Source organism: Leucopleurus acutus (genome assembly GCF_964270905.1).
Source record: "Leucopleurus acutus genome assembly, chromosome: 5".
NCBI classification, from domain to species: Eukaryota; Metazoa; Chordata; class Mammalia; order Artiodactyla; family Delphinidae; genus Leucopleurus; species Leucopleurus acutus.
This window is the reverse complement of record NC_139147.1, coordinates 47,218,988-48,353,469: the sequence shown is the minus strand read 5'-3', so window position 1 is coordinate 48,353,469 and position 1,134,482 is coordinate 47,218,988. Positions and strand designations below refer to the sequence as shown.

General features: G+C 39.1%; 13 protein-coding genes and 1 pseudogene across 19 annotated transcripts; 5 read left to right on the top strand and 9 right to left on the bottom strand.

Moving 5' to 3' along the window:
- Positions 1-12,049: 12,049 nt before the first annotated feature.
- On the bottom strand, positions 12,050-104,777 carry ADGRG7 (adhesion G protein-coupled receptor G7; the record flags this gene model as incomplete). Its single annotated transcript, XM_082839239.1, is given in 18 exon segments — positions 12,050-12,310; positions 33,408-33,564; positions 35,595-35,750; positions 46,826-46,922; position 47,820; positions 47,824-48,046; positions 48,048-48,164; positions 59,337-59,449; positions 61,850-62,005; positions 62,339-62,502; positions 65,207-65,311; positions 65,425-65,564; positions 68,125-68,225; positions 69,115-69,182; positions 72,526-72,630; positions 73,682-73,786; positions 73,789-73,794; positions 104,663-104,777. Coding segments are annotated over 18 exon segments (2,190 nt in total).
- Positions 104,778-120,921: 16,144 nt separating this feature from the next.
- Positions 120,922-222,235, bottom strand: TMEM45A (transmembrane protein 45A). The gene is made up of 6 exons (XM_082840445.1): positions 222,015-222,235; positions 157,510-157,701; positions 156,143-156,355; positions 154,601-154,785; positions 134,860-135,005; positions 120,922-121,213 (listed from the first exon to the last, which is right to left on the bottom strand). Exons 2-6 carry the CDS (start codon positions 157,697-157,699, stop codon positions 121,120-121,122), a joined length of 828 nt encoding a protein of 275 aa, XP_082696571.1. The 5' UTR covers positions 157,700-157,701; positions 222,015-222,235; the 3' UTR covers positions 120,922-121,119.
- A 21,382-nt stretch (positions 222,236-243,617) lies between these two features.
- On the bottom strand, positions 243,618-260,053 carry LNP1 (leukemia NUP98 fusion partner 1; the record flags this gene model as incomplete). The annotated part of the gene is made up of 3 exons (XM_082840447.1): positions 259,883-260,053; positions 248,033-248,263; positions 243,618-243,767 (listed from the first exon to the last, which is right to left on the bottom strand). Exons 1-3 carry the CDS (start codon positions 260,036-260,038, stop codon positions 243,618-243,620), a joined length of 537 nt encoding a protein of 178 aa, XP_082696573.1. The 5' UTR covers positions 260,039-260,053.
- A 22,057-nt stretch (positions 260,054-282,110) lies between these two features.
- TOMM70 (translocase of outer mitochondrial membrane 70) lies at positions 282,111-327,637 on the top strand. Its single transcript, XM_082840436.1, has 12 exons — positions 282,111-282,566; positions 296,114-296,287; positions 299,835-299,961; positions 301,584-301,693; positions 304,617-304,765; positions 307,046-307,253; positions 309,948-310,082; positions 311,153-311,260; positions 312,137-312,253; positions 323,210-323,307; positions 323,897-324,019; positions 326,449-327,637. The coding sequence occupies exons 1-12, from the start codon at positions 282,240-282,242 to the stop codon at positions 326,600-326,602; spliced, it is 1,830 nt and encodes a 609-aa protein (XP_082696562.1). The 5' UTR covers positions 282,111-282,239; the 3' UTR covers positions 326,603-327,637.
- Positions 296,458-297,778, top strand: LOC309961922 (bromodomain-containing protein 7-like). The gene has a single exon (XM_082839436.1). It carries the CDS (start codon positions 296,611-296,613, stop codon positions 297,370-297,372), a length of 762 nt encoding a protein of 253 aa, XP_082695562.1. The 5' UTR covers positions 296,458-296,610; the 3' UTR covers positions 297,373-297,778.
- A 12,345-nt stretch (positions 327,638-339,982) lies between the features above and the next one.
- Positions 339,983-362,038, bottom strand: NIT2 (nitrilase family member 2). The gene is made up of 10 exons (XM_082840444.1): positions 361,945-362,038; positions 356,381-356,499; positions 354,690-354,810; positions 352,969-353,057; positions 348,314-348,407; positions 347,724-347,798; positions 346,554-346,632; positions 344,724-344,822; positions 342,002-342,057; positions 339,983-341,655 (listed from the first exon to the last, which is right to left on the bottom strand). The coding sequence occupies exons 1-10, from the start codon at positions 361,949-361,951 to the stop codon at positions 341,564-341,566; spliced, it is 831 nt and encodes a 276-aa protein (XP_082696570.1). The 5' UTR covers positions 361,952-362,038; the 3' UTR covers positions 339,983-341,563.
- Positions 362,039-366,436: 4,398 nt separating this feature from the next.
- On the bottom strand, positions 366,437-430,081 carry TBC1D23 (TBC1 domain family member 23). Of its 6 annotated transcripts, XM_082840430.1 has the most exons (20): positions 429,870-429,899; positions 407,183-407,295; positions 404,245-404,356; positions 402,591-402,696; positions 401,342-401,546; positions 396,218-396,341; positions 392,596-392,720; positions 392,458-392,504; positions 391,533-391,636; positions 390,055-390,177; positions 388,812-388,904; positions 386,158-386,328; positions 383,275-383,317; positions 381,262-381,371; positions 378,289-378,428; positions 376,709-376,753; positions 373,337-373,425; positions 370,547-370,682; positions 368,893-369,087; positions 366,437-368,084 (listed from the first exon to the last, which is right to left on the bottom strand). In XM_082840430.1, the coding sequence occupies exons 2-20, from the start codon at positions 407,290-407,292 to the stop codon at positions 368,003-368,005; spliced, it is 2,160 nt and encodes a 719-aa protein (XP_082696556.1). In that variant the 5' UTR covers positions 407,293-407,295; positions 429,870-429,899; the 3' UTR covers positions 366,437-368,002. The 6 variants fall into 6 exon arrangements, with proteins under 6 accessions (XP_082696556.1, XP_082696559.1, XP_082696557.1 ...); XM_082840433.1 differs by lacking the exon at positions 407,183-407,295 and having other exon boundaries at positions 429,870-430,081; XM_082840431.1 differs by lacking the exon at positions 376,709-376,753.
- A 43,269-nt stretch (positions 430,082-473,350) lies between these two features.
- LOC309962579 (cell cycle control protein 50C-like) lies at positions 473,351-499,924 on the bottom strand (the record flags this gene model as incomplete). The annotated part of the gene is made up of 8 exons (XM_082840441.1): positions 499,896-499,924; positions 498,694-498,892; positions 494,974-495,084; positions 487,594-487,695; positions 486,242-486,329; positions 482,272-482,412; positions 476,574-476,783; positions 473,351-473,541 (listed from the first exon to the last, which is right to left on the bottom strand). Exons 2-8 carry the CDS (start codon positions 498,883-498,885, stop codon positions 473,351-473,353), a joined length of 1,035 nt encoding a protein of 344 aa, XP_082696567.1. The 5' UTR covers positions 498,886-498,892; positions 499,896-499,924.
- Positions 499,925-501,531: 1,607 nt separating this feature from the next.
- CMSS1 (cms1 ribosomal small subunit homolog) lies at positions 501,532-891,782 on the bottom strand. Its single transcript, XM_082840442.1, has 10 exons — positions 891,612-891,782; positions 537,280-537,368; positions 522,430-522,501; positions 520,228-520,357; positions 516,353-516,412; positions 514,226-514,328; positions 510,673-510,733; positions 510,131-510,218; positions 504,384-504,472; positions 501,532-502,018 (listed from the first exon to the last, which is right to left on the bottom strand). Exons 1-10 carry the CDS (start codon positions 891,673-891,675, stop codon positions 501,935-501,937), a joined length of 840 nt encoding a protein of 279 aa, XP_082696568.1. The 5' UTR covers positions 891,676-891,782; the 3' UTR covers positions 501,532-501,934.
- On the top strand, positions 534,666-535,340 carry LOC309962584 (lysine-rich coiled-coil protein 1-like; the record flags this gene model as incomplete). Its single annotated transcript, XM_082840446.1, has 1 exon — positions 534,666-535,340. One exon carries the CDS (start codon positions 534,666-534,668, stop codon positions 535,338-535,340), a length of 675 nt encoding a protein of 224 aa, XP_082696572.1.
- On the top strand, positions 761,723-891,297 carry LOC309962508 (filamin A-interacting protein 1-like; the record flags this gene model as incomplete). Its single annotated transcript, XM_082840388.1, has 5 exons — positions 761,723-761,965; positions 762,708-762,881; positions 769,450-769,628; positions 880,842-880,953; positions 891,208-891,297. The coding sequence occupies 5 exons, from the start codon at positions 761,723-761,725 to the stop codon at positions 891,295-891,297; spliced, it is 798 nt and encodes a 265-aa protein (XP_082696514.1).
- On the top strand, positions 862,908-866,004 carry FILIP1L (filamin A interacting protein 1 like). The gene has a single exon (XM_082840428.1). The coding sequence runs from the start codon at positions 862,978-862,980 to the stop codon at positions 865,657-865,659; it is 2,682 nt and encodes an 893-aa protein (XP_082696554.1). The 5' UTR covers positions 862,908-862,977; the 3' UTR covers positions 865,660-866,004.
- A 16,309-nt stretch (positions 891,783-908,091) lies between the features above and the next one.
- COL8A1 (collagen type VIII alpha 1 chain) lies at positions 908,092-961,618 on the bottom strand. Its single transcript, XM_082840427.1, has 3 exons — positions 961,575-961,618; positions 913,078-913,408; positions 908,092-910,270 (listed from the first exon to the last, which is right to left on the bottom strand). Exons 2-3 carry the CDS (start codon positions 913,403-913,405, stop codon positions 908,364-908,366), a joined length of 2,235 nt encoding a protein of 744 aa, XP_082696553.1. The 5' UTR covers positions 913,406-913,408; positions 961,575-961,618; the 3' UTR covers positions 908,092-908,363.
- A 4,053-nt stretch (positions 961,619-965,671) lies between these two features.
- On the bottom strand, positions 965,672-966,493 carry LOC309961861 (mitochondrial fission regulator 1-like; annotated as a pseudogene). Its single transcript has one exon. The product of its transcript is annotated as a mitochondrial fission regulator 1-like (transcript).
- Positions 966,494-1,134,482: the final 167,989 nt, after the last annotated feature.

The following is a 1,134,482-nucleotide window of genomic DNA, read 5'->3' as shown; positions in this document are numbered from 1 at the left end:
GGGGCGTAATTTGCTGTTTTAGACTCTGAGAGCAGGTTTAAAGTGGGCGTTAGTCCAAGTTTGGCTGCTTCTTGTTTTGTGGCCATTGTAGTTCTCCTAGTCATATCTCCAGAAAACTAATCCTTTTCCCGCCTTCCTTCCACAAACTCATTCATTCATTATTGGGCGCCTACGCTTTGCCAAGAACTGTGCTGGGAATGGAAATGAATCAGTTTGTGAGCAAGGAGTTCCGAATAGCGTTTACGAGACGGGACAAACTTATGACTGTGTAAAAGATAAAGGCTGGGAAATTAAGGCTGATTAAGGATTCCAGAAGCCTTTTTGGAAATAAGATATTTGAGCGTACCCTAAATACTGTTCCCTTCTCTCTTATCTAAAGCATTTGTTTTGAATATGCCTGTTTATGTAAGAAGTGCGCTGGCTTTAGACTGAAGCCTAAAATTTGGGGGGAAGGTGGGAATAGGTGATAAAATCTGGGCATGGAGGCAGGGCTGTTTTAAAAGTTGCAAGGAACTTTGCCATCTAAGACGGAGACTAGGCAAAAAGCAATTTGAACTTACTTGTTCCCCAGTTGTTCACCAGATAGGTAAAGTGAATTCGGGATGAGAAGTTATATTCTTTCAGTACTGTAAAGAGTATGACCTTTCTGCAGTTAAAAGTCTCTGAAAAATTCTGTTTGAGAGTGAAATATATGCGTTTAGAATGCTTTTGCCTCTGAAATTATTTTTTGAGCAATTGCTTGCAGAGCTTGGGGAACTGAAGACTGTAGAAAGAATGAAAAAAAAAGTTCCAGATTTTCTCCAAAGACGGTTTTTCTTTGCTTTTTAGAACGGACTAATCCAGATTTGGGGAAATGAACTGCTGTCCAATAATAGTATTCTGATGTCTTTGAGATGGTTTGAGATTGGATTAAACCACACAAATATAGACAGAGGTAAAATATTCCTAAAAGAAGTGAATAATACTACTATCAATCTCCCTAAAGAGAGGTCAGAACCTGGGGCAGGGGATAAGGGGATGAACCTTAGCCTGGAATGAGGGGAAAACACTTCATCTCTCTAGGCTCCCAGGAAAGGGGCTTGCCATTGAGGAGAAATAAACTGATCCCTGCTACACTAGGGCCAGCTGGAAGCTGGCAAGAAAGGCACCCACAGGGTGGTCTTCCAGAGGGAGTAGGGCTTGTGGACTCTGAGAGCAGCTTAAGGTTCTTTGTTGTAATTGCCTCATGCTTCATCCTCAAGCAATTAGTGAAGTCTTGTTTAATGTTAAAACCTGTTCCTAGCTACAGCTGGGAAAATTGAGAGATGGGGTAGTGATGATTCCTCAGGTCAAAGCAGAAACAGGAGCTGCCTGGGGCAAGAAGTGAGAAATGAGAGAGTAAAGCATCATTTGGAAGCCAGATCAGAGGCTCAAGTGACACGAGACAAGATGCAACATTAAATAAACATACATTTTGAAATTTTCAATGAAGAACTTCGTAAAAGATTTTGCCTCGGACTTCGCTGGTGGCGCAGTGGTTAAGAATCCACCTGCCAGTGCAGGGGACACGGGTTCGAGCCAGGAAGATACCACATGCCACGGAGCAACTAAGCCCATACGCCACAACTACTGACCCTGCGTTCTAGAGCCTGTGAGCCACAACTACAGAAGCCCACGCGCTTAGAGCCCGTGCTCCACAACAAAAGAAGCCACAGCAATGAGAAGCCCGTGCACCACAACGAAGAGTAGAAGAGTAGCCCCCACTCACTGCATCTAGAGAAAGCCCACAAGAAGCAACGAAGACCCAACACAGCCAAAAAATAAATTAAAAAATTAATTTAAAAAGAAAAGATTTTGCCTCTTGCTGTCCAGCTGAATGTAGGCTTACAATATTGTGATTGGGCATGAAATCAAGGATATTTGAGTTTAGTAATATGTCATATGAGTGCAGGCCATTAGCATCTGAGTTTGTCAAATTGCCCCCTTTAGGTTATAAACACATTTATAACCAAAACCTTATCCTATGCATTTTCTTGTTACAGCTGAATACTAAATTGTCCACTGAAACTTCAGTGACCTTTCCTGTTCCTGATCCTATATAACAATTACATTTTAAAAATTAATTTCAGAGCATAATGAACAGCTGAAACTCAACACCCAACCCAAAGATTAGAACATTACCCATAAATTATATCTCCCTTTGTGCTGCTCTCACATGTGGCATTCAATGAATATCTGTTGAGTCAGTGAAATAGTTACTGCTGTTTCTGTAATGTGCCACAGTCGCTGATGACACAGATCTCTGTACTTAGGCTCTCAATAAATGCAGGTGATAACCAGCCAGAGAGCAGTAGCCTGAATTGAGCTACTTACCACCCTTACCAAGAACACCATTTCTCCCACTGTATGTGTAGACATTGATTTTAGTTACTGCTGCCTTTCGTTAGAGAAACCAGAAAGTCTAAGTTATATAACTGCCACTTCCTAACCACTTTGGTAACATTTATTGGGATAAGCATCAATCAAACCACTGAGAAGATTGTTCTAGGAATTCTGTAAGTAAGCACACCTTTAAAGTGCTGCTGGTCAAAAAACACCTTACCCTCTTTCTTGTGTGTGTGGAGTTTAGAAAAGTACTGAACCAGAGTAAATTGAACTTCACGATCACCTGGCCCTCTGCCCTATGTCCAGGTGAACTTGTTTTGAAATGAACACCAAGAATCAGAAATGTGAAAGGTGGAAATACGTGAAGAAAGGAGAAGCAGTGTAAGGAAAGACCTTTGGCTTTGCCTATAGCAAGGGGAGAAATGAGAACTCTACATTTGAAGGTTACTGCCCAAGTTTCACAGACATCTGAAGAAGGGTTACAGTTGTATTGTGTGTGTATTTTGAGAGATGCAGTCAACTCATTTACCTACCACCTGCTCTTTCTCCCCGAAAGTCTGTGTGGCTAGCACTCTTCAAATAGAAGTGGAAAAATCCTAAGAATGAAAAAGGGAGATTCTCTGACTGATGGGAAGTGGGACAAAGATTAGGAGCCTTGTAAACAAATTGGATGAAACCTCTGTTTCATCATGTTCTCCTTTAGCAGGTAGTGTAAATCATTTTGAAAGTTTCAATCATCTCAGCTACTCTCAGGGGAACCAAAAAAATAACGTAAGTTCCTCTCAGGGTGAGAATTTCATGAGAAGTTACGTCCCTCCCTGAGAGTCAGCTCTGTTGTGGTAGTCTGCTAAATAAGAGAACTCCAAACAGAAGGGGAAATTCATGAGGACCACATAGGGGCCGGTTGGTCAGGTGAGCCTCCCCACGACTGGCCATAAAGATCTGTTTGTGTAAACAAAGGGAGCTGCTACCCCATGCAGAAATAATAAAGGAGAAAAGAATGATATTCTTACTGTGTACCTCTGAGTGAGACATTCTCAGCACCAGCTAAGCAAAATGTTTAGTCTGTCCTACCAGCTGCACATCCACTGAGAACCAAAAATGCCTTTGCCTTACCATGGGGCTCTACATCCACCTCTCTTTAGAGAAATTGCTCCTTGAAGGCAGTTCTTTCTAGATTTTATAACCCTAGAGTCTGGCTCCTCCTAGGTATTCAATATATATTTATTGAATGAAAGAATTAAAATTAAGTTCCACACCATTTTATAGAGCAAGCTTCCAGAAACAGAGAGCAGCCATCAGTGGTGAGTTCCTAGCTCCCTAGAAGTACGGGATTTCTTCTCTGAGTAGTCTTAAATTGTTCTCTTTTCTTCATTTATGTCTCCTGAAGACAGTGCTGAGTTACTTCTGTTCACTCTGTCAGAGTTTACATTGAAAGACTAATGCCACAAGATATACAAGGAGATCTCACAACTTTTGATTAAGTAGCTTTTTTTAGCTCTTTTAAGAGATCTAGATGTCAGATTCTAGAAATCATGCCTGTCAAATCGAACTCTGGGTACTTGGAGCCTCTCACATCTCTGATCTAACATTTATGCCAATGATCCTGCTTTTAGTCCCTCCATATAAATACATAATTAAACAGGACATTCTCAAAAAGTGATTTCAATGAAGAAAAACTTACTCATAATAACAATGCAAAATAAAATCACAATGAGATGATGTTTCACATATTGGATAAAATTTTATAAGACTTTATAGAAAAGGGTATGGCAAAAGAGACATTCATACTTTGCTGTGGGGCATAAATTGAAATAAACTATTTAAAAGGTGGTATGGTAATAGTCATCAGCAACTAAAATACCCAACCCTATATGACACAGCAGTCCTACTTTTAGGGTACCAGTGAAATCCTTGCATGTGAGAACACAGATACCCATCAATGTGTTATTTACAAGTAAGAGACTATAGAGCAGTTAAAAGAAATGTGCACACATGCACACACACAGTTCAATCTCAAAAACATTTTATCAAGTGATAAAAGCAAGTTTCAGAAAGTTATGTTACAATGCAGAAAAATGTTAACGTAGTAGCCTGAGAACACTATTCTTAGAAAGACCTGCTTGCAAGGTGGGAATTTGGAGCATTCCCACTATTCTTTGGCAAGAATGGTGCATTGTGCCTAAACTGTACGAACAACGTGGTTTATGCTGGACACCTGCTTGCTTTCTGGGAGTCTGGAATTTTCGTACATGCCAGGCAGAGCGCACCTCTGTGACGTGTCCTGAGTAAAACCTGGGCACTGAATCTCCAATGAATTTCCCTGGTAGACAGCATCTCATTGCTGGAGGAATTAAGCACATCCTGCGTGACCACAGTGAAAGAGAACTTTCGGAAGCTCGTGCCTGGTTTCCTCTAGACTTCAACCCATGCAAATTCTTCCTTTGCTAATTTTGCTTCACATTGTTTTCCTGCTATATATCATAGCCATGAATATGACTTCATGCTGAACTTTATGAGTGCTCGTAGTGAATCATTGAACCTGGGGGTGTTCCTGGGGACCACCAAATCTGTTCCCTATACCAGTTATGTAAAAAAGAGGGAAAAAAAGCACACACACAAGACTATGAATTTCTATGGGTATACCATTTTTTGTATATCTATTTCTTAAAATTTGGAAGGATACACAGCAAACTGATTACAGTGGTTAACTCTGGCGAGAAGGGGAAGGAAAAGGAGATGAAGGGGCTGGGACTTTGACTCTATCTGGCATGCTCTAATTTATTTCCTTTTTTTTAAGGAATATACTCATGTAATATGTAGGTGAAAAAAATACTTTAAGTTGATTTAAAAGTAATTTCAGCCTGCATTTAGAGTCACAAAATTTTAGAGCTGGTACAGAATTTAGAATTTACCTAGTCCTGCCCATTACAAAGGTAGAGCCTAGGCTTATGCCCAGAGAGGCAAATGTCTTGCTTCAAGTCACATAACTTGTAGCTGGGACCACAACTCCCAGTCCAGAATGCTGCCCTAGTCTGCTATTACTTGGTAAGTACTATGGCAGAATAATCAATCTTCTTTTTTTGTTATTGCAAAGGTCCAGAAGGTCTCAATTGTTATATCATGATTTCATAATACCTTATATCAAAGTTCAGCAACTTATCAGTGTCATACTTCCACGTGTAACAAAACTCTACTGGAGGAAGATAAGAATTGGACTATAGTTCCCTGGAAAATATAACTTTTAAGAGATAACAGCATTAGATCATACCACTCTGCTTTGCTTTTATTTTTTTGTTCCTCTTCTTTGTTAAAATAGAGGGCTAACAACATATCAAGCAACAGGATTTTTCAGAAACATGGTCAGTAGCTTGAAAAAAGGATTTATGACCTATTTCTACTTTTTGAAACAATTCAAAAATCAGGACTTTAAATACTAACTCCCCTATATTGCTATTGAGAGTATAAAATGGCAAAACTACTTTGGAAAACTGTTTGGCAGTTTCCTATATCGTTAAATATACACTTACTCTACGACTCAGCAATTACACTATACTAGACATTTCAAGAGAAAACATGTCCACACAAAGACTTGTAGAAGAACGGTTACATCAGGGTTTTTTTGCAGTATGCGGGGTTCTCACGGCTGTGGCCTCTCCCGTTGCGGAGCACAGGCCGCAGACGCGCAGGCCCAGCGGCCACACAGGCCCACGGGCCCAGCCGCTCCACGGCATGCGGGATTCTCCCGGACCGGCATGCGGGATTCTCCCGGACCGGAGCACGAACCCGCATCCCCTGCCTCGGCAGGCGGACTCTCAACCACTGCGCCACCAGGGAAGCCCCGGTTATATCAGTTTTATTCATGGTTTTCAAAACCTGGAAATGACCAAATGTCCCTCAACTAGTGAATACATAAACAAAACATGATCTATCCAAACAACTGAACTCTACTCAGCAATGAAAAGCAAACCACTGATACAAACAACATAGATGAATCCCCAAAACACTATGCTGGATGAAAGAAGCCAGACCCGAAAGAGGATATGGTCCCATTCACATGGCAATCTAGAACAGGCAAAACTAATACATGGTGGTAGAAAGCAGACCAGTGGTTGCCTGGAGCTGGGACAGGTGAAGGGTTTAACTGGGACGGGGCGCATTACAGGGTGAAGGATATGTTCTTAATCTTGTTTAGGATGCTTTCACAGGTGTACACATTTGTTAAAACTCATCTAATTATACACTTAAAATGGGTGCATTTTGTTGCATATAAATTATATGGCAATGAAGTTAATTTTAAAAGTAAAAAAAAAAGGAAACAAAACAAAATTGACTCCAATAACCAAAATTAAGGAAAATCACTCCAATATTTAAAAAAAAAAAAACAGTCTTCAGTGACCCACTTATGAGACTGAAGATTCCTATGCTGCATTGAGTCTCTTTGTATATACATAGCATTGTATAACTTTGAGGTAACATTGAGCATTACACATGACTGTTTACACTGAGCAGACTAGCAGGTATGGTTGTGAACATAAGCGTTTCCAAATGTGATTGCTTTTTTGTTCATTCAAAATAGTTTGCTCTCTCATTTGGTAATATAGTCAGGTGGACATTTTCACAAAAACTTATCAATACCAATTTCAAGTAGTGTTGGAAGAATTGTGTTTTTCCCAAGAAGTGCGTGTTTGTTGTCTAATTGTTAAGAGGTATGTGACTTGTGTGATCATATTTCCCTATTTATGTTGGGTGTTAGGAAGCTTATGGTCAAATCTGTGGCCCACTCCTAGCAAAAATGCAAGCTCATATGACATGTTCCTTGGGTACTAATAACATACCTCTCTTCTTACTTTCTGCTCCTATGATTATTTTCTCTTCCTCCTGATTTCCTTACTTAGTTTTTCAGCAACTTTTACATTTCTTTCAAATACACATTTTAATAGGTTACCTATATGTAAATGAAGTAATACAGATGATGCATATGTAACATTTGAATCTCTCTGAGGTTTTTGTGTGTGTTAACAAATAATTGCTAATCTTCTCCAAGATTTACTGTTTTATTTTTAAGAAAAGGTGGATGGACACAAAGAGACAGAAAGCATGTTTAAGAGGAAAAAATAACTCTGTCATGGAACCCCACCCAACTGCTGTACGATATAATATAGGGTGAGAGATGGCAAGTGTCTGTCATATGTGATTCCGTTGGCCTCAGCTGGCATATTTATGCCCCTGTTCTTCATTTTAGAAGATTTTACATAATCCCTAAGATATTCCTTAACACAAAACAAAAAATACTCTGCCTGTATGAAGACATTTAAACTCAAGAAATGCTAAATGCTCCATAATCTTTTGGATATTTTGAATCAAATGCAGAGTGAACATTTCATTATATTAAAAAGAAAGGAAAACAGGGACTTCCCTGGTAGCACAATGGTTAAGAATCTGCCTGCCAATGCAGGGGACACAGGTTTGATCCCTGGTCCAGGAAGATCCCACATGCCATGGAGCAACTAAGCCTGTGCACCACAACTACTAAGCCTGCTCTCTAGAGCCCACGTGCCGCAACTACTGAGCCCATGTGCCACAACTACTGAAGCCCACACACCTAGAGCCAGTGTTCCGCAACAAAAGAAGCCACCGCAATGAGAAGCCCGCTCACCGCAACTAGAGAAAGCTGGCGCGCAGCAACAAAGACCCGACACAACCAAAATTAAATAAATAAATAAATAAATATTTTTTAAAAAAGGAAAACAATAAACTGAGGAAAAATATTGTCACTAAATGTAATAGTTAATGGGCTAATAACCATAATAGAAAAGAATTCATACAAATTTATGAGGAAAAAACAGTTCAATTGATAAATGGACAATGCATATAAATAATTAAAAAAATAAAATACCAAAGTAAACTATACAAAAACCTGCTTATGGTAACTCCAAATGTTGGTGACACTATAAATTAATGTAATGTTGTCAAGGCAATATAGTAATATATACAAGGAACCTAAACAAATGTTCATAATTTTGACATGCTTAACATCATCCTGAGAATTTATCTGCAGGAAATAATTTAAAAGAAAGGAAAAAAACTATATGTACCAGTTTATTAATCATATGTCACTATAATATTAAAAATTGAAATGATCTAGACATCCAATAACAGAACAACTTAGTAACTTATGATATATTATGCAATCAATTATTATAAGAACTGGGAAATTGTAACTAAAAATCAGAATAAAATTTCATTTACTGTAATTAATTATTTAAATTCTTATGTATTCAAACAAAGAGTATAAGGGAACATGGAAAAACAGACATTATTGATAGGTCAGGGAATTACGGATTTTTCTTTCTTGAAAAAGATAATTTATAAATATCTTCTAAAATTGCCATAACACGGCTAGTACAATGTTTTAAAACTGTGACCAGGAAGCCTTTTCCTCTCTTAGTAACTGGCCCCTCCCTCTACAGCCCCATGTTTCCCACCCCACCCCCAGGGATGGAACCAATCCTGGTGGCTCTGTCTTGCACCTCATCTAAGGAGCCAGGTACTGAAGATCCCAGGGTAACATTAAAGAGGTTCCACAGGGCTAGAGAGCTCCAGTGGTTGACAGGCTGGTATGATCCAGTCGGCACTTTTAGCCCAGGTTTCCCAAGCATTGGCAAAGAATGCCAAGCTCTTCTGAATGAGGCAATGACAAACTGATAGCAATGAGCTTGAGAATGATCTCCCTTTGTTGGTAACATAAAAAAAGAGGCAACATGAACTTCAAAATGGAAAAGGGTAAGAGAAAAAGCAATCCAGACTCTGACAATTAAGCTCTGAACTGTTAAGACCCAGGAAAGGAAACCCAAAGGTTAGGATGGTTGTTCCCTGAAGAAACGACATCTTCTACCACAACCGAAAAGGATATAGGGGTACTGTTATCACACACAATATATCAGAAACAGGAAACGTTGGCCGCATGTAATATCATGAAAACCAGTTCTGCAGTACTCTGAGTCTTCCTTTCCTGAAATTTTCTTTTTAAGTAAAATCACGCTTCAGCTCCTAGAGTCCCTGTCCTTGCTCCTCAACTTCAAAGGCACCAAAAAATTTCTTGCTTTCCTTACCCACCCCATTCAAACCCTGCTCAGACAAGGATCTAACAGGCTTATTCAGAGGCAGGGAACTGATTGATAAGCCTGCAAGCAGTTGTTGTCCCATGAGGCACTTGTATTTTGTCAGGAGATATAGTGGAAACGCCTCCACGTTTTGCTGCCAGCATCCCATCCTTGGTGTAACTGTCCACTCTCCACTCCAGGATATCCAATCAAACAGGTCATCCCCTATCCCTCCACTTCACAGTAAGTATGTGACTCAGGCTGGATCGATATTCCCTGGACACAGTGCCTGTGGGCACATGACTCATCAAGGTGTACCAGTTCTTTGGTCCTTTCTTCTCGCTGCCCCTGCTTTGCTTTGTATCAGAAGGGACTGAGCCCCACAGGTTCCTGGCTCAACTGGCTTCTGGCTGGCTGCGGCCCATGGGAGACACTGATGGGAAGTTGCAGGGCAGGAGGAAGGGGATGCCAATGGCCAGTGTCCGACCATGAAAACCCAATATGAGGATGAAGCCAAACACAGAAGGACAAAGAGCCAGGAAACAGGGAGAGAAAAAGAGAATCCTGACACATTCTTTGAACTCATTTCATTTGAACTCTAGACCTAAAGTTAGTGTTATCATATATTTTGTGTCCCAAACAAGGACACTCGAGAGTAAAAGGGGCTGTTGGTAATACTTGAATCAGGACAACAGGCACAAATTGGGACCCGCTCAGGCAAACCAGAACGTGTTCACCCGACCTAAAACCAACTCATCCCTTGCACTTTACAATGAATTGAACCATTAAACTCTCTTTGACTCTTAACCTAATCTGACTTGGATCTCTATCACTAAACTAAAAGATTCCAGACCAGTGCACGAGGTAAAGGCTTAAATCAAGAGAATTATTTCCAAGAGGTAGGATTTCAGGGTTGGCAGGGGAATAGCAATGTCCACCTGACTTAGCTTCCACAGTATGTGTGTGGAGCTTGTACATTTATGGTAGAGCCATTCCAGGAACATTATGTGAAATTTTGGTTGCTATACCCCCCAAAGTGCTGAAAAAAGTACAAAGAAAACTAAAACCACGAAGGGAACACAAATATTTCACCCTCAGGCTAAATGTGTCTCTTTGGTGATTTTTTTTCACATTTAAAGTGGCCTTTACTTAAGGTTTATTTTAATCTGAATATAAATTCCAGGACATAAAGTAAGTCAACCACATCTTGTAATTTTCCCAAAGTCAAGCCCCTATCTAGGGATGGCACTGTAACACCACGAAAAACACTAACCTCTGAGAATTGCTTTACTTCTATATTCTCTTCCTTTTACTTTTTTCCATTATCCTGTAAGGTCTCAATTATACTACAGATGAAATATGCTCTTGGCTCGCCTAGAAATCTAACAGTCATTTACAACCATTTCTATGTAAAAAACACATGTTCTTTAGAGCGTGGTAAGAAGAGTATGCCACAGCTCACATGACATTTGTTAGTCCCTTAGTTCAGTGCACTCACAGCAGCTGCCTAGTTTAGGACAAAACAGAACACAGCAATTCAAAGACTATCTCCTAAGTCCAGCGGGAGTGCTCCCCAAACCAGTGGAGGTCATTTTTTATTTAGGAAGCCATTAATAATTTAAGTGTTTGAAACTCCATGAGCGGCTTGATCTTTTAAAAGCCATAAGGGGTGATTGTGACTAACTTTTCATTTTTTGAGCCTCACCGTCATTTCATCAATAAAAGGGTAAATATAGCAAGAAACGGAAGGAAATATTCAGAGGCTTTAGCAACGAGCTAATTCTTCTATGTCTCACTTCCCATTTCTCATGGGGTCAATTCCTCTGGTCATAAAATATGCTTTTTTAACAGAAAAAAAAAATACACTTTCCAGAGGTTAAATTGGTGCAAAATTCTTAATTGGAAATAAGAGTATAAGCACATACAAATTTAAAATATTCACAGATTAAAAGTATGATACAGGGGCTTCCCTGGTGGCGCAGTCATTGAGAGTCCGCCTGCCGATGCAGGGGACACGGGTTCGTGCCCCAGTCCGGGAAGATCCCACATGCTGCGCAGCGGCTGGGCCCGTGAGCCATGGCTGCTGAGCCTGAGCATCCGGAGCCTGTGCTCCGCAACGGGAGAGGCCACAACAGTGAGAGGCCCGCATACTGCAAAAAAAAAAAAAAAGTATGATACATACAAGCTACTCCCTTCAGTGTTCACCAAGAGTCATTTTGTTCTGGAGGGTAAATTTTTCTCCTCATGTCCTTTTTAGTAAACAGTAAAAGAATTTTTTAGGTTCTATATTTTTATCAAACTTTGTCACATAGACTTTATGATGTATGGAGCAATGATTATCTTGAAAGCTGAGTGGCATTCTTCACTTCATTGGAGTAAGAATCTATTGAATAACAGAAAAACTACCAAATTCACTATCCCTGATGATAATAAACAACAGGTTTTACCTGATTCTTAACCTTAAGCAAAATATACTGAGGGAGACTTTGAGAAGACTGGGTAATAAAGGAAGGAAATAGAAAAAGTGAAACACATGAGTTGAATAAAAAGAGGACCACAAAAGGTAACAGTTTTCCTGTCTAGATGCTTGGGTTTTCTTGGTCACTTTCAGACGATGCCATTTCCTTGGTAAGTATAGATGGCTCCAGCAGCCAAAAGTGTTCATTTAGGGCTAGTAATGACCTGAGCATGTTATACATCCCTACATACAGCCTCAATGGGGTCACTGATGGCAGCACTTTCACCCTCCCAGCAGTTAACGACAATGACTTCAACACTTCGGAAGCTTTACTCTGGAAGATTTTTGTTCTGACAGTGTGGAGGATAAAAATTTGCAATCCCTGGCAGACAGAATAAAAGTTTAATATTAGATAAGTCTTGAGATACAGAATAAGGGAAGAAATTGTATTTCACCCTGCCACCCACCCTTCTTCATGTACAGGAACCTGAGTTTACCAGTCAGCAGCTGCTGTGTACTTTTTTGTCTAAGAGGGTTAGGGCAATATTCTTCTCATATCTGAAGTGCTATACGTAAGTAGTAGAGTTAAGAGACCTGAATTCAGGTCCCCATTTGCCACATGTTGGCTGTGCAACTGGGAGGCTTTTTTTCCTCCCGACACCAACCAATTCTGACACCAACTGGGTGTCCTACAATTTACTTCAATTCTGACACTAACTACTCAGAGTTCGTGTCAGACCCTACAGGTGAAGGGCTCAGTCCCACAAGACTGCCCTCACTAGTGGTGCCAGTAACAAGTATTAGGAGTATTAGGTCCCCGGGCTATCCACACTTCTGTCCAACGTGCCTATTGCCTCCCCACTTCAGGTTTGATAATTTGCTGAAAAGACTCACAGAACTCACTCAGGAAAGAGTTTTACTTACTATTACTTGTTTATTATAAAGGGTACAACTCAGGAACAGCCAAACAGAAGAGATTACAGTGCAAGAGCATGGAGCTTCCATGCCCTCTCTGAGTGTGCTACCCTCCCAGCACTTTAATCTGTTCACCAACATGCACGCTCTCCAAACCCCTTCTTTTAGGGGTTTTTATAAAGGTTTCATTACATAGTTGTGATTGACTAAATCATTAGCTGTTGGTAAATGACTCAATATCCAACCCCTCTCCCATTCCTGGAGATTGTGGAGCGGGCTAGAAGTTCCAAGCTTCTAACCAAGCCTTGGTCTTTCTGGTGACCGACCAGCCTCCATACTGAAGCAATCTGGGGGCCTCAGCGACTGGTCATCTTATTAGCATGCAAAAAACACTCATCACTCCGGGGAGTCCAAGGATTAAAGGAACTGTGTGCCAGGAACTGAGGACAAAGACCAAATATTAATTTTTTAGTATACCACAGTAACTTTGCTCTTTTTCTGATGTCTATGATCTTCGATTTCCCAATGGGGCAGATTGACTATGGGTTACCTAATTCTTCTTACAGTTCCAACATTCTATGATTCTACATTTTCGGAGTTTTGGTAAAATAACTAGAAGTTTGGTATATTTAAGGACAAAAAAAATTTTTAAGCACTTCTACTCATTGCTTTTCTGTACGTTACATATGAAGACCAGATGTGCACAAGTAATTAACCCACAAAAGACTGAACACTATTTTCTATACATTTTTTAAATGTATAGAACCACTTATTGCAGTCCTATTAATGCCAGACACTTGCTTTTCCTTCAATATTCATCATTTAATCCTTCTCATTTAGTCCTAACTTCAACCCTATAAAATAAGCTTCATTACCGCATGTTACAGATAAGGAAACTATAGCTCAGACAAATTAAGTAAGTTGCCTAAAATTATCCAACCAGTAATCAGAGTCTGGAATTAAAATGTATGTTTGGCTCCAAAACTCCTCTATCCAATACACTACTCTGTCTCTTGCTTGTAACTGTAATAGAAAGATCATGTAAAGTGTATTACAGCATCTAAAAAACCCTGATAATTCCTCATTAATATCCTTTGTGGAAAAACAGATTAAATAATATCTGCTGTTGAGTTGAGAATATTGTGCCAATCTTCATTTCTTGATTTTGACACTGTTATACAAATCTTATTGGGAAAAGCTGGTCAAAGAGTACATGGGAACTCTGTACTATCTTTGCAACTTCTTGTGTAAGACTATTTCAAAATGAAAAAGTTATTTTAAAAAAAATCCATGGATGTCTCCCAGATTGGCATCTATTAGGCTCCAAGCCTTAAAAGGATTATTTCTAGAATCATATCCTATGAATACTGTTACAGACTTCTGGCTCTATGGTTCGATAACTCTGCGAGTTTGACTAATAAAATCAATACATATTGGCAAGGGATAGACTAGTTCTTTGGCCAAAAGCAGGAAGATTAAATTGATTGGGGTATCTACTCCCCTGAAGAAGGCCTTGACGACATAAGGAAGTTTTCAATGGGACATGGGTTTCAGGAGGACAAAAGTGGCTACTGGCCATCCTGATTGTTCAAGGGAGAGAAATTTGTTTTGGAGACATGAAAAATCTGGTCCCTAGAGAAGCATTCTCTTTGTGGAGTACACTACTTCACCTGGATTTTCCAAACTTTAAACTCTAAGGTAAAGACAAGACTGGATAGAATTTCTGGTTGTACAATAATTAGGAAAAAACCTAGACCATGGAGAATCCATAAAGCTACCATCCTGAGGGACTCTGTCTGAATGGACTCCCAATATTTCCGTGCTCCCTAAAATCCCAAAGATGTTATCTGAAAAGACAAAACCTATGGGTCAAACTAATTCTCACTAGCACAAAGATCAAACTATACCTTTTAAGTAGTATCTGTAGCACTTAGTAAATGTTTATTAGAATTATAGATTATTCTAAATCTCGAAGGAGCCTTCCAGGTGAACTAAGCTAGTTGTTCCTATTCTTTAGTATACATAACAATCACCTGAAGATTCCTAGCTCTTAGCCCACAGGTTCTGACTGAGTTGGTAAGGGGTGAGGCCCAGGAATCAGCATTCTAACACATTATGTAAATTCTGATGTAGGCAATATTCAAGCTTACTTTGTAAAGCACTGTGTTCATGTTAACAGCCCCCCTTCATTTTATATTTTACATGCCTCACTCAGAAAGGATGTGTGACTTTCCTAAAATCATATGAATAATTAATTGTAGAGCTGGAAGACAGCTTAAATCTCCTGCCTTTTAGTCCAGCACTCCTGCCACATGGCCACCTTCAATTTTGCCACAAAGTATTAACATTTTGTAACAAGCCTCTATTTTGTAATATGCCTCTCCTGTGCATGCAGGAGAGAATACCCTTGCCTAGACCTTCTTTTAGATACTTTTCTAAATTACTGGTCATTCTAGGTGACAAATCCATGACTCAGCTGGCAATCCCAGACTAAGCTGACACTACTTATTGCCCTTCTGGGGAGTTTCCATTGGGTGTTGCAAACAGTAAAGGTCTGCCTTATATCCATTCAAATTTGGTGGCAGGCACACATCTATTGTTTAATGGAGTTATTCTCAAAAAGCACTGGAGAGGGCTGCCTGAGATAGAGGGTGAGATCCTACACACATTAAACCTGGTGGTAGCAATTCAGATAGTCAAGCAGCTCCCCACACTGCACTCTACAGGCTCTCCATCATTGTGGTCAAGCCAAAATGACTTAATGCCCTCCCCAATGATTTCCGTTTTGTATCAGACTTCCCTCCTCAATGATACTTGACCAGAGCCAGAAACAACCAACACTGAGACAATCATCAAATGCTATAGTTTTTTCACAAAATATTAGAGAAGTATAGCCCATCCCAGTATCAAACTAGATGTTATCTACTGTGAAAGATACACACAAGTATGTTTCTTACACTAGAGAACTGATAATCTAGTTGAGAAGATGAGACTTGTACCCATAAAAAGTTAATTTTTGAGTACAAGGAAAAAAGGGACAAATGAACTTACAAAACTACAATAATGCTATTGTATTTGATAACAAATTTATTTATTTAATTCATAGTTGAATTAATAAATCTAGAATTAAAACCCATCATTTTAGGGACTTCCCTGGCAGTCCAGTGGTTAAGACTGTGGTTCCAGTGCAGGGGGTGAGGGTTCGATCCCTGGTCTGGGAACAAGATCTCACATTCCACATAGTAAGCCCAATAAGTAAATAAATAAATACCTTCATTTTAAGGGATTAAAGTCTATAAGTGAATAATCTATGTGGATTGTACCAGTGTCACTTTCCTGGGTTTTATTTATTTATTTTTGTAGGAAAATGTCTTTCTTTTATTTTTATTTATTTACTTTTTTTGCTGTTATAATTTTTTAATAGATCTATTATAGTTATATAAGGTGTTATCACTGGAAGAGCTGGGTGAAGTCTACATAGGAACTCTCTGTACTTTTTTTTTTTTTTTTTCCTTTTTTGCGGTACACGGGCCTCTCACTGTTGTGGCCTCTCCCGTTGCGGAGCAACAGGCTCCGGACGCGCAGGCTCAGCGGCCATGGCTCACGGGCCCAGCCGCTCCGCGGCATGTGGGATCTTCCCGGACCGGGGCACGAACCCGTGTCCCCTGCATTGGCAGGCGGACTCTCAACCAGTGCGCCACCAGGGAAGCCCTCTGTACTATTTTTATAACTTCTTATGAATTCAAAATTATTTCAAAAAATATTCTTATGGGTGATATAAGAGTGGGAAGAACCAAAAAAAAAATTCTGACCTTTCTCAGCCTTTTATCCACAACATAAAATCTCATTAAGTTTATAGAATTTCAATGAAAAAAAGATTATTGCCAAGAATTAAATGCCAAGCTAATCTGAGGTTCATGTGCCATGTTACCTAAAGAAAAATTATCAGCTAGGAAAGTCCTCATTAATATTTACTATCTTTTAAACAATTACTCCAAAATATGCTATTATTAATGAGAAATTCATTAAAATGAAGAAGTCAAAATAACATAACAATCTAATAAAGAAGACTGGCAAAAGGCATTGAAACTATTTAAGTATAAGAAAATGCAGTTAGTACAATTATCAAACAAAATCCAACTATTATAAATATTTCTTGAAAGAAAATGTAGACAGTATAATTTAACAACAACAATTGTATGATAAATTTTACCAATAAAACCAGGAGACAAGAAGCAGCTAAACTGTGTTCATTTTACTATCTTTAAAAGGGAGGAATCCTATATATAAAATAGATAACTAATAAGGACCTACTGTATAGCACAGGGAACTCTTCTCAATATTTTGTAATAACCTATATGTAAAGAATCTAAAAAAGAATGAATATATGTATATGTATAACTGATTCACTTTGCTGTACACCTGAAACGAACACAATGTTGTAAATCAACTATACTCCAATTTAAAAAAAAAAGGGGAGGAATCAATACATATTGTTTTACTTTGGAAGTTGAAAATTGTATCTTATAAATTATATTAATGTTTAATAAACAAAAATAATAATTAATGGGATGAAAATGTTCTAATTGGAGGTTAAGTAAAAGAAAATATAATTTATATGGCACAACATATAAAAAAAGGAAGAAATCACGGATACATGTAAAAAAAGAAAATAAGATAACAGAATAAGATCAAACATACCAGTTTTGATAACCAATATTTAGCTATATAGATAAAAGTTTAACTTTTTAAATAAAATAGAAAAACAATGAGAAAATGATTTTAAAAACACAATCTGGGGACTCCCCTTGTTGCTAAGTGGTTAAGAATCCACCTGCCAATGCAGGGGACACAGGTTCGAGCCCTGGTCCAGGAAGATCCCACGTGCCATGAAGCAACTAAACCCATGCACCACAACTACTGAGCCTGAGCTCTAGAGCCCAGGAGCCACAACTACTGAGCCCATGTGCCACAGCTACTGAAGCTTGTGCACCTAGAGCCTGTGCTCTGCAACAAGAGAAGCCACCACAATGAGAAGCCCACACACCACATGAAGAGTAGCCCCCACTCACCACAACTAGAGAAAGCCCGTGCGCAGCAACAAAGGCCCAATGCAGAGATAAATAAATAAATAAAATCTATAAAAAAATAATCTAAATATATGGGATCTAAAAAAAGGTAAGTCAAAAACAAAGTGACATAGAAAGGTTAATGACAAAAGAACTAACATAGATTAGATAACATCGCATAAAAACAAATTAGAAGTTGCTACATTAATACATGGAAAATTAGATTTCAAGATAAAATAGGACTGAGAGTGACCTGTTATATTGATGAAAGTTATCAAGCAACAGAAATATACAACATCCATGAATTTTTAGAAACATGATAATACAGCATTAATTTGTATAAAGACAAACAGTTAAACAGAAGAAAAACTGGTAGAAAAGTGTAAAAGGGAATTTTACATGCCTTTCTCTGGCTTTGATAAACAAGTTAAAGGTAAATAAGATTTTACAAAAGATAACTTGAAAACTATATCCCCTTGAAAAAGTACATATGTGACATATAAAAATATTGTCAGAAGATAATCTCAGTAAATATTAACTTGGAAATTTTTTTATACTAATAACAATCTATGTAGGATTTTAGGAATTATCCCTTTGCTTTCAGGGTTAGAGAGAGGTCTGGAGCTTAAGAAGCAAGCTCTCACTAAGGAGTGTCTTTTCTTGCCTCATGTAGGTGGTCCAGTGATCACATTTGTTCACACAAATGATCCTGGTGCAGGGTGCGTAGTTTAGAAGAAGGGTACTTTCCACTGTCGTTAGGAATGTAAATTGGTGCAGACACTGTGGAACACCGTATGGAGCTTCCGCAAAAAATTAAATATACAACTACCATATGATCTAGCAATTCCACTTGTGGGCATACAACCAAAGAAAAGAAAAACATTAATTCAAAAAGATACGTGCACCCCAATGTTCATAACAATATTATTTACAATAGCCAAGATATGGAAGCAACCTAAGTGTCCATCAACAGATGAATGGATGAAAAATCAAAGTATATCTCCCATAACTTTAAAAGAAAATAAAATGAAGATGTGGTATGTATGTACAATGGAATACTACTCAGCCATGAGAAGAATGAAATTTTGCCATTTGCAACAACATGGATAGACTTGGAGGGTATTATGCTTAGTGAAATAAGTCAGACTGAGAAAGACAAACACTGTATGATATCACTTATGTGTGGAATCTAAAAAATAAAACAAACTAGTGCATGTAACAAAAAAGAAACAGACTCACAGATACAGAGAACAAACTAGTGGTTACCAGTGAGGAGAGGGAAGAAGTGAGGGGCAAAATAAAGGTAGGGGATTAAGAGGTACAAGCTACTATAATATATTTTACAACACAGGGAATATTTTATAAGAACTATAATCTTTAAAAGAACTTTTATAAGAACTTTTATAAGAACTATAATCTTTAAAAATTGTGAATCACTATATCATATACCTGAAACTTACACAATACCGTAAATCAACTATACCTGAATTTAAAAAAAATAAATTAAAAAAGAAGGGTACTTTCATTATATTGAAGTATAATTCACTCTGCCAACTCAGAAAAAATGGAACTCTATATCCAGAGGGAAAAGTCCTTGCAATATTTTTCATCAGAGTAAAAGGCAATGTTCACTATGGGAAGAGGGATAGAATAAGAAGCACAGAGAGAAATTCCTGATTTCAAGGTTAAGTCTTTCAATAATGCCTTCTTGTTTTATCTTAAAATTTTGACATCCCCCATGTATAATACACAAATACAAAATAATAAAAAAAAGTCTTGTGAGGTCAAACAGAATTTTTATTTTCATCTACCATTTTGGTTCATCTATATGATTATTTTTGCCATGATGAAAATCAGAAGGTGACCATAATCCTTAGCCTAAATATTGAGCTTCTCTCACAGTAGATACTCCCAAGATGTTAACAGAATGGTTTCCAAAGAAAAAAAAGAATATAAATCTTCAATTCAGATTTTTTTAAACAAAGTATTAATGGAATTTTTTTAAAGATTTATTATTAAATATATTCTTGAGATAAGTCTCAAGGAATAAAAGTATCTTCAGTCCTATGTATGGCTTATGTCACAAAAACAACTTTATATGGTTCTGCTCCTATCAAATCAACCCTCTTGCATATTAAAACTATAAACTCTGGACAAAATATTTTTTAAAACCTATATGAAGACATTGGAGGGCAAGCAAAAGCAGTCAGAAACTGGAAGAGGAATCTACACTTAGGAAAAAGGGAGTTCCACTGGGTAGGTTTCCATATTTTGTGCTTAATATCGTTTAGCCTGAAGTCACACCATAATCAGCCCATGCAGGATGAGTAAACCTGGAGTTGAAACAGGCAGTTTTATTAGGTTGAAAAAACAGAAGACAGGGTTTAGGGCAACCACAGCAGCTGGAAAGTAAGTAACAGTATGGATATGAATATCCAGGAGAAGACAGAGAGGAGGAGCTCCAGAGTCTGTTTATAAACTCTGCCCAAATGGCTGAGTAACCTCTGAATTACAAATGGTTGGGATGGACTCCGAGAAGCACAGGTAAGGCTAAAAACACTAAACAGAGATTTCAGCTGCCCACCCTAGGGAGAGATAGTTTTCAATTTTAGTCCAGCTAGGTTAATCGTATGGCAACTCCACTCTTGGTAGGAATATAGCAGAATGCAGAGTTGCGATGGTGTAGGATCTATAATGCTCTGGAAATAATTGAAATTACCAAACATATGAAAAGACAGAAAAACATGGCCCATACTATAGAAAAAAAGCAATGAATGGGGAATGTCCAAAATGACCCAGATGTTAAATTTAGCAAACAAGAAATTTAAAGTACTATTACAACATGCTTACAGATGTATTCATAGAGTACAAAAGAAAATGTACTCATAATGAGCCAAAAATAAGGAAATGTAAGCAAAATGTACTACAATAAAATATAACAAAACAAAAATTTGTAAACTATAAAGGTACAATATCTGAAATAAAAATCACTGGATAGGCTCAATAGCAAACTGAAGATGCCTAAAGAAAAAAATCAGTGTCCTTGGAGACAGATCACCAGGATGATCCAGTCTGATGAATAGCAAGGAGAAAGAATGAGAAAGAATGAACAGAGCTCAGGAACCTGAAGAACAATATTAAATTAACTAACATGTATTTAGAGTCCCAGAAAGAGAGAAGAGAGAGAATGGGACACAAAAACTATTTGAAAAATAATGGCTGAAAATTTCTCAAATTTGATGAAAGACATAAATTAATAGATTTAAGAAGCTCAGTAATCCCAAGCAGAATAAATGCAAAAAATAAAATAAAATAATATCTGGGCACATTATAGTCAAAATGATAGAAGTCAAAAATAAAGGGAAAACCCTGAAAATAACCAGAGGAAAGTAACACATTATATAACAGAAGGAAAAATAATGCAAAACATTGAAGATGTCTCATTAGAAACTGGAGCCAGTTTGTGAAATTACTTCTTCATAGTGCTAAAAGGAAAAAAAAACTCTGTCAAGTCATAATTCTATATCCAGTGAAAATGTCTCTCAACAATGAAAGCTAAATAAAGACATTTTTAGGTAAAAGAAAACTGACAGAATTTTTCACCAGAAGATATATACTAAGAAATTCTAAAGGAAAGTTTTCAGCCTGAAGGGAAACAAAATCACATGGAAATTCAGATCTTCAAGAAGGGATTAAGAACAAGCAAAACCAATAACACTCCATTGTGGGGTTTATAATGTATGCACATGTAGTACATCAGACAACTATAACATAAAGGAAGGAAGAATAACACGTAAGCTTATACTGTTACAAGAGTCTTAAATTTTAGTGTAAGTGGTAAAATATTAACTCCGTTGAGTATGGAAAGTTAAGGATGTATAATGTATCCCTAAATCAACAAAATATATGCTGGGATATTGCTTAATAACCAACATATAAATTAAAATGGAATCCTAGTACTACTAAATTTACCCAAAAGTAGGCAGGAAAAGAGGAACAAAGGAATAAAAAATAGAGTGGCAACAGAAAGCAAATAGTAAAATGTTAGACATAAATTCACGCACATTAATAATTACATTAGCTCAAACAGACTAAACACTCAAAAGACAGAGATTGCCAGAATTGATAAAAGACCATCTACTTGCTGTCTGTAAGATACATACTTTAAATATAAAGGCACAGATAGGTTGAAAGTGAATGGATGAAAAAATTTGTATTATGTAATCAATATGCATAAGAAGGCCATATATCAGATAAAGTAGACTTCATGACAAAGAGCATTATCAGAGTTAAGGAGGGACATTTCCAAATGATAAAGGGTCAGTTCATTCAAAGTCATAATAATCATAGGGCTTACCTGGTGGCGCAGTGGTTGAGAATCTGCCTGCTAATGCAGGGGACACGGGTTCGAGCCCTAGTCTGGGAGGATCCCACATGCCATGGAGCAACTAGGCCCATGAGCCACAACTACTGAGCCTGCACGTCTGGAGCCTGTGCTCCGCAAAAAAAGAGGCCACGATAGTGAGAGGCCCGTGCACTGCAATGAAGAGTGGCCCCCGCTTGCCACAACTAGAGAAAGCACTTGCACAGAAACGAAGACCTAACAAAGCCAAAAATAAATTAATTAATTAATAAACTCCTACCCTCCAACATCTTAAAAAAAACATAATAATCATAAATGTCTATGCATCTAATAGCAGAACCTCAACACATGTGATGCAAAAATTGACAGAATTAAGGAGCGAATAAACAAATTCACAATCACAGTTGGAGATTTTAGCATTCCTTTTTCAGCAGTTGAGAGAACCAAAAATGTTGGTAAGAAAATCTGTACAGTACTAACAATCATCTATTGACATTTTTAGTACACTATACCTGACAACTACAGAATACCATTCTTTTCCAAGTTAAATGTTTTGTTCACCAAGATAGACCAAATGCTTATTAGTCCATAAAATCAGTCTCATTAAATTTAAAAGAATTAAAAGAAAAAAATTCAGACACAACTTACCAAGACTGAATCAAGATGTAATAGAAAATCTAAATGGAGCAATAATGAACAAGGAGATTGAATCAGTAATTTAAAATCTCACAACACATAAAAGCCCAGGACAAGATGGCTTCACAGGTGAGCTATACCAAACATTTAAAGAATGAATACCAAACCTTCTCAAACTCTCCCAAAAAAAGTGAAGATGAAGGAACACTTGCAAACTCTTTACAGGGCCAGCATCACCCTAATACTGAAGCCAGATAAGGACACTACAAGAAAAGAAAATTACAAGCCATATTCCTGATGACCATAGATGCAAAATCCTCAACAAAATATTAGCAAACTGAATTCAAAAATACATTAAAAGGATAATACACCATGATCAAATGGGACTCAACCCTAGAAGCAAGAATGGTTCAACATATGCAAATCAATAAATGTGATATACCACATGAACAGAATGAAGGACAAAAACAGGGATCATTTCAATAGATGCAGAAAAAGCATTTAACAAAATTCAACATGCTTTCATGAGAAAAACTCTCAACAAATAAGGTATAGAAGGATTGTTCATCAATATAATAAAGGCCACATCTGACAAGCCCACAGCTAACATCACACTCAATGGTGAAAATTAAAAGACTTTCCTCTAAGACAGGAATAAGACAAGGATGCCCACTCTTGCCACATCCATTCAACATACTACTGGAAGTCCTAGTCAGAACAATAGCCAGGAAAAAGAAATAACAGGCATCCAAGTTGGAAAGGAAAAAATAATACTGTCTCTGCTGGCAGACGAAATTATCTTAAATATAGAAAACTCAAAAGACTCCACCAGAAAACCAGAACTAATAAATAAATTTAGTAAAGTTGCAGGATAAAAAAATAACATACAGAAATCAGTTGCAGGAGACCTTCAAGATGGCGAAGGAGTAAGACATGGAGATCACCTTCCTCCCCACAAATACATCTACACGTGGAACAACTCCTACAGAACACCTACTGAATGCTGGCAGAAGACCTCAGACTTCCCCCAAAAGCAAGTAACTCTCCACATACCTGGGTAGGGCAAAAGAAAAAAGCAAAAAACGAGACAAAAGAATAGGGATGGGACCTGCACCTCTGGGAGAGAGCTGTGAAGGAGGAAAAGTTTCCACACACTAGGAAGCCCCTTCGCGGGCAGAGACAGTGGGTGGGAGTGGGGGAAGCTTCAGAGCCATGGAGGAGAGCACAGCAACAGGGGTGCAGAGGGCAAAGTGGACGGATTCCCGCACAGAAGATTGATGCTGACCAGCACTCACCAGCCTGAGAGGCTTGTCTGATCACACGCTGGGGCGGGTGGGGGCTGGGAGCTGAGGCTCGGGCTTCAGAGGTCAGATCCCAGGGAAAGGACTGGGGTTGGCTGCATGAACACAGCCTGAAGGGGGCTAGTGAGCCACAGCTAGCTGGGAGGGAGTCCGGGAGAAAGTCTGAAACTCCCTAAGAGGAGAGAGACCATTGTTTTAGGGGGCGCAAGGACAGGGGATTCAGAGCACCGCTTAAATGAGCTCCAGAGATGGGCGCGAGCCCCAGCTAACAGCACGGACCCCAGAGACGGGCATGAAACCCTAAGGCTCTGCTGCAGCCACCAAGAAGCCTGTGTGTAAGCACAGGTCACTGTCTACACCTGCCGTCCCAGGAGCCTGTGCAGCCCACAATTGCCAGGGCCCGTGATCCAGGGACAACTTCCCGGGGAGAACACATGGTGCGCCTCAGGCTGTTGCAATGTCATGCCGGCCTCTGCCGCCACAAGCTTGCCCCACATTCCACACCCCTCCCTACCCCCAGCCTGAATGAGCCAGAGCCACCTAATCAGCTGCTACTTTAACCCCATCCTGTCTCAGCAAAGAACAGATACCCTCAGGTGAACTACACGCACAGGCAAGGCCAAATACAAAGCTGAACCCCAGGAGCTGTGCGAACAAAGAAGAGAAAGGGAAATCTCTCCATGCAGTCTCAGGAGCTGCGGATTAAATCTCCACAATCAACCTGATGTACCCTGCATCTCTGGAATACCTGAATAGACATTGAATCACCCCAAAATTGAGGCAGTGGACCTTGGGGGCAACTGTAGACTTGGGATTTGCTGTCTGCATATAATTTGTTTCTGGTTTTAAGTTTATGTTAGTTAAGTATTTAGAGTTTATTATCATTGGTAGATTTGTTTATTGATTTCGTTGCTCTCTTTTTCTCCTTTTATATATAGATTTTTTTCCTTTTTCTCTTTTTGTGAATGTGTATGCTTCTTTGTGTGAGTTTGTCAGTATAGTTTTACTTACCATTTGTCCTAGCGTTCTATCTGTCCAGGTTTTTTGTTTGTTTCTTTGTTTTTAGTATAGTTTTTAGTGCTTGTTATCATTGGTGGATTTGTTTTATGGTTTGGTTGCTCTCTTCTTTCTTTCTTTTTTTATTACTTTTTGATTTATTTTTAATAATTTTTATTTTAAAAACTTTTATTATATTTATTTTTCATTTCTTTCCTTCTTTTCTCCCTTTTCTTCTGAGCCATGTGACTGGTAGAGTCTGGGTGCTCTAGCCAGGTGTCAGGCCTGTACCTCTGAGGTGGGAAAGCCAAGTTCAGAACATTGGTCTATAAGAGACCTCCCGGCTCCAGGTAATATCAAATGGTGAAAGCTCTCCCAGACATCTCCATCTCAACTTTAAGACTTAGCTCCACTCAATGACCAGCAAGATACAGTGCTGGAAACCCTATGACAAACAAATAGCAGGACACAAACACAACCCCACCCATTAACAGAGAAGCTGCCTAAATTCATAATAAGGTCACAGACACCCCAAAACACAACGCTGGACATGGTCCTGCCCACCAGAAAGACAAGATCCAGCCTCATACACCAGAACACAGGCACCAGTCCCCTCGACCAGGAAGCCTACACAACCGACTGAACCAAACTTCGCCACTGGGGGCAGACACCAAACACAACGGGAACTATGAACGTGCAGCCTGCAAAAAGGAGACCTCATAGTAAGTTAAGCAAAATGACAAGACAGAGAAACACCCAGCAAATAAAGGAGCAAGGTAAAAATCCACCAGACCAAACAAATGAAGAGGAAATAGGCAGTCTACCTGAAAAAGTATCAGAGTGATGATAGTAAAGATGATCCAAAATCTTGGAAATAGAATGGAGAAAATACAAGAAACGTTTAACAAGGACCTAGAAGAACTAAAGAGCAAACAAACAATGCTGAACAACACAATAAATGAAATTAAAAATTCTCTAGAAGGAATCAATAGCAGATTAACTGAGGCTGAAGAACGGATAAGTGACCTGGAAGATAAAACAGTGGAAATACCTACTGCACAGCAGAATAAAGACAAAAGAATGAAAAGAATAGAGGACAGTCTCAGAGACCTCTGGGACAATATTAAATGCACCAACATTCGAATTACAGGGGTCCTAGAAGAAGAAGAGAAAAAGAGAGGGACTGATAAAATATTTGAAGAGATTATAGTTGAAAAATTCCCTAATATGGGAAAGAAAATAGTCAATCAAGTCAAGGAAGCACAGAGGGTCCCATACAGGATAAATCCAAGGAGAAACATGTCAAGACACATATTAATCAAACTATCAAAAATTAAAGACAAAGTAAAATGTTAAAGGCAGCAAGGAGAAAACAACAAATAACATATAAGGGAATCCCCATAAGGTTAACAGCTTATCTTTCAGCAGAAACTCTGCAAGCTAGAAGGGAGTGGCAGGACATATTTAAAGTGATGAAAGGGAAAAACCTACAATCAAGATTACTCTACCCAGCAAGGATCTCATTCAGATAAGATGGAGAAATTAAAACCTTTACAGATGAGCAAAAGCTAAGAGAATTCAGCATCACCAAACCAGCTTTACAACGAATGCTAAAAGGAACTTCTCTAGGTAGGAAACACAAGAGAAGGAAAAGCCCTACAATAAAAAGCCCAAAACAATTAAGAAAATGGTAAGAGGAACATACATATCGATAACTACCTTAAGTGTAAATGGATTTAATGCTCCAACCAAAAGAAAAAGACTGCTAAATGGATACAAACAGAAGACCGATATATATGCTGTCTACAAGAGACACACTTCAGACCAAGGGACACATACAAACTGAAAGTGAGGGGATGGAAGAAAGTATTCCATGCAAATGGAAATCAAAAGAAAGCTGGAGTAGCAATTCTCATATTGGAAAAAATAGACTTTAAAATAAAGACTATTACAAGAAACAAAGAATGACACTACATAAGGATCAAGGTATGAATCCAAGAAGAAAATATAACACTTGTAAATATTTATGCACCCAACATAGGAGCACCTCAATACATAAGGCAAATGCTAACAGCCGTAGAAGGGGAAATCGACAGTAATACAATCATAGTAGGGGACTTTAACATAGTAGGGGACTCTAATCTGTCCACTTTCACCAATGGACAGATCATCCAAAATAAAAATAAATAAGGAAACACAAGCTTTAAATGATACATTAAACAATATGGACTGAATTGATAATTATAGGACATTCCATCCAAAAACAACAGAATACACTTCCTTCTCAAGTGCTCATGGAACATTCTCCAGGATAAATCATATCTTGGGTCATAAATCAAGCCTAGGTAAATTAAAGAAAACTGAAATTGTATCAAGTATTGTTTCCAACCATAACGCTATGAAACTAGATATCAATTACAGTAAAAAATCTGTAAAAACTACAAACACATGGAGGCTAAACAATACACTACTAAATAACCAAGAGATCACTGAAGAAAACAAAAAGGAAATCAAAAAATACCTAGAAAAAATGACAATGAAAACACGATGACCCAAAGCCTATGGGATGCAGCAAAAGCAGTTCTCAGAGGCAAGTTTATAGCACTACCATGCTACCTCAAGAGACAAGAAACATCTCAAATAAAAAACCTAACCTTAAACCAAAAGCAATTAGAGAAAGAAGAACAAAAAAACCCCAAAGTTAGCAGAAGGAAAGAAATCATAAAGATCAGATCAGAAATAAATGAAAAAGAAATGAAGGAAACAATAGCAAAGATCAATAAAACTAAAAGCTGGTTCTTTGAGAAGATAAACAAAATTGATAAACCATTAGCCAGACTCATCAAGAAAAAAAGGGAGAAGACTCAAATCAACAGAATTAGAAATGAAAAAGGAGAAGTACAAACTGACACTGCAGAAATACAAAAGCTATGAGAGATTACTACAAGCAACTCTATGCCAATAAAATGGACAACCTGGAAAAAATAGACAAATTCTTAGAAAAGCAAAACCTTCCAAGACTGAACCAGGAAGAAATAGAAAATATAAACAGACCAATCACAAGCACTGAAATTGAGACAGTGATTAAAAATCTTCCAACAAACAGAAGTCCAGGACCAGATGGCTTCACAGGCGAATTCTATAAACATTTAGAGAAGAGCTAACACCTATACTTCTCAAACTCTATCAAAATATAGCAGAAGTAGGAACACCCCCAAACTCTTTCCATGAGGCCTCCATCACCCTGATACCAAAACTAGACAGAGATACCACAAAAGTAGAAAACTACCGGCCATTATCACTGATGAACATGGGTGCAAAAATCCTCAACAAAATACTAGCAAACAGAATCCAACAGCACACTAAAAGGATCATACACCATGATCAAGTGGGGTTTATCCCAGGAATGCAAGGATTCTTAAATATATGCAAATCAATCAATGTGATACACCATAACAACAAATTGAAGGAGAAAAACCATATGATCATCTCAATACATGCAGAAATATCTTTCAACAAAATTCAACACCCATTTATGATAAAAACCCTCCAGACACTAGGCATAGAGGGAACTTACCTCCACATAATAAAGGCCATATATGACAAACCCACAGCCAACACCATTCTCAATGGTGAAAAACTGAAACCATTTCATCTAAGATCAGGAACAACACAAGGTTGTCCACTCTCACCACTATAATTCAACATAATTTTGGAAGTTTTAGCCACAGCAATCAGAGAAGAAAAAGAAATAAAAGGAATCCAAAGGCTTCCCTGTTGCACAGTGGTTGGGAGTCCACCTGCCGATGCAGAGAACACGGGTTCGTGCCCCAGTCCGGGAAGATCCCCCATGCCATGGAGCGGCTGAGCCCGTGGGCCATGGCCGCTGAGCCTGCGCGTCTGGAGCCTGTGCTCCGCAACGGGAGAGACCACAACAGTGAGAGGTCCGTGTATCACAAAAAAAAAAAAAAAAAGGAATCCAAATTGGAAAAGAAGAAGTAAAGCTGTCGCTGTTTGCAGATGACATGATACTATACATAGAGAATCCTAAGGATGCTACCAGAAAACTACTAGAGCTGATCAATGAATTTGGTAAAGTAGCAGGATACAAAATTAATGCACAGAAATCTCTTGCATCCCTATACACTAATGATGAAAAACCTGAAAGAGAAATTAAGGAACCACTCTCATTTACCATTGCAAAAAAAGAATAGAATACATAGGAATAAACCTACCAAAAGAGACAAAAGACCCGAATGCAGAAAACTGTAAGACACTGATGAAGGAAATTAAAGATGCTATGAACGGATGGAGAGATATACCAGATTCTTGCATTGGAAGAATCAACACTGTGAAAATGACTATACTACCCAAAGCAATCTACAGATTCAATGCAATCCCTATCAAATGACCAATGGCATTTTTCACAGAATTAGAACAAAAAATTTTACAATTTGTATGGAAACAAAAGAGACCCCGAATAGCTAAAGCAATCGTGAGAAAGAAAAATGCAGCTGGAGGAATCCGGCTCCCAGACTTCAGACTAAGCTACAGTAATGAAGACAGTATGGTACTGGCACAGAAACAGAAATATATATCAATGGAACAGGATAGAAAGCCCAGAGATAAACCCATGCACATATGGTCACCTTATTTTAGAATAAGGAGGCAAGAATATACAGTGGAGAAAAGACAGACTCTTCAATAAATGGTGCAGGGAAAACTGGACAGCTACATGCAAAAGAATGAAATTAGAACACTCCCTAACACCACACAGAAAAATAAATTCAAAATGGATTAAAGACCTAAATGTAAGGCCAGACACTATCAAACTCTTAGAGGAAAACATAGGCAGAACACTCTATGACATAAATCACAGCAAGATTCTTTTTGACCCACCTCCTAGAGAGTTGGAAATAAAAACAAAAATAAACAAATGGGACCTAATGAAACTTAAAAGCATCTGCACAGCAAAGGAAACCATAAACAAGACCAAAAGACAACCCTCAGAATGGAGAAAATATTTGCAAATGAAGCAACTGACAAAGGATTAATCTCCAAAATGTACAAGCAGTTCATGTAGCTTAATATCAAAAAAACAAACAACTCAATCCACAAATGGGCAGGAGATCTAAGTAGACATTTCTCCAAAGAAGATATACAGATTTCCAACAAACCATGAAAGGATGCTGAACATCACTACTCATTAGATAAATGCAAATCAAAACTACAATGAGGTATCACCTCACACCAGTCAGAATGGACATCATAAAAATATCTACAAACAATAAATGCTGGAGAGGGTGCGGAGAAAAGGGAACCCTCTTGCACTGTTGGTGGGGATGTACATTGATACAGCCACTATGGAGAACAGTGTGGAGGTTCCTGAAAAAACTAAAAATAGACTACCATACGACCTAGCAATCTCACTACTGGGCATATATCCTGAGAAAACCATAATTGAAAATGAGTCATCTACCTCAGTGTTCATTGCAGCACTATTTACAATAGCCGGGACATGGAAGCAACCTAAGTGTCCATCGACAGATGAATGGATAAAGAAGATGTGGCATATATATACAATGGAATATTACTCAGCCATAAAAAGAAATGAAATCAAATTATTTGTAGTGAGGTGGATGGACCTAGAGTCTGTCATACAGAGTGAAGTAAGTCAGAAAGAGAAAAACAAATACCATGGGCTAACACATATCTATGGAATCTCAAAAAAAAAAAAAAGCTTCTGAAGAACCTAGTGGCAGGACAGGAATAAAGACACAGATGTAGAGAATAGACTTGAGGACATGAGGAGGGGGAAGGGTAAGCTGGGACGAAGTGAGAGAGTGGCATGGACATATTTACACTACCAAATGTAAAACAGATACATTTTACATAGCACAGGGAGATCAGCTCAGTACTTTGTGACCACCTAGAGGGGTGGGATAGGGAGGGTGGGAGGGAGCCGTGAGAGGGAGGAGATATGGGGATATATGAATATATATGTATGGCTGATGCACTTTATTTTAAAGCAGAAACTAACACACCATTGTAGAGCAATTATACTCCAACCAAGATTTTTAAAAAAAGAAAAAGAAATCATTTGCATTTCTATACACTAACAACAAACTACCTGAAAAAGAAATTAATAAATCAATCCCACTTACAATAGTATAAAAAACAATGTAATACTTAGAAATAAGTTTAACCAAGGAAAAATCTATACACTGTAAGCTATGACACTGATGAAAAAGCCTGAAGAAGACATAAATCAATGGAAAGGTATCTGTATTCTTGGACTGGAAAAAGTAATACTGTGAAAATTTCCATACTACCCAAAGTAATCTAAAGAGTCAATGCAATCCTACCAAAATTCCAATGGTATTTTTCACAGAAACATCTATCCTAAAATTTGAAAAAACTATCCTAAATATTGAAATCATTATCTTGAAGGGAAAACTGCACAGCCATGTTCACTGCAGCATTATTCACAATAGCTAAGATGTGGAAATAACCTAAATGTCCTTTGATGAATGAATGTGTAAAGAAAATTCATGGTAGATACATGCAATGGAATATTATTCAGCCATAAAAAAGAAGGAAATCCTGCCATTTGTGACAACATAGATGTGCCTGGAAGGCATTACGCTAATTGCTATAAGCCAGACAAGAATGACAAACACATGTGGTATCAGTTACATGTGGAATTTTTTTAAAGCCAATTTCATAGAAACAGAAAATAGAATGGTGGTTGCCAGGGGCTGGGGGGAGAGGTAAATGGGGTAGTATAGGTCAAAGAGTACAAAGTTTTAAACTATAAGAAGAATAAGAACCCAATGTACAACATGGTAACTATAGTTGATAATATGGTATCATGTACTTAAAAGTTGCTGAGTAGTTAAGCATTCTCACCATACACACACAAAATATTTAATGATGTCTTTAAAAATAATACAAATGAACTTATTTACAACACATAAATAGACCCACAGACATAGAAAACAAACCTATAGTTACCAAAGGGGATAACAGGATGGGGGGAGATAAATTAATTGTTTGGGATTAACATGTACACACTACCATATAAAAAATAGGTAACCAGGGACTTCCCTGGTGGTGCAGTGGTTAAGAATCCTCCTGCCAATGCAGGGGACACGGGTTCAATCCCTGGTCCAGGAAGACCACACATGCCATGGAGCAACTAAGCCCAGGAGCCACAACTACTGAAGCCCGTGTGCCTAGAGCCCACGCTCTGCAACAAGAGAAGCCACCACAATGAGAAGCCCATGCACCACAACGAAGAATAGCCCCTGCTCTCCACAACTAGAGGAAGCCCACATGCAGCAACAAAGACACAATGCAGCCAAAAAAAAAAAAGGTAACCAGCAAGGACCTACTGTATAGCACAGGGAACTATGCTCAATATCTTGTAATAACCTGTAATCGAAAAGCATGTGAAAAAGTGTATATATATATATATATATATATATATATATATATATATATATATATCTCGAAATCACTTTGCTGTATACCAGAAACTAACACAGCATTGTAAATCAACTATACTTCCACTATACTTTAATTTAAAAAAAAGAAAAAAAAAATTAACTATGTAAAGTGATGGATGTGTTATTTTGATCATTCTATATGTATATGTGTATCAAATCATCAAGTTGTACATTTTAAAATATACAGTAATAGTTGGCAATTATTCCCAATTATTCCTCAATAAAGTTTTTTAAAAAATAAGATAATCATAAAATTTCAAAAAAGAGAGAAAGAAGAAATTAAGCCAATCCCACAGGGTCCAAGCTCCAGGGTCCAAGCTCCAGGGATCACTGTAACATTGACCATATAACCATGGTGAGGTGCTGTGAACCTGCTGCATGGCAGAAAGTCAAAGGAGGTGCCTCCCAAGCTAGCTGCTCAACAAAATCTCTTCTGCTCAGAGAAGAGGGACTAACATTGGCCAACCCCATTGCAATTATGTTCCATGAACTCCAGTACAGGAAAGGATATAGTAGGTAAGTCATAAAAAAGTTTTTCTTCCCCTTTCCTCAAAGTATATTAAAACTAGAGTCACCCAAAATTAACTAAGCAATGAACTTCAGGGACTTTTAAGATAAGAAAACTTTGGTCCAGGTGATATCATCTCCGCCACTCCATAGTCTACTACTTTCAGACTAATCCACACTATACCTGAGTAGTGTTGAAAAGGCAGAATAAGTAGCTGAAGGTGACCCTGATGCCATCATCATCCATTAGCATTAAGTATGCCAGAATCCAGGTAACTCCAGAAACGACTGCAACAGATAACGTGCTAAGAAACTTCTTTAGGATTGAAAACTTCTTTGTGCTAAGTAAGAGAAAACAAGAAAGGAAATATGGTTCATTCAGGTTTTTACTTATTAATATCATTGTTACCCTCCTACTGAAAATATGTATTCAGCTGCACATATACACTCTTCATTAAACAATATTATGCCTCAGGTGGAAAAACCTATGTCACTCTGAATAAAAGAGAGAAAGAGAGGAAGAGAGGAAGGATGGAAGGGAGGAAGACAGTGATATCTGCTTAAAAGCTCAGGCATAAACAGTTCCTGAAATACTACTGCAGGCAAATTTCACACAGAATTAACTTTTTCTTTGGAACTGAATTTGATGTTAGCGATTATAACTACTGGATCAGTAATTCCTTTTTTGGGCATCTGGGACCGTGCCATGTCATAAGTTGATATCAGAATGAAAATTTATTAAAGCACAAAGTGACCTTCTTCCCTGTCATGCTAAGTCTATATCCCTGGAACCTGAGCTTGGCCATATGACTCACTTTGACCAGGGGACATTAGCATTTGTTCCACAAACAAAGGCTTGAAAGCATTCCACTCATCAGGGCGTGTTTTTTCTTATTACTCTTTGGAACCCTGACAGTACTATGTTAAGAGAGAGACCACATGCAGCAGAGGCGAGCTTTCCCAAATGAGCAGTTCCCACTCAATACCAACCAACCAACAACCATCAGACATGAAAGTGATTCATCCTAAGTTATCTACCAGCATTCAAGCCAGCCAAAACCAAAACAACTACATGATCAACACTCAAACTTATGACAAGTAATAAATATTTATCATTCTAAGCCATTGAATTTGGGGGTAATTTGTTATACAGCAAAAGCTAACTGATACATAGAAGATAATTTGTTAAACAATTAAATTGTAACCTGCTCTTCACTGTAACTAAGCTAATTTAAGAACCATGAGTTGCCAGTCAAAATTTTGAAACATTACAAATTTGTTTGATGTCTGTGGCCAAAATGATATTGCTTTGTATAAAAGAAATATAACTTAACTTACAATTAGGCTAACAAGACTTCACCAAGGTTTTTCTGCATTGTTAAGAAAACATAGGTTTGAATGATTATCAGTGATAGTCTTTTCTCCACATTTCCCCTCAATATGGGTTATCATCCACATAGGAAAGATGATACTCTTGATTGGTAAAGTACATGTTTAAGATTACATTCCCACTAATGATGGCTGTTTTCACCCATCTGTTCATTCAAAATGGATCTATATGGTGACCAACGAAGTTCACAGATGTACTTATAGTAAGTCTACTTGGGTTAAGAAGAGTCTTGTAGAATTAAGCCTGAATTCACAGCCTCATTAGCACTGTGTTCTAACCAATTCATGCTGTGGGATGTGGAGGTGAGGGGAGTGTATGTGTTTAATAGCTTCTGTTATTTGTCTCTCCAACTGAAAGCTCTTTCTGTATATTAGCGATGACAATGAAAATGCTTATTGGGGTCAGAAAAGTTACAGAGAGGAAAGAAGCAGTCCACATGGGAACTGATAGACCAGAGAGCACATGCCCCATCTGCAGGGAATGTGGGCCCAATGCTGCCCAATGTTCCAATTTTTATATGTTTGCAACAAATTTTTAAAAATTTAAAGCTGTTATGTGATTCAGGCAACACATGTAAAATATAACCTACAGTTACTAGTTTCTAAAATGAAAATACAGTGACCAGCATCTCCTCACAACCCTCTCATATTTTTAATTATTCAAATCTGATTTCATGAATATTTGGGATTGGGGGATACATTTTTATTCTTGATGTCTTTGGGTTGGGTTTTTAGTTGAGCTCATACAGCGCAAAAGTATCTTAGGTAATGCAATAGACTCACATTGTAGTCTTGATGTTGGAAGATGAGAAGATCCACCTTCTGAGACAAAGTTTAAGAGAAAATCTGTCCTGCAAACCACATATCCTTGCCATTTCCCCCAAATCTGAAAACTCTTCTAGGAGCTGTGGATGTATTCCTGTGCTATATTTAGTACTACATGAGCCATGCCTTCCAGCTTCTGATTCATTGGGAATCTTACCTCTTCAGATTCTGATTATTCTTCCACAGCACTTTGACTACAATGACAATAAATATAACAACATTGCTAATGAGGATAATGGTCACAGGTATGATGAATGACCACAACAATGGACTTGTTATCAAACCACTGCTTTCTTGAGTTGCCAGCCAGCAGCTGTGGAGAGAAAAGAAATGATTTCAGCAGACTAAGAAAGCAGAGAAAAGAAATGATTTCAGCAGAAAGAAAGGTATACAAACTCTTCTCTATGCTGTTCACACCATTGACATTCACTCGACTGAAAGACCTGCTAAAAGTCAATATCTCTTTGCCTTCTATATATTAGAGATGATTTTCAAGAATTCAACCAAGTAGAAAAATTAAATGCATTGATTCTGCCAAATTTCTCTGTGAGACAATATGAGCTAGTGGAAAGAAAGTAGGCTTTTGAGTTAGGCAGTCCTGAATATAAATGTCACTGTCTGTCACTTACTAGGTTTCTGACTTTAGTTAAGTTACTGTTTAATTTTCTTTTTGACTATGTAGCACACTCAGATGGCTCAAAATTTTAAAGGTACAAATCATCATAGAGAGACAGGATCCCTCTTACAACTATCCCTAGTCACCAAGCTTTTATCTCCGGCGGTATTCAATGTTTCTTGTGTATACTTCCAGATTTAGACTATGCATACACCAGCAAATGTATATTTTTTCCTGATTTTGAAGCAAAGGATAACATGATACTTCTATACCTTACTTAAAAACACATCTTGGAGATCATTCCATATCAGAATATAAAGATTATCCTCATGATTTTTTATGGCTGCATATTATTCCATTATTTAATTATACCATAAATTATTTAAACTGTCTCTTATTAATAAGCATTTTTTAAAGTTTAATGTTTAAAAAATATTTGAATAGTTCTTTAACCTCATTGCACCTGTTTTTGTTTTTGTCTTTTTGTTATTGTTGGTGGTAGTTTTGGTGGTATTCTTTTTCTCATCTGTGAAGTGTAGTAATCATCTCCTGGCATTGTTGTAAGAATAAATTCATTCATTTAATAAGTATTTACAGAGTACATGCTATGTGCTAGACATTGTTCTAGATAACAAGATATTAGCAGTGAATGAAAAAACAAACTGCCTTTCTTTAGTGAATTTATTCTAATGCAGAAAATAAATAAAACTAATGAATTAATAAGATATATACTATAACAGAAGTTAGCAAGTGCTGTGAAGAAAAATAAAGTAGGTAATGAGGGTAGGTATTACTATGTATATGTATATGTGTGTCTGTGTGTGTGCCTGGCGGACCAAGGGAGGAAATGTTTCATTTTAAATAGAGTGGTCAGGAAAACACTTATGGAAAAAAATATTTGAGTAAAGATCTGAAGTAGATGAGGGGGAAGGGTGTTCTAGGCAGAGGGAACAGCAAGTGCAAAGGCTCTGAGTTGAGAGCGTAAGCAAAGAGGCCAGTGTGGCTAGAACAGAGTATGAAGTAGATGGGATTAGTAAAAGGATGCAAATTATGTCAGGGCTTTATAGGTGACTGCATGTACTCTTGGCAAGAAGGAGAAACTTGACATGCTTGGTCTTTAGTTTTAAAAGTATTACTTTAGCTAGATGCAGGGATAAAAGAAGAGCACATGCCAAAGGAGAAAAACAGCTAGGAGTCTACTGCAACAATCAGGTGGCTTGGAACCAGGGAGAGGAGATGTTGAGAAATAGTCTGATTCCAGATATGTTTAAAGGTAAAACAAAAGGGGACTTCCCTGGTGGTCCAGTGGTTAAGACTCCATGCTCCCAATGTAGGGGGCCTGGGTTCAATCCCTCATCCGGAAACTAGATCCCACATGCCATGACTAAAAGCCTGCATGTGGCAACTAAAGATTCAACTAAGATCACACATGCCACAATGAAGATCCTGCGTGCTGCAACTAAGACCCAGCACAGCCAAATAAATAAATATATATATTTTTTTTTAAAAAGTAAAGCAAAAGGATTTATTGATAGGTTAGATGGGAGATATAGGAAAGTTAAGAGTGACTACAAAATCTTTGGCTTGAGTACCTGAAAGGATGGAATTACTGTTAACTGAGTTGGCGAGGATGATGAGAAGAGCAGGTTTGGGAGGGAAGACCAGGAGATGTCTCATCACTTGTCCAGCCAAGTGAAGGTGTCAGGTAGGCAGTAGGGTATTAACAAAATAATGTGAGAAGCCCTGGTATTATTTGGCAATCAATTAATGTCTGTTTTCTTTCCCTTGTAGGTAAACACCATTATTATACATGCCAAAGGATTTCTAAGCTGTTTTACATTGGAATGTTGTTACAATTTAAATTATTAGAAATCATATTTCTAATCTGAATGATCTACAAGGAAACTGGAATGATTACAGATCTCTGTAATGAATTTTAAAAATGAAAAGGAGGAGATTGGTTCAAGATGGTGGAGTAGAAGGAGGTGCAATCACTCCTTCTTGAGAGAGCACCAGAATCACAACTAACTGCTGAACAATCATCTACAGGAAAACACTGGAACTCACCAAAAAAGATACCCCACAACCAAAGACAAAGGAGAAGCCACAATAAGATGATACGAGGGGCACAAGCACAATAAAATCAAATCCCATAACCATTGCGTGGGTGACTCACAAACTGGAGAACAATTGTAACACAGAAATTCACCCACTGGAGTGAAGGTTCTGAGCCCCACATCAGGCTTCCCAACCTGGGGGTCCAGCAATGGGAGGAGGAATCCCCAGAGAATTGGACTTTGAAGTCAGGCAGGATTTGACTGCAGGACTTCAACAGGACTGGGGGAAACAGAGACTTCACTCTTGGAGGGCACACACAAAACCTTGTACACACCAGGACCCAGGGGGAAGGAGCAGTGACTCCATAGGAGACTGAACCAACCTACTTGCTAGTGTTGGAGGGTCTCCTGCAAAGGCAGGGAGGGGGTGGCTGTGGTTCCCCATGGGGACAAGGACACCGGCAGTAGAAGTTCTGGGAAGTACTCCTTGGTGTGAGCCCTCCCAAAGTCCACCATTAGCCCCACCAAAGAGCCTGTAGGCTCCAGTGCTGGGTTGCCTTATGCCAAATGACCAACAGGGAGAGAACACAGCCCCACCCTTCAGCAGACAAACAGATTAAAGTTTTACTGAGCTCTGCCCACCAGAACAACACCCAGATCTACCTACCACCAGTCCCTCCCATCACGAAGCTTGCAAAAGCCTCTTAGATAGCCTCATCCACCAGAGGACAGACAGCAGAAGCAAGAAGAACTACAATCCTGCAGCCTGCAAAACAAAAACCACAATCACAGAAAGATAGACAAAATGAAAAGGCAGAAGATTATGTCCTAGATGAAGGAACAAGATAAAACCCCAGAAGAGCAACTAAATGAAGTGGAGATAGGCAACTTTCCAGAAAAAGAATTCAGAATAATGATAGTGAAGATGATCCAGGACCTCGGTAAAAGGATGGAGGAAAGAATCGAGGATCTCCTCGATTAAACATCAAGAAACATCAAGAAATGTTTGTTAAACATTTGTTTTTTAACAAATGTTTTAACAAGTGTTTGTTAAACATCAAGAAATGTTTAACAAAGACCTAGAAGAACTGAAGAACAAACAAATAGAGATGAACAATACAATAACTGAATTGAAAAATACACTAGAAGGAATCAATAGCAGAATAACTGAGACAGAAGAACAGATTAGTGACCTGGAAGACGGAATGGTGGAAATCACTCCCACAGAACAGAATAAAGAAAAAAGAATGAAAAGAAATGAAGATAGCCTAAGAGACCTCTGGGACAACAAATGCACCAACATTCAAGTTATAGGGGACCCAGATGGAGAAGAGAGAGAGAGAAAGAACCTGAGAAAATATTTGAAGAGATTACAGTAAAAAATTCCCTAAAATGGGAAAGGAAATAGTCACCCAAGTCCAGGAAGTGCAGAGACTCCCAGGCAGGATAAACCCAAGGAGAAACACACCAAGACACATAGTAATCAAACTGACAAAAATTAAAGACAAAGAAAAATTATTAAAGGCAACAAGGAAAAAATGACAAATAACATACAAGGGAACTCCCATAAGGTTAACGGCTGATTTCTTAGCAGAAACTCTGCAGGCCAGAAGGGAGTGGCACAATATATTTAAAGTGATGAAAGGGAAGAACCTACAACCAAGAATACTCGACCCAGCAAGGCTCTCATTCAGATTTGATGGAGAAATCAAAAGATTTACAGACAAGCAAAAGCTAAGTGATTTCAGCACCACCAGGCCAGCTTTGCAACAAATGCTAAAGGAACTCCTCTCGGCAGGAAAGAGACTAGCAACTTAAAACAACCTTGTACATACATAGACTGCTATATCAGAACCTCATGGGAACAGCAAACCCCAGAACTACAATAGATAACCATACAGAAAAGAAAAAGCAACCCAAACACAACACTAAAGATGGTCATCAAACCACAAGAGAACAAAAGAGGAAGGAAAGAAAAAAGACATAAAACAACAAACCCAAAACAATTAAGAAAATGGCAATAGGAGCACACATATCGATAATTACCTTAACTGTAAAGGGATTAAATGCACCAACAAAAAGACGTAGATTGACTGGATATGAAAACAAGACCCGTATATATGCTGTCTACAAGAGACCCACCTCAGACCTAGGGACACATACAGACTGAAAGTGAGGGGATGGAAGAAGGTATTCCATGCAAATGGAAATCAAAATAAAGCTGGAGTAGCAATACTCATATCAGACAAAATAGACTTAAAAATAAAAACTGTTATAAGAGACAAAGAAGGACACTATGTAACGATCAAGGGATCAATCCAAGAAGAAGATATAACAATTGTAAATATATATGCACCCAACATAAGAGCACCTCAATACGTAAGGCAAATGTTAACAGCCATAAAGGAAGAAATCGACAGTAACACAATAATAGTGGGGGACTTTTAACACTCCACTTTTGTCAATGGACAGACAAAGGCCTTAAATGACACATTAGATCAGATGGACTTAATTGATATTTATAGAGCACTCCATCCAAAAGCAGAAGAATACACATTTTTCTCAAGTGCACACGGAACATGCTCCAGGATTGACCACATCCTGGGCCACAAGGGAGCCTCGGTAAATTTAAGAAAATTGAAATCATATCAAGTATCTTCTACGACCACACTATGAAATTAGAAACAAACTACAAGAAAAAAACTATAAAAACCACAAACGCTTGGAGGCTAAGCAATATGTTACTCAACAACAAATGGATCACTGAAGAAAGCAAAGAGGAAATCAAAAAATACCTAGAGACAAATGAAAATGAAAGCACAATGATCCAAAACCTATGTGATACAGCAAAAGCAGTTCTAAGAGGAAAGTTTATAGCAATACAATATTACCTCAGGAAACAAGAAAAATCTCAAATAAACAACCTAACCATACACCTAAAGCAACTAGACGAAGAACAAAACCAAAAGGTAGTAGAAGGAAAGAAATCATAAAGATCAGAGCAGAAATAAATGAAATAGAAATGAAAAAAACAATAGCAAAGATCAATGAAACTAAAAGCTGGTTCCTTGAAAAGATAAACAAAATTGATACACCTTTAGCCAGACTCATCAAGGAAAATAGGGAGAGGACTCAAATCAATAAAATTAGAAATGAAAAAGGAGAAGTTACAACTGACACCAGAGAAATACAAAGGATCATAAGAGACTACTATATGCCACAGTATGCCAATGAAATGGACAACCTGGAAGAAATGGACAAATTCTTAGAAAGGTACAGTCTCCCAAGACTGAATCAGGAAGAATTACAAAATATGAGCAGACCAATCGCAAGCACTGAAATTGAAATTGTAATTTTAAAACTCCCAACAAACAAAAGTCCAGGACCTGATGGCTTCACAGGAGAATTCTATCAAACATTTAGAGAAGAGCTAACACCTATCTTTCTGAAACTGTTCCAAAGAACTGCAGAGGAAGGAGACTTCCCAAACTCATTCTATGTGGCTACCATTACCCTGATAACAAAACCAGACAAAGATACCACTCAAAAAGAAAATTACAGGCCAATATCACTGATGAACATAGACACAAAAATCCTCAGTTGCTAGTATTTTACTAGAAATTCGAATCCAACAATACATTAAAAGAATCATACACCATGATCAAGTGGGATTTATCCCAGGGATGCAAGGATTTTTCAATATCCACAAATCAATCAGTGTGATACACCACATCAACAAATTGAAGAATAAAAACCAAATGATGATCTCAATAGATGCAGAAAAATCTTTTGACAAAATTCAACACCCATTTAAGATAAAAACTCTCCAGAAAGTGGGCATACAGGGAACCTACTTCAACATAATAAAGGCCATATACGACAAACCTACAGCTAGCATCATATCAATGGTGAAAAGCTGAAAGCATTTCCTCTAAGATCAGGAACAAGACAAGGATGCCCACTCTCACCACTTTTATTCAGCATAGTTTTGCAAGTCCTAGCTATGGCAACCAGGAAAGAAATAGAAATAAAAGAATCCAAATTGGAAAAGAAGAAGTTAAAATGTCACTGTTTATAGATGACATGATACTATACATAGAAAATCCTAAAGACACTATCAGGAAACTGCTAGAGCTCATCAGTGAATCTGGTAAATTTGCAGGCTACAAAATTAATACACAGAAATCTGTTGCATTTATATACACTAACAATGAAAGATCAGAAAGAGAAATTCAAGAAACAACCCCATTTACCATTGCATCAAAAAGAATAAAATATCTGGGAATAAACATACCTAAGGAGACAAAAGACCTGTACTCTAAAAATTATAAGACACTGATGAAAGAAATTGAAGACACAAACAGATGGAAAGATAAACCATGTTCTTGGATTGGAAGAATATTGTCAAAATCACTATACTACCCAATGCAAACTACAGATTCAATGCAATCCTATCAAATTACTAATGGCATTTATCACAGAAATAGAACAAAAAATTTAAAATTTTTATGGAGACACAGAAGACCCTGAATAGCCAAAGCAATTGTGAGAATGGAAAATGGAGCTGGAGGAATCAGGCTCCCTGACTTCAGACTATACTACAAAGTTATAGTCATCAAAACAGTATGGTACTGGCACAAAAATAGAACTATAGATCAATGGAACAGGATAGAAAGCCCAGAAATAAACCCATGCACCTATGGTCAATTAATATATGACAAAGGAGGCAAGACTTTACAATGGTGGAAAGACAGTCTCTTCAACAAATGGTGCTGGGAAAACTGGAGAGCTACATGTTAAAAAATGAAATTAGATCATTCTTTAACACCATACACAAAAATAAGCTCAAAATGGATTAACGAACTAAATGTGAGACCAGACACTATTAAACTCCTAAAGGAAAACGTAGGCAGACCACTCCCTAACATAAATTGCAGCAATATTTTTTCTGACCCATCTCCCAGAGTAATGGAAATAAAAACAAAAATAAACAAATGGGACCTAATTAAACTCAAAAGCTTTTGCATAGCAAAGGAAACCACAAACAAAACAAAAAGACAGCCCACAAATTGGAAGAAAATATTTGCAAATCATGTGACTGACAAGGGATTAGTCTCCAAAATTTACAAAAAGCTCATGTGGCTTAATATCATGAAAACAAACAACCCAATCAAAAAATGGGCAGAAGACCTAAGTAGACATTTTTCCAAGGAAGACATATGGATGGCCAAGAGGTGCATGAAAAGATGTTCAACATTGCTAATGATTAGAGAAATGCAAGTAAAAACTACAATGAGATATCACCTCACACCAGTCAAAATGGCTATCATTTAAAAATTCACAAACAGTAAATCCTGGAGAGGGTGTGGAGAGAAAGGAACCCTCCTAACTGTTAGTGGGATCATAAATTGGTATGGCCACTATGGAGAGCAGTATGCAGGGGCCTTAAAAAACTAAAAATAGAGTTATCATATGACCCTGCTATCCTACTCCTGGGCATATATCCAGAGAAAAACATGGTCTGAAAGGATACATGCACCCCAATGTTCATTGTAGCACTGTTTATAATAGCCAAGACAGAGAAGCAACCTAAGTGTCCATGGACAGAGGAATGGATAAAGAAGATTTGGTACATATATACAATGGAATATTACTCAGCCATAAAAAAGAATGAAATAATGCCATTTGCAGCAACATGGATGGACCTAGAGATTGTCATACTGAGTGAAGTAAGTCAGACAGAGAAAGAGAAATATTGTATGATATCGCTTACATGCAGAATCTAAAAAGAAATAATACAAATGAATGTATTTACAAAACAGAAATGGACTCACAGACTTAGAGAAGGAACTTATGGTTACCAGGGCGGGAAGAGTGGAGGGAAGGGTAGTAGGGAGTTTGGGATTGACATGTACAAACTACTATATTTAAAAAGGATAAACAACAAGGACCTACTGTATAGCGCAGGGAACTCTGCTCAATGTTATGTGGCAGCCTGGATGGGAGGGGAGTCTGGGAGAGAATGGATACATGTGTATGTATGGCTGAGTTGCTTTTTTGTGCACCTGAAACTATCACAACATTGTTAATCGGCTATATTCCAATATAAAATAAAATGTTAAAAAAAATGAAAAGGAGTGCCTCCAATCCATTAATGATAGATTAGGTCCAGCCTTAAGTAAAATGGTGAGAAAGAATAAAATTTATCTTCAGGATTTTGGGCCTCCATGTCCTTTCATCTGTAACCAAAGGACAACCTTCCTGCCATCTTCAATCTCACAACCCCCGACACAGAAGAAATAGGAGGGCACTTGGCTAAGAATTTAATAAAATCCTGCTGAGAAGTACTTTCACATCTCTAGACACTTCTTTGGTGACTAAGCAAGTGGCCATCAAAGTTTTAAATTAAAAAGATGGACATATTTCTGACCCAGGCAGCCTAGAGAAACACAGTTTAAAAGGGGAGGACAGGATAGAGAAAGAAAATGAATATCCAACTCTATCGGATAAAGACAGACTTGCAAATTATGAAACAATTTAGACAAATATTTATCTTTATCTGTATGAGTCATGAGTTATTTAAACTTTAGACAACACAATTTCTAAGTATTACTATTTGTACTATAGATCTGTGTGTGTGTGCATACAAATGTCTGTAAGTTTCCTCAGTTACCTCACACAGATGGGGAGACCTGGATGGGAAACAGGCTTGGATGCCTGTGGCCATGAGGAGGTGTGCACTAGGAAGGGACACCTCCTCACCTCCTCCATCCTTTGTACTACTTGGAGAGATAGTCAGACTGGATTTGTTCTCATGAGCCTCTCCCTTAGCTATTCTGAATCTAATCACCCAGATTTTGAAAAACAGACTGCTGAGGAGACAGATGGATCCTCCAGGCAGAGTAACCCTTGTAGGAGTGGGATTTCTAGAATTGAGATTGGAGAGTCACAAGGTCAAGGTTGCATCTGACAAACTTCTATGAACCTGAGGTCTGGAGAGCATCATAGATGAACCTCAGATGAAGTGTTTAACTCCTTGGTGATTTTGTCATGAAACATGGGAAAAGACAGCTGTAGAAGATATAGCATATGCTTCCAGAAAATTCTTCCTCATGCATTATAATTTCCCAATGGTTACCTCAACCCTTCAGGGAAGTCTGAAACAGCCTATATGGTGGGACAGAGATTTGGGGGATAGAGCATTAAATAGGAGTGTGGCCTGCCCTGCAGTCGCCCCTTAATTGGGTCCTGGAAGAGATAGCAGTACATCAAGGGAACTGGGTTAGGGGTTTCGGGTATGACTGGCAGAACTGGGAGCCATGGTGGGGGGACAGGGAGTATGATATATTGAGGAGCAACTTCTGGGAAGATAACTCAAGAAAACCCAAAAAAGTCCCTCCTCTTTCTAAATATATCCTGAAGAAATGTGAGCCTTGATGTGTGTGTATAGGGTGGAAAGTGGGAGATAAGGGTCCAAGATGAAGCTGATATTCATGTTACACATCCTTTCCCCTCTTCCCAACTCTTATTATCAGTTGCCTAGTGTCTTCCCTAACATCTAATACTGTACTCAGGAAAGAATCTGCTCTCAATTATTTACATCTTGGTGTGAATAAATTTAAGGCAGCAGGCTTCTTTCTACTGAAGACTTCTGTAGGAGTAGGTCTAGCCTTGTGGCTGGGCTAGGATAGGAAATTAATAATAATGCAATTTGAGGTGAATTACCTCTCCCATGAGATATTTGCATTTTACTCCTGATATCTAATTGTGGAATTAAAATTTTAAAACTCATTAAAAGATATTTAATCCCAAATAAAAAGAGAAAATAGTGCCTAGAGTGTATGGCTCCTAAAATCAAGCCAGGCAGTTAGCTCCCTATTCTACACTTGGTCATGGTCAGCCCTGGAAATAGGTAAGCACTCTGACACCACAGCCTTCCCTTGGGTATACTTGCACATTTCCAAGAGTTTTGTTTTGATTAGAGTTGGTTTGGGACTTAAGACGGAATCCAGGGATCAGAATGGTTGAATTTATAAAATAAGAAGGGAAGATAAATTAAAGAGCAGTTGCCATTTGGTAGCAGAAATACACATAGAGTTCAGCCCCACTTTCTTACTCTCCCCACATGGAAGGCAAATACCATGCATTCAGGTACTTCTATTATTGACAGTTAAATATTCATGCTGGAATCACAGGGAGAATTTATGTGTGATAAATCATCATGAAATACTCATTATAATCATATCAACATAGAATTGGTTCATAAGCATGGATATTTCATGGATACTGCTCTTCATTTTCAAGTGTGAAAATGTTTTCACACTTGCTTGACCCTTCATAGTAACCCCAGAGCAGGTATTACTATTATTGTTATTCCCATTTTCTAGATGAGAAAACTAAGATAAGGGGTCACTAATGATCACACTTCTTGTGTCCTGTGATTTTCAGACTTAATCAAAGAAGACAAATTTAATATTAAAAAGTTCACATTTATAAATTTAGAAGACAATTACTTGCTTTACGAAAGGATTTATCATAGGAAATTTTCATGCCACCATATTTAAAATATAATGTGTTCTTTGAGAATTTGAAATACACAGTTATAATATGACAATTATAAAGTGATATGCATATTACAGTGACACTTGGACTCAATGTCATTGAATAGTTACACTCATATCAAAGAAATGGACATTTAAAAAAATATAAACTTACATTTCCTCTCGCCGGTAGTCTAACTCCCACTGTGAATTATTCCCCTTCTGAGAATAAATAATTCCCACTGTCACAGCTACCACTATAGCCAGGACTCCTATGTGATAAAGAGTCATAGAATTAATAATTTACCCAAGACTGGGATTAATTATAAAAGAACATGAATGAATTATACACCTGACCTTTTTCAGGATGTATTGTTCTTTCCACTACAGACAGTGTACTAAATGATCCTACAGATGTAGGTCAACAGTAGACATAGTGTTTCTGTGTTTTCCTTTCCCTATCAGTGTTGGCTATACATATCAATCTTATACGATTTCTGATTTCTTTGTAACTCTTACCACAATTTCCACTCTTAAACGGTCTAATTCCTCTTTCACTTGAATAAATTTAAATTTAGATAACACGAAAACAACTCTCCTTTGCTGGAACTCATTAAATTTTTCAAATTATTTTTCTTAAAAGAGTCACTCTGATTGTCTTGAAACATTTCTTTTAAAGTAGCTAGGAAAAGCAGGGTCAGGGTGGTGGTGGGATGAATTGGGAAATTGGGATTGACATATATAAACTAATATGTATAAAATAGATAACTAATAAGAAGCTGCTGTATTTTTTAAAATAAAATAAAATTCAAAAAAAAGAAATTTATGAAAAAGTTAATTTACAAAAAGTTAATTTACAAAACAAAATAAAGTAGCTAGGAAGTTTATATGTGGTCTAAATCTCAAGTCAAATAAATAGAGATGTTAAAGGAAATGAACATCTTGAAGTTAGCTCATGATGTATCTAGTATAGCTGCCTTGATCACATCTGCCTTCTTCACAGGAGAAGACACTCCTTCACTAGACAGAAGGCACTCTTAGTGATTGCTGGATTTTCCATCTCCCCTACCACAGGGCCTTGTACTATTAGGTCTTCAATAGGTGTTTGTTTAAATTAAGTGATTTCAACAAAATTAAATTCCTGAGTAAGTGAAGAAGCAAACACTTACTTCATCCAATTAAAGAGATGAAAAGAATGAAATGCTGAGGAAAAGGCTTCATGGTCCTAATAAGAAGGAAATGGAGCTGGGCAGCACTGAGTCCCATCCAGGTAAATGTCACTAACACAAAATAGTTCAGCAAGATAGCAATCGCAGTGCATGTGGGATTTGAGATGACAACAGTGTCTTGTCTGGACATTTCATTATTGCTCAAGTCAGTATTATCAGTGTCACTATAGTGTCTTTAAGTTCTTATTGGAGTTTTTGATTCCAAACACAAACAGGAGGTTGAAAATCAACATTGATGTGCACAGATTGACCAATACCCAGGTTACTGAGGTTTTTCTGACTTTCCTGAAAATAAATAAATAAATAAATAAAATTAATAAACAAAACAACTATGAAAAATACTCCAGTGAAATCATGAGGGAACAAAAGAATATTATTACCCACTGTAAATCTAGCTCATAGCTCAGTGGGCCAGCTGGTAAACGGACCTTCCCAACTACACCAGAGAAACATTCTCTTTTTATCTGATTCTCACAAAGTGAGTTTGAGAAAACAGGTTGATTCCTCCTTTCTTGAACCTGTCTTTTAATCCAAGGTGATAGCTGTTTTCCAGAGATGCCCTCCTGTGAACTCTACTTCTTGGAGTTTATGCCCAGTGTAGCACCCTCCCAGGGCTGTCCAGTGACTTGATATAACTAACAGAATGCAGCAGAAGGCCTGGCAGCCAGGGCCAACTTATCCATCAGACAGTGGTGCTTAGCGTCCACAATATGTTTATACTTTTATGGTCCACAACAAGGTCTTCTAATGTAAAACATGCCCAAGGACTGTTCCTTCATCTGAAGATATAATTTGTGGGTGTAGAACCAAGTTCTCTTTGAAACTCATGACATAACACAGGTCTCTCCGGTATTAAAGAAAGTTATAAAATTTCATTCACTACCATCTAGACCCTTATGAATTTTTCAGATTATAAGGCCTCTTGAAATAAATATTTCACTATTAATGTGCTTAAAGTTCTAACACCTTCAAGAACGTCTCTATTTCTAAGGTCTCAGAATTTGATGAACAAATCTGTTTACTAATTATATATCCTTTACGGTCCTACCATAACATTCCACCATGGTCCTGCTTAGTCTTTGGATTCCCACACTGAATAAAAAGCTTATATTAAAACAGAACTCTGTCCATCCTCATGATATTTTAGTTGAGATTTTCTGGATAATTCAAAATTTTATTAAGCCTTCTGAAAAGTTTAATGGGCAGAAATGCAAAAAGCTTTCAGAAGAATCCATTTATATAAAAGTAAAGTTAGTTTTTAACTTTTCTCCAATTTCAAACATAAATTATCTACAGCGAGAACAGGCTATTTTCAAATGGGTCTTCTGTATATTACTATATTCTGTGCATTTTTATTATATGCACAGAAATATATAATATATATATTATCTATGACAGCAAAACTGCTAAAAACAAGTTGATAGAGGACACACACACACACACACACAACTATGATGACAATTGGAAGCAGTGAGATTTTAGGCAAAGAAACTATCTGGTTGGCCAAAAAGTTCATTCTGGTTTTTCCATGCCATCTTACAGAAGAACCCAGATGAACTTTTTGGCCAAACCAATAGTTATGCAGCTACCACAACTTACTCACGTGGAACCAAATAACTGTCTGTTCAAGTGTCTTTACAAATGAAAAGACAGATATCAGAGCCATTTTACTTTACATGACAGACATAATTATATGGCATGTAATTTTCCTTCAAGGCACTTACCACAATTTGTAATTATATATTTATTTCTGTATATATTTGTACAATGTCTGTCTTCCCCCCGAGAATGTAAATTCCAAGGGAGAGGGGAGTTTATATGTCTTGTTCATAGTTTTGTATTTACCTCCTCACATGTTGCTTGGCACATAGTAAGCACTCAATTTAAAAATTTTAAACGAAGGGCAAGAGACTCATTAAGTGTGAAAGGTAAAGAAAAGAATCAAAAATAATTCTGGCTCTCTGGACAAATAGCTGATTCTAGGTATGGGGGAGAAAAAGTGAAAGATGTACCTGGTCCATCTTGCTGTGCCTTAAATAAGGAAACACTTATAGACTGATAGGGACATGAAAAAACAACATGAAAGGACTCCCTCCAGCTACACTGGAGAGTACACTTCTTTCCAAAGTAATATAGTGACTAAATATAGAAAGAATGATAGATTAGAGATCATCATTCACCCACCAATGTAATCATATATACCAGTTAGGATCATCAGTGAATACCAAAACCACTGAGTAAAAGTTGGGGAACAGAATATTCACACAGTCCCAAAGTTTCACTGCATGGATTGCCTATTATTTACAAAGGGAAAAATTGAGACTTTACAGTATAGAAATCTACAAGACACTACTTAAACAAGGAAGCAAATGACACAGCAATAACGGGACAAACTGACATCATGCACTTCTTGCTGTGCCACAATGAAAAAGACTTAATGATTAGAATTCTCATCAAAAATATGTAACCTGTACCTAATCATTGGAAAATTTCCGAGAAATTTTATATTGTAGAATATTCTACCTTCTATAAAATAACTAACCTGAACACTTCAAATATTTTAATGTCATGAAAGACCAAAACAAACAAATTTAAAAAGCAGAGGAATTATTCTAGGCTAAAGACAACTAAAGAGACACAATTACTAAATAAATTGGGGAGGGAACAGCTAAAATGGACATTATTGGAACAGCTGGAGAAATTTGAATATGGACATTAACATGATAACATTATATTAATGTTAAATTCTTGAGTAAAATATTCTGAGTGAGGATAATAATATTATACTATCTAGGAGTGCCCTTGTTTTTGGGAGATGCATACATGCTTGAAGAATTTAGAGATGACAGTCATGATGTTTACAACTTACTTTCAAAATTTCAGGAAAAAAAAGAAAAAGAAAGAAGGCAAAATATTAACAACTGGTGAATCAAGGTGAAGGGTATTTGGGTGTTCACTTAGTCTCTTTCAACACTTCTATAGACTTTTAATTTTTTTAAATAAACTTCAGGAAAAAATATTTAAATGGCAATATCATTAGAACAAAAAATTCCAGAATCTACACATCTGAGAAAACAGTTGTGAAGGAATTTATTAGAGAGAAATAATTCTGAAGGAAAGAAGCATTGTGATACGTCTTGAGTTTGGGAGGAAAAACCAGATGAGAATACATTTTCTTTTAGATTCCACATACATGTGTTAGCATACAGTATTTGTTTTTCTCTTTCTGACTTACTTCACTCCGTATGACAGACCCTAGGTCCATCCACCTCACCATAAATAAATCAATTTCGTTTCTTTTTATGGCTGAGTAGTAGTCCATTGTATATATGTGCCACATCTTCTTTATCCATTCATTTGTCAATGGACACTTAGGTTGCTTCCATGTCCTGGCTATTGTAAATAGAGCTGCAATGAACATTGTGGTACATGACCCTTTTTTTTTTTTTTTTTTTTTTTTTTTTTGCGGTACGCGGGCCTTTCACTGTTGTGGCCTCTCCCATTGTGGAGCACAGACTCCGGACACGCAGGCTCAGAGGCCATGGCTCACGGGCCTAGCTGCTCCGCGGCATGTGGGATCTTTCCGGACCGGGGCACAAACCCGTGTCCCCTGCATCAGCTGGCGGACTCTCAACAACTACACCACCGGGGAAGCCCCGTGACTCTTTTGGAAGTATGGTTTTCTCAGGGTATATGCCCAGTAGTGGGATTGCTGGGTCATATGGTAGTTCAATTTTTAGTTTTTTAAGGAACCTCCATACGGTTTTCCATAGTGGCTATATCAATTTACATTCCCACCAACAGTGTGAGAGGGTTATCTTATCTCCACATGCTCTCCAGCATTAATAGTTTGTAGAGTTTTTGATGATGCCCATTCTAACTGGTGTGAGGTGATACCTCATTGTACTTTTGATTTGCATTTCTCTAATGATTAATGATGTTCAGCATCCTTTCATGTGTTTATTGGCAAACTATATATCTTCTTTGGAGAAATGTCTATTTAGGTCTTCTGCCCATTTCTGGATTGGGTTGTTTGTCTTTTTGATATTGAGCTGCTTGTATAATTTGGAGATTAATCCTTTGTCAGTTGTTTCATTTGCAAATATTTTCTCCCATTCTGAGGGTTGTCTTTTTGTCTTGTTTTTGGTTTCCTTTGCTGTGTAAAAGCTTAGAAGTTTCACTAGGTCCCACTTGTTTATTTTTGTTTCTATTTCCATTTCTCTAAGAGGTGTGTCAAAAAGGATCTTGCTGTGATTTATGTCATAGAATGTTCTGCCTAAGTTTTCATCTAAGAGTTTTATAGTGTCTGGCCTTACATCTAGGTCTTTAATCCATTTTGAGTTTATTTTTGTGTATGGTGTTAGGGAGTGTTCTAAATTCATTCTTTTACATGTAGCTGTCCAGTTTTCCCAGCACCACTTATTGAAGAGGCTGTCTTTTCTCCCTTGTATATTCTTGCCTTCTTTTTCAAAAATAAGGTGACCATATGTGCGTTCGTTTATCTCTGGGCTTTCTATCCTGTTCCATTGATCTATATTTCTGTTTTTCTGCCAGTACCATACTGTCTTGACTACTGTAGCTTTGTAGTATAGTCTGAAGTCTGTGAGACTGATTCCTCCAGCTCTGTTTTTCTTTCTCACGATTGCTTTGGCTATTTGGCATCTTTTGTGTTTCCATACAAATTGTGATTTTTTTTTGCTCTAATTCTGTGAAAAATGCCATTGGTAGTTTGATAGAGATTGCGTTGAATCTGTAGATTGCTTTGGGTAGTATAGTCATTTTCACAGTGTTGATTCTTCCAATCCAAGAACATGGTATATCTCTCCATCTGTTCGTATCATCTTTAATTTCTTTCAACAATGTCTTAAGTTTCCTGCATACAGGTCTTTTGTCTCCTTTGGTAGGTTTATTCCTATGTATTTTACTCTTTTTGTTGCAATGGTAAATGGGAGTGTTTCCTTAATTTCTCTTTCATATTTTTCATCATTAGTGTATGGGAATGCAAGAGATTTCTGTGCATTAATTTTGTATCCTGCTACTTTACCAAATTCATTGATTAGCTTTAGTAGTTTTCTGGTAGCATCTTTAGGATTCTCTATGTTTAGTATCATGTCATCTGCAAACAGTGACAGTTTTACTTCTTTTCCAATTTGTATTCCTTTTCTTTTTCTTCTCTGATTGCTGCGGCTAAAACTTCCAAAACGATGTTGAATAATAATGGTGAGTGGGCAATTTTGTCTTGTTCCTCATCTTAGAGGAAATAGTTTCAGTTTTTCACCATTGAGAACGATGTTGGCTGTGGGTTTGTCATATATGGCCTTTATTATGTTGAGGAAAGTTCCCTCTCTGTCTACTACCTGGAGGGTTTTTATAGTAAATGGGTGTTGAATTTTGTTGAATGCTTTTTCTGCATGTATTGAGACGATCAATTAGTTTTTCTCCTTCAATTTGTTGATATAGTGTATCACATTGATTGATTTGTGTATATTGAAGAATCCTTGCATTCCTGGGATAAACCCCACTTGATCATGGTGTATAATCTTTTTAATGTGCTGCTGGATTCTGTTTGCTAGTATTTTGTTGAGAATTTTTGCACCTATGTTCATCAGTGATATTGGCCAGTAGTTTTCTTCTTTTGTGACATCTTATGTCTGGTTTTGGTATCAGGGTGATGGTGGCCTCGTAGAATGAGTTTGGGAGTGTTCCTCTCTCTGCTATATTTTGGAAGAGTTTGAGAAGGATTGGTGTTAGCTCTTCTCTAAATGTTTGATAGAATTCACCTGTGAAGCCATCTGATCCTGGGCTTTTGTTTGTTGGAACATGTTTAATCACAGTTTCAATTTCAGGGCTTGTGATTGGTCTGTTTATATTTTCTGTTTCTTCCTGGTTCAGTCTCAGAAGGTTGTGCTTTTCTAAGAATTTGTCCATTTCTTCCAGGTTGTCCATTTTATTGGCATAGAGTTGCTTGTAGTAGTTTCTTAGGATGCTTTGTATTTCTGCAGTGTCTGTTGTAACTTCTCCTTTTTCATTTCTAATTTTATTGATTTGAGTGCTCTCCCTCTTTTTCTTGATGAGCCTGGCTAATGGTTTATCAATTTTGTTTATCTTCTCAAAGAACCAGCTTTTAGTTTTATTGATCTTTGCTATCATTTCCTTCATTTCTTTTTCATTTATTTATGATCTGATCTTTATGATTTCTTTCCTTCTGCTAACTTTGGAGGTTTTTTGTTTTTATTTCTCTATTTGCTTTAGATGTAAGGTTAGGTGTTTTTTGAGATGTTTCTTGTTTCTTTTTTTTTTGGCTATGTTGGGTCTTCATTGCTGCACACGGGCTATCTCTAGTTGCGGCAAGCAGGGGTTATTCTTTGTTGCGGTGCACAGGCTTCTCATTGCGGTGGCTTCTCTTGTTGCGGAGCATCAGCTCTAGGCATTCAGGCTTTGGCAGCTGTGGCACTCGGGCTCAGTAGTTGTGGCTCGTGGGCTCTAGAGCGCAGGCTCAGTAGTTGTGGCACACAGGCTTAGCTGCCCTCACGGTATGTGGGATTCTCCCAGACCAGGGCTCTAACCCACGTCCCCTGCACCAGCAGGCAGATTCTTAACCACTGCGCCAGTAGGGAAGTCCAAGATGTTTCTTGAGGTAGGATTGTATTGCTATAAACTTCCCTCTTAGAACTGCTTTTGCTGCATCCCATAGGTTTTGGGGAGTGGTGTTTCATTGTCATTTGTTTCTAGGTATTTTTTGATTTCCTCTTTGATTTCTTCGGTGATCTCTTGGTTATTTAGTAGTGTATTGTTTAGCTTCCATGTGTTTGTATTTTTTACAGTTATTTTCCTGTAATTGATATCTAGTCTCATAGCATTGTGGTCAGAAAACATACTTCATACGATTTCAATTTTCTTAAATTTACCAAGGCTTGATTTGTGACCCAAGATATGATCTATCCTGGAGAATGTTCCATGAGCACTTGAGAAAAATGTGTATTCTGTTGTTTTTGGATAGAATGTCCTATAAATGTCAATTAAGTTCATCTTGTTTAATGTATTATTTAAGGCTTGTGTTTCCTTATATATTTTCATTTTGGATGATCTGTCCATTGGTGAAAGTGGGGTGTTAAAATCCCTGAATATAACTGTGTTATTTTCAATTTCCCCTTTTATGGCTGTTAGCATTTGCCTTATGTATTGAGGTGCTCCTATGTTGGGTGCATATATACTTACAATTGTTACATTTTTTCTTGGATTGATCCCTTGATCATTTTGTAGTGTCCTTTCTGTCTTGTAATAGTCTTTATTTTAAAGTCTATTTTGCCTGATATGAGAACTGCTACTCCACCTTTCTTCTGATTTCCATTTGCATGGAATTTCTTTTTCCATCCCCTCACTTTCAGTGTGTATGTGTCCCTAGGTCTGAAGTGGGTCTCTTGTAGACAGCATATATACAGGTCTTGTTCTTGTATCCATTCAGCCAGTCTATGTCTTTTGGTTGGAGCATTTAATCCATTTACATTTAAGGTAATTGTCGATATGTATGTTCCTATTCCCATTTTCTTGATTGTTTTGGGTTTGTTATTGTAGGTCTTTCCCTTCTCTTTTGTTTCCTGCTTAGAGAAGTTCCTTTAGCATTTGTTGTAAAGCTGGTTTTGTGGTGCTGAATTCTCTTAACTTTTGCTTGTCTCTAAAGGTTTTAATTTCTCCTTTGAATCTGAATGAGATCTTTGCTGGGCAGAGGAATCTTGGTTGTAGGTTTTTCCCTTTCATCACTTTAAATATGTCCTGCCACTCCCTTCTGGCTTGCAGAGTTTCTGCTGACAAATCAGCTATTAACCTTATGGGGATTCCCTTGTATGTTATTTGGTGCTTTTCCCTTGCTGCTTTTAATATTTTTTCTTTGTATTTAATTTTTGATAGTTTGATTAATGTGTGTCTTGGCGTGTTTCTCATTGGATTTATACTGTATGGGACTCTCTGTGCTTCCTGGACTTGACTATTTCCTTTCCCATATTAGGGAAGTTTCAACTATAATCTCTTCAAATGTTTTCTCAGTTCCTTTCTTTTTCTCTTCTTCTGGGACCCCTATAAATCAAATGATGGGACATTTAATGTTGTCCCAGAGGTCTCTGAGACTGTCCTCAAGTCTTTTCATTCTTTTTTCTTTATTCTGCCCTGCAGTAGTAATTTCCACTATTTTATCTTCCACGCCACTTATCCGTTCTTCTGCCCGTTATTCTGCTATTGATTCCTTCTAGAGAATTTTTAGTTTCATTTATTGTGTTGTTCATCATTGTTTGTTTGCTCCTTAGGTCTTCTAGGTCCTTGTTAAATGTTTCTTGTATTTCCTCCATTCTATTTCCAAGATTTTGGATCATCTTTACTATCATTACTCTGACTTCTTTTTCAGGTAGACTGCCTATTTCCTCTTCATTTGTTAGGGGTGATGGGTTTTTACCTTGCTCCTTCATCTGCTGTGTATTTCTCTGCCTTCTCATTTTGCTTAACTTACTGCATTTGGCGTCTCCTTTTCGCAGGCTGCATGTTCATAGTTCCCACTTTTTCCCCCGCAGTGGGTGAGGTTGGTGCAATGGGTTTTGTAGGCTTCCTGGTGGAGGGGACCGCTGCCTGTGTTCTGGTGGATGAGGCTAGATGTTGCCTTTCTGCTGGGCAGGACCACGTCCAGTGGCGTTGTGTGGGGTGTCTGTGACCTTATTATGATTTTAGGCAGCCTCTTTGCTGATGGATGAGGTTGTGTTCCTGTCTTTCTGTTTGGTATGGGGTGTCAAGCACTGTAGCTTGCTGGTCATTGAGTGCAGCTGGGTCTTAGCACTGAGATGGAGATCTCTGGGAGAGCTTTTGCCATTTGATATTAGGAGCGGCCTGGAGGTCTCTGGTGGTCCAATGTCCTGAACTCAGCTCTCCCACCTCAGATGCTCAGGCCTGACACCTGGCTGGAGCACCAAGACCCTGTCAGCCACACGGCTTAGAAGAAAAGGGAGAAATAAGGGGCTTCCCTGGTGGCGCACTGGTTAAGAATCCACCTGCCAATGCAGGGGACACAGGTTCGAGTACTGGCCCTGGAAGATCCCACATGCCGCAGAGCAACTAAGCCCATGTGCCACAACTACTGAGCCTGTGCTCTAGAGCCCGCAATCCACAACTACTGAGCCCATGAGCTACAACTACTGAGCCCACGTGCCACAGCTACTGAGCCCACGTGCCACAGCTACTGAGCCCATGTGCCTAGAGCCCGCGCTCCTCAACAATAGAAGCCACTGCAATGAGAAGCCCACGCACCACACCGATGAGTAGCCAAAGAAGTGCACAGCAATGAAGAACCAAAGCAGCCAAAAATAAATAAATAAAATAAATTTCTAAAAAAATAAATAAATAAAATAAATAAAATGGTTAATTTTATATCCTAAATTTAAAAAAAAAGAAAAGGGAGAAATAAAAAGAAAAAATATAAATAAATAAAATAAAGTTATAAAATAAAAAAGTAATTTAAAAAAGAAAGAGAGGGCAATGAAATCAATAAACAAATCCACCAATAATAAAAAGTGCTAAAAAGTATAATAATAATTTTAAAAAATGAAGGACAGAACCCTAGGACAAATGATAAAAGCAAAGCTATACAGACAAAATCACACAAAAAAGCATACACATACACACACACAAAAAGAGAAAAAGGAAAAAAATATATATATATATAAAGGAAGAGAGCAACGAAATCAATAAACAAATCTACCAAGATAATAAGCTCTAAATACTAAACTAAGATAAACATAAAACCAGAAACAAATTAGATGCAGAAAGCAAACCCCAAGTCTACAGCTACTCCCAAAGTCCACCGCCTCAATTTTGGGATGATTCATTGTCTATTCATGTATTCCACAGATGCAGGTACATCAAGTTGATTGTGGAGATTTAATCCACTGTTCCTGAGGCTGCTGGGAGAGATTTCCCTTTCTCTTCTTTGTTTGCACAGCTCCTGGGGTTCAGCTTTGGATTTGGCCCTGCCTGTGCATGTAGGTCACCTGAGGGTGTCTGTTCTTTGCTGAGACAGGACTGAGTTAACGTAGCAGCTGATTAGGGGGCTGTGGCTCACTTAGACCAGGAGGAGGGAGGGGTACAGAATGTGGGGCAAGCCTGCAGCGACAGAGGGCAGCATGATGTTGCAACAGCCTGAGGCACACTGTGTATTCTCCCGGGGAAGTTGTCCCTGGATCATGGGACCCTGGCAGTGGCGGGCTGCACAGGCTCCCGGGAGGGGAGGTGAGAATAGTGATCTGTGCTCACACACAGGCTTCTTGGTGGCTGCAGCAGCAGCCTTGGTGCTTCATGCCCGTCGCTGGTGCCCGCGCTGATAGCTATGGCACACGCCTGTCTCTGGAGCTCATTTAGGTGGTGCTCTGAATCCCCTCTCCTCGCGCACCCGGAAACAATGGTCTCTTGCCTCTTAAGCAGTTCCAGACTTTTTCCTGGACTCCCTCCCAGCTAGCTGTGGAGCACTAGCTCCCTTCAGGTTGTGCACCAACCAACCCCAGTCCTCTCCCTGGGATCTGACTTCCGAAGCTGGAGCCTCAGCTCTCAGCCCCCATCTTCCCCAGACAAGCCTCTCAGGCTGGTGAGTGCTGGTCGGCACCGATCCTCTGTGCGGGAATCTCTCTGCTTTGCCCTCTGCATCCCCGTTGCTGCGCTCTCCCCTGTGGCTCCAAAGCTTCCCCCCCACCCACCCCCTGTCTCTGCCAGTCAAGGGGCTTCCTAGTGTGTGGAAACCTTTCCTCCTTCACAGTTCCCTCCCAGAGGTGCAGGTCCCATCTCTATTCTTTTGTCTCTGTTTTTTCTTTTTTCCTTTGCCCTACCCAGATACATGGGGGAGTTTCTTGCCTTTGGGAAGTCTGAGGTCTTCTGCCAGCATTCAGTAGGTGTTCTGTAGGAGTTGTTCCACATGGAGATGTATTTTTGACGTATTTGGGGGGAGGAAGGTGATCTCCACCTCTTACTCCTCCGCCATCTTGAAGGTCCTCTCTCAAAATCTTTTTTAAAAGTTTTACCATTTGAAACCTTAATACAGTTTAAAATTTACTTTTATCCTCAAAAACTTGCTGATTAGCAACATTTCTCTCTTTGCCAATGCAGATTGGCAGTTATGCTTCTATTCAACACTAAGGAACTGTGGCATTGATGAACTATGGAACCACATTAATTTTACGCGACAAACTTGTAATTACATGGTATGTAATTTTCCTTCAAGGCACTTACCACAGTTTGTAAGTATACATTTATTTGTGTGTATGTCTTAGTCTCTCCAGGACTGAGTATCTTGTAAAATGAGTATGTTGAACTAAATCTGATTTTCTTTCCAGTTCCAAGAGACTGTATTCTAATGGGAATATGCTGAAAGGAAATGATATCAGGATAGCAATTTCTCTCATGAGAAGAGCCTTCTTCCCTTCAGGTTACCTGGTGCTGACCAGTAATATAATTGTGAGAGCCAGAGCAGCAATGGACAGTGCACATCCAAATGTGGAAAATACATCTAGTGATTCAGGATATTTATATTCCTTTTTGAAACTCTGGAAAGTAAGTAGACTCATTATTTTTAAATAACCATTCTGAAATATCTATGAAAGTCAACATCATAAAGAGATACACTGATTAAAGCAATCAGATATATTGATCAAAATAGCCAGATATGTCTTTTTTTATATAAAGCTGTGATATTTTTAAAGGAAACAAATCAACCCCTTATCTCTAAGCAGTTTACATGAAATAGAGGCTTAAGAACAGTTACCTAACTAATTCAGTTAGGGAAGACATATATACTATTCCTCAATGTCTAAAATCAAAGTTTGTGTTAGATGTAAATTGGCTAGAGTTGCTTTATTTACCCATTAAATTATTTTTATGTGTAACTATAATCCAAGGGAAAATCTGCATATCTAAGCTAATGTACTAAAAATAAAGTTGCAGAAATATTTTTATGGACATGGAAAGATATTCAAATGATCCTGTTCATTTTTCTTTGGAAAATGGGGTATAATTTTTATGTAGTATATCTATATCTACCCCAGCTTTTTAGTATGTAGTCATAGAAAAATATATTCCACATGAGCACGTACTCTTAGAAATCTGGAGAGGTAATAATGGCGGTCACTGGGTGGATAGGATATATATGCATAATTATTTTTGCTTGTCTGTACTTTCTAATTTTTCAAATTGTTAAAATTAGAAAAGCTGAAAATGCTTATTTACAAAACATGAGAATAGTATAGAAACATAATTTTAAAAAGCACACGTTCCTCTTTACTGCCTCTACCCCACATCATACCCTACTTCTTGAGATCCTACTCTTCTCCAGAGGTGACCTTTTTATAGGTGCTTACAAATATTATCTATGTCTCTTTGCACAAATAAACAGGGGTTTGTTAATATAATCAAATTATTTTCAAACTGCTATTTTAAGATATCATACACATTTTTCCATGTCAGTATATTTCTGTTGAGTAAGTAGACTCACTCTGTATGCAATGAGTATGTATTGCTTTAGTAGGGAAAAAATAAAATAAACTTTGTTTTAAAAAATAATAAAATAAAAATTTCACATTACTTCCTATGTGAAGTATACTAAGTAGATGACAAAGGATCAGAGAATACATATATCTTCAGATCTTAGAAATCATCTATACACTCAGAGCCTATCTGCTCTTAAACTTTACATACAATTCTAATCAGCTTTTTTTTTTAATTTTGCAACCCAAAACTAATTACAAACATGAGTAGGTGGGCATTGAGGCAGATTCAGATATTAGTAAGAATAGCTGAAAGTCTGAGTTCAAAAAAGGAGAAAAATAACTATGACAGTATAGTCTGTATCATTTAATATACAAAGCAATCTGAGCTTTACACAGCTATTCAATAATACTAATGATCTTAAGATACCAAAAAAGGTAAAATTTTATCTTTACATTTCTGTTTGAGAAATCAGATCTCTCTGTAATGCAAGTTATAAAATAAATAGTCAAAATCAATTTTTAAATATTTGGTAATTAAAATAAGAAAATGATAGTTATCTCAAAAATATTTTTAAAGCAAGGCTCTATAATTTGATATTCTATGTTGTACCAGTACGTTCTGGATCTCCATTGGCTTCTCAAATACGGGTACATCTTAGCTACCAGAAAATTAAAACATCTGCTTCTCTTTGGAAGAGTCATAGTGTTACTAGGCCCTTAGTAAGGGTAAGACACTCTACATCCCTCCCCATTCCACTGCATATAAAAACATTCCATCCAGTATATAAACAAACATTTTTGTTTTCACCAGAATAATAGGTTTCTGGAAATGAAACAAACAGAAGCCTGTCTTCCTAAAAAGGTCAGCCCAAGAAATCTCAGAGGTGTATAAACAGCTGCACACCAGAGCTGTTGCCAGTTACTTGTACGGGGTAGCACTGGAATGAAACAGCACACACGGAGGTATTATGGGACAAGTTGAATTAAAGAGCTTTTCCTCTTATATCTTCTGGCATAAACTTAGTAACTTAGATGATTACAATGGAAAAAGCTTTGGGTAACTGATGCAAACTGCCCACTCACAGCTATGTATGTACTGAACCTGTCTTCAGCACACAGCTATACAGCCTTACCTCTGGCTGTAGCAACTTCATGCTTCTGATATATGAGTTAGTTGAGTGGAGTCTGTCAGCTCCTCTTTTGCACATGGGCTCCCTTCTCATTATTAAATACACAGTACTGAACTCATCTATCCGGAGACTATATTGCAAAAAACTCTATTCTACTTGCCTTTACCAGCACTTCCCTTTTTAGTCCTCTAACTCCATTCCCTGTTTTTCCATTTAATCTGAGTTGAGTGTCTATGTAAACTAACCCCCCAAATTATCTCCAGTTAGTATATACCAAAATCGTATATAAGGAAATTCTTGTCAGGAAGGAGATTACCGTGTACACCCTTACCATCAATACCGCAAAGTTAGTAGTATGGTTGCAGCAGCACCGCAAGAATCCATCAATGACTCCTTCTTTGTGACAGCCATGTGTGTCCCAATCCTTCAGGGAAAAATTCCAATAGACACAGGCATAGGAATGAAGCTGGAATTCTTTTTCATTGTACTGTGAATTGATAAGACAATGGCAACTGATTTTTCAAAATGCTTAATTGGGTAGAAAAAATCAAATAGGCCAAGATAAGCATATGAGAAACCAATTAGATATGTACAAAGCATAGCATCTTCATTACAGATTGAGGAGAGGAAAAAGGATATAAAATTCAAAGTAGTTAATTTTGGGTTTAGCTAGTCTACAAAAATATGGATGGGGTAAGTTAAAGTGAATACTGTCAAAGAATCTTTCAAAGAGTTGTTCTGTGAATTTCTTTTGCCCAAACTGTCCCTGGTTTTGTAATCAAAAGTGAGCTGAATTATTTCTGTTAATAGGAAAACTCACCCTTGGACTAAAAAACATTTCAACAGAAGTGCTCTGATCTTCCACATTTTCATCAGTTTTGCTTGAGATAATTTTTTGGCTAAAATGTGATTTAGCTATAAAAGTTTTTGACTGGAAAAGCTTGTTGTTTTGATACACTACAAAGCCACATGCCTTGGCATTAGCTGTGAGGGGGGAAAAGGACACTAAAATTAATAAATGAACCCTAGGGTAAGCAAGAAACAAAGTCCCATGCCATCATTGAACTGCATGACTGCTTAATACTTGGGTAAAGTACAGAAAACGTGGTTTGCTGGCTGCCTTTATTTAATTGCAGTATGTAATTAACATATATGATCTGTGGTTGGCTATTCCACCCTCATTAAGTTTTTTTCCTGAGATAAGATTCCTTATGTTCTAAATGGAAACCATAATTCCTGTCTAATCCGCCTGGAAAAAAAAATTGGAAGGATATCATGTATAAAGTAAACATTCTTGCTTTCTATGCAGTGAGACGGAGTGAACACGATGTGAAGGTAGCTCAAGACCACGTTGCTTCCCCCACTGACAAGACATCAAACAAGAAACAGCAGAGGGTGAACATCAGGACAGCTGTACCTAGAGGATTGCTCTGTGAGGTCTGTCTCCCATTCAGAAGGACTGAGCAGGGACCACTGTATTAAGAGACTGGAGCTCAAGTTGTGCATATCAGGGAAACAGCAGAGGGTGAACTCTGCTGTCTTTCACAAGTGAAAAACTTGTGTGTGTGTATTTGCATGTGTGTGTATATATATATACGTGTGTGTGTATACACACACACACACACACACACACACACACATATATGTATATTATATATACAAGGAAAACTAAAGCGGTGGTGGTGAGACCAGCCTAATCAGTCTTGTGCTTTGAGAGATAGGCAGGCAAGGCCCTGACAGCCCCCCAGATGTCCTCCACAGCCAGCCACTTTGCTCTGTCCTCATCTGGGAAATAAAGACATTGGCTTCTGAGGTGTTTTCATGGCACGTTAAGCCCACCAAATTGTTCCTCCTGGATACTAGGTGACAAAGTTAACCCTAAAAATGTAGTATGGCTTCTTTTTAATCTTATTTTTATAAAAGAGTGACATGCTTGATGTAAAATCCAAATCCATCCAAGTATATAGATTTAAAACATGAAATTCCCTACTCACCCATCTCCTCATTTCTACAGTATTCTGGTTATTTATTAGAAAATCATCTTTTCATCTAGATAATTAGATTCACTAGAATAAATTATATTTACCACTATCTTATAATTTTAAAAGAATCTCCATATCTCTAGACATAATCCTCCTTGATGTTTATTTATATTCTCTCTTTTCTTGATCAAATTTGTCAGAAGCTTGCATATTTTTCATTAGTCTTTCATGGAATCAAATTTTTATTTTGTTGATCAACTCTAGCATTTGTTAATTTCTATTTTTATTAATTTCTGCCCTTTTTATTAATTCCTTCCTTCTAGATTTCTTTACATTTATTTTAATTTTTATGCCTCTTTATCTGAATGATTATTTTTTAACAATTTCTTTTATTATCTAATGAATTTATTAAAGGATATACATTTTCCTTTAAATACATAAATTCAAGGTGTACTGAATACCTAAATACAAGCACAAACACTAAAAATATTCAGGAGAAAATATAGGAGACTAGCATGACTTTAGTAGAGCAATGAATTTTTTTTAAGTACCAATTACAGAAAAAAGATTGGTACATTGGACTGCATTATAAATTAAAATTTGAGTATGACAAAAGACATGAAAAACCAAGTAAAAGATAGCTATAGACTGGAGAGAAGATATTTGCAACTTCTACAACCAATAAAGAATTAGCCAATTAGAATTATATAACCAGTGAGAATTATGAACTTAGTCTTTCTAAAATATGTACTTTCTGGCACTGGATTTTCTTATTTGGGGAGAGAATAAAAGTAAATGTGTGTGTTTGGTTTGCTTATTGTAGTTGAATTAACCAATTTTTTTTTTAGACTCTGAAAAGTACAATGTATGGATACCACGGGGGAAAGAGTGGGGGTGGGAGGAGTTGGGAGATTGGGATTGACACATATACGCTAGTGGTATTATGTATAAAATAGACAACTAATGAGAACATACTGTATAGCACAGGGAACTCTACTTAATGCACTGTGGTGACCTAAATGGGAAGGAAATCTAAAAAAGAGGGCATATATGTATATGTATAGCTGATTCATTTTGCTGTACAGCAGAAACTAATGCAACATTGTAAAGCAACTATACTCCAACAAAAATTAAGAAAAAAAAAGAAAAGTACAAACATTTCAAGATAGACATAAGAATTTCTAAAGGGCCACATGCAAGATGATAAGGAGCTCATGGTGGGCACCATACTAGTAGAGATAACTGAAAATTGGTACTGCTAGATGATGACTGCATCAATTACATAAAATATCCCAAGGTCAGGTCTATAGGATGAATTTAAGCCTGTGAGTGCCATTCCACTAGTAAACACAGGCAAAGCTTACGACTGAGTATTTTTTAAATGTATTTTTAAATGTAAAACTGAACCACTTTAGCTAGATTTTTGTTGGAAAACAGATTTGCATCCATGGCCAGAGCATTTCAATTCTGCTACCCTCCAAAGGGTTTTTGCAAAGAAAGAGAGGAAAAAAATAAAAAAAGAAATTATCTCTATGGTCTAGAATAGTAGACTTGACATTAACATAATTTGTCAGAACTCAAACATACTCAAACACAAATTATTCAGTGTGAAACAGTAAACATTATTTCTCGTTCAATGGATGTAAGTTATTAATTCCATGAATTGGAGTGCATTTTTTCATGTAACATAATTTAAGACCTGCTTTTCGTGGTGTTGAGCAAGATCTGAAGTTCAGCCTGTTCATTCAGATTCAGTTTGTCCACACTTGCATTTACAACTGTGGAACGAGAAACCAGAGAATCCCTAGTTCCTATGAGAAGGAAAAAAAGCAGAATTTCATAAAAGTCTACACTTTCATGAATAGAGCATTATCGGTAGCAGAATGCTCTCTGCTATTACAAGAACCTGAAACAAACAGCTCACCTTTCAGCACACTGAAGAGAACACCTGTAGATCCCACAGTGCCTTCTGAAGAGAAATTAACAGACTGTATTGCTATATTAGGTTCTACCACTGACGTGTTGGCCAAAGACAAGGAATAAGTTTCAATTTGCTCAATAAGCCTGCATAAAATAAAATGTAACAACATAATATTGTGGAGATTTGTCATAAAATCAGTTGTGTGTGTCCCACATTCCAGTAGAAAGGAATGACCACAGAATTCATGTGATCACAACATTGGCACAATTCCCTAAAAATATCTGACTTTCTTTACGAGAGTCTTACTTTGTTACATATACCTTTTTTTAAAGTTCTGGTGGACTCTTCCCACTGACATGTACCTTGGACACAGATGCCAGAAAGCTGGAATTCAAGAATGACAGATTTCCCAGTAGAAACAGTCTTTGTTATCCTGCTCTTCTCATAAAAGGATGGCGCTACCACCCTCCAATGACCAGGCATTTGATTCTTGTTTCTCCAGTGCTGAGACTCAATTTCCACTTATTCAACTTTCTCCTCTCACACAAACCCCTCGGGTTCCAAAGCATCTCTTATAAGTGTCGACTCCTGAGGTGACAGTTCATATGGAATTATGGAAGAGCAGATCTCTGAGCTCATTGCCTCGGCTATTAACTAAACTTTGCAGGTTTTCACAATGTTCTTTTCTACTTTGGATAAGTTAAAAGATAGATTAGATGGAAGGTGGGAGGGAGTGGGGGGAATCTGTTAATTTGGTGCTCTCCAAAGGTAAGTCATAAGACTGTTTCTTTTCCTGTTTCCTATAGAAAATATTTCCACTCTTTCTGTACTTGACAAAACAAAATGTCTCTATCTAAGATAACTGGTTCAATCTAGTTTTCCCAGAAATGAAAGAATTTCATTAATATGTAATTGTTCTTTATTCTAAATCTTTATTCCTGACACTAATATATCTTTTTTCTTCCCCAAGTGAGATTTTAAAAAGAATAAATTTTTAAATAATTTAAAAAACTTCATAAAAAGAATGTGATAGTCATTCATATGGAAACATTCAAGTCAACTTCTCTATTTCAAAAGTTTCCTTTCATAACACCATTTTCTGTAATTTTCAGCAATTCACACTATGCATTTCCCACTTGATGAATAGCAATCATACTCCAGAGCTGCTTTCGACAGAAGGAGTACCTAACAAAACTGCAATCTGCTAAGAACATAGTTCATACATTCATTCAACCAACAGTGTCTGTTGAGCACCCACTAAAAGGTCAGTACCTGTGAAACACTGGCGATACTAAGGGGAGCTCCTTCAGGCATTTGAAGGCTATAGGGAAAAATGGGCCAGGTACATGGGGGTGTTTGCTGCTTTTAAAGGGCTGCTCTAGCCACAGCCACTTGTAAGACCTTTATTCCTTCCATATTATTCTTTCCTCCTCTTGTCGTAACTGATTGGATGATAGGTGGGTGCATGTCTCAGAGATCCCAATCAGGAGGCTGGCCATCAACCTAGTACAAATAACTAGAAGCAATCTGATTCTTTTCCCTAGGAAGCTTCCATTTAGTGCAGCAGTTATATCAGAAAGCCTGGCTTTCAAGGGGACCAGAGAGGTCATTAGAGTCAGCCCTCCGTATCCGCGGGTTTCGTTTCCGTGGTTAGTTGAATTTGCTAATGTGGAACCCCACGCAGATACGGATAGCCAACTACACCATTTTATATAAGGGACTTGAGCATCCGGGCATTTTGGTTTCCGTGGGGAGCCGGGGAGGTAAGAGAGGGGACGGTCCTGGAACCAATCCCCCACGGATACTGAGGGAGAATTGCATATCATTGTAAGGACAAATACAAATTAAAAATGAGAGGTTTAATTCCTCCTGTGGAAAATAAGGGAAGAAATTTCCCTCCCCTCCTTTTTCTTTGAGCATTTACTTTAGAAAACTTGCAGGCACTTTCTCTTCTCTTTGAAATGTAAATAAATCCTTTTGAAAACTAGATTGGCATTTTGTCAAAGACCTAGGAATGTCTTTCTCAGGGACCTGGGAACCATCTCTTTGAAATGGAAACATCGAGGGAGCTAGCTAGTGCCCCTATCTCCCAGTTTCTGTGGGAGAGTAGTAGCCTAACTTCGGTGGGTGGGCACCTTGCTCCAAGTTGCAAAACTACCTCCTTTCATAAAGATATGAAAGGTTTGTTCTTCCTCTGGATAAAGTCAATTAGCTAACACAAAAGGTCACCTCAATTACCCAGTTAACTTAGGATAAACTGTGTGTGGCAAATAGTGCTGTCGAGTTCTCTTAACTGAGGACTAGTTATTATTTATCTGAAAACATGTATGTAACAGGTTGTATCTGCTTGCCTACCTAAAGAGGTCAGATTCCCTTCTTCTTCCCAGTCTATTAAGGGTTTGTCTGTGATGTTCGTCACATTCTGGTTTAATGCCTGTGCAACAATTAAAGTGTTTTCTTTCTCTACTACCTTTGTGGAGAGGATTTCTGGGTTGGGAGAAGATTTTGTTTTTAATTTTACTTCCCCAACATGAAAGGGTTAAATTATGAGAGAGCAGAAACTATAAATAAAGATGAGACATACATGTTTACTGAGTCATGTTAATGATAAACACAGCTGCTAACCTATTTTTCCAAGATTTAATATGGATAAGTCCAGTATTATGCTAGCGATTTACATACATTATCTCATTTGAGCCTTACAAGAATCCTGCTGAAGCGAGTCCCAAAATCACTCCCATATTACACTGAAGAATCTGAGGCTCTTTGGAGAGATATGGAGTAATTTGGACTAAATCATGTAGCTACCAAAAAGCAATGCGAAGATTTGAATCCAGAACCGTCTGATTTCAACAGCCACTGCCATTACATTCTCCCACAGGGAAGACCCAAAACTGCTCTACTGAGAGCTTCAAAGCTGCCTTGGAAGCCCTGCCATCCCCCTGGTCCAGCATCCACAGGGCCCAGCTGTATTATGATCCTGTTCCTAGGTTCCCAGGAGATTCCATATGCCTCTTTACAGTAGCTCTCTTTTGGTTAAGATAACTTGATCAGCTGCCTTGTAAGCAAAGAAAGCTGGCTAGAACAGAAATGCAAACAGAAATGTGCAATGGAAATGTTCAAGGTAGTCAGTATTAGCAGTTTTATGTTCCCAAAGTTAGGTAAACAAGGACAACTAGGAGCTTGAACGTAACAGCAAAGTTTCAAGGTTATGGATCAGTCTTTACAGCAAGTGTTCAAAATGGAGAAATAAGGTCTTAGATTCACTGATTGAGTCAGATGCCTTTACCAGCAGAGACTCTGCCCTGGCTGGGCCCACTTCAACACCCTGCCTCCTCCCAGTTTAGAACAAGAGAATGCATGGAAGGATGCTGGAGAACTCTGCCGTGACAACGTGCGATGAATGAAGCTGGAGTGAGTTCTTTCCTCCCTGTCACTCTCCTCTGTTTCACTCTCACCCTGTCCACTTCTCCCCATATGTGTAGAAGGGGAGTTCGGTAGCTTAGAGACACAGAAAGGAAACTGTAGATGAAAGAAGGGGAAAGTCAGAGTGAGATTTACCATTTAGGCTGGTGCCTATCAGGAGACCTTGCACATTGGTCTCCGTTCAGCGGATGGAGTTTGGAAAGGAAGAGTTGCCCCAAGTAACAACTAATTTCCTTCCAGGGGAGAGAGGAGAGAGAGAGAGATTACCTCTGTTGGCAGCTCACCAAGAGTGTTCTCCTGAGGAGAGCTAAGAGCTTGCTGACACGATCTTAGGGCTGGAGATTGAGGCGAAAGCCTTATTTACATGAATAAAGACCTGAGTCCACAAGGGTTTACACAAAAGATCACCTGGGAGAGGGTAAACTGATAGCCCATCATTAGATAAATAAGTAGACTAGAAATTCAGAGTGGGAGGAAGGAAGGACTGAGTGTGGTTATACCATTTCATATTTCAACGCATCCTATATTGAAACTTTTTATTTATCCTCTAAACACCTTCTTCTATGCCATTTGGACTTTACACATAAATCACACATAATTGTTTTCTTTTTTCTCCATGACTTAAGCCAGTAAAATTCATAACTGTTTATTAATGGGACAGTGTTTTCATCTATCTCATGATCTGTGACTTTCTCAGCCAAATCCCACAATGGCTCTTTCCTCAGCCTTCTCAGCAAAAACATCCACTCCTCTCCTTTGCCTCCAGCAAGACTGCAAACACAGAACCTCCAGCTCTGAAGGGAGTTCACTGAACATAGACTCTGGACCAACTTCAAGAAAAATGGGAGTGTTCACACTCCCAGTGAGAAGGACCCAGACTCCTAGAGAAATCTGAAGCCATAAAATACACCAGTTCAATTGTTTATAACACCTCTACCATCATCTCTCAGAATTATAATCTTGTCAATGTTCTGTTTCAGGCATTTGCACTTTTTCTACTTTGAGGACTCAACACTAAATAGGTACTGGTTATAATATTAGAGAACTGAGAACTACTAGGAATTTCTCCTAAGGAAATAATAGGTCATGCAAACAAACATTATGTACAAGAATGAAATACCAAAAGACTTGAAGCTATCTAAATGTCCAGCAGCAGAGAACTGTTTAAATAATAGCTGACTCATATCATGCAGTTATCTAAAATTTATGATGTAGATGCATAAGTATTTATATTAAAAAGTTGTTTACAAAGTATTAAAGTGACAAAAACAAGTTATAAATTAAAAGAGTATGTAGGGCTTCCCTGGTGGCACAGTGGTTGAAAGTCCGCCTGCCGATGCAGGGGACACGGGTTCGTGCCCCAGTCCGGGAAGATCCCACATGCCGCGGAGCGGCTGGGCCCGTGAGCCATGGCCGCTGAGCCTGCGCATCCGGAGCCTGTGCTCCGCAGCGGGAGAGGTCACAGCAGTGAGAGGCCCGCGTACCGCAAAAAAAAAAAAAAAAAAAAAAAAAAAAAAAAAAAAAAAAACACACAAAAAACAAAAAAAAACCCACAAAAAACCATAATAGTTACTCAGAAAAGAAAAATACATAACCAAATGAAAGATGGTGATTCTCTTGTCCCAAAAAAAGTAATACCTTTCAAGCAAGTGTGATGTCCCTTGATGGCTATATTACTGACATTTTTACGCTTCCTGATTCAACAGCACAGTTATTTTTTGTAGCCGTATCTGTTTTGTAAATTATAAAGAAATATTTAAGACACAAAAAACATATAAAAATTATGACGGTAGGACTCCCCTGGTGGTGCAGTGGTTAAGAATCCGCCTGGGCTTCCCTGGTGGTGCAGTGGTTGAGAATCTGCCTGCTAATGCAGGGGACACAGGTTCGAGCCCTGGTCTGGGAGGATCCCACATGCTGCGGAGCAACAAGGCCTGTGAGCCACAACTACTGAGCCTGCGTGTTTGGAGCCTGTGCTCCGCAACAAAAGAGGCCACGATAGTGAGAGGCCCACGCACCATGATGAAGAGTGGCCCCCGCTTGCCACAACTAGAGAAAACCCTTGCACAGAAACGAAGACCCAACAGAGCAAAAATAAATTAATTAATTAATAAATTCCTACCCCCAATATCTTCTTTAAAAAAAAAACAAAAAGAATCCGCCTGCCAATGCAGGGGACACAGGTTAAAGCCCTGGTCCAGGAAGATCCCACATGCCTCGGAGCAACTAAGTCCATGCGCCACAACTACTGAGCCTGTGCTCTAGAGCCTGCGAGCCACAACTACTGAGCCCATGTGCCACAACTACTGAAGCCCATGCACCTAGAGCCTGTGCTATGCAACAAGATAAGCCACCACAATGAGAAGCACGCGCAGTGCAACAAAGAGTAGCCCCCGCTCACCGCAACTAAAGAAAGCCTGCACACAGCAAGGAAGACCCAAGGCAGCCAAAAATAAATAAATGAATTAATTAAAAAAAAACAAATACTATAAAAAATAAATTATGATGGTAAGTATCTATGGACATACCACAGGAAGTAAGTACCAATACAGTTGAAGCTCTTCTTTTACCTCTGAGCTTTTAATCAAGAAGCTGGAAAGAACTATGTAAAGAGTAGAATCATGAATACTTGAGTAAGCATGATATATGTGGGCAGAGGCAATTTAGATTCGGCAAATGGAATGCTGGTCTAAAAAATTTCTTAGAATAAATAAGGCAAAGAAGGACATAGGAAGGAGCAGTGCATACAATTTAGATAGTGTTTCAAAGAGCCCTTGACACACATAGAAATAAATATCTAAATAAAATGTGAAAAATTTTCCCAGGTTCATTATTCACTATCAAACACTTGCATAAACATCTAGAATTAGTTACTGAGCTATCCAGTTCTGCAGGAAGTGGATGATAACCTGCAGAAAGGTGTGAGAGGCAGGAGGATTGGTCAGATGAAAATCAATGCAAACCAAGGACTGTTAAAACGTTTAGGGAAAATCATATGGGATAATGGGCTCTAAGCTGTCAGGAAAGGGGTCTATGAATTTAAAGGGCTACTCTTAGAAGATATTACCCAATCTGGCATTAAAATCGTATATGTCGTCAAAATCCTAGATATCATCAGGGAGCATATTAGAAATAGAAAATATCATTTGCTCCTTTATTCTTGGAAAGCCTCTGTGCAAGCAAGGTTGTCACGCTTCAGGAAAGGTGTGATGAAGCTAGAAAATGTTCCAAGATGGAAAACTAAAATGATCAAAGAGGTGAAGGACTCCTAACTGTGAAGAGACTTAACTGCAATTCTACCTAGAAATATGAAGTCTCAAAATAGATACGGTGTAAACCTACAGTCTACCCAGTCTTTAAAATTGAGATAAATTATGTAACAGCAGATCTTAACCTGATCAAACTCCAGGAGATGGAGGAGGCTGCAAGAATAAATCTATTGAAGAATTAAAAGGAATTTACTACCGATCTATATTTCAGTTTTTAGGAGAACTGGAATTATGTGATGTAACACCCAAAACTTTGAACATTGGCATCACGAAATGGAGCCAAACCCTTCCACAAAATCTTCCTTGATGCCTCTTCTAGGGACCTAACACTAGTTGGAGAGATGATAGGTATGACCCAGCATAGCAATTCATATGCCTAAACAGAGGAGATGCTTGGAAAAGCACAAACCATTCGGAGTGTTCTCGTCACATGTTTGCAAGGAAGAGCCATATCTTTCCACTGGAATTCTGTGAAAAGTAAAATTCTCATAGGTACTGTTTTCACAGAAATTAACTATAAGGGAAAGAAAAAATATTCTTCATCATAAATTCATCATTAATCAAAAATTTTTCATTATAAATTTTCACTTTTCTTTCTCAAATTTCAAACCAGATAAAAGTCAAAGTTCAAAACCTCTCTGGTGTAATTCGAAGGGTAATAGAAGGCTTATAGGACTCACTGACCAGCCAGGAACTACATACTTTCTTATCTAGTTAAGTTACTACCATTACAATAACTAGTATGTTCGATTACAGGTTCCAGTTAAAATGTGCACAATATATAACTCAGTCGAGGTGGGATGTGATCACTAACACATCAGAAAGGATAGTGTATCAGATTAGTTGAAATCTTGAAAAGCAAAGATATAGAGCCTACAGTGGCAAAAGGCATCATGAGGGTGTGGGTTAAACAAGAAGCTAAAGTCATGGAGTATGTGGGATACACTGGCTGCTTGGAGGGTAGGTAATTATAGGAGTGAGCTTCTAGGGCTCTGAATCTTAAGCAGGCAGCATGAAGTATGTAGAGTGTTGGGAAGCACACTGCAGATCAAGAAGTGGCTTTGAACTTTGATTCTGAGATACCATTGACTGAAGTCAAGCCACTAATTTAATAACATCTCTCCAAGAGAAAGGAAGAAAAAACAAACACTTCATCTAAGTATATACTTGGATGAGAAGATGCCTCTTGATTTCAGAAAAGTTAAGTATGTTAGAATTATGATATTTGAAATGGGGTAATATGGCGTATCACCAATTGAAAGGAGCTGAGAAAACCATATTACCCATTGCTCTATAGTAGACACCGCAGTCAGAAAGAAAAGCAACTGAGTTTTACAGAGAAACTTAACAGTTGGGAAAGAAATGAGGTGTACTGAACATACAGGTAAATAGCACAAGAAAACTCAGCTTTTACTATTGAGCTAATAAACACATCTTAAATCCATCATCATTATGCCCATTGTTACTACAGTCATTAACAGAAGCTTCAAGAAGCTTTGCTGCTGTCCTTATAAACACAAGAGTCACCTAAATCTCACACCCTAGTATTATCCCAAGTAATTTACTGATTGTACATCTCCGTCCTTTCCACTCTTCTGGACAAATGCATCTGCCATTTTCCCAGGTTCCACCATTCTTGCAGAACTCTATAGGGGTGCTAGATGTGGGGTAAATGTTCCTAAAGAAACAATAAATAACAGAATAGTATATGAACTGGCTGATTAGTTTCTCTTTTGGGGTCTGTGGCCTTTAATTTCTATATGTAAAACCATTATTTTGAATATCACTGCTGAAAAATATTCTTTGTAAGATCATCAAAAAATACATACACTGAGAATCTACACAGGGTATACAATGCTTACTAGATGTTATGGATATGAAAAAACCATATTTGAAAGATATGACACCTTGACCAAGGAGATTAGAATCTACTGAAGGAAACAGATTATATAGATGATGTATATAGACTAGATAGATAGATATAGATGAACCATGTCAATATGCAGATCTATAAGTGCTATAAGAATATAGAAGAGAGATGTTGAGGACAGAGGTAACCCATCCAGAGAAGACTTTTCAGAAGAGGTGGTGTTAGCATCAGATTTTAAGACTAAATCTAAAGAAGTCAGATAATGAGGATGATTATAATTTTTGTGACTTTCTGTTTGAATAAAAAAAAAATCCCACAGGGACTCAGAGGCAAAAAATATACAAACCAATTTTCACTGCAAAGTAAAGAAGCTGTTACAGTGGAGGATTACTGGACTGAATGTCAATATTATGACATAGTATGAGTGTGTTTCATGTTTGGTAATTGCAATCTTTGTTGCTTTTGTTGTGGTCATACATTTACAATGCTTGGTGTCAGTTTATTTATCTCTTGTAAAAATAAAATACAGTGTGTGTGTGTGAAAAAAATAAATAAAAATAAAATTAAAAAAATAAAGAAGTCAGATAAAATGTAGGCAGGATACAAACAGCAAAAATTCAAAAACATGGAAAGTTCTGATGTGTCCAAGAACAGAGAAAAGCTTAACATATCAGGAGCGTTGGTTCTACGTGGATCAACAGCAGGACATAAGCTGCATTGTGAGCAGGTTTATAGAACAAGCTGAAAAGATTTAACCCTGCAGCAGCCTAGAGGGGTCTTAAAACAAGGAAGTAACATAGTAAGGAATATTTTCTAGGAAGATATCTCAAGCAATACGGGAAGTGACTGAGGCTGGGAGGCAAAGAAGACCAGCTAGCTAAATGAGAACCTGATCTAAAACAGTGGCTCTAAGGAAGTCAGGTGTCAATCAACTCAGGAGCATACCTGAGACTTGATTGTTTGGATCTAGTGACTGGTTATTTTGAGTTGGGGACATTGGGGACACTGGGGACTCTAAATTGAAAGACAGGGTGGATGGTGAACAAATTAACTAACCTTATGAATACAGGAAGCAGAGTTCCAGTTCCAATAATGATGGAGTAGGTTGTACCATATTAACCCTCCCCCAGATGACAATTTTAAACACTGGACAAAAATTTAAAACTAACTACTTGAGGACATTGGACAGCAATAAAAAGCAGAGAGAAACTGAAGGCTATTCCAAGTTTATACAGTCTCTCCACTAAGAGCACTACCCAGTCTGTATAGCAGGAGTGGCTGAAACACCAGCCTAAAGCCACAGTCTTAATGGGCCGAGGTATGAAAGGAGACGGTCTGGGGCTACCACACAACTGGAAATTGAAGGGAGATATCCCGGAAAGGAGGGAGCCATATAGAAGGGAGACTCAAAGTCTGGGTGTAAATTCCCCTAAAATTTGAAGGAAAAAAAAAGACTTAAAAAAATAAACAGAGGTTCTGGGACATGTGGGACAATATCAAAGAGTCTAACCTATAAGCAAATGGAGTCCCAGAAAGGGAGAAGAGAAGGAATAGGGCAGATAAAATATCTGAAGGAATAATGGTCAAAAATTCTCAAACTCGGTACAAGAAGCGCAGTAAAGCTCAAGCAAAATAAATGCAGGGAAAAACCACACTTAGACACATCATGGTTGAACTGCTAAAACTCAAAAATAAGGAGAAAATACTGAAAGCAACCAACTACCAGCCCAGACAGTTTTACTGATGAATTAGGGAATAAATAATACCAATCTTGTATAAACTCTTCTAGAAAATAGAGAAAGGGAGAAACTTCCCAAATAATAATAATGCCAGGATAGCCCTCATACCAAAATCTGACAAAAACATTATAAGAAAAGAAAATTACAGACCAATAAACCTCATTTTCACAGATGCAAAAATCTTTTTGAAATAGTAGCAAATCAAATCCAGCAATATATAAAACTGACAATCCATCATGACAAAGTGAGATTTATACCAGGAGTGCAAAGTTGGTTTAACAATAGAAAATTAAGTATTTAATTCACCATATGCCAAATTAAAGGGGGAAGACCATATGATCATTTCAATAATCATAAATTCAAAAATCATTTCAATAAAGGGGAAAAAGCATCCAACATATTTTTTAAACTCTCAGCAAATAAGGAATAAAAGGGAACTTCTTCAAACTGATAAAAATCATCTATGAAGACCCTACCACTAACATCATACTTAATAGTGTAATATTGAATGCTTTCCCCCTTAAGACTGACAGAAAATAGTTTAACATAACTGCTGTAACCACTTTTACTCAACATTGTGCTGAAAACGCTGACCAGTGCTATGGGTAAGAAAAAGAAATAAAAAGCATAAAGAAAGGGAGAAATAAAACTATCTTCTGTTGCAGATGACATCATCAAATACATAGAAAATCCTAAGGTGTCTCAAAAAACGCTGCTAGAAGTAATAGTAAATTTAGCAAGGTTTCATGACACAAAATAAACAAAATTATAGTTATTTCCATATGCTAGCATCAAATAATTGGGAAATAAAATTATTAAATAATTTCCATTTAAATTAGCTTAAAAATTATAAAATTTTGGGAAATAAATTTAACAAAATGTGTGTAAGATCTCATTAGTGAAAGAAATTTTGAAAGATCTAAACAAGTGGAAATATATACCATGTATGTATGAAAGACTCAAAGTTGTTAAGGTGTATATTTTCCCCAAATTGATAAGGCCAAAATCCAAAAACAAAAGAACTTTTTTGTAGAAATTGACAAACTGATCTTAAAGTGTTATTGAAATGTAAGAGACCTGGAAAAGCCAAAATAAACAGGGAACTCTACTCAATACTCTGTAATGGCCTATATGGGAAAAGAATCTAAAAAAGGAGTAGATATATGTATATGTATAACTGATTCACTTTGCTGTACACCTGAAACTAATACAACATTGTAAATCAACTATACTCCAATAAAAATTTTTTAAAAAGTAAAAGAAAAACAGAGTTGGGTGACTGACATTACTAATTTTATGACTTACTATACAGCCATAGCAATCAAAACATTATGAGATCATCATAAAGACAGCCAGATATACCAATGAAATAGAATAAAGAGCTTAGAAATAGATAAAACATATATAGTCAGTTGATTCTTTAAAAAGATTACAAGGCAATTCAGTTGGAAAAGGAAAAATGTTTCAACAAATGGACTCAAAACTCAATTTGAGATGGACCAGAGACCCAAAAGCAATAGTTAAAACTACAAAGCTTCTCTGAGAAAACAGGAGCATATCTTTGCAACTTTGGGAAAGACAAAAATTTTTTTAAAGAGGACACAAAAAGCACAAAACATAAAAGAAAAAAATTGATAAATTGTACTTAAAACTAAAAACTGCTCAGCAAAAGACACCGTTAAGAAAATAAAAATGGAAGCCACAGACCGGGAGAAAATATTTGCAGTACTTTTCTCACAAAGGAAGTGTTTCTATAACTTTAAATTAGGATTGTAATTTGTAAATTGTAAAGAGTGCACATTACTAATAAGAATACAAACAACCCACTTTTTTAAATGGACAAAAGATTTGAATACACAGTCCATAAAAAAAGATATATGGAAGGGCACTAAGCACACGAAAATGATCAGCATATTAGTCATCAGAGAAACGCAAGTTAAAACCACAATGAAATATCATTTCACACCCAACTAGAACAGCTAAAATTAAAAAACAGACGATGCCAAATGTTGTTAAGGATGTGAAACAACTGGAACTCTAGCAAATTGCTGCTGAGAATTTCAAATGGTACAACCATTTTGGAAAGATGTTTGGTAGTATCATAAGGCTAAAGATACACCTACCTATGACAGAAATTCCACATCTAGATAGATATGCAGAATAAGTGGAAATATATGTCCACAAAGATACTTGAATGTTTCTATTACCTGCAGTGGATGCTATCGTATGCCACCTGGATCCTCCTCTTTAGGACTGAAGCACTTATTCCTCCAGCCTTGGGGGATATTGGCAACTGAGAAAACAGCTGAATCCTTTTCTAGAAATTGCCCTCAACTGAAGAGAGTCAGCTTACCCAAGAGCCTCATGACACACACTATGACTAGTCAATACCAGGGAATAAAGGTTCAACCCACAGCCTCAATACCTCAAAGAATATATTTTCCAAAGATAGCTGTACTATGTATTCCATCTCACTCACCCTTCCTATAATGATGATACTTCTCCACTGAGAGGTAGGTTTATGTTCTTTCCGTGAATCATGTGGATTTTTGTATCTGTCTTGACTAATAGTGTGAAAGAAATGTGTTGTGTGACTTGCAGGCTAGATCATAAAAGGTGATTTGGCTTCCACCTAGCTCTCTCTCACTCAGGACAGATGCTTTAGAAGACTTGAGCCTACAGGAGACATTTAAGAAACCTGGCTACTCTGAAGCCTCCATGCTGGAGATACCAAGGGGAGAAACTACACAGAGATAGAGAAGGCTGAGGAGCTTCAACTGTTTCAGCTTTTTGAGTCTTCCCAGCCCAGGCACCACACATGGGTGAAGAAGCATTTAAGATGACCCCAGCTCCAGCCACCATCTGCGGGCAACTTTATGAGAGATCCTAATCCAGAACTACCCAGGCATGCTGCTTCCAAATTCTGAACTCAGAAAGATAATAAATGATCATGGTTGTTTTAAGCCACTAAATTTTGGGATGATTTCTTCTGCAGCAATAGATAACTAATACAGAGGACAACTCTTGAGAGGCATCCCAGCTTCAGCTGTGTTGCAGTTCAATTTCTCCTTCCACCCAATCCTGCCTCTGTTACTCCCCTAGGAGAGCTGATCCCAAGAACACCTGTTGAAACCTTTATGCAGAAAAATCTTCAATTCAGAATCTGTTTTCCAGGGAACGCAATCTCGGAAGTTTTATTCATGGTAGCCAAAAGAAAAAGAAGAAGAAACCACCCAAATAGTCCATCGACAAGAGACTGAATAAACAAATTATGGTATATTCATACAATAGAATATTGATTGTTTAGTAATAAAAAGCAATACGTACAACATAGATGAATCTCAAAAACATTATGTTAACAAAAGTATTCAGACATAAAAGAGTAAATCCTATATGGTTCTTTCAATGAAGTTCAAGGATAGCAAAACTAACCCATGATGATAAAATCAGAACAGTGTTTGCCCAAAGGGTGGGGAGTAGAGGTGGGGAGATTGACTGGCAAGGAACAGCTACAGCTACCATAAAAAATGAACATGGCCTAACTCCTAGCCAGACACAAATAACACCTCACACTAAAGGCCTGCACCTCAATTCCTTTTTTTTTCTTTTTTTTAAATTTCTTTAATTTTATTTTCTTTTTTATACAGCAGGTTCTTATTAGTCATCAATTTTATACACATCAGTGTATACATGTCAATCCCAATCACCCAATTCATCCCACCCCCACCCCCACCCCCCCGCTGCTTTCCCCGCTTGCTGTCCATACGTTTGTTCTCTACATCAGTGTCTCAATTTCTGACCTGCAAACCGGTTCATCTGTACCATTTTTCTAGGTTCCACATATATTTGTTAATATATGATATTTGTTTTTCTCTTTCTGACTTACTTCACTCTGTATGACAGTCTCTAGATCCATCCACGTCTCTACAAATGTCCCAATTTCATTCCTTTTTATGGCTGAGTAATGTTCCATTGTATATACGTACTACATCTTCTTTATCCATTCGTCTGTCGATGGGCATTTAGGGTGTTTCCATGACCTGGCTATTGTAAATAGGGCTGCAATGAACATTGGGGTACATGTGTCTTTTCGAATTACGGTTTTCTCTGAGTATATGCCCAGTAGTGGGATTGCTGGATCATATGGTAATTGTATTTTTCGTCTTTTAAGGAACCTCCATACTGTTCTCCATAGTGGTTGTATCAATTTACATTCCCATCAATGCAAGTGCAAGAGGGTACGCTTTTCTCCACACCCTCTCCAGCATTTGTTGATTGTAGATTTTCTGATGATGCCCATTCTAACTGATGTGAGGTGATACCTCATTGTAGTTTTGATTTGCATTTCTCTAATGATTAGTGATATGGAGCAGCTTTTCATGTGCTTCTTGGCCATCTGTATGTCTTCTTTGGAGAAATGTCTGTTTAGGTCTTCTGCCCATTTTTGGATTGGGTTGTTTATTTTTTTAATATTGAGCTGCATGGGTTGTTTATATATTTTGGAGATTAATCCTTTGTCCATTGATTCGTTTGCAAATATGTTCTCCCATTCTGAGGGTTGTCTTTTCAGCTTGTTTATGGTTTCCTTTGCTGGGCAAAAGCTTTGAAGTTTCATTAGGTCCCATTTGTTTATTTTTGTTTTTATTTCCATTACTCTAGGAGGTGGATCAAAAAAGATCTTGCTGTGATTTATGTCATAGAGTGTTCTTCCGATGTTTTCCTCTAAGAGTTTTATACTGTCCAGTCTTACATTTAGGTCTCTAATCCATTTTGAGTTTATTTTTGTGTATGGTGTTAGGGAGTGTTCTAATTTCATTCTTTTACATGTAGCTGTCCAGTTTTCCCAGCACCACTTATTGAACAGCCTGTCTTTTCTCCATTGTATATCCTTGCCTCCTTTGTCATACATTAGTTGACCACAGGTGAGTGGGTTTATCTCTCGGCTTTCTATCTTGTTCCATTGATCTATGTTTCTGTTTTTGTGCCAGTACCATATTGTCTTGATTACTGTAGCTTTGTAGTATAGTCTGAAGTCAAGGATTCTGATTCCTCCAGCTCCATTTTTTTCCCTCAAGACTGCTTTGGCTAATCGGGGTCTTTTGTGTCTCCATATAACTTTTAAGATTTTTTGTTCTAGTTCTGTAAAAAATGCCATTGGTTATTTGATAGGGATTGCATTGAATCTGTAGATTGCTTTGTGTAGTATAGTCATTTTCACAATGCTGATTCTTCCAATCCAAGAACATGGTATATCTCTCCATCTGTTAGTATCATCTTTAATTTCTTTCATCAGTGTCTTACAGTTTTCTGCATACAGGTCTTTTGTCTCCCTAGGTAGGTTTATTCCTAGGTATTTTATTCATTTTGTTGCAATAGTAAACGGGAGTGTTTCCTTAATTTCTCTTTCTGATTTTTCATCATTAGTGTATAGGAATGCAAGAGATTTCTGTGCATTAATTTTGTGTCCTGGAACTTTACCAAATTCATTGATTAGTTCTAGTAGTTTTCTGGTGGCATCTTTCAGATGCTCTATGTATAGTATCATGTCATCTGCAAACAGTGAGAGTTTTACTTCTTCTTTTCCAATTTGTATTCTTTTTATTTCTTTTTCTTCTCTGAGTGCTGTGGCTAGGACTTCCAAAAATATGTTGAATACTATAGTGGCAAGAGTGGACATCCTTGTCTTGTTCCTGATCTTAGAGGAAATGCTTTCAGTTTTTCACCATTGAGAATGATGTTTGCTGTGGGTTTGTCATATATGGCCTTTATTACGTTGAGGTAGGTTCCCTCTATTCCCAATTTCTGGAGAGTTTTTATCATAAATGGGTGTTGAATTTTGTCAAAAGCTTTTTCTGCATCTATTGAGATGATCATATGGTTTTTATTCTTCAGTTTGTTAATATGGTGTATCACATTGATTGATTTGTGAATATTGAAGAATCCTTGCATCCCTGGGATAAATCCCCCTTGATCATGGTGTATGATCCTTTTAATATGTTGTTGGATTCTGTTTCCTAGTATTTTGTTGAGGATTTTTGTATCTATATTCATCAGTAATATTGGTCTATAATTTTCCTTTTTTTGTAGTATCTTAGCCTGGTTTTCGGATCAGGGTGATGGTGGCCTCATGGAATGAGTTTGGGAGTATTCCTTCCTCCACAATTTTTGGAAGAGTTTGAGATGAATGGGTGTTAGCTCTTCTCTAAATGTTTGATAGAATTCACCTGTGAAGCCATCCGGTCCTGGACTTTTGTTTGTTGGAAGATTTTTAATCACAATTTCCATTTCATTACTTGTGATTGGTCTGTTCATATTTTTTATTTCTTCCAGGTTCAGTCTTGGAAGGTTATACCTTTCTAAGAATTTGTCCATTTCTTCCAGGTTGTCCATTTTATTGGCGTAGAGTTGCTTGTAGTAGTTTCTTAGGATGTTTCGTATTTCTGTGGTGCCTGTTGTCACTTGTACTTTTTCATTTCTAATTTTATTGATTTGAGTCCTCTCCCTCTTTTTCTTGATGAGTCTGGCTAATGGTTTATCAGTTTTGTTTATCTTCTCCAAGAAGCAGCTTTTAGAGTTATTGATCTTTGCTATTGTTTTCTTTGTTTCTATTTCATTTATTTCTGCTCTGATCTTTATGATTTCTTTCCTTCTGCTAACTTTGGGTTTTGTTTGTTCTTTCTCTAGTTCCTTCAGGTGTAAGCTTTGATTGTTTATTTGAGATTTTTCTTGTTTCTTGAGGTAGGCTTGTATAGCTATAAACTTCCCTCTTAGAACTGCTTTTGCTGCATACCATAGGTTTTGGATCGTCGTGTTTTCATTGTTATTTGTCTCTAGGTATTTTTTGACTTCCTCTTTGATTTCTTCAGTGATCTCTTGATTATTTAGTAACGTATTGTTTAGCCTCCATGAGTTTGTGTTTTCTTTCCCTCTAATTGATTTCTAATCTCATAGCATTATCAGAAAACATGCTTGATATGACTTCAATTTTCTTAAATTTACTGAGGCTTGATTTGAGACCCTAGATGTGATCTATCCTGGAGAATGCTCTGTGCACACTTGAGAAGAAAGTGTAATCTGCTGTGTTTGTATGGAATGTTCTATAAATATCAATTAAATCTATCTGGTCTATTGTGTCATTTAAAGCTTCTGTTTCCTTATTTATATTCATTTTGGATGATCTGTACATTGGTGTAAGTGAGGTGTTAAAGTCCCCCACTATTTTTTTAACATCTTTATTGGGGTAAAATTGCTTTACAATGGTGTGTTAGTTTCTGCTTTATAACCAAGTGAATCAGTTATACATATACATATATTCCCATATGTCTTCCCTCTTGCGTCTCCCTCCCTCCCACCCTCCCTATCCCACCCCTCCAGGCTGTCACAAAGCACCGAGCCAATATCCCTGTGCCATGTGGCTGCTTCCCACTAGCTATCTACCTTACGTTTGGTAGTGTGTATATGTCCATGACTCTCTCTCGCCCTGTCACAACTCACCCTTCCCCCTCCCCATATCCTCAAGTCTGTTCTCCAGTAGGTCTGCGTCTTTATTCCTGTCTTAACCCTAGGTTCTTCATGACATTTTTTTTCTTAAATTCCATACATATGTGTTAGCATACGGTATTTGTCTTTTTCTTTCTGACTTACTTCACTCTGTATGACAGACTCTAGGTCTATCCACCTCATTACAAATAGCTCAATTTTGTTTCTTTTTATGGCTGAGTAATATTACATTGTATATATGTGCCACATCTTCTTTATCCATTCATCCGATGATGGGCACTTAGGTTGTTTCCATCTCCGGGCTATTGTAAATAGAGCTGCAATGAACATTTTGGTACATGACTCTTTTTGAATGTTGGTTTTCTCAGGGTATATGCCCAGTAGTGGGATTGCTGGGTCATATGGTAGTTCTATTTGTAGTTTTTTAAGGAACCTCCATACTGTTCTCCATAGTGGCTGAACCAATTCACATTCCCACCAGCAGTGCAAGACTGTTCCCTTTTCTCCACACCCTCTCCAGCATTTATTGTTTCTAGATTTTTTGATGATGGCCATTCTGACTGGTGTGAGATGATATCTCATTGTAGTTTTGATTTGCATTTCTCTAATGATTAATGATGTTGAGCATTCTTTCATGTGTTTGTTGGCAGTCTGTGTATCTTCTTTGGAGAAATGTCTATTTAGGTCTTCTGCCCATTTTTGGATTGGGTTGTTTGTTTTTTTGTTATTGAGCTGCATGAGCTGCTTGTAAATTTTGGAGATTAATCCTTTGTCAGTTGCTTCATTTGCAAATATTTTCTCCCATTCTGAGGGTTGTCTTTTCCTGTGCTGTGCAAAAGCTTTGAAGTTTCATTAGGTCCCATTTGTTTATTTTTGTTTTTATTTCCATTACTCTAGGAGGTGGGTCAGAAAGGATCTTGCTGTGATTTATGTCATAGAGTGTTCTGCCTATGTTTTCCTCTAACAGTTTGATAGTTTCTGACCTTACATTTAGGTCTTTAATCCATTTTGAGCTTATTTTTGTGTATGGTGTTAGGGAGTGATCTAATCTCATACTTTTACATGTACCTGTCCAGTTTTCCCAGCACCACTTATTGAAGAGGCTGTCCTTTCTCCACTGTACATTCCTGCCACCTTTATCAAAGATAAGGTGTCCATATGTGTGTGGGTTTATCTCTTGGCTTTCTATCCTGTTCCATTGATCTATCTTTCTGTTTTTGTGCCAGTACCATACTGTCTTGATTACTGTAGCTTTGTAGTATAGTATGAAGTCAGGGAGTCTGATTCCTCCAGCTCCGTTTTTCGTTCTCAAGATTGCTTTGGCTATTCGGGGTCTTTTGTGTTTCCATACAAATTGTGAAATTTTTGGTTCTAGTTCTGTGAAAAATGCCAGTGGTAGTTTGATAGGGATTGCATTGAATCTGTAGATTGCTTTGGGTAGTAGAGTCATTTTCACAATGTTGATTCTTCCAATCCAAGAACATGGTATATCTCTCCATCTATTTGTATCATCTTTAATTTCTTTCATCACTGTCTTATAATTTTCTGCATATAGGTCTTTTGTCTCCTTAGGTACGTTTATTCCTAGATATTTTATTCTTTTTGTTGCAATGGTAAATGGGAGTGTTTTCTTGATTTCAATTTCAGATTTTTCATCATTAGTATATAGGAATGCCAGAGATTTCTGTGCATTAATTTTGTATCCTGCTACTTTACCAAATTCATTGATTAGCTCTAGTAATTTTCTGGTAGCATCTTTAGGATACTCTATGTATAGTATCATGTCATCTGCAAACAGTGACAGCTTTACTTCTTCTTTTCCAATTTGGATTCCTTTTATTTCCTTTTCTTCTCTGACTGCTGTGGCTAAAACTTCCAAAACTATGTTGAATAAGAGTGGTGAGAGTGGGCAACCTTGTCTTATTCCTGATCTTAGTGGAAATGCTTTCAGTTTTTCACCACTGACGATGATGTTTGCTGTGGGCTTCTCATATATGGCCTTTATTATGTTGAGGAAAGTTCCCTCCATGCCTACTTTCTTCAGGGTTTTTATCATAAATCGGTGTTGAATTTTGTCAAAAGCTTTCTCTGCATCTATTGAGATGATCATATGGTTTTTCTCCTTCAATTTGTTAATATGGTTTATCACCTTGATAGATTTGCGTATATTGAAGAATCCTTGCATTCCTGGAATAAACCCCACTTGATCATGGTGTATGATCCTTTAAATGTGCTGTTGGATTCTGTTTGCTAGTATTTTGTTGGGGATTTTTGCATCTATGTTCATCAGTGATATTGGCCTGTAGTTTTCTTTCTCTGTGACATCCTTGTCTGGTTTTAGTATCAAGGTGATGGTGGCCTCGTAGAAGGAATTTGGGAGTGTTCCTCTCTCTGCTATATTTTGGAAGAGTTTGAGAAGGATAGGTGTTAGCTCTTCTCTAAATGATCGATAGAATTCGCCTGTGAAGCCATCTGGTCTTGGGCTTTTGTTTGTTGAAAGATTTTTAATCACAGTTTCAATTTCAGTGCTTGTGATTGGTCTGTTCATATTTTCTGTTTCTTCCTGATTCAGTCTTGGCAGGTTGTGCATTTCTAAGAATTTGTCCATTTCTTCCAGATTGTCCATTTTATTGGCATAGAGTTGCTTGTAGTAATCTCTCATGATCTTTTTTATTTCTGCAGTGTCAGTTGTTACTTCTCCTTTCTCATTTCTTATTCTATTGATTTGAGTCTTCTCCCATTTTTTCTTGATGAGTCTGGCTAGTGGTTTATCTATTTTGTTTATCTTCTCAAAGAACCAGCTTTCAGTTTTATTGATCTTTGCTATTGTTTCCTTCATTTCTTTTTCATTTATTTCTGATCTGATTTTTATGATTTCTATCCTTCTGCTACCTTTGGGTTTTTTGTTCTTCTTTCTCTAATTGCTTGAGGTGCAAGGTTAAGTTGTTTATTCGAGATGTTTCCTGCTTCTTAAGGTGGGCTTGTATTGCTATAAACTTCCCCCTTAAAACTGCTTTTGCTGCATCCCATAGGTTTTGGGTCGTTGTGTCTCCATTGTCATTTGTTTCTAGGTATTTTTTTTATTTCCTCTTTGATTTCTTCAGTGATCACTTCATTATTAAGTAGTGTATTGTTTAGCCTCCATGTGCTTGTATTTTTTACAGATCTTTTCCTGTAATTGATATCTAGTCTCATGGCATTGTGGTCGGAAAGATACTTGATACAATTTCAATTTTCTTAAATTTACCAAGGCTTGATTTGTGACCCAAGATATGATCTTTCCTGGAGAATGTTCCATGAGCACTTGAGAAAAATGTGTATTCTGTTGTTTTTGGATGGAGTGTCCTATAAATATCAATTAAGTCCATCTTGTTTAATGTATCATTTAAAGCTTGTGTTTCCTTATTTATTTTCATTTTGGATGATCTGTCTATGGGTGAAAGTGGGGTGTTAAAGTCCCCTACTATGAATGTGTTACTGTCGATTTCCCCTTTTATGGCTGTTAGTATTTGCCTTATGTATTGAGGTGCTCCTATGTTGGGTGCATAAATATTTACAATTGTTATATCTTCTTCTTGGATCGATCCCTTGATCATTATGTAGTGTCCTTCTTTGTCTCTTTTAATAGTCCTTATTTTAAAGTCTATTTTGTCTGATATGAGAATTGTTACTCCAGCTTTCTTCTGGTTTCCATTTGCATGGAATAACTTTTTCCATCCCCTTACTTTCAGTCTGTATGTGTCTCTAGGTCTGAAGTGGGTCTCTTGTAGATAGCATATATAAGGGTCTTGTTTTTTTATCCGTTCAGCCAATCTGTGTCTTTTGGTGGGAGCATTTAGTCCATTTACATTTAAGGTAATTATCGATATGTATGTTCCTATTCCCATTTTCTTAATTGTTTTGGGTTCGTTATTATAGGTCTTTCCCTTATCTTGTGTTTCTTGTCTAGAGAAGTTCCTTTAGCATTTGTTGTAAAGCTGGTTTGGTGGTGCTGAACTCTCTCAGCTTTTGCTTGTCTGTAAAGGTTTTAATTTCTCCATCAAATCTGAATGAGATCCTTGCTGGGTAGAGTAGTCTTGGTTGCAGGTTTTTCTCCTTCATCACTTTCAGTATGTCCTGCCACTCCCTTCTGGCTTGTAGGGTTTCTGCTGAGAGATCAGCTGTTAACCTTATGGGGATTCCCTTGTGTGTTGTTTTTCCCTTGCTGCTTTTAATATGCTTTCTTTGTATTTAATTTTTGACAGTTTGATTTATATGTGTCTTGGCGTATTTCTCCTTGGATTTATCCTGTATGGGACTCTCTATGCTTCCTGGACTTGATTAACTATTTCCTTTCCCATATTAGGGAAGTTTTCAACTATAATCTCTTCAAATATTTTCTCAGTCCCCTTCTTTTTCTCTTCTTCTTCTGGAACCCCTATAATTCAAATGTTGGTGCGTTTAATGTTCTCCCAGAGGTCTCTGAGACTGTCCTCAGTTCTTTTCATTCTTTTTTCTTTATTCTGCTCTGCAGTAGTTATTTCCACTATTTTATCTTCCAGGTCACTTATCCGTTCTTCTGCCTCAGTTATTCTGCTATTGATCCCATCTAGAGTACTTTTAATTTCATTTATTGTGTTGTTCATCGTTGCTTGTTTCATCTTTATTTCTTCTAGGTCCTTGTTAATTGTTTCTTGCATTTTGTCCATTCTAGTTCCAAGATTTCGGATCATCCTTACTATCATTATTCTGAATTCTTTTTCAGGTAGACTGCCTATTTCCTGTTCATTCGTTAGGTCTGGTGCATTTTTATCTTGCTCCTTTATCTGCTGTGTGTTTTTCTGTCTTCTCATTTTGCTTATCTTACTGTGTTTGGGGTCTCCTTTTTGCAGACTGCAGGTTTGTAGTTCCCGCTGTTTTTGATGTCTGTCTCCAGTGGCTAAGGTTGGTTCAGTGGGTTGTGTATGCTTCCTGGTGGAGGGGACTAGTGCCTGTGTTGTGGTGGATGAGGCTGGATCTTGTCTCTCTAGTGGGCAGGTTCACGTCTGGTGGTGTGTTTTGGGGTGTCTGTGGCCTTATTACGATTTTAGGCAGCCTCTCTGCTAATGCGTGGGGTTGTGTTCCTGTTTTGCTAGTTGTTTGGCATAGGTTGTCCAGCACTGTGGCTTGCTGGTTGTTGAGTGAAGCTGGGTGCTGGTGTTAAAATGGAGGTCTCTGGGAGATTTTTGCCGTTTGACATTATGTGGAGCTGGGAGGTCTCTTGTGGACCAGTGTCCTGAAGTTGGCTCTCCTACCTCAGAGGCAGAGCCCTGACTCCTGGCTGGAGCACCAAGAGGCTTTCATCCACACGGCTCAGAATAAAAGGGAGAAAAAGTAGAGAGAATTAGTAGAAGTATGAGGAAAGAAAGAAGGAAAGGAGGGAAGGAAGGAAGTAAGGAAGGAAGAAAAAAGAAAGAAGCAAAGAAGGAAAGAAGGCGAGAAGGAAAGAAAGAAGGGAGGGAGGGAGGGAGGAAGGAAGGAAGGAGGGAAAGAAGGAAAAAAGACAGAAAGAAAGAAGATACAGTAAAAATAAAGTATAATAAAGTTATTGAGTTAAAAAATACTTATTTAGAAAAAAAAAGGGACGGATAGAACCTTAGGACAAATGTTGGAAGCAAAGCTATACAGACAAAAGCTTACACAGAAGCATACACATACACGCTCACAAAAAGAGGTAAAGGGGGAAAAATCATAAATCTTGATCTCAGAGACCACCTCCTCAATTTGGGATGATTCGTTGTCTAAAGGAAGGAAGGAAGGAAGGAAGGAAAGAAAGGAAGAAAGAAAGAAGGTAAAGTATAATAAAGTTATTAAAATTAATTATTAAGAAAAAAGTTTTTTAAAAAAACCATGGACGGATAGAACCCTAGGACAAATGGTGGAAGCAAGACTATACAGACAAGATCTCACACAGAAGCATACACATACACACTCACAAAAAGAGGAAAGGGGAAAAAATCATAGATCTTGCTCCTAAAGTCCACCTCCTCAATTTGGGATCATTCCTTGTCTATTCAGGTATCCCACAGATGCAGGGTACATCAAGTTGATTGTGGAGCTTTAATCCGCTGCTTCTGAGGCTGCTGGGAGAGATTTCCCTTTCTCTTCTTTGTTCTCACAGCTCACAGGGGCTCAGCTTTGGATTTGGCCCTGCCTCTGCGTGTAGGTCGCTGGAGGGCGTCTGTTTTTTGCTCAGACAGGACGGGGTTAAAGGAGCCGCTGATTCGGGGGCTCTGGCGCACTCAGGCCGGGGCGGGGGGGAGGGAGGGGCACGGAGGGCGGGGCGGGCCTGCAGCGGCAGAGGCCGGCGTGACGTTGCACCAGCCTGAGGCCCGCCGTGCGTTCTCCCTGTGCTCGCACACAGGTCCCTTGGTGGCGGCAGCAGCAGCCTTAGCGTCTCCCGCCCGTCTCTGGGGTCCGTGCTTTTAGCCGTGGCTCGCGCCCGTCTCTGGAGTTCCTTTAAGCAGCGCTCTTAAACCCCTGTCCTCGCGCACAAGGAAACAAAGAGGGAAGAAAAAGTCTCTTGCGTCTTCGGCAGGTGCAGACTTTTCCCCGGACTCCCTCCCGGCTACCCGTGGTGCACTAACCCCTTCAGGCTGTGTTCAAGCCGCCAACCCCATTCCTCTCCCTGCGCTCCGACGGAAACCGAAACCCGAGCCTCAGCTCGCAGCCCCGCCCGCCCCGGCGGGTGAGCAGACAAGCCTCTCGGGCTGGTGTGTGTGGAGTGCCGGTCGGACCGATCCCCTGTGCGGGAATCTCCCCGCTTTGCCCTCCGCACCCGTGTTGCTGCGCTCTCCTCCATGGCTTCGAAGCTCCCCCCTCCGCCTCCCGCAGTCTCCGCCCGCGAAGGGGCTTCCTAGTGTGTGGAAACTTTTCCTCCTTCACAGCTCCCTCCCACTGGTGCAGGTGCCGTCCCTATTCTTTTGTCTCTGTTTTTTCTTTTTTTTCTTTTGCCCTACCCAGGTACGTGGGGAGTTTCTTGCCTTTTGGGAGGTCTGAGGTCTTCTGCCAGCCTTCAGTAGGTGTTCTGTAGGAGTTCTTCCACGTGTAGATGTATTTCTGGTGTATCTGTGGGGAGGAAGGTGATCTCCGCGTCTTACTCTTCCGCCATCTTCAAGGTTCCCCCCCCCCCCACTATTATGTTGTTACTGTCAATTTCCTCTTTTATAGCTGTTATCAGTTGCCTTATGTATTGAGGTGCTCCTATGTTAGGTGCATATATATTTATAATTGTTATATCTTCTTCTTGGATTGATCCCTTGATCATTATGTAGTGTCCTTCCTTGTCTCTTGTAACATTCTTTATTTTAAAGTCTATTTTATCTGATATGAGTATTGCTACTCCAGCTTTCTTTTGATTTCCATTTGCATGGAATATATTTTTCCATCCCCTCACTTTCGGTCTGAATGTGTCCCTAGGTCTGAAGTGGGTCTTTTGTACACAGCATATATATGGGTCTTGTTTTTGTATCCATTCAGCAAGCCTGTGTCTTTTGGTTGGAGTAGTTAATCCATACATGCTTAAGGTAATTGTCAATATGTATGTTCCTATTGCCATTTTCTTAATTGTTTTGGGTTTGTTTTTGTAGGTCTTTTCTTCTCTTGTATTTCCCACTTAGAGAAGTTCCTTTAGCATTTGTTGTAGAGCTGGTTTGGTGGTGCTGTATTCTCTTAGCTTTTGCTTGTCTGTAAAGCTTATGATTTCTCCATCAAATCTGAATGAGATCCTTGTTGGGTACAGTAATCTTGGTTGTAGGTTCTTCCCTTTCATCACTTTAAGTATATCATGCCACTCCCTTCTGGCTTGTAGAGTTTCTGCTGAGAAATCAGCTGTTAACCTTATGGGAGTTCCCTTGTATGTTATTTGTCATTTTTCCCTTGCTGCTTTCAATAATTTTTCTTTGTCTTTAATTTTTGCCAATTTGATTACTATGTGTCTCGGCGTGTTTCTCCTTGGGTTTATCCTGTATGGGACTCTCTGCACTTCCTGGACTTGGGTGGCTATTTCCTTTCCCATGTTAGGGAAGTTTTTGACTATAATCTCTTCAGATATTTTCTCTGGTCCTTTCTCTCTCTCTTCTCCTTCTGGGACCCCTATAATGTGAATGTTGTTGTGTTTAATGTTGTCCCAGAGGTCTCTTAGGCTGTGTTCATTTCTTTTCATTCTTTTTCCTTTATTCTGTCCTGCAGCAGTGAATTCCAGCATTCTGTCTTCCAGGTCACTTATCCGTTCTTCTGCCTCAGTTATTCTGCTATTGTTTCCTTCTAGTGTAGTTTTCCTTTCAGTTATTGTATTGTTCATCTGTTTGTTTGTTCTTTAATTCTTCTAGGTCTTTGTTAAACATTTCTTGCATCTTCTCGATCTTTGTCTCCATTCTTTTTCCGAGGTCCTGGATCATCTTCACTATCATTATTCTGAATTCTTTTTCTGGAAGGTTGCCTATCTCCACTTCATTTAGTTGTTTTTCTGGGGTTTTATCTTGTTCCTTCGTCTGGTACATAGCCCTCTGCCTTTTCATCTTGTCTTTCTGTGAATGTGGTTTTTGTTCCACAGGCTGCAGGATTGTAGTTCTCCTCCTTCTTATTATTATTGGTAATCAGAGATGGTGCTACTGCCTGTAGCAGTGGATCATGCCTGACAGTTCTGGAGGCTGGGAAGTCCAAGATGAAGGCTCCAGCGGATTTGGTGTTGTGTGAGGGTCTGCTTCCTGCATCATAGACCACTGTCATCTCCTCAATTCCTTTTACCTAATACATCATATCTGATTTTCAATTAAAAATTACAGGGCATGCTGAAAGGCAAAAAACAGCCTGAAGAGATAAGCCAACCATCAGAACCAGATTTATAGATGGCAGAGATTTTAGAATTATCAGACCAGGAATTTAAGATAATTATGATTAATATGCTAAGAGCTTTAAAAAAGTAGACAGCCTTTAAGTACAAGGGGGTAATACAAGCAGAGAGATGGAAACTCTAAGCAAGAATCAAAAGAAATGCTAGATAGTGGGAAGCAGCCACATAGCACAGGAAGATCAGCTCCGTGCTTTGTGACCACCTAGAGGGGTGGGATAGGGAGGATGGGAGGGAGATGCAAGAGGGAGGAGATATGGGGATACATGTATACGTATAGCTGATTCACTTTGTTATAAAGCAGAAACTAACACACCATTGTAAAGCAATTATACTCCAGTAAAGATGTTTAAAAAAATGCTAGAATCTAAAAGCACTGTAACAGAAATGAAGAATGTCTTTGATGGGTCCATCAGTAGACTGGACAGGGCCAAGAAAAGAATCAGTGAACTTGAAGAAATGTCAGTAGAAACTTCCCAAACTAAAAAGTAAAGAGGAAAAAATAAAAATGTAACAGAATATGCAAGAACTGTGGGAACAAAAGGTATAACATATACTTTACGGCAGCAGTTCCCCCAACCTTTTTGGCACCAGGAACCAGTTTCGTGGAAGACAATTTTTCCATGAACAGGGGGTGGGGGGTGACGGTTCAGGCGGTAATGCGAGCGATGCGGAGCATGGGGGGACAGCAGATGAAGCTTCGCTCGCTCGCCCGCCACTTACCTCCTGCTGTGTGGCCCGGTTCCTAACAGGCCACAAACTGGTACCAGTCTTTGGCCTGGGGTTTGGGGACCCCTGCATTATGGGAATACTGGAAGGAGAGGAAAAGGGAAAAGGGACAGAAAAAAACATTTGAAGTTTTCGTACCTGAGAATATTCCAGAATAAATGACAGACACCAAATCACAGATTCAGGAATCTCAGAGTCAGAGAACACTAACCAGGATGAATATTTAAAAACAAACAAACAACAACAAAATAACCCCTACACTTAGGCATATCCTATTCAAACTTTAGAAAATCAAAGACAAAAAGATCATTTCAAAAGAAGCCAAAAGGGGGAAAAAATACCTATGGAGAAACAAGTATAAGAATTATACTGGAATTCTCAGAAATCATGCAAGAAAAAGAGAATAGAGTGAAATATTTAGTGTTGAATGAAAAACAACAAAGAATTCTGTATCCAAGGAATTATCCTTTAAAAGTAAAGGAGAAATAAAGACATTCTCAGACAAAGAAAAATTGAGGGAGTTTGTCAGCAGTAGTTTGTCACCATTTCTGTCTTGCACGAAATGTTAAAGGGAGTTAATCAGAAAGAAGGGAATGATATAGGTCAGAAACTTAGATCTACATGAGAAGAGCATTAGAGAAGGAATAAATGAAGGTAAAATACAATCTTTTAGTTTTTTATTCTTAATTGACCTAACAGATAAGTTTGTTCAAAATAATAATAATAATGATATATGAGGTGATTATAGCTTATGGATAAATGAAGTGAATGACCAAAAAAATGTTATAAGGAAAGAGAAGGAGGAATTGGGAATACTCTGCTATAAGGTACTGGCATCACACACGAGGCCATATATTGTTAATAGAAAGTAATCGTAAATGTATATTGCAAACTCTAGGATGCTCCTAGGCATTCACCCAAATAAGTAAAACCTTGTGCCCACACTAAAAGCTGCACCTGTACGTTTACAGCAGCTGCATATATAATCACCAAAAACTGGAAGCAAGATGACCTTTAATAGGTGAATGGATTAAAAAAAACCCTGTATATTCAATATATCTGTACAATGGGATATTATTCAGCCATAAAAAGAAATGAGCTATGAAGCCCCCAAGAGATATAGAGGAATCTTAAATATATTTAGCTAAGTGAAAGAAGCCAGTCTGAAAAGGCTACATACTGTATGATTCCAAATATGTCAGTCTGGAAAAGCAAAACTACAGAGAGAGTAAAAAGATCAGGGGTTAGGGAAGGGAGAGATGAACAGGTGAAGTGTGGTGGATTTTTAGGGCAATTAACTATTCTGTATGGTCCTGTAACAGTGAATATACATCATTATGTATTTGTCAAAATCCATAGAACTGTACAACACAGTGAACCATAATATAAACTATGTATTTTAATTAATAATAATGTATCAATATTGGCTTGTCCATTGTAACAAAAGCAACATACAAGTGTAAGATATTGATGACAAGGGAAACTATACAGGGGGAGGAGTGATGAGAGAGAGAGTAAATGGGAACTCTCCGTACTTTCTGCTTAATTTTTCTGTAAACCTAAAACTGGTCTAAAAATAATTAGTTTTAAAAAAAATAAGATATGGATCCTGATCTCAAAGTGCTTACATTCTAGCAAGAGAGATTTAATTGTAACTGTTGTGTGACAAACTTCTCTATGTGACCAATGAAATATGCAAATCTTCTTAAATTATAAAATACTTCAAATACACAAGGTATGGAAAATAATAAAACATCCCCAACTACCCACACCAGTTTTAATAGATAGCAACTTTCTCTCAGATTTGCTTCAGATTTTTTGAGCAATGAAACTAGAAAGAGCTGAAATCCTTTGAATTCCTTTCTATTAATATTCCTTTACCCGCCTACCTAGAAGTAACACTATTTTGAAATTATCTTTCCCATCACATTTTATACTACTGTATGTCTAAGATAATCAGTATGTAGCATTTAAAAAAAATACTGATGACTATTTTAATGGTTACTGTTCTATCTAGGTATTTTCCCCTCCTTTTGGAGTAAATTTTGGTCATTTACATTTTTTTAAGAAAATTATTACTTGACCAAAGTTTTATACTAGCTAGGATAAGGTTTTCCATGGTATTTGCTTATGTTTTTCCTCATTAGTTACTGTTTTTTGAAATCACTGTCTTATTTTTTTAATATATTTTAATAGGTAATATATTCAAAGTTGAAAATAACATTTGTTCCCATCTCCAAATATACACAAATAATTTCTATTCATTTTTTCCAATCTTTCTTTTCACAAGAATAAGCAAATATGAATCTATAGTCTTATTTTCTCCCTCTCTTTTCTGTAGCTTGCTCTCGCACTTAATGGATGTCAAAAAATCTTTTCACAGCAGTTTACAAGAGAACTTCCACATCTTCTTTTACAGCTGCATTATATTCCATTGTGTGATTGTGCCCTAATTTAACTAACCACTTATTGATGACACTTTTATTGTTTTCAGTTGTTGCTTCAAAATTGCATTCTACACATTTCATTTTGCCATTGTACAAATTCATCTGTAGAATTTATTTCCAGAAATGGAATTTCTGAGCCAAAGAATACACATTCGTCTTCTTGACAGTTATTACCATCTTGCCCCACAGGGGTTGTACTAATTTGTATCGATATTTTCACCAGCAACGTAACCATATGCAGGGTCTGGGACAACATGCAATAAAGACCAATCTACCATTTACATAAAAGTAAACGCAAAACTCTAATGCTATGATAAACATACCTTCATAAGGACCTGAAAATCCAAGTCTGAATTTAGAAATCGTGGGTTCCTCGAAGCCCTATGTCAGAAGGTGAGAGGCCCGCAGCTGCCCCTTCTCTCTCCATCTCCGTCTTGTCCCACACTCAAGGGGCCCTGCGCTCACACACGCAGACACCCCAGCCCATACCTCAAGCTCTTTTCACAACACACTGTGAACAGCCACCCCTCGTGGTCAAGGAAGCACAGGCAGCGTGGCTGACCCTCCAGACGATGAGTGGGAAAGGCAGGCACAGTCCCGGGAGGCGGAGCAGGGCTTCTGAGGACCCATGCGTAGGAGGAGATGCTGGCTCTGGGTGGGCGTGTCCCCTTGGCCTCACAGAGAAGTAGTATTTTGCTTAAAGGGTCGCGACCCTTTTATTTTTGTATGTGTTGCTTAATTATGCCTTTTTTTTTTTTTGTCTTAATGAATCTCGCTGGAAATGTATCTATTTAAATTCATCTTTTCAAAAAACTAGCTTTTGGTTTTGCTGATCTCCGCCCTTTTTTCTTTGATTTCCATTCCATTAATTTGTCCTTATTTTTATGACTGCCAGACATACTTCCTTAGAATTTAGTCTTTATTTTTTTAACTTCTAAAGTTAGAATCCTTAAATCACTAATTTTCACTCTGTCTGGTTTTTTAATATGTACATAAAGCTATAAATGTCATTCTAACTATATTTTTAGCTGTGCCACAAGTTGTGATACAGGGTTTTTCCCCTGAATTTTTAAATATTTTGTAATTTTCATTTGATGTCTTCTTTGAATTATTTAAAACAATTTTTATACATTTATTAGAATTTTCTTGGTTATTTTATGCACTGCCTTCTAATTGTATTGCATTGTATTCACAGAACATAATCTATAGGATTCATTCTTTGGTACTCACTAAGACTTTCTTCTGAAAATAATATATACTCTCTATTTTCTGTGGCAATTCGAATTTATAAATCCACTAAGTCCAGTTTGTTAGTTATGTTTTTCAAATTTCTGAATCCTTACTGATTTTCGCTGCTTGACCTATCAGTTTCTTACAGGAAAGCATTAGACTCAACCACCCCGATTGTAAAGTTGTGTATTTATCTGTATAATTCTGCCCTATTTTGCTTTATATATTCTGAGTCTGTGTTATTTGATGCATACAGGCACAGGATTATTGATTCTTCCTTGTTGAATTACTTCTATCTTTGAGTAATAAAACTCTCATTCTCATAGTATTTTTTGCCTAAGTTCTGGTTTTCGGATATTAATGTTGCTAACTCAGCTTTCTTTTGCTTTGGATAGTATTTGCCTGGAATTGGTTTTATCATCATTTGCTTTTCACCTTTTTGTGTCATTCAATGTTCTGTGTTTCTTATAAACAGCAGGGGTTACATTTTGTTTTGCTTCAATGATATCCAATATGACAATACCTTTCCTTAAACAGATGAGTTTGAAGTACTTAAACTTGTTGTGTTTATTATTTCTACTATCTTATTTCATGTTTTACCCCCTACTTTGATGTCTTCAATGGTATTATTTTCTTTCTTTCTTTCATTGTTTTCTAGTACAGTTGCCCCTCAGCATTTGCAGGGAATTGGTTCCAGGATCTCCACAGACACCAAAATCCACGGACACTCAAAGTTCCTTTTATAAAATGATATAGTACATTCAGCCAGCCCTTCATATCTGCAGATGTGAACCCATGGTATAGAGGGCCAACTGTATTTTAGTGCCACCTTGTTTTTAAATCTCCTGTAACGTTAGCCTTTTAAGATGTAGAAAGCAATCTATAACTATTTAAATCTACCAAAAAGTTTGTCAGTTTGTTTGCCCTGATAGATTATATTTGTTCCTTCTAGGTTCAATTTATTGATTTCTGAAGTATATGATTTAATCTTTCTTTCAGTTAGGGTCTATGAGTGACAGATTCTCCAAGGTTCTCCAAGATTCTCAAGATTCTCAAGGTTCTCCAAGATTCTCCAAGATTCTCAAGACCTGAAAAGGCTTTTATTTTGCCCTTGCTCTTGTCAGTTTGATAAGGTATGCAATTCTGGGTTGACAGCACTTGGAGGATATTACCCCACTGTTTTCTAGAATTTGTTGCTGTTAATGAGAAGTTTTTCTTGATCTAACTGTTATTCCTTTTTAAGTTTTCTTTATCTGATGTTCTGCAATTTTACCATGATGTGGATTTATTTTTGTTTTCCCTGCTTGAGACTCAGTCATACTTCAATACAAGTAAATTCTTAGTCTTTATTTCTTCCAATGTTGCCTCTCCCGTATTCTCTCTATTCTTTTCTTCTGGAATTTCTGGTAGACCCTGTTGAAATTTAGCCTTATATATTTCAAGTTTCCTAATCATATTTCAAAGTTAACATCTCTTTATATTGTTACATTATATTATAGGTAATTTCTTCAAGTCTTCCATTGCTGTACTTCTCTAATGATTTCTAATCTCCTTTTAAGTCTACTCATTCATTTTTTTAATTATTACTATATTTTTCATTCAAGAAACACTATTTGGTTCTTTTTCAAATTCTTTTATCCTTTTAAAAAAGTACAAACTTTTTCTTTTATTGTGATTTTTCCTCCTGTATTTCTAACTTTTAAATCATTTTTTAAATACTTTATATTCTCTTTCAGATTGTTCTGTTAAATCCAGTTCAGGAAAAGTTAATGCTATTGGCTGCATTTAATGTCTCTCCAACATCGTGGTTCATTTGTAATTTTGGTCTGTAAACTCACCTTTATCTTACTTACTGCTCTTCCATGAGACTTTTATGGATCCTATTTGTGAAAATATTTCTACAGGGAAATTTTGCAGCACTTCTGTTATTATCTTGGGATACCATCAGTAGTAGTCTTAAACTAGTTTCGGGATAATGTCTCACTGGGGGTTTCGGCACTGAAGGTAGGACAAATTCAGATTCTGTAGCCTGGGGTTTCAATTACTTGTGGTGACTTTTCTTTTCCTACTCATGTCCCTGAACAGATGATAGAGTTATTTAATACTTCTCTGGGTTAGCGAGTAGAACTTTTCTAACCTTTTCATGGTTGAGGCAACTTTTAGAGCCTTTAGGGGTTATCCCTGTGGCTCAGGTCCAGCTTTCCCACTTGACACAGGAATGGAAGTCATGCTTCCTGTGTCCATGTGTGCATTGAAGCCACAACCCCCAGTCTCTATGGCTTATGCCACTGCCTCACCATTATGGTATTGACTTTTCTCTTTGCTTCTGCCACCTGGAATTTCCCTTCAAGAAAGAAAGACTGCTATATATTTGAATTATTTTTATATTTTATTCATAATTTCTATGTGTTTGTAAGTAGGAAGGGCACGTATCCATGTCTATTCAGCCTGCCTTTTTGCCAGTCAAGAGTCATTCCTTATACTTAATGAGTGTTTTGACTCACTTTAGATAAGGTCTATGGTTTATATCTCCAGGTCCAAGCACAATGCCAGATACATAGAAGGTACCCCCCAAATTTTGCTCATTGGCTTCTTTTCCATTTACGTTTTGGTTGAGCTATCCACTCTTGAATCATAATCACATTTCCACACCTTGTGCTCTCCAGTTCAAGATGCTATCATCTGAAATAACTAAATTACCCACAAAATATAGCAAAAGTAGTATTAGTATTTTTAAGCCTCTCTGTTTTAAGTAAAGAAAGTCAGATCCAGAAAGATTATGTGCCTTGTTTATATCCTATAACTAGGTTTTTAGAGTTATGGTCTCATAAAAGTGACAGTAGCTCTTCATTAGCCCAACTTCCTCATTCTATGCAAAGAGTACATTCTCCATTAATAGTAACTCTTTCCAGAGCAATAGCTGGTTGGTAGCTGAGTGGGGACTAGAATTCTGATCTCTTGGTTAGTAATCAACTGCTCCTGGTCCCTCCTCACAGTGCCTGCCTTTACCACAGGGATAACAGGAAGAGTGAGCATCAGCTTCATTTTATTTGAGAGTCCATACACTGGAACATACTTAATAGTAGTATTTTTCTTTTATAACACCAGTGTGATAATAATAATAATAATTCCTTATATTCTTTTAAATTGTAATAAATAATACTTCGAGGAATACCAGCTCTTTTTTAACACCTTTACTACACATCATGGAAAATTAAGTGCAGAACATATGTGACACTCACATTTCATGCTGCTTGAAAAAGTAGCAGAAAATATTTGAAATTCCAAATAGAAAACATGAATTAAATTTCTTCTCCTAAACTAGATAAAATTAGAATCTGTTTTGAAAAGTCTAGTTTAAGTGGGGGAATAAAAAATATCTTTCCTTAGTCAAAGAAATTCCATCAGGAAACTCTAGTGTCTAGCTCGGAGTCCTTAGGGGTTTAAAAATCCAGGGATCTGTCATTTTTCCCAGACCAGGAATTTGAAATATCTGGGTGAGGATAAAGTTTATTCTTAAATGAGAGGACAATGTTTATGAAAGTTTATTCCATGATGGGGAAAAAACTTAAATAAAATACATAAAGTATAGACTTTACTTAAGGTAAAGGTTGTTCAATGTTAACAACCTGGTTACATATTCCAATAAACTGCTTCAATGTTTTAATAAAAATTTCCCCAATTGTCTAGTAATTATAAATATTGAAAAACAAATGCAGGGAGATATGGCAGTTCTTAGAACTGTTCCTGTTTCTATTTTGAGCTAATCAGTTGAAATTTATGATTAAACCTACTGTAGACTTTCAGTTTGATAGGTTGAGTTTCAATCCAAAGGTCCAAACTAGATCAACGGCATCTTTTCAAGGTATATTTCAGGGAGTGGAGAAAACTATGCACTAAATTATCAAAAAATACATAAATGAAAAATAGTAGCTAACATTTATTGAGTGCTTACAGTGTACTAAGTATCATCTTAAACCTGTAAACATATTAACTAATTCTCACAACAGCCCTATAAGATAGGATTTATTATTAATAATAGGAAAACCACAATACAGAAATGTTGAGTAACTTGCTCCAGTTTACACAGTAAGAACCAGGCAATCTGGCTGCACGGCTTTTTTTCCCCTACTCATGTATTTTTCCCCAACTCTCATGTACACACTCTACACCAGATGTTCTTCAGTAACATGTGTTATCAAAACCCTGTGGGTGGGCTTCCCTGGTGGCGCAGTGGTTGAAAGTCCGCCTGCCGATGCAGGGGACACAGGTTCGTGCCCCGGTCCAGGAGGATCCCACATGCCACGGAGTGGCTGGGCCTGTGAGCCATGGCCGCTGAGCCTGCGCGTCCGGAGCCTGTGCTCCGCAACGGGAGAGGCCACAACAGTGAGAGACCCGCGTACTGATAAAATAAAAATAAAAAATAAACCTGTGGGTGGGGTTGAATTCAGAATGTCAAGTAAAAATATCTAGTACCTGAAAATCAAGGAAAATTTCACTAAACCAAGGTCCTAGTCTCTTAATTTAAGAAAGTGACTTGTAGGACTTCCCTGGTGGCGCAGTGGTTAAGAATCCGCCTGCCAACGCAGACACCACGGGTTCGATCCCTGGTCCGGGAAGATCCCACATGCCGCGGAGCAACTAAGCCCGTGCACCACAGCTACTGAAGCCCACACGCCTAGAGCCTGTGCCTCGCAACAAGAGAAGCCACCACAATGAGAAGCCCACGCACCACCACAACAAAAACAACAACAAAAATTCGTCATGAAGGACCTAGGGGCAAGATGGGAATAAAGACACAGACCTACTAGAGAATGGACTTGAGGACACGGGGAGGGGGAAGGGTAAGCTGTGACAAAGTGAGAGAGTGGTAGGGACATATATATACTACCAAACGTAAAATAGATAACTAGTGGGAAGCAGCCGCATAGCACAGGGAGATCAGCTCGGTGCTTTGTGACCACCTAGTGGGGTGGGATAGGGAGGGTTGGGGGGTGGGATAGGGAGAGTGGGAGGGAGGGAGACGCAAGAGGGAAGAGATATGGGGATATACGTGTACGTATAACTGATTCACTTTGTTATAAAGCAGAAACTAACACACCATTGTAAAGCAATTATACTCCAATAAAGATGTTAAAAAAAAATCCAGGAAAAAAAAAAGCAGCTATTTTCCTGATTCATAAAACAATTGAAATGTCAAAAAAAAAAAAAAAAAAAGAGTAGCCCCAGCTCGCCACAACTAGAGAAAGCCCGCACAGCAACAAGACACAACGCAACCAAAAATTGATGAATTTTAAAAAAGAGAGAATCTTTTAAGAAAGTGACTTGTAAAACGGGATCATCAACTTAAACATCACTGATTCTGATGTTAAAATAATGTATGCCCCTCAGCCAATTACAAAACAAAATTTCTTCCTCCAAAAAATCCCTTCCCTTTCATAGGAATTATTTTCTTGATTTAAAGAGTGATTATATGAGGAAGCAAGAAGGGAGACAGGTAAAGCTACAGAACAGAGATTTACAACAACAGGCTTAAAATTGAATAAAAGTACAGCTGCCTAAAACCCAGCTTCCTCCATCTTGGAAAGACTTCTCTGGACTTTTTTTAAACCCCAAAATGCAACCTGCCCTCCAGGAACAGTCACGTGAGTTTGATTTATTATCAAGTTTGCCTCTTGGGGGAGTATGTAATTGAATAAAATGAAAGCCAAGCAACTGTAACATGGGTATAGTAATAACTGCCTCAGAGACAGTTGTCAGGATTAAATGAGGGAAGGTATGTGACGTTTTTTAGCACAGTACCTAGAATACAGTAAAAAAAAATTAACAGTAAGTTTTATAAAAATGAAACATATAAATAGTATACATGTAGCCACATTGATGTTCACTCTATAGCCAAACAACAGCGACTTCTAATTGAAATTTACTTACTGCAGAATTTAAATTTTTTGGTACTTTTTCTACACAGAGGCCATTACTTTTTCATAGAAAATAAAAGCGAGAGAGATATAACTTGTTTATATAAATATGTTAAACCTAAACCATAGATATATATATATTCTGTTTATATTGAAAATAAATTTTGAAGGCAGTAAAATTAATTTACCCCAAATTTTATGTGTATGTATGTGTTTATGTATATTTTTCCTGAGTAAGACATTCATAGTTTTCATCGGTTTCTCAGAGATATCCATGACCCTCCCCTTAAAAAATAAGTTTAAAAACAATTCATCTCTATGCCCAGGTAAAGGGACTAAAGTGAGAGCGTTCAATACTTCCATGACATGGGACGAGAAGGGATGGAAAGGGGCGGAGGAGAATGACTGGAGAGGTAGGGAGTGAAGTGGAGAAGCCAGAATTTACCAACTAAGACAAAGTTTGAATACAGTGCACAAAGCAAAACAGTAACAGCAAACAATACCGGTCCTTTAATCTTTCTCTTTAGATGGTACTGCAAACCCCCTCCTTTTCCACTGGGTTTACCCAAAAACTGAGGGATGTCCCTCAGAGCCACTTCAAAAAAAATCAGCTAGAGCAAGGAAACGTTTGTCTTTTCTGAGGAGCTGGTATGCTTTTATTGTTAAACATGGGTTCTTTATTATTTATTATCGTGCGTTTGGGGTCTTAGCCCTCAGGAAACACACGGATATGTTTTGTATTTATTTTTAGCAACTCCTTCTAGCCTTTGATTTTCATTTACTTTCTATCCCCAAACTTGTCCTCTTCCTTACAGTGTTTTTGTACTTTGGTCCTTGTTTTAATGGTTCTATCGTACCTGTGTTCTTTATAACTCACCACAAATTTCCCTTTAAAAGTAGATGTCTTGTAAAGGAAGAAAAGGAGGGAAGAAGGGAGGGAGGGAGGAAAGGAAGGAAGGAAGGAAGGAAGGAAGGAAGGAAGGAAGGAAGGAAGGAAGGAATGTTCTTAAAAGTATACCCTTTAAATAAGGTCTTGTAAATTTAGCAGCCTTAATAGGGTGAAACCTATAGTTCATAATTTTTTTAAACCTCAAATTATTCTACAAACCTTAAATAAACAAAACCACATTTTCTCCAAGTTTAAATTTTACTGCTTTTATTCTGATAAATTTTTTCTTGCTTGTTCTCTAAATCCTATTAATATAATATTCTCTAAATATGTTCTTTGGGGAAAAACCAGATCTATTCTCAGCTACCACTCCATCTGCAGCCAACATATTTGACTCCTTTCGTCCTTGACAGTGGATCTTTGCAGGCATGGCTTGTGCTCCCCCAACCTTCTGTCCTCTGCAGTTACCTTCTCTGGGGGCAGACCATCTCTCCTGCCCTTTCCTGACTGGCATTATTTACCCTTACTTACTCAGTTTCATTAGAAACTGTCTCTCTGTCTCTTTTTTTTTTTACAAAAGGGAATGCTCAGCACATCCAGTTTTGGATCCCTTTATGGAAAACCCCATGGCACAAAGGAACCAGCATTAGTATTATGGAAAATCTCTGTTCTGAGTTTCTGGGGCTTTCCTTTAACATCACTGTTTACACACCATTGCCCGTCTTCACCTCCCCTTCTCAGGCTCAGCTCTGCCACATAGCAGGTGACTAACAAATAGTTGACTAACCAGGAAAATTGTTTTCTAAATGATCTTAATTTTTAACTAGTTTTCTACACCTGAAAAGTGGGAACTTTGTGTGCAAACCATAAGATCATTTTTTTTACAGTCCTAATGAAAACATTCCTAAACTTTCTTCTTGAAATGAAATTTGATTCTGCATGTTTAATAATGTGTGTGTGTGTGTGTGTGTGTGTGTGTGTGTGTGTGTGTGTGTCCATAACTATTTTCCTTCCTTGGATTTAGCTAAACAAGCCCAAACATGTGCTATGAATGATTTAAATTATTACTCGGCTATTCATTCAGTCAGGTGTTAAAAGAGCATGAACAGGCCAATTCAACTGTTGTTCGTCACCCTGCACACTTAACACACACACACACATGCATGTTACACGCATGTATTCATGTATATACAACCGTATGCTAGCCATTAATTGACTCTTGTCTTTTATATTTCATAAATGGTGGGCAGTCTCAGCCTAGACATGGTACTTTTCGGTACTGGTATATCAGGTGGCAGGGACCAAGGCTCAATACCTTCTCTTGCTCTGAATTAAACATAGCAGGATGACATTACCTCTCTGGATCCCGATTACACTCTTCCAGATGCCCAATCCCCAAATGATGGCGGTCACCAGCCCACACACAGTGGCCACCAGCACCTTGGGGTTACGCGCATGGCAGGAAGCCATGGGGAATCCAAACCACAAATCCACTGTGCTGCTTTTCTTCTTGAGCCAAGAACTTTAATCAAAAACTCTTCTAAAAAAAAATAATTCCTTCTCTCAGGGTTCTATCAGTCAGATGTCCTCATTTTTTAGGATTTTTGAGGTTACGCAGGCAGGAAGCAGTTCAAATCACCTAATAAAAGGTACACAGTCTGCTTGCAATTTCCTCATCCTTCACTGAATGAGAACATGAAAAAAGTGATTGGGGTTATGCGGAAGGAAGATAACTCAGGGCGATAAAGGAGAAAGGGAGGGAATAGCTAACTGGGTCAAAGTGTAAATGTCCTGAGAAGCAAGGAAGTGGGGAAGGGAACAAAAAAGAAAAAAAAAAAAAGAGAAGTCAGGAAGGCAGTGGACCTGGGGATCACCTATGGTTCAGCTTCCTGTGTTTTGTTAGGAGGCTCTAGCAGAGGTAGACCAGCAGGCACTCCAGACTGTCCACTGAGGTCGAACAGTGATGTCCACTCATGATTCCAGTACTTGCACGTCTTTAAGAAGCCCATACTTTGACAGCTACAGTTGGTGAGTGGGCATTACTGGCACATGAATTTTGAAAAGCACTGAAGTCAGCATTACGGCCCATCTGTTATGGGCTGAACTGTGCTCCCCTAAAAATTCATATGGTGAAGTAGTACCTAGAATATGACCTTATTTGGAGATAGGGTCATTACAGGAGGTAATCAAGTCAAAGTGAGGTCATTAGAGCTGTCCCTAACCCAATATGACCAATGTCCTTATACAAAGAGGAAATCTGGACACAGATATGCATAGAGAGAAGAGGATGTGAAGAGACATGGGGAGAAGACAGCCGTCTACAAGCCAAGGAAAGAGGATGCGAACAGATCCTTCCCTCCCAGGCCTCAGAAGGAACCAACGCTGCCAAATGCCTTGATTTGGGCCTTCTAATCTCCAGAACTGCTTAACAAGAAATTTCTGTTGTTTAAGCCACTCAGCTGTAGTACGTTGTTACAGCAGCTGTAGCAAACCAATCCACCATCTGAGTCACTGTCAGCTGGTGTCTCTGCAGCTGCAGCTCTGACCCTCTCCTGCCCAGAGGCCCATGTTCTTCTTCCCTACCCCTTCTCCACTCTCAACTGCAAGAATGAATGAATGCATGCAGTTAGAGTTCTGTTCCTGGTAGATTCAGATAGGTTTTACAAAAGAGGACACATTTAAGCTGAATTTTTTCAACCCCCAAACAACTATGTATTTTTCCCTGTTCTCTACAACGCTCACTTCATCAAAACAAAGCTTGCAGGGGACACACACATAAGCTCTAAACTTTACCTCACCCAGGGGTTTCAGAAAAACATACCAGTGTATCCCAAAATGGAAGAACTTAGAGGCAATGTTGCCAAAACACAAAATAGATGAAGGTGAATCCATTATCTCATTTACTGTGAATAGATTAAAAAATATCTGTTTCTGATATGTCTACATGTACATGCACAGAAAATGTCTGGAAGTGTACATAAAAAAATTCCTCTTGGGAATCTGAGGGATCTGATGAGAAATGTATTTTTCATTTTACACCCCTTTTATGATTTGAAGTTTTCACCTTATACCTTTATTATTTTTTCAATTATTACAATAATAAATATATCTATTATTTCTTCAGTAATAAAGGGAATCATTTTCAATAAATAGAAAATGTAAGAAAAAGAATACCAAGCACTATGCTATGCACTTTACATATCTGTATCTCATTTATAAATATGTACAATAACCCCATGGAACAGATACTGTTACCCACTGCGTGAATGAAGAAATGAGACTTGGGTGGTATTGCTCTCAACAGGAGCTCTGTGGTTAAGGAAATCTGGATGACACTAGGTGACATAAAGGTAACAGCTTTCTTCAATTCTAGGATTTCTCAGAGCCTTTCAATGTTCAAACACCTTGTGAATTATCAAGTTGCCAGCATTATCTGACCACAGAACCCTCTTCTCGAGAAGAATCTCTCAGAAATAGCATTCTTAGGAATATGCTTTGGAAACACTGTCTTGCATGAATATCTGCAGAATGGTCGCAATTGAACTGTATGACTATAGGCACTGATCATGGGCTCATGTTTGTCATGTGGTAATGGTATTCACCTCGTGTAGGGTTCCAGATTTTTTTTTTTTTTTTTTTTGCGGTACGCGGGCCTCTCCTGTTGTGGAGCACAGGCTCCGGACGCACAGGCTCAGCGGCCATGGCTCACGGGCCCAGCTGCTCCGCGGCATGTGGGATCTTCCCGGACCGGGGCACGAACCTGTGTCGAACCCTGCATCGGCAGGCGGACTCTCAACCACTGCGCCACCAGGGAAGCCCCAAGATATTTTGAAGGGGTTGTATACTGGTGACTGAAAACTGACTTTGGTGGTGCTCAGACATTTTTTCTTCCACACCTGACAGAAGTGCTGGAATTCTGGGATGTTACAGTGGCCATAGCTTTTTAGTTCTTTCATATCTTTATCTATAGGCCAACTATCCAGCTAGGAACTCTAGAAATTCATAAAACAGAAGAAATCCCTAGGCACAGAAATTTAGATGTTGACATTTATATAACAGCATGAATTTCAATTGGTTATAGACAAATATATAAAGTCATCAATTTATATACACACACATATTAAGATGACAAAGAAGGAAAGGAAAAGAACTAAACAGGGAATAATTCATTTATTCATTCATTCTACTCATGCAGACGTCACGCTACATGCTGGGGATAAAATAGTGAACAAGAGAGGCAAGGTCCCTGCTCTCACATAGCTTACACTCAGGGAGGCCTGGATTTGTACTGACTTTGTCTCATTTGCTCTGTAACCCAGGACAAGCTACATAAGCTTTTGAATCTCTGTTTCTTCATATTTTAAACAACCTATCTGAGGCCTTTTGTTCCTGAAAATTTCAGTCCTAAAGTCACAGTTGAGGAAGCCCAGCACAGATTTAGAATCCAGCGGGGTAAGGAGGGGATCCACAATGGGGGAGGGAAAAAGGCGGGGGAGAGCCTGGCATGAGATGTCAGACCCCAAGCAGGGTGAATAAGGCATCCATGTGATGGGGAGAGGCAGCCTGGCATGAGGCTTCAGAAGCAAGGGGTGAGGAAGGTGTCCAGGTGAGAGATAGCCCCATGTGGGAAATCAAAGCTACAGCAGAGAGAGGAGGGCAGTCCTTCAGAGACCGAGAGGGGTCAGGAAGACATCTTCATGGGTGGACTGGTTGGTGTGGGAAGTCAGAGCCATAGTTAGTGAGAAGGGTATCCACATGGGGTAGCAGCCTGGAATAGGGAGTCATACCCCAGGCAGGAAGAGAAGGGTGTCCACACGTGGGTGGAGGTGGGGGTGAAGATCAAAGAGTGGTTACATACTGCATGATCAAACAGCTAAACATTTAAGAATAATCAGAGCCAAGTTCCTTACTCTAAAAGGGAGTTACAACTGTGGAAAGGGAGAAACTTGACTTCCCTAAGAATTTCAAAACAAGTAATCAGAAATGTGGAGAAAGAAACAACGTTACATGCAATCAATTCTGAAAGAAGCAATATCCTGCAGGGAAAGTGGCTGTCAGAAAAATGCGTAAATGCAGTCCTGAGCTTCTTATCCAAAAGAAGAAAACTTTTGACTACAACAAAGACAAGTGTTTCAAAGAAGGTGTATGATATTACTTTTTTTTTTTTGCGCTACCCGGGCCTCTCACTGCTGTGGCCTCTCCCACTGCAGAGCACAGGCTCCAGATGCGCAGGCTCAGCGGCCATGGCCCACGGGCCCAGCCCCTCCGCAGCATGTGGGATCCTCCCGGACCGGGACACAAACCCACGTCCCCTGCATCAGCAGGCAGACCCCCAACCACTGCGCCACCAGGGAAGCCCGATATTACTTTTTATTTCTAATACTTGACCTAAATAATTTCCACTGTGTCTTAAAAAAAACTATAGCATTGAATTGGAATTGGATGTATATATCAATACAAACTCATGGATTTTAAATATATTTTTAATAATATATATTTCAATATATATTCAATAAATATATTTTATATATAAATAGTATAGAAGTAAACATAGGTGCAAAGTATGTTAATACACAAAAATGTATATGTTGCATATTTATGAAATAAATAACACATTTACATACATATATTGTCTAGCTCTAGCCACTCATAGGGCCTGGAAGTATTTATACCCCATTAGCAATAAGCACACCTAAAGCTCAGATTCTGATCTAAAAACAATTTTCCACTAAAAGGAATATGGCTTCTTGGGAAAATGGCTAATTCCAAGACTGGGGCAGGGAAACTCCAAGATGAGCCTAGAGTATCTTACACCAGAAAGCAAAAAAGTGTTCAAGGAATGACGGGTACATATTAAATGGACACAGACTCCAGCATGAAGTGACCCCCCACTACCAAATGGGGGACAATTTGAGCATCAAAATAAATGATGCTTATAAAATACTATAATCCATTAAATGAAACAGGAAACCTACAGAATCTGAAACTCTGTGGGTGGGGCCCCACAATCTGTGTTTTAATTAGTCCCCCAACGTGATGCCCACAGACAAAGGGAGTGAATGCTTTGCAGTAAATTAGCAAATGGCAAGAGATTAAATGGCTTTTTCATGTAATAGGACATTCCTTTGTTAATGCTTATGGGAAATCTCATGGCTTTAAAGATTGCCAGATATTCAAATAAGTATGCTAAAATTCATAAGGAGCCTGTATTTTTGTCACATATGAAACTACCATTCTGTTTTATCTTATTCATTTATTTAAACAGATTTTTTTTTTTTTTTTTTGCAGTACATGCGCCTCTCACTGTTGTGGCCTCTCCCGTTGCGGAGCACAGGCTCCGGATGCGCAGGCTCAGTGGCCATGGCTCACAGGCCCAGCTGCTCTGCAGCATGTGGGATCTTCCCGGACCGGGGCACGAACCCGTGTCCCCTGCATCAGCAGGCGGACTCTCAACCACTGCGCCACCAGGGAAGCCCCAATTTAAACAGATTTTAATGAGTTTATACCCAGAAGTGTCAAGAAGTTCTGAAATTCTTTTTATTTCCCTACCATCTGGACTGTGACCCCCATCAGAGAGTTAAGTACACAGAAACCTGCTTACCTTACTTCCCATGGTATTGATGACCAAGTCCAGCCTCAACTTCCCCACCTGCTATACCTTAGAGATGAGCCTCTGAGTTTCTCCATTGGAAAGCCTCCCAGTGGCATTAGCTACCCCTTAATTAGTGAAGAGTCTGAGCCACTGCTAACAGAGAAACCCTTGAACTCACCTGTTTGTATATCTACACAACCTTACCATCCTCTGTTTCTACCTGGCGGTCAATGGAGGACAGGAAGAAAGGTATCCAAAAAAGTTTTTCCGCGCCAAGAGGAAGTTACCAAGTCACTCACCTTTCTTCCTTGTGCCTTCCGGTTTTCCTCTGCTCTGTACGCCATTGTTCTTCAGGTGCCTCGTACACTGCCCAGAGCAAGATGTTCCAGATGGGATCTCAAGGGCTGATGGATACATAGAAGGAAGTAACTGCTTAACACTAGTAGAAGTTTGTTGCCTACGAAATTCAGGTACGTGTGCAAGATGCTGGACTCTGATTAATGTAACCCTGAGCTAATCTCTCCATGCCCCAGAAGATGAAAGAAAAGGAACGCTCAAATTCTTTCTTAGTTTTAAATTTACTTTTGCATCTTGCTCCAGAGAACCTCGATTTCTCTCTTCATCTATTCTGACTTGTTCCTTTTAAATTTCTTTTCCTGTTTTCTCCTCTTTTTCACCCCCCATATCTGAGCTAATGGGCACAGGTACGTGGTCAGGATTGAAAGAAGAGAGAAATGGTCCATTGTGGGTTAGGTTAAGAAACATAGTGTGGGAAATAGTTTGATTTTATTCTTTTCCTTCTAGAAACCTTGATTCAGGTGAAAGGCAAATCCAGAATTTATAGCAACTAGACAAGAGCTTCAGCCAAGAAATACTAGTCCCACGTAACACTAGTCCTTCTGAAAATAGTAATATGAAATCTTAAGCTTAGCTGAGGCAAGATGAGTTGATATTTTCAATGTCCTTCATCAGAAAGCACTATGATTTATACCTTAACAAGAAAATATTCTAGATCCTAAATCTCTCCATTTAGTATAATTATTTTACAGAAATCATTGGCACAGACATCAGTTATCTATTTTTGTATAATAGGCCACTCTAAAGCTTCGTGATTGAAAACACAACCACCATTTATTTGCTCATAACCAGGTAATTTGGGCAGGACTCAGCAGCAACGGCTTTTCTCCACATGATCATTTAGCCAAGTCATCTGGAAGTTTGACAGGAGCTTCAAGGATCCAAGATGGCCTTTCTCACATGTCTGGGATCTCAGCTGAGGTGACCAGAAAGGCCAAGTTGACTGGACCTCTCTCTACCTCATGGTCTGTGCTTCTCAATGGCCTCTTCCTCCTTGAAGATTTCCCAACAGAATAGCCTTGCCTCCTTCACATTCAGGCTGGGTTCTAAGATGGCAACGGTGTAAGCTGAAAGGCCTCTTAAAGTCTAAGACCATAATTTGCTACATTATGCCCTTAGCACATTCCACTGGTCAAAGAAAATCATAAGGCCTGTCCAGATTCAATGTTGGAGGGAGCTACAAAAAGGCACGAATTCAAGGAGGCAGAATTCACTGGGGGCTATGAAGTTTAATGTTATGTGTCAACTAAGCTAGACCCTGGCACCCTGTTATTGGTCAAACATTATTCTAGATGTTTCTGTGAAGGTATCTTTGAGATGAGATTAATGTTTTCATCTGTAAACTTTGAGTAAAGTGGATTACCCTCATCCAAACAGTTGAAAGCCTTAATATAAAAACACTGACTCCACTGAAGAGGGAATTCTGCCAGCAGACTGCCTTTGAACTCAAACTGCAGCATCAACTCTTTCCAGCCTGCCTTCCCAGCCAGCCTTCTGAAAAGCTTTGGAGCACACCCTGCAGATTTGGGGCTTGACAACCTCCACAATGAGTCAGTTCTTTAAAATGTATAAGTTACTTATATATATATGGGATAAATTAGGAGTTTGGGATTAAAATATCTGCATTACTACATATAAAATAGATAACCAACAAGGACCTACTGTATAGCACAGGGAACTGTACTCAATATCTTGTAATAACCTATAGTGGAAGAGAATGTAAAGAAATAATATATGTATGTATAACTGAATCACTTTGCTGTATACCTGAAACTAACACAACATTGTAAATCAACTCTCTCTATTTATCTATATATCGATATATATATATATATATATATATATATATATATATCTTATTGGTTTTGTTTCTGGAGAACCTTGGCTAATACAGGGGGCATCTTGTAATAAACACCATGCATTTTCCAGATAAGGACCGTAATCCCCAGAAAGCTTAACAATATTATATGATACTCAAGGAGTTTGTTACCTAGCTAGAGAGCAAGCATATAAAAAGTTAGAGCGGGTTTCCCTGGTGGCGCAGTGGTTGAGAGTCCACCTGCCGATGCAGGGGACACGGGTTCGTGCCCCGGTCTGGGAATATCCCACATGCCACGGAGCAGCTGGGCCCGTGAGCCATGGCCGCTGAGCCTGCGCGTCCGGAGCCTGTGCTCCGCAACGGGAGAGGCCACAACAGTGAGAGGCCCGCGTAACGCAAAAAAAAAAAAAAAAAAAAAAAAGAGCACACCAAAAGTAACAATGCGGAAGTTACTAGTTCATAAATGATTTACTCTATAAGTGTAAACTCTACCTTCCTGAGGAATGTTGGACAAAAAAAGTTAAGGAAACTTGCCAACCTGAGCGGGCCATAAAGCCTCTGAGGTGGAAAGAGCATAAATGTATAACCAAACCAGGTTGTCAGCAGCTTCTCAATAAAGACAACACGTTTTATGGTTGGTAATAAAACTTAGAGATAATATCTTCATCACTGGCATTTCCATATAACCTTCAGCATGCCATTTTACAGTTCAAACACATGCCTTATTTTGAAGTCTAAAACATTAAACTTAAAGTTATTGTTAGAGTAATGAATGTATTAGTTTTCTATGGCTGCTGTAATAAAGTACCAATAAACTCAGTGGCTTAACTAAGAAATGTATTGTCTCACAGTTCTGGAAGATTTGAAGTCCAAGATCAAGTTATTGGTGGGGTCATGCTCCCTCCCTCTGAAGGTGCTGGAGAAGAATCTGTTCTAACCCTCTCTCCTAGCTTCCGGTGGTTTGCTGGCATCTTTGGCATTTCTTGACTTGTAGACATATCACCCTGGTCTGTGCCTTCCTATTCACATGGCATTCTCCCTATGTGTGTATCTTTGTCAAAATTTCCTCTTTTTATTAAGAACGCAAGCCGTACTGGATTGGGGCCCACCCTACTCCAGTATGACCTCATCTTAATTAATTATGTCTACAACAGCCCTATTTCCACATAAGGTCACATTCTGAGGTATTGGAGGTTAGGACTTCAACATACGAACTGGGGGAGACACAATTCAACCCATCATAATGGGTTAGAGTACTAATAAATTAAAATCTAAGATTTTTTTTTTTAACATCTTTATTGGAGTATAATTGCTTTACAATGGTATGTTAGTTTCAGCTTCACAACAAAATGAATCAGTTATATATATACATATATTCCCATATCTCTTCCCGCTTGCGTCTCCCTCCCTCCCACCCTCCCTATCCCACCCCTCCAGGCGGTCACAAAGCACCGAGCTGATCTCCCTGTGCTATGCGGCTGCTTCCCACTAGCTATCTACCTTACGTTTGGTAGTGTATATATGTCCATGCCTCTTTATCGCTTTGTCACCGTTTACCCTTCCCCCTCCCCATAGCCTCAAGTCCATTCTCTAGTAAGTCTGTGTCTTTATTCCTGTTTCACCCCTAGGTTTTTCATGACATTTTTTTTTTAAATTCCATATATATGTGTTAGCATACGGTATTTGTCTCTCTCTTTCTGACTTACTTCACTCTGTATGACAGACTCTAGGTCTATCCACCTCATTACAAATAGCTCAATTTCGTCTCTTTTTATGGCTGAGTAATATTCCATTGTATATATGTGCCACATCTTCTTTATCCATTCATCCGATGATGGACACTTAGGTTGTTTCCATCTCTGGGCTATTGTAAATAGAGCTGCAATGAACATTTTGGTACATGACTCTTTTTGAATTATGGTTTTCTCAGGGTATATGCCCAGTAGTGGGATTGCTGGGTCATATGGTAGTTCTATTTGTAGCTTTTTAAGGAACCTCCATATTGTTCTCCACAGTGGCTGTATCAATTTACATTCCCACCAACAGTGTAAGAGGGTTCCCTTTTCTCCACACCCTCTCCAGCATTTATTGTTTCTAGATTTTTTGATGATGGCCATTCTGACTGGTGTGAGATGATATCTCATTGTAGTTTTGATTTGCATTTCTCTCATGATTAGTGATGTTGAGCATTCTTTCATGTGTTTGTTGGCACTCTGTATATCTTCTTTGGAGAAATGTCTATTTAGGTCTTCTGCCCATTTTTGGATTGGGTTGTTTGTTTTTTTGTTATTAAGCTGCATGAGCTGCTTATAAATTTTGGAGATCAATCCTTTGTCAGTTGCTTCATTTGCAAATATTTTCTCCCATTCTGAGGGTTGTCTTTTGGTCTTCTTTATGGTTTCCTTTGCTGCGCAAAAGCTTTTAAGTTTCATTAGGTCCCATTTGTTTACTCTTGTTTTTATTTCCATTTCTCTAGGAGGTGGGTCAAAAAGGACCTTGCTGTGATTTATGTCATAGAGTGTTCTGCCTATGTTTTCCTCTAAGAGTTTGATAGTTTCTGGCCTTACATTTAGGTCTTTAATCCATTTTGAGCTTATTTTTGTGTACGGTGTTAGGGAGTGATCTAATTTCATACTTTTACATGTAGCTGTCCAGTTTTCCCAGCACCACTTATTGAATAGGCTGTCCTTTCTCCACTGTACATTTCTGCCTCCTTTGTCAAAGATAAGGTGACCATATGTGCGTGGGTTTATCTCTGGGCTTTCTATCCTGTTCCATTGATCTATCTTTCTGTTTTTGTGCCAGTACCATACCGTCTTGATAACTGTAGCTTTGTAGTATAGTCTGAAGTCTGGGAGCCTGATTCCTCCAGTTCCTTCTTTCGTTCTCAAGATTGCTTTGGCTATTCGGGGTCTTTTGTGTTTCCATACAAATTGCAAAATTTTTTGTTCTAGTTCTGTGAAAAATGCCAGTGGTAGTTTGATAGGGATTGCATTGAATCTATAGATTGCTTTCGGTAGTAGAGTCATTTTCACAATGTTGATTCTTCCAATCCAAGAACATGGTATATCTCTCCATCTATTTGTATCATCTTTAATTTCTTTCATCAGTGTCTTATAATTTTCTGCATACAGATCTTTTGTCTCCTTAGGTAGGTTTATTCCTAGATATTTTATTCTTTTTGTTGCAATGGTAAATGGGAGTGTTTTCTTGATTTCACTTTCAGATTTTTCATCATTAGTATATAGGAATGCCCGAGATTTCTGTGCATTAATTTTGTATCCTGCCACTTTACCAAATTCATTGATTAGCTCTAGTAGTTTTCTGGTAGCATCTTTAGGGTTCTCTATGTATAGGATCATGTCATCTGCAAACAGTGACAGCTTTACTTCTTCTTTTCCGATTTGGATTCCTTTTAAAATCTAAGATATTTTTAAATAACCCAAATTCTTCCTCTAACAATGCTTGTGGTCTGATTTTGGGTTAAGGAAGCTTCTTTTGAGATGTGAACCTGGTACTTTGGCTTATGAATTGTGTTTCCATGCTTTGCCACTAGAGGGTAGCATCATTACTATTGTTTTTTTCTCCTGTTAAGCCTATTACACAGTAACTTCAGTACTCTGCCATTCACCCATAATGTGAGCATATCAGATATGAAGTAAATGTAGACACATTTCTCAGGGGGGTGGGGAGTGGCAAAGGTATCAGCTGGGAAGAATAGAGTGTCCTGGTCATCCCTGTCCTGGCGATTCCTCTCCTGGATTTTTGCTATGGGCCAAATGTTTGTGTACCTCCAAAATTCATGTGTTGAAACTCTAATCTCCAGCGTGATGGTATATTTGGAGGTGAGGTCTTTGGGAGGCAATTAGGTCATCAGGGTGGAGCTTTCATGATGGGCTTAACGCCTTTATAAAACAGAGACTGGAGAGAGATAATCTGTTTCTCCCACCAGGACATGGGCCTTTATCAGACACCAGATCTTCCAGACTCCAGAATTGTGAGAAATAAACATTTGTCGTTTAAGCTACCCAGCTTACGGTGTTCTATTATGGCATCCCAAACTGACTAAGACAATTTCTGACCAGAATCAAATCACCAGAGATATTCAAACAGAAGCCAAAGTCTTTTCCTCTGAATGGAACATTTGTGTGGAAAGCAGGGCTGGGGGACAGAGGGTCTTAAGAATAAGGCAGGTCCCTTTAAGAAAGAACTGAGCCATTCACCGTGCAGTCATGTAGCCTCTGAAGTGGAAAGAGCCATCTCTCTCCCTCACCCACCCCCAGCCCCAGGGTCAGGAGATTTATTGATCTATCCCATCATGGGCTTGGCCACTAATTGACAGCATGATCTTAGACAAGTCACAAACTCTGGTCTGAGTCTTCACCCATAGACAACCTCTGAGGACCTATTTTCTCTAAATGATATCTTCCTTTGAATTTTCTCTCTCCTTTCTACTCCTCTAGCTCACCTTTCAATGCTACAGGTTGAGAAGGATTTCTTAGGCGCTAAAATAGAGACGAAAAAAGTGTGGTTGCCTTTAGGAGATTATAATATAGTAAGAAGGAAGCATGTATGTGCAGAGATAATTAGAGGACTGAATAGCATATGATCCGCTCTCTGGGCTCCTGTTTAGGAATTTCTAAACAGGAAGGTGTGGTATGAAGCAGCAGAAAAGAAAAGCTTTGAACTGGGCCTTAAAGAATCTCCAGAACTTAGGCTGCAAAGAGGAGGAGGGAAGAGAGTGTGGTTAATACAACTTCGACATGGAAATTAAAATAAACAAGTTTTAGGGAACAGGGAGCAGTCAGCATGATTGGTACAGGGGTTATGTTAGACAATATGAGAGTATAACTCTATATTGAAATACACTCAAAGTGATTTTATTTTATTCAGGTGCAGTGCTAGTCAATTTAGAATTGATCTGAGAGGCCGAGGGAACCTGAGTCAGTTTCTGAGCAGATGAGAGAGTTGTTCCAACCTCAATTGCTAAGCCCCTTGATTACTTGGCTGGGCTTCTTTCTGCATTTTAGAGCCTGTATGTATTTTGGCTTCAGACACCAGTTATCAAGTGGGGGATTATATTGGGCTCCATCCCCAGCTTCTTAGTAAAGATCTTTAACCCTCTCTTTAGGACACTTGAAAAGTGTCATGAGAGGAAGATCATGACAGGAAGAAAGATCATGAAAGGAAGCAGGTAAGAGGCACTTTCTTGCCTCCATTCTAACCTTTTGCATTAATCATATCAATTCCTCCCAAAACTCACACCAGCACTGAACACAGCTGTGTTGTCCCTGCTTTAAAGAGTTAAAGGCTCAGAAATACTGACAGCCCAGCTCAGAGCTGTTGAATTATCTTTAAAAGAGAGTGACCTAGAATTCATTAGGCTATCGTCTTAACATCTGTAAAAAGGAAGCAGTCTCATCAGATAGGAAATATATGGGAAAAAATGGGCAATATTACCTCAAGTTCAGAAATTTTTACTCTTAGAAGGAAATACAGTTAATATCTTAAGAGCTAAAGAATAATGAAATCCCATCAAATGACATGACAGCCTGGGTGGGGATTGCAGGTTTTCATGAGTAGGCAGAAAAGACAGGCAATTTTAAGTATGACTCCAGCTGGGGAAGGCACCTTCCCTGTGCTGTGCAAGACTGGGAGACAGCCTGTGTGGAGGGTTTGACATAGTGACTATAAGTAACTGCATTCAGCACATGCCATTAGGGTCACTGTCAAGAATCCTGTCCCATTCAATATCTGGGTCCAATATCTCAACAAGCAGACTAGGTGTTCCCTGACATTGTCTGTCATAAACAAATCATTTCCTTAACAGTAAGCCTATTTTAACATGGAAAAACTTGAGCTAGGTACAGAAATGTTTAAGAGCATCAAAATCATAATGTTGATATTTGTGCCTTAAGGAATGATGCATGTGTAGCATTTTAGGTATTTATAATTTTACAAATATTATAATTTCATCTATGCAGATTAGTCTTGTAAGTTCAATTTATAAGTGTGCAATTGACTAACAAATTTACACTTGCGAGTTTCAGTTGAAATCTCACTAAGTTTATACAGTATTGGAATATTTAAGAAAACTTAAGTTTCACCACATTTATAAGTTTAAGAAATTAGATTTGTAATAATAACAACTTGAGAAGATTTGTTGGTTAACTGAAGTACTTAAGAATATAAAAAATATTTAATTCATAAATATAGTGAAGAAGTTTAAAGGGAAATCTAATTATCTAAGTTTAAAGCTGTGCCCCAAACATTAAAGTACCCTTAAAATTGAGTGTTAAAATTTGCTAGACTTAAAAATAGAATAATATTCATCACATGAACTTAAAGGTATTAAGAATGGCTTATATTTTTTCATTTTTACCAGTTTGGTCCAGAAACCCAATCACTCTATTCACTGCACATCTCTTGAAGCACCTCTCCAAGCTTAAAGCAAAAATCTCCCTTCACTGCCATTTATTTAGGGGAAATTCTTTTCTATTATTTCATGCATGTCCTCCATTCTCTCAATCTTCCCATCTGGAATTCACATTAGAAAGAATATAGAATTTCTGGATCTATTCTCCATGTATACAGACTTTTCTTTCATGCTTTTTAATCTATTGACTCCATGTACTGGGAAGAACTTGTCACTTCTCAGCTTTTATTTTCACTGTTCCTGTAGCCTCGGTGACTCCTAAACCACATTATTAATCCACATCCAACATACAATCAATACAACCTTGATTAATGAGACCTAAAGTGACAAGATGATGAGGAGGACACCAAGACGGTCATAACCTGACCTCCCACTTCAACAATGAGCTGGTAGTGCCATCAGAGGCTGCAGTTTCCCAAGCAAAGGCAGTTAGAGATCACAGAAATCATTGAAGAGGTATTATCACATTAACAGCCATGGTTATATTGCGTTGAGTCTTTTTAAAGAGTCTCTTCGGGCTTCCCTGGTGGCGCAGTGGTTGAGAGTCCACCTGCCAATGCAGGGGACGCGGGTTCGTGCCCCGGTCCAGGAAGATCCCACATGCCGCAGAGCCGCTGGGCCCGTGAGCCATGGCCGCTGAGCCTGCGCGTCCGGAGCCTATGCTCCGCAGCGGGAGAGGCCACAGCAGTGAGAGGCCCGCGTACCGCAAAAAAAAAAAAAAAAAAAAAGAGTCTCTTTACCTTGGTTATGGCAAATCAAGCATGGGATACCCATGAAGGGGTTTGGCAAAAACTCAGGAATTGAGACCCCAGGTTTTTGGAAGAGTTGAGATAAAATACAAGCAAAAGTAAGGGAGGGCACCCTTCCTCCATCCCTTCCTTGGTGAAGGCTTCCATAAAATTATAATAATCGTGCTCAATTTATTGCTCATTTCAGGGACTAGAAGATAGCCCCAAACTATGGACTTGGACCTGAACCAGAAGTTCCTCCTCTGAGAACTCACTGGGTTGCATCTCACTTGTGTTCTCTGTGTGCAGAGACTGCAGGAATGGACATTTCTGCTCTCTCATAAAGACTGCTAGTATATTTACACTTACAGTTTTCAAAATTCCAGTCTTAATCTGGTTCATGCTAATTATTCCTAGAGTTCCTGCTCAGGCCTAGATACCAGCAATGCCGTTTTCATGTAACCTGCGGTTGACAGCTCACTCTTCTGAAATACAAACTTGTCAAAATCATAGAAAGTTGCTGGGCTAAGGAAAAGAACCCTGAAATACAGGACACACATGGCGCAGAATGCCATGATCACCTGGGGACCACAGCATGTGGGCATTTCATATGCCAGAAATGTATTAAGGTCTATTGTATTGTTCAAGATAAACATGTAGGCACCCACATCTGCTCTTTTCAACCCTTACATTAAAAAAAAGAAATGTATCCAATTCATTGGCCTAAAGAATCCACTCACCTCCCTCTTCAGTGTCATGTGATAAGACCAGACTGGGGCAGCTTCCTGGATTTGTCAGTGCTTCTGGAAAGCCAGGGAGCTTCAGGTTTTAATTGCCCATGTGACACCTCCAGCTACCCACTACACTGCCTCTTTTCCTTCATATTCAAGTCCACCATCACAGACTCCTGCAGTACTCCTTTTCTTTCCTGTCACAGCAGAGACTGGCCTTTCTGACTAATATGGTACTAAATTAACTTCGATTTTGTCTCAGAGGCCCTAGATTCATAAAATGTGACAGCTGGAAATTGATTCATCCAATTCAATTCCCTAACGTCAGAGAGAAGGACATGGTAAATGTTAAAACCCTAGAGGCTGGTGAATAGTAAAGCCAGAATGAGAAAAGATTTCCTGACTCTCCATTGGAGGTTACTTAGTCCACCAATGAGAGAAGGGCTCTGACTTTTTACCTAGGTATTCCATTAAAGGATTTTCCTTGTTTTAACCCTTCAATTATTTTAGCAGAGCAGAGGACATGGTGGCCATACTATGCTGTGATGATTTTTTTACTCTTTGGATAACATCACGACTCTCCTTTCCCAAATTTTCATGGCTTTACCAACCATGTGCCCTTCTGTAACCGTGGATCAGCCCTTTTATCTTCTCTGAGAGAGTACATCATAGGATGACTTCCGGCTTGCTTTTCCCAGGGGAGAACGCAGGTGCTACAGAAAGAGATTTCTCACAAAAAGGAATTTCAGTGTCACACAGCGTCTTCTTCATGACATAAAGGTAGGGTGCAGTTGAATAACAAAAACAAAGATCTGAGGTGTTTGAACGAAGGTCCATGCATTCATTTATTTCTCATTGCAGCAACAAGATAAACAAGTGAAATTCCATCTAGAATGAGTTACAAATGGTAGTAAGCCCAGGAACCCTGAGCATATATATCTATAAGGCAAATAAAACAATATTTTTCAGTGTGGGCATCACACTTTAGATGACCTGGGGAGAGCCATTCCAAGCCCCAAATACCATGACACCAAGAATCATTCTCAACCAGTTGTTCTCCAAACAAAAGGTGAAAAGGCAAAACTGTGATTAAAAATAATAAAATTTAAAAAGAGAGAAATTTCAACTAGAAAGACTGGATGACCAAAGTCACATCTCTTCTTCTGATTCTTGTTCTCGTTCAGCATTTTTCAGGAGTCCAACTTCTGAGGGGCAGAACCTCTTAAATCGAGATTTAACCAACCTGAGGAGAATGAAAGTCATCTCGTATTATGCTGTTTAAAATTAAAACCCAAAACTATATGTATCTATAATACAGCAAACTCCACATTATCTGTGCAGATGGAAGAGGCACCCCTAGAAAGAAAATCACTTTTATTTGGCTTTGGAGCCACCTGCAAATATTGTGTAGATTAAAGCAGCATATAAGCAAACAGATACGATAAAGCTCTTAAATGTGTAATATGATTGTCTGCATCATATTCAAAATTTATAACTTTAATCATTTCTAAAACAAGCAAGAGAATCTCTGGGCTGTAGTAATCCCAGATGAAACCAAGCTCAGCTGTGTGGTCCAAAAAGGAGCCCTCTCCTAGGAAGGAAGTGCATGAAGGCATCTCCTGCCCCATGTCGAGCCCCACGTCAAGTCTGGGCTGTACTGCAGCCTCTATTCATGTCTTCAGAGGAGTGCTTTTGTGCTGGCCACAGGGTGCTCAACCGCATGTGATGCTCCATGATGAATTAAGAAGTTGAAAGAAGTGACCTCCATTCTTGTAACTGTTTTCATAGATTAAGAGAATCTGTAGGTCAGAAGGAATTACAATTTTTGACATTGGAAGATGTGAAGCTTCTTAGTGGCAGGAACTCAGCAGGCTCTCCACTTTCTCTGATGTAATAAGAACTAGGCAAAGCTTTTCCTGTGCATGATATTTGTGAAGACATTGTGCCGCGACCATGTCAATAAAACATAGTTAACTTCCAGAAATACACAGGGATATGCAAACAAACTGATAAACCAAATCATCAAAATCATTCCCGTTTTATGAAAAACGTCACCAGCCTATCTGTAGCTTTACACTTGTTTTCTGCCTTTCTTCTTCCAATGAAGGTCTGGCCCACCCCTCTCAATATACAGTGCTTTTACTTGTGCTCTGGATCCCACTAGAGTATGAACTTCCTAGGAGCAGAGACTTCATCTTATTTACTGCCCTAACTCTGCCAGAGTCTAGAACAATGTCTGGTACACAATAGTGGCTCATGACATATTTGATGATTCAGTGGGCTGTGGAGCAATCTGCCAGGAGTTCATATCACTCACCTCCTCAGAGGTAATTCTTCAGTCACTTCCAACTCAGCATTAATTCCTCCAACATACAACAACTGAGCAGTATCAGTAACAACTATTGACTTGGCAAGAGTCAAGAAAAAGTATTCAAAATCATTTGCCTCGATAATTAGTTGACCATTGACATTGTTCCCAATGTCCTCAACTCTTCAAGGCACTGTTCTCAGGAAAGGCTAATAGTTTTAAGTAAGTTGATGACTGGGACAGTGTGTCATTTTTTAAAATTATTTATTTATTTATTTGGCTGCACTGGGTCTTAGTTGCGGCACGTGGGGTCTTCATTGCAGCATGCGGGATCTTTACTTGCAGCACGTGGGATCTTTAGTTGCAGCATGCAGGATCTAGTTCCCTGACCTGAGATCCAGCCCGGGCCCCCTGAATTGGAAGCATGGAGTCTTAGCCACTGGACCACCAGGGAAGTCCCAATGTGTCATTTTTTAAAGCCACACAGTTATCTCCACATTGCACAACCTGAATATGTGCTAACTGAAAGGGATTAATTAGTTAATTCATTCATTAGGTTCATTCCTGATGACTCTTGTAGAAAATAAAGCAAAGAACTGGCTACTGATTACAAATTAACTGTTAACACAGACCCTAGTGACTCCTGCACTTCCCCACTCCTCCTCTCTGGGTTTCATCTGCTGTTGTTACAAACCACCAAGCTAAGGCAAATTCAGGCTCTATCTGCACCCTGAAGCCCTTGGTATTGGCACATGCAGAAATGGCTACTGGGGACAGATTGAGGGATGGAGTAATAAAGAGGAAGTGCAAATAACTGCTAGTTCCTGGAATGATGCAAGTCCAGAGAACTAAAGTCAGGGTGTGTCTGGGCTTTTGCTCTCATATGTTCTCTTCAGTTAATACAAGAGCAGAGCTGAGACTTTGGGTATACTTCCAGAGTCAATCTGGAAATCAAACATCCAGAAAGCAAACTACCATATGCCTGGAATTTGGTCATTTCTATTTTGTTCTTCAAAATGGCTCACAAGAATCATTTGCTTGGAAAAGCAACCTGAAAATGGATAATATTTCTCTGTCCATTCAGAGGGGCTTTTGAAATAGTTCTGTACCACAGTGGTGTTTAAATATGAAATACAGTAAAACACATAATAAGATTTCCCAACAGATAGGTCTCTCCTATGAGCTGTCATGATGAGAACTGCAGGCATGGGACCAGATGAAGCAATCTTTAAACCGTGATTCTGGAGAGTTGGGAAGTACAGCTTCATTTTTCAGAGATTTTGGGGGCAGTAGTTCCATAACCCAGTTTTGGTTCCTTGGTGATCTTTGTGCTTTGTCAAATAAATGCAGATAGAATGTCCTCAAAACCCATCACCTGTGACTGAATTACAATCCACTACAATCCACTTGAATTATCCTGCATATGACCTCACTGAAAGTCAGTATTCAATCTTCGTGATATTCTTTAAGCTACTGCTTAAGTTTATATCAAAATATATCAGAACACAAGTTCTTGTTTTTATATTTCAAAAGCAGTATGAGAGCAAAACTTAAAAGCATATAAAACATGATTTCCAAACAATTGAACCGTATTTCTGAAACAGATCTGTTAAAACAGCAAATAAGTGTCTTGAGTACCTACTATATGTTTGACAGTATGCCAAGAGCTGTGAGAAATATGAAAAAGGTCTTTTCTTCCAGGTGACACAATCAAGTTAGCAGGTAAGACTAACATGAGCTAATAGTAAATATCACAAGATAGATCACAATTGTTAAGATGTGTGGTAGAGACTAAAGTACTGTAAACACTCATGAAGGGAGATAAGCAAAGGCTAGAACAATCACAGAAGTTTTCAGAGAAGAGATGAGCATTTAATTTGGATATGCCAGGTAGAGGCAACTACATGGTCAAAAAGTGAAAGGTGCTGGGGAAGGAGAGGCAGTTGAAAAAGTAAACATGGAGTTTCTGGTTTCTAGAAAACTATAGGTGGATAAGAGATTCATTAGGGGTCTGAAGGTTTTTGAAACAGGAAGAGACAATAGCCTTCTTTTGGCTCTGGAAGGGAACTGACATGGGGTAGAGTGTCTCCTTGAATGCCGGCATTATTCTTGGAAGCTGCCCAGCCCCTAAGAAGATGAGGCCCAGAAGTCAGCCTAAAACAGCGGAGGAAGAAGCCAAGTTTCACTCAATGGCTGAGCGAGCCTAAACTACCAGCCCATGCACGTGCTTTGAGGGAAATGAATAGGACTAATAGAAATCAGTCAATGAGAAAGTAGAATTTCCCAGCACCCATAGCACTTAGACCCCTAGAAGGAGTAACTACAGATCAAAGTGGGCTGACGCAAAGCCTACCAGAGACATTTTGGAGCTAGACAAGGAAATAGTTTCCTTATGCAGAGACACAGCGCCAAAGCTCCTATAGCAGTGAAGCTCAAAGAAGCACAGAGCAGGAGAGGTAACCTGGGCAAATGTCTACAGAGAGGACTAGAAAGCTAGCTGGGGCAGAAGCTGAGACCCCACTGGGCCTAGAGCCAGCTACTGTAATTTAGGGATCTAGAGCACCTGCTAGATGTGTACAATCCAATATGGTAGTCACTATGCATATATGGATATTTAAATTAATTAAACTTAGTGTGGCACTAGGCCCATGTCAAGTGCTCAAGAACCACACATAGCTCATGGCTATATAACGAAGGCTGCAGATATACAACATTTCAATCAGTGCTAAAGTCTGAAGGATTGGAGTCTGCATGATTAGTAGTTGGGATCAGCCAGGCCAACTCTGGTTTGGCATTAGCTATCATGCTAATGGAAATAATAAGGAAACATGTTCACTCCTTTCTACTCCTACTCATCCTTCAAGCTGCAGCTTAATTCTCAATTGTGAGGAGGCCTCCTCTGGGCTCCAATAGTGCTTTGTTCTTACACTGTTTCCATTTATTGTACTGTATTTAAATTGTCTCTCTCTCCCCATAGGGTCTACACATTATACATTTTTTGATACAGAAGAAGGAGGAGAACAAGAACGAGAAGAATAATAAAAAGAACAAGGGTGGGTGGGGGAGGTGGTTCAAGAGAGCAGCCTAGGAAGGTCCTGAATTCACCTCCTCCCATGCAAATCTACAGCTATTTAAGGAACAATTCCCTATATAAAAAAAAATACCTGAAAACTAGCCAAACAGCTCCTCCACAGCAAAGGACAAGAGGTCCACACTGAGATGGGTAAAAGAGGCAGAGACACAGTCTCACCGAAAACCCCACCCCTGGTGTGGAGACCCACAATCGGAAGGGATCTCAAAGATACAGAGCTTTTCCCTGAGGAGCAAGGATTTGTGCCCTACATCAGTCACCCCAACACTTGGGACTCGCACTGGTGAGATGAGCCCCCAAAACATCTGGCTTTGAAAACCAACAGAGCTGACGTCCAGAAAAACCAAAGGGCTGTAAGGAATGGAGATTCCACTCTTAAAGGACCTGCATGCAGACTCACCCACCTGGCAATCCAGCACAAAAGCCACAGTTTGAAAAGTGCCTAGACCATATGTGAATGTGATACATGTGTTAATTTTAAAGCATCTGCCAGCAAGGGAGAAATCTGTTAGGACTCTCTCCAGGAATGGAAGCACTGGCAGGTACCATTTTTGCTTTCTGCCCCATCTATTTTGTTAGCACCAGCACTAGCAGTCAACATTTTTGCAGTCGCTTTCTAACCTGCTAGCACCAGTGTTAGAAATTAAAGGAGAAATTTAAAAATACCTGGAGAGGGCTTCCCTGGTGGCGCAGTGGTTGAGAGTCCACCTGTCGATGCAGGGGACATGGGTTCAAGCCCTGGTCCAGAAGGGTCTCACATGCCGTGGAGCGGCTGGGCCCGTGAGCCATGGCCGCTGAGCCTGCGCGTCCGGAGCCTGTGCTCCGCAACGGGAGAGGCTGCAACAGTGAGCGGCCCGCATACCACAAAAATAAATAAATAATAAATAAATAAATAAATAAAAATACCTGGAGACAAGTGAAAATGGAAATACAACATACGAAAATCTATGCAATGCAACAAAAGCAGTTCTAAGATGGAAGTTTATAGCAATACAGGCCTACCTCAAGAAATAAGAAAAATCTCAAACAACCTAAATTTTACACCTAAGGGAACTAAAAAAAGAAGAGTAAACAAAGCCCAAAGTTACTAAAAGGAAGGAAATAATAAAGAACAGAGCAGAAATGAAATAGAGACGAAAAGACAAACAGAAAAGATTGATGAAACAAGGAGATGGTTCTTTGAAAAGATAAACAAAATAGACAAAACTTTAGCTAGATTCACTAAGAGAAACAGAGAGAAGGCTCAAATAAATAAAATCAGAAATAAAAGAGGAGAAATTACAATTATACCAAAAGAGACTACTATGAACTATTATACACCAACAAATTGAATAACCTGGAAGTAATGGATAAATTCCTAGAAACATACAATCTTCTAAGACTGAATCATCAAGAAATAGAAAATCTGAATAGACTAATTACTAGTGAGGAGATTAAAACAGTAATCAAAAAACTCCCAACAAAGAAAAGTCCAGGACCAGATGGCTTCACTGGTAAATTGTACCAAATATTCAAAAAAGATTTAATACCTATCCTTCTCAAACTCTTCCAAAAAACTGAAGAGGAGGGAATGCTCCCAAACTCACTTCACAAGGCCAACATTACCCTGATACCAAAATCACACAAAGACATCACACACAAAAAAGAAAATTACAGACCAATATCACTGATGAACATAGGTACAAAAATCTTCAACAAAATATTAGCAAACTGAACTCAAGAATACGTTAAAAGGATCATACACCCTGATCAAGTGGGATTTATTCCAGGGACGCAAGGATGGTTCAACAACCACAAATCAATCAATGTGATATGTCACATTAACAAAAAGGATTAAAATCATATGATTATCTCAATAGATGCATAAAAAGCATTTGACAAAATTCAACATCATTTGTGATAAAAACTCTCAACAAGTGGATATAAAAAGAATGTACCTTAACATAATAAAGGCCATATATTACATGCTTACAGGTAACATCATACTCAGTGATGAAATCATGAAAGTTTTTTCCTAAAATCAGGACCAAAACAATGATGTTCACTCTCACCACTTTTAGTCAAAATAATATTATAAGTCCTAGCCAGAGCATTTAGGCAAGAAAAAAAAAAGAGGCATCCAAATTGAAAAGGAAGAAGTAAAACCGTCACTATTTGCAGATGACATGATACTATGTATAGAAAACCCTAAAGACACCAACAAAAAACTGTTAGAACTAATAAATAAATTTAGTAAATTTGCAGGGTACAAAATCAATATGCAAACATGTTGCACTTTTATACACTAACAATGAACTATCAGAAAGAGAAAGAAAAAAATCCCATTAACAATTGCATCAAAAAGAATAAAATATCTATGAACAAATTTAACCAAGGAGATGGAAGACCTATACACTGAAAACTGTAAGACACTGATGAAAGTAACTGAAGAAGACAAAAATAAATGGAAAGATATTCCATGCTTATGAATTGGAAGAATTAATACTGTTAAAATGTCCATATTACCCAAAACAATCTGCAGATTCAATGCAATCCCTACCAAATTCCAAAGGCATTTCTCACAGAAATAGAACAAACAATCCTAAAATTTGTATGGAATCACAAAAGATCCTGAATAGCCAAAGCACTCTTGAAAAAGAAGAAAAAAGCTGAAAGCATCATACACTCTGTTTTCAGACTATACTACAGAGCTGTAAAATCAAAACAGTATGATATTGGCATAAAAACAGACCCATAGCTCAATGGCACAGAGTAAAGAGCCTAAAAATAACACACATATATGGTCCATTAATTTGTGATAAAGGAAGCAAGAACACAAAATGGGGAAAGACCAGTCTCTTCAAAAATGGTGCTGGGAAAACTGGACATCCACACACAAAAGAATGAAACTGGACCACTATCTTACACCATACACAAAAATTAACTCAAAATGGATTAAAGTCTTGACTGTAAGATTAAAAATAAAATAAAATAGGAATAAAAATAAAAATCTGAGAAGAAAACATGGGTGGTAAGCTCCTTGACATCACTCTTGGTGAAATTTTGGGGATCTGACTCCAAAGGCAGTAGAAGCAAACCTAAACAAATAGGATTACACCAACTAGAAAGCTTCTGCACAGTGAAGGAAAACATCAACAAAATAAAAAGGAAACTTTCTGATGGGAGAAGATATTCCTAACTCATACCTGATAAAAGGTTAATATCCAAAATATATAAAGAACTCAGACAACCCAATAACCACCACAAAAAAAAATCCAATTTAAAAATAGGCAAATAGCATCTTTGGGATCCTCTATGTATAGTATCATGTCAACTGCAAACAATGACAGCTTTACTTCTTCTTTTCCGATTTGGATTTCTTTTATTTCCTTTTCTTCTCTGATTGCTGTGGCTAAAACTTCCAAAACTATGTTGAATAAGAGTGGTGAGAATGGGCAACCTTGTCTTGTTCCTGACCTTAGTGGAAATGCTTTCAGTTTTTCACCATTGAGGACAATGTTGGCTGTGGGTTTGTCATATATGGCCTTTATTATGTTGAGGAAAGTTCCCTCTATGCCTACTTTCTGCAGGGCTTTCCCAAAGATGCTACCAGAAAACTACTAGAGCTAATCAATGAATTTGGTAAAGTAGCAGGATACAAAATTAATGCACAGAATTCTCTAGCATTCCTATACACTAATGATGAAAAATCTGAAAGTGAAATCAAGAAAACACTCCCATTTACCACTGCAACAAAAAGAATAAAAATCTAGGAATAAACCTACCTAAGGAGACAAAAGACCTGTATGCAGAAAATTATAAGACACTGATGAAAGAGATTAAAGATGATACAAATAGATGGAGAGATATACCATGTTCTTGGATTGTAAGAATCAACATTGTGAAATGACTCTACTACCCAAAGCAATCTACAGATTCAATGCAATCCCTATCAAACTACCACTGGCATTTTTCACAGAACCAGAACAAAAAAATTCACAATTTGTATGGAAACACAAAAGACCCCAAATAGCCAAAGCAATCTTGAGAACGAAAAATGGAGCTGGAGGAATCAGGCTCTCTGACTTCAGACTATACTACAAAGCTAGCTACAGTAATCAAGACAGTATGGTACTGGCACAAAAACAGAAAGATAGATCAATGGGACGGGATAGAAAGCCCAGAGATAAACCCACGCACATATGGTCACCTTATCTTTGATAAAGGAGGCAAGAATATACAGTGGAGAAAAGACAGCTTCTTCAATAAGTGATCCTGGGAAAAATGGACAGGTACATGTAAAACTATGAGAGTAGAACACTCCCTAACACCATACACAAAAATAAGCTCAAAATGGATTAAAGATCTAAATGTAAGGTCAGAAACTATCAAACTCTTAGAGGAAAACATAGGCAGGACACTCTATGACATAAATCACAGCAAGATCCTTTTTGACCCACCTCCTAGAGAAATGGAAATAAAAACAAAAATAAACAAATGGGACCTAATGAAACTTCAAAGCTTTTGCACAGCAAAGGAAACCATGAACAAGACGAAAAGACAACCCTCAGAATGGGAGAAAATATTTGCAAATGAAGCAACTGACAAAGGATTAATCTCCAAAATGTACAAGCAGCTCATGCAGCTCAATAACAAAAAAACAAACAACCCAATCCAAAAATGGGCAGAAGACCTAAATAGACATTTCTCCAAAGAAGATATACAGATTGCCAACAAACACGTGAAAGAATGCTCAACATCATTAATCATTAGAGAAATGCAAATCAAAACTACAATGAGATAGCATCTCACACCAGTCAGAATGGCCATCATCAAAAAATCTAGAAACAATAAATGCTGGAGAGGGTGTGGAGAAAAGGGAACACTCTTGAACTGTTGGGGGGAATGTAAATTGATACAGCCACTATGGAGAACAGTATGGAGGTTCCTTAAAAAACTACAAATAGAACTACCATACGACCCAGAAATCCCACTACTGGGCATATACCCTGAGAAAACCATAATTCAAAAAGAGTCATGTACCAAAATGTTCATTGCAGCTCTATTTACAATAGCCAGGACATGGAAGCAACCTAAGTGTCCATCATCAGATGAATGGATAAAGAAGATGTGGCACATATATACAATGGAATATTACTCAGCCATAAAAAGAAACGAAATTGAGTTATTTTTAGTGAGGTGGATGGACCTAGAGTCTGTCATACAGAGTGAAGTAAGTCAGAAAGAGAAAAACAAAAACCGTATGCTAACACATATATATGGCATCTAAGAAAAAAAAAAAGGGTCATGAAGAACCTAGGGGTAAGACGGGAATAAAGACACAGACCTACTAGAGAATGGACTTGAGGATATGGGGAGGGGGAAGGATAAGCTGTGACAAAGTGAGAGAGTGGCATGGACATATATACACTACCAAACGTAAAATAGATAGCTAGTAGGAAGCAGCCGCTTGGCACAGGGAGATCAGCTCAGTGCTTTGTGACCACCTAGAGGGGTGGGATAGGAAGGGTGGGGGAGGGAGGGAGACGCAAGAGGGAAGAGATATGGGAACATATGTATATATATATAACTGATTCATTTTGTTATAAAGCAGACACTAACACACCACTGTAAAGTAATTATACTCCAATAAAGATGTTAAAAATAAATAAAACAAAATAAAAATAGGCAGAGAATTTGAATAGACATTTTTCCAAAGAAGACATACAGATAACTAAAAGGCACACATGAAACAATGTTCAATATCACTAATCATTAGGGAAGTTCAAATCAAAACACCAGTGAGATATCACCTCATACCTGCAGAATGGCTATTATCAAAAGGATAAGAAATAGCAAGTGTTGGCCAGGATATGAAGAAAAGAGAACCCTCATGCACTGTTGGTGGAAATGTAAATTGGTACAGCCACTGTGGAAAACAGCATGGAGCTTCCTCAAAAAATTAAAAATAGGGCATCCCTGGTGGCGCAGTGGTTGGGAGTCTGCCTGCCAATGCAGGGGACATGGGTTTGTGCCCCAGTCCAGGAAGATCCCACGTGCCACGGAGAGGCTAGGGCCATGAGCCATGGCCACTGAGCCTGCGCGTCCAGAGCCTGTGCTCTGCAACGGGAGAGGCCACAACAGTGAGAGGCCCACATACCGCAAAAAAAAAAAAAAGAAAAAATTAAAAATAGAACTACCATATAAGCCAGCAATTCCACTTCTGGGTATTTATCTGAAGAAAATGAAAACACTAATTCAAAAAGATAAAGGCACCCCTAGGTTCACTGCAGCATATTTATAATAACCAGGATACGGAAACAACTTAAGGGTCTATCAATGGATGAATGGATAAAGGAGATGTTTTTATATATATATGTTTATATATATATATATAATATAAATATTTTATATTTATATGTACATAATGGAATACTATTCAGCCATAAAAAAGAATGAAATGGACATTGAGGGTATTACATTAAGTGAAATAAGGCAGATAGAGAAAGACAAATACCATATGATTTCACTTACCTGTGAGATCTAACAAACAAATGAACAAACAAAACAAAACACATAGATACAGGGACCAGATTGATGGTTGCCAGAATGGGGGGAGGTGGGCAAAAATGGGTGAAGGGGATAAAGAGGTACAAACCTCCAGTTATAAAATAAATAAGTCTTATAGTTTTCAGAGCACAGGTCTTTTGTCTCCTTAGGTGTGGTTATTCCTAGGAGTTTTATTCTTTTTGATGTGATGGTAAATGGGGTTGTTTCTTGAATTTCTCTTTCTGATGTTTTGTTGTTAGTGTATAGAAATGCAACAGATTTCTGTGTATTAATTTTGTAACCTGCAACTTTACCAAATTCGTTGATGAGCTCTAGTAGTTTTCTGGTAGCATCTTTAGGATTTTCTATGTATAGTAACATGTCATCTGCAAACAGTGACAGTTTAACTTCTTTTCCCATTTGGATTCCTTTTATTTCTTTTTATTCTCTGATTGCTATAGCTAGGACTTCCAAAACTATGTTGAATAAAAGTGACAAGAGTGAACATCCTTGTCTTGTTCCTGATCTTAGAGGAAATGTTTTTAGCTTTTCACCATTGAGTATGATGTTAGCTGTAGGTTTGTCATATATGGCCTTTATTATGTTGAGGTATGTTCCCTCTATGCCCACTTTCTGGACAGTTTTTATCATAAATGGGTGTTGAATTTTGTCAAAAGCTTTTTCTGCAAATATTGAGATGATCATATCACCTCACACCAGTCAGAATGGCTATCATCAAAAAATCCACAAACAGTAAATGCTGGAGAGTGTGTGGAGAGAAGGGAACCCTCCTATACTGTTGGTGGGAATGTAAACTGGTGCAGCCACTATGGAGAACAGTATAGAGGTTCCTTAAAAAACTAAAAATAGAGCTACCATATGATTCTGCAATCCCACTCCTGGGCATACACCCAGAGAAAAACATGGTTTGAAAGAATACATGCACCCCAATGTTCATTGCAGCACTGTTTACAATAGCCAAGACATGGAAGCAACCTAAATGTCCATCGACAAAAGAATGGATAAAGAAGATGTGGACATATATACAATGGAATATTACTCAGCCATTAAAAAGAATGAAATAATGCCATTTGCAGTAACATGGGTGGACTTATAGATTGTCATATTGAGTGAAGTAAGTCAGATAGAGAAAGAGAAATATATGACTGCTTCTCTGCAGAATCTAAAAAATGATACAAATGAACTTATATACAAATCAGAAGCAGACTCACAGACTTAGAGAATGAACTTATGGTTACCAGAGGGGAAGGGTAGGAGGGAGAGATATTTAGGGAGCTTGGGATTGACATGTACACACTACTATATTTAAAATGGATAACCAACAAGGACCTACTGTATAGCAGAGGGAACTCTGCTCAATATCCTGTAACAAACTAAATGCAAAAAGAATTTGAAAAAGAATAGACACATGTATATGTATAACTGAATCACTTTGTTGTACACCTGAAACTAATACAACATTGTTAATCAACTGTACTCCAATATAAAATTAAAAGTTTCTTTAAAAAATGAGAAAAATAAATAAAATTTAAAAGTCATGGGGATATTATATACAGCATGGTGACTATAATCAGTAATATTGTATTGCAGATTTGAAAGTTGCTAATAAAGTAAATCTTGAAAGTTCTCATCACATAAAAAAATTTTTGTAACTTTGTATGGTAACAGATGGTATAACTAGACTTATTGTGGCGGTCATTTTGCAATGTATACAAAAGTTGAATCATTATGTTGTACACCTAAAACTAGTATAATGTTGTATGTCAATTGCACTTCAATTTAAAAAGAAATCTATCACAGGAAACTGAAAAAAAAAACCCAACAAACAAACACAAGAAGAATCTTCCTTGAGCTCCTATTATGTTGTAGGCAGTTTAAATACATGATCTCATTTAGGTACTATTATTATCTCCATTTTGTAAATGACAAAACTGATATTTAATGTGGTTAAATAGTTTACCCAAAGTCATACAGCTGACAAGCAGCAGAGCTAGGAACATGGATTCTTAGCAATATGTTATATCGCTCCTCACCCATCATGAAACATTGTATCAAAGTCCTTGTAAAAACATGTACAGTTCAACTGAATCTTACTGTTAGAAATATTACAGGAAATGTCAAAGTAACCAGATACTCAAATTTAATGGGAGACATACATGTTGGTCAAAAATGACACCAAGCTTGGGAAGTGCTATAACTGATGTAAACATGGGCAAATGGAGGGCTCACTGCAGGTGTGGGGAGGACCATTTGGATAAGAAAACAGCATATGCAAAGACATGGAGGCACAGAAGAGTGTGCTGAAGGGTAATGCATAGGTTAGGAGCACAGCAGAGACACTTTTTAGCTATTCCAACTTTAAACCAGCATTTATTCTTTTTTTTTTAAGTTTTCTCATTTGTTCTATTTTTTATTTTCTTTTTTTAACATCTTCATTCGAGTATAATTGCTTTACAATGTTGTATTAGTTTCTGCTGTATAACAAAGTGAATCAGCTATACATATACAGATATCCCCATATCCCCTCCCTCTTGCATCTTCCTCCCACACTCCCTACCCCACCCCTCTAGATGGTCACAAAGCACTGAGCTGATCTCCCCGTGCTATGCAGCTGCTTCCCACTAGCTATCTGCTTTACATTTGGTAGTGTGTATATGTCACTGTTACTCCCTCACTTTGCCCCAGCTTACCCTTCCCCCTCCCCATGTCCTCAAGTCCATTCTCTATGTCTGCGCCTTTATTCCTGTCCTGCCCCTAAAACCAGCATTTATTCTTTTTATTGGAAATGTTTGTGTTTGCAGATAATTTTCTGCTATATTACCCTGTTTTGTGGAATGCTAAGGAATGAAATACCTCTTTGAACTTAAAGTTTGGTAATATCAAGTCTTGATGATCATATACCAAAAAATAGAACTTCCATGAACAAAAATCACTAACTTACCAGGTGACAAAGGCATAAATTGCTCCAATGATGATAATGGCTATTGCATAATGCCAACAAAAGCATATGGTGAGAAACATAACGTTGTCATGATCCAGTGAATCCCATGCAGGACCTCCACTGGGGGGATAAAGGACAAACCCAATCTGTAATTTAAAACAAAGAACACACATTAAAAAATACCAGCCATATTCCCAAAGATGGTACATTTCAAAATGTTTCATTTCAAGATTAATGGTAACAGATAACTCCCATTACCTGAGATGCTACAGATAAGATATCTGCTGCCTGTTTTAGTAATATAGACAGTATCTACTCGATCATATTTTTGGAAAAAATGTTAAGGATATTTACAGATCAATTTTCAAAATATGAATAGTAATCATCTCTGGGGATTGGTGAACTTCCAGATGATGTGTTAGGTTTCTAAGCTGTGCAGTTTAACTCAGTTATTTCAAAATCAGAGTTTAAAAAAAAAAGGTTTTAAAATAAAGCCCACGGGTAACATTATATTCAATGATAAAGACTGAAAGCTTGTCTCGTAAGATCAGGAACAAGACAAGGGTGTCTTGTTTTACAAATTCCATTCAACGTTGTACTAGAAATTCAAGCCAGAGCAATTAGCTAAGAAAAACAGACAAAGAGCATCCAGATTGCAAAGGAAGAAGTAAAACTATATTCACAAATGACATGATCTTATATATACAGAAAATTCTGAAGAATCCACAAAAAAACTATTAGAGCTAATAAATTAATTTAGCATACTTGCAGGATACAAAATCAACACATAAAACATGCAATGAACAATCAAAAAAATTAAGGTAGGAAAACAATTCCACTTACAATAGCATTGAAAAGAATGAAATACTTAGGAATAAATTTAATCAAGGAGGTTCAAGACTTGTACCTTGCAAACTACAAAACATTGTTGAAAGTGATCGAACAAGATCTAAATAACTGGAAGTATATCTCATGTTCATGAACTGGAGCAGTTAATATTGTTAAGATGGCAATAAAAAAACAGAACATGAATCTGATCAAACCTCTAGATCTAACAAGATCGGGCATGTTGAAAAGTGTTAAATGTGATGGTTAATTTCACATGTCAACTTGACTGGGTCATAGGATGTACAGATACTTGGTTAAACATGATTTTGGGGTGTGTTTGTGAGGGTATTTCCAGATGAGATTAGCACTTGAATCTGTAAAAATCTAAGTAAAGCAGATCCTCCTCCACAGTGCGTGTGGGCATCATACAATCCATTGAAGGCTGAAGAGAGCAAAAAGCAGAGGGAGGGAGAATTGGCTCTGCCTCACCACTGAGCTGCAACTTTGGCCTTCTCCTGCCTCAAACTAGAACTTGTACCATCAGCTCTCCGCTTTCAGGACTGGACCTACAGCACCAGCTTTCCTGGGTCTGTAGAATGCAGGTGGCAGATCATGGGACTTCTCAGCCTCCACAATTATGGGAACCAATTCCTAAAAAACAATCTCTCTCTCTTCCTCTCTCTATAGATATAGATATATTATAGATATAGATACAATTATATATTATATATAAAATATATATAGTATATATTTGGTTCTGTTTCTCTGGAGAACCCTGACCAATACACTGGATGATAAATTGATAAATACCACTACTTTTGTATATATTTAAGATTTACCATAATAAAAGTTTTTAAAAATTCCTTTTTCATAGGAACGTTAAAAAAAAGAGAGAGAGAGAGAGATGGCAATAACACCCAAAGCAATCTACAGATTCAGTATGATCCTTATCAAAATCCCAGTAGTCTTTTTTGCAGAAATAGAAAGCTGATACTAAAAATTATATGGAATTACAAGGGACCCAGAATAGCCAAAACAACCTTGAAAAAGAAAAGCAAAGTTGTAAGACTTACACTTACTGATTTCAAAACTTACTACAAAAACTACAGCAATCAAAACATTGTGGTACTAACATAATGGTAGACATACAGATCAATTAAATAGAATTGAGAGTCCAGAAATAAGCCCATACACCTGTAGTAAATTGGTTTTTGAAAAGAGTGCCAAGGCCATTCAATGGGGAAACGAAAGTCTCTTCAACAAATGGTACTGGGGAAACTGGATATACACATGCAAAAAAAAAAAAAAAAAAAGAATTTGGACTCTTACATTACACCACATTCAAAAATTAATTCAAAATGGATCAAAAACCTAAACATGAGAACTAAAATCCTAACTCTTAGAAGAAAACTAAGGAAAAACCTTCATGACCTGGGATTTAGTGCTGATTTCGTATACATGACACCAAAAACACATCAAAATTAAAAGTTTTGGTGGGGGCTTCCCTGGTGGCACAGTGGTTAAGAATCCGCCTGCCAATGCAGGGAACACGGGTTCGAGCCCTGGTCCAGTAAGATCGCACATGCCACGAAGGAACTAAGCCCGTGTGCCATAACTACTGAGCCTGCGCTGTAGAGCCTGCATGTGACAACTACTGAGCCCATATGGCATAACTACTGAAGCCCCTGTGCCTAGAGCCCGTGCTCCACAACAAGAGAAGCCACCGCAATGAGAAGTCCACACACCACAACGAAGAGTAGCCCCTGCTCACCGCAACTACAGAAAGCCCGTGCGCAGCAATGAAGACCTGACACAGCCAAAAATAAAGAAAGAAAGAAAAACAAAGCTCAGAGGTTTCCAGGAAGATGGCGGAAGAGTAAGGCGTGGAGATCACCTTTCTCCCCACAGATACTCCAGAAATACATCTACACGTGGAACAACTCCTACAGAACACCCACTGAACGCTGGCAGAAGACCTCAGACCTCCCAAAAGACAAGAAATCCCCCACGTACCTGGGTAGGGCAAAAGAAAAAAGAATAAACAGAGACATAAGAATAGGGACGGGACCTGCACCAGAGGGAGGGAGCTGTGAAGGAGTAACGGTTTCCACACACTAGGAAGCCCCTTCGCGGGCGGAGACAGCGGGTGGCGGAGGGGAAAGCTTCAGAGCCGCGGAGGAGAGCACAGCAACAGGGGTGCGGGGGGCAAAGCACAGAGGATCAGGGCCGAACGGCACTCACCAGCCCGAGAGGCTTGTCTGCTCACCCGCCAGGGCGGGCGGGGCTGGGAGCTGAGGCCTGGGCTTCGGTTGGAGCGCTGGGAAAGGACTGAGGTTGGCAGTGGGAACACAGACTGAAGGGGGTTAGTGCGCCACGGCTGGTCGGGAGGGAGTCCGGGGAAAAGTCTGGACCTGCCGAAGAGGCAAAAGACTTTTTCTTCCCTCTTTGTTTCCTGGTGCGCGAGGAGAGGGGATTAAGAGCGCTGCTTAAAGGAGCTCCAGAGACGGGCGCAAGCCGCGGCTAAAAGCACGGACCCCAGAGACGCTAAGGCTGCTGCTGCTGCCGCCACCAAGAAGCCTGTGTGCGAGCACAGGTCACTATCCACACCCCCCTTCCGGGGAGCCTGTGCAGCCCACCACTGCCAGGGCCCCAGGATCCAGGGACAACTTCCCCAGGATAACCCACGGCGTGACTCAGGCTGGTGCAACGTCACGCTGGCCTCTACCGCCGCAGGCTTGCCCCGCATTCCGTGCCCCTCCCTCCCACCTGGCCTGAGTGAGCCACAGTCCCGGAAGCAGCGGCTCCTTTAACCCCGTCCTGTCTGAGCAAAAAACAGACGCCCTCCAGCTACGTACACGCAGAGGCGAGGCCAAATCCAAAGCTGAGGGCCTGGGAGCTGTGAGAACACAGAAGAGAAAGGGAAATCTCTCCCAGCGGCTCAGAAACAGCGGATTAAATCTCCACAATCAACTTGATATACCCTGCATCTGTGGAATACCTGAATAGACAACGAATCATCCCAAATTGAGGAGGGGACTTTGAGAGCAAGATTTATTATTTTTTCCCCTTTTCCTCTTTTTGTGAGTGTGTATGTGGATGCTTCTGTGTGAGATTTCTGTCTGTATAGCTTTGCTTCCACCATTTGTCCTAGGGTTCTATCAGTCCGTATTTTTTTTAATCTTTTTTTCTTAATAATTATTTTTTTATTTTAATAACGTTATTATATTTTAACATACTATATTTTATTTTACTTTACCTTCTTTCTTTCTTTTTTTTCCTTCCTTCCCTTCCTCCCTCCCTCCCTCCCTCATTTTTCTTTCTTTCTACTTCTACTAATTCTTTCTTTCTAATTTTTCTCCATTTTATTCTGAGCTGTGTGATGAAAGGCTCTTGGTGCTGCAGCCAGGAGTCAGTGCTGTGCCTCTGAGGTGGGAGAGACAACTTCAGGACACTGGTCCACAGGAGACCTCCCAGCTCCACATAATATCAAACGGTGAAAATCTCCCAGAGATCTCCATCTCAACACCAGCACCCAGCTTCACTCAACGACCAGCAAGCTACAATGCTGAACACCCTATGCCAAACAACTAGCAAGCCAGGAAAACAACCCACCCATTAGCAGAGAGGCTGCTTAAAATCATAATAAGTCCACAGACACCCCAAAACACACGACCAGGCGTGAACCTGCCCATCAGAAAGACAAGATCCAGCCTCACCCACCAGAACACAGGCACTAGTCCCCTCCACCAGGAAGCCTACACAACCAACTGAACCACCTTAGCCACTGGGGACAGACAGCAAAAACAATGGGAACTATGAAACTGCAGCCTGCAAAAAGGAGATCCCAGACACAGTAAGGTAAGCAAGAGAGAAGACAGAAAAACACACAGCAGATTAAGGAGCAAGATAAAAACCCACCAGACCTAACAAATGAAGAGGAAATAGGCAGTCTACCTGAAAAAGAATTAAGAATAATGATAGTAAAGATGATCCAAAATCTTGGAAATAGAATAGACAAAATGCAAGAAACATTTAACAAGGACCTAGAAGAACTAAAGATGAAACAAACAATGATGAACAACACAATAAATGAAATTAAAAATACTCTAGATGGGATCAATAGCAGAATAACTGAGACAGAAGAACGGATAAGTGACGTGGAAGATAAAATAGTGGAAATAACTACTGCAGAGCAGAATAAAGAAAAAAGAATGAAAGAACTGAGGACAGTCTCAGAGACCTCTGGGACAACAATAAACACACCAACATTCGAATTATAGGGGTTTCAGAAGAAGAAGAGAAAAAGAAAGGGACTGAGAAAATATTTGAAGAGATTATGGTTGAAAACTTCCCTAATATGGGAAAGGAAATAGTTAATGAAGTCCAGGAAGCACAGAGAGTCCCATACAGGAAAAATCCAAGGAGAAATACCCCAAGACACATATTAATCAAACTCTCAAAAATTAAATACAAAGAAAACATATTAAAAGCAGCAAGGGAAAAACAACAAATAACACATAAGGGAATCCCCATAAGGTTAACAGCTGATCTTTCAGCAGAAACTCTGCAAGCCAGAAGGGACTGGCAGGACATATTTAAAGTGATGAAGGAGAAAAACCTGCAACAAATATTACTCTACAGAGCAAGGATCTCATTCAGATTTGATGGAGAAATTAAAACCTTTACAGACAAGAAAAGCTGAGAGAGTTCAGCACTACCAAAACAGCTTTACAACAACTGCTAAAGGAACTTCTCTAGGCAAGCAACACAAGAGAAGGAAAAGACCTACAATAACGAACCCAAAACAATTAAGAAAATGGGAATAGGAACATACATATCGATAATTACCTGAAAGGTAAATGGACTAAATGCTCCCACCAAAAGACACAGATTGGCTGAATGGATACAAAAACAAGACCCATATATATGCTGCCTACAAGAGACCCACTTCAGACCTAGAGACAAATACAGACTGAAAGTAAGGGGATGGAAAAAGATATTTCATGCAAATGTAAACCAAAAGAAAGCTGGAGTAACAATTCTCATATCAGACAAAATAGACTTTAAAATAAAGACTACTAGAAGAGACAAAGAAGGACACTACATAAAGATCAAGAGATCAATCCAAGAAGAAGATATAAAAATTGTAAATATTTATGCATCACATAGGAACACCTCAGTGCATAAGGCAAATACTAACAGCCATAAAAGGGGAAATCGACAGTAACCCATTCATAGTAGGGGACGCTAACACCCCACTTTCACCAATGGACAGATCATCCAAAATGAAAATAAATAAGGAAACACAAGCTTTAAATGATGCATTACACAAGATGGACTTAATTGATATTATAGGACATTCCATCCAAATACAACAGAATACACATTTTCTCAAGTGCTCATGGAACATTCTCCAGGATAGATCATATCTGGGGTCACAAATCAAGCCTTGGTAAATTTAAGAAAATTGAAATTGTATCAAGTATCTTTTCTGACCACAACGCTATGAGACTAGATATCAATTACAGTAAAAGACCTGTAAAAAAATACAAACACATGGAGGCTAAACAATACACTACTTAATAATGAAGTGATCACTGAAGAAATCTAAAAGGAAATTAAAAAATACCTAGAAACAAATGACAATGGAGACACAACAACCCAAAATCTATGGGATGCAGCAAAGCAGTTCTAAGAGGGAAGTTTATAGCAATACAATCCTACCTTAAGAAATAGGAAACACCTCGAATAAACAACCTAACCTTGCACCTAAAGCAATTAGAGAAAGAAGAACAAAAAAACCCCAAAGTTAGCAGAGGAAAGAAATCATAAAAATCAGATCAGAAATACATGAAAGAGAAATGAAGGAAACGATAGCAAAGATCAATAAAACTAAAAGCTGGTTCTTTGAGAAGATAAGCAAAATTGATAAACCACTAGCCAGACTCATCAAGAAAAAAAGGGAGAAGACTCAAATCAATAGAATTAGAAATGAAAAAGGAGAAGTAACAACTGACACTGCAGAAATAAAAAAGATCATGAGAAATTACTACAAGCAACTCTATGCCAATAAAATGGACAACCTGGAAGAAATGGACAAATTCTTAGAAATGCACCACCTGCCAAGACTGAATCAGGAAGAAATAGAAAATTTGAACAGACCAATCACAAGCACCGAAATTGAAACTGTGATTAAAAATCTTTCAACAAACAAAAGCCCAGGACCAGATGGCTTCACAGGCAAATTCTATCAAACATTTAGAGAAGAGCTAACACCTATCCTTCTCAAACTCTTCCAAAATATAGCAGAGGGAGGAACACTCCCAAACTCATTCTACGAGGCCACCATCACCCTGATACCAAAACCAGACAAGGATGTCACAAAGAAAGAAAACTACAGACCAATATCACTGATGAACATAGATGCAAAAATCCTCAACAAAGTACTAGTAAACAGAATCCAACAGCACATTAAAAGGATCATACACCATGATCAAGTGGGGTTTATTCCAGGAATGCAAGGATTCTTCGATATATGCAAACCAAAAATGTGATACATCATATTAAAACACTGAAGGAGAAAAACCATATGATCATCTCAATAGATGCAGAGAAAGCTTTTGACAAAACTCAACACCCATTTATGATAAAAAACCCTGCAGAAAGTAGGCACAGAGGGAACTTTCCTCAACATAATAAAGGCCATATATGACAAACCCACAGCCAACATCGTCCTCAATGGTGAAAAACTGAAAGCATTTCCACTAAGATCAGGAACAAGACAAGGTTGCCCATTCTCACCACTCTTATTCAACATAGTTTTGGAAGTTTTAGCCACAGCAATCAGAGAAGAAAAGGAAATAAAAGGAATCCAAATCGGAAAAGAAGAAGTAAAGCTGTCACTGTTTGCAGATGATGTGATACTATACATAGAGAATCCTAAAGATGCTACCAGAAAACTACTAGAGCTAATCAATGAATTTGGTAAAGTAGCAGGATATAAAATTAATGCACAGAAATATCTGGCATTCCTATACACCAATGATGACAAATCTGAAAGTGAAATCAAGAAAACACTCCCATTTACCATTGCAACAAAAAGAATAAAATATCTAGGAATAAACCTACCTAAGGAGACAAAAGACCTGTATGCAGAAAATTATAAGACACTGATGAAAGAAATTAAAGATGATACAAATAGATGGAGAGATATACCATGTTCTTGGCTTGGAAGAATCCACATTGTGAAATGGCTCTACTACCCAAAGCATCTACAGATTCAATGCAATCCTTATCAAACTACCACCGGTATTTTGTATAGAACTAGAACAAGAACTTTCACAATTTGTATGGAAACACAAAAGACCCCAAATAGCCAAAGCAATCTTGAGAACGAAAAAAGGAGCTGGAGGAATCAGGCTCCCTGACTTCAGACTATACTACAAAGCTACAGTATTCAAGACAGTATGGTACTGGCACAAAAACAGAAAGATAGATCAATGGAATAGGATAGAAAGCCCAGAGATAAACCCACACACATATAGTCACCTTATTTTTGATAAAGGAGGCAGGAATGTACAGTGGAGAAAGGACAGCCTCTTCAATAAGTGGTGCTGGGAAAACTGGACAGGTATATGTGAAAGCATGAGATTAGATCACTCCCTAACACCATACACAAAAATAAGCTCAAAATGGATTAAAGACCTAAATGTAAGGCCAGAAACTATCAAACTCTTAGAGGAAAACATAGGCAGAACACTCTATGACATAAATCACAGCAAGATCCTTTTTGACCCACCTCCTAGAGAAATGGAAATAAAAACAAAAATTAAAAAATAGGACCTAATGAAACTTCAAAACTTTTGCACAGCAAAAGAAACCATAAAAAAGACCAAAAGACAACCCTCAGAATGGGAGAAAATATTTGCAAATGAAGCAACTGACAAAGGATTAATCTCCAAAATTTATAAGCAGCTCATGCAGCTCAATAACAAAAAAACATACAACCCAATCCAAAAATGGGCAGAAGACCTAAATGGACATTTCTCCAAAGATATACAGACTGCCAACAAATACATGAAGGAATGCTCAACATCATTAATCATTAGAGAAATGCAAATCAAAACTACAATGAGATATCATCTCACACCAGTCAGAATGGCCATCATCAAAAAATCTAGAAACAATAAATGCTGGAGAGGGTGTGGAGAAAAGGGAACACTCTTGAACTGTTGGGGGGAATGTAAATTGATACAGCCACTGTGGAGAACAGTATGGAGGTTCCTTAAAAAACTACAAATAGAACTACCATATGACCCAGCAATCCCACTACTGGGCATATACCCTGAGAAAACCATAATTCAAAAAGAGTCATGCACCAAAATATTCATTGCAGCTATCTTTACAATAGCCCGGAGATGGAAACAACCTAAGTGTCCATCATCGGATGAATGGATAAAGAAGATGTGGCACATATATACAATGGAATATTACTCAGGCATAAAAAGAAACAAAATTGAGCTATTTGTAATGATGTGGATAGACCTAGAGTCTGTCATACAGAGTGAATTAAGTCAGAAAGAGAAAGACAAATACCGTATGCTAACACATATATATGGAATTTAAGAAAAAAATGTCATGAAGAACCTAGGGGTAAGACAGGAATAAAGACACAGACCTACTAGAGAATGGACTTGAGGATATGGGGAGGGGGAAAGGTAAGCTGTGACAAAGCGAGAGAGAGGCATGGACATATATACACTACCAAACGTAAGGTAGATAGCTAGTGGGAAGCAGCCGCCTAGCATAGGGAGATCAGCTCGGTGCTTTGTGACCACCTGGAGGGGCGGGATAGGGAGGGTGGGAAGGAGGGGGATGCAAGAGGAAAGAGATATGGGAACATATGTATATGTATAACTGATTCACTTTGTTATAAAGCAGAAACTAACACACCATTGTAAAGCAATTATACTCCAATAAAGATGTAAAAAAATAATAAGAATAAGAAAAAAAAAGCTCAGCTATTAAAAAAAAAGCTTTTGTGCATCAAAGGACACGATCAGGAAAATGAAAAGACAATCACAGCATAGGAGAAAATCCTTGCAAATCATATATCTGGTAAGGAACTAATATCAAGAATATATAAAGAACTAAATCTCAACAAAAAGCTAAAAAAATTTTAATGGGCAAAGGAATAGAAGACTCATTTTCCAAAAGAAAGTGTACAAATGGTCGATAAGCTCAAGAAAAAATTATGAACATCATTAGTTATTAGAGAAATGCAAATCAAAACCACTATGAGATACCACTTCACACCTCCTAGGATGGTAATAATAATAATAAGTAACAAGTGTTGGTAAGGATATGGTGAAATTGGAATCGTAATACATTGCTGGTGAGAATGTAAAATGGTACAGCTATGTGGAAAACAATTTGACAGTGTCTCAAAAAGTTAAATATAGAATTATCACATGACTTGGCAATTTCATTCTAGGTACTATACATACCCAAAATAATTGAAAGCAAACAAAAACTTCTACACAAATGTTCATAGCAGCATTATTCACAAGAGCCAAAAGTTAAAAACAATCCAAATGTCCATCAGCTGATGATGAATTAGCACCATGTGGTATTATGGCAGTATATTATTCAGCCATAAAAAGTGACATATTAATATATAATACAACATGGATGAACCTTGAAAACATGTCAGAGAAAGAAACTAGACACAAAAGGTAACATATTGCATGATTCTGTTTACATGAAATAGCCAGAATAGGTAAATCCATAGCAACAGAAAGCAGAGTGGTAACCAGGGACTGGGAGGAGAGGAAAAGGAAATGACTGGTTAATGGATCCGTGGTTTCCTTTTGGGGTGATGAAAATGTTTTAGAACTAAATAGAGGTGATAGTTGCACAACACTGTGAATGTACTAAATGCTGCTGAATTATACACTTTAAAATGCATAAAATGTTGCCAGAGAGGAGAGAGGTGGGGGGGGATGAGAGAAATCAGTGAGGGAGATTAAGAGGTACAAGCTTCCAGTCACAAAATAAAAGAGTCACAGGTATGAAATGTACAGTGTTGGGAATAGTCAATAATTATGTAATAGCTTTGTATGGTGACAGATGGCAACTAGAGTATTGTGGTGATCATTTTGAAATGTATAGAAATATCAAATCACTATGTTGTGCATGAGGGACTAACAAATAAAATTTTTATTTTTCAATTATACTTCAAAAACAAACAAACAAATTCTTAGAAAAAGAGATCAGATTTGTGGTTACCAGAAGTGGAAGGTGGGAGGAAGAGATATTGGATAAAGGCACTCAAAAGGTACAAACTTCCAGTTATACAATAAATAAGTAATATAATGTACAATATGATCAATAGAATTATCACTGCTGTATGTTATATATGAAAGTTAGAGTAAATTCTAAGATTTCTTATCACAGGAAAAAGAATTTTTTTTCTTTGTCTTTAATTTTGTTTCCACATGAGATGATGGATGTTCACTAAACTTATTTTGGTAATCATTTCATTAGGTAAGTGAAATCATTATGCTGTACACTGTAAATTTATACTGGGCTGTACATCAATTATTCCTTAATAAAACTGGAAAAGGAAGGGAGGGAGGGAGGCAGGAGGGAAGGAAGGAAGGAAGGAAGGAAGGTTAATTCTATGTTATATGAATTTTACTCCAATAAAAATTTAAGATACATAGATGATAGGTAGATAGATAGAGGAACAGGTGTCAGGTTTCAAGATCCAAACGAAATAGAAAACCAAGATAATTACTTGGATAATTGTACAAATGTCTATCATATTAGCTAACTATGTGTCAGTTACAGTGCTTAGGAGGTTTCCTTACTATGGCCCTTCAATAATGTGGTCTTTTTTTTTTTTTTTTTTTTTAAGGCTGCGTTGGGTCTTCATTGCTGCGTGCAGGCTTTCTCTAGTTGCGGTAAATGGGGGCTACTCTTCATTGAGGTGTGCCGGCTTCTCACTGCGGTGCCTTCTATCGTTGTGGAGCACGGGCTCTAGGCGCGCAGGTTTCAGTAGTTGTGGCTCGTGGGCTCTAGCGCGCAGGCTCAGTAGTTGTGGCGCAGGGGCTTAGTTGCTCCGTGGCATGTAGGATCATCCCGGACCAGGGCTCCAACCCGTGTCCCCTGCATTGGCAGGTGGATTCTTAACCACTGTGCCACCAGGGAAGTCCCCAATAATGTGCTATTATCCCAAGTTAATGTATTGTTATCCTCTTTAACCAGATGAGAAAATTAGGTGGTTTAGTGATTTGCTCCTGATCATACATCTAATAAATGAAATCTTACAGGGGAAAAAAAAAGGATTTAGTTTATAATATTGAGTGAAACCATTTCTGTTTGAAATTTCAAGTAATGTGAATAAATCGGGGAAAGCTAAGATTTGTGCCTTAATCACGTGTTCCTGTTTCCCATTTTAAAGGATTCCCTTTAGTTGGAAGGAGAACTGCCATTTGTACCACTTGGTAGATGTACTGCCATGTGTCAGGCACTTTAACCACACTCATACACATAAACTTCACAGTAATTCTCATTCTCACAACAACCCCAGGAAGAAGGTATCATTATCCCCATATTACAGAGGGTAAAACTGGAACTCAGAGACTTCAGTAACTTCCCCAACATTTCAAAATGGCCAAATGACTAAGACAGGGTTCCAAACCATGACCGTCTGGCTGCAAAACTCTGTGTGTTCTTTCTTCTACCCCACACTCTCTTTCATCATTTAGCCTTTCGTGGAGCAGTATGAAGGACAGTGGCCTGGACAACAGGGTCCATGTGAGTCATCTCAGTAGTTCTGATACGGTTTGAACAATCAGTACTGAGATGGTAGTTGGTCCCATGAAGACATGGTACTGTCTTACCCTTAAAACACAGATTAGAGACTGGCAGACCCTGGTCCACATCTGCATCACAGACATTCTTTGCCTGGCCTGCACACTTTTTAAAATAATTTGAATTAGTTTTCAACATTTAAAAAATTAGGGAACTTCACACAAAAGTCTGCAGTCTCAGCTTATTTCTAAAAATAGAAATATTTCTATTTTTTTTTCCAAAGCATGAGCCACAACATGTGCTCTCCATCGATTTATCATTCAGGTTGGTAGTTGCCTGACCAAGAGGAGCAATCCAGAGGTCTTTATTTTTACTCTGGTGCTATGCATTTTATTTATTAACCAATGTCACATTCATAAAGTTTTCCAAAATATCATGAGTTGAAATTAGCAAGGTACTGTGTAATAACTCCTTCCTGCCCTCCTCTACATCCCAGGAGACAGAATCCCTTTGTTGTCTCTATTTTAGAGATAAGAAAACTAAGTAACGCACGAGCCTGCCCTTCCATCTCCAAACAGTTACAAAAGTATTTGCGTCATTGCTGCTGTGTCTCACCCGCCAAGGGCTGGGGATTCTGCATTAGGACATGGTAACGTTCTAAAGGAATGAGGAGTTAACACCACTGGCAAAAGATAGATCAGTCATCAGATTAGAGATCTGAACCTACAGCATCCAGAAACTCCAGGAGAAAAATGCCACCCAGCTAGTTTGCCTGCTGTTTGGACATATCCGTGTTTTGCAATACCCCTTTATATACTGTTAGGAAAGCTCACTGTGGAGACCACAGTGACCAGAGCCCAGGTCTCTGAAGGCCCTGTAAGAAAGCGAGACTTGCTGGCTCCTCTGTGCTCACTGTTTGGAAATGACAAGAAGGAAACTGACAAGTTTCCTACAAGAAGTCATGTAGTCAATTCTCAGTTCAGGGGGCCCAGCCATTTTAGCTAGGGTGCCAGGACCATGAGAATCTGCCTCTCATGTCCTCCTCTCTCATCAATTCAGGGAGAATGACAGAGAAATTCTGGGTCAAGAAAGGGCCTTTTAGGAAGGTTGAGTTTAATGCACAATGGACTAGCTCTCCAGTTCCCACCTATCAGTGTCACCTATCTTCCTTCAATGCCGTCCACACCACCCATCTACCCCTGATTGGGGAGTGATTTGCTCCAGCTCCAAGAGGGAAGACTTAGCAGTTGTTGTGGGCTAAATGGTGCCCTCTAAAAGGGCATGTTGAAACCCTAACCCCAGATACCTGTGAATGTGACCTCATTTGGAAATAAGTTATTTGTAGATGTCATCCAGATGAGATGAGGTCATATTGGATCAGAACTGGCCCTGCATCTAATGATGGGTGTCCTTACAAGAAGTCCATATGAAGACACAGGCGCACAGAAACACACAGGTGTGACTATGCAGGCAGAGATTGGAGTCATGCTGCCAAGTCAAGGATTGCTGGCAACTGACTAGGAGGGTAGCATGGGACAAATTCTCCCTTTGGGCCCCCAAGACAGAATCAACCTGCTGCCACCTTGATTCTTAGTTCCATCTCCCAGAACAGTGAAGCATAAATTTCCATTGTTTTAAGTCTTCCTGCTTGTGGGAATTTGTGACTGCCGCCCTAGGACACTAATACAGGAAGGAGCTAAGCCTGAAATAAGCAGAAGAGTATCAACTGTCCTAAAGCTCAAGCCTGGACACACTGGTGACTCTCAACCATCTTTCAAACCCCAACTCAAGTTTACCTTCTTCTGGAAGCTTTCTCAACGCTCTTCCTATGGAATTAACAATATCTCCTCAAGGCATGAGGTATTTTCAGGTTGGAATATTTCATTCAAGCAACAGTCTCATGAGACATCATTTCTATTTTTTATTTGAGGAATCTTAAGCTCACAGAATAGCTAGTCTATGGTCATGTGATTAATATGGTAGATCCAGAATTCAGACCCAGGTCTGCTTGGCCTGGAAGCTCACAGACTTCTCCCTCCATGCCATAGTCACAACCCTTTTTTGGAGCTTCCAAAATGAAATCTCTCAGTCATCATCAATTTTACCAAAGCATTTACTGTTTTACACCAGGAAAAGAGAAACTTTGAGCACCCTCTACTGCTAATCTCACTGGGATCCTCATAGACTAATATACTGAACGCTAAATATTTGACTGAAGGCCACTGTGAAGCCTGTGAACAGAGTTAACAGATGTGATTATACTGAAAGCCATAGAAACGTTTGGAAAGTCACTTCAGGCTAAACCCAAGTAAATTAGGAAAGTTGTGGCCAGATAATGCCACAACCCATTAAATCTTCCTTTAAATGTAAAAGTTAGTCACTATTCTTTCATCTGCTGTCCTAATTTCCTTCCTAATATAAAATTCCAAGAAAAAAAAGGTCTGAAAAAGAATTTTTTTCTTGCTGTATCTTGTATGTCACTCCTGAACATCTGTTTTAGACTAGTTTAAGCTTCATTAGTATCACATTTAAAATGTAAATAATTATCTTCTCTAATAGGCATCCAGCCAGGGCCCATTACCTATATGTTACTTCGACTTTCCTAGTGTTTTCTTTCTTATTTTCCAGTCACTTATTTCAACACCATAAGCCTAAGCAAGTGCTTGATCTACCATATCAGACCTCAGACCACTGCTGCTTAGTTGGGTCTTTTTGTCATTTTCAAATGAACTTTTATCATTCTTAAAGGTAAGACAAGGCTGGGTTTTAGTTTGGGCTTAGAGATCTGGGGATCATGGGAGTTGCTGGTGCAATTAGTGGAGCTGGGAGGTACAGCTGAAGCAATTGTCCAACATCTTGAGAAGCAAAGGCAGCAGGTGTGTCTTCCTCATTTCCTGATTCTCTCTGAGCCATGGCTCTGACCATGAAGGGTGGGAATTTGAGAATGACAAAGCGAGCTTTCTAAAGTGAGCTTTAGAAATATTGTCCCACACACAGACTCAGAAAACACGATTCATGGAATAAATGGACCCAAGGGATTTTTTTTTCTTTTTTAAATTGCATCATGGTTAGGTTTTTGAGAAAATATATTTGGCTGTAATGTGGTTTAGGAAAGAGACTATTTTTAATAGGTTGGGAGGAGAATTCCCTCCAGGTTTGTCTACTACCTAATTATTTATAGATGAGTTATTTTAAAAATGGCCACTGTGAGCATTTGCCTCATTCAGTTCACCATACTTACGGTTCCAAGAATCTAGGTGTACCTTTTCTCTTATCTGTCTATATATTGTTTAAGTGCTAGTATTGTGCTTAATATTAACCATGTATGGAGAAGTAGTGAGAGAAAAAAATATGGTGAAAAGGAAATCACAATGTAATAGTATTAGCTTGAGATAGAGTTTGGGGCATAAACATTCATAGCAACAAAACATGGAAGCATAATAAATTCACCTAAGTCCCTGAAACATTTTTGTTTCAGAGGAATCTAACAGGGAGGGGGCGGGGGAGGAGATGTACTATGGCTAAAGCTTCATTTCCTGCCAGTGTGTGTGTTTGCATTGCTACGAAATGTTCATTTTCCTTTAAGTCCCAAACGTTACTTAGTCTGGCTGCCAGGTAAAGAAAGATACTAGTCTAGACATAATGATGGCTGGAAAATTTTTTAAATAATCTCAGATTTATGCCCCAAGACTTTAACCTCATATCTCTTCCTTAGAAAAGCTCCTGGGGAAATGCGAAAAGATTATTTATCTGCCAAAAGGGACAAAATTAAGCCAACCTATTCTCAGTTGTGACACCCCACAGCTACCTCCCTAAGATATTTAATTAATCATTAATTAATCAAATTAGTTTCATTAACTCTGCTCTTACCTTTATTATTCCTTTCTTCAACTCTCTTTGGGTTTCCCCTTTTTACTTTTTTTTTTATATAAGTTTATTTTTTAGTTATTCTTGGCTGCATTGGGTCTTTGTTGCTGCGCGTGGCTTTCTCTAGTTGTGGCACGCGGGCTTCTCATTGCAGTGGCTTCTCTTATTGCAGAGCTCGGGCTCTAGGTGTGTGGGCTTCAGTAGATGTGGCTCATGGGCTCTAGAGCGCAGGCTCAGTAGTTGTGGCGCACGGGCTTAGTTGTTCCGTGGCATGTGGGATCTTCCCGGATCAGGGTTCAAATCCGTGTCCCCTATATTGGCAGGCAGCTTCTTAACCACTGCACCACCGGGGAAGCCCTCCCCTTTTTTCTTACTTTCTAACTTCTTTATTTGAATATTTAGCTCTTTAAGAAACTTAATTTAGTAAATATATGTAGAATCTTCAACACAGCAAAGACAGAATATACTTTCTTTTCAGATACATGGAACATTTACTACCACTGACATTGGGCTATGTCCCAAAGGAAGTCCCAACACATTTCAAAGAGAACACATACAAAGCAACTGAATTGAAAATAAATAATAAAAAGAAAAAATATTTTTGGAAACTGAAAAGTGTACTCCTAAATTACTCATAAATTAAAAAGGAAAGCACATAGAAAATGCAACATTCAAAATTGCCCAAGAGAATAAAGACACAGACCTACTAGAGAATGGACTTGAGGATATTGGGAGGGGGAAGGGTAAGCTGTGACAAATGAGAGAGTGGCATGAACACATATACACTACCAAACGTAAAATAGATAGCTAGTGGGAAGCAGCCGCATAGCACAGGGAGATCAGCTCTGTGGTTTGTGACCACCTAGAGGGGTGGGATAGGGAGGGTGGGAGAGAGGGAGACGCAATAGGGAAGAGATATGGGAACATATGTATATGTATAACTGATTCACTTTGTTATAAAGCAGAAACTAACACACCATTGTAAAGCAATTATACTCCAATAAAGATGTTAAAAAAAAAACAAGTTGCCCAAGAGTGAAAGCTACCACACACCAAATCTCACAGGAGGTAGCTACAGTAGTGTATAGAAGAAATTCTATAGCCTTAGGTGTATTTATTTAAAAACAAGAAAAACTGAAAATAAGTGAACATTCAACTCAAAAAACTAGAAGGGGAGAAGCAGAATACAGCCTCATGACATTAAAGAAAAAATTGAAAATAAGGAGAAATTAACAAATCCATAACTATAAGATAAAATTTTAACAGACCTCTATCAGAAAGTGAAAGATCAAATGGATGAAAAGCAATTAGGAGTAGAGAATATGTAAACATATAACTAAAAGGAGTTCCAAGAACCTGGTTTTATCCCCACATCAAGAGGAACCCTTCAATTTCCTTTTAGCGCCCCTGGAGCCAAAGAACCAACTGCCATGTCTACCCTAGACCTGGAGCCCTCAGGCCTGCAGCCCAGCTCTACTCTGGCTCTGCATTTCTATTCTTTGTCTGGACCACAGGTGGCTTGCCCTATTTTTGTTTGTGTTGTTTAATTACAACTACGTATTTTTTAGTCTCTTACTTTCATTTACTTTTCTCTTCTTTTGATTTCTTTTTTATTTTATAGGTATTTTTGATAGTTTATGTGTCACTGTTATATGTTTGAAGCAGAGGAGATACACTGAAGCATAAACTCACTGTGTCATCTTGACCGGAAGTTATCACTTTTAAATTTTTTTAATTTATTTTTAGTTTTGAATTGGCAATACATGTACATAGCAAAACATTCCAATCAAGAGATATAGAATACATAATCATGTTTTACATGCCATTCTATTTCGCTTCCCAGCAGATGATAAATAATCTCACAGAACAACTTCTGTATACCAACTGGTTAAATTCACCGATTATCAATTTTATCACATGATAAGGTATTTATTTTTTCTATACCATTTTTCCTTCAAAATAAGCCCTGGGCTTCCCTGGTGGCGCAGTGGTTGAGAATCTGCCTGCCAATACAGGGGATACGGGTTCGAGCCCTGGTCTGGGAAGATCCCACATGCTGCAGAGCAATTAGGCCCGTGAGCCACAACTACTGAGCCTGCGTGTCTGGAGCCTGTGCTCCGCAACAAGAGAGGCCGTGACAGTGAGAGGCCCGTGCACTGCGATGAAGAGTGGCCCCCGCTAGCCACAACTAGAAAAAGCCCTCGCACAGAAACGAAGACCCAACACAGCCAAAAATAAATTAATTAATTAAATTAAATAAAAATAAGCCCTGAATCTAGTCCTCTCTTTACTAGCCTCTGTTCCAACAGCCTTTCTAGTCCCCCATAAGCTTAAATATCACATCTTTCCTAGCCATGATGCTTTGACCATGATGTTTCTCTTCCTCTTGCCTACCAGTGCTTTCTTACCACTCCTCGCTGAAATGCAAATCCTTGGAATAACCTCCTCATCCCAAATCGCTGCACTTTAGTGACTAAAAATCTCTAACAAATCTTCCCTGATTAAACCACATTCACCTTTCATCCCAGACTTTCTTTACATCTATATATGTATGTTGGATTATGATTTATCAGTCTCTATAAAGTATATGTTCACTGATTGGAATACATGTTTTCAACACTCCAACGTCAGGGAGTCAACAGTAAAATGGAAAGTGCCTGGGATTTGGAGTCAGACAGACCCACATTTAGGTGCTAGCTCCATTACTGTGTGATCCTGGGAAAGTAACTTGGTCTCTCTGAGTCTTCTTTGTCAGTAAATTGGGGATGATAATACCTAACGTCCAAGTCATCATGAGGACAAAATGAAACAATGTGCATGTAAAAGTCCCATACAGTGGCCGGCACATAATTGTTTCTCAGTACATAATAATTTCCTCCCTTTCCTGCCTTCCATATGTTTCTTGAGCTTATTACCCATTAGGCTTTAAGCTGCTTTAGCATCAGAAACTGCTTCCAGCTAAAATCACTGGCTCAGAGTTCCTACAAAATGGATACTCAGGTGTGTGATGAAAATGTACACACCCAACCTCCTTCCCTGCTGCTCTATCACCGCTCCCACCAGGGCCACCAGGCCACTCAAAGAAACATCACCTCTCAAAGGTCCACATTCTCACTACCAGCAGCACATCAGAAGGAAGTCTCTGGGTTCTAGAGCAAAACACCCACCAATCAAAGACAGAAGGTTATCAGTGGAGATACCAGGTACATTAATTGGAGGCCCAACTCACCTGCCAGAACCAGCTTCCCTGAAGTAGGAAAAAGCTTATCCGCAGAAGTTCCACAGTTATATTGGTCAGTATGAACAGCTCCAAGAAGGCAATCAGGCCTGTCAAAAAGATGACCAAGACCAGAAGCTTGTGCACAAACATGTCCAGCATCTCCCGACCATGAGTGTGATTGTAGAAGACAAAACCTGATACAGGGAGAAAAAATAGTTTGTCTTTTTCAATGAAATTACCTACTGTTTCTCTCTCTCTCTCTCTCTCTCTCTCTCTCTCTCTCTCTCTCTCTCTCGACACAAAACTTTACAAACACACACATTTCTCTGTCCGAAATATCAGGTGCCCACTGCTTCCCACAATAATGGAAACCTCTACCATTTTTGGAGTCACCGCTACCTCTTTAGGATGGAATCTTTGAAATCTCCTTTTCCCTTCCCCAACCTTTATTCTCTCCTCCAATATGTTATGACATTTTCAACCAACTATATTTCAAAGTACCTCTTATGCAAAAGGATGAATAATAAGCATGATATGGGTAGGGCAGCAGGAGTTAGGGTGAATAGGCAGAGGAATGAGACAAAGCCTCGCCTTAAGGAATTCAGTCCACTGGAGGCAGCAGATATACACACAAATCATAAAAGTGCACTTTGATGGGTATGACAAGATTCTCTGGAAGCTTCCAAGAAGTAGTAGCTAGCTACATTTTTTAATCCCATGGACAGATTCCAGCTTCAGCTTCATTCTTTTCATTTGGATGAGGAGGAAAGGATGTTCATTCAAAATATGGTAACATCCTGAGATAATGAGAATCATGCTTAGTTGTTGGTGCCCAACTTTTATCTAGCTCTTGTTTTCAAAGAGCGTTTGGCAAAAGCTCTTACCTTTAGACGTGGGAGGCAAGGTGGACGTTAGGAAATGACTGCCTCCTGATAACTGGGGGCTTTTTCAGTTCTATGATCAATCTATCCTTTACATATGAAATAAATGAAAACAAATCATTAAATACTTGTTTTCAGTGTTTCCTTATACAGTAACAGGGAGGCCAACTGAACAAAAAAATGTTAGGACCTCATTTTTCTGTGACTGAATTTTTTGGACCCTGCTTATCATGTAATGGTGGAGTTTTACTATATCAATATTAAAAAGGCTAGTTTGTAGGTATGGAAGCTACTCTGCTGTGAGTGGTCTCTTCGTTTGAGGATATATATGCTTCACTACTCTGAGCTCAGTTTCACATGTTAAAGATGGAAATAATGATAATCTCCAGGATAAACCAGAGATAAATAACCATGGTAGGTGGTTCTTTAAGACAGATGTGAAATATGAATAAAACACATTGAATGATTGCGCTTGTCCAGCTATACTAAATGAGTCAGTAGGGAAGGAAAAACTTGGGCATACTGTCTAGGACATCTCAATAGCTCACCATGGCCCAAACAGATGGCCCTGTGGGTCAAGGCTGCACCAGGACACTAAAGGAGTATTATTGTAAAGGGCTAGACAAATGTCCAATAATAGTGAAAGGTATATGAAAATACTCATACTTACCCTCCACAAATAAGGCATTTGCTAACATTAACTTGGTAAAGGAGGCAGGAAGCGACCTGATGGTGGAACATAAGATGTTTGTCACACCCAGCAGCCCAAAGAAGAAGTACATGGTAAAATGATGCCAGCCCAGGAGTTGGACCCACTGGCCCTCTTTGTAGTCATATAAGGTCAGGTGCGGTCCTCCAGGAATAAACTGTTCTCCAAGCATGCCTACGGAGGGACATAGCACACTTTAAGCAATCTTTCCATAACTTTATTGAGAAAGCAGGAAGATGCAGAAGGATCAGCCTACTGCTTAGTCCAATATAGTGTCCTTTTATGACATTGATTCATGTTTTGGGGCTGTTCCCTAACAGCTGAGCACTGGTTCTTTAGGCTGGTTTTAGAGCTTCAAATACTGGTTTGGATAATCACTTTTAGTCAAAGATGGCCAATTTAGTCAAACAGCTATTTCAGATCTTCAAAGCTAATGATCTTAGTTCCACAGAGTTCCCCGATCAGTTCCACTGATGGTCTTAGTTCCTATTTTAATTTAATGACTGGATAAATCCTGAGTAATTTTGGATTTAGATTTGTGAGATTAGTTCTATGGCATCTGATTACTTCCTTCTTATACACTATGTCTTTGGGTAGGGAGCTGTGCTTGGTTCAGGATTAAAATGCTAGAGTTCAGCTTCTCCCCAATTAAGGATAACCGAGAAAGCACAGACAGATACAGCATAGAGTCTAGTCAGTTACACATTTAAGCTTTCTTGAAGATGCTGCTTTATTTATTAATCTATAGAATTTGGCAACGAAATCCCTCTCTTTAAAACTTTAAAAACACAGAACATTTTTACAGAATCATGGAGCCAATGGAAAGGCCTTACAATCATCTGGCCCAACCTCCCTCTCTAATTTAGTAATCACACAAAGAGGATGAGCGCAGGAGATAAGTTTTCTTCAGCCTGACCGTCTGGACAGCCTATCGGCAATGATTTATTATTGAAGCCTTCCCATAATCATTTGATTATTTTGGTGTCATTTTGAAAAATGGTTTCTGATAGAGTTTACTCTTTCAGGCATCAGAATAATTGATACAAAATTATTTTAAAGGCTCCAACTAATTCTATAAAGGAAATTCACCTTGAATGGGCAGGCAAGTTAACAGCTATGACTAACTCATTAAGGAATAGCCCTTTGTATAAACATGAAGTATCATCTTCTAGTAAATTATATCAGATAGAAATTACAATTAGAATATGTATTTCGGTATTTTTGAATAAAAATTTTATTTTAGCAATTTCTTGTTTTGATATTGAATCTTCTCTTTGCATGTGAAAATACCCCAAAAAGCAGACAGAACACAGAAAAGGGTCACTCACCAGTTAAAGCCATTCCAGCTATTATGATTCCCTCCAAAATTTCTACTCGATGGAATAATACTTTGGAATCAAGGTAGGAAGTCCGCTTGTGCTTTTTGAAGGCATATTTCAGAATGCACTTTGTTGTCCACCAAATCCCCAAGATAAAGAAGAAGGTTCCAGGGAGAGCATGGCCTTTGAAATCCCCCATGACTATCAAAATAAGAACATATAGAAGATGAAGACATTTCATTTCCAGAATTTGGCCAAAACATCGCTTATTCCTGTAAAGTACACTATCTTCTGATGATGATGGATACACCTCTGAGTCAGAGGATCCAGTATTACTGTCAACAGTGGTAGATCCATTAAATATCAACAATACCAAAAAGAGGAAAAATCCACATTTGTTGAACACTTACCTTGTTCTAGGCACTGTGTCAAGTGTTTTACATGTGATCTCTAATCTAATTTTCACAGCATACCCATGAATGAGGGGCTAAGTCACATTTTCAATTGGGATTCAGGTTTAGAGAAGTGAAATGACTTACCTAAATCTCACAACTATTTTTGAAAAGTTTCATTGTTTTTAACAGGGAGCTCAAAAGATCTATTAAAAATGATAGTGTGTACTCAACCAACACTTACACTTTAAGCATATTTGAAAGAAAGTAACAGGAAAGTTTTACCTTTATGCTTAAAACTTGAAATGATATGAAATTGCCTACAAAAAATTTTAAGCAGGTAATTTCAAAGTATCAAGCATCAAGTGTGTGGAAGAGACCATTAGGGCTCATCAAGTATCTGTGTACTCTTCCACGCACTTTTCCCAGCCCCTTCTCCATTTGAGTCAGAACCACGTTTCGAGTTCTGGCCAATGGACTGTGGCATTTGTCACTTCCAGGCTGAGTCAGTTAAGAGACTATATGGCTCCTTTAACTCTCTTTTCCCATGCTTTGGCAACCCTGGCATGGCATATCGGCAACATAGGAGACAGTCAACCAGCCTGCATCAGATTTTTGCAAGAAGCAACCCTTTATTGTGTTAAGTCATTAAAATGTTGAGGTTTAACAGCTTAACCCAGCCTATCCAGAGGGATACCAAGCCAAATCAATTTGTAAATTCTGTTTACACTATTGCTACATGATCGAGCAATAAAAAACAGAAATATCCTCCTTCTTTTTTGGTCAGTGCTATAGAAAACCAGTTTTGAATTATATGAGTTTTGAATTATGTGAGCAGCCCTTTCTTCAAACATATTGTACCATCTACAGAATAACGAAAAGAGAGTTCAGAATCATCCCTGTGGATCAGAGTAGGCCAGCTGCAGGAGAACTCATGAAAGGGGATTTCAGGGTTCCCCCTGGCCCAGAAGAGTTCTTTATCTCCTTGGGTGGGTACTGGACCTCTCAGTTCGGGGCAGATCCCTCTGAGTTACTTCCACATCCCTCTGACACAACTGTGAAGTTTCAAGGGGGAACTATGAAGCTGACTCCAACACTAAAAGTCTGTTAAATCTCCAATTGAGACCCCAGATGGACACTTCAGCACACCCCTGAATCATGCATACCATCAAGAGACTCTGATTCAATGTGTCACACAGTGCTAAGAGCAGCTTCTTATCCTAACTCTGACTCTGTTAGACGTATGGTTTGGACTATGTCCCTTAAGCTCTCTGAGCCTTGGCTCTTAATTAATAAAGAAAGAGGTGGCCTAGATGACACCTGGAGTTCCTTCCTGCTCTAACAGATTCTGTGATTCATTATCCTAACCACCATCTTTATCACAGTGTTACTGAGTCCTCTTATTTGTCTTGGCTTAGACAACCATGTGAAACTGAAAAATGCTTCTACATGGGATTGAAAAGTACATCTCGACTGTAAATTTTTTGAACTTTTCTGGAAAAGAATTTGATATGTTCTAAGGAACCTTAAAAATTTTGCATTCCTTGGTACAGGAAATCCACTTCCAGGACTTTATCCTAAAGGTCTAACCAGAAATACAGGCACCAAATTAGAAACAATATATATGTCTAAAATTAGGAGATAGGGGATATATTTAGTAAAAATCAAAAATAAAAAGAATAGGATTTTTTAAAAACTGAGGAGAGGGGACTTTGGATTCAGGTTGACTAGATCTGAATCCCAACTTTACCATTTACCAGCTACATGACTTTGGGAAAGTTATTTAACCTCTCATGCCTTAGTTTCCTCTTCTGTAAAATGAGACAAATTTAAAATTAAAATGAGTTATTCCAAAGCAAATAACCCACAGTATTATTAAACAAGCTCATGCTATCCTCAACCCATCTCAAACTATGAAAGTAAAACAAGGGTAAAACCAGATGAGCAATTCTACTTGGATACCAATTGCAGAAAAGCAAGAAGCACCTATACAATTCACTTAGCAATCATTTGTGTACTGCCTATAACATTTCTCCTGCTGTTGTCTTAGAGTGTTACTAGAATCTTCAGGGGTTATTTAACTCCTTGACTGCAATTAAAGAATAAGCTCCTTGGGCTTCCCTGGTGGCACAGTGGTTGAGACTCTGCCTGCCGATGCAGGGGACACGGGTTCGTGCCCCGGTCCAGGAGGATCCCACGTGCCGCGGAGCGGCTGGGCCCATGAGCTATGGCCACTGAGCCCTGCGCGTCCGGAGCCTGTGCTCCACAATGGGAGAGGCCACAACAGTGAGAGCCCGCATACCGCAAAAAAAAAAAAAAAAAAAGAATAAGCTCCTTGAAAGCAGGAACCATAAATCTATTCTTCTATTTCCCCACTGGACCTATATAGTGCCTTATACACTGTGAAGTTCTAACTTAACAAGAGTAACTAAGCCCTTCTTATAATACAAGATCACATATTTATACAACACCTCCATTGAACTAATCATCTACCCATCCATTACCAGAAAATAATTTTTCCTCCAGTTACCACCATTCACTCACTTGCCCAAACCCAAAATGTGAAAGTCATCCTAAAGTCCACCTATGTCCCTGAAAACTAATTGGTTATTGATACTTACTGCCTCTGCTTCCTTATGTCAACCCTCTCCTGCCCCAAACTTGGCTGACTTCCCCTAGCCTCTTCAGTTTTATCTGCGTGGGGAAATCCTCCCTGATGGCCCAGATAGGAGAGGACCGCTCTTACACCTTCTCAAAGCACCCAGTTCTTACTTCAATGAATTCTTTGTGTGATTAGTTACTGGAAGTCTGCCTTCTCCATTAGCCTGTGAAATTTCACTATATTGTGAAAGCCTGTGAAGCAGGTACTTGAGGTTTCTCAGAGGTTAGGAGCCTGGTCCTGTTTATATTGTTGTTGTTTGTTTGTTTTTTAAGGCTTCTGGTATATGAAAAAAAGGAAGAAAATTCCAAAACAGAGTTACCAAAACTGTGGTTGCTTTTAAATGTTTACTTTTACCTAATAAATACTTTGAACACACACGTGAAACATACTACCTATCTTGGAGATAACATGAAAATTTCTGAATTGTGCAGCTCTAGGCCAAATCCACCTCTATGACCAGTTAACAGGTTCCTGCTGCCCCAAAGGCTGAATGGACCAATATATCTCAGCACAGCCCATTGGGATGTGATACGGAGGCAATGGGGAATAGTTGAAAGATTTTGAGATGAGCAGAGTGGGATAAGAAATGACTCCTTGGGCTTCCCTGGTGGCGCAGTGGTTACGAATCCGCCTGCCAGTGCAGGGGACACGGGTTTGAGTCCTGGTCTGGGAGGATGCCACATGCCACGGAGCAGCTAAGCCCATGCACCACAACTGCTGAGCCTGCGCTCTAGAGCCCGTGCTCTGCAACAAGAGAAGCCACTGCAATGAGAGGCCCATGCACTGCAACAAATAAAAGTAAATAAATTTTTTAAAAAAAGAAATGACTCCTTGTTCTTATATCAGTTATAGAACTTCTGTATCTTTAGCCTTTTAATCTGAAACACTCTGATGCTTCCAATCTTTCTCTGTTTAAAAGACCCAAACAAAATGAAGTCAAAGCAGCTTGTTGTATTTGCCTGGCTAAGGGACCAAGCAGACCCAGTTGCTCCTGGCAACAAAATGGCATTCACTTGATTTCACTTCCACTGTGGAGAGAAAAAAAATCACTCAAATCCTCAAACAACACTTCACTCAACTTCTAGAAAACCACTCTCTGTATATCTGTCTTTTGTTACCTGTTTTTCTATTGCCTACGGGTACAACTCACTGCTTATGAAAACATAGTAGTCCAGAGTTTAATTAGATCTCAATCAAAAAAGCAGACACATTGCCCTTGGAAGGAGAACACAGGGCTTTCCTCTTCCACAAAGCAGAACATACCTGCCAGAAAGCTAGCAGAAACCCCAGGGAAAATCACCAGGATAGCAAACCAAAAGGTCCTTCCTCAACATCCTCCCTGCTTAATTGCACCATTTGTAATCTCATGGGGAAAGAGGTTCAGGCAGGCCTAAAATGGTGGGCTTCAAGAGTCAATCACTGGCTTCCACACCACAGCTGCCATTCATCCTAAAAATGTTTATTCCTCCCCATCTAAAAAAACCCTCTGCTCCTAATGACACCAACCATCACCCTCTGGGCTAAGACAAGAAGCAACTCCTAAAACCCTCATTGGCTCCTTTTTTCTGACCACTGCCATACACACACACTCACTCACCACCCGAAAATATTTTTAAACTCTAGCACTTGGGGATAATATTGGGCAAAGCTCAAGATCTAAATCAGGTGTTAGGTGTTAATTTCCATTAACCAAAGTCACTTAAACCAAAAACCAGACCTGTGTACATAAAGAGGAGAGAACTCAAAATAGCCCAGAGAAAGAAATCCTACAATTTACTTGTTGGAATCTCAACCAAATATCTAACTTCAATATAAAATGAATACCATGGAGAAAAACTTAAACTAAAAATTCATCTTGAGCCAGCACCAAAATAAAGTATCCCTAAATCTTAATTAGTGACTCATATTTCAAGACATTTATATATTCCAATACACTAAACCAATTAGAGCCATTTCTTGAGCTCACTTTACCGTTTGCCTTAATTCTCAAAGCAAAGTGTATACAAGCATATATAGCTTTAAATTTTTGATTCTCCATCATTCCATACCAGTTCTTTCTCTCCAAAATTTCAACTGTTTTGAAAGACTATTCTTAGTTAAATTATCCTTACCGTCACACTTTCCTCAGTGTCAAGTCAAATGCAATTCTCTTCTCCCAGAAGAGAATTTACAATCGTTCCAGTCTCAAGAAGGAAAAGTAGATACCGACTGGTCTAAATCTAAAACTGCCCACTCTTCCTCCTTGGAGACTTAACCTATGTGCTCATATCTTTCCAGCTTGAACTTGAGCAAATAAGTCTTCAGAATGTCACAATGCCTGCATAAATGTGAATCTAAGGACCACCCCCTTTTGAACATCCTAACTTCCAGTCCAAACGTTGTGCCGTAGAGTACTTCCCGACTCACCTTGACATCTCACCCACATGACCACAGTCATGTCCCACCTGCTGTGAAAACCAAAGCCAATGGAGCATGTCTGATCTTTGCTACCTCTCTTCCAGGCCATCAAGATGGATAGACGACAAAGGTAATGGTTACGGCAGCAGTAACATAATAAAGCATCATTGATAAGATAAACCATTTTGTAACATACAGTGCCTCAAGCAAGGTGCTAAGGTTGGAGTCATTGCTAAGGTACTAAGGTTGAAGTCATTGCCAAAATCAAAGTTATAGGAATAGGAAAAGATGATTGAAAAAAATGCTTTAGGTCAACAGTGAAGCTCACTTGCCCTCAAGGAATACACAATCTGATAGAGAGAAAAGTGAATAAATAAGTTAGAAAAAATTATTCTAAACCAATGTGAGGCTTGCACAAAGTGAAATGTGAGCAAGAAAGAAAGAACAGTCTAACTCTAACCTGGAGAGCAAGCAGCTGTTTCCCTATCTGCATTCAAGTCTTATTTCCCCCCTCAATGTAAACTCTTGGTGAACAAGGGCCATAACCCCTATATTTCACACCTAGTAAGCACTCAATAAATAGCTAATGAATGATGAGCTCCTGCCTGGGACCCCACCTCCCTGAAACCCTGGCCTCGGTGGCAACCAGGATCAGAAATAGCTGGAGAGGGCTTCCCTGGTGGCGCAGTGGTTGAGAATCTGCCTGCCAATGCAGGCGACACGGGTTCGAGCCCTGGTCTGGGAAGATCCCACATGCCGCAGAGCAATTAGGCCCATGAGCCACAACTACTAAGCCTGCGCGTCTGGAGCTTGTGCTCCACAACAAGAGAGGCTGCGACAGTGAGAGGCCCGCGCACTGCGATGAAGAGTGGCCCCCGCTCGCCACAACTAGAGAAAGCCCTCACACAGAAACGAAGACCCAACACAGCCAAAAAGAAAGAAAGAAAGAAAGAAAGAAGCTTTCATTTAAAAAAAAAAGAAAGAAAAGAAATAGCTGGAGAGGCTAATTAAATGCAGATTCCTGGGCTCATTCATCTCTACTAAATCAATCAGCAGGGGGAGGCCCAGTATTTATTTTTATTATTTACTATTTTATTTTTGGCTGTGTTGGGTCTTTGTTGCTGCGTGCAGGCTTTCTCTAGTTTCGGCAAGCAGGGGCTACTCTTCGCTGAGGTGCGCGGGCTTCTAATTGCGGTGGCTTCTCTTGTGGAGCACGGGCTCCAGGCGCACGGGTTTCAGTAGTGGTGGCACACGGGCTGTAGAGCACAGGCTCAGTAGTTGTGGCGCACGGGCTTAGTTGCTCCACGGCATGTGGGATCTTCCCGGACCAGGGCTCGAACCCGTGTCCCCTCCATTGGCAGGCAGATTCATAATCACTGCGCCACCAGGGAAGCCCCAGAAGTCTGCATTTTTAACAAGCACTCACAAGTTATTTTTTATGTATTCTTGAGTTTTGAGAACCAAAGGCTTAGAGTATGTGGAGACAAGCAAAGGGGCACTAAAACGCTCAGGTTTAAATGTGGCCTCCTCATAGATAAGGGCAGAGACTAGAAAAGGTTTCTGAATAGTCCCATCAAATAGTCTTCATCAAGTACATTTGAGGAGGTTAAACACTACAGGGAAAGGGCTCCTCCTTCTGTGACTGTCTATCATTGAGTTCTTAGCACATGTAAAGGAGGTGAAACTTTGCCCGTAGCAAGACTATTTATTTACTACTACTGTAGTCAAAGTCAGAATGCACAGGGCTGACAATTAAGAAGAAAGCTGGCCTGAGTAGCCTGCAATGACTTCATCTGACAAAGGTCTAGTCATCTGTCAAAAATTAAAACTTTTATATGCAACTGGCAAAGAAGCACAGGAAAAGATGTTCAATATCATTATTCATTTGGGAAATGCTAATTAAAATAACAAATACCAATACATATCCACTAGAACAGCCAAAGTTTAAAAGACAATATCACAGGTTGGCAAGAATGTGGACAAATGGACCTCATACACTGCAGGTGGGAACACAAAATGGTATAGCCCCATTGGAAAGCAGTTTGTAACTTTTTTTTTACATCTTTATTGGAGTATAATTGCTTTATAATGGTGTGTTAGTTTCTGCTTCTAACAAAGTGAATCAGTTATACATATACATATGTTCCCATATCTCTTCCCTCTTGCGTCTCCCTCCCTCCCACACTCCCTATCCCACCCCTCTAGGTGGTCACAAAGCACCGAGCTGATCTCCCTGTGCTATGCAGCTGCTTCCCACTAGCTATCTACCTTATGTTTGGTAGTGTATATATGTCCATGCCTCTCTCTCGCTTTGTCACAGCTTACCCTTCACCCTCCCCATATCCTCAAGTCCATTCTCTAGTAGATCTGTGTCTTTATTCCCATCTTACCACTAGGTTCTTCATGACATTTTTTTTTCTTACATTCCATATATATGTGTTAGCATACGGTATTTGTCTTTCTCTTTCTGACTTACTTCACTCTGTAGGACAGACTCTAGGTCTATCCACCTCATTACAAATAGCTCAATTTCGTTTCTTTTTATGGCTGAGTAATATTCCATTGTATATATGTGCCACATCTTCTTTATCCATTCATCCAATGATGACACTTAGGTTGTTTCCATCTCTGGGCTATTGTAAACAGAGCTGCAATGGATATTTTGGTACATGACTCTTTTTGAATTATGGTTTTCTCAGGGTATATGCCCAGTAGTGGGATTGCTGGGTCATATGGTAGTTCTATTTGTAGTTTTTTAAGGAACCTCCATACTGTTCTCCATAGTGGCTGTGCCAATTCACATTCCCACCAGCAGTGCAAGAGTATACCCTTATCTCCACACCCTCTCCAGCATTTACTGTTTCTAGAGTTTTTGATGATGGCCATTCTGACTGGTGTGAGATGATATCTCATTGTAGTTTTGATTTGCATTTCTCTAATGATTAATGATGTTGAGCATTCTTTCATGTGTTTGTTGGCAATCTGTATATCTTCTTTGGAGAAATGTCTATTTAGGAATTCTGCCCATTTTTGGATTGGGTTGTTTGTTTTATTGTTATTGAGCTGCATGAGCTGCTTATAAATTTTGGAGATTAATCCTTTTTTAGTTACTTCATTTGCAAATATTTTCCCCCATTCTGAGGGCTGTCTTTTGGTCTTGTTTATGGTTTCCTTTGCTGTGCAAAAGCTTTGAAGTTTCATTAGGTCCTATTTTTTAATTTTTGTTTTTATTTCCATTTCTCTAGGAGGTGGGTCAAAAAGGATCTTGCTGTGATTTATGTCATAGAGTGTTCTGCCTATGTTTTCCTCTAAGAGTTTCATAGTTTCTGGTCTTACATTTAGGTCTTTAATCCATTTTGAGCTTATTTTTGTGTATGGTGTTAGGGAGTGTTCTACTCTCATACTTTTACATGTACCTGTCCAGTTTTCCCAGCACCACTTATTGAAGAGGCTGTCCTTTCTCCACTGTACATTCCTGTCTCCTTTATCAAAGATAAGGTGACCATATGTGTGTGGGTTTATCTCTGGGCTTTCTATCCTGTTCCATTGATCTATCTTTTTGTTTTTCTGCCACTACCATACTGTCTTGATTACTGTAGCTTTGTAGTATAGTATGAAGTCAAGGAGCCTGATTCCTCCAGCTCCATTTTTCGTTCTCAAGATTGCTTTGGCTATTCGGGGTCTTTTGTGTTTCCATACAAATTGTGAAATTTTTTGTTCTAGTTCTGTGAAAAATGCCAGTGGTAGTTTGATAAGGATTGCATTGAATCTGTAGATTGCTTTGGGTAGTAGAGTCATTTTCACAATGTTGATTCTTCCAAGCCAAGAACATGGTATATCTCTCCATCTGTTTGTATCACCTTTAATTTCTTTCATCAGTGTCTTATAATTTTCTGCATACAGGTCTTTTGTCTCCTTAGGTACGTTTATTCCTAGATATTTTATTCGTTTTGTTGCAATGGTAAATGGGAGTGTTTTCTTGATTTCACCTTCAGATTTTTCATCATTAGTGTATAGGAATGCCAAAGATTTCTGTGTATTAATTTTGTATCCTGCTACTTTACCAAATTCATTGATTAGTTCTAGTAGTTTTCTGGTAGCATCTTTAGGATTCTCTATGTATAGTATCATGTCATCTGCAAACAGTGACAGTTTTACTTCTTCTTTTCCAATTTGGATTCATTTCTTTTTCTTCCCTGACTGCTGTGGCTAAAACTTCCAAAACTATGTTGAATAAGAGTGGTGAGAGTGGGTAACCTTGTCTTGTTCCTGATCTTAGTGGAAATGCTTTCAGTTTTTCACCATTGAGGACGATGTTGGATGTGGGTTTGCCATATATGGCCTTTATTATGTTGAGGAAAGTTCCCTCTGTGCCTACTTTCTGCAGAGTTTTTCTCATAAATGGGTGTTGAATTTTGTCAAAAGCTTTCTCTGCATCTATTGAGATGATCATACGGTTTTTCTCCTTCAGGTTGTTAAAATGGTGTATCACGTTGATTGATTTGCGTATATTGAAGAATCCTTTCATTCCTGGAATAAACCCCACTTGATCATGGTGTATGATCCTTTTAATGTGCTGTTGGATTCTGTTTGCTAGTATTTTGTTGAGGAATTTTGCATCTATGTTCATCAGTGATATTGGCATGTAGTTTTCTTTCCTTGTGACATCCTTGTCTGTTTTTGGTATCAGAGTGATGGTGGCCTCGTAGAATGAGTTTGGGACTGTTCCTCCCTCTGCTATATTTTGGAAGAGTTTGAGAAGGATAGGTGTTAGCTCTTCTCTAAATGTTTGATAGAATTCGCCTGTGAAGCCATCTGGTCCTGGGCTTTTGTTTGTTGGAAGATTTTTAATCACAGTTTCAATTTCAGTGCATGTGATTGGTCCGTTCATATTTTCTATTTCTTCCTGATTCAGTCTTGGCAGGTGGTGCATTTCTAAGAATGTGTCCATTTCTTCCAGGTTGTCCATTTTATTGGCATAGAGTTGCTTGTAGTAATCTCTCATGATCTTTTGTATTTCTGCAGTGTCAGTTGTTACTTCTCCTTTTTCATTTCTTATTCTATTGATTTGAGTCTTCTCCCTTTTTTTCTTGATGAGTCTGGCTAATGGTTTATCAATTTTGTTTATCTTCTCAAAGAACCAGCTTTTAGTTTTATTGATCTTTGCTATCATTTCCTTCATTTCTTTTTCATTTATTTCTGCTCTGATCTTTATGATTTCTTTCCTTCTACTAACTTTGGGTTTTGTTTGTTCTTTTTTCTCTAGTTGCTTTAGGTGCAAGGTTAGGTTGTTTATTCGAGGTGTTTCCTGTTTCTTAAGGTAGGATTGTATTGCTATAAACTTCCCTCTTAGAACTGCTTTTGCTGCATCCCATAGGTTTTGGGTCGTTGTGTCTCCATTGTCACTTGTTTCTAGGTATTTTTTATTTCCTCTTTGATATATTCAGTGATCACTTCGCTATTAAGTAGTATATTGTTTAGCCTCCATGTGTTTGCATTTTTTACAGATCTTTTCCTGTAATTTATATCTAGTCTCATAGCGTTGTGGTCGGAAAAGATACTTGATACAATTTCAATTTTCTTAAATTTACCAAGGCTTGATTTGTGACCCAAGATATGATCTATCCTGGAGAATGTTCCATGAGCACTAGAGAAAAATGTGTACTCTATTGTTTTTGGATGGAATGTCCTATAAATATCAATTAAGTCCATCTTGTGTAATGCATCATTTAAAGCTTGTGTTTCCTTATTTATTTTCATTTTGGATGATCTGTCCATTGGTGAAAGTGGGGTGTTAAAGTCCCCTACTATGAATGTGTTACTGTCGATTTCCCCTTTTATGGCTGTTAGTATTTGCCTTATGTATTGAGGTGCTCCTATGTTGGGTGCATAAATATTTACAATTGTTATATCTTCTTCTTGGATCGATCCCTTGATCATTATGTAGTGTCCTTCTTTGTCTCTTCTAATAGTCTTTATTTTAAAATCTGTTTTGTCTGATATGAGAATTGCTACTCCAGCTTTCTTCTGGTTTCCATTTGCATGGAATATCTTTTTCCATCCCCTTACTTTCAGTCTGTATGTGTCTCTAGGTCTGAAGTGGGTCTCTTGTAGACAGCATATATATGGGTCTTGTTTTTGTATGCATTCAGCCAATCTGTTTCTTTTGGTGGGAGCATTTAGTCCATTTACATTTAAGGTAATTATCGATATGTATGTTCCTATTCCCATTTTTTTAATTGTTTTGGGTTCGTTATTGTAGGTCTTTTCCTTCTCTTGTGTTGCTTGCCTAGAGAAGTTCCTTTAGCAGTTGTTGTAAAGCTGGTTTGGTGGTGCTGAACTCTCTCAGCTTTTGCTTGTCTGTAAAGGTTTTAATTTCTCCATCAAATCTGAATGTGATCCTTGCTGGGTAGAGTAATGTTGGTTGCAGGTTTTTCTCCTTCATCACTTTAAATATGTCCTGCCAGTCCCTTCTGGTTGGCAGAGTTTCCTCTGAAAGATCAGCCATTAACCTTATGGGGATTCCCTTGTGTGTTATTTGCTGTTTTTCCCTTGCTGCTTTTAATATGTTTTCTTTGTATTTAATTTTTGAGAGTTTGATTAATATGTGTCTTGGCATAACTTGATTAACTATTTACTTTCCCATATTAGGGAAGTTTTCAACTATAATGTCTTCAAATATTGTCTCAGTCCCTTTCTTTTTCTCTTCTTCTTCTGGAACCCCTACAATTCAAATGTTAGTGCATTTAATGTTGTCCCAGAGGTCTCTGAGACTGTCCTCAATTCTTTTCATTCTTTTTTCTTTATTCTGCTCTGCAGTAGTTATTTACACTATTTTATCTTCCAGGTCACTTATCCGTCCTTCTGCCTCAGTTATTCTGCTATTGATCCCATCTAGAGTATTTTTAATTTCATTTATTGTGTTGTTCATCATTGCTTGTTTCATCTTTAGGTCTTCTAGGTCGGTTCTTGTTAAATGTTTCTTGCATTTTGTCTATTCTATTTCCAAGATTTTGGATCATCTTTACTATCATTATTCTTAATTCTTTTTCAGGTAGACTGCCTATTTCCTCTTCATTTGTTAGGTCTGGTGGGTTTTTATCTTGCTCCTTCATCTGCCTTTTTTCTGTCTTCTAATTTTGCTTATCTTACTGTGTTTGGGGTCTCCTTTTTGCAGGCTGCAGTTTTGTAGTTCCCGTTGTTTTTGGTGTCTGTCCCCAGTGGCTAAAGCTTTTTAAGTGGGTTATGTAGGCTTCCTGGTGGAGGGGACTAGTGCCTGTGTTCTGGTGGATGAGGCTGGATCTTGTTTTTCTGGTGGGCAGTTCGACATCTGGTGGTGTGTTTTGGGGTGTCTCTGGACTTATTATGATTTTAGGCAGCCTCTCTGCTAATGGGTGGGGTTGTGTTCCTGTCTTGCTAGTTGTTTGGCATAGGGTGTCCAGCACTGTAGCTTGCTGGTCGTTGAGTGAAGCTGGGTGCTGGTTGAAATGGAGATCTCTGGGAGATTTTCGCCATTTGATATTATGTGGAGCTGGGAGGTCTCTTGTGGACCAGTGTCCTGAAGTTGGCTCTCCCACCTCAGAGGCACAGCACTGACTCCTGGCTGCAGCACCAAGAGCCTTTCATCCACACAGGTCAGAATAAAAGGGAGAAAAAGTAGAAAGAAAGAGAAAGAAAGGAGGGAGGGAGGGAGGAATAAAGGAAAGAAAGAAAGAGAGAAAGAAGATAAAATAAAGATAAAATAAAATAAAGTTATTAAAATAAAAAATATTAAGAAAAAAATTTTTTTCAAAGAAAGAAAAATAAATGGACGGATAGAACCCTAGGACAAATGGTGGAAGCAAAGCTATAGAGACAAAATCTCACACAGAAACATACACACTCACAAAAAGAGGAAAATGGGAAAAATTAATAAATCTTGCTCTCAAAGTCCACCTCCTCAATTTGGGATGATTCGTTGTCTATTCATGTATTCCACAGATGCAGGTACATCAGTTGATTGTGGAGCTTTAATCCGCTGCTCCTGAGGCTGCTGGGAGGGATTTCCCTTTCTGTTCTTTGTTCTCACAGCTCCCAGGCGCTCAGCTTTGGATGTGGCCCCACCTCTGCGTGTAGGTCGCCGGAGGGCGTCTGTTCTTCGCTCAGACACGACGGGGTTAAAGAAACCGCTGATTCGGGGGCTCTGGCTCACTCAGGCCGGCGGGAGGGAGAGGTGCGGAGGTGGGGCGAGCCTGCGGCGGCAGAGGCCGGTGTGACGTTGCACCAGCCTGAGGCGCGCCGTGCGTTCTACCGGGGAAGTTGTCCCTGGATCCCGGGACCCTGGCAGTGGCGGGCTGCACAGGCTCCCCGGAAGGGGTGTGTGGATAGTGACCTGTGCTCACACACAGGCTTTTTGGTGGCGGCAGCAGCAGCCTTAGCGTCTCCTGCCCGTCTCTGGGGTCCGCACTTTTAGCTGCGGCTCGCGCCCGTCTCTGGAGCTCCTTTAAGCAGCGCTCTTAATCCCCTCTCCTCACGCACCAGGAAACAAAGAAGGAAGAAAAAGTCTCTTGCCTCTTCGGCAGGTCCAGACTTTTCCCCGGACTCCCTCCCTGACCAGCCGTGGCACACTAACCCCCTTCAGGCTGTGTTCACGCCGCCAACCCCCGTCCTCTCCTGGGGCTCCGACTGAAGCCTGAGCCTCAGCTCCCAGCCCCGCCCGCCCTGGCGAGTGAGCAGACAAGCCTCTCGGGCTGGTGAGTACTGGTTAGCACTGATCCTCTGTGCGGGAATCTCCCCACTTTGCCCTCCGCACCCCTGTTACTGTGCTCTCCTCTGCAGCTCCAAAGCTCCCCCCACTCCGCCATCCGCAGTCTCCGCCTGCGAAGGGGCTTCCTAGTGTGTGGTAACCTTTCCTCCTTCACGGCTCCCTCCCACTGGTGCAAGTTCCGTCCCTATCCTTTTGTCTCTGTTTATTCTTTTTTCTTTTGCCCTATCCAGGTCCGTGGGGACTTTCTTGCCTTTTGGGAGGTCTGAGGTCTTCGGCCAGCGTTCAGTAGGTGTTCTGTAGGAGTTGTTCCACGTGTAGATGTATTTCTGGTGTATCTGTGCGGAGGAAGGTGATCTCCGCATCTTACTCTTCTGCCATCTTCCCCTCGTCTCTATCCTGAAGACATAAGAACTGAAAACTTCCATAACCCGGCCCGCCGTCCGCACGACTGTTGTGGCTTCACCACCGGGGCCCCTCCAGAGCCGGCAGCCTCCGTGAGGCTCCCCTCCCCTCGGGCTCCGGGGCAGTTCCGTGACAGCGGAGGGAACAGACCCCAAGCCGGGACTTTCAGCTCTGTGGAAACGCGGGCTCCGTCCTGAACATATTTTCTTAAACTTGTATTTCTTTTTTCTTTGGTACTAAGGTAAAAAGTGTTATGCTTTTAATTTCAAACTCCAGGTGTTTATTGCTGGCATAAAGAAGAACAGTTGACTTCTATATATTAACCTTATATCTTGCAACTATAATCACTTACTAGTTCCAGGAGTTTGTTGTTGTTGTTGATTCTTTGGGATTTTCTACGTAGACAATCATATCATCTGCTAACACAGACAGTTTTTTTTTTCCTTCCCAACCTGTATACTTTGTATTTCTTTTTCTTATATTATTGCATTAGTTAGAACTTCCAGTATAATGTTGAATACTAGTGGTGAAAGGGGACAACCTTGCCTTGTTCCCAGTCTTAATGAGATCGCATCCAGTCTTTCACCATTAAGTATGATGTTAACTGTAGGTTTTGTGTAGATATTCTGAATCAAATTGAGGAAGTTCCCCCTCTATTCCTAGGTTGTTACTTTTGAGATTTTTTTTTTTAACTTTTCTTAAAACTACACAAAACAGGGCTTCCCTGGTGGCGCAGTGGTTGAGAGTCTGCCTGCCAATGCAGGGGACACGGGTTCGTGTCCCAGTCCAGGAAGATCCCACATGCCGCGGAGCAGCTGGGCCCGTGAGCTATGGCCGCTGAGCCTGCGCGTCCGGAGCCTGTGCTCTGCAACGGGAGAGGCCACAACAGTGAGAGGCCCGCATACCGCAAAAAAAAAAAAAAAAAAAACTACACAAAACAAACAAAAAAACTAAGAGGGTCTTTAAAGCCAGATAATAGAGAACCTTAAATGCCAGGTTAATACATTTAAACTTTATTCCATGGACAATAAGAAGCAACTGAATGGTTTGAGAAAAAAAAAAGAAAGGATATAACAGAGATATGCATCAGACCCCTTAAACCCTTCCACAATATAAGACTCTAATTTCTATTTAAAGATGTCCAGCAAAGGGGACTCCTCCAGCTCCTTCAATACCTTATTCTGGTGACATTCAAATCTCACTCTCCGTTAGCCTTGCCTCATAGCCAACTTGAATCTCTTGGATGTCCCAGGGAAGATCCAGAACATTCACCAGTCTTGACAAACTGCTTCCACAAAAATGTGACTTCCAAACTCGGTATTCTACTACCCACTCCCTGCCCAGAAGAGAAAGCTATGTCACTCTGCTTCAGGGCAGAGGTGCAGGCACCCCACGGCCTAGATTCACTTACTAAGCAATGTAGAGCCAAAATGCAGTGACCACACCTGAATCAATAGTGTTGACACATTCATTTGCATCACACCTTCTAAAGAAGGAGTTGCTGTTATCAAGAGCTCTATCCATAATGATATCTGGATGCCTATCTACAGAGAACACTCTGTAGCCCAGTTCTGTCCTTTGGGGACATGAGGTCAAATCAGAATCATTTTAGCCAGATCCCCATGTGATTTATATGCACATTAAAAACTAGAAACACTAGTCTAGGGCAAAATTTCTCTACAGCGGCACTATTAACATTTCACGCCCATAATTCTTTGTTGTGTGAGGCTGGACTGTGCTCTCCAAAATGTTTAGCAACATCCTTGGCCTCTACATACTAGATTCTGGCAGCACTCTTCCACCCGTTGTGACAGTCAAAGATATCTACATATATTGATAAATATCCCCTGAGGGGCTAAATCAGAGCCCCTTCCCAAATAAGAAGTACTGGTTTACAAGACCCTTAGTCAAAACCCCTTAACATAAAAAGATTTTTTTTTCTTTTCTCTTGGGAAAAAGAGAAATGTAACAAGTTTAGCTGTTAACAACCGTATCAAAACAAGTCCAAACAGATTATGTGCACCTATTCAAAATGGATTAAAGACCTAAATGCAAGGCCAGACACTATAAACTCTTAGAGGAAAACAGAGGCAGAACACTCTATGACATAAATCACAGCAAGATCCTTTCTGACCCACCTCCTAGAGAAATGGAAATAAAAACAAAAATAAACAAATGGGACCTAATGAAACTTAAAAGCTTTTGCAGCAAAGGAAACCATAAACAAGACAAAAAGATAACCCTCAGAATGGGAGAAAATATTTGCAAACAAAGCAACTGACAAAGGATTAATCTCCAAAATATACAAGCAGCTTATGCAGCTCAATATCAAAAAAACAAACAACCCAATCCAGAAATGGGCAGAAGATCTAAATAGACACTTCTCCAAAGAAGATATACAGATTGCCAACAAACACATGAAAGGATGCTCAACATCACTAATCATTAGAGAAATGCAAATCAAAACTACAATGAGGTATCACCTCACACAGGTCAGAATGGCCATCATCAAAAAATCTACAAACAATAAATGCTGGAGAGGGTGTGGAGAAAAGGGAACCCTCTTGCACTGTTGGTGGGAATGTAAGTTAATACAGCCACTACAGAGAACAGTATGGAGGTTCCTTAAAAAACTAAAAGTAGAACTACCATATGACCCAGCAACCCCACTACTGGGCATATACCCTGAGAAAACCGTAATTCAAAAAGAGTCATGCACCAAAATATTCATTGCAGCTCTATTTACAATAGCCAGGACATGGAAGCAATCTAAGTGTCCATCAACAGATGAATGGATAAAGAAGATGTGGCACATATATATAATGGAATATTACTCAGCCATAAAAAAAAACAAAATTGAGATATTTGTAGTGAGGTGGATGGACCTAGAGTCTGTCATACAGAGTGAAGTAAGTCAGAAAGAGAAAAATAAATACCATATGCTAACACATATATATGGAATCTAAAAAAAAAGGTTCTGAAGAACCTAGGGGCAAGACAGGAAGAAAGACGCAGACATAGAGAATGGACTTGAGGACACAGGGAGGGGGCAGGGTAAGCTGGGACGAAGTTAGAGAATGGCGTGGACATATATATACAGTACCAAATGTAAAATAGATAGCGAGTGGGAAGCAGCCGCATAGCACAGGGAGATCAGCTCAGTGCTTTGTGATCACCTAGAGGGGTGGGATAGGGAGGGTGGGAGTGAGGGAGATGCAAGAGGGAAGAGATATGGGGACATATGTATATGTATAGCTGGTTCACTTTGTTATAAAGCAGAAACTAACACACCATTGTAAAGCAATTATACTCCAATAAAGATGTTAAAAAATATATATTTTCTGTGCTTCATGTTGTCTTTATCAGATGTTCGATTACTGAAGAAAAACTGAGTCAATATTAAGAGAGCTAAGGTTTTTTTATAACATGTAACTTTGTGTATTTGCCTTTGAAATCTTTTTATTGTCACTGTGGTTAAATGGGTAACTATTATTTCACAGTGACCTCCGATCCTATTAAATCAAGTGTTCTAAACATCTTGACATTTTTTACAAACTTCTCAAAACCAAACTCTAAATGAAGTCTTTTTGATTTGGACCTAACTTTGGGATTTTCCAGAGGCCCCCTGTAAAATCTGGAAGGATTTGTTCTCTCAAAAGGAAGTGTTAAACTAATTAGGCTTATTTGATATGTTAAATTACATGGAAATAAGAAGTGATACGAAACCTTCTTTAGATTATATTGTATATTATACAATATATACCTATAATATATTATATGGGTGTATGTTACTATTATAAGTAGTCCAGAAATCATATAAAATCTGACATTCCTAGTATGTTATCAGTCGTAATTCCAGCTATCATCTTAAAATGTTGTCTGTCTCACAAATAACCGAATTTCCTTGTCAATTAAATTATAATGAATTCTCATCAGAACTTTAACCATGGCCATGTTTAAGTCTTCTGGCATTCACAGAAAATTACTGTATTATTCTGATGCTTTCCTGAAAGCTTTAACACGCAGCTATGATCCAAAATTGCTGTGTCTTTAAAGAGATTTATGGAAAAGACCTTGACAAGTACTCTAGAATACAGGTTTCTGATAACTCTAAGATCATACCATTGAACTACCTAAGAATTTCCAGAATTGTTATGGAGAAACTGATTGATTCATAAAACTGCTAACCCAAGGTCAAGCAGAACAATTACATAGAACTGAATGAACTGATGAGAATTATAATTTTCTGACTTTTTTCTTTGAAACATTGCCAGTTCATTAATGTTTTGTTTTTCCAGATTTAAGAAAAACTTTTCCTCTTTTCTATCAAACTATTTATAACTTAACAGCAACTTGGTAAATTATATCTATGTAAACAGAATTTTCTCCCTACCTGATCCCCCAAGAATTCAGAAGTTCTTATTGAGTATTCTTATTTTCATGGCAATATACTTATTTGCATAGACTCAGTAAGAATCTGTTTTCCTTAGAACAGAACACAGTGGGAAATATTGGTTATATTACCAAGACTTTGACTGGAATGTTACATTTGAGAATGATGTTCATAGACTCGGACATAACCAGACGGTTTTAACAAACTAAGGTTGACTTTATGGAGCCAATAAAACCTCCCTTCAGAAAACTACCTGGTAAATCTTGTTTATAGGGTTCCCAGCCTAACCAATGAGTATGGAAAGTCATTTCCTAGCAGATCCAGAACCTCATGACATCTTAGACCTCAGGAAGAGAGGAATTTACCTAAACCTATAGGCATTGCAAGTGAGTCCTTGGCTTGGCTTCCAGAATAATCTCATATTCTTTATCAAAAATTCTAGCAAAACAGACTGAAAAAAGCTTACATGATCAATCTCTATTCTTGCTGCATTTATGTAACTAATCAGACCAAGTTTAATGAAATTAGACTTATTTGGCAAACCAATTAGTCTTATTATGACTATCTTTGGTAAAAATGGGGGTGATGATTGTAGAGAGAAAAACGGTGTTTCATCCTTTTCTGCTTGTTCCTATCTATGTTTTTCTCCCCCTTTGCTGATCTCTTATCTCACAACTTCTAACCAAACTCAGCTTCTAATATGTGACACTTTCTAAAAATAAAATTTCAAATTGGGAACTAAAAGAAACCAGAATACGTCACCCCAAAATATGCCTCTTTGACACAAAAATAATTTTGAGCTGAAGGCAATTAAGAAGCAGCAAATGTAGGAAAAGCTCTCTGCCCTCCTCATTACTTCCTAGAGGCAGGATATACATTCTTCTTTCACTGGAGACATATTCTTATCAGCCCAGAGGTGGCAAGAGGAAGCTGTCAAACAAATCTTTGTCATTAGTTCCCAGATGTTTATCTTCCCACAGTTTGCCGCCCTTGGAAATCTAAACTGCTTTCCTTTGTCCTATCATTTCTCTACAAATTTATTGTTCTTTATTGGCGATGCTCTATAAGCCAGAATTCTAAGCTGCTGCTTTGAGTTATTTTTCATTGAGGTTGGTCCCACATGATGGGTGTTGTATGTGCTTAAAAAAAAGAAAAAAAAGACTGTTAGTTTTTCCTCCTGTTAATCTGTCTTTTTGTTTAAAAATCCCAGCTGAAAACCTAAAATGTGTAGAAGTCTAGTTCTGCCTTCCCTACACATGTAGGGCAACACATTCTCAGTTCCCGGAGATTAGAACCTGGACATCTTTGGGGGGGGGGCATTATTCAGCCTGCCGTACCCCCTTAAGAATGCCAGTCGGAAGGAGGGCCTCTAACAGTCATAAAAATAAAAACTTTAAAAATAACCAACAGGGGCTTCCCTGGTGGCGCAGTGGTTGGGAGCCCGCCTGCCGATGCAGGGGACACGGGTTCGTGCCCCGGTCCGGGAAGATCCCACATGCCGCGGAGCGGCTGGGCCCGTGAGCCATGGCCGCTGAGCCTGCGCGTCTGGAGCGTGTGCTCCGCAGCGGGAGAGGCCACAACGGTGAGAGGCCCGCGTACCGCAAAAAAAAAAAAAAAATCACGAACAGACGGTGGGGGGAGAAGGAAACAGGAGCAGAAGAAGCCTCTTTAGACTCTCAGGTTCCGTCACTGAGGGAGACTCAAGGGCTTAGTGTCGTCTACTTCTCACTCCTGGCTGCACCAGAGAACCCCTGAAGAGCTCATAAAAGAGCTCACTCATTAACAAGACAAATTACACTAAAGGTGGGATTAGCTAATAGCCCTAGGAAAGCCAGAATGGGATAAAGCACTTTCTCAAACTGTCTGTAAGGTACAGACATTTTAAAAGGAAAATAATTCTTTTAGAGCCAGTATGTTGACAAATTGCTTTTATTATGAACTTTCTTAAATAGTAAAAATATGTACTTGGACAACCTCAAAAATAAAACCAATTTACAAATTAAATAGAAACAAAACCAACACAAATCAAATAAATTAATGCAAATCAAATAGACAATTATTTCTTTTAAAATAAGTGGCCTTTCACACGAAACTCTGAAACTGACAGCTACAGCACATACACTTTTTGGTCCAGAAGATGTATACTACTGTGTCCCCCTCATAAACTGACTCAGCTCTCTATTCAAACTAAAATCCACCAGAACGTTGTCTAACATATTAAGACCGTCTTCTTTATTCATCAACCCTTGATAATTAAATCAGTGCTACATGCCCCATCATGATCTTAAGTATTGTACAAAAATGTAAGCTTCAGCACTGAGATGTTTGGCTGAATTCTGATGCAAGATGCTCACCCAGGTGATGTAGAATAGGCTTATAATATTTCTCAGTAATTGCTGGATGAAAATGCAGTTAGATGATTATAATAGAAAGCTTGCAGACCTCCTTCCCCACCCCTCAAGAACATGTCAGCAGACTCCTAGAAGTATATTAACTCCACCTGGGGAAACACTGGGAAAAAGAATTAGGAAGAACTGTACCCAAATAGTTCATGAGGGGAAATTCCTCTTTATATAAATATTTTAGCTAATAAATACAGAAGAAATGATAGAGTTTAGAATTTTACAAGCCCTGATGAACTAATAAATGCAGGCAATGATGAACAAAGATGACTGATAACAAAGAAAGACGACGCGACAAGATGCACCTGAAGTATTCTTGCAAAAACAAGTGAACCTCGGTGTGATCCAACCTCTCTATGTAATTCTTAATTTACAGCAAACGTAGGGGCAGAGGAGCATGTTAAATGACATCATAGGGATGCAACCAGTAAAACCAAATGATACAAAATTCTACAGGACAAACTGGCTTCTCAACAAATAAACTGTAAGAAAAACAAATAGAGAACTTGTGTATTAACAAAGACTCCTGAATCCTATTTATAATTGCAATGTATGAGCTTTATTTAGATCCTAATTCACACAAAAATAGTTCAAGACTTTTAATTTTATAGGGGTGAAAATCGTATTGTATTTAAGGCTTTTTTCTTAATCTATATTTTTTAAAGATATACACTAAAATATTATGGACCAAATAATATGATGACTTGGATTAGTTTCCAAATTGTGATGGTCAATTTTGTGTGTCAAATTGGCTAAGCTCATGCTACTCAGTTTTTGGTCAAACACCAGTCTAGATGTTGCTGTGAAGGTATTTTTTAGATGTGATCAACATTTAAATTAGTTGACATGGAGAAAAGCAGATTACCCTCCACAGGCCAGTGGGAGGGGGGGCAGTGGGGGGAGCATGGGGCAGGGAGGTGGTGTGCTCAGTCAGTTGAGGGCCTCAAGAGGAAAGACTGAGTTTCTCCAAGGAAGAAGTAATTCTGCTTCTAGATTTTCTTCCCAATACAAACTGCAGCACCATCTCTTCCCTCAGTCTTTAGCCTGCTGGCCTGCCCTACAGATTTCAGACTTGCCAGCCCCCATAATCTCAGGAATCAACTCCTTAAACTAAATCAGTCTCTCTCTCGTTTTCCATATATTCATACACACACACACATCCTTTCGGTTCTTTTTCTCTGGAGAATTCTAATACCAAAATTATCTGGGAGAGAGGAGAAATGAGTAAGGAAACAGATAAAACAAAATCGGCCATGAGTTAGTAACTGTTGAAACTGGCTAATGGGTATATGATACTATTTTGTGTCTTGACATTTTCTACTTAAAAGTTGGGAAAGATAAAGAGAAATGGAAGAGCCAAGCCAAAAGAAATGAAAGAGACCTGTTTTGGGTTTTGTTTTGTTTGTCACAGGTCTTGATGACAGCACAGCATATGGAAAATCAAGGCTATCCTGAGAAATCTGAGGCTGTGACCCACAAGAGAGAAGTTAAAGCTCGAAGGAGTTGGTCTTGGAGGTGACTCTTCCCTTGACCTTGAACTTCCAGTCTGATTTAGACTGCACACTTTCTGGTCCCACTGCACCTGCACATCCCTTTACCACAGCACTTTTCTTATACTTTTACTCTCAATCTCTTCTCAGTAGCCAGGAGCTCCGTACTCATCCAAGCACCAAGCTTGCACTCAGAAATGTTTGATGCATGAATTAAGCAATGCCCAACTTGGTTTTTGTTTTTGTTTTGTTTTTTTGCGGTACGCGGGCCTCTCACTGTTGTGGCCTCTCCCGCTGCGGAGCACAGGCTCTGGACGCGCAGGCCCAGCGGCCATGGCCCACGGGCCCAGCCACTCCGCGGCATGTGGGATCCTCCTGGACCGGGGCACGAACCCGTGTCCCCTGCATCGGCAGGTGGACCCTTAACCACTGTGCCACCAGGGAAGCCCAATGCCCAACTTTTAAGCCAACTCATGTGCTACTGTCTTCTAGTCCTTGGTTTCTTCTGTCAACTGTTAGAGCCTACCACTAACTTCTCTGTTTTTTTTTTTATTTCTTCATACCCTCTGATTCCAAATATTTACCTCCTACCAACCAAACATTTGAGGTCTCACTTTATGGGTAGGGCAGACACTGGCATTCACCATCATAGAACTTTGTAAAATTAACCTTCAAAAGCCCATTTCTGGGCAGAAAACAAAATCTCATCCAACAAGTAGCCTGATTTGCAGAGCTTTCTTTCCAACCTCCTAGAAAAGAAAACCTCTCTGACCCTTAGGGTCTGTTGTGAAAGTCATTCTTTTCACAGGTCTGCCCTTAGGTGACAGGATTTCAATGTGAATAACCATCAAATGAACTGTTTCTTTGGCTTTATCATAGTATTCTGCATGTTTTTGGAATAAATTCACTGATTTTACAATTGGAGTGAAGAAAAACCATAGGATATCCCATTTTATAAATTAAATTAATGAAAAGAAAAATGGTCCAATGCCAGTTTTTCTTTTGCATCTACTTTATAGAGGGAAAGAAAAATGGTGTGAGGGAAAAATGAGACAGAAATAGGCATCTAAACTCCAGCCTCCTGTAAATTCAAGTTCAGACAAGAAAAAGCAGAGTTTTGTAGCTCGCTATGCTCCATGGGAAATGCTGTGACTCTTGTACAGGAAAATGGGGGGGTCTGAGTGGCTGAAGTCGCCTACCCTCCTGCCTCCTCCCCTGTCCCCTGATCTTACACTTAAAGCCATTATTTCAGGAAAAAAAAAATCTCCATCTTTGCTTCTGCCCCCACCTCCCAAAAGGTCAGATATGCAAGTTCATGTCAAAATCTCAAGGTAAACGAGAATGAACAAAGGGAATAAAGAGGAATGAGCAGCCGCTGCCTGGGCTGCCAGTGTCTGAGTTGGGTTGCGTGTCTGTGTAGCACAGTAAGCCTCCCTGAGAAAACCATACACGAGCCTTCTTTTGACAGAAATCTGAAAGGTCCCCAGAAAACATGTCAGTAACCAGTGTTGACAGCTTTGCAAGACTGTCACCCAGGTTTTCAGTTCCTGCCCTTCAGCACTTAGGTAGGTAGGTCTACTTGCCACAGTTATCAACAACAATAAAGTACAGGATACTAGTGAAATTTGAATTCCAGATGAACAATTTTTTTAGCCTAAGTATGTTCCATCTATTGCATCCTTATTTGGAATTCAAATTTCAGTGGGTATCCTGTGTTTTATCCGGCAACACATGAAGGTATTTCCATGGAGTCAAGAATATTGCAACAGTTCAGTGTGGAGATTTCTCAAGGAATGCCCATGAAGCTAATGAAGAAATGGTGAAGCACCACATGAAAATAAGAGGAAAAAACCCAAGAATGAAATTTCTGGGTTTTTGTCTCCCCAAGAATGAAATCCATTAGCATGTTTCTCTAAGTAAGAGATCCCAAGTTGATTCGGTTGTGACTTCTGAATATTTCCAGATCTCTTTTTAAACATCCTATGCTTTTCCGAATTACACCTTTTCTATTTCTTAATCAAAAATGCCCTATGCCTCATTTATACAATGAGAAATTTGGTCTAAAATGTTGGTGGTCCCATCAAGTAAGCTGAGGATCCCTGGGCCAAGGTTCCATTATAAGAGGCCACCTGAATTGGTATGGCTATCTTTTTTTCTCAATCAATAGATTGTAAAAGTATAGCCACAATCAAATTGTGGGATGCAGTTGGGAGGAATGCTAGAAATCCATGATGTTAAAAATGGGTCAGTCTCATATGATAAGTTTGGAACCATTGGTCAAGGAGGATTTCCAGTGCTTCGTCCAACCACTTCATGATTCCCAGCATTCTGACATCAGAGCCACTGAATCACTGTTTCTTCTGCAAATTGGTTCTGAGCAAGTAGAATAAGAGAGGAAAGTCTTGGAACCCAAAGTAAAAACTGTCATAAAAGTGGTCATATGTGATGGGCACTATATTATTCTTGTTGTTCCTTTCAACAGATTTAGCAAATATAGATTAAGGGCCTAATATACAAGATATTTTCTGAATTTCTGTTGGTGTTTTGTTTCTTTTCCTGTAGTCAAATACTACAGTAATTTAGATGGGGTAATTTATAGACATTTTGATCTCCATAAAGGCGTTGTTGAAAACTTACTTCTTTATTAGCTTTCATGTATTCTCACTTTACAAATATTTATGGTGCACTAATTCTGGAATAGATACTATATTCCTTTCTTGTTGACAACCTGCTACCCGCTACATACTACATCTTCCAAAGAGATAAATGAAAAGGAAGGTGAAGTCTCTGTTCAGTGATTCCTTGTGTGGATAATACCCCCAAAAGCATATATATATATATATATATATATATATATATATGCTTTTTGACTAACTCCTCTGGACCTACTTGGACACACTGGGGCACCTCAGAGGTCCCACACTGGATGGTCTCTTGAGGTCCATCCATCTTCTTGACATCACTATTCACTGTCTCCATCCAGTGTTTCCAGCCCACATCACAGCTGCACAGAAGTCGGACCACAGTCCATTACCAGGTGAAAAGAGGCTGCTAACTGGCGCTAGGGATACAGGATGAAAGGAGACATCACTGTTAATCAGCACATCCATGGCTTCAAATGGGGTACAAATTACTATTAGGTTCCTGGTATTAATAGGAGGAAAGTAAGGCTTAGAAAAGATTAATAGCTTATTGAAAGGGTTCTCACAGCAAGTTAAATGGCAGAGCTGGGATTTGAACCTGGTCTGGCTGACTCTGGAACCCATGCTCTTACTAATATGCTCCTGCCCTTATGGAATTATGGAAGATGGCCAGAGGTGAGGCTTCAAAATTTACTCAAGACCATCTGAAGAGGCTGCTCTTCCTGCTGTGGGCCCTGCTTCTCTGGGAACTGTCATTATCCGGGGAAGGAAAGATAAAGGGTGAAAAGTGAGAGAGAGGTGCCGCAGCTCTGGTCACGCTGCTCCTCTGCCAGTATCAGGAAGCTAGTAAAAGCTTTGAAGCAAGGAAGTTGCATAGTAAATAGTATTTCAGGAAGATTAATTTGGCACCAATGCACAGAAGATATTAAAGATATTAAATCAAGAGGCTGGGGGCTTCCCTGGTGGCACAGTGGTTGAGAATCTGCCTGCTAATGCAGGGGACACGGGTTCAAGCCCTGGTCTGGGAGGATCCCACATGCCGCGGAGCACTAGGCCCGTGAGCCACAACTACTGAGCCTGTGCGTCTGGAGCCTGTGCTCTGCAACAGGAGAGGCCGCGATAGTGAGAGGCCCGCGCACTGCAATGAAGAGTGGCCCCTGCTTGCCACAACTAGAGAAAGCCCTCGCACAGAAACAAAGACCCAACACAGCAAAAATAAATAAATAAATAAACTCCTACCCCCAACATCTTCTTAAAAAAAAAAAAGAGTCTGGAGGCAAGGAAACTGGTTAAGAGGTTATTGCAGACATCATTTCTGAGATGAGTCTGAGTCAGGACAGGGCAGTGGGAATAGGGAAAAAGAGCCGAATGTGAGTGTTCCCCACCAAGAAGGAAGAACTGACCGGCCCTACGGACCTGCATAGCCAAGACTGTGGTCCACGATGGTCTGAGGCTGGGAGAGAGAGGAGGAAAGACACTACCAGAGATGGTAGTTGTCCCAGCCCTGTATACTGAGGTACCTGCCTCTTCTGTCTCCTTTCCAGGCCACAAGCTCAAAGGAGTCACGGGGTCACCCTGTGTCTGGCAGCCCCGCAGTTTTTCCCCATTGCCGACCACATGCTGGGGGGTTGGTAGACTCGGTAAATACTGACTGGCAGTCTGTTTCCTCTGGCTGGAATGCCGTGTTCCCACCTTTGCCTGGAAATGCCATGTAGGAAGGCCTCCCTGGAGGCCCAGCACAAACATCTCTCCCTCAGAGAGGCCTCCGTGACCAGTCAATCTAAGTTCGGTCCTTCAGTTTTCCTTGCATAGAAACTTTTCTTCACCGTATTTATTACAATGTGAAATTTTTTATTTGTTGTTTTTCCATTTAGTTTTTATTTCCTTTTACTGTTTTTGTTGTCGGTGGTGGTTTTCTACTTTCCCCCACTAGACTACAAGTACTGCAAAGTCAGTTTTTCTTTTCACCATTGAGTCCCCAAAAGCCCACACAGTGCTGTCCCATAGAAATAAAATGTAAGCCACATATGTAATTTTAAGTTTTCTGTAGCCCCATTTTTCAAAGTAAGAAGAAACTGGTGAAATTAATTTTTCATTACATTTTTATGTAACCACATATATCCAAAATGCTATCATTTAAACATATGATCTATAGAAGAAATTATTAATGAGATAGCTTACATTCCCTTTTTTGTACTAAGTCCTCAGCTTCTGTATTTCACATTCACAGCACATCTCAGTTGGGACCAGCCACATGCCAAGTGTTCTGTAACCACGTGTGACTAGTGGCTGCTGTAGTGGACAATATAGATCCTTGCAGGATGCTTGACATGTACTCCTTACTTAATAAAAAGTTAATTCATGAAAAAGGGAGTGTGGGAAGGGCAGAAAGATGGAGAAAAAGGAGAGAGGAAAAGAAAGGGAAGAGAAACGAACCTTTTCGGGTATTTACTATGTTAAGTTCTTTCATGTATCAATAAATTACATAATTTAATTCTCATATCTACCCTGGTGAGGTAGGTATTATGAGAACAGTCTTTATAAATGAGGACATTGGTTTGGAGATGTCATAACTGTCCCAACATCATCTTCTCTTTTGAGTGAAAGAAGCAAGATTCAGAACCAATCTCCCTTACCCAACTGTGCTGCCTCATTCACAGAAGCCATACCTAACAAGTCTAGTCATGCCACACTGTTGTCTAACCTCTCTCTCCTCCAGGTGAAACATCCCAGGGTTCCTATGAGATATTATTTTGAATCTCATAGACACTCTCATTTCTAAAGTATAGTCTGACCATTGCAGGCTAACATGGGAGTGTCCACTTCCTCCTCCAGATGTATTTTAGCGGGATTCTTATCCCATTGTTGCCTTGCATTAAACTCTATGACCAAGCAAAATGGTCGCATTTAAAGTTCCCCAGATATGTCAAGCTCTCTAACATGCCTCCTTAGCTCTGTACAGTTCTTCTGCTGCCTGGAACCCTTTTTTCCTTCAACCAATAACACACATCCTGCATGAGTCAATTCAAGAAAAGAGGAGGAAGAAAGAGATAGAAAAAAACTCAACTTAGCCATCATCTCACCTTGGCCAAGGAAACTCCCTGACCCACTTTCCAAGTGTGAGGGTCCCCCTTTTCTGTGTTCCCAAGGCACTGTCACGGAGTTTTTCGTGTATACCATCATTACACATCTAGGGTCTCCCTCACTGGACTGTGAGCTTCTGGAAAGCAAGAACTATGTCTCTTATCTTTACATCCTCATTGCCCAGCATTTGCTGAATGGCTTGTTAAATAAGTAAATAAATGAATGGATGGATCGATGAGCATGCTTATAGCCCTCTCTGAGTGTAAGAAGAAATACCTGGTACCACATAGTCCAAAGAACTAAAAGAGAACTAGTGTGCTCTTGCAATATCCACATCCCATCAGACCAGTTGTCAGGATATGGGTCACAGTGACAGGAGCAGACAGCATCAGCAGAGCACCCTGGGATGCCTTCAACCATTTCATAAGAAACAATGTTCTAAGCTGTGCAGAAGATGTAGCAAACCTGGGACTAGCCTCCATGTTAGCTCCCAGGGGGGCAGGAATACATGGAAATTGTAAAATACTTAAGAATGTAGTGTAGGAAGAAGCATGCTAAGCATCAGAATGTGGCCACAGAGCCAAGGAGCCCAGGCTCGCTGACCTGGAAGGGACAGGGGACAGGCAATGTTGGTCTCCATCCATCTCCCGGAAGGGCAGATGGTGGCAAACTGCACTGAGCAAAGGGCAGGACCACAGGAACTTAGTTCTCCCTAATTCACGATACCCTGGGCAAGAATGTTCACCCTCTGAGGATACCTTGAAAGATGCTTATAGATGTTGACTGCACTGAGACTGTGGTCTATACTAGGTCTTGGGCCAGAGCCTCTAACCTTTGATGCAGCATGCTGGTGTGCCCCTGGTGGGAACAGTTGTGCCAGAGGAAAATATAAATGTACTCAGGCCCAGGAGCAGCCAGGTGAGTGTAAGAGGGACCAAAGCCTATGGAAGCCAGACCTCCTCCGGCCTGTTGCCTAGGAATGAGCACTTTCACCTACATGGTGTCATGTTCTAGGTGTTCTGTGCCATGATAAATGTTGAGAAGCGTTGAGTTAGACTATGTGAGATGAATGAGTAACACTGGAGACTTAAGATGTTTAAAAACTATTTCATTTTGACAGGGCCAAGTGGGTAGAGGGTTGAAGACACGACAGTAGCTAGGACAAGAATTTCAAGCTCTCAAACGTACAGACCAAGATCATCCTATTTCTGTGAGTGTTTCTGTGAGTTCAGATGGAAGACGGAACACTAGGGTATTGTACCATTAAAAATAACTAAATAACAATAACCCGTAAGAGTAAGGCCCAGGTTCTCAGCAAAGGCACACTCCTGAAAAACAAACAAATCAAGGCAAGTGACACTTTATCCCCCAAATAGCCCATATTTCCTAATCCTGAGAGGCAGGCCAGGGGCCAGAGTCAGCCCTACAACCACTGCCTGGCACCCACCCACTCTCCTCTTAGCACGGTATGGCCCAGGGAGAAATTAGTTCTTAGGAATCAAAAATCTCATGGAATTTCTCCTGCATACCATTATTATAGCCTCACGGACAAGCTGGAAAGTGAGGGGGAAGAGGGAATGATGGTCAGGGAGCTGGGCGCAATATCTCCATGCCCAACGTGTACTCACCTGCCACTGTTTGCCTTTTTTTTTTTTTTTTGGCTGCACCGCACAGCCTGCAGGATCTCAGTTCCCCCACCAGGGGTTGAACCCGGGCCACAGCAGTGAAAGCCCGGAATCCTAACCACTAGGCCACCAGGGAACTCCCTGCCTTTGTCTTTTCAAGGGTAGATCTGAACAAGGTTGAACATTGCTGGGCAGGTATATAACCAGAGAACCACAACGCTACCTGAGAGAGGACTAGAGGTGTTAGGAAAGCATGGCTTCTATTGAACTCCTACTCAACCAGAAACAATAAACAATCAACAACAAACACCTCTCCCCACATTACTAAGCTGGTCAGAAATACTCTTCATAGTCATGGTAAATGGGCTTAGGGGTATCCTGGAGCCAGGGTACAGGGGCAAGGCAGGAGCTAAATGTGGCAAGGAGGTTCTGGTCACTCCGAACAGGTGCCACACCAGTCCCGCCTATCAGAGTGGCTCTGGCTGGCAGCACCTTGCTGTGGCCTGAGTGGGCAGAAGGTGGCCAGACCCAGCTGGCAAAAAGTGATATGGAGTCAATAGCCCCAAGGGTGTGTGTGTACGTGCTGAAGTGAGTGTGGTATTCTAACAGCTCTAGCCAAGAGGCAGCTAACGCCCGAAAAAATAAATAAATAAATAAATAAAATAGCGCGCCATTGAGAAGAAGAAGCAGCAGCTAACATCTGAGATCCAAATAAATCATGCCAGGGTGGGGCTGATACCAAAAAGAGGAAACTAACGCTAATCCCTCCCACACCCAACCTCAGCCAGAGATGCAGATTTCACCCGTACTCCACCTGCATAATATTGCCAGTAGAGCACTAAGCACATGCCAGAGAAATTTAAGCTCTTCTAAATCCCAAGTTAAAACACATCCGAGCCCTTCACAGAGCTCCACTCTCTAAACTTTGCCCCCAGCTTCTAAAGGTATTCTTCAACATTTGGAAATGACTGGAAAACAAATATCTTCCATCCTGAAAGCTAATAAAATGTTCACCCACTCATCACCCACCATGGGCCAAAGAAGAATCAGGAAATCTCCTTGATGTGAATCCCACCCTGATACTGCAAAAGTTGCTTCACGTCCCAGCCTGGCAGTGCCACCATGAAGACCTTAATTTTTTCACTTCCACTTATCCCTCCACCTCTTAGAACAAGACAGGAAAAGTGAGAGATTTTTCTTAGTGATGATATACTCTGCTCCCACTCTCTTAGAGACAGGGAATGATGAAGACAGAAGCTGCAGTTATCCAAAAGGATGAAGCCAGGTTGGCAGCCTGTGTCTGCTTGCTTCTCCAATGGATGCAGGGAAAAAACTAGAACCAGAGGCCCCGCAACAGCTCACATCAAGCTGCACAGAGTTGGAGGTTCCTTTGGAGTGTGTGTGCCACGGGGGCGAAGTGGGGGGAGGAATACAGGTGGTTATGTAAAAAGGCATTACAGGTAAAACCACAAAAGGAAGAGAAAGAAAGAAAGACAAAAATAGGAACAGAGAACAAGGGCAATGAATGGAAAACAGTAACAAATACGGTGGATATTAATCTGACTATATCAATAATCACTTTAAATGTCAATGATCAAAATGCATCAATTAAAAGATAAAATTGTCAGAGTAGATCAGAAATTTTAAAAAGATGCAACTATATGTTGTCTACAAGAAACTCACTTTAAATATAAAGGTACATACAGAGTAAAAGTAAAAGGATGGAGAAAGTCATATTATGTTAACACTGATCAAAAGAGACCAGGAGAGTTTGATCCTTGGTCAGGGAGCTACGATCCCCCAAGCCACGTGGTGTGGCCAAAAAGAGAGAGAGAGAGAAGGAGTACTTATATTAATTTCAGACATAGCAGACTTCAGAGCAAGGAAAATTATCAGGAATAAGGAGGGGCATTGCATAATGATAAAGGGGTCAATTCTCCAAGAAGACATAAAAACGTTTAATGAGGGATTCCCTGGTGGGGCAGTGGTTGGGAGTCCGCCTGCCAATGCAGGGGACACGGGTTCGTGCCCCGGTCCGGGAGGATCCCACATGCCGCGGAGCGGCTGGGCCCGTGAGCCATGGCCACTGGGCCTGCGCGTCTGGAGCCTGTGCTCTGCAATGGGAGAGGCCACAGCAGTGAGAGGCCCGCGTACCACAAAAAAAAAAAAATGTTTAATGAATATGCGCCTAAAAACAGAGCATCAAAATACACGAGCAAAAACTAATAGAACTGCAAAAAGAAATAGATGAATCCATCTGAAGAATTTAACACCCTCTACCAGAAATGGACAGATCCAGCAGGCAAAATATCAGTAAGGACATAGTTGAACTCAACAGCACCATCAACCAACTGAGTATAACTGACATCAATAAACTACTTCCTTCAACAGCATTCTTCTCAAACTCAAATGAAACAATAATCACATTCTGGGCCATAAAACACACCTTAACAAATTTAAAACAACAGAAATCATGCAATATATCCTCTCAGACTACAATGAAATTTAACTAGAAATCAGTAAGATAAAGATATCTGGAAAACACCCAAATACATGAAGATTAAACAACATTCTTCTAAATAACACGAGGGAAAAAGAAACAAACTCATAAGAATTTTTTAATATTAAATTAAAATGAAATGAAAGTGAAAATACAACTTATGAAAATTTGTAGGATGCAGCAAAAGTAGTGCTTAGTGGGAAATTTAAAACATTAAATGCTTATATTTAAAAAGAAGAAAGATCTAAAATGAATAACCCAAGCTTCCACCTTAGGAAACTAGAAAAAAAAAAGAGCAAATTAAATCCAAAGTAAGCAGAAGAAAAGAAATAATAAGAATTAGGACAGAAATTAATAAAGTTGAAAACAAAACCAATACAGAAAATCAACAAAACCAAAAACCTGTTCTTTGAAAAGATCAATAAAATCGATAAGCCTCTAGCCAGGCTAACTAAGGAGAAAAGAGAGAAGACACAAATTACTAATATCAGGTATGAAAGAGGGGACATTATTACAGATCCCATGAACATTAAAAGGATAATAAAGGAACACTATGAACAACTCTATACCCACAAATTCTAGGATAACCTAGATGAAATGGACCAATTCCTTGAAAGACACAATCTACCAAACTCACATAAGAAGATATAGACAATCTGAATAGCCCAAAATCTATTAAAGAAATTGAATAGAAAATTAGTCATCTTTCAAAACAGAAAGCACCAGGCCCACATGGGTTCACTGATGAATTCTATGAAATATATAAGGAAGAAATCATACCAATTCTCTATAATCTCTGCCAGGAGATAGAAGCAAACGGAATACTCCTAACTTATTTTATGAGGCCAGCAGTATCCTAACATCAAAATGTGACAAAGACATGGCAGGAAAACAAAAATTACAGACCAATATATCTTATAAACATAGATGCAAAACTCCTCAGCAAAAATATTAGCAAATCAAATCCAACAATGTATAAAAAATAATTATATATCACAAGCAAGTGGGATTTATCCCAGGTGTGAAAAGCTGTTTCAGTTTTTGAAAATCAATTAATGTGATCCATCACAACAATAGGCTACAGAAGAAAATTCACATGATCATATCAATGGACACAGAAATAGCATTTGACAAAATCCAACACCGATTCATGTTAAAAAACAAAAAAATCTCTCAGCAAACTAGGAATAGAGGTGACTTCCTCAACTAGACAAAGACTATTTACCAAAATCTATAGCTAACATCATACTTGATGATGAGAAATGAGAAGCTCTCTTGCTAAGATCAGGAAAAGGCAAAGGTACTCCCTCTACTTTTCAACACTGTACTGGAAATCTTAACTAACACAGTAAGATAAGAAAGGGAAATAAAAGAATATACATTGCAAAGGAAGAAACAAAACTGTCTTTGTTCACAGGTGATATGATCATCTATGTAGAAAATCCAAAAAGAATCAACAAAAACTGGAAGTAATAAGCATTTATAGCAAGATTTTAAGATACAAAGTTAATATGCAAAAGTAACTGGAACTATATTAAACTAAAAAACTTCTGTACAGCAAATGAAAACATTAACAGAATAAAAAGGCAACCTATGGAATGGGAGAAAATATATGCAAATCATATATCTGAAAAGGAGTTAACATCAAAAATATATAAAGAACTTACACAATTCAATAACAAAAAAAATAGCAATCCAATTTAAAAATGGGCAGAGGAACTGAAATAGGCGTTTCTCCAAAGAAAACATACAAATGGCCAACAGTTACATGAAAAGGTACTCAACATCATTAGTCACTGGAAAATGCAAATCAAAACTGTAATGAGATAACACCTTACACCTGTTAGAATGGCTATTATCAAAAAGGCAAGAAATAAGAAGCGTTAGCAAGGATGTGAAGTACAGGAATTCTTGTGCACTGTTCTTGGGAATATAAACTGGTACAGCTACTATGGAAAACAGTATGGAGGTTCCTCAAAAATTTAGAAATAAAATTACCATATGATACAGCAATTCCACTTCTGGGCATTTATCCAAAGGAAACAAAATCACTATCTCAAAATAATATATACACATTCACTGCAGTATTATTTACTGTAGCCAAGATGTGGAAACATCCTAAGTGACAACTGACAGACGAATGGGTAAAGAAAATGTGATACACACACACACACACACACACACACACACACACACACACACACATACACATACACACAATGGAATATTATTCAACCATAAAAAAGAAGGAAATCCTGCCATTTGCGACAATATGGATGGACCTTGAGGACATTATACTAAGTGACATAAGTCAGAGAGAGAAAGACAAATATGATTTCAATTACACGTGCAATCTAAAAAACCCCACATTCATAGATACAGAGAACAGATTGGTGGTTGCCACAGGCTGGTGGGAGCGGAGGGATAAAATAAGTAAAGGTGGTCAAAAGGTACAAATTTCCAGTTATAAGATAAATAAGACCTGGAGATGTAATATTCTGCATGGTGACTATAGTTAATAATACTATAGCATGTATTAGAAAGTTGCTAAGAGAGTGGATCTTAAAAGTTCTCATTACACACACACACAAAAATTGTAACAGAGTGTGATGATTCATGTTAACGAAACTTATTGTGGTAATCATTTCTCAATATATACATATATCGATATATATACATAATCATTATCTTGTACAACTTAAACTAATACAATGTTATATGTCAATTTTATCTCAATAAAAAAGAAAGGAAAACAAAACAAACACCAAATTTAAACGTGGGTGGGCGGAAGACCTGAACAGACACCTCATCAAAGAAGATATACAGATGGCAAATAAGCATATGAAAAGAAGCTCAATATTATGTCGTTAGCGAACTGTAAATTAAAACAACAGTGAGGTACCACTACACACCTATTAGAATGGTTAATCTCTGGAACACTGACAATAGCAAATGCTGGTGACAGTGTGGAGCAACAGGAACTCCTATTCATTGCTGATGGGAAAGCACTATAGTACAGATACTTTGGAAGACCATCTGGCAGCTTCTTTAAAAATGAATCATACTCTTGGGACTTCCCTGGTTGTCCAGTGGTTAAGACTCTGTGCTCCCAATGCAGGGGACACGGGTTTGATCCCTAGTCAGGGAACTAAGATCCCGCATGCCACACAACACGGCCAAAAAAGAAAAAAAACCCACAAAAATTAATTATACTCTCACCATATGATCTAGCAATCATGCTCCTTGGTATTTACCCAAAGGAGTTGAAAACATGTTCACACAAAAACCTGCACATGAATGTTTAGAATAGCTTTACTCATAATTGTCAAAACTTGGAAACAACCAAGATGTCCTTCAGTAGATGAATGGATAATTAAGTGTAACACATCCATATAATGGAATATTATTCAGTGATAAAAAGAAATGAGCTGTCAGGCCACAAAAAGACATGGAACAAACTTAAATCCATATTACTAAGTGAAAGAAGCCAATCTGAAGAGGATACTTACTATATGGTTCCAATTATGTGATATTCTAGAAAAGACAAAACCATGGAGACAGTAACAGGATCAGTGGTTGCCGGGGATTAAAAGGTTGAACAGGCAGGTTGAACAGGCAGAGCACCAAGGATTTTTAGGGCAGTGAAACTATTACATATGATACTATAATGGTAGATACATGTCATTATACATTTGCCAAAACCCATAGAATGTACACCACCAAGAGTGAACTGCAACATAAACTAGGAACTCTGAGCAATAATAATGTGTCAATGTAGATGTGTCAAACTGCACCTCTCTGCAGCAGGAAAGCTGTGCATGTATGGAGGGTGGGGGTGTATGGGAACTCACTGGACTTTCTGCTCAATTTTGCTATGAACCTAAAATTCCTCTACCAAAATAAATCTATCTTTAAAAAAGGCACTGCCAGTAGATGCCCAATGTATAAGGTCACATAAACAGCAGAGCAGACAGTATCACTTTCCAGAACCCAGCAGGGGCAGCAAAGAGGGGGCCCCACCAATTTGTCCCGTGTCTGGCATCTACTAGCATCCTAACACAGTCCTAAAGGAAAACCCCAAAATCATATTCTGTGCTCCCAAAGCATTCTTGTTTTCATAAGCCAAAAATGGTGAAGCCTCAGCAAATCAACAGGGGGAAAGTGGTGGAGTCAGCAGACACTCCTGTTTACTGGGAATTGTGTCCAGTACCCTGCAGGAGAGCTCTCCTGGTACCTCAACAAAAGCCAACTATGTCCAAGCCAGCTGAGTCATCCTCTGGCCCTGGCCCGGAAAAGGAGCCTCCCTGAAACACCTGCCAAACTCCACAGTCACTTCTGAAATGTACGCCTACAGGAATCTTCATAGCCCTAAAGGGCGACAGCCACAGCTCAGAAGCTTTCTCATGTATACCGATTTTCTTTCCTCCTTTCACCATCATGTTGCTCACTCTGTTGCTCTCCTCTGAAATCCCTCTAGTTTATCCCAAATTCAAGAGTCCTATTTGCCTTTCTCTGAGCCTGTAACAAGACAGGTGCAAAAACACAGTTACTCCTGGGGCCTCATCAACAGGCAATGAGAGCAAGCTCCAGCGTACCCCCCACGATCACGCCCCGGATGCATCCTCCTAGAAGGGCCTGTGTAAGGCAGTGTGCACAGCTGTGCCTGGGGGCACCCCCTCTCTCAGGACCAGGCAGGTGGCCACACTTCTACCATCAGACGTGAAGGGAAGTAATAACAAGCCCTTACCCCAACAGAGGCGGGAGACAAACCTATTTGGGGGGAGCACGCCATCTTGCTTACTTTCCAGCTCATTCCAAAAGAATTTAAGGTCGCTTATGAAGATTAATAGAGGTGACAAAATAAATAAATAAAGATGAATGAGAAAAATGGGAAGTTGAGGGGTTTGGTTCTTCTGGATTGGGAGTGAGGAAGATTGGCAGCAATTTTATAGTCTCTAACTTCACCTTTCCCCACTTCAATCTGTCCCTTCTTTACTGGTCCTACCTGATTCTAGCTCTTTTGTCAAGGTCACAAAAGACCCCCAATAGCTTATTCTGTCCTCAACTTACTTGAGCCACTAGCAGAAATTCACAGAGCTATCAGTGCCTCCCTGCTGGAAAATATTCTTCCCTTGTTTTTCCTCTTCACTGGTCCCTCCGTCTTTTCTGCTTTCTCCTAATCTCACAGCTCCATAAAATTAGAATGTCCTAGGGCTCAGTTTTTAGAACTCTTGTTTTTTCTATATACCCTCAGTACTGGGGGCTAACATTCTGCTTCATGGTGTTAAATATTATGTCACGTGTCCACCACTCCAAGATTTTTATCTTTAGCCCAGCCTTCCCACCTTCACTCTAGACTCCTATATCCAGCTTCCCACTCAGCATCTTCACTCAGATGTCTAATATACACCTCAAATCCAAAACCTTCCAAAACAGATCTCTTAACATCCCTGAACAGATCTGCTCTAGTATTCCTCACTCAGTGACCACTTCATCTTTCTGGTTACTCACCCTCCAAAATGTAGAGTCATCCTTGATTCCACTCTTTCTCTCACTTCTCACAACTAAACCATTTGAAAACCTGTTGGCTCTACCTCCAAAATATGCCCAGGACCTGTCCACTCCTCACCCCCTCCCCTGTGACCACTCTGGTACAGGTCTGGATTATTACAGTGGTCTAACTGGACTCTGCTTCCACCTTGGCCCTTTAAGATGGTTCTCAACATAGGACCCAGTGTTATTCTATTGAAATGTAGGTTGGGCCCAAGTCTTCACAAGAGCCTTCGTAGCCCTACGTGATTTAACCCCTGTCATTCCTCCAGCCTCCTCTCCTCATCCTCTCCTCATCCTCTCCTCCACCAGCCACACTGGCCTCCCTGCTTCTCCTTGCACACCAGACTTACCTCCACCTTCCAGCCTTTGCAATTGCTGCTTCTCCTGTTTGAAATGCTCTTCCCCCTTATCTCCTCTAAGCCTTTGCTCAAAAACTTTCTCAATGAGGCCTTCCCTGATCACCCTATTGAAAACCCCAAAGTGCCTCAACACCCCATCCTCTTTTCTTGCTTTACTTTCCCCATAATAATTCCCCATCTAAAATACTACAGACTTTACTGACTTATTCTGTTGATTGCATCGCCCCTCAGTAGAATAAAAGCTCCATGAATGCAGGATTTTTTTGTTTTTCTTTACCGTTTAATCTCTGGCTCTTAGAACTGTGCTTGGCATATAGTGGTTTGGTACCTAAGCGTTGGATAGATAAATGAATGAACGGATGGATGGATGGATGGATGGATGGCTAGATGGATGGATAGATAGATGGATGGATGGATGGATGGATGGATGGATGGAAAGAGTGGATACCAGGACCTATGCTTTAGCTGCCAGATTCCTATAGATCCCAAAAGGGGAAAATGTCACAAATCAAGTGAAGTAGAATTCAGCATTTAAGACACATTCCTTCACACTTCTACTCTGCCTATCTAACTACAATGCTAGATCCTAACATAAAATGAAATGAAATGTCCATAGAATCATTAGAATTACACGGTCTTAGCTTTGTCTCAATCAGCCACAACCTACAATAAGCAGGCTGTGGAAACACTATGACTATGGGAGTTGAGAACGGCAGGCCATGACTCCAATGCTAGGGAAGGAGGGTTAGAGGAAGAGTTGATAAACTAAAGGTAACTAACTATTATTGAGTTTCTACCGGGAGACAGATACTGCACTAGGCTCTTTGCTAACATTATTTCATTAAATCCTTACCACTCTAGGAAGCTGGTATTATTAACCCCATTTTACAAACAAGGAAACCAAAGTTCAGAAAGATTAAGTTATTTACACAATATCACACATACACAGTAGAGTCAAACTAGGTCAACATGAATGAAAAGTTCTTGCTCTTTCACACTAAAAGTTACTCTAGAAATGGTGAACTAACCTTTGACTGTTTCAAACCAATTCTCTATTCCTAGTCACTCATCATCTTTGATCTGAGTAGATCGAGCACCTTAGATTTGAGGCAGAAGGGTTAAGAAATAAGAAGCTAAAACAAAGCCTTCATGTCTTAGTTAATGCTGAAAATTTGCTAACAGAATAAAAAAATCAATAGGCTGTAATCTGACACCTTTCAGTCAGTTTTACACACATACACACATCCATGTGCACACCAAAAGCAACTAGTAGGAAAACACAATATTAAAATTTACCACACTTTTACCTTTACCAGCATTCTCCACGGCTCATGAGTATCAGAGACGTGCTGCTCAGTAGCGGACAATACCGGCAGATGCTGCTTTAATGCTCAAGAAAAATAAGCATCTTTCACCAGCATCAGCCTTGCAACAGCCCCAGAGAAGTTACTTTTCTTCCTCCCACTCACATGTTTCTCCCTGGGCATTGTGTACATTGCCAGTGGCCTCCACCTCCACCCAACTTACAGAAACCTGGCCCATAATACCCTGTAATTAATGTCATCAGACATGTAAGGCTGTCAGCCCACTAAGCATGCTCTCTGCTCAGCAGAAGACACTCTTTTGCAATCATGGAGGCACTCCCCAGGCACTGTCTGCAGGTGTTTCTCCAGTACCTGAGAGGAGTCACATCCTTTTATTCCCATTCTCACCAAGTCTGCCTCCTGACTAATCATTTCTATGAAACTGTTCAACCATCTAGCTTAGGTGGCCAGGGTGGAAGCACAGGAGAAGTCGAAGGCTTCCTTGGGGATTAGGTCCACCCATGACGCTGCTTCTCTCTCCTGGGTCAACCTACCAAGCCAACCCACTCACACTCATTCCCACCCAAGGGGAGTAGATAAATGCTGCAGTGTGTGTGTACCCCTTACCTGTGCTTAGCTGCACCTATGAAGATTAAGAAAACTTAGGAATGAATATTTACAACCATTGCTGCTGGGTTCAGTATTTGGGCCCACCAGCCAATAAGAATGTTTCTTAGTTCTTACCTAAAAAAATAAGACATACTGGACTGTATGTAAAAAGCACACATGAAATTGAGGTTGTGCTATTTAAGTACCATAAAACAAAGTAAACCAAGGAGATGTAGAAAATGCTTCTTTTCAAAGGACAAGAGTACCACATGTTGCAAAGATCTGAATCATTCTTTTAACTAGAGGTTCTAAATCAGTATGGAAATGGTTCTGGAAGGGGAAAAGAGACCTCTGACAACTCCTCTTAAAGGAGGTTAAATATGCAATCAATTAAGATCAAAGAATGGGCAGCAGTTTCATTAGGTGCTCGTCTGGATACATAAGCTTGGAGAAAGGTGGTGAAACGGGTCCTTGATTTTATTTTCTCACTTGTGTTACACTTGAGTGACCCTGGAGCATACAGGCAGAACCAGCTACACGATTTGTACGGCCAAGAGCAAAATGAAAATGTGGGGTCCCTTGTTTACAAATTTCTGGGACTTCCACAACAGTGACAGTAGAGCATTAAACCAAGAATGAGGCCCTCCCATCTAAACTGGGCCCTGGAGATTGGTTCAAGATGGCGGAGTAGAAGGACGTGTGCTCACTCCCTCTTGTGAGGGCACCGGAATCACAACTAACTGCTGCACAATCGTTGATAGGAAGACACTGGAACTCACCAAAACAGATACCCCACATCCAAAGACAAAGGAGAAGCCACAATGAGAAGGCAGGAGGGGCGCAATCACAATAAAATCAAATCCCATAACTGCTGGGTGGGTGACTCACAAACTGGAGAACACTTATAACACAGAACCCACTGGAGTGAAGGTTCTGAGCCCCACATCAGGCTTCCCAACCTGGGGTCCGGCAGTGGGAGGAGGAATTCCTAGAGAATCAGACTTTGAAGTCTAGTGGTATTTGACTGCAGGACTTCGACAGGACTGGGGGAAACAGAGATTCCACTCTTGGAGGGCACGCACAAACTACTGTGCACAGGACCCAGGGGGAGGAGCACTGACCCCATAGGAGGCTGAACCAGACCTACCTGCTAGTGTTGGAGGGTCTCCTACAGAGGTGGGGGGTGGCTGTGGCTCACTGTGGGGACAAGGACACTGGCAGCAGAAGTTCTGGGAAGTACTCCTTGGTGTGGGCTCTCCCAGAGTCCACCATTAGCTCCACCAAAGAGCCAGCTAGGATCCAGTGTTGGGTCGCCTCAGGCCAAACAAACAACAGGGAGGGAACCCAGCCCCACCTATAAGCAGATAAGCGGATTAACGTTTTACTGAGCTCTGCTCTCATAGCAACATCCAGCTCTACCCACCACCAGTCCCTCCCATCAGGAAACGTGCACAAACCTGTTAGATACCATCATCCACCCGAGGGCAGACAGCAGAAGCAAGAAGAACTACAATCCTGCAGCCTGTGGAACAAAAGCCACATTCACAGAAAGACAAGATGAAAAGGCAGAGGCCTACTTACCAGATGAAGGAACAAAATAAAACCCCCAAAAGACAACTAACTGAAGTAGTGATAGGCAACCTTCCAGAAAAAGAATTCAGAATAATGATAGTGAAGATGATCCAGGACCTTCGAAAAAGAATGGAGGCAAAGATCGAAAAGATGCAAGAAACGTTTAACAAAGACCTACAAGAATTAAAGAACAAACACCTAGAAGAATTAAAGAACAAACAAACAGAAATGAACAATACAATAGTTGAAATGAAAAATACACTACAAGAAATCAGTAGCAGAATAACTGAGGCAGAAGAACAGATAAGTGACCTGGAAGACAGAAAGGTGGAATTCACTGCTGTGGAACAGAATAAAGAAAAAAGAATGAAAAAAAATGAAGACAGCCTAAGAGACCTCTAGGGCAACATTAAACACAACAACATTTGCATTATAAGGGGCCCAGAGGAGAAGAGAGAGAGAGAAAGGACCTGAGAAAATATTTGAAGAGATTATAGTCGAAAACTTCCCTAACATGGGAAAGGAAATAGCCACCCAAGTCCAGGAAGCACAGAGTCCCAGGCAGGATAAACCCAAGGAGAAACAGGCCGAGACACATAGTAATAAAATTGGCAAAAATTAAAGACAAAGAAAAATTATTGAAAGCAACAAGGGAAAAATGACAAATAACATACAAGGGAACTCCTATAAGGTTAACAGCTGATTTCTCAGCAGAAAGTCTACAAGACAAAAGGGAGTGGCATGATATGTATAAAGTGATGAAAGGGAAGAACCGACAACCAAGATTACTCTACCTGGCAAGGATATCATTCAGATTCAATGGAGAAATCAAAAGCTTTATAGACCAGCAGAAGCTAAGAGAATACAGCACCACCAAACCAGCTCTACAACAAATGCTAAAGGAACTTCTTTAAGTGGGAAACACAAGAGAAGAAAAGGACCTACAAAAACAAACCCAAAACAACTAAGAAAATGGTAATAGGAACATACATATCAATAATTACCTTAAACATGAATGGATTAAATTCTCCAACCAAAAGACATAGGCCCAATGAATGGATAAAAAAACAGGACCCATATATACGCTGTCTACAAGAGACCCACTTCCTACCAAGGGACACTACAGACTGAGAGTGAGGGGATGGAAAAAGATATTCCATGCAAATGGAAATCAAAAGAAGGCTGGAGTAGCAATACTCACATCAGATAAAATAGACTTTAAAATAAAGAATGTTACAAGAGACAAGGAAGGACACTACATAATGATCAAGGGATCAATCCAAGAAGAAGATATAAGAATTATAAATATATGTGCACCCAACATAGGAGCACTTCAATACATAAGGCAACAGCTAACAGCTATAAAAGAAGAAATCAACAGTAACACAAAAATAGTGGGGGACTTTAACGCCGCACTTACACCAATGGACAGATCGTCCGAACAGAAAATTAATAAGGAAACACAAACTTTAAATAACACAATAGACCAGATAGATTTAATTGATATTTATAGGACATTCCATCCAAAAACAGCACATTACTGTTTTCTTCTCAAGTGTACATGGAATATTCTTCTCAAGTGTACACGGAACATTCTCCAGGATACATCACATCTTGGGTCACAAATCAAGCCTCAGTAAATTTAAGATAATTGAAATCATATCAAGCATCTTTTCTGACCACAACGCTATAAGATTAGAAATCAATTACAGGGGAGAAAACGTAAAATACACAAACACATGGAGGCTAAATAATACTTTACTAAATAACCAAGAGATCACTGCAGAAATCAAAGAAGAAATCAAAAAATACATAGAGACAAATTACAATGAAAACACGATGATCCAAAACCTATGGGATGCAGCAAAAGCAGTTCTAAGAGGGAAGTTTATAGCAATACAAGCCTACCTCAAGAAACAAGAAAAATCTCTATTAAACAATCTAACCCTACACCTAAAGCAACTAGAGAAAGAAGAACAAACAAAACCCAAAGTTAGTAGAAGGAAGAAATCATAAAGATCAGAGCAGAAATAAATGAAATAGAAACATAGAAAACAATAGCAAAGATCAATGAAACTAAAAGCTGGTTCTTTGAGAAGATAACCAAAATTGATAAACCATTAGCCAGGCTCATAAAGAAAAAGAGGGAGAGGGCTCAAATCAATAAGATTAGAAATGAAAAGAGAAGTTACAACAGACACTGCTGAAATACAAAGCATCCTAAGAGGTTACTACAAGCAACTCTATGCCAATAAAATGGACAACGTGGAAGAAATGGACAAATTCTTAGAAAAGTATAACCTTCCAAGAATGAACCAGAAAGAAATAGAAAATATGAACAGACCAATCACAAGTAATGAAATTGAAACTGTGATTAAAAATCTTCCAACAAACAAAAGTCTAGGACCAGATGGCTTCACGGGTGAATTCTATCAAACATTTAGAGAAGAGCTAACACCTATCCTTCTCAAACTCTTCCAAAAATTGCAGAGGAAGCAACACTCCCAAACTCATTCTATGAGGTCACCATCACCCTGATACCAAAATCAGACAAAGATACTACACAAAAAGAAAATGACAGACCAATATCACTGATGAATATAGATGCAAAAATCCTCAACAAGATACTAGCAAACAATCTAACAACACATTAAAAGAATCATACATCATGATCAATTGGGGTTATCCCAGGGAGGCAAGGATTCTTCAGTATATACAAATCAATCAATGTGATACACCATATTAACAAATTGAACAATAAAATCCATATGATCATCTCAATAGATGCAGAAAAAGCTTTTGACAAAATTCCACACCATTTATGACAAAAACCCTCCAGAAAGTGAGCATAGAGGGAACCTATCTCAACATAATAAAGGCCATATATGACAAACCCACAGCAAACATCATTCTCAATGGTGAGAAACTGAAGCCATTTCCTCTAAGATCATGAAAAAGAAAAGGATGTCAACTCTCGCCACTATTATTCAACATAGTTTTGTAAGTCCTAGCCACGGCAATCAGGGAAGAAAAAGAAATAAAAGGAATTCAAATTGGAAAAGAAGAAGTAAAACTGTCACTGTTCGCAGATGACGTGATACTATACTTAGAGAATCCTAAAGATGCCACCAGAAAACTACAAGAGCTAATCAATGAATTTGGTAAAGTAGCAGAATACAAAATTAATGCACAGAACTCTCTTGCATTACTATACACTAATGATGAAAAATCTGAAAGAAATTAAGGAAACACTCCCATTTACCACTGCAACAAAAAGAATCAAATACTAGGGAGACAAAAGACATGTATGCAGAAAACTATAAGATACTGATGAAATAAATTAAAGATGATACAAATAGATGGAGAGATATACCACGTTCTTGGATTGGAAGAATCAATATTGTGAAAATGACTCTACTACCCAAAGAAATCTACAGATTCAATGCAATCCCTATCAAATTACCAATGGCATTTTTTACAGAAGTAGAACAAAAACTCTTAAAATTTGTATGGAGACACAAAAGACCTTGAATAGCCAAAGCAGTCTTGAGGGAAAGAAACGGAGCTGGGGGAATCAGACTCCCTGACTTCAGACTGTACTACAAAGCTACAGTAATCAAGACAATATGGTACTGGCACAAAAACAGAAATATAGATCAATGGAACAGGACAGAAAGCCTAGAGATAAACCCACACACCTATGGTCAACTAATCTATAACAAAGGAGGCAAAGATATACAATGGAGAAAAGACAGTCTCTTCAATAAGTTGTGCTGGGAAAACAGGACAGCTACATGTAGAAGAATTAAAGTAGAACACTTCCTAACACCATACACAAAAATAAACTCAAAATGGATTAGAGACCTAAATGTTAAGACTGGACACTATAAAACTCTTAGAGGAAAACATAGGAAGAACACTCTTTGACATAAATCACAGCAAGATCTTTTTTGATCCACCTCCTAGAGTAACGGAAATAAAAACAAAAATAAACAAATGGGATCTAATGTAACTTAAAAGATTTTGCACAGCAAAGGAAAATACAAACAAGACGAAAAGACAACTTTCAGAATGGGGCCAGGGGAGAAAATATTTGCAAATGAATCAACGAACAAAGGATTAATTTCCAAAATATATAAACAGCTCATGCAGCTCAATATGAAAAAACAAACAACCCAATCAAAAAATGGGTAGAAGACCTAAATAGACATTTCTCCAAAGAAGACATACAGATGGCCAAGAAGCACATGAAAAGCTGCTCAACATCACTAATTATTAGAGAAATACAAATCAAAACTACAATGAGGTATCACCTCATATGAGTCAGAATGGGCATCAACAGAAAATCTACAAACAATAAATGCTGGAGAGGGTGCGGAGAATAGGGAACCCTCTTGCACTGTTGGTGGGAATGTAAATTGATACAGCCACTATGGAGAACAGTATGGAGGTTCCTTAAAAACTAAAAATAGAATTACCATATGCCCCAGCAATTCCACTACTGGGCATATACTCAGAGAAAACCATAATTCAAAAAGACGCATGCACCCCAATGTTCATTTCAGCCGGGTCATGGAAGCAACCTAAATGCCCATCGACAGACAAATGGATAAAGAAGACGTGGTACATATATACGATGGAATATTACTCAGCCATAAAGAGGAACGAAATTGGGTCATTTGTAGAGACGTGGATGGATCTAGAGACTGTCATACAGAGTGAAGTAAGTTGGAAAGAGAAATACAAATATCGAATATTAACGCATATGTGTGGAACCTAGAACAATGGTACAGATGAACCAGTTTGCAGGGCAGAAATAGAGACACAGATGTAGAGAACAAACGTATGGACACCAAGGGGGGAAAGTGGCAGGGGGAGGGGTGGTGGTGGGATGAATTGGGAGATTGGGATTGACATATATACACTAATATGTATAAAATGAATAACTAATAAGAACCTGCTGTATAAAAAAATAAATTAAATAAAATTCAAAAATTCAAAAAAATAAAACTGGGCCCTGTGCAATTATACAAGGCACAACCATGACGCTGACCCTGAGATAAAGAATTTGTCTTCTGGTTGTTGAGAGACCTGTAGGGAAGCTATAGTGGAATTAGACGCTCTTGGGCATCATTCATCCTGGGCAGAATGCCCTGGAAAGCTCTATGACTCTAGGAAGGGTCACTTTATTCTAGTATCACTTGGAGAGAAGAGTAATTCCTGCCATCTGATAAAGTCCTGAACTGGACTTCCACAAACGTGTCTGTTCCCCTGGGAGATTAAAAAGCTTTCTGCCCCTGAGACTAAATAGACATTTCTCCAAAGAAGACATTCAGATGGCCAATAGGCACACGAAAAGATGCTCAACATCACTAATTATTAGAGAAATGCAAATCAAAACTACAATGAAGTACCACCTCATACTGGTCAGAATGGCCATCATTAAAAAGTCTACAAATAACTAATGCTGGAGAGGATATGAAGAAAAGGGAACCCTCCTACATTGTTGATGGGAATGTAAATTGGTGCAGCCACTATGGAGAATGGTATGAAGCTTCCGTAAAAAACTAAAAACAGAGTTACCACGTGATCCTGCAATCCCATCCTGAGCATATATCTGGAAAAACCTATAGTTCAACAGGATACATGTACTCCAATGTTCATAGCAGCACTTTTTACAATAGCTAAGTCACAGAAGCAGCCTAAATGTCCATCAACAGACGAATGGATAAAGAAGATGTGGTATATATACACAATGGAATACTACTCAGCCATAAAAAAGAATGAAATAATGCCATTTGCCGCAACATGGGTGGACCTAGAAATTATCATACTAAAAGAAATGTCAGAAAAAGAAAGATAAGTACCATATGGTATTACTTATATGTGGAATCTAAAATATGACACAAACAAACTTATTTACAAAACAGAAACAGACCCACAGACATAGAAAACAAACTTATGGTTACCAAAGGGGAAAGGGAGAGGAGGGATAAATTAGGAATTGGGGATTAGCAGATACCAACTACAAACTACTATATATAAAATAGATAAACAGCAAGGTCCTACTGTATAGGTATACAGAGATAGAGATATACCTGTATAGGTGTGTGTGTGTGTGTGTGTGTGTATATATATATATATATATATATGGAAAATATATATATATATTTTTTATATATATATATAAATAACTGAATCACTTTGCTGTACACCAGAAACTAACACAACATTGTAAATCAACTTTACTTCAATTTAAAAAAAAAGAAAGCTTTCTGCCCCTATAATTGGTATTTACTTATTTAAGATTGACTGGGCCCCAGTTAACCTAACAACTGGATTGAGCTGGAAAAATTGATCTTGCAGGGGTGGACCCAGTAAGAAATCTGAGTGCTTGGTGGCAAAAGATTTTCAGTAATTTTGGTTAAAGAAGAGATCTCTCTACCCTAACAAGTTGGAAGAGAATTCTTTGGTCATCAGCTTGGAAATGGTTGGATTTTATAAGAACTAGTTACAAAAAATATGACTCAACCATATGACTAAGGGCAGTAGTCTTCAAGCAGATTTCCAACAAAGGTTTTTAGAAGATTGGCTCAGTTGCTTCTTTTTTGTCTTTCTGCTTAACTGGCCTTCCCTCTTCATGTTGTTCAGGCCCTCAGTGGAATAATCATCAGGTCCTCCCCTTTCCATCTACCACCACCACCACACCCAATCAAAATCCACTCATCCTGTGAACCAAATGGCCCCTCTAATAAATTAATTTTAGAAATGTGGTTAATGATGAGATGGACTAGAGGTGGAAGTGAGCCCAAAGGAAGGCCAGTGGAGAAGCTCATTTAAACCAGAGTCTTTCTGCCAAGGATGCCACTGCTTTCTCCAATCACTAGTCTAATGGTCCTTTCTATAAGAGTAAGATGCTCAGTGATGTAAGCTAACTTGCTTATCATTTCTCCAATGACTTAGAACACCAGGAAAAAATAATCATTCACCTTTATTCTTGCTTTTTTATTCAACATAGACTCAGAATTGTCCCTGATGGATTGCTTCTCAAATCATACCCACAGGAACAAGACAAAAAGATGGACTTTGGTTTGGAGATGGTGAAGGAGAAGATACTTCTCAATATCATTTGTTAACTAAAACATGGAAAAATAAAGTGATGATGTGCCAAACAATGAAGGAGAGATGATACTCTTGCAGCTTTTCATGAAATTTTACTTTCTCAGGCCTAAGTTCCCTCATTAACAATACTCCATCCCCAAGTCTGGCCATGTGCTTCATGATTCAGCACCATCAGTGACTGATGCTGCACCAAAAGGAAAATCCAGAGGCTTCACTGTGCTCAGTGTAAGAGTCAACACTGTTTTCCATAAAACGTAGGACCACTGTACTGTCTGAGTATAGGAGCGGGTGTGTTTTCATGACAGCCCAAACCTTTCGTTTTCACAAGAACTGGTTTCATGCCAGTGTCAGGATACTTCAAAATCCAAACATCCCTTCAGTTGACCTTTCTCCATTTCTAAGTTTTTAAAAGCTCCTTTCAAGACAGGAAAAAAAATGGGTTGTCTTCATTTCAAAAAATAATCTTGAAGAAGGACCTCTAGAGTGGCACGTAAATTAGATTTCCAATCCAAAAAATAAGATCCACAGAAAAGAGGAGGGAAAATATCCCACCATAGCCTCTTCTGAATCCTGTGCAATTTCTGGGAAAATGAGGTTCAGGAGAAAGTTGCCGACAGAAGGGCCATCGTGGGTTTGGGGGGAAGAGGCATGAGAGGAGAGGGCAGAGACAAAAGTGGGGAGATGGAAGCAGGACTGAGACTGAAGCAAAGTCAGAGGCTCCTGCCCCCTTCAAGGGTTTCTCATTGTCAAGCTGATTCTCTTCTCATGGAAAAATAAACTTCCATCTGAGAACCAATCAGAATGTAACTGCTTTTCAGGGCTCAGTTGTTTCATCCACTCATTCCACCCTCTCTTACTCATTAGCACACAAGCAGAAATAATTAAAAATAATGCCAAAACAAAACTAGCGCCACCTACCACAATTAACAATTGTAAAATTGTATCTAGCTTTTCTGTGCATTTCTCTCCAGAAATCATAAACTTTGTCCTTGACTGCATCTTCCTGGTGGGCTGAAAGTCCCAGATACATGCAGGAATACAGAATGTGGTCCTAAGCTCATCAGGTAAAAGCAGAAAGCCTCAACCATACTCTTTTTTTTTTTTTTTAAGATTTATTTACTTTAATTTTTTTTTTGGCTGCGTCAGGTCTTAGTTGCGGCATGTGGGATCTTCATTGAGGTATGCAGGATCTTTCGCTGTGGCGCGCGGGCTTCTCTCTAGTTGTGGTAGCGGGTTTTGTCTTCTCTAGCTGTGGTGCACAAGCTCCAGGGCTGATGGGCTCTGTAGCTGTGGCACTCGGGTTCCAGAGCTCATGGGCTCTGTAGTCTGCAGTACGCAGGCTCAGCAGTTGTGGGGCGCAGGCTTAGCTGCCCCGCGGCATGTGGGATCTTAGTTCCCCGACCAGAGATCGAACCCGCATCCCCTGCATTGTAAGGCGGATTCTTTACCACTGGACCACCAGGGAAGTCCCATCACCCATGCTCACTTAATCTCTTTCATACCTACCTCTCTCACTGGAAAACACCAGAGAGGAACAGAACCTCCTCCAATCAATACTGATTTGAAGGAAATGAAAGTGACAAACGTATTCCATCTACCATCTAGCACTGCTGCTGTTGTTGTTATTATTATCATTATTGAATACTGCAAGTGAATCGTTTCTGCCACAAGAACTATCATAGTGACCATGAGAATACTGACCAGTATGCATCCCTGCACCCCAGCTGCAGTAACCCAATCCATAGTACAGTCGACATTAGGAATAAAAGTAAAGTTTTTGAAGACCTCTGATCAAAAGCCTCTTTTCTAGGTGAAAACGTGACTTTTAAGACCTCTGCTTTAAAAGACAAACTGGGGGGTTTCCCTGGTGGTGCAGTGGTTGAGAATCTGCCTGCCAATGCGGGGGACACGGGTTCGAGCCCTGGTCTGGGAGGATCCCACATGCCGCGGAGCGGCTGGGCCCGTGAGCCACAACTGCTGAGCCTGCGCATCTGGAGCCTGTGCTCCACAACGGGAGAGGCCGCGACAGTGAGAGGCCCGCGTAAAAAATATATAAATAAATAAAAATTTTAAAAGACAAACTGACTTGGGACTTCCCTGGCGGTCCAGTGGTTGGGACTTCACCTTCCAATGCAGGGGGTGTGGGTTCAATCCTTGGTCGGGGAGCTAAGGTCCCACATGCCTTGCGGCCAAAAAACCCAAACAAAAAACAGGAGCAATACGGTAACAAATTCAATAAAGACTTTAAAAATGGTCACGTCAAAAAAAATCTAAAAAAGACAAACTGACTTCCAATTTTTCCAAAGACTGACCATTTAGTCCCAATCCTTCAAAGAAAGTAACATTTCCATCAAATGAGAGTAATGGTATCTTGTTGTCATCTTCAAGTAGGAGCTTTCCTACAAATTGATCTGAGATACAACATTTTAAGAAACATATACTTTTCCAGCATCCAAGAGATTTATAAGTTGTATGAAGAAAAGCCATATATCAGCACCGGCGGAATGGGAGAGGATTGCAAGGTGCTTAGCACCAGCCAAACTGAAGAAAACTTGTTTTTTCAAGCAGCAAAGCATCTAAGAAGAGTTATCCAGAAGATATGGTGTCAGGCTGAACTTCAGGGCAGTAATGAATCAGAGAAACACACCTGGTGACCAAATTTAAAACTATCTAATTCTGAGAGGAGAATAGACAGCCCAGGTTCAAAGCTTGGAGCTCATTTATGGACCCCCAGAGCATTAAGCTCATGCATGACCCCAGAGTAACCTCTCTGATCCAACCTCAAACTGCTGGTGGTGAAGTAGAGGTCTGGATCTTCAGCCTTGCTCACAGTCCTAACACGACATTGGTGACTTCAATCCCTGTACACTCCTGTTGAATTTCAAAGGCTCTGGTTCTAGACCCTGGCTTAACCCACCCCTCAGACCTGTCAGCAGATCTTGGCCTCCCTGGTTTGGCCCTTACTGCTCTCTAAGGCATTTGATTCCGAGTCATCCATTGGCCTCAGAGAATTAGCCCCACCTCGCCCTCCATTCATTGTCCCCTACTCCCAGCTCCAACCCTTGGGACGGATACATGATGCGCTTGGCTGTTTACCTTACCATAATCCAATGCGGAAGCTGGAGCTATCACACACAGGAAAAGTATTTCAAAAAAACAATAATAGACATCAAAGAGGAACTGCTATCTCAGAAGCCAAGGTAAATATCAACACAGACCATGGTGTGGCAGACTCCGGCTTGTTATGAACAAAATGTTACTCTGAAGGCCTCGACTATTTGACTTTTTAATGGTACAAAAATGTGTATGGAAATACACCTCTAGGACAGTCAAGGACAGTGTATTTACATTTTAAACACAACTGCTTTACTTTTTTTTTTTTTTTTTTTTTTTTTTTTTTGCGGTACGCGGGCCTCTCACTGTTGTGGCCTCTCCCGTTGCGGAGCACAGGCTCCGGACGCGCAGGCTCAGCAGCCATGGCTCACGGTCCCAGCCGTTCCGCGGCATGTGGGACCTTCCCGGACCGGGGCACTAACCCGTGTCCCCTGCATCGGCAGGCGGACTCTCAACCACTGCGCCACCAGGGAAGCCCGGGTATTGCTTTTGTTTTGTTTTGTTTTTTGTTTTTTTGCCGGGTATTGCTTTTTTATGATTTGTTAGGCACGTCTAGAGCAGTGCTCAGTGTAGGATTAATTATTCCCCATTACTGAGGCCAGACCTTCCTGAATGTTCTGCCCAATACTTCGTGAACTATGAGTTTTCCAGTCTGGTTGGAGGGAATAAGCAATATTCCCGGACTTCTGTGAGTGCAGGGCACTGCTCTCCACCCCCTCCCTGTCCCCTCCCCCATCTTTGCACGCCTTCCCCCTTCCCCCTTCCCCCTTCCCTCCAGCCTCCTGCAGTTGCCTCATTTGCCCTGATGAATCCTTGAGGGGCCTTTCTGCAGATCTCCAGTGCCCTCTCTCTGTGCAGCTCTCTTGGTTCTAGAGCTCTGTCCTGAGAACTCCAGCCACCTTGGTTTCCCTGGGCTCTTAGCATCACCTCCTCAACTCAGGGAGTACGAGTTCCACCTGCGGCTCAGCCTGGAACCTCTGTCTGGCAGCCAGCTGGAGCAGTCCAAGCACTCACCTCTTTTTTTTTTTTTTAACATCTTTATTGGAGTATAATTGCTTTACAATGGTGTGTTAGTTTCTGCTGTATAACAAAGTGCATCAGCTATACATATACATATGTCCCCATATCTCTTCCCTCTTGTGTCTCCCTCCCTCCCACATCCCACCCCTCTAGGTGGTCACAAAGCACCGAGCTGATCTCCCTGTGCTATGCTGCTGCTTCCCACTAGCTATCGGTTCATTCTCAAGCCCTCACCTCTTTTGTTTGTGATTTCTTGGGGATCGTTGCCTTCCCACTGCCTGATGGCCAGCGTTTCAAAAACCGTATATTGTTTCATATATTTTATCTGATATTATTTCAGGTTATTTCAGGCAAAAGAATAAATCTGGCCCTGTTACTCTATCTTGGGCAAAAACAGAACTTCTTTAAAATTCAGTCAACTTAGCACTAAATACCAGTATTACACAGAAAAGATACTATCAATACTTTAACCCGTGTTTTTCAAAATAAGGTCCTTGAGCCGCCTGCCTGAGAATCTCCTGGGATGCTTGATAAAATGAACATTCCTACTTCACATCCCCAGATCTACTGAAAATAAATTTCTTGCCGCTAAAATCTGACAGTTGTTTTCATTACCAGGACAATTCATTAACAAAAGACAATAAAATTCCTCTTCTGAAAGTTGGGAAGTCATTAGAATTGGCAATGGGTTAAAAAGGCAAGGAGAATATTGGGAGTTCAGCTTGAAATGATGTTCACACCAGCTTTTATAGCTTTCAGCTACAAAAGCATGCTCTGTATAAACCATGACTCTCCATGGCTACATGAGCAATTTTGGAGCTGCTTCCTACTCATTCATTGCAACAGTAGTGCTCCACTTGGAGACTGGAAAGCAATGGTGAGATGGGGAGAGAATCTTGACTGCCTCCACACAGAGGGCCTCTGGATGGCAAGTGTTCAGGGCCAAAGTCAAACCAACCAAGAAACTGTTTTGCCAGGATGTGTGCTTCCCCTCAGCTCACTGAATAAAGTCATGCTCCCCACCAATGAATTTTCATCAACAGTAACAACAATCACACTATCAATCTTTTATTCTCCAATCTCAAGAGCAATTGGAATGACCCCTGTACCATCCTGACCCGTATCAGTCCCATTTTCTGAGGAAGGAAACAAACAGCCTAACACGCTTGTATAAGGTGTGAACAGAATATGGATATCATGAGGCTGAATCTATCAGAGGAGGAGTAGGTTACATTACTCGAGCAGAGTTCCTCACAAATCTTCTCTGGGACTTGGTATTGGCCATCTCACTCATTTTGAAGCTAGTGGCAAAGTTCTCGCTCCTGGAGGAAGTGAGGGAAGCACCAGTGCAAGCTTGAGCTTGTAGACGAAAGAACAAAACAAAGCGTATCTCACATCTCAAATCATTATGTGTTCTCTACCTGAACCTACTTTTTTATCCAAAGTCTGACTACATTTCATTAGCGTTGGGGGAAGAGTGGGCAAGGCGGAGATGGAGATGGGAGAATGTAGGCAGAGCCAGATTACCTTTCAGCCCATGGTAAATATCTGGACTTTATGTTAAATGCAGTGGGAAGCCATTGTAGGGTTTAAGCAGGGGAATGATGGGATCTTATGTGTATTTTTAAAGAACCATCCTGGTTGCTTTGTGGCACATCCTGGTTGTTTTACAGGGGGCAAGAGTGAAAGCAAGGAGAACCCTAGGACAATGCTAGTGAAGCCATAGTCTGTGGACCAACGCTAGTAAGCAAACTGTTCACCATCTGCAACAAGATAATCACGGAAACTGACAGTAAACGTTTAGAAACTTTAAAACATTTTAGAGTAATACGACATTGCTGCAACATCCAAATAGGAGTTTTTATATTTTTACAAAAATGTCAAGCTTCACTGGACCGAGGGAAAAAAATAAAACCAAAACCAAACTGATCCTTTACCACAGATAGTTTAATACACTGTGGCAGTAATTCAGGCCAGGGGTGACGGATGCCGGAACTAGGGTGTATCAGGCACAGAGGATACAAAGTGTTCACCCTCCCAGGATTACAAAGGATGGTAAGAGGAATCTGGCAGATCAGGACAAGGAATCTGGTGCACACAGAAAGACCTCTACCTCTGCTGACCAGCACTAGACTCGACTACTCACCAACCCTCTGAGAAGTTGCCATCAACAGCAGTTGCTTCACTCCTGAGTGTATTACACATGGCATAAATGTTAAGCATTCAGACACTGAAATGCGGTTATCCGATGTTTAAGTCCTGATTTCATCACTGTGTGATCTTGGAAGAGTTACTTAACCTCTCTGGGCCTCAGTTACCTCATCTGTAAAAGGGGAATAATAAGAGCCTCTATCCCATAAGGTGTCCATGAAGATAAAATGAGAAGAACCCTGAGAAGAGGCTGACACCTCATAAATGGTCACTCAGCCATTAGTTGTTTGTGTATTTTTCTGGGAAGAAAGAGCTTTAAAGCATGATGACGGTTACATAATCTCTATCCTCCGTGGAGCACAATAAAGTTCACAAAACCCTATCACATACAGTACTTCATGACTCCTCTCTTAGAAGTAGGGAGAGACAGGCCTGATTTTCTGATGAGGAAAATGAGGCTTAGTGTCCATACAGAGGTTCCCAACTTGCCCCAGGAGGATGAGGTATTGATTCATCCCTCTTCTCCCCACAGTGGAAACAACCTGTCCGAAAAGTCATACAAGCAGCAAGAAAAAAAACAAGATCACCGTGCTCTTCCACAGTCTGTCTTCATGCCCTTAGTGCATACAAACCGAAGGCAGAGCAGGAGGAGGAAAAGCAACACCAGAGATGGAGAAGCTGGGGTTCAGTTCTCCTTCCTGCTGGCTTAAAGGTAAGGAGCATCTAGGTCTCTGACCCCAGTTCCCCCATTCTTCCTCAACACAACTTTCTCTCTCCCCCTTATTACTCTCTCTTCCTCGGACCTTTATCCCCAAGGTTCAGCTATGACATGATTTTTGTGTGAGTATTTTTCATGATTTTCTTCTTCTTCACTAACATTTTTAATGGTATTGAATTTTCATTATTTATTAAACATACAGTGTCCCTAAAACTGTCCTAAATGTGCTCCTTACTACCATACCTCTCTTTATTTTGGCTTTTCGTCTCTTCCTTTAAGAGTTTTTGACAATTATTTGTCTGAATTATTCCTGGCTTACAGAGAGAGGAAGCAAGAATCAAATAATTGGAGAAAAACTCTCTGAGCTAAAGAAAGACTCGGGTCTTCAAATGGAAAGGACACATCAAGAGAAAACAGGATGTTAAAAAAAAATTTTTTTAAGATCCATACCTAGACATATCAAAGTGAAATTCAGAACTTTATACTTTTTTAATTTAAAATGTAAGGAAGTAATTTAATATAGGGCTACTTGGATATGAAGGATGCCATTTGAATTTTATGAGAGTAGTTATTAATCCCAATATTTTGATATTTTAATCTATTGTTTTGTCTGTAGAAGAATATTTTAGGAACTAATATATCTTTTTCTGAAGAAATAGTTACCCAAATTTCAAAGATCCCTTATATTTCACTTTGGTTTCTTTTTCTTCTATTAAATTTATGACAAATGAAATATAATACTTTTTACTGAAAATTTATTTGGTGGTAGACTCTGGGCCAGAGATAAACACAGTGTCTCTACACAAGAAACTGGGTCTATTTGGCCACCTAGTTGTTGACTCAAGTCAGAAAACAGAGTAAGTAGGATTTCAGGTCATTAGGAGGGAATTCAAATGCCTCCTAAACACCTAAGTTCCTACCAGGAAATGACACAGCCACGAGGGAATTTTGGCTCTGAAAAAAGTGAAGTTAATGGGAGCTCTACATAATTTGGTGAGAAAGAGTTCACCTTTCAGCTTAAAGAAGTGAGTTTTCATGGGAATGAGGCCACAAGGAACAGTGCAAGCAGTCTGATTTGAGAAGCTTAGCCCAATGCCACTCTTACTTTAAGTGGCTTGGTCTTCTATAGAAAAAGAACATTCTTCCATTTGAGCTTCACCTACTGTTCTCCATGACAAGATATGCCACAAAAATCTATACATCTCAGGTGACAGGTTGAGATTTGTATATTATACATGTATATGCTTATGTATGTGTGGAGCTAAAAAAAAAAAAAACAAAGGCAGGACAATGAATACAATATGGTCTCATTTATATTTTAAAATTATATTTATGTTTAGATCTATACCTGTGAGTGGATTCTTGGAGAAGGTCTAGAAGGATACAGGCCAAACTACTAACAAAGGTACCTCAGGGACAGTAGTGGGATGGGAAGAAAGCAGGTAAGAAAAGGGGAAAACATTACTTTTGACTCTATACACTGTTTCCATTTTTTCAGCTCATATAGATTACTTTTTTAATTCTAAAGCCAAAAGAAATTAGAAGGGTTAGGAAAAAAGAAAGAAACAAAAAAAGAAAGAAGGAAAGAAAGAAAGAAAAAGAAAGAAAGAAAGAAGAAAGGAAGGAAGGAAGAGAGAGAGAGAGGGAGGGAGGAAAGAAGAAAGGGAGGAAGGTGGAAAGAGAGGAAGGAAAGCTATCAGCAATCAATGCCCTTTAACCATAGGAAAAATCTTTCTTTCTTGGAGAGAGTAGAAGTTATAAGAAGTAGAAATTTTGAGTAATTCTATGAGGAAAAAATTAGCACTTTAGACATAGTTTTAAAAATAAGTCAAGAATGAATCAATATTTTAATACTATGTCTATATGTATTCTAATAGTGTTTATATAGAGAAGAGCATTATAAGGATTAATAAGTGAATTGCTTAGATATCCACATACAAAACAATAAAGTCAGACCCTTACCTCCATCATATACAAAAATTAATTCAAAATGTATCAAGGACCCAAACATCAGAACTGAAACTATAAATCTCTTAGAAGAAAACACAGAAGAAAATCTTCATGACACTTGATTTGGCAATGATTCTTGGATATGACACCAAAAGCACAGGCAACAAAAGAAAAAATATATTAATTGGACTACATCAAACGACGATACCAACAGAGTGAAAAGGCATCCCAGGGAATGGGAGAAAATATCTGCAAATCATATACCCAATAAATAGATAACATCAAGAATATATAAAGAACACCTACAACTCAATAACAAAACAAAACCTGACTTAAAAATGAGCAAAGAACTTAAATAGACCTTTCTCCAAAGAAGATATACAAATGGTCAATAAGCACATGAAAGGGTGCTCAACATCACTAATCAGAAACACAAATCAAAGACACAATAAGATATCACTTCATATCCATGAGGATGGCTGTTATTAAAAATAAAAACAAACAAACAAAAAAACCCAGAACAAAAAGTGTTAGCAAGGATGTAGGGAAATCGGAATCCTTATGCATTGTTGATAAGAATATAAAATGGTGCAGGGCTTCCCTGGTGGCACAGTGGTTAAGAATCCGCCTGCCAATGCAGGGGACACGGATTCGAGCCCTGGTCCAGGAAGATCCCACATGCCGCGGAGCAACTAAGCGGTGCGCCACAACTACTGAGCCTGCGCTATAGAGCCTGTGAGCCACAACTACTGAAGCCCGCGTACCTAGAGCCCGTGCTCCGCACCAAGAGAAGCCACGACAATGAGAAGCCCACACATCGCAATGAAGAGTAGCCCCCACTAGCCGCAACTAGAGAAAGCCCACGCACAGCAACAAAGACCCAACGCAGCCAAAAATAAATAAATAAAATTTATTTTAAAAAATAAAATAAAATGGTGCAGCTGCTGTGGAAAACAGTATGGCAGGTCCTCAAAAAATAAAAAATTGAATTACTTTATGATCCAGAAGTAATTCCACTTCTGGGTTTATACCCAAAATAATTGAAAGCAGGAACCCCAATAGATATTTCTACACCAATGTTCATAGCAGCACTATTCACAACAGGCAAAAGATGTAGTATTAGTCAGGGTTCTCCAGAGAAATATAACCAATAGGATATAGATATATAGGTAAATATATATGAAGAAAGAGAGAGAGAGATTTATTTCAGGAATTGGCTCACATGACTGTGGAGGCTGGTAAATCCAAAAGCTTCAGGATAAGCTAACAAACTGGAAACCCAGGGAAGAGTTGATGCCGCCGTTCAAGTCTTAAGGCAGTCTACTGGCAGAATTCCCTCTTCAAGGGAGACCAGTCTTGTTCTATGAAGGCCTTCAAATGACTGGATGAGACCCACCTACATTATGGAAGCTAATCTGCTTTACTCAAAGTCTACTAATCTAAATGTTAATTTCATCTAAAAATACCTTTACAAAAATATCTAGAATAATGTTTGACCAAATATCTGGATACTGTGGCCTAGACAAATTGACACAAAACGTTAACTTCACAGACGGAAATAACCCAAATGCCCATCAACGTTTTGTTTGGGATAAACAAAATGTGGTATATACATACAATGGAAAACTATTCAGCCTTAAAAAGCAATGAAATTATGACACTTACTACAATATGGATGAACCTTGAAGACATTATGCTAAGTGAAACAAGCCAGTCATAAAAGGACAAATACTGTATAATTCCACTTATAAGAGGTAACTAGAGTAGTCAAATTCATAAACACAGAATACAGAACGGTTGTTCCCAGAGGGTGGGGGGAGGGGAGGGGAAGGTAACAGAGAGTTATTGTTTAATGAATACAGAGTTTCAGTTTGATGAAAAAGTTCTGCAGGGACTTCCCTGGTGGCACAGTGGTTAAGAATCCGCCTGCCAATGCAGGGGACATGGGTTCGAGCCCTGGTCCGGGAAGACCCCACATGCTGCGGAGCAACTAAGCCCGTACACCACAGCTACTGAGCCTGCGCTCTACAGCCCGCATGCCACAACTACCGAAGCCCACGTGTCTAGAGCCCGTGCTCCGCAACAAGAAAAGCCACCACAATGAGAAGCCCGCACACCGCAACGAAGAGTAGCCCCTGCTCGCCGCAACTAGGGAAAGCCCCCGCACAGCAACGAAGACCCAAGGCAGCCAAACTAATTAATTAATTAATTTATTTATTAAAAGTTCTGGTTGCACCATAATGTGAATGTACTTGATGTCACTGAACTATACACTTAGAAATGGTTATAATGCCAAATTTTATGTTATGTTTATTTTACCACAGTAAAAAAAAATGAATTGCTTACATGTATAGGCTTTACTATGACGCAGACACCATGCTAAATGCCTTATATTGATTTTCTCATTTAATGCCTTTGACATTCCCATTTTATAAATAATAAAGCCTAGAGAAAGTGACTTGCTCAAGGCACACTAGTAAGAAGCAGATCTAGGGTTGAAACCCTTCATCTGACTCAAAAATCCATGTGCTCAGTCATTGTGCTATACTGAAAAGAGTGACTACATTAAGGTCATGAGACAGAAAGCAAATTAAACTGTTTTTCAAGTAATATTTTAAAGTTGATTAAACATATTAAAAATTTTAAGAATGAATTCCCCCAAAAATATCGAATCCAGACTGGGTATGACTAATAATAAGACACCTAAAATAGTCCTACGTTAACCTTCACCATGAGACATTCCTATCCCAAAACCACAGCATCTCCAGAAATAAGACAAGAAACCAGGCTGCCCAAGAAATAGGAATAGAAAGTGTACCTGGCATCTGCCCCATTCTTCCACAAGCCTTGGAACATTTCATAGTTTCTCTATTATTTTTAAATAAAACTACTGTAGTTCCATTTATATTTTTTAATTATATTTACGTTTAGATCTACACCTGTGAGTAGATTCTTGGAGAAGGACTGGAAGGATACAGACCAAACTATTAGCAAAGATTACCTCTGGAGAAAGTAGTAAAATGGAAAGAAGGCAGGTAAATAAAGGGGAAACCATTACTTTTGACACATACACTCTGTTCCAGTTTCTCAAAGGATACAGTCATTCAACTGACATTACTGAATGTCTACCATAAGTCCAGGGTCTATGGTGGTTCTGTTCAATCAAGATGAAAAGACAGAATGATTATCTGTAATGAGCTCCATCTAATAAACAAGTAACACATCTCCTGTCTGCATGTGCAACGCATCCCATAGACAAGATTCATGTTGGTATTAATAGTCCCTGCAGGGAATTTTTACCAACCCCACTCCTCCAAATGGTCCCTCCCCCTCCAGTGATTCTCCCTCCATGGACTTCTTGACTACCACCACCACAAACAAGAAGAGCAGCCCTGCTGTATTACACCCAAGGCAGCATAGACTAGTGGTGAAGGCTTGGGCTCTGGAGTTACACCGTCTGGGTCTGCGTCTGTCATTTGTACAGTGTGACCTTGGGCAAGTTTCTTAATCCGCCCGTGCCTCTGTCACCTCAGCTAATAGGTACCAACCCTCACAGGATTACTGAGAGGCTATATGAGTTAAGGCAGGTAAAGCACTCAGAACAATGTCTGTCATATATTAAGTGTTCAGAAAATCCATTACTCATAGATGGATCAAATAGCCTTCTAGAAGCAACAGACTGTCCCAGGGAAAAGAAATAAAAGATCATCCAATGGAAGAGGGATCTTAGAGATCATTTTACAGATGATGGCACAGAGAGGGCCATAATGGCTCAATGTCTTGCCCAAGGACATGCAGGTGGTCCACGGCAGCATCAGGACCAGACTCAGGTTCTCTCTGACACAGCACAGTGCTCACGAGGAAGAGAAAGCAGAGCTCTCCAAACTGACTTGTCACTTAGGTGCATACTACAGGTCTCATCTACTTTAATACTTGTGCATCCTAAAGTTATAAGTATTAGCATGTGAATGCTCGATTCTCTGAGCAGCATGAAAAAGGGCTTTTTGGCACACACACTGTGTGTGCAGGGGTTGGGGAGGGGTGCAGGTGCAACAATCACATCCATGTCAAAGACTTTAGGGCATGACCTGTTTCTGAAATGTAGCCTCGGTAATAGTCCAGGATGCCAGACCACTTCAGCAGAGCTCCAAGACAGCCACCACAGAGTGAGTCCAAAAAGTGGAGCTGAAACTCACTGGTCAGTCCTGCAAGGCCCTGAGGTGGGGGTCACTGAAGCAGTGGAGCAGATCAGGAAGGGTATGCAGGGCAAGGGGGAGAAACTGAGAGATGGATCATTCCAGAAACACCTCCAACTATGTAACTGCTGCAAGTTCAGCTTGTGACCCCCTACCAATCTTACTTCCCAAGCCTCTTCTTCCCCACAAAGAGGCTCTCCATGCCGCCCTCTCCTACCCCTCCCACTTTTCCAACCTTTCCACCTACTAAGCTCTCACAGATTATCCCACATCACAACCCAACATCCCCCCAGGAGAAATTCACACTTTTCAGCCTCAGTGCATTTTTGCCCATGCTTTCCCTTCCTCCTGGAGTGCCTGCCACCTTCTGTTCTATGATCCGTTTCTCCTCAACCAAAGCCATTTGGCAAAATCCTTTTCCAGAAATGCCAACCCTTTCTTGAAACCATCCTCTTTCCCAGAGGGAAAGATCCTCTTTCCCAGAGCCCTCTAGGTCTTTCTAAGGCACTTGATAAATTCTACCTCACTCCCCTCTCCAAACTCTCTCTCCTTTACAGCCATATACAATGCCCAATTAACAAGGGGTCTGCACTCAGTAAACACTAGTTGCTAGTGTAGAAGTCAAAATGCTGGCTGGGAAAACAAGTGCAGCAGGGGAAGCCGAAAAGGACGGCAATGAAGAGTGTGCACAACAGCAAAGACTAACTCTGTGCCAGAACCAAGGGTTTAACGCGTGTTAACTCACCTAGTTTTCAAGACAATCCCATGAGATAGGTGCTATTATCACCACGTACAAAGGAGGGAACTGAGGTATGATGGACTGAGTAACCTACCCAAGGTCAAACGGCAGGGTTTTAAATTGAACCAGGCCAGCTGGCTCTTGATACTGATTCTCTGCAACACTGTTCCTTCTAACCCTACATCCCTGAAAACCACTTCACCTCTTCCACTCACAGTGTGCAGTGCCTTTCTGAATCAAAAACACACTTTGCAACTTGCAATTATGGCACCTACTGCTTTCTAAGTCAAAAATTAAAGATCAATTCTGGCCACAGCTGCCACAAGAGTAAATAACATGTGATAAGGTCTCAAATGTAAAACATTGCTTAAACAGAGACAATTAGAGATGCTTGGGATGGAATGGGCCTCTGGCCATTCACCTAGCTCAGTATTTGCCATCATTTCCATTTTAAAGTCCTGAAATATATACCAAAATTACATGCAAGCACAAACATCTAACAGCACTCTGAATATTACTCTGATAGAATTATGGGGGTAATAATATAATTATAAGCTTATTGATGCACACAGTGGTCTATCACGTTTAGTATGGTTTTTTAACAATCATCAAGGAATTTGGGCCTACCACTAAGGACAGGAGAATATAGAAAAGAAACTGAGCTACATTCACATGTAAGTGAAACAGTAATTACCTATATAATTCAGGATTTAAATAATTTAATATTAAACATTCCATTAAAGGAAGCAAAAGTTTTGTTAATTCTGAAAGCTAGATAACTTTTCAATCTTCTGACGAAACGGCGGGGGGGACTTCCGTGGTAGTGCAGTGGTTAAGACCCCATGCTCCCAATGCAGGGGGCCTGGGTTCGATGCCTGCTCAGGGAACTAGATCCCACATGCATGCCATAACTAAGAGTTCGCATGCTGCAACTAAGGAGCCAGCCTCCCGAAACGAAGACCCAGCGCAACCAAATAAATAAATAAATACTTTAAGAAAAACAGGGAGGGGGGATGGATAAAAATTCTGGCTTTACAAATGTATACCTGTTCTCACAGAAAGAAAATAGAAAAATAAATGTATCAATAGATTCAACTTTGAAGTTAGGAGAGGCTTTTTACAGGATAACAGTTAAATTTCTGTTCCCAGAAAATTTTTAAATAGCATACAGATAACCCCAAAATTAAATTTAATTAAATTACATTAAAATGTTAGCAAAGCAGAAGAAAAGGAAACGAGGTTCTGTGCAGTTTGTGGCAGCAAGCGATATTTTTCTCTCCCTGATGAGAAGGCTTAGTGAGAACAGCAAAAAGACGCAGGGTAGAGATCACAGCGGGAGAAATAAGATATCCAGCACGTACCCAAAACTTACCCAACTCGGTCTTACTCAACGCTATTTTTCCCACTTTGCCAGTTTTAAATCAGACAGCGGCTGGGCTTTTGCTGTTGCTGTTTCTGTCCTTTTGATCCCAGAGCCCCATGAAAGTTAAACTGTGTGTTGGATGGGATCTGGCCCCGTCTCGCATTAGGGCGAAAAAGTTTTAAACTTGGGATTCCTGGTTGCTTCTTTGGAAAAGTGAATAAATAAGTGGCTCAAAGGAGAGGACGTGGGGGACGTGCTCAGCTGACGTCGGGCCCGCGAAGGGGCCGCACAGTTCCTCAGCGCAGCTGTCCAGATGTGCCTCATCTGGTTCCCCGGCGGGGCACGAGCCTCGGCGGCCACAGCTAGCAGAAGCTCCAGCTCATTGGTCTCCGGGGCTCCTCGCTTGCCGCCTATTGGCCGGCAGGCCCGCCACTCCCTCGGTCCTTGGGCCCGCCCCCCGCCCGCCGGGCCAGCTCGCTCCATCCTCAAGAGGAACCTGGAAGTGCAGCCCGGGCGCTGATGTGGCACTCGGCGGCCGATGCGGGCGTGGGAGGGGCCCGGCCGGAGAGAGGTCCTCCTCACTCAGGGCTTGCCCCTGTCCTGTCCCCTGTTATACCGATCCTTTCCGGCAGTTAGGCTGGTTTGTTTAAACAGGATGATTTCAATCTGTTCATGGTCTGAAATTAATGCGCGCCCCGCGCTGGCTTAAATCCCCAGCATTTCCGAGTTAAAGGGACTGGGGCTCAGGGATGCCCACGCCCCCAAAGGGCCTTCAGGCCACGTCTCAGAACTTCAGTCTCCCCTCTTTATCCAGAGAGCGAATAATGAAATTCAAGAGCCTGTTTCATGGGGACAGTATTCTTTTGTTGGAAGAAAAAACTTAATGAACCCTTCACCGAAGTCCTCATTAACTAGAAAAGTCGTTCTTTCTGCAGAGAAGCCCAGGGCTGATTAGAAGAGTGACTTGGAAGACTTGGTTTGTTTGGAATTTTTGTTGGGTGGTGGCTGTAGGAAAACAAGAAATGTTGCTTTGTTCTGTGAGAATGTAGACCAAACGATGCTTTGATCCTGGGGAAACCTTTGAAAGATTGATTAGTTGGGAGAGTGTCTGCAAATCAATCACCATTTTAATTTGAGGGTGTTGACAGAAATGTGAGCTCATTGAAACATTAAGACTGCAACAGCTACCTTCATTGAGTCACACACCATGAACTAGGCCAGCCCCTATACTTACAACCACCTTATGAAGTACATATTAAAATTATCTCCACTTTCAGATGAGGCTACCAAGACACAGAGCAGCCTCTCCCAGCATGCCACTGATGTTTCCAATATTTGTTCGCCACATGGGTACATAAACGTACCTGCCCTTTGCCAGGAATAGGTGAGTCAGAATTTATTGTGAGTGCCTCTACCTTCTGATGTCCAAAGCTTTCACTTCACAGATAATGTCCTCTTGGTCGGTCTATTTGTTATCTATTGCTATGTAACAGATTACCACAAATGTAGTAGCTTGAAACACCACACATTTACTATTGCAGTTTCTAAGGGTCGGAAGTCCAGGCATGGCTTAACTGGATCCTCTGCTCAGGGTCTCACAAGGCTGCACTCACAGTGTCTGTCAGGATGCATCCTCATCTGAAGGCTGGAAGGGGGAAGAATCTACTTCCAAGCTCCCTCAGGTTGTTGGCAGGATTCATTTCTTTGCAGCTGTAGGTCTGTGTCCCCACTTTCTTTCTAGATGTCAGCTAGCAGCTGCCCTTGCCTCCTAGATTCTAGTCTCATTCTCCTGCAGTTTCTGAAAACCAGGAGGTGGAGGTCATGGGGGTCCGCCTTAGAGTCTGTCTGCCACAATGGGCTAGTCAGACACCTCAGTCTCTATAGCCCTGAATGCCATGTCATCTCACCTCCACAATCCCTCCAAAAATTCAGAGCCCCACTCACCAAGTAAAAAAATACGTAGGCGGATTCACAACACTCAATCCCTCTGGCAGTCAAGGAAACCCACAAAGGAAGTTTGGCCCTTGAAATTAATCATGAGTTTGGCTTTCTGGGACATGCGTAATCTGATAATGGTACACTTTTAACCCAAGAGTTACTCAACAATGGGCTGATAGTCAAGGTACATGATCAAGCTTCTACATTCATTACCATTGACAAGTATCTGATATTGTTGACCATTGGAACTGCTTCCTCAAAAATCTACTAAAAAAAGATTTCTGGAGACTTCTGCTTTCAAGAATATGGAGTAGATATAATTTTCCCTGTTTCTCCTGCTAGTATAATAGCACCAAAAATCCTGACTTTACATATAAACAAACATAAGAAGACTCTGAAAGGTTGAAAGAGGAGGCAGATGGGCTAGGAACCTAGGGACCCAAGGAATGCCATGATGGTGAGTTCCCTGGATTTTCTCTTTGTCTCATTGATCCAGACTTGGAGCCCAGGAAAAGCCTGTTGTCTTTTGTTGTTAGCCAAAAAACCAGGAAGCAGGAGCCCAGAAGGACAAAATAAGTTTAGACAGTAATGGCTATGCTCCAGCCAAACACCCCAGAAGAAACTGTGGCTTTCCCCCACATCCACATCAGCAAAGGCCAAATGGGGTCCTAGACTTCCACCCTTGCTATAATAAGGTGAAAACAAAGGGCTAGTTCTTTGAAAAGATCAATATAATAGACAAACTGCTAGCATGACTGACAAAGAAAGTAAAGAGAGAAGACACCAATTACCAGTGTCAGGTACAAAACAAGGGATCTCGTTATAGACCTTGCAGGCATCAAAGAGAAAGTAAGGGAATACTCCAAACAACTCTACACACATAAATTTGCCTTAAATGAAAGGGACAAGTTCCTTGAAAAACACAAATTACCACAACTCACCCAATAGGAAATAAATAATTTGAATAGCCCTGTAACTATTAAGGAAATTTAATTCAAATTCAAATACTCCCAAAAAAGAAATCTCCAGGCCCAGATGGTTTCACTGGAGAGCTCTACCAAACGTTTAAGGAAGAATTAACACCAATTCTACATAATCTCTTCCAGAAAACAGGAGAGAACACTTTCCAATTGACTTTGTGAAGACAGTATTGCTCTGATGCAAAACCAGAGAAACACAGAATAAAAAAGAAAACTACAAACCAATATCCCTTATGAATATAGGTGCAAAACTATCAGCAAATAGAATTCAGCAATATATAAAAATCGTTATACACCATGAGCAAATGGGTTTTTTTCCCCAGGGATGCAGTCCTTGTTTAATATTCAAAAATCAATCAATATAAACCATGACATTAACAAACTAAAGAAAAAACACAAACATATAAATCAACATAGAATAAGCACATTCAACAAAATTTAGCGTCGTAAAAATGCTCGGAAAAATAGAAAAAGAGAAGAGAACTTCCACAAGAGCAGGTACAAAAAACCCACAGCTAGCATTATACTTAATGTGAAAAACTAGATGCCTTTCGTACATACTTTGTGATTCTATTTATATAACATCCTTGAAATGACAAAATGGAAATGGAAAACAGATTAGTGATTGCCAGGGGTTAAGGAGATGGTGGGGTGGAAGGGAAATGAGTGTGACTATAAAAGGGCAAAATAGAGGATCCTTGTGGTGTTGGAAGAGTTCTGTAGTTTGACTGTATCCATGGGATAAAGTTGGGATATTGTACTATAATATATTTGCAAATAGTAATGCAAAATGTTACCATTGGGGGAAACTGGTTAAAGAGTCCAGGTCTCTCTGTATTATTTCTTACAGCTGTATATGAATCTATAACTATCTCAAAATAAAAATTTTAATTAAAAATGCAGACTCCCCCGAGCAGTCCCAACAGCTGTCAACAACCCTGGTCTTTCCAAGGACACTATGTGCATCCCCAAGACTGTACTTCTTGAACAGGAAGCCAGGCATTAACTTGCCTCTGTCTCCAAAACACAGTTACTTGCATCTTAAGAATGCTCATAAGAGACATACAAGTGTTTAACCAAACACCACCAAGCCGATAGTGTTACTTGTAGACCATGTACATCTCTCAAAAACAAGACTACCTATCCTACTTCGAGAAGCTTCCCCTAGGTATAAATGACTCATTACTAACATTTTTCCCTAAAATAGGAGTTATCCAATTAGAAAAGATGGTGCAAATTTTACCCCTTACTTTAGAAGAAGTGATCAGTGACTCCACTTTGATCCTCAAAGGCATTCAAGTCAGCTTTAAATCAGTGGTCAGGAATAAAGATGGCCAATAGGCACAGGAAAAGATGCTCATCATCGCTAATTATTAGAGAAATGAAAATCAAAACCACAATGAGGTACCACCTCACACCAGTAAGAATGGCCATCACTAAAAAGTCTACAAATAATAAATGCTGGAGAGGGTGTGGAAAAAGGAAACTCTCTCACACTGTTGGTGGGAATGTAAATTGGTGCATGCAGCCACTATGGAAAACAGGGAAATTCCCTGGTAGTTCAGCGGTTAGGACTCGGCACTTTCACTGCCAGGGTCTGGGTTCAATCCCTGGTCAGGGAACCAGGATCCCACAAGCTGCACAGCATGGCCAAAAAAATTTTTTTAATTAAAAAACCAAAAAAAAACAAACAAAAAAGAAACCTGTATGGAGATTCCTCAAAAAACTAAAAATAAAGTTGCCATATGATCCAGCAGCCCCACTCCTGGTTATAATTATAATTAAATTAAATATAGTTATATTTGTAATTATAATTATATAATATAATAATTAAATTATTATATTATATAAGTATATATAATATAATTATAGACTTACATAATATAATTATATAATATAATTATAATTAAACTATAATCTGAAAAGATACATGCACTCCTATGTTCAGAGCAGCATTATTTACAATACCCAAGACACGGAAACAACCTAAATGTCCATTGACAGATGAATGGATAAAGAAGATGTGGTACATATATACAGTGGAATATTACTCAGCCATTAAAAAGAATGAAATAATGCCATTTGAAGCTACATGAATGGACCAAGAGATTACATTACTAATAGTTTCATTGTTCTTGTGACACAAATGATTTCAAGAAAAATCGAACAAGTTTTTACTTTTAATATGGTATCTCACCCTCCCCAAGCTCTGAGAATTAATTTTTTTAAACATTTGCAAGTCTGAGTTCTAAATGGCCTCTTATTTTCACTTACATTTTTATTACTATGGATACCATAATTTAAACAGAAAATTTACAACCTAGAGAGGTTCAAGTGAAGGCATTTAGGGTGATGCGGCTGTGGAACTCAGGTTCTGTGAGGAATAATGGATGACACAGAAAGTTCACCTGAGGAACCCCACGGGATGGACCATGGGGCAGAGAAAGTCATGAGCATTCTCCTCTAGGAACTGTAGTGACACCCTTCAGGAGGGGGACTAGACCTATGCTGCAGGGGACTAGAGCGAAAGAAAAAGACCAAGTTCCATGTGGAAGATTGCAGCTTCCAAAAGGAAGATTGCAGCTCAGTATGAGAAAGGACCTTTTTTGCAGGGGAGGGGTGGCAGGCTAACAATATCAGTCACGAGAGCTTTAACACAATGATATCGGCTGCCTTCCCAGCCCTGGCAGTCATCTAGAAAAGACTGGCTTAAGAAGACGTGGTATGTACATATACAATGGAATATTAGCCATAAAAAATGAAATATTGTCATTTGCAGCAATGTGGATGGACCTAGAGACTATTATGCTTAGTGAAATGTCAGACAGAGAAAGATAAACACTATATGATATCACTTATATGTGGAATCAAAAAATAATACAAATGGAGGGCTTCCGGGAAGATGGCGGAAGAGTAAGACGCGGAGATCACCTTCCTCCCCACAGATACACCAGAAATACAAGTGGAACAACTCCTACAGAACACCTACTGAACGCTGGCCGAAGACCTCAGACCTCCCAAAAGGCAAGAAACCCCCCACGTACCTGGGTAGGGCAAAAGAAAAAAGAATAAACAGAGACAAAAGGATAGGGACGTACCTGCACCAGTGGGAGGGAGCTGTGAAGGAGGAATGGTTTCCACACACTAGGAAGCCCCTTCGTGGGCGGAGACTGCGGAGGGGGGAGCTTCGGGGCCGCGGAGGAAAGCGCAGCAACAGGGGTGCGGGGGCAAAGCGGAGAAATTCCCGCACAGAGGATCAGGGCCGACCGGCACTCACCAGCCAAGAGGCTTGTCTGCTCACCCGCCGGGGCTGGCGGGGCTGCGAGCTGAGGCTCGGGCTTCGGTCAGAGCGCAGGGAGAGGACTGGGGTTGGCGGCGTGAACACAGCCTAAAGGGGGTTAGTGCGCCACGGCTGGCCGGGAGGGAGTCCAGGGAAAAGTCTGGACCTGCCGAAGAGGCAAGAGACTTTTTCTTCCCTGTTTGTTTCCTGGTGCGTGAGGAGAGGGCATTAAGAGCGCTGCTTAAAGGAGCTCCAGAGATGGGCGCGAGCCGCGGCTAAAAGCGCGGACCCCAGAGAAGGGCATGAGACGCTAAGGCTGCTGCTGCCGCCACCAAGAAGCCTGTGTGCGAGCACAGGTCACTATCCACACCCCGCTTCCAGAGAACCTGTGCAGCCCGCCTCGGCCAGGGTCCCCGGATCCAGGGACAACTCCCCCGGGAAAATGAACGGCGCGCCTCAGTCAGGTGCAACGTCACGCCGGCCTCTTCCGCCGCAGGCTCGCCCCGCACTCTGTGCCCCTCCCTCCCCGCCAGCCTGAGTGAGCCAGAGCCCCCGAATCAGCTGCTCCTTTAACCCCATCCTGTCTGAGCGAAGAACAGACGCCCTCCGGTGACCTACACGCAGAGGCGGGGACAAATCCAAAGCTGAGCCCCTTGGAGCTGTGAGAACAAGGAAGAGAAAGGGAAGTCTCTCCCAGCGGCCTCAGAAACAACGGATTAAAGCTCCACAATCAATTTGATGTACCCTGCATCTGTGGAATACATGAATAGACAATGAATCATCCCAAATTAAGGAGGTGGACTTTGAGAGCAAGATTTACGATTTTTCCCCTTTTCCTTTTTTTGTGAGTGTATATGTGTATGCTTCTGTGTGAGATTGTGTCTGTATGGCTTTGCTTCCACCATTTGTCCAAGGGTTCTCTCTGAACGTTTTTTGTTTTTTTTTAATTTTTTTTCTTAATAATTACTTTTTATTTTAATTATTTTATTTTACTTTATCTTCATTCTTTCCTTCCTTCCTTCCCTCCTTTAGACAACGAATCATCACAAATTGAGGAGGTGGACTTTGAGAGCAAGATTTATGATGTTTTCCACGTTTCCTCTTTTTCTGAGTGTGTATGTGTATGCTTATATGTGAGATTTTGTCTGTATAACTTTGCTTTCACCATTTGTCCTAGGGCTCTATCCGTGCATTTTCTTTTCTCTTAATTATTTTTTTATTTTAATGACTTTATTATATATTATCTTACTTTATTTTACTTTATCTTCTTTCTTTTTTTCCTTCCTTCCTTCCTCCCTCCCTCCCTTCTTTCTTTCTTTCTTTATACTTCTACTAATTCTTTCTTTCTACTTTTTCTCCCTTTTATTCTGAGCCGTGTGGATGAAAGGCTCTTGGTGCTACAGCCAGGACTCAGTGCTGTGCCTCTGAGGTGGGAGAGCCAACTTCAGGACATTGGTCCACAAGAGACCTCCCAGCTCCACATAATATCAAACGGTGAAAATCTCCCAGAGATCTCCATCTCAACACCAGCACCCAGCTTCACTCAACGACCAGCAAGCTACAGTGCTGCACACCCTATGCCAAACAACTAGCAAGACAGGAACACAACCCCACCCATTAGCAGAGAGGCTGCCTAAAATCATAATAAGTCCACAGACACCCCAAAACACACCACCAGGCGTGGACCTGCCCACCAGAAAGACAAGATCCAGCCTCATCCACCAGAACACAGGGACTAGTCCCCTCCACCAGGAAGCCTACACAACCCATTGAACCACCTTAGCCACTGGGGACAGACACCAAGAACAATGGGAACTACGAACCTGCAGCCTGCAAAAAGGAGACCCCAAACACAGTAAGATAAGCAAAATGAGAAGACACAAAAACACACAGCAGATGAAGGAGCAAGATAAAAACCCACCAGACCTAACAATGAAGAGGAAATAGGCAGTCTACCTGTAAAATAATTCAGAATAACGATAGTAAAGATGATACAAAATCTTGGAAGTAGAATAAACAAAATGCAAGAAACATTTAACAAGGACCTAGAAGAACTAAAGATTAAACAAACAACGATGAACAACACAATAAATGACATTAAAAATACTCTAGATGGGATCAATAGCAGAATAACTGAGGCAGAAGAACGGATAAGTGACCTGGAAGATAAAATAGTGGAAATAACTACTGCAGAGCAGAATAAAGAAAAAAGAATGAAAAGGACTGAGGACAGTCTCAAAGACCTCTGGGACAACATTAAACGCATCAACATTCGAATTATAGGGGTTTCAGAAGAAGAAGAGAAAAAGAAAGGGACTGAGAAAATATTTGAAGAGATTATAGTTGACAACTTCCCCAATATGGAAAAGGAAATAGTTAATGAAGTCCAGGAAGCACAGAGAGTCCCATACAGGATAAATCCAAGGAGAAATACCCCAAGACACATATTAATCAAACTCTCAAAAATTAAATACAAAGAAAACATATTAAAAGCAGCAAGGGAAAAACAACAAATAACACATAAGGGAATCCCCATAAGGTTAACAGCTGATCTTTCAGCAGAAACTCTGCAAGCCAGAAGGGACTGGCAGGACATATTTAAAGTGATGAAGGAGAAAAACCTGTAACCAAGATTACTCTACCCAGCAAGGATCTCATTCAGATTTGTTGGAGAAATTAAAACCTTTACAGACAAGCAAAAGCTGAGAGAGTTCAGCACCACCAAACCAGCTCTATAACAACTGCTAAAGGAACTTCTCTAGGCAAGCAACACAAGAGAAGGAAAAGACCTACAATAACGAACCCAAAACAATTAAGAAAATGGGAATAGGAACATACATATCGATAATCACCTTAAATGTAAATGGACTAAATGCTCCCACCAAAAGACAGAGATTTGCTGGATGGATACAAAAACAAGACCCATGCTGTCTACAAGAGACCCACTTCAGACCTAGAGACACATACAGACTGAAAGTAAGGGGATGGAAAAAGATATTTCATGCAAATGGAAACCAAAAGAAAGCTGGAGTAGCAATTTTCATATCAGACAAAATAGACTGTAAAATAAAGACTATTAGAGACAAAGAAGGACACTACATAATGATCAAGGGATCGATCCAAGAAGAAGATATAACAATTGTAAATATTTATGCACCCAACATAGGAGCACCTCAATACATAAGGCAAATACTAACAGCCATAAAAGGGGAAATCGACAGTAACACATTCATAGTAGGGGACTTTAACACCCCACTTTCACCAATGGACAGATCATCCAAAATGAAAATAAATAAGGAAACACAAGCTTTAAATGATACATTAAACAAGATGGACTTAATTGATATTTATAGGACATTCCATCCAAAAACAACAGAATACACATTTTTCTCTAGTGCTCATGGAACATTCTCCAGGATAGATCATATCTTGGGTCACAAATCAGGCCTTGGTAAATTTAAGAAAATCGAAATTGTATCAAGTATCTTTTCCGACCACAATGCTATGAGACTAGATATAAATTACGGGAAAAGATCTGTAAAAAATGCAAACACATGGAGGCTAAACAATACACTACTTAATAACGAAGTAATCACTGAAGAAATCAAACAGGAAATTAAAAAATACCTAGAAACAAATGACAATGGAGACACGATGACCCAAAATCTATGGGATGCAGCAAAGCAGTTCTAAGAGGGAAGTTTATAGCAATACAATCCTACCTTAAGAAACAGGAAACATCTCGAATAAACAACCTAACCTTGCACCTAAAGCAATTAGAGAAAGAAGAACAAAAAAACCCCAAAGTTAGCAGAAGGAAAGAAATCATAAATATCAGATCAGAAATACATGAAAAAGTAATGAAGCAAAGGATAGCAAAGATCAATAAAACTAAAAGCTGGTTCTTTGAGAAGATAAACAAAATTGATAAACCATTAGCCAGACTCACCAAGAAAAATAGGGAGAAGACTCAAATCAATAGAATTAGAAATGAAAAAAGGAGAAATAACAACTGACACTGCAGAAATACAAAAGATCATGAGAGATTACTACAAGCAACTCTATGCCAATAAAATGGACAACCTGGAAGATATAGACACGTTCTTAGAAATGCACCACCTGCCAAGACTGAATCAGGAAGAAATAGAAAATATGAACAGAACAATCACAGGCACTGAAATTGAAACTGTGATTTAAAATCTTCCAACAAACAGAAGCCCAGGACCAGATGGCTTCACAGGAGAATTCTATCAAACATTTAGAGAAGAGCTAACACCTATCCTTCTCAAACTCTTCCAAAATATAGCAGAGGGAGGAACAGTCCCAAACTCATTCTACAAGGCCACCATCACCCTGATACCAAAAACAGACAAGGATGTCACAAGAAAAGAAAACTACAGGCCAATATCACTGATGAACATAGATGCAAAAATCCTCAACAAAATACTAGCAAATAGAATCCAACAGCACATTAAAAGGATCATACACCATGATCAAGTGGGGTTTATTCCAGGAATGCAAGGATTCCTCAGTATATTCAAATCAATCAATGTGATAAACCATATTAACAAATTGAAGGATAAAAACCATATGATCATCTAAATAGATGCAGAGAAAGCTTTTGACAAAATTCAACACCCATTTATGATAAAAACCCTGCAGAAAGTAGGCATAGAGAGAACTTTCCTCAACATAATAAAGGCCATATATGAAAAACCCACAGCCAACATCGTCCTCAATGGTGAAAAACTGAAAGCATTTCCACTAAGATCAGGAAAAAGACAAGGTTGCCCACTCTCACCACTCTTATTCAACATAGTTTTGGAAGTTTTAGCCACAGCAATCTGAGAAGAAAAGGAAATAAAAGGAATCCAAATCAGGAAAGAAGTAAAGCTGTCACTGTTTGCAGATGACATGATACTACACATAGAGAATCCTAAAGATGCTACCAGAAAACAACTAGAGCTAATCAATGAATTTGGTAAAGTAGCAGGATATAAAATTAATGCACATAAATCTCTGGCATTCCTATACACTAATGATGAAAAATTTGAAAGTGAAATCAAGAAAACACTCCCATTTACCACTGCAAAAAAAAGAATTAAATACCTAGGAATAAACCTACCTAAGAAGACAAAAGACCTTTATGCAGAAAATATAAGACGTTGATGAAAGAAATTAAAGATGATACGAATAGATGGAGAGATATACCATGTTCTTAGATTGCAAGAATCAACATTGTGAAAATGACTCTACTACCCAAAGCAATCTACAGATTCAATGCAATCCCTATCAAACTACCACGGGCATTTTTCACAGGACTAGAACAAAAAATTTCACAATTTGTATGGAAACACAAAAGACCCTGAATAGCCAAAGCAATCTTGAGAACGTAAAACGGAGCTGAAGGAATCAGGCCCCCTGACTTCAGACTATACTACAAAGCTAGCTACAGTAATCAAGACAGTATGGTACTGGCACAAAAACAGAAAGATAAATCAATGGAACAGGATAGAAAGCCCAGAGATAAACCCGTGCATATATGGTCACCTTATCTTTGATAAAGCAGGCAGGAATGTACAGTGGAGAAAGGACAGCCTCTTCAATAAGTGGTGCTGGGAAAACTGGACAGGTACATGTAAAAGTATTAAATTAGATCACTCCCTAACACCATACACAAAAATAAGCTCAAAATGGATTAAAGACCTAAATGTAAGGCCAGAAACTATGAAACTGTTAGAGGAAAACATAGGCAGGACACTCTATGACATAAATCACAGCAAGATTCTTTTTGACCCACCTCCTAGAGAAATGGAAATGAAAACAAAAATAAACGAATGGGACCTAATGAAACTTCAAAGCTTTTGCACAGCAAGGGAAACCATAAACAAGACCAAAAGACAACCCTCAGAATGGGAGAAAATATTTGCAAATGAAGCAACTGAAAAAGGATTAATCTCCAAAATTTGTAAGCAGCTCATGCAGCTCAATAACAAAAAAACAAACAACCCAATCCAAAAATGGGCAGAAGACCTGAATAGACATTTCTCCAAAGAAGATATACAGACTGCCAACAAACACATGAAAGAATGCTCAACATCAAAAATCATTAGAGAAATGCAAATCAAAACTACAATGAGATATCATCTCACACCAGTCAGAATGGCCTTCATCAAAACATCTAGAAACAATAAATGCTGGAGGGGATGTGGAGAAAAGGGAACCCTCTTGCACTGTTGGTGGGAATGTAAATTGATACAGCCACTATGGAAAACAGTATGGAGGTTCCTTAAAAAACTACAAATAGAACTACCATATGACCCAGCAATCCCACTACTGGGCATATACCCTGAGAAAACCAAAATTCAAAAAGAGTCATGTACCAAAATGTTCATTGCAGCTCTATTTACAATAGCCCGGAGATGGAAACAACCTAAGTGTCCATCATCAGATGAATGGATAAAGAAGATGTGGCACATATATACAATGGAATATTACTCAGCCATAAAATGAAACAAAATTGAGCTATTTGTAATGAGGTGGATAGACCTAGAGTCTGTCATACAGAGTGAAGTAAGTCAGAAAGAGAAAGACAAATACTGTATGCTAACACATATATATGGAATTTAAGATTTTTAAAATGTCATGAAGAACCTAGGGGTAAGACAGGAATAAAGACACAGACCTACTAGAGAATGGACTTGAGGATATGGGGAGGGTGAAGGGTAAGCTGTGACAAAGTGAGAGAGAGGCATGGACATATATAAACTACCAAACGTAAGGTAGATAGCTAGTGGGAAGCAGCAGCATAGCACAAGGAGATCAGCTCGGTGCTTTGTGATCGCCTGGAGGGGTGGGATAGGGAGGTGGGAGGGAGGGAGACGCAAGAGGGAAGAGATATGGGAACATATGTATATATATAACTGATTCATTTTGTTGTAAAGCAGAAACTAACACACCATTGTAAAACAATTATACTCCAATAAAGATGTTAAAAAAAAGAAAGAAAGAAAATGAAAAACAAGCCATTAAAGAGAAATTCTTCCGAGAGAATTAAAACATATTATATACCTCTGACTTGGCACTCCTTCTATTCTGGAGACCTTTTTCGATAACTGCTTTCATCACAGAATGATCTAGAGTAAAATAAACTGAAATTAGAGTAATTATTTCCCAATGAGTGGCTATTTCCATTTAAAACCAAAAGCCAAGTAATTATTTCTTTTCCCATAAAATTAAATATGAAATCTACATTATGTAATTATACACTTATTTCCCCCTTTGTGTATTCTGATTGCTTCCTCGAAAACCTAAGATGCCATCTTGCAGACTGCCTCCAGTGGCTACTATTTTGGCAGCAGCAAAGGTCAACTTTAAACATTTTCCATCTAAAGCAGCTTTGGACACCTTTAGATAGAAAGTACAGTCTTAGCACCGTCCAGACACTTAGATACCTAAAGGGCATCCAAGATAACAAACCGAAGTCCTGATATTCCCTCAAAAGCTGCTCCTCCCATCAGCCTCCTTCTTCTAAGTGATACCACCCAGTTGCACACATAATCATCAACGACTTGTCTCCTTGTTACTATTTCCTTCATACCCCACATCTAATCCATCGGCAAGCCTTGTTAGCTACACCTTCAAAACACAATCTTCATTAAACTGCTTTTCACTTGGTCCAAACTTCCAACCTAAGCTCGGCCATAAACATCTCCTTATTTGGACCACCATGATAGTCACCTAACTAGTCTCCCTGTTTCTCTTCTTTATCCCCCCAAGTCTGTTCTCTATACCAGGTCATCTTATTCAGATACTATTTGGATCATGCCTTGTCCCACTTCAAAACCCTCTACTCGTTTAGAAGAATCCACAAAAGAAAATAATAATAATAATAATACAAATGAAAATATATACAAAACAGAAACAGACTCACAGACACAGAAAGCAAACTTATGGTTACCAAGGGAGGGGGTGTGGAGAGACAAATTAGGGGTATGGGATTAACAGATATAAACTACTATACATCAAATAGATAAGCAACAAGGATTTACTGTATAGCACAAGGACCTGTATTCAATATCTTGTAATGACATGTAATGGAAAAGAATCTGAAAAAAATTCTGAACACTATGCTGTGTAACTGAAACGAACACAATATTATATATCAATTATAAATGAAAGAAGGAAGGAAGGAAAGAAGGAAGGGAGGAAGAGAGGGAGGCAGGAAGGGAGGAGGGAAGGAAGAAAAAGGAAAGGAAGGAGGGGGAAGAAGGAGGGAAGGAAGGAAGGAGGGAAGGAAGGGGCAGGAGGAGGGAGGGAAGGAAGCCTGGAAGGCACCTGGCAGACCCACTGCAGAGGGAGTTCTTACATCAATTAGGAATTTGGATGAGACAGTCTTAAATCAGATGACCTTTCCCCGCCCCCAGTTTTATTGAGATATAAATGACATACATCATTGTTTGAGTTTCAGGTATACAGCATAAAGTTTGACTTACGTATATTGTGAAATGATTACCACAATAAGTTTCGTTAACATCCATCATCTCATATAGATACAACAAAAAGAAACGTGAAAAAAAAACAGGAATAAAAAGTTCTCCTTGTAATGAGAACTCTTAGGATTTACTCTCTTAACAGCTATCATGTATAGCATACCTCAGTCGTTCCTATAATCATCATGTTGTTCATTGCATCCCTAGAACTTATTTATCAGACGATCTTTAAAAGTCCTCATATCTTGTTTTTCTCATTCCCCCTTCTTAACATTTTTTTTCTCTTGTTCGTACACTTCCTTGGAAATGGTGACATCATTATCATACTATGTTTGCAAATTCAGGGGTGAGGAAAAAAAGCCACTTGTTTATAAGAACATAAAGAACAACCTTCAAACACGCATTAGCTACTCACAGGTGATAGATGTATTTCAGAGATAAGAAAAGAGAGTCCTAGGAAAGTACTTGGTTGGCTCCTTGCTCAGGTTAGAATGGCTCCTGGCCAGTACATTATTATTACCCCTTAATGAACAGCTAACCAGTGCCCATCCCAAATGGAAAATCTAAACAAAGAGACACAATAGTCACTATGAAGATTTCATTTGTTTGCATTTATCCCTCCACCAAAACACTTGAAGGCGATTTACACAATAGCAATGAAAACATCTGCTGTGAAGAAAGATGTATAGGACACAGAATACTGAGGAGGGAGGAGAAGAGAGGGAAGGAGGTAAGAAGAGTTTGAAATAATACCTTTGTCATTAAAGTTTGAAAACCAGCTACATGGGGTGTTTGATGCCATGCTGAAAGGTTTTGATTTAATTCTATAAATAATGAGGAGCTTGCCAAGGTCTTCAAGCTAGAGAGGTACACAATATTTTTTTTAATTAGTTATCTCTGAGGAAGTGATGAGTAGATTTTTGTTTACTATTTATCTTCCTCACTGGAATGTGAGCTCCTGGAAAACAGGTTTTTATCTCTTTTGCTCACTTTTGTATCCCTAGCACAGGACAGGAAGTCAAAAAATCTTTGTTGAATGAACAAGCAGATCCTGGCAATTAGTGAACAAGGTAGAGACTCAGAGATCATGAGCCAAGGCAAGGGGGGCTATGCTCTGGGGTATAAGTCACTCAAGAGTTGCTAGGCACACATGCATGCACAAGTTGGGGAAAAGAAGCTGGCTTAAATCGAGGAGTTTCACAGTTCATTATTGTTTTTTGTTTGCTTGCTTTTTTTTTTTTAATGGAGCTATAATTGACCTGTAACATTATATACATTTCAGGGGACTTCCCTGGTGGCCCAGTGGATAAAACTCCATACTCCCAATGCAGGGAGCCAGGGTTCCAGCCCTGGTCAGGGAAGTAGATCCCACATGCATGCTGCAACTAAGAGTTCGCATGCCACAACTAAGGATCCCACCTGCCACAACGAAGACCCAGCACAACCAAATAAATAAATAAATATTTTTTAAAAACACATTATAGGGCTTCCCTGGTGGCGCAGTGGTTGGGGGTCCGCCTGCCGATGCAGGGGACACGGGTTCGTGCCCCGGTCCGGGAAGATCCCACATGCTGCAGAGCGGCTGGGCCTGTGAGCCATGGCCGCTGAGCCTGCGCGTCCGGAGCCTGCGCTCCGCAACGGGAGAGGCCACAGCAGTGAGAGGCCCGCGTACCACAAAAAAAAAAAAAAAAAAAAAAAAAAAAAACACATTATATTCTTTTCAGGTGTACAATATAATGATTCCATATTTGTATATAGTGCGAAATGATGACTACAGTGTCTACAATATCCACTACCACACATAGTTCCAAAATTCTTTTCTTGTGATGAGAACTTTTAAGATCTACTCTCTTAGCAACTTTCAAATATGCAATATAGTATTGTTAACTATAGCCACCATGCTGTACATTACATCCCCAGGACTTATTTATTTTGAAACTGGAAGTTTGTACCTTTTGACCCCCTTCACCCATTTTGCACACAGCCTATCTACACCCCCTCCCCACCTCAGGCAACCACCAATCTGTTCTCTGTTCCTTTGTTTTTTGTTTTCTCTCTCTTTTTTTGAAGTATAATTGACATATAACATTATATTAGTTTTAGGTGTACAACATAATGATCTGATATTTGTATTTATTGCAAAATGATCACCACAACAAGTCTAGTTAACATCCGTCACAACACATGGTTACGAAATTTGTTTTTCTTGTGATGAGAACTTTTAAGATCTACTCTCTTAGCAACTTTCAAACATGCAGTACAGTAGTGTTAACTATAGTCACCATACTGTACATTACATCCCCATGACTTACTTTTTTTTATAGCTGGGAGTTTGTACCTTTCGACTATCTTCACCCATTTCTCACCCCCCATCCTCGCCATCCCTCCACTCCCCACCTCTGCCAATCACCAGTTTGTTCTCTGTTATCAATGAGTCTGTTTCTTGTTTTTTTTTTTAAGATTCCACATATAAGTGACATCATACAGTGTTTGTCTTTCTTTGTTTGACTTATTTCACTTAGCATAATGCCCTCCAGGTCCATCCAAGTTGTCGTGAATGGCAAGATTTCATTCTTTTTATGGCTGAATAATATTCCATTTGTATATATATATATATATATTATATATACACATACATACATATATATGTACCACATCTTCTTTATCCATTCACTCATCAATGGAGACTTAGATTGTTTCCACATCTTGGCTGTTGTAAATAATGCTGCAGTGAACATGGGAGTGCAGATATGTTTTTGAGCTACTGTTTTGTTTCCTTCACATCAATACTCAGAAGTGAAATTGCTGGATTATATGGTAGTTCTATTTTTAATTTTTTGAGGAACCTCCATACCCTTGTCCATAGTGGCTGCACCAATTTACGTTCCCATCAACAGTACACTAGGGTTCCCATTCACCGTTGTTTTTTTCCTCACATCTCCATACAAGCAGATGAGGCAGAACTGTTCTCAGTCAACTACTATGATAACTGGCTCCAAAGTTGTAGCAGGAATTCAGCCAAAACAGAATTAGATAATCCAAGGTTACAGTAGGATGTTAAGAACTCTGAAGACAGAGATCATTAGAATTTATAATCCCTCCCTTTGCCAGTTTAAAATTTCTCATCGTGCAAATGTAAATCATCTGCACAAGTATTTTATGCCTCTTTCTTTTTTCATGCCCCGTAGAGATAACCAGTTTGTCATCCTCCCTCATGTGTACCTTTAAATACATTAATAAGTCATAAAAATTACTCAACATTTAATTAGTTTAAACCCACCTCCAAGAGTTTTGATAGGAAATGCTGCAGTTCTCTTTTCTGTCTGAAAGTAACGTTAGTGATTTTGTCATTGGCCCAACAGGGAGACTTCTCTGTGTCCAGCATTATCATCCAAAGGTCGGCTCAAGTCTGCCCCCTAGAGTAATCAGTGTGCCTTGACAGTAGTGCTCAACTGTATTAATTTCATATTTCTGACACTGGTCTTTTCCAAAGGACAGTCACTTTCTATTTTACATGCGTCTGTATTATTTGAAAGTATGTCAAATACTGTTTTTTTTTGTTTTGGGGGGTTTTTTTAAACGTAGATTTTATTTATTTATTTATTTTTGGCTGCGTTGGGTCTTCGTTGCTGCACGTGGGCTTTCTCTAGTTGCGGCGAGCGGGGGCTACTCTTCATTGCGGTGCGCAGGCTTCTCATTGCGGTGGCTTCTCTTGTCGCAGAGCACGGGCTCTAGGCGCGTGGGCTTCCATAGTTGTGGCTCGAGGGCTTCAGTAGTTGTGGCTCTAGAGCACAGGCTCAGTAGTTGTGGCGCACGGGCTTAGTTGCTCCGCGGCATGTGGCATCTTCCTGAACCAGGGCTCGAACCTGCATCTCCTGGATTGGCAGGTGGATTCTTAACCACTGTGCCACCAGGGAAGCCCGATACTGTTATTTTTATAAGTAAAAAATGTTTCCATTGGGGGGGAATACTATCTACAACACAATTTTTTATTTTAAGAGAGTATCATATGACAGTGTCTTGCCTAAAATAGGCAGGATTAATTCAAGTTCTAGATCCCTGGTTGTTCAGAGTCACATTCTCAGACTATATCTATTACATCACTACTATGTGAAAGGCAAGGGTTCTGGGAATGCAAAGATGATTAAGATATGGTTCCTACTACTAAGAGTTCACAGTCTACATGGGAAGACAGACGTAAGTAAATCATTACATGATAAAACCGACATGAGTCATACTATAGTACAGAAGAGAATATGAATAAACAGAGATATTTTTATTTGGAGAGAATAGGGAGGAAGGAAGGAACGAAGGAACGAAGGAAGGAAGGAAGGAAGGGAGGGAGGGAGGAAAAAAGAATCAGGATAATAAACTTTAAAATGTTGTAACTAGTATTAGGCCAGTTAACCCAAAATAATACCATGGATTAATTAAATTCCAATTCTTTTTAAGCCTCCTAGAATTTAAAAAATAAAATTCATGTAATATAAAAAGAGGCTTGAGAGTTAGAGTATAGATAATTGCTGCCCAATAGAAATATGAGACATAGAGGTAATTTAAAATTTTCTAATAGTAGCGACATTAAAATAGGGGAAAAACAGGGGAAATTAATTTTAATAATATATTCTATTTAACCAAACATATCTAAAATATTATCATTTTTGTTGGAATCAAGGCAAGATATGAAGGGCCTGATGTGGGATGCTGGCAATGAGAATGGAATTTGGTAGGTCCAAGTGATATTTAGAGGCAAAATAAGCAGAAGTTGATAATTATTTGAATGGAGAACAAGAAGAGTACGTGATGGTTTCAAACCCAACCAGGTTCTTTGTTGACAACTGGTAAATTATGCTAACCATTCACTGAGACAGGGAAAACAGATTGGGGGCAGGCAGGGCAAGAAATAATTACTTATTTTAAAAAAATGAGTTTGCAGGAATTCCCTGGCAGTCCAGTGGTTAGGACTTGGTGCTTACACTGCCGAGGGCCCAGGTTCAATTCCTGGCAGGGAAACTAAGAGCTCACAAGCCACACGGTGTGGCCAAAAAAAAAAAAAAAAAAAAAAGTGGTACCTATCGGTATATTATGAGGGACGTTTTTAAGATGGAAGAGACTTGGGCTTCCCTGGTGGCGCAGTGGTTGAGAGTCCGCCTGCCAATGCAGGGGACACAGGTTCGTGCCCCGGTCGGGGAAGATCCCACATGCCGCGGAGCGGCTAGGCCCGTGAGCCATGGCCGCTGAGCCTGGGCATCCGGAGCCTGTGCTCAGCAACGGGAGAGGCCACAACAGTGAGAGGCCCGCGTACCACAAAAAAAAAAAAAAAAAAATGGAAGAGACTTGAGAATGTTTTAAGCAAGGAACCAGTAAAATTATGCACTTGGCTATTTTAAAAGATGTAAATGATACACTATTAACTGAAATGAACTCATGTTTGGAAAAAAATTTGTGTGTGTGTGTGTTTCTGTATACACATAGATAATATTCCGGAAGGACAGACAACAAAGTATTAACCATGTTTATCTCCGAGTAGGTACAATAAGAATTTTTAATTTTCATTCTTTTTCTTGATCTGTATTTTTATTATGACGACTATCATTTTGTGATATTTAAAAAAGGCAATAAGCTGTCACCTTCATATTCAGAGAGTCCCCCCTCTTCCATTTACTATGGTCCTGAAAGTGTGTTGAAAACAGACTTTCCTCCAGTTTGATAAAATATAGTATAAAAGTCCTATCAATAGAGCCGGGGGAAAAAAGAAGTGCCTGCTTCAGCAGCACATACACTCAAACTGGAACTTCTCTGGATACAGAGAGGATTAGCACAGCTCCTGTGCAAAGATGACAAGCAAAGTTGTGAGGTGGTCCATACGTTTTAAATAAATCATGCGATGTAATGTACAGCATGGTGACTATAGTTGACAATATTGTATATTTGAAAGTTGCTAAGAGAGTAGATCTTAAAAGTTCTCATCACAAGAAAAAAATGTGTAACTATGTATGGTGATGGATGTTAACTAGATTTACTGTGGCAATCATTTCACAATACATACAAATACTGAATCATTACGTTGGACACCTGAAACTAATATAATGTTACATGTCACTTATACCTCAATAAAAAATAAATAGTCTCATAAAGTTAAAACCCAGAGCATAAAGCTGATCTCGGAGATTCAGTCTCCACCCACGTCATCAAAATTGTAACCCACTCCCAAGTCCTGCTTTTCTCATTCACATCTGCCTGTTCACAAGCAAATCACACACCTACTAAGTCAGGACCCACTGCAAAAGGGAAATGAAGGTCCTGCCTCAAGTTAGGAACATGAGTCAGCATGAACTGGGCTCTGGCCCTAACTCTGCCACCTCCCCAGTGAGTGACTGAACTTTCCTAAACTCCAGTTTCCTCAGCCAGCAAGTGAAAAGAAGACTGGGTCCCACCTCAGAGTGGTGAGGACTATTAGGTAATGCATTCAAACTCTCAGCACAGTACTTGGCACCTTAATTACCAGCTCTCATTAAATGATGGCCTTTAGACATACTTATATAATTACTTCTAATAAGGAAGTAAGCATCGAGTCACACCAATGACTTTTATTTAAGATTATTTGCCAGGGTGATGTGGAAGAAGGGTTGGTGAAGATGTGTGGGTGGCTCTTTAAATATCTCTCTTCACATTTTCAATAATTACTTTATGCTATTAAAATACCTTTTATCCTTTTTATTCCCATAAAAGGGCAACAGAGCAGATCACACTCTGAAAAGCAGCTGGAGTATGATGCAAGCTGTCTTGGGGAGCAGCTGAATCAACCACCCACTTGAGTCACTCAGCATCTGCAGACTCTACAGCTACCACTCCTGGGCCTGGTGAATTGGGGCTCAGAAAAACACAGCAGCATCAGTAGTCACGGTGTGGAAACAAAGTACTATTTGGGCCCCTTTTCAGACAGGGCGGGCAGGTAAGCTTCTCCATACTCTTCCTTCCCAGAGCTCCTTCTTTCCTCCACTTTCTTGCAAGACCTCATTTCCAGTGCCCAGTATTCTCTCTCATTTCTCTCCTTTCTGCTCTCAGGTCCCTGAAAAAGAAGGGTCAGAAAAGGGTAGATATGCCAACAGCTGACAACATTCCACATTTTTCCTAATTATCAGAAATGAAGAAAACCCTAATCATTTAGCAGACTTTCACATCTTAGTTTCTAGTAATAAATTAGCATAACCCTAAGGGTGTTGCTAAAGGTTTAGTCATAAAATAAAGGAATAGGTGGCCTTGGGCATTAACAGGTGGTCTATGGAGGAAACTCAACCTGCACACTACTCTGCCTCTAATGTACAGAGGGATGTGATTCCATGGCACAGTAAAATTAATATCCTTCTGGTGCTTTTTGAAAAGGAATGTGGCAAGGGAATCATACACGGAATGATTCTAACCTCCTTATGTTCACTCCCTTAAATTACAGGGCTTCCCTGGTGGCGCAGTGGTTGAGAGTCCGCCGGCCGATGCCGGGGACACGGGTTCGTGCCCCGATCCGCGAAGATCCCACATGCTGCGAAGCGGCTGGGCCCGTGAGCCATGGCCGCTGAGCCTGCGTGTCCGGAGCCTGTGCTCCACAACAGGAGAGGCTACAACAGTGAGAGGCCCGCGTACCCCCCACACACACACAAAAATTACATTAATAGTAGGGTTTGCACTAAGTTTTCAGGTGAGGACCGGGTAAAGAACAAAGTATCAAGGAATGACATTCAACCACAAAACATTCCCCAACAAGTTGCCCAGGGGTCTACATTCAATGACTGAATGAACACACACTGTTGTTCTAAGATGGGGAGATTCGGCACTAACTAGAGAGACCCTACTTCCTAGATTCTATACGTAGGCAGAGGGAGACAATCAATCAATAAGCCTAAAAGGAAATAAGAAAATAAAAGGTAATGATAAGCGCAATGATAACTATAAATAGGGTGATATGATAAGGAACTGGGATGGGGGGTGCTTCTTTGGTTTCCACGGTGAAAGTGACTTTCAAAGGAATTACTAACAAAAGAATGGTGTTGATAAATGTGGTGGTATCTATTTTTACACTTCAAGATCATTACTCCTCCCCTTCTCCATTCCAGTGGACTGGAAACACTGGAGAACCCCTGAGTGCCTATGAGGTGAACATATGCAGTGGTGAGTAACAGTCAGATGGGCAAGGTCATGACTCGGCCCTGCAGGGTGAGTTATGGGGATGTCTGGTTACTGTGGTGGTGTTAGCTACTGTACATTGTTAACTTGTTTTCATACCTAGATTATTTCATTTCTATCTATAATGGTCCATTAGTCAAAATCAGAAAGTAAAACAAATGATGAAGCTGAGATGCAAGTTAAAAGGAGCTTAAAAATTGTACTAGCTCTGTAAATATGCCTCCAGATTATTTTTATTAGCTCCATTGCTTGTATTAAATCCATCAGTCTGATCATAATTCATATTTAGCAGCCATGAATGTCTCTAATCCTTATAAAAACAGTATAAAAAAGAAAATATAGTGATGATTATTTGCAATTTGGCTTTTCCCTTATTGAGAATCAAGACTATCCAAAAATTGCTCATAAATAATGACCTGAAATATTTTTTCTTATCTCATCACTTAGAAACAAAAATGTGAAAAATTATCAAAATAAGCCAGTTGAGTTTTTCAATATAAAAATGAAAAAATTTAATGTTGTTTGTCATGAGCAGGTCACAAAAGCAGTTTCTGGCTCTTCTTGATGCTAAAGGATGTAAAATCTAAATCTATGTATTAGTATACATTTGGCCCCCAAATAAAAGGCAATATAGGGCTTCCCTGGTGGTGCAGTGGTTGAGAGTCCACCTGCCGATGCAGGGGACACGGGTTCGTGCCCCGGTCCGGGAAGATCCCACATGCCGCGGAGCAGCTGGGCTCGTGAGCCATGGCCGCTGGGCCTGCGCGTCCGGAGCCTGTGCTCCGCAACGGGAGTAGCCACAACAGTGAGAGGCCCGCGTACCGCAAGAAACAAAAAAACAAACAAACAAAACAAAACAAAGGCAATATATATTATTTTTTAAATTGCTGAAAAATCACACTTTTTAATATAGTTAGCTTTAGAAAAGTGTATCAATTATTAAATAGAAAAGTTTTAAAGTATGCAATGTTCCAAATTTTTTATTTTGCCTTAAGATAAACTTTATAATATACTCTTTAAAGACTGATATAAAATAAATACTGAATTTTAAATTATTTATCACGTATATTTATCATATAATATGAAAATTTTTTAAATGATTTTGTAAATTCTTAGCAGGTTTCTAGCTATTATACAGTTGTCCCTTGGTATCCACAAAGGTATTGGTTCCAGGACCGCCCACAGGTACCAAAATCCATGGATGCTCAAGTTCATGGGTACAGAACCCAAAGACAAAAAAGGCCGACTGTACATAACTATGAAAAGAGTTCTTGAGTCAGAAAAGTTGAAAATGCTGCCTTGGTTATCTTGGTACTCAAAAGGAAGAACTTGAGAAATGAATGAAACAAACATTTTATATTTTAAGGATAATGTAATGAACATCTCTTTAAATAAAAACTGATTTCACATTTACACCCTTATGTAAATATGTGATATGAATGTTTTTCTGAAGCCATCAGAATCAACAAAGAATTGTTCAGATTAAAATTTTTTTCAGAATATATTTATACCCTCCCTTGTTTCAGAAAGAATTTAAAGCAAGTCAGTCCCCTAATTAATATAATTAATGATTTCAACACGTAGTTTTGAAACAGGAATTTTTTCACGCCTGTTTTATTCCTGCCAAAAGTTCATAATGTGAATCTAATCGTGAAGAAATATCAGATGAACTCAAACTGAGCTTCATTCTAAAAAATAACTGACCTGTACTCTTCAGATGCCAGTCCCATGAAAAAGACCGAGGCATTGTTCCAGAAATAAGATACCTTAAAGGGACATGAAAATCGGTTGCATTGCATGATCTGGAATCTCGTTTTAAAAAATATTATTGGAACAACTGACAAAATATGAATAAGGTCAATAGATTAGATATAAAAGTTTTGTATTGGTGTTAATTTCCTGAGTTTAATTATTGTACTGTATTATGTCCTTGTGCCCTTGTTTGGGGATGGGAAGGAGAGAGCGGGTATAGGAAAATGTGATAATATATTCACGTTTAGAGGAAATCTAGATGAAGGGTGTAGTTTTGTACTATTCTTGCAACCTTGCTCTAAGTCTGAAACCATATCTTAAAAAAACAGTATAAAGAAAAGACAAAACAGAAACTTAATAAGGTTTAGATAGAGTAAGTGACAGCTGTTCACTACGCCTCCTTCCTTATTCCTCTTATGATCCAGTAGAGAGAGCAGCTTACTGAAGGGGAATCGTAGATACACAAGGTCACTGGGACAAAAGTGAGGTGCCGCCTGTGAGGCAAAGATGCACAGTGACAATCCCAACAGCCATCACTGCTAGGCAGAAAGCACCACACTCAGGTGGACAATGAGGTAGCAAGCACCTGAGTGCCTTCCCCTGGCCATTCACAGAGCATAGCTCAAGACCCAGGTGGCAATACACCTAGGTTTACTTATTTGCTCTGCCTACTACATGGCAGAAACATATCATTATTCTTGTTTTGCAAAATAAAACCAAAACAAAAGACCCACCAAAAAAAAAAGTATTTTGCTCAAGGCCACTCAGTGAGCACGTTGCAGAGTTGAAAAACTACCCCCCAATTAATTGGTCTCTAGTTTATTACTTTATGTATCAAGTTTGGCATCATCAGTGGTGTTTCAATTCTTTCCCCCATTTCCTGCCTTTGTCTCCCTTGGGCTTCAATTAGACTCTGACTAGGCCACTGTGAATGCCTGGATTGCTCCTCTATTCCTGGATACTCACACCATAGTGTCCAGAGAGTTCCTTCTGTGTGCTTTTTAAAAGTACAGGGGAACACAACACCATCACAAACTATTTCCTACCAGATTAAATATGAGAGAACAAGAGCAGTAGGGGCAGTTTTTTCTTCTTCAGATAGTAGAAGGAGAACGAATCACAATTATTTATAATAAGGGTGATGAAAACAGAGGACCTTGGTAACAAAAACATTCCACATGTGCTCCTTTAGGAATTCTTCCTACACCACATGTCTTCAATAATAATAATTTTAAAATTTTATGTACACCTGGGCTATCTAAAACTGAGTGCCATTTTTCAAAGATCACAACACCAACCTGTAAATGAAGAAGTTAGATTTGTTCTCCTCAAACTAGGGGAGGATGAATCCTTTGGGTTTCCTTTTCTAAAATGGTTTAAACATTCAATAACTCTGTTACGTACCGAAGAGACAGAGCGTTTGGTTCTAAAGCAGAGTTGCTGTTCAAAGGACTCTGAAAATGCCTGAATTTTGGAATGGGGTCTTCTTTTTGATTCCAGGGGCTTCTTGAATGACCCATCCTCTGAGTATTTTCTGTAATCCCGCACGTGAGTATGGCATTGAAATCCCTGGTCCTCATAAGAATGACTTCTAGGATGGCTGTCAGACGACATCATGCTGGGAAGCACAGGAAACTGGGAATACAGAATTTAAAATTTTACAATATAAAGAGACTGCACAATATTAGCACAGAGACAGAATGTCCATAAATTACTAACCAAACAAATCTCATGTTGGACTGAAATTTTATCTTCTTGATCAGTAGGAGCTTTCTCCTACAATGAGGCAGTGGGGTCAGTTGGTCAAAACAGTAAGTAGAACATCCCAAGATAAGCTATGTTGCTCCTCTATCATTAGGGTGGTATAATAAAGTGTTCCAGCCTTAAATTGATATGTAAAAATAAATTTCAAAATGATCAAAATAAATTTTTAATGAAGCCATAAACATTTAAGAAATAATACAAAGGCAAATATCTGTGTGCTTTCTGTATGGAGAAGGAATTTCTAAGCAAAAGAGCAATGGAAGAAGTCATAAGGAAAAAAATTAATTTAACTATATAAAAATAAAGCTAATGTGCATAAAAACAACATATAATACGGTAGACGAAAAAACTTTAAAAATATTTGCTGCATGTTTAATAAATATTCTGAAAATAAGGGTATTTCACATAATACACACAAACATAGAGGTCATGTACTACAATGACATCAGTGTTAAAATCACAATTGGAAAATGATGAAAAAAAGATAGTTCAGATAAACCAAACTTCTGGAAAGAATTGTGACACTTGCTCTGTTAATTTCTCTTACTCCCCAACCCACTCCACTCCAGCTTTTTCACTCACACTTTTTCTTTTTTGTTTGTTTTTGTTTTTTAAAAGGTATATTTAGTTCCTGTGCAAACTTTGCTGTAGCAGAGAATGCTGCAATGATATACATTTTGGATGTGTATGAATGTATCTGTAAAAGTGAAACAGGTAGGTTAATAAAGAATAAGTGCATTTTAAATTGTGATATGTATTGTCAAATTATTCTCCAAAGAGGTGATACAAATTAATATTCCAAACCATGAGTGTGCCTGTCTCCCCAAACTGCCAACAAATAGGAAGAGTGAGATAGTATTATTGTTTTAATATGTATTTTTCGTATAATGAATGATGCTGTATAAACTTCATATGATAAAAATTGATGGAGACTTTAGGATTTCTTGGCATCTCATGTGTTACAGAGGATTAGACCCATTTCAAAGCGTGTGGGCAAAGGGGCCCACACTCTGGGATACAAGACACCTAGGTTTGGAGTTTGAGATGAGGTCCCGTTGGTGGAGCACCTACTATGTGCAGACACACTTGCCCCTCACAACAAGCAGAAACTTGCTTTTCCACAGTGCTATTATTTATCTGAGAAAAGCTGATTAAATGGCTTTTCTAAAGCTACATGGCTGATAAAGGGAAGAGCTAGGATTGCAATCCAAGTCAGTTGTAACCACACTCTGTGCTCTTTCTGCATGCTGGCATTACTAACTGCTAACTTGGAGCAACAAGGCCAGCAGATCTGAAATCAGAAAACCCAGGTATGTCAATCTGCTACTCACTAGCTGTGTGACCTTGGGTAAATGATAACCTCTTTAGGGGCGGGGGAGGTCCTCAGGTTTCTCAAAGAATTTGTCAAAAAGCTGGAATTGTTACCTTCAAGTCCTTCCAGGCCTCACTCTGTAGTACCTTGTAATATGGCAAAAAATTAGCAGTTCCCTTCTGTATTGAGGTGCTCCTATGTTGGGTGCATATATATGTATAATTGTTATATCTTCTTCTTGGATTGATCCCTTGATCATTATGTAGTGTCCTTCCTTGTCTCTTGTAACATTCTTTATTTTAAAGTCTATTTTATCTGATATGAGTACTGCTACTCCAGCTTTCTTTTGATTTCCATTTGCATGGAATATCTTTTTTCATCCCCTCACTTTCCGTCTGTATGTGTCCCTAGGTCTGAAGTGGGTCTCTTGTAGACAGCATATAGATGGGTCTTGTTTTTGTATCCATTCAGCAAGCCTGTGTCTTTTGGTTGGAGCATTTAATCCATTCATGTTTAAGGTAATTATCGATATGTATGTTCCTATGACCGTTTTCTTAATTGTTATGGGTTTGTTTTTGTAGGTCCTTTTCTTCTTTTGTGTTTCCCCCTTAGAGAAGTTCCTTTAGCATTTGTTGTAGAGCTGGTTTGGTGGTGCTGAATTCTCTTAGCTTTTGCTTGTCTGTAAAGCTTATGATTTCTCCATCAAATCTGAATGAGATCCTTGCCAGGTAGAGTAATCTTGGTTGTAAGTTCTTCCCTTTCATCACTTTAAGTATATTTGATTACTATGTGTCTCGCCATGTTTCTCCTTGGGTTTATCCTGTATGGGACTCTCTGTGCTTCCTGGACTTGGGTGGCTATTTCCTTTCCCATGTTTGGGAAGTTTTTGACTATAATCTCTTCAAATATTTTCTCAGGTCCTTTCTCTCTCTCTCTTCTCCTCTGGGCCCCTTATAATGCAAATGTTGTTGTGTTTAATGTTGCCCCAGAGGTCTCTTAGGCTGTCTTCATTTCTTTTCATTCTTTTGTCTTTATTCTGTTCCACAGCAGTGAATTCCACCTTTCTGTCTTCCAGGTCACTTATCCGTTCTTCTGCCTCAGTTATTCTATTATTGATTCCTTCTAGTGTAGTTTTCATTTCAGTTATTGTATTGTTCATTTCTGTTCGTTTGTTCTTTAATTCTTCTAGGTCTTTGTTAAACATTTCTTGCATCTTCTCAATCTTTGCCTCCATTCTTTTTCCGAGGTCCTGGATCATCTTCGCTATCATTATTCTGAATTCTTTTTCTGGAAGGTTGCCTATCTCCACTTCATTTAGTTGTTTTTCTGGGGTTTTATCTTGTTCCTTCATCTGGTACATAGCCCTCTGACTTTTCATCTTGTCTATCTTTCTGTGAATGTGGCTTTTGTTCCACAGGCTGCAGGATTGTAGTTCTTCTTGCTTCTGCTGTCTGCCCTCTGGTGGATGAGGCTATCTCACACTTTTTCATCTAACACTAATGTTAGTCAGGATATTGGTCTCCATGTTGCCAAATTCTGGGCACTTAATGGTCTTTAGTCACTCCATAGCATTCAACCCAGTTGCCTACTGAACCCTTCTGGAAACAGTCTTTCCCTTGCCTTCTACCACTGCACCCTCTTGGTTTCCCTTTGATCTTTCTGCCACTGTGTTTTAGACATTTTTGCTCACTTCTCCCTTCTAACTACTCATAACTGTTGGCGTCCCCCGACACTCTAAACTAGTCCTCCTTCCCTTCCTTTGCTTTCTTACTTTACATTGTCTCCCTCAATGTCTCACCCCCAGGCTTCAATTTCCATCTATAACCGAGTTTCTGATTTATTTGTTAGCCCAGACCTCTCTTCTGAGCTTCTGCCCACTCAACTTCTCCTCTTGGTATCCCACAGGCACCCCACCTGACTTGTCCAAATTTGAACTCATCATCTCTCCTTCCCAAGCCTGCTTCTCAAGTGTCCCAAAACTCAGAAACCGGCACCATCATTTGCCCGGTTACTCAGACTAGTAATTCAGAAGCCCCCTCCACAGCCAATTGCCAAGTCAGCAGATTCCACCTCTTAAATGTCTCTCAAAACCATCTACTTTTTTCCAGCACCACTGTTACTACCCTAATCCAAGTCATCATTACCTTTCACCCAGATTCCAGCAGCAGCCTCGTAGTAGTCGATATCCTGCATTCATCCTTACTCATTTTATTTCACTTTTCCCACAGCAGCCAGCATAGTTAAAACAACGTCAGACTCATACCTGATCACATTTCATTTTACACCTCATCTTGCACCACCCTCACCTCTTCAGTGACATAGCCTCACTGGTCTTCTGTCAGTTCCTCCAGCTCACCTGCTCCTGCCCAGCACAGGCACTTTTACAAGTGGTCCTCTCTGGCTGTGACCCCACACACAACCCCATCGCTTCACCTCATAGCTGGCTAATCACCCTTCAGTCACCATGGAAACTGCATTTCCTCAGAAAGTCTTTCCTACCACCCCAATTGATTCAGGCCCCTGAACCACCATTAGACACTCTCCTGAGATCTCACACTTCTTTATGACACTTATCATAGCTGTCATCAATAATTTGGTTAATTTTGTTACACATCTCTCTTCTCCATTAGACTGTATGCTCCTTCATGTCAGGGGCTACATTTCATTCTCTGCTAGAATCTCAGTATGCAGCACTTTGCCTTCTTCATAGCATGAGTTCATTAAATATATATTGAATGAATAAATGTATAAAGAATGAAAGAAAAAGAAATACCAAACATAAAAATTGTTTATGCTTATTAATAGTCAAAAATTATGTTAAATTATATCACATACAATTTTGCCTTCCAGGTTAACAAAAAAAAATTTTTTAATAATACTAACACTAGTAAGAGTGCTGGGGGATAGGCACTGTCATTCCTTGCTGGTAGGACTATAAATGGATACAGCTTTCCTAGAAAGCCGTTGGCAGTATGAGTGAGTCAAAAGGCTTAAAATAATTTCCCTCCTTGGGTCCATACATTGCACGTTATTATGGGCTGAATTGTGTCGTACCTCCCCCCCACTCCCGCCCCGCCAAATTCACATGTTGAAGCCCTACGTGAGTAGCTCAGAATATGACAGTATTTGGGATAGGGTCTTTAAAGATTAAGTTAAAATGAGGCCATTAGGGTGGCCCTAATCCAATCTGACTAATGTTCTTACATTAGTAAGGAAATTAGAGACATAGGGATATACTCACGCAGAGGAAAGACCATGTGAGGACACAGCGAGAAGGTGCCATCTACCAATACAAGCCAAGGGGAGAGGCCTCAGAAGAAACCAAACCTGCTGACACCTTGATCTTGGACTTACAGCCTCCAGAGCTATGAGGAAATAAATGGCTGTTTAAGCTACCCAGCCTGTGGTATTTTGTTACGACAGCCTGAGCAAACTAATACACATATATAGAAACTTACTCTCAAACAATAATCAGAAATATGGTTAAAGATTTATAAAGTTGGATCTTCCCTGGTGGTGCAGTGGTTAAGAATATGCCTGCCAATGCAGGGGACACAGGTTTGAGCCTTGGTCCGGGAGGATTCCCACATGACGCAGAGCAACTAAGTCCGTGCACCACAACTACTGAGGCTGTGCTCTAGAGCCCGCATGCCACAACTACTGAAGCCCGCGCGCCTAGAGCCCGTGCTCCGCAACAAGAGAAGCCACCGCAATGAGAAGCCTGCACACCGCAACAGAGTAGCGCCCGCTCGCTGCAACTAGAGAAAGCCTGTGCACAGCAACGAAGACCCAATGCAGCCAAAAATAAATTAATTAAATAAAATAAATTTTTAAAAAAAGATCTGTAAAGTTGCTAAGATACATGAGGTAAGTCTGTATAAATTAGTCCATTTACTGCAGGTCAGACGTGGTACTTGGTGCTATGGATAAATTGGGGGGCAAAACAGAGTGGCCCCCTCTTAGAACTTATGTCTGCAATGGAGATAAATAAATGGGGCATATGCCTGCATCCTTGGCCAAATGCTATTAAGGGAATGTTCAAGGTGCAATAGCAGGGTATAGCAGAGTAAAACCACATATATCTGGGTGGGTGTTGAGGTGACTGGGAGGATGAGGGGAGACTTCTGTGAAGGTGTGACAAGCTACAATCTGAAGGATGAGCAGGGTTAATTAGGAAACAGAGAACACTTGTCCACCTGAGGATGAGACCATACGTGCAGAAGCCCTGCCACAGAAGGAGCTTGCCGGCATAGAAGGAAGAGAACTCTGGTAGGGCCAGGGAGTGCCTGAGAGGAGGGGGGAGGGCTGGGATGGGTAAGCTGTGGGGACATCATGAGATGGGCAATTTTAGAACATACCCAACTGTGATCAAAGCCTTTGTCTGCAATCTCGGGTTGTTTTCTTCCTACTCCTTTTTAGTATTTTTCATGTCTTCTACAGTGATCATGTATTATATGATCAGGAAAAATACAATACTTAAAATTTGAGACTGGGACACAGAAGGACAAATATTACATAAGGTATCTGAAATGGTCGAGCTGATAGAAGCAAGAATAGAATGGTGGCTGCCAAGGGCTGGGAGGAGAGGGATATGGGGAGTTGCTAATCAATGGGTATAAAATTTCAGTTATGCAAAATAAGTTCTAGAGATCTGCTGCACAACATTGTGCCTAAAGATGACAATATTGCCTTGTACACTTAGAGATCTGCCAAAGACAGTGGAGCTCATGTTGCATATTCTCACCACACTAAGATTTTAAAAATAAAACTTAAAAATGTGAGACTGGGAGTGAAATGCAGATGTTTGTACAAATGTCCTCTTCCATTGAGAGACCTGAAAAAAAATGCAAGAGTTTCCATCACAATATAAATAAACAATATCTCCTTATAGCAGATGAAATTTCCAGTTAGTCTCCTTTGGTGCGGGACCTTGTGAGAAACAAGCTTAAAAGAGTTCTCTAATTGGTTACAGGGAGAAAGCTACCACTTTTAAAAATGTTTACTTACTAAGTAAGCTCTACTTTTGGAATTTTATATGCCCTTCTAATGTAAGTTCCCTCACAAAGACTTGAATCAACGCCCTAAATAGCTGACTTTTTCAAGGTCTGGACTTGTCACCTCCATGGTCATGGACCAACCTTACGGATCTATCTCCCATGCCGTGAAGCAGGCTCTAGAACGTGGAATGGGATCCCCACGCTCCGAGCTCGACGCCTGGACTCCCCAGCTCCCAGGCTACAAAGCCTGCAGCAGGCATGGATTTTCTGAGCAATAACCACCCAGTGCCCTGACTCTCACTAGAAAACAGTCCTCTGAAAAACAATGCTGTTTCCTACTTTGGTCCCAGAAAAACATTTCTGTCAAAAAATAAATCCTATGCACTCTCTAACCCCAAGCCATAGGTCCTCACTTAAAAAAAAAAAAAAAAAGTTATGTAACATCTTCACTTCAAGAACTTAACTACTTGATGTTTTTTATTCTGGGTTTAATTGCAATCACCCTTCAATTGTACCCCTCCTGCCCTCTGAGTAAATGAAAGCATCTGAGCCACCCATCAACAGCAAGATGAGAAACAAGAGGGAGAAAGATCCAGGTGTTGAGACAGTAAGACCCATGTTGAATCTTAGTGCACCGTGTGTGTCAGGGACTCTGGGGACCATGCCCTTATATCTAACCTCAGAACAAATCCTACAAGGGAGTTATTCTTCCCCTTTTACAGATGAAGAAAATGAATCTTAGTTTGGCTAAGTGACTTGCCTATGACATGTGACTAGTGACTTTACAGGAGAGGTAAAGTGCCATGCCTAAGCGTAAGACATCTCTTCCTTGGCTGAATAATCCCAAACTTCTGTCTTCAACAGCAGCAACAACTTCATTCTATTTCTATGTGAAGCTTCCTGTAAACGTGACTTTTAATAATGTACCAGTTGTAACAGAATTCGATTACGAAAGTAATAATAATTTGTAGGTTTTAGGAATTAGTCTAAAAGAATTTTATGTGAGGAATATTTTATAATGTAGACTAATTGCCTATCAACAGAGCCAAGAGGGTTATAGTCAACTAGCTATATATGGCAACAGCATCAGGAAAAAAAAAAGATTCAAGTGTTCAACTGGTAAAACGGTAGGTCAAGGCTTCCCTGGTGGCGCAGTGGTTGAGAGTCCGCCTGCCGAAGCAGCGGACACGGGTTCGTGCCCCGGTCCGGGAAGATCCCACATGCCACGGAGCGGCTGGGCCCGTGAGCCATGGTCGCTGAGCCTGCGCGTCCGGAGCCTGTGCTGCGCAGCGGGAGAGGCCACAACAGTGAGAGGCCCACGTACCGCAAAAAAACCAGAAAAACAAAAAACAAACAACATGGTAGGTCAGTTACCATCCACTGGGCATCCTTTAGGGAAACTAAAAGACATTTTAAACTCTGACACATAAGAAGGAGGAGGAGGATGGAGAGGGGAAGGTGCAGGGTAGGAGAGGAGGAGAAGAAGTACTTATTAGGTATCAGGCACTGTCCTAAGCACGCTGTATACATTACTCACTGGATCTTAACAACACCCATATTACATATGTACTATTATCATCAATTCCATTTACATAGAGGGAATCTCAGACAGAGAGAGGTTAGGTAATGCTCAGAGTAATGCTGCCAGAGCCCTCACTCTTACCCACTCCACTCTGCTGCCTTCCCAGCAACTCCTCTATCTCAGCATCTGGTAGAAGAAACAAGTCCATGGAACATTATGATAAAAGCTCCTCTGTAGAAACATCCCTGATGCCTGAAATTCTATTCGTAGTTTCATTTCTTTGGATTAAGGCATTGTCTCCTCTTAAAATTAAATACAAATTTAATCTGAAAAACAAGGAACCACTGTTTGTCATGAAACTTTAGGGCATCCCCTCTCTCTTCGGGTTTGAGAAATCCTCTAAGGGGGCCATGCTCCACCCCATCCCTGTAGTGAGCTACTACAGGAGAACCACCGCTGCAGTGAGATACTACAAGGACGAGAGTGTGTAGCCACCCCTGGGTCAATCAGGGATAAAAATTAAAATTAGATATATCTTCTACAGCTTTAAATTGAGAATATGACGACAGAATATAAAATTGGTTAAAGGTGATTATTTTTTTAACATCTTTATTGGAATATAATTGCTTTACAGTGTTGTGTTAGTTTCTACTCTATAACAAAATGAATCAGCTATATGCATACATATATCCCCATATCCCCTCCCTCTTGCATCTCTTTTATATTTTCAAAAAGAAAAAAAAATCCCTTGTGTGCAGGTAGGTAGAGGTTTATTTTGTACCCTTCAAATGATATGATGTAGACCAGCACATGTGCTTATGTGAGCATCAAAGAAGCACTGAAAAAGTCCATGTTGAGTTAGCAAAGCCCCAGGTCAGGGAACTCAGTTCCTCCTTGAAGAGGTCTTTCATTCAGCATAATCCTCCCTTCCACCAGGCCCTAACTGTATAGAACAGTGTTAAGAAAACCATGTTAAGCTGAAGGAGAAGATGACTAAAAAGTCAAATAGACTATTTAAAATTCACTTTCAATGAGTAGAATAAATAAGGGATATGGAGATTGTTCTACTTCAAGTTTGTATTCCTGTGACGATGGAGGGAGAGGGTAGATTAGTTCTACCTTCATGTGAGAGAGTAATAAGAGAGACTTCATATTACTTACCTTATTTTTTTTTCACCAAGCACCTCAGGAGAGTAAAGTTAGATTTTTTAATTTGCTTTAAATCAGCAGTTGCAGATTATAATGAGTCTTGTCAAAAAGTAGTGTTCTCTGAGAAGGACCAAGTTTTACCCCTTGTCTACCTCATTCTTCCTGCCAAATTTGTGTCTTGCGCCAGATTAGAAGTGCCACAAGAACAAACACCATATGTCTTCTTTTTCCCTGTAAGCCTATTGTGCCTTGCACAATGCCTGGCACACAGTAGGTGTTCTATAAATATGTTTAATGATTTAATGCTCCATCGCTATGGTTTTGCAAGAATCATGAGGCCGAAGAGCCATATTAGAAACCACATTCGAATAGGAAAGAAGGGGAAAATTCTTCTCTTCCTTTGCATGCAATACTGATGGATGTAGGTTACTAATAGGTTGCAAGAGGGAAGAGCCTTAGAGTGGAGCAGTGGGGAGAGAAGGAAAAAGATAAGGCTAAGAGTAAGCTTTTTTTTTTTTTTTTTTTTTTTTTTTTTTGCGGTACGCGGGCCTCTCACCGCTGCGGTCTCTCCCGTTGCGGAGCGCAGGCTCAGTGACCATGGCTCACGGGCCCAGCTGCTTCGCGGCATGCGGGATCCTCCCGGATCGGGGCATGAACCTGCGTCCCCTGCATCGGCAGGCGGACTCCCAACCACTGTGCCACCAGGGAAGCCCAGCTTTTTTTTTTTTTTTTTAAGGTCTTTTATTGAGCTCAAAGCAAAACACAGAACTTCAAAACCTAATTTTTCTCATATCTCTAAAGTACGAAAAATTTGAGCACATCTTAGAGTTAGGAAAACTTAAGTATCCAACTACAGATTCACTTCACAAATACATGGCATTGTGTGAATAGAGATGAAGAATCAGACCCCCCATTTTCTAGGACTCTGCCCACATCACCCAAGGTCCCCTGATCTGTGTTTTCTCAACTCAGTCAGGTTGTCATGTTTATCCCATGCTCTGTCTCTTTAGATAAACACATGCTTTCTGCATGTTAGTCTGATAATTATGGAATTCATTGTCAACTCAGAGAATCTAAACAGGTTAATTCAGGCAAATGTCCAAAGCCAGTACGAGCAGGAAAAGATATATGGACCCCATTTAGAAATGTTATACAAAATAAATTTTGCTATTCCCCAAGAGCTTAAGGCAAACAATATTGTAACCTATAAGTGGATTCTTGAAATAGGGTAGATTATCCCAGTTTTTAAAGTCTAACAGATATTAAAATTTATTCAAGAAACTATATTTTATAAGTCATGTTTCTTTCTTTGATTTCATAGTTTCTGTGGCTCCAAAGGGCTGTTGTGATAAATAGCGAATCTCATTTTTTCTCTTTGTTTCTTCCTGGTTCTCACTGTCTGGCTGAACACTAGTCTTACTCCTGGTTCACACATTATGTATACCTCACTCAATGTGGGCATAAGAGATTGAAATGAGAGTGTGATAAGCAGGTGTTTATTTTATAACAGAATCATGGAAAGCGAGAGCTAGAAGGATTCTTGGAGATCAACCAGTGCAACCTCTCTCCTTTTTTACTTAAAGAACCTGAAGTTCAATGAGGTGTTGAAATGCGCCCTTTGTCCCTGATTACGCGTTTGGTAAGAGATCTATTTTCAAATACTTGTGTCTCAGAGAGGTCTTATTCCTCAAACTTGATGATCATTGGGCGTAAAAGATTGCCTTACAAGTTTTAATATACTTCACATGCATTATGCTTCTGGGAACTCTGGAGCTAAAAATAAAATAACATTACCCCAAAACTTATTTGGTTCTGGAGTTAGCAGTAGCAGGGGGTTGGAGAAATATTCTCTGGTAGCTGGAATTCTAAGTGACATGTATACCCACTGCTGAGTCCACACCTCGTCAGGCCCACCCGCTCCCCTCTTGGGAGCTTTCCTGCTCCCCTGACACCGGGTGCTCTGCCTAGCCATGGAAAAATAGTGCTGAGGGTGGTAGAATGTTGGCTTTGTCTCCCATCAGGAAACCAAATGAGCACCAGCAGAAAGAGTGTATCAAATTTATCAGAGGTAGTGATTTATTATGTGGAATCCCCAATTCCTTAGATGTCACCAAATAGTGGAGCTATTTTCAGTATTTTAAAAAGACTGCTGGAAATCAAACAGTGATCCACAACAATGCTACACAGACTATAACATCAGGTTTCTTTCCTTTGGCTTGAATTATATTACCACCCAATAGGATTATGCCAGGCTTATCAGGAGCTCTGAATAGCGGTTAAATATATCTTAGGTTGCTAAAAATGAAGGAATCATTACTTAATAGATGAAAATCAGGTCCCTTGGAGGACAAGACAAAATGATAAAAGGGATTTTTGTGAGTATAAAAAAAGGTTTGGAAGTACTCACTTTCAACCAAAGAAAACTTTATACCAAAGGACTCTTAAAAAGATCTAAGAGAAATCCCCTTCCCCTAGTCTAGCTCTCCCCCGGTTCCGTCATAATAACTCACTGGGCAGGGCAGGGAGGTTTTCCTGTAACTGGAGTTCTGTGATCCATGGCGGTCCCGGAGTCCTCTCTCATCCTCCTCTATCCAGCTGTGACCCCAGAAGCTGCTCATCCATTTGGCAAAAGACACATCATCATCGTCATCATCTTTGTGCTCCATGTAAAGGTGATTCAAAATATCGAAGGCCTGTTCCTAAATCTGGCAGAGAGAAATATTACCCAACAGGGCTGACTTGATGAAACCCAGGATCTCCCTCAAAAGACAAAACGAAACTGATGTTTTCAAATGGTCTCTGATAATGGAATCCTTAAAGGAGAAAGATTTACTAAACAACCACTTCACCATCAGGCAGCCTCTGGTAATGTCTATTTATAAATTGTGCAGCCCACATTCCCCTCCCCTCTCCCTGTCTTCTTAAATTGAGATGCTTTTTAATCCTTCCATTGCTGGGGCTTGTGCCTCGCAGCCTAAGGGTGGGAAGCACAGTCCACTGCCTGGTTTTCCCTGTGTTTTGTTGCTGATGGCATGTGATGGCATCTCCAGCTGTTAATGGTGTTGGAGCATGACCTTCATAATATGCCTGTCACCTCCAGGCCAGCTCTGAAATGGGGCCACTTACAAGGGACAGACTCAGCCTGCAAGATAGCCAGCTATGGTGTGTCATATCTAGAGCCAGATATTCTCCTAATGAATAAATTCGATATTGATATAAAATCTAGCTCCTGGGACAAAAGAAACAGGAGGAATTTTTTGGGGGGTTGATATATTATTTTTATATGTACAAAGGTAAATAATGTACATGTACAATGTACAAATCTTAAGTGTACAGTTTGATGAACTTTTACATACATATACCCTTCTAATGACCACAACTATGCAGGTAAAGACACAGACTCTTTCCAGTACTCCAGTACTGGAAAGAGTACTTTCCAGTACTTTCCAGTACTTTCCAGTACTTTCCAGTACTCCAGTACTCCAGCAGTCTCCTTCTTTCCCCCCTCCAAAAGGCTAAGACTTCTGACCTCTGTCACTGTAGATTAATTTTGCCTGTTTTTGAACTTTCTTTCAATGGAATTATATAGTATGTATTATTTTGTGTCACTTAACATTATGTTAGTGAGATTTATCCATGCTTTTATAGTAACAGTAGTTCCTGCTGTATAGTATTGCATAGTATGATTATCCAACCTTTAAAAATTCAGTCTAATATTGATGGTCATTTTGGGCTATCACTTGGGTTGTTTACAGTTGGGACTATTATAAATAAAGCTTCTATGAGCATTAGAGTCCCTGTCTTTTAGTGTTTTTTTTCCCCCAAGGTAAGGAGAATACTACATTTATTGAGCCCCTTACTTTGCACCAGATATGGAGTCAAGTATTTTACGTACGCTATTTTCATTATTAACAAGCCTGTGTCTGGGATATTTTCGTCATATTTTATTGATGAGGGACTTGAGATTCAAATAGATCATCATTTCCCCAAGGTGAAATTACTACTAAGCTTCACAGCCACATTTGAGCAAGGAGTATAACAAAGTCCGGGTTCTCTCCACCATTCTGCCAGTATTCCAAGAAACTTTTGATAAATCTCGCTTTTTTTTTTGAATGCTTCAAACAAAATGAATTTTATTTATCTTCCATGAAACAATTCAGATATAAACGGCAAGTCCTCAAAAACATCCAGGACCCAGACTCCTTATATCTTTTCATTTGGCATCCCCTGCAGTGTTGTCTGGCTAGATGGTCAAAACTGAGTCACCAGCAATTTAGCGTTCCAGCCAGCAAGAATGGGGAAAGATAGAAAGTAGAGGGCAAGCAACTTCCTTTCAAAGGAGCAACACTCCGTTTTGCTCACATCAATTTTGCTCACATTCTACTGGCAAAAAAATCATTCACACATTTGCAACCGGTTATAAAGAAGCTAGAAAATGTAGTGTTTACCTGGAAAGCTATGTACCTCACTACAATTCAGAGATTCTCTTACTAAAAGGAAAAAGAGAATGGATACAGGGGACAATTACAGCCTCTGCCAGAGGCAGTGTATCCTGAAGTGTGTTAAGGAAACACTAGTTCCATGAATGGTCCAAAAAACAAGTTCTTTATAGCTGTACTTATCAGAGCCTTTAATACACTAATGGTTAAACTCTATGAGAGAGGAATAGCTTTGCTACATTACCTAGATTTATTTGACCATGGGATCCATTTTTCAAAGGTCAACTCTTAGAGCTAATATGTGGTGGAATACATTTTGGGAAACACTACTCTGGAATACTACTCTCTCTTTTTTTTTGATAGATATTTATTGGATTATAATTGCTTCACAGTACAATTAGTTTCTGTTGTACAACAAAGTGAATCAGTCATATGCATACATATATCCCTACATCCCCTCCCTCTTGAGCCTCCTTCCCACCCTCCCTATCCCACCCCTCTAGGTAGTCACAAAGCACCGAGCTGATCTCCCTGTGCTATGCTGCTGCTTCCCATTGGCTATTTTAAATTTGGTAGTGTATATATGTCGATGCTACTCTCACTTTGCCCCAGCTTCCCCCTGACCACCGTGTCAAGTCCACTCTCTAAGCCTGTGTCTTTATTCCTGCCCTGCAATTAGGTTCATCAGTACCTTTTTTTTTTTTTTTTTAGATTCCATGTATATGTGTTAGCATACGGTATTTGTTTTTCTCTTTCTGACTTACTTCACTCTGAATGATAGACTCTAGTTCCATTCACCTCACTACAGATAACTCAATTTCGTTTCTTTTTATGGCTGAGTACTTGCCATTGTATATATGTGCCACATCTTCTTTATCCATTCATCTGTCGATGGACATTTAGGTTGGTTCCATGTCCTGGCTATTGTAAATAGTACTGCAATGAACATTGTAGTGAATGTCTCTTTTTGAATTATGGTTTTCTCTCAGGGTATATGCCAAGTAGTGGGATTGCTGGGTCATATGGTAGTTCTATTTTTAGTCTTTTAAGAAACCTCCATACTGTTCTCCATAGTGGCTGTATCAATTTACATTCCCACCAAAAGCGCAGGAGTGTTCCCTTTTCACCATACCCTTTCCAGCATTTATTGTTTCTAGATTTTTTGATAATGGCCATTCTGACCAGTGCGAGGTGATACCTCATTATAGTTTTGATTTGCGTTTCTCTAATAATTAGTGAGGTTGAGCATCTTTTCATGTGCCTCTTGGCCATCTGTATATCTTCTTGGTGAAATGTCTATTTAGGTCTTCCACCCATTTTTTTATGTTAATTGCTTGTTTTTTTGATATTGAGCTCCATTAGCTGTTTGTATATTTTGGAGATTAATCCTTTGTCCATTGTTTCCTTTGCAAATATTTTCTCCCATTCTGAGGGTTGTCTTTTTGTCTTGTTTATGGTTTCCTTTTCTGTGCAAAAGCTTTTAAGTTTAATTGGGTCCCATTTATTTATTTTTGTTTTTATTTCCATTACTCTAGAAGGTGGGTCAAAAAAGATCTTGCTGTTGTTTATGTCAAAAAGTGTTTTTCCTATGCTTTCCTCTAAGAGTTTTATAGTGTCTGGTCTTATACTTAGGTCTTTAATCCATTTGGAGTTTATTTTTGTGTATGGTGTTAGGTAGTGTTCTAATTTCATTCTTTTACATGTAGCTGTCCAGTTAAATCTTGCATTTTTAAATAGTGGCATTCTTGGACATTTTCCATATAAAAATTCTTCCTTGAGCTGTAAAAATTGGCTTAACTGTAACCAATATACCTAGAGCACTATTCTACAACTTGTGTTACTAAGGGAAAGTAACCAAAGCACAAAATGGCTTGCAACATTTTTATTTCTTCCTTTAAATAACATGGTGCATGCTTGTTACTTTGTAATATTTTTATTAAAGAATGGAAGAAGCCTGACTTCTCAATGACCCAGATGAGAAAAGAAAATACATAATTCTATGTCATCACTGTTGGTTGTCTCTGTTATTAAAGAAAGAAATCAAATAATTTTTCTTGGGGAAACAGGACCAGGTCTGTCCACAAAAGTTGACTATGGATGGACCTCTTCTTTTCTATTCCTCCTAAGACAGAAGTGTGTTTTCTTCCAATTTCTGAAACAAAAATAAATCTGTGGGCAGGGGATGGAGAAGCCAGAGCGGATAATATCTAATTATTACTTCAAAGTATTTCAGGGAAAAGGAAATAGGACTTTATCTTAAAACCTCTTTGGGTAATATCAGTTTCTTGGACTTCTGTGCCCTCCCCTTAATGCCTTATACACAGAAACAATTTAGGGGTCTTCCCAGATAGCGCAGTGGTTTAGAGTCCGCCTGCCGATGCAGGGGACACGGATTCGTGCCCCGGTCCGGGAAGATCCCACATGCCGCGGAGCGGCTGGGCCCGTGAGCCATGGCCGCTGAGCCTGCGCGTCCGGAGCCTGTGCTCCGCAACGGGAGAGGCCACAATAGTGAGAGGCCCGCGTGAGGCAAAAAAAAAAAAAAAAAAAAAAACCAAGAAACAATTTAGATATTGGAAAATGTGCAGGAAAAGAAGGTATATATATATATATGGAGAATTTATTATGAGGAATTGGCTCATACAGTTATGGAGACTGGGAAGTCCCACCGTCTGCCATCTGCTAGCTGGAGACCCAAGATAGCCAGTGGCGTAATTCAGTCTGAGTCCTAAGGCCTCCAGGGAAAGCAGTGATGTATTGATAAGTCCCAGTCCAAGAGCAGGAAAAGATGAGATGAGATCGCCCAGCTCAAGCAGTAAGGCAAGAAAAAAGGGTGAATTTCTCCTTCTTTTGCCTTCTGTTCTATTCCAGCCCTCAACTGATTGCATCATGCCCACCCACATTGGCCTATTTACTTTATTGAGCCCACCAATTCAAATGTTAATCTTATCTAGATACATCCTCACAGATACACCCAGAAATAATGTTTAATCTGGGCACCGCATAGCTAGTCAAATTGACATTTAAACTAACCACACAGGCACTAATCCCATTCCTGATAGCTCCAGCCTCATGACCTATATACCTTCCAAAGGTCCCATCTCCAAATACCACCACATTGGGGATTAGGCTTTAACATATGAACTTTGAAGGCCCACAGATATTCAGTTCACAGTAGGGTACCTACATGACCAGTACCCAGAAAAACCCTGAGCACTAAGTCTTTAATTAACATGTAGAAAACATTTCACACGTGTTGCCACAACTCATTGCTGGTGGAATTAAGCACATCCTATGAGATTTACCTGGAAAAAGGAATTTTGGAAATTTATTCCTGGTATCCTTCAGACTTCACCCAATATGCCTTTCCCTTTTTGATTTTGCTTTGTATCCTTTGTATCCTGTGTAATAAACCTTATCCACAAATACAACTATATGATGAGTCCTGTGGATTCTTCTAACAAATCTCCAAACTGGGGGTGGCAGTTGGTATCAGAAATGGGATTCACTAAAACAAGCCCAACTCACTGAAATATGGCTAAAGCAGTATTTAGAAAAAGGATGAAGGGGACATAATGATAAACTTTCAATGCCAAGTGGCTACCTAGTCATCTGTGATATGAAACGGCAGCAGAGATGATGTTTGCTATGAAAGGTAGAGATTACCTATGAAATTTTAAAATGATACATCCAACTCCAGAAGGATTGGCTCATTGAGTGTGCTGGCTGCTTTTGGCAATGGTGGCTGAAGTGAGGAGATTAAAAATTGCAATTGCAGCCTGGATGATACCTTAGGGTTTTGTTCTCTCCTCCAGGTGGGAGGGGAAAAGACTGTCAGTGCCAAGACAAACTTTAGATAAATCAGAAATAAAGGAGAAGGGGAAGACAACATTTTATCCACTGGTACAGCAGCCCCTTGCATTCCAGCTGGGATCTCTAAGCAGCTGTAATGTCAATTCTGAAAGCATTGAGTTTACTGCTAGGGGATTGTGTAAACTTGCAATGAAAAAGAGAGAGAGAGAAAGAGAGAGAGACTTTCAGAAAAATGGCTTTTTATTTTGTGGCTATTGCTTCTGGATGTATGATAAAAATAAATGTAAAATACTATATGCTTGTAATTTCATACATGTTAGAGGGATTATCGCAGTCATACATGTTAGAGGGATTATCGCACCAATAAATGGTGTTAGTAGAACATAAATTCCTTGCTTTTTGCTGGATGGGTTAAAATTTAAACTCTTTGGGTATCGAAATCTCACAACTGATTATTTTTGCTAAGATTTTTTCCTGTTGGAGTCTATGGGAAAAGGTAGACAACATAAAAGGAGAGAAAATCTCCACAGGAAAATCAACTTTTGCATTTTAAAAGGCAGGTTTTAGTTTGCTAATAAGTTCTTATAAAATCAGATGTCTACTAGAGTTTGTCACACAGAGTGAAGTAAGTCAGAAAGAGAAAAACAAATACCGTATGCTAACTCACATATATGGAATCTAAAAAAACGGTACTGATGAACCTAGTGGCAGGGCAGGAATAAAGATGCAGATGTAGAGAATGGACTTGAGGACACAGTGGGGGAAGGGTAAGCTGGGACGAAGTGAGAGAGTAGCACTGACATACGTACACTACCAAATGCAAAACAGATAGCTAGTGGGAAGCAGCTGCATAGCACAGGGAGATCAGCTCTGTGCTTTGTGACCACCTAGAGGGGTGGGATAGGGAGGGTGGGAGGGAGGCTCAAGAGGGAGGGGATGGGGATATATGTATACATATAGCTGATTCACTTCGTTGTACAGCAGAAACTAACACAACAATGTAAAGCAATCATACTCCAATAAAGATATTTTTAAAAAAGCAGATGTCTAACCCTTAGAGGCTGATGATTTTCCAGCCTAATGTGCATATTTTTGAGTGGGTCAATTTGGACTTTAAGTCTGACAAGATAAAAGGGGCTTAGAAGGACTTGAAACCTCACTGTCTGGCCCAGTAGTCTCTTGGCTTTGCTGCTGCTAAAGAAAAAAAGTCCTTTTTGGAAACCTGAATTCAGAAATCCTATTTGCCTGGACCTATCAGTAGAATCAAACCTCATAATGATTGTGCTGGTCCATAAGGATTGTGATGGACCTCTAAAAGCAGACATAGGCTCAATGAACAGAACTCAGACTCTGGGACTATTGCAGATTTAAGACCCTCCCCCCTTATGGGGCCATAAACTATAAAAACATTATGGATGCTGACTGGACCACACAGGTATCTTGCAGATGCCCATGGGAAAGTGCTTGTTCTCTGACGGGACCATATGAAACCAAGCTTCTAGTGGCTCGATCTGTATAATGCAGGAACTAATTGCATCTGAGATGATTAATCACAAGAAACCTAACTTGTGATTCCTGTCGAAAGCTCCAAGTTGGGAGAGAGCACATTACGGGGAGGGGACCTCTGCACCCACTCCTAACAGATAGGGTTCTTATCCCCTTCCCAGGCATGTCTCACTGCTGTTGACTTGTGTTTGGATTTTAAGATTTGAAATTTACAATGGACTGATGACCTGATTCTACTTCACTCACATTTCTTCTTAGTTAGGAATTTTGATTATTAAACATAGCTGTCCCCAGACAGAGATTGGTCTTTTCTGGGCTATTTACTGAATAAATGATCAGGATGACAGGCGTCAGAGTTATGTAAACACATTATGAAAACTCTTGAAAATTCAGGATTTTGTCCTACCAGCTCCTGAACATGATGTGTCTTTCTGGCTAAGTTTATTAAAATTGTTTTTCTATGTAAATTTTTCTATTCCTCTGTTTGGATTTGTTAAATTAATACTTATTAAGTGGAGTGCAGGGTATCAGATGGTGAGTTGCAGTTCAACAGTAGATCACAAGAGGAATTAAAATAGAGAAGTTTATTACTCACAGGTCCTAGAGGAAGTACCTGGCATGCTTTGAGGGACCACATGGGGAGGTCAAGGCAGAGTGCAGACAGAGAGAAGCAGGACCTGGGGAACATGTTTTTGTTTGAGTCTATGGGTAGAGTGCTTTGTGGTTCCCGGGCTAAAGCCTGATTTGGTCAATTCAAACCAAAAGAGCAGGGTTCTGATAAATCCCACAAAGGTCTTGTTGGTCTTATCTAAGGAGCATATAGGGGAAGGCACTGGGAAGCAGGGGAGATTGTTGATCACAAGGGCTGTTGGGGAGGTCATATCAGGAACTTACATTTCCTTGTGACTCTGTGAGCTGCCATCTGGGGCATGGGTTTGCCTGAGGGGACTAGTGTCAGTTTAAGGTCACTGCTGGCTGCTTGGCCAAACAAAATAGATGCTGAGGCAGCAACAGCATGGAGTAGCTTAGCTAAATTCTCAACACTCTCTTTATACCAAACACTTCCTGCTGAAAGGTCTAGATGAGAATAAAAAATGATTGGGAAAAAAATGTAAAGTTAAGATTACTGTATGAGACACACTGATTTTGTAATAACAGAAAAAACAAAAAGCCAGCACCTGGGAGATGCAGGGAAAGATGGACATTAATGATTTCTGTTTTTTATAACTGCTGTTTTTCAGAACTGCTCCTGGGGGAATTCCCTGGCAGTCCAGTGGTTAGGACTCGGCGCGTTCACTTCCGGGGTCCCAGTTTCAATTCCTGGTCTGGAAGCTAAGATCCCGCAAGTTGCATAGTACGGCCAAAAAAAAAAAAAAAAAGAACCACTCCTGAATGCCAATGCTGCCTTCCCAAGATGCTGTAAGGTCTTGAATTCAAACTGACTGCTGAGCCTATGAGCACACCTAACAACACTGACTATGACACAACAGGGAATGTCCTCAGCTCCTAAATTTCCACGAAGAACACCTGTAGATGTTGTCCCCACTCACGAGGCAAATGAACTGATGTCAAAGACAGCAAAACTGATTGAAACTGACTGCCTTCTGGAAATCCTTCTAAAACTAGGTACTCAACTGAATTATTTGGACTGGACAGAGAGCCCTAAGGCAGAAGGATCCACAGTGGGAAGCCACACTGGAAGCCTCGTTAACCTGTATTGCCTGACTAATGTGTGTCCTTGTTGGGGTCACTTAACAATTGCACACTTTTTGTTTCCAAGGGTACTCTCTGTGTGTACCTTGACTATCATGGACCATCTCAGTCCTGGAAGGCACGCAGGTCAGCTTCAACTTACCAGTCAGGATTGTGCTGTGCTTGAATCGATGGCTCAGGCCAGGTTAAAAAAAGGTTAACACAAAAACTTAAGGAGAAAGCCACCTAGCTTTCTAAGAATCACCTTTATTTTTAATGGGATTTGTTTAAATTGGCTAAATCCAGGACCCCTAGAGGGCATAACAAAAGTCAATATTACAGGATACTTTCACCCTGCTGCATGGGGTCCTACTGAAAATAATTTTGCTCTAAAAATGCCTTGGCCAAGAAGGTGGACTCGGCAGAAAAGAGGTAACACAGAAGGCTGAGACTGCCTATCCTTAGAAAGGCCTCCTTGCAAGGTTGGCCCTTAACTGGTATCTGGGAACTTGGCTGGTAACCAGTCCCCTGTAGTGATATAAAACTTTCCCTAACTGGAACCCTCCTACACCGTTGGTGGGAATGTTAATTGGCGCAGCCACTACGCAAAACAGTATGGAAGTTCCTCAAAAACCTAAAAATAGAGTTGCCATATGATCCAGCAATTCCACTCCTGGGCATATATCCAGACAAAACTATAATTTAAAAAGATACATGCGCCCCTATGTTCACAGCAGCACTATTTACAATAGCCAAGACACGGAAATGGCCTAAATGTCCATCGACAGTTGAATGGTTAAAGAAGATGTGGTTTATATATATAATGGAATATTACTCAGCCATAAAAAAGAACAAAATTATGCCATTTGCAGCTACACAGATAGACATAGAGATTATCATACTAAGTGAAGTAAGTCAGAAAGAGAAAGACAAATACCATATGATATCACTTACATGTGGAATCTAAAATATGACACAAATGAACTTATCTACAAAACAGAAACAGACTCACAGATATAGAGATCAGACTTGTGGTTGCCAAGGGGGAGAGAGGGCAGGGGAGAGTTGGACTGGGAGTTTGGGAGTAGCAGATGCAAACTATTACATATATATAGAATGGATAAACAACAAGGTCCTATTGTAAGCACAGGAAACTATAATCAGTATCCTGTAATAAACCATAATGGAAAGAATATATATATATATATATATACACACACATATATATAACTGAGTCACTTTGCTCTATGTACATTAGTAAATAACCCAACATTGTAATTCAACCATACCTCAATAAATATATATATATATAACTGAATCACTTTGCTGTACACCAGAAACTAACACAACATTGAATATTAACTGTACTTCAATAAAAAAGAAAGATTAAAAAACTCCCTAACTGATGAGAGTGGCCTATACTGCTTTTACAACCAAGGTGATTTATGCTGAACAACTGCTTTCCTTCTGAAAGTCGGAGTTTTGGTACCTGCCAGGCAGAGCATGCCTACATGACCAGCATCAAATAAAAGCTTAGGGTTCTGAGGCTCCCTGGTAAACACTTGGCACGTGTTGTCACAAAACATTGCTGGAGGAATTAAGCACGTCATGTGTGAGTCCACTAGGAAAGGACTCTTGGAAGCTTGAGGCAGGTTTCCTCTGGACTTCACCTAAGGGCTTTTTCTGTTTGCTGATTTTGCTTTGTATCTTTTCACTGTTATAAATCTTAGCTGTGAGTACATGTTGAGCCCTGTGAGTTCTTTTAGTGAGCCACCAAACCTGGGGGTGGTCTCTGGGACCCCAATGCAGGAAGGAAAGGGAACTCTTCAAACCTTGGGCCAAAAATTTTCCCAAAGTAACAAGATATAAATTTACCACCAAAAGAAAAAGAATTTGGTCTACATTATATAAAATTAGTCCACCTCCATTTTTTTCCCTAGTTAAGCCCATCTCTTTTAAAGTGTGAGAGAAAGATAGCTCTCCACTTTGCATGTCCTAAAGTTCTTATAACAAATCTAGCACAGCAAAGGAGCAGCAGCAGGTGTCAAGTCTTGGCAGCTGGGGGAGAACTGCTCTTCCATCCTGTCTGGGAAGCCAGGGCGTGATAGGAGGCCATGCCACACCCTGGGAGCCCAGCCGCCAGCTTTCCCTGGCAGGGGCTTGGACACCTGCCTTGAGGAAATGCTGTCAGGGGCATGGGACCAAAGGGAGCTGCCCTTTTGACCCTGCTCTAATGCTCTGCCTTGCCAAGCCACAGTGTTTATGCAAAGTGTCAAGTGGCTGAGATAGCTGCAGTTTTCTAGAGTTTGATTGTCCATTTTCTTTCTTTTTTTTTTTTTGCGGTACGCGGGCCTCTCACTGTTGTGGCCTCTCCCGTTGCAGAGCACAGGCTCCGGACGCGCGGGCTCAGCGGCCATGGCTCACGGGCCCAGCCGCTCCGCGGCATGTGGGATCTTCCCGGACCGGGGCACGAACCCGTGTCCCCTGCATCGGCAGGCAGAGTCTCAACCACTGTGCCACCAGGGAAGCCCGTCCATTTTCTTATGGTACTTAATATGAAAGGAATTACCTTCTCTTAGAGGGTAGGAAACTAGTGGTGTGTGTTCTCATAAAGTGATCAGACATCAAGGGTGCCCAGGTAATCAGTGACAATGATCCTTGGCCTGTGTAAAAATGAAGTGGTTTTGCAGTGCCCTCTTTCACATTTGCTGCCCCAGAAGACTACAATAATGCATAGATGATTTTGCCTTTATTTCACTCTCTTTCATTCATTTCCTTTTATTTCATTTCATTCCCTTTATTTCATCCTCCATAGCCCCTATATGTTATAGTAATGTATTTTTTAGTTCATATTTTTTCTTAACAGTTAAAGGGAAGAATTATTCCTCACACTGCTTTCAAGCTTGCCTAAGCCAGTCTCACTCTGGAAAAGAAATGCTATGTACAGAAGAACTACACTGCTACATCTCTTTGTTTTTCCTTTCTTTCTCTTTTTTTTCCTTTCTTTCTCTTTTTTTTTTTTGTAGTCAAAATACATCAGTGGTTTTTAGACAGTTTTCACTTGCCAGAAAGCAGTGCTTGAAACTGTGTGCTATGTTCTATTTAATGTCTTGACTGTCAGAATGTTCTTTTGCAGGCAACATATCCTAATGTAATCATCCATTTCCATGATGGTTGTCCAGTTACATTGTGAAGTTTGCAAGTCTTTTGAGGTGATTATCAAGACACAGATTGCTTGTTGCTTAACCAAGTGTCCTAAAGCGTGTATGTGAAGGTACATAATTATCATTTTTTATTCTAAAAAGCTATGTAGCTTATATTATGAAAACTATTTTAAAAATATACCACTGTTGATGTAAAAAATATGTGAGGGAAATAAGGTATGTTTTTTGAGATTTGCCTACTAGAATATTTGTTGTATAAATATCCAGTTACTTTGGCATTAAGCATCATTGAGTTCTGCAGAATTCTGGCTAATGGTAGGCTTCATCAGAGTCAAAGGTTTTAGATACTGTAATAGGTTTTTATAAAACAATACCTCATCTCTTTCACAAGAGACCTTTAAACACAGCATTGATTCTCATCTGCCAGAAACTGGACCAGAGATGGACCCTGTGCAGCTCTGACTCCAGGAGTGTTATTAATTGTACGACCTCTCAAGGTCTTTTTGATCCCTGAGCACCTATTATTCTATAACAGATTGAACACACTGTTTGTTAAAATTTACCACTATGTAAAAAACTTTATCAGTTCAGCTCATCAGTGTATTATACTTCAGAAAAGTCTTCCTCCCAGTTATTAATTTTACAGCGCAATTTCAGAGTCTAAGGGTAGTGCCTCAGTACTTTTTTTTTATTTGTGAGTTGCAATTTTTTCCTGTATTCCCCCATTCAATCTGGGCTGCCACAATCAGACAGACGGAAAATGTGAGGACACTTTTTTCTTGCATCTGTAGTGGAAACCTTAGCAAACAGGAACTGCTCCAGGCCCGTCAAATAGATTCATCTCAGCACTTTCTTTTAACTTGAGTCCATAAGCCTCCCCATGAGAAGTGCTCCAGAGAAGAACTGGGCTGGGGGAATTAGACTCTTGTGAGTCTCACTTCTAATAGGGGCAAAATTTTGCGATGTACAATAAAGGAGTGGATCACCAAACACTTAAAGGGAATTGTGACAAAATACTTATGACATTTAGAAAAATAAATTGGAAAAATTAAATTTTGAATCAATAAACAATGGGAAATCTTCAAAGTACTAAAAAGAAAAACGTTAATGAAGCATATATATATATAAAACAGTGGGAGTTACACAAATGCGTAGCGACTAGATCAAAATGCTATTGAACTACAAGTACTCCGGGAAGATAATAATGAAGATAGCATAACTTTTCAATCTCTCTGAATCCCCACATAAAAATCAATAGCACAACTGTAAATGAAAACACCCATGGGGCTTCCCTGGTGGCGCAGTGGTTGAGAATCTGCTTGCCAATGCAAGGGACATGGGTTCGAGCCCTGGTCTGGGAAGATCCCACATGCCACGGAGCAACTAGGCCCGTGAGCCACAACTACTGAGCCTGCGCGTCTGGAGCCTGTGCTCCGCAACAAGAGAGGCCGCAACAGTGAGAGGCCCACGCACCGCGATGAAGAGTAGCCCCCGCTCACCGCCAAATGGAGAAAGCCCTCGCACAGAAACGAAGACCCAACACACCCAAAAATTAATTAATTAATTAATTAATTAATTAATTTAAAAAACACCCATGGACAACTCTGCAACAAATATTGGCAACAAGATGTCCTCCACCCCCAAGTGGAAAGTGTGAGGTCACACAACCAACAGCTAAGACCTGATATAGTTGTCCATGCTGAAGGAAGAATGAAGTAAATAAAAGGGCATCCATCAGACTTAAGAACAAGAGGATCACAAAATAGCCAATAGTTTAGAAAGCACAAGGGACCAATTTGAGATTCGTGTTATCCTTCTATCCACAATGTTGCTGAACTATTTTTTTAGAACTAGATTATAGATCTTCTTGGATTTTCTATGGAGACATATTGTCTATAAATAATAATAAGTTACTTCTTTGTTTCCACTGTCCTTTTATTTCCCTTTTTGTCTTATTAACACTTCAGTAACATGTAATAAACCTGAAAAGCTTGACTGGTTCTTGACTTCAAAAAGAAAACTACTAATATTTCACTTTTAGATATGATGTTTATTTTATCAAGGTTCTATAATGAAAATGTTTTTCTAATTGCATCACAAGTAAATATGGCAAAATACAACTTTGGTTACATCTTGGTAGAAGATCATGGTAGAGTAAAACTAATTGCAACTCTTTGCTACTTCTTCCATTGAGAGTTGGAGTCTAATTCACTCCCCCATGAATCTGTCCTGTTCTTACTAACATGTTTGACCCACAGAACATGGTAGAAGTGAAGTTTTGGAAAGCTTTGCAGCTTCTGCCTGGGACTCCTAGGACACACTAGCAGGGAACCCTGAGCTGTCACATAAGTCTGACTACCCTGACTGCTATGCTGGAAAGGCCACAAGAAGGTGCTCCACTTGATAGTCTCAAATGATTCCAGTCTCCAAGCTATCTTCACCAAGGTGTAAGACACTGAGTGAAGCCTGAACCCTCCAGACCAGCCATCCACCAGGAGAGTAAACTCTGCTGACACCAGCAGAAGAAAAGAGTCAATCAAGCCTTGCCCAAATTCCTCAGCAACAAAATTGTGAGATGTAATAAAATAGTTGTTTTAAACCACTATCATTTGGGACAGTTTGCCAAGCAGCAATAGATAACTGGAAGATAGGTATAGAAACTATTTTTTATGGTTTTATATTTTTTCAAAATTTAACAAAATTGAGTCTCCTCCTCATTATTGGAGTTGAGGCTATTTTCCACTGGTTAGGAAAAACAACAAAAGGTAAAGATAGGCAAGCATAGCATAGAGGATCTCAGGTTCAGTGCTAGACCAGTGCAAAGATCAGGTCTGCATGACCAGGGTCACTTAGTGATGGGCCAGCATCTTCATGCAAATCAGAAAAAGGAATACCTTTCTCCTGGCAGGCACAGCCTAACACTAGACGGTGATGAACAAAGTGCAGGCTGAATCTCAGCCCCCACTTCTCCCAGCATCCTTGTGCAGGGCACAATTAGTATAACCTATATGCAATATCTTTATAAATTAAAGCGCAAAGCAATGTTTCTACATTTGCAAATGACATAGATTCTTGTGGGCGGCAATGAACTAAGTTGATGAGGATGGAAAGATCTTATGAATCTGTGTGAGTGGGCAGAAAGGTGGCAAATGAGTGCATAAAGTATACATATGAGCTAACAGTCACAGCTAAGGAGAGGGATCTAGGGTTATTGTAGATTGTTCCCTGAAGATAATACAGAGGCTTCTTCTGACAGCAAAAAGAGCAACTACTTGATTGAATCATTAAAGTGCCATTCCCCCTGAGAAGCAAAGTAGTACCACCCACTCAACTGATGCTCTGATGGAAGCTGAATAAGGCAGAAACCATTATGAGAAAGACTGGAGAAAAATTAACAGCATGAGGGCTCAGAAGAAACAAATACTTCTATATATGAGTGGAATATGAAGGACAAACCAAGCAGGTCCTGGTGAAAACAGCTGCAGTGGTGGAGATGGTAGCAGTGACTACAGCATGCTTAGTACTGGGAACAAGTAGCTATGATGATGGTGGTGATGCAAGCAGACTATTTCTGGTGATGGCAGCAGTAGCAGCAACTGAGTTGATTTCCCAGCTGATACCAGTGATATTGGACGGCAGTGGTGGCACCAGACCATTAATGCTGGCAACAGGAATGGAGATAAAACAGTAGTCAGGAAACTGTCAAATACTTCATCAACTCTTTATTCAGCATTGACCACATTTCGGGTATCATGTTGGGTAGATAAATAAATGTTAACAAATACCCATTATATGCCCAGCCCCATAATAGATGTGGGAGTACAAAGATGACTAGAACATGGTCCCTACCCTTCAGACGCTCAAAATTGAGTATGGGGAGCACACATGAGAACAAATAATTATGGCAATGTGGTAACTGTGAAAAAGAAATATAAACTTCTGTATAGTCCAATACAAAGAGAGAAAACATATTCCCTTGTTTTGACATACAGCATTAGAACAGGCACTGTAGAAGACACAAGATAAATCAGACATAGATCCTGACCTGGGATGCTTATAGTCCAGTCGATGAGGTAGGACAAATGTAATTCTATAAAACAAGTAGAAAAGTGATATGCTTTAGAAAGTTCCAGAAAAAGTATTTTAGGTTTTTAAAGGAAAGCCTGCATATAGCAGACACTCAATATTGTTTTAAGGTGCATTCTACCTATTCAATCTTGAATGCCACTTTTTCCTTCTTTGATACCCTTTAATATAGTTTACTTTAAAAAATCTTTATTGAGTGCCTACTATATTGTGTGCCTGCTATACACTGAATATTTTTGATGAGGTCATGAGGGTAAGACCCTGGTCCACTGGGATTAGTGCCCTTATAAGAGGAGACCCTAAAGAGCTTGCAGCTCTCTCTCCCCTCTGGTGAGGAAAAAAGAAAAAAAGAAAATCACCTGAGGACACAGTGAGAAGGCAGCCGTCTGCAAGCCAGGAATAGAGCCCTCACCAGAAAGCTAACTGTCCAGAACCTTGATCTTGGACTTCCCACCTTACAGAACTGTAAGAAATAAATTTCTGTTAGTTAAGCCAACCAGTCTATGGTGTTTGATTATAGTAGTCCTAGTAGACTAACACAAGTTTTGGTACAGGGAATGAGGCCCCCAGCCCCCACAAATTGATGTCCTTCTCACCCCAAATTCATGTACAACACAATTCAGTCAAGTTTTTTGACACTTTATTACGAGGATTTCTTTCCTCCAATTTCCAATAACCTTTCCCTCATTTCCATCTGAGTTGTCACTGGAATGGCCTTTATCATCCATATGTCTACCAACATTCTGTTCATGACTATTCATGAATTTCTGTAAGGTGGAAGCTTTGTCTCCTGCTTGCCTCTTTTCTTTCTGAGCCCTCACCAGAATCATCTTTAATGTCCTTATACCTATCAACAGTTTCTTCACAGCAATCTCGGCTTTTTCTAGCATGGGCTTCAAAATTCTTCCAGCCTCTACCCATCACACAATTCCAAAGCCACATGCACATTTTTTGGTATTTGTTACAGCAGTACTCTATTCCTAGTACCAAAATGTATTGGTATTACTTAGGGTTCTCCAGAAAAACAGAACCAGAAATTTATATAGAAATTTATAAAAGGAACAGACTCATGCAATTATAGAGGCTGAGAAGTCCCACGATCTGCAGTCTACAACCAGAGACCCAAGAGACCTGATGGTGTAAATACCAGTGTGAAAGCTGGCAAGCTCAAGATCCGAAAAGAGCCAATGCTTCCGTTCAAGTCCAAAGGCAGGAAAAGATCAATGTCCCAGCTCAAAGTAGTCAGACAGTTGAAGTTCCCTCTTACACAAGGAAGGGTCAATCTTTTTGTTCTATTCAGGCCTTCAACTGATTATGGCCACTCACTTTAGGGAAGGCAATCTGCTTCACTCAGTAGGATTGATTCGAATGTTAATCTCATCAGAAAAACATACAAACAAAAAAAAACAAAACAAAAACAACAACCAACCCTCACAGACACACCCAGAATAATGTTTGACCAAATACCTGGGTTCCTTGTGGCCAAGTTGACACATAAAATCAACCATTACACTGAATACCTTCTGGGCTCTGGGAGTACAAAGTGAACAAAGTTTCTATCCTCATGGAGCTTATGTCCTATTGTGGGGGTCACATAAATAAATAATTTCAAACACTGATAACTGCTAAGAATGTGGACCAAGGAAAAAGACAGAGTGTAAGAAAGGATGTGGGGGTGGGCAGAGACATTTATAGGAAGTAGAGTGAGTCTAAAAGTCTTTGAGCTCAAAAATGAAATTGGAGGGACTCTGGTGGCACAGTGGATAAGACTCTGCATTCCCAATGAAAGGCCTGGGTTTGATCCCTGGTCCGCAAACTAGATCCCACATGCATGTCTCAACTAAGAGTTCGCATGCCACAACTAAGGAGCCCGCCTGCCGCAACTAAGACCTGGCGTAACCAAATAAAGAAAGAAAGAAAAAAAGAATGAAATTGGAGTTATGCTTTGGGAAGAATAATCTAGTATCAAGGTGCAAAGTGACACATAGAAGAGAGGCACTACAGGTGGGGAAGCTAATACAGCATTCAGGAAAGATGAATGAAATGGAAAAAAGAGAAAAGAAGGGAAGAAACTATTTATTGAGCACCTACTATGTGTCAGACATGCTTTTAAGTGTTTTCACATATTTGAACTGGGACGTGGCAGGGGGCATGAAAAGGAAGAAAAATATTAAAAAGATATTACAAAGAATCATCAAGACTTCACAGCTGATTTTGTGTTTATGTATGTGTATATTGGTACATTTACTTGTACTTGGGTAGATAGAGTTGGAAAAAAGAAAGGTTCAAAAAGGTCTAAGGTTTCAAGTATGGGTAACCAGCAAGGTAATAGTGGTATTATGAGAAGAAAGGATTATACAAAGGAAGAGAATGAGGAGGGAGGACAATGTGTTTTATATTTTTTAAATGAGGCATCCAGGCAAAGCTGCTCAATAAACAGTAGGAAATTACAGGGCTACAGGTGAAAAGATAAGTCATACCAGGAGATGTGAAGATAGAGATTATCTGCAGAGATATGGTACCTGAAACAATGAGATGTACTTTGGTTACAAATGAAGAGAATGAAGAGAAAGAAGAGGATATATTTTTATGGATTCTCCTACTTGAGGAAGATCTAGAGGTGCACTGTCCAATATAGTAGCCATTAGTCAAATGAAGGGACTTAAATCAATTTAAATTAAAATGAAAAATTTGATTAGTCGTACTAGCTATATTTCAAGTGTCTACCATATTGAATATCAGAGTTATAAAACATTTCCAACATCACAGAAAGTTCTATTGGACAGTATGTACCTAGAGATTCATCAGAGTAGAAGAAAGGGGAGAATTTAGTCTCCTGAAAGCCATTCAAGTACAGAATGACCCATGGTATTAAGTGCTCCAATAAAAGCATATGAAAGCTAAAAACAAACAATAACTTGTGACTCTTAAAGCAGTTTCAGACTAGTAAAAAAGTTAGAAACTAGATTATAAGAGATTTTGGATGAAATTGGTGATAAATAGGTAGAGGTAACAAGTATAAACAATTCTTTCAAGTAACTTTTCAGTGAAGAAAAAGAGAAAGAATGTAAACCTAAGGAAGAACTGAAAGAGAATCAAGTTGTGTATGTATGTGCCTAAGATAAGCATGTTTGTGGACTCACTGGAAGGCTTGGCTACCAATCAACCAACCAGCTATCCACTAACTCTACCAATCAAAAAAGGCTTTGATGTAGCGATGACAATTGAGGGGATAGAATCATACAATTTTAAAGCTACGAGAAGCTTTAGGAATCATCTAATCTACTGGTCACATTATATAGAAAGCAGGTGCCCATTCACACCCATAGCTTAGTAGTATTAAAAGCTAGAATAAGAACTCAGGTGTTCTGCATCCTAGGCCATTAGATGTTCAGCCTCATTCAAATGCCTCCTAAGACACAGACCAGAAAAGTGAAGAAAGCTTATTCTATTGACTTCCATTAATCTAGCAAGAAAATATCTATGTTCACATATATAAAACTTCAACTTAAAAAAAAAGAGACAATTTTTTTACTTCTCTCCTTTAAAATTTAGAAAAACAGAACTAAGCCTTGAGTGTCTACTATTTTGTAACAAACATTACACTAAAAAGACCTTAAATATCATCTAATTAAATCTTTAATATAACCTGTTTTCAGTATTCACAGCTTAGAAATTTATGCATCAGGTCAGTGAGGTCACAGAGGTAGTGACACTTTTACTCAGTTCTATACTATAATCAATTAGAAAATGGTGGAGAAAATGGGAGAAAAAAGATCAATAGATTAGGGAATGGAAATTAGATGTTTAACAAAGTATAAAAGTAACAAGGACAAATTCATATACATGCCAATCTTAAAAATAAAACCAAAGAAAACCAACCCTTTAGATAAATAATTGCTAATTAAACAAAATGTTTCAAGGAACTCTAACATTGCCTTTGGAGGGAACTGGGTGGCTGGGGAACAGGGTTTTTAGGAGACTATTCACAGTAACTTTTGAATTTTAACAATAACAATCTATTACCTTTTCCAATAAATAAAGTTTCTTTAAAAACTTTATGTTTCAGTTCCTACCGGTAGTTTGTAATTACTAGCATTCTACAATCCCCTGAGGCTGCAGAAAAATTGAAATTTTTAGAAAGAAAAATCCTAACTCTGTTCTGAAAAGGCAAGGGAAAAATTACATTAAGAACAGCAGATTTGCCTTTGGGGGTTGGGAATCAGGAAGGGAGAGAAGTCATTGCCTGCAGCAATCACTATTTGATCAAACCGATTCTATTGCTATTATTTTTAGCTCATCTTTTTAGCCTGTTGCTAAGGAACCCTACAGCCCGAAAGCAATTTACTCATAGGAACCCACACGAAGCAAGAGAAAAGCAATGACGCTGAAGCTTTCTAATTAAGCCATTAAGTCTATTTTAGTGCTGTTTAATAAATTATTTCCTCTCGATTTTTATGCACCGCTATAGTGATGTTGAAAATCCTGTTGTACCCAAAAGCAAAATCATTATTTGTAAATTTTTAATATGAGGGTCTGCAAATCAGTATATCTGAAATGGGGAGCCATAGTTCTGGATTCTGATTTTCTATTAATACTTGTCTTTTATTCTTGAAAATACTAAACAATTTCTTGTTTAGTATTTTCTACCAAGAATTCTAAACAGGGGCTTCCCTGGTGGCGCAGTGGTTGAGAGTCCGCCTGCCAATGCAGGGGACGCGGGTTCGTGCTCCGGTCCGGGAAGATACCACGTGCCGCGGAGCGGCTGGGCCCGTGAGCCATGGCCGCTGAGCCTGCGCGTCCGGAGCCTGCGCATCCGGAGCCTGTGCTCCGCAGTGGGAGAGGCCACAACAGTGAGAGGCCCGCGTACCGCAAAAAAAAAAAAAAAAAAAAGAATTCTAAAGAATTTCTTGCAAGGGAAATTTTTGTATTTTAAGAGGTCTGGTGCAGAACATGAGGAAAGGATTTGACAAAGCTATTAGATACATAAAAGCTATGAATTGACATTTCTACTTGAGATGTGGCAAGAGGGCTGAGACATCTAGTGCAAAACGGCATGACAGTGTGCGGAACAGAGCACTGGCGAGGCCGCGGATGCTCCAGGGAGCGAGGTGTCAAGCGGAATCCGGTATGACACAAATACGTACAAGAAAGGTGGTAACTCTAGGTCTTCGCATTTCTACCCACTCAGTTTGAGAACCTCATAACAACACACAGACGTCATCGCTTTCGTAATTGGCGCAGACGGTGAGTCGCAGGGACGCCGTTCAAGCCGTTTCAACTGGAGCCAACCTGTATCTGCCCGTTTCCACCGAGCCTGATTTGTGCCACCTGCTGTTGCCCCCAATAACCTCAAATTCGTCCAAACTAAAATCTGGCCATGGTAGAGCTAAGAAGATCGGTGATACAGCGAGCTATCTTCAGCTTTTGGCTCTTTCCTCCCATATTTTTAAAAGTCCTTCCAATCCGTTGGTTTCCGAGGACACGGGTACAGAAAACGGAGCTAACACCGCCGGGCTCTAAGTAGCGTCAACGTGGCAGTAACGAGAAAACCAGGGGTCCAAATTCCACCAATAAACGAGGCAGCTCGGCCTACGCCCCGCCCACCACTCCTGCCAGCCAATAACCTTCAGAACTCTTCTGCTACTCCCGCCCATTCTTAGCGCAGTTTCAGAGCCTCTTCCTCTGCTCCCCCGAGCACCAAAAACCCGCCGTATGTGCGCCCCTCTTCCGCTTCGCTATACCAGAGAGCCCTCTGCCCTTCTTTATTGAAGGCGTAGGGTACGGCATCGGCTACCACCCGAGGCCCAAGATCCCAGAAGCTACTCTCACAAACAGCAGCAGAACGAAAGAAAACAAAAAGGGCTGCCTGGGACTTTCACCGCACGCCCAGTTTACCTTGACCCGGAAGTGATTCACCACTCCTCCTCCCTTCCCACTCCTCCCTCCCCGGTTGAGAAGGGAAAGACGACGGCCAGGTCTGGCCCGGCATGCCTTGGGCTTCCGGTGACCTCTGGCCTTTTTCTGTCGCCCGCTCTTGCTGCCTAGCGTGCTTGTTCGCTCAGTGCTTTCCGTCCTTGCCTCCCTCCCGTTTTTCTTCGCACGCTGCCTGGTGACTGTGGCGCCCGTGAACAGCAAGGAGGCGGTGGCGGAGGCGGAGGACTCTCGTCATGGCCGCCTCTAAGCCTGTGGAGGCGGCGGTGGTCGCAGCGGCTATTCCCGGCTCCGGGAGTGGGATGGGCGGCGGCAGTGCGACTGCGGGCCCGGGCACCGGGGGCCTGCCGCGATGGCAGCTGGCGCTGGCGGTCGGGGCGCCCCTGCTGCTGGGCGCGGGTGCCATGTACCTGTGGAGCCGGCAGCGGCGGCGCCGGGAGACCGGGGGCCGAGGCGACGCCAGCGGCCTGAAGCGCAACAGTGAACGGAAGACCCCGGAGGGCAGGGCCAGTCCGGCCCCGGGCAGCGGACACCCCGAGGGCCCCGGTACTCACCTGGAAATGGTGAGAAGCAGCCCCGAGCCCTGGAGGTAGAACCCGGCAGGTGCAGCCTTTCCTTGACGAGTTGTGCTCGTCAGGGGGCTTCCCATCAGACGGAAGCTGCCAATAGGCAGCGCATGGGTTTAGGGAAACTCAGTTCTGGCTGCCTTTATAGGGAATAGAGTAGCCCGAGGGCACAGGTTAGCAACATTCGTTGAGAGCTTCCTTTTGGTTTCAGAAAAATATTTGCTTTTCTTCTCAGTGACACAGCATTTATCCTTAGCGTTGTGGGTACGGGGACATTTGCAAATGTGATGATTGTATTTAACTAACTAATGAAGGAAGCCAAATTCCCTTAACTATCGGTACGTTGTGATGTGAATTGCCTTGGTCATGTCTAAGGCCTAGGACTTAATTAGTAATAATCTTTTAATAACAAGCGAATCCCCTTTTTTGAAGTATTTTAGGGTTGGGGATAGGTAAATACAGTGACTGTTGGTTGACAAGAGTAAAATGGTGTTCAGTGGCATTTATTTCATCTGTGGGCATGAGTTCTTAAACTTTTGGGGTAGAAGCATCTTAAATTCATTTTTAAATTTTACCTGGAAATTTACATGACCAAGCCTGACATACAGTTAAGCCAAGCGTCGGAGTGTCTGGTGAATTAACTGCTTTGTATGGCTTTGTTGAACTATTAAATCCTTCAGGTATCTGACAGCTGTGGGGGGAATTGGCCTGGCTGCATTTAACAATACTGGGGTGAGATGACGTGAGGTGGAGGATTTTATCTGAGTCTGAGATTGTACAATGGCGGTTACGGAGTAAATCAGAGTTCACAGTAACCTTTGGTCAAAAAACTCCCAATTATATACATTTGCAAGTTATTTCCACATTATATTATTCAGACTGAAGACATGTTTTTACTAAGATAGTCAAATTAATTTTAAAGGAAGTTCTGATGTGGAAGCAAACTACCTTAGTTTAGTGCATCCTATATCTCTGGCGTTGTGCTAGGCCCTGAGAGAGCCAAATAGTCTTTCTAATGGGAGAGTAAGATACTGCTTTAAAAAGAAAATGCATGCAGTACAGGTATGCTGGAAGAACCCATGGATTGTGAGAACCAGAAGTGTGCTTTATATTGGGCTCTCCGACATGGTTACCTTGAGAAAGTCATTTTATCTCTTCGATGTTAGTGTCATCCCTGTAGAATAAGAGAATTAAAATATTGGATCTCTTATATTTCTTCCAGCCCGAAAAATTGGTGATTCTGAGTGCTATTAATGAGAGTGGTAATCAAGGTGATTCTTTGAATTAGTCATCATTTGTCTTGTTGTTTTCATATTTATGAAATTCTCTGGTCATTTCCTATTTCATTTGCTTATTTTAATCACAGAAGAATAGTAGGTGAATGAAAAATACATAAAAGTTCTCTGTTCTATAATAATCACCAAAAATAAAGATGATTTCTATAAAAGAAACAAGGTTTTGATATTTCATTGCTGTTTCAAATACTACCCCACCTCACCTGTTTGGTATTTGATAGAATTCAGCAAACTGTCTTTCAGATTTTAGATTTTCTTAAATCCCATTTTCAGCTTTTCAGCATTGTCTAGGTCAACACTGATAATTTTTAAATTTCATGGTGTATTGTAGTTTTATCAGAACATTTTTTTAAATTGACCTGACTGCCACTAAAAATTAGACTTTAACATTGAATTCTTTGTAACTTGAACTGCTTTAAAATGATTCCTTTTGACCCAAAATAAAACTGAGCAGAACACTTGCATATACTGTTCTTGTGGAATTTGTGGGGTGGTACCTGTAGTCTTGCTTTGGGTTACTAGATGATCCTTTAGTAAAGCAACAGTAAGAATGTCTTTGCCATTTTTTTAATGGAAATTTGTATTTTAGCTGATGGTGACCAATAAATACTGAAAGACTTTTTTGTCTTTTTTATAGTCTAGTTCTCAGAGTTATTATTAGACTACCTAAATATAACTGACCACAAATTGTAATTTATTATTATCTGTGGTTGGAGAAATTGCTTTATATTTGAATAGCACCTTTAAATTGTCAACCTCAGTGGGTTTTGTAAACAAGAAAGCATTTGTTTGAACTGATGGAAAAACTGGCAGAATCCTGATGCTCTGACTGTTCTTTCTGCACCTGAGCAATAGCTATAATTTTTAAGGCAATGAAGGAATGGACAAATATTGTCAGTTCAGGGTTCAATATCAGTGAATAAAGTGGAAAATCAGTGGTTATTGTCTGTTGGCTTATGTTTGCCTTAATGTAAAAATGAACTTATAAAATAACTGGGCTTCTGTCTATTGGGTTTGAGATATTCACGTGCAAGCAGGCTATATCAAATTATTTTTTTTTCTAGGATAGCATATACTTGTAAAGCAAAAGCAAAAATTCATATTTTTGTTTAATTAATGGGGATTTTAGGATTTCACCAGAGAGGCATCTAATCACAGTTGATAGTGTGTGAGATAGAGGTAAAGTATTAAATCATATTCTACTTCGGGCCATTATAAAATCTACCATGATGTGCCATTTTGCTTTAGTAATTTATTTTGAAAACTTGAGAATTACAGATTTTTCAAAGTTGGTAAGGTTCTTTGCCAATCATCTAATCCACAGGACTTCTCAGTCTTTGGACCAGAGTTATCACAGGGGAGCATCATGCCCACATATACACCAAGCATGGTATCTGGTTGCACAAATGTCTTAGGTATTTCTTTTTTCAAGCAACCTGTGATTTTTTTTATTCTAATACATTTATTTATTTTTGGCTGCATTGGTTCTTAGTTGCTGCGCATGGGCTCTCAGTTGCAGCAAGCGGGGGCCACTCTTTGTTGCGGTGTGCGGGCTTCTCACTGCGGTGGCTTCTCTTGTTGCAGAGCACAGGTTCTAGGCACCTGGGCTTCAGTAGTTGTGGCACACAGGCTCAGTAGCTGTGGCTCATGGGCTCCAGAGTGCAAGCGCAGTAGTTGTGGCACATGGGCTTAATTGCTCCACGACATGTGGGATCTTCCCAGACTAGGGCTCAAACCCATGTCCCCTGAATTGGCAGGCAGATTCTTAACCACTGCGCCACCAGGGAAGTCCCTGTGATTTTTTTTCTAATGTGCATGTATTTATTATTGACTTTATAGTAGTGTTTTATCCAATTGTTTTTAATTTGATGATTTTGAAAAGCAGTTATTCTAGTGTTCAAGTTTTTTCAATGTTACACAAGAGTTATCCCAACAGGAAATGTTTAGGAACCACTAAGTCAGTCCTTTAGAATAGGAAGGGAGAGATGTACCTAAACATTTTAATAAAGGGGTCAAAAACTGAGTAACCTGCTGTTATCAGTCATGGTTGAAATGAAATAGTTCTTCCCCCTCAATGATCTGTTTCTAATTTTTTTTTTTTTAAATCAGGGTCACTAGTGACATTCTTATATAATTAAGTCTAGAGAACACCTTTCAGTCTTTATCTTACTTGATGCTTTGCAATATTTCACATTGTCTTCTCTTAATTTCATAATTTTTCCTTTGGCTTCTGAGGCACTATGTTGTCCTGATTTTCTTTGCTTTTTTAAAAACTTCCTGATACCTCTCTTTGCTGATTCCTCTCAGTCTCCTTTCCAGGCTCTTTTCTCTGCCTCTTTGGGTGACCTTCATTGTTCTGTCATAGGCATTCTTATATTCCATACCTTCACTGGATGCTTGCTTGCCCTCCAGAAGCTTCACTTAACACTTATATACTGATGGCCCCCTAATTTCTTGTTTATAGCCCAGACCTCTCAAAAGGCCCAGATTTAAAGGAAATCTTCACCTCATTACCTTACAAGTGTTTCACACCAGACTCCTGTTTCTCCTGAGACTATTCCTTATCATTTAATGTGTGTCATCTAACTAGTTTCCCAAGCCAGAAACTTGGACATCATCCCTAACTTTCTATTCTTTCCATGTTCTCCACATCCAATCTAGAAACATGTCGAGAAAATTCTACTTCTTTTTTTTTTTTTTTTTTTTTGCAGTACGTGGGCCTCTCACTGTTGTGGCCTCTCCTGTTGCGGAGCACGGGCTCCAGACGTGCAGGCTCAGCGGCCATGGCTCACGGGCCCAGCTGCTCCATGGCATGTGGGATCCTCCCGGACCGGGGCATGAACCCGTGTCCCCTGCATCGGCAGGCGGACTCCCAACCACTGCACCACCAGGGAAGCCCAGAAAATTCTTCTTAAATATCTGACTACTCCTCCATTCCTACTGCTATTTCTTGACTGAATAACTGATACTCTCATTAGTGTCTTCCTCCAATCCATTTTGTCAGTGCTAGAGTAAATCCTAACAGTCCCATGCTTAGAACTGTTAAGTGGTCTGTTCACTGCTCACCGAGGTAAAGTTCAAATTCATCATGATTTAAGACCCTCTGTCATCTTGATCCTGCTTACCTCTTGTCTTCATCTCTTGCCACTTGTTTCTTGCCTTTGGATGTTCTGTAACAATGCCCAATACCCCTACCTTCTCATCCTTCAAGTCACAACATGTAGGTAATTTCACCTTTTCTGAAACACTTCTACCTAAGCATACCGTTATGTGATTACATAACACTGAATTTTTCTCTTCCACAGCACTTACCACATGGTACTAGAGTCATTTATTCATGTCTTTCCTACTAAACTCTTGACTCTGTGAAGGCTGGGACTGGCTCTATCTTTCTCACCGTTTTTCAGAAACTGGCACATAGCAGGTGTTGAGTGAATTAACTGATGCAGCTTCATCATTTGACATTTTTAAAAAATTCCCACAAACTGAATACTTTTTCAAAATTTCCAGCTTTTCACTTGTATTCTACCAGTTTATCCTAGAAATTGGTTTAATAGTCGTAAACCTCATTTAGGCATTCTTTTTATAAATCATGTGATTTTTGTATGAACTACAACCATAATCCTTCAGAAGCAGCATTCTTTTTTTTAATATAAATTTATTTTATTTATTTTTGGCTGCGTTGGGTCTTCGTTGTGGTGCACGGGCTTCTCATTGCAGTGGCTTCTCTTGTTGCAGAGCATGGGCTCTAGGCATGCAAGCTTCAGTAGTTGCGGCGCACGGGCTCAGTAGTTGTGGCTCTCGGGCTCTAGAGCACAGGCTCAACAGTTGTGGTTCAAGGGCTTAGTTGCTCTGCGGCATGTGAGATCTTCCCGGACCAGGGCTTGAACCCGTGTCCCCTGCATTGGCAGGTGGATTCTAAACCACTGCGCCACCTGGGAAGCCCTGGAAGCAGCATTGTTACAAGTAGATTCTTCTTAGGTAAAGAGTTCTCTGTGTTACAATTTAGTAGGTGGGGTGGTTGTAGATTTTTAAATTTCAGGACATAATATGGGAAAGGACTTTTAATATCTTAGGTATCTTTTATCCTAGATTTGATTCTTATAAAAGTAACAATTGGTCAATTAAATACTGAAAGATTGTTTCTCATGAGGTAAGTGTTCCAGAGTTGATTGCTACTTCTGTAAAGTTGGGATCCAAATTTTAAAATATGCCTTTGGAATTTGGTAAGTTTAAGGGAATAAAACCATTTAAGAGAAACATGGAACCACCTCATGTATATTTTAACTGGATGTAAATGTGTAATTACGGTGATAAGTAATATAGTAGTTCCCTCTTACCCGGTCTCAGATTTCTGTAGTTTCAGTTATCCACAGTAAACGGTGGTCTGAAAATATTAAATGGAAAATTCCAGAAATAAACAACTCATAAATTTTAAGTTGTGCACCACTCTGAGTAGCAATACACAGTCCCACTCCATCCTACCCTGGATGTGAATCATCCCTTTGTCCAGCATATCCTGCCCATTAGTCACTTTGTAGCTATCAGATTGACTCTTGTACTAGTAACCCTTATTTTACTTAATACCCAAAGCACAAGAGTAGTGATGCTGGCAATTCAGATACGCTAGAGAGAAGCCGTTAATCTGCTTCTTTTCAGTGAAAAGGTGAATGTGCTTGACTTAAAGGGAAAGGAAAAATAATCATATGGTAAGGTTGCTAAGATCTATGGTGAGAATAAATCTATTTCTGAACTGTGAAGAAGGAAAGAAATCTGTGCTAGTTTTGCTGTCACACTCAAACTGCAAAAGTTACAGCCACAGTGTGTGTTTAGTTAAGATGGAAAAGGCATTAAATTTGTACAGTATTTTGAGAAAGAGACCACATTCACATAATTTTATTATAGTATATTGTTATAATTGTTCGATTTTATTATTAGTTATTGTTATGAATCTCTTATAGTGCCTAATGTATAAATTAAACTTTATCCTTGGTACTTATATATAGGAAAAAATGTATATATAGGTTTCAGTACTATTCACAATTTCAGGCATTCACTGGAGGTCTTCGAATGTATCCCCTATAGATAAAGGGGAGATTACTGTACCTATTTTATTTCCTTACACATGGATTAATGTACCTGATTCTAGCTCATTTCCTTTTAGTGACTATATGTGTGTGATCATCAGAGTAATATTTTATAAATACTCGCTAAGAATTTACATTGATTCCTTATTACCAGATTCATGTCATTGAAAGCCGTCTGTAACATAGTCATATTACCATCACAGGACTTGTTTTAGAGCTCCCTTTCTGGTCTCCTGAATTTCTTCTGTGTCTGTGTGTTGAATCACCCTTTTGGCGTTGTTTTTCCTCCTTGGAGTATTTTCCTGACTGTCGTTTGTTAGTCATTTTCGTTCCAGAGCAGATTGTTCTAAGTAACCTTCACTGAAGTAGCCTTGACTGATGATTCAAACCCTGATTGTTTTCTTACTTTGTATTCTAATAAATTTATGGGGATTGTATCAATACTTTGTTGCTTTGGTGTTTAAATGTAACTTGTTTTCCATAGTAGATTTGCTTCTGCAGGAGGTGGAGGGCAGGTTCCTATGTTTTGTCTCTTTGACAAGTTTCAGCAGTGTTTGTAGTAGAGAGAAGACATAGTATTTACTATGTTTCTCATTGTTTCCTTTTAGATTTATTACTTATTTGTTCCTAATCCTTATGTTTTACCCACATAGTTTGTATGTAAGTGTGTGTATATATGCAGTTGCTACTCTTTGAACTAAAAATTTTCTAGTTATTAGCTACACAAGTTTCTAATCACCTAATGTACATTTTCTTAATGTGAATTGGGGTTTCAGTGTTTGATCAGCAGTAGTTCTTTTGAGAGGCTGCCAGTTCACTTGTTTGTATCCTGCACTGTCTCTAGAGTTCCTTCAGGATAAAGACTATGCTGATGATCGTTGTACAGTGGAGTCACATCAAATGTGCTTTTAACTAAAATGAAATCAGTTACACTTGCTTGGCAAAAAGAAAAAGACCTAATTATGCTGATGATTCTCTTTGTCCTTTTGCTCTGGGGTCAATAGTGAGCAAGATATAATACCTGAACTGTTTCCTTTGTTTCAGTTCCAGAGTGTGAGTCTGGATGTGATTCTGATGATATTCATTTTTCATAAAGTGTGGATGACAATCCATGCAGTATAGAAGTAAAGTTTAGGCAATGTGGAGTCAGATTGCTTGTTTGAATCTTGCCTTGGGCAAGCTTCTTGATCTCTCTGGGCTTCAGTTGCTTTATGTGTAAAATGGGGATAATAATAGCACCTACCTTGCATTTACAGTGTGTTACTCTTCTGAAGAATTTTCAAGAGTAATTTTGACAATTGATTTTTGCTTCATGCATTAATGTCAGGATTCTATACAAGTTTCAGCTCCACATACTTTTTGAATTCACTTAGCAGAATCACATGGAGTCATGGAGTTGACTCTGCTGGACAGTTATTCATTATGAAGAGATGAAACTTATTCAAATCCTGGATGGAAAAAAAGCTAAGTTATCTAATAGATTGTTTTAAATAATACTTTGATTGTGTGACATACTAGGCAGAAGTGAATGTCTTTTCTTTTTTAAAATTTGTCTGTATTCTTACCAGTATTCACAAAGTTTCAATTTATGCCTGTGGAAATTGAGTACATAGTACCTGATCTTTTCAGTACCTAATCTTTTCAAACTGTTTTCTTTGAGGAAGAGATGAGTACTTTTTGAATCCACCAAAGTTACATGTGGGAAGCTGGAGTGGCAGGAGTGGAGTAACGGGAGTTTGGAGGCTTATGTATAGGCAATAGCAGTGGGAAGTTACTGGAAAGTTTTAAGCAGGAAATGATATGGTCCAGCTTACTTAAGAAGATCTTTCAGATCAATCAGAAACTAATTTGTTGTAAGAAAAGTAAGAGAAAGATGCATTTTCACAGAATTTTAATGTAAAATATTGTGGAATGTTCGGAACCTTAAAAAGGTTACCGAAACCAAGAGTGATTTCCAGTAACATAATGTCTTGATAGTCTTTTAAATCTCCTTAGTAGCTTTTAGATATGAAAATAGACCACATGAAAAGATAATAGCATTTCAGGGTGTTCCCATTACATTCTAGAGCTGTATGTCTTCATTTCTCATTTAGGAAATATGCTTTCAAAATTGTCTTTGGGCTTATTTTCCAACTTCAACCTTTAATTCCAAAAGTTCTTATTATAACTTGAGAAGGTAGACTGAGTGGGGGAGAAAGTGACTGAAAAGCAGTGCAAAGGATTCCTGAGAGTTGGAAATAAAATCCCTTATATTGGGCTTCCCTGGTGGCGCAGTAGTTGAGAGTCCGCCTGCCGATGCAGGGGACACGGGTTCGTGCCCCGGTCCGGGAAGATCCCACATGCCACGGAGCGGCTAGGCCCGTGAGCCATGGCCGCTGAGCCTGGGCGTCTGGAGCCTGTGCTCCGCAACGGGAGAGGCCGCAACAGTGAGAGGCCTGCGTACCGCAAAAAAAAAAAATCCCTTATATTATAAAGAATTGGTAGTTGTATATTTTCTAATTCAAACTTTTTCCTCCAGTGCATTTATTTTGATTTCTACCTGGTATTGGCCTCAAAGCTTGTGAAAATAATGTCTAATTCCTGACACAGCAGAATGCTGGTGTTGATTGATAAGTTGGCATTGTGCTAAGTAGCTTTTTGTCCTAAATTTTACCGGTGGGCCAAAATAATCAGCTTTTCTGTACTGTCCCTGTTGTAATGCCATTCTTTCTCTGCATTTTTGTTAATGAAGGGAAGCAGTTGGACAGAAAGTAATGTGGTGGTGGGGGCGGGGTGCAATGAGCAGAAGGTGATAGGGAGGTTAACTGAGATATTGTTCTCCCCAAACATGGTTTGGTAGCGCTCTGCAGTGACAGTGGGAGAAAATTTGCCATTTGGTGATTTACCTATGTAATTTGATCCTTTTTCACTCAATGTCATAGCATCTTTTTTTTTTTTTCCAGTACAGTAAGGAAAGGAAATTAAGCAGGTTCTGATTTAGGCCTTAGGTGATAATGAATTTATAATAATTTTTAAAATTTTATTTATTTTATTTATTTATTTTTGGCTGCGTTGGGTCTTCATTGCTGCACACGGGCTTTCTCTAGTTGCAGCAAGCGGGATCTATTCTTCGTTGCGGTGCATGGGCTTCTCATTGCAGTGGCTTCTCTTGTTACAGAGCATGGGCTCTAGGTGTGTGGGCTCAGTAGTTGTGGCTCGCGGGCTCTAGAGCACAGGCTCAGTAGTTGTGGTGCATGGGCTTAGTTGCTCCGCGGCGTGTGAGATCTTCCCGGACCAGGGCTCGAACCCGTGTCTCCTACATTGGCAGGTGGATTCTTAACCACTGTGCCACCAGGGAAGCCCCTAGGAATTTATAATACTTTTTAAAGGGAATCTATTGTAAAACTTGACTGAATGGAGGGAAATGGGTAATTGAAAGATTCTCTTGGTTGGTTTTAGGTTGATTTAGACCTTGCTGAATAAAAATTGAAAGTATCCATCTTTCTAAGGAGAGGAAGCTTTGTATACCTATCCAGTTTTCTCTCTGTTCTTTTAACTTGTCTGCCTTTACCATGACTGCTTCTCCTTGTAGTCTGTGTGACATCCTGTAGCCTTAAACTTCCAGTAGACAGGAAAGAGTTCATTGCCTGTTTGTGTTAATGAAACAAGGTCATTACTCTGTCCAAAGAACGTTCTTTTTATTTAATCTGAAAATCTTTAGTAAAAATACTAAATAGATTTTCAATATGTTTGTAGCCGAACATACTTCTCACAGGCATTTGATACATTATTTTCTCTCTCAGCAGTCCCTAGCTTATTAGATTGTGTATTAGCTATGTTCTCAATGACTTAGAAACATTGTAAACTTTTTACAAGAAATTGAAATAATGTTTTTCTTGTTTTTGTATTTAACATCAAAAGTAATTGTTTCACTATTTTGAAGTTTTATTAGGCATACAAAGGTTTGTGGTAATGATGTTTTCTTGGCAGATTGTATCTTTTATCAATAAAATTGCCCACAGAAGTGCTCCATCTGAGGCATGTGAATGGTATTTTGTCTCATACTGCCTTTTTGTCTGATACTGCCTTCTTCTTTGCAAGTATTTGCATTCTGTAACATTTTTACATTCTTTTTTACATTCTGTAACTTTTACATTCTTTTTTGACCTGTCATTTTGTTTTAGGTCATGCCTTATAGGTAGCATGTGGTTATTTTTTATTTTAAATAATTTGGGCTTCCCTGGTGGCTCAGTGGTTGAGAATCCGCCTGCCAATGTAGGGGACGTGGGTTCAAGCCCTGGTCCAGGAAGATCCCATATGCCGCGGAGCAACTAAGCCCGCGAACCACAACTCCTGAGCCCGCGTGCCTAGAGCCCATGCTCTGCAACAAGAGAAGCCACTGCAGTGAGAGGCCCACGCACGGCAGCGAAGAGTAGCCCCTGCTCGCCGCAACCAGAGAAAAGCCTGCATGCAGCAACAAAGACCCAATGCAGCCAAAAATAATAAATAAATAGGTAGGTAGGTAGATAGATAGTTTATTTATAATAGGGAGATTTAACCTATTCACATTTATTGTTATTATTGACATGTTTAATGATTCCTGCCATATGTACTCCGCTTTTTTGTTTCTTCCTTTACCCTCTCCTTCCTGCTTTTTGTTTTATTAATCATCTCCACTGCTTTGGGGTTTATTTTTAGTGGTAAGGAAGTTGTACACCTCTGTTTCTGTTCTTGTGTTCAACCTTAAATGCTAATTTAGCTAGGTATAAGATTTTAAGTTCAAGATAATATTTCTTCAGGACTTTAAAGTTGTTGCTTCATTGTTTTTAAATACCTAACGTTGGTGACAGTATGACCCCAGTTTGGTTCTTTTTTTCTTTGTAGGTAATCTGGGTTTTTTCCACCTAAAAATTTTAAGGATTTTTACTGTGAAATTTCACCATGATATGTCTAAAAATGTGTGTCTTTGTTTTTCAACTCCAGAAATTTTTCTAATATTTTCTTAAAACACTCCTTTTTATGCCTTTCCTTCTAAAATTCAGATAGATATTGGAACTTCGGTATTTATACTCCATATCATCTAACTTTTCCTCCAAATTTCTCACCTCCCTGTCCTCTGTTCTTGTTGCATTCTGGCAGATTTCCTTGGCTCTGCCTTCTTCTTGTTAATTTGCTCCTCTGTTATGCCCATTCTAATATACAATCCATCCATTGAGTTTATTGTAATAATACTTTTTAATTTTCAAGATGTCTAATTGGTGCTCTTTAGAAGCAGCCTTTTTAAAAATGTCTGTGATAACCTCTCATTCCTCTCATGTTAAATTTTCTGTTTGCTTTGTTTATCCCGCTTTCTCAAATACTAGTTTTTTATTTGAATCAGGTGCCTCTCTTTTATGATATTAATTTTCCTTTATGTTAGCAATTCTTGACTGTATGGTCTCTTGGAAGATAGGCAAAGTATGCTTGTCACTTGTCTCTTGGGTGGAGGGGATCCTCACTCCTTCTGAATGATACAGCCCTACTCCAGTCTGACTTCTCTTTCTCTTAGTGGAGTGGGAGGACTGATGAGGTTGCTTCAAGTGCAGTTTTCCAGCAACTAGAATCCACAACTACATAAGAAAGTCCTAGTTGTCTTCTAGTATGAATGTTTTGTGCTGAGGATTTTTACTGTCAAAGTTTTTGGAAGGTGATTAGGCTATTTACAAGTGGAAGATTTCATATTTATCTGTTACTCTGTGTTGTAGTTGGCTCCTTTCATCCTCCCACATCTTATTTTAAAATGAGCATGTTTCTTCTTGACACTAGCTAGCTTAAACTAGCTGTTTTATATTCTGAACTTAAAGTTTCCTACACATCCTTCTTTGCACACTATAAAAAAACAAAAAACAAGAAAAACAAAAAATTATAGCTACATTCAGACTAAAGGAGAAGGGAAACAAAAGGTAAATGGGGGGGAAAGGTAGCAAAGAAGAATGAAGCAAGAGGAAGGGAGAAAAAAGCAGATACAGAAGGTTGCTATCCCATCGTCTCTTTGTGACTGAGATGCCCTGGGCCCCAAGCAACATAGCCTTCCCTGTAAGTTAGTTGTGGAGGTAGCTACTTCTGCTTTTGCTTTGTCAATGCTTACCTGTTGGAGATAACACGGTTTCTTTCGTAATCACATATTTGTTAAAATTGATGTTGACAAACAATAAAGTTTGGGGTGAAGATGTGCCATGAAGCTCTTGGACCTAGTAGCTGGAACCTAGATAACTGGATTTGTCTACAAAGATGTTTCCCAAACGTTGACTGAAGCTTTTGCAACTGTCCTCAGTGGGTATTAACTACCAAATCATGAAGTATGTGAGATGGCTCCTCTAGGAAGCAGATTCTGAGACAAAGATAGGAGTCCCCCAAATGTATTTGATTAGCAAACAATAGATTTGGGATAACAATTGTAATGAAGATGGCAAAGTGTTTCTAGTATCTCTTCTACACTGTTGACAAACAGCCTAATAGAAAAACAGCAATACATGTGAATAAGTGGTTTTCAGAATGAAAAAGTCCAGTGGCCAATAAACAAACATGAACAGATTTTCAAATTCACTGATAGTGAGGAAAATGTGAATTACAATAATATGTGAACTAGAATTATGTTACACTGGGGTTTTTCAGCCTAGGCACTGTTGACATTTTGGATCAAGGTGGTGGTGTGCAGGTGTTGTCCTGTGCATTGTAGAATGTTAGCGGCATTCCTGGTTTCTACCTACTAGATACCAGTCGTGCCTCCTCCTGACCCCTAGCTGTGATAATCAGAATGTCTCCAGACATTGTGAAAGGTACCCTAGAGGGAAAATCATCCCTGATTGAGAACCACTGTTTTATACTCATTAGACTGGCAAAAATTAAACACAGCTATCATATCTCTTGCTGGCAGAAATGGCAGAAAAGTGGTACTTTCAAGCACTACAGCCTTTTCTTGGAAGAAGTCTGAGTGTTTTTCAAGTTAAAAATATATAAACCTTTTGGCTAAGCAATCCTGTTACTAAGACTCTATCCCATGACGGTATTTATATGAGTGACTTGCATTGTGAACAGCCATTCTGCCCTCCCATGTTTCTTCAGTGTTGTCATTTAATCACTGTGATCCAAATCTATTACTGAGTATTGATAACTTTTTCATGATTGTTTCCTCATATTTCAGAACTCTCTTGATAGAGCCCAAGCAGCCAAGAACAAAGGCAACAAATATTTTAAAGCAGGAAAATATGAACAGGCTATTCAGTGCTATACCGAGGCCATCAGTTTGTGCCCTACAGAGAAGAATGTTGACCTTTCCACGTTTTATCAAAACAGAGCTGCTGCCTTTGAGCAGTTGGTATGTATCCTAGGTTGGTTTTTCTGTTCGTTTTGTTTCTCTTTATTTGCATAATGTTTCAGTTAATGCCACTCAAATCTAATAAACTTTTAGAAGTTGTTTTGAAATTACAGGATTTTTGTTTGGTTTTTATATCCTTTAATTACATAGATTTTTAAGAACAAATTTTAGCTCTTCGTGAGAGGCTGCGCGCCGTACCACTGCCTCGAGGCGCGGGGTCTCGTGGGCCCCGCTCCCGCCCTCCACTCGCCTAGCCCGGACCGGAAGCGGCGTCGCACGGCCTGGGCCTGACGCGGGGGGCGGGCACCGGGGACCGGTCGGACATGGGCAAGAAGCACAAGAAGCACAAGTCGGACAAACACCTCTACGAGGAGTACGTAGAGAAGCCCTTGAAGCTGGTCCTCAAAGTGGGAGGGAACGAAGTCACCGAGCTCTCCACGGGCAGCTCCGGGCATGACTCCAGCCTCTTAGAAGACAAAAACGATCATTACAAACACAAGGACCGAAAGCGGAAAAAGAGAAAGAAAGGAGAGAAGCAGGTTCCAGGGGAGGAAAAGGGGAGAAAATGGCGACGAATAAAGGAAGATAAAAAGAAGCGAGATCGGGACGGCATGGACAATGAGGCAGAAAAAGACCTCCAGTGTCTGGCCCCTGTAGGATTAGACTTGCCTCCTGAGAAGCCTCTTGCAAGCTCTTTAGCCAAACAAGAAGAAGTAGAACAGACACCCCTTCAAGAAGCTTTGAATCAACTGATGAGACGACTGCAGAGGAAAGACCCAAGTGCTTTCTTTTCATTTCCTGTGACTGATTTTATTGCTTCCAGCTACTCCATGATCATTAAACACCCAATGGATTTTAGTACCATGAAAGAAAAGATCAAGAACAATGATTACCAGTCCATAGAAGAACTAAAGGATAACTTCAAACTAATGTGTACTAATGCTATGATTTACAACAAACCAGAGACCATTTATTATAAAGCTGCAAAGAAGCTATTGCACTCAGGGATGAAAATTCTTAGCCAGGAGAGAATTCAGAGCCTGAAGCAGAGCATAGACTTCATGGCAGACTTGCAAAAAAGTTGAAAGCAGAAAGATAGACACCTTGCAGAGTGGGGAGGACAGCGGCTGCTGGCCAAGAGAGAGGGAAGACTCTGGAGACACTGAGGCACAAGGCTTCAAGAGTCCCAATAAGGAAAATAAAAAGTAAAGAATCTTTGGAATATTAAGGTTAAGCTGTCTTTTTCACACCAGTATCGGGAGAAAATACTGATTGGGGGCCTGCCTTGGGTCCATGGTTGGTTGGGTTTTGTCCTGAAAGTCCATTTTGATGATTTGATACCCCTCTTCTCATGCAAAGCATTATATAGAATTGTCCAAACACAGTTCAGAAAATAGTTCTGAATGTCTATTCTGTATGAAAGTAGTTTTAAAACCAGTAAATTACCTTTAGGGACTCATAAAAAAATAAATAAACAAAAGAACAAATTTTAGTTTTACTCATCACACACACAATCCAAAGTTGTATATATCAGATTTTATGAAATTAGATAATACAGAAAGTTAAAGTTTCTGGTGACCCCATCCTCCTCAACAGTTTGAGTTTATTTCTTCAACTTTTGTCCGCATATATGTAATAGTAGCATATGTGGGGGGAAAAAGACCAAAAGATGAATTCCTGTTACATTGTTTGCAACATATTTTTTCAGTTGCCACTGTATCTTGTACAGCTTCTCATAGCACACACAGATCTATTTCATTCTTTTTAAAGGCTATATGTAGTAGCTGTTACATGGTTGTAACATCTCCCTGTTGATGAACATTTGAATCACTTCCTATTTTCCCTATTGCATTCAGTGTTGCAGTAAATATTTTTGTAAGTATTTTTTTGCATACTTTTGGGGGAATAAAATTCTAGAAATGGAAATAAGATAGTATCAATACCTATTATAGTAATATATGAACATGTTTGTTTTCCAGTATCTCACTGACTATGTGTATTATCAGTCTTAATAATATTTGCCACTCTGGTAGGAGAAAAATTCTCTCTCATTGTTTTAGTTTGCAATTTTTGAGATGTTGGTGAAGTGGACAATCTTTTTCTATGTTTATTCGGTATTTATATTCTCTGCATTTTTTGTTCAACGAAATTTTATTGACTGTTTCGTATATGAAAGGTGTAGTAGGAGCTGGGTCTATAAAAGCAAACAATTATGCATAGAACTCAAGGATCGCAAAACAACTTAAATGACATTTTGATAAATGCTTTGATTCTATAATAGACGAATGAGTGGGGTTGGTGCGTAAAACAGTGCAGAATAGAGTGTTACAAATGGAGGAACAGTGTATGTAATTGCTCTGAGGTAGGCAGGAGTTTGCCATGATTAAAGAAGTATGTATAAAGGATCCTGGGGTATAGAGAGATGAAACTGGAAAGGTAGCAGAGGCCAGATCAGGCAAAGCCTTGCAATGGTAAGAAGGTTGGATTTGATTCTGAGTGTAACGGGAAATATTTAAGGGTTTTAAATAGGGCAGGAACATCGTCTAAAATTGTTCTCACTGTTCTGTCAAGAATATATTGGAGGGAGGCAAGAGTGGAGGCAGGGAGACTAAGGAAGGATGTTGTTGTAGTTGCCTAAGTGGGACATGAAGGAAAGCTGAAGACCAACAGAATTTGCTGTTGTATTGGATGTGAAGCGTGAGAAGCAGGAGTTTTAATAATGGTGGATTGAGGAAGGAGTGAGTCAGCTGACAGTTGAATTGAGAAATGTCTTTATTTTAGGAGTGTGGTTTGGGTTAAAGAGATAAAGTTTGGAGTCATCTAATTTTAGATGTTATATACTACGAGGACAATAGATGTGATCACCTAAGAGAGAGAAGGGATGAGTCCTTGAGCATTCCAGCATGTAAAAATCAGATAGAGGGGGAGAAGTCAGCTACAGAAATTGGGAAGGAGCAGCCGGTGAGGTAAATGGAAATCAAGTAGAGTGGCGACTCCTTGGAGGTTTGGCAATAAACAGGAGCTAAGAAATGGGGTAATAACTGCAGGGAATTACAGAATCAAAGGAGTGTTTTTAAAAGGTAGAAAATACTAAAGCAAGTGTTTTTATGCTAATAGGAATGATTCAGTAGAGAAGCAGATTGGTGCAGAGGCAGGATAGCTAACAGTGAAGTCCTTGAAGTGGAGAGAATGTGGATCCATACCACAAGTGGAAAGTTGGCCTTTGGTGAAGAGGGGTGTTTCCTCAGTTTTAACAGGAGGGAAGGAGGAGATGATATCACATAGATGCAGGTAGGTTGTAGATTTGGTGGTAGAAAGATGGCTTAAATATGTCTTTTACCTATTTTTAAAAATTAGGTTGCCAATCTTTATTACAGTTATTTATATGAGCTGTTATAATGTATTGTGGATATTAACTCTTTTTATGAATTGGGAATATTTTTTCTGTTGTGGGATTCTTAATACTTGGCCTACTGAGTTTAGAAAACTGATTTCTGTCAAACAGTGCTTCCTTTAGTGTGACTTTTTTTTAATACTTTCATTACAGCAAAAATGGAAAGAGGTGGCACAAGATTGTACAAAGGCTGTTGAACTTAATCCCAAATATGTGAAAGCTCTCTTTAGACGTGCAAAAGCCCACGAGAAGCTAGACAATAAGAAGGAATGTTTAGAAGGTGAGGGTATTTTTGTGTTTATGTATGAAAATTACTAAAGGCTTCATAGTCATTGGTAAATTTATATGAAACTCTGCCTATGAGTAGAGAAATCAATTGTGTTTAAAAGTTTTACTCTTCCCCAATTGAGACTTTGATTTCTAGTTTAAATTGAGATTGCAGATACTTGAGTACTGTCTTGGTTCCCCACTATGGTAAATTAAATGATTTAGAGTTTATATACCACACATTTTAAACTTGTCAATTAATGAGCATCAGTGTAATTTCATGAATAAGAAATCAGAAGAGAGGTTTTAGTGAGCGATAGTGTTTCTAAGATTCTATGTATTTTTCAGTTAATATCCTATATAAATATGAAATAATTTTGAGATGAATCATTAAAGAAAACATTTGTTTTTTGCCCTTGCAATTTTCAGACATTATCTTATACTCAGTTAGAAATTATGTAATTGATACAAAGCAGCAAGTGAATTTGCCGTTCTCAGTAAATATTATAAATATTCTTTGGCCTCTGATTGGCCATATCTGTTGCCAAAACTTCAAATTAGGGTATCCGCCACTGGCCTATAAAGTACAGTCTTCTGGGTGATGTAGAGCTAAACCAAAATGCAATTTCTGCAGTCGAAAAGTACTTTCCACTACATAGATTTGCTTTAAAAGCATCAATAATCAGAAATTTAGCTATAATTTTTTTTTAGATAACATTATTTAAAAGGGAAAAGCTGTTTTATTTGTTTATTTTTTAAAATCAGGATTACCAATTGAGAGTGGTTTAGAGAACATTTTAGAAAAACTTGAGGTTTTGTGGTATCATGTACTTTGATGGTGGGTAGAAGGAGTGTTGCTTTGGAAAAGAGACTTCTGAGTTTTGAACCAAACTTTGAAGTTATTAAGCGATAATTGTAGAGAGGAGTTTAAATGGATTTTAGATGGAGAAATGGGATGGGGAATTGACATTGGCACTAGCGAGATTATCAGGGGAACATACAGCAGATTGACTTGTTTGGAGGAGCAAGGATTTGGAATTGTGAGAAATTGAGTTCAAAAAGAAAGAGACAGCCATTGTTCACTACTTTGAATGAAAAGTTGAGAGGTTAAGGAAACATTGATCTTCTAAATTTCAGACCACTGTGTGTTGAGCTCTAGCATAGCCAGGTTAAAATGGTATTTTGAAGCAGATTTAATTGAGAGCTCTGTGGCAAGATGGCTTTGGAGACGAGGAGTAACCCTGAGGCCTATAAAAAGACCAGACATAAGAGAGCCACATTATGTTGATTTGGCATATACTTAACCGGCCAGAAAAGAATATTCCTGGATTACTTGTTTTATTTGCTATGTACAATGTTGGAGTGATGAGAAACATCACAAATGGTGTAGTATAGTCCCTTTCATTTCACAGGTGAGGAAAGTGAATTCTAGAGAAGTAGAGTGACTTTCTGAGCTTTGAGTTTGGTCGTAAAGTATGTAAAACTAAAGTGTTAAGAATCAGTTTATTGGAAATGATAGCCACATAAAGTTATGCATGTAGTTTGGCTTTCTGTGGTAACATTGAATCCATTTGATGCTGCTAATCATGTTTGTGATAATTTCATACTTACTCTTGTTTTCTGCATCATTTCTAGATGTCACTGCTGTGTGTATATTAGAAGGGTTCCAAAATCAGCAAAGCATGCTGTTAGCTGATAAAGTTCTTAAACTTCTTGGAAAAGAGAAAGCCAAAGAAAAATATAAGGTAAGTTAATCTGAATTGGTTAATAGAGGGAGTATACATTGTGAAGGGTCATTTCTAATTTATACTGCTTAAACTTGGGCATGATGGTTACAACTGAAATTAGATCCGGATTATATTTCTTTTTCCTGTAATCTTGGGCTTTTGTGGTTTACTTTTTTAAAATAAGAATGTAAACTATGTCCAGTATTGCACCTGGAGGATATTGAAAGAATTCATGTATATTAGAAGTTGCCAAACAATGGCCTACAGGCCAAATCCAGCCTGCCACCTGTTTTTATAAATAATGTGCCAACAGTGTTTTATTGGAACTCAGCCACTCACACATTGTTTTAGATGCTTTTAAGCTACAACAGCAGAGTTGAGTGGTTGTGACAGAGACTGTATGGCACATAAAGCCTAAAATATTTACTATCTGGCCTTTTACAGAAAAAAATTGCCAACTTGTACTCTTTAAAGTTTTTAAAGATATGCTGTATAAATTGGCATTGGTTTTACACAGTTAGTAGATGGTTTAATTCAAGAAATATTTATTGAACAGAGGTCCATAATAGGCATTTTAGGAGGGTAGGTACAAAGACATGGTCCTTGCCCTTACAAAGTCCTTAATGAGAGGGACCATTAATAAGTATAAAAGGCATGATATTGGTAAAGTGTCATGGAGGGATATAAGTAGAGGGCTGTGGGAGTACCACAGGTATTACTAAACATCGGTAGAGGTTTTCTGCTAAATTTCATAATATCGAGGCAGTTGTTTCTTTTTTCTTTAATAATAACTTGCTTTTCTCTTAAGTTGATTTAATAATCTGTCTGTATTTTTAACTTTACATCTCTGAATATTAGCTGAGTAAAACAGTTAAAACAGGTTTCTTCACTGCAGGACTTTCTTGTGCTAGTATGTGTTGTGAATCTCCAAATACAGCTATACTGGTTCTCAGTCTCTTTAAACTCTGGAACTTATTTCCTTCCCTTCAGCATCTGGTAGAACATGCTGTTCTGAGGAACTAGAACTGGTGCTCCTCAAAATATTTTGCAAAATACCATGTTAGAGTCTCACAAATTGAACTTTGAAGGAACCTCGTTTCCTTGAGTATAATGCTATTGTTGAGTAATTATACTGGTTGGACTGCAGAGTAGTAAGAAAATATGATGACCTACATTTATATAGGTTCCAGATTAGTTTCCACATATATTTTCTAACCTGTTTGTATTCCACTTTGCAAAATACTTTTCATTTTATTATTTTTATTTTTACAATAACCCTATAAGATAAATAAGGATAGTATTTTTATTGCTATTTTAGAGATGAGAAAACTGAGAATGACGTGTAAGGTCACATAGCTAATAAGTGGCAGAGCTAGAATTTGTATCTTGTTCCTTTGATACTTAAGGCCATTACTTATAAAATATTGTTCTCATTTTAAATTTGTAACTCTGAAAGACACGGAAGTGGTAGCTTCATTTCTAAGCTGAAATAGGAAACTACAAGACATTAATGATTTATTCAACTTCAGTAAGGGCTATTTAAATTTCTATTTAAGCTTTTTCCCTGAAGTGGTAGATGATTGCCACTTATATATTCCAACACAGGGTCTTCAGTGAAATACTTAAGTTAGGTGTATTTATCACTTGGTGGTGACCATTTGATTTAAAATGGTAATTAAGACACACTGGGGCTTCCCTGGTGGCGCAGTGGTTGAGAATCTGTCTGCTAATGCAGGGGACACGGGTTCAAGCCCTGGTCTGGGAAGATCCCACATGCCGTGGAGCAGCTAGGCCCGTGAGCCACAACTACTGAGCCTGCGTGTCTGGAGCCTGTGCTCCGCAACAAGAAAGGCCACGATAGTGAGAGGCCTGCGCACCGCGATGAAGAGTGGCCCCCGCTTGCCACAACTAGAGAAAGCCCTCGCACAGAAACGAAGACCCAACACAGTCAAAAGTAAATAAATAAATAAATAAATAAATAAAATTTAAAAAGTAACTGTACCATTTAAAAAAAAAGACACACTGAGTCTCTCCCCAGAGAGAGCACCAAAAAAAGAGTGTGAATTCCTTAGATTTTTCTATTCAGTTTTCTTATTTACCCCACTCTCATCTATCCTAGATTAGATCATATACTTACAAAGCCAGATTCATTTTTTTCCCCTCCTTCAAATACAAAGACATTATATCTACCAAAATATTAGAAATGGTATTTGTTATACGTACAATTTAGAATACCGTATTTCAACTCTAAAGTCTTTGGGTTGAATTTTGCAAAGGATCCAAAATATGTTATGAGAGCCCTTTGGTGACATTAGTCCCTTTTCCTTCTTCCTTTAAAACTTTATCATCTTAAGTATAATAAGGAGAAACAAAATACTTCTATGATTATGAATCAGGTTGCCATGGGAAAAAGTAATAATTAAAAGAGGAAATGAGATTTCATTCTGGCTTTCAGTGGCACTTACTCCAGTGGAGATCTTCAGATGCAGAATAAGTAGGGGACAAATGAAAGCCCATGGTAGATGGACTTAACATTTTAGCACCTGTGTAAGACATGGTCCTGAGTAGTAAATTGAGATATTAATCTTCTAGGACAGGAAGATAATTTTAACTCAGAAGGAGATAATTTTAACTCAGCAGTTATTTACCTCCTTTGTTCCAGATTTCACCTTCTTTTAGTGAGTGGTTCTAAGAGTTCTTGACATTTTACATCTTTGGAGAGGGGGAAGGTTCTCATTTAAAACCTACTTTGAACAGCTGGGACTGGCAGCATTACCAGTTCCACTGTCTATTGCGCTACGGTTTGGAGCCTGATATTCTTCAGTTATCTGAAAATGAGACGCCAGTTTTTACGACAGTGGTTCTCAGTATTCTACAAAGGCATCTGCTTCTTTGGTTAGTGTTTTCTATTTTGATGTGTATAAATATGATTAAATTTCAGAATCGTGAACCTCTGATGCCATCTCCACAGTTTATCAAATCTTACTTCAGTTCTTTCACGGATGATATAATTTCTCAGCCAATGCTTAAAGGAGAGAAGTCTGATGAAGATAAAGACAAGGAAGGGGAGGCTTTAGAAGTAAAAGAAAAGTAAGTGTCTCGAGTATAGTATCTACTTAATGTTCTGTGTTTTTTTTGGCGGGGGCGTGGTTGTGGGGTTTTTTGCTGCCATAGAGCCAAAGTGGAACTCTGAGTTATCTCCAAAAAATCTGTTTATAAATAGATATAAATATAACAAAATTATAATATATAATAATATTATAATAATAAAAATACTTCTCTTCTCACACATGTCTATTACACCCTAAGAGTTACCTCTCTGGTGACTCAAGGTTTTACTGCCAGAAGTCTGCCCTGCTTTTAAGGTCCTACATGATATTCTCAAGAGATATCCTAGTGGAGATCAAGTGTTTGATTATATTTGAACAGGGGCACTAACTTAAAAAATGATTGTGTAGCTCAATATCCAGATGTTTTAGTGCAGGAAAGTTTATAATATATAATTTAATTTTTAGGAGTGCCCAAAAGAGTGACTTTCTTCAAGGTTTTTTCTGCATGCCTAGGAAAATGCCATTCTTTGGGTTTGTGTTTGCTCCTGTAGAGAGCTGAAACCAAAGTATAAGATACTATGTTTACAACTGGAGGTCAAGTGATATAATGTAGTATATAAGCTATCTAGCCTGCTTATCCATTTATATTTATCAATACTTTTATCTTGCTGTTGAGGCTAGCTCTCCTCTCTAAGAGAAGGTACAACATTATTACCAACATGACATTTTCTAATGAGTTTGGAAGAAAAGGGAATACTGTTCCCAAAGCAAAGCATAATTTTGCATCTATAGCATATTGGAAGGTTTAAGGAAAAAGATTGCTTTTAAGTTGTATCTCCCAATTTTTCTACCATTATTGGCCACCTTTTAAGGGAGAATACTATGTATAATTGTGCCAAGATGTTCAAGTTTGAGTTAGTTGGTGAGGAATCTCTTTGAGAAGATTGTAGATGGGAAGTAAATGTTTAAGGTGATGCCAATAATTGCCTCTTCTGATTAGGAAATAGTCCTTATCCCAGAAAAACTACAGTGAAGTTAATACCATTATTCTAAAAACTGTCTTGAGAGGTGGCAGGACATAGCTATCTCTCACCAGAACACTAATTGGAATTGGTCCTAAGTTTTTGAATTCTATTTTACTCTGAGCCTTAGCTTCATCATTTTTTGAATGGGGAAGTAATAATTACCTTTGAGGCTTATTGTGAGGTTTAGAGGTCATGTTTGTGAGTATCTAGCACTTAGGTTCTCAATAAATAGGAACCGTTATTACTTCCAATCTGATTTAATAATTATTTTGTCTTACCCTGGTGACCTGAGGAATAAAACTAGAGTGCAGGGAATATTAGAATGTAATTATAAGAAAGGTTAGCACAGAGTTTGTAAGACTTTGACTGACATAACTTTTAGGTCACTTGCCAGTTTTCTCTATTCAGAATATGTAGCAAATGAAATAAGAAAATGTAATTTACAGTGCCCCTTAAAGGACATATAGTATAAATTCCTTTTCAGTTCAAAAAATTCCTTCTACAAGCCTTCTCAATAAAAGTCATCATCTTAAAAGAGTGATGATATTGTGGTCACTGCTTTTTAAAAAGTAGGGGAAGGTGTTTTCTTTAAGTACTATTTGATGGAAGAGTCTGCTTCTTTGATATTTCCACCTATTCATTCTAGGTCTGTTCTTTTAGGTGAAACAGCACAACTTCTGGATGAGAGCCTTTTATCAATAGACATTTCCCTGCCTCCAGTTCTTGCTCCCTTACAGTCCATTTCCCACAACACAGCCAGAGTGATCTTTACAAAGTACAACTCAGGTCACACCTCTTCCCTTGGGTTCTGTGACCCTAAACTCACTTGATAACTTTCTATTTCTCTGTTCTTTCTGTTAGTCATAAAATAACTGTTGCGTGCCATCAATGTGCCACAGAGAAGAAGGTGAATAAGACAGGATCATTTTCTATGTTGCAGATCAGTCTGTCATTAGCTCATCTTTTCATGTGTCTAAATGTTGAAGCCTGGGCAATAACCCTAGGTTTCTGCCATTTTCTCTGTTGTTTCCTTTTTTAAAACTCTTTCTTCAAGGCAGCAAGAAAATCCCAGTCTGCATCAAAAATCCTAATCTGTTACACACACTGCCCCGCATACCACCACCCACACTCCAGTCTCACATTGACTGGCTAACTTGTTTAAGGGGAGGAGGACAGTTGTTTAACTCAGGTATACTAAATGTGGCAAGTTTTAGCATTTGATGCTTTTTTAGTAATTTTTTATGTTCATTTTATTAGTAATAAATAGTAATTTCCTGTGCTTATTTTATTTTCAGCTCTGGATACTTAAAGGCCAAACAGTATATGGAGGAAGAAAACTATGATAAAATCATAAGTGAATGCTCAAAAGAAATAGATGCCCAAGGCAAATACATGGCAGAAGCATTATTACTACGAGCTACTTTCTACTTGCTTATTGGTAATGCCAACGCAGCCAAACCAGATTTAGATAAGGTCATCAGCTTGAAAGAAGCTAATGTGAAGGTACATTTAAAACTCTGTGTGTGTGCATGTGAAAAAATTAATAATAAATAAAAATAAGACTTTTAGGTATGTTTTGCCAAAGTTTTGGCATTTCAGTTGCCATTCTCCAAAAGATTATTTTTTGTTTTGGAAGGGACTACGCCTAATGATGATTGAGTTGGTGCAGTGAAACTGAATCATAAATGTCAGTGCTAGATATCTTTAACTAGGAAAGGACCTTTTTTTTCCCCCTATAATATGTGGTAGCTTCAGCTTCCCCGTATAGCTTCTCCTTACTGTATTGGACTATATTTGGGTAGGGGTAAAGGTGATGTAGCAGTGCTATAGGTAGTATTGTAAATAACATGCAATATGTAGTACAGGGTTATAAAATGCATTTAATAAAAAATAAACACATTTAATATATTCTGATTTTATTTACATGAGGAAAAAACAAGATCTAAAAATATAATATAGAAATATACTGAAATATACCAAAAGTTTTTGCAGTTGTGTGGTTGGAACAGCTTTTCGTTTTCTAAGTGTTCTTGTGTGTATGTAGTTATTTTTATAATTAAGATTCAGTGGGGGGGTCTGTCGAATATGAGCCTTCTACTCAGTGTAACAAGAATAGCGGTTAGCTGCCAAAGTGCTGTACTCCTTATTAGATGGTTAACATCTCTTTTTCCTCATTGAATTAAGTGAACTCTGGCTTTATTCACCTCCAAATGAAAAATATTTGTTAAAAGTCCTTCTCAAAATAGATTTTCAAGTTGAAGATACCCTAGTAATAATTAATTTTATTTCCTGCTGATTTTCCTGATGATTACAAATATGTTCTGTTATGTGTTTTTGTTATTGTTGTGAGGGCATTCTTATTTGTTTCATTGAGGAAGACATTTGTATGTACTTTTGCCTTGAAAAAAATTTTAGAGAAGAACCCTATTTCTTATTTCATGATCATGATTTTTTGTTTTAATGGCAAGTGATGATGCCTGTCATATGCCATGTACAAAAATGAGCTCAGAACGGATCAGAGACCTGAATGTTAAGAGCCAAAACTATAAAACTCTTAGAAGAAAACATAGGAGGAAATCTTCAATACTTTAGATTAAGCTGTGGTTCCTTAGGCATGACACCAAAAGCACAAGTGACCAAAAAAAGGGAAAACACATTCCACAGGATGGGAGAAAATATTCACGAGTCATATATCTGATAAGGGGCTTGTATCCAGAATATATTAAAGAAGTTTTCTTACAACTCAACAATAAAAAGATAGCCTAATTTAAAACCAGGAAAGGATCTGAATAGACATTTTCCCAAAGAATATGTACAAATAGCCAATAAGGACAAGAAAAGCTGCTTAGCATCATTAGCCCTTAGGGAAATGCAAATCAAAATCACAACGAGGTATCACTTTATACCCACTAGGATGGCTGTAATCAGAAATTTGGACAATTAAAAGTATTAGTATAGATATGGAGAAGTTGGAACTCTCATACATTGCTGGTAGGAATGTAAAATGGTAAAATCCCTTTGGAAATTAGTTGGGGTTGGGAAGTTCCTCAAAATGTTAAACATAGAGTTACCATGTGACCCAGTAGTTCCTCTCCTAGGTATCTATACCCACGAGAATTGAATTCATATGTCAACACAAAAACTTGTACATGAATGTTCATAGCAGCATTATTCATAAGAGCCAAAAAGTGGAAGCCTTCTTGGGCTTCCCTGGTGGCGCAGTGGTTGAGAGTCCGCCTGCCGATGCAGGGGACATGGGTTCGTGCCCCGGTCCGGGAATATCCCACATACCACGGAGCGGCTGGGCCCGTGAGCCATGGCCGCTGAGCCTGCGCGTCCGGAGTCTGTGCTCCGCAACAGGAGAGGCCACAACAGTGAGAGGCCCGCGTACCGCAAAAAAAAAAAAAAAAAAGTGGAAGCAACTCAAATGTCCATCAGCTGGGGAACAGATAAATAAAATGTGATATATCTATACAATGGAATATTATTTAACCATTAAAAAAGAATGAGCTGGATGAAGTGAGAGAGTAGCACTGACATATATACACCACCAAATGTAAAATGGATGGCTAGTGGGAAGCTGCACAGGGAGATCAGCTCCAATGCTTTGTGATGACCTAGAGGGGTGGGGTGGGGTGGGGAGGGTGGGAGGGAGGCTCAAGAGGGAGGGGATATGGGGGTATATGTATACACATAGCTGGTTCACTTTGTTATACAGCAGACACTAACACACCATTGTAAAGCAATTATACTCCAATAAAGGTATTTTAAAAAAGAAAAGAATGAAGTACTGATACATGTTACAACATAGACAAACCTTGAAAACATGCTATGTGAAAGAAGCCAGTCACAAAAAGACTGCATTATGTACAATTCCAGTTTGTATGAAATGTCTGGAATATACACATCCATAGAAAGAGAAAAAAAGACTGATGGTTTCTAGGGACTGAGAATTAGGCAGGAAATAGGGAATGCCTGCTAATGTGTATGAGATTTCCTTCGGGAGTGATGAAAACATTCTAGAATTAGTGGTGACAGTTGCACAACTCTGAATATACTAAAAATGACTGGCTTATATACTTTTAAATGGTGAGCTTTATGGTATGTGAATTACATCTCAATACAGCTGTTATTTTAAAAAAACTAAATTAGAATAAAAGTAGTAATGATGAATCTTTCCTCATTTGGGGTATATAGCTTCGAGCAAATGCTCTCATCAAAAGAGGCAGCATGTATATGCAACAGCAGCAGCCTTTGCTGTCTACTCAGGATTTTAACATGGCTGCCGACATCGATCCTCAGAATGCAGATGTTTATCACCACCGAGGACAGGTAAATTAATTTTCTTAAAAAGTTCTGATCTTTGAATTAAGGAATTTGATACCATTTTGAGAATGTCTTTAAAGTTTTCTTGCATCACTTGTGATAGCTGTGAACAAAGTATCAGAGTGGTTTACAGTTTGGGTTGGCATTTATTTAGTCCCATCTTGAACATTTGTCCTGATATTTACTTGCAAAAAGGAAGAGGAAGGCTATAAATGTTGGCTTTTGCATATCAGGTTTGTTTTTCAGGTGTTTCTGCTTCATAGGTTTTCAAGATTAAAAACATGTAAAACATGTTTCAACATTAAAACGTTAAAAACATGTAGTGACAAAGAAAGAAAATGTAATGAGCATTTTGAGTTAATGCTAGAATCAACAGAATGATTTTTGTGGGCTTCTTGCTGTAAGGAAATATTAGCCTGAATTATCCAGACAGTATCAAAAAAATCTCTTCTGAATGGAGTTTTATAACATGTATATTTGTTTTTTAGTAAAAATATATAGTGAAGAAAACAGTTCCCAATTTCAGCCTCATCTGGAGAAAACACGGCTTTATAAATCTGCTTGTGTGACGTGGCTTCTTGGAATGCATTAGAGTAGAAAGTATGGGCTAATCCATATAATAACAGAAAAGTCAGGTTATTTCTAATGGAGAATTTTATCTCATATTTCTGTCTGAGGGGTCTTAAGAAGTGTTGAGATAACCTTAAAATTCTTGGTATTTTGATCCTTACTGGTAGTGTCTTTTAAGATTAATTTGAAATGTAATTATCTACTGTCTGATCTACTTTGACGTTTGAAAGTACAGATACTTCATTTTCTAGAAGAAAAATCACTTAAGAGTGATGAAAATGGTAGGTTTATAGTGCTTTTTAAAAAAATTGGACACTGGTTTTAAGTTTTAGAATCTTTCCTTTAAAATTATAAGATTTTCTAGTTCACTATTTCTAGAAAGTAATTCTATATTGAATAATTTCATGCGTAGCATTATGCAGAGCTGTACTAAGAGGCACGGTACATATTTAACTGGTGTACTTGTTATTTTGAACTGCGTTTATCTATGTACTTTTTTTCCTTAGCTGAAAATACTGCTTGATCAAGTTGAAGAAGCAGTAGCAGATTTTGATGAATGTATTAGATTAAGACCTGAGTCTGCTCTGGCACAAGCTCAGAAATGTTTTGCATTGGTAGGTTCGACTTTCTTTTGTATTTTCCTAAACATCAGTATTTCCCATTGATAACAAAAATGAGTATTATTGTCTACAAAATCATCTACTGACAGGGAGAAAAAAATGTCAGTTTAGGAAAGTAGAAGTGTGTATTACTTGAGGTTCTGCTCCAATATTTCTCTGGATGCCTTATTTGGTTCATCTTGATAGATGTTTGTCCCTGATTTTATGCCCCCTAAACAGCACTCTTTTCTCTAATTCTCTACCATAAACCAGTATGAAGAACAAAAGCATTTAGAGGAAATACTCTGCAATCATGACACCATATAACTCATCTCTCATTTCGCCTTTGTAGAGCTATTAATATTCAGAAACACAAAGTTGAAAATTAGGTAAAATAAGGCCATTTCTAGTGAAATCAGATACTTCAGTTAACCCCATACCCTGAGTCCTAAAAGGATTTTCCTTTTAAAGAAAGAAATTGGGTCACAAACACATTTATATTACAGATTAAAAATGTTATCAGATGAAGCTTTATAATACTTTTATTATGAAGTAATAATAAAAAATAAATAATAAAGTGATAATATATTGAATTTAAAATTCCCCTACTTATGTACAAAGTTAACCTGTTACAAGTTAGTTTGTCTTCTTCTAGAATACTGAACATCTTGAAATTGTTTAGTGGCAATGAAGTCCTAATTGTACATAGCCTTTGGATCCCTGCTCTAGAGATATTCCCGTGGAACCCTTTTAGATGCAGCAAATTATGTAGCAGATTGCCTGCTTCTCTGGGAATATTTATGTAATTTTGTGTGACTTTTATAATATGTTAACATTTCCTGAGTTTTTGAGTTCTTGATTTGACCGGCCTGTTTTGATTTTTTTACACAGTATCGCCAAGCATATACGGGAAACAATTCTTCACAAATCCAAGCAGCTATGAAAGGTTTTGAAGAGGTCATAAAGAAATTTCCAAGGTGTGCTGAAGGCTATGCATTATATGCCCAGGTAAATATCATTTTTCATATTTTTTCACTTGCCAGATCTTTTTTAAAGAACTGCATTCATATCTTGAATGCTAGCCTGGAAATCAGAAAATAGTGCTTCTCTTGTTGCAGCTTTTGTGGAAGCAGATGGCTTTGTTCCTGCTTTGTTTCTCCTGGTCCCCAGGATGGTCCTGGATCATCTTAAGAGGACTTCCTATGTTATACAATTTGAAAACCGTGGCCCTAAACTTGTAACATGGGGAAGCTTAAATAGAGCATTTCCCTCATGTTTTCATTTGGATTGGATTTGCGAAATTTAATTATCTTAGGAAAATCTACTGTATGCAATTGGTGAGGGAAATGTCCTTGGAAAGGTTTTTCTTTCTATTTGATCACTGTTCTTTTAAATGGTTAGATAGTCTGTAACAGCTCATTTTAATCTCTCTGGTTTGTTTAAAATTCTTGAAGCTTTCCTTGGTTTAGGATTGAAGCTATGGAAAGTAGGATTTAAATTCAGATTATTTTCACGTTTTGTTTTTTTTTTTGGCCGCAGTGGGTCTTCGTTGCTACACGTGGGCTTTCTCTAGTTGCAGCGAGCAGGGGCTGCTCTTTGTTGCGGTGCGTGGGCTTCTCATTGCAGTGGCTTCTCTTGTTGCGGAGGACAGGCTCTAAGCCTTCAGTAGTTGTGGTGTGTGGGCTCAGTAGTTGTGGCGCACGGGCTTAGTTGCTCTGTGGCATGTGGGATCTTCCAGACTAGGGCTCGAACCTGTGTCTCCTGCATTGGCAGGCAGATTCTTAACCACTGCGCCACCAGGGAAGCCCCACTTTTTAAATTATAGTTTGAAGTCTTTGAAAACTTATTTATTAATTTTAAATTATCCATTTAAATGAAAATGATTAACTTCTTATAGCCACAGTTAAAGAGTTTTTCCTCTAATTAACTGATCTCTGAATGACTGTTTCTTTCTTACTCTTTAAGGTGAAAGCTGCTTTTGGTATCTCAAAAACCAGCCATCTCAAAACTATATATATTTTCTCTTATTCTTCTTATTCCAAAGAAATGTTGTTCCCCTCCCTCCTTATCCCCCCAAACATCACAGAAACAGGAAGCATTTAAAAATGACCGTCTGTATTAGACTCCTACCTCCAGACATTTTTAGGGTTGTTTTGTTTTTAATTTCCTTCATGTTATCTTTAGTCCAGTTATAAGAAAAGTTCCACAGGATAAAACTTTCTTTTTGAGGGTTTATTGAGAGGGACTATAGAAGATTGATTGTGTCGGATCTATTATATAAAGTCCTACCATCACTGCATTATTAAGGGTTGAAATTCTGCAGTATGAAGTACAACCCAGGAATTCTTTTTTTGTTTCTTTGTTTTTAATATATTCTTTTCCATTATAGTTTATCACAGGATATTGAGTATAGTTCCCTGTGCTATACAATAGGACCTTGGTCTTTATCCATTCTAAATGTAATAGTTTGCATCTACCAACCCCAAACTCCCAGTCCGTCCCTCTCTCTCTCCCGCTCCTGCTTGGCAACCACAAGTCTGTTCTCTATGTCTGTGAGTCTGTTTCCTTTTTATAGATAGGTTCATTTGTGCCATATTTTAGGTTCCACATATAAGTGATATCATATGGTATTTGTCTTTCTCTTTCTGACTTACTTCACTTAGTATGATATTCTCCAGTTGCATCCATGTTGCTGCAAATAGCATTATTTCGTTCTTTTTTATGGCTGAGTAGTATTCCATTGTATATATATGTACCACATCTTCTTTATCCATTAATCTGTTGATGGACACCTAGGTTGTTTCCATGTTTTGGCTATTGTGAAGAGTGCTGTTATGAACATAGGGGTACATGCATTTTTTTTTTAACATCTTTACTGCAGTATAATTGCTTTACAATGTTGCGTTAGTTTCTCCTGTATAACAAAGGGAATCAGCTGTATGCATATGTATATCTCCATATCTCCTCCCCCTTGTGTCTCCCTCCCACCCTCCTTATCCCACCCCTCTAGGTGCTCACAAAGCACCAAGCTGATCTCCCTGTGCTATGTTGCTGCTTCCCACTAGCTATCTGTTTTACATTTGGTAGTGTATATAGGTCCATGCTACTTTCTAACTTCATCCCAGCTTACCCTTCCCCCTCCCTGTGTCCTGAAGTCCATTCTCTATGTCTGCATCTTTATTCCTGTCCTGCCCCTAGGTTCATTAGAACCATTTTTTTTTTAGATTCCATATATATGTGTTAGCATATGGTACTTGTTTTTCTGACTTACTTCACTCTGTATGACAGACTCTAGGTCCATTGACCTCACTACAAATAACTCAATTTCATTTCTTTTTATGGCTGAGTAATATTCCATTGTATATATGTGCCACATCTTCTTATCCATTCATCTGTTGATGGACACTTAGGTTGCTTCTATGTCCTGGCTATTGTAAATAGTGCTGCAGTGAACATTGTGGTACATGAGTCTTTTTGAACTATGGTTTTCTAAGGGTATATGCCCAGTAGTGAGATTGCTAAGTCATATGGTAGTGCTGTTTTTAGTTTTTTAAGGAACCTCCATACTGTTCTATAGTGGCTGTATCAATTCACATTCCCACCAACAGTGCAAGAGGGTTCCCTTTTCTCCACACCCTCTCCAGAATTTACTGTTTGTACGTTTTTAGATGATGGCTATTCTGACCAGTGTGAGGTGATACCGCATTGTAGTTTTGATTTGCATTTCTCTGATGACTAGTGATGTTGAGCATCTTTTCATGTGTTTTTTGGCAATCTGTATATCTTGTTTGGAGAAATGTCTATTTAGGTCTTCTGCCCATTTTTGGATTGGGTTCTTTGTTTTTTTAATATTGAGCTGCATGTGCTGCTTGTATATTTTGGATATTAATCCTTTGTCAGTTGCTTTGTTTGCAAATATTTTCTCCCATTATGAGGGTTGTCTTTTCGTCTTGTTTATGGTTTCCTTTGCTGTGCAAAAGCTTTGAAGTTTCATTAGGTCCCATTTGCTTATTTTTGTTTTTATTCCCATCTCTCTAGGAGGTGGGTCAAAAAGGATCTTGCTGTGATTTATGTCATAGAGTCTTCTGCCTATATTTTCCTCTAAGAGTTTGATAGTGTCTGGCCTTACATTTAGGTCTTTAATCCATTTTGAGTTTATTTTTGTGTATGGTGTTAGGAAGTGTTCTAATTTCATTCTCTTACATGTAGCTGTCCATTTTTCCCAGCACCACTTATTGAAGAGGCTGTCTTTTCTCCATTGTATAATCTTGCCTCCTTTACCAAAGATAAGGTGACCATATGTACATGGGTTTATCTCTGGGCTTTCTATCCTGTTCCATTGATCTATATCTCTGTTTTTGTGCCAGTACCATACTGTCTTGATTACTGTAGCTTTGTAGTATAATCTGAAGTCCAGGAGCCTGATTCTGATTCCTCCAGCTCCATTTTTCTTTCTCGCTCTTGCTTTGGCTATTTGGGGTCTTTTGTGTTTCCATACAAATTGTAAAATTGTTTGTTCTAGTTCTGTGAAAAATGCCATTGGTAGTTTGATATGAACTGCATTGAATCTTTAGATTGCTTTTGGGTAGTATAGTCATTTTCACAATGTTGATTCTTCCAATCCAAGAACATAGTATATCTCTCCATCTGTTTGTATCGTCTTTAATTTCTTTCATCAGTGTCTTATAGTTTTCTGCATACAGGTCTTTTGTCTCCTTAGGTAGGTTTATTCCTGGGTATTTTATTCTTTTTGTTGCAGTGGTAAATGGGAGTGTTTCTTTAATATCTCTTTCAGATTTTTCATCCTTAGTGTATACAAATACAAGAGATTTCTGTGCACTAATTTTGTATCCTGCTACTCTACCATATTGATTGATTAGCTCTAGTAGTTTTCTGGTAGCATCTTTAGGATTCTGTCTGTATAGTATCATGTCATCTGCAAACAGTGACAGCTTTACTTCTTCTTTTCCAATTTGGATTCCTTTTATTTCTTTTTCTTCTCTGATTGCTGTGGCTAAAACTTCCAAAACTATGTTGAATAATAGTGGTGAGAATGGACAACCTTGTCTTGTTCCTGATCTTAGAAGAAATGGTTTCTGTTTTTCACCACTGAGATGATGTTGCCTGTGGGTTTGTCATATATGGCCTTTATTATGTTGAGGAAAGTTCCCTCTATGCCTACTTTCTGGAGAGTTTTTATCATAAATGGGTGTTGAATTTTGTCAAAAGCTTCTTCTGCGTCTATTGAGATGATCATATGGTTGTGATCCTTCAATTTGTTAATATGGTGTATCATATTGATTGATTTGCATATATTGAAGAATACTTGCATTCCTGGGATAAACCCGACTTGATCATGGTGTGTGATCCTTTTAATGTGCTGTTGGATTTTGTTTGCTAGTATTTTGTTGAGGATTTTTGCATCTATGTTCATCAGAGATATTGATCTTTAGTTTTCTTTTTTTTGTGACATCTTTGTTTGGAAGTGTTCCTCCCTCTGCTATATTTTGGAAGAGTTTGAGAAGGATAGGTGTTAGCTCTTCTCTAAATGTTTGATAGAATTCTCCTGTGAAGCCATCTGGTCCTGGGCTTTTGTTTGTTGGAAGATTTTTAATCACAGTCTCAATTTCATTTTTAATCACAGTCTCAATGCTTGTGATTGGTCTGTTTATATTTTCTATTTCTTCCTGGTTCAGTCTTGGAAGGTTGTGCTTTTCTAAGAATTTGTCCATTTTTTTCCAGGTTTTCCATTTTATTGGCATATCGTTGCTTGTAGTAATCTCTCATGATCCTTTGTATTTCTGCAGTGTCAGTTGTTACTTCTCCTTTTTCATTTCTAATTCTATTGATTTGAGTCTTCTCCCTTTTTTTCTTGATGAGTCTGGGTAATGGTTTATCAGTTTTGTTTATCTTCTCAAAGAACCAGCTTTTAGATTTATTGATCTTTGCTATCTTTTCCTTCATTTCTTTTTCATTGATTTCTGGTCTGATCTTTATGTTTTCTTTCCTTCTGCTAACTTTGGGGTATTTTTGTTCTTCTTCCTCTAATTGTTTAGGTATAAGGTTAGGTTGTCTTTTTGAGATGTTGCTTATTTTTTGAGGTAGGATTGTATTGCTATAAACTTCCCTCTTAGAACTGCTTTTGCTGCATCCCGTAGGTTTTGGGTCGTCGTGTTTTCATTGTCATTTGTTTCTGGGTACTTTTTGATTTCCTCTTTGATTTTGTCAGTGATCTCTTGGTTATTTAGTAGCGTATTGTTTAGCCTCCATGTGTTTGTATTTTTTACAGTTTTTTTCCTGTAATTGATATCTAGTCTCATAGCATTGTGGTCAGAAAAGATACTTGCTACAAATTCAGTTTTCTTAAATTTACCAAGGCTTCATTTGTGACCCAGGATATGATCTATACTGGAGGATATTCCATGAGCACTTGAGGAGAAAGTGTATTTTGTTGTTTTTGGATGGAATGTCCTATAAATATCAATTAAGTCCATCTTGTTGAATGTGTCATTTAAAGCTTTTGTTTCCTTATTTATTTTCATTTTGGATGATCTGTCCGTTGGTGAAAGTGGGGTGTTAAAGTCCGCTGCTGTGATTGTGTTACTGTCGATCTCCCCTTTCATGACTGTTAGCATTTGCCTTATGTATTGAGGTGCTCCTATGTTGGGTACATAAATCTTTACAATTGTTATATTTTCTTCTTGGATTGATCCCTAGATCATTATGCAGTCTCCTTCTTTGTCTCTTTTAATAGTCTTTATTTTAAAGTCTATTCTGTCTGATATAAGAATTGCTACTCCAACTTTCTTTTGATTTCCATTTGCATGGAATATCTTTTTCCATCCCCTCACTTTCAGTCTGTATGTGTCCCTAGGTCTGAAGTGGGGGTCTTTTAGACAGCATATGTACGGGTCTTGTTTTTGTATCCATTCAGCCAGTCTGTGTCTTTTGGTTGGAGCATTTAATCCACTTACATTTAAGGTAATTATCGATATGTATGTTCCTATTACCATTTTCTTAATTGTTTTGGGTTTGTTATTGTAGGTCTTTTCCTTCTGTTGTGTTTCCTGCCTAGAGAAGTTCCTTTAGCATTTGTTGTAGAGCTGGTTTGGTGGTGCTGAATTCTCTTAAATTTTGCTTATCTGTAAAGGTTTTAATTTCTCCATCGAATCTGAATGAGATCCTTGCTGGGTAGAGTAATCTTGGTTGTAGGTTCTTCCCTTTCATCACTTTAAATATGTCCTACCACTCCCTTGTGGCTTACAGAGTTTCTGCTGAAAAGTCAGCTGTTAACCTGATGGGGATTCCCTTGTATTTATGTATTGCGTTTTCCTTGTTGCTTCTAATATTTTTTCTTTGTATTTAATTTTTGATAGTTTGATTAATATGTGTCTTGGCGTGTTTCTCTTTGGGTTTATCCTTTATGGTACTGTCTGTGCTTCCTGGACTTGATTGTCTATATCCTTTCCCATGTTAGGGAAGTTTTTGACTATAATCTCTTCAAATATTTTCTCAGATCCTTTCTTTTTCCATCTTCTTCTGGGACCCATATAATTCGAATGTTGGTGCATTTAATGTTGTCCCAGAGGTCTCTAAGACTGTCCTCAATTCTTTTCGTTCTTTTTTCTTTATCCTGCTTCTTGACAGTTATTTCCAACATTTTATCTTCCAGCTCACTTATCCGTTCTTCTGCCTCAGTTATTCTGTTATTGATTCCTTCTAGAGTATTTTTAATTTCAGTAATTGTGTTGTTCATCTCTGTTTGCTCTTTAGTTCTTCTAGATCCTTGTTAAATGTTTCTTGTATTTTCTCCATTGTGTTTCTAAAATTTTGGATCATCTTTACTGTCGTTACTCTGAATTTTTTTCAGGTAGGTTGCCTATTTCGTCTTCATTTAATTTGTCTTGTAGGTTTTTACCTTGCTCCTTTGTTTGTAACGTATTTTTTATAATTTCCTTTTTTTTTTTTTGATGGGTGGTGCTGTATTTCTGTCTTACTGGCTGTTTAGCCTGAGACATCCAGCACTGGAGTCTGCAGGCAGTTGGATAGAGCTGGGTCTTGGTGCTGAGATGAGGCCCTCTGGGAGGCCTCACTCTGAATCATATTCCCTGGGGTCCTAAGTTCTCTGTTAGTCCAGCAGTTTGGACTTGGAGTTCCCACCCCAGGAGCTCGTTGCCCAACCTCCGGCCTGGGAACCAAGATTCCGCAAGCTTTGTGGTGCGGTAAAAAAAAGAAAACAGAAAAAAAACCCAAACTGTACAGTATCAAAGAAAATAAAATTAGAAAGATAAAAAATGTATTAGGAAAAATAAAACTATAATTGAACCAACTGCAACAATGTAAAATAAAACCACACCAGAAAAAAGAAAACAGAAAAGGGGAAGGGGGAACAAGCCAAAAGGAGAGATCACTAGCAAAGTATAAAGAATAAAATAAAACTAGAAAAATAAAAGATTTATTAGGGAACATAATAATATAAAAGAATCAACAACAGTGAATCAACAAGGTAAAACAGAACCCCAATCTAAAAGAGGAAAAAGGGAAAAAAAAAAAAAGCCTTGGCCGTGGTGGCAGAGTTTAGGTGGGGTGGGACTTAGGCAGGGGTGGGGTTTAGGGTGGGGCGGAACCTAGGCAGGTGGGGGGGGGGTGTCGTTTGAGTGTGGGGTGGAGCCTAGGCGGGGTGACTTTCAAGCATGGGGTGGGGCCTCTGCTTAGGACCTGAATGATCAAGGAAGGGGAGAGGCAGTATGTCCAAAGGAGGGCTTCCGGAGTGTGGAGTTTCAGAGTTTGGATGTCGGGCCCTGAGTGAGGGTGTGTGGGTGGGGTTTAGGCCCAGCGCATTGGAGGGGTCTCTGAGTGCAGAGGTAGGGCCCTGGGTGGGGGTGTAGGGGCGGGGCTTGGGTTCTGTGGAGCAGGAGGGAGGCTTTAAGGGCAGAGTATTAGGCCTCGGAGCCCAACAGGCTCCCCGGTGCCTAAGTGGACAGGAAGAGCACTGGCCGTGTTCCCTTCTGTTCTTTCGCACCCCTCTCCCAACTGTCTCCCCAGGGTCTTCCTCCATTGCTGCTGGACTCCTAACTTTGGGTAGGTCCCACTGGGTGTAGGAACTCCTCCCCTCCCCCAGCTACCCCTCAGGGGTGCCAGTCCCATAGGTCTGGCCTTTACTTTTGCTCCCCCTTCCCTGCCTCCCATTCCCTCAGGACCCATGTGGCTGGAGGGGTCCTAGGTGGGCAGAGGATCAGGCCCGGTATGTCTTACTGGGGGCCCAAGGGGGCAGGGGAAACCTGGCTACACTCCCTTTTGATCCTCTGCCCTCCCAGTGGTTCCCCAATTTCCCCTTCGGATGTGGGATCCCTTCCCCTCCCCCAGCCACCCCTCAGGGGCGCCAGACCTGTCCCACCTCCACTTCTCCCCCTTCACTCCCCCCACACCCAACATCCTACCCGGTCGCTGGGGGTTCCTCCTGTCCCCTTAGTTGACCATGGTTCCCCACTGGTGCCTGGTAGGTACCCTAGGTGTAAGGAGATGTAAATTCCAAATCCTCCTAGTACGCCATCTTGACTCCACCCCCACATGTATGTTTTTGAATCATATTTTGTCCAGGTATATTTCCAGGAGTGGCATTGCTGGATCATATGGTAATTCTATTTTTAGTTTTCTGAGAACCTCCATACTGTTTTCCATAGTGGCTGTATCAATTTACATTCCCACCAGCAGTGTAGTAGAGTTTCCTTTTCTCCACACCCTCTGCAGCATTTGTTATTTGTAGACTTTTTAATGATGGCCATTCTGACTGGTGTGAGGTGGTACCTCATTGTAGGTTTGATTTTCATTTCTCTATTAGTGATGTTGAGCATCTTTTCATGTGCCTGCTGGCCATCTGTATGTCTTCTTTGGAGAAATGTCTATTAAGGTCTTCTGCCCATTTTTCAGTTGGGTTGTTTGGGTTTTTTTCTTGTTGATTTGTATGAGTTGTTTGTATATTTTGGAGATTAAGTCCTTGTCTGTCTCATCATTTACAAATATTTTCTCCCATTCTGTAGGTTGTCTTTTCTTTTTGGTTATGGTTTCCTTTGCTGTGCAAAAGCTTGTAAGTTTGATTCAGTCCCATTTGTTTAGTTTTGTTTTTATTTCTATTGCCTTGGGAGACTGATCTAAGAAAACATTGGTATAATTTATGTCAGAGATGTTTTGCCTATGCTCTCCTCTAGGAGTTTTATGGTGTCATGTCTTATGTTTTAAGTCTTTAAGGCATTTTGACTTTATTTTTGTGCATGGTATGAGGGTGTGTTCTAACTTCATTGATTTACATGCAGCTCTCCAACTTTCCCAGCACAACTTGCTGAAGAGACTGTCTTTTTCCCATTTTATATTCTTGCCTCTTTTGTCGAAGATTAATTGACCATAGGTGTGTGGGTTTACTTCTGCAACCCAGGAATTCATTAACCTCAGTTTGAAATCTTATCTGCTCAGTCTTTGTTCTTATAATTCCTAGACAGAAAACAAAATGATACATTGGTTGCTGACTACATGCTCAATTAATTGTGAAAGCATGTATATATAAAATTTTATAGAATGTATAGAAGTTAAAATAGGACAAACACACATTATAATTGTATGACGTTTGTATTGAATAGTACACTTGGGTTTAGGGCTTATATTTAATTAGGAACAAGCCAGAAGGTGACAGGAGCATCTTCATCACTGAAATGAAATTCAGAAAGGCTTTTTTGGTGCAGATTTCTATAAGCAGCTAAAAGAGCAAAGGCCACTGACTAGCTTTTAAAGAAACCAAATACTAGGAACAACTCTTTTGCAGAGGTTTCATGATTGTACATTTCTCCCTCATTATGTTACCTTCAAAACAGGTTTTGGCTTACTTGAGCATCATCTTTTTTTTTTTTAATAAATTTATTTATTTTATTTTGGCTGTGTTGGGTCTTTGTTGCTGCGCAGGCTTTCTCTAGTTTCGGCGAGCGGGGGCTACTCTTCATTGCGGTGCGAGGGCTTCTCATTGCGGTGGCTTCTCTTGTTGCAGAGCACCAGCTCTAGGCACTTGGGCTTCAGTAGTTGTGGCACGCGGGCTCAGTAGTCGTGGTGCACAGGCTTAGTTGCTCCACGGCATGTGGGATCTTCCTGGACCAGGGCTTGAACCTGTGTCCCCTGCATTCGCAGGAGATTCTCAACCCCTGTGCCACCAGGGAAGCCCTACTTGAGCATCATCTTATCAGCACTAGCATTATTACAAGTCTGTTTGCACTAAAGATTCTGTCTTTTGGTCCCTCTTCTGATGTTTGCTTTACTATATATAGCAAATTTTATTTATACATAGAGAGTTATGTATAGTTACATAGTTACATAGTATGACTTTTTTCTTTGAACCCTGAAGCTTGAGCTTAGATGCTGGCTAACTCTCAGAGTTACAGTTTGATCAGCATGATCTGGTATCCACATAACCAAGCCTTCCATTTCTGCCATGGGATTTGCCTTCAAATAGTTGATTGTAGCTGCTTTCTCTGACCAATCATTCTTAAGGAATGATTCTGATAACAGTTAACATACCTATCTGAACTTATCCTTCCAAATGAGTATTGTTTTTAAAGTAATTCCCTTAGGATATATTATGATAAATTATGAATAAGTGACATGAATGTACCTGTGAGAATCTGATATTAGAACTTGCACCAAGAGTGGGTTTTTCTGTATTCTAGAGTTTATTAGATCTTCTCCTATTGCATATTACTAACAAATTGAATAAAGAGAACAGTTAAGATTTCATATTTATAATATTGCTATGTAAAAACCCCAATAATTAAGATGCAACATTTTAAATAAGTTTAATCCCCAAAACAATAATTTGGTAATGAATGGTTACATGAAGTAAATTTTAATAATTAATAAGCAGTATACTTTTAACTGCTTAGGGTGACAGTTACCTAAATTTAACTGAAGTATCTCTTCACATAGGCATTAACAGATCAACAGCAGTTTGGTAAAGCTGATGAAATGTATGATAAATGTATTAATTTGGAACCAGACAATGCCACAACATACGTTCATAAAGGGTATGTATTTTTGTGGGTCTGTTTGTTCCAGTAAGAAACTAAATTTCTTGCATAGTAGTAAGATGGATTTCTTTTGGTCGCTGAGAAAGGGGACTGTGGTAGATAGTGTCAGTGTTAACTGAAAAATTTCTTAGTGCTGTGCATGCTTCACTGTTACTTTTTCTTTTACTTATGTTTCATTATTATACAATAATTAGTAAATATGCTATTTTCACCCTAGCTTAAGTATTTCAGTTCTGAACATCCTGTCAGATGTTAACTTGTATCAAAATAGGAAACATGTAAGATAAGTTTTTCCTGTCCTAGTATACTTGAATTGTCATTTTAAAACTTCACTTAAATTTATACAGAGTAAAACATTAAGCTGTGCAAAAATAAGTTAATAATAGAGCCTAGACCATTGGACACTCTTTTCATAATAAGGAATTTAGACTACAAAACCATTATAAATTGAGGGCAAAAAACCAATTTGATGCTGATTCTGTACTGTTTTAGAGTTTGTTTTTCCTTGTAAATTAAATTATAAATTCATTGAGAGCCAGTTGATACTGGGCCATGGTCACATCTGACTGCTGTTTTGCATTTGCAGTTTACTTCAGCTTCAGTGGAAGCAAGATCTGGATAGAGGTTTGGAGCTTATCAGCAAGGCTATTGAAATTGACAATAAATGTGATTTTGCATATGAAACCATGGGAACTATTGAAGTACAAAGGTAACTTCTAGAGTCTGTCCTTAGGAAAGTTAGGGCATCTCCATATTTATCTTTTCATTCTTCTCATTATAGACAGGTTATTGTCAATAATCATTAAATTTTTAAGTCTTAACATGTTGTGCCTTTTGAGGCAATATTCCCTTCAAACTATACAACTTTGATTTGCCTTGTTTAATTATTTTTCCTGTTTAAAAGTCACACTTAAAAGTTGTTTAAGTCAGGCATATACATTAGAAAGGGAAACTTGATCTTTCTCCAATACCTGTTGTGTTTTTTCCTCCTTTCACCTGTATTATTTCTCTTGGAGGGAAAACATCTGCAGCGTACTTAGGCAGTGCAGTGTAGCATAAGGATTGGCAGCCACGTTGCCTGAAGACTTAGATCCTGCTACAGCCAAGGGGCTAGGCAAATTGTACCATCACCTCTGAGCCCCCCGAGTTTTCTTTAAAATCAGGGAGTTGGATAAGAACTTTTGGAATTCTTTCATGTAACTTCTTGTTTTCTGTAAATGTTTATCCAGAGTTGCACTTGAGATCCACCATTAATAGGTGATAACTCTTTATGCCATATGATTTAGTGTAATGTACCATCTTGATACTGGCATTGCCGTCCATTTGAGTATCTACTCTAGGCCAGGTACTGAACTCTAGGAGCTTTCCAAATATTATTTCAATTGATTTTTACCCCAGTCTTTATAAAGGTTGAGGTTATATGATCCTCCATTTAATTGAAGAGTGTAGAAACTGATGCCCAGACTGGTTAAAATAACAAGGTTACATGGTAAGCACGTACAGAGGACATGAGCCCATATTTCACTGATGCCGAAAGTAACAGATCTTGCCACCATTGCTTGTCAGGAATTAGTAGGAGTTGTCTTAATAACCTGTCATGCAGTCACTTCTGGGGTCCTCTGTCTTTCTGCTCCAGAGTAGGCAGAATATATATAGGCTGATGAAAATTTTTGTGATTCTTTTTATCCATCTATACTGACAGTTGCATATAAATATTAAATTATTTCTTAATCGCCAGTTTGTTAATGTGTATAAAATATTCTCATACTAGAATATGATGGGGTAATAGTTCTTAATCTTTTGAGCAAAGCTGTGGATTTTTCCTAAAATAATGCACATACAAAAACTCTTTGCAGATAAGTTGTTCCTAGAGCCTGGGTTAAGGACCCCTGATTTATGGGGTTTGATGAATTTTGTTTGTGTGTTAATTGTACTTTAAGAAATCCATTCTGAATCCTGCTTTACAAATAGATAAGTGAATGTGAATGAATGAAATTGCTGATTATCCTAGGATTTAGCAAATCTGCTGTCTACCTAATATCTGAACATGGAACTCTCAAAGTTATTTTCTTTTTAATTAAGTCTATTATGTACTGTATCAATATATGTAGTAGGAGATTGAGTACAGTCTCCCCAGAGGTACATTGTACTTCTTAGACTCTAACTGGCATATATATAGTGGGGACTTAATACAGTATTTATTTTAAGATTACATGCATGTATGCATATATACATAGCCAGTACTATGTATAAGTTACCTTAAAATAGCTCTTGGTTCTTGGCAAGTATATAGAGCCTGATCACAGTTAGACTGTAAGAGATAAATTATATATTTTTTGACCAAGCATATTCATCCATTTATTCAAAAAATGGATACTAGCTACCAAGCATTGTACTAGGTTCTAGGAATTGAAAGGTGTCCCGTAAGGATCTGGTAAGACTGTGGTGTAAACAAATATCAATATATATTCATCTGACTGTGCATAGAATGACAATAGAATCATGGGAACAGTGGGGAGGGAGCGGCCAATTCCTCTAGCGTGGGAAGGGGAGAGTATTTTTCATGAGGATATTGTATTTGAACTGGGCCTTAGAAAGGTGAGGATTTGGCTAGAATCAGGCAGAGAAGCAGTAAATAATCTGAGCATTATGAGCATGAGTGAACTCAGGGAGACCTGTGTGTATGGAGTAGAGTGTTGGGTAAGGGATATGCTGGTAGGGCTCACACAGATCTGTGAAGGTAAGGCCCCTGAATACCTGTAATGTTCTCTGAGGCTATGTCACTGCTTTCTAAAGGAGCCTCATGGTGGAGTAGAAACAAGCAGAATTTAGGAACCAGATATGATTATGATTTTAAATAAGTCATTTAGTTTCTCTAGTCTCACTGTTCTTATCTGTAAACAAAGACCACAAACAAAGACCACAAGTAGCATAATATAAGCATATAGTATTTGTAATAGTAGCTAATTCATTGAGTGTTTTCTATATGCTAGGCATTATTTTGTTATAAAGAAGCATTTTATTAGAATCATAGTTGAAACTTAAAGGTCAGGCTCCACGTAGCTTCACTTATAAACTTCATTGCATTCTGTGAAGTGCTTGTTGAATCTGAAACATTTAAAATTGTTGTTGTTTTAGAGGAAACATGGAGAAAGCCATTGACATGTTCAACAAAGCTATTAACCTGGCCAAATCAGAAATGGAGATGGCTCATCTATACTCACTCTGTGATGCTGCCCATGCCCAGACAGAAGTTGCAAAGAAATATGGATTAAAACCACCGACATTATAAAATACGGGGGACGGAAAATGACCCTCTTTTAGGAGTTTACCCCCTCTTCAACTGAACCCTAAAGACACTGTCGTGAACTACGTTGAATGGTGGAGCTTAGTATTTCTGTCTGTGCTGTTGTCATTTGTTACATCTGTTTCATTTTTAGGTGTTGTGGGAGTGCCTGTTGAAGAAAGTTTGCAGTGTTGCAGCTTTTATGCCCTGTGCAACAAAAGCTTAGAACCTGTTAAAGGGATATTAAAATGAAGTTGCAAAGAGTACAAATGATAATTGGCCATGCAAATAAAAATTTTGATTTGTTGATCTGACTTTTTTTTTTGAGGGGGGTGGGAGGGTGACTGTGTTCTGGATGATCTTGTCTTTGTGTGTGCGTGCGTGTGTGTGTGTGTATAATATATGAGTATTTTGCAGTTTTACAGCATGTTGGTTTTTAAATTAACATAGTAAGTGCTGTAAAATAAGATTCTTTTAGATTTGATTAATCCCTTTTAGTTAATTTTTTTTTTTGAAGGAAACAGCTTAAGTGGGGATTTCGTTTTTACGACAGCAAAATTGAGACCCTTTTAACCACTGTCAGCATGCACAATGCCTCTGATTCTGCAGAACATTAGATGCAGTGGCGACGCTTAAACCTTTGACCCCCTTCAACTATAATGGATAATGTACATCGTTCTTAAAGTCTACAGCAGCTGGTTTTCATAGAGTAAATTATGCAGAAGCAAGATATTCTAATTGATATATGTGCTAGAAGACTGAGAATTAATGGGAGAGCAGACCAGGCAAGAGGTAAGATGAAATGAAAATGTATTTATAATTGCCCATGGCTATTTTCTACAATAGGTATTACTATTTAACAGTGTACTTTTTAAAGAAAATGCAGGTTGGTTGTGTATGTAAAGACAAAGTAAGTGTGATAAGTAGTTAATTAGCTTAAAATTTCTAGTGAAGAAAATGTGGCCTAACAGTTCAAAAAGGATGAAAGTCGGGCTTCCCTGGTGGCACAGTGGTTGAGAGTCCGCCTGCCGATGCAGGAGACGCGGGTTCGTGCCCCCGTCTGGGAAGATCCCACATGCCACGGAGCCTGTGCGTCCGGAGCCTGTGCTCCGCAACGGGAGAGGCCCCAACAGTGAGAGGCCCGTGTACCACAAAAAAAAAAAAAAAAAAAAGAAAAAGGAAAAAAAAAAGGATGAACCAGAAGCATAGTATCTCCTGAAGTGACAAGTTTAATGCTTCTTAACTATGGCTACATGTACTTAAGGGATTTTGAGCCAGTATTTTCAAAGATGCTGAGGACACGTGGAGTGCATTTTAGTTTTGAACTAACCTTGGTCTCTAAGGCCTGGCTGACCGTGTCCACACTACACTAAGGTTTCTGACAGCAGATTTTTGTTTTGTTTTGTTCATTTTACCTTTACCTCACCCTCTTAACTTAGAAATCACTTTGTGTTTTTTCCAATTGTTACTTTTATAGATCATCCTTTTGCTTATATGCTGGATTTTTCTGGTGGGGGTGGAGAGGTGTTCTTAAAGAGTCTCTTGTTTTGAGATATTCAGGGTGGGGAGAGGTTTACTTAAGTCTGAGTATAATAAAAAGAGCAAGCCTTCAGTTGTACTTTTCTGGAAATGGAATCTAATTAGAGTTTACATTGTTGGGAGTAAATGAGCATTTTACCCCTCTTTAAAAGGGTGCTTTATCCTATTGAAACCAAAAGGTTTTGTCAAAATGCTGTCTTTTTAGAAGCTACTAGAAATGACTCCCTTCCAAAGTCAGAGTCTGGAAAATATTGAAGGGGCAATAATTGGTGGGGGGCAGTTAACATAATTTAAGATGGTTTGGATAATGGAATGTTTGAGAGCTCTGCATTTTAGTTTTTAAATTATGCACCTACTATAAGCCCCGAATACAGAAATGTTCTGTATCTCTGAATAACCTCTGACTTTAAAAAGAAGTTTTTATTTGCATGGCTGTATTTACATTAACACTGATATTTTCTTCTCTCTTCTCGCTTCCTATCCCTTGGGGTTCAGTAGAAAACACACCAAGGAAACTGAAGCATGTACCATTCAATACTAACATTCCACATCCTCATGGACTATTGCCTGTTCTGAAAAATATTTGAAACTGCACTGAAAGCTGCATCTGTCTGTGTCTTTTCTATTGTAAATGATCTCACGTGTAAATTCACCAAATAAATATTACATTCAAGCTTTTCAATCTATTCTTTAAATAGAAAGATAGGTATTCATTTACCATAGTATTGGGTAAATGCATTATCATTCTCTTTGTGGGCTCAAACTAACTTTGAAAAAAGGGACATACTGGACACGTTAGTATCTGAAGCACAATAAGTTTTAGGTATTAAAGATGGAGTTTCCCCATCCTTCCTCCTGGTGAAGCAAAGCTCTAAGAACTGCTAGTAGAGCCATTTACTTTATTCCTACCTATACCTTACCCATACTTGGACAACAGCCTGGAAGGTTACTAATCAGACCTGAGGCCTGTGACTAAGTTTATACTCAAAACTGGTTTCACCAGTGAGTTTTGATCAGTTTTCAACCACTTGGAGCCTTTAAGAGAGGATACCTGAAAATATCTACCACCGTTGAGTATTGTGGTATGAATAGGGAATAGATCTCAAAGCAATAGTAAGCAGCTTTGGCTTTAAAACACAATTCAGATAGAACTTTCTGCCCTGTGGAGACTCAAATGGTAGTTTAAATAGTCCTTTTTCCCAGGAGAGCTCAACTAATTGTCATCTTCTTAAGGCTGTTTATAAACAGGAAGACTATATAATTTACCTAAGAAATTTTTGAGCATAAAGTAATAATTACTCAAGACTGTCCTGGGTAAGTTGGGTTGTATGGTCTTTGTATTTATAAAGAAATAATATGGGAGTGGTGATGGGAGGGGTAATAATTAATCAAGCCTACCTTTAGTTCTCTGCAAAACTGATTGGCAAACAAAGTGACAAGAATTTTAACTTGATCTATTTATAAGCCTTAACACACTGCAATAGAATGAATAATGGTCCTCCAAAAGATATCCAAATCTTGATCCCTGGAACCTGTGAATGTTACCTATTTATGTGGCAAAAATGGACTTTGCAGGTGTTATTCAGTTAAGAATCTTGAGATGGGGAAAATATCCTGGGTTATCTAGGTAGACCCCAAATATAATTACAAATGTCCTTGTAAAAGGGAGATATCAGGAGAAGAGAAGACAGTGCGACAACAGGCAGAGATCAGAGTGATGTGACCACAAGCCAAGGAATGCTGGCAGCCACCAGAAGCTGGAAAGGCAAGAAATGGATTCTGCCCTAGAGCAGAGCTCGGCCCTGCTGACACCTTGATTTCAGCCCAGTGAAACTGACTTCGGACTTCTGGCCTTCAGAACTATGAGAGTGAGTTCCTGTTGTTTTAGCCACTAAATACGTGGCGGTTTGTTACAACAGCCACAGGAAACTAATACTCCTTCGGTTATTGTATACAACACAGCTTACAGTTTAAAGGAATTATTTTGAGTATCGCGGAGTTCAGCATGACTTCACATGCACTTAAGTTTTGGCCAAAGGTGTTTTAGGCCCAGAGTGGAGGTTTAGTCAAGAGCTGGAGCATTTGTGATGTAAAATACATATGAGCATGGTATAATCACCAGGCCAAAAGCCTGCTCTTCATGAGGTAAAAATGTTGAGATGCCTCTGCTGATACCTAGAAGAAACATCAGAAGTAAGATGCTCTTTCCAGGTGTTTTGAAACTCTTAAAATTAGGCAGTATGAAAACTACAGTCTGGTTTATTTCAAGCAGACGGTGCATAAATTCTGTTGGGGGTTGAGAGCTAATATTAAACTCTTCTAGATGGCCTACATGCTAGAAGGGATTAAAGAGCCTGCTGATCACTGGGACAGGAATGGTGCTAACCAAAGGAGGGGAGGAAGTTCAAGGTGGGAGGAGGCTGCGGGCCAACATGACAGCTACCGTTAGAGCCCAGAGACACGTGGTTCAATTTCTCCAGCATTTTTTCTAGCACTGGAATATACCATGACTCTGCAAGTGCTGTCCTAGAGGCCATGAGAGGGTTTGGCAGACAGGGCTTCTAGAGCAAATAGAGGGGAGGAAGACCATGACTGAAACAGACTCCTGGACACCATTTTGGGGGCTGGAAAGTTTAAAGCAAGGGGGGACCAGATAGAGCAGGTGGGATTCTCTGCACAGATGACCCATAGTCTAAATTTCAGTGAACTGCTATATTAAGCAAATTTTACCCAATTTTATTTCTCATAATATCTACAAGAACACTGAAGGGTCTAAGATTTTACCCTTCTTCAAACAACAGTTTCATGAAGGCTAGCAGAAGATGTGAGATCCTGGGTCAGAGACAATGGATTTAATTACTTAGAGCACGGTAAGCAACATGAGCTTCATGTTTGCTTTGCACCCCACATCCCATGGAGGTAACCTGGAGTAATCTAGGTGGAGGCTGCACATGGAGTGGGTTTGTATCACGGCTGAGGAACTCTGAGTTTAGGAAACCCAAATCTTAATGAGCTGGCCACACACAAACCTGCCTAACTTCTGCATCAGAGGGAAACATTTTTATTGTACTGGTAAGTAAAGAGACCATCTGTCTTCTAAAGCTGTTCACTTTATACAAACATCTTTGAAATACCAGTCTGGAATAAAAGCTATCAGTGCTTCTATTTGCAAGACATGCAGAAACTAGAGAGACCTATGGAGAATGGACTACCCATCTCTACATGTTCTTAGCTCTTACTAATTCATCTCGAGCTTAATCTTTCTTGAGTTTAGAAGATCACAGTGTCTATTTTGGACCACAGCATAGTGCAGAGAAAAGTCTTATTGGTCTGAGGATCAGCTGACCTTTGTTCTAACTAACACAGCTTTCCACTGGCTGTGCGATCTTAAGTAAATGAAGTTCCCATCCAGCTCTAAATTACATGAAGCTATACCATGTCTTAGATCTCCCCAGATTAGAATCCCTTAGGGTAAGGGAACCATTCCAGAATATACAGAAGTTATTTAACCAGAAAACTGGCACATGTACAAGTACGAACTGTAGGAATGAATTCACTGCAACTCAGCATTTACTGAGCACATATTCACTGGGTGGCTCAAGGAGCTCCAAAACTAGGATGAGTTTCAGTGCCATGAAGTTATATACACTGTGGTATGAAAATACATGACAGTAATAAATTCTGCTAGGCCTTGAGTAATAGGATTTAGGTAAGGAGCTTTCTAGAAGATGGGGACATCACAAAACAACACACACAAAAACTAAGTTAAGGGACATTATGAGTCTGAGCTGAAAATAAGCCATCCAAGTTAGATTCCAGCAAGATGAAGCTGTTTTCTTTAAACTGGTTAGGAGACACCAATAGTGGAACTACCTGTGTGAGGATTATCAGCATATACTTAAGACCATGCATGTAGATGAGATTACATCAGGACAAAAAGAACTAAAAACTGGGAAACATCAACATCTAAGGGACAAAGTTGGCAATGAAAAAGTGGTCAGAGAGAGAGTAAGACCTAAGACCAAGGTCACATTGATGGTCTTGCATTTCAAGAAGCCAAATGGACAGGTCTGCAAATAGATCATTAGTAGTCTTTGCCAGAGAAGTGTAACTAGAATGATGAGGGGAGAATCTGTCTAAAAGAGTCTGTAAAGTAACTGAAAAACAAGAATTAACTGGTGAGTAGAAATGACTCCTTTAAGAAACTGGGTGAAAAGAAAAGTTTTTTACAGGATGGCATGGTTTTTGTTTTGAGGGAGAAACTTTCAGAATGATCCTACAGACACAAGAGTAGTTAGAATAGTTGCACACAAAGAAATACATTATAGGGTTTAAAACATTTCAAGAAAAGCTAGGATCACAAACTGCACCTTTACCACCATGCTCCATTCTTCCAGATTCTTATTCATTTGGTGAATTATGAACCAGCTACCAAGTAATCATTGAACAAGAGGTAATGTCCTTGTATGTATGTGTTTTTAGTAATTTGTAGATCTGGGGCTTAATTTTTTACTTCCTGATTTTAACAAGACCGTTTTTTTTTCCTAAAGTGAAGTCTCTTCAACAGCTATATTTTTAATTACCCTCCAGTCTTCACTCAAGACGAAATAGACCTGAATGAAGATAATAATTTGACAAGAAACTCTTGACACAAAGGTGTTCATAAGGCATAAAGGAGAAAAGCCCATATTAAGCCTGCCACCCTGGCAATATATTTGGTGAGTGCAGACATCACAGAACACATCTTTTCCCTTTCCATCACCTGGCTTTATCAAACCCATTCACCACCAAAACCTATACAGCAGTGCTTAAGGAGCAGCATAAAAGACTTAAAACTAGTGCCAGTGGAGCAGAACATTTGCCCAGAAACCTAAACTTTTAAGAAACAGTAGCTGATAATGTTCTAAATTTGATGAGAACTTAAACCCAAGGATGCAAGACTCTCACAGAACCCCAAGCATAAGACACATGAAGAAAACTACACTAAAGCACATCCTATAATCAAATTTTGTAAAATCAGTGATGAGAAAAATCTTAAGAGCAGAAAGAGAAAAAAAGACATTACAAGAGGAACAACAGGTACAAATGACAGTACACTTCACCTCTGAGAAAGTAAGCCAGAAGACATTAGAGCAAAATACTTTAATTATTCAAAGGAAAAAAAAAAGGTGAGCCTAGAATTTTATAATCAATAAAAATATATTTTTTAAAATGAAAGCAAAATAAAACTTTTTTCAGACATACAAAAGCTGAAAGAATTAATCACCAGCAGATCTACAGTACCAGAAATGTAAAAGGATGTCCCTCAAGCAGAAGGAAAATGGATCTACTCTAATGAAGAGTACTAGAGATGATAATGTGTTGGTAAACATAAAAGACACCTACCTACTTTTAAAATCTCTTTAGAAGATTACTGGCTGTTTAAAACAAAATCATCAATGTGTTGTGGGGTTTATATATATGTTGAAGTACAAAATATGACAATAAAAAAGGAGTGAAATTAAGTATACTGCTGTAAGATCCATACATATCAAGTGTTATACAACTTGAAGGTAGACTGACATGTTAAGGATGCATACTAACTACAAACCCTAAAGGAACAATTAAAATAACACCACAAAGAATTATCATTTATAATCCAACAGAGGAGACAAAGTGAATCAAAGAATGATATTCAGTTAATCCAAGAAGAAGAAGACAAGGAAAAAGGGAACAAAGAATAAGATAAATACAAAATTTTAAAATGGTAGATTTAAATGCAACCATATCAATAATCACATTAAATATAAATGGTCAAAAAACCCCAATTAAAAGGCAGAGATTACCAAACGATAAAAAAATGTATGATCCACCTGTATGGTGCCTAAAAGAAACCCACTTTAAATATGAAGACACAAAAGAACTGATGGAAAAAGATGTATTGTGATAATACTAATCAAAAGAAAGTTGGACTGGCATTATTACTATCAGAGTCCCTTTAGAGCAAAAATAATAGATAAAGTGTTATTTCATAATGAAAAAAGGGCCAGTTCATCAAGATGACACAGCAGCCCTAAATATGCACTAATAAGAGAGCTTCAACATACCTGAAGCAAAAAATGAGAGAACTGTAATGAGAAACAGACAAATCCATAATTATACTCAGATATCAACACCCCTCTAATAACTGATAGAAAAATTAGAAAATGACTAGATATAGAACACTTAAAAACACTATCACCCAATATGACTTAATTGATATTCACAGAACACTCCACCCATAACAGCAGAATACACATTCTTTTCAACTGCACATAGAACATTTACTAAGAGCATATTCTGGGCCATAAAATATCTCATTAAACAAATTTAAAAGTATTCAAATTATACAGGTGTGTTATCTGGCCAGGATGGAATCAAATTATAAATAACAGAAAGATTTCGAAAATCCCCAAATATTCTGAAATTAACATAAATAATAACCCTTGGATAAAGACGATGTTAAAAGGAAAATAAGACAATATTTTAAACTACATGAAAATGAAAATACATCAAAGACTGGGGATGCAACTAAAGCAATACTTAGAGGGAAATTTGTAGCATTAAACAACTTTATAAGAAAGGAGGAAAGGTCTTCAATGACCCTAAGCACCCAGTTTAAGAAACTAGAAAAATAAGAGCAAATGAAACCCAAAGTAAACAGAAGAAAGAAAATAAGAGCAGAAATAAGCAAAATCAAATCTGAAAAACAGATAATAGGACCAAAAGCTGGTTCTATTGAAAGATCAACAAAATTGATAAATGACCAGAATAATCAAAATTAAGAGACAAGATGCAAATTACCACATAGTTCTCAGTCCATTGAAGAGAAAGAAATACATCCTAAGTCATTCTGAGGCCAGCAGACCCTGATTCCTAAACTAGACACAGGTATTACAAGGAAAGAAAATTCTTAAAATGTAAGCAAATCAAACCCAGCAATTTATTTATTTTTTTAAACAAAGCAGAGGGTTTGGGGTTTTTTAAAAAATTTATTTATTTTTGGCTGCGTTGGGTCTTCGTTGCTGCTCTAGTTGCAGCGAGCAGGGGCCACTCCTCGTTGCAGTGCACAGGCTTCTCATTCAGGTGGCTTCCCCTGTTGCGGAGCATGGGCTCTAGGCACACGGGCTTCAGTAGTTGTGGCACGTGGGCTTCAGAGTGCAGGCTCAGTAGCTGTAGCGCACAGGCCCAGTTGCTCCGTGGCATGTGGGATCTTCCCAGATCAGGGCTTGAACCCGTGTCCCCTGCATCGGCAGGCGGATTCTTAACCACTGTGCCACCAGGGAAGCCCAAGCAATATATTTTAAAAGAAACTTAATATATTATGGTCAAGTAAAATTTATCCCAGGAATGTAAGTTTGGTTTATCATTCCAAAATCAGTATAATTCACAATATATAAACATAGACTAAAGAAGAAAAAAGATAAGTTTGTCTCAATAAGGCAGAAAAGACATCTGGAAAAAAAATCCAACATCCTTTCCAGATAAAAACTCTCAGCACACTAGGAATAGAAGGGAATTTCCCCAACCTCATTGAAGGCATCTTTGAAAGACTTAAGTGCTTTCTTGTAAGATCAGGACCAACACAAATATGTTCACTCACTAGTCTATTCAGAACTGTACTAGAGGTTCTAGCCAGTGCCATAGGCCAGAATAAATAAATAAGTTAATAAAAGAACCAGATTGGAAAGGAAGAAGCTTATTTTGTTAACTGTATTTGCAGACATGATCATCTATGTGAAAAATCATATGGAATACACATATAAAAAGCTGCTAGAGTGAATTTAGCAAGGTTTCAGGATAAAAGACCATATACAGAAATAAATTATATTTTATACACTAGCAATGTAAAACTAGAAATGTTTCCAAAACAATACTGCAGCATCAAAACAATTGCAGTCTTCAGGGATAAAATGGACAAAAGTTTTGCATTACCTTTACACTGGAACTAACAAACGCTGCTGAGAGAAATTAAGGAAGGCCTAAATAATTGAGATATCTCATGTTCCTGAGTCAGTGATTCAGTATGGATAAGACTTCAACTTTCCACCAAACTGTTCTATAGATTCAATGCAATCCCAGTGAAAACCCTGACAGGCTTTTTTTCTGGGGAAATTTACAACCTGATTCTGAAGTTTGTATGGAAATACAAAGGACTTAGTTTAAACCATTTTGAAAAATAAGTTGGAGGACTAATACTATCTGACTTAAAGACTTACTATAAATTTACAGGGCTTTCCTGGTGGCACAGTTGTTGACAGTCCCCCTGCCAGTGCAGGGTACACAGGTTTGGGCCCTGGTCCGGGAAGATCCCACATACTGTGGAGCAACTGGGCCCGCGAGCCACAACTACTGGGGCCCATGTGCCTGGAGCCAGTGCTCTGCAGCGGGAGGGGCCGCCACAGTGAGAAGCCCATGCACCACAACTAGAGAAAGGCCCACGCACAGCAGCGAAGACCCAGCGCAGCCCAAAATAAATAAAATAAATTTTTAAAGAAGAGCCAAACCATTTAAAAAAAGAAAAAGAAAAAATAAAGTTACAGTAATCAACATAGTAAGTTACTGGTGTAAAGATAAATAGATCAATGAAAAAGAAGAGACGAGTCCAGAAATAGATCAAGATACATATGGCCAATTCATTTTAATAAAGATGCCAAGGCAATTCAGTGGAACGACTGGATAGCTATAAGCAAAAAAAAAAAAAAAATCTTGACTCTTACCTCACACCATATACAAACAATTACCAATTCAAAATGGGTCATACCCTGAACAGCCAAAGCAATCTTGAGAAAGAAAAATGGAGCTGGAGGACTCAGGCTCTCTGACCTCAGGCTATTCTACAAAGCTACAGTAATCAAAACAGTATATTACTGGCACAGAAACAGAAATACACAGATCAATGGAACAGGAGAGAAAGCCCAGAAATAAACCCATGCACCTATGGTCAATTATTCCATGACAAAGTAGGCAAGAATATACAACGGAGAAAAGACAGTCTTCAATAAGTGGTGCTGGGAAAACTGGAAAGCCACATGTAAAAGAATGAAATTAGAACATTCTCCAACACTATAAACAAAAATAAACTCAAAATGGGTTAAAGGCCTAAATGTAAGACCAGATACTATAAAACTCTTAGAGGAAAATGTAGGCAGAACACTCTTTGACATAAGTCACAGCAATATTTTTTTGAATCTACCTCCTAGAGTAATGAAAATAAAAACAAAAATATACAAATGGGACCTAATTAAACTTAAAACCTTTTGCACAGCAAAGGAAACCATAAACAAAACGAAAAGACAACTCACAGAATGGGAGAAAATATTTGCAAACAATGCAACCAACAAGGGATTAATCTGCAAAGTATATAAAGACCTCATATAACTCAATATCAAAAAACATACAGGGGCTTCCCTGGTGGCGCAGTGGTTGAGAGTCCGCCTGCTGATGCAGGGGACACGGGTTCGTGCCCCGGTCTGGGAAGATCCCACATGCCGTGAAGCGGCTAGGCCCATGAGCCATGGCGGCTGAGCCTGCAAGTCCGGAGCCTGTGCTCCACAATGGGAGAGGCCAGAACAGTGAGAGGCCCGCGTACCGGAAAAACAAACAAAAAACATACAAAAACCAAACAACTCAATTAAAACATGAGAAGACCTGAACAGACATTTTTCCAAAGACATACACATGGCCAAAAAGCACATGAAAAGATGCTCAACACTGCTAATTATTAGGGAAATGCAAATCAAAACTACAATGAGTTGTCACCTCACGTGGGTCAGAATGGCCATCATCAAAAAGTTTGTAAGAGAGTAGCACTGACATATATACACTACCAAATGTAAAATCGATAGCTAGTGGGAAGTGGCTGTATAGCACAGGGAGATCAGCTCGGTGCTTTGTGACCACCTAGAGGGGTGGGATAGGGAGGGTGGGAGGGAGGCTCAAGAGGGAGGGGATATGGGGATATATGTATACATATAGCTGATTCACTTTGTTATAAAGCAGAAACTAACAACATTGTAAATCAATTATATTCCAATAAAGATGTTAAAAAAGATTAATAAAATAATATAGTTTTTAAAAAGTTTACAAATAATAAATGCTGGAGAGGGTGTGGAGAAAAGGGAACCCTCCTACACTGTTGCTGGGAATGTAAATTGGTACAGCCACTATGAGAACAGTATGGAGGTTCCTTAAAAAACTAAAAATAGAGCTACCATAATGATCGAGCAATCACAATCCTTAGGCATCTATCTGGAAGAAACCATACTCTGAAAAGATACGTACCCCAATGTTCACTGCAGCACTACTTAGAACAGCCAAGACATGGAAGCAACCTAAACGTTTATGGACAGATGAATGGATAAAGATGTAGTAAATATACACAATGCAATATTAGCCATAAAAAAGAATGAAGTAATTAATGGCATTTGCAGCAACGTGGATGGACCTAGAGATTATCATACTAAGTTAAGTCAGCCAAAGACAAATATCATATGATATCACTTATATGTGGAATCTAAAAAACATGATACAAATGAACTTACAAAACAGAAACAGACTCACAGAAGACAAACTTATGGTTACCAAAAGGGAAAGGTGGGGGGGGGATAAATTAGGAAGTTGGGATTAACATATACACACTGCCATATATAAAAGACAATCAACAAGGACCTACTATTTAGCACAAGGAACTCTACTCAATACTCTGTAATCTACATGGGAAAAGAATCTGAAAAAGAATAGTTATATGTATGTATATGTATAACTGAATCACTTTGCTGTACACCTGAAACTAACACAACATTGTAAATCAACTATACTCCAATATAAAATAAAAATTAAAAAATAAAATAAAATGGGTCATAGACCTAAATTCATGACAAACTGTATTTAAAAAAAGCAATTAATTGGCCTTCATGAAAATTTAAAACTTTTACTTTTTAAATAATACGTTTAAGAAAATGAAGACTGGGCTTCCCTGGTGGCGCAGTGGTTGAGAGTCCGCCTGCCGATGTAGGGGACACGGGTTCGTGCCCCAGTCCGGGAAGATCCCACATGCCGTGGAGCAGCTGGGCCCGTGAGCCATGGCCGCTGAGCCTGCGCGTCCGGAGCCTGGGCTCCACAACGGGAGAGGCCACAACAGTGAGAGGCCCGCGTACCAGAAAAAAAAAAATAGAAAATGAAGACTTTTTTCCCTCAAACTTAGAGAATATATTTGTAAAAATTAAAACCTAACAAAGAACTTTTATCTAGAATATATAAAGACCGCTTACTAATCAATAAGAGGATAAATAACCCCATAAAAATAGGGGAAAAAGATACACAAAGACACTTCACCAAAGAGGATATACAGACAGCAAAGGAGCACGTGAAAAGATGCTTCAGCATCCTTAGTCATTAGGAAAATACAAATTAAAGCTATAATGAGGGCTTCCCTGGTGGCGCAGTGGTTGAGAGTCCACCTGCCGATGCAGGGGACACGGGTTCGTGTCCTGGTCTGGGAAGATCCTACATGCCGCAGAGCGGCTGGGCCCATGAGCCATGGCCGCTGAGCCTGCGCGTCCGGAGCCTGTGCTCCGCAACGGGAGAGGCCACAACAGTGAGAGGCCCACGTTCCGCCAAAAAAAATAAAAAGCTATAATGAAATAACATTACATGCATATTAAAATCGTTAAAATTTTAAAAGCTTATCATACCAAGTGCTGATGAGGATGTGGAGCACCTAGGACTCTGACAGACTGCTAAGTAAAATGGCACTGGCAGTGAAATACATGCAAGACTCCACCATTCCACTCCTGGACATTACTCAAGAGAAATGAACAACATGTACAAAATGTAACTAGCAGCTTTATTTGTAATAGCCCAAAACTGGAAACAATTCAAATGTCTATCAACAGGTAAATGGATAAATTCCAGTACATCCATACAATGGACTACTAACTCAATAAAAAAGGAATGAATTACTGAAGCACACACACGGATGAATCTCCAAATAATTATGGTGAGTGAAAGAAGACACAAAAAACTATAGTATGATTCCACTTTTGGGTAATTTTGGAAAATTCAAACTGATCTGTAGTGACAAAGCTGATCAGTGTTTGCCTGAGGATGTGAGGAGTAGCCAGAGAGATTATAAAAGAGCACAAAGAAGCTTTTAGGGGTGGTGGGTATATTCATTATCTTGATTGAAGTGGTTTCATGTATATACATGTCAAATTTTGCCAAATTATACACTTATTTTTAAAAAGTCATTTGCCTTTTTCACTGTACAACACTTCTGCGTATACAGTGCTGGTTAAACTGCACATGATAATGTCATCATTCTTATAGATAATGGGATGCGTGTTCGTGTATTCTTTTGTTTTAAATTTTATTTTCCAGTATGGCAAACATCTATATATATGTAAACAGTGGTGTGCTAGAGTAGAATTGCACCAGCTCACAAGAGCCAATCGAGCACATCTATTCCCAGCTCTGTGTTTAGAGGTGTTACACTGATAGCTTGAATTTGGCAGTAAGTACACCGTGGAAATTGGCAAATGCTACTACAAAATCGACTTCTTCTCAGACAGCTGGTCATTAAACATTTACCAACCCACCACTAGCTATAACATACATAAACCTCAATGGAATTCTTAATTTTTAATTATGTAAAAGGATTCTGAAAACCACCGGGCTAAAAACTTACCTTTATCAAGCTATAAGTGTTACTAGGGAGAAAAGAAAAAGAGACACTCACCCCTATCAAGAAAATCTTTTGCAGAGACTCACACTTTAGTTACCTTGACCAAATTATGCTACTGCCATTCTCCCAGGGGGCTCATTATTGAAACAATGTTTCCCCTAAAACTAAGGGGGTCTTAAATAGTTAGCTCCTTCCTGAATTTGAAGAGCCCAAAGGCTGCTAGGAAAGGTGCTGCCATCTCCTGTAGCCAACACCAAGGATCCATCACCTTGCTTTCCATAGCTACTCACAGACCAAAAATGTAACTTTAAGGTACTGCTCAAAGAACAAGTTTTCTACGTAATGGATTCCAACTCCAACAATCAGATAAGAAGTTCATGACACAGATATATTCATATCTGGTCAATCAACCATTAAGGATACCAAGATCTGATACTTTTACTAATTGCTTTGAGATAACTTGAATATGGAAGACTTACAGCCATCCCCTTGCCTTCTGCTCGTCTATGTCAGCCTGAGTCCTTTTTGACTATTTAATATGGTGTGGAGAATACCAGCATCAGTTGATGCTCCACCATCTCAACAGAGAGCTTCCCTATCCAGGAAGGGAAAAGGCTGAAATTAAAAAAAAACAAAAAAGAATCTCCATTAAAGAATTCAGAAGGGAGTTGATTATGTTGTAGAAACATATCTTCCTGTTTCATGACACGTTGGAAACATAAACATTAGGGCTTTTTCGCCTCCACTGCATAGAGGTCTGAGCGCTTCTGGCTAAAAATGGGGATTTGCTGGCGTATTTCAGCCAACTTCTTCAGGTCTGCAAAAACAGAAAAGTGCACTATTAGTAAGATGTAATTCCTTACCGCCCGACGGGAATTTCTTCCCCAAATGCTATGAAAACAACCAGAGCCTCAGCAAGTAATTTGCTCACAGGCCTTGTCTGGAGGCACAGACAGCCTGGCAATGCCCCTGTAGTCATTTCAAACCAAACCAAGAAAACTCAGGCTGAGATACAGCCCCAGGGCTTGGCCAGAGAACCAAGGATAAATGAGGAGGGTGGGGCATAAAGGAGCCCCTCCAGGTGACAGGGTTTCACAGCTATGGAATCTGGCCTCAGAGAATGGGGACACCAGAGACCTAAACTGTGCCAGAGCTAATCTTACCTATGTCTGAATACACGATCATTTCTTCAGTGCCAGCTTTGACGAGGACCTCCCCCCTGAAAAAGATTCAGGGGAAGAATGAGTGGATTCTCTGATGTTTGCTGATATTCAGGGTCTCTCTGTTTTTCCTCCCCATCTCACAGGCTAAAGGGGAAGGAATCTGAGATTTAAAACAAGAAGGTAGGGGCATAAATTCCTGTTCTACCATTGAAGTAGCTGTGTGGCCTTGTGGCAAGTCATCTGGAATCTCCATTTCCTAATCCATAAAGTGGAAATATGAGCTCTGTGAGGACTTGGTGAGAAAATTATGGAGTGTATTTTGTAACCCACAAACTGCTAGGGAATGGTAATTATTCTAAGATGTGATGGAAGAAATTTTCACATAATGAGGTATGGGGAAGTCATTCTGGCTTATACATCATTTAACTTAAACTTTATGCTAACTGGAACAGCCTGCCTTGTGGCCTATCACACATACATTGTACATCTGCTTTAACTATTAGAGAAAAGGGTGCACTGTCCAGAAGGAAAGAATGTTTGTTCCGAAGATGGAAATAAATGCCTCCCTTCCTGAGACATCAATGCTAATACTCTTTCTATATAAGGCTCCCTTCCCAAGCACCAAGGCCATACCACTTGCTGTATACATGCTGATCTTTTTTTTTTTTGAAATCTTGAAAGAATGTACACCTGTTGTGTTTGACATTCCTTGTTCTGACAAGATATAAAATTGTGCCGCAAACCATGCTTCTTCAGAATAGTTCCTCAGAGCTATGTGAGAGGCTGTCTCAAAGGCTACAGCCCTCAGTTTGGCTTGAATAAAACTCTTTTCTATTCCTATTATAGATTATTTATTATTTCTGTCGACGGATGTAAACATCTGGGAATAGAGACACCTATAACCAACAGGAAGCTCCATCTGTCTCCTCGTGAGTACATTCAAGACCCCTTTACAAGGGGAGTCTGGCTCTGTTTCTTCACACCTCCCAAGGCTGCTACCCAACCATGCGGATGGTGAGACTAGGCCTGGGCAGGGCCCAGATCTGCCTGGATCTCTGGTTTCATGCCTGTGATCCCTGGATCCCTATGTTAATGGCTTTCAGGGTTTGAGGGAAAGGTTTCAACCTATGGGGCCTGGGTAGAAATGGTAGAACCATGCCCTGGCAGGAACCCCACACTGGGAACAGCAACACTCCATAAATCTGAGGAAAAGCTGATTTGGAAAACTCTTTCCTGTGCTGAGGCTCTTGGCCCAAAACAGCTTCAGAAACATATCTGTGAAATGAAATTTCTCCAAAGCACAAAACAAAGTAATCTGATACAACAAACAATCTGACATAATAATTGGTTCCATCTACCAGATGGCCACAAATTTTTGGCACAATGAGCTACAAACACCATCATTAATGCCATTTAACTGAATCCTTTTCTAGTCTCTTCTATTTCTTTCCCATTTGCCCTGGCATTCAAAGATCTCTATGTTAACCCCAGGCGCGTATACCAACGCTGATATAAGCCAGAGGGCTCCCAAACCGAACGGGGGGGGATTCTAAAAAGGAAGAAATAAAGGTAAATCTTATACAACTACTTTGTGTCAGAGCAGCCAGCTTGATCAGTAACAGAGTTCATTAGGAGAACCAGCTGGGGAGCAGAGCTGCCCAAAAGGTCAGGAAGCTGATCACTAACATCTGCAGAGGAACTTGAGTCAAGTTTAATTCTGAAGCCAACTCAATCCTTCCAGTCTTTCAATGCCTCCCAAATCCTAGCGTGCAAGAGGCTCACTGGGACTCTCTCGCTGGTCACATCTTCCAAGGCCTTCCCCACCACACACTTTAATCTGTGGGTCCTGTAAAGTCAGCAGAGAGAAACTTTAGGAACCCCACAGTGACGTTTAAGCCTTTGCAGCCTTGTTACTGGTTTATTTATCCTGAAATTGTAGAAATGCATATCTGTGTGTGTGTGCTTATGTGTCTGTAATCATACAGACATATGAGAAGTAGTATGGAATAAATCTCAGTTCTGAATTCAAAAGTCTTGGATCCAAACACCAGTTCTAGCCACTTTATCCTGTAAACTTCAAGTCTACCATCTATAAACTGGGCTAAATAAAGATAAGTCCCTGAGAGTTCACACTGAGATTATGTGTGTGAAAGTACTATGTAAACTATACAAATGCCAGTAAGATATGTCTATTAACATATGTATATGTATCTGGGCAGACTTCCATGCTGGTTTCGCTAAGTAATAAAATGCTTTTCCCTCTCACAGAGGACAAGTTCACAGCTCCCCTTAATTCATCCCATCCTCCACTCTCCTCTAGTCATTATGCAGGGAGCAAATCCTCAACCTGCAACTCATTCCTGCCCTAGGACCATTGACCCAGTCTAAATTTTAACCAAAAGCCAAGAGTTTGGGAGCCTCTTTTACTAAAACCACCCACCCGTGACTGCTGCCTTGTTTCCAAGTTTGGTTGACATTAAAAGTCACTTAGAAACTCAGAAGAGGGCTGAGGCCAAGCACTCAGTCAGGAGAGCAGGACCGTTTCTCTCTCACATGGTTTTCAAGTGGAAGCTTCTCTCACTGAGAGACCTGGAGACCTGGCAGGCATGTGGGGAGATGGGGGTGGAGGGAGGGGCGGGACCTGGCAGGAATCAGACAACCCACTTGCCCAAGTGCCATCTCCCGAGCTCCTCGTGAGCCTGTCCCTGTGTAGCCAACTCACCAAGGACTCACAACGGTGCTGTGTCCCCAGGCAACATAGGAGGCTTTGTCATCCCGGGCAGGAGATGCCGTGGCCACGTACACCTGATTATCAACAGCGCTGTAGTTAATGGACAGAAAAGAGGTAAATTATACAGTGATTACATAGATCTGTGACTTTTTATCCTAAGTGTACAGATCCTTATTTCAAAAACTAGGATAGGACAGGCTGGCTCAGATGTGGAAGAAACATCCAAAGCCACAGAACCCTCTCTTCAAAAAAGATCTTATTGCATAAGCCAGTTCTCGAGCAATTCTGCCCACCAGGGGACATGTGCCAGTGTCCGGAGACATTTTTGACTGTCACGACTAAAGGATTGCTATTGGCATCTAGTGGGTAGAGGCCAGGGGTGCTGCTAAACACCCTGCAATGCACAGGGCAGCCCCTACACCAAAGAGTCATCCAGCCCAAGATGTCAGTGCTGCCAAAGCCGAGAAACCCCGGCCTGAGCCAACCTGTAACGTGTAAAGAGCAGAGCTTCTCTGGTTAATGCAGTCAAGGTGGCCAGAGAGAATGGACTGGCCTTGCTCTGGGACAACACACCTTGCAGGGCTGCAGGGCCCTTCCATGCCCATGTGGCAGCCCCATTGTCTCAAATTAGGCAAGAATTTCGGGTGGCAGCTCGGGTGCACCAAAGCCACCTGACCCAGAGCCCTCTGGGCTCAATCAACAGATTCATGCCAGACCATCCCAGTCTCTCCCAAGCTTTTCTTCCTTTCAACAAGGCAGCGTTTATTAATACTCATGGGTATCACGTACCCCTACCCCGCCTTCCATCACGCAACCAGCCAAACACTTCTACATCCCCTTCCAATAAAAATTACCATCATCTCCAGACATGAGCTAGTGGCTACCCCTGGGCAGAGAGAAGAGAGTACTGACTGGGAAGGAGCAAAAGGGAGCACTGCAAGGCACTAGAAATGTTCAAGATGTTGATCTTGGTCATAGTGAATACGTATGTAAAAACTCACTAACCTGTAAACTTAAAACTAGTACACTTTTCTGTAAGTATATAACACCTCACTTTAAAAATCTTTTAATGAAAAAAACTGTCATCTCTGACCAGCATTTGTTTTGCAGAACACTTTACACAGTCACACTCCTTTCCCCTTCCATGTTACACGCACCTCTGCCATCTTCCCTTCACCACTCCTCAGCCTCAGGGGACCAGGGAAACAGCAACTGTGACATGCACAACATAGCTGTGCAACGCTCAGGACTTAGAAGTTAGAAGAGCGAGAACTGATGATGAGTTTCTTGGCAGAGTGCCAAGACCAGCAGGACACTATGGAGGATGGAGTAGGAGAAACACCCAATCTGAGCAGCACAGGGTCCACAGAGTGCAGACCACAAGTCTCTCCCTAGGGCTGTCAGGCTAAAATAACCCCTGCCTTTTCCTTGGCTTCGGACACATACATTCCGTGGGTCTCCAATTCTCTGTAAAAGTTGCTGGCAACTGTATCAGAGACACCAATCCATGCCTGAACACAGAAGAATGAAATTGCTGCCCACCCGATGCAGTGAATGCTCTTCGAAATTCAAAAATCACAGTCCCCAAAATCCATGAGACTGGTGCTGTGGCTTCTGAGGAGAAGGTGCCCTACACTAGAAGCCCTCCTTTTGGGCTGCAAGATGAAAAGAGTCACCTTTTTCAACTGCATTTGGATGCCGGGGCATTCTGAGTCAGAGGCAGCATTCCTTACGGGGAAGGTTGGTGCTTCCACCAAACTGGAAATGTTCCCGCAAAGAAACACTGAGACTCCTGAAGGTGTGCTTGAGATGCTTTCTTACCGGCCTCGCTGAAGCAACTCCCAGTGGGCTGGTCCGGTGGTCAAATTAAAAGCTGCAGGATATACCAACAGCTGGCAGCCTTGGGGAGAGAAAGGCCAAAGAGCAGATGCAGGTAGGCACCCAACCACACTAGCCCCTCCCTCTGTTCCTTACCCAGCAGGGACCAAACTCAAACTTCCCCAAGCATAAAAAGATTCAGCCAAGTCAGACAGGGTCAGCAGCATTAAGTATGGCTCTAAATTCCTCTAGACACACACACACAAAACACATACACACAAGAAAAGTGGTATTGACAACCAAAACCACAACATGTGACTTTGCTTTAAAAAAGTGGAGAACCTGTCATTCGAATTCCTCTCAGCATCATGTGGTCAGCTCCCATGGCCAAGGACCATGTTTTGTGATGCTTGTCAATTGAAACGAGGGGCAGAGTAGGGCTCTACTACTTATTGCTAAGACTCAACTGAGACTGCCAACCCAGAGCCCTTGTGCCTCCACCTTCTGCCGAGCAGGGAGTCAAACCGTTTGCACCCACTTCACTTTCACCGACAGATAAATTGGAATCAGAGTAACTTTGGTAGTCTAGTAGGTATGCTAATATTTGTTGAGTACCATATGAGGAATTCTGTAAGTCCTCTCTCCTTAATCTTCACACTGTTCCTGTGGAGATGCATATTTTTCCAGAGATTAAGTAATTTACCCAAAGTATTGTGCCAATTAAGGGGAAGAGTTGGAACCAGAACCCAAATCTTCTGATCTGACTTGGTGCTTCTCCAGGATGGTAGCATGCTCCTCTGGACCAAAATGTCACTGACTACATTTCAACTACCCAACATCTAGGACTAGTAAGTGGTGAAAGCCATGTGCACGCAGACCATCTCTACTGGGCCCCGAGTGACTCTTTCCAAACACAGTAGCAGGAAGGGCTCAAAGGGTAGAGCAGAGGTTTAGTTTAGGAGTATGGCTCCTCCCTCAGCTATGTGGCGTGTTAAATTACAACCCCCAAAAAAACCATACTGTCCATATGCAGAAGTCTGAGAATTCATATGGAGGTAGAGAAATTAAGACCTCTCCTCCAGGTTTTCTGACCAAGGGTTCCCTCTATCCATAAAGACCAGCCCAAATTAAACCTCCAAGCATTTACACAACATAACTGTAGTGCTGCCTTACCTCTCTGTGCATAGATTTGTGCCAGCTCTGCAAAGCGGATGTCGTAGCAGATGCCCAGGCCCACTCTGCAGTAAGCTGTTTTCCAAACAGAAAATACACAAACAAAAAGTTAAGCTCCTCCCTCATGGTGCAGCAGGGAAAGCCTCCAAGATCTAATGATCACAAAACACTGACGGGAATACATTCATGCAGGGCCCATGGATGGAGAAAATGTATAAGCTTATTCCCGCCTGGACCTCACCTCGTGAAGACATCATTTACAACAGCAAAGCAGAGATGAGAAACTCGTTCTAACTGAATGCTTCTTATATAAGTGGGAGGTGTTCAATCGTGGCCTAATGGGTACAGGCCGGAAGCTATCATACTAATAAAAGGCTGTGACCAAATGGAAGAGCAAAACCATGTCAAACCCTCAGTTCTCCATCCAGCCCCCCCTTTCTAGATCTCTGACCATTCTCTGCCCTTCTCACTTCTGGCCTTTCAGTCAGGTTTTGTAAAGAGGTTGGGAAGGGAGAGAAGTGAAAAACATAGGACTACCTGATCCTTTTCTACAGGGACTGCTAAAAGAGGTGAATTTATCTGGTACGTACGAGTATCAAATGTGGAGAAACTATCACCAGGACTCAATGTTTTAGATTCTTGAAATGTGATTTTCCCAGGAACATCAATGTCAAACAGATGGAGCTGCATCACAAATAATGGATTCGGTTACCTCTTTTCTGCAGGGTTCATGACAATAATAACAAACATCTTTCCATGGCCAGCAATGGGGGTGTTCTAAGATCAACTGTACAAACAGCACCCCCAATCTGCCCACAACCCACCCCACAAGCTGACTGACATCATATCAAAATAATTTCTAACACAGGGAACTGGAAAAATGATGCTGTAGGTCTTAGACCCTTGTTTCCTTAGTGGTGTGCAAATCAACATCTAGATTTCTTATGGAAAGCAATTAATGTGCAGCTTTTTTACTCAATATAAATGCTAAATGAAGACTTCTCAGAATCAGAATCAAACCGATACATTGGCAGAAGAGGTGGAGAGTGGGTGAGCAATCACAAATAGGTAAAATTTGCAAACCCAATGCAGCAATATATTAAAAAGAAACACATCACTTCCAAATTGGATTTATTCAAGGAAAGCCAATGTGATTTAACATTAAAAAACCAATCAATGTGATTTACCACATGAACAAAATAAAGGGGAAAAGTCATATGATCATCCTAAGAGGTGCATAATGAGCATTTGGTAAACTTCTCCATCCATTCTTATTTAAAAAACGGAACAGAAAAACTCTTCTAGGAAGGGAACCTCCTTAATCTGATAAAGAATATCTGCAAAAAAAAAAATCTAAGGAAACATCATATTTAATGGTGAAACATTAAAACCCTTCTCCTATTGAGATCAAGAACAAGGTAAGTACACCTGCTATTCAACACTGTACCAGAGGTCCTAACCAAAGCAACAAGGCAAAGGAAAGGAATAAAAAGGATAAAGATTAGAAAGAAAAAATTAAACGCCATTATTCTCAGATGATATATTTGTATACCTAAGAAATGTCAAAGGAAATATACAGATGAATTATTAGAATGAATAAGTTTACGCAAGGGTACTATATACAAGGTCAATATTTTACAGATTAGTTCTACTTCTGTACACTAGCAAGAAACAGAAAATGAAAGGGCATCAAGAAATACCAATTAGGAACAAATCTAGTAAATGATATACAAGACTATACCCAAAAAACTATTAAAAAACTTTGAGAGAAATTAAAGAAAGCCTAAGTAAATGGAGAGATATATATATCATATTCATGGCCTGGAAAACTCAATTCTGAAAACAAGCACTTTAAAGAGTTGGGTTAATAGCTCAATGCTGGGACTTCCCTGGTGGCTCAGTGGTTAAGAAGCCACCTGCCAATGCAGAGGACACGGGTTTGAGCCCTGGTCCAGGAAGATCCCAGGTGCCGCAGAGCAACTAAGCCCATGCACCACAACTACTGAGCACCCCCTTATATTGAGACTGTGACAATATAAGTTCAATTGCCACAACTACTGAAACCCACACACCTAGAGCCCGTGCTCCGCAACAAGAGGAGCCATTGCGATGAGAAGCCTGCACAACGCAACAAAGAGTAAACCCCACGCTCCGCAACTAGAGAAAGACTGCATGGCAATGAAGACCCAACACAGCCAAAAAATTAATTAATTAATTAATTAAAAAGAAATATACTTAACTTAAAAAAAAAAGAAACATAGCTCAATGCTGGGTCCTCTTCCACTAATGGCAGAGTGGCTCCTATCAGACCAGCTTTCTCATAGATAACTATGAACTCTGGACAAAATAAAAAACACAACTACTTAAAAGCACTCGAGAATAATCAAAATCAGGCAGAAACAGAAGAGAAGTCAACACTTGGAAGAAGGGACTAGGGCTGTGTGAGTTTCCCATTTGTTTACAGCTTTTAGTTGGAGGCAAGGCCCCAGCTGTTGCTAGGAGTGGTGGTGACAACTACGCACAATCATACCAGCTGAGGAACCAGAGAATAGAGTTTCATGGCAGGTGGAAAGTGAGGGGGAAATGCTGAAAAGGAGAAAGCCAAATTTTTATATTTTACATATAAAATCTGTCCAAATCTCTGACTAACCAATGAACTAAAGATGTGTGGGGCAAACTCCAAGCAGCCCAGCTAAAGCTAAACAACTTTACAGTAGAACAGAGCAGCTGAAATTGCTACCCACCTCACAAAGGAAAAAGAGTTTGGTGTTTGAGTATGCCCAAATTAACTACTTGCTAAAATAAAAAATTCAACACTTTTCAGGGGAATGTAATAGAAGTTAGAATCTCAACAACATATAATCCAATATACAATCCCAATTACTAGATACACAAAGATATTACCCAAAGTGTTAAAGAAAAGCAGCAATGGAGCAGACCCCAGTAAGACCCAGATGTGATAATTATCAAAGACTTTAAAGCAGCTATTGAAACTAAGCTCAAGAGAGTAAAGAAAAATAAGCTCTTAATGCATAAACGAACAGAAAATAGAGTAGGGAATAAAAGCTATGAAAAAGAATGAAATGAAAATTTTAGAACTGAAAAACTCAACATATGAATTTTTAAAAAATTTCACTGGACTGATTTACAGGAGAGTGGAGATTACAGAAGAAAGACTCAGTGAATCTGAAGATGGGTCAATGGAAAATGCCCAATCTGAAGAAGACAGAGATAAAGCATTGAAAAACAAAAATAAAAAACAGAGCCTTGGTGACCTGGTTTGGTGAACAGTATCAAAACTGGAGTCCCATAAGAAGAGAATGGGACAGAAAAATATTTAACAAAATAATGCCGCCAAGTTTCCCAAATACAGTGAAAGACTTAAATTTTACAGATTCAAGAAACACAAAGCAGGACAAATACAAAGAAAACCATATCTAGGAATATAAGAGTCAAAATAGTGAGAACTAAAGATTATGAAAAGACCTTGAAGGCAGGTAGAGAAAAACATGAATTGCATGCAGAAGGACAATACTAATTATCACTAACTTCATATCGGGGGTAAAAAAAGAGGCTAGAAGATAACTGAATAATAACATCTTTCAAACTTCTGAGGAAAAAAAGAAAACTGTCAACCCAGAATTCTATTCCACCAAAAATCTTTTTTTTTTTTTTTTTTTTTTTTTTTTGCGGTACGCGGGCCTCTCACTGTTGTGGCCTCTCCCGTTGGGGAGCACAGGCTCTGGACGCACAGGCTCAGCGGCCATGGCTCACGGGCCCAGCCGCTCTGCGGCATGTGGGATCTTCCCACACAGGGGCACGAACCCGTGTCCCCTGCATCGGCAGGCAGACTCTCAACCACTGCGCCACCAGGGAAGCCCCACCAAAAATCTTTTTTAAGAATAAAGGCGGGACTTCCCTGGTGGTCCAGTTGTTAAGAATCCGCCTTCCAATGCAGGGGACGCGGGTTTGACCCCCGGTCGGGGAAATAAAATCCCACATGCTGTGGGGCAACTAATCCCCGTGCACTCTAGAGCCTGCACGCCACAACTAGAGAGGACCCTGCGCGCCACAACGAAAGATGCCGCAATGAAGATCCCATATGCCGCAACTAAGACCCGACGCAGCCAAATAAATAAGTATTTAAAAAAAAAAGAATAAAGGCAAAGTAAAGGTATATTCATAAATAAAAACTAAGATAATTCATAGCTAGCAGAGCCTCAATACAAAAATGCTAAAGGAGGTCTTTTTGTTTGAAGATAAACATACCAGACAGAACTAAGATCTTCAGGAAGAAAAGAAAAACACTAGAAATGGTAAGTGTTTGGGTAAACACAAAATATTTCTCTTAATTTCTTTAAAATACACATGACTACTTAAATTAAAAATTAGTGTTTTGTGGGATTCATAATGTATATAGATGCAATATGTATGAAAACCATACCATAAAGAAATGACCTATACAATTGCAAGATTCTTAAATTTCACATGAAGAAATATATTATTAACTAAGTAGACTGTGACAATATAAGCGTGTATATTGTCACAGGGCAACAACTTAGGGAAAAAAAAGCAAACTACTACTCAACCCAAAAGAATGCAGGAAAGAGGAACAAAGGGAAAAAATAATTAAATGTCTATCTGCTTAAAATCCAACCATATCAATAATTACATTAAATATAAATAGAGTAATCACTCCAGTTAAAAGGCAAAGATTGTCAGAATGAAAAAAAAGCAAGACCCAACTACATGCTGTCTGCAAGAGAAGCATTTTAAATATAAAGAGACATATAGACTGAAAATAAAAGATTAGTAAAAGATGTACCATACAAGCAGTAAGTATAAGAAGGCTGGAGTGGCTATAGTAATATCAGAGCTAAACCTCAAGACAAAGAGTACTACAATAAAAAAAAAAAAAGACATATAATGATAAAAGAATCAACTTACCAAGAAGACGTAACAATCCTAAATGTATATGCATGCACTTCTACTGCAAAGATGTCAGCTCTCCCCAAAGTTGGATCACTGTATGTTCAATACCATCCTAATCAAAATTCCTGTAGGTTTTTCCTTGGCTGAAATCGATAGGCTGAGTCTACAATTTATATCAAAATGCCAACAGCCAAGAATAGCCACCTGTGCCAACTAATCAAATGCCTGATGTGTGTACCATATGATGAGAGTTACTGGGAACTTCAAAGCAAATTCTCAGGAGGCAATGAGACTTGCCACATTCTCTACTTACCTTTCTGTGCTTTACCAGTAAAGTTCCATCGGGCCCAAACACGGCACAGGTATTATATAATTTCCCAGCATCCTCTTCAGGAATGGAACCTTTCATTGAGAGGAGATACACACAGACACAGAAAACACTCTGAATAAAGCATTCTTTTATGATAACAGGACAAAGGCTTGATAAAGTTTACTATCTTCTTGGGTCCACAATAAAGTTTACTATCTTCTAAGGGTTATTTAATCATGTTTTTTTCTTCTTGAATATGATTTTTCAGAGACCAACTTCAGAGTGTAGGTGAAATATAATTAGGTTAGATGCCAAAGAAAGGTTTCAAAATAACCAAACTGTTTCTGAATTCAGCTTTGATCTTGAGCAACACTTCATCTGAAGCATTGGTGCAACACAGGGAATTCACTGTTGCTCAACTTAAATTCACCAGGTCCTGCAACATAACTGTATCCAAAAAGGTCTTGAGGTGGGAATGTAAGTCAGTCTTTCCATCACTGAATATGGTTCCTGCAATTCTATCTCTTCTTGCTTTGCCTTCTTTTCTCCTCCTCTTATTCATTTCTAATTCTTACTATATGATAATAGAGAAATAATTTTGTTTGCTATATTAAACAGTTTTATTGTATTTTTATTTAAACAAACAGAACACTTTATTTAAACAAAACCACATAAATAAAGCTACTTTTTTAAAATTGAAGTATACTTGATTTACAATATTATACTAGTTTCAGGTATACAACATTGTGATTCAATGTATTTTTTTAGATTTTACTCCATTTAAAGTTATTACAAAATAATGGCTCTATTTATCCGTGCTGCACAATATAACCTTGTTGCTTATTTATTTTATACATAGTAGTTTATATCTCATAATCCTCCATCCTTATATTCCCCCTCCCCCCTTCCCTCTCCCCACTGGTAACCACTAGTTTGTTCTCTCTGTGAGTCTGTTTCCATTTTGTTATATACATTCCTTTGTTTTCTTTTTTTAGATTCCACATGTAAATGACAGCATTCAGTATTTGTCTTTCTCTGTCTGACTTAATTCACTAAGCCTAATACTCTAAGCTACCTTTGATGTATGCGGCCTCTTTATGGGAAAAAAAATAATCTTAACACTATATTAATGAAAGACATTCAGATATGGTTTCTCTTTCCACCTGCCCCTGTACTTCCAACTCCTTCTCTAGAGAAAATCATCATCAGTTTGGTGTGTGTCCTTCTACAGTATTTACTATGTCTTACATACATAAATACATATAAAAATATACAACCTTCTTTTGTGTGGGGCATTCATCTGTATGGAAGTACCTGTTCATTTCATATTAAACTTGCTCTTTTTCCACTGAACAGTGTGTCTCAAAGATCCTTCCGCATTCCTAAATACAGATCTACCTCATTCTTTGGTTTTTTTTTGCGGTACGCGGGCCTCTCACTGTTGTGGCCTCTCCCGTTGCGAAGCACAGGCTCCGGATGCGCAGGCTCAGCGGCCATGGCTCACGGGCCTAGCCGCTCCGTGGCATGTGGGATCTTCCCGGACAGGGGCATGAACCCGTGTCCCCTGCATTGGCAGGCGGACCCTCAACCATTGCGCCACCAGGGAAGCCCCTACCTCATTCTTTTTGATAGCTAATTTGTATTCCATGATTTAAATGTAACAACAAAAGTTACTCAGATGTTTTTAATGTTTAGGCCATTATACCTTGAGGGTAGGAAGTTACCTCCAATGACATATATGCTGCACTTCTTTGCTACTTCAGAAAGCTTCTGTGTGGAGTCACCAGGAATTTTCTCTGCATATTCAGGAAAATATTTCGTACCATATGGAGAATTAAAGCATTCCTAGAATAATGTTGGAGGAGAAAAAGGGGAAAAAAAACACCAAAACACCCAACTCACTTTAAGTTCTGCTGTAAAAAGACATAGCTCTCAAAGGGGTAAAACACAGCTGATAAGAAAAACATGGACACCTCAGGGCTAAAGAGCCTGTGGACACAGACAGGACTCAGCCCCTGACTCAGGTGGGGCTGGAGGAGACAAGTCAGCGTGCTATCCCAGATCCTGGTCACCTTGGCAAAAGACCGCACTTGCCTCTCCCTGAGTCCGCAGGAGAACTACGCCTTCCCAGCCTTGGGCACCCAGGCCCCACTACCACTGGGCTTACACATAGGACTTTGGGCGTTAGGATGACTCCATAGTCTCAGTACTATATCATTAACTATGCAAAGTAATAAAGCCTGTGTTTTTTAAAAATACAGAAGCTTTGAAAGCCACAGAGGTTAGGGTGTTTCCTCATGTATAAAATGATCTATTTCTAAGCTCCCTTCCAGCACTATCATTCTGATCCTGCAAAATCTCTCACTCCCCTGAATATGTCTCAACAGCTCTGTGATAAAAGAAAAGCAAAACTACGAGATTTCGACTCTAGTTCATTCATTTCGTATTTACTGAGATTGCCTGTGCACCAGGCACTGTGCTAGGAAACTCAAGGCCGAGGATCACCAACTTGTACAAAACACGTGTTAGTTAGGTAGAGGGGAATTCAAGTGCTTTCACTCCTGGCCTTTAGACTCTTTTACCCCTAGCAACTTAAACCAACAAGAACCCGTTATCAGATGCAAGTACAGGTGAGTCCCATGGTGCAAAATTAAGATCTCGAGCTCCCTTGTTGAAGATTCCTACTCACTGGCCACATTGTAATGGCCTGGAGCCTAAAATAAAATATAAGGTAGCCCTGAAAATTCTCCCTGGAGAATTTGCAAACGGCTGCCTCCTCCCCATAGTGGGGTAGTGGGTGGTCGGGAATAGTTCTACCACTGACCCCAGCAGGCCTCTGCCAGTAGATGCATGTCCTGACACGTGCAGGACCTTCTCTGGGGCTGACCCTGTATTTGCTGACAAACAAATGTGGCGCAATCTTCAGCTGATTCTGTTCTAAAAGAGATGACGTAGGAGACAGATGCAGAGTCCTACTGGCTTACCACACTTTGGAAGATACCACAGACTTCCTAAATGTCTCTAACAATTTTCAGTTTTCAACAACTTTCAACAACTTTTTTAAATGCTGGAAGCTTAGCGCTAAAATCAATATGTCCTGGTCCTGTAAAGACTAAAGTACACAAGGAAAGAACGTAAATATCTGAGGCACTGAGTATTTTAGCTTTAGGTTAAGTCCCTCAGCCTACTAGGCTTCTGAACAGAGTAGGTGACCTAAATTAAAAACCTGTAAGCATGCAGGCACATCTTATCACAAAGACTCTTGCTAGGGTCATCTTCCAGACAAGCATGGAGCAATCCTGGGGCCCCACAGGACCTTGCTGGACCCCAGGACACAGAAGGACAACCAGAGCTAGCGGACATTATTCTGCTGGGACAACAGTTCCCAGAAAGGGGTGGCTGCCTCCATACTTACTGGCAGAGAAACTATTTTGGCTCCTTGCTTTGCTGCCTCCCAGATAAGGCCACAGGCTCGAGTGAGGTTATCTGATTTGACAGAAGAAACTTGAAGCTGGATGAGGGCCAAGCGGAAAGCTGAGGATGAAGATAAAAGAAAACAGCTGTCAGAAGATCTGACTGCTGAATCACACAGAGCAGCATTTCTCAATGGAAGGTTAATTTTGCCCCCCAAGGCATCTGGCAATGTCTGGAGACATTGTTGATGGTCACAGCTAATGCAGTACTACTGGCATCTAGTGGGCAGAGGTCAGGGACACTGCCAAACATGCCATAATGCACAGGACAGTCCCTGACAACAAAGAATTATCCAGTCCTAAATGTCAATAACGCTGAGGTTGAGCAACCCTGAGACAGAGCACATCCGTGGGCAAAGCCCATTCCAGGCACAAGAATCTGAAGTGAAGCAGGCAGGGCCAGCTTCTGCCTTACAAGTGAGAATGTGGCTTGAAGAAAGAAGACTAGGTCTGAGTACACGACTATCCCTTATTATGTGACCTCCAGCCTCCAGTCTATCCCCAGTCCAGACGCTGAGCACCTCCCAGCGTAGCAGGTGAAATCCCTTTGGAAGTCTCTGCTCCACCGTGAGTTCGGGCAGCAGGCCCATGGGAAGTGGACATGCCTGTCTCGAAGTCCCCGTCACCAGCTGGGACACAGTGCACTGGTCCAGCTGCAGGTAGAGGGGGAGCCTGGCAACCAGTGGGCTGCACATGTGCCTAGTCACAGGGCAGGGCCCCTGGGCAGGTCTGCACTCACCCCATGAATATTCCCGTGCCCAAAGGAGCACAACATTAAGTAGCAAATGAAAAAATACCATGAGAGGTTGAGAGAAACACTGTGGAAGGAAAACCGAACAGCGTTTTTTCCTGCTATCTGAACAAGCGGGTCCACATTTTCACTGGAGACTCAGTCCCACGTATTATGTGGCCAGCTCTGCCAACCAGACCTGCTGTCAGCCTTGGGGCAAGCAGGTTAGTGGCTCCTCCAGGCTTACTCCTTCCTTGAGGTAGTAGCCACACCCTACATTTGCTTTTCCTATAGAGTTCTCTTTTAGCTCTTACAGTAATCACCTTTTACTGGTTAATAGTCCTTTATATGAATTCTTTTCCTGTTCAAGTGACTGGTGTGGTTTCTGAGTCCTGCCTGGACCCTGACTGACAGTTTTTGCTTATGGTCTGACGAAAGGCTACATTAAAGGTTCCAAACCATGTCGTAACCCACAAAGTTTTGCAAAACTTCAGGAATTATCAGTAATGGCGTGGCCTCGCTTCCCTACCTGGCCTCTGCTGTGGAGTCTGAAATCCCACCATTAGTGACTTCTCTCTCTGGATCTCTCCTGTAGCTGTAAAAACATCCCCAGAGAGGCAACACTGACAGACCCTAGCCTTTGATGAAGGCCTGTTTGGCTCAGGGTTAACCCCAAAAGTAGGAAAACTCAGATGTTCCATTCCTTGGTTTCTCCTAAATATACTGAGAGGAACTAAATTTAACCCGGAATGCAGTTTGTCAAATAGTTTCAAAGACTGGATGAAAACCAAACAGGAAACAAAAGCTGGGATAATTACTTTGGGGCAAACAGCCTGAGCTGTCACTAAAACATCACAGACCAACTAAAGGTCTCCACTATAACTTAGAAGCTGGGTTTGTCTCTGCTTCTGAAGGAGGGTAGGATGAAGTCCACCATGGTTCTGTTGATGGCTTCCTTTCTCGCCCATCACACCCAGAAAGGCAGCTGTCCTGCACCAGGCTTGGGACTGCCCGACATGCTGCAAGTACCCGCTCCACAGGGGGGCTGAAGCCGGACAATTCCACCACTGGGGAGTTCCCTGAGGCTGAGGACAAGATACTAGTCACTTCATCTCCTCAGCAGTAAAATGAAACTACTTTTCATTGTCAGGTCCCTGGCTATACTAATATTCATTATATTCTAAAAATTAAGGACTTGCCAAGGGGAACAAAGGATAAAATATCTTAACTGAAGGGACCAACATGGAAACAGCAGAAGGAACAGGCAGGTCCTTTACACATGGAAGCATCTGTGAGGTATCATTAACAGTATCTCGTAGATGAGGAAACAAGAAGCTTGCAGAGGGAAAGCTGCACGAAGCCAGTCAACAAAGTGAGTGGCACAGCCAGAAGCAAGCCAAAATCTGGACTGTAGACAGAATGAGCACCTTGTTTGTTTTTGGGTGGGTGGGGCTGAGGTCATGTAACTTGAAAACATTCCTCAAGGGGGTCAGATCAACACCACCCTCAACCCCACCAAGAACCACAGCTCTCAAGTCCATCAGCCTCTTCTGAAAGAGACAGTCACACTCAGAGGGAGGTGTGTAAAAGGACTTTTTTTTTTTCTTTTTTGACTGCATTGGGTCTTCTTTGCTGTGCACAGGTTTTCTCTAGTTGCAGCGAGCAGGGTCTTCTCTCATTGCGGAGCACGGGCTCTAGGCGAGGGGGCTTTAGTAGTTGTGGCACACGGGCTTAGCTGATCCACGGCATGTGGGATCTTCCTGGACCAGGGATCGAATCTGTGTCCCCTGCAATGGCAGGTGGATTCTTAACCACTGCGCCACCAGGCAAGTCCCTAAAAGGACTTCTATACCCTGATCCTGAGGGTTCATTCAGCCACCAACTTGCACTGCGCTCCAGGAGGTTGAAATGAAAAACAGAGAGCACGTCCACAAAACTTACCATCTTGAGGGAGCCTCACTAGCCCTTGGTAGGAACAGTTTATGTCCATTTTATTTCTTTTTTTTTTTAAGGGTTTCAAAATAACATTTATTTCTTAAAAATGTCCATTTTAAAGGACAGGAAACTGAGGTCCAGAGAGATCAAATGACTTGTTGACATGGGCTGAGCTAAGGCTGTAATAATCCCGGTCTCCAGACTTTGAGCCTAGAGCACTCCACTGCCTCATGTAAAAGAATCAGGCAAAGATCTGGGAACAAACACAGCTAGAAACTCATCCCTGGGGCTGATCCAGAATGGGGATGTGTAAGTAACATGTAATACCTAACCTGAAAGCTCAAGGTCCAGGTGCAGAAAAAACTTGCCCAGTTTTTTTTTTTTTTTTCCCCAAGAGAAGTGGGCATTCTGCAGTGGGTGTGAGGGGGGCTCACTGTGGAGCAAATTAATCAGTCCTCTTACCACAAAAGCACAAATCAAAGAAAAAAGGTGCTTCATTTTCACCTGACAGGGCTCAAATTACAAATAATCAGGGTTGGTGCCTTTGCAAAACTCACGTTCAAAACTAAATCAAACTACCACTGGCATTTTTCACAGAACTAGAACAAAAAATTTCACAATTTGTATGGAAACACAAAAGACCCCAAATAGCCAAAGCAATCTTGAAAATGAAAAACGGAGCTGGAAGAATCAGGCTCCCTGACTTCATACTATACTACAAAGCTACAGTAATCAAGACAGTATGGTACTGGCACAAAAACAGAAAGATAGATCAATGGAAGAGGATAGAAAGCCCAGAGATAAACCCACGCACATATGGTCACCTTATCTTTGATAAAGGAGGCAGGAATGTACAGTGGAGAAAGGACAGCCTCTTCAATAAGTGGTGCTGGGAAAACTGGACAGGTACATGTAAAAGTATGAGATTAGATCACTCCCTAACACCATACACAAAAATAAGCTCAAAATGGATTAAAGACTTAACTGTAAGGCCAGAAACTATCAAACTCTTAGAGGAAAACATAGGCAGAACACTCTATGACATAAATCACAGCAAGATCCTTTTTGACCCACCTCCTAGAGAAACGGAAATAAAGACAAAAATAAACAAATGGGACCTAATGAAACTTCAAAGTTTTGCACAGCAAAGGAAACCATAAACAAGACCAAAAGACAACCCTCAGAATGGGATAAAATATTTGCAAATGAAGCAACTGAAAAAGGATTAATCTCCAAAATTTATAAGCAGCTCATGCAGCTCAATAAAAAAACAAAGAACCCAATCCAAAAATGGGCAGAAGACCTAAATAGACATTTCTCCAAAGAAGATATACAGATTGCCAACAAATACATGAAAGAATGCTCAACATCATTAATTATTAGAGAAATGCAAATCAAAACTACAATGAGATATCATCTCACACCAGTCAGAATGGCCATCATCAAAAAATCTAGAAACAATAAATGCTGGAGAGGGTGTGGAGAAAAGGGAACACTCTTGCACTGTTGGTGGGAGCGTGAATCGGTACAGTCACTATGGAGAACAGTATGGAGGTTCCTTAAAAAACTACAAATAGAACTACCATATGACCCAGCAATCCCACTACTGGGCATATACCCTGAGAAAACCATAATTCAAAAAGAGTCATGTACCACAATGTTCATTGCAGCTCTATTTACAATAGCCCGGAGATGGAAACAACCTAAGTGTCCATCATCAGATGAATGGATAAAGAAGATGTGGCACATATATACAATGGAATATTACTCAGCCATAAAAAGAAACGAAATTGAGCTATTTGTAATGAGGTGGATGGACCTAGAGTCTGTCATACAGAGTGAAGTAAGTCAGAAAGAGAAAGACAAATACCGTATGCTAACACATATATAGGGAATTTAAGAAAAAAAAATGTCATGAAGAACCTAGGGGTAAGACAGGAAAAAAGACACCGACCTACTAGAGAATGGACTTGAGGATATGGGGAGGGGGTAGGGTAAGCTGTGACAAAGCGAGAGAGTGGCATGGACATATATACACTACCAAACGTAAAATAGATAGCTAGTGGGAAGCAGCCGCATAGCACAGGGAGACCAGCTCCGTGCTTTGTGACCACCTAGAGGGGTGGGATAGGGAGGGTGGGAGGGAGGGAGACGCAAGAGGGACGAGATATGGGAACATATGTATGTGTATAACTGATTCACTTTGTTATAAAGCAGAAACTAACACACCATTGTAAAGCAATTATACTCCAATAAAGATGTAAAAAAAACCTCAATCTAAAACGTAGCAACAGTCTCCAAGAATCCCACGGGACAAAGTTTCACATTTGAAGAAGTATCATAATTACTGAAAGTGCACAGTCTTCGGGTCGCTGAGCGGGGGCAGCAGTGAGAAACAGGCAAGAACCACAGGGAGGGTGCGGAAGTGGCATTTTAAATGAGCACCCGCCCCCGCCCTTTCCCGCGCAGGTGAATGTGGAGTAGGGGCGCCCGGAACGCACCTGGAATCTCTGCCTTCCGTTTCACACAAGCCCAGTGGGAGGTAAGGCGCGGGCCCTTCCGGCACGCAGGCCCAACGCTCCCGCGGCCCCTCCGGCCCTCCCGGAAGCCCGGAATTCCCGACGTGCGCCGCGCCGTGCTCCGCGGCCTCCCCTCCCCGCCCTGCCCGCGCCCACTGGCCTCGCCGCTCGGGCCCCCAGCCCCGCAGCCACTGGAGCAAGGAAGGCCATGGGCGCGGCGGGGACACGACGCGGAGGCTAGGGGCTGAGCCGGCGAGACCGTCCGCCGGCGCCGCGCCCGGAACCTCCCTCCAGCCCGAGCTCGGGCCGCAGCGCTACTTACTGGCCATGGCTCTGCCGGGAAGCACCACTGGCACCGGAGCCTGAGCGGAGGTCTGTGGGCCACCGCGCCGGCGCCGCGAGGGGCGGTGCCGCAGCGTCCGAGGATCCGCTCCCGCCCCGCCGCGCCCCGCCCCGCCTCGCCCCGCCCCGCCTCGCCTCGCCTCGCCTCGCCTCCTGGCCCGCTGTCTCCGCGGAGAGGGTGTTTTCTTTCCAGCAAGCCTCAAACACCTATTAATCGCCCGCTGTTTATGTAACATCCTTGTAGTCAGATCCTCGAAAGGCAAGGGACGACCAAAATCCGGGTGGTGCACTAGTCAATGTTTAACAACCGGCCTGTTCGATTCTCAGCGAAAGAACTGAGCCTCTTGCCAGTTGCATCACCTCTGTGGCCAGGGGAAATACCAGAGGCTGATTGCCTTGGGCTATTTGAACAAGTCGCCGTGACGAGGATAGAATTATCTAGGTTAATTTAGGCACTCAAGACAACAGTGGGATTGGACTACAAGGCTGCTACGTGATTGGGGAGGGGAAAAGAGAAACTGGGTTCAGACAGAATATCCTCAACAACAATTCAGTCCTCTAATATGCTGAAATCTGCTAATGTTTCAGGATACTTGCATTTATTAGTCAGGATTGCTTTCTGATTTTTGTGTTTGTGCTTTTGTCAGGCTTGGGGATCAAAGATCATAAGACGAATAAAGTTTGCTATTCTTAATACTCTGGAATAAACTATATTGAAATGTATCTTAGTTTTTAAAAGGACACTATAAAAAACATTCTGGGGACAATTAGGGACATTTAAGTATGAACTGGATATTTGATGCTTTAATGAATTTTGTGTGATAACTGTGATTATGCCAGACATTGTCTTCACTCTGAGGAGATGCGTGCTGAAGTATTTAGGGGTGAAGTGTCAGAATGTCTGACTTGAAAATGTGCTTATATAGAGATAAAACAAATATGGCAAAATGTTAATTATTAAATCTAGGAGGAGGATATATAGCTGTTCATGGTACTATTTTAAGACTTTTTAAAAGTTTAAATTTTAACACTTTCATAGTAAACTCAAGGGGAAATGCATAGCAATTATGGGGTTTTTGAAGCTTTAACAGACTATCTGGACCTGGCTTGGCAGCAGAAAGATCTTTAATAACCTTTTAAATTCTGCTATACTTATAGCCTTTTGAGGTTCCTTATTCAATATTAGCCTCTTACAATCTGTAAAAAAAAAAAAAAAAGTCACCGTTCATTTAGACTTGGAAGTTTATTGGCATAAAGTTGTATCCAACAGTGGTTCCAAACATGGCTGGACATGTTATTGGAACATCCAGGTAGAGATGCCCAGTAGGCGGTTGGACATAAGCCTCAAGCTCAGATGCCCAGCCTGGAGACTGATTTAGGAATCATCAGAAGTTTAGACCAAGATGGAGCTCTGAATGCAAATGACAACAACTCAAGTGGACTGTGAGAGGCACAGGCAGAAGAGGGGCCAGTGAAGCCTGGGAAAGAGCCATCCAAGAGGCAGGAGAAGACCATCAAGCCCAAGAACCGGTGGGTGCTGTGTTCCTTACATCCCACGCAGGGAAGCTGCCAACCCAGATTCTAGAGAAGAGGAAAGTAATAAAAATGAAAACTGTTTTTGCGCTTTCCCTTAGAACTTTCTGGGCATAATAGAAAAGCTAGATGCTGGGTTCCAGTTCTGGCTCTGCCACTTATTTTATGTTAACACCTAGGGCAAATCACCTCACTCTCAGGACCTTGTCATCATGTGTAATACAAAAGGATTTAGAGGCAGAAGGAGAGAGGCAGGTGAGCTGAGTTTGTGCAGCCCTTCCACCACTCCACTCCCTGCCCCTTCAACCGCAGCAGCTCTGCCTGTGTGTTTCCATATTCCCTTTCATCAGCCATTTGAAAAGCAGCCGAAGAGGAAAATCACTACACTAGATGGATCTCTAAAAACCTAGCTAAAATTCTGCTGTTGCCAACCATGTCTCACCGCTTTAATGTCCATGTCCGGGCTGGTACTGATCAGATTTCCATTTTTACTCCAGAGGACCTATTCCACCAACTCCAGCCATCTCTATTTACATGTCTTGATACCAGTTCAAACTCAACTGTCTGAAACTAAATTTATCCCCTCTAAAAGAGCTTCTCATCCGCACTTTCCTCTTTCACTCACAGGCACCACCCTTTATACTGTTTTCCAGTTCCCTCTGCTCCCCATCCCCTCCTCCCAAAAATCTAAGTCACTTCTGTGTCTTTCAAGTCTTTTACCCCCAACCTCTGGCTAGCGACAGGGCGCTTCTTATTCTCCTGAAGCACCCCTCGATTGCTGCCCCTTTTTCTGTCCCCACGACCACCATCCACAGCAAGGTCTTCCTCATTTTGGGAAGACTACTACAGGCAACTCATAACTGGTCTCCTTTCCACCAGCATCTTACCCTCTAGTCAATCATTCGTAGTATTAGGGAAGTTAGTCTGGGGGAACATGAGTTCAATTTTGGGGGTGAGGCAGGTATACAAATGACTAAGAGAGATGAAGGACTGAAAATCAGGAGGAAGAATTGGAATCATCTGCACCAGAAAAAGAGAAGAAACTTTAAGAGTGGATGAGATCCTAGAAGAATGTTTAATACTACAAAAAACAAAAGACTTAAACTTGGGAATTATCATATTGGGTTTAGAGCTTTGCACAGGGTGAGAGTCGAAGGAGAGGGGTGGTGTGTGTATGTAAATGTATGTATAACTGCTTCTAAATTTCTGATGCAATTGTCTACAAATCAGAAGACCAGAGTTAAAAACTTTGCTTCATCACCGAAAGGCCATGTAACTTTGGGCAAGTTATTAGCAGCATAGGGATAGCAACTTAAAATACCTACATGGACTAGAAAGGTACCTATGGAGTGAAGCTGGTGACCTGAAGAGAGAAAAGTGAGCAGTGACCTGATAGAGGCCCCTAGCTCTGGCCTACTGTTTCCAGACCCCAGCAAAGAAGTCAGGCATAGCCTATCAGTCATGAGCATGAACTCTGGAATTGGATGGTCTGGTTTTAAATCCTGGCTCTAACACTTATTTGCTATATATCTTAGAAATAGTTATCCTCTTTGTGCCTTTATTTCTTCACCCATAATATGGGGATAATATCACACATAGCCTAAGACTGTTGTGAGGATCACACTATGACCAACTGGGATTTACCCCAGGAATAGAAGGTTGGTTTAACATATGAAAACCAATTAATGGAATAAACCTTTAATAAAGGAGAAAAGCCACATGACTATCTCCACAGATGCAAACAACTTTTGACAAAAATCCAACACTGTTCATGATAAAAAATACTGTCACAGGCAATGTTTGTGTACCCCTACAATTCATATGATGAAACCCTAATCACTAGTGTGATTTGGAGACAGGGCCTTGGGGAGGTAATTAGGGTTAGATGAAATCATGAGGATGGGGCCCTCATCATGGGATTAGTGTTCCTGTAGGAAGAAGAAAGAGCAAGAGAGCTCTCTTTGAGAGCATAGAGGAAAAGACATACAAAGACTCAGTGAGAAGGTGCCCATCTCCAAGTCAGGAAGAGAACTCTCTAGAACCTAACCATGCTGGTACCCTGATCTTGGACTTCAGCTTCCAGAACTGTGAGAAAATAAATTTGTTGTTCAGGCCACCCAGTCTATGGTATTTTGTTATGGCGGCCTGAGCCACACTGTCAAATTTTAAATAGAACTGTCAACCTATGGCAGTTAGTTTAGTATGTTAGAATATCATGCTAAGGAGTTTTAATGGTCCTGTATGAAACATACCAGTGGCAAAATGGTTGAGTATGTATCAGTAAAAATTTATCATCTCTACTAGAAAACATGTTTTATTAATGGTGGACAAGTGACATCAAATATTACATAGGGGATTAATTTTACACCTTAATAAGCAATAATAATTCCCAGGGATTGGGGAGAGATGAGGGGTACTTTTTCTTTTCAATTTCTTTGAGCCTTGTTTTTCTCATCTTGAAAATACAGAAAATACCAACCACATAATGCTGCAACCCCTGCAATCCTTAAAGGTCCACGAGAGGTGGATATCCCAGAGTGAATTCTAGTTCTCTGGTTATCGGGACAGTGAAGGGAGGATAAGCTACATAAGTGCCTAATACAATCAATGAAACATCTTTCCATTTGATATTCATGACTAATAACTGGGCTATTTCAGATGAGAAAACTGAAGTCCAGATGAGTAGTTCAAGGGAGGAATTTACTACATGTAGAATGTAATGTAATTAGTTTTAAACTACCTCTTTCCTCCTCCCCATCTAGAAGAACAGAAATAGGAATCTAATACTTTCAAACCTAAAATCTGAACATTTAAATTCCACTGAAAGGATAGCCCTCAATTTCCTAATTCTGTTGTATCCATAGAGATTTACAAATGGGGGGAAAGGGAGAAAGAGAGAGGGAGAGACACACTGTCCTTAAGAACAAAGTTTTGAGCAAACTGTACTGATTTATTTACAACTGTAATTTATAAAGAGTAACACAAATATCTTTACACTAATATTATGAAAGAAGTCCCATGGCTGAAATGGGCAAAAAATGAGACTTCAAGACATTTCTAAAAGGGGCACCAAAAGAAGGGAAAAAATGCAATACAACAGTTGTGGGGAGAGAGTTATAAATATCAAGTATTGCACCAGGTGCAATTTCATGCAAATGTCTTCAACCACTCAAACTTTATTATTTAGATATTAGAATAAAATATCTTGAATTATGTTGCCTTTTTTTTCACTTGATTTCCATTAAGTAAATTAAAATAACTGGCTGTAAACAGAATACATCTAAATATTTCTCCTATCAACCCCTTAGAGACAATCCATTACATTTTAGGACATAGCAGGTTGTGAGGATTTGCTACTTCCCAAACAGATTTTATAAGCAGTCATTCCATGGCCCCAAATGTGTTCCTGGATTTCTTTCACCAAATGTGTCTAATATGAACCTCAATGAATTAAACTGAGAAAGCTGCAAAATAAAGCAGACCACTTTTCAGTTTTGTCATATTAAGAGACTAAAAATCTTTTCAAACCACTGGAACTTTAGTAAGAGAAAAAAAACCAAATAGGAAAAAGAAATTTCAGAAAGTGATGATAAAAACTAGTTTAGACAGCTCTCTGGTTATCTGGCTTTTCTTTAGGTGGATAATAGTGTGGTCACAGACAATCTCACTGAGGATAAATCCATGTGTACTCAACACCTGTTTTGAAACATTCTAAATCAAATATTCCTCTGGTAATAAAGACCAATGACATTTTTAAAGATACAAGTCAGTCCCCCAAGTGTTAATTTTAATCTTAACATGCCTACCTACTTATTATAATGCTTTTAACTGCTCCTTAGAGACAATTAGGATGAAGTTTAGTATCTGAAGCACTAAGTGTTCAAACTATTAGCTAATGGTGCAAAGATGACCTTAGAAACTGATGTTTCAACATTTCACTAGTTGGTCTGCATTTGAGTTGGCTGGAATCTTCATCCATTGCATTAAAAAAGATTTCACTCTTTTTAAGAGCAGAAACAGCAAGCTAATTGTTAATCTATGTAATACTTTTTAGTTTCTGATACTGCTCAGTGGGTAAACCTAAATGTAGCAATTAAAGGGGTCTCTTCAACGAATTCTACCTCTAATTTTCAGTGAAGACACTGCAAATATATATGTGTATGGTTGTTTTTAAATCTAAACTGATGCATGTTCCCTTAAAACAGCTCTTCAAAACAGAACTGCATTCTGCACCCTTAGTTCATAAGGGCACACGGTCAGCTACTTCAAAGTCATTTAATAACTGACCTTTATAAGAAATCATTTTACAAAACCAAAAATGCAAAAGAAAATTTTAAAAAAATTTAACTTTCCAGGGATTGATTGTAATAATTTACACCTTCTTAGACTTGCTATTCAAGCACCCCCATAAGCAAATGGAAGTCTCCGGTTAGTATTCAGTCAGGAAAATATGTCCATATTTCTCTTGGTTGCCTTAATTTCTTTTGAAATAATTTTCTTTTATATTAACTTTCCAAAGCATCCAAAACTTTCATGATCTGTTGTTTTATGGCTTTGGTAGCATCTCCTGCATTTGGAATCAAATACCTACGGGGGAAAAATATATATATTAATATAGAGACTTCTGTTCAGGATTCAACTTAGATATCAAGTCCAATGTCGAAGTAACCTACAAATCAAGCACAGATGCCCTCCTATGTACTCCCCATCACTTATTTCAACATATACTCAAAAGAGTTATTTTTAAAGAAAGAAAATCTAAATGAAAAAGCAAGGTGATTTTTCATATTGCATAGAGCAAGGTGGAATGAACTGGAGATCAGGAGTCAGGAGGGCTATATTTGGTTCTAACACAAGTGTGAAGACCTGGAAGTCATTCAACCCCTCTGGGCTTCACATTTTTACCTGTAAGATTAAAGATGGTTTAGCTTCGAGAGCAGTGTGGTCTACGGCCCTTGTGCCGGTCCATGAACTGTTTGTCACTGGTACACAATGAGGTAAGGAAGAACTTGTACCAGACTGTAAATTAACTACATCATCCAGCACACTGCTTACTTCGTTGATACGTTTTTAAAACAAGAATTATTTGATGAAGGAAAATAAAAGCTCGTATTTAATTGCAAACCAACATTTAGTGTAGCACTGGTGTAGATTATTCCTAAAGACCCTTCTGTCAAAAGGTTTGTGAAATTAGCTACTGCACTTAATGAAATCATGTGCTAATGGCTAAACCATATATTACTACAAATTTGTAAGAAAAAAGATAGCGAGAATACTAATAAAAATGGTTCAAGTATCCTGTTCCACCATCCATTTCCCAAAATAGAGAAACAAACCGTGTTTAATAATGAACTAATTCAGTAATTCAGATAACATCATCCTAAGAAAATCTTACCTTTCGATTGCCAAGATTTCTATTCCTGAAGTGCTGCTGTTTCCATACTTGAAGGTAATTAGCTCAGGATGTTTTTTTTTGGATGTTATTTTAACCACAGAATTTAGTGCTTGTCGAGACTGTATATAAGCCAATCCTTTCCGTGAAAGAATCTCCCTTAAACAGTACATATGTGTTGCAGTAACCAACAGATGACTTGAGAGGGACAAAAGCATTAAAAAAACAAAAAGAATTTAAAGAAATGTCATTTAAAACAACTATTACTTCAACAGCCCCAATTATAAAAAATGTTCAACTCCAGATGAAATTACTTTTGAGTTAAAAAGTGAAGGCAAAGGATCGTCTATAAACAAATAAGCTACCTAGTAACAGCTTTTAATTTTCCTTTAGTTGTATGCAAAATTAATGTTTTATTAACAGATAATCCTGTAACTGTTTAAGAGCAAAAATTATATTTAATATAATAAAAACTATAATACAATTAGAAATCATTAAAATAATAAATTTTTAGAATCTATTCTATATGGTATTTGGAATATACTACCTTTCAGACTTTTAACAGTAAACTATCCTCATTCAACATACCATAACATATACTTTATGTCAAAGACCACTAAGCAATACCTGGACTGCCTTACATATTTAATAATATTCTGTAACTGGATCCTACAGGCAAAATAGGGATAGAATTATTAATACACACACCCTGCTTTGTGTCTCAGCTCACTTTTAGTATAGTGATAATACTCACACACTTTTATGAAATACAACAGGACAAACATCAGATATCCAGAATGTGGGACATTCTGCAGAACAGTTGGCCTAGACTCAAAAAGGATTCGTTCAACATGAAGAAAAGGGGGAAGTGTGGTGAGGGAAGCAGTATTGTTCTACACTGGGTGAGACTAAAGAGAGATAACAGGCAAATGCAATGTGTGAAACAGGACTGGATCCTGGACCAGGAAGAAAAAAACAAAGACGATAAAAGATACTTTAGAGACACTGAAAATTTTGAGTGTGTTCTGTATGTTGAATGATGTTTATTAACTTTAAAGTTTTTAAAGATGTGATAGTGCTACTGGAGTTGTGGAGGAGACTGTTCATATTCTTTGGAGATTTATGCTGAAGCATTTAGGGGTAAAGTGTCATATCTATAAGCTTCTTCTGAATGGTATGACAAAAAGAAAGTGTATGTGTATGTGTGTATGTATATACAAACATAGAGAGAGAGATGGGGTAGTGTGAAAAAAAGTTAAAAGCTGGTGAGTCTGAGAGAGGCTTATAAAGATATTCAATGTACTATGTCTTCAACTTTTCTGTTTAAATTTTTCAAAATAAAAAAATTACATTAGAAATATTTTTTAAAACTCAAGACATATAATACAAGTCGACAGAGGGATATTATATCTCATTGTGTGTTTATTATTTTTTTCTGCACTGCACAGCATGCGGGATCTTAGTTCCCTGACCAGGGATTGAACCCGTGCCCCCTGCAGTGGGAGCTCAGAATCTTAACCACTGCACCGCCAGGGAAATCCCCAGGAAATTATATCTTATTGTACTTGGATACATAAAATTTCTTCTGCAGCTACCTTTTATATCATTACTTCCCTAAATTCAATTTTACTTCTGAAGAAGGTATTTTAAAAAGTACCTAGGAAATATGTGTCCACTTTCTTTCACTTCTTTACAAGGAAAATGATGCTTGACGTCTGGCTTGTTTATCCAAGTCTGAATGTTTACAACCTCTTTTCTATCATCATCTGACATTGAAGAACTGTCAATTTCATCTATAAAGAATTATAAGATGTTAAAAGTGGGTATCACCAACTTTAAAAATGATACATTTTTTAATAGCCTGAAAAAATTTCAGTAGTATTTTAAACACACATGTTGGAAAAAACAAAATTCTAACCCAGCAACTATATTTCCTTATGCCACTGGTACTACTATAAAAGATTATGAAACATCATTCTATATGGTGTGAAAATATTGAGAATATACTTTTAAAATATTAAACTATGAGGAATTTCAACTTTTTTTTTTTTGCGGTACGCGGGCCTCTCACCGTTGTGGCCTCTCCTGTTGCGGAGCACAGGCTCCGGACGCGCAGGCTCAGTGGCCATGGCTCACAGGTCCAGCCGCTCCGTGGCATGTGGGATCTTCCCGGACCGGGGCACGAACCCATGTCCCCTGCGTCGGCAGGCGGACTCTCAACCACTGCACCACCAGGGAAGCCCTCAACTTTTTTGATTTATATAACATAACTCTAATCTATGACTAGTCTGTCGAGAGATGGCAGAATTGTCCAATAATAATATTAGCATCTGTCTTGAAGGCAAAGATGGCAGAGTTCTTTTTCTCTTGCTGGTTTCTTTTTTTTTTTAATTGAAGTATAGTAGATTTACAAAATTATACTGGTTTTAGGTGTACAATATAGTGATTCAATATTTTTATAGATTGCACTCCATCTGCAGAGTTGCTGATTTCTGATTTTAAGGAAAATAACAACAACAAAAAAATCCATGCTGGGATAGATAAGTAAAAATCTACTTAGTGGGATTTTTTGCGAAAGAAATATAAGACATTCTAGTTATTTTGTTTTTCTAATTTAACAAAGGGGACTTACACTCCCTAGAGTTAATAATTGTGGATATTCTTCTCTTTGCTTTTTAAGAAATCAAAATATAAAAAGACATAATAAAAAAATGAAATCTCACATATCTATTCACCTCTAGCTTAAATAAAAAAGTGAAGCACTCATGGATTTCTGCCCAGGCACATCCCCCTTTCTTCCCCACTAAGAAACAGTGACTATGTGAATTTGGTGTCTCACCTTTACTTTTAACCCAACATGAAAATTCTTAAATGATATACAGTAGCGTTTTGCATTTTAGGTAAAATTTATATAAATAGTACACTGTTCAATTGTATTCTTCTGCAACTGCTATCTTACTCCCAACATTGTAAAATTTATCCATGTTGACACAAATAGCTCTAGTTTTATTTTTCATTACTGTGCAATTTTCCAGAGTGTAAATATATATGTGTATATATACATGTATGATATGTGAAATATACCATCATTTATTCATCCATTTCCCTCCTCCCTTTGTTAATGGAATAACACATATTTAGAGAGAGATAGAGACTGACAGGTAACAGGAAAATGGCAAAAGAGGGGGAGGAAAAAGGAGAAAAGGAAACAATTACAAATAGCACACAGAAGTGCATGAAACAGAAGATAAAGAATAGCTAGAGAAGGTGCTGGGGAAAAATCTGTATAGAAATAAAATACAATGTACTGATTATTTTACTATAATATAAAATAAAAGAAGAAGTATATTTTTGGATTTTATATACAGGAATATAAAAATTTTGTGTAGGAGAAAATAAAAATTCTGTGTATTTGCTTCAAAAAAAAAGAAATAACATATAGAAAATTACATTTACCTCAATGCAGTTTTCAGGAAGTTGACTCTGTAATATCCATTAAAATGTCAAATGTGAGTCCCTCTAATCTGGCAATCTTACTGTTAAGAATTTACCCTCTGGATGTACTTGCAAAAGTTAACCTAGATATATGCATAAAGATAGCCACTGCTATTTGAAACAGAAATAAAACTGGAAAACTACCAGTGTCAATTGGGAGAAGAATGATTTAATTATGGTATGTTTGTATAACAGAAAGAGAACAGAATGATTTAATTATGGTACATTTGTATAATAGAAAGAGAATTGTGAAGGTATACAGGCTGAGGTGGAAAATATGAAACATGTATTACTAAGTGGAAAAAGCAAGATGAGATTTGGGAGTATTTTTTTCTTATTTTGTACTTTTACATATAACATATACTTTACATACCATACATATTTTAATATATTTTTTCTAACTCAATACACATTAATATTAATTATGATTACTTAAGCAGGGTAATCTGGGCAGTGGGATTATGAACCAAAGTAATAAATTATTTTTTAAAATATAAAGAAAGACAATCACAGAGGATGACAAGCTTCCCTGGCATAATATCCCCATCTTGTGGCCCTTTAGGCTACTGCCTCCAGTTTCAAAAGGCTCTTTTCAGATGTCTCAATTCCCTCAATCTCCTACCTGGGTGGATCAGGGGGATTTAAATCCAATCCCATGGATTTAAATACTATTTATACACTGATAATTCCCAGATTATCACCAGCTTAAACTTCTCTCCTCAGCTAAAGACTCCTATAATCAACCGCCTACTCAGCATTTCTATGGCATAATTTAAGATGTCCAAAACCAAACTCTTAATAGAAAAACCACAGACTCTCCAATCTCCTCTACAGAATTTCACTGTGTCTTTTTTTTTTTTTTTAAGCAGTTGTTCAGCTACTCCCAGAATTATCTCTATAATCACTCTTGGTGCTTGAAGAAAGCAGTCTATAAATTAGTGTATTGCCATACCTGTGTCGTATTCTTCTTCATCCCCAATGCTGAAAACAGGCTTTACACCACGGTAAGGCTTTCCCACTCTGTCACTGCTGCTCACATGCCTATATTCAAAGAATTTTAGGAGGGAAATCATCACTTAAGTTACCAAAGATTTTCACCAAGTATCATTTGAATATTAAAACAAAATACAAATGTTCTGTGCGCCCACCATGTACCACCCAGTTTCAGGAGAGCTATGTTAAGGAAATTGAAACAAGATAAGGAAATTGTTAGCAAAAGTGGCATAAGGTCTTGGGTATGCGGAATGTTTTCAAATCTGTAAAAATTAAATTTTAAACAATTTTAATGTTCACATAAAACCAATGCATTGTGAAGTTCCTTAACCTCTCTGTGCTTCTGTGTCCTTATCTGTAAAATGGTGGTAACAATATCTAACCTTCCTGGTTACTGTGAAAATTAAATCAGTTAGGACTTCCCCGGTGGCACAGTGGTTAAGAATCTGCCTGCCAATGCAGGGGACACGGGTTCGGGCCCTGGTCCAGGAAGATCCCACATGCCGCGGAGCAACTAAGCCCGTGCGCCACAACTACTAAGCCTGCGCTCTAGAGCCCGCGAGCTACAACTACTGAAGCCCATGAGCCTAGAGACCATGCTCCGCAACAAGAGAAGCCCGCGCACCGCAATGAAGAGTAGCCCCCGCTCCACGCAACTAGAGAAAGCCCGTGCGCAGCGATGAAGACCCAACGCAGCCAAAAATAAACAAAAAAATTTAATCAGTTAATATTTGGTAAAGCTCTTAGAACAATGCCTGGCATACAGCAAGTGCTACATACACGCTTGTTAGACAAAATAGTTTATGAAACCAAATATTCAAATTCCAGTAGGAGTGCCTAATTCTCATATGGGTACAAATGTCTTAAGGTTTTTCCTCTCATTTTTTTTTTCATTACTGTTACTTTTGTTTCAACAGAAACTAAGATGCTACTTCCTTTACATAAATAAACCATGAAAATGAATTTGCCTTTCACTTTCAAGTGACAGAAACATAAACATGCAAACTCAAACTTAGTAAGTTCTGCAGGAAGTATGACCTCTCTCTTTTTTAATATAAAAATCAATACCTCATTACTTTTCAGGTAACCTCAAATAAACCAATAAGTAAAATATTTCGACAAAATACCACATGTTTCTGGAGAAAGAGTATTGTATTATTTGTAGAATAGGTTCAGCTAAGATAATCTATGATGAAGGAAAACTGTGGCTTTTTTTTCCTTGTCATGTATCGAGAGTTCAATGTGGAAAAAAATCGTTATGTGTCTTTAGTCTTAGAATTCAATTTTTCCAGAAGACAGAGATCAAATCTGTATTTTAAATGATTTCTTAACACATATCATCAATAAAAATGAAGACCTGGTTTTGTTAAAATATGCTTAAATCTTTATTTCTCCCAAAACAACATTCCTCAACAGAAAACCAATGAGTTGAGTATATAACAGAATTATAAGTTAATCAATACACTGCTTACAGTTTAAGTTATAAAATCATTTTTTATGTTAAAGCATATCTAATGTAAAATTATCCAATAAATTATCAAACTATGCTCATTAAAGAAAATGAAAGAAATAATTCAAATACCTATGAAACTCAGATTCAGCTTACTTACAAAAGGCAAAGATAATATAGCTTTGTGTAACAATACTTTAGTGCGGTCTAGATTATAAAATTGTATGAGATTAAGTTATTGGTGCTCTCCTGATATTGAAGTATAAACTGCTATAACATAGAAAGTAACAAAGATAATGTTTACAGTAAATGCTTGAACCAGAATATAAATGACATCCAAAAAAAAAAGCTGGACTCTTTTTAAAAAGCAGTATAGGGCTTCCCCGGTGGCGCAGTGGTTGAGAGTCCGCCTGCCAAAGCAGGGGACACAGGTTGGGGACACGGGTTCATGCCCCGGTCCGGGAAGATCCCACATGCCGTGGAGTGGCTGGGCCCGTGAGCCATGGCCACTGAGCCTGCGCGTCCGGAGCCTGTGCTCTGCAACGGGAGAGGCCACAACAGTGAGAGGCCTGCTGACCGCAAAAAAAAAAAAAAAAAGCAGTATATCTATGCTTTTTTAGCAGAAACAAAATCTACAAGAGTTTGACTAGATTTTAACCTGATTTACTGACCTCAAAAACCAACCCAATTTATTCTAACTTTTCACTAAACTCTATTTTCAAAATGGATATATCTGCCTGTGGACTAGAGAAGATAATTTGAATGTTTAAAGAATTATTTGCAATAAAACTTGGGAGTTAAAATTAGACTAATTCAATGGTCCTGTAACAAGAGAAAACAGAAAGATGATTCACAAATAGATTATAATTTTAAAAGAAGCAACCTCCTTTAAAATTATAAAATTATAGTAGAAGGTCTGTAACTGGCATTGGCCAACTCTTATCCGTAAGTTGAAAGTAAACTATTGTTAAAAATGCTACTTCTAATTCACTGAAAATATTGAAATGACCTGCTAAAAAAGTCAACTTACATTCAAAGTATGATTAGAGTTTCTTTTTAAATGTTCATAGGGATTGCTATAATTGATATTCAAACTCAAATTGCAGAAAAATCATGAGTATAAAAACTGTAAAGCCATACAGTATAATGTTCTTTTGTTTATCCTAATTGAAGATCCAGTAGATTTCTAAACTTTAAACCTATGGAATCTAATGATAAGTACCCCATTTTATTGGGGTCAGAGAAGAGATGGATTATATTTTAGTATGTCCACCATGGCCTAATTTCTTTCAAGGAAAAGCAAAGGTAGAACCCTAGAACTATAGTTTGTTCACACCAATTTATATAATGTTAACTCACCAACTTAAATATATACATCTTATTAAGAAAAACCTAGCAATATTATAAAACTACATAGTGTACATAGTGTACATGAAATAACAAAAAATTTGAACCAAAAACTGTGCCTTTTCTCAGATGCTGTAATTTTCCCTACTGTTAGAGCACAAGACAGAAGTAAATGATCTCCAAAGCTAATACCCTCCTAACTCTGAGACTACATATTTTCTTTGTTTCACCTTCCTCTGTCTCAGAATAAAAACTGCAGATTTTATGAAGTTGTTGGGTTTGAATGTACTTGATTTTCATATGAGGAATGGGAGATATAAAGAAGAAGGCAAGGAAAAAAATTAAAATGATCGAGCAAAAAACCAAAAGGAAAACATATCAGCATCACACACTCCTAAAAGCAGAATGAGAAAAGTTTAGCACTTGAAACAGCTGCATGAAATTTTAGCCAAGACAACATGAGGCTTATAGACAGCATGAAGCATGCTAAAGGAAAAGGATGGTCCAGTAAAGCTGCTCTACTCATTGGCTTACCGCTCGGTACATGTTCTGTCTGGCCAAGGAAGATTGAAAGACATTCTATAGCAAATTGAGGCAGAGGACAGAACAATATGATTATTAAAAATGCAAAAGCTTTAAAACAAAAATATAATCAGTTTTTCTAACCCAGGGGGTATATTAAAAAAGAATATTTTGATCATCCCAAGTACAAAGAAAAATGAAGAAAAGTCAGTTTCAAGTGATTCTTTAACGAAGAGAAAATAGTCTTTTCAACTTAGAATTATCACTAGTTCATTTTAAAATAAATTTTAAGTGTTCATGCTACAAAATGTACCAATAATAGTACCCTAGGGCTTCCCTGGTGGCACAGTGGTTGGGAGTCCGCCTGCCGATGCAGGGGACACGGGTTCGTGCCCTGGTCGGGGAAGATCCCACATGCCGTGGAGCGGCTGGGCCCGTGAGCCATGGCCGCTGAGCCTGCGCGTCCGGAGCCTGTGCTCCGCAGCAGGAGAGGCCACAACAGTGAGAGGCCCGCGTACCGAAAAAAAAAAAAAAAATAGTACCCTAATTGAGAATGCACTAACTAAAAGTAATTTTAAAATTAAGGCTTTTGAAAGCAGACATAATTTTAATGATCAAAAAAAAAACCTTTCAGCCTTGATAACAACACTTTAACATTAGTCCATTGTAGACAAGGTACAATTTTTTTGGATTAGTGAAAATAATCTATATCTTCTTTGCTATTTACTAAAATGGGGAAAAAAATCTCTGTATGCATATGCCCTTTATTTAATAAAGTGAAAATTAGTAAATGCCTTATATTCAGTTCTTAAAATCAAATACTTCAACTCTCCTAGGGTGCTGCAAGTAAGACATGAGAGTGAAATTAAATACTATAACACATTTCCAAGATCAGGCTTGCTTAGAAACAAATTTCACGCTGGGATTATTAGGTTAGCTTTGAACCCTAAGAACAAGAAAGATCAATGAGACCAACATGTGGAGGAAAAAAAGCATACTGTGCCCTCACAGTTCCAGTAAGAAACAATATAACAGACATTCTTAAACTTATCATTTGTTAGCTGGATACTTCATTTGTAATTGGGAAAATAGGGGTCACACATGCTGTGAACAAAATTCTATGAAGATCTGAATTCTTAAACTTTACAAAAATGGGTTTCTGCTTGATTTAGTATGACCAAATTTTCTAGGTTTTAAATTCCTGAAGCTGAGAAAGAGATTCCTGCTATGAGATTACTGCACTTAGCAGATGATTCCCAACCATTTGACATGTGGGAAGCAGCTGCTATATGAAGTATCATATACATAATAGCATTGGAATAATTTTTTTCTAATGAATGGCGTGAAGGGGCAGAATTATTACTTGCCTCCTATTCTGAGCAGTGGGAGAAGAGAGAGTAATCTTTACAGTAAAATTTTATAGCAATAAAGAACATCTCCGTGATGACAACGAAAACTGGAATCATCTAATAAAAAAATGTAATTTACGATCCTTTTCTAGAGCACATTCTATTCAACTAACATTTACTGTTAAGATACTTTTCTATAGTTTTAATTACTCATCACAAATTCATACTGTATAAGCAACTCACCGGTCCACAGGAGTTGATGTATTCTCAATAAAACTGATAACTTTTTCCCTGACATTAACGGATTTTGTCTTCAAAGCAACAGTCATTTTATTTACTAGTGATTTCATTCCTCTATCATTTGAGCCATTAGAAGATTCACCCTGAAAAAAAGAAAAACAAACAACAACTTACTGATGGATTAACTGCTCTCCAAATGATTAGCAAGATACACTACTGCTAAAGGTTATCTAGATGCTATGTCCTGAACTGGGTGCACCCCCCGACCATAAATTCGTGTGTTACAAGTTCTAATCCCCAGGGTACCTCAGAAAGTGACTGAATGCGGAGATAGGGCCTTTAGAGAGTAAACTAAGGTTAAATGAGGTGGGCCCTAGCCAATATGACTGATACTCTTACAGGAAGAAGGGGATACATCAGGGATTCACATGCACAGAAAAAAGGCCATGTACCAACATCACAGGAAGGTGGTACTCTGAAAGCCAAAGACAGAGGCCTTAGGAGAAATTAAACCTGCTAGCCCTTTGATCCCAGACCTGTAGCCTCTGGAACTATGAGAAAATACATTAAGCCACCTAGTTGGTTGTATTTTGTTATGGCAGCCCCAGCAGACTGATATACTGGGTGAAACCATTTTAGGAATGGAAGGTAGAAATGAAAAATGAGGATATGTATTACACAAATAAATGTGTGGAGGCTGAAATTACCTTATTTATTCAATAAGAAATAAAGTTATTGACCTTTTCTTAACTCAGATTACTCTATAAAGATAAGCAAAATTATAATCAGAATATCATTCATATAGCTAAATTTTTAAACATTTATTCCTTGTAAATTTTTGCTGTTTAAAACATTATTACTTAGGCTTTTAATTTCTCAAGAAAAGTCACTCTTATGTACCTAGTGTAATAGATGTGAGTATAATTCTTGAGTTGTATATAATTGCTCCTTTATACCCTACAGGGGAAGCTGGTAGTAGATGTCAAAAGTTTTAAAATGTGCCTATCTTCTGCTTATTAATTCTTCTTCAGAATTTATGGGGAGGAAATAATCAGAAAATGCCCTAGGATTTAGGAACTATTTGGTGGAAAACTATACTGATAATAAAAAAAAAAAAAAAAAAAAAAGCATTTAAAAATACTAGAAAATGCTCATATGTTCAATGAGAAAGCAGAAAATAAAACTGTATGTACACTCTGATCACTACTTTTAAAATAAAATACGAAAAAAAATATGCATTATAAAAGAGTTAAAGAAAATATTTCAAACTATGAATAGCTGTTATCCATGGTTGGGTTATAAATAATTTTGATTTCTTTATATTTTTCATATTTATATATGATGCTACAATGAACATGTATTATTCTTATTTTTAAGAGAAGTCATTAACTAAATAACACAAAAATCATGTTCCCATTGCCATATCCAAATTCAAAACCAAATTAAACTGACTGTGGAAATTCTTTGGTACTTCTGAATGTAACACATCTTTAAGACAGTTATCTTTAGCCTCAATCATTGTTTTTCAAATCTGAAGATAAAAAGTTCAATACAAGGACCATCCAAAGCTGTGGACAGGAATATAAAATAGAATAATGTTTTTTGGAGGGCAATTTGACAATAATGCAGAATTCTAAGGATTTTGACATGTAATCTTCTGATCATGTTATTTCACTTCTAGGATGAAATAATCATGTCATATGCAAATATATTACTACAAAACTTAATTGTAGTAGTGTATATAATAGTAAAAGACTAGAAACAATGTAAATATTCAACAATAAGGGGACTAACTGAACACATTATAATACATCTATACTATTTAGATACTTAAAATGAAAACAGCAAATACTTATTAAATAAATGGTGAGCTCCTAGATACCTAGATCAAGCTGAAAACCTAATTCTCAGAGAAGACTTATGTGCTGATAATTTGGCAATAATTTGCTTTGACTTACATGGCTGAAGATAAGCCTCAATTAATCATCTAATGAGTTACAATTTTATAATAACTACTATAAGATATATAAGTGACAGGTACTACACTTTACATTCACTTGCACATTTAATCCTCATGTCATTATTGTGAAGAAAGCTGTGTTATTATCATCATCCCTATTTGCACAGATGGAGAAACCAGAGTGGAAAAGATCTTGCTAGAGATCATGAAGAAAGTAAACTGTGAAGACAAAACCTGAATACCCAGGTGAGTCAGACCGGTAAGCCCAAGCTTGTAACCATCACCCTGTACCGGAGTTTTCCCTCTATTTCTTTAAAGAATGACCTTTAGGTAGATGAAGACCATTACTTGTTAAGAAAATGATTTAATGACACCTAGTTCAAATGACATGAAATACTGAAAACACACAAGACTTATTGCCCAAATATTTCCAAAGTAGAACAGAATGGATTTACCCACTATTGCAAAACCCTGCAGTAATGTACACCTCAATAACTAAAACTCAAATAAAATGGGATTGGCAAGATTGGTTCCTGTCTTCCTCTGCCTGGCCCATTCTCAAATATGGGTGGACTGAAGTTTTAATCATGTAGGTATGTGGTGGGGAGGAGAGCTACAGAGACAGTAGGCTGGAGATGCAAACATGAGCCTCAGTATTCTCCAGACCCAAACTAATTGGGAGATTCCTAGAACCAGCTCACTTTAGAGTCCTAGCTAGTCACGGGACTCAGAATTATCTCCACTGACATTTAAGCTGGAGTAGAAAATTGTCACTAGGTGATACCAAGCTGCAGCTGGAGAGGGAGAAATCTGAATTCAGCAGGTAGACCACCAGAACTCCTGGCTAGTTTAGCTGTTTAGGCCTGCTCCCACCATTTCATTAACCTCACAATAATATGATTCCTCACTGCATGTGTTTGAATTATTTTTACTCCATTTCTGTTATGGTAGCTGTTTAGTTGTTAATCACCTGGGCATTTATCCAACTCTGTGACATATTCTACATATACACTTACATCAAGAGAAGAATTGACACTGCTCCTTGAGCCTGAGGTACTAGCAATCCAATGGCCATATCCATTTTCTGGTCCATCCACATTAATGTCTGCTAGGTGCTGCTGCAGTGCTTAAAGATAAATAGGAAGAAGAAAAAAAAATCCTGATGTATCAAACCCTTTGGAAAGATTCAATACCAGAGAAGTACAATAAACATGTCATAGCTGAATGAAAAGGATCCAAGGGCATAATCACAGGTATTTCTTTCAGCACCTCTGTAAAATACTAAAAGACCCCAGGCGACAGAAAGCCTTCCTTTTCCTCTTCCTTCTAAAGCCCTCTCTCTATACACATATAACTTTTCTTAATTGACCCTAAGGGTAACAGTAACTATATATATAGGCTTGATGTTTTCCTCTTTGGAAGGTAATCCTTAAAGTATTAATAAATAATCTTAGCAATGGTTTTATGACATAAAAGATCAATAGAAAACCTACGGTGGCTTTTGTTTACCATTAAGGAGACATCAGTTAATCCTTCCCATAATAAAGAAGCAGTCTTAGGCATTAAGTGCTATGGAAAGAGAGATTATTCTTGGAAAAGAAATAATTCATAGTTTAGAAAAAAGTTCCTAAAACCTAGGATATCTGTGCTATAAAAGAATACTTTTCAGACTCTCAAAAGTGTCTTGTATCACGACGTCTTGTATCATGTTGTCAGAACTTCCAATAAATAACACTGGGCCTTAGGCCAATACTTGCTTAACACTAGTACTTATTTAAATAAGACCTTTTGTTAAATCACTTTGGGTATGAGCTTCAAGGGTAGTTAGTTATCAGGCCATGATATACAGAAGAAATAATTCTTGCTAATATCAACAAAGACCAAGAAGAAATAGACCCTAACCTATCAAAATGTCTAAGTCATAACATAAGAAAATCATATTAAGCCAGAACTTAATCCTTATAAGACTCTTATGATTCAAACTCAGGATTCTATTGCCTCCAACAAATATTAATTTGATTTTATCATTAATTTTCCTAGTAATTATAGTTCAATATTTTTATATCTCTTTTCCTAATGAAAGGTGCCTTATCTTTTAATTGAAATATATTTGACATATAACACTGTGTAAGTTTAAGGTATACAAAATGTTGATTTGATACATTTATATACTGTAATATGACTTCCACTGTAGCAACAGCTGCACCTCTATCATGTCACACAATTACCATTTCTTTTTTGTGGTGGGAATAATTAAGATCTAGTCTCTGCAAGTTTGGTGATTATAATACAATATTGTCTATATTCACTATACTGTGCATTAATATACTGTCCCTTAGTACTCCAGGACTTATTTATCTGCTAGTTGTAAATCTGTACCCTTAAATAACATAATTTGTAAAAAAAAAAAAAAAAAAAGAAAAGAAAAAAAGATAGTCTTTTTTAACCTTACTACCCTGACCTACTCCTTCATATATTCTCAAATATTTGCTGGTAGGGATTCTGTCATTTTACTATCCTGAATTACCAGATATTATCTGCAGACTTGAAAATATCAACTTATTTGTTTTATTCTATTCAGTCAACATTTTTTCAGCAGCTAATACTCTCATGTAGTTCAAAACTAAAATGAAAACAGAACAAACAAAAAAGCAAATAGCACAAAGAGTATACAGTGAAAATTATTCCTCCTACTCTTGTTTCCCAGTCCTATCTATCCTTCCTTCTCCACAGAAACAAATCATGTGGGGCAGTTTTTCACCCATCTTTACAAAAACATTTTCTACAAATACAAGCTAATTAATACACATCCACTTCAACAGTCTTCCACTATATATTCACTCATTGCAACTGTCTATTGTGTTTGTCTTTATCTATATGTCCTGCTGGCCTTGCCTTTTCTGAAAATAGTGAATGACTGAAGAGAAAGTATACCCATTAACTAATTTGGTCATTCTAAATCAGCTCCAGTGATAGTATAATTTCCTCTGGAAAGTAGGGACAAAGGGATTAATAAATTAAAACCTTACCCATAAATCCTCCACTGGCAATGCTCACATATTCTTTGTTTTTCTGAAATGGAAAATAAAATTTAAAATTATTCCCAAATGCAATTTAATTAAAACTTCTGGGGGCTTCCCTGGCGGCTCAGTGGTTAAGAATCCACCTGCCAATGCAGGGGGCATGGGTTCCATGCCCTGGTCCATGCCACAGAGCCACGAAGTCTGTGTGCCACAACTACTGAGTCTGCGCTCTAGAGCCCGTGCTCTGCAACAAGAGAAGCCACCACAATGAGAAGCCCGCGAACCGCAATGAAGAGTAGCCCCCACTCACTGCAACTAGAGAAAACCTGCGTGCAGCAACCAAGACCCAACGCAGTCAAAAACAAAATAATTAAATAAATAAATTTTTTAAAAATTCTATAAAACTTCTGATAGTTCTATAAGCATTGACAAATGTAATATAAGGTTATATACTGAATTTCTTCTTTGACATTTTGGACTTTGGCACAGAGAAGTACATACATTTATCTTGTGTACTATAAGGTCTGGTGCTTGAGTGGGAAGAAGTGGACAACTTCATGGCTACTAATGAGACTGTGATTTTACTTGTATTATAGTCCCAATAGTGCGATACAGAGTCAAACCAAAATCAGTTACACTGTATTTTCGGATGTTACTAGAATGGTTTTTAAAAGCTTGCCAAAATATTTTGGGTCTTTTATAAAAAGGAAATACAAAAGCAAATACTACAGCTAATTATGAAGAAATGACAGAACGTTAACATTTTACAAACTACTAAAAATTAATGAATCTAAGCAATGATAAACAAACAAAGACACAAAAAAGAAAGATATCTGGGCAGTATTTACCTCCTGAGGAAGTACACAATACCCAAGACTTCCTATCCCTCCCACCCCCAAAAGTAATCTAACAAGTCCCTAGGTCTAATTACCAGTTTACAGGAAATACCAGGGATAGAACCTGATAAACAACACCGTGTGAATGCAATCTGCAAAATCCAGATTGTGGGAAAATATAAGACAAAGTAACCAGTTTTTCCAAACAAATATATACAAGGAAAAAAATTAGGAAAGGGAACCTATAAATTAAAAGAGACTTAAAAGATACCAACCAGAGTGCAATGTCTTGTTTTAGATCCTGAGAAAACCAAGGGAACTTGAACACTCGTTACTTTTTTTTATAATAAAGTGTAATAGTGATAATGTGGTTATGTCTTTACAAAGAATTTATAGAGTTCAATTCTCCCTACTTGTGGATTTGTTTGAAATTTTCCACAATAAAAACTGGGGGGGGGGGCGGAAATTTCTAAAACCACATTAAGAGCTCGAATTATTAATAGAAGTCCACAATATTCCAAATTCTTGCCATCTGACACCCTTCATAATATACAGCCTATACCAGGCCATTTTTAGAATAGGTCAATTAAATTTATAAGTAAAATGAGTTTGAGAACCTATTTTTGTTATTCTGTATAAACTTCTAAAATCTTTCCCCCAGTAAAGTATAACTTTACCTTATAATCCCTCTCCCAAATACCTTGCTCCTTCTCTGATTTTGTCTTTCAAGGACTGTCTTTTAGACCAGCGGTCCCCAGTCTTTCTTGGGACCAGTTTTGTGGAAGACAATTTTTCCACGGATGCGGGGTGGGGTGGGGGATGATTTCAGAATGACTCAAGCACATTATATTCATTGTGCACTTTATTTCTATTATTATTACTTTGTACTATATAATGAAATAATGATACAACTCACCATAATGCAGAATTAGTGGGAGCCCTGAGCTTCTTTTCCTGCAACTAGATGGACCCATCTGGGGATGGTGGGACCGCCTCAGCTCCACCTCAGATCACCAGGCATTAGATTCTCATAAGGAGCACGCAACCTAGATCCCTCGCGTGCGCAGTTCACAGTAGGGTTTGTGCTCTTATGAGAATGTAATGCTGCTGCTGATCTGACAGGAGGTGGAGCTCAGGCGGTAATGGGAGCGATGGGGAGCGGCTGTAAATACAGATGAAGCTTCACTGGCTCGCCCACTGCTCACCTCTTGCTCTGCGGCGCAGTTCCTAACAGGCCACCGACTGGTACCCGTCCATTGCCCAGGAGTTGGGGACCCCTGCTTTAGACTAATTTTCTCAAACCAGATTCCCAGTAAAGTGGATGTAAATTGAGTGGCTTGTGTAATAGCATTCCTATTGTCTTCCTGATTCCATAGTTCAGGGCCACACAAAATGAGGACTTTAATGTATAAACTACCAAAGAATACCTAATAAACAACCATTTTTATAAAGAAAGAGCCATCACTGAGTGAGGCTTTGTAGAAAAGGTAGAGGGGACAGGTTGCATAAAATCGCTGATACAAATTAGTTGTGCTGAAGACAACATTTAAACACAAAAAGGAAAGGTGGCTAAGTGTCATGAATACATATACATGTACATTTATTCAATTTCAAAGTGAAGATATTAAAATGAATTATATAGCAACTGTAAAAAGTTGAGGCACGAATAGGCATAGAGAACAATGCAAAAGAATAATCCAGCAATGGACCCTGATTCATTGAGGAATTCAGTATATTAAAGAGGTAGTATTTCATATTGACAGCACAACTGGTTAGCTATATGGGGAAAAAATTTTTTTTGATTCCTACCTCACTTCTTACACAAAAATAATTCCAGATGGGCCAAGATTTAAACATAAAAGTATAACACATAAGCACGCAAGAAAAATCTGGGGGAGAAGACCTTTGTTGGCAAGACACAAAACCAATAAAGTGTTAAAAAAAAAACAACAGATAAATTTGACAAGGTAGACAACAGCACAAAATTACCTAGGAGAATTTCTTCAAGGTGATAGCAGTAACCAAGGAAAACTGAAATAATCTGTCGGCATACCTGTAAAAAGTGTGCCAGGACCATGTTCATATACATGTCTTCTTCCTCTCTGCCACTGCCCATGAAACAGAGGTGCTCCCCACCAGCGATGGAGCCAGACTCAATGGACTGCTTCTGTGCTTCCAGCAGGGATTTTACTGACTGTGCAAACTCAGACGGATTCTGGAGCATCTAGACAATTAAAAATTTTTTTAATGTGGCAAGCCTGTGTTTCTTATACATTTGCAAAACAAAATAATTTCCCAGGGCGGGAAAAAAAAACAATATTTATATTGCCACCATGAAAATAAAGCCTTTTTTTGTTTGTTTTGGTCACGCCACGCTGTTTGTGGGATCTTAGTTCCCCCGCCAGGGATCAAACCCAGGCCCTCAACAATGAAAGTGCAGAGTCTTAACCACTGGACTACCAGGGAATTCCCCAAACAAAGGCTCTTATAAATAAAATCCCTGGGATAAAAGAAATGTGTATAAATGTATCTATAATACATCAGAAAACAAAAGTTGAAAATTCACAGAAAGATTAAATTATGCAAAGAAAATACTTTACTAGACAAAAAAAATTGTTTTTGCTGTTTGTTTTCTAAGCTTCAGTGTCTTTAGGTATCATGACAAGAAAAGTTTAACACTGAGTGGAAGGGTCCCTGACAAAAACAATACATTGAAACAAGCTATATTTTTCAGTTTCCACTTACATGGCAAACCATGAATTTCTTAGAGGACAGTCAGAAATAGTAGAAGCCATTTATTCATCAGCACTACTCTAGATACTAGAGATACGAGGATGAAAAAATTGATTTCCTACCCTCAAGAAAACAAGTATGCCAATAAATACAAAAATTTGTTCAAAAAACTGTTCATAAAAAGCACAGTGGGGCTTCCACAGTGGTGGCGCAGTGGTTGAGAGTCCGCCTGCCGATGCAGGGGACACAGATTTGTGCCCCGGTCTGGGAAGATCCCACATGCCGCGGAGCAGCTGGGCCCGTGAGCCATGGCTGTTGAGCCTGCGCGTCCGGAGCCTGCACTCTGCAGCGGGAGAGGCCACAACAGTGAGAGGCCCGTGTACCGCAAAAAAAAAAAAAAAAAGCACAGTGAAAATCCAATAGAAAAATGGACAAACCATAGAAAAGCAATTTGCATTGATTAAAAAAATACAAATTAACAGCACACTTGAAAAAAGATGCACAACATCACTAGTAATAAAAAGAATGACCATCATTCTTGTAAAATAAAAAATTGGTAATGTCCAATAATGCTGATGGTATGAAACAATCATTCTCACTTACAGTTGTAAAGTATCAGTTGATTCAGCCTTTCTAAAGGGCAATACGGCAGATTCTAGTAATGTTGTATATGCCCACAACTCTCAACCCCAAAATTTTACTTGTAGGGGTCTATTTTACAGAAATATTTGCACAAGTCCACAAAATATATATACGGATGTTAACTATAGCATTGTTTTATCACAAGAAAACTGAAAACATTCTAGATGTACATCAACCAGGCAATAAATTATGGTATATCTGTACCATGGACCACTATACAGCCGTTAAAAACAATGTACTAAAATGAAAAGATCTCCAAAAAACTGTTAAGTGAAAATGCGAGTGAACTGTTAAGTGAAAAATCAAGTGGAAAAAAAAAAGTGAATAAGAAATATATAAATACATATTAAAGGTCTGGATGATTAAACAAACTGAGAGTAACTGTCAACTCTGGAGACATCCTTGGAGTTTTTTAAGAATAATCAAGTTATTAATGATGAATAAATTTTAAAAGTAAGCATAAAAGAAGGACCATTTAGGTCTTCCTAGATGAATCAAGGAAGAGAAAGGCACAGAGTTCACTTTTAGGATGCAAACAAGCTAGGACTGCCTTCTTCACCTATAGCACCCCAAACTCTCTGCGTTGTTTCACCTCCATTTTCCATGAGTTTCCTCTTGATACCACCTAGACCTTTCAACATGCCCTTTCAGCTTCAGCCTCAACTTTTTCAGACAAGTTGGGAAGAAGGGCAGATAGAATAGTCAGCAAAAGAAGTTATTCCTCTTTCTGTCTTCTCCATCCCTGAGGCTCTAATAACCCCAGAAGGGCTTAAATGATGTCAGTCCCAGTCCTACCAAATACTCTAAGCATCTCTGACAATATTTAATTATCTACTTCATCTAGTCCTTCAATTCAAGTGACCCTAGGACAGCAATTTGAACAACTGAGCCCCTATACACCAGATACCACCCTTATTAAATATTACTTTATTATATGCATAAGTACTCATGATGGAAAAAAAGGCTTATAGACTAATTACCCAATCATAAGAAGAGCTAATATTCACAGAGTACTTACTAAGTGCAAGACACTATGCTGAGTGCTACATCAGGTAGCTCACAGTAAGAAGTTTAGAATTTACTGACATAACAATGGTAAGCAACAGTAAGCCATAGTTAACAGTGCTTTCATCTACCCTTTATGATGCCAAAAGGGTGTCCTAAGTGAAAAGGAAACCTGAGGCAACACTTTTATAAGGGCAGAGACTCCCTCCTTAAGCAGGAAGAAAAACATCCCCAATCTGGTACATGTGTATTTATTTATGGGCTAAAGAAAAGAAATCCATTTCTTCTCTTACTTTTTAAAAATTTTTAATCAGCATTTATACTAACCAGATCTGAATCTAAGTGGAAAGCAGTTGATAAATGCCCAGCATTATACTGTTCTGCAGGACGGCAATCCACCACAAAGAACCGGACTCCTTCCTAAAGGGAAACATTTGACAAAATAAAACTTGCCATGAGGGTCACATTTTACACAATATAATATTAACAATTAACCAAAGAAGGGGAAACAGATAGATTAGAAATGGATCTCACATAGGAGGACCCATACAGACTCAAGAAAATAACCTCAAGATCTTAAATAGTTTTATTCATTTTAAGTAGTTAAAATACTCTGTATATACTGTTCTTGACTAGAAAGTCTTAAAATATGTAGCAGAAGAATGTTAGTTTGAGCTATAAAACTAATTATATTGGAATTTAATAGTTTAATGTTTATCATGTTAAACACTTTTATAAACACTATGTAGTTATAAACACAGATGTAGATACAATTCCTGTTTCTGAAAATAAACACAGATGTAGATACAATTCCTGTTTCTGAAAATAAGCCCACACACTTATCAACAATGCAATTCACATAAGGATTAAATAAATGTCTTTTGGGGGTGAGAGGAGGTTCTCCAGTGCCAGTCTGAACTGAAGAAGTTCACATGGGTCTCTTTAAACTAGATTACATGCTCTGATTTGTTTTTAAGTAATAGTTCTAATAAGAAAAATATGTGAAATGCTTGTTTTAAAAAGATCTACTGTAAAAGGCCTGTCTTTCCATGTCCGTTCCTCTTCTCTCCATCTTCGAAATACATCCCACCTTCCAAACACACACGGTTAACTGTTGCACTGTTAGCAAAAAGATTTTCATGAAGACAGCAACAGACAGAAAACCATGGTATATCCTCAATTCTCCTTTGTAACATGCCTTTTGGCATTAAACCATGTAATTCAATTAGCTGTATAAGTACCCAGAATTTAACTGTTAAATCCACCCTTTTAAGTACTTTATATAACATTCAGTTGCTTTGCTAAAATATGAAAAAAGATTTGGCAATTTACAAAAATTGGTGTCAAAATTAATTAGTTGTTGACAAGTAAAATAACACGCAAGCTGGCAGTTTAAAAATGAGCATATGGACAGAAGATTTAACACATTAATCATTCAAAAAAAGCAAAACAACTACATTGTTATAGTAAATTAATTTTGTGAGAATCAACAAACAGGGAGGAAATGTTGATTCCTTGCATTTAAAGGGGATAGTCTTCTGATAAACAGTGCGGGTTTTTTTTTACTTACCCCTTGAAGCTGATTTGCTTGAAGGATCTCTGACACGGAGATGGCCAGACAAAGTGCCTGACTCAAATCTGCATCATCATCCTTAATTCCCAACAAAGTACTACCAAAGAGATGGTGATTATCCTGTGTGAAGAGGAATTTTTGAAACATTATGCAGAAAAAATAAAATCAAACTTTCTTCCTAAAACTATTCTCAACAGACCAAGACAAAAGGTAAAATAATTACATAACATCTTTGAGTCATGTGATTTAACATATCCTCTCATATCTTACAGGCTAAAAGCTACAAAAAGTCTGCATACAAAGTCCCCATTAGATTTCACACAAAATGAAAGACTAAGAAAAAATAACACATTCTACACAGCTATTTTCTATATTATCACCTATATTTAAATAGTAAATTTTTAAATGGTTACTCACAATTTTTTATATTTTAATAAAATGAAAACAAAAACATGGCATAAATTGTGTAATATGCTGCTAAAACCTGCTCTAATTAGCAACTGCTAGTGCAGATTATTTATGTCTGAAGAATAAAAGCTATTCTCTTAAAAGACTGGAAAGAAAAGGATAAGACTTCTTTTTCATCCAGTATCATAACCACTACCCCACCACCTAACTTAGTCAACACTGTTGGGAAATGAGGTGTTCTACATAAGGCAATTATTAAAATAGCTGAAACTAGTCCCTAGAAATAAATTTCTTTTGTAATTAATTAGTTTTGAGGGAAATGTTCTTACAAGGTTTCCCTTGTCTGCCTCCTGAACACACTATATTGAACATAATTTAATCTCATCTTAATGTTTCAGTGACACGATAACTTCCAACTAGCAATTATGATGCTAGAATGCCTTAAAAAAAAAACAAAAAAACAATAATGCTCTCATGAGCACCTGAGGTCACAAATTGTTTATAAATGGTACTCCTGTGCCTCCCCGTTACTAGCTTTTGCTTCTTAGAGTTTTACTTTCTAGGAGCTCATAGCACTTGGGCTTCTAATCTGGTGTCCTTTCTCTTGAAAGCACTTGTCTGATCTGAGAAAGGTTCTAGGTCTCTATGGAGCTAAGTGACCCTTTTCTGTTTAAAAGACAGCTCAGCAGCATTAAAGTTGTGCAAAGCTAAACTCCAGATAAAGAAGGCATAATTATATATCCTCCATCAGATTTTTGTAATATTTATATTTTTTAACATCAAGGAAGCATTAATTTAAGAAGTACCTTATAGTCAATAGTCTCATGATCAGAAATAATAATCAGAGTAGAGGTGAAATGGTTCCTAGAATATTTGTATAGTATCTTTTTTAATGTCTGTTCCTCCGTTAGGGAGAGTATTTACAGTGAAAAAAATCACACAAAACTGTAACACATAAAAAGAAAAGAAGGACAACCTAGAGTATTTTAACTGAAGTGGATACAACATAAACATAAAACAATGCACAAAATGTGAAATACTGAAGTAGGTGATTTCTTGTCTGATACCTTCCTAAATGAAGCTGGTGTTTTACTGCAATAATACTGAGCCAGAGAGAAAAGGTCTTCTATATCTTCTAGATTCAAACTGGATGGAGTATTTTCCAAGAACTCTGAAATATGATTACAAATATAATATTAAAAAGGTTTTTTGTGAAAAATACAGTAATGAACATTATTTACATATCAAAGTTGGTTTATCTTCAACATTTGAACTATATAAATGGAATCTCAACAGTGATGCACTGAAAACTGCTTGAGAAGTGGATTTTCCCCAAAGGAACTGAAACTGTTAATACAGTTCTGCTCTTAGTGAATGATGGTATCTGGCAATCAAATCAAATTCATTAGCCTCGATTGGAATAGTGTGATTTATTCAATGAACACATAATAAATGTCAGGGTCCCTGGAAATAAAAAATGACCAAGAAATGGTTCCTGACTTAAGGAACTTTGTCTGGTTTGAGAAATGTGACGATAAATCATTATAACGTAGTGAGACAAACACCGTAACACACACAGTACAAAGTGCCAGGCACTATAAAGAGCAAGTAACTAAACCTGTGTGCGAGCTAGAGTGGGGGAGGACCCAAACGAAGAACCAAGACTTCAACAACGGATACACTTGTAAGAGCTGAGTATTCAAAGGCAAATTAAGGAAGAAGGAAGGGGAGAGTGAGAGGAGGGCAGTTTATCTGAACAATGAAACCAAAGAAAGAGTATATGGAAAAGAATTGAAAGAGTGAAAAATACATAGAAGGAATGAATAAGGGTGGCAAATCAGGGGCAACAGTCTTTAAGGTCTGTACGTGGAGAGTGTGTAAGAGTTGAATGGAACCTCAGTGCTCTTCTAGAGTATTCTAAATTTATACATGAGGAAACCGAGTTTCAGAAAACTGACTTGAAATGTTTTCTCCACATTAAATAATACTTACGGATAACTTCTTCTTTGCTGTTAGACTCCTGTGCTAAAATGACTTCTCTGTAAAAAGAGAATCAAATGAATTTGAGTTAAATATCAACAGAGCACCCTGAGAACAGAGAGGAAAAAATCTAGTCAACTTAATACTTACTTTGCATTAACAAGGATTATTAACATTAAGAAATAAATAAAAAATGGATCTGCTTGTTGTAGATATCCATCCCATATTGCCTGAGTGACTTCAATGGAACAGTAACAGGAAAAAAGACTTCCAAGCTGTAATCAGGAAATGAAATGAGAGATATAAACCACTGGCAACGACTTGTTCTTTTAAAAGTATTCAGGCAAATGCGTAACACTATATCAAACTGTCTGTACCTGATATTTAACTTGTACCTTAACTTTACTCTATGTAATCCAAAGGCAGAACATGTGGATTCAAGGCACAATGAAGCCACTTACTAGCTGTATAACTTAGGGTATGTCACTTAACCTCTAGAGCTTCCATTTCTACTTCTGTTTTAAAAAAAAAAAAAGGAATACTACTACCCATCCTCTAACCTAGAGTATATACAGTAACTAGCACATATATACAGTAACTAGCACATATCTGCCACAGCATAATAACCCCACGAGCTCTGTGAGGGTAACTGTTATAAGTACTTAACTTGCAAGGTAATTGTGAGGATCAAGCATGGTAATTTGAGTTAAGAGCACCAAATGAAACTGTAAGGACAATTTAAAGGCAAATTGTTCCCCAATCTTACTTGTACATCATTTGAAACAGATGAGACAACATTCACGTCCCTCAAAATGTTTCAGGAGCTCTATGGTTTTCTACTTCAAATAAAAGAATTGTTAATGTGTAAGTTCCTCTAGAGCCCAACTGTGTTTTAAATTGCATAAATTCAGTGATATTTTTAGATTATTCCATTTTTATTAGATACAGAAACAATTCCATCTAGAAGTTAAATTTCAAACAGTCTTAATGGCTAAAGGGAGCTAATGAGAACAAATACATTTAGTGAATATTTTGTGCCAGGTACTAAATTACTGCCACATATCTTTTATTATATATCTCTTATTCTAAATATTCTCACAACAGTCCTTCAAAATAGACATTTTCCTCCCCATATTATAGGTAAGAAAACAGACGTCTATTAAATAACCTTCCTAACATCACAGAGCTAGTAAATGGTGATGTTTGGGCTAGAAAAAGCCTGACACTCCACAGCTGATGTAACTGCTATTACAGCTGACCTCAAAGCTTTTAAAGTACATAATGCTTCGAATGCTTTCTGTAACTGTTTAAAAATTACTATTACAAATACAGAAGATGCAAAAACAAACAGAATAGCAAGATATGGTCTTCATTAAATTCAGTTAGCTAAACTAAAGCTACCATTGCATCATTCACAGTTATGAGTTCTCAAAGTTTAGGAATTCATTTTGTTTCATCTCATGATTTAAAAAAAAAAAAAAAAGACTCCATCCCATAGACATGATACTAGTAGCAAGAATGAACTACTTGGGGCATTGACAAAGTGAAACTGGTAGTTTCAGTACTCAGTTACAATCTGCTAGCAGCACTGAGTACTACTTCAGAGTTCTGGTCACAGAAATGGCATTTACCAGGCATAATGTGACAAGAGAGATCCCTATTAACATACCAGAATGCTTAAAAGAAAGTTTCTTACTTCAACACAAATAAGTAGATTTAATAGCAACATATGAATCTCAGAGAAACTACAATTTTATTATTTTTACTCAAAGTGAGAAGACTGCAGCCGAGAAGGAATGAAAGAATAGGTTGCTGCAGTGTGAGATTTAGTATGCCAGAGCTGAAACCAGTTGCGATTCTCTAGTCACCATTTCCTCATTACTCATCTCATCATGTTCTGAGATAGGTACTATTATTAGTTCCATTTTACAGATGAAGAAATAGAAGCTCAGAGGCTAAGTGTATTAAATCACATGGTTAATAAGTGGCAGAAATGGAATCCTTCCTGAAGAAAAGCTAGGTAAGACATGATCAAGGAATACATTAAAAATTTTGAATATATGTATATTCTTCTAGAACCCAATCACTGTTTTAGAAAGATCTTCAAGTTACCCTAGAAGAGCAGTTCTCAAAGTATGGTCTGAGGAGCCCTGGAAGTCCCCAAGAGTATTTACAGGGTATTTGTGATGTCAAAGCTATTTTCATAATAATACTTAGATTTTGCCTTTTTCATATTCATTCTCTCACAAATGAACAACAGAATTTTCCAAAGGCTACATGAAATATGGTATCATCACAGATTCAATAGAGAAGAAGATATGAGAACGTACCTGCCTGTGCCCTAACCAAATATTGAGATTTGCAAAAATATTAAAAAATGTCACTATTCTGATTTTCTTTTTGGAAAATAGTTAATTTTCATTTAAAAATAGGCTATTTATGTTAACATGCATTGGATTTATCGCTACTTCTAAATGAATTAATAAATGGTTAAAATTTCTTAATTTCTAACCAACATAATCCACATAAATTGTGGCTCCTCAATAAATGTTGAGTGTAAGAGGTCCTGAGACCAAAAGGTTTGAGAACCACTGACCTAGAAATAACAGAACTTCCCATTTAAAAATACAAATATAGGGCTTGCCTGGTGGCACAGTGGTTAAGAATCCACCTGCCAATGCAGGGGACACGGGTTTGAGCTACGGTCCAGGAAGATCCCACATGCTGCAAAACAACTAAGCCCGTGCGCCACAACTACTGAGCCCACGCACCGCAACTACTGAAGCCCGTGCGCCTAGAGCCAGTGCTCTACAATAAGAGAAGTCAGCACAATGAGAAGCCCGCACACCACAACAAAGAGTAGCCCCCGCTCACCGCAACTAGAGAAAGCCCATGCGCAGCAGTGAAGACCCAACGCAGCCAAAAATAAATAAAATTTAAAAAAATAAAAATACAAATATAGAATGACAGAGTACTGAGATGTACTTTTATTAAAATTTTTTTAATTTATTAATTTATTTTTTGGCTGCGTTGGGTCTTCATTGCTGCGTGCGGACTTTTCCTAGTTGCAGCAAGCGGGGGCTACTCTTTGTTGCAGTGCGCAACCTTCTGATTGCAGTGGATTCTTTTGTCACGGAGCACAGGCTCTAGGGCACGTGGGCTTCAGTAGTTGTGGTGCGTGGGATCAGTAGTTGTGCCTCGCAGGCTGTAGAGCGCAGGCTCAGTAGTTGTGGCACACGGGCTTAGTTGCTCTGCGGCACGTGGGATCTTCCCAGCCCAGGGCTCAAACCCGTGTTCCCTGCATTGGCAGGCGGATTCTTAACCACTGCGCCACAAGGAAAGTCCCTGAGATGTACTTTATATTCTTTTATATTAATCATTTGATAATCTTGTTATTTTCCTTGTCATTGGATATCAATTCTTATACATACTATCAACAATTTAATCACAGTTTTAAAGTGAACTGATACAGATCATATATTTATATATATTACATATATATATTATACATAAGTAAATATATCACATATATTTACATATATTTGTAAAACAACAAAAGGCTAAACTTCATATTAAATAATTTAAACTAATGTAAGTGAAGAGCAAAAAAAAATCATTTTTGAAGTGCCAATAATTTTACTCCTTTGGTTTAAATAGTAATAGTCTATAATTTAGTGCTTTTCTTTCTCTTCCTTGGGGGGAAAAAAAACACCTAACTATAGTTTTATAGAAAGCTATTTTTCATTAAGTGTTCCTACTTTCACTTTATTACCCAGTTGAGTGCATAGGAGTCTGGAGTAATTTTCTTTGTATCAAGAAAAGAACAAAGCTCTGGCTCATGGTACTGGATGAGTAATCGGAAAAGATGAAATGGTCTCCCCTTCAGAGAACAATCCCTAAAAAACAAAAGCAGCAAAGTTTCTTGCATTAATAGGTCAGAAATGATCATGTCAGTAACCGATCCTCCTGCAATACCCACCTCCCCTCCCTACCACAGAACATCTGAACACCACAGCACTGACAACAGCAAGCCTGCCTGATACAACCGGGCAGACCTCTCTTGCTAACACCTGATATACCTGACCTGAAAGAAGTCTGTAGAAACATCAGGTCTACAGCCAACTCTAGGCAGAGTCTTTCCAGGTGAACCCAGGCAGCACTCAGGAGAAAGGACTACAAGGACCAATGAAAACAGTGGGACCACTTAGGTTGTTTTGATAAGTTTTGGATCCCAAAAGGATATCTGGAGAGTCCTGAGGAAGTCCAGCTCCCTTCTTCCCTGCCAAATAAGAAGAAACTCCTAGAAAGGCTTCAGGTTAGCTCCACAGTTAATGTACTCAATTAGGAATCCTTCAGCAAAGGTACAAGTCTGAAATGGCCACAGATGAACATTCCAAAATAGTGGACCCAGAGCCTTAGAAGCTGTTGAAGTGGCCTGGGTATCAGGTGCTCAGAGTGAATCCTGGGAGGTGCCAAACACTGACCTTATTGAGTAACTGTACTACGTCTTACCTTGTTCCCCTATGTCTCATAAATCATTAAAAATTTAAAAAAATTTAAACAGCTCAAAGCACAGGCCATCATAATAAAAGTCAGTATTTATTGAGGAAATACCATGTGCCAGACACTATAATAGACACTTTACAAAGTTACCTCATTTTATCTTTACAGGCAACTATGAAAGACACTATTATCATCTTCACTTTACAGATGAGAAAAATGAGGCTTAGCTGCGGTCAAGCAGCCCACCCAAGGTCATGTAGCTAAGAAGTGATGGAACTAAGACTTGTACACAGAAACTGGGCATTAAACCATTATGCATACTACCCTTCCACATATGTAATTTAATATTTCAACAAGTGGTACTTTGGTAGATGTACAGTCTAAAAAAAGCAAACTATAAAAAAGCTGAAGGACTTCCCTGGCAGTCTAGTGGTTGGAACTCCACGCTTCCACTGCAAGGGGCAGGGGTTTGATCCCTGGTTGGGGAACTAGGATCCTGCATGCTGCAGGGCATGGCCAAAGAAAAAAAAACACTGAAACAAGGTAAAAGGCTTCATGCAAAAAAGTTAATGAAATGAATGTCAGTTTTAATAAAAGCATTGATAAGGAATGTTTCAAAGTGCTATTCCAACGGGAATAATGAAAAATAATTTCTACAAAACTAAGCTCTAAGGTCAATGCCAGGATTTGGTATGACCCTCTATCTACCATTTTCTAATACTGCAGATAACAGGGAAGTTTTGTAGAAAAAGCCCTAAATTGGTAATTCAGATGCCCAAAGACAGAAGTGGATTCATATTGGCAAGATTACCTCCTCCTTAATCTGAATACTTTCCCCACTCTACGTATGCAAGGCAATAGACTGCTAAAACAAAACACATAAACACAGGTTGTAAGCAGAGTAGGGACATACGTTGTAAGGACAATTGCCTAGTTTGCCTCAGAAAAAGTGGAACATCTCAGAGAGTCAGCCATTGCAACAGCATCTATTCATTTAATAGCTGTGTATTACAAAGTTACTCTCCACTGCAAAGCACTGTGCTTGATAGAATTCTACCTATGTTATATCTGAATCTGTAATAAGAAGATACATTATAGTGGAGTTGTTCTAGCAGCATTTTGTGGGGCTGGGCCCTATGCAGGGGTATTAACACTGACCCTGGAGTATTGTGTTACATGTGGAACTCATGGAAACAGTAACTGGAGAACCTGACAAGACGGTATGTTACACAGCTCAATGTAAACCCCAATCCCTCTATTAGTAACTACCACCGCCAACATTCTGTCGAGAGAAAGCTGGAATATCATGTCCCTTGCTATTACTAGCTCTGTTACACTGAGAGGTGGTAGAATATAAGCAGTTGAGAGACTTAGTATAACAGAAGACTCCCAAATATGAATTCCAGTCTCAGCTTTACCATGACCTTAGCCCTGTATTCTGGCATCTCTGGGTCTGTTTTCCTAACATGAAGCACTATCGCTTCCAGGTAGCACAGAGGTTCTCCACTCTGGAGTACACTAGAGTCACCTGGGAGTTAAAACAAAAACAAAAAAACCCCTACATGGCTCTACATAGTCTATTTATAGTTGAAACTTCAAGAACCAGTATGTTTTAAAAGTTCTTTGGCTGAACAGACATTTCTCCAAAGAAGATATACAAATTGTCACTTAGCACATGAAAAAAAGCAGAAAATCATTAGCTGTCAGGGAAATGCAAATCAAAACCATAATGAGACACCACTTCACACTCAGTCTGGCTATAATTTAAAAAAAAAATGTTAACAAGGATGCAAGGAAACTGGGATCTTCATTCACTGCTGGTGGGAATATAAAATGTTGTTGTAGAAAAATCTGGCAATTCCTCAAAAGGTTAAACACGGATTTACCATATGATTCAACATTTCCACTCCTAGGTACATACCCAAAAGAAATGAAATACATGTCCACATGAAAACTTGTACACAAATGTTCACAAATGCACTATTCATAATAGCTAAAAAGTGAAAACAATCCAAATGTCCAGCAACTGTTGCATGAGTAAATAAAATGTGGTATTTTATATTGTGCATACAATGAGATATTACTTGGCAATAAAAAGAAATAAGTACTGATATATGCCATAATATGGATGAATCCTTAAAACACTATACTAAGTGAAAGAAGGTAGTCATAAAAGACCACATATTATACGATTCCATTTATATAAATTCTCCAGAATAGGCAAATCCATAGAGAAAGATAAGTGGTTGCCTAGGGCTGACAGTATTAGGGGAAAACGGAGAGTTGACTGCTAATGAGTATTGGGGTTTCTTTTGGGGGTGACAGAAACATTCTAAAAGTGATTGTGGCTATGGTTGCACAACTCTGTGAGCATACTAAAAACCACTGAATTGTACCTACTAAAAGGATGAATTTTGTAATATGTGAATGATACTTTAAGCTATAAAAGAAAAAAAAAAGTTCTTCAGTTGATTCTAATAAGCAACGAGGGTGGAGAACCTTATTAGTTAAAGCACAGGTGTCCAATCAAACTTAGGTTCAAATCCTGACTCAGTCATAAAGCAGAAGTGTAATCCTGAATAAGTCAGTTAATGTCCTTCTTTGCCTCAGTTTCTGCAGCTGTAAATCAGAGATACATACCTTACAGTGGTCACTGTTTAAATGAGAAAATACACAAAGGACCTACACCTAATATAGTGTGTTACCGCACAGTAAAGCAGAAAAAAATGGTAGTCATTTAATTATCAAGCTCCAGAACAGCTGCACACTGCAATCAAGCGAGAAGCTCTAAACCTAAACAAACATCAGTGCACCAATGTCCTCCTCAGAGATGGGATTTAATTAGTCAGGTATGTAAATGGGCATCAGAATTTTTAAGAACTCCCCCCAATGATTCCAATGTGCATCAAAGGTTCACTGTGCAGCCAAACCACTGGTCTAGATTATGTCAAAAGTCCCTTTTGGCTCTAAAATCCTGACTACCTGATCCACAGCACTGAGAACTACAAGAATTCTTTCTGGCCTCGTAAGTGCAACACCTGCTACTACCCACCCCCCTTCCCCTGCCCCCCACAACGACCTACACATCTGTCTAGACTCAACTTAAGTGTCACGTTCCCAGAGGTGACCTCCCTGACCTCCAGGGCAAGTTAGGTCACCCCCATTATACATTCCCATAGCACTCTATATTTCACCTTCCTGACACTCAGCGCACTTCTAATTACTTGTTCAACGCCTGTATTTCTAGGACTACATTCCAAGCTGTAACCCCAGCACCTCATTTAAAGTAGCAGCACTCCAGGGCTTCCCTGGTGGCGCAGTGGTTGAGAGTCCGCCTGCCGATGCAGGGGACACGGGTTTGTGCCCCAGTCCGGGAAGATCCCACATGCCGCAGAGCGGCTGGGCCCGTGAGCCATGACCGCTGGGCCTGCACGTCCAGAGCCTGTGCTCCGCAACAGGAGAAGCCACAACAGTGAGAGGCCGCGTACCACCAAAAAAAAAAAAAAAAAAAAGTAGCAGCACTCCAAAAATTTTACTTTTTACTTAGACACTATGTTACTGTTTTATAAGTAAAGAAATCAAAAAACTATGAAGAGTTATACTGCATATATAAACCCTAGAAGCATAAATTACTTTTTTTTAAATTGGAGTATAATTGCTTTACAATGTTGTGTTAGCTTCTGCTGTATGACGAAGTGAATCAGCTATATGTATACATATACCCCCTCCCTCTTGGACCTCCCTCCCACCCCACCCCCATCCCACCCACCTAGGTCATCACAGAGCACCAAGCTGAGCTCCCTGTGCTATACAGCAGGTTCCCATTAGCTATCTATTTTACACGTTAATGTATACACGTCAATCTAAAAGCACTGAGCTTAGCTCCCTGTACTATATAGCAGGTTCCCACTAGCTACCTATTTTACACATGTTAGTGTATATATGTCAATCTAAATCTCCCAATTCATCCCACTCCCCCTTACCCCCCGGTTCTCTACATCTGCGTCTCTATTCCTGCCCTGCAAATAGGTTCATCTGTACCATTTTTCTAGATTCCACATATATGCATTAATATACGATATTTGTTTTTCTCTTTCTGACCTACTTCACTCTGTATGACAGACTCTAGGTCCATCCACGTCTCTACAAATGACCCAATTTCTTTCCTTTTCATGGCTGAGTAATATTCCATTGCATAAATTCTTAACTAAAGAATCCTTTAAAAAATGTTTATAACCACAAAAATAAAGCCAAGTAACAATTATGATTCAAACAACCTTAAAAATTATTTGAACCATTTACTTTACCATCAAAATAAATCTAACAACTTTAGTTCAAAACAAACTAGACCTTTATTCATTTTTAAAAGTGTAATAACTAAATAATATTTTACCTGGGAATGTACTTATTCATGATAGCATAAAAGCAGTTGTATAAATCGCTGCGTGGCAGTTGAAGATGCACCAACGGTTTGAGTAGATGTATCCAGCTAAGGGACGTGCTATATTTAATGTTACGTGATTTACAATAAAAGGTAATTACAGATTCAATATCCAAAAGTAATTCTGCTGCCTTCTCTTCGGGCACTGAAAGCTGGTCTAGAAAATAAGTGTCAAAATAAAGTTACCAAGGGCCTGTTAGATGCTCAGTTATTGGACAAAATACTGGGTTACAAACATACAATACTACCTTACTCTATTTAGAGTATGTCAAGGGCAAAATAGAACTACATAAAAGCATATTTTTCCTTATTCATATTCACTAGGTATTCAGTATTTACTAAGTTAATAATACTTGACCTATATATATATGTTATATAGATATATATGTATCTTATATGTATCTATATAACATATAGATATATACAAGAATGGACAATCTGAAGCAGGAAAGGTAGGCATAACCCACATTCCTGGAAAGCAAAAAAGTGTTTTCCAAATAACAGATTATCATCTGCCCCATAATGGGCAGCTGCCACTATAGCTTTGTCAAGGGGAGGGAAAGTGATTCATTCTCCACCACCAAATTCCCTTTCCTTTGCCCACATCAGCAATAGTGCTTCTGTTGAGGTTAGCACATAAAAGCTTATTTAGCCAATAATTTAACTAAAATGTGACAGAGAAAGAAACAAAAAGACCAATGGACTATAGATGAATTAAAAAAGAAAAATACAAACCAAATTAATTTAATCTTCAAAAGACCTTGTGGGGTGATTGGAAACCTATTCACCCATGATTTACAATACTTTTTCTATAACAGATCATGACTTACGACTTACAGATAAACTTTTGGAACACAGCCCCCTTAAATCTGAGGACTGTATACAATCATACAGATCTTCAATTATCCAAAAAACAATTTAAAACTGCCACAAAACTGTAAAGGTACTTAAAGAATTAAACATAAGTATGTTAATGTTTAATCAAACATAATGCGAAAGAAACACTAAAAATCAGACTCTCTTAAAATATTAGACATTATTTCGTAAGAATTTCAAAAAAGAAGTTCTAAAGCTATTTATTAGCCCTTTACAAATTCAACATATCCCAAATTATAACAAGTTAATTCTACTAAAGAGCAACTCCTCCATCCAAACATTATTTGAAATTTTTTCACTGTTTGAAGACAATTATTAAACTTACCAATAAACTCCAGACAATCTTTGTGAATAGTGTTCTGTTCTGGCAGGTCTAAAATACCATCCCAGGATGCCAAACTATCTCCTTTTCCTGCAACATTTAGAGCAATCTGGAAGAAAGATTAAAAAAAGCAAACAGCTTCATATGTTATTTCTCATTCTTGGAAAATATGCTATAATAATGGAGGCCTGAATTTAGGAATAATGCACACTTCAAAGATTACAAAGTAATGTATCTATAGCAAATTTTACTATTTCATGTTAATCCAGTGAATAAAATGAATTACACAAAATATTTACATAATTATATATGTAAATTTATTTCAAGCAAACATCATTAATGCTATAGACTGAATGTTTGTGTCCCCTCACCCAAATTCATTTATGTTGAAACCTAATCCCCAATGTTTTGGTAAATACAGGCAGGGCCTTTGAGAGGTGATTAGGACATGAGAGTGGAACACTCATGAATGGGATTAGCCCCCTTATAAAAGAAACCCCAGTTAGCTCCCTTGTCCCTTCAGCCATGTGAGGACACATTAAGGAATTACCATTCTTTTCAATTTAATAGTGTTATGGTTATTTTAAAAGTCTTTATCTTTTAGACTTTCATACTAAAATATTTTAGTGTGCTACCAAGGATCTGCTTTAAAATGGTCCAGTGGGCGGGGTGGGGAGGAAAGGATAGAATACTAATCAAACAAGACTGGCCAAATGTTGGTAACAGTTAAAGCTAAGTGATGGGTAAATGGGGGTTCACTAACAAGTCTCTCTACTTTTGTATGTGTTTTATATTTCTATAACAAAACATTCAGAATGCTATATACAGTTGTAATTCCATTTCTGTTACATATATATGTGCAGAGTGGAAAAAATAAGATGTGTCACCAAGGCATTATTATGTGTTCTACCTATAAGTGGTAGATAACAGATGGTTTTTTTTTTTTTTGCGGTACGCAGGCCTCTCACCATTGTGGCCTCTCCCGTTGCGGAGCACAGGCTCCGGACGCACAGGCTCAACGGCCATGGCTCACGGGCCCAGCTGCTCCGCGGCATGTGGGATCTTCCAGGACCGGGGCATGAACCCGTGTCCCCTGCATCGGCAGGCGGACTCTCAACCACTGCGCCACCAGGGAAGCCCAACAGATGGTTTTTTATCTTATCCTTTGCTTACACGTTTTAACAAAGGGAACTACTTCTTTTTTCATCATAAAAAAATCTTAATTTAAAATTTAAAAATGATAATACACATGTACTAGAGAACAGCTGAAGCGGAAAATAAAGCAAAGGACAATCTCCTGTAATTCTAACACCCAGAGACCTGTTTCTTCTCCCTACCTTTTTTTTTTAAAACATAGCTGAGATCATTCCATATCTGCAATTATATATCCTATTTTACTCATTGGTTGCATTTTCCCATTTCAGTGAACAATCTTCATAAACATCATTTCTAATGGCTACAAAAGAAAGCACTGCCTTTCAAAACCTGAATTATTAAATATACCAAACACTACAGAAACACACATTTTAGCAAGCTGCTCTGTTTGATGAATTTTCTAAGTGTGGCATGTACTTCTGCAACTAAGACAACTGAAAATAAAAATTCTAAAATATTATTCTTAAGTCATTACATTTTATTTGTTTCAGTTTCTAGTTACCTTCCAAACTTTAGCCCTCAGATCAGCAGGCAGTGGTCTCCCTTGAATTATATTTCTCAAAGTTTCAAGATCACAACCTCCTGCTTCCAAAGCTTCTTCAAGATCTTTTTCCCTGAAAGACAAGTCCCATTTATTAAGATAAATTTTATTTGTTTTTCCTTCCTCAGTACTCATTTATAAGTATGACCTATTAAAGGTTATGTCTAAGAAAGAAAGGTTCTTAGACATAATGCCAAGGCATACACTACATTTTGTTTTCTTGAAAGGAAATCTCAGGTTTCATACAGTCAATTTATTCTTATTTTACACTTAGTTCTAGCAAGCTTAGTTATCTGTTTGCTAAGATTAAAGAAATTTAAAAACAGGAGACAGGGCAAACAGCATTGAGAAGTCATAGTAATAGTAATATTCATAGTAGGGATAATGACTAATAACTTTCTATAGCACTAACTTTGTGCCAAGCACAGTTCAAACATTTCACATGCCTTTAAATTCTTGCAATAACCCTATGAAACAGATTATATCACTGGCCCTAGCTTACAGACATAAAAACTGAGGCAAAGGGCGGTTGTATAGCTTATAGTCACACAACTAGTAAGAAGTAGAACTAGGATTCCAATTTTAACAGTCTGGTACCAGAATTCATGCTCTTAACATTATGCCAGATGGTGGCAAGAAGGAGAAACCATAAAATTGGGCCAAGAATTCAAGGTATGGGAATACTACTACAAAACTATACAGATCTCATGCCTAGAACAATACCTGTCTTACAGTGAATATTCAATAACTGTTAGAGGAACGAAAAAAACTCTAACGTCATCACTGTATTTATTATATATTAAAGCAAAATAATACCACATCATCAAATAAATTATCAAGTAAATCATCAAGCAGTTATGTTTAGTCTACTATGTTTAAGGAGAAAAGTAAGTATGAAATAAATTTTATTTTCATTTGTATATGGTTAAAATAATACTTAAAAAAAAAACTTTCACAAAGGTATGAATTGTTTTTTAGCCAGGAAATAACTACTTAAAATAGCTAATTCCCTCAGAATTCTCAAAGGCTAAGGTTCCAGTCATTGTTTACAATTTTAGCATACAATACATAAGAAATCTGTACAAATAAAAATCCCTAACTTAGCCAATTCCTAAAATTCTTTGGAGCAGGCTAAAAGGCAGAGCACCCCACTAGGATCAGAAAACCAGGATTTTGTCATTTTTGTGGTTTTTGAGGAAAATAAATTACTCCCATTACATTCTCTCAATAAGATAATGTAAATCCCTTCCTCTACTCATAGGATTCCAAGAATATTAGTTTAACTGTATAAATTTCCCAAAGTGTTGCCCCCTTAAGGGAAAGGAATTAAACGAAAATGTAATCACTTGGGTTCAAATTCAACAGAAAAGCCGTGATCAAATTTGAAAGATTTCTTAACCAAGCTACTACAAACTCATATGTTTAAGAATCTAACTAGTAACCACACAAGAAACATTTCGTTCTTTTGCTATATGGTTACCAAAGTGTTGGACCAGGAAGTGAAAGAAACGTCATGTCTACTGTTGAGACAGTTAATTCAGGTCTATAGTTGATAAAGACTGGGGTTTATCTATTCTATTTGGCCAAAATGTACACGACAGCCTGTTAGAATTCGAAGGATTGTTTGTAATCATTACACAAAGAAAATGTAATGGAATCTTTCTTAATAAATACCATACTTTTAAATGATTAAATGTGTAAATGAACTGAAAACCCCATTTAATGAGATAAAATTCTTTTTACCAAATTAATGAAGAACTAGAATTTTTCCATTTTTCTTTTTTTAAAATATTTATTTATTTATTTGGCTGCGTCAGATCTTAGTTGCGGCACGTGGGATCTTCGTTGCAGCATGCGGGATCTTTCACTTGCCACATGCAGAGTCTTCAGTTGCGACAGGCGGGATCTTTAGTTGTGGCATGTGGATTCTAGTTCCCTGACCAGGGACTGAACCCGGGCCCCCTGCATTGGAAGCACGGAGTCTTAGCCACTGGACCACCATGGAAGTCCCTAGAATTTCTGCATTTTTCAGTGTAAAATCTTTGGTTTCTTTTTGAACTTTGCCAAATCCCTTACTATTCCAGACAACAAAGTCAGTACTTTGGGGCAAAATGTCCAATCCTCAGTGTACTTGATAATAATGATAATAATATACAAGCACATCTCTGTTGATACAGCTGCTATTGGATTATTTGATGCTGCCCCCAGGGAACCACAAATGTGGTTTTCAGGAACACAACCATGAGCAAGAGACCAGAAAATGCTCCACCTTAAGTAGTCAAAGGTACTTCTCACAAACTAAACAATTAGAAGTAATGTTACCTTCTGAACAAGGTGTTCAAAGGTTTAGTTATCAGACCTTGAACATTACAAATGTGCATGTAAAATTAGTAAAAGAGCTGAAAACAGTGAAGTTAATTCATAAAAGAGTCAATTTCCTAACAAGAGATAGGAACTCTATGGCATTTAGCTCTCAGACAGAACTTTCCTTCCCGGAAAGCAAATTTCTTTTTACTTTTGAACAAGCAATACCTAATATCCAAAAGAAAAATGTACGTCTGGTGGAGTATGACTGGGTGGGTTGAGATTTTTTAAGTCTTCTCTGATTATGGTGGCTTCTTAATATCCTTACAAGATAAAGTTGATAGAAATGTACTGGATATTCAGACAGGTCTTAAAAATAGAAAAGTACAGGCCTTGTCCATTTATCCTAGTAAATATGAAAAGTAAGTAATTGTCTTCTTTGCTCAAAGATTTAAGGCAAAACAAATCCAAAGTTTTAGGGTTAGAAAGAAGCAGAAAGGCATCTCTTCCTATACCTGTACCTTGAAACTGTAACATTTGTTTGTATAACAGTATAGCACTTCCCTGGTGGCGCAGTGGTTAAGAATCCACCTACCAATGCAGGGGACACGGGTTCGATCCCTGGCCTGGGAAAATCCCACATGCCGAAGAGCAGCTGGGCAGGCCCGTGCACGGCAGCTGCTGAGCCTGTGCTCTGGAGCTCATGCTCTGCAACAAGAGAAGCCACGACAATGAGAAGCCCGCCCACCACAACGAGGAGTAGCTCCCGACTGCGTCAACTAGAGAAAGCCCATGCACAGCAACGAAGACACAACACAGCCAAAAATAAAAACAAATAAATTAATTAATTTTAAAAAAATAGTATAGGTTTCTGTCAATGATCTATCAATGACATATTTTCAAAACTTAAATAAATCCTAATGGAATTTCTCCATACCTGATGTTCTGAGGCAAAATCACCTAATCTAAGCACTGTAACCCGATCTGCTAATCACAGCAAGGCAAACAATGGGACTAAATTTATATGATTTTAATGATTATATTTAAGTTAGCAACTGAATTAGATTTTTCTTCCTCAACCAAATGGTGTGTAACTTCTAGCACACTGAAGCATTTGCACAACGCAAGTTAAGGGGGTGAGGGGACATGAATTTTCAAACACTACCAAATTAAGCATTCATTTCTAAATGCTTCTAGGATTAATATATTCAATTTGAAGTATTGTAATTATTTTCCAAATAAGCTGTACATTGAATCATATTTAAAGTTTTAATTTTTAAAAGCAACTAGATTATACTATACGTTGTGTTCCTAAAACTTAAAAAGTTACAGAAAATCTGCCACTGGGAAAAACTATATATTACACTTTTTTCTAAATTCTGTTTTCTTCCTAATCATGTTCTAAACACTTCTCTTCCCTATAATTTCAAAATGTTTGCAAAGTTTAATTGTACACACTCCAAATAGGAGATGAAAACAAGACAGTCCATTGCCTAAAATTTTTTTACATATCTTTCTGCACTTAAAATCCATATTCATTATCAGCCATTCTGAATTCCCCTATACCCACCTCTCAGAGCCTAGCAACCACTGATTTACTCTCTGTCTCTATACATTTATCTATTCTGGATATTTTATATATAAAACCATACATACATGGTCTTTATGTCTGGTTTCTCTCACTTAGCATAACGTTTTCAATGTTGTAGCATGTATCAGCATATGCTATTTATTGCCAAAAAATATTTCATTGAATGTACTATATTTTATCTATTCATCACTTAATGGACATCTGATTTGTTTCAACTTTGTGGCTATTATGACTGTCTCTTTTTTGTTTTTAATTTTATTTTTTTAAATTTATTTTTGGCTGCGTTGGGTTTTCGTTGCTGTGTGTGGGCTTTCTCTAGTTGTGGTGAGCGGGGGCTACTCTTTGTTGCGGTGCACAGGCTTCTCATTGCGGTGGCTTCTTTTGTTGCCGAGCATGGGCCCTAGAGCACACGGCCTTCAATACCTGTGGCACACAGGCTTAGTTGCTCCGCGGCATGTGGGATCTTCCAGGACCAGGGATCGAACCTGTGTCCCCTGCATTAGCATTGGCAGGCGGATTCTTAACCAGTGCACCACCAGGGAAATCCATGACTGTCTCATAATTTTGAACATTAATATCAATAATTCAATTGGTTAAGTGTATGATGCATACATAATACTTATTAATTATTCATTCTTCCCAAGAAAGTCTGGAAGAATTTAAAAATCAAGTCTATTAAAACTTCACACCCATTAGGATGGCTATTATTTTAAAAAAGAATGAAAAAACAAAATAAATGTTGGTGAGGATGTGGAGAAACTGCAACTCCATGCACTGTTGGTGGGAATGTAAAATGGTGTAGCCACTTTGGAAAATGGTATGGCTATTCCTCAAAAAATTTTAAAAATAGAACTACCATATGCTCCAGCAATTCCACTTCTGGATATATACCCAAGAGAAGTGAAAGCAGAAACTTAAACAGATATCTGTACACTCATGTTCATAACAGCATTATTCATAATAGCCAAAGGTGGATGCAACTTAAATACCCTTTGATGGATAAACAGATAAACAAAATAGGGTGTGTGTGTATACATATACATGTATGTATGTATGCATGTATACATATATACACACACACACACACACACAATGGAATATCATACAGCCATAGAAAAGGATATTCTGACACGTGCTACAACATGGATGAATCTTGAGGACATTATGCAAAATGAAATAAGCCAGTCACAAAAAGACAAATGATGTACAATTCCACTTATATGAGCACCTAGAATACTCAAATTCATAGAGAGAAAGCAGAATGGAGGTTGCTGGGGACTGGAGGCAGTGGGGGAATGAGGAGTTTGTGTTTAATGGGTATAGAGTTTCAGTTTTACAAGAGAAGAGTTCTGGAGATTAGCTGCACAACAATGGGAATATAGTTAACACTACTGAACTGTATACTTAAAAGGTTAAAATGATAAGTTTTATGTATCTATTCTACCATAATTTTAAAAATTCAACTATATTCAGTATACCAGAACAGTTCATGGGACTTCCCTGGTGGTCCAGTGGTAAAGAATCCGCCTTGCAACACAGGGGACGCGGGTTCAATCCCTGGTCAGGGAACTAAGATCTCATATGATGCAGGGCAACTAAGCCCACGCACCACAACTACAGAGCCCACGCACCCTGGAGCCTGCGCGCCACGACTAGAGAGAGAAAACCTGCACACCACAACTACAGAGAAGCACCACAACAAAAAGCCCGTGCAGCGCAACTAAGACCCGATGCAGCCAGAAATAAAATAAATAAATCTTTAAAAAAAGTTCATGAATCCAGGCTTTAGAGTCAGATCTGAGATCCAATATTGGCCCAACTCAATAGCCATGTAATATTAAGCAAGTAACATATATAGAAGCAGTGCCTATATTAGATCAGTTAACACTTAAACAAATTTCTGAACACAAAGCATTCAGTGCAATACTTGGCACATAATAATTCTTCAATAAATAGAAGCCACGAATACTATTACTGTTGTTATTATTACTGAACAATAGCTGACTTTTTTTTTTTGACAAGCAAGTTCTATTTAATTCTCAAGGAACAGAAAATCCTTGTTCATAAAACTTCTTACAGAACAAAGAAAAAGGCCAAGCCATTAAGTTTAATTTTGAAAACAAAAAACAGGTAAAAAATATTGGCCAACTTGACTTAGGACACTGAAAAACACAAAGAATTCAAATCTAGCAACGTATTAAAAAATAGTACATTGTGACTAAGTTGAATTAATCATAAAAGTGAAAGGAAGTTTCAGTGTTTAAAAAAAATCTTTCACTGTAATTTACCACATTAATGGCAAAGAATGAGAGATTGGGTGATCAATGATAAAGAAAAAGCATTTAATAAAGTTTTTTCTTCTCCAGATGGAATCAACTCTTAGAAAACTTGAAATACGGAATTTTTAAAGCTTTTTAAAGGCTTTCTCCTAAAAACCTATTGCAGATGTCATTTTTAATGGAAAAAACAAAACTTGAAACTCATTCCTGTTAAGATTGGGAACAAGACAAGAATGCCTGTGTTGCTTCTACTTACCAACGTTATTACCAGATACCCGACCAATGCAGTAAGACAAACAAATATAAGTAGATTAAATGAAATGAAATATATAATTATTATTTCTAAGTAAAATCATTTATATAGAAAACCAAAGAGAATCCAATAGCTGACTTTTAAATTAAAACTGACTTTTTGGGACTTCCCTGGTGGTGCGGTGGTTAAGAATCCGCCTGCCAATGCAGGGTACACAGGTTCAATCCCTGGTCCAGGAAGATCCTACATGCCGTGGAGAAACTAAGCCCGTGCGCCACAACTGCTGAGCCTGTGCTCTGGAGCCCGCGTGTCACAACTACTGAGCCCGCGTGCTTAGAGCCTGTGCTCCACAACGAGAGAAGCCACTGCAATGAGAAGCCTGCACACTGCAACTAGAGAAAGCCCGTGTGCAGCAACGAAGACCCAATACAGCCAAAAACTTTAAAAAATAATAAAATTTTTTTTAAAAGGCAGGACCAGCATTAGAAAACAAATAATTCATTTAAAAAAAATTGAAAAATAAAAATTGACTTTTTCTTATCGTAACAAAATCAAAGGGGATTTCCAACGTATTTTGACCTCCAGGAAGAAATGGGACAGGACTGGAACTCAGAGTCCCCAGAAAAGGCAACAGGATATATTCTGATCAGAAGGTGTGCAAAGCCAGAAACAGGCAGAAAAGGAAGTAAAGAACCAAACGGGAAGAGTGAGAAAGGATCTCAAATCAGCACAGACAAGAGGCAGGCACGGTGCAGGTCTTAGATCTGAAAGCAAGAACAACACTATAAAATTTTTAGAAAGAAAAACATAGGAGAAAATCTTTGTAACCTTGGTTACAAAGGAGTTCTTAGATATGTACCAAAAGGATGATCCATAAAAGGAAAAACTGATGAATTAGATTTCATTAAAATTAGAAACTTCTCTTGAAAAGAAAAACAAGGAAAGGACATGCCACAGATTGAGAGAAAAAAAATGTAAAATTTCTGATAAAGGACTGTGTCCAAAAAATACACCAAATGCTTACAACTTAATGAAACGGAGCAGGACCTTATGGTCCTTGCCCCCATGTCCTCAGCCAGGCTTTTGTGTGTGGAAAAACTTCAGCCAAAGAATAAGTTTAATCAGAGAAGTGAGAAAATGCAGAAACAAAGGAAAACAGTCCAACAAACTAAATAATAATAATTTAGTCACTAAGCATAGTCAAGGACCTTTAGTTCCTCTTTAAGGGCTACAGATAGTATTCTGAGCCATATCCTGTGAGCTGTCTTATAGATACTAAAACCCCCACCAGGTGGAAGAAGTTAACTACTTGACAACCAGACTGCAGCCATGACATAAGCTGCCACAATTCTGAGAACTGGCCTCAAAGAAACGGGAACAAACCGACCCTGGAACTGAAGATTAATTGTACTTAAAACAAACAAGATAATGCTGATCAGACCACCACATGTCCAATTTCAAGGTGACTGTCAGAGATGACTATGCTGTTTCTGCATGTAGTCCCCTCTTTTCACCTATAAAAGCTCTTGCCCACTGACTGTCAGTGGGTGGGAGTTGGCCTATGGGCAGGAGTCCACCCCCAACCCCCTTCTGCTGGCCCCCCAAATAAAACAAACCTTCCTTTCCACCATGCCTCTTTATTGGCTTCAGAGCAGGGAGCAGCCACACTCCCACTTTGAGTAACATTAATAGTAAGACAAAAGCCTGATTAACAAAAAATGGGCAAGTAATTTGAACAGACACTTCACAAAAGAAGACATATGAACGGCAAATAAGTACACGAAAAGCAGCTCAACATCATTAGTCATTAGGAAAGTAAAATAAAAATCAAACCCATAATGAGATAGCACTATATTCCCACCAGAAAAACTGAAAGACTAACAGCACCAAATGTTATTTATTGTAGGGCGAAACTGCAACTCTCATACACAGTTGGTGGGCATGAAAAATGGAACTGAACTTGGTATCCAGTTCAGCAGTTTCTTATAAAGTTAAACATAATTTTTTCCATTCAACCCAGCCATTCAACTTCTAGATATTTACCTAAGAAAAACAAAAGCATATATTCACACAAGGACTTATATATGAACATTCATAGCAACTTTGTTTATAACAGCCTCCAAATGGAAAAATACATATGCCCATCACACTCATCATTGGAAAAACAAATTGTAGTATAAAATGGAATACTACTCTGAATTTCAAAGGCAAAAACTATATGTAACAACATGGATGAATCTCAAAAGCATTATGTTTTTAGTGAAAAAAGCTAGAACAAAAGACTAGTATATACTGAATGGTTCCATTTAACTGAAATTTTACAAAAGGCTGAACTATAGGGATAGAAACAGATTAGTGGTTTCCAGGGCCGGGGGTAGGAAAAGGGACTGACTACGAAGCAGTACAGGGAACTTTTTGGGGTGATGGGAGTGCAGTGCTGGCTACATGATTGTACACGCTGGGTAAAACTCATCAAACTGTACCCTTAAAATTGGTGCATTTTCTTGTATTTAAATTATATTACAAAAAAAGATAACTAAAAACATGTAAGGGACCTTAAGATTCTTACAAATATATTTCATCATTATAAAGTTAATGGTGTTATTATTAATAAAGAACTTGGGATAGCATGTTACTATGGGATTTCTTTACATGGAATTTCAAAATAATTTAGGGATCACATAGTCAAATTATTTATTTATTTATTTGCAGTATGCGGGCCTCTCACTGTTGTGGCCTCTCCCGTTGAGGAGCGCAGGCTCAGCGGCCATGGCTCATGGGCCCAGCCGCTCCCGCGGCATGTGGGATCTTCCCGGACCGGGTCACGAACCCGTGTCCCCTGCATCGGCAGGCGGACTCTCAACCACTGTACCACCAGGGAAGCCCCAAATAATTTATTTCTAAGTTTAAGTTAAACAAGTAAATAAATGCATTAAAATACTGCCTCTCTTTAAAATGTGAAAATGCTTCTGAGGATAAATTTTCTGCTTTTTTTACTATCTTGGTGAGATTTTTGTTCAGTCATTTTCAGAAGGAACTGCACTCCTTGTGACCAGTATTTATGAGTGAAGGAGTAAGGCTTGGAGGGAAGTATGTGGCTCTAAAATGGCTTTTTCTAATTCTGAACAGCTAACTGGTCTATATGGCACTTATATTTTCTATTGTGGCCTTTTTCGGTAAAACAGTCAAACAAAAGTCAATACACTATCTTTATATTACTTTATTTTAATGATATTATCCCATTTTTAAAAAGTCATTTTAGAGAATTTGGTCAATGTATAAAAAAATTTAAAAACCAACCACAAGTCAGGGGGGGAGGGATAAATTGGGAGGTTGGGATTAACATATACACACTACTATATATAAAATAGATAACTAAAAAGGACCTACTGTAAAGCACAGGGAACTCCACTCAATACTCTGTAATGACCTATATGGGAAAATAATCTAAAAATGAGTGGATATATCCATATGCGTAACTGATTCACTTTGCTGTACACCTGAAACAAACAAACATTGTAAATCAACCGTACTCCAATTAAAAGTAAAAAAAAAAAAAAAACCAGAAACAACCACAATTCTATTATCATAAGATTAACATTCCGTAAATAACTTTTCAGTTCTTCATATATATGTATGTGTGTAAGTGTATCTGTGTGTGTACAGAAACATATATACACATAAAAACTGTTATATTGAATATATGTATATTTTTAATAAGCGTATTTTTAAAAATATTTATTTATTTATCTATTATGGCTGCGCCAGGTCTTAGTTGTGGCATGCAGGATCTTTAGTTGCGGCATGTGGACTTCTTAGTTGCAGCATGTGTGAGGGATCTAGTTCCCCGACCAGGGATCAAACCCGAGCCCCCTGCATTGGGAGTTTGAAATCTTACTCGCTGGACTACTAGGTAAGTCCTTATATCGAATATATAATTTTATGCTCTGCAGGATTCACTCATTTATATTTTTCAAAAATATCACACACATTTCTCTGAGTCATTCAATACTCTTAAAAAATAAGATTTTTAATGGCTGAGTAATTGATTTGGCTGTCCCCCTACTGTTTGGTATTTATGTACTTTCTAAATTTTCCTTGTGCTAATCTTTTCCCACTTATCCTTAGCACAAATTCCCTCAAGAATTATTCAATAATCAATATTCTTTAATGTTAAAAGTTAGGTAATGCAGACATCAAATATTATTTAGAATTATGATAGTATCCATTTGAACAAAAAACAAAATTGTGAAAGGTGGGTACTTCAGAGAAATGAAATAGGAAGGAAACTTTCACTTCTCACATAGCATCAGTCAGTACAGCTTGAGTATACTTATAATACATATTATATTTGTATGTACTTTTTGAATAATTTAAATAACATTTATGGATTCCTTTTTAACATATATACCTTTCACCAAGCAATAATTAAGAATGAGTAAAGTGAGTCAGCTACAGGCATGTTCAAAGCAGTGCTTATTTTAACTATGAAAAACTACACACAATGTAAGTTGTCCTAAAATGAGGAATTGATTTAAATCAGCAGACGGAATACTAAGCAACAGTTTAAAATGCTAAAAAACAATTAATAAAATGGAAACTGTTTATGATATTAAGGACATGTATTAAGTTTTTAAGAAAAAATTTTAAAATTAACATCCAGGGAGGAACCAAGATGGTGGAGTCGAAGGTATAATGTTATAAGTCATAATTCTAGTTATTACTTTAAAATGTATATCTCAGAAATAACTAAAAAAATAAAATAAAATTAACATCCAAGCATACATGTTTAAAAGAAAAAGTACATTATCCCCACTCCCCACCCAGTCTTTCCCATACACATGGGGAAGGATATTTAAAAAGTTTATTTCTAGTGGTTTACTTACAGGGGAATTTTAATTTATTTTGCTCTGTTTTGTTTTGTTTTAGGGGGGATTATTATCTGTATCCTCGAAAATGCACAAATACTTGCAAGGAGAAAAAAGATGATAATAATTCTCACCTCAAACATATATGTCCTTGCTTAAAGTATTAAGTATCTACTACTTAAGACTATTTCACATAATCAGTAAGAAGAAAACAATGTGGCATATGTAACATACATATATTAATTTATTTTAGTTCTCTCATACTGAAAGTGTAAAAAAAAAATAAACAAGTGCAACCCATATTGACAACAAACTTTTCTAAAAGTTTAAATATATGATAAACTTGGAAGGAAGTTAAAAGATGTAAAAATATTTGTTTCTATTTTTGAGCATGGAAGAAAATTAATTTTGGAGAAGGGATATCCTCCCCATGCTTCCTGTGTAAGGAGTTAAAAGTAGAGGGTGGAAGGGTGGCACAGATTTGCTATAAGAACTTTCATGTGGCTTCACTTTATGTCCTCAGTATTAATTCCATGGCCTAAGACTTCAAGCACATTCTTAACACCCTGAACTTCACTCCTCTGTCTTCCTGCCACATTCAGAAAGCTGCAAAATCCTAACAATGGGATAATCTAACCAGTTCCTATACTCTGCTCACTGAGGACTTCATGGGAAAAGAAATTAAGACAACTTCATGACGCTATCATATATTCACCACCATCTATTTCTTCTAGGCATCAATGTTACCTAAAAATCTTCTATTTACCACTTTCTTCAGACTCCCTACCCAGCCCACTTTACCTCAAGTGACATTACTTCTGACTCCAAAGAGAAAATATAGGACAGCAGGCTTCTCTTCCCTTTGATCTCAGCCACTCTCCAAAACCAAACATAAGTAACTTATTATCCCAGACATCATTTCCTTCTTCCCTATATGCACAGATGTCTACATATCCTTTCTCTAGTCCAAGACTGATAACTTCACCTGGGTCTTATCTCCCTCATCCCTCCCTCCCCAACCCCGCCCCACCCCAACTCCTCTAGAGCCATGTGCCACCATTATCCCTCTCTCTCCTATCTTCCACTTCTCTTTCTCCACTGGCTCTTTCCTCTGAGCCATATACTCAAGTATTGCTATTAGAAACAACATCAATAATGACAACCACAAAAACTCCTCCAAACTTTCCTTTCACGTAGGTAACCAAACTCTTGGTTGTTCCTTTCCCAGCAAAGCTTTCTGAAAGTATTCTTGACAACATATGTCACCACTTCTCCCTCATCTTCCACTCAACTCCTCCTCTTACGCACCCAATCATTCCTCCTCCTTTCTGACACCCACAACTCCAGAGGGACCACTCTCCCTATGCTCCTTCCTAATAATCAAATATTTACCTTAATTTGACCTTTCCAAAGCATCTGACGACTCTCCTTTCTACAAAATAAAGATACACAGGAGCTTCCCTGGTGGCGCAGTGTTAAGAATCCGCCTGCCAATGCGGGGGACACGGGTTCAATCCCTGGTCCGGGAAGATCCCACATGCCGCAGAGCAACTAAGCCCATGCGCCACAACTACTAAGCCTGTGCTCTGGAGCCCATGAGCCACAACTACTGAGCCCGCGTGCCACAACTACTGAAGCTCTTGTGCCTAGAGCCCGTGTTCCACAACAAGAGAAGCCACTGCAATGAGAAGCCCGGGCACCGTAACGAAGAGTAGCCCCTGCTCGCTGCAACTAGAGAAAGCCCGCGCACAGCAACAAAAACCCAATGCAGCCTAAGTGAATGAATGAATTAATAAATAAATAAATAAAAACTACTCATGTTTCTTAAAAAAAAAAAGATACACAAATAGCCAATAAGTACATAAAAAGACACACATCATCATTAGCCATTAGGGAAACTCAAATCAAAACCACAATGAGAAAAAGGAAAACCCACAAAGGAGATGCCACTTCACACTCACAAGGATGGCTAATACCAAAAAGTCATAATAGAAACTGGAACCTTCATACATTGCTGGTAGGAATGTAAAATGGTTCAGCTATTTTTGAAATTGGTTTGACAGATCCTCAAAATGTTAAAGTTGCAATATGACACAGCAATTCGACTCCTAGGTATACATACACAGGAGAGAATACAATACATACACCACACAAAAACTTGTACATAAACCACAATGAGATACTATACAACACATCCATTAGGATGGCTAGTATCAAAAAAAAAGGGGGAGAGGGGGCAAAAATATGGAGAAATTAGAATTCTTGTGCATTGCTAGCTAGTGGGAATGAAAAATGGCACAGCCAACTGTGGAAAAGTTTGGCAGTTCTTTAAAAAGTTGAACGCAGATTTACCATATTACCTAGCAATTCCACTTCAGGGTATATACCCAAAAGAACTGAAAGCAAGGATTCAAACAGGTATTTGTACATCCATGTTCACAGCAGTATTATTCACAACAGCCAAAAATATAGAAACAACCCAAATATTCATTGATGTATGAATGGATAAACAAAATGTGGTACATATATATATATACAATGGAATGTTAGCCTTAAAAAGGAAGGAAATTCTGACACATGCTACAACATGAATGAACTCTGAAGACAAATGCTAAGTGGGGACAAAAAAGTCACAAAAGGGCAAACAGTGTATGATCCCACTTATATGAGGTACCTAAAATAGGTAAATTCATAAAGACAAAAAGTAGAATAGAGGCTGGAGGTAGGGGGCAATGGGGAGCTATTATTTATTAGGTAGAGAGTTTCTGTTTGGGATGATCAAAAATTCTGGAAATAGACAGTGGTGATGGTTGCACAACATTGTAAATGTATTTAATGTCACTTAATTGTACATGTTAAAATGGCAAATTTTATGTTATGTATGTCTTATCACATTAAAAAAGGCAACAACAAAAAACTTCTAAAGAATATTTATAACAGTACTATATTATTCATAATAGCCAAAAAAGTAGAAACAATCCAAATGTCCATCATCTGATGAATAAATAAAATGTGTATTCATACACTGGAATACTAAGCAATAGAAAGGAATGAAGTGTTGATAACATGCAACACGTGTGAACCTTGAAAATTATGCTCAGTGAAAGAAATCAGACACAAAGGCCACATATGTATGATTTCGTTCACATGAAATGTCCAAAACAGGCAAATGTATAGAGATAGAAAGTAGATCATTATGACCTGGGGTGATAGGGGAGTAAGACGGATGCTAATGGGTATGGGGTTTCTTTGGGGGTAATGAAAACACTCTAAACTTAGATCATGGTGATGACTGCGTAACTCTGGGAATATACTAAAACCAGTGAACTGTACACTTTAAATGGATGTATTTTTACGATTCATAAATTACATCTCAAAAAAGTAACTTCATTAGAAATAGTTTACAGACTCTTTAATTTAGGGCTTTAAGAGGAAGCTTTTGTGTCAACCCTCATTTACTACTTCAATGAAGGGAGTGTATCACTATGAAGGGTCCAAGCCTCACCTTAGCGTTGTTAAGGGGATAACAGCTCGCCTTGCCTCTTTAACTTCTCAAATTGATACTACTTGCTAACTACCGGTGTGGGAAAGGAACAGACTCCTCAACAGTTGCCATGGCAGCTCAACAGCAAAAGCATCAAAAATTAAGAATATAAAGGCTTAGAAACAATGTGTTACAGAGAAAATAATATAAAATTTAAAATCAGAAAACATGACATCAGATTCTATACAATTTTAACAGCCGTGTGACCTAAGATACAAACTCGGTTTCTTCACCTGTAAAACAGGGATAGTATCAGATACTATCCAATCAAAAGAGGTGGAGAGTATTTATACAACACATGAATTATCTCCTGTTCTACTAGACTATCACTCCCACTCTTCTTTCATTCCATCTTAATGACTACACCTTGCCTGAATCTGTCCTTTCCAACTTTCTTTTTCAGGACCGTCTCCATACAAGACTCCACAGGCATTGAAGATTCACTGTTTCCCCAAAAAGAAGTGTGTCAGACAGTGAGTTGCTGTTCACATGAACCACGGCTGGGTACATGTGACACAAATCCTGAGGCACAAATGAGACAACAGTAAAATGTGGAAAAAACTAAAATTAGAAGACAAGCGAAAACATGCGTGTAGGAATACTAAGTAACTCTTCATTTAGTCAAGATTAAATCTTTAAAGGCAAAGTAAGCACTCAATAAGTTTTTTTTAATAGAAAGCATACATATGAAATAATGAAGTAGCCCTAGAATTAAGCAATTAGCAATCATTCCCAGCAACTTATTAGATGGCCTGTATGACTTCCCATAGCCTATTCAACTTCAAAATAGACTCTTGTCACCCAAAAGCATACTGAGATAAATTGCTAAAACACTTAGGACAGAATGTTTTCTGGGTTGGAAACAAATCGTTTTAATTCATCAAGCTTCTCAGTCTACCAAGTAAGCTAAGTCAACTTCACTAGTTTTCAAAATTCTTTAAAATCCAATCCTTTCCTGTAATTATTTAAACAATCAAAGATTATAGTAGTTCAAAAAGACCACTTAGGGGCTTCCCTGGTGGCGCAGTGGTTGAGAGTCCGCCTGCCGATGCAGGGAATGCGGGTTCATGCCCCGGTCTGGGAAGATCCCACATGCCGCGGAGTGGCTGGGTCCGTGAGCCATGGCCGCTGAGCCTGCGCGTCCGGAGCCTGTGCTCCGCAACGGGAGAGGCCACAACACTGAGGGGCCCGCGTACCAAAAAAAAAAAAAAAACAACACTTAGGACCTAGAAATATACATAATCACCTAAGCTTAAATGAAGAGTACAGAGAAACTAGAGAAAACCCAAATTACCAATTTTTTAAAAAATTAATTTTGTGTCTTAAAATGGTCAGGATCTAAGATACATTATTATGTGATTACAAGAAAAATACAAAAACCGCATTACAGGGGAAATCAATAAAAGCCCAACACCTGCTGTGTAAACATCTTAAATGTGTTATTTCTACTGCAAAGGATATTGTTCAAACCTCTGACTGCTAGCAGTAGTATAGTCATCCCTCCGTATCGGTTGGAGATTGATTCCAGGACCCGCTGCAGATACCAAAAACCCAAAGATGCTCAAATCCCTTATATAAAACGCCATAGTACAGTCGGCCTTCTGTATTCCCGGGTTCCAAAACTACAGGTTCTACACTCCTGTATATGGAACTCAAGGATACAGAGGGGTTACTGTATTAAACAGAGCCAAGAGATAAAATGGACTCAGAACTCTTCACTGAAAGTATTCCTAACATTCAAATATATAAAGAACAATATAGCCTATGATTATTCTCCTTTCCCCCAATATTTCCACATTTGCTTATTCAAAAGGTCCTACATGTGACCTCCCTTTCAAAAAGTCATCTCTCTCTTTCCCTTTACGGTTCAACGCCCTGCAAACTGTAGTCTCCACTCGCCTCCACGTCGTCTCTTCTCATTCACTCAAACCCTCCATTGCTCTAATAAAACTGCTCCAAGGAGTCATTAGTCATCGTTCCTGGTCCTCATCTTCTTCACATACTCTGCAAAGTTAGACTCTCTCATTAAAACACTCTGCCTTCAGTTTGCAGTACTTCTCCTGTAACTCTCTCTAACCCATGCTCTGAATTCTTTCCTCCCTAACAAAAGTATTCTTTTTTCAAATCTTCAATAAATATGTATTGAAGCACCTACTACATGCTAGCCACTGTGTGAGGCACTGAAGATCTAGCAGTAAACAAAGCCGGTGCTCTCATGTAGCTTACAGTCTAGCTGGCTCCTCCAAGGTTTTAGCCCAGGTCCTATTATCTAATCCCATTGAACAGAGACGGGAGCGGCTCTTTTTGAGCTGTAGTTCATTCCAATTTGTTTAGAATGTAAACTGCTGATGAGCACAGAGTAAACAATGACAGGCCAGCTTGCTCATGTATACACATTATACCCAGGCACAAGCTTCTGATCAATTATTTAAAACTCAAAAATAGCCAGCTAACTAGTCCTGAGCACCAGCAAATTGTGTAACAGTGACAAGTTGCACATGTTGAGTTGTGGTTTCATGACTTAATTTGTGCCATCAGACTTCTGGTTATTTCTTAATGCCCAGGTCATGAGACATCAGCACCAAGCTTTGTCTGAACTTATTTTGCTACTATCGTTAGCACACTTGTTACAAATTACTACCAAACCAAAACTCCTTACTTTGTTCCTGAATATTTTGTGACATTTGTTCGAAATGGAAATACCAGAACTTTGTTACAGATTTGCTTGTACAGTAGATATGGATGGAGTTGACCATAATATGTATTATGCAACTTATTTTAAAATACCAATCTCAAATTATCAAAGCATTCTAACAGCAAATAGTATTATGGCACATTTGGAAATGACCATGACACCTTACAGTCCATGAGAGCACAATTTGTTAACTGCAAAATCTTGAAGTTATCTGGATTCTTGTCAGACACACTGTTACAGTATTTTAACAAAATGTATATTTGAATGCCAAGGGGAAAAACACCCCATCCACCAGCTTGAAAAAAAAAAATAGTGAAACTATGTATCAGGATCAGATCCACAAAAGCAGCTTTGGGAGATTCCCCTATCAAATACTGTAATCCTCTGCAGAATTTGTGTTTAACTAGGATCTTGGCCAAGTAAAGAAGGTGCTAAATCTAGTCCTCTTGGCTTGAGATGACAAACAAACATGATAGCTACAATATTTCAGCACTGTGCAATAGGCAAAGGAGACAGTGATCACAGACTGCTCTGTAAACTACTAAAATTAACTACAGTACAAATGGACCAGATGCTTTAAATTTTCATAAACTTATTTTTGATCCATAATCCACATAGATCAAATTGCACCAATGGTATACCTTCTTCTGCTAAGAAAAAACTCAGGAATTTTTGTGTAAGCATTTAAAAAAAAAGCTGCTTATAACTTTACCATATGTGTAATGTTGCAATGCATTTTCTGTAAGACTTGGCTTACAAAATGGAAGAACATCTCTCTACTAATGAGCAGTTAACTTTAGAGAGTGTTCTAAATCCTTTTGCTCTTCCATGCTTCCTCAAAATAAAAAGTCCCCAACACACTGTTCTTTTCTATACATATAAGGTGACTTTCTACCACTTTTAAGGCAAAAAGAAATGCATCAGCGTCTTTCCCCTCACCCCCCAACCAAAGCACTAGTTTATCTGGAAACTGAAAATAGTGTATACCTTTTGCCTCAAAGAAAGAATGGGATGAAAACAGCACAAGTCAACACAAAACAGCAAATTACCTGTTTCTATTACAAATTTCCACTTTACTCAAAATGTAATGAGAAAAGAAATACCCCCAATATTCCTTTTCTTGAAACCATCATTTTGGAAGATAAAGGAACAATTACTGCAAATGAGGTGACAATATTTGCAACATTTGGGCAATTCTTTCCAAAGGTACTTTACCAATGGAGATCATAGTTTGGCAAAGAAATACATAACGGATTTATTTTTTAAACCTGAATTCCAACATTAGTGAGAACTTATTCAATAAAATAGGCTCTCATTTATTTTCATGTCAGTGGTTAAATCTAAATGGAATCTACTAAATAAGCTCAAGAATGTTTGGTATTCAACTGCACACCCATATGAGATGAATACATCCTTCTATGCGTCACTTTTATACTTCAAAACAGAGACCAGAAACTCTGTAGAGGGACAATAACCACAAGGAAGCGATTTTAAAAGCAAGTTTCTTATTTCTCCTACATCACTGAATAAAAACAATGAAAAAATTACTGAGGTGAGAGTTATTAAAACTGTGTAATTGTTTACATGTTCTAATTAAATACCACTACTGTGCTCTCACAAACTAAATAAGTAAATCAAAAATTATAATTTTACTTCCATAAATGATACATATAATTGTATTACTTATATATTTACATATATTTAATATATAACTTATTACATAAATACATTTAAATATATAACATATTATATATATAATCTAGATGATATTTGTAACCATAATAGCTTTTTAAAATTTATTTATTTATTTATTTTTGGCTGGGTTGGGTCTTCGTTGCTGCGTGCGGGCTTTCTCTAGTTGCAGCAAGTGGGGGCTACTCTTCGTTGGGGTGCATGGGCTTCTCCTTGTAGTGGCCCCTCTTGTTGCAGAGCACAGGCTCTAGGGCACGCAGGCTCTAGAGCACAGGCTCAGTAGTTGTGGCGCACGGGCTTAGCTGCCCTGCGGCATGTGGGATCATCCCGGACCAGGGCTCGAACCCGTGTCCCCTGCATTGGCAGGCGGATTCTTAACCACTGCTCCACCAGGGAAGTCCCTGTAACCATAATATCTTAAGATAAAAAACTAACCTATTTATGTGATTTCTGGCAAGAGATATGAGGACACATTATGAAAACCATAGAGATATAAAGTTATAGTATATAATGCTCTGTATATCCCACCATATCACTCATGAATTGTCCCTTCCTGTGGATGCAAGAAAAATAATGTGTTTCACAGCTTATGCATATCCTTAGAGCCTTGTAAAGTGCCACAGAAAATACACACCATATGTTCAACAAAGCACAACTTTGCATATTGTATGTTTCAAAACACATGGTTGATTGGGTATAGGATTAGCATATTTTTAACTGGGTTCTCTCTAGCTGTCTGTTAAAGTATTTGTGAACTATACACTGTACACACAATCAACTTTAGAAAGAGCACAGGGCTTAAAGAGCCATGAGTTTAAGTTCCAGATTTTCCACTCACTGGGTCTATTGTCTAACCTCCCTATGCCTGTTCTCTCATCTCTAACAAGGAAAGGACAATAATTCATAATTTCCCTTCTGCATAGAATTGTTCTAAGAGCCAAAATGAGATAGTATACAAAAGATAAAGCTCTACATAAACATAGTATTTTCTTATATCTTCTTAGTGAAATTATTAAATACCACCATAGCAACTAGCTTTATGTAACAACTACTTTAAAGTAAGGAAAGCACATGCTACAGCGTTCTCACCCAACTACGAAATGCTATGTCTGCTTAGGGATAAGAAAAACCTCCTTTAACCTTGGAGAAGAAGGAAGATGTGAAACAAATTATTTAATTAGTCATCATTTTCTCGACTCAGGTCAAAAGGTAAGACAGACTCTTAAAAACAAATATACATTAAATTTCAGGAAATAGGTGGTTTTTTTTAATTGGCTCTTACTGCTCTTGCATTTCCACAAACAACAATTTGCTCTTATGAACCTAACATATGGGACTGATTTGTTTTCCATGTGTAATTCTCAATATCTAAATAAGTCACTTCAAGCATTGTCCCTTTTCAAGCTGTATAATCCTATACTACTCTGCTAAAGCATGTAATTTCCAACAACACAAGTACTTAAGTATCTTCAGAAGATATCTTCATGTATCTTTCCTAGGGCTAAAATGATGAAAAACTGCAGTGCCCAAGAATGTCAGAACAATGCACAGTTCTGGTTTTAAATGTTTCAAATTTTTTCTACAACACTACATAGCAGCTTGAATATAACCAGTATTTAGTTAATGTTTACTGAATGAATTAGGAATGCTTTGCCTCTATTTTGCTTTTTGATACATGGGGCGGGGCGGGGGGGCACTGTCTTTGGTTTATACCAAGTAGAATCCACATTTCACCATAAGCAGCAGAAAAGATTTGCCAAGCATACTTTATCAATTCTGTTCAGAAGACACCTACTCATGAGTTGGCTGTGCATCGCAGTACACTTAACTCGTGCTCCAGAATTACCTGAAGTGCCTCACTATACTCAGATAGGGAATGCACCTGTATTCTCAGCAGTGAGTACAAATAAATAGAAATAAATTAATTGAATACATTTCTTTAGCGTGCAAAAACCAATTACTAACTCTTACCTGTGGATATTAAAACATCCACAGGAACAAAATCCTAAAAGTGTGAATTATTATTTAGGAATTACCTCTAAAAACAGTAAAATCTGAATTACAATAATAACATTAATGTAAATACTATAAACAAAATAAGTCTTAATGTCTAATTTTTGTCTACCCTCTACTTACAGTTTACAAAATCTAACAGTTGTCACTTAAAAACTCCTAATTCCAGCCAGTAAGGTTCATTTTCTCTTCATTTTTTGTAAGGTAATATCTAGTCTTGCTATAACTACAAGCTACCAATATTCTTCTTAAGCAATGGGTTACATTCTCTTTCATATTAAATGTATTTCTTTATTCATTTTATCATGTCTGAAATTGCAATCACCTGCTCCCTAAGTGACCCTTTAAATCTCTATTTCAATGCTTATGAAATGGAAAGCACTGAGAGTACTATTCACAAAGTGCACAAAACTTTGAAAAAGACCCCATTATTCTCAAAACAATTCCTATTCGCATTTCAAATTACAACAATAGAGGCTTCTTTATGGAACTGATATTTCTACAATTTTAATAGAAGTTTAGCAACAATTTAAGAAAAGTTGTACAAAAAATTTTAACTAAGCAAACTCAGAATACCAACAGTTGTTGTACAATCAATGTGTACACCAAAGAGAAAATTTTTTTTAATCATGACTTTAGATCTTAAGGAGTTATTTCAGAAAGAAAGCCTCAGAAAATGAAAGCCTCAATTTCAAAGCTGGTTTCTTCAATACCAAGAAGAATAATGACCAATCTTTAGACTGTAATAATTTAACATTTCTTTTATTTTCAAACCTGTAGCTTATACTAACTTTTTAATTAAACTTAAATCATTTCAAACTGTAAACATTTTTACAAGGATTTCTCCATGCCCTCTGAGCTTATATGGCTGCAATTTCAGAAAGTTTGAGAGCTGACACAGTTTCTGATAACCCTGGTTTTCCATAAAAAATGAGCATTACACCAGCAGACAATTACACAGCTCACAAAAACAATGGAGTCAGAAAATTTATATGAATTGACAGCTTGGTATATTACTGCACATGATTTCACAAAAGTCTGTATTCATTCATACACACATTCAGACAATAAACATTTACTGAGCCACCTGCCATCAGCACTGCCCATGAGAAGTTCGCTAGCTAAAGAGCAATGATAAATCATGTAGTCAGATAAATTATAGTATAATTATGTAATATATATAGTATAATGTATTAGGTGATACACTATAACATACAGAGAGATAACATACATACAGATATTCCTCTGACCAACTCATTCGGAGATACACATTATCTAGAACCTTGATAACCAGAGTATGGTTCATGAACCAGAAATGCCATCACCCAGTAGCTGGTCAGTCAGAAATATGCAATCTCGGGTCCCAAGCAAATCTACTGAATCAGAATCTGCATTTTAACACGCTCTCCAGGTAACCCCAATGCAAATTTAAGTTTTGAGAAACACTGATCTAAACATAATTGAAAAACTGTAAATAAGTAAAAGTGACATCTTGTACTTTTAAGCTCTTCAGGCCCCATCCTGAGCCTTTTTACAAATGAATAGATAATTTAACAAGTTCAGTTACTTACCTTCACAGATCAGGAACAAACTGGGAGAAACCACTGACAACAAAGAAAGAAAACAGGAAAAACTAACAAAAAGCAATCTCAAAAAGGGATGGCTATAGGGGACCATTTAAACAGCAACAATCTACCCTTTCTGCCTAAATAGGCCCGAAAGGTGTCAGTGTATTACAGAAATATAACAGTTATTGATGTTCTTAAATGTGTCTCCTCTAACTAGTCCACAAATTCCTTGAGGACAGGGACCTAGTTTTATTTATTTATTTATTTATTTATGCGGCACGCGGGCCTCTAGCCACTGTGGCCCCTCCCACCTCGGAGCACAGGCTCCGGACGCTCAGGCCCAGTGGCCATGGCTCACGGGCCCAGCCGCTCCGCGGCATGTGGGATCTTCCCGGACCAGGGCAGGAACCCGTGTCCCCTGCATCGACAGGAGGACTCTCAACCACTGCGCCACCAGGGAAGCCCTAGTTTTATTTTTATACACTTACATTTGTAAACTGAATGACCTTAAATCATTAAGATGAGTTTGGTTAGGCAATGAGATATATAATATATTTCACAAAAATTTCTATCTAAAAAAATTACAATAAAAATGTCACAGCATTTTTTTTAAAAAAAAGAATAAAGCCTCTCCATTCTATAACAAGCACTCTGAGAACAGAGGCTTCACTGAACTTGTGGCTCCAAATCCGAATCTTTTCTGACTCTATTCAAACTCACTTCTAGGGGACCAGTGCGTGGAGGGAGTAGAGAAAAAGATTAGAAGAGAATGGAGGGAGAATAAAAATCAGAGAACACTCAGGGTTCCTCCACTCGTGAAAATAAAAAGAGAAAAATGGGAAGCCTCACCAAAGATACAGAAATGCCAGAGAGAATACTACCTCTAGCAACCATTCACTCCATGGTCCTTGCCCCTGTGAATCAGACACCTGCTCACAATCCTCCTAACCTAAGAACTTAAAGACACCTTAGCTCTAGAAACACTTCCCCTTGTGGCCTTCAATCAGCTATTACAGCCAGTTTATAATACAACAAATTCACTCTTCCAAAACAGCAAATTTCATGATGTTCTAGTCCTTACGCTCCAGACAAATCATTAGTTTTCTTGCCTAGGTCCTTGCTCATGCTATTACTTCATAGAGAACTTTCTGCTCTGTTAATCTGACCCTGCATGTTAGCCACCAGCCATGTGTGGCTATTTAACATTTGAAATGTGGCTAAACCAGACAGAGATGTATGATAAATGTAAAATACACATCGAATTTTAAGACTTGGTACAAAAAGGATGTAACAGTATTGTTTTTTTAAACAATGATTACATGTTGAAATAATATTTTGGATATATTCAATTAAATAAAATAGATAATTAAAATTAATTTCACCTGTTTCTTTTTAATGTGGCTACTAGAAAATTTAAATTACATGTGTGGTACACGTTACACTTCTATTGGACAGTGCTGGTCTAGATCCTACTCATTCTTCAAGGCCTAATTCAAACACTTCCAGCCCTGTAAAGCTTTCCCCAATGACTCCAAGTGGACATGGTTTCTGTCTCCCTGAACTTTCATATCACTTTTCTTCACACTCCCAAAGAACAAGAGGAATTTTACCTTCTTACTGAGTGTTCCTATTACAGCTCCCCAACACCAAGATAAGCAAATCGAGAAAAGAAACTACATCTAGGTCACATAAATTTTCATCCTACACCTTGGAGAGTGCATGTACTAAGGTGAGCGAGATGTCTGCTAATTGAGACTTAAACTTCTCAATTACTATATTATCTATCCCTTTCACCGATTTCCATTTCTTCCTGAGGAATTAAACTCCATGTCTACAAATGTCCTGGATTATAATTAGAGTGCCAGTGAGCTGTACATATATGATGAACAAGCAGATATAAAACTAATACCGGCAGTCAATACACTTACATCAATTGTAAAAATTCTACAAGCCTCTAAAGGTTCCACTTTTTTTTTTTACATTGCTGTCCCTAAAAGTGTATTGTGAAGATTAATTAATTCAAAAGTAGGAGACTTTCCCAGAGATTAACGACACTGGGTGACTAAAGTCTACCAAAAATTGTCCGAGATCCTCCCACAACCCTGAGAATAGACCAGGTAAGCATACAAAGGCTTGAGTAAAGCAAGAACAGTGTCTTATATCGCAACCAAATCTCTGAAATCGAGCTGTGAGGAAAGTGGTAGGAAGGGAAAAGACGACTTGTGTGCAAGAGACGAAGGGTGTTAACTATTGGAACGCGAAACGAGAAATAAAACCTAGCACAAAAAATGTCTGAATTATGTGGGAGGGATCCTGCCTGGGTGTATCTCTCAACCTCTGAACCCTCAGGCAAAGGTCGCGGTGGTCATTTCAAGGGTCTTTTCTTCAAATGGTATTCCAGTGCCTGAGATCTGCATCCGCGAATCTTCCTTCCTCACCAGCCTATTCTGACTCCCCGGGCCAGGAATTCCGGCCAAACCCAACCCTGAAGCCACCCTTCTCCAGCACAGTTTGGAAACCGGCGGATGAACCGGGAGGGCCGAACTGAGACCCAGCAACTGGACGACACCCCTCTCCCATCGAGTCCGGGCTTAGCCCCTTGGGCAGGACTGGGCTGGCAGAGGAGAGCCAGTAGGCAGAGGGGGCGGGGCAGGGCGTCGGACTTCGAGGACGGGTCTTCCCGTTCCATGCCTGCGCCTGCCGGTGCCGCGGGGACCCGCAAGGTGGTGACAAGGCAGAATAGAAAAGCAGTGCAAAGCAGCCCGGGGCTTTCACTCACCAGCCGTCGCCCCCCGACGTTGGCAGTGGCAGGACCTCTTCTCCTTCCGCCATTGCTGTTGACGTCCACGTCACTTTGCCGAAAAGTGGACCTGGCGCCGAGGCCGACTCAGACCCAACGTCGTAAAAGGTCCTCGGAAGTCTGGGACTGAGCTTCTGGAGAGGGAAAGGAAGAGGGAAGAGGCGACAACGCGAAAAACGCAACGTCACGACGTCCCGAGGGCGAAAGGTAACTTGGAGGAGGAGACGTGGAGAGCCGCTACCCCATCCAAAGACTACATGTCCCAGGATGCCGCGGGGACCGGGCCGGGCGCAGTGGGCGGGGCTTGGCGAGGGCGTGCGTCCCAGTAGGAGACCCTTGAGAGGGTTGCTTCTTGGCGTCCAGTTTGCGGCTTCTTTGCGTCTTGGCGTCCTGCTTAAAGTCATGTTTGACTGTCTTAAATAGTGGAGAGGCGAGGGGAGGGGGGAATCCTACAGGGAGGGTGGAGATAGGAGCATAGCCACATTTGGGCCATTTCCTAGTGCAACAGCTGTGTTTGAGAAAAGAGTGGGATGTAAGGCAAAGGCACGCTCACCCCTGTTTGTGGGGCGCGGTCAGAAGTACAAATGGAGGCCACGTACTTTATGTTTGAATACTTGAAAAGTTTTTTTTTTTTTAAAGCTAAACAGTAAAGGAAATATGTTCTAGCCTCCCACCTTTATAAACATATCTTTCTAACAACATAGAAGGGCAAGTCCAAATTTAGAATTCTAGAACTCTGGATTTCCAAGCAGGGAGAGCTGCCAAGTTTCTTCTCTTCCCACCCTACTTCCCCTTCACTCCACGTGAGTGGACTCCTCGGCCTCCACCTCCAAGCTCGGTGTCTACCATCACCAGCAAAGCGCCGGCTTTTGGTTTCCCCTTGACCATCCCTGGGCCTAGGGCTGAGCACAGGGTTCAGGAAGATGGACCTAGGGAAATGCTTTTGTAAACCCTGGACCTAATGCTGATGAAGTAGAGCCACATGTAACAATGTGGATTAATCTGGAAAATATGATGTTAAATGAACAAAACATTGCGGAAGGGTAGGTAAAGTATGGTGTCATTTATATTTGGCTTTAAAAATAGGCAGCACAATATACATTTTTATAGAATGTATGTGCTTTTAAAAAATGCACAAGAATGATATATAGAAAAATTGGAATGGCAGCTCTCAAAGATAAACAAAACCAGACATTAGTTAAGTAGTGAAAACAGATGTTATTCAGAAACTACGGACAGTAGGGGCGTGGGCTGAGCTCCATTCTGATTTGTGCAGATGTGATTAGGGGTTTTAAAGGGAGAAAGAGGGAGCAGGGAGAGCGGGACTCAGAGGCAGACACGTGAAAAATTACAAAGCATTGGTCAGTGTAATTGTGATTAGACCAGCTGTGTCTGCTAGCTGGTAATTTTCGAGGTTAGGATTCTTCCCTAGCACAGAGCCTGAGAGACAGAGACCCTGCCCTTCTTGATGATTACATTTCAAAGGAATGGCTCTCAGGTCCTTGAGAAGGACACGTCTAAGTTGTAATAGATACATATTCACAGATGTAAGCCCTTTGTAGTAAATGCTCCAAGAGACGTCAGTAACCTATCATCAGGTGTTGGCTAGATCAAACAGTAAACTCTGCTGGCAGCCATTGCACTTTCTCAATCAGGCATTTTAATGGGGTTCATTGGAGGCCAGGGTCATCCTAGGGACACAGCCTTAAGTTGCTAAAGACCATGCTAGAGTTTGATCAAGTCTCTTAGTGCAAGAGTTTGGACAGAGTTGTTAGGTGCCAAAAGTTCTGCAGTTCTCACAGTTACATTTGTGGAAGGAGAGGAAATGGCTTCAATTATATTTTTAATATTTTGTTTCTAAAGAGCTGAGAAATGGCTACATAGGTGTTCAGTATTCTTTATAGAGTCTATACTTTGGTGTCTAAAATGTTTCATAATTTTAAAAACTATTTGATTAAATATGCACAAAGCATAGTACAGCTCTTTCATTTACAACCAAAAACATGTTCATTCTCTTCCCAAAGGGGAAATAATACAGAGCCACATTATTGCACCTACTTCTAAGCCAAGGATCTCTGCATGATGTTCAGTCCTTCTATGGGGAAACTTTTTTTTTTAATATGGAGTGAGAGTTTAGATAACAGCTATCAAAAAGAATAAAAGACATGAATCTAGGTCAAATTACCATCCTGATATTCAGGACCTCTGCTGGGTCTCTTCAATTGCTGTCAGTGGATTTTCAGAAGTTTTCTAAAATGTTTTGTAAAACTGTTAATTCAGTGACATGACAAGCAGTTGTTCATTGATTAAGGTGATCATAACCCTCAATTGTAATTCATTCTCAGTGTAATTAAAACAGTGACTGCTTAATACTCCATGTGGTAAAAGTATTATTCCATTTAGCAAACACTTGTGTTTGATATCCAGGCTCCTGAGTTAGCACAGACTCCGTGGTTGATGAGTTTTCTGATAAGTCCTTCCTCTTCATTTGGATCCAGTTTGTCCACATTTTCCCCAACATGCCTCACTTCCTGAGGTGACAAGGATATCATTATGCCCAAAGAACATTTTATAGATGGCTACAAGTTTTTATGGGTGTAACTTTCTGAGTATTTTTGTGCTTTAAAAAAACCCCTCAAAGTCCTGCCTTTTACCTGGATTGTTATGAGCTTTAAAAAATATAAGTATGGGATTACAAGTAGAATTTGTTAAATTCTAGTAGTAAATCTCTGCTTAAAAAAAAATTTCAAGAGCTAGAGAAGATTTTATTATGAAATTATCTCCCTGTATTTTCTTTCTTTACTCTTTTCTCCTAATTATGAGAAGATTCCATCAATGACACTGGAAGCTCTCTCTGCTTTTATATGTCTTTCTGGAACAGAGGAAGTTGGAATTTCTTTTTTCATAGACCTGGTGATGCTAATAGTGCTGACCATCTGGATCTGTGCACAATGCAGGCATTCCAAGATATAGCTTCATGAAAGGCACATCCTATCACCCACATAGCTATTTGTACTCCCGTGCCCAAATAGAAAAGTATGGTATTATTCTGTATTATCCTTGGATAAAATCAAACTGCATTTTTATAAAGGGAAAATTAAAGTTTCTTGGTTTTGAATGAAACTATAAAAAAAAGAATATTTTTCATCTATTATTTGGTGTTGCGTGCCATATAACTATGTAATTATGTAGTTCATATTGTATTATATGTACTTAAGTCATATCATGACACAGTCTATTCTCAATAAATATTTGTTAAATGAACTGAAGATTTTTTTTGAAGTATTTTGGAATAGTTGAAGTCATTCAGCTATATAGAAACAGCTGGTTGGGATTGGGGGCAAGTGTTGAGCAAACAGTGATAACAAAATATTTCTCCCTTATCCTTCTAGTAGTTGTCTTTGCTAATTGAAGTTGACTCTTAATAGGTTATATAGATGGACCCAAAGTAAACATTTGGACAGGGATTGACCCATTCTTGGGTTTGGGATAGTTATGCTTTAACGTGGGAGGCTGTTTCACTCTTTCCTCATTCCAGATTTGCTCCCAAATGTTCCAGACAAAAGGCTCTTATTAGGGTTGAGTCACTGCTGGTTAGAAACAGAGATTGTAAACAATATGTTAGCTGGAACTAGCCTTCATTTTAAAAGCTTAACTTCTTGCCTTTTGTGAGTTCACACACTCACAATATGTAAACAGTATCTTTAGACAATGGCTGTGCTATTCTTTACGTATAATCTGTCTCCATTCACCTCATACACCTATACTCACCCTTCCTTTTCGGCATATGTCTTTCCAAATAAAAGAGTTAGCAAGCAACCATCTAAGGTAATTGGATGAAATCGCATGATATATGCTTTTAACAATGTGTGTAAAAAATACAGGTATGTATTACAATTTCTATGAATATGTTATTTACAGACTGGTTTCTCTAATACCCATGCTAAATTGTACAGCTTATCCCACTCCTGGGCATATACCTGGACAAAACTATAATTTGAAAAGATACATGCACCCCTATGTTCATAGCAACACTATTCACAATAGCTAAAACATGGAAACCACCTAAATGTCCATCAATAGGTGAATGGATAAAGAAGATGTGGTACATGTATACAATGGAATACTACACAGCCATAAAAAAGAATGAAATAACACCATTTGCAGCAACATGGATGCAACTAGAGATTATCATACTGAAGTACGTCAGAAAGAGAAAGACAAATACATATGATATCACTTGTATGTGGAATCTAAAATATGGCACAAATGAACCTATCTACAAAACAGAGAGACTCATAGACATAGAGATCAGACTTGTGGTTGCCAAGGGGGAGGCAGGGAGGGAGAGAGATGGACTGGGAGTTTGGGGTTGGTAGATGCAAACTACTACATTTAGAATGGATAAACAACAAGGTCCTACTGTACAGCACAGGGAACTACATCCACTCTCCTGGGATAAACCATAATGGAAAAGAATATTTAAAAAAAGAATGTCCATATGTGTATAACTGAGTCACTTTGTTGTACAGCAGAGATTGACACAACATTGTTAAGTCAACTACACTTCAATTAAAAAAAAAGAAAAAAAAAGAAATTGTACAGCTTATCACTGTCATTACTACCTTCCAAATTCACATAAGAAGAATTAAAAGGGCTTCCCTGGTAGCGCAGTGGTTGAGAGTCCGCCTGCCGATGCAGGGGACACGGGTTCGTGCCCCGGTCCGGGAAGATCCCACATGCTGTGGAGCGGCTGGGCCCGTGAGCCATGGCCGCTGAGCTTGCGTGTCCGGAGCCTGTGCTCCACAACGGGAGAGGCCGCAACAGTGAGAGGCCCGTGTACCGCAAAAAAAAAGAATTAAAAAGTTAAGTAAAAAGAATTCTTAGGATATAATGAATATGAAAATGACCACAGAAACAAAAGCATTTAAAACATTTAGATGAAGAATTTCTTCTCTATAATTTTGCTCACACTTTTTTCTAGACAGTATCAACTACTTTTGTGTTGTTAATTTCCATCTGTAACTCCTAAATCTGTATTTCCAACCCTGTTCTTTTATAGTTTGCATCTATGAATCTAGCCATCCGCTGGGAGCTTGCACTTGGATGACCCACAAACACTCCAAACTCAATATTTCTAAAACCAAACTCATTATGTCTACCTGCTCCCCAGTCCATTCCATTTCCATAGAGGTAAATGGTTTTATTATGTACCTAGTCATCTAAGCCAGAAACTTGGGAATTATTCTAGCTTTCTTTCCTTCTTATTTCCCATGGGTCATCATGGACCTATGCATATTTTCCTCCCTAGGTATCTTTCAAGTCAGGTCGTTCTCACCACCCCTGCAGTTTTTATCTTGCTTTTGCTCCTCATTTTGTTTTGCATGAAGGGAGTCCTTAATTAGTCTCCAACCTCCTTCCGCTGTCTTCCCCAAAGAGTCAACACAGGCTCTACACTAGGGGTTCAAACTGGCAGCCCTCAGGCTAGATTTACTTAGCAACTTATATTCTCTTGTCATTTTTAATCACTTGAATATCTTTATACACTTTTCAGTTTGTCTCCTCCACCACTCCCCACCACTTTAGACCAGCCCCCAATTTACACATTTTTTATTTGCTTGATCCTCAGAGGTATTTGAATTTGTGACTCTTGTTGCATATTTCTAAAATGGAAGTTTACCTAAAATCCTTCAATTGCCCATTATCCCCTATAAAGAATGTCTAAATTCTTTATCATGGATACAATACTCTCAGAATCTTGAGTACTTTCCCATCTTCCCTTTTAACATATGCTTCAGCCATTCTATATTTTTTTAAGTCAGTTGCTTGATTTTTAAAAAATATTTATTTGGCTGCGCCGGGTCTTAGTTGCAGCACACGGGATCCCTAGTTGTGGCATGCGAAATCTTTCTTCTTTTAGTTGCGGCATGCGGTATTAGTTCCCTCACCAGGGATCAAACCCAGGCCCCCTGCATTGGGATTGTGGAGTCTTAACTGCTGGACCACCAGGGAGGTCCCTCAGCCATTCTATATTTACAGGCCCCAGATATGCCCTGCTCTCCATGACTTTATGTCTTTGTTAAAACTTGCTTCCTCTGCTTTGTTACATTCTGACTTCCTTCAACTGGTTACACTTAGCCATATGGCTTGAGCAACATTTTCTTTGTAACTCTCTCTCTCAAGCAGAATTATTCATTCCTGCCTTTTGCTATCACTTCCCCTTAAATATTCCTCAAAATTATATGCTTATATATTTGTTTTCTCTACTAGACCTGATATCCTTGGGACCAGCTTAATATGTCTTTACATTTCTAGTGCATAGCATAGTACTTGATACATAGCTGTAATCTGCTGTATGAGTAAATGGATGAATGGACTGTGTGCATGCGCGCGTGTGTGTGTGTGTGTGTGTGTGTGTGTGCGTGTGTAACATTATTACTGCAAACACTTATAGACCATTTATCATGTCCTAGGCATTGTTCTAAGCACTTCTGTTAACTCATTTAATCCTCCCAACAACCCTATAAATTAGTAATGAATAAATATGAAATCTGAAATCAAGTTAGATCAAATAGGCAAGTAGTTTTCTATTATGATTTAAGAAGCATTTCTTTAGAAGTAGAAATGATTGTCATGTTTGTATTAAATTAAAAAAATAAGTTAATGAAGACACACAAAAGAAGAAGAGGGAGGACATTACTTCAGGGTCCTTATACATCACAAGTAGGTGCAATTGCTCGATTGAGTGTTTCTGCTTCTGCTTAATGAAATCCTTCCTGGGAGAGGCAAAATCTTGTGTCATCCTTTCTAACCTGAAGCAAATTAATTTCTTCCTGCCATAAAAATGTTATCATTTTTTAAATCTTTGATTTGTATAAAGCATTTGGTGATAATCTGTGAGCAGAGACAAAGCCTATATCCACAGATAATGATATCTGCTTCAATTCTGTCTAGTCACAGTCTTTTTTTTTTTTTTTTTTTTTGCGGTACGCGGGCCTCTCACTGTTGTGGCCTCTCCCGTTGCAGAGCACAGGCTCCAGAGGCACAGGCTCAGCGGCCATGGCTCATGGGCCCAGCTGCTCCGCGGCATGTGGGATCTTCCCGGACCGGGGCACAAACCCGTGTCCCCTGCATCGGCAGGCGGACTCTTAACAACTGCACCACCAGGGAAGCCCTAGTCACAGTCTTTACAATGTCCTAAGAGGCTCTACATAATCTGCAACCCCAGTGTTCCCTCCATCTGGAAATCTCTTTGCCCAGATATATTTAGGCTCAGTGGGTACATAGTTTTCAGGTAGGCAGAGATAAGGAAAAGAACTTCAGGGAGGGACTGACAAGATCAAATGCAGAAAAGCACCGGGCATGTTGGTGGTTCAGGGAGTAGGCCAGTGATGGGAGAGACAGTTCAGCCAGGATCTGGCAGGGGATGGAGAGCAACTGAAGGTTCTCAAATATTAGAGGACTCTATGACCCAAGGACAGTTTTACAAAGATGAACAGTTGGATTGAAGGTAGAAGAGATCAGAGACAGGGAGGTCAGCCAGGAGCCAGTAAGATCCTAAACTGGGATATTAGCCATAGAGCTAGAAAAAAGTAATAAAAATGAGAAAGATTGTGGGAAGAGAAAGATTATGAGAGACTGAGTTCCTGATCAGATATGAGACAAAAGAAGGGGTATGTGGTCCTGATGATAGTAGCCACAGCAGGAGTAGAGCCCTCAGGAGGGATCTGTTGCAGATAGAGGTTTGATGGAAATGGGATATATTAGGCAGTTGGAAATAGGGCTGTGGCCCAGAAAATGGACTAGGTCTAAGGATACAAATCCTGTAAAATTCTGATTCTGGTTCTTTCTGTAGGATGAGAGGTAACCAATCAGGAGACAGAGACTGGCAATGGGCAGTCTCATATGCCACTATGGGAAGTGAATTTGTGCAAATGTTTTTGGATTAGAATTTGGAAATACTCATCAACATCTAAAGTATACGTACCTTTTGAAATATTCTCTGTAGAATTTACCTTACAGAGATATTTGCACAATTGAGGAAGAGCATATACAAGGATGCTCAATGATGTACTGTTTGGCTTCTAATGGCAAAAAAAATTGGAGTCAACTTAATTGTCCATCATTGGATGGTACCTCTATATGATGAAATACTATGTTGCTGTTAAATATAATAGAATGAGGTAAAGCTATATATAATGACACAGAAAGGTGTCTACCATGTATTAAGCAAAAAAAAGCAAGTTGTAGATGTGTTAATTAACTAGACGGGAGGAATCTTTTCACAATGAATAAGTATATCAAGTCATCACCATGTACACTTTAAATATCTTTCCATTTTGTCAATTATACCTCAATAAAGCTGAAAATTTTTCAATTAAAAAAACCTCTTGGGCTTCCCTGGTGGCGCAGTGGTTGAGAGTCCGCCTGCCGATGCAGGGGACACGGGTTCGTGCCCCGGTCCGGGAGGATCCCACATGCCGCAGAGCGGCTGGGTCCGTGAGCCATAGCCGCTGAGCCTGCGCGTCTGGAGCCTGTGCTCCGCAACGGGAGAGGCCACAACAGTGAGAGGCCCACGTACCGCAAAAACAAATTAAAAAAAATAAATATAATGCAGTCCTTCTCCCAACACTCCCAATATTTAAAAAAAAAAAAAAAAAAAACCTCTTAAAGTTCCCCTCCCACCCCATGACCACTAACAGAAGAGTTCAGTTGGTGCATGTTCTGGTTCTACCTAGCCTTGAAAAGCTGGGTCCAACAGCAAGTCACTTCTCCATACCCCAGGAATTGTGTTAACCATTTTATTTATTTTTAAATAAAACAGAAGGGTGGGGAGAAAAGCAAGTTGCAAAATGGTGTGTCTAATATAATTCCACTTTTCAAAAAAAGTGAGATATATATTTGGACATGCACACAGAAAGGTCTAAAAGAATATGTGGAATTGTTAACTGTGATAGTTTAGGTTGGGCACGACTTAAGGGGACATTGACCTTCTACAGCTATAAATTGTTAGACGTTTTTTCCACTGAGCATGTATTATTTGTAATAAGAATAAAAGTTTGGAATTTTATTAAAAAAACCCTTTCAGACTTTCTTAAGGAGGTCATTCAGTCACTGGTACTAAAGGTGAGATAAAAGTAGGTCAAAGCAAGGCAGGAAAACATGCGGTGGACTGAGTATGTGAAAGTGGTACATGGTGTGTATGTATTGATATATGAAAACGAGCGGACGGGCCCTGCCTGGTTTGGCACCTCCTGAACATCCTAGTCCCCTTTCATAGCACCTTCCTCTCCCCCTTACACCGGCCTCCTCTCTGTTCCTTGAATAAGCCTTTCAACACATGGCCTCTGCGCATGCTGTCTCTGCCTGAAAAAATCCCCACCCCAAACACACAGCCTCCGACATGTACACACCTTGCTCTTACTTCACATCTCAGCTCAGTTGTCACTTCCTCAGCGAAGTGAGAGGGCAGCCTTTCAGAATACAGCAGGCCCCTTTGTTACATGTATTTCTAAATACGCTACACGTGATTTGAATGGGAAAACAAGAAATTTAAAACGGGAAGGGAGAAGGATGGCAGAGAGTGACTAATGCTTTAATGGTATTCATGTTTTGAAACCTTTCTTCTTGATCTATATTGTCTAGTCTACCTGCTTTTCCTACTTTTAAGTTTACTTGTGGTTCTTCTATGCAGGGCGGTAAGAGAAGCCTGAAATCATTAATAGACTGTGAATTCCTGCAGTATCATTGTACAATTTCCCTTTGGACAAATTCCTTTCTGCACTTGTTTACTGAGCGCTAAGTTCTGTTCAAGACCCTGGGTGGAATAACCTTATCTACCGCCCACCTTTCCTACTTTTTCCTCTTCTACTCTCTTATTCAGTGCAAGCTCAGTCCATCACTGTGATTTTCAATCTCATGAGCATTGGAATAACCTGAGGAACTTTTAAAAAAATGTGGGAATTCACCCTCAGGGATTCTGACTCTGCTGGTCTAGGGTCAGACCCAAGCACAGGGGTGTTCTGAAAGTTCCTTGGGTGATGCTAATGTGCGGGCAGCATTAAGTACCACTGGCTGAGATTAATCCTGAAACAGAAACTCTACTTGGAGAACTGGAGAACACCTGACTTATGGAAATCAAAGCCTGGGTGATTCCAATGGCATCAATCTCTTAGATGGGGTCAGACTTGCTTTGTTCACAAAGGTAGAGGCTGAAGGCCAAAAGCATAAAAGGTGACAGCTGAAGCATCACCCTGAATTAAGGCTGATGACTTTGGACCAGAGCACTTGCTTGTAGGAAATAGTTGGATCACTTGTACAGCTGGATTAGTGGCAGGCGTTCATGGAGGAGAAGAGCAGATTAAATGCCTGTGGGGACCAATATTAGCTTTCAGATTCTGTTCTCTGTTACTCATGTGTCTCAAAGACTTTCAGAACAGGCAAGTATTATTTTAGGAGTTTACTGCATGGGGCACCTGAGGCCCTGGAAGTTTTATGCCTTATTCTTCAGCACAGTTCATCTCCCAGGACTCCTGACTCCCAAACACCAGAGGTTATTACCAGGTGTCCCGTCTGAAGCAGGACATCTGATTCCTAGTCTTGGCTTAGCCACTAATCACCACAGATGTGGCCTGCTTAAGTCACCTCTGCTCTCAGGGCCTCGGTTCCTTCAGATGAGGTAAGTTGAACTGTATGGTCTATCCAAACCCCCTTCAGCAGTAGCAAGTGACACTAGGTGGCACTCATGTAACTCCAGTGGGGAACGGTTGGAACATGTTGGCTGCCAGCCTCCTTCTGTCCCTTAAAAGACCCGAGGACATGATAAGTGCAACTTGGGAAATAATACAGTTTTAGGAAGGCTGCTTGGGCCTCCTTTCACCAAGAAGAGTTTTTGAACCTGTGGATGTCTGTTATGTTTTACCAGCTACTTTTACAATGTACTTTTGATTTCATATTCCTCTCCTTTTTATCGTCTCAAATTTTAAAATATTGTAGAGAAAGCTATTTCCTATGGCTTAGCTACATTTGTAATCTTGTCCAGACACACAGGCTTATGTGACATAAAAGCATGTGGTATTACCTTAGCAAGTACCAAGTTCTCCCAGTCACATGCCACTACACGAGTAACTTCTAGGAGAGAAACCCACTGTCCCAGCACTGAACTTCAAGCAAATGGGATTCTTCCCTGCGATGAGTCGCCCCCGAACAGGGTGACCCAGACATGGCTTTTGTTCAAAGTCTTGCTCCCCACAGCTGGTTGGTCCTGATGTTTCCAAGAGGTTCCTTCTGGTCTAGGTTCATTTCAAGAATGCAGTCTGGATCAACCTGGCTTCAGAACTTGACCTTCATGATCAGGATATTATCTCAAAGGTGATACTTTCTTCATCGGCAAAAATCACCCAAGACACCTTTCAGGTGCTTCTCCCTCAATCAAGGACCACAGTAGTAGTACCCAAGGATTTAGCAACAAAAATAAAAGATAGAGGAACTAAGTTTGGCATCTAAATCTGTGAGATCTAAGAAGAGATTTAAGAAGTTTCATACTGTTAATTCATGTTGGGAGTAATAGGTGGATCGCAGTGACTGCATCACCTGTCAATATAAGGGACCCTGGACTTGGGTGAACTTCCTGGGTGGAAGTATAGTCATGACTTCCAGACCTAGGGGTGGTGTTAGAGTCAGGGTAAGGGATTGAAGCTACATATATGTATGCACTGGTAGACTACAAAGACCTGAAGCCAAAATACTAACAGCACCGCAACGGGAGAGGCCACAACAGTGAGAGGCCCGCGTACCAAAAAAAAAAAAAAAAAAAAAAAAAAATACTAACAGCAGTGGCGTCACGGGTGACATTTATTGTCATCTGTATACTTTTCTGTATTTCTCAAATTTTATTTAATGATCATGAATTTGTTTTTGTGTTTTATTATTTCAAAATTCAAAAGAAAAAAGAAGGAAAGAGAAAAGAATGATCAGCAGGTTTCAACAAAGAAACAGTTGTTTGTAAATTACCTTGTTTATGACTTGAAAAAAAGCGAGTATGATTTCAGAAGGGGATTGTACTATTTCCCTTGGATGTGGAAATTACTTGACTCTGGTCTGATCCACTGATGGTGAAGTAACACCTGAAAGACTCACATTAACATTACAATTGTCCTCAACATACACAAAAGGAACCTTGAAAAGGAATACAAATGATTTTTTATAATTTATAATTCTCCTCTTGTTGAATCAAAATGTACTACTTTAAGTGTGAGATTGCTTTTTCGACTATGATGTTTTTTACTTTTCAACCTCATGTGAATTCTACAAAGCTTGGCAGATACCCAGTTGTGACTTCCTTTAGGACTTTTTGTTGCCACTCATTATTCTTCTTAACATTGCCCAAGGTAAAGAGCACGAAGCTTGGAAAAGGTTTGGAGAAAGTTTCTAATCCAGCTTTGGTACAACCTAGCAGTGTAAACATGGTCAGGTTACTTAAGTGTCCTGGGTTTCCGTTTTTCCATTTGTAAAGCAAAGCATGGCTGTTCGTACCATCTCTTCCACCTCAGTTATTATAAGGATAAAATAAGATAATGTTAAGGATAAAATAAGATAATGTATGTGACAGGACTCAAAATTCTATAGGTGAGTTCTTTTGGAAACTGATGGTGAGATAAAGTATGGAGTAAAAAAGGTTTTCTGAGGGAGTGACACCTGTAAAAGAAAAGGGGAGTAAACAGGATTGAGAAGGGCAGTGGTCAGAGCACAGTGCTTTCTCTGCCAGTCCAACAGGGAGCACAGAGCTACGATGGCCAGTTCAAGAAGTCCGTGTTGGATGGGAATGGCCAGTTCCTTATACCACTGCCTTGCTTAGTCATCGGCTGGGGGGCCACTCCATAAACAGAGTGACCTCAGCTCCAACACAGAGCAGGTCTTGAAGGAGCTAATAGCTGGAGGCTGTCAGCTAACCACACTTCTTGAAGCTGAATAGCAAGTCCTTTCTGGAAAGGAGGACATGTGTGGTATATCTCATGTCTGCCACACTGGCCCCTAATATGACTCTACTTGGGGCCACCAGTTGAGATGGGTGTATATTATATCTCAAGATTATGAGTTCCCTTTCTCTGACCACAAACTTCTGTCCTTTGATATTATCCACTCCCTCTCTGAGCACTGAGCATGCTCTCCCCACCCTCCGTGACCCCTGTCCTTCTCTCCCTATCTTGACAGTCACCTCCTTCTGATTTCCCTGGCCTCTCTAGCAAGGTTCACTAGCTTGGAGTCAAGGGTCTGGGATTTTATGTTACCTTCTCTTGTTCCTCTAGACCCTTTGATTTTTTCTCATGCTTGTCAGACTGATTTCTGAGTCACCCCATGGTTTTCTTTCCTCTGAAACTTGAGTGATGAACCTTACTGGAAAATTTCATGTGGGGACTTCCCTGGCGGTCCAGTGGTTAGGACTCTGCGCTTCCACTCCCGGGGCCCCAGGTTCCGTCCCTGGTTGGGGAACTAAGATCCTGCAAGCTGCACAGTGCGGCCAAAAAAAAAAAAAATTCATTCAGTACCATCTACTGAATGGTAAACTACACTTCAATGACAGCCAATTTCATCAACACATTTACTGCAGCAATCCTTTTACCCAGTTCATATTGTCTCCCTGTTCCACTTACATTGTGTCTAACTTGTAAGAGATGATTGACATTTATCCAATTCTGCCTTATGCAGAAGGTATCTATGTACTTGATATATTCCCTTCCACTCTTCTCCCTCCAGCTTTATTTTTTAAAATAAATTTATTTATGTATTTTTGTCTGTGTTGGATCTTCGTTGGTGCATGCGTGCTTTCTCTCGTTGCAGTGTGCGGGCTTCTCATTACGGTGGCTTCTCTCGTTGCAAAGCACAGGCTCTAGGTGTGCGGGCTTCAGTAGTTGTGGCACTCAGGCTCAGTAGTTGTGGCTCACAGGCTCTAGAGAGCAGGCTCAGTAGTTGTGATGCACAGGCTTAGTTGCTCCGTGGCATGCGGGGTCTTCCCAGACCAGGATTCGAACCTGTGTCCCCTGCATTGGCAGGCGGATTCTCAACCACTGCACCACCAGGGAAGCCCCTCCCTCCAACTTTTATATGGTAACTCTCTAGGTTACCATAGGAGCTAAGACTTGCACTATCCTGACTCTTGTTCAATACCCAGAACAGTGCCATAAGCTTATCTGGCACTGAAAAAAATTGTTGAGTGAATAAATAGTTGAATGAAGAAGAACAACAAAATTTGTTTTGTTATATGCCTATTACAGGCTAGAGACATCTCAATGTCATTGTCATTGAATGTCATCTCAATCCTCATAGGACTCCCATTTTGTAGGTTTTAATCTTCCTATTTTATACATTTATTTGTTGCCTGTCTCTTGCCACTAAATATAAGTTCCTTGAGGGCAAATATCATGTCTGATTCATTTCTGTAGCTTTGTAGCTCCACTTCCCAGGTGATGCCTGACACATAGATGATACTCAATGAAAGTTAGATGAAGGATCAGATAAGTGAGGGAACCACAAATGGAGGGTCAAGTTAAGACTGTGTCCAACACCAAAGCCTGTGCACTTTGTACCATGTCATGTGGTTCTGTCTGTATTGTGCTGTTAACTGCCCAAGGCTTCACAACAATTTAATGACCAAATTTGAATTAGAAGAAAATGATCCTCCATGCCATACTTCAGTCAAAATGGTGACAGAAATTATAGTTGTCACTTGCTTTATTTACTTCTAAAGAATGTACCTAATATCATACGAAGGATAATTGGCCAGTTCATGAATTTTCTGTTTCGAACATCTGACTGTAATTGTTTCTTTACCTTGTTCTGATGTTATCCATGACTCAGTATATGTTTGGGTATTATTTGGGACACACCTGAATTCATAAGCCTTCTATTTCTTACCATGAGAATAAGATTAGCCAATATTTGCATATGCTAACACTAGTGACAAAATTATAAAGAATGAGTTGAACAAAATGCCACTTAGCAGAAAGTGATAATTAAGCTCTTAATTAATCTTTCTTTCTGCCAGAATTTGGCTTTTAGTCAACTGATACCATTTGATAATAGTGTACATAATGTGGCAAGCATCAGAAAGAAGCTTCTAGACAGCTCATGGATACTAAAAGTATGCAAATCTTTGAACCTATAGTTGGGAATTGAACAGCAATAGAGGTGAGATTCTAGAATTTCCATTCCCACCACTACTTATAATGGAACCAAACAACTGTGAATGCATTGCAGAGATTACTGAGGCCTTCATTTATAAAGCATTTTATGAACCTTTTAGTGTAAATGCCAGCTATTTTTAAATCTTGTGATTCCCTGATGAAAATATTTTCCTAAACAATTTGGACCACTCCATATAGTTCTAATGGTTTCCCTATTAAGTACCTTTCAAATATAGCCACAACGTATCTTTTTGACATAGATGGGTATTAACCAAATGGAAGTGTGCATTGAAAGTTTCTGCTAAAGCAATGAAACCGAAATAGTCTATAAAATGAGGGATTTGAACTAATATCTCTAAGTTTGCTTTCAGTCATGGGAAAAAAAAAAATCTATGGCTGTAACCCTGAAAAAGTTTAGTCAATGCTAAAACCTGAACACAATTCACATGCCCTGTTATTCATGCCTTACATGGTAAATTCTTGCCCATTAATTTAATTCAAATCTGAAGGGAAATTAGCAATTCTATGTGAATTCATCCATTTGTTTTTATTAACTCATCACTCTATCTACATGTTTAATAAAATGTTCACAACGTAACAAGAGCTTCTAATTAAAGGAAGAGGCATTTCAGAAATTATTTTTTTCCTTATTTCTCTGCAAAGGTGATGACAGAGTTTCAACACCCAGCTTTATGTTCCACCGTTATAATTTTGTGCCATATGTACATATAAAAAAGAGCTGCTATTGCAGCACCTCTCCCGATCATAATATCTTACATTCATACCACACTTTACAGTTTAACAAATTGATTTTTTAATTTTTTATTTATTTATTTTTTGGCCGCGCTGCACAGCTGGCAGAATCTCAGTTCCCTGACCAGGGATTGAACCCGGGCCTCTGCAATGAAAGCCCAGAATCCTAACCACTAGACCACCAGGGAACTCCCCAAATTTATTTTTTCAGTTTTTAAATTTCCTATCACATTCACCTCATTGGCTCCATCACGCATCATTGGTGACATCACACCTTAAGCACCTAGTCTCCTTGACCCCTCATTCCCCACCTTTGATCCCCTTAGTGGCCCTGAGGAGAGAGCTTGGCAGATATTCAGTCAGAAATAAGCAAACCTGGGGCTTCCCTGGTGGCGCAGTGGTTGAGAGTCTGCCTGCTGATGCAGGGGACACAGGTTCGAGCCCTGGTCTGGGAGGATCCCACATGCCATGGAGCAACTAGGCCCGTGAGCCACAACTACTGAGCCTGTGCGTCTGGAGCCTGTGCTCCACAACAAGAGAGGCCGCGATAGTGAGAGGCCCGCGCAGCGCGATGAAGAGTGGCCCCCGCTTGCCACAACTAGAGAAAGCCCTCGCACAGAAATGAAGACCCAACACAGCCATAAATAAATAAATTAATAAACTCCTATCCCCAACATCTTCTTTAAAAAAAAAAAAGAAATGAGCAAACCAAAGCTCAGGGAAATGAAGAAGCTAGCTCGTGGGTGATGATGCCTCAGATTACAATTATATTGCATCCGTAAAGTTAATTTGAATAAAATTTTGAATGAAAAGGAATCAATCATTTGGGTAATTCAAAATGGCTGAAACCATTTTAGGAAAGTTGATAATTGATAGATCCATTTCAAGACAATTTGCCCACCCACAAGGATCCACAGTGACTTCTAAACAGAACTTAATGTCTCCCCATGTGTATTCTTCCTGCTACAATGTAGACAGATCACTTAGATGGGTTTGAATTTAGACACTGCTGACTCCCTAACTCTGTGACACGTTGGATGGATTTATTGCCTGGCACATAACTGAACAAATATTTGTTGAGTTAATAAATGGCTTAAAACTTTTAATAGGCGCTCATTTTTTATTAGCTGTTTCTTTGACACAATTCTTTTGGAAAACAATAAAGCAACATATAGCAAGAACCATAGGAATATCTGTGTGATACTCTTTGATTCAGAAGTTCTACTCCAAAGAATTTTTCATAAAGAAAAAATCTGGTAGGAGTAACAACCTTGAAGGTATTCTCAAGGTTATCAATCATAGGCAAAATACGAAAACAGTCTCAAAGCCCAGGATACAGTATCTATGACGGGTATGATTTCTGGCTGCTAAGCATGTTTCTTCCCTATCACTTCCTTAAACATAACGGTAGGCACATGACCTGAAGTGACTAATTAAATTGTCCCATCTCCACAGCCCACAGTGATTGGTTTAGGGATGAGCCAATAAAAGTCCTTTCCTAGGAATTTTCCTTTAGAATTAGTTAGGAAGACATCCTCTTGCATCTATGGTCAAGGACTGGAAAAATACAGCTCTATGTTGCCAGCCACATGAAGAAAGCCTGGCTGCAGCAAAATCAAGTAAGGCCAATACACAAACAGACACAAGAGGTGAAGAGAGACAGAGACTCAGCTGGCACATTCCTGAAAACATAATCTGAGCCCTGTTTCCTAACATCTCTTCCACTCTTGTCTATTCCAGTTACACAGGCCGTTAAGTCTCTATTTTCATTAAGCTAGTTTAAGTTGGGTTTCTGTCACTTACAATTAAGAGCCCTGATTACTACATCCACACAAAGGAATGCTATGTAGCCTTTAAAACAGCAATTTTGCAGAAACATGGGAAAATGTTTACAACAAAATGTTAAGTGGTAGCAACAAAAGACAAAATAGTAGGTGTGTATGTATGAGTATACAAGGAAAAAGGTGTTAACAGTGCTTACTCCTGAGTGAGAGTGAAAAGGAATAGAACGTTTCCCTTTCCTTTATCTACTACTTGAAAATATTTCAGTGAGCATGTATAATATTGCTCTTGTCATTTAGAAAGAAAAAAAGTACATACCTTAAGATTACCATGATGTAAATATACTTAATCACCTGCAAGATAATATAAAAATAGTTACTGTGCTAAAAAGTGAGATTTTAGCTGTTTAAATTTTTTCAAAAACATCTTGAGATGACTTTACTTATTTATTGGCTTTTCAGTAAGAAAAGAAACATTTTAAAGAATAAAATGCATAAACTCTGTCATGTGATAACTTTAACGATTAAAACTAACAAAGGAGAAGAGTAATCTCATCTATTGGGAGCTTGCTTATAAATTATAATTCCATTTTCAAATTAACGTTTTACTTTAACATTATAGTGCTTGTGAGGACATTCAGGGCTAGATTGTTGGTTTTCCTGCCATTGCCTTACCACTCTCTCCCCTAGCTCCTTTTAACGATTGTATGATTGTAAAATTTGTCCAAGTTAATTTATACCAAGACTAGTTGTGAAGGAAATCGTTTCTTTTGCTTTATATTAGTATTAGCCTTGGTAGTTAATTCCATGTAAGATATTTCTGCTCTCTCCTACTCAGTTTTCCTCATATGGAAAACAAGAACTTTAGGTATACCATTTTGTATATAAAATATAGATTTTACCTGAAGATGTGATTGGTTGTTTGGTTTGGTTTACTTGGTTTGGTTTAGAATAAAAATTTACTAGTGAATGATTTTAGATGGTCACTTCTTTTGGTAAATTTAGAATAGTAAACTTCTGTATACTCTATTTTTACTTTTACTAAGAGGAGTGAAATATACCTTTACTCCATTCTTTCTACCTGCATATTGGGATGTATAAATTGTTGGTATATAATTAGTAACATGTGATTCTAAAGCACTACTTGCTACAAAGAGGAAAAAAAAACACAATTAAGACAAGGCACAACATTTCTTCACCTTCAATACAATAAAGCACTGTTTTAGCCCTGATCCACAATGTGAAAAGTAACTTAAGTACTTTAAAAAAGGTCATTTATCTTCTCTTTACCTCATTTTTTTTCAGTTATAAAAGAGACCTAATAATAGTTTCCTTGACAACCTCCTAGGATTTGTGTATCTATTGAGATTAAAAACAAAGATTATTAGAGGATACCAAAGAGAAAAGTGCACATTTTAGAATTGCATAGCTTGATAAAATTTTACCAACTGAGCATGCTCATGTAATAATAAACATGCCAAGACAAGAAACAGAATGTCACCATACCCCAGAAATATCACTCACACCCCTTCAAAAGAGTGTTCACTACCTTGATCTCTAATACTATAGATTTTGCTTGTGCTTGAACTTTATATAAAAGGACCCGCATGGTATGTATTCTTTTACGCCTGACTTGTTTCACTCAGCATTATGTTGACGAGGTTCACCCATACCGTGCGCAGTTTATGGATAATTCCTTTCCCCTGCTGTATAGTACTGTTTTATAAAAGTACCATGATTTATTTATACATTTCTCTGTTGATGGGTATTTGAATAGTGTTTGCTTCTGGCTTTATGAATGGGAGAACAAATATATTCATTTCTGTTGGGTATATACCTAGAATTGGGATTTCTTGGTCATAGCTTGTATGTATTGGGCTTTAGTAGATACTGCCAAACAATTGTTCAAAATAGTTGATGCAGTTAACACTTCCACAGGTAATGTATGAGGCATCTGCTTGCTACACATCTTTGCCAACAGTTAGGATTTTTCTCTGTTGAGATTTTAATATACATAAAATAATTTCATAAACCATAAATCTCCTTCAAATGCAAGACGTTTCCTAATTTTATTTTACTAGCTTGTCTTGTTCCAGAGTAATTTAAGGTGAGTTGAAAGTAAGACTGTGTATGCCATTTCACTACTCACAGCTTCTCTTCAGACGGTTACTGCCCTCTGGGGCAGCCTTAATTAAGCTATGCCTTTGTTAATCCAAATAAAAGCAAGCCCATAAAAAACTAAAAATAGAACTACCATACGACCCAGCAATCCCACTACTGGGCATATACCCTGAGAAAACCATAATTCAAAAAGAGTCATGTACCAAAATGTTCATTGCAGCTCTATTTACAATAGCCAGGACATGGAAGCAACCTAAGTGTCCATCAACAGATGAATGGATAAAGAAGATGTGGCACATATATACAATGAAATATTACTCAGCCATAAAAAGAAACGAAACTGAGTTATTTGTAGTGAGGTGGCTGGACCTAGAGTCTGTCATACAGAGTGAAGTAAGTCAGAAAGAGGAAAACAAATACCATATGCTAACACATATATATGGAATCTAAAAAAAAAACAATGGTCATGAAGAACCTAGGGGCAAGATGGGAATAAAGACACAGACCTACTAGAGAATGGACTTGAGGACACGGGGAGGGGGAAGGGTAAGCTGTGACAAAGTGAGAGAGTGGCATGGACATATATACACTAACAAATGTAAAATAGATAGCTAGTGGGAAGCAGCCACATAGCACAGGGAGATCAGCTCTGTGCTTTGTGACCACCTAGAGGGGTGGGATAGGGAGGGTGGGAGGGAGGGAGATGCAAGAGGGAGGAGATATGGAGACATATGTATTTATATAACGGATTCACTTTGTTATACAGCAGAAACTAACACATCACTGTAAAGCAATTATACTCCAATAAAGATGTTAAAAAAAAAAGCAAGCCCAATAACCAAACTGAAATAAATTTTCCTAATTTTTCTAGAGTGTCTCTCAGAAATGCTAATTATGTCCTTCAGTTCTACAGGCAAGAGACTAATTCCTTCCAATCTGTGAAAACAAGGAGGAGCTCAACTCTATACCACAGGCTAGGAAAATTTAGTACACAGCAAATATACTCATTTAAAATGTAAATCTAATTTCCTATGCAAAGTTAGTAACCCAAACACTAGGACAGAATTCATCTCATTTCTTTAACGTCCACTCCCTGACTTCACTACATCTGACTTTATGGGCTCTTTTAAGTAGTTCTACCAGAGTTTCTTTTTGAGAATAAGAGCGATGTTGGATAGAGGAGAGGAAGGGAAAAGCCTGTACTTAACAATGGCTATGGTTACTAGCAGACCAAGCTCAATTGTGGGTCTATTCTGTGATCTGACAAAAATGCTCAAGCTCTGGGAAATCTAATGACCAACTGTCATCTTCCTCCTCACGCTTTTCAGTTGTTGACCCTAACCTTCCTTACTGCCGGTCTTCCCCTCCATTTGATTTAAATAGATGAGGTTTTGCTCAGTTACCCTCGTTTATACAACATGACTTCCAGTGGAGAGTGTGACTCTATCCTGAGCTGCTGTTTTAATTAGTTAATTAACAAAATATATACTTACGGACAACATTCCATGTGCTTGACACTAAGACCCCAGAGGCAAATAAGAGCCTTTAAACAGTTCACAGCCCAGTGAAGGAGACAGATTGGTACACATCTGGCTACAAGCACTAAAATAGCAATAATAAAGCAAATGTAAACATGAAAGGACCTTATTTTATTACACAAGTGGATTTGGGACAAATGAGAAAGATATTTTATGATCCCTCCTACTGCACTTTCATTTACGTTGTTACCTCAGTCTCAGGTTACAATTACAGTAATTTATTCAAATAGAAAGAAAACCACAATCTGGCAAATATATGAATGTAACATCAATGATGGAAAATGCTCTTCTTGCATATTCTTGTTTCTTTGTTTTGGTTTGGGGTTTTGTGTGTGTTTGTGTGTTTCCTTTTTTTTATAACAATCTTTTTAAAAAATAAATTTATTTATTTATTTATTTGTCTGTGTTGGGTCTTTGTTGCTGCGCACGGGTTTTCTCTAGTTGTGTCAAGCGGGGGCTACTCTTTGTTGCGGTGCGTGGGCTTTTCATTCCGGTGGCTTCTCTTGCTGTGGAGCATGGACTCTAGTCACGTGGGCTTCAGTAGTTGTGGCATGTGGGCTCAGTAGTTGGGGCTCATGGGCTCTAGAGCGCAGGCTCAGTAGTTGTGGTGCACAGGCTCAGTAGTTGTGGCTCGTGGGCTCTAGAGCACAGGCTCAGTAGTCATGGCGCACAGGATTCATTGCTCCGTGATATGTGGGATCATCCCAGACCAGGGCTCGAACCCATGTCCCCTGAATTGGCGGGCAGATTCTTAACCACTGTACCACCAGGGAAGTCCCTGTTTGTGTTTCTTTTTTGGTGTGCTTTCACAGTTCTTCCCGCAAACCACTTATTACTCCTGGACTTGAAGCTCATGAGCTATATTTCGCTGGTCATTTCTGATTGATGCAGGCTCAGAAGCTTCTCCAAACAACTCGTTCATTGGCCTCAAGTTTTATGTGTCCATCCCACGCTTTCTATCTCCATACCCCGTGTTCACAGGCTTATTACATATATAAGAATTTAGTGGACAAAAATAAAATAAAATAGAAGACCAAGAGATTGGTATAGTGTAGACTGGTACAGTGTACACTAACAGGTCACAAATCTTAAAGTGCATAGGAATCACTGGAGTGTTCTAAATGCAGATTTCCAGATCCCACTCCAAGAAATTTTTTAAAAATTAATTAATTAATTAATTTTTGGCTGCATTGGGTCTTCGTTGCTTCATGCGGGCTCTCTCTAGTTGCGGCAAGCAGGGGCTACTCTTCGTTGTGGTGTGTGGGCTTCTCATTGTGGTGGCTTCTCTTGTTGCAGAGCATGGGCTCTAGGTGCACAGGCTTCAGTAGTTGTGGCACACGCAAGAAACTTTGATTCAATAGTTTTTGTCCAGGAGTCTGCATTTAATAATCAACCCAGTTGATTCTTATGAAGGGGTTCTTAAACCTCATTTTGAGAAACCCCACTTTGGTTTCCGTTTAACAAACACGCAAATACTCCACATGATTGAGAAGATGCAGATCTCTGCCTGGCCCTTTTTTTATGCATATAGGCATTACCAGTCCTCTAGTCAGCAGGGTTTTTGAATTAATACAATTTATTTTTTTAGAGAAGTTTCAGATTTACAGAAAAATTGAATAAAAAGTACATAGAATTCCCATAGATCCCCTAAAAATCTTGTGTGGTCCACCTATTCATCCTTCCTTCCCTTCTCCAGACCCTTGGCAACCACTGATCTTTTCACTGTAAGCATTTGGTTTTGTCGATGCCTGGATTTTAGCCATTCTAAGAGGTACACAGTGCCGTCTCATTGTTGTTTTAATTTGCAGTTCCCTAATGACATATGATGTTGAGCATCCTTTCATATGCATATTTGTCATCTGTATATGTAACTTCTAATACCATCTGACTCCCAGTCTGTTTAAATATCTCCACTGGGCTGATGTCTTTTAATTCTTTCTAATCCCAGGGTGTTGTCAGCTTCAGGCTTCCATCCCCAATAGACATCTTGTTCCTTACATCCTCTTTATTCCTACACTTCATTGAAACTGAGGGCCCTGGATTTTTCAAACAATATACCAGTTCCTCTAGAGGCTTTGACTTGGGTTGCTGACAGAGAAATCTTTATTAAGTCTTTTTTTTTTCACTTTTAAAAGTTGAGATTTATTTCATTTAATACAAAGGGTAAGAAGCTACAATAAGGATTCAATATTGGTAAGCAAATCATATAGGTCAGGGAGAAGCTTATGGATCACATATTCTCATATGTCAGGCAACCATCTTCCAGATTATAGGGAAAAAATAGAGATCATAATAAGATGCATTGGGGATAACTGTCATATGTTTGCACACTCTTGCAATGCATTTTTCCTATATTAAATTTTTCACAGAAATAAATATAAAGCTGCCACTCACATTTGTTCAACAATAATTAGTCATCAGTCATTTTGAATAGATGATAACACTGATTATTCAATAGGCAGTGAGGAGAGATGCCTGCAAGAAATATGTCTAGTTCAGGCTGTGAAATCTCGGTTGCTTCATAAGAGAAGATGGATGCAACTGGGAATTAAGATTTTATTTATCTTGTTTCTTGAGGTAGGCTTGTATTGCTATAAACTTCCCTCTTAGAACTGCTTTTGCTGCATCCCATAGGTTTTGGATGGTCATGTTTTCATTGTAATTTGTCTGTAGGTATTTTTTGATTTCCTCAGTGACCTCTTGGTTATTTAGTAACATATTGTTTAGCCTCCATGTGTTTGTGTTTTTTATGTTTTTTTTCCCTGTAATTGATTTCTAACCTCATAGTGTTATGGTCAGAAAAGATGCTTGATATGATTTCAATTTTCTTAAATTTACTGAAGCTTGATTTGTGACCCAAGATGTGATCTATCCTGGAGAATGTTCCGTGTGCACTTGAGAAGAAAGTGTAATCTGCTGTTTTTGGATGGAATGTCCTATAAATATCAATTAAATCTATCTGGTCTATTGTGTCATTTAAAGCTTGTGTTTCCTTATTAATTTTCAGTTTGGATGATCTGTCCATTGGTGTGAGGTGTTAAAGTCCCCCACTATTATTGTGTTACTGTCGATTTCCTCTTTTATAGCTGTTAGCAGTTCCTTATGTATTGAGGTGCTCCTATGTTGGGTGCATATATATTTATAATTGTTATATCTTCTTCTTGGATTGATCCCTTGATCATTATGTAGTGTCCTTCTTTGTCTCTTGTAACATTCTTTAAAGTCTATTTTATCTGATATAAGTATTGCTACTCCAGCCTTCTTTTGATTTCCATTTGCATGGAATATCTTTTTCCATCCCCTCACTTTCAGTCTGTATGTGTCCCTAGGTCTGAAATGGGTCTCTTGTAGACAGCATATATAGGGTCTTGTTTTTGTATCCATTCAGCAAGTCTGTGTCTTTTGCTTGGAGCATAATCCATTCACGTTTAAGGTAATTATCGATATGTATGTTCCTATTACCATTTTCTTAATTGTTATGGGTTTGTTTTTGTAAGTCCTTTTCTTCTCTTGTGTTTCCCACTTAGAGAAGTTCCTTTAGCATTTGTTGTAGAGCTGGTTTGGTGGTGCTGAATTCTCTTAGCTTTTGCTTGTCTGTAAAGGTTTTGATTTCTCTGTTGAATCTGAATGAGATTTTTGCCAGGTAGAGTAATCTTGGTTGTAGGTTCTTCCCTTTCATCACTTTAAATATATCATGCCACTCCCTTCTGGCTTGTAGAGTTTCTGCTGAGAAATCCGTTATTTACCTTATGGGAGTTCCCTTGTATGTTATTTGTCGTTTTTCCCTTGTTGCTTTCAATAATTTTTCTTTGTCTTTAATTTTTTTCAATAATTTTTCTTTGTCTTTAATTTTGTCAATTTACCTTATGGGAGTTCCCTTGTATGTTATTTGTCATTTTTCCCTTGTTGCTTTCAATAATTTTTCTTTGTCTTCAATTTTTGTCTTTAACTATGTGTCTCAGTGTGTTTCTCCTTGGGTTTATCCTGCCTGGGACTCTCTGTGATTCCTGGACTTGGGTGGCTATTTCCTTTCCCACGTTAGGGAAGTTTTCAACTATAATCTCTTCAAATATTTTCTCGGGTCCTTTCTCTCTCTCTTCTCCTTCTGGGACCCCTATAATGCGAATGTTATTGTGTTTAATGTTGTCCCAGAGGTCTCTTAGGCTGTCTTCATTTCTTTTCATTCTTTTTTCTTTATTCTGTTCCACAGCAGTGAATTCCACCACCCTGTCTTCCAGGTCACTTATCTGTTCTTCTGCCTCAGTTATTCTGCTATTGATTAATTCTAGTGTATTTTTCATTTCAGTTATTGTATTGTTCATCTCTGTTTGTTTGTTCTTTAATTCTTCTAGGTGTTTGCTCTTTAATTCTTTTAGGTCTTTGTTAAACATTTCTTGCATCTTCTCAATCTTTGCCTCCATTCTTTTTCCTATGTCCTGTATCATATTTACTATCATTATTCTGAATTCCTTTTCTGGAAGGTTGCCTATCTCCACTTCATTTAGTTGTTTTTCTGGGGTTTTATTTTGTTCCTTCATCTGCTACATAGCCCTCTGCCTTTTCATCTTGTCTATCTTTCTGCGAATGTGTTTTTTTTCCACAGGCTGCAGGATTGTAGTTCTTCTTGCTTCTGCTCTTTATTAAGTCTTTAAAAATGATATTATTCAAGTGACACACAAGGGAAATGAGTGATGAGAAGAGGAGGTACTATTACAAAAGTGGTCCCAGGACATTAGATTTATCACAAAATCCTTTCCATGAGTCAGTTCATCTTTTCCATTTTAGTTTCAGGGAGGATATTTGACCCCTTGGAATTAGGAGTCTTCTCCTACTTTCACCAAATTACTAAAACCAATGAATATTCAAGTGAAACCTTAACCAAATTTGGGGCTTGCCTGACTGCAGAGGACCCTCTGCCTGAGTTATTGCTCCTGAAACTCACACAGCTATCTCTGGAGAGCACAGAATGGAGGCTAAGTTTCTCGGATGAGATGCAGTAAGTTTTCCAAGGATGTGGTTGATCCAAGAATATACAGAGCTAATTTATAAAAAAGCAGCTACCTTGAGGATAACACATGAAGGATTCCAGAGGTCAAGAACTGACCTCAGTCCATATGGGGAAATCTCACTGGTGTGAACTGAAAAAGCTTACATGAAGCTATAGGCTATCTAAAACCTCTGACAATGGTATTTTATGTTTCAGACAGAAAGAGGTCAAAGATGAAGATCCTGAAATACAGACTCTGTCTCTGCATTAGCAGGGAGACTGATGGTATCTGGGCTGGCTGGAAGGAGGCTGGGGAGTCGGAAATGCCTTCCTTCTGCTGGTGTTAGTCCTGATCCTAGGATTTAAATGTTATTTTCAGTTTAAAAGAGTCTGATAGGTCTATATATTTTAATATATTTTTATAGAAGAGGAGAATTTTTCCACAGTCTTAGAGTCTCTCTAGAAGCCAATAAACCATGTTAAAAGAGGCCCAGATTATCTGTCTTCCTTCATCTTAATGCCTCTGCAACATCATGCATTACCTCATAGGATTGGTATGTGACAGATTCTATTTTGAGTCTTCCGATGACTCCTTCATTTAGTCTTTCTTGAGAAGCAGAGTTCAGAAAAATGTGTGCAACTGGAAGTCGTCTCCCAGTCCCCTGGATCTTGCAGTCCTAGTTTCAAAGAGGTCAGTGTCTTCTTAAGGGTCATGTGGAGGCTCCAGTGTGTTCCCAGGAAAATGCATTCCTTGTGCTAAGAAGTTATCTACAGAGCATCTTAGACGGAGTTCTGTTCGGTGCTGTAGTGACATAAGATGTCTGTGCCTGAAGAATCTTTTGAGTTGTTAAATAATGGGACTGTTTTAGTGAACCCAATAAGCCCTAGTTAATAAAACTCTCCATTGATGTGGACAGTATTCATTTCCAATAAAACTAGCAAGACAGGAACCTCACACAACAAGCCACGCTGTTCTAACTTGTTGGAAGATACTGGAGCTGAAACCTACAGCCATTTTCACTCCATCTTCCTTACTGACATTTGGCTTGATCAAATGCTTAACACCTGTGCAAAAGCCACTCAAAAAGACTTTCTGGTATCTGTCATTCTAAATTCCAAGCATGGCACACTGACCCAGAGATTTTTGTTTGTTTTGGTGGTAAAATACACATAACATAAAATTGACCCTTTTAACCATTTTTCAGTGTATAGTTCAGAGCCCTTAAGTACATTCATATTGTTGTGCAACCATCACCACCATCCATGTCCAGAACTACTCCATCTTCCCAAAATGAAACTCTGTACTAATTAAACAATAACTTCCCACTCCCCCCATCCCCAGCCCCTAGCAACCACCATTCTACTTTCTGCCTCTATGAATTTGACACAGGTATATCATATAAGTGGAATCATACAATATGTGTCTTTTTGTGTCTGGCTTATTTCACTTAGCATAATGTCCTCTAGGTTCATCCATGTTGTAGCATGTGTTAGAATTTTATTGCTTTTAAAGGCTCAAATATATACTGCTGTGTATAATACATATAAATATATATATACACACACACATACATATACACACACAGTGGACCCTTGAACAACATGGGTTTGAACTGTGCAGGTCCACCCATATTCAGATTTTTTTCACTAAATATGTACTGCAATATTACATAATCCATGGTTGATTGTTCCTTGGATCCTGAACTGTGGATATGAGGACAGGTGAAAAGTTATATGCAGGTTTTTTTTTTTTTTTTTTTTTTCTGTACGCGGGCCTCTCACTGTTGTGGCCTCTCCCGCTGCGGAGCATAGGCTCTGGACACACAGGCTCAGCGGCCATGGCTCATGGGCCCAGCCGCTCCGCGGCATGTGGGATCTTCCCGGACCAGAGCACGAACCCGTGTCCCCTGCATCGGCAGGCGGACTCTCAACCACTGCACTACCAGGGAAGCCCTATATGCAGGTTTTTGACTGTGCAGAGGGTCAGCGCCCATAACCCCTGAGACATACAAGGATCAACTGTATGTATATATTTGTCTGTATATATGTATATATACATATATATACATATATACACACACACCAATACCACATTTTGTTTATTCATTCATCTGTCAATGGACGCTTGAGTTGCTGCCACCTTTTGGCTATTGTGAATAATGCTACTATGAACATGGGCATACAAATATCTGTTAAGAGTTCCTGCTTCTCTGGGTATATACCCAGAAGTGGAACTGCTGGATTGTACTGTAATTCTATTTTTTTTTTTTTTTGGAAAAATCACCATACCATTTCTCACAGTGGCTGCACCATTTTACATTCCTACCAGCAATGGGTTCCACTTTCTTCACATCCTTGTCCACGCTTGTAACTTTCTGGGTTTGTTTTTTGTTTGGTTTTTTTGATAATAGCTATCTTAATGGGTGTGAAGTGGTATCTCATTGTGGTTTTGACATGAATTCCCCTAATGATTAGATACTGAGTGTCTTTTCACGTGCTTAGTAGCCACTTGTATATCTTTGGAGATGTGAAGTCTTTTGCCCATTTAAAATTGGATTTGTTGTTGTTGTTGTTGAGTTGTAGTTTAAAAATATATATTCTGGATATCAATCCCTTATAAGACATACAATTTGTGAATATTTTCCCCTATTCTGGGGGTTTCCTTTTCACTCTGTTGATAGTGCCTTTTGATGCACAAAAGTTCTTAATTTTGATGAAGTCCAATTTAACTATTTTTCTTTTCTTGACTGTGCTTTTGGTGTCATAAAATCATTGCCAAATCCAACGGCCTAAAGCTTTCTCTTTTTTTTAAAGCTTTTTTACTATGTTTTCTTAGAAGTTTTAGCTCTAACATTTACATCTTTGATCTTTTTTTTTTTTTTGCGGTACGCGGGCCTCTCACTGTTGTGGCCTCTCCCGTTGCGGAGCACCAGGCTCCGGACGCGCAGGCTCAGCGGCCATGGCTCACGGGCACAGCCGCTCCGCCGCATGTGGGATCTTCCCGGACCGGGGCCGAACCCGTGTCCCCTGCATCGGCAGGCGGACTCCCAACCACTGAGCCACCAGGGAAGCCCTTTGATCATTTTTTAATATTTATTTTAAAATATTTATTTATTTAATTAATTAATTTATTTGGCTGAGCTGGCTCTTAGTTTCAGCATGCAGGCTCTTAGTTGTAGCATGCAGGCTCTTAGTTGTGGCATGAGGGATCTAGTTCCCTGACCAGGGATCGAACCTGGGCCCCCTGAATTGGGAGCATGGAGTCTTATCCACTGGACCACCAGGAAAGTCCCAAATCTTTGGTCGTTTTGAGTTAATTTTTGTACATAGTGTAAGGTAAGGGTCTAACTTAATTTTTTTTGCATTTGCATTTTTTTGCATTTGGAGATCCAGTTTTCCCAAACCATTTCTTAAAAAGACTGCCTTTTTCCCATTGAACAATTTTGGCACCTTACTGAAAATCATTTGACCATATATGTGAGGGTTCACTTCTGGGTTCTCTATTATATTGCATTGGTGTATATATCTGTCTTTATGGCTGTACCACGCTGTTTTTTTGTTTGTTTTTTTTTGCGGTGCGCGGGCCTGTCACTGTTGTGGCCTCTCCCATTGCGGAGCACAGGCTCCGGACGCGCAGGCTCAGCGGCCACGGCTCACGGGCCCAGCCGCTCCGCGGCATGTGGGATCTTCCCGGACCAGGGCACGAACCCGTGTCCCCTGCATTGGCAGGCGGACTCCCAACCACTGTGCCACCATGGAAGCCCATACCACGCTGTTTTGATTGTCAAAGAATTATAGTAAGTTTTGAGATCAGGAATGTTAGACCTCCAACATTGTTCTTTATTTTCAAGATTGTTTTGACTATTTGGGGTTACTTGATAAAATTCCATTATAATTTTAGGATGAATTTTCTGTTTCTGAAAAAGAAGTGTTGAGATTTTGATGAAGATTGCATTGAATCTGTAGATCATGTTGGGTAGTATTGACATCTTAACAATATTAAACCTTCTAATCCGTGAACATGGGACGTGTTTCCATTTATTGATGTGTTTAATTTCTTTCAGGAATGTTTTGTAGTTTTCAAGTGTAATTAACCTCCTTGGTTAAGTTTATTGCCAAGTATTTCATTCTTCTTGATGCTACTGTAAATTGAATTGTTTTCTTAATCTCCTTTGGACTGTTCATTGTTAGGGTACAGAAGCACAACTGATTTAAAAACACACACACACACACACACAACAGATTTTTGTGTGTTGATTTTGTACCCTGCAACTTTGCTGAATTTTCTTATTGGTTCTAACAGGGTGTGTGTGTGTATGTGTGTGTGTGTGTGTGTGTGTGTGTGTGTGTGTGTGTGTGTGTGTGTGTGTGATCTTTAGGGTTTCCTACATATAGGATCTTGTTACTTGCAAGCAGAGATAATTTTACTTCTTCCTTTCCAATTTGGATGCCTTTTATTTCTTTTATCTTGCCCAATTGCTCTGAATAGAGCTTCTAGTACCACGTTGAATAGAAGTGGTGAAAGTGAGCATTCTTACCTTATTCCTGGTCTTAGAGGAAAAGCTTTCAGTCGTTCACCATTGTATATGTTGGCTGTGGGTTTTTCATATATGGCCTTTATTATGTTGAAGAAACTTTTTTCTAATCCTAGCTTGTTGAGTTTTTTTATTATGAAAGGTGTTGAATTTTGTCAAATGTTTTTTTCTATATCAGTTGAGATCATGGACCCTGAGATTTTGTAATGAGAGAAATGGCTTTTATTCTTAGCCCCTAACCCCTGCACACAAATTGGGGGAGGCCTCAGCAATTAAGAACTTGCAGTTTTATTTCATGAAACTCTGTTCTCTTCCGTACCTCTTAGTGAAGCCAACCACTGTTGTCAATTACAGCAATCAGATCTAGGTATTTACTTTTCTTGACCTAGCTACTGTTTTTTTTTAAAATGCAGCTATAGCTAACTATAGCATCCCCTCTTTCTTGCTAATAATTAGACGAAACAGTAAATCAATTTGGACTTACTGATGAATGACTGGCTAGAAACAATATTTAATGGGATGAATTTAATTTTTAAATGGCCACATAGTAAAATGAACTTTTTTGGGCATGTATAGTTCTAGGAATAAGTGCATGTATAGATTCATGTAACTACCACAACAATCACGATACAGCTCAGTACCATTGCCCTAAAAAGACTCCTGCATTCTATCCTTTTATTATCCTCCCCCTACCTTGAATTCCTGGCAACTAATAATCACTACTTTGTCTTTTTGAGAATGTCATATAGTGTATAACATATATCTGTGAGGGGAAGCTTAAGTGTGACTGATGGCTTTGCTAGCAGTCATTCTGAATAACAGAACTATTCTAAACCATGAACCTGGTATAATCATCATCATGGTAAGAGAGAATAATCATAGATTCATATGTTGTATCAGCCTCAGAACTTCTATCAGTCTGCTAGGAAGAGTGTTAGCCCAATTATAAGACTAATGGTTGAAGACTGGTGCCAATCTTTGAGCAACTGGATCATAAGAAATAAGAAATAACAGAATGTGGGCTTCCCTGGTGGCACAGTGGTTAAGAGTCCACCTGCCGATGCAGGGCACGCGGGTTCGTGCATCGGCGTCCACCATGGCCGCTGAGCCTGCGTGTCCAGAGCCTGTGCTCCGCAACGGGAGAGGCCACAACAGTGAGAGGCCTGCATACTGTAAGGTTAACCTATTCTATAGGTTATCTGTGGTACATGGCCATTTCATGGACTATTACATGTTATCATCCACACATGAAGGACAGTGAGGAGGAAATGTATTAAGCTGAAAACTACAGAACTGCACAAGAGATGATTTCCAACAGCTTATAAAGCAATTATGCTTTGGGACTTTCCTGGTGGCACAGTGGTTAAGAATCTGCCTGCCAATGCAGGGGACATGGGTTCGAGCCCTGGGCCACATGCTGCGGAGCAACTAAGCCCGTGCGCCACAAGTACTGGGCCTGTGCTCTAGAACCAGCAAGCCACAACTACTAAAGCCCATGCGCCTAAAGCCTGCCCTCTGCAACAAGAGAAGACACTGCAATGAGAAGCCCATGCACCGCAACGAAGAGTAACTCCTGCTCACCGCAACTAGAGAAAGCCCAAGCGCAGCAACGAAGACCCAACACAGGCAAAATTAACAAATTAATTAATTTTTTAAAAAGGTGAATTATTTTGTTTAAAAAAAATCAACTATGCTTTGTTTCCAATGCAGTGATCAGCGATATAATTTTCTGGTCAGGTGAAACACATCTAGTGCAGTAAAATGGAAATAGTCATATTTCATCTATTAGGATGATTTGGGCTGCAAGTAACAGAATATCCAGCTGAAAGTGGATATCTCACATAAAAAATATCTCATATAGGGCTTCCCTGGTGGCGCAGTGGTTGAGAGTCTGCCTGCCGATGCAGGGGACGTGGGTTCGTGCCCCGGTCCGGGAAGATCCCACATGCCACAGAGCAGCTGGGCCCGTGAGCCATGGCCACTGAGCCTGCGCATCCGGAGCCTGTGCTCCACAACGGGAGAGGCCACAACAGTGAGAGGCCCGCATACCGCAACAACAACAACAACAACAAAAAATCTCATATAAAAAAGTCTCTAGAAGTAGGTAGTTCCAGAACTGATTTGAGTGGTCTCAACAATATCATGAAGAATCCAGCTCTTTCCAAAAACCACATGATCATCTCAATAGATTCAAAAAAGCATTTGACAAAATTCAGCACCCATTCATGATAAAATCTCTCACCAAAGTGGGTATAAAGGGAACAAATCTCAACATAATAAAAGCCATTTATGCCTAACCCACAGACAACATAATACTCAATGGTGAAAAACTGAAAGCCTTCCCACTAAATTCAGGAATGAGACAGGGATGCCCATTCCACCACTTCCATTCAACATAGTATTAGAAGTTCTAGCCACAGCAATTATACATGAAAAAGAAATAAAAGGTATCCAAATTGGAAGGGAAGAGGTAAAACTGTCAGTATTTGCAGGTGACATGATACTCTAAATAGAGAATCCTAAAGCCTCCACAAAAAAACTATTAGAATTAATAAATGAAGGTAGCAGGATACAAGATTAATATACAGAAATCTCTTACAGTGAAATATCAAATAGAGAAAGTAAAGAAAACACTTCCATTTAAAACTGTCAGGGAGTTCCCTGGTGGCCTAGTGGTTAGGATTCTGGGCTTTCACTGCCATGGCCCCTTTTTAAATCCCTGGTTGGGGAACTGAGATCCTGCAAGTCACACGGTGCAGCCAAATCCAAACCAAAACAAAACAAAAAAACCAAAGAAACAAAAAACACTGTGTCAAAAAAAATACCTTGGGGGACTTCCCTGGTGGCACAGTGGTTGAGAGTCTGCCTGCTAATGCAGGGGACACGGGTTCGAGTCCTGGTCTGGGAGGATCCCACATGCCGCGGAGCAACTAGGCCCGTGAGCCACAACTACTGAGCCTGCGCATCTGGAGCCTGTGCTCCACAACAAGAGAGGCCGCGACGGTGAGAGGCCTGTGCACCGCGATGAAGAGTGGCCCCCACTTGCGACAACTAGAGAAAGCCCTCACACAGAAACGAAGACCCGACACAGCAAAAATAAATAAATAAACTAATAAACTCCTACCCCCAACATCTTAAAAAAATAAATAAAGTTACACCTCATTGTAAAAAAAAAAAAAAAAAAAATACCTTGGAATAAACTTAACCAAGGAGGTGAAAGACCTATACACTGAAAACTATAAAACGTTGATAAAGGAAACTGATTCAAGAAATGGAAAGCTATCCCATGCTCTTGGATTGGAAGAATTAATATTGTTTAAATGTCCATACTACCCAAATAAATCTACAGATTTAATGCAATCCCTATCAAAATACCTATGACATTTTTCAAAGAACTAGAACAGATAATCCTAAAATTTATATGGAACCACAAAAGCCAAAGCAATCCTGAGGAAAAAGAACAAAGCTGGAGGCATAAACCTTCCAGACTTCAGACAATACTACAAAGCTATAGTAATCAAAACAGTGTGGTAGTGGCACAAAAACAGACATATGGATCAATGGAACAGAATAGAGAGCCCAGAAATAAACCCACACAACTATGGTCATTAATCTACAACAAAGGAGGTAAGAATACACAGTGGAGAAAAGACAGTTTCTTCAACGAGTGGTGTTGGGAAATCTGGACAGTTACATTTAAATCAATGAAATTAGAACACTCCCTCAAACCATGTACAAAAATAAACTCAAAATGGTTTAAAGACCTAAATATAAGGTATGACACCATAAAACTCCTAGAAGAGAACATAGGCAAAACATTCTTTTTTTTTTTTTTTTTGCAAAACATTCTTGGACATAAAATCGTAGCAATATTTTCTTAGATCAGTCTCCCAAGCCAAAAGAAATAAAAGCAAAAGTAAACAAATGTAAATCTAATCAAACTTAAAAGCTTTTGCACAGCAAAGGAAAACACCAAGTAAAAACAAAAAGACAACCTACAGAATGGGAGAAAATATTTGCAAATCATGCAACTAATGAGGAGTTAATATCCAAAATGTACAAACAACTCATACAGCTCAAAAAAACCCAAAAAACAAAACAAAACAAACAATCCAATCAAAAAATGGGCAGAAGACCTAAACAGATATTTCTTCAAAGAAAACATACAGATGGCCAACGGGCACATGAAAAGATGCTCAACACTGCTAATTATTAGAGAAATGCAAATCAAAACTATAATGAGGTATCACCTCACACCAGTCAGAATGGCTACTATCAACAAGTCTACAAATAATAAATGCTGGAGAGGGTATGGAGAAAAGGGAACCCTCCTACACTTTTGGTGGGAATGTAAATTGGTGTAGCCACTATGGAAAACAGTATGGAGGTTCCTTAAAAAACTAAAAACAGAGCTACCATATGATCCAGCAATCCCACTCCTGGACATATATTCAGAAAAGACAAAAACCCTAATTAGAAAAGATACATGCACCCCAATGTTCATCCAGCACTATTTACAATAGCCAAGACTTGGAAACAACCCAAGTGCCCATCAACAGATGACTGACTTAAGAAGATGTGGTATACATACAATGGAATATTAGTCAGCCATTAAAAAGAATGAAATATTGCCATTCGCAGCAACATGAATAGACTTAGAGAATTCTATACTAAGCAAAGTAAGTCAAAGACAAATATTATATGATATCACTTATATGTGGAATCTAAAAAATAATACAAATGAATCTATAAACAAAACAGAAACAGACTTACAGACTTAGAAGATTTACAGACGTAGAAGATAACATATGGTTATCAAAGGGGGGGATTAATTAGGCTGTGAGATTAACACATACAGACTACTATACATAAAATAGATAAGCAACAAGGATTTACTGTAAAGCACAGGGAACTATATTCAATGTCTTGTAATAACCTATAATGGAAAATAAGCAAAATACAACAACCACCACTATATATATAACAATCACTTTTCTGTACACCTGAAGCTAGCACAATATTGTAAATCAACTATACCTCAATTAAAAATAATTAAACAAAAAGAATCCAGCTCTTTCCATCCTCCATTCCACCATCCTCAGTATGAAAACTTTTAACCCTCAGATTTTTTGCCTCTTGGTTGCAAGACGGCTGCTACAGTTCCAGACACCATGTCTTCATACAATTGCATTCATATGTAGGAAGCAGGGGGCAGGTAGATGACAAGAGAGCTCTTCTTTTCCCAATTCTGCCAACAAACTTTCTATTATTAACCATAGTCAGAACCGGGTCCTTTGGCCATTCCTACCCACAGGCAACATGTATATCTAGCATTTTATCATTTATCATGTGAAGTGGGTTTTGAAAGGAGAGAAGAAGGGTAAGGGAAGTGACTCCTGGGAGGGTAACAGACCTGTCTCAACCCATTGTTGTGAAAGATTAAACACAGTAATGTGGGTAGGGCATGTCTAACTGGGCCAGGCACATCCTCATTTCTTTGTTCCATTTCTCTCTTTCTCTCCTTCAGGTTTCCTTCCTTATTTTTCAGCCTTAGAAGAAAGATGGAAATCCAAAAGATTTGCTCACCTTCCCTATACAAAGCGCATTGCTTGTCTCTTCCACCCCAACTTACTTTTTGGATTTCTGCAGCTCTAGTTTCCACAAACCATTTTGGAATCTCCCTGACCTCTCAAGAAAGTTCTTGACCTCAAACTGAGGAATATAGTTTTATGGCCAATTCATGGATGTTGATTATAAGAAACAGAGAAATCTTTATAAACAAAAAAGAAAAAAATCAACAGTCTAAGTTATTTCTTTCATGTTAGCCTGCACTAAAAATCATCTGTTTCAGTGGAGTGCAGCTCTTTCCATACAGAAAAGGGGCGAAAGGCACCCCGACGCCTGTCTGCAGCGACTGCTGGCTCTGTGGGCGCCACAAGATGTTTCTTGCCATCAGAGCAATGACTTCAGTTTTTCCATTCCAACTGTGGTGAAAATGAATAAGAAAACTGGATCCTGCCTCTGGAAGCAGGATACAGGCTCCACACTAATCAAAAAAGGAAGATTCAGTATAAGACAATATTTCACTCCCCAGACTTTGTCAGAAGTGGCTCTGAGTCATCTCACTGACCGCCACAGGATTAGAATGGGGATATTGTACAAGCCCGACCCTTTGCAGGAAAGGTTTTTTTTTCTTCCGCCTAAATGAGCTTCTCTTGCAACTGAGTCATTGCAATCCAAATCTCATAATTTTACATCCTCTCTTCTAATTGTTTACCAGATAGCTAGCTATTTTAAGGGGGCTGGCAGGGGGAGTGGAGACAAAAAGTGGCTCAGCCTAGAATTCATTTATTTAAGAAGTGTCAAAGAATACTGACACTGTAAACAGGTAAAAGGAGAAGGAAGGTTTTTGAAACCTGGTCAGTAGTGATAAAGACTTCAAAGGCCTGCGCTTATTTGCCAAACCAAGGCTGATTTAGCAACGGACTCCTGAACCAGTCCTGAGGGGAGGGACCCTGGGCTGAGCGCCTGAGTGACTCCTGGCATCGAGAAAGGGGAATGGGCTTCCCTGTGTTGCACCCAGTGGAGAAGCCAGGAGAAATCTGCTCTGCAGTTCTATCACTTAGGAACATCCAGAACAAATAAATGTTGACAACTGCAGGCTGTGGCGCTGTGGGATCCTGCTGGACGTCCTGTGAAGGGAAACCACCAGCAGCTGTCTGAAGCTGGTTTTCGTATATTAACATTTGGTTAAAAAAGCCTCTACCATGAAACAAACCAGATGAAAAACCAGGCTTCATGAGGAAGGCCTTAGGGCAGGCTGGGAAGGATTACGGTTTTATCAACTTCAGAACACCTCTGTGCGCTCAGCATGGACTTGGGTGCTCTGGGATCATACTCGGAGGTGGGGAGCTGGTGCTGTCCTGAGGGAGCATACTCTCTCTTCCATCCTGAAGGCCAGACTGACATTTAAAGAAGCTATGTGAAAACCATGTAAGGCGAGTGTGGGATCCATGCTAAGCTGTGCAAGTGGGATTGGAAGGACACAAAGACCTATGTGAGATGAGTCCCTTGGGAGCAGGACCTCAGCTGGCTCATTTTGGTATCCTTGGCATTGTGAATTTGTCACATAAGGTAGGGGTTTAATTAGTTAAATTTCAAATAAAGGTTAACTCTATACTTTTATTTACCCATAATTTCATCCTACCCAACTTTTTTACCTGCTGCCTCTGTGCATGTACTTAGAATATACACCTGAATAAAAGCACCTAAAAACCCCAATAGTGGAACTTCCCTGGTGGTCCAGCGGTTAAGAATCCACCTTCCAATGCAGGGGACGTGGGTTCGATCCCTGGTCGGGGAACAAAGATCCCACATGTTGCAGGGCAACTAAAGCCGTGTGCCACAACTACTGAGCCTGTGCACCGCAACTAGAGAGAAGCCCCTGCGCCGCAAAGAAAGATCCTGTGTGCCACAAGTAAGACCCGACGCAGCCAAAAATAAATATTTTTAAAAACCCCGATAGTTTCCAAACAGTCACACTCACAGTCACACACACTCACACAAATGCCTGAACACACTCACACACACTCACAAGCTCTTATTTATTCACATTTTTGTTCTTTGTCTCTCTTGATCTCATGCTCACTTTTTCTTGCTCCAGAATTGTTGCCAGGAGTTGCAGAAAGAAAAGCTAGTTTCACCAACCTATTCACAAAAGCACAAGGATGAAGAGCTAGAAAAGTGGAGGAAGAAGACAAGAGCAAGATGATGGGAGAAGGAAGACAAAGAATAAGAGAGAAAGGAAGCCAGAAAAGTTCCCCATTGTGGGTGGGGAGTTAATTGTGAATGATGGGGCTCTTCCCCTAACAAGGATTAGAAGGACGGCTCCCATCTTTTATAGCAGGGTAAGAAGGAGTCTTACAAAGATAAACTGCTTTGGGCTTGATGACTTGTGGAGAAGCAGAAAAAAGGAACGACACTTCCATTCTGTCATAAATTCCAGTCACTTAACTTTTCTTAAGTAGTTTATTTTCTGGTGTGGATAGACTTGCTTTGTATAGGAGCTTTCCACGGAACCAACTCTAGTGCAAAGTGAAATGAGGAGTACTTTTTTGGAAAAGTCTTGACTACTTGGTGAATGCAGATGCCTTCTGTGATGGTTAATTTTATGGGTGAATTTGACTGGGCCATGGTGCCCAGATATTTGGTCAAACATTATTCTGGATGTTTCTGTAAGGCTGTTTTTGGATCAGATTTCAATCAGTAGACTGCATAAAACAGACTGCCCTCCATAATGTGAGTCGGTCTCATGCAATCAATGGAAAGCCTGAATAGTACAAAATGCTAACTTCCCCTGAACAAGAGGGAATTCTCCAGCTGACAGCCTTCGTGCTCCATCTGCAACATCAATTCTTTCAGGTGTTCCAGCAGACTGTCTTTTGGCCAAATTTAAAAAAAAAAATTTTTTTTATTGGAGTGATAGGTGATTTACAATGTTGTATTAGCTTTAGGTGTACAGCGAAGTAAATCGGTTATACATATACATATATCCACTCTTTTTTTTAAGATTCTTTTTCCATATAGGTCATTACAGAGTATTGAGTAGTGTTCCCTGTGCTATATAGTAGGTCCTTATTAGTTATCTATTTTATATATAGCACTGTGTATATGTTAATCACAATCTCCCAATTTATCCTTCCCACCCCTTCCCGCCTGGTAACCATAAGTTAGTTTTCTATATCTGTGGCTCTGGTTCTGTTTTGTAAATAAGTTCATTTGTACCCTTTTTTTTTGGATTCCACATATAAGCCATATCATAGGATATTTGCAACACAGTATTATTATTATATATTTTTAAAATAAATTTATTTATTTGCGTTGTGGTGCATGGGCTTCTCATTGCAGTGGCTTCTCTTGTTGCGGAGCACGGGTTCTAGGAGCGCGGACTTCAGTAGTTGTGGCACGCAGGCCCAGTAGTTGTGGCTCACGGGCTCTAGAGCGCAGGCTCAGTAGTTGTGGCACACGGGCTTAGTTGCTCCGCGGCATGTGGGATCTTCCCAGATCAGGGCTCGAACCCGTGTCTCTTGCATTGGCAGGCGGACAGGAGGATTCTTTTTTTTTTTTTTTTAATGAAAGCTTCTTTCTTTCCTTCTTCCTTCCTTCCTTCCTTCCTTCCTTTCTTTCTTTGTTTTTATGGCTGTGTTGGGTCTTCGTTTCTGTGCGAGGGCTTTCTCTAGTTGCGGCAAGCAGGGGCTGCTCTTCATTGCTGTGCGCGGGCCTCTCACTGTCGCGGCCTCTCGTGTTGCGGAGCACAAGCTCCAGACGCACAGGCTCAGTAGTTGTGGCTCACGGGCCTAGTTGCTCCGCGGCATTTGGGATCTTCCCAGACCAGGGCTCGAACCCGTGTCCCCTGCATTGGCAGGCAGATTCTCAACCACTGCGCCACCAGGAAAGCCTCTGCCTTTTGGCTTAAACTGCAACTCCTTCCTGAGATTCCAGTCTGCTAGCCTCCCCTGTCAGATTTTGCACTTGCCAAGTCTCCACAATCATGTGAGCCAATTACTGAAAATAAATCTCTTTACACACACACACACACACCCCTCCTATTCGTTCTGTTTCTCCGAAAGCCTTGACTAATACAGCATTTTATAAGCTGACAAAGAGGATTGAAATGTAACAAATGTATTCTTGCCTTTTTCCAATCAACACCATAACTCAGGAGTGTGGACTGAAGGGGCAAGAGCCCAGGATATGAAGTCACAGGGTTTGGTTCCTGTGTGAGCTCTGTTCCTTCCTAGCTCTCTGCCCTGGATAGGTCACCTAAGCTCAAGAAACCACAATTGTTCAGATGACTAGAGCATTGCCAAGTATATTAGTTTTTTATTGCTACTGTAACAAATTACCATACTCAGTGCTAAAAACAACATAAATTAATTTTCTTACAGTTCTAGAGGTCAGATTTCTCAAAACAAGGTGTCAGCAGGACTTCTAGAGGCTTCAGGGGAGGATGTGTTCTTGCTTTTTTCAGCCTATAGAGGAGGCTGCCTGCATTCTTTGGATCATGGCCCCTTCTTTGTATCATTCCAACCTCTTGCTTCCATTGCCACATCTCCCCCTATTCTTCTGATCTCCTGCCTCTCTTTTATAAGGACCCTTAGGATTACATTGGGCCCACACAGATAATCCATATCAGTATCCTTAATTTAATCACAGCTGCAAAGCCTCTGTTGGCATACAAGGTAACATTCACCGGTTCCAGGGATTAAGATGTGGGTATCTTTGGGTGGAGGTGGGCTGGGCGTTATTCAGCCTACCACACCTGGTCACCTGAGGTCAGTGGTTCGTACTTGAAACCATTTTGGGTTTTTTGGAAAAGTACTTGACCATTTGGTGAATGCAGAAAGTTGCAACAGAGAAATGCTTTCTTGCCTGCTCAAAAGACAACTATGGAATGGCCATCATCAAAAAATCTAGAAACAATAAATGCTGGAGAGGGTGTGGAGAAAAGGGAACACTCTTGCACTGCTGGTGGGAATGTGAATTGGTTCAGCCACTATGGAGAACAGTATGGAGGTTCCTTAAAAAGCTACAAATAGAACTACCATATGACCCAGCAATCCCACTACTGGGCATATACCCTGAGAAAACCGAAATTCAAAAAGAGTCATGTACCAAAATGTTCATTGCAGCTCTATTTACAATAGCCCGGAGATGGAAACAACCTAAGTGCCCATCATCGGATGAATGGATAAAGAAGATGTGGCACATATATACAATGGAATATTACTCAGCCATAAAAAGAAACGAAATTGAGCTATTTGTAATGAGGTGGATAGACCTAGAGTCTGTCATACAGAGTGAAGTAAGTCAGAAAGAAAAAGACAAATACCGTATGCTAACACATATATATGGAATTTAAGAAAAAAAAATGTCATGAAGAACCTAGGGGTAAGGCAGGAATAAAGACGCAGACCTCCTAGAGAACGGACTTGAGGTTATGGGGAGGGGGAAGGGTGAGCTGTGACAGGGCGAGAGAGAGTCATGGGCATATACACACTAACAAACGTAGTAAGGTAGGTAGCTAGTTGGAAGCAGCCGCATGGCACAGGGAGATTGGCTTGGTGCTTTGTGACAGCCTGGAGGGGTGGGATAGGGAGGGTGGGAGGGAGGGAGACGCAAGAGGGAAGAGATATGGGAACATATGTATATGTATAACTGACTCACTTTGTTATACAGCAGAAACTCACACACCATTGTAAAGCAATTATACCCCAATAAAGATGTTAAAAAAAAAAAAAAGACAACTATGTATTGGTACTATGTTTCTCTTTAACAATGTAAATTCTGCTGTTAGAGTCATCACAGAGTTAAGCTTTCCCCACCTCAAAAAGTAAAATAATATAAACATGTTTTTTAAAGTATAATATTCTGGTTATCTAGTTATACAGATCTATGGAGTCTCTTGCCCTGGCAGCTTTACCAAGTACAGTTGATCCTTGAACAACACGGGTTTGAACTGCAAGTGTCTACTTATACACGGATTTTTTTCAATAAATACTTACTACAGCACTACATGATCCACAGTTGGTTGAATGCGTGGATGTAGAACCACAGATACTAAAGGCCAACTGTAAAGTTATAGGCGGATTATTGACTGCATGGGGTCAGCGCCACTAACCCCTGTGTTGTTCTAGGGTCAACGTTGTATGCCATTCAGTCTCCTGTAAAGTGACCTTTAGCAGAAGTTAAAACTTTTTAAGATGGACCCTAAGAAGCTTCCTCGACACGTATAATTCAAGTATCACAAGTCCATGTCATCACCTGCATTCTAGAGTACATCATCCCAATGTAAGTTTTAGAATTGTGTTGTGCCCTCAAATGCTAAGTACAGTTTTCAAGAGAATCCGTTATTTTCAGTGCTTCCCTCTTGGCTACATGGGTAAATTTAGGGAAATTCCTGGACTTTCTTTTTGGTGTATTGATGTATTTTGGGTGCTCACGGCACTGCCATAACCTTTGCTCGGCTTATTCTTAGTAGAGAAAACTTCATTTTGACTCATATATAATTGAATAAATCAATTTTCAAAAATCATCCTGATTGCTCAATTCAGTGTTCAAAAATTGTTGTTGGTGAGTCTGTAATTTCAACCAGCCAATGAGGACTCATGGTCTGAGCCTGATTGATGGTTAAAAGGATTCGCCTAATCTTGGGGCCCCAGGTTTACTTACTCTTGTCTGGTGATGCCACCCTCCTAGGCATTCCCCCACTTTCAGGCACAAGGGCTTCAAATAAACTCCCGAGACTTGGTTTAGAGCTCAAGGATGATTTATCTTCCCCATTCCAAGGACATTTTACTATACCTAATTATGCCTTCTCCTCCTCCTTTTCTTCTTTTTCTTTTTCTTCACTCTGAAGCTCTCATTATTTATCTATCTGGGATTGAACTTGGTCAGTCAGTCCAGTTCCGCTTGATGAAACATCCCAGTCATTTTGAGATCTTTGGCTCCATTACTTCACCGTCCATTTCTGTGTTTTCTGCTCTTCTTTTTAAAGTCTGACTTTACTGCTGGAGGAAGAACATTTTCCTTTCTCTCAGCCTCAAGTGAACTGCCAACATGGAAAAGAAGGCTAACCAGGTCACAGCTCCTGTCACCATGTAGGCGAGACCTAAGAAAAGGCTACTGCCTCCACTCCATGTCAGGGTGGAAAGAACAACTGCTTTTTCTCCTTGGAACCTGTTTACAGGAAAGTCTAAGAAAAGAAAACCTGTTAAGGATCTGTCTCAGCACTTCTCAGCTCTACCACTACATATCCTAAATACATTAGGTTGAACTATATATATACACACACACACACACACACACATATACACACACACACACACACACACATATATATACACACACACACATATACACAAACACACATATATATACACACACGGACATATATATACACACACACACACATATATATATATATATATATATATTTTTTTTTTCTTTTTTTTGGCTGTGCTTTTTATCACATGGGATCTTAGTTCTCTGACCAGGGATCGAACGTGCGGTGAAAGCACAGAGGCCTAACCACTGGACTGCCAGGGAAGTCCTGAACCGTATAATACTGCTGGTTTTGTTGGTAAAAAATGGTTGACTATTCAATTTCATATAGTCTAATCTTTACCAAGCAGTACGTTGTATTTTGTTGGAATGAAATTAAGTAAAAACAAGTCTTCCCTCTAAATAGTTGTAATCTATGAAAGAAATTCTGACACAGATAGATCTGAATGACTTATAGACAACTCACTAGTGAACAAATATAGTTAATTTCTAAACCCAAGGAAATGAAAAGACTACAGATAGGTTTTGCAGCAAACCTAAATTTGCGTTTAAGCATCAGAATACCCAGGGTAGGCTAAAGTCCTTCATAGGCTAAGGTATGAATTCCTACCTCTTGGAAAATTCTTCAAGAGGAGTGAAGAGCAAAAAAAGTAGTGAGATAGATGGCAAAACGTTTTTGGTGGGAAAACTAAAGGTGGTGCATTCATTTGAGATTTGAAAAGGCCAGCATCCCTCACTGCTGGGGAGAAAGTGTTTAAACTGGCTCTGCTATCGTTAGCATTTGAATGATGTCATTTTGATCATGCATGTGGCCTGAGGTTTTTAAACATCTGGTGCCTTTTGTAAACCAAACTAATAAACAAATAAAGGCTTCTCATAGCAACAGCATTTCCCAGCAAAGCTCTTAAAAGGCCTCAAGTCACTTGGCAACATACTATTTAAAGGCGCAAACTTATTAGGAAAGCTAGTTCTCTTTCTTTTCCATCAAAATTCCTCACTGTCACCAGGTCCTTGGGCGCCATCTCAACTCGGCTGCCTGACTGTTCCATTAAGAGGGTCTTTTCCTCACACAGTGGGTCTTTTCTCCCTTAGAAGTGGTAGCATTTTCTGCAGCTCAGGCTTAGTTCTCCTTGCATATTAGCCAGGCAGTGAGGCTGGACGGAAGGGTTCAACACAGGTGGTGCAAGCATAGGACTCAAGCTCTGGACTGAGGTTTTTTGCTAAAGATTTAGATTTGAGAGTTATCAGCATTAAAATACGACTGTGAACGAAGATGCCCAAGGAAGGCATGTTTCAAGCAGAGAGATAGTGTCTCCTTTGTTCGGAGCATGGACTCTGTCTTCTCCTCAACCCTAAACTCACTGAAATGCATTATGAGGGCAGCAGTACACGATGGGCTTTTTTCCTGTGTCTTGATTGCTACCATAACTGCTTTACTCGTAAGGGCAATCACAGAAAAAGTTGATGGGAACAGAAGGTCCAACTTGACAGACTATTGCCAAGCAATTTTCAATCTCAAATTTTCTAGGAGGGAGAGAGAGGGGTTGCTGAAATCCTATTCAGAAGGTAATATTTTATTGCTTACTCTTTGATCTGTACATACAATGCTGTACAAGACAGAGCAATTTCTGGTTTTCCTTTTCATAGACTAGAATTAGGGACCATGCTAAAGGAATGGCTGAAGGCAAACCATATTCCTGGTCAGTAAACAAAAGGAGGCAATAAGTTGAGAGGTAGAGATGGTGTCACATCAGTGGGGGTATCTCTGCCCAAGGAACGTCCCCACTCCCCTGTCAGAGTGGAGACATTTATGCTTTGCTCTAGGACAGAAAAGAAGAAAAGATGGAGCGTTGAACTGAAACACACGTTGTTATTCACTGACCCAAGAATCTCTCAGTCAAGCCCCCTGAGAGGTAAAGAAACAAAGGAGGTAGACAGTTTGGTGTACAGATCCTCTAGCCGGCTGGGGGGCCCCGTGAAAAACTCCTAGCCGGTAGCCCTGAGATGCTACGGGGCTGCTGATGCCTAATCAGGCTGACGTCTCAAAGCTGTGTACAAGTCCTGGAAAGACCTGCCTCTGAGAGAATTCTGCCTCAGGGAGAATCAGAAAGGGACTTCAAAACTAAGTCTGAAGACCAGAGTTAGTATAAATTGTGTTTAAATATATAATTTTTAAAAGATAGTGTTTGGTGTCATTTTGAAGTTAAGTCCTTTTTGTTCTTAAGTCAAGAGTTACATTTGTATTTTTAAATTAAGTGAAAACATTTCAGAATCTCATATTAAAGTATGTCTCCTAATGTGGACCATATGTCCATAACCAAAGCACTGGCTCCTGCTAGCTGGCTTCGTACCTAATAGAGAAAGAACACAGTATCCTCACTGCAGAGCTTGTAGCATGGCTCATGTGGGTTGGATGAATGTAACCTGCCCTTGATTCCAGGGCTCCCTTAGTCTATGCTACTTTTGCCTAAAATAAAAGGTTCTACAATCTGTCTCAGTTTTCATTATTTTTAGTCCATATTTCAAATTTACTTCTTAGTAAACCTCTCTCTCTTTATTTCCAGGGTCCTCCATGTCATCCCATCCTATACGGCAGGCTTCTCCTCATTGTTTTCGATCTCTAGGCCCAGTGTTATTTAATCTTTCCTCAGGGACAGAAATAGCCCTTCCCTCCTTATCCATACCTACTTACCTGATACTGCTATTGACTGTTGTTCCTTTAAAAACAACAACAACACACATTTAATTATATATAAAGTGGAGACAAACTATATGGTGATGAAGTGACAGTACTGCCTATAAGATAAATATGTATTTCTTTTACATATATACAGATTCGATTGGTGAATAGAAAGGTATAGAATGAAATAGTTCAACAACTAGTATCCAGATGGACACTGATTGTCCTTCATCCCCAGAAAGAAAACTGGAATAAAAGGATACTGTAGGTTATGTTGAAACTATAACTACCAGCAGGCAAGCCTTCAGTAAAATGCTCTATTCGATGGAGTCGGCGGTACAGTTTTTTGAAAGTGGGAAATGCGGCTGTCCTCATCCACACAATGAAGTCGTCATTGATGAAGCCATTGTTTCCTGGATCCTCTTCATCTAGTTCATAGGCAGGCTTAGGCCAGTTCGGAGGTTTTGTGGTTCCTGTGGAAAGTTAACAATGGATGTGGTTGAGTAAAATCATCTACCACCTTTAGTTTTTCTTAAAATGTAGAGAATGAAACAACTTCCGTATGCTTGAGGAAAGAGGAATCAAAATTACAAATTTTTTTTTAAAAAGTATGTGTGTGTGTGTAAGCTACCTGAGTACACAACCATTAAAAATAATAGTTATGGGCTACCCTGGTGGCGCAGTGGTTAAGAATCCGCCTGCCAATTCAAGGAACACGGGTTCAAGCCCTGGTCTGGGAAGATCCCACATGCTATGGAGCAACTAAGCCTGTGTGCCGCAACTACTGAGCCTGCGCTCTAGAGCCACGAGCCACAACTGCTGAGCCTGCGTGCCGCAACTACTGAAGCCCGCGCGCCTAGAGCCCGTGCTCCACAATGAAGAGTAGACCCTGCTCACCACAGCTAGAGAAAGCCCACGCGCAGCAACGAAGACCCAAACAGCCAAAAATAAATAAATAAATAAATAAATTTTTAAAAATAATGGTTATAAGGACTCTAAGGAAATGTGGGGGGAAATGCTGATGATACTGTCATAGGGTTAAAAAAAGCAGAATATCATATGTATATTATGTATTCAAATATATAAAATGTATAATAAAGCATTGAAAAAATAGGTACAGCAAAATTATAATAGTGGTGGTATTCGGTGATAGCATCATGGGGAATGTTTATTTTCTTTAACATCATTAGTAAGGTAAAGAAAGCAAATTAAAACAAGATACCATTTCACCTAAAAATAGGTTTATATTTAAAGAAAAAAAGAATGACAACCATTGATGAGGCAGTGGAAATGGGAACTCTTGTACAGAGCAGATAGATGTGTGGATTAACCACATTTTTGGCAATCTAGGAACATGCAGCAAAAGATTGAGGACTTCCCTGGTGGTCCAGTGGGTAAGACTCCACGCTGCCAATGCAGGGGGCCCAGATTCGATCTCTGGTCAGGGAACTAGATCCCTCATGCACGTCACAACTAAGAGTTCACATGCCGCAACTAAAGAGTCCCGCATGCTGCAATGAAGAGCCCGCATGGCACAACGAAGATCCTGCGTGCCACAACTAAGATCTGGCGCAGCCAAAATAAATAAATAAATAAATATTTTAAAAAAAAGATTGAATATATTTTGCATCCATTTTGGCCCAGAAATTCTCCTTCTAGGACTATATTCTAAGGAAATGATTATGGAAGTACATGAAGATCGTGTTGCATGGATACTCCCTGCAGACCTGTACCTAAGAGCTCGAAGTTGGAAGCAAGGAAGAAGAACTTGTAGAAGGGAGAAGGTGGAGAACAGAGGTGTTGCAAACCTGGAAGCCTGGTAGGTCTGGGTGCTGTGCTGTAGGAATGCTGGGAGCACCGGGTGAAGTCTGTTGAGTTTACTCTCATCCTCATACTTCCCACTTTACCGCCCTGGGCATGACTGTCTCTCCCACTCAACAGCAGACTCTTAAGTTCAGTGTCTTCCTCATCGTTTTTTCACTGGCATTTAGTCCAGTGCCTGGCACATGGTAGGTGTTCAATCAATGCTTGATAAAGGGATGAGCAATTCCAATGAAAGTTGACAGAAGTTGATAATAAACAGCATTTTGAATTTTAAAATAATCAACAAGAGGAAGTTGTCCAGTGAACTTTTTACTTGCATAAAACTGGTTCTACTATTTGTAGGAGACCATTCTTTCTCACCTCTGACAACTGACTATGTTCTCCTAAAAGAAATCCAGTCTTATTTTCTAAGCATGGGCTGTAGTGCTTATAAAAGCATGTGCTAAATTTGGCTGGATTAATCTGAAGTATGTTGGTATACTTATGCTTCCTCTGGAAATAATCCTTTGCTGGAGAAACTTTCTCTCCAAAAACTGTGGTGACGTTGGCCCTTCCCAAGAATTCGATTGCTATTGCTAGAAGAATATTGATCGAAATCAAAATTGCCTTTGGTACCTACATGGGGACCTCACCCTCTCTCTACTTCAGCCAGAGCTCCTGCTCAAGTCAATATGTCCTATAGGCCAGTGATAGCCAAGTCACCCAGGGAGTGAAAAATGCAGGTTCAAGCATGCCTTTCCGTATCAACCCCTAATCCTACCCCATCCCATGTCTCCAGAGAGTATGAGAAGCATGGTGTAAGAAGCATCAACTTCTCTCATTTTCCAAGTTCAGCTGGGTCTTTGGTATTCATCCATTCACTTAACAATAAGTATTTCTTGATTGCTCACTTATATCAAGCACCAGGGATATAGCATGAGATCTAATCCCTTTCCTCAAGGTGTTCACATAAAGTGGGGATGACAAGCATTCAAATAGATAATTATAATAAAACATGGTAACTCTTACAATAGAAGTAAGAAAGAGTAGGAGTAGGAGATAAGAGAAAGCCAAGGATGCTTTGCGTTATATGCTTGTGGTTATGGTAAGACAAAACAATAGCATATTGCCAAGTTCCTTTCAAAAACTGGGAATTTAATTACAGATACAGTGACCAGACATGCCAGTTTGCCTAAGACAGTCCCAGTTTATGTCTGTTGTCCATTATCTCATCTGATTTAGCACTTATCCCAAGCAAATAATGTACATATAATTTCATCCTTTCAGCCATGGTCTTAGCTAGTAGTGAGATACCCATGTACAGTGAACAGAGTGCTTACTTTAATTAATGAAAGATAACCAGTGGCCCTTCATAGCAAAACATAACATATCCCTGTGACCCCTGCCACAGTTTGACAGTACAGCCCGTTAGGCCACAGCCTATGTTTTGGTCTGTGAGACATGTGGAGCTGCCAGGCTGCAAGTCAGTGGGGCTGGTGGGAAATGTGGGATATTACAGATTATGTTATAGGCACAAGATGTAGTGTGAAAAATAGATGCTGAGCAGTCTTGCTGAGAGTAGTTTGAACTCTCTTGCAACAGTGTTATTTATTATATGGTGTAAAAATATAACTACCTTATTGTTTGGTATCAGTTTTTTATTTGCTAGTAAATCCTTTTGGCTGTGAAGAGCTAAAACAAGGAACATACATGTTAAATGAAAAATTAAGCACAGTTTTTTTAAAGAAAGTTGATGAATGTGATACTTGCAATGTTGGTTGACATATACCCCCCACCACGGGAACCATCATGATGTCAATGACCATGGGAAAAATCAAAAGACATAAATTGCTGAAGAACATCAGAGTCTACTTCAAAAGTTTGCACTTATTTCTAAAAGCAATTACACTCCAATAAAGATGTGGGAAAAAACAGAGTGTATTCAAAGACAGTGCTTTGCCTCAAGGAGCTACAGAAAGTCCACTTGTATACCATTATGTGAGCATGACTTTTCATTTAGATCAAATAAGCTTCCTTCTAGTTTCACTTTTTTACCAATTTTTTTTTTATAACCAAAGGAAAACTTTAATGTTTTGGCTCTATGAGCACAAAAAGAACCTCGTAAACAGTTAAATGAAAGCAGTTTTAAATCAATGTCTTCAGATGTATTCATCCATCTGAATACATTGGTTTGATTTTTTTTTATTTGATTCTTCATGGAATCAAGGCAAAGCTTTTCAATATTCAGTATTGGAAGATAAAACTGACATGATTATAAATATTACTATAAATTCAGTTAAAAAATTCAACAATCAAGTGTAAATATTTTGGTTTTATAGTGATAACATAAATGCAAATTTGGTGGAGCACAACATCAGAGTAAAGATATTTTCTTAGTAAATTGAGAGATTTATGGAGAAATGGGCTTAAAATTGGTTGTGAAACATATATAATTAACAACTGTATCCAAACAAGCTACAACATTTTGTTAATCAAAAACAGAGCTGTAGTTGTGCAAATTTAAATATTTTCATATATTCACAGAGGAAATGAACTGCAAAATTTTTACAATGACAAAGATGTTAAAGAAATGCTTTAGCATGAGAGTACATGTGGTCTGTCTTTGCTACAAATCATCAACCAAAATTTTAGAAATGTTTGAGCCTTCAAAGAACTGTTTTCTATATCAAATGATATGTCCTACAATGATCCTGAACTTTTTCTTGGTAAATAAGCCCTCTAAGTTTTTGTGGAATTTTATTCAAAATAGTTGTAAAGTTTTAGACAAAGTATTCTACACATGGAATGCCACAAACCTTAGTTTTTGAGGATATAGTTAATTGTAATTATTGAAAATCAAGTTTGCAAACAAGAAGATATTGAAATTTACCCCTATAAAAGCAAGGGAACAATTGAACATATTATACAATGAGAGTTCAAAATGTGTACAAGATTTAATTTTTAAATTCTATAATTGTGCTTTGAAATATCTCAATTTATGTGAAAACTATTTTGATGGAGCTCCTATTTTAATTGGATAAAATTTTCTTCTTGATGAGAATTAAATGATATCCAGGAAATCTAAGATTTCATAGCATCTAAATTTAGTAAAACATTCAAAAAAATCATAGATAGAAAAATTGTGAAGTCAAAAAAAGACCTTGCCTATAAAAATATTTGGGCTCCAGGCGTGTGGGCCTCAGCAGTTGCAGCACATGGGCTCAGTAGTTGTGGCTCACAGGCTCTAGAGTGCAGGCTCAGTAATTGTGGCGCACGGGCCTAGCTGCTCCACGGCACGTGGGATCCTCCTGGACCAGGGATAGAACCTGTGTCCCTTGCACTGGCAGGTGGATTCTTAACCACTGCACCACCAGGGAAGTCCTAGATATTTTCTCAGTTAAAAAAAAGTTATGTTCAAAAGAGAAGAATCAATTAAAGGTGCAACAATCTGAAACTGATTAACCACAAAATGCACTTCAAAAAAAGAGTGCAGACAATTTTGTGAAAAAATTAAAAATATTTTAAGAAAATATTTTTAAAAATACAAAACCCCAAATTTTTCATTAGAAAAATACAGGCGCATGAAATGAAGATCGAAACTGATTAAAGTGTGTGACTCTGTATCCAGAATAATTATTCTGTTTATGTTATCTTTTAGCATTTAGATAATATTTAAAGTATTTTTTTAAGTTGGTTTAATGTACACAGATATATTATTTTAATTTTTGAAATAATTGCATTTTTAAAATAGTTTGTAATAGAATTCTTTTTTATGCCCATCAATATGGAAATGTCAATTTACTGATCAATAAATAAAACTTTCAAATTAATATATAACTTTAGTTATTCTAGGGACCCCTTTCACTCTCAAAAGTGCACTAGTTTGAACAGTAAATTAATGATCACATAATTATAGATGAAGGAACAAGTTTCTTAAAACATTGCCTTTTCCTAATGGTAAACTAGAAGGAACTGGGGTACCAATCATTTCATGTTTCTGAAAGATATGTGATGGAGGTGCCCACAGGTAGGAAATATTATAACCAAAAGCTAGTCAGCAAAGAAGTAAACAAGGCGGAATCATAAACATGCCCCCACACATCAAAACCAAAGTTTCTATAAAGAGAGGAGAATATCGAGCTAATGTATGGATCTTACCTGCAAATGCACTAGAAAGATTTTGGAAACTTGGATTCTGAAACTTGACATACTTGTCTGTCCACCATGTAATTCCACTCCTTATCATTGGTACTTTGATATGGATAGATGAATTAAGGTTGTAAGAAAGAATAATGGTGTCTGTAGGGAAATTAAAAACTGTGTTAGATTCAAGTAAGCATTTTTTGCCACACTTGGAAGTGCACAACCGGACACAGCTTAAAAAGCAGGGTTTGAAGACTCTCCACACGCCTACATGGCATAGATGCTGGAATCAGAAGACTATTCTTTTTCTTGCTAAGGCCCCAATTATTGAAAAATACTCTTAGACTCCATTTGACTCATGTTTCCTAACTACTTCAAATCTCTGGTAAGGGAGAACTTATTTGCAAATGAAATATCATAAATCAGTGGATAATGTATACAAACAGTATTTTAAAAACTGCCATTCATCCTACACCCAGTGGGACCCACCCACGATTAGGGGTCCAGCAGCGATGCGGGAGACCCTGGGGGAGACGGTGGGGGAGGAGCGTGAAGGAACGGAAGTGAATGCGGCCAGCGCATTCCCTGTCCACTTAGGCACCTGGGAGCCTATTGGGCTCCTGGGCCTAATGCTCTGCCCTCAGAGCCTCCCTCCTGCAGCGCAGAGCCAAAGCCTCGCCTCTACACCCCCACCCAGGGCCCTACCTCCAAACTCCGGAACGCCACACTCCAGACGCCCTCCTTTTCAAGTGCTGCAGCTACCCTTTCCCGCAGGTCCTAAGCAGAGGCCCCGCCCTACACTTGAACGTCACCCCCCCTCCCGCCTAGGGAGACTCATTAGCCAGACTCATCAAGCAAAAAAGGGAGAAGACTCAAATCAACAGAAGTAGAAATGAAAAAGGGGAAGTAACAAGTGACACTGCAGAAATACAAAGGATCATGAGACATTACTACAAGCAACTATATGCCAATTAAAATGGATAACCTGGAAGAAATGGACAAATTCTTTGAAAAGCACAACCTTCTTAGACTGAGGCAGGAAGAAATAGAAAATACAAACAGACCAATCACAAGCACTGAAATTGAAACTGTGATTAAAAATCTTCCAACAAACCAAAGCCCAGGACCAGATGGCTTCACAGGCAAATTCTATCAAACATTTAGAGAAGCGCTAACACCTATCCTTCTCAAACTCTTCCAAAATACAACAGAGGGAGGAACACACCTAAACTCATTCTATGTGGCCACCATCACCCTGATACCAAAACCAGACAAAGATGTCACAAAAAAGAAAACTACAGGTCAATATCTCTGATGAACATAGATGCAAAAATCCTCAGCAAAATACTAGCAAACAGAATCCAACAGCACATCAAAAGGATCATACACCATGATCAAGTGGGGTTTATCCCAGGAATGCAAGGATTCTTCAATATACGCAAATCAATCAATGTGATACACCATATTAACAAATTGAAGAAGGAAAACCTTATGATCATCTCGATAGATGCAGAAAAAGCTTTTGAGAAAATTCAACACCAATTTATGATAAAAACTCTCCAGAAAGTGGGCATAGAGGGAACCTACCTCAACATAATAAAGGCCATATATGACAAACCCACAGCCAACGTCGTTCTCAGTGGTGAAAAACTGAAACCATTTCCACTAAGATCAGGAACAAGACAAGGTTGCCACTCTCACCACTATTATTCAACAATAGTTTTGGAAGTTTTAGCCACAGCAATCAGAGAAGAAAAAGAAATAAAAGAAATCCAAATCGGAAAAGAAGAAGTAAAACTGTCACTGTTTGCAGGTGACATGATACTATACATAGAGAATCCTAAAGAAGCTACCAGAAAACTACTAGAGCTAATCAATGAATCTGGTAGAGTAGCAGGATACAAAATTAATGCACAGAAATCTCTTGCATTCCTATACACTAAGGATGAAAAATCTGTAAGGGAAATTAAGGAAACACTCCCATTTACCATTGCAACAAAACGAATAAAATACCTAGGAATAAACCTACCTATGGAGACAAAAGACCTGTATGCAGAAAACTCTAAGACACTGATGAAAGAAATTAAAGATGACATAAATAGATGGAGAGATACACCATGTTCTTGGATTGGAAGAATCAACATTGTGAAAATGACTATACTACCCAAAGCAATCTACAGATTCAATGCAATCCCTATCAAACTACCAATGGCATTTTCCACAGAATTAGAAAAAAAATTTCAAAATTTGTATGGAAACATAAAGGACCCCAAATAGCCAAAGCAATTTTGAGAAAGAAAAATGGATCTGGAGGAATCAGGCTCTCAGACTTCAGGCTATACTACAAAGCTATAGTAATCAAGACAGTATGGTACTGGCACAAAAACAGAAATATAGATCAATGGCACAGGATAGAAAGCCCAGAGATAAACCCACGCACATATGGTCACCTTATCTTTGACAAAGGAGGCAAGAATATACAATGGAGAAAAGACAGTCTCTTCAATAAGTGGTGCTGGGTAAACTGGACAGCTACATGTAAAAGAATGAAATTAGAATGCTCCGTAACACCATACACAAAAATAAACTCAAAATGGATTAGAGACCTAAATGTAAGGACAAGCACTATAAAACTCTTAGAGGAAAATATAGGCAGAAGACTCTATGACATAAATCACAGCAAGATCCTTTTTGACCCACCTCCTAGAGAAATAGAAATAAAATCAAAAATAAACAAATGCGCCTAATGAAACTTAAAAGCTTTTGAACAGCAAAGGAAACCATAAACAAGATGAAAAGACAACCCTCAGAATGGGAGAAAGTATTTGCAAACGAAGCAACTGACAAAGGATTAATCTCCAAAATATATAAGCAGCTCATGTAGCTTAATATCAAAAAAAGCAAACAACCCAATCCAAAAATGGGCAGAAGACCTAAACAGACATTTCTCCATAGAAGATATACAGATTGCCAACAAACACATGAAAGGATGCTCAATATCACTAATCATTAGAGAAATGCAAATCAAAACTACAATGAGGTAACACCTCACACCGGTCAGAATGGCCATCATCAAAAAATCTACAAACAATAAATGCTGGAGAGGGTGTGGAGAAAAGGGACCCTCTTGCACTGTTGGTGGGAATGTAAATCAGTACAGCCACTATGGAGAACAGTATGGAGACTCCTTAAAAAACTAAAAATAGAAGTACCATGTGACCCAGCAATCCCACTACTGGGCATATACCCTGAGAAACCCATAATTCAAAAAGAGTCACGTACAACAATGTTCACTGCAGCACTATTTACAATGGTCAGGACATGGAAGCAACCTAAGTGTCCATCAACAGATGAATGGATAAAGAAGATGTGGCACATATATACAATGTAATATTACTCAGCCATAAATAGAAACGAAATTGAGTTATCTGTAGTGAGTTGGACCTAGAGTCTGTCATACAGAGTGAAGTAAGTCAGAAAGAGAAAAACAAATCCGTATGCTAACACATATATATGGAATCTAAAAAAAAAGAAAAGGCTCTGATGACCCTAGGGGCAGGACAGGAATAAAGACACAGACATAGATAATGGACTTGAGGATATGGGGAGGGGGAAGGGTAAGCTGGGACGAAGTGAGAGAGTAGCATTGACATATATATACTACCAAATGTAAAATAGATAGCTAATGGGAAGCAGCTGCCTGTTGCAGGGAGTTCAGCTCGTGCTTTGCGACCACGTAGAGGGGTGGGATAGGGAGGGTGGGAGGGAGATGCAAGACAGAGGGGATATGGGGACATATGTATGCATATAGCTGATTCACTTTGTTTTACAGGAGAAACTAACACAACACTATAAAGCAATTATACTCCAATAAAGATGTTAAAAAAAATAAACTGCCACTCAGCTACAGGAGTAATCTTCTGGATATTTAGATTGTTACACACTCATGAAACGGAAGATGATGGAGATAGGAAAAGACACCTACCATTGAACATGCTATTGGCAATAGCACCACAAGGAGCGATGGGGATCCCATTGTGGGAGGTTTTGAATGGAGCACAGTTTCTAACATCCTGGATGAGAAATGATACAGGAAGAAGTGTTTTTGGTAAAATCTCTTAAAATGCTGGAAGTGAAAATACTGGCAGTGTAAATCAACCCATGCTGCTCCACTGGCACAGATCGAGATTATGGGCTGCTACCTGCTGTTCCCAGGCGGCTGGCTGACCTAGACTAGACAATTTTTGTGTTTTGGAGATATGTATGTGTGTACGTGCATATGTGTGTAGTTTCTTTCCTCATTAACAGTACATAGCATACCAAATATGTCTGCAGGAAGAAATTTTACTTTGCTTGCTGTGCTAAATACCACACTAAGCCCACAATGGAATATATTTTTAAAAGCTTTTTCTTATTGGAGTGTAACTTATATTCTAAAAAGTATATAAATTGTGATTCTACAGTTGGATGACTTATCACAGGGAAATCCACCCACCTAACTACAAGAATACATTTTAAAAAGAGTGGCTGCTAAAAACCATTTGGTTATCCCTTTTATATAATGCCAGTATAGAAAAGGTTTCCTTCTATCTTTTCTTGTCAGCATGCTGAATATCATTTACCAAGAGTTAAATTTTGTAATCTTAGGTCTGAAAGAATATTCATTAAACCAAAGGCTTTTATTCAATCAAGTAGAGCCCAGTTTCCTTAAACTAGGCTGACTGAAGCCCCCAGTTATACAAAGGACAATGGTGGATATAGAGTGAGCGAGGCTGAAACCAATCCCTCAAGGTTACTGTCAAAAGGGTTGGTACATCCATCAACTAAAATAGGCAACTTTAAAGATAACTACAGAAATTAAGTATGAGAAAATAATATTGAAATCTAATCGATGTGTCAGTCATTCAAAGAAGCAAAAAACTCTACTGTTTGAAGAAGCTCCAGTATGCCATCAACTTTATTAAGAGAAACATAAATCCTGAATTGTGGTTGAAAGGTACTTGAAGATTTGCCCTTCTGACACATTCATTATTACCAAGACCTGGGCAGTCCAATATGTATCTGGTTTTAATATAAAATGCTGTCAAATAAAAAAATGGTTGGTGCATGAAAGGCTAAACATCTAATTGGACAAGATTCACATTCCTGCTCTGAAGAGGGAAAGCAGCAGTTATCCTGAATACTCAGCCCCTTCAGTTCATGCAAGAATGAAATGAGCATTTCTGTCTTGTAAAAACTTAGCTTTTGAGTTTATTTTCCATACTGTCTTTTAGACTGAAAGATCCATCTGGCTTAAAAAAAAAAAAGAGTATTATACCAAGTTAAATAAAGCCTTACCTTTACATCTGTACCCACCAGTTGGCTATTACTTCTGGATAGAATATATCGATAGAGGTTCTGATAGAAGCCATACAATTTGTAGTACATATAAACATTACCCTGTAGAGGAGAACAGCAAGATGTAAGAAAAGAGAAAAATAAACTGAAATATTAATAAACATGGACAGGAGTTTTAAAATATAAGAAGTAGTACCAAAAAATATTGATGTGAACTGAAAGTTTCTTTATATCAGATAGAAACCCAAGAAATTATTTTTAAAAATCAGCATTGGAAAATCCTGGTCTACACAAAATTATTAAAATGACTACATAACTTATTTTTAATGTCTTTGTAAGGGCTACCACATTCCTGCCTTGAAAAAATTTTATAACTAGCCTTTGTATTCTCAATATATAAAATTTGATTTCACAAATATTTCCCAGCAATACTAGGAAAGATCCTTTGCCTAGAGGTTGTGGTAAGCATCAAATTCACATGGTCTCAAAGCAAATCCATGAAACACAATTTAAAATTGGAGCCACTGAGCATGTTTAGGTGCATGTTTACAACTGCCCATGTGAAAGACACAAGCCCAGCTCCTTGGTGTCCAGCTCCGGTGTTGTCTTTTTATTGCTAGAATCTAGCACAGTACTGTGGCATATTATACTTGGTTAAGAAATGGTGAACCATTTGTTATGGACAAAAAGATGGAATAGTTCACTGATCTAGAAGAAAGGTGGTTTTCACCTTAGCAATAAGTAGCCTTGTGGCCATGAGAGATGGGCGTTTTCATGGATTTTGCCGAATGAGGCTGCCCAATCACAGGCTACCATTGTGCTTCTACATTCATGGTGAAATACCAAGGCCCTAGAACTTCTCCTTTTTTTTTTTTTAATTTGTATTTATTTATTTTTGTCTGCATTGGGTCTTCATTATTGCGTGAGGGCTTTTCTCTAGTTGCGGCGAGCGGGGGCTACTCTTCGTTGTGGTGCGCAGCCTTCTCATTGCGGTGGCTTCTCTTGTTGCGGAGCACGGGCTCTAGGAGTGTGGGTTTCAGTAGTTGTGGCATGTGGGCTCAGTAGTTGTGGTTCACGGGCTCTAGAGCACGGGCTCAGTAGTTGCGGTACACGGGCTTAGTTGCTCCGTGGCTTGTGGGATCTTCCCAGACCATGGCTCAAACCCGTGCCCCCTGCATTGGCAGGCGGATTCTTAACCACTGCGCCACCAGGGAAGCCCCCTAGAACTTCTCCAAGTGGGCTTGATACAGATTTTACTAACAGCACATATGATGCAAATGTAAATGTCCAAGGTAGCTATTTATAATTAATATTCTACCTACCTCCAAAATAATGAAGGTATGCATCTAAAAATATGAAGGCCTAAATTTTATTAAGTGCCTCCCATATGTCAGGTGCTATGTTCAGTGCTAGAAATACAAAAGTATTACTTTACAGTTCCCTGAGTCAACTGATTCTTTTATGCTATGCAAATTTGGCCTTGCCCTGAGGACCTTTAAGAGGATGGGTATGGAAGATGGGAGCTGGTACCCAGGTTAGGCTGAAAATAAAGGTCATGGTTAAGTGTGACCAGTTACAGAAAACAACAAAGGCTGAAGAGCTTAGTCCCTGGTAAAAGAAAAGCCCCTGGAACACTGAGAAAGGGAGAAGCTGGGCCCTAAGAGGCGGGCTGCAACATCGTAAACAGAGAGCACGGATGTGAAGGTGAACAAGCCAGGCATAGCAGGAATGACAGATTATATTTCCTCACTAAAGGAGGGAACCTCTACTGATGACCCATAACTACAGAAAATATGAAATCCATGGAATGGAACTTACCATACATTTTCTTGGAAGCTAAAAAGAGCATTCTACTTACCCAAAGGTATATACTCATATAAACATGACAAAATAAATAGAGAACACTCACATGCTGGGGACAGAAGTGTTTTAATAAACTGTTTTCAATAATTCTTTGTCCAAGATTTTACAAGGCCTCCAAGATCATCATCTTTTGATTAGTCCTAGAGGCACAATGCACTTTATAGTTTTCTTTTCTTCCGTGGTACTTGGTGCAGGATTCCTAGTTTAAGGCAGAGAGCCTTGCGTGGGTCTGTCATCTAGCGTGTGTAATGTGTGTGAACTTGTGGGCAGAAGGCTCTGTGCTTGCCCTGAGTAGTTTGGTTAGATTTTTATGAGAAAGCCTTTGCCTCAAAGGAATGGTTAGCAGCTGGTAACACTTATTTGCCTTTAGGATTTCAAAGGACACAGACAGATGGGAACTTGAAGCCCTTTAAGGTTTTATCTTTTGGATTTTTTTTTCTTCAAAATTTTAAGCACCCTGTGCCTCCCAAGAAGGAACCAATCCTGCTGACACCTTGATTTCAGACTTCTGATTTCTAGAATTGTAAGAAAATAAATATCTAATGTTTAAAGAAAAAAGAAAAAGCAACACTAACTTTTACTTTCGGGGGGCAGCATGGTGAGTTGAGGAAGGCAAGAAAGTACACAATTGTAGAGAACTAGAATTTTGACCTTTAACAAAAGAGCACAGATATAAAACTTCCCTCATGGGACTTTATATAGATATCACTTACAACTCAAGTACTACTCAGTAATTTTCTCATAATTTACATCAGACTTACAAAAATGATTAGAGATACAGATGTATTCAGAATATTACTGATGCCAACATGCTTTCATCTGGGATCAAGGGGGAAATAGGAAAGGGACACATAAAACCAAAGCTTCCTAGAGCATAAAGAAATATAATTTATCACTTTATCTTTTTTTCCATTCATTTAAAATTTCGGCAAACATTGTCTAAGCATCTACCACGTAAAATATACTGTGCTATGCCCCTGTGAAGGAAGCAAAGATTCTTATGTTCATTCAATAAACATTAATTGGGCAACTACAGGGTGTCAGGCATAGTTATAGGTGCTTGGGATACAATAGTGAGAGACAGACAATAAACAATACATATAAAAACTGTTAATTTATATAGTAAGTTGGAAGGTGATAAGTACTATGGAAAAAATGGAAATTACAGTAAGGTAATAAGAATCAGGAGTGCAGGTGTGAGGTGAGCAGACAGGATGAAGTATGAAATAGGATGGCTAGTGTAGGCCTGAGTAGGTGATGGCTGAGCCAAACCGGACCTGAAGGCAGCAGGGGAGTTAGCCGAGTGGATGTCAGGTACAGAGAAGAAGCGAATGCCTGACTTGTCTGAGGAATGAGGGGGCCGGTGTGGTCAGAGAGGGGGTGGGGAAGAGAACGGAGAGAGGAAGTTAGGAGGAAGTAAGAATCCAGATCACATAGGCCTTGTAAGGACTTAGGCTTTTTCACTGAGTAGAAAGAGAAGCCATTGCAGGGATTTTTGAACAAAGGAATAACATGATATGACTTATACTTTAAAACGTTCACTCTGGCTGCTCTACTGAGAGCAGATACAACAGGGAGACCTGATAGGAGGCTACTGTAGAAATCCAGGTGAGGGGTGAGGGTGGCATGGAGCTGGCTAGTAGCAGCAGAGGTGGGCAGAGGTGAGCAGACTCTGGATATATTTTGAATGTAGAACCAATAGGATGGATTGGATGCAAGGTGTGAAAGAACGAAAGGAGTCAAGAATGACCCCTGGGCTTTTAGCCTGAGCACCAGAAGGACAGAGTTCTTTTCAACTGAGATCATCTGTGGGTGGAATAGGGTTTTTCTGGGGATGGGCGTAGAGTAAGTAAGGGGAAGAAGTGGATATTAGTTCGGTTTTAGAAACATTAAGCTGAGATAGAAAACAGAGAATTGGTAATCGATAGCATTTAAACCTAGGAGGTAGATGATGTTTCCAAGGAGGTGAGTGCATATGGAGTGGAGATGAAGACTGAAGGCCGTGACTAAAGCCCTGCAGATCTCCACATAAAGAGTTTGGAGAGGGCTTCCCTGGTGGCGCAGTGGTTGGGAGTCTGCCTGCAGATGTGGGGGACGCGGGTTCTTGCCCCGGTCCGGGAAGATCCCACATGCCGCGGAGCGGCTGGGCCTGTGAGCCATGGCCGCTGAGCCTGCGCGTCCAGAGCCTGTGCTCCACATCGGGAGAGGCCGCGACAGTGAGAGGCCAGTGTACCGCAAAAAAAAAAAAAGAAAAATAGTTTGGAGAAAACAGGAGGAACAGCAAAGGAACCAAAGAAGGGCAGTCAGGGGACTTCCCAAGTGGCGCAGTGCTTAAGAATCTGCCTGCCAGTGCAGGGCACATGGGTTTGAGCCCTGGTCCGGGAAGATCCCACATGCCACGGAGCAACTAAGCCCATGCTCCACAACTACTGAGCCTGTGCTCTAGAGCCCACGAGCCACAACTACTGAGCCCACATGCCACAACTACTGAAGCCCGCACGCCTAGAGCCCATGCTCTGCAACGAGAAGCCCCCACTCGCCACAGCTAAAGAAAGCCCGTGAGCAGCAACAAAGACCCAACGCAGACAAAAATAAATAAATTAAAAAAAAAAAAAAAGAAGGGCAGCCAGAGGGCAAGGAGGAAAACCAAGAGAGTAAGGTCTCCTGGAAGTCAAGAGAAGAAAGCATGTCAAGGAGGAGGGAGTGATTGCCTGTGTCCAGTGTGTGACAAGGCACTGAGGACGGAGCACTGGATTTATCCACAAGGAAGTCATTGGTAACCTCGCAATTTCACTGAGTGTTAGGGCCATGGGTGGGTCTTTGAGAATGAGAAGAGAGGAATTGGAAATACCCAAGAGAGATGACTCCTCTGAGGAGTTTCCCTGCTAATGCGAGGAAAGAAATAGGCAGATAGCGGGCAGGGAAATTTGGGAGAACAGAAGAGTGCTTTGTTTTTGTTTTTTAAAAGATAGGTCAAATAATATGTTTGTGTGCTGATGGGAATGATCCAGTAGAGAGAAAATTTGATGATATAGAGAGATGACAACTGCTGAGTTAAGCCCTTATAAAGGCAAGAAAGGCTAGCATCTATCACACAAGTGGAAAGGTGAGCCTTCAGATGAGAGCATGGGTGGTTCACCTGTGGTAACAGGTGGGAAGGTTGACTATGTAGTGCAGATACGTCTGGACGTGTAGTTGTGTAGTGTGGCATGTAAAGCATGGTCCCTTTCCTCAGGGAGCTTCCTGTGAATAGAGGAAATGAGTCTACAGGATATTATATGGGCGATTGTAAGTCCATAAGAAGAGTTGAAACAGCGCTCTCAGGATACAAATGTGGGCAAATTCTTGCTGGAGACATGAGCGAAAAGGAGGCTCAAGGAAGTGTTTGGATATTAGTGGCTTAAAACAAGTGAGATCTTACGGGTGGGAGTGAGAGGGGAGACTTTCTAGGCAAGAGAACAGCAGGAACATAGAGTTGCATCATGGAAAAGCAAGTTGGGCAGTTTGGCAGGAGTACAAGGTCTCCTGCAAAGATAAAGATGAAAAGGTGACTGGGCCTCAGGTGTTGAAAAGTAATCTGAAAGAGGGCACATTTTGGGGGACAGGGTGTGGTCTACTGATTTGGCAAATAACAATTGGCTAAAAGTAGGAGAAGCCAAAGGCTAGATGTGCAGTTAAGGTTGCTGTGATGCTAGATCAGGAGGGACTGAACTGGGGTGATGCCAAGAAAATGGAGTGAGAAAGTGGTTGGGAGAGACAGGGATTGCAGAACAGTAATCATACATCAGAGGTCTGGATGAGAAAGGAGTGGGCATGGTAAAGTCAAGGAGGAAAATTTTGAGTCTCGGTGATGGGATCTTTCCCAGAAAGGGAAGTAAGGAGGGTTTTTCAGGAGATGACGATGAGTCTGGTATGGGGAGGAAGCAAGGCCTTGAGGATGGGATGTTCAGTGACAAGCTCAAGAGAAGGCCTGCCTGCACGTGAAACATCACATGCAGAGTCATCTACGCAGGGGAAGGAGGGGAGACGGATCAGGTTAGGGAGGAGGTGCTGTGGGAGAGGTGCGGAGTCCAGAGGACAGGACAGGACCTTTGAAAAGTTTCAGGAAATACATTTTCTTTCTTTATAAATTTATTTATTTATTTATTTGGCTGCATTGTGACTTTGTTGCTTGCGTGGGCTTTCTCTAGTTGTGGCGAGCAGGGGCTACTCTTCGTTGCGGTGCGTGGGTGTCTCATTGCGGTGGCTTCTCTTGTTGTGGAGCACGGGATCTAGGCTCAAGGGCTTCAGTAGTTGTGGCTCGCGGGCTCTACAGCACAGGCTCAGTAGTTGTGGCACATGGGCTTAGTTGCTCTGTGGCATGTGGGATCTTCCCCGACCAGGGATTGAACCTGTGTCCCCTGCATTGGCAGGCGGATTCTTAACCACTGCGCCACCAGGGAAGTCTCAAAATACATTTTCATTTGATCAAGTCTTTGCTACCTAGTAAGACTGTGGTGGCCCTGAAAAGGTGCCTCTTGATCTCCTACTGCAGGGAGCGTAATCGAGGGGTGGACGCGGCTGCTGTGCTCTGAGGTCATCCTATGTTTGCACCAAGGCCGTGCTTCCCATTGCTGCTCCCAGACAATGGCTGAGCAACAGGGATACTGAGGTAAGGACTCTCTGTTGGGGTTGCTGAAACTTTCTTAAGAATACTCTGCAGTCTAAGACCTTTCTTCCCTCCTCCCCATCTCTCTACCCTCCTCTCCCTCTGTCCCTCCTTCCTTCCTACTCTGCTTCCCTCTCCTTCCCAGGGGTCAGAGCTGTGCTGTGGTCTGACAGCTCTCCCAGCCTCCTCCAGCTTCCTCCATATTTTCCCTTGCAGGCAGTTCCCCCAGTAAATCTCTGGCATGTCTAATCCTGTCTTGGCATCTGCTTCTCAGAGGACCTGGACTAACACGAGACTTTAATCAGCCCCAAAGCAGGGATGTCTCTTAATATTTCTTTGGCATTTCTCACAGTGCCTGACAGCCAGGCCGAGTCGCCTTAGGGATTAGGCAACTGCATGTGTAGAATGACTAGGAGGGGAGGACACAAGGAGTGTCCCAGGTATGTGACCTTTGACACTAACTCACTGTGTGACCTTGGCCAAGTCACTTAACCTCTCAACCCATTAATCTCACTGTAAAATGAGTGGTTAGATTCAGTAATTTCTATGGTCCCCTCCTGTGTTGACATTTGGCATAGAACCTGTTTGATTGATGTTAAGAATTGTTACAAAGCTGGGTGGGTAAAGAATCCGGAAATTTAGACATAAGGAGAAGAATGAAATTCCAAAGAAAAAAAAGGGGGTGGGGGGCAGAGAGTCAAACATGAACTCAATACTTTATAAGATCCCCGCCCCCCATTCCCACCCTGCGTTATTTCTTGTATTTTCAGTTTTGGAAAGCATTTGGTGGAGATCATGAATTTACTGCCACATGTTAAATAGGAGGAGAGCAGCGTATAGCCAATTGAAGGCTCTTGAATCTCACTTACCTTCATTGTCTCTGGAAGGACAAAGGGAATAGAGCAGTTGCATTCTTTGTCAAAATTAGCGGCATTTTCCCGCAGTTTTGCACAATTTGCACATTTTTCTGTGTAATTAATCTGTCAGGCAGGGAAAATAATAATTATTAATTAAAAAGGGATGTGAGTACATATCTTAAAATTAAAGTCCTGAGTCCATCAAAGTCTCCAAGCTTTCTAGGTCAAGGGCGTGCTATCTGGGACATGAACCAAGGTCAGCTCTGCGGATGTGTGGGACGAGTGGGTCTCCTTACAGCCTTTCATTTTGGGACCCAGCTGCATTTTGCCACTTACTTGGAGTTCAGGGTTTCTACTACATATTTATGTAACCTGCTGTGATGAAGCCTTATGCCTCCATCATAAAAAGTTACCACTAGGAAAATATTAGTCAGTGACTCATGAGAACTGGGCCTGCAGCCTGAGTCTAATCAGCGTTATGGGAAAGTCACTTCACTGTTTTTCCATTTTATTGTATGGAAAATATTTATACTAGTGAATTATTCTACATGGTATCTAGAGGAAGTTTTTAAAAATGACCAAACATAGAAAAAAAAATGTTTCCAAAATGTAGAGTTATCGATGTATGTGAAGCAATTGTTTTTAAAATGTTGTTATATTATTTTTTAAAGTTAAGTTCTGTGCAAAATGGTATAAGTGGACTCTTTAAAAAACGGTAGTGGGTCCCGAATGGGCAAATCCTGTGAGCTCTGCCTCAAGGACTCAGTTATGTGAAGACGGAGCTGGAAGGAGAGTGGGGAAGGGGGGCTCAGAGAGAGGCCACGAGGCTGTGCATTTCCCTTCCGCTCCAGGAAACACTCATCTCAGGCTCCCAGCGGTGGTTGTGAGGTCCTGCTGGTCGCTGCTGCTTTTTCCTCACTGTGTTGAGGAGTCATTAGAAAAGTCTGGGAATGGGAAAGGAACAGGGAAGCAAGGGACTGGCTTTCTCTTCAGTCAATTGCCAATGGGATTTTAGATTCTTTGGGAGAGAAGAGCAACAAGAAAGAAAGAAGGAATTTTCAATGCTTGCAAAGCCACTGGGTGTTTGGAAGTCAAAGAGGTAAAGTGTGGATACTAAATTAAAGATTAGCCAAAAGGCTACTTAATTGTACTTAGATGCTTATATTTACTTAAATCATTCTTTAAGTATGCAGCAAGACTTGAACTGTTATTTTAAAAAATACTGATGCCTTTTCTGTTAGTGACACTGCATTCTAATTTTTTAAAAGCATTGAAGAACAGTTCCAGGGCCCACATTTTGTTCATCAGCATCATTCTGGCTAGCAATTAATTGATTTGTGAGGTCATTTTAGTAGTATACACACTAATCCATGGATTCTTGAGAGTTCTATCAATGCCGAATTAGAAAAAAATGTCTTTCATGATCAAGTAATTTTTGAGTAGATGATATCCAAGGTGCTTTCTAGCTCTAAACATTTTATGAGGGAAACATGCCTTTGATCTACTGTCTACTTTTGCTGCTCAAACCTATAGCTCTAAAATGACAGCAAAGATCATAGTCTGGTCCTCACAGAATTTTGGAAAGGCAGGAATTATCATTCTTGCTTAAAGTAAACAAGCAAAAAGGGCGCATTCTCGGTGTGCCCCAGGGCTAAGTGAGAAGAGGAAAGCCAGCTCCGAGCTCTTCTACTAGGTGTGTGTTGACCACACTGGCCTGGGATACATCTTATACATCCTGATACATCCTGATACTCAGGATCAGAGACTGGCTTAACTAGCAGCCGTTTCCTCAGTCACAGTTCAGTGTGCTATTGGTAGGTCTCAATTAGGTACAGCCCTGTTCTTCAATGCTTTTAAAAAATTAGAATGCAGTGTCACTAACAGAAAAGGCATCAGTATTTTTTAAAATAACCGTTCAAGTCTTGCTGCATACTTAAAGAATGATTTAAGTAAATATAAGCATCTAAGTACATTCACCTTACCACCCATTAGAACAAAACACTTCCATTGCAAAAGAGGATCGGTCTCTATGGGTGGTTTCTGATTTTCCTGTATAAAAGCAAAGTGTTAGAAACGGTCCTCTCTGAAGTGGCTTAAAAGAAAAGTCAATTGGAAAATCCCCTTAACATCATGATAAAATCATTCTGTTGAAAGCTGTTTGCAGAGTGGCCTTGGCCAACCATGGAGTGAGGTTCTCCTCACATCGCTAAGGTGACATCATTCAGCAATTGCTGTCTCTTAATGGAGGCTGCACTTCAAAGAGGGTGGGGATGGGTGCCCAGAAGGGAGGAAGCTGGAAGGACATGGGAAGGGGAGGAGAAGAACCAGAAAGAAAGGGGTTGGTGAAGGAGAAAATAGAACAGTAAACAGGATGAACTTTATGGAAATGAATATCAACCTTGTAAGCCAATTACTTTGCTATCGCCTTCAACAAGGCAAGTTTACTTCCCTCCTGCCATTTTGCCTTTTTCACTTGGTGGGGGCTGGTGGTTTACATTACCACCCTGGAGGACTCAAGAGGACTTAGGGGCACCTGCCAGGAGCTGGGGGGTGGGGTACAGAAAATTTCAGTGGAAAGGCAAGAGAGCAGTGTGTGTTGGTAGGAGGAGTGGGACCTAAAATGCAATTTTCTTCTTTGAAGTCCTCGCTATTTGCCATAATCCATTCTTTGAGTAAGTGCGTGCCTGTTATGCACTGGCGACGTGCAAGGAAGGGGTTGTGGATATGGCAAACAAGCCAGCCGCGGCTGAGCTCTCTGTTCTTAGCACACACTACCTTACTTACTCTATCGTTAGGTCGTTGAGGATGGAGTTCAACTCTTACAAACCTTACTCATCTACACACCCAGAAGGACTCTGAGCACCTTCAGACACTCATGAACGTTAAATCAGGGTTGACAGACTTGGCCTTCATGGTAATTTTGCCACTCGCCTATGCGGGGAGAGGGAATACATGAGCTTTCCATGGCTGCCATCAGAGTGGAGGTCATACGGTCTGGGATGTCGCATAACCTGCTGAGCTGATTTGCATGAAACATGTACTTAATTTATTAGACCAAATGCGGGCATGGCCTCAGACCAGATCTGAGCTCCCCCTCCCCAGACCAGCTACTGGGCTTCTCATCCTCCAACAGCTTGTTGTCAAATCGGCAAAAGGCTTGTAACTGAGGGGTTCACTGCTCAACTTCCACTTTTCTCACTCTGAGTAGAACTTGGTTTATTTTGCTAAGTATCCTTCAGAGGCCAGAAAGATTTGTGTTCTTGCCTTTCCCGGATTAAAGCGATGATCTCAGACGGAATTTATTTGCAAAGGGAAAGACACAATGCTTGAAAGTGGGGCAAAATTAAGACCTATATCTTTGGCTCTTGGCTCTTTTTACCGATATGATTCACGGGTCCCTGGCAGTCATTTGGTCTTGCCTCTCCTCCCGCCTCTACCAGTCACTTGCTCGGTACTCTGCCAGCATAAAAAGCTCCTGACTTTGCCAGGTCCCTGTAAACAAAGGTGGCTGAACTGACCAGTGTGAGAGTAATTGTCCTCAAGAGGGAGAAGGGATGAACAAAGCCACCACATAGAGGCTCTTTCACCATCTGCACCTGCCAGCTGAAAAAGGGATGCTCCCGTCTCATCTGCTTCCCTGTTGGGGGGCTGGGTTCTCAAACTGACCACTCTTTATAGTCCGAAAGCTGAAAATTCTTAGAAATTGCATCCAAAAAGTGAGATGGGACACACCTCTACTTCCTTGATGGTCTTTGCAGACAACAGAAGGATGACGCCCACTCCAAGGCAGAACACGCCTGTGGCAAAAAAGCCGGAGAGGATTTTGTTGGCTGAGAGCTGTAGCCGGTAGGCGGGCAACTGCTGCTGCTTCACGGCACTGTTGTCTGGCAATCTGGACTGGCAGTCCTGGGATTTCCTCTTCATTGTGGTTCTGCGGGTGACCCAGATATACTTTTGAGACATTTATAACATTACTGCTCAGAGTAATACCACATAATGGTAATATTGAGAATTACATGAATCTTCCTTTGCACTCACAAAGTCTTTCTGCTTTCTGGAATTATTTCTTAACCAGACCCGATTTCCACAGCTCCCTTCAATCAGCCATTGTTGGGTATGTTTTACGTAGGCTCAAAAAACTTGTTGTGCTAACTGCCATGCCTAGGAGGAAGAGTCTCCAGCAGGTCTGTATAAACCAACATATGGCAACATTGGGAAGCAGTTACAACGGGCTATTTCTGGGACGTGGTGGCTAATTCAGGGCAACCCTTCCTGAAAGGGCGAAAATGGATTTATCCTTAAGAACTTGCCCAAATCCTTCAAGATTAATACAAATAATAGAAGTGAGTGCTGTCAGCTTTTCCCAAATGTGGCTGTCCCTTAACGTGAATATAAACTAAGTTGGGAAAATGCTCTCAGATTACAGCTAACTTTGCTCTTTGTGATAATGAGGAAGGGAGAAGCAAACAGGGATTGCAGAACACAGATGACTAATCTCAGTAGTTTCCAATTTTTTCATCCATAAGAAAGGCTCTGGCAGAAAGCGTGGATGAAAAACATCTCCTCCTAACCTTTCCTCAAGCACGCGCTTTGAAGTAGCCCAAATGATGCAAGAGAAAGGAAGAGCAAAATAGATAATCACTTAAATGTTCAATATTCCAATATGGTATTATTGGGTTTTTTTTTTCACTTATTAGAAATCCACTAACATCATTTTCATTACGCTATTAATAATTACTTCCTCTTCAAGATGCATTTAAGATGTAGAATTAGGATTTTAAAAAAATTAGGTAGCATGTGAGTTTCTAATTTTCTTTTTTCTATTAACATTCGGCAGAGAAGCCATATGTTGGACTATTTTTGTATTAAAGAAGACAATGACTTTGGCAAATCTACCTAGTTTAAAAGAATACAAAACAAATGCAATTACTTACACTGGGAGGTTTCCAATTCAGAGTCAAAGCTTTCTCTTGCAAAACTGGAAAAAAAGCAGAACACCCTTGGGGACTTTTCAGCAAGCCATTTGAATCTGGCTTGGAGGTGGTGACGAGTATGGCTGTTGGTATCAGACAGATCTGTGTGAGAAGACGGCAGTGAACACTCGGAGTTCATATCTACTATTTGTTTTATTAAATAAGCATGGTCAAGAACTTGAGTTTAAAAGGCAGTAACAGCCTGTGAGATTAGATTATGTGTGCAGAGTTGGCCTACAAAATATTGGGTATGTTTGCAATCTAGGTACTTGTTCCAACTTTGGGTGTGATTACAGTACATATGTAACACCTACCAGAAGGGTCATTACAGTAACAAATCAGGAACAGTATTTCTTAGGCTTTTTATAAAACAACAGAACCAACCTAACCAAAATCCCAAACTAAAAGGTGCTTCACAGGAGTATATTAGGGTTTTCCGGAGAAACAGAACCAATAGATCTAAATGTATATATAGATCTATCATAAAGAATTGGCTCACGTGATTACGGAGGAGGCTGGCAAGTCCAAAATCTGCAGAGCTGATGTTCCTCCAGTTTGAGTTTGAAGGCCAAAAGCTGCCATAGAACCAGGAAGAGCCGATGTCACAGTTTGAAGGTCATCAGGCAGGATGAGCCGATGTTTCAGTTGGAAGGCAGAATTCTCTCTTACTTGGGGGAGGGTCAGCCCCCAAAGGGCTAAGTTTAGCTATAGCTTGAATGAATTCTCATGCTGTGGTGGCTTTCTTTCTTTTTCCTTTAACTTGTTGAGCTTGAGCCAGAGTCCTGCAGGATGGAACGTGTTCCCCTATCCTTTGAATCCCCGTGTGTGGCTTCTAGCCCACAGAGGTGCACAAATAGCAAGTCGCTGGTGTGTGGAAGCATGTGATTTGCCAGAGTGTGATGTGCTACGCTGCTGGACTCCTTTAACATTTCACAATATTTGAATGTGGAACTTCATATACCAGTAGTGGCATCTGTTTGCTTTATTATCTCCTTTGTTATATATGCCCGACTCCCCAGATAGATAACCATGGTGTCCTGAAGTGAATACAGGAGATCTGGGTTTGACTTCTGCTTCTGCTACTTAAAGTAGTGTGTGTCCTTTCTGAGATTCAGTTTAATCAGCTATAAAATATAAAGACGTTTCCTCCAGAACTATTTTAATGATTAACTGTGACAGACTATATATATTCTTCTTAGGAAACTTATATGCAATGTGGGATCCTTCACTGGATCCTGGAATAGAAAAAGGACATCAGTGGTAAAACTGGTATAATCCAAATAAAGTCTGTAGTTTAGTTAATTGTATTGTACCCATGTTGATTTCTTAGTTTTGATAACTGTACTATAGTTATACAAGATCTTAACATTGGGGGATGCTAGGGGAAGGGAATATGAAAATTCTTTATACTATTTTTGCAACTTTTCTGTAAGTGTGAAATTATCTCAAAACAAAGAATTAAATAAATGAATAAGACAGTTGTAGTTACACTGTTGTCTTTGATTTGTTTACAAAGGGCCACATATCCTTGCAGCTCTTTCCACCAGTAGTACCACTGCCACCCTTCACACTGGGACTAGGCATCACAGTTTCAAATCTGTTCCACACATACCATCTCATGAAATCCTCAGCAATCCTGCAAGATAGTATTCCCATTTCACAGTTGATGAAACAGGCTCAGAGAGGGAAGGGGCTTGCCTGAGGCTGCCCAGATGCTCTTTCCCTCTCTTGTACAGTCACATCAGAAGCCAGTTGGTGAAAGAAAAACTCAGTCTGCTTAACAAAAATCACACACAAGCCAGTGATACTTTATTATACAAGGGAGTTGGCAAAGGACACATTCATTTTTGTAAAAGAATCCCCACCTAAGACTCCCAGTGATCCATCTGGTGATACAATCAATTTAATAAAACAATAGCTGATATTTACCAACTGCTTGCAATGGGCCAGAGCCATGCAAATCCCACCATGAAAACAGGAATTTTCATTAGGACCCAGACTTAGAAAAGGCCCAGCTTCAAAGATTCTGACTTGCATAGGCTGAGGACTCCCATTTCCAGAATTTCAAAAACCTCCTTTCTTATCTAAGTGAGAGAAAAGAAAAAAAAGTTTAAGATCAAGAAAAGATGGTCTTGGTGAATAAATTCAACCAGTCTGGAGTCCCTGGTATTTATGCAGCTGTTATGGCCAGAATCAGGAAGAGCAAAACCTGCATTTTATTCAGAGTTGAAATATTTACGTAAGTAAAGGAAGCGGTACTATATAAGACATCAATTTCATTAAGATGTCCTTTTGTTTGTACAACATTCAACATAAAATCTCACAGAAAAATCTTTTTCAAGATATTCAAAGTGTGCCTATAGACTATACACAATATTTTAATGCAGGATAACTGTTAATAATGACATCATCACAATAAAAATAAGTATGGGTTAAACTGTTTTTCTTGAATACTATTTCTCTCTCATTATTATAATTAGAAAACTAGTGATGGTTTACTCAGGTTTAACATTATAACTGAAATAATCAAATATGACCTCATGTGCCTGACATCAAGTTGGTTAAACTAGTTTTAAAAAAACAGTCAGGGGGGCTTCCCTGGTGGTGCAGTGGTTAAGAATCCGCCTGCTGATGCAGGGACATGGGTTCGAGCCCTGGTCCGGGAAGATCCCACATGTTGCGGAGCAACTGGGCCCATGTGCCACAACTACTGAGCCTGCACTCTAGAGCCCGCGAGCCACAACTACTGATCACTTGTGCCACAACTACTTTAGCCCGTGCGCCTAGAGCCTGTGCTCCACAAGAGAAGCCACCGCAATGAGAAGCCCATGCACCGCAACAAAGAGTAGCCCCTGCTCGCTGCAACTAGAGAAAGCCCGTGGGCAGCAACGAAGACCCAACGCAGCCAAAAATAAATAAATTTATTAAAAAACAACAACAACAACAGTTCAGGAGACTGTGTATATGTGTGTGTGTGTGTGTGTGTATGTGTGTGTGCAGGGAAGTGAGAAAATGGTTTTTAGCTTAACTCGCCAGTCAATTATAATCAGGTTTGGTCATTCTGAGGATATAGTTTTATACAGTAAATTAATACATTCAACATGTTTGGAGGAATGATTGCAAGCTTCTTTGATAGTTACTGCCGTGATTTATTTCTGGTTAGTGACTGGCAGCCATGTTTATTACTGCACAACCTTATTCTCTCCAATAGCTACTTCTAAGCATCAGGCTAGATTGAAAGATTAGTCAGATGATAACATGGTGGGTGGCAAATCAATTTTTTTTCTTTGTTTTTTAAATTTAAATTTAAATTTTTTTTTGCAGTACGCGGGCCTCTCACTGTTGTGGCCTCTCCCATTGCGGAGCACAGGCTCCGGACGCGCAGGCTCAGCGGCCATGGCTCACGGGCCTAGCTGCTCCGCGGCATGTGGGATCTTCCCAGACCGGGGCATGAACCCGTGTCCCCTGCATCAGCAGGCGGACTCTCAACCACTGCGCCACCAGGGAAGCCCTTTAATTATTTTTTAAAATCTATTTTTGGCTGCGTTGGGTCTTTGTTGCTGCATGTGGGCTTTCTCCAGTTGCGGCCAGCGGGGGTACTCTTCGTTGTGGTGCACGGGCTTCTCATTGCTGTGGCTTCTCTTGTTGTGGAAAATGGGCTCTAGGTGCGCGGGCTTCCATAGTTGCAGCATGTGGGCTCAGTAGTTGCAGCACGCAGGCCCTAGAGTGCGTGGGCTTCAGTAGTTGTGGTGCACGGGCTTAGTTGCTCCGCGGCATGTGAGATCTTCCCAGATCAGGGCTCGAACCCGTGTCCCCTGCACTGGCAGGCAGATTCTCAACCACTGTGCCACCAGGGAAGTCCCTCAATTTTTCACATTATGATGATAATGGATTACTTTCATAAATATATAATGAGCTAATGCTGTTCCTATTCAGTATTCAATCGGTTTTAATCCATTGAGACATCAAAAAAATTTCCCCACTCCCCAAAACCAAAATAGCCCTCTAATTTAAGTAAGTGGGGTTTTGGGTACATGGAGATGAAGGCAATGAGGCAAGTTTGTGCTCCCCCACCTCCAAGTACATATTTATAAGGATGAAAAGGCAAAGACGATTGTGTCTCTAAAACAAGGCACAGGGAAATACGCCAAGTCCTCTAGATCTTCCTGTTTCTCAAAGATGTGGTCCCCAGTGGGGCAGAGGCCACTGGTCATTTAATGAAGAAAAAAAGCTGATTCCTATAAAACACATGGAAAGGATACAGTTATGTGTAAGGGGTGAGATGGTCTCTATAATTGTAGTTACTTCAGAGTTAAAAGAAATAATTTCAAAGGCCAGAGTGTGCTGGTTCCCCATGTCAAAGACTTTACTGCTGTGTTTGAACCCAAGTTCAGATTGAAAAAAAAAAAAAGATTAAAGGCAATTGCTGGATTGCTAGTTATATGGTACCTCGGGAATGTCCATCATCCTTCTCAACTTCTGATCTCTCCAATTCCAGTCAAAAACCAGAAACTTTAAGGGGTTCAAATTAAGGCCACCTGAAAGAGACAGGGAGAGAGTTGCTACATTAAAGAACTTATGACATAAGCTTATTAAAATGATTTTTTATTCCTCTGGTTGCTTTTTTGCCTCATTTGCTCTTTTTTCCCCCAGTAACTAATCTCTGCACGTTAAGTGCTGTCCCTGTCTGATGGAAAACAAATGCAGCACTCAGAGACTTACTCTCCTTACAATCTTATCACTGATTCTCAGTGAAGCAGGGAAGCTGCTCTTGCTAAGCTCGTGAAATGCTCAAGTTCTGGCAAAGAATCAATCCCAAGCCTCCATTTCATGAAGCCCCAGAGGGTAAAGTGTCATTCCCGACAGGGATTTGATAAGACATATCCTTGCAATTTGGGATAGTGACCCTTCAGAGGAGTTGAGTCCAACAGAGTCTGCGTGACGCTGAAGAGGTGAGTCGGCAGAAGGATGCGGACAGGGTTGGGAGGTTAATTTCAGGCAAAAAGGAAAGTTAAGATGAATGGGCTCTATTCAAAGCCTGCTATCCTTTGAGGAGACTGGTAAACCACTTAAGGACTCATTCCTGCTGTCTTCCTGTGTATCTAGAGACAACTATGGAGTGTGGGGCTGGAGGGGACCTCAGGGGTTGTCTGTTCCTCAGAGGTCTCAGAGTTGGGCAGTTAGTTTTTCCCATTCTACACGTTCTGCCCACTGCCCCAAGCTATCACACCTGGAAACATAATGAAGCCTTCTTTTATCCTTCAGCACTTCCCCTCAATATTGGCTATTTCAATAATTTCCCCTCTGCCCTAAAGACTTTTTCATGCTTCTTATAACTACGATGCCTCTTATTTAGAACTCTCTCTGTAAATTAAAAATGATGGAAATTAAGAAAGACAATGGGTTGATAGTGTTCCCTTAAAAATAATTGACTGCTGGGCTTCCCTGGTGGCGCAGTGGTTGAGAGTTCGCCTGCCGATGCAGAGGACACGGGTTCGTGCCCCGGTCCGGGAGGATCCCACATGCCGCGCAGCGGCTAGGCCCGTGAGCCACGGCCGCTAAGCCTGCGCATCCGGAGCCTGTGTTCTGCAGCGGGAGAGGCCACAACAGTGAGAGGCCCGCGTACCGCACAAAAAACCAAAAAAACAAAAACAAACAAACAAAAAATAATTGACTGCTGATGGGACAGCAAACAGGTACAGCCTCTCTGGAAGGCAACTGGACATTATATAATAGGAGCTTTAAAATGCTTACTGTTTGATAAAATAATTCTCCTTCTCTGACATATCCCAATAAAACACCAGAAACTTAAGCATAGTTACTTATAAAGATGATCACTGTGTATTACTTATAATAGCAAAACAAATTAGAAACAACCCAAATATCCTACCATAATAGAATTGCTAAACACCAATATAACTTGGGGTCAATATCCAAAATATATAAAGAACTCATACAACTCAAGGTCAAAAAACCAAATGATTTGGGGCTTCCCTGGTGGCGCAGTGGTTGAGAGTCTGCCTGCCGATGCAGGGGACGTGGGTTCGTGCCCCAGTCCGGGAAGATCCCTCATGCTGTGGAGCGGCTAGGCCCGTGAGCCATGGCCGCTGAGCCTGCGCGTCCGGAGCCTGTGCTCCGCAACGGAAGAGGCCACAACAGTGAGAGGCCCGCATACCGCAAAAAAAAAAAAAAACAAACCCCCCCCCAAAAAACCCCCCAATGATTTGATTTAAAAATGGGTGGAGGAACTGAATATACAGTTTTTCCAAAGGAGACATCCAAATGGCCAATAAGTACATGAAAAGGAGCTCAACATCACTAATCATCAGGGAAACACAAATCAAAACCACAATGAGTTATCACCTCATACCTGTTAGAATGACTGTTATCAAAAAGACAGGAAATAACAAGTACAGGCAAGGTTATGGAGAAAAAGGAACTTGTGTACTGCTGATGGGATTGTAAATTTGTGCAGTCATTATGGAAAACAGTATAGAGGTTTCTCTAAAAATTAAAAATAGAACTACCCTATGATCCAGCAACTCCACTTCTGGGTATATATCCAAAGGAAATGAAATCACTGTCTTGAAAAGATATCTGTACCTCCCATGTTCACTGCTACATTAATTCCAAAAGCCAAGATTTGGAAACAACCTAAGTGTCCATTGACAAATGAATATATAAAGAATATGTCACACACACACACACACACACATACACACACACACACACACAAACACAGCAATATTATTCAGCCATAAAAAAGAAGAAAATCCTGCCAGTTGTGACAACGCGGAGGGACCTTGACAGCATTATACTAAGTGAAATAAGTCAGATAGAGAAAGACAAATACTGTATGATCTTACATATATGTGGAATCTAAAAAAAACCAAAAAACAAAAATGAACTCATAGGTACAGGGAACAGATTGGTGCTGGGTGCCAGAGGTAAGAGGTGGGAGAAATAGATGAAGGTGGTCAAAAGGTAAAAACTTCTAGTTATAAGATAAATAAGTGCTGGGGATGTAAAGTACAGCATGGTGAGTATAGTTAACAATGCTGTACTGTATATGTGAAAGTTGCTAAGACAGTAGATCCTAAAAGTCCTCTGACAAGAAAAAAAACTGGAATGATATGAAGTGACTGATGTTAACTAAACGTACTGTAGTAATCACTTTACACATCACATATACCAAATCATGTTGTACACCTTGGCCAATACAATGTTATATGTCAATTATATCTCAACAAAACTGGAAAAAAACTCAATAGAATATTATGCAGCCATTAAAAATGAAAAATTAAAACTATTTCATGACAAGCAAAGTTCTCATGGGATATATTAAATAGAGAAGACAGGTTATAAAGTTATGATATGCAATATGATCTCCATTTATAAAAAATATAGATAAATGCATAGAAAAAAGACTGAAAGGAAATATATTTAATATTAACTAAAAAGACATTACCTCTAAAGTGACCTATTTTCTTTTCTGTACCTTTTTGCATTTTACAAAGGCTCTTATAATTAGAAAATCCCTTTCCTTATTAAATAAAACAATACAATTCTGTCTGTAAGTGTACTGATCCCAATGTTATGGAATATCTTTTGATGTTTGGAAACTCTCCTTAATATATCATATATATAAACATCTTAAGTCATAAACAGCTACATAAAATGAGTTATGTGCCATTTGTCTTGCTTTGTTAGACTTTCAGTTTTTGGAGTGCTGGAATTGTTCTCTTTAAACACTTTGTATGTAGCCTAACATCTGTAGTCAATGAATATTAAACCATTCATCCAATCAGAATCAGAAGAGCTATTTTCATTAGTATTATAAATAAATCAACAGCTCCTTAAATGATTTTTCCACTCCTTAGATGAAATAAGCTTTCACAGTGAGTTTTCAAAACTCTGTAGAAATATAATTTCAACAGTCTGGGCAGCTTTGTTTTCTCTCTCTCTCTCTCTTTTAAATATTAAATATGGAGAAGAGTGGCCCTGTTGCCTGGGGGACCTGGCGACACATACAAAACATGTGGAATCCAGGAAGGGGAGAGGTGAGTCTTTGGCTAAGAGCTGTGGGAGAGGGAGGGCGCATCCCTGGCCTCCCAGCTGCCCAGCCAATCTCTCCCACCTCCGCGTCTCATGGATGGAATATGAGCACCTCTCACCTGCGCCTTCGCTTCCAATACCCTCCTAGGGCCACAAGACAAAAATCCAGCCAATCACTGTGCAAGGGCCTTCCTCCAAAATCTGACTTTCTTTCCAACTGAAGCACAGGCTACCACAGCCCACGAAGTCTCCAACCAAGAAAGGTGGTCTCTTTAATAAAAGTAATAACTAGTATTTGTTGAGTTCTTAAGGTGTAACACTAACTGTGTTTAGCTTTTTATTGGCATAACAATCCTTTGAGGTAGGTGCTATTACTATCTATCTATGTCATTCAGATAAAGAAACAGTTTTAGAAAGGTTAAGAAACTTGCCAAGTCACAGAGCTGGTAAGCTGCTGGACCTGGGATTTGCATCCATAGATTTGAGTCTGTAATAGGGGCTCTTAACCTCAACATGTATTGACTACTTATTGTCTCCTTTGGATATACCCCATGTATCTGCCTGCCTGCTTTTGATTCAGCTGTTGTCGCATTCCTGAATGCTTTTCTCACATCTCCATACTTTAAAGTATATTAAAAAGATCCTATTTTAATCCTACCCATACTTCAAAGATCAGTTAAAGATCCTTTCCTCTGTAAAGACTTCCCTGCAGATTCAGCCACCATAACAATCTCTCCCTCATTTCAACTCCTGTAGGACTTAGAAGTACTTGTTTGGACCTTGGCATTTACTGCCTCATGTCGTCAGTCTCATCTTATGCACATTTATCTCTTCAATTGGATCAGGAGCTCCTGGAGGGGGAAAGGCTCTGGAACCAGGAAGGCCTAGAATGAGAGATCTTGGAAGGGGCTACATGACCCTCCAAGCTTCAGTTTTCTCTCATAAGAAATAAGAATACTAGCCTGCAAGGATGCTATGAGTACTAAATGAGATATGTGAGGGTGTCTAGCACAGCACTGAGTACAAGTAGGAACTCAAAAAATATTTGTTTCCCTTCCTTGCCTGGGGCTACCAAGTTTGCTACTTCCTTGTAATTGCACAGACCTCTGCATATAGTGTTTTCACTTACCCAAGGTTTTCATCTGGAGAGAAACACTAGTATTTTTAGCTCTTGTTTGCTTCCTTTCAAATGACCATCTCTACACTGAGATATTATATTGATGAACACATTACTTTTAGATATGTAAAAATCCAGGAATAGCTCCAGGCAGTTATAAAATAAAGTTGTTAAACAAGTAATTTGGAAATGAGTATTTAAAAGAAATCTTTAATCTGTCTGGCAGGTAAGGTAGAACATGTACTAAGATCATCAGCAGGTCAGCAGGTTTTTAGGCTACTGGCTTTGAGAAGGTCAACAAACTATAAAAACCCACTGGTGGGGCTTCCCTGGTGGTACAGTGGTTGAGAGTCCGCCTGCCGATGCAGGGGACACGGGTTCGTGACCCGGTCCAGGAGGATCCCACATGCCGTGGAGCAGCTGGGCCCGTGAGCCATGGCCTCTGAGCCTGCGCTCCGCAATGGGAGAGGCCACAGCAGAGAGGCCCGCGTACCGCAAAAAAAAAAACAAAAAAACCCATTGGTGGATGATGTCTGGAACACTTTCGGGGTAAAGCACTAAAAGAGAAACACATTCGCAAGAAGTATTCTAGAGTGCTTGTATTTCATCCATAGAAACTGCATTTTTGTTTCAACATATCTTCTATACCAGCCCTCAATTGGAATGGGAGTCTTGGGGAGCCGAGACTCAATTAAGTGAGAGGGAAATATTCAACACATTCAGCTATACAAATTCCAGAGGCTGCAAATCGGTGGAATAGATTGTGGACCCACTAAACTGCTTAAAGCAACTGGAATTTGAATGTATTTAGATGGGCATAAGTACCACAGTTTGCCACAGTCCTTATCATTCCCTATTGTACTACACCTGCTGGCTGGCTTTAGGGACTAAAGGCTAAGTTTCCAACTCCTGACTTAACACAGAGGTCTGATTTCACTACATCACACATGTGGTTTCCCAAACTCACATGGGGGTTAGGCAAACACTCAGCTCTGAGTAGGAGTATCACTACCTCTTTTCATACCTTGTTTAATGAGTTCTTTAATCCTCCCTGGAGTTCCTACACCCAGGTGTACCACACGCTTCTCCAGCAATTTTACCTGCTCCTGGACCTATTCCAAAATGGAAGAGAACAAAGAAAAGAAGAGTCATTGGAAAGTTCAATCATAGTCCAATTTAGAGCATTTAATCTAAAAGTTAAGAAAGTAAAAAAGCAAAAGGGGCTACTCTGGTTTAGGGTCAACTTCCAGGGCAAAGAAGGTTAACATCAAGACAGAAGAGCATCTCCCCGGAAAACTGGTTAAGTCTCCAAAGAGTCCAGGGCTCAAACCTCAGCTTCTGTATGGAAACCTCAGAGCACAGAGGAGTAGTGACTGTTGTGGGAGCAGAGGCAGGAAACACAAAGAAAATCGGAACGGTCGTTCAATATGTTACAAAAGGAAGGCACCAAAGAACATGCTTCCTAAGGAGATACGGAAAAGAGGCTGAAGTGAAACAACTGAGGTCTGGAAGTGGCCCTTAAGGATCACTTCCACCCCCGACTAGGAACCACAGGCCCTTGCTTACCTTTATGTGTTTTGCGAATAATTTCACGACTTTGCTGTCTCCTCTGAATGCGGTCATTGACCTGATGAAAAGCAATAGATTTACGCAGAAGAAAAATCACTCATTCAGGGCCATGTGACATCTTAAGTATTACACCATATTTATTCAAAATAATACGCACATTTATGTGTGTCTATATGTATATATGTATGTGGATAGATACGCACACACAAAATTCTGATTTTCAGCTTAGTCCATCTCTGGAATGAAAGTGGGGTGGCCTTTAATCAGGCATGCATCTGGGTTGGCTTCTAAGTCTCAGGCACACGGTTAACTTTACTTAGGTTTCCTTGATTATTGAAACATGTGGATTTGCCCTTCACTTGTGTTAAAATGAAAACCACAGTCCCAAAATGGTGTCACTCATGCTAAAAGCCCATGATACCGAAACCCAGATTTAATACTTCATCTAATTGCAGTTTCAACTTTTCTGAGAAACGTAATCTTAATCAACCAGTCTGGAATCTCTGGTCAAGCACCAGTAAGGTAATCTGTCCTGTGGGCCCTTTCCATACCAGAGAGGAACATAAAACCCTTGCCATTTCCTTCCCCCGCAAAAGAAGATGTCCTGGCCTAAAAAGTAGTCTTTCTTTTCTTTTGTTAATGGCTCCATTGCTCCACCCTTTTTCCTTTTTTTTCTGGCTGCGCTGTGCAGCATGTGGGATCTTCGTTCCTGACCAGAGATCGAACCTGTGCCCCCTACATTGGGAGTGCAGAGTCTTAACCACTGGACTGCCAGGGAAGTCCCTCCACCCTTTCTCCTATTAAAAACTTTCATTTTGCACAACCCCTCGGAGTGCCCTTCTAGTTGCTGGCTGGGTGCTGCCTGATTCATGAATCATTGAGTTAAGCCAATGTGATCTTCAAATTTACTTGGTTTAATTTTGTTTTTTAACACCTGTAATACAAAGGTTCTGTATTTTAGGTCCCTGGCAGAGAATTTATCTTCAAACTCTGCGTATAGTTCTCATAAAAAATTTGTTTGTGAGAAATATCTTAGCAGTGATGTCAGCCTGTGCTCTACAGAGCCCAAGGGCATGTACGAAGGTCTGTGTGTGGCTGCCCTGCGGGGACAGGGATAAGCTAGCAGGGAGAAGCAGGAGGGCTTATGTCCTTCATTCACAGCAGCCCCCCCCTACTTTTATGGACTTTGCAGAGTGAGCTTATCTGTAAAATCTTATATGTGGAAATGCTTCGGGTATAAATGGGTATAAAATGGGCATAAAAGAACAATCTTCTAGTTGATGTTTGGGAATAGAATATGGGAATACTGCTCGGAATATTACTTTCCTTTTTATATCCTTAATATGCTTGAGAAATATTACCAACCAGTAGGAATAAATGAATTTACAAAATAGTGACTCATGCTACACACGTTCTGTTGCACTCGAGTCTGTACTTACACATGAGCTTTCTCCATGGCGAAGTTAACTAAGAAGACAATTTAGGGGACATATTTAACATAATTCATGGTTCTCAAGAGAACAGATATTCTTACAAAAGTTAGAATTATTCAATATTAGCCTTTATGAATAGGGTTTGTTATGCCTGCTCAGAAATCACCTTCTGCAAATCACCTAACCTTGAAATGGATCATAATATTACTGAAGACATGAAGAAACACTGAGAATTGGCAAATGAAGTACGGCAACATAGTCCTTCTATGCCCATCAGAAAGGCACTTATGTACGGTAAAAACTCAAATCAATGTGACAACTTGTTTTTAAGAGGCCACCTCCAGGCCAACTTCTTTGCCATTAGTGTTTGAATCTGAAATGAGTTCTGTGGGTAGTCTTTAAAACACTGAAATGTCAATGTGAATTCTTATGATTTCAGAACCAGCAAGTACGGCTGCCCAGAAAGAGTTGGAGTCTTGAAGATCAATTATGTTTGGAGCAGAAATAGTTAAAAGAAACACTTTCGTTTTACTGAAAGGGTGTGTGATACAATTTAACGCGTGTGCCTAGCAGAAAGGTTCTGAAGGACGATTAACAAAGCTTAAAAAACTACTTTTCTAAATTCATGGTCAGATTAGCTCATTTAGAAAAATAGATGCTAAATAACTACCGAGAGTCTACTTTGCACATTAATCTATTTGATCAAGTTCCTTTTTCTTTAGGACTTGGATTTTCCTGTTTTGTCTCTGGTCAAAGCCCAGTGCAGAGCCTGGCCTTGGGAGAGGGTGAGTCCCAGGAAATCCCATTTTACTCTGACAGCTCTTCTCTGAAGGCTGACCGCTACTACAGATCCAGTGGAAGCCTTTTTGTTTATTCTACAAAAGCTACAGTAAATGAAAAGGTATGTGAAGGCACTTAGTAAAGCACCGACAAACTGTCTTTAAAACATAATTTTTACATATAAATTTTTGGTCCACTTGGCATTTATCTCGGTATAAGGAGTGAGATATGGAACCCAGCTTAATTTTTATAGATGGCTACCCAGTTGTTCCAATACCAATTATTAAATAATCCATCTTTCCCTGCTGATTTTTCACTTTTGCCATATCCTGTACTTTCATATGCATATGGGTCTATTTCTGAACTTTCAGTTCTGTTCCACTGTTCTGATCTGTCACACATGTGCCAGTTCCATACTCTTAATTATTGAGACTTTGTAATAGGTTTTTTTTAAAAAAAATCTGATAGATATTATAGGCATAGTATCCTCACTAGCATTCTTTTTTAGAATTTCGCCAGCTATTTTTTCTTCTGTATTTTCTCATATGAACGTAGAACTAGTTTATCTAGTTTAAAAAACAATTCTATAGGAGTTTCATTGGGAATCTGTGAAATTTGTAGATTATTCTAGGTAAAACAGACATCCTTACGTTGAATCTTCCTATTCAACACTATGGTACTCCTTTCTGTTTAAGATCTGCTGCATCCCTTATGCAATATTTTCTTCATCTAAATTTTGGCTAGTTTTTTCCTTGGTGTTCTAGTTTCTCTTGTTACTATTTTAAATTAGATCTTTTCTTTCATTTATTTCTCCAACTGGTTATTGCTTGTATGATCTCCCTGCTTTACCCTTGTGTGTTCTCCACACAGCAGCCAAAGTGATCCTTTAGAATGATTATTCAGATCATGTGTCTTCTCTGCTCAAAATCCTCCAATGGCACTCCATGTCAGGGCCTTTTGTACCTATGTCCCCTCTGCCTGGAACACTTTTCTTCCAGATATCTGCTTGGCGTTCTCATTCACTTTGTTTAAGTCTCTGCTCATAGGTCAATCTCCTAAGAGGCTTTCTGTGACTACCCTTTTAAAAGTAGTCCCCATCTTTTTCTATCCATTTGCCATGCTTTATTTTTTTTCCTACATAACTTATCACTACTTGACATTATAATGCATATTTATTTGTTTATTGTCTGCCTCCCTTACTGGAAAGTAGGTTCCATGAGAGAAGGGACTCTGTATATTTTATTCGTTGCTGCTCTCCAGCATATAGAACTTGTCAGCTCGGCACATATCAGTTACTCAGAAAACAGTTACGAAATGGAACAGGTGAAGCTTCCAACCTAATGAGCTCCAGGGCTCGGATGGCAGAGCCACAGATAATCAGCATCAGGACCGATTTCTTCTCACAGTGGTTTTTCCGAAGTTTCACCCATTTAGGGCAGACTGAAAAAAGACCATGAGAAAAATATTACCCTAAATATAGCAAAATAAAGCCTCCAAAGTTGAATATCCCCCAATTACTTCTTTGTTATTGCTTAAGTAAAATAAAATATGAGCACTGTTTAGATTCTATTCTCTGGTTATTCTAGATATTAAACTAAAATGAAATATCATTAACTTACACCACAAAACATATAATATGCCAAGTAGCTAAATGTGACCACTTTTAGGACTAAGTTTGTACAAAAATAAAAGAAAAGGAAAATTTAAAAAGTTTGTAATAATACAACATTTTCTATATTTTAATTTATGTTTGTTGTTTAAAGGCAGTGTTGACTAAACGGGAAAAGAACTGATCTAAAAATGCTACATTTGGGGCCTTCCCTGGTGGCGCAGTTGTTGAGAATCTGCCTGCCGATGCAGGAGACACGGGCTCGTGCCCCGATCTGGGAAGATTCCCCACATGCCGCAGAGCGGCTGGGCCCATGAGCCATGGCCGCTGAGCCTGCGCATCTGGAGCCTGTGCTCCGCAACGGGAGAGGCCACAACAGTGAGAGGCCCGTGTACCGCAAAAAAAAATAGATAAATAAAATAAAAATGCTACATTTTATGGACTTCCCTGGTGGTACAGTGGTTAAAAATCCGCCTGCCAATGCAGGGGACACAGGTTCGAGCCCTGGTTCGGGAAGATCCCACATGCCACGGAGCAACTAAGCCCGTGCGCCACAACTACAGAGCCTGCTCTCTAGAGCCTGCGAGCCACAACTACTGGGCTCACGTGCCACAACTATTGAAGCCCACGCGCCCAGAGCCCGTGCTCTGCAACAAAGAGAAGCCATCACAATGCGAAGCCCGCGCACCGCAAGGAAGAGTAGCCCCCGCTCACGGCAGCTAGAGAAAGCGTGAGTGCAGCAACAAAGACCCAACGCAGCCAAAAATTAATAAATAAATAAATAATGCTTCGTTTTAAAGGGACACTCAGCATAAGATATAAAATGGAAATGATATTAAAATAGCAAACATTTACTAAACACTGACACTGTGCTATGCACTTTACATAACTTTTTTAGTTCTCATAATCCATTGAGATTGATTCCATTATTACCTACATTTACATTTGCTGAATTTGAGGCTAAGAAAGGTTTATGAACTCAAGCTGAGTGTCATCAGAATTGGTTAGAATTTGAAAAAGGAACGTTAAATCACCATGTCTAAACTATTTCATTGTTGGTCACAATAAGTGACTACCTAGCATGAATAATCTAGTTATTACTGCCTACATTCAATCGAAAAGATCAAATTAGATTGTCTGTGCAATAGCCATGGTCTGAATTCTGAACATGGGAACAGAATTTCAGAACCTCAGAGATGGGTTCAAGATCACATAGTCCAGGGCTTCCCTGGTGGCACAGTGATTGAGAGTCCGCATGCCGATGCAGGGGACACGGGTTCGTGCCCCGATCTGGGAGGATCTCACATGCCGCGGAGCGGCTGGGCCCGTGGGCCATGGCCGCTGAGCCTGCGCGTCCGGAGCCTGTGCTCCGCAACGCGAGAGGCCACAACAGTGAGAGGCCCGCGTACCGCAAAAAAAAAAAACAAAAAAAAAACAAAAAAAAAAACAAAAAAAAGATCACATAGTCCAACTTCCTTGTCTTTCAGATAACAAAATAGAGTCCTGGAGGAGTCCTCGGTGACTTGTGCCAAGTCAAATAGCAAATTGATGGGGTACCTGCAACTAGAACACTGAGAATTCTCTGGATTCCAGGAGCAATACTTCTAATGTGTTGTAAAACAAAAACAAGACCAAAACCCAAATCCCCAATACCAGAGAGAAACAAGAATAAATTTAAATAAATAAAAATTAATATCAAGATGGACCTAAAAAACCTTCATTTAAAATCCATTTGAGATGGAAACTTGATTTTAAATGAAGTTTTAAAAGTTTTTATTTTAAAGAGATACATCTAATGTTTTAATGGAAATAATAAAACTTGATGAATAATTTTTTAAAAAATGAGTTTACTTACTTTCTTTTAGATATGATGAAAGACTGTGAGTCAAATCATTGGCCTTGAGGAAGCAGGAGTCTAGAAATACGAGAAACATGCTTTGTAGAGGATTTCGCAAACACATACTCAAAATAGATTACATGTGAATGGTGTATTCTTGAATAGGTTGTACAACATTAATGAATTGGGGACTCATATATTTTAAAGTTGTCTAGCATTTAAAACAACAGCAGGGCTTCCCTGGTGGTGCAGTGGTTGAGAGTCTGCCTGCCGATGCAGGGAACGCGGGTTCGTGCCCCGATCCGGGAGGATCCCACATGCCGCGGAGTGGCTGGGCCTGTGAGCCATGGCCGCTGAGCCTGCACTCGGCAACGGGAGAGGCCCCAACAATGAGAGGCCCATGTACCGCAAAAACAACAACAACAACAACAACAACAAAAAAAAACAAAAAAACAAAAACAAAAAAAAACAACAGCAGCAGCAACAATAAGTAAACTTTAAACTGTCCATCATTTCTTAGAGTAGTGAAACAGAAGCTTGTATCATTCAATGGACTAATGAAGCATCTTTATTTTCAAATCCATGGAATAGGCAATATACAAAGGCAAAGCTGAAATAGCTAACAAATCTATGTGGAGATGCTCAAACTCGTCATCATAGAAATGCAAAGTAATACAAAATGAGATAACACTTTGCACACACTTTAGAATGGCAACTGTTAGAAAGATGTATATACCAAGTGTTGCTGAGAATGTAGGATGATGGAAACTCTTTGTGAACTGTAGGTAGAGGTGTAAAGTGGTATCGCTATCCTGGATGGTAGTAAAATTAAGGTGTTTATACCCTATGACCCCAGGATTACATTCCTGAGTAAATAATGGAAAGAAATTCTTGCGTAGTCTGTAAAGAGACATACTCAAGTATATTCATACTAGCATTATTTGTAATATTGGGGAACTAGAAGCAACCTAAAGGTCCATATCGGAGAAAATGGATGAGCAACATGTGGTCGATGAAATCATTGGAATACTATGTAGCATTTTAGAAGCAATGAAGTAGATGTACTTAAAGCTATACAGGTATCTTGAAAAAGTGCCAAGTGAGGAAAGAAACAGAATGAGAGGTTCAGCACAACATCATTTAAATAAATTGTAAAATGTATCCACACGCAACAATATGATATATTTTAAAAGAACATATGCATATTTAAAAAGGTATAGTAACATTATGCCTATGGAGAAAAGAATTTGGAGTGTGGATGGGGAAAAGCGGGAATAATGCATCAAAATACAACATTAACATAACACAGCACAACAACATAATGAAAGAATGGAACGGGCTACAGTAAAACATAGGAGCCTTGCTCAACCAACAATGATCATGGTCTAGCAATTATGTAGTATTATTAACTCTGTACCTAAGATGTATAAAAAAGCAACATAATGTTTAGCATCCTAATTCATTATAGCAGAAGAAGTCTGTCTATAAACATAGCAGTGTGTTAGGGAGTAAACTATTACTAAATTAAATGAAACTTATGCTGTGCCCCAGCATATATAACTCACAATATGTGAGTAACCAACTTCAAAGATGTTGCCCCCTATACTGTTGTTGAGCCTTTGATGGTCTTTAAAACTGTAATCTCCCAAGCCTGGATATGACCAGACTCACCTGGAGAACTTTACAAAAAATACAGATTCCTGGAATGGACTCCCCCTTGCTCAATGAGTCAGAATTCCTTGGGGCTGGGCCTGGGAATTTACTTTTTAAGTTCCTGGGTGATTCAGTTGCGGCTAGCTTACAGGCATTTAGCACTGATCTAAACCACACTGCAGCTCTCAGGAGGACAGCTGAGTTAGCTCTAAGTGATTCCTGCCTCAAAACTCTAATTAAGTTCCCATGTGTATGACATTAACAATGTACATGCACAGTATTAATTGAAAAGACATGTTGCTGCCCTACAGACACAAACAACTTCAAACCACAACCAAGTTAGACACTCAGCAAACTAAATAGGAACAATATTTTATTACTTATATCCATCTTGTATTTATGCCCCTTCCTGAGACTGTTCCAGATAGCCCATGGCGTGCCCCTCCTCTCAAATAACAGAGACCTCCTCTGTGTCCTTGGTCCTGACAGTGTAGTGATGGGTGTTTTCTCTAAAACCTTCCTATGATGCCTTTGTTCACTGTGGCTCAGAATGGCCTAATTTCTTAACTGAAAATGAAAAGCTGTTCCTTTTGGCTATAGCAGTATTTTTAACATATTTTAAACATTTTCCCCTCAGCCAACCATGACCACACATTCTTGCCTAACTATATTACTGCACTCTAATGATGATATAATATAATGTAAACTCAGTATGGAACTCAAATGACTCCTTAAAGGCTTTTTCTTCTGACTTTTGACTAGCAAATTATAATGTTCCATGAGGTTACAGAGTAGCAGTGGTCCCATTATCTTACAAGTCCTTATTCAGGTGAAGGTAAACTCTAACAAAGAACTAGAAGGGAAAATTGACCACTGAGTCAGAGTAAAATCAAACTTCAGTTAAACACTGAAGAGGCTTTGTTATAATACCTGGTTCCTGAGGATAGAAGAGCCAGGACCTAGCTCTCCTCCTGAGGAGCTGCTGTGCTGAGAAGAGCGGTTTCTAACTGCTGTTGGGCTTTCTGATCTCAGTAAGTAGAAAACTCCAGAACTCGCTCATGTGGAAATGAGTTCCTTCAATTCCCTAAAGCGTATTCCTTTTGGAAAAGGAACAGACAGGGGTACTGATGTCTCCAACCCAACGTGCATTTAAAACACACACACACACACACACACACACACACACATCATTTTATGAAAGAATTATAAAAATTCAGGGTATGGGATGTTTTTCAGCTTCTCAAGCCTCTAGAAAGCATAAAGTTGTAATGGAAAAAGGAAATCAAACTACCCTTGACTTTTTCCAAAAGCAGTGTTAGATATCTCTAGTAGTCTATATATAGAGAGCTCATCTGAAGCAGTGGTGCCCAAACCCTCTGCGGTTTGATTTTATGACATCTTTTCTTCAATCTCTGTGCAAAAGAGTTACAGGTTATACCATTATTTTGAAATTAATTAAAATTGGTTTTTAAAATAATTTTCCAATATCTTTTAACTTAATTATACATATCTAAGGCAGTAGATCTCAAATGATAATAGGCTTAAGAATCATACAGGGCTTCCCTGGTGGCGCAGTGGTTGAGGGTCCGCCTGCCAATGCAGGGGACACGGGTTCGTGCCCCGGTCCGGGAAGATCCCACATGCCGCGGAGCGACTGGGCCCATGAGTCATGGCCGCTGGGCCTGCGCGTCCGGAGCCTGCGCTCTGTGGCGGGAGAGGCCACAGCAGTGAGAGGCCCGTGTATGGAAAAAAAAAAAAAAAATCACACAGGGTGAGGTGTCAGCCTTGCTAAAAATGCAGAATTTTGTCCCTATCTTTAGATGGTTTACTTGAAAAAAGTCTTGACTGGGACCCAAAATACTACCCTAAAAGCAAAACCATGACTAGATATCCATGATAAGGGCAACAACAAAACTAAGATGTTATTAAAGCTAAAGTTTTTATCTATAAAGGATGAGTAAATTAATTATCTATACTTTTGAATGTGTGCTTTATCTTTTTTAAATTTAACTTCTATCCTCGTTAGAATTCTTATTCATTGAAGAATCTGTCCAAAAAAATGTACACCCACTACCTTTTGAATAAAAATTACAAATCCTTCTATTAGACTGAACGAATACCAGTTAGCATCTGAATGAAGAAATCATCCAACAGTTAAAACTATTAGGTTGAGGAAAGGAGTACTAGCACGTGGAAATATATTAATTAGAAGGAATAACAACAAGGAAGCCTGGCTGTACCTGGTAGGGTTAGTTCTTCTAATTCAATCACTGAGCGGTTGCTGCTATAATAGTCTTTCATCAGCTTCTGTAGGTCTTCAGGTGTCCCTGGTTTTGGCTCTGATTTTGCAAGAACATCAGTAATTTTCTTCTGATGAGAAAGAAGTAAAAATGGGAAGACAGATTTTAGGATGGCATTTGGCTTAGGAGAGGTTGATTCCTCTGGCATTTAAACTGTAAGTAGGTTCTGTGATAGCCAAGTGTGAACGGGAGTTCTAATAAACACACTTGAGAAAACTTAAAAGATACTTCTTGGACATAACTACTGCTTTGAAAAATGAATGGATGATCTAAAAGACTCCTTGTAACTCTTGGTCTCTGGTAGGAGAGCTAAAAATTTTGCAGGAGTCTATAATAGGTTACTATTTTCTGTTAAAAGTCAATAAATCTTGTTGCTTGTGGAAACCTCCTTTTAAGCCTCAGAAAATGTGTATTCCTGGGAGAGTAGAATTTTGAGAATTTCTTGTGTAACCTGGTTCTTAAGGCACTGAGTCTCAGTTTGGATTTCTGGGATTAAAGTAAGAGTTGCAGGACTCATCTCAGCAAAGGAGGACACTAAATAGGGGCACTTGAGACCCTCAATTCTCAAGTCTTGGGAGAGACATCTTGAATTGGCCCTATGGAAAGCAGAACAGGATACTTTACAACATCTATTTTGATTTCGACTTATTTGTGTAGCATTTACTGAATGTCTGCAATGTACTAGGAATGCACAATTGTTCATTTAACTTTCATCATAAACTTCCCTTCTTATTTCTTCCTAGTATTTCACCAAAAATCCAGAAAGAGCCCTTCCTTGCCTTCTACCCCAGCTTTTCCCCCCTCCTTCCATACTATCTTCCTTTTCATACCACTGCCAAGAATGGTCAAAGTTCTGTCAAATGAATTAACTTTAAAAGAACACGTCATCCGTGGGCACATTTTAGCATGACCTCAGCCAAGGCTAAACTAGCTAGCTGGAGTTCTGACCTTGAACCCCAAGAACTTAACACTCCTGAAGGCCATTAGTGTCAAACTATCAAAGAGAAGTTAAAAGTCGTTTCTTTAAGGACTTGCCAAAACTCAGCCAATTTGGCATTTCCCATCCTCCTATTTGGCCATGTGCAGGCAAGGAAAACATATGCACACACACTCTGTTTTCTAAAAGCTTGCTGTTAAGTAATTGGTTTGAGTCCATCTTGTTTCCTCTAATCCCAATCGCATTTCCTCTGCTGACTACAGCAGTAGACCCTTCTTGGCAGGGAGAGAATTACATTGCTGTTTTGACAACTGTGGTGGAAGGTCAAAGCTAACCCCACTTTCGGGCTTCCCTGGTGGTGCAGTGGTTAAGAATCCACCTGCCAATGCAGGGGACACAGGTTCGAACCCTGGTCCACGAAGATCCCACATGCCACGGAGCAACTAAGCCCGTGTGCCACAACTACTGAGCCTGTGCTCTAGAGCCCACGTGCCACAAATACCAAAGCCTGGGTGCCTACAGCCCGTGCTCGAAAGCCCACGCACAGTAACGAACACCCAACGCAGCCAAAAATAAATAAATTAATTAAATAAATTTATTAAAAAAAAAGCTAACCACACTTTGTTCAAGGCTGAGCCATAAGAAAGTTTGTATAGGAGCAACAGAGTTTTCCGTATGTTCACAGGCAAGTCTTAAAACGCAAGGGGAGCCTTTTGCTTTAAATTATCGTTTGAAATTAGAGTCAGAAATGCCTTATACTTACACTACTTTCATCTGCTTATTATTTTCTTTTTATTAATACTTTAAGACATAAGGCTTTTGAAAAATGAAATGGGTAAGAAAAGAAGGTTGGTAAATTTCTTTTCTTGGAGAGAGCCAGATGGGCCAGAGGGCAGGAGAGCTCTGGGCCCCTTTTAGAATTAGAAACCCCTGTCTGACTTCTAACCACAGTGAAAACACAGGGTGGGTAACAAGGATGTTTGGTATCCACAAGACTGAAATAGGAATTAGAAGAATTTATTTTTAGCTCCAACAGAAACACTTATTACTAGTGACCTTAGGAAAGTCACCAAACCTCAATGAATTTTACAATTTTTGCATATCTAAAGTGGGGATTACAATAATTGCCTCATCAAAGTACACTATATAACAATGTGATAGAAACCATGTGGGGCTGTACCATTGTAAAAAATTATTAATATTACCTTTTTCCTCTTCCTGGTCTTGGTGGCATCTTCATTTGTCTCCTTTGGTTGTATCAAGAAACATTCTTTAGGCTATAAAGAAATGTAAATGAGAAAACTTTCATCTTAGCATGATGAGGTGTCAACTAATGGTATGAATCCCAAAGTATCAATATCTACTGTCATGCATGTATTCTTCAGAGTATCTTGGACAAAGAAATGTTGGAAAATCCACTGAAGGCTATTATGCAGGGGCCGAGCTGAGAGAATTTGTAAAAGTGAGAAAGTGCAGATGACTTAAGACTGGAAAATCTTTGAACAAAGGTCAAAATGTGTGAGTAAGTGTATATATGTGTTTGAGGTGGTGGTACAGGGTATTAAAGATGGAAGACAGTGGCTAGGTTTGGAAAATACAGGCAGAAAGAGATGTGATTAAAATTAAGATGTAGTAAAGAAGTCTTTGACTAGAATGACTGGTGTTTCCAGGAACTAGCAATGTGTGAGTCTGTATTTCCAAGTCACTGACTTATCATTTTGTTATTCATTCCTTTCCTCTTCTCAATAGGCACAGAAAATCTGAAGTAGGATATATTTACTTACATTTTTATGAAACCAGCTGCACCAAATGTCTTATCTATAGTGACTACAAAATGAATGTTTCTGCTTATGGTCTGACAAAAGCCTCAACACCATGGCATCCTGAGTAATTGATTTTGCCTGTTGCCTTGACCCCTGGAGTACCCTATATAGTTTAGTGCTATTTTTACCCTAGGGATTTGTTTTTTGTTTTGTTTTGTTTTGTTTTAGTGTAGAAAAACAGGAAATTTAGACTAAGACCTTGATTTATAAAATAGAATGCTTCAGATTCCATATTTATTAATCATAGGCAGTTATATAAAATGTTTCCTGTATTAGATCTTTTATGCAACATTTTCAAACAAGTTGCCAAGTAAGACATAAAATATAAGTGAAAACTTATTCTGAGTTTTTTCTTGATTAAGTTTCCATTCCAACTAGAGAGTACTCAGTTTAAGCTGGTAAACTACTAACTAAAGCAATCTTGTCTCTACTGGCTCTGTTTAAAATGATTACAGATGAAGCTTTCTATTAAAGTTTCCAGATAGCCTGCAGATTAAGAATGCCTATGGCCTGAATCCAGAGAGATATAATACTACGTAATTTCTTCAAGACATGGGGCCAGGACCAGCAGTTTCTAGACTCTGTTTCAGTTATAGAGAAGTAGATTCAAAAGGCTCAGGATTAAAGTAATATGGGAATCTTGAAATTTCAGCTGCTTCTCAGTTAAAAGAAAAAACCTGCAAAGTACAATTGCATCATAGCTAAAGAAAATAGATATTAGGACCTCTCTTATTTAGAAAGTTAAGCTGTCTTGTGGATGCAGATACACGCTAATTTGATGCCAATTAGAAACTGGGCCAAGGCCACTAATATGTCACAGAAGCTGCCAGACAGTCATAAGAGTCCAATTACAGATCAAGCCAACATCAGCTCATGCTGCTATGGCAAAGGCCTGGATACAATTAGTATCTCCCTAGATCCCTCAAGGCATACTTCAGTATCTTGTCCCCATTATGAAGGTTTTGGGGGGAAGCAGATGTAGAACCTGTTTCATTTTCTTATTTAGCAAATGGGGGTGCTCTCTAAGAGTATGTTCAATGTGCGGGGTTTGTATTTATGCCAGGTTTACAAAGCCAGTTAAACATGACACAAATTAAATGTGGAAATGAGCTCAGTTATAAGGATATGGACTCTCCAATTCTGGAATAAAAAATAAAAACACAATTCTGAATCACGCAAAGGAAAAAAGAAACATGCTTGACAACTGCTTTTGTCAAGATACCGTAACAGGTTTACATGTTAGGTTCAAATTCTTACATCATCTTAAAGGAAATGCAGTATGATATTTGTTTTCTGGGAGCAGTCACTTTAGCTGGTTGCAGTAGGGTGCTAATGAAGAAGCAAGTTTATGGGGTCAATTTCCATAGAAGTGAGACTACTTTATGAAGAAATACAAAGCCCATAGTATTGAAAATTCCTAAACGTTGCCAGCTGCCTTACAGATGCTGATGTCTACCCTCAGAGAGACTAGGTAAGATGAGGAAGACTCAGGGTAGGCCAACTAACCATTTATAGAAACTGATTCCAACAGTATCTGACTTTGGCAGTTAATAAGTAATGTCATTTCTTTATGCAGTGATTTTTAAATATGTACCCTGAGTATGAAGTTAAAGATTTAGAAGAATCACACTTGCCCAAAAATATACCAAAAAAAACTTATTAAGCTTTCAGTGAAGCAATTAATTGGGGCATGTTTTCAATTCCTTAAAGTGTCAAAAATTATATCCTTTAAGAATGAGTCTCTGGTTTTAACCATGGCAATTCATTTTCAAAACGCTACCAAAATGAAAATAAAGGAGGGACTTCCCTGGTGGCACAGTGGTTAAGACTCCATGATCCCAATGCAGGGGGCCCAGGTTCTATCCCTGGTTGGGGAACTAGATCTCACATGCATGCTGCAACTAACAGTTCACATGTCTCTACTAAGGAGCCTGCGAGCTGCAACTAAGGAGCCCACCTGCTGCAACTGAGACCTGGCACAACCAAATAAATAAATAAATATTAAAAAAATTGAAAATAAAGGAAACTGAAAAAGATATAAGTCTATAAGGATGAAGAAACCAGGAGAAAGGACAACAGTAGTGGAGAGATTTCAACAACATTTTGGAAAATGGAAAGGGTTGAAACTGGATGGAAGCTATTTAGCATAGGGAGAGAGACATCTAGCACCTGGGTTTCTAGAGCGACAGATGCTAACAATAAGTGTGTCTGTTTCACCTGTTGGACTCTGAAAAGGTTCAGCAGTGGGTGGTACAAGGTACTACAGAGGGGAAAGGGTTTGAAAGAAAGAGACTGGTTGAAACTTTACGTTTAAAATGATTAGCCTCCCTCCTACACCCACCTGGCTATATCTTCTGCTCAGGCAGCCAAGCAACTATCCCATTACCGCTTCCTCTCATCTTGTTCCTCCTAACAGAAGACTGGAGATTTATGCTCTGGAGAGAATAAGAAGACCAAGAAGTCTAGCACAAGGAAGGCAAGGTAGAGGTTGAGGTTCATTTCCTTTTCCTGTCCCTGTTTCAGGATATTTCAAGAGAGGCTTATATAGTGTAGGCAGAACACTACTGAATTCTTCTCTGGAAAAATAAAATGGTCTAAGAGAAATGCCACAAGAGAGTGACATCTGGGGGTTCCATAGTAAATGTCCAGCTTTGTTATCATATCACCCTACCAAGAGGTCCACTAATTAACAAGCCCCACTTATGCACAAGAGTTTTCCATTAACTTTTTAGTGTGTCTCTCTTTAATATGAATAGACAGCTAAGGTTCATCAGACATCTAAGGAAAGTCTCCAACATCATAGCAAATAAACAAAAAAAAGAAAAAAGAACACTGAGGAAACAGAGACTGTACTTCAAAACAATTACAATTAATATTCTCAGAGAGAAGAGGGAAGAATTTTCAGCCATGAAACAAGATGCTATAAAACAAGGATGCTATAAAAAAGGAAAAAAAATTAAAAAGACATTTAAACCTTAAAACAAATAAGAAAGTTGGGGGACTTCCTTGGCGGCATGGTGGTTAAGAACCTGCCTGCCAATGCAGAGGACATGGGTTCAATCCCTGGTCGGGGAAGATCCCACATGCTGCAGAGCAACTAAGCCCACGAGCCACAACTACTGAGCCTGCACACTGCAACTACTGAAGCCAGTGCGCTCTAGGGCCCACGTGCTGCAACTACTGAGCCCACGTGCTGCAACTACTGAAGCTCGCGTGCCTAAAGCCTGTGCTCCACAACAAGAGAAGGCACTGCAATGAGAAGCCTGTGCACTGCGACGAAGAGTAGCCCCCACTTGCCACAACTAGAGAAAGCTTGTGTGCACCAATGAAGACCCAATGCAGCAAAAAATTAAAATAATTAAAATAAAAATTAAAGGAAGTTGGAATAAAAATGTAGGAGGAAGGCTTGAAGATAAAGTAGAAAAAATCTCCCAGAAAGATGAAAAAATGATAAGAAAAAAGTGGTAAGAAAATTAGAGAATCAGCCCAAGAGAATCAACATGCCAATAAAAGGTATTATAGAAAGTAAGAGTCATATAAAACAGTGGGAAAGAAGTGATAAAAAAAAAATGTATGAAAAACTTTCCAGAACTGAAGGAAAATTTCTAGAACATGAAACTCCAAATTGAAAGCCCATTAAGTATACAGTACAATGGATAAGAAAAATAACCATGCTAAGGAAAATCACTGTGAAATTGCAGAACATCCTGGACAAACAAAAGATTCTAAAAACTTACAAAAAGAAAAACAGTAACATACAAAATACAAAAGGTCAAAGAAAAGAATGGTGGCAGACTGTGCAACAGCAGTAATTGATGCTTGAACTCAGTAGAACAAAGCCTTCAAAATTATGGGGAAAATTTATTTGCAAATTAGATTTTTTTTTCAAATTAGATTTTTATACCCAGCAAAATTATCAATCAAGTTAAGAGGAAAAATTTCAGATTTCAGTAAACATTCTCAGATATTTAAGATCTCAAAAAATTTACTTCCTACCCACAGATACTCAGGGCTCTATTCCAGCATAATAAAGGACTAAATCAAGAAAGAGGATGACACAGGAGTCAGTAAGTAGGGAGACCAATCCGGGAGACTACTGAAGGGGCAGTAAAGAGAAGTCTCAGTTGTTCAGCAGGCCTAGAGAATAACCAATTCAGAGTGGAACAAAAGTGTGGAGATCTGTAGGAAAGAACAATAACTGATCTATTTGAGCATATGGAAAATACTGTCCATGGGCATGTGGAAGAGATGTTGGAACATACGGGAGCAATTAACAGTAGGAACATAGCAAGCTAGGCAAGTGAAGAAATGAGGTAATTATTAATACCATAAAAATAAAGAGTTGTATAAGAAAGGAGGGATGATTATAGGTTCTCTTTTTCTCAGCACTGAACAGTGTTTCCATGGTCATAATAATGAAAGAGTGACAACTGTTTTAACCAAAATGTAATATTGTATCGGCAGAGGAAGTAGCAGCTGGAGAGGGAATAGGGCATAGGTGAGAGGACTATGTCCTCCTATGCTACCTCAGGAAGATAATCAGAAAGTGGTAAATCAAGAAACTGCAGTATAAAATATAAGGTAGCAAGTAAGAAAAATAGCTAAAGACTGATGGATTTACATGAAATCCTAGAAAAAGCAAAACAAATTTTGGGGGAGAAAACATCAGAACAGTGGTTGCCTCAGGGGCAAGGAGTTTGGAATGGTGATTAACAGGGAGGTGGCATGAAAGGATTCTAGGGTGATGGTAATGTTCTGTATCCTGTAGGGGTTTGTGTTACGGAGCTATATGAATTTGTCAAAACTCATTGAATGGTACATTTGACATTTGTGTATTTTATTGTATGTTAACTTCACCTTACAAGGAAAAAAAAAAGAACTTTAAAGTAAATATTGAGCTTTTAAAAATAATATGCATGCTGAAGCATCTGAGGGGAGTGTACTGATTTTGCAAATCTTTGAAATGTGTCAAAAATAAGGTGATTGCTAGATGGATAGTGCCTGAACACACTGTTCAAAAATTTTGGACACAGTCACAGTTACATAAGAAATCCTTAAAGGGAACTCCCTGGCAGTCCAGTGGTTAGGACTCCATGCTTTCACTGCTGAGGGTCCGGGTTTGATACCTGGTCGGGGAACTAGGATCCTGCAAGCCCCGCAGTGCAGCCAAATTAAAAAGAAAAAACAAAAGTCTTTAAAGAAATTAAAGGTGTGCCTCGCAGATTCTCTCAAACATGAGTCTAGGAAGCTTAAGGGGTCTTATCTTGTAATTGTCTCAGCTGAAGCCCAAGGTACAGAAGGGTTTATCTGGAAAACATTGTGGGTGTGACTTCTGCCTAATAGAGTAAATCCCCAGAAGAATCATAGGAGACCCACACAATTCTTTTTTTAAAAAAATTAATTAATTAATTAAATTTATTTATTATTTTTGGCTGCATTGGGTCTTCATGGCTGCATGCAGGCTTTCTCTAGTTGTGGTGAGCAGGGGCTACTCTTCATTGTGGTGCGCGGGCTTCTCATTGCAGTGGCTTCTCTTGTTGCAGAGCACAGGCTCTAGGCATGCGGGCTTCAGTAGTTGTGGCATACGGGCTCAGCAGTTGTGGCTCGCGGGCTCTAGAGTGCAGGCTCAGTAGTTGTGGCACATGGGCTTAGCTGCTCTGTGGTATGTGGGATCATCATGGACCAGGGCTCAAACCCGTGTTCCCTGTACTGGCAGGTGGATTCTTAACGACTGCATCACCAGGGAAGCCCCCACACAATTCTTAAAGGAGTTATATATTCAGAAGCTGAGAGGGTCAGAGAGGAGCCCTCAGAATTCTATTATCAAGAAGCAAGCTGAAAGAGCTGCTTAGTTGCAAACACATGTTACCTTTCATTTAAAAAAAAAAAGGGAGGATGACTCAGAGGACAGAACAAAAACCCAAACAGCAGTGCCAAGAACCATAACACCTTGGGCCTTAAGACTTAATCAAGAAACTCCTAACACTTTCTGAATGTTGTGGACCAATGACTCTTTGTTACTCCTATTTGAATAGAAATGCCTATAGAGGTTATCCAATGCTTGCCTCACTGCTTGGTGTTGGGTATGTAGGGGTGAGACAACTTGTCTCTTTAGTTTCATAAGTTGAGAAAAAATACACTCAAAGAGTTATACCTAAAGGTCTAAACCCGAGGAAACTTAACTGCACCTGGACCTCATCTAGACAATGAAATTCTGGACACCAAGCTCATGCTGTAACGTCATAAGATTTCTGCAAGCCTTGGGAGGGGCAAATATATTCTGTGTATGGAAGGGATGTAAATCACTGGGGCCAGAGGGCAGACTGTGGTAGCCAGATTACAGGATAGCACCAGTGATCACTATCTCCTGGTATTCATCCCCTCCTCTTGAATGTGTACCAGATTTACTGATCTGCTTCTAACAGAATATGGCAGAAGTGAGGTGATGTCAGTTCTCAGATTAGGTTATAAAAAGACTGTCGTTTCTTTCTTAGAGGAAAACATAAGAAGAACACTCTTTGACATAAATCACAGCAAGATCCTTTTTGACCCACCTCCTAGAGAAATGGAAATAAAATCAAAAATAAACAAATGCGCCTAATGAAACTTAAAAGCTTTTGCACAGCAAAGGAAACCATAAACAAGATGAAAAGACAACCCTCAGAATGGGAGAAAATATTTGCAAATGAAGGAACTGACAAAGGATTAATCTCCAAAATATACAAACAGCTCATGCAGCTCAATATCAAAAAAACAAACAACCCAATCCAAAAATGGGCAGAAGATCTAAATAGACACTTCTACAAAGAAGATATACAGATTGCCAACAAACACATGAAAGGATGCTCAACATCACTAATCATTAGAGAAATGCAAATCAAAACTACAGTGAGGTATCACCTCACACCGGTCAGAATAGCCATCATCAAAAAATCTACAAACAATAAATGCTGGAGAGGGTGTGGAGAAAAGGGAACCCTCTTGCACTGTTGGTGGGAACGTAAACTGATACAGCCACTATGGAGAACAATATGGAAGCTCCTTAAAAAACTAAAAATAGAACTACCATATGACCCAGCAATCCCACTACTGGGCATATACCCTGAGAAAACCATAATTCAAAAAGAGTCATGTACCACAATGTTCATTGCAGCTCTATTTACAATAGCCAGGACATGGAACCAACCTAAATCTCCATCGACAGATGAATGGATAAGGAAGAAGTGGCACATATATACAATGGAATATTACTCAGCTAAAAAAAGAAATGAAATTGAACTATTTGTAGTGGGGTGGATAGACCTAGAGTCTGTCATACAGAGTGAAGTCAGTCAGAAAGAGAAAAACAAATACCATATGCTAACACATATATATGGAATCTAAAAAAAAAAAGGGTTCTGAAGAACCTAGGGACAGGACAGGAATAAAGATGCAGATGTAGAGAATGGACTTGAGGACATGGGGAGGGGGAAGGGTAGGCTGGGACGAAGTGAGAGAGTGTCGTGGACATATATACACTACCAAATGTAAAACAGATAGCTAGTGGGAAGCAGCTGCATCGCACGGGGAGATCAGCTCGGTGCTTTGTGACCACCTAGAGGGGTGGGATAGGGAAGGTGGGAAGGAGACACACGAGGGAGGGGATATGGGGATATATGTATACATATAGTTGATTTACTTTGTTATACATTAGAAACTAACACACCATTGTAAAGCAATTGTACTCCAATAAAGATGTTAAAAAAAAAAAAAGACTCGTTTTGGTCTTGAGTGCTCTTGTTAGTTCCCTCTTTGGTCACTCACATGGCCTGAAGGAAGCCATGGGCAATGTTGTGAGGCATCCCTGTGGAGAGGCTCACATGATGAGGGACTGAGGCCTGCTATCAGCCACCTGAATGCACTTCAAGAAGGGTTCCTCATGGTGGAGCCCCTAACGTCCAGCTTACAACTTGACTGACAACTGATGAGAGATGTAGAGCCAGAGAGACTGAACTTAGCCATGCCTGTGAGGTAACAGAAACTGAGATAAGGAATCTTTTCTGTTTTAAGCTACTAACTTTGGGGGTAATTTGTTATACAACAATAGATTAATACAAAGAGAAACAGAATTGAGACACCAGCATGGAAAGGAGGAAGGTAAATCAGAGTAAACAGGACACAGTTCTCTTTTCTCTTAATCAAGAATAATCTTGAAGAGTAGGAGAGATATGAAATGATCAATGTGAAAATAAAGAATTAGTAAGAGGGCTTCCCTGATGGCGCAGTGGCTGGGAGTCTGCCTGCCAATGCAGGGGACACGGGTTCGTGCCCCGGTCCAGGAAGATCCCACATGCTGCGGAGTGGCTGGGCCAGTGAGCCATGGACGCTGAGCCTGCGCGTCTGGAGCCTGTGCTCCGAGGCAGGAGGGGCCACAGCAGTGAGAGGCCTGTGTACCACAAAAAAAAAAAAAAAAAAAAAAGAATTGGTAAGAAAATACAGTAGTGAGAGAGGTAAGTAAGGAGGGAAAGGGATAAGTACTCTTGCTGAAGATTCTTTTATGATCCAAGGAGATAAACAAAAGGCTAGCTTAAGAAAAAAAGAAGTCCAGTGTTGTCTCTGACGGGGAGAGGATGGGTCATGGAACCATTAAAAGGCTACTGACATCATGGAGACATCAATGAAAATTCACGAAATCCCTCATAAGGGATTATATTCTGGGAACCATAATTACAAAGTCACTAGGGCTGGCTCTGAAATGAGTGATGTTGAGGAGGGAAGAGGGTGATGCAATCTCTAGGAGTAGGGGAATTCATCATTTATTTTGGAAGCAGTATTTGGAAAAAAAAAAAAAAAAACTACTGGCAAATCTTTATACTCACATTATTAAGGAGGCCAAGGATGATTGTTTAGATGTGAAATGGTTGCTAGAGATGATGTAGTTGCAAGGGTAGAAAACTTGTATAAAGTTATAAACCTGCTGCTTGAAATGCTGGACAGATGGGAGGTGTGGACTCAGTAATAAAAATGTGAGGCCCAGCTATGGCAAAGGAGGGAACACCATCTAACTGGACACTCTCACCTGGTGATATGCATATTACAGCTAGCAGCATAATGCCAGGCAGTTCCTATGCAAGCATTAAAAAACAAAGCAAACAGGGGTTTCCCTGGTGGCGCAGTGGTTGGGGGTCCGCCTGCCGATGCAGGGGGTGCGGGTTCATGCCCCGGTCCGGGAGGATCCCGAGTGCCACGGAGCGACTGGGCCCGTGGGCCGTGGCTGCTGGGCCTGCGCGTCCGGAGCCTGTGCTCCGCGGCGGGAGGGGTCGCGGCGGTGAGAGGCCCGCGTACCGCAAGACAAAACAAAACAAAACAAAACAAACAAACAAACAAAAAACCCCTTCAAGAACAGCAAACAACTAAGCAAATTTGAAAAAAATTCAAAACTTAAATATAGTAAACAGTACTTTCTTTTCTTTTTCTTCTTTTTTTTGATCCAAGAAAAAAATATGATTACTATTAAAAAACAAATACTTGGTCACATGTGCCAAATGAAGCATATGCCTATGGCTGTGCTAGGTACCACAGTGAACACAAAAGAAACCCTGTCCTCTGAGGTGCTTATGGGCTAGTTGGAAATGCAACCTCTATGTGCATAAACAACTAGAGAAGGACTCAAGAAATGACAGTCGGCATGACAAAAAGGCTGCCCTTGGGGTGGTGAGATGAGTTCCAGAGGGAGAAGAGCAGCGGGAGACAGGATGAGGAGGCCACAGAAGAGCCCAAGGGACTGTGTGGTATTCGGGCTGGAGGAGAAGAGACTCCCAGGTCTAATGTCAAGGTGGGGGACCCTTCAAGGAGGGGCTGAAGGAGGGACAATGGTCACGGGGCTCCAAAAGGCGTCTGCGGGCAGCAGTGTCAGGGAGCCAATGGCTCACAGCTGGGACACGAAGGGTTGAGATGGGAAGAGGGGTAAGAAAGCTGGGATACCAGTCTAGTCATCCATTATTCCTTTTCACAAATGAGTGCCAGTTCGGGGAAGGTTCTGTGCCAGATGCAGTGGAGATGCACAGATGTGTACAGCATGGTAGGGAGACCAGAGAGGTAGATGGATAACATTCAAAAAAGGCAGAGGGGCACAAGGAGGTTCCTGTGTGAATTCTCTGGCCAGGGCATAAGGATACGTTTGTAGAGAGTGATAAGGGCACTGTGTCTACCTAGGACTTTGATTCTTTTTTTTTGTTTTTTAAATTTATATTTATTTATTTATTTATTGGCCACTCAGCATGCAGGATCTTAGTTCCCGGACCAGGGATTGAACCAGTGTCCCCTGAAGTGGAAGCGTGGAGCCCTAACCACTGGACCGCCAGGGAATTCCCAGGACTTTGTTTCCTTAAAGCAATTTGTTAGTGAAAGAAATTAGAGCAAGATGAAGGTGGTTAAAATGAGCAGTAAAATCTCTGGTGATTTTTTTTTCCTTGGCATAAAATAGCAATGGCATGCGACCAAGAAATTACTTGATGGCATGGTAAATCCAATTTTCCCAAGTTGAATGAGGAAGGACAGGTGGAAAGGGAAATGGAAGCAGTGTCTCCCTCAGGGTGTGGCTTAAAGACAGTCAAGTGGGTCATCACTCCTGGTACCCACCTCTCTGAGCTTCAGGTTCTTTGTAAAATGGGGTCCCCCCTACTTCACAGGGCACCTGTGACGACTGAGTCATGGTGCTTTACACAGTGCCTGTGGTGAGTGTTCAATAAATCGTCTTATTATTGTTGAAACCAGGGCTGCTGAAAGATAGGTGAATGCTCATGGAAATTAAGAATGTATTTAACTTTCTCTTCCTCGATCTTTCTCCTTTCTTCCTGTGGTTCCCTGCCATTTATCTAACTTGATGGTTGTGGGAAAAGAAGACTCAAGTTGGAAGGAGGTAAAAAATAGGTGGAAATTCAGCAAGGCGAACACTCTGCCAATAAAAAGACAGTAAAGATGCAGGCTTGGGTGAGTTTATTGATACAAATTTATTCTTTCACCAAAGAGTCCAGAAAAAGTGAAGAACAATCAAAAATAAAATCAAGGGATAAAGTAATAAAAAAAGAAAGCCAGTGGGCTACAAAGAATATTTGGAGCAAGTGCAGTAGCACTCCTCACCGTTATGGCGGCGGTGCCGTCCAGTTGGCCGCGGGTGGTGGTGGCCAATTCCCCTCGGAAGTCCGGTCTCCGCCTCCTGCTCCCACCCTGCTCGCTCGGCGGCGGCAGCGGTGGTCCCTGCCTCTCTGCCTCCTCCACCTCGGCCTGTCCACTGGCGGGCGGCGTTGGTGCGGAGGGGGCCCCTGCCTCAGAGAAGGTACCACGTTGAATGAGCAAAGACTGAACTTTTTACAGATACCTTTTGTAAAAGGCTTATAAGGAGTAGTGCCATAATTTGAATCACAATGGATTTCACATTATGAGGTGAATGGGAGCGGAGTATTGGACAAAAATAGATTTTTAAATCTCTGCATCATGGTTTTTAGCTCGTCAGTTGTTGCACAGTCTCACTATTTGGGAAAACTTCATGCTAAAAAACTGAAGCAATCAATGGGTGAATATGATCAAATTTCTCCACCAAGTTCTCAACCTGTTAAGGAGAACTCCTTGTCAACCTAATGAAGCATTCAAAGACATGTGACTCTTTTCAAGATGAACTTGAAGATTACATCAAAGTGCAGAAAGCCAGAGGCTTAGAGCCAAAGACTTGTTTCAGAAAGATGAGAGAGGATTATTTGGAAACCTGTGGGTGCAAAGAAGAGGTTGATTCTAGACCCAGGTGTAGAATGTTTGATCAAAGACTCCTTTGTGAAACCGTCCAGACCTACCGAAGACCATGCAGTATTTCGCAAACAGTGGAAAAGTGGTTACCTCAGTGGCTAGCAGCTCATGACAGCAGGCTGAGACTGGACTCCCTGAGCTGCTGTCAATTCACCAGGGACTGTTTCTCAGGAAAACCAGTACCCCTGAACTTTAGTCAGCAAGAGTATAACTGTAACTCATACAGTGTAGAATCTGGAGTTTACAGGCACCTCTCCTCAGAAAACAGTACCAGTGCCCGTCAAGCTAGTTATAAACAGATACATCAGAAGAGAAAAAGGCTCCCAGAGAAAGGCCGGGAAAAACGAGAGGGGGAGCGGCCCAAGCATAAGAGGAAGAAAACTTGTGAGGAAATAGATTTAGACAAATACAAGAGCATCCAAAGAACCAAAACAGAGGTGGAAACAGTCAGTACAGAAAAACTTAAGAACCGAAAGGAGAAAAAAAGCCAAGATGTAGCCTCTAAGAAATAGGAACTTAAGGGTAGTAAAGAGAAAAAGGAACAAGTCAAAGAAAGGAAGAAGAGGAGATGCTTTGGGACCAGTCTCTCCTTGGATTTTGAAGCTCTTGCATTGGTTCTCCTGAGGTTAAACTGAAAAAAGAGTTGAGGAGCTTGGTTTTATGATGTTCCGATCGCTCTTTTCATGTGAGCAGGTACAAAGGCTAAGTGAACAGAAAACATTTAGTGTGCTTGCTCTCCAACATGGAAATTACTTTTCCTCTTTTCTAAAATCATTACTACATTTTTCTTATACATAATGTAATTTCCCTTAACGAGAGTGGCTCTGCTTTAATTCATCAAATTGCTGTGACGGTGGAAGTATTTTTCCCTTAGGACGTCATTTATTTTAAACTGGAGGATTAATAGGCTTTACAGAATCTATTTCTTGATTGGGTTTTAGTTTGGGGTGGGTGTTTTTATATTCATTAGTTTTCTCTGTGAAGCAGTTTAGATTGATTTTTTTTCCTTTGTTAGATCTAACTTGCAGTATATTTTCTATATTGGAAAGTGGAAAATGACATACATTATAATAAGCTTAAGTTATATACAGTTTTAAACGTTTCAAGGAGTCTTGATACAAAATCAGTTTATATTCTGGAAATGTTTATAATATAATAAAGTTCTAATTTCTACAAAAAAAAAGAATATTTGGAAACAAGTTCTGCAAGTAGGCACTGATTAGAGGCAGAGGTCAAAGAAGGCATGACTATGGTATGGTCAGTGGAGTTAAGTGAGGTGAAATCAAACCCCATCTTTGTGAAATAAATTGAAAAGCTACAGATGTTAACCTGTAGATCTTAGAAAGAATGGTGCAAACTAAAATTGATACAGGGCCTTGGAGTTAAATATTTAATGTCTAGAGAGAAAACCAAGACCGATTATACATTAAATACGTGTATCTTGCCGCATTCCCCACCTCACAAAGAAAAACTAATGAATAAAATAAAAGACTTGAAGTATATTTTACTATAAGAATTATCACTTCAGTGCTTACTCTTTGCCAACCACAGTTCAAAGAGCTTAACAAGTGTTAATCATTTAATCCTCACCCGTAACCCTGTGAAGAAAATACACGTATTATCACCACTTTACCAATACGGAGACTGAGGCACAGAGAGTTTAACTTGCCCAAGGCATCACAGCTTGTAGGTAACCAAAATGCTAAACTGCTTCCCACAATTATCCTGAGCCTGGTCACAAACTTTGGGTCACAAAACTCTAGTGGAATGTGTTTAGGGCCACCTACAATAAGAATAAGGCCACATATGTTACTATGAAGAAGATGGTAACTTTGGACTGACAGTTAGATAGTCCTTTAAAAAATCACACATGGTTACCAATTAGGTCTCAGGGACAATAATGTAAGAAAGGTGCAAATGGATGTGAGTGGCCAGCAAGAAGATTAAAAAGGCAATAAAAGGTCCTAAGTCCAAGGAGCAAAGTTTATCAAATGGCCACTTGTGGTAATACAAAGGTAGCAAATCCCCAATAAGAATTCACACAACAGACATGATGCTAGATAGACATGAAGGCCTGGGAGCCTGCTCACAGCATGTCTTGGTACTGTAATAATGCATTGGTGTGGGGGTAATCTTGCATATCTATGCTGTTTGTCTTCTCCTAGGAACTATACCCAAAGAATAAAACTGGGTCTTTGGTAAAAATGTAATACAAGAATCTAAGCTATCATTATTGTAAAATATATTTATATTGTAAAAAACATATTAGGGGGAGAAATAGACCTTGCTGGTTTGTAATTGATGAAGCATGGCTCTTTCAAAGGCAGAGGAGGTAAAAGCTTCCCTCAAATCCCACCAATAACTGGTATTGAAGCACACGGAATGCTGTAGAGGGGTAGAAGAGGCTGATTTCAGAGCCAACAGCTGTGACTCTCCCACAGTGACTGTCACCTGTTCGGTTTTCTTTGACAGGGCAGGAACTGGAGCTCTCTCCTGCTGCATCATTGCTGGGTCTCCTCCTCCTTCACCATCTGATGCTTCTAGGAAACACAAAGTTTAAAAATGAGAAAAGCACCTCTCTCTTTCTTTCTGCCATTGCTAGTGTAATCTTGGTACCATCTTTTTAGAAGGTTCTATCCCTTGACTCATTAATTTCACCTCTAAGAAGCTGAATTTAAGAAAATGATCCAAAATGAAGACAGAGATTTAAGAACCAAGGTGGCAGTGTTATTTATAAAACTGCAAAAATGAAGATTATTCAGATGTCTAAATTTCAGAATGTTTAATTATGGAACACTCACGCTGATTTTACAGATATTAAACTCCCCATTTTCAGATAAGAAAGTTGCTGCTTAGAGGGATGAAGTAATTTGCCCCAGGTCACACACCTGGGAACCCTATTTGAGTCCAAAGTCTTCCCCACAAGTGATACTGCCTGCACTGAGAACCAGCCAGCTCTTGATGCCAGTGTGCTGGCTCCAGGGGTAATGTTAAGAGAGTGGGACAGCAGGATTATAGATCATGAGAAATTCTTAATTTGAATTTATAAAATCTTTCAACACTGGAAAAAGTAAATTCTTACTCCAAGAACCAGGAAAAATAAAAACTTTAATAATTTTTCTGTTAAAAAGCTCTTTTAAAGAAACATGGCAACCATAAGTTTCTTACTTCCCATAATGCCATACTGTCTTCCAGATTTTAGTGGTTGTTCTCTTTGAGCACATTTTTGAATCTTTGAAAGGCTTTACTCACTCCCTTTGAGTTTTTCGGTATATCTCAAAGCCCAAAATGTGAATTTGTGAGTAATATTGGTCAGAATTCATATTTAGGTACAAATTAACTAGTTTGGTAGTCCTGAGCTTTTAAATGTTTACATACTATGATGGTTAATTTTATGTGTCAACTTGATTGGGCCACAGGGTGCCCAGATATTTGGTCAAACATTATTCTGGATGTTTCTGTGTAGGTGTTTTTGGTTGAGATTAACATTTGAATGGGTAGATTTCTGAATAAAGTAGATTTCCCTCCCTAATGTGGGTGGCACTCATCCAATCAGATATGGCTGGAACAGAACTAAAAGCATTAAAGAAGAAGTAACAACTGACACTGCAGAAATACAAAGTACCATGAGAGATTACTAAAAGCACCTATATGCCAATAAAATGGACAACCTGGAAGAAATGGACAAATTCTTAGAAAAGCACAGCCTTCCAAGACTGAACCAGGAAGAAAGAGAAACACGAACAGACCAATCACAAGCACTGAAATTGAAACTGTGATTAAAAATCGTCCAACAAACAAAAGCCCAGGGCCAGATGGCTTCACAGGCAAATTCTATCAAACATTTAGAGAAGAGCTAACACCTATCCTTCTCAAGTTCTTCCAAAATATAGCAGAGGGAGGAACACTCCCAAACTCTTTCTATGAGGCCACCATCACCCTGATACCAAAACAAGACAAAGATGTCACAAAAAAAGAAAACTACAGGCCAATATCACTGATGAACATAGATGCAAAAATCCTCAACAAAATACTAGCAATTCGAATCCAACAATACATTAAAAGGTTCATACACCATGATCAAGTGGGATTTATCCCAGGGAGGCAAGGATTTTTCAATATCCGCAAATCAATCAGTGTGATACACCACATCAACAAATTGAAGGATAAAAACCATATGATCATCTCAATAGATGCAGAAAAAGCTTCTGACAAAATTCAACACCGATTTATGATAGAGACTCTCCAGAAAGTGGGCATAGAGGGAACCTACCTCAACATAATAAAGGCCATATATGACAAACCCAGAGCAAACATCATTCTCAATGGTGAAAACTGAAAGCATTTCCTCTAAGATGAGGAATAAGACAAGGATGTCTACTCTCACCACTATTCTTCAACATTTTTTTGGAAGTTTTAGCCACAGCAAGCAGAGAAGAAAAAGAAATAAAAGGAATCCAAATCGGAAAAGAAGAAGTAAAACTGTCACTGTTCGCAGATGACATGATAGTATACAAAGAGAATACTAAAGATGCTACCAGAAAACTACTAGAGCTAATCAATGAATTTGGTAAAGTAGCAGGATACAAAATTAATGCACAGAAATCTCTTGCATTCCTATATACTAACAACGAAAGATCAGAAAGAGAAATTAAGGAAACACTCCCGTTTACTACTGCAACAAAAAGAATAAAATACCTAGGAATAAACCTACCTAAGGGGCAAAAACCCTGTATGCGGAAAACTATAAGACACTGATTAAAGAAATCAAAGATGATACAAACAGATGGAAAGATATACCATGTTCCTGGACTGAAATAATCAACATCGTGAAAATGACTATACTACCCAAAGCAATCTACAGAATCAATGCAATCCCTGTCAAATCACCAATGGCATTTTTCACAGAACTAGAACAAAAAATTTTACAATTTTTATGGAAACACAAAAGACCATGATAGCCAAAGCAATCTTGAGAAAGAAAAATGGACCTGGAGGAATCAGGCTCCCAGACTTCAGACTATACTACAAAGCTACAGTAATCAAGACAGTATGGTACTGACACAAAAACAGAAATATAGATCAATGGAAGAGGATAGAAAGCCCGGAGATAAACTCACGCACATATGGTCACCTTATCTTTGACAAAGGAGGCAAGAATATACAATGGAGAAAAGACAGTCTCTTCAATAAGTGGTGCTGGGAAAACTGGACAGCTACATGTAAAAGAATGAAATTAGAACACTCCCTAACACCATACACAAAAATAAACTCAAAATGGATCAAAGACCTAACTGTAAGGCCAGATACTATAAAACTCTTAGAGGAAAACATAGGCAGAAGACTCTATGACATAAATCACAGCAAGATCCTTTTTGACCCACCTCCTAGAGTAATGGAAATAAAATCAAAAATAAACAAATGCGACCTAATGAAACTTAAAAGCTTTTGAACAGCAAAGGAAACCATAAGTAAGATGAAAAGACAACCCTCAGAATGGGAGAAAGTATTTGCAAACAAAGCAACTGACAAAGGATTAATCTCTAGAATATACAAGCAGCTCATGCAGCTTAATACCAAAAAACAAACAAACAACCCAATCCAAAAATTGGCAGAAGACCTAAATAGACATTTCTCTAAAGAAGAAATACAGATTGCCAACAAACACATGAAAAGATGTTCAACATCACTAATCATTAGAGAAATGCAAATCAAAACTACAGTGAGGTATCACCTCACACTAGTCAGAATGGCCATCATCAAAAAATCTACAGAAAATAAATGCTGGAGAGGGTGTGGACAAAAGGGAACCCTCTTGCACTGTTGGTGGGAATCTAAATTGATACAGCCACTGTGGAGAACAGTATGGAGGTTCGTTAAAAAAACAGAACTACCATATGACCCAGCAATCCCACTACTGGGCATACCCTGAGAAAACCATAATTCAAAGAGTCATGTACCCCAATGTTCATTGCAGCACTATTTACAATAGCCAGGAGATGGAAGCAACCTAAATGTCCATTGACAGATGAATGGATAAAGGAGATGTGGCACATATATACCATGGAATATTACTCAGCCACAGAAAGGAACGAAATTGAGTTATTTCTAATGAGGTGGATGGACCTAGAGTCTGTCATACAGAGTGAAGTAAGTCAGAAAGAGAAAAACAAACACCGGATGCCAACACACATATATGGAGCCTAAAAAATGGTACTGATGAACCTAGTGGCAGGGCAGGAATAAAGACACAGACGTAGGGAATGAACTTGAGGACACAGAGGGGGAACGGGAAGCTAGGATGAAGTGAGAGAGTGGCATGGACATATATACACTACCAAATGTAAAGTAGATAGCTAGTAGGAAGCAGCCCCATAGCACAGGGAGATCAGTTCGATACTTTGTGATGACCTAGAGGGCTGGGAAAGGGAGGGTGGGAGGGAGGCTCACGAGCGAGGGGATATGGGGATATATGTGTACATATAGCTGATTCACTTTGTTCTACAGCAGAAACTAACACAACATTGTAAAGCAATTATACTCCCATAAAGATATTAAAAAAAGAAAAGAAAAGAAGTAAAAGCATGACCTCCCCTGATTAAGATAATTTTTTCTGCCTTTGTACTTGAACTGAAACATGGGCTCTTCCTGGATCTGGAGCCTGCCAGGCTTCAAGCTAGAACTACACCACCAGCTCTCCTGGTTCTCAAGCCTTCTGACTAGGATTGGAACTAGACAATTGGCTCTCCTGGGTCTCCAGCTTGTCAGTCTATCCTGCAGATCTTGGGACTTGACAGTCTCCATAATTGCATGAGCCAATTCCTTTATGTATACACACATAGATACACAGAGAGAGAGAGACAGAGAGAGAGACAGAGAGAGCGAGCGATAAATATAGATATATAGATATCTATTCTGTTGTTTCTGTTTTTCTGGAGAACCCTGATTAATACCCTGACTTTTAACTACGTAGCATGAAAAAAAGGACTCTACCCAATGAAGTAGTAGCAGGTAGAAGATTAACAGGGCTTTTTACTTTTTTTTTTTTTTTTTTTTTTTTTTTTTTTTTGCGGTATGCGGGCCTCTCACTGTTGTGGCCTCTCCCGTTGCAGAGCACAGGCTCCGGATGTGCAGGCTCAGCGGCCATGGCTATGGCTCACGGGCCTAGCCGCTCCTCGGCATGTGGGATCTTCCCGGACCGGGGCACGAACCCTTGTCCCCTGCATCGGCAGGCGGACTCTCAACCACTGCGCCACCAGGGAAGCCCTTTTTACTTATTTTTAAAATTTATTTATTTATTTATTTTTGGCTGCATTGGGTCTTTGTTGCTGCACACGGGCTTTCTCCAGCTGTGGCGAGCAGGCACTACTCTTCCTTGCAGTGCACGGGCTTCTTGCTGCGGTGGCTTCTCTTGTTGCAGAGCATGGGCTCTAGGCATGCGGGCTTCAGTAGTTGTGGCTCACAGGCTCTAGAGCGTCGGCTCAGCAGTTGTGGTGCATGGGCTTAGTTGCTCCACAGCATGTGGGATCCTCCCAGACCAGGGCTTGAACCCGTGTCCCCTGCATTGGCAGGCGGATTCTCAACCACTGCGCCACCAGGGAAGTCCCTAACAGGGATTTTTTTTTTTTTTAACATCTTTATTGGAGTATAATTGCTTTACAATGGTATGTTAGTTTCAGCTTCACAACAAAATGAATCAGTTATATATATACATATATTCCCATATCTCTTCCCGCTTGCGTCTCCCTCCCTCCCACCCTCCCTATCCCACCCCTCCAGGCGGTCACAAAGCACCGAGCTGATCTCCCTGTGCTATGCGGCTGCTTCCCACTAGCTATCTACCTTACGTTTGGTAGTGTATATATGTCCATGCCTCTTTATCGCTTTGTCACCGTTTACCCTTCCCCCTCCCCATAGCCTCAAGTCCATTCTCTAGTAAGTCTGTGTCTTTATTCCTGTTTCACCCCTAGGTTTTTCATGACATTTTTTTTTTTTAAATTCCATATATAACAGGGATTTTTAAATGAAGGACTAAGTTGGCATTAAAAGTATTTATAGTGCTGCTTCTGGGAAGAGAGTAGTAGTAGTCATATTTTCCCTTATTCCTCCTGCTAAGTATAGCTAAAAATCCTGACCATTACATATAAAACAAACATTGGAGATCTCTGAAAGGTGGAGAGAAGTCAGACATGCTAGGGACTTTGGGGCCCAAGGAACAACACAGCGGTGAGCTCCCTGGGTTTTCTTTTTGCCTTATTATCTCAGACTTGGAGCTAAGGAAGCTAGTAACTTGGAAATGCCAGTGAGAGCAGACAAAAAACCGCAACAAATGTCTGCTCTGTTTAACAAAATGACCAGGAAAACAACAGCCTAGCAAGACTGAAAACCTTTAGATAATAACTACTTGACTTCAGCCAAACAACAGAAAAACTGTTTTCTTTGCTGCCTACACCAGCAAAGGCTGAGTGGGGAACCTAGACTTCCACCTTTGTCAGGCTGTAATGAGGCACCCCAACTCCTCCTCCACCTTCCATCAGGGTGGTGTCAGAGGTGATCAAGTAGGGACTGAACCCCTGAAGAGATTTTCATCCCTGAAGGGTGGTAACAGACCCCTGCTCTCTACCACCACCACCAGTGCAGTATCAATGCAGAACACACTGTGAGCCTGGACTTCCATCTCCTCCTGGTAGTAATGAAGGGCACCTTTCCTTCCCCACTGGGGTCAGAGGAACCCTAGTAGAGAATCAGGACTTTACATACTGCCCAGTGGCAATGAGGCCAACACCCACACTAGTGCTTTAGCAAGCACTAAAAGAGCTATGCAAAGAGATGTACTCAAAAATACTACAATAAATCAAAACAGAATTCTAAAAATGTTCAAGTAACGCACAGGAAGGCAGAAAGATAAACAAGAAATAGCAAATAAACAGAAAAGACAAAATAAAATGGCATATTTGAATCCCAACATATCAACAATTACATTAATGTAAATGATCTAAACATACCAATTTAAGGACAGAGATTGGGGCTTCCCTGGTGGCGCAGTGGTTAAGAATCTGCCTACCAACGCAGGGGACATGAGTTCGGTCCCTGGTCTGGGATGAGCCTACATGCCGCAGAGCAACTAAGCCCGTGCACCACAACTACTGAAACTGCGCTCTAGAGCCCGCGAGCCATAACTACTGAGCCCACGTGCCACAACTAGTGAAGCCCGCGCACCTAAAGCCCGTGCTCTGCAACAAGAGAAGCCACCACAATGAGAAGCCAGCGCATTGCAATGAAGAGTAGTCCCTGCTCGCCGCAACTAGAAAAAGCCTGTATGCAGCAACGAAGACCTGACACAGCCAAACATAAATAAATAAAATAAATACATTTATATTAAAAAAAAGACAGAGATTGACAAAGTGGATTAAAAAAATGACCTAACTATATGTTGTTTACAAGAAACTTACCTCAAATATGACGATATAGCTAAAAGCAAAATGATGGCTGAAATATAACATGTAAATATTGATAAAAAAGCAGGAGTTATATTAATATACTCTATTAATTATATTAATATGATTAATTATATATTTGATATTAATATCAGATAAAGGTTGAATAAATTAGTTCTTTCTTTAGTCTGTGTGTGATGTTTTTTGGTTCCAAAAAAGAAAACTGCTTTTCTGAAGTAAGGATGCTAGTACTGTGATTTCCATTAAGAGAGTATTAAAAGAACAGTAATGGGACCCAACCTAACCAGCCTGGCTCTAGCATCTAGATTTCTCTAGAACTGCTGGCATTTGAGGAAGTTAAGCTAGGCCTGTGCCACTCAGTCCCAGTGGCTGATTTTCAGCCCATGGAGTGGAGTCACCAAGACGGTGCAACCTTATTTTCAACTCCTTGAGGGTCTACTTTAAAAAAAAAAAAAAAAAAAGGATACCACCAGATGGGAGTGGGGTCAAGTACACGGTTCTTTTTCAACCCCAGGCAAAAAGAGCAAAAAGCTAAAATTAACAGTTGCATGTATCTTTCTCTTTCCTTCAATCCCTGACTTTGTCCTCTTTATGAAAAGTATCAGAAATCCAATTTCCCAGCAATTTCCTTAAGCTTCTAAGTATTTACTTGCATGAACTCCTTCTAGGCCCTAGGGAGAATACTGGCAATGGATCATACAGTTAATTTTTCTTAAAAAATCTGCAAAAGAAAGATATATGGTGATTAAAATAAATACAATAGACCACTGTCTATTTCTACTCAGAATTCACCTCTGTCCCTATCTCCTAGTGAGTAGTGATGGAGCTGAAGTGAGCATTTTGGGGATCCAGTTAGAGGGAGCTGGTTGGACAGACATTGAGCTTGAGTTTAATGAGATATTATAAGGTTCATAATCATAAAGTCTATAGTTAAATTATTGCTAGCTCTCCTACTGTAGGAATACTTCCAGGAATATTCCTACCACCCCATGCCAACTCACCAGACATCTGACACAAAGTGTACAGGGCTAGAGGTTGTGGACTGTGACACAAACACACCTGTAGCCTCCTTCCTTAGAAATATGTGGGAAGTGGAGGAGAAAGCAGGTTTGGGATGAATGAAACCAGAAATTAGTCAGTGGAAAATTCTTCCAATCATCAAAAATGTAAAACAGTAAGCAGAAGATTAGGTTCCCATTTTGTCTATTCAAAATGGCAAGTCTCTCCTATAGGAATACAGTAGATGCTGTATTTTACAGTTATCTGATAGGGATGAGTAAAATAAAACTTTTCAAAATTCCTGTGTTTATAACAGTACTGTTGTGATTTCTTATTTAAAATAATTTCTTTCATACCTAATTTTGTATCAGTAATTTTGTATTCTTTTTCTAAGAGAGGGTCCCCCAAATTACGTAAGATTTAGGCCTCACAAAAACCTAGATCTGCCCTGGCTATAGACCTGCTTAACTCTCCTATAGTTCTCACAGTTTCTCAACAGAATAAACTACTGAAACCCATAACCTGGTAAGTTTCAAAAGCACGATGCTAAGCAAAAGAAGCCAGAATCAAGAGGCTATATAATGTGTGATTCCACTTATTTAACACCCTGGAGAAGGCAAAACTATAGGGATAAAAAAACAGATCAGTAGTTACTGGGGACTGGAGATGGGAAACTTCTGGGGATTGTTGGAAATGTTCTATAACTTTATTGTGGTGGTGGTTAAACAACTGTATGCTTTAGTAAAACTTCACAGAACCATACTCAAAAAGGGGTTAATTTTACTATGTAAATTATTTACTATATAAATTATTCCTCAGTAAGCCTGACTTTAAAAAAAAATGATAGAAGCTAACTTTCATCAAACAATTTGTTAACACTTGCCCAGTGTCACACAACTAATAGGCAGAGCTGGGATTTGAATCCCAAATATTCTAATGTTGGAGTCCACAATCTTAACCTCCACACTACCCTTGCATGAGAAGATGCTGCTTATAGCTAAATGATGTTTCCTTCTATTCTGTTTGCTAAGAGGTTTGTTTATTGTTTTATTTTAAAATCACTAATAGGTGTTAAATTTAATGCAATGCCTTTTGTTTTTACATTTACTGAGATGATTATATGGGTTTCTCCTATAATCTGTTAATGTGGCCAACTGTGAAAATAGGTTGTCTAATGTTAAACCATCCTTGCTACTCCTAGGATAAATCGCAATTGATCATGACATATTTCTTTTTTAATAATGTTGGTTTTTATCTTGGTTACCATTTTATTTAGATATTTATTTACATAATTTTCCTTTGTAGTATCGTCCTTGTCTGGTTTAGGTATTTTGGTTATATTAGCTTCATAAAAGAGTTGGGAAATGTCTCCTCATTTTCTGTCCTCTGAAATAGTTGTATACGAATAGCTAAGATGATCTGTTTCTTGACATTTGGTAAAATCTGTTAGTAAAAGAAGCAGAGCGTAGTATTCTTTTTGTGGGTATGTTTTAACAAATGCTTCAATTTCTAACAGTTATATGATTATTCGGGTTTTTCTTTTCTTTTTTTTTCCAGTACGCGGGCCTCTCACTGATGTGGCCTCTCCCGTTGCGGAGCACAGGCTCTGGACGCGCAGCCTCAGCAGCCATGGCTCATGGGCCCAGCTGCTCCGTGGCATGTGGGATCTTCCCGGACCGGGGCACGAACCCGTGTCCCCTGCATCAGCAGGCGGACTCTCAACCACTGCGCCACCAGGGAAGCCCCCGGGTTTTTCTATTTTTAACTCAATTTTGGTAAGTATTATTTTTCTAGGTAATTGGCTGTTTTATTTAAATTTCTCAAATTTATTGGAGAGGTGTGATCATTATATATAGCTATGTCTTCTTTTTCTTTTCTCCCATCTTTTATTTGTACCTTTTTTTTTCTAGTTCTGCCTTGGAGAGGTCTTTCCTTAAAAAACCAACAACAACTAGGTTCTGTATTATAGATGCTTTCTATTGCTTCTTTGGTTTCTAGTACACTAATTAACATTCTTTACTTTCTTTAGGTATACTCTTTTGAGTTCTTAATTTTTGTAGTTGGATATTTAGCCCATTAAGTTTTTCTCTTTCTGATGTAAGCATTAAGGATATATATTTTCTTAAAACTTTATAACAACTGAATACCATACATTTTAATATTATAGCATTTTCATTATCATTTAATTCTAAATATTTTTAAAGACTCTATAATGACTTTTCTTTGATGAGTTATTTAGAAGTGCACTGTTAAATTGTCAAACAGATTTTTTTAAGTTACCTTTTTTTATATTGTGGTTAGAAAAATGGCCTGCAAATCAATTCTTTGATATTTGTTAAGACTTGCTTTATTTTCTAGCCAGGGATCACCACACTTTTTAGGTTTTTAGGGCCACACGGTAAATAAGTGTAGGGTTTGCGGAGCAATAAGGTCTCTGTCAGTAATTACTGGATTCTACTGTTGGGCAAAAGCAGCCTTAAGACAATATGTAAATGATTGGGTGTGGCTGCGTTCTGATAAACTTTATTTACAGAAACACATCCTGGCTGGATTTGGTCCATGGGTCATAGTTTGCCAGCTCCTGACCTAGTATATAACTATTTATTGATTGATTGATTTTTACTGAAAATAGTTGACATAGAATATCATGTTAGTTTCAGGTGTACTACCTAGTAATTTGACATTTGGATACATTACGAAATCATCACCACAGTTACTCTAGTAACCATTTGTCCCCATACATAATCAATTAAAAAAAAATTTTTTTTTGGACTAGAATGTGCAGTATCTAATTGTTAGGTGCATAGTTCTATACATGATTACAGATAAACTTAACGATGTTTTTCAAATCTGCTATATGTTTATGAATTTTTATGTTTTATCTATCAATAATTGACATATATATTAACATCTTCCATTCTTATTTTGAATTTCTCCATGTTTTCCAATAATTCTGTCAGTTTTTGTTTACACATTTCATAGGTATGTAAGGTGCATGCAAGTTTGGAACTGTTACAACTTCCTGTTGGTTGATTGTTCCTTTTATCATTATGTAGTGACACCGTTTCAAAAATCCATCTTGTTGTAGAGAACAAAGGTATGGATACCAAGTGGGGGAAGTGGTGGGGGGAGGGGTGGTGGTGGGATGAGTTGGTAGATTGGGATTGATATGTATACACTGATGTGTATAAAATGGATGACTAATAAGAACCTGCTGTATAAAAAAATAAATTAAATTAAATTAAAATTTTTTTTTTAAAAAAATCCATCTTGTTGGGACTTCCCTGGTGGCGCAGTGGTTGGGAATCCGCCTGCCAATGCAGGGGACACGGGTTCAATCCCTGGTCCGGGAACATCCCACATGCCGTGGGGCAACTAAGCCCGTGCACAACAGCTACTGAGTCTGCCCTCTAGAGCCCGCAAGCCACAACTACTGAAGCCCGCGAGCCACAACTACTGAAGCTTGCGCACCTAGAGCCCGTGCTACTCAACAAGAGAAGCCACCGCAATGAGAAGCCTGCGCACCGCAACGAAGAGTAGCCCCAGCTGGCCGCAACTAGAGAAAGCCCGTGTGCAGCAACCAAGACCCAATGCAGCCAATAATAAATAAACAAACAAATAAAATAAATCTATAAAAAATCCATCTTGTTTAATTTAGTTCAATTTCACTTATTTGAGAAGGGGTATTCTATATTTCTAGAGGCGGTCAGATGTTCTCTGGGAAATCTAACTATACACACTGAAAACTAATGTTGGAGACACAGCTGTACTTCAACAGTCTAAAGTGTTTTGCTAAAATTACTCATCCGTAGAAACCAGAATGTTTTATTTGGCCAGGAGAAGCAGGGCTGGGAACCACTCTTCAAGAACCGTGTTCCCAGCTCATTAAGGGACTCCTACCAGCATCACTGAGAAAGAACACAATTCCCACATCCATAGAACAGGGCCCTGTGAAAAGTGAACTCAGTGAAGGCCCTAAGGCCATGCCAGCAAAACAACACAGGGCAGGGGGAGGGCAGAGCAGAGGAAGGGAGAGGAGGGGAGAAACAGAAGTGTAGCCAGTGAAAGAAAAGGGCTCTCAATTCTGGCTCCACTTGTACTAACAGTGCGCATGCAGTGAAGGAAGCTCCATCCTTTATCGCTTCTGTACACTTTTCAAAATAATGACCACAGGTGTGCCATGACCAAAAAATAAGGGCTTACAATCAATTAGACCATGCCAGAAAAGAATCATACATCTGTAAGTGTACCTCTCATTTATTCGTACTGTTCATAATGCCTGCTCACCCTTTATCTTTGTCATCTCTCCTTTTCTATCAAAATCTTAGTCCCATCCTCCAAAATTCAGCACAAGTTTCCCCCTCTGTAAAGATCTTCCAAAAGTAGAAACAAGACCATCTTAGGGCTATAATCTAGCAAATAGCTGCAACTTTCACTGAGAAAAGAAAATGCTGAGAAACGGGGAACAGGATCTAGTGTACAAATGAAGAATTATGTGATCGGCAGCAGGAGGAACAGTAAACCCGAAGCCATGTCTATCGTGCCCAATCCAGGCACCTGGTTGTAGTGAGGGGGCTGCTCGGAGAAGCCTTGGCAGGCTCAACCTTTAATCTCCTAGCCTTTTCTGGCCACACATTCCCTGCTCTGGGTACAGGGACACTTGACCACTCAAAGTCTTCTGTAGCCTTGTGGTGGGTCATCGGGGTTTACATTAGCATGGCATATGCCTCTCTGATTTTGTTTCATTTTTCTTAGGTACCATCTTTTCCTTTTTGCTTTTTCACTCTCATAGGCAGCAAGAAACGGGGCATGCTCTACCTTTTCCATCTCTCAGGCTCCTTAACATGTCCTCTCCCTCTCTCTGCAAAAGATTTGACAAAACAAATGTTTCTGAATGTAAGTCCCCTGTGAGTTAGTTCTTGCCATCAGAAGTCTTCCTGTCATTCTGAACTGGAATGGGGAATGGGGATGGGGTGGGGGTGGGGAACCCTTTTCCCATTGAATTTTGCTGTTTCTAGTGGCAACTGCTACAGCCTGGTCTACATTCCAGTAATGCTCCTATTTTCATAGCTGAAGATGTCCCTAGCAACAGATCCAGACTTTGTTTATAAAATATGTTTCCAGTTCCCACAGGAAACTTTAAAGTTAGAAAATTTGGAATAAGATGGCACAACTCTGAACTGTTGTCACTTTATGGGTCCTAAAACTCTGAAAGAAAGTAAAGCACTACGACCAATAACATTGTCTCAAAAATACATGACTAAAGAAAAATGTTTCACCTTCTATCTCTGGGGATCTTAAATGCTACACAATTTGTTGCCAGTAACATGTCAGCAGTTGTAATGTATAGAAATATCTAATCACTATGTTGTATACCAGGAACTAACGTAATGTTGTAGGTTAATTATACTTCAAAAGCAAACAAACTCATAGAAAAAGAGATCAGATTTGTGGTGACCTGAAGCAGGGCGTGGGGGGAGAGAGAACTGGATGAAAGTCCTCAAAAGGTACGAACTTCCAGTTATAATAAGCAAGTATTAGGGATGCAATGCACAGCACTAGTAATATAATGAATACCACTGTATGTTATCTAGGAAAGTTGTTAAAAGAGTAAATCCTAAGAGCTCTCATCACACGGAAAATGTATTTTCTCTCTTTTTCTTTTAGGTTATATCTATATGAGATAATGGATGCTCACTAAACTTAATTGTGTTAATCATTTCATGATGTATGTAAGTCAAACCAGTATGCTGTACACCTTAAACTTACACAGAGCTGTAATGGGGGTCCTCAATTCCTCCCCTCTGCCTGGAAGAGGTGTGGATGTGACCCATCTTTAGCCAAGAGAACCTGAGCTGTGTTCTGATAGCAGAAAAGGTTTACTATCTTCATGGACACTGTTGGTCTCACGTGACTTTTCCAGTCTCCGAGTCACCACCCTGGATTAACTACTTGCCTCATGTTGCTCTGGTCTGCATGATAATAAAGACCTTATTATTAAAAAAAATTAGATCTCAATAAAACTGGAAGAAAGAAAAAATACAAACAGAGTAGCTAAATAGCAAAACAAACAAAAACATACACAGGACAGGCCCCTGAGGAACCACCCACACTGGGTTAAAGCACCCAAAGCCACAGGAGTCTGACCTCTTCTGTGAACGCTCACACTTAAGCCTGGCTGCGGTGGCAGTAAAAAAAAAGGACTTTTAACGCCAAAACTGAGGGTGCCAGAGGACCTGTCCTATCTTTAAGGTACAAAAATATAGTGGAGATCATGTAAATACCAGAGGACAGCTTTGCAGGCAGAATAGTTGCCTGCCGGCTATCTGTCCAGAATAAGGCATTTTTTCCTTTTATCCTATTTTATTTTTAGCTTAAGGGAAAAAAAAAAAAAGGTAACTCAGCTGGGGCAACAGGACCTCAACTTTAGTCTTGAGTGTTACAGCTTCACCCTTCTTCCTTTCTAGTTTATTTTAAATGTTGGAACATTTACATATTTCGGGGCAGTTTTCAAACTATGAGTAATTTCAATTTAACCTTTTCTGGTCAATCTTTGTAGTTGGAGTTAGGTGAGTAGAGCCATGGATGCTGGCAGTGGCATTTTGGGTCTTATTAGAATTGTTATGTTTATTGGATGAGTGTATTTGTTACATTTGGAAGCACTGCTATATAAATTCTCCATTCCTGGAACAGAAACTAATAACAATGTTAATAACTTTTACATAGTCCTTATTTTGAGTAAGGCAGTGTTCTAAACGCTCTACACATATTAACTCATTTAATTCGCGTGTCAGTCTTACGAGATTGGTACTGTTACTATAAGCTCTGTTTTACAGAGGTGGACATGGAAGCACTTGTCCAAGGTTAACGAGAGAGTGCATCAGGATTTGGATCTAGGTGGTTTTGATTCAGTTTGCTCTTAACCATTATGCAATACTGCCCCTCTAACTCAGAAAACTAGGTGGCTCTCAGGTGGTACTAATCATTAAGCTAGGTACTGGAATCCACAGGGCTTGGTAGGTAGAGCCCAGTTTAACAATAATGTATGTTCTTACATTTGAATAACACTCATCTAACTGGGGCAGAAGCTGCTGCATGTGGTGAATAGCTCCCCTCCTCCAAAACAGACAAACAAACGTATCCAATTAGTCCAGATATCTGTTAGGAACTCTCCCCCACCACCCCTGCCTCCATCCTATATTTTAGCTGGGGAGAAAATATATCCTGGTTTGCCTAGGCTAGTCCTGGTTTATGCTTGTCACTCCCACATCCCATCTGATTTAGTATCTGTCTTATTGCAGGCATCCTTTAATACATTAATATGCATCACTACTGTCCAAGTGTGAGAATGGAAATGAGATCACCCTCAGGTTTATTTGACCCCTGAACTCTGCTCTTTGCCACACAACTGTTAACAGCTCCCAGAACAGCACTCTGTGCACACCTTTTGGGAAGTGCCAGTATAGAGGAGTGACAAAGGAAGTCCTAGAAGTCTTAGATTCTAGTTCCAACTTTTGTGATCTTGGGCAGATCATTTACTTTATGCCACAGTCTTCCTATTTGTGGAATGATGAAGTCAGACTTCTATGATTTATGATTTTCTGGTTCAGGCCAATTTCTATTAAGAATGCAGTATACCCTGGACAAGTCAAAATTTCCAGAGTGAGGTGAAATGTTGAAGTACAGAGGTATAGGGTAACATTAAAAAAAATATAGGTGAACATGGCCCGTTATATGACTATGTGAGTTACGTCATGTCCCCTGAACAGAAATTTCAAAAGGAAAAGGCCTATGAGGCTGCAGTTAGACCTGCTACCCACTCATTCTTGTTGTAAAGTGTGAGCCCAAGGAAGAGAAATGTTACAATGGAAAAGCACACTGTTTCTGTTGTGACTGCCCTATAGCCTTCACAGAGACTTCAACTACCTATTACATTACTTAATGTATGCCTTTAATGTGCATCTTGTGAATTGTTAAAGGTGGGTGTAATGTTCACAAGCCCTGCTTCAGAATGCTTAACTTTCTTGCCAGGCTTGTCAGTGGAAAACCCAGATCTTAACTGCCTTTTTGTGTAGCTTAGGAAAAGGTACTTTATTGCTTTATCCTTAAAGTTTCCTGCTGTTAAACTAGGCTTAAGGATATTAACCAAACAACTAACTGCCAGCTACATAGGAAATATACAGAGAGGGGCTTGTGTTTGGAATCATCTTCAAGAACTGTAACTCTGAGGTCTTACATGATAGAGTGGGATAAAGCTGAGATCTAACAGTCTTAAAGGGGTAAATAAATAAGAGACTGAAACAAAAATTTGGCACTACCATAAAAAGATGGTCCCACTATAATAAGAGATATATTCTTATAATTTTGATACAGTTACTTCTACCTTTTGTTCTGTCTCTCTGGGTATATATGCATACATATCTGGAATTACATGTCATATACAAATACTTTATCTTTTAATATTATATCATGAGTATTTTCCCATGTCAGAAGTCTTGAAAAACATTTTTAATGTCTATGTGACAAACTGGTGTTTGCCTACACTATATTTACTTTTTTCTTCTATCATTACTTAGATTACTTCTAAAAGTTGCCTTTGTAAATTTATTGTCATAGACAGCTTTATAAATTTCATGCATTTCTGATTAGAACAGAATTCTAGAAGAGAAATTACATTTTAAGAAGGTATGTGTGTTTTCTAAGGGTTTTAACAACTTCTAAACTGTTTTTCAGATGGTTTAGGGTCAGTTTTAAAGTCATCAACATGTATAAAAACACCTGTTTCCTCACACTACAGCAAATACTGAATTTTTAAACATTGCTAAGAGGTAAAAATGATACTGCATTTTAATTTGCATTCATTTGATATGACCAAGAGTAAATATTTTGGTTTTTATTAGCTTGTGTATTTCTTATACGAACAGAATGTCTTAACCTTTGTTTGTCAAGAAGGGTTTTAATGTTTTCTTACCAATTTGTATAAATCTTTTAACGTTAAGGTTAAGAAGTTGTTTTATCTTTTAATTTTTAAAATTATATTTGGGGCTACCCTGGTGGCGCAGTGGTTGAGAGTCCGCCTGCCGATGCAGGGGACATGGGTTCGTGCCCTGGTCCGGGAAGATCCCACATGCCGCGGAGCAGCTGGGCCCGTGAGCCATGGCTGTTGAGCCTGCGTGTCCGGAGCCTGTGCTCCGCAATCGGAGAGGCCACAACAGTGAGAGGCCCGCGTACCGCAAAAAAAAAAAAAAAAAAAAAAAAAAAAAAAATATATATATATATATATATATATATATATATATATATATATATATATATTTGACCTAGAGATGTTTTAAATTGTAATGAGATCGAATATATCACCTTTTTTCATTGCAGTTATGCTTTGCAAAGTTCACCCCTACTCTTAAGTAGATACTTTTATCTAGTTTAAAAAAATTTTTGATCTTTATTTTTAAAAACATTTAACTTAAATCCTATAGAGTAGATTTTTTTGTATGGTATAAAGCTCTAACTTTATTATCTTTTCAAATATTTAATCAGTTGTCCTAACATCTTGCTGAAGGATTCTTCTCTCCCACATTATCTTATTATAGCACTTTCATTTAATCAAAACACAAATCATACATATGCTCGGGTCTGGTTCCATTGATCTGCCTGTGAGTCTTCTATGGGTACCATACCATCATTTATTTTAAAAAACATACTGAACTTTCTTTTTTATTTTTGAAATGGCTATCACATTGGGGTGCAGGGAGTAACAAAAGAGGGAATGCCAGATTCAGGCCAACATCTTTGAGAGAGGTAGAAAGGGCCAGGGATGGATGGAGGTCAGTAAGGATGCTGGGACAGAAGTTAATCTGTTTCTCTCCAGAATCTCACATCACACCTTTGTCACTCAATAGCTGTTTGGCTTTGGGTAGGTTAATTCACCTTTCTGTGCCATGATTTCCTTATATGTAAAATGAGGTTGTTAAGAGGTTAAGTGAGTTAGTGTGAAACTCTTAGAACAATGCACAGCTCATGGCAAAATTATCAGTTAGTTATTTGAAGCTATCTTCCACTTCCATCATGTCGCTGAAATGACTCTTCTAAGGACATCAATGATTCCTTAATTGTCAATTGGGACAGAGATTAAACTTATAGGCTCTCTAGAATCAGGCTGCCTGGATTAGAATAATACCTCTGCCATTTAATGTTGTGTGACCATGGCAAATTTACTTGGTCTTTCTGTGTCTTAATTTCTTCATCTATAAAATGCGAATATTAATAGTGCCAACCTTATAGGGGTATTACATGGAGTCTTGACATAATAAATGTAAATTGCTCAGCACACTGTCTACCACATAAGTAAATTCTCAGGAAATGTTCATTATAACCATCATCTTACCTGACTGCCTTGGGACACTTGACACTGATGTTGACCCTCAACTTTTTGATACACTCTCCTCCTTTGTGTTCTGGCATACTATGGTTCTCAACCCATCACTTCATGCACTCTCTTCTTTTACCAATCCTGTAAAATGCTGGCATTCTCCGAGGTGTCCTCCACTTACCTTATTCTTTGGTGACCATACACTTTCCTGGTGTTCCTTCCTCTAAGCCAGGAGTTGGCAAAATTTTTAGTAGAGGACCAGATAGATAATACTTTAGGCTTGTGGACCCTACAATCTCTGTCACAACTACATATTGAATCATGAAAGCATTCACTGAAAATATGTAAATGAGCAGGCATGGTTATGTTACAACAAAACTTTGTACACAAAAACAGGCAGTCAGAAAATGGGCCATAGTTTTCCAACTCTTCTTCTAGGTGGTTGTTACAGCTCAGGTATCCCTGGATTAGACTACTCATCACATTGCATCTGTCCTCCCTTCTGGACTGTGGGCTACCTGACAGCCTGGTGTCCTTCCATCCTTGCATGTTCTGCATGTAGCAGAAAATCTTGCAGATACATTATATCAACATCTGCAGAAACACTGAATGAGTTGAGCATATAATATCAATCTTAACAGTTAAAAACTTTGTTGTGCTGTAAGAAAGAAGGCATTTCTTCCATATGACCCCCTCAGTAGCTCCCAAAACAAACTATAGAGAAGACCTCATGGCCTGTATAACACACTGAAATGCCTAGCAGAATTAATCTTTCTTCCCCAAATGTGAAAAGGAAATTCAGGTCCAGGAAATTCACAATTTCAAGGACCAAGTAATATTGCAGGCATCAAAATAGAGCTGTCCAGCATGATCTATAAAACAGGACGTACTTTATAGGAATTGAGAAACAGCTGTTTCCCCATTTCTGTTTTAAAAAGGGGAATAGGCTACAGGGCTCAGAGGTATAGGCTAAGCATATGGAAAGAATTTATTTGCTTAAAGAAATGTGACATGGAGCTGGCAAAGGGCTCAGTGTGTAAGAGATAATGTCCTGGTGGGTGAAATTAATAGGCTAAGAAGGATATATACAGAGTCATTTCAGCATTGTGATTAATGAAAAAGGAAACACCAATAAACACTGAAGGGAAAAAAAGAAAAGTAAAGTTGAAGCTGGAAAGAACTGAATATGCTCTAGGGAAGACACTAGCTTCAAGAACCAAACATCACTTGCAATAATAATGACTTTAGTAAAATAAATTTTAGATAAAGATGACACTAGTTTAGGGGAAAATATGGAAACCAAAACTTGAGTCACAAGTAACAGTGTGAATATTGAGTTTCTCTAAAAACAGTTAGAGAATACTTACAGACCTAAGAATACCTGGAAAATATATTAAAGACTCCAGGGAAGAATTTTAGACTTCTGGAATATCTTTAGAATAGGTAATAGACAAAGAAGCACGTTTTAACTTTTTTCCTTTTAATTTCCATGTTTAAACTTAACCAGTAATAATATTTTTAGTATAATTAAACATGTGCTGAACTCCTTTTATGGGAGCTTACTCATTTTGTGTGACTCAACATATTCTCTCAAGTGGCAATTACCAGGCAGCACTCTTTAGAATTTTGTAAAATTATAAAATCATTATTGCTGTGAAAAAAGGACCTAAGATTTTCTTAAAAAGAAACTCAGTCAGGGCTTCCCTGGTGGCGCAGTGGTTGAGAGTCCACCTGCCGATGCAGGGGACACGGGTTCGTGCCCCAGTCCGGGAAGATCCCACATGCAGCAGAGCGGCTAGGCCCCTGAGTCATGGCCGCTGAGCTTGCGCATCCGGAGCCTGTGCTCCGCAATGGGAGAGGCCACAACAGTGAGAGGCCCACGTACAGAAAAAAATAAATAAATTAAAAAAAAAAAAAAAGACACTCAGTCAATGTTGATTTTCTTCAGTTTTCTACTTCCTCCTGCCTCTTAAGAATTATGAGAGGATTCATTATGTGGCTACATTAATTCATTCATCCTTCAAATATTTAATGAGCACCTGCTATGTACCAGGTACTGTGGTAAGCACAGAGGAGGCAAGATGAATAAGATACGATCCTTACTCTGAAAAGCTGACAATATAGTGAGAACAACAGACATGTGTATAAGCAATTAAAATGCAATGTGATGCTATAGTGATAGAGAACAGACATAAAGTGGTCAGGGACTTGGGGTGGGGGGAGGGTGGGACTATAAAGGGCACACTAGGGAATTTTCTAAGGTGACAGGACTGTTTGCATATTGATTGTGGTGGTGGTCATACACATCTGTAAGTGTGTTAAAATTCATACACCTGTATGTCAAAAGAAAAAAAAGGATAATTTTACTGTACAACAATTTAAAAAATAAAATGAAAAACAATGTGATGATGCCCAACAACAGGAGAACAGATAAATAAACTCTGGTATATTCATATGATGGAACACCACTAAGCAATAAAAGGAATGAACCACTGATAAATGCAGCAATATGGATGAGTCTCAAAACCACGATGGAAAGCTGAGTGAAAGAAGCAGGATACAACGAAATACAGCCTGTATGATTCCATTTATATGAAATCTAGAGTAGGCAACATTAACATAGGACGACAGAAATCAGATCAGTGGTGGCTTCTGTATGGGAGGGTGAGGGTGGGGTAGGGATTGACTGGGAAGGGAACTCAGGGAACTTTCAGGTGTGATTGAAATGCTCTAGGTCAAAACTGATCGAACTTAACATTTGAGTACCTCAATACATGTAAATTATATAACTCAATAAATAATAGGCATTTAAGCTATCTTGGCTTGTCTTTCACAACACAGAATTTCTAATTGTGTTTAAAGTTGTAAAAAAAACATTAACCTCTCTACCATATGCTACCATTTTCTTTTAAAGTTAAATTAGAATTTCTTTTGATTTCTTAATGAAATAAACATAATATCCAATAATAAATCTCATGGCAAACATAATTAAAATGCAAGTGCAGAGTATGCAGCAGTAGGGGGACAAGGAGGCCAGAACTCTGCATTCTGTTGGGGTGAGGGTCTGTTACCAGGGAAGGCATTCAGAAAGAAGTGAATCTCATTGGGATGCTGAAGAAAGAGTAGGCGTTCAATGCAAAGACCAGGAAAGGAATGGCTTTCCAGAACAACATGTGCAAAGTCATGGATGCGAGAGGGCTGGGGCATGTCCTTCTGGGTGAGGTGCACACAGGGGAAATGAAGCTGTAAAGGAGGGCTGGGCCCAGACTGTAAAGATCACCCGCTTCCCTCCCCAACCCTCCAGTGCACCAGTGCTAAGGACTTTATGTGGACAGTTTAATTTAATCAAAACCATCTCCATTTTTCAGAACTGGGGCTTGCAAGGTGCAGGGCCTCACCCAGGTCCCTTGCCCATTAAGCATTCCCACACAGATAGCTCAGGCTTTCACTCTCATCCTCAACGGTGTGCTGCCTCCTATTTGCCATGCTGAGGAGTCTGGCCTTGATTATGATGCTGATGGGACCTAATGGAAGCTTTTGCCTGTCCAGAATCTGCTTTAAAGAGATAACTGGGCTCTGACAAGAATGGATCAGTTGAATTGTGGTTCAGTCTTTTTTTCCTGCCTCAATTCCCTTGAGAACTACTTTTAATATCATTAGTAATGATGGCTAAGCAGTGATCGTCAAAGGCTGTCTCCATGCCCACCCCATCCCCACTCTACAATTACTCCCCCTGACAAGAGGTTCTAATTTTGGGACTGGGTCAGCAACTAGGTGATCGTTCTACGTCTCTAAGTGGGAGATGGTGTACCCTTGGGATCCCCAGATCTAAATGTGAACATGTACGGAGTGGAGGGGCTGGTACTGGGGAATTTTGTACAGATGCCTGAGATCCTGAGGTAAGTGGATTTGCTGATCAGCTAGTTTCCAGGTCTTGGTGATGATCCAGATTTCCTGGCCCCTGGACCACCTGAGGTATGGAACTCTGTCAGGCCTGGAGGTTTTGCAGACATCCTCGAAAAGAGGACATTGCCTCTGTGGTGCTCTAAGGATTATGGTTCTCTGCTAGAGGGGACCACAAGAAGGCTCTCAGAAGAACCCAGGCCCTGATTTCAGGACAGACACTTCCTAGGAAGTTCCATCTACTGAACAGAGATGAAGATTGAGCAAAGGGCTTGACACTGGCATTGGAGAGTTGCCTTAATTGATAATGGATTTAAAATAATCACAACAAAGCAGTGCAGAGCTCTGTAACCTATCAAGTATATTCACATTCATTATCTAAGAATGATTTTGAGTCCCCCTAAAATGCTGGAGGCCAGATGAAGAAACTGAGGCTTAGGGGGGTTAAACTGTTGACACTTGCATAGTTTGCCCGCCTGCCTGATTTTTTTTCCTTATTTCTCTCCCTCCCTTTCTGCCCAACTTCCTTCCTTCAGTTTTAAAAAATATCCAGCTATTAGAGTTAACTATGGGCCATCTTATTTTAGAAAGGATTTAAGGCAGCTTACAAGGTGACGCACACACAAAAAAGATAGTATAAATTAAAAGTGGGAGTGAATATGAAAGAAAAATAAAAATTAGAACTGAAATCAATCCAAGAGTTACACTAAAGATGTTATAATGACCTATATATTTGCTATTGATGGGGCACAAATTGGACTCTAAGTTTCTAGTTGCCAATGTGAAAAAAGGAAACATTATCACTATTCAGAGTGGCCAGTGGCTAAAAACAATAATAGCAACAACAACAAAACAATCAATTCCTCAGGAGAAGTATGATTTTGGGTTCTTAATAATTACAACACAAGTCAAAATGCACAGCAACTTCCTTTGATAACTTAACAGCTTTGAACTAGGCCTAAAAGGTAATTCTGGTTTTCACACAAGAGAAACTACCATGTCATGTTTTAAAGAACATGAAGAGTAGACTACCTCTCTGAACTCCTGCAGCAAATTCCATTTACAGAAACCAAAGCGGATGAGACCCAGTGAACTCATTAGTTGTTGAAACAGTTTCAGGACCAAGGGAGACAGGCAGGGTGACTATTTCCGCATTTGCTACAGGGGAAGAGACAAAAACCCACCTACCATGCTACAGGAATAAATAGGTCTTCATGGAGATATTTCACCTTATTTTGTAAATTGTTTTAACTTCATGATTAGGACTTGGTGGCAAATATTACACAACCTTTTTACATCTTATGTTTCTACTGAGGACTATTCCGGAGCGCCACTTTCTATGTTGTACATCTTGCTGCCTGCAGGCCCCAGGGCCAGGGTTTATTTATGTTGGCTATTTTATACTTTCTTCACTCAACCCTCCAGTTTCCCTTACTTTTATGCCAAGGAATGAGCACAGAGTTTTTCCTTTTTATAATTTATATATGCAGAAAATACATCCAAGTCAGTAATGCCCCTTTCATCCACAGGAAGAATCTGGGGCTACCTGACTCATCGACATGACAAGCCCAGAAACAGAACACGCAATCTGGCTGAAAGGCAAAAATGAGTGGAAACTTCTAAGCCAGTATACAGCTAAGGTGCTATGTCATATGAAATTAATTCTCTGAGGTCAACAATTAGAATCAGGTTACAGCCCATACATAATTCTGCCTGCTAATTACGTGACCCAATATTTATTTCATTGAGCGAGATACCCAGCCATGACTTCCAAGTGTGGGCTTGGGGCAGAAGAAAGGGAGCAGCCAGCCAGAGAAATAGCCACCCCTTTCTTTTACAAACAGCCATGTATCCCACGTCCCCAACTGAGACAATTTCCCTACCTTTCTAAGTGAGAGATCAGATGTGTCGTGCTCCTCCCTTTCCAGCAAAATGAGGCATTTGAGATCACGGAGCTCTTTAGTAAAATGCATAAGATGCCTGAAGAAGCTGAGTCTGTTCTGTCATGAGAACCTGGAGGTGAGATGGTAACAAAACCACCTTGTGTATGGGAAAGAGGAGGAAGCCAGGCAGGAATGGAGTGGCTGGAATGGTGTAGGTATGCATCTTTGGACTTCTGAAGATGTATATCCCCCCAATAAAGACATTCAGAGTGGCAATAAGAAGGAAGGAATGCCACTTGCCATATGGAAATGTTGGATGAATGAGAGTACCATGAACAGGAATCACTAAAATCCAGGGAATAAATGAGGACAACAGCCCTCACTTAAATGAGGTGTCAAGCAGTGCCCGAGGGGTTGGTGGGGCTGCGGAACAGCAGACACTGGATCTGTAAGCTGGGACCTCCCATGTGAGACTCACCAGTAATAGAAATAACCGCGTCAGCAGATGCTATCACCCTACGGTGAGTGACTGGTCTGTGCCAGGCACCGCACCAAAAGCTTTATGCCTATGACCTCACTGAGGAGTGCTGCCCCCTCCCTTCCCACACAGCTCCCAGGTGGTCCTTTGCCATTTGGGGACATTTTTCCCCTTATGGGATGTCCTTGATGTTCAAACAAGTTAATGGCACCTGAATAACAAAGCTGGGTGCTGAGGATTGTGAGGATGGGGAGGCATCTACCCCATGACTGGTTTGCTGCTGGCCCTGAATCACGAGGCTGCTGAGAGGGTCAGGGTCACCAGCTGTGTGACCTGGGGGCCGATGGGAAGGTGTGACCTCCCCAACCTCTTGCTTTCTCCCATCATTCTTATTTCTGCCCCAAAATCGACACATGGTGAAAGAAAAGAAGGGAAAGACTGATGCCTATAGCTGAAGTGTGCAGTTTAATGGCCAGAAACCAGACTTGTCTCATGTAATCAAATCATCATAGTGTCGGTGACAGAGTAAAGACAGTTGAAAAAACAGTTACTATTCCAACTCCCAATTTTCAAGTTATTGTTGGGGCTGAAATTTCTCTCACCTCAAGAGTTTTTATTCTGGAAAATATCCAAAGCACACTTTTTAGCCATATTCGGGTAACTGAAACATGAAAAAAATAGCAATGTTTTTCAGCCATATTAAACTCTAACCAGATGCTCTTAAAAACCTTTTTGCATGTACACAGCATCTTTTATTTTAGAGGAGAGTCATTTTATTTGCCCTGAATTATATCCACCGTAGACTGAAAATACTCTTTACGAGCCACAGTAACCCACTGATGCATACAATCTCCAGAGAGGAAGCAGAGGACCCCATCGGCCTTTCTAATTCTCCCTCTCTACTCACACCACTGGGAATCCAAGTCAGATCAATTTAACAAACATTTACTGAATACTTTCTGCATACCAGGAACAAAGCTGAAGAACGTGGAAAGTTGGCATGAATTTAACCAACTTGCAAAGTGAAAATGACATGTAGGATTCCTGTAAAAAGTATTAGGGCCAGGACCCTACCTGAATAGCTCACCTGACTGTTTGGCTCACCTAAAAGGCAGTGCTTCTGGCACCTTTTCTTCTATTAACCAGTAGGCAAAGAGAGAAATGGCTTGGGAATTTGGAGGAAAAGCAGCGTGGAGAAAAGCTATGACAGACTATTCTCAGGTCACCACCCTCAGGAAAACCCCAGAGCATGACCCAGCAGTAACTTGCTTGGTCCCCCACTAACCACTTTGACTCCTTCCATTCTCTACGTGAATGCCAGAAAGATCTTTTAAACATGTAAATAAACTATATAAACTTCCAAGTTAAAACTCCATATCAGTTTGCTTTTATACTTAGAATTACACCTGTACTCCCTACCACAAACCAAAGGCCGTGCCATGACTGGGCCTCCACTTACCCCTTCAGCCTCCCCTGTTCTCCTCCTTGGCCCACTATACCCCAGGCACACTGACCTCCTGCGGTTCCTAGAACATGCCACCCGGCTTCTTGCCTCAGAGCATTTATGTTTATTGTTCTCATACCTGGACCACTCCTCCTGGTCTAGCTCCTTCACAATACTCAGGTCCAGCTTAAATGTCACCTCTTCAGAGGTCTCCTCTGACATCCAAAGTGGGCCCTCCCCTACCTCTCCATTCTCTGCCATGATTTTCTCTTACTTCCTACCATAGCTATATCACAAGTTATAATTAACTGATTTATTTGTTAAGTTTTAATTTATTTGATCCCTCCCATAGGTTTAAAATTCCAAGATGACAGGAACCAACAACATCTGTTTTTTTTGTCATATCTTCAGTGTTTACGATAGTCTCTGGACACAGCAGAAAGGCAATAAATAATTGTTGGATGGATGAATAAAGTGAATATAATTGCAAATAGTAAATTAAAAAAAACAATAGAAGTGGGTCAGCTTTTTATTTTATGTTTTTGCTACCATAAATACTATTATACTACTGTAAATCTTGGATTTCTCTTTGAGGTTTTTCATGTATTCATTTTAACCAGGACCACCCTGACTGAACTTAAGAGGCTAAAAGAATGGAGACCTAACTTATGGCTACAATTAGAAAGTTTCAAAATGGATGCTTTATAACACCGGGTTTGGCATATAATACATTTTAAATAAGGGAGGATTAGCCCTTTCTCATTTAAAGATATTTGTGGTTGAAAGCAGAGCTGCTATTATGTATGTAGCACAGTGTTTCTTAAGAAAAATTACAAAAGAACCTTAAAGTCAAGCACCAGAACACTAAGAATGGAGATTATACGATGCATTCCTGGAAAGCTGTTGTGAAGCTGGTCTGAGTGGAACATCCTTGTCACCCTGCCATCTGGCTCTGGCTTAGGATGCCAAACAATGGAGTTGCATGGAAACTCAGAAGTACCCTGGGTACCAGGCCTTCCTCCTCACCCCTGCCCAGTGGCTAAAAATTAAGATCTGGAGTCTTCAGACTGTGTTCTGTCTGGTTCTTTGGCCCGTAAGAACCATGACTGGTCTGGCCACACCAGAAAGGGAGGCCTAGAGTCCTCTTCCTGCCTAGGGATGCTCTCTGGAGGGCCCAGAGTGAGCCCTGGCCACTGGTTTACTGGATGCAGAGGAGCCTTTCTCTGATCACGTCCTGACTTGCTCAGCCCTTAGGATCAATCGTTCTCCTTGGTTTCCTCAGTGTATTTACTTCTTCTGCTAGGACTACAGCGGCTCAGCACCTAGTTTATTTGGATGGGGTTCAGCTTCCTTGTATAATTCTTGTCTTTCCATGTCTCCTGCTCCACATTCCCTAACTGCTGCTTGGGTTCTGGCCCCAACTCAGGCAGCTCACTTGGAATCACGCTGTAGTCCCCTACCCAGATTCTCCCTGCAGGGCTGAAATACCCCCTTGCATTTGTAAGGTTGTAATGTATGCTGCTGGTCCCCATGCTGGGGCAGACTCACCCATTCCCCATCCCCACCCCACAGGGGTCCTAGCATCCTTCATCAGTAAAGTGCATAGAGGTGACACTAGTAGCCCCCTCAGGTCACAGGGATAGCCTTGCTTAAACCCAGGGATGACTTTGGGGAATCTGGGATATAGTGGCTTCCTTAAGGCTTTATGTCAAGTAGAGGGCACCCAGTGGTGTGAAATTTAAACCTGAGTTACACAATTTTCATGAATAAAACATGAGGCTAAAGTTAGATGAGCACTGAGTTTCTTCTCAGGAGAAACATACCAGAGTCCCACAAAGAGGCCTTCTGGTTCCAAATCCTGAAGGTTTCCGACTATACCTCCCTGACTATAATTTTTCTGCTAAAATGCCTCTGGTGGCTCCCCACTGTCTATGGAATACAGTTATAACATCTGGCATCAAAGCATCAAGGCTCTTAACATCTTGGACCCAAATAAAAATTCCACATTACCTAAGACAAAGCTGGACACCTTACTCCTGTCCTTCGGGCATGGGGGCAGCTTGCCACTGCTGAGCCCATCATGTGCTCTCGTGCCAGCGTGCCTGTGCTCACATGGTGCCCTCTGCTGAGAATGCTCTCCTTTACCCTTCCCCTGGCAGAAACCTACTCCTCCTCCCCCAAGGCATCCAGTTCAAATATTTCCACATCCACCTCTACCCCATGCAACCTCTCTGCCCTGCAGTTCACATAGACTCAGACAGCACTATGTTTAGCCCTATGTTATAATGCATAAAGCATTACAATTAGAATTTTGATGTGTGCCTCTCCTACTAGATTCTGAGTTTTGCGTGGTATATTGTGGGCACTCAGTAAGTATCTGTTGAAGTGAACTGAAAATTGTGTGCTTATACTTGTATACCTGTCCTTTAGGCTATTAAAGACAAAAGTTACTAAGGCAAGATTTGAGCTGAAAAATTAAACAAGCTTTCTGCTGATATAACATGTCTTTATAAGACATGTCATTAGAAAGGAAAACAAGATTAGAATGAAACAACATTTTAAAGAGAAGAAGGGCTGATAGGGGAGAAATACTTCTAACTCATGTATTTTCCTGTTCACAAAGGAACTTTCTAGCCAAGAAGAAAACATTGGTCCAATTTGAGATGCTGCTGGAATTATTCCTTCTCTCCTTTTTTCTCTAGTTTTGGGAGAACTAGTACCCATTTGGAAAAGTAATGGAGATGCAAAAGTGAAGAGAGCTATGCAGTGATATATACCAACATGGCTACAGAGTGATGATATAGCTATGCCAAGAGAAAAGCATTACATAATGACATCAAAATAGGACACTTGAGGAATGTCTTAGAGCTAAAACAGCTGTCACCTGGTATTTTGGCATTCTTGAAGTATATGAAGAAATAGCACCTGGAAACCGAAAAGTACAAATTATTTGTAACAACAAGATTCCGAAGTCAAAAATATGTTTTCCTCATCTTTTTAAAAAAGTTAACCTGGCGACTTCCCTGGTGGTCCAGTGGTAAAGAATCTGCCTTCCAATGCAGGGGACGTGGGTTCAATTCCTGCTCAGGGAACTAAGATCCCACATGCCACACGGCAGCTAAGCCTGCGCGCCACAACTACTGAGCTTGTGTGCCTCAACTAGAGCCTGCGTGCCGCAAACTACAGAGCCCACGCATGCCACAACTACAGAGCCCATGTGCCCTAGAGCCTGCCAGCCACAACTAGAGAAGAGAAAACCCGTATGCCACAACTAGAGAGAAGGCTGTGTGCTGAAACAAACAGTACGTGCGCCACAACCAAAGATCCCGCATGCTGCAACTAAGACCCGATGCAGCCAAAAATAAATAAATAAATAAAATCTTTAAAAATAAATAAATAAAAAGTTAACCTGTTAGCATCATTTTCACTTTAGAAAAATGTGAAACCCTAAAATATGTATAATTCCAAAACATTGCCCACAGGTGGGTTTCAAAAGAAGAGAGAGTCACCTCTCATTATACCAGGTTTTCCTAAACAGACCTGTTTCACTGGGAGATACTTTTCTATTTTGCGGCTTATCCAGACCTCTTTTTTAAAAAAAATTTTTATAGGAGTATAGTGGTTTACAATGTTGTGTTAATTTCAGGTGTACAGCAAAGTGAATCAGTTATACATATTATCCAGACTTCTTATTTTTATGTATAAGTCACTAATCCCACCCTTAGGGAAGATGAAGGAGAGGATAATATGTGAAATTTAAATCTGTCAATTTTGCTGCTGGTAAATGTCTTTTAGGAAAAAGTTTAAAAGCCTGGAATTTAAGAGTGACTGAGAGGTTTAATATGTGTGCTTTCTTCTTTCTTGACCTTCCAGCTCATTGAGATGTTGTTTTAAAGTTGCTTTACTCTAGAGTTGCTTCTTTCCTCTGTCCACTTGGTCAAAGTGGTTGGTGATGCTTCCTCCATACAATACATATTTATTGTGCTCTGACTGTGTGCTTGGGGCTGGGGCTACAGTGTTGGAAGGTGCACTCTGCTCTAGGAACTCCCAGTCTACTGGGGGAGAGACAAGTATGTTGGCAGTTGCAATTAAAGTGGGATTGAGGGTAAGGTGCAGTTAAGCTCTGGGTGCCTTGGGAGTACCAGGGAGGAACATAATCCACGTGGGGTGGGGAGAGGACAGTGGAAGGATGGGTCTGGAATCTGAGTCAGGAAAAAGTGAGGCATGTCCAGGAACACTGTCTGTGATAACCTGTGATCCAGCTCTGCTACTGAGACCCCTGTATTTCTTTTCACAATTCACAGAAATAAACAAACAAAAAACGACATTTTTAAATGAGTTTCAACCTCACTATATTTTTAAGAACTGATACTGATATATCTCCCAACACCTTACAGACATCTGCAGTGATAACTATTAGTAAGAGTTGAGCAAAAGGCTTAGAGTTAGGTTTTCCTGGATAATTTTCAAGTCATCAATTGACAGACTCACAGAATATTAGTGCTTAAACAGAACCAAGATATCTTTCAGTGCAAAACCTTCACAGAGGAGGAAATTGAAGCTCAGGGTCAGTGAAAAAATAACCACTAGAAGATTAGGAATATTTTTTCCCTGCTATTTTCCTTCTTTACTTGGTTGCTTGGTCACCTGTAAGTAGGTGGAAAATGACCCTTTAGAGAATCTGTTCTGCTTATGTACACGTACTCATAATTCCATCAGCTGTCTGTTCTACTACAGAACTACGATTCAGCTCAGCTTTCCTCTTTCCTCCCCTGAAGATATCCATTTGCAGTAGACACTGTGACAGGAAGGCTATAGGAAGGGGAGAGAATGCCTGTCCTTGGGGCTCAGTTTTTGAAATTTAATTGACAGACTAATATTAATTCCATGGATCCAAAGAAATTTTAATCATGATGAAATTTATGATAATTATATTTTAGGATATACACAAGCAGAGACAGTTACGTTAGTTCTGGAAAAGAGGCCCAGTGGATACTGTGCAAATGGAAAATTAAGAATTATTAAAACAACAAATGGATATTATCTCATACAGTTGCTTATATTTCAAAAGTCTATATTATTAGTATAATTTTAAGCGAAAAGCTGTTCTTTAACCCTTTCAAAGCTGACTGAACAAAAAGTGAAAAGTCTGATTTAGGCCCACTGTGGTATGTCAGAATCTCTTCAATATGCCATGTGAAAAGGGGAAGTTTGATAAGGAATTAACTTTTCTGTATTCATAAATACAATACTATAGCAATGCTGTCTAACAGAGATATATTACGAGGCACCTATGTAATGTTAAATTTTCTAGTAGTCTCATTAAAAAGAAAAATGGTAAAAATAAATTTTAAAAATTGTGGTAAAATATAAATAACATGAAACTTATCATCTTAGCCATTTTTGAGTGTATAATTCAGTAGAATTAAGTACATACATTCACACTGTTGTGCAACCATCATCACTATCCATCTCCAGGATTTTTGTGTCACCCCAAACATAAATTCTATACTCATGAAACAATAATTTCCTATTCTCCCTTCCCCCAGCCCTTGGTAACCTTATTCTACTTTCTGTCTCTATGAATCTCACTATTCTAGGTACCTTATACAAGTGGAATCAGACATTATTTATTCTTTTGTGACTGGCTTATTTCACTTAGCATTTGTCTTCAAGGTTCATCCATGTTGCAGCATATATCAGATTTCCATTCCTTTTTAAAGGTTGAATAATATTCCATTGTAGGTATATACTACATTTTGCTTATCTACTCATCTGTTGTTGGACATTTGAGTTGTTTCCACTTTTTGGCTACTGTGAAGGTAAAAATAATTTTAATGTATTTTATTTAACTCAATATATCCAAAGTATTAATATTTCAATATGTAGTTAATATAAAAATAATTAATGAGATACCTTATTTTTTTTGTAGTAAGTCCCTGAAATTCAATGTTTATTTCACAATTATAGCACATCTCAACTTGGATTAGCCAAATTTCTTGTACTAACTAGCCACATTTAGCTAGCAGTTAATATAGGAGGGTTTGCAGTCAAGATTCGGAAAATCATGACTCCTCCTGGAATATATCATAGTGGATAATTCTACTTTATTGGTTCTCATACAGCCCAAGTGTTTAGAACTGGGGCTCTGGAGTCAGACCAATCTAAATTCAAATTTCAGATCTCTCACTAATTAGTTCAATTATGTTAGAAAGGTTGCTTAGTATTTCCAAATGTCAGTTCCTTTACCTGTAAGGTGGAGAAAAAAATACAATTTCTCCCATAGGGTTGTTGTGTGGATTAACATTAGGTAACATGGGGCTTCCCTGGTGGTCCAGTGGTTTAGAATCTGCCTTTCAATACAGGGGACGCGGGTTCGATCCCTGGTCAGGGACCTAAGATCCCACATGTGTTGGGGCAACTAAGCCCGTGAGCCACAACTACTGAGCCCGCACTCTCTGGAGCCCGCCTGCCACAACTAGAGAAGCCCATGTGCCTGCAACTAGAGAAGCCGCACACCGCAACAAAGAATAACCCATGTGCCACAACGAAGACCAAGCACAGCCAAAAAAAAAGAGTAACACAAAGTGCTTAACATAGTGCTGCCACAAAATGTTACTAATAAGTAGTAAGTTTAATAAAAATAATCCACTAGATAATATATTCACAAAGGCAAGTACCATGTCTGTCTTTTAATGTGCCTGACACATAGTGGGCACTCAATTAATTAAGTGAATAAATATATGAACTCTTCCTTCAGTCATTATAAACTTTAACTGGTTTCCATGACATCTTTGCAGAAGTAGCATAATGATTTGCCATGAAGATACAGATGGCTTGAGGTACAGAAAAAGTATGAGATTCTTATCTTCTTCTTTTTATCTTCCTTTTCATTAAAAAAACATTATTTCTCTTCCCTCTCCTTGAGGGAGTAGGGCTGATGAGGCTTAAAAGACTGTAAAGGTGGTGGAAGCAGCCGGCAAGGTGGGAAGACTGGTTACACACAGAGGCAATGAGCAAAGCAGTAAATACTTTGAGGATAACAGAAACCAAATTATCCTCACTGTTGGGGGAGGGAGTTACAAACATGGAAAGGGTAAAGTTAGAACGCTCCATGGTGTTAGATCAGAACTGGAGCTACCAATTTGATCTCTCTGGTATTTGATAGAGATAGAGCAACAGACATGGCTGTGAGTGTGTGTCTATTTCCTAGCTCTTTTGGCTGAGAGGGTCTAGAGGCAATGAGCACACCCTTGTCCAGTGAGCACACCCAATGCCCAGATCTTGGTTTCCATATACTATTTTCCACAATGGACCCAGGTCACTTTGAAGATGCAGATAATTCCAGGGCTGGGTAGAGAAAGTACAAGATGTACATGGAACATTTTCTTGTGCCAGAAAGTAAGAAAGTACTCAGAAAATGATGAGGACTTCTCAAAAGGACATAAGAGCCAGCTGGAGGAGCTTCCACTCGCCAAATCTGGGATCATTTGGGCATCAAAATAAATAATGATATTAATGGAGTATAAGCCTCTGAATAAAATAGGAATCTATAACTGCATACTGATATAAATAAATACAAAAATAAATAGGGGAGAAGGGAAAGCTCTGCCCAACAGTAGAAAGTTTACTTAGGAACAATATATTTATTTACATAGTCTCAAATTATCTTCCCAGAAAAATATTTATTAATTGCAAAGGGAAAAACTATAACTTTACAGTGGAAAAATCTGGCATATACCACCTCAACAAAGTGGGGCTGGTATGGACCAACTCCATTTATGTGTCTCCTCATATGATTAACTAAGAATAATACAACATTGCTTCTGTGATATTCCTGCCCCCAAATGCACAAACTCAGTCTCATAATAAGGAAATGTCACACCAACCTAAGGTGAGGAACATTTTACAAAATGTACCCTTCAAAAATGTCAAGTCACAAAAGACAAGGAAAGACTGAAGAACTGTTCAAGATTGAAGGAGAGCCATGACAACTCAATGCTCTACAAATAATCCTGGACCAAAAGAAAAAACAAATTTTTCCTCAACAAATGATATTACTGAGACACTTGGTGAAAAGTTGAATGGGAACTACGGATTAGAAAGTAATACTGTATCAATATTAATTTACTGAATTTGATAGTAATACTATAGTTATATAGAAAAGTGTACTTGCTTTTAGGATAACAACACTGAAGCATATAAGTCGATTCAGAAAAATACATACACACACGTATATAAACAAAAGGGGGTGGTTGGGAAGAGGGAGACTGGAGGAAAAAAGGTGGAGGGGAAAGGAAGGAGGGAGGGAGAAAGCAAATGTGGTAAAATGCTAAAAATTGGAGAACTTGGGTGAAGAGTATAAAGGAGTTCTTTATTATTCATGTATATTTTCTGTACGTTTGAAATTATTTAATGATAATAGCTAAAAATAAAGAGCATAGGTTTCGGTGTAACTCAGATCCAAGTTTGAATTCCAAGTCTGATACTTAACATCCATGAGACTCTAGGGAAGTTATTTAATTATTCTGAGCTTTGGTTTTCTTATTTGATCACCAATACAGGACTAACTGAAAGGGATGCTGTGAGGATTAAATAAAATAATGCACAGATTGAGCACCTGGCTGGTGATGGGTTTGCCTGGTAGAGGGCCTGATACCTAACTGGTGAGGCAGTACATAACTTGCTGAAGAAATGACCACGCTCCTTCCTCCTGCCCCTCCCCCTCCAATCAGAATAACTGATACCACTTAGAGAAAATTAGATTCTTCAAATTTTAGTAATGTGAAGTATGAGATTTTTCTTAACACCTGAATAATATAAAACAAAAATGTTCAATAATCATAATAAATACTATCATACATTTGAATGTTGCTCTGAAGTTTCCTCAGCACTTTGCACCCATGTCTCATGTGACACTAAGTGGAACAGGCAGGCATTCAAGTTAAAGTTCAACACAGCGTTAATAATAGCGAATTTCTGCAGTGCCTTGGGTTATGACTGTCAAAGAAGAGGGCATGCCCTTGTTACTTAAACCTTGAAGGAGGCTTGCATCTGTTCTTGGCTGCAGGGTACAAAATGAGGTGCAGTCTAATGTCCACTGCGGCATCTGTTCTTAAGATGCTGGCACTACTGTTTGTTTGTGGTTCACCGTGTATCTGGGGCAGTGACAAGGTAGAGAAGGTGAACCAGGTTGTGCCTGGGAGGTTTCTTCTCTCGGCCAAGACGCGCACATGAATTTGATATTATCCAAGAGGGTAGTTTCAGAGTTGCCTGCCAAAGAGTGCTGTCTCCTAATCTGGAGAGCAGCTGCTGGGCACAGGCATGCCAACATACACACAAACACATACACACAGACACACTCATGGAGCCTATACCTGCCTCTACTTGTCTGCTCTGGGCAGATGGCTTCTGGCTTTTGGGTCGCCTCATCCTGCAGCTCAGTACGGTTAGACCCTTTCTTCCGTGGAGACTGGCAAGCTGTGGGGTGAGGGATCCTGCAAGGTCGCCTGTCTTCAGAGTATGAAGGACACTGCCCGGAGAGGGAGGAGGGTTATATTTAGTGTTTGGGCCCAGTCAGTGTTGGGCTCCCCACTACCTCTCCTCTGCGGAACTCTCAGTGGCCCCTGGTGGCAAGCTCTCCGTGGCTTTGAAGCCTGCAAAACAAAAACTGAGAGGGTGTCCAAAAAAAAAAAGAAGAAAACGTTGTTGGTCCCTGGATGCCACTGTTGGATTTTGGTGGGGATGAGAAGAGAGGACCACTGGGTGTGATCAAGCAAAGGCACCTGCACGGTAAGGTAAGTGTCCCTATTGCTACTGAGAAGCAGCTTTGGGGATGTTTCTGTGTTATCCAACAAACAGGAACTGCCAACACTGCTCTCCAGAAGCAAGAGCTTCTGGGCATTATGCAAAGGAATAGAGTAAATCTCAGGTGTGATTAAGGGCTTATGAAGGATGATGACTTTTAGGCTAATATGAGTAACAGCTGCTTGCAAAATAGAGGAACTATCCTGACAGTAGGTATGTTTTGATAAACTGGTAGGTACGAAAGAAGACCAAAATAAAATCTTAAATTGTTATCCTCTTTAGAGTAAGATAACTGGTCAAAAATTTTTAAAAAATGGTTTGGGCAAATGACTTTCCTTGTTAATAGCTTGATTTTGTAAACTGATGTAAATGATTAATACATACTTTCAAAATCATCAAAAATGTGATAACAATGGAGAAGTATACTGGATAGGCTAGACGGGAGAGGAGGAATTCTCTTTTCATGGAAAGACAGAAGAAACCAGCATCTTAAAATGGCAACTAGAAGTATTCTTTTTTCTTTACTTTTGTTCATGTTTCTTTGATGCTAAGATTTGATGAATGAGGGCCAGAAAACAGAAGTACATTTTTGAGGTAGGGTTTTGGAAGGTCTTGGAAGACACCTATAACCCCAAAGAACATGATTGGATATCTATGGCACAACAAATCTCAGTGTCAATGGGAAGTAATGCCAGATTGCTGCCAAATGATACCAGAGAAAGTTCTGCTTGCTGTACTTGCTCAGTGGGAGTATTAGTCAATGTTTAGGGTGAATGCATAGCTTTGAGTAGATCCCCATTCAAGAGAGATATGTGTTCAGCTAAATTTCTTGTGACATATTCAATCACGTATCAACTGATGATCACATATCTTCAATATCTATGCAAGTCTCAGGAAGAACTGCAAGAAAAGCAATACATATACTGCTTAGCTACATTCACCATGTTTCATGTGTGTATTAGGTTTGTAATAAGGGAGAGCAGGGGGTAGCGTGGAGAGAACTCTTCCAAACTATGGCAATGTTCTTCTAGCTGCAGCTAAAAATGCTTTTCCTATGATGACACGTTCCAATATATCAATCTTCTATCCCTCAAAACCAAATATTCCAGGTAAATATATCTCTACAGTTATCAGTTGATGCTATTATGAAACTCACATTATACTTAATTAAAAATCAGCATAGGGCTTCCATGGTGGCACAGTGGTTGAGAATCTGCCTGCCAATGCAGGGGACACGGGTTCGAGCCCTGGTCTGGGAAGATCCCACATGCCGCGGAGCAACTGAGCCCGTGAGCCACAACTACTGAGCCTGCGCGTCTAGAGCCTGTGCTCCGCAACGAGAGGCCGCGAAAGTGAGAGGCCCGTGCACCGCGATGAAGAGTGGCCCCCACTTGCCACAACTAGAGAAAGCCCTTGCACAGAAACGAAGACCCAACACAGCCAAAAATAAAAATCAGCATAGACACTTCAAGAGCTCTTTGCTATTGAAAAATAGCAGCAATAATATTCATGGGCTATTTCTACTTCTTTAAGACAAATATGTAGGGCAATTAAGACAGGTCTACTCTTGGAAGAGTTTTTCAGGTAATTTCCCAAAGCAATGTAGAGTTTGGGTTCTTATGATAATCAATGCAAAAATACTCTGTAAAAATTCTGCGATGGAGGAAAGTATTGATTATAAGCAAAGAAGTGCAAAAAAATTTTTAAAAAAGAGTTTAGCTTCTGTTAAAGTTCATATGTCGTTGTCTTTTTTGCTTAAACTTTTTTGTTATTGAAGTAAAAAATTTGTTAGCCAAGAACTGATCTCAGGTAGTGGCATTGTCATTGGAGATGGAGATACTTTATTGTGGCTTCAAAATGATGATCCATTTGCCTATTGTATGAGACAGACGTTGCAATGTGCCAAGAGTTTGGCAGGTCCAGGAATAGGGAAAAACAAAAGTAAAGGGCCCTGTATTCTTCAGAATAGAGTCCATGTTATTCCTTGTCTTAACGTAAAGGAAAATTTTCATTACTACTGAAATACCTGCCTCGCCTCTTCAGTATGTTACATTAAAAAATATTTAAAGAAAAAATGTTAATTGCTTTTATTTGCCTTAGGACAGAACTAGTGGCCACCAGCATTTAATAGCCATTCATACTGAGCACAGAATAACTTTTTTTTGTTTCATTATAATTAGGTAGAACACTTCTATAGTAAAAGGGCTTAATTAGTTTGCTCATTTATTCATTCAACAAACGCTTAGAGTGCCTACTACGTGCTGGGTTACCGGGGATACAGCAGTGAGTGGGGCTAACGTGGTTTCTACATGCTCTGAGTGTAGAAATCTTCACGGAAGGGCTGATTATTAGTGATTTGAACCTTTATAATGTTCATGTTGTTTACCATGGTATTTTCAACTTCATTTCTAATTAAAAGACCAGAAATTTTTTTTTCCTACTTAAAATAGTTTATTTAGTGTCTGCAAGATAGGGGGACAATTCCAGGGACCAAATAATCGGATTGGAATATACATTTTAGTGCAAATAATTGAGTCTTCTTTGAGGGATGTTGACATTTCTGTTCTAAATACAGATGTCAGGCAATAGGCTCACATACTGATAGTTTGCTCCTTCAGAATTGGGTCGGATAAGAAGTCCCTAAGGAGGACATTAGAGCAAAATTCGTATTATAGCCTCATAGCTATCTGGGTCTCAAATCTGACGAAAGTTCAAGATGTTTCTGTCTAATCTGTCTGACCGGAGGATACAACTAAAAGAGCAGAATACTGTGTTTCTCATCTTGGTTGAGGAAACTTTGTATAATGGCATCAATCTTAACAACAGTGTCATTTTAAACCTAGGAGGTGTCCTACATTGTTTACAGAATTCGAATATCCGTCACTCACTTGATCCTAAGGTGACCCAGCGTGATAGGAAAGGCAGGTATTATTCCCTGTTCAGAAGATGGAAAAACTAAGTTTTAGACCTTTAAGGGATCAGCCCAGCTAATGTTCTCTCTAATGCACAGTCTCATTAAGTAATTTCTCAAATGAAGGACTAGAAAAATTCTGAGTTTTCAACATAAGTACTCACAGTTCGGACTACTGTTTGGAGGTGGGAGCAGCCAACTGGGAACTGACGCTAGGAGTTTCAGGCCTCCCCACACCCTATCCTCTTCCTGCCTCTGTTCCCTTCTACATACTCACCCTACAGTTCTTTCCTCTGGCCCTCAAAAATATCAGTTTAGTTTCTAAAAGAGATATAAGCTACTGCTTTTTTCTTCTTTTTAGGAAGGGAACGGGATAGTATAATAATATACTCACCTATATGTGAATGCAAATGGAATTTTAAACTGCTGGTTAGTACCAAAAGCCTGGCAACATAAAAAGCTGTCAAATCAGATTAGACCAATTGTCCACCCAGCCCAGATCCTGCTGGGCTGGAAGCATAAGTGGGCCCTTGAGAGAAGCAGTTTATCATGGGTAAGAGAAAATATCACAGGAAAAAATTTTATATGGGGGAAAATGGTAACCTGAGAGCTATACCAACTAAGATATATCAATTAACTGAGAGCTATATCAAGATAGGCAGAGCTGAACAGACCAGTCTTGAGTGAGTGAAGAAGGTCTTCCTGGTGGATTTTAAGAGAGTAAACTGATCTGCTGGCAACTGAGATACTGAAGGTAACAGTGTGTAGGGCGCCACTCATAGCTAGTACTATCTGTTACTACTAGCTATGATCGATCGAATGCACTTTAGTTCTTCCTTACATTTTTTCCTGGAATTTGTTTTGTGCCTATTTAAGGTTTATGGTAATTGTTTGTGGGCTTTTAGCTACTTTTCTCTCAGGCTTGGAAAGAATGTCTTAGATCTCCCTGATGGATTTAGGGCCGATCCTTTGACTAGGAAAGTAGAATTCAGGGGAGGATAGGAGTGTGGATAAAGCAGAGGCTGCTTGAGGAGCTGCTGCTCCAGGCCCTGAAACAGAAGGAGACAGAGGCAGCTGCCTCTGAGCCATGGTATTAAACTGCCAGGTTGTGACTAGGGACACCAGCTCCTTAGTTTTCAGCTGCTCCAAACATCTTCACACGTAGCTATTTTAAGAACCTTTGCATTTGATCAGGGAGCATGTGGGGTTGAGCCTTGTGTTTTCCATTTCAGTTTTAGATCCTAAGCAGATGCAGTTAGTAGTTCAGAATTTAAAAACTTATTAGTGTATTTCCCCCCAACCAGTGCAAAAATAACTTCATATTGGGGAGAAAAATCATGGAATCGAGATGGAGACTTGTTTCTTAAATAAAATTAAAAGAATTTAGAACTTGGATTTTTAAAAAAATCACTAATATTTCCCATCACAATTCTTATTTGGGAAATTTTGGCTAAAAGTATGAAAGAATAAATAAAATCATTTGGCTAGACTCAGGATAATACATATCTATTTGTGCTAGTGCCCATTAATCTAACCCTATATTCTACTTATTATGCTTGGAATATTGCTGACAAGGACATCTTTGTATATTAGGGACATTTAGGATTGCCTGATGATAGCAAATGGTGATTTACCACTTGAACTTTGACAATCAGAGAAAGGTATCCTCTAAGATACCTCACCACCCTCCCTGAAGAGATAAAGTTGAAACAAGAATGAAGGCAACATAAAACAAAAAATTCTTTCTTTTAAAAATCTTTTAAGCTAAGTATCTGTAAATTCCTCTAAAATTTATACAGGTCTTCCTTGGTCTGTTGAAATTCTCTCTCTAATGGTCCACCACATATCTATGAATCTGAACCAGAGTTGCCCAATCTCTTAGTTTAAAAGATACATTTGTACTCTTCAGGAGATTCAACAAAGCAGAAGTGCTGGAATCTGCTGCTTGGATCCAGCTCTGGAAAAATAAAGGAGGTATGGTAACCAATTGTCCAGGTATACCTGGGACTGAGGGATTTCCCAGGCTTCAGGACTTTCAGTGCTAAAATCAGGACTGTCCTGGGAAAACCAGGGTAGTGGGTCACCCTAAATGGAGAACACATACCTGAAATGATCCAATTATAGAGGCTTATTGCTGTAGAGGACTGGGGTATAGAAACCAAGTGCCCCAATTCTCAGTCTGGTGTGCTGTATACATGGCAGACTCCTTGTTTAGGGAGATGGGGGGAGAAGTTTGGTCACAAGATCATCTGTTTATGGAGTTTCACCCTTCCTAACACAAGAGGAGACCTGAAGGCACAATAACAAAGTGTCATCTGGAAGCTTGGGAAGTTCAAGTTTCCCAATGAATTGGCCCAGCTTCCCAGGAAAACAACCAAAACCAAGACTCCAAGATTATTCAGGTATTCCATAGTTATATCTTTTGTTTAAGATTTTACAAGGGCAACATATATGTGCTCACACAAATTCAAGGGGAAATAGTGCACAAAGCATACAAGTCTGCCGAACCACTAGAACAGAGTAAGAACAGAATAAGGGCTGTCTGAACCGAATATACCAATATCAGACAAAATCCCAGTTAGAACTAAACCACTAAATGGATGTATTCATTATCATAGATTTTCAGTGAAAATAAATAAAGAAATTTTAGGGTACTAAAATAAACAAAGGAAAAAGAATCCTTAGAAAATAACCGATATGGTCTGCTCCTCTCATTTCACAGATGAAGAATTGAAGCCTGAGGAAGTTTTCCCAAGGTCTTAGAACTAGTTAGTGGCAGAGAAATATGCCTGTTTTTCTGAGATAGTTAAAAATGATCAACCTACAGAAATTCAACTCTCTACTCTTGTGTAACAATGCCTATCAAAATTGCACTGTCTAATGTAAAAAGCCACCAGGCAAAAACCCATGCAGAAAACTTCAAGTAGCTGCCTCCAAATATACATAGTTGCCTGATAAATATACAATTACAAGGGAATATAAGCTGATTTTAGTAACAGAGACATTATTGCATGTTCAATATCTGTCAAAACCAACAAGCACCACTGCCGCCCCACCACAGCCCATACTCAGTATGGGAGGGTATCACAAAAGAAGATGACTCAGGCCATATTTGGAAGGAGCATATACTTGTCCATTTGTTTACTTATTTTTGTAACAAGCAAATGCCAGGCAACCCAATTTTGATCTCAGAATTATATAGTAACATCTAGCAAAGGAGTCACGCTGAACCACTAGAACAGAGTAAGGGCTCTCTGAATATATCAATATCAAACAAAATCCCAGTTAGTACTAAACCAGTAAATGGATGTACTCATTATCATAATGCATAATGCTTAGGAGCATGGATTTTTCCAGGTGGCATCATGGGTTTTAATTCTAATTCTGTGTGGTCTTCAAAAAGTTACTTAACCTCTCAAAGTTTAAGTTTCCTCAGTCATAAAATGGAGATAATAATTGTACTTGCGTTTTGAGGAACAATAAATGAGAAATATAAAAGGTTAAGTAGAGTTAGTGGCAAATAATAAGTGCTCAGTAATCAGGAGATATTATTATCATTATTAATAATACAGAAAACTCCCACCATGGTGTTATAGATTGGGTCTAACAAAATTCAGTCTTGAAAGTGTGGTATATCAGGTCTTTCTGAGAAGCTGATAAATGTTACAAGACCCAGGATACACACAGACACAAAATTTGGATCCCTTGGACCAAATTAAGAAGTCTTGGGCTAGAAATGTCACCTAGAAACCAAGGGAACTGGCATTTGAATGATGTGTTTTCTTTGGGACCCTAAGAACCACTGCTTTAGACACTATATGCCCCCAGACAGGTGTGAGTTTAAAATGCCAAATTTTGTGGTTTTGGCATAAAAAAAACTCCAGAAAGTTGATTATTAAAGGTAAACCACAGATTTCTTTGACCTATGTTAAATTAAGTAGGAATATCCTTTTCCCTTCCTTGAGATTCTCTAGCCATAAGCAAGTCACTATTATTCTTTTTTTTTTGCAATTCTTTTGCTCTCTCCTCCCATAAAATTTAGATCGTGTAATGGAAGTTCCATCAAAATATGATAATTTATGGGCCCACAGCACAAAGGATTTTGAGGAAACAATGAAATTCCTAATGTGTGCAAAATATTCCAGAATGGGAAATGACTCTTCCTGTGTACCAGTAATTATTTATGTAACAGTACCTTGGGAGAATGTTAATGGTAGAGCATTAAATTCCTCCTTTTAAAACAAGGCACTTCCACAGGGTTTTATATCTTCTTTCCTAATTTGGAAAGACAGCATTTGTACACACAAAATAGCAAGTTTTACTATTTTACTGTTAAGTGGTTAGGTCAGGTTTCAGACAGACTGTCCTGATGCATTAATACCTGCCAATTGTGTGGAAGGAAAGCTCCAGTTCAAACCATGACAGAGTTGTGGATCCATCACTATTAAAGTAAGCAAAGTAACCAGCAAATTCCAATAACAAAAAAGTGCCAAAAGAGGCCATAATGCCTACTGAAGGGAGAAAAACTTTAGTTTACCTCAAATTCACATGCACTTAGTAATTTCCCCAGATGGCATCATAAAACTGCAATCATGACCAAAATAATCTAAGTTATTTCAGCACGTAATTCTATTATTATGTTCCCATCCACATCTGGATAGTTCATTTGTAAAAGGCAATTTCAGTTGAGAAAAGAACTCAGAAAGTTCCGCTAGGTCTAGTGGAACTAATCTGTATATAAACAAGGAATTTTTTTTTAAGCAGTATGGAAGAAAATAAAGATTTTCACCTGTACTTGCAGCACTAAAACAGTAGTTCAGTGTGAACTGGTAGCTACAAATTTACTTCTCTTGGCTCTGTCACAAAATCCGTAAGAACTTAATGCTTTCAGGGTTAGATCAGATACACGTTAGTGGCAAAATGCCCGTCACCATTTTAGTGGGGCTTTTGCATTTCAATCCATTGCCCTAGTGACCAGAAAACATTTCCCTTGGTGTTTCCTTTAGCATATTTCTGCTATCTTATTAATTTTCAGCAGTTTTTTTTAAACAGCAAAATAACCTCTGGTATTTTAAAATTTCCAAAAATGTGAAAACATACTATAGGGATCAGAGTATCAGCCTGGGATTAGTGGAACAGCCCCAGTCAAACACCACTTGAGTGAATCAGATGGCATTTAACTCATCTAAAGGATTCCAAAGGGAGTTTGCATTCCTAGCAGGAAGGTGAGCAACATGCCCTAGCACAGGGTAGGGTACAAGCTTCTGAATCTAAAACTCTCACAAGGACACACAGTTACAGAAGATGATGCCCATGCATGAAGGCAGACCTTTTTTTTTTTAACTAAGTGATCATTCTCTAGGTCTCAACTGTTCTTTGGGTAAAAAGCCAAAGTAGGGCTTCTTGGAACAATCCTCCACCAGGTAGCTCTAGATCCTCTGCCACTGTTTCTCACTATCTCCACCAGGGTCCTTGCCCCAGAGGTCCTACTGTACCTTGCTTAATCCTGAGATTAATAAATCTGTCCAGATGGGAGGATTGTTGAAACAGATCCAGATTAGCAGATTTGTAGAATGGGTGCAGCCTAGACTGGCCTGGAGGAGGAATGAGATTCCACAAAGTCAGACATCATCAACAAGTGTACACCTCTGGTGGTATTCTGCAGTCTGGAAGCATGCACTTCTGCTTGTAATGGTATCCTGACTGTCCCGACTTGTTTCTGTGTCCTTATGATGAATCAATCTCTTCTGATTTACTGAGGAGGTGTTTAGGTCTGATTGTTCCATTAACCCCAGCCTATCACTGACAGTAATTTCATATTTCCTGCATATCTTATGCCTAGCACACATAGATGTGTTATTTAATTGAAACCATAGGAAGTATATTCTGACTGCCTTGGTTTCTAGACTCCCAAGCACAACTCTGTTCACACCAATAAATGAGTCTGATGGCAAGAAGCTACGTGAAAACAAATGACTTCCAAGATGAGTTTTATGTGAGAAAGAGTAAGAAGAGGAAGCTCACTGATTAAAAAGGGTTTTGTTTGTGGAGAAGTGAGTGGTGAGAACAATAGTTAAGTATGGGCTTCTGCAAAGGTAACTAATCTGAAACATCTCCTGGGATTGTATCATCTTGACCTAGCGGTTGTTTTTCTTTCCTACTTTCCAAACTACCTCTGTGTAAGGATTAATGACCTTCCCTCAGCCCATTAACTCAGACCATCATTAATCTCCAGGAAATACCTTGTCAGTATTGCTTAAAGGATACATGAGAAATGCTTTGTTTGACATTAAAAATGGTTAATCATACAGCTCTTTAACTACCCTTTTCAATGATTACTGAGTCTTCTTGGAATTCCCTTTGCCCCAGAATTTGTTAATATTTTACTCACAGTCTTACTTGTAAGCTGTGAAGTTAAATAGAAACTGCAATTGATCCAAAAGAAATGCCTTCCTGGAGGGTAAACTGAGTTTTCAAAAACACATGTAAAAAAGGATGTTACTAAACTAAATTCCTGTAATTCATATGTGTTTTATGTACTTGGAAACTGAATGTTGCCGAACCCAAATCTACACTATTGGTCAGCTCCAATTATGGGCTATTTCAATTTTAATCTTTGGTTGGAGAATACATTATCTACTAAATCAGCTTTGTAAAAAGTCTAGAAAAATTGATATAGGCATAAATATTTGTGTACTTTTAGAGGAGTGTTTATGAGACTTAAACAATACTTGTTAAATGTTCTTGTGGACATGCCAAGAAAAGGCTAAAAGAGTAATCGCTATAGACAATTATAGCAGAAAAAAAACTCATAAATGAGGTTTCCTATAAACATAAATTATCTCATGAGGAAAAAGTTAGGTAAAGGCAGATATTTTAATAGAAATATTAGAGTGAAAGCACAGGTGAGGTTTTGGCTGTGACAGAGAGAAGTGCTGACAGAAGCAGAAAACATGGAAGGGAAGAACCAAGGATGCCAGAGGCTGGGCAGTGAACTAGCTATGCTAAAAACGGTGGCTCAGTCTCTGAGGTAAGGGAAAAATAACAGAAATGATTGTTTTCATTCTCAGTTTTCCAGAACTTCTCTTCCACTTGAGGAGAGTTAGCAAGCTGAGGGCATTGATGTAAATCACCAAAGCAACAGGGCCAAACTCACTGCCATTCCTGAAAAGTAGGAAGAGGCCCTCAACGCAGGCCTTGGTCAGCCAGCTCTGCGCTATATTCTTCTCTGCCTTAGTCACTGGCCTCTGGGTCTTGAGAAGACTGGCCTCTGCTCCAAGCAATTGTTCTTTAAACAAAGTTGTGAACCGCTAACAGTTTTGTTTAAAAGTTTATAAAATGGAAACTACATTGCTACATCTCTCTGGAATATCTCAAACAAAATGTGGTTCAAATTTCTTGTTAAAAAAAGAAGTTCAGAGTTCCTGAATAAACAAAGACAGCCGATGTAGTTAACGGGCTTTGTGTGACCACAGCTATGTCATCTTGGTCTTCTGTCTCTTGCTTTGGGCAAAGGTCAGGGTGGGCCATTCAGCGAAGGGGCCTCCAACCAGTCCAGAAGGTCAGAAGCTGCCTGAGCCAGCTTCTATGCAGCGCCCCCCCGCAACTTGGCAGGACTGGCGGTGGGATGGGCAGAGAGGCTACCTTCACCGGAGCCTGCCCTCTACTACCCAGACACACACAGACAGCAGTGATCTTCATGGCAGGGAAGTGAGAAGCCAGCTCTTCGCAGAGGATGACTGGGAGCCCCAATTTGGTAACTTGGCCCCTGGGCCTATAAGCAAATAAGGGGTACAAATGGACATTTCTACTAATTGAAAACCTCTGCGTTAATGCAGCTGATTAAACAAACTGTGGGAATCTTGGCAGGGTCCTGCTCATGGCTTTTATTAACAGGGGTTGATCTTTATGTAAAGATCATTGATAATGCCTTGAACACACAGGGTACAAAGATGCTTTTCTTTAGGGTAGAGAAGACAGATCCATTTTAGTGCGACAATTTGTTATCTGGACAAACATGCTATTTCAAAGCCAGGCAGGCCAAACCCAAATGTTTTCCTGTTTAAATTTTCCAGGAGACATTTTGTAATAGCCACTGGAAGTGACCATTCTAGAACTCCTAAGAACAGTCCATGCCGGCAGCCAACACGCATCTCCTCATCCCAACTTTGGTCCTTCACTGCTTATGCCTCCTTTTTGCTGGACACTCAGAAGAATGATTGCTGTTACCTGCCCTATCAGTACTTCCAACTTCCCAAGGAAGGTCAGATTCAAGATTTGAGGAAAAAACCCCTAAAGACTCTAGATCTTTAGTTACACAGAGGGACTCATGCTTAGAGTAGATTTTGCAAACATTAAAATGGCTATCCTGTCACTGATTTTCTTCCCTGTCAATAGCTGCGTAGCAGTTCCCAAAGGAGCGACAGCAGCCTTCAGAAAGGAGCTGCTCTGCTCAGGACTCAGGGTTCCACATGTGTCTTTCTGGCTGGCTCTCTCTGTTCCCTCTGCTCTTGCCGTTTTGAGCTTCTGCCATCTCCATGGTCTAACTGGGCCCCTCTTAAAGGGCCACTTACTCTGCTTATACAGTGAGATTTCTAATCACCAGCTGCTTTTTGAAGACTCCTAGCCTGGGATCACAGAGTGCACAGGCATATAGAAAGGAATCTACAAAGGTCGGGGAAGGTATTTCACAAAATATAGATCTATGCACCCTGGTCAGTTGGTTGGCTCCATTTTTATAGCACTTAGCATCCCGAACCTCAACCACACACATTTTCCTCATCCACTGGCACCTGCACCACCGTGAGCAGAAGGCATTACATCGCTTTTTCCGTTGAACTACCCTTGCCAATCAGCTCTGCCCTGACAGAGCTTGGATGTAGATGGAAAGGCTATTTTTGATGAGAGGGCTTAGCAACATTCCCTAAAGAGAAAATATCTCTCCTACACACTCAAAGCATTATAGAACACTTCCTATATAATTTAGCCCCTGATCCCAGAAAAAGGAGAAAGCTGGCTTTGTGAAGTGTCATCTTTGGTGGCCAAGTAAAGAGCTAACAAATTCAGAGGAATCACTGTGTCCGGAATCACTGTGTCCTGGGGTTCGTTCTTTCAGTCGAACACTGAGTAGCTACTGAATGCAAAGCACTGTGGGGGGTAGAAGTAGAAAAAACCGAAAAACTATAAAACAGTGTAGAATATGAAAAATGTCACAACAGAGGTACAGATAAAGTGCTGGCATGATTCAAGAGAAAAAGAAAACCTTCCACCTGCGAAGAAGCAGGAAGATCCAATCTCTTCTGCAAGCATTCTGTGCAAAGCACAGGCTTTTAAGGCTACTTCCACTTCTCTTTCCTTATTATCCCCTTTCTGCGGGCATTTCTTTATTCTCTCACTGTTCCAAACCCTCCTGTGATGAACTGGATCAGACGGCACATGTGTTACTTTGAAGGGCATATTTATTTTTACTGCAATCAAGAATTCCAGCGGAAGCACTTAACTGAAAGCAAGGTTGTGAGAGTCATAACTTTTCTTCAGTTACTTACTCATCCTCTGCCTTTTCTTTGCTTCTTCTAACCTGATCTCCCTCACCTGAGGCCACTCTTACCTGGCTGCAGAGCTGGACTGCTACTGCCCTCAAGTACCAAAGCTTGCTTCCAGAAAAGTCTCTGGTCCTGGCCTGTGCCCACAGTCAATGTACTTACTACCTTTCTTCAAGGGGCATGGGGAATTGCTGTTTCAGATGTAGCATTAACTGTCCCCTAGTAAAGGAAAGTAGGACATTTAGCTGTGCCAGGATGGTGAGGAAGGAAAAAATATTTTCTTCCCCAGAATCTGTTAAAAAGCTGTCTTGGACAGTAACTGGTAACTGCCACCTGCGCGAGGCTGATACATGTGTTTGCTTTTCACCATAGTCTAATGAAAATTCCAGCTTGCACCACACAGCTCCAGAGGTCCCCAAGTACAAAGTGGCCAAGGCACCCCAATATCTGATTGGCTCCCACCCTTCATGCAAGTGAGAGGTCATTCCACAGTTTCTTCTCTGCTCTCCATTATCTGGGCTAAAAGACTGACAACTGACACTCAGGAAGCTAAGCCTCTTCAGACTACCCCACCAGGAGCAGAAGAGTCAGGAAAGGCTGACCCTCTTCGCTAATAGCCTGGGAGAATTCTCTTCAAAGACATCAGAACACCTTCACAACAGGGCTCCCCTGGGACCTGCAGCAAGGCAATCACTAACCTCACTAGGCCTCAACTCTGCCAGAGGTCTCAGTGACTGCAGTCCTCAGAGCCCTGGCATTTTCAGCCCCCAGCAAAAATGCAAGCATCTCTGGCCAATACTCTGCTCATCTGCTGTATTTTCATTCCCGTATGACTCTGGCCAATACTCCGCTCATCTGCTGTATTTTCATTCCCGTATGACTCGGATTCCTCCCTCGGATTCTTCCCTTCTTCTCTGATTTCCCTCCAAATCCCTCCCATGGTGCTCTCTGAATCTTTCTGAAGACACGTGGAGTAGTACAAAAGCACAGCTTTGCAGTCAGGCAGATGTGGGTTCAGAGATTCTAATGTGGACTTGCTGTGTGACCCTAAATGATGCACGTGGCCTCTTTGTACCTTATGCCCTTACTTGTAAAATCCAGATGACAGTAATTAGTTTGTAGCATCCTATGAGGACTAAATGTATAAAACAACCAAGTACAGTACCTGGAACATCCTAGGTGCTCAATAAATGACAGCTATTTCTATTATTGGAAGCCCCACATGCTTAGCCTTTTCACATACTCTTTTTTTGTTTTTTTTTTCCCTTTTAGTACGTGGGCCTCTCACTGTTGTGGCCTCTCCCGCTGCGGAGCACAGGCTCCGGACGCGCAGGCTCAGCGGCCATGGCTCACAGGCCCAGCTGATCCGCGGCATGTGGGATCTTCCCGGACCGGGGCACGAACCCACGTCCCCTGAATCGGCAGGTAGACTCTCTACCACTGCGCCACCAGGAAACCACTCTCACATACTCTTCTTCCCTTCTCCTGTTCCACCTGTTGTCCAGCTCTTCCCCCAGGACTTACACCCTTTCAGCCCCTCAAGAGAAGTCTGTTCATACTCCCATAGCCCAAGCCCTAAGCCTGGCTTCACAGTGCTGCTTCCAGGCCATTCCTTGCCATTTTCATATCACCAGCCATCCCCCTCCCTGGAGGCTTATGTCATCTGCCCATGCCACACTTGTCCAATCCCCAGTTCTGCCACCTACTGACTTTTCGTCATCATTCCACCTATTTAATAAGGACTTTGGCAACTAGGTCAAACTTTTTTCCTCTTAATTCCCTCCCCATTGTGGGTAGCCTCAACTTGAACATAGATGATCTTTACAACAGTGTGTCTTCAGAGTTTCTCAACTCCAAAAGCAGTTTGCACATTCCACCTCAGCAATCCAGTTCCACAGCTATACCTGGAACGTTCTACCTCTGCACACCTATGATGCTTTACTGTACTTAAGTGGTTCCCAGGTCTGTCTCTCCTTGGTGAACTGTTAGTTCCTCACCAATAGAGATCACATCTTATTTGATTATTTTATCCTTATCCTTATAGGATAGTGTCTGGTACACAGTAGGTGTTTAATAAATATTTATGGAATGAATAACATGGTATATTTGTACAGTTTTTTAGAGCTTATGATATGCTTCTCTATCCATTATCTTATTTGCTTATAGTTTTAGGAAGGCAGAAACATTATACAATTCCCCTGTACAAATATGGAAATGAGGCTCAGAAGAACTAATGACTTACTCAAGGTTACATGGTTAGACCACAATAAATAACTCTATATCACCTAGAGGCCAGCTGGGGCTTTTCCTACTATCTCAGCAATAAGAATAGCCCTGTTCTTCCTTGCCTTCCTTACCCTGTGTATTTGTTTCTTTTGAAAACTTCAGAGAAAATTTGGAAAGATGATAGCTTATTCATCTTGTGTACATATGAATAGTTCTGAGAGGAATATGCATCTCTGTGCTCCCGACGGTCTCCTGCCTTCAAACTGTACATTAAACTCTCGGGATCTTCTTAAAAGAATTATGTAATGTTATATTTCATTGCCCCATTGTGAACACTAACATGATAAATGTTCAGTCTATTACCAACATTATGTAGATTTCAAAACTAGAAAATACAGAAACCCAATCTTGCATTCTCTGATTAATTCAATCCTGGATTTAAGCTTCCCGATAAAGCCCACAAAATGACAACTCAAAACTCCTCTGGGTTACCAATGAAAAATGATCATTGGCAGAAATTTGAAAACTCTCTTTTAATATATAAAGATGAGCTCTGCAACGGGCAAAGTAAAAACGGCTTCCCGAACCACTCTACGCCATATCCCATACACAGCTGAATCCAATAAGTTCTTAACTGAAATCTGATTTACAATCCCAAACTGTGAAGTATCTAGTTTCAGGTAGTGAATGAAAAGTCTTTCTTATCTGGGTCATTTGCTATCTTTAAAGTGTTTTCCTAGTTTAAGGAAGCCATTTTAAAAAAAGGGATTATAGCTAACGGTTTCTTTTCACGGTAAGTTTCCACTCCTGTATATGGCAATGATTTTTGTGAAATTCAACCTTCCTTAGGAAGGTACTACTGTGCCAGACACTGAGAGGGATACAAAATATGTACAGTACTTGCACACTGAAAACTACAAAATGCTGATTAAAGACATCAAAGATCTAAATAAATAGAGATACATACTGTGTTCACAGATTGGGATACTTAACAGCAAATATGTCGATTTGCCCCAGTTGATACACAGGTTTAATGCAATTCTGACCCAAATTTCTGCACATTTTTTTTTTGTGTAGATATAGACCAGATAATTCTAAAATTTACATGGGAAGGTAAAGAAAGTAGAAAGCTAAAACATGTTGAATGAGAAGAAAAAGGTGGGAGGTATCAGTGTACCTAATTTCAAGATTTATATAGCTACAGTAACCAAGACTGTGTGTATCGGTGGAGGGATAGACACATAGATCAATAGAACAGAACAAGGAATCCAGAAATAGACTCATGTAAATATGCCTGAGTGAATTTTTTTTTTTTTTTTTTTGCGGTACGCGGGCCTCTCACTGTTGTGGCCTCTCCCGTTGCGGAGCAAAGGCTCCGGACGCGCAGGCCCAGCGGCCATGGCTCACGGGCCCAGCCGCTTCGCGGTATGTGGGATCCTCCCAGACGGGGGCACGAACCCGTGTCCCCTGCATCGGCAGGCGGACTCTCAACCACTGCACCACCAGGAAAGCCCGCCTGAGTGATTTTTGACAAAGGTGTAAAAGCAATTCAACAACAACAATAACAAAAAGATAAGCCTTTTCAACAAATGGTCTTGGAGCAATGGGACATCTAGAGGAAAAAAAATGAACGTCAACCTAAGTCTACCACGTTACACAAAAAATTAATCAAAATGGATCATGGACTTAAAACATCTGTAAAACTCTTAGGAAAAACAATAAGAGAAAATCTTTGGGATCTAGGACTAGGCAAAGAGTTCCTACCCTTGATACCAAAAGCACAGTCCATAAAAGCAAACATGGATACATCAGATTTAATCAAAATGAAAAACTCCTGCTCTGTGAAAAACCCCTTTTAGAGGATGAAAAGAATCTTGAGATTCAAAAAAAAAAAATGTTCAAACCGCACATATAACAAAGGACCACTGTCTAGAATATATAAAGAATCCTCATAATTTAACAGTAAAAAACCATACAATCCAATTAGAAAATAGGTAAAAGACATGAACAGACATTTCATCAAAGTGGATAGACAGATGGCAAATAGGCACATGAAAAGATATTCCACATCATTAACGATTAGGGAAATGCAAATTAAAACCAGAATGAGGTATCACTACACACCAATCAGAATGGCTAAAATTAAAAAATAGTGACAACAACAAATGCTGGTGAGGAATCAGAGAAACTAGATCACTCCCATTGCTGGTGTGGATGTAAATTGGTACAGCCACTCCAGAAAACAGCTTGGCAGTTTCTTAAAACTAAAATATGGCCCAGCAATTGTACTTCTGGGCATTTATCCCAGAGAAATGAAAACTTAGGTTCATACTACAAGTTATACACAAACGTTTATGGCAGCTTCATTTGCAACAGCCAAAAACTGGAAACAAAGCAAATGTCCTTTAAAGGTGAGTAGTACGGTTATACCGCGCCATAGAATATTACTCGGCAAATAAAAGGAACAAGCTATCTAGACACACAACAACCTAGATAAATCTCCAGAAGATTATGCTGGGTGGAAAAGTCAATCTCAAAAGATTATATACTATATGATTCCATTTATATAACATTCTTGAAATAATAAAATTATAGAAATGGAGAAGAGAATACTGGTTGCTAGGATTTAAGGAGGTGGTGAAGGTGGAAGGGAAATGGTTGTAGCTATAAAAGGTCATCATCCTTGTAGTAAAAGAAATGTTCTGTATGTTGACTGCATCAATGTTGACATCCTGGTTGTGATGCTGTACTACAGTTTTGCAAGATACTACCATTGAGGGAAACCGAGTAGAGGACACATGGGATTTCTCCATATCGCTCTTACAATTGCATGTGAATCTACAATTATCTCAGGGTCAGGAATTTAAGTAAAAAATCAAAAGTATATATTTTGTTTTTTACATAAAAAGTGAGAAGATATGTATCAGAATCTTTACCCGTGGGTAGTAGTGAATCAGTGACTTTTATTTTCTTCTCTTGGATTATCTGACTTTTTCTACAATAAACATTCATTGTTTTGATAATTAAAAAATTAAGGAAGACATTGGCTATAAGCACAGAACTCAGCTCTAATGACCTAAGCTGTCCAACTCGGAATACCTGGTAATATGTTAGGCCAGGGGTCCCTGTCTTGATTTTGAGATTTTAAAGGGTCTAGTTTAAAATGAGCTATCTTTTCTTTTTTAAATTTCACATTTCAATTTTTTCAGTTCAGTATTCTATTTCTTCAGTTATCCAGTCTAATCTATTAAGGTACTTATGAAATTGCACAGATTCCCAATTTATGATATCTTTAGCATTAGGCTGTATCCATACATAGAGAAAATTATGTATATCTAGGAGAATAAAACATTTATGGGTAGCCAAACTAAATGGAATTTGCCCAGAAAGTTCCAGTAGTTATACTTGGAGTGAGTCTGTCTCAGGAGAAGAGTGACACTGTGATTCTAATACTGAGGTAACATTTTTCTAATACTTAGTGGATTAATTCTAAAAGATAATGAATGCAGGCAGATAAGTCCTGAGGAGAAGGTAGGAACTCAAAGTAAGTAGCCATAATTCTTTCTGAAGGAGCCTAAGAATAATAATAGTTATAATAACTTACTTTTGCTCAGGGCTTATTAGATACCAGGAAATGTTCTAAGAGCTTAACATTTATTGACTCGTTTAATCAACTAGTCCTCTTCATACTGAGGTACTCGGCAAGCAAATATTTTACAAGATGTGCACATACAAGGGCATTTTAAGGAAATTAGTCTCCAGATCTTAACTTTCATTTGTACTTTATTTTTTAACTGCTTGAGAATCCACCTTGCATTCATATCAGTCTTTTCTCTTTACTAAAAGGCAAACTCCTCATCTAAGACAAATATTATCGTTCATTGCCTTGGACCCCACTGTCTTTGGAGTACACAAACTTCCTGGAATCTAAAACATGTTGTGATTAGCAAGAGTCCTGTCTTGCTCACACTCATTTTTATTAAGTGTAAAGCTTAGTCAATATTGAGATGTTCTGAATTCTTAACAACAGCCAGAGTAGAATAGGTGAAGGATGTGGATTCTTTCACATGTATGTTTTCTGAGAATGATAAATTACTCAAATACAGATCTAAAAACATATGAATACCGTTTTTCATTTCTTTCCATTTTTTTTTTAGTTACTCAGCAAGGTAGGTCAAACTTAATTTTTCACATCATGCTAACTATTTCAGCCACACCAATTCTCATCTTATTTCATGTTATACTCCTTTCTATGTCTTACCAAAAATATGCTTTGAAACCTATGATGAAAAGTTTTAGATTTCAACTTGAAAATGTGTGGGGATGTATACAGTTTTTCTTAATTATTTTGGGAGTACATTTTTCAGTACCTTTATTCATAACAACCTTATGAGGTACATATTAATATCTTCATCCCCACTTTACAGATGTGGCTCAAATGAAGCCCAGAGAGGTTGAGCAACTTGCCCTAAAATACACAGCTATTAAAGAGTTAAGATTCTAACTGGAAGAATCTGGCCCCAGAATCTGAGCTCTTAACCACCACACATACTATCTTCAGAGTTTCAATTAATATTTACTCAGGCCTGACATGGAATCAGAACTATGTACCTCTGATTCATGAGAGGAGATACTGAAAAAAGACTCTGTCTTAAGGAAATGTTGGAAAATGTCCACAGGGAGAAGTTTAGCTTGTACCTAATGATACTGGTAGAAAATTGTTAGTTTTCCAATATTACTTTTATTCTCTTCCAGAGACAGTAAAAACAGGAATTTGGGATACTCAAGTGAGTTCAAATACAAGGATTATCTGGAAAATTGAGGAGCCAGTATGTTTTTCAAACATGTCAGGCTCTGAAATCAGAACATGTTTATACTTCTAGTGACAGAATAACTTATGATGCTTACTACTTGGGAATATGGAAGAAGTTATACACTGCTAAGTATCTTTAAAACTGGATGCTCTTTCCTTGTTACGTAATTTCCCACACTGTGTTTCTTCCCTTACAAAACATGAGACCTTTCCAATCAAATTCCACAGAGTTCATTTATTAAAGCATTTTGTTTTAAGGGAAGTGGACACACATGGACACACGCACACACACACATACACACACACACACCCCTCTTAAAGACAGGATTCTGAGAATGGCATTTTCTAAATGACCATGGGTTAAAATTACTTGTAAGCCCAAGTTGCTTTGCAAATGTTTAACCTCTACACTAAGTTCAAGTTTTCTTAAAATATACTTTAGACTACATGGGATGGAATGAAGCAGGCCAGTCTGGGGAGGGTTGGAGACATCACATTCCCAGGGTAAGGGTGACCTATCACACTGGCACACCCGCAAAGAGCCTCTCAGGGAGTGGCGGTGAGACAACTTGTGCTGCTCCTTTAGAGAAGTTTTCCTCAGCATTCAGATGGGCTAATGAAGTAGATCTCATTCTTTGCTTTGACAAAACTCATGCTCCTGTTTACAATAGCCAGGACATGGAAGCAATCTAAGTGTCCATCGACAGAGGAATGGTTAAAGATGTGGCACATGTATACAATGGAATATTACTCAGCCATAAAAAGAAACGAAATTGAGCTATTTGTAGTGAGATGGATGGACCTAGAGTCTGTCATACAGAGTGAAGTAACTCAGAAAGAGAAAAACAAATAACATGTGCTAACACATATATATGGAATCTAAAAAAAAATGGTGCTGATGAACCTAGGGGCAGGACAGGAATAAAGACACAGACGTAGAGAATGGACTTGAGGACACCGGGAGGGGGGAGGGTAAGCTGGGATGAAGTGAGAGAGTAGCACTGACATATACACACTACCAAATGTAAAATAGATAGCTAGTGGGAAGCAGCTGCATAGCACAGGGAGATCAGCCTGGTGCTTGGTGACCACCTAGAGGGGTGGGATAGGGAGGATGGGAGGGAGACACAAGAGGGAGGGGATATGGAGATATATGTATACGTACAGCTGATTCACTTTGTTATACAGCAGAAACTAACACAATATTGTAAAGCAATTATATTCCAGTAAAGATATTAAAAAAAAAAAGAATAGAAAAAGACCCCAAAAACCCCATGTTCAGGGTGAGGCAGGGAAGGAAATGGGAAATGCTAGAGAGAATATGAGTGCAACCCCCAAATGGTCTGCTGTGGCTTTGAAAAGGCTGAGATTGGTAACATAGGGAAATGGGATCCCTGAAAAGCTTTACAACCTACTGTCCCAGAGGCCCCGGGCAAGTCACCTATCTGTAGGGCCTGTGTTGCTCTCAAAGTCTATGACTCAGAAAATCTGAGGTGGAACTCCTTCCTCTAAATTTATTAGAAAACGTTACAAGGTAGAGAAATAATCTCTTCCCTCAAAAACCACTATGAGCATGACAGAATCTCATGCCTGCATTCTCAGCAGCACTTTTCCAAAAGGTGTTTTCAATTATTTTCAGTGAGCTAATGTTCCCCTGACTATCTTAAAGTCTTAGAAGAGCAGGACAATTATATTTGAATCTTGAAGAAAATGAGCAAACAGCTGTACAGTGGACCTAGGTGGACACAGACACCTGGGGCTGGACTGGAAGTGGTCCTCACAGACTGCTTCCCAGTCCTGGGAGCCACCATTCTGGAGCAAGCCCTCCATGAAAGGAGCTCAAATGGGGCAACCACAATGACAAACCAGAGCAGAAAGGGCTTTGAGAAAATGTGAGGGTCTTCTGTGGCCACATGCACCTGTAGTTCTATTATGAGAAACACTGGCTGGCTTTGGGGTGGGTGTGGGGTAGGGAAGACGGTGTGCGACTTCCAACCTCCTTGAACTTTGTTTAGAACCAGGAGACCTTAGAGATCATTGATTCTAATTCCTACTTTTCACAGTTGAGGAAATATACAATTAAGGACTAGCTGACATGCTCTAGGTCAGCTAACCAGTTAGTTTGTAGGTAGCAAAATGGAGACTACAATCCAGCTGTTTCTACTGCCCGTGCCACTTAAAAAGCCTGTCCAAATCTTCCTCAGTTATGCACTGAGCATCTTTTCCAGATTAATAAGGAACAACGAAATCTTACTTTATACAAATGAAACTGATATTTATACTCTACATATTACTTCCATAGGGAGGTATTTTTCCCATGAAAGGTAAGATATCAAGAATATGATTCAGTCATAGAAGACCATCTAAAGAATCACAATGAAGAATGCTTAATTCCACTCTGTTAAACTAAAGCATGATTATTTTAGAAATGTTTCCTGCTTCATATGCTTTTTGGTTGACATAATGCTTTGACCTACAGATGAATGTGGAAAAATCTTTATATCTCCATCTCCTCTTTAAGGCTTTTAATTAGGTTATTTCATTTTTGTATAAAGTTAGTAAAACTAAAAAGATTTAATTTTTAAGAAATTAGCCATTATTAAATAGGAAAGAATTGGAAAGTCATGTAAATTTCTTGGATGGTTTAGCTTGCGCACATGCATGCAGTAGTATGAGGAAAATGCAACTGAAGCCCAATAAGTAAAATAATTCCTGTAGGGCAAGTGTCGTCAGAATATTAGAAAGCAAATCAATAAAATGACTAAGTTTCTTCAAGTCATTGTAAACAACGGCTAGATATTGGAATGTATTAACAAAGTAACTATGTCTAGAGACTGTTAAAAAAAAAAAAAGGAACAAAGAGTATCCCTCATCATCCAGATATTCAAAGGGTTAAATCACAACCCACTGCAGTTGCCCACCAACAGGGTAGTGCACCCCAGAAGGGAATTTAGGATGGAAAAAACAGGATAAGGCATTCAGTGCTTTGAATAAATGGGCCCACAGATAGTTAAGATGCATACTTCAGGAAGAACTTCAATGACCCCAGATTTTTGCATCTTCCCATACAAAGAAAAGCACTAAAATCATCAACCAGAGATATCTGTTCTTTGTGAATAGCAGTAATCTTTTACCAAGATACATGCTCGACTACATGTTTTTCCTAGCCAGAAAAATTCATATACATACTGGGGCTCCTCCCCTACTTCTTTGGAACAGTTTACTCTGAGCTACTGAGTGGCTATCTCCCAGGCTACAGTCCTCAGTAAGACCCTGAATTAAACTTAAACTCACAACTATCATGCTGTGTGTTTTTCTTTAAGTTGACGACACATAATGTTAACTATATCAGACAAATTTTTAATCTGGGATGCTTTACTGGCAGAAAATGGATAAAATGTTTCTTGCTGTGCTTTCTAATACTGATGCTTTGCAGAGCAGAATGGCTACAAAACAAAAACAAAACCCAACCAACTAATCAAGCAAAATAAAGCCCCTCAAAACACTGACAATACCAAGTGCTGGTGAGGATGTGGAGCAACTGGAATTCTCATACACTGTGGGAATACAAAATAGTACAGTCCCTTTGGAAAACACTAGGAAGTTCCTTATAAAATGTTAAACGTACATTTACAATAAAATACAGTAATCTTACTCCTAGAGAAACATCCCAGAGAAATAAAAGTTACGTTTACTTAAAAACCTGTTCATCATGGGCTCCCCTGGTGGCGCAGTGGTTGAGAGTCTGCCTGCCGATGCAGGGGACACGGGTTCGTGCCCCGATCTGGGAAGATCCCACATGCCGCAGAGCGGCTGGGCCCCGTGAGCCATGGCCGCTGAGCCTGTGTGTCCGGAGCCTGTGCTCCGCAACGCGAGAGGCCACGGCAGTGGGAGGCTCATGTACCGCAAAAAAAACCCAAAAAACAAAAAAACCTGTTCATGAACACTTACAGTGAGTTTGTTCATAATTACTCCAAACAGGAAACAACCCAAATGTCCTTCAGCTGGTGAGTGGATAAGAAAACTGTGGTATGTCTATATAATGGAATATTACACAGTGGCAAAATGGAACAAACTATTGGTATACACAACAACCTGGGTGAATCTCAAGTATGTTATGCTAAGTGAAAGAAATCAGATTAAAAATGTTATTATTCTATTCACATGACATCCAGGAAAAGGTGAAATTAGAGGAAAAAACAAACTGGTTGCCAAGGGTTGAGAGTAGCGGTAGGGGTTGATTTTAAAAGCCAGCAAGAGGGAATTTCTTGGGGTGATGAAAGTGTTCTGTATTTTGATTGTGGTGGAGGTTACATCACTGTATGCATTCGTCTGTATCACAGAACTATACACAAGAAAGTGAAAAAATGGGTTACCCATTGCTGTCAACTCTCCAGTGATTTTTATTAAATATTTTAAGAAGTTCTACACTAAATGGTTGTAATGATCCATAGGAACAGACATCATATTTTAGACTGCAGCCTGCTGGGTAACACATCAAAATTTTTTTCAAAGTTTTTTTAAATTGAAAAAAAAGTACTGAGTGTGTCAACTAGGCATCAGGTACTGTTATTTAGTGGTAAAAATACAGACATGAATAGGATTTGTTTTGGGCCTTGTACAGTGTACAAATGGGGAAGCTGAGTCAATGGTATTTCTCTGTAGCAGCACTTGCAATGAGACAATCAATGTTGTTGGTATCCAAACAAGCACAGGCAACTTTGTGGCTTTTCCGTTCCTTTCATCTGTGGTGCCAACGATGACTCTGACTTGTTCTGCTAATCAGCTCAACAGGTTAACTATGTGAGACTGAATAAAACAAAGCAGCCTGTGGCAGGTTAAAGATTTCTATTACTGCCAGTAAAGAAATGCAGCTATGCTATGGGCTTTATGCAGGTTTGCTGCAGAAAGGTATGCATGTTTATTTCATTAAGTTATTTTATTACCTAGGGGAACCAAACGTCAAGTTTACCTCTCTAACACGAATCATATTTTATCCAAATGCAGATGTACTTTTGAACTATGGCAGTCGTTTAATTAACTCGTCTAATGACTAAACTCATGACCTTCTATATTAAATGTAGTGATCTTTATGCCAAAGAATCTAACCCGGAGCTAAGTTATCCATTAAAATTCAACTTGGTAGTATGTTACTCTTCACGAAAAAGTAACCTCCTCTGTTCCTGCTAGTGGAGGTCTCCAGAGAAACACAGAATGAATAAAAGACATATGTAATTTCTTTTATTTGGCCGCTCAGGAAGGGCGTCATCAACACGCACAGCTCTGATTCTCAGGTGACAGATAAAAATGACAGAACACTGAGGTGGCTGAAGAATACTTCAGAAACATTTCAGTTGGAGGAAAGGTACTTAATTTCCTCATGACAGCTGGAAAGCCTATGTATGAGGATGTTATTTGCTTGCATCTTAGGGCTGTGCTGACACGCAGGATGGAAGAAGACCACAGAGGGGCCTTGGTGATACGAGAGGAAGGAATAGGAACATTTTTGCTTCTGAGACAAAAGGGGAAAGAAACTTTGGATTGACATACAGTTTTGAGAAATTATAAATGCCTAGAAAAAGCATAGCCCCTAATGGGCAACATATGTATAAAAAAGACTGCAAAAATGACTGAGTAAAACTGAGTCATTTTTCCCTAAGTGAGGAAATGTAGTAAGAAATGAATTCTTAGAGAACTCATGACACCATCCGTCTTGGTGTGAAATACTCTCATTAATTTATAGTCACATCAAGTACTACAATAAGCTGTCCCCAAATATCAATGTTCTCTTCAGGCACACAGTTATCAACTCTGCCTGTACAGTAGAATCACCTTAAACACTTAAAAAATTTTCTGTGATTCTAATTCCATTGATCATGGTTGTGTCCAAGCACCAACAGTTTTAAAAGTTCCTCTTGTGACTCAATTGAGTAGTCAGGGCTATGAACCGCTTTAGGGGATATGACTTGGTTATTAGGAGGATCAGCTGAGACTTTCAACCATACATACATATTTAAAAGGGTGCCAGAATTCAAAAACTTGACAGAAAAATCTGAAGCTAAAGAAATGGGCAGGGAATAAACTTCTACATTATGAAATAATTCCTGGATTCATTCTTTAAAAGTGGTCCTTCATATAGTGGCTATTTTATAATTCACTAACTTGATGCTAAGCTGGGGTTAATTGATGGGGATAGGTGTTTTAGCAGCCATATTCCAGCTAGGCCAGCAAAAGGGAAGATATAGCACCTACAAAATGATAATACCAGCCAACTGAAAACTATGATTTGATATATAAATATTCTGTTTTCATCTGACTTTTTAGGAATACAGCTAAGTGGAAAAAGTGAGGTCTACCTGTATATCCATATGCTTGTGCTTATATATAACTGATGATTTCTCTAACTTATGATTTTTATAATCAAATCCATTGCAAATATAGAGTAAAACCACAGCAGTTCTTGTTTATAAAGCTTCCCTGAATAGACACAGCCGCCATAAGGTTTTTATTTCCCATAATATCATATTGTCTTCCAGTTTTTAGTGGATGCCCCCTTTAAACAAACCTTTGAATCTTTGAAAAATCTTTACTAATTCTCTGAGTTTTCTCAGAGAATCCTATGTATACATCTCAAAGTGAAAGCAAAACGTGAATTTGCAAGCAACCTTGATAAGAATTCATATTTAGGACCAAATTAACCAGGTAGGTTGACCTGAGCTTATCAATGCCAGCATACTTTAGAGTGTAGCATGAAAAACAAATCTCTACCCAATGGGACACTGAGAAATAGTGGGTGGGAAAGTAACAGGGCCTTTTAAAAATGAGCCATTCAAAAGGTTGGCATTAAAAATATTTATGCAAGTGCCTGAGATAAAAATAAGGAGCTTTTGGTACACATGCAGAATCTGGAAGCCCAGACACGAAGTGAATGAGGTGGGTCTCACGTTCCAAAGTTTTCCTTTAAACCTGAGCACCTTTCTGTTGGCATGAGGTAACTAGAATCTTCATGCAAGCATTATTATTATTACTTTATGAGAGGAAGGAGTAACACAAATTACCTATGACAGTGAAATGAACCTTGTAAACCAGCTGTCAACCTCACAATACATAATTTTTATAATTATGCTCATAACCTTAATACTTTTGTTCAAAAAGCTACTGTAGATCATCTATGGCAAGAATCAAAGAAATGGTGATTAAAAATTTTTTTGTAAAGTTGAAAACAGAACTAAGTTAAGGCCAATTATTCTAGTATCTTTTTAAAATGTGACAGTAAATGAAGACCTCATATTACAAAGGAGATAAAGAAGCATGCTTCTAAGCAAATAATATTTTCTTCTTGGTAAAAATCATCTCCTTTTTTATGGCATCAGAGACAACAACCATCAAAGCAGGCAGGAAAAAAAAGTCTCAATGATTATGACAGTCTAAAATAATGGTTAGCAAATTTTGGCACGCACCAGAATCACCCAGAGCGCTTGCTAAAATACACATTTCTGGGTCTCACCCCGAGTTTCTGGGGTTGGGCCAGAAATGTTCATTTCTAACAAGCTCCCAGGTGATGTTAATGCTGCTGCCGCAGGCAGCATACTTTGAGAACTGCTCATCTACAATAATCCTTTTGCAATTAACTAGTTGGTAAAGATTAAAAAAAAAAGTAGCTACAGGTTCAAGAACTCCTGAGATTCAGTAAAAATCCTTTCCTCGGATCATTTTCTAGACAACTTTGACTCTGTCAGGCACTGACTGCCAGCATGTCTGACCCTGAACAATAAAACCCACACATAATTTTATTTAGAGATTTAAACTGCTGCTAAAGAACTGTGATTTCATAAATGTAGCCAGTCAAATGTATACATTCTAAATTACTAGATTAAACTTGAAGTTTTCTAAACATTAAATAAAACCACAGGGCAAGAGTTCTCCATTTCTTCTTCTTTCAAAACCACAGGCAAGCCAATTCTATAGATTATGGAATGTACGATAGGTCATTCTCACAAAATAAACCCCAAGGGGTGAATTATCTCTTCAAACTAGGTGGTGTCTTAAGTCAACAAGGGTTAAGTCTTTGAATATCATGCTGACAAGCAGATTTTGTGACATTTATGGACCTCACAGAAATAGAAACATGTAACAATAAATTTAAGCAAGGGTATAAAAAAATGGGTGTGTTTGTGTGGTGTCTATAAAGAAAATTTGCTGGAGTTTGACTATAACTGAAAAGTGGCTACCCTGAGGGACTCTGTTTCCCAGAGCTGCATTCTTCTGAACAGAAACATGGATACCATGTTGCTGTTAAGGGCTCTCATAGCTGGCTCATGTTTCACCCAGATTTTACAGGCCATCTTCTCCAAGATGTTTCTGGAAATGCGGTATTAATGAATGAGTTTTCTCATCTATAATGATATATTTCTTTTTCCCTCCCTAACAGTACGGCAGAGCTCCTTTAAGTGTCTACTTTACTGTATTTGTAAATTCTTGCCCATGAGTTATATAAGTACTAGGTAGTAGTAACTTTTTAACATGTGCAGTTTTGGTAGGTTAAACAGAATAAATACTAGTTTATGAACTTTATGAGGCATACTTTATTCTATGATATAGGGCTCCACAGTTTAACAATAATGTTCTTGGCTTGTTACAAACAACATAATGAAGGATCAAGAGGTTCTTGTATTTTGTAACCCCATTCTAAAGATTCAGTAGAACCAAAAAAGTCTAGAACATGCCATCCTTAGGTAATTATACTTTCAGAACATTATGTAGTACTTTTTTGAAGAAAGAGAGGGAATATCTTAAGTTCTTTCTCAGATAGCCTTAGGTCTAAATATGCCATGCCTCATACTCTAAAAATAGTGGTTCTCAATTGGAGGTGATTTTGCCCCTGGCAGACATTTGGCAATATCTGGAGACATTTTTAATTGTCACAATGGGAGGGTACTACTTGCTTCTGGTGGGTAGAGGCCAGGGATGCAGCTAAACACCCTACAGTGCACAGGACAGCCTCCCACAACTTAGATGTATCCAGCACAAAATGTCAATAGTGCTGCTGCTGAGAAACCCTGCTCTAAAACAACTAAGATATTAATAATAAAAATACATGATGTAATATAGTATCAGAACCAGCTTGACCATCCTGCTAAACATTCTATTATTTTCTTGCGTTAATGTATATAAAAAGTTCACTTCCTAGAGAACTTTTGGTGACAGTCACACTAATAAAATCAAACTACACTGGCATTTAGGCTTTAAGGATGAAACAGTTAGGGTGCAGAGGCCAAGCTACAAGAGGCTCTCAGTCCCGAACCAAGGAATCTTCGTGAGCTGTTACTTCCTAAGCTACCCACAGAGAGATCTCGCTACACAAATATATATGGAAGATAAGGGGTGCCAAGTACTCTTTCAAGCGGTTGACATTGAGAGATAAGATTAGTCTGAGCAAGAGTATGACATTGGGCTTTCAAAGAATACTGTTAGGTTTACAAGGACATAAATTAACTATCAGCGTATCTGCTGGATGATAATAACTGGATGATCTGCTGGTGGTATATAACTTGCTCTATATGAAAGGTGATCCACTGTTCTCCATTGTTATTGCTGAGAAAAAAAGAGAAAGTCTTCTTTAATTGTGCCACTGTGGATTAAGATTGGTAGAAGACAGGCAGATTGTGAAAAATGTTAGACCATAAATTATTCTAAAGAATCTTCATGTCTTGAAAATGTTAAGAGCAGAAGAAGGACTCTTGGGTGGTTTAGGTAAGATTCATCTTAAGAGCAGATTATGGACCATGGAAGTGGTTTGAAGTCCTGCAACTTTTTTCTAAAATCAAATGAGGGGCTAGAGTATCAGCACGATTAATGAATAAAACACTGGCTGCTGACAGTGCCTAAACAATGCCTTCCACATGTAAGATGCTCAACAGACATTTCTTGAATAAATAAGTGAAGAATGACAGAAATATGTGAATCTGTATTCTAAACTCACATTTTAAGACAGCAATATGAGCCAGTTTCAAGTGGACTGGTTTGGTAACCATGGTAGGAATGCATACATATGTATCCCAAAATAGGACCAAGCAAGAAAATTCAGTCCATGCCTCGTTCAGGTAATAAATAGTGAAAAATGATAGTGTTCCTTATCTATTCTCACAAGCTTTCCAGCCCCAGTGCAAATAAATAATTAGCTGATTTTGCCTAAGAAATGACATAAATTCTAATTATTCATAAACCCATATACTGTCTTCCTGCCACCTTAACTGCTTCTTGCCAGTGGGGGAACAGCACAAGGCATCTACCTTTCAAACCTCACCAGTTTCAGCCTTTCTAGGATTGGTAAGAGGAAATTTAAGAGGGATTTCTCAAAATGTGGCCCAGATTACCCCAATCTGCATTACCCTCAGTACTAAATTCATATTCCTGGGCTCCACTTCGAACTATAGAATTGGAATTGTCCAGCGGGTCCTTCCAGGAATTTGAATTTTAACGTGCTCCCTGGTGATTTTGATGAAACCCCCTGTAAAAAGAGTCTGCTTAGGGAGAGTTAAAATTATAAAAATATTTTTTTCCCTCTAAGTTAGCTTATGAGAGCTTTAAGAATAGTGGCTAACTTATTTCAGCAGAAGGATGGAGTAAAGGTTAAAAGACTGTGGAAGACCCAAAGCTGAGACTATCAATTTTTTAATGCATTTAATTTCTCACATGGTTGCTTGATCCATCTGCTCCAAGCTTCTACTCTGTTTCTCAACATACCATGGGAATCTTTGATGGAGATTACATTACACCATATGGGAGTTTATTATACTTTAATAAAAGGAAATAAAAAAAAGAAAAAGAAAACCACATCCATGTCCATTTTATTCTGTGTAAGTTCTTTTTAAATAATGGGGATATTGAACCTTGATTTTTTTTTTTAAGGTTAACATAAGGGTAATGAGCCATAGAAGGTGTAAAATGGCAGTAACCACCCCAATCCAGGCTTCATCAGGGAATTAATTTTTGTTCTGAAATGTGAATATAGATATCTAATATTTTGGGAATTCACATAAACTCATTTAAAACAATAGAACCCCCAAATGAAGAGAAAATCAGAAAAATTTGGAAGACTGTTCTCATTCCACACCCTTATAAAGAGTTTTAATAACTCAGAAGTGACATTGGCTATATGTATCCAAAAGTTTAAAAAATCTACTTTCTTGTTTATATGATAAAATATTTCTTCTGATTTTTCATGAACTACAAAGTAAATGTTTCTACAAAGTGACAACATAAACATCACCTCAAATGCAACCAAGGACATAAAGAACTTCAAACATTATTATCATACAGTCAGTCAACAAATATTTACTAAGCAATCATATGGTAAATTAAAGATGGCCACAAATTCTTTGCCATTCATCCTGTCAAGAAGTGTTGGCTATTTCCTTTCCCCTTGGATCGAGGCTGTCCTTGTAACTGCTTTGACCAACTGAAAGCATCAAAAATGACCCTCAGCCATTTCTGGCTGTAAGTTAGCCTTAAAATGGCTTGTGCTTTCACTCTTGCACTCTTGGAGGCCAGTAACCACACTGTGAAGAAGTCTGCTCCAGATTGCTGGATGCTGAGAAGACTGTGGAGAGAGACCTTGGAGGATGAGGGGCTATTTTGTGTGTTTTCAGCCTCAGCTAAATTCTCAGCTGAATACTGCTTCAAGAGACCATGGCCACACCATGTGGAGAAGAGCCACCTAGCGAAGCCCAGTCAATAAATAAACTGTTGTTCTATACACTTGGAGTGGCTTGCTATGCAGCAATAGAGAACTAGAATAACCACTATGTACTATATTAGCTGCTCTAAGTCTTAGAACTAAAACAGAGAAAAAGGTAGACAAAGTTTCCTTAGTTGCTCTGGATTAATCAACTGTTAGCTAAAATAAAAATACATTAATATGAAAGGCTGTATTTCTGGTGAGCATTTAATTTCAATAAGAACTGTTATTTTCTTTCCAATATACTGAGACTTTGAAAAGTTCATTTACTTTGTTTCTTAGTCGTTCCAACTGAGAAGTGGGACTAAATATATTAACACCAATATAATGTTTATATCCTAAAATGCTGAGATGAAATTGTTATCAAACCAGTATTTATTATTATCTTTTTAAAAAAGCCCAATTCTAAGTTACAGGTAGAATAATACTGCTAGTATAATTAATAATCTTTTAGCTGGCCATTATACTATTGACATTCTCTTTTAGAGTCCGAATAAATGAAACCAGGTTTCCCCAATCTCTATTTTAATAATTCCTTATTATTAAAAAAATCCATATTCTTCTTAATAAACTTATTTCATTCTGTGTTATTTACATATCAAGTTAACTCTTGGGGATAAAGGTTATCTTGTAATTCCTCTACCTGGAATGTTATTCTCCCCTCTTCATTTGCCTAAATCCTTATCTTAAATACACACTGCCTTGCATTAACTTTTTATACAATAAATACCTTGAAGACAGAATCCAGCCATGGTCTAGTAGCTAAACACCTACATGTTTAACCACTTTCATTTTTTGAGTCTGGTTGCTGCCCTGAAACACTCTAGTGATGTGCAAACATTTCTGCTTCTCAGATTGTAACAGAGAGACAATTCTGGTACTTTCCTAGGGGTCTGCTTCTTAAAAATACCATGCATCACCGTGTGGAAGCTCACAGGATAATGGCAGAGTCTCTGCATGATGGTGTGTTGTCATTTGCTCCCATGAACCTATGAACAATGTGTGAATGTCTAATTTTCCCAAGGTCTTTGCATGTCAAATAAGAGCTATTCCAGTATCCACTCTTCTTTCAAAGGGCCCAAATTTCAAAACACAGCTGTCTGTGATGTTGGGAGACCTAAGCAGAATTTGCAAACAAGCTTATGTAAGCATACCCTGGCCAGCCTTGTACTGAAAGGCCTATGTGAATGAGAGTTTTGATTTCTCATGTGGACAGCTAAGGGTCTTCTGGGAAGAGGCATCTCCTGTCTGAACTGTAATCTGAAGAGTACCCTCTGTATTTTATCCTTAACTGTACAGAACATGGTGCTGGGCAAGAAACAATAGCAGACTTGTAAAACACTAAGTCTGCTTAATGCCCAGGCTGCATAATGGTCTCATTAACAACGTTATTAATGACCTGGAAGCTTGAGTGGACATTACATTAATAAGTTCCTCAGATGGTACTAAATGTGGAGATGGTAGGGGAGACAGAGGTGAGGCCAAATAATATTAATGGACCTGTGGAGATTATGGGCAGTAAAGTACACCATGAGTTCAGTCTGGCAAAATACAACGAAGTACGAGCATCCAGGAAAAAAATAACACAGAAGATTGACATTCATTGGGTAGCTGGAACCTCAGACACATGTCAAAAACAACTAGATAGATATTATTACCCAAAGAATAGATAGGATTTTGCTGTGTAACAGAAATAGCAAAGTATAAAGTTTATAACAAGCTGCCCATCAGAGGGCTTCAGCAAATGCTGATGGTGGTAAAAAAAAAAAAAAAAAAGTCAGTGAAGGAACTGTTCTTGGCTACAAGAGTGTGAGCACCTGGACTTCTGCTTTGGATTTAAATGGTCTTTCAGGAAGATGAAAAGCACCTGAGAGATTTGAGGGAATTTTTTTTTTACAGAAATAAGCTTATGATGAGAGATTAAAGAAATCAAACAGACAAAACTCTGCTGAGCAATGACAAAAAGAGGTATTTACCTCTGATCAAAATTACTGTTTCTACTTTAAGGGTTTTACAGATAAGATAATTAACAAATATATTGTTTAGTTATACATATGGCAGATGAAAAAGTGAATTTACAGGAAGCATCAGCCCTGACAAAGCCATGTAATTAAAAGAAGACCCAGGATCACACAATTTTAGAGAAAAAGGGATGTAAGAGATGATCTAGTTTGGTGTCTTCAAAGTGAGGTCTGAAGACTCCCTAATTCAGAACTGCCTGGAGAACTTGTTAAAAATGATTTCTCAGCTCCTACTCAGCCCTCCTGGATCCTAATACTGAAGGGGGGGATTGGCTTGAGAAGCTTCAAGAGTTTAAGGGCCTCTTCCTATAAATAAGGAAACTGAGGCCCAGAGAGGTAAGCTGCCCAAGGTCAGGCACCAGTTAGTCCTGGTTCCTGGTCCAAGGTTGTTACCACCACTCTGGGATGAAACTTTCCCGAATCTATAAATTGCCTTTATTATCATATTATGTAGTTTTCTGAGAATATAATTTGTAATTCACATTCTAGATGTTGCTTCAAATGATAAGGGAAGGGAGATGAGAGAAAATAGAGAACAAAGATTGGGGTAGGAGGTAGAAAGGAAAAACTCAGCCAGACAGGAGCGGGAGTCACAAATAACTAACTAGTCTCTGATTAAGACGGCATAATGTCTACATGGGTGACGTTAAATCATCGTCTGAATAGAAAGGCCTTCCATCCACTCCATAGCTAACTCCCTCCCCCTGCTCCTCCCACCAAAATATACACTTAGGAGAAAAAAATCTGAGAGAAACTGGCCCTAAAAGGAACCTGAGGTTAATACGTGAGTTTGGCTTAATGCCCTGGGCCTTGTCCAAGTTCATCTTGAAAGAGATGGACATGAGAAGGGTAAATGGAAATGTTCCCTCTGGGCCACCACACAGGGATGGCACTGTGACGACCTACTCTCCAAATCCTAAATTATTTCTAGATACAGAGTGCCATGTGAAACACACAAAGACAGAACCATATGGTGTGCTGTATTCAAAGGTTTTTCTTATAGTTTCTCAACTCTCACAGACTTATTGTTTCCACAACTAAAGAACTACCGGCCAAAGTTTTAATGAAATTAAACCAAACCTCTCATCCTCCTATTCCCATCATCACATGACAGTTTTAGAATTCTACCACCTTTTAGATTCCCTGATTTATACTGGCTTTTAACTTCTGTCTTCTTTTACATTGACTAACAAGAAACAAAAATTATGTTAAAAAGCATAATAAAGCTTCCATGGAAAGAGAACTTAGAAAGGGAAGAAAACCTAAACAAAAGTGAAATCTCTGCCTCATTATCATAAACCTTCTGCTCTTATGGAGTGAAGGTCATAGGGATAAGAAGCAGGTTGTGGCTTGTCCTTGTAACTATTTCTGTGGCAGCGACTGGCATGTTCTGGATAGTTCTTCCGTCTCATTAGGAGCCTGTTATTTGAAAAGCGATCATGTTGCATTGATATGGCGTCTTTAAGCAAAAGTTGGCCAGGGAGAGTTTCCAGGCTGGCCATTTCCTGTTTGACAGTTTCTAATCCTATAAAGGTAATCTGGGTCTTCCCCCAAGGCAAACCAAAACAAAAGAGAACTAACACTGATCAATAAAATGAATCATGAAAAATATAATAGGTTAAAACGGCTTTCGGTAAATATAGCTTTATAAAAAAAATCATTATAAGAGACCCTATGTTTGAAATGCATAGAAAATGAGATGATTAAAAAAAAAAGAAATTGGAAACTGAACTTTAAAAGAAAGATGTATTACCAAAGCACAGTTTTTATTAGTTTTCAGAAAAAAGAAAGCCCATTTTATTACAATTTGCCAAACTTACTGGCTATAAAATGGACTTGCGAAAAGATTTCTGGAACATGATAAAAAGATCTATAGAGAAAATAGTGGAAGGAAGATTATGCATTCAAATTATATTTTAGAGTGCAAAAGGCCTCTGAAAAACAGATTTCAAAGAACATATTCATACAAGGGAAGAAGGCCCTTTGATTTCTCATAAAGGCACAACTCTGATATCTTGTCTGCTCCCGGAGCGCAGGGAGCAGATTCAGTAGCAGAAATCTTTGCCTTACATTTTGGAGCAGCCTTGGGAGAGCAGCAGAGAGCTCTCACAGTCTGCCTGGAGGGCCCAGAGGGGCTTTCCAATTTAGAGCTCTGGTACTCTTCTGCAGGATAAACAGCTCCGGATTCTTCTTTAATGACAACAGCATATCAGCTCCTTTTGAGGTTACAGCATACATAAACAGGATCTGCCTCATATTTTCCAGTTGTGGAGGAGGGAAGGCCAAAAAAAAAAAAAAAAAAAAAAAGGACCCCACAAACCTTTTCCTGCAGTTAACTGTGGAAGATGACTTGCTTTGACCCATATGCAAGACTGAAAAAAGGAAAGAAAGAATCACAGAATGGAAAATGTTCCCAGAAAGGAAACAGGAAAAGCATTACTTCCTCTGTGTGTGAGAACATCAGTGGACAATCAGAGGGGAGAAAGGTAATGCTTTAAAGGGTTTTAAAAGAAAAGGGATGCAAGCTTAAGAAGAATGAGTAGAAAGGGTTCTTAATAAAGTCTTCTTGGTGCCAAAACCCAGAGACATCAATTGAGAGGTCTTGCCGGGCACACGCCCTGCTCTTCACTTTGAATGCTAAAGTTAACACTGGCTGTCAGGTTAGGTAGACAAGCAGGCTATTTCCCAGGATCCCCTGAGGGATCGGCTTGGCACTGAAAACTTCCTGGCCTTCAGGAAGCCCTAACAAAACGCGCCAAATGAAGATATTTGCTCACAGAACTCACTTTCTTGCACCCTGAGCCCAAATTCCTTACTTGGTTTTGGACTGAAGGTCTAAAGGAAAAACCTCAAGATTTCTGTTTTATTGACCTAGGCCTACCAGTCTCCCCCCTCACCTCCCCTACCCCAAGATTTTCCAGAAAGCTGCAGAGAAAACTACTTCATCTGCATTTAAATATGTATTTTAGTGGTGGGTCAGCAAACTTTTCTGCATCATTCAAAACACTGAGCTGACAAAATGAGAGCCACAGAAGAAAATGAGAAACCAGTTAGTTAGGTGCAGAGGTAAAGAAGAAGCCAGCCAGAGACAACTCTGTTATCAGAAACCCAAGCTTGAGTCAAGGGGAGCTCTCAGAGCCATGGTCAAGTTTGAATCTGGATTTGGAAAGGCAGGGAATCATCTAGGACAGGTGGCTACTGAGAAAACCGTCTCCCATTTCTAGGCACATTCCATTCCCAGCTAAATAATCCATGGGCTTGGGGAAATAACAGTTGAAGAAACTTGGCACATGAGATTTGAAGTAGCTAAGGTCAGTGGACCTTTAATTCACAGCTTACTGCCTAGTGCTTTTGTCCTAAAACATGGTTCACGCAACACTCAAGAAAGCGTGGTAAGTCCAACTTGCCCATCTAAAAGAATGGTAGTCCTAAGACCATCAGGGATGACAGTTTTATCCTGACACGTGCTGATTAGCTTGCCACAGGACAGACTAGTCCTATGAATCTCTGCAGGTAAGAGTTCTCTGTATTTCAGTTTCAGTCTATGGATCAAGATATCAAATTATAAAAATGCAATTAATTAGCTGATATGGCAAACCTCTCCTGAAGGCACCTGATAGATCATTGGTTCACACCTGGAAAGTTATGCAGTTGGGAACCCAATGAGTATGAATCTTGAGAACCTTAATCACCTCTCCAGAGCAAAAGGTGTAACAGAGACTCTCTTGTGGAGGAAACCAAGAGCCAATGGCAGCTAAGAGAAAAAGAGACCAGGGCAGGAAGAAGAGGACAAGAGTTGAAATCAGGAGGGAAAGCTAGACATGGATCATCTGGGGAGGAACAATCTTGGCCAGGATAGGTGAAGCAGAGTGACAGAAAGGTCTGAGCATGGACCAAGAAAGATATGTTCAGGGTCAGCCTCCAGGGCCACCAGCCCCAGCACATCAAAGATGCGCTTGGCTCTGGCTGGAATCAGGAGTATGAAGACTCACACCCTTGCGCTTTTCTAAACTTCCTCTATCGCTTCTTCCAGCTAAGTTTTAGTGAATGCTTTGAAACTGGGGAAGGTTTAGGAAGAGGCTGAAACAATATCCACTCTGACTGCTTTGCTCAGGTGGGGGCCCCGGCTACAGCAAGATGGGAGAGGTTGATAGTCTTAGCAGGGACTGACTGAACACCTATTGAGGCAGTTCTTCCCCAGATAACAGGAGGTCATGATCCCTATTTCTGACTTTCTTCTGGGCCTATAAGTTTCTCCATTATATCCAGCTATTTGCGTAGGAAGTGCAGGCTTTTTAGCAAGTGCATCTTTAATTAAAAGATGGAGTGGGTGAGAGAAAATCAGGATAAAATCTATTTTTCCTCTACTTCCCCAACATAAATTGATAGTGATATGTCTGAAATAGGGGCAATTATAAGGACTTGACATAAAAAGGAAGTTTAGAAATGTTAGCCCAACTAGACAAACCAACAAAACGAGTAATTTCTCTTTAAAAACAAAAGTTTCTTAAGTCTAAAAAAGGGGCATTAGGGACTTCCCTGGCAGTCCAGTGGCTAAGACTCCACACTCCCAACGCAGGAGCTGGGGTTTGATCCCTGGTCAGGGAACTGGATCCCACATGCCGCAACTAAGAGTTCTCATGTCACAACTAAAAAAAGATCCCGCATGCTGCAATTAAGACCCGGCACAGCCAAATAAATAACAAAGATAAATAAATAAATAAATAAATAAATAAATAAATAAATAAATAAATAAGTGGGCATTACATAGGAGAGAGTTAAATAAGCAAAATCACACAGAGAGAAAACCACAATATTACTGGTATAAAATCCTTTTTCATAGGCAACTTTTTTTTTTTTTTTTTGCGGTACGCGGGCCTCCCATTGTTGCGGCCTCTCCCGCTGCGGAGCACAGGCTCCGGACGTGCAGGCTCAGCGGCCATGGCTCACGGGACCAGCCGCTCCGCGGCATGTAGGATCCTCCCGGACCGGGGCACGAACCCGTGTCCCCTGCATCGGCAGGCGGACTCCCAACCACTGTGCCACCAGGGAAGCCCATAGGCAGCTTTTGATGGGTTTGGAGCATTATCTTACTACAGCCCCATATATTCTCTTAAATCGGCACAGTCTATTTTTAGGTTATATACTTTGCAATGTGGTTAGGTTAAGCTTAAACAGATTAGGAGAGTAAAGCAACATTATTTAAAACTCTAGTCCTAAGAAAAAGCAGAGTATTCAAAATCAGTACTAGTGTTAGAAGAGAGCAGGCAATCTTTTCTGATGACTCATCGGTTTTACTCTTATCACATTCTTTTAGTATTATGGTGATCAACTTCCCTCAGAAACCTACGAGGGAAAAGCAATGATGCTCCCCCATCCCTACCCCAGCCAAAAACTAATTTCAATCAATGTCCTAGAGCAACATTCAATATTTCTTACATTAATGAGATTCAGATCTGTGCTCTGGCCATAACAGGAGTGAGCAAAGAGCATGTAGAGTTAGCCATTTGGTAATAATTATCCAAAGCTATGGCCTCTTTTATGCATACCTCATGGCAATGCCACGTGTGCATCCATAATCAAATGCTCTTAATTTTTAATGCGTGAGTTTTCCTTTTGAGGATCAAAAGGGTTCAGAATTGCGTTTGAAATGAGAAGGAAAAGAACGAGAAAAAAATCTCCCAACGTACCATAGACCTGAATTGCCATCTCACATCAGATTTTTTTTTTTTAAGTTTGCCAAAATGAGCTGGAATTTCTTTATAGCTTCAGAGCCCTCTACAGCTCACGTCCAGGGCAGACATCACCTCTCAGTCTTCCAGCAATGCACGATTTCTCTGTACGCACCCACAAGTAGACTGGTTAGCCACTCTCCCACCCCCACCCCCCCCCACCAATTCTGAAATTTCTAGCAAAAGAGAGATCTGTCAAAACAGGTTATTTGTACTTTTATTGGTTCCTCCAGACCATGACGACATTTCCTGAAAGGCAGTGCCAGGAAACTTAATGTCTGTGAAGAAGAAGTGAAAGTTCTTATGAGCATAAACTGTCTGGTGCCCCAGGAGACTGCAGCCTGAAGGAACCCCTGGTCTTAGACTGCGACACTGACTCAATTGGCTGATACATTGGAACTCCAAATACCACCATCAGAGGAGAGGAGGAAAGTGTCTTTCCAAAAAGAGAGGTCTGGGAGACACAACAGGCTATTTCATCCCTTTCTCTTAACCGCTTGTTTACCTAGAGTAGAGCATCTGAGCAGGCAGCTAATGACTGGCTCAGTCAAGGCTGTAACACCAATTAGTTAATCCACTTAAGTAGTTAATGGATCCTTTCCCAAGCAGGAGGGATAATAAGGCCTACACCTGGAAGAGGAGCATGTGGCCTTCTCCACAAATGGGAAGAATCCATTCTAACATCCAGGTGCAGAAACAGAATTGCACCTTTTTACAGGACCTCAGCAATTTTGCTAAGGCTAGAGTCACATTGTGTGAGCACTTCACATGGCTGACCTTAAAAGAAGCAGGAGCTTTACAGAAGACTGGAAACTAAATAAAAAAAAAAACTTGTTTGAAGCACTGGACCTTTAGGAGACTTCCAAGTATTTCAACTGATATATTATTAAGTGCCAAAATCATGTGGGTACTTGGTAAGGTTGTAACTGGGTTTGTGGAGCAGAAAGGCAGCTCACTGCACTGCCATATCCCTCTATTTCACAGCGCCACCTGCTGGGTGAGGGTGGAAAGAGCTGAACTTTGTTTCTTGGATTGATAGCCTATGAATTCAAAGAAAGAAGAAAAGTTCCCAAACACTGAGAAACAGTGCTCTTTATGCTGGCACGTTCATAAAGAAGGGGACAGCTCTGCTCATCTTTGCTGCTGTCCTAGCTACCCACAGTCCAGTGATGACTGTTTCCTTTGAAATGTCCGAACAGGAAATAGAAGCATTAAAACCAAGAACATAAAATATGGGCCTTGCAATGTTGACTAGCTACATTCCCGTGTTAATAGCCAGGTCATTTGAATCATGACCTTTAAAAGCTGGAGGGTTTTCTCATTATCTTTAATAGAGCATTGTAAGTGTCCTTTACAGATGAAGTTAATTCTATTCTCATAATTAACCCTCTTCAGGAGAACATTTAATATCCGGCCTCAACGTAGTAAACACCTAAACTCAGCGCAACTAAGAAAAAACTGTAGCTAGAGAAACATTCACTGTCACATAAAGCACTAGGTTCCATACCTAGAATGTTAAAAAGAAATTAATCCATATCTTAAGTGCTGTTCATTCAACGTTGAATAGATACGTCGATTTCTCCTTGCTGAGGAAGAAGCTATAGGCCCAAAATGCCTCATCAGAAATTTCCAGGCCAAAAGTATTTCAGAATTTTTCAGATTTTACAAAGGTAAAATGGTACATTATGTATTATATAACACCTCCAGTGGGTTCTTGGGCTGGATCCACTAATCAAACAATATTCCTGCAGTAAGATATATGAATATTCACAGCCAATGATTAAAGACTCTAAATAGACTTGTGACAGTTCAGATCAGGTTTTCTTTTCAAATGAGTTTGTATAAAACTTAACAAGTTGCACTTTGGGGGGCTTTTTGAATTTCAGAATTGAGGATAAAGGATTATGGACCTGCACAAGTCAGTCTTGATTTTAATGAAAAAGAGGCAAAGCAGTGGAAAAGAATTCTTTAGAAGGCTGAAACCCAGGTGTTTATCTTGGTTATTTGACTTTTGGACATTACTTAATATTTTTAGCCTTGGTTTTCTTATTGATTGCATTGTGGGGGGATGGTGGTGGGAGTGGCAGTGGATAGGTGTTCCAAGATAGGCAGGAGGGAATGAGTATTCATCCAATGTCTACAGAGTTCCAGTCCTATGCTAACTGCTTCTAGTTCCTCAATATTATAAACAATAGTGTGATAAACAGTAGCTCAATCTTTATACACGTCCCTTATGATTTCTTTGGGATAAATGCCTTATAATGTAATTACTGGATCAAAAGACAATCTATAACTGTCTGTCTGACTGTCATCTGTTCGTCCATCCATCCATCCATCCATCCATCCATCCGGGTTTATGTCAACATTGCAAAATTGCCTTAAAGGTAATTTACACTCCCAACTGCAGTGTGCAAGAGCACCTATTTCCTGTACCCTTGTCAATGCCAGGTGTGACCATTAACAAAATTCTGCCAATTTGAAAAATGGTATTTCTTCGATTAAACATGCATTTCTCTGATTGCCTTGCATTTTTACATAGGCTCCATGTAATCTTCCACAATTTTATGAAGCAGTTATTCCTAAGTTTCTATCGTTAGTGGTAGATCCAGGTCTGTTTGACTTCAGAGCTTATCCTCCTCCCAGGAGCCCCTGTGAGCTCTGAATTGCATTGTGGAGGGGCTTGAAAGGGACCTTGGAGGTGGACTGGGTCTTTGGAACACAAGGGCACAAATGAGTTGTGGCAGCTTTGACTGTATCTGTTGACTATGTTGTGCTTCTACACAGCGCTTCTCTACTGTACTAAGCCTAGGGGCTTCCTAGGTGGCCAACAAAACCTCTTTGAAATAGCAGCCCTCATAGCTTAAGGCTTGGGGAGAGAACACAGGGAACATATTTTAAATTACTATTCATCACCACTCAGAGCACGGTACAGTTTTTAGACTAGCTAATCATTAATCAATTTATTAACCAAAACCAGTATACTATTGACTTGGATAACCTAGATATTTTGTTAATTCTAGCTGTTCCTCCCTCCCCATATGGGCTTACATTGGTATTAAAATTTAAATAACACATCTGCAAAACTCAGATGATACGACAGCATTTTAGATAAAGTGACTTTAGATCAGACTTTATCTGCAAATCACACACTGTTCTCAGTCATTTATACCCATGGAGGAGTGGGATGAACCAGACCCAGGGATTCAACAGGCATTCTAAAAGCCGTCATCTTTCTTACATATAAAACCCTCACCAGGGTCTTAGCTACCAGCTTTCCAAGGTATGAGTGTCACATTCTTTCTATACTCCTACAGTAACCTGCCTACAATAACCTAACTGCCTACAATAACCTCCCCACAGGAGAGGCACAAATAGCTTGTAAAAATGCTGAGAAAGAGCAACAAGGTAAAGGGTCAGTATAAATCAGTCTGAATAGAAATCCCCCACTTTAGGTCCACTGTCAGCACTGGAAATTTCTCTATTTCACAAATGCACGCAGGCCTACCGAGGTGCAAAGCTCCTATATTTTATGGGACTGGGAATGTGCCTCTTGGTGACCCTGTGATGGATAATCCGATCACGGTCCAGGCTTGCTCTTCTGTATACAAAGCACACTTGAGCAGCAAATCTGTGTGACATACACATTTTCAGGTGTCTCTCTGAAGGAGACGAACAGATTTCTCTTGAAACAGAATATCCTGAGAGAAAACAAAAAACGACTGGTTGTAAATATGTCAAACAAAAATCTTTAACTGTGACTCAGGATTTCAGGAGTTGGTCTGGTCTCAGGTTGTTTAAGGAGCACAGTCTTCTGTATTATCCTTGCTTTAATACCCACTGTCCATGACATCACCATCCAAACCATTTATTTAGTCTGTTTTCAAGCTCACCACATGGCAAATGACTGCCTGAATGAACAAAACAATTCAATTCTACAAGAATTCTTTGCAATTGAGACCCCTGGAGAGAAAAAAAAAAGTGTAATTGCCATCTAAAAACATACTGAAATTTCTGTAAGTGGTTTTATAAATAGTGACTGACTGTCATGAAAAGAGGAAGAAAAAGCCCACAAACAGCTGCAGAAGGCATTTCTGAATCTTGCAGACATAGTAAAGCAAAATCATAATACCCCCATGAGTTCTTAGTTATCAGAAATCCCAGTTCGAATTTAGCCATTGACAGGTGGGCAAGGTAAGACAGATGATAATATCTTTCTGAGTAAAGACTAAGTCTCTAACATCTCACACCCCTTACAGTAGTGGTTTCCAAACTTTAGTATGCATCAGAATCATCTGGAAGAATTTAAAAAACAGGCTACTGGGCCCCACCCCCAAGAGTTGCTGACTTAGAAGGCCCAGGTAGGGCCCAATAAATTTGCATATGTAACAAGTTCCCAGGTGATCCTGCTGGTCCAGGGACCGCATTTTGACCACCACTGCCGTATAGCGCAGAGCCCACCATTAGGCAAATGGTAGCTGGTAAATAAATGTATATTGATTAAATCGAATTCATCTTCAAAAATAATGCTTTCTTTCCCGCCCCAAATCTAATATGCTGGTGGATTGCTTTTACAGGGCATAATAATTACCTGGAGAGTCTTGTTAAAACATTAAAGCTTCTTAAAACACAGATTACAGGGCCAAACCCCCACCCCCCAGATTCAGAATCAGCAGATCTGGAGTCGGTCTGAGAACCTGCATTTCTGATGCTGATGCAGCCAGTTCCCAGATGACACTTTGAGTAGCACTGGGGCAGCAATCCACTTCCAGCTGCCACTAAACATCACATCAAGCAGATTTCTCAACGTATATCTCAATTACATAACTTTCCATATTCTATTTTATCATTTGGGCTCATGGTTTTCAATGCTATCAGACTTACCCTAAAGCAAGAGCTGTGTCTTATTTCTCCTTATATCGAACACGATGCCTATCACAGTGTTTTGCTATGAACACACAGGTGTGTGTGTGTGACATATGTTGGTAGATTGATATATACTGCATCCATGGGTAGCAACAGGAATACATATTTGTTTATTTAGGTTTCTTTTTGCTCAAATCTTCCCCCTACCAATATATTTACTGCATGTAAATCTAATAACCGCTGAATTTCTTAAAAAATTAGTTGTTTGTTATAAAGCAGAAACTAACACACCATTGTAAAGCAATTATACTCCAATAAAAACGTTTAAAAAAACCCCTAAATTTTCATGAAGTATTTTATTGATATGCTAACTTCCATTTATCATCATTGTGGAATCAATGAGAAATTATGTGCAACTGAAAAGAAAAAAAAATTAGTTGTTTGGCAAAATCAGTCTTATGTGGTAGATGCAACACAGAACTTATTAAAAGCATTCTTATGTATGAGTATCATTCGCCAACATGCCCTCAATGAATCTGAGGCTAAAGAAAACCAGCAAGTGGAAATCACAAGTTCCATTAGGACTGTAAGCATTTTCCAAGCCCTCTGCCAGAGTCTCCCTTCCTCCACTCCAGGGCCTTCTATCCCCGAGAGAGCTAAGGGGTCTTTAAGTTCTCTGCATTTAATATTGGGCTGCATGTCAAAACATAAAGAATGAAAACTGGTTTATGCCATAAATTAAGCCAATAAATTACAGCACACTTAATCCAGCATGGTGCCGGCAAACACATATACCAACCAGTCCCACATCTGATGAGTGGCTTTAATGTTAAAAAGAAAAAAGTGTGTGTGTGTTTGTGTGTGTGTGAGTGTGGGTGGGTAGTTGAAAACAGGCAGTGGGCCTGGGGAGCAGGTGACAGACTTGGCCCTTAGATACACAGGAGACAGTCTGAGGTTTTATCTACTTAGTAAGGTAAATTGCAAAGCAGAAGCTCATATAATGTTTACTTTGGTATGTCCTTCATCTTCCCAGTCCGCTACATCCCATACATTCTCAGAAGAAAATCCTGTAACTCTAGAAGAAAGGAGACCCCTGGAAGGTTTAAAGCAGACTAAAACTCACTTTCAAAATCTCCATTCCAAAAAAAAAAAATCTATTCTTCTGGGATCTCTGAAATCAGAATAAAACAAAACCCAAACAAACAAACAAACAAAAAACAAAGGGGTCTACCACCTGCTTCTAGAAGGTCCAAAAAGTTAAGGTGTGAGAAGAGGACTAGAAACAACTTCTCCAGCCTTTGGTGGGAGCAGTCAGTACTGGCAATGGTTATGTTCGACAGTATTGATTTGTGTCTTGGGGAAAACATGTGGAGAGATTTTAACATTTGATTAGGTTTCATCTCCATACTTCAAGTAACAGGACAAATCAGTTTATCTCTTCAACTGGAACCCTCTTTACAGATAGAAGAAATGAGATGCTTTCAAAAATTAATTTTCCCACTCTTCCCTGAAGTCCAGAGTTTTGATGAGGTTTTATGCAGGTTTTGACTTCTTTTCTTATGACCTTGTAAACTAGAAAACAAAAAAACTAGCTAATTAAGTTTTTTAAAATGAAAAGTCAAGCCTCTAAATTAAAACGATCCTTAAAATAACTTCTAAAAGACTGTCAAACTCTGGACAAGAAAGTATTCATCTCTGCATATTAGTTGCTAGTTGTTCAGGGTAGAGTAGAAGCTCAAGAGTCTTTAAAGTTGGTTTAGAAAGTTCCTTAAAAAAAAAATCTATATATATATGTCTGTACATATGTGTATATATATATATGTGTATATATATATATATATATATATATATATAAATTCACCTGGAGAAAACTAAAGCCATCATTCTTTGAATTACAGTAGTAAGCTATTTGGATAATATAATAATAATTATACTCATAGTAATAATACAACTATTTGGATATACAGCAATAAGCCATTCAGATCCTTATTGGTTGACCGAAATCATTATTAAGGATGAAGCCAATTTTAAAATTTTCTGTTAAAAAAATTTTTTTTTTAACTGGGAAGACAGGGAAAAAGGAGATGAAATACCAGGGGTTATTTGAGAATAACCAGAACAGAGGTGCAATCTTGAGGTAAAAAGGTTTTAGATGACCAACAAGCAGCAGGTGAGGGTGCTGGTATTTTGGCAGTAAAGAAAACATGGTACTAAGTGGTAAAATAATGACAAAGAAACATTTAATATAGCTTGAAGTTCTTTTTGACTTCGGCAGCAATGCTCTCCAAATTCTATCTTGAAGGTGGCTGAGAACTCCTAGAACCTTAGTCTCATGACTCAAAAGGAAACATCTATTTCTATGTTTCTCTCCTGTCGAACAAACTGCCTACTGGCTCAGAGAGATTAAATGAGGTGCTCAAGTTACAGGACGAGAACCAGGTTTCATGATGTCCAGTCTGTCCAAGCAACTGAGAATGGGGAGGCCAGTTATGACAGTAACCTAGGCTGGAGGGGATGAGGCTTGGATCAGAGTGGTGGTAGGGGGAATGCTTGAGGAACCAGGACAAAGCTACTTCAAGTGACATCTCAGCCTGGAAGAAGACTGGATTTCCTCAAGCCTAAGATACATGGCTTTTAAACTTCTTTCATAGTTTAAGAATTTTTGAGATCAAGATGCAGCTTACAGTCAATGTTAAAAGAGAGGTAGAAGAGGTGATGTAGCTGTCAATGCTCGTGCAGGTGCCAACAACACAAATGTCTAGGAAGAGATAGTAGCATTTTGAAGCTTGGAGAGGCTGGGTGACTGTGTGAGGGGCTGACTGCAACACATGCAGTGGCAGAGAGGACAAGTGGGAAGTAATGGATGCTAAGACTGGAAAGGTATTAAATCTGTATTAAAAGAAGAGAGAATTACCACAGATAGTGGACAGTTCCAGATCTCTAAGTACCATTAGGGAGGCAACATAGATGGCTAAAGGGAAGTAAAGTAGAAAGAGTAAGTAAAATAAGGGCCTCAGAAAATTAACACCATGCGTGATCAGGTCTGGAATAACCAAGAACTGCCTACATCGACCAAACATTTAGATTCTAATCTCTAAGCAAAATAGTGTAGGGTCCTGAACCAGCTAAGAAGATGTTCAAAAGTCCACAAGCTTGGTCCCACCTGAGACTAACCAACTCCGAGTGCCTGAGGTGAGGCCCAGGTAACTGTTCAATGATGTACAGGGAGAGCCCGTTATCTCACAAACACACTGTGTACTTAGGGACAACTAATTTTTAGTACTTTAGGTTTACCTGCAAGGCTGCTATGTATTTTAATATCGAAAAATGTGTGCCCCCCCCTTTTATAACTGCACCTTTCTGCTTTCTTTGTGCACATCTATTAGTCACTCAAGTAAGAAAATTTTGCTAGTAAATGTTACGGCAAAGAGTGTAGTTTCTGACTGTGGCTATTGCTGAGCTCTTCCTGATCAACTCATGACTTCGTGAGAATGTAGTTCTGCACCTTCCCATACCCATTTTAGAGCCACTTAGGCCTTGCTTATTACATAGATCTGTATGGCTCAAAGAGATGTCCTATTTCTTTTTTAAACGGGTTTTTTTTTTTCCTCAGCGAGAGGTGGTGGCTAGAGGTTTTTTTTTTTCTCTTTTTTTCCTTGGTGGAGGTGCCATTCTAATTTGGTCTGATTTCATTTTCCTGTTCTGGTTTAGGGCATTGGCACAGTGTAAAGCTACCTTGCTAGAGGGAGGCTTCTTCTCTTAGAAGTGCATTAGGTGGGAGGTCTGGGGATGTGTTGCAGAGAGGTGGAACAGGAAGTGGAGTGGAAGATGGAAAAGCACTACAGCAGGAGTCTGCTGATCGTTTCTTCTTGCATGCGACTTTACCCCTTTACTCACCAACATCGTTCATTTTCTAAAACAGCGGATCAACAAATCCTCAGTGGCTCCCTATGACATAGAAAGTAAAGTCCAGTCTCTTCAGCCTGACGTTGGAGGCCTTCCACCACACGGCTTCAGTGGGTCTCCCAAATTCCTCACACGCATTCTCCAGTTACCTCACATCCCCTCACATGCCTGGCATAGCTGAGGCCACAGCACTTGGAGCCCATCTTCCTCCCATCTCCTCAGTCCTCTCCTTTCTCTGAACTCCTCTAGCAGGAACTGTCTGTGTCACTCATTAGGGCTCTTAGTCACACTGGCCACATTTTAAATTAATGATTTCATACATGTATGATTTACCTCACTAACCAGACCAGAACTCCCCAAATTGGAGCCCCATGGGTTGAATTTAGCCCACATACATGTTTTGCTTGGCGCACACAATGTTTTTAAAGAATCTGAATTAGTTGCCAGCATTTTAAAAAAATCGGGAGATGGCACATAATAAAAACCTGGATTTCTGACTTCTCCTGACAAGCTGGAAGCTCTGACAATTCTGGGCCAGCATTCCAGGATGGTTCCAATCAGCTGGAGCTGTGTAATGATGATCCCTTCAGAGTGATGTATCCTTTCCACTTCGGCAGAGCCCCAGTCACCCCTCTGTCCTGTGCCTGGCCCCTTCCTGCTCTCACAGACCTTCCTGTCTCCTGCAGTCGTTTAAACTTGCAACCTCTGAACTTCACCCTATGTCCTCAGAGGGTATGGTCTTTGTCTTCATCTCCTTACCTCCTCAGTGCTTAGCACACTGCTATTTACATAACAGGTGCTGAAAAAATACTTCCTGAATGGAAGCAAGAAAGGCCAGAATCGAAGAAGCAGATGAAAGTGATGGATCAGGGAGATGAGGATTAAAGGAGGCCAAGGCTAAGGACAAATGATGAAGTGTTTTCCAGTGCCTCAAAAAGGATGTGAAATGAAAGACCTTGTTCCTTTATGGCTTCAAATGGCAGTGATTTATAAAGCTCTTTTAGAAAATTAAAAGAGGTATTTCGCTTTCAAAATGATAATTTCCCAGAAGCGGGACAAGAGAAACGATGTAGGTTATCTAATGACGCTCTTCAACTCTGAGTATACTTTACTGTTGTCAATAGTGAAGTGAGTCAGTCTGTCCTTTTTTAAAGAAAAACCACAAAACTTTAAGGCTTACTTTGTACTGCTGACTAGGTAAAAGAGAAATTACCCTAAAGGCTGCCTTCATTTTACATCTATCTACAAAATCTCAAAAGAAATACACTGTAAGAGAGATGCATGTTACCAAGGATGTTTTCCTGAACTTGCACCAAATCCCTTCTGGGTGTCATCTAAGCTGCCCCTTTCCACTCAAATAAGAGTGAAGTTCAGAAGGTTAGGAAGAGCAGGGTTCTAGAATATTAGACACATGATTCAATGACTGAACTTTAAGTTAAACTTCACAGATGAAACTGTGGCTCCAGAGAAGTCACGCCTTAACTCACAGTTCTAACACTGGAGGTTTTACAGAACCTCCCCCTTCTACCAAGAAGCCTCTGAATTTTATTGCTGAGGGAAAGGAGGGAAAAACTGGTCTTACTGATCTGTTGATACCTCTGGGTTTGAGGGTATGAAGTGAACTGAGTTGGTGCTAAGGTGCTGGGGAATTCAGAGAAGAGGTGGAGAGACTTCAACTTGTCCACTGTGAAAGTTTGTGTTTGAACTAGAAGTTTGAGGAACTAAAGCTGAGCAAAGCTTTAGATTTGGGATGTGAGTATCTCAAGCTTCTGGGACAGCGAGGAGGTCACTAATGGGAAATTTGTAGAGGCATCCAAGAACAGACATCTGCCTCACTTAACTATTTGTCAAGTTTTTTCTGTCTGCCTGCAGAGTTGACCTCATTTTTCATTTCAAGAAATTATAACTTAAAATCCATACCCACTTATAAGCACCAAATTATGGAATGTTTCATTCTGTAGGTAGTGGCTTATCACAGTTTCTAAAATCCCAAACTCCTCAGTGTCCTGTGCAGTATCCTGAGAGACAGTAGCATGTGGTAGGTAATAGCATGGGTTCTGGGGTCAGACAAGACTTAGGCTGGAGTCCTAACTCTGCCAGTCAGTGGATCTGGAGCCCTAGGAAAGTCAGATAACTTTTTCCAGCCACAGTTTTCTCAGCCTAGAAAGGAGAATAAAAATGGTACAATTGCATGGGATTATTTTGAGGTGTGAGTGAAAGAGTGCATGCAGACTACTTAGCACAGCACCCTGCAGGGAGTCAGCCCCCAATAACAAGTTATTTTCATCAGGGTCTCTCACAACGTAGGAAAATTCAGATGGTCAGTTGGGTGATAGGTCATCAGGATCTTTGAGGAGTACATAAATTGGCTTGGCATTGTGCTCACAGTTCGTAATTCTAAACAAGGTTGAGGTCAGTAACTCCTGTCAGAAGAACTTGGGCTCTGAATGATTTTTCCAGCAGGAGGGATATTATGCTGAGCCAGCCCTGCTCACACCTCTGCCCTCTGTGATTAAATAAATGCATTTCTGAACCAGCCAGGCAAGCGAAGCCTGCTCTGCATGAAGCCTACTGTCCCATATGGGGCCTGATCCCATAGCCTTGAATTTTAACGAATTGAGCTAACTGGTAACAGATAACCAGAGACATGCTCCCTACTTGCAGGAGGCCAGCAGACTTTTACGGGGACACATCACGAAAACTTTAATAAGATGCAGAACACAAAATGCATTTCAGTAATACCCAAGAACATGTAATGTTTCAGAGTTTGGAAAAACCACAGCCACTCTGTCCATTCCAATTTATAAGCAGATTCTATAGCCTGAGAGGTCTGGGCTTTTATTGGCCTTTTTCCCTGATGATGTAATGGGTATCTGAAACTGACAAACCTAAAGCTGGCCGAGAAGCTCAGAACTAGAGATCACATCATCTTTCCTTAAAGTAACATCTAACTTCCTGCTTGCTTTCCTGTAGAAAGACTGGATACTTGGGGAACACAGAATCACAGAATATTAGAACTAGAAGAGTCTTCAGTGTTTATCTAGTCCACTGGAGGAGCAAGGAAACCATGTGATACACAAAGATTATACAGCTAAATGTTGGCTCTGCCAGTACCAGAGTTTCCCTGACTCCAGGTCCAGAACTTTCCATTAAAGTTGCCACCCTGAGCCATCCAACCATCAGTTCCTCTCACAAAGTTATCCTGAAATTGGGGGACAAACCACTTGTTTATTTTTTTAATGGCCTAGTTGTATGGATGTCCAAAGCAAAGAGACAAATCAAATAGCTATAAGCAAAGCTATTTGTTTATAGCTGCCTATAAACTCACATTAGCTGTGTTAATTATATTATGACACACTTGTTAATCTCTAGCATATAAACCAGCAAATGCTAGAAGCACTTCTCACCTAGATGCTAAAATGTTATCTCTATTTAGCTCAAACAGAATATACTATGAACTTGCCTTATCTTTGTATCACCAGCTAGTAAGCATTCGGTAACTGCAATTTATTTATTTTAATATTGAGTTACTTTTGTTTAAAAGGGACATTTCTAGGTTATTAAACAAAAGTTCCTAAAAAGCCTTTCATAAAAATTTAAAGAGTAGATGTGAGGTCTAGAAAATTTAATAGTATTTATGGAATAGTCAGTCGGTGATTCATCAGTTCATCAGCTAGAAATGTTGTGAGGAAATCCCAGAACTGAGATTCACTACAGTAACCAGAGTCTTGCCACACTCTCAGCCAGTAATAATTCTTGGTACCCTAACATTTTTCTATTTAAAATGCACCTAAATAGATTTCCTCTCTATTCCCTGCCTTTTTCTCTTTAAGCCCCAGCTTAAGATCTTGGTCCACCATAGTTGACATTCATGGCCTACCATTCACCTGGTACCTACATACTACCTTGGGCAAGTATGAATCTTCTTATATTTGTGCCTTATATCCACAACCAGATCAGTCAGGATCTCCTTCTTTGAATACTGTCTTAGTTCAGGCTGCTGTGACAGAATACCATAGATTGAGTGGCTTATAAACAACAGAAATTTATTTCTCACAGTTCTGAAGGCTGGAAGTCCAAGATCAGGGTGTCAGCATGGTCAAGTCCTGGTGAGGGTTCTCATCTGGATTGCAGATTGCTGACTTCATATCCTCCCACAGTGAAGAGCAGAGAGAGGAAGCAATCTCTCTCATGATTCTTATAAAGGCACTAATTTCATTCATGAGGATGCTGCCCTCATAACCTCATCTAATCCTAATTACCTCCCAAAGGTCCTACCTCCTATTACCATCACATTGCAGGGAGGGAGTAGGAGTTCAACATACAAATTTGGGGTGGGGGAAGCACACAATTCAGTCTATAACAAAGGTCTAAGACCAAGCTAGGGCTCTGCATACATGGGGTGTCCATGATACAATCTATTCTATCAGAAAAATGAGGGCACTGTACAGATAATCTTTAGACTCCTTAGGGGTAGTCACGAAAAACCTAATATAATGTTGCAGAAGGGTAAAATAATTTAACATAAACAAGTGAGAATGTATACAATATTTAGAACATTCTGAAATGTTAAGCCTAGAATTTTCTTGAGTTACATAATTCTTTTTTCTAAATTTTTGGGATAATCACAAAAATTATCCTTCTCTCAAGAGTGAGGACTAAAGAAGTGGGGAAGAAAGATATTACAATGTAAAATAGATTAAAATTAAAGTAAAATTAAAGTGAAAACAAACATATCAAAATTCTAGCAGTGGTTATTTCTAGGTGCTACAGTTATGGGTAATTTTGATTTTTTTCTTTGCATCTTTGTATATTTTCCACATTCTCTACAATGAACACGTGACTCTGATAAGCAGAAAGAAACTCCAAGAAACTTTAAAATAAAGGTAAAGATGAGGTCAAATATTTCCAAATATTTGAGGAGAGACATATCAGGGTGTTTCTAGCATCAGTTGGTGATTGCCATAACATCATATTATATCCTGTGAATTCCCAAGACGGGCATGTGGTCACACAAATCATATAATAAATATAATTTTCCATGGGCTGAATGGATTGATTATGCCAATGGTGCTGGGGATAATGAATAACTAGGAGAATGTTTAAGTGTTATTGATAATTTGGGGGAATGTGAGAGAGGCATTGTTCAGGATCCCAAGGTCGGTGCTTGAGGTAATAGGCCTCTACTGAAAGGCTGTGAGTACAAAAAGAAACTGATGACAACAGGACAGGGAGAACCGGGAGACTCTAAACCCAGGATAGGGGCTGCCCAGACATGTTCTATAGGGCAAGACCAGTGTCTACAGGGAAGACACTGGTAAGAGTCTGAGATAAGAGACTTCCAGAAAGAGAGTTCTAACCTAAACTCAAAATACAGTGGGACAAGGGGTAAAGGATGAAGCATAGAAGCAGCAAGGATGAGTAAGAAGGGCCAAAAGAGGCTCCACAGGCTAGGAAAGGGCATTCAGAAGTTTCTAGAAGGGCCTGGGCTGTGATTAATGAAGTCCAAGCTTAAGAGAGAAATATGAGGCTGAATTTGAAATTAACTCTCACTCGTGAAAATTTCAGTTCTTGCATATGAATTCAACTGTAACACCAGAGATGGTGAGAAAAAAAGGGTGGGAAGGCTATGGAGTCCAGAGGCACTGTGATTAAAGGTGTACATCTCACCCCCGAGCTTGAAGGATATTGGTGGAAATCTGCCAAAAGACAGTGCAAAACAGAGGGAAAGGAAACCAATGATCTGCCCTCCTTTGCCCCAGTGTGTTCAATGTAGTTTCTTTGAACCACATTAGGTAAAAAATTAAGGCTGAATTCCTAAGGCTTGGGCCAGGGCTGACAGCTCAAATGCCAACATGGGCCAGACAAGTAACATAAATAAATGAAGTGGTCCAGTCCAGAGAGGTACACAGTGTAGGCAAGAGGCCGTCATGCTCTGTCTGAAGGGACAGCTGCAGAAATGTGGGCCTAGGGTTGCCAAATCTTCTGAGTTTTCAAGAAAAGCCAGATATCTGGATTTCTCTGTGAAATCTGCTATTGTTAGTAACTAATTAAATTTCTTTAAAAAACCATTAAGTAGATCAAAGAAAACATATATGGGGAGGAATGTGGTGCCTGGGCTAGTTTGTGATCTTTTCTCTGGACTGCTTCTTCGGTACAATTGCAACTTCAGTTAAGGAATGGATTTAAACATGACATGCTATCTTGAAGGCACGCAAATATCTGATCTTTGGCCAGTCCTGAGAATACTAGGGACACTCGAGTGGCAAAAGAAACGTGTATAATAGAACTCTTCACAGCTAATACCCTGGGGAGAATATTACACAAGTTTAAGTAAGCCTAATGTCCAGATGTACAAAGAACAACATATAGAATTTGGGAAGAAGTTAAGTGTGGGCCAGAGTCAATGCCTGAAAACACTTGTATGCAATTTACTTTGATTCTAGTAGGAAGCTGCATTTGAATACTGCAGAACAAAACCTGGTCCTGAGGGGCAATTTTATTAAATGATACAGACTCAGCATGAGCTACAGCAGTGACCAGAGAATTGATTAGGTAGGGTTTCTGTGACTGGATACATTTCCAGGTAAGAGAGATATTATAGTGAAAACAAATATCCACGTCCCAAGTGGATGGAAAGCTCAAGATTGCTTTGTTTCAGATTAGAAAAATAAAAGTGCTTAAGTGTAGACCCCTAAATGCTCAGGGGAGTGAGAGAATTTAACAGGATTCTTACTATCTGTACCAGGTTGATTAGTGTGTCTCCCCTTCTCCCTCCATTCATGTTCACTGAGAAGCTGTGAATATGGCTTTATTTGGAAATATGGTTTTTGCAGATGTAAACAAGATGAGGTCATACTGGATGAGGGTGGGCCCTAATCCAATGACTGGTGTCCTTATAAGAAGAGGGAATTTGGACACAGACACACATTGAGGGAGACCACCATATGAAGACAGAAGCAGATTTTGCAGTTACCACTACCACCCCCAAAGAATGCTGAGGACTACTGGCATCCATCAGATGCTACAAGAGTCAAGGAAGGATTCTTCCCTAGAGCCTTTGGAGGAAGAGGCAAGGCCCTGCTGGCACCGTGATTTTAGCCTTCTAGCCTCCAGAACTGTGAGAGAATAAATTTCTGTTGTTATAAACCACCCAGTTTGTGATAATTTGTTACCAGAGACCTAGAAAACTGTTTTTTTTTTTTTCAAGCCACTTCTGGAATGGAAGGCTTGCTGTGGTGAATTATACAATGACTTACAATTATGCCCCAAATTGGAGCAATATGTAGGGTATAAGAGATAAAGGCACAGGAAGCATTCTGTCAACAGAGCACGAAAACCCTCGTTTTTGGAGAGAATGGAAATAAAAAATAATGACCACTAACCAAATGGAGAGCAAGAGAACTTCCAATTCCAGTGGTGTTATACATAGCATTTATCCCAGAGTTGAACTAAATTTAATTTCATTTAGGGGAAATTATACATTACAGATTTAAAAAATTCCAGTCATCTTTTCCTTGCCCAACTTAGTTTCCTTTCTGTGAAATAAAATCAAGCCCTAGAAAATAACTACAAGACACTTTAGGTTCTTCATATATCTAAAGAACAAGATTAAAAAGTAAGTTATTTATAACTTTGTCCCACTCCACGTGCAGAAAGTTTTCCTAATATACACTTACATGATTGTTGGGGGGTGGTGCCTTTCATTTTTGCCTTTGTAAAAATTTAAAATATAGTTATTTTAAAATCTGGTTATAGAAATAAACATAGCATTGATTTATCCATGGGTTCTCGGTGTTAATACTTTTTCTTTGGTTTTATGTCTTCATGTCTTAGACCTCTTTTCTCATACCAGCCTGTAATTGCTAGTCTAAGCCTAGAGAAAGGAAGGAGAGGCTTCATCTGTCTCACTTAGAAGTTCAATTAATAAAGCCACAATAACACAAACAATGCCATAAGGCCTATTGTCCAGCTGGATGCACTCAGTTTTAGATGGATACATACACACATTCACATAACACCACCAACTATCATTACCACCACCACCCAGACCTTGGACCAAAAGCCTCCCCTACAATTTTGTACATATAAATGAATTTCTTTTAAAAGTGCTGTTCATTAGGAAGGGTACTGCTTTATATCATTTTTGGATGATTTCTAGACTATAGATGTCTGCTCATGCAAAACTCCAATGGAGTACATTACTACAGCACACGTGTGCCATACTCAGTTACATACCAAGAAAGTTTAAACACATCTGCTCAATACAAGTGTATATCATATGGTCCTCGTCAGCTCTGTGGGAGCTGAACTCTCAGACCACAAGTTATGCCCATTGGTAGCCTAAATAACATGACAGATAACACATATATCATGATAGCATTATAGGTCATTTAAGGGTGTACACGTAAACTGCGTGTGCTTCCTGTGTGATATATTTTGTATTTATTATATATTTATAATATATATTCATGTATAAATACAAAAAATATTTTATATTTCACATTATGAAAATGTCATTAAACACAATTTATATTTATAAATACATGATATATAAAATGTTAAATTATACATTTTGAATATAGAAAATGTATAATAAAATTATTTTTATTAGTCAATTTTGAAATAAAATTTACTACTCTTGTTTTAAAAGATTCTGGATTAGTCTAATTGCATAGCATACACTGAGGTATAAAAATGAGGTTTAAAAAAATTTTTTTTTTTTTTTTTTGCAGTACGCGGGCCTCTCACTGTTGTGGCCTCTCCCGTTGCGGAGCACAGGCTCCGGACGCGCAGGCTCAGCGGCCATGGCTCACGGGTCCAGCCGCTCCGCGGCATGTGGGATCTTCCCGGACCGGGGCACGAACCCGCGTCCCCTGCATGAGCAGGCGGACCCTCAACCACTGCGCCACCAGGGAAGCCCCTATCTTTTTTTTAAATTAATTTTTATAGGAGAATAGTTGCTTTATAATGTTGCCTTAGTTTCTGCTATAAAGCAAAATGAATCAGCTATACATATACATATCTCCCCTCCCTTTTGGACCTCCTTCCCATTCAGGTTACTGCAGTGCATTAAGTAGAATTCTCTGTGCTATACAGTATGTTCTCATTAGTTATCTACTTTATACATATTATCAATAGTGTATATATGTCAATTCCAATCTCCCAATTCCTCCCACCCCACCTCTTCCCCCTTGGTATCCATATATTTGTTCTCTATGTCTGTGTCTCTATTTCTGCTTTGCAAATAGGATCATGTATACCAAAAATGAGCTTTTAAAGAAGATTCTGGATTATTCTAATTGCATAGCATATACTGAAGTATAAAAATGAGCTTTAAAAAACTGCAACAAAACAGAAGGTGGGGAAAAAAATACTGGGGCTGACAGAACGATTATCCATTCACATTTCTGATTTGTGGAAAGGGTTTCATGGGTCTCAACAACTATTTTGATAATATGTAGATATGTGACAATTTAAAATTAAATTTACACTAATAAAATATCACTTATGTGTGTTCTCTATATTGAGGGTAGGCATAAGATTGTTTTCAAGAAAGGATCTTGCTGCCTAAAACATTTGAAAACAGCGAGTTTTGTGGAGGGCATTCCAGAGCTGACTTTGGACCAAATTCTGACTTCTGAACACTTTCATCCACAAGGAACCACCTCTATGCTCCAAGAAACGAGTCTCACAGAGGCATCTTCCTGGGTCACAGGTGATAATTTAACAAGACCTGGGTGGGGATAGGATTACAGAGACTTCTCTAAAAAAAAGAAAATCATGAAAACGTGCCTGATCTAATTTGGATTTATCCATAAACAAATAAACATTCCACTTTAGCATTAAAACATGGTTAAAATCAGTTTTAAGAGATTTTACATTTTCATACAGAGCATTTCACACAAATCTAATAAAGATATGACTTTCTCTGAAATTGCCCAAGCTCTCTGTCACTATAAGCTCTTAATACATTAGAAGGTGCTCAAGAAGTGTTGGTAAATGAGTGAACAATTAAAAACCATTTGCTCCTGAACACTGCCCTATGATGCCCTTAATAAATTTATTCCACAGGATGAGTCTGGGTGATTAAAATAGCATGCTCTTTTTCACTTAGGCCAATAGGAAGCTTAGAGTTAAATTTGTGATTTACTTCTAACAACCATAAAGGACCCGAAACTATATATTTCGGTTTCCCACTCTTATCTCTGGCTTTATATTCCAATTACTCCAATTCCCTCAACTAATTATTTTATTCTTCTGTATCTCATGTGCTTTGGAAGTGAGGTAAAAATAGACTAATAAATAAAAAGAAGAATCTTTCTTAAAACCGTTAACACCTTACTAACCTCTCCTATAACACTGGGTGATTTTTTAAAAAGCTCTCCCCAAATTAACCCTTCTATCTTTGGTAAATTCTGGAAAACCCTAGGGTTTCATGGGAAAGTTAGAAAAGCAATGGCCTAACCTCTGATCTTTGTTGGGTCTGCTTGTCCCTCGAAAGGGGGGCTATTCCTCTGAGGCAGTACTAAATGAAACAAGAGATTGGTCTGTTTGCTATTTCCCACTGGATTTAGACATCAACTTTATTTTGGCCTAACGAATTTATGCCTAATTTTTTTTTTCCTATGCTCTTTTATTCTCTTCAAGACATAATCCATTTAGGTTTGAAAAAAGTCTATTGTGTGTGTGTGGTAACTTTCGTTCCAAGACACAAACAAAAGTGCTTTTCAACAACTGTCCATGTCTATATTTAAGCAATTAGTTTAGACCATCATGTCAAGCCTTATACAATTCCGCACAACAGATCTTCTTTAAAGAGTAAAATACAATTTAAGAAGCTGAAAGTAAGTTTAACTTTTTAGGAGAAAAACCTGGGGCTAGACAGGAAATTCTGGAATCCCAGTCTTTGTCCATGTACAGGAGTTAAGAAACATAAAACCCACCTGGACTTGAAGGCTTCCTTCAGCTGAGGTGTCAACAGAGTGAAATGGATTCCTGACTTGGGTTTTGTTTTCTCTCTCTAAATGGCAGTCCAAAAAAATAGTGTAAGAATAACCTGGCACCTCTTTTGCCATGCGTAGTTTCTCTCCTCACACCGCATGCTGGGATGTGTCACCATAACTTTGCACCCACAGTTATGTCTTCGGAGTGGCCCCTGAAATGGAGTGAGCTAGCTGTGCTGGCAGCTTGCTCTGGTTAGCTGCGGCTGCCGGCAAGAGTGGGCTCCACTCTCCCTTCCTCCTCTTCTCCCCCTCCTCCCCTCCTCCCAAACAAATGCATCACCTGGCTGCCACACTGGAGTGGTTGCAACGCGAAGGGTCTGAGGGTGAGGGAAGGGGAGAAATCACAGGGGCCATGTGACTAAAGCATAGCCAAACAGGGATGAATAAGTGAGCTGACTTTAACTCTGCTGCTAGTTTTCCTGGTAAAATCAAGACCACGGAAAAAGGTATGTGGTCCAGACTTGTCTGTCCCCTTCCGTGAGGGCTGTTTAGCAGAGCTTGGGATCCTGTCGTTTGAGAGGAGGACAGGACAAGAATGGAGGAAGACGATGCAAACAAAAGTGGACTTGGACTGTGGCTAGGTGGTCCATACATCCCAGTTTGCCTGAGATAGTTCTGTATTATTGTGTCCCCTTTTACTCTCAAAAGCTCTGACCCAGTGTCTCTTAAGAGGGCATACTTATGCTGCAGGGGGACAATTCTTCCTTTCAGGAGACTGCTTTGCTCACTGTAGACAACTTAGCAGACCTACCTCTGTCCCCTAAACGGCAGCAGCGTAACTCCCTCCACCCTATCATTTTTTGCCCACCCTGTCATTCTGACAAGCATAAATGTCCTCCCTCTTTTCAAGGGCCTTCTGGGGACAGTAGTAAAGCCCTGATGCAGAGCCACTGAATGTTCTCTCAGTGAAGAATGAGTAAGGTGAGGCTAAGAGAAGTGAAATGATTGATTAAGGCCATTGCTAGAAAATGGCCCAGGAATGAATTGTTTCTTGGTTTTATATACTGTGCTCTTTTCAGGACAAAACTCTATTGTCCCATGGCACACCTATAGTTGAATCACTGTCGGCAGAGGCCCAAACTGCAGGGAAAGAATATACATGTGGTAATACTAGTGTTTTATTTGTGACCACTTACTCATATGTAGTCAGTAGCTTCATAACCCTTGCTAGTTACAGAGGTGATCAATAATAATGGTATTTTTCAAGAGGACTTGATACTTTAGATTTTTAAACATATAATATTTGGAGCTAAGTCATAAAAGCTTTCCAGAAAAGGAGAGTAGTGTTGTCATTATTTTTTAAATAAATGAAGCTTAAAGAGGGATTAACAGCTAACAACACTGGCACCAATAAATATGCTTTTGAAGAATCTTTTATTCAAGGAATTAAAAATCTTTTTTTTCTTCTAAAAATGTTTAGGATATGGTATTCTCAAATGAAGCCAATAACAACACCTTGCCTCCTATAGTTCCTATTAGTTTCACTTCCTTAATAAGACTTAATCCTGAAAATAACCCTAGGAGGCAGGCAAAGAAGGTATTATTCCCATTCTACTGACTGAGAAATTTTAGTGGCTTGCTAGAGGGTTGGACCTCCAGTCCAGTATTCTTATGTTATGTCTTGGAAACTCAAGTCAGGAGCACTGTTGAGAGTCAACTATTACACTTACTTAAATAATTCTGCCTCTTTCTCCAGCATTTAGGAGAAAAATATTATTTTTTCCTCCACATAATTACTCATGGTCATTTATAGTTGCTAACAGCAGGACTCCTGAACCACGGGGAACGGGCACACTGAGTCACTTGCACACTCACCACTCACTGAGGACTTACTTTGCGTCAGGCCCTGGCTGAGGCACTGAGGCTTCAAAGGCTCATCAGACCCGGCCTTGCCTTTGATGGGTTCAAAAATATCTTGAGAGCACCTTTAGTAATTTTGATCAGAGCTGACTCACTTCTATTACCTTGAGCAGATATGGCCAAACGGTTCACTGTGATTGATTGGTTGTGCCCAGGCCAGGATCCTTCCCTGGGATGCCAAAGTGACCCCCTCTTTCACTAAGCCCTCCCCTCACAAAAACCCTCAACAACAACCAACTGTAACATCAACCCCAAACCCTGGGGACACAGCCTTTGTGTAGACAAGTTCTAGAAATAAACCGATGGCACACCAGTCGGACTACTACTGCTACACTAAAAAAAAAAAGGCTGTTTACTTTGGTTTTGGTGATGACACTGAGAAGTACAATCTGACACTTCTATCTACACTGCCAAAGAACAATAATTTTCCATTTCTCTTTTTTAGACACATTTGTGGCAGGAGCAGGAGTGGAGTGCCTAGAACTAGGCTTCTATACAACTCTAAAGTAGCTACTGGGATCTAAATTGCTGTAATATTCTCTTCGAGCAGTTTCAAATATTCTAGAGATTAGATTCATAGGCTTATGGAGATTTGATTAACTTGTTACTGTGAATACAGACAACTGTGCAGCTTTGGGGGGAAGCCCCCACGTCATAGAGCCTCACCACCCCCTAGCCTCTCCCTTCCCTCTTCTTAATAAATAAATAAATAAAGCAAGCATGTGGCAAATATGTTTCTATTTTTCCACCAAGAACACAGATGTGACAGCTTCTTCCCCTTCTCTTCTCTCATCCTCCCCAGCTCCGTCTTCCCCCCTCCCTACCAAATGACCTCATCCCTGCGCAGAAAGGACACCAGCTGCAGGGAGGGTCTGCTCCACCAAGCGGGATCATTATCACCATTAGTAATGCCAAGAAGCCCAGACGGCCTTGTCCACATGTGCAGTGTGTTATAGCTCTGCGGTCTCCCCACATCCACAACCAGGCTGCTGTCTGGAAATGGAAAGGCTTTGCCTTCCTGAAAATAATGTTATCAAAAGACTGTTTAGATATTTCTTAACAAATCCATCAGTGACTGTAGCAACAATGAGAAGAACCTGCCAAGATGATGAACCTGGTGGCAGCCTCAAAAGTCATTTGAGTACAAAACTCCCATTTAAGAAAAGTGAAGACACGTGATTTTTCAGGGTGAGAATTGTTAAGAGCTAGTTTGCAAGAGGAGGGCTGCCTAGAAAATAAAAATTAGAAAAAAAAAATTCTAACATACTGGCAAAGTAAAAGCTAATGTTATGATCTCTATTTTTACAGGCGTATCCCTATAGATTCATGTTCCTTTCTTCATGCACTCATTCACTCTTCCATTCTCCTGTCTGCCAGTTAGTGCCAACTCATTCCAGAGAACGAGGCTGTGAGGTTTTATCAGACATATTAATAATAGCAATTACCATATACAGAGTGCCTACTATGAGCTGGACACAGGGCTATGTGCTAAATGCATGCCTCTCAACCACTTTGCACAGATAGATCATCACTTCCATGCTACAGATGAGACAACTGAGGCTCAGTCAGAGAGGCTTCCCGGGCCCTCTTCTAGAAGCATGCACTCTTCCTAGGTGGTCTCGTCCATACTAATAGCTTTAAATATCATCTATAAGCTGTTATCCAATTTATATCTCCAGCCTAGACATCTCTTCTGAGCTCTAAATATATTCTTATAATTACCTGCATGACATCTTCATTTGGATGAATCACAAGCATCTTAGATCAAAAAAGTCCAAAACCGAACATGGGATCTACTCTTGCCCCCTACCCCCATCCCACCTCACCCTCAGGCTAGGCTCTTCTTCAAAAGTTTTCACGTCAAAAGTAGCACCTCATGTCAGAAACTGGAAGTCATCAGTGACACCCTCTTCTTATGCAATGCCACCAAACCAGGGAGCCACCGAGTCTGGTAAACTCTACCTCCTAAATCTGTCTTGAATCCATCTATTTCTCCATTGACTGCTACCATCATCTCTCACCTGGAAAATGTCATTAGCCTCACTGGTTTCCTTCTTGCACTCCTCTAATCCACTGTGTGATGAGATAAAAAAATTAAAGTCAAACCTGAATATAATCATGTTTATACCACCCCCCCCGCAAAAAACCTTTCAATGGTTACTCACTGCTATTAGAAAAGACCAAAACTTTTGTCAGTGCCTACAAGGCCCTGCTTAATCTTGCCGCCCGCCACCCCCGCCTACTTCTATAATTTTCCACTTTCCTCTCATTCACTGGGCTCTAGTTTAGCTTGCCTTCTCTCATTCCTCTTTTGCACCAAGTTCCTTCTTGACTCTGGTCTTGGAGGCCTGGCCTTCAGCCTGTGATGCTCTTACACTTCTTCTTCATCTGGCTAACTCCTACCTACTCTTTGAACCTCAGGTTAAACATTATTTAACAAAATAGTCTTCTCTGTTCCTTTGATTCAATTAAATTCCACATGTGTTTCTTCTATATTTACTATGGTTGAAATATTTATTTGAATGCTTGATTTTCTTTGGCTTCCCCAAGTGGAGATAAACTCGATGAAGTAAAGAAAAGCCATGTCTGTCTTGTAAACAACTGTATTCATCATGCCTAGCATAATGCCTGGAACATAGAAGATGCTCAATCAATACCTGTTAAATGAATAAATGAGGCAAGTAACCTGCTCAAGGTCACAGGATTTGAACTCAAATCTGTCTGTCCTAAAGCACATTCTCTTTTAAAATCTTGCAAAGCAGAAAAGAGTACTTTATAAATTCAACATATCATAATCAGTTTTAGGGATGTAAATTTCCCAAGTCTCAAAGTTTTGATTGACTGAAATGGATGGACGGTTAGATGGTTGAAAGGAATGGGGTCTGGGAATATGGTGGGATTGGGAGGAACCTATCTCCCATAGTATATGTGACATAAAAACATCTACTGGCCTGCATGAGAAGTCATAATAGAGAAATGAGAGTATGGATGAGAGAGAGTAGATATTAGAGATTGCTGAGCTGCTACAAGCCTGAACAAAATAAGATTTAAAAACCAAGGAAACATGGGCTTCCCTGGTGGCACGGTGGTTGAGTCCGCCTGCCGACGCAGGGGACGTGGGTTCGTGCCCCGGTCCGGGAAGATCCCACATGCCGCAGAGCGGCTAGGCCCGTGAGCCATGGCCACTGAGCCTGCGCATCCAGAGACTGTGCTCCGCAACAGGAGAGGCCACAACAGTGAGAGGCCCGTGTACCGCAAAAAAAAAAAAAAAAAAAAAAAAAAAACACAAAAAACAAGGAAACTAATCTTTAATATGGCTGAAAAGAGTAAAGGCAAAGAGATTTTGAAAAGCCAAGATATCATCTTTTATGGGGGAAGAAAAATTACTGAAGGTGGTTTTTGCATCTATCTTCTCTCCTTCCTCGTGTGTGTGTGTAGGGTGTGGTACAGATAGTGAAGAATGGGGTGAAGGATGGACTACTGGGATTACCTGAAAAAGGCTTCTTTGAGCTTTGAGGACTGGGGAGTAATTTTTTTCCATCTGAGACCTAGGATATTTGCCTCCATCAGTACTATTCTAAAAACATTCTCTGCTGGGTAGTCTGTCATTGACCCTCAGATGGAGTGAGGAGAGATGAGAAGAGATGAGAGACAGAAGAGTCTGATCAGCACAGGCTAAGTTAGGCCCTTATTCCTTGATTCTGTTCATGCCGTCCAGTTTTCTTCTAAAAAAGTGCAGGACTTCACATTTTCCGACAATGAATGTGGACTTGTTACATTTGCCCTAGTTGTCAAGGTCTGGGAACTTTGGCTTTGTTCCTCTCCTTCAATCCATTTATTTTCTTGAACTGTCCCAGCTTCTCACAAGTTCTCAATTATTAGGAACTTTAAAAAGTTTATTTCTCGTGTTTGTGTGGATGAAATGGTGATAACAATTAGGTGATCAGCTTTTCGGCAAAAGAAAAAAAACCCAAAAAAACAAAAGCCACTTTTCCACTTCCCTCTCATGTTCTCCATAAAAGGCAACAAAACTCTTCAGTAAATTCAGTATCATGCAACATGGTTGGAACTGTTCTAATTACATAATCTGGTTAATAGTGCCTGAACCACACACAGAGTACCAATTTTCAAAGAATTGAAATAAAATACACTTAGTAGTAAAATGATACAGGAGTCTAACATCTTTCTTTGATGAATCAGTAGTTGCACAAGGATCTTGTAGTTTTGAACATTTTGATCATTTGATTGCATGATGGTGCTTAGGGGCTGGCTAATGAAACATTAGATAACAGAGTTCACAGTATCTATTATTGGCGGGTCACAGAGCCAACTGTATTTTTTTACTGGCTGGTTTTCTATTAGAATACAAAAAAATGAAGCTTTACATTGAGTTTGACATTTATGGTGCTAAGTTCTGCGATCAGATAATTCTGTTTGTTTGAAAGCTTTGGGGGTGTTTTCTGATTTCAGTTACTAATTTTTTTCCTCCAGTGTCATAAGTTTTGCCCTTTTCAGCTCCTTTAATATTTAATAGTAACTTTAAAGACAAAGGTCTAGCATTTCTATTGACCTCACAACATTATAGGAAAGGATCAAGATCCTGAACTTAAGGCAAAAGAAAAAGGGACGCAGAAGAGACCTATGATAGAGGAAGAGGAGTGACAAAGACAATGTAACAGAGAACAGAGGAAGGAATGGCTCATGCCCTCACAGTTCATGAGCAGCAACCTGTGTGCATTTCTGTTCAATCTTTCCATGGCCATTATTTTAAAAATCAAATTGTAGTGGGGCCAGCATATGAGCAACTATCATTTTGAAAGAAGAAAAAGCTGAGAGAAACCAGGGCACAAAGTGAATTATTCTTTCCCTGAATTTTACAGTTTAAAAAGATCCCCAGTAGACCTAAAACCATGTCATGTAGCCATAAAATACTCCATTTCACCCCATAGCTGGGCTGTCTGCACTCATTCCCCACTCCCCAAAACGAATGCATACAACAAATTCTATTATTTTTTTTTGTAGGGCAATTGTTGATTAATGAATCATCTTTCCTGTAATTTTTATTTTTTGTAGACTTAGTTTGGCTAGGTTCCCTGGCATTCCTGTTGCAGTACGTAATGGAAAATTTGACCTCACACTCTTTGCTTTTTTGTAACATCAGAAAACACTGATATAAGAGGGTTACAAAAAAGTAGCTTGGAAATGAAGGGATGCACAGAAAAAAAAAAAAAAGCTCAGTGTGGAAAGGAACAAAGATACATTAAATCATCTGGAAAGTAAATATTTAGTTTCATAGACATGAAGTTACATTTATCTTCAAGAACAGCTCATTTGTTACAGCTTAGGATGTCACAGTGTTTCCATCATAATTCTGCTTTTCTAAAGAGATTATAAACCAGACACTAAAAAGCCATTCTCAAAATTAATTTGGAACACAGGCAGACCATTTTGTAGATCCTATAAGTTCTTCCCAAAATGGTGATTTAGAGAGAGGCGGACAGAATAAAGGTGTCAGTAAGTGATTTCTTGCATTTACTCATATCTGAGTTGAAATAAAAGCTTGGCAATCACCCTTCTGTGATCACATCCAAGAGTCTATGGAAAATGTAACAGGTCATACAGAGTCAACTTTAGTACTGTGAAACTTGGGGTTTGGCAGTAGAGACATGTTTTAGGACAGGTCTGTCAGCAGAATTCATAGTGGAATGAACAAAATGGTTGTTAAAACTGTCTTTTTACATTTTAAAATAATGAGACTATACTTTCTAAGATGAGACTATACTCTCTTCCCAAAGGCAAAAGAATCATTTCTTTAAATGCATAATCCAGACTCAAGAGGACACTGACCCAGCCACTGACTATGACCTGAGAAATTTATCAACTTGACCACAATGGGAAGAGTCCCATATAGCTCCAGCACCAACCTCTCAAAATGCCACAGTGCCCTGGTATAGCGTATCCAATGAGGTGTTTCATGATAACAACATAGGGTGATGTGTATATTGTCAACCCTCACAGTCCCATGGTTGTCAGAATGCATATACAGAGTGTTCAGCTTATTAATCATCTAGATGTGCTGAAAAAAGGAAGAGGGGAAAGAACAGATGCAGGGAAGGCTGTACAAATCACTACTTCATTACTCAGGCTGCTGGAAAATGTGCAGATGTTTCTTGATGTTACCTAAGTTGTTTCCAAAACCACTGTCACATCTATGTACTCTTCCCTATAAAAATGCAGCATTATTAACTGGAACTATACAAATAATTCTCAGTGGAAAAAGCTTTAATATGCCACTTATGGGCTGGATGAGTAGTCTTTATTTGAATAATAATGTTTTGTTGTTGTTGTTGTTTTTTAGAAGAGGGAGTTAAACAGGAGAACCATGAAGTATGCAAATAAGCCACAAGAGAAGAGTTTCTCTTTGTTCAATTTTGTGTTGTAAGTGGTAACAGATGGCTACCTATTCCAAAGACTGTCATAGGTTCCTACTTCTCACTGACTTTGGCAGATACAGGAAAAAAAAAAAAAGAAGTATTCAGACAGCTTGGAGTAATTCTATTTATCCACTTATAAAATGCAGGTGGACTGATAAAGAAAGCTTTTAACTACAAAGAGAACCATCAGGGAAAAAATTATTATGTGTCATTTAATATCCTGTTTAAGGGAAGTATGAAATCTTGGTCAAAAATAATTGGTGGGGCTTCCCTGGTGGCGCAGTGGTTGAGAGTCCACCTGCCGATGCAGGGTACACGGGTTTGTGCCCCGGTCCGGGGGGATCCCGCATGCCGCAGAGCGGCTGGGCCCGTGAGCCGTGGCCGGTTAGCCTGCGCGTCCGGAGCCTGTGCTCCGCAACGGGAGAGGCCACAACAGTGAGAGGCCTGTGTACCGCAAAAAAAAAAAAAAAAAAAAAATTGGTGATATATAAAAATATCAACTCCAGGGAGTATGTTCTTCTAGATTCTTTTGGATTCCTAAAAATTTTCTAGGTCTTATTTGGTTTCTGGCTTCCCTGATTTACTTACACTAATCTTACATTAATTTGAAATAAATTTTACCCTTCTACTTCCCATAGGGTATTAAACCATATTGGTATTCTGGTAGAACTCCATTTAAATCAGCTTTATACTTTTCAGCTTTTTCTCCTTAGGCAAAAAATTTTGTGTGCATGTGTACCTTTTCAGAGACATTTCATTCATATGCAGGCAAAAACATATACTGTATACATATATTCTTTCCTCCTTTTATTATATGTGAATGGTAGCATTCAATATACACTGTTCTGTACTGTGCTTTTTGGACTTAACAGTATACCTTGGAGATCCTTCCATATCAATACATAGACTTTTCCAGTCTTTGTATATGGAACCATTGTATTCCACCAGTATTAAATGTCCTTACGGAAGTACATTTAGGTTATTTCCGATCTTTTGCTGTTACAGACAATGTCTGTTTTTATTTTTTTGTTTTTTGAATTTCTTGATTTTTTTATACAGCAGGTTCTTATTAGTTATCTATTTTGTACATATTAGTGTATATATATCAATCCCAATCTCCCAATTCATCCCACCACCACCCCTCCCCCTGCCAATTTCCCCACTTGGTGTCCATACGTTTGTTCTCTACATCTGTGTCTCTATTTCTGCCCTGCAAACCGGTTCATCTGTACCATTTTTCTAGGTTCCACACATATGCGTTAATATTCAATATTTGTTTTTCTCTTTCTGACTTACTTCACTCTCTATGACAGTCTCTAGATCCATCTACATCTCTACATATGACCCAATTTTGTTCCTTTTTATGGCTGAGTAATATTCCATCATATATATATGTACCACATCTTCTTTATGCATTCATCTGTCGATGGGTATTTAGGTTGCTTCTGTGACCTGGCTATTGTAAATAGTGGTGCAATGAACACTGGGGTGCATGTGTCTTTTAGAATTATGGTTTTCTCTGGGTATATGCCCAGTAGTGGGATTGCTGGGTCATATGGTAGTTCTATTTTTAGTTTTTTAAGGAACCTCCATACTGTTCTCCATAGTGGCTGTATCAATTTACATTCCCACCAACAGTGCAAGAGGGTTCCCTTTTCTCCACACTCTCTCCAGAATTTGTTTGTAGATTTTCTGATGATGCCCATTCTAACTGGTGTTAGATGATATTGCATTGTAGTTTTGATTTGCATTTCTCTAATAATTAGTGATGTTGAGCAGCTTTTCATGTGCTTCTTGGACATCTGTATGTCTTCTTTGGAGAAACGTCTATTTAGGTCTTCTGCCCATTTTTGGATTGGGTTGTTTGTCTGTTAGTTTTTAAATTAAACCAAACCACTTATAAGAAAATACATTTGACTGACTAGTTTTGCTTGTTTCTACTTCCTACCGCCATTCCCTATAAAATGGTAAAAAAGAAAAAAAAAAAAAGAAAAGAATAAAAGAAGAATTAGAAGAGGCAAGATGGGGTCTTGGCTAATCGGCTTTTGGATAATTGAAAATCTTACTCTTTTTTAAATTTTATTTATTTTGGCTGTGCTGTGTCTTAGTTGCGGCACACAGGATCTTTGTTGCAGCATGTGGGATCTTTCAATTGCAGCATGCGGACTTTTTGGTTGCGGCATGCATGCAGGATCTAGTTCCCTGACCAGGGATCAAACCTGGGTCCCCTGCATTGGGAGTGTGGAGTCTTACCTACTGGACCACCAGGGAAGTCCCCTTACTTTTTTTTTTTTTTGTGGTTATTAGAGCAGTATTTTTAGGATAGGCTCAAAATAATAGACTCATTATCTCATTACTATTCTTATTATTCCTGTAAAAGTTATATTTTAATGAGAGGAAGATAGAAAAAAGGGAAAACTCAAGAAGTTCAGAGCCAGTTAGTGGAAAGAGCAGCTCTCCTAAAGCCTGGCTTCACATGGCCTGAAAAGCTACTCAGGTAATTGGAAGAGAGAAATCTGAAGTAGAGCCTCAGTTCTGCAAAAGCTTTAATCTGTATTATGGAGCAAGTTATCATCACCCTCATTTTCTTCAAAAACATTTAAGCACATACTCATAAACAGCTCTATGTGAGGAGCTTTGCAAAGCAAGCCAGCCAGGTACAGCAACTCTCAGCGCAACAGATAAAACAAATGCAGGTATGCCTCTCTCTACAGATTGGGGTTTGGGAAACTATTTTTATAAATTTTATAATTTTAACAGAAAAATTGTTACTTAAGGGATTTCTGTAGCAAATTTGTTGGGAGAAAAGTTTTTATATTTCTCAGTTCATCTTTGGGTATGACTTTCAGATTTCCATATTTTGAGTTGGCTTTATTTAAAGTGAAGACAACTAACTCTGTCTGTGTCTGTGTGTATGTGTATGCACATGAGTGTAGTTGCTTTGTTTTAGCACTTAAAATTTTTAAATTTTGAAATAGCTGTAAACTTAAGAGAAAAGATGCAAAAATAACATAAAAAACTCTTTCATGTTCCACCCAGATTCACCAAGTGGTAAAAATCTGCTACTTTTGCAATTTATTCTCTCATATATACGTTATTTGTTTTTCTAAGCCATCTGAGTTGCAGACATCATGTCCTTTTGCCCCTAAATATTTCAATGTATATATTCAATGTATATTTTACGAACAAAGGTAATCACTGAGTTTAAGACACTACAATAAAAGTTAGGAAACTTACATAGTCACATTATTATTATTTACTCCACAGACCTTATTTGAATTTTACCAACTGTCCCAATAATGTTCTTTCTGCAATTTTTTTCCTAGTCCAGGATCCAAACTGGGATCACACATACACGTAAATTTTCATATCTCTTTGGTTTTCTTTAATCTGAAATAGCTCCTCAGCTTTTCTTTGTGTTTCAGGGCATTGACAGTTTTGAAGAGTATCTTTTAGTTTGGGTTTGTCTGATATTTCCTTAACGTTAATTCTGCATTTCGGGGGGCAAGAGTATCACGGATGTCTTTCTCAACACATAACATCAAGAGGCACATGATGTGGGACTTTCCTGGTGGTCCAGTGGGTGAGACTCTGTGCTCTCAATGCAGGGGGTCTGGGTTTGATCCCTGGTTGGGGAACTAGATTCTGTATGCATGCCGCAAATAGGAGTTTGCATGCCGTAACTAAGACTTGGTGCAACCAAAAAAAAAAAAAAAAAAAAGGCACATGATGTCTGTCTATTATTGGTGATTGTAATTTTGATCACTTGGTTAAGGTGTGACTACCAAGCCTCTCCACTGTAAAGCTAATATTCCCCTTGGCTATTAGTAAGTAATTTGTGGAGAGATTCTTTGGGATATGTAAGTATCCTGTTCCTCACTACCTTTTACTTTCTAGTTTTAGTATCCATTGACACTGCTTCTGGCCTGAATCAATGTAACTATTGGTTGCAAAATGGTAATTTTCTAATCTACCATTCATTCCACATTTATTAATTAGCATTCTACTGTAAAAAAAAGCTTTTCCTTATTATGCATGTAGTATCTTTTAAATTTATTGTTGCTATGGACTCACTCATAGATTCTTTTTTTAAAAAGTGAAGTATAGTTGATTTACAAGAGTGTGTTAGTTTCAGGTATACAGCAAAGTGATTCATACACACACACGCACACACATATATATTATACATATATCACATTATTTTCCATTATAGGTTATTACAAGATATTGAATATAGTTCCCTGTGCTATGCAGTAGGTCCTTGTTGGTAATCTATTTTATATATAGTAGTTTGTATCTGTTAATCCCAAATTCCCAATTTATCCCCCCCCCCACCATTTCCCCTTTGGTAACCATAAGTTTTCTATGTCTGCGACTCTATTTCTGTTTTGTAATTAAGTTCATTAGTATCATTTTTTTAGATGCCACATGTAAGTGACATCGTATGATATTAGTCTTTGTCTGCCTTACTTCACTTAGAATGATAATCTCTAGGTCCATCCATGTTGCTGCAAATGGCATTATTTCATTTTTTTTATGGCTGAGTAATATTCCTGTGTGTGTGTGTGTGTGTGTGTGTGTGTGTGTGTGTGTGTGTACACTACATCTTCTTTATCCATTCATCTGTTGATGGACACTTAGGCTGCTTCCACATCTTGGCTATTGTAAATAGTGCTGCTATGAACATTGGGGTGCATATATCCTTTTGAATTAGAGTTTTTATCTTTTCTAGATATGTGACCAGGAGTGGGATTGCTGGATCACATGGTAGCTCCATTTTTAGTTTTTTTAAGGAAACTCCATATTGATTTCCATAGTGGCTGCACCAATTTACATTCCACCAACTGTGTAGGAGGGTTCCCTTCCCTCCACACCTTCTCCCCCACTTATTATTTGTAGATTTTTTGATGATAGCCATTCTGACTGGTGTGAGGTGATACCTCATCATGGTTCTAATTTGCATTTCTCTAATAATTTGAGCTGTTGAGCATCTTTTCATGTGCCTGTTGGCCATCTGTATGTTTTCTTTGGAGAAATATCTTTTTAGGTCTTCTGCCCATTTTTTTTAATTGGGTTGTTTGTTTTGATATTGAATTGTATGAGCTGTTCACTCATGGATTATTTTATTCAATGGGTTGTATTCCATTATTAGTAGTAATTTTGTTGCTGAAGTTGTTCCAGATTTGGCTAGTAGGAGTCCTTTCAAGGGGTTCTTGTGTCCTTTTGACATGTCCCCATCATTTTTTGAGTACTCCCAAACTTCCTGGCATGAAAAGATGTTCCAAGGCTCATCCTGTTTTATCTCCATCAACCATGCAGTCAGCCATTTATCCAAGGAGCACTGGTTCCTTTTAGTGGGAAAGGAGACTTAGAAGCCAAAAATCTAGGCTCTATGTATGCTCATTGCTACTGGATTTCATTGCTTCAAGACCCTTGTAGTGTGAATGGAACTAAGAAAATTTTCACGCTTTAAAAAGGTCTTCATAGAAAGAGAGAGACAAATACCGTATGCTAACACATATATATGGAATTTAAAAAAAAAAATGTCATGAAAAACCTAGGGGTGAAACAGGAATAAAGACACAGACTTACTAGAGAATGGACTTGAGGCTATGGGGAGGGGGAAGGGTAAACGGTGACAAAGCGATAAAGAGGCATGGACATATATACACTACCAAACGTAAGGTAGATAGCTAGTGGGAAGCAGCCGCATAGCACAGGGAGATCAGCTCGGTGCTTTGTGACCGCCTGGAGGGGTGGGATAGGGAGGGTGGGAGGGAGGGAAAAAAAAAAAAAAAAAAAAAAAAAAAAAAAAATAAAAAGGTCTTCATAAAATTAGTTCTAGAGGCTCATATTATAAAATGTCCCTTTTTTATTAGGTTTTTGCTATGTTGAAAGCTGGTTCAGGAGTTTTATTTATGTTTGGGTCTATGTTACAATGGACATACATTATAATTACAATACATTGACTACTAAACATTATTACCCCAGATGGATTTGATGAGCTCTCTGAGACAAGGACATGTCTCACTCATTTTTCAAATCTCAAAGTCCAACAAAGTTCCAATCACATAATAGATAATTGATAGAAATTATATGATGTCTGGGATTTGCTTCCTAAGAATCCAGTGTGGAGGAAAAAGTATAGATATAGCAAAGTTGACCATAAGTTGATGACTGCTGCAGCTGTCCTGGGGGTTCTTTTTTTCCCACTTTTCTCTATATTTAAAATTTTGCATAATAATGAAACAATTTAAATGGCCATTTGTGACAATGTGGATGGACCTCGAGGGCATTATGCTAAGTGAAATAAGTCAGACAGAAAAAGACAAATATCATATGAGCTCTCTTATATGTGAAATCTAAAAACGAACAAACAAAAAAGCCCCAAACCCCAAGCTCTTATATACAAAGAACAGATTGGTGGTTGCCAGAGCTGGGGAGAGGGGAGTGGAAGAAATGGGTGAAGGGGGCCAGTAGGTAATAAATGAATGAATGAATGAAGTTCAAATCTGTAACTTTAACATAATAAGCACATAGAAATTTTAGCTGATGTTTATATTTTAAAATTATTCCCACATACATGGCTTGAGAGCACTGCCCTAGTTCTAGGTAGGGTTTTCCGAGATACCCTTGGCCTCGGGAAGAAAGGAGAACTAATGAACATAATGTCGTGCTGTTCTAAAATCTCTGCTCATAGAAATTCCAGAATCATCCAGGCATTTTTTTTGGAATCCCAACAGAGTGACCCCATATATATGCTGGAATTCCAATCCCTGGAATTCTAAGTACATATGACAGGAACAGGGCAGGTTGTCATTCCAATGTCATTCCCAGAAATACATACCATAATTCCTTTCCATCTTGTATTAGCTAATGGAGTGGGTAAGATGTGTAACCAATACACACATATTCAGCATGGTCTTTTAATTAAAAGGTTAATAGATTTTTAGCTTTTGAGGAAAAGGGAGCTGTGCTTTTTGCTGGAAAGTTTTAATGTTTCCCTAAAATATGGGGGCAAGCACTAAAAATTATTCTGAAGAATATGGCCATGATCTTCCCTTGGCATTTTATTTATCTGTTTTTGGTTACACAAAACTCAAGAAGTTCACTTTAATCCCATGAATATAATTGAGGCTTTACAAATGTTGATCACATCATAATACTGTAAGATTTATCCTCGATTTTATGGGTGTTAGAACAAATACTTTTCCAGTTTACCTAGATCTCTCTAAATTTATAAACATGTTTTTCTGAGAAAAGCTAGTAGCATTGAAGGTCCATTATCCTGCCACACAGCTCAGAATATCATGGTCTAGAGCTGTATCATCCGTTAGAGTAGCCATTGGTCACATGTGGTACCAAGTACTGGAAATGTTGCTGGCTCACATTAAGATATTCTCTAGGTATAAAACACATAGCAGATTTCAAAGAATTAATAGAAAAAGATCATGTAAATACATCATTAATAGTTGTTTTGAACTGACTACATGTTGAAATTATATGTTGATATAACAGATTAAATAAATATAATATTAAAATGAAAAAAAGGGATGATAAAAAAGTTTTCTCCAAAAGCATTACATGAGAGCGATAGGAAAAAAAATTAATGAAACAATTGAAATGCAATCAATAATACTCCCTTCTCTGAATGGAAAAAGTTTCTGCCTCTTCTACAGCTCAATTTCTTTATCACTTTGGTGTGGTTAAAAAAAAGTCAAGGCATTTGGATTACCAGGCACCAGAGGCAGTATAAGGTTCATGTGAATGCCTCTTCATTTAAAATTTAAGGAAAAAAATACTTATGGAATGCTCATTCATTAAATAATTTAATTTTTTCATTATATTTGGTCTAAAGGACTTGAAAATGCCCATGGTTTTTCCTGTCAAATCACTAGTCTAATCATCTTGGAAAGCACTAACTTGAAACATAAATAATTTGGATGGTCATTCTGAATGTGCATTTATGATATCAGACCAACCTCTAAAAAAATAAAATAAAATAAATAGGCCTTAGAACTTTCTAGGGAAAGACAAACCCAAGTATTTTGCTGAAGAAATATATGAAGATGGCTTTTTCTTGACATCCCAAGTTGTTTTCTGATCCTTAAATAACCGATAGTCAAAACATTAAAATTGGAAAGTAGAAAACTGCAATCATTGAGATATCCTACTCTAGGGGGAAAAAAATAAAATGTGTTTATACATTTATATGTATATACTGCTCACTGATCAGAAGGCTGCTTATTTAACAGAAAGCCTTGTCTTGTAAAGCATTCTGCTTCTTCCCATTAGGAAAACTGACACTGATATTCTTTACCAACATTACTTCAAGAAAGTCTCTTTTGAATTATGAGGGTTTCCCCACCATAAATCTGAACGTAGTGACTTATAGTCAATATTTTCTGTCAAATTTTAAAAAAAATGTGTGTCTGCTTAGTTTTACTGACAAGGAAATACACTAAAGTGACCAAGAATAGTCAATTCAGGGCTTCCCTGGTGGCGCAGTGGTTGAGAGTCTGCCTGCCGAAGCAGGGGACACGGGTTCGTGCCCTGGTCCGGGAAGATCCCACATGCCGCGGAGCGGCTGGGCCCGTGAGCCATGGCCGCTGAGCCTGCGCGTCCGGAGCCTGTGCTCCGCAACGGGAGAGGCCACAACAGTGAGAGGCCCACATACCGCAAAAAAAAAAAAAAAAAAAAAAGTCAATTCAGACGGGATTTGAGGCCCCAAATAATTTTCTCCATTATTCAAGCAACAGAAAGAAACTTTTAGGGTTATTGAAACTAAATGACAATTTTTTAACCAATGGTGATTTAAAAGGTGCATTCCTTACAAAAGCTAGTGTGAAAATGCTAGTGAATTCTTTCCATTATGTCTGGGTACAACCAGAATGCTCACATTCTGTAGCCTGCACATTGCAAATAAATACAGACCAAATAACTTCGTATAGCTGCCATGAGCATAGATTTTCTCCAGACAGTTAAGTGGTACATTAGCACATATTTGTCTCCTGGCTGCAGCTTTTTTTCTCCCTGATTTCCCGGACATACTTGGGACAGTCTAGAAAAATCAATGTTGTGATACATACAGATCAGGAAATTATCTCTTGATGGAGTCTTGTGTCTGTAATCATCAGCATCCAGACTTGCCAATGTCAGTGGATGATGATACAAAATTACTTTTTTTTCTTAAGTGTATTAATGGGTTATTAATGTAAGCAAAATAAAGCATGGCAGGGTGAATAATAGCAACCATATTTCTTCAATAAAATATCCATACTGTATGTCTGGTTGTGGTTTCAAAGAAATCTGGATTAAATAACATGATTCACATATGAAAAGGCTGCTAAAAACTGGATTTTGGTATCATTCAGTCATACATAAAACAGCCACTTTTGCACTATATCTCCACATTTAGGAAAAATGAAATTGTTTCCTCTGAGACAGGTATACTGGATACTTGAATCATGAACACAATTCATGGAAAGAACAAAATTTAGAGGGACAAGAACAGGGCTAAGTCACCTCATATTCTCAATATACCAGGGGTTTTTATTTAATTCTGATCCGTCAAAGAGGCACTATCCAAAATTCATTAAACTTTCCAGTTTTCCTACTGAAGATCTGAAACACTCTCATCATAATATGTGCTTTCCAAGTTACTGGGTAAGAATTCCGGGTACTGCAGTTGAGGGGCAGTAAATGTCTTGGTGTAGATAAGTTAACAAAGAGCTCAAGTTAAGGAATCCAGGTCTTGCAGACAGTGTTTGCAGTGGAAGTTTTACAATGTTACAAGCCTTAGTCATGACCTTCAAGAAGATAACTGCAAGCTCTAGGAACTGTGATTTTCAAAGGGGATGTGGGAATGAGGGTTTTGATGGAAGCTTTCCAGAGCTGCAGCTGCTGAGCTTGTGGGTTTTTCATTGGTTGCCACTTGACAGAGGTAGGGTGGGAGAATAATTCTTTGAGGGCAAGTTCAGACAGTGAATAGTTCAAGGCTGCAGCCTGCCTAGGAACTGTGAGCAATGAATGGACACAAACCACAAGTGTTAAAAGACACAATGGGTTTGATTTTTCAAGGTTTTAAGGGGCTGAAATCATTGTATTACTGTATAATAGCCATGCAGAGCAAAATTAACATGAAGTAATTAATAACAGTCAGCAACAGAGTTGAGGATGGTTTTTCCAAATTCTGTTCTTTTTTGCCACCACTTCTCATCATGGTAATAGTATAGTGGAAACAGCATGAACTTTTGTGCCTGTTACTTTGTGTGTGTGTGGCTGGGCCTCAATTTCACCTTCAACAGGAGACTAATACCTACCTTGCAGGGTTGTGCTTTTTGTTTTTCAGGAATCTTTTTTTTTTTTAATTAATTTTTATTGGAGTATGGTTGCTTTACAATGTTGTGTTAGTCTCCACTGCACAACAAAATGTACAGATATGCCCTCCCTTTTGGACTGCCCTCCCATTTAGGTTACTACAGTGCATTAGGTAGAGTTCCCTGTGCTATACAGTATGTTCCCATCAGCTGTCTATTTTATACATAGTATCAATAATGTATATGTATCAATCCTAGTCTCCCAATTCCTCCCACCCCACCCCTTTCCCCCTTGGTATCCATACATTTGTTCTCTATGTCTGTGTCTCTATTTCTGCTTTGCAAATAAGATCATCTATGCCATTTTTCTAGATTCCATATGTATGCGTTATTATACGATATTTGCTTTTCTCTTTCTGACTTACTTCACTCTGTATGACACTCTCTAGGTCCATCCACGTCTCTACAAATGACCCAGTTTCATTCCTTTTTATGGGTGAGTAATATTCCATTGTATATATGTACCACATCTTCTTTATCCATTCCTCTGTCGATGGACATTTACATTGCTTTCACATCCTGGCTATTGTAATAGTGCTGCTATGAACATTGGGGTGCATGTGTGTTTTTTTTTTTGCGGTACATGGGCCTCTCACTGTTGTGGCCTCTCCTGTTGTGGAGCACAGGCTCCCGACGTGCAGGCTCAGTGGCCATGGCTCACGGGCCCAGCCACTCTGCAGCATGTGGGATCTTCCCGCACCGGGGCACGAATCCGTGTCCCCTGCATTGGCAGGTGGACTCTCAACCACTGCGCCATCAGGGAAACCCTGCATGTGTTTTTTTGAATTATGGTTTTCTCTGGGTATATGCCCAGTAGTGGGATTGCTGGGTCATATGGCAATTCTATTTTTAGTTTTTTAAGAAAACTCCATACTGTTTTCCATAGTGGCTGTATCAATTTACATTCCCACCAACAGTGTATGAGGGTTCCCTTTTCTCCACACCCTCTCCAGCATTTATTGTTTGTAGATTTTTTGATGGTGGCCATTCTGACTGGTGTGAGGTGATACCTCATTGTAGTTTTGATTTGTATTTTTCTAATAATTAGTGATGTTGAACATCTTTTCATGTGTTTGTTGGCCACCTGTATGTCTTCTTTGGAGATATATCTATTTAGGTCTTCTGCCCATTTTTTGATTGGGTTGTTTGTTTGATATTGAGCTGTTTGCAGGGTTGTTGTGGGAATAAATGAGATAATGTATGTTAGGTGGCAGTAGATATAGCAGCAGCTCAGAAAATGGTAATTGCATTACCATTATCATAAAAATTGACACTCCTTTGTTATAAATAACTACACTACCATCTATGCAATTGTTATAGGTGAGCTGACCTACAGAGCAAGAAAAGCTATATTCAACTGCACATAAATCATTCATACTATTTAAAAAAAAAGTTCCTTTATGGTTTTGAGTTTATAGGCTTTTTCAATTTAAATTTTATCAGTATAGCTTTTATGTCATTAAAATCTAGACTTTTATGGGTTCTTTCAGCATAGCAGAAAACATACTCTATGAGAGCTTTACAATGTCATGAACTCGTTTTTGCTAAAGAGGAATACAGTTAGCTGTTTCCTCCCTGCCTCAGACAAATTTCACAATGATTCACCAATAATGAAAACCACCAGCTGCCATTCCTAATAAAACAGTCTACTGGAACTGCATAGCTTATGGCAAACTCTAAGTTACATGCCCTCTTCGTATTTCTGCCTTTCTTCTCTAAGGCCAGTTAAAACCTGCCTTTCATAAATCTTAAGAAAGTAAATCAAAATAACCAATCCTGGAATCTGACCAAATACCAACCAAGATTACCTAAAATAGAATCAAGCAAGGGTCAGGGCATACATATACCCATCAGTCATTTCCCCTTCGACATTTAAATCATCTGTCCTCCAGGTATCATATTTTGTCTCCTCATGTTTTAACACCCATGATCTTCCCTGTATTTCATATATTTCCCTAGGGCAGGGGTTAGCAAACTGTGGCCAGTGGTTCAAAATCTAGTTCACTATCTGTTTTTGTACAGCCCACAAGAATGATTTTACATTTTTAAATAGTTGGGGGAAAAATCAAAATTAGAATAATTTTTCATGACATGTGAGAAATATATAAAATTGAAATTTCAGTGACCATCAATAAAGTTTTATTGGAACGCATCCATGCTCATTTGTTCACATTATTATCTGTGGCCACTTCTGTGTTCTAATTATAGGGTTGAGTAGTTGCTATAGAGATCATCTGTCTGGCAAAGACTAAAATATTTACTATCTGACCTTTTACAGCAGAAGTTTGTTGACACTGCCATAGGAGGTCTTTCTCTTGGGAGGCAGTGAGGCAAATATACTTAAGCTTGACCTCCCTGTCCAGTCAGCCTTGGAAAGGAAATAGAGCCTAGTCTGACTTTTCAGTAAGGGTGGAAGGGAAGAGTAAAAAAAAATTGGCATAGGAGACAGGAGACATGGGTCTCAGATTTTGTTTTTATGGTGGTTCTAAACAATTATGTACTCAACTTCCCTAGTCCTATAAAATGGCTACACCCTGGTTGCGTTCAGTTTCTTTCTTCTTTTTTTTCAAAGAAGTTCTCTTTTCAAACAGGCTTTTATTTATTTTAATTAATTAATTAATTTTTTGGCTGCGTTGGGTCTTCCTTGCTGCACGCGGGCTTTCTCTAGTTGCTGTGAGCGGGAGCTACTCTTTGTTGCGGTGCGTGGGCTTCTCATTGCGGTGGCTTCTCTTGTTGCAGAGCACAGGCTCTAGGTGCACAGGCTTCAGTAGTTGTGGTTCGCAGGCTCTAGAGCACAGGCTCAGTAGTTGTAGTGCACGGGCTTTGTTGCTCCGTGGCATGCGGGATCTTCCTGGACCAGGGCTCAAACCTGTGTCCCCTGCACCGGCAGGCGGATTCTTAACCACTGTGCCACCAGGGAAGCCCTCTTTCTTCTTCTTTTTTTTTTTTTATACAGCAGGTCAGTTTCTTTTGTTTGAAAAAAAAAGTCAGTCTTTCACTGCCTTATTGGATTACCATGATAATATGTGAAATACTACCCGCATCTCCTCCTTATTCTATTTCCCAAATCAATCCAGGGTCAGTGGAAGCAAAGGGAATAAGGTATTCCCAGAGGACTACAGGATGGAAGTTTAAAACCCAGTTTTAAACCTATGGAGATGAGCCCCCAGTGTGACCACATATCTACAACAATGAATAATTCACCCTGGTCTCTATAATGGCAGTACTTAGGGCATATGAAACTGAATCACTTGTTTTCTGGAAATTCCCTATTATAAGTATGACTGTTAACTACATAGTCTGAGAATGTCGATATTTGGGGAAATACCTTCTAAATTATAGCAGAAAAAAATAAGATCTAAAGCAGAAAAAAATAAGATCTAAAAATAAGATCTAAAGAGATGGTGATGGGATGGACAGAGACACTTTTATATTCAGAATAGAGCAGTATGCAGAAATCTGTATATTCACACAGATACTATCAGATGGCAAATACATTTCTAATCAGAGTTCCTAGCTCATGCATTTTCTACTGCAAAGAGAAATTCCTAAGCCAAGACTAGGTTATACAGTTGCACAGTAATAATTTTATCATAATCTATTTTAAAAATAATTTTTACCTTATTGGATTATGAAATAACTAAAACTTTTTACCATTCCAAGTCCTTGCTGTAGGGTAGGAAAGGTGTTTGATTTCATTGCCATAGATCTCCATTTTGCTAACTATACAGCTGATTTATATTTGTGTGGTAGAAGGAAATTAGCAGTTATTGGATACTGGTCTAATGTAGAAGGTTAAATTAGTTATGGGTACAATGATTACTCATCATTTAAAGTGGTGAACAGAGCCTGGAGTCTTGGCTAGCTTTTTGGTCACACTGCATTACTAAATCACTTTGGAACAGGTGCTCTCAAAGGGAAAGCAGGTTCTAAGAAAAGGCTAGAGTGAACGAGACATGCATGAATAAGAATGAACAATGATTTTTGTAAGTTGGGAGGACAAATAATTACTACAAAATGATTAAAATCACCTAAACTCATTAAAATTAGAGTTGGAAAAGCTCTTAGAGGACTTTAAGCCCAAGTTTCCTTCCTGGAAAGTCAACATACATGTCAGGTAGCCATTGTCCAGGTTCTGCCTCATCATTTCTGGTGGCAGTCAACTTCCCTTCCTCATCCATACCAACTCACTCCATTTTGGTACAACTCCAGTGATTACACAGTCAAAAATGCACAAGAAAGTAGATAAAAGAATACTGAGATAGAAAACAGGAGTTCCAAATTCCAACTTCAGCCTACATTAACTCTAGTTGTGTGACACTGAGAAAGTTTTTGGTGCTCTCTGGGCGTCAGTTTCTAACTGTAAAATAGGGTCTTTTCCAGTTCTGAATTTCTCTGTATCTATAATGTCCATCTCATGCTATGGAAATGAAAATCAGTTGTGAGAAAACTACAAAGACCTGTAGATTTTCTTCTTACATTTCTTATTTATGTCACACCTGGGCTGCCTCTGTATATTCCAACACTTTCTAAACTTCATCCTAACACTTGGTCTTTACCTCAGCTTTCCAGATTACATAGCTTGATTTTGCTTTGACTGTTGATATCTCAACGTGACCAGGACTCAGAATTTGCCCTTTTATAGTCACTCAATAACAAAGACTGAGCTACAAAACCCACCTTGTGGCTCAGTTTGGCTTGCAGAATTCTGAAGTTAAAAAACAAAACAAAACCCCAAACAAACAAATGAAGGAAAAAACCCTGAGAAATATTTTACTGTTCTTACACATAACTAAAAAAATTCTTAAATCTTCAATAGAATGTTAGGAAGCTGCTCAATATTTGATTTGACTCTTTTTTATGATGAGAGCATATAGGCTGGAATAAACTTTGAGCTCAAGGAAATGCTATACCTTTTATAAAAATGACAATGTACATTTGGTACAGTCTAAGTATATATCGAATTTTTTAGAAGCAAAAATGCTATATATTTTAATGTGATAGTAACTTGGCAAAGGTTGCAAATGCAACAGAAAAATGAATGACTATTTAGCGTTTTATTTATGTAACTAAAGTGGATACAGTTAAAAAGACTGAATGTGCCTGGGGACCCTTCCTTTACTAAGCAATTATTATAACCTAAATCTACAGTGTTACATAACTAAAACAAAGTTTATTTTTTGTACAAATAAATACATTTAGTTATTTAAGTAAGATATTTAAAAATTAACTTTAATATTTTAGTTATAAATGTGAAAATAAACAATTTTTTTTGTACCTAATTAAATCCAAAACCAAATTTTTTTTTTTTAATGAAAAGAATGGAGTCTAGGTGATAAAATGACTGCTAACAATTGACTGCCTTGTTTGAAAAACATCATCAGGATATAAATATGTCACACTTCAGTAAAAAGTTGCATTAAAGAAATTACCCTTATGAATAGTTCACAGTAATGAGTTCTGAGTCGTCCCACTGGGCCGAACAATAACATTGAAACTCCTTACCATGGCCTGCAAGATGTGGTCCTGCCTGCCTCTCCAGCATCTTTTCCTATCACTTTTCTCCTTCACTTCGTACTCTAGTTTCACTTGATCTCTTCCAAAGCATCAAACTTTTTTCTGCCTAAGTGTCTTTATATATGATTTTCCCTCTGTTCATAGTGCTCTTCCTTTTAATCATTGCTTGTCGAACCCTAAACTCTGTGTTGTGAAAAAGCAAGTAAAATTGTTCAAATGCTTCCTGCCTTCAGAGGTTTGGAAGCTCACACAGGAAGCTGAACTAATTCACTTAACATTCTCTAGATTCTAAACAGCGGTGCATCAGGAAAGACAGTGTTGAGGCATGAAATATAAACATGCATTAAAGTTCAGCAGGGGAGGATACCATGTGCAGGGATGGAGTGGAAGAGCTCTTCTGTTGTTTCCTGAGCAGCACAGGTGTCATGATGCAGTCACGAAGTCTGTCCCCAAGCTACTAGGTGCAGCTGAAGAAGTGCTCACTCTTCTTCTTGACCCTGGGTCAAAGGGGGTGTAGGCTGGGTTTGGCCCACTGAAGAGATTTGTTTGGCATGAAGTTGAAAAACATTTTTTGTTTTTTTTTTTTAAGATTCATTTATTCATCAAACATTTACTGAGTATCTACTACGTGTGAGGCACATTTCTTAAATGCTAAGTATATAGCAGGGAATGAACACACAAAAACATACAAAGTCCCTACGCTTTTGGAACCTATATTCTAATGTGGAAGACATGTAATAAACAAGAAAAAAATGTAGTATATTAGATCATGATATGTGCTAAAAAACAAAGCCAAGAGGGAAGTGGAAGGGTGTGTGTATGTGTGTGTGCGGCTACAAGTTTAGATAATGTGGCCAAGGAAGGCCTCATGGAGAAGGTGACATTTGAGAAAAGGTAAGGGATGAATGGGTCATGGAAATACCCAGGAAAGAGCATTCCAGGCAAGGGAACAGCAAGGGTGAAGGTCATGAGCTGGTGTATTTGAGGAACAGGAGGCCACTGTGGCTGCACAGATGCGGTCAGAGAGCCTCACGGGGGCACTGGGAGGCTTCTGGCTTTCACTCTGAGTGAGATGGGAAGCTGGAGGGTTGTGAGCAGAGGAGCAACATGATCTGACTTGTGTTTCAATAAATAGATCCCTCCAGCTGTAAGAGAGAAAGCATGGAAGGAAAACCAGTTGGGAGGCTGCTGCAGTAATCCTGGAGAAAGATGATGGGGGTTTGGGCTACAGTAGTGCAACAGGAAATCACTAACAAGTGATCAGATTCTGCATATATTTTGAGGGTAGAGCCAACAGGATTTCCAGATGGATTAGATGTGGGGTTTGAAAGGAAGAGAGGAGTCAAGGACAACTCCAAAATTTCTGGCTTGAGCAAGTGGAAGAAAGGAGTTGCCAACATTTAAAATCAGAAGATTTAATAATCCACACTTCCATCTTCTCTCAAAACACTAGAAGATGTGGTCAATTATATATCTGCATTTTTCACAAGACAAAAATCAGCTGGAGCTGGGAAGCAGCTGTCCCCTGGAGAGAGGACACTGGCCCTCTGGTGCACTACAGGTCTCACTCCCTGTTGTCTTAAACCTGGCCTTTTGTATAAACAGCTGTTTGGACCTGCCTGACTGCTGCAGGCAGCTTGGGTTTGGGACCCCTGCCCAAAGTTCTCTCATAACTCCACTGTCATAAAAACACAATATAAACTTTCCCATAATTGTGACTGAAGAAAGTGAAGTTTTGACAAAGTATTTATTTAAAAACAGGGTATAAACAGGACATCTCTTATTCTAGTTTCCCCCTCCATAGTAATTTGACAGCAAGCTGGGACAGAGGTCTACCCTCTGTCACTCTTCTCAGTGAAAAGAGAAGCTCCTTGAAGAAAACCCTCTTCCGCATATTCCAACTTCAAGTCTAAATCCCACTCGCTTGACAGTCTATGTCCCCAGTGCCCAGTAGTGAGGTATAGTTCTGAACCATACCAGGTGGAGTACCACATCTCACTATACCTGTGATTTCTAAATAAGGGTGCTCTGAGGCCTAGGTTGGGTCAGAGGGGTATTGGCTCCAGGCTGGTGCTATCACCAACAAGCCTAGCGACCGGCAAATTACTTATCTTCTCTGAGCTTCTTTTGCTCATAAACAAAGAACAGAGGTGGACCACAGTAGGGCTTCTCCAACTCTAACATATGTATGAATCCCCTACTGCAGATGGTTATTCAGCTTCACTTACATGAGGGTCACTGGCTTAGAATAAAGTGCCTGGTAACAAAGTCTCTGGTGAAGACCTGATATGTTTCCCTTTAGCAAATAAAAATAATGTGAACCCAAATGTCTTGTTTTGCTTTGTTTATCAGGAAGCTCAGAGCTAAATGCAATGTTCAATAATAACAAAAACAATTAACCTAACTCAGGGATTTGAGTACAACCTTTTCCCCCTTCCTTCATATTCATCCTAATGGTTGTGATTTTATTTTTATCTGCTCAGTTGTAAATACATTTTGACTCTAGGCAACATCAAATCTTTCCAGATAGGGAGTGGGGCAGGAGGGAAGCACTGGAAGGAAGGGGCGGGGAAAAGGAAAGTGATTAAAAAAAATCTTTCCTACTTGATATTAGAAAAGTCAGCATTTAGGGTTTGTAAAAGAGATCAAATAATATAAACCTTATTGTCCTGCCTCAACCCCAAAGCAGTTTTGTCTCACAAAAGCAGCCATGAACAGTACAGGGCTGTAGACTGTTGAGGAGGATAAGTCCTACCAGGAAAATTCTTCAACGCAGCCTCTCTCTCTCTTACCTAATTATGATCATTTAGACATACAAATGATAAATCTCATGACCTGGATTAACTCCCCATAATAAAGAAGGATCATTTTTGATATCAAGGAGCATTTAAAGAAAAACATGTGCTAATCAATAACTCAAAAACCATGGGTAAAATAAGCATCAAGACAGATACTTTGTGGTAATAAATCAAAGCCACTTCATAAACTTGCATTCAGCCAGCAGCCAGATAAGTACAATGAAGGGCTAGGATATCAATCCTCCTCTGGTGTCACAGGAAAACCCTGGCCTGGGAGTTAGGACACCCAGCTTGGTTTCCACCTAGTTTCATGACCTTGGGTAAGTCCTGTAACCAGCCCAGGTCTCATCTGTAAAATGAAGAGAATGTGGAGAGGACAGATTCAGAAGTTCTCACACCTTAGAGCTCCACTTACCCCATTTTGTCCCTTTGTTTAACTCAGGAGCAAGCCCACACATACTGAATGCTGGAGGCCAGAAGGCTATTCTCCAGTGAGCCCCCTGCAACTTCTTCCAACTGTTTAAGAGTTGTGTTTGCTCCCAAGCCTGTTAATATCTTTTGGACTTGAAATTATAATTACATAAATTTAATCAAATATTATGTAAGTCAATGAAATATCACAGTGACAGGCAGGAATTGCTTTCTACGCAAAGTACACTGAATAGTTAGAGAAGACCTGATAAAGGCAAATCACTTAAAATGGCTATCAAGGCAGGTATAGGTCAGACAATTCTAAAAGAATGGACAACAAATTGTAAAAATCTAGGATTCCTTCTAAAGTCTTTTTCTACTTTAACAAAATTGAAATAGGAAACCATAGAAAATGCAATCATTAAGGTATAATTAATGCAAGAAAATGTTAGGAAATTATAATCAGCAGATCTATTGATGTAATCAAAGAAAAGGCCTTGGCCCTACATCAAGGTTTCTATTACAATGGGAAAAGGAATAAGAACCACAGTGAAATGTTACAGAGGCCTCTTGCTCTTATTTAAAACCAGATGCGGTAGGCAACAATGACACTGAAACAGCTTTCCAGGAAGTGGCTAGGGAGGGAGAGGGAAAGTGGAGGATGGGGTTAGGGTTGTGGGAGGGAGGGGCAGACAGACACACAGACACTACTTTTGACAGTCTGGCATGTCCTTGAATCCACTTCTGCAGAGAGTCATAGGTTCATGTCGACTAAGTTCCCAAGTAAGGATTTTTTTAACTACTAGAGCTAGTAGCTAAACTCTGCCCCTGCCTTCTCAGTTTTTTAAAAATATATATATTTGATAAATTAATGAGTAATAATGTTTGTTGAATTTACCTGGGCAATGGGCATTGAGAACAAGAACCCAGGATGCTTTGGTTTTATAAGAGTAAGGCATGCAGAGTGTGAGTAGTCCTAGGTAGAAATAATAGTATTCAAAAGCAAGACCAGCCTATAATTTTCTGCAGCACACCATGACATCATGGTTTATATGAGGCCAACTCCATAAATCAAGCTTTACCTAATTAGAGAGTCTTCTGCAGATCTACATTATTAGAGCAAATAATTAAAACTGCCTAGGCAATAATACAAGCCAGATCTGTTTACAAAAATGTTCTTTTCCCCCAAAAAAACTTAGTCTCACTACCACTTACAGATCTTTCACATTTAGTAAATTATAGACTTAGAGCATTTCTTTTAGTCTGACTTCACTTTCAAGGAATTCTTCAATTAACTTTACGTTGCTTTAAGCTGTTCATCCAACGAGAAAACAATCTGTGGTTTCTGACTCCTTTGCATGCCAATGGCTGCCATCCATGTTTGACTTTCAGACACACTGTCTCTTGAGAACCAGGCTCTGTTTACATAAAACCAGCCAGTTGTCATAGCATTTTGACAAGCACTATAGAAAAACAAGGAAGAGTACTCCATAGTGGCTAAACTGGGAGAATTACCACTGCAATGGTGACTGCCCTGGGGGCACACATGATATCCACACCCAACCACCTGGCCTGAGCCAGAAGGTAACACATACTCCACTTTCAACTGTGAACTTTCCATTTTCAGGCTCCATCTCTTTACCATCAATTCCTTCTTGTCCCTTCCCCTCTCTTCCTAAATGGCTAAAACACCAGCCACACCATGGAAAGGTGTGGCTTTTCTAACAACAGACAAAAATGCCAGTGGAAATCTAGGAAGCAAGAGATTGCACTGCCATTCCAATGGTTACAATGCATCTAGTGTCAGATCTTTAGCCAAATACAGTGTAATTAAAAAAACATGAGCTCAGAGGTGGGACCTTAGTCTCAAACTTTGAACTTTCTCAGACTCAGGTACAGCACCTCAGTTTTCTTTGCTTCTTAAGGCTCACTCACTGATGTTTTTAAAGAAGTACAAATAATAATTGGGCAGTGGAAAATAACCATGGGGACAAATGATGAAAACAAATGATTATCACAAGCAAAATGATCCTGTGGTTTTCTACCTGTTAGAGCTGAGTCAGGCAGAATGGAATCTCTCTCACTTTCCTTTCCCCTGGGTTTGGCCAGTTTCTAGGTGTCCCTCACCTATGTCTGTCCTATGGAAACACCTGTGAAGCCAACAGAATAATAAACTGGAGTGATGTTTTGAAGGACTCTTGAATATTCAGGCTCAATACAAGATGTACATGAGATTTTTTTCCCCCAAAATCATGCTCAATGCTGTTCCTGTAACAGGATGTGCAACTGTTGAAACTGCAGGCCTTTCCAAAGCAATAGAATGAACACTCTGGCAAAGCCAGACCATAACAAGCATGCAGGCAGAGGTGGAGGAACAAGAATGAATGCACAGGCCAGGTGAAGGCCAGGGGCTGATAGTGGACTTGGCACTAGTTCAACATGGGCTGGCAATGGATGGGAGGACCTATGGAAGGTCTACTCTTTTCTTCAGAATAGAACAGTACCTTGACCCCCTCTTAATGTTACTGCTTCTACACCCGAATCAAGACCTGTAGGATTTCTGAGATACCCAAAGTTATTCTAATACCATTCTTTCCCCCTGGTTTTCCCTCGCTATTTTTATTTAAAATTCCCATGTGAATTTTTAAGTGTTTTTTAAAATTAATTTTTATTGGAGTATAGTTGCTTTACAATGCTGTGTTAGTTCTTGCTGTATAGCAAAGTGGATCAGTCATACATATACATATATCCTCTCTTTTGTGGATTTTCTTCCCATTTAGGGCACCACGGACCACTGAGTTCCCTGTGCTATACAGTAGGTTCTTGTTAGTTATCTATTTTATACATAGCAGTGTATATATATCAGTCTCAATCTCCCAATTCATCTCACCCTCCCCTTCCCCCCCATGGTAACCACAAGTTTGTTCTCTACATCTGTGTCTCTGTTTCTGCTTCACAAATAAGTTGATCTCTACCGTTTTTCTAGATTTGACATATAAGCAATATTATACAATATTGTTTTTCTCTTTCTGACTTACTTCACTCTGTATGACAATCTCTAGGTCCATCCATGTCTCTGCAAATGGCACTATTTCGTTCCTTTTAATGGCTGAGTAATATTCCACTGTCTATATGTACCACATCTTCTTTATCCATTCCTCTGTCGATGGACATTTAGGTAAAAATCCTCATGTGAATTTTATTATGTTTTGTTTCCAAGCTATTACAACTTCTTTATAGAAAAAGAGGATGGGTATAACTATGTCTGTCTCATGTCTGCTCTCTTTCTCTCTCTCTCCCTCTGAAAATCAGACAAACACAGATACACACACACACACACACACACACACACACACACACAGAGCTAGCATCCAAGCTATTCTTCCTTCTCCATTGAAAAGATAAGTGTTTTCTGGACAGCTGCATGTAAAAGAATGAAATTAGAACACTCCCTAACACCATACACAAAAATAAACTCAAAATGGATTAAAGAACTAAATGTAAGGCCAGACACTAACAAACTCTTAGAGGAAAACATAGGCAGAACACTCTATGACATAAATCATATGATAGCAAGATCCTTTTTGACCCACCTCCTAGAGAAATGGAAATAAAAACAACAAAAAAAAAAACAACAAATGGGACCTAATGAAACTTAAAAGCTTTTGCACAGCAAAGGAAACCATAAACAAGACGAAAAGACAACCCTCAGAATGGGAGAAAATATTTGCAAATGAAGCAGCTGACAAAGGATTAATCTCCAAAATTTACAAGCAGCTCATGCAGCTCAACATCAAAAAAACAAACAACCCAATGCAAAAATGGGCAGAAGACCAAAATAGACATTTCTCCAAAGAAGATATACAGACTGCCAACAAACACATGAAAGAATGCTCAACATCATTAATCATTAGAGAAATGGAAATAAAAACTACAATGAGATATCATCTCACACTGGTCAGAATGGCCATCATCAAAAAATCTACAAACAATAAATTCTGGAGAGGGTGTGAAGAAAAGGGAACCCTCATACGCTGTTGGTGGGAATGTAAATTGATACAGCCACTATGGAGAACAGTATGGAGGTTCCTTAAAAAGCTAAAAATAGAACTACCATATGACCCAGCAATCCCACTACTGGGCATATACCCTGAGAAAACCATAATTCAAAGAGAGTCATGTACCACCGTGTTCATTGCAGCTCTATTAACAATAGCTAGGATCTGGAAGCAACCTAAATGTCCATCGACAGATGAATGGATAAAGAAGATGTGGCACATATATACAATGGAATATTACTCAGCCATAAAAAGAAATGAAACTGAGTTATTTGTAGTGAGGTGGATGGACCTAGAGTCTGTCATACAGAGTGAAGTAAGTCACAAAGAGAAAAACAAATACTGTATGCTAACACATCTAAAAAAAAAACAGTCATGAAGAACCTAGGGGCAGGACGGGAATAAAGACACAGACCTACTAGAGAATGGACTTGAGGACACGGGGAGGGGGAAGGGTAAGCTGTGACAAAGTGAGAGAGTGGCATGGACATATATACACTATCAAATGTAAAATAGATAGCTAGTGGGAAGCAGCCACATAGCACAGGGAGATCAGCTCAGTGCTTTGTGACCAGCTAGAAGGGTGGAATAGGGAGGGTGGGAAGGAGGGAGATGCAAGAGGGAAGAGATATAGGGATATATATATAACTGATTCACTTTGTTATAAAGCAGAAACTAACACACCATTGTAAAGCAATTATACTCCAAAAAAAATGTAAAAAATAAAACCCAAAACACCCCCCCCCAAAAAAAACCCCAACACAGCCAAAATAAATAAATAAATTTATTTAAAAAAAAAAAGATAAGAGTTTTGGGCACTTCCTGCCGGTCCAGTGGTTAAGATTCCACGCTCCCAATGCAGGAGGCACGGGTTTGATCCCTGGTCAGGGAACTAAGATCCCACACGCTGCATGAAAGTTTTATAAAATATCAGAAATTTTTTCTTTAACTTGCAAATCATTGTTTCTATAGAATTATGTTTATGTCTGTTCTGAGATTTTAAAAACATAAACCAAAGATACCTGTTATAAAATATACTAATTTGTTCAAAGCATTGCTTTATGGACTGCCAGCCCTTTTCTAAAATGGGGTCATAATGCAGATCTTGGCTTCAAAGAGCTCAAGATCACTCCTCTCCTGCCTCTTTGTTCTCTCTAATACTTAGATTCTCCAAATAAAACAAAATGTTATAGGAATTTTCTCTGCAGTGAGGCAGTCCTGAAGTTTGGAAAAGGGTTCCTTTTCTTTTGAAGTTTTTTGCCTAATCCTGTGCTCCATTAGCTTACTTCTTGAAGTAAAGGTGGTAAAGATGCCTAACTTGGAAGGAAAAAATGAACCAAGAGGGAATATAGTTGAGGGAATAAAAACATTAAGTCTGGGCTTCCCTGGTGGCGCAGTGGTTGAGAGTCCGCCTGCCGATGCAGGGGACACGGGTTCGTGCCCCGGTCCGGGAAGATCCCACATGCCGCGGAGCGGGTGGGCCCGTGAGCCATGGCCACTGAGCCTGCGCGTCCGGAGCCTGTGCTCCGCAACGGGAGAGGCCACAACAGTGAGAGGCCCGCGTACTGCCAAAAAAAAAAAAAAAAAAGTAAACATGTTTAAAACACTTTAAAACTATGTGAAAAAAAATGTTATCAGTTACTATTCATTTTCAACCTGATGTTCCTTTTGGTGGGAGTCAGGTGAGAGGTTTCTTCCTTCTAATTATATCTTTATGTGTTTTAGGCTTTGGCAAAAAATACCACCCCATCTGCAGCTCTCAAAAAAAGAATGGCCAAAACAATGTTGGGCTTCACGTACTCTATCTCAGGCCTTCAAAATACCCAGAGCTTAATAAATCAATTCCGTTTCTCTGCTGATGGCATCTAACTTCCTTTGGAAATTCAGGGACTAAGGAGAAAATATTCTGGCTTTCTAGTGTAAACTTGTACAGATTTTGAACTTACAGCTTCTGGCTATAAACTTGTCTTCTACCAAGAAGCCACAGTACTGGACCGTAAGTGAGATAATCCAGCTTTTAGAAGATCTGCAAATGATTTACTTGAAGAATAGCAAAATGAATTGCAAAGAATTATCTAAGAGCAAATAAAATAAATGAAGATACACTGTTTTTAAAAGGTTGCATGGGGAAATGAAGACATCATAGCCACATAATTTTAGAAAATAAAATTACAAGGTACATGATATGCTAGCAAAGTTCTCGATTATAGTAAGGCTTTCCAGGAAATAAGAAAACTTGTATGGCTATTACCCAGGGTGATTACTGAATCAAAGATATTACTCAGAAAGTAAAATTGCACATAATACATAGACATTTCAAGCCAGTTTCCTTGTGCCACATTCCCCCTGCCCTTAATCTCATACTAGCCACTTCCTCTAACTGAAAAAAAAACCACTGTAGCTTTCTGGAATTCACCCATAAATTCCAAGTGAATAAAAAAAAAATGAAAATAAGCCATAAAGTCAGATGACAATATGATGAAAATTCTCTTACTCTTTAATGTTGCAATAACAGCTTGAAAGAAAGATTATACTCCTACAGAATGTAAATGATGCTCTTACACAAACACTCATCAGCTTACCTTTATATCATTTAAAAAGAGAAGAATTTTAAATAAAAAAGGGGTGGAAAGATAGTCAAATGTTACACTTAAATCTAGAAATAATTTTAGAGAAAGAACTTTTCATCTTTAAGTAGACCACAATACCACAAATTAACTTTAAATGGCAGGTAATCCAATATTTCTCAGGTTTCTTTATTAACTAACCCTTCAGAGAAGATCTTAGTATACATGTTGCTGGTAACACAAAGTACATACGGAGGAATTTCATTCTTTGGTTACTATGGTGCTTCTTGCTCTCATATGGTAAGGTGGGTGCCAGGTAGATCTGAGCACATAAAGAGGACAGAGGGTTAAAGAGGATAAAAAGGTGCTGAAAGGATGCGATGAGCTAACAGTTACTAATAATGGGAGCGATAACTGCAGTACAGGTATGATTAACATATGTTAAAACCTCATCTAGCTTTACTGCTCCTATCGATATCAGAGCCTCAGAAACCTTTTGCTGATCTAACATGTTAGTTGTTTCAGCTCTGTATAATGTACAGACTTAGTTGTTCTCTTCTCTTAGTTACACTTGCTTCATTTTCAGCTTAACTGGTAATCAGAGCCATAAAAATTTTAAAATATTTTGTAAATACTGCTTTTTAATGATAGACATTTTCAGGACACATAATTTTGACAGAGGAGAATATCAAAATGAACTTGCTATAGAAGCCTATTTTAAAAATTAAAGTATATTTGATTTATAATATTATGTTCATTTCACATGTATGGCATAGTAATTCCGTATTTTTGTATATTATACTCCATTATAAGTTATTATAAGATAATAGTTATAATTCCTTGTGCTAAAAAGTATATCCTTGTTGCTTATCTATTTTATACACAGTAGTCTGTATCTGTTAATCCCCTGCCTCTAATTTGTCTCTCCTCCTATAAGTCTTTAAGAATACACACACACACACATACACACTCACAAACTGTGAATTTGAAAAATGAACACAAATTCATTTAAAGGTCTCCACTGTAGCTTAAAATTAAACCAAATCTCAGGTAAATATGAAATGGTTCATAAGGAAGCTGTGGACTATAATTAGATGAGGACACTCAGATTAATGTTTTAGACACAACTAATTCTCACTTGGTCATTGGATAACAAAGATCGAGGTGTTGTAAAACCTGAATCTGTTCCTAGAAGCACTGTTAAGAAAGGGAATAAAGGAAATGTGTGCTTCATAAATTTAGAGCAACATTTCACACAGAACAACTAAAGAGATTCAAGAAATAAGTAAAAGGAAAAAATGGAGCCTTGGGCAGCCACAGTCTACAAATTTCATGGACTTTACATATTAAAGAGCCTCTTAGTGTGCTCTTAATTTATATGCATATGTGCATGAATAGTTATTTTAGCTTCACGCTCACAGAAGATCAGAAGTATCACATTAGGGAAGAAGGTTCAGAGAGGTACCCTCACAGGAGTGTGCCAGTCTTCACAGCCAGGAAATCAGAGAGCTATAAAAAGCTGGCCCAGTAGCCCCAAAACACAGCAATCGGAAGCTGTATAGTACAGTGGTAAAAAGACCTATGTATCCAAAAGAGCCTGAGAGGACCATCACACATAGGAGGTGATAAATAAACACATGCTGAAAAGAAGTAACCTGAATGATGACCTTGAGTCATCAAAAAAAGGTTTAAATATGGTTAGCATATGTTCTTTTAAGGCAAATAAACGGAAATATTTTAGAAAAAATTTTCATCTAAACCAGTTAAAATTATATATATATATATATATTTAAAGGTCTCTCAATGTGGTTGACATTATTTTACATTTATGATACCTCCCCTCATTTATCAGATACTTCATGAGTGACTACTGTGTACCTGGCAGTATGACAATGGTCACAGGTACAAAATGAGCAAAAGCAGACAGTCCCTAAATTCATGGGGCTTCAGCCCAGTCAAGGCAAATAGATGGGAACACTGAGGCACAGGGCATTTAAGAGCCAATTTCTCTTCTGTAATGTCAGTCATAGCTGTAGCAATTTTTACTTCAATAATCTCAGCATTCAGTTTCAAGGATCATGAGAATTCTAGAAGCAATGAACTTGAGATTGAGAATATTTTAAAAATATTTTTTCAACTGTTTAGAAAGAACTAATTTTAGAAAAGAAACAAAAAGAATATGGTCATTCCATTTTCTATTAAATTTAATTTTAAATATTTTCTATACTTTATCTAATAAAATTTATTGACCTTGAAATAGGACTGCTGTCAGAATATGCTTAGTGGATACAGAAATCAATTTACCACTGGTGTCTTAGTCTTGATAGCAACTCATTTTGTAAATATCAGCCACATATGTCTGCCTTTTGTGATGGCAGTTTAGCTGAGCTGAAACTGAATTGAGTGTATGAGATTTGGCATTGGGTGGGGAATCTGAATTATTCCTTAAGCATCAGAACTTCTCCCAGTCTTCACAGTATTAGGAAGGATTCTTACCTCCAGATGCTCCTACCTATTACTGAGTGACATATTCCTTTAAAGCCTTCTGATTTTCTCTAAAGTTACAAGATACTACACTAGAATGCTGAAATTTTCTCTGGATGACCAGTTTCTTTGGAGATACAAAGAATATTTTGTTTAGTTTTGGGCTTTTGATGTCATTAATGAGAAACTAGAGATTCTCAGGAAAGAAAAACAGCATTGAAATTAATTTATTTTTATACAAATCATATCTAGCAGACCTCGTGTATGGTTGACAAGAGAGTAATTCTACCAATCTCCTTTCTAATAAAAGGACCAGAAAGAACTTTTGGATATTTTATCCTTTTGGAATATGGAAGACAGATGAAGGTGTTAAAAATCCAACTCAGTATAGAATCAACCAATATTTTGGTTTTTTAAAATTGTTTTTTGAATACTTTGAGTTAAAGGATACTGTTCATTTCTGCTCCCCATTTACCATTCCCCTCACAAAGGTTTTCAAAAGAAATCTAATTTAGGTGAATGATTATTGGTATGGGAATAATCAGAATCTCTGTATGAGAAAGCATCTACACAATATCATATGTTACCACACATAAGGTAGCTGTGACTAAAATGGGAAGTTCTCTTCATTAAAAAGAAAACACTCCAATATTAAAATATTCAAACTTGCATTTAAAAGTCTAATGTAAATATATATGTATCCATCCATTCATTCAACCAAAACATGGTGCTTTGCAGAGCATAAATGGTCATCACCCTATGTGTTCTGGGATCTGTGGGGTGAGACCTATCCCTGGGTAGAGATGGGGTAGCCTTCTGATCTAGAAGGAACTTTGCTTCGACCACTAAACTTTTAAAATAGAATGTCAATGTCATCCTCATATGCCAATGTTCCATGGTCTCAAAAGGATTTATAACTACTAATCACCAGTTATTAAGGTTAAAAAATTAAAACTGAGGAAAGGGAAGAAATAATAGACCAGTAGAGTGAAAGGAATATGGCACCCAACTGGTTCTCCGGGTATTTAAAGTTCTATCTTTTTATCAAGTTAATCTTTAGAAGAAAACATACAAAAAATTCCCAGTCAAGAAGCACTGGGAAAGTCATAATGCTGGGAATGGGGTTTTTAGGCTCTGGGTGTTTGTTACTCAATAGATCAACATGTACCTAGTTCTACAGAAAGAAAAACCTTCCCCCAAGGGAAAAAGAACTGCTAGGATTCATGACCCACCTACCTTTGCAGAAGGTGTACCAAATACAGACATCCATCTTATGAGTGAAAAGATCCAGAACATCAAGGAGAAGTCATTTGATATTATGACGTGCCCCTCTGTCCCTATCATTATGCTCACTTTTGGAGGCTTCAATCTTCTATTATTATGGACTATAAGCTCTGGTACCATCTCTGTGCCACAGACTCCTGGCTTTATACTTCTAAATTTATATATTTTGTTTCTTCTATTTAAAAACTATCTTTTAAAATGAACAAATTCTGAAGACTGAAAACACTGATCCAAAAGAAAAGCTCTCTGATGATACAGAACTCTTTTCTCAAGATGTATTGTCCATCAACATTTTGAGGAATATCAGATTTTCACCAAATACATCAGGAAGCCACTGCTCTAAACTTGGTTGGAGTTTCTGAAGTAAGCCCAATCCTTTCTAAATACAACTAAATATAATAACTCTTCCCTACCAGAGGGCAGACAGCAGAAGCAAGAAGAACTACAATTCTGCAGCCTGTGGAAGGAAAACCACATTCACAGAAAGACAGACAAAATGAAAAGGCAGAGGACTATGTACCAGATGAAGGAACAAGATAAAACCTCAGAAAAACAACTAAATGAAGTGGAGATAGGCAACCTTCCAGAAAAAGAATTCCGAATAATAATAGTGAACATGATCTAGGACCTTGGAAAAAGAACGAGGCAAAGATCGAGAAGATGCAAGAAATGTTTAACAAACACCTAGAAGAATTAAAGAACAAACACCTAGAAGAACTAAAGAAAAAAACAAACAGAGATGAACAATACAATAACTGAAATTAAAAATACACTAGAAGGAATCAATGGCAGAATAACTGAGGCAGAAGAACGGATAAGTGACCTGGAAGACAGAATGGTGGAACTCACTGCCGTGGAACAGAATAAAGAAAAAAGAATGAAAAGAAATGAAGACAGCCGAAGAGACCTCTGGGACAACATTAAATGCAACAACATTTGCATTATACAGGTCCCTGAAGGAGAAGAGAGAGAGAAAGGACCCGAGAAAATATTTGAAGAGATTATAGTCGAAAACTTCTTAACATGGGAAAGGAAATGAAATAGCCACCCAAGTCCAGAAAGCACAGAGAGTCCCAGGCAGGATAAACCCAAGGAGAAACATGCTGAGACACATAGTAATCAAATTGACAAAAATTAAAGACAAAGAAAAATTATTGAAAGCAGCAAGGGGAAAATGACAAACAACATACAAGGGAACTCCCATAAGGTTAACAGCTGACTTCTCAACAGAAACTCTACAAGCCAGAAGGGAGTGGCACGATTTATTTAAAGTGATGAAAGGGAAGAACCTACAACCAAGATTACTCTACCCAGCAAGGATCTCATTCAGATTCGATGGAGAAATCAAAAGCTTTACAGACAAGCAAAAGCTGAGAGAACTCAGCACCATCAGACCAGCTCTACAACAAATGCTAACGGAACTTCTCTAAGACAGAAACACAAGAGAAGAAAAGGACCTACAAAAACAAACCCATCACAATTAAGAAAATGGTAATAGTAACATATATATCAATAATTACCATAAACGTGAATGGATTAAATGCTCCAACCAAAAGACACAGGCTTGCTGAATGGATGGAAAAACAAGACCCATATATATGCTGTCTAGAAGAGACACACTTCAGACCTAAGGACACATACAGACTGAAAGTGAGGGGATGGAAAAAGATACTCCATGCAAAACGAAAGAAAGCTGGAGTAGCAATACTCATATCAGATAAAATAGACTTTAAAATAAAGAATGTTATAAGAGACAAGGAAGGACACTACATAATGATCAAGGGATCAATCCAAGAAGAAGATATAACAATTATAAATATATATGAACCCAACATAGGAGCACCTCAATACATAAGGCAACTGTTACAGCAATAAAGGAGGAAATCGACAGTAACACAATCATAGTGCAGAACTTTAAAAACCTCACCTACACCAATGGACAGATCATCCAGACAGAAAATTAATAAGGAAACACAAGCTTTAAATGATATAATAGACCAGATAGATTTAATTGATATTGATAGGACATTCCATCCAAAAACAGCAGATTACACTTTCTTTTCAAGTGCTCACAGAACATTCTCCAGGATAGATCACATCGTGGGTGACAAATGAAGCCTCGGTAAATTTAAGAAAACTGAAATCATATCCAGCATCTTTTCCAACCACAATGCTATGAGATTAGAAATCAATTACAGGGAAAAAACTGTAAAAATCACAAACACATGGAGGCTACACAATACATTACTAAATAACCAAGAGATCACTGAAGAAACCAAAGAAGAAATAAAAAAATACCTAGAGACAAATGACAATGAAAACACAATGATCCAAAACCTATGGGATGCAGCAAAAGCAGTTCTAAGAGGCAAGTTTATAGAAATACAAGCCTACCTCAAGAAACAAGAAAAATCTCAAATAAACAATCTAACCTTAAACCGAAAGGGACTAGAGAAAGAAGAAAAAACAAAACCTGAAGTTAGTAGAAGGAAATAAATCATAAAGATCAGAGAAGAAATAAATGAAATAGAAACAAAGAAAATAGCAAAGGTCAATAAAACTAAAAGCTGGTTCTTTGAGAAGATAAACAAGATTGATAAACCTTTAGCCAGACTCACCAAGAAAAAGATAAAAAAAGATTGATAAACCTTTAGCCAGACTCATCAAGAAAAAGAGGGAGAGGACTCAAATCAATAAAATTAGAAATGAAAAAGGAGAACTTGCAACGGACACCGCAGAAATACAAAGCATCCTAAGAGACTACTACAAGCAACTCTATGCCAATAAAATGGACAACCTGGTAGAAATAGACAAATTCTTCGAAAGGTATAACCTTCCAAGACTGAACCAGGCAGAAAGAGAAAATAGAACAGACCAATCACAAGTAATGAAATTGAAACTGTGATTAAAAGTCTTCCAACAAACAAAAGTCCAGGACCAGATGGCTTCACAGGTTAATTCTATCAAACGTTTAGAGAAGAGCTAACACCCACCCTTCTCAAACTCTTCCAAAAAATTGCAAAGGAAGGAACACTCCCAAACTCATTCTATGAGGCCACCATCACCCTGATACCGAAACAAGGCAGAGATACTACAAAAACCGAAAATTACCGACCAATATCTATGATGAATATGGATGCAAAAATCCTTAACAAAATATTAGCAAACAGAATCCAACAACACATTAAAAGGATCTTATACCATAATCAAGTGGGATTTATCCCAGGGATGCAAGAATTCTTCAATATATGCAAATCAATCAGTGTGATACACTATATTAACAAATTGAAGAATAAAAACCATATGATCATCTCAATAGATGCAGAAAAAGTTTTTGACAAAATTCAACACCCATTTACGATAAAAACTCTCCAGAAAGTGGTCACAGAGGGAACCTAACCTACCTCAACATAATAAAGGCCATAGATGACAAACCCACAGCAAACATCATTCTCAATGGTGAAAAACTGAAAGCATTTCTTCTAAGATCAGGAACAAGACAAGGAGGTCCACTCTCACCACTATTACTTAACATAGTTTTGGAAGTCCTAGCCACGGCACTCAGGGAAGAAAAAGAAATAAAAGGAATACAAATTGGAAAAGAACAAGTAAAACTGTCACTGTTTGCAGATGACGTGATACTATACATAGAGAATTCTAAAGATGCCACCAGAAAACTACTAGAGCTAATCAATGAATTTGGTAAAGTTGCAGGATACAAAATTAATGCACAGAAATCTCCTGCATTCCTATACACTAATGATGAGAAATCAGAGAGAGAAATGAAGGAAACACTCCCATTTACCATTGCAACAAAAAGGATAAAATATCTAGGAATAAACCTACCTAGGGAGACAAAAGACCTGTATGCAGAAAAGTATAAGACACTGATGAAAGAAATCAAAGATGACACAAACAGATGGAGAGATATACCATGTTCTTGGATTGGAAGAATCAATATTGTGAAAATGACTATATGACCCAAAGCAACCTACAGATTCAATGCAATCCATATGAAATTACCAGTGGCATTTTTTTTACAGAAGTAGAACAAAAAATCTTAAAATTTGTATGGAGACACAGAAGACCCCGAATAGCCAAAGTGGTCTTGAGGGTAAAAAACGGAGATAGAGGAATCAGGGTCTCTGACTTCAGACTATACTATAAAGCTACAGTAATCAATACAATATGGTACTGGCACAAAAACAGAAATATAGATCAATGGAACAGGATAGAAAGCCCAGAGATAAACCCACACACCTATGGTCAACTAATCTATGAAAAAGGAGGCAAGGATATACAATGGAGAAAAGACAGTCTCTTCAATAAGTAGTGCTGGGAAAACTGGACAGCTACATGTAAAAGAATGAAATTAGAATACTCCCTAACACCATACCCAAAAATAAACTCAAAGTGGATTAGAGACCTAAATGTAAGGCCAGATACTATAAAACTCTTAGAGGAAAACATAGGCAGAATGCTCTAGGATATAAAGCACAGCAAGATTATTTTTGACCCACCTCCTAGAGAAATGGAATTAAAAACATAAACAAACAAATGGGACCTAATGAAATGTAAAACCTTTTGCAAAGCAAAGGAACCTACAAACAAGATGAAAAGACAACCCTCAGAATGGGAGAAAATATTTGCAAATGAATTAACGGACAAAGGATTAATCTCTAAAATATATAAACAGCTCATGCAGCTCAATATTAAAAAAACATACAACCCAATGAAAAAATAGGCAGAAGACCTAAATAGACATTTCTCCAAAGAAGACATACAGATGGCCAAGAAGCACATGAGAATCTGCTCAACATCACTAATTATTAGAGAAATGCAAACCAAAACTACAATGAGGTATCACCTCACACCAGTTATAATGGTCTTCATCAGAAAATCTACAAACAATAAATGCTGGAGAGGGTGTGGGGAAAAGGGAACCCTCTTGCACTGTTGGTGGGAATGTAAATTGATACAACCACTATGGAGAACAGTATGGAGGTTCCTTAAAAAACTAAAAATAGAATTACCATATGACCCAGCAATCCCACTACTGGCCATATACCCAGAGAAAAGCATAATATAAAAAGACATATGCACTCTAATGTTCATTGCAGCACTATTTACAATAGCCAGGGCATGGAAGCAACCTAAATGCCCACTGACAGATGAATGGATAAAGAAGATGTTGTACATATACACAATGGAATATTACTCAGCCATAAAAAGGAATGGAATTGGGTCATATGTAGAGACATGGATGGATCTAGAGACTGTCATATAGAGTGAAGTACGTCGGAAAGAGAAAAACAAATATCGTATATTAACGCATATATGTGGAACCTAGAAAAATGGTACAAATGAACCAGTTTGCAGGGCAGAAATAGAGACACAGATGCAGCGAACAAACGTATGGACACCAAGCGGGGGAAGTGGCGGGGTGGTTGGTGGTGGGATGAATTGGGAGATTGGGATTGACATATATACACTAATATGTATGAAATAGATAACTAATAAGAACCTGCTTTATAGAAAATAAATAAAATAAAATTCAAAACAAAACAAAACATAAACCAAAAAAAACTCTTCCACTTCCTGAAGTTCTAATAAGCAAAATTCATGGAAATAAAGAGGTAGGTTTCTTTCAATAGTTTTTTTTTTTTTTTTGTACAGAGAAATATATTTATTTATATGACATTTCCCTTGTTTCCTAGACCTTCTCTCTCTCTCTCTCTCTCTCTGTCTCTGGCTCTGGCTCTCTCTCTGTCTCATATTTTTTGTCTTCAAGACAGAGCATACTCTGGAGGTCAATGTTGTGGGAAAATACAAACTGAGAAATCAGAAAAACCAAAGTTTATATCATTTGATAAAAATAGTAATAATACTTTACCAAATGGAAAACTCCATCAAATGAAATGTCACTCCAATCAGACGACTTACCTAAAAACAAGAGTGTTAGAAGAAAGTGAGAACTTAGTATTATATTCAACCCTCAATAGACTAGATTTCAAAAGACATGGCAGGTATCTTAAATTGATGGACTATCCAAAACGAACAAACTATACCAGGTCAGGAAACACTAATTTCTTCAGAAATGGTAATTAATGTTAGAAAGGAAATAGCAAACAGGGAGCAAAGGCAATGAAGAACGGAAGTGGTATCTACTTTCAAATCTCTTGACTCTCATATATATTTTAAGAGGCCAGTTTTGAAAATGTGGACACATATGCATATAAAGGCCATGGCTAAACTGTGGCCATATATGCATGTTACTTTCTCTCCCAAGACCTCTGGTTACTGTCTTAAAGAGAGACTGCCCAAAGCTGCAAACTTTCAAATAATTTCACCTCATATGACTCAAGAAAAAGGTGCCACTGTATCAAGTGCTACTGTAATTTCCTCTGTTGATTTTCCTTCCCCCTTAACACTTAGATGTTTTGGCTGTTTGCTTTTTTTTTTTCCAAAGTGAACACTGATGTTCATGAAAGGTGCCAGATTAACAACCAGGGGAAATTAAGAGCTTGCTCTATCAAGAGAAAAGCCTCAGTGTAGTGGAGGTGATGAAAGTTTCCCCTATACTGTGCTTGCCTATGTATGTTAGCTCTGACCCATGGTCACCCCAGCTCTCCAGTTTTCACGGTCCATTAATGCCTTTGATTACTCACACTGCTAACAGGGGCAGGCAATCTTGTTCCTGCTTTTAATGCTATCATTATTATTACCACTACTGTGATCTCAAACTTCCTCAGAGAAATTATGTCAGAATTTATATTAGCCATTATTTTGTTTCAGGACAACAGGAAAATAAAATGAACTGAAGATAAATCTTATATTATTAAGTAATATTGCAGGTTTCGTTCAAAGCCATTAATTTCTTCAAACAGGAGGCAAAATCTTGAGGGGTCAAATTGAAACAGGCCCTGCTACATTCAGTCACCTGCACCCAATCTGAATTCCCATTCAGGGACATTCTAATATTTAACGGCCACACATCTTTTATTTTTCTTTTGAGTCTACCATAAACCAGTCAACTTTATTATTCATTAGCAACTATGTAAAGGTGTGGTGGATGTTGAGGCTAAAACTATTATCTATGAGATCTGGAAATCACTGTCAGTCAAACAGAGAAAAAGATCTCTTTCTTGTATTTATAGGTAGGTGTTCCAGGTTTCTGAATTGTCTGAGTATTTTGTAAGTACTGATCATTAATTAATCTCTCCTATATCCAGGGATCTATGAAATCATTTTGCTTCATCTAGTCAGTTATCCAACAGCTATTTCATGTTGGCACTTTCTGTTCTATGCCGGTTCTTCATGCAAAATATAAGGGCCAGAGCAAGACAATAATGCTTTTCCTATCTAGATTTTATAACAATAAGGGAAACAAAGCCAACAAACACATGCAAAATATTAACGTAACAATGAAGTAATACACTGAATGCTGCTGACTAATAGACCAATAATTACTTGGTAATTATTTGAAATGATCACAGTATTAATCCCACAGTTTTTCCCTGTCTTTGCCTTTTTGTTAAAGACCAAATTCTCTGTAGCTAGAGTATCCATTTTGACATGGCTAGCTTTTTCTATAATTTATAATCTCTAGAAGAGGTGGAGAATGAGAATTGCAGGGTACCAATGACTACAGCAAACACACAGTAACAATTAGATGAAGGGTGCCCTAACTGCATCTCATACGGAAGTCTTGGAAAATTTTTAGTTTGGGAACTTTGACTGTTTTTTCCTTTGCCATGCACAGACTTTATCAAGTGAGTCCTTACAGTATTAAAACATTTGGCACTAGCTCAAGTCTATGCTATTGCTGGCAAGGGATCTAACTGGGAAAGAAGGGTGGAGTAGTTACCTTTATCAGGAAAGACCTTAACTTTATGGAAAAGCTCTTTCCTCCCCACTGCTTAAGTAGCTTTACTGAAAGACTTAAACCCAGATGTGAGAAGAGAGATTATCTCCAAGAGCAGCAGCAATTTATTGTAATTATGTTAGTACAAAGATTAGGAAGGTGGAAAATATTATGCTAACTTAGCAGATGAGAAGGGCAACGCCCTGTATATAGGTCCCATGGCAAGGTTGTGCTAGGAAAATCAACTCTAACCCCTAAGTCCCAAGGAGGCCTCAGTTTCCCAAATTGCAAGAAAATCAGAACCTAACTACTTATAAAAGCAATAAACCCATGGTATGTAAATAACGAGTAGGTAGGAGGCCATGAGAATCTGCTCACCAACAGATATCAACCTATATCTGCCACTATTCCCCCAGTGGCCACCTCTTGCCAACTTCCTGTTGCCACCAGACAACTAATACATCTATCCCAATGATTCCTGTCAGCCCTATATAACAAGTCATAACAGTGGCAGTCAAAGTAACAAGGTCCGTTATGCCTGTACAACACTCTAGCTCCCCTCAGTGAAGCACTTGTCTGATTTAAAGCACTTTGGAGGTTGGCCTTGTAACTAGAACAAAATCTGTATACATTCTGGACCAATTCTAGGCCTCAGCCACCCAAATGAGAATATATTTTGTCCCTAACTCCTTTCCACATTGTATAATGGATCTCTTATCAGTTTCTCCTGACTGGACTTTTGCATCCTTCGTAATTTGGTTTGTCACATTGCACCATCTTTTTATGGTGGGAGATGTATAAGCATGAATTTTCAGAATTTGATATTTCATACAAAATGGATCAGTGAACACAGCAAAAACTTTTTTGTGGACACAGCACTCTGCTCTATGTGGTCTTCTAGCCAAACGAAAATTTCAGGCAATAAGACATTTTGATCTCTGTAAGCAAAAGATAAAAAGGCTATATCTGAGAGACTCAACTTATTGACTCTCATGGTCATGAAGAGAAAAACAGGAGAAGTAATAATGCCTTTAGAGCAGAAAACAACAGGTGATTTCTTCTTTTCTTTATATTACAGAGAGCTGACAGTAGCCTAATGAATGTCAAGGACACAAGAAACATAGCGAGTCAGGGAAAATTATAGGTCATAGATGGTAAAAACCTCATATGAAAAATACTAGTTAAGGTGCTAAGAAAGCCAGTAAATACTGAAAAAGTTATGAAGATGAATATGCTCAGATTCTGGACAAAGGGTACATAAAACAAGAGCAGACAAAAATACTTTAAAAACAGATTTGTTTTTTGGTTTGTTTCTTGCAATGCACATTAGACATAGCTCAATTTTGGGACTTCCCTGGTGGTCCAGTGGTTAAGAATCCATCTTGCAATGCAGGGGATGTTTGTTCGATCCCTGGTCAGGGAACTAAGATCCCACATGTCATGGGGCAACTAAGCTTACACGCCACAACTAATGAGCCTGCGTGCCACAACTAGAGAGAAGCCCGCACACTGCAACGAAGAGCCCATTCACCGCAACGAAAAATCCCACGTGCCACAACAAAGACCCGATACAGCTAAAAAAATAAATTAAAAAAAAAAAAAGATAGCTCAATTTCAAGAGCTTGCAGTGGTTTAGTAATCAAACAGCTCAAGACAATGCATCATGCTTCTACCTATCAAGAATGCTTGCTTACTTTGGCTGACATGCTGCAATTATTAATTTGGTTATCTGATTCAAAACAGAGTCAGTAACTTTTGTTCTTAGCTTTGATTTCTTCACTTAAGGAGCAAATTCTAGGAGTTACTATGCTAAGGGCTGAGTGAATCTCAAGTTGGAATTTTCTTATGGGAAGAGAAGTTATAAAATAAACAAGCTGAATTCTCATCGTTCCAAAGCTAAGTTTTAATAATATAAAATTAAAAGGGTAAAACTAAAATGTCTGGAATTTGAATGATGGATTCCATGACTATGTAGAAGAAATATTTTTTTTAAGGAGGCTTTAGAGCAGAAAATTACAGATGATCACCTCCTGAAAAGGGGTGAAAGGAGGGACTCAAATTGATCAATCTGTGGGTAGTAGTGTTGATGATTATGGGGAAGGAGGAAAGAAATATGCCAATGAATGTTCTCAAGGGAAGTACATAACTTGAAGAAATTTACAGATTATTTAGGGAAATGAGTTATACAAAGGTAACAATCAAAGACAACAAAAACAAAATTTAAATAAGAGTCAAAGAACAGATGAGGGCTGAGGAAGAGATTAGTTCGGGTTAGTTCCTGAGGTTATCTCAATAGGGGCAGTGGAATTGGAGGCAGCCTCTCTTACTGCCCCTACCCCTAGCACTTCCTCAATATGCCTACATCCCACACAGTTTATAACCACACCAAATGGTTTTACCAAAAGAGCTATGTCTAAGGGCTTTCTGGTTTAAGATTTTAGGTCTTTTTAGAAACTAGGAAACTTGCTTCCCTCTTTTCTATACACTTCAATTCTATTTCGTATCAAATTGCTTTTTTCTTTTCTACTATTCTCCATTCTAATTCTGGTGTGTCAGGGTTGAAAAAGCAGTGGTGAAGGTGGGAATGAATGGAACACAGCTGGCCTGTGGAAAAAGGACTGTGAGTAGGAAGCAGCTGCATTTTGGAGGCAAGAAGAACAAAGAATTAGGATCTTCAAAGCTAAGGAAAGCTTCTCCCTGTGTTCTTCCCTCCTTTCACCTCTTCCCCTTCCTGGGAAATGATAGAAATTTCACAAAACATACAGCCTTTCTGAATTCATAACAACCTCCTTTTCCTCATACCCAAGTGTGTTTAACTTATTACTACTGCTAATATTTTGCATGTACTTTGTATTAAAATTTTTCTCCTAGGAGTTTCAAAGAGGTTTATAAATTTTCATTAAAACAAATATGCCTGGGCATATTTTTATATTAATAAAATTTAACTTTAGCATAATGAGAATTCTGTTTGTTAAAATGTTATTTTTCTAGAATTTGGTTTATTATACCACACACACATTTCCTAGACCAGTGGTTCTTAAATTTTAGGCTTCATAAGAATCCTCAGGTGCACTTATTAATATGCATATTCTTGTGCCACATCTGATCATGGATTTATATTTGGTTGGTCCAGAGTGAGGCCCTGGAATCTACATTTTTAATAAGCACCCAAGGGGATTCTTATACACATACAGTGGGGGTAGAGGGGCCCCACTGAGACCCTGTCCTAATTGGGGCATCCCAGCCTCCCAGCTTCAACTTTCCCAAGGGACCTTATTTCTTAGGGGCTGTAGTCAAGCATTCTCCTGTAGTCCACACTGAATAGTGAGTCAAAAATACAAAGTGAGCAATCTGAGAGAAAGAAAATGATCAACAAGATTTCACTTTTAACAATGCAAGGTGCTATTAGCTACACAAACACAGGAAAGAAAGGGAGGTGCCCTGGTTTTAACTTCACTTCCTTGAATATGATGAGGTTTGGTATTATGAATGAGTTGGTTTTCTATTCATGAGAGTTGAACCTTTACTGGCTCTCCAGTTATGTATGCTGCATTCTGGCACTCTTTTCCCTAACTCAATGAGAGCCTTGCAGAGCCAGCTTTGATTTCCCAAACTGCAAGCAAATTGGAACCTAACTACTTAGAAAAGCAATTGTGTGAAATCTATCTGCAACGGGTACAAGGCTACGAGAATCTGTTTGTCAATAGACACCAATGACTTCCTGCCTCTACTTCCTCAGATGCTGTCTCTTGCCCACCAGCACCACAGGGGGACTCTCAGATAAGCTCAGAAGCCAAAATTCTTCTTGAGGACACTATGTACTTCTGCTTTTAACCTCCAAATCCTACCTTTTAAAAGGTACTACTGTCACCCAGCCCTGGTCCTCAGACCTGAATTCTGTGACCCCATGCCCTGTCTTCCTGTTCAGCCATTCTTGGAATCGTGATATCCTGCTGACTACTCTGACCTAATATTAGATGATGTTTAACTCCTTGTATCTTGCTTCTGACCTTATGGTTTTGATCACAACAGTTCTCTCAAAGGTCACCAGTGGCTAAATTCAGTAGTGTTTTCTTAGTCCTCTCTCTCTCTCCACCAATCTGTTGAGTGACCCCATCACACTTTTCCTTCCATTGATTCTCCTCCCTTGGTGTCAGCGACAACACAATTCTCTTGACAACACAATTCTCTTATGGACATAGTGAGCATCTGATCTGCTTGGTATTAATCCTCCCAACCTAGCACAACACACAGAAAATGAAAGATATGCTTAGCCACCAATATGTACAATGTTGTTGAGCCCAAGACAGTTTCAGTTCAACCTAAACAAAAATTCCCTGCCTAATTATACACAAGCCAATGTCAACCTAGAGGAGTTGCATTTTACTTGGGATTTAGGTTTTTTAAAGAATATGTAAGAAAAAAAAATAGTTGTGTCAAAATTACCTTGAAAATCCCCTAGGAAGGCCCCATGCTGGAAGCCAACATACTGTCTCTCAGTAGGCCCAACCCAGGCAGGTTTTTCTTCCTGCATTGTTAAACATGACTATGTCTTTGGAATAGCTGGCTTGTATTTGAGGTGCAGGTTATACAAAACAGGACACTGAGCATGGCAAGATACTCACCCTGAGAGACAACATGGGAACAGACGTGGACTGAGAAAAAGCAATATACATTTCAGGTTCACTCCTGTACATAGACTCATTGACTATAACTTATAACCTGAGTAGACTTGTCTGCACAATGTAAATTATTATTTCTCCTCTTTTTATGTTCATTTGCTGAGCAGGTGTAGTTGAATTCATGCAAATTTAGTGTTTGTATGATACAACTCCACCAAAGAATTTGAGTGGTTGTTTCAATAAATATACATAGGCCTATTCTCTTGACTTATAGTATCCCAAGGATAAAGAACAGAGGCAGATACTAAATCAAGTATGAATATCAACTAGAGAGAACTGGACTTTTTTCTTGCAAAAAACTTTTTGATTACATAAATCAAAGACATTTGTGATGTAGTGGAAAATGTACTGTACTTGGTGCCAAGAGACCAGGATTCCAATCCCAATTCCACCACATATTAGTTAGGTGAACTGGACCAGTGTCCTCACCTCTAAAATGGGTACAAGTAGTAACTGCTTTGAGGTCTACAAGAAAAAGTATAAAGTATGCATGTGTCACTGACACAGGTAGGCACTTGCTATAGGTTTGTTTGCTGTGAATTTGTTGAACTGAAACTGAGAGACAAAATAAAATAACCATGTAAGGAAGAAAACTATCAGAGTCGACATTATGGTGCACATAGTAAGTACTATGTCAGTATTTAATGAACCAAGTTGAGAGAGATATCAAGGTGATTTGACCAAGTCAATATATAATTTTCCTATTCTAACATTCTTTTATTTTCTCCACATGGTCATCGGTACAAAGTCCACTTATGGCTTCATAAACATGGGCTCAAAACAAAAGTGCTTCTAATCAGATTTGGCAAGAAAAGGAGAGAAACATAGGGTGAGATAAGTGTAAGGCTACAGTGCTGAGTAACAAGGATGGCGGTGCCTCAGTACGAGTCACACAGACGCGGAGCAGTACACAGCTAGAGATAATTCACAGGTAAATGCTGCATGAGCCATTACATCATCCCTCCTTTGCCCTTTCTTCATCAATCATGCCGCCTGGACTCTGATGCAACCTAGCAAGAATGTCTGATTTGCAGACAGCAGACAGAGCCTTAGAAAACACACATACTCATCACAGAGAGCAATATGAACCCAAACTAAAGCTTCTGGCATTTCCTTTTGTTTAAATCATGCTTTAAAGGGGAAGTCTTTTTTTTTTTAATATTTACTTTTTTGGCTGTGCTGGGTCTTAGTTGCGGCACAGGGGATCTTTGTTGCCTCATTCGGGATCTTCCTCACAGCATGAGGGAACTTTTTTCTTAGTTGTGGCATGCAAACTCTTAGTTGTGGCATGTGGGCTCTTACATGCGGCATGTGGGATCTAGTTCCCTGACCAGGGATCGAACCTGGGCCCCCTGCATTGGGAGTGTGGAGCCTTAGCCACTGGACCACCAGGGAAGTCCCCAAGGGGAAGTCTTATGGGGGGGATGTATAACTATAGGTTATGCCATCTGGTCTGATGCCTCAAGGACTAGGCTTCATCATTTTGGACAAGTCACTCCAGGTCTATAGGCCCTTTCCACATCTGTACAAGTAGATGATCATCAAGGTCCCTTCCAGTTCTGTAATTTCATCATTAAAAATTCAGGCCAATCACACCCATACAATGGGCAGATAAACATTTAGTTGTATAAGTCAGCTTTATTTATTCTCAGCTATACAGGTCATTCAAATATTTGGCTACCTCCATCCCCACACTGCATTACTGAAAGAGTGTGTAGCTATGTACAAATCTTGTTAAAGCAGAAAAAAGTGGCAGGTAGGAACTGTTGGTTCTAGAAAATGTGAATGTTCATAACTGAGGTTATAGGGACACTCTAGTCTAAATCACAGAAGCATAAAAGCAAATGCTCATTAGGGGATATAATGCATTAACACCTATTTTTCTGTAGAGGCAATGAATTGAACAATAAAGAAGAGTCACAAGGGATGCAAACAAGAAAAATGGGTACAAAAAGGGTACTCTAGCCTCCAAATAATTCAAATTTAAGATGGATGTTGTAACCCTAACTTGAAACCAAATGCAGGGCCAGTATGTACATGATTTAGTCAAGAGTTATCAGTTTGTGAGTTCACATACCACCAGTCCAAACAGACCAATGAGAGACTCATTAGAGACCAATCCAAGGCAAAGAGGAGGTGGCTGGCTCCTGGTAAGCCTGTCCTGCCATAATGCTTTCCACCTGTCATGGCACCATTTCCAAGCTGGCCAATGCAAACATTTAAAGACTCATCACTGCAAGATTTTTGATCGAATCTCCAAAGAGGGGCATTTCCAACAAAACTTGGGATTGGGGAAAATAGGCAAGTCCAGCGGAGATGAAAACCAAAGGCCCTGTAGTGCTTCCCTCACAGCTGACACTGTGAGGGGTCCCTTACCTTGCATGCTGAGTGGCTGGGGCAGGGGGTCACCCCATTGGACCTGGAGCAGCATTCAACAAAGCGCACAGCCCTTTAATTGTTCAGCCAAATAATTTATGAAGCTTGGCTGCAAAGACAGGGCAGACTGGTTTAAATTCAAAGGATCCATACTACAGGTATTCTGAAAACCCTGGCCACCTCTGTAACAAGTACTGCTCCCCTTGGTAAGGGAGAGAATAGAAAGGGAGAATATGTGACCTGCCCGACAGGAAGACGGGACCCAGCTAGATGCAACATGCCTCTCCACTCCTTTCCTATCCTATCACTCACGAATGCTCTGGCAGATTTCCTTGCTAAAAAAGCAAACAGACATAACAGTCCACTCTTTCTTTAGCTAGAAATGTAAAACCCCAGAACAATCAACACATTTTTTTTTAAAGATTTTTTTGATGTGGGCCATTTTTAAAGTCTTTATTGAATTTGTCACAACATTGCCTCCGTCCTATGTCTTTGTCCTCTGGCCCCAAGGTATGTGGCATCCCAGCTCCCCGACCAGGGATCGAAACTGCACCCCCTGCATTGGAGGGAGAAGTCTCAACCAGGGAATGGCCAGGGAACTCCCATCATCAACACATTTTTATACACTGGGCTCATGTGGTTTATTCTGATTGCTTACTGATTGTATAATCTTTCTGATCAACTAGGGCAGAAGTCAGCCAACTTTTCCCCCCAAGAACCAGATAGTAAATATTTTAGATTTTGTGGGCTATATGTTTTCTGTCGCAACTGCTCACCTCTACCATTAGAGCACAGAAGCAGCTATAGACAATAGGTAAATGAATGAGCATAGCTTGTTATTTATAAACACAGGTGAATGGTTAGCTTTGGCCTGCATGGTTCACTGATCTCTGAACTAGTATGTTTCCAAAGAGCTCAACTGTGATAAAGTGAGAAGGTACTACCAAATGTATCATCCCTTAAAACAATTTAAATCTAAGCCTCAATTTTGGGAGAACTAACTTGTAAAATAATCTTCATTAATAGTAGGTACAATAAGAACCCATTTTCAGGAAGTGTGTATGTGTATGTGTGTGTGTGTGTGTGTAAAATACAGGGTGATTCAAAAGCAATTGAACACTTTCAGAAATTTATCACTCAGTAACTAGGATTTTTTACGAAAATGTAGTTTGCACTAAATTGTCAAGTTACCCTTACAGGTGTCTTGCCAAAGGGCAACTCCAAGCTTTAACTGCAAGTTTATATACATCATAGTTACTAAGTAATACGTTTTTGAAAGTGTTCAATTCTGTTTTATTCAGCCTGTATATTATCTGTGTACATACTGTAAAATACTTTAAATGATAAACACTAAACTATAAACAACGGTTACTCCTGGAGAATGGGGGTTAAAAGTTTCACTTTTAGCAGTGTTGCTTGAATTTTTAACAAGGATACAGTAAGTCCCCTACATAAGAACACGTTCCATTCCAAGAGGTGTTCATAAGTCCTATTTGTTCATAAGTCCAACAAAGTTAGCCTAGGTACCCAACTAACACAGTCGGCTATAAAGTACTGCACTGTAATAGGTTTATAATACTTTTCACACAAATAATACATTAAAAACAGACAAACACAAAAAGTAAAGAAAACATTTAAATCTTATAGTACAGTAGTACAGTATAACAGCTGGCATACAGGGGCTGGCATCAAGTGAACAGGCAAGAAGAGTTACTGACTGGAGGAGGGAGAGGAGGTGGGAGATGGTAGAGCTAAAGGATCGCCAGCAATAGGAGACCGAGGGCAAGCTGCAATTTCACGCACGTCTGATAGTGATGGCAAACGTTCTGGTTTCTTGTTGGAACCAGATGCACATTCACAACTTTGAAAGTTCGCAACTTGTAGGTTCGTATATAGGGGACTTACTGTATATTACTTAGTGAATAAAAAGGCGTTTCGTTTTTCTCTTGTAAAGAAGTGGTAAGGGTAGGCAATCTTTGGCACTGCAACTTAAAACATCTACTGAAGGCGAGCTGTGACTCTTCTAATAGTAGATGCCAATAAATATCTCATGAAGTTCCTAACCTAGTAAGAAGACAGATAATAAACAAGAAAATCCATAAATACAGAAGTTATTTTCAGATTATGGTGTAAGTGCTCTGAGCCACAGGGTAATGGGGACGGCCCACTGAAAAGCTGACATTTAGGTAGAGACCTGAAGGATAAGAAGGAGGCAGTCACGTGAAGTAAATTCCAGGCTAAGTGTAAGGTTTTCTGGCCTGAATTGTAGGTCAAATCCTGGTTAAACATTAAAATCAACTTGGGCACTTTCAAAAAATACTGATGACTGGGCCCTGCTGCAGGTCAGTAACTCTCTGGAGGTGGAGCTGGGTATTGCCTTCCCTTTTTTTAAAGCCAGGACTGAGAACCACTGTTCTAGAGTCTAGACACTTTTATGTTAGCATGAACAGAGGCCTTCAGAGATTAGAGGGAATAAGACTATGGGTGAAACTGAACTATTAACTTTTAGAATGGTGTGGGACTTTTTTTTGTTTTAATCTAGTAAGATTAACTGGATGTATTGTTTAGTGATGGGATGACGGCCTGGGGATTCTCCCCTCACCGAGCAAGAGACCACAGAAACACAGACATCTTTTCATTGGGACCTTTTGCCTGAGCTTCTGGCAAACTGTAAAGCAAATGAACCATCAAGTGACAGACTTCTTGGATGTATTTAGCAAAGGGCTGACTGAAACGGCTGGACCCTGAGCTCCTCCCCGAAGGCTAACAGATTCAAAACTGGCTGAACCACAAAAAGAAGTTCCCATGGCAAGGATTTATCCTATACAGTGTAAGGATATACACATTCTCATATTCACACACCCCCCATTCACCCAACTCTAAATAAAGTCGGTAATAGATGACAAAGAGAGTAAGGATCACTGGAATTTGTTGATCATCTTCTAAATAATTTTGGGCAGTTGTTGCAATTTTCTTTCATTCACCTATCCATCCATCCATCCAATATACACCTACCACTGCACACCTACTCTGTACTTCCCACTGTGGTGCATGGGATATACATGTCTCCCATTCCAGTGGGAAACACAAGTAATAATCACAGAAGATGGTAATATGTGCTACGAGACAGTGTTCCTGTTCTTCCTCCCTGTTACTTCCGTAGCTTGCTTCTCTTCTACAGTGCAGAACTTACCACACTTTCTATAATTTGCTTAAATATGTTTTCTCAACTAGAGGTCCTTAAAAAACAAGGGCTGTCTTACTCTGTATTCTCAATACTAAATATGGCATAAAGTGGCATTCAACAACTGTAAATTGAATCAAATGTATATATATTTGATCAAGTCATATTATTATATAATATAGATATACATTATACATTATACAGTGGAAGAAGGGCCTATGGGAGCCAGGGAAGGCTTCACAGAGGAGTGATATCTGAGAAAAACCTTAAAGGACGAACCAAAAATCTTCTGGTGGAGGTTTCCTCTGGGTGTGTGTTTGGACTTTGTTCCAAAGGCAGTGGAGAACTACTGAAAGTTTCTAAGCTGATGGGAAAGGTTTTGTGTTAGAATCAGATTTGATTTTAAGAATCACTTCTCTGAAAGCATTGTGGGAAGCGAATGGGAGGCTGGGAAAGCAGTAAGTCCGGGGGCAGGGAGGGTGAATAGGGAGGCTGTGATATTGCCTTGCTGGCAAAGAAGAATCCAGAGCAATTCAGGATGTTGAACTAACTGGCAGGATGTAGCTGGCTGGACTCCATGGCATGTGTTTTGTGTACCTATCTCACTTCTGAGTTCATCTATTTTTCTTGTGCTTAGTTCTCCTTTGCCCAGATCCCCTCCTTTACTAACACTGTGGGAGAAATTATTCTGTCCTGCCCTACTATGTATATTGTTGAGCTAACTTAAATCTTTCGTGAAATATGGTGGAGACATATACATACCAATCAATTAGATGTGGTGGTTTAGGGAGAGAGAAGTTTTGGCTTTCTGCAAGGATGATAGGAGAATGGTGGGGCTGTTAGCCAAAGCATGGACTAGTGCAGGAGAGTGCTGGTTTGGGAGATAATGAGTTCCATTTGGGCATTCAAGAGAGCTGGCCAGAAATCAGCTGGAAATAATGGCTAGAGCTCAGAAAGTGTGAGACACAGGTTTGGAAATTGGCAGCATATACATCATTGCTGAAGCCAGTGGTGTGCTATTAAACTAGCTCTCAGAAAATAAAACAAAAATCCCCCCCTGCCCGATTTGTAGCATTTGCCTATTTCTGTGGCATACATACTCCCACCTTGGCCAATTTCAAGCTACCAAGATGATGGTCACTGAACAAAAAGTTGAGAAGAGATGTGCACAACTGGTTCTTAGGAACTGGCTCTAACGTACCACTGGCTGAAGCCAAAGATGAACAAAATTATCCAGGGACAAAATGAAGAGTAAGAGAGTTGGGAATAAAACCCTGGGAAGTATAGACATTTATGAGATGGACAGAAGATGAGCCATCAAAGGGGCTTGAGAAAAAGCAAACATAGGAGTAGGGAGAAAGCAGGAGCAAAAGAAATCACAGAAGGCAAGGGAAGAATTAATTCAAGATGGACAGAGTGGTCTATAGTGTTAAATGTTCTTAAAAGGTGAAGTAAGATAAACAAAGGTAGAAAGTATCCACTGGGTTTGCCTACAAGGATATTGGAGGTGACCTGTGTGGTGAGAGCCCAAGTGTTAAGATGAAAAAGTCAGCAATGGTTTTAGGTTGAGTGGATGTTGGAGAGAAAAGGGGAGGCTGAAGATATATAGGTGAGAAGGTGAACTTGAAGCTCTCTGTTCTAGAGTAAATCAGCTGTTATGGAATTGAGAATACAGATTACAGACGAAATGAACTCACCTTCGGTAGGAGAAAGAATGCTTCTTTTTCTGGAAATACGATACCAAGTAATTATTAGGAAGATTAACAACACTGAGTTTCATCTCTCTTTAATTAGCCCAAAGAGATCTCAATAAGTTATATGATCAAAAGGCATCATGGGGCTTCCCTGGTGGCGCAGTGGTTAAGAATCTGCCTGTTAACACAGGGAACACGGGTTTGAGCCCTGGTCCAGGAAGATCCCATGTGCCGTGGAGCAACTAAGGCTGTGCGCCACAACTACTGAGCCTGTCCTCTAGAGCTGTGAGCCACAACTGCTGAGCCCGCGTGCCACAACTACGGAAGCCCGCGTGCCTAGAGCCCATGCTCCACAACAAGAGAAGCCACTGCAATGAGGAGCCCATGCACCGCAAGGAAAAGTAGCCCCCGCTCGCCACAACTAAAGAAAGACTGTGCACAGCAGCAAAGACCAACACAGCCAAAAATAACTAAATAAATTTATTAAAAAAAAATAAAAGAAATAAAAGAAAAAATTAAATATTAAAAAAAAGGCATCATGAAAGGAATAAGAGGATAACAAAAGGTCTATACAAGCTACAAGAGAACTAAGCTCTACAAAACTGTAAATAGGCTGCACTTTTCCCCTAGAAAAGTAGTACCACCCACAAATCCTACTTCCCTTGGAAACTGTGGTTGGTAAATGCCTAATTAAAAGAAGAACATTCTTTGGATATGTATATAAATATAGCTTATCTCCCCCATTTTGAGAATACATTTAAAGACTGTGTTGGTACACATACATTTAAACACGTGCAAAATGGATTAAAAGTTATCTAATTTAAAGATGTGTCCAATAGGCTACCATGATAGAAAACATTATTTAAAAAAACCCTTTCAGATCTAAAATAGGACTATCTAGGATAGATTTAAACTTTACAAATAGTATTATTTTATGGAATTAAGTAATTTTTCAGACAGAAACAGATCTTGCTTAGATTAAATACTCTCACTCTTTTTTTGGATTAAATACTCTTTCTGTAATGTAGTATGACTCTGAATTTCCATACAAGACTAACTGGTTTCAACTCTATGGTCTAGCAAGAGCCTGGAGTGACTGGTCTGAAAAGTTTTATTCAATTCGATCTTGACTCGTGATGTGGAAAGCCTGAGCCTACATTTTCAAAGCAATTTTCTTCAGGATACATTACATTTAATTTACATTTTAACAAGGTTTGTGTAATAAGAGAGTGATTTATGAGTTAGGTTACCAGATATTTGGTATTTATGAGATATCAAAACTCTGTTACCTCTATGCTATTCTTTTTTTAAAAAATTAATTAATTTATTTATTTTGGCTGCGCTGGGTCTTCGTTGTTGCTCACGGGCTTTCTCTAGTTGTGGTGAGCAGGGGCTACTCTTCATTGAGGTGTGCAGGCTTCTCATTGTGGTGGCTTCTCTTGTTGCGGAGTACGGGCTCTAGGTGCACAGGCTTCAGTAGTTGTGGCACTCAGGCTTCAGCATGGCACTCAGGCTTTAGTAGTTGTGGCAGGCGGGCTCTAGAGCGCAGGCTCAGTGGTTGTGGCGCACGGGCTTAGTTGCTCCACGGCATGTGGGATCTTCCCGTCCCAGGGCTCGAACCCGTGTCCCCTGCATTGGCAGGCAGATTCTTAACCACTGCACCACCAGGGAAGCCCCCCTCATGCTATTCTTATTTTATCTTTTCATAAAAATTCTCTACTGTCATAGCTATGTACCAAGTTTTTAACTATTGACAAATCTATTCTAATATTCACTGCAGAGGAGGTAACCATAAGGATCACTGAAACGATGTGTATTTTTGAAGCACCTATGGTATTTCCCTGTCACCCTCCCCATCTTCATCTCCCACTGCTCCCTCCACCTACTGTAAGAACTACTGGTGAGCTGGTCCCTGGCAATTTTGAAAAAGTTCCCTGAATATTCTGATGTGTAACTAAGACTGAGAACCACTGGGTATTTGAAAGAAAAATGAACTTGGAAGACTTAAGCTCAGAACCTAAATTTGTTACTTAATAGTGACACGTGATTCATTTTCTCAATAATGTATATTTGTTGAGGATTAAATAAGATAATATATGAAATCACTTCATATATCTTCAACAATGGGAATATTTCTTGAAACAATTATTATTATATTCCTAAATGTATTCCTATTTATTATTATTATATTCTTCAATAAATTCCTATTTATTCCTAAAAACCTCACTTGGGACATTCATTGACTGTTCTCAGCCTTTGGAGAGGCATGTGTCCCTGCAAGTTGATATCACAATTCACAAACTGATGGATCAGCCATTTGAAATGGTTACATTTATTTCTAATGAGAACATCCTCTCTTTAAATAAGACATGGGCTACTTATTTGTAAATGGGAGTTTTCTGCTGCAAAACTAATGTTTTATTGAGCATTAATGTGGGGGTGAATGATTTTCTTGGTTTTGCCTCAGAAGAGCTCTGAACTCTGGAGTGTCCTTTGTCCTTATGGGAACTCATAGACCAGATTATGTGTGCCTTTTGCCATTTGGAGATATTTCTTGAACATTTTCAATTCTCTAGACTCTCTGCCTTTTATTTCTGATCATAATTTAAGCTCCTTGAGGGAAAGGGCATGCTTTATACTTTTTCCAACTCCCCTCCACTCACAGAAGGAGTCAAATATTTATTTATTGGATAAAAATATGCAGGAAAAATAAGTGTTTGCTTCCCCCACCTTTATTATGGGATTTCAGAAAGGTACTATCTTTTACAAACATGGGTGGATTTTTCTTATTTTTTTCTTCTGTTCTCCCTTTGGGCATCTGATAGGAAATGGGTTCTCAACCCTGGCTGTGTAACAGAATCACACCAGGAAGCTTTGGAGAAATACTGATGCCAGGATATCATCCCCAAGATTCTGATTTAATTGGTTTTACGTGGAGTATAAAAATTGTTATTTTTAAAAGGTTCTGCTGTAATCCTAATTGTAGCTAGGAGTGAAAACCTACAGGAGCACATAATAGGTGTTCACTAAATATTTGTTGATTTCATTTGCAGTTGAGAGGTGTGGTCGGCATTAGGTGGTAGAATACTCAGTGTTCACCTTGTTATCTCCCCAGCCCTGATGGTAACAGCTCTCAGTGTAACTCTGGTGGGACAGTGAGCAGGTAGGTCAATGGATCAATGTTAAGTTCTCTGACATGCTATGGTTCAGCCGCGGTTGTGGTTTCAAGTTCTGATATGGAAACCCAGTGTCTATTTCTGTCTTTGCCTTTCTCTCTTCTTTGACCTCCTTCTCCCACCTCCCAGTGGAAATGTCATTAGGGCTGGAACTTTCTGTTTTGTTCATCACTGTATTTCTAGGGCTTAAAACAGTATCTGTCATAACAGCTACTCAGAAAATAGGAGTTCAATACATTTCTCTTTCTCACACATAAACATACAAATGCAAATAAAGAATTGCAAAAATAATCATTTTATGAGATTTTAAGACCCAGCCTTCTTAATATTACATTCAGAAACAAAACACTGGCATTACTGCTCTTGTTGGGCATGATTCATTCTTCTGCTAGCAAGAAGGTACCAGATGCTTTAGAACTAAGGGAAGAACTACTCCAGTTTCTTTATCTACCTAAAATCTTAACATTGACTATGAATAATGTGAGTTTTGCTAAAACCAATTTGAATAAGTAAAAGTTTATTTCCACTTTCCTTTCTATCACTTTAATGCTTAACTTTTAATATTAACATATCAATAACATATTGGTATATTAAAACATGATTACATTACTCTTTGCACCTTAGCCTCTGCAGGAAAAGTATTAAGGAGAATAAACTGATGAATATTTTTAAAAATCTGCTTTGAATGTAACAATTCCACAATTAAAAAAGTGTTTCATTATAAAGGCAGAGTGCCTTGCAGGAACAGGGAAATGCAGGAACAGGCGGACTAAGAGAACAGGGTCACAGCTTGGACCAAGGAATACAGGTGAAAGCTGGAGTCAACTGGAGAAACTGGCCAAAACAGAAGTGCTGCAGTACTGGGGCTCCAGAAGAAACAGGTTATTAGATAGGAAGAGATGCTCTTCTTGTCTAGGGAATTTCCCCGTTTCTCCCCTCTGGCCCCTCTCCTACCCCAGTTAATTGCCTACAGTCCTAGATACATGGCCAGGAGTCCCTGAGAAAGCAGAGCAGAACTCAGGACTGGAACCCATAAGGCAGGAACCAGAACACCTGGCTGTTAATTTCCGGAGGATCACTTTGGACTTTGTGAGCTTCCAAGCCATAAGCCTCACTTAAATTGACAGTTCATTTATCTCCAAGAGTATAAATAATAATACTCACATCATATAGTTGTTGCAAGATCCGAACAAGATAATGTATATGAAAATGCTCTGTAAACTGTGAATCCTTAGGTAAATGTTATTCTCACTGTTAGACTGAAGAATTTGTTGAGAAAAAAAATCACTGCTAATTTTTCCTTCATAGTCCATGAGAAAATGTACCTGGGCTAAAGGTATAATCACAGTTACACCACATTTCTAACAATCCATACAAAAATTTGGAAACACAGAAAGTTCCCAATTACTTGGTACTATGAGACAAGTTTTAATAGAAACAAAGATAGAAGCTTTTAGCCAGGAAAATGAAGGCACCTGTCAGATTTAGGGCTAAGGCACAAATTACTGAGGGGAAGAACTGGTCCCAAGAATGAAGAACTGGCCATTAGTGGGAGTTAAAGTGTGTATGTCACAGGTGTTTCTGTAAAAAGAGCTAATCTAGACAATTCCAATTTTCCATGTTTCAAGGAAGCAAACAGAAAGGATTATTTTGTTTGTTTGTACCATCTAGCTACCAGGCAGAATTGAACTAAAAAATAGGAATGGCTTTTAAAACAGTTTTTCTTACAAGAGAAACTTGGAAGATTGAAATTTCAGACTTTCTAAAAAGAAAAAAAAAATTGTGGTTTGGATTAAAATCAAAGACCTCATAATAATGCTTTTAGTTTTTATTCGTTTATTATAGCTGTTGAAATAGAACAACAGTAGAAACAAGCTTATTATGAACATGTATTGACAAACAATGAAATTACCACTCATCTTTGCATTCTGGTGTACCAGCTCTTTTTTACTTTAATTTAATTAGCAAAATATAGATATTCCCCAGAAACAGAATAATGACCTGGAAGAATACGACCCTTGAAATCTTTTAAGAATCCAACAGGATGAGAGATTGGGGGCTATATCTTAAAACCATGTGCATTATTGTTTGCCAAATCAAGTTAATGAAATGTTTATTGCTAGAGTGTTATTTTTAAGTTGACAAAAGCATTTTTGCTGACTTGCTCATTGGTCATATGCATGCAATTTAAAATGGAATTTCAAAATACTTTTATTACCTGTACCCATGAAGAGACTAACCGGGGTCTCAAGACTGTTAAACGAATTCTGACTTTCGGTTCACGTTAATAACAGAATTGTTAGTCTTGTCAAACATGTGGCTTTCTGTTTTAATAAGATTAAGGCCATAGGGTTCAAGCTTCTTTAGTTTAAATCTCTTGCACCTAACATTTCTTTGCTCTCCCAGCCAGATCAGGGTTTCTCAACCTTGGCACTACAGACATCCTGGGCTGGATGACTCTTTGGTGTAGGGCCTGCCCTGGGCATTGTAGGATGTTTAGCAGCACCCCTGGCCTCTGCCCACTACGTGCCACAGCACCACCCAATCCCAGCTGTGACTTGTCAGACACTGCCAAATGTCCTATGTAGGGCACAAGCGTCCCCCACTGAGAACCAGTGAAGTAGAGGAAGAACCATTCTCCTTCCTCTACTTGAGTTCTAGGGTCCATACCCACCACCACTCCATTTTACTTTAGTCAGTCTCTCTCTCTCTGGGTCTCTCTCCCCATCTGCAATCTGTGATTTCTCTCTTTGACAAACTAACATCTCAATTCTCCCCATTAAAAAAAGGTAAACATACAAATCAGTCAACCTCAAGTAAATTCTACAGCTCACGTAGTTACCGTCCTCTTGTCTTCTTTCACTAGGAATTTTTAGGAAGACTAACCTTCATTAGCACTTAAACTGAGATGTTAAAAATAATCTATGCCAGTGATATACTTTTCCTTTATTTTTTTTAAGCTACAAACCCCACCAAGCACACATATATCTTTATTCTCTTTATTTTACAATGGTATATGTTTATGACCATGAAATGGAGGGCCATATATTTAGTGTACCAAGCTTCATGAAAGACCACCTGATCCCAAGATATTTCACAATCAGTTTACATACTGATGTATGGGCACCATCCATCAAGCATCCTGTTGATGTAAGCTATCTTTATGTCTTACAATTTCAATATATTTGGTTCTTATTAAAATAAAAATGATTAGCATTTTCTACCTTGTATCCTCTTATAAGACTAAAAAACAGGTATAAAAGAAAATTTAACACCTTATAGCAATTAATTCTTCTGTGGCTTTTCTTGCTGTTGACTTTGGTCCACGTGCAGATTGTATCTCATGAATGAGATCCTATCAGAATCAAAGCATTGTGATACACTGTGTTCTGGCCTTAGCCTTCAATATGCTTCATGGATATATGCAACAGGACTTTAGAAATGGCCTTTGAAACAAGCTTTTCTTATGATTATAAGAGACGCTCAGAAGGCTGAAAGGAAATTTCAGACTTATTTTTAAAAGTACGGTTTGGCTAGCTTACTTTCCTGGGACTTATTATCTTACTGGACAACAAATTCCATTTTGGGAGCTCTTTGAATGTTCTGAAACAGTGTTTCTCAACCTTTTTTTTAAAATAAACTATGGTCTCCAGTAGGATTTTTCACTCAATTTGCTCAGTACTCCAATTAACCCACGTCTTGCTGAGCTTTAATTCTGGTAGTCCATGTTTTATAAAGAAAAAGACCATGTTTTCAATATGCTATTTCTAACTACCTATCCTACACTCCCACTCCCTATACCTTCCTTGTGGCAAACCCTTCAAATATTTATATTTAACAAGATTTATCTTGTTCCCACTAAATTTTTTTCTTCCATGATCAAACTCCTCAGTTTATTTAGCTCTGGAGTCCCTGTTGCACAAATTCCTTATCATTGTGGTCATTTGTTTGTTAATATACCTTTTAAAATATGGCACCCAGATCTAAATGCATTATTTCATATGCACATTGAATTAAGGGACTATTTCAGTTTTTATTCTGTACACTGGGCCTTGGTGTTTGGCAACACAGAATGTCCTCAATAAATAGCTGTATATATGATTTTAACTTAGCTTCTCAATCAGGCAGGATTCTGAGTAAAAAAAAAAATAGGTTTTTCTGTTATGACTACAGGAGTCTTTCCTTTCTACACAGAGATCCCTCCTCCATAGTGGTTAAAGTGGTTGGCCAGAGAGGAGGCTCATTCTTTCTAAAAGACACCCAAAGGGGGAAATTCTTGGCAAAGATCCTGAGAGTAGAAGCCCCTTGCAGTGACCAGGGATAGAGGACAATTGACCACATCAGAAATGTATAAGACAGTTAATGCAAGTGATAGAATTTCACAAACCTTTAGAGTTCACAAAAAAGTTATCCAGGGCTTATGAGCTAATGCAGACTAACTGGTGCCTTCTGTTTCTGCTCTGCCATTATCTATCAGTAATAAATGGTTTAATCCTAAAAATATATTATGTGGTTTTCATTCTTGGCTCTAGATTACTCATGGAGAAGACAAAATATAACCTTTAATTTGGTTTGACAAGACATCCTACATAATAAATAAATAAATTGCTACTAGTAAAATTGCACTCAAAGAATGCATTTTTGGCTCCCAAACAATCACATTCCAATTTCACTAAAAAAAAAAAAAAAAAAATCTGCTTAAGCCAATATATGATGTACTTCCAGAAATATGGATCAATCATACCATACCTGAACATTTGGTAGAACTCAGTTTTATGTTACCCTGTGCTTTATACCTGAACACACACACACACACACACACACACACACACACATCCCTTTTTCATTCTGATTAACATATCACAGAAAACAAATCAATAAGAGAAAATCTATTAGGTAATTGATGTATATCATGTAGTATAGGATTTTTCTCCTCTTGGCCTTCGTTCAGTCTCTTCAGACAAAATCCACGTTCTTACTTCTTTTGGCAAGTTGTTCTACATTCTGAAATTATTCCATCAGATGGCCTATTCTCCTTTACTTTTATCCTCTGATTTTACTTTTCTCAGTAACTACTGGAGACTCATATAGCATACTGGTTTGAACAGTTGGGAATGGAGATTCTAGGTGAACAACGGGATGCTTCAATTTCTCTACATCAATACTTAGAGAAATCTTTCTTGGCTACTTCAATAATTCAGAGAAGTTAGAGAAAAATGTCTTTGAGAAATTATTTTCAAAAGGCTCTAAAGGCAAGTGAGATAATTGCTGTAAAAAGGTTTTGAACCATCTGAAAGGCATTTTTGATAAGTTCATTATTGTGTTTATCATTCCTCATGGACATAGAACAATGAATTCCCTCATATTTGTAGAGTGGGTACAAAAGCTCAGCTAATATGGGGGTACTTCAAAGACGTCCGCCCTACACATTCTCATATGGCACTGCATGTATTACTTTGATGTAAGAGACTAAAAAACATGCTTAACACAGCTGCCTTCAGCTGCAAGCCAACATTACATGGATTTATTTATTTTTTATTGCTGCATAAATTACCATTTCATAGGGTTGGGCTGTTCAATTGTCATCACAAATTTTATAAGCACATTTTTGAAAAACGAGGAAGGAACTTTCTCTGAAATACTACATAAGGCATTAACAGAGTCATACAAATGAATGGTGGTCTGGATAGTTCCATGGTTAAACAATTTAATGGTTCAAAAATAGTTCTAAAAAAAAAAAAAAAGAATAAAAAAAAAATAGTTCTAAAAATCACCTGAACAAAAATGTGCACTCACTCATAAACATAAGGCTTCAGAATAAATTGGTAGATGCATAATAATGTATAATAAGCATGGCTGGCATAAGAAAAAAGATGGTACAACAAAGAAAAGGTAGTATTTGTACTTATATATAATATCATTAAGAACATATACTAGGGACTTCCCTGGTGGCGCAGTGGTTAAGAATCTGTCTGCTAGTGCAGGGGACATGGGTTCAATCTCTTGTCCGGGAGGATCCCACATGCCACGGAGCAACTAAGCCCGCAATCCACAACTACTGAAGCCCGCACACCTAGAGCCTGTGCTCCGCAACAAGAGAAGCCACCGCAATGAGAAGCCCACGCACCTCAACAAAGAGTAGCCCCCACTCACCGCAACTAGAGAAAGCCCATGCGCATCAACGAAGACCCAATGCAGCCAATAAATAAATTAAAAAAAAACCCCAAAACAAAGAACATATACTAAAGTACATATATCAAAATACTTCTATGGGGTACTACCCCAAATTTCTACATGTTTTCATAGGAATAGAAACTTTCCAACTTTCCAATTGACAAATATTATCAATTAGTACTAGAATAAAACATGGAGAATGAATTGCTCTTAAACACCACTGGCCTGAGCACTCATATCTGAATTCTGATAAAGTGTTCTGGATTCTAGAAAGGATGAAATGTCCACAGAACAAAAGCCTCGATTATCTATGAGGCATTTTAGTGCAGGATATGTTCAGATATGAAATATATTTCATATATTCTCAGGCAAACTCTTTAGTTTCTATGTAGCAATCTCCTAATAGTAGCAGATTCAGAAACATACAGGAATAGCCAGGGCTATTCAGTTGCCTTTTCAGTAAAACTTGAAGGTATTTGCAGCTCTACTTACTGAGCTCTCTAAATAATTTATTAGCTCACATAAATTTACTAAACAAGGAGATGAGAGAGCCTTGATTAACCAACTACAAAGCTATATTCAGAACTCTTTGTTCTTGTAACATTTTCATTCTTTCAACAAGGATCTATTTGAATGCCTATGTATTGGGCACTACTCTAGGTGTTTCATGTACATCTTTGTACATCATGAACAACATGGACAAGAGACATAAGGGATAGGTCACTGAACAAAAGAGATAAAACCTCCACCTCTATGGAGGTGATATTCTAGTGGGAGAAACAGACAATAATATAATAAGCAAGCAGATAATATTGTATGTAAGAAGGTAGTAAGTGTTGTGGGAAACAAAGGAAGAGAAGAGCAGTCTAAGAAAGGACTGAAAGTGTACGGGTGGATTGATCAGGTAGACCTCACCAAAAAGCCCAGCTCTGAGCAAAGCTGGAAGGAGTCTAGAACATTAGTTGAGTGGTACTGGGGGACAGCATTCTACAGAGTGGGGAGCAATTGGTCCAGAGGTGGGAATACACATGGCATGTCTGAGGTTTTAAGAGAACAGGATTCCAATAAAAATGTATTGAAGGTAAAAATCTCCCTATTTTATTTCTAGAAATACCATAATATCCAACTTCTGTAAATTATGAACGTAGGTCTTTATGAATGGAGAACCATCTAGAATGAAGCTCATTAACATCTTATAGGAGGTTATTTCTGGGTAGTGGATCTTGGGTGGTTTTTACCAATTTCTTTCCATTTCTTTATGTTGTTTTAAACTAATGATCATATTAGATTTACAGAAACAGGATTATTTAACAACTAATGCAGGGACTTCCCTGGCGGTCCAGTGGTTAAAACTCCTGCTTCCACTGCAGGGGGCACGGGTTCAATCCCTGGTCGCGGAACTAAGATCCTGCAAGCCATGTGGAGAGGCCAAACAAAAAAACAAAAAAAAGAAAGAAAAACAAAACAACTATTGCAAAGCATAAACTTCTATTTATGTATATTTACAAATGACTAAAAGGGCATATTGTATTTGTCCAGAATGTACAATGCAAAAAACATTATACTTGGCTTTGTAATATCCTCTCATGTACCTTCACTAGTATTTACACCTGTACATGCATAAATAAACATCTGTACACATTTTTTCCTCCTTTAGGTGAAGATGAGAAAATAACATGGACTTTAGAATCAGGCATACCTGGTTTAAACCCCAATTCCAACCAAACTGCACAATGTTGGACAAGTTATTGAAATATTCTGACTTTTCCACTTGGAAAGTAGGGATTCAAACATTCATTAAATCTGTTTTAAATGACAGTTATGTATTATTGAGGGTGCTGGGATTACTACTGGGAATGACTGGGGAGACAGAACACACAGACGAGGAGCTAAGGCAACGTGCCAAATGCTGTGACAGGTAAGGGTGCCACAGAAGTCTGGATGGAGGAAGGAGGGTTTGACTATTCCTAAATCATTTAAGGAAGGCTTCACTGAAGAGGTAACATTCAAGCTTAGTCCTAAGGATTAAGTAGGAGTAGGCCAGGAGGGTAGGGGCAGAGTTAGTGTTGGGGCAGCAGAGGCAGCGTGGTTAAACGTAAGGAGGTGTGAAAGGACTAGGGTCAGGTGTCAAAAAACTACAAGCACCACACATCAGCACAGTGTGCTTGTGAGGCTCACCAAAGAAATGCACGGGACAGCGCTCCGACATGGTACCCATGCAAACACGAGAGGTCAATTGTTTCCCAAAGCTGGGGGTCCCTTCTGCCTCCTCCCTCACCCTTATACCTCCTTAGCAAGCCCACTATCTTTTTGGTCTCACTATTCTCCAAAGTTCATGCCTTCATTATGCTTCATTTGGCTGGAAGGGTTGCAACTGTCCAGCAAACATAGTATGTACTTCACCAGTGTCAAATGCTTTCAGCTGCCTGACTCTAGCCTAGCTAGAGACCTTGGAAATGTCACTTACTCTCCCATGTCACTTGTAACTAGTAATGCAGAAAGAGTAACAATGATCACTTACCAAGTACCAGGTAGGGTGCCAAGCCCTACAAATACATCGTCTTATTTGAGTCTTACAACAATCTTAAGAGAATGGTACTGCTACAGGCCCCCAACCCCTTATCCATAATTTTGAGATCTAAAAAGCACTGAAAGCCAGTAGCTTTTCCTTAGTTTGTAACAAATTCATTTGGATAAAATCTGAATTGAATGCATATAAGGCTATGTATCATTTTTATTCCGCTTATAAACTCCCATATTGACTGCTGTGAAAACACAAATGTGTTGGTGAGGCACTGCCTGAGACCTTGTTGGGGAAGTTATCTAACATGTCTAATTACTATACAATATAATCTTTCTGAAAAATTCTGAATTTCAAAATATCTGATGTAAGAATTTCATCTCTTATCATGGATGAGCAAGCTGAGACACAGAGAGGTTAAGTAACTTGTCCAAAGTCACACAGCTAATATTTAGTAGACCCAGGTCTCAAACTCAGGCAATTTGTCTCTAGCTCCTAGACTCTTAACCTTTTAGTTAAACTTGCTCTGAGTGTCCAATAAATTCCAAAGGCTTCCAAAGACAGCTATAAGGTACTGTAAGTCTCACTTTATTATCCTTACTGCTTCATCTGAAGTAGGCTTCTCGTCATTTCTAAGACATATTCTCTGCTTTCCAATTTCTAAGTAATCTTTGCTCAGAATTCCCTTTCCTCCAATGCTGCTACTTCCTTCCCATCCCTCCATCCCTTCAGGTTCAACTTCAATGCCAAGTTATTCAAGATAATGTTCTGGTTTCCCTCAACCACAAATGAGTTAACTATTTCACCGTTTATAGTACTCTGTATTTCTTTTATTTTCAGCCTCTAGACAAATTCAACCTTATATAATAGCTATCTGTGAGCCTGTCTCCCAACTAAATTGTGCCCTCTTTCAGGGCTGGCAGGAACCATGTCCCATTCACCTTTATGTCCCCATAGCACTAGACCAGTGCTATGGATATCATTATTCCATAAATGTTGGCTGCAAGAATAAAAAGCTAACAATATTTTAATTAATGAGTTTTGTATTGATGTATATAGGTGATGTTTTAACACACACAATGACAGACTTAATCTTTCCCTTTTTAAAACATTACCATCTTCAAGTGGAATTTCCTGAAGAATTTCCTCTTGTTTCTCATGAGATTGAACTAACAAACAAAACAAAACAAAAAACAGGGAGAGAAAAATAAACCATTTCTACTTATGAACATCTAGACTCTAATGCTGGCTCATCACCTTGAACTTTAGTTCCCACAAAGAAATTATCCTATTAGAAAAGTGAACATGATATAACATCTTTAGCATCTTTCCATTCTGATGAATTTGGTTGGTAGAGGGAATTACTGAAGAGAGAATTTCAAATTTAGATTTTATTCTGAGTATGCAAATTCTAAATGCTTTACTATTAAGAATTTATTTCTAATATTTTCCAGAGGTATGGCCTAAAAATGTGTTTTCTTTTGAAATGTCTATTTCTTATTTTATGTAAAGGAAGGCTGCAGGTGGAATTATGAGTGGCTTCAAAATGGAATATTTTAAAGAGGACCAGCTGACATAATTTGCATGTGGAAAATTTGGCCTATTTCCATTTTTCTTGCAGTTTTTTCTTTTAGGTTAATAATGTATATAAGCATATTATGTGCTCTGAACTGGCTTTCTAGCAATGGTAATGGATTCCTCTTATTCCATCCACATTTGTAAACGACTGGCTAGGATTAGGTCATCAAACAAAGTAAGTTAACTGTTCCATAAAGAAACCCACCCAACAGTTCTGATCTCAGCAGTCTCATGCTCCATTCAAAAGATTTCATTCTATTATTTTTCTGATAAAATTTGGAAGTTAAATGAGCTTAGTTAAACTATACCATTTGTGACATACATTTTAGGGCCTCTATGCTAAAATCAACTATTTTTTTTTGTTGTTGAAATGTATTTCATGGAAACACCAAAAATGAATTTTATTCCTTTTAAAGGAAAAATCCCATGAAAACAAATTATTTAGGTATATTTACTATCTTACTTAGCATCTCTCATATTTGATCCGTCTACGTCCTCTCTGACTCCACTTGTACTGCCTATTGGCTCTCATCATATCATGTTGAACCACTGGAATATACCTTTAATTTGCTTCCCCTGCCTTGGATCTCTCTACCCTCTAAGTTGTCCTCCACTTAGATGCTAGAATGACTTTTCTAAAATGTGAAGCCATTAATGTTATTTTCTGGTTTAAATCTCTTCCCTGGCTTCCCATTGTCTCTGGGATGGTCAGCTGCATTGTGTGACATACCTTCTTTCCATGCTATGCTGCCTACTGCTCCTCTAGCCCTATGCTCCTTATTATGAAACCGTGTACAGTTCATGCCAGGTTGCTTCATCCCTCCATGCCAGTGCCCATGCTGTTCTCTCTATCCAGAAAACAAGAAACAGCAGCAAATCTCAACATTTAACTAGCTCTCTTGACATTTGTTGACTGGGGTTGGTTGGTGTGGAGCTTCTGGTAAACATTTCATCTCAACTCAAGAGGTGCAATCTCTGGCTTCCCTGGATTCAGGTCGTCATCATCGTGGCAACTTCTGTTGGTCCCTACCTCATATGAAACCTCATCAAGATAACTTTCATTAGTGCTCATAAGACAGACATTTAATTAGAAATGACTTTCAGGAGAAGCCCACTAGAAGTAACAGATGCTATATACACTGCTCTTATCTAAAACTAACTGAGGTTTTAGTATTTAGCACAAGTAATTCTGAACTGCTCTACAGTAACAAATCACACTATCATAAAAATACTCAATTTTTTCATTCATTTAACAAGGTTTCACAATGTAGCTAGGCTTCTTTATCATTATTTGGGAAAAAATTTCAGCAAAATTTTCCTATGGAAAATGTTAGCTAACAAAGAGGCATGTTTTACAGCAGAAAAAAATTGTCAAATTATGAATGAAGTTTCTCAAAAATGTGCAGAGTGTCTTTAATTATGCTGTATATACCAAATAATAAGGGCCAATCTTTTGAAAGAAATGATTTTTCTAAGTATATATTTATTTTTATTATTACCATCTAAACCTTATGAACTTTAAGCTTACAAGTCCAGTCTCCTAAAATGGGAAGATTTCAAATGTGCTTTATGCAAAATATAGCTTCCTATGAAAGTGTTCATTTTGACTACTTTGTGATGTTTTATATCAAGGATAAACCACAAGCTGACGTTCAGAATGAAGATGTCTAGAGCTACAAAGGAATACCTGACATCATGAGATGCAATGTGGCTTCCTCTCCTTTCCATTCTACCATGTTTAGCAAAAATAAAACTGATAGGCATATTTCAAAAGCAAATAATTTTAAAGTCCTTTCAAGTCCCAGTCATCCACAGTTTCATTTAATATGATTCTCAATGACTTGGCTTTACTGAAATGCTAATTTACTTAAAAAAAAAGCACTTTCCTTAATTTCTTCATCCTGGAAATATTATTTTTCCATTTTAAAAAGCCCAACCCCAAAACTATAACCCTTCAAATTAAATACTATTCCTTAGGGACTTTTCTTCTACAGCAAAGATTTTGACTATCACTTAATAAGCACACCCAATGCCTCAACCGTGAGCACCAAGACCTGTGACCTGGGCAGGGAATGCCTACTAGTAAGGGAACATGTCTTAAGCTACTTAATTTTCCAGGCCTTGCTGCTCAGTGTCTCTGGCAACTAGTGAGTGTTCAGTGAGAATATGTTCAATGAAGAATGAATGGAAATGTCCACAGTAGCAAGTGGAGGTAGTAAAATGAATCAGACTGTTGATACATAAAATATCTTAAATTTACTCAGAAAAAAAAAAAAGGAACGGACCAAAACAACCCTGCTCCCGACAATTATGTTACAGTCGTTTGGCCTTTACTTTCCAACCCCTAAAGCACTTTTAAAAATATTTAATGTATTAAGTCTCATTGCATCCTAAAGGGTAATAAACACAATTATCACTTAATCTACAAGTGGAAAAATGGAAGTATAGCTAGAAAAAAAGAGAGCGATCGAGAAACACACACAGAGAGACATACATCTTATAGGAAAAGAAATAAAATTTCACAATGACTTCAGACTTCCACTCTAACATTCTAACTACCAGTACAGTTCATGGTTCAAGGTTTGAATCCCACACTGGAACGCTGGAACTAGTCTGCCTAGGTTTGAATCCTGGGTTTGCTTTTATTAACTGTGTTATCTCACATATACCATGTGTCTGTTTCCCTCATCTGATTAATAGGGGTGATAACAGTACCTACTTCATAGGATTAATATAAGGATTAAATTAAATAATATATATGTAAAATGCTTAGAAAAGTATGTGACTCATTGTAAGTTCTATTTAAGGGTTTGCTAATAAATATTATTATTCTTTCCATTAAAATCAGTGAAAATTAAATTTATTTTTTGGGGCAGGCATATTTTGGCAGTGGAATTATTTCTTGAAAACCAAATATTATGCAGAACTCCAATAAATAAACAGACAAAAGCAGTTCTGACTTAAAAATTATCTCATACATTTAAATGTATGATGTAGTTTTAAGTTAATTGTGTTCACAATGAGGCTGTTTTGGTATAAAAATTTATAATTTGTAAGATGATAGTTACATACTTCAATTATCCTAAACCTCCATCTTACTTATTTCTGTATTTCATTTTTGTTGCACAGTGTCAAGAAAAGTTTGATTTAAGTAGTTTCAAAGTTTTTTTTTTTAATCCTTCAATGAAATTGATCCAAGGGCTTGAAACAGGAATAACAAGAATTTTTTTCCAAGTAGAATTATTAGAAATATTTAAACTGCTTACACTCCTTATAATAAATCAAGAAAAGAACAATATGGGCTAATAACATAAAGTCATGACGCATCATGCTAGCCATTCACTTGTTCCTGCATAACTAACTGGTGTACAGTGAACACAGGTGTCATTGACACTGCCTGGCATTTAACTGACTACTGTGTATATGTGCCTGCAATAGTTAACCCTGCCTTTGCAATTTTACACGTGTAGACAGGAACAGGGCTGAATTTGGATATGCAAAGCCACACCCTCCCTAATCAATGCCATGGGTACCAGACGTTCAAAGATAGTGTGAAGTGGTGGCAGAAGATTTCATGAGGTCTGAAAAAAAAAAAAAGTTAACAGAGCAACATAGTTATTTAAGTTGATAGTTCTCCAATGTGACTTTGGTATACAAGACATTTTAGTGTAATTTATTTTATTACAATTTTTAGACAGTTAAAATATTTATAAAATAAAATTTCAATCACATGTTTGTGGAACTCCGGAAGCATATCTGTAGAATAATTTAAAAACCACTGGACTAGGATTCTAATTCCACCTAGCATACAGACAGCTGAAAAACGTCACACTCACCCTAAAAAGAAGAAAAAGTAGAATAAAACATAAAAACATAACTTTACTTGAGTCCAGAGAGCTCAGGTAACAGGGTAAACAGCCAGCCTGAAATCCAAGAAGGGACAGGTTCTTCCAAGGCAATTTGCAACCTGCAGACTGGCTCACTTGTGGCAGAACACAGAGCAAGAGACACCCACCAGGCACTATAAGCAGTTAAGAAGTCAGCTAAATATTTAAGAAATTGCTAAAGGACAAGTATAGGCTAGAGTGAGAGTACAGGACTCTTGGGAGCTGCAATCACAAGGGCGTTCAAACCCACTCTCCACCAGGTGCTCATGAGAAAGATGGGGGAAGGGTGGGAAACCAGAGAAAATTTCTGAACAGGAGAGAAGACAGAAGAAAATGGTCAGATTTTTCCTCCAAATAATTAAAGACATAAAACAACAGGTCCAAGAAAGCCAGAGAACCCTGAGTAGGATAAACAACAACAATTACAAAATCATACATTCAAACTACTGAAAATTAAAAATAAAGAAGAGATCTTGAAGGCAGCCAGAAAAAGAAAAGACTATATATGGAGAGGAACAAACATAAGGATTGCACCAAACTTCTTGTCACAAACTATGCAAGCCAGAAGACAATCAAGTGACATCTTTAAAGTGCTGAAAGAAAATCACTGGGCTAAGACTGTTCTCGGAGGCAAGCTTAGGTCCAGCAAGGGTCCTACTAGTAATCTGGCTGCAGTTCCCTTGAGGAGTTACTTTTCCCAAGTTCATGGTGTCTATATATTTGTCTTGGACATGGCTTAATAATTTACCTATAACATCCAATAAACAGACAACACCACAATACCATCTATTTCTATTCTATATATATGATTTCTGTATGATTGTTGTTTAGTTATAAGCAGAAATGAGTAGGTCACAGTATCTTTTTACTCTCCTCAAACAGACTAACAACAGCACAAACTTATATAGCCTCACTATGTTCTACTTTCTAAGTGCTTTATACTTATTAAAAGACACACTGTATTACTTTTTGCATACTAGCCCAAAGAAAATATGCACTAATGTATGCTGTTGATTTTTCTAACCTTTCTTTCTACAACTCACTGCATATTTGACTTCCACATCTGAGCAAGAATGTTAATTTTGGAATGACTCTGATACTCAAGATTGCTGAAATGTCTCTTTCCCTAGATTATACTATTCAAAATAGAACTTTCTTCCTCCTCCATGCCTCCTGGTATTGCAATCACTTTCTATCTGCTTACTCTATTTTTTTTTCATAGCGCTTATTACTACATGACATATAACATTTTAAATATATTTGCCTGTTCATTGTCAGTCTCCTGTGCTAGAATGTACAACAGTAGGGACTTTGTTTCTCTTGGTCACTCATTGCTGTATCTCCAGCACTTAGAATAGTTCCTGGAACTAGATGGAATTCATTATGTATTTGTTGAATAGATGCGCAAATGAAGGGAGAATACATGAACAAATAAGCAAAATCCCTTTTGCCTAAGGAATCTGGTAAACTTGGGGTGGGGAAGAGCAGAAGTAGGTAGAAGTTGAATCCCTGCTATGTGAAAGGGGCTTCACTGGCTTCATCTTAGATGTCCAGCACAGTCCTTAGGAGTATTAGCAGACACTCAATAATATTAATTGTAGTTACTGATTGCTGTTCTTATCTCATGAACTCATCTTAACAAAGCTGTGAGTGTGCTACCATTTTCTGGTTTTGCAAATTCAAAAAAGTCCAACAACACGCCCATGTTACAGAGTTAGGAAGTGGCAGTGCTAAATCCACCCAGGTGTGGCAGGCACCAGAGCCCATACCCAGAGGTGGGAAAGACAACACTGAAATGTTCATTGTCCATTTCCTTGAAGCTCACTTCATGCGCTCATTACTTTGTCTTGCTTCCTGAGGGGCTAAACTGTGACCTTTTGTTGAATAAAATTGAATGAATTTTTATTATATGTCATAAAATAATAGGCTTTTTCCTCCAAATTTGGGGTTTTATTGTTTCTAACTTGTTTGACCTGACAGTGATAACTTTAAAGTCAACAAGGTAAAAAAATAGACTTTACTAAAGTTACCAAAAATATTCAGTTTAATAAAGCCCTCTAAAAACTGCAGGTCCACACCATAATAAATCAACCTGTGCTTGAAAGTGCAAACTGTATATACTGGCACCTGATTCAGCTAAGATAAAAACGACAAGTCCTTCAGTGATAAATTGTCCTCTCCATATTATCCAATGGAAATATTCATATTGTCCAATACCTACAAGCAATTAGAAGGACTGAGTTTAACTTTCAAATTAAAAGGCCATTAAGATGGAGCACAGTCCCCCAATCTGTCTCTGAAAAATATTCACAGAACCTTCTTGGTCTTAAAGCTTGGGAGGAATATAGTACGTTTTCAGATTCCTTTTGTCACAGAGCAATTCAGCCAGCTATCGGAACTGTAGGTAGACTACAAGAAACTGTGGGATAAAATAAAATGCGAAACTAACTATGCAGGATCTCTTAAACGTTATTTAACAATTATACATCATCAGTCAAGGAGAGCTAAACTTTGAGCTAATCTGCTCCCTACCTCCACCCCAGACCACAAAACCAGGCCTAAGAAAAGAGGTATTGAACATCGGACAGGATACCTGCATCCCAAATCTCTGTCTCCCTCACTGCTACCAAAACTGGGAAAGATGTGTATTTAAAAAGAGGTTTAAGTATAAGTCCATTCATCTCTCATCAAGTGTGTAGTGTGTTCATTATCTCCCTTACCATGGTGGGGTTTTGCTTTTCAGTCTATTAGTTACCTACAGGATGTGAGTATGAATTCTATAAGGCCTGAGAGGAGATTCTGATAAGTCCCATATAATAAAGCAGATATTAGATGTCTACCAAGACCTGGCAATACAATTTAAAATGTCAAAATGAGCAAGACAAAAAAGAAGAAATTACATATGTATTTGTACTTATATATTTTAGATTTGTTTTTATGAATATATTATGGTTTAATATTTAGAAGGAGACTGAATTAGTAAGCATATTGAAATGGGATTTACAGAATTAAGGCATTAAAGCAGACTAGTTTTTGAAATGTATAACTCTGCACACACATAAAAATGAGTGTCTACCCACTGACCTCTTATTAAAAAGGAATTCTCAAACGAGTATTTAAAATTTATTAACACACCCACTAATTCCTATAGAGACCACAGGAAGAGAGAGAGAGATAGAACATTTTTATTTCTCTCCTTTATGCTGTGTCTACATAATGCTCCTAAATTCTCATGAAATTCATTGAGTCCTAACACAGATCTCAAAATCCAAACTTCAGCTTTATCTTTCGGGTGGCCTCGTTTTGCCCTTCAACTTTCTTAATAATTGTCATTCCATCCACTACTCCTATAGTTCTGCACCTAATTTTGTGAATAGATAAAAGGGAAGCGTTTAGTGGTCTCTGCCCCAAATTCTTTGGCCTGTTTCTGGCTCTCAGCTTTTATTGCCAAAGGCATGAAGATCAAAAGATGCTCTTTGCTGAAGTGTTTACTGCCTTGTAACATACCCTCTCACAACAAAGGAGTTCTTTATTTACATCTAACATGAAATAGTAAGTTCCAAAGTAAAAGGCCTGCATCAGACAGATGCAAGTGATAGAATTTTCTTGCCCCACACTCAAGAAAATTCACATAATTAACATTAACATCTAAATGTCCTCCAGAGCAAAAAATACCTCTTAGGGAGGGGGTGCAGCTCTGGCTTTCTTATGGATTTCCTTGGCTTCACCCATACCTTCAATCTTCACCAACAGGGTGGTGACATGGGCTCATTTCACTAGCACAGAAACGACTCACGACTGCCCTGGAAACATGAACCATTATTTACACTGGAAAGAATGACTGGGAGCCGCTGTGCCCAGCAGCAGACAGCACTAGAGGCAGAAAATGGGGTTGTGTCTCCAATCTGTTATTACTGTCATAACTAATGGAGAGGAATAAAATGGATTACCAGTGCTAAATCAAACTGGGAGGTTTCTGATGCTGCTGCAGGACATTGGCTTCTCACAGTTTATGATATCATCAGGCTTCTTGATGAATTTACAGTCTGGTAATCCTGCCTTGGCATTAGTTTTCCACATGCAAATCCCTGGAATATAAGTCAACTCAGCAAATGAACAGGACTAGGGAACTCCATTGGGTCAAGTTTATTTCAACCTCAGGGAAAGCTAAGACTGGTTGTCTTTCTATTCCTTACCACATTTTTTAAGCTAATTAAAAGACTTGTCTGAATGACATCTTTTCCCATGCTTTGCATATTCATTGATGCTTATCATGTCTCTGCAATATTATTCTGTTCCTGTCAGAACCAGGTCCCTTCTCATTAATAACATTTGCACTGATTCACTTACTGCTTAGCTGGACTGTATTATCTATATTTTACCATTTACCCATTTGTCCACTATATTCTTTGTTGGTGTGCTAGTTATATGCCTAATTCACAGTTTCCATCTAGTCTACATACACCTAGGCCAGGAACTAGGTCTACATAATTAAACTTGTACAAGACCTACCAAAAGAGTATACAGGTGGCTTTTTAGGATGACCAAAATTCAGTGACCCCAATCATTCATTCATTCATGCTAGTGTAAAAAAGGAAATAGCGTTGCTCATCATCCAGATATATGAAGGGTTGAATCTCAACCCACTGTGCCCTGAGGGAAATTCAAGTTGGAAAAAAACAGATTGAGGCATTCTGTGCTATGGTAAAAGGCCCTTAGATAGTTAAGATGCATATCTCAGGGGGAATTTCAATGACCCAAGATTCTTGCATTTTCCCATAGAAAAGTACACAGAAAAGTACTACAATCATTAACTTCAGGTATCTGTTCTTTGTGATTAGCAGTAAACTGTCTCCTCCCCTACGTTTTGGGAGGAGTTCCTTAGAGCTATCTGAGAGGCTGTTTCTCAGGCTACAGTCCTCAGGAAAAACCTGAATAAAACTTAAACTCATAACTTTCACGTTGTGTTTTTCTTTCAGTGGACACTAGGAAGCTACTCTACCCTCTCCCACGGGAATGATGCTGCAGGGAGAGGGCTGCTCTCAGCAGTTGGAGAGTTACTGGGTGCTCTAGACCCTACCCCAGACCTTTCAATGATTCCACAGGTAAGGCCCTGGTGAAGGCACCTAGCCCAAAGCTACAGCCTACTCAGGTTCCTGTCCCCACACGCTGGTACTAACTTAGATCAAGGAGTGGCCACAGGATAGACACTGATGGGGGAAGTGGCAATTTTGGAAGTGAGTCTCAGAGAGATCAGGGGATGTAACATATTTTCATCTGCATCTTCTGTGAGACCTGGTTCCTGACTCCCAGACCTGTATTTCTACCTGGATTCTAGAGACATCTCGTACTCAATATACAGAAAAAGAGGATTCCTTACAAAGCAACTTCTTTTCTTGCATGGTGATCTTAGTTGCTGATTTCAGCAACCCATACTCTCTTAGACACCAAAATCTGCCAATTCTTGCCATTAAATATCTTGTGAATACACCCTTCCTCTTCAGTCACATAGCTAGGACCATTGCCAAGCCCTATTCCTTCACATGGATAATTATAGCAGCTTCCTAACTCATCTTCCTGCCTCTAGTCTTTCCCCCCTTAATTGCATCCTTACATTTATCTACAGTTGACCCTTGAACAACATGGGGGTTAGGGGAACTGACCCTCCCCATAGTCGAAAATTTGCATTTAACTGATAGTCGGCCCTTCATATTTGCATTTCCTCCATGTCCACATTTCTATGACTGTGGATTCAACCAACTGCAGATCATGTAGTACTGTAGCATTTACTACTGGAAAAAAAAAATCCATGGATAAGTGGACTGGTGCAGTTCAAACCGTGTTGTTCAAGGGTCACCTGTATAATTTGTTCATGGCATTTTGCTGCTTAAAATCTTTCCAGTGGTTGGCTACAACATGGAGGATAATGTTTAAGATCTTCAAAATGGTAAAAAGTCCTTCAAGACCCACCCCAGCTTCTGGCTTAACCTCTATCACTCTCTCTTACAAACTCTACCTCTCCCACTATCCTGACTGATGTCTCATATACAGAATGTCTTGTCATTTCCTGAATGAACTGTGTTCATTGCTCTTTCTCAAACTCTAGTGACCCTATACATAAAATGTCTAGAATTCCCTTCCTCGCTTGTCTACTAATAAACTCCTGCAAAGAAACCAGGGACACATTAGGTTTCAGTTAGGCAAGGAGATAGAGAAAGTATTCTGCCATTAAGAAGCCTGAGAGTGAAGGAGAACACAATATAAAGGGTGGGGAAGCACAGAGCATGCTGGTATGAGACTTTGTGAACGACCAGAAAACCATGTTTGTTTCCTTTATGGCATTTATCTCAGTTTATTATACACCTGAGAGGACTTCAGTCTCATACATCTCACACACTGTTAAGGCTTAAAGGGCAGTGGGGGAACAGTGGGCATTCCCTACTCAGAGATAGACTGCAAGCTCTGGGGCTAGACTGCCAAGGTCCAAAACTGGACTCTACTACTTATTTGATGACCTTGGGCAAGTCACTTTATTATTCCTGTGGTTCTGCTAAATGTGTTTAGCTGCTAAATGGTAATCTACTTCAGAAGGTGGCTGTGAGAATGAATGAATACATATACAGTATGAGGTTGAACAGTATGAAATTACCATTTTTATAGGTCAAAATGCTCAAATATCAGCAAGTGCATATGGTTCAACCAAACATTTAAAACAATGCCTAATGAATAGTACATACCCAAAAGGTGTTATTGTTTCTTCTCATAGATGCTTCTAAACCATTCGTTGAGGTTTATATCACTCAATGGTCTTTTCTCATTGATGTCCTCTTACTAATCTCCAGGTTCCTTTAAAACAAGACTAGGCCACTTGGGTACAATTTTTAACACAACCCTTGTCCTATCACCATCCTGGATGACTTCAGTATCCATCTTGTTAACCTATCCAATTCTTTACCTTCTTCACCTCCAGGGTCACCCACATCAAGGTCATACCCTGGAATAAATCATCAAGTGGTGCTGCTTCCCATCCCATATCCAAAGATGATGACAATCTCTGATATTTCCAGTCCTCTCCTGCCTGTGCTTTAACTGTCTCTCTTCTTTAGTCCCAGGAGAACCCCTGACCCCTCTCCTGGCCTCACTGCTTTACCCAGCTGGTATACCATGGTTCATATCACCCTAACACTCTCTCACCAACAGCTTCAACTACATTGGACCTCTGTCCTTTTGCTTCACTTGTTTAACAAAATCTCAATACAGGATCAATTCAAAAATATACTTTCTATATTTCATGACCCAGCTGTTTAAAACACAGTTGGAGAAAATCAGCTTTCAGACTGATGCCACTATAAATCTGCAGCCCTCAATCTCTGCGCAATCTCTCACTCATCCTTGCTTAGCTTGCCTTTATTTTACTAAGCAACATTTCAAAACTGTCATTATGCTCAAGACTCCAACCAAAGCCACCTCTCTCTCAGCAGATGACCTCATCTTCTACTTCAATGAGACAATTACACATACATTATCTCAGCATCCTCCCCTTCCTAGCTATCTTTGGACAAATTCTTACACTCTTTCTTCCTGTTCAGAAGATGATGCATCCCTACTCTGGTTCAAGGCTCTGCTCTCCACATATGGCCCCAATCTTCTTTCATCTCTCTGAGGATCTTGTTCTATCAATTATCCCCCCTTTTCCCTAAATATTCAACCTCTCACTGCCTATTTGCTTTTTCCCCTAAGCCCAGAAGCCAACTTAACTTTGGGCTTAATACGTTAATATTTTCCTCTTCTTGAACCTGGGTTGTCCTCTAGGAACTGTCCCCTTCCTTCTCTTCTAATCCAAGGGATTTGAAAGAGAGGTCTGTGCTCAGTATCTCAACTTTCTGACCCTTCCCATTTACCTTACAGCAAACCACAATCTGACTTCTGCCCTGGCCATTGCACTGAAAACTTCTTTCATGAGCCCACCAACGAAGTCCATAATGCCATCCCTATGGACAAGGATCAAATCTCTGTTTTCTCTGCTTTTTCTTTCCAGTCTCCCTCATTGGTTCCTCTTCTTTTGTTTGCCCTTGAATGCCTGTATTCCTCAAGGCTTCTCCAGTGGTACTCTGCTCATTCTACGTACTCTACTTGTACAATTTCACTAGCTCTTGATTTTAAATACCATTGATAAGGGGTGACTTCAAATCTGTATTTCTAGTCCAGATTCTCTTCCAATGCCTGCCACATTTATTTACTTGGATAGCCCACACAGGGACTTAAACCTAACGTATCATTCATTCAGTTTTTAAAAAAATATTTATTGATGACTCACACTTCAACTAGTATTCAGTAGTAAATAAGACAGCAAGGTAGGCCCTTTATCTTTAGCCTTGTATCTCATTACCACCTCCAATTAACCTTTAGCCCATAATAATACCAAATTTTCTGGCAGTAGTCTGCCATTGTCTACTGAAAGAAGACTAAACACTGGGGGCCTTTGGACATGCCAATCTTCCAGCCTAGAATTCCCTTTCCATGTTCTTTTCAATTTTAAGACTTTAAGAGAAGTCTTGCCCTCCAAGGAGCCTTCTCTAAATTCCCAAACTGGGTTAAGTGCATTTGATCACTGCATTGGCTACAATGTGCTAAAACTATGTATTTGCACATGTCTTCCCCACTGGATCTCCAGGGCAGGAGTTATGTCTCTCCAATGAACATGACTGGCACATAGGTGATAAATGTTTGGGATTACTCAGCTAAATGTAATCTTTCCCCTCTTCAAACACCTGAAATACTGTGATACTTTTCTAACTCTCCCCAGTATGGCTGCATATATCCACTTGTAAATCTCATTCCCCTCTCCTTGTTAATGCCCGTTTAACTTTCTCGAGCATGCTGTTCCTCTTTCATTCTCTACACTTCTCAAAATCATGAAACGGGCACTCAAGAAACAATGGTTGAATTGAGCTGAAATGAACAGAGAAAATACTCCCATATTATCATCTTCTATCTCTGGAACCCGTTAGTGGCATTGTGTAGTCCAGGGCTAAGATTTCCCAGGTGTCTTTCTGCCACAACCAAGGTCCAAGAGTGTTATCAAACATGTTTTGACTGATCTTCAAGCTCTGGATAAGTCCCAAGAGACCACTCTGATTGCATATAAGGAATCTCCCATGCATGTAAATGGACTCACCATATTTTCTCAATTCACAAAAGAAGGAGGAAAGATGGAACTTTTAGTGGAATAGAAATTCATTTGAGTACTGGATCACTATGTACCGTACATCATCCTGCAATGCATTTAATTCAGACTCTTATGACTTAAGTTCATTTCTAAAAAATGAATGCTTACATTTATTTCTCACAAGAAGCTTCATTCTCAATATATAAAAAATGATTTGAGCTCTCTGTGAAAGGAATGATGTAAACATAAGATATTACTAACATTCTCCCTTAGATAACCTCATGAGGTAAGTATTAATGTCTGAGGGAATATTATTTTACAGGTGGATAAGTCAGCTGACTTGCTCAGAGTCAAAGGTAGTGGTAACAGCCAAGAACATACTCCAAGAGTCCTGTGCTTATTTTCATTGCCAGACCTAATCCAAGCTTTTCAGTAAGTGTTTCTTATGGTGTGAAGACAGTCTAAGAACTTTATCCTTTCTTTTTTGGACTGTTTTTGCCCCATCCCTCTTTCTGTCTTATCAATTTTTCCTTCTCAGAAGGGAACCAAAAGAGAATGCAATGGTCACCTAGCAGCCATTCAATCCCCCACCTGTGCAGTATTTGGTATAGTACAGAGGGTCTGTCAGGCATACTCCATTTAACTTCTTATCCAGGGCTCCCAGTCAAGGCAGCTCTCAGAGCTCTGCCAGCATGTTAGTTCAGTTCTAGTAAGTCGTTTTGTTGTCCAAGTACGGCATGCTCCACTGAATTCATTCTTCAGTTACCTCTCATACAGGTGGCCTGTATAACTTAATAGAGATCTCACTCTCCAAATAGTTTTTCGAATCTGACACACTACATTTATTATGACAATTCTGACTAAGTCTCCAAACTATTTTGATGGGCCCTGCAAAATAGCAATCATTTATGGAGAAGTAGAAGTCTGCTAGACTGAATTATATCTAGTTCCACGCTCTAAAACTTTACATAGTCAAAAAAGTCACTGTTATCTGGAAGGATGCAGGCCTTAGGTTGAGAAGGAGAAAGAATAAGTGAAAAAAATAAAGAAGATGAGGGGAACAAGACTTTTCTCCGTAATAAACAGCAACAAAAACAACAAAAACTGATAACTTGTTTCCAATATTTAAGGAGAGGGGCAGAAATTTGTTAAAGTGCTATAGCTGATCAATGATATGTTTAGATTCTGGAAGAAGGGCATATACATCATTTATTTATAAATTATTAAGGACTGATTGTATACTATGCACTGGGGATACACAGATAAATAGAAATGTAAACTATCACAATTCACTGAGATAATAGCTTTAATTGCCATCAGGCACATGTGTACGCATCGGAAACTGAGAGGAAGGAACTTGAAATGTCATTATGCCTTCGTTTTGTTTTTTTTAACCTCAGTCCAGGTAGGCAGCACAGTCTAAGATGAAGATACGTAACCTAGAGATGACAGACTTGATTTCACTTGGATAAATACCAACCACATCCCTCCTTCCCACTGGTTGGCACATAATCATAACATCCACTGATGTGCTGGTAAATGGTTAACAACTGGCTCTCTGGGGAGAAAAGTCCTGATCTGTTGCATTTGTTGATTTCCATAGTGCAAATATTCCCATGATGACTGATTTCAAGCTGCCAACATGATATTACTGAATACGGAGCTGGGAAGAAAACAGGCATAAATAACCTCGAAAGCACAATGTAGTAAAATTATTAGGAAATGATGAGTTTTGAGCACTTGTTATCCCTCTTTTCAAGAACTTGTCTATTTACTTGCAATTAAAATAATTTAATTTTTAATAATGACCACATTTAACAAACAGCTCACATAGTTCTTAAAAAGTTAATAGTCATGAGCCAGTAAGGACCAGCTGCAACATATCACTGGACTCACACCCTTGGTATGGCAGGGGGCACAGGTAATGATCCAGATCCATGTTTATTAAAAAGCTGTGCCTCGCTTCATTCCCTACTGTCCTCTCCCTGTCCTACCCCAGACGAAGTTAAGAAACCACTATTCCAGGTTCACTGTGCCCTTCTCTTTGCCCTCTTCTCTGCCTCCAATGACCTTCAATAATTTACACCACTCTCCACCAGGAGGACAGACCTTGCATCCCAGTGCTGAAGTCTAACAGACTGGGTTTGCTGATCTCTATTAACTTTATAAACATTCGGCAAACGGGGCTGTTATTATTACTGCTATTCAATGCCTTTCCCTCTATATTTACAGTTTAATTCAAGATGCTACCATATTTAAGTGGCATTTTCAAGCTTAAAAGTATTCTTAGTATCAGCAGATTTTCAGTCAAGGTGGGATGGGACGTGCAGAAAGGAAGGGCCACTGGTGGGGGAGCCTACTTCACTCCAAGAGATCTGCCCAGAGTTGACCACTTCAACTCCCAGTCCCTTTCAAGCTCCTAAGCCCAGCCTCTGCAGCCTGCTTACGTGCCCTCTCAGTCTACTTCTGAGCTAAGCAATAATTTCTCTAAGGACATATTTACCTATAAATTGTGAAAATTTTATTCAGCTGTTTTAAGAGATATTGTGATGAGGTTAACTCTATAAATAGCCCATTTCTCTGTTAAAATATAAAGGTATCCAGAAAATACCTGAGAGAAACTCAGAGCTACAAATTTATTACTTATCTCAATTCTAAAGGTCTGGAAAATCAGTCATGACCTTCAAAGAAAATGTTGTTACATCCACAGAACACACACGATGCTGGAAGGAACACGTGCCACGCACCTGCCTGAGTAATACAGATAAATGCAACAGCCTGCACTGATAAAAACGTATTCCAACCTTGATAAAAAAAATTATAAAGTGCCCTCATATTTGAAGAACACAAGAAAGAAGGTCATGAACTACTTAGCCTCGAAAGAAAAATAACTGACTAATGCATTTGTTGTTTCACAAGTTAAGCTTATATCCTGTATCTCACGGTGGGGACTAAGCAATGTATTTGGCTAGTAGGATTTAAATTTCTTCAGAAAACATATTCTCTGGGGCCAATGTAACCTTCTGAGGTATTTACCAGAAAAACTGGGCCCAAGTGATCTAATGTTAACTTAGGGAAGTGGTTTCCAACTGTTGCTAGAAACTCAGTGGATGAGAAATGTATGATCCCCTGGGCAGCCTGGCAGTGCGGGGGCCAAGGGAGACTCCTCAGGGACTCCTCGCTTCAGTTGCCCTCCAAAAGCCTCCGTTGTTTACCCTAATGTCTTAAATAAACATCACCATTTTCTCTGTGAGCCATATTGGGAAATACAGGCTGGGAAGCACTAGCTTAGGGAACATCAACTTCCTATGGGTGCCTGACACAAACAAAGGTCACTGCAAGAACTTGACTCATTGAGCTGCATCAGCCTGATAGGGTGCAAACAGCAGAGGTGGGAATAAAACTTGGGTTGTGGTTCAGGCTTCCTCACTACCTAGCCCTGAACCCTCAGCAGATCACTTTACCTGTCAGGACCTTGACTGCTTCAGGTGTAACATAAGCTGCTTGGCCTAGATCCCTGTGTGAGCACCATAAGCCTCATACTGGTGTAGGTGCTGTACACTGGCCCTAATCTCAAGGAAACTGTAATCCAGCTAGAGATAAGATCACTAATAAAGAAAAAAGAGTAACGAGTAAATACAAAATCTAACTGAATTGTAATGAGTTTGGAGGCCTAAGAATTATCACTGCGTATAATACCTCAATGGCACTTCCTACTGGGCATATAAATCTATAGAGTAAATTTGCATCACAGACTAGTCTATGACCTCTGATTTTTTTTTTTTTAACATCTTTATTGGAGTATAATTGCTTTACAATGGTATGTTAGTTTCAGCTTCACAACAAAATGAATCAGTTATATATATACATATATTCCCATATCTCTTCCCGCTTGCGTCTCCCTCCCTCCCACCCTCCCTATCCCACCCCTCCAGGCGGTCACAAAGCACCGAGCTGATCTCCCTGTGCTATGCGGCTGCTTCCCACTAGTTATCTACCTTACGTTTGGTAGTGTATATATGTCCATGCCTCTTTATCGCTTTGTCACCGTTTACCCTTCCCCCTCCCCATAGCCTCAAGTCCATTCTCTAGTAAGTCTGTGTCTTTATTCCTGTTTCACTCCTAGGTTTTTCATGACATTTTTTTTTTTTAAATTCCATATATATGTGTTAGCATACGGTATTTGTCTCTCTCTTTCTGACTTACTTCACTCTGTATGACAGACTCTAGGTCTATCCACCTCATTACAAATAGCTCAATTTCGTCTCTTTTTATGGCTGAGTAATATTCCATTGTATATATGTGCCACATCTTCTTTATCCATTCATCCGATGATGGACACTTAGGTTGTTTCCATCTCTGGGCTATTGTAAATAGAGCTGCAATGAACATTTTGGTACATGACTCTTTTTGAATTATGGTTTTCTCAGGGTATATGCCCAGTAGTGGGATTGCTGGGTCATATGGTAGTTCTATTTGTAGCTTTTTAAGGAACCTCCATACTGTTCTCCACAGTGGCTGTATCAATTTACATTCCCACCAACAGTGTAAGAGGGTTCCCTTTTCTCCACACCCTCTCCAGCATTTATTGTTTCTAGATTTTTTGATGATGGCCATTCTGACTGGTGTGAGATGATATCTCATTGTAGTTTTGATTTGCATTTCTCTCATGATTAGTGATGTTGAGCATTCTTTCATGTGTTTGTTGGCACTCTGTATATCTTCTTTGGAGAAATGTCTATTTAGATCTTCTGCCCATTTTTGGATTGGGTTGTTTGTTTTTTTGTTATTAAGCTGCATTAGCTGCTTATAAATTTTGGAGATCAATCCTTTGTCAGTTGCTTCATTTGCAAATATTTTCTCCCATTCTGAGGGTTGTCTTTTGGTCTTCTTTATGGTTTCCTTTGCTGCGCAAAAGCTTTTAAGCTTCATTAGGTCCCATTTGTTTACTCTTGTTTTTATTTCCATTTCTCTAGGAGGTGGGTCAAAAAGGACCTTGCTGTGATTTATGTCATAGAGTGTTCTACCTATGTTTTCCTCTAAGAGTTTGATAATTTCTGGCCTTACATTTAGGTCTTTAATCCATTTTGAGCTTATTTTTGTGTATGGTGTTAGGGAGTGATCTAATTTCATACTTTTACATGTAGCTGTCCAGTTTTCCCAGCACCACTTATTGAAGAGGCTGTCCTTTCTCCACTGTACATTTCTGCCTCCTTTGTCAAAGATAAGGTGACCATATGTGTGTGGGTTTACCTCTGGGCTTTCTATCCTGTTCCATTGATCTATCTTTCTGTTTTTGTGCCAGTACCATACCGTCTTGATAACTGTAGCTTTGTAGTATAGTCTGAAGTCTGGGAGCCTGATTCCTCCAATTCCTTCTTTCGTTCTCAAGATTGCTTTGGCTATTCGGGGTCTTTTGTGTTTCCATACAAATTGCAAAATTTTTTGTTCTAGTTCTGTGAAAAATGCCAGTGGTAGTTTGATAGGGATTGCATTGAATCTATAGATTGCTTTGGGTAGTAGAGTCATTTTCACAATGTTGATTCTTCCAATCCAAGAACATGGTATATCTCTCCATCTATTTGTATCATCTTTAATTTCTTTCATCAGTGTCTTATAATTTTCTGCATACAGATCTTTTGTCTCCTTAGGTAGGTTTATTCCTAGATATTTTATTCTTTTTGTTGCAATGGTAAATGGGAGTGTTTTCTTGATTTCACTTTCAGATTTTTCATCATTAGTATATAGGAATGCCAGAGATTTCTGTGCATTAATTTTGTATCCTGCCACTTTACCAAATTCATTGATTAGCTCTAGTAGTTTTCTGGTAGCATCTTTAGGGTTCTCTATGTATAGGATCATGTCATCTGCAAACAGTGACAGCTTTACTTCTTCTTTTCCGATTTGGATTCCTTTTATTTCCTTTTCTTCTCTGATTGCTGTGGCTAAAACTTCCAAAACTATGTTGAATAAGAGTGGTGAGAGTGGGCAACCTTGTCTTTTTCCTGATCTTAGTGGAAATGCTTTCAGTTTTTCACCATTGAGGATGATGTTTGCTGTGGGCTTGTCATATATGGCCTTTATTATGTTGAGGAAAGTTCCCTCTATGCCTACTTTCTGCAGGGTTTTTATCATAAATGGGTGTTGAATTTTGTCAAAAGCTTTCTCTGCATCTATTGAGATGATCATATGGTTTTTTTCCTTCAGTTTGTTAATATGGTTTATCACATTGATAGATTTGCGTATATTGAAGAATCCTTGCATTCCTGGAATAAACCCCACTTGATCATGGTGTATGATCCTTTTAATGTGCTGTTGGATTCTGTTTGCTAGTATTTTGTTGAGGATTTTTGCATCTATGTTCATCAGTGATATTGGCCTGTAGTTTTCTTTCTTTGTGACATCCTTGTCTGGTTTTGGTATCAAGGTGATGGTGGCCTCGTAGAAGGAGTTTGGGAGTGTTCCTCCCTCTGCTATATTTTGGAAGAGTTTGAGAAGGATAGGTGTTAGCTCTTCTCTAAATGTTTGATAGAATTCGCCTGTGAAGCCATCTGGTCCTGGGCTTTTCTTTGTTGGAAGATTTTTAATCACAGTTTCAATTTCAGTGCTTGTGATTGGTCTGTTCATATTTTCTATTTCTTCCTGATTCAGTCTTGGCAGGTTGTGCATTTCTAAGAATTTGTCCATTTCTTCCAGATTGTCCATTTTATTGGCATAGAGTTGCTTGTAGTAATCTCTCATGATCTCTTTTATTTCTGCAGTGTCAATTGTTACCTCTCCTTTTTCATTTCTAATTTTATTGATTTGAGTCTTCTCCCTTTTTTTCTTGATGAGTCTGGCTAGTGGTTTATCTATTTTGTTTATCTTCTCAAAGAACCAGCTTTTAGTTTTATTGATCTTTGTTATTGTTTCCTTCATTTCTTTTTCATTTATTTCTGATCTGATTTTTATGATTTCTTTCCTTCTGCTAGCTTTGGGGTTTTTTTGTTCTTCTTTCTCTAATTGCTTGAGGTGCAAGGTTAGGTTGTTTATTCGAGATGTTTCCTGCTTCTTAAGGTGGGCTTGTATTGCTATAAACTTCCCCCTTAGAACTGCTTTTGCTGCATCCCACAGGTATTGGGTCGTTGTGTCTCCATTGTCATTTGTTTCTAGGTATTTTTTGATTTCCTCTTTGATTTCTTCAGTGATCACTTCATTATTAAGTAGTGTATTGTTTAGCCTCCATGTGTTTGTATTTTTTACAGATCTTTTCCTGTAATTGATATCTAGTCTCATGGCATTGTGGTCAGAAAAGATACTTGATACAATTTCAATTTTCTTAAATTTACCAAGGCTTGATTTGTGACCCAAGATATGATCTATCCTGGAGAATGTTCCATGAGCACTTGAGAAAAATGTGTATTCTGTTGTTTTTGGATGGAATGTCCTATAAATATCAATTAACTCCATCTCGTTTAATGTATCATTTAAAGCTTGTGTTTCCTTATTTATTTTCATTTTGGATGATCTGTCCATTGGTGAAAGTGGGGTGTTAAAGTCCCCTACTATGAATGTGTTACTGTCGATTTCCCCTTTTATGGTTGTCAGTATTTGCCTTATGTATTGAGGTGCACCTATGTTGGGTGCATAAATATTTACAATTGTTATATCTTCCTCTTGGATTGATCCCTTGATCATTATGTAGTGTCCTTCTTTGTCTCTTCTAATAGTCTTTGTTTTAAAGTCTATTTTGTCTGATATGAGAATTGCTACTCCAGCTTTCTTTTGGTTTCCATTTGCATGAAATACCTTTTTCCATCCCCTTACTTTCAGTCTGTATGTGTCTCTAGGTCTGAAGTGGGTCTCTTGTAGACAGCAAATATATGGGTCTTGTTTTTGTATCCATTCAGCCAATCTGTGTCTTTTGGTGGGAGCATTTAGTCCATTTACATTTAAGGTAATTATCGATATGTGTGTTCCTATTCCCATTTTCTAAATTGTTTTGGGTTCATTATTGTAGGTCCTTTCCTTCTTTTGTGTTTCTTGCCTAGAGAAGTTCCTTTAGCAGTTGTTGTAGAGCTGGTTTGGTGGTGCTGAACTCTCTCAGCTTTTGCTTGTCTGTAAAGGTTTTAATTTCTCCATCAAATCTGAATGAGATCCTTGCTGGGTAGAGTAATCTTGGTTGCAGGTTTTTCTCCTTCAACACTTTCAATATGTCCTGCCACTCCCTTCTGGCTTGCAGAGTTTCTGCTGAAAGATCAGCTGTTAACCTTATGGGGATTCCCTTGTGTGTTATTTGTTGTTTTTCCCTTGCTGCTTTTAATATGTTTTCTTTGTATTTAATTTTTGACAGTTTGATTAATATGTGTCTTGGCGTATTTCTCCTTGGATTTATCCTGTATGGGACTCTCTGTGCTTCCTGGACTTGATTAACTATTTCCTTTCCCATATTAGGGAAGTTTTCAACTATAATCTCTTCAAATATTTTCTCAGTCCCTTTCTTTTTCTCTTCTTCTTCTGGAACCCCTATAATTCGAATGTTGGTGCGTTTAATGTTGTCCCAGAGGTCTCTGAGACTGTCCTCAGTTCTTTTCATTCTTTTTTCTTTATTCTGCTCTGCAGTAGTTATTTCCACTATTTTATCTTCCAGGTCACTTATCCGTTCTTCTGCCTCAGTTATTCTGCTATTGATCCCATCTAGAGTACTTTTAATTTCATTTATTGTGTTGTTCATCGTTGCTTGTTTCATCTTTAGTTCTTCTAGGTCCTTGTTAACTGATTCTTGCAATTTGTCCATTCTATTGTCCATTCCAAGATTGTCTATCTCCAAGATTTCGGATCAACCTTACTATCATTATTCTGAATTCTTTTTCAGGTAGACTGCCTATTTCCTCTTCATTTGTTAGGTCTGGTGGGTTTTTATCTTGCTCCTTCATCTGCTGTGTGTTTTTCTGTCTTTTCATTTTGCTTATCTTACTGTGTTTGGGGTCTCCTTTTTTTTTTTTTTTTTGCAGGCTGAAGGTTCGTAGTTCCTGTTGTTTTTTGTGTCTGTCCCCAGTGGCTAAGGTTGGTTCAGTGGGTTGTGTAGGCTTCCTGGCGGAGGGTACTAGTGCCTGTGTTCTGGTGTATGAGGCTGGATCTTGTCTTTCTGGTGGGCAGGTCCACGTCTGGTGGTGTGTTTTGGGGTGTCTGTAGACTTATGATTTTGGGCAGCCTCTCTGCTAATGGGTGGGGTTGTGTTCCTGTCTTGCTAGTTGTTTGGCATAGGATGTCCAGCACTGTAGCTTGCTGGTCGTTGAGTGAAGCTGGGTGCTGGTGTTGAGATGGAGATCTCTCGGAGATTTTTGCTGTTTGATATTATGTGCAGCTGGGAGGCCTCTTGTGGACCAGTGTCCTGAAGTTGGCTCTCCCACCTCAGAGGCACAGCACTGAGTCCTGGCTGCAGCACCAAGAGCCTTTCATCCACAGGGCTCCTTAATTTGGGATGATTCGTTGTCTATTCAGGTATTCCACAGATGCAGGGTATATCAAGTTGATTGTGGAGCTTTAATCCGCTGCTCCTGAGGCTGCTGGGAGAGATTTCCCTTTCTCTTCTTTGTTCTCACAGTTCCCAGGGGCTCAGTTTGGGATTTGGCCCCGCCTGTGCGTGTAGGTCGCCGGAGGGCGTCTGTTCTTTGCTCAGACAGGACGGGGTTAAAGGAGCCGCTGATTCGGAGGCTCTGGCTCACCCAGGCCGCGGGGTAGGGAGGGTCACGGAGTGCGGGGCGGGCCTGCAGCGGCAGAGGCCGGCGTGACGCTGCAGCCTGAGGCGCTCCGTGCGCTCTCCCGGGGGAGCCGTCCCCGGATCCCGGGACCCCGGTAGCGGTGGGCTGCACAGGCTCCCCGGAAGGGCGTGTGGCTAGTGACCTGCGCTCGCACACAGGCCTCCTGGCGGCGGCAGCAGCGGCCTTAGCGTCCCATGTCCGTCTCTGGGCTCCGCACTCTTAGCCGCGGCTCGCGCCCGTCTCCGGAGCTCTCCCAAGCAGCGTTCCCAATCCCCCCTCCTCGTGCACCAGGAAACAAAGAGGGACGTAAAAGTCTCTTGCCTCTTCGGCAGGTCCAGACCCCTCCCCGGACTCTCTCCCGGCCAGCCGCGGCGCACCAACGCCCTGCAGGCTGTGTTCACGCCGCCAACCTCAGTCCTCTCCCAGCGCTCCGACAAAAGCCGGAGCCTCAGCTCCCAGTCCCGCCCGCCCCGGCGGGCGAGCAGACAAGCCTCTCGGCTGGTGAGTGCCGGTCGGCCCGATCCTCTGCGCTGGAATCTGTCCGCTTTGCCCTCCGCACCCCTGTTGCTGTGCTCTCCTCCGCGGCTCCCAAGCTCCCCCACTCCGCCTCCCGAAGTCTCCACCCGCGAAGGGGCTTCCTAGTGTATGGACACTTTTCCTCCTTCACAGCTCTCTCCCGCTGGTACAGGACCCGTCCCTATCCTTTTGTCTCTGTTTATTTTTTTCTTTTGCCCTAACCAGGTACGTGGGGGGTTCCTTGCCTTTTGGGAGGTCTGAGGTCTTCTGCCAGCGTTCAATAGGTGCTCCGTAGGAGTTGTTCCACGCGTAGATGTATTTCTGGTGTATCTGTGGAGAGGAAGGTGATCTCCGTGTCTTACTCTTCCGCCATCTTCGACCTCTGATTTTATTTAGTCATGCAACAGTCATGTTCAAATATTCAAACATGTGCTCCAAGATTATAAAGTCATGTGAGCTTAAAAGTTCAGCTTCACCTTGGCTGTACCTAGGAGCTCTGGCCTGGCGTATTTAACACTTTCATTACGACACACTTTAAGTTATTAACAAACTGATATATGTTCAGATAAAATTGACCAAGGCAAGGATGAGTGCTAACAGTCCTCTTCTGAAACAAAATTTAAACATCCTGCTCATTCATCATTCTTTACTCTTTTTCCAGTCCTTTAATGCAGTCGCTCCCGCCTCACTTCTTTTGGACCCACAGAGACCCTAATCCCTTTACTCCTCCACTAGATCCTTATGCAGCAGCCCACTTCTACTTTCACTTCTTTTCCTATCCAACATAGGTTCAGTGGATCATCACTTCCACCTCTCTCTTACTTATCTTCATCCCCCCTGTCCCCAGGAAGCACTTGTCTGCACATAGTCAACACTAGATCAATCAATTTAACAAAAAATCACACATTTGAAAACTGGGGCAACTGTACATTTATGGTTACCAGCGCTGCCTGGTCTGGCAGTTCTGTTTCCTTCGAAGTAAGGGTGTTTCAAACCTTCTCTGGTTTACTATTACCCTAATTATCCTACCCTCCCTAGGCAGGCTAAACCCTCTTTGAAAGTGGCAGGAGGCAGGAAGATCAATTGAGGTTGCAGGCAGCCGTAACTGCTAGTAAAACGCAGGCCAACCCCTGAAAGCCATCAGGAAAGTGGTCTCCTCCATATAATAATGCCTGTGGGTAAGGTATGAAATGTGGAGTTATGAATACTTGCTTTATTTATTCTGGTCATGATCTCACCAGTGAGTGTGTGGCTGTGACCATCAACAGCGGGCAGGAGCCATTTCTAAAGATGTTTTTAATTTTGCAGGCTCAGTGCACTTCCTTTATCTAGAACTTAAATCTTTCTCCAGATGTTCTTAGGGCCTGGGATCAAATCCTAGCTCTGCCACTTAGCTTTCTAACCTCTGGTTAAGTTACTTAAACTCTCTGTATCTAGGGATAATACCTACCTCATAGAGTTAATGTGGGCATTAAATTTGTTAGTATTAACAAGGCCAAGCCCATAGTGCTATAGAAGTATTTGCTATTGTTGTTGTCCTATGTATAAAAGTCACTCAAATTTTCTCACAGTCATAAGAATGTTAAAACTGTATTATCAGACTTCTGTGGTGGCACAGTGGTTAAGAATCTGCCTGCCAATGCAGCGGACATGGGTTTGATCCCTGGTCTGGGAAGATTCCACATGCTGTGGAGCAACTAAGCCCGTGCACCACAACTACTGAGCCTGCGCTCTAGAGCCTGTGAGCCACAACTACTGAGCCCGCATGCCACAACTACTGAAGCCTGCGTGCTCTAGGGCCTGCATGCCACAACTACTGAGCCCGCGTGCTGCAACTACTGAAGCCCACGTGCCTAGAGCCTGTGTTCCGCAACAGAGAAGATATGGCAATGAGAAGCCCATGCACCACAACGAAGAGTAGCCCCCGCTCGCCGCAACTAGAGAAAGCCCACACAGCAAAGAAGACCCAACGCAGCCAAAAAAAAAAAAAACCCACAAAACTGTATTATCTCTTTCTTCTTCTTTTTCTCCAAATATACTGTGGATAGAGAAATGGTCTTGCTACTGAAAGAGCCATATCTAATCCTAATGACTGACTACATTTTTCTCTAACAATAAAACATAACATACGAAATATTTCCAAACCCATATGACCTCATACAGAACCTGTTATGTTTCCCATAGTTATTGTGTAACCAAGAGAACAATAAATATTCTTCCTAATCAGGACTATCCATCATTCCCTTCTCTCCTATATTGTCTGACCCATCCCCCCACCCTACCAGCAGTCAACCCTGCTTTCTGCTCCAGCACTTCTGCATCTTTATCCCTACTCACCACCTCCCCATTTAATGCCTCACCTGGACGGAACCACCCTCACTGCCCTGAACTCCCCATGCACTCTCTCACCTTCAGCCATTCCAACAAGCTGGTCCTTCTACCTGGAACACCCTCTTCACAGCATTCATCCTGCTCCCTTGAGTAACTCATAGTACTCTTCTGGACTTTAATTACATGGTGCTTCTCCAGAAAACTTTCCTTGACAACCTCAATATCCGATCACCAAGGCTGGATTTGGTGTCCCTCCTATAGCCCTATCACTTTATTATAAATTAGATCAGAAGTTCCCTAAGGGCAGGGATCACAGCCTATGTTTTCCTCATTGCTTCCCTAGTTTCTAACCGTGTCTAACATATACATAGTTTGTACTCTACAAATGGACAAATGAACTATAACGTAATAGTTTCACAGACCTAGGGATGACTACAAAGGGGCTAGGGCAAGATCACTGTCATTGTCGTCAAACATCTACAAATATCATGAAAGGAGAAGAACGTTTCTTTTATGTAGCTTCAGAAAGAGATATCCAGGGACTTCCTTCGTGATCCAGTGGTTAAGAATCTGCCTTCCAATGCAGGGGACTCGGGTTTGATTCCTGGTCGGGAAACTAAGACCCCACATGCCATGAGGCAACTAAGCCTGCGCGCCACAGCTACTGAGCCTGCGTGCTCTGGAGCCTGTGCGTCACAACTAGAGAGAAGCCCGCGCACTGCAACGAAGAGCCCACGCGTCGCAGCTAAGACCCGACACAGCCAAAAATAATATAAATAAATAAATATTTTTTTTTTTTAAAAAAAGAAGGGCTTCCCTGGTGGCGCAGTGGTTGAGAGTCCACCTGCCGATGCAGGGGACACGGGTTCGTGCCCCGGTCCGGGAAGGTCCCACATGCCGCGGAGCGGCTGGGCCCGTGAGCCATGGCCGCTGAGCCTGCGCATGCGGAGCCTGTGCTCCGCAACGGGAGAGGCCACAACAGTGAGAGCCCTGCGTACCGCAAAAAAAAAAAAAAAGAAGAACGCGACATCCAGACCAACAGTGTAGGCTCTGGGGAGCCACATTTCAAATCAATACAACAAAGAACTTTCTAAAATGTAGAGCATGAGATACTTTGGTCAGTATTCAGTTGCATATAGCTGGACAGGTTTATACAGGAGCTGGCAAAATGAACTGGGTGATGCCTAGTCTTGCAAAGTTGAGAATGTGACTCATAAAATTCTACTTTGGGCACCTGGGCATGCATGTGTATGGTAAGAGTCATCCTGAATACATATAAGAGAAGATCAAAGATTATTTATTAATGTCACCATTAAGCCTGCCACACCATGGAGTACTGGGCAAAGGAATAGTCAGAGAAGTTTAAATAAAACAAAGTAATCCAACCCAAACCCAGCATTCCAGCACAGGGGACAAGACTGGCAAGGGGCAAAGCCAGGTCCCCTAGGGCATTCTCCACACTACCTCCGTCATCCTGGAGGAGGCAACTTAACTTTACAACTTTCAAGAAACTTCCCATTAGAAGTGGTTTCAACTTTAGATTTATTGCATTTTCCAAGGTTACATCATTTGGGCTGTGCATAATCCAGAGGGACTCAACGGGCTAAACTGTAAACTGTTACAATAGACATTAACGAATATTGTGCCTGATAAAACCTGCAGTCTGCACACACGCACAAATGCACCCACACAAGAAGGGACTTTTCACCTTATATTGTTACTTCAAAAACTCGACTCCTTTTACATTCCACTTTGTTGGTCAGCCAAACGTGCAGAGTACATATACTTTAAAAACACCAATTAAAAATATTAACAACACAAAAAAATATAAACGGTGGTTCAGAGCCAAGGGCACATAAATTGACATGGATTCAGACAGTAAGTAAACATAAAATGAGTAACAGAAACTACTACATCATCCAAAAGGAAGCAGAAACAATAGCCCTTAAATGCAGAAGTGATCCTCCCCACACCCCAACTCTCCCACTCCAGAGGGCAAGGTAATGATTAGGAGGCAAGCAAAATGATTGAAAGAGGAAAGGATAGAGGGAGGGGCCCAAGAATGATATGGGCAAGACCTGCAGCAGATGGGGAGAAAAGGGGAGGCAATCTCATTTCACACTGTAACCTCCTCGGACAGCCCCACGGGCATTTTTATTGCTGCATCTCAAGTGCTCAAAACCTCAAACCAGGGTGGCGTAATTGAGAAGCAGGTGTGGAAAGAGGGTGGGCTGGGAGTTACAGTCTTTGGATTGACATTACTATTATTATTATCATCTAGTTCCTGTAATCACTTAACTTTCCTAAACCTTAGTTTCCTCATCTTTAAAATGGGGATCCTAAAACCTACCTCAATACATCCTTGATAGGAATAACTAAAACCAGGTATGCAAAAGTGACGAATCGAGCTAGAAAAACACAGAATCCCTCAATGATTCTGTTTGTTCAAAGAGAAAAGAACTACTTTCCTCTCTGGTACCTGGCAGGTTGAGCTAGCACTATTTTTCCAAAAATGAATCAGCCCAGGTCACGGTGAAGCTCATCAGTATAATACTGAGAGGCATGATGCTATACACACTGCAGACAATTAAAGTATGAAGGAAGGAGGGAGCCAGGAAAAGATGAAAGGTGAAAGAAAGAACCAGGCATAATCCCAACATTTCTTTCTGCAAAAGGAATAGACATGCACCCTTAAGGCCATTCCCTTGTACTTCCTGGGGGTGGTCTGAGTCTTATTCCTACCACAGTGAATGAGCTTGAGGTTTCAGCCAGAGAACCGTGCTCATAATCCTACTGTTGGGTAATTCTAAAAGAAATTATATTAATACAATTCTTTCCTTTAATTGTTCTCTACACAATTATCCCATACCCTCTGGGAGCTAATTTGATAGCTCACTGGAGACTCACTATTACTCTATCTTTGGAGTCTGTTAGAAATAAAGTATCTTTATTAAATCTAATTTTGTTTCTTCCATCTCTAAAGCCTCTTTATGGGCTGTAGCATTTTGATCTACGGATTACTAAATTTAATTTATCAGTCTGGAAAAGAAATTTTACATGTGGAAAACCAAGGCCTAGGAAAGTGCAGAGAATTGATACAACCCCTATAATGAATAGAACTGCCTGAATATTTATACAATATATTTTTTAAAAATTATGATCATATCCTAATATGCTTTCTAATTCTAAAAGATTTATATTATTTTTTAAAAGCACTATTTCTCTTTTTTTATTGAAGTATAGATGATTTACAATGTTGTGTTAGTTTCAGGTATACAGCAGTGGTATACACACATACATACATATCTATATCTATATTCTTTTTCAGAATCTTTTCCATTGTAGGTTTTTATAAGATATTGAATAACATATTTCAGTTATCCCTGTGAATAACATATTTCAGTAATTTATCTGATGGAAAAAAATGAAGGATCAAATGTTTATTAAGGCATGACAATTTGCTATACTATTACTCATAAGATCTCAGTAATGCAGACTTCATTATCTCCATCTTACAGATAAAAAAGACTTGCTTGGGTACATCTCATGACTTCGCACTGCCTAAGCATAAACTAACAACTCCTTAAGATGCTAGGTGAGTCCCACCAAGTATGGCTCTCTTTCCAGTTCCTTCTGACATCTTCCCCCGTCCCTCCTCAGCCTCTTCTGCTTCCCTCCTCCGTATCACAAGCCTCTCCATAACCTCTGGCCCCTGATCTGCTCCTCAGTTCCCTGAACAAGCTCTGCTGGTTCCTGCCTCTATGCCTCACTCTGCCCCCAGCTATCTTCTTCCACTGTATAGACACTGAGATTCAAATGAAGCTTCACTTCAAGTATTTTCTGAAATGCTATTTCAGTCTACTAATTGTAGATGTCCCATGACAACTTCCCTTAGGGACCCCTCTTACCCTTCTTTGGCACATACAGCGTGGCACAGTTCTTATTGGAAAACGTCTCCATTCTCTGTTAACTTCTATGAAAGGTAGGATGGAGTCCTTCGGAGGCACTCTTCTGCTGGGTCTCAGTAACACATGCTTCTTTATGTTCAGTGTGACAAGCCCTAATTCTATATATTCATGACTGCCCAAGTGGGGGCAGTGAAAACACACTCAAGAGAGTGATTATTTTCCCCTTTTGTTATTATTCCCAAATTCAAATTAAACGTTCTTCATTCTACTTCAAACAAACAAACATAAATGCCAAACTCATAGAGTATAGAGGCAAATGAGATCAAAGGGGCAGATAACTCAGTTTTGTAAAAGGAAGAGGGAGAGTGACAGGCAGGCTGATTATTGTAGCTTCACTTTCAGGCCAAGGACTGAATAGGTTTGCAGAGGTTCATGGATGGCCCCAAAGGCGGTGTGCGTGTGTGTGTGTGTGTGTGTGTGTGTGTGTGTGTCTGTGTGTGTAACTCCTAGTATATGGTATGAAAAAGTGATTAAAAGCACTGCTTTGTTCCTTAAAAGACTTCTGATGATACTACAGCACAGAAACATAATGAGGATTTTGTATACATATGTAACTACATAAATTTTGTGTTGGTATTTCTAAAAAATGTCGTAACTATTTGTGAAAAACCAGTACATTCTGGCTCCAAGTCTTGGTTGGGTTGGCCTTTCTTCAACTAGATTCTTTTAGTTAGTGCTTACAGTGTGTGGAAATCAGAACTTTTAAGAATAGACTACCATGCACACAAACGCATGTGGTTCATTCACTACTTTTACTACTTTCCATACTTTCTCACTGGCTTGGACTTTTCCTTGTATCAACATCTTACTGCCAAATGAGAATACCCTGATGAATATTTTCAAGTCACTCCTCTGCTTTATACATCTTTTATTGTATATCACCTAAAAAACAAACTTACAAATATAAACACAAGTATTTTTATTCTTATAGAGGGGAGTATGTTAAGGGGAGAGGGGTGAGTGGAAAATGATACCAAGATTTCTAGCCTGGAAAGCTGGGAAAAAGGTAGCATAATTAAATCCAGCTAGAAGCTTGGGCTGGAACATGAAGACTAACAGGAGTTTCCTGGATCTAGAAATTAGGAAGCCACTGGTGAGGACAGAAGCTGCATGACAAGTCAGGGGATGGGAAGTTAAGAGACTAACAGAATGAGGTCACACAAGGTGAAGACGGGAGATAAACTGGCAGTTAGCTGTGGGAACAGTGAAAGCAAAGATATTAGAAAAAAGGACAATTGGACATGTTATGAAGTTATATAAAGATTATCAGCAGTGAGAAAAAATAATAGGTACACAAGGGAAAGGAGGTACCTGAGGGGGCAGGATTCCAGAGGCGATGCCTGTGATTCAAAGCTCAGATGAGGGAAAAGACTTGGAAACTAAGAGGCATATTCTTTTAAGACAGGAAGAGAAGAAAATGTGTAAAGAAGGGGAGAGGCATTGGGAGCAGAGGAACAGGGCAAGAGCGGTGAGGGAATGAGCAGAAGGGAGCCAGTGAGAAGAGTGGAAAAGATTTGGATACATGGTTTAGGAATGACACAGATTCTAGCAACAAGGAACGAATGAGCCTATTATTGACAGTAAGGGCCTATTGAAGCTGGAAGCTTAAAAACATGTTCTTTAAACCAGTCAGTCAGTCAGTCAATGAACATTTACTGAGCAACTCTGAAGGTCCAGGCACCGTGCAGCCCTAGCCAAGAAGAACTCCAGGGTCCAGTCAGGAAGTCAGGCAAGTAAACAAACCATAACACAATGTAACAAGTTTTATGTTAGAGGTCTAGGTAGGATACATGGGAGAAGGGAGAAGATGCATTTAATCCAGGGGTGTAGTCTCCTGGAGCGGGAGTTGAAAATTATTAAAATAGTCCTATCTGTAAACTGTGAGAATGAAGAATGGGCCATTGGGAACTCCATCTCATTACCCTCCTGGATATACTAATGAGGAAGTTATATAACCATACCCCATGTGAAATCAAGTAATTCCACACATCAGCACTGAGGGATCTTGAACATCAATGCTTAAGGATGTAATTTTCGTGATTACCAATAAGTTAGACAGGCAAGACTGACAGAGTTCCTCAGGATTATAATCAAAACAAAAACTTTCACAGACCTTCCCAAGCAACAGAGTGTCTGGCTATGGCTGAATATCTTGTTAGAGTTCTCAAGCTTTGCTGGGAACTATTCTAGGGAACTGGCTTCCTGATTCAACTCGGGCTACTAAATTCCAGTTTAATAAATACTCGTATTCTATTATCCCCTGGAGCCAAGCACGAAATAAATATTTTCTTAAATGCCTTTGCTAAAAAATCAATTATCTGGGTTTTGTTTCCATCTTAAAATGCTGTAGGTATCTTATCTTTCCATGAGAAACAAATACTCCAAAGTCCTCACTGTTTATACTCCTTGTCATTTACAACTCTGAAAATCAGTCTTGCACTCAGCTTTGCTAATGGGCTCTGTTCCATCTTCTGTGGGAGCATACCACATCTTTACTGTGGAGAGGACTTGAGGTCTGACTTAAGATTTCTTAATAGAAAAAACAGCCCTCCATTGCTAGAATGGTACAGTTACAGAATTGGAAGGCATCTCAAAGCCACTTGTGTAATTGCTTAGGTGATGAAGGACAAATTACCCAGTGCTTGATCTAACTTTTTGTTTTAAATGAGAGAAGACACCCTTTCATTTACCATTAACATAATACAATCTTTGTAATAGTGAAATAGATAGAGGAATAGCAGGCTTTTTCTACTCAAAGTGATTCTGCCTTTGCTGTGCTAAACTAATTATAGTTAACATTCATTGAGGGCTTATTATGTGCTGGGCACTATGCTAAGCACTTTACAAGAATTATCTCATTTTGTCCTTACAATAATCCTAAGAGATTGGTGCCATTATTTTTCTTATTTTACAATGAGGAAATTAAGGCTTAGAGAAACTGAGAGAGTTCCTGTTCTGATTTTGCCCTTTACTGATGTGTGACCATCATTAGGTCACCTAACCTCACATCTGTGAGTAAACTGGGAATAATTACGATACTTACCTCATAGGGTAGATGGGAGGATTACGTGAGATACTGGCCCAAAGCACATCTGCCATGAATCCATTTTTCTTTCTTCGAGGTACTGTATGGGTACTAGAAAGAACCTGGGCTGTGGAATCAGAAGATCTGGGCTCAAAGCCCAGTTCTGCTTCTTGTTAAGTTATGTGATATTGGGCATGCACTTCACTCCTCTGAGCCTCAGTTTCCTCACTTATGAAATATGAAGACCAATACCTCATGAAGCTACTGAAGCTACTGAAGGATTAAGTGAGATGATCTCTCATAAAGAGTTTACTTAGCCTAAGGCTGCTACAAACTGAGATGCCATCTCCTTTTCCTCTTTGGGGGTCACATAGTAACTCTCTTAAGAGTATAACAAAACTAAGGAATGCGACTTCTAAGAAGACGGCAGGGGAGGTTTAAGAGACCTACTATGTGGGAAAGGATACATTGGTCAACCAAAGAGCAGGTCATGGAAGGTGTGCCTTGTTGCCCTCTTGTTCCAGCATGAGCAGATTATCTGGGCATCAAGGAGGAGACAGGAGTCTCCATAAAAGGGTATAACTGAACAAGCTGGCTAATTGCTTACGTGGACTGCTTGAGGCAGTTCTCTATCAACATCAATGGAATTCCTAGGAAGGCTCTCACTGTGATTTCACATCTACGAAAAACACATTCCAGTAGAAATGATGAGTAAGAAGTGTTTCAAAGATATTTATAGCATCTTCCAATGAGCAGGACAATTGGGACAGTCCTTATAAAGACATGAATAAAGTCACCTTAGAAAAGACTGGTTGGATTTGATTTATTATTTTGAAATGTAGCAATTTTGGACCCTACTCAAAGGTAACATGGTTCACTGTGCCATGAAATAGACACAGATCAACTGCCACTTTTCTGGGACACAACTTTCTTTTAAAAAAATTTATTTTATTTTATTTTTTTAAATTTTATATTATTTATTCTTTAATAGAGCACATTCTTATTAGTTTTCCATTTTATACTTATTAGTGTATATATGTCAATCCCAATCTCCCAATTCACCCCACCACCACCCATCCCCCTGCCACTTTCCCGCCTTGGTGTCCATACGTTTGTTCTCTACATCTGTGTCTCTTTTTCTGCCCTGCAAACCGGTTCATCTGTACCATTTTTAAGGTTCCACATATATGCGTTAATATATGATATTCGTTTTTCTCTGACTTACTTCACTCTGTATGACAGAGTCTAGATCCATCTACGTATCTACAAATGACCTAATTTCATTCCTTTTTATGGTTGAGTAATATTCCATTATATATATGTACCACATCTTCTTTATCAATTCGTCTGTCGATGGGCATTTAGGGTGCTTCCACGCCCTGGCTATTGTAAACAGTGCTGCAATGAACATTGTGGTGCATGTGTCTTTTTGAATTATGGTTTTTTCAGGGTATATGCCCAGTAGTGGGATTGCTGGGTCGTATGGTAGTTCTATTTTTAGTTTTTTAAGGAACCTCCATACTGTTCTCCATAGTGGCTGTATCAATTTCCATTCCCACCAACAGTGCAAGAGGGCTTCCTTGCAATGCAAGAGATTTCTGTGCATTAATTTTGTATCCTGCAACTTTACCAAATTCATTGATTAGCTCTAGTAGTTTTCCGGTGGCATCTTTAGGATCCTCTATGTATAGTATCATGTCATCTGCCAACAGTGACAGTTTTACTTCTTTTCCAATTTGGATTCCTTTTATTTCTTTTTCTTCTCTGATTATCGTGGCTAGGACTTCCAAAACTATGTTGAATAATAGTGGTGAGAGTGGACATCCTTGTCTTGTTCCTGATCTTAGAAGAAATGCTTTCAGTTTTTCACCACTGAGAATGATGTTTGCTGTGGGTTTGTCATATATGGCCTTTATTATGTTGAGGTAGGTTCCCTCTATGCCCACTTTCTGGAGAGTTTTTATCATAAATGGGTGTTGAATTTTGTCAAAAGCTTTTTCTGCATCTACTGAGATGATCATATGGTTTTTATTACTCAATTTATTAATATGGTGTATCAGATTGATTGATTTGTGTATATTGAAGAATCCTTGTATCCCTGGCATAAATCACACTTGATCATGGTGTATGATTGTTTTAATGTGTTGTTGGATTCTGTTTGCTAGTATTTTGTTGAGGATTTTTGCATCTATATTCATGAATGATATTGGTCTGTAATTTTCTTTTTTTGTAGTATCTTTGTCTGGTTTTGGTATCAGGGTGATGGTGGCCTCATAGAATGAGTTTGGGAGTGTTCCTTCCTTTGCAATTTTTTGGAAGAGTCTGAGAAGGATGGGTGTTAGCTCTTCTCTAAATGTTTGATAGAATTCACCCGTGAAGCCATCTCTCTGGTCCTGGACTTTCGTTTGTTGGAAGATTTTTTTTTTTTCCCCTGTACGTGGGCCTCTCACTGCTGTGGCCTCTCCCGTTGCAGAGCACAGGCTCCAGATGCACAGGCTCAGCGGGCATGGCTCACGGGCCCAGCCGCCCCGTGGCATGTGGGATCTTCCCAGACCGGGGCACGAACCCGTGTCCCCTGCATCGGCAGGCGGACTCTCAACCACTGCGCCACCAGGGAAGCCCTGTTGGAAGATTTTGAATCACAGTTTCCATTTCATTACTTGTGATTGGTCTGTTCATATTTTCTATTTCTTCCTGGTTCAGTCTTGGAAGATTATACCTTTCTAAGAATTTGTCCATTTCTTCCAGGTTGTCCATTTTATTGGCATAGAGTTGCCTATAGTGGTCTCTTAGGATGCTTTGTATTTCTGCGGTGTCTGTTGTAACTTCTCCTTTTTCATTTCTAATTTTATTGATTTGAGTCCTCCTACTCTTTTTCTTGATGAGTGTGGCTAATGGTTTATCAATTTTGGTTATCTTCTCAAAGAACCAGCTTTTAGTTTTATTGATCTTTGCTATTGTTTTCTTTTTTTCTATTCCATTTATTTCTGCTCTGATCTTTATGATTTCTTTCCTTCTACTAACTTTGGGTTTTGTTTGTTCTTCTTTTTTTGGTTCCTTTAGGTGTAAGGTTAGATTTTTTATTTGAGATGTTTCTTGTTTCTTGAGGTAGGCTTGTATTGCTATAAACTTCCCTCTTAGAACTGCTTTAGCTGCATCCCATAGGTTTTGGATTGTCGTGTTTTCATTGTCATTTGTCTCTAGGTATTTTTTTATTTCCTCTTTGGTTTCTTCAGTGATCTCTTGGTCATTTAGTAATGTATTGTTTAGCCTCCATGTGTTTGTGTTTTTATATGTTTTTTCCCCTGTAACTGATTTCTAATATCATAGCGTTGTGGTCAGAAAAGATGCTTGATATGATTTCAATTTTCTTAAATTTACTGAGGCTTGATCTGTGACCCAAGATGTGATCTATCCTGGAGAATGTTCTGTGAGCACTTGAAAAGAAAGTGTAAACTGCTGTTTTTGGATGGAATGTCCTATAAATATCAATTAAATCTATCTGGTCTATTGTGTCATTTAAAGCTTGTGTTTCCTTATTAATTTTGTGTCTGGATGATCTGTCCATTGGTGTTAAGTGAGGTGTTAAAGTCCCCCACTATTATTGTGTTACTGTCGATTTCCTCTTTTATAGCTGTTAGCAGTTGCCTTATGTATTGAGGTGCTCCTATGTTGGGTGCATATATATTTATAATTGTTATATCTTCTTCTTGGATTGATCCCTTGATTATTATGTAGTGTCCTTCTTTGCCTCTTGTAACATTCTTTATTTTAAAGTCTATTTTATCTGATATGAGTATTGCTACTCCAGCTTTCTTTTGATTTCCATTTGCATGGAATACCTCTTTCCATCCCCTCACTTTCAGTCTGTATGTGGGCCACAATTTTCATACAACTCCAATCTAGACAAAAGGATGTAAAGACATCTGTATCTCAAATGACTCTCAAAACCTCTACAGCAAAAACACTACTTCACACCTTAGAACCTTGCCAATTACCTGATTTCTCAGTCCATGACAGATCTAAAAGCAAAAACCAGATATAGGTTGCAAAAGTAAAGAAATATATATATATATATTTTTTTTTGGTGGTACGTGGGCCTCTCACTGTTGTGGCCTCTCCCATTGCGGAGCACAGGCTCCGGACGTGCATGCCCAGCAGCCATGGCTCACGGGCCTAGCCGCTCTGTGGCATGTGGGATCTTCCCAGACCAGGGCACGCACCCGTGTCCCCTGCATCGGCAGGTGGACTCTCAACCACTGCGCCACCAGGGAAGCCCAAAGAAATATTATTTAATACTTCAAAACTGTTCATATAACTAACATTGAACTTCAAGTGCTTTTATTTGCAATGAAAAAAAATCACATCTACAGGAGACCATGGTCTATGTAACATCATGGCTCTCACAGCCTGTGGTGGTGATGCCTGTGTCACATCTATGTCTTGTATTTAACAGCTTCAAAGTCGACCCTAGTCTTATGCACAGTCACACATATCTCACACGAATAAATAATTACTTTGTGAATAAATTTCATCTCAGGGGGTGGAGAATCATTCTTTCAGATTTACTTATTCAGAGGTTCCCTCATGATTGCTTCATAATATCATCTAAGGCAGGGGGCAGCAAAATATGGCTGTTTTGGTAAATAAAGTTTTATTGAAACACAGCCATGGCCACTCATTTGTACATTGTTCTGTGGCTGTTTTCTGGCAAGACAGAACTGAGTAGTTGTGGCAGAAACTGTATGTTCTGCAAAGCCTAAAATATTTACTACTTGGTACTTCATAGAAAAAGTTTGCTGGCCACCGGTCTAAGGGCACCTGTTGGACCAATTAGTGACTGAATGTCATTAGGAAAGAGATGTCATGCAGCCAAGCTCCACATGGTGGGGTGTGTCTGTGGTGGGGGAAGTGGTCAGGAGGAAACAGTGCCCTATAAGTACTGCTTCATTGCTCTTTCCCATCTTTCTCCATTTTATATCCAACAGCTTTGTAAACACATGAACTCTGCTAGGTTAAGTCTATGTGAATTTTGCCAGAGGGACTCGCTCAAAATCTGGTCATTTGATGATGAAACAAATTCATTCATTCATTCATTCATTCAATAGACTGAGTACATACTATGTGCAAAGTACCAGAGACATAATGGTGAGTAAACAGACTATGTCTGTACTCATGGAACTCACAGTCCAGTGGGGGAGGCTGAAATTCTCTAGAGAATATAAATGTATATAAAATTGCTACTGTAATTGGTGTAAGAAAGAGGTCATGGTGACACTAAAGTGTCTAACAGGGTCATGACCTAGTCAAAAAGGCCAGGGAGGGTTTCCTCAGGAAGCGTTACTACAGCTGACAGTTGAGGGCTGAGTGGGAGGAGTTAACTGGGGGAAGAACAGAGGGAAGGTGGCCAAGCAGAGCACAATGCAGGCCTGGAGGTGGGAGAGAGAATGGTGAGTGTGAACTACTAAGAGGAGACCAGCATATTCTATTCGGAGCAGAAAAAGTGAAGAAGGGAGGAGTGTAAGGTGAAACTGTGGGCCAGATCAAGCTGGGCCTTAGAAGTCCTATTAACAAGTTTTGAGTTATTTCAAGGGCAGAGTTAAACCTAGCAATCCCTGGGTGGCAGTCTTTCTCCCATGGGCCACTACTCTCTTCCTGAACAGTTAATGTTTTTCTCCTTTCCTTTCCCCTCTCCTTCTCTCACCTTTCTCCTTTCCTTTCCTTCTTTTTAAACTCCTGAGCCAAAAAACACTCTACTTTGAATATTCACTTAAGTCTTTATCATATTCAATGAGAAAAAAAAAAGGCGGGGGAGGGACAAGATAATAAAGAATTTACTTGTACATCTTAAACTAATACAATACTATATATCAACTATACCTCAAAAAAACTGGGAAAAATAAGTTGAAAAGCAAAAACAAAAACAAGAATTTACTAAGCAGCTTTTTGTGAATATATTAAACCTGTATAAAGGGAATTATGTGGGCTGACGCCATCCCTCTTTCTGTCTGGCGAGTGAGTGGGTATTCACCCAGCCATGGGCTGCTTCCCGCTGGGAACAGCAAAATTTTTAACTTCAATTATACTATTTGATGAATAGTACTTTGTAGCTGAAAGGCAAGGAAAGGCGCCAGGGGAGACTCCTGAAAATACGAGGTAATACAGAGAAGTAAAAAAAAATCCCAGAAACAAGACATGTGAACCATGGCTCAGCCACTTAATAATAACTGTGTGATCCTGGGCAAGTTACTTAACTTTTCTGACTTCTGGATTCCCCATTTGTAAAAAAGAGACTAATCAGGTGTCCATCACAGAGTTGTTACAAGGATTAAATAAGAGAATGTAAAGGTATCTAACACCTAGCAGGAGATCAGATATCATTTTCTTCCTTTCCTAATAGTAAAATCTATTTCTATTACTGATATATATTATGGGAGAGAGAAAACAGGGTAAGTGGTAATAGCAGGTATAAATAAGGAAGTAAAGGTGGAAAAAGTCTTATCTGTAGTTATAGTACGTTGCTTCCTTGTTGGTTTATAGTGCTTTGTAAACTTAACCAACTTGTTCTTTAACATAGTAACTCAAAATGACTAATACCTTAAAATGACCTTACCCCCAATCCTCCTAAGCAGGTAAAAAAAAAAAAAAACAGAAAAAATACATGAAGTCAAAGGTAGAGAAGTATCTTTGACTATGGAATTAAAAGTTATTATGGATAATATATAATGACATATTTGAGAATATTTATAAATTAAAAAACAGCAACAACAAAACTCAGTCTGACACCTGCTCTTCTCAACATTGCCCATATGCTGCACACCCGGCTGCTAAGAACGTCATTGGTAATCACTGTGATTGGATTTAAGGTAGAGATTAGCAGTATCAAAGGAAATAATTATTTCTACATATGAAATCAGTCTTACTCTGATTCTCAGAACTCAGAAGAACTAAAAAGCAAAAATTATGCTTTAGACATAGAATGGCTTAAAGAACCACTATCAATGTCTTATTGTGCAACTCTAACCACCTTTTAAGTGTTACACTTTTTGATTAGGAAATGCTAATGTAAGCACCATGCAGTTCTTTGTACCTTTTAGGGAAACATTAAGTACTTTGAAATGTAGCCAAGTTAGTGCTCTGAGAAGGAGCCCAATTGCTACTGGATTGTTTGTTTTTCATTCTTCCAACTAATTAAGGGCACAGAGAGTGAAGTGGCCTATTAAAGGTGCTATTATAGGTGGAAGCATGGGCAGTCATAGATCTCTGCCTTCCCCAAATGAAGACTTGAACCGTGCTGTATAGCTGAGCATTTAGATATAGCTGAAGGGCAAAAATCTAAAGCATATTTAAATATTTAAGCAAGAAGCTAGTCGTCAATTATGGAAGGTTCTATTTAAAGTTATCTTATTAAAAACAAATGAACTGAATAGTACTTATATGTCAAAATAGAATTTGGGGAAACAGCCTAAGGCTTCCTTGTAGGCCTAGCCTCAGCATTTTTAGAACCAGAAGCTTACAAAGGCAAAATTTTCTTTAATTATACCCTTAATGATAAATCACTCTAGCCACTTGCTCAGTGCTGGGGAGACTTTTCCTTGCTTTCACGTTTAGGAAATCTTCCTTCCAACTCCTTGAAATTTACTCATCATAATTTATATTATCAGGTGGCGTTCAGCTAATAGCAGTGTCATGGGAAATAAAATGGCACAAGAATTCTGGACACATCTTGAAAGAATTGGCTACATTTTTTAAGACCACAGAGTTGCGAAAAATGAACGCTCACAGAGTGGATGAGTGCTTGTCGGAGAGGCTGTACAGCTAGGGTGCCCTCTCCCCACTGCTTGTTGGGGAAGAGCTGGGCAAACCCATCTCCAAGCTCTTCCCACTCTAATGATGTTTTATGATTCTGAGACTCTTTTCTAGACCAATCTGGTCCTTCTCCGCACGTCCTAAGCCATGTAACAATTTAATTTTTGGTGCATTGCTTGGTAACCATGTTTTATGCACAAAGTATTGTCTTTTGGTAACAAAGGAGTATTAAAATGAGGACACACTCACTCCAAAAATCAGAAAAAGAATGTTGCTGTTTTAAAAGGAAAAAATATTTCTTATCTTACTACCACCAGTGTCTAATTAGCTTTGCTTCTACTTTTGTTTGAAATATACTCCCCAAGTCTGATTCTCATCTTTTGAATTCAAGTCTACATAATGAAGTAAACTGTAAATAAAATAGCAGCCTTTTCCATGGAGAGAAAACATTTGCGAAAGTAAACATCCTTCTACTGTTAAAGATGAATTACTTGGATACATATTCCAATTCTTATTTCATTTCCAAACTCTCAACTTTCAGGGTCTGAAAAGGTGGTACAGTGGTCTACTCTAACAGTATCTAATGACTTCTATATATTTTTTTACCTTCTTAAAAATATTCAAACATTTTTCATATTTTTAATTTGGTAAAGGGGAAAGAATTTAGAGGGGAGATAGAATAACAATTATGAGTTGTGATTAAATCCCACAGAGGCCAAAATCATGACTTTAAAACACAAATAGATATTTTTCTGAGCCAAAGACAGTTCTCAAGGATTCCAGCCAGTTTCAAAAAGTCCAGATAGTGGTCAAAGGTTCTTGTTAGCTCTGGATCCCTTCTGGATCCACAGGGTTCATGCCTCTAAAGTGTAAGTTGGGGAGGAGGAAAGGAAGGACTCAAACGAGGATGGTAAACTAAGTATCCAGGAATAGGAGAATGGTTATTAATAATGGCGCCTTCATATAATGAAATTCTATGCAACCATTAATAACTATGGTATGGAAAAATGACAACAAATAATATTCCCCAAACAACATGCACATTATAACAGATACAGAAGACAAGAAAGTGTGGAAAACACTACAGAAAAAGATGAAGAGCATGGTTGGATTAAGGATGAATTTTTTTATTCTTTATGATTGTTCCCCATTTTCAGTGCTTAATATATGCTGCTTTTTAATTAAGACTTTTTTTTCTTATTAAAAAAAGGGAAATGTTGACAGAAAAGGAGAAAGGAAGAAAAACAATACAACACTCACAGCAGAAGGCAGGCATTTGTTAGTGCCTGTGCAATGAACGTGCTACACCCTTCTGAGGGAAAAAAGTGTCTATGCTTGGCAATTTGGTGTTTTATATTATACAGCCAGCAAACTTCTATTTTAAAAACTATAGCCAACATGCTGGAAGAAGCAGTCTCTACTAAAGGCAAAAATAAGAGTACTCTGGATCCAGCCTTCAGCATGTAGCCACCACCAAGTTAAACTGCAATAATTTCTCACCTGAAAGTAATTACAGCATATGGTAACTTGTACTGAAGAGAGTAGGGTGGATGCATGGAGTCTCTTATGACACTACTAACAACACCGAAAAGCATCCTTTATAGTTTTTAAGATCAACAGTTTGAAAGACCAAATGTCTTCAGCCCACTCCTCAGCAGCAAATGCAAACAGGGCGTTCTGATCCAGACATGAAACCATGTAGATCAGGAAACAGCACTAAAAGGTTCCATAACAAGAAAACGGAAGCCTCTTGTTTAGCTGTTACAAAAAAGAAGTTCAGACACTTTTTACTCATCCTTTCCAGGATAACTCTTTTTCCATAACAAAAAAGTTTCTTAATTCCCCACTGATAGTTGTAGCTTTTCCTGTCCATGGACTGAACAAAGATATAGCCACAAAAGCCTACAACAAATTCAGAAAACATTTAAATGGCTTGCATGCTATCAATCACGACAGTCTCCATTCTGGAGACACACCACGCTCAGTTTCTCACAATGCTTTTGGAAGATGACTGGGAGGCCCCTAGGACAACTATGAAAGTTCCTAGGGGTTCCAGGTTCACAGGTTGAGAACCACTACCACAAAGTATATATTATATAAGGGACCAAGGCCATAATCTCAAGAACTTTATCTTTCCAATGGTTATCACTAGAAATACAGCTATTAACCATCTTCATGCACACATTCACAAAAGAAATACAGAATTTCACAGTGCGGTGCTAAGCGCAGGAAATGAAAACAGCCGTGAATGAGTCACTGGCTGTGGGCCCCCAAGTGTGTATGGCACTTCTGAGCCCAAGGGGTTCTTCTGTTGGCTCTGTGACAGAGGTTTAGCAAAGGAGGTAGGGACTGAGAACCCTGACAGGGGGTTTCTTTTCTAAAAAGTAGAGGGTAAAGTTGTCTTCTTTTTCCTTATAAAGCCTTCCTGTGTCAACAGGCTACCCGCCTCCAAACCCCCAGCAAAAACAGGGGCGGCCCCTAAATGCCAAAAGAATAATTGTCTGGGCTTTGCATGCTGAAATTGACTTGGCAAGCTTTCCATCTTGCAAAGAACACAAAGAGCTTAGTTTAGTCTGTGTGTAAATGCTTTATAATCATTACCAAAATATCCAAAGCAACACGCTCAAGGGGGTGTAATGATTCTTTGTCTCTCCCCCAACCCCCCTTAATTGTAAGCTCTGACATCCATTTATTTACTTATACCTCCTAGCAGAAGCCACCTTCCTTGGTCAACACGTACTCTTGGCTGCCATAGGTACTTTCGAACAAACGGTATATATGGAACCACACACAGTGGGTAGAACCCCCAAGCTCAATCTATCCCAGTCCCGTGTACTCTGGAGTGTCCAGATCTATTCAATAGGACTGGGAAGGGATCTGCCCTAATTAAAGAGCACTGGAAATGCACACCTTCGTAAAGATTAATGGGGCTAGGGGCTTGGGAAAGGGCTTGGTGGACCCTTCTTAGAGGACACAAGGAGAGCCCTGATACCAGTTAGAAGAACCCTGATCATTGGTTTGACCCAAATTCATAGGATCTAGCCCGGGCCATACTATCTAGGCCAAGTGTTCACCCTGCTGCATGTGGTTTTCTAGATGCTTTTGGATGCTCCTTGATGTTTTCTGACTTAAGCAGACCTCCTGCTGTATAACTCCCTTGCTACCACCCAGAATGAACTGAATAATGGAGAACAGTGAAGGAGCATGAACTTGACTCACACTGTGCCCTAATCTGAGATTTGACCAAGCCTAGGTATTTTTTCTTACTCCCTGGTGTTCTCTATGTTCTCTTCTCTCACTACTTCATGATGCAGGTCTTTGGTGAAAGGGCTCTGGCCTTCTTTGATTTTGCCAGTGTAGTCAAAGCTATACCATGATTGCTGCAGAGCGTTCTCTCCCACCTTTAAACAAATCATTATTCCAAATGAGAAAGAACTCAGGCAGTAGAACATAAGCTTGCGAAGACTGGGTGGGTTCTAAAGGCAGCTGGAGTTCCTGCTCTGCCATAGTGTTCTGTGGCTTGGGCAGACTGACTTTACATCTTTCAATTTAACTTTCCAATAAAGCATAGGTCAGTAGTAGTATTTGCCTGATATATTGTTTTCAGTATCAAAGGGAACAGTATATTTAAAATGCTCCAGTAGAGTACCTGGCCAGGAAGACAGTAAATTTCATGTTGCTGTGGTATTAGAGAAGATTTTTAAAGTCCTGGTTGGTGAAAGAGGCACACCAGTAAGAGCTTGGGTGAGCCTAGCCCTTCGAATCAGCAGCCTTCGTTCTCTAGTTCAGAACAGTTATGGCCCGTTTAGACCGAGAAGCCAGTCACTTCATGTTAAGTCCCTCCAAACTGGCAGGATCATAGTTCCCTATCACCTCTCTGCTAAATAACAGGCACCGGTTCCTGGCCAAATTCCAATTTCTTCAGCTTGCCAATCTCCATCTTGGCAAGGGACAAAATAACACACACTCTGAAAATACAAGTTTAGTACTGACTAAAAGAACTCCCCTTGCCTTCAGTGATGTAAGGCTGAGTAATATATTCTCCTCATGATGCTAACAGGCAAAAATCCATTATTTATTTTCCTATCTCACTTGATGTCCCAAGAGGGAAGGTATGTTTGATGAACAAAGAGATAAAATTGTATCATTATGTCTCCACCAAGATAAGTTATGTGTTCCTATCATATGTCAGGCACTGGGCACAGCATTTTACACATATGATCTCAAATCCTCCCAACAACCCTGCAAAGACAGAGTCCCAAAGAAGTGAAGTAACTTGCCCCAAATTGGACAGCGTGTAGGGATGGAGATAGGACTGTAACTTGGCTGGCCAGCTCCAGAGGCTGCACTCTCTCCCCTGCCATATACCATGCTGTCTCCTACTTTTTTGCTTACATTGGGATTCTAGAAAACAACCAGAAGCTTCAGGACACCAAAGATTTGACATAAAACTGAAGTAGATGGAATATTAAAAACAAAACAAAAGCTCTAAGTTAGAAATCCATTTGTGTCATTTTGTCAAAAGTTTTCCCTGACACATTTTGGAAATGTCTTCAAAATCTATGCAAAGTTCACATACAAAAACCAATCTCATTATTTTAAGGTCACAATTGGTTCTCTGACCAAAAACAGTATTAGCTGACCCAAATCCTGACTTGATTCACTAGCTTTAGTTCCAAGGAACTTTTCCCTGTTGTCAGAAGTCAAATTCACCTTCAATGAACCACATTTTGCCATGGCTGAGGGATATTCCAAAAAACGAAAATTCCAAAAGTAGAGTGCCAAAACTGTTCTGAGCAGTGGCAATGTTGTTAAAATGAAGTTACAGCAGCTCTCTGCCCCTTGAAATCATTTTCTCTCTTGGCTCTTTTTTTTTAAAAAATAAATTTATTTATTTAATGTATTTATTTTTGGCTGTGTTGGGTCTTTGTTGCTGCACGTGGGCTTTCTCTAGTTGCAGAGAGCGGGGGCTACTCTTCGTTGTGGTGCACGGGCTTCTCATTGTGGTGGCTTCTTTTGTTGCAGAGCACAGACTCTAGGCACACGGGCTCAGTAGTTGTGGCTTGTGGGCTCTAGAGTGCAGGCTCAGTAGTTTTGGTGCACAGGCTTAGTTGATCTGTGGCATGTGGGATCTTCCTGGAGCAGGGCTCAAACCCATGTCCCCTGCATTGGCAGGAGGATTCTTAACCGCTGCACCACCAGGGAAGCCCCTCTCTCTTGGCTCTTGAGACACAGCTCAGTTTTCTGCTTTTCTGTCTCTGCCGGACACCCAAAGATTAGTGTCTTCTGTCTCTTTTCTCTACCTCACTCCTTTTGCACCTTTTGTCCCCCCTTTAAAAGGAACACCTTCTTAAAATGTTTATGTATCCAACACTATGTCTCTGGTGCTTTCTATTTAAATCTTTTATCATGAATATTTCCAAATACACAGAAAGTAAAAAGAATATAACAAAGACCATGTACTCACCCACCTTTCAACAACCCTTAATAATTTGCCATACTCATTTCTCCTCTACCCTCTGCCTTCATTTTTTCTGAAATATTTAAAAGTAAAGCCCAGGACATCATGTCATTTCACACTAAGATACTTCATTATGTATCTAGAAAAATAAAAAGGAAAGGACATTCTCTCATGTAAATTCGATGTCATTGATACATTAACAAAATTACCAATAACTTTTTATTATCATCTAATACATAGCATACATGTTCAAATTTCGCTGGTGATCTTCTCCTTTACTTCAGCCGTAAGGAATAACTCGACATTTGCCACATGTTGTTTTTCATGCACCTTCAACCTGTACATATGAGCCGTATACTCTTATCCTCCATGGCCCAACTTACCTCTGAGGTGCTTTCACTAAGTCCCTTTGGCACAGTTAGACATTTCCTCTCAAATGCTCCCAAAACACTTTGTACATTGGACATTATTTATAGTATTTATTGGTATTTTGTATTTAGTCTTGAACCTATATTTCTACAACACTAAACTGTGAATTCCTCAATGTCTGTTTTTTTCATCTGTAAAATAAGGAGAATAATACCAACTCTATGTGTCCGAACTTGTAAAAAAAAGATATAAAGAATAGAAAGCATAAATCATATTATCAGGCAGATAACTGGAGCTTTACAAAAGTTAGTTTCCTTCTTTTCCCTTAGTAAGTATAAATGTATCAGACTAGACTCAAATACCTGGGAGGCCAGGAAGGAATTGTTCCCCAGTACAGGAAGATAGATTGAATACGGGAAGATGTGGGAAAGGAGAAGCAAAATGGCTGCAAGGTCAAGTACTGCCCTGGGACTTTACCAGTTGCAACATTTTTTCTGTAACACACAATCTGTCTATTCCAGTCACAGGTCCTTAGATAAAAGAAGAGAAAGGAAAGCTGTCATTTGGAATTTATAGATGGTAACTCTTGATATCTGAATCTCCTGTTCACCTCTGAGCTCTTTATTATGCTAGGTTGGTCTAGCCAAGAGGAGGCCTGAAGGCACTCAGGGTGACTTATTAGTCAATTAATGGGTGAAGAAGAGGTTGAGAAAGCCAACAAAAATTTGTGGGAGACTTCAGGTTCTCGAAAATTGCATTTTTCAAAAAATTAATTAGTTTATTTTTGGCTGTGTTGGGTCTTCGCTGCTGCATGCGGGCTTTCTCTAGTTGCGGCGAGCAGGGGCTACTCTTCATTGTGGTGTGTGGGCTTCTCATTGTGGTGGCTTCTCTTGTGGAGCACGGGTTTAGTTGCTCTGTGGCATGTGGGATCTTCGCGGACCAGGGCTCGAACCCATGTCCCCTGCATTGGCAGGCGGCTTCTTAACCACTCTAAAGATGCATTTTTATCTTTTAAGATTCACATCTTTCTAGGGCTGGAAGAAGTAGGGGTTGGCCTATGAACATGTAGTGTTGCTATGGAAACAGCAACAGAGCTGTAGGCAAGAGATGTGGGTTCTGGTGCTGCCTCTGGGCATGACCACGGGCACATCAGTTAACTTCAACAGCCCTCGGTGGCAGAATAAGGGGATTGGAGGAAACTGGTTCCAAGAGCCAAAGAGACAAAAATTCAAAGAGAATAGAAAGGTTAAGTGACTGGCTCAATATCACCGTGCTTGTAAGAAAAAACAGAGAGCAGAGTTGGAAGAAATATGAAAAGTGATGTAGTTTGAAAACTGTTAAAAGAATCATATGATTTTCAAGAGCTCTGTTCTAGTGCTGGGACTGTGGCATTTTAAAATGCATTTAAAGCTAACTTGGACTATATGAAAATAATTTTCTTCTTTGGTTTTATTCCACAAAGATCTGGAAAACATTCCCAGCCCTGTGTCAACCTTAAATGAGAAAAGAATCTTTAAAGAGCCACTGATTTGTAATGGAAAACTCAGATAAATCAACTATTTATACTCTGAGATTTTTATATTTCTTTTTGTCCTTTCTTCAGAACACACAGCTAAGAAAAGCCATGATGTAAGTCTGTACTATTAGACCCCATTGGCAGGCTGTTTATTCTGTATCTACAGCCTAGCAGCTTCTCTGACTATAGCACTTCATGGACAAACAACCAAAGAACACATTCAAGCTTAAAAAAAGTGCAAGTGTTGATTAATCTAGCATGAGCCTGGAGAGAAAGAGGTGTCAGAAGGCCTAAGTTTTCATTTCTGGTCCAAGGTTTATTAGTCAAAGTTATTTAAGCTTTCTGAAGCTCGAATTCCTCCTCTTGAAAAACAGAGTGAATAATTACCTATTTACTGATACAACAATCAATGTACACATGAAAGGTATTACAAGCACTTACCTGATAAGTGAAACTGGAATAAGTCTTCATTAAATGCCTACTATCAAATGTCTTGATCTATACTTAACATTCCAACTGAGATCCAATATCAGAAGACTTACTGAGCTCTTCCTTAAGTATATACTCTTACCATTTCACTACTTTAGTTGTGTTTAATATCTGGGAAATCACGCCCAACTCCATGCATTTCTTTAAGAAACACCCGGCCTAATGAAGAGTAGGTCTAAAGGGGTATAATCAAAATGTGTGCATGAGATGGTGTGTTGGGTGAGGGAGACTAGACCACATAGTATGAAGAGTGGTGGTTAAAGAAACTGAGTATTACATCTGGAAAAAAGAATAGAGCCCTTCCCACTGAAGGACCACAGTGTGACAAGAGAAGTAGTCTTGGCTGACTTAGCTCTGGAGGCAGAAGAAGGATAAATGAATAAAGATCCTGGGAGCTGGATTTCAGCTCATAAGGAAGCACTTTCAGACACTGAGAGCTGTATAACAACGGAGTAGATGGGCATAGAAAATGCTTAGTGCCTGATACTATGGGGATAGATGAGATGACTACACTGCCTTCTGAACCTCATACTTGATTTGAAAGAAACCTTGACTTTCTATTAGGACTCAGAATTCTTAAGAATATGGACCTGAATCACAGATCCCCAAGTTCTGTTCCCCTCTCTGAAGCCCTATCCATGCCCTCCCTACAAGTAAAAACACCAGTAAGGGTATGTTACAATGATTTTTACTGAAAATGGAAGAAAAAGATAAAGGGTGCCATTGCTAAATTAGGTTATCTGGTTTTCAATGTGTCTTTTTTTAGCCATCAGATAGCTTTACTGCAGCTGGCTGAATTTAGTGTCTTCAAATGTGGGTGACCAGGGCAATAAAAGGAAACGAACTTTTTATTTTTTCATTTTAAGAGAAACCAAATAAAATACTCAACAGGATTTTTTTCCCTAATGTGGCCATGCAAGCACAGCATGGCTGATTTGCAACTGAGCACTATTAACATCTATTTATAGCCGGTATTTTCATAGACGAATCACATTTACCATGAGACTGTTAATATTAAGGGCTCAACCAGCTCTGCTGAGCACCCCATATAATCTTACTACATCTCTTTCCATTCCCCTTCCAGGGAACTAAGTTATAGCTTTATGGTTCCATGCAGAGAGAGGGGGAAATCCAAGTGGAAATGTAAAGCTAGCCGGCAGCCTGCTCTCTAAATTCAGCAAGTGTGGGATGTTAAGCACGTTCAAACTTAAGGCACTGAATCCCTTCCAAGTTTGTCCCTTGGTGAAGAGCATCCTACAGTTAGCACAGACTCACCCTGCATTATGCAGCCATCTTGCCATCAAAACGATTCATCCCTCAAATTTCCTACCAAACAAGTTAAAATAAGACCACTTTATAAAATGTCACATACACTAAAACAGAACTAATGACTGTTCAAGGTGCTGTCAAATAAAAAGGAGGAATGCAGCGGATGTTCACCTCATTTTATGCATGTGAGAGTGTACTCAGGGAGGTGGGGGTGAGAGAGAGCGAAAAGTCAGGGTATATATGATAAAAGTTTTCAAAATTCGGTGACATTAACAAGAATTTTCTAGTTAGTCTTGGGGATCCAGTGTCCCTTCTCCACGCACATGTGTGTGCATGCACGTGTGCACGCGCGTGAGCACACACACACACACACACACACACACACACACACACACACTGAACTTTGTGTAGGTACCAGCACTACCCTGATTTTGATATTAATTTCCCTGTCTTTGATGTCTCCCATGAGAGTCTCCACGCTTAGCCTACCTTTACCAAGCCCTTTCCTACAATCTTTACTACAGGCTAAAAGTCTTTAAATAATATACACAAAGCACTTAAAACAGTGCCGGGCATGTAGTAAGAGGTCCATACACATTAGCTACTTCTGTACACTCCAGCTACTTCTATGAGATTCTCAGTACCATTTTTCTGAATTTCTAGCCAGTGGTTCACAGATGAATCATTTTTACCATGAGGCAGTTCCTACTTACAGCCAGTCAGCTCTGTTGAGGACTGCATGATTCAGTCTTTCAAATGAATCCCTGATGAGTTACAACTCTGTTGAACACTGAGGAGACAGACATGAACAACAGGGGCCCTAAGCTCACAGAGCATGAACAATAAACCCATTACCAGGTACCATTATCTCCATTTTACATTTGAAGGCTCACAGAGGTAGAGTAGGTTGTCCAAGGCCACAGAGCTAACATATGGGAGCAGCAATTAAAGTCCAGATCCATCTGATCCCACAATCTCATAGTCTTTCTGTTATGCTATACCTCCTGCCTTCCCCCAAGATGCCAGCAAAGTGGCTGAGAAAAGCCACTTTGTGGCGTTTAAAGAATAACAATGCATTCAGTTAAGTTTCTGCACATAAATAATGCATGAAAACAAAACATCTTTACTGAATGGACCAATTGCTGAAAGGGCCAGGGAGTTGTGACTTCATATTATTCAGATTTTTGTGTAATTCTGGGTAGCCAGAATTAACTGTACCCATATCAACAAAAGGGACATTAGTCCAGATACAAAAATAAGCTTGCACAAATTGGCTAATATGATAACTGACATAGTAGGTACTTCATAAATGTTCGTTCAATAACTTAATGTTGAACCAGGATTTTTTCCTTTACTATGTATGCCTTCTTATAAAACCCTAGGTAGATACAGCATAGTGATTTGCTGGACTCTGGAACCAGACTGTCCAAGTTAGGACCTGGCTCTGCCACTTTCTAGCAGTACGACCTTTGGCAAGTTACTTAACAGCTACAAGCCTCAGTTTCCTCTTTTGCAAAATGGAGATAAACAACAGTTTTTAAGAAGACTAAATGAGTTAATCAAAAGAAAGCATTTAGAACAGACTTGTATCTGGTAAGTACTGAATTTAATGTAAGCTACCATTATTATTACTTTCTTCTTTAAATTGGAGTAGTTTTGATTGGTTACCTCAACATCATAGTAAATGATCAAGACCAAAACCAATTTCTTTCACTGAACCTTTTTGAAGTTCTTTTATACAAGCAAAATATCCTCTTTCTACCATTCAAACATGAAAATAAACAGGTACACAGAGACTAAATTATGTTTAGCGCTCAATTATATAGAATAAACACAGTTTTTGCTATCTAAAGATTAATAAAGAATGATTAAGAGAATTCAATTTTTATAGTAAAGAGTTGGCTAGGGGCATGTATATTGGGGGAAGGTGGTAGGTAGAATAGGCCTCAATTGACATTTGGTCATTTTCTGTAACTAGATTAAGTAAATAATTGCAAATTCTCTACTAGTCCTTCTTCTTCATGAACACATCCTTACCAAGATACACCACGATTTTAACCAGCTTAAGCCAAAGAAAAACTGACCGAGGTCACCACACAGGAAAATAAAGTAGAATCCGCTTCTCAGGGCCAACTACACTGTATCTGTATCCATAGATACAAGACAACAGAGAAGCAGAGAATTCTAAAGCGGGAAGTCCCAGGACCTCAGAGATCATCTAGTCTCAGGCGTAAATCCTGCAGTCAGGGGGACCCACTGGGGAGTAAGGAACAAGGTAGAGGTCAAGGCAAAGAACCCCTCGTCCTTGTTTCATCCTGAATGACCTCACGGGGCCAACCTAGACTAATATCCTCATTTTACAAGTGACAACCAGAGCTTTGCTAATTAAAAGCAGAGTTGAGATCAGAAGCCATGTTTCCTGATTCCCAGTCTATCGCTCTCTTACAGTCCTCAAGGCTGCCATTCTATGGCTCTGAGAGTCACAGATAATCAACACATTAGGCTGTGTTAAATTTGACAACTAAGCAGGTTTTCTCCTTGCAAAACCATCAGGCATTATGTCACTACCGACACTTTATGAAAAGAGTAAGGCATCATTATTTGGTATAAGCAAAAGCAACTTTCCATTCTGTTTTTTTTTTTCTTTGTAACCTGAAAATCCCAAACCACTGTTGCCATTACAAAATTTTTCTTTTCCTCAGTATGCAAGGCCAAGCACAGATGCATTAAAAATTTGCCAAGAGAAACAATGAAGTCACTGATAATACAAAGCATGAGAGTATCATGAAATTCATGTCTGTGTTTTCTTCCACTCGATACTTAATTACTTCTCATTACTGATCATTTTGTGGTTGTTGGCAGAAGGGCAAGGAAACTCCACCATTGTAAACATGACGAGACACACTCCTCAGTAGACCAGAAGTCTGCACACGATGGGTCTGTTCACAAACTCAGTGTGAGAGCCAGCAAGAATGTTGATGCTATTTTCCCTAGCCCTCAAAGAAGACTGGTGGTTTCAGAAAAACTCTAATCAATTTTAAAAGAATAAACATGGTATAAAAATGTTTCAGGTCATTCCTTTTTTATCACTTATAAATATCATCATTGGCAAATGATCTGTGCTCTCCTGGCAGATTTCACTCAACTCACTTTAAGAATGAGGTGAGAGGGAATATAGCAAATATTTTATAATAACTATAAATGGACTATAACCTTTAAAAATTATGAATCACTATATTGTACACCTGTAACATATAATACTGTACATCAACTTTAACTCAATTAAAAAAGAAAAGAATGAGGTGAGGGAAGATAGAACATATACAGAGAACCATTCAGTTTTCTGTAGCAGTTCAGGGTTGCCTTAAACTCAAAGAGCACTACTTATGAGCAATGCTTAGCAAGCTACCCTTCTAAATAGAAACTTACATTATCTTGGAATTCTGGAAGGCATACCTTGGATAAGATTAACGGTGGTAGAGGAATCTTTATTGATTAGTAGCAGAATACAAGTTGATTCTTATCAGTAGGCTATTGTTCCACATATGAATATGTGGGTAAGAGGAAACCACAGGAATGCATCACAGAAATCATAGAAATCAACTTATGCTTCCAGGAAACTAAAAGAAGTAAAGAACCAAATATATTTTACCCCTCTTTTAAACTAGATTTTTATTTGATTTTCACAGAAGTCTGAATCTGTAAGTGTGACAGACCTAGAGTTTTTCAAAGATGGCTGCAGTCAACTAAGTCTTCCCCATCCTCTGCAATGTGACTCTGCAGCTCCTTCCATCAAGAGGCAAATCTATTTCCCCACTTCCTGAATTTGGGCTAGCATGCCATTCTTTCACCAATAAAAATAAGGCCTTGGAGTCTCACACTCTTGAGATGCTGACCTGAGACCACCATAAGGGGAAGCCTGGTCTAGCCTACCAGAGGTTGAAAGCCCATGTGGAGCAGAGATGAGATGATCCAGCTGAGATCTAGCCCAACTAGCTGACAGTCAGATATGGGAGTGAGCCCATCTTAGACCATTCACACCCAGCTGAGCTGCAAGATGACTGAAAATGCAGAGTGGCCCATACAATTTTGAGCCATTGTTATTTAGCAATGTTATCTAAGTTGTGGGATAGGCCACAAAATAGAAAGAGCAAACCATTCACTCTGTTGAACAGCCATTAGGTATGAAGCATCAGGTCAGAAACCCTATGAGACATATGAATGGAGACTATTAATATTTGGTGGAAGACATGGATGGCCCTGCCCTTCATGTGAGAACATATCTGTAAATAAAGTGGTATGTAATATTTATTTGTTTTAAACATATCTGGTCTACATTAACAACCTTCCATTACTCCTATAGGCCAGAGCAATGATCTTTCTGAGGTGTTTAAGACAATCCAATGGGGTGGGAGAAAAATAATTAGATATCTTATTTTTTTATTAATATTTTTCCTTTTTGAATATGTTTTCATAAGGTACATAGCATATATTAATATGCTAGTATAGGAATATTATTTATAAACACATAAATACACACATAATGGGGTTTTCCACAGTCATAAATCTTATATATCCTCAACCTTCTATCCCTACATAAAAATGTACTCCTTCTATGTCTTTGCTTTTCTCAAATAAATAAATCCTTCCTTGGCTACGTAGGGGAGAGTCAGTGACAACTACTGCCACAGACCACTGTTCATCTGTATTGTAATTATTGATAAGTAATCTCTTCAGCAAGGCTATAAGCATTTTTCACACACAGTGTCTGTATCCATTTCAGACAGGGTGTCTATAGCCATCTGTCTTTGGCAGTACAGTAGCATGACACATGATTTTTAAGAGCACAGGTTCTGGAGCCAGGTTGCCTGGATTCACATCCCAGTTCTGCCTCTTATTAGCTGTGTAACCTTCATCTGTGCTTCCATTTCTTTGCTGTAGATGGAGATAATAATATTCCCTACCTCACAGGGTTGTTATAAGAATTGAATGAGTTAATAAATGTAAAATGCTTAGAAGAATGCCTGGCATGTAGTAACTGCTCAGTAAGTATTAGCTGTCATCATTATTACCACCACCATCACCACCATCACTGTCTATCTCCAGCGTCTAATAGAGTAAATAAATGTGTGATGGAGGGAAGTAAGAAAGAACATGAGTTGTAGAGAAAACACATTATGTGACTTGTTAAAATTCTGAAAATGAATGTTTTAAATTTCTCCAGATGGACATTGTAACTTGAAGGCAGGGTGTCCCACTAGTATCACTTGATAGTTGGTTTGTTACTGACAAATAAAATATGTAAGTAATAAACACGTAAGGCAATAAACACCTTCAAGTTCTGCTTTTACATCCTGATTGTTATGATGAGGCTACTGAAAATTCTCAGTTGAAAATTATTGCTGGGATTATTTCCTTAAGCATTGTCTTTTAACTGTGATCTCTCCTCTGGTGAAAATCAAAAGTCACAGGTCCATATGTAGTCCATATGTAGCATTTAGATTTCTGTGGATTTCCTATAAGATGCAGACCCACAAACCCATGTCTTTTAAATATACTATTGATAATCCATGCTCAAAGAAAGGCACAGTGGCAAGAATCGTTATACATCCTAGGAGAAAGGGGGCCACAGAGATCACCTCCTCACCCCCCCTCACTTCACAATTCAGGGCACTGCCCTCAGAGAGGGTCAGTGTCTTAACTAATCCGATAGCTGATTTGTGACAGAATTCTTTTCACATGACTTCTGTCTAGTTCAGTGCACTTTTCATGATCCCAGATTTACGAACTGTTTCCATAAACCGTACATTTGAAAATATATCACTTGTATTAAGGGAAGTAAGGAAGCCACACCATAAATAACCAATTTAGTGCACGAAACACAGTGGGCCTTCAATAAATGCTTGTTGAAGGATGGGTGGAGAGATGAATGGAGGCTTAGCTGGTTGGCTGTGAAGTCCTCAAGGTTCCTAAACTGTTCTACACTCAGGTTTCTCAAGTGGTGCCAGCAAGCTGGGAGTGGTAAGAGTCACTTCTTAAACAGAGTACCCAAGAAAGACACAAAGCCATTCTTTCAATCTTCTTTTCTTTCTCCCTTTATTCACGGCTCACAACTCATTAGATGAAAGAGGTAATCAAATAAACTTGCTTCAATTCTTGAAAATTTTTTCTAACTATAAAGGTAATAGAGAAACACTATAAAATTGGGGGGGGCTTCCCTGGTGGCGCAGTGGTTGAGAGTTCACCTGCCGATGCAGGGGACGCGGGTTCGTGCCCCGGTCCGGGAGGATCCCGCATGCCGCGGAGCGGCTGGGCCCGTGAGCCATGGCCGCTGAGCCTGCGCGTCCGGAGCCTGTGCTCCGCAGCGGGAGAGGCCGCAGCAGTGAGAGGCCTGCGTACCGCAAAAAAAAAAAAAAAAAAAAAAAAAATTGGGGGAATAAAAATAAAGTTAATAATAAAAGCTAATGTTTATTGAGTGACAATTTTGTATGAGGTATGTTGCAAACATTTGACATGTGTTGACTCAGTTAATCCTCACACCAACTTTAGGTTATAAATATACTACTACTATCATCCTCATTTTACAGATGAGAAAGGCACAGAGGTATTAAGTAACTTGTCCAGAGTTTTATAGCCAATAAGTAATGGAGTAGAGATTTGAACTCAGGCAGAGTGGTTCCAGAGTCCATGGTCTTAGCCATTCTTTTATACTGCCACTGTTCAAATTTTGCTTTCCAATGCAAATTATAAAGAAAAGAACTGATTTAAAAATTGATAAACTTGACTAAATTAAAACGTAAAACTTCTATACCACAAAAGACACAAAGTGAAAATGTAAGCTACAGACCAGAAAAGATAACATCAAAACATATAATCAACAAAACAGTTATTTATAGAGTATGTAACAAATTCCTACAAATTCATAAGAAAAAGACAAATAATACAAAAGAAAAATGGGCAAAGACTATGAACAAGCAATTTATGAAGAAATTCAAAGGGCCTCTAAACACATAAAAGGATGCCTGCTCTCATTAGTTATAGAATGCCAATTAAAAAGTCAGATACCATTTCACTTACCATATTGGTAAAAATTATAAATTCCCTAAGCGCAAGCGTTGATGAAGATACAGAGCAATGAGAACTCTTACACTCTGCTATAAATTGGTACTCCATTTAGGAGAGCCAAAATCCCATTCCTATGCTGTAAAGAATACTACCTGAAGAAATGGATGTTCACAGGAAAAAAAAAATGCACAAGAATGTTCACAGCTGCATTTTTTCTAATACTAAAAAAAGTAAACTATTTAAACATCCATCAACAGTAAAATGGATAAGTAAATGGTGGCCTATTCATATAATGCAATACTATATAGCAGTTAAATATGTAAAATAAGTAAAATGGAGCAAGAAAGAATCTCCAAAATATAGGATGAAAAAACATTTTCAGAATGATACATTCAATATGCTGTATTTACATTAGGTTTGAAAATCTGCAAAGCAATACTATATATTGCTCAGCAATATATACACATGCATTAAAAGTATAAAGTAAAGTATAAAACATGCGTGGGAATAATAAACACCAAATTCAAGATGGTTACTTCTGGGGTAGGGCGGGTATAGAGTGGGTTAAGGAAGAGGTACATAGGGACTTCTACTATATCTATAATATCAATATTTTACTTAAAAAACTGTTTTCTAATGTATATAGTAAATTAGGATTTTACAAATCTGTGTGCTAACATGTAGTGACTAATTATATTTCCATACTTTTCTGTGTGCTTGACCTTTCCAGATTTTTTTTTTTGGTCACGCTGTGCACAGCACGTGGGATCCTAGTTCCCAGACCAGGGATCGAATGCGTGCGCCCTGCAGTCGAAGCGCAGAGTCCCAAGCACTGGACCGTCAGGGAATTCCCTCCAGATTTTTAAAGAAATATTATTACAAATGAAAAGCAAGGTACCAATAATGATGAAAGGGACTTCCCTGGTGGTCCAGTGGTAAAGAATCCACCTTCCAATTCAGGGGACACGGGTTCCAACCCTGGTCGGGGAACTAAGATCCAACATACCACGGGGCAACTAAGCCTGAGTGCCGCCACTACAGAGCCCACGTGCCCTGGAGCCTGGGCGCCACAACTAGAGAGAAGCCCGTGCCACAACGAAGAGCCCGCACCACAACCAAGAGCCTGCGCCGCAATAAAAGATCCCCACATGCCATAACTAAGACCTGACACAGCCAAAAAAACATAGAAAATAAATAAATAAAATAAATAAATATTAAAAAAAATAATGATGAAAGTTTCATGATTTTTTAGGAATGAGTAAAATTAACAATCTGCTTGAACATCACTGAAGCAGACTATAAGTTCACTTGATGTTTTCTCTTTCCATTACAAACCTCAAAGGCGGAAAAAATTATCTTGCTATTGTAAATTAATTTGGATAATTATATAATCAGATGTGGAACTAATATGTCCCTGAAATATTAATTTATTTTATACTGTTTTCATAATGGTTAAATACTATAGGCACTAGTGTTCTTATTTTGTAGATAAGGGTCCTAAATATAAATCCTTGACTTATCTGAGGTCAGCTCTGGAATTTTAGCAGAATGTCAAGGATACAGCCAGGGACCAAGCCTTCATTCCTTTAATATTAGACTTTACTGTCATAACAAAATAACCCAAAGTATTTTGTAATTCTGATGCTTGTCTCTTAAAGCACCAAAGGCTAAGAAATTTAAAAACTCTTTTTAAACTTCCACAAGGAAACACTATAATGTGAATGTGAAGAAAGTTAGAACAATTAGCAAATTTACCATTTTACTATTACGTTAAGTACATCTTATGTAAGCACTTAGGCCTAGGTTGGAGGTATGACCCAGGTCCCTGAGGTGGAATGCTTGGTGGATGAAGTTCAAATACACAGTCTGTTTACCCATGGACATAAGTGGCCTTAATCAAAGCAGAACACATTTTTTAAAATGTTGATTTTAAAAACAGAAGTCTAAATAAGACTGTGATTTATGAATCTGCTAATGCCCTTCTCTGCTGTAGACTTCAGAAAGATCGAGTCTTTGGCTGTGGTAAATATAACAAGAGTGCAGACTTGTCAAAGCAGTAATAGGAGCTCTTATTAAAACTCTGCTTCCACTAAGAGTTACAAATTGTCTTCCTTCTTTCCAGCCCTTAAAGAATGCGTTCCAGAAGCAGTGACACAGAGGGCTCAGCCCAAAAGCAATTTCCAAGACATAGTGAAGACTACAGTTTCCAAGGTCCTGAGAACATGAAGCAGAGACAGCAAGACAAAGATCCCACCAGTGAGTCGGATGCAATGCTTCCGTATCCTAAGTCACACAGTGGTAATGGCCACCAAGGAGAAGACCTCTCAAGAGACGACTTATTATTTCTTCTCAGCATTCTGGAGGGAGAACTGCAGGTCAGCTGGGTTAGAATTATCCCCCTCATGCTTCAAGGGGAAGGCTGCTTATGAATTTTGTGTGGTGGCTGCCACAGAAATAGGTATTTGTGCTTCATACTTGTATATACATGAAATCAAAGTACACATTCACAGAATTCTCTTCTGGCAGCACGAAGAGCAATTAATCACATCTAAAAGGGCTGTTGTTATGACATGCGATTGGCATGCACATTGTGAAAGGTCACATCCTCTGCCCATGCTGCTCACAAGCTTCAGTGCACAGGCACGTATGGGTAACAATAAGAGCAGATGACTTCTGGACTGGTTTAAACAACAATAGGTGCTTTTGTACCTCACATGAACTGGCTCCTAGACTTGCCCTGGCATTATTAACCTATACAAAAAACTAAAAACAGCTGCTACATATATAGGAGAATCTTATTTCCTATCCCTGAAAATGAAAATGCCAGTCCATTGAGGCATATCATGTTATCTGCTTGTCAAACACAATAAAAAATGTAGAGTCTCCCCATGTTGTATAGTGATCACTTTTAAAAACATTATTAATGTGTAACTAGACTGTAAGAAGGATGAAGTAAAGGGACATAGTTTTGCTACCTTTTCTAAAAGGTGCTATAACCAAATATGATTTGTTTATATTTGAAGGAGAAGAGAAAAAATACTCAACTACACAAGAAATCACTTGCAGAGACTGCTGGTAGATAAAGTGGGCTTTCTGAAATGCTTTTTGTTCCTGCAGGCTCGAGATGAAGTCATAGGCATTTTAAAGGCTGATAAAATGGACTTGGCTTTGCTGGAAGCTCAGTATGGGTTTGTCACTCCAAAAAAGGTGCTAGAAGCTCTCCAGCGAGATGCTTTTCAAGCAAAATCTGCCCCTTGGCAGGAGGACATCTATGAGAAACCAATGAATGAGGTATGTATCACATCAGGGGTGTGTACCGAGTAAGCTCACCAGCCAGTAAAGCACTAGGCCTGGCAGGTGAGCAGGACATGTAACTCCTTTTTCGATTATTTATAGTTGTATGTTTAAAATCTTCCCCAGGTAGATAAATACTACATGCTCTACAGGAAAGAAAAGGAGAATAAATCATGGATGGGATGTTCCCACTGGGTTTGTTTCTTGACATTAGACTAAAACCTAACAAATGCAAGAGAATTCCTCTCTTTTGCTCTCTCCCCCTTTCCCTCTTGTATAAACACATAGACACACAGACACACACAGATACACACAGACATACACACTCAGACCCAGACACACACACACACACACACACACACACACACACACACACACAGAGGAATTTGCACTTCTTTTGGAGATCTGAAGGCAATAATAAAAAACAGATAAAGTTTAACCATAGAAGTTAATTTCTTTGAAAACACTGAAGTATTATGTCATAGAAATTCTGAGCATGAAAGGAAACAATCTGAAGAATTATCCAGGAAACAGAGTTTTAGAAAGTATACATTTTAGATGAACACATAACTTCTTTTTCCTTCAAAAGTTTAATGACAGTAAAGACTTTTCTCCCACCAAGTATGCCCAACAATGACAACAGCAAAGATGAACAGTCTCAACACGGCCACCACTGCACAAAGATACAGCACTGCTTGCTCTTTTACTTGCTGATATTTCTGAAACTCCTTGGCATCCTTACTTTATTCTTCTATTTTCTTCTGAGACCTCAATGGAAAATTTCATAATTTTTCATTTTTATAAAAAGTAAACAACTAGGAGCATAAGTTAAGGCTAGAGAGAGTGAAAGCAAATTTTGGGCAAATTTCCCCCACATACGCTCTGGCAACCTACCTCAGGACTGACCTCTAATGTCCTTGCTATTCTTGTCTTGAGTGTCTCATGACAGAAGCCTACCATCTTGCCAAATTGTGAAAGAGTTTGGTCAGTCAGCTTCTCTGAGGGGTAAGGGTGAGGATGAGACCACCCAAAGTCTGTTGATTGCGCTTTAATCCAAATTTTAAACAAGAGGAGCCGAAGCCTCATTCAAGTCAATAGTGTTAAAACTGTATTCTGGCTCCCAACACAGTGACTGTGAAACAGCATTAAGCACAAATTCCCCAACCAGTATAAGTGCAAATGCAAGTTAATTATCACTGAACATATACTCACAAAACTCCAAAAATGGCACAACCCCTCAACACTTCAGAGTAAAATGAAACAGAATAATTCCAAACTTATCCTGAAATCAGTAGGAAAAGTTTTAGCTACTTTTGTAAGTAAATAATTCTATTGTACACAGGCAAAACTGGAAACACCCTCTCTGCAAATGCTTGCAATCCTAACTCTGCAAAGTGTCCCTAAAAGTTACCCATAATTTGGCCCTGCTTTATGAATCCAACCTTCCTTGATTACTCAACCAACAGATACCCCTACACACACACACACACACACACACACACACACACACACACACACTTCTTACATTCCCATCTCCATGATTTGTCCGTTTTCTTCTCTTGCCTACTTCCGCCTGATAGATTTCTCTCCTCAGCTACCAGTCTCTCCCAGTTCCTTGAAGCCCCTATAATTCTATCTACCCAACAACCCAGTTGCCTACCCTTTTCCTCTATCTAGAAGTAATGGGTGAGAGGGGATATCCAGAAAATAAACAATAAAGGGAAATTCTGACTAGGAGTCCCTAGATAGGGCTGAAGAAAAGAAATAAAGTGGGGTGTTCCCACTAAGACCATACCGGGGGGTACCCTAATTACATCAGGGTAAGGATGTGCATGCTAAAAATTTATTATTTTGTTTTCCTCCATCTTCCTCCTTTTATTTTCCTCATAATGTTCTTTTAAAAAAATGTGAAAAATCTCAACCATGTCTAGGGTAAACTAAAGGGGATTTATCTAGTCATAAGGCAAAATACCTTAGAAAAACAAACTGTTCTCAGCTATGTCATATGTTAGGAACACTGACTTAAGGTGGAGGCCTGTAAGCTAGAACAAAGGATGTGGATGGGGAGAGAGGGAGGGAAAAACTCAGAGTCCAGAACAGTTTTAACCTCCTATTCCTTTCCAACCTAGGCTTCTATACTAAAAGTTACCTTAAAAAAGATACTTGAGTTAATGGCCTAACATATTCTTAGTTCTTCCAAAAAAGATATCAAGAAAAATATAACAACAGTTTGGATTTATCAAGGTACTATAATAAAAGAATCTGCATACCTTATTAGCATTACCTTAGGGCAATTCTTAAAGTATTGATACTTATTTTAAGCAACTATATAGTTCAGCTTTTAAATTTCATTTCATAATTTTCATTGTATAAAAATAGTTGTGCTTCCTGTCTTCAGGGTGCTTAATGTCTCTTTTAAGAGTGACAGACAACAAGTGATCACACAATAAGTATATAATACACACTATGTTAATTTTTGTGGTGAAAACCACAAAGCACTATGAGGGAGTATAATGGGGGATCGAATTGAGATAGAAGAATCAGGAAAGCCAAGTTCCAGAGAATGAGTAGGGGTTACTCAAGTAGAACATAAAGAAATTCCATTTCCAGAAACATTGTGGATGACATATCATGAAATCATATCACTAAAAAATACATAAAAACATTAGATAAAATATCTAGCATACTCTTAAGTGCATGGATGAGCTTTACATGGAGCTAGAGAAATCCTGAAGCCAGGAACTAAAAAGGGAAATTTCCTCAGACTAGCTTCTGGCTCCACATATTTTCAATCTTTCTCTTCTGTAATCCACAATCTTCCAGTGCTAGGAACCAAAAGACATATTCATTTTGCAGTATAGCCTCTGGTTTTTCACTTCTGAGCATGGCTGGGTGAGCTGGCACACCCAGAATGCTACCAAGATGGACAGTTGAGAGGTATATTGTGAGTGATCTGAAGCTCAGTAGATGACCGAATAAGAATGACACAGGACTATCACCATTCAGGGTGACAGCAAAACAAGGAAGGGCTTTCAGAAGAGTCCGGTAGGGGTCATGCTGAGACAAGAATCATGCCCCCATTTCCAGTATCTGAGATACTGAGGCAGTGTGAGAATGGGCAGTCTCTATTTTAGGATGCTAGCATTATCCAGGAAAACCAGGTTTCAGTAAAGACAGGGAAGAAGATGGAGCATTTTATGAATAGCATATTTGGTTACCTTTGATCTACTAAAACAGCCAAATAATTTCTCTACTGTCTGAACCAGCTTTATCTCTACTAGTATATTCAGGGTAATCAAAGAAAAAGACAATCTTCAAATAGCCAACAAAAAAGAACAAAGAGAACCAAAGCCATAGCTCAGAAAGAAGACAAAGCCCCAAATTAGGGTGGTCTGTGACTCAGGAGCTATTAAAACAAAGGTCATTATTCTTTCCTAAACATATATTAAGCAACCAAAAGCAAAAAGACTCACGATCTCTCTGTCCTTCATTCTTTTTGACCACGGGAGAATCCAACCTATTGGAACACATTGGACTTCCTTCATCCTAGGTAAGGAGTTGGATTGTATTAGCGGTTGCGGGTAGGATATGACATCAGGGAGGCTAAAATGGTAAGCTTGTTAGCACAGTAAACATTAATGGGTTATCTTTTTAATCTTTCTTCCTCTGACACTCCCTAAAGTGACTGAGTCTTCCTGTTTTCTTCCCCAGGCTTCATTCAATCCACAAGTGGGGCTAGATCAAAAAGGGGCAGTGGTTCTTTGATAGTCCCTTAGTGCTTAATGATACACCACCTTATACTGCTCCTAATTGTTTAGTGTGTATATCTTATCTGCCTAGTAAGAGTATAAGCATTGAGACTTTAAAATTCGCCCATGGCAACTATCATAGTACTAAATGCATATAGCATAATAGACGCTTAATAAATAGTTGTGGCCTTGAGAAAACTGTGGCAATACAATTGATCTTAGAAATCAAGGCCAACCACTACATTTATAATCGAAAAACCTGAAGTACACAACGGTTAAGTGGCTTGGCCAAGCACACACACACAATTGGTGGAAAATGAAATGAGTTCAGACAAGCTCAGGTCCATCATTTGATCTGTAGGAATGAAGAAGAGACTGAATTAAGAACAACTGGCATATTTTCTAAGAGGCATTTTGGGTATGGAGAAACGAAGGCACAGAATAAAACTTCAAGCATAAGCTAAAACATATCTAGAATCACTTACAGTTTCTTTGGGAACTTTCCCTCTGCAAGGTCCCTATTTGACACCTTTCCAATTTCTGCTGTTGACAAACATGAGGTCCTTAGCACCAAACAGCATGCAGTAAATATAGGCCATTCTTCAAGAGTCATGGAAGGTGAGAGAAGGAAAACCCAGAGAATTAGACATTTCACTGATATGAAGAAACAAATAATTCTACTCAGGAGTGACCAGAGAAAGCCATAAAGGAAGAACAGGAAAAGTTTTGGGTGAAAGGGGAAAAAGGTTTCTATGTCCCGGCACTGAAAAAAGCAGTCTTGAAGCACCACGGTGTGTTCTAAGAACTACCTGAAGTCTGGTGTGGCTAAAGGCTGGGTGAGAAAAATGGGAAGGTATGGAATGAGAATGGGGTGGAAGTGTCAGGAGGCCAGATGGTGAGAAACCTTTCAGCTCTGAATAGGAGAGTGGAGTAATCCCACTGGTGGAAGATTGTGCTGTCACTGATCAGGACAGGCTGGATGGGGGTGAGGCTGAAGGAAGGGAGAGCCCTTAGGAGATTATGTAACAACGGGCAATGATTCTTTCCAACCTTCCTTCCTTTTCCCTACAAACAAACAAACAAGCAAACAAACAAAATAAGGAGGAAAAACACAATGGAAAGCAATAGTAGATTAACTAAACCTTCTCTTTTTGGGCTAAACTAAGTTTAATATTCATGTCCATACAGCTACAAGAAGCTATCTGAGGAAGTTTCCTTTATGAAGCCTCCCTTAGTCATTCATTTATGCTTTACTAAATACCTATTATAATTATTCATTTATTAATTCTAGGGCCGATCTTGTGATAAATTGAATGTTTCTCTAAGTCAAACGTCAAGCTCCCTAAATTAAGGCTGATTCTATTACTATTTCACTCTCAAATTCTAAAAGCAGTTGATTTGAATTTCCCATATAATGCAGTCTAGTGTTTGGGCAACTGGAAGTTTTCAGAGAACTGTTGTTGCTTGAGACCCAGGACAATTAACACTACAACCTCCCTCTCAGAGGATGGTCATTAGTTAAAAGTGACTCTGCCAGCAAGCAATACAACTTAGCAATTTCAGCTTCCACAAAAGGATTGGTCACATTAATTAAAAATCATCACCTATATGACATAATGAAGTATTTTGTGTGTGTTAAGGCACCATTATAAACCCATATTAGAAAACTAGACAACCAGCCTAAGCGTTTAGAGGTCAGTTGGGTTCTGTATGCTGGGACACCTTTATTCCCTTCTTTTTCTGAAATCATTTGGCCATTTTTGTGCTTTGGATTCCTAGTTAAGTATGTGCTTTTTAAGGATGTATGATTTAAACTGGCTTCAAATTCAGGGTCACAAATTTTCAGTCTTTTACAATAAAGGCAAAGGGCAAAATCAACCAATATTATCAGTTATAGTTTAGTATTGAACTAATCTAGACAGTCACATGCTTTCAAAACCATGTTCTTAAATGGATTTTAATTTATCACTGGTCACAGATCCTGAAGCACTTTTGTTTTAATCAGTCTACTTCCCTCTTTTCTTTCTTGATTCCTTGCTTGCTTATTTTGTTTTCAATCTGTAAGCATATACTGGGCACCTACTACAAGCAAAGCACTCTATTAGATGTTAAGAATTTAAGAAAAATAGAATGTAGGCCCTGCTTTCAGGGAGTTCACAGTCTAGCAGAGGAGACAAAAGTAAATAAGACACGGGGTAATTGTTTTATAATAGAGATATAAGTAGGCCACAGAAACCAGAAAGGACTTGGTGTTTACACCAGGTCTATACCAACACAGAATTGATTAACAAGAATTTGAAAAAAATACACAAACACCTTTATGAATAATGCACTGAAAAACAGACCATGGATCCAAGAGATGTACGTGAGCAGAGTACTTTAGGGAGGGCTGGGCAGCTAGGGAAGTGGCAGAATCAAACACTGTACAAGGATTCCTTTACTTTCCATCATTTCTCTGATATGGTTTCCCTGGAGAGAAAAGGAAGTAGCAAAAAGGGGGTATGGAGAAATTGTTCAGATATTTACAGAGGAACCAATGTTTCTTTCTGGTTAAAAAAAAAAAAATGATGACATGGGAACTAAGATCCCACAAGCCACGTGGTGCGGCCAAAAAAAAAAAGACAGTAAGAAAGTTACATTTGTGTTGAAACATCAAAAAGTATCAATTAACAAGAGTAATGATAAAAAACTAAACAAGGAAATCATAAACCCACTGTTGAATTAATTTGTTAAAACTTGGATATTTCTAAAAGAGGGAGAGATGGCAGTATTATGAATGATTTGTACTTAGACTATTAATGTATTTTCTTTTGTAGTTGGACAAAGTCGTGGAAAAACATAAAGAATCTCACAGACGAATCCTGGAACAGCTTTTAATGGTAGAAAAATCTCACAGGCAAACCATATTAGAGTTGGAGGAAGAAAAGAGAAAACATAAAGAATACATGGAGAAGAGTGATGAATTCATAAGCTTGCTAGAACAGGAACGTGAAAGGTAAGGCTACTTTGGACAAGACAGTGACCTATTCTGCAAATTCTTACTAACCTCTCACTATGCGCTGGGCATTATACCAAGGGATACAGGGATACAAGGTAAATATGACAACCTCTGGTCTCAAAAATCTCATGGCCAAGAGTGAGGAAAAGGATATGTTTAAAAACAATATCAATACAATGCAAGAATAACCGGGTGTGACAGGACTGTGGAAACATAAGTGCTGGGCAACTGATTCTTCAAGGGAGTGCCCTGTGAAAGCTGCAGAGAGGAGGTAACGGGTCTAGTCCCTGTGCAAACAAGAATGGAGACCACATACAAGGCAGGGGCAGGAATAAGTGCCACAGCATAGAGGTAAGAGAAGAGTATGGGTACTGAGGGAACTAAAGCTTTCCACATGGCTACAGCACAGGGTGTGAGAAAAGGAAAGGCTAGACACGAGCAGCTGGATTTTATACTGTTGGCAAGAAGGAGCAAATGACAAATTATGAGAAGGAGAATGAGTTATCAGGGATGCTTTCTTAAGGAACCATTAAGGAAAGACGGAAGAAAGACAGGGGCAGGTATGTGTTCCAATGGCTATAGGGTTAGGGAGGATGCGGCATAATAAGAATTATTTATGACGTATAGTCAATATGAATTAGTGACTAATGTGACTAGAGAGCAGAGCAAGGAAAACAGGAAGTTATACTCCTAGTTCTTCACCAAGGTACAGAAAGCAGGAATGGGGCACAGCTTTTTGTTGTTGCAGGATTTCTGGTTGGGGAGATAGTTCAAAAGATGGAGGGGGTCCTGTTTTAGACAAGTTGAGCATGAAGTACCTGGTGTATTCCAATGTTCAGTGGGGAGAAGGATGTGTCTAAACAGACAACCCACCGTTAGAAATATAGGTCTGGAAAAGGCTGGGCTGGTGATGTGTATTTGTAGCCAGTGATAGCTGAAGTTATGGGTGTTGGTGTGGTGAGGGGAGAGAATTTTGAGATGGAAACTCTAGAAAACAACAAAACAACCCATCAAATTAGGGTTTTCCTCCAGAAAAATGGGGCAAGAAAGGAAGCTGAGAAGGAATGAAGAATGGTGGAGGATTAGAACAACTAGAAGAGAAAGCAAGGAACCAAGCAAGGGAAGACTTTCAAGAAAGAGTGAGCAAACAGCAGCAGATAATACAGAAAAGGATGACCAAATGTCCCAAGATGGCAACAAGGAAGATACTGAAGAACTTAATGAGCCCTTTCAATAAAACAGTGAAGGCAGAAGCCAAATTGCAATACTTTGAAGACTAAATAAGAAATGAGAACATAGAAGCTTAAAATGTGAACTAGTATTTAGAGAAGCTTGGCTACAAAAAGGGAGAAAATGGTTGGTAAACATTTTATAACCGTATGGAAAGCAGGTTATTTTGCTCAACTTTGACCCTCTGTTCTGAATTACCTTAGAAAGTATGAACATCTATATTAAATTGAAAGAACAATGACTCCTCTCTATTAATACTGCAAAGATAGAAAATAACCAATCTTAGTAATGTCAAATTTTTACTGGACCTTCATGTCACTTTTGTTATTCCATGTATACTTCTCTTATGAGTTACAGAGCTAATGATGCTAGATTCTAACAATCACAGAAAAATACAGAAAAAAAAAATTACTGTGAGTTCCCTTTTCTAAAATACTAGTAGCCTCAATTGTTTTATTTGACTACTTACAATTCATATTTTAACTAGGTAATCAAAGTTACATAATAGCTACGCTAATGGCAAACTTTCATTTCTTTTCAGTGCACTTCATGGTAGTCGTCAGAGCACTAGAGATTCAATGGCCCTCACATCCAGTTTCTTTTTCTACATTCATCAGGGGTTTGTTTTCTACTCATTACATAGACAGCGGGTCTTGTTACCTTGCCTCTCATGAACCTGAAATATCTTCAGGGCAGATTAAAGGAGCAAAAGAAGTCTGGCACCAAGGGAAGATTTGGCTCAGACCTTACACTATAGGATTTGTTATTCAATGAGACAATGTCATATTAAATATTATTTCGAACCCTTGTGATTTGGCACCTGTGGCCTCATTTGGCCTCCAAAACTTATTTGGCACTAACTTGTTGAACACGGACACTTCCTTTCATCTCTCATTATTATGAACATTTATTGACCATCGTCAGAGTGCTGCCTGCCATAGAACAACGAGGTACTGGAGGTCCCTGCCCCGGGGGCTTAACCATGTTAATGGAGAAGGCAAGAGGATACAGATTTAGGGTGGAAATGTGAAAGGCTGTTGGTGGTATAGTTCTAATGTTCACCATTGTCTCTCTACTATCTTCTGGAGGAAGGCTGAGGAGGGCTATCCAGAAGTAACACTGTAAAGCTGGTAGGCAGATGGTGAAGATTATTTAAATCAAGAGAGCAAAGAGGAACAACACTGAGAAATGAGAACAAAAGAGCACTAGGAACAAAGGCCACGGGCTAGAGGAAAAGGAAAATAGTGGGACAAATGTAAATTGTACACCAAGGAATCAGTATATTAAGAACGGTATTTCTACATGTATCAAAGTAGTTTAAGAGGGAGAATTTAAAAGATCACATTTTTTAGCTATATAGGATGCAAAGGTTTTTTGTCTTGAAGAATAATGAAAGTAAACAAACCATTACCAAAAAATAGGAAAAAATGACTGAAGTGATTCTCAATCCCTGTTTAGCCACTCCAGAAGATATGGGAATATTCAGCTATTTCTGTTTGCCCAGGAACAGCTTCCAGATGGAACTCTTTGGGTGTGAGAATGCTAAGGCTCTTCTTGACTCACATGATACACAGACAATTCTCCGTTTCCATCTGTACATCACAATTCCCATATCTTGGCACTGCTGGTGCACTGGCCCTTCCTGGCCCCCCTGCTTGTAGCAAGGAGACTGTGGGCCTCATGAGGCATAACTGACTTCCACTTGCTTTAAGGCCATGTGCATAAAAATACTAAATGAACACCATCTAACAAAGAGGTGGGGGAAACTAATAATTTCAGATAAATATATACAGAGGAGGTGCTTACACAAGAGAGTAAAATACCATTCATGTGTCTCATTCTCTGACAAGAAATGACAGAACACAAACCTAACTTTAGTGAGAGTACTTCCTCTCAAACATGCAGCCACCCTTCACAAAAGCAACACTAATTTATTCTAAGGAGTCAAAGAATAATGTTTACTTCCTTCCTCAAACAAAGTGATGTAAGCCACTCCCGAATCAGTGACCCTCAGTACAAAGAAAGAAAGAAAGAATATCATAACCCCCATAAACGTGGTTTGAGTAAATATAACTAAAGGACTATCTGATTGAAACTCTGAAAAATACTGTGAAAGTTTAGTGATTGTATTTTTAGTGTTAGATAATATCTACTTGGAAAGAAAATAAAAATTAAGAAATACATGATTGAGATAGTTAATGAGACCTTAGAGGGTGTAATAATGGATTTCAAATTAAGGCTCAATTTCTGTGTTTTCTTCAGAGAATTCATTTTATGTGGAAAACCCTAAAGGAGACTGATGTCACACATTGAGTTTAGGCCAAAATGTTTGCCAAGTGATGTCGCTGTCGTAATCAGTAAACAATTGGCTTTCCCACTGCAGGAGGGTGGGGGCAGGGAACAGCTCAGGAAACCCTGTTCCCAAGCGTGTTAATGCAAAGTTTCCTTCGCTGTAATCTGTGCAGTTTGGTCTGTCCATAAAATAATTATAGCGACATTTCATGACAACCTTCTGTTCACTGACCAGCTCCAATGTGTGGATGTGTGTGTCACTGATGACCTGAATTATGTACTTGGCTGAATTACAAGTGGCGTCTATGTGAAAGGTTTTATACAAAAGCAATGCCAGTAATTTTTGGCCTTTCTGGATGGCTTCACAGGAAAGCCAAAACAAAAATCACTTTTAGTCAGTGCAATTTTGCAAAATTTTCCCATAAGTGAAATGCCAATTTTGTCTGTACTTTCAAAAAAGCTTGCATAATTTTTTTCCTTTTTCAGTTTCAATGGGGGAAAAGGCTGTGAAGGAAAAAAAAAAAAGAGTTTCCTTTTTTTGAAACCATGCTTTCTTTTTTAGAACACTAAAACAAACCATGTATATGAACCATATATATTACTGCATTTCTGGCCTTAAAACCACTGAAGTGGGAAACAAATATTGGTATGGCAACTCTGTCTAAAAATGACTTCAACTATGTATTTTTTTAAAGCTTTAAATTACTTTTCATAATATCTTGGCCAAGTAGGTTAGCACTGTTAATTCTGGTTTCATAAAGCAGGACTTCAAATGGTAGCTTCTCAAGAGCGACATAGGAAGGAAGGAATCACAGGCAGAATTAATTTCTTGTTCCTGTCCTAAGCAGGTGTGACTAGATAGAATAGTGGCTCAGGGGGCAGAAGGGTCTTTGCAGGAAAGTCAGCAGGGACCCAGCTTCAAGGGTTGTTGCCTTGACCATACCTTGGACTAAGTCCTTAGTAAAGAACAAAGTGTTTCCCCCGTCCCTTTGGCAGAAGCAACTTTATAAGGAAAGATTTCCATCATCAACTCTTTTCTACTATGACAGGCCTGTTTTCTAGATGGGCATCAGGAAAGGTGAGTGAAACACTGAGCTATATTTGACCCTCCTGTTAACTGAGTATATTGGATTACTATCAAAGGCTTCTCTCAAAAAACATCAAATCTTCTTTCTAGAGGCTTTGGATACTCCCCTGAAATATAAATATATAAATTTAAATATATAAATGAATAAGTGTATTAATCTATCTAATTTTTTAGTTAGTTTAACTAACTAGTTAGCTATTTAGTGCTGCTTGCCACTCATTCATTCACTAAAACAAAAAACAAAAAAACCCCAAACTAAAAACAAACAAAAAACCCCCCAATTAACTAAATACCTGCTACATGCCAGGTCCTGTGCGAGATCCTAGGTGAAGTAGGTAGATGTGTTCATCACTGACATAAAACTCCAACTCATTTGTGCATGTGTAAAACAGAGACACCACTGTAGACTTTATGATTTGATACTAATGCTGCCAGGGCACTATGAGATCATGATAGGTAGGAAAAAAAGGCACCAGTATGGTACAAAAATATAATACATGAAATACTTATGAAAATAAAACATTCAGGAGAACTCAATAAACACATTAAACTAGAGTACTTTACTAGAGAATTCAATATCTTGCAACTATTGCCATTAGGATTTTCTATTTCTTTGGTCTTAAACCTCAGCTTTTAAGAATATCCCATGAAGCATAACACAGTGGGCATAAGGTTTTTTAAAAATAAATAAACTACGTCTACTTTTTAAAAATCATATTTGGAAAGCCAGCAGTTTTAAATTTCATGCACACTAAACTATTGTTGTAGAATGCATTGTACTCAAATGCAATCATTTCCTTTCAGTTTTCTGGCAAGGAGTTATATGTATTACATACTCTCAAGGCTATGTCTTGCAAGTTGTGAAATGGATGCCAGATCTCCATTTGACCTTTGTCATTGGTATCCAGTTCTTTGTTAGAACAAAATGGAGACCACCACAAACACATATTTTGATATTATAATTTTACAGAAAATCACAATGTGATCAGCCTAGTGTTCATATACCTCAGACCTAATAGGGTCTGGGTAGGGATGCAGAGCGATTACCTCACAAGGATACCAAAAAACCCATTTAGGACTGTACATCATAACTTAACTTTCAACAGATGTCACAAAACCATACCCTTGTAACTGCACAATTCAGTGGTTTCTATACAAAACCATTTAATTATAGAGGTTAAAATTTGGATAGAGCGATGATGCTATTTTATTGCTGTTCCTTCCCAGAAAGCTGAACTAAACTTTACAAATAATATTGGGTGTGTATGTGTATATACAATGATTAGTGAATTTACTGCTCACAAAAGAATACTACAAATGTTAAAAAGCAGTCTAAAAGGAAACATAACGAGCACAGTGAAGGATGAACTGGGAACTTGGAGATAGGGGACTCTGGTCTGCAGATTGGATCTGCAGCTCGTGTGTAACCCTGGGTAAATTCCATTTCTCCAATCTTGTATGTAAAAAAAAAATAGGACAGGCTTACATCATTTGTGTGTCTCTTTCAGATCTAAAAATCTGTGATTATGTGATTGTTACGAATAAGCAACTTTTACTTCAAGTCTATGATTCTAACCCACACTATCAAAAGAGGTCAGTGAGAATGACAGCACCTCAACCACCAGCTTCAAATCCAAGTCTGTAGTATTTCCATTCTTAAAGGATATCTAGATTTAGGTACATCCTATTGTTTCTTGAATGTCACATATTCAAATCTGAACTTATCATCTTTGTAAATGCAGGTAAATTTACAACTTTTCTGTTCCTGTTTATTCCACCACAGTGAATCAATCTATCAGATAATCATAAAGAATTATGGAGATCTCTGAATCCTAAATTTAAATCAGAAAAGACCTCGCAATCTCGACCAACCCTCTAATTTTTGAATTGTGAAAAGTGAGGCCCATCAAGACTCAGCTAGAAACCTCCAAATCTTGCTGCTAAACAGCAGCAGAGCCAGACCAGAAGCTAGCTCCCCTGATAACATATTCGGCACTGTTCTCCCCAGAATCATTACTAGGTGCTCAAGCCTTGTGCTTGGTATTGTGGGAAATCCAAAGAAATTTAAGACATAATTACAATTGAAAAGATAAGACCCTCATAAAGAAATCTATAGATGATTCAGGTGTTCATTCTGTGGTACTGACACTGCCGTTGCAACATTATAAAAGGTCAGTCAAGAAGGATATTAAGGACTGTAATTATCCAACAGCCCGCATAGCCCTAGGAGAATGCAGGACATACAGTAAGCCCTGGATAAATATATCTAACTGGCTCATAGCTACTAGCTTAACAGCCCTATAAAACAGGAAGCCAAAGACTGAATGTGGAAAGGCAACCTCAAACTTCTGTTCCATCTGACTATAAAATGTAAAGAGGGAGAAGAGTCATTAAACCATATCAAAATAGAAAATTTTGCCTCATAAATGGAAATCAAGGTGGAACATTAGAATTAAGCTGTATCCTGAATTTGCAACTTGTAGGTAAACTTTCCTGGCAAATGTATATTATTTCTCATGAGAAGATGAAGCCAAATGGCTTTGGCCAGCCATTACAATGGGAGATGCCTGGCACAAATGATGAGTAAATATCACTGCACAGAAAGGCCTTTCCTTGGAAGGGTGTAGGGTATTGGAGCTAAAAGCATAGACCCTGGAGTCAGAACCAACAAGAGTTTGAAGCATGGTCCCATCCTCTCATCTGGTCCTACTAGCTATTTGACCTTGAACGAAGTACTTAGTTTCTGTAAGTCTCAGTTTCACTATCTGTTAAAAAAAATGATATGGATCTCACAAGTTCTTACAATTACTAAATTATATAATGCCTAAAAAAGTGCTAAGTATGGTGTCTGACACTCAGTAAGCATTAGCATCTTTCTTCAAATTTGCCTTTCTTCAAATTAGTTCATTTGTATACTCTGTGCCACACCACCAGGCATTTTATGGATTGCCAGGAAGGCACCTAACTGGACCCTATGCTGGGTGCTAAGGATGTGATGATGAATAAAAGCTTTCAAGGGACATACCCTTCAGTATGGGGAACAAAGACACAAAAACAAGTGCAATGTTGTGTTACAGATGCAATGACAACTGAGAATACAGAGCAGGCACAAATGAAGGATCATTCTCTAGGCCTGGTTGTATCTTACTTGCTTCAGAGTAGGGGTATTGGCTGAATGTCGTAATGATCTAACACTGTAACACTGAGCTGGACACTATAGTACTCAAAAACTTTTTTTCCCCCTAAACCATGGAGACCTATTTCCCCCTTGGGAAGCATAAACAGAAAGGTTAATGCAATGATATTATGAAAAGCACAGCCTACCACATACTCAAAGTTAAGACTCAACGCAAAATGATGGGTTTTAAGTGCATCAAAAGACTCCACTGTTCCTTGGGCCTGCCAGTGTCACAAGATCCCCACACTAATCACATCTTCTTGCCTAAAGGGATTAAGTGGGTTTTTGATTTGTTTTGTTCACAGTTCCTCTGCAGGGCCAAGAGCATGGAAAAGTATAATAAATATTTGTTGAATAAATGACTAAAATGTAGAAAAAGTTGTTACATTTTAATTTATTATTTTCCATTAATATCTTCTCATAAATTAGCTTCTGGATTAGTTCTTTTCACTTAGCCCAGCTTTGGGAATAGTATATAAAAGAAGTCAATTTTGATAGGGGAAGCAAAATAAGCTTGAGAGCTTTGGGATTATCCTAGAGAGAGTAGATATAAAACAGGATGGGTCAAGGCACTGGAGGAGAGAATGATCCAAAAATGGATTTTAAAGTTAAAAAACATAAGAAACATTAACCATTTAAAAAGCTAAAAATAACTCTCAATTCATACTTTGCATAGTTTTTGTACCCTACATTTTCACTAATAAAAACATCATGAACATTTTCCTAAATCACCAACTACTCCTCAACACCGTAATTTTTAAGTACATGAATGCTACTGTGTCATATAGATGTAATTTATTTAACAAGCTCACTACTGTGGGCATTTAGATTCCTTCTACTTTTTCACTTTTATAAAGTACACTATGATGAATAGACTCATACTCCAGTTAATTTTTACACCCTCCTGATTGTTGCCTTAGAATAAAGTTTTAGGTGTGGAATTGCTGGGTCAAAAGTTATAAAACTTTTAAGGATTTTGAAAACTGTAGCTAAATTGCCATCTATAAATAGACTATTTATACTATCACTAGTAATGAAGGAGAGTACCCATTTCTTACTTCATAACTTTGCCTGGGACTAAACTTGAATCTGACCTCATTTAAAACATGACGTTAAAAAGTATGTAAAGTGAATGTTCGTAACATGAATCAGACTTTCCCACTGACTTAAGCTTTGGTTTTAGAGATGTGTTACTTCTGACAAAAAAAATTCTAACATATCACCAAAAACATACTCAAACATAACATTTCCTTGAAAGAATATTTTGCCATTGTCAATATAATTTCAGTATATTTCCTCTTTCAGTATATTTCCTCTTCCCCGACAAATTCAGATGGCTTATCATCACTGATGTTCCAAAACACTGCTTCTGTTGCTCTTTCTCTGAAAGGTTTGAAACCTCCTCTCTCTGTATAATCCCACACAAGACTTAAGAGTCCAAATTCAGAATCCTGGCTCACCTTTCCCACCACATGACGAATTTGGCAATAGTTCATAATGCTTATAGTACTGGCCTTACAAAGACAAGTTTGATTTGTTTAACACTGTGGAATCCAAAGTTCACTTTGTCAAATTCCCCTTTAATAATTTGGTTGGTTAGGAGTACGTGAGAATTCCATAACAATTTCTCCTATTCAACTCAATTTCTACTCGCCAATTCTCACTTCCTCATGTATCCTCCCTATTTATCATGCATAATACATTATGCCCATAGTATTTTCCCATTTATTTCTATGACTTTCCTGATGACAGCGTGAAATATCTGAGATGCCTGGTGAACAGGTAATTTATATCTTCAGAAGATGTTTCAGAAGAAACATATTTGCAGGATTTATGAGGCTGAGTACGTGTTTTCTTCAAAATAATTAATTTCTACCTCACAGTTTGTCACTTTACATTATGCTTTTTTTTTGTTCTGAGTACATATGACATTCAAGGCATTTCATGCCATAACAAACACTGGAATATATATAATATATATATATATATATATACACACACACTCACACACACACACATATGTGTGTGTATATATATATATATGTAAAGAAAAAAGTTAGGAAAAAAGAGAATCATGTGTGGCTGTCACAACACTGTTTAGTAAACATTTCCTTCAAAGATATCAGAGAGATCTCAAAATGCAATATTTATCAGTAATGCCCATTAGTGAGGACCAAATATAAGTGGCAATTAAAAAGACCATTTCCCTGTGGGGCACAACTGTCATTTGCTTTATGTCAAATTACTTCTTACTCTAAACAGATTTGTCGATTAATCAAATTCCAGCTAATAATCTACTCAAGAACACTCCAGCTGTTTTATACACATACTTCCAAACATGATAGCATTAAGCCATTAGGACAGCACTTAGATTAAATGAATGGTCTTTTATGTGTTTATTTGCAGAGACAAAGATGGAGAACCCCCGTGGCTTCTTCATGTAGAAGAATTCAGTGGCTTACTCTCAACATTCCTTTGAAAGATAAGATTTTTATCAATAAACAAAGAGGCACAAAATAACAAAAATGTTGGAAGGGGGAAAAAAATCACTCCTTAATTTTCACCTGTGTTGAAATCTAAGTGAGGCATGACTCAATAACAAAGCAGAGCAAATCAGATAAAACTTCATCCTGAAAAAAACCTCTGGATGGCAAGAAATGAATTCTCTTCTAGACTGGAAGGGTTTAATCTTGAAACATACCTCCTTGTCTCCTCTGAATAAGCCTGTATTTTTCAAATTGATTTTATTTTGTTTGTTAGGGAACATGTGGGGCAGTCACTCAGTTTCCACTTCCAGTTCCAGAAAGAAGCCTCAGGAATCCAAAGAGGTTTGTAGCTTCGGAACGAACTTTTCTTGTACCATGACTGAACGCTCAGAACTCACCAAAGCATGCAAAGAACCCAAAGAAAGTTGGTTAGCTTCTTTGGACTTCAGATATACCATACAAGGGTGAGAGAGGGAAAAAAGGACAAACATACAATCACAGGCAATTCAGATGAACCCAAATTCCAAAATGTTTCAGAAACAATGTTCAAGTTCTGCTTTTATTAAATGGTGATAGCTAATTCATACTTTCTTGTAGATGGTGTATTTATTAACAATTATTTTCATTTAAAATATATCCAAAACATAAAAGGGCACGTGGCGGGGAGGATGCTGCAGCCTCAAATGCCTTCAGGGGCCAGCAGGGTAAGGTAAATGACAGGAGCAGGCTGGCTGTATACAATAGGGAACGGTGAAGACCTCGAAAACCTGCAAAGCTCAAGCCCATCTGGTTAGCTATCTAAATAATTACTTCAGTATTATCAATAAATAAGAAATAGGCCCTATGACACAGTTGATCCAGAAATGAAGAAGCAAGACTTTAGGAGTCCAGCTCTGAGAACAAGATATGTATGGTGAGGAAAGAGAACCAATGTTCTCTGGAACCTTATAACAGAAGATGTGTACTGAATCAGGAGGATAAGCACTGGGCACCCACACTAGGAAGTACAGGCGAGGTGGACAAGCCTGTTTATCATGGCTTCTTTTCTGCCTTCTCTTTCCCACTCGTGTATAAGCTCCTCAAGAGCTGAGACATGTTGTTTTGTTTATCTCTGTATCCCTAGCCCCTTGAAGAGAGTGCCCAATGGATATTTATAGAATACATAAGTGTATTACTCTCTCCAAACATAGTCACTAACATGAGTACTATAACTGGTAGCAGCAGCTACGGGGACTTCAAAGGAGCTGTTGGTTTTAGTGGAGACGGCTGCCCAAAGGTCCCCTGCTTTTTTTTTTTTTAACTTAAGTATACTTGATTTATAATGTTGTGTTAGTTTCTGGTATATAACAAAGTGATTCAGATTTTATATGTGTGTGTGTGTGTGTGTGTGTGTGTATAAACACGTATGCATTCTTTTTCAGATTCTTTTCCATTATAGTTTATTATAAGATAATAAAGAAGACAGTTCCCTGTGCTATACAGCTCCCTGTGCTATACAGTATGACCTTGTTGTTTATCCATTTTATATATAGTAATATGTATCTACTAATCCTAAACTCCTAATTTATCCCTCTCCCCCTTCCCCTTTGGTAACTATAAGTTTGTTCTCTGTCTGTGAGTTTGTTTGTTTTGTAAATAAGGTTCCCTGCTTTTTGATGGCAAAAATAAAAATGTGTTATTCTTTGTTACTGCTTCTAAATGTTTTTATACTGACATATATATGTCACACTACTGAATTAATATAAAAACATTAAATTTCGTCAAGTTCTGTGTGTGTATATATATATATATATATGTATATCTCACACATTTGAAAACAAAACAAAATAATAAAATGACAACAAAGGTGCAACCAGCAAAATCAACATTGTGAGAATTCTGTATAACAAACAACTTGCTTTCATTAACGAACAACGTACAGGGGAAATATAGAGGGGAAATTTTAAGCTAAAGGAATTTAAACATTTCCATAAAGTGCAAAGCATGATCTTATTTGAATCTTGATTTGAAGACACTGTAAGAGACAAAAAAAGAGATAGACAGAAAATATGAAAATCAGGGAAATTTGAAAACTGTGATATTTCACAATATGAAAGAATTATTCCTCATGTTTGGGTATGTTAATCGTATTGTGATGTATATTTTAAAACAAAACCTTATCTTTTAGAGATATATTCTGAGAATATTAAAAAATGAAATAATAGGATGTTTGGGATTTGCTTCAAAATAATCCAGATTGGGGAGCATAGTATAGGGAAGGAAAAGTAATTCCCCCTCTACCCTTTTGAGTTCTTCACTAAGACCACTGAAATAAAAGACAGGTTAGAGGCGCCTTCAAGATGGCAGAGGAGTAAGACATGGAGATCACCTTCCTCCCCACAAATACATCAAAAGTACATCTACATGTGGAACAACTCCAACAGAACACCTACTGAACACTGGCAGAAGACCTCAGACTTCCAAAGGAGTTTCTTCCCAAGGCAAGAAACTCCCTGCATACCTGGACGTGTGGCTGACAGGGACGTGGTGCTCTGGCCGGGTGTCAGGTGGGAGAGCCAAGTTCAGGACATTGTTCCACCAGAGACCACCCGGCCCCATGTAATATCAAACGGCGAAAGCCCTGCCAGAGATCTCCATCCTAATGCTATGACTCAGCTCCACTCAACAACCAGCAAGCTACAGTGCTGGACACCCTATGCCAAAAAACTAGCAAGACAGGAACACAACCCCACCCATTAGCAGAGAGGCTGCCTCAAATCATAATAAGGTCACAGACACCCCAAAACACAGCACCGGATGCAATGCTGCCCAGCAGAAAGAAAAGATCCAGCCTCATCCACCAAAACACGGCACCAGTCCCTGCCACCAGGAGGCCTATACAACCCACTGAACCAATCTTACCCACTGGGAGCAGACACCAAAAACAATGGGAACTACGAACCTGCAGCCTGAGAAAAGGAGACCCCAAACACAGTAAGTTAAGCAAAATGAGAAGACAGAGAAACACACAGCAGTTGAAGGAGCAAGCTAAAAACCCATCAGACCAAACAAATGAAGAGGGAATAGGCAGTCTACCTGAAAAAGAATTCAGAATAATGATAGTAAAGATGATCCAAAATATTGGAATGAGAATGGAGAAAATACAAGAAACGTTTAACAAGGACCTAGAAGAACTAAAGAGCAAACAAACAATGATGAACAACACAATAAATGAAATTAAGAATTCTCTAGAAGGAATCAGTAGCAGAAAAACTGAGGCAGAAGAATGGATAAGTGACCTGGAAGACAAAATAGTGGAAATAACTACCACAGAGCAGGATAAAGAAAAAAGAATGAAAAGACTTGAGGACACTCTCAGAGACCTCTGGGACAACATTAAACACACCAAAATTGGAGTTACAGGGGTCCCAGAAGAAGAAGAGAAAAAGAAGGGACTAAAAAAATATTTGAAGAGATTATAGTTGAAAAAATCCCTAATATGGGTAAGGAATAGTCAAGTCCAGGAAGCCCAGAGAGCCCCATACAGGATAAATCCAAGGAGAAACACACCAAGACACATATTAATCAAACTATCAAAAATTAAACACAAAGAAAAACATTTAAAAGCAGCAAGGGAAAAACAACAAATAACATACAAGGGAATCCCCATAAGGTTAACAGCTGATCTTTCAGCAGCAACACTGCAAGCCACAAGGGAGTGGCAGGGAGTGGAAGGAAGTGACATATTTAAAGTGATGAAAGGGAAAAACCTACAACCAAGATTACTCTACCCAGCAAGGATCTCATTCAGATTCAACGGAGAAATTAAAACCTTTACAGACGAGCAAAAGCTAAGAGAACTCAGCACCACCAAACCAGCATTACAACAAATGTTAAAGGAACTTCTCTAGGCAAGAAACACAAGAGAAGGAAAAGACTTACAATAACAAACCCAAAACGATTAAGAAAAGGGTAATAAGAACATACATATCGATAACTACGCTAAATGTAAATGGATTAAATGGTCCAACAAAAAGACACAGACTTGCTGAATGGATACAAAAACAAGACCCATATATATGCTGTCTAAAAGAGACCCACTTCAGACCTAGGGATACATACAGACTGAAAGTAAGGGGATGGAAAAAGATACTCCATGCAAATAGAAATCAGAAGAAAGCTGGAGTAGCAATTCTCATATCAGACTTAATAGACTTTAAAATAAAGACCATTACAAAAGACAAAGAAGGACACTACATAATGATCAAGGGATCAATCCAAGAAGATATAACAATTGTAAATATTTATGCACACAACATAGGAGCACCTCAACACATAAGGCAAATGCTAACAGCCATAAAATGGGAAATTGACAGTAACACAATCATAGTAGGGGACTTTAACACCCCACTTTCACCAATGGACAGATCATCCAAAAAGAAAATAAATAAGGAAACACAAGCTTTAAATGATACATTAAACAAGACGGATGTAATTGATATTTATAGGACATTCCATCCAAAAACAACAGAATACATTTTCTTCTCAAGTGCTCATGTAACATTCTTCAGGATAGATCATATTTTGGGTCAAAAATCAAGCCTTGGTAGATTTAAGAAAATTGAAATCGTATCAAGTATCTTTTCTGACCACAATGCTATGAGACTAGATATCAATTACAGGAAAAAAATCTGTAAAAAATACAAACACATGGAGGCTAAACAATACACTACTAAATAACCAAGAGATCACTGAAGAAATCAAGAGGAAATCAAAAAATATCTGGAAATGACAATGAAAACACGATGATCCAAAGCCTATGTGATGCAGCAAAAGCAGTTCTAAGAGGGAAGTTTATAGCAATAAAATCCTACCTCAAGAAACAAGAAATATCTCAAATAAACAAACTAACCTTACACCTAAAGCAATTAGAGAAAGAAGAAGAACAACAAAAAAAACCCCAAAGTTAGCAGAAGGAGAGAAATCATAAAGAAATCAAAATCATAAAGATCAGATCAGAAATAAATGAAAAAGAAATGAAGGAAACAGTAGCAAAGATCAATAAATCTAAAAGCTGGTTCTTTGAGAAGATAAACAAAATTGATAAACCATTATCAAACCATTGCTCATCAAGCAAAAAAGGGAGAAGACTCAAATCAACAGAAGTAGAAATGAAAAAGGGGAAGTAACAAGTGACACTGCAGAAATACAGAGGATCATGAGAGATTACTACAAGCAACTATATGCCAATAAAATGGACAACCTGGAAGAAATGGACAAATTCTTAGAAAAGCACAGCCCTCCAAGATTGAACCAGGAAAAAACAGAAAATATAAGCAGACCAATCACAAGCACTGAAATTGAAACTGTGATTAAATACCTTCCAAAAAACAAAAGCCCAGGACCATAGGACTTCACAGGGAAATTCTATCAAACATTTAGAGAAGAGCTAACACTTATCATTCTGAAACTCTTTCATAATTTAGCAGAGCGAGGAATACTCCCAAACTCATTCTCGAGGCCACCATCACCCTGATACCAAAACCAGACAAAGATGTCACATAGAAAGAATACTACAGGCCGATATCACTGATGAACATGGATGCAAATATCCTTAACAAAATACTAGCAAACAGAATCCAACAGCACATTAAAAGGATCATACACCATGATCAAGTGGGGTTTAACCCAGGAATGCAAAGATTCTTCAATATACACAAATCAATCAATGTGATACACCATATTAACAAACTGAAGGAGAAAAACCATATGATCATCTCAATAGATGCAGAAAAAGCTTTCAACAAACTTCAACACTGATTTATGATAAAAAACCCTCCAGAAAGTAGTAATAGAGGGAACATACCTCAACATAATAAAGGCCATATATGACAAACCCACAGCCAACATCATTCTCAATGGTGAAAAAGTGAAACCATTTCCACTAAGATCATGAATGAGACAAGGCTGTCCACTCTCACCACTATTATTCAACATAGTTTTGGAAGTTTTAGCCACAGCAATCAGAGAAGAAAAAGAAATAAACGGAATTCAAATCAGAAAAGAAGAAGTAAAACTGTCACTGTTTGCAGATGATATGACACTATATATAGAGAATCCTAAAGATGCTACCAGGAACTACTAGAGCTAATCAATGGATTTGGTAAAGTAGCTGGATACAAAATTAATGCACAGAAATCTCTTGCATTCTTATACACTAAGGATGAAAAATTTGAAAGAGAAATTAAGGAAACACTCCCATTTACCACTGCAACAAAAAGAATAAAATACCTAGGAATAAACCTTCCTAAGGAGGCAAAAGACCTGTATGCAAAAAACTATAAGACACTGATGAAATAAATTAAAGATGATACAAACAGATGGAGAGATATACCATGTTCTTGGATTGGAAGAATCAATTGTGAAAATGACTATAAAACCCGAAGCACTGTACAGATTCAAAGCAATCCCTATTACCAATGGCATTTTTCACAGAACTAGAACAAAATCTTTCACAATTTGTGTGGAAACACAAAAGACCCCAAATAACCAAAGCAATGTTGAGAAAGCAAAATGGAGCTGGAGGAATCGGGCTCCCAGACTTCAGACTATACTACAAAGCTACAGTAATCAAGACAGTATGGTACTGTCACACTGGCACAAAGACAGAAATATAGATCAATGGAACAGGATAGAAAGCCCAGAGATAAACCTACGCACATATTGTCACCTTATTTTTGATAAAAGAGGCAAGAATATATAATTCAGAAAAGATAGCCTCTTCAATAAGTGGTGCTGGGAAAACTGGACAGCTACATGTAAAAGAATGAAATTAGAACACTCCCTATCACCATACACAAAAATAAACTCAAAATGGATTAAAGACCTAAATGTAAGGCCTGATACTATAAAACTCTGAAAGGAAAACATAGGCAGGACACTCTATGGTATAAAGCACAGCAAGATCCTTTTTGACCCACCTCCTAGAGAAGTAGAAATAAAAACAAAAATAAACAAATGGGACCTATGAAACTTAAAAGCTTTTGCACAGCAAAGGAAACCATAAACAAGACAAAAAGACAACCCTCAGAATGGGAGAAAGTATTTGCTAATGAAGCAACTGACAAAGGATTAATCTCCAAAATATACAAGCAGCTCATGCAGCTCAATATCAAAAAAACAAACAACCCAATCCAAAAATGGGGAGAAGACCTACATAGACATTTCTCCAAAGAAGATATACAGATTGCCAACAAACACTTGAAAGGATGCTGAACATCACGAATCATCAGAGAAATGCACATCAAAACTACAATGAGGTATCACCTCACACCAGTCAGAATGGCCATCATCAAAAAATCTACAAACAATAAATGCTGGAGAGGGTGTGGAGAAAAGGGAACCCTCTTGCACTGTTGGTGGGAATGTAAATTGATACAGCCACTGTGGAGAACAGTATGGTCATTCCTTAAGAAACTAAAAATAGAACTACCATATGACCCAGCAATCCCATTACTGGGCATGTACCCTGAGAAAACCATACTTCAAAAAGAGTCATGTACCACAATGTTCATTCCAGCTCTATTTACAACAGCCAGGACATGGAAGCAACCTAAGTGTCCATCGACAGATGAATGGATAAAGAAGATGTGGCACATATATACAATGGCATATTACTCAGCCATAAAAAGAAACGAAATTGAGTTATTTGTAGTGAGGTGGATGGACCTAGAGACTGTCATACAGAGTGAAGTAAGTCAGAAAGAGAAAAACCAATACCGTATGCTCATACATATATATGGAATCTAAAAAAAAAAAAAAAAAAGGTTCTGAAGAACCTAGGGGCAGGACAGGAATAAAGACGCAGACACAGAGAATTGACTTGAGGACATGAGCTGGGGAAAGGGTAAACTGGGACGAAGCGAGAGAGTGGCAATGGACATATGTACGCTACCAAATGTAAGACCAAAAGCTAGTGGAAAGCAGCCACATAGCACAGGGAGATCAGCTCAGTGCCTTGTGACCACCTAGAGAGGTGGGATAGGGAGGGTGGGCAGGAGACTGCATGAGGGAGGAGATATGGGGATATATGTATATGTATAGCTGATTCACTTTGTTATACAGCGGAAACTAACACACCATTGTAAAGCAATTATATTCCAATAAAGATGTTAAAAAACAACAAAGAAAGACAGGTTAATAAGAGAAAACCAAACAGAAGTTTATTAACATGTATAACTCATGTATATATGGGATATACTCGGGGAAAACCATTAACTCTATGAGATGACTTAAACCACAACCTTAAATACTGATACCATCTTCAACTAAAGACAAAAGAATGAAGAGGAGTGGGGAAGCGGGTAGCCAGTTATGGGAAGTTACCAGGAAAAGCAAGGGTAAGATTGGTAGGCAGATTTAAGTCGGTGCCTTCTCTGCTGATAAGATTCTCTTGTGATTTAGTCATCCTTCTCTTTCTGGTACTGAGAGGGAGACACCCTTACAAATAGAGATTTCCTTCATAAAAGTAAATTTCCCTTAAAAAGAGTAACTCTACTCTTGTTTTCAGAACTTCTCCTGTATCTGCTGATTATCAAAATAATCAGCTCAAAATAATTCTTATGCTAAAGAGACATTTTGGGGTGGCATAGTCTGCTACCCTTCAGTAGGGTGGTACAGAAGAAACAAGACTGGCCAAGAGTTGATAATTATTGAAGCTGTAAGAGGGACCCATAGGGGTTCATTATACTATCATCTCTACTTTTATATGTGTTTGAAATAATTAAAAAACAAGTGAACAAATAATAACACAAGAAAATAGTTAGAAAATTTAAATGAACAGAAAAGTATAAAATGAAAATTAACACCTTCCTTTGACTTTACCTCACTTCCTACTCTCCAAAAGTAAACTGTAGTTAATAGTTTTCTGTATATATTTCTAAAAATTTACTGTAAGCATATACCAGCAATTTGTAAAGGAGAACTTCCTACCTTATATAAAAAAAAGTGGCTGCATATTATTTCGTTTTAGAGATGCAGTTCATTTGGCCATGCTCCATGTATGGGTTTCAGATTGTATTCTGTTTTTGTTGTATTTGCTACTAAACATTGTCCAGTGAATTGACTCTCAGTAACTTCAGATGCATGTTAATTCCAAGTTTCTTTCAGAAACAAGTTACTCATTGGTAACTTTGTGTTTTTTGCATAATGAAGAACTAAAACCCACAAGAAAAGAAGCCTTTGTGTAGGACCCTAAAGACAACACAGAGACTGTAGTGGGGATGGAGGTAGGGGACAGCACTGAGATAACACTTCCAGAGTGAGGTCCACTCATGTACTTGTTAGCACCTTCCCTGAGAGTCCTTCAGATCTCCTAGCAGGACAGAGCTGTAAAAGCTACAGAAGCAGGGATCTGATGCAATAGCAGCAGCTCTGGCAGTTCAAACGAAATTTGTACTCATCTGCAGTAGTCACCTGATGAAGTGAACAAAGTGACCACAGAAGAATCAAAGGTAACAGAATTCTAAAAGCAAAGCCTGCATATACTTTCTTTATGCTGCCCCAAACACAAGGGATGATACTTATTTGGATAGTGCACTGCCATTAAGGGGAATAGGACATGATTCATGAACTCCAAATTGTCCCTAGAAATTTTCTGGGGACTCAGAAATAAAGCAAAATAAGAGATAAAACTATTATGAACCTGTGACCCATTGCCATCTCTGGCCACTTTTTTCTTTCAGAGAAAATGATACAGATAATTTTTTTTCTTTTCTAAACTACTCTAAATTTTACAGTAAGACTATAAATCTCATTTCTTTGTGATTTTAATTCACATATCCTGGATGACAAAATATTGAGCACTTTCTTTGATGAAATAATGGTGTTTATAGATCATCCTTTGTGAAATGTGAAGTCTTTAACACTTTTTTTTTTTCTTTATAATTAGGTTGATTGTGTTTTTGGTATTGCATCATAGGAGTTATGCTTTCTTCTGGAAGTTTTATAGTTTTAACTTTTATGTTTTGGTCTCAAATAAATTTTTATTTCATGTGAAATAGGGTTTGAGGTTCACATTCTTTTCCTTATGGCCATCTAGTTGTTATTGCAACATTTGTTGATATTTTCCCCATTGAATTGCTTTTAACTCTCCATTTAAAATCAATTAATCATATAAATGTTCATCTATTTCTTTCCATTAAATGGATTTTAAAAAAGAGTATAAATCTCAACAGATAATAGTTTTAATATATGCTAATACAGCTTATAGGTGGAATAAAGTTTCTCTTCAAAATATAAAACTATGATAGATGATATATACATATAAAGTAGCACACAAGATCATCATAAAAACTTAGATCTAGGCAGAGATCAAATAAAATCAATGTTTTGCCTTTTAGGAAACATGAACAATCTCAGAACATTTTTACTTTGTAAGTTAAACTAATACAATGATAATAATAGCAGTAACAAATCCTAAGAAATCCACTGAGAAAACTACTAGAACTAATAAGCTCAGCAAGGTTGCAGGATACAAGATAGATCATATACAAAAATCAATTGTATTTCTACACAGTAGCAGTGAGCAAACCAAAAATGAAATTAAGAAAACAATTCAATTTATGATAGCATCAAAAAGAAATAGATATTTGAGAATAAGTTAAACAAAAGAAGTACAAGATATACTCTGAAAACTACAAAACAATGTTGACAGAAGTTAAAAAAAAACTAAATAAATGGCAAGACATCCCATGTTCATGGATCAAAAGACTTAATATTTTTAAGCTGCAATACTCCCCAAATTGATCTAGAGATTCAGCACAATCCTTATTAAAATATCAGATGACTTCTTTGCAGAAATTGATATGCTGATCCTAATTCACATGGAAATTCACAGTGCTCAGAATAACCAAAACAGTCTTGAAAAAGCAGAACAAAGTTGAATGTTTGATACTTCCCAGTTTCAAAACTTGCTACAAAGCTACATTAATCAAGACAGTATGGTACTGGCAAAAGGATGTGGAAATAGATAAATGGGATAGAATTAAGAGTACAGAAATAAATTATCATGTTGCTGGTCAACTGATTTTCACCAAGTGTGCCAAGGCAATTCAATGGGGGGAAGAACAGTCTTTTCAAAAAGTAGTGCTAGGACAATGGAATATTCACAAGCAAAAAGAATAAAGTTGGATCCTATACCTTACACTACATCCAAAATTTAACTCAAAATGGATCAAAGAGCTAACTAAATATAAGGCCTAAAATGATAAACCTGTTAGAAGAAAACAAAGGCATAAATCTTCATGACATTGATTAGGCAATGGTCTCTTATATACGACACCAAAAGCACAAGCAACAAAAAGAAATAAACTTGATAAACATCATCAAAATTAAAAATGTTTCATCATCAAAGGACACCATCAAGAAAGTGAAAAGTCAGCCCACAGAATGATTGAAAATATCTACAAATCCTACATCTGATAAAGGGTTTGTATCCAGAATACATAAAAGTCACTTACAAATCAACAATAAAAGATAAAAAATCCAATTAAAAATTGGCACAGGATCTAAAATGACAGTTCTCCAAAGAACATATACAAATGGGTGATAAGCACAGGAAAAGATGCTCAGTATCATTAGCCATCAGGGAAGTGGAAATCAAAACTATGAGATATTACTTTACACCCACTAGAATGACTATAATAAAAAAGACAGATCATAACAAGTGTTAGTGCGGATGTAGGGAAATTGGAACTCTCACACACTGCTGAGTAGGAATGTAAAATGGTGAAGTTGCTCTGGAAAGCAGTCTGTCAGTTCCTCAAACAGTCAAATATAACATTAGCATAAGACCAGCAATTCCATTCCCAGGTATATATCCAAGAGAAAGGAAAACAAATGTCCACACAATAACTTATACATGAATGTTCATAGCAGTATTATTCAAAATAGCCAAAACAGAAACAACTCAAATGTCCATCAACTGATGAATGATCAACAAAACTGTGGTATATCCATGCAATGGACTACTATTTGGCAATAAAAAGAAACCCTGTGTCCGTTAGTGGTCATTCTCCATTTCCCCTCCCTGCCCCCTGGAAACCATTAATCTGCTTTCTGTCTCTATGGATTGCCTATTCTGGACATTTCGTAAAAATGGAATCATACAATATGTAGCCTTTTGTATCTGACTTTTTTCACTTAGCATAATGTTTCCAAGGTTTACCCATGTTGTAACACCTATCAGCACTTCATTCTTTTTTATGGCTCAACAAAACTGAAAGGGTCCATATGGATAAAACTTGACTGATCTAAATGATCAATATGATAGTTACAAAACTATTAATGATAATGGATATTTCTCACGAGATATAGGTTAGCTATTTTCTTAAAATTTTACAAGGAAGACCTTTTAATGCCAGATCACACTCATGAACCAAAGGGCAAAGACTTGAAAATAAGCTAATGGGGATATCCCAAAGGGAAGTGACCAATGGCAAATGATTATTTGCTGGGGAAAAAAAAAGGATAAAGCATTTTTGTTTAATATGGAAGAAAAATAAAAGAGGGACAATGAGGATATTTATCATCCATCCATTCATTCATTTGACATTCATTTAACCTAACACTAAGAATGGAACTAGGAACTAGGGAAAAGATAAAGAATAAGATATGGATGCTGTCTTTGAGGCCGCAGTAGAAAACATAAGTAGGATGAGGTAATTAATTGTGGGCTGCAATGGAAACATGTATAGAGTGCTCAGGGATCCCATCTGAGGGATGGATTACTTAGTTCTGCATGGAGGGAATGGGAAAGCATACCAGCAGGGAGCAGTTAGCTTAAAGGCTATGTGGATTCTTATCAGGCAAAGAGGAGAAATGGTATTCCAGGCAGAAAACCACACCCACAGGTACAAAGGACTGAAGAAGAGGAGTTTGTGGAATTAACTCTGCTGAAGATGAGTAGCTTAGGGCCAGGGTATACAGACCCTATGTGCCATTACCCTAGAATTCCCCGTTATCCTGAGCCTGAAAGAAATCAGTCATGCAGAAAAATCTCAACCTGCCATGGGTGATTACTCAGAGAAGCTATGACATACACAAAGCACTGTGTTAGGTGTGTTCAGAGTGAAATTTGGAAAGAACATATGTAATAACAATATTAACAACACCACCCAGAAAACTACTATAAACAAAACACCAAAGAGCGCAAGGCTCTTCAGAAATGGATTCCATGTTACCCACTGCTGTACAACTTCCTGATAAAGACTTAACAACAAAATGGATTTGGAGAAGTACATGCTCATTTGGCTACATTAAATGGAAAAATAAATCTCATTCCCACCTAAATCCCAAAAAGGAGATGTGGGTGTGTAATATGCTACCTAATCCCTTTTGCCTGGCCTAAAATTGGCTAATTACAGCAACATGTGAATAAACGGCACAAAGATATAACTAACTGGAACACAGAAAGGAACAAGGGTGTCTATTTATTTTGACTGTACCCTGAGCTCTGCTAAGAAGACATTCCAATCTCCATCTCTTCATCCTTGAAAAGAGCTACTTAGCTAACCTTACTTAGAGGATATCACTGTCTTTGGCCATCTTTTGAGTTTGGTCCCAACTTTCTTGAGCAAATTTGATAAAAAAAAAAATTAACTTGAGTTCTGGGCTGATGTTTCCATCTGCAAAATGGGCAGAAATAGCCTTCCTACCTACTACTTTCCTTGCACAAGGGCTAATGAAGAAAAATATGGGCAAATATTTGGGCAAAGAATTTGAGATCTATGGATCAAAAGTGAAATATAAACCAAGTGAAGTGTTTATTTACATATGGGGATATTTTGAATTACAGAGCATTACTCTTTATCAATCCAAGGGCTAACTACTACTATTTCCCAGATAACCTCTAAAAATTACTTCCTTTAGAAACCATAACCAAAATGAAAAGACAACCCACAGCATGGGAGAAAATATTTGCAAATGAAGCAACTGACAAGGGATTAATTCCCAAAATATACAAATAGCTCATGCAGCTCAATATCAAAAAAAACAAATAACCCAATCAAAAACATGGGTGGAAGATCTAAATAGACATTTCTCCAAAGAAGACAGATGGCCAAAAAGCACATGAAAAATGCTCAACATTGCTAGTTATTAGAGAAATGCAAATCAAAACTACAATGAAGTATCACCTCACACTGGTCAGAATGGTCATCATCAAAAACTCTACAAACAATAAATGCTGGAGAGGGTGTGGAGAAAAGGGAACCTTCCTACACTGCTGGTGGAAATGTAAATTGGTATAGCCACTATGGAGAACAGTATGGAGGTTCCTTAAAAAAATAAAAATAGAATTAACATATGAATATGGGGATATATGTATACATATAACTGATTCACTTTGTTGTATAGCAGAAGCTAACACAACATTGTAAAGCAGTTATACTCCAATAAAGACATAAAAAAATAAAAGAACTTTTTTAAAATGAGAAAAAAAAAAGAATTACCATATGACCCAGCAATCCCACTACTGGACATATACCCAGAGAAAACCATAATTTGAAAAGATATATTCACCCCAATGTTCATTGCAGCACTATTTACAATAGCCAGGACATGGAAGCAACCTAAACGTCCATCAACAGAGGAATGCATAGAGAAGATGTGGTACATATATACAATGGAATATTACTCAGCCATAAAAGAGAATGAAATAATGCCATTTGCAGCAACGTGGATGGACCTACAGATTATCATACTAAGTAAGTCAGACAGAGAAAGACAAGTATCATATGATACCACTTATATGTGGAATCTAAATAGATGATACAGGGCTTCCCTGGTGGCGCGGTGGTTGAGGGTCCGCCTGCCGATGCAGGGGACACGGGTTCGTGCCCAGGTCCGGGAGGATCCCACATGCCGCGGAGCGGCTGGGCCCGTGAGCCATAGCCGCTGAGCCTGTGCGTCCAGAGCCTGTGCTCTGCAATGGGAGAGGCCACAACAGTGAGAGGCCCATGTACCACAAAAAAAAAAAAAAAAAAAAAAAAGAGGTTAAAAAGATGATACAAATGAACTTATTTACAAACAGACTCACAGATTTCAAAAACAAACTTATGGTTACCAAAGAGGAGAGGTGGGGGAGAGGGATAAATTAGGAGGTTGGGATTAACATATATACACTACTATATATAAAATGTATAATCAACAGGGACCTATTATATAGCACAGGGAACTCTACTCAGTATTCTGTAATAACCTATATGGGAAAGGAATCTGAAAAAGAGTGGATGTTTGTATATGTATAGCTGAACCACTTTGCTGTACACCTGAAACTAACACACTGTAAATAAACTATACCCCAATATAAAATAGAAATTAAATTTAAAGAATTACTTCCTTTAAGAGTGGTAAAGAGGTACTGGATACGGTAGTATGCCTATGCCACCTCACCTAGCACCTAACAACTGTAAAGACATGTATTTGTTTATTTTGAAAGCTCTTCGTGATAGGAAGATTTATTAGAGAAATGAAACACTTGACCTCTAAAAGCTCAAAGAACTCTGTTTTTGTTGCATTAGTTTCGCCAGGAGAATTCTGAATGTGTTTGCAGTCTATCAGTTGACAGTGTGAGTCAGCCTGTCCCAAACCGGTTTTCTAACCAGAAAATTGAGAAGTTTGATGACACATTTAGGTAAACATGCTCATTGGATGAAGTTATTTAAAATATTATGGCCTTTTAAATCCTCTCTAAGCCTCTGAAATCCATATAGGTTTTTAGACAAGATTTAAGTTCATATGAGTCAAAGAGTAGAAATTACATATAAACCAACTCTATTAAGAATTCAATGGATTCTGGATAACTAAGAATGTCTAATGCTTGAAAGAGCAATGAAGATAATCTGACCCCAAAATGAAGCCTTTAACTGTTAACTAATCAACCTTATTTCTAGTTAAAATTTCAGCTCTAAATACAGGTTTTACCCCAAGAACTGAAATTTCTCATCTGTTCTGGTCAGATGACGACAGCTCTTTGTTGACAGTGATAAATGAACTCTGACTGTGAAAGGTTTACTAAAGTGAGAGTTGTAGACCATGACTCTCATCACCTACTCTCCATGTAATCTGAGGATTCAATAGGCAGTTGAATGCAAATGGAACCAAAATGTGGCAAAATATAAGTCAAAGTTATCTAAATTAACTAGAACTGATAGCAACAGTGTTATTATAAGAGTTAACTAAAATTTTCAGTGTGATGGACTTTTTAATCCACAGAGATCAAAGGCATATAACACACGAGCCACGTGTAGAAAGCGCAGACCATAAACCTATACAGGGATTTTTTTTTTTTTTTTTTTACTGTGTGGAGGGTTGGTGCCCCTAATGCTGTATTATTCAAGGGTCAACAGTATATTCCTCTTCTGACACCCTATTTTTAGCCATAATATTACTTCTTCATGCAAAGAAGACTCTTCAGGTGAATCCACCCATTCTCTTGTTCTGGAGAGTTTCTGCTTTACCTAAAAAGAAATCTTGCTCCTGTCATGAAAGAGTGTTTCTGCTCCAACGTTTAACTTCTCATTATTCACTGTTACCCTAGGGAGTAAATTCATAACAAATAACTAAGGTACAAGGGAGTGGCTCTACAACCTTTTGATGCTGTGATTCTCACTACTCCTAGTCCTTCCCTCCTGCTCCAAGGGTTCCTCCATTGATATACGAAACACACACACACATACCCCAGAACTCACTTTATCTTGAAGGCAGCACCACCAAACCCTAGGTCAGATTACCTCTGCTCCATTCTCTGATGTTGGGCCAGATAGAGAATTTTATAAACAGAGACCAGAATTTGAAACAGGTGGCCCTCTGCATTTCTTTCACTGACAGCATCAACTTCGAGCTCCTAAATTTTGACACAGTAACTATCTACTTGTGTAAGAAATGCTTCAACAGAACATTCAGTTCTTAAACATTCCAGGAAATCATTTCTTTGTAATACCCCCTTACACACACACACACACACACACACACACACACACACACGCACGCAGTAATAGTCCCTCAATAATTAAAAAAAAAAGCACAGAATAGATAATTGGTAAATTATTCATGAAGAGGAACTGGGGTCAGAGTGATCCACATAGACCTTTAATTAAATGCCTGAAACTAAGAACTCCATTAAGAGAAAGACCACACACATCCAGATACAACATGAATCCTTTTTTCTGTAGAGACAGTAGATTCTACTTTGTACATTCTATACAAAAACAATACAAAGAAAAATTCTTTATAAACAACTTGATAATTAGTGATAATATTAATAGTAACAATAGTTGTATTTTACTGAATGTTTACCATCACTGTGCCAAGCATATGTGATGAATTATCTCATATAATCCTCATAACAATCTTTTAAAGTAGATACTGCTATTGTCCACATAATATTCAGATAATCAAAGTGAAGCTTAAGGACATTACATAACTTTCCAAAAGTTACAATTGCAAGTAACTGTAGAGAAGAATCAGAACTCAGGTCTCACTGACTCCTGAATCAGAGCTCTTAAACTTTCTCTGCCAGTGGCTCCCAAAATTAAGTAAGTGATCATCAGAGTTGCCAGGGGAACTATTTAAAAATACAGATTTCTGGGCCCAAACCCAAATATCCTGAATCAGAATCTCCAATTGGGGCATTTGGAAATAGGAATACAATGACATCTCAAACATGGTTTAAACGTTCTTTTAATATGTCAAGAAAACCCGACTGAAGCTAGTTGTCACATAGTTGTCTATGTCAATTCATCGGCTTTTAAAAGAAAATACCATCTTTTTTACCATGTGAACCTCTTCTTAATATATAGCAGACAGAAAGGTCTTGTTTGCTGAAAGGTCAAATGAGGTCATGGTCACACTATGTCAGCAATTATGATCAGATAGCCAGCTGCACAGGCTATGTTATGGAAGGTGAAAGTGATACAGCACAACAAATCTGCTGATTCAGAACTGCTGAGTCAGGTGATGAAAGGGAAAAACCTACAACCAAGATTACTCTACCCAGCAAGGATCTCATTCAGATTCAACGGAGAAATTAAAACCTTTACAGACGAGCAAAAGCTAAGAGAACTCAGCACCACCAAACCAGCATTACAACAAATGTTAAAGGAACTTCTCTAGGCAAGAAACACAAGAGAAGGAAAAGACTTACAATAACAAACCCAAAACGATTAAGAAAAGGGTAATAAGAACATACATTTCGATAACTACGCTAAATGTAAATGGATTAAATGGTCCAACAAAAAGACACAGACTTGATGAATGGATACAAAAACAAGACCCATATATATGCTGTCTACAAGAGACCCACTACAGACCTAGGGACACATACAGACTGAAAGTAAGGGGATGGAAAAAGATATTCCATGCAAATGGAAATCAAAAGAAAGCTGGAGTAGTAATTCTCATATCAGACTTAATAGACTTTAAAATAAAGACCATTACAAAAGACAAAGAAGGACACTACATAATGATCAAGGGATCAATCCAAGAAGATATAACAATTGTAAATATTTATGCACCAAACGTAACAGCACATCAACACATAAGGCAAATGCTAACAGCCATAAAAGGAGAAATCAACAGTAACACAATCATAGTAGGGGACTTTAACACCCCACTTTCACCAATGAACAGATCATCCAAAATGAAAATAAGGAAACACAAGCTTTAAATGATACATTAAACAAGACAGACGTAATTGATATTTATAGGACATTCCATCCAAAAACAACAGAATACACTTTCTTCTCAAGTGCTCATGCAACATTCTTCAGGATAGATCATATCTTGGGTCACAAATCAGGCCTTGGTAAATTTAAGAAAATTGAAATCATATCAAGTATCTTTTCAGACCACAACACTATGAGACTAGATATCAATTACAGGAAAACAATCTGTAAAAAATATAAACACATGGAGGCTAAACAATACACTACTAAATAACCAAGAGATCACTGAAGAAATCAAAATATATATAGAAACAAATGACAATGAAAACATGATGACCCAAAATCTATGGGATGCAGCAAAGCAGTTCTAACAGGGAAGTTTATAGCAATACAATCCTACCTCAAGAAACAACAAACATCTCAAATAAACAACCTAACCTCACACCTAAAGCAATTATAGAAAGAAGAACAAAAAAACCCCAAAGTTAGCAGAAGGAAAGAAATCATGAAGATCAGATCAGAAATAAATGAAAAAGAAGTGAGGAAAACGATACCAAAGATCAATAAAACTAAAAGCTGGTTCTTTGAGAAGATAAACAAAATTGATAAACCATTAGCCAGACTCATCAAAAAAAAAGGGAGAAGACTCAAGTCAATAGAATTAGAAATGAAAAAGGAGAAGTAACAACTGACACTGCAGAAATACAACGGATCATGAGAGATTACTACAAGCAACTACATGCCAATAAAATGGACAACCTGGAAGAAAAGGACAAATTCTTAGAAATGCACAACCTTCTGAGACTGAGCCAGGAAGAAATAGAAAATATAAACAGACCAACAACAAGTATTGAAATTGAGACTGTGATTAAAAATCTTCCAACAAACAAAAGCTCAGGACTAGGTGGCTTCACAGGTGAATTCTATCAAACATTTAGAGAAGAGCTAACACCTATCCTTCTCAAAATCTTCCAAAATACAGCAGAGGGAGGAACACTCCCAAATCCATTCTATGAGGCCACCATCACCCTGATACCAAAACCAGACAAAGATGTCACAAAGAAAGAAAACTACAGGCCAATATCACTGATGAACATAGATGCAAAAACCTCAACAAAATATAGCAAACAGAATCCAACAGCACATTAAAAGGATCATACACCATGATCAAGTGGGGTTTATCCCCAGAATGCAGGGATTCTTCAATATATGCAAATCAATCAATGTGATATACCACATTAACAAATTGAAGGATTAAAACCATATGATCATCTCAATAGATGCAGAAAAAGCTCTTGACAAAATTCAGCACCCATTTATGATAAAAACCCTTCAGGAAAGTACGCATAGAGGGAACCTACCTCAACATAATAAAGGCCGTATATGACAAACCCACAGCCAACATCATTCTCAATGGTGAAAAAATGAAACCATTTCCTCTAAGAACAGGAATAAGACAAGGCTGCCCACTCTCACCACTATTATTCAACATAGTTTTGGAAGTTTTAGCCACACAAATCAGAGAAGAAAAAGAAATAAAAGGAATCCAAATTGGAAAAGAAGAAGTAAAGCTGTAACTGTTTGCAGATGACATGACACTATAAATAGAGAATCCTAAAGATGCTACCAGAAAACTACTAGAGCTCATCAATGGATTTGGTAAAGTAGCAGGATACAAAATTAATGCACTGAAATTTCTTGCATTTCTATACACTAAGGATGAAAATTCTGAAAGAGAAATGAAGGAAACACTCGCATTTACCATTGCAACCAAAAGAATAAAATACCTAGGAATAAACTTTCCCAAGGAGGCAAAAGACCTGTACGCAGAAAACTATAAGACACTGACGAAAGAAATTAAAGATGATACAAACAGATGGAGACACATACTATGTTCTTGGATTGGAAGAATCAACAGTGTGAAAATGACTCTACTACCCAAAGCAATCTACAGATTCAATACAATCCCTATCAAACTACCAATGGCATTTTTCACAGAACTAGAACAGAAAATTTCACAATTTGTATGGAAACACAAAAGACCTCCAATAGCCAAAGCAATCTTGAGAAAGAAAAATGGAGCTGGAGGAATCAGGCTCCCGGACTTCAGACTATACTACAAAGCTACTACAGTAATCTAGACGATATGGTACAGGCACAAAAACAGAAATATAGATCAATGGAACAGGATAGGAAGCCCAGAGACAAACCTACGCATATTTTGTCACCTTATTTTTGATAAAGGGGGCAAGAATACATAATTCAGAAAAGATAGCCTGTGCAATAAGTGTTTCTGGGAAAACTGGACAGTTACATGTAAAAGAATGAAATTAGAACACTCCCTACCACCATACACAAAAATAAACTCAAAATGGATTAAAGACCTAAATGTAAGGCCTGATACTATAAAACTCTGAGAGGAAAACATAGGCAGGACACTCTATGGCATAAAGTACAGCAAGATCCTTTTTGACCCACCTCCTAGAGAAATGGAAATAAAAACAAAAATAAACAAATGGGACCTAATGAAACTGCAAAGCTTTTGCACAGCAAAGGAAACTATAAACAAGACCAAAAGACAACCCTCAGAATGGGAGAAAATACTTGCAAATGAAGCAACTGACAAAGGATTAATCTCCAAAATTTATAAGCAGCTCATGCAGCTCAATAACAAAAAACAAACAACCCAATCCAAAAATTGGCAGAAGATATAAATAGACATTTCTCCAAAGAAGATATACAGACTGCCAACAAACACATGAAAGAATGCTCAACATCATTAAACATTAGAGAAATGCAAATCAAAACTACAATGAGATATCATCTCACACCAGTTAGAATGGCAATCATCAAAAAATCTAGAAACAATAAATGCTGGAGAGGGTGTGGAGTAAAGGGAACATTCTTGCACTGCTGTTGGGAATGTGAATTGGTACAGCCACTATGCAGAACAGTATGGAGGTTCCTTAAAAAACTACAAATAGAATTACCATATGACCCAGCAATCCCAGTACTGGGCATACTCCCTGAGAAAACCATAATTCAAAGAGTCATGTACCAAAATGTTCATTGCAATTCTATTTACAATAGCCGGAGATGGAAACAACCTAACTGTCCATCATCAGATGAATGGATAAAGAAGATGTGGCACATATATACAATGGAATATTACTCAGCCATAAAAAGAAACGAAACTGAGCTATTTGTAATGAGGTGGATAGACCTAGAGTCTGTCATACAGAGTGAAGTAAGTCAGAAAGAAAAAGATGAATACCGTATGCTAATACATATATACGGAATTTAAGAAAAAAAATGTCACAAAGAACCTAGGGGTAAGACAGGAATAAAGACACAGACCTACTAGAGAATGGACTTGAGGATATGGGGAGGGGGAAGGGTAAGCTGTGACAAAGCGAGAGAGAGGCATGGACATATATACACTACCAAACATAAAGTAGGTAGCTAGTGGGAAGCAGCCGCATAGCACAGGGAGATCGGCTCGGTGCTCTGTGACCACCTGGAGGGGTGGGATAGGGAGGGTGGGAGGGAGGGAGATGCAAGAAGGAAGAGATATGGGAACATATGTATATGTATAACTGATTCACTTTGTTATAAAGCAGAAACTAACACACCATTGTAAAGCAATTATACACCAATAAAGACGTAAAAAAAAACATAAAAGAAAAAAACCCGAAATATACAAGCAGCTCATGCAGCTCAGTATCAAAAAACAAACAACCCAATCCAAAAATAGGCAGAAGACCTACATAGACTTTCTCCAAAGAAGATACACAGATTGCCAACAAACACATGAAAGGATGCTGAACATCACGAATCATCAGAGAAATGCAAATCAAAACTACAATGAGGTATCATCTCACACCAGTCAGAATGGCCATCATCAAAACATCTACAAACAATAAATGCTGGAGAGGGTGTGGAGAAAAGGGAACCCTCTTGCACTGTTGGTGGGAATGGAAATTGATGGAGCCAGTATGGAGAACAGTATGGAGGCTCCTTAAGGAACTAAAAATAGAGCTACCATATGACCCAGCAATCCCACTACTGGGCATATATCCTGAGAAAACCATAATTCAAAAAGAGTCATGTACCACAATGTTCATTCCAGCTCTATTTACAATAGCCAGGACATGGAAGCAACCTAAGTGTCCATCAACAGATGAATGGATAAAGAAGATGTGGCACATATATACAATGGCATATCACTCAGCCATAAAAAGAAACGAAATTGAGTTATTTGTAGTGAGGTGGATGGACCTAGGGACTGTCATACAGAGTGAAGTAAGTCAGAAAAAAAAAAAAAACCAATACCGTATGCTCACACATATATATGGAATCTAAAAAAAAAAAAAGGTTCTGAAGACCCTAGGGGCAGGACAGGAATAAAGACGCAGACATAGAGAATGGACCTGAGGACATGGGGAGGGAAGGGTAAGCTGGGACGAATTGAGAGAGTGGCATGGACATATGTACACTACTAAACGTAAAATAGATAGCTCGTCTGAAGCAGCCGCGTAGCACAGGGAGATCAGCTCAGTGCTCTGTGTCCACCTAGAGGGGTGGGATAGGGAGGGTGGGAGGGAGACACAAGAGGGAAGAGATATGGGGATTTATGTATGTATATGTATGGCTGATTCTCTTTGTTATAAAGCAGAAACTAACACACCATGGTAGAGCAATTATACTCCAATAAAGATGTTAAAAAAGAAAAAAAAAAGAACTGCTGATTCAGAACCTCACCAAAGAAAAGGCACAGAACCAATGTGGAGAGAGAGCTTAAATTTCCAGCAAAGCTACACTCATTACATGAGCAGATCAACATTTCTTAATATTAAATATACAGTTTTAATTAGCTCCTGAAAAATTCACTTTTTGTCTAGTTTATTTATTCATTTATTTCAAAATACTTATTGAGCGCCTACCATGTGCAAGGCACCAGACCAAAAAAATTACCCTTGCCCTCAGGAGCAGAAAAGCATTCAGGTGGTAGAAAAAGAGGTGAGCACTAATTAGGGGATAGAATTAGGCTTCATGGAAAAAGTAACATTTGAGCTACCTTTATTATTTAAATAACTTGAAATATTATTTAAATAAATGAGCTCTACTCCATGAGATCATTCAGAGTGTTGTGCATAATCAAAGCTGTAACCCTACTATGTCTCTCTTAGAGATGACCATCTCTTCTATTCACATTCCATCAATCCAATCCAAACTCACATAGCCTCTTCTCAATACAGGGAAAGCTAGAAATACTTGGCTGGGCAGCCATATATGCCCAGGAGGAGAAAAAACCAATTGATGTTTTAAAGATAACTAACAAGTCTGCCACAACCTTAGCACAAACCACTTAACCTCTCTGTGCCTCAGTTTATCTTTATGTTCTTGAAGAGGGTAACAATTTCTTGAAAAGGACATAAGAGCACCAATCATAAAGGATTAATAATTAGCCATTATTAAAATTAATAACTTCTGTTAATCAAAATATAACAATAATCAGATGAAAAGGCAAGCCACAGATTGGGAGAAGATACCTGCATATGTATAACCAACAAAAGGCTAACATCCAGAATATATAAAGAACTCCTAAAAATCAATTAAAAAGAAAAAACTGGAAAACCAATAAGAAAAAGGAAAAGACTTAAGGACACTTACTTGGAAATCCAAATAAGCATGTGAAAAGGTAGTTCAACATTATTAATCACCAGAGAAATGCAAACTAAAACTATAATGATACCACTGCAGCCCTACCAGAGGCTAAAATTAAAAGGACAACATCAAGTACTGATGAAGAACTGAAGTAACTAGAACTTGTATATATTTCTGGTGGCAATATAAATTCCACTTATATGAAGCTGAATTTTCATTAATATGAGCATTCACTTGCATGAAGATCAAAATAGCAAACTAAACTATGGTAATAGAGGTCAAAATGGTGGTTAGTTCCTGGGAGGAAAGTGGATATCAAGTGGAAGGTGGCACAAAGGAGGCCTGCTGCAGACATGGACATATTCTACATTTTGATCTGGATAGTGTTTAAACAGGTATATAAATATGTAAAAACTCATCAACCTGCACATTTAATATTTGTGCACATTAATAAATATAAATTATACCTCAGTAAAAGAGAAAATGGAAAAACAGTGTTTATAAGTTGTGAAATGAGGTATGCTACACATTCTGAAGATGCAAGAGGTAGAAATGACTAGACTCTACAACTCTTATCAGCCTTGGTGACAAGAAGATTGTTTCTAATAACAATTGGTTCTAATAACAGCAAAGCAGAAAGATTGGGAGAGGCAGATGAGTTTGGTTTTGGAATGATGTGCTTGAGAAACTGAGAAGACATCTAGGAGTAACTGCACACATGAGACCAGACAGAACTCAGGCCAGCAGTGGCTAAAGACAGAGAGATTTGGGAGTTCTGGCCCAGAGAGGCAAGTTGAAACAGCAGGCATAGATTAAAATACCTAGGAGGAAGTAGTATAGAAAGCAAAGGGCTAAACTGATCTAGCAAATGCCGACATTCAGAGGAAAAGAAAAGGTGAATAAGCTATCAAGGAAGGTAGAAAGAAGCAGTCTATGATATAGAAACAGAATTTAAAGAGCCCAGTGTCTTAGAAGCCAAAGGGAGAATTTCAAGGAGTGGGTAGGTGGCTAACTGTATTAACTGGCCTAGAGAAGTAGCAGAGGATGAAGCTTGTTGGACCTGATGATGAAATCTCCAATGACCTCTGAGAAAATAATTTCATCAGAATAGCAGGTGCTGAAACCAGATCTGAAGGAAGCAAAGAGTGTGGTGAGGATGTAGACACATTGAGTGTAGTGATATTCTTTCAAGAAATTCATCAGGGATGGGAAGGGAAAAAAGAAACTGTTCACTTGTAGAAATAGTAAAATTGAAGGAAAAGGGCCAATTGAGACTGAAAGATGATGGAGCCAGAGAGGACGAGTAAAGAGCCAAGTCCCAAAGAAGACAAGTGAGCATGGGAGGCAAGGAAGAGATAGTCACTACAGACACTGATGGGGAGTTAAAATAAGCATGAATCTCGGGTTGACTGAGAAGCCAGGAGCAGTCATAGAAGAATAGGAAAACAACTGCAAAAGAAACACATGTAAACCTCTAAGCTTCCTAGGTTTGGAATAGGAAGATGTCAAACTAACAAAAATTAATGTTTGGAAGGTTCTTTGACCTCATTTTAATGGAACCACCTATCTTAAAAGAGCATGTTAGGGCTTCCCTGGTGGCGCAGTGGTTGAGAGTCCGCCTGCCGATGCAGGGGAAGCAGGTTCGTGCCCCAGTCCGGGAAGATCCCACATGCCGTGGAGTGGCTGGGCCCGTGAGTCATGGCCGCTGAGCCTGCGTGTCCGGAGCCTGTGCTCCGCAACAGGAGAGGCCACAGCAGTGAGAGGCCCGCATACCGAAAAAAAAAAAAAAAAAAAAAAGAGCATGTTAAAGATATTTTTAAAAGGTCCTATTTTAATTTGGTCATTGAAAAATACCAGTGCCAAAAAATGAAATAAATTTTTACCAGGCAGGTTCTACTATATACTTAAAGTGGTTATAAATACTTGATTGGAAAGCAATGTTTTTCTCTTCCTCCTGAAAGATCTATTCCAAGATTAGGAACAAAAATACCAGCAAATGATGGAAATAACAAAATAAGCATATTCTAATGGTTAAACAATCTGGTCTATGGTCCTTACAGACCTTTCTTTATAGTGAGAATAAAAACCACACACTTATCATGAAGAGCAACAATAACAAAAACTTTCGTCACACTTACTGCTGCCAGAAATGCAAAGTGCTTCTCTGAAAACTGGGCAACTCAAGCCAGGTAAACAGATTAAAGCCCACTCAGACTCTGAAGTAGGAGCATTTGCTTGGAAAAACAAGATGCATATCTCAATAGTTACTTTTCCTGGCCAAAGATCTTGCTTATTAACTCAACTAGCTTGGGCTTGTTTCCATTACTTGAAGCCATACTTTTTAAATAACAAATTAAGAGTTTTTTATTTAGGACAAATTAGTACAAGCAAATGAAGCAGCAGGAACAAGAGCTTTATTTCATTATTTCAGCCTGGGAAATAGCTGTGCAGTTCTCTGTGTGAAGCACCTTAGTAAGAACAGAAGCAAATACTTTTTTCGGTCAGGTCACTGATCCAACCCGCCCAGGATCCCTGTCTCTTATGGTAGCTGTCAAGGAAGCCTTGTAGGGGCCTGTGAAGATGCAACCTTAAATGATGAATTACCCTTAATAGCTAATTTGCCAATTTTGGATTTTATCTGTAAGTAACTCTTCTAAACCTACTTCTTTTTTAACCCACCCAACCAATATGGCAAATGCTTTAAAACAAGCACAGGTACACACAAACACACAGTGCTTACTATATGCCAGCTATTGTTTTAAGTGCTTTTCACTTAATCCTTAATCCTCATAACAGCTGTACAAGATAGGTATTATTATTAGCAGCACTTACAGATGAAGAAACTGAAGACTGGGAAGATAAGGTGCCTAAGGACACAGAGTTAGAAATGGGCAAAGGGCTGAACTGAACCCAGCAGTTTGACCATTTGTCTATATTCTTAACCATGAGGCCATATCGCCTCTAGTGCACTGCTCTTTGAGTAAACCCATTTCCTTCAAGACTCCAATTCTAACAATTCTAGGTATGGGTAAACAAGTGTGTTTGCCCTGCCACACTGCTTATGATTTTATATATTTTATACCCTTTTTTTCTTCCAGTGTTATTGAGATATAATTGACATACAGCACTGTATAAATTTAAGGTGTACAGCATAATGATTTGACTTACATACATTATGAAATGATTATCACAGTAACTTTAGTGAACATCCATCATCTCATACAAATATGACATTAAATAAATAAAAAAAGGTTTTTTCCTTGTAATGAGAACTCAGGATTTACTCTCAACAACTTTCATATATAACATACAGTAGTGTTAATTATATTTACAATGTTGTACATCCTTAGTACTTATTTATCTTAAAACTGAAAGTTTGTACCTTTTGACCACCTTCACCCAATTCCCCCTCCTCCTACCCCCACCTCTGGTAACCACAAATCTGGTCTCTTTTTCTATATAGGTGTGTTTTGTTTGTTTTTGAAGTATGACTGACCTAAAACTCTATGTTAGTTCCTGGTGCACAACATAGATCTGATATTTCTATATATTTTTAAATGATCACCATGATAAGTCTAGTTGTTATCTGTCACCTTACATAGATATTATGTAATTACTGACTATATTCCCACACTGTACATTTTATACCTGTGACTTTTATTTTGTAACTGAAAGTTTGTATCTCTTAATCTCCCTCACTTATCTCACCTATTTCTCTCCTCCCCCCACCTCCCTCCCCTCTGTTTGTTCTCTGTATCTGTTTCTGTTTAGTTGTATTTGTTCATTTGTTTGTTTGTTTTTTAGATTCCTCATATAAGTGAAATCATACAGTATTTATCTTCCTCTGTTTGACTTATTTTACTTAGCATAATACCCTCTAGGTCCATCCACGTTGTTGCAAATGGGAAGACTTCATTCTTTTTTATGGCTTAGTAATACTCCATCATGTATATATACCACATCTTCTTTATCCATTCATCTATTGATGGGCACTTAGGTTGCTTCCATATCTTGGCTATTGTAAATAATGCTGCAATGAACATATGTGAGTGCATGTATCTTCTTGAATTAGTGCTTTCTTTTCCTTTGGATAAATAACCAGGAGTGGAATTGCTAGATCGAATGGTAGTTTACCACTCTGTTTGCACTTATGTGAAACCTCCAATGCTGGTTAAACCTTTTTTCAGGACAGGTAACTAGTATGGCAGAAAACATAACATTTGGATATGCTACATTTTAAATAAAAAATAAGATCATGCTATTAATTTAGTGTGAATCCCTTCCCATTCTGTTGACTTGTTAGCCCTTTCTGGCTGTCCAGTTTCTTCCCTGGTCAAAACTATAGTTTTCAGATGTAGCTTGAATTACCACTCTTCACACCATTTTCCATCTTAGAATGGGCTAACAGCTAGATACCCTTATGCATCAGGATAATTTCCTTAGGAATGATAGTCTATCACCCTGTTATGGAATCACTCTGAAGGTACTTAATTTTCACTACCTTTTCCATGTCTTCTCATGGAACTGCACCTGAAAAATTGACTCTTATCATGTAAGAGATGAGTTCAACAAATACCTTTGAGCACCCACACTTTCCTAGGTGCTGGGTGTGCCACAAACTGTCACGAGTAACCCCATACTTTTGGTTGTCAGGAGACCATGCCTCCAAATGCCTACTCAAAAAATGCCACATACAGTATATGTGCATGCCACATATAGTATATATTTCATCAGTGAATTAAACTGATGAAAGTGCTTCCTAAAAATGTCTAATCTAACATTGTATATATCCTCATTACTTAGGAGGTCGGTGAAAGCAAGCCAATCATTTAAATATTTTGCTCCTAAAAAATAAAATGTAGTTAGCTTAACACTGATTCTTAAAAGACCTCATACAGTATTGAGAGACAGACCACAGGAAATTAATGAAAATGTTTTGTTTTGTTTATTGGTATCATATATTATCAGCAATACATGTATATATACTACATGCAAAACACTACGCTGAGCTCTACTGGGGACAAGATATTTGGGATTACTTACACAGAAACAAATACATAAATCTTTAAAACAGTATATATATGTATATATGTATACACACACACACATAAAACTATTCTTAAGCTTGTTGGAATCTGTGCTACTTACCAACAAGATAATGTACAGAAAAACACCTTATCCATTAGGTATATCCTGTCCAGAGTTTAACAAAGGAAAAAAAATCACTTGTATAAGAGTGGAGTTACACAAATTGTTTAAGCAAAAAGACTGAGCTTTGCTTGACTGTTTAGCTTTAGAATACACACCGCTGATATTTAAGCAGCGTAAACTGTGTAGTATCATTGTCAGCGCAAATCATAGGTCTTTATGTGCAATAAGCTTTCCCAAAGAACATCTGGCTAATAGCCAAGCAAAAGTACATAATTTAAAACACTCAATCAGTTTCTTCTGGGGCATTTTTGTTTAGTGTTTAATAGCTTCTCCAGGGACAGGAAAATTACAAAAGTGAATTGTTTTGACATGAGCTAAAATGAGTCACCGCTCGTCACTACATTTTTGAGGATTTGGCATTAATCTTCTGAGACAATAAACCATAAACATTTGAAATAAATATCAATTTTCCTAAACAGTTTAGTAAAGTCAGCCTACTCTTCACATTGGAGCAATAAACTGGTAACCCTAAAGGAAGGCACAAACCTTTTCCCACTTGTAGCCATTTTGTTTTTTCCAAACGTTTCCTGAACATTTCAATGGCCATGTAAGGCCCTGTGACTAAAGCAATGGTAAAGCTTAGTTCATTTTTTTTTTTAAATAGAAAGTTAAAAGAATAGTATATACAGTGTAATCCCTGGGTAACTTCCTAATTCATTGTTACCTACTATTTCCATGCAGTATCCCTTGCATGCAAAAGGAAGGAATTCTTAACAAGAAGCCACCCAAACTGGCTTGAGTTTAGACTTCTGGATGCTCCAAGGTCCAGATCCTACCTGCCCTGCCCCATCAGACATGCTCTTGGGCCTAGACAAATTTCATTTTCCTTTAGATCAATGAACATAAAATTTTCCTAGATATTAGAATCACCAGAGGAGCTTTAAAAAAATCCCAATGCCCAGGGCATACCAATTAAGCTAGAATCTCTTAGACATAAACATCTATAATGCTGAAAGCTCTCCAGGTAATTCCAATGTGCAGCCCAGTTTGAGTAACAGTGCTTTTAGACTTGTGTGGGAGAGCAGAAAGAGGCAGGGTTAGGCAATGATCAACACCTTTGGTACTTAATGTTTGTTTTGATGAGCATTAAATATGGGAAGAAAGGTTGGACTAAATAACTGTTATGAAATTATAGCTTATTAACAACAGAGTTAAGAGTACAAATTCTGGAGCCAAACTTCCTGGGTTGAATCCTGGTTACTTGTAGCCTCTCAGACACAGTTTCTTCAACTATTCAATGGGAATAATAGTAGTACCCACCTTATAGGTTGCTATAAAAATTAAACGAGTTAACCTATGTAAACGTAAAGTCTTTAGAACAGTATTTTACACAGAGTAAGCACGAGGTATGTATCATTTGTTATTAATATTCTCATTATCACTATCTTTGTTATCCACCTCATTAACATAGATGAGAGTTGAATGATCTCTACTAAATCTAAAAGAGATGAATGGCCTTGATTTCCAGAATTTAATCATTACGAATTTCAAGAATGACATCACCCTATGGAAAATAGTATGGAGGTTCCTTAAAAAACTAAAAATATAACTACCATATGACTCAATAATCCCACTACTGGGCATATACCCAGAGAAAACCATAATTCAAAAAAACACATGCACCCCAATGTTCATAGCAGCACTATTTACAACAGCCAGCACATGGAAGCAACCTAAATGCCCATCAACAGAGGAATGGATAAAGAAGATGTGGGACATATATACAATGGAATATTACTCAGCATAAAAAGGAATGAAATCGGGTCATTTGTAGAGACATGGATAGACCTAGAGAGTGTCATACAGAGTGAAGTAAGTAAGAAAGAGAAAAGCAAACATCATATAATAACGCATATATGTGGAATCTAGAAAAATGGTATAGATGATCTTATTTGCAAAGCAGAAATAGAGACACAGACATAGAGAACAAATGTATGGATACCAAGGGGGAAAGGAGTGGGGTGGGAGGAATTGGGAGACTGGGATTGATACATATACATTATTGATACTATGTATAAAATAGACAACTGATGGGAACATACTGTATAGCACAGGGAACTCTACCTAATGCACTGTGGTAACCTAAATGGGAGGGAATATCTGTATGTGTATGGCTGATTCATTTTGTTGTGCAGTGGAGGCTACACAACATTGTAATGCAACCATACTCCAATAAAAATTAGTTAAAAAAAAAGTGACATCACCATTATACATGTATAATATTTTCAATTTTAATTAATTCTTTAATTTTAATAAATATTTACTGAGCATCTACTATGTGCCAAACACTGTTCTGGATGTCCGTTACTTTATAACTTTTCAAAAACCTTTCATGCATATTTATATTCATTTCATCTTAAAATACTGTCAAGTTGCTTCTGACATTAGAATTTAATAGGATTTCAAAGATACAAAACAACCAGAACACCACAGATGGCATCTTAGGAATGTATAGTAAGAGCTAACTAGTTGAATACTTACTATGTATATGTGCTACTCTAAGCACTCACAGGCTGTAACTCATTTAATACTCATAACAACCCTATAAGGAAGGTACTCTCACTATCCCCCATTTTATAGAAGAGGAAACAGAGACACAGAGAGGTTACAAAACCAATAAATGAAGAACTTAAGAACTTAATGCAGCGAGTCTGGCTCCAGAGTCTTGCTCATCATCCTTGGGATGTTAATGTACATTGAGGAAAAATGCCCTGAAGGTGAACCATGGTGGAGTCACAGTTAAGATGGAAATGGGAGTCCAAAATGTCCATCATAATAATCTTAGGAACAGTGCACCTTGTATGTTATTCTTCACACTTTATCTTGGAAATATTTTGTTGAAGAATGCAATAGGGGCTTAGAAAACAGCTAGAAAAAAAGCAACAACAGTAATCACAACAGCTACCACACAGATTTCACAAAAACCTAAAATCTTTATATACAATAACTTTTAATTATTTTAATTATATAGTCAATATAATTTACAAAGAACTTCTTTGTAGAAAGAATTACTTGGAATATTTCCTATATGACCTTAAAACATGTGATTTCCATTTTTAACTCTAGTGTGTTTGTAATGCTCATTAAGGCTAAAAAGATATAGCACAGTAAGAAATCACCAAAACACCTGCAAAGTGTAATAACTTGGTATTGGAAACCAGTGATCTGCTTTTGAAAACTATAACCAAATGTTCTGTTCAAAATAAAACTGAACAGACTTTTTATATGATACAAAATAAACATAAACATCAATGAACACCAGAAATTACTTCCTCTAAAAAAGATATTTTTAGATGAGAAGAAATGAGTTCCTAGTTTAGGCCTTTAAATAAATGCACACATAACATCTCCATTTAATATAAACAAAGCACATCTATTGCAGCTGCCTCTAAGGCCCTAAATAAAAAGGAGTGTTTACATTTTTTCTTTACATCTATTCAGCCTTTCTCAGGTGATCTGAAATACCAAGAAAAATCTCATTTGTATTAATAATGATCATCTAATAACAGAATTGCTTGAAATGTACCTAAACTTCTATGAAAGCTTCAGACTCAGTGTTCATGGAATATACCTCATTTAATTGTACCTTATTCTGACATTCTTGTGTAATAGTCCAAGTCATATTAAAACAAAACAAAACTACTAGGATGATGTGAAAAATGCATACGTGTTTATGTGTGAGTGTATGTATGCATGTCAAAAGTCGATCTGTGAGAAATCTGTCACTACAGAAGAAAAATTTTGTTTAGCTGATCTTCCTAGGTTTCTATTTTTAAAGGAAGAAATTTTGAAAAGGATGAGATTGGATGTAAAGAATCAGACAAACATGGCCCCTGGGCATTGTGTAATTCCATATAAAACAATTTATTTGAAATATCTTTCATTCCATATACCCATGACATACCTCTAAAAATAAGGCGATCTACAATATAGAAGTGCAGTTTCTTTCTCTAACAACCTTTTTAAAATGTCAAAATATGCAACAAAAATAATGTATCACATCTAAACTCCCAAATAAGCAACGAAGAGTTCTTTTGAATGTTTCCTTCTTTTTTGAGAGTCTGATAAGTTAGATTAAGTCTATTTAGAAATACATTTTGATGGCTATTTCAAGGAATAAAAAACCCAATGTTAGAATAAATATAACATTAGTATGAGGAATCCAAACTGGAATTAGGATATCTTTTATTAATACCATCAGTCCTCAATTATTCATGGTGATTAGACAACAAGGAAAACTTCATTTAGTCATGAGCACTGGATACTTCCATGGTGGTCTGTTTTGCCACGTACACTTAAGCAGAAAGCTTTGACACACAATAGGGGTGTCTCTTACAGAATTCCCCTATAATCTCCATCTCTCATTCTAGACATCCCCTTTCTGGAAAAGGTAAAATAAGAGAAAGTGATATGACCAGAAAATAGGAAACTAAATATAACCAGTTCAGAACCTCACTGCTTTCCATTAGTCTCAGAAACAAAACTTTGTTCTTCTACTTTCACTGTCCCAGATTTCTACTCAAATATACATCACCTCAGTACTCCACCAAAAGGCATCCATTATCTTGGCAATAATGGATTAATGAATCTTCAGTGAATATAAACGATCCAAGATCTAAAAAAGTACTAGTACAGGAAATTCAAAATTTGGTGTCAGGCAAATGAACACAAATTAGTTGAGATATAGAAAGCAAAACTTTCAGTTGCCCCCACCCCTTTTTAAATTTTGTTTCGAACTGTACTTATTGCCAAAGCTATAGAACGGTGGTCAGCAAACTTTTTTTTGTAAAGGACCAGGTAGTAAATATTTTAAGCTTTGTAGGCCACAGTCTTGTTGCCACTATTCAGTTCTGCTGTTATAGTAGGAAAGCAGCCAATAATATGTAAACAAATGGGTGTGGCTGTGTTCCAATCAAACTTTATGGACATTAAAATTTGAATTTCATGTAATGTTCACATATCGTGGAATATTATTCTTATTTTGGAATGTTATTCTTATTTTCCAATTATTTAAAAATATAAAAAACATTCTTAACTTGTAGACAGTACAAAAATTCATGGTGGGCAGGCTATAAAACTTAGTCATGTCTTCTCTCTGTCATGTCCTGCTTTATTATACATTTAAATGTATATAGAAATTTCTGACTACAAACAAAACACTTTGTTTACATTACCTTCTTAGGTATCCATTTTAAAGCATGAGAGCAGACAAAAAAAAAAAAATGTACCATTGATGCCAATCATAATAAAGCAGGATACTGGGAGAGAGGTACAGAATAATTGAGTTCTATACCACTGACACATGTTTAAATCATATTTACAGATATACACATATTAGTAAGTTCTTTGTTCATGCTAATATTATTCATTGTCGAGGCCCAAATCAATAATAACATCAATGGATTTTTTTCCCCACAACCTGAACAACTAAAATTAAGTCTTATTAAGAAGTTAATTAAACTTAGACACATAAAGGCTGGTAATATCTTTGCCATAATCATTTCTGAGCAAACAAAGTGAAAAAAAAAATGTTCTGAGAAACAAATTATGTTTCTTTCTAGTACTTATCTCTAATATAACAATGGACCATAATTAAATTTTAGAGACTTAAAACACAGTTCTTGTTTATTAGCCATGTACGATACACAATTGGAAATGGGCTTCAGTGCACTTCGTATATACTGATTTCTTTTTTGATTTAAGAAAATTATTTTTTCAAAGTAAATCATTGTGCTTTCAGTTTGTTAGAAGGTAAATACTGATTAATACATAGTTTGTAAAACCAAAACAACAAACACTTGCCCTTTAAGGTAATTTGTGAAATCTCAAACTACTGAGCAAAGGTTTAGTTGCTATGGCAACAAATACATCCTAAACATTGTCATTGCAGAATTATTTAAAAGAAGAGCATGCCTGAAGACAGTAATTTGGGTCCCATTCTTCTAGTCTCAGGCCTTCAAAGTGACTGTTTCTAAGTGCTTCCCTACGTTTTTTTGTTACTTTAATAAAAGGTCCTGTTTCCTGACTAAATCCTGTCTTTCCCCTTTGGGAACCTTTGTCTCAAGACCTCTGTATGGAGTGAGAACAGCTTAAGGTAACTGCCATTCATGAAAAAACAAAACAAAAACAAAAACAAAGACAAAACCCCTAGAAAACATAAACATTCCACACACAGAAATGCTGTACTAATGGGGCATGCAGACTTTTTAAAGTAAAACAGCCCCTCTATGGAAGAGCACACCAATTTTGCAGCTAACATTAGTGCAACAAATTTTCCCTTGCCTTCCTATTGCCATATGCCTGCCATTTTCTCCCTATAGTTTCCATTCACTGTTTCAAACATATGTTGCCACTTATTTGCCAGGAAAGGAATCTCTGAACTAACCCCTTTATGTATGATGAAATGGCAGACGGAACGGAGCCAGAGACAGCACCATTAGTAGTTATTCACACTTCTGTTTTCTCTTAACTTCCTTTTCTCTAAAGTTTATTCCTCATGTTAGGAGGGATGTGTAATCATAAAGATATCCTTGACTCATACTTTAGAATATGGAAGCACAGCAATTCCCTGTAGCAGAAAATGGTTCTCTCTTCCACCGAGCTGCATACCTCCGCTACAGAAAGCCTATCTTTACAGCCTAGAGCCTGACAAACACAGGTAAGAGGCTCCTTTGTCAAACCCTCACCAACTATCAACATTCTTTTCTAGTAATCACTGCTAGAGTTTAACCAACATTTAACCACAGTCATTTAATAAGGCACCTGTTCCATGGGTTCAGGTTGCTAGGTGATTAATTGCCCTGAGTCAAGAGGAGAAAACACCATGGAGATTAGTTAAGAGGAAGGGGTTTTCCACTAAAGATGATGGGAATTTATGGAGATAAAGTGGGGAAGTCTGGTGTTACAAGTACAGCAACAAGAAATGAATGCTATTTCAGTCTGTATTGATTATCCTCTTTTGGCTTACTGAAACCAATCTATAGGCCAAGAAACATCGCCATGGATTAATAGTTATGTTACGGTTGAACTAAGTTCCTTAAACTGTATCTGGCAAACACTACCAGGAACTTGGCCTCTTCTGGAAAAGGAGGCAAAAAATAAGCTCTTGTCCATAGCAGAAAGGAAATACAGTACCGTGAAGAACCCACAAATACTACCATTCACGTGTTATGGGATATGGTAAAAAATAAAAAACAGTCCTGCTGAGCGACAGCCCACTAAATCTATGAAGCCAACTGCAAAGCTGGATGAAGTATGATTCATTCTTTAAAGGGGGATGTTTTCAGCTTTTCCAGTCATGAACATGGGTGACTGCAAGTTGCTTAAAAGAACATGCTGTCATGCTTAAACCTGGGAGAGCTAAGAATAAAATATATTAAGCTTAACCCTCCGGGCCACATAAAATACATACAAGCATTCTCTGGGTTATGAACACCTGACTTGTGAATGTTCCCTCTATATAAAAAGACAATCTACATTCTGCTCAAAAGGATGACACCTGGAGGGCAAGAGTATTTCCAGAGCTACTTAATTTTCCTCAGGCTAGCTAGCCAGGGGCTGCCATGGATATGATAGGGAGGTATTCACCTGGAATCCAAAGTGGGAACCTGGAACACATTTACTAATAAATATCATGTGTTATGTAAAACACAGGCTCCCAGCTAGTCCACAAAAAGCTAGCTGACCCGAAATATAGTTTAAATTCTATACATTTGCAAGAATATTGTTCTCCACTACAGGCTGTAATAATCACATTATATATAAATCTTGTGAGCTATGATATGATTGTGCTACAATATCACCATACTATCACAATTACCTAAATACAGGCTTTCAGCATTATTATGGGTTTAGTAAGTCTCCTTGTGCTAATCTGGGAACCAACTCTCTACTTAATAACTTAATAACATTGTTTCTATTGGGAAATATCTTACAAATGAACCTTTCAAATCTTTTTGCGAGATGGGGAAATTTCTACATTTTGAAGGTTAAAGTATTCACTTTCCTTCTTGCTATAAGAATCCAAATTGCCCTAAAATCTATATAAATTCAGCATTATGCCATGTTTCTTCTATGAGCAAGAGAAACCATAAACAACACAGACTTTAAAAGCATAAAAAACAAAAAAACAAGAAATGGTTATTCACGGAAAGAAGAGACCAGCACACGAGCACACAAGAGTAATGTGGATAGTAAATCTGCCCTCCAGCCCCCTCTGGGGCCAGATCTGGCACCAGACCAGCTCCTCCTTAGTGACTGTACATTTTATGTTGCCCACAACAGAGGATCAAATTGGATGGAACTTTATTTTACCTGAACTCCTAAGTGCCACCTTGTCTCACACCTTTCTAGATGCATAACTTCTTCCTCTACACAGAAAGGGCACTTCATTTATGCACGCTGTGTAATTCACTTAGTTTTTAACCAGTATATCTTTTTCTCCATATTTTTTAAACTAAATTTATTTATTTTTTATTTTTGGCTGCGTTGGGTCTTTGTTGCTGCACACGGGCTTTCTCTAGTTGTGGCGAGCGGGGGCTACTCTGTTGCGGTGCGTGGGCTTCTCATTGCGGTGGCTTCTCTTGTTGCGGAACATGGGCTCTAGGCATGCGGGCTTCAGTAGCTGTGGTGAGCAGGCTTTAGAGCACAGGCTCAGCAGTTGTGGCGCACAGGCTTAGTTGCTCCGCAGCATGTGGGATCTTCCCGGACCAGGGCTCAAACCCGTGTCCCTGCATTGGCAGGCAGATTCTTAACCACCGTGCCACCAGGGAAGCCCTTTTCTTCCATATTAATACCTCCCTAACCAACTCTTAGCTGTAAATTCCCTGAAGCAAGGGATCTGTCTTATTTTCCCATATAGCACTAAACTTTGGATATAATAGCACAGAGAAAAGGAACAAAGTTTACTGGAGCCTAATATATGCTGGTACTATGTTAAATGGCTTTCTTCCCCTCAGATTTGTCTCACTTAACACAGTAGGTATTTAATAAATGAATACTGAATGTTTAGTCACCCAGCTTCAATAAAAAAAAAACTGTAAAGAAACTGATAGAAACATTTGTGGATTCAGTAAAGAGGGAATAAGATTTTTTACCTTCAAAATGCCTTTGGGGTTGGTGGTAAAATCTAACTAAAATATCTATGTATTCTGTGAGGGGTGTTGGTAAACAAAAATTGTTCTCAATTAGCATGGAACTCTATTTTACAGAGATAAGTATAAATCAATTATCTATAGAGCATAAAGACTTGTGGAGAGTCTACAAAATGGACAACACTATTTTGGGGCTTACCATCCAAAAATACCTAGATTCTAAAAATATTGTTACTGGAGATGGAGACATGAAGGCAGAAGGATGTGTCTTTAGAGTCCCCAGATTTCCTCATAGGAACACCTTGAGAGGACAGACACAGAGCATGCTGCATTCATCTAAACAAGGCATTGCCATTCCTAGTCACCTTTGCACACCCCACCCACTTGGTCTTCTTTGGGAACAGCCCATATGCTTTGTTGTATGAAGGCTGACCAAGGCCACGAAACATGAAGACCTGACTTGGGATGAGGGCTGAAAACCTATTCACCCAACTTTTATGGACTTTGAGTTGTTCCCTCCTGAAAATCATCTTCAGAATCTCATTCCCCCACTTCTTAGCTGAGGATAAAGCAAATGCAATATAGTGATAAGGAAAACACAGCACAGACACAAGCAGCTACTGAAACAAACACTTGCACACACATGCATGCACTCACATCTATCTAACTAATGATATGCAAACAGAAATAATGGTTTCTATGATATTTAAAACAAATATAGCTACTAAATTATCAAAAAAAGCAAGGATCTGGCAATAAAATATGGTAACATTCCAACAAATAGCCTTAGGCAGGTGACTTGTTTCTCCCAACTAGAAAGTTTAGGCTTTATCAAAATCAGAAAACACTGTCAGCAGAACCCTCAATAATATTTCTATCCGTTGAACCTCTTCAATTTTGTTACTACTTTGTTTCTATTCCAAAACTAGTTTCCATTTTTAAGGGTAAAAGAATGATAGTGAATTAAGAGCAAGGGGAGATAGGAAATAAGTAAGCTTATTATATGAACTTTCTCTAAATTAGAAGTATAGTATAGTGTATGGTATAGAAGGTACACGAAGAACCCAAGCCGGCTTTTGCGTTGAGAGCATTTTTTGAATGCTGTGAACTTAATTTTAGTTTTTATGGCACCATAGGGCACAGAGGACAAAGTCCAGGGCCCTCCCTACCCCACATAAAGTTAGGATTACAAACATCTAAACCATCAGTGTTAAAGGTGACTAAGAAACAAAACCAACCTCCAGGAACGAAAAGGAAAACTACTTTCCTTGAACTGTGGCATTGGGAGAAAGGGAAGAAATAAACTCCACTGAGAATTTATAATAACAAGCTACCCAACATGAGAATTTGCAGCCCAAATTCACACTACCTGGGTGGTCCAAAAACAAAAAATAAAAAGCCTAGAGATTCTGGGCTGACAATACTCCCTGGCACCTGGCAAAAAAAAAAAAATCCTATCTAGAGGAAGCCACCTTCAACCCAGGGTTCAAAGAATTCCCACATATAAAGTCTAAGATGTATGAGTTCATATTAAAAAAAATCCAAAAACACACTAGAAAATAATGCATAATGATTGAAAGCCGGAGAAATCAGAATCAGAACTGTTGATAAAGACATCAGATATTTAAATTATCAGACAGTGTATAAAACATACTTAATATATGAAAGATAAAAAAGGGGATTGAAATTTCTAGTTAAAAGAGTAACAGACTATAAAAGACCAAACAAATTAGGAAAGAAAAAAATTGGAAATGAAAAACTATAACTGTAAGATCAGCAATGAGAATTAGTGAACTGGAAGAAAAATCTGAAGAAATAATAAAATGCAGCCTGAAGAGCTAGAGACGGAACAAGCGAAAGAATAGTTGAAGGATATGAAGAACAGAGTAAGAAGGTCTAACATGTGTCTAAGTTTTAAAAGGTAAGGAGACAAAAAATTATTCAGAAGCCATATTTGAGGATTTAACATTGAGAATTTTCTAGAAGTGAGGAAAGAAACCAATTCACACATACAGGAATCTTAATGAAGCCCAGAAAATATAAAATAAAGAACTCTATACTTAAGAATATCATAATTAAATGGCAGAATATCAGAAGACAAAGGAAAAATCACAAAAGCAGCCAGAGAGAAAAGGAATGACAATTAGACTGATGATTGGCTTTCCAACATTAACATGGGAAGCCAAAAGTCAGTGGAATATTACTCTCAATGTCCTGACAGAAATGGTGTCAACCTAGAAGTCTATGCACTGTAAAAATCTTCCTAAGAACAAGGGTAAAATATAGACATGTTCAAATAAATAAAAAGAGAGAGTGTGCAAAAAACACACTTCCACTAAAGGAACTTCAAAAGTATGTATTTAGATTGAAGGAAAGTGATCCCAGATGGAAGTATGGAATAAAAGAAGGAATGATGAGTAAAGAAAGTGGTAAATATGTTGGTACATCTAAACCAACACTGACTAAAAGAACAATAATAGGTAATGATAATATCTTGTGGAATTTAAAAAAAGAACTAAAGTATATTTCAACAGTAATATAAAAATTGGGATGGTATGCTTAAAGTGTTCTGAAGTCCTTAAAGTTTTTGGAGGATTAAAATTGTGATTAGCTTTAGACTTTGAGAATTTAACTTGTGAGGTAGAATGTATAGGCTAATTAATTCCTAACAGAATAGAAATAGTATATGACTTCCAAAGTAGAGAGGGTGAAAATGAATAAAAATAAAATCCAAAAGAAGCCAAGAAATGAGATAAAACAACAGCAAAAAAGGTGGTAAAAAACAGAACCATCAAATAAGATGACAAAAGTAAAACCAAATACATCAATAATCACTGTAACACAGACTAAATACATTAAAAGACAAAGATTGTCAGATTGGATTAAAACAGTTCTAACAATAATAATAATTCCCAACTGTATGCTGTTCATAAGTGACTCAAACATAAGAATATAGCAAAACTGAAAGTAAAAGTTTGGAAAAGAGACATCATCAAGCAACCACTAACCAAAAGAAAGGTTATACAACTATGTTAATATGAGACAAAAGGGACCTTAAGGTGGAAAGCGTCTATAAAGAGTCACTATATAATGTGAAAAGATTCCATTTTCTAGGAATAGTTTGAACTTACATGCACATAAAAATATGGTCTCTAATAACTATAGCAAGAATTGACAGAAACACAAGGACAGACTAATCCACCACCACAGCGGAAGAGTCTAACACACCTCTTAAGTCATTAATAAATCAAGCAGACAAAACTCAGCAAGGTTACAGAAGATTTTAACAACATAATAAGCAAGGTTTATTTGTAGTGAGGATGATGTTCTTAACTCCTACAGAATATACATTCTCTTTAAGCAGATAGGGAACTTGTACAAAAACTAAACACAGTGGGACCATAAAGCAAATCATAACAAACTTCGAAAGGCAGATAACAACTGACCATATTTTCTGACTATAACGTAATCAGTGACAAAAAGATCTCTCCCTCCTGCCCCAAATATATGCTTAAAAATTAAGAAGCACAACTTTAAATAACTCATGAGCCAAAGAGAGGGATCAAAGCCCAATAAAACCACGGGGAAAAAAGAAACAAACTAAAGTCCTTAGCAAAGCTATTTTTTGTACTGAAATTTATGAAATCTCAGAACTGACCCAATGAAGACAATCACAGAATTTCTTTTCCCTGGAAGTTGAAAAGTGAAGATAAAAGTGTCTGTCTCAACAAAAAGCATTCTGAGAAGATTCTCTTCTCAACTTTACCTTCCACAATCAGTAAATAAAATTGCTGATAGCTAAGTACTTAAGAAGGTGAACCTAAAACATAAAGAACCTCCTCCAGTGTAAGTAAGTAATGGATCAAACAGGTACCTCTGCAAAGGACATTATCAAAACGAACAAACAAACCAATTCATTCGGCAAGTCATTCATTCATATTCAGAGTTTGTGTGTATGATATGAGCAGCCTTGGGAGATCTTTACCCAGCTACCAACTTTTTCTCTGAGGAGAAGCTTTGATAAATCATAATTACTTATCAAGTAAATGGCTCAAGAGAGCCATTCTTTTAATAAAGCTAAAAGAAATTCTCCTGCTTAAGTAAAACATTATACATCTATTTTATTTTGATTCTCAGAAAAGACCTTTAAAACTTTTCACTAGAGGCTACTCCACACCCTCACTTGTCCAAGAATTATACCCAAAAGAAGCATTAACATACGAATGTATAACGAGGCTGGAGTATTCCTAATTCTATTTTATGGATATTGCAGCTCAATATGCAACTGAAAAGAAACTTTCCAACAAAGCCACTTAAAACTGCTTTCAGTATGTTACTCAAATGCTCAAAAGCTGCCAATGGCATCCTACTGTCTACATTAAGTTAAAACCCCCACTGCTTGAATTTTAAGACCCATTTATAGTCTGGCCCCACCTTTTGCGACCACTCTCTCCTCCAGGGCTGCGATGTATACCACTTGTACAACTGTCTGCAGGGGCCCCATACTGCTCAACAAGAGCCAGTCAGTGACTACAGTCAATCCAGGGTCCCTTTGCTCTGCCATTCTCCTTCCTGGAATTACATACTCACCCTTCAAGGTCCAGATGAACCTTATCTTCTGTTATGAAGACCACCCAGATATTTCTAAGTCTAACTGATACTTTTGTAAAAATTCTTACTTCACCAAACTCAGCATCCCAATTTCATATTAATTGGTTTTTGGCTTTTGTTTATTTGTTTCTTCTATCTACCCATCAAAATCTAGGCAGGGTCACGCTTTATACTCTCTACCCCCCCCCCCCGTCACCATGAACTTAGCACAGTGATAAATACTCACAGAAGGTACTCAACAAATATATGTTGAGTGCTTCTTAAAAGAACATGGCGGATGCAGACTAGGCCTAACTTCTTTATGCCTATAAGTCATCACAAGAGCCCCCCCCCAACAGTATTCCCTTTGATATCCCACATCCTTCAATTTAGAAGGGAAAATGTAATATCTTTTTCATTCGCTCAATTCCATTCCAGTGAGCAAGTATCATGAACAAAGGTTAATTTTTTTCAAGATTTTTCATCATATTTTCTCACTGGCACTACCTAATTGGAGAACACAGGCCCTTTCATCCCATCAGGAGCATAAAAATTCTTCAATGTTGTACATGCGAAAGTCATGCATCAGCTGCCAACCCCCCTCCCATCCATCTTGCTACTAACATATTGGCATAAATGACTGATGATAATCCTCATTCACAAAAAGTGCTATTAGTTGTTGAAGGTCACAATGACTGGACAAAAAGAGAACACATTTAGCCTTTGGGAAGTAGATTTCCATTCCTGGTCTAAAAATTTGAATTTTATTATTGTTCATTTCCCCTTGTAGTTGTTAGTGAGCATACATAAAAGCCTGAATGTGTACTTGTGTAGCATGTAGTGTATGTGTGGTTATGAGCAAAAAGGAGGGAAGAAAGAGGAAGAGAGTTAGACATATGTTCCACAAGGTTTCAGCAAACAACAGCCATAGTTAGAGGATGGATGGATGGATGGAAAGAGTCTAATTTTAACCAAAAGTCAGTCAGCACCTATCAGAGGTGAGGCAACCTCAGCCATTTTCATATTTTGAGTCTACTGATATACTAAAAAGAGGAAATGAAATGCCAATGTAAGTTCATGAACTCATGCTAATTTTATTTTTTTATTTTAAAAATCATTTATTTATTTATTTATTTTATCTTTGCATTGGGTTTTCGTTGCTGCACGTGGGCTTTCTCTAGTTGCGGTAAGCAGGGGCTACTCTTCATTGCGGTATGTGGGCTTCTCATTGAGGTGGCTTCTCTTGTTCCGGAGCATGGGCTCTAGGTGTGCAGGCTTTAGTAGTTGTGGTGCACAGGCTCAGTAGTTGTGGCTCGCAGGCTCTAGAGCACAGGCTCAGTAGTTGTGGCGCACGGGCTTAGCTGCTCTGTGGCATGTGGGATCTTCTTCCTGGACCAGGGATCGAACCCATGTCCCCTGCATTGGCAGGCGGATTCTTAACCACTGCACCACCAGGGAAGTCCCGTGCTAATTTGAAATACTTGCATTTAGCAAAGAACTTTGAATTTTTGTATTGAAAGATAAGGTAATAAAATATAATTGAGCTATTCATAGGTTTTGAAAATTAATTTATAGAATACTCTAAGTGGCATAGACTAGTAATGAGACAAATAAGCAATCTTATTATAAACTTATCATTTCTGTCAATCTTATCAGAGTATATCAGCACTTGGAGATAAATCTCAGAGTCCAAATTTGAGGTCACTCAGAGTCCACACCAGTGACGACTCTCCAGATTCTCAGTGTGAATAAGTGAGCTGGAACATGGACATTCTGGCATCACTAGGGCAGGAGCCATTCATGGTAACTGAAAATTGATTCTATGTGTTTCAGAACTAAACTGGATCAGTCTTCATTAGAACTGATTATATTTAAAAAGAAACCAGCTCTATTTTAAGTTATGTTTTGCCAAGAGGCAAGTGTTAGGAAGAAACTCTGCCCCTGCAGTTTTTACTCCTCAAGTCCTCAGGCTGTCAGAGCACTATCATGACAGACTTTTCCCTACTTGCACGATTAAATACACCCCCATGGGGAAATTTCCCTAGCAAATAATATTTGTGATCAAGGAAATTACAGAAACTTGATTAAATGGAAGAAAGAATAGTTTCCACATCAAGACCTAATCAGTATCATGTTGATTTAAAAGTACAAAGCCAAAATCTATCACTGCAAATATCCTGCACACACTATCCTGCACACATACTTGCCTCCATGGATATGAAATAAATGGCACATAAAATGGACCAAAAGCTAACAGTCAATGAGTGGGAGTAGTGTGTACATGATCATCATCTCTTTTTCTTGCTGGATCCAAAGCACTTCTTTGCAGTCATTTCCTCATTCAGCAGGTTTGTGGAATGCCCACTATGTGCAGGGCATTGTGCTTGTCCTCATATAGAATCTCACAGAGAGGGAAGGAGGTTTGAAAGATCAAGGTAGAGGGCTGGGCAGAATAATCACCACATATTAGGCTCTCAATAAATGACAGCAATTCTTTTCCCTTCCCTTCCCACTCCTTAAATCTTCTTTGAACCATGAAACTTAAGTCAGAGGGATTTTAAGAAGATATTTGATAGGATTCTTAAATCTATGTCATAATCTGAAAAGATTAAAGAACATACAGATTCAGAAGTTGGCAATAAATGAAAACAGTTTAAAACACAGTATGGTAGGATTTTTAAGCGATCCTTCCAATATGATTTCTATTACTGTTACTGTTGTTTTGATGCTTATAGTGACGTAAATAATTAGAGAAGGAGAGAAGACAAGAAGGAGGAAAGAGAAGAGGGAAGGGAGGGAGGAGAAGAGAAAAGAGAGAGAAGAAACTGTACAAAGCAGAAACACTTCAGAGTTCTGCAGCAGAAAAGGCATCACACACTGTCCTGAGCTCTGCCCCATCTGCGTGTCCCTGAACAGGCTACTGCACAGCCTGAGTTTCAGTTTCAGTTATTCAGTTATAAGATGAGGGAAGCTGACCAGGTGATCTCCAAGATCCATTCTCACTCTACTATCCCATGGTGCAAGCATAATGAAGTAGGTGGCAGATAGGAGAGATACAAAGTTCTATGACTCCAGGCTTAGTACTGTTTACCCCCAAGACCAAATTTTACTACAAGACACTGAGTGTGATTTCTACAAGAGGTTGCTGAAGTCAGTCTGTAATTCAAACCCTGGTGCCACTCTTAACTTCCTCTGTGATCTTTCACAGGTTACTTCACCTCTCTGTTCCTCAGTTATCTATCCCACAGGGTCATTATGTGGATCAAAGTTGATATTATATGTAAAGCATACAGTTCACGGCATCCATTAAACAATAAATGTGTTATATATTATTGTTGTTATTATAACAAAGATATAATATAAACAAAACCAACATAGGATAGAAGTGATTAACCCAGATTATCACGGGAGCAGTGCATGATGAAAATACTTAGGTGTGTGGTTGTTCATTAGGAGGCTGGTGATCAGTAAGCTCAATGACACAGTAGTTTGATGTGGTTGCCTAAAATGCTAAGAAAAATTAAGGTTTACACACACACTCACACACACACATACACAGAGAGTCTATAAGTCTATAAAGGGGAAGTAACTATACTCGGAAGTAACTTGTTCATTCTGAGCACCAAACCATTAGACACAGGGTGTGAAAGGACTGAAATTATATCAAATAGGAACACCTGATGATTGAGGACAAACTGTCTTCAAATATTTAAAAAACTGTCATGTCAAAGCAATGTATTTGTTCAGTATGGCTCCACAGAAAGATCAGGAATGTCAGTGGAAGTCAGAGGAAACCAATTTTTAGTTTGGAATGGAATGGACTTGTTGAGGGAGTAACAAATCGCTGGAGCTCTTCAGCTCTGACTAATGACAACTTGACTGTGTATGTACCAACTCCCAGAAGAACGGTGAAATTCTCACTGGAGAGATATTTCAATTTAAGGGTGAACACAAGACTTTTGACCTCCCTCCCGAACCTGAACCTGTATTTTATGATGCAAATTGGATACCTAGTGGCATAAATTATAAAAGGATTTCTCATATACAGAACAACCAATTGGCAAGCATGCAAGACAATGTTGTTAAGTGACAGAATTAATATTAAAAGCTCAGATCTCTCCATTAAATTTTTGACCAGAGTTGTCAACCCATTACCAACCTTGGTGGCTTGAGTTGATTACCAGATCTTTAATTTAAAAGAAATGCAACAGGGCTTCCCTGGTGTTGCAGTGGTTAAGAATCCGCCTGCCAATGCAGGGGACATGGGTTTGAGCCCTGGTCCGGGAAGATCCCACATGCCACGGAGCAACTAAGCCTGTGCACCACAACTACTGAGCCTGTGCTCTAGAGCCTGCAAGCCACAACTACTGAAGCCCGCACACCTAGAGCCCGTACTCTGCAACAAGAGAAGCCACCTTAATGAGAGGCCTGCGCACCGCAACAAAGAGTAGCCCCAGCTCACTGCAACTAAAATGAAAGCCAGCGCATAGCAACTAAGACCCAACACAGCCAAAAAATAAATTAATAAATAAATTTTTAAAAATAAATAAAAGAAATGCAACAAAAATATTGCATTTTTAATCCATAAAGTGGATAACTTGCTCATTAATGTTCCAAATTAGTTCCGTGGTTAGTATAAACCTAGGTACATTACACTAATATTAATTAGGATTTCAGACACATTCTTTTTGACAGTTCTAATCACATTGCTTAATTAGCCATTTTTGATTTTTCAAGTTTCCCAGCAGAGACATGCAGACCCATAAAACATAGTGGCTGGATCAGCAATTTACTGTTTGACCTTGGGGCAAGTCCTTCTAACCTCTCCAAGATCCAACTATCTCATCTACTTAAAAAGGGAGAACAAAGAGTGGTAATAAGGAGCGTAGATGTTTTTTAAGGCCTTTTACACTATAAAATGTGATTTTATAAAATGATTATCCTTCGTAATAAAACTCAAAGCACATTTCTTAATTTGTTCGTCATTTTTCCCAGTGGAGACATCTTTAGCCATAATGTAGGGAAGTGAAGCATTTAGTCTATAAAACCATCACTGACTGCTCTGTGAGATAGTTTTATTCTGTCTTTCTGGGGTTTTGAAAAAGTTGCCTGACTGAGGGAAAGGATTTTACAACTAGAAGCCACCTTCACATCAAGTAATAATCAACTATAAATAATGGACAAAGCAGAATCAGGGACAGGAGGGAAGAGCATAAAATGTCTCTTTCATAAAAATAACCTTAGAATGAACCATTTTACTCTCACTTTTTTTTTTTTTACTTCCTAAATGCTTTATTTCCTTAGGTCTTCTAGATCCATTTCAATGAGTTTATATGATTAACAGTTTATCCTCATGCATTGTTATATTTGAGTTTCCAATGATAAAAGAAAACATAAATTCAACTCACCCATCTGTTTCACCCTTAGTTGGCCAACTATTCCAATAACATCCTAAACTGTCCCAATGACTTCCAACTAAAAAAACCTGTTCAATTGTACTTTACTTATTTTATTTTTGGCTGCGTTGGGTCTTTGTCACTGCGCGCAGGCTTTCTCTAGTGGAGGTGAGCGGGGGCTACTCTTCGTTGTGGTGTGCGGGCTTCTCATTGCTGTGGCTTCTCTTGTTGCAGAGCACGGGCTCTAGGCACATGGGCTTCAGCAGTTGTGGCTCGCGGGCTCTAGAGCGCAGGCTCAGTAGTTGTGGCGCATGGGCTTAGTTGCTCTGCAGCTTGTGGGATCTTCCCAGACCAGGGATCAAACCCGTGTCGACTGCATTGGCAGGTGGATTCTTAACCACTGCGCCACCACGGAAGTCCCCAATTGTACTTTGAACCCATAGGTCTTCCTCCTTTATATTTAGCCTGAAATCAAGCTCCACAACTATTCAGAAAAAGCTGTCAGAGTAGTTTCTTTTAAAACACATTACTTAAAAAAGACATGGAATACCAACTAGTTTACAAGGTCCCTTTAAAAAAATGGATTGAACAAAGTATTAAGAACAATCTGTACTGGCAAGGGACAAAGAAGATGACCTAATAGGTCTCTTCCATCTAATTTCTGTGATTCAAGGATTTTTTTTTTTACTCTTGCAGCAATACTTGTGAGTTCAACAATTTCACAAAACTATTATTAGTTACCAAGGAAACACAAAATGTTTGCAGGAATAAATAAGCAAATGGACTGGACCTAAATAGCAGGCTTTTCCTGCTTCTCATTTAATAATCTTATGGTGATGTCATATTATCAATCCTTCATTCTCCCCAAGTCATTCTGCTCACCTACTGGCATGCTCACTAGAGTCCCATAGTCAACTCATAGCATCCCACGTAAACCAAGAATAGGAGGTCTCTGATCAACAGAGAAGTCTCCATTAAATATGGACTTCCTTGTTTCATTTGTTAAAGAAAAACCATGGTGATGTCAGTGGTTGGCTTTATGACCACCATTTCTAGGGAAAATATGCAAATATATGCTTTTAAATGACCCGATAGCTATAGAAAAGCCAGGAACATTAATATAAAAAGGTAAAAAGAAACAATACACAATTATGGCCCAAAGTATGAAAACAATTATGCTTTACAAATGCTTAGAAAAAGACCAAAAGGAAACACAGTACATGGAATTGTTAATAGTTGGCAGTATTCATGTGGTAGAACTAGTTGTAAAATGTCTTTTTGACTTTTCTGCATTTTCCAAATTATGACATGGGCACTGAACTATTTTTAAGTTAATTTTTAAAGCCACAAAATAGCATTCATTTTAATGTTAATAAAGGGCATCCCATTCCCTAACATTACCACTGACACTGTTGCTATCAGCCCAAGTTAACTCTCAAGGGGATTGGTACCTTTATAAGATCAAAGTCTGCTAAAGTAAGAATAGGAATAGTTGAGGAGCCTCTGGAAACGTCAAGGACTATGGAGGCCTGGGACAGGAGATCTGGGCTGCAGGTAAGAGTGAGACAGTCTGTATGTAAATTCAAATTCACTACAGCCCATTAACTGCTGGTTAAGCTCTCGGTACACAGTGTAAATGCTGTGCTGCCTGGGGATGTGGTATATTTCATGCAGGCATTTATGTGTACAGAGCGAGGCAGATATCACCTGGGGAACAGAAAGAAGAGTGAAAGGAAGAGGTAGGTTAGAAAACTGATTGTCCCTGGCATGGAGAGAAGCTGCTTTCACCCTCAGACTTTCCTTTTGGTTCTATGTTCCACAGTTGCCCACCTGTGGTGCTCAGTCTCTTTAGCCTTCCTCCAAAATTGTGTAGAAGCAGAAAAGTGATCAGTTCCACATCTACAGCAGGCTTGCCCAATGCTCAGAGGCAAAGCCGTTTTTCAAGAAGTCTGTGCATGAGATGTTAGAATGTTCTGTCAGGAGGAATATCTTAGCACCAAAGGCTCACACTCTGGCCAATCCAACTACTGGCTGATGCAATGAAGGACCACAGCATTCTGCCTCTCCCCATGCCATCCTGGATCTATATTCCCTCTCTGTTCAGCTTCTCATAACAGCACCACGCCCATAATAAGAATTGCTGTTTTTCTTTGCATGTTATAGTGTTTCCACATATACTCTTCTAGAGGCAAAGGAGCAAACATGTCACATGCCACGTGAGTGTTACCATCCCAAAGCTTGCAGCAGAGCTTCCAGAGAGCAGTGCACACTGCCACTTACCTGATGAAAGAACCAATAGTAAAAATTGTGGGCGGCTCTAGAAAAGGTTCAGCTAATTATGAATACTGCTTCTCTGGCACTTATTCAGATGACCAAAAGACTTTACCAGTCACAAGAAGAAACAAAGGCAGGGAGACAGGACAAGAAAGAAAATAAGAGCAGTCACTTCACAAAGAGAAACTGGCTCTGACATGTTTAGTAACACATTAATGTTATTTTAAAACAGTTAAATAATTGTGGACACTACTACTAACATTGGTTGCTGTGGCCATTGTAATAACCTCCTGGCAATAGCTTAAACCATGGGAAATTGCTGATATTCAACTGTTTTGGGCTATCTAACAAAAGAGACCTCATACCATTCAATCAAATGGATACATCCTAGTTTCCAGCCTTGTCACCTACAAACCCTTCTTCTGCATTAGAAAGCAATTAGCTTGGTAGAAAAATTCCTTTGTGCCATTTCCAAATGATAACTTAAAACTATTGCTGATTTAGATCATAAATTCAGCTTACTAGTTGTAGAAAGGACTTTTATTTGCAGGTATACTTATTTGTAGGATATTCCTGATTATAAAATGAGAAGAGCCATATAGCAACTGGATAGTAAAATTTTCAGTAAAAAGGGAAGTAAAACTTTTTCAGCCAAGACTGAGGCACAATGGTCATAACTCTATTCTTTTCATAATAAATATATGTCAGAAGCTAAGAGAACAAAAATTGCATTGCAAAGAGAATGTTGATAGGAAAAGGAAAGCAGATAAAAATCTACTCATGTGGCCAGTGGAGCACAATGCCAATGGCTGGCTGGAGTGTTCAATACAAGACCCAGGGTGCCCTTGTGTCAGTTAGATAAAGATTCCGCTTCTTCAAGACCTTTGACTTTCATCTGTTGGAAAATTTTTATAATATTCTATCTTTATTAGAACATGTTGCCAACATCCTCAAGAAAACTATCTTAGTAAATATACAAATCCACAATGTCTCCAATGTAAACAACACTCCCTAGGGTTATTCGGCACACAGTCAGGGTGGTTCTGGTGTGTGGCCTACGAAGAGTGTGAGTTTTAGTTCTCCTAGTTCAACATCAGTCTGAAAAATAAAGACACAAACTTCTCAGTTAAATCAGAATATTTCTTTACTAGCAACACCTCTGAGAGATTCTGAGCAAATCCTTAACAGAAGACAAGACTAAGGCTGTATATATAATAACACTGGTTCAATTTTTTGCTTTCATTACTTTACCAGCAGTGTGACCTTGGTCAAGCAATTTTACCCTTCCAAATGTGTTTCATCATCTGAAAAGTATGGATAAAACCACCTCAAAATGTGTTATGCAGATTAAATGATGGAGTGCATGTAGAGCATTAAGCACAGTGACTGGTATGAACTAAAAGCTCAACAAATGAGAGTTATTATTGATTCCTGAAGAGAGTGGCCACATACCATGACCTCAGCTGGAACGCTGAGTCATAGCTGTTTCAGAGGCCAGTGCTTCAGCGAGTTAAGAGCACAGGCAAGGAACTCGGAAGTAGGAGTACTAATCTTCTTTTCTCTTGCTTCGAGAACCCTAGACAAGTCTTTTAGCCATTTAACTTCTCTAGTCTTCAGTTACTTCACCTAAAGAAAAGGAGGAAATAATACTGACATATTTTACAGGGAAACTGGGAAGTCAAAAGCATGAACATAAATGCAAAGCATGAGTACAAAAGTATAAGAAAGAAATAAACGGTAGTGTCAAATGTTAGGAAGCCTCTGTATCCATCAGAGGGGAAAGGAGGCAGAACAAGTTACAAAAATGCTAGCTTTGGGTAGAGGTGCTTTATGTTACCAGTTTGGAGTTGAGATTCAGGTGTTTATGCTTCATGCAACTTTCATAACAGTCATTTTATCTCACTTGTAATAAATCAAAACTAGTATAAAAATCTCAAAGGATATTTAATCAGTACAAGGCAAGCATAGGAGACTAAAAATATTTAAATACACTTCATAAGTGTATTTAACAAACCAACATCTAAAATGTTAATACGAAACTGCAAATCAAATATTAAAACTTAAGTTCAGCTGAAGAGTATAATCATTCACTTCTCTTAAAACAGTATATACAAAAAGCAGGGGTTAGTTTAATACGCATCTCAGTAGACAGGTAGAGTGATCTAGAAGAACTGTTAAAGTGAGCCCACAGTTTATTAAAGATGATACATGTTTATTTTTGTGCCCTGCATCTTTTCTCCATGCCATTTTTGCTAACTATAAATTCTCTGCAACCAGTCTTTCTCTACTCCACACTAAAGAAAAGAAACAGGCAGACTATTTTCATTATTTCTGTTTGACAAAACATATGGAAACAATAATTCTACAGACATGTACATTATAATAGGAAGCAATCCTATTTTAATGTAATTTTAAAAATTAAATAGACTCAAGTTATTTAAACTACTCAGTTTATTTGAAACTCACAAATGAGGCAGCCACGTCTCTAATTTACTTAGCAGATTCATATAGTTGGCTAGGACTTTAGAGATTACTTCTCTTATTGCTGTGCAAAGCAATTAGGAGGCTAATTCTCATTTACAAAAAAAAGTATTTATACAAGTAAATCTGCCCCCTAGTAAAGGGTAACAGGCTTAATTCAGTCATATTTCATCAGTTTCTTTTTTCTTCTCAGGTCTTTTTTATTTTGTTTTATTTTGTGTGCTGGTAGAAAAGAACAGATGAATTAAAACTGATTCTAAAGTTCTATTTTTATACTTTGTCTTGAAAGGACTGCACAAAACATTAAATTTCTTTAATAAATATTTTCCCTGCCATATAAACTGATTAGTTTTAACTACTTTCGTTAAAACACAGGCATGCAGAAATGAGGAACAAGGAGGTTCTCTCAGGAAAAACACTGAAAAAATAAGATTTCATCTGGCCTTCCCATCACCACTTGAAGAATTGTTTGGTAGTTACATCATCAGGAAATAAAATACTATCCTCTGAGGACCCCTACTCTTTACAAAGAGGAAAGAGAAGGTTTGAAGTCTAAATCACTCCCGGAGATGTCTCCAAAAAAAGAGAGACTGAGACTTCTGGCTTCCCTCTGCCGCCTTCTTCCCCAGCAACCAAAAAACAAATGTAACAAAAACGTATTTACTAAAGTATAAATAAGAATAACATGATGTGTATTTAAGAATCCCAAGCAATAACAGAAGCTTTAGAGCCCCAGAGGGAGAAAAGTTACAAGCGGATCAACCCTGACCCCCAATGACTCGATTAGCCCGGCAGGAGGGCGCCAGCGTCCCCGGCCCGCCGCCCATTCCCCTCCGCGGGGAGCCGGGACCGACTGTGCGTTCACACGGTCCGAGCGTCGGCGGAGCCGGGGCGCGATGCAGCGCCGCCGCCGCGGATCTGGCTGTCACCGGCGCCCCCGCCGCCCGCGCCGCACACGCGGAGCGCCTTATAAGGCAGCGCAGTGACGTAACGCCCATAGGCCGGGCGCGCTCGGCGCCCCGCTCGCATTGTTCGGGCGACTCCTGGAGCGCGCACAGCCCGCTCGCAGCGCCGCGAGACTGCGGCCCCCGCCCGGCCCCCGCCCGGCCCCAGCGCAGGCGAACTCAGGTAAGCCCGGGAGAGCCGCTCAGCTCCAGCAAGGGGATTGCTGTCTGAGAGCTAGGCAGTCTGTAGGTGGCTTTTAAAGTTATTAGCATCACGAACTGGACAGGTTTAGAAAAGCGCGTCCAATGAACTCTAGGTTCAAAACCTTTCCCAACTCACACAAAACCTGAAAAGTTTTCTCCGATAGAGAAAACAGATTTGGGATTTAATTTTAAATGTAGAGAGGTGAGGGATGACTATATATTACAGACGCCTTCCAAGTAAGCTATACATGGTATCCTGCCTGTATTGAGAAATCTTTGGGGAAAGGGTGGGGAGAGTATATTGTACTACAGCAACTCTATCTCCTGATCTTACCTCTCCTACGGCTCAAACTCCTTTAAGTCTTATAAGAGCACAGTGCGAAACACTACCACAAGGTAGTGGATTTGTCCCCCCCCCCCGCAATGCCCTCCCTCTTTTGTAAATCTTCATATAAAAAACTAGAAAACCCCTGTTAGGAATACATCGTGTAATTAGGATGAATCTAACTTTAAAAGTAAAGCACTTTTTAAGCTTCAAAAAATCCTACAAACGCTATTCTGTCTTAAAAGCAAATGTTAATTAGTACAAGAAAGTAACTCACAGTTTTGAGTTCTAACTTTTTAATTCAACTCCAGTCAGTGGGTAAATGACAAACTGCAATGCAAATTAAAGATAAAGCTAGTTCCTCTATAGTAACATGTTGGACAATAGCTTATTATGTAGAAATACTAATTTAAAAGGTAAAGCCTATAGAAGAATTTTGTTAATCAGTGGCGTTTTGATCCATAATTCGTTACATCTAAACCCTGGATAGACTATTGCTATAAACGAACCCTTATAGTATGATAATTGAACCATTGGCAGATGCCGAAAATCTACATATTTTACTTTACTTTTCAGAATAAAAATCAGCAGAGGAATTAAAAACAAAATATGCTATGTCAAATTTAAAACCCTGGAATAGGAGATGAAAAAATGATTTATCACTCAAACTTTATTTGGTCTGAACATATGTTGTAAAACAAACTTAAGAAAAAAAATGTGTGAAAGAATTATTTCCCTTTTAAAATAGTCCCTGTGTTTTACTTATCATTTGAAACATAGTTTTTTACCTGCTCAAAATTCGGGATATATCTGTATTTCTAGTAATTCCTGTGGTTGAGTTTTTTAAAGTATATGACATTAGTGCCTGCCATTTTTTCTTCACAGGAGTTTTATTTGCTAATTTTGTTTGAAGCAATGCAAGGCTTTGGTTTTAGTATTCTAAAAGAAAAATTATATGTTACTTGGCCTGAAGATAGGCTTTATAAACTGCAGGTTAGTACTGAGAAGTAGCATTTCCTCAAAACTATTATTTCAAATATAGGGAAGCCTACCATAATGAGAAGAGGGGGCAACACCCAGGTTACTGTGGAGAAGTACAGAATATGCAATAGAAAAGTTGTTTATTTGATATAGGCTGTAATTGGAAACTGAAAAAATTCCTATCTAGGGAAAAAGGTATTCCAGTCTTTTGAATCTAATAGAGGAGGAGGGAAATAGAAACCATCAATTATTGTTTCAGCTATACCCAAAGTACCATCTGTACCATAAACTATAGCTCAACTGTTGAAAATCATAACCTCTATCAAAGCCCTAACAGCTGTTTCCCAGAGTCTGCATTTTATTTTTGTAAAACAGGCAAGCATCAATTTTAAAACAAAATTTTAAGTGACACACTTCACCAGTCCACACTTTTTTCCGTTTATTAACTTTAAAGTGTAGTTCAAAGAACAATCACCCATTAAAACCCCTTTTAAAATTGAAAGTTAAAAAAGATTTATCGTGGATACATTACCTCACAGTGGCCTCTCTTAGTGAGCATTTCTTAGTGCTTGGGATAACTTACATAATGGAAAAAATGTTTTGGATTGAATGAATGTGAATTTTTATATCTCCAGATAAAGCACATATTAATTTTATAATTAATAAATTCATTTACCTTTCTATGGTGATTAACCTTACCCATTAAGCCCTGGTACTTTTGTGATATTTTCCTAATGTTGTGATGGAGTCTATAGTAACAATCAATATGAAAATACAAGTAAGCTTAGAGCTTCTCAATTTTCAAGTCCACTTGCAATTCCCATTAATCTGCCTTCTCAAAATGCTATGAACTTTGCTTTAGGGTTCTCTGCTACCTCTTCCCCTCCAAAAAAGTGCCTTTGATAATAAATGGATTTTGAGGTAAAGAAAGTAAAAATGGGGGAGAAGAGCAAAATTCCATTAATTGTTCTTAGGTCATGTTCTGTCTATATCTAGTGCTTCAGAGCAAAGTGAATGCTTTTACAAGGTGAATAGAGAAAAAAAAATACAGCCTCCTATTAAAGGGAAAAAGGAAGCGGGGCAGGAAGAGAACTGTTTATAAGACTGGATATTGTAAAGTAATAATCAAAGGATGTAAAGCAATATTGGTCTCAACCTGCTTCAAGAACTGAGATCTGTTACCCACACAGCCAGTCATTATCTTTGAAAAATCTAACACACCTTATCCTCTTGGGCATATCATTAATTTTAAATGATTTTTAGAGTTTAGTTAATTTGCATTTGACTGTGAATTTAGCTTCAATATAAACTGATTTAGTTTCTGTAAATTATGTTTAAATAAGGATTTAAAGATGAAGAGACTGCATATTCAGCAAGCATCACAAACTTTCAAAGAAGTATTTCTATGGCTGCCTTTGCCATCACTAGGGCCACCAACTCAATCACTTATGTTTAATGTGTGCTGCAAAGAATCTTAGAAATTCCTCTGACCAGTCAGTTTCTACTTCGAGTGTGAGGTACACTAATTCCTAGCAGATCATCACCAACACAGTTCTAAAACCTCTTATATTCCTCTTCTCAAAAACAGAGTTGAGATTTTCTCTCCCTGGCCGCCTTCTGCATTAACATTACCTCCGACTGGGAAAGCTGGGCAAGTAAAAGTGGGAAGGCTCTCCCAGGAAAGTTGCTTGGTTCTTTTTCAGATATGGGAGAAGGACTCCCTTTTCATGCTTGTTCCATGAGATTCTAATTTAGCAGATTAGATAGGACAGCAGCAGTTTTCATTCTGAGCCCAAGAACAGAGGGTAAAACATTAGCAGCATTTTTTCTCCAGTCTGACCATCCTCACATTCCTATGCCCTACTGGTTCCAAAATAAGATTAACTCTTAAAGATACAATTATACTTTTTTAATGACTAGCTTTGGAAATGATACATTTGTGTGTGGGGGGATGGGTGAGGAGGTATGTGCAAGAGTAAGTAGGTAAGTGTAGCTATCATTGGGACAGGTAGAAGTGCAAACACCTTGTTTCTGTTTATGGTAACTACTGATTATAGCCTAGAGCACAGTCATTATCAGTAAGAGTGTATATTTTGTCAGAATAGCAAACACTCAGTCCCACAGATGTGAGTTTGAGAAGTGCCTTGGTAAGTTCTTTAGGGACAGTGGGATGCCCCAGGCCCCAGAGAGTGTACACACACACGGACACAGACCTGACAGGAAATGTCCACAGAACTTTATAGCTGGAAGAGGCCTTGGAGGCCATCTGATCCAAATGCCTCACCCTGCAGAAGAAACTGATGTCTACAGTGTGACTTACCTCAGAGACACAGAGCTACTCAGAGGCAGAGCCAGGGCCCCCTGCATTCTTGGGCTATTGCCTTTGGTTTCTCCTTAAATTAATGGTAGGAAGAGATGAGAACAGAAGCCCCAGAAGAAGCCTTGGTATTGTAGGTGTTAATTTGGATATAAAACCCATTAAAAAAAAAAGAAAGTAGAAAGGTTCAAAGTTCTTGTTAATAAGTACAAGCAGTAAGAAGACAAAGGGAAAGGAGGGAGGTGAAAATCAATACAGTTCAACCAGGCTACAATGGAAGGGAGGTGATAAAGGGAGGACAAAGAAAACAAATAATAAATGTACTTAAAGGTCCTCTGGACGGCAAAGCTCACTCTCTGCCTAAAAGCTGAGAGGTGCCCTGCAAAGAGTGTATGCTCTACAGTTATAGTTAAAGCCATTTACGTCTGATCCACTAACATGACAAGTGACCTCTTCGTAGTGTCTTCCAACTACAAGCATTCTGCCTTCCCTAGACCTCCCCAGCTAGTAGGTTCCCTTTCAAAACTCAGTGAATCAATGCCTTTAAAACAACCCTCCCTGGGCTTCCCTGGTGGCGCAGTGGTTGGGAGTCCGCCTGCCGATGCAGGGGACACGGGTTCGTGCCCCGGTCCGGGAGGATCCCACATGCCGCAGAGCGGCTGGGCCCATGAGCCATGGCCGCTGAGCCTGCGTGTCCGGAGCCCGTGCTCCGCAACGGGAGAGGCCACAACAGTGAGAGGCCCATGTAAAAAACAAAAAAAAACCCCCCAAAACAAAAAAAACCCTCCCAAAAACTTTACAGGAAGTCACTGTGGGCTATAAGCTCCTGGAAATACTTACCTGCTTTACTTTCCTTCATACCATGCATTGCTACATGACATTAAATTATACATTAACTGCTTGTTTATCGTCTGTCTACTGGACTGTAAACTCCTTGAAGGTCAATTTTGCTACCAACTTTATCCCTAGCACCTGGAAAAACACCTAGCTATAGTTAGTAGGTATGTCACCAGGCCAAGAAGGGTATTGGATAAATATATGAATAAATTATACCCTGGAAGCTTCTTATTTGGTAAGAAGAGAGTATTTCTGGAAACAGTGGGTTAGGAAGGGCCCCTTCTTCTAGATTTTGTTCAGGAGCTCAAAACAAGTCTCTGCCACTATTTGAAGTAACTACATAGAATTGACATATAAAACACAAAAACCAGAAAACGAATTAGGCTCAGATGAAGTCGAGGCAGTGAAATCTGCTTTTACTATACAGTATGTGTTGTGTAGGCAGACTTCAAGTCAGATGCTTCTCTGTCTACCCACCTCCATCTACCTCACTTTAATGTCCTCCCAAAATAATGAGAATAAAGATGGTGAAACAGTACCAGGTGAATTGCCCCGGGGCAAGAAATGGATGGGAAGCAAAATATGAAAGAACAGAGTGCAGTGTTTTTGTCCTTAATGAAGGGTATTCTTCTGTTTTTCCCTAATTTCTGTGCCTCAGCTGAACGCCTGGGAATTGCACTCATGGGGTCCAAACAGTTTGTCCTTGCAATAACTAGAAGTTAGCAGATTGCCCTTTCCCAAGTATGTATGTATGTGTGTGTGTGTATATATATATATATTTTTTTTATTTATTATTTTTTTTTTTTGCGGTACGCCGGCCTCTCACTGCTGTGGCCTCTCCCATTGCGGAGCACAGGCTCTGGACGCGCAGGCTTAGCGGCCATGGCTCACGGGCCCAGCCGTTCCGCAGCATGTGGGATCTTCCTGGACCGGGGCACGAACCCGTGTCCCCTGCGTCGGCAGGCGGACTCTCAACCACTGCATCACCAGGGAAGCCCCCAAGTATATATTTTGATTCCAAAGTTTCTGTGGGTAGTCAATTCATCTGCCAGGTTTTACAGAAAAGGAATAATTTTTCTATAGTTTCAAAGTTAGGTAACGCCAGTGTCAACCTGTGAAACCAGCCTAGGGCTTGTAACTCCTCATCAGCACCAAACATTTACTGAGTGTCTACCAGACGCTGTGCTATAAGTACAAGGCAGGACAACAAGCCCAGCAACTAAGTTCTCCACACACCACACCATGTCACTAACATAGCTACACCTATGTTAGTCATCAACACCTTGTTGATGACAAGGGCTAAGATTATCAGCAGCTCTTGCACAGTGGTTCCAATCATTGATCACTGTCCTGTTCGGCCTCTTTTTTAATGAACTGATAAAGCAATATACATAATACAGGTCAGCTGTACATAAAAATAAAGATAAACAATGTGGGACTGTTTTTTAAAAAAAATATAACACATGGGCTTCCTTGGTGGCGCAGTGGTTGAGAGTCCGCCTGCCAATGCAGGGGGACACGGGTTCGTGCCCCGGTCCAGGAAGATCCCACATGCCGCAGAGCGGCTGTGCCCGTGAGCCATGGCCGCCGAGCCTGCGCGTCCGGAGCCTGTTGCTCCACAACGGGAGAGGCCACAACAGTGAGAGGCCCGCGTACCGCAAAAAAAAAAAAATACAACACAAATGTAGTCAGTCTCCAAGCTTGTTTACTACTGACACTAAATTGATATGGACAAATAGTGTTACCTCAATGCTAAGACTAAAGAGTAAGAATAATGGTTCGTAAATCAAGTTCTACTCTTCTTGGCTCTGCCATCCATTCTCTGCGTAAGCCTCCTATAGCCTTGGCTTCCATTAACCTAAAAAATGGGAACAATGTCATCCACTGTAAGTATCTCTCAATACTGGGTAAGGATAGAATAGTGCACAGTAACCCCTGAGGGAACTCTGATCACGTAGAGTCAAAGACTATATAAAAATATAAGCTACTGATCCTATCATTAGAGAGACAAGTCAGCTAAAGAAAATGGGAAGAATGTGAGGAAAAAGTCCACTCTTAAGCCAGAGGCAAAATTCACATAACTATAGCCCTTGAGCCTGTGAGAAAATCCAAATCATCCTACCAAGAGCAGCCGCAAAGATGAGCTCAGGAAAAAAAAAAAAAAAAAAAAGATGAGCTCAGACCTTCAAGATGGGCGACTCTGACAGGAGTAAATCTGCCAGATTTATCATATCTCATGGCCCACCAGTCTTGGAACAAAAGTTTAAAGGTGAACTAAATTTTCTCTTTCTTTTTAAAAGTCTCTTTTAAGTGAATCAAAACAAAAACAAATCTCTGAGCAGAAATTATAAGAGGAATGTAAAATATTCATCACATTTGGTCTGACAAGACTTAAGTGACTGCTGCTGTTACATTTGAAGAAAAGGATGGAGCTGCTTAGCCTAAGAGCTTGGGGAGAGCATGAGAAAGTTCCTTCTTGCTGAAGACAAATGGCCTGCAGTGAGATGCTGTGTAAGTCCCTTAGCCTTGGCTTGTCAGTTAATTGGGAATGGCAGAGGAGGTGAATCACTCTGTGGAGTTCTGTATAAAGTAATCCTTTGCTGCAAATGAGAAGATTATCTATTCTTTAAAAATAATTCATTTTTTATCAAGAGAGTTAAACACTCTTTTTATTAAAAGAAACACATTATGTTTGAGGTTCAGTATTATCCTTCAGGCTTTCATACAACTGCCTATATGGGGCAGACTGAGGTCTTTTAGATAAAGATGAGAACAACTTTGTTAAATGACTGGGGTTCTACTCATCTCCCCTAACATTACGCCTCACGAGAGTCTTCTTACAGTCTCATAAAATTCACTGGGCTGAACAAAGATGCAAAGAATCACAGGCAAAGTTAAGATTCTCTGGCTAGTTTACCCCCATCTGGACTTATTTAAATTTGTCTCCAAGTGAATTCACTTCACTGAGTGGTTCTCCCTCCTCCAAAGTGACAAGAACAGGAGGAACAAAACTCTACTTCTCCTTCTTCAGCTCTCATAATAATTAGAGTAAATTCTGAGAACTGTAGGCATCATTCAGACTAAGAGGGAGTTATATTCCCCTAAGAAATGGGTCTTCTCACCTCTCAAATCATTTGGCATCAAGTATGTACCAATTTCAGACCCATGTGGAGGATACAGAGGTATCAGATTCTTTAAGGAGCTTATAGTTAGTTCAAGAGCAAAACTAATATAACAAATTAGAAAGTGGTATAAAACAATACAGAGTATTTGTGTCACAAAACTGTAACGGCTGTGGGAACTCAGAAAGGGGAACCAGCCAGGGTTAGACAAGTTAGGGAACATTCATGGAAAAGATGGAAAGTGAAATGTAAATGTAGCATTCCAAAAAATGATGGCAGATTTATCCCTTGGAAGTCTACTGTGAAAAGGGAATATGAGGTAAAAAGAGAAAGAAGGCTTGATCCAGCATCAGAACACCCAAAGTCTGATTTTAAACTCCATTATTTGGCCTTTAGAACAACCTGGACTTCCATAGTTATTTCAATCCTTAAAGTGAAGACTAAAAGTGATGATAAAGCAGTTGGCACAATGCCAGACCCACAGCAGACACTCAGTAAATGGTATCTATTGTTCTTCTAGATATTAAGCCAGTCTGCCCATAAGAATGATGCTCCATCATCATCTGGTGCTATTGGGTTCCTCCAGGCTGAGGCACAAGGGGCTGTCTCAGGGCCAAAGAGGAGGTGCTTTGTAGGATGCAGTCCCAAAGAACTCATGTTTAAGCTTATTGGAGAGTTAAGAACTCAGGATTAAGCTTACTGGAGAAAATCCATGTCTCTAGTACTTAACTTCAGCCACTCTGAAAAGTGAGGTTATCCTTTATCCTGATTTCCCTGCTTGAAAGGAATCCCTCCTATGAGAAACCCACATGAGCTTTCCTAAAGAAGTCTTAGTCACCTGAAATAAAAAAACAAGTTACTGAGTAAAGGACCAAGGAGAGCAAAAGGCTTAAAAGCTGGCCTGGAATCTCCTGTTTTACCTGGAAAGTCCTACCATGCTGGAGAGGCACACATATAAAACAAATAGGTGAGACAAATCTTACAACATGGGCTAAATAGCTTATATTAGATCCTACCCACAGACAATGAAGATTTCCTTTCAGAAACTACTAGTCAAATACTACTTCCTAGGTGTTCACTTTTCAGTTTAATTATACTTTCAATTTAGCATAACATTTTAAGTGTCAGACACTAAAAAGATTTACTTCTGTACTTTTACAGCACACTTATAATCTTGAACTATAACAAATGCTTGACATATAAAGAACCAAAAATAAATCTGAATCCCCTGAAATTCCAATTAAGGTTCCTGTATAGTTATGAACCACTGAGACTTGACGAATCATAAAATCTCTTCTGATAGAATGGAATATACATTTTTGACATGTGAATTTGTACATAGTGCTATTTAGGAAAGAAGGGAGGGAAAGGACTTTAAAGGTTCGTAGTGGTTTTTATCCTCTGGAACTGAGATTTGAGGATCATTAAAGGCTTTGTAAACCTTAGAGACAAAATTGTATTGCTTTCCCCATGTTGCAGCTGAGGTAACAGGTAGATGAGGCAAGGTCATAGAGTTAAGTCAGTGGCAGATTTTGGTCCAACATTCCCTGTCCATTGAATACATGGCTCTTTTGAAAGTGGCTTTTCTGTTGCTTGAGAATTGGGGTTTTGCTTTTTTTCTTTGTTTTTAGCTGTGAATGAGTAAACTTTAAAAGTGAGGGAGACTGAAGTCAGTGCTTTTTTCAACAATGCTTTTTTCAACGACTGCAAACGTGAAATAGTTTGCCCTCTCTCAAAATTCAAATCTTAAAATTAATTAAAATTCAAAAGTAATATATGGTCAGGGCAAAAATGGATGGGTATTCATATAGCACATACACAAGGTATACTATATAGCCTTTTCATCAATTTTTTTCCAAACAGAATTTCTCATACCGATAAACATAACTAAATGGGTAAAACTTTTGTGCAGGGACAAAATCAGCTGCAGACAGGCCCAGGGCCAAGGGAAGTAAAGTATCAAGTCACTGCTCTCACCACTAGCAGGCCTGTTGCAAACCACTGTAACATCTTAAGATGGAATTGCCCCTAACTACACAAGCTAAATATTCTCTAGAACACATTCATCTTAGAAGAACCCAACTTAGAGAAAATAGGATCAAACTCTGTGTTCATGCTTTCTATCTTCTCAATGCTCAGAAGTGGCAGAAAAGGAAAATGTAACCCAAATGCTCTGAACTGTTCGTTAGGGAAAATTAAACAAGGTTAGATGACCAAAATAACTTTAATTTTTAAAATGTATGCAAGAGGACATGCAAAGACCACAAGAAAAATGGTCAGTTACATTCCAACAGATTTTAGAATAAAACTTTCCCACCTACCTGTAATTAAGTTTTACATATGGCCCAAACTCTAGTTCTCTAAAACATCATTTAGGAGACAGAAACCAGTCACCCTCAGGAACTAGGAAAAGTGAGTAAAGGTAGATGGAGGATGTTCACTGTGGTTCAGGATCTCACTGTTTGCTCAGCAGGCAGTCAGGCCAAACATCAACCTTCATCTTCCAACTGCCTTGACCTCCAAATACTGTTTAATGGGATTAAATGTTCTACTTCCTTTGCCCTCCTTATTTACTGATTTACTATAGCTAAAATGGAAGGGGAAAAAGAAGGAAGTTCTCTAGGAATCAAAATGTTTCACATTTTATGCTCTTTGGACTCCTATCTAGCCTGTTTCTCATGGCAAATTGTGTGATTTCAGTAGTCACAATAAAACATAAGCCTCTGTTGTTGTGGTTTCTAAGTTTCTGAAGTCTACATTTCCCACTAACAAGTTAGGAAACGTTTGGTTTCCCAAGCATACCACGTTAGCCGCTGCCTCTGTGCAGGCAGCCAGACTACAGGGAGGTGAAAACCAGTGAACTCATCTACTCTGGCACATGACTGCTCCCTGTTTTGGCCTTTTATGTTAAATCTACAAACTGAACACCAGTGAATTAAAGTATGAAAGCCAAATAAAAGAGTTAAGGCTTTTTTAAAAAAAGACTTACAGGAACTAGGGGCTTAAAAAAATTTTTCTTTCCTTTTGGCTCAGAGTAAGATTTGGAAAAGGATATATTCTTTGTAACTTTTTTAAAAAGAGAGAATAAAAGAAAGAAAAACAACCTACCAAAGAATAAGTGTTAAGAGAAAGGAATTATACTAATCCTCCAAAATATCTATTTGCAATATCTGAATGAAAATAACCTGTGATCTGGGAAGAGAAAAAAAAGGATGAAAGGAGATTAAAAACAAAATTGTGTAGCTACATCAGAATGCTTTTCTAAAGAATCTATTTCTGTTTTCCTCAATCCACTAAGATACAAAAGGAACATCTAAATATAAATGGATTTTGCAATAAGAGAAATACATACAGGGCTTCCCTGGTGGCGCAGTGGTTGGAGTCCGCCTGCCAATGCAAGGGACACGGGTTCGAGCCCTGGTCCGGGAAGATCCCACATGCTATGAAGCAACTAAGCCCGCCAAAAAAAAAAAAAAAAAAAAAAAAGAGAAATACATACAAATATTCTTAACAAGATAAAACACATACAATACACACTTTTAAGGGTATACAGCATTATGCCCTTGAAGTCTGTCTGAGAAAAGGTTGCCTGCTAAAAATACTTTCCGAGAACTTTAAGTTCCTTGAAATGTTCTATGGAAATGGTATTTATGACAAACCCACCTCCTCTAGGGAACATTAGATGTTATTACTGGCAAAGTCACAATTTTCTAAACCATCCAGAAATAATCATGAATTTATGCCAAATGACTAAACTTGTTTTATTATTACAATGATTAAGAGAATATTTGCTAAGATCTCATGTTCAAGCTCAAAGTAGCCATGAACCTACAGAAAATACAGTGTCAAAACAGCGGATTGCAAGGGGTAGTGATTTTCTGTGCCTTTCACAGGCAGAATATTACAACACACAAATTCACTGGACACGATGGTATACGAGATATATGAGATAGGAGGTGTGGATGTATGTCACGGTGGTGAGAAACTGCTTTTCTGTAAAATGAGAATAATAATACAGTAAGTCCCCTACATACGAACAAGTTCTTTTCTGAGAGTTTGTTCATAAATCCAGTTGGTTCGTAAGTCCAACAAAGTTAGCCTAGGTAGCCAACTAACACAATCGGCTATATAGTACTGTACTGTAATAGACTGTAATACTTTTCACACAAATAATATGTACATAAAAAACACAAAAAATAAAGAAAACATTTTAAGTCTTACAGTACAGTACCTTGAAAAGTACAGTAGTACAGCACAACAGCTGGCATATAGGGGCTGGCATCGAGTGAACAGGCAAGAAGAGTTACTGACCGGAGGAGGGAGAGGAGGTGGAAGATGGTAGAGCTGAAGGATCGTCAGCAATAGGAGACCGAGGGCAAGCTGCAATTTCACTCACGCCAGACACTGATGGAATGCACATTCATGTCTTTGAAAGTTTGCAACTTGAAGGTTCGTATGTCGGGGACTTGCTGTACTTGCTTCTTATGACTGTTTCCGGGACTAGCGTGGTACATGGCATATAATAATTCCTCAATAAATGATAACTGTTATTCAGTGACTATAGAGGAAAGGAACTATTGAATACTTACAGTCATCCTTCAGTATCCGAGGGGGATTGGTTTCAGGACTCCCACAGATACCAAAATCCACAGATGCTCAAGTCTCCCATATAAAATGATATAGTACAGTCAGCCCTCCCTATCTATGGGTTCTGCATCTGAAGATACAGAGAGTGACTGTACTATGTGTCTTTTGCTTACAGTCACACACTTATACCCTAACATGGTACCTAGTTCAAAAGTAGAATAGGTATTTGTTCAAATATTTAACAAATACTTATCGACTACCAAGCAAATACTGGGCACTGTTCTTGGGCTATAAATCTAGCACTGAATAAAACAGACCACTGCTTGACCCATCACTGAATAAAACACACACACACACACACACAACACACCCACCCCTACCTCCCTACTCACATGAAGTTTACATTCTAGTAGGAGAGACAGCCAATGATCAAGTAAGTAAAATATAGTATGCCAGGTGTTACTACATGAACTAGGGGAGAGAGTCCAGCGGCTCCCTGGGAAGGCAGCCAGTACAAAAGCCATAGGCTCTGCTGTGCTCAAGGAGCAACAGGGAAACTGGTATGACTGGAGCAGACTGAACAAAGGTGGGGGGGGTCAGGGAGTCAATGGGATAGGGACCTAGAGTGCAGGAATGAATGAACAAATTAACACTAAAAGCATGAGATGGAAGAAAGAGGAAACTCTTCTGAGGTCAGTACTCTGCCTGGGCTTTCTAGCATGTAGACTGGTTAAGCTAAAAGAACACATGCTTTGTAGACAGTGAGTTTTTATTCTGGTTTGGTTATTTGTGCTATTTGGTAGTTATTTAACCTCTCTAAATTTTAGTGTTTTGGTCCTTACCCTCATCTGTAAAATAGGAATAATACTTACCTCATAAGGTTGTTTTAAGGATTAAGTAAGATCAAGTGGCACAGAGTAGACCCTCAGACCCTCAGTATGCTTGTTTCTTTTTTGCTATAAACTAAATCCCACACTGATAGCAACTGGGAATTGGAGTCTGTGTTCTAGTACCAGGGCTACCATAACAATGGTATTATTTTGTCTTCCTGGGCTTCAGTTTTTTAACTAAGAAAATGCACATGCTACACACAGACATTATAAAAACAGATATACATCAGTTAAGGTGTTGTTATAAAATTATAACCAAATAACATTACTATTACAATTTATCTTAATATTAAAAATTCAAAACAGCAAAAGTATGACTCCCTGTTTCTCTATGTTACTTCATCTCAAAAATCATGTAAATTTTAATTTTTTAAGCATGAAGTTGTAAAGATTTATTTAGCAGCCATGTTGACTTTTATTCCCTTTTTCTGTCCCCGCTTAAGAACACTGATCTAACAGAAAGATCTCTGGGACTTCCTTGGCGGTCCAGCGGTTAAGACTTCGCCTTCCAATGCAGGGGGTGTGGGTTCGATCCCTGGTCGGGGAGCTAAGATTCCACATGCCTTGGGGCCAAAAAACCAGAAAACATAAAACAGAACCAATACTGTAACAATTCAATAAAGACTTTAAAAATGGTCCACATCAAAAAAATCTTAAAAAAAAAAATCTCCAAGCAAATATTTAACTGCAAAAACCAAGGTGAAGGATAAAGAGAGTTTATAGTAAGTTATTTTTTGTATAAAAAAGGGAGAGACTAAGAATCTTTATTTGTATTTGCTTATTTACTCATAAAGACATTATAGAAGTACATGTAAGAAACTAATATCAGTGGTTTTAAGTTGGGGAAGAGGAACTGGCAGATGAAGGATGAGGTAGGACGCTATACCTTTTAATATACATATTTGGAGACGTATATATTTAGGAATGCTAATCTGAAATCCAAGACTGAAATTCAGACTTTCTTGAAGAGTTAAAACTGAGCAAAGTAAACTTTGTATAATTAAAAACTTAAGTATACAACAGTATGAAAACCTCAAATAACTTCTTTCTCAGATAATCTGAGTATCCCTCAACCTGTTATTTGTATTTTTTTCTGAAATGTTCAAAAAACATTATAAAATATCCTCAATAGTCCTCTCCACATTTTCCACTATGGAAACTAAGCCCAGCAGTAGCACATACAGAAAGAGACTGCATCCGTCAGCCCACCCCACCTCTGAGTCCCCAGGCAGACAAGTCTAGGAGCATATTATCTCAGCAGAGAACGTCACTGCACGTTTACACGCAAGGAACGAAGAACAGGAGAAAGAGGAGCAGAACATCAAAGAGGCTTTGGGAGAATCAGCTATTACTATCCGTTGTGATATGCTGGCATTTCACTGGATAATACACATTCAAAGCACGTTCTCTTCCAGGAAGGGAGAAGAGCTGTGGTGCAGATCTGTGAACAAAAGAGAAATGGGGAATACTGATCCCAAATATATTTGAGCAGCAAACAGTGAAGAAGAGTTATGAATGTCAGAGACAACTAACACAAAGAGATCTAACAGAAGTTTTCCAAAAAATCAACTATGCCCTAAAATGGTGGTTACAGCCAGAGGTGACATTTCCCCCCCAGGTTTTCTGCAATGTTGGGAGACGTTGTTTGATTGTCACAACAGAGCTGGGGGTGCTGAGTTACTTCTGGCATCTAGTGGGTAGAGGCCAGGGGTGCTGCTAAACACCCTGCAATGCACAGGCAGTCCCCACACCAAACAGTCATCCAGCCCAAGATGTCAGTACTGCCAAAGCCGAGAAACCCCAGCCTACCAATGATAATCAGTATAGCAAACCATGTGCATGGCTGAAAAGATCCATGAATGGCCTGAAGAGAGATCACAGTAAATAGATTATGGAGTCATATCTTTCATTCTAGTGTGAATTCGGACTCTGTCTCTCCCAGGTGACCGTTACATGAGGCAGCCCATTGTGGCTGAGATGTTCTTCTATACTGTCATCATCAGTACAGTTTCCTACTTCTAGTGGTAACTGATATGTATTGTGCCAGGCAGTATGCTAGGAGCTTTTGTATAGATTGTTTTACTTGATCCTTGGAACAGCACTATTATGAGGGAGGTTCCAGTATTATCCCCATTCTACAGATGAAGAAAATGAGATTTGTAGAGGTTAAATTGCTTGCTCAGTCACACTAGTTAGAGTGGGGAAGCCAAGACTCAGGTCTGAAAACTGAACTCCAAAATCTGAATTTCTCCCCCAGCACTACCCTGCCCCCCACAGTATTCTATTGCCTCTTTCCCATTTGTGCCTCGGTGCTGGTGAGCGTACTTGCTCCCTGTCAGTCATCTTGCCTGGCCCTTGTCACCCACCTGCACTGTTTACTGCCATCTACTGCTGGGGCAGTAGGGAATAGGCAGTAGACAGGACATCATTCCTATCCTAAAGAAGGCTACCATGGTGGAGCAAACAATATGATCCAGAAGAACACAGATCACAAAGAGTACCAAATCAACCACAGAGAGGGGGAGGAAGGAATGGAAAGACTGATAAACAGTCAAAATGTTAGCAACCTGGGAACAAGCCCGATATCATCATTACCATCAACTTAAACTTAAAGGCAGCTCTGCATGCCATGTACAAGGCAAGGTGCTCTCAGGAATACAGGAGCACACTCAATCTGTGACAGTCCAAGGCACCACATGCTGGGTGGCTTTTTGAATACTTCTCCCAGGCAGCCGGGGAAGGCACCATGGCTGTGGGAGACCTAGGTAGGCCTTGACGGATCAGGGAGATGAAACTTCCAGTCTGCCGAGGACCTTAAGTCTCAATCTGTTGAAAGACAGGCTAGTTTTTTTTCCTTTGTTTGTTTTTTTGGTGTAGTAGCAATCAAAATGAAAAGTCTGGAAAAGAAAAAAATGTTAAAACACTGATCTGAGGGATCTTTTTCAAACCTCATTCAGAGTGGGGAGGCGGGGAGAAGAACATGAAAAGAAAAGTGAGTCGGCTCTTTAGTGTAGTAGTATACTCACAGTAATTTTTTTTTTTAAGTTTCTTTGTGATAGCTATAATATATTCAAAGCAAAGAATCTATTTCAGTAAATGGCAAAAAGACAAATCCATCTGAGTAGATACTTTTTAATACGAAAAATTAAAATGGGGGATGAGGAAGCATAAGCTAAGTGGTATTCAATGAACATCCATCATCCAACAGTTCTTTCTAGAAAGTTCCTTAACTGACAATACAGCACTGAAGAACTAACAACACATAATTCAGGCTCTAAGTAATTATCGTGGTACAAATTTACACATGCTGTCCTTATTGTCACTCCCTTGTTAGTTCTGACTTCCTCTCCTGGGCCTAGACTGAGCACCTTTTTAAGTCTCCACCCGGCCCTTCGATTGGAGTGTGCAGAGTCTCCTAGCCTAGATTCCATGGTCTCAAAATGAAAATATTCTCCTTGTAGCCTTACTCTCCAAGCTCTGTGCCTGTGAGCTCTTAGACTGACCTTTTTCTAGTTCTGAAACCTTGCCTTTCAGCAGTTTTTCTTTCTGGGAGACCCTTTGTCTCAGTTTCTTTGCTCTTTTTCCTTCTTTTTTAAAAAAAGATTTGTACCAATCCTGGTCCCTCCGCTCAATCTGAGGATTTCATAAGCTCCTCTTAGGATCTGGTTTCTCTGCTAAAAGCTCCCTCCTTATAATTAGTAGGTCATTGTTGATCTGCATCTTATTAATTCACTTCCTCTGACCGCTGGGGAGCCAAACAAGATTGTTCAGATGTTGTAGAGTTCTGACTCACCCCCATTTTTACTGTATATTCCTCTGACACCAGCTAAAGCCTTCTCCATCACTTCATACCCTAATTCTTATTTCAAACAGTGAAGGAAAACAGCAACCCAGTTTTCTGGATCTGGACCCATTTATGGTGTCTCTAAATGATCTCAATGATGATGACAGTATCTTCAGTAACAAGGACATAAAGCAGACACAGATTTATACTCATACTTGGCTAGCAGATGCCAAAAAGAGTGTTACTGTTCTTCTAGATCTTGCTGACCAAGTCAAATGAATCAAGCATTACATCATGACTATGGTATGCTGTAGCTGTAATTTTTTTAAAAAAACCTTTAACTTGTGAGAGAAATAAAAGGAAGCAGCATACATAGAATAAAAAAGCCTAGTCATAGCTATTTTTATGAGTGCTCCTAAAAATTAGACTAAACAGTGAAAAGTCCCATTGAAAAAGCAGAGAGTAGAGCAAGGAAACATAAATTACAGGCCTGATTACCAAGAACCTATCTCAACCTAAGGAAGCTTTCTAACAAATTCCATGTAATTACTCTGCAAACTGCTTAGAATTCTGTGGTTATTTAACCATAAACACGGCCGCTATCAATGCAATGCAACAATTAAAACTACATATTAGATAAAAATTGCTTAAAGATATAGTGGGACATCATTATAATCAGACTATCAAAGTCTAGCCATGAGAGCAGATATAAAAATGAATAAAGCATTATATGTAGTTTTCTGCTTATTAATGAACATGTTAAATCAAGAAGAAAAAATAATGTATTAAACTAGTGCTGGAAGAATGAAAGCAAATATAGGAATTGAGGCCCATCGAGGTGAAGTTACACAGTTAGGACTAGAATGAGAGATACACTATTTCATATATCTTAAGAAAAGACTAAACAGGACTTGGTATCATCACACTGTTTGGTTGTTGATGGGAAACTATTATAAGTTATGACTAGAGTAAGGTCTGCAAGTATACAGGCAGGTTTTAACAGAAAAAGGTAAACTGATAAATAACAGGCACAGTACTTTGCACATAGTAGGTGCTCACTGTAATTGCCTCATAAAAGTCTGAAATGAATTAAATGTCTGCCGACCTGCACAGCACTGTGAATGAACCCATTTAAGAACCAGGTCACTCAGTGGTTTCCATGCCCTTATTTCAAATTGTGGTTTCAAACAAAACACGATGTCTTATGGAGGCAGTTTTGTCACTTAGGATTTTTCTAAAAACTAGGAAAGAGGTATTTGAAGGCAGGGAATCTTCCATCTATCTATGATGGGGAGCAACTAGTTTTATTAACAACGTAAACACTAAAGCAGTGAGTAGGCCAGTGAATCTGGGGACTTCATCAATATGAAGCGAAGGGCTCACTCAGTAACAGCCTGAAGAAGGTGACAGCCTAAACCAGAGACTTTTCCAGAGAAAGACATATTTGCCATTTATGCTTCAACTGTCTATTCTCGAGATGAACAGTGATTCTCAAACTATGGCCCCTTTCAAGAGGTCTGTGAGGTCAAAGCTATTTTCATAATAACGCTATCTTTTTCATTCATTCCCTCACAAGCATAAAAGGAGTTTTCCAAAGGCTACATGACATGTGGTGACGTCATTGCTCTTACAGCTGATGGAATGTGTGAAACAGATTTGAGAATCCAGCTGCCTTCAATTAAGCCAGGCATTAGAGTTTGCAAAAATATAAAACAACCCTTCCCACTAAGTTTTTGGGTTAGAAAAAGTTATTTTTCATAAAAATATCTTATTTATGTTAACATATAGTGGGTTTATTATTTTTAATGAATAAATATATAAATACTTTAAAATATCTTGGTCTGAATTTCTAATACTATAAATATTGACAGACATAACCCACATAATCAAAAGCTCTTTAGAGTCCTCATATCTGCTCATTCTTTCCCAAAAGCCTACAAACTCTGGAGAACAGGAACCCTCCCTTTTCATCTCAGTATAGTCCCAGTATTATATTCTTTGTTGTTTGCAAATTAAATGAACAAAAGTGTTGCCATATACATAACATCAGAAACTGTAAATTCAAGATCCATATAGTAAATACAGTGGGTATTTGTCCTCTAAAAGATGACAGGTGAGAAACTAAGCTGACTCTGAAGTTGTTCACTACTTATGGTTGATTTCTATAGCTACCAGAAACAACACAATGCCATTAATGGCTTGTGGTTTTATTGCTTGATAATCATGCTAAGCTTATTTATATGGGCCGGTTGTATGAAAAACTGGGAAAGGATCTGGAAAAGTAGAAACATAATTGATGTGTTAGGGTGGTCAGACCATAGGTGAATATTTCCTTTTCAGTTTCATTGTTGTTGATGTAATGTTGCTTGTGTAATAAACAAACATATTTGTACAGTAGAGCTCTGGCTCTGAGGAAAAAAATAAAAAGGACCACTCCTTTGTTTGCAGAGATGAAATAACCAAAGGAGAGTGGGGGGCTAGGATGTGGACATTTACCACCCATCTCCCTTCTCCTCAAACAAGCAAGCACATACAGTTCTAATGCAGGGATCCGAAGAAGGAAGAACAGTCTCAGTTCTTTCCAGAGGCCAGTATACTTGGAGAACACCAACGGGAAAACCATTTACACCTAGTTTTCTTAAATACCTAAAACCAGGCACATGGTAAACACCAGAGCACCTTCTTTTAAAAATGAATAAAATTAGTTAGGACAATACTACAGTATTTCCCAAAGGAAAATGTTCATTCATTCATTCAAAAAGCCATTCATTTGGTACCTTCTACATATAAGGGCTTTGTAGTAGACAATATAGAAGACACAAATGAATCAGACATGTGTCCTGTTCTTAAGAAGCTTATATTTTAGTAGTGTTGATTGTAATGTACATAAATAAAACACAAATCAAAAGTGATGAGAATTATATATAAGTTATTATGGGTATGACTGGTGTTATAGCATTTAGACACACCATCTGTTTCATTATGTGTGTTATATGATGCATATTACTAACAGTGTCTTACTTAGAGGAGATGAAATACATTCGCACATGTGTGCTGACGTGTGTGTAAATAAAAACTGAAAAGATGCTCTGAATGTATACTTTGTAATAAGGAACCAGCATGATGATTAGTACCAAAGAATGCTCAAGATTACATATGTGATTATTTTTGAAAAAACAAGGAGCTGGCATTGCACAGAATAATAGTGATAAACTACAGTAAGTTATGACAGTTCCGAGCCATAATAGAAACTTTAAAGAAGAGCTGTTATAAGCCACTGCTGTAAGCCAGTTTGGATTTAACTACCTCACATTTGTGTACATAAAACCAGCTTCTACAACCTGTTTTTATTGGACAGGATTCAATGAATGTTCCTATAATCCTCTCATGTCAGTACTTGAACATGAATGTGAGTACTCCAAGACAATATTCTTCAAACTGGAGTACACATACTCTTGTGGGTACACAAAGAATTTCCAGAGGTATAAGCATGGAGAACTTTAAGGGAATCAATGTCTATATCCGCAATTCACACACATGCTGTCTGCCAGAAGAAAAGTGCTTGTGCTCTACAAGTTTCCTTTTTTAACAACCCTTTCAAAAGAGTCTTCTTCTTACTTAACAAAATCTTACCAAATTAATGTAAGATCTTCTTACATTGTATCTTCCTGGGTTGGAAACCCCTCTGGGGCACAGACAAAGGGACAATTCTAGAAATACTCCTGATAAGAGTCCCATGAGAGCAGAGCAGCAGCAGCTTCAGAACCAACCACTGGATGGATACAGGCAAATAACAGTGCCTGTTATTTCATCTGGGGACAACTCAGGGTAATAAGCTCTTGTTCCTCATCTCTTCTAGAAGTGAAATGGTTGCCAGAGGGATGTGTATTTACACTTGTACTTAAGTTGAAAAATGAAGCCAGACTTTTCCTGAATGTCTGATTTGGTTGACTGGTTTGCCAGCGATGACTTTTAGATTATATGGCAGACGTTAATATATATCTTTTGCAATTATTTAAACCTTGAATAAAAAATTCTAGATGCCAGCTTTAAAATGTGTGAAGGTGTACTTAGTTAAAAAAATTCTTTTAGAACAAATTACCGAAAGAGAATTAAGAAAACAATTCCATTTACAATAGCATCAAAATGAATAAAATACTTAGGAATAAATTTAACCAAGGAAGTAAAAGATCTGTATAGTTAAACTATAAGACATTGATGAAATAAAATGAAGAAGACACAGATAAATGGACTGATGTTCCATGTTCATGGATTGGAAGAATTAATATTGTTAAAATGTCCATACTATCCAAATGATCTACAGATTCAATGTAATTCCTATCAAAATTCCAATGTAATTTTTCACAGAAATAGAAAAAACAATCCTAAAATGTACATGGAACCACAAAAGACCCTGAATAGCCAAAGCAATCTTGATAAAGAACAAAGCTGGAGGCATCACATGTCCTGATTTCAAACTATACTAGAAGCCTATAATAATCAAAACAGGTGGTATTGGCATAAAAAAAGACACAGAGACCAGTGAAACACAAAAGAGATCCCAGACATAAACCCATCCATATATAGTCAATTAATTTTCAACAAAGGAGCTAAGAATATACAAGGGGGAAAGGATAGTCTCTTCAAAAACTGCTGCTGGAAAAACAGGATATTCACATGCAAAAGAATGAAATTGGACTCCTGTCCTACATTATACACAAAAATCAACTCAGAATGGATTATGGATTTGAACCTAAGACCTGAAACTAAAAGTCCTAGAAAAAAAATATAGGGGCAAGCTCCCTGACACTGGTCTTGGCAATGATGTTTTGAATTTGACACCAAAAGCAAAGGTAACAGAAGTAAAAATAAGCAGATAGGACTACATCAAACTAAAAAGAGCTTCTGCACAGCAGAGGAAACCATGAACAAAATGAAAAGGTATCCTACGGAATGGGAGAAAATATTTGCAAACCATATATAACTGATAAGGGGTTATTATCCAAAATATACAAAGAACTCATACAACTCAAAGCAGAAAATTCAAATAACCCAATTAAAAAATGGGCAAAGGACCTGAACAGACATTTTTCCAAAGAAGACATACAAATGGCCAACAGGTATATGAAAAGGCACTCCACATCACTAATCATCAGGGAAATGCAGATCAAAACCACAATGAGATATCATCTCACATCTGTGAGGATGTCTATTATCAAAAAGACGAGATAACAAATGCTAGGGAGGATGTGGAGAAAAGGGAACTGCTGCACACTGCAGATGGGAATGTAAACTGGTACAGCCACTATAGAAAACAGTGTAGAGGTTTCTCAAGAAATTAAAAATAGAACTACCATGTGATCCTTTGGTATATATCCCAAGGAAATGAAATCACTATCTTGAAGAGATATCTGTACTCCCATGTTCACTGCAGCATTATTCACAATAGCCAAGGTATGGAAACAGTCTGAGTGTCTGACAACAGATGAATGGGTAAACAAAGTGTGGTGTGTATGGGTGCATATATACAAATGTATTTTACATATATAAATATGTATATGTGTTACATATGTAAATACACATATGTAAATATATGTAAAGTATATTTTATACAATGTATGTAAAAGTGTATAATATTTAGATATAATGTATACATATAAGTGTTAATATATAATACATTATATATCTACAGTACATATATACATTTACATGTGTGTACACACATGTGTGGGAATATACACTCATGTGTATATATATGTTAGAATATTATTCAGCCTTTAAAAAGAAGGAAATCCTGCCATTTGCAATAACATGGATGAACCTAGAGGGCATTATGCAAAGTGAAATAAGCTAGGCAGAGACAGACAAACAGTGCATGGTATTACTTAAATGTGGAATCTAAAAAAAAAGTTGAACTCAGAAAGAGAGTAGAATGGTGGTTGCCAGGGACTGGGGAAATGGGGGAAATAGGGAGGGGCTGGTAAAACTATAGTTATAAGACGAATACTGTCTGAGGTTATCATGTATAACACGGTGGTAACAGTTGATAATACTGTATTTTATAATTGAAATTTGCTGAGAGAACAGAACCTAAGTGTTCTTACACACACAAAAAAGGTGAACATGTGAGGTAATGGAACTATTAACTTGGTGAGAATCCTTTCATAATTCATATATATGTATATCAAATCATCACATTGCATACTTTAAATATCTTATAATTTTATTTTTCAATTATACCTCAATTAGTAAAAAAGACAGCATTTGCTAAAAGAAAGTGCTATAATTACTCTTTACAGGAACAAATTAATTGTACATAATAGAAAATTATTTTAGGAGTTATGAGCAAACACTTGAAAACCACTGCTCTGTGAGATATGAACTAAAAAGAAAGCAAGCACAATGATAAGTGAGAATTTTTCTTTAGGCTGATAAGTTTCTCTAACACACAGAGTGTTCCTGGAGAAAGACACTTCAGATGTGGACCAGGTCCATGAACTAGTTTGTGTTCTTTGTTGGAGAGGCAATGTAGTATGGGGAAAGAGAACAGGCTCTGTCTGCCCCTTCCTGATCTTTCTGACCCTCAGTTTTCATGGCTGTAAAATAGAGAATAATCTCAAACCCTATAGGCTCACCTGAGAATTAGAAGCAATAGCTGTACTACGGACTTAGCTCAGTGCTTGGCAGCACATCACTGGCACTAAAAGAATGGTAGCATTCTTTTACCAGAATTCTTTTACTATGGTATATAGTTTCAAATAATTTTAGTCTTTGGGCTAGAACTAAAGTTATTTACCTTTAGCCTTTTTTTTTTTTTTTTTTTTTTTGCGGTATGCGGGCCTCTCACTGTTGTGGCCTCTCCCGTTGCGGAGCACAGGCTCCGGACGCGGAGGCCCAGCGGCCACGGCTCACGGGCCCAGCCGCTCCACGGCATGTGGGATCCTCGCGGACCGGGGCATGAACCCGTGTCCCCTGCATCGGCAGGCAGACTCTCAACCACTGCGCCACCAGGGAAGCCCTACTGCCTTTTTTAAGGTGAAAATTAGGTACTGATTGAATACCTATGATATGCATTTTAAGTCATTTTTTCCAGTAATGATGAGAGATTTTAGATTAGTCATTAGTCCTACCTGATGTTCTCTGTGAGAAAAATGGATGGCCCTGTAGGTCAGGAATATGTGCTATGCCGACAGTTTGGGGTATTATCAATGATGAACTGAGTTAATATTGAGCCAGAATACCATTTCCATTAAACATCTGACACATACATAGTAAAGCCTTAGTCAGTCCTGGCATCACCTGGGAGCATGCTGTAATGCAAATTTTGAGGCCCATCCCCTGCGTACAAAATTGGAATCTGCCATTTAACAAGATTCCCAGGTGATTCAAATGAACCTTAAACTGTGAGAAGCACTGGTAAGGAACAGGCTCTGAGCAGAGAAGATACAATCACCAGGTGTATATGTAACTGAGGCGGGAAAGATGAGTCAGGCAGGACCATAAAGAGTCTAACTTATAATGACAGACTGGCATATACACGTGTATAAACACACACACAACACGAACACAGGCTTAGATCAGTGGTTCTCAACTGGGGGGTGATGCTGCACCCCCATAAGATACTGGCCAATGTCTGGAGATATTTTTGGTTGTCACAACTGGGGAGATGTTACGAGCATCTACTGAGACCAAAGATGCTGCTAAACATCTTACAAGGCCCTCCACCATAAAGAATCAGTTGGCCCAAAACGTCAATAGTGCTGACGTTGAAGAAACCCTAGCATAGATTATACAAAATATTAATTGGAAAAGGCACAAAGGCATACTAATTGGAACTATTCATGGGAAAAGGAGCAATAATTTGACCTCACAGTTCTGAGGGGAAGAATTTCATATCTGGACATCCCAAGGTCTATGCTGCTTTCAAGATTATGAGTACCCTGGTTAAAAGCTCTCAAAATCACTTATCTGCTGTTACTAGCAAAACCAGAGTCAATGATAATCTGTATTAGCATATAAAGTCAGTCAGCATCAATGCCTAGAGCCTGTTAATATGCAAAGAAAAATAATGGAGACTGAAAATTGTTACTGTTTGGTTTAACACCCAATCCTACTGAAGAAGGAAGCTGCCTTAGGACCCTCAAACTCCACACCCTTCTTACCAAAAAGATACCAAGTCTATACCCTCATTGTACACGTCCACAGTCCCTTGTCTGCAATTTCAAAGATCTAAAAACTACATAAAGTTTTTGCTAAATTGTGGCAGCAAAACTTCTTATCTGAACTCATTTGGCAGCAAAACCCGAATGGATGTGAGGTTATTTATTATCTTAATTATCCCACTTAGTGTAACTATTCACATGGTTCACTGTAGAAGTATTCAGAGGTTTGCTTATAGGAGGTGGTGCCACAGGCCTTACTGAAGCTGTTATGTAATATGTGGTGGATGCTCCTTACTGCCCTTCTAAAATTTGAAAACTCTAGAATTTTGGAAACATTTGGCTTTGGAAATTCTAGATAAGTGATTGTGGACCTCAAATAACTAAAATGCAGTCAACTCTCAGCAAATATTTGCTGAAAGCATTCAAATATATATTTGAAAGAAAAAAATAACCTAGTCAACTACATGTGTGTATATACACATAAACACACACACTTGTATTATACACTCATATATATATATATATATATATATATACACACCCCTGCATTAGTAGTTAGCATTGTGGCAATTAGCTTCCTTGTTTAGGGCACTGTGCACAACACGTCAGGCTTGCAGCTTCAAATCTTGTAAGACCAGCTAACTTTACAAAGAAACACCTTTCTTCAAGACTATAAATTAACCTCAAACTTTATCCTTCAAAATGCTTCTGGATATAAGGCAAGAAATAGTGAATGATTTAGGATCAACCCATTCACCATACCAGAAGTGCTAATTCCAATTCAGTAGCATAACCAGTGTCTCTGCCTCTCTCTTTTTTTCCTCTCTCTCTCATACATACATCACAACCCTGCAATGTGTAATAGCATTACAAGCACCCAACTGGCTCTGGAAAAGTTCCATCAGGGCCTCCCTTCTATCCTGGATTCACATTGGTTGATGGTTGGGGGTATAACTCTTTCTGCATATAAATTCCTATTTTCCTCCCTGAAAGGCTTTACCTGACTAGCCTGTTGACTGTCCTAAGGTGTGCTCATGGGACTGGTCCAGGGGAATAGCAGGTTGTTAGGAAACAAGTAGTAACGAAATGCTGAGAGCAAATGTATTCGAATTGTCAGTTTCATGTGTCTAACTGTGTAAGATGGGGCTTGGAAACAGATGGGGATACCAGCTGATTTTCAGAAACCATGAAAAAGATAAATGAACTTGCACCATGCTGAAAAAGATGCATCATGCTTGCTGCTGAAAACACTGAACACAATGGAAACTGAAGCGTCTTCAAAATCTTTTTTGCCAGTTATGGCAATGCTAAGATTCACTGATGACCATTCAATGTTAATGTTCTTTTCATTATACTTCAAACAGTCTTCCCTCCTTCCTATCCTAAGAAAACATACCTTCTTCTCATGAAAATGAAATAGCACATGGTATTATTTAATAAGTTGAAAAATCCTGAAAAGTTTTTGTGAAACTGTTCTCTAATAAAATTCTAAGAACTGTGATGTAGAGAGGGGAAAATATTTCGCTGCAGTACTGTTAAATACCATTCTAATGCTAAGGTGGGAGGAAGAAGCACTTTGCCAAAGTTTCTGTAACCACTTCACCACCAAAGCAGTTTCCCATGGACTCTGCCACTGGGTTGTGAAGTCACTACCTTTTGGGAGGGAGCCGCCGTGTTTCTCTTCTCAGGTTCCCATGTGTCTCAAATAGGGAGTGGGACAGAGCCAGAAGCCATGGGCAAGCCTCTTGCCAAGACTGTGGATGAGATCATCAACCACCCCACCCCGGCATCCAGACCAGCTTCTTCAGAATTTCACAGCCCACAGACCTTGGGCCAGCCTGTCAGGTTCTCAAAACAGGAAAAACTAAAAGTGGATCCTCCCCATAAAAACGTTTGAAAGTTCTTTCATTATACAATTATTTTAAACATGTTCCTCTTGTGTAGTGTAATTACAGAAGAGTGGATTAGAATCTCAAAAAGGACTCTTATTTCCAAGAAGAATACCCCAAGTTAACTTCCTTGTAAAATGTCCTCTCAAATCCTAAACAACTTTAAAAGAAAGTTCTGTGGCAAGGAGTAAAGACATGCATTGGATAGTTAACTCATTCCTAGTAGAAAAGATATATTAAAATATTATGAATTCTCTATGCTTGATCAGAAAACAAATATTTATAACTTCTCATCCATGACAAGTCCTTTAGTTCAATTTTTCAGGGATTCCATCCTATTTTAGCTTCTGTATAACAATACTGCAAAGCTGTAATTACATCCTCTCTAATCAGCCCATTACCAGCGTAATTAAGGAGTGCCACAAATTTAAAACTGTGACCTCAATACTGAGGGAAAAAATGTGTGGAAGAGACAGTTTATATTGCAGGTAAAATGTCCTCCTGTTTTGTTGACAAACTTAAGACATAAAGAAAAGAAATAACATGTTATCATAGAGTCATCATTCAAGAGGGACTCATTATGTTCCTGATAAGAATTTTTCCTCCCTCATTTCTAACATGTCACTTATCAAGCTCTTTTGTATCAAATCCCATGCTCTTCCCAAGTGTTATGAACACTCTAAACCCCTTTAGGTGCCTGTCAATTACTCTCATTCAACTAACATCCACTGTGGGGACAGAGATATATGTGAATTGATTCCTGACACAATGTCAGGCTAGTGTAAACCAAATTTAAACTGGCAAATAGGTCCATCAGTAAAGTGCCTAACTTCTAAGCAATGTGAATAAATTTTATCTTAACTAAGAATCAGGAAGCTGATCACCAAACATTAATGTATCACATAGTGGTTCAAGCCAACCATCTGATAAATATAATAATAACCACATTAAAAAAATGGATCAACAACACTTATCAAATGCTTATTATGTGCCAGCACTGTGAGAATCTTAGACAAATTATCTCATTTAATTTTCACAGATGGCCCCTGAGATAATACAATTATTGCCTCCATTTTTCATAGAGGAAACTGAAGCCCTGGGGATATTAAATAACTGCCCAGGTTAATTAGTTGGTAAGAGTAGGGCCAGTCTGGAAGCTTCCTCCAACTGAATCTCAAGCTTGTGTCTGTTTTTACAGCCTTCAGGCTACAATGTCTACTGATTATACGTTACACAAGCAATTTAAACCAAATATTCTTGCCCTCCTGGTGAACTGCAACTGTTACCAATCAATGAGGAGTGGGAGGAAAGCAGGTAGTGAAAACAAAAAAAGCAAGACATCTGTTTAATCAAGATTCTCCTCCCCCATCAAATTCAGGAACTCCTTTCCATATACTGTATGAGTCGATACTGTCTTTCTAAATTACATAAATGTTTACTCACAGCTGACAAGTTACTAAAGCACCAGTTACAAAATAGAATGTGCTCTTGTATTTTTCAGATTAAAAAGGTTAATTGACCAAGAAACGGAGTCCCAGAAGAAGAAGGAGCAAGAAAAAGAGAAGAGGGTCACTGCCCTGAAAGAGGAGCTGACCAAACTGAAGTCTTTTGCTTTGATGGTGGTGGACGAACAACAAAGGCTGACGGCACAGTTTGCCCTTCAAAGACAGAAAATCCAAGACCTAACCACGAGTGCAAAGGAAACACATGCTAAACTAGCCCTTGCTGAAGCCAGAGTTCAGGAAGAAGAGCAGAAGGCAACCAGACTAGAGAACGATCTGCACACGCAGACCACAAAGTTTCACCAGAACCAAGAAACAATTATGGCGAAGCTCACCAATGAGGACAGCCAAAATCGCCAGCTTCGACAAAAGCTGGCAGCACTCAGCCGGCAAATTGATGAGTTAGAAGAGACAAACAGATCTTTACGAAAAGCAGAAGAGGAGCTGCAAGATATAAAAGAAAAAATTAACAAGGGAGAATATGGAAACTCCAGTATCATGGCTGAGGTGGAAGAGCTCAGGAAACGTGTGCTAGAAATGGAAGGGAAGGATGAAGAGCTCATAAAAATGGAGGAGCAGTGCAGAGATCTCAATAAGAGGCTGGAAAAGGAAACATCACAGAGTAAAGACTTTAAACTCGAGGTTGAAAAACTCAATAAAAGAATTATGGCTCTGGAAAAATTAGAAGATGCTTTCAACAAAAGCAAACAAGAATGTTACTCTCTGAAATGTAATTTAGAAAAAGAAAGGATGACCACAAAGCAGTTATCTCAGGAACTGGAGAGTTTAAAGATAAGGATCAAAGAGCTAGAAGCCATTGAAAGTCGGCTGGAGAAGACAGAATTCACCCTAAAAGAGGACTTAACTAAACTGAAAACATTAACTGTGATGCTGGTAGATGAACGGAAAACAATGAGTGAAAAATTAAAGCAAACTGAAGATAAGTTACAAGCTGCTGCTTCTCAGCTTCAAGTGGAGCAAAATAAAGTGACAACGGTTACTGAGAAGTTAATTGAGGAAACTAAAAGGGCACTGAAGTCCAAAACTGATGTGGAAGAAAAAATGTACAGTGTAACGAAAGAGAGAGATGATCTAAAAAACAAACTGAAAGCAGAAGAAGAGAAAGGAAATGATCTCCTGTCCAAAGTGAACATGTTGAAAAACAGGCTTCAATCATTGGAAGCAACTGAGAAAGATTTCCTAAAAAACAAATTAAATCAAGATTCTGGTAAGTCCACAATAGTATTACACCAAGAGAACAATAAGATTAAAGAGCTCTCTCAAGAAGTGGAAAGACTGAAGCTGAAGTTAAAGGATATGAAATCCATTGAGGATGACCTCATGAAAACTGAAGATGAGTATGAGACTCTAGAACGAAGGTATGCTAATGAACGAGACAAAGCTCAATTTTTATCTGAAGAGCTGGAACATGTTAAAATGGAACTTGCCAAATACAAGTTAGCAGAAAAGACAGACTCCAGTCATGAACAATGGCTTTTCAAAAGGCTTCAGGAAGAAGAAGCTAAATCAGGTCACCTCTCAAGAGAAGTGGATGCACTGAAAGAGAAAATTCATGAATACATGGCAACTGAGGACCTGATATGTCTCCTCCAGGGAGATCATTCAGTTCTGCAAAAGAAACTCAGTCAACAAGAAAACAGGAACAGAGATTTAGGAAGAGAGATCGAAAACCTCACTAAAGAGTTAGAGCGGTACCGTCATTTCAGTAAGAGCCTCCGGCCCAGTCTCAATGGAAGAAGAATCTCTGACCCTCAAGTATTTTCTAAAGAAGTTCAAACAGAAGCAGTAGACAATGAGCCACCTGATTACAAGAGTCTCATTCCTCTGGAACGAGCAGTCATCAACGGTCAGTTATATGAGGAGAGTGAGGACCAGAATGAGGACCCTAATGATGAGGAGTCCATGCTGTCCTTCAAATGCAACTCATCTACCGCCTGTCCTGTTAACAGGAAGCTATGGATTCCTTGGATGAAGTCCAAGGAGGGCCATCCTCAGAATGGAAAAATACAAACTAAACCCAATGGCAACTTCGTGCAACCTGGAGATCTAGTCCTAAGCCACACACCTGGGCAGCCACTGCATATAAAGGTTACTCCAGACCATGTCCAAAACACAGCCACTCTTGAAATCACAAGTCCGACCACAGAGAGTCCTCACTCTTACACAAGCACTGCAGTGATACCAAACTGTGGCACCCCAAAGCAAAGGATAACCATCCTCCAAAATGCCTCCATAACTCCAGTGAAATCAAAAACCTCTGCTGAAGGCCTTATGAATTTAGAGCAAGGCATGTCCCCAATTACCACGGCAACCTTTGCCAGGGCACAGACCCCAGAGTCTTGTGGTTCCATAACTCCAGAAAGGACAATGTCACCTATTCAGGTTTTGGCTGTTACTGGTTCAACTAGCTCCCCTGAGCAGGGACGCTCTCCAGAGCCGATAGAAATCAGTGCCAAGCACGCGATTTTCAGAGTCTCCCCTGATCGACAGTCATCGTGGCAGTTTCAGCGTTCAAACAGTAACAGTTCAAGTGTGATAACTACTGAGGATAATAAAATCCACATTCACTTAGGAAGTCCTTACATGCAAGCTGTAGCTAGCTCCGTGAGACCTGCCAGCCCTTCAGCATCACTGCAGGATAACCGAACTCAAAGCTTAACTAATGGGGCACTAAACAAAACAACCAATAAAGTCACCAGCAGTATTACTATCACACCAACAGCCACACCTCTTCCTCGACAATCACAAATTACAGTAAGTAATATATATAACTGACCACCCTCCCTTATTTGGTTTATACCGATATTATTGCAAGGAACTCAGTCCTTTTTAATTATCCCTCCACATCCCTCAAAAGACTGACTGAACTTGTACTTTGGGAAGGTTTATGCATGAACCGTCCAAGAGTATCTGAAACTAACTGTTGCCTGCATAGTCATATCAAGCGTGCACTTACTGTATATTTTTTCATTTACATACCTGTATGGAAAATATTTAGTCTGCACTTGTATAAATACATCTTTATGTATTTCATTTTCCATAACTCACATTAATTTGACTGCAACTTGTCTTGGTGAAATACTTTAACATTATAAAGCAGTAAATAATTTGTTATTTTTACCATTGCTTGCTGAATTTTCTTTTGGTCATTTTGTGTTCTTTTTTTTGCATGTATAATAGAATTTTATTTCCTGTTCATAATGTCTATTAATTCTTCCTTAAAAACAAACAGGACCTACTTCCCATATACAGTCAACTTCTGATCACATATTAGAGGAGGAGGAGGAAGTAGTTGAAATAAATGAAATTTTATGGCTCTTTGATTTCAAAGTGAACTATAAGATCTCTCAGGAGCAAACTTCATGCTTGAGATGTATCTCAATATCCCTGGTGCCCAGCACAGTGCTTAGCACGTGTTAGGAATTTAGTCACTTAATAAATGTTTACTGATAATCACTGAATAAAACATTAAATAATTTGCTTTTGTGAGCACATATGAGCTGATGGTGAAAGTAAAAAGCTTTGAAATGTGATAGTAAGCCAGAAAAAGCACATTTGGAAATACAAGTTACCTTCACAATCAAGAGTTGACTGTATTTCTACCATAGATGAAAATCCCCTTAAAACATTTATGTCTACATCCAAACCTGGAATCAGCCACTAAGACATATGCTCTTGAACACTGCTTCAAAGCAAAAATGTCTTTCTTGTTACTTTTTCCTAGTAGGTTCCCAAAATAATTTGAATTACTTAAGGTAGGTGCTTCTTACCTTGTTTGTTTGCTAGTGGGCTGCATTCAGAAGCTTAAACTTAACTCTGTGTGTGTGTGTGTGTGTGTGTGTGTTTTTAACCTCCCAACAAGCAAATAAAAACCAAAGATAATTACAATGTAAGTTATAGAAAAGGCATATTTTAAAAAAATACAGTATGTTAGTTGAGGGAAGTTTCTCCTGTGATTATTGTTATGCCATTTTCAAGATAGGTGAGAAAAACTCAGTAATCCTTAAAAAAAAAAAAGCATCCTAGGAATTCTGGTACTCTGCTAATGGGACTCAGCATAATTTGTACTTCTGTAGCAGAGAACAGCTTTCAGAGGAACATTTTAAATTACAAATCTGGTCCCTAAGCCACATTCAAAAAAGATGATTTCAGACAAAGTAGCTCATTGCCATTTTCCCTTTTCCAACCTCATAACTGTTAATTTAGTGTGGTCAATTTTATTGCCAGTTATTGATTTTAAACACAATTCATTTAGACACCCAGGCAAACTGTGAAGATCTTTAGGAGTAAAAGGAATCTTTCACAATTATCCTCCTTTCCCTGCAAAATCAATTTCATGATAGCAAAGCAAGGATTTGTTGACAGAAACACTTCCATGGTGATGAACTGCAACACCAACGCTGTGGGCTTGCATCATCATTAAATAAATGTGGATGAAAGCTGAGGCTAGTGATGAATGAGAAAGCTTCTGTTTAAACACATTTATTTTGGGAATTGGCAGTGACCCAACTGTATTACAAAATACATGATGGTCTAAATGTTTTCCAAAATTGTTTTTATTTTTAAGTCACCTTGGGTTAGAACTTTAGAAGAAACTACATACATCATTTTACATCTTTCAAAGTAGACATTGATAACATTGCTGCATGAGATGTCTTTCTAGATAATAAGAGAGTACATATAATGTTTTGGTGGGTAGTGATCAACTAATCATGAAATAATAAACAGAAACCAGAAAGAATTAAAGGACAAAGTCTTCCCAGCACTTCCCAAATTTTGTCACATAATGACACAAACAGAAAACACACTGGATACACACTGGATACAATGGATAAAGAGGCAGAGATGATCAGGGACTCCTGATCAGGGACTTCTGTCATCCCCAGGTTGCTCCTGTTGTACTGAAGGAAAGATCCATTTTTGGCACACCTGTAACTAATAGAGTTTGAGAGGCTCTGGGCTATTCATTAGTAGAACTGTTTTGTGAGGATTCAATTTCTTATCTTTTGTGAGCCAGAGCAATTTTATACAATAAAGTTAATACCACAAGTCCTGTGCTCCATGATTAGGATGCACAAATTCTCATTTCATCATCTGCTCCAGATATTAACTATAAATAGGCTTCCCAAGTAATTAACATTATTGGAAATTTACTGGACTTTCAAGGAACTGAACCTCTTTTAGAAGTTCCTCTACTAGGACTACTTCAGTGTAATGACTCATATCCACATCAAAATTTAGGAACACTGTCATATTAATAACATATATAGATTACTAAAAGTGCTACTAATTAAAGTTTATGGTAAAGAAAGCATCATCTCTGAAAAAAAGTACCTTCCCTTTTCCATAAAATCACACAAAGAATAACACATCCTAGATTTTTGGCCTTTAATTTCAAAAATAATTTTTTATAACTCTGCGTGTGTGCGCGCACGTGTGCATGTGTGTTTGGGAGGTTACAAAATTTTCTTTTTCATTCACATAAAATCATGGAAGAACCTTGAAAACTAGGAAGGAGAGAGGAAGTGACACTGGAAAATCTTCATATGAGATATGTGAAAGTGGAGGGTTGTATTGCCGAAGAAAAGAAAGCCTTTGAGAGGCTCACAGAAGACAAGACTGTTTCTATAAATATCTGAAAAAATACCTTCCTTTCATTTCATTTCATCTGAAGTCCCAGCTTCAGAACCAAGATTCATTTTACTCAGTCCCCCTATCCCTTTAACTTTTTGAGGTGCAGCATTCTATCACAGATTTGAATGATTTTACCACATTCTTCTTCCCTTTTAAGAGCATTTGCAAAGCTTTCCCAAGGATGCCACTGCTCTCTGGGTCACCCCTTCCAGAAGGACAATGTGCATTACTATAGTTAGATCTTTACACACAAAGGAAAGTCTCTATAAGATGATGACAGGATTATATAAACTCTACCTAGAAGGTTTCTACAACTACATTTCACAATGCCAGGACATTAGGCATGGGGTCTTCATGACACCCAAAGTATAAATTGAGTTGCACTGTGAGATGGCCATAAAAGGGGTAATTAATTTAAAATTCTTAGACTTGTAGGGCTTCCCTGGTGGCGCAGTGGTTGAGAGTCCGCCTGCTGATGCAGGGGACACGGGTTCGTGCCCCGGTCTGGGAAGATCCCACATGCCGCGGAGCGGCTGGGCCCGTGAGCCATGGCCGCTGAGCCTGCGCGTCCGGAGCCTGTGCTCCGCAACGGGAGAGGCCACAACAGTGAGAGGCCCGCGTGATGCAAAAAAAAAAAAAAAAAAATTCTTAGACTTGTAGCCTAAGCATTCTGTGATCTTTATTGACTAAAATATAACTCCACACAAAAACATATTTTTAATAGCTTTTTTGATTCCAATTCTTTACGAAGTGAGTCTCCTTTGAAACGTGTTAGACAAAGGCAGGAAAAGAGCTTTAATAACAGTACAGTTTCCCTACATTTTGGTTTGTTATTGTTTCCTCCTCCAAAATAATCATTTTACTTTGTAATCCTAAGAGAAAAGATAATCAGGCAATAATGCATGCCCGAAACGTTAGGATCAATGTTTCTCAAAGTAAAATCCAAAACACATGTATGAGAATCCCCTGATGCCCCACCCAGAACTATCAAAAGTCACAATCTCTGAGGGTAGGGCCCCGGAAGCTGCATTTTTTAACAAGTTCCTCTGCTGATTAGTACGTACCTAAAGAAGGAATTCCATTGTTTTAGAAATTTCTATACTGATAAACACTAGCAAATATGTTCTGACTCTAGTCTTGCTCTATCAGAATGAATTACACCTGTCTCAGGAAGCGTGCCTATTCCACCCTCTAGTGGCTAGCATGACAAACAGAAGGCTTAGTCTCCAGGGTTTTTTTTTTTATTCAAGAGAAAAGCTCAATAAAAACTACTATTTTATAGGTGGGAAGTTTCCCAGTTTTATAACTGTAGCAAAGCATAGATGCCTGAATAATTAACTGAGCAGTAGCAGGCTGTCTGACACCTACAAGCTCTGTTTCTCTCTCAGATCCCAGGCCCTCAACATAAACCCTACAGCATTTCTTGGGAATGGTCCAGAGCACACATTAAAGAGAGCAGTTTGGATGAGCCAAAACAAAGGACTCCATTCACCTTGGGCCACAGTGAAGCAAATGCAAGAACAAGGAAGATAAGCGGTTCAATAAAATCCCCAAACCTTAAACCCCCTTAAAATTCATTTTCATTTAGATTAAACTCCTTTCCTTTCCAACAGATGGATCCTTCCACTGTGCAGTCAAATATGTCAGAGCAGGCAGCCCCCAAAGGCAACGCTGTAGGGTAAGGAATCCTTAGGGAGTCCAGCAAGTTAACTGGCCAACACACTCCTAAGTACTTTATAATTTGATAATGAATTAACACTGTTCATATGGCAACACATACAAATCTGTCAATATTCTATCAGGACACCAGGTTTTACAACACTTAGAATGGTGCCATAAAAATGTAATCTGGGCTAACCTTTAGCACTGCAGTCAACAATCCTAGAGATAATCCTCTTGTGGCCTCATTTTAAAATTTCACTTATTTTTTCACAAAATTATTGGTCAAGAGAAATAAAAGTTATCTAATTATTTGAGATAATTTTTTGAAAGCCTGAAATTAGTTTTATTTTAATGAGTTCCTTTTTCCTGCATAGCCAAATGGTTCTGTATGATATTTTTGTAAGGTTACCTTTTTTTTTTTTTTTTTTTGCCTATTAGTTTAGTTTTGCTTTTTTAAAGGTTAGTCATCTTTGGATAACCAACAGTAGGCCCTACAGACCTACAAAGGCTGTCTCACTCTCTGCCATTCTTTAGGTCCCTGGAAGGGTGGAGTGGGTTTACTAACTTACATAGCACTCCTGTCTCTGTGACATGCACAGTGTCTCAGCATGCAGTGTCTTCTCTTCAAAGCACATGGACACAACTGATCAATCCACTGATCATGACAAACTGAATTGGGCGGCTATTAAGGAGACAAAAGATTCACTGTCCTTCAAGAGCTTCTGTCTGGTATGTAGAGATGAGAATCTTGAATCTGACTAAATATAAGCCTCTAAACAAATTTAAAAACCTGCACTGAAGAGTTTCATTTCATAAGGCTTGTTTCCACTAACTTGACAGATTGGCCCAGAGCACGTGCATATTTGAACATTTATATTTGTATTAATACCTTGTACCTTTGTCTCTTTCAAAGATACCATACTATAAACCAGTGTTTTTAGATGAGCTTTCCATTTCTCACATGCCTTTGGGAGAAATAAACAAGAGATCTAGACAACCAACCAACTTTGCCTTAATGGGGGAAAAATGGGTTTCACCAGGATTCCCAAGAACTTAAGAAATAACCCTTTACTGTTTAGACCTCTCAAAGAGTCCTCTCTGAGGAGTTTCAATCCCATTTGTATTAGCTTATAACCACCACAGGCACAATTGTCAAGCTCTATTCATTCCTCGACAAATCACCTACAAGAATGAACCCACAAGTATTTATGAAGCACCTAATATTACTCATTGTTGTGCAGGACAGCTATGCAGGTGTTAAGATTTAGAATCTAAGGCAGGAGTTGAGGACTACCTTAAAAGGTAATTAAGAGCACAACACAGAAAAGGAATTCTATAGATAGCAAAGCATTTATAGGAGTTTGGAGGAGGAGCAGATTACTCTGGGCAGGGTTCAGGGGTCAGGTTTCAAAAACAGATAAGATTTGACCAGAGGAGGGGTGGTGGGCTGGGAGAGGAGGAAAACTTGGGATAGAGAGAAGACAAAAGGCTTTCCAGGAGATGCTCAGCGCAGAGGTATGGAGGCAGGCAGGAGAGCAGAAAACCAGCATTCAAGAACAGTGAGCAATGCAGTGTGGCTGATGTTGAGATAGCTGGGGCAGGGGTAAGGTGCAAAGGGCACGTATTGTCAGACCGCAAAGGGCCTTTAATACCGTGCTAGGGAGCACTCTGTCCTCAAAGGTTTCTGGGCAGTGAGATAAGAGAAAACTAATCCTTTATACACTGTTATTTTATTTCATAATAACCCTATAAAGTGGGTATCATCACAATTTTAAAGATTAAAAAAAATTTAATTCTGAGAGGTAAAGAAAATTGTTCCAGGTGGCTCTGTTTGTATGACAAAAAAGAGACATGAACACAGGTCTAATTCCATTGTCCGAAGGCAACATACTGAGAAGCTACCTCAGTGCAAGGAGGGGAGCAAAATAAATTGTACCTAATGCTCTCCACTGCCCAGGGACACAGACAGGGCGCCTAACATTACCTGCCTGCGCTCTGCCTCAGAAGCCTGCCACTTTGGCCAGAACACTCGGAACACCCCTACGTATGCCTCCTCCCCATTGCTCTACCTGGACAGAATTCTCTTCTCTCATCAAATGATCTACACTGAAAGGTCTGGCTCAAGCCTTACTTCTTCTGAAGCCTACCATGATCACCACAGACGAGAGTGTCAATCTGCCTCCCCTTTCAACTCCGTCTCCAGGCCACTGTTAGGTTAACAAGAGACAATGAACGTGAAAGGCCAAGCCCCACACAAATGAGCAGGCATGGGGAAGATTCACCTGGGGATGGTGCAGTGGATAAGAGACGGAAGAAAGCAAGACCAAGGAGAGGTACAAGTCCTCATTGTCAGCGAGCACTAAAGCTGCAGTCCAAGTCCACTCTATCCTAAAGCAGGAGTCTATGAGCAAAGACACAAATTCTAGGCATGAAGAATGAGTTTGGACAGGCTATCAACATGTTAAGAACAGAGGTACCTGATCGGCCTCAGAGATGGCTGGAGTGAAAAGCATCAGAAGTAAGTGAAAATGATCCATAGAAACAGCATCACAAGCATGCACATCAAAGCTTATAAGTAGGTGGCCACCTTGACAGTCCTGACAGTGATCAAAAACCTCCAGAAAAGGCAATTTAGGGATCAAGGTTTAGCCATCAAAAAGACAAGCACCACCAGCTTAGCCCAGAGGTGGTGGAACTTCTGCCTTTGCAGAACCCTTGAAAATCTTCCTGGGATGGTATACCCTAATTCAGGGTTTCCATTTCTCAAGCAACATCATGACTTATAAGGAAAGACTTATGGTCCCAAAATCACTAAAAAAAAAAAAAAAAAAAAAAGCATTGTATATTTTTTGAGCTCAGAGGGAGAAGTGTTAGGGTTCATCCTTGTCAGTCTCTAAATTCTGCTTCCAATTCAGGATTAAATGACTGTAAACCAAGGGAGCATCACAAATAAAATTGCCATTTTAGAGGAAAATCTTCAAATTGGTCTCCAATTATCTCTCATAACAATTAAGTGCGTATAAAACCTGGCTTCAATGTGGCCAAAGCAATTCCTCAAGAATTACTATCCTTTACCATTAGAGAGTTGGCTGTTTTTTTCCCTTCTCTTTAAAAAAAAAAGAGCTATTCCTTTTCTGTTCTTTGCCTTTTAATTGTGTTCTTGCCTGAATTCACTGATATCAGTCAGTTTTGAGGCCTCAGAAAAGTATCATTTTATAGAAAGAGGAGTTAACTAAAAACTGCAATAGATCCCCAAAGAGTCCATAACATAAGAAACATTTAAACACCTGACAGTCCCTTCAGGGCAGCGGGGATTACTCTGAGAAGGATAATATCTCTCATAGTGACAGACATAAGCAGCACAATTTTTTTATATAAAACTTTTTATTCTGATTATAACAATAGTACATATTTATTACAAAAATTTCGGCAAATATAAATGCTGCCAGAGCCGCTGACTTCAGCTTCTAAGAAGGGTAATAAGAGGATTAGGGAGAACAATGGACAACTACTACTATTTTTTTAGGTCATCCTATCAACTATGGCCCTATTCCAGGCATTCTCAGACTACCAATGAGGAAGGAAATGTGCTATACGGGGACCATCCTGTAATTACTGATCGCCCCTGTGCTAAGGAGTGGCAGATCCCCCTACAGAGCGTGAGTTTATGTAATCTGTTCAGCCCAGACACAATGGCCCAGGGGACAGCCTGGTCACTGCAGGAGAGAGGCAGAATTTCTTTCCCCCCAGCTAGCCAATCAGTGCCTGGAAAATGGTTCAATCACTGTGCATTGTTCAAGTACTGGAAAGAAATGCCTCCTCAGAGGGCTGCTCTCAGAACTAGTTACACTCTTATCAGTTATTAAGATAGGCAGCCTTGTAGAGGGAATGTGGGCACAGGATAGGGCCCAACAAAACTCACCTCTCAGGCTCTGGGAAAAGGATATAGAAGTACCCATGGTGGGAGAAGAAAAAAGGGGCAGATGAGGAGGAATTACGTTTTCTCCCTGGGCTCTCTCAGCTACTTGAATGGTATCAACAATTTTTCTATGATGATTCTCAAAGCAACAACTCCAAGTTTTCAGTGCCTACCAAACAGTTCCATGTGTGGAAGGTCCAACTACACTTCACACTTGGCATGTGCCCCCACCCCAGTGCACTGTCACTCTTGGATTGCTCTTTGGATTGCTTTGTCTCACTTCTGGTGATGGTCCAGCACCTTCTCTGTCACCCAGGGTCAAAATCTGGGTCCCATTCTCCACTTCTCTTCTCATCCCCCAGATCCAGTCAGCCACTCTGCCCCAGTATTTCTTCCTCTGCCCTCCCCCTTTTATTTGTGCTAGTACTCCCCAAATCCACACCTCAGTACAGATGCTACTATAAAATAGTAGCATCTCTAATCCCTCACCTCTAATCCAACCTTCACTTGTATTGCTGGTGATCCTTCTACAACACTGTCCTGATCATGGCAATTCTTCAGTCCCTCCCCTAAAAGCAGCACTTACTTAGCACTTACATTACTGAGTGCCCCAAATCCAAACCTTCTATCAGACCTCCACCTCCCACCTCATCTCCTTTTAAAACCCTGGACATAATCTGCACCCTCACCAGGACACAGTACTCACCATCCTCTCACACACTAGCAGGGCTTCTAGCCCTATACCTTTACTCATGCTTTTCCTAGGGCAGTAATGCTCTTCTCTCTTTGTCCCTTGTATTGAAATCTTACTCCTACCTCAAGTGCCAATTCCTCTAGAAATCTCTATTTTTCTCAATCTTCCTCTGAGTTTCCAAAACACTTCTGTTTGTACTTTTATTACAGCACTTCATTTTGCCTCGTTATAATCATTTGTTACCCCTCCTATACTATAATCTCTTGAGAGCAAGAATCAGCTGTCATTTAGTTTTGAAACTCTTATATCAATGTTTCTCAAAATGCAGTCACTGATCACATTTATCAGAATTACCAAGGACTCCACAGATTTCTACATACCCACACCTATGAAATCTAGTTCAGGGAATCTGCATCTTAACAAGCTGCCTGGGTCATCCTTGGGCTTATAAAGTTTAAGAACCACTGTCCTACCTTATCCAGGACTTAAATACAGCTGGTAATAGGTGCTCAACAAAGGTGCGCAGGTCTAACAACATACCTGGTGGCCACAGTTGGCTCGCATTTGTTCTTTTCATAGAATCATTGAATGTCAAGGTCAAAGGGCTTTATAGTTGGTATAACTGCATTGTTTTTTGAATAATTAAAAGATAGAAAAAGACAGGAAAGACTAGAAAAAAAATGTTTTCAAGTGAACTCTAAAACAGAAAGACAATGAATAGACTAAGTAGGATAAGGAGGGAAAAGGATGTGAAGGTACTTTTCTGGGCCAGAGGTGGTTAGAAACACAGCCCAGTAATTGACACTGCTTGGTCAGCTGCCGCAACTGCTATGCTTAGCAACATGTCTCCAATAATTAATTGGAGAGATGGGAGAACAAGGGATAAAGCAGAAAAACAAGAAAGGTAAAATAAATAAGAATATAAGTTATGATTATGATCAAGAAATAAGCACCTTAAGAACAGATATAAGGAAAAAGACAAAGATAATAATGTTGACATTAGTAACAACTAACACAGACCTGACACTTCAGATGTGCCAGGGACTTTCCTACACAATATCTCTACCAACTAAGGAACTTGCAAGTAGGCAGTCTAATCCCCAAATAAGGGTTACAGATGAGGAAACTAAGGTCTGGACAGGCTAACTGGCTTGCTCAAGGACACACAGCTAGGTGGTGCCAGAACCAGAATGGGGACCCACCCAGGTCTATCTGGCTCCATAGCTAGTGCTCTAGCCACTAATCCAAAGCTGTTGCAAAATATAAGCTGGCGAATGATTTTTAAAAATTACATGGGTGCAAATGAGGGAATGAGAAAGAGAGGAGTGGGTACCAAAACAGAAGAAGAAAAAAAGCTGAGGTGAAAAACCTGACAGATGAATAAAAAGAAAGGGAATACACAAAACCATTCAAGGTTAATATGTTTTAACATTCTATTTCTACATGTGATGCTATGTGTCTGGGCACAAAATGGAAGCAACTAGGTTAGGAAGGATTTTTGAAAACTGTATTTCAATGCTTATTCTTGGATTGCCCTCTCTGCCCATGGTGTAATTACTACAGAGAGATTGGGAGGTGACTAGGTACAACCACAAACCATGTTACATTATAAAATACAGGCATCAATTTCCTCTAGCCTTCACCTCAGAAACTGGACAACTCTTAAATACAAATCATAGCACTGTAGCTCTATTTAAAACCAAATGTTCTCTCACAAGAGGTTAGTGAGAATAAGCTAATGAAACTACAGAGTTTCCTTTTGAAGGACCCCCTGCCATATAAAACTGTAAAATCTTTAGTGATAAAGTTTTATTGTATAATGAGGAAGTTCTGAGAAGATCAAGAGAAAAAAGCCAAAGCAGCATATGAAACTCTAGGCTATCTGCCAGATTCATTACCTGTTGTTTCCTTTAAAAAATAAAAAAAAATTAATAAATTAGCAGTGATTTACCAAACAATACAAAAGAAGACAATAATATTTCAAAGATTTTTTTTCTCAATTTAGCATTTCCTCCTTTTCATCACCATATCCATCATCATTACTTATGTACTTTCCCATTAAACAGAGAAAAACAAAAATACAAAGCACTGCTATTCTGATAACACACGGCCTTGACCAAGCATTCCACAGCTGGGTCCCTAAGGGAGTCAGGCAGCCCTGAATCCGCCCCCTCCCTGCACCACCCCAATGACCACAAATGAAAATGACCCACCGTCTTTGGGAGCCTTGAGCCTTTCGACCCCTAGAGCTAGAGGTGTAATGAGAGGCCCTGCAGTCCCTGGAGTCAGGAACATTCCTGAGGGAACACAGCTTTCTTACACAATATGTTGCCAATACATCTCCAAAAAGGTTCAAAGCACTTACAAAATTAATCTCATTTAAAGAAAAGGAAACATCCTGACTCCAACTGTATAACTAGGATCTGACAGCTTCCTCATTAAATGCTGATATTGTTCTGATGTTTGCCCTCCATGATAACGTGAAGGAGCACAAGGATCAAGTAGAAACTGGGTTATAGAATTAAGATTTTGAATAAAACATTTTCACCTCTCTATAATTCTTTTGGTCACTAAGGCTCACTGACATCTAATGACTTGCTATAACCACAGAGTCTCATAGATAGCTCCGCTTCTTTTAAGAACCTATAGACCAAACAAGCCAACATTTAAAGAATTTAATGAATACTCCTTTTCTCTCTATTGTTCCCTAAATAAAAGCAAGGCCTTTGCCTCAATAAACTCATCATCTTTCAGACCTGTAATCCATTCCAAATCCCAATCTCCATGTTGAACTGAGTTAAACATTAAAAACAAAACAAAACAAAAACAAAACCCCAAAAAACTTTTCTTCTATGAATGAGCTTTCCAACATGCTTAATCTCCTCCAAGACATCTGCTTTCTGATGAAACCCAGGAGCCTCCAACTCTTGAGTAGAACATTCACTGTGTGGTCTTAAAAGAGGCATATGCATGGATTCCTCTTGCAATATGCACTCCAAATTTGGATAAAACTTTCTTGGAGCTATTTGACATAGTGTTCTAAAAAATGATCCAAGAGATGACACATTTTAAAGCTCTATACCTCATTTACTGAAACATGTCCAAGTATAAAATTCATAGAAGAAAACAAAAATAACATAATTTTTTTCCAAAGATTTGAGAATGACACTTAGAGTTGTCCTAATAATATAACTAGCCTTTGCTGCCATCTAGAGGTAAAAACTATGTAGTGACATCAAGAGTTATCAAGAAAACCAAAATCAACTTGCAGCCATCAATGGTGTAGAAACAATGGGAGCCCAATAACTTTCAGGCAGCTGACCCTACCAATGACCACCATTCCAAGCCATACTGTCTTCACCAACACATATCAGTATAGCTTATAAGAAAAAAGCCCCATCAATATTGTGTTCCATATCAATTAGTTTACTGGACAGATTTCAGTTCTGAATAACCTGTGGTACTCATACCACATTCCTAGACAATCTGAGTCAGTAGATTCTGAGATGGGATCTGGGCATCGCAGTGTTTTAAAAGCCCCACAGGTGGTTCTGATGAGCATCTAGGACCACTGGGCCATGAAACTCTGGCCTTCCACAGTGTTGAACCTCCCACACCCAGGCAGGTCAGAGTTCTGGGTTAGAAAAGACCTTAAAGCTTACATCTAAATGAGCTTCAACTATGGCAGTGTTTATCAAAGTATGTCAGGCTGACCACCTGTATCAGATAAACCACCCTGAGGATTTATTAAAAATGTGGATTCCTGGGTGCATTCATAGACAAATGAATTACAGTTTCTAGAGGTAAGGCCCAGGAATCTACAATTTAAGTAGGATCCCATCATAGGTTTTTGTACACTAAATAGGACAACCAGTCTAAAGCCTGACAAAGTTAAAGGACATCACTGAAACCTATCTTGTAAAGGCTATTATTAATGCTGTGGTTATAAGATCAGCTGACTTGAATTATGATTTCAAGTGCAGCTGCTACTTATTCATGGTTTGCACAATAAGCAGATGTTCATAGAAATGTCCTGATCTGTGAAGTATTTCCTTCCTTTTTTATGCCTTAATATAACTTAGTGTTGCTTTTTTAAATTGTATACTTATTTTAGAAAATGTGGAGAATATAGAAGATATAAGAAAAATAAAAAGCACTATTACTCCATTACCCAGAGTTAAACACTGATAGCACTGGTATATTTTCTCCTAGTATTTTCTTTTCAAATATACATAAAGTATGTATATAGTTTTAAATCCTGCTTTTAACATTTCTGAATACTTTCCCATATCTTGAAAAGCATAATTGTTTAAAGACAGCATGATATTTTCATGTGATTATAGTGTAATTCATTTACTCTATCCTGACTGTTAGAGCCTTAAACTGTGTCCAGTTTTCATTGTTATAAATAATGCTAAAACAAAGAGCCTTGCCTACATCTCTGATTATTTCCTGGCAGGAGAATAATATCAGAGTATTAGTATCTCATTTGCTATATTTAGGATTAAGTATAAAAAAAAATATATCAGGGCTTCCCTGGTGGCACAGTGGTTGAGAGTCCGCCTGCCGATGCAGGGGACGCAGGTTCGTGCCCCTGTCCGGGAAGATCCCACATGCCGCGGAGTGGCTGGGCCCATGAGCCATGGCTGCTGAGCCTGCGCGGGAGAGGCCACAACAGTGAGAGGCCCACGTACCACAAAAAAAAAGTCAGTAAGAACACTAAAGCCTAAAACGCTCCTAGTGCCTAGGCATAGAGAAGACTGTACCAAAAGAAAGCATATTCCCCATATAGTCTATCCTTTATTGAAGGACTCACATTTTTTAGCCAATTCTGTGTAGTGTTTATTTGAAAATCTAAATATGATTGCTATAATAGTTAGGGGGCATTTAAAATAAGTGAATGTTTACATAAAGAGACCAAGGGGCTTTACTGTACTTTATCAGTACAAAAAAAATGTGGAAACAAATTTCGATAGAATGAAAAACAATATAAGAAGGGTTTCCACAAGAACAGTATTAGAATCTATGATGAAAACTACAATGCATTTTTAAAAGATTTCTATTTTTGAGCTCACAGCAAGGAAAGGACGATCCAGCAAAAGAGGGGGAAATCATCATCATCATCATCATCATCATTGTGGATTATAATGAGAATTACAGTTAGCTGAGACCTTCTCCCATCTCTTTACCAACAAGTATTCTTATCCAAGAATATTTTTCCTAAATAAATGAAAATAAGAGTATATTTCTAAGCAAATATGAAGTAAATCAAGTCTTTACTCTTTTACACTCTACAGCCCACTTTCCCAGTCCAGATCACTCAACCTATCTGTGATTCCTCTCTCAACCCTCATAGGCTAACTGTGGACAAATATTAATACAATTCTACCTCCATAATGTGCCTCCCCCCAACCTAAGTCCTTACTATCCCCCTACTACACACACACTGTCTATAGAATCAGGTACAATTTTCCCTATCTAGCCCCAGTCTACATTCCCATTCTGCTTCTCAAATACAACCTAATTTGAAGTCATTCCATTTCTGAACTGTATCCAACTTCCTACCCCAGGGACATTGCCAAAAGTATTCCTTTACTCTGGAATGCTCTCCCATTCCTGCTGTTAAAAATCCTAAAAGTCTTTGGAGGCCCAAGACAAATGTTACTTTCTCAGCAAAGCTCTCTTAGATCCCTCAGTTGAAATTAACCTTTCTCTGGCAATCTCATTACCCTTTGAGATGAATTTGGGACACTTTTCTTGTTTATCTCCCACTACGCTATGATTGCCAAAAAGCAAGAAACATAACCTATTTATCTTTGTATCTAACATTATCTACACTAGAGGGCCTTGCACACAGCACACACTTAACTCATGTTGGCAGAATTGTTTAACTGAATTTTCTTTCTTCAACCTGACAGTCTGATGTGTCCCTAGAACCTAGTGTTTTCAAAGAAGCCAAAATCTCCAAGCTGACTCTATGTCCTGAACATGTCTGTTTCTCCACCAACTGTACCATTAACCACCTTCTGTTTTTCTGTTTAATTCAAGATCAAGGAGGTATGCAAGCAGAGAATCCCAACACGGATCCCTAAACCAAAATCTACAGGCATTGCTAAGCTTTCCCCTAAAGTTCTCCCAGGGCCTATGGATAAGACTGGCTGTGGGAAGCTACACATCATAAGGACTGTCACCTCTAATACCTTCCTCCACATGGGAGGGAAAAGGTAAGTCATGCAAATGTACTGCCTGGATACATTCACCTACAGAAATATCTGGAAAGCTGGTGTTACTAGTATGGAAGGACAAAGATGAAGGGCCGTCTCTCCGGGAAATGGTGAAACAGCAAACAGACAGACGGTTGGTTCATTCACAGGTTGCTGGACCTGGTGAATATCATCCTGAAAGAGCAGGACATCTGCAATTACTTTAACTATATATGTATATGCATATACACACAATCACAGGCCCAGACACACACCCCAAATCCTCCCAACTCATCATCCTACTTGTAATCCAACCCAAAGTTGGACTATCATTAGCCAGGAATAGGACTGAATTCATTAGAACAGTTCAAAAGTTTTCTGGTGAACCCAGAAGTAATTCATTCCACAGAACTTTGCCAAGAAGATGTGGTATCAAGGATTCCTAATCTGCTTCAAGAAAGTCAGATTATTTCCATCAAAATGGCAGGACAATTAAAATCATACTTTAAGTTCTAAAAATACGACTTCTTTATGACCAGGAGGAAAAAAACAAGTGGTACTTCTTAGTTACAAGGAAGAAAGGAACAACAAAAATGAGTAACAGCCGAACACGTCCTTTGTGTGGCCTACCTGATAAATGCTGGTGTAGTGTGCACACTTGGCTGCTGGCACGTAGTCTTCTGTCCCACTTTCCCTAGTAAGTTGCCCCTCCTGTATATACAGGCCATGGAATCTCATTGCTAGGCTTGTAAAGCAAACCATTTTAGATTGGTATCATTGCTTTCTATAGTAATCAGGACATCTGACAGTCAAAGGTCACTAATACTAAGATCTTTTAGGGAGATATGAATCACGGTCTTGGATGTTTAAAAAAAAGACAATTTATCATCTCAATGGACATTCTTTAATCACATCTGAATCAACACTATTGAAAATTCAGTTGGTTCAAAAAAAAGCTTGGGATCAGGAGACTCAAATTCCAATTCCAGTTTTTCACTCATTTGACACTGAGCTTGGTGTTCATTAGTCTAAGCCTTGAGTTTCTAGTATGTAAAACAGAAAAGCTGAATAATTCTTCAGGTCCCTCCCAGTTCTCATCATCCATGAGTACGTCAACTACGAAAACTGAATTCAACCAGTCATCTACAAGGCGGGGCTCAGTTCCCTGGCAGTAAACTAAAGTAGTTCTTTTCTTCACACTAAAAACTCACTGAATCAAGGGAAACATGTATCTGTAATTTAGTGTGGATAGAGTAACACAATGATATTTTAAGACAAATAAGGCATTTTTGACATGGGAGACAGTTGTATCTCACAAAGCTTCAGTCAGAAAAAATAAATACATTCTACGAAGAGCACAACCCAAGGTTTTCTGTGATTCGGCACTAAGAACTGGATGCATGATCCTGGAGGAAATCCTGCTGGTTAAGGACAGTGCTTTAGCTGGCTGTCCTGGGATGAAGTCAGCAGAGCAGGAGCAAAGGAACTGCCATTCTTCGCATTCATCCAGCCAAGCCCAATTCAATGCACTGATGTCACTATACAAATGTCCCTGGGACCCACTTCAATTTCAAGGAGGAGGAGAAGGAGCTGGTAGCCTGGGGAGCATTGAGCTATACAAGCCAAAGAGAGGGATGATCAGGAAATGGCACAGGGAGAAGGTGAGGAGGTTGGGTGAATTAAAAACCCGAAGTGGAAAAGTCTAAGTTAAATGAAAGCAGTAAGAGAATGGAAGGAGTGGACTACAAAAAAAGATGATGACCCTCTGACATGAAAATGATACAAGAGAGACAGTTCAGAAGGAAGTGCAGGGCAGTAACGGGTGGATGGTGCAGTGGGAAAATGTGTAGGGGGCTTAGGGCTATACCTGACATTAACAGGTAATATTCAGCGAACAGAGAAATGAGTGAATAAGGGAGAGAAGGGCCATTCAGTCAAGTCATAAGTGAGAAAAGGTGCTAAGAGATCGCAATGGTATATGATAGGGTCAGGAAAAGCAGATATGCTGGGTAACATTCAACACTGATAATTATGCTAATGCAAAGGAAAAACACTGAACCTCCTAGGGTGGAACCCAAATAGACTGAAGAAAACCATGAAACAAAACAGGAAAAACAAGCACCAACAGTACTCCTAGAAAGACTCAATACCCTGGGAACGTTTTACCTTGAAGATGAACACAAAATATATTTTACGTTAGAGGTTTCAAAATTGTTTTCTGCTATGTTAAGAGACTCCCTAAAGTACATTTTCATGCCAAGCTGGCATAAGTTCAAGAGCAAGCAAGATAAGAAAGACAAGATATTGTAGAAATAACTAAAAAAAGGATAGGAAAATAGCTACACTTCTATGGAAAGCAGCAGAAACCTATCTCCAAATGGTAACACAGTTCTAATCCCATTGAGACAAAAGTGTTTAAAATAACACAATCTATCCTAACAAAAACTCTGCTTATTTTAAAGCAATATGTAGTGCAATAAAAATGCATAAACAACTTAGACCTGGGATAAGTTCAACAAAATGGTGTTTGACCTATAACACAACCAAAATATAAAGAATTCTGCCTCCTGAACATAATCCGGTTTCTGCAGAAATGTGATTCCTCCAAAGATAAAAATAAAAGAAGCTATCCTAATAATTCTATAGTGATTTTATTAAGTTAAATTTTTAAAAGGAAGCAGATAAAAATCCAAGTGAGCAACAACACATTCAAATTGTAACAAAAATTTTAATTTTTGTATGATCTTGTATGCTGGAGTCTTTCCTCAGCTGTTCATTTATTTAGCTTCAATGATTTCTGAACTAATCTCCTTGCAACTTTTTAGAATAAAGTATCTGATTGTAACAGGAAAGTGACTGATCTCACACATAACTGATAATTCTGGACTGAGTAATGGAGTAACTGATGTAATGGAGTAATTCTCTCTGGGATGTGTTTCAAATTCCTGCTTTTGAGGACATGTGACATAACTCTTGGGGTCTGACACTGAGTCTGGGGCAGGGGTCTATAAATGTAAAGACCCCACAGGCCAAATTCAGCCCACTGTCTTTTTGTATGTCCTGCAAGTTAAGAATAGTTTTTACGTCTTTAAATGGAAAAAAAAATCAAAAGAAGAATATTTTGTGAGATGTGAAAATTACATGAAATTCAAATTCCATTGTCTATAGATAAAGTTCTATTGGAACACAGCCATATTCATTTGTTTACATATTTATTATCTGATCATTTCTTATGCTACAATAGCAGAGTTGGGTAGCTGTGACATTGGCCAACAAAGCCTAAAATATTTACTACCTGGCCTTTTACAAAAAAAGTTTCCTGACCTCTGGTCTAGTGTGAACTAGACTAACAAGGAGCTCAAGAGCTTAAGAGCTTAATCAACTAATTTTTTTTTTTTTTGCGGTACATGGGCCTCTCACTGCCGCGGCCTCTCCCGCTGCGGAGCACAGGCTCCACGCGCAGGCCCAGCGGCCATGGCTCACAGGCCCAGCCGCTCTGCGGCATGTGGGATCCTCCCGGACCGGGGCATGAACCCGTGTCCCCTGCATCGGCAGGCGGATTCTCAACCACTGCGTCACCAGGGAAGCCCCTTAATCAACTAATTTTTAAAAGCAATGCTAGCAATTTAAGAATGCAATTAAGAATTCTATGAAAGTTGATGAAAATTGGGAAACTATATTTCAAGCTGTTTGTGAGATATTTAGTAAAATGTATACTTCTATGAAAGTCCTAAAGTGTTCAACTAAAGAACATCAAATGAGTAAGGATTTGTGCCACAAAATAATGTAATGTGTTAATGTTGAATCTGAGGGGGAAATGGAACTATTTCTAGGCCTTCCAAATTCCTGGTATTTTCTAAGACAGCAGAGCTACTGTACATGCTATTTAGAGAAAGATGTATAAATTTGTACCTTTAAACGTTCATAATTGTTGTCAAGAACCACTTGTTTAATCATTTGCAAGAATTATAGAAATTGTATACAGTAAAGTAAAACTTGGTCTTTGTTACACAGTCTTCAAGTACAGAACAAAAATGTTGCACCTATCCCTCTCCTCTTTCCTTCTTCTCACCTTTTAAAATTTATCCTACCCGTTTTTTGCCCTTAAGCATCTGTCTTAGAAGAATATCATTTGCATTTTGATGAACCACATCAATGTATAAAGCCTATAAACAGATTATGTTTTTCCCTCTAACTCCATTACAATGTTTAAAAGAGAGCCAAGCATGAGAGTTCAATAAATGATTTTGAAAACAACATGCTCTGAAGTTGATCCTCTGTTGTATGTTATCAACAACTACTGTAAATATTCCAAGTCTGAATTTTATATGTAGAGGCAATGCTTTACAACATCTACTACTCATGGCTGCCTATAGATGTGAGAAAAGGAAACTCTGGTGTGAAAAAAGGAAAAAAAAACCCCAAAACTTAAGTTATTCAGGTTTAAGAAATCCAAGGTGTTCCCCAACTTCACCGTTTCCAGAAGGAATTCAGCATAGATAAAGTGATGTGATTTTTAAGGATAAAATGATATTACAACAAAAATATTTACAATGCTTACATCAGCAATCTCAAACAAAATGAACAATCACACTGATCCTAGGTGACAAAAGCTGTCACCAGTAGGAATTATCAGCTCATTTACAAAGCAAAAGACTGCTGTTCTTTCAAATATATAATTTCAAAACTAAACCCAAATATGGTTAGAATAAAATGATAGTAAACACAGTTATAAAACACAGATTTCTAATGTATTTTTAGAAAAAGAAAAGCAACATCTGCCAAGTCCGTCAAAAGCCTAAGCAGGATTTTGACAACTCTTCCAGTGGACCAAGTTTCTTTAGACGCAGAAGTCCTATGTTAAAGTCTCCAAGATGTGGCTGTGAAATATTAACAATTAATTACTTAATGAACAAATCCTTAATGAGTGCCTTCTAAGTACCCAGATACTACTATAGGCCCAAAGGATACAGCAAAGAACAAGATAAACAAATCTCTGCTCATATGGTGCTTACATATTAGTGTGGGGAGACTGTAATAATTTAATAAGGAAAATAATAGTTGGTGATAAGTGCTCTGATGAGAAATACTGCAACATGATAATGTAAGTAGATAGCTACTCTACACTTGCTGAACAGGAACTTAGGTGTGTTTGAACTTAGGTCTTAATGTCAAGAAAAGGCCAACCATTCAAAATTCAGAAGGACAGCCCAGAAAGGAAAAGGAACAGCTATTGCAAAGGGCTAAGACAGAATGAGCTTGGCCTGTTGAGGCACCCAATGAAGGCTGGTGTGGCTGGGACAGCATAAACTAGAGGGGAGTCAGTAAGTTCCAGCAGATACCAACCATGGTAAGCAATCTAGGTTTTATTCTGTGTGTTGGAGGGAAGCCAGTGACAGGTTTAAGCAGAAATGTGATCTGATTGATCAATTTGTCTGCTGACTGAAGCACAGAGGGACAAGATGGAAGTTGGGAGCCCTGTTAGAAGTTTACCGCAGAGGTGTAGGCAAGAGGATGGCAGCATGTACTCTGATGGCGTAAACCAAAAAAAACCAAACAAGCAAAAATAAAAAAGGAAAAAAGATTCAGGATATATTTTGGAGGCAGAGACAAAACTTGATAGATCAGATGTAAAGGGTGAAGGAACTAAATAAATGAATAAATCAGAACATGCCTAGGCCTTTGTGAAATTGGGCAGTTGGTGATTTAATTTACTGAGATAGGGAAGTCTGGAGAAAAAGCAGATTTGGGGAAAAATTCAGGAGTTGGGCCTCATTTACATTTGACATTCTCATCAAATAAGTATAGACATCAAGAAGACAGCCAGGTATGTGAGCCTTGAGCTCTAGAACCAAGTATGAGCTCCTGGGAAGAGATTGTTCTCAAAGTCCAATGGTACAACCTGCTTATTTGTATCTCAGAGTAATCAGCGTTCTTTAGAAGAGTACACTTTGGGAGACTAAGAGTTAATAGACAATTTGATAACAATGATGTATCTAAACAAAAGGTTTATAAAGTATGAGCCTCTTTAAACTGATAAAGGATTATTATTTTAGAGATGAGATGCTTATCATTGATAATTAGAATAATTAACTTTGAGAAATTTAAGTACACAGACTGGTTTCTGACTGCCTGTCTATGAATCTCAGCCTCTCTACTTACCAACTGAATAACACTGGGCAAATCACTAAACCACTTGGTGCCTCAATTTCCTCATCTAAAAAATGGAGATAACTGTACCTACATCATGGTATACTTATAAAGATTAAATGAACCAGTACATGTAAAGCAATCAAAAAAGTATCTGGCACAGAGTGACCACTTAACAAATGCAAATTCGTATTGTTAACCTGCAATTTCCGGGCACTGCACACAGAAGTGTCTTCACACTTCAGTCTTCTAGTTAGATTCTTGGTAAGAGATGGCATCAAAGATTCAGAATAAGCTAGGGGAGCATATGAAAAACCCTCCTCAAAAGAAGTGGAGGCAAAGAGTTTTGCAGATTGCTAAAAACATCCTCTTTAAAAGTAAGCTATAGGGACTTCCCTGGTGGCACAGCGTTTAAGAATCCATCTGCCAATGCAGGGGACACGGGAAGATCCCACATGCCGCGGAGCAACTAAGCCCATGCGCCACAACTACTGAGCCTGTGCTCTAGAGCCCGCAAGCCACAACTACTGAAGCCCACGCGCCTGGAGCCCGTGCTCCACAGCAAGAGAAGCCACCACAATGAGAAGCCTGCGCACAGCAATGAAGAGTAGCCCCTACTCACCGCAACTAGAGAAAGCCCATGTGCAGCAACGAAGACCCAACGCAGCCAAAAATTTATATATAAAATAGTAAGCTATATATGTGCCGGTAATTCCTAAATTCGTTATCTCCAGCTCCAACCCTGGAGCTCCAGACTCTGTACCCAGCTGCCTACTGAACACTTGACTTGGTAATTTAATAGGCATATTATTGGAATAAAAAGGGAAAACAATCGGTGTTCTCTTTAGTAAGTGAATGACCAACTGACCACTTCCAACAACAGAAACTCTCGGCTCTGCTCCATAAGTCACGAAAACCATGACGTGAATAAACATTCAGCTTCACACTGAGAAAGTGCCCAGTTTGGTCAACTACATGAAATCTCAGGCATTGCACCTGGTGCATTAGCACTAATGTTTTGCAATTATGATTCTACTGCATGTATTGTTTACTACCATACATGCAGTATTATATATTATTATCAAATAATTTCTTATTATCAAATAATTTCTTAAGGTAGGCAGGGAATAAGGAAATAAGTGAAATGAAGTGAAACAAAATATTAGATATCATTAGATGATTCCTAGGCTCTGTTGCCTGAGGCATACTGTGCTGTATACACCTCAGCAGAGGAAATTCTCAGTTGTCTTACTCTGGGCCATGACTCCAATCACCACCAATGATGACACCAACAGGGTGACCAGACATCTCAAGTGGACTGCCCCAGCAAAATTCTAAGAGCATGGCCTTCCGCTCTCAAAAGTGTCTAGACTGGATGAGAAATTATATATCTACCTGTGTATACTATCACCAAAAGTCCTGTAAAATGCATTCACTAATTCAGTTAATATCTACCAAACACCAACTAAGTGCCAGGTACCATGTTGGACTCCAGTACAATGCAGGATTCTAATACAGGCATACCTCGGAGATACTTAGGTTCGGTTCCAGACACAATAAAGTGAGTATCACGATAAAGCAAGTCATGAATTTTTTGGTTTCCCAGTGCATATAAAAGTTATGTTTTACTATACTGTACTCTATTAATTGTGCAATAGCATTACATATAAAAAGAGTATATACCTTACTTAAAAAATAATTTATTGCTAAAAAATGCTAACCAATGCAGAGTCACGACAAACCTTTCCTTGTTTAAAAAAAAATGCAGTATCTGTGAAACACAATAAAGTGAAGTGCAATAAAATAAGGAATGTCTGTAGAAAAACGACAGGTTTTGAAAATCCATAAGATATATGCAAAAAGGGTCATATGTAGATCGAGAGCTTTAGTAAGGGTCTCTGAGTTACATACCTCATCTAAGACGTCATGAAAACCGCAAAAACATAGTTCAATTCCTTGACAATAGATAGAGAGCTGGATAAATATCATACACAGTGTGTGTCGGTGTTTGGGCATCTGTGTGCTTGTACAGTTTACTCTTAGAAAACGTGCACAAGAATTCATAACCACAGATGTTAAGCCTTTGTTGTAGATAGATATAGACTGCTGAATAAATGACTAAATGCTCCATCACCTCGCCACCATAAGCACTAACTGGAAACAGGTAATAAGGAAAGATGTTTACTTTTATAGGCAAGTAGCGTAACACACGACAGGAGTAAAGGCATTACTACAACTATCTTTCCTTTCTCTGACTTAAGGCACTATTTCTCCTCTGACTTTCAAAACAATATATAATTCACATATTTTAGGCTGATCTTTCTCTATTAACATAGGTAGGATCAGAAAACCTAAATTGGTGCAGCTGTGATTTCTTCTGAATTAGAAACATTATTCAGATTATTTAAACAAATCACTGGTAAATAATCAATCAAGCAGATCTCAAGGAAGCTTATACACTCACCTATCTTCAAAGCAGTTAACAAAGCAAAGGCCATTGACAAATTTAATGTTAGCAATTTTCAAACCTCAATCTTACAGCTAGAAGGAACCTAAGAAGTGGGGTGATCCTAGGGACTCCAACATATCTTGACGGGAATCCTGGCAACTTAGATGAAAGAGGCTGTAGCACTTTATAGTTCTAACTAGATTCAACGTTTAAAACTCTTGGTTGGTAAAACCCTTAAAAAGATGATCTCTAAGGATCCCTCACTTCACAGACTATGACACTGAGGACCAGAGAAGCCACACAGTAATAGTGGGAAAAGTGTGACTTTGAAAGTCAGGTGCTCTTGACTAACCTCTTCCCAGATCTCTCCCTTGCTGTGTGGTCCTAAGAACAATTAACTTTTCTGCTTCTCATTTAAATATGAAGGTAATGCTTACCTTTTAGGCATGTTATGAAGATTAAATTAAAACGCTTACCCTTTAAGAATGTTATGAAGATTAAATGAATTCATATTTATGAAAACATCTGGCACATAGTAGATACTCAATACATGTTAATTTCTTTGTTTCCAAAGGGTGACTAACTTGAGAGACACATAGCTGGTGAGGGCAAGAAACAGGACTAGAACCAAGAATTAAGATCCCCTTCACCACTCCAAAAAATTCTGACTGTTTCTTAATTGGCGTTTATCCTTGAATCATACCATAAAATACAGTTTTTAACACCTCAGTTATGGGGGGCAAGGGCTATTAAAGGAAACGTGAAATACCACAGCCTGCAAAAAAAGGTATTTGTGCCTTCAAGCACAAGCATACATTTGCTAAAAACAAAGCCTCAAAAGAGTCAGAAGTTTAATCAATGAAGTATTATACTGGCAACCTTTTGAAAAATGCCATCTGCTCTGTTTGTATCTGAAGCCTGCCCTTCTGGAAACAATGCTGTATTACAGCATTGAAACAATGTTCGTTGTTTTCAGTGGCTATTTCTCAACTCACATTTCAATATTAACAATTGCAGCAAATATGTATCAACTGTCAATCATGTGCAGGGTCCTGTGGACTCTACAGACATGAATCAGGCTTTGGTTTTACCATAAAAAAAATCTTAGAATCTAGTAAAGAAGAGAGGCAGACTCTGAAGAATGATTTTAAAAAAACAATTGTATATTAAGCCATGAGACTTGAAAAGTTCAAGGCCAGCCTGTGGTGAGGAGTTATTTAACACTATCTACTCAAGGATAAAATATTCACTGCATTGGCAGTAGGTACACGTAGCATAATAAACATTGTCTGAACTGTGTTAACTGAATTCTACTCTCGTTTCTGACACCAACTAGCTATGTGAACTTGTCATGTTATTTGATATCTTTAGGTTTCATGTTCCTCATCTGTCAAATGGGTGAATCCAAGCGGATCTCCAAGTCTCCTTCAGGCTCTAAAAGTCCAAACGATATGATGATGATATGATGCTGCTGCTGCTAACGATAGCAAGAAAAACTAAAGCTTTTATTTACTGCTCACATATTATGTACCAAGCACTGTGCTAAAGTGCATCATTTGTATTATCTTCACGACAATCTTATGAAATTGGCATTATTACGCTTCTTTTACAGATGAGGGAAAGGAGGCTAAACAGTATTAAAAGGCTGGAGTCGCGATGTGAACAGAAGCAGTCTGAACCTAACCCAGGAGTTAACCCTTAACCGCTAAGCCCAAACTCCCTGTCTCCGCGAAAACTGTCTTATCTGTTAAGAAATAAGGACAAACAAAAAACAGCTTGGAAAAGGGTCCTTCCTGACTAGAGGGCAGGTATGAGTTACTGTCACACTTGTCTGTTTCACGTGTTAGTATATCTCTTGCTTCACTTGCTCGGCGACGCTCGCGTGCACCCCACGGCGGTGTGCACTACCGCGGGGCAGAGAGCGGCGACCGCCAGAGGCAGCGCCGGCCCGGGCTGAGGCGCACGGAAGGCTGTGGGGTGGGGGAGGACCCGCAGGAGCGCGGGCAGAGTCGGTACCTGGGCTGCTGGCTGCTCCTGCCGGCTGGGTCTTCCACCACTCGTCTCCAAGATCGTCTGCCATCTCCACGCGGGACTCGACGTGTCTCGACCACCAGGGAGGAGCGGGCGCTGGCCGTGACTCGCGCTGCTTCAGAGCAGGGATGCCGGCGTCGCAGCACGCTCAGCCTCTCCTCAGACACTGTCGCCTCCGCCCCGCGGCGATGACGTCATAACCTCCGCCTCGCCTCCCCGGCAGCTGCGTCTGACTGTTCGCAGTTTCTACATCAGTGCGGATGGGCAGGATCAGTCTGGAGACTTCAAGTAAACCCCCACAAAAGCCGAAAGAAAGGAAGACAAGTAAGCAGAAAGAGTGTATCATTTTTTTAAGTGCTACGTTTAAAACATTTTGTTTATGTTTTATTTTTGCCGAATAGATATTGTCGAAAGTGGGAGACCAAATGCTAAGACAGTTTTCCTCTGTTCAGTTTCAAAGGCCTTGAGTCGCGGGAGAAGACCAGAGCACGTGGGTGTGTTTTCGTCTGTGTGTTAGTGTTTGGGCGTCGGTATGTTTTTACAGTTTGCTCTATAAAAAAACGTGCACAAGTCATGACCATGAATTTGGGACCTTTCTTGTAGATGAGGGTACTGCTCTTTTTATACGATATGAGGAAAGTAAATGTTGACTGGTCCAGAAGTGCTTGCCAACGGACAGACCCGAGAAGTACGGAGAGTTTATAGTCGACTTCCCCGCACTCTCTTCGACTGCGCCCCCCCCCCCACACACACACCTGGTTTTGTGAAACAAGGGAAGAAGAAGGGAGCCCGGTGCTGCCCAAGTATAGGTAAGCGACCTACGGTGCTTGTCTCACTCCCTCAAGTGGCAGAGGTGGGCAGGAAAAACCCGCTGGGCGCCTAGGGCTGGGGCCAGCTGTAAACTAAGTGTGTGGACGATACTTTTCAGGAGAGTCATGAGGTGAAAATCATACGAAAATGCATTAAATACACGTGATGTGCCTGTCACTGTAATTGGAATACTGGTTTAAAGATGAGTAAGATACGATCCCGCCTTCCAGATTTCACCAACTCAAGTAGAGGGAGCTACAACTTGTAAGGATGAAGGTCTAAACTAATGATACATTCTCAGAAACAACCGGGACTCTTAATCTGATGAGGATAAGATTAGCCAAATGTGAAAATTATCCAAAACCCACCCAACTAATAGGTGGCTTATAAATGCATTACTGATAAGACTTTATCAGTATGTCCTATACGCTCTAAAAGGGAAGATATTGGCTATATAAATATGCCAAATGTAAAATAATCTGTGATCATTGAAAGTAATGTGTCTTTCATGAGGAAATGTAGATGGCAGAAATTATGGTGGTTGACTGAAAAGTTAGATAAGAAATACCAATGAGGAGGAGGAAGTGCCATGACCAATAAGCATATGAAAAGATGTTCTGTCTCATTATTAATCCGAGAAATACAAAAAAGACTACAATGAGATACTGTTTTTCATTCAGTAAATTGACAAAATTAAGAAGTCTGGCCGTACCAAATTCTGGAGAATATGTGTGTCATTAGGAACTCTTAAACATTATTGCTGTGAGTGTAAATTGGTATAACCACTTAGAAAACCAATATGGCAAAATCTTGTAAAGGTCAACATACACACCTTATGATCCAGCAATTTCCACTCCTAACTATATACATTTGGGAAACTCTTGCGTATGTGTACCAGGAAATTATAAAAGAATATTCACAGCAGCACTGTTAATAATAGCAAAAATTTGGAAACAACCCAAATGTTTTATATAGGAAAATGGATAACTAAATTACAATATAACCGCACAATTAAGCAGAGTAAATGAATGAACATACATAATAACATGGATATACTTTGGAAATATAATGGTTAATTTTAAAAAGCCAAGCAAAAAATAAAACTAAAAAATAAAAAAGCCAAGTCTCAGATACCATTTTGTAAAGTTCAGATACAAAGAAAACTAAAAAAAATTCAGGCAAAAAAATTCATATGTGATTTTAAGGTAAGAGACTGGTAAGCACGAAATTCAGGATGGGGGAATTCCCTGGTGGTCCAGTGATTAGGTCTCCATGCTCTCCCTGCGGAGGGCCCAGGTTCAACCCTGGTCGGGGAACTAGAGTCTCACAAGCCTCACAGTGTGGTGAGGCAAAAAAAAAAAAAAAAAAAGGATATGGATTGGTGGGGGAGGGGAGTGGTCAGGGAGATGAGATTAGGAAGAACAAAGGTAAATGTAAATTATTGGCAAAGTTCTAATTCAGATAGAGTGGATGTGCATTTAAGTATTATGCTTTATAACTTATAGGTATGTTACATATATTTTTGTGGTATCAAATAACACATTATTTGTATAATTTAAAATATAAGAGAAAAGATCCACTTACACAAAAGAGAAATTTTCATTAAAGTTAAGTGCTATTCATTAAGAATTCCAAATAATGACCCTTTATCTCAAATGACATTCAAAGCTGCCAGACAGTCTTACTACTTTCCCATGTGAGTTCACTTTCCCACTGTCCTGATCTTATCCCAGGATCAGTCTTCCTAGCCGGTCACAAGTCCCCAGTTGTCACCTATGTTTCTGACCTACCAGCTATAAATCAGAGGTTCTCATGGACTCCCTCCTTGGGTTCAGTCATTTACTAGAATAGTTTATAGAACTCAGAGAACTACTTATATTTACCAGTTTATTATATAAAGAATACAGATGAACAGCAAGATGAAGAGATGCATAGAGTAAGGTACAGAAGGGTCCCAATCACAGGAACTTCTGTTTCCGTGGAGTTGGAGTGTAGCATTCCTGGCACATGGATCTGTTCACCAGCCTGGAAGCTCTCTGAACCCTATACTTTTGGAATTTTTATGGAGGCTTCAATATATAGGCATGATTCATCATTATCTGTCTCCAGCCCCTCTGCCCTTCTTGGAGGATGGGGAGTGAGCTGAAAGTTCCAAGCTTTTAATCATGGCTTGGTGTTTCTGGTGACCAGCCCCTGTCCAGAAGCCCACCAAGTGACACCTTATTAGAAAAAAAGACTCCTACCACTCAGGAAATTCCAAGGAATTTAGGAGTTCTGCATCAGGAGCCAGGGGGCAGAGACAATGCCCTTTTAATCATACTGTCGTCTTCTTCCATTATGACTTTGAAGCAATACTATTGATGCCCTGCTCCATTTTCCCTTGGCCCATATCTGAGCTTCTTTGTAGCTGTGGTAGACTATTTCCATCATGCTGACAACTTCCCTCCCTGAGCACCCCTACCGTCTGCTTCTCTGGCACCATGGGAGCTTGCTCAGCCCAAGAATCAATGCAGTTAATGCTCCCAAGGGCAACCCTCAACCAAAAGGGAACAGGTGTTAGTAGATAATGCTCCAGATTCTATGTCCTTTGGTGGCACAATTCTGAAATCTGTTTCACACAGTTTTTTAAAGGGTCCCCAGATGGACACTTTATTGCCTTTTCTGTTTTTCATGTCTCCTTTCCCCAGTCTCTCACTTGTGCTTCCTGAGATCACCTCCCAAATAATATACCTGCACCCAAGTCCTAGTCTCAAGGTCTGCTTTAGAAGCAACCTAAATTAAGAGTTGGTACTGGAAATACCCTAGAAAGCAGACCCTCAAGATAAAACTTGGAAATCAATTTACTCACTGATCAGATGGTAACAAGGACATAATTGGTAGTGATAAGAAGAATGGTAAAAACTTCTGGTCTACTGTAACATCACAATAACTAAAACACAGTCACTCACCTGTGGTAGATTAGAATAATGTACAGGTGGAAGGGGAAATGCTGGCTTGTGCAATAGCTTTAACACTTGAAAGATATGGGGCAGTTGTAATTTTAAAGATTGTGGAGTTGGCTGGTTATTATCAATTCCAAATATGCTGAGAAAACCAGAAGTCCTTCCTAGCAGTGCTTAAAAGAGGCCCTTCTGCAACCAGAGACCATACTGTGCTATAAATTCAGGTCAAAATTTGATCAAAAGGGTAGCAGAGCTACAAAGAGATTGACTGCACAGACCGATATGTTACCTATGGTCAAGTCAAGTCCTCAAAGGGAAGGAGAGACTGAGACTGAGATGGAGACATTTGGGTAGATGTCCTTGAGGTTCCTGAAATTCCAGATTCTTGAGCCTTCTGGGCTGGCAGAACTGGCCCTTTCTCCCTTGCTGGAGGAAAATAGCCTCTTATTACCTGGAGACCATTCAAGGCCTCACTGTAGTCAGTTGCCTCACAAGATGATATTTGAGCCCTCATCTCCTCTCATTGCTTCTTCACCAATAACTAGAGTTAGTTCTCAGCATAGACAGAGTGGAAAGTACAGCCCCTATTATAGGAGAAAATTATTTATTTACAAGGAAGACTATAGGTATATATATATATATATATATCTGTATGTGTGTGTATGTGTGTGTGTATATATGTATATATGATATATTCAGCAGGAACCACGAATTTCTTAAGGTAATGGATCTTGAGAGTATTGGACCAGCAGTGTGTGAAGCTGGGTAGGAGAGAGGTTATTGATATGGAGACACTCCCCAGTGGCCAGTGATTTAATGTCCTGTGAAGTCCTAACATCCTGTGGGGATGGCATCTTAAAACTTAGACACAATGGTAACCTATAGTAAATGAGATGGAAACATAGGGACTGCCTTGGCAGATTATTAAGGAAAGGGTCGGGAGACTCAGCGGTGGACTTTAGAATGGATTTATTATGTGAGACCAGAGAACCTACCAGCTGACTCTCTTCCCTGGGAGGGCCCAGAGGACAATTCTTTCACCATAAGTTTTCAGTAGTGTGTGGGCACTGACTTAGTTGAGAGACTCAATGGTGACTGTCCTGTGTAGGCCAGAGGTGACAGTAGGAGATGCCCGAGTGTCCGTGAATATGATAGAATTCCAGAATAGTGAAAGCAGTTGGCAGCACTGAACCATCAGAAGCAAAGTGAATTTAATCAGTGGTCAGGGATCCTTGAAATGTAGGGGATCTGTGGTGTTCTACAGACCATGAGTTCCTAGGGGCAAGATAGAAAGCTAATGAGGGTATTGATTGACTTATATAGCAACAACAACAAAATCAAGAGCTGGTAAGCAGAAGGCAGATTTTTAACTGCCAAAATGGAAAAGCATGATCTTTGGACATGTTTCCAGATATGAGCCAATTCTCAAACTCAAGAATCCGTTGATTAAAGGGAATCTGGATCCCCCTGAGGACGTTCTCTGCAACACAACCAGTATATACAATATGTACTCATACCTTTTCCAAAGGAAACTATGGCCATTTTTCAGAGTAATTGTCCACTGTAGAAATGGGAAATACCTAGCTCTTTCAAGGGCTGTTGGATACAGGGTAACTACATTGACACAGGGAATCCAAACGGCCACCATAACCCCCGTTACAGTGGGGCATACAGGGGCCAGGTGACAGAGTCCTGGCCTAAATCTGTTTCATGGTGGCTTCAATGGGTTCATCAACTTATGGTCATACCTCCAGTTGCTGGGTGCGTAATTGAGATGGATGTACTTAGCAGCTGGTAGGACCATCACATTGATCCTCTGACCAATAAAGTAAGAACCATTAAGGTAGGAAGGGTCATGTGGAAGCCCCTGAAAGTGCCTTCCCTTTCCCCAGTCCTTTCAAAGATAGTAAATTAGAAGCACTATCTCATTCTAGTGAAGTTGCAGAGATTAACGCCAACCTAAAAGACTTAAAGGCTGCAAGGGGTTTGGTTTACTAGTATGGTCCTCCAAAGCCGGATGGACCATGGCAAATGATGGTGGACTGCTGTAAATTTAATCACATGGTATCTTTAAGCATAGAGGATGTACCAGGTGTTATATCTTTGGTTGAACCAATCAACACAGCCTCTAGCACTTGCTTTGGCAAATGTGTTGTATTTGATTCCTATCAGGAAAAAATATCAAAAGCAGTTTGCCTTCACTTGGGAAAAATTGAGTTCATATTCACTCAAAGTTGTGAATATTTTCCTATGAACACTCTCAAGGCTCTTTAACTGTCCTGATATTTGTCATAATATTGTTCATAAGGACTATGATTATTTGAACTCTTCCTCAAAACATCACTTTAAACCATTTTATTGGTGATATAGTATTAATTGGATCTGGGGAGCAGGAAATGGCCAGTACTGTGGATGCCCTAGGAAAATACATACGTGCCAAAGTGTGAGAGATAAATCATAAATATTCAGGGCCCTGCAACATTGATCATGTTTTTAGAAGTCTGGATATATGAGGCATGCCTGGTATCCCCTTCAAGGGAAAGGAAAAGTTATTGCATCTTTCATCTCCTACCACCTACTACCTATGCAAGAAATAGAGAACAGTATTTGGTGCACCTGTTTAGATTTTACAGCTAGCCTATGCCACACTTAGAAATACTGCTCTAAGTCACTTATCAGTTGAGTCAAAAGGCTGCCAGTTTTGAGTAGGGTCAAAAGAAGAGAAGCCTTGGCAGTTGGTCCAGGCTGTGACACAAGCTGCTCTTCCCCTTAGTTCATAATGACGTGGCAGATTCCAAGGTGCTAGATGAGGGTTGATGATGTTGTATGGAGTCTGGCAGGACCTGAAAGGGGAATCACAGCACAAACTCATAAGGTTTTGTTTATTTATTTATTTTGCTTTTTGAAATGGCTGTTTAGTAAACCCAGGGCAAAGGGTGTGGTGATGAGATTGCTTCTTGAAAAGTGTCAGGCCAGAAATTGTACTTTGAGAATAATTCACAAATTTCCTTTGACCCAAGTCTTTTCGTTGCTTATTATTGTTCACCATGACCTTCAGAAATTCCTAGGGTTTTAGAGTAAGGCCATACCTTCAGTAGCCGAACCATTCAAAAAGCAGCTACTGGCATGATACTAAGTTCTAGCAGAAACTGAGCATTTGACAATGGAGCATCAAATGATTATATTATCAGAGCTGCCCTTTTAGACCTGGGTTTTGTAAGGTTGGGTGCCCACAGCAGCAACCCACTGAAAAATAGAAATGATATATATGGGATCACATCTAAGCAGGTCCAGAAGTCATAAGTAATTTACATGAACAGGAGGTAAAGATCTCTGTGTCTTGTATTCCTCACTCACACCTATGGCTTCATGACGTGTTCCCTGTGACCAGCTGATGATGTTAGAGGAAATATTCATGACTGGTTCAGGCTTGATATGTTAGTAGAGCTGAAAATGGACTGCTACTGCACTACAGTCCCACTCGGGGGGGGGGGCCCTAGAGGACAGTGTGAGGAGAATCCTTCTAGTGGGCAGAGCTTCAAGATGTACATTTAATTATCTCCTTCGAATGGAGAGAAATAGTCTGAGCTAAGGATAAATACAGAGTCTTGAGCAATAGTGAATTGTGTGGTTGAGTGGGTCAAGGGCCTGGAAGATATAATATTTAGAGTTCAATAGCAAAGAGATCTGGGAAGAAGCATTTGCAGGGAACTAGGGAGTGAGCAAAAGTGTGTGGATCTTCGTGTCCCACGTCCAGGTCCCCTAGTGAGTATGCACTATGGATGAGACCCTGAATATCCAGGTAGACATATCGCAGGTTGTGTTTTTCAGAGATGGCCACAAATGTCTCCCATCCCACATACTCTTCTTACAATGTGACCTTGACACTCCTTCTGTTGTGTGGTGGGGTCTGCTTCCCTCTCTGTGAATCTGGGCAAGCATTTGTCACCTCCGCTGATAGAATATGGTAGGGAGGATATTCTGTGACCTCTGAGGCGCAATCTTAAAAATTCTATGCATTTCCACCTTGCTCCCTTGGGATGCTCACTTGGAATCCAGGTGTGATACAATGAGAAAGCCCAAGGTAGGCCACACAGAGGAACCACGTGAAAAGGACATATGTAGGTATACTGGCCCACAGCTCAGCTGAGGTCCCTGCTGACAGCCAACATCAACAGGCAGACCCATAAATGAAGATGCTTCCAGATGATTACAGGCCCCAGGTGTTGATTCCCCTCCAGTTGTAGCCCTAGACGTCGTGGAGCAGAGACAAACCATCCACGCTCTATCCTCAGAAGTGAATTCCTGACCCACTTTTCTCATGTAAGAAAAAAACCTGCTTGTGAAGCTGTTGTTTCTCCTCTGGCCACAAGAGGGAGAACTTGTTCTTTGGGAACCTGCAAGTTTTAGAAGCCATGCTTACTTCCTGTCTCCTATGGGCCGCGAGGTACCCTGCCTAGAGTTGCAGTGAATTTTCCATCTTTCTTCTCACAGGGCTTGGTGAGGTCAGGTGGCTAAAGTAAAACTTACTTTAAAAAAAAGTTCAGGGCTTCCCTGGTGGCGCAGTGGTTGAGAATCCGCCTGCTGACGCAGGGGACGCGGGTTCGTGCCCTGGTCCAGGAAGATCCCACATGCCGCGGAGCGGCTGGGTCCGTGAGCCATGGCCGCTGAGCCTGTGCTCCGCAACGGGAGAGGCCACAGCAGTGAGAGGCCCGCATACCACAAAAAAAAAAAAAAAAAAAAAGTTCAAATCTTGAATACGTACGAGCTCTAAAGATCATTTAGAAGAAGAAACACCTGATCTTTAACTTCACCTTTGGAACCAGAAAATTGATATGGCGATTGCATGTTTAGCCTTGAAGAAGAAAGGAAACTCATTCTAGTTTGTCCTTTGGAGTCACTAGGTGAAGGTGGACTGTCTGCCTCAAGCAGCTGGGTCTTAAGCTCCCTAGAAGGTCATATCCACTGAAGTAGAGGAGGTGCAGTAGGTGGCAGCCCCACAGTGGTCTGCAGAACTTCCCTGGGAGAGGCTGGGACTTGCAGTTTCTGGACCACTGCTGTGGTACGGCTTAGACTCCTTAACCATTTGGTGAACACTGGTGAACGTGGAGGTAAGGGTGGCTGCCGGAGGTCATTTTCAGTTACGTCCTACATCATGGGTTGGTCCTGTTAACAGATATTTTCCCTCTAGTTTTTTTATTTTTAGATTATTTTTATAAATTACAGTAAAATACACAATACATAAAGTTTACCATCTTAGCCATTTGTAAGTGTACTGTTCAGTGGCATTAAGTACATTCGCATTACTTTGCAACCATCACCACCATCCATGTCCAGAACTCTTTTCATCTTGCAAATCAAACCCTATACCCATTGAGCAATAATTCCTCATCGCTTCCTCCCCCTGCGCCCAGCACCTGGAAATCACCCTTCTGTTTTCTGTCTTCTATGAATTTGACTTCTCTAGGTGTCTCATATAAGTGGAATCATACAATATTTGTCCTTTTGTTATTGGCTTATTTCTCTTAGCATAATGCCCTCCAGGATCATCCATGTTGTAGCATGTAGCATAATTTCCTTCTTTTTTGAAGGCTGAATAATATTCCATTGTATGTATATACCACATTTTGTTTATCCATTCATCCATCAAAGGACATTTGGGTTGCTTCCACCTTTTAGATATCGTGAATAATGTTGCTATGAACAGGAATGTACAAATAACTGTTTGCATCCCTGCTTTCAGTTCTTTTGGGTATATACTCAGAACTGGAAATGTTGGGTCACACAGTAATTTTATTTTTCATTTTTCGAGGAGCCTCCATACTGTTTTCCATAGCTGCTGCCCAATTTTACTTTCCCACCAGCAGTGCACAAGGCTTCCAATTTCTCCATATCCTCGCCAACACTTGTTATGTTTTGTATTGTACTGTTCTGTGTTGTTTCATAGTAGCCATCCTAATAGGTGTGAGGTGGTACCTTCAGTTTTTAAAGCCAACTGCCTGCATATCTCCTAAGGGGTAAGGATGTCACCATGACATCTGTCAGTATATAGTCTTTTGATAGCTGGCTGTTTCCTTGTCTCTGGTAAGGACAGTAACTAAGAAATAACTGAGGTCATCTCTCTCTCTTTTGAGGCAAGCTACTATTCTAAACCTTCACTGACAGTTGTTTGCTCCTCAGGCAGCCGAGAACTTTTATCTCCTGCCTTTAGGCAGTATGGTGTAATAGCTCAGAGCATGGACTATGGAGCCAGATGTGTGGGTTAAAATCTTGGCATTGTCATTATTAGATCTTGGACAAGTTACTTTGCCACAGCTGTAATATGGAGCTAATAATAAGAGTCATGATAAGGAGTAACTAAGTTAATACATAAAAACAGTTAAAGCATTTTGGTACATGGTTGTCACTCAGTAAATAGTAGCGGTTGTTGCCCCTCCATAACACACTCTACAACTTCACCCACCCTCCCAAATGCAGAAGATAGTTACTATTATCACCTACTGTTTTACAGGTGCAAAAGCTGAAGTTTAGAGACGTTAAATAATTGATTCAAGATATCACAGCTGTTAAATAGAGGAGCTGAGATTGGCTCTCTGAGCCTGGCCTCAGAGCCCTCTCCTAACATGTTCTATATTGATGACTCTGGTTTGGCAGAACAAATGACAAGGACAGCATTGGCCTTGGTGAGGAAAGGCAGCTCTTACTAGTAGGCAGTTGGAATCTGGGAAGCATTCCATCAGCTTTCCCCATTGTGTCTGTCACCCACAAATGAAGAGCAGATGTGAATGTTGCTGCCAGCCACTCACTTGTTAGATGAGAACTGACTTGGCCATGCTCATTATAAAATTAATTTTTAGGTCTTGGTGGTTTTAACAAAGCATGTGAATTGTAGGTCTCCACAGGAATCATAAACTTTAATTTAGAAGTGCTTTTGAATCTAATAAAAATCTATTTTTACTTGCATTAAGATAGCAAAGGAAAAAAACCTCTAGAAAGGTTCTGGATGCCTCAAAGGAAAATTCAGTTAGATGGTTCTGTGTTTCAGTAACACACATGAGAAACTTCTGAATAATTTGTTAAAATGGGATGATGTGCCCCACTTTTTAAATTGAAAGTCCAATGCACTTATCTCCAGGAATTAGCAAAAAATATTTTTCTAATAATAAAAATCATTAACATCTATTTGACATCATAAAGAATAACATATTTGAGCATGAAGTTGATCCTGATACAAATATTGGTTTTGAAAATGAAAGCATCAGAAATTCTGTGTAACTCTTTGCTAGAAGAAAGATAACCCTAAGGCTACTCCATAGATATTTTTCTTTTCATGATATGGAATGAGCATGATATTTTCATTTTAGAGTCACAAGGACCATTAAGGAGAAAAACTTTTTTGAAATATAGGAAAACATGATTGATTTACACTTTTTATTGGCTCTGCGTATTTGGAGTTCACTGTAATTCCATGTGGATTGGGATGCCATTTCCCTTTGCTATATCTGTGATGAAAGAATCTGTTAAATAAATTCCTGGAGCAAGTAAGGGAGGAGATTTTAAAGCACTCTAATCATTTTTGTCTGCAAATGATGCCACTGATTTTGAGTGCCTTTCCTCTCCTTATTACAATAGGCCACCAGGTCTCTCTCCAGGCTCATGGCTTTACCCTCATCTGCCTAGCAAATGCGCGTCTGGTGCACAGGCAGATCCCACAAGTCTATGTGTAAACCAAGCGTCTCTTCTTTCCCTGCCTGGAGCAGGCTCCACTGGAGGACTGCCTGTTTCTATCAGTGGCACCGTCCCTGTTTTCCAAGCGTATCAGTGAGGAAACCACCTTCGAGTCAAGCTTCCTTCTCCCTCATAAGGCTATCCTGGGATTGTCTCCAGGGTCAGTTCTGTCTTTCAACTGTCTCTTCAGTTTTCAGTTCTTCATTCCGTTTCCTAGCCCTTGAGATAGCTCCATTGTTATGCAGTCCTTAAACCCTAACACCTGACCTGACATGTGACTCTCACTCTTTAGACTTGGTTAGGCTCCCTGAACCATCATCCCATCACCCCATTCCTGGATTAAAGCTGTTCTGATCTCCTCACTGGTTTTGCTACTTGTATCATACATTCTCCATAGAATCATCAAAGTAACTTTTCTAAAATACTTATGTTCATACCATTTTCCTGCTTAAGGACCTACAATATCTTCTTATTGCATATTAGATAAAATATAAATGTATCTTCCCTATATGTAAAGCCCTACATCACTTGATCCTTCTTTGGTTATTAAATGTTTCCTTTACTAGTTTTTGAGTAGTTCTTCTGAACCAGTCATGTCATTTCCCTTATCTCTGCCCACCCCACTCCACCCCCGCCGCCCCTTCTGACTCTCTCTCTCTCTCTTATACACACACACACACACACACACACACACACACAGCCCTATGCTGCATTCATCCAAATTCTGTCAAATTAAAGATGATTTTTTTAAAAGTCATCTTCTCCAAAAAACTACCTGAGATTAGCTTTTATCCCACAGTAGACTTCTAAATAATCTTGGGACATATAATCTTCTGTATAATCTTGGAATCCCAGAGCTGGATTCAGTCACACCTCACATCGAGTTTAGCACTAGCTCCCACAGCAACCCTGCGAGATTCATTCTTCCCTCCACCCTGGAGCTGGACCAGCGCTCTGTGATGAGCTGTGGATGCAAAGATGAAACAGGTGCCTGCTCTCAAGAGGCTTACACTCTATCAATAGGGGAGACAGACAAACAGTTCAGTTATAAAGCAGGAAAAGTAAAGGGACAGAAGATTGTACAAGGCAGGGTAGTGACTAAATCTGAGCAGTAGGGAAGGAGAGGTGATGCTTGTGCTGTGTCCTGAGGGGTGAGGAGGGATTATCGAGCAGATAGGTCAGAGAAGGCATTCCCAGGAAGGGAGCAGCATGGAAAGGCCTTTCTCTTTCTGAACTTTGCTAGCACGTATGCATCCAGTTGGCTTCATACCACCCTTGTTTGTATATCACCTGGAAGTCAACTTGTTTAACAAACATCTTGATGTCCTCTAAACAAAAGATACTTTTTAAAAGAATGGTCATGTTTTCTATTGCTTATGTGCCGCTCACATTGCCTAGTAATATCAGGTGCAAAGTAGGGGCTACTTTTTGTTTTGTTTTAATGTAAAGGGATACTATAGACCTATTGTAATGATGGATTTGCCCTGCTTGTCCGGCATTCTAAATTCCAACCATTTATTCCTCCTTGCCTCTGTCACTTGTATCTATCCTTCCATTTACTTTTGTGACCAACACTGTGTGCACATGAGATGACTGGCCCATGTTATGGAAGAGCCTTTGGCTGTGGAATGAAATAGAACTAGTTGGGCTATGTGGGAATGGAAGCTATGGCCTTGAATTTCCAGATTGATGCGTTTAAACAAGTGAGTTAACCAGCCACAGACTGGTGCTACATAGTTGCTTGTTGAATGATTTGAGTAATCCCTTTATGGTAGTCTAGACATGATAAGCTGTGATCATTCTGAACTTGATAAGTCATCACAAAAGAATTCTTTCCTTATCAGTGATGCTTATTAAGACCTTTAGGTTCTTGAAACAGGTCTGTTTCTGCTCTGAAGCTCCACTCATCACTATCTCCCCTCAAAAATTTTGGCTCTGGTGTGGCAAACTGTAACAGAATTGAGTACATGAAGATTAGTTTTTTTGTGGGAGAAAAGAGATTTGTGGCAGTTTATCCTTTTAGGTTGGATGTGACAGATGCAGCAGCTAATTGTTCCCTAATATCTGTTCTCCTTTCTTCTGTATTAATAGAACCTCTGATTTTTAGCTGGACATGTGCTTGCCTGCAGTAAATATTCCATTTCCCACACTCCCTTGCAGCTGGTTGTGCCAGTGTGACTAAATTCAGAGCATGGTATGTGGGAGGGTGATCTAAGCAACCACTAGGTTGAGTTCTTTAAGAAGGAAGCATGCTCTCCCCTTCCTGATTTTTCTTCCTTCCCACTGACTGGAATATGCCTGTGGTGGTTAGCTCTCCTGGACCCTGGAGATGCAGGCCACGCCCTCTCGGTGGAAGAGCAACAAGATAGAAGGAACCTGGAGCCCTGACTGGGGCTGCCACATGAGCCCCAGCCTGCTTATGCTTGCAGCTGTTATGTCAAAGAGAAAGAATTGTCCCCGTTAAGCTAGGATTATGTTAGGTCTCTGTGTCAGCAGCTAATTAACACGTTGGGGGATAAACAGTTACGAAGTTCAAACAGTGTCAGCTGAGTGATATGAACAAGATGAGAAACATACTTTTAAAGGTATTTAATAAGACTTTTTTTCAAATCAGTACAAAAATTTAAATACAAAAATGATTTGCTATTGACATGTCTCAAATCTATCATGGAAACTCAAAGTTACCAGTATTCTGTAAAATATTTGAGAACAGTCACCCACTACAGACATTCTTTTCCCCTGTGGGATGTCATCCTGCATTAAAACTCTGTATTTAAATAACAATATTGTCAGTTTGGTCCATTTCACATGGAAAAGTTCTAGTTAATTTTGAATTAAATAGGGATTGTAGCACTATCCCTAGACTTTAGAACATGTGGTTGTTTCATCTGCTTTTACACTAAATGTGTTAACATGATGTGCAACATTCAAAAGGGAAACAAAGATACATAGATAATTATTTAAAACTCTTTTTAAATTAAATGGAGTAATTCATTTAGCTCTGAGATTAGCACCATTGTAGAATATACAGTATCTGGCATAGATTTTTCTCCTCCCCTGTCTAAAAGTTAGAAGCATATGCCTGATAATACACACATGCGCGCATGCACGCGCACACACACGCACACACACATGCAACTGAGTAACAACCAATAAATAAGTTGGAAGGTATTTGAAAAGTGAAATTTGGTTTTGACTAAAGAGCTACTTTCTCTCTTGGTGGAAATAAAAAGCCCATACATGTACAGATAAATACAGTTTTATAAATCAGCTGATCTGACTTGCCTCCAAGCCATTTCAATGCAGCTTTTCAGCAGACAGAGCCCAGTGGATCCATGTGGCTGTCATAGCCATCGGCCCAAAACCAGCATCCTCAAGACCAACCCAAAGGATATTTGGCCACATAAATGCTGTCTGCTTTGAAAATGAAGGTTGGGTGGGATATGTTTTTGATGGGAAAAGTTTGTCATATAATTAGCCGTGAGTAAGAAACCACGTGGTAATGAACTCATTTCTCTTTTTAAGAAATTGAGAAGAAATGGTGCTTGTATACCATATAGGGAAAAGACAGATATTAGGCTGAGGAGAATATTCTTGATGGTTAAAATGATTCAGATTTGACATAGACACGATTCCATGTGTGTTTATACCGTATTTATTTGTGTATCTTCCCATCTGTACCTATCCCCTCATTTCAACACTCTTAACTTTGAGGAGTAGATACAAGACTCCACCACCATAGCCCCACATTATTCCCCCCAGTGGCTTATAGTGTCAGCAGCAGACTCATAGCCAACTTGAAATGCTTTGTCTGTGTTTCCAGACCAGATTTGAATGTGCAAAGCAATTAGTATGTACCTAAATGAAAACCTGGAAAAAAATTTACTTTTCTCTTTAAATTTATATTGACTCCTGTACTTGTGGGGTGACATAAAAAGCATGGGCTGTCATTGCCCTCTGACATTCCAGGTGGCTCTTCCACAGGTTGCTTCCTGCATTTTTAGTACCTACAGCAGGAAGTAATACATCTGTTTTTTAATTTAAAACTTCAGAAATTATTTTTTCAAAACAATTTATTTTCCTATGTAATTCTGAAACTCCCCCCTCTTTCCCCAATCAAAGGACGGCTTGGATTTAGGAAATTCACTTTGGAACTTCAGATGACACACCGATTTGTATGTGTACTACACAGGGAATTTCTTTGAAATTCAGTAGCTACTAAAAGGTACTGATACCCCCTTTGTGGGTGAAACCTCGTTGTAGTCATTTGTGTTTGTAGGCAAAGGAGGGGGATTATTATACGCATGTAAACACAATTAATAACTGCTATTTATAATGAACATTCCGCAAAACTGGAAAGTTATGAGGGGAGAGGGTTACTTTTTTTCTTATGACTTCCAAGTGTTTATATTAGTTGGGTCATAATGGAAATTACATGGAGACAACAAGAAAGAAAAAAAAAATCACAGGAAAAAAAAATAACAAGCAAAAAGAACCCGTGAGGAATAAATGAGTTACTTCCTACTCATGTCTCCCAGCTGGTTTGTTAGCTCCCTACGGGGCACTGTCTTAGGCCCCACAGAAGTGTCTCATCCAGTGCTAGGCACACAGAAGGCACGAGTAAATACACTACAGTTGTTCTTCTAGGGACACTAGACACACAATTCTGAGTAGAACTCTTGTTGTGAAAGACACAGCCTCCAACAGGGGAGAAACATCCCTTGGAGTAAAGCTCTACCCTGGTTCTCTGTCCACGCCTCACTGGGGAAAAGCACTGCAGAGCTCTCCCACATCCCATGGCAAAGTATCTGCACAAATACAGAGGAAATTATGCAAGTAAATACGGTATGTAATTGTTATCATTGACATTTCTTTAAGTCATATTTATAAATATTTTAAAGTAAACAGTATGAGCGAGTGACTTTCATTAGCTATGCTCTTTCATACTGAAATACTTTGATCTGAATAAGCAGGTTATCATGGAAGCACATAACATAAACAGCTAATACGATTCCAGTGGGTACAACACAAGTGTCAGTACTTGATACATAAATCTATCCCATCATTTTCAATCACAAGCTGCTGTGCAGAGCACTAAACATGCATCTTAGTTTTTATTTGTACATGATGGTTCAGACTTTCACTTAAATATAACTTTCCAACTATATAAATGTTTTGAAGCAATTATGTTTCCCATTTGGATTTTTTTGTGCATCCTTTTCTTTTCTTCTATTAAATTTCTCTCTTTTTTTCTTTCTTACATGGGATACAATAAATACCCTGAAAAAGAGGAATGGACATACTGCCCGGCATACAGTCCCGCAGCCTGTTCAGAGGGCATCTGGAGGAACACCCGGTCTCCGGGCCGGAGCAGCAGCACCGCGCTCCCAGACGCCTGGTCCAGGAAGCCCTTCTTGTACTCGTCATACGTGTACATCATGGGCTCGTTGTTCTTGAACAGAGCAACCCACACGTTGCCCCCCTTGCAGTGAACGTGGTATGCAAAGTAGTAGACCCCAGGGACCTCACAGGTGAAGATGCCCGTCTGCGGGTTGTAGTTCTGTCTGCCATTATAGAGCAGTTTGTCAAACTTCACTGGGGCCCCCACAGGTGGGAAAGGCGCAGTCAGCTCAGCGGTAAATGCAGGCATCTCGTAGGCTGGCCCTCCGTTCTTGCCTTTCTTAGCCCCATAGGCGTGGGGGGGTTTCACTCCGTCAATTCCCAGCCCCATATCGGGTAGATACTCTCCATGGGGTGGTGGTGTCGGGGGCATCACAGCTGGAAGTCCTGGGGGCCCTGGAGGGCCTGGGGGCCCTGGAAGGCCAGGCTGGCCTTGGGGACCAAGGGCACCAGGCTTCCCTGGGGCGCCATGAAGTCCTGCCACTCCGGGCTTCCCTACTCCAGGGAACCCAGGGGGCCCTGGGAGACCCGGTTCCCCTTTGGGGCCAGGAATTCCAGGAGGTCCAATGGGGCCACTCGGGCCTGCAATCCCTGGGATACCTGGGGGGCCCTGTAAGCCCTGTTCCCCTGGGATTCCTGGCTCTCCCTTCTGTCCAAGCAGCCCTGGGGCACCAGGGAGCCCTGGCAAACCTTTATACCCAGCTTCCCCCTTGGGCCCTATGGGACCTGGCAAACCCCTCATGCCGGGGGGCCCAGCTTCACCAAGGAAACCTGGCTTTCCTGGGAAGCCTTGAAGCCCTGGCTCACCCTTGGGACCTAGTGGCCCCTGTGGTCCCACAGCCCCAACTTCTCCTTTGGGTCCGGGGAAACCGATAGCCCCTGGAGGGCCCATGGGACCTGGGATTCCAGGCAGGCCTGGCTCTCCTGGTGGGCCCCCCAATCCAGGGGCACCTGCTGGTCCTCTCTCCCCTCTTGGTCCCAGAGCCCCAGGAAGACCCGCTATGCCCCTGTCGCCTTTGGGGCCTGGGAAGCCGGGTTTCCCGATCCCTGGAGGGCCTGGGGGTCCTGGCAGTCCTGGCAGTCCTTGTTCCCCTTTGCCACCTGGAAATCCTGGCTGCCCAGGGATCCCATCCTGGCCTGGTTTTCCAATTCCAGGCATCCCAGGAGGTCCTTGAAACCCTGGGACTCCTATAGGGCCTTGTGGCCCAGGTTCGCCTGGAGGGCCTGGCTTTCCCAGGGGACCCTGGGGCCCAGGGAAGCCTGTCACTCCTGGTTTGCCCACTCCTGGAAGTCCGACAGGGCCGGGAGGGCCATGCATCCCTGGAGGACCCTTCAGGCCTGGCAGACCTGGCATCCCGAAGCCCTTCTCTCCTTTAGGACCCTGAAGGCCTGGAGGTCCTGGTAGTCCTTTGGGTCCTCGCTCACCTTTGGCACCTGGTTGCCCTGGTAACCCTGGCCCACCTGGCTTCCCAATGCCAGGAAGTCCGTGAGGCCCTGGAGGTCCTTGCGGTCCTGGGATCCCCATGGGTCCGATCTCCCCTTTGGGTCCAATTTCACCTTTGGCCCCGGGCATTCCCATGGCTCCTGGCTTTCCTGGCATTCCAGGCATACCTGGCTTTCCAATTCCTGGATATCCCTGTGGCCCTGGTTTTCCTTTGATTCCAGGTATCCCTTGACCTGGTAAGCCAGGGGGCCCAGGTGGTCCTCTTGGGCCAGGCTCTCCACGGGGACCTTGCTCCCCCCTTAAACTGGCTAATGGTATTTCTGTGGGGAGAGGGGGGAGAGAGAGAGAAGGAGGGAGGGAGGGAGGGAGGGAGGGAGAGGGAGAGTGTGAGAGAGAGAGAGAGAGAGAGATTAATATTGATCATCCCTCACTTCGATCATTATTTACTTCTGACACATTTGCCTATTACTTATCAAGAGGAAAGACTAGGAATAATGTGCTCGTGTTCCAGGACTGTATTATCAGTACTTAATGGACAATCAGGCTGATAATTTCTTTGTCATATTTGAGATACTGTTTTGGGAACTGATATCTGTGGCTGCTTTTATCAGCATTAGTTAAGTAAAACAGCTAAAAAGTAATGAAGAAACATTCTTCCTAGTACAAACTTGGAGATATTATGGTGTATTCACTATAAAGAGTTCAAAGAAGGACAAAGAAAAATCAAAGTTGCCTATAAGCCCACTACTCAGAGATAATCGCTTGACATTTATCTGTATTTCCATCTCATGTGTTCTATATATATGTACATATGTATGTATATATATGTGTGTGTGTGTGTGTGTATATATATATGTGTGTGTGTATTTCAAACAGTGTTGGAGTCATTTTTATTTTTTCCCTATTTAATGTTATACTCTATTTTTCTATGTCCTTGAATTTTAAATATAATATATGGAAAAATAATATTTCCTCTTGTGCTGAAATATACTATGATGTAGAGGATGACCATCATTATCATGTAGACTCAGGGAAGAATAGAAGCATTTTATTTTTATTTTGTATGTGGTTTAATAACATCTTAAAATCTGTCCTCTAGAGTCAAATCGATGTGTTTAACTTCTTTAATATGCTGTAGGATTTCCTAAGCCTCAAATATTAATTCTTCAATTTAATAAGTTACTTCTCACTTGCAAATTTGGTTTTTAAACAGGAGTAATGAATAAGGTATTTTAGGATGATAAACAATGCGGAAAAGGAGTTAAACTGGGATTAGCAGGAAGCTCAGCTTCTCTTTCTGGCCTTGAAATGAGATCTTGACTGGGTCACTTAAGCCATCAACATCCCTGCTTGCCTGTCTGTACAGCAAGAATAATACACCCACACTACAAGATTAGAAAATAGATGTGAAAGGCGTTATGCTTTCTCGAATTGTTATCGAAATACAAAGCACATGTAATTACATTGATTATGCTATGCCTTGCAGAGAAACACAACTCTGGACCTCTCATGCTACTGAGAGTAAGGAATAACATAAAAAAATGAAATTGATGGTCCCAAAGTCTTATATTAACCATTAGTTGCATCTTAATCCTGACCATTGTATTTTTCACTGAGCTATTGTCAGGGAACAAAATAGAACCACAGAACTCATGTATTTTCCAAATTCCTCAGTTGCAATCTGGTACCCATCTGAATAAGTACAGGAAGTTTCAAAATCCAGGCAGGCCATTCAAGAAAGGAAGGAAAACAAATGACTGAGATAATCCCCTAAGTGGAATATCAGCTCCTAAAGGGAAGAAAACTGGAAATACTTCTTTTATGCTAATAGGATTACTACTGTGTGCTCTTGCTAAGCAGGAACTGTGTATCTCCTTTGTCAAGAGAGCATCTGGGGCAGGGTCACATCACATTCATCAGGAATCCCTAATGTCTAGCACGTGCCTGGAGTATATTCTGTTCTTCCTTAGGTTTTGTTGAATGACCAACTGCAGCAAAGTTTTTTATGGTACTTTAACATTTATTTAGTACTTACCTTATGTCATAGACTCTCTCAATAATCCTACTTTACAAATGAAGAAAAGTAGTTTCAAAGAGGTTAAATGACTAGGTTTCTCTCCTTTCTGGCCTCTAGGCACTCAGGCCTATTAGTACCCAATCCAGTAGTTCCCCAGAAGCAGAGCTTCCTGCTTTTGCAGGGACCAGTGGGAATGGCCTCCACCGCCTCAAAGGGAATTGCTACTCTGATTGCAATTCCTTCCTGCAAGTGCTAGGTTTCCTACGTTTCTTATAAACCAACTGAGTTTATAAGAAAATGTCTCTCGGGAATTCCCTGGTGGCCCAGTTGTTAAAACTCTGTGTTCTCACTGCCAAGGGTCCGGGTTCAATCCCTGGTCGGGGAACTAAGATTCCACAAGCCACACGGTGTGGCCAAAAAAAAAAAAAAAGACTTAAAAAAATTTTAAAAAAAGAAAATGTCTCTCACAGTGATAGGCATTTTGCTGGTGTTGAATAACTAATGAATATGCCTAGAAAGTAATGGAGAGATTTTCAGGTATCATCATCTCTAGGTAGGTATATGGTCTGTACTCTTTGGGCTCCTTCTGTAGATTTATTGATTGACATGTGTAACAACTTAATTAGAGCACTCTTAAAAACACATTTGTCTGGCACCTAGTTTACAAAGTGCTTTTATATGATTTTTTTAACACAGCAGGTTCTTATAACATTGCTCTCCTAGTTCTGAAGACTGACATCACTTCTTTTTTCTTTTTTTCCACTGCTATATCCCTTAGCATTTTGGCTTAGAGCCTGACACAAAAAGAGATGCTCATTAGTTGCTGTATGTTTGAATAAAGAAATAATGAGTAAGGGACTAAACTTATTTGTTATGAAGTATGCTTTTTGTCATTTGATGCTGTTGAAATAAGAAAGCACAACATACAATAATTTTGTCTTTCTTCAAGACCTGAACTTTTCAAGGATAGGGTTTAGGACACAGGCAGTTAATGAATGTCAGTCACACATGCTAAAAGAAAAATGTCTAAAATTTAGCTCTTCCCACCCGCAGCGTATTGTTCAGGGTTTTGGAAAGCTGCTGTCTTACAGCAGAACCGAAGTATGTTACCTTTGCCTTTCTTGGGTGCTGCTTCCTTGCCCATTCTTGGTGCCGGCTGAATTTCCTTCATATATTGGGGTAGATGTGGATACTCTTTGCCATACTGCATGTGGGGCAGCTCCTTGCCCATGTTAAGGCCATCTTTACCCAAAGGCATGTGAGGTACTTGCTGGCCCAGGGGCTGGTATTGCGGAATTTGCGGTGGAATCTGAGGAGGAATTTGAGGTGGCAGCGGCTTGATGCCATAGTAGGCACCAGCTTGGATGAGCCGGACGGAACCCAGGGAAATGGTAAGCAGTACTCCCAGCAGCTGCAGAAGGGCAGGTGGACCAGCCATCACCTGTGGAGGAAGGTATGCACCAACATGGTGAAAACCAGCAGGCCAGGTGACCGGAGTTTACTTAGAGAAAGAAGGGAGAAAAAAAGAAAAGGAATCATGGTCTTTATTAGCAGAACTTCATGAGTGGAAGACAAATGGAAGGGAAGATGTCACCTTTCAATAGAAAACAAACAGACAAAACCCAGGAAAGAGTAGGATCTATCAAATGAAGGCAGCTGGTGGGATTGTAAGCTATGGGGAGACTGCTGGTTGTCCCTGAACATGAACTCTGCCCTCTTCCATAGTATTGGCACCCCTGACTTTCAGCTGGAACAGAGCAAGGCTAGAATTACGGCATTTCATTTAGAAGTGGCCACGTGACAAAGTTCTGGTCTGTTGCGTGTATTTGTAATGGGTGCAACTTCCAAGAATGCTCCTTAAGGGGAGTGAGCATGTTCTTCCTCTTGCTTCTTCCCACTGGCTGGAATGTGGATATATATTACCCGGAAACAGGCCAGACACCATGAACCATGGAGTGAAAGCTGTGCATTGAGGATGGTAGAGCAACAAGCTAGAAGAAACCTGAGCCTTGGTTGAACTTGGAGGCGCCATATATTGATATTCATCCTTAAGTTTGGAATTTGTTTACACAAGAGAGAAAGATTTACCTTCTTTAAGCCATTGTTATTTTGGGTGCCATACATTTGCACTGAACTTAATCCTAACAGATAGAATAGATTCTCCAAAATGAAGCAAACTTAGTGGCAAGTCATAACTTTGTTAGTAAGTGCTGAAATTCTGTTGTAAATGGAAACAGTTAATAATTTATAGGCTTTATGCCAGGGGCAGTAGTTTTTCATATGTCAGATGTCCTTTGGCTGCTTTGGTGTGGTCATAAACATATAAAGGTTAAAGAGCAAACAAGAACAACAATAAAAACCGAAGATATCTTCTGAATTGGAAAGAAGGTACTTCATGTGACGGCCCCAAAATGTCATTAAAAAAAAAAACACCATCATAATTATGTACATACAGGGATACCATTTCTTTCTTCTAATTATGTACTATGAAGTCATTTGTTCAGAATTAGGTTAATTGGACCTGGAGATCATTAAATTTTATCTTTGTACTATTATGAAGAAAGGAGTTTACAAAGCATATTTGTTGTGTAAATAAGATAGAGATGTTTACTCGCAAGAATAAGCTGTTTTAAGCCTTTTAATAGCACCCTTTGCAAATTAGTAATTAGTAGAATAAGTATAAATGAGGTTTATCTGTTTATAAAAAACAGCTCGAGATGGGTGTTCGGAAACGCGCAGGGTTGAAGAACCAACATCCCAGGGAACTGCAGTTTTCACAAATTCCCGCTAGAGGGCAAGTGTGGTACACATTGACGTCTGCTCAGTTTCCCGGAGGTCCTAAAACTACACATAAGGCTTTGCTCCCACATCTTATAGAGGGACTTAACGAAAATCTGAATCCTAAATGGAGTGTCATCATAATGCTGCAGAGAGAGAGATGGGACGTGGCGGGGTGGGGGGAGGGGGGAAATTGGGGGGATGAAGAAAGAAGTGGCAAGTTTCTCACAATTTTTAATGTAACTGTCTTCTGGAAAACTTTGAGTAAACTTGAGTAAATAATTTAATCCAGTAACTAACTGAGTAAATAATTTAAGTTCGATTCTCCTAAGAGTTTGTTTTCTTTGCTTCTGCCTTACTTAATTCTGGATCATAGTTTTCCACTTCTTAGAAAATGTGGGTTGACTTTGCAACATCGTATTCAAGAGTAATGCCAAGAGTATTAACAGGCTACAGAAGAATTGGTTAATAAAAAGCACCTAAGAAAATATTTAGTAAAAATCTCCACCATGAAATTCACTGCATTACAATTTTTCTAAATATACTAACTAATCATTTTTTCCCCTTTGGGGTGAAAATGAAGAAACATCTGTCAGCAAAATGATTTATACAACTTTCTCTATTTCATAAGTCAGAGTAGTCTTCGAGAACTATTTGTTTCAAGTGTACTCTAAATGGGAGAAGATAGAAAGCTGTTATTTTATGTCCTTATATGAATGATTAATTGTTATAAACCATTTGGAAAGAGCCACAAAATTAATATTGATTTATACTCAATAGTCAAATTTATTTTAAATGGAAAAAGAACATCTGTTGTAAGTACTCAACAGTAGTTTATTGAGTATTTATGAGACACAATGAGAGACCCACCCAGGGATTACAAAGATGACTATAATATAGTCAATAGGCCTTGCCCTCAAGGAGCTTACACTTCTTTGTAGGAGTGACAGATGTGTAAACTATTAATGAGTAGCAAAGGATATGGGGGGGGGAGTAAATTTTCCTCTCACTTCTGTTCTTTAGTATCTAAAATCCTTTCCCTTTGAAGTAACAACATTTCCCATTTTCCTTCATATTTTCCCAGAGATATTCTCTGAATATGCACACCCATTTACGACAAATTACAGCCTGTCCTACGCACCACTGTTCCTTACTTTTTTTACTCATAAGACCAGAACTTCATCTTAATTTTGTGTATCTGAACAGATCCCTTCAACTTCTTTTGTTAAAAATAAGACTCAGTTGTTCTCTAAGCCCCATCTGACTCTAACATTCAATGTCTAAGGCAGTCACAAGAGAGCTGACAGTGGTAATATCTGGTGATGTGTAGCCTGGCATTTAATTCTATCTTTGGAGGTTAATGAGTTTCACTATTAAACCCTGAACTTGGAGTGATAATAGATAGCATGCTTGGTCCTTCACCCTTCCTTCAGTTCAGTGGCTGTGTTGGATTTACTTAATAATCTTCAAACCAGGACAGTCTAATGAAACACTGGAAAATTGGAAGAGGGTGAAATGCTTGGAAGAAGACCAGTTGAATACCAAAGGCCCACTGGGATTCTGCTCTACTACAATTATTTCCTCTCATAGGCTTGGCCTTTCTCTCCTGAAAACTACCTCTTTCAGTCTGCCATCCGCCGTTTCTCTGGATCTTTATTTAAATAAACTTCATTCAGTTTTAGCTTGAATATTTATGTAGGGGCCCTGGTTAGAATTTACCACTTGACTTATCCTTACTCATTTCCCTCTTGTCCCTGAGGATATTTTTGGTGATCAAAGTGGTGTGGAGATTCTCCCCAAATCACTCAAAAGAACATCAGATTTGTGTAACACTGCACAAACACCTGGTGGGAAGAAGGAACCTCAGAATTCCTGCTGGGGAGAAATGGTGGTAGTGGGTTTTCTTGCCTCTTTTTTCTTTTTCTAAGGATGTAGAACACAATAATGCTGTGAGTTCTGTTTAATGTGTTCTTGGGTTTCTATTTGATAACCGTTATGTGGTGTGTGTGTGCTTGAGTACATGTGAACATAAACATACATACTGTGTGTGAACACTGGATCTTTGCCAGCCAGGCTAGCTTAGTGATGGGTGTCATGTCATACAGGAAGCACATTGCAGAAGAAACCAAAAGGCAGGAGTTGAGTTGTAGCTCTGCCATTCTCTGTGTTTATGACTTTCTGCAAGTCCCTTATCTTCACTGAGCTTCAGTTTCCTTGCTTATAAAACAGAAATTGTAATCTCTGACTCTCCCACAGTGCTGTTCAAGGGCACAAATGATACTATGAATTCTTTGTAAGCCGAAAAGCACTCCTCACGTTTGTTATTATTAATGGAGTGTGACCAAAAAGACAAATCAAAACCAACTGAAATGTCAAAGACTTTCAAAAAAGGATACTAGCCAAAGTAAATGTGAGGTTAACTTCAATAATGATAAACCTAACATGAATAAAACAATAATGGCCATTAAAACGTACTTGTTAAAAATGGCAAGAAAGAACAGCTGAACCAAGGCAGTTATTCATTCTGGGGTCAGAGTCGCCAGTCCTAGTCATTTTTTGAACAGCCCTAAATGGTTCCCTATATTTGGGCAGGGCTGCAGAGAGTTTCAGTTTCCTCATGTGATCTGTAATGTATATAACAGAGTAATGTGATATATATTATTTTAGACGCTCCTCAGCATTTTATTTGTATGTTGATCCTCATGAGATTTTGGCTTACTGTCTGAAAGAATGTTTAAGTATTTAAACCTTCAATCCTTGCCCTAAATCCAACTTTCCCTTTCATATGGGACAGCTTTCCCTTTCCCTTTCCCAGCATGTCTGTATTTGGGTATGTGTGTGCGTGTGTGTCCGTGCTGTGTGCGGTGTGGACAAGCCTCTCTCATCTGCTGCCGGGTGGCCCTCCTCTGTGCCCCCTACTTGCCCCCTCACACAGAGTTTGTAGTTTCTCAAGGCTTCAGATTCACCACACCTAAAACAAGGGAAAGTCACGCAGTATCCTACTCCTCCAATATTTACCAGAATTGTTTTCTTGGCTTTTCCATGCCTCTCAAAGCAAATTCTCTCCTGATTGATTGCTTTTCTCAGGGAAATTCATTCACTAGATACAGATATTTATGGTATACCTACTAAGTGTTACAAACTGTTCTGGGGATTAGAGAAAGAGAGGTGAATTAGAGAGGTAAGTCCCTGATCTCATTGAACTCACATTCTAGTGTGGGAAGACATGTAATTAACAAGTTAAAAATAAATTTTGTAATCTCAGATTTAAGTGCTGTGAAGAAAATAAAGCAGAGGAAAGGGCTTGAAAATGGCTTGGGGTGGTAGATGATGTTTTGGAAGGATGGTGGGGGAAGACCTCTCTGAGGAAGTAAATTTTGGATAGAGGTGCGAAGGTTGAAAGGTTTATTTATCTCTCTTAAGACACAATACTGGAAAAAAGAAAGAGTCTTATTAATGATAACAGTAGCTGTATGTGCCATTCATTAATGTAAACCCCTGTTTCAAGACTCTGTTCCTCATCTATGTCAGTCCTCATTTTGACCTCTTTTTTCATGGTATTCTTTTTTTTCTGGAGGATTCTTATTCTTTTTAAACCCCTCTCCATATTTCAACCCTACTGTATTGGTTTGCTGGGGCTGCAATAAAAAAAGTACCCCAGACTGAGTGGCTCAAACAACAGAAATTTATTTCCTCACAATTCTGGAGGCTAGAAGTCCAAGATAAAGGTATTGGTAGGCTGTGTTTCTTCTGAGGCCTCTCTCCTTGGCTTGTAGATGGCCATCTACTCCCTGCGTCTTCACATGGTCTTTCCTCTGCATGTCTGTGTCCTAATCTCTTCTTATAAGGACACCAGTCCTATTAGATTAGGGCCTACCCTTAATTTCCTCCTTAAAGACGCTATCTCCAAATGCAGTCATTCTGAAGTACGGGGAATCGGGACTCCAACATATGATTTGGGGGGACACAACTCAGCCCATAACACCTACCATTCCTCCAGACCAACTCAATTCCTACCTCTTCTGTAAAGTCTTCCCTACCTACCTCCTCAAACATCATTATTCTGCTAGTACTACTGAAAGTTTAACACAAAGTTAAATATAATTCTAATCAACCTTATGTTTTTTTCCTATTGTTTTTTGTCCATTAGACCTCACCGTAATCGTAGGTTTCCTGAGAACCAGGAAAATGTGTGATATTCTTTTGACTTCCTCAACATTTATTGATGAACCCTTACAGTCAAAACTTGCAGTGTTGATAGGGGCTTTAGAAAATATCAAATTCAGCCTCATTCCCCATTTGGAATCCTTCCTACAACAGTTATTGACAGAAGGCCTTCATATTTCCTACCTGAATATTAATAATGATGGAAACATTCATAAGGCAACTTACGACCTTCTTGTGCAACTTCTGTTGCTATTTTTATTATCTGAGCAGCTTATAGGGGAGACCCAATTTTTTGATTCATAAATGGCAGTGCACATGTAGGTTACTTTTAATGGGAGGTGGGGAAGTGGGTATTAAGAAATATATCCCCCAACTTGGCTAAGGCAAAAGATAGATGGTCACATGATCTTTTATTGCCATGTAAATAAGCCCACCTTAGGATAATGGAACTAGGGATATGTAACTTTGTTGCATAATTTATTAGTATTACAGGACATTAACAACTCTATAAACTATGTTGATTAACCCCACTCAGGTTATGGTTTTATTGCCGTTTAGAATGTTAACCAGTTTTGTATCAAACTTAGCATTATCTCAGCATACTTTTTTATCTGCTCATTACAATGAAAAACCCAGATTTTTAACATTATATTTCAAATTGACTTTGTCATCATTTAAAACTTTGACATGTTCACTTACAAATGAGAATTGTGTTTTTAACATTTTGAGGATAATGATGGGGACACAAACTAAATAAAATCATAAATGTACGGTGTGTTGGATGATATGGAGAAAAACAAAGGAGAGGGTGGGTAAGGATGTTGAGGTGATGCTCTTTGAAACCCACTTTACTGTAGAAACTGAGCCTTCTGCGTTTGGATGGGCTGGCACCTGGGTTTTAAAGGAAGATAGAAACAACTCTAAATAATAGAGGGTATGGAAAGTTGGCCTTCTGGGGGATTCCGGAGGAGATTAAGTGTGATTGCTGCGTGGGAAAGAGCCGGAGAAAAGATTTCCAATGGAGGAGCAGTCAAGAAAGGAAAAAGTCTTTTCAATTGAACTTTTTGTGTTTATAATAGGATACATATTGTAAATTCCCTCCTTCATTTCCTCAGAGATGAAGAAACTCTAACTCTTCTGATGATACCTTCAGGAAACCTAATTCTTTGGGGGGAATGGATTTTTTGGGGGTAGGTAGAAGAATGGTTTAGTGCTGTTTTATATTAGCATTGGGCAAAATCAGTGACTGTATTTAGAAAACCAGAACCAGAGGATGGCTAGGGGAGGAAAGGCAATAAACATCAAAGTTATAATAATATTAGCTACGTTTTTGAGCACTTACTTTATGCCAGCACCATGAACATACTTTAAATACATATGATTAATCCTTTGTCCACTTACTAGGTCTTTTATTTTTATTTTTTTTAACACTAAACTCTCTCAAATGATATCTCCCCATCCTGTATTTATACAGTTGATTATTTTACTGAAATTCAAGACTGTTACATTCCAAGTTAGAAATTTTAAATTCTTATTTGAAAAGACAAACATCATACAATATCACTTATTTGTAGAATCTAAAAACTGATACAAATAAGCTTATTTACAAAACAGAAATAGACTCACAGACATAGAAATCAAACTTATGGCTACCAAAGGGGAAAGGGGGGGAGGGGATAAATTAGGAGTTTGGGATTAAAATATACATACTACTATACATAAAATAGATAACCAACAAGGACCTACTGTATAGCACAGGGAACTATGCTAAATATCTTGTAATAACCTATAATGGAAAAGAATCTGTCTGGAAAATAATATATATATAAATATATGTTACATGTGTAAATTTTATATATGTATATAAACTGAATCACTTTGCTGTATCCCTGAAACTAACACAACATTGTAAATCAACTATATTTCAATAAAAATTTTTAAAAAGTAATTCTCATTTGATTATTGTTAGGAGATATCATCAATACATTAGATAACAAGGTGCAGATCTAATTATACATCCACTTTTCTCCATTTTGTCCTCCAAATTCCAAGGCTGCCTTTTTCGTTGAAATAAAGAATTTCCCTGTATATAGGAGAAGATCCTGGACTGGATCCCTTACTTTTTGCTTTGTGGACTAGGGACACAAGCTTGGAAGGTATTAAGGAAGTCAAGGTGAATATGCTGAGATGGATCCCAAAGAAATTAAACCATCAGATATTAGTCAATCAGTGAAGGCAGTGGGCAAAAATATCCAATAAGCATTCATTAGTTTTAGTCAGTGTACCCAATTACACCTATTAGGACTGATACATGTATAAAACTGAACTTGAACATGTGCTTCACTGATGAATCCTGAATTTTGCTATAGTTAAGAGGCGCGAACAGCCCCACCACCTAGCTATGGGCAGAGCATGACCTCTTGGGACCTACAGAACTTGAGGTGTCAATTAGGTTGTGTCTTTGGCTCTATGGGCCACCCACATAACCCCTCTGAAATGGATGGCCAACTGCCACATTCCAAAAGTTCTCCAGAAGAGGAGATTTCACAACATTCCCTGGTAACCAATTGCAGGATTCACAGACCTACATTTCCTAATATCTAATCTGAATCTTTCTTGCTGAAATTTAAGCTCATTTCCTCTTTTCTATTCTCAAAGGAGGTGGGAAACATCTGGAGAATCTTTTACTTAAAATAATAGTTCACATACTTGAAGTCTGCAATTAACTCCTTTTGTTTCTCTAACTGGAATCATGTCAGCTGCCAAAGAGTTTATAAAACACTTGAGAGAACCCCTAAAAGGGAAGTTCTAAAGTGGAACCCTTTTTTCATTTTTAGCTTTTCTTCCCATAATATGAAGGCATCATTGTTTGCAGAGCACAGAGCACCTAAATGCTGGTTCTGACCTAAGCAAGTCACCTACTCTGAGTGGGCATCAGTTTCCTCATCTGCAGGACAGGGACATTGGCTAAATGACCTCAAGGTCCCCTCTAGTTCTAAAACTCTATGGTAGCTGTGAACATGAACAACAAATCCATACTTCATGGACAAATGATTTCATGAGTGTACATGCTTAAGCCTTTTGGACGTCATCTCACACTTCCGGTTACTTTTCAGCATTTCACTCCCCCCACCTTCTACAGGTGGAGAGGGAGGGAGAAGGGTCTGAACAGCCCCCCTGCAAGTATCCCTCTGATGAAAGAAGGTGTATCTGACAAGAAACCAAAGAAAGAACCTAAATAAGAAATAAAATTTACAGACAAAAATGTGATTTATAACCTCTTTTATACCATATTCGAAGATTGACTAAAAGTTGAAGCTTATTGAGAAATCTTTAAGAAGTGGCTACAAATGATAAAACCTCCCTACAATGTATAGGCTCAAAATGTCCCCCAGAGTCATTCAGTAAGTATCAATGCATGCCTCCTGTCATAGGAATGACAAATGAATACAAAGTATGCACCTTGGGAAGGCGAAGTAGGAAGTGAATAGGATGATGTAGTCGTTTTTAGGAGCTATAATGTTCTTTTTTTTTTTTTTATAATATTCATTTTTGAAGAAAAACGGAAGATCCAAAATTTAGAGGCAGCTCTATAGTAAAGCAGGCAAAGATGAGGGCTTCTCAAGAATAAGACCCTCCCCATTCCATGGGCCCAGCGATGTGCAGCAAGGCAAATTCCTTCCTGGTGTGACCGAGAAGGGCTGGAGAGAACTCTACCGTTCACATGAGCATCTTTCTGCCTTCTTGGCACTACTACAGCTTGTGTAAATGACACAATGTAAAATAATGGTGTTTTCAGGCCTTTGCAAGGGAGAGACGTGTGAGGAAGTCTCATCTAATGTAAATCACTGAACTGGACATTGTAAAAATATTTGTTAAGAGCAACTAACTATAATGTATTTTGTAACATATAAATATCATGGACATGGAAGTATAGACTTCCAGTTATAAGACAAATAAGTGCTCGGGATGTAATGCACAACATGATAAATGCAATTAACACTGCTGTATGGTATCTATGAAAAGTCATTAAGAGAGTAAATCCTAAGAGTTCTCATCGCAAGGAAAACAATCTTTTCTCTTTCCTTTGTTTTGTATCTATAGGAGAAGATGAATGTTCACTCAGCTTCTTGTGGTCATCATTTCATGATGCATGTAAGTCACATCATTACGCTGTACACCTTAAATTTATACAGTGCCATATGTCAGTTATATCTCGATAAAAGTGGAAGGAAAAAAATATATAAATTTCATGGAACATTTGTTCACTGCAAACACTTTTATTTAATCCTGAACTCTGTGCAGAACAATGGGATTACAAGTGAATTTCAACCAAACAAAATCCAGCAATTTCCTTGTCATATGCATAGTTGAAATTTGGTAGTTGTTGTAGAAGTTGTTCTTAGTAAATAACATGAATGAATTGAATAAAGTAAAATGATAAAATCACACTCATTCCCAAAATATCTAAGGTTGCAGAGACTAGAAAGTTTAAACCAAGTTAGGTAAAAAGACAAAAGCACATAACTTGTTTCCTGAATGACCTTTATCCAGGTCCTGAACTTGAAAAACTTGGGGTCCTAGGGTAGCCTCTAGATGTGGGAGGGAGTCATAAGGAGCAGGAGATGGCCTGCCTTTGGACTCCAACTTTTCCTGAGGAAGGCTGTCATATTAGAAGCTCTTGCCTCTTCTACTTTTCTGCAATTCTCTGTGTCTTCAAGATGCTTCACTATTGCTCAGCATCTTACCCAAGAAAAGTTGAGAGATTAGGTGACACTCAAATGAGTTAGTTCTGGTCAAAGTTTTGAAAATTGAGAAAGTTGAAATATAAAGTACAGCAGGCCCAGTTCCCAGCCAGCCTGGGCACTTCCTGGAAGCAGGATGGAGAGCCCTTTGCCACCAGGGATGTTTCTCCCAATATTTTCCTACGATGGTGGCAAGGAAGGACTGAAAAGCACAGGAAGGTCTCTTTTCTCTGTCCCATTCTGAGTGGCACTTAGCCAGTGGCACATTAGTATCCAGAAGATTAAGCAAGCAAGCCAACTTCCTGTGCTAGCATTTTCTTCTAATTAGCTGGCTATCATGGCGGGTAGACTCTTCATTTCAGTATTTTTATAGGAAACTGTGAAACAAACCAAAATTCCCTAAACCAAGCAAGAAATCCTAGCCTTTTCCGTCTTCCATAATACTAAGATACTTATTAATGAAATTACTGTATGGATGCATGCGTGTCTTTGTGGATTGAAAGGCGAGAGGTAGCGGACACGAGGCTGCCAACTGACTTTTTTTTCACTTTCGAACTGGTGATTTGGGGGATTCAGGTGTTGAAGTTTTATTCAGCTAAGATTACTTTGAGCCACATAACCTTGAATGACTTGATGTTAAAAGTCAAGCTCTAGAGTTTCTATCACACATGGGCAAAATATTAAATCAAATCAACAGCACTTGGAAATAAAAATAATTAATAAATTTCCTCCGTAATTGCTCTCCCCTCCCCCTGCCCACACACACTCATATGGCTAATCTCCAGTCAGAAGAGCAATCCTACTAAAGTTACAATATGTACCCCTGAGAATTTCTGAATTATATAAGAACTAAAAAAAAAATCTCAACAATTTCATGGTCAGTAAAAATGTGAATTTGTTCTTTCTCTGTTGCACGGTTTAAGAGTAGCAGAGATCATTCCACAGGACTGTTCCCAAAAATGAATTTAAATACAAAAAAAAATTGAGCTCTCAAGCTTGGGCTAAGCCTAAAATGCCAAGTTGTGATAAACTGTCAGCCACAGAGAGGGCAGTCTCTAAATCCACCACTTTTCAACCACAGCTCCATATAGATAATTAGCCCGCGTGGTAACATCCTGCCCTTTGAACACAGGCAAAGCACTGAAAGCAACCAAACCACAGCTATCTTGGTATTGGAAGTTCTGCTTCTTTCAGGGGTGGAATTTATTTTGAGGGAGAAAGAGATGGATGTGCTGTCTGGGAGGAAAATCATAAGGCTTTCACAGTTAATCCGCTGAACATTTTTCAGAGAAAATGGAAGTGGAGAAAGGAAAGGACAAAGAATTATGTAATAAATGCCAGTTCTTGGAGATGCCTAAGTGAAGGAGGCTGGGAGTGTGGAAGAGACCTTCCTTTTTTTCAGCAAACCTTGCTACAGGGTACAAAGAATTCACAAAAATGAGGAATTGCACTGATAACCATGCTTTATAAGTGCTATTTCTTAGGACTTAGTGGGGATAGGAAACTGAATTGGAGATGAGAGACCTGGGGTGTATGTAGCCACCTCTCTGTCATGTTATACTCCTGTGCTTTTCAGGGCCTCCTCTTCCTAAACTATAAGATGAGGGGATTGAATTAGAGGGGGAAAGAGCCTAAATACCTGGAGGAAGCAGGGAGACCGGGGAGTGAGTGGAGTCGGCTGGCCAGAGTTTGCAGTGAACTAGGGAGCACTACCCTATCCAATGGGGCAGTAGTTGAACTACTCACTTGTTTGCCTGGTTTGGGCAGGTTTTCCAATTTTTCACGAGAAGCCACACATTGGGACATTTTGTGAAACCTCTTCATCTTGACACTTGGGGTTGATTTCTTTAAAAATAATGTCTGGTAGAAAAAACAAATGCCTCCCTGCGAGCAGAATCCAACATTTAGGCTGCTGGGTGCCTTGGTATCAGATGGTTTCTAACATCTCTCTTGCGCTAAAAACATTGTATGGGGGAATTCCCCTGCCTTATTTGCTTAAATTTCTAACTCCTGGCATTGTTTCTCTCTACTGTGTCACGTTGATTTGTTTAATTATTAAATTCAACAATCTTATATGGAATTTTTAGGCACTACTATGGTAGTGGCTGGCTATATATAAAGATAAGTGAGAAACAAGGACATACTCTCAAGAAGTTTCCAGTCAACTATTGCAAGTTAGATCTTAATCTGGTGTAAGTGCTTCAATAAAGACAAAACAGACTTTAACCTGGACGGGGTGTGTGGGTGGCAGGTTGGTGAGACACAAGGTCCTTGAGGGACAGTGTTAGAACTAAGGTTTGAAGAATAAATGGTAATTGCTCAGCAGAGTAAGGAGGGAAGTGGAGGGTGTTATCTAGAAGCAGACATTGGCAGCTACAACAGTTAAAGGGCAGCTGTAGGGGATAATGGTTAAGAGCAGCAACTCTGAGCTAACCTGCCTGCATTACATCCTGATTCTATCATGTACTAAGTCTGTGATCTTAGACCTAGTTAAGGTTAAGTTACTTAACCTCTCTGTTCTTCCATTTCCTCAAGATAAGTTGGGGATGATGGTAACATTGTCTGTCTTGTGAGGTTATGGAGGATGTGAAGGGAATTAATGCAGGTAGAATGACGAGAACAGTACTTAGATATAGTAAGCACTGTATAGGTAGGTGTTAGTTATTATTTAAAGAGGGAGAAGGAGGATGACGAGAAGCAATAGCAGTAGAGGGGATTATGGGCACCTGTTCCACCACACTTAATTGCAGTCCTGTTTTTGAAGAATTTGAAAGATAATGATTTTTTGTCTTCACTTTGCTCCAGACCTATTATGAAAACTAGGCTGCCCAATTGTCCCCTTGCCTGAGATACCAAAGACAAGTCACGTATAGATAGCTCCTACTAGGTGGATAACAAGTGTAGCGTCTGAGTTCCCACCCCTCAGCCCTTACCCCACCTGCTTGTCGCCCAGGAGCACTCGGTTCAAATGCTCCATCTCGTCTCGCTCCCCTTTCCGTAGAGAACTGGCCACTGCAGCCTGTCTTTGTATTGACTGTGAAGGGCTTTGGCTTTAACATTCAGAGAACCAAAGACATTTCTAGGCGGTGATGGCAGCAGGTTGGCCTTGTGGGAGCGGCTGCAGGACTTAGGCTATATTTTACTGTTGAAGGAAGTAAGATCCACGAGTAATAATAGCGATACTTTTAGGTCAGAAAAATAATCAGCTTAAGATCACTTTTTTTAGAAGCTTGATCTTTTCGTACTATTTTCAGGAACTTGAGGAATAATAATATTGGATAGTTCACATTTATTTAGTGTTTACCATATTCCAAGACTTGTGTCTGAAAGATTCATGTCCCCTTCCCCCGCACCATAGATCCTTGCTTAATTCAAAACTACATTGAGTTTTGTACCTGAAAAAACAGACTCAATTCAACATATGCTTCTTTTATAGTAAGTGCAAAGTAGTAACCTCAAATCCAAAATACCAAATAAATCCCAAATCTTTTTTAGCCACAAGCATTTATTTAAATAGAAAATATTAATTTTCCCCCAAGTGAAGCAAATTTGTAATGTATTTTATTTTGAACAATGGTCATAAAATCTACCAACTGGCTATGGGGGGCAGGAAGCTCCATATACAAGCTCTCTCAAGTGTCTGGAGCCCTGGGGTCAGACATTTATCTCTGGGGATTCTCTGCACCTGGTTCATAACTGTGTACAAAATAGGCTTTATAATTGCTTGTTGGACAAACATTGGGTTGGCCAAAAAATTCGTTTGGGTTTTTCGTAACATCACACAGAAAGACCCAAACGAACTTTTTGGCCAAGCCAATAAATGAATGGCACCATATTTTTATCCCATCTTCTCCCGCCTTTTCTAAATGTTTAAATAAGATCTTGGGTGGTGGGAAGGCTGAGAGTGCATTACAGTTTCTGAATACTGGATCAACCTGCCTCTTCTCTCTGTCTACGGTTTTCATTCTCACTCCTGATTTTGTGTTCTAGTGTCCCCTGCCAACTCACAAGAAGGAGAAATCCTACATATTAGGCTTGCTTCCTTAGAAATCGAGTGCTCTTTTTGCTTTAAAAATAACAAACTTTGTAAAGACAGGGAAGGGTTGATTGAAGGTAACATAATCTTGAGATTGGTGATAATTGTCATTCATCACAGGATGCTTGTAATAGTCTCTATGGCTGCTCTAAAGGTCTTAGACTTGGCCTGAGCTGAATGACAGTATCATGGAGGCATTTTTCTAAATCCCCAGTCTTAATATTCAATTTAGGACTCTAGACCTCAAGTGAAAAATCTCTGAAGTTCTCACCCTCCATAAAGGTAACCTCTGAGACTCCATTTCCTTATTTGTAAAACCGAGAGTGTCAGATTAAATGATCCTCAATGTTCCTTTCAAGTCTAAAAACTCACTGTCCTTGTCTCTACCCAGTCTAGTCCTTTTTTGTTCTGTCCTAATTATTCCAGACACTGGAAAGAGTCAGGCAATAGGCTGTGGAATCGAGTATTAACATGAAATTGGATGGAGGGTGAGAAGGAGGGGGAGAGATGAACATGTGATGATTTCATACTCATGTGAACTCTTCAACAACACTTTGCAGAGTCCCACGATTCTTTTCTCTGTGATCGCCTGTTTTGTGGGCCACATCCTTGCCATGAATTTCTGTCTCCTCACTGTGGAAACCAGCCAAGGACACATTACGGACCACCTGCTCACTTTCTTACACAAGATGACTCCCCAGACTTATTTTCTTTGCTTTCTCCTCCTGCTGGTTTATGGCTTTCCCTTATGTAGCAATAAAACTCTTGGAGAGTCCTCTTAGGGATGAATTAATGCCACTTAAGTATAGTTCCATTAGCTGCCCTTTGATGGTTCTGCTTAAAAATAAAGGGGGAGTTGGGGCAGCTTGGTTCTTATTGAAATTTTCCTTCCCTTTGATTTAACATTACCACTGCTCTGAAACTCTTAGTTACACTCCAAGGGAGCTTTGCTAACAATAAAAAAGTGTGGGAAATACTGTCAGAAGACAAACTCACCATCTTTCAGTATTTTTTTTACCCATTGGAAAGGTATTTACATTATAAAGAGGCCCAGCCTGGCTTGTGTGAGTTTTCCTTGTATTCCTTTAAATATTCAAATTTATAAATAATAAATAGAAAGTATGTCTGAATTCCAGAAAGCAAAGCACTATCTTGTTCTCCACCCTAATAGCAAACAGATTAAGGATTGGGTGTCATGATCCCATTTCAGCTTTGTGTAGTCTACAATTTATTTTTACTTTCCCCACATTTTGTTTTATATTTTATTAATTCACCTGAATCTTATACTTAATCTGTGTCTGCTCTGGAACAGAACATCCTATGGGGTTCAATTTCCCCTTCTCACAGTCGTAGCCCTGAGAGTTGGAAAACAGGAGTGTCTGTCCTGAGCTCGACACTTGCCTCTGTGTGGCCTTGGGTAAGCCATTCAGCTTTTCTAGGCTTCTAGCTTCTCTGCTGTAAGAGTAATAGAATCTGGATATTGAGGGGAAAAAAAATCTCCAAAGAGATGGGGTTTCAGCTACTGTCATGGAAATTACCATTAAAATAAAATCCTTTCATTTTTTTCCCTTCTTTTGTTCGCTTGAGAAGCGAAGCTGACCAGACAACATGCAGTGAGGATGTTGGGGTAGTGTCACCATGACCCATGACCCATTTCACTGAGCTTATTACCACATACCACTTTAATTTTCTTATTTATCCCATTCAACAAACATTTTGTGAACCGTGCTAGGAACCATGAAGGATTCAAGCACAACTAAGATGTCACTTCCACCTCAATGGCAACCCAAGGCAAAGACAAAGTCTGAAAAAGATGCAAAGAAACTGGTCTTGCTTCCTGTTTTGATCCTGCTTCCTGCTTATCCCCTTTTCTCTTACACTTGCTTCTTCCCTTTCCCTTGTCCTTTCCCAACTCTATCCCTAATTCTTTTTCTCCTTTCCAGGTTTCTGATTCCTACCTAGTGTTTACAACCTCATCAGCCCATTTCGAACCTGAGTCTGAATAAAAGCCAATGTCTTCAAGGGCCAGAGTGGGACACACGAACCAAATCGTTTTCCCTCTGCACTGGATTCAAGGGCAGGGTCTTTATTAGCAAGGAGGAAATGCCATGTGGGATGACTAGGGTGGTGTTAAAAAGCACCCATCCCTACCTGGAACCAAAATACCTCCTCCATAGGTCTGCTAAGTGCCCACAATTTCTGTTAAAGTTCCAGAACCTGAGAAAGCTAATATATTCCAGAGGTTTTTATGACAAATGACTGATCTATAATGTAGAACAGGGCCCAACGCACTGGGACTCAGGCAATTGAGAAGAATGGGGCCTGGGGCAGTTTAGGGGCTCTGGGTGCGTTGCCCTGGCTGGGAATCGGTAGATAGTAAGATGGAGGTACAAGGTAATAGGTATCTTAGGGAAGTCAGAGGCATGAGGTGGTGGCCTGAAGCTTAGCCTTGCCACAAAGAATCTCTAGCAGCTCCTGGGGAGAAGGGCTGGTCATGATGGCATGATGAATTTTTGTCTACCGCATCCCCACTGAGAGGCAAGAGCTCATGTATTCAAGAAGGGTCCACCTCCAGTAAAGCTCCATGGAGACTGACTATAGCCCAGCCCTAACGTGCTTGAGATGAACAATCTTGGTCATTTGCAAGACTCAGACCCCAGCCCTCCCTCACCCCATCATGCCAGGGGAGGGACCGATGCTTCTCAAACATGCACATGGATGGGGCAAATCCTGCCACCAGCTCACTGCATTATTTATCTGGAGGTGCAAGGCTAGCACCCCATCTCCCAGATAGGAGAGGTGCTACTGCTCCCCTCAGTCACAATTGATGAGTATCCAGGAAGGGGATTGGAGCCAAAATTCTGCCACATTGTCGAGCTATTTGATCTCAGCCTCTGATCACACCAGAGGAAGGGCTCGTGCTTCCCGAGTCACACAGTTTAAAAGCCTCACAGGCCAAGGGGCAGCTTCCTCTCCTGAAGTCTGACTTCCAGGCCTGCTGGATACTTGTGCATGACCCTTGCCTGGAATGTGCCAAGGACAAGGGGGAACCCTCACACCTGCTACTGCTCCTCCCTCTGTAAAATTTCCCTATAAACACTACTTGGCCATTTGCCTTTGTTTGTGCAACAACCTCCAGATCCTCCCCCAGTGCTCTACTTGGGGATTGGAATTCTAAGATATAAGGAAGGCAGAGAAATGCTTTCATCCTTTAATTACTTAATTCATTGATCCATCCATTCAACATTGTTCAGTACTTAGCAAGTGCCAGGTGCTGTAGACACAACACTGAGTGGAGAATGAGGTCCCTGTCCTGGAATGACTCATCGTCTAGAGGGGTTGGCCAGCTGAGCAGTTGACTGCTCAGACTTCTTCCCTGGGTCAGTTTCCATCTCTGCGAAATTAGTCACAGGGAAACATTCAACTCCTGTTCATGTGTGTTGGGCTGACCAACTCACTTGGAGGATAATTGCCAGCATTTTTACAATCTCATGCTGGCTTCCCTCCATCTTCCAGTGTGTGATTGGGCTTTTTCTGCACTCTAGTCCTTGATGTGTATCCACAAAAAACAAACTTATTTTAATATCAGTCTCAACAAGACTTGCAAAGAATGCAAATGGAAGACATTGCATAGTGAACATAACTTTTGAATTATCTCTATGAGCATCTGGCCTTATACAGAAGCATATTTAAAAAATAATGAGTTATCCATGAGAAGTCTGAGTCAGGCAAAGAATTCGTAAACCTACATATTATTTAGCATATGATAATATATTCTGAATTTTTTTAGAGTAATCTGATTCTCACTGCTGAACTCTACTTGTTCCAGCTGCTACCAAAATCAAATGATAAAACATTTTCACAAACATGTGAAGAAAATTCCTTTTTATATATGTTTATCATCTACCCACCTACCTATTCATCTTCCAATCTATCATTTCTCTCTCCATCCACCTGTAGTTTTCGATGTGGACATAGTGGTGCAGAGACACAAAGGCTGGCTATTTGCTTGGTTCTGAGTTCTGACTGGGTAGAAAAATGGGTGTTTCCAGGACCTGTTAAAGGAACTTTTGGATTGAACATAAAAAGCGTAATTGTGTATTACAGCTTACATGAGAATTTTCCTTCAAAGAGCTCAAGTTACTATAAAGTTAATTTAAAATAAAGATCCTCAAAATAAAGATCTTTTGCAACTAGAAATTATAATAGGTAGCCTGAATTTTAATTTACTTTGTGTCCTGTCAGATTCATGAAACATACAGGTATAGACAATAATCAGAGCAGAAACAATATACTAAAGTTCAGCAGAATCCCGTTAGAGGAGGGTTTGACTCACTCCTGGCTACCACTGACCTTAACATCTGGAATAGTCTCACTGTGAAATGGAAACCAGACCTCATTCTTTGCTCCGACACTGGCACTACCAGGGGTTAATTGAAGTCTCGTCATTAATTCATCGAACACATATTTTGTAATGGCTGAGAATGTTTTAGGCACTGCCAGTTCTATTATTAATAAAAATATTAAGAGTAAAAAATCTTGAATAAATGTTTACCAAGTGCCAGACACTGTGCTAGGTGCTTTACATAAATTATCCCATTTAATACAATCCCAGCAACTATGGGAGGCAGGTGCTATTATACTCATTTTGCAGGCATTGAAATGAGTGCCCAAAGAGGCAGTGTGTGTGTGTGTGTGTGTGTGTGTGTGTGTGTGTGATATATATATGTGTGTGTGTGTGTGTATATATATACACACATATATATGTATATATATGGGTGTATACATGTATACACCCATATATATGTATATGTATATATGTATATATATAATCTTTTGTATCTTGGCTTTTGTAAATAAGACTGATAGTACATTTCTTTTTAACTGCTGAATACCACAGTTTATTTTTCAATGTTCTCCTTTTAGAAAAAAATTTTTATTTTATATTGGAATATACTTGATTTACAATGTTGTGCTAGTTTCAGATGTACAGCAATGTGATTTAACTATACATATACATATATCTATTCTTTTTCAGATTCTTTTCCCATATAGGTTGTTAGAGAGTTCAGTGTGCTCCTTTTAAAACCACATTTTTGACTTTCCAAACTTCTCCCCTGACTTAAACTGCAAATGGACTCTGCTAGCAACAACCAGGTAATTTAAGAAACCAGTGTTGGAGGGTATTCATGACTGACAGTGGTGTCATTGGGTTACTCTTCCTGGATAAGACATTTGTATTTTAATGAAGTTCCCATCACCTCAAGGAGGAATCTGTGATGAGGAAGTCCAGGGGCGTGAGGATCACTAGGAAGATCTTTGGGGCAAGGTGGCCTCTTGGTGCCTCTTGGATCACACCAGAAGGGCACCTCATCCCCAGAGAGGGGGCAAGCTAAGATTCCTTGAACACCAGCCTAATGCCACACTTTGGACCATTAGCACCTTCACAGTTAGCATGCTGGGATTCATGACTGGAAAACACAGAAGAGGACCTGGCTCACTCTCCACTGTGCAGGAGTAACATAAATCACAAACCCAGCTTGATGAGCTAGGAAGGTTACAGCTCAAATATGCCTGTTTTGTAGAATGCACACTAGGCTGAAGGAGTGTTAATTTCAAATAGAGTTTACTTTGCCTGGTATCTATTTGTTCAGAATTTATTAAAGGATACTTTTTTTTTTTTTTGCCTCACCTGGGTAATGATGGTCATTATGGACTCGTGAACTACTGAATGTTTCTGAACGGCTGAATCATTACATTTAGCCTAGTGATGCTGAAACTATACTTCTAGTTAGAATTAGTGTATTATGTTATAATTATTTTAAAGTTGATGATCATTGTATGTATAATGTGAGAAAGGAATTCTTCTTCTGACTCCATTTAACCTTATTAGAGTGTGATTCTATAAATATTATCATTGAAAAAAATATAAATCAGAGCACAGTACTCTTCTGCTGAAATCCCTCCAATGTCTTCCTATTATTCTTTGCATAAAATCCAAACTCCCTTCACTGCTTTCAGACCTTGATCTCAACTGGTCCCTGCCTGTCCCTCATTCCACCTCTACCTGTTGATTAAGGGCCAGACACGCTGACTTCCTCCATTCATTGAATTCACCAATTTGCTTCTGCCAGGGCCTATGCACAAGCTGTTCCTTCTGCCTGAATGGTCTTTTCCCAACTCTGCACATGGCTAGCTCCTTTTCGTGTCATGCAAGTCTCAGCTAAATGCCATCCCCCAGAAAAGCTTTCCTTGACCACTCTGACCGAGGCAATGTTCAAATCTGGTCATTCTCTGTCACACTGCCGCATTCATAACATTTCTCAATAACTGAAATTATCTTGCTCATTTATTATATTCATTGTCTATTCCTCCTGCTATGTCTATAAAGTTTGTGAGAGAAGGAACCTGGCCTGTCTCATTCAACATGCTATTTCCCAGCGGCTGGCACGTAGTTCGTGCTCAATAAAAATCTGGAGAATGACTAATTGAACGGATGATACCATGGATGGTAATCATTGTTCTCAGGGTATGGTTCTGTGTCTTGTGAGTGTGTGTTCCTGCATGTGTACACCTCTTGGGGGAAGGACTTTGCTGTTCTCTCTTTTGTTGTCACCTCTGCTACCAGGTAGCACATGGCAGTACATTGGCTACTTTAATTTCTTTATTCCCTAGGGCTTAGCGCAATGTTTGGCACATAGTAGTTATTTCATGTTGTTGAATGAATGGATAAGTTTGTAGGCAATGTTGATGAATCGCTTTACAAAACAGCCTATGGCGTATAATCCAACATCATGAGCATTGGTCTTTAGTGAAGCTGCAGTCTCATTAGCCTTCCAAAGTCCCTGCTGACTCATTCTCCTTCTCCAGTGACCCTAGGAATGGAGGGCAGCCTGCCAAGGAGGCAGATAGCAGGATGGCTGCCCTTACTGAGAAGGCTTGTCGATCCAGCTTCACTGCCAAAATGATGGCAGTCTATGTCAGGGGTTAGCCCCATGGTTCTACGTTCTGGGAAGTTTTGGAAGAATAGGATAAAGACTGACAGTTATTGAATGCCCACCATGTGCTAGGCAGTATGTTAGGTGCTAGACATATATCATCTTAATCGTGACAACACTACTGTGAAGAGTTGCTTTTATTTTTTTAAAATAGGTGAGGAGCCAGAGATTCAGAATATTGAGTTACTTGCCCAACTTTACATAGGCGATAGTGGCAGAACTAGGATTGCAACTTCTTTCTGACTTCAAATGCTGCGCCTTTTGTACCACAGGCACCATAAAAACTACCAAATAGCAACAAAGTCCCCTCCTGCACGATTCATTTGGGTTAATAAAGCCCTCTTCTGAAATGCAAATGCTCTCGGATTGAGTTATCCAATTAAGTCATTCACATATTTGTGTTAATAATTTTGAGAAGATGAATTTTTACCTATCCTCTAACAGAAGTCATTATCCTATGAGAAGGTACAGGTTGGAATGGAGGGCTGGAGAATTACTGAGAGGGTGACCCCTCAGGGAGGAACAGACGTGGGTGGGATGAGAGCCTCTGGGCAATGAGAAGGGAAAGGGTGGTGGTCTGAGGACTCTGTCAAGCTGGGTCTACCTGACATTTTGTATCAGGTATTTGGAAGGCAGTTTACTGGGAAGTCTGACTGGTAGGCTGACTGGAGGATGGTAAGTGTGAGACAAAGCATGGCAGGGTGGTTACATGTATGGGATCTAAACCAGATGCTTAGGGTTAAATTCTCCCTCTGCCACTCATGGTCTGGGTGACCTTGGGCAAGTTACTTACCTCTCTGCACCTGCCACTCTTTACCTATAAAAAGTGGTGATAACTGGTGTTATATATTACACTTGGGTATTGTAAAGAGTAAGTGAAGTTTTCCCGTATACAGTGCTCTGAACAGTGCCTGGAGTTAGTGATTCATAAATGTCAGCCCTTGGTGTGCAACTGCCCTTGCCACCTGAAGGCCTCACTCTGCCATCAGCTGATTATAAACTGTGAGTCTCATATGGTCATTTTAGTACGTGCAGAATCAAACCAGATGGTTTGGTGCTTGATGGTGGGGACAACTGGGGTAAAAAAAAAAAAAAAAAAAGTCTCTTTTGGAGCTGCTTAGCTCTCTAGAGTTTGGGTTTGTGGAGTTCCTTATATCCAGGAATGTAGTACCTTTCTGGCTAAAATTTGCCCTTGCAACTACTATTAATTTACCTTAATGTCACCAATTACTTTCTCAGTTTGAGAAAAGGAAAAATTTCAACTATTTGAAATAATAATAATAGTTAATCTCATTTGAGATGAAATTAGTTATGTGCCAATTTCAATCAAATTTTAGTTATTTGCAGACGAGTTTCCATTGTATTTTACAAATTATGACAATCTCCTTATATCACAATCAAGAGGAGAATGGGGCAACATTCCTTTCACAGATCCTGGAATTTGAAATTATTCTAGTGTTGGTTTCTCACACTGATTCTGAGATATATGTCTTATTATTATCGTTAATATTATCTTGCTTCTAGCTCCTTTGTTTTAGGACCTCTGCTTTGTCTTTTGTAGTAACTTGCACTTCCATACTTTGCACGTTGTGATTCGAGATGCAGTGGCAGGATGCATTATACATTGATCTGCTTTTTGATAATCAACTTAAATGGTGATGATGGGCTGCAATGTATTTGGGTTGGAGCAAAACGTTCATCCTAATGAAATGTAACTTTATGAAAGAAACGCTCCTAATCCTCTCAAGGACTGAGCCAGATCATCACAGGTAAATGGGAGGTATTTGAGGTTTCTTTTCTTCTTTCTTTCTCTCTTTTTTTTTCCCCCAAAAAAGATGTTGGGTCCACCAACTGTTACCAAGAGCATTATTAAAAATCATGTCAGCTCAGAGTTATTGCTGTTTCTGAAGAAAATATAAATGTATTTATTTTTAAATCTGGACATATGAAGTTTTAAAAATATTGTTGTAAAGTTCTCCTGGCTACTTTTCCTTAGCTCTTTTCCAAGTTTTGGGCTGGAGAAACTTAAAAATGTGTCTGTGCCAAAGTTAAATATTAAATGAAAACCTTGTGTCTGAGGAGCTCCAGGATTTATAAACTGTGGCAAAATTGGTAAGATCTCAAATCACCAGAGAAAAAGCTTTCTAAAGGGAATGGGGTTGCATTGTAAATGGTGTCAGTTCTGAGCTGTGGGATAAAACCCACAGGGAAAGGATAGACCATGGCTCATTTTAGGCTTGGACGAGGCACCATCTCTTTGAAGTTATCAAGGTCCTTACTTATTGTTGAGCTGGTACACAAAAAATATTTGAAAGAGTTAAAGAAGTTAGTACTTTACACAAATGTGCAATGTGATATCATAAGAAAGTCTCCCTCCCTAAGAAGACATCATCTTTAACTATCAGTAGCACTGGCTTCCTAAAGTCAAATCCAGTTATTATGGTGAATATTAATTTTAGTAGTACCATATTTTTCCTCAAGATTTATTATCTTCTCTCTCAAGGAAAACACTAGGGGAAATTGAATTATCCATGAAAGATTATACAATGAACCAGGAATATAAAAGTTTAGTTTTCATTTCTTAGTTAATTCTAGTGATAATTTGCTTCGCAGCGATTGGCGGAGATGTTTGAGTTTCAGTTCTTCCTTCTGAAATGTATTGCAGTGACTGGGGGCCATGTACTGAGAGGGGCCTTCAAGGCAGAGAGAGCCTGTGGGCGAGGGATTCTGAACCACCTGGATTTGGATCCTGGCTCTGCCACTTACCAGCTGTGTAACTGAGGAACCTCCATTTCTTAGCCTGGAAAGTGGGAATAATAATTCTTACTGAGATCATAGTAGATAATAAATGTCTTATAGTGACTTGGTAAGTAGCAGAAACTCAAAAGAGGGTAACTATCATGATAAGCATTTATATAGCTTTGCACTCTTGCTATTGCCATAGTTCATAATATCCAATAGGATATTAATATATCTTTTATCAACCAATTATGGTATCTTAGGCACATCCATAAATAAAACCGTCCTTAAAAGAAATAATCTGTCCTGGGTTTGTTGAGCTAGCATCTGATATTTACATACGCTTGCATTGAATTGTGTTTGAAACACCTTCCTGAAACAAAAATGTAATTTTGATGTTTCTGAGTAGGCATCAGAAGAGAAATCTGTTGTGTTGGATTGAGGATATTAAGGTATTGAGGATATCTAGAAGAAATAAAAATGAGATATTAATAAATTAAGGAAAAACTATAAGAGGCCAGTGAGACTGTGTGGAGAAATATACAAAAGAAATAAGAGGAAACTATGAAATGTTAACATTCTTAGACTGGAAGCCAAGAACATGGTTACAACCAAAAGGAGCTAAAGGGACAACTGAACATTACTCTGGTTACTTTGCCAGCAGGAACCCCTGCCTTATGCTAATGATATTACAATGAGAAGCCCACATGCCAATGAAGTAAACAGTAACTAGAAGTAGTACCATGAGTGCTCCAAGCTTCACTGTGAAGAATGGCCTGGGGAGGAGTCCGGGAAGGGTTCCTACAGCAAAGGTTAAGATCATGAAGGAAGGAATTTAGACTCCAAAAAGGATTTAAACTGGTGTGTATGCTTTGGAACATTTTGGCTATGCAGTCCTGCTGTAATTTCCTCTGGCTTCATTGCATAAACAAAAAAACACATGCTTGAGGGTTCCCATTGAACTATCTAGATACCCTTTGCTGAATGGATATGATGTTGGTCTGGGACTTGTGCAGTTTATTCCCTTGGTGTTTGTTGGTGTGACTTTGATCAATTGTGGCAGACTACAGCTAAGATTGTGGTCCCTGCTCCTTAAATTCTTAGAAGGGTGAAGCCTGCTAAGAGTAGGGAGGAAGATAGTGAGTCAGCTGATTCTGTGAGAGCCAAGACCTTGTCTCTGAACCATATTTTCATGACATAGCTTATTATGTTGCTTACGCTTGGTGGCTAATGCAGCAGGTGTTATATTCTATTATTTCTGGTTTTATTTTGTTAACTGTTCTCTTAACCGTAAAGAAAAAATATGGTTAACTACTTTATCAATCCCTAAAAATACAACTATTTTATGTGCTGAAAGAAACCATATTTATTCTTAAATTATGGGATGATTTGGCATGACAGCTAACATTCATGGAGAATTTACTATTTGCCAGGCAGTACTGAAAACATTTTATGTTAATTCATTTAACCACCTTGTGTTGATTAACTTATTTAATCCTCAGAAAATTCCCCCTGATACAGAAACTATTATCATAATCACTCCTATTTACCTGTGAGGAAACTGGGGCATAAAGAGTTTAACAAGTAAAAAGCCCCACAGACAGTAAGTAGCTGGATTGGGATTTGAACTCAGGGAGGCTGCTTCCAGGGTCTAGGCACTTAACTATTATACCATATCACCTCTTTGAATAGGAATTTTGAATATAGAATAGACTTTGGAACATACATAAACTTTCCACATTAATGCCCGCCCACAATGGTTGAATTTGGAATTTTTATGCAAATGTTATTCTGCTCTTTATATTCATTGAGCTTGCAGATTAAAACTGAGGGTTATTGAAGAATATGGCAAAACTTTATTTATTTAAAAATTTCTGAACACCTCTTATATGTAAGGTACTCTAATAAGAATTGAAAATAAAGAAAAGTAAGACAAACCCCCTAATCTTTTGTGAACCTTAAAGACAAGAGAATAAATAAATTTTCAATATACAAAGTTCCTCTTAAAAAAAAAAGTCCCAATAGCTATTGAGAGAATCTGGGGCTGTTATGGTTTCCTTGAACTCCTTTTTTTTTTTTTTTTTAATGATGCAGTATTCAACAATTTATCTTAAAAATGACTTTAATAATTTTAGCATCAGTAAAAAACCACTGCTAATACACAACTTGAAAAGGGCTTAATACCAAGTCCTTGGTTCCACATTGCACTTCATGGTGACAACTATTGGAAGCTTTTCTCATCCCACAGTAAACAGAAAGTCCCAGGTCAGCCAAAGAGACACCCACTCTTCCAGGTCAAACCTCCAACTACTAGGGGCAAATGCATGGTTGCTTGGTGAAGCAGGGCCGAGCAGAGGGTGAGCAATAGCTGAGCCGGCCAGTCCCTGGGTAGTAAACCATCCCAAGAAGTAGTAGAATGTGTTGCTAGTGCACAGACTCTAGTGCCAGTGTTCAAATCCCAGCTCTGAATCTTATTACCTACATGACCTTGGGCAAGGCTTACCTTTTTTCCAAAATCTTTTTATGCCTCACTTTCCTCCTCTATAAAATGAAGATAATAATAATAGCTACTTTGTAGGGCTTTTGTGCAGATTAAATAAGTAAATATAGGTAGAGCTCTTAGAATAACGTCTAGCACAGAGTAAGTACGATATAAGTATTACCTGTTTTTATTGTTATTATTACTGACAGAGGCAGGAGTGGATCCAGGGCATTAGACAGGAGGGAGAATCACAGTCTACCTCGCTTGAAACAAATGTAAACCCAAGGAACCCACTCTTCCCTCCTTCCCATCTCCCAGAGTACATTTCTCCGGCTCTTACTTGTTTCATCTTCTAAGGAAATTTATGACAATGAAATATGTACTTATACTCCCTCCTTTTAATTAAGTTATTTCCATGTTAGATAATAATCCATTGTTAATGATGTCTCCTTTTGAATATTTAACAGATTCTGTTTCTTCATTGGCTTTGGACCATGGAAACTGGAGCGGGAAATCAGATGACTGTACTTGCAATTCAAAGAGCAAACTGAATAATCCTCAGTGATACTGAGGTGGAGATGCCTCGCCTTATGAGAAACCATGGATCTTGAGCTTCTAGTTCTAAATATCCTTCTGAGATGTCTTTTGCTGTTACTTGGAAATGATGGATAAAACATGTCCAGTATAAGGTTAATTCTTACTTAGCCGTTACAATAAAGGGGACATTAAGTCCAAGTACTACCTGGATCAGGCCAAGAGGGGCCTCTGCTCTGACCTTCCTGAAGCTGTACCTTCTCCACCTGCCATGGGGTAAGGATCCCAGAGATTGTGCTGTCCAGAGCCTGCTTTCTTCTAGACCATGCTCGGGTACACGTACCCTAGAATTCTCTAACCGGATGATCTTGAGTTCTTTCTAGTGACTTCACAGGCTTCTTCTCAGGGCTCAGCTTCCTGAGATGGACTGTCCCCCTGGGCTGTACACCTCTGGGTCCAACATGGGGCCAGGTAGCAACTGTTTGTTAGTGGTTGTGAATGGGGTTGGCTGTGCAGGTGGTGTCTTCACATGCCTGGTTGTGAAACCTCGTGTGGTCCACGGCTGAGCTGGAGATGGGAACAAATGAGCCAGGGGTAGGCTGGCCTCCCTGCACCTCTGCATTCCTGTGCAGCACTTCAAGGAGTCTGAGAATTCCAAATCTGAATGTGGCCTTTCAGGTCGCTATGAATGTGTATTTGCCAAGGCAGAGGATAAAACAGAAGCTATTTAACAGTTTGTTAGCTTGACCCACAACTTTATATATACACATATACATTTCTTTTTAATGTGGACCATTTTATTTATTTATTTAATTATTTTAAAACTTTATTTATTTATTTTTGGCTGCATTGGGTCTTCATTGCTGCGCACAGGCTTTCTCTAGTTGTGGTGAGCGGGGGCTACTCTTCGATATGGTGCACAGGCTTCTCATTGCAGTGGCTTCTCAGAGCACGGGCTCTAGGCGTGCGGGCTTCAGTAGTTGTGGCACGCGGGCTCAGTAGTTGTGGCTCGTGGGCTCTAGAGCGCAGGGTCAGTAGTTGTGGCACACGGGCTTAGTTGCTCCGCAGCATGTGGGATCTTCCTGGACCAGGGCTTGAACCCGTGTCCCCTGCATTGGCAGGCGGATTCTTAACCACTGTGCCACCAGGGAAGCCTAATGTGGACCATTTTAGAAGTCTTTATTGAATATGTTACAAATTGCTTCTGTTTTATGTTTTGGTTTTTCCGCCATGAGGCTCTTAGCTCCCTGACCGGGGATCAAACGCACACTCCCTGCATTGGAAGGCGAAGTCTTAACCAGTGGACCGCCAGGGAAGTCCCAATCCATAACTTTTAAATACTTAAATGTATGGTATGAGGGCCTCCACTTGTACTTTTGCCCAAAGCATCACAAATGTTAGGAGTGGGCCTGATTAACATGGATACACATAAAAAATTCCATGCTAAAATGTCCATGATTTTCTTTGCTGACACAGAAGCGCCCAAGAAACAGAGCAGACTGTTCAAAAGCAAAAGCCGAGGAGAACTAACAAAATACCAGGGATGGCTATCCGTTACCATTCTTATTCCTTTTTTTTTATCTTGCAAATGAGATTTCTGGAAAGGGAAATATCATAATTAATAAATCAAAACCAATAATGGGACAGTTTCATTGGAAGAAAAAGCAGAGGAAAAATCCCCAGACATCAGTTGTACCAAACATGGTATGTATCTGCTCTCTGTCAGCCAAAGCTTGGTGTCAGAAAATTATTGCTGGAATATTTGGAATCCTTAATTCCAGGAAACCTGGGGGCTTCTGGGCAGCATATGTGAAGTTAAGAGGCAAGAAATATTTCATCTTCTGTGAAAGTCACAAGAACAAAGAACAAGGTATTAGCAAGCTAGAGACTAGGTGTGGCCAAGTGAGTCTGTTTTCTTCTTTTCATGTTTCTTATGTTTTCTCTAAATGTCTGAAGCCAAAGCTTTTTGGAGAAGGAGAGTCCATCTTCCTTCTCCCCTCTGAGTTCATGGGGGAAGGTTGCCTGTGCCTACTTGGCGTGGTGGTGTTTCTGGCTCAGTAGTTGTGGCTCATGGGCTCTAGAGCGCAGGCAACAGCTGCCAACCACTCCTGACTCATCTTCAACACAGGCTGCTCATTTATTCCTGGGTCACATGGAGGACTAGCAAAAGCTAGTGAAGAAGAAGCTTAGTCTTAGATTCTTTCCATTTAGATTTCAATCCTGAGGACCACTTGGGGACTCCTTTGATGAGCCTCTTCATTTACAGTCATTGTGGCCTCTGGCAAATCACTGAATCTCAAGAAGCCTCAGTTTCTTAAGTGTATCATGAGAATAATGACAACCTACCTTAGAGGATCATCGTGAAAATTGCCAACAAAGTGCCTAGTTTACAATAGATGCTTCCTAAAATGTTTTGGAGCCTCTTCCAAATAATGTAGTATTTTAAAATTCGTCTGCATTTATATCAGACACATATTGTTTCTTTTTGTATTTAAATACAACTCTTAACGTAAATAAATTTTAAATTATTATCTAAATAAATTCAAATTATTATTTAGATACACTTCTACCTGTACCCCTCCTGGAGTTTATTCCATCACTGTCTCTACATACATGTCTGGGGTATAGTTCTAGAGGGTAGGTCTAGGAGAAGGGCCAAAATGAAACTAGAGGATGTCGTTTGATTATTTTCTGCCTGTCTTCCGAGGAACTCCTGAGTTAAAAATGCATCTGGCTCCCATTTCCTGCAGAATTTTGCTTATTTGAAATGTTCAAGAAATCAACTGATCCGACTTCAAACAGACTAGGTTCTGCTGGCCTTGGAAAAGCCCAAACCCCTGTTTGTGTCACTCCCAAGTCTGGACTTCACAAGCAGCCAGTTCCTTTCATACCTTAGTAAAGGACTTCTTTTTGGCTGTGTACTCTCTGTGCTGAGCCAAGTGTCAGGCTGGGAATTGAGGCAATAAATCTTTGTGAGTCTTCATATTTGGAATTTCTCCTGTTGCTTCTGATAAGGAAATGACAGAGTCTCTCAGCTCTATGCATGAACCTCAGAGAAATTTGTAATCCAAATCATGTTTTGCTCACAAAATGGAAACAAAAAGTGCTAAACCTGGCTTTGAGTTAACCCAGATGGTTTTGAAGGCCTGGGTAGTGGAAAAGGAAATTACGTTTGTTGATTGAACTTGCAAAATTTAAAAATGAAAACAAATTTCTTTCTATCTTTTTAAAAATTCTGATTAAATCTTTCTCAATGGGTGGGGTGGATGGCAGCAAGATTCTTCCGAGGTGAAGGTCTTTGCAAAGAATCTTCGCCTTCCTGTAGTAAGAAGAGACCTCACTGTTGGTTGCATGACCTCCTCTGCTCCTTCCCACATTTACTTTGGTACTTCCAAGTTTCGTACTAAGCCTCAAAGACTGACTGAAGTGAATATGATTGGTAATCAGCAATTTCTCAAAAATGGAAAGATTTTCCCATAATCTCTCCACATTCTCTGAGATGACTAATGAAGCCAACCCAGGTCTGGCTAACTCCCTGAGTGATCATAGCAAAAAGATATTCTCAAAATAAAACAAGAAAAACTTTTTTATTAAATGTTTCTAGTTGATTTTGAGTATGTTCTATCCAACAGCATCCCTGACAACATTCATTTCTGGCATTTCAGTGCAAGTGGTAAAAATGACTTGGAACAAAAAACTTCATTCAGCAGCAATCCCTTGGCCCTAGCTATTGTTTGCCTGAGACCCACTACCATAAATGAAGAGGGGGAGGTTGATTTGATCATCCTTGGTCAGAATCCTGCCGGAGTTTGGTTGGTATTGATATGACATCAACTAGCTAGTGGCCTTTTTCAAAGGACCCGTGGTTTTGAGCTATACCATGTGAGAAACCCATTTAAAATGAGTTTCTTTCTCTCTCCTGAGTCTACATTCAGTTCCTGATTTTGATTTTCTTGGCACAGGGTAAAATGGTCAATGATCCTGACACATTCACCATTTGGAGTGAACTGGTCTACCCATTCTTCTTACTACTGATAGGGATAGAATAGCATAGTTATACAGCTAGTTGTAGAAGTCCCAGTAGGGGACTATAGATAGAGAGGGAAACCCAGGAAACTTTGGGAGACCACTGTAAGTTAATGATCGCTCAAGAAAGATATTGGAGGCTTCCCTGGTGGCGCAGTGGTTGAGAGTCCGCCTGCCGATGCAGGGGACGAGCTTTCGTGCCCCGGTCCGAGAAGATCCCACGTGTCGCGGAGCGGCTGGGCCCGTGAGCCATGGCCGCTGAGCCTGCGCTTCCGGAGCCTGTGCTCTGCAACGGGAGAGGCCACAACAGTGAGAGGCCCGCGTACCGCAAAAAAAAAAAAAAAAAAAAAAAAAAAAGAAAAAGAAAGCTATTGGAACGTCGTGGAACAAAGCAGGCTTGCTTAACTATAAAGCCATAAATAAAAGCACGAGATATGCCCCAGGCCATTAGGTGGAAGAAAAATGTCACCACCCTTCTACTGATTTGAATAAACGCTATGATAATCCTAGTTTGACCTCATAGGGTCAGACACTCTCCTGCCTGATACGAAGGAGGAACTAGTGATGTAAGCCTCATGTCTACTCGAAGAAGGCAGTCTTTTCCCTTCCCCCTTTCCTTTGACTATAAAATTGTAGCCCACTTAATCCTCAGGGCAGAGCTCCCTTGCCTGCCCGCTTGTGTCTCTTACAAGCATCCTATGTTAATAAATCTACTTCTTGCCTATCACTTTGCCTCTTGCTGAATTCCTTCTGTGCTGAGACACAAAGAACCTGAGCCTCAGTAAGTCCAGACACCAGATGAGTGATTCTAATTAAAGGACCGTGGGTTCGAGCCCCAATCTGGGCTTAGGCTGGTTTCGAGTCCCGGTACAGGGGTTCAAGTCCAAATCTGAGGTGCACGGTATCACAATTGAAGCATCAGCTTGAGTTTCATTGATTTAACTAGCTCTTCTGATGTCATGTAGTTACAGCTTTTTAAACTAGTAAAGCAGGCATTATGTGGCTAATAAAAACATTGGTTAATCTAAAAATCATGTACATTTAATCTTGGAATATGATTTTAACTTATGTTTGAACATGGGTGTGTCTGATGTCCTAAGAATTCATTTCAAAGAAAATATTGATGCCCTAGAGTGAAAAATCTTCCAGACTTTCCATTTTAACCCTTACTTGGTTCTCCCTTTTTCTCATGTCCAGTCTCTGACTTGGGACAAGGTAGATCAGGAAAGCAGCTTCAGGACATTTCTGGGTTAGAAGTCTTTCTTTCACTTTTCATACTTATCATAATAAATTTTGGAAGTTCTGAGAGAACGAAGAAATTATATAGCAAACACAACTTCTTTACTTTGCATTTACTATGCTTTTTAACTTACATTCAGTTAAATATTTAAATATTTCCTTGGTGTCTATTGTGAGTCAGGCATTAAAGATACAGTGACAAATAAGACTTGCAAGATTTCTATTTTCATGGAGCTTAAATGTTAGTGAAGGGAGTCAGACAAAAAAACAAACCAGATAACTTTAGAGGCAAATACTGTAAAGAAAAGGAACAGGATCTGGTGATGGGATGGGTGTAAAACTGTTGCTACTTTACATTTGAATGTAACAAAGGAACCAGTCAGGTGACACTTTGGACAGTGTGGGAGCAGAGTGCCCAGCAAGTGCCAAGGCTAATAATAGTCCTTTATTATGAGGATTAAATGAGTTAATATGTGTAGAGTGCTTACAACAGTCCTTGGCATCCATCAATACTCACTGCTTTTCATTCTTTAAATAGTCCTTGAGTATCTACCAGGTTCCAGCCTTAGTGCTAGGTGTAGGGAATTAGAGCTGGAGACAGTCCTGACTTTAGGGACCTTGTCCAGACTCCAGGGCAGTGATTCTCAATGTGTGGTGTGCAGAACATCTGCACCTTACTCATTGACCTTCCTTGTTCCCAATCTCCTTGCCCACGGAGTCTGACTAGATAGGCTTGGGAAGTGAACCAAAAACCCAAATTTTCTACAGGCTTGCTCCAGTTGATGGTTAGGCCCTCTAAAGTTTGAGAACTATGACCCTACTGCATAGATTGTGACTAATTGGTTCTCTTGAGTACGATACATGTTACAGCATCAAATATGAGCAATTGCCCCAGTGTAAGGAGTATTTCACAGCGCTCGAGAGTAGCTCTGCCCAGTCTCCGGAGCCATAAATATCACGGGATTATGTTTCACAGTTAACATCCTGTAATCCCGAGACCTAATTTTTTGTTGTTGATCTTGAGCTGGCTGGGGATGTTGTGTGTTTTGGATTAACCTGCTTTTGGCCATGGTTTGGAAGGTTTGCCTGACACTCTTAAGTGTCTTTTAAAACCTGCCAAAGGAAGAAAAAGTCTTTTACCTTTTAGGAAGAATGTGCCAACCAATGTTTGCCAAAGGCTCTTGTATCCTGGAAGAAATTCTATTAGTAAGTAGATTAGCCTAACTGAAATTCCTCCCCTGAGCTCCTCCCCATACCTATTTTTAAAGTATAATGTCACCAAAAAGGGAGATGGGAAAGATTTATTTTCTCTCCTCTTAGCTTTCTAATAGAATGCATCCTATTCATTTTCTCACTTTAGAATGACTTATACACATTTCTAAAAGGTCTTAGAGTCAAGGATCTCAAAGAACATTGGATACAAGAACAGATTCATGCTGATCCACTTGAGGCTGAGTGATAACAGCCTCTAAAATCCAGACCAGATTCCAGGCAAGCCTATGCCTTAGATATGTGAGGCTTCTATTTTCTCATCAGATGCTTTCCTAAAAGGATGTTTCCTTTTTTGTTTCTTATTTTTCTCTCTTTACTAGCTTCAATCCATAGCTACTCAATAGCTACGGCCAGATAGAATGAAAGCAATGGAAAAAAGACTGCCCTTGAGCTTGAGGTCAGAACTGGTAAGGGTGAATGAATTAATGTAAAAAAAAATTTTTTTTTTTAAGAAGACCAAACAGATGTAAATTTAAGGCAAATTAGAATCATAGCATCTTAGAACTGAGTGGGTGGTCAAAAGAAATCAAATTTTGTGGTTGCCAGCCTGTCAATTATTCAACTTTTTCTTTAAGTCTCCAGTTTGATGATGCCCCCTTGACAAAGACTATGAAGACTGGGTGAAATATGTAGGCTACATAAAAACTGGTGAAACTCAAGATAAAGATCTGTTAATGCTCAGTCAGTGCCAATGAATGTTATAAATATTCAGGGCAATGAGAACCCAGTGCTGACACCAGAGAAAAAGAGTGCATTATACAAGAGCTGCTCCCCCTGAAAGAACATTTTCTCTTGTAATTTTTATTAGATTTCAGCCAACAATACGGCTTTTTACATAAAAACAATTAGAAAGAGAAGATTCCTTTCTACTTTCTATTTTTTCCTTTGACTTAGCTATTTGTTCCATCTTTTCTCCATTCATTCAACAAAGATTTGCTGAGTGCTGTGTGCCAGGTAAAGTTCTAATTGCTTGGGACACAGCAATAAAGAAGATGGAAAGGTCCCTGTCTTTATATGCCATGAGAATTTCATGTCTTCATCTATAAAAAATTGTAGCCAATTAGTATCCATCAGACAAACTAAAATATTGAAAAGGAGGCATTCTCTGAAAAAGGGGGACCTGACAAAGGAACCACATTTCCTTGGAATTTGGTGTCCCTTCAGTTTTCTCTACATATAAGTAAAATAATTCCTGTATCCATTTTTAAAATACTGTTTACTTAGTTTTGGTTCTATCCAGATTTACGGCGACTTTGGCTAAGTCTCTGTACCCCCAAAGGGTTTTCTTGCTCTTAGCAATCATATATGGGTGATGCGATGATGGCACTGTCCCCAGATCTTTGCGGCCACACTCAGTACAACACAGCTGCCTGAAAGTTCAAGACTCTGGTTCCCACAAAAGAGCCACTGGCTCACAAACCAAGCACATTTCTTCCCTGTTTCCACTGTAACATTCTTTCCCAAGAGTATAAATCTCAGGCCAGTATTTAACATTCCTTTGAACTGAGCCATGGACTTTTACCTTACTTCTTGAAAGAGTGGAGAGCTAGGCTTCCATTATGCATATTTATAAACATGTCCTAGACAGAAGGCATGATTTTATAATTCTCCAGTCATGGGTTTTTGAAACTATTTTACAAAAGAATATTTTGAAACATCACACTGGATCAGGCTGATTGTCTGGTTCAGAATTCTATCTCAGAGTGGGAGTCCACATGGTGGTGGAATATCACTGTTGCTAAACATGGCTCAGCCTTAAAAAGGTGGTGACATATCCCAAATCCTCTTGAATTAAAAATTCCTTTCACTTTAAAAAATTAACTCTGAAATGAAATTAACTAACATGATTAGAGGATTATAAGTTTTAAAAAACTAATTCTACCCCAGGCTTCCCTATTTTGGAAAATGATATTACCACTTATCTATCTGGTTGCTCAGGCTCAAAGTTTAGGATATGTTCCTTTTTTTTTGCATCAAAAATTCTGAGACCTTATATAGTCCTTTTAAAATTTAATATTTATTTTGACAAATGCATAATATTTTGAATTTAAGTTTTGGAAAGTTATGGTTATATGACATTGCATAGATCACAAAGAATAATGTTGAAAACTAATCCTATTTCCCTAAAAAATAGTTTCTCAAAGTTACTGCGGTTTTTAAAGTCTGACCTTACTTGGACAGCAACAGTCTTTCCTCCTTCCTTCCTCCCTCCCTTCCTCCCTCCCTCCCTTCTTTCATGGTAGGAACAGATAACATAGGATCTACCCTCTTAAGTTTTTAAAGGTATAGTACAGTATCATTAACCATAAACAAAATGTCCTTCAGCAGATATCTAGAACTTATTCATCTCGCATAACTGACACTTTTATACCCACTGAACAGCACATCCCATTTCCCCTGCCCCCAGCCCCTCACAACCACCATTCTATTCCTGTTTGTATGAGTTTGACTATTTTATTTTATTTATTATTATTATTTTTTGTGGTATGCAGGCCTCTCACTGTTGTGGCCTCTCCGGTTGCGGAGCACAGGCTCCGGACGCGCAGGCTAAGAAGCCATGGCTCACGGGCCCAGCCGCTCTGCGCGGCATGTGGGATCTTCCCGGACACCCTGCATCGGCAGGCAGACTCTCAACCACTGCGCCACCAGGGAAGCCCGAGTCTGACTATTTTAAATACATTTTTCATATCAGCAAGTTTTAGGATCTCTTTATAAAAACGTATCCTGAGTCACTATCATTTAGGTACCATCACCTTATTTTGAGGATCTTTATTTTAAAAATAACTTTATAGAAACGAGCTCTTTGAAGGAAAATTCTCATGTAAATTGTAATACATAATTACATTCTTTGTGTTCAATCCAAAAGATCCTTTAATAGGTGCTGGAAATACCGATTTTTTCTGCTCAATCAGAGCTCAGCACCAAGCAAATAACCAACCTTTGTGTTTCTGTACCACTAGTATTTTGGTTTGATAACCATCCTATAGTGTTTGGTTTATTGAGGTTAGAAATGGTTTGGTAACTGAGAAGTCTTAGGTTAAAGAGTTAAAAGGCTTAGCAGTGAGCAGGTTTTTAAATCCAAGGAAATCTGATAAAAGAAGTCTGGAGTGAGGGGGGTTGGACCTCAATCCACCAGCAAAGATTCGACTTTTCTGCAGGAGTGCTTTGGTGAGGACTCTTGGAAGGCAGGGATGTACAGGGGTGCAGAGTTCACGTGCACAAGCCAAGTGCAGCACTCAGGAAGAGAAGTGAAACATAGATCTCCCTGATTGAGCTCTACTTCTCTGCATTCACCATGAGTGTTATTATTACCACAAGCACGTCTGCATAACAGACCAGGAGATCTAACCTGCTGTTCTGTCTCCTTTCCCATGTGCAGGACAATTTGAGAACAACAAGTATGGTTACTTTCCATTATCTCCCTATTTGCTCTTGTGACCACATTCACTGGATAACTTGAGCAGTTCTCAAAAATTTAATCTGGCTTTAAAGAACTTCAAACCACGTGAACTCCATTTTAATTTTTTCTACTTTATAGATGAAGAAAGTGGGGCCCAGAGAGGTTAAGCAACCTGTCCAAAGTTGCACAGCAAGTTGGAAGTTGATTCCAAGTTGGTGCTGTTTTTGTTGCATTGTGGTGTCTTTGTGTAGGTAGATACATTTCTTTAGTTATTATACATGAGCTGATTTCATTTGGAAGAATCAGAAAAAATTAATTCTTCAGTATATATTTCATAAAAATTTTCAGACCCATATCTGGGAACTATTCACAGTAGTACCCCTTATCTGTGGGGGATATGGTCCAATACCCCCAGTGGATGCCTGAAACCTTGAATAGTACCAAACCCTATGTATTATGTTTTTTCCTATACCTACATACCTATGATAAAGTTTAATTTATAAATTAGTCACAGTAAGAGATTAACAACAATAACTAATAATAAAATAGAACAATTATATGGTTTAATGAAAGTTATGTGAATGTGGTCTCTCAAAATATCTTATTGTACAAAGTTAATGTCTTTTCCATCTTAATTAAGTACTTATCACACACTGTGGCCATAATTTTTGCAGTTTAAGGTGTAACAGCAAAACTAGCATGGATTTCTTTTTCCTTCTTCACAATTTCACAGATAGAAAATTTGTTCTTTCTGTAGATCTTAGCAACCTCAGCATATGATTTTTTTTTTCCTTATTAAGTCAAGAACTTCCCCCTTTTCATTTAGAAGAAGCACTTTATGGCTTCTCTTTGGCATATCCGAGTTGCCAGCATCACTACTCTGGGGCTTTGAAGTCATTATTAGGTAAAATAAGGGTGACTTGAACACAAGCACTGAGATACTGCCACGGTCGATCTGATAACTGAACTGGCTACTAAATGACTAACTGATGGGACAAAGGGATGATTAATATCCTGGGTGGGTCGGAGTGAGAGGGCATGAGATTTCATCATGCTACCTCAGAACAGCATGCAATTTAAAAATTATGAATTGTTTATTTCTGGAATTTTCCATTTGATGTTTTCAGATGGTGGTTGACTGTAAAAAACTGCAGAAAAGAAAACCATGGTAAAGGTGGGACTACTGCGCAGGTACCAATTGCTTCCATTACCTGTGTATTTAAATTGCTGATATAAGAGAATATCTCTCCAGGAGCTGTCTAGGTTCAATTCCAGCTCTACCACTCTACCTCAGGCAAGTTTCTTAATTTCTTTGTACATCTGTAGTTGTATTTCCTGTCTATAAAGTGGGCATAATAATTGTATCTGTCTTATGGGGTTGCTGTGAATAACTGAACATAGATACAGTATTAGAACAGTGCCTAGCACATAGTAAGTGATATATGCCTGTTTATTTCTACAGTGCCTAGGTACAAGTGTAGATAAGACAAGCATACTTTAGAGCTTGTTCTCAGAAGTTCTCATCTTGAACAGTTTGGTAAAAAGTAGTAGCTTCCAAATTAAAGCATCATTTCATTCCGCAGTCTCTAGATGCAGTAATTCAAAGCTATCACTAGATGGCAATTGTGATCCATTGTGACTTCAGAAGCAGTAGGCTTTAACAGATGGTTCAAACCCTAGAATTTGTTTTCTGTGCCCTGCAGCATTGTGAACTCGGGCTGTCCCTTGCCCACAACGTGGGTCTTTAACAGAACTGTTACGGTCAGCAAAGTCTGCCTTCTGTGGCCACTCTTGGGACTCACCCAAAGGCACACAGTCTTCCTGATGGCAGCTTCACAGAAGCCTGGGTTTATTTGCCTCCACCCTACTGTGAATTTACTGTCTGCCAGGTGGCAAAAGGACGGTGTCAGGATATCCTGTGTTAAGAAGATTAATCACTGGTTCTCAAAGTCTGGTGCACCATCACCCCCAGCAGCCTCAGCATCACCTGGGAAATCATAAAAAATACAAATTCTTGTGCCCCACCTCAGACCCTCTGACCAGGAATCAGTTTTCACAAGCCCACCTGATGGTTCTGATCCCTGCTGAAGTTTGAGAACCACTGAGATGAACCAATGTTTAGCATCATATAAATGTTAGCACTGAGTGGGTCTTCAGAGAATATTTTGCCCAACTCATTCATTTTGCTAAGAAGGAGAGTGAGTCTAGGCAGTTAAATGACTCACTGAAGACCATAAGGTTAGTCTTGTGGCAGAGCCAGGGCCCAGGGCTGCCCAGTTGTATCCCCAAGCTCTCCCACTATATCCTTCACCCCTTTTCCCCTTCAAAACTGAGGCCACTAGATACACATTCTAGCCTGATAACTACTTATGAAGAAAAAAAATCACTTATTTTTTTATATAGGAGTTAGTTCATTCATTTCAATAGGTGTTTCTATAGAGATACAAAAATATGTGTGTGATGCATGGAGTGTGATGCACCTTCAGTTCCATGTGTACATGCGTGCATGTGTGTGCGTGCATGTGTGTGTTAGATGGGAGGGGGGATATCAAGTAAAAAAAAGTCATGTCTCAATTGCTAGAAGAGGCATATTGCAGGGCACCCTGGGAAATGGGTGAATGCAGCTAAGTCAGGAGCAGGGATGAGGGAAGACAAGTTAGAGGAGGGAATTTCATAGCTGAACCCTGGCTGATGGGTTCACCAGGGGAAGTAGGGAAAGAACATTTGGAAAGGGGTCAGCATGTGCCATGAAACAGTGAGAGGAATCTCAAGAGTTTGGTTTGACTGAGGGGAAGGGTGTGTTTGGAGGAGTCATCGTGTTTTAAAATAATATCACTACCAGGACTACTATCTGACACTTAGTGAGTGTTAACTATGTGCCAAGCACTGAACTAAGCACTTTACAACTGTTACTGATTTAATCCTTAAACAGCTTTGTGAGAATCTACTCTTCTTCCTATTTTATAGATGACAGTACAAGTACATGCATTGTCCTATTTTCCTTAAAATCAAGTGTTACTATTTCAGTTTCTTAGACAAACTTAGAAAAAGAGTCTTAATATGTACCTGTTCCAGGACAATCTCCATAACATGTAGTATGTATTTTGGGGGGGGATGAGGAATATGTTTTTTAATACATATAATTTTATTATAAGCATATTTTTCATAAATGCATAAAATCAGGAGGATTTTGACACCCTTTCTTTTTTAACTCAAGTAATGAATGTCCCATTATTCTTTGGTCTATCAGCAACTGTGGAAGTAGCCAGGATAACAGATGATTTGTGTATGAAAAGTGGCAAAGAAAGCTCCTTTCAATTATTTGACTCACTGAAGAGAGGAAGCTGAGTAATGAGTGAGTGATCTAGTCTGAAATCATTGGCTTTGTTATGCTTTTGGTTTTTACTTTATAGGCATTCACTGTGAATGTGTTTTTCATATATTATATGAATTAGCCAATATTAGTATATTTTCTTCCTTGCCCAGGAGTACCCACAACCAAACTATCAAGTTCTGGTAGGATTTGAAATACCTACTCCTTCCTATGAAAACTTACAGAAATTCCTGGATACTTTGGGATATTTTTCAGTGGTTTCATTTTTTCCTAAGAAAATAATTTATGCTTCTTAGTTTTCTCATCTGTAAAATACTGGTATTGGATGAGATAGTCTAGAAGGTCCCTTTCAGCTTTAATGGTCTGTGGGTTTATGATTTAATGATCAAATGACACAAGGAACTCATTTCTGAGTTTTCTTTGTAGTAAAATTTTAGTGTTGTTGTCATAAAAGAAGTTAGCAGACTAAATACTTCTCCATGAATATTTGAAAGAGATGCCTAAAACAGCTCTATATTTCACTTTTTAGCATCACTAAGGCCCTATCCTGCTCAAAGATATGATTATATAATATATTCTCACATGACATTTTATACATCTCAAGGTCTAAGGCCAGTTTTAAGTAGATACCATTAGAAATGATTTATGGTCAGTTTGTTTTACGGTGAAGAGGTACACTTTACATGATGCTCTGCTTTTCTGATTGCTGCAATAACAACTTTGAGCTTTAAGAGCTCATATTACAACCTTGATCTTTATACTCATGTTCACAGCTGAGGGTAAATTGCTTTCTCAAGAAAATCTAGAAAACCCAATCTACCTTTCACCCTCACTGTCTAGAGAAACTGAGTAGTCCACAGGTTGCTTTATCTTGAATCAATGGAAGGGCAATAATGACTGGAAAGAAGAACCTATAAAATATATTATTATTTAAAAATTTTGTGATTGAGAACAAAATTTGCATTTTACGCTCCCCCTAAGATAATTTTTGCCTTTCTCATTTGCAATCAATTTTGGAATTGATTACAATAAATTTTCTATTCACTTATTATAAAAGCAATACCTGCTTATTCTGGAATTATTACAAAAAAGTATAAATAAGTACAGAAGTGTCTAAAATTCTGCTACCTAGAGTTGGCTATTGTTAATATTTTTTAAAATTTCATTCCAGGTAAGCATGAACATTAAGAAACTGGCAATAAGTTATATATTTTGAAATCTTTAAAAATATTAATATGTGATTAGCTTACATACACAATTTTTAATGTCAGCCTTCAAAGGTAACATTATTTTTATTGTATAAAAAGTTATATAACTCTTCAGTTTTCACTGTTTTGTGATTTTCAGTGCCATTTTGATTATTTGGCATCATTTCTTCTTTTTCCAGAAAATATTTAAGGTTATTTCAGCCTACTTTCCTCCAAGTGGGTATTATGCATAGAGAAAAACAAAGCTCTGAAACTCATATTATATAGTTTTGTTTTACATTAGACCTTTGCTTTACAAATAATAGGTAAGTTTTAACACACTGGAGAACATTGCTATAAAGATTTCTATCGTAACATAAAGAAACTTTAGAAAGTGAAGAGTAATTCCTCCTTCATATAATCTTGTTTATAAGCATGTATTTTTCAAAAACATGTTCACAAGTCTGCCAACTTGTGTCCTCTTTGAGGGCAGAGTCCTGCTCTTATTGCCCAATATTCCCTCATATTCTAATACTGTCTCCATAGCTCACATTGTGACTTCAAACAGCACTGACCTAAGAGGCAGTAATGGTTAAGAATTTTTAACCATTAAAAGTTGGTTCTGCTCTCTGTTGCTAATTTTCAAATCCCTAAATGAGATAATCTTGGTCTAACTCTTAGTATAGTGCCTGAGACTGCATAATAAATGCCAAATAGATTTTACTTTTCAGTATTGTGGGCTATTTTTTTTAACATCTTTATTGGAGTATAATTGCTTTACAATTGTGTGTTAGTTTCTGCTTTATAACAAAGTGAATCAGCTATATGTATACATATATCCCCATATCTCCTCCCTCTTGCGTCTCCCTCCCACCCTCCCTATGCCACCCCTCTAGGTGGTCACAAAGCACCGAGCTGATCTCCCTGTGCTATGCGGCTGCTTTCCACTAGCTATCTATTTACATTTGGTAGTGTACATATGTCCATGCCACTTTTTCACTTCGTCCCAGCTTACCCTTCCCCCTCCCTGTGTCCTCAAGTCCATTCTCTACGTCTGCGTCTTTATTCTTGTCCTGCCCCTAGGTTCTTCATAACTTTTTTTTTTTTAGATTCCATATATATGTGTTAGCATATGGTATTTGTTTTTCTCTTTCTGACTTATTTCACTCTGTATGACAGACTCTAGGTCCATCCACCTCACTACAAATAACTCAATTTTGTTTCTTTTTATGGCTGAGTAATATCCCATTGTATATATGTGCCACATCTTCTTTATCCATTCATCTGTTGATGGACACTTAGGGTGCTTCCATGTCCTGGCTGTTGTAAATAGAGCTGCAATGAACATTGTGTTACATGACTCTTTTTGAAGTATGGTTTTCTCAGGGTGTATGCCCAGTAGTGGGATTGCTGGGTTGTATGGTAGTTCTAGTTTTAGTTTTTTTAAGGAACCTCCACACTGTTCTCCATAGTGGCTGTATCAATTTACATTCCCACCAACAGTGCATGAGGGTTCCATTTTCTCCACACCCTCTCCAGCATTTATTGTTTGTAGGTTTTTTGATGATGGCCATTCTGACTGGTGTGAGGTGATACCTCATTGTAGTTTTGCTACAGTTGCTTCATTTGCAATATTTTCTCCCATTCTGAGGGTTGTATTTTCATCTTGTTTATGGTTTCCTTTGCTGTGCAAAAGCTTTGAAGTTTCATTAGGTCACATTTGTTTATTTTTGTTTTTATTTCCATTTCTCTAGGAGGTGGGTCAAAAAGGATCTTGCTGTGATTTATGTCATAGAGTGTTCTTCCTATGTTTTCCTCTAAGAGTTTTATAGTGTCTGGCCTTACATTTAGGTCTTTGATCCATTTGGAGTTTATTTTTGTGTATGGTGTTAGGGAGTGTTCTAATTTCATTCTTTTACATATAGCTGTCCAGTTTTCCCAGCACCACTTATTGAAGAGGCTGTCTTTTCTCCATTGTATATTCTTGCCTCCTTTATCAAAGATAAGGTGACCACATGTGCATGGGTTTATCTATGGGCTTTCTATCCTGTTCCATTGATCTGTATTTCTGTTTTTATGCCAGTACCATACTGTCTTGATGACTGTAGCTTTGTAGTATAGTCTGAAGTCAGGGAGCCTGATTATTGTCTTTTGCTATATATATTTTTTTCTCCTAAATATGAACCCATTTTTCCTGAGGACTTTCACTTAGATTTTTCAAAGCAGAAATAAGCTACTTATTTAGGGATTATATATAAAATATCTTAAAGAGTTGGTAGGGGGAATAAAATATACTCTATTTTATAATAAATTTATATATAGTTATTATTTTACATTGCCTATATCACCTAATAGTCCAATGTCTCATTCACTCATAATGTTTAATGGGAACACATTTTAAAATAAGGTGTGCTACAGAGTCATAAATATAATTTATAGTTCTTTCCAAGGTATTTTTTTTTTTTTTTTTTTGTGGTACACGGGCCTCTCACTGCTGTGGCCTCTCCTGTTGCGGAGCACAGGCTCCAGACATGCAGGCTCAGAGGCCATGGCTCACGGGCCCAGCTGCTCCGCGGCATGTGGGATCCTCCCGGACCAGGGCACGAACCCACGTCCCCCGCATCGGCAGGTAGACTCTCAACCACTGCGCCACCAGGGAAGCCCCCCAAGGTACGTTTACTCTAAGCTTTTCAATCATTCTACAAGTATAAAATGAGACCTTTTAATGAATGAGGAATTTGAGGCATCAACTAACAAAGTCTGACTTTTCTCCTGCCTATAAAAGATGGGTAAGAATGACTGAATTATTGTTGCGAATCTACATTGCTCTATGTTCGACAGAGTCTTTGGAAATTGGTCTCAGCTACATCAAGACAGGTGTATAAAGAAGTCCAGGACTGTGAAATCCATACTGTGGACTCTGAACAATGGAACCCTCTAGTCCAGTTCTGACCAACAGAAACAATGGCCATGTATGTGACTTTACATTTTCTGGTAGTCACATTAAAAAGTTAAAGAAACAGGTGTAATTAATTTTAATAACATAGTTTATTTAACTCAAGATATCAAAAATATTATCATTTTGATGTGGAATCAATATAAAAATATTAATGAGATAGCTTACATTATTTTTTTGGTTCAGGGTCTTAGAAATTCTGTGTGTAAATTTACAATCAAGTACATGTCAATTGCGACTAGCCACATTTCAAGTGCTATATCTCCCCATGTGGCTCATGGCTACCATATTGGACAGCCCAGCTTTGGAGGTACCATAGCATGGCAGTGTGGCATAGAGAAAAGGTGACGAAGACCAGCTTGGAATCCTCATATATGTCTGTTCCTTGCTCTGACATTTGATATTGAGATGACTGTGAACAATTGATTTAGTGTCTCTGGGTCTTAGGAGGCTGTGAGGAAGGTTAAATAATATATCATATTTGAAAGTGCTGTGTAAGATCATAAAGCACCATGCATGTGTAAGGCATTATAACCCCCTTTTATTGTAGATTTACTCTCATGACTTGCACAAGGCCACATTCCCAGTTGGTAGGAGAATCAAGGATAGAATCTGGGGCTTCTGACTTCTAGCCATCTGCTTCAACTATTGGCTGTTCCTAACTTGCTGGCTTAAAAATAAAACCCAAATGTTTTTGTTTTTAAAAAATGAGGAAGGAAGAGAGTGGCAGCAAGAAGTAAATTCCATATTAAATGGTTAGGGTCTTCTTGGCCACTGTCATAATGTTCTGCAGTAAAATTATACATACAGGATATTTATATACTTATATATCAGCATTACAACCATCAAGGATCGGACTTTATTGCTGTCATATAATACAAAACCCTACGTTCTTCAATGTTTCGAACAACTTCTAAATTGAAGTGTGGTTTCCCCACTCTACTTATCTCCAAAATATAGTACAACCACAAGAAAGCCCTTCCACACTGGGCTTGATTAATAAAACAGATATGGATCAATTCAGCAGGTTTTCCATGGATATTTTTGGTTACAGATGTAGCTCATTAATCCACATGTGTGAGACACCATCTCTCTAGTGTGAATCCAAGAGACACATTAATCTCTGAACAGAAAGTGGAAATAATTCAGTTCAATTCAGAATATTATTTAGTGCTTACTGTGTGTAAGACACATCAGGTATTTTAAGGAGCAAATGGAGCTTGTTTCTCTGATAAATGTCACTTAGAAATATGTTATTCAACTTGAGGAAAATATGGAATCTACCAAACTGTCTATGATATATGATTCAGGAATCTATATTTTCAGAAGGTATAAAGATGATCAGAAAGGAAATTCCAGATTATCCAAAAAATAATTTAAAAACTTACATTCTTTACTTTTGGAGGGCATACAGAGGATTACTTATTATGATCTATTTCCCTAAATGTAAGTCTGTCATAGTTTTCATATTTAAATTTTGGGGTTATTTTCTACATTTGTTTCAAATGAATTTCTTCCTAGAACTTAAAAACCACATGAAATATTTAGTTTTATACTATGTGAAATTAAGCATATGCCAAGTTCATTTTCACTGAGAAGACATGCATTCAAGTTCTTTGTTCCCTTTCAGTCAAAATTCCTCCTTAAAAATGACTTTCATCTGGTTATTTTTTACTAGAAAACTATCAGAATATAAGCTCCAGTTCTGTCTGAATTGACTATGTTAAATAAATATAATTTTTATTTTCACTTGCTGAATCATTGCTGTTGACCATTGAATGAAATCGTTTATTGAACAACCTTTACATTTCCTTGCTTTTGCACCCTAGTTTAAAAACAAAGTTTAATTTTTTAAAAGTTCAATAAAATGTATTTTTGATATTTCCATCATAACTTTAAAAGCAATTCCTTTCTTCTGCCCTATAATAACCACCTTCTGCATTTTTATGATTTACTTTAACATTATTATTGTAATTTTTTACTGGGTGAGCCCATCAGTGCCCTTGGCAGCAAGATTTTGTTACAAGAAATCCAGAAGCAGCTGAGCTTTAGTTGGCTGCAACAGTTATACAGTTTCTCTGGATTGAGTTCAGAACCTTACCCTGACATTATGAATGTAACACACGTCAGGCGTCCTCCTTCAGCTTCTCCAAAATATGTGATTGGCTTGAGTTCTATAACCTGTTGCTTAAATGAGCATATATTTTTTAATTCAGTGGTTTTGCATTATAAATATTTCATTTGGCTAACATCTGGCCTTGATAGAGTTAGTGGTGCCCGTAGTAAAATGTGATACATTAGGAAAATGAATAATGTATTTGCATTTCTCCAGGAACTCTGAATGGATTCATTCTAGACAGGATGTGGTCATGTGCATTAACTATAGAGCTAGATACTGTGTTTTTCTTTTTGTTCAAGTGCACCTCCAGCAAGAACACAAAAATCTGAGGAATCTTAACTATTCATTCTTTCAATTACTAAATAAAATTAAGTAGACTATAAAAAGCCATTGTACTATTAAATATTAGGAAACATTGAGTTGTGTGTCCAGAAGTCACACTTAAGACCAGGCAAGGGTAATATGCATAAGATGGCTGTGGATAATATGAGATAATGTCTACTCGTCAGAAATGTATGATATTTTTTTCTGTCGAAGTTCAAAAGTTAATGATGTACTTTACATTTTAATTGCTTCTACTGAGAGATCTGTTAAGGAATAAAAGAAATTCTGGCATGCTGTTATTATTTTTCACTGTTGATATATTCAATATTGTATATAAATGAAACCATATACATTATATCATGCTCTGTTTCATACATCCTAGATTGTCTTTAGGAAAATTTAGTACATGGCACTTCAGTCATCTGAAAGGAATCATTTCTTTTTTAACATCTTTATTGGAGTATAATTGCTTTACAATTGTGTGTTAGTTTCTGATTTATAACAAAGTGAATCAGCTATACGTATACATATATCCCCATATCTCCTCCCTCTTGGTGTCTCCCTCCCACCCTCCCTATCCCACTGCTCTAGGTGGTCACAAAGCACCGAGCTGATCTCCCTGCACTGTGTGGCTGCTTCCTGCTAGCTATCTATTTTACATTTGGTAGTATAGGAATCATTTCTTCATTACAACTCATAAAACTGTAAAGTATCAGCCAGAAAAAAAATTGGGCCAATTAAGAGAAATTTGATAATGGTAGAAAAGCACATACAGACATGACTGAGAGATGATAAGATTATTTTAATTTTCCCATTTGCACTGGAATTATTTATTTTACAAATCTCCAGATCTTTTATTACTTAAAACCCTCTGCTGAATCATGAAAAGAAGCTTAAGTTAGCAATTTTCCTTTGCAAAATCTAGCTTCTAGCATCTGGTGAACACTTGGATATCTAGTCAGGTCCTATGGCAATGATTATTTTAAGACTCTATTCAACATGCCTGGGCTTAAAAATCAGCTCGAATCACACTCTGCACATGTATTTTACTCTCAGGGATTTAAAAACCTGGCATTAGTAGCGATGGTCTCAAGGCTTTTGCAGTGGAGATGAAGGTGGGAGATAGGACCTGCAGGCAGGCCGGGTACCCCAGGGTCTGCCAACAGCCCCTGTCTCCTGAACAGCGACAGTGAGTTCCGCCACCGCAGCTGCCGCGCCTGTGGACCACCGGCCCCCAGGCCACCGCGCCCTCCATGGCTTCTCACACTTACATATAGACTCGGCCCGCCTGCGGAATCGAGGACTACCGTCCTTGCTTGTGCCTTCCTGTGGCACGTCGGGCTGGTTTCTGTCTCTTCACCCGACGCTACTCCACTTCCGGAACAGCTTCTGAAGTAGAAAAAAAAGAGGATACTTTTACTCAATTGGAAAGACAACAAGAAGCTGGATTATGATCAAAGTGTATTGTTTTGGGATCATAGGAGAAATTACATTCCAGCAATGTATAAAGACACACTTCAATAAAAGATGCTGTTATTGACCGAAATGTAAGTGCACATTTAGTTGATATTAGAGGTCTTTGTATGCTGATTAAGAGAGAGAATAATTTTTTGTATTTCTGTGTATGCAAATATGCACTTATTTATTTTTACACATATACCATATATAGCTTTTGTCCAAATAAACCTTTTTTTTAGTATACAGTTATTGCTTTTCATGGTTATATTATGTGCTAGGTTCCCATTAATTTAATTTCCATTAATGCAGGTTACAGATAATTTAGAAAGGATGTGGGCAGTTGCTACAGAGGAAGGAAATTTATAAGGAAGTAATACCTCAGGGAGAAAAGTTAGGTTTATTTAAGAGGAGTGATCTCTGCCATCAACACATTTCCATCCAATTTGCATACAGTAGTATTCGAGTTAGAAATTATTCTCTATTATGTATCAAATCAGGTCTGGTAGGGCTTTAATTCAGCAATACTTTCAGGTTTTCGTCTGAGCTTTTGATGTAATTTAGTTGAGTATGCTTTATAAACCATGTGTAATTTAGACTTTTTACGAGTCATATGGGACTTCTCCCCATTTAAAGTGAATTTCAGAAATTTAACTCTGTGTTTTGCATAGTAGATAGTCTCTATTTTGTTTTGGTATATTTCACAGAGACTTGTTTAGGAAATATTATTTATATTTGTTGTTCAAAAAAGATTTAAATAGGGAAGCTTTAGACACTTAGATAAATAAAAAGATTTGAAAGCCAGGATTGGTCGATTAGGAAATAAGTGCAGAATTGGGTATCTAATTTAGAATTTCTGCAATGTGATATAAGTGATGTATTCTAGAACAGTACTATTCAGTAAAACTTTCTGTGATAAAGGAAATGTTCTCGTTTTGCACTGTTCAATATGGTAGCCACTAGCCACAAATGGCTATTTAAGCACTTCAAATGTGGCTAGTACATTTGAGCAATTGAATTTTTAGTTTTACTTAATTTTAATTAATTTGGATTTAAATATCCACTTGTGGGTAATGGCTACTATATTGGAGAGTATAGTTCTGGACTTTACCTGTATTCTGTGTTCAACACAAAATGAAGAACTACTTGAATGGTTCTAGCTGCTGAATGTCTATAAAACACGAGTGTACACAAAACACAAGGCTCAACCTCTGACGTGTACTCGTGCCTGACGGGTGGACCCAGCAGCATTCTGAACTTTGGCTCAACTTGTGGATATTCAGACATAAATAAAGTTTGGGCTAACCATAGGTGATTTGAGAACCTTTTGTCTCTGGAAAGCCATGGAATCTCAAATGATCTCTCATAATAAAGTTCAGATGGTAAATGGACTCAAGGGCTTGACTTTTCCAGTCCATTGCTTGTGTGGTATGAATAGCAAGTAGTGGAAACAGATATGGAGGAGATGCTCCACACACATAGCTGCCTCCATGAAAAAGAAACTCTCCAGATTCAGACTAGATCACAGGAACAGGCTGGTAAATACTTTAGTGCCTCTACCCAAATCATTCTTCACTAAATATTCATTGAGCACTACTATGTGCAAGGCACAATGCTTAGTGCTGCAGGTAAAATGTTGAAAAAAAACAAAAAAGATATGACCCCCGCCCTCATGGTGATTAACTGCATTAGACAATAAGATTTTTTCCAATATTTTCTTCCTCCAATTTTTTTTTTCTGGATATGGTGAAAATAAAATAGGAGAAAGATACACATGATAAATAGAAACACTGAAGATCACGATTATGTGTGTGTCATACATCTTATTCAATTTAGTTCTTTCTGCACAGCTTTCACAGTTCCATAATCAGAAGACAAAACCAGTTTTTGAAATGCACTATTGGAAACAGAGAAAATAACTGAAAAGATCTCAACTTAAATTTTTAGAGCATGAGATGAGCATCATCATTTAGCATTTATTGAGTTTTTACGATATATGTTTACAAGGAGTTCTTTCCTCTCTATTAGCCAGAAGAATGTCCTTTAAAATAATTACTAATTAAATACTGTTATAGGAGGACACCTTTTTGCTTTGTCATTCAGAACACTGTAAGAAAGAGTGCTACAATCACATTTATGAAATGAATCCAATTTTTCAATATTTGAGCACCATCACAACACCTGATGGGAACTACTAGCTACACAGACCAAATGTAGCTCATTGCATTTCAGTTCATTTTGGAAGAATGAACCAGAAATGTGGCAAAGTATGAAGCAAGAACTATTTAGTCACACTTCTTTTTTTTCCCCTCCACACAGCAACTATATAATTAAATGTATGGCTAACCTGAATTTTTAGATGAGTTTTCCAATGTATCACTGATGGAAATTTAAAGAGGAAAAGGATTAAGAATTATATTAAATGAATGCAGCCAGAATACATAGTACTTAAAGCATCTAAAGACCGTAAAGTCATTTCTCCCAATACAGTAACTGATAATGTCCTTGATTTTGTAGACACACACTTTGAAAATAATTTTAAAAAATGAATTACAAAGCAATGGAAGAAATCACAAAGAAGAAGAAAGAGATTAATGTAAGTACTTAAAAACCAGTTGCTTACTAAAAACATTATAAACAACTTAAAAGGTGAAGTGGAATTTGTTTTATTCTTTGAAATGTTTTGTACCCTATGGAAGTTTGAAAACATGGTCACAAATTCTTTGGCCCTCCTCTGTGTTCCCTCCCATTGAATCTGGAAGGGCTCGTGACTGCTTTGACCCATAGAGCACAGCGGAGGTGACACTGTGTAACTTCTGAGTCTGGGTCATAAAAGGCCAGGAAGTTGCTGCCTTTTTTCTGGAATATTGTCTTTTGTAATTCTGAGCCTCCAATTAAGAAGTCTGAGTACCCTGAGGCCACCGTGCAGAAGCAGCCACATTTAGGTGCTCCAGCAGGCAATTCCAGCCGAGCTCAGCCTTCCTTCTATCCCAGCCATGGCACTAAGCATACAAGTAAAGCCATTTGAGGCCCTTCAGGTCAGCCAATCTACCAGGTGAATAAGCCATGAGAGAGAAAAAGCTCCCAGCTGAGACCCATAAAATTGTGAGATACAATAAAATGTTGGTTGTTTTAAAGCCACTACATTTTGATGTGGCTTGTTATGCAGCAACAGAAAACTGGAGCATACCTGCTTGTACGTGTGATATTTTTACAATAAAAATTTTTAAATTGAATGTAAAAGTCACTCTGGGAATTTGTCTGCAAAAATTGACAAAGACAGTCTTAATACCCTTCCTAGAGAAAGAGCTCTTACAGATCACCAAGAAAAAATTACTAACACCATATTAAAGAATGAGCACTTATATGAACATAAAATTCACAAAAGAAAAAAGGCTAAAAACCATGTAAAAAATGTTCAACCTCATTAGTAAGTAAAGGAAATGTGAATTAAACAATTGAATTAAAATTTTGGTTATCAAATTGTCAAAGATAAAGAAAAATAATATTAAATGTTGGTTTGGGTAAAGTGGGAGTATACATTGCACAAACTTTCTGGAAAATAAATTAATATTACATGTCCAGAGTTTAATACAATAAAGTTGGTCATTCACTTAGGACCTGTTTTCACCCAGGGACAAGAAAAAAACAGAAACTTCTATCTCACCCTTTAAACTGGGACATTCCAACCTATACAATTAGCTGCAACATGTCTCAGCTCAAAACAGGCCTTAGCTTCTGCTAAGTTTGAAATATGGAAAACATATAATGCAGCTCTTCTCTTTTAGTGCAAGCTTTTGGCAAGACTCTTGCAGAAGATTTCTAATTGAGAGGCAGAAACATCTGCTGTGAGGAAGGCAGCTATTGAAGGAATTCCCGGAACAGGAGACTGAGTTTGCAGAGCTCAGTGCCATCAGTTTCCTCTTCTACTGATATCTTCTTCCTTCAGAGTAAACTCAGAGATAAGGAAGGCAGGGTCTTCCTCCTTCAATAAACTCGGGTTCAGATCTTGGCTCTGCTTCATCCGGTGAAAGTCCTTCAGGATACCCATCATGTCTGCAAAGCTGCTGGCCTGGGACAGAGAGACACAGTAGCTTTGTGTTCTGGTTTGCAAATATCAGGGCTGGCAGAACAAATCAGGAGGACTGATGGAAGCTCAGGGAGTCTACCTGGGTCTCCTCGGCGATGTCACTAACGGCGAAGGAAGTTGTAGAGTGGAATGAAGATCCAAAACAAGGTAAGCGGGGAGAGACCTTTGAACTTTCTGGAGGTAAGAAATCTGTTGTTAATGAAGCCGAAACTGCATCAGACGCCACGATTTTAGCCATCTGGCTGCACAGGTGGCGCAGCTCATCCTGCAGCTCCGTAGGCGGCTTAGGGCCGGCAGGGCTTCTTCGAGGCCAGGAGCCTCTTCTCCATCTCCTGCAGGTTGGGCCCTGAGGCATTGCGCTGCATGACAATCAGAGGGCTGGGCTTCCAGGGGCTCCTCAGGGGCCATGTATGCTCCTGACCGGGGCAGAAGGCTCTGCTTCATCTATAGCATCCAGGCGATGTGAGCCAGGGTAGGGACTCGGGGCACAGCCCTCAGACCCAGGTCAGAGATGTTGGGCAGCACCACCAAGGATTCCGGGGGACATGGCTTCAGACACAGGTTGGTACCCATCCTTCTCACTACACTTCGAACAGACCCCTGCGGCTTGTTTTGCCAGACTGAGACGGTCACATTGGCTTCCATTCCCCACGTTTCAACTGGCTCCTGCACTTGAAGGACAAGGCAGCCACAGGGCAGCTCTGGGGGCTCGGGTAGGCTGGAGGCTGACTCTTTCACCTCAGGCCGTCTAAAGGAACACCAGGCTTCTCCTCCTCAGAGCCCCGCTCTGGCCTCACTCCCCTCACGGCCCCTCCTACCACAGCGGCGCCTAGACTCAACCGCCCTCACTTCCTCTCCACATTTCCTTATTAACAACTCTTCCATGGTTCCAGTTGCATTAAAAATGTACCTACTGTTGCTCCACTCTCCTCACGGCAGATGCAGTAAACTTTGAAAGACTAAGTCAGATCATGCCATTTACCCACTTAACAGCCCCGCTCTCACATCCAATAGCGCCCCATAGCACTTAGATCGGACCTAAATTTCTTTCCCAGCTTCCAGGCCCCGTATGATTCTTACTTTGCCTACCTCCCGATTTAGCCCCCTCTCCCCCTTGCCCTTTATTCTCCAGCCACACTGGCCTTCTCCTTATGGGAAACATCGTGCTCGTCCCCGCTTTCAGGCCTCTGCTCTTCCCGTGCCTGGAATGCTCTTCACTATTTAAATCTCAACTTACATGTCACTTCCTCAGAGAGGTTTTTCTTGACCGTCTGATCTAAAGTGAGCCACTCATTTTCATGTATCTCTAATCTAATTCTCTTTCATCGCACAGTAGCCCTTATACGTCCCCTACTTAATCATACATTTTATTCATTCGTACATTCATTCAACACCAACCCTTCCTATCTCCCCACTCCTCCTCCAGAGCAGGGAACTTGTTTGTTTTGTTCACTGTAAGATCCCTTGCAATTGGAACAAGGATGGGCACGTGGTAGTTGATCCATAAATATTTGCTGGATGCCTTGCAAATACTTTTGTACTTTTGAAACAAAACCAGACATTGTAAGTTTTGTGGACATTTTTCAAAGCTTTGATGGTTCTGATTAAAGTACATTGCTTCAATTTCAAAAAAAGAAAATCCCACAAACAAAATCACAACAATGTAAAATTATTTCAGTAGTGTGATGAGAGCTCCCCTGTCAAATCAGATGCTTTCAAAACTAGACCACCAGTCAACAGGCTCTTTGCTTTGAATTGAAGAATGTGCACCTCCCACCAATATTTTTCGTGTTGCTGAACATGTGATTTATTTACTGGGTAAGGAGCAAACCTTAGTGAAAGACTCCCCTTTCAGCTCTGAAAGTGCTGAAAACAGGGTTTCATCTTTTGAGGCTGGTTTAAAACAAACCTCTGGAATGGGGAGATGTCTTAATTGCCCCACTGAGTAGATGAGAGTTAAAGGTGTTCCTCTTGGTGTCATTCACTCTGGAACTGCAGGAACCTTAGTGGCTGGGTCTCAGTGGCCAACTATGACCACGAGATTCTGCAGTAATGAGACCTGTTTCTATAAAATTCATGAGAAAAAGCTGAATTGCTATTTATAGATATACCACACCATTTCAGAAATGATATAACATTCAGACACTCAGGCTCAAGTTTTGATATGTTCCAACATAGCCTATCCCCACCAGTTGTGAACTTCCTCCACAGCCAGGCAGGCCGCATTCTTATGATTCTTGAAGGGATGGGAAATACACATTTATTAAACACATCCTTTGGGCCAGTCTCTTTGCTAATTGTGTTATCTGTACAGTCTCGTTTAATCCTTAAAACTGTGCAACAAGTGAGTAAAGGTCATCAGAAGACAGATCCTATTCTCTCACACAATATTAAAGAAGATTGGTCAATTAGGAATCGGCAAAACAAAGGAACTGTTTATTTTTATCCCACTGACATTATCCCAGGGTTTAGTTTCAGGTTTTTCAAAGGACACTGTATTTTACTGAACTGATTCATGGCAGTTGTCTGGAGCATGGAAAATGTTCATTGATTTAACAATGTTATTAAATTGGGCACAAGATTTCCACAGGAACTGTGCATTTGAGTTGTTTAGAAATGCCAGGGCTTTAGAAGGACAGTTAGGTGAGGTACCTTGAGGTTCCTGGAAGCTATTCTTACAGTCCCATGGAGTGGTGCATCTGATTTGGTTTCATTCATAATGTTTGGAGAGCCGGAGCAAGGGGTGGGCGGGCCATTTCCTTTTCTCCACCCATCCGAAGGAACGCCTTCATCCTTCAGCTGATTTTTATAAAAACTTAAGGTTGTATGTCTCAGAGAAAACTAGGATTGTGAAATTCCATATCTACTGAAACAGGGTTAATTCTGAATTAATGACTAAATCCTGATAAACTAGGAGAGAGGAAAAAAATCTCCTAAGGTTGTACTAAGCCACTACTGAGGGTCTGGATTGTGGATAACTGGCCTACTCTCAAGTACATTGCAGTTAGAGAGACACTCATTTTCCTTTATTTTTTAATTTATTTTTAAAAATTTTTGGCCTGTATTGGGTCTTCGTTGCTGTGTGTGGGCTTTTCTCTAGTTGTGGTGAGCAGGGGCTACTCTTCGTTGTGGTGCGCAGGCTTCTCATTGCGGTGGCTTCTCTTGTTGTGGAGCACCGGCTCTAAGCATGCGGGCTTCAGTAGTTGTAGCACGTGGGCTCAGTAGTTGTGGCTCACGGGCTCTAGAGCGCAGGCTCCGCAGTTGTGGCACACAGGCTTAGCTGTGCCACGGCATGTGGGATCTTCCTGGACCAGGGCTCGAACCCGTGTCCCCTGCATTGGCAGGCAGATTCTTAACCACTGCGCCACTGGGGAAGCCCTCATTTTCCTTTATTTTTAAGACCCATATTATGGTTACACAGTTCAAAGAAGCCAAGTATAAATGAACTGGTAGAAGAAAGGATTGAAAAGATCTAAAGATCTAAAGTATATCTGAAATTCCTACCTGTTTGGAATAAGGAAGGATGAAGTGAGAAATTAATTAACACTTCAATATGCAAATAAATTTGAGAGATAGTGACTTTAGTTTAGAAAACTGGAGAGCAGAAGCTTCAATGGTTGGAATCTAAAATTAGGTCTTCATAATGCAAGTTAAGAAGAGATAATTGAGAGGAAGAAGTCAATGAGATTTTCATTCTAGGTACATCCTCCTGACACTTTTCCCATTGCTAGAAATATATCAAACGTTTCCTAGAAGTTCCTCATCCTTGCTGAGAAATTGTAGCCCTTTTCAAATGAAACTGTTAGATAACTTTCAGACAGGATAAAATAGTAAGAATATAATGGTGATTCAAGGTGTGGTCAGAGATCTTCTAAACAACAGAGTTCAGGAAAAAGACTAAGGCTATGCTTTTATATATATTCAAGGAGAATCTTATATGGAGTCTCTTTTCAGTTATCCAGATATTTTGCATTATACAGCAATGTTTAAACTGAACCAACAAGTGCAAAGTAAGTGAATTCCTTTGTTTGGACTGACTATATTTTGACATCCTTGCATTCAATCACCTTAGCATTTGCATTATGATCCATTAGTATATTCATCCATATAATTAAATAATTGAGTAATTGATTAATTAGACACTATACCTCATCTAAGATGACCTGTGAAGCAATTTGTTCTGGGCAAGTTTAAGAAAAATGCTTTGAGTGAGTAAAATTTGATTTGGTTTCACCTCCAGTTAAAAATGGATTTATTCTTATTGAAGACTAATTGATGATACTGATTCAGTAACAGCTAACTAATTCAAATGATGCCCCCAAATAATCATTTTATGTACCTTTGAAATAAGTGTGAAAAACTTCAAGTGTATCTTAGTAGTCACTTGTCTGTGGAATAACTTTGATGCAGAACATGGTAGAAGGAAGCAGGAAGGAGAAAAATTGTGCTGTGTGTGTTTGGGATATGGTCAATGTTCTGAATACTCCAGAATCTTCACAGAGAAAGACTGCAGCCAGACTCTTGGAATATCAGAACATGGTTGAGCTCCATTTTTGATGGGAAAATATTGACTTCAATGTTTTTGATGATAGTTGGGGTTTTTTTTGCGCTTGAATGTGATGGTTCCTCTTACCCCCATAACAATCAAACATATTGTCTATAATCCAAGGTCAAGTTGGATTTCCAGGGAGAGCCTTCACAAAAAAATTGCCCTAAATTAAGCCATAACCCAGTAGCAATAGTAATAGTTATTACTTATTGAGGATGTCTTACTTGACAAGTTCTGTGCTAAGTATATTTACATATATATTATTTAATCCTTACCATGATTCTACAATAAAGCAATCTGCTTATATTTAAGATCCTTTGATAAAATTTTAAATTAACTCATACACACATGTATATACATTTTGAAGATAGAGCTTATGTTTTGCTCCCCTTTCCTCAGCACACGATGAATGGCTCATAATTGGTACCTAGAAAATATTTGTTGAATTAAATGAAATGTCACTTTCTGTGCTTTTCCTGAAGGAGGGGTTTTTATCGATCATTTTGTCCTTTGATGTAACTCTGAAGACACTCAGGGATGAATAGGTACTGGAAATTTTTAACCCAGCTAAGAAACGTGGATCGACTTGTCTCTGTCCTCTTGGGTCACTGAGGAAGGCTGGCATAAAGTAAGGTTGGAGGAGGATTGTGGAGGGATTGGTGGGAAGGGAAAAATATTAATTCTGGTGAAAATATCTGGGTTGTAAACATAAAGAAATAAGAAAGTTGAGACTGTGAACTTGATAGTTTTCTGTGGAGTGTCTGAAATCTGACAGATGATGCTCTGAAGTGAGAGCACCTGCAAGACTGGGCTTATGCACAAGAGAAAGGAGGGTCATGGTGGTGGGCAAACTCCCAAATGAATGCAGTCTTACTTTCTGTGCATTTCAGACCCTGGTTTATTAGATTTTCCAGTTGCTGGTCAGACCCTTCTCCATACTGCTTTGTTCCTGATGGTCCCTGACAGTTCTTATGGCTTCGGTTGCTGCATATAGGAGGATCATGGGATGACCTCCTATATGCAGCACATAGACTTAGCACATAGACTCCTCCATGAGTCTAAGAACTGAGTCTTAGTTTTCTGCCTCCAGCTTTGATTAATCCGTGGAGTCTATTGATTGAGTATCCAGTCATTCCAGGAACCATCACTGTCAAGCACAGTGTGCACATTTGGTGTCATGCAAAGCAAACTAAACAGACTCCATGCCTCGCCTCCAGGAGCTCACAACAAAAACCAGACAATAGATGGGGTGAACACAATGGGGCAAACAGACACACAGCTGTATAAACAAAGAGGTACAACAAATTAGAGAATTTTGGTATGAACTGTGAGTGCAAGTGCTCTGTCTGTGCACTGGAAATGAGGGGAAATTCTGCAAGTTGCAGAGAACTTGCTGGAGTCTGTGAGGGTAAGGAGCGAGCAGGTGATGGCATTGGTGGAATCATCCTCCTTCTTTCAATTAGGAGGGAAACAAAGGTATTACTCTGAAGGGGCATGTATTGCTACTTAAGTCTAGATTCTTCTAAGAGATTTGGTTATAACCAGCCTAAAGAAGGAAAGTAAAAAGTATTAAGCAGGGCATAGCCTGCCAGAGAGATTTCATAAGCCTTCTTTCCACTGGAAACCAGGCTAAAAAGAAAATAAAAACCAGAGTGTATTATAATTGTACATTCCATTCATAACCAGCTAGCATATGCCAATTGATTTTCCAAGGAAATGATTACTTTGGGTGAGTTTTGTTTTTTTTTTAATAAGGGGCAACACTTTTCGCCATTGTCTAGCAATTGCTGTCTTTGACATCTCGAACATTGTCAGGAATTAATCTAGATTTACAGAATTCAGCTGAAAGCTAATTCCAGGCAGGTCTCTACCTCAACCATCCTAGGCTGATAGGTATCTCTCTTCTATTAAATATATCCAGATAGGGAATTTAAAAACCTCCCCAGGAATCTTTTCCAGGGTTCATAAAACCTTCACTGCCAGTAAGATCTTTCGATCTAACTTAAATTCCTTTGGTTGTAATTTAAATTCATTTCCTCTTCTTTCCTCATTAGAGAGGAGAGCACTGCCCCCAATAGCCGTTCTTCTGAATACAGCTGTTAAACACACACCTCAGGCTTATTTCTTTCCTGGACACAAAGGATTTTTCAGATGTCATCTATTTATACTTTTTTTTTTTCCCTTTGACTTCTGACTTTTTCTCAAGGTAAGATAGTCTTCTTAGATCCCTTAAAATTGTGAATTTCCATAATTGATTTCATGAGGTTCGTTGTACAAATATTGACATGTCAAGATGTCCCATTTCTCTAGTTCCAATCAGGTCTTATTTATTAGGTCATAAAAATATAAAAGAAATTGGAATTTATATTTCATGTTTTCTTGGAATGGGTGAGATGATAGTCTCAGTCTGTTAATGGCCACTTCCTAGCTCTTAATCCCTTGGGAAAGAATTTACCTCTAGATATTGCAATGGGTGAGGGGGAATGTCTTGTTTTTCACAACTATAAAGTGAGAAGATAGACAAAATATTTTTAAGGTTTTACATACCTTTAATGTTCAGCAATTCCATGACTAAGTTCTAAGTATTCTTTGGCCCAAAAGAGCAGCTATTTTCCCTTAACAACCACTATTCTTACAATAGTGGCAATCCTATGTGTGTCACTGTGTGTCATCCTATGACTGATTTCTAAAGCAAGAATCTCTAAACTCTATTTAACATTTTTCTTTACTGAGGTATTCATATTTTAATATAAGTCCTCTTGGGTACCTACTTCTGCTTATATGATACCTTAATGCCAAAGGGTATGAGTTTTTGCATACGCTAAATCATTTTTCAGTGTATTATTGCCTGAATGTTTTTGCAAGGCCGCTGATATCATATATGACTGTTTTCATTAAATTGCTTTTAGTCCACTGGAAAGGAGCCTGTAATTCTCCATCTTCTTTATCCACGTGAATATGCTTCCCATCTTTCATCCCCTGGGGTCTTTTAAAGCACATACTAAAGCAAGCATATTGAGAAAATGATGACACATAGGGTTCTCCGTAAAAGACAATTCTTTTATTTCAAACACTTAAGTAGCATGGAATTTTTTTTTAAATTTACATTATTGAAAGAATTTTCAAAAATAGGGCACTGAAAAAAGTCCATGGCAAAAATATTTTTGGGGTGGATCTCTTTCTCCAAGTGATTATATATTGAGTAATCAGTTTACATTTCATTTCCTTTTAAACTTCTGCTGAACTTTGAATTAAGCATCAAAAGGCATATCAGGGCTAGCCACAGCACCTCCCTCACTTAAGAAACCCAGCGCCTGCTGAAATATTCTAAGGGATTTTATAAGAAAGGTGGATACTTTCTTCTGCCCTTTTGTACTTTCATGCATTAGCCTGGTTTTTCCTTGCTTGACTTGAAAACTATTCTTCATCAAACCTCATGGCTAATTAAACAAGGGAAGTCTGATTCATATTCTAGATATCAAAATAGGATGAATATTTGTATAAACTTGAGCCACTTTTCTTCTACTACCAGGTTGTCAGCAATTTATTTTCTGCCTCAAACAGCAGATCTACGTAGATTTGCAGCATTTCCTTTGCCCTCCCGTGAGCATCATCAGGCCCCTTTCTTCTCCCTCTCAGCCCTCTCCATCTAGGCTGTGATGACAGCTTTTATACCAACTGAGCACAAAGCAAGTGCCCTGGACTCACTGGCTGGCTGACTGGACAGCTTAGCAACCAGCTGACATTTTAAACAGTTCTTTACATGTTTGTCCCATCTTGTACCACATAACTCACATTGCATGTCCCTGAGTAACATTTGCACTTTCCACCCAATAGGCGTACCTCCTGGCTTGGTGTTTGGAGTTGGTGGTAAGCAAGGGGCATGGCATGACTGCACTCCCCTATCTTTAGTGCTACTCCCTAATTCTAAATGGCTCTGAGAATGCTCTCCACCATGCCTTTCATCTTTTCATCCCTTTCTTTTCGTCCATCTCCCCACTCCTCCTCTCCTGCCTCTTGTTTACCTGTCTTCCCCTCCCTCATCTCTCTCACTACACTGAAATCACAAACAAAGCAGTACTGGAAAAGTAGGGCTAAGGGAATAATGATGGGGTCTTTCCCTCCATTTGTTTTGGTTCTCTGAAATTCCTCACCATCCTTCTAAGGTTTTGACTTAAATTATCTGCCTTCCTCACCGGTTTTAATTTCAAAAACAACGACTGCCTTTTCTTAGCTTATAGTCTAGTACCAGGTTCCAGTTTTCGAACACATAGCCTTTTTAAAAAATTTTCCTAATACCTTAACCACTAAGGAGTTCATTCTTCAATGATAACCAATTCACACATGGCTCAGTGATGGAAAAGATTGTTTGAATTTAGGTTTTCTCAGGTAATTACGCCAACTGACATGACACATTTATATAAAAGGCTGCTTTTTAGTGAATATAAAATTCCCTTGAGATCTCCTGCTGAAGATCTACATATCATTATTATCCTTATGTAATGTTATCACCTTGAATTCTAGAAAGAAAAATTCAGGTTAGCTGGGGGATCACCTAGGAAGTCCAGAGTAATATAGTATACATGCACAGTAAAAACTGGCATTAAGAACATGTTAAATGGAAGGTAAGTAGGATTCTGAAACTTTTTTTGTTCCACATCTTGCCACTTATCTCCTTCACTGAAAATTCTCCACCTGTCATTTAATATTTGAAAAGAATATAAGATACACTCATTCTGAGGTTGGGTCAGCCATGCACAAAAAGTTAACCTGCCTCTTTTGCTATAAGCTTAGCAGAGAGAGATTGACCAGGTGAATCATAGTATGGTACTGGGGAGGTACCCAAATGAGAAGTTCTGGGGCAAAAATAACAGATCCTATTGGATCCATTCCTGATAATAACTGTCCACCCACAGGCTTTGGGTTCAGAAGGTTCAAGATAGCTTTGGTCTTAGAAACCACTGTCACAAAGATGGTCAAAAACAGGCCTGGATCTGAAAGCCATAAGTGATTATAACTCTAGCAACGTGGGCTTGCAAATAAGCAAATGAATACCAAAGTTAATGTAGTTCAAAGCAAATGGTAGAACTCTGAGGACCCAGTGGGATGGAGGAAGCATGGCCCCATTGCCATTAGGATGGAATCCACATCCCTGTTACTGCACTCAGAGCCCCGTCGACCTTGGTGGCTCCTCTCTCCCCATCTCATTTCATCTGTGCTGAATTATACACAGAAAAAGGAACGACCACACTCTCTCACCTGCTGGATTTGCCATATACCCTGACTTCTAATTTGCAGGTGAACAGATCCTTCACGTCTCAGTCTGGATGCCATTTCTTCCGGAAAGCCTTGTTGTTTCCTTGAGTTTGGATTAGGTGTTCCTCATACCTTCTCGCAAATGCCCTGTACTATCTTATCAGAGCAATCAACCTGTATCAGAATTGCCTGTTGACTTGTCTGTCTTCTCTGCATGACCCCTCTTCCTCCGCACCCAACCTGAAGGTTAGGACATCGTCCTGCTCACTGTGATATTCTGGGTGCCTGCTTCATTGTAAGGCTGTGGCGAAGAGTAAATTATTTACTCAGTGCCTATGTGGGCTAAGAACTCCTCTTGGTGTTTGAAACATATCAGTGAACACACTCACACATTTTTACAAAATTTATATCTGCTAAAATATATATAAACTGCTTAGCATAGTGCCTGACATAAGTATTTAATAATGATAGTAATAGTAATGGTAAATAGCTAATCTTCACTGAGTGCTTACTATGTGTTTAAAAACACATTCAAAGTGTTTTTTTCATGTATTATCTTGTTTTAATCCTTACAACAAATCTCCAAATGAATACTATTATTTTTCCTACTTAGTGGATGAGGAAAGTGAGGCATAGAAATGTTAAGTGACTTGCCCACATGGTTACCAAGTTGTGAACCCAGAATCCAAACCCAGGCTGTTTGACTCTTGAATCTGGTCTTTTACCTTTTTTATGTTTATTTAATATTTAATATTCTGTCAGTATTATCATCATCATTGTCAAGATGCACTCAATAAATACATGCTAAAAGAAAATAAGCGAGGATAAGAAGTCTTTTCCTAAGATGCGCCAGTGTCACTTCACGTTTATATAATGAAGCTGTGCCATTCTGGTACAATTAAGTATGCAATTGATTTTTTAAATGATTTTGGCTCATGGATGTTCATATCATTCATATCATCTGTCATCACATGGATTCAATAAGACTTTTCTTATCCCCCCAAAATTTTCACTTCTAAGGAGTGGACTTATTGCCAGAAATTGATGCTGCAGAAGTGGAAACCTCATTTTAAAATAGCTGTCAGTCACCTGGGAAGTCTCAAGTTGATTTTCTCCACATTTTGAAGAAAGGATTGTAGGATGGGGTTAGGAGCAGCCTATCTGCTGTCCTTTCCTGTCCTCCCTAATTAGTTCTAATTAGTTCAAAACCTCAATCAAACTTGCTGGTTTGAAGTTTTTGTATTAGCTTTTGTGGATTCACAGAAGTTAATCAAAAATGGTTAAAGAAACAAGAAAATGTTTGTTCTCCTCTCTGCCCCCCGTCCAATCAACTGAGTGTTAACTGAATACTTTCTATGAGTTCATCCATCATAATGTTCTGCTCCACTGCAACTAGATAAGCCTAAGTCATGGTACTTGTCTTCAAGGGGCCATAAGTCTACTTGGGAAGATAATATACGCAAGAAACAGTGGGGAGAACATCATACCAGTAATAATTGTGTTCTCCCCTGTGGGCTAGCCTTGGGGACTGTAGGAGTTCCAAAGAAAGGGAGATTCATGACGCCAGACAAGTGAGGGATTACATCACAGAAGAGATGGAAAACTAGGTCTTGCAGAGTGAATAGGAATTGGATAAATAGAGAAGAGAGGGGAGATCATTGTGCATATGGGGAAAGATTTGGCAATGGAATAAATGTTTGTGGGATTGTAAAGAGACTGGTCTGGCTAGAAGAGAAGAAACATTTTGGAGACTGATGAACAATATGTGTCCATGTAGTTAAGGGTCTCCTTGAATAATACGCAGAACAATAATAAAATATTGAGAGCTAGATGAGGTTTTAGAGAATATTTGAATTGGGCAATTCCATCCACACAAAGTGATCTCTCTCAAATTTATCACTGTTTTGTAATGCTGGGCAAGTCAAGCTCTCTGAAAACCCACTGTTAGTTAAAAAGTATCAGAACCATCACTGGAGTAGGAGAGGTTTTAAGTTATAAACCTAATTGAGACTTTGTCCTCCTCTGATGTTAGCTCATCACTAAGTTGCATGACCTTGTAAACGCTACTTGTCTTAGTTGGGCCTCAGTTTTCACATCTGTAAAGAATGAGCTGAACCATTTCATTTCTAATGACACTTTGAGTGTCTAATGACACTTTATGATTCTTTTTGCATTTTTGCACCCATGTGATCTTTTATGATGGATAAACTAGGATGGATTTTTCAGACTAAACTCAAAACAGCCTGAATTTCTCTTAAATGGATTGTTCCAAGAGGTATCTTGGATGTGTCATACCTTTGTGTGGTCATGAACAGTCCAATCATAAGATCAAAGATTTTAAGCCTTGCCGGGCATAGGCTGAAATGGAAAATAGTGTTCAGTCAGTTCCTACCTTTACATAAATGGAGTGATGTTGTCGATGATAATAATATATGCTGCTTACTGAATGCTTATTTTGTGCCAGGAATTTTATATGATATATGTATATTTATATAATAGCCCTTCATGTATCTTCCATTTATTGTGAAAAACACAGAGGTTTGATGACTTTCCCAAAGTCACCTAACTCACCAGTAGCAATGCTGAGATTCAGTTCCAGGGCTGTCCATGCACAAATCTATGCCTTTTTTTTTTTTAAACTAGTAATGTCTTCTTGCTCAGTGAAGGATTCAGGGGCATATATTGCTAAAACTTAACGTAGGTGCTGGCTCCATATACAGCTGGGAAAATTTGGAGCTCATAGGAAAGGTGAAAGAATTAGGCCCCTTAGATAGGATTTTTGTTTTCTCTGTTATGTTTAGGCCAGAGAGTCAAATACCAAGGCTGGAATTTAAAAGGGACTGAACAATCTTATGACTAGTAATAGCATTTGTAGTCATGAGGATTGAGACAAAAGGGGAACAAACGGTAAGCTTTAAGGTCAAACATTCAGCACCAAGGGGTTAGCAAAATACTTTTCTTCCTAAGTTCAAATGTCACGCAAAGAAACGCTGAGGGTTGACTGCACCTGTGGCTTGTGCCATTGAGAGGGCTTCTGAGGGGAGGATGAGTCATCTGGTATGACAGGAAGACCACCTACTTACTATACATTTTCTGTCTGGGTCTCTATTTTTTTCAGCATTGTTGACAAGATGTGCTGACTGAAATTCTTATTATTTAATAAGCTTTCTTCTTGTGGCACCTTTTAGAGCACGCATAAAAAACCCCACTGTCATTATGATTAGAAGAAGCTATGTGTTATTTTCACAGAGTTAATGAATTTGCATTTTGGTCTAATCATTCTGACGGAATGTTTGTCCTAGAAGTAGTTTTTTCAGCGCAGCTCCCTGGGTGCTTATTCAAGAGGCTGGTCTGATGGATAAACTTTCACAGGCTGAAGGAATTCAGATAAACAGGGTGCTTCCCAACCAACATGAGAATTAGAATTCTCAGGGAAGTCTTTTGCATATGTTCATGCACCGATCAGTTGTAGTTAATAAGTCTACTAAGAGAATTATTACCCTACTCTATACCAGGCTACTTCTGGCCCTATAATTCCCAACCTATGTGTACCAGGGTATGGTATACAATGTGACACACCAGGTTTAATTTAGATTCTGAAGGGTATCACCTAATAAATAAGCAGTTTGCTGATTGCAAATTCTTCCACCTTTAGATGAAAGGGTTATACTAGTATAAAGTGTTTTTATTTTAATAAAGGCAATTTGAGAAGTGCTCCAGAGTGAATGTATAAGACCTTTTAATTCTGTCTCATAGACTCCATGAAATATGGAAATACAATAGGCTGTTCAGAGAAGCAGTCTCTAGGAATCCACTAATCTTTGCAGATTGTTCTAGAGAGTAGACAGTTTATGTCCCCACCCTAACCCTACTTGTAGCATTCCCATTTACTAATGACTTAATCAAGTTGCTCGTTTCAGGAGCAAAGGAGGACTGCAAAATCAGAATGTAAGCCTTTGTTTATTCTTTCATTTCCTCAGATACTGAGGAGAATTATCTTCTTTTTGCTGACAGTTTACGTATCTCTGGCTCCAACAAATTTTTGCTTGTTTTGAGATACATGCAGAAAAGATTTGCATTGAAAAGCTGTCATTACAGATGCCAAGGGCTGAAAGCATACATAGTCTCTTGCATCTCAAGAAAACAAGGAATAAAATGAGTAACAGTTAACAGGACTCATTCTACCTTCCTGAATTAGGATTATTCAGTCTCAGGAAATGGCTCTACCACCTACCCAATGGTGTAAGCCCAGTGCTTCAGAGTCATTCTTGATTCTCCTCTTTCCCTTATTTCCCGTACCTAAACCATCATAAGACCTGTCAGCTCTCTCTTTAAAATGTATCACTGATAGGTTCACTTCTCACTGTCTCCACTGCTAGTCCAAGCCACCATCATTTCTCATTTGCTTACTGTAACAGTCTCTTAAATGTTCTCCGTGATCACTCTTGAACTTTTGTCTGTCTTGATCTTTGCTGTGCTCCCGAGCTTAAGATCATGCTCAAATATTTGTTGACTGGATGGATGAAAGGAGAGATGAATACTGGATAGATGGATGGAAAGAGATCCCTGGGACTACTGCCAACAAACATAAAGGGAGCTGCTTACAGGTGGCCGGTAGGATGCAGATGGGCCTTTAAGTTGCAATAGCCCCAGAACAAAGGTCAGTTCCTCAGATAGATTCCATTTCCTCATTACGTCTATTGAAATTTTGGGAAGCACTGGACACCTCCGTCTAGATCTCCATGAGTCATTTGTTTTCTTGAGAATCTGGAAAGTTTATGTGATTGACTTTAGAAACTGCCTCCTCTAGTCAGCTGGTCCTAATGCTTATGTTTTACTTTCATGGAGGAGGGTGCCCTTGGGGGGAAAAAGAATGTCATTTTACTTTGAGGTAGGTCAGGTTTTAGGAAGTCCAGTAAAACACTAAGTCGAAAACAGATGGTCTGGATACAAAAAAAGACAGCGCCAGTTGCATTACAGCCATGACTCTGGCCCTCTAGTGGTAGATACATGTGTTTTCAGATGTGTCCAGGGAGAGAGATGTCAGGGACTCCCAGTTAAAATGTGAAAGTCTGAATTTGTCATCCAAATGTATCAGTGGTTAGACTCCCAGTTGGATGTGTTTTCCATTTGCCTGATTTTACGTGTTAACCTGGAGATACATCCAGACTGCCTTTTTCCCCTTCCCTCTCAGAGCCACAAGCTCCAGCATTCTGTTTTTCTACAGGAAACCAGCTTATGTAAAACAGCTTCTCTCCATAAGATAAATCCTCTAGTGACCAGTCTGGGACAAGTTGTCTCCTCCTGTGCAACTATACACTTTGTATTTCAATGGAACACTGTTAACATTTCTTTTAATTGTAATTTTTTTCCCACAAATCCACTCCCAGAGCCTATAATACTCTTAAGTGGTAAGCCAAACAATGACAGTGGCAACTTTATTCAAACAACACCACTGCTCCTTGAGAGAAGGATTAAACAGGGCTCCTGGGCAGCTGTCTGGCAAGGTGCTTAGCTCACAAGAAGTTGCCCAGTGCCTAGGATCAATCACTGAAAGAATGCTTTAGAGAGAAGGCACTGAAGGTCTTAAGTCATGCAGGATGCAAGTAATTTTGCTGTAAGAGTTTATAGCTTTATTCCATAGAAGCTTATGGATTCTGTTTTAGGAGGTGCTAAACCAATTGACATTTAACGAGCGTTAGCTTTACTGTTTTCTCTCTTCCTTAGTCCATTTCTTGAGGGAGCATCTGGCATCTAGCAAGTTCCTGGGATAGCAAACAAAGAAAAGATATGTCCTGTTCTAATTCCATCTTAAAGTTTAAAGAGGCTGTGCATGGGGCATGAGAAGATTTTTTTTTTTTTTTTTGCGGTACGCGGGCCTCTCACTGCTGTGGCCTCTCCCGCCGCGGAGCACAGGCTCCGGACGCGCAGGCCCAGCGGCCACGGCCCAGGGGCCCAGCCGCTCCGCGGCATGCAGGATCCTCCCGGACCGGGGCACAAACCCGCATCCCCTGCATCGGCAGGTGTACCCTCAACCACTGCGCCACCAGGGAAGCCCCTTGAGAAGATTTTGAATGGTGGAAAGTGGAAGGGATCACTCTTGGTTAAATTCAGTGTACTTTGTGATATTCATTCTGGCTCTATCCTTACTGTTTGTGTGAACTTGGGCAAGTTACTTGAATTTCTCTGTTCCTCAGTTTCTTTATCTGTAAAATGGGGACTATAAGAAGTAACTTTCAAAGCTGTAATTGGGATTAACTGGAATCATGTTTGCAAAACACACAGCAGAGGCCTGGTGCAAAACAAGGGCTCTGTGCATGTCAGCTGCTATTATCAGGGTTTTTATTCCAATTTTCTCCCTTGCTCACGTTGAGCAAATTGTTCTCAGTATTGCTAGGATTTTTCTTTCTCAACATTTGTGCCACGAAGGCATCCAAAGTCTCCTACTGGGGTGACCAACTGTGCCAGTTTGCATGGAAGGATGGGCTTCCAGAGATGCTGGACCTTCAGGGCCAAAACCAGGAAAGACCTGGGCAAACCAGGCTGGGGAATCACTCTACCTTTGGAAAGATCCCATGTCTGATTCCCAGTTCCATGAGGTCTTTCTTAGGCTAGATAGTCCTTCAAAAAACGGTCAGTCTGATGCTCTTTGAAATCCACCTTGTTTCTGGAAAATCTTTAGATCTTTTCCCTTACGTCATCTCTGCAGACATGGGGCAAAAGGCAGTGCCAAGGAGAGTGGGGTTCTCTAGCCATCTTCAGCAGCTTGGTTTTCAAATCAAGACTTATAAATCATGGACCCGGATGTCCGGCAGGCTGGAGGTGGACCATGGAAAGGAATCAGGATAAACTGAAATGACTTTTGCCATTGGCTTGGCCAGTACACCTTGCCAAGCGGTTTTTCCCTCAACTTCAAACAGATCAGTGTTATAAGGGGAAATGTACTACATATGTTACTCATGCCTTTACCTTCAGTTTGCAAAAATGCCATCTTCTCAGAGAAGTAGAATTTCCAGGAATTATTTGGGATCTTTTCCCTCCAAAAAAGTACAAATTGAATCGTCACAAATAACTCAGTTTTTCTTCACGGTTCGTGGTGGGGATAATAAGATCTGATTCTGTTTTTAGCCCCAAATGGTCCTAAGTGCATTCTCTCCTAACCTTTCAAAATTTTTTATTCCAAAGTATAACTTTGTCCCTTTCCAAAGAGTATAGATTTTCTGTTTTGTTCACTTCCACATTTACATGAATTTAATAGAGGTTGACAAAAACCTGACAGGCTCAAGGATTTTTATTAGTGGAAAGAAAGTCACAAACTGAGAGCATTACTTCTATGTATTGATAGCATCAAAATGTTTTTTCTTTTCTTTAAACCAGCCTCAGTTTGGAGACATAAATCATCATTAAGAAGGTAGTTGGGTAGAAAATATTATCCCCACATTGCTGATTTTTTCCTAAACAACATTCTGTTAAAAAAGAACCATACTACTTAGCTTATTCTTACAATTCTCTCTATCCCATAGTCTCTCCCTCTACTCAAAAGTAAAATTCACCTGTTTTTCCATGACCTGATCAATTGCCTCTAAGTTCTGATGTGGTTTAGTTTGTCAGTGGTCTAGGACCAGACAGGCCTGAAATTCTCTGTCATTTATCAGTCAGGCCCCCCACCCCCCACCAGGTATTAGGTCACCTCCATTTGTTTGTCTGGTGAGAATTAGCTTCCTTTTCTGAGACTGGAAGCCAGATTGGTTCAACACCAGAATAGGAACCTGGAACTGACATTCGTTTTGCAGATGTGCAAAAAAATCCCAGGAGTTTTGAAAAAAGAAAGAAAAGAGGGAAAGGGTTTTGCGAGGAGAAGAGAAAGTGTTTTCAGAAGGCTGAAAACAAAGCAATTAATCATATGGTGACTATTACACTTGTTTCTATTAAAGTGACTCACTTTCCCTGAATTTTCAGACTGTTAATTCAATTTCATTTTTATGTAACTACTGAATAACTGTCACAATTTTTTTTTCTTTGCTTTCTCTTTTTTGTTGTTGTAGTTTCTCAAAGTCAGAAGGCTTTCAGATTGCTTCCTTGTCCTAAACCAGGAAAGGAAGTGATTTCATATGTGAGATAATGAAGTGAAAAATCAATGCTGGATCACTGTAAACATTTGAAATTGGAAAAAAAAGTCCAGAAGAGAGTCTTCTAATTTTCATAATAAATTGTCCAGGGCAGCCAAACTTTCTTGGGACCCTCCCCTTCATCATTTCTGGTTTGAGGACAGATTTGCCTTTTGGTACCCAGGTAGAGTTCCAAAATGGCAAATTTCATCTCTTAGAAGTAAGGCCCTGGATTGGGGTGATAAATTACATAAGAAAATATAGTATATTTTTTCTACCTCACATTCATTCAGTTTATTAAGAAATTATGACAATAGCATAAGTTTCCAGGTTTTTAACAGTGTAGGCAGCTTGGGTCCTGGATGCGTACAGCCCTGATGTTAACTTTACCACTTGCCGTTTGTGACTTGTGTGACTGTGGGCTAGTTACTTAATGTCTCTAACTCTACCGTCTTACCTATAAAATAGGAATAATAATAATAATATCTGTGCTTGGTACAAATGTTATCATACCTGTGCCTGGCACAAATATTATTATTGAAAGTCAACAGACTGACCATTCCTTCTGACAGTAGCTGACCAAGTAGATTAAACTCTTGGAAAGTCAGTGAAATGCTTGCATTTCCTTGGCTTCAGTTCATTCAGTGCTTTTTGGAATTTTGTTTTTGGGGCACTGAAAACTTAGTTTAACAATGTCCCTTTTATTTGAACATAACTGAATTCCTTACAAGAGTTATAATTTTATTATTTTTCTGTATTAAATCCTCCTAGTGGTGCTTGGAGAACACACGGAGGTAACAGCTGTTTTATTTTATATGTACTGTGGCTTTCCCTTTCTTACAACCTGTTCCTCTCCCATGGATGCCACTGTTCTTTGGGTGGGGTAAGGAGAGAGAATATTTTGGGAGTAGCCCAGCTGAAGTCTGGGAAATATCCCAGTTTCACAGATAACAGTGTTTTACTCTGGGATTCCTAAGTCCTCTTTTTTTTTTAGTTTAACATATAACCCAGAATTTTCTTTCTGGATATAATGTCTTTAGTGAGTTAAATAACCAGGCTTTTCTCACACGAGAAGGGAGTTGAGTCTGTGATTAAAAGGGATTTCCTTATGTATCATTGTCTCTCTTTGACTGAATTTTGATATAAAAATTCTTTATGTTTTAAGCTTTGTTCTTGAAAATCTTTCAAAAAACATTACAAAAAAGGCTCATCTTCTGGGCAATAATTAATTATTCATCACCAACAATGCCTGTGTTTTTATTCAGTACATTCATGGAAATCACACAGGTCAAACAGACCAATCTGAGGTCAGATTCAATATGGAAAGACATATGAACATTCTGTGGGTTCTGGTTTTTGACTAAATTCTTCATATAAACTTGTTTTAATTGCTTTGTCACTTTCTGCTAAAAGTGGAAACAGATTAATTCAAGAAATTGAGTATTCCTTATAAAAAAAAAGTTCTGAAAAATTGATTTGCTTCAATTCATGTCAATAAATGTTTAATGAGTGCCTACTATAAGCCAGAAAGTGCCAAGGTCTTAAAACTCAGTTATGTCTCTGACCTGATGGAGCTTATGATCCGAGGTAGAGGATAGATATTAAACAAGTTGGTCAGCACTACAATTAGGGGGTGGACAGGGGCTATGGGAGGATAGAGCATGGAATTAACTCAGTATAGAGCAGAGGTTCTCAAACTTTCACGTGCATATGAATCTCCTGGAACTTTGTTACAATGCAGTTTTCTGGGCCCTGATCATTCCGATGCAAGTGGTCCATAGGTCACACTTTGAGAACACTTGTATAGTGGGTCAGGAAAGTCTGCCTTGTGAATCAAAGCTCAAAGAAGGTCTAAAGGATGAAAGGGATTTGCCTTTCTATCTGGTGGCTGGAAGAAGAGCTGTCCAGGCAGACAAGAGAAGAAAGAAATGTTTTAGAGATGGGACAAAAGGGACACAGAATGACGGGCCACGTTCCTCTGGGGGCCCTAAACCCAATGGGTTCAGGGAATGAGTCCTCGTTCCGTCACTTCTGGGTGTGGATCGCAGAAAAATAGCATTTCTTTAGGGTTGCTTTCTCAGGTGAGCACGTAGAAAGCAAGGCACAGTTTTCTAGGCAACACTTCCTAATACCAAAAAGGAAAAAAAAAAAAAAATAGGGAGAAAGAACAGGAAAGTATATACCCCATGTCTAATTTCACCCTCAGACTATTCTCAGCACTGAAAATGGAGTGGTTGGAAAATGCCTTCCTAAGCAGAATTTGGTGGTATAATTAGAATATTATCTCTTCTAGAACATTTTGTGAAATTCTGCCGTGAGGTGTCAACAGGTCTTTGTGGCACTCTCTCCAGCAGAGATCAACTGACATGTAAAATACAGCAGAGTTCCAAAAAAGCCACTGTAAAATCTCAAGTATGTGGAAGGAGTCTGGTGTGCTTGCCAGTATGGTTTTTCCAAAAAAGAAAAATTCTACAGAGATCAAAGATGGGCAGAGGAAGTAGGCTCTAGCTTCAGGAGGAAGGTTTTATCATCAGAATAATTCAAGCTGGTGATTTTCTGGCAAGGCAAGTCAATGGGCCAAGTGAGAGGAGTAAACATTTGAACTTTGGATACGAGGCAGAGCAATGGAGACGCAGCGATGAAGGAGAAATGAGGAATTAGGGACAAGCCACTCCCCCGGAGTTAAGTTCCTGACCGCAGACTGTCTGTCATTAAGGCATTTTTTTTTAGTTTCCAGTTCTAGGACGGAACTTGCTCAGTGCTTCCTCAGATGTCTGCTCACCGCACATCACCAGCAGCCGTGTCTTTGAGAAAGAAGTTAAGGGATGACGGACCGGCAGCACAAATAACGCTCCAGGTTTTCCTTTAACACTTTTTTTTTTTTTTTTTTTTATGGAAAGGAGGTCAGGATAACCCAAGGAGAATAGAAGTTCAAAATGGTGAAGGATGAGGTGAGGTGGATGTTGGGGTTCATAGATGAGAGAATAGCTCTGGAGTGAGACCCTTAGGATTCAAATCCTGATGGCACCACTTACTAGCTGTGTGGTTTGGGGAAATAACCTAACCTCTCTGTGCCTCAGTTTCTAGGTCTGCAAAAATGCAGCAGTGTCTACCTCATAGGGTCTTGGGAGGATTAAATGAATTAAATTGTGAAGCTCTTGGAGTGGTATCTACACATAGGAAGTGCTTGATAAATGTTAACTATTATTTTATTAAACATGTATACGTGAATGTAGACTATCAGGCTTTTAATTTAATTACTTGTGTGTTTTTATTTATTTTATATTTTTCTTACTTGATGATATTTTTCTCCAATTTTCTCTCTAGGAATAATGCCTCAAGTTAGTCAGGGCCTGGGCGGAATCACACAGATCATTTGACTTTCCTACACCCCTGCCTAAGGCATCAGTACCAGAATAGAACAGAAGCAAGGGACAGCCCAGTGACCTCTTCCTGAACATGCTTACTAGGCTCATCAGGGAGGTAGTTATGCACTTCCCTTCCCTGAAAACTGATGGGTTGTTACAGGCAGAAGAAAGGAGGATAATGTCTAGCTCGCTGAAGTTTTGAAGCTTTTTGGTTTCACCACTAATATAAAGTGAGAGGTGCTCTCCAGTGGGATGTAAAATTGAACTAACACCTGGTGCCGTCTTGGGGCTTGAGGGCCTGGTTATTCTGCCCAGATTGCTGCATTGTAACCCTTCTTCTCAGGCCTGCACAGCTGGCCTCAGTGTTAACAAGAGTGTGAGCAGTGGGTTCATTTTGTGTGTGTGTGTGTGTGACTGATCATGTTTTCCTTTCCCCGTGGCATGATAGAAAGATCTGGGCCCTATCTGTGACCTGCCTGTAGCAACTATACAGCACATCATGATGCATGTTTAGTGTACACCCTTTCTCCATCTTCCATATCACTTTTTTACCCTTAGTTCCTCTTCGATCCATCTTTTTCACTTATTTTTAATCTATTTTTATCTTACTGCATTATCTGTGTCATTATAAGCTGACCCAAATCCTTTTGGAAAAAGGAAAGCTAAACATTTAAAAAACGCGTATTATATAAATCAGTCCAAGGCAGTGATCATTCAGCTAGATTGGTACAGATCCTGGCAGCTGTCTTACTTAAATTTAGCTCTCCTCCTTGATACTTTATATAAGAATATCCCTTTGGCAGTTGATCCTAAGAAAACCCGATATTACTTGTGAACAGCAAAATCTATATACCTTCCTTAAGTAGTTTCTGAATCTACCATTGCAGAAGTAAAAAGGTTGGGTCTGAATTAATTATTTAGAAATGACATGAAAATATGCACATTAAGGTATCTGAATTGAGATAACCTGTGTTCTATAGAAAAGGCAGCTGACAAACTCCAGATTTACCAAACTCAACCAGCCAAGGAGTCCGAACTGTTTATCATGGACAAATATAAATGTCATTTGGTAAGAACACAAGGCCATCCGCCTGAAAATGTGTTTAGAGTTTTGGAGTTCTAACCCTGGAATTCCAACAGGGAATTCTATCCGGGGTTCAGCAATTTTTCTCCATTTTTCCTTGGGAAAATGACCATATCAGATACGGTTGAGCACGTTATGTTATGTTTTAGAAAATGACTCAACTTCAAAAAAAACACTGTGGAAACAAAGCTGGTTTTCATTGAGACAATTTCCTCTGCTCTTTCACGTAAGATCATGTTAGGAAAATGGAAGACCTGAAATGGAGATTAACATCCTTTCTGACTGTCAAGAGTTCACATGGTCGCTATTTTCCAGTGCTGAGGAGGGCGAGTGCAAACACCAACCTGTGTGATTTTTGAGGCAGGCGGGGTGGGGCTGTTGGGAGGATAAGACTACGTTGCCCTTTGCTTTTCTGAAGCCAGTACATAATTTTCCTGACCTAACGCTGATTTTACTTGCCACTCAGTTCACTGTAGTTATGATTAAGGACCATACAATTTGGACTTTTTCCTAAAATGCCTAAGACATTCATGAAAACGTGGAACAGAAAGAGATAAAAAATATAATGTGTGCTGACAAAAATATACTGACATTTAGAAACAGGTATGACTAATTATTTATCGCCATATTCTATACTGGGAAGATGTTAAAATTGGGTGAATGGAATAAATAACTATTCATTTTATTCATCTTTTACTTTGTTTATTATGCCCCCAAAAGGGTCATACCTGGGGGCAGGAGTTTATTCATCCCACAAATCAAAACAAAGTTTCCCTGCTTCTTAAAAAAAGTGAGTTTTTGACTTCTTCCAATTTTTGAAACATAAACCATGTTCTTCATCTGCAGACTGTTATGTAAATCAAGTGATCTGCCTTGTATTACGGTTTTCTCAACCACTACAGTGATAGATATCTCTTGGGACTTTTATAAAAATGCCATCGCATGAGTTTTTCCCAGCATGCAAATAATTCAAGTACAAATAAAGGGAGAGAAGTAAATAAAAGCTAGCAATGCAGACCTTTCTTCTGAACTTTCACACTGTCCTTAAATTAAGGAAAAGGCAGCATGCAAGTGGAATACAGAAAGAATACAAGAAACCATCTATTTACTACCAGGAAGAGTTCCCAATGGCGTAAATCAGTAGTCACGAACTCAGAACATAGATTGCCTATAGAAACAACGGAGGTTGGGCTCTGGGCTGGTCCTCAGAGGCCCACTTAATTTATAACAGAGGCTCCATAAACTTGTTAAATGAATATATAAACTCTTGCAGTGAGTCAGTACATCAGAACTACCTCGGGATTCTAATGGAAAACCAAGTTTTGGAATCAAATAACTCTACCATTAACTTGTCTTGTGGGGGAAAAGCAGAATAACATGTAGATAAAGTTGTCCTCTACTGAGTCCTGCCTGTCAAATCTGAAAGATAGCACCCCTCCTACATGCCTTGCCGGGAAGCTCTTCCACATTTCAATATCTTCTTTCCCAAACTCTTGCACATCTAGTACCTTGTTGCTGTCCTAAGCTGCCTCTTGGGTCCCTTGCCTTGGACTGTCACTGTATTAATGGGATCCATGTTCAGAATTGCCTGGATCAACCTTTCTTCTCTCAAATCAATCAAAACTCCTGCTCTACGGGTGTAGGGGCCTTCCACTTGGGTGAGAGGAGGAAAGCCCCTTCACACTCCTAAAAGTGTGTGTATGCACTTTACAAGATTCACATGGGGAGTGCAGAAGTGTAATAATATGCAGTGAACTGACCCATGTTGTTGACAGTCTGGAGGGCTCCGAGAGAGAATAGAAGAACTGGCTGGCAGGAGGGAGTGAGAGCTGAGGCAGGCCAAGGCTGCTCCGGAGCTGAGCCCAAGACTGCTCTCAGCTGCCCTGTGGATTCAGCACTGTTATTAACTACTATCTGCATTTTTTCTCCTTCCTGATAAAAGATATATAAGCCTTGTCCTTCTGACAAGGTTGTAAATTCTTTGAGTGTAGGAATACCCTATATCTAGTTACTTCTTTACTTTTCCCTTCAAAATGTTAAGGCACTCAGCAGATTCTCTTTGAGCTAAATTGGGTTTTGGTTATTTGGTGGGATTCATTTAATTTATTTGACAATCTCTAAAAAAAATGAATGAGAAAAAACACCATGCCTGAAGTGTAATTTTTATTACATAATTACTTATATATATGCCACCACATTTTTTTTTTTTTTTGGTGGTACACTGGCCTCTCACTGTTGTGGCCTCTCGCATTGCAGAGCACAGGCTCCAGACGCGCAGGCTCAGTGGCCATTGCTCACGGGCCCAGCCAGTCCGCGGCATGTGTGATCTTCCCGGACCGGGGCACGAACGCGTGTCCCCTGCATCGGCAGGCGGACTCTCAACCACTGCGCCAACAGGGAAACCCAGTGCCACCACATTTTTACATAATTATTTATGTAAACATTTTACATAATTTTGTGAAAAGATGGCTTTTTACTAATATTACAAATTCTAATTATGAAAGTTCTGAAACTCTAGCACATCACAGAAGAAGCTAATTTAGTTATGTTTCTTTGTGTTCAAAGATGGTGTTGAAAATATTTCATGGTGATAGCTTTCTCTTTGAAGGTTTGGCAACCAGGTGTTTAATTTTTAAAAGAATTGTAGAGGAGAATTGACATGATTATAATAACAATTTTGTGGAGGATTTCTTTACAAGTTTTAAATAATTGGAGAAACCCGAGTTGTCTGGGAATGAAGGTTGAGAATCACTGATGAGTAATATCAACAGAGTGGTTACGAAAGACAATCTCAGTCCTTTTCATGTTCTCCTTGACTTTGCACTATTCGAGCAAGTAAATGTGCAAGGCCCCCTTCCAGTATTGGAGTTGACAGTTTAGGCACCTGCTACAAATTTACTATTATGTTCTGCTAACAACTCCTATATTTCTGGCTTGTAATATACTTTTCTTTTTTTTTTTTAAACAATTGACATAGCCAGGTACTTCTGACTCATTGTCTACAAAGTGCAAGCCAGTCCATGAAATAATAGAAATCGAACGAGGCAAAATGATGCTTCTTCCGCCAATTAGGACTACCCCTAGTGGTCTCCAGCCAATGATATTTGCATAACATTTTCTTGCCTCAGCATTTGACATCTTTCTTGAGAAATGAGAGTGTAGAGGTTAAAAGGATGAGCTCTGGAGCCAGCTTGCCTGGGCTGTTAACCTGGTTCTTCTATTTACCCTCTGTATGACTTCCCTGTTTGGTTATGCAAAATGGAAAATTGTACAAATCTCATAACTCGTGATGTATAACTGAAGTAATACAAGCATCTCTTTTTGCCTCTTTAAAGTCTAATCTAAACAGAGCAGCCAGAATGATTTTTTAAAAACATGGGTCAGGGGCTTCCCTGGTGGCGCAGTGCTTGGGAATCCGCCTGCCAATGCAGGGGACACAGGTTCGAGCCCTGGTCTGGGAAGGTCCCACATGCCACGGAGCAACTAAGCCCGTGCGCCACAACTGCTGAGCTTGTACTCTGGAGACCGTGAGCCACAACGGCTGAAGCCTGCACACCCTAGAGCCTGTTCTCCGCAACAAGAGGGGCCACTGCAATGAGAAGCCCGCACACTGCAACTAAGAGTGTCCCCCGCTCACCACAGCTAGAGAGGGCCCACGTGCAGCAACAAAGACCCAACACAGCGAAGAATAAATAAATAAAATAAATAAATTTAAAAAACAACAACCAAAAAAACATGAGTCAGATCCTATCACTCTTCTACTCAACACTTCCATAGAATCCCAGTCTCCATTAGGGTGAAAGCCAAGGTCCTGATGATGGTTTACAAGGGTCTGCATGGAGCTCTGTGGTTTCAGCTTCTACCAGTCTTCCTCTTGCTTACTAAACTCTAGTCCCACTGGCTTTCTTACCGTTCTTCAAACACACCGATCATACTCCCTGTTTAGGACATTGGCACCCACTGTTCCTTTTGCTTGAAACACTCTTCCCTAGAAATCTTAATAGCTCACTCATTTGTTTCCTTTAGGTCTTTGTTTGAATGTGACTTTCACACTGGGACCTTCCTTGACCATGTCTATAAAAAAGCAACTTCATGTTCTGGTTCAAGATGGTGATATAAGAAGATCCTGAAATCACCTCCTCCCACAGACACACTGAGTCTACAGCTGCAAATGGAACAATTTCCTCTTAAAAAAATCTAAAGACTGGCTGAGTGACAACTACACATTGGGAAAACGAGAAGAAAACCACATCAAAGCAGATAGAAGAGGTTGGGACATATCTTGCCATAAACCCCCCATCCCTGGCATAGTGGCCCACAATTGGAAGGAAACTCAAAACCTGGAGCTTCTCCCTGAGGAGCAAAGGGTTCAGATCCCACATCAGGCACTAAACTTTTAAGACATGCACTTGCGAGATGATCCCCCCAAATATCTAATTTTAAAAACCAACAGGGCTTGTATCCCAAGATTCACAAGATGGTAGTGATCTGGGAGACAGCTCTTAAAGGACGAGTGTACTTGGACTCACCTGTCCCAGGGCCCAGCTCAGAAGTAGCTGATCATACCCAAAGTGAAGGAAGCTCATCTACTATATTAAAACCTCGCATTTCTATGAGCCTGCTGGAACACTCTATGTAGACAGAGTCTGGCAGATGCCATCTTCACACTCTACCTTTGTCATGCTCTAGAGCACCAGTATCTCCCAGAAGGGAGCCTTTACATATGTCTGGTGCCTCAATTTTTGTGGCTGCTGCGCAGGGGATGTCTCTTGATCACTTGGCTCTGGAGGCTAGGGGAGCTTATGTTCCTGGTCACATGGGACTATAATAATCAGTGTCACCCAGCAAGGAGTTCATACCCCTGTCTGGCACCCTGAGTTTTGTGACTGCTGCCAGGGGACACCTTTATATCACCTGGCTCTGGTGGCTCCCACAGGATTATAACCTATGGTAGTTCTTAAATAGCTACCACCCACAGGGCACAGCAAGAGGCAACAGACCTAGGAGCTCAGTCTTTCTGTGAAGGAGGTCTATTAGCTAATCTTCATGACTGTGTTCAGAGGGGCAGGCTTCTAATAAAACATGTATCTAGGGGCTGACTGTAATCCTTTCTAGAGATCTTGGAGGGTGGGTGCTATCTTCACTCTCACTCTCTGCTGTGCTCCAGAGGGCCAGTGTTTCCTGGAGGGGAGATTTACATGTGTCTGGTGCCTGGTTTTTGCAGCTGATACCCAGGGGACACCCGTTGATTGCCTGGTTCTGGTGGCTGGAGGAGCTTGCATTCTGGGGTCCCATGGGACTATGGCAATCACAGGGATGGTTCTTGGCAGGCTTACAATCCCTGGGGCACAGCTCAGACAGCAGACTAAGGCATACCTTTCAGTCTTTCTGTGAAGGACACCACTTTTCTTATCCTGGGGCTTCAGCCTGAGGGGCAAGGTTTAGATTTGGCACATATTTAGTGGCCGATGGAGCTACTTTCAAGGAACGTAGGCTATGAATGCCATCTTGGCACTCTCCTTCTACCATGCTCCAGCTCACCAGTATCTCCCAGAAAGAAGCTTACACACTCATCTGGAGTGTGATTTTTGCGACTGCAGCCCAAGGAACACCTCCAGGTCACCTGACTCTGGTGGCCAGCAGGACTTATGCTTGTTGTCCCTCAGAACTGTATATATTTGCATATTCTTAAAAGCAGCTGCCTGAAGGTCTGACTTGCTGTCAGCTTGATCTAGATGTTGAGCTCTTTCCCTTTGGGACACCAAAAGGTCTTGGCATGTCTTCAACCACTGGGAGCTATTAAAAATATATTAGGCTGCTTGAGCATAGCATAGGGAGATCAACTTAGTGCTTTGTGGCCACCTAGAGAGGTGGGATAGGGAGGGTGGGAGGGAGATGCAAGAGGAAAGAGATATGGGGATATATGTATATGTATAGCTGATTCACTTTGTTATACAGCAGAAACTAACACACCATTGTAAAGCAATTATACTCCAATAAAGATGTTAAGAAAAAAATATATATATATATATTAGGCTGCTTGAGAAGCACAGATGTTTGAGAGATGACAAGAAGCTGGGGCAGGGCTGAATAAAAAAACTCATTTTCAACACGAGGCTACTCTTTCAAAACTGGGAAAGGTGGTTGTTTTATCTACTGTGTAGAAACCAACACAGAGAGTCAAACAGAGGAGTATGTTCCAAATGAAAGAACAAGATAAAACCTCAGAAAAAAACTTAATGAAATGGAGGTAAGTACTTTACCTGATAAGGAGTTATAAGTAACAGTCATAAATATTCTCACCAAACTGGGGAAAAGGATGGATGAACATGGTGAGAACTTCAAGAGAGAGATGGAAAACATAAGAAAGTACCAAATAGAAGTCACAGAGCTGAAGAATACAATAACTGAATTGAAAATACACTAGAGGGGTTCAACAGCAGACTAGATGAAGCAGAAGAAAGGATCAGTCAATCTGAACACAAGACAGTGGAACTCACCCAGAACAACAAAAAGAAAAAGAATGAAAAAAGGTGAAGATAGCTTAAGGGACTCATGGGACAACATCAAATGAACTAACATTCGCATTACAGGGTCCCTAGAAAGAGAAGAGAGAGAGAAAGGGGCAGAAATCTTATTTGAAAAATTAATGGCTGAATTTTTCCTTCCTTGAATAATTTTATTCCCTAACTTGGAGAAGGAAACAGACATCCAGATCCAGGAAGCCCAGAAAGTGCTAAATAAAATGAACACAAAGAGACCCACAACAAGAAACATTGTAATTATAATGTTAAAAGTTAAAGACAAGGAGAAAATATTAAATGCAATAAGAGAAAAACAATTTTTATGTACAAAGCAACCCTCATAAGACTATCAACAGATTTATCAGCACAAAATTTGCAGGCCAGAAGCTAATTGCATGATATATTTAAAGTGCTTAAAAAAAAAACCCTTAAAATCAAGAATACTCTATGTGGAAAGGTTATCCTTCAGAATTGAAGGAGAGATAAAGAGTTTTCCAGATAAGCATAAGCTAAAGGAGTTTATCACCACTGAACTGTCCTTACAAAAACTATTAAAGGGACTTCTTCAAGCCAAAAACAGATGGTGCCAGTTAGTAACAAGAACACATATGAAAGAATAAATCTCACTGGAAAAGTAAATATATAGAAAAGGCACTGAATTGGTTACTTATAAAAGCTAATATAATTATAGTAAAAAAAGACTATGACTGTAATACAGGCATACCTCGTTTTATTGTGCCTCACTTTATTTGCTTCTCAGATACTGCATTTTTATTTTATTTTATTTTTTACAAATTAAAGGTTTGTGGCCCTGCATTGAGCAAGTCTATTGGCACCATTCACTTCACGTCTGTGTGTCACATTTTGGTGATTCTTGTGATATTTCAAATGTTTTCATTTTTATAATACTTATTATGGTGATCTTTGATCAGTGATCTTTAATGTTACTATTGAAAAAAGATGACAACTTGCTAAGTCTTAGATGATGGTTAGCATTTTTTTTTCAGCAATAAGACATTTTTAAAGTATGGTATGTACATTGGTTTTTAAAGACATAATGTTATCGCACACTTTATAGACTATAGTATAGTGTAAGCATAACTTTTATATGCACTGGGAAGCCAAAAAAATTTGTGTGACTCACTGTATCATAATATTTGCTTTATTGTGGTGGTCTAGAACTGACCACGATATCTTCAAAGTATGTCTGAATTAGTTAAGGGATACACAAGATACAAAGATGTAAAATGTGACTTCAAAAACATGAAACATGGGGTGGGGAGAGTAAAAATGTTGAACATTAGAATGGGATCAGGCTTACGTTGTTATCAACTTAAAATAGTTTGCTATTTTATATGTAAGGATAAAACTTGTTTTATGTAAAAATACAACTTGTTATAACTTGTTATATGTAAGCCTCATGATAACCACAAAACAAAAACCTACAGTAAATACATAAGGATAAAGAGAAAGGAATATAAGCATACCACTAAAGAAAGTCATCAAAACACAAAGGAAGAGATCAAAAGAAGAAGAAAGGAACAGAGAGGAACTACTAAAACAGCTAGAAAACAATTAGCAAAATGGCAATAAGCACATAACTAACAATAATTACTTTACATGTAAATGAACTAAATTCTCCAAAAGACATAGAGCAGCTGAATGGATAAAAAACAACACTCATCTACATGCTCCTACAAGAGACACAATTTAGATGTAAGGACACACACAGACTGAAAGTGAAGGGATGGAAAAAGATATTTCATGGAAATGGAAACCAAAAGAAAGCTGGAGTAGCTATACTTATATCAGACAAAAAGACTTTAAAACAAAAATAGTAATATGAGACAAAAGTGATGTTACATAATGATAACGGGGTCAATCTAAAAAGAAGATAAAGCACTTGTAAAAATTTACACACCCAACATAGGAGCACCTAAATATATAAAGCAAATATTAATAGACTTAAATGGAGAAATAGATACCAATACAATAATAGTAGAGGACTTTAATATCCCACTTACATCAATGGATAGATCATCCAGACAGAAAATCAATAAGGAAACTTTGACCTAATAACACATTAGATCAGATGGACTTAACAGATATTTACAGACCATTCCATCCAAAAGCAACAGAATATATATACTTAAGGGCACACGGAACGTTTTCCAAGATAGATCATGTGTTAGGCCACAAAACAACTCTGAATTAATTTCAGAGGATTGAAATCATGTTAAGCATCTTTTCCAATAACAATGGTATGAAACTAGAAAATTTTTATTTATTTATTTATTAAAAAATTTAATTATCCTTTAGTTGATTCCTTTTCTACACAATTTTTAAAGGTTACACTCCATCTACAATTATTACAAAATATTGGCTCTGTTGAAACTAGAAATTAATTATGTGACGAAAACTGGAAAATTCATAAATATATGGAGATTAACCAACATGTTACTGAACAACAAATGGGTCAAAGAAGAATTCAATGGGAAATCAAAAAATACCTTGAGACAAACAAAAATGGAAATGTAACATACCAAAAGTTATGGGATGCAGAAAAAGTAGTTCTAAGAGGGATATTCATAGCAATAAATGCCTATTTCAAGAAACAAAAATAGTATTAAACAGATGACCTAACTTTATGCTGCAAGGAACTAGAAAAAGAAAAACAAATGAAGCTCAAAGTTAGTATGTGGAAGGAGATAACAAACATTAGAGCAGAAATAAATGAAATAGAGACTTAAAAGACAATAGCAAAGATAGTGAAACTAAGAGCTGGTTTTTCTAAAAAGATAAACACGATTGACAAACCTTTAGCTAGACTCACCAACAAAAGAAGTATCATCCCTTTTAGAATGTTTGAATTTTAAGCTAGGACACGGAATAGAGTGGTGCCTCGCATGACGCTCAGAATCCCTCATGGTGGAAGCTGTTGGTGTATGGTAGGGCTGGGAGGCAGACAGAGAAGGTCTTTCCATCACACTTGAAATGACACTGTGGGGAAGACTTCCATGCATAGTTAGTGGCTTAGATCACCTCATCATTCACTTACAGGCACACTCCTTCTGAACAACAAAAGTATGAGAGGGCAGAGGACAATAATGGACCCCAGTAATACCAAAGTGCTTTCCAATTAGTGCTTTCATTCTTTCGTGTAAAACTGGTATAATGAAAAGAGCATGGGATTGAGAGTTAGAAGACCTGGTCCTGTCTCTAATTAAGAAATATTAATATTTCACTGTGAAGGACCTCAGTCGCGCATGCATGGGATATGATTTCTCACAGTCTTTCAGATCTGAAATTAATGATTTCTAGAGTTCTATAATTAAGTGGAAGTTGATAGCTGAGATTTTTTTAAGGGAGGGAAGTTAGGGTGGGCAAAAGTTTTTGTGAATGTTATTGGTTAACGGTGTGTGGGATTCAGATGTGGACTGTGAAAAGGATCTGGCAGTTCAAGAATAATCATCAAACTTCTATTTAAAGAGGACAAAATTGAGAGGATAATGTGTATCACTTCTGCTTCCTCAATGTGTCCAATTTCCTTTTCTGTACTAGAGCAGGTGGGGTTCCCAAAAATTAAGGAGAATGAAGATCCTTTGGGATATGTGTTGTATCCTACTGGGATATGTGTTGTATCCGAAATACTCTACTGCCAGAGGATATGCTTCTCTTTTTCTGTTAAGAAGAAATCTCACCCATGAAGTCTACGGGTAAAACTTTCTAAGGGAAAGTTTGTACTGTGTCCACCCATATTATGCTTGGCTCTGGTTAGCACCATTATTTTTCTCCTTTTACATTTTAAATGGGGTGAAATTTGCAAGCAGCAAGGAAAACACAAGCACAAGATCTTTCACTATATACGTGTTTTGTGAACGGTAAATTGAAACCAAATTAATTCAAGGCTGATATTTTGCTTAACAGACTAAACTAAAAATGAGTGCTGTTTCCCAGTTCCCTCAGCCAGGGCCTGGCTACGATTTTAGATGCTCTCCAGTGAGCTTGTCCATTGGTCCTCACAGAGGAAAAGAAACATACTATTATCTGAATATTCCTCTTGTTTTGTCTTTCTTCTTATAAATGAGTTCCTTCTGTACTTCGGAACCAGAAGCAAAATCATGAAGTTATGGGGAGGTGAGGAAGCCTCTACATGGGAAGCTACTAGAACTTTGTAAGTGGAAGACAACCCACATGTCTGTAGACATGGGACTTCCAAGTAAGCAAAATGTGGTCCAGATGCCCAGTCAGTTGAATGCTTACTGTAGATCCTATTTCTGTCATCAATTCTGGTGTTTCCCTTAAATGAATGTTTGTATTCTGAGCTGGCCAGGTAGCAGTAGTGCTATCAGTATTGGGGGGGGGGGGGACATACAGTTGGGTCTAAAGAGGGTTATGTGTTAGGAAGTAAAGAACAAATTGCATAGATGTGTATCCACAAATCCTCCCAAAGAAATTGGCCTCCCAAATGTAAGCAGCTGCAATGACTCTTGAGTATCTCCAGTCTCCTTTGACTCTCTGTTGTCAGTGAGAATTTATAACCCTCATTGTTAGAATTGTGTATTTTTCAAGCTAGAGTCACTCCTAGGTGCTGAAAGATTCTCAAACCACCTCTCGTGCCAAAGCCTTTTCAGTTAACTCCCTAAAACATGCTTTCATCTCAGTTTCCCCATCTCTTTAGGGAATGCCAGCATTTAAAACAATTTGCTTGTTTTCCTTTTAACTTCCTAATCTGGCTAATTTAATTGAGTCATAAACCTATAAAGTTTATTATCAGATCTAATTATCAGCTACTCCTTTAACACCTCCTGTAGTTAACAGGAAGCATTTCATACCTCAAAGAGGCACTCAGGTTTTTTGTGTGTGGTTTTAAATTTTTGTCTATTTCAGGCAGAGAGTATAGCAAACATTAAATTACTACACAGTACATTTTTTAAACGAAAAAAACTTAAAAAAAAAGTGGGATTGAGAGGAGGATGGTGAAAATATGGCACATAGATCTGAAGGAGTTATGCGTAAATCTGTCACATGAATTCCAAAATAAATACCCCTATTTCTACCTTGGTTACCACTTTAAGGTCTAGTAGTCATAATCTGGTGTGAGCATGGCTGGTTTTAGTTTCTGTTATGATGGTGGGGTAACCACGTGACCCTGGGCCAGACGAAAGGCTGCTCAGAGTCTGTGCAGGGGGGCCCTCCAGGTCTAGTCTGTGAGTTGCTGGCCGTGTGCAAACAGGCCTCCAGCCCTTCAGGGTACTGTGCCCCCTGTTTGTTCCCTCAGAAGGATTTTTGGATATTCGCTCAGCCTTGCTGTGGATTCCACGTTTAGTTTCCCTCTTTGATCCTGTTTCAGAGGTCCTCCCTGACTGAGCTGCTGTTGGCTACTCTGGGTGAAAATACCCCAACTCTCAGAATCTTTCTCCTTGGTCCAGGCTTCTTGTGGTAGGTGCCCCTACCTAGCACAGATCCTTCCTAACCTTGGGGTGGGACTCAGACAAGCTTTAAATCTTGTTACTCTTGACATTTGGAGGAAGAAGTTATTCTTAAATGCCCAGGAATGTGCTACAGAAGTTGAAACTTTTGATATGTTTACTCTCTCTGCTTTGTTCAATTCAGATGTTAGGATAAACCATATTTAGAATTCTAGTGTGTGTTATGAATGAAAAAAGACCCTTACTTTTATACTGACCTAGCTGATGTTCCTTAGTTGGTTTTTTAATTCTTTTAACAAATATTGAGTGATTCTCATTGCTAGGCAGGAGGACAGGTACTCTGTATATAAGAGTGAACATAACATGATCTGTGGTTCCTACTCCAACAGAGCTTATATTCTGCTGAACACATGTGAAAAGGAAGGAAACCAACAAATAAATGAAATGATTACAAATTGTGGTACTGCTTTGATGGAAGCAAATACAAGTATAGGGGGAGGGGGAGAGAGAGGGAACAGCCAGCTGGTCTTATGATTTTAAATTATCTTTAATTTTTTTATGGAGAAACTTGAATACTAACTGCAAATCTCACTCATAAAATAAGTAGTGATGAGAGAAACCTTCAGTTTTCTTTTGAGATTTATTGATACAAAAAGTAGGAGGCTATTATAATTCAATTATCTTAGGGCTTATGCTAGTTCATTATTGAGAATACTTTTTCAATAATTTTTCAACGCTTTTGCTTACAAACCATCCTAACTATTTTCTTCTCCTAATCTTTTTAGATTAACATGGAGACTACTACAATTAATGTAAAATATCTCTTTAGTAAAGTTTTACTTTGGTTATATATTGAAATGATAATATTTTAAACACATTGGGTTAAATAAAATATATGACTAAAATTAATTTTACCTATTTAATCTTAAATATGGCTGCCAGAAAATTTATAGTTACTTATGTGGCTCTCATATTTATATTGAAAAGACTGCTACATATTCTTGGTGTGAAAATTTGTTTATTATTTTGGATGGATTGTGGTTCATGATGTGTGCCCTTAACAATTATTACTAAAAGAAGAAAATATAGAATTTGGTTGGGGAGCTTGTTAATTATATCCCCTAACACCCGTCTTTTATAAAGATCCACAACAGTTTTTACTTCTGCCAACAGTCGAAAATTTCTTGAAAAGAGGGAGTATGCATTTTGATCTATTCTTTGGTCCCCATCCACAAGCTAGATATTTGTATTATTTGGCTAAACTTTGTAAATCACCTAATGTTGTCACACTGAATGCTGCTGATCTATCAAAAAAAAAAATCTTATAATTTTGTATAAGAAAAAGAAACTAAGAACAAGAATTCCCCCAATTTACAAAGATTTACAGACAGCAAGAAACTAAAGAGTGAGGAAGATGCTTGAGATTTATCAAGCATAAAAGAAATACTGAAATTAACTTTTGGTTTGATGCATTTGGATTGACATTTCTCAGATGATAATGTTATGAGGGAGAAGACAAAGAAAAGATCGTTTCCAAAGGGTAAACATGGCACCATGCAGTTATATTTTCCCCATTTTAAATATAGGGGCTTCCCTGGTGGCGCAGTGGTTGAGAGTCCGCCTGCCGATGCAGGGGACGCGGGTTCGTGTCCCGGACCAGGAAGATCCCCACATGCCGCGGAGCGGCTGGGCCTGTGAGCCGTGGCCGCTGAGCCTGCGCGTCTGGAGCCTATGCTCCGCAACGGGAGAGGCCACAACAGTGAGAGACCCGCGTACCGCAAAAACAAAAACAAAAACAAAAATATAATACCTGGGGCTTTGATTTGAGGCAAAACCCAGAGTAGTCTGGAGGAAAACCCCTTTGACAGTATTTCTACAAATACAGTGTGCTCGATTGTTCTTTCAGGTGAATTTGCTCTTCTTCTTGACTTTGGAGTCCTATCTCCCTTGTTTCAAGGTCACCATTCAATGGGAATAGTGAAAAGAGGAGTGGGAACAAAATGGAAAGGAAAGATTGTCCCAAGGTGAAAAGAGACACTCATCACTGGGGAACATACAAATGCCCATTATACTCAATATTGAATTAGTGACATTTGTTTAATGTGACCATATATTATTTATTCTCTCCACCTATATATATCCATCCATTTCTTTGTGGTTACTTGAGATAGATTTGGTTTTCAAGTGGCAGAAGGTTTCAGTTGTTTAGACAAGGCACAATGCTGGTTGCTAAAGGGGTTATTAATTAAAGCTGGACTTGTGAGCATCCTGGATCGTGGACTCGTGGTTTCTGCTGTCATTCGTAATGGAATTACACATTGTCAGCATTGGGTGTGTGCATGTGTGTGTGTGTGTGTGTGTGTGTGTACACCGGCGGGGGTGTCAGTGGTGAGAGAGGGAGGAAATGGGAGAGTAAGCATCTGGCTTATGTCTAGAGGTCTTCCTACCACCTGGGAGAGGAATGAGACATCCTGTAACTCGATTCCTCTCTAAGAATCTCCAGAAATAAAATAATTTCATTAAAAAGCAGTCATTTTTAAACTAAAGAAAAAGTCTTTTCCAAGAGAAGAAAAGCATCACTGTTCATTTGTTATAACATTAACACTTGGCAATTTAATCACATCATTTTGGTAACATTCTCGTGAAACAGTACAATCAACTGCACTGGGAAAACTAACAAAATCTGTGTTCTGCTACTAATTAGCTGTGTGGTTTCAGAAAATCTGCTTTACCTCCCTGGGCCTCAGTTTCCTTCCCTGTCGAAAGAGAGAGTTTGGAATACCAGAACTGAAAAAAAAAAATTAGTCCTTACTGTTAATTCTGCCGTGAGGGTGCTTGGGTGGTGGTGAGGATGGGTAGGATGGGCATGGTCTGAGGTGCTAGGAACTGAGTTAGAAAACCAGTGTATAACATTAGTTCATCAAGGAATCTTGTTAAAATGCAGATTCTGACTCAGTAGTTCTGGCATGAGGCCTAAGTTTCTACATTTCTAACAATATCCAGGTGATACTGATGCTACTGATCCCTACAAGATGCTGGATGATAATTTTTCCCAACTTTCTCATTCTGTAGATGAAAGTGGGTCATAAACAGGCAGAATGATTTGTCCAAGCTCACCCAACAATCGAGTAGTGCACCCCATATGAGAATCCCGGGTGTCATGATTGTTGGTTTGATGACGATGTCACTTTCTACATCTCTTGTATTTCTTCCAAAGCTAAAACTCTGATGACATTTGGGCTTTACATTTCTTAGGAGTCACTCTGAGTTCAGTGTTTTGGCTACACTATCTCATTACTTTCACAATTTCATGTCAAACCATATGTAGCAGTTGCTAGGAAAATCAAATTTGACAAATTAACTAATTTCCAGTTCATGGCCTTAGTCTCCATTTAGAGTGGCCCTTGCGTGTTTATGTTCTGTGCATGGAGATGAAGTAAGAATCCACTAAGGAAAATATCCTGTTTGCTGTGACAGCTGTCCATTAATGCTCTTCAGGTGATACCAGCTTGAGCAAAGATTGGTTTTAGATTATCAGGGCCCACATTCTGTGGAGTTTCATGAGTTAAGATAAAAAGAAGTTATTTACTTCTCAAAGCAAAGAAGTAGCCAGTATAAACCATGCTATAGCCCCTAAAAGAATTTCCACGTTGTCTTTTATGTTTATTTGTCATTCGCATCTAGTAATGTTTTTTGAGTCTCTGGAAGTGCAAGGCAGGGATTAACAAAGTTAATACACAAAAGACAGTCTTGAACCTCTAGATATTAAAAAAAAATAAGATAGCATGCATTTAAAAATATCCATTATCCTAGAGTTTGTTCTTCATCTCAGGAAAATAAAATTTTCTCTAATCCAGAGTAAACAGCCTTTCCCAAAATATGTTCCTTCGAACATCAGTTCCATGAAATGCTCTTAGGGAAAAAAAGGATATCTGTCATTAAATAAATTTAGGACTGCGTGCTTAATGTATATTTCTCTTAAGTTTCACAAAGCACAGTAGAATATGAAAGTTTCTAAGAAGTCTTACAATAAAAAATTATTTTAATTTTGTTTAACAGCAGTTCCTCCAATTATTTGACTATAGATCTCTGTCAACCTCCCCCCTACATTTTTTCCATGTAATGTCTACTGAGATCCTATAGAATTAATGTTCTGTGAAATACACTTTGGGAAATCCTGGTCTGGATTATTTTCCCCAGAGTTTGCTTTTTCTCTGTTTATCTGGCTGATGTCATATATTAAACATATCAGTACAAACTACCTGGTAATGCCATTTTTTAAGGGCATATATCTTAACTATTATCTATTTTAAAGGAAAATGAAAAGGAAGATGTTTAAGAAAGATTGTGTAAATAGTAGCCTGAGGTTTTCCCTCCGATTGTGAGAGCTTTCAGCATCTGTGAGCAGTTTAGTTTGCTGTACTTTGGAGATGGTCCCTCACCTGTGAGGAACTTGAGTAGATGGGAAAAACCTCTTTAGATCTAGAAATAAATGTGAGGCTTTTGCTGATGTTGGTTGCCTCCAGGCCAATGTTTCTAAAAGTCTTGTGTGTGTATCTAATGGTGAGATACTTCTAAATGACATGTGGATAAACATGAAACTATAGTTACGTATTTAATTTAGTGCATTTTAGAAAAATTACAGCATTATAAAACATGATTTCACATATATTATTGTTAAAGTAGTATTTATGTTTGAAAACCACAAGTTGACTTAAAGATAAATACTGAGTAATTAATGATAAAAAGAAATCGTGAAAGGGGTATTCAAATGAGTAAAGCTTGGGAATCAATGCCTGGGGGATTAGCCAAGAAGTGAGTTCTGGGGCCTGGCCTGTATCCCTTCAGAAACACCATCACCCCTGTGTTTTGAGAACCATCATAGTATAATGGAAAGGTTGCAGGTTGTAGGCTGAGATTATGCTCTGTGGAAAGAAAGATAATAAGATATGGGTCCCACTGCTGAAGAGCTCACGGCTTTTATAAGACACTGAGTACTAAGGCACCACTCTCAGCCTGATAGCCAAAGCACTGAAAGCCTCATAACCCACACTGGACTCATCACATAGATGAGTTACTGCCATTGAATAAGACAGCTCTGAGTTTTGTGTCTTTTGGACAAATACACTTAGCAGTAAATTTAGCCTACAATGCTGAGATACATGACTCACGTTTGCCCCCTTAAAATTAGCCATCAGTCTATACCTCCAAATCTTTTGCCTTCTATGAATTACTGTCTGTAAAGAGGCAACTACCATAATTTGGCTGCTTTCTGTTAGATGAGTGGTTCTCCACTGAGGGTAATTTTTTCCCACCCAGGGGACATTTGGCTATGTGTGGACACACTCTTTGTTGTCACAACTATGGGGGCAGTGCTACTGACATCTAGTGGGTAGAGGCCATGGATGTTTCTAAAATTCCCACAATGCTCAGGACAGCTCCCCACAACAAAGAAATATCTGGCCCAAAATATTAGAAGGGCTGAGGGTGAGAAACCTTGTGTTAGAATGACGTAGGCGGGAAGAATTGGACATAATGACTGCAAAACTCAAGCACAAAGGCTCAGTGGGCATATTTAAATGCGTTTTTTTTTTTAATGTGCCCAATGCATTTTTTTTTCCCAGAGAAAAAGTATTGATAAAACAGTGAACTATCTGTGGTATGCTGAATACTAGACCCCCCCAAAATGTCTAAGTCTTAATCTCTAGAACCTGTGCATATATTATTTTACATAACAAAAAGAATTTTCCAGGTGTGATTAAGTTAAGGATCTTGAGATGGGGAGATTATCTTGGATTGGCTGAGCGGCCCGATCTAATCGCAAGGGTTTTTATCTATAAAAAGGGAGGCAGGAGAGTCAGCGTCAGACAGGAGATATAATGATAAAAGCAGAGGTTGGAGTGATATGATTGAAAATTGAAGGAGGGGCCGTGAGCCAAGGAATGCAGGCTGCCTCTGGAAGCTAAAAAAGGCAAGGATATGGATTTTCCCCTCTAATTTCAGAAGGAATGTAATCCTGCTGACACCTTGATTTTAGCCCTGTAAGACTTTTTTGGACTTCTTACTGCCAGAACTGTAAGATATTAAACTTGTGTTGTTTTATGCCACTAAATTTGTGGTGATTTGTTACAGCAGCAACAGGAAACTAATACACTATCATTTGGTGTGCTTTGAGAACGGATATGTATTTCTACATATAGTGTAAACAGATTTCAGATTTTTACTGTATTAGAACACAAAATGTAGTTCAACCTATAGCTATTTGGAACTTGTTTTCTCTAAGAGTGTGTGGGAGGCCCTCTGGGGATTTGCGTGAGGGTAGATGATCATACTGGTGAAGAAGTGCTGGTGGTGTAACAGCTGGTTAAAATCTTAAATAAGCCGACTTTCTCTATGCTGCCTTCTTTCACAGGCAATTTATGGGTAAAATAATTCATCAAGTGGTTTGGAAGACTCAGAATGTGAGGAACTATCATGATAGTGACTGTACAATTATTCATGAACTCTCCAAATTATAAACATTTGTTATGCTCTCATGCGAATGGTTTTATTAAGTTTTACAACAACCATATTAAATTAGTTGTTATAATAAGATTATGTTTCTCACTGAAGCCTATCTAAAATATTACTTTACAGTTTGAACCCTGAATAAGAATGGTATTGGGTTTTTTTCTGGCCCATATCCAGTATGTTTGTAAGCAATCCGGTGGCCTCATCCAGGGTGCAATGTGAAGTCCTGTAACTGTCAACACCTAGTGTGTGTATTCATTGGTGCGCCTGTGTGCACAGCTGCAACCTCCTGCTCAGGCACAGCTCCCCACATCCAACCTCATCACGCTGAGTGCAGTTCCCTCATCTACCCTCTCCATCGGTGAAATGTGAAAATTTTAGAATTATTTAATAGTACACACATGCACACAGAGACACATGAACAGATAAGGATAACTAACATTTGCAGAGTGCCTAATAGGTCACCAAGTGCTTTTTACCTCTGCTGTCTTACAATCCTTAGCACAGTCATTGTTATTATCAACATTTTGCAGAATAGGAAATGGGAACTGAAGGAGTTTTGGTGATTTGTTTAATGTCAAAAAGGCAGTAGAGGCAGGTGGGACTCAAATTTTCTTTCTCTGACTTGGCAACCACTGGTCCGCCTGCTGCTAGGTGGCTCCATGGCATCTGGACTTTCAGAGATGGGCAGTTATAGAGCTTGGCCGAGGTCACTGTGGTGATCATGCTGAGCACTTATATAGCAGGAGTGCCCTATATGTGGCCCAGTCAGCTGGCACCCAACATTCTCTTGCTTTTAAGACTTTGTTTTTCTGCCTCTGGGCCTTGGGAGACCTCCTCTTGAAACTTCACCATTCTTATTAGTCTGGGGGAGGGAAGGTATTTCTCTGGCTCCTGGCTGTATTATAGCCCTCTCCCCAGGGTCCCCTGGCTCTTGCTTCATGGACACTTTTATGCATTTATACTCTCTGAAATCTACTTTTTTTTGATTGAAGTATAGTTGATTTACAAAGCTGTGTTAGTTTTAGGTGTATAGCAAAGTGATTCAGATATATATTCTTCAGATTCTTTTCTTTTCTGGGTCATTAGAAGATATTGAATATAATTCCCTGTGCTATACAGTAGGTTCTTGTTGGTTATCTATTTTATGTATAGTAGTATGTACCTGTCAACCCCAAACTCTCAACTTATCCCTCTTGCCCCCCTTTCCTTTTTGGTAACCATAAGTTTGTTTGCGAAGTCTGTGAGCCTATTTCTGTTTTGTAAATAAGTTCATTTGTATCATTTTTTTAGATTCCACATATAAGTGATATCATATGATATTTGTCTTTCTCTGTCTTACTTCACTTAATATTATCATCTCTAGGTCCATCTGAAATCTATTGAATAAACTAACATGAAGTGAAATGAATGATTAACTACTTCATTGTTCTCTTTTCTTAATTTTCACATATTGTAAAAAGGTTAGTACTAAATTGAATAAGGTGCACCACTAATATTACATAATATTGTGGTAAATTCTATTAAAAGTTGAGTGCAGGTCTTTGGTCAAAAACATAACCCTTGATTCTACTATTGTTTTGAGGATGCATTTAAACTATTGTTTTAATTTATTTTTCTTTTTTTGGGAAATTTTAGGCTCCATTTAGGGCTACATGGTTGTGAAATTTTCAAAAGTAACTACCTTTGGGAGATTTCTGTTCCAGGGTTTGATAAAAAATAGCAATAATATTAAAATATTTATTAGAGGCAAAATTATTTTCTGTAATATTGAAAACAAAAAGACAAAAATAAAAATGCTTGGGACTTCCCTGGTGGTGCAGTGGTTAAGAATCTGCCTGCCAATGCAGGGGACACAGGTTCAAGCCCTGGTCCAGGAAGATCCCACATGCCGCGGAGCAACTAAGCCTGTGTGCCACAACTACTGAGCCTGCGCTCTAGAGCCCATGAGCCACAACTACTGAGCCCACACACCACAACTACTGAAGTCTAAGGCCTGTGCTTCGCAACAAGAGAAGCCACTGCAATGAGAAGCACACGCACTGCAACAAAGAGTAGCCCACGCTCACCACAACTAGACAAAGCCCACGTGCAGCAACGAAGACCCAATGCAGCCAAAAATAAATTAATTAAATAAATAAATTTATATACAAAATAAATGCTTGTATGGTTGAAAAGGTTGCCACGTCCCCGGCTAAGTACCTCACGTGGGTAAGGTAGCCTGACTATTATATCCATATATATATATATATATATATTTTTTTTTTTTTTGCGGTACGCGGGCCTCTCACTGTTGTGCCCTCTCCCATTGCGGAGCACAGGCTCCGGACGTGCAGGCTCAGCGGCCATGGCTCACAGGCCCAGCTGCTCCGCGACATGTGGGATCCTCCCGGACTGGGGCACAAACCCGTGTCCCCTGTATCGGCAGGCGGACTCTCAACCACTGCGTCACCAGGGAAGCCCTATCCATATTTTTTTTAATCACAGAAAATTGCCTTGATGGATGAATTAGCACTCTTATTATGAACTTATTTATTACCATATTACAGACTTAAATAAGCAAAATCAACATGACCTGGCCATAGGCTTTTAGTATCCAGAGATAATTGGATTGAAAATAAAATTTTTTACTCTATGTGGAAAGCCATCAGAAGAATTATAGATGGAAAAACAAGACCGGAGAATTTTTTAAGACTTGAAAATTCTACAACATAGAGAAAAGGGGAGAAAAATGTATAGTGACATAGGGTATGGTATAGACGGTACAGGGAAGGGTTGGTCTCATTTCTTCATACTGATACAGTTTTATTTTGCAGATTTTTAAGTTCATGGGGAAGCGAGAAAGAAAAATTAGCAAAGATGGAAATAATGTACTAATTTCTTATTCAGTAGAATATGACTAAGTATTATTTCATGGTTATGCATATAAAATACAATTCAAAATGAAAGATTGAAATGTGTGGCATTTGAAAGATATTCATATTTTGGACACACCATGGGTATAAAAAATTCTTATTCTTTCTTCTTACCACTTTTGATGATAGTAAGACGGTGTTAAGGTGCATCCCTTTCTGTCAGCCTTTTATGCTGTATTTTGTATTATTTGCATTTGTTTTCTTACTGATTGAGCTTTCAGTGTAGTTGACTGACATCATTTTTTCCTTAGAGTTTTTATTACATTAAGAATAAATGTATTTACTGCTTAGAGTGAGACATTAAACTAGTATATTAACATTTTTTCAAAGATGGTAAAATTTGCAAAATACTCAGAAATATTTTCTTTATGAATAGCATAATTCAACTGTAGGTATTACTGGAGAAACTGGAAAAACAAATTATTGCCTTTTGGTCTTCCCTTCCTTATGTCTACACCAACAAATAGGATGACAATACAGTCCAAAAATATTTCCATTTCTTTCAAGAGTGAGACCTTGAGGTCTACTTGAATTCTTACACTGTCTCCCCTTCCCAGAACCTTTTTAAATTTTGGCAACTTTTTGCAATTAGGTAATGGAAGCACAATTCCTGTGCAGAAGCTTATTCTACAAGGTGCCAAGTTCAGATATTATAAAGAAAATACCCTACTCTACCTTAGGAAATGTTTCTATCATTAAAATAATACTGACAATTCACAGATAGCAGAGGGAAATGGGTTGATGAGATCTGAAAGCTCTCCGTTTCAGTAGGAAAAAGATGTACAACTGTTTTAAACCAAATGACAAACTCTCATTAACAACAACAACAAAAAAACCCAAACAAACAACTCCCCATTCAATAATGCTTTAAGTCGACTGGTCTATCTTTTTACAGCTTTTGGGCTCAGATGCTTATAAATGATCAACAGTGTGCCACCCCACTCCTTTAGGAAGGCAAGCAGAGAGAGGCATTTGAATCTGAATCCTGACTCTAACTTAGTAGCTGGACAGTACTGGGCAGTTTGTATAACCTCTCTGAAGCCCTATTTCTACAGATATAAAATGGGAATAATGACCTTTGCCTTCCAGGATTGTTTTTAGGATTACAGATAGTGTATATAAAATGTCTAGTGCAATCGTATTCACCCAGAAGGTGCTCAATGCACAGTGATTAAACTTGAGAAGACAGCACTTCTTGTAAACTCATACTCTAAGTGGGGTCCCCATGGCATGTTTGGCTTACATCACCTGATACTGAAAGCCTGAGTGAATGCAGGACACTCTGAGATTTCAGACCTGATGACATCGTGGTAGGGTCCCAGAACCTGAACCTGTCTGACTGTTCTGAAGAGGTTACTTAGTGAATCCACTTAAATAATTTAGCTCATTTCAGGTCTTGGCCCCCAAACCTGGTTTCATGAAATGTTTCACTTTTCAGCCTACTCTTCTGATCATATAGAGGCAAATTCACGGACTCTCCTAGTCGACATTCACAGCACTTTAGCTTGGCTGAGAGAAGCCACTGATGTAAAATCAGAATGTTTGCAACATGACAATATTGGGTTCAATAGCTGGACTCTTGTATTTTTTTTTAGAAGATGTTGGGGGTAGGAGTTTATTAATTTATTTTTATTTATTTATGCTGTGTTGGGCCTTCGTTTCTGTATGAGGGCTTTCTCTAGTTGTGGCAAGCGGGGGCTACTCTTCATCGCGGTGCGCAGACCTCTCACTATCGCGGCCTCTCTTATTGCGGAGCGCAGGCTCAGTAGTTGTGGCTCACGGGCCCAGTTGCTCCGCGTCATGTGGGATCCTCCCAGACCAGGGCTCGAACCCGTGTCCCCTGCATTAGCAGGCAGATTCTCAACCACTGCGCCACCAGGGAAGCCCCGGGACTCTTCTTTTTATATGAGTTTATTTGAGGCACAGTCAGGGTAACTGGAATCATATGATTGGAAGGATTCCTAAGGGTTCGTTTGGAATCACTGAATCACCGAAGCTCAGGCTGGAAGATATCATGTGGTCCTATCCACCTGCTTCCCAGCAGGACCACCCACACTCCCTTTCACAAACCAGAATTTGTCCTATCCCTTAAGAGCTGCTGAGAAGGGAGTTCTGGAGGTTTTAAACAATCATCAAAGATGCTTATGTATTGTGCCTAGTTATAGCTCTTCCCACATCTAAATAAAGCAAAAAAGAATTTCCGTTTTCAATGAATGGTCTATCAATCTTAGTATATGAAGTAAGGTTAAATTTATATTTTCTTTCCTATGATTTTATTCTCCTTTTTCCGACCAGGAATATTTATTTATTTAACAAATATTTTATGAGTGCCTACAATATGCTAGGCTCAGGGCTTGGTATGATTTTGGTAAATATGGAAAGGAGCAAAGGATAAACTTTGTCTTCTAGAATCCAGAGTCTCACTGGGGAGAAAGACATGTGAAAGAATAATTAAAATATGATAAGCACTATAATAGAGGTATGAAAAATTCTATGAAAGTACAAAGGAGAAAACAAATAATTTAAAATCTGGTGCTTTTTCTCTCTGGACTTTTTCTGCAAAACTCATCCTTCATTCAGAAGATAACAATTCTCTATTCTTTCTTTCTGCACTTAGAAGCATATTTCACAAAACTTAACGTCAGAAAGTTCTTCCTCTGTAGCCTGAGTCCCTGGTAGAAGGGAGAGTGGGAGGGGAACTGGTGCTGACTGAGTGGTAACCACGGCCAGCGGGAGGTAGTTAGTATTTTTCTCATTTTCAAGATTTTATTCACCATTGAATTTCTGGTGTAATAGGTGCTCAATGAATAGTGTTAAATAAGTGAAAGAGGAAACAGCATCAGAGAGGTTAAGTGACATGCCTTAAATCACAAAGCTGGTAAGTTCTTATATGTTCTGTGGCCTTTACACAACTCTAAGCCACTTAAACCTTTTCCAATGATTTCAGAGTGGATGGAGATGGAGAATATCAGATTATATTTCTTTGTATTAAGGGTCTTCCTACACTTGAAGGTCAAATCCAATAGCTTCCCTTTCTTGTTTCATAGCCATTGCATCAATCCTAATGGTGAAAAGAGCTGGCTCTGGAGTCCAACTCTCTGGGTTCAAATCCCAGCTCCTCTGCTTGCTAGCTACTTAACAAACGGCAGTCTTCCCATCCATGAAATGAGAACAACAATAACGTTTCTCTCATAGAGCTGCCGTACTGATGAAAGGAGATAACCAACATACGTGCTTAATGTGGAGCCTGAATATAGAAGCCCTTCATACACATGGGCTAATATCTGTCTCAAGTGTCAAAATATCCTTGAGAGGCAGTGACAGTCTCCCTTAGTGACTTGTTTCAGAGACCCAACCAGGAAATTCTTCTTTGCGTCTAACCCAAAGCACCACTTTCTGCTGTAATTGAAGGCCATTTCCTCGGGTTCTAGTCTCTGAGGAAATTCAGAGCAGCTGGTCTTTCATATTCGTGATGACTTTTATTAAGCCAGCCACACTTTAGAGTTTTTGTTTCTAGACTAAATACACCCCCCAGTCAGAAAGTCTTTCTACATAAATCTTTTTTTTTCCTCCATCTAATATTTCAGTCTTCTTTGGACCCTTAAGGAACAAGGCCATTGGTGTAAAATTTTGCAGATGGAAAATATAAGAGATTTTTTCTTTGAAAATAGAGTCTACAATTGCTGACCTAGAGTTACTGGAAACTCTCAGCCAGGGATATGTGATGAAACAGTTGCTAATGAAATAACTCAGGGATGAAAATTTCCCTGGATATTAAAAATACACCCCAATCCATGTTTATGTATATTTTATCCACAGTAATTCATCTTGTAAATGTGTAATGTGTTGGCCTATTTTTCTGACTGTGTCAAATAGAGATTCTGACTTGGCCATTGCCATGCCAGAAACAGATTGAACCTTTTCTACAAATATAAACCAATTTGCAAAAAGAATAGAATAATTCTGGAAAGACCTGTTGAGATAATTTATCTCATGTCTCATGACCATACACCAAGTTAGTGGGAGTGAAGTATTCTGACTTCAAGGCTCTTTATTTGATATCAAGAGCTGCTTTTTATGTTGATTTCAATAAACAAATAGGCTACTATTGATATATGAAATGAAATTGCCTAATAATGACCTGAAACTATGTCATAGAAAGACAGAGGAAGACTTTCCGTAATGTTTTGAACAAATATAATTTTCCCATTTTCTGGGGTTATAAAGAGCAGATAGTAATAAAATCCTACAAAGAATATAGGTGGGAAGGTTTCTCTCTCATTCTCCTTTTCTTTGTTATTATACAAATGTCACTTCCTATGTGTCCAGCTTCTATCTGGATTGAACACAGAAAAGGGCAGTTGGTAGTAATATTATTCCATATTCTTAAACTGATCTCCCTTAGCTTTTACAATTACCTAATGTCTGTCTTTAAGCACGTTTTAGACTTAGAAGATTGCAACCTTGGCTCAGAAAGGAGCAGTCTTATTCCTCAGGCTATTTTCTTAAGCTCTGAAAGCTTTAGTGAAATAATGCATTATTATGTCACATATGGTGCTCATCTCAGATGACTGCTAGAAGCTGCTGAGTTCTATATCCGTAAGAGATATCCATATGTGGTTAGAGTGAGTTTGTGTGTCAACATTTATATGGAGAATGATTTCCTGTGCTTTTCATCCCTCAGTATTTGGAACACTTTATTTGTAGTGGGAGAAAGAAAAATCTAAACATATCTTTAAGTATAGGACACTCCAGTGAGTCCTAAGAAGCTGGTTTTTGAATAAATTATCCTGTGTTTCCTAATGTGAAAAACACTCTCCAGTGGATTTTTGTTATTAAAATGTTCTCTTTCCCAATGAGCTCTCCTCAAAATTATAATTACTAGTAACTGTTTTGATGGAGAATTTGAACAGTTCTGCCACTTTTTTTTTATATATAGATTTATTTTATTTACTTATTTATTTATTTATTGGCTGTGTTGGGTCTTCGTAGCTGCACGCAGTCTTTCTCTAGTTGCGGCGAGCAGGGGCTACTCTTTGTTGTGGTGTGCGGGCTTCTCATTGCGGTGGCTTCTCTTGTTGCGGAGCACGGGCTCTAGGCTCACAGGCTTCATTAGTTGCAGCACACAGGCTTCAGTAGTTGTGGCTCGCGGGCTCTAGAGCGCAGGCTCATTAGTTGTGGCACACGGACTTATTTGCTCCACGGCATGTGGGATCTTCCCGGACCAGGGCTCAAACCCATGTCCCCTGCATTGGCAGGCACATTCTTAGCCACTGCACCACCAGGGAAGCCCATGCGACATTATTTTTAAGCACACAAAGGGAGGAGTGAAAATAGTCTTGAGAGGCAATCTAGTTGCAAAAACAACAACAAAAAACACCCAGAACATTGGATATCTAGTTTACTATATGAGAGAACTTCTGGATACTCAATGTTCTGACTTTACCTGTTCTCAAATCTTATATTCTAGATGAGCGCAGTGCTGGTAACATATCCTATTGCAAAAGTGTAAAATGACTCCTCTTCCATGTTTACCATTGTCTTCCCTTTCTTAAAAGTCTCCTCTAGGCCAATGAGAAAAATTTCATCACAGGCACTTATGTTACATGATGTATCGAGTCCAAGTCATAATGACAAAACAATGGTTGAGAAACAACCCAGCAGTTGTTTGAGAATATCACTGGCCAGTGACTCAGTCCCCAACATTTCAGACAAATTGTTTTGGGAATTGTATGGCCTCAAGGAGAGAAAGGCAAACTTATTCACCCGCATGTTGCAGGGAAGCCAGGAAGGTGATAATTTGTTCCCCTGTATAAAGGTGTTCCATATACTCCTACCCACAAGTGGGTGTGAGCAATGGGGCTTTTGGCCTGAAGGGTGGAGTCACACTTGTCCCCCTCATTTCCTTGTAAGGATGTTGGGGAGACCAATGAGATCATGTCTGTGAAGTAGGTTGACTGGAATGTGCTCATGTTGTCCAATGTAAATTATGCCAATAAGAATTTTTTTCTTTTAATTTCCCATTTCTTTTCTTACAACTCTGACAAACCATTGGCAACCTGTGCAGATTTTCCCCTGTCCTTAAGTTCAAGTCCCTCTGCTAGCATACCCTGGGTAATTCATTTTTGGTCTGTATGTAAGTGGCCAAATCTTAGCTCTTTGTCCTGCAGAACCTTCCCATAGACAGCTAGATCTGTTCTGAGTGAGGAACTATACAGAAAAGTACAAAGGAAGACTTGTAGTCGGCCATACTGTCTAGAAAATTTATCATAAAATCACATAATATTGAGTTCTCTAGACCTTGCCTGAGATGGTATTCAGAAATCCTCTATTCAAAACTGCTTCTTTAGACACCTTGTATATTTTCATGTGATATAAGATGTTATGCATGAGGAAGCTATCTGATTACATGATTTTAAGAGAGCCAGAAAGAACTTTGACCATCATGTGTTAATTTTTTTCCTTTTGGTACTCTCCCTCTAAAACATAAAACCAATTTAAAACCAGTGGTTTCAATGGAAATTTTCCTAAAGTCCATTTTTATTTTCTGATGTTATCAGGGAATCACTGGTGAATATTCAAATAGCTGTGATATCCTGCTTTTAAGAAATGTAGGGGCTAACGAAAGAGAGAAAGAGGAAGAAAGATATGAGGATTGGTTTTAGAAAATTACTATCAATTTAGTTATATTTACATGGATTTTTGATCTATTTTTTTAGCACTTGTCCCATCAGATTATTACTCTTAAAACAGTAATTTCTTGAGGTCTATTCTCTAAATTCCTTTTCACGTACCTGATAAGCTAATGTTTTAAATGCTATTGTAAATGATGTCTTTTTAAAAGTTTCATTTTCTATTTGTTTAATGTTTGCATATAGAAGTTAATTGCTTTTTGGATATTGGACCTTGTATCCAATGGGCTTGATATATGCATTTATTAATTCTAATAATGAATAACAAAAATTATATATTTTCCCTTTCCTATCCTTATGCCTTTTATTTCTGTTTCTTGTCTTGTGCATTGACTGGGACCTCCAGTATAATTAGAACAAAAATGGTGATAGTAGACATCCTTGCCTGTTCCAAAAGTCACAAGTAAGGAAAATGTTTGTTGTAGGACTTCTGTAAGTACACTATCAGATTTAAAAAGTCCCCTTGTTTTGCTAAGTACTTTCATTATCAATGGGTGTTGAATTTTATCAAATGCTTTTTGAAACTACTACATTTATTATGTGATTTTCTCTTTTTTTCTGTAAATGTGGTGAATTCATGGATTGATTTTTGAATCATAAACCATCCTTGCATTCCTGAAAAAAGTCCATTTGGTCATGCTAAGGTTGTTTATGATTTTTGCATCTATGTGTCTGCTATTTTTCTTTCTTGTAATGTCCTTGTAAGGTTCTGCTGGGCTGTTAAATAATAGAAAAGTGTCTCTTGTCTCTTTTTTCTACTGTCTGGAAGTATTTGTTTTAGATTTATGTTATTTATTCTTTAAATTCTGAGATAATTCACTGGCAAAACTATCTGGAAAGTAGAGTTTTCTTTGTGGGAAGGTTTATAAAAATAGTTTTAATTTCTTTCATAATATCAAACAATTCAGGTTTTCTATTTTTTTGGTGTCAGTCTGGTAATAATTTCATATAACTAGTCATATTTACTGCCGTAAAGTGTTTCATAATATCTTTTAATAATCTTTTAAATGTTAGCTGATAGTTTACAATGCTATTTCTACAACCAGTAATAATGCCAAATATAATGATCAGTTCTTGAAGTTTGCCAAGCCATTTCCTATTATCACAAAAATTTACACAACTAAATGAGGTGAAATAATACTGACATGAATAGCACACTCTTTTTTATCTCTGTGACATCAAATGTTTACATTTAATATGAAAGTACTTCTTCAGCCACAGGGAGAATCAAATGCTAGTTATACTTGTTTTTGGAGACTTGTGACTTGTATAACCTGAGGCATACTGCCAATAGCTCATAAATATCACCTTTCAGTTGCCTTTTGTTCTTGAGATTATTCCAAGGATGTGTTGGTAAATGCATAGGTTCCCTAAACGAAAAGTGTGATGTTCAGTGGGGATGATAAGGAAAGTTTTTACTAAAATATTTCTGGTGTCAGTTATTTCAACTTCAAGCAGCATAGGCTAGTAATTCTGTCACAAAATTAATCATGTTTAGCTTCATTAGTGACTGACTGGGTGACTTGGGTGAGTAAGCTAAGTATCTTGTAGTACTCTTTTACAAGATATGAAGTGGAGTTAACATGATTTTCCCTTTGTGTATCATTGATGCTTATAGCAAATAATGAAATATTGTATGTAGTGCCTTATGCTCCAGGGGACATCCAGAAAGAAGGTCTTAGCCTATGAAGCTGATGGAAGCAGTTCTGATCTTTGATAATTTTTCTCTGGGCCAAAACTAAAGCAGGAAAGGTAGCAATGGAAAGAGATCTGAGGAACTTCAAAATGTCAGTTGACCATGGCTATAGCTCTCTATGCCATTGTGAAGCATCAAATGGAACTGTTCCAGAAACTGATGTTGGGAGCACACTTTCCTTAGACTGTGAATGGAATGATAAAATCAGAAAGAATAACCAAACAAAAAGACATTTCTCTAATTATTCCTAGACTGCCTTTGTAGGAAAGTGAATTTCGGGCTGGGAGAGACTGTAGAGGTCATTGAGTCTGGTGTCCTAACATTCCCCTAAAAAAAAACTGAGCCCTCAAAGATTAAGTGACACCTATAGTAGAGAAACTAATGCTACAGATGTGTCTTGCTTTAAGGAAAACCAGATTCCAAAATTCGAAATGTGAAAACAGATAAACTAAAGGGTAATTATTACTTTACAAAGGATTTTTATTATTCAGTAAGTAACCCGCTGAGCATTTATTAAGTAGCAAATTCCTGGTGAATTCAAGAAGTGATTTAACTTGCAAACACTTGATTTTCATGCAGTTTCAGCAACACATTTGTTGAGGGAAGCAAGGTACACTAATATTCTTTCTGTGACTGGCCAGTGTGAGCTCAGTCATTTACCTGGGTGTTTGCCAGGGCACACATGACTAGGGACAATTTATGGCATTTTCCCAGGTGGTGAGGTATGTGGATGTTGTTGCTTTTACTGAACAAAATGCGGAGCCTGTGCTGTACAAGCCAGAATAGAGAGGGTGGTCCATGAGCTAGGGCTGGAGGGCCTTTCAAGTCTGAGGCATTGGCAGGATATTGCTTTCCTTCTTGTCAGCCACACCTTCAAGACTTTTTTAATGGATACAGTACATTTTATCACAAAGGTATATTAAAAATGGAACAGAAGTTGGGTGGAGTAGCAATACCACAGTTGAAAACCTTCACCTCCAAGTTGACAGGATGGAGTGAGTAAGGCACCCCTTGCCAAGCCTGTTTATCTTGGCTCACAGCACCAGCAGGGGAGTGTGAGGGCTCCCTCTGGCCACTAAACTGAAGTGTTCTTCTTTTGCCTCAACTCCCTCCATTCCCAAGGGATTTCCTGTCAACAGTCTCAACAAAGGGTTTTGATAGAAAAAAGGAAGGGTTATGTGAGTTCATTACCTTTAAGGCATCCATTCATGAAAAAAAGCAAGTGATCATGAAAAGAGATAGCATTAAGGACAGATTTTTTTTAATATGCGTCAAGATATTGTACCTTGAGACTTTTCCATAAAACTATGAAATCATTAGGCTAGGTTATGGTTAGAAACATTCTCTTAGAGATGCCTGTGCAAAAAGCCACATGGAAATTTGAAATATAACAATAATAATTAATATACATTGAGGGCTGTTCTAAATGCTCTCTCTATATTAATTCATTTAGTCTTTATAACACCCTATGTGGTAGGCACTATCATCATCATCATCACTATCATCATCATCATCATCATCATCATCATCCCTATTGTCCAGACGTGGAAGGTGAGGTACACAGAGGTTAAAAAGCTTACCCACAGTTGCACACTTAGTAGTAAGTGGTGGAGACTGGATTCAAACTCAAGCAATCTGACTGGGAATCTCAACACCTATGCTCTGCTACTTCTTTAAAATTGAACATAAGATAGATTTTAAAAGAAATACCTGAAAATCAACAGTTGTCTCAGAATCAGAATAGGAGTGAAACAAAGGCAGGAAAATAAAATTATAATGAAAAACAAAAAAATTTTTTTCTCCTCAAGTGGTGTATAAAATTTACTTTCATGTAAATGTTAAGGACAAATAATAGAGAAACTGTTTAATTTAATGAATAATAAACTCAAGTTATTTGTACCAAAGGCAAAAAATTGTTTTTAAAACTGTTATAAAGAAATATAAAATGATTTAGGCAAATTCATGGGTGGTGGTAGTCTCATAATAGATTTTGAAGGCAACGAGGATCTCTCTAATATCCGAATCTGAAAATTCACTCAGCCTTTTTTTCACTAGAAAATTCAAGGAATTTTACTCTTTAATCAAGGAGGTCCACCAAGCCCTTCTCCCTCAATTTTTGGTGCCAAATTATGTGATACTAAACTATGTGTTGCCCATTCAATAACCACATGTAGTAATTCTGATGGACTTATGACCTTGTACCATTTTTCACTACAAAGCATTTCTTAAATGTTAAAAGAAAAAAAAGTCCACCAGAAATGGAAGCGTCAACAGAAGTGAAAGTTTGTTAATTCAAAGAAGTGAATCTGTTTCTTACTTGTAAAGCACTACCTTAATAAGATATCTAGCTACAAAAATCCCCCGATTTATTTATTTCAGCATCAAAATTGATTTCTGGAAAGGTGGCTGACTAAGCAGATGTAGGAAGCATATCTTCTAACTCGAACTATGTAGTAATGCCAGCTATAATATAAATTAAAAACTATTAGCTACAAAGCTAAGTTCAAAAGCCAGGAAGGGAAATCTTTTAAGTAGCAGGAAATAGAGGGAACTTAAATCATTGTAATGAGTGGTGGTTGATGCCATGCGGGCCAAGGATATTAGCATGGATATATGCTTTAGAAGCTAATGTCTAAAGGACTTTGTACAATGGGGAAATATATTTGGGAATAGCCTGTCTAATTCATACAAGGAAGTAGAAGTCCAGAGGCAGGCTTAGGATATAGCATGGGGATATGGCTTGGAAACAGATCATCCTCCCTGGCCATGGTGGAAATTGGAAGTCCAAATCCAGGCTTCTTGTGGGACCTGAGTTTGAATAACCCAAGTAGTGCAGAAACACAACTAGAGTCTAACCCAAGAGACGGGTTAAACAAAAACCTAGATAAATTGAAGGCATAAGGAAAGCACTCAGAATGAAGACCAGAGAGATAAGGAGATGGAAAATATCAGAGAAGTTAAGAAAACATGGAAGACAGGAAAGAGTAGTTCCAATATACATCTAATGGAAATACAAAAGTCTTCCGTATAAATCAAAGTAATAGTTATTTTTTATATAAAAGAAGAAGCAATATCACCTACATATAAGAAATTTAGATATTGAAGCTAATTATTAGAAAAATGAAAATCAAAACTATAATGAGGTACCACCTCACACTGGTCAGAATGGCCATCATTAAAAAGTCTACAAATAACATATGCTGGAGAGGGTGTAGAGAAAAGGGAACCCTCCTACACTGTTTGTGGGAATGTAAATTGGTATAGCCACTATGAAGAACAGTATGGAGGTTCCTTAAAAAACTAAAAATACACTTGCTATATGATCCAGCAATCCCACTCCTGGGCATACACTAAGAGAAAACTCCAATTTGAAAAGATACATGCACCCCTATGTTCATCGCAGCACTATTTACAATAGCCAAGATGTCGAAGCAGCCTAAATGTCCATTGACAGGTGAATGGATAAAGAAGATGTGGGACGTATATACAATGGAATACTATTCAGCCATAAGAAAGAATGAAATAACGCCATTTGCAGTAACATGGATGGACCTAGAGATTATCATATGAAGTGAAGTAAGTCAGAAAGAGAAAGACAAATACCATATGATAATACTTATGTGTGTAATCTAAACTATGACACAAATGAACTTATTTACGAAACAGAAACAGACTCACAGACATAGAAAAAAAATTTATGGTTACCAAAGGGGAAAAGGGGTGGGGGAGGGATAAATTAAGAGTTTGGGGTTAGCAGATACAAACTACTATATATAAAATAGATGAACAACAAGGTCCTACTGTATAGCACAGGGAACTACATTCAATATGCTGTAATAAGCCATAATGGAAAAGAATACGAAAAAGAATATGTATATATATGTATAACTTAGTCACTTTGCTGTACACCTGCAATGACCATAACATTGTAAATCAACTATGCTTCAATTAGAAAAAAAGAATTTAGATATTGAAATAGAGAATAGGTTTTCTACCTCTCTTTTCAATAGCTCTTCTGGAAATGTGGAAGTTTAATTAATTTTTCCTGCTCTGAGCTGTGGAGGCTCCCTATGGATTAATTTTCTGACTGCCTCTGTGGAGCCCTTCAGGTATCAATAGTTCCAGATTACTTGTGTCTTTTCTCTTTAAAAGATCTCAGGCTCTAAAGTGGATCACTCCATATAATTCAATTAGGATGTTCTATAGAGAAGACAATCAAATGAATAGCCAAAGTTCCCAAAGTCCTGCTTTTTACTTTTGTAGCAGATTTGGGAGAGATGGTCTAGATAATTGAGTACTTACTCCTCTTAAAACTTGGTGTACATAATCAAGAGTTTTAACTTTTCTACTTTAAAACATCCTCTCATCAAAGAAATTAAAAAATGTTTCTGAGCTGTAAAGCATCTGAAGAATTGTCTTTTCTATAATACTCTCAAAGAAGGTTTTGATATCACATACATCTTAATTATTACCTTTACTTTTTCATATTTAAAAAATAATTTTACTCCTATTCCTTTTAAATCATCTTCCTTCCCCCTGATTCATGCTCCATATTCTTTTTTATTTTTTCGTTTTTCTTTATTTTAGTTTTTTATTTTATATTGGAGTATAGTTGATTAACAATGTTCTGTTAGTTTCAGGTGTTCAGCAAAGTGATTCAGTTATACATATACATGTATCTATTCTTTTCCAAATTCTTTTCCCATTTAGGTTATTATACAATATTGAGCAGAGTTCCCTGAGCTATGCAGTAGGTCCTTGTTGGTTATCTATTTTAAATATATTAATACATGCTCCATATTCTTTAAAATGTTTTTCCTCAAGGATTTTGGTTGCAGATTTGTAGAGAATTGATAAAAAGGAATTACACGTTTTAAACACTCCCTCCCCACCAGTCACACAGACTCAGACACACAGACACAGACACAGACAGACAGACAGACAGACAGACACACACACACACACACACACACACACACACAACAGGAGAGACTGGGTGTGCCACACTGAGAAGTAAAGAAGGCAAACAATCCAGCATCTCCAGAGGCATTGAAAAGAGGGTATCTTCTTCACTGATAGATTTAACAGTCCCCTACTTTCTCTCCAAAAGCTGGTTCCAAGTGGGTTTACCCATAAGCATGGGACAACAGGATAACTAAATTTGACTAACATTAGGCTAACTTTATATGAATGAAAGAATCATAAATGTGTAGTTCCATTCACCACATTTCAGGCAATCATACCTGACATGCAACAAGATATATGATGATTATTACTCAAATTCCTCTTTGGTTCAAAAACTTCCTAAAATGGTTATGACTTAAAAAAATATATATATATTTTAGGTAACTACTGCTAATGTCAGAGTGATAGTACCTTGGCTTTTTTTTAACCTCATTTGGAAAATAAGCTCTTCAGCTGAAATATAAAACGTGTATATTTCAGACTGAGGAAAAAAATGCTAAGCCTGATATAAATATGTGAAATATAAGCCATCTCTTTTTTGGATCCTAGAGGTGGTGTATTGTGTTTGAGTCAGAAATTGTATAGAAGTTTGGTAAGTTCAAGAAAAAGACTCTGGAAAACTTTTTTTTCCTTTGGAATGAAGTGAAAGAATTAGTTGCAAAAATTTCATTATTACCTATATATCTGTAAAGCTTTTTTGTTTGTTTGTTTCTTTCCCCAAAGAGCTGGCTGGTATCACACCATAGCAATTCCCCTTTTATTTTCACTTCTAGGAATAGGAATTAGAATTGAAATCTAACTTTCTGTTTCTTTTCCAGTAGGTTCTGGCTGTCTCTAGAATTCTTTTTACTATAAAACATACTTTTCTTCTATCTATCTCCCAGCACTTCTAATTTTATCTTTCCTATTTTTCTTAAAGATATGGCGGCTGACTTATGTGGTTACTGTTTGGGGTATGAGAGTGGAAGCTCATTTATAGTGCTACAAAGACATTTCATTAATTTGTTCAACATTTATTAAATATCTACCATGTGCTAGGCTTAATATCTCTGAGCCTTAGTTGTTCCATCTGGAGTCTTCAACTCTAAAATTTGCTGATCCTAAGCAAAAAGCATCCTTCCTAATTATTTAATATTGTGCCATTCCAACTTACCTACAAAGACATGAAAAATGTACTTTTTAATGCCTCTACGTATTTATAGGCCCTACTTCTGCCTGGAATGACCATCTTTCCTTCTTCATTGATCTGATGACTCCTCATCCTTTAAAATTCAACGCAAATGATAGCCCAGCCTCCTTAGTCTGGTTTAGATCCTATCTCCTGTGCTCCCACTACCCCTGTGCCTTTCTCTTTCACAACATTTGTCATGTTTTACTATAAAATTCTGTGGTGGATAAACTTTAAGATGGCCCCCAATTATCCCTGCCTCCATCCTGTTAGCAGATTCTCACTGTTGCCTTTTTGACTTACACACTTTGATAAAAGAAGCAACCATGTTGGGGAGGTCCACGTGGCAAGGTATTGAGGATGGCCTTCAGACAAAAGCCAGCAAGACACTGAGGACCTCAGTCTGACAGACCACAAGGAACTAAATCCTGCCAACAACCACATGGGCTTGAAAATATATCCTTCTCCAGTTGAGCTTTCAGATAAGACCTCAGCTCTGACTGATGCCTTGATTGAAACTTTGTAAGAGACCCTGAAGCAGAGGATCCAGCTAAAATACTCAATTTCTGACCCACTGAAGTTGTGAGATAATAAATGTAAATTTGTTAAGCTACTAAGTGTGTAAGTTACTTTTTACACAAAAATTTACTTATCAATTTATTTACTTTACTCTCCCATTGGATTATAAGATTCTTCAGACTGAACACCCTTTTTCACTTTTGAATCATCAAAACCTAACACTACACCTGGCACAGAATAACTAGTTAAACATTTTTTGAACAGTGTAGTAGTGAAGCAGGCTCATGTCAGCTTTCCACTACTAACTTTGCGATCTACATTTCATTCAAGTTCGAGACTCAGGTTTTCTATGTGAAAAATTAGAGGGTCAGACTTAATATAGCTCAATTCAACTCAAGCAGTTTCCATATCTCAGTTTTTCTCTTTAAAAGTAAGTGTCAATGATATGTGTGAGACCATATTATATTTTAGTAGATGACTTGATCTTCAATGGATTTTTATATTCTGGTATATTTTTAACTGTGATGTGCAAAAAGTAATTATAGCAAGAATAGTGTATCTTTGACTTTTAGAAATGAAGACTCTCATTTAAAAAAAACCCTAAAGGATTAAATAGTGAGAACACAAAAACTGGATGAACCCATGAAAAATTGAAATCAGTTTTATAAAGGGCATTTGATGACATGTAGCATGACATTTAGCAGCTTTCTTAATTAAGTGGACTAAAAACAGATAACACAATTTTAGACAGGAATTACTTTTTCCATGCTGACAGGAAACCTTTGTTTTGTTTTAGCCAGATGCTCGAAAAAATACTATCTATAATAGCTTTGCCAAAGTGAAAAAAAGGTCTACAAATTCTCATTCATTTCTCTTTTTTTAAAATTGCTGTATTATCTTCTCAAATGTTTCTTTCTTACACTGAGTGTTTAGCTGATAGGAAAATGATGATTCAACTCTTCAAAGACTGATGGACAAGACATTTTTCATTTTCTAGGCCAGCACATATGGAGAAGATAATTCTTATTAAGCACATTAGATAATTCTTGATGAAATCAGTTAACTATCAGTTGGACCTACCTTTCCTTCCTCTCCACCCTCTTCCTTAAGTGTTATTTCTCCAAGTCCAGAAAACCTAGGCACGGGTGATATTGAAATTTTGTTATTTAAAAGAAGAGTAGAAGATGAATACTTTCCTTTTACATAAGACTTGCACTCTTTATCTGTCCATCTATTTTTACTCTGTACAGACACCCCTTAAAACACTGACTGCAAGAAGGAATTAACATTCCTTATGGTGTCTCAATACAATATTTTTATATCTCCCCTTAAGCACATCCTGTCCTATTATTTCCCACAAGAAGAAAGGGATAAGAAACAATGATCAAATTCACTCTGATGTACGGACAATAAATTAGAATTGAAGGGAGCCACACCAGACAGAGAAAAACTCTTTTCCCCAATATTAAGCAATAGGTGGTCTTCTAAGGAAGGCTGTATCATCTCTATTTGAGGGAGTCTTTAAAAAAAGAAAAAAACGTTTGTTTAGGTAGAATATTTTTGGAAGAAAAAGAAGATGAAGCTACCTGATAGTTCTTTTTTCTCCACCATTCACAATACAAAAATAGTTATAAAATATTGAGGTATACTATTTTTTATTCTATATAAAGCCAGGAATAATAATTTACCAATAATGCCTCTTGCAATGACATGAAATAGTTCCATGGCTCAGAACATAGAACCTGAAGGAATAGTTTAGGGCTCTCAGAGCTCATTTAGGTGATAGCATGTTACAGCAATTAGAATTAGGGCTTTAGAACTAAAGAAATGAGGGTTTGGATTCAGGTTCTATCTTTGACTGGCCAAGCCACATGTTATGTAGATTACTTATAACCTTCTAAATTTGTTTCTTCATCTACAAAATGCAGATTATAATTCCTTTTATATAGAGTTATTTTGAATACAAAATAAAATAGTAACATGATAAATGCTCTCCACAGAACCTGGTACAGAATAGACAATAAATGGACAATACATGAGCCTGGCCTTAAACTGACAGATGAGGAAAATGAAGATTAGAAGTTAAGATCTCCCAAAGGATGTATGGTTAATTACAGAACTTTTGCTGGAAGAAAGGAGATTTCTTCCATAAACTGCAAGTTTTGTTTTACATCTATTCTTCAATTAAATTGCCATAGTATTTGTTTGAGAAAAGTAGATGTCCCTTATTACTGAGAGAGCAAGGAAAGTACAGAGAGGGAAACTGGTTTATATAATGACGGGAAACAAGTTTCAATGGAAAGTTGAAACCAACAAAATTAGATTAATCTACCCTTCCCAATAACTTTCCACATTGATCTGAACTTTTGTTCCCTGAATGCATATATTACAGAGGGATGCAATTAATGTGATAATTGAGGATCCAAGAAAGCTGGTGAAACTGTGAATGTGAAAGCAAAACCATATAGACCACCAACTTTTTCTGAGTTGTGGCAGAGAGAAAACTCAGTGTCAAGGCGCACAATATGAATCGAATCTCAAGGAGGAGGATTCCTAAGCATCTGCGATTTGTGGCAAAATATATCTGTTTTGGGACTCTGGTGGCATTAGGTTTCAGTAGCCAGTGAGACATTTTGAAGCCCAAGATGCTTGCAGCAAACAGAGATAAAAGACTGCCTCATTATCAGATGTTTCTGTTTTTAATTTCTCCCTAAGCATGTACTTAATTAAAAAAATATTGTCCCTGTTCTTTCTTCATATGGGAGATTTTCTGATGATTGGAGCATTTGGGGAACCCCAGCCCTGAATCCTGTAAACGTTTGGAGCGGGGTTTAGAAATTCCTGCATGGGTCTGAAGTCTCTGTGGTTTCAACAGGATTTGTAACGTTGATTCCCATAAGGTTTTTTCAGCAGCTTTCAGGTTGAAGTTTAGAATTTCTGGTCAACATCTCAAGTACCTCATCCTGTATTAAGAATTTTATAAATATCTATTGAATGTCTCCGTAACTGCTATAGAACAAGGCATATACCAGGCCTGGAGAGAGGTGTAAATTTAAAAGATAGACAGTCATTTTTGTAGCAGAAATAACAGGTTGTTGATAGGACTTTTCCTGTTGCATTGAAGTCGATGTGTAGGGTCCCAGTGGGAAACAAAAAGGTGGTAAATCTAAAAAGACTCACCAGTTTCTCCTCACACCTCAGTGTGGCTTTACTGAGAGAGACCCCCAAAGTGCCAGCCCCAAGGCAACCATACTTAACATTCCTTATTCCTCCCCCCACACCCACCCCACTCTATCTGAGAAAGTATAAGAAGATGGGAAGGGTTGGGAACTGAGAACATCAGCCTGTGAGAGAGAGTGTGTTCATGGTGAGAAGCTCTTCCTGGGGGAGGGAGGGAGATGGTGGGTGCTTTCCACTCCTCAAAGCCAAGTGAGAGGCTGGGGCCAGAAAGGTGGGGGTCTTCACGAACCTCTCTTATAATAAGTTGAGAATCCCTGCAAGAAGGGAAGCCTGGCACCCTGGATTTCTAATCTGAGAGATGGGAATACCAAGGAGGACGAAAGGACATGGAACGGCTCCCATTTCCATTTTTGGTGGTAAGGATGTGTTAGTTTCTTGGGATTCAGGTGGACTTCATAGAAGGTAACTGTTACCCAGCAAAGATGCTTTAATCAATAGAAAAAGTACTTCAACTATAGGAGGTTAAGTTAAAAAAAGCTGGTCCATTTCTTCTCCCTCCTCCTACCCCAAACACTTCAAAAGCTAGGCCTCCATAAAGGGGAGTGAGAAAAGGGTGTTAAAAGGAGAGCTGGGTCATGCCAGCTTCCATAGCTGGGAAGAAGAGTGGAAGAGCAGAGACAGAGAAAGAAAGATTTGCACTGGATTTGAGGTTGAAGTTTTAAACTGGATTGAGCCTTTCATTGCTGAAAGTGACCAGAAATTTACAGAATCTAGCCAAGATGTCATCAAAGGATAAAGATGATTCAGAAGAGCCAGTCTGAGAGCTGCCATTGGAGAAAAATAACCTTGTTAGAGTCATTCATTCAATAATAGTAGTTGAGGGCCTATGTTGTACCTGGCACTGCTCCAGGCCTTGAGGAGACACCAGGTAGGGAACAAAATAAGGACCCTGCTCTTTGGAGCTTACATTCAAGTGGGGTAAAACAAATAATAAATAAAAAACAGGCAATAGTATAGCGGCACATTGGATTCTACATAACCACATCCTTTCTATGGTGGGAGGATGTACTTATTCATTCAGTGTGATAGAATTCTACATAGATCCCATGGATAGACTGAGGTCTGAGGTTGCTGCTATATGCAGTGAATATTTGGTAATTAGAGGTAGGCCTTTTGATTTTGGAGGCTCCAAATCAAGGAACTGTGATGAAATGTCCATTGTATGCAGAAAATTGTGGTACAGGAATTTATAGAATTGAGGCAGGATTAGGAAAAAACTTAACCAATTGTTTTTTCTTAGATGCATGAGGAAATTTTTAAAAATTGTCCGTATTTTTAAAAATTCCAAAGAAACCTGGCTTCAATAAGGGATACAGGTATATCCTTGTCTGTGGGAAAAAAACCCTCATCATCTCCATCCCTTTTTTATCAAGCTTGTTTCCTCTAGTGTAGATTTTCCATGGAAAAAAAATGACAGTGGGCATTTCTGGAAAATAAGATGTCAAAGAGTCAGACATCAGCTTACATTGGGATTTAGTAAATTTGTAGAGCTTATTGCAGTGACAAGACAAAACAAAATATTATCACTACCACTTTGATCAGAATTCCTTTTAAAAACTGTTACAAAACACAACTGTATATTTGCTTGAGCTCTGCAGGTCAACGTAGAGAAGCCTTATGGGGACAGGAAACAAGAATTCTGAGGGGACTTAGAGACACCAGAGCCATATCACCTTGTCATGTGCTGTGCCTGAGGAAACTAGCAAACGCGCCCTCCAGAGACTTTCAGAATGTCATATAGACTTTCAAAGAGAAACTTTGTGTTTGATGTACTGGTTCGTAAAACTGAGGAGTGGGCTGTGATGGATGTTGACTCTGATGAGGAAGGAATAAGTATTTCTCATTATGCTCAGGCCTTGTGATCAAATATCTGACCCCTTTTACACCTGAACTTGGCAGAGTGGATTCTCCTACGTTGAGTGAAAACATGGCACCATCCGGGAAGTTGGAAGAATGCCTCCCAGTCAGAGATGCCATTGTTTCTCTTCACTGGGCAGCTGAACAACAGGGGCTTGGTTACTCCCTTCCTGGGCCTTGCCTCTCCCCAGCAACCACAGACCCAAATGAAAGACAGAATTCTTGGAAAGCCAGTAGTGGGCAAAATTACCTAACTCATGATTTCAAAGCTGAGTTGATGCAATTCTGTGGAAAGAAGTCTTTCGAAAACTTTGTCTGAGTTAGGGGCCCCTAACTCAGAGAACTGGAATCCCTTGAGCACACTGCAATTCCTTTACCAAAACACATTCCACATTGTCTTGTAATTACGTGTTTTCTTGACCTCATTCGGCTGAATAGGGACCTTGTTTATTCTGCTGATCAATGAATCCCCAGGGCCTGCTATTGTCCTGACTCACAGTGGGTACTTAATAATTATTTCCTGATTGAACGGAGGAATGAAGAAAAGCTCTGAAAGACTGACGTAGGTTTGTGGGGTTCAACTCTGTTATATGGGTCTGCAGTGGAAGCTGTCCTTCCCACAGTAATAGCAAAGGGTGGCATAGACATTTTGCAGAGGCAGAGTGGAAGAATCAGGCCACCTGATTATATAACAGATCATCTACATACTGTCCTTCAAGCACACAGTTCAAATCAATGGCCTCTGTGTTCAGATCTTTGTCTGGGAGAAGTGATGGTTGGCTATTTTTAGGCTCGGTCAAATTTTGTTGTGACATAAAACATGCATGTATAAGCCAGATAGGAATAAACATAGAGCAAGGGACTGCATATCTGGAATTTACAGAAACATTTAAAGATGAAAGTGCAAATGCCAATGCAGTTAAGAACCTAAGGTCACATAGCCAGCTAGTGGCGGAAATGGAGTTCCTTCTGGCTCTCTGGACTCCAAGTACAGTGCTATTTCCACTCTGCCGCTGACTCATAAGCCCTTTTTGGGGGGAACATATGAAATATTACTGTTTCGCATTTTGATAGCTGAAAAGTATTCCAACAAGTTTGGATCACCTAATTGTTGTAGTTCCCACTTCTCTTCAAGGCAACCTAACTATATACCTTGATGAACACCTATAAGGTGCCTTAAAAACTTATAATTTGCTTGCTTAAATTTGCAATAGTTACACACGCCCGTTGAACATTTTTCAATCAATTCAAAAGTGTGGAGATTAAAAGTATAAATACTGCCCACCCACCCTCCTCACTCCCCACCATTTTCTAGAGGGTAACCCCAGTTAGCAGTTTGATGTGCACCATTCAGTCCTTTATATATTCATATATGCATCTACCCACTTATATACATATATGCATATGTACATGTGTATAGCTTTTCTAGTAAGAAAAAAACAAGGTCCTTGTTATGGGTTGAATTGTGTCCCCCCCAAAATTCATATATTGAACTGCTAACCCCCAATACCTTAGAATGTGACCGTATTTAGAAATAAGTTTGCTGCAGATGTAATTAGTTAAAGTGAGGTCAGGAGTAGGGTGGGCCCCTAATCCAATATGACTGGTGTCCTTATGAAAAAGGGAAATTTGAACATAGAGATAAACCTGCACACAGGGAGAATACTATGTGAAGATGAAGGGAGAGATTCAGGTAACGCATTGTCTAAAAGACAAGGAACACTAAAAATTGCCAGTAAACCATCAGAAACTAGTAGAGAGGCATGAAACATATTCTTCCTCACAGTCCTCTGAAGGAACTAACTTTTCTGACATCTTGGTCTTAGCCTTCTGGCCTCCAGAACTGTGAGACAATACATTTCTACAGTTCTAAGTCATCTAGTTTGTAGTACTTTGTTATGGCAACTCTAGCAAACTAATACAGTCAATATAAGCATGTTGCTCTGAAAATTGCTTTTTGACTCAAAACATAGATCCTGGACATCTTTCCAAGTTAATAACTTTATATATACAACATTTTTCAGTGGTGGCATGGAATTCTATTCAATAGCTGTTTTCCATTTGAAGGATTTGCATGTTTTCTGTTTTTCATGATTACTGTAACACCATTATTCTTTTTTAAAAAAATTGTGATAAAATACACATAACATAAAATTTACCATCTTAACCACTTTTAACTGTACAGGTCAGTAGTGTTAAGTACATTCATATTGTTATGACAATCTCCAGAACTCTTTTCATCTTGCAAAACTCTCATTCTATACCCATTAAATAATAACTCACCATTCTGTCCTCCCCTCAGCCCCTGGCAACCACCATTCTATTTTCTGTCTCTCTGAATTTGACTACTTAGGTATCTATTTAGGTACATAAATGGAATCATACAATATTTGTCTTTTTGTGACTGACTTGTTTCACTTAGCATAATGTCCTCAAGTTTCATCTATGTTGTAGCATGTGTCAGAATTTCCTTCCTTTTTAAGACTGAATAATATTCCATTATATATGTATACCACATTTTATTTATCCATTCATCCTTCCATCAGTGGACACTTGGGTTGTTTTCACCTTTCGGCTATTGTGAATAAAGTGCTGCTATGTAGCAAACATGAATGTAAACATTTATATTTGAGACTGTGCTTTCAATTATTCGGGATATATACTCAGAGGTGGAATTTTCTGGGTCATATGGTAATTCTATTTTTAATTTTTTGAGGAACTGCCATACTGTTTTCCATAGTAGTGACACCATTTTTCATTCTCACCAACAGTTGACAGGGTTCCAATTTCTCCACATCCTCACCAATATTTCTTATTTTCTGTTTTTGTTTTAATAGTTAGCCATGTTAATGAGTGTGAGATGGTATCTCACTGTGGTTTTTTTGCGATACGCGGGCCTGTCACTGTTGTGGCCTCTCCCGTTGCGGAGGACAGGCTCCGGACGCGCAGGCTCAGCGGCCATGGCTCACGGGCCCAGCCGCTCCGCGGCATGTGGGATCTTCCTGGACCGGGGCACGAACCCGCTTCCCCTGAATCGGCAGGCAGACTCTCAACCACTGTGCCACCAGGGAAGCCCCTCACTGTGGTTTTGATTTGCATTTCCTTAATGATTCATGGCGTTGAGCATCTTTGTCATGTATTTGTTGGCTATTTGGGCATCTTCTTTGGAGAAATGTCTATTCAATCCTATGCCCATTTTAAAATTGGGTTGTTTACTTTTTGTTGTTGAGTTGTAGGAGTTCTCTGGATATTAACCCCTTATCAACCATATGATTTGCAAATACTCTCTCCCATTCCAAAGGTTGCCTTGTCACTCTGTTGATTTTTGTCCTTTGATGAATATCATCATTCTTATATCTTAAAACAAACATGTGACTATATCTGTAGGATAGATTCTTGGGGTGGAGTTACTAGTTCAACTTTGAAAAGTTATAGCAATTTAGACTCTTACCAATAGTGTATGATCATTTCCCCATCCCCATTCCCTCGTCAGCACTGCATAAGAGATCCATTTTTAAAAATTGACATAGACGGGCTTCCCTGGTGGCACAGTGGTTGAGAGTCCGCCTGCCGATGCAGGGGGCACGGGTTCATGCCCCGGTCCGGGAAGTTCCCACATGCCGCGGAGCGGCTGGGCCCGTGGGCCATGGCCGCTGAGCCTGTGTGTCCGGAGCCTGTGCTCCGCAACGGGAGAGGCCACAATAGTGAGAGGTCCACGTACCGCAAAAAAAAAAAAAAAAGGAAAGAAATTGGCATAGACATAGACAGTGAAAAGGATATTTTTTTTACATAGCTATTCTGTTCTTCATAAAGTAAAAGCCTGTTACATCATGCTTAGCTATTAAACAAATTTGGGTCAAATCATGTCCCCTGGAACTTTAACACATACACACAGCAAAAACCTATAGTTCAGAAATTGGTTCTGCCCCCAGCACTAGAGTAAAAAGCTTTTACTTATTTTTACTAAAAGCTCTATAATTAGTTCTTTTACATCAAGTGATTTACTTTAATGAATCGTGCCATTTTATAAATCGAGTAAATAAATCTGCTCCAATTCATAGCTAGAGAAATTATAGGAAAAGCCAGCGTGCCAGAATGATTCAGTGTGTGCCAAGGATTCAATCTCACCATTCAGAATCCTTCCCTGTGCCAGCCCCACTGTACCAGTATAGGATTCCAGTTTCAGGGGCTGGAGAGACCCTATATTCTGTCAAAGCAGAATGTTTGGAATTAGGAAGAAAGATGACGGTATCACACAGATTTAGTGGGAGTTGCGTCACTGCAACTGAGAAAGGGACCTGGCCCACAAGGCTATTTCCTTTGTGGTTTTATTTAAAAAAATAATTATAGGAAGATAATCATGGTTTTAGATCTTGGGGTCATAGGGGCACAAAGGCAATGAGTTTCTCCCCCTTAATCTTACCACCTGTATAAAGGCATATCAGGTCCGCACACTGACAGGAGGGAGGTTATACAAAGCCTTGGGGCCCTGACATATTTCCTCTTCTTTCCCTGCTAGACTTTCTACCTAGAGCACTTGTGAGAGATGAACCATGCTTGTGGATGAGCATTTGTCCTCCTGTGTGATTCCATGTAGGGACACAATTGCCTCACTGTTCCTAAGGTCCTCTACTGCAGTTTATTAAAAACCAGAGAAGTGGAGCCTGGTGTTTCCATAGAGCTTTTCTAGTTTATTGGCTCTATTTGCTTACAAAAATATGTTTTCAATTACACTTAAAACATTTGATTCAAATGACTTTGGGAAAGTCAAGATGCATTGTTTTTCCTGCCCACATCACATACATGTTGGTTTATTGGGGACTTAAGGTGCTTTGTACTGATGTCAAATGGCTGTGTTAGAACAGAGTCTTGAGAGAAAGGTGAAGAGTAATATTAAGCTATAAATAATAGAATAGTAACAAAAATCAGTGTTTATCCTGGACTCATTGTGAGCATAACAGATTACAGGCATGACCATACATGACAAAACTATATGTAAAACCCAAAGGAAAAATTGAGACTGCTTGGAGCACAAGTTCAAAACAGGAAATTTTGGTTTGAGGTGAACTTCTTTTCCTCAGATAGAACCTTCTAGATGTTTTTTTTCAGTCATCCATATCTAATTATTTTTCTTTGACAATAACGCAGAATTAGAAAGGGTTTTAAAACCACAGGCTTAGTGGGGCTAAAGGGGACATTTTTGTTTTCCTCAGAGGAGTGATAACTTACAATGAATTCTTCATAGTTATTATTATTATTAGCCCTTTGTCCAGGTCATGGACAAAGCAATATTGTTTTATTGAATGTTGGTTAAATATTCATTCTGTCCAGACAGAATGCAGAGATGGATCATACTGGGCCACGCCCCAAATAGGAGAAGGGAGGCCACAGTGAGAAGCTAAGTGGGAGTTATGACTAAAGTGCCGTGAAAGGACCCCCCCCACCCAATGCACATGACCCTTGTTGGAACTTCAAGGGTCAACCATGGACCAGCTGTGCATTAGCTCATTATGGACGGACCAGGGCAAAAGCATCCTTATCCACGAGTTATACACCACATGGAGAGCAACTGGGGGCTCACGATGCTGAGCTAGACACCACCAGGGAAGGGTGTTTGCTTCTCACTCTTGTTCTGTCTACTCAATCAGCTATTGTGATTATGCCCACTTCCAGCCTAGGACCTTAAGGTGCATAAGTATCTCTTGGGATGCTGGTTGAAAGTGAAGATTTATGGCCCCAGCCCGTGAGATTCTGAGTCAGTAAGGCTAGCTGGGGATGTAGACGCATGATGCACATAGTTCCTGTACCACACTCTAATACTCTGGGGAACTTTGCCCAGGATGAGCATGAGAGGGACTGGCTGGGCTTTGTGACTATCAGATTTTGCTTGCTGTTATTGGTAAGGGCCTGTCTTAGACCTTTTCTTCCCCACTTGCACTGTTGGTTGTTAAAGACTTCTTGATTTCTGACTTCTTTGACCAGACTTTTGACCACTCACTTTTTCTAGAACCCTGGTTGATTCTTGAATCTGCTGATTTGTCTCTGATATCTGTGCTTCTCTGATTATCATTTGTGTATCTTTCACTCATTCTTTCATTCAACAAATATTGAATATCTGTGCTTGGTTTTAGGCTCAGTGCTGGGAACACACTGCTTAGTAAGACAGACTCAATTCAGACTATCATGGGATTTATAATGGGGTCAGCAGGAGAGAGAGTCAGTTAATTAAAAAGTTATGGTGAGAGTGTTAGATGCCATAGAGGGATGTTGGGGCAATGTCTGAGCATAGAGCAGGGCCACCTAATCCAGGTCTGGGGTTCAAGGAAGGCTTCTGGGAATGCTTAGGGAGTTGGGAAGTGATGAGAAGGAGGAGTGTTCTAGGCAAAAAGACAGAACAGTGTGAATGAACGCCCTAAAAGACAAGAGCTATGGCACTCAACCACTGCGCCACCAGGGAAGCCCCATGACTACTTTTTTATGCGGGAGCAAATTGACCACAACACGGTTAGAAAAAGGCATGAGTCAGAGTGTTTGGCTCTTTGTTTCTTTGTTGTTTTCTTTGGAAAGATTGTGGGAAAAGAAAGACTGACTTCCTTTGCATCTTTTTTTTTTTGATCAGTGTTTGCTTAAAAAATAATAACCCCAGGGGCTTCCCTGGTGGCGCAGTGGTTGAGAGTCCACCTGCCGATGCAGGGGACACGGGTTCGTGCCCCCGTCCGGGATGTATCGCAAGAAACAACAACAACAACAACAACAAAACAACAACAAAAAAACCAAACCAGGGTATTATTGGGATTGACATTAAACATTTCCAGGTTTTGAAATGGTAACAGTCCACCAGACCCTTGTGAGCTAAGCTTTTGTTTTTCTCATTATACAAATAGATAAATGGAGTCACTGAGCAGTGAAGTAATTTCCCTGATCTCAGTTGCATTACATGAAAAAAAAAAAGAAAGCATGAACCCAAGGTTTTGGATTCCAGGTAACCACTTTGATCATGCTTTTATAGGAAGCTGACAACCAAAAAGTTAATAATCCATTATACTACATGTTAGGAATTCTGTCGTAATAGGAATTCTACTTCATATAATTTATATACATGTGTGCATATGTGCGTGCATACACACTCATACGTAGTAGAATAACATCAACTTTCCTGAGTCTTTAGGGAATGAGACATTTTGGATAATTAAAATTTTCCCAATAGCTGATGTTTTAGACCCATCAGGACCAAAATATTCTTGTTTTGATATTATTTTGATATTTTTGATATTATATATTTGAAATATAGAATTTCCTTAATTCTTAAAAGATACTACTCAATATGTCAATATTTATATTCAGCTGTGATTCAGTGGTCCCCCCAGGAACTTCCTAAGGCTATACAACAATTTATCTCCTCAATGAATGCTATACGCCTTAGAAATTCTTATCATTTTATAGCTTCTTTTCCTCCTCCTGTATTGCTAGGCTTCTACAATTCTATTTCTTCCTGCTGTTAGTGCACTTACTTATTGCATCCCCTTTTCCTTTTCAAATTTGGTACTTCAAGTTTGCTATGTTCTCAGGACTCAGAGAACTAAGTTTGTTAGAATTATTTGCAAAATAGAAGTAAATAGGCTCGATGCGAGGACTTCTTGTAATTGCTTATGAATATGAACCTTAATGACCACCATCTTTTCACCTCTGAGCACTTTTCACTTACTTTTTTGTCCTCAGTTGTGTTCTGTAGGGTTGAAGTTTTCAGAAATTGGAATGCTAGATAAATGAAAAGTTACCTTAAATATATTTTAATTCTGAAACTCAGCTTGGAATAACTTATTTTTTCCCAGTGATTCAGATAGTATTCATCCAACCAGCATTTATTGGAAAGCAAAGTGCCTGACTCTGTTCCAGGGCCCTAGGATTTCTCACTGTCTTGGGGTCATCCCTAGGACACTCACTATTCATTTTATCTTGTTGGCAACAAAATTAAGAAGATTTCATAACAATTTTAGTTGAAAGAATACCATAAAAAAGATAGTTTACTGTTTTGTACATTTTTATGTATGTGTGTTGAATGTCTGAAGTGTGTCTATTAAGGTACTGACTTGTTACATTTTTGGCACCTAGAAAGTGGGATGGGGCTTGAATCCTTGACAGTTGTTGAGTGAAAGCCTTTTGCTGAGTGAGGATGGGTGTGTTGTGAGAGGACACTTGCCCCTAAGAAGGCTCAGAACACATGACCAGCATGAAAAAGGCCCAAAAAGTGGCCTCCCCTTTGAAGAAAAAGAAAAAAGGAGTTCTTACATTCCCTGTGCATTTATGCTCCAAGTGGCTTTTTATTGGTTTCTAGGCCTTTCAGCTGCTAGTCATAAGTGCAGGTGAAACAGTCCTTGATGGTGTCTAGCATAGGACTCGGCACATAATAGGTCCCCAAAAGCTATATGTTGAGTGACTGAGTAAGTAAGGTTGAGATTGAAGTCCTAAACAAACAAAACTAGGGTAATTGAACTTGAGAGACAGTATTTAAAAACTCTTATGGCCCCTTTTCCTTTGTCTTTATGAACTAAAATGCCTTCACTATAGCTTGCAGTTTTTCTTATTCTAACATTGGGCTTCTTAGAGCCATTTATTGAGAGAGACTGGATGGAAAGTTTTCTTGATAATTAAGGCACAGAGATAAGAAGGCTAGGGCTTTTTAAAATAGGAAAATGGGATTCACATAAGACAGGATCCTGATGTGCTGACATTAAACATTGTAGGGAGAGTGGGCATGGCTTAAGAAAGTATATTACTTCTGAAAAAGAATATTTACATTGAATATATATATGAATCACTTTGCCATACACCAGAAACTAACACAACATTGTAAGTTAACTATACTTCAATAAAAAAAGATGGTATATTACTCCATCAAAGTGAAGGGATCAAAATGCATTTGGGATGCTAGCAGCCTCAATGGGAGTGTACAGGGTATAGCAGCATAAAGCTCCAGAAGCCCATGGGATGAGCTAAGACCTTAGATGAGGCACCCAGGATGGCCATCTTTTTTCTGATGATACCACAACTGCCTGTATGTGATATACATTGCCATGGTGAAGGGAGAGATGTGGCCTTGAACTGGAAAGGGATTATGCAATCGCAGAAACCTCCACTGGGGAACTGGTGGGGACATTGATGTAGTGCCATTTAGTGCAAACAAACAAATAACAACAATAGCAAAACAAAAACAACCCTCTTACACTCCAAAACCAAAAATCCTCAGAAGACCAGAATTACAGATGAGCCTATAAATAGCCCACACTGCCACCATGATGAGCTCAAAGAAGCACCCTGGAGTAGGAGTCCAGAGTTCATCAAATGAATTACAAGGCAAAGAGATCCTTAGTGCCCTTATTTGCATTATGTAGAAAGCAATATTTAAGTAAGCCCTCAATAATTCGTAGTCATTATTATCAAATAACTTTTACTGAGTACCTAATGAGTGCCAAACACTTCTCATATGTTATCTTATTGAACATCGTAACAATCCTGAGAGGTAGACATATTTCAGAGCAAAGAAAACGAACACTGGATGAGACCCACTGTCTCACCCAGGGTGTCTGTGTTGCTAGGTAGCAGAGGCAGTACATGACCCGTGACTTCTTATGCAAAATGTAGTGCTTTTATTTATGACAGTGGCTTCTCATCGATGATTTAAGATGTTTCATTTTTTTTCTCCTGTAAATGACATGCATTTTGGCATTAATTAAAAGGGGGATTTAAAAATACCCTTTACAAATTACAGGCGGGTTTCAAGTGAATTGGGTGTTCTTTAAAATCATAAGCTGTACAGAAAACAACCTACAAAACTATTCCTGATGATTATTAATGGCATTTCCTATGTTGCTGGTCCTTCTACCACTGCAAATCTGTTTGTCCCCAGATTATTAATAGGGTGTTGTGAATGTCACTGATGTCACAAAATGTCAATGATGTCGCAGTTAAAGAGGAGAGCTCAGGAATCTGATCTACTGGTTTCATATTCTGGTTAACTTTACTTCTAGCTATGTGACTTTGAGGAAGTTATTTAACCTCTCTCACATCATTTCCTGTCTCACAGGAAAGTGATCAGGATAAAATGCAATAATACATAAGAAAAAAAAAGCTTTCATCATTCTGACTGGCACAGAGTAAACCTTCAATACACATTAACTGCTATCATTGTTGGGAGTTTGGGTTCTAACTTCTTGAAAAGCACATTCTCTATCACTGAATCTGATAAGTAACCCTTAAAGATCATTTTGCTTTCCTTTGCTGCAGTTTCTCATTTATGCTGCCAGGACCATTCCTGGATGTGACACCGTTAAGTCTCAGCCTAGGTTAGTAGAAAGAAGAGGACTTCAGGCTCATCTTCCAGCTCCAACACTTAGTATCTAAATGATGTGAAATTTACTTAATCTTTCTAAGTCTCCACAGCCTCGTGTGTAAAATATAGATAAAAATCTCTAATTGAAATAAAAGAAAGTATATAGAATATATGTCATAAACTGTAAATTTCTCTACAAAGGTTATTATCATATCACTATCTTCATGTTTAAAAGGCCCCAAATTAAAAGAATCACTAACACTCTCTTGCTCATGTGGTGATAATGAATTCTAGTTTATAAAAATAAGATACTAAACCTCTCCAGAGTTCTTGCTCTGTTACAAAGGAGTCATGGATTCTTTCTTTAGCCACTGGCTCCTGTCTGCAGATGAGAATTTTATTTATATATATTCAAATGTTATTTAAACACATGGTGATTCTTTTATGACTAAATATAAAAAAATTTACAACTGAAATGTTATTACTATCTTTACCATACTCTAAGGCTTGCTTATCCTACAATTTGTAAATATTTTACAAGGCAGAGGAAAATGCACACCCATAATTATTTCTTGACGTTGTCTGGCTGATGATCGCAGGGTAAATTCTTTTATTTTATGATTTTTAAAAAAGGTTGGGGGGGCACCTTCAATATGGTGGAGCAGTGAGACGTGGACATCACCTTCCTCCCCACAAATACATCAAAACTACATCTACATGTGGAACAACTCCTACAGAACACCTACTGAACACTGGCAGAAGACTTCAGACCTCCCAAAAGGCAAGAAACTCCCCACGTACCTGGGTAGGGCAAAAGAAAAAAAGAAAAAACAGAGACAAAAGAATAGGGACGGGACCTGCACCAGTGGGAGGCAGCTGTGAAGGAGGAATGGTTTCTACACACTGGGAAGCCCCTTCACTGGCAGAGACGGGGGTGGCAGAGGGGGGCAGCTTTGGAACCACGGAGGACAGCGCAGCAATAGGGGTGCGGAGGGCAAAGCGGAGAGATTCCTGCACAGAGGATCGGTGCCGACCAGCACTCACCAGCCTGAGAGGCTTGTCTGCTCACCTGACGGGGTGGGTGCGGGCTGGGAGCTGAGGCTCAGGCTTCAGAGGTCGGATCCCAGGGAGAGGACTGGGGTTGGCTCTGTGAACACAGCCTGAAGGGGGCTAGTGCACCACGGCTAGCTGGGAGTGTGTCCAGGAAAAAGTCTGGACCTGCCTAAGTGGCAAGAGACTATGGTTTTGGGGTGTGCAAATTCAGAGCACCACCTAAACAACCTCCAGAGACGGGTGTGAGCTGTGGCTATCAGTACGGACACCAGAGACGGGTATGAAACACTAAGGCTGCTGCTGCAGCCACCAAGAAACCTGTGTGCAAGCACAGGTCACTATCCACACCTCCCCTCCCAGGAGCCTGTGCAGCCCGCCACTGCCAGGGTCCCGGGATCCAGGGACAACTTCCCTGGGAGAACGCACAGTGCACCTCAGGCTGGTGCAATGTCATGCTGGCATCTGCCGCTGCAGGCTCGCCCTGCATCCGTACCCCTCCCTCCCCCTGGCCTGAGTGAGCCAGAGCCCCTGAATCAGCTGCTCCTTTAACCCCGTCCTGTCTGAGTGAAGAAAAGACACCCTCAGGCGACCTACACGCAGAGGCAGGGCCAAATCCAAAGCTGAACCCCAGGAGATGTGCGAACAAAGACGAGAAAGGGAAATTTCTCCCAGCAGCCTCAGGAGCAGTGGATTAAATCTCCACAGTCAACTTGATGTACCCTGCATCTGTGGAATACCTGAATAGACAACGAATCATCCCAAAATTGAGGCGGTGGACTTTGGGAACAACTATAGATTTGGCGTTTGCTTTCTGCATCTAATTTGTTTCTGGTTTTATGTTTATCTTAGTTTAGTATTTAGAGCTTATTATCATTGGTAGATTTGTTTATTGATTTGGTTGCTCTCTTCCCTTTTTATTTTATATATATATTTTTTTCTTTTTTTCCTTTTTCTCTTTTTGTGAGTGTGTATGTGTATGCTTCTTTGTGTGATTTTGTCTATATAGCTTTACTTTTGCCATTTATCCTAGGGTTCTGACTGTCCGTGTTTTGTTGTTTTTTGTTTGTTATTTTTTTAGTACAGCTTTTAGCGCTTGTTATCATTAGAGGATTTGTTTTTTGGTTTGGTTGCTCTCTTTTTTCTTTCTCTTTTCTTATTACTTTTTCATTTTTAATTTTTAATAATTCTTTTCTATTTTAATAACTTTATTTTAAAAATTTATTTTCTTTCTTTCTTTCTTATTCTCCCTTTTCTTCTGAGCCATCTGGCTGACAGGGTCTTGGTGCTCTGGCTGGGTGTCAGGCCTGAGCCTCTGAGGTGGGAGAGCTGAGTTCAGGACATTGGTCCACCAGAGAGCTCCCGGCCACACAAATATCAAATGGCAAAAGCTATCCCAGAGATCTCCATCTCAACGCTAAGACCCAACTCCACTCAATGACCAGCAAGCTACAGTGCTGGACACCCTATGCCAAACAACTAGCAAGACAGGAACACAAACCCACCCATTAGCAGAGAGGCTGCCTAAAATCATAATAGGGTCACACACACCCCAAAACACACCACTGGACGTGGTCCTGCCCACCAGAAAGACAAGATCCAGCCTCATCCATAAGAACACAGGTACCAGTCCCCTCCACCAGGAAACCTACACAACCCACTGAACCAATCTTACCCACTGGGAGCAGACACCAAAAAACAATGGGAACTGCAAACCTGCAGCCTGCAAAATGGAGATCCCAAACACAGTAAGTTAAGCAAGATGAGAAGACAGAGAAATACACAGCAGAGGAAGGAGCAAGGTAAAAACCCACCAGAACAAACAAATGAATAGGAAATAGGCAGTCTACCTGAAAAAGAATTCAGAGTAATGATAGTAAAGATGATCCAAAATCTTGGAAATAAAATGGAGAAAATACAAGAAACATTTAACAAGGACCTAGAAGAACTAAAGAGCAAACAAGCAATGATGAACAGCACAATAAATGAAATTAAAAATCCTCTAGAAGGAATCAATAGCAGAATAACTGAGACAGAAGATTGGATAAGTGACCTGGAAGATAAAATAGTGGAAATAACTACCTCAGAGCAGAATAAAGAAAAACAATGAAAAGAATTTAGGACAGTCTCACAGATCTCTGTGACAACATTAAATGCACCAACATTCAAATTATAGGGGTCCCAGAAGAAGAGAAAAAAAAAGAGACTGAGAAAATATTTGAAGAGATTATAGTTGAAAACTTCACTAATATAGGTAAGGAAATAGTCAGTCAAGTCCAGGAAGAACAGAGAGTCCCATACAGTATAAATCCAGGGAGAAACACACCAAGAAACATATTAATCAAACTATCAAAAATTAAATACAAGGAAAAAATATTAAAAGCAGCAAGGGAAAAGCAACAATTAACATAAAAAGGAATCCCCATAAGGTTAACAGCTGATCTTTCAGCAGAAACTCTGCAAGCCAGAAGGGAGTGGCAGGACATATTTAAAGTGATGAAAGGGAAAAACCTACAACCAAGATTACTCTACCCAGCAAGGATGTCATTCAGATTTGACAGAGAAATTAAAACCTTTACAAATAAGCAAAAGCTAAGAGAATTCAGCACCACCAAACCAGCTCTACAACAAATGTTAAAGGAACTTCTCTAGACAGGAAACACAAGAGAAAGAAAAGGTTTACAAGAGTAAACCCAAACCAATTAAGAAAATGGGAATAGGAACATACATATCGATAATTACCTTAAATGTAAATGGATTAAATGCTCCAAACGAAAGACATAGACTGGCTGAATGGATACAAAAACAAGACCCATATATATGCTATCTACAAGAGAGCCACCTCAGACCTAGGGACATATATAGACTGAAAATGAGGGGATGGAAAAAGATATTCCATGCAAATAGAAAGCAAAAGAAAGCTGGAGTAGCAATTCTCATATCAGACAAAATAGACTTTATGATAAAGACTATTACAAGAGACAAAGAAGGACACTACATAATGATCAAGGGATCAATCCAAGAAGAAGATATAACAATCGTAAATATTTATGCACCCAACATAGGAGTACCTCAATACATAAGGCAAATGCTAACAGCCATAAAAGGGGAAATTGAGAGCAACACAGTCACAGTAGGGGTCTTTAACACTCCACTTTCACCAATGGACAGATCATCCTAAATGAAAATAAATAAGGAAACACAAGCTTTAAATGATACATTAAACAAGATGGACTTAATTGATATTTATAGGACATTCCATCCAAAAACAACAGAATACACTTTCTTCTGAAGTGCTCATGGAACTTTATCCAGGATAGATCATATCCTGGGTTACAAATCAAGCCTTGGTAAATTTAAGAAAATTGAAATCGTATCAAGTATCTTTTCTGACCAAAACACTATGAAACTAGATATCAATTACAGGAAAAAATCTGTAAAAAATTCAAACACATGGAGGCTAAACAATCCACTACTAAATAACCAAGAGATCACTGAAGAAATCAAAGAGAAAGTCAAATAATACCTAGAAACAAATGACATTGAAAACATGATGACCAAAAACCTACGGGATGCAGCAAAAGAAGTTCTAAGAAGGAAGTTCATAGCAATTAAATCCTACCTCAAGAAACAACAAACATTTCAAATAAACACCTAACCTTACACCTAAAGCACTTAGAGAAAGAAGAACAGAAAAACCCCAAGGTTAGCAGAAGGAAAGAAATCATAAACATCAGATCAGAAATAAATGAAGGAAATGATAGCAAAGATCAATAAAACTGAAAGGTGGTTCTTTGAGAAGATAAACAAAATTGATAAACCATTAGCCAGACTCATCAAGAGAAAACAGGAGAAGACTCAAATCCATAGATATAGAAATGAAAAAGGGGAAGTAACAACTAACACTGCAGAAATACAAAGGATCATGAGAGATTACTACAAGCAAATCTATGCCAATAAAATAGACCACCTGGAAGAAATGTACACGTTCTTAGAAAAGCACAACCTTCTAAGACTGAACAGGAAGAAATAGAAAATATAAACAGACCAATCACAAGCACTGAAATTGAAAATAAAAATCTTCCAATAAACAAAAGCCCAGGACCAGATGGCTTCACAGGCGAATTCTATCAAACATTAAGAGAAGAGCTGACAACTATCCTTCACAAACTCTTCCAATATATAGCAGAGGGAGGAACACTCCCAAACTCATTTGACAAGGCCACCATCACCCTGATACCAAAAGCAAAGATGCCACAAAAAAAGAAAACTACAGGCCAATATCACTGATGAACATAGAAACAAAAATCCTCAACAAAATACTAGCAAACAGAATCCAACAGCACATTAAAAACATTATACATGATCAAGTGGGGATTATCCCAGGAATGCAAGGATTCCTCAATATATGCAAATCAATCAATGTGATAAACCATATTAACAAATTAAAGGAGAAAAAGCATATGATCATTTCATTAATGCAGAGAAAGCTTTTGACAAAATTCAACAACAATTTATGATAAAAACCCTCCAGAAAGTAGGCAGAGAGGGAACTAACCTCTACATAATAAAGGCCATATATGACAAACCCACAGCCAACATCATTCTCAGTGGTGAAAAACTGAAACCATTTCCACTAAGATCAGAAACAAGACAAGGTTGCTGACTCTCACCACTATTATTCAACATAGCTTTGGAAGCTTTAGCCACAGCAATCAGAGAAGAAAAAGAAATAAAAAGAATCCAAATAGGAAAAGAAGAAGTAAAGCTGTCACTGTTTGCAGATGACATGATACTATACATAGAGAACCCTAAGATGCTTCCAAAAAGCTACTAGTGCTAATCAATGAATCTGGTAAAATAGCAACATACAACAGTATTGCATAGAAATCTCTTGCATTCCTATATACTAATGATGAAATATCTGAATTAGAAATTAAGGAAACTCTCCCATTTACCATTGCAACAAAAAGAATAAAATACCTAGGAGTAAACCTACCTAAGGAGACAAAAGACCTGTATGCAGAAAACTATAAGACACTGATGAAAGAAATTAAAGATGATACAAACAGATGGAGAGATATACCATGTTCTTAGACTGGAAGAATGAACATTGTGAAAATGACTCTACTACCCAAAGCAATCCACAGATTCAATGCAATCCCTATCAAACTACCAATGGCATTTTTCACAGAACTAGAACAAAAATTTTAACAATTTGTATGGAAATACAAAAGACCTCGAATAGTCAAAGCAATCTGGAGAAAGAAAAACAGAGCTGGAGGAATCAGGCTCGCAGACTTCAGACTATACTACAAAGCTACAGTAATGAAGAAAGTATGGTGCTGGCACAAAAACAGAAATATAGATCAATGGAACAGGATAGAAAGCCCAGAGATAAACCCACACACATATGGTCACCTTATCTTTGGTAAAGGAGGCAAGAATATACAGTGGAGAAAAGACAGCCTCTTCAATAAATGATGCTGGGAAAACTGGACAGCTACATGTAAAGGAATGAAATTAGAACACTCCATAACACCATACACAAAAATAAACTCCAAATGGATTAAAGACCTAAATGTAAGGCCAGACACTATAAAATTCTTAGAAGAGAACATAGAAAGAACACTCTATGACATAAATCACAGATCCTTTTTGACCCACCTCCTAGAGAAATGGAAATATAAATAAAAATAAACAAATGGGACCTAATGAAAATTAAAATCTTTTGCACAGCAAAGGAAACCATAAATAAGAAGAAAAGACAACCCTCAGAATGGGAGAAAATATTTGCAAATGAAGCAACTGACAAAGGATTAATCTCCAAAATATACAAGCAGCTCATGCAGCTCAATATCAAGAAAACAAACAGCCCAATCCAAAAATGGGCAGAAGACCTAAATAGACATTTCTTCAAAGAAGATATACAGATTGCCAATAAACACATGAAAGGATGCTCAACATCACTAATCATAAGAGAACTGAAAATCAAAACTACAATGAGGTATCACCTCACACCTGTCAGAATGGCCATCATCAAAAAATCTACAAACAATAAATGCTGGAGAGGGTGTGGAGAAAAGGGAACCCTCTTGCACTGTTGGTGGGAATGTAAATTGATACAGCCACTATGGAGAGCAGTATGGAGGTTCCTTAAAAAACTAAAAATAGAACTACCATACGACCCGGCAATCCCACTACTGGGCATATACCCTGAGAAAACCATACTTCAAAAAGAGTCATGTACCGCAATATTCATTGCAGCTCTATTTACAATAGCCAGGACATGGAAGCAACCTAAGTGTCCATCGACAGATGAATGGATAAAGAAGATGTGGCACATATATACAATGGCATATCACTCAGCCATAAAAAGAAACGAAATTGAGTTATTTGTAGCATGGTGGATGGACCTAGAGACTGTCATACAGAGTGAAGTAAGTCAGAAAGAGAAAAACAAATGCTGTATGCTAACACATATATATGGAATCTAGAAAAAGAAAGGAACAATGGATCTGAAGAACTCAGGGGTAGGACAGGAATAAAGACACAGACATAGAGAATGGACTTGAGGACACCGGGAGGGGAAAGGCTAAGCTGGGATGAAGTGAGTGAATGGCATGGACATATGTACACTACCAAATGTAAAATAGCTAGCTAGTGGGAAGCAGCCGCATAGCACAGGGAGATCAGCTCAGTGCTTTGTGACCACCTAGAGGGGTGGGATAGGGAGGGTGGGAGGGAGACGCAAGAGGGAGGAGATATGGGGTTGTATGTGTATAGCTGATTCAATTTGTTATACAGCAAAAACTAACACACCATTGTAAAGCAATTATACTCCAATAAAGATGTTAAAGAAAAACAGTTTTCATTGAATGTTTTTCCAGTCACTGCAAATAAACTTAGCTGTGAATGGAAAAGATACAGCGGATTGCCCTGGCTTCGTGCGTCTCTTCTGCCCTTGTCCCAGTCTTCACTGAGTCAGAAGGAAGGCATGTGGTGTGGCCCACCTCCAAAATCATTAAACATCTCCTGTAAACTGTTGCTGTTAGAGACACATTCTGGTTTATCTTCTGAAAGCTTATTAATAAGTCAGAATCTAATCTCAGCCAGACTGTTTGATCACTTTGCTCTTGGCTTTGCCAGGCATGGGATTTTATTGGGTGGTTGGTCTGTTGGCCTGATGATTCCTGAAGGGCCATCGGTAAGCCAGCAAGTGCCAGGGGCACATCATTCAAATTCCAAAGACCTCTGACCTCCACTGTCCTGCTCGTAGAGGTTTAGACTTCTTCAAAGAGGCTCAGGTTGTTCACTAGATATAGAGACAAGAATACTCTGGGAAAATCTATGATGGAGAACCACCTTCCTTCAGAAAGTGATGGGGCTTCAGGGGGAGAGAAAAGCAAAAATCTGGTGGCTGAGCTTGTTTCAGGTCCCTGGGGACAGTCTTTTTCTGTAGAAAAGGTCTTATTGAAAATTGAAGCAATTCTATGCCTCAGCAGGTCTGAAACATATTTAGAAAACATTTAAAACATGTTTCCCCCCAAAGGGGAAAAAAATGAGATAGTAATGAATAATTGAACTTTCTCTTTCAGAGACTCAGTTCAAATCATTCTTCATCTCATTTTGTTTGTAGAGTGCTAAAGGATCCAGGTAGTGATATAGTGCCATTCTAAGTGAGTTTAAACCATCAAAAAAAAAAAAGCAAATACAATCTGTGCTACTTTATTAAAATTTTATATGTAGGGGAGAGGACTTCTTTAAGAGACTATAACTATTAGAGATAGACCCAGTAGCCAGTAATGCATTGAACACAATATTTAATGAATACTACTGTGGTCATGGCATTCCCTGGGGATACAAAAAAGCATCTTACTCAATTTTTTTCAATAGTTTATATGCTCATCGAGGATATGAGACATAGCACATGAAAAGGTAAATATTCTGTGTTGTCCAGTACAGTAGCCACTAGCCACATGTGGGTATTTAATTTTAAATTTAAAGAGGTTACAAAAACATAAACTACAAAGTCAGTACCTCAGTTGCACCAGCCACATGTCAAGTGCTTGGTTGCCATATATGGCTGGTGGCTACCCTAGATATAACACATTTCCATTATTGCAGAAAGTTCTAGTAGACAGCCCCGATTTCTTCAATACAGGGTATAGGCAACACATAGGTGACATTTATAATAACTGCTTGTCAGTTGAGAATAGGGGAAAATCAATGCAGGTGGCAATGTTTAGGAAGACTTTAATAGGACCTTGAATTTATGGTTATTTTAACAAGCGTAAAGGGCAGTAGGGGATATTCAGTAGAGAAAAGAGAAAAGAATGTTTATGGGAAGAATAGTCCATCTGGCTTAGGTCAAATTCCTGGTGTAGGCTGGGGAGGGATGAAGATGGAAAGCTGGATTGGGGTGAGAGACAGAGGGACTGGCTGGCAAGCTAAGGTGTTAGTCCTGTTTTCTAATGCCACTGAATGGTTTTGAGTAGGGTACCGACAGTCCTGGGACAGTGGCACTACCCAGAAAATAATGTTTCCTCATGTAATTTGGTACACAGATGGCTTATAGTTAATATTAGCCTACTAATGGGAGTTCATCCTGTGCTTCACGGTTAGCTACAGAGTTGAGCCTAGTAACACCATGTGTGCATGCGTGCACAGCAGTGTGCATGAGAATGTATCTCTTGGAAAAATTTATGGGGATAGAGAAAAGCATATTTAGAGCCTTCTCATTTACCATCACTACATTTTGTTCCCACATCCCTTTTTTTCTTTTAACATTTATTAAGCTCCTATTGTGTGCTAAGCATTGTAGGCACCGAGATAAACAAGACATGAATCCTGCAAGGAGCTCACTGTCTCATACAAAAAATTAGCTAATGCCATTACAGCGTGGACATGGCCGTGACACGGCTGTGCACAGAGTACTAGGGTGCCTGGGGAGGTTCACATGCAGACAAGACAGGCCTGGTATAGGCAGGTCTTTTCAGAGGGGGAGTTTCCTGATCTGAATCTTGGAGGAGGAGTACAAATAAATTCAGTAGATCAAATGGGGAATGCTCCAGGCAGAGAGGGAAGATCCAGTACAAAAGCAAAGAAGTACATCAGAATGTGACCACGTGGAAAGAGCTAGACCTTGTTTCCTCTTTTGTCTTTGGCACAGCACAAAGGAGGGGCTCGAAGTATATTATTTTCTATATACAAGCTTCCCCTGCTCTCCGAAATCAGAGCATTCCTATGAAACCTTTCGTAAGGCAAAATGGCGTAAAGCGAAGAAGCAAGTACCTTGGGACACATCTTGTTAATGGATGCAAAATATAAATCCAGATGAAGCACAGGTGCTCCCAGACACAGTTCAAAGCCATGGTGGCTTGATGCTGAGTGTCGTTCCTGAGGAAGGAGCTTGGCGGTGCTGCAAAAGGGATGCTGGGTGCTATTTTTGCTTTTCGCTTTTTTCCATAAAAGTGAAAATCCTCTTTGGGTTTCATTAGCGAAAACAGGAACTAATGTAGGTCTTTCGTAAAAGTGAAGTGAAATAAAGTGAACTTTAAGAAAGCGGGGGACACCTGTACAAGCTCAGACAGGTTAAGCAGCCGGTGTAGACAACACAGACTTTTGTCTAGGTGACTCACGTGGCTTGGGACCTCAGTTAAGTTGTCTTCACTCTCATCACCTGGGTATGGAATATAGTAAGAGTAACGCCAAAGAGAATGATATGGGGTGCTGGATTCAAGTTTGTTTAACATGCCATAGTGCCTTTGTTCTCATCTGTTTCTCATATAATCATGGGGATTTCTCCTGCCCGAGGAATGACATGCTAGCTTGTCACTCTTTTTCCCAGCCTCATGCCAGGCAACTTGGGATCACTTGGGGAGAATTTATGGAGAAACCTTAGCCCTTATAAATCACCCTAGGGAGAATTGATAGCTTTTTTTGTTTATTTTTCTAGTCACACAGCCCTTACTTCTTTGGCTCTGAAATGGCAGCATGCTTTTAGGAAAAAATACAAAAAAAAAAAAGAAATTAAAATCACAGTATTAAACAAAAAGCAGAGCCGGTTGGCAGTGTCTAGGAACAGAGCCACTGGAATTCTCTCACTTTCTTTATGAGTCAGAGGTAGTGACAGAGGGAGTCAGTAATTTTTCTTCCTTTTAAGATACGACAAGACCTCACGAGAGGCACCATGAAGAAGCAGGAAAACTATGAGCTTTGGAGCATGACCTGGATGGGAGTCCTGGCTCTGCCACTTCCAGCTGTGTGAGCCTGGGCAAGTTGCTTGACCAAATAGAGGCTCCATTTTTCTCATCTTTAAACTGGGAATGTAATTCCATCCTTGTAGTGTTGATGTAAGGAACAGAGATAATGAGAGCAGTACATTACTAGATAGTATCTATTACTATAACTAGTAATGATGAGTTTGAGTTTCTCCCTTGGATGACTGTGGGCTACTTATTTTCTTAAAGCAGAGGGTGCTATACCACACTGCCTTTGGGATACTGGCCTCCAGGCATTATCTTTGTAAAGGGAAAAGAGAAGTCCCAGAGTAGGGCCCTAAGAGAAATAGTCAATTTGGTGGGGGCAGGAGGTCTGAGTGTCACAGGTAAACAAATAATATCCGATGTAGCAAGATATACTAGAATATCAGTGTGTTCCTATTCCAGGAATTAGCTCCCTACTGATGGTGAAAAAGTAAATGCTCAAGAAAGATGTTTGGTTAATGATCTTGGTTAATTAGTGGTGGTTATGATGAAACAGAATTATCAGCTCAGAGATTGTTGAGCTAATTCATGAAATTATCTGGGCTTCTTGTTTACTGACTTTTTGCTCATTCTTGGCCACTTCTCTATTTGTAACAATATCCAGACACAGGGAAAGATGAGGGAAGGAAGAGATCATTTCAATCTATCCAATATTCTCCCTCCCTCCTTTCCTCCCTCCCTCCCTTCCTTCCTTTATATTTCTTTCTTCCTATCACTCCCCACCCCGCTTTTTCTCTCTCACCTATTGTATGTAACGAACAAATTATTCTGACATTTCTGCAGTTATTATTATAAAGAACTAAGCCATGGGACCAAGACATAGTCATCTGTTTCTTTTGTTCCCTTTTCCGTTGGGTTTGGAAATCACACTGGGATTGTTTCTTATTTTATGGTTTGACATAGCACATAATATATACTGACACTCCACGTGTATTACATATTAACTAGCAACACTGAAAATACCATGTCCCAGTAGATCTTGAAATAATGAAATAGGACAGTGATTCCTAGGCTGTTCCCAAGCCGTATCATAGAATACCAGGAAGATGCTCTCAAGTTGGGAAGATTTGTCATCAAACAAGTTGAGGGCACACTATTTACTGTAACGTTTTTGAAGAATGAAAATATACAGAGCATATTAAGCTCTTTGTGAAATCCTGCAGTGAATCAAATTGGTCATATTATTTCATTGAGTATTTCTAAAATTTATTTGACCACAGAACCTTTTTCTGCATAAATGCTTTACTATCCCAGGTATTACTGTTTTTGAAACACACTTTGGAGAATGTTGAAGCAGTGACATTCAGAGATTTTATACAATGTAACCGTCATTATTAAAAATATCTTTCTCCAGTTAAAATAGAATTTTAAAATCACAAAACCTTTTTTTCTATATGAGAAATTATCTGTTGACTGGTGTCAAATATGGATAAGGGAACATATAGGCCTCTTGAGACTCTCTAAGTCATAGTTTAATTATTGTTTCTTTTCCTTTTTCTACTTACCCTTGACCTTATCTGGCCCCTTGAGACATGCAGAATTGTTCTTGGTACTCTAAGAAATAAAAATGCCCTTGGTACATCTTGGGGAGTTGCGTGCTTGTTTGGAATTGTATTCCCTTTCGACTTGGTTCTGAATAAATACCAAGAGCCCTCTCCAGGTATCGTGAGTCCAATCCGTTTACTATGTATGTATGCTTAAGCAGCACCATTCTGTAAAATACTTGGCAAGACCTCTAGTGTCTCTAAATGGTAAAGAGAGTGGTTATTTGAGAATGGTTCTTCTATTTAAGATAAATAAATTAAGGCACACAGATGATCAAGGCCTCAGAATGAGGCAAGGTGTTCTGGGAATTAAAACACTGAAGATTTTCTGAGACGGGATTCTCAGGCCACACGCATACGAACTTCACAGCTTCATTTCTATTGAGATCAGTAATAGTCTTAGAGAGAGGACTGCTCTGTTTTCCTGTGAATGTCATAATTTTTACAAAGCAAGCGGCCCTTCCCTGGTGTGCCAAGGATTTTTTTTAATGGTCCTAATTGATCTCTATCCTCCAGAGGGTTCTGAATTAACGCAATTGTCTCAAGTCTTAACAGGCCATCCCCACACCACTGCGCAATGGAACTGTTCAACTGAAGGGTATTCACTTCGGTCTAGGCAACGCTCTGGCTGCTCCTGGAGAGACCAGGATCCTGGAGTGCAGGTTCTGGGCCATCTCGATTGGAGAAGCCTGTTTGGCCCATTTCCGCCTCCATCTTTCTTGCATTTCCCTTCCCCTGTCCTGTTGACCAGGGGCTGGTCCTGGCAGGACACTGGGGCTTCCCTTTGGAACCCATGAGATCTTCTCGGCTCTCTGCTCTCTCTGCACTTGTCTCTCACTGACTCCCAGCTGCTGTGGCTTATTACTGAACTGAGCATTTAGTCTTGGCTGGTGGTGGCCTTGGAAGGAAAGTTTTCTAAGATTGCCTTGGTTTTCTTTCAACTAGACTTCTACAAGCCTGGACATTTCTGGCATTGCTGAAATGCAGGTGATTTATTTGTAGAGGCTTAAATTGGGATTTTTTTTTTTTTTTTTTTTAAAGAAAACCAACAATGGGATATACTCCTGTGGTACATTTTAGCCACTGGTTGAAAAGGACACCTTGTTCTGCCTTTTATCAGAAAAATGCAAATCTAAAGGCTCCCTCTGGGAACAAGTCAGTTTTCTATTCTGAGACACTCAACCCCCTGGCTCCCTCTACTGGTCATAACCTCCCTCCCCACTCATTTGAACAGCAGGGGACTGGAATCAACTGGGAGCTAGGTGGGGAACTAGACAAGATGTTAGACTAGGGGTTGTGACTCCAATAGCATATTTTTACTGCAGATTCCTTTTCTTCCCTCATTGTTCCAACCTCAACAGTTTCGGCCGCCTCAGCCACAAATTCTTAGCCCTACCTAGCGTCTCCCTTCATGTAGTCCTTGGCATTACCTTGTGTCTGCCCTTTAACAAGAGGCCACTTGTTTGCATTTATAGCACTGATGAACACCATGACCTTTGGACTTTAAGACAGGACAATTGTTAAGTACAGATCTTTAAGGAAATATAATAATGTGCAGCCATCACTTTGAATTTACGGACCAAATTTAGATTTATCTTTAGTGTGCACGTGGCATGATAGAGGAACACAGTAAATGGGATGAGAGCTGACAAAACATCTCCCAGCTGTCCTGGACAATGCCCTTCAACCAGCTCTGAAAGTCTGCTGTCCTCCTGTTGAACTGAGGACAGCTGTGGCTTAGCCACTCTGCTACTGGGTAGTGAAATATTTGCATAAACAAGCCATAGTTGCCCTAATACATGAAACCTTAATGATGGCCCAGAATTTCTATTTTATCTCGCTAACAGAGAGGACTGGAGAAGCTTCCCAACAGGCTGATACCTTTTATTTCCTGGAGAAGCCAACAGCTGACACCCGCACCCAGCCCTATTCAGTTAGAGTTGGAAAAGTAGTACATGAAGTGACTAGTTGTCTTTAACCTCAGCACATCAAATGATGCCAACGGTTAAACATCCTGAGATGTAAACACATCAAGAGAGCTTAAGACAGTCTTCAAGAAAGACTTACTTAAAACTATGTTTTCACAATGATTCAAAATGATAAATTTTAACACACAATAAATCAATTTCAGAAACACAGTGACTGTTTCAAAGATACACATTGTCAGGCATGCTTCACAGGAAAGTGAACAAGCATCTGGGGTAACATCTGTCCACAGGGTAAATTCTTTCTAGAAAACATCCAAGAATATTCTTTTCTACCTTTATCATTTTCCACATTGTGGTAACTTTATGTATTCCTAAAAATTGTATTGCTATCTTAGCAGAGAACATTTTGATGACATGACATCCGTGGAGTTAGTACTCTGGGTCAGAGTCAGGTCTACAATGAGGTCTCTTTTCTTTCTTAACTGGAAGTCCAGTTAAGGGTTAAGAAGAGTTTTAATAGATGTAAAGCATATAAAGCTTTCACCAATGTGAGGCAGTCCTTGAATGGTGTTACACCGAAAGAAGCCTGCCCCAAAGAGGATTTCACCTCCCAAAACTTTGAGTAGGTCTTAGCTCAGATGATCGTATTAAAAGTCTCTTTTCTAGCACCTCAAAACTCTCCAGAGTTTCTCCTTCTTCTGTTTCAGAGGAATGGACCCTCTTAACTGCACTATCCTCTCTCTATACTCTTGGCCCCTTGATGACCCCTCCCCTGTGTCATAACACTTCTCATGCCTACACCCCTCAACCAGTATGTCCCTCAAAGTTTCCTCTGATGGTCCATTATGCATGTCTTGCCCTTTCTCTCATTAAAGACCTGGGGAGATGCTAGGTGGTTATATTGGCAACACACTGTCAATGTGGTAGGAGAGGAGGAAGGTTATTCTGTAAATCATCACATAAAAATAATACATTATTTCTGCCACATAGAAATTGGAACTCGATCTTAAGCCTGCTGCAAAAATTAGTACTATTTCTAGAACTCGGGCAAATGTAAGGACTAGTGAAAACGCTGCAGGCAGGGAAAGGGCTTAGCCATTGATAAGGCTAAATGAACTCTCCTACATTTCCTAAAGCACAAAGGAATCTTAAATTTGATATACTTGAGATTTGAGTCTCTCTAAGTCCCTATAGACTCATAAGGATTTTTATGGAAGGAGTTAAGAAATATGGATATTTTATACTTAGGCTTTTTGGTTTTTTTTTTTTCATTCATTCACCCACTCAACACAGATTTACCAAGCAGCTATTATGTATCAGACCCTGGAATGAAGAAAAACACACAAGGTCCCTGTGATGGTGACAGTGATTTCACTCTTCACAAGGGGCTGTATCAATGTTTCCAAACATTCTGCAGAGGTATAGTTGCAGCTCCAACCCTCTACCAGGTTATGGTTTCTGAGAACCCTATATTTTATGTTCCAACAGAATTCTCGGCATAGTTAGAAACATCTTAGATACGCACTATACGGGGAAGACACATTATAGTTATTCCAGATAGAGTGCTGATCAGAGAGTTTGGCTATATGAACTCCAGCCCTGCTTCTCCTACACACATCTGGGTGATCTTAGGCAAGACATCAGCCTCTCTGACATTTCTCATCTGTAAAATTAACTTTAGTTAAAATTAGCTCTGAGGATCCTTCCAGCATTTATACTGTGTGATTCCCTAAATAAATTTTTAAACCCCAAGAAGTTAGAATAGGGCCTAGATAAATAAAGTGCTTAGAAACTTCATTTCAGTTTGGAGGCATGTAGCAAGTTTAAATTACCTCTCTTCTAGGTATATGAATTATGGTTTAGAAAAATGTAAAGCCTTTTTATTTGTTGGAGTGAAAATTTACATCCTGTTTAAGAGAAGTATGAGACTTTTGATAATGAGAAATGACACAACTATGAGTGGTACTCCAGAAACTTGATCTATAAGCATTGAAAAGAGATTTCTTCCACTGAAAGAAAAAAAGGAGGTAGCACAGAGGGGCATGACCACATCTGCAAACCCTGTGCTGAAGGAGAGAAGGACAGCTTTTGTTTTCCAGGAAGGGCAATAGAAGTGAGTCCAAAATTAATAGAGGAGATTGAAAGTGGACCATCTGTGTGTTTCAACGTTTTACATAGTCAGCTATGGGTGTCCTGAGGTGCTTTTGCTTTTTGTTACATTGAGAAGTTAGAATTCATTATTATTTTAGCTGATTACTCTATGATCAGTTCTTGGGAACATTTTTGTTTCATTCACTTCAGTCTGATTCCATGCAGTTTCAACTGCTTTGTGTTCACAGGGCCCCCAGATCATAGACATTCCGAACTTGTGTGTGACTCTCTTTAGCCCTCTTGCTGCAAATCCATTTGCTTGAGGATAGACTGTTAAGAACCTCCTTCCTTAAACAGCAAACATAGTTACCAAAGTGATAGTGGAATGTCTAATTAGTGGCTTCTCTCTTGGTGCTGAAATGTGGTTAATATTCTTTCCCAGTTTTCACTCCTTGGGTCTCTGCAAAGGGGAAGTCTAGCAGAGCTCTAATTTGGTACTGTGGGGCATAAACTGATGTCAATGACTACCAGGTCATTGGAAGATCTTTTTCATTATATCCTTAGCATTTTGTAACAACCTGTAATCTGGCCCCCCCCCCTTTTTTTTTTCAATTTAAATTTCTAGATGCTTTGGGTAGTAAGGGGTTCTTTTTACACAATGTTAAAATGAAAGATTCTCTAAATTCCGTAGGGTGTTCATTCTTCTCTTAACTTCCCCTCCCTCTCTCTGTCTTTTTTTTTTTTTTTTTCTTTTCACTCAACAGCTAGAATAATGAAACTCTCAGAAGAGTGCACTCTAGTCTGGAGATCTATACCTTCTTTGAATTATGCATATGTACGTTTATGGGGGCCTGGTGGAAGAGAAGAAAGCCAAGGCCTGAAGAAAGACCTGATTTCCAGAGGGATACTTGGAGGACCAGAGGTTGGGAAATACGGCTGCATCTCAATAGTGCTGCAAGTTGCCATATCAAAGTGGATGGATAGGAAGGAGTAAACTACTGCCTGTAACTTCTAACTTGTGCGTAGTTACTGAACATGGGGCCCTTTGGGAGAGTTAGGGGTGGATTTGTTGATGTGAACCACCCATTAGTTAAAAATATGTTCTGAGGTTTTTATATTCATAATGTAGCTTTTAAAATTATAACTGGCAAAGTTCTATGGGTTTTCTGCATTTTTTTTGTTTTGTTTTGTTTTTTGAGGTACGTGGGCCTCTCACTGTTGTGGCCTCTCCCGTTGCGGAGCACAGGCTCCAGACGCGCAGGCTCAGTGGCCACGGCTCACGGGCCCAGCCGCTCCGCGGCATGTGGGATCTTCCCGGACCGGGGCACGAACCCATGTCCCCTGCAACGGCAGGCGGACTCCCAACCACTGCGCCACTAGGGAAGCTCCATTTCTGTGGGTTTTAATGTGGGGCAGACCTGAAATCATTTTGGTCTTTAGAACCGAGCTGTTCTCTTCTGTTAGAGAAGGACATAGTAGAGATGGATCTTAACTTATTACTGGAAATACTCTCACTGATTTAAGAAAAAAAAACAAAAGCAGATATGGATTTTTGCTCTTCAGTGTCTCCCCATATTCCACATAAATAAGAGCAAAAAACAGCTGCATTTGTAACAGAGATTCTGATCTTTCTCTTCTGGGGTACTTCCTAGGAGTGATTCCGCCCAGCTTCTCTCTCAATTCTCTGCTCACCCCCATCCTCCCCTCCTTGATATTTGTTTCACAAATGGAATTAAGGTGGGGTATACTTTCTGATCATTGAAAGAATATTGTTTTATAATTTTTGGAATAGCAGAAGATCTAAAATGTGTGTCTCCCTAAGTGTAGCAGGCCCTCAAAATCAACAGAGCACTCTCCCCGTGTCTCTAGTGAAACAGGCAGCTGCTTATCTTTTCTTTTATGAGAAACATTAAAAGAGTCATTCAAAGCCTGCTGGAATGGTCCTGGGTAGGTATGGCCATGAAGCCAATCCGGGGCCAGCTATATAATGGCATAGATGAGACTCATGCCTCCACATCCTGTGCAAAGGGAGAGACATTGGGGTAACTCCATGAAACCCCACCACTGATTTTTCTATACATTTAAGAAGGAAAGTGTGGAGAAAGCATCACTTTGAGTGTCTGGTAAAGACCCCTGGGAAAGTTAGATCATAAGCAGCCTAGAATGATCTCACCCAGTTATTTAGGGTGTTGAACGTGATGGCACATGGGGAAGGCAGTTACGGTTAAATGGTTCATAGCCGGTAGAGTGGATTAACTGCCAGGAAAAGCAGAAGCAAACCGTGGGAGAACACTTTTCATCCCCAAATTTAGGAATAACAGGGAGCTCTTTTACACTAGCAGCACTTTTTTTTTCCTCCCAGAAAAGATAACTTTCCTCAAGGGGATCTGGTGAATGAAGCAGTGTATTTTCACCCTTGTGATGATGGGTGTGAGTCCGGCACTAACATAAAAGAGGAATTAGCTTGGACATACCACATACTTGGTTTGGCCTGGTCCCATACCTGTGCTCTTGTCATGGTTGATTACCCACTTACTGCAAATATGAAGCAAGCAGTCTGCACTGTGGCTCAAGATAAAAGGTATTTTAATATGCTCAGGTCACATATTATCATGGCCAATAGTAATTTTATATCATTTTCTTAAAGGAAACCGCACTCCTAGCAATAATTTTTTTCCAATGAAGCAAAATTTCACATGACAGAAAGTTTTACATATGACTCTTTCATTTGAATAATAGCATTGAATCCTCTCTGTGCCAAATAGGCATTTAAAATACCTTTATTATTTCTTTTGATATGCAAACAAGGAGGAAAGGTTTGGAAGACCCTCAGTTAGACTTCTAATGATTCTATTTTCTTTAATAGTGAAGAATTTTTTACATCTTTGGAGTTTTCCCCTTTCAAGTGAAACAATATAAGCAAACCAAAAAAAAAAAAAAAAAGTAAAACTTTTCCTCTCTTACTTTAAGAACCTTGAGGGCTGAAATAGTGGTTTGGTTTCCTGACTGCCAGCTTTGGTTTGCTGTCTCTAAGCAGCCTTTTGCAATTCCCCAGAGGAAATATTTGAAGAGGGTTTTTCTCCCACATGAAAGAGTTTCATCCCACACAGCCCACAGATTCTGAAGGCAGACTTCATGGACCAAGTGTCTGGTTTTCCAGAAGTAGCTGCGGAAGACGTTTTTCCTTTCACAGGTGCACAACACTCATTCTCAGACTTCAGAAATCAGAAGGTAAAGACTGAAGTCTTTAAAAATGAGAGTAGCTTAAAGATGATACCTCTGCAAGAATCGGGTGCCAATCAGGTCAATTTTTACTAGATGAGGGAAAAGAGGGTGACAAGCAGGGATCAAACTTCCAAAGGCTTCTTAGCTAATCATTCTTTACAACCCTCTGGTGTAAACAGAGGTATTGGATAATCTGGCCTGTATTCTTCTCTGACTGTGAAACACATTGAAACGCTTTATGTTCAGGTGTGTGTATAGAAATTCATGAAGTTCTTTTATACACTTTCTTATTCCAACACAATTCTCATTTTAGGACGTCTTGAAAATATAGCTATGCGCTCTCACACTGTGCCCCAGCTTGTCAATTTGGATTTGTTCTTTCCTATCTACCAGCCACCTGATTACCGTCTCTGTGCAAAGGGCACCCACTCGCATCATTTTTTCCAAGCACTTAAACCTGGAAAGATATTTTTTTAAAGGACTCACAGAAGCTGTCTTGGGGGTTTGGAAAACATCGCAAAATTGTTAGCAGACCTTTGACTGTGCTATTTTTAGGAAACTCATTGTGTTCTTTTAAAGTACATTTTTGACAATGGGACAAAGTTTTCCTTGCCCCACTGATATGTGAAATATTTACAATGAAAAACGGTCAGGAAAGCACCCCAACAGATACACTTTAACCTCCGCAACAGCCGGCAAAAGGGGAAAAGTGATTTAGAAGGAGAAAAGGTTTTTGCAATATTTATGCTGCTGTTTCTGCCCCAAATGAACTTTTATTCTACCGTTCAAACAGAAGTTTGTTTTCAAACCAGTTGCTGGTTTAAAGGAGCAGCTGATCTGGAATCCGTAAGAATCAGCTCTACCCAAACAGTAAGCATGTTGACCAGAGGAAATTTATTCCCCCCGAAGCAACCCCTAGTAGGTCAGATGCCTGCAGAAGTGTTATCTTACCTTGAGCACGTAAGATCCAGAAGAGAGGCCGGGGGCTCCCACAGGAGAGGACCGGGAAAGTGCTCTGATCCGCTGCTGGTAACATGCACTTGGCTTTTATGCGCAGGTGGGAGGAGCTGCCCCTCACAGTAGGTGGGCAGAGAAGGAGCGGCGGGCGAGCAGCCCCGGGGGGAGCTGGACACTCTTCTCTGGGGAGGGGCGGGGAGGGCAGAGCAAAGAGCCCGAAAGAGGGAGGAGAGACGGGGAGGGAGGGAGGGGGGGGGTGCAGGAGTGGAGGAAGCAGTGGAAACGGGAGAGGGAGGGAGAAAGAGAAAGAGAGAGAGAGAGGGAGATAGAGACACACAGAGAGAGAGACAGACAGAGAAGACGAAGAGAAATAGATATAGACAAAAGGATGTAGCCCACAGACAGGGAGAGGGCTGGGGAGAAAATGAATAGGAGACAGACACAGTCAAACAAGCAATATATAGAAGGAAAGGGGAAATGGATTATTTTCCATTTTGTATGACATTTTTTTTTTTTTTTTTTTTTTTTGGCGGTACGCAGGCCTCTCACTGTTGTGGCCTCTCCCGCTGCGGAGCACAGGCTCCGGACGCGCAGGCTCAGCGGCCATGGCTCACGGGCCCAGCCGCTCCGCGGCATATGGGATCTTCCCGGACCGGGGCACGAACCCGTGTTCCCTGCATCGGCAGGCGGACTCTCAACCACTGCGCCACCAGGGAAGCCCCTGTATGACATTTTTGATGGTGGTGGGGGGCGGGAGTCGTGGGTGATCATGATAACAAAAGGTGTTTTCTGCGAATTTGAAAAGCTAAATAACGGTTCAGGGCTACTGAAGAGTTCATAGGCGAGGGAAAGGCGGGGAAGCTGGCCGTCGGAGTGGCACATCCCAGGCGCTGGGGGACGCAGAGCAGGCGGAGCGCGGGGCAGAGGTCTCCCCCGCCGGCCGCGATCCCGCTGCCCGCTGCGCCCCGAAGCCCTTGTCTCCCACCGCCCGCTGGTAAAACCCGGCCCTTCACTCAACACTCCTGGCTGTGCTTTTTGACAAGCAAGTTCTCCTGGTGCTGCCGGTAGTGAGCAGCATCCAGAGGCCCCTCTTGAGACTTCTCTGCAGCATTAAGGCAAATCCAGCAAAGGTTGGAAAGGATCAGCGGAGATTGGCGTTTGGAGAAAGGAACCTCAAAACCAGCCCGGTCCTCCAACATCTGCTTATGTAACAGGATTTCAGGGCTCTCTGCCCTCTGGTTATTTTCGGTATTTCAAAAACTTTCATTCCTAGCAATTGGAAAACGTCTTGGTGCCATAGCTCTCTCTTTGTGTGTCTTAAACATTAAGAGAGGATTCAACCAACAAGAGGCTGAAGGATCAGGCTGAAATTCTTAAGAAATACATTCAGAGAAAGAAAAACAAACTCCTTTAGCTGCTGAGTGGTGACTCACTTCCTAGTCCAAGCTTGATTTTTGCCACCAAAGGACTTAAGGCATTTTAAAAGAGAGAACCTGAGGGATGAGAACCCTCAGAGAACCTGAGAACACTAGGGGATGAGGGACACTGCCGGAGGGGGGTGGGGGGGAAGGGAGGGACCGGGAGATGGATGGGTGGGGCTGAAAAGAATAAGGGAAATAACTTTTACTGAAAATATTGATACATAACTATACAATATGTATAGCTATATATATGCATATATAAAACTTGATTCAGTGTTCACCACAACCTTATGAGGTTAGGTATGATTCATATTGTGTAGATTTTTTTTTTCTCGTTTTTTAAGAAAGGAATTTCAAAGGGTTAAGCAATTAGCTCAGGCTGACAAGAGGGGGAGCCACAGCTGGTGATCTTGCAAAACATGTGCACTCTGCGCATCAGACCACCGTATAGAACACCTAGACAGGTCACAGGTTAGGTCCTGATGTCTTTGTGTGTGTGGAGAGGGGGTTTGGGGGGACGGGGTGTTACCAGACTCCAAGAGAAGGAAAAATGATGGCCAAGAGCAGGATTTGTTGAACTGGGTATGATTGACATCTTGGGCCAGATCATTCTTTCTTGTGAGAATCTTTCCTGTGCATTGTAGGATGTTGAGCAGCTTATCTGTCCTCTGCCCACCAGATGCCAGTAGCACCCTTCTCCCTGAGTTATGAAAATTGAAAATGTCCCTACACTTAGCCAAATTGGGGGGGGGCAGGGGGCAAAAGTACCCTCCTCCCTTTAAGAACCATTGGTTTTAAAAGGTCCACAGCTATGTAAAAGGATTTTAAAGAAATCCATTAAGAAAATACCCAAAAGTGGCATTTGGATAATAGTAATATTAGCTGCCATATGTGTTAAGGTTACACTGGACATAGTTTTTACATATTCATATTTCCATCTGTCTGCCTCTAGACTTCAAAGCCTCAAATGCTTTCTTTGTAATTAAGCTTATTCTCAATTGGATACACCTGGGAGTCATAGACTCCCATGTGCTCAGGGTATGAAGGAGGATTAGTGATATATGAGATGAACATTTTAAGTTCTTTGTCATAAACACAAATTTGATGTTAGAACAGTTATTCGAATGCTACTCATGATGTTTCATGACATTAATTATTTGCCTTAATAGGTATAATTTTTCATCTCTAGACCCTCTTCAGAAATAGTATGTTGTGTTTTGAGAACGTGGCTAAATCCACTGAAAGAAGTCTATGATATGAACAATCCTTGTAACTGGACCTAGAAATAAAACTGCATTGACTATTCTGGGGCTGACCCCTGAAACCAAATGTGATTTTACAGGGAAGGTACCACTTCTGGAACTTTATAATTTAGCAAAGAAATGTTTTCTGGGCAAACTAAATAGGACCCAGTTAGAGGCACGTCTGAGTGATAAACATATTAGTAGATAGCCTCATCAGGTTATAGCAAATCATCTTTTCAGTTCTGATTTAATGCCTCCAAACATTCCAGTTCCATCACATAGTTGTGAAAAAAAGAAACAGAGAAGGCAAGAAAAGCACGTTCAAAGGGAAGGCAATTGATGGCTGTATTTTCTTTTCCTTTTTCCTCCACCACTTCCTCCTTTCAAACCTGAATATCCAGCCACGGTAACAAAAGAGCTCCTTTCATTTTGTTTGGATGGTGCTAAAGATTAATTCGTTTCTCCAGTTCACACTTGCCTGAATCTGATTCAGTAGCAGATCTGGACAACAAGTCAGGAATCCAGGAATGTGATCTCTTTGCTGACTCTTAGAGTGCCCTTCTAGAATCTCTTGAAAGTGACTTAGGTTTGAAATGACCTAGTTTGGTCTTTTGTAGAAAGAAAGGAATCCAATGACAACATATTAGATGGCTCTGAAGTTTCCATTGTGTGAATATAATAACAACTACAGATGATTACCTTATTTTAAAGGGCTTTGAAAATGGAAGCTTTTTTTTCTTATTTAGAATTATTCAATTAACAAATATTTATTAAGAATGGTTACAGGCAGTGTGGGGTATTCAAAGCAGAGGAAAACAAGTATGTAGATTTACTCTCATGGAAGAAAAAAAGCATGAAATTCCTGAGAGTTGGGTAGCAAAGAGACTTCAGGGAGGAGCTGGCATTTGAGCTAACTGTGGAAAGTAACATTGGGATAGATGAGTGATGAATAGTACAACAAGGGAGGAAATGTATACAACTAGGGAAGGCACAGGAATATTTGGGCGATGGTGAATGGCCGGCATGACTTAAGTGAAGGGTCTGTGTAGCAGAACAATGAAGCTAAGCAGCAGGAAAGGAGAGATGGAGTCAGCCCGGGGAAGGCATTAAATGTCACCTCGTAGTCTGAACTGTATACTGTAGGCAATAAGGAGTCATTGAAGACTTTTGAGCAGTAGAATGGCATGATGGAAATGGCATATTATTAAGAATTTACTTTTCTTTGAATGGGCTCTTTATAGTAGCTTTGCATATAAATGCTTGCCAGTATGTCCAGGGCCATTAGCATACTTAGGAACAGAGAAAACAGAGCGTCTGTGTCCTGCAGACTTGGACGTCTGGGTGTGGTGGCAGAAGCAATGGTGGTTCTCACCCAGAGTGTCCCTACAGTGTCCTGGGTGACTGTAAGAAGATGGGAAGGCAGAATTCTCCCAGGGTGTGGCCAGGATGACAGATGGGATTAATGTGAAGGGTGGAGCTGCTCTGTGTGTCAGAGGAACCAGTCTTTTCTTCACCTGTTGTAGCTTTAATGTTGTCAAAAAGTATCAGTCCCGAGATAATAGGTCTGATGTAGAGATCCTTGCGTTTTCAATGTTCCTGGATTAGGAAACAATGGACCCTGGCATTAAAAACTATACCATCACATCTATGGGTTTTTTTTTTAATACTTTGAATTATTTCCTGTGTGTTACCCTTGGCAAATTTCAAAGTCCAATTTTTCCTGCCACTCCTGAGGGCATCAAAATGCAAATGAACATGGCTTTGGGGCTAAACAAAAATCACTGATGATTTGAAGTTCGATGTACAGAAATGTATTCACCATCTATCAAATGACCCACCAGTCAGCAGCCTAAGCTTCTGCTAAGTATCACCAAATATGATCTTGGACCACAAGGCACTTACAATTGCCAGCTCTCCTAGGACATTTAAAGTAGGGTTTTATTTACAAAAATTGAAAAGGCTCAGAGCACAGAAGAAAGGCACACCTCTCTTGCATTCCAAAGGAACTTTGGATTCTGTGAGTCACTGTTTCCCTGTTGGCCCAGATGGTGGAGAGCTGACTGACTCCGGTGATCCCACAGATGACTGCCTCACAGCTCCCGCTGGCTTTATAAAGAGCACTGGACACAGAGTCAGGAAATATGGGGTTTAGTCCCAGCTGGGTCACTAATGACCCATGAAAACTTGGGGCAGATGTTTTATCCTTTTTGGATTCGGGGTCTGTATGTAAAATAAGGAGGCTTAACTAGACATTCTCTAAAGTTCTTTTCACCTTTTAGATGCCTGCTCTGTACTAGTTGGTAGATGCTTCTCTTACTCAACATCCCCATGAAGCCAACCTGATATTCAGTGATACACGTGCTCAATTTTAGGCACAGGAGTAAGAACTCATAATACATTAGTCCAGTGTTTGCTACAAGGGGGTCACACCCCAACATTAAACCTGGTCTGTATTCTAGATAGAGAATCCCCAAAGGTGGAATATACCGTTGTCACTTAACAATAACCATTGTCTCTCTAGGTCTAGGACTTGGCAGACGTCTCCCAGATTTAGCCATCAGCCTCTAAACCTTGAGGCCTTTTAACTTTCTTCTTCTGAATCAAGTAGTAATTCTCCTTTTGACTGATGTAAATGTAACCAGACCACATAGAGCCCCAGATTCTGAAAATTCTATTCCTTGTGCCAGATTTGCTTGATGTCCAAATACATTGATTTGATTTCCTAAGAAGCTCTCTACTCTTCTCCCACTGTGAATTCTTCCCTCTCCCTCGTGCTTCACCTCTTTATTTTTTTAGTTAGGAAAACTTTGATTGCCCTTTTCAATATAGACTAAATTATTATAGTTCTTTGTAGTTTCTCAAACTAATAGACTTTTACTAGGATCTCTGAACATTTTTCCAGCTCTTACCCTCCCCATAACCAGTGACAGCTAAAGTCACTCCATTCTTTTTCTGTTTCTTGAAAAATTTCATTGTAGGAATTCTCTCACGGGGGCAGTGCAATGAAGAGGGAGAAATATAGTCCAGGGATTTTTTTTTTCTTACTCAAGAGTGGAAAAGTAAAAGCTTTCCAAGGTAATAGAGAAATGTAGTTCACTCTTACCATGTGCCATCTTTGATCCTATCTAAAAAATGGGAATGTCTTGACCCTAGACGTCCCTTGCTGAATAATTCGTAATTCTGCTTTATTTTCTATCCTCCACTCTTTCTAATTGTGGTTTACTCTCTTATGCTCTTATTAATATTTACCTCATGTTCAATTTTAATAAATCCCATGTTTCCTGCTGAGTTATATCTTATAAAACCTAAGATTTTCACGAGAAACTCCAATTTGACAGGCAAAAATGTTTGTCTGAGATAAGAGGGCTAACAGTTTTCCTGACCTTAGACTGGCACGTCCTATCGCCAAATCACCTGCCTGTTGCTCCCACAGCAGTCATCCTAAACCCAGCAATGATTATGTCATGTCTTCGTTCAGATACCTTTAGTGACACCACACTATTTATAAAGAAATCCATATATTATACAGCACAGGGAATATAGCTAATATTTTATGATAACTATAAGCGAAGTGTAACTTTTAAAAATTGTGAATCACTATGTTGTACACTTGCAACTTTCATAATATTGTAAATCACCTATACCTCAATTAAAAAATTCAAATTCATCTTCTGGCATTTAAGACCCCACTCCAAGATTCAAGCCCGATCTTCACTTCCAATTTCATTTATATACCCTGTGCTTCAGCTAGGGGAAAAAATTTGCTTTTCACAATATCCGTGCGCTCAGCTCTTCATCTTCTATGTTATGGTCGATGGAGCACCGGTTGCCAGATCGATATGGACAATTGCTCAAATTCTTTATTATTTCAGAACCGCCTTCTTTAGGAAATGTTTTCTGATCCTTTTTCTGAACCTCCCAGGGAAATTGGTACTTAAGATATTTTCCACTGTTTACTATTTTATTACATATACTCACTTATTTTCTCCTCAAATTAATTGCTCCCTCCTTGAAGGCTTAACCTTTTCTTCCGCTGAAAAGAAATATATATTGACTACATATGCTAGGCCTAGCATAGCATAGGTAGTCAATATATATTTGTGAATTGTAGGACATTTTTTTTTTGCATTTTTGAGTGTTTTATTTACATCAAATTGGATAAAATGTGTGTATTTCTCAGACAGAAAAGACATGTCGAGGTAGAAATGTACCTTTCAACTATTCATGGGTACACAAGTACACTGGGGAGATTGTAAAAGTGCAGATTGTGATTCAGTAGGTCCGATGGGCCTGAGTTCTATTTTTTTTTTTTTAATTTGTACATGTAACTCTTCCTTAACATTTTTTTTGTTTTTCTTTTACATATTTATTGGAGTATAATTGCTTTACAATGGTGTGTTAGTTTCTGCTTTATAACAAAGTGAATCAGTTATACATATACATATGTTCCCATATCTCTTCCTTCTTGCATCTCCCTCCCTCCCACCCTCCCTATCCCACCCCTCTAGGTGGTCACAAAGCACCGAGCTGATCTCCCTGTGCTATGCGGCTGCTTCCCACTAGCTATCTATTTTACATTTGGTAGTGTATATATGTCCATGCCACTCTCTCGCTTTGTCACAGCTTACCCTTCCCCCTCCCCACGTCCTCAAGTCCATTCTCTGGTAGTCTGTGTCTTTATTCCTGTCTTAACCCTAGGTTCTTCATGACATTTTCTTTTTCTTAAATTCCATATATATGTGTTAGCATACGGTATTTGTCTTTCTCTTTCTGACTTACTTCACTCTGTATGACAGACTCTAGGTCCATCCACCACATTACAAACAGCTCAATTTCGTTTCTTTTTATGGCTGAGTAATATTCCATTGTATATATGTGCCACATCTTCTTTATCCATTCATCCGATGATGGACTAAACTTAGGTTGTTTCCATCTCTAGGCTATTGTAAATAGAGCTGCAATGAACATTTTGGTACATGACTCTTTTGAATTATGGTTTTCTCAGGGTATATGCCCAGTAGTGGGATTGTTGGGTCATATGGTAGTTCTATTTGTAGTTTTTTAAGGAACCTCCATACTGTTCTCCATAGTGGCTGTACCAATTCACATTCCCACCAGCAGCACAAGAGTGTTCCCATTTCTCCACATCCTCTCCAGCATTTATTGTTTCTAGATTTTTTGATGATGGCCATTCTGACTGGTGTGAGATGATATCTCATTGTAGTTTTGATTTGCATTTCTCTAATGATTAATGATGTTGAGCATCCTTTCATATGTTTGTTGGCAGTCTGTATATCTTCCTTGGAGAAATGTCTATTTAGGTCTTCTGTCCATTTTTGGATTGGGTTGTTTGGTTTTTTGTTATTGAGCTGCATGAGCTGCTTATAAATTTTGGAGATTAATCCTTTGTCAGTTGCTTCATTTGAAAATATTTTCTCCCATTCTGAGGGCTGTCTTTTGGTCTGGTTTATGGTTTCCATTGCTGTGCAAAAGCTTTGAAGTTTCATTAGGTCCCATTTGTTTTTATTTCCATTTCTCTAGGAAGTGAGTCAAAAAGGATCTTGCTGTGATTTATGTCATAGAGTGTTCTGCCTATGTTTTCCTCTAAGAGTTTGATAGTTTCTGGCCTTACATTTAGGTCTTTAATCCATTTTGAGCTTATTTTTGTGTATGGTGTTAGGGAGTGATCTAATCTCATACTTTTACATGTACCATCCAGTTTTCCCAGCACCACTTATTGAAGAGGCTGTCCTTTCTCCACTGTACATTCCTGCCTCCTTTATCAAAGATAAGGTGACCATATGTGCGTGAGTTTATCTCTGGGCTTTCTATCCTGTTCCATTGATCTATATTTCTGTTTTTGTGCCAGTAACATACTGTCTTGATTACTGTAGCTTTTTAGTATAGTCTGAAGTCAGAAAAGAAAAAGTAAAGCTGTCACTGTTTGCAGATGACATGATACTATACATAGAGAATCCTAAAGATGCTACCAGAAAACTACTAGAGCTAATCAATGAATTTGGTAAAGTAGCAGGATACAAAATTAATGCACAGAAATCTCTGGCATTCCTATACACTAATGATGAAAAATCTGAAAGTGAAATCAAGAAAACAGTCCCATTTACCACTGCAACAAAAAATCTAGGAATAAACCTACCTAAGGAGACAAAAGACCTGTATGCAGAAAATTATAAGACACTGATGAAAGAAATTAAAGATGATACAAATAGATGGAAAGATATACCATGTTCTTGGATTGGAAGAATCAACATTGTGAAAATGACTCTACTACCCAAAGCAATCTACAGATTCAATGCAATCCCTATCAAACTACCACTGTCATTTTTCACAGAACAAGAACAAAAAAGGTCACAATTTGTATGGAAACACAAAAGACCCCGAATAACCAAAGCAATCTTGAGAATGAAAAATGGAGCTGTAGGACATTTTTTGAAAATTAATCATTAAATCCTTTCCTATCTTTCTCTACTCCTAGCCCCTTTTACTCCATTTGACTCCAAAAATTTTAGAGCTGCTAGTATGTTTCTAGCAGGGTCATAGAAACCGGGGTTCAAAAGACCATTATAGCTTGGTTCCCATTTTTGCGGAATTTAAACAGTCTGGTTGGGGAGACAGAGATAACTAGGCAATTTCCATGCAATATGGTCAATACTATGGGTGAGCTAAGTTCTGGGCACCACAGGAGCTCAGAGAAGGTCCTTGCTCATGAGGGCAATCTTTGGTGGTTACTCTGAATGCTAGGATGGCATCAAGAAGCACACAAAAAAGGAAAGCTTGGTCCTTCTCTGTGCCTGCTGGGGGGAAAATGCAATGATATGCTTTGTGTTTTTGGTGTGGGACCAGGAGGATCAGTCTGCATGTTGACCTGAACACTGAGCCTTCCTGCCTGGCAATTCAGTCAACGTGCAATGCTTATTTGAGTAGATGTGTTTCAATATTGCTTTGAAATAAAAGAAAAAGGGGACCTGAATACACTCTCCCGGTATACACCATCACACACTAAGAGTTTTGACTGACTAAATGAAGGAATAATAGGCTGCACCTCACGCTGAATGCACTTAAGAATTGGTGCTGGGCTTCTCTGGTGGCGCAGTGGTTGACAGTCCGCCTGCCGATGCAGGGGACACGGGTTCGTGCCCCGGTCTGGGAAGATCCCACATGCCGCGGAGCGGCTAGGCCCGTGAGCCATGGCCGCTGAGCCTGCGTGTCCGGAGCCTGTGTTCCGCAACGGGAGAGGCCACAACAGTGAGAGGCCCGCATACCGCAAAAAAAAAAAAAAAAAAAAAAAAAAAAAAGAGTTGTGCCACTTGTCTTTGGATGCTCTGTGTTGGCTGGACACCACCTCAGGGTATCTGGTTCCCATCTATTTCCTTTAAAGGCAAACATCTTCCAAGATAGCCTTAGAGAGTCTCCATGACAACAAAGGCAACAATTTCGAGTTCTGTGCTGGCTTCTGTATTATTCATGAATTTATTTCCTAAATGTGGGCATATAATGTTTGGCCACTGTAATTTCTGCTTAGGGCCACCACATGGTTTTGTTAGCACACTCAGTATGCCAATATGAGATCTCTTCGTATCTGGTAGTCCACTCATTTTCCTAGAAGGAAAGTCACAATCTTGGAGTTTCACTCTATGTATAAGGAAATAGGCAAGTCTATTTGCAAGATAACATTAAAAACATCACAGCTATTGACATGTGGGTAAATGAGCTCTAGATCACTACGTAAGGGAATCGGAAAACAAGTGGCTTGTTAAGAAGTGAGACTTAAATTCCTGTGCAAAAAGGGGCCAGGTCCCATGGAACTCTTGTAACTTGCTACTTATAGTTTTGGTCCTGTTGGATTTTGGAGAAGGTGTCTGTGTCATGCTATCTTGGTTTCATCTTATTTTTCATATCCTCATTTCTTCCATGTTCCAATTTCTTCATTTTCCTAGTTTTCAATTAAATTTAATTTTGTTGTATGTCTTTTGTATCCTTTCTGGAACCTTCATTTTTATTACTTTCTGTGTTGGATTTCTTTCCAGAGAGTTTCAGGTAGGTACTCAGATCACATCTGGCCATCTGGCACAGGAAGAACACTGTTCAGGATCAGATGGACTTCCCCGATCCCCACTTTCTCTACAACTAGACCAAGAGCATTTCATACTGGACATTTCTAAAGTTAAGCCATGTTTATATCAGCAGACATGGATATTACTTGTTATTTTAATTTGTGTAATCTTTTCTTCACTTCTGCCTTCTAGATTATAAATTTCTCAAACTGAGATGTTAAAAAGTCTACGAGCTCCTTGAAAGCAGAAATCTCTGTTGCTCAAAGTACCAGCATAGGGCTAAGTGCACTAATAAACACTTGTTGATTTGTTGTGTTTTCAGACTTTGAAGATGGCACATCTTTAAAATCCGTGAATATATTTGCATCTGACTATTTCTCTTTATGACAAAAGTAGTTATAGGCATATTATTAAAAAATAATGAATTGTAGGTATTTGGGACCCTCTTCTTAGATCCCAACCTGGGTCATAATTTTTGAAGGAGGAACGGTATCACTGACTTTACTCATAAATAAAAAATCCCGCAGAGACCTTCAAGATGGCAGAGGAGTAAGAAATGGAGATCACCTTCCTCCCCACAAATACATCAGAAATACATCTACATGTGGAACCACTCCTACAGAACACCTACTGAATGCTGGCAGAAGACCTCAGACCTCCCAAAAGGCAAGAAACTCCCCACATACCTGGGTAGGGCAAAAGAAAAAGGAAAAAACAGAGACAAAGAATAGGGACGGGACCTGTACCAGAGGGAGGGAGCTGTGAAGGAGGCAAGGTTTCCACACACTAGGAAGCCCCTTTGTGGATGGAGACTGCGGGTGGCGAAGGGGGAGCTACGGGGCCGCAGAGCAGAGCGCAGCCACAGGGGTGCGGAGGGCAAAGCGGAGAGATTCTCGCACAGAGGATCGGTGCCGACCGGCACTCACCAGGCCAAGAAGCTTGTCTGCTCACCCGCCGGGGCCAGTGGGGGCTGGGAGCTGAGTTTCGGGCTTCGGTCGGATCGCAGGGAGAGGACCTGGGTAGGCGGCGTGAACAGAGCCTGAAGGGGGCTAGTGCGCCACGGCTAGCCGGGAGGGACTCCAGGGAAAAGTCTGGAGCTGCTGAAGAGGCAAAAGACCATTGTTTCGGGGTGCGCAAGGAGAGGGGATTCAGAGCACCACCTAAATGAGCTTCAGAGATGGGTGCAAGCCGCGGCTATCAGGGTGGACCCCAGAGACGGGCATGAGACGCTAAGGCTGTTGCTGCAGCCACCAAGAAGCCTGTGTGCAACCACAGGTCACTATCCACACCTCCCCTCCCAGGAGCCTGGGCAGCCCACCACTGCCAGGGTCCCGCGATCCAGGGACAACGTCCCTGGGAGAATGCACAGCGCGCCTCAGGCTGGTGCAATGTCACGCTGACCTCTGCCGCTGCAGGCTCGACCTGCATCTATACCCCTCCCTCCCCACCCCCACCCCCGGCCTGAGTGAGCCAGAGCCCCCGAATCAGCTGCTCCTGTAACTCCATCCTGAGCGAAGAACAGACGCCCTCAGGCGACCTACATGCAAAGGCGGGGCCAAATCCAAAGCTCAACCCCAGGAGCTGTGCGAACAAAGAAGAGAAAGGGAAATTTCTCCCAGCAGCCTCAGGAGCAGCGGATTAAATATCCACAATCAACTTGATGTACCCTGCATCTGTGGAATACCTGAATAGACAACGAATCATCCCAAAATTGAGGCAGTGGACTTTGGGAGCAGCTGTAGACTTTGGCCATGTCACTGACAGGATCTTGGTGCTCCAGCTGGGTGTCAGGCCTGTGCCTCTGAGGTGGGAGAGCCGAGTTCAGGACACGGTCCACCAGAGACCTCGCAGCTCCATGTAATATCAAATGGTGAACCCTCTCCCAGAGATCTCCATCTCAATGCTAATACCGAGCTCCACTCAACGACCAGCAAGCTACAGTGCTGGACACCCTATGCCAAACAACTAGCAAGACAGGAACACAACCCCACCCATTAGCAGAGAGGCTGCCTAGAATCATAATAGGGTTACAGACACCCCAAAATACACAGCCGGATGAGGTCCTGCCCACCAGAAAGACAAGATCCAGCCTCATCCACCAGAGCACAGGCACCAGTCCCCTGCACCAGGAAGCCTACACAACCCACTGAATCAACCTTACCCATTGGGGACAGATACCAAAAACAACGGGAACTATGAAGGTGGAGCCTGCGATAAGGAGACCCCAAACACAGTAAGTTAAGCAAAATGAGAAACCAGAGAAACACACAGCAGGTGAAGGAGCAAGGTAAAAACCCACCAGAACAAACAAATGAAGGGGAAATAGGTAGTCTACCTGAAAAAGAATTCAGAGTAATGATAGTAAAGATGATCCAAAATCTTGGAAATAGAATGGAGAAAATACAAGAAACATTTAACAAGGACATAGGAGAACTAAAGAGCAAACAAACAATGACGAACAGAACAATAAATGATATTAAAAATTCTCTAGAAGGAATCAATAGCAGAATAACTGAGGCAGAAAAACGGATAAGTGACCTGGAAGATAAAATAGTGGAAATTACTACTGCAGAGCAGAATAAAGAAAAAAGAATGGAAAGACTTGAGGACAGTCTCACAGATCTCTGTGACAACATTAAATGCACCAACATTCGAATTATAGGGGTCCCAGGAGAAGAGAAAAAGAAAGGGAGTGAGAAAATATTTGCAGAGATTATAGCTGAAAACTTCCCCAATATGGGAAAGGAAATAGTCAATCAAGTCCAGGAAGTGCAGAGTCCCATAAAGGATAAATCCAAGGAGAAACACACCAAAACACATATTAATCAAACTATCAAAAATTAAATACAATTAAAAAATGATAAAAGCAGCAAGGGAAAAACAACAAATAACATACAAGGGAATCCCCCTAAGGTTAACAGCTGATCTTTCAGCAGAAACTCTGCAAGCTAGAAGGGAATGGCAGGACATATTTAAAGTGATGAAAGGGAAAAACCTACAATCAAGATTACTCTACACAGCAAAGATCTCATTCAGATTCGATGGAGAAATTAAAATCTTTACAGACAAGCAAAAGCTAAGAGAATGCAGCACCACCAAACCAGCTTTAAAACAAATGCTAAAGGAACTTCTCTAGGCAGGAAATACAACAGAAGGAAAAGAGTTACAAGAACAAGCCCAGAACAGTTAAGAAAATGGAACATACATATTGATAAGTACCTTAAATGTAAGTGGATTAAATGTTCCAACCAAAAGACATAGACTAGCTGAATGGTTACAAAAACAAGACCCGTATATATGCTGTCTACAGGAGACCCACTTCAGACCTAGGGACACATACAGACTGAAAGTGAGAGGATGGAAGAAGATATTCCATGCAAATGGAAATCAAAAGGAAGCTGGAGTAGCAATCCTCATATTAGACAAAATAGGCTTTAAAACAAAGACTATTACAAGAGACAAAGAAGGACACTATATAATGATCAAGGGATCAATCCAAGAAGGAGATATAACAATTGTAAAAATTAATGCACCCAACATAGTAACACCTCAATACATAAGGCAAATACTAACAGCCATAAAAGGGGAAATTGACAGTAACACAATCATAGTAGGGGTCTTTAACACCCCACTTTCACCAATGGACAGATCATCCAAAAAGAAATAAATAAGGAAACATAAGCTTTAAATGATACATTAAACAAGATGGATTTAATTGATATTTATAGGACATCCCATCCAAGCACAACAGAATACACTTTCTTCCCAAGTGCTCATGGAACATTCTCCAGGGTAGATCATATCTTGGGTCACAAATCAAGCCTTGGTAAATTTAAGAAAATTGAAATCATATCAAGTATCTTCTCTGACCACAATGCTATGAGACTAGATGTAAATTACAGGAAATAATCTGTAAAACATACAAACACATGGAGCCTAAACAATCCACTACTGAATAATGAAGTGATCACTGAAGAAATCAAAGAGGAAATAAAAAAATACCTAGAAACAGTAAAGCAGAAACTAACACACCATTGTAAAGTAATTATATTCCAATAAAGATGTTTTAAAACAAAAGAACATGTAAGAAATGTTACCAAAAAAAAAAAATTCCTAGAAACAAATGACAGTGAAAACATGATGACCCAAAACCTAGGTGATGCAGCAAAAGCATTTCTGAGAGGGAAGTTTATAGTAGTACAATCCTACATCAAGAGACAAGAAACATCTCAAATAAACAAGCTAACCTTACACCTAAAGCAATTAGAGACAGAAGAACAAAAGAACCACAAAGTTAGCAGAAGGAAAGAAATCATAAAGATCAGATTAGAAATAAATGAAAAAGAAATGAAGGAAACAATAGTAAAGATCAATAAAACTAAAAGCTGGTTCTTTGAGAAGATAAACAAAATTGATAAACCATTAGTCGGACTCATCAAGAAAAAATTGGAGACAACTCAAATCAACAGAATTAGAAATGAAAAAGGAGAAGTAACAACTGACACTGCAGAAATACAAAGGATCATGAGAGGTTACTACAAGCAACTATATGCAAATAAAATGGACAACCTGGAAGAAATGGACATATCTTAGAAAAGCACAACCTTCTGAGACTGAACCATGAAGAAATAGAAAATATAAGCAGACAAATTACAAGCACTGAAATTGAAAGTGTGATTAAAAACCTTCCAAGAAACAAAAGCCCAGGACCAGATGGCTTCACAGGCGAATTCTATCAAACATTTAGAAAAGAGCTAACACCTATCCTTCTCAAACTCTTCCAAAATATAGCAGAGGCAGGAACACTCCCAAACTCATTCAACAAGGTCACCATCACCCTGATACCAAAACCAGACAAATATGTCACAAAGAAAGAAAACTACAGGCCAATATCACTGATGAACATAGATGCAAAAATCCTCAATAAAATACTAGCAAACAGAATCCAACAGCACATTAAAAGGATCATACACCATGATCAAGTGGGAATGCAAAGATTCTTCAATATATGCAAATCAATCAATATGATAAACCATATTAAAAAATTGAAGGAGAAAAACCATATGATCAACTCGATAGATGCAGAAAAAACTTTTGACAAAATTCAACACCCATTTATGATAAAAACCCTCCAGAAAGTAGGCATAGAGGGAACTTACCTCAACATATTAAAGGCCATATATGACAAACCCACAGCCAACATCGTTCTCAATGGTGAAAAACTGAAAGCATTTCCACTAAGATCAGGAACAACCAAGGTTGTCTACTCTCACCACTATTAGTCAACATAGTTTTGGAAGTATTAGCCACAGCAATCAGAGAAGAAAAAGGAATAAAAGAATCCAAATCAGAAAAGAAGAAGTAAAGCTGTTACTGTTTGCAGACGACATGATACTATACATAGAGAATCCTAAAGATGCTACCAGAAAACTACTAGAGCTAATCAATGAATTTGGTAAAGTAGCAGGATACAAAATTAATGCAGAGAAATCTCTGGCATTCCTATACACTAATGATGAAATATCTGAAAGAGAAATTAAGGAAACACTCCCATTTACCAGTGCAACAAAAAGAATAAAATACCTAGGAATAAACCTACCTATGGAGACAAAAGACCTTTATGCAGAAAGCTATAAGACACTGATGAAAGAAATTAAAGATGATACAAACAGATGGAGAGATATACCATGTTCTTGGATTGGAAGAATCAATATTGTGAAAATGACTCTACTACCCAAAGCAATCTACATATTCAGTGCAATCCCTATCAAACTACCAATGACACTTTTCACAGAACTAGAACAAAAATTTTCACAATTTGTATGGAAATGCAAAAGACCCCGGATAGCCAAAGAAATCTTGAGAAAGAAAAACGGAACTGGAGGAATCAGGCTCCCTGACTTCAGAGTATACTACAAAGCTACAGTAATGAAGAAAGTATGTTGCTGGCACAAAAACAGAAATATAGATCAATGGAACAGGATAGAAAGCCCAGAGATAAACCCATGCACATATGGTCACCTTATCTTTGGTAAAGGAGGCAAGAATATACAGTGGAGAAAAGACAGCCTCTTCAATAAGTGGTGCTGGGAAAACTGGACAGCTACATGTAAAGGAATGAAATTAGAACACTCCTAACACCATACACAAAAATAAACTCAAAATGGATTAAAGACCTAAATGTAAGGCCAGACACTATAAAACTCTTAGAGGAAAACCTAGGCAGAACACTCCATGACATAAATCACAGCAAGATCCTTTTTGACTCATCTCCTAGAGAAATGGAAATAAAAACAAAAATAAACACATGTGACCTAATGAAACTAAAAAGCTTTTGCACAGCAAAGGAAAACATAAACAAGATGAAAAGACCACCCTCAGAATGGGAGAAAATACTTGCAAATGAAGCAACTGACAAAGGGTTACTCTCCAAAATTTACAAGCAGCTCATGCAGCTCAAAATCAAAAAAACAAACAACCCAATCCAAAAATTGACAGAAGACCTAAATAGATATTTCTCCAAAGAAGACATACAGATTGCCCACAAACACATGAAAGGATGCTCAACATCACTAATCGTTAGAGAAATGAAAATCAAAACTACAATGAGGTATCACCTCACACCAGTCAGAATGGCCATCATCAAAAAATCTACAAACAATAAATGCTGGAGAGGGTGTGGAGAAAAGGGAATCCTCTTGTACTGTTGGTGGGAATGTAAATTGATACAGCCACTGTGGAGAACAGTATGGATGTTCCTTAAGAAACTAAAAATAGAACTACCATATGACCCAGCAATCCCACTACTGGGCATATACCCTGAGAAAGCCATAATTCAAAAAGAGTCATGAACCAGAATGTTCATTGCAGCACTATTTACAATAGCCAGGACATGGAAGCAACCTAAGTGTTCATCGACAGATGAATAGATAAAGAAGATGTGGCACATATATACAGTGGAATATTACTTAGCCATAAAAAGAAATGAAATTGAGTTATTTGTAGTGAGGTGAATGGATCTAAAGTATGTCATACAGAGTGAAGTAAGTCAGAAAGAGAACAACTAATACTGTAGGTTAACACATATATATGGAATTGAAAAGAAATTTAAAAAAAGGTTCTGAAGAACCTAGGGGCAGGACAGGAATAAAGACACAGAGGTAGAGAATGGACTTGAGGACATGGGGAGGGGGAAGGGTAAGCTGGGACTAAGTGAGAGAGTGGCATGGACATATATACACTACCAAATGTAAAATGGATAGCTAGTGGGAAGCAGCTGCATAGCACAGGGAGATCAGCCCGGTGCTTTGTGACCACCTAGAGGGGTGGGATAAGGAGGGTGGGAGGGAGATGCAAGAGGGAGGACATATGGTGATACGTGTATATGTATTGCTGATTCAGTTTGATATAAAGCAGAAACTAACACACCATGGTAAAGAAATTTTACTCCAATAAAGATGTTAAAATAAAAATATCCCTCCTTTCATGTTGTTAGCATACCTTCTCATGAGGGGAAAGAGTTGGCCTGTTACTCATTACCACTTATTTTTGGACCCACAGTGATGACTGGATACCTTAAGCATTTGGTCCAGGTGAGAATCTAATTTTCTTTCCTCTCTGAATAATAATAATTCTCTGTGGGACTCTGGTGCCTTGGAATATTAATAGGTGTTATATGTATGAAAAAATACTTCCAATACATTTATGTTTCAGAAATTCTGGATTATTAAAATTAGATAGAGTTCTTTACAGCAGGGCTATTCCAAGCTTCCATGGCTAATGTGTTTTCTTCAAATTCTAAAATGCAGATGTTATACATAGTGTTTTCTAAGACTATTTGAACCTACCCACACTGAGCCACTCTTTCCCCACTCTTTCCAAGGGACTTCTCACAGAACTAGTGCTCTGTGGGCCCTAAATTGAGAAATCCTGTCAGAGAAATTGCCACACCGGCACCACCAGGACTAACACTCATAGCAACATCACCACTCCCTCTTAAGTACAGATAGCACTTGATGCTTTTTGGAGCATTTCCACATGTATTATCTCATGTCATTTTCATTAGCTGTGATTAGGGTAGGGCAAGTATGAATTTATCAACCTAGTAGATGAGAAAGGAGACACATTATCCCAATAGTTGCTGCCGTAGTGTGTCAGAGAATTCCTGAGTTGCTTAGGGGTAAAGAGAACACAGGTCCATGTCTAGAAAATCCTTGGAAGTATAAAGAGTAGGATTTTTCTCTGTTTTTTTATTTTGCAAACATTTTGCTCCCTTTCAGCGCCCTGCCCAGAGGAAACTCTTCTACTGCGTGAGGTGATATCCACATGATTTCAGACACTGTCCCATGTGGAGGGTGATACACTTCAGATGGTTTGACTCACTGTCAGTGTGCCAAGTGCATTTGCCTATGTAAAACAGACCGTAATACGATTGGGAGAAAATTGGAGGAAAAGGTTGAAATTTGACCAAAGCATTTCATTCATAACAGAGAATTTTATACGGATTTGTTAGAAATTCTGAACACAGACCACTCATTGGGATGCTCTAGAAACTTCTCTCTGTCCCCAATTTGTATTTGGAAATTCATATATTTTTGCTGTGTGTAGTCTGCACTAAATTTCCATAACTGTTTATGATTTTCTCCATTTGACACTAACATGAAGCTACTTTCAATGGGTGGGTATAAACAACATGTTGTGGGCAAGCAGAAGTTAAATAGAAATTACCTAAGTCTATAGACTTAGTTTAGTAACCAGAGTTTTTTGTTTCTTGTTTTCCTTTGAAAGGACATTTGGAGAGAGACAGAGAGAAAAGGGCTTGTGAGTAATGGGAGTGAGTCTTCCAGACAACATTTCTCTAAAAAGGCATTCCTCCCTATACCTAATCCATTTTTACCGTTTACATCCCTCTTCCTTTGAAGCAAAAGCCATTAGTGTTGTATAAAGGCAGTGAGTGGTATCAAAGAGACTCATTTCCTGATGTCCCTGAATGGCACAGATTTAAGCAAATCCATTAACAGCAGAAATAAAAAAAAATAACCAAAGTGAAAAAATACCTAAGAGCAATAGAGTTCTTCCACCATAGTTTAGGCAATGACCTTTGAACACTTGCAGGCTGAGAGCCTACAAATCTTTGTAGAATCTGCCCTGACACCAAAAAGAGACAGTGCAGTGTGGGATGCTGAAGGACCAATCTAGGCCAGGGGCCCTGACATTCTATAGATCTCCTCTTTGTCCCTGCTGGAGGATCAGGGTCAGCTTGGCTATGATACTTGCATCATAATCAGTGGCAGGATAGTGGGCCAAGGGGCCCTCTTGAACCTTTCAAGGCTGAGGGGGCATACCTGGAGAAACCAGGCTAAAGGTTGATCTGTTAGTGAAGCTGTGGATCAAACATTGGTGTCTTGCTCTCCAATATATTTTCAGTGCCTACCATGGTTCAATAAATATTTATGGGAAAATATGGATTGATGAATGAAAATGACAAGGGCCCCAGGTAAAAATACCAAGTCTGATGGGGAAAGGCAAGTTGGAAATCAAGGTGTTGTGCTAAGAGTCTGAAAGGGGATTAAAGATGAAAAGACAAAACCTCATGGTGCCAGGTTTTGGATGGATTAAAAGTGACATAGGGTTGGAAACAGAAATAGAAGGAAACCAAGAGTGTGTTGAGAGTGTGGCTCTAGCCACCCTCATTAAAGGCTAAATGGATTGGTGGTAAACTCCAGATATACATTCTCATGGTTTTATGTTAGACGTATTGCATGCCGGCATATACTTGTTAACTATTCCACAGTGTGGGATCAGTTCTTCCTGACCGATGTTTATAAAATCCCCAATGATGCAAACCCCTTTAGATACTGATAAAAAAAGTAGCAAGATCTAATGGGAATTTCAAATCTTGATTCATTTCCTGTGTAGATAGTGTTCCTAGGTAAGCAGCACTCTCATACACAGATCCGCTGTCAGCAAGAATGTATTTCATGGCAGGAAAAACCAGCATACATTTAAAGTTTAACCAGAGACAATTTACATTAGTAGGATATTCATTGTGGATATCTGGAAGAACTCATAATGCAAGTGGCAGGCTGAATTGATTCTTTCTGGTCTTTATCGATGTTTGTCAAGTCCCTAGGGTAAGCTTCAAGAAACAGGAGGTTTAAGACTTGTGTCATTCTCGTCAACTATCATATTGCATTAGTAGTGGTTATAGCTCTGGTTTCTATTTATACCATGGGACTGATTTTAGCAAATTCAACATGTGGCAGTTTGCCCATTATTTACATGTTGCTTTGAAGCACATTGGTAACAGAGAATGAATGGCTTGATTTTCTGGAGATGAGAATAGAAATGTCTGGGTTATCATGGGACTGACCATTTTATCACCATCTTATTAAATCAATTTCCAAAACGGAATTGCCAAACTTTTTGGCGTGCACATTTATCGTCCTTATATGGGAATCATTAGACTATGTAAATTCTGCCTTTTTGTAGTCATCTGTGCTTTACGTTCTTGCATGGAGTTACTCAGTAATATAAATAAGTCACAGACAAAGTCTTAGACAAAAAGTTCTTTGGACTAGGGAATAATAAAAGATTTTTTTTAATGTGTTTGTTGCTTCCATATGGCTTTTTGTTTATGTTTGGGATTACAGCCATTGCCACCATTGTGCAAAAGCCAGAAAGAAATTTAATCGGGTGTTGCCCACAGGGGGTGTGATTTATTATAGTTTTCAGTTTCCACCACATCTCACTAAGTCAGTGGACCCAGATGCAGCATACCTAACTGGAAAGATCTAGGGCACACACGTTCAAAAACATCGTTTCACAATTAAAACATGGTTCTATCTCTTTAGATCTCTTTGAATATAAAATCTCCTTTAAAAATGGTCCTACTCTCCTAATTAGAAGTTCCCCCCATTCTTTTCCACAAATATTATGTCTAGTTTTTGATTTCCTGAAAAATATCTGCCCAAGAATCCTTTTCTAAACATACATTTAATATAGTTTCTTAAATTTCTCAAGCTTTACATCTATTTGCCAGTATGTTTACTCCTTCAGCTTTGTAACAGAAATTCTGAAAAACAATGAAATTTCAGAGCACAGTTGGGAAAAAAATCCCATGTAACGCTCTTCCATGTTTTTCCTCAATGTCTAGTCTTGCCCCTCTCCTGGCCGCTTCCTTGGTTGTCAACTTTTTTCATTCTTCTCCTTCTTTATCACCTTTTGCATCCAGACTGTTGTCAAGTCTTGTTTATTTGGGCAACATTTCATTCACCCACCCATTCATTCAGCTTGTATTTATTGGGCCTCTACTTTGTGCATGCAAAGGGTTAATCTCAGGGCATCGCGGGCACTGCTGTCTACAACATCCCCTACCACAAGCAAAGTACAGGCCTAATCATTTCTCATTTAGACCACTGAACTTGCCCTTTAGGGGTCTCAGAACAAGAGCCACTGGACACAGGGCTGGCCTGCTATAGTTCAGAGTACATTAAAATGAAGTCATTGTCCTGCCCAGTCCCACACTCTTGTTTCTTGATACCTTGACTCTTCCTCATTCTTAATAGTTGGCTACTGTGGTAGGCAGAATAATGGCCTTCCAAATATGGCCATGCCTAATCCCCAGATCCTGTGAACATGTTACCTTATGTGGCAAAAGAGATTTTACGATGTGATGAAGTTAAGAAAGTTGAGATGGGGAGATCATTTTGGATTATCTGAATGAGCCCAGTATAATCACATGAGTCTCTAAAAGCAGAGAACCTTTCCTAGCTTGTTTAGAGAAAGAGATGTTACAAAAGAAGGGTCAGAGGGCAGCGACTTTGCTGACTTTGAAGATGGAGGGAGGGGGCCATGTGCCAGGTAATGCAGGTGGCCTCTGGAAGCTGGGAAATGCAAGGAAATGGATCATCCCCTCGAGTCCCCAGAAAGGACCTGCTGATGCTTTGATTTTAGGCAGTGAGGTCCAGGTCAGACTTCTCATTTAAGGTCAGCAGGATAATAAATCTGGGTTATTTCAAGCCACTAAATTTGGGGTAACTTGATATGGTAGCATTGAAAACTAATACAGCTCCCTTCACAGCCATGGGCTTTTGTACTTCTCAGATTGGCTTTTGGCATCTCCTGCCTACTGGCCCCTCTACACTGACCTCAGTTGACTGCCTTCAGCCCTTCTTGGATCTCAGAGTGAGGGCATCATCCATGCCATGATATCGCTACCAACTGTGCATTGCTCAGCTTTTAGTTTCCTTTCTGACAATAGTTTCTCTGGACTTAACATAACTAGTTTTCCCTCCTATAGTACTTTCCTCCTTCAGTAGACCTTCTACACTAGACTAGGTTTCAAAGCTTTGGATTATCTGACCCCAAACTATCTTTCGGATCCTATCTCCTCCAGTTCCTCATGGTAAAGCCTATTCCAGTTAAATTGTACTTCTCCCTATTTTTTGCATGTAATCTTGACTTTAGAGACTTGAACCAATCAGGACAGGGTAGGTCATGCTATAGAAACAAAAAAACCTCAAAATTTTAGTGACTTATAAAATACCCACGTGCGTGTGTTGAGAGCTCTGCTCCACAGTTCCTCGTGTGCCTGGTGGAACAGCTACCATCTCAGCACTTGCCCGCCACTATGCAGCGGTAAGGAGCTGCACAAGAGGTCAGCAATTATGCCTAGTCCAGAAGTAACATCTGCCCCTTTGACTTTCAGCCTAGCCATGTGGTCTCACCCAAGAGGGCTATAGAGCATAAGCCTATCATTTATGTGGAAAATGCCCATTGCCATCAGTCTATAATCCTCTACCAGAAGGATTCGGGAATAACTTCACATCTGTTAAGTTTGTCCACAGCTGTGTTCTCCTGCAAAAGAGGTTTCTTGGGTGCACCTGGCCATGGAATTGTAAAGTGGTTATTTTACTGTGTCCTCAGCTTACACCTCCAATGATTATAAGAACTTTAAGGGGAAGAAAATGTTTGTTTACTCAATCACCACAATCATGCCTTGAACCCCACTGAATGCAAAGTACAGTTGAGTGCTTGGGAACTATAACGATGGACTAGACATCCTGCAGGGATACCGTATCCACTGGCTATAGGCAGAAGCTCTGGGGTAAACTGCTCTCCCCAACTTCGGCAGTCATGCAGGAGGTGGTCAGGAAGTCAGGTGGGACAAATCAGGGCATGCATTGGGCTTATTAATTTTGTCCAACATTTGCATAGGCTTTTGAAAATAAGTCTGTTCTAGTTTACTTCACAACTTCTGAAGGAACTTACAAGTATGAATTTTATGGAATTTGAAAACCATCTAAGGAGTTTTGTGCTAGAGTGAAAAAAATATGCTTTGGAATTAGGCTTCTGAACAGGATTCCCAGGTCTGTTCTCTATTACTGTGTGATCTTGGGAAAATTACTTAACTTCTCTGAGACTTGGTTTCTTCATCTGTATAATGAGTAATAGAGTCCTCAAAAGATTAATAAGAAAACAGGAAATGCACTTATGCTGGTATCTGGCCCACAGAGGTTCTTAAACACTGGTTTCCTTCAGTCTCCCTCATGAGACTCAATGGGTACTAATATTTCATTTCACTTTGTATTAGGTTATATACAGCACCATTAAAATTTGTTTTTATAAAGATTACTTTGCATAAGTTTGCCATTTTATGTGGTTTGCTTCTTTTTTGTATTTTTCATTGTGGTTTAATTCATGTACCATAAAATTAATGGTTTTAAAGTGTACAGTTCAGTGATTGTTACTGTATTAACAAAGTTTTGCAACCAATACCACTATTTAATTCTATAACACTTTATCACCTCCAAAAGAAAACACATACTCTTAGCAGTCACTACCCATTTTATCCTTCTCCACTTCCCTGAAAACCACTAATTTACTTTCTATCTCTGTGGACTTGCTTGTTCTGGACATTTCATATGAATGTAATCGTACATATGTGACCTTTTGTGTCTGGATCCTTTCACTTATCATAATGTTTTCAAGATTCATCCATGTTTTAGCATATATCTGTACATCATACTACTTTTTTATTGCCAAATAATATTACATTGCATGTATGTACCACTTTTTGTTTACCACTTATCAGTTGATGAACATTTGGGTTGTTTTCACTATTTGGATGTTATGAATAATGCTGCTATGAACATTGATGTACAAGTTTTGTGTAGTAACATGTTTTCATTTCTCTTGGGTATATCCTAGGAGTGGAGTTTCTAGGTCACTTCATAACTTTATGTTAACTGTATGAGGGACTGCCAGACTGTTTTCCAAAGTGGTGGCCCTATTTTACATTCCCACTAATAATGGATGAGAGTTCCAATTTCTCCAAATCCTAGTCAACACTTGTCACTGCCTGTCTTTTTTTATTATAACCTTATTGTCTGTCTTTCTGATTATAGCCATCCTAATGAGTATGAAGTGGTATCTCATTGTGGTTTTGATTTGAATTTCCATAATGACTAATAATGTAGAGCATCTTCTCACTTGCTTATTAACTTTTGCATATCTTCTTTGGAGAAATGTCTATTTAAAGCAGTTTCCTTGCTTTTTACACCATTTCTTCTTGTTTTAAATTTTCTTTTTTTCTTTATACTGCTAGACTTTCTGATCCCAGTTGGACACAAAGGTAGTGTTTTCTTGTTGTTCTTTTTTTTTTTTTGCGGTACGCGGGCCTCTCACTGTTGTGGCCTCTCCCGTTGCGGAGCACAGGCTCCGGACGCGCAGGCTCAGCAGCCATGGCTCATGGGCCCAGTCGCTCCACGGCATGTGGGGTCTTCCCAGACCGGGGCACGAACCCGCGTCCCCTGCATCGGCAGGCGGACTCTCAACCACTGCGCCACCAGGGAAGCCCCCGATATATACTCTTTTTGTATGGCTTTTTTCATTTAGCATAATTATTTTGAGATTCATCCATGTTGACTTCTTGTTGTATGTGTCAATAGTTCATTTCTGTTTTTTTAAATCCACTAGTTCTTATTGCTGAGTAGTATTTGGTTATATGGATATACCAAAATTTGTGTGTTTATTCACCTATTGATGATTTGGGTTGCTCCTAGCATTGGCTATTACAAATAAAGATACTATGAACAATGTATCTTGTTCACAGTGTACATACTTCGATGAGACTTGAACTACATACAAGTCTCTGTATGGGTCAGTATGCTTTCTTTTCTCTTGGGTAAATACCTAGGAGTAGAATGGCTATATTTTATGGTATGATGTTTAAATATGGTATACTTTTGAATTTTTAAGAAATTTCCAGGGCTTCTCTGGTGGCGCAGTGGTTAAGAACCCGCCTGCCAATGTAGGAGACATGGGTTCGAGCCCTGATCTGGGAAGATCCCACATGCTGCGGAGCAACGAAGCCTGTGTGCTACAACTACTGAGCCTGAACTCTAGAGCCTGTGAGTCACAAATACTGAGCCTGCGTGCTGCAACTACTGAAGCCCACATGCCTAGAGCCCATGCTCCCAACAAGAGAAGCCACCACAATGAGAAGCCCACGCGCAACAACGAAGAGTAGCCCCCGCTCGCCGAACCAGAGAAAAACCCACGTGCATCAATGAAGACCCAACGCAGCCAAAAATAAAATAAAATAAAATAAATTTATAAAAAAAAAAAAGAAATTTCCAAACTATTTTCTAAAGTGATTGCACACCATTTTACATTCTCATCAGCAACAGTTTATGGGTATTGCATTTTCTCAATACCTTTACCAACACTTGGTATGGACAATCTTTCTAATTTTAACCATTGTAATAGGTGTGTAGTGGTATCTCATTGTGGTTATTTTTCACTTCCCTAATGTTTAATTATGGCAAACATCTTTTTATGTGCTTATTTGCCATCCATATATCTCCTTGGTGAAGTATCTGTTCAAATCTTTTGCCTATTTTAAAAAATTTGGTTGTTTTATAAATTGGATCAGAGATATTTCTATATTCTGGATACAATTTCTTTATCAGATATATGCTTTATCAATATTCTGTGCAATTTGATTTGTAAAGTTATGAATATAGTCCTAAGCACTTTATAAATACATAAAACAATAATTAATAATACTTCAAACTAAGCTTATAAAAATCATTCTGAAGACGAAGATTAGTGCTATCTTAAGCAGATAGAGAATCAAGAGGGGGTCAGGTTAGGCTTTCAGGTTCTCATTTGATTACCTTTGGTTTTTCTACTTGCTAAACTTTGCTCATATGTTCCTTCTTAGCATGTTGAGAATTACCTGTATTATCTATACAGAGCAGTTATAAATGTAAAACATATTTTTTGTTATCACAGATTATCTCATTTTCTTAATATAATATTTAAATTTTTATCATGGTAATGCATACACATGGTTAGATAATGCAATATTTATAGACAAGGCTTATAAAGATCATCAGCAATTCTCTGATCTATCCCTCAATCATCACCACTCTCTGAGACAACACTTTCAACTCTTAAAAAGATACTTCTTCTGGTAGTTGCTTCTGTGTTCCTAAATAATAATTCTTATATAGGGTTATCTATTTTAACCTTTAACCATTGATTTTATTTTATGATAAAGGAAGATTTTTAGTTAAATCAGTAGACAGTGGTCATACCAATAATAACACAAAATAACAATAACAGAAAATAATGCAAATATTTCCACTGTTCTGTTACAATGTATTGTGGGTTCATTTACTTTCTTGTGCATCTTTCTATTTTTCCTTAAGTTAATTATGTACCTTTATTTTATACTACACAGTCTTCTTGTACCTATTCTTTCTATTTCTCATTTGTTCTATCAGATAGGTCATATAACCATCAGTATATTTTCTCGAATGGTGGCACATTTTGATTAACATATAATTTTTTTTTCTCTTTTGGGACCTTTCTCCTTGAGGTCTCTGTACTTCTGTTCCATTCTAGACTGATTATTCTTCAAGCCTTCTGCATAGCTGTTATGCTGGGTTTTACCTCCATGTTAGTTTTTCTATGTTCCATGGCCATGTCCTGCATCTTGTCTTTTCCTATTTGGCTGGAGCACGTCCCCTAGCAGCTTCCCAAAGAAGGATGCCGGGAAGGCAGAATTTATTTTTCCTCATCCTTAATTGATAGTTCAGCTAGATGTGGAATTCTGGGTTGAAAATAATCTTCCCTCAGGACTCTGAAGGCATTTTCTCACTGTCTTTCAGCATCTGATGTATCGCTTGAGAATTTGAATACAATTCTAATTCTTTTGCATGTACTGCACCTCCCCCCACCTTTATTCTCTGGAAGTTTCTGCACTCTTTATCTGCACTCTTTATCTGCACTCTTTATCCTGGATGCCCTATAGATCTATTCATTGTGTGAGCATTTAGTGAATTTTCTTAATCTGTGGACACATGTCTTGCTGGGGAAATTTTCTTGAATTATTTCAGTGATAAATTTTCCCCTAATCTGTTCTGTGTTTCTGGAACTCTCATTTATCAAATATTAGAATATTCTGAACTTGTCATTCTATCTATTCTATTTTTCATTCTTCAATCATTTCATTCTTTTTAACTGAGGTATAATTGACCTGCCACATTATTTTAGTTTCAGGTGTACAACACAATGATTCAATATTCGTGTATATTCCAAAATGATCACTACAGTAAGTCTAGTTAACATCTGTCACCATACATAGTCACAAAATTTTTTTTCTTGTGATGAGAATTTAAGATTTACTCTTAGCAACTTTCAGCCCATTTAATGTTTTTCATTTTATTTTTGAGAGATATCCTTGATTTATCTTCTAATCCTTCCACTGAATCTAAAATTTTGTCTATCACATTTCTACTTTCTCTGAGTTCTTTATTATTTTTGGATTGTTTCTTTTTTAATGCTCCCTCTCTGGTTGAATTAATGCCATTTCTTTCTTACCTTTTTGAGACTTTAAACTTTGTGATGATTCTTTTTTTTGTTCCCTGTGTTACTTGTTTCCTTGGAGTCCTTAGCCTTTTGGGGTTTTTGAAACATGAATCGGCTCAATTTTCAATTCTTATTGATCTTCCCGTAGCAGATGCTGTAGGTGCCTTGCAAGATTCCCTTTAATAAATCAGTGCTTGCATCCCCCAGCTTCAGGGGGTGTTATTTTGTTAATGGCTTACATCTGCAGTCTTCTTCAGATGCTGCTGGCCTGATAGAGCACTGGAATGACCTATTTTATTTTATTTTAATTTTTATTTTTTGGCTGCATCAGGTCTTAGTTGTGGCACGTAGGATCTTCATTTTGGCATGCAGGATCTTTTGTTGTGGTGCATGGGTTCTTTGTTGTGGCGCTCAGGCTCTCTAGTTGAGGCACGTGGGCTCAGTAGTTGTGGTGCATGGGCTTAGTTGCCCCACGGCATGTGGGATCTTAGTTCCCTGACCAGGGATTGAACCCACATCCCCTGCATTGGGAGGTGGATTCTTAACCATGGACTGCCAGGGAAGTCCCTGGGATGACCTCTTGATGGCACAATTTAGGGACCTGTTGACAGCTGCATATGGTGGACACTGTCCTTCAGGATCCGGTATTTGTCCTAAACCAGTGACCTTTATATGTTGCATTGTCCCTAGCAGGTAGCCTATAAGTATCTGAGACCTACAGGATGTATGGAAAACCCAGCTCACCATCACTATGCAACCCTTGGTTCTGTGGGTCTAGCGATCCTGGTTCCTGGAAGGGGAATTCTTCCACCTGGGAATATAATAAGAATCTAACTTAATTTAAAACTACAGAGACCACATTATGGCATTCTGGGATCCCCATTCCAGTAGACCAGCAGGCAAAGGAAGGAACTGCCATGCTGGCAGTGGTAATACCTCTACTGATATTTTAGCACATTTTTGGAGAGAAGAGTTATATGCATGTGGCCAAACTTATAAGGAAGTTTAAGCTCTTGGTATATAGAAATTCAGGTTTATTCTTTATTTTCTATTTAGTGTGCTATTTCCACTGAAGATATTGAAGATTTCGTTAAAAACTATTTAGATGAAAAAACAAGATTAGAAATTTTAATCCTCTAAGTTTTCAACAAGATTGTCAGAAATTCCAAGGAACAGTGTGTTGGGGTGGAGTCATCCATTTTGCTCTTAGTTTAGTGTTTCCAAGAAATATTTTATGTAATAGAAGGATACATATGAAATGATTTGAACAGGTTTACAAATCTCTGCTAAAACAAGTGCCAACACTTTTATTAATGAGATAAAACAGTCATTAGGGTTATAATTATATGCTCACTGAATTTTCACCAAGTTTATCCAGTTCATTATTGTTTTCTTAAAATGTTTAATTACCATGGTCATACTTCTTGACTTGTAACGTTTGTGTGTGTGTGTGTATGTGTGTGTATACATATCATTTATATCTATGTGGTATATGTATCTATTTGTGTATGTCTTATCTCCCCTACAGAGTTGAAGGCAAGAGCTGTTTTCTTTATCCTTCTTTCTCTGCAGAGTCTGGGACTTGGTAGATGCTCAAGTGGATATTGGTTTAAAACAAAATAAAACAAAACAGAAAAACCTAGCAAATATTTCTGTTTGAGAAATTTCCTATAGTCACCAATGACTTGCAAGTTAGTTGTGATATCTCTCAATCTCTAATCTCCTGCAGGTAAATAGATTGTCTCCCTTGCATCTCCTAAAACTTTCTTGTTGCAAATAAAATTGGATCTGAGATTGTGCATAGCTGGTTTGAGTACCAGGTACAAAAGCTCAACTCAAGTGAAGTCATTCTTGGTGCAGCTGTCTGGTTCACAGTCATTCAGTTTCACTTCACAGAGGCACAGTATTTATGTTCTTCCTTCCACATCTGCAGAACTCCTTTTAGAGTCAATGAGAATTACAGGCTTTTATTTAGCACACTGGAGACAATGTATGAGACTTTATTTTGTGGTTATGTTTTTTTTTTTCCTTTTATTGCCAGAGGACAGGATTAATATTTTGGTGATATTTATGATATGACACAGTGTTACAGAATTCACATAATCAAATAACTTTACAGTTGGAAGGAATTTAAAGTGTCATTTAGTTGAACACCTACCAGCCTATTTTACACATGAGAGAATTGAGGCTTAAAGACCTTAAATTACTTAATTAAGTATAGATACTGATTGATGCAAGATTAGTGATGTCATCTCAGTGCAGGCATATTTTAGGGAACTGACATTCAGCTCTCAGACAAAAACTCATTTAACAAATTAGGTTATACTAGATTTCCACTGTATTCAATATCTTAAAATATTTAATCAATGTTTACGTTAAATATTTTAAAATTTCAGTTAATTGAAATATTAGAAGTTAGTGTTGTCCATTTAATTAGTTTTTGCTGAAAAATTAAGGTGCAAACTTTTTTTTTTAACTTTATAGGTTCGTTCCTATTGAGTCATATTTTAGTATTTATTTATATATTTGGCCGCATTGTGTCTTCGTTGCAGTGTGTGGGCTTCTCATTGTGGTGGCTTCTCTTGTTGTGGAGCACGGGCTTCAGCAGTTGTGGCACATGGGCTCAGTAGTTGTAGTGCCCAGGCTTAGTTGCTCCGCAGCATGTGGGATCTTCTTGGACCAGGCCTCGAACCCGTGTCCCTTGTATTGGCAGGCAGATTCTCAATCACTGTGCCACCAGGGAAGTCCAAGGGGCCAAACTTTTGATATTAAAAATTATTCCAACACTCATCAATGTCTGCTACTACTTTATGTCTGCACAAGGTCATGTGGCCATTTTAATCTTAAATCAATGAAGAAAAGACTATCGTTGCTCTAGGACCGTTGGTGGGAGATTCTGGAATTGAATATATGGAATGCAAGAGCTCATTCTGAATATATACTGAACCCAGGACATACATTTAGGGAGAAAATTTTTAGACCAATTCCTTATGTAAGTTTGTTAACTTTTCTAACAATAGGCTGAACATGTTAAAAAAATGTTTGGATTATTTGAAAGTAAGAGTTAAGCAGGTTCTGCTAATTTACTAGCTGTTCTAAATCTTAATAAATAACTTTTGATCACGCTTGTGCCCCAGAGGGTTTTATCCACAGCCTGATATTCTTTAAGACCTTACTCACATCTTCTGTTTGTTAATATTAATCTCTTTCTCAAACATCAGAAATAGAAGATACTGGAAAGTCAGAAAGGCACTAGCAATTACTGTATCAAGAGCATACTATGTCAAATTCAAAGAGAGCAAGAAGGTGTCTTGTGTTAAAGTCAGTAAGAAACGGGGGCTACAGAGACAGGGAACCCAGGCCAGGAAAATGAGAGACCTTTAAGGGCTCAAGGGTCCAGGCAGTATCAGAAGATACAGTATTAATAATACAAGCCAAAGGTTTGTACAAGAGATTAAGGATCTGACTCAATAGATCTGAAAAAGTGGGACTACACATACCAGAAGCAAGAATGAACTTCAACATAGAATAAGTATTGAAAGGAGCCATTTGAAGTAGAGGCTGCTCTTCATGTGTTTTCTTCTCAGCACCTGGGATATATCTAGTCCAAGTCAAATGATATATCTAGTCCAAGTCAAATGGATAAAGGCAGGTGTGTTTGAAGGCTGAGCAAGATGGCTTCAAACACGGGGACTGTGCTCTCATTTCTTCTCTAAGTCCCTCTATTCTGCACAATGTAGTTGTTCTACAAATTCTCACTAAGTGAAAGTTATGTGGATGAAACACACACACATGTATGCACACACACATGTGCATGCTTGCTTTGAAGGGACCTTGGACCAGACTTAAGGCACATGTGTTTAGCAGTGAATGGATTAGCCTGGATTTGACTGCATGCTTTATTTGCCTAATTTACCAGAACTGTTATTGATCAGAATAAGAGTTACCATCTTTCAATCCCTGTATACAATTCTGAGGCTTCCTCATCACAGACTTCCTGTCCAATGCAGCTCTGTATTCACTGAGGTCCCTGCTGACTTGTGTGTTACTTTATGACTCTTTTGGGACTGTTGATAGGGAAGATTTCCCAGGACCTATGAGGTGAGTGAGAATTTGAACCATGAAAAATATATAAGAATTCATTAACTTTCTCTTTAGAGTTTGCTTTTGTGGAAAATATTAGGAAGATGAGGCATCGATAAGCATTTTCAAACAGCATAGAAGTTTTTAACTAGAGGGGACTATGTAAGTTCCCATGGAAATGTTTTGGGGCTATGATGTTATAGAATTTAAGATGTCATTGCAACTTAGTTGGAAGCCCCATGAACATGTGAAAACTCAGCAGTTGTGATAAGAACTGTTTTCATGTCCTAGTCCTACCACAATATTGTAGGGTGACTTGAAAAAATTATTTTACCTCTCTAGATCTCCATTTCTTTGTATGAGACATGACACTTTTAGACTAAACCTGTAGTGTCTTTCTTAGCTCTGTTCATGATATATATTTTGTTTATCTAACAAAGTTTTGGCAAATAAAGGTAAATACTTACTGACTGATCCTGGCCCTCACAAAGCCATGTGGTTCTAAGAGACAGAAGTGGTCTCATGGGTTGGATAAACAAGAGAGGAGAAGGATATGGGTGAATAAATCTACAAGCTGAGCATCTTGCTGAAGTGTATCGTAAAGATGATCTGCTGGGCTCTGGACATCTGATTGCATACACACTTGCTTTTTACAAGTAGAATTGCAGGTGACAAAAAGTTATGTCAATATCTGAGTGAGGTGTAGATTAGCAGTACCTAATTTCTCAGGGAGAGCTGATAAATGATACACAATGGAAATAAGGCCAATAGGAAGGGCATCCAAGTAAACTGGAGTAAAGTCCAACCTACAGATTGTTCCCAGCAGAAGTGTAAGAGATTCAATTGTAATTGGCAGAGAAAGTATTTGCTCTCTACATGAGAAGAGCCGGCAAGAACAATGGAAGGGGGCTGACAAAAGAAATGAGACACTCCCAAAGGATGCAAATACTGCTATGGTCATGCAGCACAAACCTACCCCCTCCTATTATGTTTTATATTATCTCACCTCTTTTTTTCTCAGAAACAGTTTTCTTCTTTTTTTTTTTCCCTTCCTTTTGTCTTCCTTTCACCTCTTGAAAGACTTGAGATTTAGTTTATAGCCTCTGTATACCAATGAAAACTGGTACTTGAACCCTTAAGTTGGAAGATTCTTACTTAAAGGCCCCTGAGAGATTCTCACAACAGAGCTGCTTCTGGGGACTTGGGAAATGACCAGTCTCTCTGATTTCCTGGGGAAAGCCACCACAACAAAGTCCTCAAGGTCAAAGCTCAGCTTTACACTGCACAAGAAATTGCAAATTTTGACTTTTAGGTGGGTTCACAGAGAGGTCACCAGGACTAGTTCCTGCACACATTGCCAGTAACAACAGACTTGTCCACAATGAAAAAAAAGAAAAAAAATGGAATAATGTTGCAAAGTCTCTGTGGATGAATTTAAAAGCTTGATGAAATGATTGATCAAGTGGCTATACAATTTGATTAAATGGATCAAAGAGTGGCTTGGAGTGTAACAGCAAACATATAAACTTAGGTGCAGCAAAGCAAGATTTCTCATTTCTGTGACTTTTGCAACATTAAACTCATAGGCTTCTTGTTGTTTACCAAGGAGATGCACAGTTGTCTGAAGCCTCTCCCTGTGTCCCTTTTGCCCCCAAATGTGATTTGATGTCCTTCTGCTCTCTTAAATCTCTTTTCACTCTTCCCCTCTATTTCAGGCAATAGTCTCAATGAACCTTAGAAACCAGGTCCAAGCCTGCATAGACAGACTGTCTGCAAAGCTCATAATGTTGCTGCCAGTCCAGGTCATCACTGTTAAACACAGGCTCTCTCCAGATCTGGCAAAGCATCACAGCTATCTCTGTGTTTGGAGAACCAAGGTTGTCTGAAAGGAAGCATTGTTCATCGACAGCACTCTGTCCAAAGCATCCTTACTTGGGAAGGCTGTACCAGGGGTCACTAGACCCTTTCCAACTACAACTCTTGGGCAGGTGGGTAGAAGTTTCCTAGGTAAGAAAGTTAACGTTTCACCCTAGAAGAAATTCTTTATCTTCTAAAAATAAGGGGACACGTTGGAAACAAAAGAGACTTTTAATTCAAACACAGCTGGTAAATATAGTTTTACAGTAGTGAGGAGAACTTACCAACACAAAACTAAGTCGAAAACTCTTCTTGGATTGGAAAGCGAGCTACCTATGGAAAAGAGCCTGTGTTCTTTTATGTGGCCTGATCCCCATTGGATAAAAACCCCTTCTTGCCTCCCAGTCACTTTAATGTAAGTTATGGGGGAAAAAAGTCTTTGCACTTGATCTCAGTTTTCAGCCTTGGTGTTTAACATGTCACTGTTCTTTTTTTTTTTTTTTTTTTTGCGGTACGCGGGCCTCTCACTGTTGTGACCCCTCCCGAGCACAGGCTCTGGATGCGCAGGCTCAGCGACCATGGCTCATGGGCCCAGCCGCTCCGCGGCATGTGGGGTCTTCCCGGACCGGGGCACGAACCCGTGTCCCCTGCATCGGCAGGCGGACTCTCAACCACTGCACCACCAGGGAAGCTCACATAGCACTGTTCTTAATGCAAACATTTCAAAAAAGTTTGAACCCTGTTTGAGACCCTGGAGCTGTAAGCTCATTTTGCATGGATTAGGGACTGAAGACTGTGAGTCCTTGGTTTTGTTTTTCCTTTTGGTGAAGTTGTGGTAAACTGTTCTCCATAGTTTGGACTTTGGGTGTTGGCCCACTGAGCTCACGGCAGATAGCACTGCTGTGGAATGTATGGAACCGCTGAGAACCAGGCAGCCTGCAGAGAAGGTCCTTCTAGGGTCAGTTTGGAAGGAGCCACAAGAAAAAAAGGGTGAGGGTTAATGACTCCTTTCACAAGGCTTGCTGGCAATGGTACTTCACCTCAAATGGAAATTTTCAGAAGTTTCTGTACTGCTCACAAGAGCCTTCCTGGAGTTGAGTAGCAGAAAGCTAGGCCAAGCATAATGTAGTGACTCTGCTGAATGCAGCTCTGTCTCTAGGAACTCATCATCATCATCAAACATCATTTATTAATAGCCCACACGCATATGGTGCAGAACAGACCACATTAAACAAGCAGGGTTGAGTTGCTGTTCCTCTGGAGGGCCCCAATTTAAAACACAAAAAGATCAACTCTTGCTTCTGTTAAGCTGTGTTCTGACAACCCAAGAACACCGAGAAAGGAGATTGCTTACACAGTGACTAATAGTAACACAAATAATAGTAATTCGTACACTAAATATAATACTAATTAGTATAGGTATCATTAATTAAGGGCTTTCTTTGTGCCAGGTCCAATGCTATTTGCTTATGCTATTGCAAAATGATCTTTACTGCAACTCAATGAAGTAGGTATCATTAATATATCTAGCTTATGAAAGAGACAAATGAAGTGTAGACAAGTTAAATGATTTGCCCATAAAAACAGAGTTACAGGATAGCAGAGCCAGGACTGAGGTTTATTTAAGTCCAAAGACCAGGCTAGGTCATACTGTTGCAGGAGAATGGGACGTGAGAGGATGGTCACAGCCCCGGTCTCTGTTGACTCCCTGGAATGGGCCGCCAAAGTGGGAGTACTTGGCTTCACTTAGGAAAGAATTCAAGAGCAAGCCATAATAAAGTGAAAGCAAGTTTATTTAGAGAGAAACACACTCCATAGATAGTGTGTGCCGTCTCAGAGGGTGAGAGGCGGCCCCGGAATATGGGGTGATTAGTTTTTATGAACTGGGTAATTTCATAGGCTAACTAGTGGGAGGAATATTTTAACTATTTGGGGGGAGGGGTGGAGATTTCCAGGAATTGGGCTACTGCCCACTGTGTTGGCCTTTTATGGTCAGTGTTGGAACTGTCATGGCTCCTGTGAGTGTGTCATTAGCACGCTTATGCGTTACAACAAGCGTATAATGAGGCTCAAGGTCTACTTGAATTTGAATCTTTCACCATCTTGAGCCTAGTAGATTCTAACCAGTTTTTGTTGTGTCCTTTTCTTCTCAATGGATGTGACATTCTTTCAATCGCTGTGCCCTGTCTCCTTCCCTCCTGTCTCAATATTGCCAGTTCTCATGAGAGTTGAAAGTTGGCCTTGGGAGGATTAGTAGAATATTTATATTTACAATATAATAACTTCTATAATTTTTATAGCATGATAATTTATCTGTGACTTTAATAAAGTTCAGAAACCACCTCATTTGACTCTTTTTATTTAAAATGGTGTTGCTCCTACCATTAATGGGGTTAAGAATGTTGTTTGTCAGGAGAAACAGAAGTGGGACTGGTGGGTCTTAAGAGTCTCTAACTAGAGTAGTTTACATGCCAAATTGGATGAAGAAGACTGATCTAGATAACTGGTAAGAATAATCCAGGCCACAGAATTTTGAAAAGCATGCTTCTGAAATCAAGCAGGGCCTGTGGGTCCCTCCTGGGTACAAAAGCCTTTCTGTGTCCCCTGTTTCTGGTTTGTAGGGAAAAGGCTTCAGCCCTCCTAGACCTTCCCTGAGTTCCAAAGGGCAGATTCAAACAGTTACTAATCAGGTAAATGAGGGAATGCAGAAACAAAGGAAAAGCAGTCAAACCTAGTTCCTCCTCAAGGAATATACATAAAAGTATATCTTTGAGTTCTTCTGCAGGAACTTAGGCTCCCACCCAAGTAGAAGATGGTAACTTGAGGCTAAGTGCAAGATTCCTGGAGCACCACCCTGTTGCCTCACCACCAACCAATCAGAAGAAAGTCACACACCCTGCAGCTCTCACTCCATATTTTGCCTTTAAAAATTTTTCCCCGTTTGGGTCTTTTTTAGCATGAGCCACCCGTTCTCCTAGCTTGGCCCTTGCAATAAACTTTTCTCTGCTCTGAAGTCTGACATTTCAGTTTGTTTGGCCTCACTGTGCATCAGGCACATGAACTTGGGTTCGACAACACTTCCTACAATAATCTATGCTGATTAATAACCCTCAGATGGTGGATGTATGTATATGTATAGCTGATTCACTTTGCCGTACATCTGAAACTAACACAACATTGTAAATCAACTATATTCCAATTAAAAAGAAAACCCCTCAGATGGGAGGGAAGAGGACTCAAGTAATTTCAATCTCTTTTCTTTGGTATTGATCCAGCTTGGTGTTCTCTGAGCTTCCTAGATCTGTGGTTTGCTATGTGACATTAATTTTGGGGAAATCCTCATCATTATTGTTTCAAACATTTTTTCGGTTCCTTTCTCTCTTTCTTCTCCTTCTAGTATTCCCATTACACATATGTTACACCCTTTGTAATTGCCCTTGGATATTCTGTTCTTTTTTTTAAGTCTTTGTTTTCTTTGCTTTCAGTTTTGGAGGTTTCTATTCAGACATCCTCAAGCTCAGAGATTCTTTCCTTACCTGAATAAACCCATCAAAGGCATTCTTTATTTCTGTTACAGTGGTTTTTTTTTTATCTCTAGCATTTCTTTTTGGTCCTTTTTTAGGATTTTGCTTACATTGCCCGTCTGTTCTTGCATGCTGTCTACTTTATTCTTAGAACCCTTAGCATATTAATGATAGTTTTAAATTCCTGGTCTGATAATTCCAACAGCCCTGCCATGTCTGGTTCTGATGCTTGCTCTGTCTCTTCAAAGTGTGTTTCCTGTTGTTTGGTATGCCTTGTTATTTTTTCTTGGTAGCTGAACATGACTGTAACAGGTAAAAGGAACTGCTGTAAATAAGCCTGTAGTAACGAGGTGGTGAGGTGTGGAAGAGGGGAAGCATTCTGTAGTCCAATCACTAGGCCTCAGTCTTTTGGTGAGCCTATGCTTCTGGACTGTGAACTTCACAAGCTTTCTGTTTTTTTCTCCTTAGGTGGGACAGGATGGCTAGAGTGGGCTGGAGTTGGGTATTTCCCTTACCCCAAGTCAGTTAGGTTTTGTTAATACCCAGCAGGTGAGGCTCTGGTTAACTAGTTTCCCCTGAGGGCAAGCCTATCAAGAACAGAGCATTGTGGGATATTTCAAAATGGTTCCTTATCTCCTTCCCTCTGCTGAAAGCATGAGAGGATTTTTCTCTGATGTTTTATGAGGGAATCTGGTCGGGTTCTTGGAGGTAAATCCCCCTGTTACTGGATTTCCGTGGAGATTTTTAACTCTCAGACTTGTCCGTGCTGAACCGCCATCAGTTCGTCAATTACAGTTCCCGGCTTCCTGCCCTACACTTGGTTCCCAAAGGTAATTCCTTATATTTGCCTGTCTCTCTAAGCTTGGCAGCAGTGGTTTGCCCTGTGTCCTCTCCTCTGTTATGGATACAGGATGAGTTGTTGATTGTTGTCTTTTCAGCTTTTCACTTATTGTTAGAATGGGATTATGGCTTCCAAGCTCCTTACATGAGGAACCAGAAACCAGACCCCATCCCCCAGGCCCCCATCATCTCACTTAAAGCAGAGAGCTGACTGAATAGTGCTGGTTGGTGTAATTGCACAAAACACTATCCATTTGGAAACCAAGACCTCCCACCATTACTGCTGTTCCTGCCTGTGGGTCTGAGTACAGCTAGCAGTAGCATGGAAGGAAGGCAGATGAACATTTGTGCAGATGCAGCACAGCAACTTTAAGATGGAGATTGATTCAGGGGTGGGGCAGTTGTGCAGCTTCAGAACACATCTTGTGCTTAGGAGAGTTTATCTCTTAGCCAGTGTTGGTTTGGTCCTATTTTTACTTACTGGTGGCTATCTAATATTAATTTCTCCATTTATAATACAATTAATTCTTCTACCTGTTCATTATGATGATTTTAATGAACATCTTTCCTGATAATTTTAATATTAAAACTCCCCTTTTGCTTGAACTTATTGACTTCCTCATTTGTAACATCATTTTTTCTCCTACCTGATCATTGTACTGACCTCCATGAACATCTTTTCCAACTACCACTTTGTTGTTGTTGTGGAAGTATGTAGTGGGTGTTGTAGTGTGTCACCCAGATTCTCCCTGCAGGTCTGTGGCCCCTGTTCCCACACCTGCAGGGAGTAATGGCTGCAAATATCTCACAGCTGAGTATCTCTTTGGAAACTGCTCTAGAATAAAGATAGCTTCTTTGCTCAAGTTTATACCCACTCCCTGGAGACAGCCCACAATTAAGTAATTGGTCTATGTGGGTGTACCTTAAAGACTTGGCCTCCTTGCCTTAATTCTAGAAAACTCTGAAAGACCTTTCTAGATCCAGGGCTTCCTGAAGGATTGGCTAAGGCCCCTGTTAGAACTGCACTGCAGAAGTTCAGCTTCTCCCTTTGCTCAGTCCTCCTTCCTTACTCCTTTACAGGTGTTGTTCAGCCTTAAAATCTGTTTTCTGGGGAACCCAACTTAAATACTAGTTGGTATCAGGAGTGGTCTGAGGATCCAGACTGTACAATGGAATTTTGGAGCTGAATTACCTGCTATCTGGAGGGCAATGAGAACCCCATCCTTGGTGGAGGGATGCCGTAGCAGTGCATTTAGAACTTTCACAAGTGGTGAACCAGGGTAGTATCCAGTGGAAGAAATGCCCTGCCAGGTGCAATACCTTAGGCATTTGAGAGGTTCTGGTAAAGTAGTAATTATCAGACAAATGCAATCAGATGGCTTTTACTATGTGCAAGCAGTGCATTGGAGAAAGGCAAGGGCTAAGAGGTAATAACTCATAACTTTAAGGTAAAGTATGCAAGCCAGAGGGTCTTCTTGACAGAATACAAATAAAATTTTGTCTCTTACAACTAGAGGAAGAAAAAGTTGAAGATCAAGCCCAGGGGTTGATTATGAGGGTAGCGGAACTTCAGAGAAGGTTGAATTTTCAACCCCAGCAAGTCTGGTATACTGAGATTAAGGCCCTGGTTAGAAAGTAGTAGGATTGGAGACTTGAAATGGGGACATCTGTGTTTGTCTTCCAAATCCTTGAGTCCTCAGATTTCCTAAAACTCTGGACCCACAGAAGGGGCCCACTCCACATTGTTAGATACTAGTCCCCCTTGCTGCTTGAAGATAACACACAGGCTTTGAGAGACAACACACTCTCCCTTCAGTGCTATCCTTACCTTCATTTCTGGACACTAGCCCAAGACCTAAGGTTAATTCACAATATAAAGCGGTCAAGGAGTGCTGCACCTGCTAAGGGAGCAAAGAGTCTTAAACCCAAGGAACTATTTGGCCAGGCTAATATGTATTGGCAGGAACCAGGAGGTGGGTGTGTGTGTATCCTTAGGATGCTGGATCAAGGCAAAGAGGTATACCATTAGGCTGGATAAGGGAAAATCTATCTCCATGAGAGCACTCTCCCAGGTTACAGGATTTAACACCCTATCAAGAACGCAGGAGATGGGGCAAATATGCTCCTAAGATGGTTCTTGGAGGCTTAGGGAGGAATCATGGCCCACGTGAAGTGAAGTAGAAATGTCAGGACTTCTATGGCCGATGGAGAAGGCAGGATCAAAAGGCTGGAGAGGACAGGGCCAGCAGGGTGGACATCTAAGTTAGGCTAACCACCAGCTGGCTGTGCTGCATGGGAGAGCCCGAACGACATGTTATTTACCTAGGTGATGAAAAATCTGCTTGTGAGAGGTGTATCTGCATGGTTGAGAAGCTAATTGGTAGCTGTCCTCTTTAAGTGGAGGCTGGTAAAAAGATCAGGTGGTAGCACTAACCATAATAAGCCAGGTGGGTGCAGTTACCATAATGAATATCACAGTCAGCATGGCAGCCAGGGACCTTTACCTGCAGAGGGCTCTGGCCCCGGTTGAAAAACACTCAGCGTTCCCAGGGGCAGAATAGATGGGGAGCCAATGAGGTTATTATTTAATTTACACAAACAAATCAAGAATGAGTGATCAAGATGCCAAAGCAGACACCTGAACAAAAGTTGTTCTTCCTGGACGCACTGACACAGGGAGAGGCCTGGTCTCTACAGGGAAGAACCCTGAAACACAATGGCAAGTGTATATAGAAGTAATTCCCTCAGTCCTTCCCCAAAGGAACTTGACTATTTACTCAGATAACTTCATTGGGAAAAGGGTAATAACCAGACATTCTGAGGGCTAGTGGACACAGGGCCCAAGCTGACTCTGATACAAAAGGGTCTGAAGAATCATCATGGTACCTTGTTAGAATGGGGTTATATAGGGGCTGGTAAGAGCTGGAGTCCTGGCCCCAGTCTTGCTCACATGGACTCACTAGAGCCATGGGCTCACCCTATTGTTAGTTACCCCCATCCCTGAATGAACAGCCATACATGGTAGATGGCAGAATACACATATTGGGTTCTGAGCCTGGGTTTAGAACAATGAGATAAAACAATACACATCTCAGGTAGAGGGGTGGTGACAGATATGAATGCCATGGTTAGAGATTTAAAGAATGCAGAAGAGGAGTTCCTTATCACATCTTCACTTAATTCAGAAAGAATTATTTCAGAGTTCCTTATCACATCTTCACTTAATTCAGAAAGAATTCAGAAAGAACTGAATCCCAGAGGATGGCAGCAAATCAGTCAAGGGGTGGTTCCAATGATAACTTCTGTATCTTTGCTAGAGCAGATTAACAAAACACCTCAGGTACAAAGCATGTAACCACGGATCTAAGAAATGCATTATTTCACATACCTATGAAGAAGGATTAGAAGCAAGTCTCATTCACATGATAAAAAACAGTATACATTTGTGGCCTTACCCCAGGGCCCTGTTAGCTCTCCTACCTTCTGTCATGATATGGACCAACAGGATCTGGACCACCTGGATGTTCCATAAAACATCACATTGATCTATTGCTGATACCATGTTAATTGTACCAGACAAACAAGAATGTTGGAGGCCTTGGTAAGATACACGGTAGGAAATAAACTCTGAAAGTTCAGTGACCCAGCACATTTTTTTTACCGTTGGACCACCAAGGAAGTCCCAAGAGCAAGTGGTTTTGTATTCACTTGCCATCTAAAACTTTGCACCAGCCCCTCTCATTCAGTTTCCAATCATGGGGTTCCTTAAAATCAGCCAATAGAGGGAGGAAAAAAGAGTTTTTTTCGTGTAAGTGTAGGCTTGATATATAGGGGCAAGTTAGAAAAGGATTACTGCTGCCCTGAAGCCCCACTTGGGATAACCCTGAAAGACAGTAGTGAGGGAAAATTCAATGAGCAGAGCTTTAGTCATCTACTTTATGTGGAAGGAGAAGCAGCTTGAGGTAAGAATATACATGGACTCCTGAGTTGTTAATGGTTTTGTGGTTGAACTAGGGTGTGGTAGGTGTGGTGAAAGGAGAAACATTGGAATATTAGAAGGAAGTCTGGGGAAGAGGCACATGAATAGATCTATGGGGTGGGAAAAAAGTGCGAAGATCTCTTTATCAGATATTCATTCTTACCAGGGAGCATCAAACACGATGGTCTTCCTAGTGCTGGCCGTTATGTATGAGCCCAAGAGCGTGGGCTCCCACTCACGAAGACTGATAGAGCTCCTATCACTGCTGAATGTCCAAAACCCCACCAGGACACTACTTTCTTATATCCTCCAAAGGCTTAATTTATGTGGGGTGGGGGGTGGCAGGGAGGAGGGCACTGGTAAAAAGTGTTTGCATCTGGGGGAAGTGAATAGAAAAATATCCTCTATCCCTGAGGGAGGGGCAGGGACACTGAGAATAACACACGCTCCAGATCCAGGGTCAAAGTGCATGTCTAACACTGATTCTTAATCAGAACAGAGGCTTCCACCCTTTTCCACCCCTTCACACACGTACACACACACACACCCACACCCACACCCACATCCACATGCCCACCCTAGGCCAGCAAATGTCAAGTAACAAATATTAGTGGAAAATTCCTGGGGGAGTTTCAAGAGTGTGGGACCATACTTTCTCTAAGGTTAATGCAAAGGGAAGACCTAAGACTGAGGGCAGATTAGATGTTGAGAAAACCCATCTGGGGAAACTATCCCCACTGTAAACACAAAGTAGTTCTTCAAACCTCGGTTTGAAGCCTGAGAGTCACTGAGGGTAACCATAGCAACAACAACCCTCTGAACCCACTCTTCTCCAAAGAAGATTATGCAGATGGTAAATAAGCACAAGAAAAGACGCTCAACTTCATCAGTCATAGGGAGATGCAAATTAAAACCATAATGAGATACTACTTTATCTATTGGAATGACTAAAAAAAAAATAACAGTACTAGGTGCTCACCAGGATTGGAGCAACTGGAACTCTCAGGCACTGCTGATAGATATGCAAAAATCTATTGTTATTTGGAAAACAGTTTTATATTTTCTTATAAAGTTAAACATATACTTACCACATGATCCAGAATTTATTCTAGGTATTTATCCAAGAGAAATGAAAACATGTTTTCTGTATGGAAATGTTTATAGTAGCTTCATATTTGCCTCAAGCTAGAATCAACTGAGAGGTCCTTCATCTAGTTAAGGGATAAACAAACTGTAGTACATTCATACCATGAACTACTACTCAACAATGAAAAGAATGAACTATGATTCACAATAACAAGGATGGATCTCAAATTTGCTTTGCTAAGTGAAAGTAGTCAGACCCCAACGGTTACAGCTTGTATGATTTCATCACATGACATCTGGGAAAGGCAACACTACATGGATGGAAAACAGAGCAGTGGCTGCTGGCAATTAGGGCTTAGTGGTTGCTGGGAATTAAGGCTTAGTGGTTGTTGACAATAAAGGGGAGCAGGAGGGAACATTTGCTGTGATGGAACCATTCTCTATCATGATTGTGATGGTATCATAAGGCTCCATTTATTTTTTTAATACCCACAGAACTGTACACCAAGAGTGAGTTTTACTGTATGTAAACTGAAAAATTAAAAAGAAATCCTCAAACTGTAAACAAATAGAAGTGATGAAAGGAAAACGGACAAATCTCATCAGATAAAAATTTTAAACTTTAGTAAAATCTCTAATATTATAAAACCTCATAAAATAAAAAGATGAACAATAAACTGTTAAAATATTTGCAGTAAATACAATAGACAAAGGATTAGTACCATTATTTTAAAGTTGAATATTAATAAAAGGCATGATACAGAACCTGAAAATTTTCAGAAGAGGATAGCGAGTGGCTGTTAAACAGGATAATTTTTTTTTTTTTTTTTGTGGTACGTGGGCCTCTCACTGTTGTGGCCTCTCCCATTGCGGAGCACAGGCTCTGGACGCGCAGGCTCAGTGGCCACGGCCCACGGGCCCAGCCGCTCCGCGGCATGCGGGATCTTCCCGGACCGGGGCACGAACCCACTTCCCCTGCATCGGCAGGCGGACTCTCAATCACTGCGCCACCAGGGAAGCCCAGGATAAAATATTTTATTCTTACAAGTAGTAGAAATGCAAATTATGAGAGCATGTAATATTTCAAACATCAAAGTAAGATAGGTTCACAAAAGATAATATTAAAATCTGGTTAAGGCTGGACTTGTGGAACTGTAAATTGGTGTAAATTTTTTGAAAAGGAATTTTACAAATTATGTCATTAGCCTTAAACGTATTCTTTATGTTTGAGAAATTCTTCTTCTTGGAAATTATTCTAAAGAAGTAATTACATATAATTATTTACATATGACTATATTATATATATATAAAAGAAAGAATCACATATGTATTTATATATACAGAAAAATACCAGTGGAAGAGAGAGAATACGTTTGAAAACAATCTAATTTTTAACAATAGAAAAGTGTCCAGGTAAATTATGGTACATTGTAAAATGGAGAATTATGCAGGTATATAGTGTTAATAAGCAGCACCTTAATGATAATGATGACATGAGGTAGTCAAGATAAACTAAATGTTACATGATATCATAACACACAGACATAGCCCACCAATATATTAAAAATGCTTATCTCTACTTGGTAGAGTCATAAGTAAATGTTATTTTCCTTCTCTGTTTTATGTAGTTCAACCTTTTTCAGAAGAGATTTAAAAATTTTTTTTTTAAAAAGTACCTGGGGGTCTGAAGAATCTTTTATTTCTCTCCCTTAGCAGCATAGACAGAGATGAAGGGCAGGTAAGTAGGGGTAGCTTTCTTCCCTGATTTTCCCAGGAAATGCCTGGTCCTTTAAATTAACCATTTGGCTGCTTTGGCTAGTGCAAAGCAGGGTCCATGGTCTCTTCTTGGAAGTCGGAGAGTTGTTATCTCAAATTGGGGAAGAAATGGGTGTAGAGTCTGGGACTGAATTGTTTTCTCTGAGGATATGAAAATAGAAAATCTCTTAAAATTGTTAAAACTGATTAGGATGCAATCTGACAGTATCTAAAAACCAACATTGGGCACAAATCCTTCAACCCATCAATCTCTGTCTTGGAAATCTAACCCACAGGAATGAAAACACTGGCATCTAAAGATACCTATGCAGTCACTTCTGCTATAACACTTTACTCTGAAAATGTGAATTTGTTCCAATGCAATTGATATATTAGGGAACACTTTGAGCATAACATGAGTTTCGCTTTGGCTTATACACAATTTCCTATGCAAAAAATACTAAGGGATGGCAGGAAACTGCACCCAGCTGAACCCAGCTGCCTGGGAAAACACAAAATACACCTCATACATCTCCAGTTACCTTAGTTCACTGTGTGTGTTAGGAGCTACACCCGTCCACATCTGGCGTTATAACTTTCTATCTGATTCCAGATAACCCTTCTTCCACCACTTCACAATAACTCACAAGCAACAACCCTTCTGATGCCCATTTCCTAAAGCAGATTTCAGGTCTTTTTCAAGGTTGAGTGACATAGCTATTGCAGTATTTATGTATTTCTTAACCATTTATCATGTGTGAAATTGTGCTACCAGTTTTTAGGGTCCTAGTTTTCAATATGTTGCTTTCTTGGGGAAGGTTTTTGTACATTGTGCTCCCTAACCGCATACTTTGCAGAAGCCCTGTGGTTTTTATTGCACAATTTTGCATAGCCAGGTGAGTTTTAAGGATGCGTATATCATGTTATAGCAGAACTTAGTGTGGAAGGCTGTTTATTGCAGGATTTTTTTTTCTTTCTGTAGTGACCAAAAACTGGAAACAAAGAACTCTCAATAGGGACATGACTGGATAAAGTGGCTTTATTCATGCTATGGAATACTGCACAGCTTTTAAAAGAATGGATTAGTGTTATAATAGCACCTTAGAAGGATTTCCACAGTATTGTAAAGCTATATTTTTTGAGTACATGCTTTATGCCAGGCATGATGTTATTTTAGTTCTTAATTTCCCTAAGTGTAGGATACAAAAATAAGTGCAATGGGAGCTTTTAAAAACAACAACAACAATGACAACAAAACAGACAAAATGGTGGAAAATCAGCAGACTTCCTAATTTGTTGCAGGATCCAGATCCATAAGTAATTCACTCTGATACAAATCAGATAGTGACTTCCAAAGGGCTGATGGGCTTCCCCAAAAGACAAATGTATTTTAGGAGTATAACTGAGGGAGAGGCACTGTCCTGACATAAACTCTAAGTGTTTTAGACACAGCAAGGCAGATGAAATGCATATATGAATAACAGCAATACAAGGAAGTATGTAGCAAATGCTAAATAAGAGGTGTAAGTTAGGTATCCTAGGGCTTAGAAAGTTCCCTTTCCAGCTGAAGACTGCAGAAAATCATGGAGGAGATTGATTTAAGATACTCTTTAAATTATAGGTGAGACTTTAATTTTTTAATTTAATTTTTTATTGAAGTATAGTTGATTTACAATGTTTCAGGTGTACAGCAAAGTGATTCAGTTATACATGTATTCTTTTTTAGATTCTTTTCCATTATGAGTTGTTACAAGATATAGTTCCCTGTTCTATACAGTAGGTCCTTGTTGTTTATCTATTTTATATACAGTAGTGTGGGGGACTTTTTTTAAATTTTGGTGATGGATGTTAATTTATTGTGGTAATCATTTTCAGATATATATGTCCCATCATTATGTTGTACACCTAAAACTAATAGTGTTATATGTCAATTTTATCTCAATAAAATATAAATTATATATATTTTTTTAAAAAGAAAGAAATCACTATCTATCTGATCAACTCTATGATGGTTTTATATTTCTTGATCCAAACTCATTCTTAGAATAGATACAGTGCCCTACCCAGCACTTAGCAAAATGCCTTACAACGAGCAACTTGGAGTCAAAACATAAGAAACCAACTTAATGGCAATCATTCTAAAACATGCTACTCCAATACCAGTTGGCTTCCTGAACTTTAGAACCATGTACCACACTACCTAAGGGGTATCACTCAGCACCTCAAACTCTTTTTGTACCAAACAGAACCCTTTTTATCCTTAAATCTGCCCCTCTGAGTTTCTAATTTCAATTAATGGCACCATAGTCCCCCAGCTGTTGAAGTTAGGATGCAGGCACCATCCGAACTCTACTCTGTTGGGCTTAAACAGTTTTAATGTCTTCATCAGAGACTGATAACTCTTCCAGAGTATTTTCTTTTTAAATCTGGAGACCAGTCACATAATAAGCTGAGAAAATATCCACAGTGACTGTGGTTCCCTCATACCCCAGAACCAAAAAGAAGAAGAAAGGAGGAGGAAATGGTCCACACCATGCCCTCTGGCTCATCCTGGTGCCACCAGATCCTTGACTTTGGTGAGAGGAATCCCTGGAGAGGGCAGAGAGGGGTCAAACCTGCAGAGTTGTCAAAAGGCAAGAAGATGGGAGAAAAACTTTCCTCAGGAAGAAGCTATATGAGGACCCAAATATTAAATATGTGTCATTATGGGGGTTTTCCCCCAAATTATACAGCTTAATTCTACCCACAAGGGCATTAACATAGGTCTCTCCCTTCATTCCTCAACAGTAATTAGGACTCTTTAGTTGGAAGACCCAAACCAACCAGCTAAAGCTAACAAGGAGAATACTTTGGTTCACCTAAACTGCTCATGATAAAGGTGGGAGCAGAGCTGGCCCTAGGGCTGACAGGAACCTGGGATCAAAATACCCAGAACATACTCTCCCCGTCCCCCTTATTCTCTCAAAGCAGTAAGCCTGCTTCACACCACGGCCCTGGACCACCAGCTTCTCAGCTCAAGCCTGGTGGGGAAAGGGAGGCTCTCTCCCTGCCTCAGTTCAAACAAATCCCAAGGAGAAGACAGTAGGAGTTTTCTGGGTCCTTGAGGGCAACCTCTGTGCTCATGAAGGACTGATTGCAATGACTTGGTTTCTAAGATATTCAATATATTGAAGCAATGAAGTATTTTTTTTTCTTTAAGCTTTTAAGTTCAGACTACAAATCTTATTCTATCTATAAATCTAATAAATTTTTTTTTCACAACTCGTGTCTGGGACTTTTATGTAAAAGTTTTAAGAGCAGGTTTACAGAGTTTGAAGGAACAAGATAAATATTTTTAATAGTAATTGTGTGGAGGATTTGGAGTTTAGGCTTATTTTATAAACATGTGAGTATCAGCTCAACATGATAGTTGAGTACCAACCAAGAATCACAGATGAAAAAGTCAATTCAAGTAAACATATAGGTCACATTCTGATTTCAGGAAGGACAATTAATCACCTGACCTATGTCCTCTCACAGAACTAGTCAGAAGAATGACTAGAGAACTCCAGGAGCTTGGCCTTCAGAGTTCTAGTTAGGAACCACCCTTTATTGTCTGTGACATTGAGCAGGGCACTTCACCTCTCTAGGCTTCTCATCTTTGAAGTGAGGATTTTCAACAAGATGGTCTTGACCTTTAGGATTCTGCAGTTCCTTGACAGATAAGCTTCTGTCTTGTTTCCGAGGATTTGCAGGAATCATGCTGTTTTGTATCTGCCCTTCAACTTTACTGAAAGGTGTGCTTTTCCGATATGGATTTATTTGGCGTAGAAGAATAGTTATCAAATGGAGTCTCTTCTTTGGGTGAAAGGAACTCCATGAGCTGGCACATTCTAATGTATTGGCTCATGTTTACGAATTTAATACATTCTCTTTGCAGGAAGAGAGCACAACCAGTTGGTGTAATTTATGATACATTCAGTATAACTATTTAGGTATCTGGGGACTTTTTCTCCTTGAAATGTCACAATGAGTTCAGCAGTGAAAATTCTTTACATGCAGCCATGAATACTAGTCATTACTTTCTTCCAATGGCCACAGAGAGACATCTACTCAGATTTCCTTTGTGCTCATGATATTTCTAACCCTCCCCACGTTTCCCATACATAACTTTGAAAAAGATCTTCTAAGGGATGAGAAAATAGAAAAAAAATATATGAGAATCAGAATTACAAAGAACTTGCTGAGTGTACACATAACTTCTTATATTAAGGGAGCAAGTTACAAGATGTCAAATCTGAATTCTTTTTTGGAGTTAGTGGGAGAGGAATGGAACGAGCCTTTAATGGAAGAGCAAGATCCTGCAACATGTTTTAAAAGGTCATTAGCAAGTTGCTGATAGATTTATTTTCTATTTGAGTGTGTCATGTTGAAGGTTAGGGTTTGGCTTATTAACCCAGTTTCCTTTTTCTATTGGGGGATTGTAATCGGTGGTCTCCAAACCCTTTAGTTTATCAGGTTTATGATTCTATGCTCCTAATGGACTGTTTCCTTTCAAAAAGTCATGAATTTGTAACAGATGGAATACTAGTATATATGTGAACAGATAATTTCTTCGAATAGCTTTCAATTTAGAAATCTAGGAGCTGTATAAAATTTGGTTTTACATATTTTAGTTTGCCTGGAATTCTTTTATATATATATATATATATATATATATAATTTATTTATTAATTTATTTGGCTGCGTCAGGTCTTAGTTGTGGCGTGTGGGCTCAGTAGTTGTGGTATGTGGGCTTAGTTGCCCCGTGGCATGTGGGATCTTAGTTCCCCGACCAGGGACCAAACCTACGTCCCCTGCATTGGAAGGTGTGTTCTTAACCACTGGACCACCAGGGAAGTCGCTGCCCTGAATTCTGCACTTTGCCATTCAAAATATTTTCAAAATGATCCCTCAACTGAGGAAGAATTTATCATGAAACACATTGCGAAGTAGACATAAAATTACACCTATGCTGTAACAAATGTTGTTGAAAGGGGGGAGCAGTGGGTCTGAGCTAGTGAGTTAGGATTTTTACTTTTATTACTATCATTTTTAGAGACTTACAATTGATTGCTTTGACATTGTTATTTGTATTTTTTTCTAATTCTTAATTTATTAGGATACTTTTTGAGGGAGAAATAATATCTCAATTTTAGAATTAAAAGCCAATTTCTAATTATGCAATGTTGCTGTAAGAGTTAATAAAGTTTGAATCAAAACATAAGAGTATGTAGCAGTAGCCGCAAACCAGATAATCCTCAAAATTCCGTCTCCTCTTGTCATTGTGCCAACTTCTCATCTCAGGGTAGGAGAATGCTGGGATAGCTTACTTTCCCCCTATGATTTCTCTGGTCCTTTTTGTTTTTCTTGGGCTTTTCCTCAATACAGAAAATATCCGATTTAACACTGTGTTGTCTCTTGTTCTCATTTAAATGGAGGTTGAAGGTTGGCTGCTACTTCCCATGGGACCCAGTGCATGAGGCAGCAGTTCCATTTCAGACTGAGCCAGTTGACTACACTGGTGGGAAAAGTAGAAGACGGAAGGACACATTACCTTGGGGTCTGCTGCCTCATTCAAGGAAGAGGGCTTCTCCTCGAATATTTTATTTTGCAGCTTAGTGATTTGCTCTGTCCAGGCCAGTTTGGAAGCATCTCATGACTCCATTAATGTTTGTTTTGATTTATGTTGGATTGAAAAACATGTTGAAGCTTCTAATTTTTTCTGCTAAATGGTTGCATGTTTGCATTTCAGAGTTTTACTGTCAGAATTGTCATGTAGCCTCGGCCAAGGTTATTTGGTTCTATTGGCTTTTGATTTCACTCATGCCAATTAGAGGGCGTTCCAGTAGCCATTGTCTTGTTTACAAAAGCAGTTAGTTGTGTGTCAGAGTTCTGATCATGCCTGGAGGAAGGTCTTCTAAGGCAGCTCCAGAAAACTCTTGTAAATTTGGAATTTGGAAACAACAGTTCTGTCTCAATCACTGAATGTTCTGAATCAGAGTTTCCTTTTTCTGCCTCAGTTTCTCCATCTGGAATATGGAAATGTGGTGAAATATAGGGATGGTGTTGTAGTAGACCATAAATTTAAAATAATTAAAAGGCCTTGGCAAATCCTTCATGGTCCTTTTTATAAGATGCACATTTGAAGCTATACTTAAGAAAAAATTATTTAAGAGATTCATCCTGAGAAAGCACCATGGGAATATATAAGCCAGCAACCATGCCTGAAACATTATCCTAAAACAGCCAGCAGCAAACTGTATAGAAAACATAGTCAAGTATCATGTGCATGAAGAATTCTCATCAGACAAGTGAATTAAATGGCAGATGGATGTATAATTTCTTGGTATGTGGGGAAATTTAAAATCTAGTTGTTCACATTTATTAATTCTAAGGAAGAAATCTTGTGGCTAAAATTTTCATTGATTTGGATTAGTGCAAACATACGATACCTATGTTACTCTGCTTTCCCAATGTTTCTAATACAGATAGGATATTTTGTCTCTGATATGAACAGAAGTATATTAAGTTTGGGCCTCATGTTATACTGAATTCTTGACAGGAGTTCTGATACTCTTTTGACTATCTCCTTTGCATGTGCTTCAGTTTCATGAGCCTTCCTGCGTCTTGATCTGACCTTTTCAGTACCACATTAAACTGTCAGTTTCTAGTGCTTATTTGGAACATTTTCAGAGTGAGCATATGGATTTTATAGTCAGACTTTATACACCATTTTGGCTCCTTGGTAACTTTTTCTCATCATCATATTATTTGCATTATATTGAATCATGTATATTTTGCTGGGAATGAGATTAGGATGTAATATAGAGAACGTGTTTTAAAACAATTTATGTACAAATGAGAATCTGGATGAATGCCATTGCAGTCTAGCTATTGGCTGGCAGGATATGTAACATACACTGCTGGTGTGGAACATAATTCAAAATGGTTTAAAAGGAAGAATAAAACATCTTTACTGAAATCCAAGGGGCAAAGGAATACTTTTCACAAGAGTTTTCTAGAACTTGAGCAAAGAACATGAATATTTATGTACATTCTTATGAAATACATAAACTTATATAATTTAATTTGGGCTCTCCAAAAATAATTTAATAAAATACATGAAACAGACAGTCCCCTACAGTTTAAGGACCTAAACTGATGTAATTATGACTTCTCTCCCAACACTTATCTTTGAAAACAACTCTAGAATTCTGATTACCAGAAGATCTGTCAGGAACGAGGAGAACACAGATTTTGGTCTCAATTCATTTATACCCTACTCGGTGCTGTATTTAGGCAATGGAAGATCGGCCCAAGGACTGGATGGTGGTCATGTCGGGACCGATCAACTGTTGAATGGTTGGTGGAACTCAAGTAAAGATCATCAAAGGGCCCCCACCAACAGATAATCCATTTAATACAATTTCTTGCGAAGTGCTTTATAATTGACAAAATGCTTTTCCATCCATTTCTCATTTTGAGCCTTACAAAACCTCTTTTGTCTAATTAAGGCAGATAAACATATTCCAGTTTTGTAGGTGGGGGAATTCAGGCTCAGAGAGACTAAGTAACCTGCCCAAAGTTACAAGGTACTACGTGGTACTGGAGCTCAGTTACAGTTCTTGGAACTCTAAGTCCAGGGCTTAACCTCTAGAGCAGTGGTCCCCAACCTTTTTGGCACCAGAGACCGGTTTCGTAGACAGTTTTTCCATGGATGCGGGGAGGATGGTTTTGGGATGATTCAAGCACATTACATTTATTGTGCACTTTATTTCTATGATTACATTGTAATATATAATGAAATAATTATACAGCTCACCATAATGCAGAATCAGTGGGAGCCCTGAGCTTGTTTTCCTGCAACTGGAGGGTCCCACCTGGGGGTGATGGGAGACAGTGACCCTCAAGGTGTGTTGCTCATGTCCAGTCTACGCCGTAATCTCATTTTGTCGCTGGTTGCTGTCATTGCAGAAAATCCTGCTTCACAAAGATAGGATGTTGGAAACGGAAGCAGGCTTTTCAGTGCTTTTGTGGCAATCTCAGGATATTCCGCTTGGACTTTAACCCAGAATGCTTGGAGGTTTGAAGTTGTCTCAAACACACTCTTAAAGCCACCGTCATGTGTGATCTCAAGCAGTTGATCCTTTTCTAGCACAGACAAGTTGATTCACCTGACTTGTTCACAAATGGGTCGTGGATCTATTCCTTCCCAGTTCAGGAGTCTTTTATCGTTGGGAAGTAATGCTCAGACTCTTTTGAAAGCTGAGATAGGTGATCATGCACCAGCCGGGAGAAAGAAGGCCCTGGCTCAGTCTCTTTCAAAATCTCTGCCAATGTTTGATACATGTCAAAAATCCCAATGTTCGCTCGTCACCCCCATAATTCCAGTTTGGCTTTGAATGCAGCCACTTTATCTGCTGACTTGAACACACTTGTCGTTCTCCCCTGAAGTGACAGATTGAGTTCACTGAGCAGGTTGAATATGTCACACAAGTAAGCAAGTTTTGCCACCCATTCTGTGACACTGAAATGTGCTGCCAGTAGTGATTGTTTTTCTAAAAGAAATCTATGGAGCGGCTCTCATAACTCAAAAACTCTGGCCAGTGATCTACCTTTAGAAAGCCATCTCACTTCTGTGTATAAGAGAAGACATGTGTGCTTTGTGTCCATCTCCTCACAGAGCCGTGCGAACAGACGTGAGTTAAGGGCATGTACTTTAATGTGGTTGATAATTTTAGTCACATCCTGCAAAACGTTGTTAAGTTCAGGTGACATTTTTCTGCTAGCCAGCACTTCTCTATGGATGACACAGTGTGTAGATTCACATTCAGAAGTGACCTCTTTGACCTGAGTAGTGAAACCAGAAAGCCATCCAGTCATGGCTCCGTGTGTGCACATACTGACACAAAATGACCAATTCAGTTTTCCTGAGATGTAATCATTCAAGGACTTGAATAGCTCTGCAGCTGTGGTGTTGGTTGGCAACAAAACTGCACATAACATATCCTCGTGCACATCCTCCTGAAAAATATATCACACAAAAGCAAGCATTGTTGCTTTATTGTCAAAGTTGGTAGACTCGTCAACCTGGATTGTGTACCACGGCGACTCATTAATCGTCTCTAACAATTGTGCTTCAGTATCCTCTGCTACTTCATTAATTCATCTAGTTATGGTGCTAGCCGAAAGAGGAACACGTGCCACCTTTTGAACTGCAGCCTCTCCTAAAAGTTCACGACAAATATCCTTAGCAGCAGGCAGCAGCCACTCTTCAATGATAGTAAAGGGCTTCTTAGCTTTAGCAATGCGGTGAGCCATTAAGAATGACGCTCTCAGTGCAGACACATTTGATGAAGTGGTGGCCTTCAATAATTGCTTTTGTTCTTTGTGTTCACGTTTTTTTCTTTTGAAAAACTCTAAAGGCTTGTCTTTTAACGCAGAGTGCTAGGTCTCCAGGGGGCGAAGCAGCTTTGAAGGTTTCATGACTTCGTTGGATAGCCAGTCGCCACATATTACACAAGGCAGGCTTGGAGAAGGTGAATCACCTGTTGCAATGAACTCGTAATTTAAATAGGACTCGATATTTTTTTTAAATGCAGCTTTCTTTTTGGTGGCAGTCTTAGAATCTTCTGCTGTCTCGTCATTGGGTCTTTCCCCCTTCAGAGAAGCCCTACAGTGACATTTGTTTTTTACTCATTTTGGCTAGGGTTAGCTTATGGGCTTACCAAAACTGTGCCTGAGACAAGTGCACAGTGTGGGAAAGAGGCTCAGATGGAAGTGGTAAATAAAATAATGGGTGGGCTATGTGAGGACTAAAATAAGTGCCAGATTCTGACTTAAAACCTGCCACCAGATGCAGCTGTACAATTGAAGTACATCAACTCCCTTGCCACTATAAAGCCTGCCACTAGATGCAGCTTAATTGTCACTTGCCACTCACTGATAGGGTTTTGTTATGAACCTTCAAGCAATTGATTTATCATGGTCTCTGTGCAGTCAAACCTCTCTGCTAATGATAATCTGTATTTGCAGCCGCTCCCCAGCGCTAGCATCACTGCCTCAGCTCCACCTCAGATCATCAGGCATTAGATTCTCATAAGGAGCACACAACCTAGATCCCTCGCATGTGCAGTTCACAGTAGGGTTCTCACTCCTATAATGCAGCTGCTGATCTGACAGGAGGTGGAGTTCAGGCAGTAATTCGAGCGATAGGGAGTGGCTGTAAATACAGATGAAGCTTTGCTCACTTGCCTGCCGCTCACCTCCTGCTGTGCAGCCCAGTTCCTAACAGGATGAGGACCAGTACTGGTCCACGGCCCAGGGGTTGGGGACCCCTGCTCTAGAGGATACAAGTAAGATAAGAAGGGGAATGCATCTTCAAATTGTGGAAACTACTTCATTTTTATCTGTGCTTAATAACAGACCGATATATTCTGGGCCATCTTAATTACTTAAATACTGAAGATGCTCAAAATTCTCTTTAGTGCTGCATACTGATGTGGCCACTTTTGCTTTTGTTTGAGGGATTGGAAAAATCTCTCCATATTCCAGGTCATTAGTAACACCATATGTGCTGGGAAAACACATGGTAGCTTCAGCTATAGAGTGCAACTCTTAGGTGAAAATGGCCACTGTTGTGTTTATCTTTCATACGAATTATGGGTTGTTGCTTAGTTAAGGGAACATATAAGGAAGATAAAAGCTTTTGGCATGGCAAGCTTTCTTTAAGCATTTACCCTCTTCCTGCCCTGCCTCTTCTCTTATCATCTCTCCAAAAATTCTGGGCATGAAACAAAATGTGTAGACTGGTAAATGCTGCTTGTGGAGTCAGAATTACTTCCCAGATAGCTCCTTAAATCTTTTTTAAAATAAATTTATTTATTTTATTTATTTTTGTCTACGTTGGGTCTTTGTTGCTGTGTGTGGGCTTTCTCTAGTTATGGTGAGCGGGGGCTACTCCTCGTTGTGTGTGGGCTTCTCATTGCAGTGGCTTCTCTTGTTGTGGAGCATGGGCTCTAGGTGCATGGGCTTCAGTAGTTGTAGCACATGGGCTCAGCAGTTGTAGCTCGCGGGCTCTAGAGAGCAGGCTCAGTAGTTGTGGCGCATGGGCTTAGTTGCTCCGCAGCATGTGGGATCTTCCCAGACCAGGGCTCGAACCCGTGTCCCCTGCATTGGCAGGCAGATTCTTAACCACTGTGCCACCAGGGAAGCCCAGCTCCTTAAATCTTGATCATTTCTGCTTCAGCTTTTGACTGCTTTAACCTTCCTACGGTAATCTTGATTCCCTCCCATGACCACAATTCTGACTTAACCATCTCAAAATGTCATTCCATATAACATTGGAGAATAATTCTTAAAGTTCAACTATTCCTCAGAGGAATCTTATCTCTACCCCTCCTGGTCAGTTAGCATCTTTCTCTGGTGGGCTGCCTCACAGAAAGTAGAAAAGCCACAGCCTTCTGACCCAATCTGAAAGGGAAATTTCCCAGGAAGACTTAATGAAGGAAAGTGAGCCAGGAAAGAGAAAGAAAATTAAAAAATGACTCTAAATGACAAAAATAACCAGTTAACAATTCTGTGGTCACACAGATAGTTTTGGTCACAGAAATTTAAAGATAAATATTGTTCAGTTTACAAATATTGGTGTGTATATATATATTATTTTTTATATAAAAGATCTTTATGAATTTTTGAAACTCTTCTAATTACTCATGAATCAATAATGCAGAAAGTTAAAATATACGTGAAGGCAAAAGTAATTGATTTATTTTTCTTGGTCATCCAATTTTTATTACCTGATTATTGGTCTACTAAGTGCAAACCACTGTGTACTTTGCTGGGAGGGGTGGTTTAGGGGGAGGGAGGACACAGGCTGGTTCTAACCCTCAAGAAGCTACATTAAAGGAAGATAAGTATAAAACAGATTCATTTAAAACAGATTCAGACTAAATTCTGTGTTAAGGCTGTGAAATTTTACAGACCAAGAGAAGGGAGGCAAGTTTCTATAAAAAGAATAGGCGTTTACTGAACTCTAATGAAGTTTATGAAACTGACCAGAGATGGCCATTTTCCTCATTTCATTGAGTCTTAAACCCTCTCATATTTTCCTTCTGCTCTGTCAAGAATTATTTTCAAATAAGGGTAATTCTTTGGGGTGTCTGAAAGGGAAGGTAGAGAAGATTCTGCCCCTTCAGCTGAATAGGTGTCTTGAATGCCATGCAGCTGAGGGAGGCTTCTGCTCTGATCTCTGGTCAAGCTGGATGAGATATCACTTGTGATCACAGTTGAGGAGATAACTCCTTAGGACCCATGTTTCATTGAGTTCTTATCCACAATCATGCTGGGATTCTCAGAATCAGCTGGATGCCCCAAGTATAATAACTGAAGACATCTGGCCACATAACTTAGACACCCTTAGGAAAGCAGAGACTTTTTCCGTTAACTTCTTGCTTACATTTTGTAGGCTGTTTTCAGTACAAATGGGTATCCTGGAAATTATGAAGACATATGTCAAGCTTTGGAGGCTCCCTTTTTATTTCAGCCAATAGTTTGACAAAGTTTTTGTTCGGTTTTTCAAAAACATATCAAAGGTGAGAAATCACTTGAATCACTAAGTAAATTAACTTAGCATAACTGGAAGTTACTAAAATGGTCTATCTCTAGATACTTCATCCTGTCTCCAGAGTGATTAATTAGTTGTTATAGACTCCATGCATGTTAAAAAGGTGGTAGTTATTTTTAGGACTTTAGGATTCTTTTAAACAAAAAGAATCCTATTTTCTCCCTCAAGTGAGAAAATAATAGAAAATTGGAATTGTCTTTCATTTCTTAATTCTTTGACTTGTGCAAGATATATTTTATACCCAACAACAAAGATAACCAGAATTGTCTTTCTGTGTGTATGTACGTGTGTGTGTGTCTCTCTCTTTGTGTATATCACATACACCCCCAAAATTCATTATGAAGAAAGAGAAGAATGTTGGTCAAATATCTACATAAGAAAATATCAGGGAAAGTTTTTGTTTTCTTTGGGTGGGGGGATGCACATAGTAGCCTGTTATATAAATAAAAGGAATGCTTAGACCAATGACTTTTTTGCTAATCTTTATCTGTCTCAGAAGAGAAGAGGACTTTCTGAGTGCAAACATATTTTGTGGGGTCTTTGTTGAAAAAACAAAAAAACAGTGGAAAGAATGGGATACTTGGAAAATACATATTTTAAATAGTTGGACAAAGACAGCCGTTCATTTTTTTTCTTCTTGCCAAGCCATTTCCACTTAGGATTCAAAAAACCACAGTTTGATATTGGATTCAGAACCAAATTTTCAAAGAAACATTGCCAGGGAACATGCATGGAATTCCCACTGATAATAGCATAAAACACAAAAGGATGGAATCTGACCATCCAGTGTGATCTCTTCTGTCATATCATGTAACTAGCTGACAGCTATCTTTGTACATATTAAATGTGTTGCTAGATTGTAAGCTACTTGTGGATAGGTGCTTGATTGATTCCTCTTGTCCTTTCTAGCAACTCAGTAAAGGATACTCAACAGATACTCAATAATCATCTATCAAATACTATATTTAAGACAAATTTCAATGAGACTGCCATGGTCCATGTTAGTAGGGTCTTCCAAGAGGCAGGTCTGCCAAAACGTAGACACCAAGGCAGGATTAAACTTGCAAGAAAAATTTAGGGGAAATGCCTGTGAGCAAAAATGGGGAGAGACATCAGAGTATAATGCAGGTCTGACCCCAAACAAGAGAGAGAATAAGAAGGAAGGAAGGAAGAAATGGAGGGAAGGAGGAAGGAAGGAAGGAAAGAAGAAAGGGAGGGAGGTGGGTGGAAACATGTTAGACTGAATTGCAGTTCTAAGAAAAGTTTGGTGAGGCCACTGGGGAGTCCTGAAGCCAAAGTTGCTTATCAAAGGAATTCTCCATCTTCTAGGAAACGGCGTGACTTAGTATCCTACTTGTACTCAGTCGCTGAGAGTAGCTGGTGGGAAGTGTGATCTCGGAGCAAAGGCAGGGTTGACATTTTAGAGTGTGGCCCCTGGAGCTCTTAGTCAGTTACACTCCCTACACAGGGAAATCCGAGAGGCAGATTCTCATGGTCACCATGTAGTCCTTGGTCAAAATTTGTATATCTCTTCAGTGACAAGGAAAGGTTTTTTTCTTGGATGGGATCTATTGGTGGCTATGAAGATTAACTGAGATTATGTATGTAAAGGGCTTAGCATAGCACATAGTTTTGCATAATAAGAAGCAGCTCTTTTCTTACCATCATTAATAGCATTGGGTTGACCCTAAAGTTCATTCGGGTTTTCCGTAACTTGGAAAACCTGAAGGAACTTTTGGGTCAACCCAGTATTACCTGCCTGAACTCATTGTGTACTAAGCACAATGATGGGCACTTTATATGTAGTGGGACATCCTGAAAAGAACAGAATGGAGTTCAAAATCAGGATGGGATACTTATTAGCTGTGTGACCACATTGAGCAAGTTATTGAAAGTCTCTGAGCCTCAGTTTTCACATATGTGAGATAGAGATAAAATACGCACAGTAGAGGGTGGTAAAGGGATTAGAAGAAATAAAGTACTAGTGCCTGGTACATACCAGGAATGATTCTTTTTATAATTTCTAATCTTCACAACCCAGCAAAATGATTGATCCTGAGAGGCTGACCTGTATGGATTCAATCAAGAGGGTTCTCCAAGCCCTCAGGCTTTCTTTTGCCTTTGGCCAAAGGAAAGCTCTTGCAGGAAGCTGTGTGTGGGGGTTGACAGTGACCTCAAGGATGTATTCCCTTGGCTCCTTCCCTGTGAGACCAAACTGTGTGCTGCTACCAAAAGTCACTGTTCTTCACAAGGTAGACTCCACCCAGCTGTCTCTCCTTCTGGATTCTGATATGGCTTCCTCCCTTTTATCCTCAGTCCCACTGGTGCTAAAATCTCAGCTGCCTCCAGGTCATTGCATTTACCTTTGTAGCTCCCCTAAACCCACACATTTGTGAATCATGCCTCTGGAATACAGCCTTGCTCTGAATTATCCTATTTTGAGTATGTCTCCACTTTCTTGTTGGGACCTCCAATGGATTTTAGTCCCTCTTTCTTCAACCCTATGCCTTTTCTCTGTGAAATATGAGCACTACATGTTATTTCAGTTAAAAAAAAACCTTTTAAATAGGGAAGATGAAAAAGAAGAGGTGGTGAAGCAGTCCTTTATTTGGTATCTGGCACCAAGATAATTGGTTTGGTTTAAGAAAAACAAGCTCTTTCAAAGAAAATTGTGTTTATAAACAACCAACCTGAACCTTAGGGAGAGAACTGTGGACAAGAAACCCTTGATTGTTGAATGCCTGGATGATTTAGGGCGTATCCCTTACGCTCTCTGACCCTTAAATCAGAATGTAGGCAAATGTGTGACTGGGACCATTTTGGCTGTAGCAATACTGGCCAAGAAAATATTGTCTATGGAGGGAGATTTCACCTTTTGATTCTTGGAAGAGGCTTTAAAATTCTTGGTCAAAGGACAAATGTATAGGGGCAGATAATTTTGTCTTCCATGTGTACTTGGATTTCACTTGGAAGGATCATCTGGCTGATATTGAGGACATTGCCAGACAAGATCATGATTGCTGTTGAGCCTGTAGGGGTGGTGGGCGGGCAGCGGAAGCCTGGTGCCAGACAGGAGGGTTTTCCTGTTTTTCCAGCTGGTAGGAAGCCTAACAGCCCTAAAATAAAATGGTTTGAAATCAGCGGCCTCAGGTAGAAAAACGTTATTAAAGAAAAGAATGGAAAATCAGACACTATCGGTGTGAGTGTGAAAACTCGTCAGCAGACAGTTTCAGACAGATTTGCAGAGGATTTTTCAAGAGCTACTTAGATGAAATTCTGTGTTTTCTTGGACCTCAAAGACCAGACATGGGGTCCAGATGATACCTATGGATTCAAGACAGATGACCTGTTCTCACTCTCTGCTTTCTGGCATTGAGAACAAGCAAGGAGAGCTTTCTCCCTGGTGGGAGATGTTTTCCTAATGGTTAAAGGGAAAGTTTTGGCTCCTGGTTGGGTGGGAGGTGGCCACACACCACCCTGATTAATTACACTTTAAAGGATGTGAGTGAAACTATGTAACTGAAGGGAAATTGGATTGGCCTTGCTTTTTTTCTTGGGGAAGAAACTCAAAAGTGCTCAGCAGCTGAAACAATAGATGCCAGGAATTAGAGGAGAGTAACAATATAACTTAACCCTGAGAGCTCTGAATGGCATGAGGTCTTCCTTACTCCTTTTTTTTTTTCTTTTTGCGGTACACGGGCCTCTCACTGTCTTGGCCTCTCCCGTTGTGGAGCACAGGCTCCAGACGCGCAGGCTCAGTGGCCATGGCTCATGGGTCCAGCCGCTCCGCGGCATGTGGGATCTTCCCGGACCGGGGCACGAACCCATGTCCCCTGCATCGGCAGGTGGACTCTCAACCACTGCGCCACCAGGGAAGCCCAGATCAGATATTCTTGTTCAGTGCTCACTAGCTATACTATTTTGGGTAAGTCTCTACCTCTCTAAGGCTCATCTGTAAAATGGGCCTGTTGCTAACTCATCTTGCATGATAATTGTAACGAATAACTGAAATGATGAATGTAGACATATTTTGTAAACTGTAATTTACTATGTAAATGTTAGTTGTAATTAATGTGATCCATGTAAGAAAAACACTTCTATTAGTTTTCAGTTTGTCTGTTTCCACTTTGTCTTTTGGATAGTAATCACTCGGGGTGGGATTTACCTTTGTGAGACTGATCCATTCATGTTTATTAAGCATCTGCTTTGTGCAAGGCTTTCTGTTACATGCTATGGAGGATATAAAGGTTACTGGAACATGGTTCTTGATTTCCTGGATCATACAAATTAGTCAAGGATTTAAGATACTCAGAAGTAACCACTTTTCCCATCGCAACCTTTTCCTCTGCTCCAGGTGGCTTTAGTGCAGTTGTCATTATGGAACACTCTCCCCTTTCCTCCCTTTATCTGTTCTTAGGATATTAGTTGGAGTTCCTAGATTTTAAGCAAAAGAAATGAATTCTTGCTGAGGCGAGCAAAAATTGGGCTTTGGCTGGGGCATTAGGCAATCAGCAGAGTTAATAGGAGGTATCTTAGTATCCGCTTCCCTAAAAGCAGAGCCTGAGATAGAGATTGAGGGCCCCATGATTCATCGAGGGTTTGCTCTTCAGGAAAACTTGTAAGGAAGAAGGAAAACAGTATAGGTAAGTGTGAGGAGCTAAGCAAGGATGTGGTCTCAGGTAAAGTCTACTCTTACTTTGAAAGTGTGTATTTTAAGGCAAGGAGGCTGAACTTTTGCACCTCCGTACCAGTCCATTATTGGCTGCCTTGGGGTAGAGGATACTGAATCCTCCCAGATATCTCTGAGTGAGGTGTCCCAGTCAGCTAAGGGTGACGCTGTGGAGAAAGTTGCAGGTAAAAGCCGCTAGATGCAGTACACATAGCAGGTGGATAATGAATACCCTGGCTGGTAAAGGGGATCTGGTTAGGGTACCACAACATCTACTAAAGGAGGGCAAGGAGGTAAGACTCAGAAAAGATCAAAACCCAGAGTCCTCTGGAGGACATAGTGGGTCTCAGTATCAAGAATGAATTATTATGGTTTTGGAATGAAAGAGCGCCAACGATTTCGTCATTATTGGAACACTCTGCTTACAGCCAAAGTCCAAAAAGAGGGACTCTGATTGGATATCGGAATAGAGTAGTTCCCTTTTTCTGTGGGTCAGTAATCTGAGAACATACAAAATTGGAACTGATGGAGATCAACCTGCAGTAGGAGAGCATGAAGCAATACTTAGGAGGGTACAGAGCTGAGAGATGGAGTCTGAGGTCTAATGTCTTCAGTCATGGATCCATCTATGATGCAGGCAGCATCACTCCTAACTTCCCAGTTAGCCAATACATTTCCTTTTGGCTTAAACTACTTGGGGCAGATTTATATCACTTGCAATCAAATGAACTGTGGTAGGCAGAATTTTGGTCCCCCTGATGTTACTCCTGTGAATATGTTATGTTACATGGCCTGATGGGTTTTGCAGATGTATTGAGCTTACTCATCAGCTGACCTTAAACTAAGGAGATTATCCTTGATTATGTGTTCAAGCCTAATCTAATTACATAACCCTTGAAAAGCAGAGGTCTTTCTCTGGCTGGAGCAGAAGAGGAAGTCATAGATTTGAGGTGTGTTTTTGGCTTGAAGATGAAGAGGCCATCTGTCAAGGAAATGGAGATCCCATTCCTACAACAGCAGTGAACTAAATTCTACCTCGAAGTGGGATCTTCCCCAGAGCTTCCAGATAATATCCCAGCCCAGCTAACACCATGATTTCTGCTTTGTGATCCCTGAATAGAAATACCTTGAGACATGTTGTGCCTGAATTTCTGACCCACAGAACTGCGAGATAGTAAGTGGGTATTGTTATAAGCCACTAAGTTTGTGTTTATTTACAAAACGAATACATGAGCCAAATTAGCAGTACTTTTTAATTCAGTGACATTTATGGAGCTCTTGCCTTGTGTCCAAATGTCTAGAGCTACATGGACACAAACACTAAATAAATACTAAAAATAAGTAATTATGCAAGGTTCCTCTCAGAGACTTGATGGCCTCTGTATAAAGAATGTTTGCTCCAATGGCTAAGACCATGTCTTATTCATCTCTCTGTCTCATGAAACCTTCCTGGCACACAGTTGGTACTAACTCCTATTTGTCCTACTAAACTGAATAGCTTTAAAATACACTTGGCTGAATAGTACACAGTGCTAGGGAGTAAAGAACTAAAGACTTAAGTGTGGGCTGGAAGTTATGCTTTAGAGAATACTTTCTGATTCGTGGTTTGGCCTTCAATTTATATTGTAAGTGAAGATGAAAAAAATCTTTTAAATGCTTAAGTTTTTTTTTTCTCCCTTTAAAATATGTAACTCCTATTTTGGTTCTGGAACTAAGATTAATTATGAGTCTTTGTGGCTCATGGTTCAAATGCCCCAACCATCAACATATGTTCCAGGTTGTAAGGCTGGGAGCAGATACAAAAATCAGCAAACTCAGAAGTTATTTTATATCTGCTTCTCAAAAATTTAATGTAACTATTCTTAACTAGTGCTTTTCCCTTAGTGACTTGTATGAGTGTTCAACATATAGTTACCAAATATTTGTCCCCCTGTAACTGTTTGAGATTGTGCAGTGTGCCCTGGTCCTGCCTTTGCATTTTGATGCTCTAGGGTGAAGTTCCCCCATGTGCCAGGCAGGTGTCTGAAGCCTGCCTCCTCATTCCTTTGATCTCCACTGGTCCTAGTTCTCAGTTTCTCTCCCCAGACCGGTTCTGGGAACCCACAAATGACTGGTCCTGTATAGTTTGCACTAACTCCAAACTGTCTTCTGACTGGCTTACCTCCCTTCCTTTTACTGCTTATCTCTAGGCTGGGAATGGGGATGTACCCTAAATGATCCCAAGCTTCATGTCCATTATGATTCCTGTACTTGTGAGGAAATATCCAAGTACTCTTAAATTTTGATAGGATGGCTAATGACCATTTCACATTTCAGAACTGGGAGAGTTTAGGGTTTCAGTAACTTTGATCCATATAACATATCTGGTCAAAACCAAATAAACAAATAAAAGAACTATTCTATCGTGATTGATTCTGTTTCTACAGATGTGCCATTCTTGGAGTACTGCTCTCCTTGGAACCGTTGCTTCACATCTGAAAAGGGGCAACAGTATTAAGTAACAGCTTGGGTCTCTCTTTGACATCTTCCCTTGAGAAGTGTTAAATGTTGCCATCATCCTGACAGTTCAAAAGCTAGTCATGTGGTTGATATTTTACGAATGAGATAAATGTGGAAAAATGTCACTTTTCCTCTAATTTGATTTGTCAGTACAAACTTGGCAAGAGATAATACTAAGAAGATATTGGCATTTAGGCATGTTCATATTTACTTTTGTGATTTAGGATTATGATGACTTTCATGTATCCTTACAGTGACCCTGTCTGGTTTAGAAGTTCTGAAATTATAGTGTCAAACCTCTTTCCTTTTCCTGCAGACAGAGGCAGCAACACTCACCAAACACTGGAGTTTTGATCAGATGCAGCCACAGAGCAATGAAAAACATTTTATTTTATATTAACCAATTGATGTTAGTGACTTATGTGGAAAAATGGGTCTTTCATTTTCTGTTTTCTGGAAAAGATTTTGCTGCATAATTTGATCTGGTTTTTTTTGCTGTTTTTTTTTTTCAGTCCTTAACGGTGTTTTGCATGATCAAAAGTATTGATTTTAAACCTAAATAAAGGGAGCTGGTTCTCTCTTTCCTGTCTTATGATTAGAGAGCCTTGGAATATATGTATGGCCATGGCATTTTACTTTTTTAGTTCAAATTACTCGAATTCAGGACTCAGCCTTGGCATTCTGTTAATAAGAAAACCAATGAAGAATTAGTTCCTTACTGATTTAAAAACATCTAATTTCTTTTCATGTATGATGATTCCATGAGGGGAAGAAGGTAACAGATATGTTGGTTAGGCTTGGAGAATAAGCTATAACAATAATAATAGCTACTGTTTATTGAATGCCTAGTCTATGCCTTATAATTACATGAACAATATCACCTTTTATTTCTGATAATATGGTGGGCCAGACATGCAGTCCAACCCTCCCATTGAAAACTACTAAAAATGCTATGTAATTGTACTTAAAATCATCAATGAGTAAGCAACAAAGAAAGGAATTATCAGGCTAAAATCTTGGTAGGTGAAGACAGAGATCCAGAGTGCTAAGCTAGCTCTAAATTTCACTTTAATTCTGAGGACATTTGTGGGTTTTTTGGTTTTGTTTTGTTTTTTATACTGCAGGTTCTTATTAGTCATCAATTTTATACACATCAGTGTATACATGTCAATCCCAATCACCCAATTCAGCACACCACCATCCCTACCCCACCGTGGTTTTCCCTCCTTGGTGAAAATAAACTTTTTTTTTAACTTTTTTTTATTATTATTATTTGGCTGCACCATAGGGCACACGGGATCTTAGTTACCCGACCAGGGATCAAACCCGTGCCCCCTGCATTGGGAGCTCAGAGACTTAACCACTCGGCCACCGGGGAAGTCCCTCTGAGGACATTTGTTGAACCTAGTAATCTTCAGCTTCGATTTCCTCATTGAGTTATGAGACAGGAAACAAAACTCAGGTGTGAAGTCTAATAAAGGAGCCTCCTCCCAGAAGCTGGGATAAGAACACTCTACCCTCAGCATAAAGATGAACTGTAGATGCTGCCCCTCCACTCAGAGAGATGAATACAGGGAACATATGAAAAAGATTAAGAGACACAAAGGAGAGGATGAGATATTGCACAGAATTGTAATTTTAGTTTTATAAAGAAATAATAAAGAGAACGGGAAGCAATATCCAAAAAGATGATGGCTGAGAATTTTTCAGAATTATTGAAAGACATAAATCCTCAGATGCATAAACCCCAAAGAATCCGAGGCAGATATTAAAAAAGAAATCCTAACCAAAATGCATTAGCTTGAAACTAGAGAACATGAAAAATGAAAAACAAAACTTTAAAATAGTCAGAAGGAATAAACTGGCCACCTACAAAGGAATGGTTGACAGCTGGTTTCTTACAGCAGTAATAGAAGCCAGAAGCCAGTATAGTGATATCTTCAGTATGCTAAGCAAAAATAATTGTCAATTAGGAATTCTAAACCCAGTAAAACTATTCTGTAAAATCAAAGGCAAAATGACATTTTCAGGCAAGTCTGAACTGAGTTTACTTCCAAAATATTATCACTAAACTGATTTCTAAAGAATGTATTTCCAAAGAATGTATTTCAGAAATGATAAAAGTGATCCTAGATGAAAAAATCTGAGCTTCAGTAAGAAATGGTGGGCAAAAACAATGGTAAATTTAAATAAAGATGGGAATGAGGAGTAGGTTAAAACTGAAATACTGAAATAAAGGGCAAAACTAAAATATTGGAAATCAATAGAACTACAGTTGGGAAGAAAGTAGCTGAAGTTGAAATTGTGTTGTTTGAAGCAGGAGAAAACCAGCCTGGCACTCAACTTTTGGCGTGGATAAAAAATTTTTTTAAATTCTATTAAAATATACATGCAACAAAGTAAAAAAAAAAGAAATTGTACTGTTTGAGAGGGAGGTAAAAATGTTGATTTTTATGGTATACATGCTATAATTTATAGAAAGACAATTATAAGGATAAAAATAGGGTATACAACTTCAAAACTAGCAAAGGAAAATAAGAATGAGGAAAATAATTTTAAAAGGGCAAGAAATGAGAAGAAATAGGAGTATGGAAAAGGCAGAATAAATAGAAAACACCAATTAAGATAGTAAATACAGGGCTTCCCTGGTGGCACAGTGGTTGAGAGTCCGCCTGCCAATGCAGGGGACACGGGTTCGTGCCCTGGTCTGGGAAGATCCCACATGCCGTGGAGTGGCTAGGCCCGTGAGCCATGGCCGCTGAGCCTGCATGTCCAGAGCCTGTGCTCTGCAACGAGAGAGGCCACAACAGTGCGAGGCCCGTGTACTGCAAAAAAAATAGTAGATACAATTGTGAAAGTCAATAATTACAAAAAATGTAAATGAAATAAATGCTTCAGCTAAAATATATAGATTGGAAGAGGATTGAAAAATGTATCAGGCAAGTGTAGCCAAAAGAAAAATGCTGTAGCTATTTTAATATCAGCCAAAACATGCTTTAAAGTAAAAAACATAATTAGATAATCTCTTCTTAGTGATAGAATATTTAATTCATGAGGAAAATATAATAATTTAAAATTTGTGTGTACCTCATATATCTCAAAAGGAATAAAACAAAAACTGATAGAACTGAAAGAGAAATGAGTCCACAGTTATAAAAGGAGGTTTTAATGTACCTCTCAGAAACTTAGCGATGGGATGAAAAGAAATCAGTAAAGAAAGTGAAGATTTAAATAATGATTAATAATCATGTCCTAATGGGCATGGATAGTAACATATCCCCACAACAGAATATGCATTCTGTATAAGAACACAAGGGACATTTGAAAAAACTGACCATAGAGCAGTCTCAATAATTTTTAAAGTCCTGTATTGTTCTTTGGACACAGTGCAGTTAAGCTAGAAATCAATAACCAAAGACACTCCACATATTGAGAAATTAAGAAGTATATTTCTAAGAAGATCACGAATCAAAGAAAATATCATAATAAAAGTAGAAAATATTTAGAATGGAATGATTGTGAAATACTACTATCAAAACTTATGAGATGCAAATAGAACAGCAATTAGAAATTTTAGGTTTTAATGATTATATCAAAACAGAAGCAAAGATTGAAAGTCAATGCGTGATACATTCATCTTCAGAGGATAGGAAAAGAATAGCAAATTAAACCCTAAGAATATGGAAGGAAGGAAATAATGAAGACTTGGGCTAAAATTAACATAATAGAAAATGAGCATTGAATGAAAAGGATGAACAGAAACAAAATTTGGTTGTTTGGAAAGACTAATAAAATTGACAAATCTTTGGCAAGATTAATCAAGAAAAAATGAGCTGTCCCAACCAAACAATGGGGAATGAAAAAGGGGATAAAACTGCAAGCATTAAGGAGATAATAAAAAAGTAGTATGAACAGCTTCGTGCCAGTTAATTGGAAAATTTGTATGAAGTGAACAAATTCCTAGAAAAATATAGTTTACCAAAACGGATTCAAGAAGAAATAAAACACATGCAAAGTCATCTAACCATTAAGAAAATTGACAGATAGTTAAAGATCTTCCCACAGAGAAAACTCCAGGCCTTACATGGTTTTACCATGGAGTCCAACCAAACATTCAAGGAACAAATAATTTCAATTTTACAGAAACTATTCTGAAGTAGAGTAAAAGAGGGAATATTTCTCAACTCATCTTATGAGGGCAGTGTAACCTTGATACCAAAAACCTGATGTGGACAAAACAAGAAAGGAAAATTGCAGGTGAATCTCATTCAGGAGCATATGTACAATAATCTTAAACAAAATATTAGCAGAGCCAATCCAGCAATGTCTAAAAAAAAAATACATCATACCCAAGTTGTGTTTATTTTAGAAATGCAAGCTTTTAAAAAGCAGTATAAAAATCAACTTTATTCTCCACATTAACGATCAAAGAAAAAAATATTGTCAATAGATGCTGAAAAATGGTTTGATAGAACTCAACATCCATTCATGAAAAAAACAGCACACTAGAAGTAAAAGGGAGTTTGTTAACTTGATAAAGAGCAACTATAATTTAAAAAAGCCTACAGCAGATATCAAATTTAAATGTGAAACAATGTTTTCTCTTCAATATTAGCAATAAGACAAGTGTGCCTATTTTTACAATTCTATTCAATGTTGTACTGAAGACTCTAGAAAGTAAAGTTAAAAAAAATTAAAAGGTATTAGGGGATTAAAAGTAGTAAACAAAATTATCAATAGCAGATATGGTTTCTTTGCATAGAGAATTTTAAAAACTACAGGTAAAATATTAGCATTAATAAAAACTTAGCCAGTTTGCTATATATAAAGTTAATTGCATTAATTAACAAAAATAAAGTTTATAGGTACCGTTTATAGTAGCATAAAAAATATAACTAAGAATAAGTATAATAAAGATATGAAAGGCCTTTTTGGAGGAAATTATAAGGATATAATTATCATTGATCAAAAAAGTAAAGCAACTTACATAGATATCACATGCTGGAAAGTGGAGATGGATATGTATGAACCTAGGCCTGTCCAACTCCAAGATCTGTGTTTTCCCCAACACAGTGGCCCTGATTTGGGGGCCTCCCACGTGTGCTCAGCTCTACAGGACTCCTGGGCCTTGTCCCACTTCCTGGCTAAAGAACAGTGACAACTTGTGTCCTCTCCAGGGTCTTAAAGACTGGCTGCCATGACCATCCCTTCATCTCAGGTTGTCTCAGGCTCCCTCAAGGACGAGATACGAGCATCGGCATCTGGTCCATGGGCAGGTACCCCACCCAGCTGCCTTAACACCTGGTCTGACCTTACTGGAAGAGGTTCTGCCCAGATGAACTGGGCGACATAATCCAGAAATGTAAGGGAGTTGAAATGGGGTGAATTTTGACCAATTAGAGACTATATATGAGAAGGAGTTTACAGTTAAAGCTTGCCTTCCTCCTCCACCCTCTACAAAGGACTTTTCTATGCAGATATTCTGGAGATGTCCCTCCTTTGTGACCAAGCAACCAGCTGTGTTTTCTTATGAAGCTGTGGCCAAATCAGTAATGTACCACTTTATATGTGTTCCTCCTTTTCCCCTGACTCACTTCCTTTTCCTCTCACTCTTGCTTTCCTGAGATAAAAACTCTCAAAGCACTAAAGCTTTTCTTTGGGGTCTGATTTCCAGGGAACCTGGACTTTGATACCCACTAAGGCTCAACAACTTCTCCAAAATTCAAATAGGGATCACAACCTATTAGTAGGCTATAAAATCGTTTATAACGCATTGCTATCAGCATTTGGAAACAATGAAATAGAGGAGAAACAAATCATCAGCGTGTACCATATGTAATGAGAGTTAAGTACCCATTTCCTGAATCTGTTATTTCAGTTTATGTGTGTGTGTTTGAGGATGTGAATATGTGGATTTGAATTGTGATGTTAAATTTGTGTTTTACTGTGTGTCATGGTCAAAAATTTTGAAAGCCAGTGGTCTAGGCAGTGGCTACATGGAGTAATGAGCTTATGTTATAACTGTGACTTCTGTTTGCACATTCACAAATGTCCTATCTGTGGCAATTTTTGGTCATTTAATTCCTTACTTCAACAAGTATTGAAAGGTATAAAGAACCCTCATATGATTTCCTTATGTATGGTCAATTTACATTTGTAACTGCCATGTTGGAGAAAGAGTATTTTGAAATACTACTTCTTTCCTTGGAAGCTAGATGGCATGTCTTATTTAGAAAAATAAAGAGGATTATCTAGTGAATGAAATTTTATTTAATGTTGCTAGATGCCTTTGTGAAACTATGGTTATACAGGCAGATCCATTTTTCTAGTATTGATAATAGTCATTGATTATCCAGGTAACCAACATAATACACATTGTATTTTCCCTTAATGACATTTTTTTTCTTTGAAAACTATACCCACTCTTCCAAGTGCAGTTACCTAATTGATCTCTTTGGAACATCCTAATTTGGAAACTCCTGTGAGGAAAATGCAAGTCTCAAAGCTGTGTATGTACTTTCTGACTTTAAAAACAAACACCCAAAGCAGGTTTTAGTTTACATTTTGTGTACTGACTTAATCTATTAACTGAGAACAGCTGCTGAGTTGTACTTGGTGAAGTATTCTGAGATAAAATTCTCTGGTAAGACACATAAAAGAGAAAAAGAAGAAAGTTTGTGAAGACACAGAACAATCTTTAAGGTATGATCCAAAAATTAAAGAAATGACAAGTTGTGTCTTAATTCCTCTGTGATTCTATGAAATCTGCAGAAAGGCAATTTGAATAGATTCATACTCTTCAGAATTCAAGGATATGGTTAGTTGCCAAGACCCAATTGAGCTGATTTTAATTTTATAATAATTCCTGGGTAGCCAACTGATAGACCCAGCTTTCTCCTTTGGCAGTCATAACACAATTATTTTTACAGTTACTGCCAAACCTACTGAGAATTTAATGCATTTGGAAGTCTCTGAAGCGAGATTTTGAAGTTCATTCTCTCCACACCCAGATGATCAGACCGTTAAAGCCTGGCAAAGGCAGAGAGGCTGTTTATTCCTTCTGTGTGTAATTATTGTACAATAAGTAGTAAGCCCCCTCTACATCCAGATAATAACTGATTTGTTATTCAAAGTATTAGTGATATGCTAATTCACAAGTATTAATGATATGCGAAGTGAATTTAAAGAATAACGTTTAAGGGGAAGAATGAACACTAGTTTCATTCTTGTAGAGCTATTTCAGAAGGTATACATTGACCAGAGGAGATTTGATTCAATATTCATTATTCTTGCTCTGGAGTCAGTAGTAACAAAGGTCAGTATGTGAGGGGAATGTATTTTGCAGAAGCAGCCCGACCTAGGACGACAGGTCTGTTGGTCATCTTCACATCTGTGCAGAAGTCCCATCATGGTCCCCTTTGCATCTGGCATGCTTGTTGATCACCTTTGTGGCAGATCACATTACCTTCCATGCATTCATCTAATTTGCCATATGACTGTTCAGTTTCTCCCATTAAAGGTCTAAAGTTTATTTTCCCACCCCTTGAGTTTGGGATTGGCATTGAGACTTGTTTTGGCTGATAGCATCAGGTGCAAGTCCACTGTGCCAGTTCTGAGCTTAGGCCTTAAGAGACTTGCTGTGTATCCACTTGTTCTCTTGTGCTTCTGCTATATTCATGAGAAAAACATTCCCAGACTAATGCTAGTCTCAGGAGACGATTGATAGACATGCGGAACAGAAACATCCAGCCAAGTTCAATCTGGATTAGCTAACCTCCAGTCAACCAACACTGCATGAGC

Bases quoted from the DNA above. Each gene is read 5' to 3' on its own strand.
- TMEM45A (XM_082840445.1), bottom strand. From the start codon at position 157,699: ATGGGGGATTTCAAAGGCCATGCTCTCCCTGGAACCTTCTTCTTTATC. The intron at 154,786-156,142 runs GTAAGTATGAGT...TCCCTGTATCAG, and splicing joins AAATGCCTTATTTGTGGAGG to GTTTTGTCTTCTACAATCAC. The intron at 135,006-154,600 runs GTGAGTTGGGCC...TTTAAATTACAG, and splicing joins AGGGAAGCTGGTTCTGGCAG to ATTGGGTTTGTCCTTTATCC.
- TOMM70 (XM_082840436.1), top strand. From the start codon at position 282,240: ATGGCCGCCTCTAAGCCTGTGGAGGCGGCGGTGGTCGCAGCGGCTATT. The intron at 282,567-296,113 runs GTGAGAAGCAGC...CTCATATTTCAG, and splicing joins CCGGTACTCACCTGGAAATG to AACTCTCTTGATAGAGCCCA. The intron at 307,254-309,947 runs GTACATTTAAAA...TGGGGTATATAG, and splicing joins TGAAAGAAGCTAATGTGAAG to CTTCGAGCAAATGCTCTCAT.
- LOC309961922 (XM_082839436.1), top strand. From the start codon at position 296,611: ATGGGCAAGAAGCACAAGAAGCACAAGTCGGACAAACACCTCTACGAG.
- NIT2 (XM_082840444.1), bottom strand. The intron at 354,811-356,380 runs GTAAGTATGGAG...ACATTATTCTAG, and splicing joins CCAAAATAGTTTCTCTGCCA to GAATGCTTTAATTCTCCATA. The intron at 347,799-348,313 runs GTACGTACCAGA...TTTGGAAAACAG, and splicing joins TTTCTCCACATTTGATACTC to CTTACTGCAGAGTGGGCCTG.
- TBC1D23 (XM_082840430.1), bottom strand. From the start codon at position 407,292: ATGAGCTCCAGAGCACAGGCTCAGCAGCTGCCGTGCACGGGCCTGCCC. The intron at 383,318-386,157 runs GTATGCCGACAG...TTTCCATTTCAG, and splicing joins TCCTGGCACACTTTTTACAG to AAAAACAAAGAATATGTGAG. The intron at 381,372-383,274 runs GTAAGGTTTTAA...TTTATCTTTAAG, and splicing joins TGCCAGTGGAGGATTTATGG to CACTGCAGCAGCACCTAGCA.
- FILIP1L (XM_082840428.1), top strand. From the start codon at position 862,978: ATGGTGGTGGACGAACAACAAAGGCTGACGGCACAGTTTGCCCTTCAA.
- CMSS1 (XM_082840442.1), bottom strand. From the start codon at position 891,675: ATGGCAGACGATCTTGGAGACGAGTGGTGGAAGACCCAGCCGGCAGGA. The intron at 522,502-537,279 runs GTGACAGTCACT...ATTTCTTTATAG, and splicing joins TGTCAAAGAAAACCGAACAG to CCTAAAGAATGTTTCTTGAT. The intron at 520,358-522,429 runs GTAATATTAATA...CTTTCTCATCAG, and splicing joins AGACCAGGAAGAGGAAAAAG to AAGAAAATTACTGATGTTCT.
- COL8A1 (XM_082840427.1), bottom strand. From the start codon at position 913,405: ATGGCTGGTCCACCTGCCCTTCTGCAGCTGCTGGGAGTACTGCTTACC. The intron at 910,271-913,077 runs GTAACATACTTC...CTCTCCCCACAG, and splicing joins AGCACCCAAGAAAGGCAAAG to AAATACCATTAGCCAGTTTA.